Below are 945,488 nucleotides of genomic sequence, written 5' to 3' on the forward strand. Positions count from 1 at the left end.
TTAATCCAGTCAAATTGACCTATAAAATTAACTATCACAAGCGGCAATCAGGGGTAAGTGGAGTATAATGGCTAAATCAGGGGTAAGTGGAGTATAATGGCTAACTTAGGTAATGTGGCTATCCAAAAAACAGTTACCAGGAAAATGAAGCTCAGGTTGGTTTGAATGAATCAGAGGCTTCTCCTGGAGCTGAGACTGAGCCACGTTTACCTGAATCATATAAACAACATTAGGGTTCTGTAAAGAAACTGGGAAGGAATCCACAGTGTCTATCACAGTAAAAACAGCTACTTGCTACATTTTTTGCTAAGTAAACTCTATTCCTCTTGTTTCCTAGATACTTAGAAAGGTGAAGAATTTATTTAAATCCAGCTTCTACCATCATGAATCAATCTAATCTTAGTCTATTAGATTGTTAGTTCCAATTTAGAATAGAGTTTATATAACATACATTATTTTATATTAACATGTATTTGCCTTATTTTAATTGAAAACAACAGCTGCATTTTCATGTCTGTGTTTTCATTTGGTACCATTGCAAACAGCAGTTCAAAGTATAGCATTTCCTTCCCAAGCAACCCCAGCTGCCTAACCTCAAAGTGTTATTTCATACTTCATTTAAACTTGCTACAGTGATTTCACAGTTCCAAAGACTCGGAGAAACCTAAGTCAGCAGCAAATTAAAAAAAAAAATCAACAACCACCAAGGTTATTTTTGCTGTTGTTTTCTTGTTTTTTTGCACTTTCTCACTTCCCACATGCTTTTGGTTGTAGCTTATCACCTTCCCTTCTCCATTTATTCACATACTGAACTTTATTTAACCTCTGAGGCTCAACTCAATTTTCCTTTCCTCTGGGACAACTTTGCTGAGGTTTTCTTCTATAAAAGTTATCTTCCTTCTCTTTGCTCTCATCCTATACTGCCAACCCTTGTCAAATTGCCACATTAATCTTTTTGCTCATCTTTCTTCCCTTTTAGCCTATCAGACCTTGGAGAATTTGTGACCTGTTCATTTTTATATTTGGTATTTTGTATGTACTGAAAAAACATTGGTTTAATTCATCAAAGAATAAGTTATAAGTTCATCTTAAAATTATTCAAAGTTATCTCAAAAATAAATTTGAATGCTAGTGTCAATCTCTTGTTTTTCAGTTCTCATCTCTAGCACACTCTTTTTAAATTAGAGTTTGAAATTCAAGTTATGATAGCAATTGAAATGTAAACTGTGGTCTCTGAGGACACGGATTATTTTTGCTTCAGTGTTACCTCGAGCACAATGTTTGCCACACTAGTGCTAAACAATTGTATGTAACAAAAATGAATAAATGTTTTCTTCTGGACAAGTCACTTTTATGGTAGAATATGATTTGGGTTCTTTTTTTCCTTTAAATGTTATTTCTGTATTTTTATGAGCTTCTATATAATTAAATCAAGTATTTTAAAGTTTCAGGCAGAAATATCTCTAAGAATTTTTTTGTGTGATCTGCCATGAAAATACCCTCACGCATTTATACTTTTATTCATGGGCCATTAATTGATTGAGGGCCCATGCCGCTGTAAGTGCCAAACACACCAGACACAGGCGAGCCTCAGTAAACATCCTCCTGAGAAGCCACTGGACTTGGTGAGGAGCGCTGCTTACTAGTGTGGTCACTCTGCCTACCAGAATTGAAGTAGGCTAGCACTTGTTCTAAAAATTTATTGATAACATAACTTAACAAAACATTTTCTAACAGGAGTACAACAGAGTTTGTTTTTCATTTGTTTTGTCTATTTTAGAATGAGTGTACTCCTGCTTAAAGATAATTAAATATATCCAACCCTTTATAGTACACTGATTTTTATTTGCTATTGTTTAATGTTTCAAATCAAATAAAACTATTTGTGCTATTCATACAGAAGCGCTAGACAACTTAGTGACCTTCCATGATGGTTTTTAAACTCCTCATGAATAGCTTCCATGTCGCATTTATCTCTGTGGGCTATCTTCCCTGAATTACCCTAATTATCTCTTTTATGCCATTAAAGCTATGTTTAGAACAAAGTGTCAGTCTTCTAAATGTGCAATCTGAAAAATGTGATGAAGAAGAAATGTTTCTTCTGGCAGGAACTAAGAGTGTAAGGTATTATTATTTCAAGGACATTACTCTCCTTTTTATTTTTTGACCCTCTTCTTGGTCATTATTTGCCTTTTACACCAGCATACAATGTAGAGTAGATTCAGAGTCAACCTTGCTTCTCAGTTTTTTTTTTTTTTTTTTTTTCTGCCGAGCTAAATTCCTTCTTTCCTACCTAGTAGAAGGAAATTGGTATTTGGAAAGGCATGCAGTTCATCTAAATTTCTTATTCCTCTTTATTCACAAACTTATCTCCATGTTCTTATTGCATGGCTATTCTTTTTTTTTTTCTTTCTGCATATTCCTATTTCTTTTTTCTTTTTTCTTTTTTATTCTTATTATACTTTTAAGTTTTAGGGTACATGTGCACAATGTGCAGGTTAGTTACATATGTATACATGTGACATGCTGGTGCACTGCACCCACTAACTCATCATCTAGCATTAGGTATATCTCCCAATGCTATCCCTCCCCCCTCCCCCCACCCCACAACAGTCTCCAGAGTGTGATATTCCCCTTCCTGTGTCCATGTGATCTCATTGTTCAATTCCCACGTATGAGTGAGAATATGCAGTGTTTGTTTTTTTGTTCTTGCAACAGTTTACTGAAAATGATGATTTCCAATTTCATCCATGTCCCTACAAAGGACATGAACTCATCATTTTTTATGGCTGCATAGTATTCCATGGTGTATATGTGCCACATTTTCTTAATCCAGTCTATCATTGTTGGACATTTGGGTTGGTTCCAAGTCTTTGCTATCGTGAATAATGCCGCAATAAACATAAGTGTGCATGTGTCTTTATAGCAGCATGATTTATAGTCCTTTGGGTATATACCCAGTAATGGGATGGCTGGGTCAAACAGTATTTCCAGTTCTAGATCCCTGAGGAATCGCCACACTGACTTCCACAATGGTTGAACTAGTTTACAGTCCCACCAACAGTGTAAAAGTGTTCCTATTTCTCCACATCCTCTCCAGCACCTGTTCTTTCCTGACTTTTTAATGATTGCCATTCTAACTGGTGTGAGATGGTATCACATTGTGCTTTTGATTTGCATTTCTCTGATGGCCAGTGATGATGAGCATTTTTTCATGTGTTTTTTGGCTGCATAAATGTCTTCTTTTGAGAAGTGTCTGTTCATGTCCTTCGCCCACTTTTTGATGGGGTTGTTTGTTTTTTTCTTGTAAATTTGTTTGAGTTCATTGTAGATTCTGGATATTAGCCCTTTGTCACATGAGTAGGTTGTGAAAATTTTCTCCCATTTTGTAGGTTGCCTGTTCACTCTGATGGTAGTTTCTTTTGCTGTGCAGAAGCTCTTTAGTTTAATTAGATCCCATTTGTCAATTTTGGCTTTTGTTGCCATTGCTTTTGGTGTTTTAGACATGAAGTCCTTGCCCATGCCTATGTCCTGAATGGTAATGCCTAGGTTTCCTTCTAGGGTTTTTATGGTTTTAAGTCTAACGTTTAAGTCTTTAAGCCATCTTGAATTGATTTTGTATAAGGTGTAAGGAAGGGATCCAGTCTCAGCTTTCTACATATGGCTAGCCAGTTTCCCCAGCACCATTTATTAAGTAGGGAATCCTTTCCCATTTCTTGTTTTTCTCAGGTTTGTCAAAGATCAGATAGTTGTAGATATGTGGCGTTATTTCTGAGGGCTCTGTTCTGTTTCATTGATCTATATCTCTGTTTTGGTACCAGTACCATGCTGTTTTGGTTACTGTAGCCGTGTAGTATAGCTTGAAGTCAGGGAGTGTGATGCGCCCAGCTTTGTTCTTTTGGCTTAGGATTGACTTGGTGATGCGGGCTCTTTTTTGGTTCCATATGAACTTTAAAGTAGTTTTTTCCAATTCTGTGAAGAAAGTCATTGGTAGCTTGATGGGGATGGCATTGAATCTGTAAGTTACCTTGGGCAGTATGGCCATTTTCACGATATTGATTCTTCCTACCCATGAGCATGGAATGTTCTTCCATTTGTTTGTATTTTCTTTTATTTCCTTGAGCAGTGGTTTGTAGTTCTCCTTGAAGAGGTCCTTCACATCCCTTGTAAGTTGGATTCCTAGGTATTTTATTCTCTTTGAAGCAATTGTGAATGGGAGTTCACTCATGATTTGGCTCTCTGTTTGTCTGTTGTTGGTGTATAAGAATGCTTGTGATTTTTGTACATTGATTTTGTATCCTGAGACTTTGCTGAAGTTGCTTATCAGCTTAAGGAGATTTTGGGCTGAGACAATGGGGTTTTCTAGATATACAATCATGTCATCTGCAAACAGGGACAATTTGACTTCCTATTTTCCTAATTGGATACCCTTTATTTCCTTCTCCTGCCTAATTGCCCTGGCCAGAACTTCCAACACTGTTGAATAGGAGTGGTGAGAGAGGGCAGCCCTGTCTTGTGCCAGTTTTCAAAGGGAATGCTTCCAGTTTTTGCCCATTCAGTATGATATTGGCTGTGGGTTTGTCATAGATAGCTCTTATTATTTTGAAATACGTCCCATCAATACCTAATTTATTGAGAGTTTTTAGCATGAAGCATTGTTGAATTTTGTCAAAGGCTTTTTCTGCATCTATTGAGATAATCATGTGGTTTTTGTCTTTGGCTCTGTTTATATGCTGGATTACATTTATTGATTTGCATATATTGAACCCGCCTTGCATCCCAGGGATGAAGCCCAGTTGATCATGGTGGATAAGCTTTTGGATGTGCTGCTGGATTCGGTTTCCAGTATTTTATTGAGGATTTTTGCATCAATGTTCATCAAGGATATTGGTCTAAAATTCTCTTTTTTGGTTGTGTCTCTGCCTGGCTTTGGTATCAGAATGATGCTGGCCTCATAAAATGAGTTAGGGAGGATTCCCTCTTTTTCTATTGATTGGAATAGTTTCAGAAGGAATGGTACCAGTTCCTCCTTGTACCTCTGGTAGAATTTGGCTGTGAATCCATCTGGTCCTGGACTCTCTTTGGTTGGTAAGCTATTGATTATTGCCACAATTTCAGCTCCTGTTATTGGTCTATTCAGAGATTCAACTTCCTGGTTTAGTCTTGGGAGGGTGTATGTGTCGAGGAATTTATCCATTTCTTCTAGATTTTCTAGTTTATTTGCGTAGAGGTGTTTGTAGTATTCTCTGATGGTAGTTTGTATTTCTGTGGGATCGGTGGTGATATCCCCTTTATCATTTTTTATTGCCTCTATTTGATTCTTCTCTCTTTTTTTCTTTATTAGTCTTGCTAGCGGTCTATCAATTTTGTTGATCCTTTCAGAAAACCAGCTCCTGGATTCATTAATTTTTTGAAGGTTTTTTGTGTCTCTATTTCCTTCAGTTCTGCTCTGATTTTAGTTATTTCTTGCCTTCTGCTAGCTTTTGAATGTGTTTGCTCTTGCTTTTCTAGTTCTTTTAATTGTGATGTTAGGGTGTCAATTTTGGATCTTTCCTGCTTTCTCTTGTGGGCATTTAGTGCTATAAATTTCCCTCTACACACTACTTTGAATGCATCCCAGAGATTCTGGTATGTTGTGTCTTTGTTCTCGTTGGTTTCAAAGAACATCTTTATTTCTGCCTTCATTTCGTTATGTACCCAGTAGTCATTCAGGAGCAGGTTGTTCAGTTTCCATGTAGTTGAGCGGTTTTGAGTGAGATTCTTAATCCTGAGTTCTAGTTTGATTGCACTGTGGTCTGAGAGATAGTTTGTTATAATTTCTGTTCTTTTACATTTGCTGAGGAGAGCTTTACTTCCCAGTATGTGGTCAATTTTGGAATAGGTGTGGTGTGGTGCTGAAAACAATGTATATTCTGTGGATTTGGGGTGGAGAGTTCTGTAGATGTCTGTTAGGTCTGCTTGGTGCAGAGCTGAGTTCAATTCCTGGGTATCCTTGTTGACTTTCTGTCTCGTTGATCTGTCTAATGTTGACAGTGGGGTGTTAAAGTCTCCCATTATTAATGTGTGGGAGTCTAAGTCTCTTTGTAGGTCACTCATGACTTGCTTTATGAATCTTGGTGCTCCTGCATTGGGTGCATATATATTTAGGATAGTTAGCTCTTCTTGTTGAATTGATCCCTTTACCATTAAGTAATGGCCTTCTTTGTCTCTTTTGATCTTTTTTGGTTTAAAGTCTGTTTTATCTGAGACTAGGATTACAACCCCTGCCTTTTTTTGTTTTCCATTTGCTTGGTAGATCTTCCTCCATACTTTTATTTTGAGCCTATGTGTGTCTCTGCACGTGAGATGGGTTTCCTGAATACAGCACACTGATGAGTCTTGACTCTTTATCCAATTTTCCAGTCTGTGTCTTTTAATTGGAGCATTTAGTCCATTTACATTTAAAGTTAATATTGTTATGTGTGAATTTGATCCTGTCATTATGATGTTAGCTGGTTATTTTGCTTGTTAGTTGATGCAGTTTCTTCCTAGTCTCGATGGTCTTTACATTTTGGCATGAATTTGCAGCGGCTGGTACTGGTTGTTCCTTTCCATATTTAGTGCTTCCTTCAGGAGCTCTTTTAGGGCAGGCCTGGTGGTGAGAAAATCTCTCAGCATTTGCTTGTCTGTAAAGTATTTTATTTCTCCTTCACTTATGAAGCTTAGTTTGGCTGGATATGAAATTCTGGGTTGAAAATTCTTTTCGTTAAGAATGTTGAATATTGGCCCCCACTTTCTTCTGGCTTGTAGGGTTTCTGCCGAGAGATCCGCTGTTAGTCTGATGGGTTTCCCTTTGAGGGTAACCCGACCTTTCTCTCTGGCTGCCCTTAACATTTTTTCCTTCATTTCAACTTTGGTGAATCTGACAATTATGTGTCTTGGAGTTGCTCTTCTTGAGGAGTATCTTTGTGGCGTTCTCTGTATTTCCTGAATCTGAACGTTGGCCTGCCTTGCTAGATTGGGGAAGTTCTCCTGGATAATATCCTGCAGAGTGTTTTCCAACTTGGTTCCATTTTCCCCATCACTTTCAGGTACACCAGTCTGACGTAGATTTGGTCTTTTCACATAGTCCCATATTTCTTGGAGGCTTTGCTGATTTCTTTTTATTCCTTTTTCTCTAAACTTCCCTTCTCGCTTCATTTCATTCATTTCATCTTCCATTGCTGATACCCTTTCTTCCAGTTGATCGCATCGGCTCCTGAGGCTTCTGCATTCTTCACGTAGTTCTCGAGCCTTGGTTTTCAGCTCCATCAGCTCCTTTAAGCACTTCTCTGTATTGGTTATTCTAGTTATACATTCTTCTAAATTTTTTTCAAAGTTTTCAACTTCTTTGCCTTTGGTTTGAATGTCCTCCCGTAGCTCAGAGTAATTTGATTGTCTGAAGCCTTCTTCTCTCAGCTCGTCAAAGTCATTCTCCATCCAGCTTTGTTCCATTGCTGGTGAGGAACTGCATTCCTTTGGAGGAGGAGAGGCGCTCTGATTTTTAGAGTTTCCAGTTTTTCTGTTCTGTTTTTTCCCCATCTTTGTGGTTTTATCTACTTTTGGTCTTTGATGATGGTGATGTACAGATGGGTTTTTGGTGTGGATGTCCTTTCTGTTTGTTAGTTTTCCTTCTAACAGACAGGACCCTCAGCTGCAGGTCTGTTGGAATACCCTGTGGTGTGAGGTGTCAGTGTGCCCCTGCTGGGGGTGCCTCCCAGTTAGTCTGCTCGGGGGTCAGGGGTCAGGGACCCACTTGAGGAGGCAGTCTGCCCGTTCTCAGATCTCCAGCTGCGTGCTGGGGGAACCACTGCTCTCTTCAAAGCTGTCAGAAAGGGACATTTAAGTCTGCAGAAGTTACTGCTGTCTTTTTGTTTGTCTGTGTCCTGCCCCCAGAGGTGGAGCCTAGAGAGGCAGGCAGGCCTCCTTGAGGTGTGGTGGGCTCCACCCAGTTCGAGCTTCCTGGCTGCTTTGTTTACCTAATCAAGCCTGGGCAATGGCGGGCGCCCCTCCCCCAGCCTCGCTGCTGCCTTGCAGTTTGATCTCAGACTGCTGTGCTAGCAATCAGCGAGACTCCGTGGGCGTAGGACCCTCCGAGCCAGGTGTGGGATATAATCTCGTGGTCTGCCGTTTTTTAAGCCTGTCGGAAAAGCTCAGTATTCGGGTGGGAGTGACCCGATTTTCCAGGTGCTGTCTGTCACCCCTTTCTTTGACTCAGAAAGGGAACTCCCTGACCCCTTGCGCTTCCCAAGTTAGTCAATGCCTCGCCCTGCTTTGGCTCGTGCACGGTGCATGCACCCACTGACCTGCGCCCACTGTCTGGCACTCCCTAGTGAGATGAACCCGGTACTTCAGATGGAAATGCAGAAATCACCCGTCTTCTGCGTTGCTCATGCTGGGAGCTGTAGACCGGAGCTGTTCCTATTCGGCCATCTTGGCTATTCTTAACTCTAAATGAAAATCTAGGCTTTTATAGCTCTCAACAATTTTATGTTTGTATATCTCATGAAGAGTTTTTGTCTATATAGAAGGGTTTCTTTTTTAGTGGTTTAATACAATTCAAAATAACTTCACAGCTACATGACAGCAATGGAATTCTTGATATTTAAAAGGCATTCTTAATCAAGAGGATTTTGATACAAATACATGGCAAGTTTTATTGTTGTTCTTGGTGCTTTCAGGCACTTCATAAATTCAGAATAAATGAAAACATTTCTCACTAAATTTACACATAACTTTTGAATACATGAAAGTGTACTGGGATTAATTAGGGTATTTGAATGTAAATGGTAAAGGAGATGGCAGAGACTTGTCTTTTATTTTTTTGGATAGGAACTTTCCAGAGCAGAGAAAGCACACTTGTTAGAAGTATTGAATATTGTTGGAAAATTCTCCTGTTTCCCCAGGTATATGAAAAATCTTCATCTCTTACCAACAATGAATGCAGTCAAAATTTTAGTTCAGTATTTACATAGTTGGAAAACTCTAAGAGCCTCAAAAATGCCTCTCTTGTTGGCTAAAGCCTTTTCAATTAGAAGCAGTCCTTGAGTTATCTCCAGCTGTTTATTTAAAGCTTACTAAAAACAAACAAATGAATGACAAAAATGGATGTGCTGCTGGCTGCCAACTTGATTAAATCACTTGACAGTAAATAACTTGGCAATAACAGCCTAATGGCAGAAAGTACACTCAATCAGTGATGTAAGTATTTATAGTGCAGGGACAGAGACTCCACAATGGCAGAGTATCTTGTGTCAAACTAACCCTCCTGCTGACAACAATTATAAACTTTGGTCGAAATATAAAAAGCAACTATTTGAAAGTATTGGATGAATGACCAAGGGAAGTAGAAACCAGAGGGGTTGCCAACCTTGAAAGAAGAAAATACCAGGTGAAATCCACATTGAAATGGCCTTCTCCCCTTGAACACTCCCCTGTTACTGGGATTACTGGGGAGTAAGGGAACTAGGGCTCAAGCAGAAAGCAGCACTCTTTGGCCTAAGAAGTTAGAGAGCAGAGTTCAGGGGTTTCAAAAGCAGTAGGAAAGTAAGGAGAGAAACCATGGAAATTTCTGGTGTTTCTTTCTCCAGCTTTGATTAGGTCTTTCACATGCATGTGCCAATCAGTACTTAAACACTCCAGGGCACGCTTCTGCAGATTTTCCAAGCCTTCTCATTATGCAGCAACCTATTGGGCAGTGTTTTGTCCTGTGAAGTGTAGCTACCTTGGTCTCCCCAAACTCCAATGCAGTGAGATTGTCCACTCTGTGCTATGGTCTTGAAACTCCTTCCAGAAGGCAGTGAACTGGGCCAATGGTAGGACCTAATTTGTTTTCCTTCTCTCAGACATCGCTGGTTTGTACTGTTGTTTTCTAATTTCTTGCCTAATTCTCTCTATTCTGCTTCTGGAACACCAATTACATGTATGTTAGACCATTTATCATTGCTTGACAGCCTTTAGAGGCTCTTTTCATTTCACTGTTTTGTGTGTGTGTGTGTGTGTGTATGTTTGTGTTTTAATTTGGGTAATTTCTATTGACTTAGCTTCAAGTTACTGATCATTTCCTCAGTTGTGTCAAATTTATTAATGAGCCACTAAAGAAATTCTTTATTTTTCCATTTGATCTTTCTTTGCATTTCTATCCCTCTGCTTAAATTTCCAAACCATTCATGCATAATAACTATTTTTTCCACCAGATCTTCCAGGTAGTGATCATAGTCATTTTAATGTCTCTGTCTGATAGTCACAACACCTGTGTGTTCTCTAAGACTGGTTTTACTGATGATGTGTCTTGATAGTGGGTTGTTTTTCCTTTCATTGTTGTATGCCTCATGAATTTTTATTAAACCCCAGACATAGTGTATAGAGTAGTAAGGACTGAGGTAAAGAGTATTTACACTCAGAAAAGGTTTTTCTTTTCTTTTGTAAGGCGATTTATGTGGAGTGTTGAGTAGTCAAAGTTGAGCTGAGTTTGGATTTGTTGTTGCTATGGTTACTTTCTGTACACATAGGTCTCAAATTCCTTGAGTGTGTATTGTGCCTAGGCTGGGGGCTGAGGTGCCAGAAGGTGCCTATCGGTGTTTGAATTATACCCTCAATGAATGAGGACACCGCAAAAGGATCTCTGTCCATGGCCTGCCCCTCCTCAGTGGCATCCTCAGTGCTTGGTCAGTGTCTGGTGGGAAGCATGGTTGGTTCTCTGTTTTCCTGGCCTATCCTCAAACTGACATAGATCTGTGCACCTGAGCTTTGCAGGTGAGGCAAGCTATGTATTCATGCATCCCTTCTTCATTTCAGTCTTATTCCGATTTGAAACTGTACAATTTCTTATGCAGGAAACATTTTCCTGCCTCTTCTGCAGCAGTAGTAGTTCACTACTCATATGGATAAAATCCCAGGCCTAGGATCCTTTCTGCCTTCACCCAGGGGTATAGAAGTGTTTCTTCTGACTTTCCGTTAGTAGCAATGGGTGAGCTGATTTCTTCTTACCTACTTCCTACATGATGGTGGGCACCTCTTCCTCCCATGATGATATGGTTTGGATGTGTTCCCACTCAAATCTCCTCTTAGAATTGTAGCTCCCATAATTCCCACATTTCATGGGAGGAACCCAGTAGGAGGTAATTGAATCATGGGGGTAGGTCTTTCCCATGCTGTTGTCACGATAGTGAGTAAGTCTCATGAGATCTGATGGTTTTATAAAGGAGAGTTCCCCTGCACAAATTTTCTCTTAGCTGCCACCACGTAAGGCATTCCTTTGCTCTTCCTTCATCTTCCACCATGATTGTGAGGCCTCCCCAGCGATGTGGAACTGTGAGTCCATTAAACCTTTTTCCTTCATAAATTACCCAGTCTCGGGTATGTCTTTGTTAGCTGCATGAGAACGACTACTACACATGGTATGCCACAGGTGAGACAATCCTATGTCCCCTTTCTTTTTAGGGAAGCCTGTGCCTCACTAGAATTTATTGTTCTTTGTTACTTTGTGTCCTTAGATCTCTGACAACTTCAGAAAAAGTTATTACTTACTAGTTCATTTGAATTTTTCTTATTATTGGGTTGGGACAGTCTTTTCATCTCTTTACATGTTAGACAAAAATGGAACATTTGCCTTTCATTAAATCTATGTATTCCTAGATATTTGATGTTTCCTTTTGATGCGACTTAAAGGGTAATGTTTTCAATATTTACTGGTTATTTGTTGCTAGTATATAGGAATATAATTGATTTTTATATACTGACACTAAATTCAGTGGCCTTGCTAAATTCACATATTAATTATAAGATTATTCTTTGAATTTCCTAGGTACTCAATTCCTAGTCTGAAAATTATTTCTTTCTTTCTAATAATCGTAAATCTTGTTTCTTTTTCTGGTCTTATAAAGCTGCAACAACCTTTAGTATGATGTCAAATATAAATGGTGATAATGCAACATTTTCAGTCTCATGAAAAAGGTTTACATATTTCACCATTAAGTATCATTTTTTTGCTATAAAATTTCCTCAATATTCTTTATGGGATTAGATACTTATCTTTTATTCCAAGTGTATTAAGATATTTTCTGACGAATGTATGCAGCTTTTCTGTACCTTTTCAGAAGATGACAATGCTTTTCTTTTTTATTGGGTTTACATGTAGAATAATATTGGGTTTTAAAATGTTAAAGCAGCTTTGCATTTTGTTAAAAAAAAACTGCACTTTGTCATGACATGCTATTCTTTCTATATATTGCTGGTTTCAGTTTGGTCAGTTTTCGTGGAATAATTTTGAATTTCAGAATTCATTTCTGTTACCTTTATAGGTTTATTCACGTTTTCTACTTATTTCAGGTGAGTGTTGCTTTTTTTCTGTGCATTCAAATATTTATCTAAATTACAAAATGTATTGACATTTAGTTGTTAATATTATATAAAAGTGTTTCATAGCGTATACACCCATGTATAGATAAATAAATCTTTAAAAACAATTTTCAATATTGGTAATTAGAGCTCTCTCTCTCTCTCTCTCTCTGTCTCTCTCATCTTCCCTTCTCTTCTCTCCTTTATGCTGTTCTCTCTATTTTCTTTTAGATTAGCCTTGCCAGAGATTTATCGAATGTATTAGTCCTTTTAACAGGTAACATTTTGCCTTTGTCACTTTTCTCTAGTATATTTGTTTTCTATTTCATTGGTTTCTACTTTTATATTTATTCTTCATTATTTCCTTCTGTCTACATCCTTTGGGTTAATCTGTTGTTCATCTAAATTCTTGAAATGAACACATAGATCATTAATTTTTCAGCCTTTATTCTGTTCTGATTATGCAGCTAAGGCTATACATTTTCCTTTAAGCATTGTTTAGTTGCATCTACACATTTGATATATGTTCTATAATTATTCATATTAATTATTTTCTAGCTTCCACTTGATTGCTTCTTACAATCCTAGATTCTCTAGATGTATATTTCTTAGTGTCCAAACATTTGCTTTTCAAAAATATCTTTTTGTTGTTGATTTTCAATTTTTATAGTATAAAACATACTCTGAATTATTATAATTTTTTCAGATTTATGAAGATTTGCTTGACTGAGCATCATATGGATGATTTTGGTAAATGTTCTATGTGCACTTGAAAACTATATATATTTCACACTATAGAGTTTTAACTGGGACAAAGTGATAAATGACACTGTTCAAATTTTTTATACCATTTCCTGTTTTTCTTTTCTACTTAAACTCCTAGTTACTGAGAAAGGTGCAGTTAAAATCTCCCAGTATAACTATAAATTTATCTAGTTCTCCTTTTGGTTGATCAAATTTGGCAGAGTTCCATATTTGTAAATGATAACATATTTTGAGGCTTTTTCATTATGTGCATAATAATTAAGATTTGAATAATGTAAGTAGTGAGAATTAATCATTGGTTTCAGCAATATGGAACTATTGGTGACCTTAACAAAATTAATTTTATTGGAGGGATGAGAGCTAAAGATTGATTGGAGTGCAATCAAGAGAAAATGAAAAGAGACATATGGAGACAGAAGTTATAAACAGATAGCTATATTCAAAGATTTGTTTTTTTAAGTAGAGACACAGAAATGTGATGGTAGATAGAAAAGAAATGTTGGATCAAGGGAGGCTGCTGTGTGGTGTGTGTGTGTGTGTGTGTGTGGATGTGTTCAAAGAGAAAATTTTTACAGGATGTTTTTGTGCAGTGGGGAAAGAAACTTGCAAATGAGGGAGAGAAAAGGACTAATTGAGAAAGCAAGCCCTTGAGAAAGCAAGTACTCGGAGACCCAGTGTACAATGATGAGCAGTTTATTGCAATACAAAGGAAGGAAGAGAAAATGGATACTCGTATAAGTAGATTGGTCAGTTGTGGTGGAAACATGTGTGTATTCTTCTCATTTAAAAATAAAATTTTCTGTAAATAAGAAGCTCATCATCTGAGTATGAGGGGAGGGGATATTGGGGACTGAGTGTAGAGGAGAATTTGTGAAGTAGTTTTACGAGGTGGTAGGAAAATAAATAACTCAGAAAACGAAGCAGGATGGCAAGTCATCAGTGACGGCCTCCTGAAGGTTTGTTGTCATGATGCAAAAATGGGACCAGTTGCATGTCTCTCAGATAGCATCATCTCCACAGCTGAGAGGGCAGATGATAAATCAGTGGGCAGGTTATGGTTTTCCCTTCTCCTTCTTGATGAAAGTTCTGCTCAATGTCTGGAAGCTTATCATACTAGGGCCATCCATTTCTTGCCTCATTTTATTGCCATTTGCTGGACCATAGATTTTGTGACTACTGTAAATTTCCTGTAGATTTTGGATACTGATTCACTCTCAATCCTAATCCTGAGTGTTGCAAAATCTTGATTTTTTAAGTTTCAGTAGGAATTTAGGAAGGATTGAGAAGGTGTCTTTAACAGATGCCACTTTCAAACAGAAGGAAGTGAGGAGACTGATTTATTAGCCACCTGACAACACATTTCTACTTTGTGAAAATGTATTACGTTGTCTTGCAGAAATACCTCATGTGATCACCATCTTACCATCATTTTTTTCTACTTTGAACCTTCATGTGTCCTTTTCACTGAATCTTTAATTACCAATCCAATTGTGACTCCCCCAGAGCTGCTTTTCATGGACTCAATGGATATACCTCTTTTAGCTCTTCCTTGGAATCCAGGGTCATCTAAAAGTCAACTCTTCTTCATGATGAGATAGCTCTATTTTTGTGTTAACTTAAAGTGTCTGAAAAGCTAATTTATGTGATAGATTAAAGAAACAGAATAAAAAACACCCTAGGCACAGTCATTTCACATGGTGCAACGTATTTCCAAAATAAAACAACTTTTATTTCGACATGATATCCTCAGGAGCATTGGATACTGTGTGGCTATTAAGTCCTTCACACATCATTAATTTCCAAGCAAGAAGGTGATAAATCTCACCACAAAACTAGTTCAGTACACATAGGAAAATAACAGAGCTGATATTATTTTTGACTTGATCACAGACAGTAGTTTAAAAGAAATACTTAATTTTTATACAAATTCAGCTAGATAAGAATAATATGATCTATGCTAAGGCCACTGATGTTATAGGTTCAAACATCATCTCCCCTACTCCCCTCCCTCTCTTATCAACAGATCCACTTGGGGCCTTAGTTTACTTTAAAAATTCCATGAAGACAATCTTTTGCATGTATTTCATAGATTCAATTTGCACATTTAGAAGCAAGGATGATTGCTGTTTATGTCCTTCATAATTACCTTCTTTTTTATAGGAATGTCTGAGCATAGTTTTCATTTTATACTAAGTCAGAGACATCCCTGTAGAGGGTTTTATTCTGACTTCTAAAAGACTATAGTATTAGCTACCTCTATCCTCTAGCCTGCTATAGCTTGAACCCTTAAAGCCTTTCCAAAGAAGAAACATTTGTTGACAGTGCTGCTTGGAATAGAAGGGCTAAGACCAATATTGAGTAGAAAAACCCAAGTTATTGATGACCTTGTGGGTTTCCTTTGTTATACAAGATTTCAAAAGAGTTTATAGCATCAGAAAAATGATTGGCATTGGTCTAGGCAACAAATCTCTTCCTAATGTTATCTTTGAAGTATTATGTTTTTAAGAAACAACATAAAATATTCAACAAAACAGAAAAAAATTATACAATTGGTACCTAGTTGCAGATTATTCTTCCCTCATGACATTTGAAAAGCAAAAACCAAATTTAATATAGAAATGACTTAAAAACCTTTAAAGAAAGATCAACATGAAACCTTTTCCATTTTACATTTATGTAATCACTACCTAAATGAAACAGATGCTAATTAAGATGCAGGAAGATACATTTTCATTTTCTTGTGTTGATTTCTAGCATAATGGTTGCTCACTAAAATACAATCAAGAAAATATGTCCTGTAGCTTGAATAACTCAAATCAGCTTTAATGCAAGAGAACACAAAGTAAATGAAAACATTGATTGTGGAAAGTTAATAAAAGTAAACACAAGTTCACAAAAACCATTATTCTTGAGTTTGAACTCATATCAAATGCTGTATTTTCCATTTCGATTATGCAAGTCTTTTTTAGTACCAGCTGTATTATATCAGCCATGGGCATCAATACAATTATTGATGGTGATAACAGAATAAATTACCTAGCAGGGAAAATGCAAACCAAGAGAGTTAACAAAAATGAACCTATTTGTCTATATGACCCTTGGTGCATACACTACCATAAGGAAAAATAAACAACTTAGTGGACCTGGTATTGCATAATATAAGAGAGATCATAAGGAGAATGATTTAAAGGCAGGTTTCAAGTAGTCTTCTAGATATTGTGACAAAACAGCTTGGAAAGTTTCTGTTATATTACACAAGTGTAATTGAGGCACTGTTGCTAAATATTCAGTTCCATCTGGGAAGTATAAAGAAAAAGGATCCCTAATGGTGCATGCTTAGCAACTTGTTTCTTTAAAAATATGCAGCACACTATTACTGATTGTGCTGAGCTGAGATTCTATAACTCATATGACATGAAATGCAAAGCAGCTATTCACTGGTACTGGCATATAAACATTGGAGCATCCCACGCAACCCACTTTATGCAATTTGTTCATTCATTTATCAATGATTCAGCCAACACTGATGGATAACTATGGTGGTTAATTTTAGGTATCAACCTGACTGGATTAAGGGATACCCAGTTAGATGGTAAAGCATTACTTCTGGGTGTGTCTGCGAGGGTGTTTTTGTAGGAGATTGGCATGTGAGTCAGTGTCTGAGTAGGGAAGATCTTCCCTCACCCAATGTACGCAGGTATCATCCAATTGGCTGGGGGCTCAGATAGAACAAAAAAGAAGAGGAAAGTATAATTCATTCTTTCTCTCTTCTGAGCTTGGACATCCTTTTCGGACATCAAAACTCCAGATTCTCAGGGCTTCAGTCTTGGTCTGGGAGTTACACCATCAGCTTCCCTTGTTCTTAGGCCTTCAGGATTGAACTGTGCCATGCTATCATCTTCCCTGGTTATCTTGCTTGCAGATGGCTTATCTAGCACTTCTCAATCTCCATAATCACATGAACCAATCCCCCTAATAAATCTTTAATATTTCTATATAATAGATAGATAGATACATAGATACTATTGGTTCTTTATCTCTGGGGAACCCTGACTAATACAATAACCTTTTCTGTTACAAGCACAATTTTAGGTACTCAAAAAACCATGGGTCATTGCAAAATTGTTAACCCTATATAAATTTACAAGTAAGGTTTAATAACTGAAGATACCAACACATATCTGTCCTTTGTTTAATATTACTTCCTTTGAATGTTTTTATTAATTCTTATGTATAATTAAAGATTACCGATCCATGCCAATTTTACGCTTTACTAAATGTTTAGAGTCATACACAGTGTCACCTTTCATCAACCTGTTCATTCTCTTTCTCACTTTATCAGGTGTGAAAGCACAAACCTTTTATAAACTAACAGAGTTCAACCAAAACATTCCCTGAAACCATAACAAAAATGCGATAAAATAAAAATAAAATTGTGTTTGCTTTTTTCCCTATCCTTCAACACTCAGCAGTTTTTTCTTTGTTTTTAGACATGTTGTCTTTATAATTGGATGAATTCCCTTTACACTCCAGGCACTTCTGACTAGTATATCATGTTGTTTTGTTATTTTTCTCTGAAATACCATTTTTCTGAATTTAAAGGTAATACTTATTCTTTATAAAAACTTTGGACAATAAAGTACAAAAAGTGCTGATGATACTTCCTTCTAGACTTTTATTATGATTTAGAAAGTTTTCATTTTCCTGAGATGATTGGTATTAGAGAAATGATCCAAATAAAATACAATTAAAATGATAAGTAGCATATTATGTATTGTGGTTTCCAGATTTAGAAAATACAGATACAGGACACCTAGTTAAATTCAAATGTCAGATAAACAACAAGAAATATTTTTCATATGCTTATACTCCATGCAAATACTGCATAAGACACATATATAGGACACACTTATACTAAAATTTTTTCATGTTTATATAAATTCAAATTTAATTGCATATCCCATCATTAATATGGCAGCCTCATAGTATACAAAGAAAAGGTTGATTGTGACATGGTTTGAAAGCTACATACAAGTAATATCTTGTATGTAATCTAAAATTATCATTATAATCATAATATTGCATTAATTAATCAAATGAATAACATATTAATTTTGTTTCATTTTGGAATAATTTTCACTCCAAAATTGTATGAAAGCATTACAGGACATCTTTACTTTACATTTTACTCTCCAAGCTAAAACCACATGAATAGACATTACTAATATATATTTAGGAACTTCATTAGTTCTTCAAGAATACTACTGTTTACCTTTTGATATTTAAATTGTTTTACTTTTAAGCACTGAGAATTGTCCATGTTCACTTTTTTTTTTCTCCAGTGGTTATATGGTTGAACTCTGCTAGATACTGTCTTGTTCATGGAATTACTGCTACTTTGAAATATCACTTGCATTGATTCAGGGAATCTTGCATCTTTTACTAAGTAATATATCATAGAGATCATTACCTATCAGTCATAAAAAACCGTACCATTCCTTTAAACTGCTGATATCTTACATGGCTGTATACTATTATCTAGTTAAACAGTTCTCTACTGGTATATACTTGAGCATTTTGAAGATCTTTATTTACATTTTAGTCTTTCCTATAAGAAATCCACTGGAATGGGCCAGATGTGGCAGTTCACACCTGTAATTCTAGCACTTTGGGAGGCCTAGATGGGAGGATTGCTTGAGCTCACAAGTTTGAGACCAGCCTGGGTAACATGGTAAAACCTGATCTCTACAAAGAAATACAAAAATTAGCTGGGTCTGTTGGTATGTGCCTGTAGTCCCAGCTACCTGGAAGATTGAGGTGGGAGAATGGCTTGAGCCCTGGAGGTGGACGTTGCAATGAGCGGAGATCATGCCACTGCACTCCAGCCTGGATGACAGAGCCGACCTTGTCTCAAAAAAAGTAAATAAAATAAATGAAGAAATCCACCGGAATGGATTCTAATACAGGACAGGAATGCCAACACAGTACTTTCATCAAGGACAGTCACAGGGAACAGTCTTACCTCTTTTGGCTCCTCCATACAGTCAGCTCACTCAGCTTATGGCCTCTATCCTCAATGCCACTTTGGGATGCATGTCTGCTGTAGCTTCAATCATCATGTCCAAGTTTTAGCTAAAGGGAGCTCTGTCCAGCTGAATCAGATCTTTTAAAGGAATTTTCTGCTGGTCATATAACAAATATTCCATTTGTATTTTATGACCTACAACTTTTTCATATCGCCATGCTTAGGTGCTAGGAAGGTTGAGAAATCCTCATTGCAGGTACCCACATTCATGTTGTGTTACTGAGAATAAAAGACTAGAGAATAAGTAGGTAATGACAAACCTCTGACATAATAAGACAAAGTATCTGTAAAATTTAAAGTGTAATAAATATCTTATAAGGGTACCATTTTTTTGAAATTGTATTCCCAATAAAAGTGTATGATGGTGTCTATTTCATAATATCCTGCCAATACATGCTAAGATTTTGTTAAAAATGATACTGTGTTAAAAGAAAAATGGTATTTCAGACTTTTTTCTTTGTATTTCTCACATGATGGATGAGACTGAATGTCTAATACTATAGTTAATAGCCATTTATTTGTGTATCTCCTTCTGTGAACTCTCAGTTTATATCCTTTTCCATGATTGGGGGTCACTGATCTGTTTCTTTCTAGCTGATAGGAGTTGTATTTTGTATGAGAGAAATTTGTGGCATATGCTGCAAGTGTTGTTTTTTTGGGTATATACATATATATATATATATATATATATGCAAAATGGTTAATACTGTCAGCTTGATTGGATTGAAGGATACTAAGTATTGATCCTGGGTGTGTCTGTGAGGGTATTGCCAAAAGAGATTAACATTTGAGTCAGTGGGCTGGGAAAGGCAGATCCACCCTTAATCTGGTGGGCACAATCTAAACAGCTGCCAGTGAATATAAAGCAGGCAGAAAAACGTGAAAAGGAGAGACTGGCCTAGCCTCCCAGCCTACATCTTTCTCCTGGGCTGGATGCTTCCTGCCCTCGAACGCTGGACTCCAAGTTCTTCAGTTTTGAGACTCGGACTTATTCATTTAAATGACCCCATAGTAACTTTTATTTATTCTCCTAATATGATGAATTACATAAATTAATTCTCAAATCTTTAACCAACTTACCTTCTATTTGTGGCATAAACCCTAATATGGCGTAATATATTATCTTATTTATACACTGCTGATTGAATTTGTGAATTATAGTAGTTCGCTAGGGTTATTGTAACAAAATACCACAGACTTGGAGGCTTAAACAACAAATAATTAATTTTCTTGCAGTTCTAAAGGCTAGAAATCCAAGATCAAGTTGTCACCAGGGTTGGCTTCTCTTGGAACAGAGGACTGTTCCAGGCCTCTCTCCCTAGCTTGTTGATAGTCGTCACCTCCCTGTGTCTTCATATCACCTTCCCTCTTCATGTGTGTCCAAATTTCCCGTTCTTATACCACTCATATTGGATTAGGACCCACTTAAATTACCTCAATTTAAACTTAATTACCTGTTTTAAAAACTTCTTTCCACTACAATCACATTCTGAGGTACTTGGGGTTAGGACTTCTACATATAAATTTGGGGTAGTCACAATTCATGCTACAACACCAATAGTTGATAATATTTTAAAGACTTTCTTTATAAGTCTGCACCTTTCCTCCCTCCCTCCCTCCCTCCCTTCCTCCCTCCCTTCCTTTCTTCCTTCCTTCCTTCTTTCCTTCCCACCTTCCTGCCTTCCTGCCTTCCTCTTTTTTAGTGATGTCTGCTAAGTTTTGTTATTAGGAATACGCTGGTCCCTTATAATGAGTTTGGCAATGTTTACTTCCCTTCTGTTTTCTAAAAAAAATTTTGTTAGATTTCAATATTATTGATTCTTTGAAATATGATAAAATGCCATCAGGGTCTGGAGTATTCTATTTGGGAAAACTTTTAACTAATAACATTGTTTACAAATATTTATAGAGCTCTTCAGCTTACCTATTTCTTTCCGAGTGAGCTTTGGCAGATTTTATCTTTCAAAGGATTTGTTCATTTTATCTATATCATTAGATTTATTGCTAGAGTTTATTATACTATTCCCTTATTATTCTTTCAATATTTGTAGAATCTGCAATGATGTTAGCTCTCCCATTTTTAATATAAATAATTTGAATCTCCTCACTTTTATCCCTGATCAGTGAGATTAGAGGTTTATCCATTTTAGATATTTACAGAGCACCAGTTTTGCCTTTATTGATTTTCTGAATAGGTTTTCTGTTTCTGTTTCATTGGTTTCCATTCTGATCTTTCGTATTCCCTTTCTTCTTAAATTTTGTTTAATTTGATTTTCTTTTTCTTGTTTCTTAATGTAGATGCTGAGCCTACTGCTGTGAGACCATTCTTCTTTTCTAATGTAGATGTTAAGTGCTGTATTCCCCTTAGGCACTACAGTAGTAGCTAGTGGCATCTCACACTTTTTGACATGTTGTGTTTTTATTTTTACTCCATTAATGATGCTTTCTAATGTCCTTCTGATTTTTTTCTTAACCCATGTGCCATTTAGAAATTTAATTTTTGTTAACCGAACATTAAGGGAATTTTCATGGATCTTTCTGCTATTGATTTCTAATTTAATCTCATTGTGGTCAGGAAACATGCTTATATTAATAGTACTTCTATCTCTTTAAATCTATTGAGACTTGTTTTATGTCTCGGAATATATTATATGTAAGTTATTGTTTCATGTGCATTTGAAAAGAATGTGTGTTTTGCTGTTCTGGGCTGAAGTGTTCTATAAATGTCAATTAGATTGAGCTAGTCGGTAGTGTTCAAATCTTCAACATCTACTTATTTTCTCTATACTTGTTCTCTCAAGTATTGAGAACTTAACATCTGAAGTATTGAGAGAACACAATTAAAAGCTTTGACTATAATTGTGGATTTGTTTAATTCTCCTAGAGGTTCTAGCAGTTTTTATTTCATATATTTTAAAGTTGTGTTATTAACTGTTTATACATTTAAGATTGTTGTATTTTCTTAATGAACTGAAACACTAAACATTATAAAATGATTTCTTGATCTTTGGTTATACTTTTTGCTCTGATACCTACTGTATTTGTATTAATATATCCTTTTCTCTATGATTAACAGCAAGTTACATTCTAACTAACAAAGTATAACTGTGTCTATTAACAGACTCTCACCATTATTGGGAATTATTCTTTTACCAAATACTCACTCATTTGATAGGTAAAAATGACATTGTATTGTCTTAATCTGTATTACTTTAAATTTTTAAAATAAAATTTTAACATCTCTATTGTGTTTGTTTTAGGCATTGGTATTCCTATTTGTTAATCTCCTATTTGTGTTTGTCTCTTTTTATAAAAAATTTCAATGTTTGTCCAGTTGGTTTGCTTGATTTTTTTTATTTTTAATTTTTGTGGGTACATAATAGGTATATACTTGATTGTAACCTTCTATTTCTGAGCCTTGTGGCTGACATATTTCCAATACTGTGCTATGTCTTTTCATCTTTGCAGTCCTAAGCTTTTATATTATATCTAGGTAAACACATTTGTGATTTTCTTTTGAATGTCATTCATTGCATATCTGCTTTTCACATATAATATTAATTTAATGGTGTATTAACCTGCTTTCTAATTTTTTTTTCAGGCATTCCTCTTTCATACATCTGGGCCCTAAATTCCTTTAGAAAATATATTTCTAGTAGCAATTAAATCTATGTTATTAATAGATATTAGTTTTTGACAGTAAAATTTGAATAAGCCTAGCATTATGAAATGTCATTATTAAATGTCATTATTAAGCAAAGCTAATTTTTCTTATTATACTTTAAGTTCTAGGGTACATGTGCACAGCGTGCAGGTTTGTTACATATGTATACATGCGCCATGTTGGTGTGCTGCACCCATTAACTCGTCATTTAACATTAGCTATAAATCCTAATGCTATCCCTCTACCCTCCCCCCACCCCACAACAGTCCCCAGAGTGTGATGTTCCCCTTCCTGTGTCCAAGTGTTCTCATTGTTCAATTCCCACCTATGAGTGAGAACATGCGGTGTTTGGTTTTTTGTCCTTGCAATAGTTTGCTGAAAATGATGGTTTCCAGCTTCATCCATGTCCCTACAAAGGACATGAACTCATCATTTTTTATGGCTGCATAGTATTCCATGGTGTATATGGGCCACATTTTCGTAATGAAGTCTATCATTGTTGGACATTTGGGTTGGTTCCAAGTCTTTGCTATTGTGAATAGTGCCGCAATAAACATACGTGTGCATGTGTCTTTATAGCAGCATGATTTATAGTCCTTTGGGTATATACCCAGTAATGGGATGGCTGGGTCAAATGGTATTTCTAGTTCTAGATCCCTGAGGAATCGCCACACTGACTTCCACAATGGTTGAACTAGTTTACAGTACCACCAACAGTGTAAAAGTGTTCCTATTTCTCCACATCCTCTCCAGCACCTGTTGTTTCCTGACTTTTTAATGATTGCCATTCTAACTAGTGTGAGATGGCATCTCATTGTGGTTTTGATTTGCATTTCTCTGATGGCCAGTGATGAGCATTTTTTCATGTGTCTGTTGGCTGTATAAATGTCTTTTTTTGAGAAGTGTCTCTTCATATCCTTCGCCTACTTTGTGATGGGGTTGTTTGTTTTTTCTCGTAAATTTGTTTGAGTTCTTTGTAGACTCTGGATATTTGGATATTAGCTCTTTGTCAGATGAGTAGATTGCAAAAATTTTCTCCCATTCTGTAGGTTGCCTGTTCACTCTGATGGTAGTTTCTTTTGCTGTGCAGAAGCTCTTTAGTTTAATTAGATCCCCTTTGTCAATTTTGGCTTTTGTTGCCACTGCTTTTGGTGTTTTAGACATGAAGTCCTTGCCCATGCCTATGTCCTGAATGGTATTACCTAGGTTTTCTTCTAGGGTTTTTATGGCTTTAGGTCTAACATTTAAGTCTTTAATGTATCTTGAATTAATTCTTGTATAAGGTGTAAGGAAGGGATCCAGTTTCAGCTTTCTACATATGGCTAGCCAGTTTTCCCAGCACCATTTATTAAATAGGGAATCCTTTCCCCATTTCTTGTTTTTGTCAGGTTTGTCAAAGATCAGATGGTTGTAGATGTGTGGTATCATTTCTGAGGGCTCTGTTCTGTTCCATTGGTCTATATCTCTGTTTTGGTACAAGTACCGTGCTGTTTTGGTTACTATAGCCGTGTAGTATAGTTTGAAGTCAGGTAGCCTGATGCCTCCAGCAAAGCTAATATTTTTAATCATAAACATGACACTACCTTTTGTTGTTATACAGAGCAAAGGACATACTAGTTACTCAATATTACTTGTTACCCGAATTGAATTTTGCTTTATTGAAAACTTGAGGTTACAAGTTTTAGGTTGCTAGGCTTTAGTCTCTCCACATTGTCATTGTTCTCTTTCACCTGTGCAATGCTAAATGAGACTGATGAATGACCTGAATGGCCAACTGGCTTGCTTTTTTCTTCTTGAGTCATTGCCTCACCTGAGTTCCCTGAACTGAGTCCAAGAGCTGACCAAATACAAAGGGAGGAAACTAAGATGTATAGAACTACAATGAAAATCTCTTCCTTTACATAGTTATTTTATGTAAACCTTACATTAGCATGTTGAACTACATTTTGATTAATTTTTACATAACAAATGCTTATTATGTGCAGCCAGTTGGCTAAAAGCATTCTCTGGGCTATCTCACTAAATATTTATGATAACCTTTGAGGAAACATAGTGGGTATTGGGAAATTATAAAATATGTTATCATGTAGTATGAATTTATGTAAAAAGAATATATGTACTATAATGTTACATACTATAACATGGTTACATACTATAATACTATCAGTTACAATTAATTTACCCTTTAAAAATACTTTATAAAAAGAAGAGTGGTTAGCAGGTAGACATAGCTGGAATATAAATATTGTGCTTATGTTTTCTCAATTATCAAGAAAAAGAAATAATTCAGAAGAGTTTTCAGAAAGGAAATAAAGATACGACTATTAATATTTGCAATTAAGCCAAGAACCCATTTGAGATATAACGAAGTGGCACAAAATTTTCCTTAAATGTGACACTGTGCATGTACCATTACTTGATTCCTCACCTCTTATGAATAATATTATAGCATGAAAAGCTGTATGCAAATAAAACTAGCACTTCCTAAAAACAGAGAAATCTCTGCTCTTCCTACTTCATCATGGGAAAAGTCCTAAGGACAAATTTGTGGATGGCTTGAAGATAAGCACAGAATGCTTGTAAATAAGACAAGTAACTCAACCTTCATGTTTGTGAATATTGTAGACCTAGTGTATCTCCCATTTATGTGGTCAAGGAGAAAAAATTAAATACTTTAGGTGTACATATTTCCTCATGTGATCTAAATACATGATTATTGCCATATTGGAGGAAATAACAAAATTGAGAGACTATCAAGCTCAATCTCCCAGTGTGTTCATGTTTGTAAATTAGCTTGGAGAGTTAGCACCATGGCAGCTTCCTGCTTTGAGTGCTTTCCCTTGTCCTTGCCAAAATCAGAAAGAGTTGTCCCAATCAAGGTAATCAACAGGAAATCTGCAGTGTAAACTATGTAAGTAATTTGCATATGCTCAAAAAATGAGCAAGAAAGGGTAGCCAATTACAGTTAGTCCAGTGATCTCACTTCTCATTCCACTTTCTCGCCTTGAGTTCCCAAAGCCCATGGGTCACTGCCAAGTGCAGGCTTCTATAGGTCTCTTGAAAGTCAGCAGGAAATGAGTTTAAGCCACCAAGAAGCCTATGGCTGATGAGATCATTCTGGAATACTGAAGAAAAAATGAGCTATATATCCCAATCTGATTATTTTATTTACCTCGTATACTGTATTTCTTTCTTCCTTCTTTTCAATGAGTCTTCATGCTTAAAGTATGCCTAATCTGCAAGATATACTTTATAAGCTAATTCTAATTCTAAGTGTTTTCATACCCCTTTGTGTATCTTTTGCCTCAATAAGTTTTCAAACTTTCATCTGGTTTTAACGTTGGAAATTGGATAGAGAAAATGAATAATTAAGGAATTAAAAAAACACTTTTACAATAAACTGGGGTATCATTTGCTTTACTCTAATTACTTTTATTAAGACAAAATTTCTTAAAATATATTTGTACTCTATTGTTGATAGAGGATGAATAAAAATCATCATGGGTGGGGATTCTAGTCAAAAGCAATTGTTACCTGGTTAAATAATTCACAAGAGATTCTTATCTGTGGTAACAGCTCATGAGGGGGCATTATATATGCCTTTTTATATGTCTTAATATTGTACAAGAGATCTCAGAAATTCATATTCACTAGAAATGAAAATCAAGACATTTCTCTTTAAGTTTTCATGTCCTCAGTTTGTAAATCTTTATTATTATGGTTTAAAAATAAAATGACTGTTCAGTAATTTTAGAACAATGTGATTTCTGATATTTACCCCTTTCCATGACCTTACCACAAATCTAAATAAAGATTGTGATTTAAAAGCACCTGTGAGTCTCTCGTATGGCCTGTCCATAGTTATTGAATCTCAGCTTGAAAACAGCATTATATTTAAACAACAACAGAGCCAATCCTTGTTTTCTTCCCTTGGCCAGATGGTGCATCATCTTGGGAAATGGTGTAACCTGTCACAGTGTGTAAGTGTGATCTTGTGTGAAAAAATTTTGCAAGCTTGGGACACTATCTGCAAAGGCCACATGCTGTCTCTCATTATCCCAAATAATTAAAATTTTGTATTTTCCAGAACAACACACCTTTGAGATTAACAATTAAGAATCACAGACTAGGGCCAAAGAAACATAAACATTTTATAGTTAAAAAGGAGTCTTTTCTAATTTTTTTGTATCATATTAACATCCATCTACCTTAAGCATATGCTAAGGCCCAAGGAAAATATTTGCTCTTGAGTCTGCTCAAACAAACAATAAAATACTATAGTTACCTGTACAGAAAAAAACCTGTGCATTTAGGCTTACATATAGACTTTCTTCTTATGGACCAGAGAAATTCATGAAACCTAAGGATTTATATTTTAAAAGCATTTTTCTTAGATTTAGTGATGGAATTTTAAGACAAACCATTCTGTTCTTGGAGTCAAAAGGTCTGAGTTCAGGTTGTAATTCTGTAATTTTTATATGACCTTAGACAAATAATGTACACACTTTATCATGTATGAATCAAATGGTGATGTAAAATCTAAACCACACCATTAATGTTATGATTGAATGGGACAATTTTTGGAAATTAATTTTTGAACTACAACATTATGACTAAATGGCATTATTAATTTAAGAAGAAGGAAGTTCCTTTTCTTCTTTTATATCTCTTTTGTTTTCCTAAATTTGTAGATGAGATTGCTGAAAAAATAGCTTGAAATAGTTTAATAATCTACCAAGTGTAACAGTCAGTGTCCAGCCAGAATAAGAAACCACTCTAGGTCTTTCAAGCAGAGAGGAGCGTAATACAGGGTATTGCTTACACAGGTGTCAGAAAGACTGGAGGAATGAATGGGGCAAAGAGGCCATTAGCGGAGCCCAAGAGATGAGGAGTTTGTCCAAAGAGCTGGAAGCTGTTACCATCCCTGGGCTGGAGCTCAGCTCTCTCTTGCCTCTGCTTTGCTGGAGGCAATGCCATTGTTACTGCTGTTGCCCTGAAACCTCACCACTTGTGTGCAGCATCTAGGTGCGCTGCCATGTTTGTTCTTTTCTCTCTCTTCCAATGTCCTTCCAGTACTACCCTTTGGCAAATAAACTAGAATATAGCTGGCAAGTGAGTCTAGAAATGCAATAAGAGATTATTCATTAGTCTTTGTCAGTAAAAATTTTTACCCACCCTGACATCACAGGCTTGACTGGAGCTGAAGGCCAATACACCACACATCTCATGACAATTTATTTGGGCAGCTCATGATTTCAACTAGTAAGTCTATTAAATCCATTTAGTTGTAGACTACTACTCATCTAGAAATCTTAGCCTAAACAATTAGTAAAGAATGCTTACTTTCTTGTATTAGTGTCGGGAAAGAGGTCTCTACAAAAATGTTTGCAATGAGAATAGACTTCAGACTTTCAACATAATATTTTAAGAAACTCTCCTCAAAATATAAGCCATAGATCACTTCCATCAGAATCTCCTGATGCACTTGCTAATTATGTATGTGTGTGTATATATATATATATATATACACACACATATATATACACACACACTATATGCTTAGTATTATGTTATTAGTATTATACTTACATATACTTGGTATTATATTATTTTGTTGTTGTAAACAAGTGGCATATACCTACCTATCTAGCTAGCTAGATACATAAATAGATATAGTTATAGATACAGATGTAGATATATGCCAAACTCTGTCCTAGATGTTCTAAATCAGAATCACTGATTATGGACTCTGAGAATCTTCATTTTATTAAACTCCCTTTCGTGACTAGTTAATGTCCAGTCAGAATAACAAGTAACTATAACACTTCAGTTTTTTCAAGCAGACAGGGATGCAGGGCAGGAAATCGCTAATACAGGTGCTATACTCGTTGATTTAGAGACATGATTTTCAGTGGTTAGATGGTGGTATGGACTAAATTGTTTCACCCCCAAATTGATATGTTGATACGCAACCCACTCCCCCATCGTGACTGTATTGGAGGTTGTCTCTAAGGAGGCAATTAAAGTTAAAAGAAGCCATAAGGGTGGAGCCCTAATCTGATATAACTGGTGCCCATATGAGAAGAGGAAGAGGCAGCAGAGCTCTCTCTTTCTACTATGTGAGAACACAGCAAGAAGGCAGCTGCCTGCAAGCCAGTGAGAGTCCTCACAAGGAATTAACAGGTTGATACCTTGATCTTGGACTTCCCAGCATCTAGAACTGTATGAAAATAAATTTCCACTGTTTAAGCCACATAGTCTATGGTGTTTTTTATGGCAGCTGAAGCATTCTATAACAGATGTGGAGTGACCACATTTTATTCTCTCATCCAAACCTTTCGTGACTCCTGCTTTGTGAATTTCCATCTCAGGCTCCATTTATTTTATATTGATGCCTGACACCTTGAGTACTAGAAAATATAGTCAGAAGCACCCTCAGAAGTCAGTGGCCAGACTGCACTTATTGTTAGTCGTGTTCCCATGGTAGCCACCCACGGAAATGCTGCTGCTTCTAGAGCGAGCTGAGTTTGTACTATGTTTGCAGCTGCCCCTCATGACTCTGAAAGGAGCAGCTGGTGTCACAGTTGATGCCAAAATTCAATCCAACCCACTGCATAAATGAATAGTTGCCCAGCAGTTTTGTCTTATGTCCAGCGAGACATTATTTTCCTACTCTAAAAAACCTAATATAATGATCATGCAATGAATGCTAAGTGTCTGACTTTCACGAAAATATCCATCAACATCTCTTCCTTTGGAGAAGATAATTAAAACCCATTAAAAAACCACAAAGGCACAATGATGAGGTTGCTACTTCCAAACCTTATCTATCCTGCCGTCCTCTCTTAGAATCCTGATCCCCCAGCCCCATGAGGTTGCTCTTTTTAAAATTTTATATGGTTTTCTCAAAGAAAGTTTGTGTGCTCATTCTTTAATTCACAATGCAAGAAGCATTACTAGGGTTAGCAAACTCCTTAGAGATTATCCCTTAGTCATTTTCAGAAAGAATTTTATGTGATCCATGCTGTTTTGCTTGGCAAAAATCTCTTAACCCCACCTGTACTTCCAGTGTTTTTCCAATTAGGCAAGTCTACATTGCCTGGGAGAAAGTTGTCTCATAAAAAGCCCTTTTGAGAACAGAATAAGGACATAATTGCAGACAATGCTAGCTCAGAGGACAACTGAAGTTAGGAAAGCTTTGTTATCAGTTGCCTACTTTATCCAATACTCACCCCTTCTAGAAGTGCCTGGGAAACTGGCAGATATGGGTAGCATCAATTGCATCAATGACCAAGCACTGTTGAGCCCCATACTAGAGAGAGAGCATGGGCTCCAGGCTTTGTTCTAAGCCCATTCCTTCTGGGCCTTATCTCCCTTATCTATAGAATGAGATGCTGGAACTGCAGGTTTTCTGAAACAACTGCAGCTCTCAAAAGTCAGTAGCTTTTTGATTTCGTGGATTCTGACAGCTCCAGCTCTGAGCACTTTTAGAAAACTGTTGGTCTAATAAGAAGCCTTTTAAAGTCATTTTGATGAATAAAATACATACAAAAAAATACATGTTCCTAACAGTATATAGCTTGATGAATTTTCACAAACTCGACACACCTGTGTAACCAGTTCCCAAATTAAGAAACAGCATGTCTCTTCAATATAGAAACATACTCATGGCCCTTTTTAAATAACTTCCTAAAGAGTGCTATAAATAATATAAGCTAAGGTAGATTTCAATAAAATGTGCATTGCCAGGGGGAAAAAAGGCATTTCATAATGACACAAAAATTGATTCATTAGCAAGACATAACAATCCTAAACATGAACATTACAAGGGCTTTAAAATACAAGGAGTAGCAAAACTCTCCTTTGTTTCTTCAAGTTGGAAAGACTGCAAGTATTCTTGTGGAGTTTTAGTCATTTTTCATGTAGCTGAATGCAGCCTACCATCAGCTAAAAATCCTTTAAAATGTGGGAAAGTGACACTATGCCATGCTCTTATTCTACCTGATGTCTCCTATTTAAAATCTATTTACTTTTGCTATTTTCACGGGATTTCAACCTTTAGCCCTCCTTTCCCATAGCCCACCCTCCAGGGAGTTTGTCTGTTATGTGTAGGATAGCTGTTCTGGAAAAAACTTATTTTGCCATATTAGAAATAGAACACTCACTGATGTTTTATGTATTTCAGTGTAGAGATCTTACACATCTTTCATTAGATTTACTTGCAAATTGTTTGACGTATTTAAATGCTATTGTAAATAAAATATTTTTTCTTGAAATTTTAATTGTGTATGTATGACTAACAAAAATACAATTGATTTCAGTGTATTGACTGTGTGACCAGTGGCTTTATCAATTCACTTATTCTAATGGGTTATTTAGTAGATTCTTTCATATGTTCAGATTGTATTCAATCACAGGTTCTATGAAGAATGGCAGTTTTAGTTCCTACTTTCCATAACTTACACTTTTTATTTCTATCTCTTGCCTTATTGTGCTGGCTAGATTCTCTAATATAAATTATAATAGAATTGTTCATAGCAGATGCTATTTCCTTTTTCCATTTTCAGAATAAAACTTTTAACACTTTGCCCTCTAAGTGTGACATTTGATGTCTGTTTTTAAAGATATCCTTTTTCATAATTTTTTAAAGTTCCTTATATATTTTTAACTTACTGAGTGCTCTTCTTGAATATATGTTGACTTTATTCAAAAATTTTTCTATGTATTTTTATATGAATATAGAATTTTTCTTTATTCTTTAAATGCGTAAAATTACAGTGGATGGTATTTCAACTGTTAAAGACCTCTTTCATCCATAGAATACCATCACTTGCTGACATCTTACTATCTACCTAACTGCATATATATCTACCTGTATACCTATATTTCTATTATATTTGCTTTCCATTTTAGAAATTCATCAGTCTTTTATAACATCTTTCAGAAACTAGAAACAATAGGCATTTCATAATTTTGGTATATATCTTGGTATACCATTTTCTTCTGGCTTATATTATTTGTGTTGAAAATCCAGCTCTCACTCTTGCAGTCATCCCTATGAAGATATTGCCAAGGAATTGTGTGTGTGTATGTGTGTGTGTGTGTCTGTATGTATCCTGGCTGCTTTCATAATTTTCTCTTTTTATTTAGTTTTGATGAGCTTTCCTATGAGATGGTGAAGAGTGCCTCTCTTTGACTTCACTCTGTTTGGATAGTTTAGAAATTTTATAACTACAGTATAATATATTTTATGAATTTTAGAAATTGTATTGGCCATTATGTCTTCAAATATTGCTTGTGCCATGGATCTTCTACATTTTTCTCTGGGGCTGAAATTATTTGAGCAGTAGGCTTTTCACTATGTCCCATGTGTATTTTATCTTCTTCTTCTTTTAAAAAATCATTTTACCTTATTTTATTTCTTTGTACTTCAATCTTTTCTATTGATTTATTGTTATGAGCTAAATTGTGGTCCCTCCAAAATTTATATGTTGAAAACTTAATTCCTATAACCTCAGAATGTTACTGTATTTGAAAATAAGGTCTTTAAAGGGGTGATTACATTAAGATGAGGCCATTAGGATGGGACCTAATGTAACCTGACTTGGATCTTTATAAGAAGAAGAAATTTGGACACACAAAGAGACACTAAGAGTGCCTCATGTAGAGAAAAGACCATGTAGAGACACAGAAGTAAGATGGCCATCTGCAAGCCAAAGAGAGAGGTTTCAGAAGAAACCAAACCTACTAAGACCTGATCTGGGACATTTAACTTCCAGAACAGTGAGAAAATAAGTTACTGTTGTCTATGTCACCCAATTTGTGTTATTTACATGGTATTTTGTTCTGGTAGCCCTAGTGAACTATGTTTTCCATTTGCTGATTCTATCTCTAGCTGTACTTATTCTCTTCTAAAAACTATCTATTGAATTCTTAATTTGTTTAAGTTTCAGGAATGCAACTTTTAAAAATAATTAGTTTGGAGGTAAAATTATCTATGTTTATCTAGTTTTAAAAGTATTACTTACCGATATTTTAAAGTCTACATATGATGATTGCAATGTGTCAATATGTTACAATGCTGTTTCTAACATCTGTAAATTCTCTTTATTGGTGTTTATTTTTTGTTTCTATTTCCTTGCATGATGTTTGATATGGTTTGGCTCTGTGTCCCCACCCAAATCTCATCTAGAATTATAATCCCCATGTGTCAAGGGAAGTGCCTGGTCAGAGGTGACTGGATCATGAGTGTAGTTTCCCCATGCTATTCTTATGATAGTGATTGAGTTCCCTTGAGAACTGATGGTTTTAAAGTGTGGCACTTCCTCACTCTCTTTTCTGCTACCATGTAAGACATGCCTTGCTTCCCCTTCACCTTCCACTATGATTGTAAGTTTCCTGAGGTTTCCACACAGCCATGTAGAAGTGTGATTCAATTAAACCTCTTTTGTTTATAGATTACCCAGTCTCAGGTAGTATTCTTTATAGCAGTGTGGAAAGCAGGCTAATACAGAGAATGTGTTATTTGTTATTATTATTATTTAATCCTGAACATTGTATGTGAAAACTTGGATATGACCTAGAGGATATTATCTTCCTAAAGGGAGGATATTTTCTCTAATATGCAATTAGAGTACAGGCACATAACCATGATGTAGTTGAACTCTGTTGATTTTTGGTTTGCCTATACTTTTAGGGTGCAGCCCTCTAGAAGTGCCTATTAAAATTCTGAACCCCTCCTCATCAGCAGCCCTGCATTCTAATTTTGTTGTTCTAACACCATAACACGGTTAAAACTCTGCTTCAGTATGAAGCCACTTAGCATTTTCTTTCTACTTCTTTCGTGAGCATTTCTTCTCAGATGTTTTATTTCTTCTTAAATAGACATCTCAGGAATTTTCATATAATTCAAGGGCAAAGCATCTTATAAGACATATTCACTTCTCTGGATTACATTTTTTTTCTACTTCACCACTTTATTTCTTTTTCTTTTATCTGGCTGTATTGGTTGTCCTGAAATCCAACATTTGCCTCTAATGTTCAGTGTGATTGTCTCAAACTCCAGAGAAGTACTTTCTTTTTAGCTTCTGTGTCCTGTGATGTGAATTAGCCAATACCCAAATGTTAGCAGTCTTCTTAACCTCAGTGGGTTTCTCTTTTATTTAAGATGTTGGCTGGTCAAGATCTTACTTCCTTTATTGCATTCTGATACATTCCAATAGTTTCAAAATTAATTTTATCCAGCTTTTATAGTTGCTCTCAACGAGGGTATTGATACGACATCAACTGCTATGTCAAAGTCTAAAATGAAAGTTTCTCACTGTTTAATCATTTGTAACATTAACCCCTTTGGTTATCTCAATGTTATCTTCATTTTACAGACCAGAAAAACTAAAGAAATAAGAGTATAAACAAACTGCCCAAGGTCACATATCTAGTAAATTGCAGAGCTGTATTTGAGCAGAGAAAATTTGACTCCAGAAGCCATGCTTTTTACCACTGTGCTATACTCCATATAAGATAAAACTCAAATAGTAGTGGTGTATATATATATATAGATAGATAGGTAGATAGATAGATATACATATCTATATATATATCTATACCTATATATATAAAATATATACTAGTATATATGGTGTGTGTATATGTATATTATATATATAATAAAGTGGTGAAGTAGAAAAAAATGTAATCCACAGAGAAGTGAATAACTCTTATAAGACACTTTGCCATTGAGTTATATGAAAATTCCTAAGATGTCCATGTAAGAAGAAATAAAACATCAGAGAAGAAATGCTCAGGAAAGAAATAGAAAGTAGATGCTAACTGGCTTCATATTGAAGCAGAGTTTTAACAGTGTTATGGTGTTAGAAGAACAAAATTAGAGTGCAGGGCTGTTGAGGAGGGGTTCAGAATTTTAATAGGAACATGTAGAGGGCTGTACCCCAAAAGTATAGGCGAACCAAAAATCAACAAAGTTCAAGTACATCATGGTTATGTGCCTGTACTCTAATTGCATATTAGAAAAAATATACCCCTTTAGGAAGGGAGGAGATTATATATATATATATATATATATATATATATATATATATATATATATAAAATTCCATGTCTGTGTATGCTCAATTGAATTTGGAGATACTGTACCTTTTAAAAAATTAATATGGTGATATATATATTACATATATATTATTTATATATATTATATATATTATTTATATGTATATTATATATTATTTATATATTATATATATTATTTATATATATAATATATATTATATATAATATATATTATTTATATATAATATATATTATATATAATATATATTATTTATATATATAATATATATTATTTATATATAATATATATTATTTATATATATAATATATATTATATATATATAATATATATTATTTATATATAATATATATTATATATATAATATATATTATTTATATATAATATATTATTTATATATATTATATATTATTTATATATATTATATATATATTATTTATATATATTATATATATTATTTATATATATAATATAAATAATATATATATATGGAATGAGACCTTGTCTCAAAAGTAAATAAAATTTTTGAGAGTGCAGTGGCACGATCACAGCTTGCTGTAGCCTCAACCTCCCAGCTGAAGAGATACTCCCACCTCAGTATCTGAGTAGCTGGGACTACAGGCACACGCCACCATGCCCAGCTAATTTTTGTATTTTTAGTAAAGACAGGGTCTCACTATGTTGCCCAGGCTGGTCAGGAACCCTTGGGCTCAAGCAATCGCCCACCTTGGCTTTCCAAAGTGCTGGGATTACAGGTGTGAGCCACTGCCCCTAGCCTGTATTCTTATTTAACTCTTGATTAAAGGATCTGTGGGTAGATATTACAGGGCCACTACAATAGCTCTATAGCACCTCTTTCAGTCATCATAGTTGTGTTTCAGGAAGTCAAGGCAAGAAAGACTGGGTGGTGTCTAAATAAGAAAAGCACATATTTCTTCCCAGAAATTCTAGCGTATAGCTGCTTATATTCCCCTGAGACTTCCTTAGCTGTCATGGGCACTCTTAGATACAAGGGAATCTGAGAAGAATCTCATTTGTTGACTGTGCTCAAGTATGCAATGAGCAGCTAAACAAACTGAATAAGTTTTCAGTTTAGATTTTAAAAGATGTCATACAGATTTTACTTTTTCTCATAAGATAATTTTCATCATCCAATGCAAAAATGTATAAGCAGAACTCCTGGTACTATTCTTGCAATATTGATGTGTTCATACCAAGTACAGATTGTCTGTGTGCATGGCCACAGATGATTCATTTGTTTCTAAGAAAATCCCAAAAGGCTACAATTTATTTTCTTGTAATAGCCTGTATGAATTTGCTTTGGGCATGGCCCAGTTTATGAAGATTGTTTGAGAAATGAAACAGAAACTATCGTTTTATTGAATTTGGAGATACTGTACCTTTTAAGAAATTAACATGGTATATTACATTAATTAAATTTTGAATGTTAAAATAAATTTGCATTTGTGAAATAATTTCACTTTGTTATGTTGTCTAACATTTTTACATGTTGCTAGATTCTGTTTGCTAGAGTTACTTTAAATTTCTAGATCTATATTCATGAGGTATAATGGTCTGTACAGTATTTTTCTTGTGATGCTTTTGTCTGGTTTTGTAATCTGGGTAATACCTCAAAAAATAAATTGTTAATTTTCCTCCTTTTCTGTATTTTTCAAGTGTTTGTGAAGGATTTTTTTTTGCTTTTTTTCACTATTATTTCAGGCTCAGGGGTTACATGTGCAGGTTTGTTCCATGGGTAAATTGTGTGTCACTGAGGTTGGATGTATGAATGATTCCATCACCTAGGTAGAGAACATAGTACCTGAAAGTTTTTTAACCCTCAGCCCCTCCCACCCCTCTCCCTCTGGTAGTCCCCAGTGTCTATTATTCCCATCTCCATGTCTGTGTATACTCAATCTATAAGTAGGAACATTTGGTATTTGGTTTTCTGTTCCTTTGTTAATTTGCTTAGGATAATGGCCTCCAGCTGCATTCATGTTGCTGCAAAGGACATGATTTCATTCTTTTTTATGGCTGCATAGTATTCCATAGTGTATATGTACCACATTTTCTTTATCCAGTCCACTGTTGGTGGGCAACTAGGTGGATTTCATGTCTTTGCTGATGGGAATGATGCTGCTGTGAACATATGGGTACATGTGCCTTTTTGGTAGAAAGATTTATTTTCCATTGGGTATATCCCAGTAGTGAGATTGCTGGGTCTAGATGTAGTTGTTTTTTTTTTTTTTTAAGTTATTTGAAAAACCTCCAAACTGCTTTCCACAGTGGCTGAACTAATTTAAATTCTCACCAACGGTGTATAACCATTTCCTTTTCTCCACAGCCTTGCAAACATTTGTGTCATGTGTTTGTAAAGACAGAACTGTGTTGTCCATAACTGTCATCAGTGCAAATAGCAAGGATTTGAACATTTTACACTTTATTTTAAAAACTAAGACCTTTTTACTAAAGTGTACTGGGTGAGAATTCTATCTTGGCCACTAAGTAGTATAGAAACCTAAAAAAAATAAGTCACCCTTTTTTTGTTTGCTTTCCTTTTCATTAATTTTTTTGTACAAATGGGGGTCTCACTATGTTGTCCAGGCTGGTCTTATACTCCTGGCCTCAAGCAATCCTCTTGTTTTAGCCATACAAAGTGATGGGTGGCTTGAGCCACTGCACCTGGCCTAAGTTATCTTCCCATGAGACCCAGTTTTCTATTTGTAAAAATGGAGGTTAGGTTTTAATTCTCCATATTGTTAACATAGTTGTTTTGTAAATGCTATTTCTCTTTCCTTTATGTGTACTTTTTTAGTACTTCACCACTTTATTTCTTTTTAACTATTATTTTAGGTTCAGAGGTACATGTGCAGGTTTCTCATATAGATAAATTGCATGACACGGCAGTTTTCTGTACAGATTATTTCACCACCCAGGTAATAAGCATAGTATCCAATAGGTAGTTTTTTGATTCTTACCCTACTCCTGCTTCCACTCTCAATAGACCCCCATGTCTGTTCTTTCCTTCTTTGTGTCCACATGTACTCAGTGTTTACTGCCACTTAAAAGTGAGAACATACAATATTTGGTTTTCTGTTCCTCTGTTAGTTTTCCTAGGATAACGGCCTCCAGCTCCATCCACATTGCTGCAAAGGACATGGTCAACATTTTATTTTATAGATGCATACTATTCCATGATGTATATGCATCACCTTTGTTTTTATCCAGTCTATCATTGGTGGGCATTTATGTTGATCCCATGTCTTTGCTATTGTGAACAGTGTTGTAATGAACATACATCAGTGAGTGTCTTTATGATAGAATGATTTATATTCCTTTGGGTATATGCCCAATAATGGGATCACTGGGTCAAATGGTAATTCTGCTTCGAGTTCTTTAAGAAATTGCCAAACTGCTTTCCACAATGGCTGAACTAATTTACGTTCCCACCAACATTATATAAGCTTTTCCTTTTCTCCACAACCTCACCAGCATCTGTTAATTTTTGACATTTTAATAATAGCCATTATGACTGGTGTGAGATGGTATTTCACTGTGGTTTTGATTTGAATTTCCCTAATGATTAGTGAACATCTTTTCATATTCTTTTAGCCATGTCTATGTCATCTTTTGAAAAGTGTCTGTTCATGTTCTTTTCCCATTTTTTAATGAAGTTTTTTGGTTTTTGCTTGTTAAATTCTTTAAGTTCTTTAAAGATTCTGGATTATTTGCCATTGTCAGTACATAGTTTGCAAATATTTTCTCCCATTCTGTAGGTTGTCTGTTTACTCTGTTAATAGTTTCTTTTGCTGTGCAGAAGCTCTTTACTTTAATTAGGCCCTGTTTGTCAATTTTTGTTTTTGTTGCAAGTGTTTTTCTCATCTTCATCAGGAAATCTCTGCCAGATCCTGTGTCCAGATAGTATTTCCTAGGTTATTTTCCAGGGTTTGTATAGTTTTAGACGTTACATTTCAGTCTTTAATCCACTTTGAGTTGATTTTTGTATATGGTGTAAGGAAGGGGACCAGTTTCAATCTTTCATTTATCCCAGTACCGTTAATTGAACAGGGAGTCTTTCTCATTGCTTGCTTTCGTTGACTTTGTCAAAAATCAGATGGTGGTAGGTTAGCAGCATTATTTCTGGGCTCTCTATTCTGTTCAATTGGTTTATATGCCTGTTTCTGTAATGGTACCAAGCTGTTTTATAAATAGAAGTGTATTTTTGATATGGCTCTCAACTTGGATGTTGTTGGTGTATAGGAATGCTACTGATTTTTGTGCATTGATTTTATATCCTGAAATTTTGCTGAAGTTATTTATCAGGTCTCAGAGTTTTGGGACAGAGACTGTGGGTATTTTAGGTATAGAATCATATTAGCTGCAAACAGAATTAGTCTAAATTCCACTCATTCTATTCAGATGCCTTTTATTTCTTTCTCTTGCCTAACTGCTTTGGTCAGGACTTCCAGTACTATGTTGAAGAGGAGTGGTGAGAGTGGGCATCCTTGTCTTGTTCTGGTTTTCAAGGGGAATGCTTCCAGCTTTTTCCACTGTGTATGATGTTGGCTGAGTTTGTCATGGGTGGGTCTTATTATTTTGAAGTATGTTCCTTCAGTGGTTACTTTGTTGATGGTTTTTAATATGACATGACAGTGAATTTTATCAAAAGCCTTTTCTGCATATATTGAGATGATCATGTGGTTTTTGTTTTAAGTTGTGTTGATATAATGAATTACGTTTTGATTTGTGTATGCTGAACCAACCCGGCATACCAGATAGAAAGCCTACCTGAATGTGATGGGTTAACTTTTTGATGTGTTGCTGGATTCAGTTTACCAGTATTTTGTTGAGGATTTTTTTCATCTAAGTTCATCAAGGATATTGGTCTGAAGTTTTCTTTTTTTGTTGTGTTTCTGCCAGGTTTTGGTAGCAGGATGATGCTGGGATCATAGAATGAGTTAGTGAGGAGTCCCTCCTCCTCATTTTTTTTTTTTTTTTTTGGAATCATTTCAGTAGGAGTAGTACCAGCTCTTCCATACATCTGATAGAATTCAGTTGTGAAATCATCTGGTCCTGGGCTTTTTCTGATTAGTAGACCTTTTATTACTGATTCAATTTTGGAATTCATTACTGGTGTGTTCAGAAATTTAATTTTTTCCTGGTTCAGTCTGAGGTAACTGTATGTTTCCAGGAATTTATCAATTTCTTCTAGGTTTTCTAGCTTGCATGCATAGAGTGTTCACAGTAGTCTCGGAGAGCTTTTTTTTTTTGTTTTTCGGGGTCAGTTGTCACATCTCCTTTGTCTCTTTCTCTCTTTCTCTCTCTCTCTCTTTTAGTCTAGCTATTGGTCTATGTATCTTTTAATCTTTTTTATTTTTTCGAAAAACCAACCCCTAGATTCATTGATCTTTTGTATGGTTTTTTGTGTGTGTGTGTCTCAATTTCCTTCAGTTTATCTCTAATTTTTGTTATTTCCTGTCCTCTGTTTGTTTTGTTATTGGTTTGCTCTTGTCTCTCTAGTTCTTCTAGCTTTGATGTCAGGATGTTATTTTGAGACCTGTCTCATTTTTATACTTTTGGCATTTAGTGTTATGAACTTCTCTCTTAACACTGATTTAGCTGTGTCCCAGAGATTCTGGCATGTTATATCTTTGTTCTCATTAATTTCAAAGAATTTTTTGATTTCTCCCTTAATTTCATTATTTACCCAATTGTCATTCAGGAACAGATTAATTTATATGTAATTGTATAATTTTAAGCTATTTTCTATGTATTGATTTGTATTTTTATTGCACTGTGATCCAAGAGTGCAATACCAGTGATTTTGGTTTTTTGGAATTTGCTGAGGATTGTTTTATGTCTGAATGTGTGGTTGATTTTAGAGTATGTGCCATGTGCAGATGAGAATGTATATTCTGTTGTTTTGGGTGGAGAGTTCTGTAGATATCTATTACATTCATTTGCTCAAGTGTCAAGTTTGGGTCCTGAATATCTTTTGTTAGTTTTCTGCCTCAATACTCTGTCTAATACTGTCAGTGGGGTGTTGAAGTCTCCCAATATTATTGCATGGTTATATGAGGCACTTTGTAAGTGTCTAATAATTTGCTTTATGAGTCTGGGCACTCCTGTTTCTTCAGCATTTATATTTAGGATAGTTAGGCCTTATTGTTGAATGAAGCCTTTTACCATTATGTAATGCCCTTCTTTGTCTTTTTGACTTTTGTTGTTTTGAAGTCTGTTTTGTCTGAAATTAGAATAGCTGCTTCTACTTTTATTCTGTTTTCTACTTTCTTGGTAGATTTTCCTCCAACCCTTTACATTGAGTCTATGGGTGTCACTGCATGTGAAATGGGTCTCTTGTAGACAGCATAACATTGGGTCTTGCTTCTTTATCCATTTGTCAATATGTGCCTTTTAATTGGAGCATTTAACCCATTTACATTTAAGGTTAGTGTTAATATGTGTGGATATGATCCTGTCATTGTGTTGTTAGCTTGTTATTATGCAAATTTGTTTGTGTGGTGGCTTTATAGTGTCACTGGTCTATGTACTTAAGTGTGTTTTTGTAGTGGCCAGTAATGGTCTTTCTTTTCCATATTTAGGACTCCTTTTAGGACCTTTTGTGGCAGGTCAGGTGCTAACAAATTTGCTTAGCATTTGCTTGTCTTAAAAAGATCGTGTTTCTCCCTTGCTTATAAAGCTTAATGTTGCTGGATATAAAATTCTTGGTTGGAAATTCCTTTCTTTAAGAATGATGAATATAGGCCCCTGATCTCTTCTGGCTTGTAGTGTTTCTCCTGAATGGTTCACTGCTAGCCTGTTGAGGTTCCCTTTGTAGGTAACCTGATCTTTCTCTCTAGTTACCTTTAATATTTTTTTCTTGCAGAATCTAATGACTATGTGTCTTGGAGATGGTCTTCTCATGTAGCATTTCACAGGAGTTCTTTGCATCTCCTGAATTTAAACATTGGCCTTTCTATAGAGGTTGGGGTAATTTTCATAGACAATCTCCTGAGATATGTTTTCCAAGTTGCTTGTTTTCACTCCTTCTCTTTCAGGGACACCAGTAAGTCATAGATTTGGTGTCTTTACATAATCCCAAATTTCTCAGAGGTTTTGCTATTTTAAACATTTGTTAGTTTAAACATTCTACTTTATTTTGTCTGACTGAGTTATTTCAGAGAACCAGTCTTGAGCTATGTGATTCTTTCCTCAGCTTGATCCATTCTGGTATTAATTCTTGCAGTTATATTCTGAAATTTCTGAAGTGAGTTTTTCAACTCTATCAGATGAGTTTAGTTCATTCTAAAAATGATCAGTTCATCTTTCATCTCCTGTATTATATTATTGTATTCCTTAAGATACATTAATTTGGTTTCAACTTTCTCCTGAATCTTGATGATCTTCATTCCTATTCATATTCTGAATTCTATTTCTGCTATTTCAGACTGGTTAAGGATCATGTCTGGGCAACTAGTGCAGTTGTTTACTGGTAAGAAGACACTCTGGCTTTTTGAGTTGCCAGAGTTCTTGCTTTGTTATTCCTCATCTTTGTGATCTCATGCTCCTTCACTCTTTGATGTTGCTATCCTCTGAATGAGATTTTTTGGCTTTAATCTTCAATGCTCTTGGAAGTTTCATTGTGGTATAAGGTGTGTTTAGTCAACTGGCTTCATTTATGGAGGATTTTAGGAGGCCAAGGCACAGGTTGGCACCCCTAAGTTGCATGCTGTAACTCTGGGGGACTGGTATTGGACGTCGAGCTTTGTTCTCTGGTCCCTCAAGGTTAGGAAACTGTGCATTGGATGGGCTGATGTGTTCCAGGACTGCTGGCCACAACACTGTAATGAGTAGGGCCAGCCAAAGCATTGCATCAGGCAGTGGCACTAGGATCTGTGCTTGTTTGTTTGTGCCAGTAGCAGCAGCATGGTGGGGTGCTTGCTCATAGGCTGGGGTGGGGCACTGGTGGGCACAGGGTTGCTGGCCTCTATGCAGGCATTCACAGCAGTGGCAGCACAGAGGGTGAGAAGGGCTGCTGACCTCTATATGCATGCATTCACATTGGCAATGGTGGTATGGCTAGGAGTGGGGTGTACTCACACTGGCAACAGAAGCATGTTGGCGTGCATGCACACACACATGCTGGCAGGTAAGGGGAGGTGAGGTCCACCTGCATGCTCATGCTTCAGCAAAGCAATGGGGTAGGTGGGCATGGGCAAGTGTGTGCTAGCAAAGTGTCATGGGTGAGGTTGCCATAGGATTAGGGTGTGGATGGGCTTGTGTGTGTCAGTGGGAACCACTCTGCTGGAGCTCTCAAATGGTCAGGTGCAGTCTGCTAGTGTAGGAGCTATGATGCAGGTCCCCAGGAGGCACCCTACTTGGGCACCTGAGGCTGTACCACAAACAGGCACAGTCAGGCTGGGGATCCAGGAGAAGCCAGCATACAGGGGAGTGCTCAGGTCAAACTGGCCCCATCTCGCATTCAAGATTTTCCTTCTCTGTTCAGGTATGACAGTTTCCCTAAGACTAGAGTCTTCTAAGGGAGCACGGGGAGCCTTGGAGGGTGAACATCCCTGACTGTGCTCCACTGCAAATATTCCAACACCAAACCCTGTGGGCTCTACACAGGCTGAAGTACTGCCGCTACCACCTCTCTAAGCAGCTTTCCCTGCCAGCTCAAGTGTCCGTGAGAGTCATGAGTTCCCCTGCTGCCAGGATTCTAGATGTCTGAGGCAAGAGCAGGTCACTCTTTGCCTGCTAAACTCACCCCTTTCCCCAGAATTGTTGGGGGTCAGGAACGAGTCTCGGTGCGTAGTCACCCCATGCAGGGTTCCCAGCTTCCTCCCCTTTCAGCCCAGTGTCTGTATCTTCCATCTGTCCACTCTCAATGCCTTCACTCTGAATATCTCCTGGGAGATGCACCAGTCTTCCTGAAGTCCTCGTCCCTTGGTGGCAGATGTTTTTCGTGGCTCTGTCTAGTAGGCCATTTTGCCTTGGCTCTCCCTTCACCACTTTTGAAATGTTTTTTTTTTTTTAAAATCATTTGTAACTTTGGTCTTCAATCTCTTCTCCACCAGTAACTATTTAATAATCTGATATAGAAAATACTCTTTATAAGTATTACTTTTTATAGTGAAAATAACATAAAAATAATACACAGTTTGTGACCATTTGATAAAACATTAATAGTAGTACAGATAGAATCACAAAAGCTTGGCAACCAATAAGCTCAATGACTATTTTGTGCCTTCAGTTCCCACTTGCACCTCATGCCCTGTAGACAGTCAGCTAAGGTTTCCTACTGTCTCATGCTGATTGAGTAACGTACAGTATGATGTTGTCACCATTGAACAACTCAAAACAGTCTTGCTGGAATAGATTTTTTTTTTTTTTTTTTTTTTTTTGAGACAGAGTCTGGCTCTGTCACCCAGGCTGGAGTGCAGTGGCATGATCTCGGCTCACTGCTACCTCTGCCTCCAGGGTTAAAGTGATTCTCCTGCCTCAGCCTCCTGAGTGGCTGGGATTACAGGCACATGCCACCACACCTGGCTAATTTTTGTATTTTTAGTAGAGACGGGGTTTCATCATGTTGATCAGGCTGGTCTTGAACTCATGTCCTCGTGATTCACCCACCTCGGCCTCCCAAAGTGCTGGGATTACAGGCGTGAGCCACCGCACCTGGCTGGAATAGTTTTTAATTAGTTGTTACATCTCTGTTTTTCCTACTTCATCACATGAGATTTGAATTACTGATATTTCAAAAGGTTGCATTATTTTCCTCAGGCAGATGTAATCGAATTATCCAAATAAATCTTCAATATCAAAATTTGTTGTTAATTATCTGGTTCTAGATTTTATTTTTGTTATTATTCTTATTATATATTTTTGCAAAGGGACTTTACAAACACAGTGCTGATTCCTTATATTGTGACCAGAGCATCTCAACATGTAGAAACAGCCAAAACAATGACAGAAGTTAACGTTATTATTACTATGATGATGATGATTATTACTTATACTCATATATCTCCTTTCTTCTCACACTCATTTCAAGTTCCTTTGACTCCCCTTATACTCATTATTCATGCTGATGTCATCTACAGTTGACTGGGGGTAGGGAGACAACGTCTCCTTTCTCCCTTGCTTCTGCTTGTTGCCTAGGACCCCATTGTATACCTTGCAGAAAGCTGATGAGTGAAGGACACAGAGTAGATTCCCAAATATTAGAGCACCCTAAGAACAATAGTGTAAAACAGGTATCCCCATATTCTAATGAGACATTTTAGACCACAGTGTCCACCTGAGACATCCTATAAGACTATCAGATCTCGAGAACAGGTGCTTGTTTGACTGTGGATAACTGCCATCTCTTGTTCTGAGTTCAGAGCCTCATATAAAAAGAGAAGAGGCAAAGAATCACTAAACTTGCTGTCATTAATGTAAACCAAATACTCATCCAAACAACATATATGGTAAGGGTATAAAAACCTAAATTGTAATCTTACATAGTAAAGAGTTGAGTCAATATTTAAATCTAAAATAACAGTAACTCTAAAGGCAGATTATTTAAAAACAGAGAGTTACATTCCATAGCAAACAGCTGGAATTTAAGTTTGAAGTTATTGACTGTTGCAGAGTATATCTCTGGGGCTATGAAGAGTAAGGCAGATAATGATTTTTTCATTAAAAGCCTTATTCAACTACTTGAATTTTTAAGCTATGTTCATGTTTAATTTGCTAAAAATAAAAATTAAGAATGAAGTCAAGTGGCCAGGTGTGGTGGCTCACAGCTGTAATTCCAGCACTTTGGGAGGCTGTGGTGGGTGGGTCACCTGAGGTTCAGCCTGGCCAACATGGTGAGACCCCATCTCTACTGAAAAAAAAAATTAGCCGGGCATGGTGGAGCATGCCTGCAGTCCCAGCTACTTCGGAGACTGAGGCATGAGTAAGCACCTCAGCAGGCAGTGTTTTTGTTTTTTGTTTTTGTCTGGTGGAGTAACTGGAACCTTTATTCCTGAAGGGTCTGGGCCATTTGTAGTCCACCTGGATTGGGCTGTTGTAGTTTCCCTTTGACCTTAATCACAGGACATGGTAATACTAAGAGATGTCCTAGGGGATCTCCTATATTCCACGCATACTCTTCCTTACCTCCATTGTGGATTAGTAGACCTACTTCATCTTGATAGTCCATGCCAGTCATCCCAGCCAACACTGTAACTCCCTTCTTAGCCTGTTCACTTGAAGGTAGGAGGAGCCCAAAGTGTCCAGGTGGCAATCTTAACTTCCAGTTTAATGGAATTGTTGTGTCTTCTCATCGCAGCATTCCTCCCTCTGGGAATAAGACCTCTAGGCCAGCAGAATGTAATGTTGCAGGAACAGGAAGCAAAAATGTCGCTAGTGGATCACGAGGGGTGATGGTGAGTGGTGCCACTTCCACTTCCACCCCTTGATTCCTGGGCCCTCATGTTGCATTGGCATCACAAGGATTCTAAATTGGCAACATCCAGAGGTAGTAGCCTTGGTACACACATAAGCCTTTTGAAACTGTGCAGTGGTTAGTTTGGCTTCTCCATGTGAGCTTTTGAGCAGGAGTTGGTAAGTGAGAAAGCTGGATGAAAGATAAGTGGGAATTAAGTTGGGGGGTGGGGAGCAGCAAATAGAAGCTGCCTCTGGTTCTGTGGTTTTTTTTTTTTTTAGGCCGAGTGAAAAAGATCTAGATGAAAATTTCAGGATGTTGAATTACTACTGTTAGGTAAGTTAGAGCAATCAAAATCATAAACATCTGGACTCCAATATTGGGACTGCCAAAGTTAGTCATGCATTCACAGTAGGTCCCTTTGATGTAATCCAAAATCCCTACATTCCACTGATGTCTGCCATCAGATGACTCTGATCCACAAGGTATTACCAGAGGCCCCCAAATTTTGGAAATTCCAATGCTAGCTTTTCTTCCTAACTGGTCAATACTGTTCCAGGCCCGTAACCAACAAAAGTATTACTAACTACCAATTAATAACCATACTCTTACTCATCTTTCTAGTTTCCATCAGCCCCTTTAAAAATCATTTCTTACAATAGCAATGGTGTTCATCATACACACACACACACAAACAAAATCTCCTGTTCAAAAAATCTCTGGTTGGCTTTACTGTGTTGAACAATAAACAGTAGGCTTCTTACACTGCAATCCCAGGTCATACATGATAGAGGTCTGGTATACTCTCTCCCTTTCCTTCCTACTGTCCCCAGTTCCCCTTTCCCACTTGAAGACTTTCTAATGGGATTACAATTCTCCAGATAAAAGAGTATGTGTGTGTGTGTGTGTGTGTGTGTGTGTGTGTGTGTGCAGCGAGATAGAGAGAAAGAAAGAGTGACTGATTTACTTTAAGGAATTGGCTTATGTGATTGTCAAGGCTGACAAGTCAAAAATCTGCAAGGTAGAATGGCAGGTTGAAGACCCAGGGGAAGAATTGATGTTGAAGCTCTAAGTCTAAAAGAGTCTGTTCGCAGAATCGCTTCTTCCTCAGGGAAACTTCATTTTTTTCTCCTAAGATTTTCAACTGGTTGGATGAGGCCCACCCACAATACTGGGGGTCATCAGCTTTCCTCCAAGTCTACTGATTTAAAGGTTCATCTGAACTAAAAAATTCCTTCATAGCAATATTTAAACTGGTGTCTGACCAAATATTTCGGTACTGTGGCCCAGCTAAGTTGATACGTAAAATTAACCCTCACACCAACTGACACACGTCATTTCCTAACACTAGATGTGCTTTTAACAGCTCTGAATGTTGGTTATCACTTATCTTAGGTTAGGAATGCCTTCTTTCTAGTCTTTTGAATCTTATGAGTCTGTCTATTTAAAAAAGGTTCAAACTTGCTGCCTCTTGCTTCATGAAATATTTTCTGGCCTTCCCAGATTTAAGTCATCAAAACTTCTTCATCCTCTTAGAGTGTTACACTTTACCTTAGCAATTCTCAGATCATGGCTTGGATTCCAGTCATTGGTGTGCATGTGTGTTTCCTCCAGTGGGGTTTATCCTGCTGGAGGGGAGCACATTTTGTTTTGTTTATCTTAGGGAACAAGTGCAGAGTCAGATGCTCACTAAATTGTGTAGAGTCAGGAGTCAATAAATACAAGATAAAGGCATAAGCCCAATATGAATTAGATTATCATGAAAAGTTATTTGTTATTGTCTTGCATTTTGAATGGCAGGCAAAGGTCTTGAGGTTGTGCCAAATTCCTTGCCTGAGCTTTGTGGAAGGCTTTCTTTTGACTTGGTAAGCATGAGCTGGTAAATTCTTATCCTTAAGGTTTCACACAGGTGCTAAAAGAGGAAAATGGATATTAGAATATATCTCTTTCTTCTGCAAGTGAGTAAAGCTGGTGAGTATGCTCCACTCTCTGTGAGTGATGTGTGTTCAGATATTTCAGCACAAGAGCAGGCATTACAGAGAGACTCATTGGTCTCACATCTGTCATTCTACATCTGTCTCCGCTGCTGAAGGAGTGTTCAGCATTGGGAGGAAAAAAAAAAACCATCCCCACACACCAAACAACCAGCCTGTCCGTGTTGCTCTTGTTTTGCTTGTTTATCTCTTCCCAAAGAAGTTATGAGCTCATCTCAATGCACTCTAAGTAAAATCCCCATGGGATAACCTGCACGATGTTTGTATATGTTATATAACCTGCTTCCTTTTGTCCCCCAGATTTATTGAGGTATATTTACAAATAAAAATTGCATGAGTTTGCAGTGTACCATGCAACGTCTTGATCTATGTATACATTGTGAAATTAGTACCACAATGAAGTTAATTAGCATATTAGTCAGCTAAAATAGTTATCCTTTGTGTGTGTGTGGAAAGAATATTAAAGATCGACTCTCTTAGCAATTTTTGAGTATGCAATATGTTATTATTAACTGTAGTCATCCTGCACAATACAACTCCAGACTTTGTTCATTGTCTAACTGAAACTCTGTAACCTCTGAGCAACATTTCCCCCAATTCCCCAGTCCCCATTTCCTGGAAACCACCATTCTACTGTCTGCTTCTATGAGCTCCAGTTTCTTAGATTCCACATAAAGTGAGATCATAGAGTATTTGTCTTTTTTATGCCTGGCTATTTCTCACAGAGTAATTAGATTAGCTTGTTTTTATTGACTTGTATAAATAGCGAAGCAAAAGAAAAACAGAGAGAACTGGAAATAGACAAATCTTTGTGTGCATGTGTGTGTGTGTGTGTGTGTGTGTGTGTGTGTGTGTGAGAGAGAGAGAGAGAGAGAGAGAGAGAGAGAGATTTTATTTTAATCTGGGAAAACAAGATTTTCCCTGAGCTTAGATTGTGAATCAATAGTATATGAATGATTGCAAACCTTTATCATGGAGTGGGGGTAGGGAGAGAACTCCAGCTAATAATTACATATTCTACTGAATGCTAATGATGAAGAATAGCATACCTGTCTTCCACCCATTTAAAAATAAACCCATGTATTTAAGAAATGAAAATACAATAAGAACACATGCTGGTCCACCATTAACAAGTGTTAACATTATGTTTACCCCTGGAATTCTCTTGCCTCTTATAAAATCTGGATACTGCTAAAATTTCTAGAGGGATTGTTTGGCTTCTAAAGAAACATGGAAGGAGAGGCAGTGTTGATGTCAACATCCAGAAATGGGGCAGTTGTCGTTAGGTATTATTTCCGTTTTTCGGTGCAGACTCTCCCCTTAATTCTTTGGAATGATCTGAGGCTTTAATATAATTTCGCATTAGTACTTGGGATTTAATAGAGACGGGATAAATGTTTGCTCAAATGAGCTGACAGTTGCTTTTATCAGACTTTGGTACTTGTCTTCATTTCAAAAAGATTTTGAAGGACTGGGGTGAAGGGGTGTAGGAAAGTTCTTTGGGATTTCTAACTCTGTTGTCAACAGCCCATCATGTCAAAAGATGACTGCACAGTTAGAACTGACAAAACTGTGACACTCTGCCAACCTTTACATTTCAGAGAGTCAGCAAAGACATCCCAGACATTCACTGTTAAAGCAATATGCCTTCAGAACCTCAAGACGTTTCACCTCTTTGGAACCCACCCCTCCACTTTCCTCTCCTCTTTACTGTAAATTAAATTACGCCTAATATTTGCAGCATTAACAACACAAAACTACACAACCAATCTAAATCAGATTAATCAATCTGTTCTCATGACTTAATTGGGCCCCCTTCTGTATAACTGTTATTGGTAAGATGAGTGATTTTAAGGAACTTAACAAAATAAAATTCTTACAAAATAAATTATATAGACAAATCAACCTTACTGAGGCTGTAGGCAGTGAAGTAGGGTCTCCATTTGTTCTTAACCTGTTTGCCCTTTGAGATAGGATAATGGATTTACTCACACATTTTTCATTTACTTGTCAGCCTTGTGAGAGGCTTATGGTACTACTTGGATACAAAAGGATAACAGTTGAGGGTCAAATGGAGAATAGGATGAACTAAGAATAGCCACTTCAGGAAATGTGCTTTAATTCCAGACTCAAACCAGGGCCCTCACAACTGAGCAAGTCAGAACAAAATTTCTTTTTTTGCTTACTCCTCCCCAAGTAGCTCTTTGCTCTTTAAAATTTGCTTCTTTTAGATTTATCTGTAGTCCAAGTATGACCCCACAGACCAATAATTCCATTCTGAATCCACTAATCTTTATCTTTGAGACTCTTATATGTAATTGCTGTTTGCAGAATAAGCCTTCTAGGTGCCTGTTGGATATCTGAAGAGCCAAATTCCTTTGGAGTACATAGTATTTTCTAGTCTTAGTTATTCTGCAAATGAATAAACTCTATGTTGTAGACTTTAAGTGTAAAAAAAAGGAAGATTGTAGAGAGGGAGATTTTTGTTTCTGCTATTACTGATGAAATAATAGCAAAGAGAGATGAGAGGCAAGAATGGCCAACACATTGATTTCATCGTGTTCAGACTAATGATCTGAAAGTAACCTGGAATTTCTGATGCTTATTTAAATTTTCCCAATTTTTAGACTACCAGTCTCATTAAGACATCAAAATAACATCCATCAGCATGTATCTTTTTTTTTTCTTTTCTTTTCTTTTCTTTTTTTTTTCTTTTTTTTTAAGATAGAGTCTTGCTCTGTCACCCAGGCTGGAGTGCAGTGGCATGATCTCGGCTCCCTGCAAGCTCCACCTTCCAGGTTCATGCCATTCTCCTGCCTCAGCCTCCCAAGTGGCTGAGACTACAGGTGCCCGCCACCACACCCAGTTAATTTTTTTTTTTGTATTTTTAGTAGAGACGGGGTTTCATCATGTTAGCCAGGATGGTCTCGATCTCCTGACCTCATGATCCACCCACCTCGGCCTCCCAAAGTGCTGGGATTACAGGCGTGAGCCACCGCACCCAGCCCATCAGCATGTATCTTTAGCATGTATGTGCCAAAAGAAGATCTGTTTAACTTGTTTCCTGCTGTATCTCTAGTGCTCAAAATATAATGAGCTCAATATGTACTTGTTAAATAAATAAATGAACATTATTATAGCAGCTGTACTAATTTGGGGTTGAGCTGTCAGCTACTGGGATTAAAACTCATCTGTGTAAGACTAATGAACTGGTGTGTCAGCTTAAAAAAAGATTCTTTAAGATTGAGGAACTGGGTAAGTAGCATTCTAAAGATTTCTCCCTGAGATTTACATCCTCTAGTTATGCAATTAAACATGAATCTAGTCCCCTTGAAAGGATTATGCAGATTATGCAGTAATTCAGGTTACTTTATAAGTAATTCAGGTTACTTTCTTAAAATAGGAAGAGTGGCTTGGATTATCCAGGTGCACCTAATCTAATCACATGCTACCTTAAAAGCAGAGAATGCACTCTAGCTGGTTGAAGATCAAGAAGTCAGCAGAGACAAGCAGAGGAAAGGTAAAGCCAAAGGAGGTATCAGAGATATCAGAACAGGAAAAGGCCTCATTATATTAACAGCAGTGAATCCGTAATGGTCTGCAGCAACCTCAATTTTTGCCTCTTCAAAAAGAGATGAAAATTCAACCAAGGGCCATAACGCAGAAGGAGAGACCAAGGCAAGTTTTAGAGCAGAAGTGAAAGTTTATTTAAAAGTTTTAGAGCAGAAATGAAAGGAAGTAAGTTACACTTGAAAGAGGGCCGAGAGGGAGACTTGAGAGAGTCAAGTGCCAGGTTTGACCTTTGACTTGATGTCTCATATGTTGGCATGCTCCTGGGGGTCTGCCTCTCTTCTCCCCTGATTCTTCCCTTAGGGTGGGCTGTCTGCATGTGCGGTAGCCTGCCAGCACTTGGGAGAGGCCGCATGCACAGTGTGTTTACTGGAGTTGTGCTTATGCTCACTTGAGGTGTTTTTCCTTTCCTAGAGGAAGGTCATACACCAGTTAAACTCCACCATTTTTCCTCTTAGTGCGCATGCTCAAGCCCACTTGCCCAACTCCTGACATCTTATTGGGAGGTTACTGATCACCAGTTTCAGGTTTTGTCTGTCTATTGGGAGACTGCCTTTCCCTGATACCGGCTGTGACCAGTTATTATTTTAGAGGGACAGTTTACCAACCACTTGCCCATCACCTAATGGTTGCCTGACATTCCTGTTGGCAGGGGCCTTCTCCTGCCCTGCTCATGTCTGCCTGACTGCTTACTATAACAATTACTGGCTTTGAAGATGGAGAAAGGGAGCCACAAGCTGAGAAATGTGAACTACCTCTAGAAGCTGAGAATGCCTCTAAGCTGACAGCCAGCAAGGAGACTGACCTCAGTCCTACAACCCCATAGGGCTGAATTCTGCCAGCAACTTGAGTGATTCAAATCCTTGGAAACAAAGTCATCCCCAGAACTTCCATAAAGAATCACAGTCCTGCCCACATCTTGCTTTCTGCCCTGTGATCTCCAAGACAGAGATCAAGCTGAGCCAGGCTGTGGCTGGTGTAAAAACCAATGGGAAAGAAGTAAAAAAAAGATGGTAACACAAGTTTGATCCTGGCAGAAGCTCAGTGATCAGGAGGGGTGAAACTGAACTTGGCTTATATGTTGTAATCAAGATTTACAGATACAGTGAGACACACAAAAACACTGCTTTGGAACCTGATAATTAAAAGGTAAGAGCAAAAATGTAAAAATTTTCACTACCCACTAGGCAATGGAATATCCTGTCACCCTGGTACCTAGAGTGCACAGGTGCCCAACAGAGTTAGCAATGTTCAGTGGGGCTATTAAGCCACAGCTGACACGGAACAGGAAATGCAGATGCACACTCCCCGATAGCTCCAGACTCTTTGCCACTGAATATTGCTGCTTGAATGCCCAATAGGACAGCCATGATTCTTCTCTTCTCCCAAATCTACTTTACAAGTCTATACCATCTTAATAGATGGCACCACTACCATCTTCCTAAGACCAGAAATTTTGAAATCATGCTTAATTCCATTCTTACCCTCATATTGCACATGATGCAGGATGCATCCCATTCCTTAATGACTTTTCTTTTATTCTAATTATATTGCAAACCTATTACTCTGCTCAGCACCTCTACTACCGCAACCCTAGTCCTAGCAAACTAAGCTATTGTTTGGAATCTCAAACCTGCTTCTTAACTTGTTTCTCTACCTCCACACTTTGCCCAATATGCTTCCACAATGATCGTCACCATTTTTAAATAGTTCATCTGCCACACAGAAGCCGAACGTCTTTCTAAATGATAAATTAGATTATGTTCTTTCACTGCTTGAAATACTTCCATGCAACCAGAATAAAATATAAACTCCATTCTCTAGCCTACAAAGTCTTAACAATCTTGCCCCAGTCTTCCTCTTCACCTCCATCTTTCTCTATTCTCCCCAGATTTTATTGTACCCCAGTCATTCCTGCCTATTTATGTCTGTTGAACAACTCAGTCGTGATCCTCTTTCGAGGCCTTGGTACTCACTCCTTTCTCTGCTTGGAATTTTCACATTGTCTTCTCACATCTCAAGTCAAACATCACTTTCTTAGACAGTGTACACTTCATGTTCTACCTAAAGTACTCCCTGAATGCATTAACTTATTTTATGTTCCTTATAGAACATTCTGTTTTGAATTTTGTTATAAAATATGTTTATTTCTTTATTCATTTCTTATCCACTTGTTGATGGTCTGTGTCCTTTTAAAGATAAGATACAAATTTAAGATAAAAGGCTTAGTTTGATTTCTTGAAAATGAGGAAAGATACTTCTCCTCTCTTTTCTTGAAGCATTTACTTTAAAACACTTGCAATTGGAAGCTCTTTCTCTGCCTCCTAAAATGTATATAAATCTCTTTAAAAGCTTAATAAGGACCTTGCCAATTATACCACAAGAATGTTTCCTAAGGCTCTGAGAGCCATCTCTTTGAAATATAATCATCAAGGAAGATGGTGTGTCTGTCTCCCAGTTTTCTGGGAAGATAGGATTCTAACTTCAGCTGGGGTTTGGCTCCAAGTTACAAACCTACCACAGGTTGTAGAAACATGAGAAAATAATTATTTTATTTTAAAGACAATTGACAACCACAGGTGGCTATCCCAATTGCCAAGTAAATTTAGGTTAGACTATATACAACAAATGTTGCTGTCAAGTCCTCTTACTTGAGAAATAGTTATTGTTTACCTTGATATCACGCATGTAAGTGATTGTATCTGCTTAACTCCCTAAAAGAATGAGATTTCTTTCTGTCTTTGCAGTCTCTTAACAGATTGGCTGTGATGTGCATCACATTTTGATTTAATGCTTCTCCAATAATAAAGGTTTTGTTTCTCTTTTACTTTTGTAGAGAGATTTTCTAGGGGGAGGTAATGGGTTTTTTTATAATTATATTTCCCCATCGTTGTTTCACTAAAATGTAAGCTCCACTAGGGTGAGGGCATTTGCTATCATCTCCAACCTGTACACCAGTCCTGGACACTCGGTAGATACTCCATAAAAATAGTTGCAAACTAACAGATCAGCAAAAGTGGCAATACTTCAAGCAGAGGTAAGGCTGCTGAATGACTGGGAAGCTCCTGAAGGCCACAGTGGTACTCTACAGAGATAATCAAGCTGGAAAACATGGATGAAGGCCAGAGGAACAAGGAATGGGGAGCACAGAGCTTACTGGTCTCATTTCAGAGCACACATGAGAGACTTCCAGGATATTCCAGACGTTGTTTTGGAACATCTCTGCAGGTACTTTAGCAGGTGATTACAAGATACTGCAGAAGTTAAGTTAGAAACAAAGTTGACATTTTTTTCTGACAAAATCTGACAAGAAAATATCTTGGATCAAACCGTTTCTGCCCAAGTGAAAGAAAGTTTAATTTGTTTCCCATTTAGTGACTAAATGTTATAGAAAATATAAAAGTAAACAAAACACCACTTTGGAGGCCGAGATTTGGGAGGCGGATCACCTGAGGTCAGGAGTTCGAGACCAGCCTGACCAATATGATGACACCATCTCTACTAAAAATACAAAAATTAGCTGGGTGTGGTGGTGTGCACCTGTAGTCCCAGCTACTCAGGAGGCTGAGTCAGGAGAATTGCTTGATCCTGGGCCATGGTGGTTGCAGTGAGCTGAGATCGCACCACTACACTCCAGTCTGGACGAAAGAGCGAGGCTCTGTCAAAAAAAAAAAAAAAAGTAAACAAAACAGAAGCACTAAAAAATATTGTAAAGTGCTCCTTGGTCTTCATAACTGAAGAAAAGAAATAGAGGGGCATTGAAACGTCAAGATTATTGTGTTTGACATGTGCTTTGGAAGTTTAAATACGGAATTAACTAAACTATAAAAATTACTGATTCTCTCTTTGTTTTGAAGCTGCATCTTTGTCTGGGGTAGATACTCGAGGTTTGTCATCTCGCGCCAAGAAAATGAAGTACATGGACACACAAGAAGTGGGTTTAGGAGCAGAGGTTTAATAGGCAAAAGAGGCGGGGTGCAATGGCTCATGCCTGTAATCCCAACACTTTGGGAGGCTGAGGTGGGTGGATCATGAGTCAAGAGATCGAGACCATCCTGGCCAACATGGTGGGACCCCGTCTCTACCAAAAAAACCCCAAAAAACAAAAAACAAAAACAAAAATTAGCTGAGCGTGGTGGCGTGTGCCTGTAGTTCCAGCTAGTCAGGAGGCTGAGGCAGGAGACTTGCTTGAACCTGGGAGGCAGAGGTTGCAGTGAGCGGAGATTGCACTGCTGCTCTCTAACCTGGTGACAGAGCGAGACTCAGTCTAAAAAAAAAAAAAAAAAAAGCAAAAGAAAGAGAAAGAAGAATAGCTCTCTATCCTGTGAGAGAGGGGGGTGCCTGAGTTGGACTCCTGGCCCACAGTAAAGTGCACTGGATTTTATAGGCTGCTTTGAGGAGGCAGTGTCTGATTTACACAGGGCCCAAGGATTGGTTGGATTAGGTGTGATGTTTGCATAATGCATGAGGAAGCTGGCTGCCCCATCCTAATCTTCTATTATGCAAATATAGTCTTTACTTGGCCAGTGCAATGTTGTCTTCTCCTTACTGTACATGTGGTTTGGTAAAGAGAAGGGAAGATGGAGCCACCATGTTGAACATGCCTAGCTTCCAGGTAGCCCCTTTCCTACTTGGCACAGCTGTCGGCATTCACCTGTGCAAGCTTCCTGTTCACTTATCTATGTCTGCAGCTCGATTTTACAGGCTGCTCTTCGTTAGAAAAGAAGATGATTTGTGTGCTGCTCTTCATTAAAAGGAAAACCTTACTGAGGACTTCCTGACCCTCACTATCTGCCTAAATAATTTCTTTTTAACTCCCATATCAGTTACATACAATTACAAGCACTTGCATTTGTTTATAATATTAGCTTATTTATGCATAGAAAAAATCTTTACGTCTCCTACATTAAAAATAGATAAGATGGACAATGAATAAGCAACCTTCAGCTGTAGACTTAGTACTGAGACATCCGGACTACATTAAAGTGAACAATAAAACCGAGCTTTGAAATACTTCTGGCATATGACTTCTGCAGTTTAAAGAACATTCTTACAGCCTCTAGAATCCTGCTAGAGTCTAGGACACTATGCTGAAGATGTGGTTGGAGTGCAGGGAGGTGAATAAAAGTGGGAAGGTAAAGTATTCTAAGTTCTCACAGAAGATAAATGGCTCATCAAGATGAAAGCCAAGAGTGGCCCACAATCAATTTTAGACACATGTCGAACTCCATGAAGTTCAGTGTTTGCTTTTATAGTAGAAAATAACAATTATTTCTCTTTCCCTGAACTATCCTTTTATGGTTTTTCCACTAGTACTTAAAATTTTCCTTCAGGCACTTTTCTAGAATTTTTTGGAAGCTTTTGGCAGTGTAAGGTGCCCTTGGGTATGAATTAAGCCAATGCTGAATGCCCCTACACAGGTACTTATTCAGTAGAGTCTTATCAGCAGAGAACAGAGAATGCTAGGACTAATTGAAAATAGGCTTTCTCTCCTCTAGGTTTCATGGAAGAGGAGATTTTGAAGAGATGAGTCATGTAGCTTCTGGGAGGGAATTTAAAAGGATAATATCAAGAAGGTCCTGGAGATACAGGATTGAAAATATTTTAATTATTTCTGTCAACAACAAAAAATGTTAATAGTAAAGCAAGCACTGAATTGTTGAGAGGTCAAGGAAGGTCTGTGTATTGTTTGCTAAGGATAATTAGTTGGATCATTGTAAGATTTTAAAATAATGTTTAAGACAATGGGTTTAAATGAGTCATGAAAATCTGGTTGTAATTTAACTTTACCACTTGCAAAATGTATGACTTTGGGAAAGTTACTTATAGTTCCCAAGCCTTAGTTTGTCATTGAAAAACTGAAGATAATAATACCCACATCCCATCCAATTGATGAGTACTCAATATGATTTTATATGTAGAGGATAAAACAAAGTAGCTAGTAGATAATAAGCATTCAGAAATAATTGCTGTTAGTAATGATCATAATAATAGCTATGAATGTCCCAAGCCACATACTCAGGGGTGCAAAAAAAAAAAAAAAAAGAAAACTTCTTACAGTTTTTCACATCGTACATGATGACAGACTGATCTTCTCATTTCCAAATAAACCCAGACACTTCTGAATTTCTTATTTATTTCCAGTTTAAAGTCAAAGCATGATTTCTATTCTTTTTTCCTCCCTGTAGTGGTATTCGAGGTTTTGGGTGTCAGAAAGTAGAGAAAAGGCATTTCCCATGCTCTTGTCCAATTATACTCATATTACCTCAAACTTTAGGTATTTTTATATAATAATGGGTTGAAAGTTACCTTTCCCTATACTTTCCAAATTACCCATTCTTTTAAGGCATTTTGGTGCTTTCTAGTGAGAAGTGTGAACTCATTCTTCTGTGGGTGACAGCACTTTTTCCTCTTTGGAAACTTTTTAAAATTTTCATTCATGAAGCTGTGAAAATTCATCATATTTTGGTGTGCGTCATGATCTTTGTTGTTCATCCTTTTCAGCATTCCTTTCAATTTGACCATTTGAGATTACTTTCAGCTGTTGAAAATTCTCTTGTATTATTTCTTTAATAACTTCTTCCCATCCATTTTTCTCTATGCGTTAACAAACCTGTACATAAAACTTAGTTAAAAAGTCTGATTATTTTCTCAGGATTATCCCTGGAAGTGAAAATACTTGGGTAAAGGTAATGCCTATTTTATGACATTTTATAAGTAATATTTAATTATTCTCTTGAATGGCTGGACCAATTTACATTTCCTACTTAAGAATGAGTATGAAAAGACTTAGGTATTAAATAAGTCTTTAAACATAAATGGTATTTGAAGGGTATATTTCAAGAAATATACATAACCTTAATATCAAATGACTCATTTGCCCTTTTCTTAGTTCAATAACACATTAAATTAATTGTATACATTTTTTAAAATATTACACTGTTAATTTTATGTCAAATTTTATACATATAAGATGAAGGTCATGTTAAGTATGTTTAAGTTCAGTTCTCGAGTAAGTTTTGGCTTAGATTATGAATAAATTAGATAAAATGGAGTGATCTTAGCAAGATCTGGCTGCAGCTGTGTTTACTATTACTAAATATTTCTCCCAAGGTCAAATAAGTAAAATTAATACTTAATTCCTAGCTTACCAAAATATGATGAGTTGTAAATAAGCTAAAGGCAATAACATGGTCTGGTTTTAGTTATAATAGCTTTGGGAGAGAAGGGCCACTTGAATCTTGCTTTCCATTCTCTGACAGGGTTACTTCCTTCTGTGCCTTGTGTGCACTTTACCAAATAAGTAGGATTTTTTTTTAAAGTGGCCATTGTTAAGAGTGTTTGCTTAATCAGACAGTCTTTATGTTTTTTTTTAGATCATTTGGTAAATATATTTCAAAAAGAACATTTTTAGAAGTATAGTGAGGCCTCATTGCTGATCTATCTATCCTCAAAATGTCATTGACAAATAAAAAGATATGAAAGGATTTTTAGGGACAAAAATTCTTGTAATTTAAAAATATTTATGCAATATATATTTTTGAACTCTCAGATACATACTTGAATTTTGGCCACCTGCTGACTTTTATAGTCTGTATCAACAGGCTCTCTTTTAACTTTTTAGTATGTTCAGCTAATCAGAGGTATTGGTGGGAGTTTGCAGGATATGAGAAGAGAAAGGCTGAGGTATCGATTTCCAGTGCTCTCTTCCTGTGGGTTGGCTGTGTTTCTCTAAAGAAGGACATACCTCCTGTTGGGTGGTAATCTCAACATCTCCTACAACTGCAACTGGTACCTACTCTCCCCTCTTGCCCATTCAGGCGTGGTATTATCACCTTTTGGATTCACCATCCCTTGTTGGTTCTCTTGGCTCTATATCCATTTCAGTAAATACTGTGGTTTGTTAATTAAGTTCGTGTCATTGAACCCATTTAAATGTGACATTTTTCTCTTGCTGGGATCCTGACCATTATACTCTAATGTGATGTCTAGTAGGCATGTTTTTCTTTTTTGTCATTCTATAGGGATAGAAACAAAACCTGAAAATGAAAATCAGTACTCACTAAAAAGAAGTTTTTGTTATAAAAATGATCCACCTTGAAACCTATTGTGACAGTTGTGTCCTATTTAAAAAAAAAAGAAAATATATTATTAGGTAGATTCACCTTGAAGGAGTTTCTTTTGCATAGGCTCCAAAACCAGATACATTGATGAGTTTGAGGCTTCCTGGTAGAACTCCCCAGTACATGTATTACTATGTATACAAAATCCATCAGTATATCTTCCAGGTTTGCTGAATCCAGTTACATAAAAAGGAAAATAGCTTTTGGAACTAAGAGGTAGTGGTAGATTTTGATTGGTTCCATTTTAATCAAGAATTAATGGGCTATCTTGGAACAGAAGATAGCATTAGCAGAAGATTTTATATCTAGGAAAAAGGGAAACTACCATTGTTTATTTTTGAGTATTATTATATTTGGTTTAGTTGTTGAGCTTTAATTCAAGTTTCATCTGCTTTAATAACACATGTGTTCTTCATGGATTTTAATAACTTGTAATTATCTTTATCTTGCATTCTTCATATTCACTAGATCATTTTTAGCATCATAAATTTGTCAGACCTACAGATGATTAAAATCTCTCAACAAAAGGCAAGATAAAGTGAAATGATTCAAGTTAAAGCTTACTTTTTCATAAAAGAGTGTTTCGGTAGAGTTATGTCTCAAAGGGATTCATGACTTATTTTATTGAAAGGGCCACAAAATAATCACAAAATATTACATCCATTAAGAAACCAACATGATTCTAATAAGCAGAGCAACAATATAATGCATTAAACAACACTAGTCTTTTCTCTGATACACTTATCGCATCTTCAGTGAATGGTATTTGGTCATATATTTCTATTTTTATCTCTGGTTTGTTTTGAGGAATCATTTTCTATAGAGTAAGACCCTGGCACTAATGTTGCCTTTCCCCATACTTATAAAAAGTATCCTAGGTATATTTAGAAGCAATTCTTAGGGAGCAAGTTAATTACATTTTTTTTGAGACAGATTTTCACTCTTGTTGTCCAGGCTGGAGTGCGATGCCACGATCTCGGCTCACCACAACCTCTGCCTCCCGGGTTCAAGCGATTCTCCTGCCTCAGCCTCCCGAGTAGCTGAGATTATGGACATGTGCCAACCATGCCCAGTTAATTTTTTTTTTTTTTTAGATGGAGTCTTGCCTTGTAGCCCAGGCTAGAGTGCAGTGGTGCAGTCTCTGCTCACTGCAAGCTCTGCCTCCCGGGTTCACACCATTCTCCTGCCTCAGCCTCCCGAGTAGCTGGGACTACAGGCACCTGCCACCACATCCAGCTAATTTTTTGTATTTTTAGTAGAGATAGGGTTTCACCCTGTTAGCCAGGATGGTCTTGATCTCCTGACCTCGTGATCCACCTGCCTCAGCCTCCCAAAGTGCTGGGATTCTAGGCATAAGCCACCATGCCAGGCCAATTACATTTTTAAAAATACAAAAGTCAATTTAAAAACTACACTCAGGAACACCATATATATTATTTTAAAAAATGTTAAAATGGTTTTGACTTGTCTTGATGCATCTTCAATAAAATTTCAGAGCACTTGGTCTCTTGTGATTCAAGTTAAATTTGAAACTATAACTTTCTACATGAGAAGGAAACATTATGAGAAGAAACTGCTACCGCTATTAGTGGTTCCAGCTCTTCAATGCATAATGAGCACAAAAGGGATGTAATGCATAAGGCAAAGTAAAATAATTTCCATTGGCTTGAGATAGGAGAGAAAATCTGTTTGTATAAGGACTATATTAAGAAGAGGATGATCTATCACTTGACTAGGGCACTAAACCATAAAGAATGCTAATAGAAAGCAGAGGAATAACTGAGCAATGAGGTGTGGGTCCATTCATGCTTCCACATATGCCTCCTTTCCATCAGCAGCACCATCTCCTTTCCATCACCATCACCATCTCCTTTCCATCACCAGCACCATCTCCTTTCCATCATCATCAGCACCATCTCCTTTCCATCACCAGCATCATCTCCTTTCCATCATCACCAGCATCATCTTTCCATAATCACCAACATCAACTCCTTTCCATCATCACCAGCATCATCTGCTTTCCATCATCACCAGTGTCATCTCCTTTCCATCATCACCAGCACCATCTCCTTTCCATCATCTCCAGCACCATCTCCTTTCCATCAGCAGCAGCATCTTCTTTTGATCAGCAGCACCATCTCCTTTCCATCACCAGCATCATTTCCTTTCCATTTCCAGCATCATTTACTTCAAGTCCTTCAGCAGTGTATGTGACAAATTGCCTTATTTTTAATGTGCATATGTGACAAAAATAATTTTCATTACCTATAACCAATCCCATCCTGTTTTTTGACTGAACAATCTTTTATTTATAAGACAAACACATTTTTTCCTCAGTTTATCACTTTTGATTTATCAGTTGTGGTAAATGGTGGCTAGGTGAGTAGACTTGGTAACAAGAGACAACGAAGGAGCACAGTTGATCTCTATAAGTAGGACAGGGAAATTGAGAGGCAAGATCTAAGGAGAATGCTTTCACTGGAGGACAATTAGATAAAGAGGAGAGCCGACTGTGAGGGTGAGAAGAGAGAGTGAGGACAATAAATGGATCTCATTTTCAGTGAAATGCTGTACTGTGTGCAGGGGTAATTCCCGTGTTCAATCTTTCCCATAAAACTCTCTCGGCAAGTTTTAAATACCTCATTGATGTTTTTATTTTGTTTGGCTGTTTTTGCTTTTCTAAAAAAGCCAGAAGTTTATGGAAATTATAATTATCAGGCTGTTTTATAAAAAATTAAATAATAAACTCACCTGAAGTTAAAAAGATTCTGAACATTATGCATATTTCATCTGCTAATGTTATTCGCACTTTAAAGTAGCTCACTGACAAACACAGGCCTTTACATGTATTCTTTCTCTTTCTTATTTATATATTATTAATGATATGCAAGAAAGGCAAAAATACACACTTCAGACAAAGGATTAAAACAACCATATTCCAGGCACTGGGCCTATTTCTACTTATTGCTGATGGGTCTGGGAGGAGAAATACAATCAAGCTTACATATATATATGTGTGTGTATATATATATTTTTTGTGATATATATATAAATAAATATATATATATATTTGGTTACTGTAGCCTTGTATATATATATCTATAAATCACAAAAATATATATACACACACACATATATATATGTAAGCTTGATTGTGTTTCTCCTCCCAGCATTATATATATATATATATATATATATATATATATATATATATATATATGCCAGGGTCTGGCTCTACACCCAGGATAGAGTGTAGTGGCATGATCACAGCTCACTGCAGCCTTGACCTCCCTGGCTTAGGCGAACCTCCTGCCTCAGCCTCCTGAGTAGGTGTGACCACAGGAGCACACCACCGTACCTAGCTAATTTAAAATATACATATATATATATATACACACATACATATATATATTTGTGTATATATGTGTATATGTATGTATATATATTTAGAAATGGGAGTCTTTCCATGTTATCCATGCTGATCTTGAATTCCTGGGCTCAAGCAATCCTCCCACCTCAGCCTCCCAAAATACTGGGATTACAGGTGTGAGCCATCACCCCCAGCCTCAAGCTTATATTTGAGATTTTCATTCCTTTGGAAGAGAATTCAACAACCTGACAAGAAAGAATGAAAATGTATTCATTTATTTTATCATCATCCTCACTTAGAGTTGCAAGATCTGAAACACCAAGCAAATTGAGGATTTATTTTTTGTTATAAAAAAGTTGCTTTTTGAGGTGTGTAGCATTAACACTGTAACCCTAATCACCACTCCACCCCCATCAGTACATTTCAATCAGTAAATAGGGCAAAATGGAACAGAGCTTAGAACAGTGGTTCCCAAAGTGTGGTCCACCATTGGGGCTCCCTGAAACACTTCCAGGATCTATGAAGTCAAAACCATTTTAATAATAATATCACTTTGTTGAAATTTAAATCTTAGTCAAGGCGATGTTTAGTGGCAACTGTACTAGTTGCGATTAGTTCTTCAACATGAAACTTCAGGCACTTTTTTATTTTATTTTTTTATTTTATTTTATTTTATTATTATTATACTTTAAGTTTTAGGGTACATGTGCATACTGTGCAGGTTAGTTACATATGTATACATGTGCCATGCTGGCATGCTGCACCCATTAACTCGTCATTTAGCATTAGGTATATCCTCTAATGCTATCCCTCCCCCCTCCCCCTACCCCACAACAGTCCCCAGAGTGTGATGTTCCCCTTCCTGTGTCCATGTGTTCTCATTGTTCAATTCCCATCTATGAGTGAGAACATGCAGTGTTTGGTTTTTTGTCCTTGCGATAGTTTACTGAGAATGATGATTTCCAATTTCATCCATGTCCCTACAAAGCACATGAACTCATCATTTTTATGACTGCATAGTATTCCATGGTGTATATGTGCCACATTCTCTTAATCCAGTCTATCATTGTTGGACATTTGGGTTGGTTCCAAGTCTTTGCTATAGTGAATAGTGCTGCAATAAACATACGTGTGCATGTGTCTTTATAGCAGCATGATTTATAATCCTTTAGGTATATACCCAGTAATGGGATGACTGGGTCAAATGGTAGTTCTAGTTCTAGATCCCTGAGGAATCACCACACTGACTTCCACAATGGTTGAACTAGTTTACAGTCCCACCAACAGTGTAAAAGTGTTCCTATTTCTCCACATCCCCTCCAGCACCTGTTGTTTCCTGACTTTTTAATAATTGCCATTCTAACTGGTGTGAGATGGTCTCATTGTAGTTTTGATTTGCATTTCTCTGATGGCCTGTGATGGTGAGCATTTTTTCATGTGTTTTTTGGCTGCATAAATGTCTTCTTTTGAGAAGTGTCTGTTCATGTCTTTTGCCCACTTTTTGATGGGGTTGTTTGTTTTTTTCTTGTAAATTTGTTTGAGTTCATTGTAGATTCTGGATATTAGCCCTTTGTCAGATGAGTAGGTTGCGAAAATTTTCTCCCATTTTGTGGGTTGCCTGTTCACTCTGATGGTAGTTTCTTTTGCTGTGCAGAAGCTCTTTAGTTTAATTAGATCCCATTTGTCAATATTGTCTTTTGTTGCCATTGCTTTTGGTGTTTTAGACATGAAGTCCTTGCCCATGCCTATGTCCTGAATGGTAATGCCTAGGTTTTCTTCTAGGGTTTTTATGGTTTTAGGTCTAACATTTAAGTCTTTAATCCATCTTGAATTAATTTTTGTATAAGGTGTAAGGAAGGGATGCAGTTTCAGCTTTCTACATATGGCTAGCCAGTTTTCCCAGCACCATTTATTAAATAGGGAATCCTTTCCCCATTGCTTGTTTTTCTCAGGTTTGTCAAAGATCAGATAGTTGTAGATATGCGGCGTTATTTCTGAGGGCTCTGTTCTGTTCCATTGATCTATATCTCTGTTTTGGTACCAGTACCATGCTGTTTTGGTTACTGTAGCCTTGTAGTATAGTTTGAAGTCAGGTAGTGTGATGCCTCCAGCTCTGTTCTTTTGGCTTAGGAGTGAGTTGGCAATGCGGGCTCTTTTTTGGTTCCATATGAACTTTAAAGTAGTTTTTTCCAATTCTGTGGAGAAAGTCAGTGGTAGCTTGATGGGGATGGCATTGAATCTATAAATTACCTTGGGCAGTATGGCCATTTTCACTATATTGATTCTTCCTACCCATGAGCATGGAATGTTCTTCCATTTGTTTGTATCCTCTTTTATTTCATTGAGCAGTGGTTTGTAGTTCTCCTTGAAGAGGTCCTTCACATCCCTTGTAAGTTGGATTCCTAGGTATTTTATTCTCTTGGAAGCAATTGTGAATGGGAGTTCACTCATGATTTCGCTCTCTGTCTGTCTGTTATTGGTGTATAAGAATGCTTGTGATTTTTGTACATTGATTTTATATCCTGAGACTTTGCTGAAGTTGCTTATCAGCTTAAGGAGATTTTGGGCTGAGACAATGGGGTTTTCTAGATATACAATCATGTCATCTGCAAACGGACAATTTGACTTCCTCTTTTCCTAATTGAATACCCTTTATTTCTTTCTCCTGTCTAATTGCCCTGGCCAGAACTTCCAACACTATGTTGAGTAGGAGTGGTGAGAGAGGGCTTTTTTAAAAATGCCAATTTTATTTAAGAATTACCTTACTGAAACATTAAAACACAGTGTTAAGTTTCAAGCCTTAAACATACATATTTTTAATATGCCAAGGATGAAATGAGAAGTTTGCCTAAAGCATTTTTATTACAATCCAAGTATGATGGTCATTCCATGGAAGAATATCTGTACTTGTTTGAGTTGCAGGCTGAACTAACCCTTCTTTCATGGAACATGATATTCACCTGAAAAAAATAAGACAGAGACAAACTAGGTTTTCTCAGGCTTGCATATCCAGCAGAAATTTTCTAGAAAACAAACAAAAGGTAGCTGTCAAGGGTAAAAATGATAGTATTTATTGCCAATGGAAAATTTGAACTTTCCAGTAAAACTTAGAACCTTGTAAAATGTTTATTGGCAACTATGAAACCGATGGCTTCTCATACATGAACAGTTTTCTGAAGAGACTGATGGAGATGTTAACAATAGTGATTTTTTTCTTGATGTTCTATGATGAAATATGCCAACTTTTAGGAGATCTGAATATCTCACTGAATATTTCCAAATGACTGATGCATCATTATTTTAGGGACTCACAGATCTCAAAGGCAGACCGTAGCTTATAATAGCAATCGGGAACGACAAAAAAAAAAAAAAAAAAAAAAAAACATCGGGTGGAGTTTGGAGTAATCCAAAGACAGGCTTCAGAAGTTCTCATTCTTCTAGGAGAGTTCACAGAGAAATCACTTCTTTCTCTGGCACTGAAATGCAGCAAAATATGTGCAGTGTTTCTGCCCTGGGAAGCCTAGTTGAGACTCAGAGTTCAGAGTTTTCACTGGAAGCTGGACACGTAGGCACAATGACCAGCTACTGCTACTAAAATTCCAGACTCCCTAAAGGAAAGCAGTTGTTCAGTGCCCCAGGTGGGCAAAACAGTTTTATTAATTAATGTCGGGAACATTCCAAAAGCCGAGTTCCCAGATGCGAACCACGGCCAACCCCGAAAGTAAGCCTTTTTAATCGGAGCAAATCAGGTCTGCTGTATTAACTCCTTACCGCATAATAGTGCTACACAAGCAGCGCACGGTGGCGCACGCCTGTAATCCCAGCACTTCGGGAGGCGAGGCGGGTGGATCACGAGGTCAGGAAATCGAGACCATCCTGGCCAAAACGGTGAAACCCCGTCTTTACTAAAAATACAAAAAAAAATTAGCTGGGCGTGGTGGTGGGAGCCTGTAGTCCCAGCTACGTGGGAGGCTGAGGCAGGAGAATAGTGTGAACCCGGGAGGCAGAGCTTGCAATGAGCCAAGATCGCGCCATTACACTCCAGCCTGGGCGACAAGGCAAGATTCTGTCTCAAAAAAAAAAAAAAAAAAAAAAATGCTACACAGTAATAAATAGGTGAAAAATACATTCTGAGCACAAGATAAGAATAGATTTTAATGTAACACACGATGTACAATTTATGATAGAGATTCGGACTCCATTTTGAAGTTAACCTTTAAGAAACCATGCTTGTTGAGTTTTGACGTACTTTCAAAGAAGAATATCTACAATTATTTGCAAAAACTATTAAAAGACTTCATCTTTTTCCAATTAGACATCTTTGTGAGGGCAGATTTCCTTCATACACTTCAATGAAAACAACATAGCATAGCGAATTGAATTCAGAAGCAGATATGAGAATGTAACTCTCTTCCATTAAGACAGACATTAAAGACATTTGCAAAGGAGAAAACCAGGCTTCTCATTAAATCTTGTTTTGGAAAACATAATTATTTTATCTATAAAAGTATATTACTCATGTTAGCATATAATTGATTTATCTTTCCTATTTAAGAATGAATTGATACATACATATTTTTTAAAATTTCTGCTTTAATTTCCAATATCATAATACAATACAGATATCAAAGAAAGAAACTACATAAATAAAAACTATTATTTGGGGTCTTCAGTAAATTTTAGAGTGTAAACATGTCTTCAGGCCAACAGATTCGAGAAATGCTGGCTTAGACTACTAAGGTATAAATTCAGGGAATTTATAATCAGTATTGTTAATTCATCTTTAATAAAATGTCAGTTCAGTAAGAATTTTGAGAGATGTGGAAGCTGGAATTGGGCTTGAGTCTATGACAGTCAACAAATACTCAGAATGTAAGTAAGTCTAAAAGAGAAATTTGCCAAAATTCAAATGAACAGTGAAGGGTGGTAGATACAATATTCTGGAATATACAATTTAAACGGAAGTGACCTTCCATTTAAGGATAAATATACAGGGGAAAATATAGAGTTTTCAAATATTTCTGCTTGCTATACTCAATAAGACAGATGACCACTTCAGAGAGAAATCTGACAAAATTTAACAAAAGTGTAGATACATATGCCATGAAATCCAGCAATTCTATTTCTCGGAATGTATTCATGATAAAATTTATACACAAGTGCAAAAGATATTTGTATGAAGATATTCATTGAAGTACAATCTGTAACAGCAAAATAAATTCTGTCCCTCAGCAAGGTCAGAAATAAATAGAGTTTGTTAATATAATGGAATTTTATTTGCAATTTAAAATAAATGAACCAGTCTTATGTGTATTAAGTTAATAAGCCTGAAGACTTTTCATAAGTATAAAAGAAGTTTGCACGACTTCTTGCTATAAAACTATAGCAAGATATCATTTATGCAGTTGTTCAAAATATATGATATAAAGCATAAGCAAAGTTTTAAAATACTTGCAAAAATAGGACTCAATGTGAACATTATGATTTACGAAATATTATTTTTCTTTTATTTTTTCTGTTTATTCCTTTTTTCTATGATTAACATAAATTACTCTTCTTACTCTTATTTTTATTTCTACTGTTATACTTTCTCCTGTCATTACTAATTTCACGTGTATATAACATTTCAACATTGGTATTTACTTTCTAAGAAAATTGCATTTGATTTTCAAGACAATCAGATAAGTGAACCCCATTTTTCAGTGGAGAAGCCAGACTTAGTGTCTTAATCACCCCAGGAGACATGAAGTGACATTCCCAAGGTCACATACCCAATAGGTGATAGAGTCAGAATAAAACACAGGTTGTCAGAATAAAACACAGGTTTAATGATGATAAATTGATGGTTTTTTACTTGCTATGTCTGCATGTTAGAATGGCATACACATGATAATTCAGTATTTTTATTGGCAGATAAAAATAATAATACCAAGACACGAATAATCAATGCTTACAAAACATTATCTTCTAGGCATGGCTTAGGTGCATTATATTAATCACTTGATCCTCACAACTTTGCAAGGAATCTACTATTATTATCTGACTAGGACAGATGAGGAAACAGGTGCAGAACATTTGAGAAATTGTCCAAAGCTCTGTAGAGAGAAGTGGCTGTGCTGGAATTTGAACCCAGGGAGTATGACTCTAGAGGCCACACTCCTAGCTACTATAATACATCATCCTGCCTCATAAGAAAGCTTTTTTGTTTCAAATCCTCCCAGAAGAACTGATAAAGTGCAGAATGCTCTGAAGATGCTTTTACACTCTGACGCAATTTTAATGAAAGGCATTCTGTGAGGGCTTCTTTTTTATTATTATACTTTTAAGTAAGTTTTAGGGTACATGTGCACAACGTGCAGGTTTATTATGTATGTATACATGTGCCATGTTGGTGTGCTGCACCCATTAACTCGTCATTTCGCATTAGGTATATCACCTAATGCTATCCTTCCCTCCTTCCCCTACCCCACAACAGTCCCCGGTGTGTGATGTTCCCCTTCCTGTGTCCATGTGTTCTCATTGTTCAATAATGTGGCACATATACACCAGGGAATACTATGCAGCCATAAAAAAGGATGAGTTCATGTCCTTTGTAGGGACATGGATGAGGCTGGAAACCATCATTCTCAACAAACTATCGCAAGGACAAAAAACCAAATACCGCATGTTCTCACTCATAGGTGGGAATTGAACAATGAGGGCTTCTTAACACTGCTAATTTAGTTCAATTTTGCAGAGTTTGTCAGCAAACTAAAGAACTCTTTTGGCAGTACAAGCAAATGCCCTCAAATTTAGCCATCTTAAAAATTATCTGAAAACTTTCTCTCAAATTTTGTTTCTATCATCTATGGGCATTTTCTTGCTGTTTTACTTTTCTTTTTTCCTAAAGAAGATAGTGTAACTATTCCAGACACCACAATTAAATTCCTAATTTTAAAGGAGGCTTAAACAGGAGAGAAGGACAAGGAGAAGAAGAAGAGGAAGAAGAAGGAAAAGAGAAAGAAGATTATACAAGCACAAAGAGCCTATTTGCTAATATTTCTTTTGGTGAATATTTATTTTGATATATTTCTAAGAAAATATAATAAATATTCAGTGCTCAAAATAACTTCATAGATAAATGGTACTGCAATTTTGGTAACATCTTTTGACATGAATGTTGGATTCATTCATGAGCATGAATCCCATCAGGAAATGGGCCTTTTGTATGAGTAAAAATTCGAAATTAACAAAAACAGTCAAACACCATGTACTCTGACCTTAACTCCTCCTGAGAAGTGACCATTGTTACTAATTTTTAGAGGTGTCTTTTTAAATAAAGTAAATGCCTATATTTGTTAATCTTCATTTTCTCTGCAAAGTTCTATACTTTTTTTTCTCTCCTTAAAAAATCTTTAAATTTATCTTGGGGGTGTGTGTATACAATTTTTTATATATACATATATTTATATATTATATATTATATATAATATTTTTATATATAATATATATTTTTATATATAATATATATTTATATATATAATATATATTTATATTTTTATATTATATATATTTTATATAAAAATATATATTTATATTTATTATTTATATATATATTTTATATATATAGTTTATATATATATGTGAAGCTTTTTTTAGTAGTTACATGACATTCTATTTATGGTGTATTCTAATTTCACTAGTCAACTTTTAGTGGATTATATAGCTTATTAAAAGTGTTTGACTAAGTTACTATTATCAACAAAGTTTCAATGAATTTTACACTTAAAATTTGCATGCAAGCATGTAAGCAAGCTTATTTGTGGGATGAATTTATAGTGCAATCTGGGTTAACTCCTGGGGAGATAACATTTATTTAAATAATCTATTTCTTGTTCATGGCTGTCAACCTATGTGATAGTGATGCTGAAGCTCCTTCTGGTGACTTTGTAAGTGGGTGTGGATTATTAGCTCTGTGACAACCCATTGCCTCCCCATTGTCTTCTTTGCCTCTTAATTCTGCAAAGTGTGGAGTCTCCTTAACTGGTAGTGGGATGGGAAACCAATTATTCTTTTTAATTGGCTTGCCTCCTAGGCTGCAATGGAGTTCTCCAGCGATCCAGATCATTACTAGTGCAGATCACTAATCTTGATATTTATTTGATCCAATAATATAGCATTTGCCATCTCACAATGTTCTCCATGCCACTAAAGAACAATTTGAGTGGTTCTTGAGAGACCTCTGGCTAGGCAAGAGAGGTAGAAGATGGATTTAAAATGCTTTGCCAAGCACAACTTGATTGCATTTTTTTTTGGTCCAGAAATCTAGAGTCAAAGAATGCTATATCTACAGTTGGCATTGAGTACTGAGACTTCAAAAATACAAACCCAAAAATATTAATTTTTCTGCAATTCCCAACACTGTATTTTGTTGTCTTTTAAAATCATATTCTACCTTATAAGTTGTAAATATACAAAAATACCTCAGTTAAGGCATTTTCTATAGCAGATTACAACATAAAAATATAAATGTGGCATGAAAGTATTTAAAGTGAGAGTAATGAGTGTTTAAAAAAAGAAATGTTGGCATTAATAACACCACCCACTTTATTAGATACTATATTCAAGATAAACTAAAATTTCAAAGTTTACTGACCAGCAAAGGTTAAATATAATGTTCCTCTTGTTGCTACCTGTCTATGGAGTGAACTGGATAAGCGCTTGTGATCCATTTAAAGGGATAAAACTTATATTATAAAAAGAGGTCAATGAAGGAAAACAGGGTGACTGTCAATTTCAGATAGGAAACCACATGCCATCTTTGACTTTGAAATGTGTAGTAAGAGCTGTTGAACATCAAGCAGGGGGTACATTCATAGTTTTTATTCTCTTTGCAAAATATTTCTTTGATAATTTTGTCATTTTTGGACTTTCATAAATACATGTTTTCCTGTAGCAGTTTGTCCTAAAAGCAAGGTGCAATTACATGCAAATAATGAAATATTTCTCTCTATCTACTTACCTATCTATCCATCTAGCCGTCCATATATATCTTTGACAAGAATGCCACCTATTTCAATGTATTTTCCTTAATAATTCCACAGTGGATCAGTATGTATATTGTTAAGTAGTTCTGGGGAAAATAAAGAAAGAAAACATGTATTAGTTTCTCCTATTAACCTAATTGTTACTAGTTGGTCTGCACTTTTAATCTCATTTAACCCTCACCCAGCACTGTAAGAGGCGATCATTAGCCCATCATTTATTAATAAGAAAATGTAGACTGAGAGAAATTAACTAATTTTTACAAGAGCACAAAAATTATAGGAGGCACAGAAGAATTTGAACCCAGTTGTGTCTATTTCTCACCCCCTTGGTCTTGTCTCTTCTCCACGTATGTATAAAAATGATGGCAATTAATTATGGTGACCACCAATTTTTTATCACTGGCAAAGTACCAGGTCTTATGCTAAGTGCTGCATTGACACTGTCTCTAACAATCCTCACTAAGAAACTATTATCGTTATCACTTTATAAAGGGAGGGGTGATGTCCGGGAAAATAAGACTGATTTCCCAAATCCACACAGAGAAGGAAAGAAGAAGGAATTAAACTCTTTGTTAAGTAGTTTTTCTGTTGGGTTGATGGAGGGTACAATTTATGGAAAGCAGAAACAGAATGAGAAGCAGCTGCTCACTTTTAACATGAAGGGTTATGTCTCCATTACATTAATTTTACACTAACTTTGTATTTTTGCTGACTATAATTTATAGTATGTTTTAAAATATTCTTGTTTTGGACCAAACATTTATTTCTCTAATCCTTTTGAATCCTAATAGAGATTACTTGATATTCTACTATTATGAAAATAGTCCTGTGAAAAAAAGAATTATGGTTGCATTTACAGTATCAGTGATCTTACCACTCTCATCATTGTTATGCTTTGAAAACCACCTTTTCTATAGTTTGAGATTCTCTTTTCACTTGAAAGTCATAAGTATCTGAAATAATCCATATAAACACTACATAGTGTTCCCTTAAGATAGTGATTGAATTTCTGCACAAGAATTGATAGATATATATGTGAAAAAGTTAAACTATTGGAGATATTTTATTTCCTTTTATTAAATTGTGTAATGCATTAGGATAAAAAGGTATATTTTATACATTCTTGAAGAATTTTTCCACCAATGCAATGAGATATTTTATAAAATGTCCTGTTAGATAAGGCACTTTCAAGTTTGATCCATGTGATACAATATACTTTAATTGCTGTCGTTAGCAAAGAGTAACACATTTGTCTGTGAAATTGTGGGACTGATCTGTAAATGAAAATACAGTACTTCAGAAAGTTGTATAAATAAGTGTTTAAATGTCATGGTTCATAAAAATGTTTCATCATTCTATTCTTTACCAAGTTTTATACAGATTATAGATACAATTAATAGAAGTTTATTTTAAAATCAGTTAGAAGAAATTTGCATTCAGTATTCCCTTCTGCCATCCAGTTTCCTTGACTTGTCTTTTCAGCTGTCTCCAGGGCCCCAAGCACCTAGTCTTCTTTTTGGCAATGCTTTCATGATAGATCTTAGAACCCCTGCTCTCAGTTAGGACGTTTAATTAGTACATATATGGAGGTAAGTTCCAGGAGATAAATAAGGTGAAAAGAAACTCACCGCATCCATTAGTCCACCGTACAATTTAATGTATTATTTGTATTTATTTTATGCTCTGCTATGAAGAAATGACATCAGAATGATGAGTTAGAAAAATTCATTCTTTCATTCAGTATCGATATCTCCATTCTCACTTATATCACTGGCTTGGCTGGCATTTTGTAGTTACTGAGCGCCATATATTTTAAAATTATAACTAAGCTCCATACAGCTTCTGGGTACTGTGAAGTTGGCAACCTCTAGACCGGGTTCTAAATGAAGCTCACTATCTCCTGGATATTACGGGTCAATTGTCCTCAATAGAAATCACTGTAAGAGGGGATGGAGCCACTGGATAACTCCCTGCAAGTAATTTTACTACTCTGGGTATTAGTTTAATCATTGGAATATATGTATAGGAAGGATTGTATCTTTATATATCTAAGATTTTATGATTCTAAATGATGAATGTAGGGACTAAAGATTTTAACAGGTAATAGACACACTGCACAACAGGAGAGAAGGCTTCAATTTGGAAAACTCCAATTTGTGGATCAGAACTAATAGACATGCCATACTTACAAATTGTGTAATTTAACATTGTGAGCAGCAGTGCTTACATAGAAATATACAGCATTGAATGCATATGCTAGAAAAGAAGAAAAACCTAAAATCAATAGTCTAGTGCCCACCTTAGAAAACTAGAGAATGAAGAGCAATATAAGCCTAAAGCAAGCTGAAGAAAAGAAATAGTAAGAATTAGGACAGAAATCAATGAAACTAAAAACATTAAATCAGCAACAATTTTTTTTTAAGTTGGTTCTTTCTTTGATAATGTCAATAAAATTGATGCATGTTTAGCCAGAATAATGAAGAAAAAAAAGAGGAAACACAAATTGATAATTGATTTCTTGTGTTTGATTGATTGAAAAACATTTACAAATAAAAAACTAAAAATTTTATTTGCTGCTGCTTTGATGAAAGATATGCAATAATATGAATGGAGGCACAGTTTTATTTACTAGTATTTGAAATTCATGAAGACAAACACCCACTTAACTACTTTTAAGAATTCCATGTCTTCCTGAGTGTAATTTGTGTCTTTCATTGGAGGGATAAAATGACACTAAAATGTTTTGCTTTTCTTACTTAAATGCCACATCAGAAATACATCTTGTGTTATAAAAAGTCGCAGTTAATAAAAATGTATTTCATATTGACATTCTAAATTATAATTGCAGCCTATAAAGTTTATTTTTTATTATTAAAAGTTTCTACTTTATAGTCATTTTCACTATAACGTATACTATGGAAAAGACAAATTCTCAGTGACAGTGTTCTGGAAGCCTCTTTCTTTTTTATCTAGAAGCTACCTGTAATTTTCATACACACACACACACACACACACACACACACACACAGAGAGAGAGAGTTAATTCCATCTTACAATACTTCAGAAAAGTGAATTATATTGTCACTTTCTAGGCAATATTCTCACACTCTGCCTCTTACTGTAGGGTGAGTCAACAGCTGAATTGCTTCAAAAAGAAGCTCAAGTCTTGTCTCCTTTCACTACATTCAGACAGTTTGCTCTTACATTCTAGTATACTAGGTTCTAAGGAGGAGTATTGGGATCGAAGAATAAAGTGATTCAAAGAAGGAAGAATAGTCAGTGAGATGTTACAGCAAACATCAGTTCACATCAGTAAGACTAAGATAAACAGAACAAGATGACCATTTAAGAAAATTAAGTGACCATTAACTTGGATGTAAAATAAACTTAAAATGTTGGTTGGAATTGGCTTCTTCGAATTCAGTGCAATAAACTAATTTTATTCTATGACTGTGAAACGAGTTTTGATACCATACCAGCTTGATGAAGAAAAATAACTAAAGATAGATATAAACTCCATCATTCTTATTGCCAGTCTCATCATATTTAGTTTGCTTCTTTGCTTTTCATATAATTCATCAATGTACAAAGGACAGATGAGTGGTGCCTTTTATAAAATTAGAAAAACTATTAGATATATATTTCAAAATTGGTAAAAGTAAATTTTACGTGTTCTCAACACAAAGAAATGATGTGAGGTGGCCTGATTCAATCACCGTACAATGTAAAGCATATTGTATCTAACATTGTATATAATTATTACTTGTTAATTAAAAATAAAATATTTTTAAAAGCACTGTTAAAAAGATTTATTATAGCACTTTATATTGAGATTCAAATAAATAACTATAATGGGTAGTATTATGTTTGATAACATAACCTATCTAGTTCTTTTATGTAGGGAACCTGCATTTTTATGAAGCAGATTTAGTCCATGGGGAGAAAGCATGAGGCAGCAAGAACATTGTCAGAATCTGGATGAGACAGCCACTGAAAATAACTCATTCAATAAGAGTATTATCTCAATAGAAACTGAATTGTTAATATTTTAAGTATTTTAGCAATTCAGAATGTCATAATACAAGGCCTCCTCATTTTATATGTATGAGATCTTCAGAATACAATTCTGAAAATAAGATATCAATGGCTGTAAAAAAAAAAAAAAGATAAAAGCCGGGTATGGTGGGTCATGCCTGTAATCCTAGCACTTTGGGAGGCTGAGCCCGACAGATCACCTGAGGTCAGGAGTTTGGGACCAGCCTGGCCAACATGGTGAAACCTCATCTCTACTAATCTCTACTAAAAATACAGAAATTAGCCGGGCCTTGTGGCAGGCTCCTCTAATCCCAGCTACTCAGGAGGCTGGGGCAGGAGAATTTCTTGAGCCCAGAAGGTGGGGTTTGCAGTGAGCCGAGATGGCACTACTGCACTCCAGCCTGGGCAACAAAGCAAGACTCCCTTTCAAAAAAAAAAAAGACATCTAGTAAGAAAATATAAAAACACATGCACCTTCTAGGTAGACGATGTAAATATGTAAATACAAGCACAACTATAAAAATTTTCCTGGGGCAAATAGAGGAAACTTAAGACTTGTAGTTAAGCTAACTCCACTATTCACTACAGGTATGAGAAAGATCAGACCATAACCAACATATCACATTCAGGGAAAAATGTATAACTCAATTTGGGCCAATGGAACCCAATAGACATTAGCTGAGGACTTTAGAAGTGAAGGTTCATTTCTTTTCCTCAAAAGCTACCTAAAAAAAGATTCATTTTCTTGATGATAATGCATTGGAAAAAAGTGTAATAATGATAAAAACAAATGTTCGCCGGACCATTCTCTGTGTGCCTGGTGCTATCATATGTGCTGCTGATGCAGGAACTCAGTCTTCACAGTCAGGTTGTGTATGAAGTGGGTGCTATTATTCTGTACATTTTACACTTGGGGAAACTTAGAATTCATTAACTATAGTAAGACCTCACTTCATGTCGTTGATAGGCTCTCAGAAACTGCAACTTTAGGTGAAATGAGGTATAATGCAACCAATGATTTTTCTCATCTACGTCATAACAAAAAGCATGAAAGGAAACAATGTTATTTGAGGATGGGGTGTACATTGTTTGGTTAAAGTGGCAGTTTCCAAGAACCTATCAGTGATGTGAAGGAAGGACTTACTATGATCCAAAATTGAGTGGCAAGGAAGTAGAGATGGGATTTGATCCCTTAAGCCTTATTAAGCCTTATTCCTCCTGTAAAGGAGTCCGCATCCTTTACAGTTGTGCTGTAGTAATTCTCATCAAGTACTAGTACAACCATATATATCACGTGATGTTTCTCTACACTGGAAATCAAAAATATTCAAATACAGAATGCTACATTCCTAGACAGAATAACTCAATATTATTAGAATGCCATTTTATATTATTATATGCTTAATATAATATGGATAAGATAATCAAGAGTTTTCCTGCCCACCCCCGCAAAAAAGTAGACTATGAAACTAACTAATACACATAATCTTAAAAAGAAGAAATATGGCCTACTGGTGATTTAAAACTATCTTAAAACCACAATTACTGAGCAATATGATATCAGTGCAAGCATAAAGATTGATGAGTATATAAATTCCAGAAAGATGTGTGCTTCTTCTAGGTAAGTAAAGACCAATAGCAATTTTTGTACCATGGGGCAGTGGTCCAATATTGGTATAAAACCAGTTGCCATAGTTAGAGAGACTTTTCTAAGACTAGAAATTATATATGTATATGTATATGTATATGTATATGTATATGTATATGTATATGTATATGTATATGTATAGTCAAACTTATAAGGACTGTGAGGGTGAAAACATCCCATAAGCAAAGTTAATTCTACCAACTAGAGTAAGTGGCTGCTAGTGATGAGGCCAGAAAGCAGAAAGACATCTTGTATTTTCATGGAGCATGGGATGAAGAACTCTTTGGGAGGAAGGATCCTGACCTCACAGGCATGATAGCTCAAATCAGAGGAAAAGAGAAAATATTAAAGCTATGTCCCAGTTCCCACCCAGCTCAATTCCAGCTATGATTCAAAAGAAAAGTTCCTCAATACAGGTGCCTATGGGGGTAAAAAGGTATTTATTTCTGTTTCTACTGGTTTTTAAAATGTGTAATGTCTGCCATAAAATAAAATGTTTATCAGGCAGGTGAACAAGCAAGGAAATGTAACCTATAGTCATAAAAAGAAACCACCCATATAGGGAGATGTATAGAAGGCTCAGCTATTGAAATTACCAGAAAAGAACTTTAAAATAACCCATCTAAAAGTTAGATAACAAATGTGAACAGAGGACTTTCAGCAGAGAGAAGTAACATAAAAATGAACCAAATGGAAATTTTAAAAATCATAAAGTAGAGAGCAACAATTCAGCCTGTGGGCTTAAAAACAGAATGCATCAGCAGAGGAAAGACTCAGTGAATTTAAGTAAAGCATAGCACAAATTATCCAATATGAAACACAATGGGAAAAAAATAGAAAAGGGAAAAACAGAAACAGTCTGAAGTTTGTTAAACAATATCAAGTGTTTTAATATTTGCTCTATGGGAGTTCCAAAATGAGAGGAAAAAAAGAATAGCCCAGAGGCAATATTTAGGAAATAATAGCTGAAGATTTCACAAAATTAACAAAATACATCAGGACACAGAGACAGGAGAACAAATAAACATTTTAAAACCCTACAATTTACTACATTGTAGTCAAGCTGCTGAAAACCAAAGATAAAGACAACATATTTAAACTGGCCAGATACAATAGGGTAATTCCATTCAATGAAACAAAAATAAGAATATTTATCATCAGAAATTACAAAACCTAGGAGACAATAGCATAAAGTTTTTAAAGTGCTGAAAAGGAAGCATATAACTAGAATTCTATAACCAGTGAAATTATCTTCTAAAACTAAAAGGAAAAAATATATTTCAGAAAAAGGTGAAATAATTCATCATCATGAAATGTGCACGATAATAAATACTAAACGAAGTTAGGTCGGAAGAGAAATGATTCCAGAAGACTAATTTTGAAAGAAGAAATGAAGAGTCAAAGTAATAATAAATACATGTAAAAATGCTTTCTAAGAATTTCATTAAGAGATGATTGATTCTTTTAAGAAAATACAGCATGCCTGTAATCCCAGCACTTTGGGAGGCCAAGGTGGGTGGATTAACCGAGATCAGGAGTTCGAGACCAGCCTGACCGAAATGGTGAAACCCTCTCTCTATTAAATACAAAAAATTAGCCAGGCGTGGTGGTGCATGCATGTAATCCCAGCTACCTGGGAGGCTGAGGCAGGAGAATCGCTTGAACCCCGGAGGCAGAGGTTGTAGTGAGCCAAGATTGCGCCACTGCACTCCAGCCTGGGCAACAAGAGGGAAACTCCATCTCAAAAAAAAAAAAAAAAAGGAAAGAAAGAGAGAAAGAAAGAAAGAAGAAAGAAAGAGAAGAAAGAAAGAAAGAAAATATAGTAGGAAAATATTGTATGGCTTATAATATAACTAGAAGAAAAATATATGCCAACCTTCACAGAAAGAGTGAGAGGGGTTAAATGGAGGATGGTTTTTGTGCAATTCTTACATTATTTGTAAAATGGTAAACTATCAATTCAAGGTATACTGTGATGAACTCAGGATTCAATATATATAATATATATTTATAACGTATATATTGATGGATAGATTGTAAAATAATCTGCTAAAGGTACTGTCGGGAAACATCAAACTAAGAATTTGTGGCCAATAAAGCACATCATTGTAAACAAACAAAATTTAAAGAGACACAGGGCTAATAAGCAAATAATACAGTTTTTTAAAGTGATCTATTCACAAGATCGTACCCTTTCCAGCCATTCCAGGGACAAACTGGGATGCCATTGCTCCCAACAGTTACCTGAGAAGGGAGTTTGGAGATCATAATTGGTTTGAGATCACCACTGCCAAAGATCTTATAAAGCTCCAAAATTCTTTGATCATAGGGGTCAATTCTAAAATTCCTGGGTTTAGAAATCAAGATACTTGCTTTATACTTCCCACTGAAACACACCAAAAAGTTATGGATTCCAACCCAAAGGAGCTAGCTGGACTGCCCAAGCCCTATATTATGTCCAGGCATGAATTGGTGAGCCCTGCTGCTAGCCACAGAGAATACATATTTTAATATCTAGCATAAATAATCTCTGAAAATAGAATTCAAGGAAATAGAGCTAACAATGCAATAGAGAACATAAAATGAAATATGAAAAGTTTCCAATAAATTCTAAAAAGATAGAAAAAGAGAAAGAAAAGAAGAAAGAACATATGAAGAGAAAACGAGTTGTGAGGTGGTTGATGTAAACAAGTCACTACACTAACTACATTAACGTGATAGTAGATTCTCTGATGACCTCTATGTTGCCTGCTTTCTGGTGTTCATGCCCTGGTATGATCCTCCCACCCCTTTCTTGAGTGTGGGAGACCTATAAATTGCTTCTAATGAATATGCAAAGATGATGAGGTTCCACTCTCATGATTATGTTATGTTACACAAAAACCCACCTTGTTATTGTTAGCACACTTGCTCTATAGACTCTCTCTCCCTAGCTAGGTTTGAAGACTAAGTGACCATATTGGGAGGCTCACTTGTTAAGGAGCCGATAGAAACCTCCAGGAGCTAGAGCAACCTTCAATCAACAACCAGCAAAAAGCCACAACCCTCATTCCTGTAACTACAAGTAAACAAATTCTGCAAACACCTTGAGAAAGCTCAGAAGTGGATTCTTTCCCAATTGGGCCTCCAGATGAGAACACAACATTGCTGACACCTTAACTGCAACCTTGTAAAGCCCTCAGCAGAAGACCAGACTAAGCCATGCACAGACTCCTCATACACAGATAACAAATGTGTGTTGTCTTAAGCTACTAGTTTGTGGTAATTTGTTAGGCAGCAATATATTACTAATATGTGTATGTGGATAAACATTTCAGTTAGAAGGTAGAGATTGTCAGGTTGCATTTAAAAGAAAAAGGTCCGTTGTAGGGACATGGAAGAAGCTGGAAACCATCATTCTCAGCAAACCATCGCAAGGACAAAAAACCAAACACCGCATGTTCTCAGTCATAGGTGGGAATTGAACAATGAGAACACATGGACGCAGGAAGGGGAACATCACACGCCAGGGCCTGTTGTGGGGTGGGAGGAGGAGGTAGGGATAGCATTAGGAGATATACCTAATGTTAAATGACGAGTTAATGGGTGCAGCGCACCAACATGGCACATGTACACATATATAACTAACCTGCACGTTGTGCACATGTACCCTAGAACTTAAAGTATAATAATAAAAAAAAGGCTGTTTATAAGACATGCACTTTAACTAGAAAGAGGGAGATATGTTGAAAGTAAAAAGATGGAAAAAAAAGGCAAAAACTAATCGTAGGGGAAATCTAATAACAAGAAAGCCAGTGTGACTATGTTAGTATCAGATAAAGTAGACTTCAAGATAAAGACAGACTATTACTCAAAATGATAATTTTATAATGTCAAAAAGGTCAATCTATAAAGGAGACATGATAATAAAAGTTTTTATACATTTAGTGACATAGCCTAAAAATACTGAAACAAAAAATTAATTGAGAAAACAGAAAAGCATATAAATACATCATCTCTAATAATAATTGAAGAAAAAAGTTGATTCTGTTTGAGTAATTGCTACGAGTAGACAAAGAATATATACATATGTAAAAGATTGGGACATCTCTATTAACGAGTTTGGGCTAACTGATGCTTATAGAACCCTATTCTCAAAGATAACAGAATAAACATTAATTTCAGGCACACATAGAGTATTAAAAAAATGAGCTAAGACTTAATAAATTTTAAATATTTAAGTTTTATATAATCTGATCTCTGATCACAATGAAATTAAACTAGAAATCAATAGTTAAAAGATAATCAAAAAATATCCCAGATGCTTGTAAATTAGGCAACACACTTCTAAAACCCTATGGGCCAACACACACACAAAAACCTGTGTATGAATGTTCATAGCAGCATTATTTATGGTAGTCAAGAAATTCCCAAATGTCTGCCAGATGAAGAATAAAGAAAATATGAGCTATCTATATACAATGCAGTATTATTTGGCAATAAAAATGAAGTACTGATAGATGCTACAACATGAATGAACCTCAAAAACGTTGTGCTAAGTGAAAGAAGCCAGTCACAAAACAGTGCATATTGTACGATTACATTAATATAAAATGTCCAGAATAGACAAATCCACGGAAACAGAAAGAGATTAGCAGTTGCCAGCGTTTGCAGGAAAGAAGGAATAGGAAATGACTGCTAATTGGGACAAGATTTCTTTTGGGGGTGATGAAAATATTCTGAAATTAGATTTAATGATGGTTGTACTTCTGGGCATTTTATACCAAAAAGGATTAATTTTATTATGAGTAAAATATATCTTAATAAAGCTATTGTTGTTTTATTCACAATGAAAATTATTAAATATTTTGAATTGAAAAATAACCACTTTAGAATGTATGGGATGAAGTTAAGTCAGTGCTTAAAAACAAATATATAGATTTAAATGCACATATTTAAGAAAGGAAATGTTTAAAATAATTTATCTAAGCTTCCACCTCAAGAAGAAACAAAACAGATTCAATCAAAGACAGGAAATAAAAAAATAAGAACAAATAAAATTAAACAGAAAACAGACAAATAATAGCAACATGAACAAAACTAAATGTAGGTTCTTACATAAATTGATAAACTTGATAAATTTCTAGCCGAACATCAATAAAAAGACAAAAAGCACAGATTAACAATACTAAAGAAAGAGGGATGTAACTACATGCATTATAAAAGGTTAATAAAGTAATATTATAAAACAAATGTATGCCAACAAATTCAACAATGCAGATGAAAGAAATAAACTCCCTGAAAAACACAACTTACCAAAATGGACACAAAAATTTAGGATGCAAGTGTAGTTAATATGAAAACATCTTTGTGTAATGGAATCTATTTAAAAACTAAAAATAAAAATAGAAGAAATAATAAGGGAAAGACTGATCAATTTGCCTACCTGAATAGTAACGATGCCTATAACAATTTATGCCAGATATTGATCATTTCTGATACTTTTCATTACTTCTTGAAGATCTGAGTTTTCATTTGGCAATATTTCCCTTCACCCTAAAGAACTTAGTTTGGCACTTCTTGTAGTGCATATTTCAGGAAAAGTTTCCTTAGTGTTATTTTATCTGAAAATATTATATTTTACCTTGTATTATATAAAAATAAAAATAAAAATAGTTTTGTTTTTCCTGGGTATAGAATGCTGGGTTAACAGTTATAATCAATCCATTTGTCTTGTGTGTGTGTGTGTGTGTGTGTGTGTGTACATATACATGTATATCATGTATATCATTGGAATTTAATAAACAGTATTCTTAATTGTATTCATTTGATCTTATTTCATGGCTTAATTTGTAGTTTCCCTTTTTCATTAAAAAAAGTGTATTGAGTCTCCTCTATGTGCCAAGATTTTCCAGAATCTTAAGATATATCAGAGAACAAACAAGGCAAAAATATCTGCCCTTATAGAACTTACATTCTAGTGGTTGCCAATCACTCTATTTTCCCCTTTTAAATTAGTATGTTCTGTTCTATTATTTCATTCCTTTAGTAGTGAAATTACTTTCCCCATCATTTGTAATTATACACACACGTTCTCTGTTATTATGTGAAAACACAATGCTGCCTATTTGTGTAATGGAGAACCACCAAGATGCTCCTTATAAACCACAATTTAACCCCATACAATAAGATGATGTCTTACAATATTCTTTCTTACTCCACCTCATCTTCTCTACTGTTAATGAGATCTGTGAAATACTTTTACATCTTCTCCTCCACCTTAACCCAACTCCTAAGTCTCCCCAAGATAGTTCAATTTGTTCTAGACTATCATAATAATCTCCCTTTCATTACAATCCATTTTCTTCAATTACTGATAGTCTGAATTCTCAGCTGTGAATTACCTGTCTTTTCACTGATGTGTTTCTCAAGTATTTTTCTCAAGTGGTTTAGCTGAAATCAACATCTAACCACACATACCTATCTTTCTTTTACTAGATATACTTTTTTTGATATTATCCTTTTCTCTCAGCAATCTGCAAGTGGAATTTACTGTCATTTACTTTTCAATAGTTCAAAAACATGTCTGATTCCATTTGAATTATTTTTAGGAGCTCACATTTTCCATCTGGAAGTTTCCATATATTTTTCTCTTTATCCTTAAGAGGTCAAGAATATTGTTAGCATATATCTTTCTCATTACTACTTCAAGAAGCTTAATGCAGTTTTTCATTCTGTACAAGCCAATCTTTCTCCGGTTAATGGAAGCATCCTTCAGTCATTAAGACAGTTATTGTGTATCTCCCATTACACAGTTTCCTTTGTATAAAACGTTTCCTTTTCACCTTCTAAAACTCTTGTGACTTAGATGCTAAGTTTCTGAAATGGATCCTCCAGATTTCATAGGTTTCCCTTCAAATTTTCTCTTTTTTCATGTTTTGGTCTGTACTTTGAGATAATATTCTTTCGTTCACCTTTTCAGGCCACTAGTTTTAGTCTTAACAATAATCATTCCATATTTCAACTCACCTACTGAACTTTCCACCTATTGGGTATAATAGATATGGTTCTGGTGATGGGTACACTAAAAGCCCACACTTCACCACTATGCAATATATCCATGTAACACAACTGTACTTGTACCCCTAAATGAATAAAAGTAGATTTTTAAAAATTAAATTAAATTTTTATTCTAGAAAGTCTTATTTTGTGCTGAGCTGCAATCATTGCAGTTTTTTTTTTTTTTTTTTTTTTTTTTTTTTTACCATATTGTTGTCCTATATTATTGTTTGAAACCTCAGCTGTCTCCATCAGAGATTATTTGTTGGTTGGTGAGTTGGTTGATTATTTGTTGGTTGGTGAATTTGTTGATTGGTTTTTGCCTGGTGATGGCCCTATTTAACCTCCCCTTGCTAGCTGCTTGGATTCCAAGTATGTGTGATTATGATGTTTTCCTGTGATCTCTTTAGGAATCACCTTTGGTTGCTGAAGCATCCAAAGTGGAAGAACTCTCAGAGGAAATGGAAGTTAAATCACCATCTTCTTCTGTGGCTAAACCTATAACGGTAAGAAGGCAGGAGGAAAATTCCTGACTATGACCTGGATTTCTCCTACTCTCTTAGCCTCTGGAGTAGGGATAACTCAATTCAACTTTTCTGCTCTGACTTGTATTTTGAAGGCCAAGGAAACAAGGCCCATGCACGCATGTGCGCGCACACCTCCCCACCCCCCCACACACACTCAGGTTCAATGTTTTCCCAATTCCCCAGCAGTTCACATATTTCTGTAGACCAAGTCCTTTCCAGTATCCCTACAATCTTTTTTCAGAGGCTATCTTACCATGATCTCACCAAGCCCATGGCAGGATAGCCCTTCACAAGTTTCTTCCTAAGGATTCCTCAACCTGCAGAGCTAAAGACTTCTGTCTGATCTGGGAATCTACTGCCTTTCTCAGCCATTTGGACAGGTGAGCCAGAGGTATTCTTGTTTAGAATGAAGAGAAAGTATGATGCTTTCTCCAAACATTTCCAGAATCCCTGTCTTTTATTTAAGTTCTTTCCTTATAATTTGCATTAAGATTTGTCAATATATAGGTTAAAATGATATAAAATTTATCTTAATAATTCTTCATTACTGGGGAAGTCATCAATTCAATATATACAATTTTTTTCTGTGTTCCTTTTATAAATTGCCTTCTCGTGTCTATAGTTCAATTTTCTGCTATCTATGAAGTCAAAGAAAAATGCAACAAAATATGTAACTAAATGCTAAGTGCTTTCAATGCTGTAGAAAATTATCTTAAGATGTCTCAATCTTCCTTGGAGGAAGCAGACAGATGCCTGCATAATTGAGACTATGTGTGGCTTCTCAATTCTTTCTAGAAATGAGAAAAAAGCAAGACAGTGTTATAGACTTTGAATGGGTCAATGTCAACACTAATTTTTTAAAGTATTTGTAAGAAGATCGGAACCACTGATACAAGTAACCAGAGAAAGGGATATTTTTGCCTGAGTTTTTACAAGTACAACTGTAAAACAAACAACAGGTATGGTCAAACAAATGACCATAAACAAGCAAAATTCCACTAAATAAAAGGAGAAATAAGCAAGGATATAGAAAAAAATTGGAAAAATGGTGTTAATAAGCTACGTTGCTGTGTTCTGTTCCATGACAATAATCTGAGTATTTATGTCTGTCAAGAATAGTTATTAGCACTTTCTTGGACACAAGCATTGTGATCTAAATTAATAAGCACACACAGTTTAGTCCCATATTTTCATTAATTTGTAGTTTACTGATTTGAGAACAGAGACATTTTATATATAGGACCAAGAAATATGTTGCCTATCCTTCTCATTTGTTGGAGGCAAAGCAATACTATAAAATATCATATTTCCCTATCATTTTTTGCCATCATTACACCGCAGAAAACAGGTGGATGCAGTGAAACTTGCAAATTCCCCATACCATGTATAATTAATCCTCTAAGAAAGAGCTGAAGGAAAATAGTATAATAAATGTAAAGGAGAAGTCAATGCTATAAACATCTAATTTCATGAAATGAAATATTTCTACTTTTTAAAATAAAAGCTCTTTTATTACTAGAACACTTTGGAAGTGATGTTGTCTCCAATTTCAAAGGAAAAGAGCGTAAAACAAAACAGAGAAAAGAAATGTAATAGCAAATTAATGGAAAAGCCATATATATAACTAAGTGCAATATGTATCATAAGTGAAAGGATTGCGGATAAGAAATCTCAGCCTCCTCAGACTTGTGTGTGATTTGACAGGGTGAATTCTGAGCTTGTGAGGTCTTGGGATTTAATTTCATGGCATGCATAAAAGTAATGCAAACCCATTCATCCTAGAAACAAAACACTTGCCATCACAGAGGCTGGCTGAGCCATGTAGACTTATTACAGTCATGTCTTTGGAGAGATGCCTCAGTACAGCTATGTACACTTAAAGTGTGAAACTAGGGCCATTTCTAAGCTGACAAAATTTTATAAAACCAGATATTTCATTTTTCCTAGGCATATGTAATCCTCCCTCTGCTATTTCCAGGAGCTGAACTCTCAGTCTGAAGCCAACCATGTGGTCTTACCTTACAAAATTCAAAAGTGGGATTTTATTTTTTTTTTGAGACAAAGTCTCACTCTGTTGCCCAGACTGGAGTGCAGTGGCGTGATCTCAGCTCACTGCAACCTCTGCCTCCTGGGTTCAAGGGATTCTTCTGCCTCAGCCTCCCAAGTAGCTAGGATTACAGGCATGTGCCACCACACCCAGCTAATTTTTGTATTTTTAGTAGAGACAGAGTTTCACTATGTTGGCCAGGCTGCTCTTGAACTCCTGACTTCAGGTGATCCACCCATCTCAGCCTCCCTAAGTGCTGGGATTACAGGGGTGAGCCACTGTGCCTGGCCAAGAGTAGAGTTTTAATAATTGCAGTTTCCATTTATCCATTCATTCACTTAACACATATTTAGTAAATTTCTTCCTTGTGTGTGATGTAAGGCTAAGTAAAAGTTTGTCAAAAATAAATGAGATGGACATAATCTTTGTCTCTTGGAGCTTTTGTCTAAGGACAGTAGGTGGGGTCGATGTTATGCAAATGATTAAAACTGTGGCAAGTAATAAAGGGAGAAGTACAAGGTATTGTAAAAATATATAGCCTGAGTCCTATAGGAAGAACTAGGTAGGCTTATCAGATGTGATATTTAAGTGTCTTTCTTTAGGATATATAGGATGTGGCCAGGTGAAGGTTAGGATGAAGAGTTTTGTTTGTCTGTTTGTTTGTTTCAGCAAATAGAAGAGCATGGCAAAGTCCCTAAAGTGAAGAGCAGCAGGTGATCTGCAAGGTTTCATCCTCTGGAGCATTGAGGGCCACAATGGCACAAGTTGAGGCAGGCACTGAGTCTGTATTATGCAAGGAGTTACAGCCTGGACTGTGGTTTCAGACCATTACTGAAAGTAACAGGATACTGCTAAATTAGGTTAGGTTCTAAATTAAGAAGTGTTGGAGATTAGCATTTGAAAAGGATGTACCTGACTTGTAAGTAAAGATTGGGTCGGAGGAATAAAATCTCAGGGGTGTGATGCTGGTTAGAGGCTATTGCCATAGGCAAAGTGAAAATGATGGTGGCACGGTCTGAGGTGGCGATGGTGAATACAGAAACGGTATAATCTTGTTGAGAGTTATTTGGAAGTCACAGTCACCATGATTTAGTGATAGATTAGAAGTGAGGGTTGAAGGAGTGGGAAGAGTTAAGAGTCACTTTTATATTTCTGGCACGAGCCATGAAGTGAATTGTGGCATTATTTACTGAAATAAGTGATTCTGCAGGGAAAAGAGGAACAGATATTTGGGGAAAGACGTTAGTTTTAGACGCTGAGTTTCAGGTTTCTGAGACTTCTCAGTGGATGCATCTATAAAGTTACCTATGAGCCTGGAATGTAGAAGATAGGTTTGTTCTGAAAAGAAATATTTGGGCCAGGCGCAGTGGCTCATGCCTGTAATCCCAGAACTTTGGGAGGCGGAGGCAGGCAGAACACCTGAGGTCAGGAGTTCAAGACCAGGCTGGCCAACATGGTGAAACCCTGCTCTACTAAAAATACAAAAATTAGCCGGGCATGGTGGTGGGCATCTGTAATCCCAGATACTCGGGGGGAGATATCAAGATACTGAGGCAGGAGAATGAGGAATCGCTTGAACCCGGGAGGCAGAGGTTGAATTGAGCTGAGATCATGCCACTGTATTCCAGTTTGGGTGATGGGGCGAGACTCTGTCTCAAAAAAAAAAAAGAAAGAAAGAAAAGAAGGTAAATAAAATCATAGGAGCATATGTGCTAAAGTTACTCAGAAAAAATAAAATAAGAAGAGAATAATGCTTAGGGCTGAGCCCTGAAAAATTCCAAACGTTTTAGTGTAAAGGAGGCAGAATTAGAAAAAGGGGCTCAGACACTGGCCAGAGTAAAGTAAGGAAAAAAAAAAAGAAGAAAGTATGTCAAGAAGTGGAGTCTGCTAGTCAATGTCAAAATGTGCCCAAAAATCAGGTTAAATGGAAACTGGAAAGTGTCCATCATATTGACTGGCACGGAGGCCACCTTAGTGAAGCCATACTATGGAAGTTGGGGCAAAGTCAGTGGTGGAGGTTAAAATGAACCTGGTCAGTGCGAAGGCAGAAAGTGGACAAAGTGGGTGGAAATATATCTTTAGAGTGCTTAATTGTAAAAGACAGAGTGGCCTTAGGACCATATATTATGAGGTGAGTGAGGTGAGGGTATGGTTGCCACCATGAGTACTTGGTTTTTAAAATGAAAAGCTCGAAATATTTAATTACCTATATGAAGGCTCCAGGGAGGAAGCATGCACTCATACCGAAGAGACATTAGATGAAGTCTTCATTGGATTGGGAGGATGAAGTTGAAGGTAGATCTGTGTGTTTGGTGACAGGAAGATCTGCCTGTTAGCTTATCTTTTCCCTGGGTTTGGTGTGGGGGTGGTGGGAAAACACAATCTTCTGCTGAAAATGAAGGAGAGGAAGCCATGGTGGAGGAGTGGGTGACACAAGGAAGTTACAGGACATTTGCAATAGATGTTCAGAGAAGAGGAATGATCTAACTGAAAAGACTTAATTAAATTGCTAGGGAAGCATTGCGAGCTCAGTTCTTCCTTCCTGTCCTTCTTTCCTCTGCTCCTTATAGCACTGCAATCATTACAAAATTTAGATTACAGAAAACATCTGATAAACTTACACTGGAGTGCAAGAGACTGCTGTGGTGTGTAACTTAGCCTGCTCTTTTGCTCTGATAATTTGTATTTTACTAGGAGTTCATATGATGGGCCCTCTAAAGACTTCCAGTTGTGAAAATATCAGTCAGTCAATCTCTGAGAGAGAAATTTGGGGTGGGCGTGTCGACTAGAGTGTCTGTGGCCCAGGCATTGACACATCACACGGGCAGAAATAGAAGGGGATGCAGCCAGTTATTTGTGTGTCTCTTTCAAGGCCAGGTTTGTCTCCAACTATTAACACTTGAATTTTAACTAGTCTATCAGTTTACCTTCTCAGTTACTCAGTAACTCTCAGACTTTCAGTAGCAGTTGGAGAATATTTTGATGTACCAGTGTTGTAACCGAGCGAGTTATAGAGAAACGCCACACTTTGAGACTAATTCAGGGGCCCTTTATTTGCTGGCGACCGAGAGACGGCTAGTGCTCAAAATTCTCTCGGCCCCAAAGAAGGGGCTAGATTTTCTTTTATACTTTGTTTTAGAAAGGGGAGAGGGAGCCTAGCTGAAGCAATCTTACAGAAGCAAAACAGGCAAAAAAGTTAACAAGATAAATAGTTACAGAAAAACAAACAGTTCCAGGTGCAAGGGCTTTATATCCATCACAAGGTGATAGATGCGGGGGCTTTGGGTGCTATCAACTGTACACAAACGTGGGCGCTGTGGGTACTATCAACAGGGCGAATTCCTGGGAACTGTGGATATAGCTTGCCACAGTATCTTATCAGTAATTGCATTCTTGGATGTGCTGGGAGTCAGCTTGCACAAGTTAAGTCCTTGTGGAAGGGGAGTGGGTAAGGGGCTGTAAGTGAAGGAGCAAAAATGGAGTCTCTCTGGCTCTCTCAGCTAAGGGAGAGTCCATTCAGGTTAAAACAAGGTAGGATATCACACCAGTGAGAGGGAGCTAGCAGAAACCTGGAATGTGGGGTACTCTCCAAAATGGACAAATCCTGGTGAAGTTTTGTGGAAGGAGGCCCTAGGAAAGAAGAGAGCATTTTTATGCTAGCGGGGAGAGAGACTTAGAGACTGGAGGGTGCCACAATTTCTGAAGGTCACTCTGAGTTTTATGTGCAGGATGATGTTATTTATTATCTGACTGTTACCATTTCACGTATGACCTCAGGTGTCTGATGAGAGCAATTGTGCTCTCAATTCACATTGGAGTTGGGGTTGCTAATGTAATTCCTTCAAGTGCAATGCAATTGTCATTCTGCCCAATTTATTCCTGCCAGCTCTCTAAAGGGGAATGCTTATGGTCCTGGGAAGAGCTGACAGGAGGGAGAGGAAGCCTTTTGTCTTGCTGATTTTGTGGAGTAGGCCAAAGTCTGCATTAATCTGAGCAGGCATTTCTCAATCCAGTATCCTCATATCTGTTTTGAAGGCTGAGTCAGGAGACTGCATGACGGTCAAGGCCAGCCACATAATTTGCAAGGCCCAGGGCAAAACAAAATATCGGGTCTCTTACTCAAAAATTACTGTGTTAGGAATTTCAAGGCAGCAACAGTTGAGTTTTAAGCCAAGTGCAGGCCCCATCTGACTGTGGGGCTCTGTACAACTACACAAGCTACAGAAGCATGAAATTAGCTCTGATGATAGAGTCTGTTATAACTTTGCCCTGGCTTCTAAATGTAGCTTTACTTATCATTAACTTTGACCTTAGGAAGGTCACTTAGCTCATTTAACCTGCAATTCCTCAACTGTAAATTATTAAGCACAAAGATTTATTAAGCATCTACTTTATTCCACTACTGTACTAGTCACTGTTGTATTGCTATGAGCACACACACACACACACACACACACACACACAATCATTACCCTGTTGGAACTTATATAGTATCTGAAACAACTGAGAGTAATTTTAAAATTAGTAATTTAACTAAAACTAGGATGAGAGCTACAATAAAGCTACAATAAAGAAGTACTCTGAATTGTGTTATGCATTTATAGATGACCTTTAGGGAATTATAACATGACTTCAGCATAATCAATAGTCAATAGTATTGATAGAGCATAGTTAATAGTTAATAGTAAATCTTCCATTAATAGCATCACTTTACAAATATAATACTTATTTTGTGTTAGGAATATAAAAATTATGCTATACTAACTAAGTGAATACAACTGCCAAATGAGGTAATTGTTATTAATACACTTATTTTGCAAGTGAGGAAAATGAGGAATGGGGTTATTAAATAACTTTTAAAAGACATTACCATGAATGAATGGTAGAGCTGGCTTTGATTTCAAGCCGAGTCTTGCATCCAGACATGAGAGCCTTAAATTAAGCTCCGATATTCCACCTCTTGGGACATAAAAAATGATTGCATGGTGAAAAATAAAACCAGGCAACTCTCATTAACCCTGGAGAGGAATCTGAAGACCTGGATCTTCTTTGTGTTATTCCATGGACTGCTTTGTGAGACAGTCTCCTAAAATTTTGATTCTTGTATTTCATCATTTCTCAGGCAAGGGTCCAGCTTCCCAACATCAGGCTTGATAAAAAAATGTTCCATATCTTATAACATTTGCAAGGGGAGGTAAGTTGTAAGAAATATAACCACACATTTACTATTATACTTACCTATCTATGATCTATCTACCTATCAATTATCTAGCTACTCACCTACTATCTATGGTTACATAAGTGATAATTTTAGTACTAACTAAATCAGTAGTTTTCTTCAAAATATAATTAGTAATTAACTAATTAGCATTTCTTAGTAGATGTTGAAACCTGTCATTTCTCCTTAGGGTTGATTTAGCAGCTCTCCTGGCTTAGATCTTTACTCTAGATTGAATGCTCGATCAGTCCTTGGAAAACTAATACACAGTATCTTGGTAGAGATGTGATTTATAAACATAAATTTTAATTTATTTTCTTTATAATGGAGACCACACTTGCTGTAGATTTTATAGTGTGGGTGACAATCTCTTGAGGTCTCAAAATTGCGTCTGTAAATCTTTGCTCATCTTTAACAATCAGGACATCTCATAGGACCAGGAAAATCTGGATGTAGAATGAATTTTTACATTCTAGAGCCTGGCTTTATGAAAGAAGGGAGGTTAAGTAACCTTAACATTATCTATGCATGGACAGTACTCATAGCCTTCTAGGTTGTCACCACAAAAGAATATGGAGGATGCTGCCTACTTCGTGCCAGGATATACTAAGACTTTTAAAACTCTGTTGAGTTCATTGGATGCCTAAAGTGCTACAGATAGCTCCTTAAAGCTGTACAATTTCTTTAATTTATAAAAACTCTGCTGAGTATATTGGATCCCTAAAATGCTACACATAGCTCCTTAAAACTGTATGATTACTTTAATTTAAATAAGTTCCATGAGACCTATTTGATCAGGTAACATAATTGGACTGAAATCTAGGATTTATACTGTATATTCTTAACAGTTATAGTCCAAGGCAGCTGACTCAAAATCTGCAAAAATTCCAATGAAACATTTCTGTCAAAAAAGAAGTTTGACTTAATAAGAGAAATAAAAATAATTTTAATGTAAATAGAAACTATTGACATTTTGTATTGTAGCTTCTGAATACTGTCAGAATTTGAACCTGAAAATTTCCAAATGAGAGACAATGAAGAGCTTGCTATTGGCCTTTAATTGAGTTGCTCCTATAACTGAAGGACATGAACTAATCTTGAAACTTGAAATACATATAATGTCTTGGTTGATGTCAGAGAAGCATTCTAATGGATAAGACAATGCCAAGAAGAATTCTATGACAAATAGAAATGGTTTGTACAGGAACATGCTACCAGGGGAATGCAAGCAGGTACTCATGAGCATGCAGCTTCCTTTGTCCTGGGGATGACTTTGGAACCAACTGCAGAGCTGCCAGAGCTTATTGCTATTTGTTCAGTGCTCCATGATCAGTTCTCAACTTACCAACAAAAAGCCACATGGTATATGGATGAGTAGCTGCAAAGTGAATGGACAGGATCCTGTTTGAAAGGCCACTGCTCTGGTAGAAGAAGCTAAAAGCAAATCAGATCAGGGGGCGGAATTGCATGCTATTTATCCCTGTGTTTGTTTTTTAACAAGTCATGGGTAGTATGGTAAGACAAGGGGAAGTTGGCCTATTAAATAGAAGCTTGCATGGAGCTTGGCCCTATGGAAATCACTGTAGGAATTTAGAGGGTGCATTAGACATGTCAATGCCCATCAGAAGAACTTCCTTCCAAGACTGGAAGATGATTAGGACCAGTTAGTAGATATTCTGATGTGCTCCCTGGAAGTGGACATCTTGGTCCACTAAATGAGTGGACATTGGGGGTCCATAGAATGCTGAAATGAGCTGAATCTAGACATAATTCTCTTCCACACTCTGACAAATAAAATGCCTATAAAATTGTACTATTTGCCATTTGGAGAGACAAAGACTGCAAATGGCTATGGGGGGAGTTCCCTGTGTGGGAAGGCATCACACATAGCTGGCAACTGGGACTGATATTGGTAGCCCTAGGGGCCTACAGATGTGTCCTGGCAGGAGCTTAGTGTAGACTGGGCTTGTCATAGCCAGTGGTAGAGAGAAATTGTCAAAGTACTATAAAAGCACCAGAGCAGGAAATATTGCACCACTTTGGACCCTTGAGTCACATTTTTTCAGACTAAGAAGTACACTTTTCAGCCCATAATGTCCAACAACGCATAGAGAGATATCCTCCTTAGGGTAAGAGTTTGACATAGACTTGAAAAAGACAAGTGGAACATTTGTTGTCTAAAAGAAAGGGAGATGAGGCAAGGAGGGGTGGCTAACCTGCTTTCGTGAGCCTATGCTTACACTTAACATGAGAGTGGCCAAAGGAAAATTTCCGAAAGATAGATTCCTCTACTTAACTGGAGGATTTAGGAAGGAGTGGGTAGAAAAGAGTGCTGGTATGACTATTCTTTTTCCTCTTTTCCCCACATCACCTCAACTTTCCCTTTTCTTTCCTGATTTAGTGGTCTCAAGGCCAGGACTGCAACTATAGGTCCAAGAATCAGGAATATCTCTAAGAAAGAGAGTATAACTATATTGTTAAACCTTTAAGTCAGAATTTGTAAAGGCCTGATGGGGTGAATTGTGTCTTCACCCCATTTGGAAATATTGGAGTTGACAGTAAATGCAGTCAATTGCCCAGTGGTTAAGAAAGCTCACTGGTTCTGTATGTCTATAGCCCTCCCCTATTTAAATGGAAATGGACTAAACTGGCGGGGGGCACTTGGTAGACTAATAATGCTGTTGGAAATATGGATTAGCACAGTAGTCAAACTTAACATTCCTTCTAAAGGGTGAAAAAGTTTGGATAAAATGATTAAGTGGAGAAAAGGAGGAACACTAGTTGAGGGTAAAGGAATTAATAAAAGAATTATGCACCAAGGGAAATCCAATATTACATTGCCACTCAGAGCAAGAGATAATGTTATCTCTTAGCTCAATGATACCAGATGCCTGAAAGGAGGAAGCCATGTGTTGCCAAGGTCATATCTGTTCTCACAATCTGACAAGTTCAAAAGAAAGCTAACGAAACTAAGTGAAATCTCTCTGGGACGTTTTGGTTCTGTGTGATGATGGACTGGACTAATTATTGATGACTGAGTGGGACTCTGGTAATGCACCACTATCTCATTTTTCAAGTCACGTCAACCACACTGTGCCATGATATAACACTGGTGGTGTTGGTAAGATGATAATACCAGTACTGATGGTCAAATGTATTGGAAAAATGAGGTAAAATCCTCCTACCCCCAGAACATACTAGTTTTTGTAAATGTTGGACATATGCTGCTTGACTGTAAGAGAGCATTGGCTGGTTTAGCTAAAAGTTTGGCCTTGGAGCCCAGCACAGTGGCTTGTGCCTGTAATCCCAGCTACTTGGGAGGCTAATGTGGGAGGATTATCTGAATCCAGTAGTTCGAGACCAGCCTGGGCAATGTAGTGAGATTCTGTCTCTAAAATAATAATTTTAAAATTAGGTGGGTGAGGTAATGTGCACCTGTGGTTCCAGCTGCTCAGGAGGCTGAGGTGGGAGGTTGTCTTGAGCCCAGGAGTTTGAGGCTGTAGTGACTATGATTCACACCATTGTATACTCCAGCCTGGGCAACAAAGTGAGATGCTATCTCTTATTAAAAAAAAAAAAAAAAGTTTGGTCTTGTCAGTGTGCCAAAGAGGAGGTCAGGCTTTTGCCCTTGGCTTCTGGAAAGTAATGTATATTATATCTGATATGTATATCTTTGTATCAGATAGGATGGGGGCTTGTCACACTGGGTCTGAGGATATGGTTGGCCATACCCAACAGTCTCAGGGTAGAGCTGGCCATGTCAGAAAGATTAGCCATGTGATTAGAGTGCAGGGGCTTTGGGTCAAGCAATATCAGTAACCTAGTTGCTGAGTTGACCATGGGAGTAATCAATCAATCAATTATGCCAATACAATAAATCCCTAACAAAAAACTCTGGCCACCAGAACTTTGCATTTGGAGCTCTCCTATACCTTGTCCCCTGTGTCTCTCTCTTCCCTTGGCTGGTTTTAACGTACCCTATCTCTGTAATATATGATAGCCATGAATAGAATAGCTTTCAATGAGATCTGTGAAAACTTCTAGTGAATTACCAGAACTGAGGGTGGTTTGGGGCACCACTAAACTTGTGGTTGATGTCGGAAGTGAGAGAAGTCTTGTGTGGGGGCGGTGACCTCAGATTTTACAGCTATGCTGACTGCGAGTGTAAGAAAAAGATGAAAATAGGAATCTCATAGACAAGAGACATAGTAAATAAGGTCCCAAATGTGATCTGAAAACAAAAGCAGTATATGCCGAAAATGTTGATGCAAAGTTACAAGTATCTTTTAATGAGATAAACACATCTTAATTAAATAAGAAGTAACAAAACACACAAAAATGAATAGTTAAACTCTAATAAACACTAATGCCAATAGATGATCTGAATATATTTTTTCTAATTTTTAGCATCTATATTTTCTTTCTTTAGCTTTAAATTTTATTTCATAGCTTATTTATATACAAAATCAAATTTTCAATGGTTTTAATCTTTAAAATAGTTTCTCTAATTTAAATTGTATCTTTGATTTTTTAAAAAGCTTTTCACTTTTGTTTTAAAAATATATTTGATCTTTGAATTATATGTTATATATATATTTCAACATTTTACACAATATTACATAATAAAAATTGCTCATTCTTTTAAAAAATTCTTTTGTCTGTTCCCTTTTAGGATTGTCTGTCTAAAGCTTCAAAAAAAGAAAAAAATGTATTTCTCGTTGATGTATACAGAAAGGACATCTTGTGATCAGAGAGCCACAGTACTTTGGAACTTGAGTGTTCTTTTTTTTTTTCCATATATTTACTATTAGCTTTTGACATTTCCTTGTGCCAAAGATAGCCTTTTCCACCTTTAATCACCATGATAATTTGGTTTCCTTTCCCATCTCTGTCCACTGGTGTATGCTACACTTAGGCTAAAAAACATATTGCACACCCTTGACTACACTGTAATACTGCACTCAGTACAGACGTGAAGCTCAGCAGGGACATTAAAAGTATCATATGCCGAAATGGTCGTTTCCTTTTTTCTGATGTTCAGCATCTTTTATAAGGCAGAATTAAGAAAACAGAAACATAAATCATGAAACTTGAATCTCTTGTAATAAAGAAGGCAAGACTACCTTTGGTCTCAAAAGGTAGAAAAAGTATTTTTTACATTCCTAACCTGCTACCAATGTCTTTTATGAAGCAATTTTCAATGTGAAATGAGACAGGGAAATAGAACCATGAGCTTCCTTGTGTTTTCTGAGCCCCTGGTGTTAGATTGGGTTTTTCTGAATAGTTTTATAGCCAATTTAGCAGTTTCTCATCTAGGCAGCATGTTTTCTTTTTGTTTTGTTTTATGGTTAATAAATCCTCAGGATTCGTAGAGTTCGTCTGTAAGAAAATAGCCAACATGCTTGTTCCAGGGGAATGGTGTTAATAGACAGTTAGAGAAAATATAAACACACAGAAAAGTGGACAGATATAAACTGAGGCTTTTAAATATTTTTAGCAATATGATTTTTCTTTTGTACTTTTTTTTCTGCAAACAGAGCATCAACTAATCTCCAGAGCAGTTGTGTTCACAACTGCAAATCAGCATATTTTAAAATAACAAATATACTCATTTACTACATAATATACTCCAAGCAGGAGGCAAAAAAAGATTATTGAAAAGAACTGAAACAGTGTGTACTGAAACAGCTAGTCACAATACGAACAATGTGAGAATCTGTGACAAATATCACAGGGATCTTTAGAAACATCACACAATTTTTAATCATTTCTACATGCCTCAAGGAATTAAGGACTTTGAGAATATCTGAGATCATGCACATGATCTGCCTGGCTTCAGAAAGACACCGTAGGCTAGCACCACAATTCCCCAAATCACACATAATATTGAGTTATTGCCATGTAACTTCTGGGGCTTCTCTCTCTCTCTCTCTGTGTGTGTGTGTGTGTGTGTGTCTGTCTGTGTGTGCACATGCTCCAATACTCTACAAAATCTCTAAACACAAGCTCATTTGGTTTGCCATGTAAAAAATATTAGGGGCTGGGCACAGTAGCTCACTGTGTAATCTTAGCACTTTGGGAGGCAGAAGTGGGTGGATTACTTGAGCCCAGGAGTTCCAGATCAGCCTGGGAAACATGGCAAAACCCTGTCTCTCCAGAAAACAACAACAACAACAACAAAAACCACCCAAAAAGACCCGACCAAAACCAATATACACCAATTCACCTGCCATTACTCAGTGCAGCAAATTCCAATATAAACTGACATGTATTCAGGCAAGAAAGTGTTCAGGAAAGTGCAGATTATTAGAAGGGATCATCTTTTAAGAATGCAAGAGCATTTTACAGCAATACAGCATCTATAAGTGTGTGAGAACCAGATAATTTTTGAAAAAAAACACAGAAATATAAATGCTAAAAAAGAGTCAGCTCTTTAAGACAATCTTCCAAGCATGCCCAGAATATGAATTTTTCTTCTCAGAAAAAAAAATGTGAGGATCCATGGTTTTCTCCAGTGTGAGTGAAGAAGAAAAGTAAGTAGGGGGAAAAACAAGCTAGAGGGATGGGAAGCAGCTAAATGGGAAGCCCTACTGGTTGAACATGTGCTCTGTGTTTTTGCCAGTAGAGTCTAGGGGGTAAAGGAGTGAGAGGACTCTGTGTGGCAGCATAGCCAATTTAGTGCAGACATCTCACACAGCAGGAGGTCCTAAACCTCATATCACCAACAGTCCAGGTGGGAGGGTAGCCTTGGAGCTGCAGAGGTTTGTGTGATTTCAACATGGGCTGTACAGGGCTAATGCAGGAAGAAACATTAATTTAAAAATACGTGCTTTTTGCCATTGAGGATTAAACAAATATCTTCTTAGGATGACAGATTGCAAGTAAGAAATTGCAAAGGCAATGCCTGAAAATAAAATAACAATAGTTTCAATTATCAATGGAGAGGAATTGAAACTATAAAGAAGAATTAGGTTTTTCTAAAATAACCAGAAAAGTCTTGCAGTCAGCTAGATGAGAACAAATACTAATACCATTATTACTATTACTCTTTTTGTTGATAATGTATTAGTCTGTTCTCACATTGCTATAAAGAAATATCTGAGACTGAGTAATTTATAAAGAAAAGAGGTTTAATTGGCTCACAGATTTATAGGCTATACAACAAACATGGCAGCATCTGCTCAGCTTCTTGGGCAGCCTCAGGAAACTTATAACCATGGCAGAAGGCTAAGTGGGAGCAGGCACTTTTACATGGCCAGAGCAGGAGGAGAGAAAGGGAGGTGCCCCATACTTTTAAACAATCAGATCTTCTGAGAACTCACTCACTATCACAAGAACAGCATCAAAAGGATGGTGCTAAACCATTTATGAAAAGCCCGCCCCCATGAACCAATGACCTCCCACCAGGTCCCTCCTCCAACACTGGGGATTACATTTCAACATGAGATTTGAGTGGGGACACAGATCCAAACCATACAAATATACATCTAGAAGGCAACCAATACCATTGAAAACGGAGTCTAGAGTTTGACACAGAAAAGTAGCAATACCAGGCCTCAAGTTAAACAAGGTTAGAAAAGCGAGCTATTTCCTGTGTGATCAGGAGACAGGAGTTTGGGGATGATTACATTAGATCTTAACTTGACAGTAAATTCTGAGAAAGAGAGACCAGCCTCTGACATCCAGGAAAAATAAGTCTTGGTGTTGTTAAGAGCTGGCCCAGTGCTAACAGCTATATCATGTTGTTCTCCTTTTGGAGATAAATTATTTAACAAAACACCAACATCAGACGAGGTCACTCTGCAACTATGATGAAGTAAGACGCAAAACAAGACCCCATCATAATTTTTTTCTGAGTACAAACAAAAATCAAACAAAAATTTCAGAGTACAAACAAAAAGGTCTCCTAATGGTACAAATCACCAAAATACCAAGTATCAATCTCTCCCAGCTGATATGAGGAACTGCTGTCTCTTTATGATTATGCTATAGCCTTGTTGTAGTCTGTCCTCTTCTAGGTAATATTTACTGAGATGCTCTTTCATAGAATTTTCCGTTTTCTGACAGCATCTAATCTACAACCAATTCTTGGCTTCTTGAACTGTCTCCAAGATGACCTAATGCACTCCAGTCTGAATCCCAAGGGCCAATCTGTAACTCCTTATTTAGAAAGGCTCACTCTCTCACTGAGATGCCCCAAGTTATTCCATGATGTGGAGTCTCTCTCACTGCAAGAAATAAGGAACCCATCTTGTTGACTCCAGGTGTGTTCCAGGTGGTCTTTGTCTAGAGGTGCATAGTTGACTGTCCTGCACTAAACCTTGTGTGTAGCCCTTAGAGTGAGGAAGATGGTACCATCCAGTATGGAGGCATCACTTGTGAAAGGGAATTTTTTTCCTGTGCTGCTGTTAAGACAGCCTAGCATATAGCAAGTCTTCAATATATCTTTGTAAAAAGAATGAAGTAGCTTTCAGTCAACTGGCTTTCCCAGAATGTAAATAATTTGAAAGTGCTCAGCAAGGAGCCAGACACATACAGTGCATACAACTAACAATAACTCTTATCTCAATTGGGCTTAATTCAACTATAGTTGTACAGATATGTAGGTTAACTGTACTCTATACTTAAGTAGAGTTGACACAATCATTTGCTTTTAATCTCTGCAATCAACTACTTTATATCCAAAATTTCAAGTCCTTCAACTCCTCAACTCTTTCAACACATTGCAAAATTGTGCTTCAGTGCTGGGAGTTTCAGCTCTTTTTATACAGCTCCAATCATATCATCCTACTCAGTATTTCCTTATTTATTTATTTATTTATTTATTTATTTATTTATTTATTTTTAGAGACAAAGTTTCACCATGTTAGTTAGGCTGGTCTTGAACTCCTGACCTCAGGTGATCTACCCGCCTCAGCCTCTTAGAGTGCTGGGATTACAGGCATGAGTCACTGTGCCCAGCATCATCTTACTGAGTATTTTCTAACCATTTAGGATTCTGTGTCATTAAACTCACTTTTCTTTGCACTTGAAATTGCCTTTATCCTCTTCTTGGTTAGGCTAAAGTAATCCTATTTATAATTGCCTTGTCTGCTTAAAGTAGAATAAATGCTTTCCTTTCCTTAAAGTAGAATAAAGCATTCCTACTTCTCTGCACTGAGAACAATATATTTTTTTCCGTATCACTAAACATGCTGTGTTATAGCTGTTTTGTGACAATTTATCACTCTCTGCCATGCCAAGTTCATATAGAAGGTAGTGAATCTACTCACTTTTCTATCTCTAGAAGTTTGGTGTCATGTTTATGTTAAATACATGATAAATAAATAAATTTGTGGCCTCCCTTATTTTTAACTTCAACTCTATATACTACCTGCTTCCTCAAACATTTAATAATTCCCCTGTTGCAGAATGAAATCTATACCTCTTTACCTAAAATCCAAGTTTATGTAAAATGTTACCTTTAATCGTTTTTAATTGATGTATTCCCTTACTTCTCTAGATGGACAATTTAATTCTATGCAATTGGGTTCAGCATATTGACTTAGTCTTTATTCCCTTTTTTCACTCAGAATGTTTTCTCCTCCTTCTACCTAGCTAAGACCTACTCACTCTAAACTCCTGAATAAATTACTAATTGTAACATTAATTGGTATAATGAATGGTGACTTTCCTATTGGTATATTACCAGTTAGTGTCTCTTGAATCCCAAGGGCGTTACACATTGTAGATACTTAATACATGGCTGATGGAAATGATATTGATGGCAGTGCATAAGAGGGAGCCCTGTAGATGAAGAGAAGAAGCTTCTACACAATCTCTTTAAGCCAGGATCTACCCTCCCAAGAATGAAACGGAACAGAGTAGGAGATTGGCAGGAAATGCAAATAGTCCTCGTCAGACATCAACTAGTGATGATGAGGCTGTCGTCTCAAGAAGCTCCGTGGATTTTCTAACAATGTATCATTATCTTCCCAGACACTGAAGTTTGAGTTTTGATTAGAAAAATTTCATAGGTAGATTTAGAAATATGTTATTCTGGGTAGATATTCTTTTTTAACATCTTGTGTCTGCAATCTCATAACAACTACTCCTTCTCCCTAGCTGAAAACTAGTCTTTTAAAATATTGCTGGCATGATTATCTTGGATTACTTGTCACTAGACCTTCACAAAATATGTCCATTTTTAGGCAGTACTGATCATGATGGCCTTTGTTCTCCACCTCTACCCCACCACCACAGAGGAGTCTGCAGATTAGTAGGAGATGATTCTTCAGAGAGATAGCATCCCATCTCAGGAACACAAAATTTCTCTGAAATGTCTTTGCACACCATTTGACTTATTTGAAAACTTCTTTCTCTCTAATTTTCTCTAGTCCTGAAGATTTGGAAAATTTAAAGAAATCATATATTCATTGTTCTGAATCCGTTTAGGATTTTAACATTTAAAGGGAGGGAATTCAATGAAAACAATATTATTTAAGCATTATGATTATCCCTAGAGAATTCCTACAAAGGATGACAACAAAGACAAAAAAAGCATTCAGTACACACTACCAAAAATGGCAATAGTTGAATAAGTGCAAAAACAAACACAATTGGAAAAAGAAAGAAGAGATTTATCCTGATGGGGATGGGTAAAGCTTCATGGAGAAGATTTTCAACAGGGTCTGGATTGATTAGTTCTTGATAAATAGTGATTTAAGAGAGAGAGAGAGACTCCAAGTAAAAGTTCTGAAAATCAAATTCAAGAAAGCAAAAAGAGTGTTTTGAGAAAAAAAGTCAGCATGGTATATGTAAAGTTTAATCTTTCAACTAGTAACTAATAAGACTTCTGTATGATCTATCATATTTCCTTTGTTAGCATGTTTGATAAAAAACTGAGTTACGTTTTGGATTCTATTACATTATCTATCCTCAGCCCTGATTTCTTTATCATAGATTTTTCTTCATTTCTTTTATTTCTTTGATTTTTCATTTCATCCTGCATTAATTTAGTTGCACTATATTTGTGCTTTTTTTCTATTATCAGCTTTATAAAATGATGTTCTATAAATAGGAATGTTGAAAAAATAATAAATTTATTTAAAATAAGTTATAGAGATTTGTGCAAGAAAGAAAACTGGGGAAATGGAAGATGGTTCCAAAATATGACTAGCTTTGAATGTCATGTGAGAGAAAAAAAAATGTTTTATGGGTAAAGAAGAACAATTACATTTTTAGTTGTAGTAAAATATCATAAGCATAGTTATGCATTGTGAAGGCAGTAGTAAAAGAGATGAGAGGTTGGAGGAAGATTAAAAACAGTCAGGTAAGCAGCAATGAAGTGTTTGAAATAGTTTCTTTACTTTTAAACAAGGAATTCACACAACTCAATAGGAAAATAAAACAAAACAGAAAACTAATAATCTGGCTACAAAATGGGTAAAGGACCTGAAAAGACATTTTTTTCCCAAAAGAAGACATACATATGACTAACAAATGTATGCAAAGGTGCTCTGCTTCACTAATGATCCGGGAAATGCAATTGAAACCACTATGAGATATCACCTCATACTTGTCAGTATGTCTATTACCAAAAAGATGAAAAATCACAGTTGTTGGTGAGGATGTGGAGAAGGGGGGATCCTTGCACATGCTGTTGGTGATAATGTAAATTGTTATAGACATTATGAAAACCAGTATAGAAGTTTCTCAAAAAATTAAAAATAGAACTATCATATGATTCAGCAATCCCACTTCTGGGTATATATTTTAAAACATTGATATCAGGATTTCAAAACCAAAGTAACTAGGACCAACAGGGAGTAAGAGAAAAACAGAAAGTAGAGACCCAGTTAAAGAAAACCAGAAACTTTGTGCATATACTCTACCCTAGTCCTTGAACTACATGTGTATCAGGTAGATTGGAAGCTATTTTAAATAATATTTGAGCTCTTACCACCACAGACAAGAGGCAATGAGCACTTTGAGTCTAACCAAACTTATTGTGCACTAAAGTAAAATAGCATCATCACTTTTTGGATAACTCTGTGAATCTAGAGTCCCCACAACATAGTATTTCGATGTTTATAATACAAACCAAATTTATGCAACATGAGAGACAAATGTATGGATGATTATCAAGAGAAAAGACAATAAACTGGGCCTGACCCTAAGATTACCCTGAATTTTGAATTATCTGAAATGGACTATTTATGAGTTATTATGAGTAAAGGTAAAAATGACTGTAATTAATTTAAAAATAGGAAACCTCAACAAATAGAAAAAAATTTTAAAGAATCCAATTGTAATTTGCTAACTAAAAAAAGTCTGAAATAAAATAGTTTAGTACATGAGATTAAGAGCTGAATGATTATGACAGAGGAGAGCTGGTGAACTAGAAGATGGATTGTAAAAATCAATTCTGAAGAATACAGAAGTTAAATTTTACAAAATGAACAGAGCCACAAGGACCTGTGGGAAAATATAAAAACTGTAACAATTAAAGTTTAGTGAGACAGAATATATTCTAAGGAAAATACAGCTAGACATATAAGCAAACTGCAGAAAAGTAAAGATAAAGATAAAATTAAGAAAGTAGCTAATGAGAAAGTCATGAAAGCAAGCAGAGAAAAACAAAACATTTCATACAAAGAAAGAACAATTCCAAATTCAAATGACAATGGAGTCTTTATCAGAAGTCAAGAACGACAGAAGAGAATGGAACAGCATTTTGGAGGTACATAAAGAAAAAGTATAAAGGTCAAACAAGGAGAGCTTTCAGATCACTATATACAGTATTTAAACCTGTAAAATGAAAGAGATATGAAGAGTGATGATGCTTCATTAGTACACCTCAGAGAAATTATCCACCAGGCAAATGAAGAGTCTTAGAGTGATGAATGCCCATTAGAGGAGTCATATATTGGATAGGAATGCTTTGGCTCCATTAAACACATTGTGCTCAGTCATCGGCTGAGAGTAACTCAGACAGAGCTGCAATAAATGTATGGTGTATCCTGAACTTGCAGCAGCTGGAAATTGAAAGCTCTCTCTCTTTCATTGCAGTAAATTCTTTCTTAAAAGACATCTAGGCAGCACATTCTCATTACTGCCACAATATGAATCAGAGAATTATATCTCATAATAGCATGTTAATTATTAAAGGCTTGTATCCATTCAAAAATGAAGTTTCCCTTGACAAGTATTTACCTTAAAGAGTGTATTCATGGCCAGGTGCAGTGGCTCATGCCTGTAATCCCAGCACTTTGGGAGGTTGAGGCAGGTGGATCACAAGGTCAGGAGATCAAGACCATCCTGGCTAACACGGGAAACCCCATCTCTACTAAAAATACACAAAATTAGCCGGGCATGGTGGCAAGCACCTGTAGTCCCAGCTACTCGGGAGGCTGAGGCAGGAGAATGGTGTGACCCTGGGAAGTGGAGCTTGCAGTGAGCCGAGATCGTGCCACTGCACTCCAGCCTGGGTGACAGAGCCAGACTCCATCTCAAAAAAAAAAGAGTGTTTTCAATATATAAATTCATATAACAAATTACCCCAAAATGTATTAGTTTAATGACAACCATGTTATTTACTTTCAATACTGTGGCTTAGTAAATTTGACTGGGCTCAGCTGGGTGGCTTTCTGTTGATCTTACTTGGGACAACCATATGGCTGCAGTTACTTGATGGCTCAAGTGGAGCTCTATGGTCTATGGTGCCTCACACTACTATCTGGGTCATCTTTCTCTTGTAATACCTGGCTTCTCTAAAAGGACTTTTAAGTAATCAAGCTGTAATCAGCAAATGCTCTTCAAGTTTCTTCTTGTTTTACATTTGCTGATGTTTCACTAACCAAAGTAAGACACATGGACAAAGCCCAGAGTCAATAAAGGCAAACTATACTTGTGCAGGAATACAGAAAAGCAAGATCCACTGGGGGCCACTACTGTGACAATCCACCACAGTTACTGTATCTTAGAATTAAAAAAAGGAAAAGCAAACATGTTTAATTTTTGCATTGTAGTAATTAAAAATATGCTTTTATTGGCCAGAAAGGTTTATTTTTAACATAAGAATTTAGAAATATTGGCAATATCTTATCCTGTAATTCCAGGTATTAACCTATTGCTGATATTATATTATTTGCCCTTAAATAAACAAAGTTCCTATGTTTCTAAGCATATCACTATAAAAATGTGTCAAAACAAGGACAAAAGATTGAGTAGAAGGAGCAAAAGAAAAAATCAACAGAGTAGACAGACAACCTGCAGGATGGGGGGAAATATTTGAAACCTATGCATCTGACAGAGGACGGATATTTAGAATTCACAAGGAACTAAAACAACTCAAAAACCAACAAATAGCCCCATTAAAATGTGGGGAAAAGACATAAATAGATTTTTTCAAAAGAAGACATACAAATGGCCAACAAGCATCCTAAAAAATTGCTCAACATTACTAATCACTAGAGAAATGCAAATTAAAACCACAACGAGATACTGTCTTACATCAGTCAGAATGATTATTTTAAAAAGTCAAAATATAACAGATGTTGGAGGGGACATGGAGAAAAGGGAACACTTACACACTGCTCGTGGGAATGTAAATTAGTACAGCCTCCATGGAAAACAATATGGAGATTTCTCAAAGAACTAAAAATAGAACTACCCTTCAATCCAGCAATGCCACTACTAGGTATCTACCTAAAAAAAAAATTATATTAAAAAGATACCTGCACTTGTATGTTTATTGCAGCACTATTCACAATAGCAAAGAGATGGAATTAAGTATCCATCAACAAACAACTGAATAAAGAAACTGTAGTATAAATGTATATACCATGGAATACTATTGAGCCATAAAAAATATGAAATCATCTATTTTGCAGCAACATGGATGGAACTGATGACCATTATCTTAAGTGAAACAAATCGGAACCAGAAAGTCAAATACCACATGTTCTCACATACAAGTGGGAGCTACATAACATGTACACATGAACATAGAGTCTGGACTGATAGTCACTGGATACTGGGAAGGATGGGAGGGTGGAAGGGGGTGGGGGAAGACAAATGACTTAATGAGTCCAATGTACGCTATTCAGGTGACGGCTACACTCCAAGTCCAGACTTCACCACTTTGCAACATGCCCACATAACAAGATTGCACTTGTACCCCATATATTTATACAAATTTAAAACAAAAAGATTGAGTGAAAGAGACTCAGTTAAGCTTCCTCAGAGAAGCTTCCCCATATTCATTAACACTTTTAAACAGAAGGTATCTATTTTTAAATGTTAATTTCTGGATGTGAGTCTAACCTGCTGACCTTAGCTTATATTTTGAACCCCTATCCATCATTCAAATATCCATTGAAATTACTAAAGGATTACACTGTGGGAGAAATCACATCTCTAAGAAACTAGGGAAAGATATATCTTTATGCCTGAAAAATCATTGAATTTAACAAAGACACAATGTAGGTGAACCCATGATACACTGCTTAGAAAGGAAGAGTCATCCTTAGGAACCATGGAAGGAACAACATGGACTCACCAAAGCCCCCTCCTGTAGAATTCTAGACACTGGATAGTGGATAGACACATGGACGTTACCAGGAAGTAAATCTTGACCTTTTCATAATTTCTAAGATACATGCAATGGATGGAGACCACATAGCTGATCGTTTTAATGCAGAACAAAAACGATGAACTGGAAGTGATAGTTTGCTACCTAAGGAAAGTGCACTGAAAACAAATTGACTCCAAATGAGTACATGTAAGTTAGATAAAGGGCTTAAGAATGAGAGGGAGGAGGGAGGTGTTGGTGTATCTTTTGACTCTGATTCCTTTCGAGGGAAATTGTGAGTCTCTTGTATACAAGAACTTTATGAAAGTCTCTTCTAATTTTAACATGCCTGCTGGTAATATTGGGTACATGTTATTACATCTCTCACTTAAATGTTTGCCGAAGTAGTGAGGTAACTCAGAGAGAAAACATTTCATTCTCTTGTTTAGTTTTTCTAGCTTGCTTCTCACTTCTTCTTAATAAATTTGAACAATCCTGGTTTTTAGTATACACATATCATATTTTAGAAAGAAAGGTGATCTTCAAAATTATCCTCACAATAGCCAAGAGGGATATAATATTTATGAATTTTGCTTTGTAAAATTGAAGTATCACAAAGCATAAAATACAATTTTTTTAAAGTTATTTTCAAATATTTATTATTAAATATTTAATATTACTTTTAATAATAATATTAAAAATACTGCCTATTAGAAATGGCTCTATAGAACAAGAATAATTGCCAATGTTGTATGAACAAATCTAATTCACACTTTCACGTAATACCTAGAAAATAACCTGTTTTACTCTCTTTCCTTGCCTTGCCCACTTGCTGTTGTTGTTGGTGGTAGTTTGCTTGTTTTTAACATCCCTTTCTTATTTCTCATGCTTTCAGAAACAAATAATTTTTAAAATATTCAAATCATCATTTGAATATTCATTTGACTATTTTTAAGCAACATATGGCCTGAGCTCAGAGACTATTTCTCTACCAAATCATTCTGTTCTAAATGATTTGCATGTAGTATCTCATGTATCTCAACAATACTCCAAAATAAAAGTATTATCCCTATTGTGTAGATGAAAGCATTTCTGGACATGTTCACAATGCCAGTGAAAAAAAGAGTAAGGATTTGAGGCCAAAATTCTCTAACCACATTATTCTATAAACCACAAAATCAGACACAGAGTCAATTAGTTACAGATCTTCCCAATTTAAAGCTATCGTCACAATTTTAGATGTTGACACAACAGATTCCACTATTTCCTCTACGTAAAGCTGCCACAAAAATCCCAACTCAGGATGAGAAAATGAGATTTGAGGAAGAAACACATTATATTTCTATAATCCATATAGTTCCTGTGGGTTAAATTTCTCCCTGCCCCCCATTTTCCCCTTCTGGATTGACCACAACCACAGAGTTATATAGTATTTAATATAGAGCTCAGGCACTATGGAGAAGCCTAAGGTGATTCTAAGCATTCTAAAGTCGGTTGGCATCACTGTGAAAAATTGACTTGGGGAGGGTGGATAAAAGCCCTAAACACTGTGCTGGAATGACTGAGAAATAACCAACTGTTTCACAAACTCCTCCAGCCAAACTGTGAGCTGCTGGGCCACCATCATCTGCACCTGTGGACTAGGAGTGATTGGTTCCCAGACAGCAACAAAAATGCCAACTTTGTAATTTCTAGGTTCAAAACATGCCACCGGATATACAACAGAACATACCAGCAAAGGAATGCAAAGGCAGAGAGAGCAACCTGCCGTGTCCACCTGAGGTTACTGTGGTGTGGAGCCAGGGGGCTTTGCAGCAGGGACTGCAGGTGGACAAGCAGGGAATGAGAAAAGAATGTTGGAGAGACTTCTGCCTGAGCCCACAGCAAGGAAATTGGATTGACTTGTACGAATTGCCCTTTGCCTACCTGGGCTTGTTACTATGAACATGTATCATATGACAAGCCATATGATAAAATTTAAGAAAAAATCTATCCAATGTAACAAATATTGTGGAAAAAAATGAAAACACAAGCCAGCAACATTTGAGCACCTTCCCAGCCCATTGCTGAATTACCAATGGATCCCCTTGTGCCTATGTCCTCATTTGTAGAAGAGACACTTCTAACCTTATCCTACTCCCAGACACAATGTGGCAATTCAATTATGCAGACTGAACCACACAGAAGTCAAGTTTCTCTTCCTTCCGGCAGTTTTTCTTCTATTTTCTCAGAACCTTAAAGCTGAGAGTGAAAAAAAAAAATGAGATACGGGTCATGCATAATCATTTTATCTTCCTAGGGGTTGTCCTAAGTATGTACTCATCATAAGTCATAATATAATGAAATCACCTCTGGAACTTTCTATCTAAGGATGATGAAAAATGTAACAAAGTCACAGGCTTATTAAAATAATTATTAATTCTATCTGGGGCAAATTATGTACCTTTGGGGTATAAACTAGGGAATTTATCAAAAGTACTCATAGTCTATTTTCCTTAGAAGGATATAGAAATAGACAATTCTCTCTCTTTAAGAATATCAGCTACCCAAGAGCCATTTGCATAACTTCATTGTTTACACAGTCAGCACACACTTCCTGAGCAGCCACGTATCTCAGAGGCTGCTCCAGGCATAGCAGAAAAAAAATCAGGAATCAAAACGCAAAGTCCTGTCATCATGATAGAAAATAAACAAAATAAATAGGTAAAATATAGAGTATTTTAGAATATAAGTGACATGAAGAAAAATTAAGTACAAAAAAAGTGGGAGGATTGGGTCACAATTTTAAATAAGTACCCTCAGAAGGTTCCACCTGGGTGAAACAGGAAGGCAGGAACAAGGATGTCTGGGGAGAAGGCTGTTCCACACAGAGGGAACCGCAAATGCAAAGGCTCAGAGGCAGTGGCTTTCCATGTGTTGTCTGCAGCAGTCCCTTGCAGTCCTGCTCCGGCAGTGGGGCACGCCTGGCTTCCCACCTCATCATGTCCACCCTCTCATGCTCCATGCTCTTCTCTGATCCACCATCTTCTCTGTCTAGACCCTTCTTTTTTCCCAAATACTTGCCACTATTAGCTCACACAGGCTGGGAAAGTCTCCCTCCAGTCCCTGCCCCAGCCACCAAGATGCCCTCCCTGGGAGAAACCAGTGTTATAAAGGTGATGGGAGTGTCCTTCAACAGATATTTTGTCCACACTTGAGGTTATGCGTATAAATATTTCCTCCTATTTTACACAAATAGAATCATTTTGTACAAACTGTTCTGTTTGTTGCTTTTGTTAAGAAGCTATGTTTTAGAGTTTTAATTTTACTAAAACTTATTTAACAGAAAGTTGCAGGTTCTTTTATACAGAAACTGCGTTTTTTAAACGTAATCATTCTTGGTCCCATTTCTGTCACTTTTACTGTATGCCTATATAATGTGTATAAGCTTAAACCATAATACTGAAGTTAAAATAAAGTCACATCACATTGTTGTTGTTGCTGCTGTTTTAAATAAAATTAAAACCTCACTAGGGTTAGAAAATTGTTCAATCCTAATCATGTTTGGCAAGAGGAGGTTCCTTCCTTTCCCTGGCATTGCCTGAGAACCCTAGAGGATTACAGATGTGAAGGTGGTGGGAGGCTTTGCCTTGTGTCCACGGTGATGGGCATTGTGCTGCATACATAGTTGTTAGCAGCACCTGGCATCCTACCTTCCTTGGTCCTGGGCACTCAGCCTTTCAATTGCAGATCCCTTCCCCAGTGATGAGAATTTAGAGAATTTACAGCCGTAGGCATCCCCAAACTCATTCAACCCCTTAAGCAAGAGTGCTGTAGGCAAGAGGGACATGGTTTATTTTTTTAAACCATTATTGTTTTTACCACTCTTTCAACAAAAACACCAAAAGCCAGGTTTGTTTATCTTGTCACTTCACGTTCTACAGCCCTGGAGCCTTCACCTTTCTTGGATCATCCTTGCTAATGTCCCTCAGTGGGTATAAAACACAAAGTGTTCCCTAACTTGCCTCCCACACTGCACAGTCCTCCCCACATGTGTCAGAAGTCTCCAGAAGTAATTCAATAACACGGAAGTTTAGGCTGTTCTGTTATTTCCAATATCACAAAGGAAACCAGCAAGAAGCCATTTTTCTATACGTCCTATTAAGTAGAAGCTTTAGGTGGTAGAATAATCATAATCTAGGCTAAGCCTTGGACCTCAGTCATGCTTCACACTGTGTCTGCCTTCTGCTGACTCTATTGTGTTATGTTTCAAAGGTTCTGAATAGATTGTTCCAGAGTCTCTGGAGTTAAAAAAAATTAAATCATGGACTCCTGAGGTCTCAGGTTTTGATTTTCTTTGAGCACAGCATGCATCTGCCCCGCAGTATTCAAGATTCCTGCCCTATCACAACACCCTCAAGAAGCAGCCAGAACAGCAAAGTTGTTCGGCAATTTCCTTAAACTTTAGAAGGATTTGTCTGAAATGGGAAAACATATCACCTATGAAAAAAGTTATTTCTATTTTTGACAAGAAGTTTTCCAATTTATTTTAAATGTATAACAGTATTTCTGTATTGTTTTAAATTAACTTTAGCGGAACATAATTGTAGTAGTTTGGATAATGACCCCCGGGCTAAAAGTTCTGAATGCCTGGGTCCTGTCAACATTGGCTTATATGTCAAAGACTTTGCAAATATGTCGGTGATCTTGACATCGGAAGATGATCCTGGATTATCCAGTTGAGGCTTAAATGTAGTCACAGGTATCCTTACCTGTCAGACGGAGATTTGATCACACATAAAAAGAAATGTAAAAATAGAACAGAGAGAGATTTTTAAATGCTGGCCTCGAAGACTGGAGTGATATGACTGCAAGTCAAAGAATGCCATGGCCACCAGAAGCTAGAAGGAGCTAGAAACAGACTGTTTCCCAAAGCAGGGGTCCCCAAACCCTGGGCCAGGAAACAGTACCAATCCCTGACCTTTTAGGAACCAGGCTGCACAGCAGGAGGTGAGTGGTGGGCGAGTGAGTGAAGCTTCATCTGCATTTACAGCAGCTCCCCGTTGCTCGCATAGCTGCCTGAGCTCCACCTCCTACCAGATCAGCAGCAGCATTAGATTCTCATAGCACGAACCTGATTGTGAACTGTGCATGCAAGGGATCTAGGTTTCAAGCTCCTTATGAGAATCTAATGCCTGATGATCTGTCACCGTCTCCCATCACCCCCAGATGGGACTGTCTACTTGCAGGAAAACAAGCTCAGGGCTCCCACTGATTCTACATTATAATGAGTTATAATTATTTCATTATATATTACACTGCAAAAATAATAGAAATAAAGTGCACAGTAAATGTAATGTGCTTGAATCACCCTGAAACCACTCCCCACCCCCAACCGCTGGTCCCTGGAAAAACTGTCTGTCTCAAAACCAGTCCCTGGTGCCAAAAATGGTTGGGGACTGCTGCCCTAAAGCCTCTACAGGGAGTATGCCCCTTCTGATACTTTGATTTTGGCTCAGTGATGCTGATTTTGTACTTCCATTCTGCACATATATGAGAAAATAAAATTCTCTTTGTTTTGGCCACCAAGTTTGTGATAATTTGTTATAACAACCAAAGGAAACTAATAAAATAATTAAGTACCATTTTAAAAAAAGGAATGCTTCAAAATGTAGTCTTTTGGCTGGGCACAGTAACTCACACCTGTAATCCCAGCACTTTGGGAGGCCAAGACAGGTGAATCACCTGAGGTCAGGAGTTCAAGACCAGCCTGGCCAACATGATAAAACCCCATCTCTATGAAAAATAGAAAAATTAGCTGGGTGTGGTGGCGGGGGCCTGTAATCCCAGCTACTTGTGGGGCTGAAGCAGGAGAATCACTTTAACCTGGGAGGCAGAGGTTGCAGTGAGCCAAGATTGTGCCATTGCACTCCAGCCTGGGCAACAAGAGCCAAACTCTATCTCAAAAACAAACAAATAAAATGTAGTCTTTTGAAGGTGCAAAGTTAAAGACAAGGAGAAAAAATTACAGCTAAAGAAAAATTATGCTTTTCAACATTCTAGTTCTTTTTTGCCCTAATTATGTCCCAGAGAAGCTTTCCTGTATTAGGAACTAACACTTGTTGAGTGCTTACTCTGTGCTAAGTCCCATACAAGTTGCTTAGCATACATTACTTTACTTAATTTACAACAACACTATCCGGCACACAATTATGTTCATTTTGCTTGGAAGGAAACAAGCTTTGATTGAGGGTAAATGCATTGCTCTGGTGACACAGCTGTTGGTGGCATTTCCTGAAGACCATTGTAGGGAACTGGTATCAAAGCATATATTACTATGCTGTGAAAGGAAAATATCTTGGGCCCCCAAAATCACTAAGCTAAAGGGAGAATTCAAGCTGGGAACTGTTTAGGACAAACCTGCCTCCCATTCTATTCAAAGTTGTCCCTCTGCTCATTGAGATAAATGTATACCTGATTGCCTCCCATGGAAAAGCTAATCAGAAATTCAAAAGAATGCAAACATTTGCCCCTCAGCTCCCTGTGAACTGGAAGCACCCTCCCTGCTTTGAGTTGTCCCACCTTTCCAGACTGAACCAATGTTCATTTTACGTATGTTGATTGATGTTTCATGTCTCCCTAAAATGTATGAAACCACGCTGTGCTCTGGACCACCTTGGGCACATGTCATCAGGACCTCCTGAGGCTGTGTGTCATGGGCATGTGTCCTCAGCCTTGGCAAAATAAACTTTCTAAATTAACTGAGACCTGTCTCAGATCTTGGGGGTTTACATTTTGGTAACTATGAAGGGATTCTGAGTAGAGATGCTGTTGACCTTTGAAAAATCACCTACTGGTACCTGGTACCAGGATGAGCTAACTTTATGGCTCAAACCAATAGGACAATTTGTTGAATTCTGGGAGCACCCCTTCCAGAGAATCCCTAATCTCCCCAAATTTAGTCAAGATCTAAAGGATCTTGCTGTACAACTCCTCTTTCTTTTGAAGTTTTACTTGCTTCCAACAAGGAAGACACGATTTCCTGTTTCCATGATGATGGAAGGCAGGTAACTCCTATATGAAGTTTGAGCTTGCTCCCAGCAGGGAAGAGCAGTTTGACTCTTTTCCTCCTTTCAGGATGATAGAAAGCAGTCTTCAGCCTGAGACCCATTCCTAGGTAAGTAGCTGAATTGGTGTTTTGTCTTGGCTAACACTTAACAACCAGATGGTCCTAATTTCTCTTTACCACTGGAGCGCTCAGTGATCATGTTGTTGGGGTTTTTGTCGTTCTTGTGTGTTTTGTCTTTCTCCCATCAGATTTGACCAACTCCACCTGACTTAGTCAAATCTGAGTGAGAATTCTAAATGAAGGCACCAAAGCCTCTCTAAACTGGCCAAAATTCCTCAGAGCTGCAAAAGAAGAAACCAAAAGAAAAATATCAAAAAACCATGTGCTTGGTTTCTGTGTTTGCTTCCTGTATTAAAAACAAAAAGTTCTTTAATTTACTTTTCTTCCACCCTATATCTCCTTTTCCCTTTGCCATCTGCAGTACCAAAAAAATATCTAGAGAAGGTGTCTAATGACTTGAACCCCTTTAAAGAATTCAGAAGGGCACCACTCACCTATTTTGGATGTTTCTTTGTGGAGTTCCAAGAGCCATGGACAGAATCTTCTTAGGTATAAAGCTCTGTTTTCTTGTGTTGCATGACCTGATCTTTTTGGCTTTGGGGGTACCAGAGATGTCCTTGCGCTGTGAGAGGATTTGACCTTGGTGTGTATAATGGCGGATGAGAGCTACAAAGTTATGAGTGGCCTAGTGCAATTTACAGGAAGTGGTCTAGGCTATTTTTTTTTCTTTTTTTCTCTTTTAGGAAGTTGTTGTTTAAGGATCCAAATTATAGTTCAGAGACACATTCTAAAGAGTCTTCTGTATTGCTTTTTTTCCCAAAATCGATCTCAATTCAGTTTGTCTGTGCACATTTGCGTGAGGAACTGAACTGTTGTTTTCATTGGTAAATGAGAGACTGAGTTTTCTCATCTCTGAAGGGAAAGGACATTTGCTCCTACCAGCTGAAAGGTGCCCCTGGGTGAACAGGGGCCTTGTGGGAGTGTTTGGGGCATTGACCCCCAACAACATGCAGTGGCCCTGCAGGGAAATCATCAACAAAAATTAATTTAAAAAATGGCTCATCCAGAAAACGCATGCAAGGGCTGATCACCCAGTGTTTTGAGCCCTCTCAGAGGTCATAGGCCTCTGGAGAGAGAAACTGACACACATAAGAGGGTGGGAACAACTCAGTGGTGACAGACTGTGGAGTCCTGCCCACGAGCAGCACACATCAATCCACCACACAAAAACCCTAGGCCACAGCTCAGTTCCTCCTTTATGAACAAAACAAAACAAAACAAAACAAAAGCAGGAAACAAATAAACTAAGAATGTGGAGAAAACAAGGAGAATGACCCCTTTTTGAGCCACTCCAAAGGTTTTAAGGCACCTCTACTTGCCAGAGTAAAATGGGAGTCATATGGTCTTCATGCACATTTACATTAAGGAAAAAGAGCCCTAAGGTCGACCTGCAAACTCTAGAGTTCCCAGAGTCCCTGTTTTTCTATTTCCTTTTTTGCCTGCTTTATATCTGCTGTTAGTTTTCTACTGAGATAAAAACCACTGTTTGGATGTAACCATTTTTTGTTTGTTTGCAAGCCAGCAAATTTGTATTTATATCATGGCTAAAGTACTGAAGTAAAAGCTATAGAACCTTGGTGTGTGTATGTGTGTATGTATATGCATGTGTGTATATATTTGAAGGCCTTTATAATAAACTTCTAAACTTTTATGTTCAATTGAAAATTTAGCTGACAACTGCCTAGGGTAAGACTTAAAAAGAAGAAGGCTGGGCATGGTGGCTCATGTCTGTAATGACAGCACTTTGGGAGGCCGAGGTGGGTGGATTGCTTGAGGTCAGGAGTTTTGAGACCAGCCCGGCCAACATGGTGAAACCCCAACTCTATTAAAAATACAAAAATTACCCAGGTGTAGTGGCACATGCCTGTAATCCCAGCTACTCAGGAGGCTGAGATGAGAGAATTGTTTGAACCCAGGAGGTGGAGGTTGCCATGAGCCAAGATTGCAAGCATTGTACTGCAGCCTGGGTGAGAAAGTGAGACTCCATCTCAAAAAAAAAAGAAAAAAGAAAGAAGGAAAAAAAGAAGGTCTTTATTAATCTATAAGATATACTTTTATTGGCAGGCCTACATCTACATATTTATGTGTTGTGTACACAATGTTTCACTATTAAAAAGTACATAAAAGAGCTCTAACTAGTTGGCTTAAAAAATAAATAAAAGTGCTTAAATCAGATACTACTAAAGAGAAAAAACTAGTCAAATGCTTTTTCAAGCTCATGTGACTTAAAATCTTTAATAAATAAGCTGGCTTTAAAATTATTACTAAAATAACATTAGAAATGTCTTAAGAATTTGCCAGCATACATTTTTGTTTGCATTCATTAATCAAGAAATTTTACACTTATCCCTTCCAAATGCTATAAAGTGTCAAAACTGGGCACAGGGTTTACAAAACTATAAATCTAGCCCAAAGCAGAATGATCTTTGCTTGTGTAATCTTTAACAAATAGGACATGGATATTAGTTTAATAAAAATAGCTGCATCTTAAATTTAGTAAGATTATCATAACTTCTAATCTTGTGACTTTAGGTGATCTAGCCCACAGGCAGTAAGATTTGTTAATGTCTTTGTTTCACAGCTAAACTATCAACTAAGTTGTTCTCAAAGTTAGTTCAGCCTATGCCCAGGAATGAACAAGGGCAGCTTGGCGCTTAAAAGCAAGATTGAAGTCAGTTAAGTCAAATCTTTTTCATTGTCTCAGTTATAATTTTGCAATGGTGGTTTCATAACTTTAAAAGATGACTATCTCAGTTTTCATAAATAATCTAAGTAAATGATTAAAACAAAATAATTAGGTAAGTGTATAGGATGAATACTTGTAGACAAACTCTTCATAATTTAGAATCTAAAGTTATATTAAATTAAATAATAGATATTTCATTATTTGGGTATATTTCCAATAAAAATACATTTGTAAGAAAACATTTTTTTTTTTTAAAAGTGTGTCCTTTTAAAAAAGGTGAAAGATTTTTTTCTATTTCAAGGTTTATTTAAAGGTCATGTATAAAACAAGGTAAAAGGAACAAGGAAATAAAAGAAATGTTGTGGGGGCCATGACTGGGAGGCCTCCCCAGCTACGTGGGATGGTGGGTCCATTAAAACTCTTTTTCTCTATAAATCACCTAGTCTCAAGTACGTCTTGATCAATAGTATGAAAACATACTAATACAGATATAAAGAATGTTATAACAATAAAGGCTTAAAGAGAAATAATTTCATATGAGAAAAAAATCTTATTTGGTAAATTTAGTCCTAGAATAAAATGACTGGTTGTTTAAGAAAGGAGGATTTCAGGAAAAAACAGAAAGTCCAAGCATGTCATGAATGGTCTGTGTAAGCCACAATAAGAGGATTCATTAAAAAAACAAAAACTGTTTTATGATAAAGTTTTCATATTATTATTAAGCTTTGGTTTGCTTAGAAAAAAACTGAGATTAAAATTTTGCTTTTTAAATTAAAGTTATTACATCCATGTATCTCTCTGTATGCACTTTAAAAGTACTTATTACATTGAGTTACAGGGTTTTGACTCCTGGGTCTAAAAAGAACACCAAGTCCTGCTAAATGTTAAACAATGACAGCAATTAAAACCCCATCTTTAGGCCAAGTAGAAGATGCCTATCAAAATAAACTGCATTCCTGAAACACAGGGCCAGAAATTAAAGCTATTCAACTCCCCAAGGCCCAGGGACTAGCATGGAAGAGGTGGGTGTGTGAGATTATAAGGGCTGATTTTGAGAGATAAAATAAGTTCAGTTTCTCTATAAATTAATCATTAATGTCAAAGGCACATTCATGCAAGACCAGCTTAGGGACCTGTGTCAGATTAACAAGGTTTTCTTGAAGCATTAACTGACCCTTAAAAAAAGGCTATAAGGGTTATGAAAAGCTTATGAAAGTTATATTTTATGGTCTAGATAAAAATTTATAGAATATATACAAAATTTTGAAAAACAAATTTAATTGTCTTTATACTGTTTTTATTAGAGCTTATTGATTGGAAAATTAAGTCTTCTCTCTCAAAAAATGAAGGTTTTTCACCTTTTCTTCTAAAATCCTTGAGCTATCACTTTGGTCAAATGAATGACTTATTTTACAATGACCTGTGATATCAAGTGTTTTAAAACTTTGATATTTGACAAAGTTTCCAAAATCAAATTACAAACTATGTCTTTTTCTTATCTAATTAATCCTTTAAGATATTAGGTTCCCTAAAGTCCAAAAATGACATAATTTGGCTTACTTGGTATAAAAATTATACAGGAAACATTGTCACATATGAAATGGTGTTTGGTTTTCTTTAGGCTGTATTTGTGTAAATACATTATTGGTACATGTTCCAAAATCATGGGGAACTCCTATAATTCTGATATGACTTAGTGTACATTATCAGTAATAATTATAATTGTTTAATTATTGTGTATCACAGAGGTAACCAATTTTCTTGTTAACTGGGTATTTGACTATGGCTGTCCTCAAACATTTTGTCATCCACAGACAATCATTGTCTTGTTTTAGTCCTCCACAGAAGGTGGTTTTGTAATCTAATATGGAACTCTAACAGGTGTTCTTAAATGCAGGTTTCTGATAACTTTGGAGATTGTGATATTAGAATAGAGAAGAAAACATTCACGACTCTCACGGAGAGCTAAAATGTTCATGAATGTCAAGCAAAACAGGAGTTAACTGCATGAACTGAACTAATAGAAGACTAAAGTAATCTTTTTAACTTTTAGCTTAAAAAATTGTGATCCTTTGTTTTGTTTTTCAGAGTCAAGAAGACTTTTCTTTTAAGCTATTTACACCTTTTAATAATTGAGTAAAGTATACTCCTATAAACAAATTTTAGAGCATATGTATTTCTCTCTACCTGATTTCTCCAGAATTTGGAAACTATTTGTGAGTATTCTTAACTTATGACAATACAGTTATTTACATACGTGCATAAGAATCTCTTTTCATTTATTACAGGACACAACTGGAGAAGCTGGCTATTTTGCCAAGGCTTTGACTGGAATGGTGTGCTTTCCTTTAAGGAATCAAACTTGACTTAAGAAGTCAATAAAAGCCCCTTCAAAAACTAGCCTCCTACCTTTGTCTACACAGCCCCTGTACAGGGCTCCTGACCTCTGGTAGGTAAAGAATGTCACTTTCTGAGAGGCCCAGGAGCCTCAAGTTTATCTTGGAACCTCAAGAGGAGAGGATCACCCAACTCATAGGTATTTGATGGCACAAATCCATGGCTGGGTTAGGCTTTAAAAAAGTCTTATCTGAGATTCGTTCTATGGAACAAAATTTCATCAAAGCCAATTTAAAAGCCTATGTAGATATATAACTATTCTTGCTTTACTGTATACAAATAATTAGGCCAAGTGTAATAAAACAAACCAGTCCTACCATGATTTTTCTTTAGTAAAAATGGGAATCTGGAGAGAGAAAAAATGTTTCCAAAACTATATAGTACACTTGTTGTTAGATTCCAGTCTTGCCTAATGCTTTTTAATTTTTATTATGTTCTACTGTTTGGACCTAATTCTAATTTTTCTTGGCTACAAGCCTTAAAAATAATGTTTTCAATTCTTTTCCTTCTTTTTTCTCATTTTTTTTCTTATTTAGAGTCGCTGAAAACTATGCTGTGCCTTCATAAAGCCCTGTGAGCTGAAGCAAGACAACTTAAACTTCAGAATATAACAGCAACCTATTTACATAAATAAGCCACTTTCATACCTGCCTACTAATATATGGACTTCAGAGTAATGGGGCCTATATCAATTTTCCAGGATTGTTCTTTTGTTTATTGTGTTTTTCTTTCTTCCTCCCCCTATTTTCTCTTCACTGGATGTGAGACTTCACAACCTTTTTAAAAATAAGATTTCCTAATAACTTGGGACCTACCTGTCTAGGAATAAACCATCCTAGCCATGAGAGAGCATACAAAACCTGGGACCAGAGATTTGTTTTCTTCTAAAATGCTTTCTCCGAAATATTTTTAAAAAGAAAAGGGGAGAAATGTGAAAGGAAAATATCTTGGTCCCCCAGAATCACTAAGCTAAAGAGAAAATTCAAGCTGGGAACTGTTAGGGCAAACCTGTCTCCCATTCTATTCAAAGTCATCCCTCTTTTGAGATAAATGCATATCTGATTGCCTCCTTTGGAAAGGCTAATCAGAAACTCAAAAGAATGCAACCATTTGTCTCTTACCTACCTGTGACCTGGAAGCCCCTGTCTGCTTCAAGTTGTCCTGCTTTTGCTTCAAGTTGTTCTAGCTTTCTGGACAGAACCAATGTTCATTTTACCTATGTTAATTGATGTCTCATATCTCCCTAAAATGTATAAAACCAAGCTGTGTTCTGACCACTTTGGGCACATGTCATCAGGACCTCCTGAGGCTGTGTCATGGGTATGCGTCCACAACCTTGGCACAATAAACTTTCTAAATTAACTGAGACAAGTGTCAGATTTTCAGTGTTCACAATGCACAGAGTGGCTTTTTTATGGTAATGTTTTATAACAACACAAACGTACTTTGTCTTAGAGCCACTTCACATGCTAAGACTTTATAAAATGCCATACTGAAGAGATCTCTTTAGTTTGTCTCTTTTGATATCCAAGAGTGGTTTTTGTATAAAGCTGTTTTATTACATAATATTAACCTCAAAAAGCTGGGAATGAGAAAAAAAATAATGAATACAAATTAAGTGTGGAGGACCTATGTGTACTGGACTAAGTATTTTGGAGGGACATTTAAAAAGACTTGAAGAAGAAACAAACCAGATTTCTTATGGAAAGAAAAACATTGCAAATATGTGGCTTTTTCAGAGGTAACTTACACTGATAAAGCAACACTATTTAAAAATATGATGAAGTACTTTTTGACAAACTACAAGATGATTTGAAAATTTAACTTGAAAAATAAATTAAGATGAATAACTGAGAAAATTTTGTAAAATATCAATAAGAATTTTCACAGATAATAAAAATATTAAAATTTTACCACAAGTGAAAGATAATTATTGGTGTTTGAATAGACAGAAAATTGAAACAGAAAAGAAAGTCCAAAAGTGCACCCAAGCACATATAACAATTTAGCTGATAATAAAGTTGTCAAATGAGTTTAAAAAAAGATGAATTATATAGTAAATAATCCTAGAATAATTAGTACATATTGTTTCACAACCAGTCACACACATTAGTCTTCTTATTACTCAAATTTGCCAAGCATTTTATGCATAAATTTGCTTTTCTCTTTTCCCAGAATGCCATGCCAATGCACATGGCTGCCTCATTCTTTTCCTTTTTTCTTTTTTGAGACAGGGTCTAACTCTGTTGCAAGAGCAGTGTCACAATCACGGCTCACTGCAGTCTCCACCTCCCCGGCTGAAGCAGCAATCTTCCTACCTCAGCCTCCCGAGTAGCTGGGACTACAGGCATGTGCCACCATGCCTGGGTAATTTTTAATTTTTTGCAGAGATGGGGTCTTGCTATGTTGCCCAGACTGGGCTCAAAGTCCTGGATACAAGCTGTCCACCCACTTCACCCTCCCAAAGTGCTGGGATTACAGGTGTGAGCCACCACACCTGGCCATGGCTGCCTCATTCTTATCTTTAATTCAAATGTCAACTCTTCAGCACTTCTGCTTACTACCCAATTCCCCCACACCACTATGACCAAGTCAGCCTCTTTTCCTTTTATCTGTTTTTCATTATAGCTATCATTACTATTAGAATTTTTATTTCTTGCTTCACTAACTAAAATGCCTGACATACAAAAGCTGGTCAATAGATATTTGGTTAAGGAATAAACTAATACTGTGGAGAAAAGACAATTTTTAAAAATTTTCTAAAAATCTCAAAATTTTATGCCAAATATCATAACAATTAAGAAAAGATAAGAGTGAAAAAACATTTACAAACATAGGAAACTAGCTATAGGTTTAAACTTATAATTAAAAATTATTAGCTTCCCGATAGAAGAATTGTGAAAGGGAAAAGTGGGTAATTCACAAAGGAGTAAAAACAAATATCTATAAAAATACAGACAAAATTAGACAACTAATAAAAGAAATGAATATTAGAACAAGAAAATATTTCTACTTGCCTTTGCCAAATTGACAATGACTCTGTAAATTATTTTTATCAATTGTAGCCAAACAAATGGACAAATATTTCACATATATGTTATGTGTGCTTGATTAATTTCCTGTTGCTTATCAAGAAAATAATTCCATTCATTCTTCCACCACATGTTTATTAAACACTTAAGTCTCAGAAGCACCATTTAAATGGTGGAAATTTAATAATGAAACTGAAAATGTCCCTGCACTAAACTATAGCATATATTATATGCTATATACATTATATAGTGAGACTGACACTAAATAGATGAACATCAATCAGTGAGAAAATATGTGTACAGAGTAGTAAAATATTGAGAAGTGATAGAAAATGATGAGAGCAGCTACCTTAGATTGGATAGTGAAGAACAGCCTCTCTGAAGTGGCATTTAGGCTAAAGCTGAATGAAGAAATTGGCTGAAAGTGCAGCCTTGGAAAGATCAAAGTGAGGACCTTCCACTCAGAGACTGCTAATGCAGGGTACATGCATTATGGAAAAGCTTAGTGTATTAAGAACAAGAGAGCAAATGTGCATGATAGGTTGATTGATACTTAATGAAGTCAGAGAGATTATGCAGGATCCAGGTCACGTAAGGTTGTCTACACCAGGGAAAGAATATTAGATACTAGATGAAATGAGATGAAATCAGGAGATTTTTAAGCAGGAGAATAATGTACTTAATTTATGCTTTTTAAAAGATTACTGAGACTGCACAGTGGTGAACTGGAAAGTTACACAAGGATAATGAAATCAGCACAGCCAAGCGGGAGGATGCTGTAGAAATTCAAGGAGGTGATAATGACTTGTATTATTAGGGTGGTGCGCGGGGAAGTGTATAAAAGTAGATGCATTTGCAGTATTGCTTTGAAGGCAGTTGAGTGGGTGTAGTGATAGATTTATAGGGAAAGGAAGAAGCATTAAGAAAACACCTAGATTCTTGGCTCAAGAATTCCTCAGAGCAGAAAAGGATGGACCATCTGACTGGAGAATGGACAGGTGGGCAGAGAGCCCAGCAGATGCTAGTGTGAAGAAATATCTGTGCATGTGGACCAGGCCAGAAGCAGATGCATTTCAGATCCTGCCGGTGTGGACAGGTTAGGGGCTTCTTCCCCACTGCTGTGATGCTACTACCTAAGCCTATCAAATTAAGCCATCACTCCAGGGAGAAAGTGGATAGGGAAATCCATTGCTCCCAAAATTGAGGTTTACCCTGAGTTGATAAAAGCTACATTTTCTGCCATGAGGCATATGGAACCTTGAAGCAGAAACTGTATTATATAGACAATTTGGTTGGTGTTTTTAAAATGTCATGCTGTGTATGTACCAAGAGGAATATGTTCCTGCTAAGCTCCATTTATCACGTTTCCTCTGTGTGCTGAACTACAGTAACATATTTACATGTGTTAGTCACTTAGTCCTTACAAAAACAATCCAAGATTATCCCCATTTTTCAGATGAGAATCTTGAGTCTCAGAGGGGTTATGAGATTTATTACTCAGTTTGAAGTGAGAGGGCCAAGATTAAAATTCTGTCAGGACTGAATCAAAAGTCCACAGATTTTTGCATCTGCGGCCCACCTCCATGAACGATCTCTCATCACACCATCTCTTACTGAGGAAGTGACTCAACCTGAATCAGTGGAATGTGGTTATTTTCTTCTTATGTCCCTGGGGCTAAGGAGCATTTCATTCCTAAAGCTAGGCGCTTTCTAGGAAGCAGGTATGCTCTTTTCCTGTAGAAGAGGAACGAGAAATTATTGTGCTCATAGTGATTTTAAAAGTTAGAGCAATGTAAGTTCTAGTGCTGTTCTTCCTCACCTTTCTCTTCTCCTTTCCCATTTTTGTTCTCAGATGACAGCCTTGCCTTTTAGTTGATTGAATACAGTGAAGACATCAGACAGAAAACTCCACAAGTAGCTGCCACCATGTCAACTGGCCCACATGCCCTTGGACCCAGAAATCACCTTTTTCTGTTTGAGATGAAATGTTTAGCTAAGGAAAGTTAGAGAAGGTATTGAATAGCCTCGATTTGGACTGATTGGTGCGAGTGTATCTCTGTGTGGTGTGGTGTATGTGTTTGCATGTGTGTGCGTGGTAGATAGTATGTTCATGTGTGGTGTGTGGTAAATATGTGTGTTTGTGTGGTGTGGCACGTGGTGCTGTGTGGGGAGAGAAAGGGAATGGCTGACTACATGAAGAGCTCACTCGAGGTGAGTTAGCATGAAATTCAAGTGATCCCAGCCTCTATGGTGGAGCACACTGTTCTAGTAGAGTTTGGCTGCACAACTGCATGCAGTGTAGACAAAGAGTTGTATCTAACCAGGGCTATGGGTGAGTCGACCAGGATGGGAAGAAAGGGAGCTGAGTATGAATTCAAAGCGTTCATTTTAAAACTTGACTCTGCATCACTTCCAGCCCTACCCCTACCTCATGTCCAGTATGACCCAATTTCCAGCTGTTCCCTTCTCCCTCTTGCCCAGTTCACTGCAGACACACTGGCCTCCAGGGCTGCTCCCAGCTCAGAGTCTTTGCACTCACTCTTCCCTTTGCCTGGATCTCTCTAGCCTCCTCCTTGTCCTCTTTCTTCAAGTTGTCACACAAATGTTACATGCTGCTGCGGCCTTTCCTGGCCACTTTATAGAAAATCCACTCCATCTGACATCCCATGTCTGCTTTATTCTTTCCATTAGCCTCACCACCTGAGCATCAGTTTAATTTACTTGTCTTATTTATCTTGTTAATTGTTTATGTTGAATGTAAGCTCAGAGTAGAAGTATTTGTCTTTCTTTGACATAGTTCTTTACACTAGTTTCCCTTCAACATTCTGTCTTTGCTCTACATGGCTACTTAATAAAGCAATGATATTTGTTGAAGAAATGAGCAAATGAATGAATGGATAGATGGATAGAATTTTAGCTGAGTAAAGAGTAAGATATGATAGGGATGAGGGATGGTGAAACAGTGAAAGGCTTAAAGACTTGTAGGGCCCACTGGGGAGCTAGGAATTGTTGACATTGAGGTATCAGAGGGATAGAATGGGGAAAAATGGAGGGGATGATCATAGTATGGGATAAAGCTATAGGCAATACAAGGTTTCCAAGGTATAATTATGGAAATAAGATATTGAGAAGTGAAAAGTATTAGCTCCTTAAAGGAGAGGAGGCCAAGGAGGACATATTTCCTAACTATTGAAATCACCAAGAACAGGCTTGGATTTGGAAGAATGACAGTGAGACAGGAACTAAATCTTCAGAGAATCAGGGGAGTGATCTTGAGTTAAGAGAGATTGTGATAAGGAGAGAAGGTGCCTGGTAAGCCTCATAACATGAGGTTATGAGTTTTAAGAAAGGGAGAGGATATGGTTTGGAAGTGGCCCTGTGAAGCAAAGAGAAAAGGTATAGGAAAGAAGCACATGGCCTAGAGGGCTGTGGAGAAAGTTGAACCTGCAGTGTTGACTGAGGACTTCTCTCCAGCTGGGCAGTTTTTTCTGTTTGTTTTTTGTCCCCATCGTATAGAGAAATTTATATCAGAGGTAAGGTACAGATGGAGACGAACTAAGGAAAAAAGGGTTCAACATAAAACCCCAAACCTTAATAGTGCTTCAGGTCTTAGTTATGATTTAATTTTTAAATTAAACAAAATAAATGTTTTGTGTATTTTCCACATTTCCAATAATAAACATATATTACTCTTTAATCAGAAGATGACCCAAAAAAACATGATGTTTAAATTACCATTGAAGGCACGACCGTATATATTTTTAAAAAAGTTACCATTGAGGCTTTATATCAAAGCATCCTTGTTGATCTTCAGCAAATGCAAATCATCCAGGGGTTTGTGACTCCACTTTGCTGCCCTGTGCAAGCTCTGCTGTGGCATTTCCAGATACCCACTTCCCTGCTATTCCTTTCACCACTATTTTCATGTGTACCTGCCTCAATGCAATTAAATGTTGAGAACCTGATTAGGCTTTCTGGAGAGCTGTCACCAGGCCACAGCGCTGTCCTATGCTAGCATGCTGACCTGTGATACCATGCTGACCAGCGACATTTTCAGACTGAAATCCAAGGCCATTATCAACTTTTATCTAAAGCTGCTAACTCTAGTGACACCTTCTAATCCACTTTGATTACAGACATTTTGGTGTATCACCCTCTTTCACCTTGATTCCATTATTACCACCAGATTAAATATATTAGGAGTTCAATTGAGCTCTAATATTAATTAACAAACTTCAAGGTCTGGTCCCTGCATTTCAAACTAAGGGTCATACAAATTCAGCAATTAAGCCTGCATTTAAATAAAGAAACTGAGTTAATAAGTGTAATATATATTTAGTGTTTTATAATTAAAATACTTTTTAAAATACATTTGTTCATTCCACCATCAAACTAATTGAAACTATTTGCCTTCATTAGGAGATAAACTTAATATTGGTTATGGACTCTTGTTCTCCTGACCATTAACTTCAGCAATAACAAAACTATTTAGCATGCACAGCACATAATGTAGGAGATCAAGGTAATCAAAATTATCATTAACTGGTGGGATAAATTTGTCCTTTCTCCTTTTAGCCTCCAGCAGCCCTAAAAATATTGTGCAATTTGAAGTCTGTAAAAGGGACAAACATGTTGACTAGACTGTGCCTGGTGGAAAGAATTTAAAAGCAAATTTTTTCACTTGCTTTCTATCCAAAATAGTGTCTTCAAATTTTAATTCAAAAATGTTGTGCTTGAGCTTTTTATCTGCTTTAAATTTGTTTTTCTGCTTAAAAATAAGGTGGGGATGTTTTCATAAAAAAATGACAGTGTTGTGATTCAACCAGAAAGGAATGTAATCTGTAAAAATCTGTCTTCAGAAAAACAATTGCTTCCCTTCGGATGGTATGTGGCTTATTGGTTCCAATGCAGGCATTTTTTTTTGTATAGCTCCATGACAGCCAGGTTACTCATCCCTCTTCTCCCTCCACCTTCTTGATAATGCAATGGTCTGATTGCTTTTAAAGCTTTATTGATGTATAATTCATATATAAAAAGTTGCACATACTCTATGTATACATTTTAATGATATAAGCATGGACCTATGAAATCATCACCATAACCATGTTGCTGAACATATTTGTCACCTCCAAAAATTTCCTTGTGTTCTTTTGAGTGTGTTTCTTGTTTTTTTGACTTGGCAGGGGTTGCTGTTGCTGTCTATTTATGGTAAGAACATGAACATGAATTAATGTGAATTGAGATTTGTTATTAAATGTAAACTAAGGAAGCTTTAAAAGTCTAAGACCAGAAAGGAGGCTGAACACCCAGCGGATCAAGTGCATGGCCTTCCTGAACAGAAGAGCAAATAACCCAGCAGTGACAATGCAAGATAGCAACTCCCAGGGAAGGGGTTACATTTTATCCACAGCAGCACTAGAAACAGTTCCTGGGCACATCTTGCTTTTTAAGGCTGCTCTTCAGAGGAACAGCCAGCATCTGTCACCCAGCAGATTAATTCCTGGGAGTCTGGAAATGAAGTGACCATAATCTGCCTAAATCAGGAAAGTGTGTGGCTCACTGTGGGGGGAGCACAGGGAAATGTGACTTGGAGGGAGAAACCAGGACAGGCTAAGAATTCCTGCTGCTTCTCAGAAATGCATTCTTTAGAGAGTCTGGTGAACTCTAGGGAGATTGTAAGTACAAGCACTTGCCTTCCAGGCTTTCACAAATACATTAAGTTCTGTAACAAGAGAACCTTTGAGGAATTCATTGGTGATACCCTTTATGTGCTACTGTACATTTATCAGCCAATAAATGAAAGATTAATTCTCTATCCTACTTCACAGGGTCAGATGAGCTGTTGAGTCCCTGGGTGACTCAAAATTCTGGTAGGATCTGGCATGAGCTTAGAGGATGATTGTCAGGGAAACAGGCCTCTGAACCTCTCAGATGTCCAGGAAGTCAGACTTTCTCAGAAAGGGCAGGGTGCTGGGAAAAGAAAGTAGTCTATTTTTGTTGTTGTATCAAAATACCTTAGACTGTTGTATCAAAATACCCAAGGCTGCTCTTGAGAGAAGCAAGAGAAATAAACTGTGAGAAATGTATTGCTCACAGTTCTGGAGACTGGGAAGTCCAACATCAAAGCACCAGCAGATTCAGTGTCTTGTGAGAGTCCATTCCTCCTAGATGGCACCTTCTATGCATGCTCACATGGTGGAAGGGGCTGGGGAGCTGCTTCAGACTTCTTTTATAAGGGCACTAATCTCATTCACAAGGGCTCCACCCTCATGACCTGGTCACTTCCAAAAGATCCTGCCTCTTAATACCAACACATTGTGTATTCAATTTCAACATATACACTTTGGGGAACACAAATATTTAGACCATAGCAGAGAGGGAGGGCCCAATTTTTTCCAGCAGCAGAAAAGACTGCTGAAAAAATAGCAGAGGGGCAAGCACACAGAGAATAGTTCCTTATGGCTACTGATCAAGATAACCTTCATGTTCTCAGCTTGACTACACCCCAGAGGGGCTTCTCCCTACTTCCAGGAACTGTCTTCCCTCTCACCCTGCACTTACATAATCCAGTTGCCCTAGCTCCAGCGGTCTCTCCCTGACTTTTCTTAGAGCATTTACTTTAGGCATTTGCCATTGTAAATTCATTTTCTGCCCCTTTGAGATGTACATTTTTAGAAGCCTTTTGCCAGTTTTGCAACCCAGGACTGTCTTTCTTAAGCACCTTGGAGTCATCCTTTTTCAATGTAATCATCAAGATTGATGATGCCCTTCTCTCCCAGTCTCTGTGAGAAGGTGATATAGTTTGTATATTTGTCCCTGCCCATATCTCACATTTAATTGCAATCCCCAATTTTGGGAGAGGGAGGTGACTGGATCATGGGGTGGATTTCTCATGAATGGCTTAGCATCATACCCTTGGTGGTGTCCTCACTACAGTGAATGAGTTCTCATGAGATCTGGCTGTTTCAAAGTGTGTGGTACCTCCCTTTCTCTCTTTCTCCAGTTTTCTCCATGTGAGATGCTTGCTCACCCTTTGCCTTCTGCCATGATTAGAAGCTTCCCGAGGCCTCCCCAGAAGCCAAGCAGATGCCAGCGCCATGCTTCCTGTACAGCTTGCATAACTAAGTATAAACCAATTAAACCTCTTTTCTTTATGAATTACTCAGTCTCAGGTGTTTCTTTATAGCCATGCTAGAATGACCTAATACATAAGGTGGGAGCCTAGCTTTAGCGAGAGCCCCACTGCAAGTTGTAAGACTACCGCTTGTCACAAAGATAGGAGAAAATTCGCCTTTTTAAGATAAAACCAATTAACAAACACAGATGATCTAAGACCCCACCCCCGCTCTAGCTGCTAAAATCTCTCCTGTCCTTTATTTCAGGGGAACTTAGCATCTAGACTTGGTTTGTGCTTTCTCCCCTATTTCCAGCAATAGTAAGGGAATAACATCAAGTTTTGTTTGCTCATCCTGTCCAGTGAGGTTTTCCTTTAACAATAAACACATGAGCCATAAGCCCTCTTATGTGACTTATGTGGAGAAAAGAAAGGGAATCCCTAAAGAACAAAGGATAGTAGCATTCTCTTTAACCTTTGCAATTAGTGATTTCTGTTTACTTAGAAGAATAAAGGAAGGTGGCCATTCTTGCAATTATCATGGAGCCAATTGTAATCTCTACATATATGTTGTGTCTTTACCTATACATATAGTGAAGACATCAAAAAGCAAAAACTAAGAAAGAATTCAACAAAGCAGATGGACAAATGTAAGGTTTTTTTAAAAAAATGTTGCTTTATGTTTTTAAAATTCATTTCCAGTGGTTAATATTCTTTTGAACTTTGGCAAAAGTTGGTATTATAAATATGAATAGATTAGCACAGAGCTTACTACAAATGAAAGCAGACTGAACATGCAATTGAGGTCTTCCATAATACTGTATCAGTATCTACTTTTTCTGTAGTATGTACATTTATGGGAAATGCATTCTAAAAGCTGACATATTGGAGTCTGCAGGATGAGGTGTTTAATAGCCGTACTGAAGAAGCATCATGCTGAGTCACTGTGAGGAATTCCATTTTCAGAAACTGAGTCCAAAAGGAGCATAAATGGTCCCTATATTGTTGACAGGCAGAAGAAAGCTCTGAGAAACAACTGCAGAGATAAAAAAAAAAAAAGACAGAGTCAAAGACAGAACATAAGCAAAGGAGAGAACACTCAGATTAGAAAAAGCACCTTTTGGTGTAATAAAGGAATGAGAAATTGGAATTAGAAAAACATAGAAAAGGAACAAATGTTTATTAACCTCGGGGAATAAAGATTTGAACTGAAATTTAAACTATTGCCTTAACAAGATCTGTGACAGGTGATGATGACACCTGGATACAAATGCATCAAAGATTCTAAAGCAGACTCATGCGAAGAACTGTGTGTGAAGTCCAAAAGAGAACCAGTAGGACCAGAGATAAGAGGAATCCAGAAAAGAAGAACAGAGAACTGGTTCTTTTTGCCTCAGTAGGTATTGCCAGGAAGGCACTGGGAAGGAACTAATAAGTTAAGATGAGTATCTTATGTACATATTCATAAGGTTGCATGTAAAAATATCCTATGGCTGCTCTACAATAAAATTAACCTTCAATCTCTTTTTATGTAGTTAATTTCAACTTATTATTCAGTTGTTCTCATAAAGACTCTATCAAAATAAAAAAGAAATAGAAATCTTCATACTCTACAGATAGGAATATTCATTTGTGTAGCCATTTTAAAAGTTAATATAATAGTATTTAGTGAATTAATTATGTCTATAGCCTGGATGTTTACCATAGAAACACTTTCACACAGATGCATTAAGACATATGTATCAGGAAGGTGATCATAGGCAAGCGAGATCAATACCTACCTACGAATAAAGGATTGTTGACGGCTGATGTGATACCTCAGTTTTTGTCTTTTTAGTTAGAATTTCAACAAGAGATGCACAACAAAGGAAATGTAGCTGTTTGTTTTTAGCGTAATTAATTGCAAAATAAAAAGTATTTTATTACACAAAAGAGTAATTTGTTGCAAAAGAAAAAGAATATTTTAGAAGTTAAGTGCAGAATAAACAGTATACCCAGAGAGAGAGAGGATTCAGGGCTGGCTGCTCTTAAGGATGAGACAGCACAGACTGGCACAAGGGAGACTCCCGTTATGGGAGTCTTACATGGTTATTCATAAGGAGGTGGGAAGATGTTACTAGAAAGCTAGGTGCACGTGTGCAGTAGTTGTACGTGCTTGTTCATATGTCGCATGTCTCATTAGCGTCTTAAATCTCTACCCAGGGGTGTCTTCTTTACTATTAAAATGAGCAAAAGGTCAATCTGAGGACAAGTTAAATCAAATTGTGCACGCTCTCTAAAGGGGAAAGTCCCTAATGAAGATAGCTTTGCTTGGATGTGCTCAATTACAATGCGAATGCTGTGGTTTATTGTGTTGACTGTACAGTCACCACAGTTGCTGTGTCCCAAGAACAGGGTCACTTCATTGATTACCTATCCTGCCTTAAATTGGTAAAATATGATGTATGATGGAATAATGTATGGGGTGAGAAGACATTAATTTGAGCTTCACAAAACAATGTGGATAAATCTCTCAAACATGGTCAGTGTTTAAATGTATAAACACATACATAATAATAAAATGATATTTACAGATTGACATATATGTAAAGGATGTATTGGTAGGATGCACCTTAAATAAATATATTAAGAAAGATTTGTGGGATAGGAAAGGAGAGGTAAAATAAAAAATAAAATAAAATAAAACCAGAGATAATTCTTTTGCAGACAAATACTAAAATAAACTATAAAGTGGTTTACCTTAAATTGAGTAAGAATTTTGAAAACTATTCTGAAAAATCTTGAGCTGCCCTGAGGGCAGCTGATAGTTTCCCTTTGTGGATGAAAGAATTAATACCCCCCGCTCCATACACTGTCCTCAAAAATAATATATATCCATGTTGATAGAGTTTGGATATGCATCCCTACCAAAATCTCATGTTGAAATGTAATCCCCAATGCTAGAGGAGGTGCCTGGTGGGCAGTGATTGAATCACAGGCAAATTTCCCTCTTGGTACTGTGTCCTGATGGTAAGTGAGTTCTCATGAGATCTGCTTGTTTGAAAGTGTGTATCTCCTCCCCCACTCTCTTGCTGTTGCTCGTGCTGTACCCATTAAGAAGAGCCTGCTTCCTCTTTGCCTTCCACCATGACTGTAAGTTTCCTGAGCCCTGCCCCGAAGCCAAGCAGGTGGCCTGCATCATGCTTTTTGTACAGTCTATGGAACCATGAGCCAATTCAATCTCTTTTCTTTTTCTTTTCTTTTCTTTCTTTTCTTTCTTTCTTTTTCTTTCTTTCTTTCTTCTTCCTTTTTCTTTTTTTTTTTTTTTTTCTGATGGAGTCTTGCTCTGTCGCCAGGCTGGAGTGTAATAGTGTGATCTACACCTCCTGGGTTCAAGCAATTCTCCTGCCTCAGCCTCCTGAGTAGCTGGGACTACAGGCGCATGCCACCACGCCCGGCTAATTTTTGTATTTTTAGTAGAGATGGGGTTTCACCATGTTGTTCAGGATGGTCTTGATCTCTTAACCTCATGATCTGCCTGCCTCAGCCTTCCAAAGTGCTGGGATTGCAGGGGTGAGCCACGGCACCCTGCCTCAATCTCTTTTCTTTATAAATTATCCAGTCTCAGGTATTTCTTCATAGCAATGAGAGAACAGACTGATACATTCTATTTCCTCAACCCTGTCCATATGTCATGTTACATGGCAAAGGGAAATTAAGCTTACAGGTGGAACTAAGGCTGAATAATCAGCTGAATTTTAGAGTAAAGAGATTATCCTGGATTATCCCTTAGGTCCAATGTAATCACAAGTGTCTTTAAAAGATAGAAGAGAGGGGTAGAAAAGCCAGTGTCAGAGTGAAGCAATTTGAGAAAGGCTTGACTGGCCATTGCCAGCTTTGAGATGAAGGAGGGCCATAAACCAAGGAGTGCTGCAGACTCTAGGAGCAGAAAAAAAGGTGAGAAAATATATTCTACCTGAGAGCCTCCATTAGAATTATACAGTTCTGCCGACACTTTGAGTTTAGCACAGTAAGACTCAATTAAGACTTCTGACCTCCATAATTATACATTTGTGTTTTTTAAGCCACTAAATTTATGATGATTTGAAACAGCAGCAAAAGGAAACTAGTACATCTGTTTTTGTAAATGTGTGTGTGTGTGTGTGTGTGCACACCTCAACAATACTTGCAAAATTGAAATCTTCAATGCAATTATTGGAGTTTATCTTAAAAGACGAATACACACATTTCCAAGCTGACATGCTATAATTTGCATTGTTCCCAATCCCCAGTAAACTGAAAAATACTCTTGGTACGTCCAAAGTGATATGAAAATGTCCATCTGTAAAGACAACTCTATAAGTTATATTTTATCTTATTTTATTTTTTGAGACAGGGTCTCACTACCTCTCCCAGGTTGGATCATGCCTGGCTAATTTTTATTATTATTTTTTGTAGAGATGAGGGTCTCACTATGTTGCTCAGGCTGGTCTTGAACTCCTGGGCTCAAGTGATCCTCCTACCTTGGCTTCCCAAAGTGCTGGGATGGCAGTCATAAGCCACCATGCCAAGGCCAATAAGTAGTATATTAAACAGACCATATGATATTCCATACCACATACTTACCATAAACTAAATGTAAATTTCTATAAAAATGTGAAAAGTACCCAATGCATAATTTCAAAATGAAACCATTTAAACTAACTGAATTTATTAAGGAGAAATTAATTATAGTAAGAAGAAAGGTGTGTGACATTTTGAAGACCTCTAAAACGCCCTTTGTTGGCCTATCATAACATAGATTTTTACATTTGTTGATGAGAATGAGTGAATAGAAATGACTTTAAATGACAGTCTAGTTATTTCTAAGGAAGCAGATGAAAAATTTATTCTCCACTGGTACGCATCTGATTAAGATATAGCCCTTTGAAATAGTAATAGACTAAAAAGCCAAGCATGCTATGTTGTCATATCTTTTCATGCCATACCTACTGAGAACCCTTAGGCCAGCCATTAAATATCTAAAACTAAACATCAAAACTATTCTGAGCAGCAGGATGCATCAGACTCTTCTTCATTACTGAAGAGAGCACAGTTGAAATAATTCTGGAATGGCAGCAAACACCAATGTCAAACTTGAGATCTGGTTAAAATCCTTTGCCTATCTTTAAATGAATCTTTTAGCATCTTTCTTTTTTATTGTCTTCAACATTAACAGAGAAGAAAGGAGATGATACTGCCCGAGCCCAGGGACTAGGACTACCTGCTGGAAATCTACTGGACGGAATCCAGAGCTGTAAGGAAATTCCATAGAAAACAGAAAAAGGAGGAAAATTCAGGCTTCCCTTCTTTGACCCTCATATCTTCTTAAAATGCATCTCATTGGCTGGATATACCTAGAAATCAGAGGACAAAGAAGCCTGGGAAATACGTGTCTTTAAGACACAGATGAGAGCAGGGGAATGGTAGAGAATGAATTTGAGAGGAAACAGAAAGGTGACTGGCATGCCAAGCTGTGTCACAAAATACATGAGAAGGGATCCTGCTACTTCTCCCTCCATGTAGGTATGGCAGCATGTGACATAGGTAAAGCAATGTTTACACCTCATTTTATTTCCACTGACTATGAACACATCCACAAAGACTCACTGATGTAGATGGGGTAGTAATTGCACAATTAATCATTTGGATTTGCTTGTGTAGATACAATATTTTACTTAAACAGTACGACTAGATTTGAGTCATATCTTTTAGTCACTTTTCACACACAGTGATGAAAACCCCCACTGTATGCTAACTCATCTTGTGTATTGGGCGAAGAACACTGCTGTTTATTATTAGATTTTTGCCTTGTTTTCATAAATTATTAATAATTCATAGACATATATTTTCAGTCCATTTTAAAGGGCAAATCTGTAAGTCACAGAGGGTGGGATGGAGGGAGCTTATTGCTTATAATCCAATCACACCTTTTCACATAGTGATACAAAGAATTCAATTTTGGGCAATTCCGAATTATTTCTAAAACCAAGACTCTAAAATAACAAAATACCAGAGTCACTACTTAAATTGGTGAAATTATTGTTTATACATAAATTGTTTCCGTGTTCATTATGAAGCTAACAAGGATAGATTTTAGACATAGCATAAATAAGAGAATTTTAGGAATAAAAAATAAGACAGAGAACATTTTTATTTTTTTAGTTGGAAGATTCAAATGGAAAGTGATAAATAATGTTGAGTGTCTCTGCCCAGGGCACTTGTTAACTTTCTTCCTGATAATTGGCATCTCACTCTCTTATTGCCACTGTGAACCATCATGGTCTCTGTGAACATCTCATACTTTTGGTCGTGTCTATAGTAGTGAGAGTATTGGTTCTGCAAATAAATGCTTAATCTCTAAACATTGTGACTATGTTATGTTACATAACGAAGGAGATTTTGAAGGTGTAATTAATGTTACAGACCTTAAAATAAGGAGATCAGTCCAGGCGTGGTGGCTCACACCTGTAATCCCAGCACTTTGGGAGGCCAAGGCGGGTGGATCACTTGAGTTCAGGAGTTTGAGACCAGCCTGGTCAACATGGTGAAACCCCGTCTCTATTAAAAATACAAAAATTACCCAGGTGTGATGGCAGGTGCCTGTAATCCTAGCTGCTCAGGAGACTGAGTTAGGAGAATCGCTGGAGCCCGGGAGGTGGAGGTTGCAGTGAGCCAAGATCGTGCCATTGCACTCCAGTCCCAGTGACAAGAGCGAAACTCCATCTCAAAATGCAACACAACAAAAAAAAAAAAACCAAAAAACAAAAATAAGGAGATCATTCTGGATTATACAGATGGAACCACTAAATCCCATGTGCCCTTAAAAGCAGAGAACTTCCTCTGGCTGGGGTCAGAGAGATACAGGGAAAAATTAGAGGTTGGATGCATCAGAAGGATTGGATGTGATACGATGTTATGGCTCTTAGATGTAGGGATCCACATATAAAGGTTAGGTAGAGGCCTGGAGCTCATGGCACACTTGAGAAGGAAAGTGACAGCCTATAAGAGCAAAACTGTACTCTGGTTGACAACTATCGAGAAAACAAACACCTTAGCCCTACAACTACAAGAATAGAATTTGATCAACAACTTGAATGAGCTTGGAAGTACATTCCCCAGAGCTTCCAATAAGGAACACATTCCACATTCCAGCTGCATCTCTGCCATGTCTGTGTTTTGTTCTTTTTCCCAAGCACTCCAGGCCCTATCATCTTCTCACATCATTACACACAAAGCACTTGCTAAAATGCCCCACTTCCCACCCTGAGGAAGGCCCTCTCATCTTTAAGACATCCTCATGGATTTTACTTCCACTCTCTTTGTTTTAAGTTTCTCTCATATTGCTTTAATTATATTCCTGTTTAGTTGTCCAATCAATACTAGCACCTATGTTGTATCCAATGGTCAACTAAGTGTATATTAGTGAATAGCACAGATACTGTGCCGATTTTCTACGAAGAAGTTGGAGGATAAAGAATAAGGAGATGAAGAAATAGAGCGACTCCAATAGGCTTATGGCATTTTCTAGTCAAATATAATGTATTTCTTTACATGCGTATCTCTCCAACAAGCCATTGAGCTCATGGAATGCAAACGATATGTTATGTGTCATTTGATGAAGGAAATTATCCTCAACATATCCTCAACATCCTCACATATCCTGTGTTGGCTGTGGCTGACACAGGAATTATGGATGGCTTCATGGTCCAGACCAATTCAGACAAGAGTTAGAAAACTAAGGAATCAGAAGCCCAGGAAAAAAAAAATCCACCTTTCCTGAGAAACAAGTTATACAGCTGAGTGCATAGTCAAGTGTATTAACTGACAAGCTATCCATTTTAACAAGGAAGTCATATCTCAAAGCAATGCTTGCTGACATTAGGATAGAGCACCAATGGGAGAAACAGAAAGGATTAAAGGAAAATTAAAAGTTCAAAAAGGGAAAATGAATATACATTTATTTCATTTAGTACTCTTGGAGAAAACTCACAGTTGTGTATATTTAGGTTTGCCCCCAAATATGCTTGCAACAGTGGCAAACAATAACGGGCTTAGATCAATACATTTAGCAGGATTCGCTTGTAGTAAGCCTGTTGCTTGATGATATTTTGCCTGTAAACCTGTTTGTATGAACACTTTGTGTTTGGCAGAAACTATTTAATGTAAGTTTTTTGTTACAGTTTCCTTTTACTTTTCCTCTATCATTCCTCTCTAGTTGTGCGTAAAAAGATTAAATGGGCTGGGCACAGTGGCTCACACCCATAATCCCAGCACTTTGGGAGGCCGAGGCAGGTGGATTACCTGAGGTCAGGAGTTAGAGACCAGCCTGACCAACATGGAGAAACCCCGTCTTTACTAAAAATACAAAATTAGCTGGGCGTGGTGGCTCATGCCTGTAATCTCAGCTACTCGGGAGGCTGAGGCAGGAGAATCGCTTGAACCGGGGAGGCTGAGGTTGCAGTGAGCCGAGATCACACCATTGCAGTCCAGCGTGGGCAACAAAAGCAAAACTCCATCTGAAGCAAAAAAACAAAACAAAACATAACAAAACAAAATGAAACAAACAAAGATTAATGATTATTCTCTTTGGATATACTTATATTTTCTCCATTTTCAATGCCACTATAAATGTTCAAAAATGAGGAGATATAAAATCTCTTGAAAATTTTATTTGAAATGGTTAAATTCTCACTAGAGTTCAAATATACTCTCTCCACTTCTTCAATGATTCATTTCTTAACTTAGTTTAATGTTTAATCTTAGCTTTTTAAAGCCTTTCCCTAACATTGCCAATTATTTCCATGTTTTAGCTCCAGTTGGAATTTGTCAGTCCTCATTTTCGTTTTCCTCTTCATACTGTCCAACAGTTCCTTCCATTGGCTTCTAAGATATTAATCTCTCCCCATTTCATTTCAACACCTTTAACTGTTAGTTTTCTTGTTGAAGCTTCCTCTCATATCTTATTTTCAAATGTATGTTTTTTCTTGGGCTCAGTTCTAGCTGCATCTCTCAATTCCTCCCACATTCTATCTTGAGAATTGAGACCCTCTTTGGTGATAGTATTTAAATAAAACAGTAGATTACCTGTGTCAAGAAGACTTCGTTGTTTGCCCAGAAAAAAAAGAGATGCTTTATAAAATGTCCACAAGTCAATTTATTGGAGACTGTACTGTTCACCTGTACAAACAACTTGCTTATCAACCACAGTATACTTATTGAGAATCACTTCAAAGTCTTTACTTCTCTGTGCCCAGCAATCTTAAACTATTATATCACAAAGTTGACTCATTCCTGATCAGTTCCTCTGCTTTAAAGGATCTGCCTTAAGCCACTGGAGCTCAGCCCAGAAACTGCTATAAAAAATATTGTGGCAATTCTGGCTTCCCTTTCTGAGACAGTGTCAAGCATCCATCAAGGTGGTGTTGTCTCTTCCCGCAATAAATTGTAGCTTTGCTTCATTAACAGGCTACCTGTTATCTTTTAAGCAATTCACCACTCACTAGATGAATCTCCAGGCTCATGATTTAGGCTTCTGTCAATTCATTGGTTTTCATGTATTATATATGTTTGTGTCTCTATGTCCAAGATATATCTCTAGTCTGCCCTCTTCTTTCCATTTCCACCAAGACCACCTTCAAACAAACCACCATCAGCTCTCACCTAAATCACTACACAATCTATTGTCCCTAATAAATCCATTCAGTCTTTTAAACTTTGAAAAAAATCGTATTTTTATTTTTATTTGAGACAGGGTCTTGCTTTGTCACTCAGCCTGGCATGCAGTGGCACAATCATGGCTCACTGCAGACTTGACTTTCTGGGGTCCAGCCAATCCTCCCACCTCAGCCTCTTGAAGAGCTGGGACTACAGGCGCATGCCACCACACTCGGCTATTTTTTTTTTTCTTTTAGTTACTTATAGAGACAGAGTCTTCCTATGTTGCCCAGGCTCATCTCAAATATCTGAGCTTAAGCGATCCTCCTGCCTCGGCCTCCCAAAGTGCTAGGATGAAGATCTTAATCTTGATTGATGATTAAGTTAATAATGATTTCTAAGAGTAAGAAATATTTATCTCTAGTTCAGCAACTTGGTTTCTAGTGCAGTATTTTTTTAATTAATTAAATGTAAGTAAGAACACATTTTTAAAATTTAGCTTGTATAATCACACTTTAAATAGAAGTATTTTATCTACACACATAAATATATCTATTCTATCATGTATCGATCTATGCATAGAGGTTTAATGAATATTCACTGAAGGTTAATGATGGGTTTTTTGTCCAGTGTGGGAAGTTTTTAGGATTATTTAGTATTTTCTGTATGTCTGATTCTTTATCATAATCTTATATATTTTTTGAGGTAAAGTTTGTTACTCTGAAAATTAGTATACACTCACATAAAACAATTTTTAAAGTATGGTTTTATTATGACTGAATTATAATCCGTGAAGAAGACAGGTTATTCCCATCAAGACTGAGAAAAGTTAATCAAATTAAGAGTCTATGAGCAGTGCAGTGTAAAGTTATTTCTGACTTTAATAAGCCCGTGATGACAAAAAGCACGACTCTATTGCAGACATAAATCTTCCAAACCCTAAAATACTTACTTTTGTATTCAGTTCATATTTTTAGGTAGCCTTTGTTTTTGGCATTCCATAAATTGTCTCTATCGTATTTTAAAATTGATTCTCCTTTGCTCCTGGAGAACCCTTTCTCAAAACCATTTCTCCTCCCCTTTCAGCCTGGATTGCTCCTCTCTGTAGTCTGTGCACTTAACTTTCACCATCTCACCATCCTGAGAGTCTTCCTCACTGATCCCCAGGGCTGAATGCATGGTTTGTCTGATCTCATTTCTTCTTTTTACCCGGTATATCATATTTTTCAGCAAGCACCTTCCTTGTAAAATGGAAAAACATTTTTCTATGCCCTTGTGGATCAGACAATGTGTCATTATAGATGCTTATTTTAGCTGGATATTAACTTTTGATTAGAAATTATTTTTTTAAGAATTTTAAAAGGAACTGCTGAATAGTTTTCTAGCATCCAATGTTGTAGGCAAAAAGTGTGAAGACAGTTGTTTTTCTCATTTATGTGTAAATGACATGTGTCCCTACCCCAAATCCCAGAAACTTTTAGTATCACTGACTTTACCCTTTGGTATGATAGCAAGTTAAAATTGTATATCTAGTTAATATCCCATTGTAAGTATTATGATTCCAAAATATTTTTTAAACATCAAGAACAAGATAACTCTACAGAAGATTTATTTTCTTGAATAGATAAGCTACTAAATAATGAATCAAACAAGAAACACTGTATCTCCTTCCTCTGGCAGATGAAAGTGCATTGAAGATGAAGAGCTGTCAGTTTAAGCACTGGATACCAACATGGTTTGAGCCAGTACTGGCCTTAACCCCGCTAATGCTGATGCATTTCATCGTGTTCCTGGCATTTGAAAGAGTGAGGAATGATTTTGGACTGAGATAGATAACGATGACTAAAGATCTAAGCTCAAACTATCCAAAAAGTATAACCTGAGCCACATAGGTAATTTTAAATGTTCTAGTGGAGACATTAAATAAGGTAAAAATAGACAGGTAAAATTAATTTTAATTAATTTTTATGTAAACAAATATATCCAAAATATTATTACTTCAACATTTATGAAAACAAAATTATAGGTGAGATGTTAACATTGTTTTGGTTTTTATACTAAGTATGCAAAATTCAGAGTGTATTTTATACCTACAGCTCATCTTGATTTGCCCTAGACACATTTCAAGTGCTTGATAGACATATGTGTTGGTCAGTGCAGATCTAAATAAATAAATCAATTGTAAATTTCTTGACTATAATCTCTCTGCATTATTTATGGAATATATAGATAGAAAGATATTGTTTCCTCTGAAGTTTTACTTTGTAGTAAAAATAATAAGGAAGAAGAGAAAAGGGAGGAGGAGGAAGAGTAAGGTTGGAGGGAGGAGGAGGGGGAGAAGATTTGCTGTCATTCTCTGCACATCCTGGATTATGTCTGGTTCCCATCCTTAGTGTTTTTTCTTACAAATTTTCCCACTGAGAGCCTTTGCTAGAACACAGAACCTGGTCGATAACCAATTAACAATTTTATTGAATTCACTTATTTATGTATGACTTAATTTATCTATTGCTAAGAAGCTGGAGATGCAGTCCATGAGTGTTTGACTGTATTTTGGCTTTGGGTAAGAGAATATCAGGTTAGGATTGGCTCTAGTGTGCTCTTTCATCAAGTTCAGTTTTTATTTAAAAGGCACCTAAAGTGAACCTAGATACTAAAGCTTATTTTAAAAAGTAAATATCTTGGAACCTCCATAGAGCAATGGTTCTCAAGCTGTGGTCCCGATCAGCATCTCAGGGGATCTTGTTGGAAATGTACATTCTCAGCTGGGTGTGGTGGCTCACAGCTGTAATCTCAGCACTTTGGGAGGCCGAGGCGGGAGGATCACCTGAGGTCAGGAGTTTAAGACCAGCCTGACCAACATGGAGAAACCCCTGTCTCTACTAAAAATATAAAAAATTAGCCGGGCATGGTGGCACATGCTTGCAATCCCAGCTATTCAGGAGGCTGAGGCAGGAGAATCACCTGAATCCTGGAGGCAGAGGTTGTGGTGAGCCAACATCGCGCTATTGCACTCCAGCCTGGGCAACAAGAGCAAAACTCCATCTAAAAAAAAAAAAAAAAAAAAAAAAAAGAAAGAAAGAAAAAAATACAACAACAACAAAAGAAATGTACATTCTCAGGTTCCACTCCAGACCTTCTGAACCAGGAACTCAGAGGCGATGGGCAGCATTTGTGGTTGATGCAGCTCTTCAGCTACACTAATGTTTGAGGGCCACAGTTGCAGAGCTCAGGGCAAATGCACTTTATTATTGTTTTATTTTATTTCATAGCTTATGTTTGAAAACAGTAGTTATTAATTGTGGTTGCTTGAAGGATTTCAATGCACAATATGTGACAAATTTCCTTTGGTCTCAGAATTAGTGAAAGCTTTGCTCTTGACAAAAACTAGTACTTTTTTTTCCATAATGAGAAATTTTCATAGTGACTTGCAGTTTCACTTTGGCTACTGATAATTTCAGAACTAAATGTGAGGCTTATTTAAAAACAGCCCCTCACCGAATAGAAGGATAAATAAATTAATCTCAACATTAGGTAAATAGTTCCTCTACGCAGGTAATAAAAGTTGAAGAAAATGTACAACCTATCCAAAAAATATTCCCCATTATACCCAAACTCATCAAATTCTGTAGTTTAATCGCTTCATTAAGGTTTAAATATTGGTCCCACGAAGAGCACAAAACAATGATCTTTTGAATTAACTTGATTTGAAATACTAGGAACCAAAAGATGCCCCATGTTTCTTTCCCATGCCCCTGACCTTGTTTAGTCACATGGCAATGGAGGTTATAATTTATAGCGTGCTTATCAAAATGCATCATTTTAATGGGTGAAACAGAATTGGTGTCTGTTATTTCAAAAAACATAACTATAAGGGAGTCAAGCATAACAGGGAACACATTAGCCAAAGCTCTACAAGCTTCATGTAGTTTCATTCAAGGCCATCAAAAAGGCTAGATAAAGATGAAAGTACAGAAATAGGGAAGAGATTAAAGAAACGTTCCCTTGAATGATGTATTTATCCAAGTTTTCTAAGGCAAAATTCCATATTAATATTTGGGTGCCAGGGAAATACATTTAATTGCAGGGGATGGGGTGGGGGATAGTTAAATGGCTGTCTTCTTATTGTGAATATTATTTTGAAACAGTGGCATAGTCAAACATGACTGAAATTCACAGCAAATGTGGCTCAGAGAGTTTCTTTTACTCAGCTAATGAAAGACCTCTAGAATAGGGAATGTTTTTCATTATAAGGGCTACTTAAATGGTACAGTGGTCTCTAGGTGGCTGCTAATCTTGGGCTCATTCTCCACACCACTACAGCAGGATTAAGAGTTGAGGCATTCTATGGAAAACGTAGGGTAAAGGGAATATGGAAGACAGGAATGAATCAGTGGAAGTTGATAAACATTTTACATTTTCTCCAACAGGCAACAAAGAACAACATAAATAAACAACAACATCTGTAAATGCCATTCTACACATTGTCCTTTAGAATCAAATGTTAATGCTGTGTGTTATCACTTATTTCCTGAATTTTTCAAAGTCTTCCCTCAGTGCAGTTTCGATTTCGATAAGGTGCTTATACCTGTGTTTTCCTCTGCTGCTGATCAAAGACCTGCCAAGATAAATTTTGTTCTACCTCTGGCCCTTCTTCCAGGTACTGATTATCCATTTAGTTCTGTGACTGAGAGGTTATATTCTTGCACCCAGGATTATACTCTGGTCCCACGGATATGATTACCTGAGCTTCAGGAAATGGTAAAATGCTTGGAAACATTGTGGAAAATGCTTGGAAATATTCTATGTAATATTTCCTATGGCTATGCCAAGTAGGGTGCTCTGATAATGCATATAATTAAACAATAGCTAATTTAATTATGAGTGGAATTGGGAGATAAATTAGTACCAAGTATCTCTTTCATCTTAACCACAAAAGAAAGATTGAAAAAAATCTGCTAAATCCAGTCCACAGAATCAGCCATTTTTTTCTGGAAGTGTATTAGTTCATTCTCACACTGCTGTGAAGAAATACCCGAGACTGGGTAATTTATAAAGAAAAAGGTTTAACTGACTCCCAGTTCAGCAGGGGTGAGGAGGCCTCAGAAACTTACAATCATGGTGGAAGGTACCTCTTCTTAGGGAGGCAGGAGAGAGAATGAGTGCCAGCAGTGGAAATGCCAAATGATTATAAAACCGTCAGATTTCATGAGAATTCACTCACTGTCATGAGAACAGCATGGGGGAAACCACCCCCATGATTCAATTACCCCTCATCGTGTACTTCCCATGACATGTGGGGATTATGTGGATTACAATTCAAGATGACATTTGGATGGGGACACAGCCAAACCATATCAGGAGGATTGGGAATGCTAAACCTATGCATTTGATGAGTAGTTTTCAAAACATTGGCATGAAATAGGAATTACTTTTCCTAAAGAAAAGTATTTCATTCCCTTCCTTTTCAGAGTGAAATGTGTCTTTATTCATGAGTACAATAAACTACCTGGAGCCATGACATGTACTTATGGGATTTATATAGAGCAATATATTTGAGCATCTGAAATAGAGCTCCAAACTACATCTTCTTAGGAAAAATTGTTTTGCTTACATATTCCTGTGATCTTTTATTTCTACATTGCTTTTCTGTCTGCTATCACCCCTCTCTCCCTTATCCCAATCCCCTCACATATCACAAAGCTGCCAACTATCAAGATTGTGTTGCCTCCTTTTTTTTTTTTTTTTAAATAAGATTTCCATCTTCAGTATCTTTATGTCTTCGGTCCACTTTAATCTTTTATTCATTTTTCCAGTTCAAGCTCATAAGCAGCTACATTACAAGTCTTAGATATCATCAACATACTATGTCATTATTTATAAGGAACTGCTATGTCTCAAAAACCTCATCTGTTTCATTCAAAACAGTTAATATCTGCCATTTCTGTCCTATTTCCTCAATCTGCCTAGTTCTCTGGCTCACCTCCTGGGTATGACCTCTCATTCCAAAACTCCCTCCCATCTCTGATTTTCCTGACTTGTAATGAAAGCATATGCTCAAACACTCAAACACCTGTTGGTTATAAGAAGCCAGTCATTGGGAGGCTGAGGTGGGTGGATCACGAGGTCAGGAGATCAAGACCTTCCTGACTAACACGGTGAAACCCCATCTCTACTAAAAATACAAAAAATTAGCAGGGCGTGGTGGCGGGTGCCTGTAGTCCTGGCTACTCAGAAGGCTGAGGCAGGAGAATGGTGTGAATCCGGGAGGCAGAGCTTGCAGTGAGCCAAGATCATGCCACTGCACTCCAGCCTGGGCAACAGAGTAAGACTCCGTCTCAAAAAAAAAAAAAAAAAGAAGAAGCCAGTCAATTTACCAGACAATCAACATGCATTTAAAAATAGAAAATTTACTTTTGTCAGTGTAAAATAAAAGAAAAACATATTTCTTCAATGATATTACCTATAAATTTAAGGAGTTTGGTAAAAATATGTACTTCAGTCTTAGTATATCTCAGGGTTTTGTAAAACAAGGTTAAAAATCTCAACACCTCTAAAAGTGAAGATAGATTTTTCATAAATAATACTAGTTGCTTAAATTTCTGCCATTTTTATAGCCTTTGTGGTACCTCTACATACTTTATTGCACGTAGTTTCCACAAGAAGCCTATGAGATAAATGTTATTTTGACTGTACAAAAGTAGAACATGAGATTCCCAGAGCCAATTGGCTCACCCAGTTTTCTCACAGCTAGTCTTTCCCCACCTAATATAGTGGCTAAAAAAAATAGGAAGGAGGGCAAGCATTTTGTTCTTATGGGGTCCCACTTAATTGGTACACAAATGGTCATATTGCTGATAAGCACCTCGATGTCTGGAATGACAACTTATTCACCTTCCTGCACATAGCAGTACCAAGGTGTTTGGTGGAATTATGCTTAATTTAGTAATATATTAGAATTTCAAAAATAACTCAAAACATAAAGTAAAATGAGAAAGACTCTTCCAAAAATCATCCTTTGGGTTTTACTTTTCTTCAAACACACAATAATTATTCTCAAGATTTAAGAAAGGTGTTCTGATAATATGTAATATACTTTTTAAAATAACCCTACTGTGGTTGCTAATCTTTTTGATAAAAGATTTCACTCTTGTAAACATGAAAACTTTACTGAAAGCCAAGTCTTATTAGGATTTTTGACAAAGGTGGATAATAACATTTAGGGTTAAAAACTAAGAAAGTTTATACAGTAGTAAAATGGTTCTTCTTGCATGACTTATTCATATGTTCTAAGGCAATTTTCCAAGAAAATTATTAAAATGTTCTGAGCCATAGCTGTATGGCCATTTAGTTAAGTTTCTAAAATCTTATTATTTAAATGAAGTCTCTCGACATTATTACTTGAGTGCAATCTGAAAATAATAAAATGTATTCATGATCTTTGAATTGGAACTTTTGTCCTCAACTGGAATTTCTCGTAAGAAAATAAAAATAATGCACACAAAGTTTAATGTACAAGAATGTCAATCGCAGCACAGTTTGCAAAGTCTAAAATCAATGATACAACTTAAATGTCTCTGTGGAATATAATGAAGTAAGTTGTAAGGAATAAGAAATAAAGTTACAAGGTGAACTAATCATATTATACTTCTTAATATAATCATTTTATTAAAATTGAAATTATTTATAATATAGCATTAAATAAAATCAGAATGTAAATGTATTTATTTAGCTCTTAATATCATAATTACTGGATGAGTGATAATACATCAAAATAATATCAACTGAGTTTTAATATCATGGATAATTTAAACTTTGTGATTTTGAAAACTACAATCACCTGCATCAACACAACATAGCCATTAACACTAAGAGCCAGGACCACCTAGATCAACATGACTTTGTTATTTATTCCAAGAAACCGTTACTAAGGAAATTGATGACTGTACACCAAAAATGACTTCAGTGTTTCCTTCGGAAAAAAAATCTCTGGGAAGTTGTTTCTCTGAGACAATAGTTTGCTTACCTGGGCAAATACGTCATTTACCAAAGCACAGTTTAGTTTTTAAGATTCTCTTCAGGACCCTCTCCTCACTAAGTCTATCAATCCTAATATATTACATTTCAAACTTTAACCAAGCTAGTTTCCCTTCTTGAAAGTACATGTTCTAATGCTCAGAAGCTCAGATATCAAAGTCCTTTAAGTACCCTTCTGACTTTCCCCTTCTGTGACACAGCTAAGCATTCAGTCCATTCTAAGAAATAGCTTTGCTTTATTAACAGATTGTTTGTTAAGACTTTAGAAAATAAACAACTGGCATTATTCATCACATTTTATCTTAAAGATATATTATTTTTATTAGGCAAGGTTTTAGTTTTCTGGGCCAGATATAGCCAGTGAAGAATAATAATCCGAATTATAAAAATAATGAGTCAAGCTATGTGAACCTTATAATACCCAGTGAAAGTATTCATCATTCTCAGCATTTTCATATATTAAGTCATTTAATTCTCACTACTGCCCCGTGAGATTAGCAGTGTTGTTACCATTTTGTACCTAGTGTCACAGGACTGCCCCTTAGCAGAGCAGGGATCAGAGCCCGGGCTGTCAGGCCCGTTAACTGGCCATGGTCACCAATATGTCGTGCTACTTCTCATACAGAGACATTAATGTTTTTCTGCAAAGAATCAAGGCAAAGAAGATTGAGAAGAGTTCAAAGGATTGAGAGCGTTGGATTCAAGGACTCTACTTATGTTTAAAATATCCATAAAGAGGTCCGATGTGGTGGCTCACGCCTGTAATCCCAGCACTTTGGGAGGCCAAGGCCGGCAGATCACGAAGTCAGGAGATCAAGACCATCCTGGCTAACACAGTGAAACCCCATCTCTACTAAAAATAGAAAAAAATTAGCCAAACATGGTGCCCTGTGCCTGTAGTTCCAGCTACTCGGGAGGCTGAGGCAGGAGAATCGCTTGAACCTAGGAGGTGGTGGTCGCAGTGAGCCGAGATCATGCCACTGCACTCCAGCCTGGTGACAAAGCAAGATTCTGTCAAAAAAAAAAAAAAAAAAAGAAAGAAAGAAAGAAAAGAAAAAATATCTGTAAAGAATCTAGTGAGGAAAAGTTTCTCTTAGACTTTCTTTTCCTCTTTCCTAGTAATAGAACCTGGAATCTGATAAATTACTTCATTTAGTCTTCAGATTTATTTATCCTAAACACTGCCTCTGGTTTTATTTTAATCTAAATATTAATATTTCAATTCCAAGTGGAAAATCTCCACAATGTGATAAGATGGGAATCCTAGGAACAATATCACCTCTTGTGTAGGATGCTGTTCTGCGGCTGTTATATAACACTTTGGTAAATATCACAGGCATATTATACAGTTCAACTCTTACTGTTTCACTCTGAGACAAGATGGAGTTTACACACATACACACACACACACACACACGAGAGAGAGAGAGAGGGAGAGACACCTTTTGTCAAGCTTGAGTGTATAAACCCTCTTCTACCCAGTATTTCTTGTGTCTGTATCAATACTGCAGAGCAAACATTGATGGTCCATCAGCATTTTCTCTGGAAAGCCTATGCATACTCTGAACACCTTACTTGAAATAGCAGCTATTCATAGAAATTACCATCATTTACACATGGAGCCTCACCAGAAGCAAGTTGTTTCTAGGATTCTACCCTGGAAAGTTTAGTTAATTCCCAATTCCCAGCATGAAGGATTCAATGTGGTGATTTAAAATTGGGATCTGGCTACATAGCTACTTCCATGTTGCCCAGTTAATATTCTTTCTTATTTACTTCCTACCTTCCCACCAAGAAAATATCCATGGATATGACCAAAGCAGATGTACCAAAAAGCACTTGTATATTTACGTTCAGACTTTTAAACCCAAGAGTCCAGCTGAAGCATGTGTGTGATCGAGATGTTGAGATTAGAAAATTTAACAAAATATTTCTATCAAAGCAGTGCTTATTTTCACAACAACTCCTAGATGAATAGAAAATTCCTTGTAAAAGATTTATTTTTGAGCTCAGATTTTAAAAGCCACTTTCTACCAAACAGACAGCACAGCGTTGACCTTGAAGTAGGTGTGATAAACACAGCTCTTTCAGATCCGGCTATTATTACAAAATGACTGAGCACAGGGGAGATCTGAAGGCAATAATATCCATTGGACAATAAACTCAGTGGAAGACAGGATGCTTGGGATAAATGGCGTGGGAGCTGAAAAGGATGTTTGATTTTCTAAATGGTTACATACTTGGGTAGAGTATATCTTCTTGATCTAATTCTTTCAAAAACATGTTATTTCCCCATTAGTATGGCTCTTTATAAAAATAAAGCACAAAGAGCATATTTCTTTCTTAAAGAACGTTTAACAGGGTAGGGCACAGTGGCTCACGCCTGTAATCCCAGCACTTTGGGAGGCCAAGGCAGGCAGATTGCCTGAGCTCAGGAGCTCGAGACCAGCCTGGGCAACATGGTGAAACCCTGTCTCTCCTAAAATAGAAAATAAAAATTAGCCAGGCATGGCGGCTGCACCTGTAGTTGCAGCTACTCAGGAGGCTGAGGCAGGAGAATTGCTTGAATCCAGGAGGCAGAGGTTGCAGTGAGCTGAGATTGCACCACTGCACTCCAGCCTGGGCGACAGAGCGAGACTCCATCTCAAAACAAAAACAAACAAACAAGAACATTTATCAAAATGATCACAAGATTCTTGAATTGCTGTTCTTATTTTAAGCCATTAGGTACTTCTCTTATACTGTGAAAATGTAGTCTGAATCTTAACTATTAGTATATGTAGCAGTAGAGATGTCATAGAAAAAATCCAAATTTATACTGTAAAAATATTTATATTACTGGTAAAGTAACATTTAAAACACCAAAAAACTATAAGAACTTATTGTAAGTAAAATGCCCACACATTTCTCTTTTTAGATGTAGTGAGTTGTCACAGGTGTGTCAAGTGTTTGAAAATAACCCAGAATTATCTGTCTATCCACTTCATAAAATCATATACTCGTACATGTATCTCCCAGTTTCACAAGTAGTAGACAAATTTAAAGTGTGATACTCAGTAAATACCAACTATGAGATTCACCAAAAGCAATCGTATTTATGATGTGTGGGGTTCAATTATTTTCGATTATTGGGACATCATAAAGTACAATACTCTGTACTTGTAGTGTACATAAATAGTTTTAGTTCACTTGCTCAGAGGAAAAGAAAAATTTCATCCATATTTTTGAGGCTACAGTGACTTTTAAACCCTCTTTTGTTTTTGGACTTTTAGGTTTTTATCTCTCTCTTCAAGCAAGCTATCTTTTGATCAAATAAATGTGCTAATTTGTTAATAATTTATTCTAAAATATGTATGTTAAACTTTAAAATACCTTGGAGGGAGGAGCCAAGATGGCCGAATAGGAACAGCTCCCGTCTGCAGCTCCCAGCATGAGCGACGCGGAAGACAGGTGATTTCTGCATTTCCATCTGAGGTACCGGGTTCATCTCACTAGGGAGTGCCAGACACTGGGCGCAGGTCAGTGGGTGCGCGCACCATGCGCGAGCCGAAGCAGGGCGAGGCATTGCCTCACTTTGGGAAGTGCAAGGGGTCAGGGAGTTCCCTTTCTGAGTCAAAGAAAGGAGTGACGGACGGCACCTGGAAAATCCGGTCACTCCCACCCGAATACTGACTGCGCTTTTCTGACGGGCTTAAAAAACAGCGCAGCACGAGATTATAACCCACACCTGGCTCGGAAGGTCCTACGCCCACGGAGTCTCCCTGATTGCTAGCACAGCAGTCTGAGATCAAACTGCAAGGCGGCAGCGAGGCTGGGGGAGGGGCGCCTGCCATTGCCCAGGCTTGATTAGGTAAACAAAGCAGCCTGGAAGCTTGAACTGGGTGGAGCCCACCACAGCTCCAGGAGGCCTGCCTGCCTCTCTAGGCTCCACCTCTGGGGGCAGGGCACAGACAAACAAAAAGACAGCAGTAACCTCTGCAGACTTAAATGTCCCTGTCTGACAGCTTTGAAGAGAGCAGTGGTTCTCCCAGCACGCAGCTGGAGATCTGAGAACCAGCAGACTGCCTCGTCAAGTGGGTCCCTGACCCCTGACCCCCGAGCAGCCTAACTGGGAGGCACCCCCCAGCAGGGGCACACTGACACCTCACACGGCAGGGTATTCCAACAGACCTGCAGCTGAGGGTCCTCTCTGTTAGAAGGAAAACTAACAAACAGAAAGGACATCCACACCAAAAACCCATCTGTACATCACCATCATCAAAGACCAAAAGTAGATAAAACCATAAAGATGGGGAAAAAACAGAACAGAAAAACTGGAAACTCTAAAAAGCAGAGCACCTCTCCTCCTCCAAAGGAACACAGTTCCTCACCAGCAACAGAACAAAGCTGGATGGAGAATGACTTTGATGAACTGAGAGAAGAAGGCTTCAGACGATCAAATTACTCTGAGCTACAGGAGGACATTCAAACCACAGGCAAAGAAGTTGAAAACTTTGAAAAAAATTTAGAAGAATGTATAACTAGAATAACCAATACAGAGAAGTGCTTAAAGAAGCTGATGGAGCTGAAAACCAAGGCTCCAGAACTACGTGAAGAATGCAGAAGCCTCAGGAGCCGATGCGATCAACTGGAAGAAAGGGTATCAGCAATGGAGGATGAAATGAATGAAATGAAGCGAAAAGGGAAGTTTAGAGAAAAAAGAATAAAAAGAAATTAGCAAAGCCTCCAAGAAATATGGGACTATGTGAAAAGACCAAATCTACGTCTGACTTGTGTACCTGAAAGTGATGGGGAGAATGGAACCAAGTTGGAAAACACTCTACAGGATATTATCCAGGAGAACTTCCCCAATCTAGCAAGGCAGGCCAACATTCAGATTCAGGAAATACAGAGAATGCCACAAAGATACTCCTCGAGAAGAGCAACTCCAAGACACATAATTGTCAGATTTACCAAGGTTGAAATGAAGGAAAAAATGTTAAGGGCAGCCAGAGAGAAAGGTCGGGTTACCCTCAAAGGGAAGCCCTTCAGACTACAGGAGCACCCAGATTCATAAAGCAAGTCCTGAGTGACCTACAAAGATACTTAGACTCCCACACATTAATAATGGGAGACTTTAACACCCCACTGTCAACATTAGACAGATCAACGAGACAGAAAGTCAACGAGGATACCCAGGAATTGAACTCAGCTCTGCACCAAGCAGACCTCATAGACATCTACAGAACTCTCCACCCCAAATCAACAGAATATACATTTTTTTCAGCACCACACCACACCTATTCCAAAATTGACCACATACTGGGAAGTAAAGCTCTCCTCAGCAATGTAAAAGAACAGAAATTATAACAAACTATCTCTCAGACCACAGTGCAATCAAACTAGAACTCAGGATTAAGAATCTCACTCAAAACCACTCAACTACATGGAAACTGAACAACCTGCTCCTGAATGACTACTGGGTACGTAACGAAATGAAGGCAGAAATAAAGATGTTCTTTGAAACCAACAAGAACAAAGACACAACATACCAGAATCTCTGGGACGCATTCAAAGCAGTGTGTAGAGGGAAATTTATAGCACTAAATGCCCACAAGAGAAAGCAGGAAAGATCCAAAATTGACACCCTAACATCACAATTAAAAGAACTAGAAAAGAAAGAGCAAACACATTCAAAAGCTAGCAGAAGGCAAGAAATAACTAAAATCAGAGCAGAACCGAAGGAAATAGAGACACAAAAAACCCTTCAAAAAATTAATGAATCCAGGAGCTGGTTTTTTGAAAGGATCAACAAAATTGATAGACCGCTAGCAAGACTAATAAAGAAAAAAAGAGAGAAGAATCAAATAGATGCAATAAAAAATGATAAAGGGGATATCACCACCGATCCCACAGAAATACAAACTACCATCAGAGAATACTACAAACACCTCTATGCAAATAAACTAGAAAATCTAGAAGAAATGGATAAATTCCTGGACACATACACTCTTCCAAGACTAAACCAGGAAGAAGTTGAATCTCTCAATAGAACAATAACAGGAGCTGAAATTGTGGCAGTAATCAATAGCTTACCAACCAAAAAGAGTCCAGGACCAGATGGATTCACAGCCGAATTCTACCAGAGGTGCAAGGAGGAACTAGTACCATTCCTTCTGAAACTATTCCAATCAATAGAAAAAGAGGGAATCCTCCCTAACTCATTTTATGAGGCCAGCATCATTCTGATACCAAAGCCAGGCAGAGACACAACAAAAAAAGAGAATTTTAGACCAATATCCTTGATGAACATTGATGCAAAAATCCTCAATAAAATACTGGCAAAACGAATCCAGGAGCACATCCAAAAGCTTATCCACCATGATCAAGTGGGCTTCATCCCTGGGATGCAAGGCTGGTTCAATATATGTAAATCAATAAATGTAATCCAGCATATAAACAGAGCCAAAGACAAAAACCACATGATTATCTCAATAGATGCAGAAAAACCTTTGACAAAATTCAACAACCCTTCATGCTAAAAACTCTCAATAAATTAGGTATTGATGGGATGTATCTCAAAATAATAAGAGCTATCTATGACAAACCCACAGCCAATATCATACTGAATGGGCAAAAACTGGAAGTATTCCCTTTGAAAACTGGCACAAGACAGGGATGCCCTCTCTCACCACTCCTATTCAACATAGTGTTGGAAGTTCTGGCCAGGGCAATTAGGCAGGAGAAGGAAATAAAGCGTATTCAATTAGGAAAAGAGGAAGTCAAATTGTCCCTGTTTGCACACGACATGACCGTATATCTAGAAAACCCCATTGTCTCAGCCCAAAATCTCCTTAAGCTGATAAGCAACTTCAGCAAAGTCTCAGGATACAAAAATCAATGTACAAAAATCACAAGCATTCTTATACACCAACAACAGACAGACAGAGAGCGAAATCATGAGTGAACTCCCACTCACAATTGCTTCAAAGAGAATAAAATACCTAGGAATCCAACTTACAAGGGATGTGAAGGACCTCTTCAAGGAGAACTACAAACCACTGCTCAAGGAAATAAAAGAGGATACAAACAAATGGAAGAACATTCCATGCTCATGGGTAGGAAGAATCAATATTGTGAAAATGGCCATACTACCCAAGGTAATTTACAGATTCAATGCCATCCCCGTCAAGCTACCAATGACTTTCTTCACAGAATTGGAAAAAACTACTTGAAAGTTCATATGGAACCAAAAAAGAGCCCGCATCGCCAAGTCAATCCTAAGCCAAAGGAACAAAGCTGGAGGCATCACACTACCTGACTTCAAGCTATACTACAAGGCTACAGTAACCAAAACAGCATGGTACTGGTACCAAAACAGAGATATAGATCAATGGAACAGAACAGAGCCCTCAGAAATAACGCCGCATATCTACAACTATCTGATCTTTGACAAACCTGACAAAAACAAGCAATGGGGAAATGATTCCCTATTTAATAAATGGTGCTGGGAAAACTGGCTAGCCATATGTAGAAAGCTGAAACCGGATCCCTTCCTTACACCTTATACAAAAATCAATTCAAGATGGATTAAAGACTTAAACGTTAGACCTAAAACCATAAAAACCCTAGAAGAAAACCTAGGCATTACCATTCAGGACATAGGCATGGGCAAGGACTTCATGTCTAAAACACCAAAAGCAATGGCAACAAAAGACAAAATTGACAAATGGGATCTAATTCAACTCAAGAGCTTCTGCACAGCAAAAGAAACTACCATCAGAGTGAACAGGCAACCTACAAAATGGGAGAAAATTTTCGCAACGTACTCATCTGACAAAGGGCTAATATCCAGAATCTATAATGAACTCAAACAAATTTACAAGAAAAAAACAAACAACCCCATCAAAAAGTGGGCGAAGGACATGAACAGACACTTCTCAAAAGAAGACATTTATGCAGCCAAAAAACACATGAAAAAATGCTCATCATCACTGGCCATCAGAGAAATGCAAATCAAAACCACAATGAGATACCATCTCACACCATTTAGAATGGTAATCATTAAAAAGTCAGGAAACAACAGGTGCTGGAGAGGATGTGGAGAAATAGGAACACTTTTACACTGTTGGTGGGACTATAAACTAGTTCAACCATTGTGGAAGTCAGTGTGGCGATTCCTCAGGGATCTAGAACTAGAAATACCATTTGACCCAGCCATCCCATTACTAGGTATATACCCAAAGGACTATAAATCATGCTGCTATAAAGACACATGCACACGTATGTTTATTGCGACATTATTCACAATAGCAAAGACTTGGAACCAACCCAAATGTCCAACAATGATAGACTGGATTAAGAAAATATGGCACATATACACCATGGAATACTATGCAGCCATAAAAAATGATGAGTTCATGTCCTTTGTAGGGACATGGATGAAGTTGGAAATCATCATTCTCAGTAAACTATCACAAGAACAAAAAACCAAACACTGCATATTCTCACTCATAGGTGGGAATCGACAATGAGATCACATGGACACAGGAAGGGGAATATCACACTCTGGGGACTGTGGTGGGGTGGGGGGAGCGGGGAGGGATAGCATTGGGAGATATACCTAATGCTAGATGACGAGTTAGTGGGTGCAGCACACCAGCATGGCACATGTATACATATGTAACTAACCTGCACAATGTGCACATGTACCCTAAATCTTGAAGTATAATAAATAAAAAAAAAGTCACTATGATCTGCATAGGGTTTCTCAAGCAGCCCCATCAACTACTTGTGCAAACAATGGTGCCAATGCCACCAAAAATGCCACCTCAGTGGTCAAGACAATGTTTGTCTACTTCAGTTCTCTCACAGGAAAAGTGATATCAATAGAGTACCACTAAAGCTTTGATGTGTTGGTAGGCTTTCATAGTGTTATGTTACTCGTTTCTATGAAACACATGCTCATTTTGGTTACTGCCTATAACAACCAGAAAAGTATGCAAACAGCGTTTATGAACTCTTTTTATAACCAAATCCACTTTTGGTAAACTAAAGATGCCTCATGCTTTTCCAGAGAATTACAGCTGTAAGGGTGCTCAGGTACCATGATGTGTGCAGGAACTCAACAAAGACTGAGAGATGCTTCAATGTATTTTGAGCATAAAACAGACTCTTGTAGTGTCAGAAGCACTTATTTTAGAGGGCTTGGATTTTTTAGGATCATTTCTCTCCCCTCCATTGACCAGGCGGAGTCTTGTAGAAATCTAATTAACCTGCATATAGAGAGGGATTTGGTTAGCTCCCAGGAATAAAACAATGAAGAGTTATTACATCATTACATTTTTCTAAATTCTTTGCAAATAATATTATTTTGGTGGGCTGGAGGAAGAAGAATTAAGCCAAACTTAAGGCCTCTGGATACAATGGAGGTTTTTCTTATCTGTTTTGCAAGAAAAAGAATAAACGTGAATTCAGTAGTGATAATGGACTGAATTTTCTGAGCTGGCAAAATGTATATTTTAAACTGATTTTCTGTTGTGTGAGATCCAATTACTTCTGTTAAACTATTTTAAAATTCAATATAGCTTCCTCCTATCCATGACTATTAGAAAGAGGGAAAGCACAGAATATGTATTTTCTAAGAATTCTTTTCCTAGTTATGTGAATCATAATAAAGAATTCATCACATTACATTGATAATTATTACTGATAGTAAAATTTAAGAGAAAACAAGAATCCTACTGTTTTCCATACTGGTGAATACAGCTTATACAATATACATACGTGAGAAACTTGAAAAATAAATTACATGATCATACTATCCACAGAAAAATAATGAGCTGAAAAATAATTCTTATTAAATAGCTACACATATTTCAAAACAAATATGTAAACACATCATGTCAATTATTTAAGAAAACTACTTTTTCTTCCTCAGTTGAATATCTTAGAGGGAATAAAAATTATCCATAATATAATAATATAATAAAAAGTCAGAGGATTGATAATACCAGTTAACATACTTTTAAAAATCATTTTATACAGAAAAATCTTCCAAATATACTGCTTGTTCATAAGCCTCTTTGCAATTATCATTCAATACACGCACTTCTATTAAATTCAAGCTAAACATGAAAAAATAAAAATAAAAAAATAAATAAAATACCTTGGAAATGTTTTTCTTTATGGAGAATATTTGTTTCATTAAATAAATGTGCTAATTTATTAATAATTTATTCTAAAATATGTATGTTAAACTTTAAAATACCTTGGAAATGTTTTTCTTTATGGAGAATATTTGTTTCATTTCTCCTATCACTCTTGAGTTGGTAATAGGGTTATCAGAAAATGTGTAAATGGTATAAGTTGAGAAATAAACATAACATAAAAGGCAAAAGCTAAGATGTACAAATAAACAGCTTAGTTCATTCCGGTTTTATACACATGGTGCCAAAATGGCTATCAAATTCAGGGTTGATTAGCTGTCAGTCAAGGACTGCAGAGAGTTAAGCTAGTAACCACACAGTCAGGAACATTTAGGCCATTTGGAAGACATCCAGACATGCTGAACTAGTTTAATGACTTGTGTTAGAAATAGTAGGTGACATTTTTCTCCCTTCAGTCTCTTGATCTCTACCACTAGTTACAATAGAATTGTATGAGAATGTTGAGGTTCTGGTGATTTAATGAGGTGTCACTGCACAATTTTTATTCTGCTACAATGACAGTTTTGGAACTTTTTTTGCTTCTCTCAATCTCTAGCCATGCTGGCTTTTGTCATTAAGTGGCCATTGTGATCTTTGATGTATAATGATGGGGAGTGCTGTCAAGAAGCAAAATCATGGTTGTTACATGGTTTGGGTCAGCCACAGCAGTCAGTTTTTTTTTGTGTGTGTACAGCAATATTGGCTATTGTTGCCATAAGAATGGTGGAAATGATTGGGGTAGGAGAGTGAATTGCAGCCCAAATGAAGAATAATAAGCCACCTCTTCAATTTTAACCTGAAAATGACATTTTTTTTTTAAAAAAAAAGTAGGTTCATGCACTAAGATTAGAAAAAACTGAATACAAAATTCATACAATTTGACTTTTGCTTTAACTATCAAATATCAAAATTCAAGTTAATACAGATTCAATTTGTGCTACATATTTCACTTTAAACCCTCTTTTTCAAGAACACTTGGCATCAACAAAGAGTGAATTTGGTCTTAGTTTCCCTTTCTTTTTCCTTCCCCCCACCAAGTCTAAGAACTAGTAAAATTCTTAATCTCGTGTCAATGGAACACTTTTAAAATTCCTATTTAATGTGTCTTTCTTTGCCTTGTAAACCAGAGACTTCATTTTGTGTTCAAAAATTTAAAAAGATCAAACACAGTAAGCTGCTTTATAATTCTTTTTTTATTCATTGATGTTTGTGAAATACACACTATCCGTAACTATTGGGAAATGTGACGTTTACATAGCAGAAAACCCATCTACACTGACAGACATAGAATTTAGAGGAATCCAAATTTTTGTTTGCCAAAATAACAGATTAACTGTTTATCATTCCAATTCATCAGAGTCTAAAGGGAAGCATTTAATGGGAACGATCTAATTTCTCTCCAGAGCTTTTAAGTCCCTGCACTCCCAGAAATACAATCTTTTCTCTCCCTACCGCTGAGGTATTGCATGGACAGTGCATATTTCACATGAGAACATTAATATCAAACACTTCATATCAAGTATAGCACATAGTAGGCAATGGATAAACATCAGCTATAATTATTTAGTGAAAGTTTAAATCATGCCTTTCCTTCAAAGAAACTGTGTTTCATAAAATATTTTAGGTGAAGATTAACATACACAAATCCTTCTCTGTTTTTTGAAATGGCTGAAAATTCATGCAAAGTCATAAAGCAAACCAAGGCAAGCCTCATGCTGCCTCTAAAATATCTTATTTAATAAAAATCATCAGGCTGGGCGCGGTGGCTCACGCCTGTAATCCCAGCACTTTGGGAGGCCGAGGTGGGTGGATCACCAGGTCAGGAGATCGAGACCACGGTGAAACCCCATCTCTACTAAAAATACAAAAAATTAGCCGGGCGCGGTGGCGGACGCCTGTAGTCGCAGCTACTCGGGAAGCTGAGGCAGGAGAATGGCATGAACCCGGGAGGCGGAGCTTGCAGTGAGCCGAGATCGTGCCACTGCACTCCAGCCTGGGCGACAGAGTGAGACTCCATCTCAAAAAAAAAAAAAAAAAAAAAAAAAATCATCACCAGCATGAAACTTGGCAGAAGTGAGACTTGATTCCAGTGCTTGTTTTTGCTACAATGTTTTGCAATTTGGGTAGCCTGTTAGCTGCGAAGCCCTGTCATATCTCCCAGCAAAGCAGATATAGATATTTTATCAAATATTTTGTTGACTGATTTTTAAATTGTTTTATTATAACACATATAATAGATTGTGAATTCATAATGAAAACAGGTATTTTTTCCTTTCTTTCCAAATGATTACAGGACTTGGTACCAGCTGACACACGTGGCTGACAGCAGCTGATAATGAAGCCTTTTCTCCCTGGTAAAGGTTTGAGGTTGAAGCCTTTGTTTCTGTGAACTTTAAATTTCAAAACCTCCTTAATACTGAAAACTTTTTTTCCAAAATAAACGTTTTCCCTTTGAAAAAATATATTGATTTAGGATTAAACTTTTCCAAAATATTGTAAATATCTTCAATATCTGTTAAGACATGTATTTTCCTTGGATGTGGTGTGTGTGTGTGTGTGTGTGTGTGTGTGTGTGTGTGTGTGTGTGTGTATTTAACCAGCTTACTTGGAATGAGAGTTTATTTGCCTTAAACATACATGTATTTCAAAATCTTTTTTTCAATGTGCTACAAAGGTACAAAATATTTTATATATGATTTTGAAGAATGAAGTGTAGATTCACTTCCATTATTTTAGATCATCACCAACAAATGATTATGTGTGCAGCCAAACATTCTGCATTCCAGTTTTGGTGAAAAAAAAGGATATTTCCTTTTATTACTATAAAATATAGTCTCAAATGTATAATTATTGTTCTAATTTTTTTTTTTTTGAGACAGAGTCTCACTCTGTCACCCAGGCTGAAGTACAGTGGCGCAATCTCAGCTTACCGCAACCTCAGCCTCCCAGGTTCAAGCAATTCTCCTGCCTCAGCCTCCCAAGTAACTGGGATTACAGGTATGCACCACCACGCCCGGCTAATTTTTGTATTTTTCGTAGAGATGGGGTTTCACCATGTTGGCCAGGTTGGTCTCAAACTCCTGACCTCAGGTGATCTACCTGCCTTGGCCTCCCATAGTGCTGGGATTACAGGCGTGAGTCACCATGCTCGGCCGTCATCCTAATTCTTTATCAGATTAACTCACATATATATTTTAAAACCCAAATTGTACCACAAGGTTTATGACTAAAAACACAAGTAACTATCCAGCCACTTCAAATTTTTGATTCCCACTTTCGGTTTGTGTGTCTTTATTATTTCACCTTTTCCCCCAACTTTTTGGAGGTACCGTTGACAATTCAAATGTATACACTTAAGGTGTCAAAGTTGATCATTTACTATATGTATATATACCTTGTGAAATATTCACCAATCAAGCTACTTAACATACCCATAATCTCAGGTAGTTACTTTGTGTGTGTTTGTGTGTATATGTGTGTGTGTGTACATGTGTGCCAAGAACACTTAAAGTCGGCCCGCCTAGCAAAATTGAAATATACAATACAATATGGTTTACTATCACCACATTGTTCTATGTTAGAGTTCCAGAATTTATTTATCTTGTATAACTGAAATTTTGTACCCCTCGACTAACATCCAAAGACACTTTATTTCAGCTGAACACATTCATTTACATTTCTATGTAACATTTCTTGATTTTTTTCTTGATAGTCCTTATCATCAAACATATATATGATGAACATGGTGTCTCTCCTCTGATCTTCTGACTGTTGTGATGTAATAGTCATCATTTACATTATTAGACTATTATGGTGACTTATGTAAATCATAAATCATGTTATTTATTGTTCATGTTATTTATTGATCATTTCTGTTTCTCTAATGTTTCTGTTCCCTCTTTCTGAAATTTCTTTAGTTAGTTGCTAGACATACTGGATCCTATAATTATGTCATTATTATTCTGCAATAGCTAGTTGAAATAGCTTTGGCTTTTTGTTTTGCTTTCTGATAACTTTTTATCCTATTTTGCTCTCTTACTCTTCTTCATATGTTATATCTGCTGGACTTTTTAATTGTGTTCTTCTTAATTTGTTTCAGGCTCACAATTCTATTCAATCAGTAAATACTGACTGAGCTACTTCTATATTTAAACACTCTTATAGGTCCTGAACCACTTCAGTGAAGAAAATGAACAGTGTCCACTACTCAATAGAGGTCTCATTCTAGAAGGAGAAATAGAACAAAAAATAAAAAGAGGAAATTATATATGAAATCTCCAGAGTGGAGAAAGTTAGACATTTTAGTCAAGGTCATGAGGAAACACCTCAGTGAGAAGGGATGGAATGTGGCTGTCCAGGCAAGGAGCTTCTTAGGCAATAGAAAATCAGTCCTCTCCTGAACTGCATCTGACTGATAACCTCATATATTGACTTAAAAATGTAAGTATTAAATATGTTTTTAAATGTAAATATGAAATATATTTTTACTCTTCTAGAAGTTGCATTTTATTCTTAACATTTGTTTGCCATTTCGTAGTCTTTTGTGCCTTACTCATGTTTTTATCACCTTTTAATGTTATAAATATATTAAACATATTTATTTTATATGTTTATGTTGCTTTATATCATTGAATGTTCTATTACTTTTTACTTTTTAAATTTCCCCATTCTCCTCATTTTTAATTTCTCCATTCTCTCCATTGTCTCGCTCTCTCTCTCTTGTTGAAATTCATATTTCTTGGAAATCAATCCACGAGAATTCTTTTAATTCAGCTTTGAAGCTGAGCTTTTTATTCTTCAGGCACTTTGGGGCACTACCAGTTCAGGACTACTTTAAACTAAAGGCTTGGCTAAAGTCACTTAGGAGCACCTCAGTACTATCAATTCAAAATTCAAATCATCTGAGAAAAACTTTGGTTACAAATTATAAAGGAAAAAAAATCCCTTCAGTCATTCACTAATTGCCGAAGCTCTTAAGAGGTAACCTATGAGGATTTTTGCGTGGGATTTTGTTTGTTTGTTTGTTTTGTTTCTTGCAAGCCTCTGATAGGTATTTGCAAGACAGAATGATAAGTGTACGGGTAGGTAGAATGGGGAAGGAGAGGTTTATTTCTAGTTCATTCTTTACCCTGAGGATGTAGCCTAGAAGATGCCTCATATGGACATTTTCTGTCATGCTCATAACTCATGAAACTGTGATAATTGAGGTTCAAATCCATCCGTGTAGCAAATACCCCCAAGATAAAAACTGGTTTCAGTTTTTACTCCCTTCTTTAATTTACTGTGTTCACTTAGCTTTTGGCCTTGCTAATTTGCAAACTCATCAATGCACTTAAAAATATACATTTGAAAATATTTATTCAGCATGTTAATTGTTTCATTTGGGAGTTTCTTCCATACTACTGGAAATAAAAGCTCCTCCTTTTTTAATGCATAAACTGAGTTCACATTGCATCTTTAGATTTTCATAGTATCACATGTACTATGATATTTTGTCAATGTTCTTATTCACCTTTTAATATATTTACCATCTTTGCTTGATTGAAAATGCCTTTATTTTGCCCTTAGTGTTGGATGAAAGTCAACTGGATACAATAAAATTGTGTAACTGTTTTTGCGCTCAACATTTTGAGATTATTCTTTTATTCCCTTATAGCATCTAACATGCTGTTGAGAAATAGGCTGGCAGTTAAACTGACATTGCCTAAGTCAGTTTTCTTATTTGACACTTTTTAAGATGGCTTCTTTAGGTTTCATATTTTCAGTCTAGTCATCATGTATCTAATTGTAAATTAGAGTTTGCTTTTAATTTGAAGATTTATGTCTACTATTCTAGAAAATTCTCTACAATGATCTTTCCTTCTATTACCTTTCTGCCATTCTCTTCCACTCTTTTCTTCTAATACTTGTATTACATAAATGTTGCTTTCTCTTTATCTAGCCTCCTGGTTCTTAATTGTGTTTTCACATTTTTTAAAATGTTGCTTTGCCCTACATTATATGTGAGTAATCTAGTGTTAATTTCCAATTCATTAAATTAATTCATTAATTCACTGAGTCCATTGTAAAACTTTTCTCCTCCTTTTTTTTTTTTTATAATGACTGTATTCTTTTTCTTCTCCCAAGATCCCCTGATTAAGTCTCACTCTTCTTGTTTGTGGTAACAGGAATTGTTGCTTCACTTTAATCCCATAAAGTAAACTCTTGTGATTGCAGCTGAGAGCTTTCTCTGGCAAAAGGACCATGTTCAGTCCCTATCAGGACAAGCAAAAACTTCTTGGGGTTAACATTCTTGTGAGCAATGCTTAGCAATTAGAGATGAAATCTGATGGACATATACCTCAAACTTCTTGCCCCTCAGGGGGACAACTTTGAGGCGTGTTTGCCCACCTCCCAGGAGTCCTCAGCGGTATTGGGCGCCAGGTGAGTGCAGTGATACCTGATCCTTAATGCAGTATCTTTTGGCTTCTAGTCCTCCTGCCTCGCTTCCCCAGTCCTGAATGATAATTTCAAGAATACTCCCATCTTCCAAGTAAGCTGCTTTTACTCAGATTCTGATGTTAAAATCAGTTTTGGGGAAAATCAAACTTCAAATGTCTTCTTTGTTTATTAGTTTTCATTGTCACACTTCCACTTATCTACTTGGCTAGGTGCAAAAATATTGTATTTAAAGTCTTTGTTTAATTCATAAATTTATAAGATTTATGAATTTTGTTCACAGGAAACTGCTGTCCCAGTTATAGAAGGCTCATTTTAGTAGGAGAGCTTGTTGTGTCCTTGTGTTGCCTTTTTATCCCCTCTCTGCTCAGGTGTACATTCCTTTCTTTTCATCAGTCTGACATCTTTATAGCTGGGACTCATTAGAAAAAGGTTTGATATTTCTATTTCTGGCCCAATATGTTTTACATTTTGTTATATATATATATCTCTTCATGACACCTTCTGAGAGAGTTTCTCAGTGAAGATTTTCAGCTTACCAATTTGTCTTTGTGTCCACTTAAATCTCTATTCCTTGATTGCTTTATCTCAACAATTATTTTATTCAAGTTAAATATTTTCAGTCAGTTCTTCATAACCACCCATTGCTGTTACTCTTATCTTTTTAAAAGTCTTTGTTGTGCTTGTTTTAAATTGTTGTCCTGGCTACTAGGTTCACTTCCTCTGGTGTAGGGTCTTATTTCTTTTACTGTGCATATAATATCTGTATTACTCCATTCTCACGCTGCTATAAGGACATATCCGAGACTGGGTAATTTATAAAGGAAAGAGGTTTAATTGACTCACAGATCTGCAAGGCTGGGGAGGCCTCAAGAAACTTACAACTATGGCAGAAGAAGAAGGAAACACGTCCTTCTTCACATGGTGGCAGGAAGGAGAATGAGTGCCCAGCGAAGGGGGAAGCCCCTTATAAAACCATCAGATCTTGTGAGAACTCACTATCATGGGAGCAGGGTGGAGGAACCCACCCCTGATTCAATTATATCCACCTCTTCCCTCCCACAACATGTGGGGATTATGGGAACTACAATTCAAGATGAGATTTGGGTGGGGACACAGCCGAACCATATCAACATCCTTTCTCTCTTTCTCTGTCTGTCTTTCTCTCTTTCTGTCTCTCTTCCCCTGAGCTCATCTTTATTCCCCTGAAACTGCCCTCTACCTGGGCTTGGAATGGCAGCCTTGAAGGAAAACAAAAACTGAGCGTTTGTGAAAATTTGTGGGTCCAGTAGGATGGGCCTTCTTGCTGACTTTATGAACTCTGGGATTCAGCATATACAGCTTTTGTTTTCCTGGGTCTCCTCGCCACCTCATTTCCCTGTCCCAGGCATTGCTCTGCTCTGCTCTAGGGATGAGTACCCTCCTGTACCATTGTCTAAGGGGTCTGTAGGGAATCCTCAGGGTGTTACAGAACTATTATCACCTATTCCTCACCTCAGTTCTGACACAAACTCATGTTCTTCTCCTTTTGAACTGCTGCATTCCAGCTAATAGCACAGCTGCAGCAAAACCTGGGGATCAGAGCCTTAAGATAATGGCTTAAGATAATGGCTTATTGGGACCAAGAATCTTTTGTGCCCTACTTACATGCCTGGCCCAGCCCAGCAGCACTTGATAAATTCCCCACACATAGTGGTAGAGATGACAGTTTAGGTGCAGTTCTGCCCCATCCCGTTCAGGTGGAAACTTCTGGCCACAGCTCTCCAGGGGCAATGAGACTTAGCCACATCACCCTGATTCTGTCCTCAGTGTATCTCCTCTATTCCCCCAACCTCTCCTCTAGTCCTCCCCCCGACCTCTCTAGGCCACCAAATTTCCTGTATGTCAGGCTCTATGTGCCTTCAATCTCCCTGGGGTTTTTCACAGTTGGGCTCCAGTTATTGACTTGAACTTCACATTGAGTCCACCTTGCTTGGTAGAAGGAGCTGAAACCCAAGCTGGATTCATCTTGGGAACTGGAAGCCAAATCCCCTCTGGGATAAAAGTACTTAATTAAAAAACCCTGTTGTTTCTTCTCTTGAAAATGATTGGGAATCAAGAATACAAAAGACAATCCAAGCATGAGATTTTATTTAATATATTTTTTAAAGTTACCAAAAATTTATTTCTTAGAATACTTTGTTGAATGACAGTTGGTTAATTTCTTTGTATTTTTTAAAAATTGTCTCATCAGTTAATTAATGATTTTGGAATAAAATGATGGATCATCTTTCACATGTAACTCTATGAAAAAATGACAGATAATTACAAAAAAAGCTAAATTTAGTATCAATTATCAAAAATTCATATGCAAAACCTAGAATATAGTAATAAAATACTGGCACTAAATATAATTTTAAAATCATATTATAAGAAGTTATAATTTAGAGAAAAGAACAAAAATGACTAAATGGCTTTGTTGCCAAAACCTTCTAAATTAAATACAATTTAGAATTTGAGCTTTTGCAAAGCTATAAATGCTACAATGTATGCAATTTTAACCAAACATAGAGATAAGTGAAAGATGAGAATCATGCTCACAAAATATGGTTATGACTTTCTTTGGTGTGACCATTCCCAGCTCTTCTAATGGTTAGAACTTTAAAGAGTATGATTGTCTTGGGAGAGGACAATAAATTTGGGGACCTGAAGTGGTAAATAGGGAAAAGGAAAACAATTACTCTGTAGAAGAAGATTGTGTAAATTACAGATTACAAACAACAAGATAGGAAGAGAGAGGAATTAACACTTTATCCCTTGTCTCTCCCCAACGGCTGGCTCTTCATGTAGGAAGAAGGCATAGAATCTCCCAAATGCCTAAAGTCTAAATTGACCGCCTAAGTATTTACATGTCATTACAATTCTGTTCATGCATCAAATCACTTTGATTGATTTTGAATGGTTCTGATATAATCAGCATTTTTTATTTTTATTTTATTTTTTAATTATACTTTAAGTTTTGCTGGATTAAGAAAATGTGGCACATATACACCATGGAATACTATGCAGCCATAATCAGCATTTTTTAAATGACATCAGTTTACTGGGAAGAACCATCCTTGGGCATGACCAAGTCAGCCCTAGCATGTCCCTCAGTTTGACTACACTCTAGATAGGCTTCCTCCTGCCTCTAGGCCCCTAACCACTTTCCCATCCTGCCCTCGAAGCATCCAGTTGGTCTGAACACAGAGGAGCCTTCCCTCCTTTTTCTTAGGGTATTTATTTTAGAAAACTTATTATGAACTCTTCCTCTGACTTTTTGAAATGAAAATATTTTTAGAAGCTTCTTTCCAGTTTTACAACCCAGGACTGTTTCTGTCAAGGACCTGGGAGCCATCCCTTTGAAATGTAATCATCAAAGAGGCTAGCATCCCTACTGCCCAGTTGCGGTGGAAAGAAAGGAGCCTGACCTAGTGGGTGCCTTGCTCCAAGTGCAAAAATTACCCCATCATGAAGATAGGAGAAAGTTTACTTTTCCATTGAGTGAGGGCAAACAGATGGCTTGTGATTCCCCAACCTCAACTCTTCAAAACTCTTGGCCGGGCGTGGTGTCTCATGCCTTGTAATCCCAGCACTTTGGGAGGCCGAGGCAGGCGCATCATCTGAGGTCAGGAGATCGAGACCAGCCTGGCCAACATGGTAAAACTCCGTCTCTGCTAAAAATACAAAAATTAGCCGGGCGTGGTGGCGGGTGCCTGTAATCCCAGCTACTTGGGAGGCTGAGACAGGAGAATTGCTTGAACCCGGGAGGCGGAGGTTGCAGTGAGCCGAGACTGCACCGCTGCACTCCAGCCTGGACAACAAGAGTGAAAGTCCTCCTCAAAACAACCAACCAACCAACAAACCAACAAACAAAAAAACTCTCTCATCATTTGTTTCAGGGAGCTGAACTCGGACTTTAGTGTTGTGGCATCTCTCCTCTATTGCAGTAGTCTTAAACGTTTTTTTCCCTGTTTAACTTTGACCATTTGGCAAACAAATGTTAAGAATAAAATGCAGCTTCTAGAAGAGTAAAAATATATTTAATCTTTACATTTTTAAGTCAGTATGTGAGATTATCAGTAGTTAGATGCAGTTCAAGAGAGGATTGGTTTTCTGTTGCCTAAGAAACTCCTTGCATGGAGAGCCACATTGCTATTTTTCTTTGACAAAGCAGTATTGTGGGAAAGTCAAGTTTTCTTCTTTTTCTTTTTTTTTTTTTTGAGATGGAGTTTCACTCTTGTTGCCCAGGCTGGAGTGCAGTGGTGCAATCTCGGCTCACTGCAACCTCCACCTCCAAATGTTGCTTTTTGCTGTACTTAAAAGTTGGAAATTTGATTGTCAAATGTTTAAAACCTTGTTTTATTTGAATTCAGAATTAGGGCAAATAATTATAGTGGTTTATTATTTTTTGTACAGTAAATACGAGACAGACAAGGAATTAGGACATTTGGAATCCTAGATCCTCCCACATTAAATGATCAGGGGGAAGTTATTTAACCTGTTTGGGCCTCAAATTTCTCATTTATAAAATGAGAAGTTTGGACAAACTCACTTCAACTCTAATACTATAAGATTATTTGATTATCTTTTTGTCTTCAAGACTTTTTTGATTGTAATTAAGAAGCAGGCTCTTTCTCAAATCCTGATACAATCATTAGACCACATGGTATATCTAGTTGGTAACAGACTCATCATAATGTGAAAATGTGTGCATTGCAATGAGCCCATACACCATGAGTAGCTAATGAACACCCCTTAAAACAACATTCCTAAATGAATAACAAAATCGATGCCAAGAAACACAGATACCTCACCAACACTCCAGCTGTTGATTTTAATCTTAGTTCTATTGCCGCCTAATATTCCAATGATTTCCCTTTCTTACTTGAAATTAATCAACATTTATGAAGAAAAGAATATCAAATTATAATTATAGAAAACATGGTCTGGCTTCTTAATCTTCCTTCTCCATATTTCATCTCCATTTTCATATAAATCTTTCCAAAATGCTTTTCAATGTCCTTTCATCATCCGTCATTTAGTCAAGTAACTATTATTGACAGAACAAAAGGGCTTTTCCCCTTAAATTGTCACATCATGGTTAAATTATTTATATTTGAAAACATGATGTGTATCAGATGTGTGGAAACATGAAGTTGATTTTTCATATTTATTGGTATTTTCATATGTTAGTGCATGTTGTTGGTCCATGGAGACCACCTGGCATGACTCTTCTGTGATTCTTCCATTCACAGAGGTCAACACCTTTTTAATAAGGGAATAGCATTCTAGAAGAGATTTATTTAGATATCTCAGATTTATTGAAATACAGAGTGTGGATTTTATAAATTATTTGATTAATAATTTTTTTTATTGATGAGGATATTGAGAGATTTAATTCACTTGTGCTATTCAATTTGTACTTTGACCATTTAAACTACTTGTTAAAGTTGCTTTGAAGTTACTTTTTTGGTTACTGTTCTAAATACGTTATTAGTGCCTTGATCGTGAGTGATTGATCCAACATTAGTGGAAACCTTAAGTGAAAAATAAAATCTTCTAAGCAGAAATCCTGCTTAGTAGGTCTTCCTTCCTGCTATCCTTTCTCTCAAATAAGAATTTTTATTTTTTGACTCTCAGGTCAAAAGAATTGGATTAATCATAATCCTTGGTTTGCGATCCAATATTGTAATTGTTCATTGAAAAGAGTCATCTTTTAAAAAATATTTCTGCATGTTTAATAATTTAATAAACACCTTAATCCAAAGCAGAAATTGGTATTATCTCACCACGTGGTCTTCCTTCTCATCCCCTGCTTGTTCCTAACAAGCTAAACATACTGAATACTTTCTTCTTCTTCTTCTTTTTTTTCTTGAGACGGAGTCTCGCTCTGTCGCCCAGGCTGGAGTGCAGTGGCGCGATCTCGGCTCACTGCAAGCTCCGCCTCCTGGGTTCACGCCATTCTCCTGCCTCAGCCTCCTGATTAGCTGGGACTACAGGCGCCCGCCACTGCGCCCGGCTAATTTTTTGTATTTTTAATAGAGACGGGGTTTCACCGTGGTCTCGATCTCCTGACCTCGTGATCCGCCCGCCTCAGCCTCCCAAAGTGCTGGGATTACAGGAGTGAGTCACCGCGCCCGGCCTCTTCTTTCCTTCCTTTTTTCTTTGTTCTTCCTGTGCTGTCTTCACTTGCTAATTTTCTATTTTTTTTTTAGCAGTTTGATTAAGGTATAATTTATATGCCACAAAAGTCACCCACTTAATGTGAACAATTCAATAGTTTTTGCATATTTACAAAGTTGTGCGTCTATAAACGCTATCATTTTTAGAACATTTCATTACCCTAAAAACAAGCCTGGACTCCTTAGCCGTCATTTCTTAATCTCTCCACCTCCTCCTCACTCCCATGCCTCCTAAATCCTAGGAAAATATTATCCTGCTTTCTGTCGCCAGATTTGCCTCTTCTGGACATTTCATTCAATGGAATAATACACCGTGTGGTCCTTTGTGTCTAGCTTCTTTCACTTAGCATGATGTTTTCATGGTTTTTCCACACTGTAGCATACGTCAGTACTTCATTCATTTTATGACTAAAGTATATTTTTTGTATAGATATGCCACATTTTATTTATCCTTCCATCAATTCATGGATATTTGGGTTGTTTGTACTTTCTGGCTCTTCAGAATAATGTGGCTATGAATATTTGTGTACAAGATTTTGTGTGGACTTATGTCTCCAGTTATCTTTGGTACGTGTCCAGAAGCAGAATTGTTGGATAGTCTGATAACTCTATATTTAGCAGTTTGAAAAGTTACCAGACTGTTTTTCTAAGCAACTGCATTATTTCATATTTCAAACAAAAGTGTATGATGGTTCCAGTTTCTCTACATTCTCACCAACACTTATTATAGGTATTTTTTATGAAAATCATCCAGTTGACATATATGTTATCTCATTGTGGTTTTGATTTACATTTGTTTGATGACTAATAATGTTGAGTATCTTTTCATTTACTAATTTTTTTGACTTAATTTATGCTAGTCTGGTATTTACCTTTACTCACCAATAAAATTTCTCCGGATAAGCACTCCATTGACCTTCATAACTGCTTTTGCCAAATCTAGTGGTAGTTCCTTTTGACTCATCTTATGCAATATCCAAGTAGAATTCCACCACTTTAAATACTTTATATTTCTCAAAACCCTTTCTTCTCTATGCTGCTGGTGTCCGTGCTACTTTCTACTGGTGTACATACTACATTTCTACTTTCATAGTGTTTCTCCTGCCTTATTGTCCATTTCTACTGAGTCTCCCCATTGACTCTGTGGTCTTTATTGACCTGACTTTGTTCTTGCAAATCTCTATGAAATTTACCCTCTAGATGATATTAGATACTAACAGTTCAGTGAACTAAAATACTATCTATATACAGGTAACACCACAAATTATATATCCAGCTTGATATAGAAAATATTACAGTTTATAGCCATTTCTAAGGCAGCATAATCCCCTAATTCTATACTTCCTCAATCGGTCTATCTTCCCACCTCAATTTCCCAATATCTCTAAATTACAACATAACTAATTATCTGCCTGGTAAAGCCCCAAGTTTAGAAATTCTTTTTGATTCCTCTCTCAATCCTTACATCCAATTAATTACCAAGACCTGAATACTTACACTCCCCAAATACTTAAGTACCCCCAATCTTCTCCATCTTAGCTCCCACCACCCCAGTCCAGTCAACTCTCACCTAGTCTATCACAACAGAATCCTAATTGATCTTCACATTTACACTCTCTCTCCTCCCACCCAACCCTTCCAATTCATTCTCCAAGTAGTAGTAAAAGTTGTCTTTAAAATAAGAATTCACTCATGTCACTTCCCTCTCCAGGTCTTTTAATGACTTCATAATACATCAGAAAAAACAATTTGAACTCCTTGCCATTGCCTAAAAGATTTTGCATGTTTTGTCCCTTCTCCACCTCTCCAAAGTCATATTGCTCATCTAGTCAAAGCTCACATTGAGCCAACACTATTTATTTCAATTGCTTGAAGTAGTCAGCTAGGTATTTCTTAAGGCTTTTGAGTGTGCTGTTGTCTACTTCTGTGTCTTTATCTACTAAGCTGTTTTCTTTTTACTCTTCAGGCTCAACGTAAATACCATCTTTTCAGAAAGACCTGACCACCCCTATATAAATCAGGACTCTGTTTTTCTCTTTGTCTGCACTCTGATTTTTTTCATAGAATTTACTATAATTTACAGATGATATAATTTATTTTTAATTTATTTATTTCCCCTCCCTTGGCATCTTCTCCTGGTGAGAATGTAAGTTGTATTATGGTAGGGATTATGTGTTTCCTATTTCTGTTGTCAACACAGAGCTTGGCATTTAGAAGTTTTATTGCATTTATAAGATTTATTTAGAGGTAAGAAGAGAGAGAATTAGGAAGGGAGAGGGAAGGAACGAGGGAAGGTGGGAGGGAGGAAGGAATAGCTGCTACATTTTATCTATTAGGTTAGAATTTTCTTTGTATTCTTTTGTAATGGAGAAGTTTTTCACTTCCCTTTTGTTAGAAAGAAATCCTTCATGCTTAGAGTCCAAAATGAAACTGTAACATCCCATTAAGCAGAAATATGAACCACTCTTTGTGCCACATCATTAACCATCCCTATGGCAACAGTATGTAGTATGTTTCCATTTTACCAATCCATACCTAATACAATGTAGGTTAAGACAGCTAAAACAAAAGTAGTATATCTGCATCTGGAATTGAAAGCACTAAGTTCCAGCCCCAGTTCTGCCATTCATTAGATCTATAACCTAGGACAAATCGTCTAACCTCTTTCTATCCAAACAGCTTATCTGAAAATGAAAATAACATGTCTTTCCTATTCACTTTCAAGATTGTGGTAAAAATGAAATGAAGTAATATACAAAAGGCTTTTATAAACTTGAAGTACTATTTTGAATGTTATATAATTTTTGCTGAAATTAGGGTTAATGTCTTTTTTGTTTTATATTTTACTCTCAGTCCAGTTCTATACATATAAGACATGCTTAATGCTATATCAACTCACATATTTTGTGTTCTTTATTTCAAGTAGCAGTTTCTATCTCTGTTTATCACTGTAATGATAATATCGGCATATAATCGTAATGGAATTCTGTGCTTTCTTCATATAGTACCTGTTAATGTGGGCATATGTCATATTAAAAGTATTCTATAAATTATAAAATATAATTATCAACCTATCAACCATAGAAATTTACGTTGTTAAAATTAAAACAGAAAATGTTTAAATAATAACTAAGAGATCTAAGCAATGAGTTCCCTGTCTAATTAAATACAATTTGGAATTCAAATAAAAAGATACAAGCAAATAGCATATTTCTTTTTAACTTTTACGACAATGATGAGAACTTTGCACTTATTAAACAGACCATTAGGAACCTATACTTATATCAGGGATCCAAGACAACACCATAGTGTTCCCCAAGGTTAACTGAGATTTATGTAATGATCCAATTAATTTCTTTGACATAACTATCTCAAACCAAACTTTCATGTTGACATCTGAGCCTTCTAAATGACCTTCTAACTGTATGAAAAATCCAGTCAGGCTACACCCATGTCCCTACTGCCCTTCTTCGTAAACAGGCTGTTTTGGTAAAGTAAAAAGCTACATTCTTTTTAGGCATGATGGTATGGCTTAGACTTCTCAAAACTTGCTTTAAAAACATGTTAATTAATATTCAACATATATATTCAGAAGAGGGTTTTTTGCTACCACACATCGAGTTAAATTATACCCAAATTGCCCATTTGGATATAAATGTTGTTGTCATTTTCATCAAGGGTATCTCAGGTAGTTCTCTTTTTCACATACAATTGTAATAATCCAATTACTAGGATAATGACTTTGCAGGACTGATTGATTGCAAACTGGAACACAGTTTTTCTCTTTGTAAATATAATTGTTTTACTGTAACAGGCTTGAAAGTCTTTTGCATCATGAAAGGATCTCAATTCTCCATTCCATGTGCAAGCAGCACACAGAAGCCTAAAGCAGGCTGAGTCAAAGATTCAGCAGCTACATGGAGTAAAACATAAATTTACTGTGATGTTGTATTAAAGGTGGTTAATATGAAATACTCTTCTATCCTAGGTGCAGTATATAGATTAAGAAATGTAAGAGTTTATAGTCTTCGAATCAGTGTACCTAGAATTTCCTTGCTCCACCACTCATGTTGGGAAAATTAGTAAGTTCTCTATGCTTTCCTTTCCTCTTTTGTAGAAGATGAGTAATGATAAAAATTACCTCACAAGATGCATGAGCATTAAACATGAGATAATACATGCAAAGTGCCTAGTACAGAAGTGAGCAAGCACTTAATTTCACCATTGAATCAAATTCTAATTTGTGAATTTCATTCAGTTGCTTCTATGCCACCTTTGAAAAAGCCTGAAAACCAGTCAGTTTTGGTAACCTAATATGCCCCAATTTCTTTACGGGTAGAAGGGATCCAAGATAGATCATAGGCAAAATTGTGGGCTATGACACAATTTTCTTTTGCAATTTTCTCTCTCTTTTTTTGGTTCTATGAACTTCCATCCTGTCAGGTGTCTGCTGAAAGTCATTTCTCCAAAAATAATTTTTGTTGTTTGCCAACATTGGGCAAAACATTGTACCAGAGTTTTAAAAAGAGAATAAAATATGTCCTCTTTTCTCAAGAAATTGACAACGTAATAGGAAAGAAATGATATTGGTTAAGTTTATGAAACATAAATAGGAATAAATAAATTATAGTGGAAGACAGTAGAGAAGATATCACCATATAAGCATGATTGATATGCAAAGTCCCTTTTCATTTGATCCTTCTGTTAATTTAGATCAAAAGGAATTTGTCTATACTACGTAATCTGAGTTTCCACAAAAATGCCTATTATGACATTTTTTAATCAAAGTGATCTCGTGGACACTTCTTTGGAGTCCCTAAAACTCATGGAGCATTGACTGGAAACCAGTATGGAGAGGAAGCATGGTGTTTCCTCTTATAAGCACTGTCTTACTCAATTCTAGAATGAATGCTTTGCGACCCATTAGGAGACAAAGCTAGATCCCCTCAAGACTAGTGCATGTTTATTAAATAAAAGACAGTGCCTAGACATAGTTGGGTGCTCAAAAAGTGTATATTTAATTAAACACCAGACAAACCTTCTGATAGTTAATTTTATGTGTCAACTTAAATGGGTCACAGGATGCCCAGATGGGTGGTTAAATATTTCTGTGTATAGACGTGAGGGTGGTTCTAGACGACCCTCGCGTTGGACTTGATGGATGAGTAAAGCAGATGCTTCTCCCCAAAGTGGATGGTCATCATCCAATCTGTTGAGGGCCTGAAGAGAGCAAGAAGGCACAGGAAGGTTGCATTAACTCTGCCTGATTTATTCAGAGCATCAACCTTCTCCTGCCTTCAGCATTTCTGCTTCCTGGGCCTTCAGACCCAGACAGAAGTCTATAGTACTGACGGGCTGGCTCTCAGAGATTTGAACTATACCACTGGCTTTCCAGGGTCTCCAGCTTACAGACTGTGGGACTGTCTGCCTCTATTATCCCCAGAGTCAGTACTTTATAATTAAAACACACACACACACACACACACACACACACACGCACACACACACACACACACAATCTCCCGTTGGCTCTTTCTCTGGAGATCTCTGATGAATACAAACTCCCTTTGTTGTAATTCCCTGTACTAGCACAAAAGAGAAAGAAAATAGAAATACAATAACTTGATCAGTAAGGCACTTAATAAAATGTGAAATTTTTCTAATTGACTCTGGAGAAATAAAGACTGGAGAGAAGTTGAGATAGGGGAATTTGTAGTTGGTGAAAAAATGTAGCTGAAGATTTTCAGTTAACAAGTTGGCAATCAACTTTAAGAAAGCCTCTGGTGAGCTCACAGCATTCTGCCCTTTGTCATTTTCTTTTAGTGATTTATGACCCTCTTACAAATAAAGGAGACACTTAGGAAATGTGTGGCTGATTTCAAACTTGAGATAGGACAATAATTCATGGCATAGCAGAATAAATATCCAAAACATTCTCAACAGGCTGGACTGGAAGTCAGCATTTGTCACATGAAATTGAATAAGAATAGATTTAAAATTATTCATTGCAGTTCTCACTTTGAACTCTATAAATATGGAACTGAAGGAAGACAGTGTCTGTCTTAAAGTAATTAGTGTAAAAAGAACCTAAGGGTTTTGACTGACAGTAAGATTAATATGAAAAGACTGTGATGTGGCTGGCAGAAATGTTAATGGTTTCTTAGATTATATAAATAGAAACTTAAAGTCTAGGTAATGTGTGGCACATCAGAATCACTTTGGATACTTGCTAAAATGCAGGTTCGTAGGTCCCATCCAACATCTACTGAATTATCCAAGGTCTGGGTGTTGTGCCCTGGAATCTGTCTTTAACAGTCTCCTGAGGTTACTTTGATGCTGAGATCCACCTCAGTGGATTAGTGTGGATAATAATGGAATAATAAAAATAAAAACACAATGTCTTCACAGAGTATAAATGCTCAATAAACCATAATTTTAAGTATTCTTTAGGGCCATTTTTATTAGTTACATTGACACTTTTGTAAAATTCTTTATCCGGATCTAACTTTCTGTTAATCTTACAAGGGTGGCCTTTCCTGCCTGCCTTCCAGTCTTGTAACTTTCCTAAATGTGTCCTTTCTGCTTTCAACATATGCTAATTAGGACCTATTCTGTGTAAGATATTATCCTTGGCCATGCAGAGATTTTTTAGATGCCCTCAGTCAATATATCCACCAAGTATGGGAGTTTTGACCTGTATATAATTAACTATAAGAGAACTGAAGTGCCCTAGGGCCTGAGCAAACTTTCTGGAATTGCCTGTACCCTAGCAGTGCCGTGAAAATACACGATGCAGTAAGATGCAGCACAGAAATAAGCATTCATCTTCTGCTTTCTCTTAACAGAGGGCACTTTCCTCAACTAGGAGACCTTTGCCAGAGCATGTGAAGACCTTCTTGGCAAACACCAGCCATGCTCACTTCTCACCACTCCCCAGTGCCACCTACTCTCTGCTCAACACTCTCCATGCCCCTCCCAGAGCCATTGATCCCGTTCCACCAGAAGATCACATCTTAGAAATGCCCCAGACATCGTTGGACATTTCTTCATGCTTCATGAGCTTCAAAATCTTTTAAAAATTTAATGCGCTTATGAATCTCTTACAAGCTCCTAAATAACTTGTATGCTATTGTTAAAAAACTCCAAATATTAATAAGTATTAGTAAAATGTTGCTGTTAATAGTAAATCAGCTAAGCGTCAAAATGCTACCTGGAAAAGCAAGCAGAATAGACATTCCAATGTTAAAGGGCATCAAGAGCAAGACTCTTAAAGAGCCTATGAAATCATTTAAGTGTGAGATAAAAAGGTTGGGAATTTCATACATATTTAGCATTGCCTGAGAAATGTCTCTAAGTTTTTTTTTTTCACTCTAGAATATTACCAAAGCTGCAGTTAATTACATTTCTGCTGCTACAAAAACACTTTTTTCATGCCTCAGTGATTCATGAATCTTCCATTGTGTGTATTAGGCAGCAGCTCTTGCAGACAATGACAGAGAATAAAATGCTTCCAGAGGAAACACGATTCAGGTGTCTGTTTTTGGGTTATGCTGTGTCAGATTGGTCCCATTGTGCTTCAGAGAGCGTTTGTTATTTTGTGATATGGCTACAGACAGGTTTAAGATCCAGATCATCATCTTACTTCAAAGAGTGTGAATAAATGATTCAAAAAAGAAAAATAAGAATGGAGTATTTGGATAATAATATATTCTCAATTTAAAACGGTTTATGAAGGGAACAAACATACCATGCAAATGAGAAGCAGTTTTAGAAGGGGAAGTGTTGTGCTTCATCACAACTAATTATTACTTGAATATTTATTAGTAGTATGAGAAGCTCAATGTCTATGGCCATACCACCCTGAACGTGCCGGATCTCATCTGAAAAGGAAAAAATAGCTTCTACTTTCAACAGTGAGGTATAAACAAAAGTTCTTTTTCATTACGCTTAACAAAAAATGTGCATCTTTAAATTTTTTTTTTTTTTTTTGAGATGGAGTCATGCCCTGTCACCCAGGCTGGAGTGTAGTGGCCCGATCTCAGCTCACTGCAAGCTCTGCCTCCCAGGTTCATGTGATTCTCCTGCCTCAACCTCCCCAGTAGCTGGGACTACAAATGCACACCACCATGCCCTGTTAATTTTTTTTTCTTTGTATTTTTAGTAGAGACAGGGTTTCACCATGTTGGCCAGGCTGGTCTTGAACTCCTGACCTCAGGTAATCCACCCACCTCGGCCTCCCAATGTGTTGGGATTACAGATGTGAGCCACCATGCCCAGCCTGAAATATTTTGTTTCGATAAAAAATATAAATGTATTTTGAGTAAAAGACCACCATGACAAAAGGAAGTCATGGACTTGACTAAGAAAGACCAAATGAGCAAACTGTGTGCTCTAGATATCATCTATCCCTGAGAGTATCAGAAATAAAATCATAATAATGGCACCATGGCTTCAAATAATGGGCTAGTAATGTTTCCAACTCAGGATAATAAATGCTCCATTCAGAATTATCTTTTAAAACTCAGCCAGTAGTAATCACTGCACATACTTTGTTACATACTACTTATAAAAAGATGGTGCCTTTTTATCTCTGAATCTCAGGAATATTGCCCAGTTCCCAGTACCTCGACAGTTTTTAATAAATATTTGTCTCATAGTGCGTGATTGCAGAATGTCTGAAATTCTAAGAGTTACAGAAAAATACAAATGACATAGGGAAGAGGTTGGTAAACTTTTTCTGTAAAGAGATAGTAAATATTTCAGGCTTTGTAGGTCATATAACCTCTCATACACAATTATGTCATTGTAGAGAAATCAGCCATAAACAAGTAAATGAATGGGTGTGACTGTAGTCCAATAGAAATTTCTTTACAAAATCACGATGTAAATGGTAGGTTGTAGTTTACTGACCCTAAATAGAACAAACTTGGTCATTGTCCTCAGGAAGGTGTGGTAAGTGAAGGAAATAGGAAAACAAATATCAAAAACTCTGGAAAGGGTTTTTTCTCCAACTAGGATGGAGTAGGTGGAATTCAGCTCATAGTCCTACTGAATGAAAGTCCATAGTTTACATTACGGTTTACTCTGTTGTACATTCTGTGGGTTTTGATAAATGCATAATGTCGTGTATCCATCATTGTGCTATCATATAGAATAGTTTAACCACCCTAAAAATTCCCTGTGTTTCATCCACCTAGTTTTTGTTTCCCATTTGCATGATAGATCTTTCTAGAACCCTTTACTTTTTGTGGGTGTCATTACATGTGAGATGGGACTCGAACACCACAGAAGGATGGCTTTTTTTAAAAAATCCAATTGGCTATTTTACACCTTTTAAGTATAGGATTTAGGCCATTTATATTCAAGGCTAATGTTGAATTAGCCACCAATCACCATAAGCTAAGTGAGAGAGTTTCTCTCTGTTAGTCCATTCTCATATGGCTATAAAGAAGTACATGAGCCTGGGGCCGGGCGCAGCGGCTCACGCCTGTAATCCCAGCACTTTGGGAGGCCGAGACAGGTGGATCATGAGGTCAGGAGATCGAGACCATCCTGGCTAACACAGTGAAACCCCGTCTCTACTAAAAATACAAAAAAAATCTGGGCGTGGTGGCGGGTGCCTGTAGTCCCAGCTACTTGGGAGGCTGAGGCAGGAGAATGGCATGAGCCCGGGAGGTGGAGGTTGCAGTAAACTGAGATTGCGCCACTGCACTCCAGGCTGGGTGACAGAGCGAGACTCGTCTCAAAAAAAAAAAAAAAAACTACATGAGATACGGTAATTTGTGAAGAAAAGAGGTTTAATTAACTCACAGTTCTGTAGGCTATACAGGAAGCACGGCTGGGAGGTTTTTTCTCCAACTAGGATGAAAAGGGTTTTTTTCTCCAACTAGGATGGAGTAGGTGGTATTCAGCTCATAGTCCTACTGAAAGAAACTGAAAGCTGTATTGAGAAACAAGAACAAACCCCCCTGCTGTTTGAAAAGACTGGAAAGCAGCAAGCGCAGCCAGCACTTGGGGTACAAAACCCAGAGTGGGGGAAATTCATCCAGGTCAGCTGTAGGTTCCTATTAGTCTCTCCTTGTGGTGTTAGACAACTAAACAGTAGGCAATGTCCTAAGACAAGGCTACCAAAGTGTGGTGCAAAGGGCCTCTGTAAACTGTTTACACCAATATGTATTATTGAGATAATTATGGCATGTGACAAATTTAGAAATATTTATAATAATTTAACAGAGCAATTTTGGGTGCATTTTATCTAGTAATTTTAAAAGCAAGCATATTTTTATGTCCTTTATGTCTTTTATTTAGTAAATCTTTTCAGTAATTCATACTTGCTGTATTTTATGGAACTGCTGTGTAAGGACAAACAAGGCTTTTTTAAAATTTATTTATTTATTTATTTATTTATTTTGAGACGGAGTCTTGCTGTGCTGCCCAGGATGGAGTGCAGTGGCACAGTCTCGGCTCACTGCAACCTCTGCCTCCTGGGTTCACGCCATTCTCTTGCCTCAGCCTCCCCAGTAGCTGGGACTATAGGTGCCCACCACCACGCCCGGCTAATTTTTTGTATTTTTAGTAGAGACGGGATTTCACCATGTTAGCCAGGATGGTCTCGATTTCCTGATCTCGTGATCCGCCCGCCTCGGCCTCCCAAAGTGCTGGGATTACAGGCATGAGCCGCAGCGCCCGACCACAAGACATTTTTTACTAGTAAAATTTGAGATGAACCAGCCTAGACTGTACAGTGATCTTAATGGAGAAAGGAAACAAAGTGGAGCTCAGAGCCACAAGGAAACCAGGATGGGAGGGTCCAGGGTCCCAGAGAACTAAAAGAACTAAGTTCAGTATTCTGTATAAAATGTACCCTTAAATTTGTCAGACCCTCAACTGCAAAAACCCGGAGTGAGAGGCTGAGAAACCAAGCAGAAAACGACAGCTTAGAAACCAAAAATGCAAAAAAGGAAACTGGCATTTTCACATTGGAGATAAAAGTCAGAGCTCTAGACCTGACAAGGAGGAGAAGATCCTGGTAAGCACTGCAAACTTTCATTAGAGACCCAAAGAATAAAGGCAAACAGGAAACACAGAGAAACAGCCGACAAGAGAACAGGAAGTGAGCCAAATCTCCCGCACAATTCACTTTCAGAACCCTTCCTGCAAGGGAAGCTGGGAAGTGAGGACTTTATCGTGCTAACCTCTCCTACTAGAAGGAAGTAGTAGGACAATAAGAACAATAAAAAGCATCAATATAAAGAACAATAAAAAGCATCAATAAAAATAGTTTGCATTTTAAAAAGTTAAAGTCAATAAAACTTCAGTGACAGAAACTGAGGAAAAAAAAGGAAATCCAAATAAGTAAAATCAGACATAAAAAAAGAGACATTACGACTGATACTGCCGATATTCAATAGCTCATTAGCAGCTACTATGAGCAACTACTTGCCAGTACACTGGAAAATCTCAAGGAAATTGTTATATTCTTAGACATGTACAACCTACACAGCTAGATCTTGTGAGAACTCACTCATGAGACAGCACTAGGGGAATGGTGCTAAACTATTAGAAGCCACCCCCATGATCCAATCACCTCCCACCAGGTCCCACCTCCAACACTTGGGCTCACAATTCAGCATGAGATTTAGGTGGGGACGCAGAGCTAAACCACATCACTCCCTTAGAAGTCTCAGAAGGAATCAACTCTGATGACACTTTGATCTTGAACTTCTAGCTCTCAGAACTGTGAGACAATACATTTCTCCTGTTTAAGTCACTCAGTTGTGGTACTTTGTTATGACAGCTCTAGCAAACTACTATAGTGGGAGCAAACAAAAACTACTATAGTGGGAGTGAATAAAGTCATTTTCCTTTCTAATATTTTGTTCCTGGAACTCTATACTATGGTTAAGGGAGGAACAACATCATATATTGGCTGCTGGTTTAGTACATTTACTGCAGCTTCTACAACCATACTTGACTCTCATGATACATTTTCTCCCATATGATGTTGATTACTTAGTAGATCATTCCTCCATATTATATGAGTAACTGCTTCTGGAGGATGGCATGCATATTAAGATCAGTGAGTCACCTAGACATGACTCTCTTGCCTCTTGAACTCCTTGGTCTGAGGTCATATTGCATGGAATATTGTGATGGTGAATAAGCATTTAATGACTCTACAAATGACGGTTCTGAACAGAGCATTATAGGAATAGATAGAGGCCAATCTATGTGAAAAATAATTGTTTGGCCTAAAGAGGGGGAAAAGGTTTCCATGTAATCAATTTTCTGTTAGGTGAATGGCTGTTGCCCTGGAGTATCACACCTTTTTAGGGTCCCAATATTGGTCTGTATATTGGAGACTGAAAAGTCAGCAGTTGTGTTAACCAGACCAACCTTGGTTAAGCAGATAGTGGAACTCATATGGCACCACCACACCTGCCAATATGTCCCTCTAAGAAAACACTGGCATGACTGGGGAAAGAAGCTCACTGACATACGGAGAGTAGTGCACCTATTCTGAGTACCGAGTACTAAGTATCTTCAGAGTGTACATTAGAGACAAAAATTCTAACAACACAAATTGCTTTGACTCTGCTGTCATTCTGAGAAGCCTATTTACATGCCACTTCCCCAGACCTTGTTGTCAGTAACCTTGTTTCTTCCAAACATCCAACCATCTTGCCAAGCCATCAGCTTCTAATTAATTGCTATAGATCTACGTATCTAGATATTTTTCTTTCCCAGAAATAAAAGGAAAAACAAAATGAACTTCTTGTAGGTTTCCTCAATGGGAGGACTATTTTCTCCACTGAACTTTAGGGCCACCCCTAAGTCTGACAATATTGTTTTAGAACTCCATTTCCAGATGGAATAGGATATTTTGTTAAATCATGTTTTTCAGGATTTAATTTTTTCTTCCTCAGTCTACAGTCCTAGTAAATGCCTCAGTGGCATAGGTGTGGGCGGAGGAAGAAGTGGCAATATATCCAGAGTCAATACTGTGAGTCATTAGCTCGTGCAACTTGTTTATTCCTCCAGAACCCACCGGAGCTCACTCATTTATTTTAGCTGTTCTACTTGATAATGGAGGGCTTATGAACACACCAAAATTGACAGCTTGGGGAATCAGATAACAATCATCCCATAATAAGCATCTTAGGTCACATGGCCACTTGATGCACCTAATTAGTGGTGCACCTTGTGCATCCAGAACACTAGCTCAAGAGAGTCTAGGAAATGTCATTTAGGCCTTTGAAGCTTGGCAGCAAGAAGGAAGGTTGAATGTTATACTGATGTTCTGTTTGACATATGTTGTCTTTAGGTTTGTACTTCTGCAATTCTACCTTACAAACTATTGTCAGAGTAAACTATTTAAAGTACAAGTGTGACCACACCATTCATGGTTCCCTATAAGTTACAAACAAAAGTTCTATAGCATGGCATACTGTTTTTAAATGGCATGAACCCAGGATCCCTCTCTAGTCTCATCTATTACTGCGAACACTCTTTACATTCCAGATAAAACAACTTAGACTTATTTAGGGCTTACAGTATATTGGGCATTATTCTAAATTGTTTGCATATATTACATTGTTTAATGTTTAGAACATTTTGAGATGGTGCAATTGTCAATTTTATGTGTCAAGTTAACTGGGCCATGGTGTCATATATGATTCTGGATGTTTCTGTGAGTGTGTTTCCTTGGATGAGATTAACATTTAAATTGATGGGCTTTGAGTAAAGCAGATGGCCTTTGGTCTTGAATTCCAACATCAGCTCTTCCCTTAATCCTTAGACTGCTGGCCTATCCTACAGAATTTGGACTTAGCCTCCATAATTGCATGAGCCAATTCCTTTAAATACATCTCTCTATATTCACATTATCTTGCTTCTGTTTCTTTAAGAATGCTGACCAATATAGGCAGATAATAATGTTAGTATTCCCATTTTTTAACATGGGAAGATTTAACCTCAGGGTTACCAAGCTAGTAAATATTAGGCCTGCTATGGATATATAAACAGTCTGGTTCCAGAGTCCATGCACTTAATTATCATCATCTACTGACTGTCATTATAAAATAGTGTTTAGTTCCAGTTTCCTGTACACGTCATGTAAACTCAAGTTTTCATGCCATTCATCATGCTGCTCCTTCTTCCTGAAAGACACTCCTACTCATCCTGCAATATCCACCTTAGTCCTTATTTCTTCCAGGCATAAATCACTGCTCTCTGCATCACTCACGATGGGGCTAAGTGCCCCATATAGAGCTTAGACAGTGGTTAACACCTAAACAAAAAAAAGCTCAAGAAATGATTTTTGAGTTGAATTAGATTTGTGATAAATTATCCATGAAGTTAGTAATTTAGTAAAATATAATGATTTACCTTACTTATTATATTTTGACAGCTAGATTTTATTTTATATATTTGAAAGGTAGTTAACCACATGGCGAGAATGCTGCCAAGACATTAAGACCATCATCCTTATAGGAAATACTGCACAAGAGACTAGATACTCACTTTAACTAAAACCTAAAATCATTTCTGAACTTTAAATTATTGTTAACATATGTGTAAGCAACTAAGACTAATTAAATATATCTAAGATTAAAAATATTTTTATATACTTCTAATAAGTTTCTTTATATTTTATCAAAAGTGAGATTTCAAAAATATAGTAGACTTTTCAGACATGACCATCAGATAGTGGAGCTAAGTTCCCAGAAGGCAGAAGTGAAAATTGGAGAGAAAATGAATGAATGGGTTGCTCTCAGAAAGCATAAACAGTCACATACCCCACTCCTGGAGTAGGGAGTCAGGTGCATGTTTCCAGATGGATTTCAGAATTAGTAAAGACCACTGACTATCTACTTCTCACAACTCTCTTTGTACTGTGAGCATTGGGAAGTTGGGGGGGGCAGATAAATGTATTTTATTTATAGATATAGACGAATAGCTATACCTGAGGAGCTTTATTACATTAAGATCTGATTAAGATCACAAGGATTTGGAAGGTGAGACTTATACTAAAATTGAAATAAGACTTTAGTGGAAAACTATGGTACATCTGACATGATAGAAAGATGTGAATTATTGTAGTAAGAGGGTAGACTCTGGAAAATTGCTTTCAAATGACCATAACAATTTTTCCCATCCGTGTATACAAACCCTTTGCCATGTGACTTTGTCATATCTTCCATTCAGAGGTGGAGTCTATTTCCCCACTCCTTTAAATATGGGATGGTCTTATGACTTGCATTAACCATTAGAATGTAGTGGAGTGATGTGTGTGCAACTCTTAAGGCTAGTCCTTAAGAGGCCTCATTGATTCCACTTTCACTGTTCTGGAATCCTGACACTTCTGTGCTTTCTTGCCTACTGGAGGATGACAGCATCACCAGGCTGTCTCGATTGACAGTGGGCGCCAACGCCTGACCATGTGAGTGATGTCATTTTGGACACTGAACCCTAGGCAAGTCATTAGATGACAGGGAGTGCATGAATATTCCCAGGAGATAGCAGCAGATGAATTGCCCAATCTACTGCCCTCTTCTACCTCCCAAATTGTGAGAGATAATAGATCATTGCTGTTTCAAGTCCATAGGGACTTGAAACAGCAATGATATGTTATTATTTTGGATTGTCACGTGATATTAGAAAATTGAAAAAAAAAAGAATGTTTACCTAAATTTAAAAAATAAGTGGATAAATTTGTCATACCTCTGGGTGATTTGATACAATTAAGAACTACTGGCCTGGTATGGTAGCTCAGGCCTGTAATCCCAGCACTTTGGGAGGCTAAGGCAGGTGAATCACCTGCAGTCAGGAGTTCAAGACCAGCCTGACCAACATGGTGAAACCCCATCTCTACAAAAAAATACAAGAATTAGCTGAGTGGGGTGGCATGCACCTGTAATCCTAGTTACTCAGGAGGCCAAGGCAGGAGAATCGCTTGAACCCAGGAGGCTGAGGTTGCAGTAAACTGAGATCATGCCATTGCACTCCAACTTGGATAACAAGAGTGAAACTTCATCAAGAAATAAAAATAAGTAAATAAATAAGCTACTGGTGACCATTTTGTACCAATATTTAGTAACTGGACAAATGAAGTACTCAGTAAATATTTGTTAAATAAGTAAATCAATGTAGGAAGTTTTAGTTTTTAAATAATCAACTTAAATTTCATTAGTAAGAATTTTATTTATTAGAATCATATTAATGCTTATTTCTTCTAATTAAGCATCACAGTATATCAATTTATTATTTTGTGTGTTTTTCTTGAATTTTTTTCACTTCTCTGTGAGCCAAAATGCAAAAGTGACAGTGAAAAAGGGGATAAAAGCTAATAAAGTTTGTAATCATAGTTTTAATTACATAATGAGTTAATAGGTAATAAAATATCTCAGATTTTTATAAGCCCCAAATGTCTTTTCATCTAAATGAGAGGATTATAAATAAATACTGGGGAGCTGGTTTGTTGAAGTATAATTAGCATGGGATTTAAAATAAAGACCTGATTCAACTTTTAGTGGGGTTGGTGATAAATATCTCAATGGATTGTTGCATATTGTAAACACCAAAGTGCTCTAAAATGCTATTTTATTGATTCTTACTGTAGAAAGCTCTTTGATTAAATTATGACATTTAGCATTTTACCTAAGGTAGCTTAATTTAATGGGAAAAAATATAGCCCTTATGACATTTAATGTGGGTTGGCACACACACATACCCACTCTCTAACCCCCTTCTGGATTGTGTTTCTCAACTCATGAGCCTGGAAAGCGAAAAGCTATCCTTCTTAGAGTTTTTTTCAGCTGGATATGGCTACATAATTCAGTTCTGTACAATGAATGACACACAAGCACAAGTGTAGAAGTGCCATCTTCCTTCCTGCCTAGAATGCGGATGTGATGGTAGGATCTGCAATAGTTACCATGGATCTATGGGAGACAGTGAAAAGGAGTGAAGAGGGTTCCGTTCTTAACCTGTGCTCCTACCACTGAATTTACTGTTGGATGAGAAAAAGAATGTCTCTAAATCTTTTAATTCACAAATCAATTGGGCTCTCCCTTGCGGCTGAATGCAATCCCTAACTGAGACATTCTTTGGTGTGGAATGGATAAAATTTCATTTTATCACTTACCAGTTGTGTGACATGATCAAAAACAACTTGTGGGACAGGGACTGGTGAGGGAGGTATCCACCTGAGGGTGTGATCCAAGGGCTAATGTGTTAAGCACCTAACAGTGTTTCTGGCATATAGTAGGCTATGGATAGTGAAAATAACACACAGGTTATTTCCCTTCTCTTGTAGCTAGAAGTTGTTTGTTAATATATTATATAATTATTTACCCATGAACGTACAAATTATTTTAAAGACAACTCCTCAGGCAATTCCTCATAGTCACAACACAAAATAAAACCTGTTGATCATATTAGGCACTAAACAAATGCCAACACTCTCTCCTTTCTGCTGTGTGCATAAGAACACCTCCTAGAAAAAATGAACTGAAAAATTTTTTTAATTATTAATTACAATTTGAAACTAAAAGAAAGTTTGACACTGAAAGCATTATTTAAATATTATCAGTTTAAAATGTACTATAACTACTGGAAATGTGTATTCATGTTCAATAATTTTATTTTGAAATAAATATAGCAATTACTATTCCATATAACAATGACTATGAAATAAATATATCAATAACCATAATGCTGAATAGTTTTTGAATACTTACATTGCATCACATTTTGAATATTTAGCTGCTTTCCATCAAGACATAACCTAAGTCAAAGAAAATTCTTACCATAAAACTGGCTTATAAAAATATATATTTTCTCTTTTCTTTTATAAGAAAAATTCCAAATAACATGAACACTGACATCCTTTGAAATATGTTATATTACAGTATTTTATTTTTTTATTTTTATTTATTTTATTTTTTTAATTTTGTTATTATTATACTTTAAGTTTTAGGGTACATGTGCACAATGTGCAGGTTAGTTACATATGTATACATGTGCCATGCTGGTGTGCTGCACCCATTAACTCGTCATTTAGCATTAGGTATATCTCTTAATGTTATCCCTCCCCCCTCCCCCCTCCCCCTACACTACCATCATCCTGATACCAAAGCCTGGCAGAGACACAACAAAAAAAGAGAATTTTAGACCAATATCCTTGATGAACATTGATGCAAAAATCCTCAATAAAATACTGGCAAAACGAATCCAGCAGCACATCCAAAAGCTTATCCACCATGATCAAGTGGGCTTCATCCCTGGGATGCAAGGCTGGTTCAATATACACAAATCAATAAATGTGATCCAGCATATAAACAGAATCAAAGACAAAAACCACATGATTATCTCAATAGACGCAGAAAAGGCCTTTGACAAAATTCAACAACCCTTCATGCTAAAAACTCTCAATAAATTAGGTATTGATGGGACATATCTCAAAATAATAAGAGCTATCTATGACAAACCCACAGCCAATATCATACTGAATGGGCAAAAACTGGAAGCATTCCCTTTGAAAACTGGCACAAGACAGGGATGCCCTCTCTCACCACTCCTATTCAACATAGTGTTGGAAGTTCTGGCCAGGGCAATCAGGCAGGAGAAGGAAATAAAGGGTATTCAATTAGGAAAAGAGGAAGTCAAATTGTCCCTGTTTGCAGATGACATGATTGTATATCTAGAAAACCCCATCGTCTCAGCCCAAAATCTCCTTAAGCTGATAAGCAACTTCAGCAAAGTCTCAGGATACAAAATCAATGTACAAACATCACAAGCATTCTTATACACCAATAACAGACAAACAGAGAGCCAAATTATGAGTGAACTCCCATTCACAATTGCTTCAAAGAGAATAAAATACCTAGGAATCCAACTTACAAGGGACGTGAAGGACCTTTTCAAGGAGAACTACAAACCACTGCTCAAGGAAATAAAAGAAAATACAAACAAATGGAAGAACATTCCATGCTCATGGGTAGGAAGAATCAATATCGTGAAAATGGCCATACTACCCAAGGTAATTTATAGATTCAATGCCATCCCCATCAAACTACCAATGACTTTCTTCACAGAATTGGAAAAAACTACTTTAAAGTTCATATGGCACCAAAAATGAGCCCGCATCGCCAAGTCAATTCTAAGTCGAAAGAACAAAGCTGAAGGCATCACGCTACCTGACTTCAAACTATACTACAAGGCTACAGTAACCAAAACAGCATGGTACTGGTACCAAAACAGAGATATAGATCAATGGAACAGAACAGAGCCCTCAGAAACTGGATCCCTTCCTTACACCTTATACAAAAATTAATTCAAGATGGATTAAAGACTTAAACGTTAAACCTAAAACCATAAAAACCCTAGAAGAAAACCTAGGCACCACCATTCAGGACATAGGCATGGGCAAGGACTTCATGTCTAAAACACCAAAAGCAATGGCAACAAAAGCCAAAATTGACAAATGGTATCTAATTAAACTAAAGAACTTCTGCACAGCAAAAGAAACTACCATCAGAGTGAACAGGCAACCTACAAAATGGGAGAAAATTTTCGCAATATTACAGTATTTTAAAAAACACAAATATCTTACAGTATTTTAAAAATATGTTATCTTACAGTATTTAAAAAACTAGAATTACACATTCTAATTTTGGGAGTGAGAGTGGATGAGACAGAAAAAAAAGAAAAATGACTTGAATGTCTTTGGGGTTAGAATTGGTTAACCTTTATGTAAGTAACTGAAAATAGTATTTCCTTCTTCTGAATTTGGTTATGGTCAATTAGGTATTCTAGACCAAACCTCCTGCTGAAAAATACTATACATACAGGATAAAAAATAGTTTTTAAAATTTTGAAAATATGAAACAGTAAGGAATTACTAGGACAACGTATCAAGAGGAAAATAGGGAGGTAACTAGTACAGCAGCAACGTCTACCCTGAGAGAATGTGACAATTTTGTCAAACTTAACATTTTACTTGATAGCCTTATGGAGTGAGCAAGAGAACCATATCGAAGCCCAGAGCATACCTAATGTAGAAAGTCTAGTAAAAGACTTAATCCCCAAATAAACTGGAATCCGAAAGGGCTAATCTCTCAAAATAAATATGAACCACACCTAACAGAGCTGTTCCAGACCGTGAGCAATGAAGGCTTGCACTTCCTCGGTGGTCCAAGGAACCTCAGCATGGAATTTTATTTAAGGTTGTCCCTAACTAGTTGTGCCCTAGAGCCTGGCAATAACAAATGAAAATCCTCTTTGGAAGAATGTACCCTTACCCTAAATCTTAAAATATCAAGCTCATTTTTTTTCTAAGTTCATTTGTCAGCACAAATAAGGTACCATATGACATAATAAGCCAAAATAATAAATGAACAAAAAATAGAAGTACAAATACATCATATATTTGAATACACAATAGATTATAAAATCTTTGCTTACTATGCTTAAAAAATAAAATTGATAAACTTGAAAATATTAGTAAAAAATATGAAGCTATAAAAGATGACAGAATAGATTTGAAGAAGAAACAGACTAAGAATAAAAAAAATAGCTGAAATTTAAAAGTCAGTGCATAATGAGGGGGGTAGGAGTCCATCAGTAAAACAATAGTGGCCATATATAAATAATGATTGAATGTGAATGACAATCATATCAGAATCATTTTATGATTCTTTTCTTTTTTCCTTGTGTATATATTTAAACATTTCCATTGTTAATATTTTTTAAAAACCCTCCATTCATGAAATTAACAGCAAATTAGAGACAGCTGCAGAGAAAGTTAATGAACTGGACATTATCCGGAGTGCAGCATAAAGAATTAAAAAGAACATAAATAAGTAAATAAATAAAGTGAAAAGACAGAGGATAGAGAGAAAAGGTCTACCATATTTTAAATCAGAAATCCAGCAAGAAAGGAGAAAAAGAATGAGTCAGAGGCAATAATTGAAGAAATAATGGGTGAGAATTTTCAGAACTGTTAGAAGTGACCAATTCACAATGCAAGGAACTTAGCAGATTTCAAGCAAGATAAATTAAAAATTCACACATTATAGTAAAACTGCAGAAAATCAAACATAAAGAAAACAATTTTAAAAGTAGCTGGGGAGAAAAGACACATTACAAGGAACAACAGTAGAACTGTTAGCTTACTTCTCAGTAACTACAATGACATTGTAGCTTTAAAGTGGTGAGAAAGATAATTTATGATGTATAATTATATACCCAGTAAAGTTGTTTTTTTTTAAAAAAAAAAAAGACAAAATAAGGAAGGTTTCAAAGAACAAAAACTTATGAAAAATTATCATCAGTCAAATATGAACCACACCTAATAGAGCTGTCCTGTTATTATTAAAAGAAATTGCAAAGAATATATTCCAGGCAGAAACAAAATTATTTCAGATGGAGGGTCAAAAGGTGCAAAAAACAATAGTTTTGACAAGTTAATTAAGAATGTTACAATTTCTAGTAAAACGATTAAAAGGATGAAACCAGATATGAAAAATAGAATGCAGGAAATGAGAGAGCTGATTTAAAACCGAAAAAGAACAATAATTATACTAAGAGGAATGGAACTGGTCTAATTAAAAGGCACGGATTTTCACGCTGAATGAGAGGGGAAAATGTCTGTATGCAGTTTATAAAAGACACACCTAAAACCTGTGACTGTGGAAAAATTTAAAATAAAGTGTCAGGAGAAGATATCATACAAATAATACTGGGTATTAGGAAGGTTGATTTTCCTACCTCAGACCACAAGATCTAAAGGCCAGATGGTTAAGATTATTATGATTACTTTATGATAATAATAAAATGTATTAAGAAGAATAAACATTTTAAATCTGCATGCACTTATTAACATGACCTTAAATATATGAACCATAAAAATGACACAGCTAAAAGAAGAAATAAGCAAACCCGAGTCATAGGGGAAAATCATTACCTAACTTATCAGTAATGGATAGAAGAAACAGACAAAGTTGTTAGTAAGAATTTGTAAGATTTTAATAATACAATTAACAAATTTAACCAAACGGACATACTGAACTATAAAACACTGTCTGTTATAAGTACATAATACACTTTCATCCCTCAAGCAATCCTGGAACATTTACAAAAATTAACCATATACTAGGCCTTAAGGATAAGTGTCAAAATTTTTAAATAACTAAAATAATAGAGCATATGTCTTCTTATTTCACTAAATTACTAGAAATAAGAAACAAACTAAAAAATCCCTATATGCTTCGAAAAAATTCAAGCCAGGGGCCAAAGCAGTCACAGAGTAAATCAGAAAAATATTTGGAAATACAATATATCAAAATGTGTGGGAAGCAGCTAAAGCAGTAGACAGAGCAAGAAGAAAGGCTGGAAATCTGTGTCGAGACACTTAAAAAAGAAGAGTAAAATAAGCCCAAAGAAAACATAGAGACTATATTAATAAAATGGAAAACCGGCATATATTACACAGGATGAACAAAGATAAAAGCAAATTTTTTAAGACCATATAATTGGTAACTCTCTGGAAAGAATGGTCAAGTAAGAAAAAAAAAATGAGAAGGCACAAATGATCCATATCAAGAATAAAAGGAGAAAATTACGAAAGATGAAGACATGCAAATTAACAAAACATTAGGAATGGCAGCTGCAGTGCATTGAGAGACAGCGAGCTGAGAAGAAATTCAAACAGAAACTTCTTTTCTGTAACACACATTCATCTTGTTTGTTCCCCAGAGTGTAATATGAAAATCCATGAACACCACCTATGTGAATATCATCATGTATGCTTTAGTAGCTGGAAAGCACAAAATAAAGTACCTTAAACAACAGGATTCTAGGTGACTTCTCTAGCAGGTAAAGGCACCAGATTGTCTTCTTAAAACCATCAAGATAGCTCAGCAGCCTGAGGTTTCAGTGTACATTACAGCAGGAGCCAAATTGAATATCATAAACCAAGGGAAAGAATGAGGCTTTTGGAGACTGGAAGACCTTGACTCTTAAAAGCAATGGAACTCTGGGGAAAGTTGCTTCATCTCCCTGAGACTCTGTTTCTCATCTGTCAGTATGAGTGATGTATTACCTAGTCACAAGGTTATTAAAAAGATAACATGCGATGGTTCAGTAAAACATAGATTCTAGCAGATATTGGGTTTCAATAAATATGACCTACATATGTTTTATCAATATTTGACAACAGTTATACATGTATCTATAATTACAGTATGGAAAATGAATATAAGAAAGCAAGGGAGGATATAGTGCTTCTTAAAAAGATATCCATTGCTCCAAGAAAACAACAGAAAACAAACCACATATCACTATGAAACTCTCTGTTGTAATAGCTTGTTTGAAATGAGCTAAAGTCTAAGAATTCTATTCTAACTGCCCTTAATAAATGACACCTTGTGAAACTGGGTGCTGTGAAATTACACACAATGCAGAAATGAAATGAGATACTATCCTGGCTTTTAAAAAATAAAATTTGGCAATTTGGGAGGCCAAGGCGGGCGGATCACGAGGTCAGGAAATCGAGACCATCCTGGCTAACGCGGTGAAACCCCATCTCTACTAAAAATACAAAAATTAGCCGGGCGTGGCGGGGGGCGCCTGTAGTCCCAGATACTCGGGAGGCTGAGGCAGGAGAATGGCGTGAACCTGGGAGGCGGAGCTTGCAGTGAGCCGAGATTGCGCCACTGCACTCCAGCCTGGGCGACGGAGCGAGACTCCGTCTCAAAAAATAAAATAAAGTAAAATAAAATAAAATAAAATTTGGATGACTCTTTTAAATAGGAATGTGGTTTAAAGATCTTGTAATTTATCATAAACATTCTGGTTTAGATCTGTTAGAGAGGTTTGAAAGGAGAAACAATTGATGTTAAATGTAAGGGGAGCTGTACCTAAGGAAAGGAGGCCCTGCCCCCGGCCCCTCTCTTCTGCAGGTGTTTGGTTCTTTTAAGTTTATTCACCTCTCAATTTGCCTTTACCTACATAAATAATGCTATACAATGCTATATAATAATCTCTTGCATGTTCTTTTCCTTAGAACATTTGCCCATACAAATTTCCTTAAATGTGTGTACCTTGGCATCTGCGTATTTGACTGATTCCCCAACTCAAGAGAAGAGAACACAAGTGTTCCTTTGTACTAGGATTGTAAACCAGATCCATCTTGGGCTTTTTTTTTTTTTTTCCTGTGTTCATGGGGATTTCCATATGTAATAAGAACCCTAGAGTTCACCTAAAGAAGAAATTGTTCCCAGGTGGGATCCCCAAAGCAACCTCTTCCTAAGGGGCCTGGACGACATTGGCAGGTGAGCCACATAAGAGCCAGCCTCTCCTGAAGAAGATATTCAGTTGTTTTGTCATGACATGGATTAGTCTGATGATTGGTGAGGGGAAGCGATGAAGTGGAAGGACATTGCAAAAACGCTGCTGTGGAAGAAAGTAGGTTTTAAATAGGGTGGATATATAATTTACCAGATTGGGACATGTTGAGGATAAAGAAGAGGCTATTCATAATTATGCTGGGAAAACAGGTGTAAACCAGTACTATCCATGGTAAAATAGGACATATGGTCATCTCATTTTTAACTTTTGAAAATATCTATCAAAATATAGGTCTTGAGCTAAAATTAAAATAGCACAGTGCCTCTTCCTAACCATATTTATTTAATGAGATGTTTTGAAATGTTATGAAATGAGTGGATTCTGGAGCCTGTCAGCTTGAGTCTAATTCCCAGCTATACCACTTACTAGACATGTAAAGCTCTGAGTCATTTGACCTATCTGTTTTCTAATAGTTTCATCTATGAAATGTGAGTGGTAATAGTAAAAACTACATCAGAGAGTCATTGCAAAGTTCAAATGAGTACTGTGTTTGTCATGGCATTACTCAACTTTCTCTGTGGTGACAAGGAGCCCCAAATCTAATTGGCTTACAACATTTATTTCTTGCTTACGTTATTGGAAGGCCGTGGGCTGGCTGGGTCCTAAGTAGGCTCCCTTTGACTCAGCTGGGCTTGACTCAGTATCACATGTCTTTTTATTCCAGTCCTAATCTGAAAGAGAAACACTACCAGGCCTCAATGTTCTCTTGATGAGGGCAGAAGCCCAAAGAGATAGCGAGAAACCTTGTTAATTCATTTAAAGCTCCTGCTCTGGCAAAGTATATTTACACCCACTAACATTACATCATCAAAGCAAGTCATCAATCTAAGACCCCAATTAAGAGGGTAGTGACAAGTGCTCTGCCTACCGGAAGGCAGGCAAGAGTGAGCCATGAGTGAATACTTGAACAAATTATACCATCCACTTTAAAATTTAATGCAATTCTCGGTATCTAATAAGCATCGCTACAGGTGTTAAGTGCTGCTGTTAGCAATAAATGTACACATAACTATGCTTGAGTTCCTATTAAGTGATAATATTGTTATACATCATGCAATGACTAAGACCTCAATGTTGGTGATTGTGTTTACATAAGAGAAGCAATAAACGCACAAACAAGAGCAATGTGAATTATTTGTTGCTATGTAGAGAATTAAAATGGGCTCCAGTACAGACATGTGCTTGCACCAGCTTGTGAGAGCCAATTGCATGCATTGCTTCCAAACCCTGCTTTTGGGGATTGATTATGTGTCAATAGTTTGAAATGGACACGACAGTCGTGTTTATAACATGGACATTGGCTAATGCTATAAATCAGATAATATTTATTTATTTACTTTTAAAAAAATTTGGCTGAAGGGAGATCTGGTTGTTAAACATTTATGAGTACACTATAAGTCATGTAAATCTTTCCTCTTTTCCCACCTCCCTTTCTAATGTGGCCCAACAGTGCAGGGCGATGGCAGCATAAACCAAAAATAAAATTCTAAGCCCCCTAGCCAATTAAAAGGATCCTTCCTCTCAGCCTAGGACATTCTTTTTTTTTTTTTTTTTTGAGACGGAGTCTCACTCTGTCGCCCAGGATGGAGTGCACTGGCGCAATCTCGGCTCTGCAAGCTCTGCCTCCCGGCTTCACGCCATTCTCCTGCCTCAGCCTCCCAAGTAGCTGGGCCTACAGGCGCCCCCCACCACGCCCGGCTAATTTTTTGTATTTTTAGTAGAGACGGGGTTTCACCATGTTAGCCAGGATGGTCTCAATCTTCTGACCTTGTGATCTGCCCGCCTCGACCTCCCAAAGTGCTGGGATTACAGGAGTGAGCCACCGCGCCCGGCCCAGCCTAGGACATTCTTAAGCTAACCTGAAAAAAACTAATTCAGGCCATAATGGGAAGTAGGGGTTGAACATGCCTCATTATACCGTCTTCCCTTTGGAATTCAGGCACAGCTGTCCAGCTTTAACATTAAAACAGAAACCTTAAGCAAAGCTTTCAAACTAATGAAGACCACTGCACAGTTCCACATATTTTGTTTTGCTTTCTTTCTTATGTTATTTTTTTCTTCCCTGGTTTCTGGCTGACTTGAAGGTGCTGACTACCTCCTTTTGTTTCCTCTAACTAACCTTGGTGCCTGGCCCTCCTCCTCTCCCATGTTTCTTCCTCTGAGGCATACTTAGCTCTCAGTATTCTCCTTTTACCTGTGTCCTTCTAAAGAAGATCACTATCACTATTTTAAAATGCCTTTGTTTTTGTTCCCCATCTGCCTTTTTAAAATTTATTTTCCCCTTTTATTATTTTTTAACTTTAAAACAATTCTTAAAACATTAAAATTCTTTCTATAATTATAATTACCCATAATAAAGTATGTAAACATCGCTTGCTCTCATCCCTTCTTCCTCCAAAGGACTTCATCCTTTTAATTGAGAATGAGGTTACTTCAGCCAGATGCAGTATTAATTCACCACCACAGGCACTATTACCTATTTCTTTTTTCCATTGTTATCAGTGTGGCCAAGATTTTCTCATTAATTTAATTTTTTGCCCATACATTAAATTTCAGTTTTCTTATTATTTAGTTACCTGGAGCCTAAAAATAATCTTCCTTGTTTCTTTAACGTTATGACAGTGGAATATCAAGGGTAGAGTAGAAGGAATGGCCTGCTCAAGTATAGGCAATAAGGATGTACATTGTCTTTAAAGAATTTAAACATAATGATCAAATCAACTAAAGGAACTCTGCAGTCTTGAGTGTTAATGTTTGTCTAATGCATTTCTGAAGAGCCTGCACTAATAGATCTTTGAGCATGCGTGACTCACTGTCTCCTCTGAATATAACGTACACTGTTCTGCCACAGGCATCATCAACCTGACCAACCTGTGTGGCTATCCATGTGTCACATGAGGCCCACCCACTTCAAGGAGTCATTTCTGTACTTCCCTGAAGATGGAGAGAATGCCATTTTGATTTACCTCTCACACAGTTTCCCCGATGACCTAATCCTTATGCATTAAGATGTCTGTTTCAACTCCCACTATGGTTGCAAGGGATGCTTCTTCTTCCCACCCCAGATACCCACCTTTCCCATCTTATTCTCCCTCTGCCTGTCTCATCTATTATCTCTTACAGTTTTAAGTCATGGACGATCATCCCTGTCACCCCTGATACTTGACAGCATTCTCCATAATCTTACAGGTTAGGCTGGGCCTGCAAATTAAAAATCATCATACTGGTCCAACAGTAAAGAGAAGCCTGGGTTACCAACAGGGCCAGGTCTCAGATGAAGCAAGTGAGTCACTTACCTGGGACACAAAATTTAAGGAAATGGTAAGAAACTCGGTAATTAAGGTAAATAATGTGTTAATGCAATATTTTAAAACAATTGAAATTAATGCAAAAAATCCATGATGAACAAAATATCAAAATCTGTAATAAAGACAGGGTCACAGTACTGATTTTCCCTTTTGGCTCAGGTTCCAATATAGTTTGACACAGCACTGGTTACAACATTCAGTTGTAAAAGATACAGCAAGAAAAATAGCCAGGAATCTGCTTGAGGGTGAGTAATTAGGAAGGGCCTATTTGAGGAAGTTCAATTTAAGCTGAGACCTGAACAACAGAACACAGCCTGCCGGGTGTGGTGGCTCACGCCTGTAATCCCAGAACTTCGGGAGGCCGAGGCAGGTGGATCACCTGAGGTCAGGAGTTCAAGAACAGCCTGGCCAACATGGTGAAACCTGTCTCTACTAAAAATACAAAAATTAGCCAGATGTGGTGGTGCGTGCCTGTAACTCCAGCTACTTGGGAGGCAGAGACAGGAGAATTGCTTGAACAGGGGACAAGAGAATTGCTTGAACCCAGGAGACAGAGGTTGCAGTGAACCAAGATCGTGCCACTGCACTCCAGCCTGGGCGACAGAGTGAGATTCCATCTCTAAAAAAAATAAAAGAACAGAGCCCAGAGCCAGTCATATCAAGAAGGGAAGAGCCAGCCAGGCACAGTGGAAAGCTGCTTCCAAGTTTCTGAGCTGGCAAGGCACCTGTCATGTGGAAGGAAACCAAACAGAACCCACATGGCTGGGACATAGTTGTTGAGCGACACTGTGGTGGGAGAGGAGGACAGAAAGGCAAGCAAAGGTTTACTCTTGTCAAACTTTGAAAATCCATATTCAAATTTTATTTTTACAGCGTGGAAAATGATTGGAGTGTTTTAAGCAGAGAAGTGATGTGCTCTGATTTTTGTTGTAAAAAAATGTTTGGGATTTATGTTCTGTAGATAATGGATTTTAGGCTTCTAAGAGGGGAAATAATGAGTTCCAATGTGGGTATGTATGTAGTTTGAGGGGGCTGGAAGTTGTGGGATGTTTTGGTTAATAGTTTCAGTTTAGGGGGAAATGATCATCGGTGGATATGACAGAGGGCAAGACAGAAGGCATGAAATGGTTCCTTCAGAGAGTACTGAAGCAAATGTGAAATCATGATATAATGATAAATATAAATTTGTTATTTGTCCTAGGTTCCTGGCACAAAGCTCCTTGAATCCTTGTCATTTTCTGAGTGATAGGGGTAATAAAAGCGTCATCTGTTATAATATTTAGTCTTACTCCCTGGGTTCCTGACAGAAGAGCATCTAAGACCCTTGGCATCTCTGGAGTGATGAGAGTATCTTTTGTGTGCTGATGAGATGACTGGTAGCTGGGACACCTAGATAGCTTCAGGATGGGGGCTGGCCATGAGAAAGACCTAGGCACGTTTAGAGGATTGGAACTTTCAGCACTACCCTTGACATCCAGGAAGGGGAGAGTGACTAGAGATTGAGTAAATCACCAATGTTCAATGATTTGATGAATCATGCTTATAATATGGAGCCTTCATACAAGCCCTCAGCGATGGAATTCAGGAACCGTCTGGGTTGGTGAAGACATCTAAGTGCTGGGAGAGGGGTCCACCCAGAGAGGGCATGGAAGCACCACACCCCTTCCTACATACCTTATCCTGTCATCTCACTTATTTGGCTGTTTCTGAGTTGTATTCTCTATAGCAAACCAGCAATAGTAAACGGTTTTTCTGAGTTCTGTGAGCCATTTTAGGACATTATCAAACCTAAAAAAAAGGTCTGGGAACCCTCAACTGATATCCAGTTGGTCAGAAGTACGGAAAGCTCTGGCCTTGTGATTGCAATCTGAAGTGAGAGCAGTCTTGTGGGGCTGAGCTCTTCACTTGTGGGACCTGACATTAACTCCAGGTATACAGTGTCAGAATTGAATTGCAGGATGCCCAGTTGGTGCTGGAGAATTGGTTGCTGTGGAAATAACAGAAATCCCTACCACATTTGGTGTCAGAAGTATACTGTGTCTAGAAACAGATTATAGCAGCAAATATCCTGGAAAATGTAGTTGGGTTGTAGAGAATTTTGGGTCACCCTCTTGATATTTATAGGCCTGAATTTAAGGTGATATTAGCCAGCCTGGAGAGAACAGAGGCACCATAGAGTTGCCAGGATGCAGATGAATAGTTGGGTGAGAATATGTGGCCAGTGGCATCCAGGACCAAGTAAGCTCTTCCAAAAATCTTCAAGCTAGCTTGCTCTCCATCATTGTTTCACTGGACCAGTGGCTTTGAAACATGTAACCATTAAGGAAAATATAATAATCAGTGTGATAGTTAATTTTATGTTTATCATGGCTGGGCCATGGTGCCCAGATATCTGGTCAGCTGTTATTATAGGTGTTTCTGTAAAGGTGTTTTGGATGAGATCTGCTTTACATTTAAATCTGTGGATTTTGAGTAAAGCAGATTGCCCTCTGTAATGTGGGTGGGCCTCATCCGATCAGTTAAAGGTCTGACTAGAATGAAAGCCTGACTTCTCCTGAGCAAGAGGGAATTCTGCCAGCAGATGGCCTTTGGAATTCATCTGCAACATTGGCTCTTCCCTTGGTTCTACCACAGGCTGCCTTTAGACTCAAACTGTAACTTTTTCCAAATATCCAGCTTGCCAGCTTCCCCCATCAGATTTTGGACTCACCAAGACATACATATATATACACATTTATATATATGTATGTATACACATACAAATATATATACTAATATATACTTTTCTATATGTATAAATACATATATACATATATATATATATATATATATATATATGAGCCAATTCTTTTGTTATTGTGATGGTTAATATTGAGTGTCAACTTGGTTGAATTGAAGGATGCAAAGTATTATTTCTGGGTGTGTGTGTGAAGGTGTTGCCAAAGGAGTTTAACACTTGAGTCAGTGGACTGTGAAAGGTAGACCCACCCTCAATCTGGGTGGGCACCATCTAATCAACTGCCAGCACTGCTAGAATACAGCAGACAGGATAAAGTGGAAAGAGTTGACTTGCTGAGTCTTCTGGCCTTCATCTTTCTCTCATGCTGGATGCTTCCTGCTCTTGAACATCTTCAACTTTTGGACTCTTGGATTTACACCAGTGGCTTTCCAGGGGCTCTCAGGCTTTCAGCCACAGACTAAAGGCTACACTCTAAGCTTTCCCCTACTTTTGAGATTTTGGGACTGACTTCCTTGTTCCTCAGCTTGCAGATGGCCTATTGTGGAACTCCACCTTGTGATTGTGTGAGTCAGTACCCCTTAATAAAGTCCCTTTCATCTGTACATCTATCCTATTATTTCTGTCCCTCTAGAGAACCCAGACTAATACAATCATCATGTGAGCCAATTCCTTAAATCTCTCTAGATAGATAGATAGATAGATAGATAGATAGATAGATAGATAGATAGATAGACGGATAGGTGGATAGATAGATAGATAGATAGATAGATAGATAGATTAGATAGATAGATGATAGATATAGATAGATAGATAGATAGATATAAGTATACATATACACACATACATACAATCACCTGTGTTAGAAAGTAAGGTGAGATGGATGCTTGCATAGATACAGAACATAGATATAATAAATGACAATGATACTTTCTGAAACAATTAAATGAAGTATTACTAATCACCACAAAACATCATCGTTTTATATAAAATATCATTTATTGCAGACACATCGAGACTCCTTCATCTTCTTTTTGTTTTTCATTTAATCTTTCAAGCTACCCCATGAGTGGGATAGAGAAAATTCATTCACTTTCAGGTGAGAATACTGAGGAACAGTGCATTGGTATCTTTTGAAAATTGTCATTACATTTTACTTATTTGCACTTTTAGAAATTCAGTTTTGCTTTGGAAACTATATTGTATAGCTTGCTGGATTAGATAAAATTTGAGATTAGCTTTTAATTATTACTTTTCTTCACATATGGATAAGCGTTTTACTTAAAAGTGTACAAATCAGTATAAAAATTGGTGGTGAGAGGTTGCTGATTCTCAGCCAAGTGGAAAATACATCACTGATATTTTTATTTCTTATGAAATAAATACATGTGCACCCCAGTTGTAAGAGTGGGTGAGACTGTGCTGTAAAGCGAAGCACATTGTAGATGATGTGGAGTGACCTAGTTTTCTGAGCAGAAACCTCCAGTGTTAGATTTATGAAGACACAGCCTTCAGAACTCAAGTGATGAAGAGTTATTTGCATCAGGATATAAAAACATCATTATCCCACATCCTAAGTGATATAAATGGAGACACCAAGAAAATGACTTCTTGTTTGTAAACCAAAAGTATCTAAAAGCAGGAGAAAATGCCTCTTCAGCATTTGCTGCCCTATTTAACAAAAAGAAGATAAGGTGTAGATAGAAAAGGGCCAAACTTCTTGCATATAGGTCCAGCCAAAAAAGAGAATCAGTCAATAGTTTGGGAATGAAATGACACAAAACAGTATGTGGCAATAGCTTTAAAGAAGAGAATAAACCAGAGGCGGACATAAAGGGGCATGCAGGCAAGTACCTGTCCAGAGAGGAGACATTGAAGCGGGAGCTTAGAAAAGTGAGATATTGCAGGGATAATGTTTCTCCAGTTTTTGCAGGCTATTTAATTCTACTGAATAATTTTATTTAATTCAACTAAGCATATTTAATAAGACATGGTTTCAGATGTTTAGTTTTGATAGTCTTTTGACTTGTACATTTGAAACAAGTCTGCTTATTAATAGCAAAGTTGTTAAGTTGGATCTCACTTCCCATGTATTGCTGAATTTTCACTGGCAATTTCTCCAAAGGAAAGATCCTCAAGAGCCTCCTCTGTGACTCTGTTAGTACCTTTAGCAGGGCTGAGAATTTGAACCAAAGTTCAAGGGATTGTGGCAGCTGTGGTGTGATCGTGGGAAGAGAAAAACAGGAATTTAAAAAGAATACAAATAAGAAAATTATGGATGGGGAACAGATTAGTGGTTCTCAGGAAGTGGCTGTGGCCATAGAAGGGTAGCAGGAGAGGTCTGCTGAGGGCGCTGTTTTGGTCCCTGACTGAAGTGGTGTTCACATGAACCTATACATGTGCTAAAACTGCACAGAACCAAATACACATGCAAATGAATGCACGCAAAACTGGTGAAACCTGAAGAAAGTCTATGGATTGTATCAATGTCAAATTCCTGATTACGATATTATACTATATTGTTGTTGTTATTTTGTGTTTTTTTTTTATTTTTATATATTTTTTTATTTTTTGAGATGGAGTCTTCCTGTGACACCCATGCTGGAGTGCAGTGGCATGATCTTGGCAACCTCCTCCTCCTGGGTTCAAGTAATTCTCCTGTCTCAGTCTCCCGAGTAGCTGGGACTAAAGGTGCCTGCCACCATGCCCAGATAATTTTTGTATTTTAGGTAGAGACGGGGTTTCACCATATTGGCCAGGCTGGTCTCGAACTCCTGACCTTAAGTGATCCGCCCACCCTGGCCTCCCAAAGTGTTGGGATTACAGGCGTGAGCCATTGTGCCCGGCCTGTACTAAGTTTTGCAAGATGTTACCACTGGGGGAAACTGGATGAATGGTATAGGGCAGCAGTTCCCAACCTTTTTGGCACCAGGGACCAGTTTTGTGGAAGACAATTTTTCCATGGACCAGGGGATTGTGGGGATGGTTTCAGGATGAAACTTCTGCCTCAGATCAGGCATTAGATTATCATAAGGAGCACACAACCTAGATCCTTCACTTGCACAACTCACAATAGGGTTTACACACCTATGAGAATCTAATGCCACCGCTGATCTGACAGGAGGCGGAGTTCAGGCAGTAATGCTCACTCACCGGCTGCTCACCTTCTCTTGGGCAGCCAGGTTCCTAACAGGCTGTAGATCAATACCAGTCCACGACCCACGGGTTGGGAACCCCTGGTACAGGGAACTCCTTTGTTTTATTTCTTGTAACTGCATGTTTATTTATAATTATCTCAAAATTATGAAGTTAAAAACAAATAATACAGGCCAGTTTTTTCACTTTAGCCATTTTAATAGATGTGTAGTGACATCTCATTGTGGTTTTTAATTTGTGTAACTTGCACTTATTGGCTTTCTAAATGTCTTCTTTGGTAAAGTGTCTTCAGATTTTATATCCACTTTTTAAATGATCATTTTCTTATTATTGAGTTTTGAGAGTTAAAAATATATCATTTGAAAAGATCTTATCAAATATGTATTTTGCAAATATTAGCTCAGCCTATGTCTTTTCATTTTCTAACCCAGTGTTTTTTGAAAAGAAGAAATTTTAATTTGATGCAGTTCAATTTATCGATTACATATCTTTTGCATGACCCTTTTGGTATTATATCTAAGAACTCATTGTTTAACCCTAGGTTACAGAGATTTTATTCATACAAAGTGTTGGTAAAGATAGGCAAGAAATAAAACTGATACAATGCTGGTGGAAAGGTAAAATGTGACAACCTCATGGAAAATATTTTTGGAGTTTATAAAAATGTTAGCATATTCCTATTATATGACTTAATCATACCACTCCTCAGTATTTACCCAAGAGAAAGAAAGCTTGCAGGCACACAAAGACTTGCATGTGTATACAATTTGTCAGAATCAAAATGGAGCCACTAATGTCAGGAAAATCCTGACATAGAGCCAGGGAAGGCTATGAAGAGGGAGTTCTCACGTTTGTATGCCTGATAAAGAACAAGATTACAAAAACCACAGCCTTGTACAAAGGCCATTGCAACCTTACAAAAAGAAAAAAAAAATACTTCTGCAAAGACATTTGCCCAGCAACTGCCTGTCTAACCTGGGACTCGTGTCACCCTTCTTATTAATCCTTGTAGTTAAGGGTAATTATTTCAAAAACAATTATGTAATCCTCCTAGTTTTTTTCTTTAAAAAACTCTGTCTTTCTTTACCTCCCTGAATACACACATAATTTACTATAACATGTGTATTCCCATTGCAATGCTCTAGTCACAAATAAACATCATTTACTTTTTCAGAGAACTTCTCTCTGTTATTTAAATTGAGACGCATATGCTCACAGCAGCTTTATTTTTAATAGCCCGAAACTGGAAACAACACAAATTTCCACCAAGAGGAGAATGAGTGTACAAATTGGGGTATATCCATAGAGTGATATACTACTAAACAATAAACAAGGATGAAATATTGATGCACGCAACATGAATAAATCTCAAAATAATTATGCTGAGTAAAAGAAGCCAGAAAACCTACACGTACATACATACAAGAGTAAATATTGCATGATTCCATGTATACAAAAATTCTAAAAGTGCAAAATAATCTATATTGACAGATGCAGATCATTGGTTGCATGGGAAGGGATATAGGGAAGGGTGAGAGAAAGATCGTGAGGGAACATGAAGGCGGTGGATTCACTCATTATCTTGATTGTGGTGATAGTTTTACAGGTGTATACATAAGTCAAACATATCAAATTGAACATGTTACATATGTGAAGTTTGTTTAATAAAGCTGTTAAAAAAATAGAGCCCTCTTGCTTCTCCCTGGGCTGTCAAAGCTGCTGCTAGGGGAAATGACAGAGCCCCTGCCTACTTCCCCAGAACCTTCTCTCTTACCAGCAAAAGTCATGAGCCACTGCAAGAGGGACAGAAAATACTCCCGCTTCCAAAGCCCAGAAAAAGATTCACTGCTTTGTAAGAGAGGGAAGATGCCAAGGTCAACTGCCCATGAGGGAGACAAAGAAACCTTTTTGGACACATTATCCAGCACTGATAGAAAGCTGAGGGAGGTCTGCAGGCTTTCTCCTGCCTCCAGCTTGCCCCAGAGCAAAGGCACAGTTTGGTGGGAGTGGAGAGAGGACAAAACACCAAGAAAGTCCCACCATTTTGAGTGAGTTCCAGGCTCACAAGAGCAGCTGAAGTCTGAGGCTAGTCTAGGAACTCAAAGAAACAAGATTAGTGTTGAACTTTCCTTCATTGACTTTTGCTCTCTGCCTGTTCTGGATCTACATGGCATATCTCTATTGATCCATCCTGGATTGGCAGGCTTTGACAAAGTTTCTACCAAAACTTCCAGCTATTGTTTTCTGGAGGATAAAGAGGGAAGGCCATGTTCCCTCATAGGATAAAGGTATGTCCATGTCAAGGAGTGCCCAGTCCTTCCTTCGTCCAGCAACAAAGAGCAAAGTGTTGAATAGCAGAGGGACACAGTCCAGATCCTTCTACGTCTCACAGGACACGCTTCGTAGGTGGAGGAAATAAGTTATAAACTTCCATCTATTTGAAAGGCTAGAAGCATTAAGCACATTATCTTTTTCCTCCAAATGGTTTTGGCAGGGGAGAAATTATTATGGTTATTTTTCCCTTCTGATAATTTTTGGAACTAGTCATCAGTTGGGTAGACATTAATTTTTATTATTTACTAAAAGACATTTTTCATCATGAGATATTTTGAAGTCAATTGCCTTGGAAAAAATTGCTACAATGAAACATTAATAGGCTGCTTAATACAGAATTTTAAAAATAGTTATCCTCATTGTTTATTGAGAGGCATTTCTGTAGATTTTCCCCCTCAGAAGCATCTGTAAAACATTGAAGAATCATTGCTCAATTTAGAATGGGTTTCAACATTTCCCCTAAGATTGGAGTATAATAAACACGTCATGTATTTTTTTCTTTCACTACATGTTTCCTGGAAAGATTTTGGCCATTTTTTCCTAAGGGAACATCAAATTGGAAGACATTTTGGTTAGAAGCATTTTAAGAGTACCACCTTTTTTCCTTTTCTTCTGTAAAGAAGATAGACGGCATGAGTTAAATGGTAACCACCAGCTCTTTACTGGATAAAACACCTAACTTAGGCTACAGTAAACAAGGAAGACTAACACAGTGGTAGTTATTTAAAGCTGGGCATGTAAGATTCCTGCTAATCTACAGCAATTATAGGCAATGCCTCCTTCCACATTGTAGAGTTAGGAATCTATTATCACACCAAACAGCCCTCCATGCCCCTGACGCTGACTGTGTCACACACAGACATCCACCATCATCCGAGTTCAGTTGGAAGGGAAGGGGCAGCCCCAACTCTCCCTTCTGGTAGAGTGAGTATAAAGAACTCAGGCTTTAGAATCAGACAGAAAACAATTGAGCTCAGCTTCGCTGCTTGCACTTGGGCTACCTCAGGCAAACGAATAACAATGACAACAATGAAAATAATACCTGACATTTATTGAACAGTTATATTTGCCAGCTTTTATAATAAACACTTTATATGCATTAATTCTTTCACTCTTCACCATGATATTATATAATCGCTTTTTCAGGAAGGAAGCTTGGACTGACTGGGTAAATTGCCCTACAGTACACAGCTTGTAAGTAGCAGAATGGCATAATGAGCACTTTATCTGATGACTAAGAATGTACAATGACATCTGTGTCTCCACCAGGAAGAAGCTCTGTAACCCAGATCAATGGATCGTCCACCATTTAAGGAAGAAGAAGAAATCTGGTGTCAATGGAGGTCAAAGTTGAGCCAGCCTAGCATGAAGCAAACGTGTTATGGCCCCCAGCATACCATGATCATAATATTGTGAACCCGAATATCCAAGACAGGTCTCAGTTAATTTACAAAGTTTGTTTTGTCAATGTTGAGGACACGCATTCGTGACACAGCCTTAGGAGGTCCTGACGACATGTTCCCAAGGTGGTCGGGGCACAGCTTGGTTTTATACATTTTAGGGAGACATGAGACATCAATCAATATATGTAAGATGTACATTGGTTCCATCCAGAAAGGTGGGACAACACAATCATTGAGGGGGCTTCCAAGTCACAGGTAGGTGAGAGACAAATCGTTGCATTCTTTTGAGTTTCTGATGAGCCTTTCCAAAGGAGGCAATCAGATACGCATTTATCTCAGTGAGCAGAGAGGTGACTGAATAGAATGAGAGGCAGGTTGGCCCTAAGAAGTTCCCAGCTTGACTTTTCCCTTTAGCTTAGCGATTTTAGGGCCATAAGGTTTATTTTTCTTTCACAATATTAAGGCCAAGTTTGTCAATAGTACCCTTTGTTTCCGGCAGTATAAAGTCAGATCCCAAAGTGCAGTGGCCTAAGCCTGCAGAACAGTGAAAAGAAGTACCTGTCCTGGGAGGGCACAGAAAGAAGAGTGCGGGAGGATTAGGACTCTCATGATACAGAAGACTAGCTTCACTGAGCCAGAAATCTTCTCTCAATATTTAAGTCTTGTTATCTATATTTGATCAACTTTCAATATACATCAAGTTACTTAAAACAGAAGAAAAGATTTGTTTCCTTGAAAATAACAAGCGCCTGGTAAAGAGGAACCTGATTCTCGCATTATTGGTTGGTTCTGTTCCCCACAGCCTGGGCTTCCAAATACAAACACCCTTCAAGCTCATGACCTGATCCTTCTTATCCCGTTGTTCACAAGGGCAGCATGTGTCAAATTTTGCTCTGATATCTTATGAAATTGTTAACCAGCCAGAGTCCTGGAACCTACTCTCAAAGACTCAGATTTAATATGTTTGGGTAAAAGCCTAGAAACCTGTCTCAAAGACTCAGATTTAATATGTTTGGGTAAAAGCCTAGAAACCTGTAGCTTTAACAACTTCACAGATTCTTTGCCCATGAGGCCAGTCCCAGGAACATCATCTTTTGCTGCATGCTGGTGAAATGTACCCATGAATTCACACTTAGACACATGCTCACACTTACACCTTAGCACCTCCTGTCTCATCAGGTCGTGAGAAACTTTCCCAAGCCCCTCTTCTCTCTGGATTAAATCACCTCCACTTTTCACAGCCAATCCATTTTTTAAAAAACAATATTCTGGATGGGGGTCACAGCTCCAGTGCCTAGCAACTACTTCCAGCTCGCCGACATGAGATTTGTTACTCTCTTGAAAGAAGGCATTTAGAACTCAAAACACAAAATCTGGAAAAGTTGCTGGGATAGAGGAGGAAGAATACTTCACATTTCTTCCAAGCCCCAACAAAAAAAAGGCAGAACACACCCATGGGATGACAGGGATTTGACAGGACAGCAGGTGTCACATGGAGGTCTTTGGGGAATGCACAGCTGTCCACGGGGCACCTGACGTGTCTGACACTGGACATGGTTTGTGTAGGCCCCACTGATGGAGATCTTACTACTAACATGGTGGGGACGTCCAGGAACATCAGTGAAAAATTGCCCTTTATATTCCAAACCTGTTAATGCTGCCTTATGTGACAAAATATGTATCATTTTTTAAAGTGGTAAGACAGAGGTAGTGGGAAAATTTTTTAAATCTTATTGATAGATTGATTGATTGATGAGTAGCTCAAACAACAGAAATGTATTCTCTAGCAGTTCTGGAGGCTGGAAGTCCAGGATGAAAGTGTTGGCTGTTTGGTTTCTCCTGAGGCCTCGCTCCTTTGCTCTCAGGTCACCACCTTCTCACATGTTCTCACGTGGTGTCTCTTCTGTGCACGTGTGCTGGGTCTCCTTCTGACTATCTTAGTCTCCCCTCCTCCCCTCCTTCTTCTTCTTCTCCTTCTTTATTATGGTAAGAATGCTTAACATGAGGCTTACCTTCTTAATAAAACTTTATATATTTAAACATCTTATTGAATTACCAACTGTAGTGGGCTGAATAGTGACCCCTAAAAAGATATGTCCATGTTCTAATCCATGAAACCTGTGAATGCTTCCTTACATGACAAATTATATGATAAGTTATGAATTTTGAGGCTAAGCACAGTGGCTCAGGCCTGTAATTCCAGCACTTTGGGAGGCCGAGGCAGGCACATGGCTTGAGCCCAGGAGTTTGGGACCAGCCTGGGCAACATGGTGAAACCCCATCTCTACAAAAAATACAAAAATTAGTCGGGCATGGTGGCATGTACCTGTGGTCCCAGCTACTCGGGAGGCTGAGGTGGGGGGATTCCTTGAGCCTGGGAGGTGGAGGTGGCAGTGAGTGGTGATCATGTCACTGCCCTCCAGCCTCAGCGACAAAGTAAAGTCGAAAGAGTCTATCTTAGGTTACCCAGAAGGGCCTTAAATCCAATGACAAGTGTTCTTATAAGAATGAGGCAGAGGGGGCTGAGTGCAGTGGCTCACATCTGTAATCCCAGCACTCTCGGAGGCTGAGAAGGACAGATCACGAGGTCAGGAGTTCAAGACCAACCTGGTCAACATGGTGAAACCCGGTCTCTACTAAAAATAGAAAAAAATAGCCAGGCGTGGTGGCGGGCGCCTGTAATACCAGCTACTCAGGAGGCTGAGGCAGGAGAATGGCGTGAACCCGGGAGGCGGAGCTTGCAGTGAGCAGAGATTGTGCCACTGCACTCCAGCCTAGGTGACAGAGTGATACTCCGGCTCAAAAAAAAAAAATTTTAGTTGGGCAGGGTGGTGTGCACCTCTTATTCCAGCTACTCAGGAGGCTGAGGCAATAGAATTGCTTAAACTGGGACCCGGGAGACGGAGGTTGCAGTGAGCTGAGATCGCATCACTGCATTCCAGCCTTGGCTACAGAGAAAGACTCCGTCTCAGAAGCAAACAAAAAAAGAGTGAGGCAGAGGGAAACTTGACAGACAAATAGAAGAGAAGGGCATGTGGAGAAGGAGATAGATTGGAGTGAAATAGCTGCAAGATCAGAAATGCCAGCAACCACCAGAGGCTGGAAAAATGCCAGGCATGGACTCTTCCCTAAGCCATCCAGAGGGAGCATAGCCCTGTTGACAACATGATTTTAACAGAATGAAACCCATTTTAGACTTCTGACCTCCAGAACTGAGAGATAATAAATGTGCGTTGTTTAAGCCAACTGGAAACAAATACACCAAATAACAGGTATTAAGAATTTACGGGTTTGGAAAAATAGACACATCAGGCTTCAAGTCCAAACTCAGCTGCAAACCAACTGCGGGACAGTTCTCAGTTTACTCAACTGTAGAAGGAGGATATAACAGTTACCTCTTAGGGTTGCCATAAAGATCACATGGGTAATCTGGAAAGCGTCAATTATTAGACATAATAAATCATAGCTACCCATGAGTCCTACCTACCACAGTTTGACAGATAGAAATTCTCTACATCCCCATATGTTTCCTATACTTCAAAGGTATGTTTTAATTCAAAGAAAGCTTGCAAGAAGCAGAGATGTAAAAAGACTCTGTTGCTATATCTGTGCTGATCAGATCTTATGGACAGCAGAGTGGCAAAAAATTTATGGTATTTCGATTTGCCTGCATTGGAGGCCCTCTGTTGCTTCAAAGGGCAAAAGAGCAAAACTGTCACAAGAAAGGCAGAAAACTCAGATTCCTATGGTAAATGAATAGTAGGAAAAGCAGAAATAAGCAGGGCAAGATGGAGGCAAATAGGAATATTAAAAACTTAGGATGAAAAAAGTCATCACACCTTTCTGTATGACTTGCTTTCCTGATGTTACTGACAATTAATGTTTGGAGCTGGAGCTGAAGGAGAATGGGTTATTTGAAGTCTGCTGAATACAAAATACATGCATTGTTTTCTTTAAAAGATTATTTCTTCATTTGTTTTTGCTGTTCTCCTATTATCAAAAAAAATAACTTTTTGATTGTTTTAAATGGGTCATTGTTTGGTGAGTTCCTCATCAATTTTAAGTACTGAACATTCGTATGGCTGTGCAAATATTAAGAAAGCATTTCCACAAAAAGACAAGCAATAAGAGCTGGTGGGGTTATGGAGATAAGTGAAGAATCCTTGCACACGGTTGGTGGGAACGTAAACTGAGATAGCCGTTATGGAAAACAGTATGGAGAGTCCTCAAAAGATTAAAACAGAACCAACATATGATCCAGCAATCCCACTTCTAAGTATATGTACAAAGGAATTAAATCAGTACCTTGGAGAGATATCTGCACCCCCATGTTTATTGCAGCATTATGCACAATAACAAAAATATGGAAACCACCTAAGTGTCAATGGATAAACGGATAAAGAAGATGTGGCAGTGCACACACACAAACACAAACACACATACGCACACAAACGGTATACTATTCATCCACAAAAAAAGAAGAAAATCCTGGCATTTGGGACAACATGGATGAACCTGGAAGACGTTATGATACTTGAAATGAGCCACACACAGAAAGACAAATGCTATGTAATCTCATTTACATGTGGAATCTAAAATGTCAAACTCATAGAAGCAGAGAATAGAATGATTGTTACTAAGGGCTAGGGGTTCAGGGAAACAGGAAGATGTTGGCCATACGACATACACTTTCAGTTATTAGATTGATAAGTCGTGGAGCTCTAAGGTACAGCACTGTGCTTATAATTAATAATATCAGATTATTCACTTGAAATATAATAAAAGAGCATATTTGAAGTTTCCTCACTACACATACACTAAATGACAATGATGAAAGATGATGGTTGTGTTAATTAATTGGACTGTGGTTATTAGTACATAATGTATATGTATGTCAAATCATCACATTTTACACAATGAATAAATACTATTTTTATTAATCTTTCAAATATTTTTAAATTTTAAAAAGAACTTAAATTTTTTTTTAAAAGACAGAAAGCATCTTCAAAGTTCTCAGATTCCTAGATTCCAGGCACTGGGAAGCCAAGAGACAAGACTAGTCAGTGTCCCACATTGACTCACTATCTCTCTTCTTCTGCATTGCTTTATCCTAGAACCTGGGGGCATTGAACTTCCAAACTCAGCAGCAGCCTACTCCAGACATGGCCACAGCCCTGACCTCAGGAATGATGTCACAGGCATTCCTAGGACAAATACTCCTCGCTAGCTTTGTGTTCACTTTGTTACCTGTCCAACTCTGTTTTTGTTTTTGTTTTGTTTTGTTGGTAACTCAACTGTCTAGACTCTTGCTTTGTTTTTAATGATTGCACTCCAGCCTGTAATTCTAACTCTATTGGCTGAGTTCTGCATTTTCTTCTTGGCTCGGTTCTATGCTCAGTGATCTGGCTTCTCGGGGACCTATCCCCAGAACTCTGTTCCCTAAAGTTCTAGCAACTTCCTGCCAGTTTCTTTGATGCAGACTGTCCACTTATCTGGTATTGGTCCCTAACTATCCCCCAGTTATCTTCTCTATCCTGGTGAGTTGGCAGGTTTTCTATCCCCATTTTGTTGCAGATTGAGCCATGACTATATAGCATGCTGAAATGCAAACTATTGGAATTGTATTAGGGTGAGAGGAAGCATCATTTTTCAGGTGCTAGAACCCCTTAAAAGATTAAGAGAGAGAGAAATAGATAGTTGATAGAAATACTTATCAGCTGTATAAGGAGCACAGTTTTGCTTCTAATTAATAGTTTATTTAATCAATTAAATTAAAATAATAGGAATTTGAACATGAGATGTCTTGGGGTGAAGAGAAGTGTCCAGGAAGTTCTGTGTTTGTGTGATATGTTGTCACATAGAGATATAAATAAACAATTAAAAATAAAAACCAGAAAGTTAGCTGTGGATGCCACACTGCTCTGTGTGTGTGTGTGTGTGTGTGTGTGTGTGTGTGTGTGTGTGTGTGTAGGGGTAGGGATTTGAACAGCAAGTGTACAGACCTGAGAAGTTAAAATAGGAAAAGGGTGGGGTGGGAGGAGTTCAGATAATACAGAGTTAGGAAGGTTGACAAAAGTGAAAACTTACTGCTTACAAATACGTATGGGTTTGTCTTTCTCACTGCTCACTTTCTTAAGAGACCAGATCACATTTGCTAACCTTTTCATTAGAAAATTAGGAAGGTTGGCCGGGTGTGGTGGCTCAGGCCTGTAATCCCAGCACTTTAGGAGGCTGAGGTGGGCGGATCATGAGGTCAGGAGATTGAGACCACGGTGAAACCCAGTCTCTACTTAAAAAAAAAAAAAAATACAAAAAATTAGCCGGGCATGGTGGCGGGCGGCTGTAGTCCCAACTACTCGGGAGGCTGAGGCAGGAGAATGGAGTGAAACTGGAAGGCGGAGCTTGCAGTGAGCCAAGATCCCGCCACTGCACTCCAGCCTGGGTGACAGAGCAAGACTCCATCTCAAAAAATAAAAATAAATAAAAAATAAAAATAAAAATAAATAAAATAAAATCAGGAAGGTCTGTAAGAGAAACTCCCTGGCAACATTCTCACAGCAAAGCAGAGTGGAATGACACCTCATTGGCAGGATGCCCATTCATCCACAGTTGTCCAAGACAGTCTCATTTACAATTGTGGGCCCAGGGTAATCATTAATACTGCCCCCAGACTTTCTAAAGCAGCTCTGTTTGATTAGTGATAAACCAAGCTAACAGCACATTGTACGCTTAAAACTTTTTCACACCATCAGAAATGCTTGTAGATGAACTCACAATTCATCCACTACCAAGAAAGTTCATTCCATTATTATACCAATCTACCATTAAAGTAGATTGAAACACTCAACCTTCCATTGATGAGACAAAATCAACTTCACATTGGCTCTACTTCCTCCTTTTGGGACCATCTGAATAAGTGTGGTCCTTTCATCACATATTTAAGAGCAAAACTATGTTCCTTCAAAATCTTTTATCTCCAAGCTAAGTCTTCCCACTTCCACCATCAATTGTAATGTGGCATTTTCCTCTCCATCTCCATACGGACTGCTCAAAACCACATAAATTCCAGTTTGCCAATATTTTATTCTAATATTTATGCTAAAAATGAATGCATATTCTTCACTCATGGCTTGATCAGGTTTAAGTTAGAGTTATCTCTTTTTTTGCTGCAGATAATATTCCTGCATTTATGGAACCCATGGCCAATTTCTTTCTCTCACATTACCCCACCTCAGGTTAATATATTATACCTTCCTAATTAGGTGAGAGACAGATAAACCTTCAAGTAACCTTAGATTATTTTTAATTCTAAAATTATTAAATTAATTTTATTTTGGATGTGAATGAAGAATTTTTCAGTTATTATTACTCAATTCAATTGTGTTAGAATCAGTGTGTTATTTGTCTGCCAATATTCCTTGGGATCCCTATCTTGAAATCCTGCAGGTTCATGACCTTTGAGAGTTCTGTGGCATGCAAATTGGAAAAGTATGTCTTCCATGTTCTCATATTGTTCTGCCTAGAAAAATGTGGGATGTCGAGACAAAATGACTGGGAGGAAGACAATAAACACAAAATTCTACAGCTTGAGAAGATGCTAATGCTTCTTGAAGCTGGCTTGACATTTTCATGAAAAAGTAAGCAGTTTTTCTCAATTTTTTTTTTTTGCAGGCTGCTGGAACACGTTGAAATAACCCCCTTTTTATTGTTGTCCATTCTGCAATCTCTTCAGCAATCTGGCTTTGTGGTGAGTACTACAAGAACCCCAGAGAAGCATGTAGGTATTATAGCTCAAAGACAGCCAGGTATGTGCTTAGCTTTTGAGGAAAGATTTGACAGAAAGGATATTTAGAGACTTGCACAATATGGATTTCAGAAACTCTTTTCATTCTCTACTGAGCCTATGAGATCAATCTATTAAGCAGTTATGGTTGTTAAGATCACGATCAAGGTTTCCACTTCACTTTGCTTAGGATGACACAGAGATGGCATAACATGGCAGAAGAAAGACTAGTAATGTTCCATGTTTTAATTGCATCATTTGCTCATGTGTTTCTCCATTAAATAAACTTCTTTGCTGGAGGGATTAAGGAAATCATACCATTTGCAACATCAAAATTGATGAAGACGTGATCCTTCATTTGAAGGGCTCATTTTCTGGCAATGAAGGCAAGTGTTTAAGCAAACTGTAGTATAATAGAGACCAATTTCAGCTTCTAACAGGAATTATATCTTAAAGGAAATTACTATCTTTTTTTATTTTAGAGACTCAAAAATGGCTAGTCTGGGAGTTATAAAAAAACATGTCTCCCTCCTCCATTACCATTAAATTCAATGACACAACCTCTCCGTTGAAAACTAAATCTAGTAGTTAATATCTATCAATTCCCTGAAATGTACTGTTATATTAAAAGTCATGCTCTCATACTGGAGTTCATCTGGGTTTTCCTGACACCAAAGTAATGACATGAAAAATATCATCATTTGACTGTTTGGCTTTAAGATGTTAATGTTATATTTTAAAGCATTTCTACTATATTTTAAGCTTTAGTTCAGTGATTGTAATTGCAAACAAAACTAAGCCTTTTGTTCAAAGTAGAAATAAATATCTGTGAGACAGAAAAATGTGATTTTCCATTCTGGATATAATCCAGTCTCACACCCTGTTTCTGACAATGGAATTAAGAATTATCTTTCATGAGATAATCATTGTCCTGCTGGACCCACCAAAACAGCACAGCCGCTGTGCTTTCAAATAATTGAAAATCAATATCTGGATATTAGAGAAGCTCATTTTTCATAAATTACCAAAGTTGCCTCATTTAAAAAGTTATAAGTAAGGTATATTAGTCCTTTTTCACACTGCTGATAAAGACATACCTGAGACTGGGCAATTTACAAAAGAAAGAGGTTTAATTGGACTCACAGTTCCATGTGGCTAGAGAAGCCTCATAATCATGGAGGAAGGCAAACAGGACAAAGTCACATCTTACGTGGATGGCGGCAGGCAAAGAGAAAGAGCTGGTGCAGAGAAACTCCAGTTTGTAAAACCATCAGATCTCATGAGACCCATTCACTATCATGAGAACAGCATGGGAAAGACTCACCCCCATGATTCTGTAATCTCCCACCGGGTCCCTCCCACAACATGTAGGAGTTATGGGAGCTACAAGACAAGATTTGTGTGGGGACACAGCCAAATCGTATCATTCTGCCCCTGGCTCCTCCCAAATCTCGTATCTTTACATTTCAAAACCAATCATGCATTCCCAACAGTCCCCCAAAGTCTCAACTCATTTCAGCATTAACTCAAAAGTCCACAGTCCAAAATCTCATCCTAGACAAGGCAAGTCCCTTCCGCCTATGAGCCTGTAAAATCACAAGCAAGTTAATTACTCCCTAGACACAACGAAGGGACAGGCATTGGGTTGAATACAGCCATTCCAAATGGGAGAAATTGGCCAAAACAAATTGGCTAAAGGCCCCAAGCAAGTCCGAAATCCAGAGGGGCAGTCAAATCTTAAAGCTCCAAATGATCTCCTTTGACTCTGTGTCTCATATCCAGGGCACACTGATGCAACAGGTGGGTTCCCATGGTCTTGGGCAGCTTTGCCACCGTGGCTTTGTAGGGTACAGCCTCTCTCCTAGCTGCCTTCACAGGCTGGTGAGTGTCTGCAGCTTTTTCAGGTGCATGGTGCAAGCTGTCAGTGGATCTACCATTCTGGCATCTGGAGGATGGAGGTCCTCTTCTCACAGTTCCACTAGGTGGTGCCCCAGTAGGGATTCTGTGTGTGGGCTCCTACTCCACATTTCCTTTCTGCACTGTCCTAGCAGAGGTTCTCCATGAGGACCCCATCCCTACAGCAAACTTCTACCTGGGCATCCAGGCATTTCCATACATCTTCTGACATCTAGGAGGAGGTTCCAAACCTCAATTGTTGACTTCTGTGCACTTGCAGGCTCAATACCACATGGAAGCTGCCAAGGCTTGGGGCTTGCACCCTCTGAAACCATGGCTCGAGCTCTACGTTGGCCCTTGCAGCCATGGCTGGAGAAGCTGGGATGCAGGGCACCAAGTCCCTAGGCTGCACACAGCAAGGGAACCCTGGGCCAGACCCATGAAACCCCTTTTTCCTCCTAAACCTTCAGGCCTGTGATGGGAGGGGCTGCGCAAAGGTCTCTGACATGCCCTGGAGACATTTTCCCCATTGTCTTGGTGATTAACATTCACCTCCTAGTTACTTATGCAAATTTCCACAGTTAGCTTGAATTTCCCCTCGGCAAATTGAATTTTCTTTTCTATCACATCATCAGGCTGCAAATTTTCCAAACTTTTATGCTCTGTTTCCCTTTTAAAACTGAATGCCTTTAACAGCACTCAAGTCACCTTTTGAATGCTTTGCTGCTTAGAAATTTCTTCTGCTAAATACTCTAAATCATCTCTGTCAAGTTCAAAGTTCCACAAATCTCTAGGGCAGGGGCAAAATAACACCAGTCTCTTTGCTAAAACATAATAAGAGTCACCTCTTTTCTAGTTCCCAACAAGTTCCTCATTTCCATCTGAGACCAACTCAGCCTGAACATTATTGTCCATATCACTAATCAGCATTTTGAGCGAAGCCATTCAACAAGTCTCTAGGAAGTTCTAACCTTTTGCACATTGTCTTGTCTTCTTCTGAGCCCTCCAAACTGTTTCAGTCCCTGCCTAGTACCCAGTTCCAAAGTTGCTTCCACATTTTTGGGTATCTACAGCATCACCCTACTCTACTGGTACCAATTTATTGAATTAGTCAATTTTCACACTGCTGATAAAGACATACCTGAGACTGGGCAATTTACAAAAGAAAGAGGTTTAATTGGACTCACAGTTACATGTGGCTGGGGAGGCCTCATAATTATGTTGGAAGGCAAGGAGGAGCAAGTCACATCTTATGTGGATGGCGGCAGGCAAAGAGAGTGAGCTTGTGCAGGTAAACGCTCATTTGTAAAACCATCGTATCTTGTGAGACCCACCCACTATCATGGGAAAGACCTGCCCCCATGATTCAATCATCTCCCACTGGGTCCCTCCCACAACACATGGAAATTATGGGAGCTACAAGATGAGATTTGGGTGGGGACATAGAGCCAAACTATACCATAAGGCATTCCTATAAGTCAAATAGGATTCTCTTGTAAGGCAACATTAGCTCGTTTCTATCGGTCTATCTATGTGGAAGTTGAAAATCACACACAAAAAGTGAAGATACTGAATCATCTCTTTTCTTCCCAATTGTACCCTATAATCATGAATGTTGTTCCTTCTACTAATGCTAATTACTCCTAATACTAGCACCATTACTTTTCTTCTACTGCTACTTTCACTTCTGTTACTGGTGATGATAATGATCATAGCTAATACAATGAGCATTTGCTGCATGTCTGGCATACCTTTAAGCATTGTACATAAACTGGCTCATTTAGTCTTCACAATAACTGCATGGAGTTAGATACTAATATAATATCCATATTCTAATTGTGAAAGTATAGGCAGAGAGAGGTTGAGCAAATTGTCTAAGGTCTCACAGCTTGCATTCAACCCAGAGCACAATGGCTCCAGAACAACTGTTCTTCCCATCGTGACCTGCTGCCTCAGAATGAATCTTCACCTATGCCAATTATTGTAAATGTATATATTTATTACATAGCTTAAAAATTCTAGACATGTTTTTAAATAAACTGTTAAACATTTTCAGAATGAGCTATTCATAGAGATTGTTATAACTAACTCATTTTGGAATAATTTTGTTACCCTATGGAAAACATTTTTGAGCTTTTAGTCATATTATTTTTCTCAAAGAAGCTGAATTAACATTATATATAGTCAAGGTTCAGCCTCTAGAAATGTATAATTAACCAACAAACTAAGAACACAACATTTTTACTATTCTGACCTTATGAATAATTTTCAAAAGGTCATTTACAAATTTTTTAATTTAATTTTAATTTGACCTGAACAATTAGACATACATCTACATGTACAGTAATGCTCCCTTATATATTCCAGGATCCCCAGTGGATGCCTGAAACCTCAGATAGTACTGAACCCTGTGTATACTACATTTTTTTCTAAACATACATATTTATGGTAAAGTTTAATTTATACATTAGACACAAACAAACAACAATAATAATGAGACACATCAATTATAACAATACGCTGTAATAAAAGTAAAATAAGGACTAGTTGAACACAAGCACTGAGATATAGTGAGAAACAGTTGATCAGATAACCAAGAAGGCTGCTAAGGGACTAACTGGTAACTGACAGGTAGCATGAACAGTGTAGATACACTGGCCACAGAAATGATTCACATCCCAGGTGGGATGGCGTGGGAGGGTTAAAGATTTTATCATGCTCCTCAGAAAGGCATGCAATTTAAATTTATGAATTGTTTACTTCTGGAATTTTCACTTAATATTTTTGGACCCCATTTGACTGCAGGTAACTGAATGTGTAGTAAGCAAAACTGCAGTCGGCGGCAGTTGGGTGCTACAATAGACATATGTGTAGATAGGGAGATATAGAAATAATAAGAATCAGTTATTGCCTTTTTAAGCCTTCAATCTCATGAAGAAGATAAGTACATAAAATATAATAGTAAGGAAATGTATGTATCATTATTGCAATGAACAGTGACTACATGAAAACTTTTGTTTTGTTATTTCGCTAAAAATGGTAAGAATTTCTTGGCCGGTAGAGAATACATCTTTCCTCTTATAGCTCTAAAACATAGTTAAGTTTTTGAAATGTGGTAGCTATCCAGAAATATTTATTGAGTGTTGAATGAGCCATCATATAGATTATATTTTATTTTTAGTTGTTCATGCATCTTAAGTATCTTGATGTTTCCTAAAAGGTGTCATAATTTCACAGAATGAATAGCAGTTCCCACACAATGATGCATGTTCACTTTGGGAGCTGGAAAGTAGAAAAGCAATCTGAAGTTTTCCCAAAAGTGTACAGCATTATGAGTTTATGAATGAAAATTGTGAGCTATATGCTCCCTACAAAGCAAAAGGATATCTAATTGCAAATTATTTATTTTATCTGATATTCAAGTCAACTTAATTTGTAATTAGTCAGAAAGGCAATATTTCTAATAATAAATTGTTACTAGTTTAGCTTAGGGGTAGATCTCAGATTTTTATTCTTTACTTTCTTTCTTTTTCTGTCGTACACAAACCTTACAGGGATGTGATCATCTCTTAGTGCTATTCTCTAGAAATAAAATTGGGAATACTTTTATCGTATATAAAGTTGGAGATAAACCTATATTTAACTCATACTATTTGAGGACTTTAATCCAGCAACCCTTAGTGCTAGGACTTTTGGGGGCAAAATCATCTATCCATTGGCCTTCCTGGGACCGCAGCAGTCAATACCTCAAACTAGTCTCTGAAGATCAATTAGGGTGGTTGAAGGACAAGGCAACCATATCTCTCCCATGAAGGACTTAATCTCATCAAGCTAGTTTATTTCTCACAGTCTTCTACACTGTTTAGACTGCAAGGCAAGCTCTCACTTTTTAAGAGATTCGGAACATTAAACTAGTGCTGGTACCAAATGCAGTCTTCAGCCTCTGCCGTCAGCCACAGCACCAATAGTTCAAAAACAACATTAAAAAAAGATAGGAGGTTAATAGAAATGCAAATCTCAAGCCTCACTCAGATAAAATAATAAGAAATCTCCACAGTCAAAGCTAAATTTCTGAATCCTATCTAATAATGGATTAAAGGAATTCATTATTGGGTGTATCATGAAGGAGCATACTCTGTATAGACCTATACAGACTCCATGAGAAAAAAATGTATTACCATAGATCACAGAAAATGTAATTATTTAATATATTGTTTAGGAATTGAGAGTTTTAAATTGAACTGCTACAGATACAGACTTTAGAAAACAAAAAGAGAAACATAGAGAATACCTGTCTATTTTACTCTCTGGAGGTATCAAGTTTTGCATGTCTTTGAATGATTTTGGAGTCAATATTTAGGGAAAGAAAATCACCTTATATTTCCTCTTTAGGTCAGAAAAAAATTGTAGAAATGTGGCTATTTCAGGGTGGGGTAGGCAGTATGTCTTACGGTAGCCAGATTCATGTCTCAGCATTTATTCTCTGTATTTCAGTTCAGCAGCTGTTGCCAGCTGCCTGAAACTGCCAGCTACCTGAAAGCTTAATAACTACCTGAATAGGATGCTCAACACTCAGGATGACAGCCCGCATGCCTGAGACTAGGAAGAAATAATTAGTTTGATGATTTTCATTGATAAGTAAAATTGGTATTAATGTTACTTGCTAAGTCCTATGTTAACTGTGTTATCCAAATTATGTAATTTATTCTTCTCACCAGTGCTATGAAACAGGCCGTATGATTATTTACATTTTACCTTTGAAAAAACCCAGTGATTTAGAGAGGTTAAATAACTTGCCAAAGGTCACGTAGCTCACAAGTGATGGAACAAGGACTCAAATCCAGGTCTCTGACCATGAACTTTGGGCTCTGAACTGCTCTTAACTACAATATTGTATTACTTTAGGTTCCAGGTAGGTCAACTAGATCGATGCTAATATATAAATGTCCAGAAAAGATGCTAGGCCACTATGCATGCCTTGAAAAGCAAGGATGCAGTGGGAGGAGTAAGAGGGACTTCAAGAAAACCATTTAACGTGCCTGATACCTGCCTGCGGGACTGTGGGAAATCCTGTGAACACACTGTCAAACACTCATCCCTAAGAAATCTAAAATCTAGAGGCTAGGCGTGGTGGTCCATGCCTGTAATCCCAGCACTTTGGGAGGCCGAGGCAGGTGGATCACCTGAGGCCAGGAGTTCGAGACCAGCCTGGCCAACATGACGAAACCCCATCTCTACTAAAAATACAAAAAATAAAAATAAGAAAAAAAATTAGCTGGGCGTGGTCGTGGGTGCCTGGAGTCCCACCTACTTGAGAGGCTAAGGCAGGAGAATCACTTGAACCTGGGAGGCAGAGGTTGCAGTGAGCCAAGATCACGCCACTGCACTCCAGCCTGGGCAACAGAGCGAGACTCCATCTCGGAAAAAAAAAAAAAAAAAAAAGAAGCTGAACTGGAGGAAGAGGCAGGAGGAAGAGAAGGGGAATACTAGGTGGGGAAGAGAAAAGCTGGCAGTGCCATCTGCACCAACATGGCCTTCCCCGAATGAAGCTGATAGAGGGAAGAGTTAACTCTAAATAAAATTTAGTAGTTTTTTTTTAATTAAAATAGAAACAAACATTTTAATTACTAAGTCGAGACTATTCTTGGATCCAAAAGTTACTGCAGGACTTTGTATTCTCCAAGAGTGACATTTAAAAAAAGTATGTGATTTATTCAATATGCCTTCCAGGGAAGGGTCATAAATAGCCTAGAAGATTGAAAGTCACACTGAAAACGGAGACTAAAATTAGTTTGTACTTTGTTTCACTTTGTTTTGTCTATGATTTATCAATTTTTGCTCTTGAACAGTGTTCATTTATGTAAAGCACTTATACCCAATAAATAGTAAGACCTATATAAGCATAAACTATTATTCTATTATTTCAGTGAAATGGTTTCTTATTTAACTCCCCTAAGGAAGAAAAGTTTGTGGGATCAAAGCTACAACCAAGACTTATTTGGGGATGAAGGAATTTGTCATGCCCAGGGACATTCTGGCAGGGCTTGAAAAGCTGAGTTAAGGAATATTGTACAGGCAAGTTGACATACATGACTACTGAGCCCTTTCGTGGTTAACAGTCTTGTCATTCACAATTCACAGTGCTTGTCCAGGATCAAGTTAACTGTTTTCTCTTAGGAAGGTCTCTGACCTCATTTAGGAGAGCTTCTTTGCAACCTGGGATTGTTAAACAAAAGTATGTACTGGCTTGTTTCTCCTACCAAACTCTGTTGGGCATTTGGTTATTGACTTGGTGGGGAGAATGAATTAATCTAGAAAGGATGAATACACTGTTTAAAAAGACTCGCACAGAATACATATACAAATGCATATATGTTTTCCTGCGTTGTACTGTAGAAATAAAATAAATGGACAACCATAAAAAAGGCTCGTTTGCTTTGAAAATATTCTTAAGTAAGAATCTGTCGAATTATGTTTTTATAAGCAAACAGGAAGAAGCGGCATGATTTGATGACATGACTGGTGCCCCCTGGAGAAATGGATGACTGTGCTAACTTATGAATGATGAGAAGTGGAGGACAAGGAGAAGGACAAACACGTGGAAGGCAAATACTGTAAGCAGAGAAAACAGAATGCATTAAAGGATGGGTGTAAAGGAAATTTAGAAGCCCTCTCATGCAAGGTAACCAAGACTATTCGCTAGTCAGTTCATTGGAAAGGTACATAAAATATATACTGAAGATTTTAATTTTTCTTAAGTCATGTAAATTTATTCATTCATTAGTCTTTGCCTCTAAAACAAAGGCCTTTTGAGGATGATATTGACTGAGTTCACACAATATCATCCTCAAATAAAAGACCTTTGTCTTAGAATTAGACAGAGATTGGTTATGAGTTTCTACTCTAGGCAGGAGCAGAAACCAGTGTTCCTAGAAGGAAAGTTCTCCCAGTCTTTACTAAGGGAATTTGATCTCACCCTATAGTTCGAATTACGGGAGGTAGTAGTGAAGGGTTTTGCAAGTAATATGACAAAATTGGAACCTAAATTTTAGAAAAATTGATATGGCAGTGATGTGAGAATTAATTATAAGGAGAGTCTTGAGTCCAGGATATGTGTTTTAATGGCAATTCAAACATAAGAGAAAGGACTACAGGTAAAAGCATAGAAAAATGGTATATATTGCAAAAATAAAGAAGATAGAAATGAGGGGAGTTGGTGTTAAGTTGCATCGGGGTAAACACATGGCCACTCACAGGTCACAGGTAACTGGGTGCCTTGGTGTATATCCACTAGACATACACGAGGGATATTGAAAGAGACGCTAATGCAGGCAGTGTGGAGGGGAACAACCATTATTTTTGTCTTACCTAGTTTTTTCATGCATTAAGTTTGAGACAAATAATGAGACATTCAAGTAGAGATGACCTGTAAGAGATACAGCATACTCTGCCAAACTTAATGCAACAAAATTATTTTCAAATTTCTATGCATTTGTGGGGTTCACAATATTCTGGCAGTTTTGTCCAAGCCAGTTTGGCTGAATGCCTGGAAGACTTGGGCCTAGAGCCTCAAGGTCTTCATGCCACAATTGAGTGTGCTGGGGAAGCAGGCAGCACCAACACAACACAGCCTAGATTCACAATTTTTGCTCTCTACAAAGAGTAACTGTAATATTTCGAGTAGGCTGCCAGCACATATTATAGTCATGGCTTTGAACAAGTGTCTGACATACTTCTCTTCCTTAGTAAGTTGAGATAATATTTTGTATCCATATTAATGAATTTCTATGGATGCTGTTTGGATGCCAGTCTGCTCTCCTGAATAAACCTTTATAAAGGGCCTGGTTTAGTGAGAAATAAGGCAATGCCTCATTTGGGAAAAGGGACATTTTTAGGTGTAGGTGCCCTGATAGATACCACCAGTTCTGAAAAATAGGGGTTCAAAGCTCTTCCAAGCCTCAGTGACTTTATTTCCCCCAACACTTCCTCAGAGGAAGTCAATACATTCTTGTTCAAATAGAACAGCTGCCAAATATTCAAATCCTTTCTTTTTTCTTCCTTTCCAATATTCATGCCTTAAAAAATTCAAGCCTTTTAGCCAGCCATGGTGGCTCACGCCTGTAATCCCAGCACTTTGGGAGGCTGAGGCGGGTGGATCACCGAGGCGGGTGGATCACCAAGGTGGGTGGATCACTTGAAGTCAGGAGTTCAAGACCAGCCTGGCCAACATGGAGAAACACCATCTCTACTAAAAATACAAAAATTAGCCTGGTGTGGTTGTGGGCACCTGAAATCCCAGCTACTTGGGAGGCTGAGGCAGGAGAATCACTTGAACCCTGAACCCTGAACCCAGAACCCAGGAGGTGGAGGTTGTAATGAGCCAAGATTGTGCCACTGCACTCCAGCCTGGACGACAGAGTGAGACTCTGTCTGGAAAAAAAAAAAAAAAATTCAAGCCTTTCCATGAATCAACATTTCATTAGATACAAAAACTGAGATTTTAAAATGACTAAATTCTAAGTCAAGAGAATCCTAAAGATTTAGGTGGGGAGGATTTGCTTCACTTTAATAATGTAATTTCTGGATAACCATAAAGAATGTTCCCAAATTAACTCTAAATGTAAGAACAAGGACTAATAAATTTGTTTGCTGTTGAGAGACTAACTGCTATTAAGTTACCTGGTGCTTTTGAAAATCCACTGAGTTATTATTCTACTCTGTCTGTATACCAACTAATTAAGCAAGAACGTTGGACTCAGCTGAACTTGTTTCCAGATATAAAGAAAAGAAAACACAGGAACGAAGCCCCAATTAAATGTTTCTGCATTCTGACTTTTGCAATTTTTTCCAAGGGACAGGATATATCCCAGTCTACCTTATATCTGTTGGCTATTTATAACTGCTCTAAAGATAGAAGCCTATGGCTGATTTTCTTACAAAATTTGTTCATAAAGTAGCCATGGTACCACCACAGAGACTTACAGATAAAAATGAAGGTCAGTGATCATTATTTAAAGGACATAGTTGATTGTGAGCTCTCCTAGACAAGCAAAGGCAAAGGCCAGCATAGGAGTCCTAAATTAACCCTATGATTAAACCCAGAGTCCCTGTAGCAGTGCTACTTAAAGTGTGGCCCATAGACCTGCACCAGTTTTCATTTATTTCTTCCAGTACACTAAGGAGGTAAGTACAATAACAGTAAGCATTTAGGAACTTCCAAAATAATTTGCAGAGATTTTATATGCATTGGCTTAAATAATTTTTTTTTCAAATTGGGGCTTCCATATTGTAGATCTTTTATTATTTCAATTTAAAATTAATTTATTTTTCCTTTATTTTACAAAGTCTGAACTGCAACTGATTAAAATTGGAAAATATTTTTCAAAAATATAAAATATGTTTTTCAAGTAATTATTCTTCACAAATAGTTTGAGATTCCTTTCTCCAGTCATGAGATAAATGAGTTGAATGTGGCCTTGGAAATGAGAGATGTTAAACATAAGACTTAATCTTTCTAGGTTTCGATTTCCTGGTTCTCAAAATGCAGCGATAGAGCAAAATCTGGGGTCAAACTGGCCACTAGATAAGGGACACAGAGGTTTTGTTTGTGTGTCAACAAAAATGAATTGGGATGGTTTCAGTCAGGGAGTGTGCTCACCAATTAGGACTCAGATTTCTCCACTTCCTGCCATGTCACAATAGGATGTGTTTATATTACACCTGTGATGCTAAAGATGTGTGAGTTTGTGACCTCGAGACTATGACTGGCAAGTTTCCTTCCAGTTCTATGATTCTGATATTATGGAATAGGAATTAAAGTCATATGTTGTTGTTATTGTTATTATTTTTCTTTGAGAATATGACCCCACAGAGTAGCTATAGTTAAGCTTTCTAAACTAAAGCCCTGGATAAGGTTGGGCTTTGAGAAGTCAATACTCAAGTCATCCTCCCGAGTTAAAAAGAGCATTTCCATCTGTATATATTTTACATGTAGAGGTTCCATGTAAAGTTTCATTTGATAAAAGGGGTTCATAGAAATAACTTTTTCAATAAAATTGCTCTAAATGTTTGAATCCAGTACAGTTTTAACTTGATTATATTGCATATGTGCACTTGGTCTGCTATGCTTGGCACAAATCAGTGCTGGGCATAGAAAAAACACCAGGCCAATTCATTCCTATTTTACTTGAAGGGGTTGACCACAAAGTCAGCCAAGCCACTCTTTTTGCAAGATTTCCCCCAAAATATAAGTGCACACCAATAAGGGAGGGTAATGGCACCATCTGACAGATGGAAGAAGTAGCAGGGACTGCACTCATACATTATTTTATAGTCAATGCTAGTTGGCCATGCATATAATTCAACACAAATCATGATTAATAAGCAAATGAATGGGATGGGTGCTAGAAATTAACGCTGCCCATGTACATCATACAAAATTAAATCTGATTACCTTTTGAAAGCAGGCATTATTGTCTCTTATTTCTTAATAAAAACTATGTATTTATATTTTTATCTAACTCTCTTGTTTTTAACAGAGAGCTGATATAACCACAGTTTTTCCCTCTACAGAGTTCCAGCTCTATGGCAAGCTGAGTTCTGTGTACACAGGAAATTAAATTAAATTCAGCAAATGAATGAAATTAAAATTAGGAGAAAAAAGGAAGGGAAAAGGAATGAGTTGGAGAGAACAGATAGATAAATTTTGCTAAACTTGTATATTTCCTTTCTGATTTTACTCACAGATGTTTTCATTATGAGCTTTGATGAGTCACTGTGACAAATTATGGTGTGTGACATCGTCAGCCTAAGATACTGCTTTGATCATGGCAAATACACAATATATATTGGAGCACTGGTTCTATTTTTAAAATTTGCTTACTATTTGATGACACTAAACTTTGCAATTTGCACGCCATATTGCACTTAAGTATAACATGATACTATTATTTTAGATATTATTTTTATTAATTTATATATATATAAATTAAATCATAACAAACTTTAAAAATTTGCCTTTGGTCACGAAGCTAGTGTGTAATTACACTGTTAATCTCAGCTAGTCTCTTTCTATCCTATGTTTATCTCCAGGGTATGCCTGGAGCCATAGAGTGACTGTGTTTCCACACTAGGCTTCTGAACTTCTCCTCTGTCCAGGCATGTACAAGCTGCTCAGTCTTGTTTATAGGAAATGTACAGATTAATAGTTTGTGCTTGCTTTCTGTTATGTATGTAATCATAATTTCTGTTACTGAACTTGATCATGTAGACTTGTTTTGGCTACATGACCCAAAAGGTGTAAAACCTCTCCCTGGATGAAACTTGCTTTCCTGAGACCAAGGCATTTTGTGTGTGCCGTGGCTCACTATTCATTGTCAAAGCATATTCTGTGTGACTAATGAAGACATTTGGAAACTGTACCTAGATGCCTTGGACTTCCCTAAGGATTGCTTGTGATCGCTTTCTCCTGCTGATCATCCTTTACCTTTAATAAAGCCTTATTTAAGTATATTTTGTGGAGTCGTATGAGTCTTTTTAATAATCCAGAAAATCATAATTGATACAGTTGACATTGAAAGGTCCCCCTAATTCAAGTGAAATGACTACAACTTTGCTCAGGAGGAAAGAAGACGAGAAAAGGAGAATAAGAAATCTTTGGTTACAAAGCTGACTGCTGAGCCAGTCCCAGTCTGAGATTAAACAAGCTCTGAGATCATTCACTGTAAAGATTTTTCAGTTGAATTTAGAGGTAATAGATCCAGAGCCAGGGGATAGCTAAATGGATAAGGAACAAGATAGTAAATATAAAACCAATTCCAGAGAAATTAGAAGTACAGAATAAAGTTGTAACTGATTATTGCGTGTCTAGGAATGGAGAAATGATCCCAATGAAAGGTAGAAAGGTGGCAAGCACTTATTTAACCCATCATTCTGAAATAATTGTAGAATTGAAATTTCCAAGCAGGAAGCTACTGAAACTAGGAGATATCTTATCAGGAAATTGACTAATTTCATGGGCAAATACAAGCAGCACCCAAAGGGACCTTAATGACAAAGGCTTTTATGTAGTAACGAAGTTTGCAATTTTATTGCCTCTGGACACAAAGGGTAGGATGCGACATTTGGTTCCAAATGATCATAGCCTTGATGAATTCAAGAACTTGATACACAACAATTGAATCTATAAGACCCTCTGTTGGTATCTGTCGTTACCATTATGCTTGTGTATGCAAATTCTCCTAATCTTACCCCTAATTTGTTAATCTGGATTAAAGAAGAAATTCAAGTGTTCTTAGCATGAAAAGAAATTTTCCTCATCCTATTCCATTTTTATTTCAAAATGGAATACTCCACTGAGGATGTTAATATGTTGAGACTATAAGCCACATTGAATTGGTTAATATTGTTATAATAATGGGAACTCCTCTCGTATGATGTGAGCTTCAAATGTAACCTTGTTATAAAAGGGAAACTACATGAAGGAGTATGTCATGGTATTGTTCGTAACTGCAGTTACTAAACTGCAGTTTAGTGCAGGACTGACCCATGTGCAAAAGACTCAAGTTACTCAGAAGAAAGGAAATAACATATTTGAAAGGTAAATAATATATTAGGAAAAGTGAAGTCTTTAGATGGTTAATAAAGACAATGAAAAGGGGGAATATGAATAGGCTGCCTTCCAAGGTCATTGATGAACAACGGTCCCAGACTGGGCGAACTCCTCAGGCATTAAAGGAGCTATGGCATAGCAACCCAATTTATCCTAGCCTTAATGAATCAAAGAAATCTGAAGGAAATGTGCAAATAAATCCACAATTCCTTTAAAACCAGATGGTATAAAGTGAAGAAAAAGGCTTCAGTTCTGAGGGGCCATGACCAAGGTCTTGGCAAAATCCCCCACTGGGAACTTAGGGCCTTCACATTTGTGGGGGTTAAATTGTCTAAAGCTGATGGAAGAACTTTATTGTGTTTGTTAAACAATGGTGCACAAGGTACTATGATGAATAAACCATTTAATAAAAATTAAATATCAATATGATTATGTCATGGAATTATAGCAGTATTACTGTAAAAAATTTAAAAGCAAAGTTATGAGCCTATATGAAAATTTGTGAAAAGAAGTTATGTGTGACAGTTGCATCACCACTTGCTGAATATCTTATTTGTATGGATGTAAAATTTGAATGAGATTTCTTCCCTTATCCAAGCTGTTATGAAAATGAATGTGGGTAAATCTGGTTTTTGTTCCGGTTTTTAATCGCACATGCTAGAAGAGAACTACCTAAAAGAACTCAACTGGTTCATTTGAAACATCTGGGATTAGCAAGAGATTTCAGTCCTAATTGCAGATATATGAAGTGCAGTTGAACTAGTGTCTACAAAGTCTGTGTTTAGTATTCTCACATGAAAACTGGAAGAAAACTGGTGGGTCTTAGAGGTTAAGAGTGTATTATATAGGCTTCTACAAAGTGGTGCCTTCGATAGCATCTGCTGGGCCAGATGGGAGTTAACAATTCAAACCATATAACAAGCTAAAGAAAGTGATCTATTCAGCTAATTCTTTCTTTACAATTACTATTTTGGAGAAAAGTCAGCACCAGTTTCCCTTAAGTAGGATGAACACCACGTTTACTATTATTCCACAAGGATATTTAGAATTTTTTGCTTAGTGTACAGTTTAGTGAGAAGACTTAGATTCAATGCAATTGAAAAGCACTGTCAATCATTATATTGATGATATAATCAATATGTGATATAATGTTTGGATCTAAAATCAATCTAAAACTGAATAACTGTTCTGTATAATTATATAACTATCATTGGGGGTGAATGAAGAATCCTCCTAAAAAATAAAAAATAAAAACTACAAGTGTCAGCACAAAGAAGAAATTCCTAAGAATAGCTTGACTGGAGCCACTAGTGACTTCCATCAAAACAATCAAAATTAAATTGTTTTACTTGCTAGGTCAAAAATTCAAATAAGAGTTTAGCTGCCATACTAAAATTTCTGACATTTAAGGATTCTGCTAGTCTCTATTTAGAAAGTCACACAGAAAAAAAAAATGAATTACATAGCGTTCTGAATAGCAACAGTCTTTATTGGAACTCTGAAAAGTCATTGCTCACTCAAGCACATTGAGGGCTTAAAATACCTATGCTCAGATGACATTAACAGTGTTGGCACTTACTGCTCACTGGCATGTATCACCTGTCAATGACCACTGGGATTTTAAACTATTAAGGTGCCTAAAACGTCTACCAGTTATATTCTCTTCAAGAGATAGTTTTGGCTTATTATTGACTGAAATTGCATTTACTACATAAGCAAAAAAATTTTTGAAGCTTTAAATATTGAGGGCAATTGATACAGTTTGGCTCTTTTCACTACCCAAATCTTATTTTGAATTGTAGCTCCCATAATTCCCACATGTACTGGAAGGGACTCGTTGGGAGGTAACTAAATCATGGGGGTGGGTCTTTCCCATGCTTTTTTTGTGATAGTGAATAAACCTTGTAAGATATGATGGCTTTATAAATGAGAGTTCCCCTGCACATGTACTCTTGCCAGCAACTATGTAAGACATATCTTGCTTCCTCTTCACCCTCTGCCATGATTGTCAGGCCTCCCCAGCCATGTGGAACTGCAAGTCCGTTAAATCTCTTTCCTTTATAAATTACCTATCTCAGGTATGTCTTTATTAGCAGTGTGAGAACAGACTAATAGAGCAATAAAAAAGTTTTTTTCCCATGTACAGGACAGAGAACTCAGAAGTAAGCCTGCACACCTACAACTATCTGATCTTTGACAAACCTTGACAAAAACAAGCAATGGGGATAGGTTTCCATATTTAATACATGGTGCTGGGAGAACTGACTAGCCATATGCAGAAGACTAAAACTGGACCCCTTCCTTATATCGTATACAAAAATTAACTCAAGATGGATTCAAGACTTAAATGTAAAACCCAAAACTATAAAAACCCTGGAAGACAAACCAGACAATACCATTCTGGACATAGGAATGGGCAAAGATTTCATGATCAGATGCCAAAAGCAATTGCAACCAAAGCAGAAATTGACAAATGGGATCTAATTAAAACAAACAGCTTCTGCACAGCAAAGAAAACTACCAACAGAGTGAACAGACCACCTAAAAAATGGGAAATTTTTGCAAACTATGTATCTAACAAAGGACTAAAATTCAGCATCTATAAGGAACTTAAACAAATTTACAAGAAAAAAAATGAACAACCCCATTACAAAGTAGGCAAGGGAATGTAAATATACCCAAACGAATGTAAATCATTCTATTATAAAGACACATGCACATGTATGTTCATTGCAGCACTATACACAACAGCAAAGATATGGAATCAACCTAAATGCTCAGCAGTGATAGATGGGATAAAGACAATGTGGTACATATATGCCATGGAATACTATGCAGCTATAAAGAAGACTGAGATCATGTCCTTTGCAGGAACATTGATGGAGCTGGAGGTCATTATCCTTAGCAAACTAATGCAGGAATAGAAAACAAAATACCACATGTTCTCACTTGTAAGTGGGAGCAAAATGATAAGAACACATGGACAACACACACTGAGACCTATCAAAGGGTGGCAGGTGGGAAGAGGGAGAGGATCAGGAACAATAACTAATAGATACTAGGCTTAATACCTGGGTGATGAAATAATCTGTACAACAAACCCCCACAACACAAGTTTATCTATATAACAAACCTTCACATGTACCCCTGAACTTAGAAAAAAAAAGTTAAAAACAAAGGTTTTTCTTCATTAAATGGGAAGAGTAAAATATGGACCATGTAACAGAGGTAACCATATGAGATATCCATTGCATACATGAATAGTAACTGTGCTTTTAAGTGATGCCTTTAATCCTTCTGATTTACCTAATCCTACAAGTGAATGGGAACCCACCTTTGGCCAATTACTGGAGGATGAAAAAAAAAGAGTTAGCATGGTTTTCTGATGGTAGCTCATGGATAGAGGGTCAACATTTTAGTCGGAAGTCAGCTGTATTACAACTGATTTATGGCTATATTCTGACTGAAAAAGGAAAAGATAAATTTAACCAGTATGAGGTACTAAGAACACTAAGGGTATTGGAAGAACTAGATAGTGAGAAGAAGAAGAAACAGAAGGAGAAGGAGGAGGAGGAGGAAGAGGAGGAAGAGGAGAGCCTGAAGAGGAAGATGTAGTTAAGAATTATGCTGATTATTGGGACATAGCCAAAGGACTAGTAATACATTCTGAAAAAAAGCCTTATATAATTAGATAATAAGAAAACCTCATGTGATGTACTATGTTTTGAAAAGCATTATGAACATGCAAAAGGAGAGTTAAAGAAGATAATATGTTATGCTTGTCAGAAAAACCCTCCCAAATTTGAAGGAGAACTGGAACCAACAAGTGGGTGCCATCATCCATTCTTCGGAAAGGATCACGGAGTGACATCAAAGACTGAAGGGTGATGTGGGCTTGCATACCCAGAGAACCCAGACCTGCCCCTAGGTAGTAAGTGAATTACATTGGCTTTATGCCTGTGGAGGGGTGCAGATGGGTTTTTACTGGGATAGATTTTTATTCTGAATTTAGATTTGCATCCCCTCTAATGGTGACAAATGTTTTAAACATGATCAAACTAAAGCAGAAAATATCGTTCCTTTTGAACCTCCAGGTTAGATATCATCTGATTAAGAAATTCATTTTCCTGCACATGCCAGGATGTATATAATATTTTGTTGTCCAAAGCAAGTATACAGTGAATTTATCATCTGCTTCATCACTCACAAGGTGCCCACTTACCATATTGCAGGGCTGACAAAGGATAAAGAGTGGTTTGCACAATTTCAATAACATGTAATGAAACAATATGCCTGGCATTACAAGTGAGTCTTGTGTGAATATATATTGAAGAGTCCTGTGCATTCTTTCAATAATCAGAAAAGACACAAGTAAAATGGATAATAAGTGGAATTTCCAGGATTTGAAACTAAACTTTTTATAATTCAGAGCAATTAACCACTACCAGATGTACTTCTAAACTGAAATGTGCATATCAGTAGAAAGGAATTTACTACTGATCCTTAGATACACTTCTAAACTGAAATGTGCGTATCAGTAGAAAGGAATGCTGATTCTTCACTGAGAACAGATATGGTGGCTGGAAAGATAGAGTATAAACACCTGAGAACCTGGAATGAGGAGAGGTCCTCTGAATGGGAGAAAGGCACAGATCAGAAAGATAATAAATAGAACTTACGTGTATCCCATGGTTTCCCTTAGAGCTGCCTTGTTTTGAGTCATGGCAGAACCCTATTTTAATATTGATTCATTTCAGTGGTTGGAACCTACTTTTAAAATGCCCTATTCTGTATTTATTAGATTTTTTGGGCTATAACTTTATTAGATATTCATGAGTTAGATATTCATGATGTTTTAAAATCAGAAAAGGCAATTTTTAACTCCTCTATAAATTTTTGAAATCTATGATAGCGGAAATGAAAAAGAATTACTTTAATATAGAATTCAAACAGGTTTTAGAACAAAATGTCTCAGGATTGTATTAGAGGTAACTAAAAACTGTGCCCACCCACATTCATCACATTTGAGCCATCCCTGAATTTTAGCCTCATAGTTTTTCAATGGGAGATTTTTAAAAAAGTAATTGATATAATATTGTTGAATTATGAGGTCATTATATAATGAGGCATTATATAATAACAGAGAAAATTATTATCATAAATCATGAAACTATAGCAGACTTTGGATTTATATAGTGCAAACAAAAAACTTTGAGTCTGTTTTTCAGAAGCCCAACTACGAAGACATTTTTAAATGGAAAATATTATTTTCTATCCAGGTGGCCTTATATGGATTTATTTTGACATTGGACACCTCTTTTATTTGGCATTAGATACTTTTTAAAAATGTACAATTATTGCATAGCTACTATGTGTTAGGTGCTAATCCAACTTGAATATATGTTTTATACCTTTGCCTCATCTAATCCTTATAAAATCTCTTCGAGTTGGATATTATTTGAGATTTTAGGTGTGAGTGGGGTCCGGTAGGGTTGACAAAAAGAGTGTTGATGAATGTATTGGGATTTAAAAGTAAGGAAAAAAAACAACCAAGATTACTTGTGGCATTTTTTAAAATTAGGTGCAAAATTGCTTCATTTGTTAGGCTACTAAATAAAACACACGTGTAAATTGCATTTTCAACTTGTATATGTCATGTAGCTATGACATAAAACTATATGTTTACATCTGTGTTATATAATTCCCTACTTGGAGCTTTCAATTAATTTATTACCCAACATTTCTTTCTTGTCAGTGTTCCATATTGACCTATTCAAAATGGATTGATCGATGTCCTTCTTTTTTTTTATAATGAGTCCCTGAGCCAAAAATCAGATAAGCTCTGTAAAGTTTGCTGCTTCTACAGACTACGACTTTTCTTGCTGAAAAGGCAAAGATGCAAGCGCCTTCCTCCAAGGTCTCTGGCTTTCACGTGATAAACCTTGATAAACTAAAGGGCACAAGAGGTGAGAAGCATCGTGTTTACTTTCCGGGCCATCGGCTTGTCGGTGCTGTTATGGAAAGCATTCAGACTCTCTTGCGTTGGGCTACTGGGTTGCTGTTAAAAATATACACATTGTGAATCATGCCAAAACACAAGCAAAACTGAAAGGACTGACAGCTATAGTATGAATCCTTTTTAGCATTTCCCACAGGAAAACTTTTCAGGTGGAGGGTGGTGATGGCTCTTTCCGTGCTGGCTATTTTGTTCTGTCAGGATTCAAAAGATGTTGAATTAATTAACATTTGAAAGTACATTTTTACTCTCAGGAAGAACTTTAACCGTGTGGTTTTAACAACTACTCAATGTTAACCTTTTATTAAAATGCTGTCCTAGATTCGGGTTTTGAACTGAAAAGTGGTTTAAGGTCTCAGGTACAAGGAATGTTACTCCAGGAGGAAGAGTCCAAGAAAGGAGACTTTGACCTTCTAAAAAACTCTGCATTTTTCAGCTGCATACTAGAAGTCTACCAGGTTGGCCTAAGACTCTTGTCTTCGTGATAAAAAAAAAATACTTGGCATCAGTTTTCCATGTGATTGATTAAGTACATAGCATTTATTTGTGTGGTGTTCTATGCAAAGTTAGAAACTCATGCTGCTCTGGGAATAGGCTCTTATTTTGACCAATGCCATAAGCAGTCTGTAGGAAGAGCTAAGAGGTGAAACGATAAAGGCCGAATGTAAAAGCTTAGAAGATTTTCACCAATGACAAATGCTGCTCCAAAGAGTCGAAAACTAGCTGTCAGAAAACCTCTCCTGATACTGAACCAAAGTTTACTTCCTCATAACTCCCACCACAGGTATTAGTTCACCTGCCAGGACCACAGATGACTAATCTAGTCTTTCCACATGACAGTTTTTCAAATATTTGAAGGCAATACTTCTATCTCCCATGATCCTTCTCTTAAGGGAAAATACCTCCACATCCCTTAAGAATTAAAAAAAAAGGTCTTCAGAGAACATGATTTTGAATTCCCTCACCATCCCCTCCATCCTCTTCTGGATAATTTATCTATAAATTTCTTCAACTGTTTTGGTTTCAGAATAGAGGTCAATGTTGCTGGCTTAATCTTATTTCTCTACTGCAGATGTGTTCCTTTATACAAGAGGTTTAGTTTACTTAAAACTGAAATTCATTCCTGAAAGTGGTACCATACAGTGGCAACATGCGGTCCCATGAATGGTGAGAGTCCTTTGAAAGTCTTTCACATGAGCTTCATGCTCACTGGCTCAGGTATGCTCGTATGTACCCCACCAGTGGGAAGGAATTTTGGGCATTCATTCATGTCCATTCCCCGCAAACACACACTTAAACATGTTGCAATCAGAATAAGACTGGATTCCACAAGGAAGGTGTAGTTAATACACAATATGCAGAGTTAATACTCTTCCCTACAGCCTCCCTTGCTCTATCTCCTTGCTTATGTCCTCCCCCTTTTCTCCTTTGTCCATCACATCCTGGCCATGGGATTTCCTCCTTATTTTACTATTTGCCTTATTGTGACTCATTACCACCACATCATAACTGACAGAAGCATCCAGACATTTCATCTCCCAGGATTCAGAAGTTGAGGCTGAATAGTTGGCTATTATCTTGAAAATGTTGACACCTATTATCTTAAATCCTGATGTTGTTCAACATAATTATTGTGTGTGATTAAAAATAACACATCAGTGCTTTCTGTTCTTTTTTTTTTTTTTTTTTACTTTTTACTGGTGTTCTTAGTTTTTCCAAACCAATATGGTTTATTCTCACCTCTCTGTATCTACCCCATTTGCTCCCCAAAATAAATACACACCTTATAAGATGAACATACATTTAAACAAAGAACCATAACCGCAGTATCTTTGGATGCCATTTGATCACAGAGGATTCCAAGCCAACAGGTGGGTATATCAAGCTACTGACCAGTAGGGTTCTCCTGCATTCTTTTACTATTTCTACGTATTCTTCTACAAAGGAATAGGTAAAACACTGAAAAGCAACATGACAAGCCCACTTTATCACTTGAAAGTTGATGGGAGACAATTCTTTCCAAGCTGAGTGAACTGAGGGCCTGTCCAAGGGTCTCTCTGGGGAGGCCTTCTCGTCCCAACTCCCCATCCCATAGTCATTCCACACTCCAAGGCATATTTCCCTTACCAGAAGCAGCACACATCCATCCCTCAAGTGCATTTCTCCAATTCAAGGAGAGAAAGGAAGGAAACAATGAAGTTTCCTTCCATCGTGTGTAGAAAACAATGGTGTGTGAGTGTGGTGGTGGTGGTGTATGTGTGTGCATGGGGACAGATAGATGTCAAACAGATGAAGTACGGAGCTGAGCATACTGCCTTCCAAACAACTGATCTGGATTTGGCTCCTGGCTATTATACCATTACATGTTAGGGCTTGAGAGGGTCAAGCTCTTGAGTGTTGAATCAAATGGATGAGAAGCAAATTATCATCACTGTTGCTGATCAAGCTGAATTGGAGAATGTGTCTTGATCATTGGTCACAGTTGAGTTTCCTGACGTGTCCAGATATGATGGACTGATTAGCAGATAAGGTCTGTGTTCTTAGAGACCAGCCTCTCACAGTATGATAGAGAATCTCAAAGGGGCTGGGGCATGTAAGCTGACTCTTTTCTCCGGTGTCACCAACCAGAAAAGTCATTTCTCATTCCACGGGGAGAAATGGAAAGGGAGTGAAATGAAAGAGAACAGAGGTGTTTCTCCCATTCATTACCCTCTAAGGAACTAGAATTTTCCTCCCCTTGAAGAAAACATGAGAAATAGAGGGTAAGCATTCCTTTCTGACATGAATAGCTGCACAAAACTTTTTAGTTTTAAAATTACTTTCTTATACTCTGACATATAAATAAATCCTATCAGTGGTGTTTAAACTGTAGGGCAGATAAGAATTATTTTGAGCTTTAAAAAAAGTAGATTCCCCAGGTCACACTACGTTTTCTTTTTAAACAAACATGTGTTGGGGCTTAACCCTTAAGAATTACTACTGCATGTAAGCCAATTTTGCTCTATCGTTAACAGCATGTACTGAGCCCATAAATGTTGCCCTGTGGAATCACAGAGAAGGGTTTATCTGACCGTGGGGTTTGACTTCTGGTGCTCAGAATGCTCACTTAGTTACATTTGGGTGTGTAATTAAACCTAAAAAATAACAGGGAAACTTTAAATACAAAGACCACCTTACAAGTCAGCAAAAATATTTACTGTTACAGTACTAAGTGCAAGAAATTAAGGGATGATTCTCTAATCAGGAACTGCTTCTGCTTAAAATATTATTATCATCAATATGTTCTTTTTCTTTAAAAATGAGAATTATAGTTACCTTAGAGAAGCATTCTCTAATAAAAATTATTGTGATGATAGAAATATATCTATGCTACCCAATACGGGCACCAACATGTAGCTATGGAGTACTTGAATGCACATAACACAACTACAGAACTGAATCTTTAATTTAATTACTTTTAATTTAAATATACGTAGCCATGTTTGACTACTGTGTATCGTATTGAGTAGCACATCCTTAGCATATGTTTTAAAACTGTGGGTTGAAATAAACTAATGGACTCTGAAAACAATTTAATGTTTTATGTCAGCATTTAAATAAATGACCTAAAGGAGTATAGATATTGTGAAAGTTCCTCACACAGAGCATATGTGTTATTTTATAAAGTTTACTTATGAGGAAAGAGAAAAATGATTACCTGGTCATAATACAAAATGTGTTTTGTGTGAATTGTTGACTTTTGCTCTATGGAGTGTATAAAATAATAAGTATATTTAGGGGAAGGAACCAAAGAAGAAACACACCTGCACACTGCGATGTTATTTTTTTGTTGCTTGCACTGACAGAAAAGCCAGTGAGAAACTATGTGACGATAGCTCCACCTTGAGGTTTGATGATAATATTTCCAGTAGGGAAAGGATGAAAGGAAACACATGAGAAGAAACATTAATTTTCTCATAATGTTCATAACACAACACTTTTGTTTCTACAGTTCCCATTTAAAAGCCCACTGATGCTGGCCTTCCAGAACCTGAATTGCCCACCTCAAACATAGGTTCTAACTAGAAACTTAAGTGGATATGTTAGTAGACAGAGCCTGCCATGTGATACTCCTGCCAATCTTCTGGTCGAGGTTTTGATGTGGAACTTCAAAGAGTGACCCCCTGCAAAAAAAATATCACTGGGCTTTACCCCATAGACAGCTGAAAGGTGGCCTTCGAAGTGGGTATTAATGCAGGACCACTAACATTTTATGTCTTATTGTATGAAGAGAGTATAATTATTAAGTCCTTAAAACCTATTAATTACCATATAGATATAGAAATATGTCAACTCCGTATTCTGAAAATGGATTATATCATGGTTGGCTAATAGAATCTTTTTTTTTTAATTATGTAATTTCATTAGAGAAGAGGGGAAGAGGAAGTGGTTTGTTGATGAAAAAGAAGGGATTTTATACCAAAGGGAGATTATGATTCTTTCTTGATGTTTAATTTGCATCCAATAAAATTAATTCTTCTTAAGTGTTTAGTTAGATAAGTTTTGATAATTGTATCAAAACATGTAACTACCAGCCAAAACAAGATAATGGGCATTTCTGTAAACCCAGAAAGTTCCATTTTACCCCTGTTAATGGAACCCAGAAAGTTCCATTCTACCTCTTCCTTGCTGTGGGATATTACTGTACTCTTTTCCAGCATTGGAAGGTAGCTTGTCTGTTCCCAAACATCAAATAAATGGAACTATGTCCTATTTATTCTAATGTGTCTGGGTTCTTTGGCTCAGTAAGATGTGTTTGTAATTTATCCTTGTTGTCCCATATGTTACTACTTTATTCTTTTTTATTGCTAAGTACTATTCCATTCTATAGATAGGCCGCCATTTGTTTATATATTTTCTCTTTCTGGATATTTGGATCATTTCCAATTTGGAGCTATCATGAAAAATAAGGCTGCTTTGAACACTCTTGTAAAATTTTTGTGGCTATGTATTTTTACTTTTCTCAGATAAATACATGGAAGTGGAATTTCTGAGTCATATGATAAACACATATTCAACTTTTTGAGAAACTGCCAAAAAGCTGGCCACAAGAAAAACTCCAAGGCCAGATTAATTCTATCAAACATTTGCAGGAGTTTTTTTACGCATTCAGGATGCCAGTGATTTGTAAGATATGCGCATGCATGCACGCACACAGGCACACACACACGTGTGTATATATGTAAGATATCCTAGACATATGTCTTATATGTATTCTTCGATAAGTACACTTTTTTGCAAAAGATTATATTCAATACTATTTCGCAGCCTATAGTTTGTCTATTCATTTTCCTATTTCTGTCTTTTGAAAGCAGACTTTAAAATTTTGATGATATATGATGTTTTTTTCTCTTTTATGTAAGATGTAAGATTGTTGTTACTACTTGCCTAAATGTTTGGTAGAATTCCCAGGTAAGGCCATCTTAGGGGAGGTTGTTGATTACAGATTCAATTTCTTAAAGATATTGGAATATTCCCATTTTTTATTTCCTCTTCTATCAGTTTTGGTAATTTGTGTTTTTCGAGGAATTTGGCCATTTCATTGAAGTTGCTAAATTTATTGGCATAAGGTTTTTGATATGTTATTTTTATTTTAAATTCTATCATTATCGTAGTTTAATTTCCTTGTTTTCTTTGATCCTTAGGCTATTTAGTAATGTGTTATTTAGTTTCAAATATTTTGGAATTTTATTGTTAGCTCTCCTATCCTTTAGGCTCACTTTAATATGAAGTCAGAGACAGCCCCCAGATGAGAGGGTCACGACATACCGTGAGTGTCTAGAGATGTTAGCTCTTTCCCTTGACATTGACTGTTTTTTTAGGCTAATGGGGATAAATATTATGAAGGTTTGATGCAGCATAGCAGCTTATCACCAACCTGTCCAAGTGGCTTTCCTGGACAGATTGGTAATAAGCTGGTATGCTGCATCAAACCTTTATAATATTTATCCCAATTAAAGACAAGTCACAGGGACAACTGCATAGCCTTTAGCCCAGAGACTTTACTCTAAATGCCACGAATGTAAGCCTTTTTTAAAACCTTGTTGGAAGTGTCTTTATCATATGACTTGTTGAAAGAGTATTCGTGACTTTTTAAACACAAATACTGCAGTAAAACTCCAGGAAATAGACCTTCACACTACTTTTCCCTAATGAAGACATCTTATGACAACTTCCTAGGCTTCTGTGCCAATGGATAATCTAAAATTAAATCTTTTGGGCTCTCCAGAAGCAGAAAGCATCATGAAGGAGAAAAAAAATTTCTAGAAATTCAGGTCAAGCAGCGGACTGCTGGGCATAGACAACTTTCATCAAAACTTTTAAATCAAAAATCCTGAAAGCCAGGAGCCACTTACTGCCATACTCTTTTTGTCTTTTTCATCTTCTTCTAATGACTCTTCCTCTCCTGGTTAGCTTGAAAGATTTTTGATTGCTAAAATGAGATTTCCAAAGTACATCTCCAACATTGTTACTCAAGGTAAATTAACAGGATAAACCAAGTGTTATGCAAACTTATTGATTCCAAACCTTTTTTCTCTACAGATTCATGGAAGATGGGATATGTTCACTTGGACTATTGAATTTTGGTCATAATCTTGGCTAGGAAAAAGGATGAAAAAATATATAAACAGTACCCATAAAAGAATTGGAGTGACAATACTAATACCAGACAAACTTGAAAGCAACAACAAAAAGTTACTAGTGAGAGTGAAAGAGACATTTTATAATGATAAAAAGTCAATCAATCAGGAAGATATTATTAATATATCAGTTATAAACATATACACACCTAAACATGAACTCAAAATACCCAAAGCAAAAACTCATAGAATTTAAGGAAGAAATATGTAATTCAAGCATATAAGTTGGGGACTTCAATACCACAATTTCAATGATGAATAGAACAAGTAGACGAAGGTTTGCAAAGTTTTAGAAGACTTGAGTAACATTATATTAACAACAAACTAGACCTAGCATGCATTTCTAATACACTCCACTCAAAGCAACTGAGTCCACATTCTTCTCAATAGTACAAGGAACATTTTTGAAGACAGATTAAATACTAATCAATAAAATAAGCTTTAATAAATTTAAAAGGATTGCAAAGACACAAAAGGCATAATCAATAACAAAACAATGAAATTAGAAATAAATAACAAAAGAGAATTATGGAGATCTACAAACATGTAGAAATTAAACAAGTTACTCCTAAATAAACAATGAGTCAAAGAAAAAATGATGAGAGAGATTAGAAGACACTTTGAGATGAATGGAATTGAAAACACTACATAAAAATACATTGGATGCAGTTAGAGCATTCCATACAGGGAAATTTATAGCTGTAAACACCTATGTTAAAAAACAAAACTCATCTCAAATCTATAAACTAAACTTCTACATGAGAAACAAGAATAAAAAGAGCAACCTGAATTTAGAATAAGCAGAACAAAGGAGATAATAAAATAAGAATGGAAATAAATGAGACAGAATAGAAAAACCTATTTCTATTTCAGAATATTCTATTTCAGAATAGAAAATAAAAAAATTGATATCTACAATACCAAAAGTCGTTCTCCAAAAAGATCAAAATTAATAAAATTTTATCTATAGTGACAAAGAAAAAAGTCTTGAGTAGTAAAATCAGAAATGAAAGATGGTATATCATTACCAATTATAGAGAAATAAAAAGAATTATAAAACTATGAACAAGAGAATATCAACAATTTTAGGTAACCTATATAAAATGCAAAACTTCCTAGAAAATTCAAGCTACCAAAAGTGTTTGAAGATATGAATAACTTGAATAGACCTATAGCAAGTAAAAAGATTTAGCTGGTAATTTTAATGCTTCCAACAAAGAAAAGCTGAGGCCTGATAGCTCTCCTGCAAATTCTAGCAAAATCCTTTAAAAAGTAATTAATTTGAATTCTTCTCAATTCTTCCATAAGATAGAAGAGGAGGACACATTTTCAAATTCATTCTACCAGGCCAGTATTACTCAGATACCAATGCTAAGCAAAGGCATCACCAAAAAAGAAAACTAAAGACCAATATGTGTTATGAATATGGCCCCCAAAATCAAAACACTACTAGAAAATGAAACCAGCAACATATAAAAATAATTCTACACTTTATTCATTCATAATAAAAACTCTCAATGAACAAGAACTAGAACAGAGCATTCTCAAAGGACATTTAAAAACCAATAGCTAACCTCACTGTTAATAGTGAAAACTAAAGCCTTCCTATCTAAGATGGGAATTGAAGCAAGAATGTGCACTTTTATTACTTCTATTGAATAGTTTCTAGAGGCTTTAGCCATGTAAATAAGGAAAATGAAATAAAAGACATGCTGAACACAGAAGTAAAACGATCTTTAGTTTTACTAAAGTGCAGACCAGTTGATCGTCTATTGACGACATCCTAAGGAATTTATGAAAGAGCTATTGGAAGTAATAGTGAGTTTAGTAAGGCCCCCTTAGCAGTCATAATACAAAAAAATCAGTTGTATTCCTATATATTAACAACAAACATTAGCAATAGTAATGAAAATACCATTTCAATAGCCTCGAAACAAAACTGATATAGTTAGGGATAATCTATCAAATGTCTGCAAGATCGATACCCTTAAATCTGCAAAATATTGCTGAGAGAAGTTAAATAACTACCTAAATAAAAATATATAATGTGTTTATAGGCCAGAAGCTTAGGTAATGTTAATGTGTCAATTCTCTCCAAATTGATCTATACCAAGCTTGTACAACCTGTGGTCCGCAGGCCACATGTGACCCAGGAGAGTTTTGAATGTGGCCCAACACAAACTCATAAACTTTCTTAAAATATTATGAGATTTTTTGCAATTTTTTTAGCTCATCAGCTATTGTTAGTGCTAGCATATTTTATGTGTGGCCCAAGACAAGTCTTCTCCCAATGTGGTCCAGGGAAGCCAAAAGATTGGACACTCCTGATCTATACAGTCAATGCAACTCCAATAAAAATCCCAGCAGGATTTCTTTGTAGAAGTTGACAAGCTGATTCTATTTTTTTTTTAAATGGGGATACCTAAAAGAGACAAAACGATTTTTAAAAATAACAAAGTTGATAGCTTTCATTACCTGGTTTATCACTTATAATAATTAAGACAGTGTTATTGACAATAAGGTAGGCATATAGGTCAACTGAAAAGAATGTAAAGAAATAGATTCATACATTTATTGTCAACCAATTGTTTTTTTACAGACCCGCCAAGGATGCCATGTGGAACAGATATGAATGATTCAGCCAATCTCTTTCAAATTCTTGATCCACAAAATTGTGAACTAAGTAAATGGTTGTATAAACCATTAAGTTTTAGTGTAGTTTTTACTCAGCAATTGTAAACCAGAATTGATTTTTAAGTTCGTTTTGCTGTGTAACGCAAAAATTACTCTTCTCTGAGATCTCAGGGCCACAGTAAATTCTTGCTGATTCCCAAGTACCTTGGAGTGTGTATATGTGAGCTGTGTGTAAAATTGATAAGGGGCCAAGTTTCCTATCTGGACTTGGTATATTGCAGGACAAAAACTTAGGGGAGGAAGCAGGAGTGTCAACAGAGGCAGCCATGAGAATGAGATGTCCTTAAGAAATCACAGAACTTTTGGAATGAACTTAATTAACTTAATTCAATAAATTGTTATAGAGCTAATGGGGCCTCACTGCCCGATGTGCTGGAAGTCAGTACTATGACATTGGGTTTTGGGTTGTTTTGTTTTGTTGTTTTCATTTATTTTTTTTTTTTTAAAGAAAGTTCTATGTTGCAAGTCAACTCATAAGGAGACACGAGTGTCAAGCTCTAATCTGTCTCCCCATGCTGTTTTTAAGGCAAAAATTTTATTAGAAAAGAATTAGAGGGGCCAGGCACGGTGGCTCACGCCTGTAATCCTAGCGCTTCAGGAGGTTGGGGCAGGCAGATCATGAGGTCAGGAGTTCAAGACCAGCCTGACCAATATGGTGAAACTCCTTCTCTACTAAAAATACAAAAATTAGCTGGGCGTGGTGGCACATGCCTGCAGTCCCAGCTACTCAGGAGGCTGAGGCAGAAGAATCGCTTGAACCCAGAAGGCGGAGGTTGCAGTGAACCAAGACTGCGCCACTGCACTCCAGCCTGGGTGACAGAGTGATACTCCATCTCAAAAAAAAAAAAAAAAGAAAAGAAAAAAAGACAAGAATTAGAGGATGGATTAGAGGATGGATATTTGGATTAGCACGTGATTGGTGGAAGAAAGGGAGGATGTGGCCAAGTCCTTGGGCATGAGCACTTACCACTTATGCAAATCCATGGGTCACATGCACAATCAAGTTTGTTCTGTGCAGACTCCAGTCAGCCATCTTAGTCTTCAACTGATTTCAGCCAGTTTTTTCTTGATCTCACAAGTAGAACAGATATGAACCATTGAGCCAATCCCCTCCAAATTCTTGATCCACAAAATTGTGAACTAAGTAAATGGTTGTTTTAAGCCATTAAGTTTTAATGTAGTTTCAGCATCTTAGCAGGTTGTTTCTTTTCTTCTCTGCTATCTTGTCAACTCAAGAATTTCGGTGAGTTACTGGTTTCTTAGTCTTTGGGAGCATAGTTTGAGTTTCAGCGTCCAGAAAATTGTTTCTTTTCTTATCTGCTACCTTGTAAACCAAACAACTTAGTCATCGGTTCCTTAACTCCTAGGGGGCATGGTTTCAAAATTTTCTCGAAATCTTTGAACAGCCATAGTGGGGGCTGCTGATGTCTATTTTATGATGCTATCATTGGTCCCCAATACTCCAACATTCACAGAACCCTGCGTCTGTTTCTCCCTAAAAGCTTTTCAGCTTACCCCCACCACTCACCAGCAAAAACTCTCTGTTCTAGGCCATGAGTTCTACTTGGGCATCCTGTGGTGTGTGTTTCCTCACACCTGTGACTCTGACTTCACACATGCACTCACCCAGGGGTGGGACTGGTGGTCTACAAACTGTGTTCAGATCATTTCTCTATCCATTGCCCTCTGCAGCCTTTCTGATTAAAACTGTAATATCTTTTCAAGATATCTTTAAACTAAGTATGCTGCTAAGACATAGGAAACATTAAATTTGAGGACTTACAGTGATCTAGAGAAAATTCAAAAATGGTCACACTTCTCATCATTGCTTGCATTTGCATAGCAATACACCATTTATGCATCTTTTTGTGTATTCAGCATACTGAGCTGTCAGCAGCTTGGCTGACTGCTGCTCTGATGCCCCAGGATGCTGTGGGTGGTTGTTGTGTCCAGCCTAGTCTAGCGATGTTTCTGAATAATATAGCTCAAACAGCTCATCATGACAAGTGAGCCCTCTGCAGTCTGACCCCAGCCTTCCTTTCCAAATCACTCCCATCAGTCTCTCCACCTTCATCAGGTTCTCACATTTTATGCTGTTCTGCCTGGACTATTAAATAGTCTCCTAATTGATTGAGGAGAGATACAAGTAAGTAGAAGGCTCTGGAGTCTCATTTTGTTTTTTTTCAGTAGCAAGTCTGAGTTAACTCAATGAGAAAACAAGATGCTAACACAGGAATAGAAAACCAAACACAGGATGTTCTCACTCATAAGTGGGAGCTGAACAATGAGAACACATGGACACAGGGAGAGGAACATTACACACCGGGGCCTGTCTGTCGGGGGTGTTGGGGGAAGGGGAGGGAGAGCATTAGGACAAATACCTAATGCATGCTGGGCTTAAAACCTAGATAACAGGTTGATAGGTGCAGCAAACCACCATGGCACATGTATACCTATGTAACAAACCTGCACGTTCAGCACATGTATCCCAGAACTTAAAGTAAAATTTAAAAGAAGAAAAAATTCCTAGGGAAAAAAAAAAAGATGCTTCCAGAGACAGAGCTCTAGAGGGTCAGCCTTTCTTGCAGGCTATTTCACCATCCAATAAACTCTTCTTGCTACGTGGCTGACTATGGTTAGCTGGACTCCCTTATTCTATAAAAATGTAGAGCAATGCAGAGCCTGGGTCCTGCTATTGGAGACTTTGTCTTGATGCTTTCAACTGTATTCCACTTAAGCTGGTCTCTGCAGGGCAGTAAGAAGGCCAGAACTATAAATCATCCCACTGAATCTTATTTGCAACTACACCATGAGACTAGGTTGTATAAGTCCATGCCTTCTTTGTACCTCACTGAATCTTGCCATTTCTATGTCCCACTACACTCTGTTTTCCACCTCGCAACCAGAATTATGCTTTTAGAACATAAAATAGGTCATTCCATTCCTTTGCTCAAAGCCACCTAATGGCTTTCCATCTACCTCAGAATAAAATTCAAAGTGTTTATCATAACCAACCAGCCCTTTTGTGATCCCAACCTCAATCCCCTCCACAGATACATCTCCGCTCTCATCTGGCCACCCTCCTCCTGGGTCACTCCACTCTGAGCCTCCTGAGCCTCCCTGCAATACCTCCAGTACACGAGGTACACTCTTGCCTGCAAAGCTCTTCATCTGGTCTTCTCTGTGCCCTACTCTCTTATTTCCTTCTTAGATCAAATGCCACTTGTTTTCTAAAGGTCTTCGCTGACTCTTGTTTATAAAATGGAAAATGGTAATGCCTCTTCCATAACTCTGTTTCCTTGACATCTTAAACATGTGATAGCACCTATCACCAGCTTTCATGTCATAGATATAATAATTTTTTTTTTTTTCTGAGTCGGAGTCTTGCTCTGTCACCCAGGCTGGAGTACAGTGGTGCGATCTCAGCTCACTGCAACTTCTGCCTCCTGGGTTCAAACAATTCTCCTGCCTCGGCCTCCCGAGGAGCTGGGATTACAGGCTCATGCCACCATGCCTGGCTAATTTTTGTATTTTTTTAGTAGAGACGGGGTTTCACCACATTGGCCAGGCTGGTCTCAAACTCCTGACCTTGTTATCCACCTGCCTTGGCCTCGGAAAGTGCTGGGATTACAGGCTTGAGCCACCACGCCTGGCCCGTCTTATGTATTTACTGATTTATTGTACATCTCCCCTACTATAATCTAAGCTTCATAAAAGCAGAGACACTATTTTGCTGACTATTATCAGTGGTTAATATGTAGTAAGGCTCAATCAATAAGCATTGTATTAATTGAATAAATGAATATTCTTCCAAACCTCTTGCCTTTCACTAAGGTATTTCCTTAGCCTAGAAAATCACCATTTCCCCACTTCAGTTTGCTAGACAAAGACCTATAAAACATTTCCATGACTGGGTCAAAGTCAATATGTAGATAGTATATTTCGATTTTCTAGGGCAACGTTTATTGAAAATACATCATTTCTTTGTCTTTGAACATAAAATAGTGCCTGACAAATTATGTGTCCTAAATTTTTGTCCTAAAAAAATGCTATTACTTTACTTCTAAAGCCCCTTCTAACCTGTGTTCTTCATTGTGAATATTGAAAAGTGATCCAATTCATGTGGACCCCTAAAACAAAACCCCTATCCTAGCATGAGACTATAAGGGCTCTACTTACATGATCCCACAGTAAGTAGCCTGTGATTCCTTCTAGAAGGACACTTACATTATAATTATAGGTTTATTTTTCTGACTTCCTAACTAAATTATGAGTCTTATATAGACAAAGTCCATATTCCATTCACCTTTTTGTTATCCGTGCCTGACACTGCATCTGGCACGTAACAAAAGCTCAATTTTTTTTGTTAATAAGTGAATACATTCCATTAATAAAATACTACTTCATTCATTTTTATCAAAATCTCTAGTTTAAAAAAGTAAGTAAATTGCCCACAGTTTGAGTTAGGAAATATCTGAATGGCACATTTCATGGTTGTCCTCCCTATCGGAGATGCAGACTCTGAGCACTTGGCTTTAAAATTGAGTCGCATTAACTGAAACAACACGTATTTAATGGTTTGTGACTATTACCACCAGCTATCTCAAGGCTTTCAGCTCTTGCAAAGTATCCTTTACTACCCCTGAATTTCTGAGAATTCCCTGTGGTATCTCACTTGCATGGAAGTCCTCTATGTTATAGGCCTCAGATTTTAATGTGCATACCAGTCCCAGGACTTCTGTTAAAATGCAGGCTCTGATTCGGTAGGTCTGGGGTGGGACCTTAGTGGCTGCATTTCTGACCAGTTCCCATGGATGCTGATGCTATTGGACCTTGGACCCCATTTTGATAATCAAGGATATATGCCACAATATGTAGACATCCATGAAAGAGTCTTCATCACTGAGTTAGAATAGAATTAACATCTTACATTGCAATGAAAAGTGACATGTTGACCCAACATCGCACCCTTTTGAAGGTGACTTCAAGCCTAAAAATACATTATTCCCAGCCCTTTAAAAAGAAAATATCTTTAGCTTTAAGACTGGAATTTTGACTTTTAGTTGGTAATAGATATTTTGATGGTAGAAAATACTAGAATCTGACCCTTTTCATCAGTTCCTAAAAATCTAATTTGTTAGAGTCAGAAGTTATGGGATGTTGTGGAAAAGAAGCAAACCATCTGGATATTAAGAGAACATCAAAATCTCTCAGACTATCTTAATATTTTATGGTGTTTCTTTATAGCCCGTAATTTAAAACATCAATCAAATATTGCCACAGAAGGTGGCAGGTCAAAAGTGTTTGACCTGGAGAAACCGTCATGCTAGAGCTGCTAATTAGGACAGCTGCTTCAATTAGGAAAGCAATTGGAGGATATTCTCTCTACTGAGTGAAAAATATGAGGCAGGTGACAGCACAACAGACTGTCTTGAATTCGTTGGCCTAAAAGCTAAATTTAAAGGTGTGACAAGTGTTGTGTGAATTGCATATGAAGATAAAACAAAAACACAAGTGTGATGTTTCGAAAGAATTATGGGGGAGGGGCAGGCAGAAATTTAGGCACAGGTCAGAGAGCTGAGCTTCTGTCTGTTTTATCTTTGGTCTTATATCTAGGCAATAAAACATCCTTGACTGATCTTCCCAGAGAGTTCTTCAGGAAGGTAAATATACTGTAACAACCACCTTTACATGGTGGAAAGGACTTTATAAGAGAGGCCATAGAGCAAGAAAAACTGAGGCCAAACAATGGAAGAGCAGTTTCTAGCATGCAGATTAATATATTGAAAACTAGCATAGCAAAATGGGGGCCTTTCTGATATTTTGGGTTTGAATCCTCCCTCTAGCATAAGTGAAAACATGTACTGCTTGGGAGTAATACAGTCTTGAAAATTATTTACCTCCCCTGGCTAACATTTGCATGACACATGCAAGGCAATTTATGAAGCAATTTGTACAATGTTATTTTCATTTTAAAGATGAGAAAATTGAAATGTAGAGAGATCAGGGTTTGACAGAGATAAAAACACTAGTATTACCTAGCTCCTTTCAGAGTCCATGACCTTCTTAATAAATCATGTTGCTTTACAAAGATATTCACATGCAATGCTTTATTTCTCTATGGACAATTCCAGTGTTTTAGATCAGGACCACATAATTTACAAGCTTCATTTTAATCCATTTCCCATTTGCCCCCAGAAATGAGCACTGGCAGAGAGCTGTGCTTTTTTTTTTTTTCTCTAAATGGGAAAGTGTTGAAATATTTAATACATCATCAAGTTATTAGGACACAATTTCTGTAATGGTAAACTTGGGACTGGAGTAAATAAATCCTAGCTATCCTTGCCTCTTTCATTGAATTCAATTCCAATTTTAATCTGGCAGTCAGTCTTTCCAAAATATTTGCAACTGGAAGCGGCCTCCAAACACCTGGTGAACCTTTCCACACCAGTGGATCAGATACTCACTAAATGCATGCCTTCCTTTTCCCGTCTCCCTGCATTCTACCAACAGCTGGATGAAAGATGGCTCATTTATGCCAACTATCAAGACATGATGTTTTCATAATCTGGAAATCATAAAGCTTATTCAAGGATCAGGACGTATTCTAAGCTATTTTAGAACATGTGCTGCCAAATAAGAGAGTGCTTATTGCAACTACTCAAAATGTTTTTTGAACAGAATGTTTTATACTAAATACATATCATCTTATTCAAGTATTGGGCCAATTCTCCACACCATATTCTGCAAAATAACATTTTCTAGGTTAGAAATGATGGATGTGATGCTTGTTTAAAGGCTTACATCTTTACAAATAGTAAGTCAAATGTAATAGAATCAAAGAAATGCTATAAATATTTGAATTTCCAAGTTGAGATTCTGAAGTCTCCAGAGGATGATGGCCCAAAAATTTCTGTATGATCAAGTCTTTATTTACCTTTCCAGATTAAAAATACATAAACATGACATTCAAATTAAGGAAAAAATAAGAACAGAATAAGTAGAAAAACTTAAAAGGAAAAAAATGATTAAAAAATTAGTTGATTAGGAAAAAATAATTGAAATAATGAATAAAACAATTTCTTTTAAAAATTAAAGTCTCTGACTAGATTGATCCAGAATGAACACAAAATTATACAATATTAAAAATTAACATGGAAAAATATTGAAGATACTTTAGAAAACTGTTAAAACCTAAAGGAAAAGTTATAAAATATTTACTAACCATTCGCAAACTAGATAAAGGTGAAAGTTCTAGAAAAACACAAATAATCAAATTTAACCTTAGGGGGATGGGAAATGAGATTAGATAATTCATTAAATTACAGTATCTACTGAAAACCTATTACTTCCTAAAAGTTGCTAGCCTATAAGAACTATTTTATACAAACTACCTAAGATCCATCTCACCTTATTAAAAAACCCTGATACAAGAATTAGAAAAACAGATACAAATCAAAAGGATATAATAGACCAAAAGCTCTTACCATAATGCTGGCAACCTAAAATTTTTTAGAGTTTATTGGGATATACATTTATTAAGATATATATTGAGACACAGTTTATTGAGATACAGTTCACATACTATACAATTCATTGATTGAATTCACAGAGTTATGCTTCTATTGCCACAATCTAATTTTAGAACATTTCCAGTGCTCTGATAAGATCCCCATGCCAATTAGCAAAGAGTCATCTCCTACCCCCAAACTGCATCCTAGGCAAATGCTAATCTACATTCTGACTCTATAGATTTGCTGATTCCAGTCAATTCATGCAAACGGAATCTTACAATATGTAATGTGTTGTGACTGGCTTCTTTGACTTAGCATAATACTATCACAGTTCATCGAAATTGTAGCATGTATTAGAACGTAATTCCTTTTACTTGACAAATACTATTCAATTGTATGAATATGTTATATTTTATTCATCCAGTGAATAAATTAATGGGCATTTGGATTGTTTCCATTTTTGGAAATTGTAAACAATGCTTCTATGAACATCCATGTATGAGGTTTTGTGAGGATGTGTTTTTAATTCTTTTGAATATATACCTAGGAATGGAATTGCTAGGTCATATGGAAACAATAAGTTTAACATTTTAAGGACTTACTAATTATTTTTTGCCAAAGTAGCTGTACCCTTTTACATTCCCATGAGGAGTATAGGGGTTTCCATTCCTTCACATCCTTGCCACTGCTTGCTATTGCCTGCCTTTTTTAGTCTAAGCATCCTAGTGGGTGTGTGTAGTAGTATCCCACTGTGGTTTTGAATTGCATTTCCCTAATGGCTAATGTTTCCCTGTAGCCAGTGTTCTTCAGAGAAACAGAACCAATAGGATGGATGGATAGATAGATAGATAGATAGATAGATAGATAGATAAAGTGATTGGCTCATGCAATTATGAAGACTGAGAAGTTCTACAGGTCTGCCATCTGAAAGCTGGAGACCCAGGAAAGCTGGTGTTGTAATTCAAGTCCAAGTCTGAAGGACTGAGAACCAGTGGAGTCAATGGTAAGTCTTGATCTGTGTACAAAGGCTGGAGAACCAGGATTGCTGATTTCCAAGGGCAGGAGAAGATGAATGTCCCAGCTCAAGAAGAAAGAATGAATTCACCCTCCCTCCTTTTTATTCTATTAAAATCCTCAACAGATTGAAGTCCCAGCTCAAGAAGAAATAATGAATTCACTCTTCCTCCTTTTTATTCTATTCAAACCCTCAACAGATTGAAAGATATCCACCCACGTTGGTGAGGACAATCTTTTTTACTCAGTCTACCAATTCAAATGCTAATCTCTTTCAAAAACTTCTTAACAGATACAACCAGAGATAATGTTTCACCAGCTATTTGGGTATCCTTTACGCCAGTCTAGTTGACACATAAAGTTTAAATATCACAGACAGTGTGCATCTTTTAATGTACTCTGATTATTTTTAGGTCTTCTTTGGAGAAACGTATATTCTGATCCTTGGCTCATTTTTAATTAAAATTTATTTTTCTGTTATTGATTTGTAACAGTGGTTTATATATTGTGGATATAAGTCCCATATAAGATACATGATTTGCAAATATTTTCTTATATGGGTTATCTTTTCATGTTCTTGATAGTATCATTTGCAGCACAAAAGTAATTTTATTGAAGTCCAATTTATCTATATTGTCTTTTGTTGTTTGTGGTTCTGGGGCCTATCTACAAAACCACTGCCAAATCTAAGGTCACAATTTATTCCTATGTTTTCTTATAAGAGTTTTGTATTTTTTTTTACAGTTAGGTTTATGATCCATAATGAGGTAATTTTTGTGTATGGTGTGAGGAAGGGGCCCAACTAAATTCTTTAACATGTGGATATCCAGTTGTTCCAGCATCCTTTTTGGCAAAGACCTATCTTTGCCCATTGAATTGTCTTGGTGCTCTTGTCAAAATCATTGGTCATAAATGTAAAGATTTATTTTTGGATTCTAAACTCCATTCCATTGATGTATGCATCTCTTCTTATGCCAGTACTTACCCTGTTATGATAACTGTGCTCCTAGACCAAGAGCTGGGGTTTAGGAAGCCCTGTGTTCTTGGCCACACCCTTCACTTATTTTCACAGTTAGCTGGGGATAAGGAGTGGGCCATGGCTTAAATGCCATAACCCTTACTGTTCTTCTCAAAATTTAGTAGTTTTTTGAAGAAATACTTCCCTATTTGCTGTACACACTTAGAACAATTTCTAGTGACTGTTACAAATTTTTTTTTTTTTTTTTTTTGAGACGGAGTCTCGCTCTGTCGCCCAGGCTGTAGTGCAGTGGCGCCATCTCTGCTCACTGCAAGCTCCGCCTCCTGGGTTCACGCCATTCTCCTGCCTCGGCCTCCGGAGTAGCTGGGACTACAGGCGCCAGTTACGATTGTTTCACTGGGGTGAGGATCTATGGTGCTTTTCACCCTATCAACATCATCATTTCAGAAGTCTATTTGGGTTTTGAGGGGGTACTTTTTAAAAAAAATTATCCTTCTGCCTTTTAATTTAGATAGTTGCTATTGCTATGTTCTAATTCACTGATATTTTCTCCTGTGGTGCCTAATTTTCTGCTGAATAAGCAATGAACTCTTCCATTTCAGATACTACGTTTTTTATCTTCAGAATTTTTTCTTAGATTTTTTTATATCTTCTATTTCTCTCATCACTATATTCATGTTTTTCCATTAAATCTTTGATTATATTTAGCTTATTTATAATAACTATCATAAAGTCTTTGAGTGCTAATTTTACCATCTGGCTCAGTTTTAGTAAATTTTTATTGACTGATTTTATTTCCCTGCTTATGGTTCACATTTCCCTGTTTTTTAGTAGTCTCATAATTTTTAATTACATGCTGGGCATTCCAAATACTATGTGTTTCCATATCTGAACTTTGATTTTTAATAGAATGTTGAATGTTTTTCTGGAAGATTGTTATTGCTTAATAGCTTAAATGTTTTGAGGTTCATGTTTAAACTCTGATAGCTTGGGTCTAGGGTGGCCATTATCCTAGGGACAATTTAACCCTACTGCTAAGATGTGGCCTGTCTAGGATTTCTGCTGAATACTCTAAAGATTAGAAAGTTCTGTCTGTTTTGGCTCATCAGAGTTCAAATGTAAACAAACCCTATGTGAGCTCTGGGAATTTTTCAGCATATAGCATCCTGGTCCTTTCATGTTTGGGCTCAGGGAATTTTACCTTAAGCATGTGTGGCTTGATATTTAGCCAAAAACTCAAGGAGAACTGTGTGGACCTTTCTGGTGCTATTTTTCTGTCTAATTCCCTGTTATCCTAATCTCTGCCCCGACATTTCCAGTCACCCGAGCTTCACTAAACACTGAGCTCTTTCTCCTCCACTCAACAGGACAAATGTGCTGTGCTTGGAGTCACTTTCATGTGCCACGATGTGGAGTGTGTACATAGGCAGAAAGCCATGGCTATGACAGTGGTCACCTCATTGGTGTCCTTTCTCAGAGGCTCAGTTCTATGATTCCTGTTATCCAGTACCAACAGTTATTTTATGTATTTTTTCTGTTTTCTAGTTGTTTACAGCAAAGCATAAGTCTGGTCTAAGCATTATGCCTGAAAATAAATCAACATGATAAACATAATAAGCTTTTAAGAAGGGGAGTTATATTATGAAAGCAATAGCTTAAGAAGATGAGTTTGAAAATGGTGGACAAAATACAAGGAAGTGTAAGTCAATCCCTGACCTCGATGAGTTTACAATGTAATGTAAATGTTTCAAAATCTTTCCATTAAAAATGCACTGGGAAAATATGACCTCCCATTTTAAAGAGTTTCTTATGTATTCCTATATCCTATAGCAGAGATCCCCAGAATCACCGAAGAACTTTAAGTAGACACAGATAACACCCAAAATCTACTCTCTTAGCAAATTTCTAGTATACACTACACTATTTTTAACTATATTCATCATGCTGTACATTTTTAATTTCAAAACATGCAGATAACAAGGCAACAACCCATATTGCTCCTATGCAGCCAGTCTGGATGGGACAGAGAAATATGTATTTTTAAATAATCTCTTCAGGTAACTTTCACACACCCAAACACTCTCACATTCCAGATGTAGACTAAACTGCTTTAGATTGTCTTCTGGGAGCCCTCAAATTCTCAAAATTGTTTCTGATTAAGTAGACGCCAATCTGGGATCTTTTGCATTCCCCTTTTCTCTCCTGATAGTATCTGTTACTCAACTTTAAGCTGTGTTGTAATTTTTCTTGGAAAGCTTAGGTGGCCTCAAACCTTTCCAACCACTGTAATGTGGCCCAAGGTCCCACACTGAGTCACATAAGAAGCTTTGCAGATCTGCCTCATTCCACTGCTACTGCTTTATGGAAAAGCATCTAGTGAGTTCCATTCAACACTTCCCTAAAATGTGTGTTTACCCAAGTGAAAGCATTCTGGTTTCACAGCTGGCCTTCCTGTCTGAATGGCTTTCCTGCTCTGGGGCCTGAACACCACTCCAGAACCCCATTTTGTGAACACAAAGACCACCAGGATGCCCATTCTCTCAAGACTCAGTTTTTCCTTTAGCGAAACTCTATTCACCCCTTACCGGGATCTGACAGTCTGGACTCTTTTTTCTACCTGGCACTATTTTCTAGGGAAACCCCAAATAGCCCTCAACATATAGAAACTTTCATGGGAGAAGACAATTGGCCTTTTTCTAAGTCTTCTGGACAAGCCAGCTGGCCTGCATTTTCTTTTCCACAGCTGCCTGTAAGTTACATCTGCATTTCTACCTTCACACCACAAAAAGTTCTAATCTGTGTGGTCAGCCAGTGTCCCTTGGCAGTGAATCATGTCATCTCATTTTCCACGTTAAATCTAGAAAACTATTTAAATTCAATTGGACAATGAGAAAGGCCAAATCATTTATAAGGTCACAATTAAAAAGCACTCCACAATCCAGTTCAATGCAGACTGGGATTTTGGACTGGCATGACAGCAAACTCTAGTTTGCTGGTCTATGCCTGGTTTATGTCTTCTGAGCTTGCTCTTTAGCTCTTCCAGACAAATGACAAATCAGATTCTGGCAGCATTATAAGGATAAATGAAGTCCATATGTTAAATTTCAGAGGGAATTTCTATTAGTTAAAATATTGGTGGAGTGGGATAAGAAAGACATTTTCTTTTCTTTTGAGACAGAGTCTTGCTCTTGTACCCCAAGCTGGAGTACAATGGCATGATCTTGGCTCACTGCAACCTCCACCTCCTGGGTTCAAGCAATTCTCCTGCCTCAGCCTCCTGAGTAGGTGGGATTACAGGTCCCTGCCATGATGCCAAGCTAATTTTTGTATTTTTAGTAGAGACAGGGTTTCACCATGTTGGCCAGGCTGGCCTCGAACTACTGACCTCAGGTGATATGTCTGCCTCGGCCTCCCAAAGTGCTGGGATTACAGACGTGAGCCACCTCGCCCAGCCAGATATTCTTGAACAACATGCCACAGGCATCAGACTTTGAAGCAAGCAAAACAGCCCCAAACAGGTAGATAAAAGGAATTCATTCCAGCCCCTCTGCTCCTAGCTCAGCTTATACTAACAGCAGGATAACTTGATCATACCATTTGTATGCTAGTTCTCATACAAATGCACATTACATTTATTCTGAAAACATGCACTTGGACCTCCACTCATGTTCCCATTAGCATCCATCTTGACACATCCATTCAGAGACTACAGGGGCAAACACTAAAATCAACCAATCTCTAAGATTAATTCTTAATCTTAGAGAATTAAGAAAAATAGATGCATAGTGCAACCGAAGCTTGTGGGTTATATAAAAAATGTTTATTTCAGGTATTTATTTGCAAGGTACTAGATAATCAAGAGTAAATGAGAGAGATCTTCTCCTCACAGTGGAGAGACAAAGAAGTAAGGAAAAACCATAAATACAAGTATCTTTTACTATCAAACCTATTCTATTCATGAGATATTTAGTGAAAAATATTATTTTATCTGAATTTAATTGGTTTCTATATTTCGAATAATGAGAAGAAGTTTGGATGCAACAGATATATATATATAATATATAAATTTATTCAAATATATTTGGGATCTGAATTTTGATATCAAAATTAAAATAGCAAGAAATCTTGTACTTAAGGATACCTGTGGCAATCGATGCCACAAAGTGGGGAAATGAGTTGCTGTCGTTAATAACAGGATGAAAAGCTTAATTTAGACAGGGTGATTAGAGGACTCTGCTCTAAGAAGGGTGATGTTTCAGCCAAGACCTTGAGAAATGAGACAGACCTAGCTGAGTGAAAGATGGGGAAAAATGTTAAGAAGAGAGGTGTTTAGGACAGAGATGCAAGGAGGTACCTGACCTTGCAGTACACTGGGGGGCTGGGCCAATGTTTGGATTCAGTTTAGGGGCTATATTTGGCCATTGCAGGGCTATCCTTTAAAACACTCTTAAGAAACGAATCACAGCGATTCCCTAAATGCATCAGAGAACCGAGGAATCAGAATAAGAGAGTGACTGTTAGAGTAACGGACTTGCCCTAGAGGAATGAAGACCTCCTGGGCATGAACATTGGTACTAAGGGCTGTTTTATTTATTTATTTATTTATTTATTTATTTATTTATTTATTTATTTTTGAGACCAAGTCTTGCTCTGTTGCCCAGCCTGGAGTGCAGTGGTGCGATCTTGGCTTACTGCAACCTCCACCTCCCAGGTTCAAGCGATTCTCCTACCTCAGCCTCCCGAGTAGCTGGGACTGCAGGTGCGCACCACCACGCCCAGCTAATTTTTGTAGTTTTAGTAGAGAGACGGGGTTTCACCATGTTGCCCAGGCTGGCCTCAAGCTCCTGATCTCAGGTGATCCACCTGCCTTGGCCTCCCAAAGTGCTGGGATTACAGACGTGAGCCACTGCGCTTGGCCTAAGGACTGTTATTAATGTGACCCTTCAGATTTTGATCTTAGGATGTGGAACTTCTAACATCCAAGGGATCTATAGTACTGATAAAGAAACTCCCCCCACAGTGTGTAGTGATAAAATGACAAATGCCACCTGGTGCATCTCTTTCATTCTCATTGGAGTAAATTGATAAGAAAGATAAACAATAGCCACACAAGAAAGTCAACTTTGTCTAATGAAGAGACGCTGCAGCATAAAGCAAAGACATGGAAATACCAAAGGGCCAGTAAAGACACCAGCACAATTGCAGGGAACCGAGATCACAGAGGAGCATGGCAGGAAGGAATGCCATTTTCCTTGGAGCTTTTGATTTTCAAAGTTTAACGGACTGCCGGGGCATCTGTGAGAAGGCTGAGAGTGGATGTGTATAACATGTCACCCTCTGGGCTACGGATTTTGCTGATTCAGCTTCTCATTAACTTAGCAGGCTGATATCCACCATGTGACATTCATTCCTTAGATTTAATGGAACTTCCCTAATCAATTGAGACACCGACACTTTGGCTGGTACCAACATCAGTGGGGATTCCAGATGCAGCTAAACCAATAGCTGGAGAGCATGTCAGGCTTCAACAAAAGTCCAGATCTGGGAAACCTAGCCTCTTACACAGATATTTTATATAACGAAGATGAATTTCCTGTTTTTAGTACATCTTAGACTAGTTGAGCAATGGATTAGTAATAACAATTTGCATAATCTGGTTCTCGAACTTACTGTAAGAAATGATCTAACAGAATCTACAAAGCACTGGCAGAACCATGCTATCTTTTGGCCAAGTAGTAAGCAAAGATAGAGCTGACTTTATTCGGGAATAAACAACAGCAACCACAAAAAAGAATATCAAAATATTATACAACATAAAAGGAGAGAAACTTAGCATGAGAAAGATAGAGGAAGAAATAGAAATTACTACAGGAAAGAAAAAACACTTTTAGGTTTAGGTCTAGACACTTTAAATGGGAAGATTTTCTTTCCATCTCAAGGCAGTAAAATCAAACATGGTTTTTATCAGTCAAGGCATAAAAGATGATGGCTGGGTGCAGCGGCTCACACCTGTAATCCCGGCACTTGGGAGGTCAAGGCACTGACAAGGAAATCCACTTGTCAGGAGTGACAAGTGAGGTCAGGAGTTTGAGACCAGCCTGACCAACATGGTGAAACCCCATCTCTACTAAAAATACAAAACTTAGCCAGGCATAGTGGTAGGCGCCTGTAATCCAGGCTACTATGGAGGCTGAGGCAAGATAATCGCTTGAGCCAGGGAGACAGAGGTTGCAGTGAGCCGAGATCGCACCATTGCACTCCAGCCTGGGCAACACAGTGAGACTGCCTCTCAAAAAAAAAAACAGAGAGATATGATAGCAAACTGAGAAGAAAGAGGAATTGGACAAAAGGAAGGCAACAACTTGAGGACACTAAAGTGGCATAACTAATTATAAACATTTAGACGTTTCCCAGACGGTCATCAACTGCAGGAAATTTAAACAATGAGGTAAAGAACAAGGTAGAAAGTTTCTTTCAAAATAAAGATGAAGAAGAAGAAAAGACATGAAAACCAACAAGAAAAAAATAGCTCTTTATCAGGCAACAAAGATCTGGTATACAGATAACTAATATTTCTGAAGAAAGAACAAGAAAATAAAAATAAAACTCATTAGTTCTATTATTATTATTTTTCAAATCCACCATACCCCATTATTTGGGGCTACAAGATATGTTAAAGACTGAATGGAGTACATGTAATTCACTGTGGTTGTGATTTTGATCCCTTTTTGACTATACTTCTAACTGCTTCGACTTTATAGATTTCACTGCTAATATTTGGCATAGTATATTTGATATACAAAGAGCACCTATAAATCAATTAAAAAAAAGAAAAATCAGCCGGGTGTGGTGGCTCATGCTGGTAATCCCAACACTTTGGGAGGCTGAGGCAGGTGGATCTCCTGAGGCCAGGAGTTTGAGACCAGCCTGGCCAACATGGTGAAACCCTGTCTCTATTAAAAATACAAAAAAATTTGCTGGGTGTGGTGGCAGGTGCCTGTAATCCCAGCTACTCAGGAGGCTGAGGCAGGAGAATAGCTTGAACCTGGGAGGCAAAGGTTGCAGTGAGCCGAGATTGCGCCATTGCACTCCAGTCTGGGCAACAAGAGCCAAACTCCATCTCAAAAAATTTAAATAAATAAAAATTTTTTAAAAATCAAGAAAACCCTAATAGAAAAAGTGACAAGGAAAGTAAATTTATTCTATAAATATGAAGAAATGAAAACACACAGTAAGTAGATTAAAAAAATATACCTCGCTATCCATCAAAAGTAAGCCCATGAAAATGGTAATGACAATTTTTATCAATTAAGTCAGTAAGCTTTAAAAATTATAATATCCTGTTGAACTAAAGATGTGGGAAAATAGATACTTTATATATATTATGTGGAAGTATAATCAATACAATCTTCCTAGAAAGCAATTTGGCAATATATTTAAAGAAATGCAAAATATTCATATTATTTGACCTTCCAATTAAATAATATTAAAAACCAGAAAAAGAAATTTACTTGCTATTGTTTAGAATAAATATACTTTATATGTCATAAGACCATCTCTCATATATTAACATATATATGTGTGTATACATATAGATATTAAAAGATGGGAAGGGGAATACTCAAATTTCTGAATGGCTGACTTTTCTTCTTATATTACAGGTAATTCATTTTATTTTTTGGATTTCTCAATAGCTACCAGGTCTCCCCAAATAAACATTCATTACTTTTATTATATATGAAAATAAATGAGCAAAAATGGAATAATAAAAAATAATTCCCAAGTAATAGTCCTTATGGATGCAAGTTCATGAAAGATAAACAAGGACCTGAAATATTTCTATAATATAAATTATACAGTCGATCCAATAGGAATCAACCTTTGGATCCTGTTGATAGAATAAAAACCTTCCATCACCAAATTTTTTAAAAAATTACAAGTGATTCATAGAAGACATTAGATCATGAGTAAGTCCTCAAAAGTTCCAAGTTTTCCCATTTTTATACCACATACTTTTTACCACAATGTAATTGAAATAGAAATGCTTATTATAGCGAATATATAAACAAAGAAAACCATATGAGTTACAGATTTTTAAAAACTGTGAATATCTACTTGTCTGACTTTTATATGCGTGGCTTACATAAAGATTCAAAGGCTATCACCAAGCTGAGCTCAGAGATAAGTTATTACCATTATTATTATTATTAGACTTTATTCTTTTTAAAAATGTAAACTAAATATCCATCTCAGAAAATTTGAAAATAATCTAAAATTCTAGCAAAATTGAGATATATGTTTAAATTTATGAATTCCTAAATATAAAAGGAGCAGTGTTGACAAGTAGCCTCAATAGCTAGTTTTGAAGAAAATATAATAACATACCTTGGTTAAATTTAATTGCAGGGAAAGAGAAAATATCATTAATGAAATTAGACATAAGATAGATAATATAACCAGAGGTAGACTTTTAAAATAAAACAGTAATTCTCTGTTCAATCCAAACGGACCTGCCTCCTAAATGAGTCACTTGAGGTTTGGGGACATCTTAAAATGAGAAATTAACTGAATTATAGCAAAGATAACGTTTAGCATTTTTAGTTTCATGATTCAAGTTGCCTAATGCTAGGAAGGATTGGATATGTTGTACCTGATTTAAACACTAGAGGGAAGAAAAACAAAGAAAACCAGGAGGCATGCCAGATCCAACCCGAGGAATAGCGACTGCAGGAAGAAGGGAAGGCAGTCCAGCTTCAGAGACAGACCTCACGAAGCAGCCACAAACACAGCCCTGGGAGATTCCAGGTAACAGCAAAAATAGTGCTTATGCCTTCTTGAGCAGTGTCTATTACCCATCTCACCACCGGTTAGTTCTAGGCAAAGGCAGGTATAAGGAGCTCACTATGAAGATGAATCTGGGCATTAATGGTTTTGCACATTTTTGCGGGGAGAGCAGATTAATCTGTCACCCCTCGGTGCTGATGGGACAAAAGCTGGTTTTACTCCTTGCTCTCGTCTCCTTCTAGCCCCCTTCTGTAAGAGTTGCTTCCTAACAAGTAATGCTTCCTTTTGTTTTTGTTTTTAAAACCTGCTCAGACCTTAGTTTAGGGTATTTTGGGCCATACAATGGGATAGGTGTCATTAAAGGGAAGAGAGGTAGTTTGGGAGTCATATGTCTTTAGAAGTTGAAGAGGGTAGTGGTTACTCTGAAGTAGTGCAAGGTCGTGGGGCTGAGAGTTTCCCCAGAAACAGAAACTTAGGTCTTGGGCTGGCTCTGCCCCATGAGGTGACAGGACCAGGAAAGAGAAAGTGTGTGAGGGTGAGGGCTGGAGACCAGGGAGGTGGTCTTGGAAGCCCTATTACTAGAAGGGCCTGCTCGAGTGCTTTTCTCAGAGGGGACCATTCTGTGGGTGTCCTGACACCAGATTAGAATAGAGATGTCTGGATAGCATGTGTGAGAGAAGGGGTTCTCCACCCATCTTCCTAGACCTGGTGAGCCCACAAGTTCTTATCTTTAGAAAATAGGGGGAAATGCTCTGACATTGCATTTTGGCTAATTTTGGTGCCCGGATTTCAAAGCTAGCTTCAATATTATTTACATTCCAATAGATGATCAAGGTTAAGAAAGGAAATAATCTAAAGAAAATTTAGCTTTATCATTAATGGTATAACTTAAACTGTGAATTATAAATACAACTTAAAATTAATATAGTCTTCAAAAGATCTGTGGAAACTTGTTTTGTTTTCCTTGATTTATTTGTTTAATTAAACACTGGGGCACTAATGAATGATGAAAATATGACCAAAAGTCTAAAGTCAAGAAAGATTTAAACTAAACAATGCAGAAAGGCTAGAGAAATATTTGACAATAGTATTTCATTTCACAAATTTAAAACTTTAATCTTATTTGATAACATGTTTTCAGGCCGGGCAAGGTGCCTCACATCTGCAATCCCAGCACTTTCAGAGGCTGAGGTGGGTGGATCACTTGATGTCAGGAGTTCAAGATCAGCCTGGCCAACATGGTGAAGCCCCAGCTCTACTAAAAATACAACAAAAATTAGCCGGGCATGGTGGTGGGTGCCTGCAGTCCCAGCTACTCAGGAGGCTGAGGCAGGAGAATTGCTTGAACCCAGGAGGTGAAGGTTGCAGTGAGCCAAGATTGAGCCACTGCACTCCAGCCTGGGCAACCGACAAAGACTCCACTTCAAAAAAAAAAAAAAATTCTTATGTCCACATAGATCCTTAATATTACCTTGGGAAGAAGTTAGGAGAGGGCCTATTATGCCCATTTTTCAGACAAGATAAAGTGAGGAGAGTGAGTGCTTGAGGTTCAAGCACCTGCTCATGGTTAGTGAACAGCAAACAACATGAGGGTGGTGAAGCCTCCAGATCTTTCCATTACTCCACATGTTAGTGGGATCACCCAATAAATGTCAGCATCCAAGATGAACAACTCGAAGGGAAAAATGAACGCATTACTATATAAATGTATGATTCTGTAATAAAAAAAAATACCCAAAACCTGTGTCATGACATTTGTCAGTCATTCCAGAAGTGAGTGTGTGAACTCGATCTGGCACTTGTAATAATCACATTTGCAAAGAGTTTCTTTTGCTGAGTGTCTGTAATTCATTTGGTTGCGGGAAGCTTTTCTATGGTAGCTCAGACCAAAGACCACATATCTGCAAACAGTTTGCAGGCACTTGTTTTCTCCAATACATCACTGAATTCTCAGGTTTCCTGAGGGAGAGGAGAGAAGCGAGGAAAAAGAAAGGAAGCTAAGAAACCAATTTCATTTACCACCAAACTAAATAAGCCACCTCTTCTTGAGGCATGTGTTGGTGGTTACCAGTGGGGACTGGAACAAGTTGAGAGCTGAACCCACTGGGGCTGCGAGGATGTAGGTGAGGACCCAGCGTGGCAAGAATTCCAGGCTTCGACCTCCAGCTGCACAGCTTGGTGATGGCCAAGGGTGCGGCTGCATTTGGAGTCTTCTGTAAAGAGGCAGGGGTGCCACCAACCAGCTCCCTTGATGCCCCTGCCGAGAAATGCTAACTGGAAACTCATGGCTGGATTGTCTGCCTCATCTTGGGTTAACAAAAGGGTCCCTATTGCTTCAACCCTGGTCAGTTCGGTTCAAATCTATTGAGCCTCCTTATGCACCAGACATTTTGCTGGGCTCTGCACATCCAGTAGAGGACTCCTGGTTTATGACTCTGTAAGAAGCTAGAAGTGGCCACTCCATCCTAAAAGTAGAAAGCCGAACAAACTGAAAAATCAACTCATCATAGGGAAAACTGCTGCCCCCAAAATTGGAAGGACCAACAAAAAGTTGAAAACAGAGAATCACAACTTACTAGAGCAGAAACACAGGAGCAGAAACTACAGTGAGAACCCGTGCCAGGGTAGGGAAACCTGAACTGTGATGGATGAATGGCTGGAGGCTTCGTGTGGACACATCTGAGGGTTAAACACTCCAGGGGACTCAGTCATAAGGGCCCTCAACACTGTTTGGGGTTTTACCTCCAGGAGCTTGACCAGGTTCTCACAGAGAAGATGAGAGAAAAATTCCCTTATGCTTCCTGTAGGTTGGGGGAGGAAAGTTGCCATTTTAAACTATGCTAGAACATTCTATTTTTCCTAACCAGGCCTGCCCTCAAGTGGAATTGTTTTACCAGACCCTAACCTGTTGGAGTTTCACTGGAACTTAACTGACCTGGGCCCCGGATGGGAAATACTCAACTTCAGTCCACTTTAGCCATCCTGTCCCACCAAAGATTAGGGGACTGAGAAGCTCTTGTGAGGTCACAGTTCAGAAACACAGGCTCAGCAAAAGACTGACACCTAATAATAGGATGATAGGAGACTCTCCCTCCTCCCATACATTACCGTTGCCTTAATAAGGGCCTATTTACTGCAGTTTGTTTTGCCCGCTACATCATGTGCAGCTAGCAAGAAAATAGTACAAGCCATCCTCAAAGGCAAATAAACAAACAAACTCAGCTTGAGGAAATAGACCAAATATCAGAACTGGAGTTAAATATGGCAGGAACATTGGAGTTATCAAACTGGTAATTTAAAACAATTATGATGATTATGCTGAGGGCTGTAGTGGATAAAGTGGACAGTATGCAAAAACAGACAGGCAACGTGAGCAGAGAGATGGAAATCCTAAGAAAGTACCAAAAAGGAAATGCTAGAGATTAAAAAAAAATGCCATACGAGGAATGAAGCGTGACTCTGACAGGCTTATTAGCAGACTGGACACTGGAAAAGTAGACGTTCTCAAGCTGGGGAAAGAATCCCTGTGCTTGAAGGTTATTCAACAGAAACCCTCAAAGCTGTAAAGCAAACAGAAAAAGAGACTGAGTTAAAAAAACCGGAAAAGAATTTTCAAAACTGTGGCACAACCACAAAAGGTGTAACGAATGTGTAATACCCATACCAGAAGGAGAAGAAAGAGTGAAAGAAATCATTATATAAAAAGACATCTGCACTAGGGTGTTTATCACAGCACTATTCACAGTAGCAAAGATATGGAATCAACAAAAGTGTTCATCAACAGAGGACTGGATAAAGAAAAATGTGTATATATGTAACATATGTAATGTATATGTATAAACATTATATACATGTATATATGTTATACGTATATACATTATATGTATAATGACTGATATGTATATGACTGATATGTATAATGACTATATGTATGATGACTGAAGGCCATTAGCCTAAGTGAAATAACTCAGGAACAGAAAGTCAAATATCAAATATTCTCATAACTGGGAGCTAAACAATGGGTGTGCATGGACGTACAGAATGGAATAAAGGACACTGAAGACTAAAAAAGGTGGGAAGAAGGGAGGAGCATAAGGGTTGAAAAACCATCTATTAAATACAATGTTCACTATTTGGGTGATGGGTACACTAAAAGACCACACTTCACCATTATGCAATATATGCTTGTAAGAAAATGTGCTTGTACCCCCTTAATATATAAAAATAGAAAATATATATAGAAAAGAAAAGAAACAGAAGATATTTGAAAAAATAATGATGGGAATTTCCCAAAATTAATGTCAGATACCAAACCACAGGTCCAAAAAACTCAGAGAACACCAAGCAGGATAAATTAGAACACACACACACACACACACACACACACACCCTTTACCTAGGCATATTATTTTCAAACTACAGAAAATAAAAATAAAGTCCCAAAAGAAGCCAGAGGAAACAGACACATTAACTATCAAGGAGCAAAGGTAAGAATTCCATATTACTTCTCAGAAACAATAAAAGCAGGGAGAGAGTGGAGTAAAATATTTAAAGAGTTGAGGGAAAACAAACAAACAAAATGCCAACCTAAAATTCTATACCTTGTGAAATTATCTTTCAAAACTGAAAAAGAAAAAAAATGCTTTCTTCAACAAACAAAAATTGAAGAAATTTGTTGCCAGTAGACCTTCCTTACAAAAAAAGTCAAAAGAAGTTCCTTAGAGAGAGGAAAATAATATGTCAGAAACTCAGATCTACATAAGAAAGGAAGAACATTGAGGAAGAAATAATTGAAGGTAAAATAAATACTTTTTTTATTCTTACCTGATTTAACAGAAAACAATTTGTTCAAAATCATCACATCAACGATGAATTCAATTACATGTGCTTATGTATATGTCTTATATGTATTTTATACTTAACATATGCGTGTGTATGAATGAAATCAATAACACAGATGAATCAAGAGACAAGAGGGAGGAACTGGGTGACATCTGAAACCAGACTTGGATTAGTTGTAAATGTATATTGCAAACTTTAGGATAGCCACTAAAAAAAGTGAAAAAGGAATTTTAACTGATAAGAAAGGGGACAAAAAAAGCATTATACAAAATACTCAATTCAAAACCATGGGCCAGGCATGGTGGCTCATGCCTATAATCCCAGCACTTTGGGAGGCCAAGAGGGGTGGATCATGAGGTCAGGAGTTTAAGACCAGCCTGAGCAACATCGCAAAACCCCGTCTCTACAAAAAATACAAAAATTAGCCAGGCATGGTGGCGCGTGCCTGTAATCCCAGCTACTCAGGAGGCTGAGGCAGGAGAATCACTTGAACCTGGGAGACGGAGGTTGCAGTGAGCCGAGATTGCACCACTGCACAGCCTGGGCAACAGAGCAAGACTCTGCAAAAACAAACAAACAAATAAAAAACATGAAAGGCAGAAAGAGTGGAAGACAAAAATAGGAATGCAGCTGGGTGTAGTGGCTCACACCTGTAAACCTAGCACTTTGGGAAGCCAAACCAGGCAAATCACTTGAGGCCTGAAGTTTGAGACCAGTCTGGCCAACATAGGAAAGCCCTGTCTCTAAAAGAAAAAAGAGAAAAAGAAAAAAGAAAAAAAGCAATGCAGGACAAGGAAGGGCAACAAATAGAAAATAGTAACAAATAAGATAGATACTAATCTAACTATATAAACAATCACTTTGAATATAAGTGCTTTATATGCACCAATGAAAACACAGAGATTGTCAGAGTGGATAACAGAACAGTAGCCAACTATATATCATCTACAGAGGTGAAGAAAACAGGGTCCCTTCCCTTGGAAACCTGACATCAGAAAATGTTTCCAAGGGTTCCCCTTTTTCCAGTAGTGTGTGCTATAGAGTGACGGTGGTTCTCTCTCTGCCTCTGTCTTTTAGGCACCCACACCCTGAGGAACTGCAGGCATCACACTTTAGCAGTGATCTAGTGTCCAGAGTCAGAGACCCAGAGAAATTAAAAATCTCATTAAAAACAAGCAAACAAACGAGTATTCTCCCCTTGTAAATGTTCTCATTATTATTGTGTCCTAACAGTAACTGTAGGATTTACTCTTTGCTGTTGGCTTGGCCTTCAGAGTAATTTGTCTTGCATCGTCTCACAGATTCAATCATTATCCTTGAAACAACAATGAAGTGGGAGTTAGGAGACCCCAAAGATGCTTCTCTGTATAGGAGTGAAAACCCTGGTAGCAGCAGCAACACTGGTTTCCTTGCTGTTCCTTGATGAAGCCAAGCCCACTCCCAGCCTTCTGCATTTGTTTTTGTTTTACACTCTGCCTGGAATGATCTTCCCCCCCGGCACAATTGTGTGTCACTTAACAACAGGAATCCACATTCTGAGAACTGTGTCATCAGGCAGTTTTGTTGTGTGATTATTGTAGGGTGTACTTACACAAACCTAGATTTTATAGCCTACTACACACCCAGGCTATATGGTGTAGCCATTGCTCTTAGACTATAAACCTGTATAGCAGGTTAGTGTAGTGAATGTTGTAGGCAATTGTAACACAAGAGTATTTGTGAATCTAAACGCAGAAAAGGCACAGTAATTGGATATGCAGTCTGCTGTTGACTGAAACATAGTATGTGGCGCATGACTGTGTACACATGGATAGCTCTGAAGGAAGGAAGAGTTTCCAAAAAGAGGCAACCACAGCTCATTTGAGTGAAGCCTGTTGTGACACAGCATGGGTTGAAAGTCCAGACACTCAACTCATCATCTTAGGCTCTGTGCATTTGCTAAACAATCTGACTGCATTGCATCATCTCAGATGCCTCACAATCTCTGGTGAAGCCATATGCTTCTTCTTGGGTGTCGGGTCACCCCTTTATCTCTGTATCCATGTATACTGCAAATTCCTTCTTTACTCGCCAGTTCCTCCTCATCTTATAGCTCCAATGTAGCTTCTTCCGTAAAGGCCTTCCTGCTCCTCTGCACCCCTCGCCATGCTATGGGTGTCCTGATGCCTTCTCTCGGCTCCCCCGATCCCTGGGCTTACCCTGTCACAGCCTGACACTCCAGCTGTCGATCCCTGGTATGTGTCTGTCTCCCTCTTCCACTGAGTCTGAGAGGACAATGCTTTGTCACCAGAGTCTGGGACAAAACCTTCACCAAGGGGAGGAGTCTGTAAATGCGCACCAACTCCAATAACTGCATCCTCAGCGTCTTTGGGAACACAGTGGAGATGTACCTAATTCATCCTGGGAAAGTAAAAATGGGAGGGAGACATGGAGGCTTAACTCAGCCTTAAATGAATGAATAAATAATGGCCAGGCAGTGGGGAGTTGGGAGGAGCTTGCAGGCTTTACCTACCACAGTGAAAGTCCTATAACTATATTTCACCATTATTTTCCGGTAGTCTAGGAGCTCCCCAGAGACCCTGGCCTGGGGTAGATCCTGTGTGGTCACGTTCATAGACCACTAAGAACAAAGGCGCCTTCCTCCATCATTTCCACCTTGCTGCCACTAGAGGGAGACCCCGGCCCATTTATCACGCCCATTCCTGCCTCCTGGAGGCCCCTCCCTTCATCTGCTCCTGCCTGATCTCCTGAGTGGGGAGGCTCGGGATTTATGGCAACGCTGGTGCCAAATCGCAGAATTGTCCTAAAGCCCAGCTCTCTGAATAAGTGATAGCCTTAGAATAATACTAACCACATTAAAAATAACGTATTGCTACTTTTTGCCTAGATCTTATAATATACCAGAGACCGTGCTGAGTGTTCTATAGGCACGATCTCTCTGCACTCTCACAAAAGCCCCATGACATGAACACATTTGTTATCCCAAATTTGTCAGATGGAAAAAGAAAAAGTGAGGCACAACTCGATTAAATGCCTTGTCTAAGGTCAACAAGTCCGTTAGGGTTGGAACTAACTGACGACAGACGAAGCCGTCCTAACCCCTGAAATCTACAAGTAGTCCAGGAAGAGGGGGAGAAGATCCCTTTAGGTGTGAAGGAAGAATGGACTGGAAAGTAGAGACCCTGAGATCCAGGACGGAAGGAGGGAAGAGGCTCGCTTGACTGTCATAAGCTTGATTTTGCTGAAACAGACCCCAGAAAGGGCAGTGATGAGAGATGAGGCCACAATACAGGTAAGCAGGGGCCCTGGAGTGCCAAGCCTGTGTGCCAGGATGAAGAGTGCCGTTCTATTTCAAAGGAAAGGGGAATCCTGCAAGTGTTTTAAGCTGGGAAAGATAAAATCCAGTTTGTGTTTTGTGAAAATTAGGTGAGTTTCTGGATGGAGAAAAGACAGGCAGGGGACCCAGTGCTGGTGGGAAATCCATGAGGAACCCGCAGCACCATCTTAATGAGAGAAGGCGAGGACCAGGACGGGGCCGAGGCCGGGGATATGGAAAGCAGGGGACATGAGACCTCTCTAGCAGGGTTGTTGAGCCTCCACACTGTTGATGCTGGCTGGGTAAACTGTTTGGGGGAGGGGAAGGGCAGATCGCCCCATGCTTTGTAGGATGGTCAGCAGGATCTAGCCTCTACCTGCCAGATGCCAGTAGCACCCCCAAATGTGACAGCCAAAAATGTCTCAGACATTGCCCAGTGTCCCCTAGGAGACAGAATTGCCCTTGGTTGAGAAACACTGCTGCAGCGATGTCACCTAGCACAGTCTTCCAGATAGAAACTGAGGCCCTGATTTGGGTGACAGCTCCACCCCTTCCTAGCTCCATGACCTTGGAAGAGATGACTTCATCCCATTGGACTCTTCCTCATCAGCAAAGAAGGACACAACGCTTTCCTGAGAATGTGCCTGTGAGGCTGAATTAGACAAAAGCACCTTGCAAAGCTGCCTGACACATGGTGAGCCCACAGGAAATGTGATTAGCAATCACGAAGATGAGCTTCATCTGCAAGAGACAGGCCTTTCTTTCATCATCTAGGCCGTCCTAGCTGGGGAGACACAGCAGAGGGACACAGCTCACATGCACACGGGGTGCCCACCAGCCATGCTCCCCCACCGGAAGACTAGATCTCACCTGGTACAACCAGCCCTGAGGAATAAGGAGACTCATGAAGAAACCCTGGCCACAAACAGAGGCCCCGTACTGTGACACTTGACCTCCTGCACACCCTCTGGCAAAAGCAATGTAAAGGAAGAATGCATTCCCCCACCCTCGGGCGCAATCACTACCGCCAAGGAACCAGAGTTAAGGCCAGCGTCCTTCTGGCCTTTATTCTGGATGAATAACTAAAGGGACTTACTGTGTGGGCTGGACTGAGACTGCTGCTGATTATCAAGGAGACAGGGCTTTACTACAACATGGATGCAAGGAGGGATGCAAGGAGGGAACCCTTTGAATGCCTCTTACTATTAATGTAAAAGTTAATAGAAGTTTATAGCAACCCCCCTGTAGCAAGCATCCCAAAGGGCCCAGATCCCTTAGGAATAAGAGTTTTGGTCACCCCACTGGGTACAGAACATCATCTGAGATTTGGGCTGAGGTTAGAGGAAATATCAAATGAACTCTGGAGAAGGATAGTATAAAACTAATTTTTTTCTAGGATTTTACTTTGATGGTGTTCTGGAAATAATTTCCCATTTCTTTAGTGCTTTTTTTTTTTTTCTTCTCTCACAGGAGAATACATTACTTTCTATAGCCTCTCCCTGGCTTCATATCCTTGTTTATGATTCAGGAGTATTTTTATTGCAGGTCTTTGTTAAATGAATCCTGTTAAGCTTGAAAATATTCTTAGTAAAATTTAATGATAATCTCTTACAGTTCAACGTCCATTCGATAGGATATAAAATTAAAAGGTCAGTTTCTTTACCTTCAATACCCTTAAGAAATTAATTTCTTCATGCATCCAGTATTGCTATTGACAAGTCTGATATCATTTTGATTCCTTTTTTGTTATTATATGATCTACTATTTTTCTCTCTGTCTTAGATATTCTGAAGTTTCACTATCCCGCTTGTCCATGTCAGTTTTCTTTTTCTTTTTCGTTTGACACCCTGTGGTGTCGTCAATATAAGACCTTTCAGTTTTCTTTGTTTCTGGAGAATTTATATTTATTACTTATTCAAATATCTTCCTTATGCCTTTCTTTTCTTCTTTTCCGTCTAGATCCCATTTTATCTGGATTTTGGTACTTCTCTCCTCCATATCTATCAATTTATTGTTCTTGTTTCTGAATCTCTGTGGACTCTTTCTAGGAGAGTCTCTCACTCCAATCTTTCTGTTGAGTTATTTGATTGTCAGCAGTATCAACTTAGGGGAAGTTTCATTCTAAAATTTGAATACCTTTCATATCTATTGGTTCCACTGCATTCTTTTTAATGAGTTCCTATTGTTCTTTCCTGTAGTTATTTTGTACTCTTATCTATTCAAGTATATTCGCATTGCTTGCTTTAAAATCCCAGAACACATACTACAATAAGATATACAAGGATGTCCAGCAGGCCTCTGACCTTCCCTTTGGGGTGACTGTACTCCTCAGGTCTTAAGTCATTTGGGCCTGTGGCTTATGTTCCCAGGGGAGGACCTGCTACTCTGGATGATTAAGTGTGAGGGGACAGAAAGAAGCCCAAGCTGCAGTGAGAGCCCCAAGGCAGAGAAGCTCTGTCCAGGGCAGAGGGAATCACTGCGGCTCACTCCTACTGAGCTCTTTGGGGCCATCCCATCGTCAGGGTTTTACTCTGAAGACAGAAATAAGCAGTATTTGGAGCCCAATACTCTTCTAGATCGTAATCTGTCATTTCGTCACCTGGAGCACTTTCTATTTATTATGTGATTTTAGAATGTAATTCTTACTGTAGAAATAAACTTAAAGCAGTACCATTAATAAAATTCTTGAAAACTATAAAACACTAAACACCTGTAAGTTATTACTTTACTGCTAGGTGCAAAGAGGGGTTCAGCATGGATAGCTCTGAATGCTGTGAAAAGCTGCTCAAGATTCACAGCCTTTCAAGGGTTTTTTCTTTATAAAAAATTCAAATTTCTCATCTACCTAAATAATGATGTAATTTAGATGTGTTTAGGCTTTCCACGAGTTGTGTCTTGATAGTATCTGTGAATTGATCCTATAATCTAAAACACAACCTACTGAAAAAGCTAAACATATCATTCAGGGTCAGTCGAGTTAGAGAGACAGAAACCACACAATAAGTTGAGCAAAGAAAGTTTAATGCAAAGAATTAATAACTAAAACGGGGGATTGGAGTATTGAAGAATTGGCTAGAGAGAAGTAGAGAGAACTCTTAAGAATACAGAAGTAGCTTGGATTCCTAGGTATTTTATTTTCTTTGAAGTAATTGTGAATGGGAGTTCACTCGTGATTTGGCTCTCTGTTTGTCTGTTATTGGTGTATAAGAATGCTTGTGATTTTTGCACATTGATTTTGTATCCTGAGACTTTGCCAAAGTTGCTTATCAGCTTAAGGAGATTTTGGGCTGAGACGACGGGGTTTTCTAAATATACAATCATGTCATCTGCAGACAGAGACAATTTGACTTCCTCTTTTCCTGATTGAATACCCTTTATTTCTTTCTCTTGCCTGACTGCCCTAGCTAGAACTTCCAACACTATGTTGAATAGGAGTGGTGAGAGAGGGCATCCTTGTCTTGTGCCAGTTTTCAAAGGGAATGCTTCCAGTTTTTGCCCATTCAGTATGGTATTGGCTGTGGGTTTGTCATAAATAGCTCTTATTATTTTGAGATATGTCCCATCAACTCCTAGTTTATTGAGAGGTTTTAGCATGAAGCGCTGCTGAATTTTGCTGAAGGCATCTATTGAGATAATCATGTGGTTTTTGTCATTGGTTCTGTTTATGCAATGGATTACTTTTATTTATTTGTGTATGTTGAACCAACCTTGCATCCCAGGGATGATGCCAACTTGATCATGGTGGATAAGCTTTTTGATGTGCTGCTGGATTGGATTTGCCAGTATTTTATTGAGGATTTTAGCATCAATGTTCATCAGGAATATTGGCCTAAAATTCTCTTTTTTTTGTTGTGTCTCTGCCAGGCTTTGGTATCAGGATGATGCTGGCCTCATAAAATGAGTTAGGGAGGATTCCCTCTTTTTCTATCGATTGGAATAGTTTCAGAAAGAATGGTACCAGCTCCTCATTGTACCTCTGGTAGAATTCAGTTGTGAATCCATTTGGTCCTGGACATTTTTTTGTTGGTAGGCTATTAATTATTGCCTAAATTTCAGAACCTGTTATTGGTCTATTCACAGATTCAACTTCTTCCTGGTTTAGTCTTGGGAGGGTGTATGTGTCAAGGAATTTATCCATTTCTTCTAGATTTTCTAGTATATTTGTGTAGAGGTGTTTATAGTATTCTCTGATGGTAGTTTGTATTCCTGTGGGATCAGTGGTAATATCCCCTTTATCATTTTTTATTGCGTCTATTTGATTCTTCTCTCTTTTCTTCTTTATTATTCTTGCTAGCAGTCTATTTATTTTGTTGACTGTTTCAAAAACCAGCTCCTGGATTCACTGGTTTTTTTGAAGGGTTTTTTTGTGTCTCTATCTCCTTCAGTTCTGCTCTGATCATAGTTATTTCTTGCCTTCTGCTAGCTTTTGAATTTGTTTGTTCTTGCTTCTCTAGTTCTTTTAATTGTGATATTAGGGAGTCTATTTTAGATCTTTCCTGCTTTCTTTTTTGGGTATTTATTGCTATAAATTTCCATCTACACACTCCTTTAAATGTGTCCCAGAGATTCTGGTATGTTGCGTCTTTGTTCTCACTGGCTTCAAAGAGCATCTTTATTTCTGCCTTCATTTCATTATTTACCCAGTAGTCATTCATTAGCTGGTTGTTCAATTTCCATGTAGTTGCATGCTTTGAGTGAGTTTGTTAATCCTGAGTTCTAATTTGATTGCACTATGGTCTGAGAGACAGTTTGTTGTGATTTCTGTTCTTTTACATTTGCTGAGGAGTGTTTTACTAACAATTATTTGGTCAATTTTAGAATAAGTGCAATATGATGCTGAGAAAAACTTATATTCTGTTGATTTGGAGTGTAGAGTTCTGTAGATATCTATTAGGTCCACTTGGTGCAGAGCTGAGTTCAAGCCCTGGGTATCCTTGTTAACCTTCTGTCTTGTTGATCTGTCTAATATTGACAGTGGGTTGTTAAAGTCTCCCATTATTATTGTGTGGGAGTCTAAGTGTCTTGGTAGGTCCCTGAGGACTTGCTTTACAAATCTGGGTGCTCCTGTAATGGGTGCATATATATTTAGGATAGTTAGCTCTTCTTGTTGAATTGATCCCTTTACCATTATGTAGTGGCCTTCTTTGTCTCTTTTGATCTTTGTTGGTTTAAAGTCTGTTTTATCAGAGACTAGGATTGCAACCCCTGCTTTCTTTTAGCTTTCTATTTGCTTGGTAGATCTTCCTCCATCCCTTTATTTTGACCCTATGTGAGTCTTTGTATGTGAGATGGGTTTCCTGAATACAGCACACCGATGGGTCTTGACTCTTTACCCAATTTGCCAGTCTGTGTCTTTTAATTGGGGCATTTAGCCCATTTACATTTAAGGCTAATATTGTTATATTTGAATTTGATCCTGTCATTATGATGTTAGCTGGTTATTTTGACCATTAATTGATGTGGTTTCTTCATAGCGTCAATGGTCTTTACTATTTGGCATATTTTTGCAGTGGCTGGTACCGGTTGTTCCTTTCCATGTTTAGTGCTTCCTTCAGAAGCACTGAACAGTGCTTCTGTTCAGCAGGCTTGGTGGTGACAAAATCTCTCAGCATTTGCTTGACTCTAAAGGATTTTATTTCTCCTTCACTTATGAAGCTTAGTTTGGCTGTATATGAGATTCTGGGTTGATTAGTATGTTTAGTCTTTTCTTTAAGAATGTTGAATGTTGGCCCCAACTCCCTTCTGGTTTGTAGGGTTTCTGCTGGGAGATCCAACTTACAAGGGATGTGAAGGACCTCTTCAAGGAGAACTACAAACCACTGCTCAATGAAATAAAAAAGGACACAAACAAATGGAAGAACATTCCATGCTCATGGATAGGAAGAATCAATATCGTGAAAATGGCCATACTGCCCAAGGTAATTTATAGACTCAATGCTATCCCCATCAAGCTACCAATGACTTTCTTCACAGAATTGGAGAAAACTACTTTAAAGTTCATATGGAACCAAAAAAGAGCCCACATACCCAAGACAATCCTAAGCACAAAGAATAAAGCTGGAGGCATCACGCTACCTGACTTCAAACTATACTACAAGGCTACAGTAATCAAAACAGCATGGTACTGGTACCAAAATGATATATAGACTAAAGGAATAGAACAGAGGCCTCAGAAATAACACCACACATCTACAACCATCTGATCATTGACAAACCTGACAAAAACAAGAAATGGGGAAAGGATTCCCTATTTAATAAATGGTGCTAGGAAAACTGGCTAGCCATATGTAGAAAGCTGAAACTGGATCCCTTCCTTACACCATATACAAAACTTAACTCAAGATGAATTAAGGACTTAAATGTAAGACCTAACACCACAAAAACCCTAGAAGAAAACCGAGGCAATACCATTCAGAAGATAGGCATGGGCAAAGACTTCATGACTAAAACACAAAAAGCACTGGCAACAAAAGCCAAAATAGACAAATGGGATCTAATTAAACTAAAGAGCTTCTGCACAGTAAAAGAAACTATCATCAGAGTGAATAGGCAACCTACAGAATGGGAGAAAATCTTTGCAATCTACCAATCTGACCAAGGGCTAATATCCAGAATCTACAAAGAACTTAAACAAATTTACAAGGAAAAAACAAACAACTCCATCAAAAAGTGGACAAAGGATATGAACAGACACTTCTCAAAAGAGGACATTTATGCAGGCAACAGACATATGAAAAAATACTCATCATCACTGGTCGTTAGAGAAATGCAAATCAAAACCGCAGTGAGATACCATCTCATGCCAGTTAGAATGGTGATCATTAAAAAGTCAGGAAACAACAGGTGCTGGAGAGGATGTGGAGAAATAGGAACACTTTTACACTGTTGGTGACAGTGTAAATTATTTCAACCATTCTGGAAGACAGTGTGGCGATTCCTCAAGGATCTAGAACCAGAAATACCATTTGACCCAGCAATCCCATTACTGGGTATATACTGAAAGGATTATAAATCATGCTACTATAAAGACATATACATACATATGTTTATTGCGGCACTATTCACAATAGTAAAGACTTGGAACCAACCCAAATGTCCATCAATGATGGACTGGATTAAGAAAATGTGGCACATATACACCATGGAATACTATGCAGCCATAGAAAAGGATGAGTTCATGTCCTTTGCAGGGACATGGATGAAGCTGGAAACCATCATTCTAAGCAAACTATCACAAGGACAGAAAACCAAACACCACATGTTCTCACTCATAGGTGGGAGGTGAACAATGAGAACACATGGACACAGGGTGGGGAACATTATACACTGGGGCCTGTCAGGAGGTAGGGGGCAGGGGGAGGGATAACATTAGGAGAAATACCTTATGTAAATGACGAATTGATGGGTGCAACAAACCAACATAGCACATGTATACCTATGTAACAAACCTGCATGTTGTGCACATGTACCCTAGAACATAAGTATAATAAAAACAAAAACAAAAAAACATAATACAGAAGTAGCAAACATTAGAAGCAGCTACAACCCTCTAGGTCCAAGATGGAGAACCTGGGAAGGAGCCACCTCCACGTCTCTCACCTCTTCAGGGGCGAATTGCACTCCTTGTTGGAGAGGGTGTGCAATGGTCACTGGATGGGAGAGAAATCACAGTCTCTTTGCTGATGCAACTTGTGGGAAACCTAATATTTTGGGTTGCCAGGAAACATCTGTTCACAAAAAGGTGCTGCATCTCTGGACTCATTGCAAAGCTACCTGAGGGATTCCTGGGCAATTGATTCATGGAGAGGTGATGTACTGGTGGCACTCTTCTGTGATGATGCCTGAGGAGGTATCAGGGAAGCTGCTGGCTGTACATGATGCTGGCCAACCTGTACTGCAGGAACTGGGCCCTGGTGAAGGTGCATAGTGGAGGAACCTAGTGAGAGATGTGCACCAAAACCAGGAAAACAAACCCTTTCCCCCTAGAGCAAACATACAGCAGCACCGCCTACTGACAATATTGTACCAGCTGACAAAGGAGAACTATCCACAGGGCCCATCTCGGTTACTGCAGAATAAGGAATGGAGAGTGAATTTGGAATTGAGAGACAATAAATGGATGACTGCCACAGTCACTGTTAACAATGAGGTTTTGCTCTTTAGGAATAAGTTATCTGAAGACAAAGCAGGAGGAAGGTCTGTCTTGGTCCTGGATCACTGCTGCTAAAACTTAAGCATGCAAGTCAATCACCTGGGTGTTTAAATAGATTTCTGGGCCCAATTATGAGAATTCTGATTCAAGAGGTCTACAATGGGGCCTGATCATTTACATTTCTTTTTTTTTTTTTTTTTTTGGTTTTTTTTTTTTTATTATTATTATACTTTAAGTTTTAGGGTACATGTGCACATTGTGCAGGTTAGTTACATATGTATACATGTGCCATGCTGATCATTTACATTTCTTACCAGTTCCTAAGGGATGCTTGATACCGTCTTCTCCTTTTACCTTTAGGTAATTTATCTATCATGAAGAGTTTCTTATTTTTATCACCTAGTTTTCTGACCAGGGCCACACTTTATGTAGAACACTCCTTCTGTTCTCTTCTAACTTAGTTATTATACACAAGGAGAAGACAATCTTGATCTTTCTAAAAGCATACATTTGAAATCTTTAAATAAAAGCAGTCCCACACAACTGTATTTCTGATCATTTAAAAATGTATTTTCTTTTTTTTCAATTTAGGATTTTCTAAACAGATTAAAGAAAAGTAATAACTATAGTAATATTTTCTCAATTATTCTAGTACAGTATCTACTCACATCGCATATTTAATATGACTTGGAATTGTCAATTTCACATGATTTAACACCACACAAAACATTTTCAAACTGCAAGAAAATGTAACCAACAGATTTTTCTATTGAGAAGTTGTAATATAAAAACGTACAAAAAGATTTGAGGGGAAAAAAAGTAAAAACTGTTCTAACAGCGGCTTTCCTTTGTTTCAATATGGGGTTAAATGTTAAGAATAAAGATAATTTGACCTAGCTCTATTTTTCCTAAGGTTTATAAAATATCTTTCTTTCATATAACTGAAAAATATGGTAACTGTGATATCTCTTTAGTCTTAGTAAAATAAACATGTCTTTATTAAGTTATAGGATGGTAATGAGCTTCACGTTGAGCTGAGGCACTAACCTGAGTTTATGCCCCTGGAGACTTTTGCTTTTCAGGCAAGCATACCTCAAGGTATACATGTCACGTTGTTTCAGGTGACCTTTAATTTTATCCCATAAAATAATGTTTGAGCTTATCTCATTTTGCCAATTATTTCCATGACTTACTGACACTCTTGCCAATAAATCAGTGAGGCTGTTTTCTTAATGTATAGAGACACATTACAGAAAAAGCCTAGGTGTGAGTCACAGTTCCTGGGGTTTTCACGTGAGTTTACCAACAAGCTTAGAGGCCTTCAACAAATGCTTATAATATGTTTCCCTTTCTGGGCCTCAGTTTTCTCAAACGTAAAAATGACAGATTTAAAGAAATTATTTCTAATGAACTCTCTACCTCCCTGATTTTATATTTTTTATCAAATATCTTAAAATATAATATTGTTGGGCTTTATTAAACAGAGCTCATCCAGAAAGGTTAATAAAATCACTGGGGTTTTTCTCTTTTATTATGATTTTTGAAATAACTGTATGAGTCTTTTGTTAATATAGATAAACAGTGTTGTATAATGGTGGACACGTGTTAATGTCTGGGCTGTTGTCCCACTGATTTTTTTTTTAATAACAATACTGATAACGGCAAATGAGGTATTAGCCTGGTCGGTGTACCACAATAAAAGGAACCACTATGTGGTAGTATAATGCAGAAAATGGTAGGAATCAGGGCTCTAGCTGTAATGAGATGTGCTTTGTCTGGTCATATGGTCTTCAACTTGAATTATTTAATCGATATAAACTATAGTGAACTAGTGACTTAGAGAATATTGATAACACTGTCAGATTGTTTATAAATAATACCAGCATTATACATTTTATAGTGAAATTCATTCCAAATAATAATGCTGAAATGTTGGCATTTTTCAATATTTCAAGAATGTTACAAGATTAATGAAAAAAATAACAAGTACAATGTTAATTTTTTAAATTGGCACTATGAATTATTAATTGTGGAAAAAGGATCGGGCAAGCAGAAAAGGTTTATTAATTTATTATTTTTAATTTTTTTTTAAGATTGGGTTGTTGACGTATCATTTTCCTCATTGCCATGCAGGTGTGAGGTGATGTCTTTTCAGTGATTCCAGATGAGGCATGGCCTAAAGCAGAGAATGACGCATTCTCAGATCATGCGATCATCATAACTGGGCTTCATCCACCTTCCCAGAGATTTCCTGAGAGGCTCCAGTTCAGACCTTAACACCAGCCACTACCCCACATTTTCCCTCCACCACCACACATTAGCAGGGGAATAGAACAAAATGGTGAATTCAGTGGGGAGAAGTCCCTCTACTGGAATTCCCTCATGGGGAGATTATTCTCTCCTCTCCCAGTGGGAAAATGCAGTAAGTGTCCCCCAGAAAAGGGGAGATGCAGAAGACACTTATGAAGACTTGGGTGAGTGGCCATGGTTGAGGTGCTGCTAGGAACCCCACAGCAGAAGGATCAAAGATTATAGAGGACTGAGGCCCCGTGAGATTTCAGTTATTGGGAAAAAAATAAACAATAGTTGCACATGCATATCCCAATGAGGTAATATTGCTGAATGTACATCTATTACGAGGCTTTTTCTCCATATTAGAGCTAAATTTCAGCTGCCATCTAATTTCCTGTTAGAATTAGCACATTAGTAGGTTTGGATTTTGTGATGCATCTTAAAATTCTTCGTTTTTGCATTTCATTTGTCTTTTTGTCTCCTGTACCTGGCAGAGTGCCTGGCACAGAAAATGCACTCAATAAATACAGAACTAAAAAGACACCGAGGCAGGAGAATCACTTGAACCCGGGAGGTGGAAGTTGCAGTGAGCCGAGACGGCGCCATTGTACTGCAGCCTGGGCAACAAGAGCGAAACTCTGTCTGGAAGGAAAAAAAAAAAAAAAAAAGACATAGTGTTTGTGTGTTTGTGGTTATTTTGAGGATTTTTCTCATGGTATTTTCATTACTCAGTTTCCTGTGTGCTGTTCTTGAGGCAGCTGTTGTTAGAACAACCACACATGTTAAAATAATCCACAGAATGTTAAAAAATACTGATGCGTAGATTCTCCCTACTTAAGATTTTGATCTAATTGGTCTGGGGTGTAAGCTGGACACGGGGGTTTATAAAAATTCCCAGGAGATTCTAAAATACAGCCAAGATTGAGAACTACTGTCTAGATTATCTTCCTTCTTACCAATTCTTTCTTCTGCTGTATCTAATCTACAATTTTACCCATTCATTGAGACTTTAATTTTAACAATTGTGATTTAAATTTCTAAGACATCTTTTATTATTTTTAATTGATCTGTCTATTTTGCTATAGTGCCATTTTGTTATAGTTTCCACACCTGCTTTTATACTTTAATCATTTTAAATTTGTTTTACTACTTTTATGGCTAATTATTCTATAGGAAATTCTTGGGAATCTACCCGTCCTACTTCATGTGCACTGTCTCTTGCTTACTGAACCTTGTTCTCTTGCATGTTTTATAAATTTGAATTGTAAACCTAACTTAAAAAGAGTTCTATCTGGAAATCCTGACAGCATGGTTTCAAGGAGTTTTGATTTGTCTTTGGCAAAATACACAGCAGTATCTCCACAGCCCTATAAATCCTGTTTTATATACATTTCTGGTGTTCTGTGTTTCTAAATCACAGAATATTTATACCTCCCCACTTCAAATCACTGTAGTGGACAGGGCTGGGGTTTAGAATTCCCAGAGAAGCATTTTTTCCCCTGCAGCCAGCAAAGGGTAGACAATGTTGTTCTTTGCCAAATGTGTTAGCTCTCTTTAATCATTACCTGCTTCTCCCAGGCTGAAAGTTTCTTTCCCTAGTTCCACAAAAAGCTGGGAGCCCAATCCCCTGGTTTGATCATTGCCCTTCCCTGACACCCCTCCAGGAAAGCTGTATCTCAGTTCATGTTATTTGCCCTGTGGTTTATTTCTGCTATAAGATTTCACTTCTTTGTTGGTACCTCAACTATGTATTGAAAATAATGCTCTGATTACTTTATCTGGCATTTCTATGGGTTTATCTTAAGGAACTTTGCAGATGAGCCTATCTTCTTGATCACCTCACCCTCGTCCCATTCGTAGCCCATCTTAACACATTGTGCATAACAGATGCTCCAGAATGCTCTTTGATCTCAGTGTCTACTCAGCCTCACTACTCCGTCAGCCCCTGCTATCTTGCTGGAGCCCTCAGTTACAAAGAGAAATATTTATCATCCTTTTACCTCCCTCATGGCTTATTGACTCAATTTCTTTCACATGTGTTCATGACACTTAGAGTGCTACCAAACTTGCTCCCTGTTATGGATGCAAGCGTTTCTTAATAGCTCACCTGTCCCAGGATGGTTGCAGGCCACAGAATGATCACTTTAAAATAGTCATGGATTTCTAAAGTTTTTAATGATTTTGAAAAAAAAAAAAAAACCTAACTTTTTTCACCAAAGGGTCTTGCATGAATGCATTTTTTGTTTGTTTTGTGTGTGTGTGTGTGTGTGTATGTGTGTGTGTGTGTGTTCGAGACAGGGTCTCACCATGCTGTTGACTAGGCTGTAGTGCAGTGGCACAATCTTGGCTCACTGCAACTTCCATCCCCTGGGTTCAAGCAATTCTTGTGTCTCAGCCTCCAGAGTAGCTGGGACTACAGGGACATGCTACCAGGCCCCACTAATTTTTGTATTTTTAGTAGAGACGGGGTTTTACCATGTTGGCCACGCTGGTCTGGAATTCCTGACTTCAAGCAATCTGCCTGCCTCCGCTTTCCAAAGTGCTGGGTGGCATGAGCCACCGTGCCCGGCAGGATGTATATTTTTAATTAAATGAGTTCTACAAAATATATGAGATTGCTGGTTTTCTTTAATGTACTTATAGGTAAAGTCTGGCCGGTATCATGTACTTTACATTATAAACTCAAGTAGAGACTTGTGTATTTGCTACATATTCAAATTTACTTTGTTGATGAGGATACTGGGAGGTTGTGCTGAAAGATTCTTCTTTATTGATTGCACACATCTTAAAGGGCAGAAAGTGGTTTACAAAAGACATTTTAAAGGACTTCTACAAAGATAATAAAATAGTGATCAAGAAAAAGAGATGGTTGCTCCAAAATAATATTGTGGGAAAACAATAATAAAAATAACTGTAATGTAATTGGAAATTAGTTTTTAAATTATATTGGTTTACTTAGCTTTTCAAAAAACAAAAGAAATAAAAGATAATGAAAATAACATCCATCATCAGATTTCTCAGATTGCATGAAAATGTCCTTGCCCTTAGTTAAAAAAAAAAAAAAAATCAGTGTCTGTTGCATGTGATTAGCCAGGCTTGGTTTTGATTGTTTCCATTACGATCTTCTTGTTACAGTGTAATGAGATGCAGTCCTGCACGTATGAATACCCATCGCCTGTCACTGAGCCATCTGTCCACAACTTAAAGGCATGAAAACGCTGTCTGCAGTGAATGAGAAAAATGGAAATTTATATTAGAATCGTTCCTTTTTGTTCTTTGTTCATGATTGAAAGCCACTCGACATCTATTCACTGGGATTCAGACATTTAACAGGCAACCTATCTGACAACTTTAAAATGTATTCTAAAATTGGGGTCTATTTTGACATCTGGACGTTGGCCAATCTTTTCCCTGAACCAGCTTTTTTTTTTTTTAAGAAAGCTTTAAAAAATAGACTTTATTTTTTAGAGCAGTTTTAGGTTTATAGAAAAATTGAGCAGAAAGTACATAGCTCCAGTGTACTCCCTTCCCCCAACCTCACTTTCCCCTATTAACATCTTGAATTGGTGTGGTACATTTGTTACAACTCACAAACAAATATTGTAGTTTAACTGTGCCCCCAGATCCCCTGTCTTTTACCTATGCATGTTCCTGCCCCAATCCCTGGGGTTCACTGAGAGGTTTTACTGCCTCTATAGTTGTTCATTTTATAAATATTATAACATTGGAATCTTACAATATATTGTCTTTTCAGACTTTTTTCATGTAGCAATATGTATTGTACTAGTTTTTTAATTGTCTTTAATTTTGATTTTTTAAAAATTACTCACCAGTCACATCACTAATGTCCATTACCAAGTTAAAAAAATTTGTCAGGAAAACATTTAAACAAGTTGCCAGAATAAGATTAAAAAATGTACTCAATACTAAATAGCTCACTTTATAAATGGAGATAAATAAGAAAGGAAAATAAAACAGGGTGATGATGTGTGATAGAAAGAGATATAGGCATATCTCTTTGAATTTTTGAGCCTCAGTTTCTTCATCTCTGAAATGGGGATACTATTATGACATTCCAAGTTCTTCACGGTTAGACATCTTATGTGATGTATATTGAAGGCACTCAATGGCAATGAAGGAAACAGAGAAGAAGCAGAGAAGAAAAGTCACAAGAAAGAGGATGAGAAGGATGAAAATGCTAGAAGAGGAGGGAAGATACAGAAGTAGGAGGAAGGAGGAGACTTTGCTGTAACCTAAAGTAAAAGTTGTTTCTGAGAACAGGGTTTCATCACATCAGGATATGAGACTGTCTTGATAGGTGTGATGTAGAAAAATATTTACCTTTTAGAGAGTCTCCTGGCCATGGGAACCTAGGTGATGTTTCAAGAATCATTTTCTGAAATCAAAATAACAGCACAACAGCTAATGCCCATTTCTCTTCCTTAATGATTTTGAAAATATATATAAAGAAAAAGAATTAGACTAATGATAGTGGAAGAAAAATGGTAATACAATACAACTATCACATTTTAGCTATTTCAACCCAAAATACTCCTTTTTTCTGGTTTTCCATCAGTCTTATCTCTAAATATTACATATCAAAGTAACTATTACAGTCTTCTTAAATATGGCTGAATGTTAAAGATCAAGATGTCACTTTGCTAATAACTATGAAACTACATAAGAATTTGTTTCAACCTAAGAAACATCAAAAGGCAAATAATTGTTAGGGGTTCTATACACCTAGATAATGCGTTTTACAAGGAAAGTTGCTTCTTTGAGCTAACACAACTGATTTAATCTAGGCAGCCCCTAAGTTTTCCTAGCAGTAAGGATCCTTGGAAATCTTACTTGAGGAGAAGGGAAACTCTTTTAGGCATCTGTGGGCTGGCGTCCTTCACCCCTCAAGAGTTATCTGAACTCTGCATATCCCAGGGGTATCATCAGAGTTATACCCTCTCCAGAGAAGATGCACCAACCACATTGCTCACACAAGTGGACAAGACTGACACCTACACATTTTGAACCCTAAGTCTCTAGTTCCTAGAATTCCTTTCCCTGAATCTACAAAGCCAAGGGACACTCAGGGTGAAGAGTTAGTCTGTCCCTTCCTCCTCAAACTCCTGGGGCACCCTCAGATCATCCTTAGGCACGCCCACCTTCTCAGTGGTGGTGAACCAGTGTTTTATCTGAGAGTCTTCCAGAGCCGTCTAGTTCATGTTTATTTATGATTCCCGGAGACCAACCCTAGTCTCCTTTTGTCTCTGAGGTAAACAGCCCTAGTGCAGCCTCGTCTCTCTCTCATCAGGCTCTGTGGGAGCTGAGACAGATGACACTTCTTTGTGTCCTGGCGTTATGCAGACACAGAGGAGTGCCTTTCAGATCCCCTCAGGACTGCTGTGCTCATAAGACTGGTTGGCTGACAACCCCAAGTTTTTTGCTCCTTCAGGATCCACCCGACTCATGCTCAGAGCTGCCTCCAGAAAATGAGCAAGGGCCTCATTGCAGCCCAAAACAACTCAGCTCTAACGGGCCAGCTTTCCTGCAGAGCAACCCCTTGGGCTGATAGAGACTTTGTCAGCCTGCATCACAGCCCGGTGGCTTCCCTGTTGCTGTTCCTTTTCTTTCTTTGGTGTGTCTCCTCCACAAAACTTTTGCCTTCCTAACTTGGTCTCGGCATCTATTTCCTGTGTCAGGTATTATCTACCCAATGAACTAAACCAGTCCTTAACTGAAGAGGGTGAGACCCATGCTGGGACTCCAACATCATGATTAAATGATGACTAGAAGGTAGAGACCAAGTCTCCCTCATGGCCCACAAGGATTGTGCATAATAACCTTTCAATAAAGGTTTGCTGAATTCCATTTTCAAATATCTTGTGCTTCAGAATTCATCTTTGGATACAACATTTTTGCTTTTTATTAACATTGCCATTCTCCACTTCCCCTAAAGCATACATATGTATGTGTTGGGCAGAAAGTCTACACTTTCTTTGCTTAGGCATGATTGTACTGATTAAAAACCACCACACAAATTCAGGTTAACCCCCTGACTGCTGCAGTCTCCTGCCTTCACATAGGAAGGATGCCCCTTCTGTTCTTCATTCTTCCTTCCTTGGTGTGACTTAGTGTCTCTGCAGCTCTTTTGGCAGGCTGTGCTGGGATGTCATTTTCCAAGAAGGGATCCACTTATTCAGATGAATGCCTCCTTTATTTATTGTAAAATGTTTTGGCAGCTATGGCAAATAGAGATTAGGTGTGGGCTGCTTTCCCTTTGAACACAACTTGCTGAAACAGTAGGGGACGCATCTCCCACATTCCAGGAGCATATGCCATCTAATAAGTCACATGGAACCCCTGAAATTTCCATTCACAAAAGGATCACATGGAACCCCTGAAACTTCCATTCACAAAAGGATTGCTTAGGGTAGGCAGCACATAATAAGGTGCCTTTTCTGCAACATTATTAAATAGAAAGTTTCTTCACGGTGCCAGGAGGTTATATTCCTTGTAAAAGTTTTGTGCCTTCACAAGTTGTGTTCCTTCACCATTCATAAAGGACTGTTGGGAGATAGATTTGGGCATTTGGGGAATTAGCTTAATTTACTTCTTGAGCAAAATCTCCAGGAAATCAACATCTGGCTCTTCATCTCCTGTCTACCAGTCATCTTTTGTACTCTCTGTCCTTTGGTATTTTCCATGCCAGCAGCACAAACTGGAAGAAACCAAGGACCCTCTGATCACCTGATCCAGCAATGTTGTTTTACCCTTTTTAGTTGATCTCTCTTGACTTTCAATTCTAAATCTCTCCTGTCTTTTCCAGTTTGACATTCTCCTCTTTGGTTCTTCTTGCTCTTGAATCCTTTTACACCTTCTACCACCTAATGATAAGCTTCCTTGGACTCAGTTTTGGTAAAATTACTCCTTATCAGAAATTTACTCTTTTTTTGTTGTTGTTGTTGTTGAGACAGAGTCTCGCTCTGTCACCCAGGCTGTAGTGCAGTGGCGCGATCTCGGCTCACTGCAAGCTCTGCCTCCCGGGTTCACGCCATTCTCCTGCCTCAGCCTCCTGAGTAGCTGGGACTACCAGTGCCTGCCACCATGCCTGGCTAATTTTTTGTATTTTTAGTAGAGACGGGGTTTCACTGTGTTAGCCAGCATGGTCTTGATCTCCTGACTTCATGATCCACCTGCCTCGGTCTCCCAAAGTGCTGGGATTACAGGCGTGAGCCACTGTGCCCAGCCAGGAATTTACTCTTATGACTTTCAAATCTATACAACATTCACTGAATATCTGAATTGAAATCCCACTTTGCCTAATTGTCTGTGAATTATGAATCAATATTTCCTAATCTCTATTCAACATCAGTGGTTAATTTCAAATGGACATAAGCCTCTCAGGAATGCAGCGTGAAGCTCTTTATTCAAAGCATAGTTTTTAAACCTGAGATCCACAAAACCTTATGATGGCCATTATTATAGGTTCCTTAAGATTGTGTGCCCAACGGTGTGTGTGTACATATATTCAGCTGTGTGAACGAAGCACACAAACTGAAGAAGTGTACACATAGTAGAGAAAATGGACATTATTCAGAGTGGGTATATTGTGGGTGAGCCCAGATAGAACCCATTAGTCTCTACAACAGAGAAAAAATGCCAGTGATGGCTTTGGTTTCCTTAAAACAAAACTCTCCTTTAATAACCTGAAGCCTTCAGTATTTCTGTGGAAACGTATTCATCACTCCTGCTTTTTTCTTTGGTGAAAGTTAGTTTGAACAATCTCTTGGCCCTTTTCTGCCGCCTCACAGCATCCTCTCCAGAGGATGAGAAGTATATGAATTTAGATTAAAAAATAGAAAATATGTAAATTAGCACCCACTTCCTCTTTTCAGCCCAATACTAAACTCTGTCATAAGAAGACGCTACTGAGAAGTCCTGAGAAGTTTGATGGATTGAATAGTGTCTACATATGGATTTACTATTAGCAATACCATTTGGCTAACATGCTGAAGTCTTGTTCTTCAACATTTGTATCAGCTGATTTAACTTTTAATTTTCTATTTTAGGTATCTCATTTCTAATTTTATTTGTATTTCATTTTTTCCCAACATCCTCTTATGAGGAATTCCAAATATATATCAAAGTTGAATTTTTTGTAATGAATACCCATATACCATTAACATTTTACTACACATGTCTTAACACGTATCTGTCCATTTATCCATCTCTATCCATCCCTTGAGCCATTTTTGTTTGAGGCATTTTAATGTAATGCCTCAAAAAAGAAAATAATGCTTCACTTTCCCCTATAATTCAGCATGTATATCATTGGAGTTAATTTTCATTTTGAGATTAAAGTAAATATTCCATGAAATTCACAAATGTTAAGTATATATATGTTGTGGTTTTTTTAAAAGAAAATCAGTCTAAATGTATTTAAAGTCAGAATCATTTCAGAAAAAAATAAAATCTGACATCAACAACACAGAGCAGAGTATTCGATCTTGGCTAAGAACATTTACCAAGTAATTAAAATTACAAGTCATGAATGCTTAAAAATACTTTGTTCTTCTAAATGAATTGAGGATGACCCCTAAAAATTTTGTATTTATTCATTAGGCAAATAATTAATTTTAGATAGACTGAGGAAAGTTAAGTTTCTGACCAAATAATAAGGAATTCTTTTATTATTATTATTATACTTTAAGTTTTGGGGTACATGTGCAGAACGTGCAGGTTTGTTACATAGGTATACATGTGCCATGGTGGTTTGATACACCCATCAACCCATCATCTACATTAGATATTTCTTCTAAAGCTATCCCTCCCCTTGCCCCCCACTCCCTGACAAGCCCCGGTGTGTGATGTTCCTCTCCCTGTGTCCAGGTGTTCTCATTATTCAGTTCCCACTTAGGAGTGAGAACATGCAGTGTTTGGTTTTCTGTTCTTGTGTTAGTTTGCTGAGAATGATGGTTTCCAGCTTCATCCATGTGCCTGCAAAGGATATGAACTCATCCTTTTTTATGGCTGGATAGTATTCCATGGTGTATATGTGCCACATTTTTTTTTATCCAGTCTATGACTGATGGACATTTGGGTTGGTTTCAAGTCTTTGCTATTGTGAGCAGTGCCGCAGTAAACATACGTGTGCATGTGTCTTTATAGTAGAATTTTGACAAACGCATACACTAAAGTAACTCAAACTCTTGTCAGGTTGTAGAACATTACGATCACCCCAGAAAGTTATATAATTCCACTTCCCAAAAATCCTTACCCCATATCCCAGAAGCAACTTCTTTCTTGATTTTTTCCATTAGAGATTCCTTTTGCCTGTTCTAGAACTTTACGTAAATGGTACCATACCCGCAGGATGGACTCTCGTGTGTAAAGTTTCTTTCACTAAGCATAATAGTTTTGAGACTCACCTATTTGACCATATGTTAGTAGTTCATTGTATTGTTACGGATGAAGTGTATATCATTGTATGGATACACCAGAGTTTATTCATTCTCCTGTTGGTACACACTTCCAAATCAGGGCCATTATGAATAAACTATAAACAATCTTGTGCAAGTCTTTTGGTGAACCTACATATTCATTTCTTTTGGGCAACAACATAGGATAGCAAGTGATGAGTAGATAGAGTAGGTATATGCTTAGTTATATGAGAAATTACCAGATCACTATATAAACAAGTTACACCATGTTATATTCCCACCAAAGAAATGAGAATTTCAGTCAGTCTACACCCTCAAAAACAATCAATATTGTCAGTCTTTGTACTTTTAGCCATTCTGTTGACTATGTAGTATCATGAGAATTTCAGTCAGTCTACACCCTCAAAAACAATCAATATTGTCAGTCTTTGTACTTTTAGCCATTCTGTTGACTACGTAGTATCATTTCCCTGTGGTTTTAATTTGAGTGTATTTGATGACTATGATGGTAAGAACTTTTTAATGAGTTTCTTAGCCATTTGTATGTCATTTTGTGAATGCCTGTGAAATCTCTGTCCCATATTTTATGGGGTTACTTGCAAGTTTATGACTGAGTTTTAGGTGTTCTTTATATATCCTGGACACCAATACATCGTCAGATATATGCTGTGACTATTTTCTCCATGTTTATGCCTTGCCTATTAATTTTCTTAATGGTGTTTTTGATAAGATTATTTTTCATTAGATAAAACCTAGTTTTTTGATGTTTCTTTTATGATTATTTCTAATTGTGATCTGAGAAATGTTTGTCTACCCTCAAGTCATAAAGATATCCTTCTCTGTTTACTTCTAAAATCGTTATAGTTTTAGATTTTACATTCAGGTCAATGTTCTATCTCTACTTACTTTTACATGCAGTGAAAGTAATAGGTTAATGTTCATTTTTTTCCCCACACAGATATCCAATTATTTCAGCATCACTTGCTAAAAATACTTTCCTTTCGTCTTTGGATTCCACTGGCAACTTTATTGAAAAATCAGATAACTATGTAAGTGTGTGTCTTTTTCTGGTCTCTCTGTTTCATTGATAAATTTGTCAATACTTCTGTCTGTATCTCACTCCCTTGATTATTATAACATAAAGTATTACAATCAGGCAGTGTAAATGTTAATGTTTGTTCTTTTTCAAGGTATTGTTTTGAATATCGATGTTCTCTGCCTTTCTATGTAAGTTTTAGAATTTCCACGTCTACTTCTACCAAAAAAAAAAAAAAAAAAAAAAACCTGCTGAAAAATGATTGTGATTGTGTTTACCCTGTAAATCAGTTTGGAAAGAAGTGACATCTTAACAATATCAAGTCTTCCAATGGTTTTTCTCTGCATTTATTTGGGTCTTTTTGAATTTCTCCTACAAGTTTGTTTCAGTTCTCAGGTTAGAAATTTTGTGTGTTCTCAGCGAGACGTAATCTTAAGAATTTTAATATTTTGATGCTATTATATAGTAATTAATTGTATTATTCATTTGTTGCTAGTATACAAATATATAAATGATTTTTGTACATTATCTATAGTAAATTCATTTATTAGTTTCTGAAGTAGTTTATAGATACCTTAGGATTTCATACACATACAAAAGTCATCTGCACCTAAAGACAAATATCGTCCTTCCTTTCTGATATTTACATTATTTATTTATTTATTTGGGTTTTATTACTGGCTAGATTTCCACTGCAATGCTAAATAGAGATAGTGGGAGTGTGGATCTTTGCTTTGTTCCCAAATTTAGGAGGAACATTCACTATTTCATCATTAATCATTATGCTGGCTGTAGCTTTTTAATAGCTATTATTGCAGATGGAGGAGGTCTCCTTGTATTTCTCGTCTGCTGAGAGATTTTATCAAAATTGAGTGTTGAATTTTGTCATATGGTTTTTCTGCACTGATTGACATAATCATATGGTTTTTATTTTTTGTGCTTTCGATATGGTAGCTTAAACTGATGTCATTGTTGCAGTGTTGAGAAACTCTACTTGGTCATGAAATATAATATTTACATGCTAAACTACACGCATCTATGTTTAGGAGAGATATTTTAGTGGGTATCTGTAATGTCTGTCAGATTTTGGTGTCGGTATTATGCTAATTTCATAAAATGATTTGGAAGAAATTCCCTCTGCCTATGTGTTTTAAATGAAATTAAGTTCTCTCTGAAATCTTAGATAGAATTCACTTTTGAAAACTTCTCAGTCTAGAATTTTATTTATATAAAGGTTTTGATGAGTTCAATTTTTTAACACATACAGAGATATTTTAGGTTTTCTTTTTTTTTAACTTGTGTCAGTTTGACAAATGGTATTCTTCAAGGAATGTGTTAATTTTTTCTAGAGTTTTAAAATTATTGGCATGAAGTTCTTTATAATATTACCTTAAAGGTAAATAAAGCTATACATTTCCTTGTAGCTAGCTAGCTGCATCCCACAAATAATAAAATGTATTTTCACTATTATCCAGTTAGAAATATTTTCTTATTTCCTTTCTGATTTTTTCTATGACTTATTTTTTAAGTTAGATACATATCATTTATCATTCAACTTAAAAATATTGTTTCTCCTGAATATCTTAATATATATTTCTAATATAATTCCATCTTGCTAAGAGATTACGTGAGATGGGGTGATGTCAGTTATTCTAAATTGATGAGGCATGTTTTATGGTTCAGCATATGGTCTATGTTGGTGAACATATCATGCTCAGTTTATACATATATTTTGTAATTGTTGTTTAATGTTCTATAAATACCAAGGATACAGTAGTTGATAGCATTATCCAGATTACTAATATTTTATCTGATTTTTTTCTATTTGTTCTATCCGTTGCCAAGATAGGGAAATTAAAGTCTCTTTTGATATCATTTATTTCTCCATAGAATTCTGTCAATTTTTGCTTCATAATTTTGGAGCATAAATATGTATGAACCTAATACATAGGTTCATTCAAATTATTTTGAAAATCTATGAAAAATTAACACATTCCTTGAAGAATGCCACTTGTCAAACTGACATAAGGTAATTTAAAAAAGAAAACCTGATAAATAGGTTCATACATATTTATGGTTATTATATATTCCTAAAAAATTGATTTTTTTAGGCAGAGTGCAGTGGCTCATGCCTGTAATCCCAGCACTTTGGGAGGCTGAAGTGGGTGGACCACCTGAGGTCAGGAGTTTGAGACCAGCCTGGCCAACATGATGAAACCCCATCTCTACTAAAAATACAAAAATTAACCAGATGTGGTGGTGAGCACCTGTAATCCCAGCTACTCGGGAGACTGAGGAAGGAGAATTGCTTGAACCCGGGAGGCGGAGGTTGAGTGAGCCGAGACTGCGCCACTGCACTCCAGCCTGGGTGACAGAGCAAGACTCCATCTCAAAAAAATTTTAAAAATTAAAATTTAATTTTTTTGTAATTATGAAGTGTCCCTCTTTATATTTGAAAATACTTTTTGTCCTGTAGGCCTGTTTTCTCTGAAATTTATATGGCCATTTCAGCTTTCTTAAGCTGTTTGCATGCTACATATTTTGCCATCCATTTACTTTTAACTTATATGTGTTTATCTTTAAAGGGTATTTTTATAGGCAGCACATAGTTCTGACAATTCCTGTCTTCCAATTGAAGTGTTTGACTAAAACAATGATTGCCATTTCTGACATGATTGGATATAGATCTACTGCTATTTTATTGTGTTCTGCTTCTCCCTCTATTTCTTGATTCTCTCTTTTTTGATTTTCCCTCTTAAATTATTTGAGCATTTTTAGAATTCTACTTTAACCAATTTGCTCTTTAGTCATGTTCGTTTAGATTACTTTTTGATGTTTAATTCTTTGCTTTACAGAGACCATTTGGACTTAATATTATATTATGCTACAATAAATGTGGAAATCTTACAAGATCATAAGCCCATGTAGCACCATATACTTTATGCTATCTTTGTCACATGTATTAAGATGCATACCGTATAATCCCACATGACAATATTCTAATTTTTGCCTTTTAGAAAGTCATGCCCTTTAAATATATTGAAAATAAAATACAGTCTTTTATACTTATTCATAATTTTACAATTTTTGGTGGTATTTACTCTTTCTGAATACCTAAGTATCCATTTTGTATCATTTTCCTTCAGTGCAAATAACTTGCTTAGGTATATTTGTAGTGCATGTCTGCTGAAGAAAATTTTATTTAGCTTTCTTTCAGCTAAAAATATGTTCATTTTAACTTTATAGTGAAAAATATTTTTGCTTGATGTAGAATTTTGAGTTGACAGACTTGTTCCTTTGACACTTAAAGATATATTCCACAATATTTCAATATTGTAGTTTTTTGCAAAATCAGAACTCATTTAAAAAGTTGTTTTCTGTATCTGTGTCACTTTTCTCTGGCTCTTTCCAAGATCCCTCTTTATTTTTAGTTTTTAGCAATTTAAATATGACATAACTAAGTATGTTTGTTTTTTTAACATTTGCTTGCTTGGTGTTTACCGAACTTCTTGAATCTGTAGATTTATCACTTTCACCATATATGGGACTTTTTGGCCTTAATATTTTAAAATAATTCCTCATCATTCTCTCTTCTCTCCTTCAATAACTGCAATTGTATATGTATGTTAGCCTTGATATTGCCCCACAGACCTGAGAGAATATGTCAACTTTTTTTTGCAATATTTTATCTCTGTCATCTTTAGATTTGATCATTTCTATTACCTCAACTTCAGGTTCACTTATATCTTTCTTCTTTTGACTTCATTCTACTAATAAGACTATTCTAAGTTTTAATGACTACTGTATTATTCTTCTAGGATTTCCATTTGATTATTTTTATAGTTTTGTTTCTGCACTAAAATTTGTCTCTTTATTCAGTATAACCATTTTTTCTCTCTTTCTTTTTTTTTTTTTTGAGATGGAATCTTGCTCTGTCGCCCAGGCTGGAGTATTGTGGAATCTGGCCAGCAGCCCACAGTGCAACGTGGCTGTCTCTTTGCTCTCAGGTAGATCGACAGGTTGAGAAATAATAGACACACACAAGATAGTGAAAGCTGGGTCCAGGGGGGTCACCACCTTCTGGTCCTATGGTGCCACCAATGCACTGGATATACCAGCATTTATTATTAAGTTTAGTGAGGGCGGGGGTAGGTTAGTGAGGGATTTAGGGTCATTTGATTATGAGGTGAGATGGTCACATGGGGATGAAGTAATTCTTTAACATAACATCTCTATGCAGAAGTACAGTATACAGAGGTAAGAATTTACAATATAGTGTGTGCATCAGTAATTTCTAACAGAGCCTTAAAACAGAAACACCAGGAACACAGTCTTTCCATAACCTATGATTAGCAAGATATTAATCAGCAGTAACAGTTGCAGCAAAAGCTGGTTACAAACAATCCATAGAAACAGGACGTGAAGCTAGACACCCGGTTAGACCAGAAATTCTCAGAAGGGAGTATGCCTTAACCCTAAAGAGGCCTAGAAGAGCCGTGGCAACGTGAGGGCGTTTATAGCCCTATCTTATCCATATGGACAGGTGCCCCCCACGCATCCATTTATAGGCTCTCCACAAGGGTTGCATTCCATTCCCAGAGCTATGAACATCTGCTCTTCTGGGATAGGAATCTTGGTGATGTGAAACCTCCCTGACTGTGTGTCCATTCATAAGCTCTCTGCAGGGGGAAGCACATCACACACTGTTGGCTCATTCTGGCAGTCCAACCTGGCATTGTCTTTACACAATCCTGCATGCATGCAATTTTGTATTTACAATAATCAGAAGCATTTCATCTTTTATTCCATAGCAATAGTTTCAGGGGATCTCCCTACACTGGAATGCAGTGGCATGATCTCGGCTCACTGCAACCTCTGCCTCCCAGGTTTAAGCCATCCTTTTGCCTTAGCCTCCTGAGTAGCTGGGATTAGAGACATGTGCCACCACACCTGGCTAATTTTTCTATTTTTAGTAGAGACAGGGTTTCGCCATGTTGGCCAGGCTGGTCTAGAACTCCTGACCTCAGGAGATCTGCTTGCCTCGGCCTCCCAAAGTGCTAGAATTACAGGCGTGAGCCACCACACCCAGACAGTATATTTCATATTAGCTCATTTAATATAATTTTAATAGCTGCCATAAAATGCTTAAATGCTAATTGCAGCATCTGAATCACTTGTAGTTGTTTCTGTTAATTCTCTTTCCCCTTGAGAATGGCTAGCATTTTCATAGGACTTATTATTTCAAATAATTTTGGATTGTATCCAGACATTGAATTCTGTGATAATCTTCAAGAGTGTTTTGTTTTGTTTTATTAGGAAACTCACTTTGTTGAATTCAAATGCAAATTATGTGCCATTTAGTTAAGCAACAGTTGCAATGTCGGTTCAGTTCTTTCATCCTGAGCTGAGCTGCTTTGAGTTTTCTCCATGTCTGTTCCCACATACATAAAGAAAGAGCTCCATGTATGTGAAATTCTCCCACAAATTCTTCTGGAGTTGATACACCAAGTTTGAGGCTCCCTCTCTCCAGCTTGCTCCTTACTGATATCCGTAACTCACTTATTAGTCGCTGTTGTTGGATCTGAGCTTTATCCTCTGGTTTTTTAGGCCAGAAAGATTATTGCTCTTTTAGAAACATTTTTTTACTCCACATGTAATTGATTGTAGCCTGCCTTCAAGTTAATAATAAAGCCATACAGTGGGAAATGCATCTCATGTCTTTCACATATTGGCTCTCTTCTGGGATTTACCTACTTTTGTGCACTCCCTCGTGCATTCAGAAAGCTTTTTTTCTTTCTTTTTTTTTTATTATGCTTTAAGTTTTAGGGTACATGTGCACAACGTGCAGGTTAGTTACACATGTATACATGTGCCATGTTGGTGTGCTGCACCCATTAACTCGTCATTTAACATTAGGTATATCTCCTAATGCTATCCCTCTCCCCTCCCCCCACCCCACAACAGTCCCCGGAGTGTGATGTTCCCCTTCCTGTATCCTTTGTAGGGACATGGATGAAGCCGGAAACCATCATTCTCAGCAAACTATCACAAGGACAAAAAAACCAAACACTGCATGTTCTCACTCATAGGTGGGAATTGAACAATGAGAAAGCTTTTAAAAAATATTTTGCTTCTAGAGTTTGTGGTTCTTCTCTGTGGTAGGATCAGTCTGGTAAGAATTTATTCGGCCAAATTAAGAGAAAACTCTTTACAGCGACTGACATTTTGATCTGCACTTACTTGGCTTCTCTATCTCTCCAATCCTTTTTGAGTAGTCCATTAAAATAAGATATTAAGATATAGTAATAATTATAAGAGAGAATGGGATTGAGCTGAAACATTATCAAGAAGAACAAAATAATGGGTGAATTGGAAATATAAAAAGAATCAATTGGATTTGGCAAAAATTTATTTTCAAAAGGCTAAGGAATAATTCTAAAGCTAGTTGATTTTCAACTTAACAGAGCTAGTAATTTCTTGGTACAGATCAGTCTGAGGGTATTTAAAAGAAAATAAGTATATTGGCTAACCCTGAAGGAGTTAAAACAATGGGTTAAAGCCTGAACATATTGTATATGATGTGCCAGCATGGCACCTGTGTGTACCCTACAGCAATAAAATGAAAATTTAGGTTTAAAGCCAAGAAGCAATATTAGGGAAGAATTGTATATTTGTGGATCAATGCTGATATTAGATCTAAATATATTAGAATAGACTGTTGCAGGGATTCTATTACAGTTTGAACCAGATGAAATTGTTATTTCTGTGAATCAGAAACAGTCACACACTGGCAATTTTATATGGTTCAACCAAATAAACAGGAATCCCAAAGCAGAAACATAGGAAACACCAATCTTATTTAAGAAACAAATTACCTAATAGGAACCTACTGGGAAATCTATTAGGAGAGGTCAGCATAGTAGGAGAGGGGCTACAGGGCCAGTAAATATGTAAAGTTGATGAATGACTGAGGTAGCACTAGAGAGTAATGAGAAAAAAATGTAAATTTAATAAATTCTGCTAGGAACATTGGTTAATTATATAGAAAATATGTAGTAACATTCTTACATCATAGACAGTAATGAATGTACGCATGTATGGATGTAATAAATATTTAGAAATGAAAGGGAAACTTCAAAGCTCTTAGAAGAAAATACAGGAGAATATTTATGACTTGGGGGCATTAAGTCAAAATTTGATAAATGTGATTATGTTAAAATTAAGAACTTCCATTCATCAAAGGACACTATAAAGAGGCAGTTCACAAATTGGGGGAAGTCACTGTAACACCTAAAACTAACACATTGAACCAAAAATGTGTAATGAACGCCTAAACATCATTAAGAAAAGACAACAAGCAGCCCAGTAGAAAAAGAGTCAAATGATATGAACATATATTTCACCGAAAAGGAAATGTGAATTGCCCGTAAAGAAATGAAGTTACGCCTCTTTAACAATAAAGAAACTATAAATTTAGACCATACTATCCCACTAGTGTACACTCATTAGAGCGCCAAGAAAAAGTTTAATAATAGCAAGTGTCACTGAGGGTGTGGATAAACACCCTTACACATTTCTAATGAGGTTATGAAACAGTATAACTATTTTTGAATACATTATATGGTAAATTTAAATAGTTTCATACTTTATAGGCCAGGAACCTGTCTCTATTATATACTCATGGGAAACTTTTCCACATGTGGACCTGAAGACATCTATACAAATTTTCATAGAAATATTAATTGTAGTGTAAAAATTAAGATTGTATCAGAAAGTACGCAAAATAATAAAGCAATGAGTTATTATATAAACAAAATAAAATATTATAGGGCAATAAAAATTGAATTATGGTACTTAACATTTAGTGACAAAAGGAAGTTATAGATGACATCTTATAGTATAAGTTTTATTTATTATTTTTTTTCAGATTGGGTCTTGCTCTGTTGTCTAGGCTGGAGTACAGTGGTACCAGCATAGCTGATGGCATCCTAGAATTTCTGGGCTCAAGTCATCCTCCAGCCTCCGGCTTCTGAGTAGCTGAGACTACAAGCCCATACCACCATGCCCAATTATTATTTTTTATTTTTTATTTTTGTAGAGACAGGGTCTTGCTTTTTTACCCAGGATGCTTTCCCACTCCTGGCATCAAGTGATCCTCCCACCTTGGCCTCCCAAAGTGTTGGGATTACAAGTATGAGCCACTGTAATTAGCCAGTATAACATTTCTGTAAAAACCCAAACTAACACAACTTCACAATATAGTATTTTGAAGTTTATACAAATGTTATTAAACTATAAAAATAAAAACATATTAATAAAAAATTCAAGAAATATGGGGAGAAAGACATAGTATATAGAAACTCACAGATTCATGTATTATATTAGTAACAATTATTTCTTAAGCTCAGCAGTTAGCTCATGAATACTCATTTTGTTATTATTTTTAAAATATTTCCTTAAAATGAACTTAAATATTTTAAATTAAAAAGGAACACATAAAAGTAATTATATAAATAAAACAACAAAATCTAAAATTCCCATTGTTATATAACATATAAATTCATATGTATTCTCTTATACATTACAATAAAATATATAATAAAATAATATATATTAGATTAGATAAATTATCTCAATTTCCATTATATTCTATATATCACAAATTCTTAATATTACTATAATTAATTTTGTAAATAGTGTTTTAAATTCCATGAAATAAATCCCCGTGTCTTTAAAAATTATCCTGAAATTGAAAAAGAAAAAAAGGTTTTTAAGTTTTATTATATATAGCATATGTAATTTCTCAGAGAGGAAGAAATTACAATAGAATATTTCATTTCTGGATAAAAATATATTAGTGAGAAACAGAAGCAATGAAGTCTAAGTATATCTTCTCAGGCTCAATGAAACAGCTGGTGCCCTAGACATTTTCCTGTTTTTCCTCTTGGGAACCGAGATACTGACCATATATGTTTTTCTAGACTAAAAATAAATATTAGCCCGACGCTTCAACTGATTATTAGTCCAGCAAGCCCTGAGGGAAATCTAACTGCAGATCTAAAAGAGTCAGTAAAATGTATCACCTGCTTTTCCGCTTCCTTGTGAATTTGCTTTTAACTAGGGAGTGTATTTGTATGAATATGTAGGGATTCATTCATAAACAGAAAAAATAAAAATAAAATGGATGAAAATGAGAGACATCAAATTCAGAATGATGAGTGAGTGCATGGGTAGGGATGTACAATAACTTTGGTTGGTAATGTTTATTTTATTTATTTATTTATTTGAGGTGGAGTCTTGCTCTGTCACCCAGGCTGCAGTGCGGTGGCGCTATCTTGGCTCACTGCAACCTCGGCCTCCCGGATTCAAGTGATTCTCCTGCCTCAGCCTCCAGAGTAACTGGGATTGCAGGCACCCACCACCATGCCCAGCTAATTTTTATGTATTTTAGGTAGAGACGGCGTTTCACCATGCTGGCCAGGCTGGTCACAAACTCCTAACCTCAGGTGATCCACCCGCCTCGGCCTCCCAAAGTGCTGGGATTACAGGCATGAGCCACTGTGCACGGCCAGTAATGTTTATTTTGTAAGCTGAATAGCATGGTGAAGGACATGCACTATATCCTTTTATACATTTTGCATGTCTAAATTATTTCATAAAAAACGAAAACTTCCAAACTATTTTAATGAGAAACCAAAAGCTTATGAAGTAATGGTTTCTTCCACAAAAATTTATTATGCACCTGCAATGGTCAAAGCTGTACAGTACATTTATTTTCGGTGGAAAATAAAGAACTACAAAATTTGAACTTGAATACTCCAAGAGAAATGGAGTCAAGTCCCAAGTAACCTTACATAATGTGTCCTATATTCCTGGGACGCAATGTGAACACACAGCTGTCGATATTCAATCGGAAGTGGTTCCTCCAGTGAGGAAGGACCTATATAAAGAAGTCATCAATCCACCTGAGATCTGGGGATGAGAACTTATTTTTCATGGAAATAATTGATTGTGAGAAAGATTTCAAAAGAGGCTTAAGATAGCATTTGCTTTACTAGGGAGTGCATCTATAAGAATATTTGTAAGGAGATATGGAGGAGCATGACTGCAGCTCTGCAGGCTGCTAGAAAACACCATGTGATAATGGAAATAGCAGAGCATTTGGTGTGAGATGGCCTGAGATTCCCTCCTGGCCATGTCACTTACCGAGAGTCGTGGCACTTGGCAAATTACTACCTTTCACATTTGGCAGTTGGGAATAATGGAAAATTTCAGCCTCATGGTTTTAAGAGTAACAAGTCAAGTAATACATGCACTTTGATATCATAAGACTCCAGATAAATGTTAGTTTTTACCTTTAAGTAGTAGAAAAGACGGCTGGGGAATTAGATTGGGTCATCTGGTGAATGGTCATGTGTAGACTGACTTGAGAGATTTTCATGATTGAAAGCGGAAGGAAAAGTCACAGATGAATGAAAAGTACTGAACCTGGTCTTGCATGCTGAGTCATAACTAATTTGGGGTTGGCTATTACATTTTGTACACATTGTTTGATTTGATTTGCTATATTTTTAGGAATTTTTATCTCTACATCCAAGAGTTACATGGGCCGATAATTTCCTTTTCTCGAACTACATTCTCTGGCTTGGATTTAAGGTTATGACAAAATGACAAAAGTGATAGAAATAATTTCCTCTTTTCTGTTTCCAGAAGGGAATGATCTAAACCTATAACTGTCAGTTGAAAACACTTATAAAACCATTGGGGCATGGTATTTATTTTGAACAACCATACTATTATTTCAATTACTTTAATATTTATAAAATTATTTAGATTTTCTATTTCTTATTGTGCCAACTTTGGAGGGACATGTTTTCTGAGAATTCATCTATTTTGCCTGTGGTTTGCTATTTATTAGTTAAAAATTGTTCATAATATTCTCATATTTTAGTTTATGTGTCCACTTTATCCATAGTTCTCTCCCATGTTTCATTTATAATATTATATATTTGTAACTTTTTTCTTTTTTCCTCAATAAGTTTTATCAGAGGTTTGGTTACTACTAATCTATTAAAAGAAATAACTTTTTGGTTTTATTGATCTGCCTAGTCCTTCTTCACCTTGCAGTTTCTTAGAATATATTTTGTGTTCCTTTTGTAACTACTTTAGTACTTATGCTCTAGATGATCTTCCTCACGACCCCATGCTCATCTCTCTGACCTCCTCTGCAACAGCTCTTAGTCCTGCTGACTCTGCTTAGACCTACAATTCTCCTTGCTGTTCCTAAAACGTACCAGGCATGCTGGTGCTGAGGGTCTTTGCTCTGTTAACTCTGCCTGCATTGCTTTACCCCGATCACCTCTAATATAACTTCCTCATTTTAAAGTCTTTCTCATCCTGTCTTCTCAATGAGTCCTTTCTCTTCTATTAAATACTACCACCTCCCACCATAGCACTTGTTAACTTGTAATACGCAGTTAAATACACTCTAAAATACAACTGTTAGCCTTGCATAGCTCTCTTTGCCTCCTCAAGCCTCAGTTCTAAGCAAGTAAAAGTAAAGGGTTGGACTATATATAGATGTATAGTTTTCCCTTCCTTTCCAAATAGAAAATTCTGTGATTCTATAATTTGAATTTTGCCTATTAAGCCCCAAAGATTTAACAGTGTATGGTTTTCAGTTGAGACAAAGCAGAATGCATGAGTGTGATAAGAATTATTAGAGAAGAACAAAAAAACAGGCATTTTTAAGAATTAGTGAAGATGGGACATACCTAGGAGAAAATCCCAGCATTATGCTATAGTAAACAGGAGTGATATAATATGAACGAGTTGATTCTTGTCTTTTCTGGGAGTCATAGCTGCCTGGTGGCTATTTTGAATAACTGGAACACGAATGCCAACTTGTTGGCACTTTACATTAGGTAAATGCTTGTAACTGCTCACTGTCTTAGCAATGAGAAATAACCTGGAAGTACAAAAAGATGTTCCTTTAAAATACAACTCCCAGGCTGGGTGCAGTGGCTCATGTCTGTAATCCCACCACTTTGGGAGGCTGAGGCAGGAGATCACTTGAGCCCAGAAGTTCCAGACCAGCCTGGGCAACATAGTGATACCCTGTCTCTACAAATTTTTTAAAAAAAATTTTCCAGGCATGATGGCATATTCCTGTGGTGCCAGCTACTTAGGAGACTGAGATGGGAGATATAGCTTGAGCCCGGGAGGTTGAGCCTGCAGTGAGCCGTGAATATGCCACTTCACTCCAGCCTGGGCAACAGAGCCAGATCCCATCTCCAAGGGAAAAAAAAAACACTCCTAGATGATTACTTTAGAATAGAATCTATGTCCTCAAGGAGCCATGAAAGGGAACCCAAAGGATTGCAGGATTGGCAGGTGTGCAGGTTTTGGCTTAATAAAACAAATCTCAGGGCTTGACCCTGTACACATTACTTAAATTCTCTGACTTTTGTTTTCTTCACTCAAATGCGTGTTTTATAATATTCTTGCCTCTTGAAATATTGCACGTAATTTTCAGCCTTGTTTCAGGTACCAAGGATCCAGCAGACAACAATATATACCATGCCTCTCCTTCTGGAGTTCAAGTTTTACTCAGGGAAAAAGCTAAGGAGCTTAATTTGCAAGCAAGTCATAGCTTCATATATTAGGATGCTCCGACTCACACTTAGATGCACAATGTATTTAAATCAATTGCTTTTTAGTGAATTGTTTATGTGATGTCTGCAATTTGACAAGGAAGGGAGTGAGGGAAAATTATCGCCAGTTAATATATTCTGGTAGAAACACTTATAATTCCCAGACTACTTAAAATGCTCAGCAGCATTCAACTAGATATAATGAAAGCAATAAATGAAGCAAATTTGGCCTTGAAGTTATTGACTGACTCCTGATTTTACAATAAATGATAGCAGAATGCTCTGGATGACTCTCAACCAGAAAAGCAATCTAAAAAGGCGTATCTGTATCAAGAGTGCCACAATCTTTTTGGGGGTCTATTTGTCACTTTGTCACCTAGCACAGCTGTGAAAGGTGGGTAATGAATTTCACTTTCTCCTTACCATTCCAGACATCTGGAAGATGTAGTTTCAGTAGAAAGTGGCTTCAGCCGGAGTAGGGTTGTGTTTAACATTTTTGCTGAGAAGGCATTTTGAAAGGTCCTCTGGTCAAATTAGGCTAAGTGCTAACACTGAAAGCAAGTTTTAAGTAATTGCTTATCTTTCAGAGCTAAGTGTCTCCCATATTATATTTGCGGCAATAGGACAAATGGTCACAGATCTAGTCATTATAAATCTGTCCAAAACATATTAAAAGGTGACAGGTTCATGATAGGGGCTGGGAAGGGGACAGTTATAAGGCTCTGAAATTAGAATAAACCATTCCATTAATAACTTTATCTATACTTGCATAGGGTATCATGCTTCATAATCTAAAGCATATGCACCACATTTATCATGTTGGAATATATAGCTATTTGAATAGAATCTAACCCCCCACTTTTCTATCATTTTACCCATCATTTAGTCATTCAACAAACAGTTATTACAAACTTGTCATATGTCTGGTCCTTGGGAAAACAAACCAGACAAACTCTGCTTTCCAGTATTGTAGTATTTAGAGGAGGACAGACCTGAGAATAAATAAGTTCATTCCTTTGGGGGAAATGTCTAACAGTCCCTAAGGCAGTTAAGGGAAACCTTTACAGATAAGAAAATGATTACATTGAATCTTTATAAAAAATTTTTTGCCATCCGTTATGCCGGAAAAATGTTGGATCTTGAAAGTGGAGTAAGAATAAATGTGGCAGAAGAAAATGGAGAAGAATGTTTATGTCAGAGAGATGGAACATAGGCAGAAGCTCAAGGAGATGGAGGACATTGTAAATCTTAGAATATGGGAGGATGTGCATAGGCGATATGCAAATACTATGCCACTTTTCATCAGGGATTTGAGCATCCTTGGATTCTGACATCCTTGGAAGTTTCTGGAACCAATTCCCATGCATACCAAGGGATAACCTTGTATGTGGATATATACATATATAGATGTATATATTTAGGTCTTTAAGTGTGTGTGTATATAGTTATATATGTATGTATAAAGTAGAGCCAATGAATGAGAATGGTAACCACCAAATTAAGGATGGAGTTTTATCAGGATAGAGGATGAGAAATAAGACAAGGGAAAGGTACATTAGGGGAATTCCATTCTACTTTTAAGGTAAGCATTCAATACACAAGCTTAATATTATTTTGTACCATCTGTAGATATAAATAATTCCATAATAACATAAATAGTAAGAGAAAATGGGGAGCCACTGCAATTGAAGCAGGGTGGCAGGAAATGGAGCACTGCCTTGGGGTCCTCATTTAACCCAACCCACCCACTGTAGCCCTGAGATGTAGATTTTACAAACACTTAACTAGAACATATTTACATTTTTATTCTACTTTAGCATCCTGTGTCCTCACTGTCTTAATTTTTTTTTAAAGGCATAAGCTGCAGGAATCTTGGTTATCTTTCCACTGCACTCTCATTGTTCCTCAGCCCTCAGATGGCATATTGTGTGAGCAGACACCCCCATAGAAGCAGAGGCGGCCTTCTAGGTAATAGAATACAGTGACTGTGGAAAAGACTCCCTTTTCCCTAAATGAGGACTTTAGTTCTACCTCTGAATCTGTCAGTTGCTAAGCATGTAGATTTCTTATATATAAAATGAGGAGATTAGATCACATTTCTTCAAATTCAATATTCCTTTTATGCTTCTTTCTGAAAAAAAAAATGTATGAATTTGCAGCAGGGTATTCTGAGATCACAATAGAGAAGACAAGACAGAAAGTTTGAGAGCCTTGGTTGGGAAGAATGACCCGGCTACAGAGCAGCACCCAAGCAGGGATGGTCAATAATCACATCCATTTTCAATCTGGTCAGATATACTCAAGTCTAGTCCAAGATTCTGTTGGTATCTGAAGGAAAACTGGAGGAGTTTCTAGGCTGTTGAAACTCTTGCAGTCAGTAAAGTAGAGGATTTTGCTTCTGGAATGTTGAGTTGTCCTTACTGAAGCAATCTAATTCATATTTTCAAGTAAATGGAGTTGATACAGGATAAGCAGTTTGGTAGAGCCCCAGGCTCCCATAGGGGCATAAATTCAGAACAAAGTTTTATAGGAACCAGGAGAAAAGCGTGGAAGCTTAATCATATGAAGTAAGCTCCTGTGTATTCCATGAAGGGTGGAATAAAACAACATGTTTAATGTATACGTCCCAGCACTCACCAAGGTACTCTAGTCTTGCTTTACTCACTGGGAAATACGGGGTTTTAATATACAGGCAGGGTGGGTTCCCGTGAGACTGGGGACAAAGTATATCTAGGTGTAGACTCTAGGCCTGTAGTTCTAAAATTTTACTTCACCTACAAATCATCCAGAAGGCTTTTTAAACATACATTTTCAGAAATTAAATTTTGGTTTGCTTTGGGGTAAGAGAATGGAGCTCAAGCCTAAAGCTGGGAATTGAGAGCCAACATTCTTAGAGAAGAGAATCACAGAGAAAGTTGCTGTAAAATCTATGTACATACTCCACTCAAATTGTTGGCTGCTTTCTAAGCTATGGATATATAAGGTGAGAGTCAAAAATATATAGAAGGAAATAGCAGATAGTAGGCTACAATGGAGATCAGAGCGTTTACTAGTCACCTATGCTGGGGAGACTGAGTCTGGAGTACTAAGAGTTTTCAAGTTAGAGAAGCCCTTATAAACTCTATGAACTTTTCTTTCACACCCCAGAACTCTTGCCACAGAAGTTCTACACCTAAGGATTAAGAACAAGCGTTTAGGAATAAGGAGTATGGCCTGGGAGGAAGAACAACTTTGAAACAAACCAGCCCTAATTACTGTCCAGCTAAAATCCATGCTACAACACAGTGATCTATTGTACTGTGTGTGCTCACCTCTTTAAAGGAAGACTTTTTTTATATAATACTCTTTGTTATATTAAAAGAAATAGGAATCTTGATTAAAAAGGCACTTGATCAGAACCAAGAGAAACAATAGACACTAGAAACAAACCTACAATTGATTGAATTGTTAGAGTTGCCAGGCAGAAACTCTCAAAAGAAAAACACAAGCTATAATTAATATATTCAAGATTACAGAGAAAAAAATATTGAGAATTTTCAGCACTGTGGCAGCCAAGGAAATGGAATGCTTAGATCACCTTTCGAGAAACAACTTGCTCTGAGAGGTGTAGTTAGCAGACAACCACGAAAGAAAATATGGATAGATTAGACTCTAGCAATTTTAAGAACTTAATTAGAAACATCATTAAGATATTAAAAGTTAAGCCACTTTCTAGTAGATGATATTTGTCATACATATATCTGACAAAGTGCTCATATCCACTACATATAAATGACTATTACAAATGCATGAGAAAAAGACAACTCAATTAAAAAACATGAGCAAAACACTTGAACGGGCACTTCACAAAAGAGGATATCTAACTGGCCAAAAAGTATAGGTGCTCAACATTATTTGTTATTAAAGATATGCAAATTAAAATCACAATGAGATAACTCTTCATACCGAGTTTTGGCAAGGATGTGGAACATCCAGAAGTCATATATAGGTGGGGGTATAAATTGAAAAAACTAGCAGAGTCTATTAAAGTCAAACATATGCCTAATCCATGACCCTGTGATTCCACTCCCAAGTATATATGCAAGAAAAATAAATGCAGATGTCTGTCAAAAGACATGAACTTTACTTATAATAGGAATCCACAGTGGCTGGAGGAAAAGTTAAAATATAAGGGATTTCTGGAACTAGAAGGATAAATTAAATCAGAAGGAAAGCACATGCAATCATCGGTCCAGAGGATTCTGGAGTGATCACTCTATACATGGGATGATAGCTGAGGCATTCAACTGTGGACTGGAATGTAAAATATGTTAGGATGGGTCAGAAAGTTTTAAATGGTCATGTGCATTCTAGGCAGATTAAAAAAAAAAAAAAAGAGCACTGGCTGGGTGTGATGTCTCACGCCTGTAATCCCAGCACTTTGGGAGGCCGAGGCAAGTGGATCACTTGAGGTCAGGAGTTCGAGACAAGCCTGGCCAACACGGTGAAACCCTGTCTCTACTAAAAATAGAAAAAATAGCCAGGCATGTTGGTGCGTGCCTGTAATCCCACCTACTCAGGAGGCTGAGGCAGGAGAATCGCTTGAACCTGGGAGGCAGAGGTTGTGGTGAGCCAAGATTGTGCCACTGCACTCCAGCCTGGGTGACAGAGTGAGATGCTATCTCAAAAAAAAAAATATATATATATATATTGGGCAGGGGCTTCAACCAGAAATGATTCTGGAAGAGCTGGCCTTGACAATCTAATATCATGGTTTGCTCTGGGCATCTAAAGGACTAAGCACACAAAATATTAAGCACACAAAATATAGAGTCAGGTAACGATCACACAAAGAAAACATGGGAAAACACTAACAGCCAACTTTGCTTAACATTAGATTTTTACTATCTAATGCCATCTTTCACATGGCTGCTTTCTCATTCTATTGGGTGTATGCTTTATGTAAAAATTGTTAATAACTGCCATTCTGATATCACTTTGCTGTTCCCAAAAACAGTTGTCACATTAAAGCAGAAAATACTAGTTCAGAATATATGAGATTTTCCAGAAGTTACACAAAGTCTCATGATTCTATCATCAGGGTTTCTGAACCTCAGCACGTTTAACTCAGACTCTCCGTGTTCTATCCTGTAAAGAGAGGAGAAAAATCCTTGGCATTGTAAGATGGATATGGGCTTCCAATGAACTCGTTTAGCTCAATAAAGCCTGAAAACATATAGAGGATTTTTATGAAAGACCTAGCGGAATCCAGCTACTAAAGAGCATGTCTACATACGCACAAGCAAATGAGATGATATTAGGAACCATTTCAATTTTCTCATGACTGTGGGACAACTGTCCCTTATTCTTCAGCACAGTTAGGCTGACCTGCAGGGCTACCAGCGTAGAGAGGTATTAGATTGTCTCTGATGTAAATAGGAAAAGTTAACAAGGTATTGCTGTAGTTACACAGTGCTATCCCAAGCCATCCTGACTTTTCCCTTCCATGCCAACAGCAGCAGCACCACCTGGAGTCATCTTGGACTGTGGTGTCATCTTCGGATGCTGTGCTAGTTTGGATTTCTGGACTGCCTAACTCTTTACTTCTCTAAGAACAGCATCCTCCATGGGACAAATATCCTCACAGCCAACTGGACTTTGGATGGATACATGATCCAAAGTAGGCCAATTAAATGGGTTTTTGGGATTAGAACTGAGAGTCAGTCTGGTCAGGCTGATATGGATTCTTCAAAACGAGTAGACGAGCCTCAGAAGCTATTAGGTAAGACTAACAAATGATGCCTGCTCTACAGGATGGAGGGAGCAGCAGAAGCCTGTCTGTGGGGTCAGGGAGGCAGAAACAATAGACGGAGGTGTCACCATGACAGTTTTATAGTTAGTCCCCAGTCCTAGCTCCTAGGCAGCCAGTCTGCATTCCTGAGTTCTGAGAGAAAACCCTGTTTCCTTTCAACAAATTCCCATTTCATAGTCAGCTAGCTAGCTGGTTTCTGTTACTTGCACATAAAGAATCTTGACTATGATTCCCAAGATATATTTTCCTAAATGTTAAAATACGAGATAGGTAATGGTAATAGTAAAACACTGCTTTTTCTGTGAATCTTCACATAGTTTCACATTCTTTTATAAGAAAAACTGATTTAAGTTTCAATGACTCGTATGTATTTTTGCAGAACTTGCCTTTGAAATATGAAGACTACCTGTTCTGTTTTTACTGTTATTTCTGCTTCCCTTTTAAACAAGCACAAATACTTTTTATTTTACTTTATAAACGACATCAGAGGCAAAGTTAATGCTTCCATCCCTACTCTGGAAGCCCACGTTGGGCTGACTCAACTGATATTTTTCTAAAACTCATTAAAATGTTGGTTAAAATGTTTTTAAAAGGGAAACAAAAAAGCAAAGAAAAATTTATTATAATTCTTCAAGGATTGTTCCACTCTTTTCCTCTAGTTTCATGAAAATAACATTTTCAAAATAAAAAAGTTCAGCCTGGAGTTTTGTTTTTGTTTTTTGTAATTGCTAATTTCTTTACAGATTGAACAAGAATTTATCATTTTATTTTTTTAATTTTTTATTGTGAATTAATAAATTATAGTTGTATGTATGGGGGTAAATGTACTACAAGGTAAAATAATTAAATCAAAGTAATTAATAAATCCATCAACTTAAACACTTATTATTTTAGTGACCCCATTTGAAGTTCATTCTGTTAGCAATTTTCAAATGTGCAATACAATATTATTTACTATAACAACCATGTTGGCTAATATATCTAAAAGAACAAAAAATATGTTAAAGATTTTGTACCCTTTGACCACAATCTCCCTACTTCTTCAAACCCCAGCCTTTGTAACCACCACTCTACTCTCTGCTTCTTTGAGTTTGATTATTTTGTAATATTCTTCTGTAAGTAAGAACATGCAGTATTTGTCTTTCTGTGCCTGGCTTATTTCACTTAGCATAATGTTCCCTTATTCCTTCCATCCGTATTGTCACAAATGAAAAAATTTCTTTCTTCTTCAGGCTAATAGTACTCTATTTTGCATATATACCACATTTTCTTTATCCATTTATTTGTTGACGGATGCTTGGGTTAACTCCATAACTTGGCTATTGTCAGTATGAAACCACCTTATACACATTATGACAATGAGAAAATTATGATATTGAATAAGATCTGACCTAACTGATCCCATCTTGCCTTTGACCTCCAAACTGCCCTTGTTCATTACTAGGTGTAGGTCAAACTAACTATAGGAGGAATTTAGTTTATAGTTTAACTATGAAACAAGGATAATAACAACCCTTTCCTGAAACAAACCCCCTTCTTGCTTGGTGACTAGATCACCTTTGTAAAACTAACAAATTAGCCACGAGATTAAAATTATGGTTTAGGCATCATGCAGCCAGAGACCACAAGATTCCTTACCTCCCATTGCTATTATAAAACCTAAGATTGGTGTTCAAGATATTTTTCAGAACCTGCATTCTGAAGGACCAGCTAGCACCATGTAGACCACTAATCTGACTCAACAGTTATGTGCTTCCACCCAGGTACAGAAGACAGCAAAAATAATCCTCTTCGACTCCCTGTGATTTCATTTCCAACCCAACCAATCAGTACTTCATACTCCCTAGCCCACTACCCACCAAATTATTCTTAAAAATATCCACTCTCCGAATTTTCAGGAAGATTGATTCAAGTAATAAAACTCCAGCCTCCTGTTTAGCCAACTCTGTGTGCATTAAGCTCTTTTTCTATTGCAATTCCCCTGTCTTGATAAATTGACTGTATCTGGGCAGCAGTCACGAAGAACCCATTGGGCGGTTACAAGTAGTGCTTGCAATGTCCATGAGAGAGCAGACATCTCTTCTACGTACTGATTTCCAGTCTTTTGTTTAAATATCCAGAGGTGAGATTGCTGGATTGCAGGATAATTTCATTTTTAGTTTTTAAGGAACCTCATACAGTTTTCCATAATGGCGGAACTACTTTACATTTCCATCAACAACGTGCAGAAATTTCCTTTTACCACATTCTCATCAACAAGTATTTTTCATCTTTTTAAGATAGGGTACACATTTTTGTATTCTTTTAATTATTGTACAGTGGAATATTTCCTAAGGTATCTCTATTACTCTGTATCCTTTAAAAAGTATGAATACCAAAATTAGACACAATATTTAAATGCACCATGAACCCTGACAAGCCTTCAGGGCAGTAGGAATCAACAAATCAACATGATTGAAACATCACAATTTATAATTTTTTCCCACAATAAAGGAAACAATTGACAGAGTGGAATGACCAAGAATTTCTAGAAGGATGGTGCTACTTGGTGAGTAATTTCCTTTAGTTAATTTAGCTAAAGAACTGCATTCTTTGCATACTTTCCAGAGTTCTCTGCTAACCATTTGCAAAAGTTCTTGTTTTGAACTCCATGAAGTCTCTCATGCCAGCAACTTTCCTACCTAGTAGCCAGGTTGGTTGAGTCATGTAACTTCTGGCATGAGCTGCCAGGGTTCCACACTGCCTTAAGCCGAGCACAGAGATGTGAGCTCATTTAAAATGTTTATTACATTTTATGATTTTAATTCATTTCCTGCTTCTGTGAGGTTACCAGGCTATTTGTTGAAATATGAAAGTACACAGGGGCCTTCCAATAATGAAGTAATTTAACATTTTTTGTTTAAAAAATAAAAACCTCAAAAAGTTTCCCAGTTACACACCAGTCAAAAAAAGAACGTTCACATTGGGTGCAAATAACTCTCAGCTCCTGCTGACGGTACTTAAGCAAAATGCAGAATTTCTAAAAAAAAAAAAAAGCTTTCAAAGGACTTGGGTTAGGGGAGCAGTAAAAGACTCCTTGAATAAAATTCCTTTTATGAAAACTAAAAGTCAAGTCAAAACAAACACAAAAAGCCGTTGATTTCACTCAGTGTTTTTTATATGTCTTTAACACCTGCTACTGGAGCCCTGGAATTATAGGCTAAGCAGCCATGCCAGTTAAAGATCATTCCAGATCAGTTCTCTAGCCCCCTCTTTTTATTATAAAATGTGTAATTTTTTTAGAGTTGTATAAGGAAGCAAATAAAATAATACTTCATAATTTCACTATATAAGAATAAGAAGCTTTCTTAAAAGTAACAATGAAATTAGTAAAATATGTACATGGTTAGAAAATGCAAACATTTCACAGTAAAGTACAAAGTAGAAAAACTTCCAAACCATTTCCATCCTTGTTTTCCAACAGTAACACTGTAAGCAATTTTGATGAATATACAGCATGGGAATTACAGTTATCAATACTGAATTCTATACTTGAAAAAAGCAACACTATACAAATACAGTGAATTCATGTATGAATGTGCTTATAGGGACAAAAATATATCTTTTTTTAAAAAAAAGCAAAGAGCACCTTTTAAAATTTAATAATATATCTGGGAAATCTTTCAATTCATAAACCATTTTAATTATTTTACCTTGAAAACATGTATATTAGATCTAGTCACCAATAATTTGTTTTCTCGTTCTTTTTCTTTCTCCTAGAAATCTCCTGCCAATTCCCACATTTATTTTTCAAGATAAGATTTTGGTATTATTTTGTCAAGTCTATATTTCTCTCACACTCAAAATAGGTATATGTGTCTGCATGTAATATTTCTATACTGTGTGGTATATAGATATGTGTATATATGTCACAAAAATATGTGAATTTGAATTGCATTTAATTTACATTTAAAATAATATTGGTGCTTCTAATGTCACTGGTGAGTGCTATTTTATTTTTTCTGGTCTAAGTTTGGGACATATTATTATTATTTTTTATTTCACTGCAAAACCTTTTAGGACAATGCTGAATAGAACTACTCATGAACATCTTCAACTGCGTTGCAAAGTTACGGAGAAATAGTTTAGTATTTCCACAATGAACGTGATATTCGCTAAAGATTTTGGGTAGATATGCTTTATTAGATTGAAGAAGCTCCTTTCTATTTCTAGTTTGCTCATTTTTAATATGAATCTCTATTGAGATAGCAGTATGGTGTTTTTCTTCATTCTGTTAATGTAAGGATCCACATTTATTGATTTTTGAATGTTACACTAATCTTTCAAAGTTTCCTCATATAAATCAAATTGAGCATGATGTATTATCCATTATATATAGTATTGAATCTGATTTATTATAATGTTGTGTAGGATTTTTGCCTGTGTACATAAGAAATATTAGCTTGCAATTTTTCTTTTAATGTCCTTTTCGGATTTTACTATCAAGGTCACACAAACCTCAAAAATGAATGGGGCCATCTTATATCTTATCTCATTTTCTGGAAGAGTTTTTATAACATTTGTGTGATTTTTTTCTTTAAATATTTGGAAAAAAATAGCCAGTGAAGCCACCTGTTTCAGGAATTTGTCAAAAAATTGTTAATTTCACATTCATTTTCTTTAATAGCACGGGAACATTGATTTGTTATTTCTCCTTTTTTCAGTTTTGAGCTGTGTTTTTCAAGTGATTTGTCCATTTCTTCTACATCACAAAATTTATTGTCATAAAGTTGCAGATAATTATGGTAGATTGCACTGTGTTTCCAGTTCTTGCTTGTCTTGGCCACCTAACTGAGCACAGCCTAATTAGTTGAGATCCAGCAGACCCACAGACATATGAAAGAAAATAAAGAAATATTAGTTTAAGCCACTGAGTTTTGAGATGGTTTATTTTATAATAGTTAATCAATGAACCAAAAAAATTTTAATTAGCTTGCAATATACGTAATATGGCTGATTTGTGACTTCTCCTCTTTTCTTGATAAGTCTTGCTACAGATTTAACAAATTTATTAATCTTTAAAAAATATTTCTTTTTGCTATTGTGCGCTTGCATTGTCTTTAATTTTTGCTTATATTTATTATCACTTTCCATTTACTTTCTATGTATTTGATTTGCCACTTTTCCTAATTCAAATATCAATTCTATTCTTTCTCTCATAGAATCCTTATTATACATCTATTAGACATTTTCATTTTGTCCCAGATGTGTCTATATGCTTTTTTCTTAACATTTCAACTTTGTATATATACTAGGCATACATGTTCTGGTTTGTTACGTGGATATATTACACTGAGATAGTGAGCATAGTACCCAACAGAGTTTTTCAACCCATTTCCCCTCCATTCCCCCTACTTCTAGTAGTCCACAGTGTCTATTGTTTCCATGTTTATGTCCATGTGTGCTCAATATTAAGCTCCCACTTATAGGTGAGAACATGTATAGTATTTGGTTTTCTGTTCCTGTGTTAGTTTGCTTAGAAGTATAGCCTCCAGCTCCATCCATGTTGCTTCAGAGGACACTTTTTTCATTATTTTATATGGCTATGTAATATTCCATGGTGTATATGTTTCATGTTTCCTTGATCTAATCCACCATGCATGCTTTCTGCAGCCATGTCCTCAAGTTCACTAGTCCTTTCCCTACTGTTTATGATTCTTCATTATCTAACACATTCATCTAACCATCTAACACATTCTTAGTTTTAGTCTTGTTTTTATCAGTTCTCAAGTTTCCATTTGAAATTTTTGATGGATTCTGAGTCTCTCTTGCAGTTCTTCATCTTTTCTTCCATTTTCTTGACAGGTTAATCCAAATTATTTTAAATATACTATCTGAAAACTTCAATATCTAAACCATATATGCATCTGTTTCTATTTACTTCTGTTTTGTCTCCAGTTCGTTGTTCTGAATTTTAGCATATTTCATATTTTTTAGATGCTGGAATTAACAAGTAAAAACTATAGTGATTCCTTCAAAAATGCTTCATTTTCTGTTGACTGGTAAATATAAGTCTAGTAAATCAACTTGAGCCTGTGAAAGTTTAGTTTTAGGTGTGGGTAGGAATAGGCTGTTTCAGTTTTTACTTTTTCTTAGGGTATGGCCCTTCTGAGGGCTCAAGAGAAAACTTGAATTGTTTACGAAACAGAATATTGGATATATCTGGGGGGCAGAATAATGGCCCCCCAAATATACCCATGCCCTAAGGAGCTATGAATACTTTAGGTTACACTGCAAGAGACAATTAAGTTTGTAGATGAAATTAAGTCTGTTAATAGGCGGACCTCAAGATGGAAAGATTATCTTAAATTATCTGGGTGAGCTATGTGAAACCACAGGGGTTCCAAGTGGAAGAGAGAAGCAGGAAACAGGGAACCACAGAGTTGGAGAGAAGCATGAGAAAGATTCAACTGGATATTGATTGTTTTGAATAATACAGACAGCCTTTAGAAATTGGAAAATGCAGGAAGATGGATTTTTCCCTAGAGCCTCCAGTAAGAAATGCTGCCCCTCTGATAACTTGAGTTTAGTTCAGTGAAACCCATTTTAGACCTCTGACCTCCAGAACTAAAAGATGATTTTCAATCTGTTATATCTCTACATTTGTGGTAATTTTTTACAGTAGCAGTGAGAAACTAAGATCCATTGCTATGGAGTACATTGTGCAGCCCCTCTGCCCAAATTCCTGTTGGAAGTGTCACCCCCAATGTGGTGGTACTTGGAGATGGAGCCTTTGGGAAGTAATGATGTTTACACGAGGCCATGAAGATAAGAACCTCATGATGGGATTAATGCCTTTATAAGAAGAGATGCCAGAGAGCTTACTCTCTCTCTCTTTCTCTTTGTCATGTAGGAACACAAAGAGAAGGCAGAAATCTTCAAGTCAGAAAGAGAACTCACTGAAACCTGACCATGTTGGCACCCTGATCTTAGACTTCCAGCCTCTGAAACTGTGAGAAAGTAAATTTATGTTGTTCAAGCCACCTACTCTATGGTATTTTGCATGGCAGCCCAAGCCGACTAAGATACCATCATGTTAAATGGACTTAAATTCTCATTCCCTATCATCAGACAGTTAGTAAAATTTCTGCTTAGCTCTGTGGCTTTCCAAGTTTTGCTTTCTATTGTGTTTCTTGGAGTCTTACCCTGTTAATATGCATATCTTAGGAGTCCATCTTTAGCTTAAAATAAGTTTTTTGTCTGATATAGTTGGTCTCCACTGTCCCATCCCTCCAGATCCTCCTATCCATGACTTCGTTCCTTAAAATGTGGATACTCTGACAGTCCAACCTATGTCTTATGTCTCCTCAGTCCAGTCAGACTATTTTCAGCTTGGATTCCATTTCCCCTTGCTGTCGTGAACTAGAAAATACTCTCAGGGAAAAGATGGGAAAATGTGGAACTCATATCTTATGCTCTCCTACTTTTACAGTCTACCATTCATCCAGTTCTTATTTACTATGATTATTCACGACAGCCTTCAAAAGTTGTTTTTTTCTATTATGTCCACATTTTGTAAAGGTATCATTAGGAATCTTGGTTTAATTCAAGCTACTTAGCCATAACTAAAAATGAACTCTATTCCAATTAAATTTAAAACATTAATCTTGTATTTTAAGTAGGTTATCTGCCTTGTCTGGATCTAGGAAAGATCATGTCAAGACCCTCCTCCCCAACCCAGAGATTGCCACAGAATGTCATATATTCTTCTAAAAGCTATTGCTTGAGAGTCTTTGTCTGCATAACAGAAAATAACCTTTGTTCTCATTGTATTTTCTCCCCTCAGCCTCCCAAGCTTGTTCCCACCTTCCCCCAAGAACCCCCAAAGCCTGTCTCTTTCTCTACAGTGTAACAACTTTAGGCCCTTCTTTGAATCCCGTGTTCTCTATGGCTCTTGTGCTCATATGCACATACTAAATTTGCATGGCTTTCCTTCTGTTAATCTGTCCCTTGTCAATGTGTTTTATAGACTCAAATTATCAAACCTTCAGAAGGAGAGAAAGAAAAATTATCTTTGCTCCTATATATGTTGTTGTCTTTCTGAAATACTATGGATCTTTTAGTGACTTGAGAGAGTGGTAGCTAAAGTGGTCTCATAGCAATAAGGAACTATCCAGTGAATACTATGTAGAGCTTTTCCATACTTTTCTTGTTTCTGTATTTCATTCATTCAACAGATACTTGTTGCATGGTTTCCATTCTGTGCTGCCTTCTCTTCTGGACGATGGGGTTAGGATAGTGAATGAGAAGGTAAGTTCTATGCTACAAAATTTAGCAAGATGGAAATTGTGTGTGTTATAAAGAAAAATAAATTGCAGATAAGGAGAGCCTAACAGAAAGCCAGTTTGCGTTAGCTGTTCACTTCACTAACAGATTTTCTTTATAGGTGTAAATTTATTTTATAAAAGGACAGCTTTTCAGAGCTAATTCTGTGTCTGCAGTTTCTGTGAATAACCATCTCAAAATATACCAAAGAAACATACTTTGGGGTGATGTATTTTAATTTCCTACCCATATTTAGACCAGAATTAACTGGAAAAATATAATATATCCCTCCCTTTCACTATAAAATGTCAGGATTTATGTCAAACATAAATTAGAGACCCTAATCTCATATAATTGTGCAGTATATTGCATATTCCACTATGAGATAGTACTTTTTTAAAAAATTTCTTTACCAAGAAAATAGAAGAAATAAAATAATTAGTAAAAATAGAAATTTTATATTGTCTAGGAAACCAAATTTATTTACAATTAGTCACTGTGGATGTGAAAGGAAGGTGGTTTCACATGACTTGAGAACAGGACAGGGTTAAATGTGCTGCCTCTGGCATCAAAGACCTTGCCCATCTCTACTTCCACAACTTTTAGACTCCTAATTAACGTAGTTCCCATTGAACTAAGCTATTTACAGTTCCCATTGAACCCCTTTTGCTGTTATTTTTGTTGTAGAAACCAGAAATTAAACTTAAATTTATCCTAAAAATTATAAAATTATGAATAAATATCTTTCCGGATTTTATTTTGAAGTTTTTTAGAGTATATGTTGTAATTTGATACATTTATAGAATTTGTAAAGATCAAATCAATGTACTTGCTATATCACCTGAAATATTTATCTTTTTAATGCTAGCATCATTTGAATTTTTTCTTTTAGCTATTTTGAAATATAGAATAGATTATTGTAAACAATTGTCGTCCTACTGATCTACCAAACCGTATATTTATACCCATTAATCAACTTCTCTTTATCCCTCTTATCCCCATCCTTCCCAGGTTCTGGTAACCAGCAATCTAATCTCTACCTTCATGAGATTCACTTTTTTTTTTTTAACTCCCATATAAGAGTGAGAACATGTGACATTTAACTCTCTGTACTTGGTTTATTTCAGTTATCAAAATGACCTCCAGTTCTATTCATGTTGCTGAAAATGACAAAATTTCATTACTTTTTATGGCTAAATAATATCCCATTGTATATTATACCACATTTTCTTTATCCATTAATCTGTTGATGGGCACTTAAGTTGATTCATATTTTGGCTACTGTGAATAGTGCTACAATAAACATGTAAGTGCAAATGTCTTTTCGATATGTTGATGTCCTTTCTTTGGAATATATCCTCAGTAGTGGAATTGCTAGATCATATGGTAGTTCTATTTTTAGTGTTTTTTTTGCAGAACTTCCATACTGTTCTCCATAGTGGCTTTACTAATTTACATTCCCACCAACTGTGTATGAGGATTCCCCTTTCTCTGCATCCTTGCCAGCATCTGTTATTGACTGTGTTTTTGATAAGAGCCATTGTAACTGATGTGAGATGATATCTTATTGTAGTTTTAATTTACATTTCTCGGATTATTTTTATATACTTGTTGGTTATCTGTATTTCTTCTTTTGAGAAATATCTATTCAGATATTTTTCCCATTTTTAATTGGATTCCTTGAGATTTTTGCTGTTGAGTTGTTTGAGCTCCTTATATATTCTGGTTATTCATCTCTTGTCAGATGGATAGTTCACAAAAATTTTCTCCCATTCCGTGGATTTCTCTTCACTTTGTTGATTATTTTCTTTACTCTGCAGAAGCTTTCCACTTGATGTAATCCCACTTGTCTGTTGTTTGCTTTGGTTGGCTGTGAATTTGAAATCTTACACAAAAAAATCTTTGCCCAAAGCAAAGTCCTGGAGCATTTCCCCAATGTTTTCTTCCAGTAGTTTTCATAGGTTTAGGTCATAAACTTAAGTCTATGATTTGATTTTTGTGTATGGCAAGAGAGAGAGGCCTAATTTCATTCTTCGGTATATAGTGATTTAGTTTTCCCAGCACTATTTATTGAAGGCTGTCCCTTCCTCTTTGCATGCTCATGGCACCTTTCTTGAAGGTAAGTTGGCCCTAAATGTGTGGACTTATATCTGGGCTCTGTATTCTGTTTCATTGGTTTATGTGTCTGTTTTTATGCCAATACCAGGCTGATCTGGTTACTGTAGCTTTGTAGTAAATGTTGAAGTCAGGTAGTGTGGTGCCTTCAGCTTTGTTAATTTTGCTCAGGATTACTTTGGCTATTCAGTGTCTTCTGTGGTTCCACATAAATTTTAGGATTTTAAAATTCTATTTCTGTGAAAAATGTCATTGGTATTTTTTATAAGGATTGCATTGAATCTGTAAATTATTTTGGGCACTATTGTCATTTTGACAATATTACTTCTTTTAATCCATGAGTATAAAATATCTTTCCATTTGTGTCCTTTTCAATTTTTTGTCATCATTATTTTATAGTTTTCTTTATATAAATATTTCACTTCTTTGGTTAAATTGATTCCTAGGTATTTTATATTCTTTGTAGCTATTGTAAGTGGGATTGCTTTCTCAATTTCTTTTTTCAGATTATTTACTATTGGTGTATAAAATGCTACTAATTTTTGTGTGTTGATTTTGTATCCTGCAACTTAGCTGAATTCTTTTATTAATTCTAACAGTTTTTTGGTGGAGTCTCTAGGTTTTTCTAAATATAAGATTATGTCATCTGCAAACGAAGCTAGTTTGACTTCTTGCATTCCAAGTTGAATGACCTTTCTCTCTCTCTCCCTTCCTTCCTTCCTTCCTCTCTCTCTCCTTCTTTTCTCTTTTCTTTTCTTTCCCTTCCTTGCTTCCTTCTTCCCTCCCTCCCTCCTTCCTTTCTTTCTTCTCTTTCTTTCTTTCTTCTTTGCCTTCCTTCCTTCCTTTCTTCTTTCTTTCTCTTTTTTTCTTTCTTTCTTTCCTTCCTTCTTTCCTTCCTTCCTTCCTTCCTTTCTTCTTTCTTTCTTTCTTTCCTTCCTTCCTTCTTTTTCTTTTCTCTCTCTCTCTCTCTCTCTCCCTCCCTCCCTCCCTCCCTCTCTCTCTCTCTTTCTTTCTTTCTTTCCCCAAAGGGGTTATTTCTGCAGTGTCCAATGGTTGGATAGGGGTTTGTGCCCAGAGGACCTGTGGGATGAACCTCCTAGAGCATGGTGCTGCTGTACAGCCACTCTGATTAAGCATCTCTTATGGCCGAGTTACAAAGAAGAGTTTCCAGAGGTAAGATAGTAGTCTTGGTTCCCTCTTTTTTCTCTGCCTGCCCTCAGGGATGTTTCTCCCTTTGAGCACTTGTGATGTTTCCTGTGGGTTAAGACAGAAACAGGGCTCTTACCATGGAATTAAAGGTGGTGGGAAAGCTGGTTGTCCACCTTGATTTCACTTTTTCTGGTGTAGAAACCGTCTACTTGGGGAAAAATTTTCCATGTGCTTGGTATCAGGCAGGATACCAGGGGCGATGTCATGGATGTGGAAGTCCTACTCTCTTACTCTCTGCTCAGTTTTTTCATTTCTCTTTGGCCCTGGATACTGTCTCATCTTCGTATTGAGTTCTAGGACATTTCTGGTGACAATCTTGGAGCTGTATATTTGTTTTAGCTTTTCTGTGGCAGGGTGTGGGTAGTGAAGCCAGTTTGTTTCTATGCCACCATTTTGGAGCCAGAAGTCTAAATGTTTATTTTCTTGAAAGCAACCCATGAGCAGAGATCTCAGTGCTCTAGATACTCCCTGGCTCCTACTTGGAGTATAGGATTAATTCTGCAGTTTGGTTCTCATGAAAAAATGATGGTCCTATGATTTCATCTTTCTTAGGACTTTTGCTTGATTGTAGTACAGGTTGACATTTTTACTATGTATTTCTCGAAGAAATTTTACTTACCTAAATATTTTGGATAACTCTTGGACTGGAGAGATTGCATATTGGAGATGTGAGAAATTCTTTTTTTTTATTATACTTAAAGTTTTAGGGTACATGTGCACAACGTGCAGGTTAGTTACATATGTATACATGTGCCATGCTGCTGTGCTGCACCCATTAACTCATCATTTAACATTAGGTATATCTCCTAATGCCATCCCTGCCCCCTCCCCCAACCCCACCACAGGCCCTGGTGTGTGATGTTCGCCCTCCTGTGTCCATGTGTTCTCATTGTTCAATTCCCACCTATGAGTGAGAATATGCGGTGTTTGGTTTTTTGTCCTTGCGATACTTTGCTGAGAATGATGGTTTCCAGCTTCATCCATGTCCCTACAAAGGACATGAACTCATCATTTTTATGGCTGCATAGTATTCCATGGTATATATGTGCCACATTTTCTTAATCCAATCTATCATTGTTGGACATTTGGATTGGTTCCAAGTCTTTGCTATTGTGAATAGTGCCACAATAAACATATGTGTGCATGTGTCTTTATAGCAGCATGTTTTATAATCCTTTGGGTATATATCCAGTAATGGGATGGCTGGGTCAAATGGTATTTCTAGTTCTAAATCCCTGAGGAATCGCCACACTGACTTCCACAATGCTTGAACTAGTTTACAGTCCCACCAACAGTGTAAAAGTGTTCTTATTTCTCCACATCCTCTCCAGCACCTGTTGTTTCCTGTCTTTTTAATGATCGGCATTCTACCTGGTGTGAGATGGTATCTCATTGTGGTTTTGATTTGCATTTCTCTGATGGCCAGTGATGGTGAGCATTTTTTCATGTGTCTTCTGGCTGCATAAATGTCTTCTTTGAAGAACTGTCTGTTCATATTCTTTGCCCACTTTTTGATGGGGTTGTTTGTTTTTTTCTTGTAAATTTGTTTGAGTTCATTGTAGATTTTGGATATTAGCCTTTTGTCAGATGAGTAGATTGCAAAAATTTTCTCCCATTCTGTAGGTTGTCTGTTCACTCTGATGCAAAAATCACAAGCATCCTTATACACAAATAACCGACAAACAGAGAGCCAAATCATGAGTGAACTCCCATTCACAATTGCTTCAAACAGAATAAAATACCTAGGAATCCAACTTACAAGGGATGTGAAGGACCTCTTCAAGGAGAACTACAAACCACTGCTCAAGGAAATAAAAGAGGATACAAACAAATGGAAGAACGTTCCATGCTCATGGATAGGAAGAATCAATATCGTGAAAATGGCCATACTGCCCAAGATAATTTATAGATTCAAAGCCATCCCCATCAAGCTACCAATGACTTTCTTCACAGAATTGGAAAAAACTACTTTAAAGTTCATATGGAACCAAAAAAGAGCCCACATCGCCAAGTCAATCCTAAGCCAAAAGAACAAAGCTGGAGGCATCACACTACCTGACTTCAAATTATGCTACAAGGCTACAGTAACCAAAACAGCATGGTACTGGTACCAAAACAGAGATATAGACCAATGGAACAGAACAGAGCCCTCAGAAATAATGCTGTGTATCTATAAATATCTGATCTTTGACAAACCTGAGAAAAACAAGCAATGGGGAAAGGATTCCCTATTTAATAAATGGTGCTGGGAAAACTGGCTAGCCATATGTAGAAAGCTGAAACTGGATCCTTTCCTTACACCTTATACAAAAATTAATTCAAGATGTATTAAAGACTTAAATGTTAGACCTAAAACCATAAAAACCCTAGAAGAAAACCTAGGCACTACCATTCAGGACATAGGCATGGGCAAGGACTTCATGTCTAAAATACCAAAAGCAATGGCAACAAAAGCCAAAATTGACAAATGGGATCTAATTAAACTAAAGAGCTTCTGCACAGCAAAAGAAACTACCATCAGAGATGTGAGAAATTCTTACTCTATTGCTTATACAATTTGAGAACATCACCCCAACAAATTTTTTTATAAAAATATCATTGAAACTTGCAAATACGTTATAGTACATGTCCTGCGAGATTTCGAATGCACACATTCTTAATGAACTTTGAAAGCATTTTGAATTGGTGTAATTCTGGATACTTCCATAGGATACTCCAGTAAGTTTTCATTCTCATTTCACATTCCTAATTTTAAGTCATTTTTTTTTCTTTTAAATATTAAGCTTGTTTTGATTTCAGGGGCCACTTTGAGTAAGATTTGCAAATAACCTTTCCCACTCTGTAAGACCCCAAGCTAACTAAAGTGAAACAAAAATTCTAGAATTCAAAGCTGATCTCTTTCAGAATCTAGGATGCACTTACACCGTTGTAGGTTTTTGAAAAGGAGAATGTTTCTCCATACAACTGAGAAAGGCCATAGGGAGAGGGAAGTGGGAGATTTGTTTCTAATTAAAAGCTTTCAGGCCATTAGTTATGGTAGAGACAGGTGAGAGAGAGTGAGGTATGGTAGTAAAAAAAACTAGAAAGACCTCAAATATAAAAGTAAAAGCTTGTAGTAGTTTTCTAACTAGAAACTAGAATTTTTTCTAATATGTTAGACATAAAATTCTATAAATGGCAATAAATAAAATGTTACTTTTGTGAACATAAATATGAACCATAAAAGAACACAAAAAAAGGAGAAGTGGCATATATATGGCATTTGATATACATAAAACATATTAATGTTTTTAAATAAAAAGTTTTTTTGTATATTGAAACATGATACTGATATATATGCAAGTATATCCCTTACATCTAGTGAAAAACTTAAAAATAACACCAGTGAAACATAATTTAATTTTAAATATTACAGCAAGTTTTAAATAGCCTTTTTATAATTTGAACATTATTTGTACTCCAGAATATTATATATTTTACCATCAAAAGTAACAAACTGTCATTATATCCACTTTGAAACACCAGAGAAGATAGTTAATTCATTATCTATGATATTCAGATAACATCAAGTTATCTTTCTCTGCCAGTGAATCTCTTTCATTTAGTAGAAGAGAGTGTAATTGTCCTTGGCACAGACAGGGAAAATACCCTGTGATGTTTTAAAAACATCAGTATACCACCCTTATTCTCCAAACCATAATTATAAAGGATGACTTTTACTGTGAGAAAGCCATTTTCCCTTAGTAAAACAACTGCATGACTGTATTTACTTTGGAATAAGCTGCTCTAAATCTCAATACATATTCCCACAGTGTTTATCACAACCAAAAGAAACTCATTTACATTTCATTAAATATTCTTGTATTTCTATATTTTAAAATCTTAATTCTTTCAAGTACTCACTTTTATGTGGTCTGCAGCTTGTATTGTTCTTTCTTCATTTCAAATTCTTACTGAAATAAATTTGATATTTTTATTTATTTTCTCTTCTAGCTGGCCACAGTAGTAATAAAAGAATAATAAAAGTATTTCAATGTAAGCTTCATTACATTTCTTTCTATCAATTAGTATGCATTATAATTAGTATCTAATGATTAATTAATTTAATGCATAAACAGTTTTTTTAGACATATACTACATATCAAACATTTTGCTTGGTACTGGGTATACTTTTTTTTTTTTTTTTGAGACGGAATCTCCCTCTGTCGCCCAGGCTGGAGTGCAGTGGCATGATCTCGGCTCACTGCAAGCTCCGCCTCCTGGGTTCACACCATTGTCCTGCCTCAGCCTCCCGAGTAGCTGGGACTACAGGTGCCCGCCACCACGCCCAGCTAATTTTTTTGTATTTTTAGTAGAGACAGGGTTTCACCGTGTTAACCAGGATGGTCTTGATCTCCTGACCTCGTGATCCACCCGCCTCAGCCTCCCAAGCGCTGGGATTACAGGTGTAAGCCACCGTGCCCAGCCCTACTTTTTTAAGGCATGGAGTTTGTAAGCTATTTGGAAACCTATGAGAAATATTTATTTATGTATGATACTTCATAAATTTATTCACATTGCCCTTTGGATGATATAAGATATGCAGTTAAAATTTCAAATAATGTAATGTTTTTCTTTGTTTTTATAAAAGCTTTAAAGTGAAAGAGGGGAAGATTAAATTATTTTAATTTGATATAAATAGCATTTTAATCTGTTATTTCCTATCAAGTCAAAACTTTTACCTTTTTCATATATTTCTAATTCTATTGTGTGGATATGAAGTGTTTTGTAGTTATTGATGACATATCAGTAAATTTCATTTTTAAGTGAACACACATCCTCATCCAACACTTCTGAGTAATATTTCAATTTAGAATTACAATAATAACTTTCTTATTAAATATCAGCAAAGCAGAACAATTTTTAACATCCACTATGTAGAAACCATGTCAAAAATAAGAATATAAAAATTTGTTGGGACATGGTGCCCTAGAGTCAGACATAAGTTTGGATTTTGCCTTCACCACTTAGAAGCTTCTTAGTCTTGTTAGTTTTCATCTTTGTGACTCTGTTAATTCATTTTTAAAATGTTTTATACAATAATATGCACATCAAAAGATTGATGAGAAGATTATATTAATTAATATAAAGTGCAGACCCTATGTGTGGTGAGTAAACACTAAATATATATTAGCCATTATTATTAATATTAATTAATGTTCTGAGTATTGATAGGTCAAGCATCTGATACGTTTAATTGCCATTTTCTCATTTCTTATTTTTATTGTCTTGTTTTATCGGAAATGTAGTTGTTGACTCTGTTTCTTTTTAAAAAATAATTTATAGTTTTCTCACCAAGTCATAATGTTTCAGCTCCTCCAACAATCACAGGGCAACTGATTTTCTAAATTATATGGCTATAACAGCATGAGAAAGTTAAATCTTTCTACTCAGAGAGGGGTACATGTGGAGAGGAAACTCATCTTTGGATATACATTAAAGAAATGGCCATTCAGTATTCTGCAAAGCAGTTCTAAAGCTATCATCTCCTAAGTATTTACAGACAAGCAGCATCTTTCTCCCACAGACACCTCACTTCTATAAAGGTAGAAACTTAACAGTACCGGTACCATCTAGGTTTTCCACCATCTCCCTGGGTTTATGCCTCCCACAGTTGCCAACACACATTTTAGAATCAGAAGCTCCTACCTGCCACTTCCACTATCATAGAACTTAGGGAAGGCCATTTTCCCTCCTTTGGACAGAAATGTGTTCCTAAAATCTGAAAATGCATTTCTCATTTAAAAAAATAACATGTCAGGTTCTGGTTACTAAATGGCACTTTCTACATTATACTCTAAGCACAAAACAAGGTATTGTTATTTTAGACTAACCTATGGAGCCAATTATTTATCACATTATTTCAAAGAAAAAGGGAGTTCTCTCTGCCATAAAATTTTAAAAATTCACTTTTTTTTTTCTTTTGTTTTTTGAGATGGAGTCTCACTTCTGTCACCCAGGCTGGCGTGCAGTGGCACGATCTCGGCTTACTGCAACCTCCGCCTCCCGGGTTTAAGCAATTCTTCTGCCTCAGCCTCCTGAGTAGCTGGGATTATAGATGCCCACCACCATGCCCAGCTAATTTTTTTATTTTTAGTAGAGATGGGGTTTTGCCATGTTGGCCAGGCTGGTTTCGAACTCCTGACCTCAGGTGATCCACCTGCCTCGGCCTTCCAAAGTGCTGGGATTACAAGCGTGAGCCACCGAAAAAATTTACTTTTTAAATGTAAGTGTTTACACTGCAGTCTACTTTTATTCTGCTTCAATTACATATTTTAAATTCAGATATTTCAAAGTATCTACATCTGTGCTTTTCTGAAGTCAAAGTTTTTTTTTTTGGAACTCTCATCTAAAAATTCAATAACACCATGAAGAATCACTATTAATTTTCCTCTAAGATGATAAGTAAAGAGAGAGATGCTAGTGTTTACTGAGGAAAGCTATTTTTCCTTCTCACCTCTACTTATTGAAGATGACAGTACATTTCTCCACGCATAAAAGTGTTATATTTTGCAAACCTTCTGAGGTTTGCAAAATATTAAAAAACTATCTTCCTAAGTCCTAGCCCTTTACTGCTACTGCTTCTTTCATGTAAAATTCTCACTTATCTTCCAAATCTCATGTCACAGTTGGCTTCACGGTTGTGCAAGCCGTGCAGTTGCACAGAAGGACTCTGTGCTTTGTTTAATACACTGTTATGATCTTGAAATTCTTAATAATTTTCTCTTTGAACCTGTGTTTTATAAGCTAAGTCTGGTGGGTAATAGAGCACTCAGGTGGTCAGAAGAGACACACTCAATGTGCATGCCCGTGAACCCTTGATACCCCGTTGACATATAGCATCTGTGACACCCCCTGAGCACAGAGTTCCTTCCAGTGAACTCAAGTGTGTGGGAGTTCAGTGTGACTCAGAGTACAAAGCAAGTGGCTCCGTCTAGGACTGAGGACACAGAAGCACTGATCGTTCTAAAGCCACACTTTCTGTTCAAATCCAAACATAAACTTCTTTTGTTTCCATAAAGAAGGCGGTAGCATTCTAAGATACACAGAGGAGCAAGGAATCCCATCATATCCATGTTATTTCCTAACTGCTTATATTGAAAATAATGAAATAGAAGAAAAGTGAAAGATAAGGCACCCCGCAGTTGTTTTTTTTTTTTCTCTGTCATTTGTTCATCGTAAACCAAAGGTAGAGACTATTGGTAGGATGTAAGCATATCAAGAAATAATATAAAAATAGTTGAGTTAGTTCTGAGCAGCATTTCCACCGTTCTGGTAAGAATAAAATATGCGTGCATGTACAAGCTGAAAATGCAGATTATGTAACTTTGATGATTCCACACGAGTTAAATATGCATTTAAAAATGGCTTTGCACATTATAAACTTAAAAATTCATACTTTAATTTAATTTTTGTTTTACTTTGAATGATATTAAATAGCAAATGAAAACATCAGGACAAGTCAAGAGAGAAACCATGGAAGAAAGGAAAAAGCTTTCTATGGTAGTGCATTCATGACTCCTTTGACATTAGGTGTTGGAACAAAGGGCTCCCATATTTTTACTTTGCTCTATACCCTACAAGTTATGTAGCCAGCCTCATATGTCAATGTGTGTGCCAAACACAATTAGAGTCAGTAACTCACTTTCATTTCTTTCCAGAAAATTAATAATATAAGAGTTGTGAATATAGCTTTGATTCCATGTTAACTAAGTAATAAAAAGTCAAGAGAGTAATTCATTTAAAAGACTGAAAGTTGGTAGTTTTCATTTTATTTACTTGGTCTTTTTTAACCACTGGGGTGTATTCGTTTGATATCCTTCCCTGTGCCACACCCTGCAGTGTGTTTCAAAGCGCATTACAATAGGCATCAAGGTATGCTCCATCTTATCATCTTTCTTCTTGTTCTCCAGCAAGAAGCACTGTGGGATCCTGGGAGTGAGCTGAAACACAGAGGGCTGCCTTCTTCCCTGAGCTTATTTACACCTGCTCTCTAGAAAATGCCCTTAACAGGCAGAAATCTTATTTAACACCAGAGTGGAAAGTACACAGTTCACGCCTAGCATCAACTATTATGCACCAATGATGCATTTGTGTGAACGTGCAATTTATTTGCCCCAGATGCTGATCTCATCCAATCCCATCTTTATAACCATCCTCTGTCAATTCTTCTGGCCTGAGGGAACCCCAAACCATTGCTCCCTGAAATCTTGAATCTGCAGATTCTTGCTTCCAGCCCAGAACTCTGTCCCAACCTCTGCCCATTCCTCATCTGAATCCTTCTAAATACCAAACCTGGCCATTGACTCAGGTGCTGAATCTCGCTTGAAACCTCTCCAGTTTTGTCCTGATGCCAAGCTGAGGTCAGTTTTGTCCCCTGGACTCTAATAAATAATCCAATTCTACAGGTCAGTCTACAGCCCAGTGGTGAATTTAGGTATTGCCTGTCTCTAAGGTGAACCACAGACAGAAATAAGGTACTAAACCAGGTGAGAGTGAAAAATAGATTAGTGCGGCCAGACGCGGTGGCTCACGCCTGTAATCCCAGCATTTTGGGAAGCCGAGGCGGGTGGATCACGAGGTCAGGAGATCGAGACCATCCCGGCTAACACGGTGAAACCCCGTCTCTACTAAAAATACAAAAAATTAGCCGGGAGTGATGGCGGGCACCTGTAGTCCCAGCTACTTGGGAGACTGAGGCAGGAGAATGGTGTGAACCCGGGGGTGGGAGCTTGCAGTGAGCCGAGATCGTGCCACTGCAGTCCGGCCTGGGCGACACAGCGAGACTCCGTCTCAAAAAAAAATAATAATAATAATAAGAGTAGTGCAAATCAGAGGAATGAAGCTACTAAGTGAAACTTTTAATAAGCTATTCTTAGTGTAATTCAATTATTCAGCAAGTATTTATTGAGTGGCTTTAATGTCATAGATTCTGGGATCATGATGAGAAGAAAAAATAAACAAAAATGTGTTCCTTATATTTGCGGGAATTGCAGTTTAACACTCTGAGACACTTAAACTGAAGACACAAGTACGGCACGTACCTTCGTTTTTGAAACTTTTATTTGTACTTCCATACAGGAGGAAAAGAGCAAACGTTAAAAAAAAAATTAAACAGAAAAATTCGGGAGCTGAGGAGAGAGGATCACTTGAGGCTAGGAGTTTGAAACTGGCTTGGGCAACATGGCAAGACCGGGTCTCTACAAAAAATTAAAAATTAGCTGGGCATGGTGGTGCAAGCCTGTACTTTCTGATTCTGAAGGCTGAGGTGGGAGAAGCGTTTAAGCCCAGGGGTTTGAGGCTACAGTGAGCTGTGATCGCACTATTGCACTCTAGCCTGGGTGACGAGAAAGAATCCATCTCTAAAAAACAAAAACAAAAATAAAAACTACAGGGCAGAGACACAAAGCTGATTACATTAATTTCTCCTTGGAGGACCTAGGTTATAGCAGAGAGATTTAAGAACAAATTTTAAGGAAGGATTTGCTTCATAATTCTATTCTGGGTAATGGTTGAAAAATATTGAAGAAATGAATAAGCTTTCTGTAGCATTTTAAAAAAGCCACAGTGGCATTCTTGAAGAAAAAAAAAACTCTCATTATAGTCATTGGTTATTGTTTTTGCCCTCTCAGTATCTAAGTTCCCTCCCTATATTTGTGGAATCTCTCATTATGCAAATTTTGGTGGGATCAATGTGAGCATTTTCGATTCCCTTGAAGAAGGCTTTTGTACGCAGAAAAGTTATTCAGAAGACAACCTTTTAGAAAAGAATATGTAATTATTAAAACTCCAACTCCAAAAACCTATTCATCTTTAAACTTCAGATTTAAATTTGAAGTTTTATTATTTATAAATTAAAGTTTTGGCAATAATCTCTAGGGGAGCTGTGGTAACTATTTGGTCTTATCTACGCAATTCACCATGTTCCTTGAAACAATTTAAATTAAATTGATACATTTAGTGTTCTTGATTTTCTGTTTAAATACTATTTTCTGAGTAACTGAAAAGTCTGAAATACTATGGTCACTTTTACCATCTAATGAATTAAACATAAACATTATTAAAATAACTTCTCAGATGAATTGATTTAGAGCCCAGGTCAAAGTTTTGCTGCAAGGGAATAGGCTTTTTAAGTAATTTAAAGAGTTTGCCTTGATAGAGGCATTTTATGGGAGAAAAGTGGTTAAATAAACATTTTATACTGTATTTCTAAAATTCTTGTTGGGATGACATTGCAGGACTGATTCAAGGTCCTGAGGCATTTCACAGGGCATAATGTCAGCTAGGGTATTAGGAGATGCTCTTAAGCTAATTAATGTCTAAGAAAATTGTTCAAGCATTTTATTATGTATGTTAATAATGATCTCTTAGAAGAGGCTCACAATCACATTATACCACAAAGTTCTGCCTCAGATCAAGTTTGGAACCATTCTTTTTCTTAAGATGATGAATCTTAAATTAACATCCAATATCCATAGTAAATTTCCACTTAAAATTTCAACCAAGTAAATTACCCAATTGAACCATGTTAACTTATTCTATTCTAGCAAATTATCTATGATGTTTAAAATACTTAGCATGCTAAATCACACAGAATCCTCCTTAACACAAAAATGGTAATATTATAATTTTGACTTCTTCAAATGTTTTCGTAACACATTAAATCTTTCCAGGGTTAAAAGATACTTGTGCACTAAAGGAGCACTAATGCTGCTAACTGGGCTTATTTACTAACTAGAGATTTCAGCTGAGTTTGAGGCCTGGGGCTTTAAATGCACAGGATATTTTTTCTTCCAAACATTGCTAAGGTCTTTTTTGGAGTTACTATGTCCAAATCTTTAAGACAATCATGTTTAGGGGAGGCTTTGGTAACTATTTGGTCTTATCTACATGATCCATCATGTTCCTTGAAATAATTTTAATTGAATTGATAAATTTAGTACTCTTGATTTTCTATTTAAACTACTATTTTCGGAGTAACTGAAAAGTCTCAAATACTATGGTAACTCTTACAATCTAACGAAGAAAACATAAATATTTAATTATGTGAGCTCTCCTAGCCTACATTATCCATGTCCCCAAATTTAAAACTTAGAATTACCTAATTCTTCCATCTACTAGTGAAAATCTGAAAACTCCACTAAGACCATAGCTAACTTTGTTAAATGGTGTTGCATTTCTTTGGATTTTATAATTTAATAACTTTCTGCCTAGTTCTAAAGATATATTGAGATTATTTGAGATTATTGAGAATATTTGAGATTACTTGAGATTATTGAGATTATTATATCAAGATATATTGAGATCATTCTAGTAGATTCTTCACATCCTGAAGTAATTCTGGAACATTCTGAAGTATCCACTTTGAATGTGATGGGACCTTTTCTTGAGCCAGTCTGGTGGCATCTGATGTCCACTGACAGCAGAAACAGTGATGATGGAGACCTTATGTTGTGGCAGCAGGTGTGATGGTCACCTGATGGTATCTTGTATGCAGTGTCAGTGGCTGGGCATCCATACCAGTGTGTTCCTATAGCATGACTTTGCAGCAACCTGCCCACAAACTTCCTTTGGTTCTTGATCATTTTTCAAATCTGGTTCTGGTTTCTAATAGTTTTCCAATATAATACCTTTATGCTTAAGTATTTGCATTCAAGAACTCTGACATTTAAAATGTTTAAAGTAGAAAGGCTTAATGAAGTCTTGATTGATAATAGATGGCTTTAGTGTTTAGTGATGTGATAGCAATTTGTGCCTAGGTATTTCTTTAAATCACACTCTAACTTGAGGGCCATTTTAAAGCATTTTATAGTAAATAGTAAATCTATTCTGTTGCATTGATTGAAAAATAATATGAACATGTATACAAACTAAAAGGTACAAAGCAAATTATTAAAAAGGATTACCTTTAAGGGATGGAATTATGGGTGAGTTTTTTTCTACTCGTCTGTATTTTTTGATTTTCCAAAACATTTACTATCTAGGTAATTTTTAAAGTTTTACAGTTGTACTTTTATAGAAAATAGTATGTCTGATGTAAATATGGCTATTGCTTCTTGATCAAAGACTTATAAATGTCAACATTATCCACTTATGCTGTTGAGGAAATCACCCAAATAATAGACACAAAACCTGGGAAAAGTTAATTGGCAACTTATGAGAAACCATGAAAACTGAAGTGTAATAAGCTTAAGACCAGGCTGGGCGTGGTGGCTCACATCTGTAATCCCAGCACTTTGGGAGGCTGAAGTGGGTGGATCACCTGAGATCAAGAGTTTGAGACCAGACTGACCAACATAGTGAAACCCTATCTCTACTAAAAATACAAAAATTAGCCGGACATGATGTCAGGCATGTGTAATCTCAGTTACTCAGGAGGCTGAGACAGGAGAATTGCTTGAAGCCGGGAGGCAGAGGTTACAGTGAGCTGAGATTGTACCATTGCACTCCAGCCTGGTACAATGCAACAAGAGCAAAACTCTGTCTCCAAATAAAATAAAATAAAATTAATTTAAGATCAGTAGCTGCAACACTAGAAAGATGGCAGATCAAGAATAAAGAAAAATCCCTTTCGTTCCAGAAAATCTCCTGAAAAAGAGGGAGGCTTATCCAACCCTCAAAGTCACCCAGACAAAGCAGGTACTTTTGGCAAAGAAGGAGCAGAGGAAAGGAAAAGCGCTCAGATTTAAGTGACTGGAATTGTTCCTACATGATTCCTGGTGGCAGAAACACAACAAGGTTCCTCTCAGACAAGCACAAGTGAAACCTCATGCCCTGGAGTTGAAAGGAATAAACATTCCTTGGCCTTTGTTTTATGCATCCAAAGGATTAGTGGCATGAATCTACTGGTGCAGAGAACCATTACAAGATGTATTAGTCCGTTTTCACACTGCTATAAAGAACTTCCCTGAGACTGGAAATTTATAAGGAAAGAGGTTTAATTGACTCACAATTCCACAAGCTCAGGGAATTTGTAATCGTGGAGGAAGGTGAAGGGAAAGCAAGCACATCATACATGGCGGCAGGTAAGAGAGAAGAGAGTGTGAAGGAGAAACTCTCAGCCACTGATAAAACCATCAGATCTTGTGAGAACTCACTATCATGAGAACAGCATGGGGGAAATTGCCCCCATGATACAACCACTTCCCTCCCTGGACACACGGGGATTACAATTAGAGATGAGATTTGGGTGGGGACACAGAGTCAAACCATATCATTCTGGCCTTGGCCTCTCCCAAATCTCATGTCTTTTCAAATTTCAAAACCAATCATACCTTCCAAACAGTCTCCCAAAGTCTTAACTCATTTCAGCATTAACTCAAAAGTCCACAGATCAAAGTCTCATCCCAGTCCAAGTTGCTTTGGCCTAAGAGCCTTTAAAATCAAAAGCAAGTTAGTTACTTCCTAGATACAGTGGGAGTACAGGCAGTGGGCAGCTCCCATTCCAAATGGAAGAAATTAGCCAAAAGAAAGGGGCTAAAGGCCCCATGCAAGTCCAAAATCCAGCGGTATTGTCATTAAATCTTAAAGCTCCAAAATAATCTTCCATGCAAATGGAAATCAAAAGTGAGCAGGAGTAGCTATAATCATATTAGATAAAACAAACTTTAAGTAAGAAACAGTGAAAAAATAAGAAGACAAAGAAAGTCATTATATAATAATAAAGGGTCAATTCAGCAAGAGCATATAATTCTAAATGTATATGCACCCAATACTAGAGCACCCAGATTCATAAAGCAAATATTACTAAATCTAAATAAAGAGATAGACTCCAACACAGTAATATTGAATGTCTTCTACACCGCACTCTTAGCATTAGCCAAATCATCAAAATGGAAAATCAACAAAGAAACAGTGGAATTAAACTGGCCTTTAGACCAAATGGACCTAATAGACATTTAAATAGTATTTTATTCAACAACTACAGAATACACATTCTTCTTGTAAGCACATGGGACATTGTCCATGATTGAGCACGTTAGGCCACAAAGACTTAAAAAAGTTTTTTTTTTTTTTGAGAGGGAGTCTCACTCTGTCACCTAGGCTGGAGTGCAGTGGCGCGCTCTCCGCTCACTGCAAGCTCCGCCTCCCGGGTTCACGCCATTCTCCTGCCTCAGCCTCCTGAGTAGCTGGGACTACAGGCACCCGCCACCACGTCCTGCTAATTTTTTGTATTTTTTTTTTTTCAGTAGAGACAGGGTTTCACCATGTTAGCCAGGATGATCTCAATCTCCTGACCTCATGATCTGCCCACCTCGGCCTCCCAAAGAAAAAGTCTTTTAAAAATTGAAATCATGGCAAGTGTCTTCTCAGGCTGCAATGGAATAAAACTAGAAATCAATACCAACAGAAACTTTGGAAACTATACAAATACATGGAAATTAAACAATATGATTCTGAATAACCATTGAGTCAGTGAAGGAATTAAGATAGATATTGAGGCTGAGTGTGGTGGCTCGTGCTTGTAATCCCAGCACTTTGGGAGGCAGAGGCAGGTGGATCACCTGAGGTCAGGAGTTCGAGACCACCCTGGCCAACATGGTGAAACCCCATCTCTACTAAAAACACAAAAATTAGCTGCGCATGGTGGCACATGCCTATAATCCCAGCTACTCAGAAGGCTGAGGCAGGAGAATCACTTGAACCCAGGAGGTGGAGGTTTCAATGGGCTGAGATTGCACCACTGTACTCCAGCCTGAATGACAGAGCGAGACTCCACCTCAAAAAACACAAACAAAAACAAAAATCAAACATGGATATCGAGAATTTATTGAAACAAATTAAACTGGAAACACAATATACTAAAACTCGCAGGATTCAGCAATAGTAGTGTTAAGAGAGAACTTTTTAGCAATAAATACCTACACTGAAAAATAGAAAGATGTAAAATAAACAATCTAATTATGCTCCTCAAGGAACAAGAAAAGCAAAAACAATCCTAACCTCAAATTAGTGGAAGAAAAGAAATAATAAATATCAGGGCAGAACTAAAGAAAATAGGGACTAAAAGAAACAACACAAAGGATCAACAAAATGAAAAGTTGGTTTTTCAAAAAGATAAACAAAATTGATAAACTGCTAGACTAACCAAGACAAGAAGAGATAAGGCACAAATAAAATCAAGGTGACATTTCAAATGATCCTACAGAAAAAGAGAAGATTATCAGAGGCTATTTTGAACAACAATAACTAACGAACTGGAAAACCTGGAGGCAATGATAAATTCCTGGAAACATACAACTTACCAAAGTTGAATCATTAAGATAGAGAAAATGTGAACAGATCAATGACATGAAACAAGATTGAATCAGTAATAAAAAATCTCCCAACAAAGAAAAGTACAGGACTGAATGGATTCACTGTTGAATTCTACCAAATATGTAAAGAACTAATACCATTTATCCTCAAACTGTTCCAAAAACTAAACAGGGCAGAATTCACATTCTAAAAAGCTGACATTACCCTGATATCAAAACCAGACAAAGACACAATAAAAAAAAGAAGTCTACAGAACAATATCCCTAATGAACATAGGCACAAAAATACTCAACAGAATACTAGCCAACTAAATTCAACAGCTCATCAAAAATATAATACACCGTGATCAAGTGGTATTTATACCAGGGATGCAAGAATGGTTCAACATACATAAATCAATAAACATGATACATCACATCAACAGAATGAAGGACAAAAACCATATGATTATCTCAATGGGTGCACAAAAAGCATTTGACAAAATTCAGTACACCTTCATGATAAAAACTCTCAATAATCTAGGCACAGAAGGATCACACCTCACAATAATAAAGGCTGTATATGACAAACCCACAGTGAACATCACAGTGAATGGGGAAAAGTTGAAAGCCTTTTCTCTAAGAAGTGAAACAAGACAAGAATGTCCACTTTGACTACTCCGATTTAACATAGCACTGGAAGTTACAGCCAAAGCCATCAGGCAAGAAACAAATAATAAAAGCCAAATTGCCCTTCTTCATAGACAACATAATCTTATATATTAAAAAACCAAAAAACTCCACCAAAAATCTCTTAGATTAATGAACAAATTGTGTAAAGTTGTAAGATACAAAATCACAAAATTAGTAGCATTTCTATACTTCAATAACAAAATCACCGAAAAGAAATAAAGAAGGCAATCCTCTTCACAATTGCTACCAGAAAGAAATACCTAGGAATAAATTTAACCAAGGAGGTAAAAGATCTCTACAAGGAAAACTATAAAAACTGATGAAAGAAATTGAAGAGGACACAAACAAATGAAAAGATATCCCATAGTCATGGATTGGAAGAATTATTAATAATATTGCTAAAATGACCATATTGCCCAAAGCAATCAACAAATTACATGCAATTCCCTATCAAAATGCTAATGTTATTTTTATAGAAATAGCCAAAACAATTCTAAAATTAATATAGAACCAAAAAAGAGCACAAGTAGCCAAAGTAGTCCTACAGGAAAAGAACAAAGCTGGAGGCACCACACTACCTGACTTTAAAAAATACATTACGCACTATTTCGAAGATGGCCGAATAGCAACAGCTCCGGTCTGCAGCTCCCAGCATGAGCGACACAGAAGACAAGTGATCTCTGCATTTCCATCTGAGGTACCGGGTTCATCTCACTAGGGAGTACCAGACAGTGGGCGCAGGTCAGTGGGTGCGCGCACCGTGCGCGAGCCGAAGCAGGGCGAGGCATTGCCTCACTCGGGAAGTGCAAGGGGTCAGGGAGTTTCCTTTCTGAGTCAGAGAAAGGGGTGATGGACGGCACCTGGAAAATCGGGTCACTCCCACCCGAATATTGCGCTTTTCCGATGGGCTTAAAAAACGGCGCACCACGAGATTATATCCCACACCTCGCTCGGAGGGTCCTACGCCCATGGAGTCTCGCTGATTGCTAGCACAGCAGTCTGAGATCAAACTGCAAGGCAGCAGTGAGGCTGGGGGAGGGGCGCCCGCCATTGCCCAGGCTTGATTAGGTAAACAAAGCAGCCAGGAAGCTCGAACTGGGTGGAGCCCACCACACCTCAAGGAGGCCTGCCTGCCTCTCTAGGCTCCACCTCTGGGGGCAGGGCACAGACAAGCAAAAAGACAGCAGTAACCTCTGCAGACTTAAATGTACCTGTCTGACAGCTTTGAAGAGAGCAGTGGTTCTCCCAGCGCGAAGCTGGAGATCTGAGAACGGGCAGACTGCCTCCTCAAGTGGGTCCCTGACCCCTGACCCCCGAGCAGCCTAACTGGGAGGCACCTCCCAGCAGGGGCACACTGACACCTCACACAGCAGGGTATTCCAACAGACCTGCAGCTGAGGGTCCTGTCTGTTAGAAGGAAAACTAACAAACAGAAAGGACATCCACACCAAAAACCCATCTGTACATCACCATCATCAAAGACCAAAAGTAGATAAAACCACAAAGATGGGGAAAAAACAGAACAGAAAAACTGGAAACTCTGAAACGCAGAGCACCTCTCCTCCTCCAAAGGAACGCAGTTCCTCACGAGCAATGGAACAAAGCTGGATGGAGAATGACTTTGACGAGCTGAGAGAAGAAGGCTTCAGATGATCAAATTACTCTGAGCTACGAGAGGACATTCAAACCAAAGGCAAAGAAGTTGAAAACTTTGAAAAAAATTTAGAAGAATGTATAACTAGAATAACCAATACAGAGAAGTGCTTAAAGGAGCTGATGGAGCTGAAAACCAAGGCTTGAGAACTACGTGAAGAATGCAGAAGCCTCAGGAGCCGATGCGATCAACTGGAAGAAAGGGTATCAGCAATGGAAGATGAAATGAATGAAATGAAGCGAGAAGGGAAGTTTAGAGAAAAAAGAATAAAAAGAAATGAGCAAAGCCTCCAAGAAATATGGGACTATGTGAAAAGACCAAATCTACGTCTGATTGGTGTACCCGAAAGTGATGGGGAGAATGGAACCAAGTTGGAAAACACTCTGCAGGATATTATCCAGGAGAACTTCCCCAATCTAGCAAGGCAGGCCAACGTTCAGGTTCAGGAAATACAGAGAATGCCACAAAGATACTCCTCGAGAAGAGCAACTCCAAGACACATAATTGTCAGATTCACCAAAGTTGAAATGAAGGAAAAAATGTTAAGGGCAGCCAGAGAGAAAGGTCGGGTTACCCTCAAAGGGAAGCCCATCAGACTAACAGCGGATCTCTTGGCAGAAACCCTACAAGCCAGAAGAGAGTGGGGGCCAATATTCAACATTCTTAACGAAAAGAATTTTCAACCCAGAATTTCATATCCAGCCAAACTAAGCTTCATAAGTGAAGGAGAAATAAAATACTTTACAGACAAGCAAATGCTGAGAGATTTTGTCACTACCAGGCCTGCCGTAAAAGAGCTCCTGAAGGAACCGCTAAACATGGAAAGGAACAACCGGTACCAGCCGCTGCAAAATCATGCCAAAATGTAAAGACCATCGAGACTAGGAAGAAACTGCATCAACTAATGAGCAAAATCACCAGCTAACATCATAATGACAGGATCAAATTCACACATAACAATATTAACTTTAAATGTAAATGGACTAAATGCTCCAATTAGAAGACACAGACTGGCAAATTGGATAAAGAGTCAAGACCCATCAGTGTGCTGTATTCGGGAAACCCATCTCATATGCAGAGACACACATAGGCTCAAAATAAAAGGATGGAGGAAGATCTACCAAGCAAATGGAAAACAAAAAAAGGCAGGGATTGCAATCCTAGTCTCTGATAAAACAGACTTTAAACCAACAAAGATCAAAAGAGACAAAGAAGGCCATTACATAATGGTAAAGGGATCAATTCAACAAGAAGAGCTAACTATCCTAAATATATATGCACCCAATACAGGAGCACCAAGATTCATAAAGCAAGTCCTGAATGACCTACAAAGAGACTTAGACTCCCACACATTAATAATGGGAGACTTTAACACCCCACTGTCAACATTAGACAGATCCACGAGACAGAAAGTCAACAAGGATACCCAGGAATTGAACTCAGCTCTGCACCAAGCGGACCTCATAGACATCTACAGAACTCTCCACCCCAAATCAACAGAATATACATTTTTTTCAGCACCACACCACACCTATTCCAAAATTGACCACATACTTGGAAGTAAAGCTCTCCTCAGCAAATGTAAAAGAACAGAGATTATAACAAACTATCTCTCAGACCACAGTGCAATCAAACTAGAACTCAGGATTAAGAATCTCACTCAAAACCGCTCAACTACATGGAAACTGAACAACCTGCTCCTGAATGACTACTGGATACATAATGAAATGAAGGCAGAAATAAAGATGTTCTTTGAAACCAATGAGAACAAAGACACAACATACCAGAATCTCTGGGACACATTCAAAGCAGTGTGTAGAGGGAAATTTATAGCACTAAATGCCCACAAGAGAAAGCAGGAAAGATCCAAAATTGACACCCTAACATCACAATTAAAAGAACTAGAAAAGCAAGAGCAAACACATTTGAAAGCTAGCAGAAGGCAAGAAATAACTAAAATCAGAGCAGAACTGAAGGAAATAGAGACACAAAAAACCCTTCAAAAATTTAATGAATCCAGGAGCTGGTTTTCTGAAAGGATCAACAAAATTGATAGACCGCTAGCAAGACTAATAAAGAAAAAAAGAGAGAAGAATCAAATAGACGCAATAAAAAATGATAAAGGGGATATCACCACCGATCCCACAGAAATACAAACTACCATCAGAGAGTACTACAAACACCTCTACGCAAATAAACTAGAAAATCTAGAAGAAATGGATAAATTCCTCGACACATACACTCTCCCAAGACTAAACCAGGAAGAAGTTGAATCTCTGAATAGACCAATAACAGGAGCTGAAATTGTGGCAATAATCAATAGTTTACCAACCAAAAAGAGTCCAGGACCAGATGGATTCACAGCCGAATTCTACCAGAGGTACAAGGAGGAACTGGTACCATTCCTTCTGAAACTATTCCAATCAAGAGAAAAAGAGGGAATCCTCCCTAACTCATTTTATGAGGCCAGCATCATTCTGATACCAAAGCCGGGCAGAGACACAACCAAAAAAGAGAATTTTAGACCAATATCCTTGATGAACATTGATGCAAAAATCCTCAATAAAATACTGGCAAACCGAATCCAGCAGCACATCAAAAAGCTTATCCACCATGATCAAGTGGGCTTCATCCCTGGGATGCAAGGCTGGTTCAATATACGCAAATCAATAAATGTAATCCAGCATATAAACAGAGCCAAAGACAAAAACCACATGATTATCTCAATAGATGCAGAAAAAGCCTTTGACAAAATTCAACAACCCTTCATGCTAAAAACTCTCAATAAATTAGGTATTGATGGGACGTATTTCAAAATAATAAGAGCTATCTATGACAAACCCACAGCCAATATCATACTGAATGGGCAAAAACTGGAAGCATTCCCTTTGAAAACTGGCACAAGACAGGGGTGCCCTCTCTCACCACTCCTATTCAACATAGTGTTGGAAGTTCCGGCCAGGGCAATTAGGCAGGAGAAGGAAATAAAGGGTATTCAATTAGGAAAAGAGGAAGTCAAATTGTCCCTGTTTGCAGATGACATGATTGTATATCTAGAAAACCCCATTGTCTCAGCCCAAAATCTCCTTAAGCTGATAAGCAACTTCAGCAAAGTCTCAGGATACAAAATCAATGTACAAAAATCACAAGCATTCTTATACACCAACAACAGACAAACAGAGAGCCAAATCATGAGTGAACTCCCATTCACAATTGCTTCAAACAGAATAAAATACCTAGGAATCCAACTTACAAGGGATGTGAAGGACCTCTTCAAGGAGAACTACAAACCACTGCTCAAGGAAATAAAAGAGGATACAAACAAATGGAAGAACATTCCATGCTCATGGGTAGGAAGAATCAATATCGTGAAAATGGCCATACTGCCCAAGGTAATTTACAGATTCAGTGCCATCCCCATCAAGCTACCAATGACTTTCTTCACAGAATTGGAAAAAACTACTTTAAAGTTCATATGGAACCAAAAAAGAGCCCACATCGCCAAGTCAATCCTAAGCCAAAAGAACAAAGCTGGAGGCATCACACTACCTGACTTCAAACTATACTACAAGGCTACAGTCACCAAAACAGCATGGTACTGGTACCAAAACAGAGATATAGATCAATGGAACAGAACAGAGCCCTCAGAAATAACGCCGCATATCTACAACTATCTGATCTTTGACAAACCTGAGAAAAACAAGCAATGGGGAAAGGATTCCCTGTTTAATCAATGGTGCTGGGAAAACTGGCTAGCCATATGTAGAAAGCTGAAACTGGATTCCTTCCTTACACCTTATACAAAAATCAATTCAAGATGGATTAAAGACTTAAATGTTAGACCTAAAACCATAAAAACCCTAGAAGAAAACCTAGGCATTACCATTCAGGACACAGGCATGGGCAAGGACTTCATGTTCAAAACACCAAAAGCAATGGAAACAAAAGACAAAATTGACAAAAGAGATCTAATTAAACTAAAAAGCTTCTGCACAGCAAAAGAAACTACCATCAGAGTGAACAGGCAACCTACAAAATGGGAGAAAATTTTCGCAACCTACTCATCTGACAAAGGGCTAATATCCAGAATCTACAATGAACTCAAACAAATTTACAAGAAAAAAACAAACAACCTCATCAAAAAGTGGGCAAAGGACATGAACAGACACTTCTCAAAAGAAGACATTTATGCAGCCAAAAAACACATGAAAAAATGCTCCTTATCACTGGCCATCAGAGAAATGCAAATCAAAACCACAATGAGATACCATCTCACACCAGTTAGAATGGCAATCATTAAAAAGTCAGGAAACAACAGGTGCTGGAAAGGATGTGGAGAAATAGGAACACTTTTACACTGTTGGTGGGACTGTAAACTAGTTCAACCATTGTGGAAGTCAATGTGGCGATTCCTCAGGGATCTAGAACTGGAAATACCATTTGACCCAGCCATCCCATTACTGGGTATATACCCAAAGGACTATAAATCATGCTGCTGTAAAGACACATGCACACGTATGTTTATTGCGGCTCTATTCACAATAGCAAAAACTTGGAAGCAACTCAAATGTCCAACAATGATAGACTGGATTAAGAAAATGTGGCACATATACACCATGGAATACTATGCAGCCATAAAAAATGATGAGTTCATGTCCTTTGTAGGGACATGGATGAAATTGGAAATCATCATTCTCAGTAAACTATCGCAAGAACAAAAAACCAAACACCGCATATTCTCACTCATAGGTGGGAATTGAACAATGAGAACACATGGACACAGGAAGGGGAATATCACACTCTGGGGACTGTGGTGGGGAGGGGGGAGGGGGGAGGGATAGCATTGGGAGATATACCTAATGCTAGATGACGAGTTAGTGGGTGCAGCGCACCAGCATGGCACATGTATACATATGTAACTAACCTGCACAATGTGCACATGTACGCTAAAACTTAAAGTATAATAAAAAAATACATTACAAGGCTATAGTAACCAAAATAGGATGATATTGGTATTAAAAAATAAAGACACATAGGCCAATGGAACAGAACCTAGAACCCAGAAATAAATTCACATATTTACAGACAACTGATCTTCAACAAAGCTTCCAAAAACGTATATTGAGGAAGGGACACCCTCTTCAATAAATGGTATGGGAAAAACTGGATAACCATACACAGAAGAATGAAGTTGTACCCCTCACATATCCCTGAGATAGAGATCTCTCACCACATACAAAGTCAATTCAAAATGGGTTACATACTTAAACATAAGACCCAAAACTATAAAAGTACTAGGAAAAAAAAAGTAGAGAAAACTTTTCAGGACATTAATCTATGCAAATATTTTATGGCTAAGACTCAAGAGCAAAGGCCACCAAAACATAAATAGATGAAAAAGCTTCTACACAGAAAAAGAAGCAATCAACAGAGTGAAGCAACAACCTCTTGAATGGAAGCAATTCAAGATAACACAGAGAAGCTGAGGTACCAGCTCAGCCAGAGTGGGGAAGAGCAACAATCCAGCTCCTGGGGTCCCTAAGTCCAGGCCTAGGCTCTGGCACAGCATTTCTGTTCTTGCTCTGGGGCAGAGGGGAGTCCCCTGCCCTAAAGAGTGAGTCCCAGCCTGGGCAGTATTTACCACTAGCTTACTGTTGGGCTTTACATGATCATTCCAGTGGCCAGGCAGAACGCCACATGGGCCAGTGGCGGTGGTACCCACAGGGAGAGGCTCCTCTGCCTATAAAAAGGGAAAGGAAGAGTGAGAACATTATAGCATGGTTTTGGGTGTCAGCTTAGCTGCAGTAGAATTGAATATCAGGCAAATTTCTAAGGTTTCTGGACTCTAATTTCTGGTTCACAGACAGTGTCTCTGAACTCACTCAGGGTCTGGGATAACCAGTTGCCCTGAAAGAAAGAAGACAAACCTGACTGGCTTCACCACCTGCTGACTGCAGAGCCCTAGGGCCATAAGAGAACATAAGTTGTAGCCAGGTAGGGGTTACAGCAGGCCTTGGACAAGACCCAGTGCCGTGCTGCCTTCAGGTCTGACACAGGCAGTCACAGTGGTGATAGCAACAGGACACCACTGTGACTGCACTGTGTCACAGTCTATGCATAGACTTTTTACTATGCATGTAACAAACACTCACATGTACCCCATAAATATGTAAAATATTATGTATCCATAAAATAGAAAAAATATATATACAAAACATAAAGAAAATTCTGCAATAAAACTGATGATCTTTAAAAAGGAAAAAACACTTTTAAACACTTTATTTATGCAGCACTTTCCTTACATTCTCTTCCATAACTGTGGGCTCCCGACATCTGGCCTGTACCCACCCCCAGCAGGAGCAGACTCTCTTTTTAAAAGCGCAATCAATTATAGTGCACTTCCAATCTTTTATGCTCCGATCTCAGTCTAGCTAACTCAAAAATGATACACTAGAAAATGGCAATTAAAATTTGGAATTGGAGTCAAAGGGATTGCAAATATTAATAAGCAGACAGACTACCTACAACCCAATATAAATTCACTCTTGTGTTCGCACAGAAGTGAAAATTAAGTAATCCGACCTCAGTAAAAGACTAAAAGCAAAACCTATTTTATTCCATAGACATGAAAGATCTATGCTTCTGATACAAAGCTATCGTAACAGAAAAGCAAAATTGAGAGAATCACAAGAGACTAGGTGTTCATCATACAAAAATTTTCATTTCAGCTTTGTGTTGCAGTGCTTAGAAGATAGACGACTTTCCACCAGGGTGAAAAGTGCTCGCAAAAATAGATACCATGTCTCTTTCCTGACAGTATGAATGATGGGGAAACCTGGCCATGCACAGAAGCCTGACTATTCTCTGGATACCATGGATAAAAGCAGCTTGAACTAGTACCAAAATGAGCATTACAAACACTGCAGGTGTCTCTCAAATCGAGCCCTCATTTTCCAAGCAATTAATGCTGATTTCAAGCCAATAGGACAATAACAAGGGGCTACACCTAGAAGAGCCTGCTGTTTCATACAACTGTGTCTGCTAAAACAGTTCAGCCACAAATCCTGGACAAGAGATCTCCTGCGGAGTGTGAGCAGCATGGAGGAGCCGTAATCCCGCTATCTCTGTGAGTCTGGGGGTCAAATAGTGACAATTATTCATTCTGGTAATTAACTCCTGCCTCCTGGGAAAGAACAGGGTTCTCTTCTACTTCAGACTCTCTCTTCAGACATAACACACACACACACACACATCATTGATAATAAATATTACCAAAAACCACTAAAAGAGAAACCAAACTTACAACAAGAGCAGCCCAGTCACAACCAACATCAGGTATATTATAACAAGAAGAATGAGGATAAATCAGATAGATCTGTTATTATGGTTTATAACAGGAAGTATATATTTTAGGGCCAGGCGTGGTGGCTCAGGCCTATAATCACAGCACTTTGGGAGTCCGAGGCGGGTGGATCACTTGAGGCCAGGAGATCGAGACCAGCCTGGCTAATACGGTGAAACCCCATCTCTACCCAAAATACAAAAATTAGCCAGGCGTGGTGGCACATGCCTGTAATTCCAGCTACTTGGGAGGCTGAGGCACCAGAATTGTTTGAACGTGGGCGGCAGAGCTTGCAGGGAGCTGAGATTGCACCACTGTACTCCATCCTGGGTGAAAGAGAGAGTCTCTGTCTCAAAAAAAAAAAAAAAAAAAAAAAAGAAGAAGAAGAAATATGTATTTTGGGCTTTGTTCCCAGTTCCTTACACAGTGCTCCTAATTCCCTGGGATTTTCTCAGTGCTAAGAGTACCTTGTTCTAATGAGCTGACTCTTGGTGGGCTCCTGTGTGAGCAGTTACCAGGAAGACCAGGCCATGATTAGAAGCTTGAAACTTTCATCCCCAAGCCCCATCCCCCAGGAAAGGGAGAGGAGCTGGAGATTGAGCTAATATTGATCATGCCTATGATGAAACCTCCATAAAAATCTCTGCAGAGTTTGGAGAGCTTCTGAGTTGGTGAACAAGTACCATGTTCCAGGAGGGTGGCCCACTCCCTCTCAACCAAGATAGAAGCTCCTGTGCTGGGGACCCTACAAAACCTCACTCCTTTAAACTCTCCTTTGTAATTAATTGCCAATAGTAAATAAACTATTTTTCTGGCACCTATAAGCCACTCTAGCAAATTATAGAACCTAGGAAGGGGATCATAGAAACCTCTGATTAGTAGCCAAGTTGGACAGGAGTTGTGGGTCACCTGGAGACCTTGTATTTGCAATTGGCTTCTGAAGTGGGGGCAGTCTTGTGAGACTGAGCCATCAGCCTGTGGTGTCTGTGCTAACTCTAGTTAGCGTCAGAATTGAGATGAATACTAGGACACCTGATTGGTGTCCCCAGAGAACTGAAGAACTCCTTGGGGTGAGGGAACTCCTATAAGTGTTGGTGACCTGAAGGGTTGTGACAGCACAAAAGAGAGAGCAGCTTGTTCTTCCTTGAACATCTGGGGTCACAAGTGAGATATTGAGAGTCCTATGTGTATAGGAGGAGAAACTGTTTTTTCCACCTCTCAATATCACCCTTCATTTTAGCTCATTTTCTGACAATCAATTTAACACCCACATGAAATAAGGCTCCTACTTCTGGTTTAATCTTGACAACAATAACAACGAAATCTCTGATTCGGTCACCAATAATAATTTGTTGAGACCTAATATACACCTGCCACTCCTCTGGGCACAGGGAAACAACAGGGAGCCAACCTGAGTCTGGATTCAGGGCATTCACAGTCCGATGGGCTCAGCCCAGTGAGACCGTCTCCAGCTACACAAGACAGTGCATGGTATGTCTATGTCAATAAGAGCTACAGCAAAAGGAGAGTTGTGCAGGGGCTAGGGTGTGCGGTTGTGGGATCAGTAATAGGGTTGCCCAAATGTCACCTTTGAATGGAATGGAGGCCGGGAGACAGGGACACCAGCCTGTCTCAGCAGTAAGTGAGTAGAGGCAGAGAAAGCAAGGTGAGGGCAAGTGTGGGAAAGAAATAAAGAGGTAGTGGAAGGGGTGGGAAGGGGAAGGGGACAAATAGTAGCCTTGTGAACCTTTGTAAAGACCTCAACTTTGCATTCTTAGTAAGAGGGAAAGCAGCCATGGCTGGGCTGTGAACAAAGGCATGGAAGGACCCAGCACCCCACATCTCGTGCATTAGAATGATGGAGGGGTAATAAAATAGAGCAAATCCGAAGCAAACAGGAGAAGACTACCTGATCCCCAGGTGTAGATCCAAGTATGTTTGGCCTGAAACTCATACAATTTCAGAGTGTGGGGGACTTCTATAAGAACACAGGATATGGATTTATAAACAAAAATTAATAAAAGTGCATTTTTAGAATAAGAAATCACAAGAAATTTCAAACATAACGACTTTAAATAACACAAACATCACATAACAGTTTTTAAAAACATTGCTTCCTTAATGAAGTACTCGAACCACCCCTGTTTCTTTTTCTTTTCCCCGATATTTTTGACGGCATACTCTTGGTCACCTCTTCATACAACACTTTAGTAACATTTTCTCTGTGGACAGATTTAAGACATAATTTAGTCATATCTCTAATATTATGGGTTAAATTGTATGCCCCCAAATATGGTAAAGTCCTAACTTATGGTATCTCAGAATTGTTGCAGATGTAATTAGTTAGGTTCAGATAAGGTCATACAGGAGTAGGGTGAGCCCCAATTCAATATGACTGGTGCCCATGTGAAGTCACAAAGTCACAGGAGAAGATCCCACAAAGATGGAGGCAGAGATCAGTGTTACTTTGACACAGCCAGGGAACATCTGGGGATATCAGATGCTCCAAGAGGCAAGGAGGGAGCCTCCCTTAGAAGCTTCGGAGGAAATGTGACTGTGCCATCACCTTGATTGCAGACTTCTAGTACTTCTCCAGAACCATGACACAATAAGTTTCTGTTGCTTTAAGTCACCCATTTTGTGGTACGTTATAATGGCGGCTCTGGTAAACTAATACATCTCATATGATTGATCAAAATTTGCTTTTTATTATAGGGAACTTAGAAAACATACTTTTTCGCTATTAGTAATGTGATGGAAAAATTTAGTATTTTTGTTGACTTTGAAAAAACTCCTATCGAGTCCTTTGCATATTGAGATGTTACAGATAATTTCATGTGATATATATTACACACATTGCATTATTAAAAATTCTTGACAGAAAAGAACTTTCGTTTTGACCAGGTGTCAATGAGAAACAAGTCTTTCACTTAAAATGTTGCACGTCTGATGACTGGAAAGATTTGCCACAGATTAGCTCTGGTCTCCATGAACTTCAAGTTTTGTTTCCCCTCCTCTATCTAGCTTTTCAGAGTGCCAGGAGCATGATTCATATTCACATTGCAGCACAATCTCTGGCCCAGCATATTCACAGCCCAATATCTGGTGAGTTGGCATAGTGGGTGGTAGAAAGTTCTTGGAAGCCATTTCTGCACTTGGAGCAGCCAGAAGGAATTTGACTCTATCCCAGAAATGACTGAGAACCATGATAGTTACATAGCACCAAACCCAAACTATATGTATCCCCAACTTAATTTACTCTCAGCTAGATCTCCAAAGTGACCTTCTCCACTCCTATACTTTTGAGTGGTAGGATAAGTATGACCAAGAATAAATTACAGTAGAAAGAGGCAGTGGTCTTGCCAATCAAAATTAAATATATTACTTTTACAACTTGTACAAATCATATGAATAAACTAGTCCTTTGAAAGACCTCTGTGCAAGTGAGGGGCAGTGAATCTTGTATCTCATTAGCCTTACAGTAAATTTGCTTTTGCATCTCCCATTTGCTGTTAGGGACCTGGCAGTTGTTTTAAGGGCACCATGGTTTGAATGCCCAGACTTGCAGATTTACCCTGTTCTTCAATTTCGCACAGTGACTTACAAAGCACAGTGTATATAAGCATCATTGTTCAGGGTTATGTCTATGAAATACATACTTTTTAAGTAATTTAAGAGATGTTTTAAGCAAATCATTAGAAGATAACTCCCACCCCATGTAAGAGGAAACTCCACATAGGCTCCCTTCTACAATCAAATCCTTCTGCAAATTAGCAATGGAATGTGTCCTCTAAAGGAATGATATTGGAGCCATGTGTATTAGTCTGTTCACATGCTGCTAATAAAGACATACTTGAGACTGGGTAATTTATAAAGGAAAAAGGTTTAATTGACCCACAGTTCTGCAGGGCTGGGGAGGCCTCAGGAAATTTACAATTATGGCAGAAGGGGAAGCAAACATGTCCTTCTTCACATGGTGGCAGCAAGGAGAAGTGCCAAGCAAAGCAAGGAAAGGCCCCTTACGAAACCCTCAGATCTCATGAGAACTCCCTCATTACCATAAGAACAGCAGCATGGGGGTAACTGCCCCATGACTCAATTACCTCCCACCAGGTCCCTCCCACGACACATGGAGATTATGAGAACCACAGTTCAAGATGAGATTTGGGTGAGGACACAGCCAAACTATATCACCATATAACTTTAAATAGGGTTAAAAAAGAAATAGTCTTCACTTGTTGATATTAGAAGGTGGGTAGCCTTTGCCCATCTTTGTTTTTGTTTTTCAAGTGTTGAAGCCACATCAGACACAGAGCAATTTGCACATAATCTTGTTTCCCAGGTGAGTAAAGGTGGAATGTTCAACATTAAAGGTGAAATAATTTATTCAAAAGTTTACATTTTTATGTTATGTGAGAATAATTGTCACAATTTAGAATTTATAATATCATAATACTACAAAAATATTTTAGTCTAAAATGTCTTCTGGTAAGTGAGGGATTAAATAACTTAAGTCGCTTGCCCAAGGTCACAGAATAAGATATTGGTTTTCAAAGCACCTGCTAATGGTAATAGAAAAGTAATAGTAATAATAATAAATACATAAATTATGTAGGTTTTAACAATCACAAAATGACATTCTTAATCAGTGGGAAAACTTTCTCTTTCCAGCTCAAGTTCACCAGAATGCCCATGGGACCTGTAATTACAGTGACTCATCCCTAAAAAAGTTATTGTGAGTAGTCACTGTTCCTACGATAATGCAATGGTTTTGCTTATAAAATTTCCCTGAAGTTAAACCAACTTAGAGGTGGTGAGTTTGGATGCAGAAATTATTACATCAGGTAAATCCATCAACAAAGTGTTTAAACACAATGGATTTTATGTTTTCCTCTACTTTTTAAAGACTCCTTCTGCTTTTTCATTTAACTACATTGTTTATCTACACAGATATTTCTACCCTGTAGAAATCATGAGCTTGATTAATCATATTATGACCTTATCAAGCAAAAAATATACTATAATCACTGGATACTGAAAAGAATCTTAGAAATAAATCTGATTCAAACTCTTTATTTTAGAAATTAGGACAATAAAACAACAGAAATGACTTTCCCAAAATTGCATTTTGGAATATAGACTGGGACTTAAATCATCTGTTTACTGGATCTTTCTGCTGTCTTTCTCTCCTGTGTTAGACAGATAGGTCAATCATCCTAGAACTTTGGTTTTAAACTGTCATCTCCTTTCTTGCAGGATAAAATTTATACTCTTAAGCCTCATACTCCAGACTCACCCCAATTTGATTGAGGTTATTGCATTAATCATATTCCCAATTTCTTCTCAACATAAATATGCCACTAAATGCAGTTTCTTTTATTTTCACAGACCATGCCTTGAAGTCTGTGCAAGGTTACAGATTAGATTAGAAAGATCTATTAGACAGACAAGAATGCCTTATAAACAAGGTGTTAAGAAAAAAGATTTTAACTATTATATCAATTAAGTTAGAGAGAGGTATGTTCATAAAATTCAAAAATAAATGGATTCTGTGTCAGGGAGTTCTGTAATGTTGTAAAGCAGAAAACTGAGAGATGAAAAGAAAATAGCCTATAAACAAGCTGGCATCAATATTTCATTATAAAAATAGGTGGCACCGGGAAGAGAGTATATTTCAAAAGAGCGTGTCAAGGTTAGCCTTCAAAAGTTTTGAATGAAAAGTGGAAACATGCAGGAAGGTAATTCCTCATGAAGATGTCTGGATCTGTATTCAGGATATCAGACAGAACTAAATGAGATGAATAGGAGCTTGAATTCTAGATAAGGAGACAAAGATAATGACCCAGGGCCAGGCTCAGATAACCAAGCACCACTGCTGACAAGACGATGACGGCTGAAACCATGATGGCGCCACCTTTAACTCTGGTCTTCTTAGTCATGTGTAATCAAAATCGGCAGGTATTTCTGAAGGCAGACAAAGGTATTTCCTATTTCTAATATCGCTGGTAGCCAATGGTCATAGAAGTTTGAAGCAAAACATCTAAGCAAACACACACACACATAATTATATGATGGCTCGACATCAACCATTGTCTTTTCTTCTCTATTCAAATTCTATCCTTCCTTTTTTTCCTACTTTATTTTTTTTGGTCAGGGAAGAGAGAGGAGATGTGTGCTATTTGCTTTGTATACATGCTTTTCTTTGGCTGGTTTCATCATTGATATTTGTAGTGTTTTAAAATCATTTACACAATTTTTTTTTTCAGAGAGGAGATTCAAAATGGGAAAAAATAAAACCAAAGAGCAAGGCCAAAATTTGGTTTAAATGTGCTGGCATCTGGCTAAAAAAAGTAGAGTTCCACCAAGTTTATTAGTATTAAAAAGAAAATATAATTTGGGGGGGTCTTTCCATTACTTCTATATGAACACATCTAAATTTAGGAAAGTGAAGTGGGCCTAGGCATTTAAAAGGAGGGCTCTTCCCATAGTGGGCTCTGAATAAAAATATTGCTGAGGGTCAGAACAACCAAGAAAAGTGGGAAGAAAAGAGTGAAATATATTTATCAGAAATGTTTATAAAATCAACAGGATGGCAATAAAGTTGTATCACCTTCAGTTTCAATGTAACCATGAGTGAAATATTCTAGACATGGCTGGTTAACATGTCTTCTTAAACGGAAAAAAAAGGAGGAGTATCAATTAGGTATCAACAATATTTATTGAAGCAAATGTTACAAATTTTTCATATTTAGAGTGTATTCAGTACATTTTTAATATAGAAAGAGTGGTTATAGTCTTATAACACAGAGGTATTTGCATTTTTAATATTAAAGAGTAATTGAGATATTTAAGTTTAATGAATAAGAAACACAATTCTTTGGCAGCATTATGGTGTTAATTTTTAGATTTTTCTCCCTAAAAGCTAGAATTTAAGAAAACAACCACTTCCCTTTGAGTTATGAAACCACATTTGTAAGTTCTGTGTAAGGTGAGAGTTTTCTATTTGTCTTTGCACATAAGTTGTATCTGACTGACTCCCGTTATTAAGCTGTCCCCAGCTCACCGCACATCAGGACTACTCCCTTGCTTCAAGCCAAGCTCAGCTCATACAAAATTAGTATGTACAAGATGAGCAACATCAATCTAGTACAAAGAGGCGAAATAGAATATGAAAGCAAGGCACATGCGGAGGCATCTGCTTCAAACTGTTTGGACTCCTGGCCTTCCAGGGGTATTTGCCAGACATGTGGAAATATTAACTGAACTAAGATTTATGCCTACTCGCTCCTCTCTGTCTGCTGCACACTTCTTCCATGAAGTAAATCTGTTTTCTAACTTCAGTCTGTCTGATGACCAGGCAAGAAGACAGAAAAAAGCCTAGATAGGTTTTTAATCAAAGGGAAATATCAATCCCTCACTTGATCCAAATATAGAAACTTTGAAGAGAAAAATAAAACCCTCATATTATTTCTAGTTAAACATTATTTGTAGTCCTTTGAAGACACTGTATTTTCTTATTTGCAAAATTGGCCTACTTTAAGGGTTCTTTGTTGAGTCCCTAAAAGAACAGAATGTCTTGTTCATTTACATACAGTAAACAGATGTCTCCTCCAAGCAGCACAACATTGGGAAATAATTTTGAAACTCAATCCATTCATTGTAGCTTTGGAAATCCTGGCTAACAAGAATCCCAAAAGGATGCACTGCCAGTTGTTTATATGAGTGGATTATGTTATAAAAACATGTTTATGAGAGATCATTCATCTTTTGTTTCCTGCATACTGAGTTTCAGTTTAACTACTATTTCAGAGACAAGCGTTATGGGCTTCTATTATTTATCTATTTGTGTTGTGATAAAACTGGAATTCATAAACAGACTGGCAGTATACATGTCAAGCTTTCTTTATTGTCCTGGTTCAGCTTTACTTCGGAAGTTGAAAATAAAATCTGAAAGAGAAATACTTTCTTCCGTAGGTCATTGTTTAATCTTCATTGGTCTGGTAGAGATCATTTTCTCTGTGTCTTTATTCTGGAAATTATGGGAAAAAATCTTCCAACTGCTCTGGATTTTTTTTTTTCATTCTCATCAATTATCTGGGCAAGTCAACTATGTGTTATTTGAATCCCAAATGGTACAATAATTTGTACCTTAATGCTAAAAGTCAGCAGATCCTAGAGTAGAAAGTAACAATGGATATAAAACATTACTCTATGGAATGATTGCTAAGGTATTCATAGGTTTGTTTTGATTTATTTTGTTTTAACAACCTAGCAAACTAGGTTCACCAAAACTAAGCAAACATGAATATGCAAACTAATTGTAGAACTGAGCAAATATACAGAAACTATTTCCCTTGCTCTGGTTCTGACTTATGTCAGGGGAAGAAGACACATCCTAAAACAATCCTAGAATAAGATCCTTTGTGAAAGTTGGTTTTGTGCTCTCAGATGGTTTCCCAAGAAAGTCTCCACTCTAGAATTTACCTAATAGCTGTTTTATTAACTGGGAAGTTAGCATTTGCTTTATTGGTGAGATCTCTTTAAAGATTAAAATGGCCTGGCGCGGTGACTCATGCCTGTAATCCCGGCACTTTGGGAGCCCGAGGTGGGCGGATCACCTGCAGTTAGGAGATCAAGACCAGCTTGGCTAACATGGTGAAACCCCATCTCTACTAAAAATACAAAAATAAGCCAGGCATGGTGGTGGGTGCCTGTAATCCCAGCTACTCGGGAGGCTGAGGCAGGAGAACTACTTGAACTCAGGAGGCAGGTTGCAGTGAGCCAAGATTGTGCCACTGCATTCCAGCCTGGGCGACAGAGTGACACTCAAATAAATAAATAAATAAACAAATAAATAAATAAATAAATAAATAAATAAAACCTCTTGGACGCCGCAAAAAGTATGTAACCTGTAAATAACCCCCATTCCAACACTATTTCAGCTCTATGAGAAGACATCACTTTACTTTTTCCAAGCTGGAGACGGAAGACCAGAATGTCCTGAGATGAAGAGGTGATAGTCACATTGCTTTCGCTAAAATAAGTTTATTCTACAGACAGTTATTAAGCACCTAGTAGGTTTCAGGCACCATTCTAGGTGCTGGAAACTTAGTACTAATCAGAACAAAAATCCTTTAGATTCTAGTGAGAAGACAGACAACAAATGATAAAATATAAAGTATGTTAAGTGGTCATTAGTGCTAAGGAGAAAAACATACATCAGGGAAGTGAGATGTGAAATGTCAGTGTGGTAACATGTAAGACAGGGTGGATGGGGAGGCTTCCATGGGATAGGGGATTCTGAGTGTAGCCTGAGACTTGGCCAATGCGAGGTAGTACTATGGATGTTAGTGCCAGATTGTTCCAGGAAGAAGAAACACTACGTGTAGAGACCCCAGAATAGGAGGAACCCTGGAATGCTGAACTGACAGTAGGCAGGTGCAACAGCCATGAAAACACATTTCTTGAATTCTCTGCTCTGTTGGCAGCAAATAACTACAATCCCAGTTTCAATCCCTTTAATCCATCACCACATTCATGCCAAGTCCATGGTTCCCATGGACTGCTCCCAGCCAATGACTGAGCATGTATGGTGAGGGCATAGTGCGCATGGCATTTGGGACTCCTCTGACGATGACTTCCACTTGAGGACTTCCCATCAGGCTGGCTACAACTTGGTCAGGGTGACCCAGAGGTTTGAGACTGTTCTAACTTGACCTTCCTTTCTTCCCAGTCTCCTTTCACAGATATCAGACTTGTATCATGGTCTGAAGGTTCTGCCTATTTCTACTTTCTTCCCTTAGTTCACAGGCATTTTAAAAACTGCAGAACTCTGAGAACATAATGCTATCCAAATACCTGCACTAAGAGACCTGAGCAAACTCTAGCATAGCTTCTAGCAGCATAATGTCATATTCCTAGGATGACCCTAGACCCTCATTAAAATGCTTACCTAAGGAAGCTCAACACTGTCTTCCCAGAATATGTACTGTTTGTTCTGACCAACACTTGATGATAGGCCCTTCACTTCCCTTTTTTAGAGCATTTATTAAAACGGGCTTACACTTGTGAATATGCCTCTCTTATAGCTCCAACGTATCTCTCCCAAGGACCTGAGAACCATTCTTTCAAATGTAATCATCAGGAAGGCTAGGGTCTCTGTCTTCTAGTCTCTGTGGGAGAAGAGAATGCTTACTTCAATTGCCACCAGCTAGCAGACACAGCTGGCCTAACTGCATTTACACTGACCAACACTTTGTAATTTTTCACTTCTCTTACTCTACTGAGCCCCTGCTCTTTCTTCTTTCTCAAAACACCCTAATCACCTCCATACAAATCAGAATGGAGCTTAGCTCTTCCCCCTACTGTCAGTAGTTACTGAATAACATCTGTTTTCACTACCTTCACTAATGTCTGGGTATCCTTATCTTTGACAATTTATGGCAGTAAATCTCTTGGTCCTCTCATTTCATTTTGGTGTCTGCTTCTTGGAGAAGCTAAACTAACACAGCAGCCCCATGTGCCTGGCACCTCTAAAATGTGTGATCGTGATAGAGATGATGTCCATCAGTAGCAGTAAATCAGGTCTGAAACTTTTATTTTGAGTAAAAAGAAGAGGGAATAAAGAGTTTCAAACAGAGAAGTGACATGATCAACCTTCCTTTCTAATAGGGTTCCTCTGACCACTCTAGGGAGGCAAGATTAGGAGGCTCTTGCAATAATCAAGAGGAGCGATGGCTTAAACGAGGGTGGTGTCAGTGCAGCATGGGAAACAGTCAAACTCTGGATATATTTTGAAAGCAGAACTAAAAATATTTGCTACTGGAAAAGATGTGTGTTGTGGAAGAAAATGAAAAGAATCAATGAGGAAAATAAAGCCATCAATCTAAGCATCTAGATAGAGTTATGGTTAAGTCTGCAAGGGGAGCTGCTTTGGGGCATAATATCTAGAACTCAGTTTCAGCCATATTATACAAGGATAGAAAAGTATCTGAAAATATTATGTTTTAGCTGCATGTGAATAATTTTTGTTGAGAAAAAAATGAGATAAGTAGGAGAAAATATAAAATATTCTTAGTAATGCAAATAACTGTGGGAGAATAGCTAAAATAACATGTTATTTGTCATCAGCTCCCAATTGAATTTTACTTCCAGATGAAGATCACTGAGTTTCAAATTTGGCACATATTGTCCTCTGGGTCTTATGATCTGGATCTCATAGCATGAGAAATGGGTATGTTCTACCTGTTGGCACTTCTGCTCAAGCTCCACGGATTTATAATCATGTGCATCTACATCTCCTTCAGCACAAATTAACTCATCAGAATAGTTTATCCTAAACCGTATTTCAAAGCCTAATTAATTTCAACATTGATGTTTTATAGTATCTGTATTTCTCTAGATTTGACCCTCTAAAGTTACTATAAAGTGCCTTGGATACCACACTCTTATCTATAAGTAAATTCTTTGATTACCCATCCGTGAGTGGTTCTTTATCAACCCGCCTTAACCTCTTAGCTCAAAGTTAAAATGTATTGCCATTAAAATGTCTCCAGCCTTCACCTTGGCTTGATACCAGCAGACATCTGATGCTGTCTGAGGATACAAAGCTAAATTAACAAATAACCTTATTTAAAAGGTTGTTCCTGCCAGGCGTGGTGGCTCATGCCTGTAATTCCAGCACTTTGGGAGGCTGAGGCAGGTGGATGACTTGAGCCTGGGAGCTTGAGACTGCCTGGGCAACGTGGCAAAACCTCGAAAGAAAGAAAGAAAGAAAGAAAGAAAGAAAGAAAGAAAGAAAGAAAGAAAGAAAGAAAGAAAGAAAGAAAGGAAGGAAGGAAGGAAGGAAGGAAGGAAGGAAGAAAGAAAGAAAGAAAGAAAGAAAGAAAGAAAGAAGGAAGGAAAGAAAAGAAAGAGACAGCTTGTTCCCCCGTCTAAAATAAAAAATAATTTTAAAAATTAACCCTTCTTTTAAACAGCATAGAAATTGATTCTACTGAATAGAACATTACCCCACCTACATGGCCCATCACCTATTTTATTGTCAGAAAGTGGTTACTCTTCTTTTAACTTTCCACTATTAATTATTATTTGATTTGTAGCAATGTGGAACTTGATAAGGAATTTGGAATCAGAGACATTGGTTAAAATATTTGTCTACCACTTTTAAATGGCATTTCATCAGCTTCATTTGTGATGGATCAAAACTGTAAGGGTATTTCAACATAACTTACCGCTAGGAACCTCAGCACCTTGGTTGAAGAAAAATGGCAACTAAGGCAAAGGGCACAGAGCAGCATCAAGGCAGACTTGACTTCTGCAGCTGGAGTCTAATCCACACTAATTTAGACAGCAAAGGTGAGGCCTCAAGCAACATGTATCAGCCCAGAGAGCCAGACGGTAAATATGGAGAAACAAGATGGAGAACGATCTGTGGAAATGCTAATAAGCCCAATATGTAGTAAGGTTAAGGCCATAAGCAATCAAGGAAAGAAAGGGAAGAAAAGCTGGGCAACTGGCCTCCAGGTCAGGAAGAAGGGCACTGGCTCCTGAGTGCCAGATGACACAATGCCCAAAGCTATATCTTGAGACATTTCCTAAAGCAGTATCCTGGGTTGTAGTCACTGTCATTTCTCTCCTGCTTCTCTCCAAGCCTACCTTGCTTACTAGTGAGAAATGTGAGTATATGTATCTGTATACTTTTTTGTGCTTGTGGAAGGGGTGGTTAGGGCAAAAAAGTGTTGAATTTTACCTCAATTTTGCACTAAAGACTGCCCATGAGAGCTAACACGAATATCATAATAGTAAGTTATCAATAGCAACACTTACAGTGATGGTTATAGTAGTTTAAAGGCATAATTCCCACAATAACTAGTTTACTATAGCCCTGCTGGATACCATGTTAAAAAATGGAGGAAACTCTCATATAGTTCATGTGGAAAGAGTGACGTAGTAGGAGTCTGGAGAGATAAGTAAGAGCCTGATTAGACAGGAGTTTTAGGCCATTTAAAGGATTTTGACGACTATTAATGGACTTTTTATTTGTTTTTCTAATTTAAATTTTAACTGAAAAATAATTGTATATATTTATAGGGCATAATGTGGTATTTTAATGCATGTTTACAATGTGGAATAATTAAATCAGGCTAATTAACAAATCCCTCATCAGGGATGGATGGAGAAAAGGATATTGATTAAAAGATACAAAGTTTCAGTTCAACAGGAGGACTATTATTTGACTTTAACTAGGGGAGGGTTAAAATCACACTTATACTTTAAAAAATTACTGGAAGTAAAACAATGAAAAATGTATTGGTGAGAGGCAAAAATTGATGAAAGAGATTAGTTAGGAGACTATTACACTCTATTAGGCAAGAAAAGATGGTAGCTTGGACTAAGGTGGGAGGATTAGGGTTAGAATGAAGTAGGTGTATTCAAGATGAGATAGGACTTGGTGATTTTTGGATAGAGGGAACTGGTGAAAGAGGGGATGAAGCAAAGATGATGTCAAAGTTTTGGCTTTGACTAACTAAATAATTGATAGACTCATTTGCTGACACTGGAAAAATGAAGGCAGAAAAAGTTGAATGAGGGAGGTCACTTTGGACCCGTTTTTTGAGTGTCCAACGGTGAAACTAGCCGGATAAACTTTATGAAATTAATCAGGGAAGGAGGGCAGGGGAAATAAAACAAGCTTGCAACAGACTCAGCATTAATCCTTAAGTCAGCTTGCTCTTGGACCTGCTTCCTCATATTTGTTTGGTGCTTGTTGTCCTAGAATCACAGACTCTGTTACAAGATTATAGTTCTCCTTAACTGCTCCATAGATAACAACTTGAACACTAAGAAACGTTAAGTTTTCTCTTTGAGATACTCGTTCAGGTCCTGCATACCAGTGAAATGACCAATGCCAGTTGGTCTGAAGGACCCCACAAGAAGCTGACTCACCAAAGAAAGAAGCTTTTACATCCTAATAACTTCATCCGCCTTACCTTAATCAGTGACAAAACAATTTTCCAACCCCTCATCTTCCATGATCCCCTTAAAAACCCCAGCCCAGAACTCCTTGGGGAGATGGAGCTGAGGGTCTCCCTCCCTCTCCTTGCTGAAGAGCCTGCAATCATTATATTCTGTCTCTGCTGCAAACTTTTTGTCTCAGTGTATTGCACTATTCCTGCAGAGTAAGCATACAAACCTGTTGATTTGTATAGAGATAATCTTATTTAATTTGTTAAATAGACACTTGAGACCCTGGTTTGGATTTCCAAAATTAGATTAAGACTGAAAATATACATTTGGGAGTAACTGTCTACTTCGCCTTCATTCTCTCCATCTCCATGGTTAACAAAATCCTAATTTTATTCAAACATATAATAGCTCAACTAAAAATTCCCACCTTCTCAGACTTCCTAACATATGAGGTTGGTTACTTGACTCTGAGTGCTACTATGAGACGTGAAAGGAACTCCTCTAGGAACTGTGGGGTGTTTGCTTTCATGACACATGCACCACTCTGTTGCCCGGGGGCCTTTTCCCTATCTGCCTGCTAGGTGCAATGGAATGAATGCTTATGTTCCTCTAAATTTATATATTGAAATCCTAGCCCTTATTATTCAGTTCCTAGTAGTTTTAAAACTTAGGCCCCTATTTTTTCCACTGGCTCTCAAACAGAGTTGTTCTCAACTAGCCATTTCCAGTTGGTATTAGAAAGTTGAGCTTTGGGAGGGGATTAGCTCATGAGAATGTAGCCCTCGTTAATAGGATTAGTTCCTTATAAAAGAGACCCCAGAGAGCTCTCTCACCTCCTTTCCACCACCTGAAGATACAAGGGAAAGTTGGCAGTCTGCAAGCTGGAAGAGGGCTCTCACCAGAGCCTGACCATGCTGCCACCCTGATCTTGGACTTCCAGCCTCCAGAACTATGGGAAATAAGTTTCTACTGTTTAAGCCCCCAGATCTGCAGTAATTTGTTAATAGCAGTTGGAACTGACTGAAACATCTGGGAACCATGATATATCTGGCAATACAGCAGCCACACTGCAACCACATTTTTATAAAGTAAGTGGTAATTAGAATGATGGGAGTGGATATCATGTAAGAAAAACAGAAAAAATATAGAGTATGAAGTAAATATGTTGGAAAACAAATTTTAAGCAACTTCAAACTTAAATGGTTTATTAGAAGAGGAAATGTTGAAAGAATAAATGAGAATGAGTAGCTGAAAAGGCTGGAAGGAAATTTATGAGGTGGAAGAGAAAAAACATGAGAGGAGAGAATGTTTTGGCAAGAGGGAGTGGTTGGTCATCCTAAATGATATAAAAAAATTAATAAAATTAATTTTTGCATCTAGAAAATCCAAGATAAGTAAGCGATAATTAAAATTGCATGGAGAGTTCCAGTAGTAAATCAGATGTAAGACAACAATCAAATTCTCCCCAAATTGAAACTTCAAACCACCCTGCCACATGAATGCATCTTTTTGGATGCTATTTTTTCCCTTGACTTGATTCTGTTCTATTTTTTCTTTGTTTTTTCATCTTCTTTTATAATCTTTTCATAGCCATTGCAAGATATTCAGTCAATAAAACCTCACAATCTCACTTGCATCCTTTCCATAACTCATTTGCAATAAATATATGTTTAATGTTTGGGATGTTTAACTGATAACATTTTTATGAGATATTAATACTCTGGAAATCATTATTCTACAGAAAATCCTAGACAATTCATTTAAAAAATTCAGGCCGCATCTGACTGAGAAAAATTTAACAGCAATATTCAAATGAAATAGAACTCCAACCAGTGTCTTTATAATTTTCTTTTGTATGAGAGAAAACTGCTACTACTTGGGCATAACTTTTCCCAGCACATGGACCATCTAAGAATATGACAATTATTTACTGTCATTACTGCTGAGAGACATGAAAAAAGATAAATTGTTGGATCTCTTTTATGGTTAGGGAGAATGCATTTTATAAAGATGAATCATAGAACATTTATTTTTACTTCAGGCCATGCCCACTGTATGAGACCCAATAAAATATTCATTTTCTGCTCTCCTCCCTTCATTTGGGGGTAATGGGCTGTCATAAAGGGCCATAAAGCACTTTCCACTAAGAAGCTTTGAGACAAGGGGAGCCAGCTTACCCCCTCCTCAAGTCAGGAGTAAGTGTCTATCTGGCTTTATTGCGTTTCATGAGTTTGTTGAGCAACCCAGTCCCCAAGAAGTGGTTCCCCAGGGCTTGTCTAGCAAGAGGAGGGCAATGTATCAATGAAGAACCAGCATCCTGTCTGCCAGGTGTTCTCTGGTGCCATTATAGAAAGAAAACCCTGTGTGAGCCTCTAATTGTTCTGACTCCTCTACCTTTTCTCTTGAAAGTGAAATTCCAGAACCTTGGACAAGGTGGGATTTGGTGAAATGTGTTAATAAGTTGCTTGGTTTGGTGGCTTGCCTTTGGGGAAAAAAATTTGGTAACTGCTAATGTAATGCTATGCTCATCTTTTATTGCTTCATGACAAATTATGACAAACTAGTGACTTGACAAAACACCCATTTAGAATCTCACAGTTTCTGCAGGCCCAAAATTCAGGCATAGTATAGTTGAATTCTCTGCTCAAGGTCTCTCTCACATAAGTGAAATCCATTCTATGATGTTGACTGGTTTCAGTCTCTTCTGGAGCTTGGTGTCCTCTTTCATCATCATTTAGATTGTTGGAAGAATTCAGTACCTAGCAGTTTTAAGACTTAAGCCCCTATTTGTTTCACTAGCTCTCAAACAAGATTACTCTAGAGGCCACCGTCAGGTCCCTGTTATTTGGCTCTTATAGATGGCTCACAACCTGACTGTTTGCTTTCTTCCAGGCCAGTAGGAGAGGAGAGTTTCTCTACTGCTTCCAATTTCCCTTTAAAAGGGCATCACCAGATTAAGTCAGATCCATCCAGGAAAATCTGCCTTTTGATTTTACTGAAAGTCAACTGATTAGGGATTTTAACTACATCTGCAAAGTCCATTTTGCCATGCAATGTGGCATAATATTAGATAGAAAATCCCATCATATTCACAAGTCCCACTAGCATTCAGGGGAGGGGATTGCATAGGTTTTGCATATCAGGAAGAGAAAATCTTGGAGCCGTCTAAGACTTCTGCCTCCCACACAATTCTGACCAAATTAGGTCTTTTTCAGACAAGACTCATCATCTCCTCACTCTGCTTTATTTTTTCACAGCATTTATCACTGTCTCATACCATGTTGTCTAGTTCTCACTTATTTGTTAGCAATTTCTCACAATAGAATGTCAGCTCTCTTGCTCCCCATACAGATGTGCCTGCATATAATGGGCACCAAATTAATATTGACTAAATGAGTAAACTAGTAAATGACTGAGTGACTGAGTAAACAGAGAATTAAAAATGCAGGTTTTCTGCCTCCTAATAGATTACCTGTTTCCTGGATGTTGTCCAAGAGAAAATGAAGAAAGACCTATGATTTCAATTTCCCTCTCCTTCAAGATGGCAATCTTATTGACAGCTTCCTAGATCAACTCCCAGAAACAGCTTTGCTTCTAACATATTTAGAATGAATGTACTTCTGCTATTATTTCTTGAGAACAATTTTGAGAACTGTAGTTGGTGAACAGTGAAGGGGGAGGACTTGACTGAGAACTGAAACACGCAGGTCCAGATCATCCAGCAGGCAGCTTTCTCCCTTCAGGGTCCAGAGATCCTTGCTTTCCTTTTTTTTTTTTTTTTGAGAATGAATCTCACTCTATTCCCCAGGCTCCAGTGCAGTGAGTGGCACTATCTCGGCTCACTGCAACATCTGCCTCCCAGGTTCAATCAATATTCATGCCTCAGGCTCCTGAGTAGCAAGGATTACAGGTACGCACCACAACGCCTGGCTAATTTTTGCATTTTTAGTAGAGACCATGTTTTCAGTTTCACCATGTTGCCCAAGCTGGTCTTGAACTCCTGACCTCAAGTGATCCACCTGCCTCAGCCTCCCAAAGTACTGGGATTACAGGAGTGAGCCAATGCTCCAGGCCCCCGAGATTCTTTCACTTCGACAGCTTATAACTGCATGAGACTGAACCCAACAGAGGGCTGATGTTTTAGCTCATTAATGCTGAATTACCAGAGGTGCTAGAATTGTGGACTCAACCACCTGTAATGATATGCTGACATTTCTTCAGGAGAGTTGGATTGATTTGAAAGGGTGCTATTATCAGGTTGCCATGGGAAGTAGAAGAAAATCCAAACTGACATTGAATAATTGAAGAATTTTATTACCTGTGAGTGATTGCTAACCTGGCATTCCTTCTCTCTAGCATGTAGCTCATTTGTTATTTTCCTTTCTCTCTTACACATTCTAAGCTTGTTCTTTAATCTGCTACCCTGACCATCCCAGGTCGTTGGTAACTTAGGACCCTCTTTCCCTAGTCAATTTCTGCTATTCCTGACTTTTTAATCAATCTGTCATCTATCTGAATGCAATCCCAGCAAACACACTTGGATCCATGTCCCCTTGGTATTCTGCAAGGTACATCACTTTATGTAGCCTCTCATTTGAGTTTCAGCTCTGAAGTTAAGGGACTTTGAGACAGTTGGGTAAATTGTTTAATCTCTTGAATTCTCAGTTCCCTTGTCTGTAAAATCTGTGTAAAACAGTCCCTGAATTACTCACAATGTTGTTGAAAGGGTGAATTAAATAACATATGTGAGTATTGTTTAGTAAAGCACTGTATGGCTGTGTTATTATTAGAATGCAAAAAGAGCAAAGTGCTGTTGCTGTGGCTCAAGTATGGCCACAATCATTCCTTAGGCATTGGGTGATTCACTTTATATGGCCTATAATCATTCCAGCTTGTATAGCTCTTACTTTTACTATTTCCATGGTTTACTGTTCTCACTTCCACTGGAAAATTTAGCTCTTGATCTGGATGCACTAAAGTTGAGATTGGTAACTCTTTAGTGCCTGCCATTGTCTGATGAACCCAGCTGCTTCCTTCTGCTCTGATGGCTAACCCCTCTTCAGAGCACTCAAGGAAGGAAATACCCGGGTGGTTGGATGCCCAGCACAGCACACAGACTTGGGACTGCTTCACAAATATGGACCTCAGTCTGGTAAAAGGCTTCTCAGGAGGCAGCTCTGAGATGGTCAGTAATAAGTCACTCACTGCCATGCTCCACAGAGCACCCAAATGGCCAATCTCATTTTTCCTCCTAAAGGAGAAGCTCAGTGGTAAGAAAAGATGGGCTGGTCACTCAGCTGAGAGATATGGTACCAAATGAGAACGATCAAACTTCTTTGTGAATTATGAAGCTTGCTGAATCCTCCGGTATCAAAAGAACTCAGACTCTGGGTCATTGTGCCACTGATAAAGCAATTTGTATCTTAATAACATATTCTTAACCATTTAAAGATGTTTTCCCAAGAGTGATTTATATAATTTCTCTTCTATATGACCTTGAAAGTTTGGGCAGGTGCACCACTACAACCTTCAAATCCAAGTTCAATTTGGAAACTGAATGACAAAGACCACTAAAAGTTGGCCAGAGGAGGAATGGGAGAAGCAAGACTGAGAACCAGCAGACACTAAGAAGAAATACAGTGTAAGGGTCCATGTGAGCTTAACATTTTCCAAATAGTGAAACTTTTCACCTAATTCAAGTTTGCATTGTACATTGAGACCAAAGAAAGCCCTTTGTGTACATTTTTCACTGGAAGGTTTTGGCTGAAAATGATTGGATTAGGACACAGATGGGACAAATAGAAAGGATGCTTCCACTTATGAGTGAGAACATGCAGTGTTTGGTTTTCTGTTCCTGTGTTAGTCTGCTGAGAATCATGGTTTCCAGCTTCATCCATGTCCCTTCAAAGGACATGAACTTAGCCTTTTTTATGGCTGCATAGTATTCCATGGTGTATATATGCCACATTTTCTTTATCCAGTCTATCATTGATGGCCATTTGATTTGGTTCCAAGTCTTTGCTATTGTAAACAGTGCTGCAATAAACATACTTGTGCATGTGTCTTTATAGTAGAATGATTTATAATCCTTTTGGTATACACCCAGTAATGGGATTGCTGGGTCAAATGGTATTTCTGGCTCTAGATCCTTAAGGAATTGCCACACTGTTTTCCACAATGGTTGAACTAATTTACACTCCCACCAACAGTGTAAAAGCATTCCTATTTCTCCACATCCTCTCCAGCACCTGTTGTTTCCTGACTTTTTAATAATCGCCATTCTACCTGGTGTGAGATGGTATCTCATTGTGGTTTTGATTTGCATTTCTCTAATGACCAGTGATGATGAGCTTTTCTTCATGTTTGTTTTGGCCGCATACATGTCTTCTTTTGAGAAGTGTCTGTTCATATTCTTTGCCCACTTTTTGATGTTTTTTTTTCTTATAAATTTGTTTAAGTTCCTTGTAGATCCTGGATATTGGCCCTTTGTCAGATGGATAGATTGCAATGAGGACACATGGACACAAGGAGGGGAATATCACACAACAGGGCCTGTCAGAGGGTGGGAGGCTAGGGGCAGGATAGCATTAGGAGAAATACCTAATGTAGATGATGGGTTGATGGGTGCAGCAAACCACCATGGCATGTGTATACCTATGTAACAAACCTGCACTTTCTACACGTGTATCCCAGAACGTAAAGTATAATAAAAATAAAAAAAGAAAGGATGCTTCTTTCTGTCAATTCATCAACACAGTTAGACAAGCTGTAAAGTGAGCTAGCATTCATCTCTAGTACCAAAGGAAGAACAGACCAGACAGAAACATTTCCACAGAGGTGGAAATTTCTGGCAGTAACATAGTCTGCTGCATGTGAAGCAGAACAAAAGGAAGGGCTGAGTCTTTCAAAATTTTTTGACCATGACTAGCTCAAAGAACTGTTTTTGACATTGCATTTTACATTAATATCTAGTAAAACCACACATAAACACACACACATACACACACACACACTGACACACACAGATACAGATACAGATACAGAGACACCTATGACAGAAACAAAAATTTATAGAGTGATACTTAGCCTTACAATATGTGATCCAGGCTTGCAGTTCTGTTCTATTCCATTTCATTTTGTATAAAATATGATGATGATGTTGGGTGCAAACTTCCATTTGAAAAATCCTGCACAAGAGGCTCATATGTAAGGGAAACTTGGCTGAGAATTAGGGTGGATCTGTTCTGCCTTCATTCTTACTTGGACGTGAGTTTTGCCTTTTTGGAAGTGATAGAATTGAGGTGAGGGGGTGTTATATTAGGTGATTTTGTTTAACAGTTTCCCTGTGTGTAGTATAATTTCAGGAATACAAAGAAATCTAAACCTTTTCCTCACCACTTCTCTGACACCCCAAATTCATCATTCACTCATCTATTGCTTTAACAGAGGTACATTGAATGTCTCGTGTGTGTCAGGCATTTTTGAAGAACAAATTTTGGATTATTATTTTCTACCTTTTGATAGTTCTCCTTTCTAAAATAAAAATACCTTATCTGAAAAGAAGTATTTTAAAATTATTCTCAGTGATTTGTAAAAATCTACTTTATTTCAATTTATTCAGAATGTTTTTAACTGATAGAAACGGCTACATAAATTGCAACTTTAATATTCAGAGTTTACTTTAATGCTCTCAGAAGGAAGATGGTTGTACATATGAAGAAACCCACAATAACACCGTGTCCACGTCTTCACAAGAAACCTTTCAAAATACCTGACCTGTAATCTAGACTACTTGTCCATAAATTTCTAACATCTTACTCCTAGGCTGGAAAGCAAATGTATTTCCTTGGCCTTTTGCTGACAGAAAGAAAAGGGTGCCAATAATCTCTGGATACTTGCTAACTAATAAAGTTTGTTTTTCTCAATTTTTAACAGTGTGTCAGGCTGCCAACCAGGATAGAACCACATAAAAATGATTTGACTTTTTTGTCTGTTGATTGATTTTCATTGATATATTCAGAAGATAATTCTGAATGGCTTGGTTTACCTATCAAAACAGTATCATGTTTTTCAACATACCACACATTATTCAGACCCTCATCAAAAATAATGTTCCTTCTCACCTCTGTTACTACACTAGCTTTCTAGCTGGATTCTTCCACCCCAGATTTATTCTCCTGCAAAGCACTCTACTCACTATTCTTATCAAAATATACTCTTCACAGCTTCTAATTCATGTCTTTAAATTTTCTAACTCTGTGAACTGCTATATACTATCCTTTCACTTGGGATATCTTTCTTACCTTGGAGTATTGAAGTTTATCTTCAGGGATCAGTTGAAATATTATTATTCATTCAGTAATTTAATTCATTCAGCTATATGTATTCATTATACACTTATTATATACAAGACACTATTAGAGCCCAATTGTCTATACTTTCAGCTCCCATGTTTCTTATAATCCAGTGGTGGAGATAGCGTAGTAAGCAGGCAATTACATTACCATGTGATGGCTGCCATCTATGTTTGTGGGGATCAGGGAAGGCTTTGAAATAAGTAACATTTATGCTAAAACTGAAATAGATGAAAGATAGGCAGAAACAGAGGAGAATAATCCAAACAAAGGGAGAAGTGTGTATGAAAAAATCTATAGATGAGAGAGCTAAAAAATACTTAGCAATGGCAAGCTTAGTTGAAGCAAAAGTTGAGGCTTGGAAAGTAAGTAAAAACCACATCATGAGGGTACTCCACCTTGAAAAAAAAACGGAGCTCTTGAAATATTTTAAGCGGAAGAGTAGCTTTATCAGATTTGCACTCGAGAACAAGTTTGTCAGCCATAATGAAATCTGATTAAAGGAAACCAAACTTAGATTGGAGAGGCTCTTATAGAAGTGAAAATACAAAATGATGCTGGCCTGAACTGGTGAAGTGACAGGAAAAGAGAATAAATTGAGAAGGTTTCATACATTTAATGGAATGCAGGCTTTGATGATGGATTAGATTGAGGAATGGTTTTATGTTGAAATAAGGTTTTAGATTTTGGCATGCTAATTTTCCAGTATTTGTGGGAAAGCCAGAAGCAGAGGTCTAGCACACAGTAGGATATTAGGATCGGAATATCAAAACAGACCTATGAGTTTTAGTTGTGAATTTATGAGTTAGTGTCATTAGATGGTAATTAAACCATGGGAATGAATGGCATTCACAGAGGCAAATAGTTAGAAGACCTAGAATAAACTCTGAGAAACACAGAAATGTAGTGGCTTGGAAGATCAGAAGCCCCTGAAATAATGATAAAGAACAACCAAAGGATGTGGAAAACCAGAGGACATCTTGTCACAGAGGCAGCAGGAAAGGATGTGCTTTACAGAAATGAAGGTTCGAGCGTGCAGTGCTCCCAAGCAATCGAGTCAAATAAGGAGTGAGATGTGCCTATTTATAGGATTCCCATAGGTGCTAGTTTGCCCAGAAAAGTCTGAATTTAGGCTAAAATGGTATGACTAACCCATCTTTCGTTCTGAAATGTGTCCCATTTTCAACAATAAATGATAAACCTATTGTTGGTAAGGATAGTTTTGGGATGTTAGGGAGTACAAAAAACTAGCAAGCAGTGGGTTAAGAGTGGAGTTGTAGAAATTAAAACAGAAACCCACTTTGTATAGGTGGTTCTTTGAATTGGTTATGGCAGAAAGAGAGGGATTAGATGAGAGAAGCATGGAGAAGAGGGATGTTACCCTAAGGATCATGTTTAAATGTTGATGGGAAAAAGAGTACATACAGTTGACCCTTGAATAACACAGTTTTGGCCTGTGTCCACTTATATGTGGATTTTCTTCCTTCTCTTCTGCCCGTGAGGCAGCAAGACCAACTCCTCCTCTTCCCCCTCCTCCACAGCCTACTCAATATGGTGATGATGAGGATGTAGACCTTTATGAGGCTCCACTTCCATTTAACAAATAGTAAATATATTTTCACTTACGACTTTTTAATAATATTTTCTTTTCCCTAACTTACTCTATTGTAGGAAACAGTATAAAATTCACAAAATATGTGTTAATTGACTGTCTATGTTATTAATAAGGCTCTAGCTAATGGTAGGCTATTAGTAGTTAAGTTTAAGGAGTCAAAAGTTATACACAAATGTTCAGCTGCATGAGGCGGTCAGCACCCCACAACCCTCATGTTGCTCAAAGTTCAACTGTGCAAAGAAAACATAATAATAGAAAGAAGTTTCTCAGAAGGCAGGAGAAGGTAGAGTTGGAAACACAAAAGCATAATTATTAGAAAATAAAATGATAGCTTTTGTATTGCATTCAAAAAGGAGGAAGAAAGAATACATCACCTAATGCAGGAAATCTGTAGATTTTTTAAGGGTTTCTATGAAGTGACTTATCCTTTCTTGTCAAAGTTAGAAGGTAGGTTATTTGCTTAGACTTCCTTGTTCTTATATACAAATGCCATTTGTTGAGTTTTGTACATCAAAGTACAATATTTTAGCTATTATTAGCTGAATTTGGCGAGGTTAGAACTGAGGATTAGTTATTTCAGCTTAGTCTTCAGGATCTACAGTCAGTGGTGGAGGTGGGATGGGGCAGAGTTGAGTGTGGGTGGGAGCTGGGGGTGTTCCCTGATTCCAAAGCCTGGTCTCTGACTCCTGAGCAGGGCTGCTGCTATCCTTCCATTTCCACATACATTGAACAACAAACTTTTTTTCAATTTTCAGCCTGTGTTTTGAAAGTGGTGGGAGGTGGTGGGAGACAACACTTCCACTTGGTGCATTCACTTAAGTGTCTCTCTGATTTCTCCTTTGGGAATTCTTCTACACTTTAGCAAGGAGGGAAACAGGAGCATATTTTCACAGCATTTCTGCCTCCTAAAGAAACCATGCTCATGTTCTTGCAAGTTTGAGCACAGTTATGGAGATTCTAATTTAATATGTAAAATTAGGACCGGACAATATAAATCGGATGTTTTGTACTAGGAGTTGAAAGTCTTCTGAATTGAGAGATAAAACACCTGGGCTTGATTTTCAATTTTGCCACTTACTAGTTGTGTTACGTTAGAAAACTTACATAAACTCATGCCTTTATTTGTTTACCTATAAAATGGGATATTGTATTCTACTCTGCTAAATGCCTGTTGCTTCTATGATAATTAGATCAGGCAATATATGTGAAAGCACATCTAATTAAATTCAAATTATGAAACCGAAGGAAGAATCTGGGATTCCTCTGTGGACCATGAGATCCACATAGGCCCATGAAAGTGGGCTCATTCTGATGTAAAATAGTGGAAACATAGAGCAGAAAATATAAAGAACAATCTGAAGTCAAGTTTCAATCAACTAGAAGTCAAGTTTCAATCAACTAGAATTCAACTAATCAACATCAGTCAACTGATCAAGGGTTTGTGGGGTGTAGTTTTGTAGTTTTGGTTTTGTTTTTGATTTGGTATTTATTTTTAGGATTTAGACAACACACACACACACCCACATATCCATCACCAAATTCAGAGGCTATATCCTGGAATAATTTTTAGAAAGACAGTCAGAATAATATCTGCATCAATAATATATAAGAATCATAAACAGTGACCCTTAAAGCACATTGAGTTCAATAACTTCCACTATAATCTATCTCCCAAGGCAGGAAAATTTTGGAAGTTTATAATTAAGTTATAGGGTTTTTTTCCCCCTCATTAATTCTGAGATGGCCAATAATGCAATGCCATTGATCAAGTAATTCAAGAAATTAAAGTTATACTCTAGGCTATCATTAGACTTTTGACTCTTCAAGCTAGTCTACTTAAAGCTTTTCATGCAAATGATACATTTTTAGCTCTACATTTTGTGATGGTCTCACCCTGCCTGCAGCGCTCTTCTTTCTAAAGTGGGTCCATCTGATAGTTGCAAATGGAGCACATTTCTACTCTTGATTTGCAGAGATATGTCTGGAAGTACATTCGGTTTGAATCTCTGCTTTGGTAGTTTAGAAGAGCTGTTGATATGTTTCAGCAATGGGAGTACTGTCCAACAATCTGCTCCTCCTCCAATCCTTCCCTGCAAAGATCCATGAGTGTAGCAGCACAGTCCAGGCCAAGTGGAAATCTCCCCAACTACTGATGGAGTCAAACCTTATAATAATGAGAGACAGTAGTTTTTCTAAGATGTTTCATCCAGACATGATTCTCTTCTCTAACGTGGCAACTTCAATGACAGTGAAACACTCTGAAGACAGACACCACCAAAAGGATGGTCATCCCCCTCATCCATATGGTCCTACCTTCTCCTCTCATATGCTTAGGATGAGGAACTTCTTCTATACCCACATTTGGAAGATGACAGTTAGTCTAGTTCACTCATGGGGATTCCACTCCCTTTGCCAATAATCAATATAGGAATAGACATATGACAAAAATGTTGATCAAGAAGATAGAGGAAAAAATATTGCTCAAAGTGTCCTGGGAAATGTTTTACTTGTTATTACAAAAAAAACTGTTGTAAAAAGAAGCTTCTATGTTTTTCTACCCCTTGGTGAGGTTATATGTGGACAGTTGTCTAAGGGTGTGGTATCTGAAGCTGTGACTGCCATTTTTTTTTTTTTTTTTTTTGAGACGGAGTCTTGCTCTTTCGCCCAGGCTGGAGTGCAGTGGCCCGATCTCAGCTCACTGCAAGCTCCGCCTCCTGGGTTCATGCCATTCTCCTGCCTCAGCCTCCCGAGTAGCTGGGACTACAGGCGCCCGCCACCACGCCCGGCTAATTTTTTCTATTTTTAGTAGAGACGGGGTTTCACCGTGTTAGCCAGGATGGTCTCGATCTCCTGACCTCGTGATCCGCCCGCCTCGGCCTCCCAAAGTGCTGGGATTACAGGCGTGAGCCACCGCGCCCGGCCTGTGACTGCCATTTTGTGACCATGAGGAGGCAAGCTGGAGGATGATAGCCAATGGGTACAGACAACAGAGTGGTAATATGGAAAGAAATTGGGTCTTCTACTGCTGAGCAAACTAAGTCTGTCACCACCTGCCTCTGGTTTCACTGATACTTGCAACCAAAAGCACCATACACTACCCTTAATTAAGTTTACATGAGCTGATTCTAACCTTTTTTCCTCATCAAAGACAGCATTTATTGGAAGGCCTTTGGTTGCCTTCTGCATGGAATGAGTACCCACAGGCCCACTTCACAGATGAAGATGTAACATAAATAGGAACAAGTAACAAAATGCCTCTATCCTAGAACCAGAACTTTATTCACCTTGAGTTAGTCCATTTTGCATTGCTATAAAGGAATACCTGAGACTGGGTAACTTGTAAAGAAAAGAGGTTTATTTGGCTCACAGTTCTGCAGACTGTACAAGCATAGCACCTGTATCTGCTTGGCTTCCAGTGAGGATTCAGAAAGCTTTTAGTCATGATGGAAGGTAAAAGGGGAGCAAGCATATCACACAGTGAGAGAGAGTGAGAAAGAGATGGGGGAGGTCCCAGACTCCTTAATAACTAGATCTCACATAAACTCATTACTGGAGGGAGGGAAGCAAACCATTCATGAGGGATCCACTCCCATAACCCAAACACCTCCTACCAGGCCCCACTTCCAGCATTGGGGATCACATTTTAACATGAGATTTGGAGGGGACAAAATTCAGATTATATCAACCCTACTTGCTTCATCAACTCTACTAACTTCCTGACTTCCTGAGTCAGGAGCAAACACCATCCCTTTGCTGCCTCTGCCAACCTCACTGAACATGACTACTCTGCATTCCCCTGATCTTTCCTGGTTGTTTAAGTTTCTACATAATCCCAACTGCTGCTCTGTGCTTTCATTCCACGGCCATCCACATACCAGCATGACATGTCCTCACTTTTGAATGTGACTGATAACTTTGACAGCACTCAGCAGGCGATACCTCTGTGTGTTCTGCTTTCACCCCTAGAATTCCTCACATACGTGGAGATCAGAAAGCCCCCACCACTCAAAACCTGGCTGGATGGAAAGCTTTTCCTCAACTAAGACATTATACTATTGTTAGAGTGTGAATCTTAAGACAGGCTTGACTTAGATTCTCAGGTCATTATACAAATGACCGTCAGTCAACTCCTGATCCTTTTCTTCCACCTTAGTCTCCAGCATGGTCTCTTGATCTACATTAGGGTATCTTAAATCAAATCTTACTCTGTCTGGATAACGTCTTAAAATCACAAATTAAATTATTTATTCCTATTTATGACAACCCTATTTAAAAATTATTTACAACTATTTTCTGTACATTTCCATATATTCCTTTTTTACCTTGTATATGTAAATATAGCTATAGATATTTATATAGACATACAAATAGATAGATACAAATAGATACAAATATCTGCCTATAGACAGTCAGCTCCCCACATCTTCAGGTTTCATATCCATGGATTCAGTCAACCACAGATAGAAAATATTTGGGAAAAAAAGACAATAAAAAGTTATAATGCAACGATAAAAATAATAAAAATAAAAAATAATACAGTATAACAAATATTTACAAAATATTTACATTGTATTAGGTATTATAAGTAACCTACAGATAATTTAAAGTATATGGAAAGATGTGTGTAGTCTTTATTCATGTGAGGGACCAGAGCATCCATGAATTTTGGCATCCAAAGGAGTTATGGAACAAATACTCACTGATACTGAGAGATGACTATATAAATATATGCAAAATATATATAAGAATATAAAGCTAGATATATTTCTATCCATCTATGTATCTATCATATATCTATCTAACATATCTATCTATATTTTTATTTAAAAGTTTTCCTGAGGCTAAGAATCACGAGCATTTATTTTTCTAATGACCTTAACTTACCATCTCTTCTTATTTCTAGTGTAAACTAATTTTTCTATATTTCCAATATACAAAATTGGTTTTTTTTTCAACATTTTTGTGGTCTTTTTTTTCCTTAACCAAGACTGTCCCCCCACCTCCATGGCACGACTACTCTCCCTAACACTATCAGCATTGATCTTCTTCATGGTTCCTGTTTCATGAAGCATGTACATGCACATACACACATATGCATGAGTTAAGAGAGTAATTTTTTTAGAAAATGAGTAGAAAAATTACTGTTACTCTACACTCTTCATATCAACCACCAGCCTCTTTTCTTTGGAAGTCCATACAATCCAGCTGAATCAGCTTTTCAGCTTTTGGGTCCAGGACTCCATGACATTCCCATACATGCTTCAAGATCTGGCATCAGGCTCATAGTTCACATACCATATTGAGAACCTGACTTACTTGGGTAGACATGGGAGCCATCTATGGGTTTTAAATGTGAGTGTTCCAGTGTCACGTTTGTCTTTTAATTAAAGTCCAGGGGCTGGGTTTAAAACGGATTTGTGGGAGACACATCTGGAGTCCAGAGGCCCTTTGGGACACTGTCAGTAATGCTGAAAATATTTGATGGGGGTTTAAATTAAGGGAATAGTACAGGCCATAAATGAAAAGAGAAGACAGATGTTTTTAAATGCTTAGTAAAATTACTGAGGGTTAGCCATTGGTAGATGTGGAGACTGAGGAAGGCAGAATCAGAAACATTCCCTAAGCTTCTAGCGTGAGTAAATTGGTAGGCTAAAATGCTCCAATGAAAAGAGAGAATGAGAATATTGCAGTAGCAATAATAGCTATCTTTAATTTAGCACCTTTACGCTAAGCTTTCTTCTATATGATTTTCACTTTTTTAAACTTTATCCTCAGAATAACCCAAGAAAGCTAAATTCCATTATTTTCATGTTAGAAGAAAAAATTGGGGTATAGGAATGTTGAATGTTTTACATAACATCACACAGGCAGGAAATGATGGAGCTGAGTTTTATACTCAGGAACTTTAGCTTCAGAACCTGCACTGGGACTTTTAGTAAGCAGAGTTTATGGGGATATGGAAACAGAATGAGTGGTTTGATGATGAGTTTCATTTTATAAATGCTGGGTTTCAGGTACCTGTTTGAGATCTCAGATACTTTAATCAAGGCATTGGGTGTAAGAGTTTAAAACTCTGGATAAACGTACCAATTTGAGAATCATTAACTTAAGAGGGGAGCAGTTAAAAAAATGTTGGAGTGAATTATATATCCAGAGAACAGTGAAGAGTGAGAATATGTGAGGGCTGAGGATGGAACCCAAAGAACACCATTGAAGACATGGCTAGAATAAGACAGCCTGTGAGTGAGAAAGAAGCAACAGTCAGGGATGTAGATGCTGGACCAGGAGAATACAGTGGGAAAGTTCCAGAAGGAGGCTGAGTGACTATGCAACTGGTAGGTTTAGTAAGATAAGCACCAAAAGAAAATTAAAATTAAAAAAAAAACCTATTCACTACTCAATGTGAAAATAAAGGATAACGACCAGAAATATGGTGGATGTGAGTGAAGGGGTCAAAACCCAGGTGACAATAGGTTTAGAAATGAACGGGAGGAGGCCATGTGGTTAGGCAAATTTAGATCAATTTTCAAAAAGTTTGGACAATGAGAGTGGTTAGATAACAGCTAGAAGATGTAGACTCAACAGAGTTTATTTACTTTTATTATTCATCTATGTATTTCTTTAGGATGACAGAAATAATATAGGCAATTGCAAAATTGTCTTTGTGAAGAGGGAGAATAAACTAGAATGGTTATGGAAGGAAAATCCCTCAAGAACAGAAGAGGATCAATAACCCATGGGGTAAGATAGACTTCTATGTGAACATTACTCTATGTCCACTCCCATTTTTTGTTCTCTCATTCCAATAGCATAAAGCATAAAAAATAAATATAAGGGCAATTTCTTCTCATCTTTCTAAGATTAGATCCTACCTATCTGACCATGATTCTATCCCTACCTCAAGAACTTTGATCCTTAACTACCCCTACCATCCTTCATACTCGAAGTTTGCCCACTCCATTAACACCTTCCTCCTTGTCTTTAAGAATACCCAAGAGATTCTACTTCTTTTCCTCAATACTACATCCGCCTCCGATTTCCAAACATTTGGGTCCTATCATTCGCTGCCAAGCCTTTAGGAAGACTGATCTATAGGCAAAAACTACATTTCTTTATTGTTCACACACTCTGCAAGTTTTTAGATCCCATTAAACTAGTAAATTATTCTTTCAAAAGTCAATATTGCTCTTCTTATATCCACATCTGTTGAATTGATTCCTTTTCTTCTTTTGCAACAATTGACTTCCATTTTTCCCCTGCTTCTCCCCCTTCTAATTGTAAATCTATCACTATTTCTAGCTGTAATAACATTAACTGGAACTTCCTGAGTGCTTAAGGTGTCCTATAGATTCATTTAAAGACATTACAAATATAAAACATTTAATTTGTTCACTTATATATGAAAGGTACTATTATCAGTCCCATTTTGTAATTGAGGAAACGGAGATTCTGACTGGTTAACTAACTGACTCAAGGTTACATAACTAGTGAGTGATGTACACAATTTTTTTCTGGGGTCAGGGACAGAATCTTACTCTGTTGCCCAGAATGGAGTGTAGTGGCACGATCTTGGCCCACTGAAACCTCCACCTCCCGGGTTCAAGCAATTCTCCTGCCTCAGCCTCCCGAGTAGCTGGGACTACAGGCATACTCCACCACTCCCGGCTGATTTTTATATTTTTAGCAGAGACAGGGTTTCACCATGTTGGCCAGGCTGGTCTCGAACTCCTGACCTTGTGATCTGCCCGGCTCAGCCTCCCAAAGTGATGGGATTACAGGCATGAGCCACTGCGTCAGAACAATGTACACAAAATTTGAACCCAACAGTGTAATTCAAATCTTATGCCCTTAATGCCTGATCAGTGACACCTTGTCAGTATCATTTATAAGATGACCCTATATAATGGTTGCCTAGGACTTTCCAAGTTTACAGTGTTATTGCAGCATAATTATTAAAATGTACCCCTTTATACTGAAGTCCCAATAACGGTAGTCAACTACATGGTCATGTTAACTTTATAGTCCCCTTTTCCTGTGGTCACCCAAAAGCTACCATTTCCTAGTAACTGTGTGAGGCATATAACATCCATAATTATTAATCGTTATAACAACACGTTGAACTTGGTTTCCTTATTTCAAAGGGGAAATGGTGAGGTTCAGGTTGAGGTTAATTGCCTTAATTAAGGCCACACATATACCAAGTGGCTGAAACTGGCAGGATAAAAACATAGATGGCTCTGGCTCTGAAATCCCTACTCTGGGTCTTTTCTTCCTTTGCATTGTAATCATTTCAGCACCACTCTCTGGGATGTCTCCAGACGCTGCCTTATCTCCTACCTTATGTCCCAGTTGTATAGCTGTCTATCCATCAGTAATAAGTGGGCTCTCCAACAAGATGGCCTGTGCCTCAATCATTTCTGTTTCCTCAGGGTCCAGAGCTTTGTTTACCCCACATAAGACCCTTAGTTAGTTTGTTTGTTTATTTATTTATTTATATTTAATATTATATTTATTTATACTTAATATTATAATCTTACTACTGTTTATGTTTAATTCAGGTGTTGAATTTAACTGCCCTATTTTTCTGTCTTTCCTAGGGGGAGGCTTCTCATATATTCATTTCACACACTACTCCATCCTCTGATGCAGTCAGACACAGTCTGCTGAACACAATTTCCACCCGATGATTAGAAAATGCAGTCCCATCAAAAGCACATCTGCCCCAACATCCTCTGTTATAATTTGCTAGCACTGGGTGCCACCTCTTGCATTCTGAAAGCACCGACCCTTTCCTGCTCCCCAAGCTGCAGAGACACTTATGTTTTTTCCCTCGAAAGAGGAAATGTGTTTCACTTTTTTATACCCACATGTTGGGAGTGGATTAAAAACAATATTATTTGATCCTCTGCTCAATGTCTGAGGCTCAGGATTACATAGTTTTAAGTTAATGCGGTGGTTCTCAATGCTGGCTGCACAATAAAACATCCGAGGAGCTTTTAAAAATATTGAAGCCTAGACTGCACCATGGACAAATTACATCAGAACTTTTGGGCATCTGTGTTATATTACACTGCCCCTTGGTGATTCAAATGTGCAACCAGCTTGAGAGATACTAAGCGAAAAGAAACTTTTCTGTTCTCTTTGAGATTTCTGAAAACATTCTAAAAGAATCACCAAATAAGAAAATCTCAAAATAAGATAAAGAAGCTATCATATTATTTTGGTCCAAATTTGTGGATTTTATTTTTGGTACGTACACAATCTGTGTTTCTGCAGAAATGCAGAATCATATCCATCCTTGCTCCACCAGAGGTCCAACGACATACATCTTTACTGTCTCATTTGAAAAAGACTGTTCACCTTTTCTTCATCCCAGACCATCAACCATTGCTAAGCCATATACGCATTGACTCCCTTTTTTCTGACCTCAGAACTCCCACAGGCCTTGTGCACCTCTGCTATTCCTAGGCAACGAGAGCCTTCCTGCAGTAGGAAACACCTATTCCACTCAGTTCTGTTTAAACTCAATCTTTTTCATGTTTCAAGTTCCTCCTGATACAAACCTGACTCCAAATCCCCCAGCGCAGATGAACTTACACTGAGCATTAGAAGCAATCTCCTAAAATTAATTCCCAATGGGTCAGTGACTGATAGCCCGTTAAAGCGTGTGAAGGTAGCTGCATTCTCCAGTGTTGAATGCCTATCAACCTAAATGAACTGGTGTTTCATGACATTTCAGGGGCTAGAAGAGTTGAATTGAGAAATCCGTCCATTTGGGCAGAGCTTTTAGTAAAACTAAAAGTATTCAGCCCAGCCGGGTGGGTGGACCAGCCTTTTCTTCTAGTTTTATTGCCATCTACTCTCACCTCTCACAGTTTCCTTTATTCTAGTTTCACCAATTAAAAAAAAAACCTCTAAAATTTTATCTATGGCAGAAGAATCTGGTTATTTAGATTTTTTGTAATTTAGCTCATTGTAAATTAAAGACTGGCTCTCTACACTAGACTCTGCAACACATCTCTGACTTCTGCTTTACCTAAGTATACATTAAAACTAAGCCAAGTGTGAATGTGACAATCTAAGCAATTAAAAGGCAATCAACATGATTAGAAAGTTCCTTGGGTTTTCCCTAGTAAGATAGAGTAGTGGGCCTTATAGGTAGGGGCAAAGCCAGCTTCCTGCTCTGTCCTTTCTATCTGTGTGACTCAAGGCAAGTTTCCCTAACTCTTCTTTCAACCATTTGCTCTTTGACACATTTAGAAATACCGGTATATTTCCTGCCAGCTTCTTGTTAAGACTAAAAAACATAACATACAAAACTTCCTGTAGAAAGTTCTACAGAAGAGGAACAGCTCCGGTCTACAGCTCCCAGCATGAGCGACGCAGAAGACAGGTGATTTCTGCATTTCCATCTGAGGTACCGGGTTCATCTCACTAGGGAGTGCCAGACAGTGGGCGCAGGTCAGTGGGTGCGCCCACCGTGCGCGAGCCGAAGCAGGGCGAGGCATTGCCTCACTTGGGAAGTGCAAGGGGTCAGGGAGTTCCTTTTCCGAGTCAAAGAAAGAGGTGACAGACGGCACCTGGAAAATCGGGTCACTCCCACCCGAATATTGCGCTTTTCAGACCGGCTTAAAAAACGGCGCACCACGAGACTATATCCCACACCTGGCTCGGAGGGTCCTACGCCCACGGAATCTCGCTGATTGCTAGCACAGCAGTCTGAGATCAAACTTCAAGGCGGCAGCTAGGCTGGGGGAGGGGCGCCCGCCATTGCCCAGGCTTGCTTAGGTAAACAAACTAGCCGGGAAGCTCGAACTAGGTGGAGCCCACCACAGCTCAAGGAGGCCTGCCTGCCTCTCTAGGCTCCACCTCTGGGGGCAGGGCACAGACAAACAAAAAGACAGCAGTAACCTCTGCAGACTTAAATGTCCCTGTCTGACAGCTTTGAAGAGAGCAGTGGTTCTCCCAGCACGCAGCTGGAGATCTGAGAACGGGCAGACTGCCTCCTCAAGTGGGTCTCTGACCCCTGACCCCCGAGCAGCCTAACTGGGAGGCACCCCCCAGCAGGGGCACACTGACACCTCACAAGGCAGGGTATTCCAACAGACCTGGAGCTGAGGGTCCTGTCTGTTAGAAGGAAAACTAACAAACAGAAAGGACATCCACACCAAAAACCCATCTGTACATCACCATCATCAAAGACCAAAAGTAGATAAAACCACAAAGATGGGGAAAAAACAGAACAGAAAAACCGGAAACTCTAAAACGCAGAGCGCCTCTCCTCCTCCAAAGGAACGCAGTTCCTCACCAGCAATGGAACAAAGCTGGATGGAGAATGATTTTGACGAGCTGAGAGAAGAAGGCTTCAGACGATCAAATTACTCTGAGCTACGGGAGGATATTCAAACCAAAGGCAAAGAAGTTGAAAACTTTGAAAAAAATTTAGACGAATGTATAACTAGAATAACCAATACAGAGAAGTGCTTAAAGGAGCTGATGGAGCTGAAAACCAAGGCTTGAGAACTACGTGAAGAATGCAGAAGCCTCAGGAGCTGATGCGATCAACTGGAAGAAAGGGTATCAGCAATGGAAGATGAAATGAATGAAATGAAGCGAGAAGGGAAGTTTAGAGAAAAAAGAATAAAAAGAAATGAGCAAAGCCTCCAAGAAATATGGGACTATGTGAAAAGACCAAATCTACGTCTGATTGGTGTACCTGAAAGTGATGGGGAGAATGGAACCAAGTTGGAAAACACTCTGCAGGATATTATCCAGGAGAACTTCCCCAATCTAGCAAGGCAGGCCAACGTTCAGATTCAGGAAATACAGAGAACGCCACAAAGATACTCCTCGAGAAGAGCAACTCCAAGACACATAATTGTCAGATTCACCAAAGTTGAAATGAAGGAAAAAATGTTAAGGGCAGCCAGAGAGAAAGGTCGGGTTACCCTCAAAGGGAAGCCCATCAGACTAACAGCGGATCTCTCGGCAGAAACCCTATAAGCCAGAAGAGAGTGGGGGCCATTATTCAACATTCTTAAAGAAAAGAATTTTCAACCCAGAATTTCATATCCAGCCAAACTAAGCTTCATAAGTGAAGGAGAAATAAAATACTTTACAGACAAGCAAATGCTGACCGATTTTGTCACCACCAGGCCTGCCCTAAAAGAGCTCCTGAAGGAAGCGCTAAACATGGAAAGGAACAACCGGTACCAGCCACTGCAAAATCATGCCAAAATGTAAAGACCATCGAGACTAGGAAGAAACTGCATCAACTAACGAGCAAAATCACCAGCTAACATCATAATGACAGGATCAAATTCACACATAACAATATCAACTTTAAATGTAAATGGACTAAATTCTCCAATTAAAAGACACAGACTGGCAAGTTGGATAAAGAGTCAAGACCCATCAGTGTGCTGTATTCAGGAAACCCATATCACATGCAGAGACACACATAGGCTCAAAATAAAAGGATAGAGGAAGATCTACCAAGCAAATGGAAAACAAAAAAAGGCAGGGGTTGCAATCCTAGTCTCTGATAAAACAGACTTTAAACCAACAAAGATCAAAAGAGACAAAGAAGGCCATTACATAATGGTAAAGGGAACAATTCAACAAGGGGAGCTAACTATCCTAAATATATATGCACCCAATACAGGAGCACCCAGATTCATACAGCAAGTCCTGAGTGACCTACAAAGAGATTTAGACTCCCACACATTAATAATGGGAGACTTTAACACCCCACTGTCAACATTAGACAGATCCACGAGACAGAAAGTCAACAAGGATACCCAGGAATTGAACTCAGCTCTGCACCAAGCAGACCTAATAGACATCTACAGAACTCTCCACCCCAAATCAACAGAATATACATTTTTTTCAGCACCACACCACACCTATTCTAAAATTGACCACATACTTGGAAGTAAAGCTCTCCTCAGCAAATGTAAAAGAACAGAAATTATAACAAACTATCTCTCAGACCACAGTGCAATCAAACTAGAACTCAGGATTAAGAATCTCACTCAAAGCCGCTCAACTACATGGAAACTGAACAACCTGCTCCTGAATGACTACTGGATACATAACGAAATGAAGGCAGAAATAAAGATGTTCTTTGAAACCAATGAGAACAAAGACACAACATACCAGAATCTCTGGGACGCATTCAAAGCAGTGTGTAGAGGGAAATTTATAGCACTAAATGCCCACAAGAGAAAGCAGGAAAGATCCAAAATTGACACCCTAACATCACAATTAAAAGAACTAGAAAAGAAAGAGCAAACACATTCAAAAGCTAGCAGAAGGCAAGAAATAACTAAAATCCGAGCAGAACTGAAGGAAATAGAGACACAAAAAACCCTTCAAAAAATCCATGAATCCAGGAGCTGGTTTTTTGAAAGGATCAACAAAATTGATAGACCGCTAGCAAGACTAATAAAGAAAAAAAGAGAGAAGAATCAAATAGACACAATAAAAAATGATAAAGGGGATATCACCACCGATCCCACAGAAATACAAACTACCATCAGAGAATACTACAAACACCTCTACGCAAATAAACTAGAAAATCTAGAAGAAATGGATACATTCCTCGACACATACACTCTCCCAAGACTAAACCAGGAAGAAGTTGAATCTCTGAATAGACCAATAACAGGAGCTGAAATTGTGGCAATAATCAATAGTTTACCAACCAAAAAGAGTCCAGGACCAGATGGATTCACAGCCGAATTCTACCAGAGGTACAAGGAGGAACTGGTACCATTCCTTCTGAAACTATTCCAATCAAGAGAAAAAGAGGGAATCCTCCCTAACTCATTTTATGAGGCCAGCATCATTCTGATACCAAAGCCGGGCAGAGACACAACCAAAAAAGAGAATTTTAGACCAATATCCTTGATGAACATTGATGCAAAAATCCTCAATAAAATACTGGCAAACCGAATCCAACAGCACATCCAAAAGCTTATCCACCATGATCAAGTGGGCTTCATCCCTGGGATGCAAGGCTGGTTCAATATACGCAAATCAATAAATGTAATCCAGCATATAAACAGAGCCAAAGACAAAAACCACATGATTATCTCAATAGATGCAGAAAAAGCCTTTGACAAAATTCAACAACCCTTCATGCTAAAAACTCTCAATAAATTAGGTATTGATGGGACGTATTTCAAAATAATAAGAGCTATCTATGACAAACCCACAGCCAATATCATACTGAATGGGCAAAAACTGGAAGCATTCCCTTTGAAAACTGGCACAAGACAGGGATGACCTCTCTCACCACTCCTATTCAACATAGTGTTGAAAGTTCTGGCCAGGGCAATCAGGCAGGAGAAGGAAATAAAAGGTATTCAATTAGGAAAAGAGGAAGTCAAATTGTCCCTGTTTGCAGATGACATGATTGTTTATCTAGAAAACCCCATTGTCTCAGCCCAAAACCTCCTTAAGCTGATAAGCAACTTCAGCAAAGTCTCAGGATACAAAATCAATGTACAAAAATCACAAGCATTCTTATACACCAACAACAGACAAACAGAGAGCCAAATCATGAGTGAACTCCCATTCACAATTGCTTCAAAGAGAATAAAATACCTAGGAATCCAACTTACAAGGGATGTGAAGGACCTCTTCAAGGAGAACTACAAACCACTGCTCAAGGAAATAAAAGAGGATACAAACAAATGGAAGAGCATTCCATGCTCATGGGTAGGAAGAATCAATATCGTCAAAATGGCCATACTGCCCAAGGTAATTTATAGATTCAATGCCATCCCCATCAAGCTACCAATGACTTTCTTCACAGAATTGGAAAAAACTACTTTAAAGTTCATATGGAAACAAAAAAGAGCCTGCATCGCCAAGTCAATCCTAAGCCAAAAGAACAAAGCTGGAGGCATCACACTACCTGACTTCAAACTATACTACAAGGCTACAGTCACCAAAACAGCATGGTACTGGTACCAAAACAGAGATATAGATCAATGGAACAGAACAGAGCCCTCAGAAATAACGCCACATATCTACAACTATCTGATCTTTGACAAACCTGACAAAAACAAGCAATGGGGAAAGGATTCCCTGTTTAATCAATGGTGCTGGGAAAACTGGCTAGCCATATGTAGAAAGCTGAAACTGGATCCCTTCCTTACACCTTATACAAAAATCAATTCAAGATGGATTAAAGATTTAAACGTTAGACCTAAAACCATAAAAACCCTAGAAGAAAACCTAGGCATTACCATTCAGGACATAGGCATGGGCAAGGACTTCATGTCCAAAACACCAAAAGCAATGGCAACAAAAGCCAAAATTGACAAATGGGATCTAATCAAACTAAAGAGCTTCTTCACAGCAAAAGAAACTACCATCAGAGTGAACAGGCAACCTACAACATGGGAGAAAATTTTCGCAACCTACTCATCTGACAAAGGGCTAATATCCAGAATCTACAATGAACTCAAACAAATTTACAAGAAAAAAACAAACAACCCCATCAAAAAGTGGGCAAGGGACATGAACAGACACTTCTCAAAAGAAGACATTTATGCAGCCAAAAAACACATGAAAAAATGCTCATCATCACTTGGCCATCAGAGAAATGCAAATCAAAACCACTATGAGATATCATCTCACACCAGTTAGAATGGCAATCATTCAAAAGTCAGGAAACAACAGGTGCTGGAGAGGATGTGGAGAAATAGGAACACTTTTACACTGTTGGTGGGACTGTAAACTAGTTCAACCATTGTGGAAGTCAGTGTGGCGATTCCTCAGGGATCTAGAACTAGAAATACCATTTGACCCAGCCATCCCATTACTGGGTATATACCCAAATGACTATAAATCATGCTGCTATGAAGACACATGCACACGTATGTTTATTGCGGCATTATTCACAATAGCAAAGACTTGGAACCAACCCAAATGTCCAACAATGATAGACTGGATTAAGAAAATGTGGCACATATACACCATGGAATACTATGCAGCCATAAAAAATGATGAGTTCATGTCCTTTGTGGGGACATGGATGAAACTGGAAACCATCATTCTCAGTAAACTATTGCAAGAACAAAAAACCAAACACCGCATATTCTCACTCATAGGTGGGAATTGAACAATGAGATCACATGGACACAGGAAGGGGAATATCACACTCTGGGGACTGTGGTGGGGAGGGGGGAGGGGGGAGGGATAGCATTGGGAGATATACCTAATGCTAGATGACGAGTTAGTGGGTGCAGCGCACCAGCATGGCACATGTATACATATGTAACTAACCTGCACAATGTGCACATGTACCCTAAAACTTAAAGTATAATTAAAAAAAAAAAAAAGTTCTACAGAAGTTGGTTTCCTTCCTTCCAACTCCAGACCTAAGGATAAGGAGTATGCGTGGGAAAGAAGCAGACATCCTCATTCAAAACCCTCATCAAAATGGAACCGTAAGGTAGCATAACTACTGTTGCTATAAATGGGGCTTGAGGCAGGAATATGCCTCTTCTGCTTTGTTTAGCACATTTTTCTGGCTTATTTAGAGCAGGAAGGTATAAAGGATACTACTGAAAAATTAATAGCCTTCAACATAGAATCCTGAAATAGTTACTTGGAAAGGATCAGAAGAGCTGGAGCTGAGTGGAAAAGTGGGCTGAAGCACCCTCTTCGTTATTTGACTTCAGGGCCTCGGCTGGGAGCCCTTGCCTATTACACAGCCTGAACTCAGCAGTCTGCTTTGATTGATGACCCCTCATTTTCTTTTCCACTCCCTCACTCAAGCTCCAGACCTCCCCTGTCAGGTGAAAGTCCATCTGCGTTGACGACCTTGACTGTATTGTCTCCAAATGAAAGTGCTATTGGCAAGAGAACCTGGGCTGTCGTGACCCTGTAATCCCATTTATGTCATGCAATGCTAAGCTCATGGGCTCCATGAAGAGAGACTCACATTTGGGCAGAATTATAAAAATCATCATCACGTTCCTCAGAGGTCCTCATCCCAATTATGCATGCCTTCTAGGGCCATCATTTAGTTCACCTTCTAGAGCACGCTCAGCTAGGCATGATAATTACATCTGTGTTCTAAAAATGGAATAGGAGGGAGTCTTAAAGACCCATATTTCATATTAATACCCAATTACATCTGGGATATGTTTTTCTTAGTTTAAAAAGAACTGGTGACGAAGGTTAATGATTTAATTAAGTCCACTGCCCACCCCCACAGCAGCCCCACTCTCACCACGGAGAACATGAAGGCGGCTAGCAGCAGACACCGGAAGGAAGGCAGACACAGAACAGCAGCTTGCATTCATCTGCTGATGACAGCTTTATTATTACATTTTGAATTAATGCCATTGGCTCAGTAAGTCGCAGGGGAAAAGTTCTGATTGATCAGACTCAAGGACACCTATGCTAATGAAGAACAGGACTACAAGTGGACCACAAGGAAATCAAAACTCTCCTTTTTGATGGGAACAAAGGTCTCAGTCTGTGCATTACCGCACTTTTAATCTAACCACAGAGGTTTCAAGGTAATTTTGTAGCCAATCCTGTATTCATGGACAGTAAAAGTGGCTTGGACGTTGGCTCTTTTTTCTACTGAATGCCCAGTAGCATACTCAGTACACATTTACTGAGAGAATAGTAGAAAGAAACATCAATACAAATCCTAGCTCACCTGCAGTGTAATCATCAGTCAGTTCCTGCATTCATTTATTTCATTCATTCTTACAACTTTTGCTTATGTTCTTTTCATTATTAAGCATAGGCACTTGGGATGCATTAGAGAAAACAGTCATGGATTTCTATCTTCATGGAGCTTACATTCTAGGCAAGGAGAGAATAATAAGGAACTAAATATGTAAATTACATACTTTGTAAGAAGATGGTAGAAGCTGGAAATAAAAGAAAAACCAAAGTAGGCGAGAGGATTGGGAATGGGAGCAGAGGAAAGAGTATGTAGGTTGCAATTTCAAAACATGAGGGTAGGTTCAATATTATTTAAGAGATGCCCTTTGAGCAGAGACACAGGAGAAGGCATATTAACTAGCAAACATCTGGGGTAGAAGCAATCTAGGCAAAGGGAAAAGACCTTGCAAAGGTACCTAAGCCACAACCTAAGAAACAGAAGAGTGGGCATAGGGTGGGAGCTAGGCAAGAGGACATAAAGCCTGAGAAGGGACAAAAACTAGATCATGTGAGGCCTGAGAGTCACTGTGAGGACGTTGATGTTTACTTTGCATGAAAGGAGATATGGTGCAGGTTTTGAGCAGAGGAGTGACTTAGGTTTTGAAAGACTCTCTCTGGTTGTCTTGAATAGACCAGAGGGGCTGTGGCCAAGAATGGAAGCCAACTGGGTATTTGAAGACTTCAAGACTCAGGTTTCTTATTTAGCCAGTACGTAGTAGGTTGTTATTGAGTACCTTTCCATATCTCCACTAATGTGGTGATCCTTTGGCATCTATCAACATTCGTTGCAATTATCACGTTTTTGGGGCAGCATTATGAGTTAATGTTGTCCTCAGGCTCTCTTTTCCTGAATTCCCCCAAATCTGTTTGGTCTGGTTGACAACACCTACCTACACCTGCATGCCACAACTTTCATACTCTGAGATTCTTTGTGGTGTCCCATAACATTCTAGATCCAGCTTTTCAACTGATACTCAAGGTTATAGATAAGCTTTGCCCCTTTTAGTCTCCCACCCTCCCACCACCATATCAGACCACACTGGCAAAACAAGATGAGGTTTTTCTCTCCCAAGCAACCTAGTTTTGTGATTCCTTCATCCAAGTAACCTCATTCAGTGTCCTTTATTATGTCCATGATTGCAATCTTTCCCATCTATTTATATGTTATTAGCTAGTAATGATACATTTTTCTTTTCTCAATTCAGTCCTTAATCCCAGAGTGGGTAAATGTTACTTTGAGAGCTTGCTAGACTGTGTGACTATGTAGAATAAAACCATAGTGTTCACTATTAATTACGAATTGTATTTGTATTATAAAATGGCCCTTCAAACACTAAACATGATCTATATGCTTTTCTCTATAAATGGGGTAAAATAGTCCAAGTGATCATGATTTTAATGGAAAACTTAAAATCTTTGTTTGATCTCATACAATTCCCAAGGTTTGCTTTGTTTAGCATTGATTCAGTGAAGTGTTATATCTAGAAATTTAGAAAATAAGATATTATTTAGGAATTATGGGAGGTTGTCATACAACGACCTTTACAACTTTTAGGTAACTCTTAAGAAACCTAATTCAGAGGTACGATTTATAGCTCCAGAAGATATCCCAGAAGACAGAAACTCATGGATCCCTTAATAATAACAGCATAAAAATTCTGGGATAAAATTTTTGTAAAGAATGTGCTTCATCATATCTTTCCTGAGTAACACTGACTCTGGTTTCTGAGTTATATACAACATACATGAGTAAAATTTCATAAATATACATCAGCATTTTGTCCCACCCAGACTTAAACTGTTGTTTATATTCTTTGAAGATTAGATTTCTTCTAGTGAAACAGTATGGGCTATGAGTTGCCTTAAGAATTATGAACATACATCCAATAATAAGAATTCAGTAATTATGACACAAGTTACAACAATTTTAAGAATTGTTTTATCATTAATGGGCTGTAATTTAAAACAAGCTTCTCTAATCTCAAATTAGCATCACTAGTGGTCAAAATCAGTGTTTGTTGATACAGAGCTTTAAAAGTTGTATGTATCTGATTCATGTGATTGATGTCAACGTTCCTATCAGATGATAAAATCCATGAAAACTGAAATCGTGCCTTTGTTTTGTTTTGTTTGGATTTGCTTTCCATAGCAGAAATCAGTTACAAGGGAGAGATATGGTAAGGACTTCATCCTCTCTTATTTTCCTTCTCAACTCATGGTGGGGCTGAGAGAGAAGCAATGGGTGTTCTTAGCATCTGTGTGTGAACAGTTTTCCTTCCCAAAGCTGTGCTCTCCAGACCACTGCCATTTGGCAAACCAAAAAGCATGATTCAAGCTCCACCCTTACCTTTTACATTAATCTGCATTTCCTTTGAGCCTCTTTTTTCCCCATCTATGTGAATTCCAGGGGACAAGTTCATTCAAGTTCATGTCAATGTTATCAGTAAACATTAAAAAATTAATAATATGTATTATTATTTATAATAAGCTACTAATACAACTATATCCCATCCAAAATAGTTTCCTTATGCCATCAAATAAATCCATATGGTAATTTGTTTCAGTGTTAAACTTCAGTCCACTTGTCTTCTCATCCAATTGATGTTCCTTCAGCACAGGCCAAGAGTAGAGGAAAAAAAATGTAATCCATCCCCAACCTAGGAATTCAGACAGGTAAAATCTATTTCCCAGGTCAGATTTCAGACATCATTTCCACATGAACAATAACATTAAAAAAGAAAAAATAAAAAGCTGTGGTCTTCTGGCTCACAGGAATATTTGGGGGAAAAGCATGGATGTTGGATGAATGTAAGAAAAATTTTAGATGGAGTTTGCATAATTGTTAAAACAGAGCTGTATAAGATTCTGACTTATTAAATAGAAATATGTATTTTGGCCCATCTAGGAGAAATGCTTCCAAAATGAAATGCTTGATATAATAAAAGAAGAGCAATGCTATCCATATGACTATGATGTGAACTTAATTGAGAGGATAAAAGGCTCCAAATTGTAATTACAGATGAATTACTCCACGGCTTGCGATTTTCAAGAGGAATCTTGTTTCTAAATCTTGACACAGTGGGACCAAAGAAACCTATCTGTTTCTATTACTGGGAAAAAAGTGAATCTCAAAATGAAAAACAATCTGCGGCTTCAAAGAGAGAGAGCTGACAGCAAAATATTTGAATTAATTAAAGAACTACAGGTTGTTCATTGATGGGTTCTTTTTGCAGGCATATTCTGAAACATCTGTGCTTGTTTCCATGGAGATGTGGTTGGTTTATTTTGTTGTTAATATACCATATGAGCATGAAGGAAATTAGAGGAAGCTACCTGATGGAAAACTAAATTTAGACATTTCCAGACAGTCTGAGAGAAGTTACAACCTCCTGAGCCAGGCAGAGGATAGTTCAATTCCTTGATGAACTATGCCAAGTTAAATGAACATCAGCTATTTTTAGAACACTGACAGTCTTCTTAGACATGACACCAAAGAATATTAGTTTTGATGTCCACTGGACGGCGTGCTCAGGTCTGAAGAGTTCCAAAAAATAAAAATAAATTCACCCATTTCTAAATTTTAAAAAATAATAATGATTTTCCTAAAGGGGCCAGCTCTGACTCTAAACACCTTCTTTGAAAGGCTCAAATGTCCAAGGGTTGGTTTTCTTGTATAGGATTTCTACTGTTTCTCTCAAGGCCATGTTCTCTGTTATTGTTCTCGTATTTTCCCCTACAGCAGAGAAGTCCTTATGTACCACAGTTTAATATTTTTTTCCTAAATTTATTTTAGGGTGGAAAAGAGAAATAAGGAACCCTGAACTGCTTCTAATTTGCTTTTGTTTCATCTTCTCTCTTCCTGTTGCAATCTCTCTTTTCACTAACTCTACCTCGTTAAGCTTTGTCCATTTGGTAGGTCTATTTTTAATTTTCCAAAAATCCTCCATACTGTTTTCTGAAAGTTCTGTACCAATTTACATTTCCACCAACAGAGTACAAGGGTTCCCTTTTCTCCACACCATTGCCAACACTTACCTTTTGGCTTTTTGATAGTAGCCATTCTAACAGGCATGAGGTGGTATCTCATTGTGATTTTGATTTACATTTCCCTAATGATTGATGATATTCATCATCTTTTCATGTATCTGTTGGCTATTTTTGGTCTTCTTTGTGAAAATGTCTATTCATGTCCTTTGCCCCTTTTTAATTTGAGTTATTTGGGGTGTTTTTTGTTTATTTTTGTTACTTGTTTTTGCAATTAAGTTGTATGAGTTGCTTATATATTTTGGATATTAACACCTTACTGGATATATGGCTTACAAATATTTTCTTTTTTCTGTAGGTTGCCTTTTTGTTTCTTCATTGTTTCATTTGCTATACAGAAGTTTTTAGTTTGATGTAGTCCTAATTCTTTATTTTTGCTTTTATTTTCTGTACTTTTGAGATCAATTCTAAAAAATCATTGCCAAGACCAATGTCAAAGAGCTTTTCCTTCATGTTTTCTTCTGGGAGTGTCATGGTTTCAGGTCTTACATGTAAGTCTTTAAACCATTTTGAATTCATTTCTGTGTGTGATATAAGAGAAAGATCTGATTTTAAGGTTTGCATGTCAATATCAAGTTTTTCCAACACCATTTATTAAAGAGTCTATACTTTCCCCCATTGTATATTATTGGAACCTTTGTCAAAAATTAGTTGAGCGTATATGAACGGGTTTGTTCTGGGCTCTCTATTAGGTTCCACTGGTCTATGTCAAGGCAGCCAAGATCTTTTTCCTTCAGAGCATTCAGAGTTGAAGGGAATGAAACATTAAGTCCTGTCATTTGGCATGTTCATTTAAATTTCAACGTATTTCAGAATTTCATAGTCTCATTGTTGGGCTATCAAGCCTACATCCCCATAACATCATTTATGTATATCATTAGCCCATATAAATCTGCCGTTCCAAGCAGAACACATTGTTAGTTCTAGAATTTTCCATGAGATGGGCAGGTACCTACAGATGCTAGACACTTTTGGGTTGTTTTATATCTAATTAGCAACAGAATTATGACACCAAATTAATTTCAGGAACTGTTCTTCAAATGCCAATATACATAAGGTTCTAAGAATTTGATACTGCACAACTTAGAGAAACAGATGGAACTTTCTGAACAATAGAATTCATCTCCAAGTGACATTTAATATAAAGCAATACCTGAACTATAAATGGCTTTAAAGTTATTATCTTTGAATTGTTTTCCTTTCAAACACCTACCATGCAGGTAAAAGAAAAAAAAGTGTGTGTGTGTATGTGTAGTGTTAGTCTACATATATATATAGAGAGAGAGAGAGAGAGTGTGTATGTGTGTGTGTGTATATATATACATACATGTAGAGAGAGAGAGAGAGAGATTAAATTTTGAAATGCTACGTACTAATAAAAATTTGGAGAAGATTTTCTTGAAGGGTCATAATGGCATAATTCCATAAATAGAGCAGAAGACTGAGTATATGGGAAGGAAATTTCGTTGTGTCCTGGTTTGTCCTCTCGCTGGATTTAAAATATTTATTTTTAATGAATAATGATATTATTTTCCAAATACATATTAGCTAAGCCAAAAAATAAAACAACACAGAAAAGTGACATATTTAGCACTTACAATAAGCTAGGGACAATGATAGCACTTTATAGTAATGGACATGTTCGTTTTTTGAATAATTCTATGAGATGTATATTATCTTTATTCTCACTTTCTAATGAGGAAACTGAAACAGCAGGTGTAGCAACTTGCGTAAGAAGCTATAAATGGTAGGTAGTGTGTTCATTATTTTAAACTCATCTCCAGGGTCTACACCATCAACCACAAAATTCCACAACCTCTTGTATAAAGGAAGAAGGAGTAGTCAGAAATTTAAATCAAGCTATCCTTGTTATTTTTACTTTACAGAGCATACATTTAATTGGATTTAACAGAAGAATAATGAATTGCAGAAAAAGTGAAGGAATTATTAAAATTAAGATTTCTCTTTCTTCAACAAAGGGATAGTAATTGTTCCTGAAATTGTCCCCAAAATTAAAGTAGTGGGAGTTCATAACAGCATTAAGAAGCTGGACATGTGTTTATTATTTTAGTATACATCAATTGGCTTCTTGTTTTGAAGGCAGAGGAAACAAAAAGCTTTACTACTTCTGCTCTTTATCTTGATTATTATTATTATTTTTGGGCTTTATAACATGTAAATTCTGTTCTGTAATCATAATTTACAAAGTGATTTTAATCATAATGTTATATTTTAAAGTGATGAATGCTCATTCCCACTTTGTTTACTTCATCTTTTCTGTTCTTAATTGCTTACTTTGATGCAAGTCTTTCAACTGGAATTTGACAAACAGCAGTGATTTTTTTGTTTTGTTTTGTGAGGGGGGTGATCGTTTCTCAAGGGCTCTCATGTTTATTTCTTGAATTCATGCATGCTTGTGAATCTATTCTTTGTGTTTATACTTGAATAAAACCTTGGCTAGGTATAAAGTTCTTAGCTGTAAAATCAACCCTCCATATCTGCAGCTTCCACATATGCAGACTTACCCGTGGATCACAAATATTCAAAATAACAACAATACAACAATAAAACACAAAAATACAATATAACAACTATTTGCATAGCATTTATATTGTACTAGGTATTATAAGTAATCTAGATGACTTAAAATATATGGGAGGATGTGCATACACTTTATGCAAATACAATGCCATTTTATATGGGACTTGAGTATCCTCATATTTTGGTGTCCACGGAGGTCCTGGAATCAATCCCCTGTGGAAACCAAGGAATGACTATTCTTTCCTCTTAGCCTTCTGCCCACAACACTGTCAAATTTTGTTTTTTAAACATTAACTCATGTTCTTCCAGCACTGAATGTGGAGAGCGCTGAAATCAATGTTTCCTTTTTTTTTTTTTTTTTTAATAGGTGATTTACTTTTCAGGCCACATGGTTAGACAATTTTTTTCTTCATTCTTGAATTTCAGAATATGTTTCATTGTTGACCATTCTGTTTCAACACTGTTTCTCCCAGACATTGTGCATTTTCAATTTGTATTTTAACAAATTTATTTTAGGAAAGTTTTCTCCCATTATATCTTTTATCTTATTTTTTCAGTTCTATTGTTCTGTCTGTATGTTGGATCACTGTGTCATATATTCATATATTCTCCAAAATAATTTCACTGTCTTTGTTCTTTATTCATTTTGTGTTTGCATTGAGAGGCCGAGAGGAAACATTTTAGTTACACTTTTTCTGTTTTTTCTTGCTTCTAGTGTGCAGTGTGCTTTTTTCATCTCTGTAATATTTTTTGCTTTATTCTTCCTTGGCTTTTCTGTGCACCACTAGCTTGCTTTTTGTTTTCCGGTGTTGTGATATAATCTCTTTTTTGAATCCTTGAGGCTCTTCTTTGAGCTTTCCTTAAAAAGAAAGAAAAAAGGAACAACAACAATAAATCATATCACCTGTAGTTACTTTGGAACTATTAAATACCATTTTTCATCTGACTTTTGCTTATGTTTCTTTTCTTTGAATTTTTTCCCCAGTATCTATGCATAGGTCCTATGCTGATTCCTTCTATGTTATGAACAGGAGAATTAAGCTGGAAGAGCCTGCAGCTTTTACTGGGCTCCATCCCTTTATTTTGAGCCTATGTGTGTCTTTGCACATGAGATGGGTCTCCTAAATAGAGCACACTGATGGATCTTGACTCTTTAACCAATTTGCCAGTCTGTGTTTTTTGAGGGCATTTAGCCCCTTTACATTTAGGGTTAGTATTGTTACGTGTGAATTTGATCCTGTCATCATGACGCTAGATGGTTATTTTGCACACTAGTTGATACGGTTTCTTCATAGTGTCACCGGTCTTTATATTTTGCTGTATTTTTGCAGTGGCGGGTACCAGTTTTTCCTTTCCATATTTAGTGCTTCCTTCAGGAACTCTTGCAAGTCAGGCCTGGTGGTGATGAAATCCCTTAGCATTTGCTTGTCTGGAAAGGATTTTATTTCTCCCTCACTTATGAAGCTTAGTTTGACTGGATTGAAATTCTTGGTAGAAAATTCTTTTCTTTAAGAATGTTGAATATTGGCCCCCACTCTCTTCTGGCTCATAGGGTTTCTGCTGAGGCATCAGATGTTGGTCTGATGGGCTTCCCTTTGTAGGTGGCCTGACCTTTCTCTCTGGCTGCTCTTAACACTTTTTCCTTCATTTTGACCTTGGAGAATCTGATGATTATGTGTCTTTGGGTTGATCTTCTCATGGAGTATCTTACTGGTGTTCTCTGTATTTCCTGAATTTCAATGCTGGTCTATCTTGCTAGGTTGGGGAGTTTCTCCTGGATAATATCCTGAAGTGTGTTTTCCAACTTGGTTCCATTCTTCCCATCACTTAACCAATCGTGGACTTGGTCTTTTCACATAGTCCCATATTTCTTGGAGGCTTTGTTCATTCCTTATCATTCTTTCTTTTCTCTAATCTTGTCTGTATGCCTTATTTCAGCAAGGTGGTCTTCAATCTCTGATATCCTTTCTTCCATTTGATTGATTCGGCTATTCACGGCGTTCTTGTGCTCTGTTTTTCATTTCCATCAGGTCATTTATGTTCCTCTCTAAACTGATTTTTCTAGTTATCAGTTCCTGTAACCTTTTATCAAGGTTCTTAGCTTCCTTGCTTTGGGTTAGAACATGCTCCTTTAGCTCAGAGGAGTTTTTTATTACCTATCTTCTGAAGCCTACTTCTGTCAATTCTTCAATCTCATTCTCTGTCCAATTTTGCACCCTTTCTGGAGAGGTGTTGCAATCATTTGAAGGAGGAGAGGCATTCTGGCTTTTGGAATTTTCATTGTTTTTTGGTTTTTCCTCATCTTCATGGATTTCTCTACCTTTGACCTTTGAGGGTGGTGACCTTTGGATGGGGATTTGTGGTGGGGGTGTGGGGGTTGTTGATGTTTTGTTGTTGTTGCTTTCTGTTTGTTAGTTTGTCTTCTATCAGTCAAGATCCCTTTTCTGCAGGTCTGCTGCAGTTTGCTGGAGGTCCACTCCAGACCCTCTTTGCCTGGGTATCAACAGTGGAGGCTGCAGTACAGCAGAGATTGCTGCCTGCTTCTTCCTCTGAAAGCTTCATTCCAGAGGGGCACCGGCCTGATGCCAGCTGGAACTCTCCTGTATGAGATGTCTGTCGAACCCTGTTGGGAGGTCTCTATCAGTCAAGAGGCATGGGGTCAGGGACTCACTTGAGGAGGGAGTCTGTCCCTTATTAGAGCTGGTGCACTGTGCTGGGAGAATCCCTTGTCAGGATCAGCCCCTGTCTTCAGAGCCAGCAGGCAGGAAAAATTAAGTCTGCTGAAGCTGCGCCCACAGCTGCCCCTCCCCACAGGCCCTCTGTCCTAGGGAGATGAGAGTTTTATCTGTAAGCCCCTGACTAGAACAGCTGCCTTTTCTGCAGAGATTCCCTGGCCAGTGAGGAGAAATCTAAAGAAGCAGTCTGTCCACAGATGCTTTGCCACGTTGTGGTGAATTTTGCCCACTCCAAACCTCCCAGTTTCCTTAGCAATGTCATGGGGAAATCACCCACTAAAGCCATAGTAATGGTGGTCACCCCTCCCCCAATCGAGCTTGATACTCTTAGGTCAACCCCAGACTACTGTGCTGGCAGTGAGAATTTCAAGTCAGTGGTTCTTAGCTTGCTGGGCTCCATGGGAGTGGGACCTACTGAGCGAGACCGCTTTGCTCTCTGGCTTTAGCCCCCTTTTCAGGGGAGTGGATGGTTGTCCTGTCTCACTGGAGTTCCAGGCGCCACCGGAGTGTGAAAAAACTCCTGCAGCTCGGTGCCTACCCCAACAACCGCCCAGTCTTTTGCTTGAAACCCAGGGCCCTGGTGGTGTTGGCTCATGAGGGAATCTCTTGATCCCTGGATTGCAAAAATCCGTGGGAAAAGGGTAGTACCCAGGTGGGTAGCATAGTCCCTCACTGCTTCCCTTGGGTGGGAGAGGGAGGCCCCCCAGCTCCGTGCACTTCCCAGTGAAGCAATGCCCTACCCTGTTTCTGCTTGCTCTTCATGGGTTGCACCCACTGCCTAACCAGTCTCAGTGAGATGAGCTGGGTACCTCAGTTGGAAATCACCCACCTTCTGCATTGGTCTCACTGGGAGCTGCAGACCAGAACTCTTTCTGTTTGGCCATCTTGGTCCCTCCCCCTTTTAGTTAATTTTAAATGTATAGTTAAATTATTGACGATAGTCACCCTGTTGTGTTACCAAATACTAGGTCTTATTCTTTTTTTTTAATGCTTATCAACCATCTTCTTCTCCCCTTCCATGCCCCCCAAACTTCCCCTTCACTATCCTTACCAGCCTCTGATAACCATTTTTCTACTCTCTGTGTCCATGAGTTCAATTGTTTTGAGTTTTAGATCCCACAAATAAGTAAGAACATACAATGTTTGCCTTTTTATGCCTGGCTTATTTCACTTAAAATAATGATCTTTAGTTCCATCCATATTATTGCAAATGACACGATCTCATTATTTTTTATGGCTGAAGAGTACACCATGTGTATAAGTACCACATTTTCTTCATCCATTCATCTGTTGATGGATGCTTAGTTTGCTTCCAAATCCTGGCTATTGCAAACAGTGCTGCAACAACCATAGGAGTGCAGATATCTCTTTGATACACTGACTTCACTCTTTTGGGTATACACCCAGCAGTGGGATTGCTAGAACATATGGTAGCTTAATTTTTAGTTTTTTTGGGAACCTCCAAACTGTTCTCCATAGTGGTTGTAGTAATTTACATTCACACCAACTGTGTAGCAGAGTTCCCTTTTCTCTGCATTTTCATCAGCATTCACTATGGCCTGTTGTATTAGTCTGTTTTCACACTGCTGATAAAGACATATTCAATTTACATAGGCAGTGTACAAAATAAAGAGGTTTAACGGTTAATTAAACCTCCCCGTGGCTGGGGGGGCCTCACAATCATGGTGGAAGGTGAAACGGATGTCTCACATGGCAGCAAAGAGAAGAGAGCTTGTGCAGGGAAACTCCCATTTTTAAAACCATTAGATCTCGTGAGACTTATTTACTATCACAAGAACAGCATGGGAAAGACCTGCCCCCATGATTCAATTACCTTCCAACAGATAAGATTTGGGTGGGGACACAGCCAAACCATACCAGCTGTCTTTTGGATATAAACTGTTTTAACTGGTTTGAGATGATATCCCATTGTAATTTTCATTTGCATGTCTTTCATGATCAGTGATGTTGAGCACCTTTTCAAGTGCCTGTTTTCCATTTGTATATCCTCTTTTGAGAAATGTCTTTTCAAATCTTTACCCATTTTTAAAAATCAGATTATTAGATTTTTTGTCCTATAGAGTTGTTTGAGCTCCTTATATATTCTGGTTATTAATCTTTTGTCAGATGGTTAGTATGCAAATATTTTCTCCCATTCTGTGTATTGTTTCTTCATTTTGTTAATTGTTTCTTTTGCTGTGTAGAAGCTTTGTAACCTGATGTAATCCCATCTGTCCATTTTTACTTTGGCTGCTTGTGGGGTATTGCTCAAGAAATTTTTGCCCAAATCAAAGCCCTAGAGATTTTCTCCAATGTTTTTCTATAGTAGTTTCATAGCTGAAGAACTTAAAGTCTTTAATCCATTTCGATTTGATTTTTTAATATGGCAAGAGATAGGGGTCTAGTTTCATTCTTCTGCATATGGATACCCAATTTTCCCAGCACCATTTATTGAAGAGACTATCTTTTCTCCAGGGTATATTCTTGGCACCTTTGTTGAAACATGAGTTCATTGTAGGTGTGTGAATTTGTTTTGAGGTTCTCTAATCTGTTGCATTAGTCTATGTCTCTTTTAAAACCAGTGTCATGTTGTTTTGGCTACTATAGCTCTGTAGTATAATTTGAAGACAGGTAATGTGACTCCTTCAGCTTAGTTTTCCTTAGGATAGCTGTAGTTACTCTGGGTTTTTGTGGTTCTATATAAATTTTAGGGTTTTTTTTCTATTTATGTGTAGAAGGTAATTGGTATTTTGATAGGGATTGAATTGAATCTGAAGATTGCTTTGGGTAGTAAAACATCTTAACAATATTGATTCTTCCAATTCATGAACATGGACAATCTTTCCATTTTTTTGTGTCCCCTTCAATCTCTCATTAGTGTTTTATAGTTTTCATTATAGAGATCTTTATCTTCTTCAGTTAAGTTAGTTGTTAGGTATTTAATTTTGTTGGTGGTTATTGTAAATGATACTACTTTTTAAAATTTTGTTAAAAAGTGTTCACTTTTGGCAAATAGAAATGCCACTAATTTTTTTGTATGTTGATTTTGTATGCTACAACTTCACTGAATTTGTTTATCAGTTATAATAGTTTATTTGTGAAATCTTTAGGGTTTTCCTAGTATAAAATTATATCATCTACAGACAAGGATAATTTGACTTCTTTCTTTCCAATTTGGATGTACTTTATTTCTTTCTCTTTTCTGATTGCTCTAGTTAGGGCTTTGAGTATTGTGTTGAATAACAGTGGTGAAAGTGGGGATCCTTGTCATGTTCCAGATCTTAGAGAAAAGACTTTCAGTTCTTCCCTATTCAGTATGATACTAGCTTTGGATATGTCTTATATGGCTTTTATTATGTTAAGGTACATTCTATCTATTCCCAGTTTTTTTGAGAATTATTATTATGAAGGGATGTTGAATTTTATCACATGCTTTTTCAACATCAATTGAAATGATCATATAGTTTGTATCTTTCATTTTGTTGATGTGATGTATCACAGTGAATGATTTGCACTTGTTGAATCATCCTTGTATCCTGGATATACATTCCATTTGGTCATGATGGATGATTTTTTTAGTGTATCTTTGAATTCATTTTCCAAGTATTTTGTTAAGAATTTTTGCATCAATATTTATCAGAGATACTGGCCTGTAGTTTTCTTTATTTTTGATACGTTTTTGGTTTTGGTATCAGGGTAATTTTGGCCTTGTAGAATGAGTTTGGAAATAATACCTCCTCTTCTATTTTTTCAGAACAGTTTGAGTATGATTGGTATTAGTTTTTCTTTAAATGTTTGGTAGAATTCAGCAGTGAAGCCATCAGGTCCCAGGCTTTTCTTTACTGGGAGAATTTTTATTATTGGCTTAAATCTCATTATTTATTATTAGTCTGTTCAGGTTTTGGATTTCTTCCTAGTTCAATCTTGGTAGGTTGTATGTTTCCAAGAAGTTTTCCATTTCTTCTAGATTTTCCAATTTATTGGCATATGGTTGCTCATAGCAGCCACTAACAATCCTTTGAATTTCTGCAGTATCAGTTGTAGTGTCTACTTTTTCATCTCTGATTTTATTTATTTGGATCTTCTCTCTTTTTTTCTTAGTCAGTCTGGCTAAAGGTTTTCCAATTTTGTTTAACTTTCAAAAAACCAACTTTTTGTTTCATTGATCTTTTGGATTGTTTTCTTCATTTCAATTTTATTTATTTCTTCTCCAATCTTTATTATTTCTTTTCTTCTACTAAGTTTGGATTTAGTTTGCTCTTGCTCTTCTCTTTCTTTAAGATGCATTGTTAGGTTGTTTATTTGAAGTTGTTCTTCTTTTTTGATGTAGGCACTTATAGCTATAAACTTCCTTCTTTGTACTGCTTTTGCTGTATCTCATAGATTTTGGTATGTGTGTTTCCATTATCATTTGTTTCAAGAAATTTTTCAATGTTCTTAATTTATTCATTGACCCACTGGTCATTCAGGAGCATATTGCTTAATCTTCATATGTTTCTGTAGTTTCCAAAATCCCTTTTGTTGCTGGTTTCTAGTTTTAGTCCATTGTGGTCAGATAAAATGCTTGATAATATTTTAATTTTTTAAATGTCTTAAGACCTGTTTTTTGACCTAATATATGGTCTGTCCTTCAGAATAACTCATGCTGAGGAGAAGAATGTGTATTCTGCAACCATTGGATGAAATGTTTTGTAAATATCTATGTTGTCCATTTTGTCTATAGTGCAGATTAAGTCCAATTATTTTTGTTAATTTTATGCCTGGAAGATCTGCTCGGTGGGGTGTTGAAGTCTCCAGCTATTATTGTATTGGAGTCTATCTCTCTCTTTAGCTCTAAGACTATTTTCTTTATATATCTGTGTGCTCCAGTGTTGGGTACATATATATATAAAATTGTTATGTCCTCTTGCTGACTTGACCTCTTTATCACTATATAGTGACCTTTATTGTCTCTTCTTATGGTTTTTGTCTTGAAATCTATTGTATCTCATAGAAGTATAGCTACTCCTGCCCTTTTTTCATTTTCATTGGCATGAAATATCTTTTTCCATCTGTTTATTTTCAGTCTATATGTGTCTTTATGGGTGAGGTGTGTTTCTTGTAGGCAAAAAATCAGTGTTTCTTTTTTTAAAATCAACTCAGCATCTCTATGTCTTTTTTAAAAATAAGTAATTCTGTATTTTTTAAAACTTTTTATTTCCATAGGTTTTTGGGGAGCAGGTCGTATTTGGTTACAAGAATAAGTTCTTTAGTGATTTGTGAGACTTTGGTGCACCCATCATGCAGTATACACTGAATGTTTGGTTTTCCATTCCTGAGTTACTTTACTTAGAATAATAGTCTCTAATTACAACAAGGTTGCTGTGAATTCCATTAATTCATTATTTTTAATGGCTAAGTTGTATTCCCTAATATATACCACAGTTTTATTTTATCCATTCATTGATTGATGGGCATTTGGGCTGGCTTAACATACACAAGTCAATAAATGTGGTACACCACATAAACAGAATTAAAAACAATCTGCATCTGCAGAAAAACATTTGACAATATCAAGCATCCCCTTCCTATTAAAACCCTCAGCAAAACTGGCATACAAGGGACATACCTCAATGTAATAAAAGCCATCTATGACATCTGTGTCATCTATGACAAACCCACGCATAATACTGAATGGGGAAAAGTTGAAATAATTCCCTCTGAGAACTGAAACAAGACAAAGGTGCCCACTCTCACCACTTCTATTCAACATAGTACTGGAAGTCCTAACCAGAGCAATCAGACAAGAGAAAGAAATAAAGGGCATTCAAATCAGTAAATAAACGTCAAACTGTTGCTGTTTGCTGATGATATGATTGTATACCAAGAAAACCTTAAAGACTCCCCTCAAAAGCTCCTAGAACTGATAAAAGAATTCAGCAAAGTTTCAGGAAACAAAACTAATGTACACAAATCAGTAGCTCTGCTATACACCAACAGTGACCAAGCTGAGAATCAAATCAAGAATTCAACCAATTTTTCAATAGCTGCAACAAAATTAAAATACTTAGGAGTAAACCTAACCAAGGAGATGAAAGACCTCTACAAGGAAAACTACAAAACACTGCTGAAAGAAATCATAGATGACGCAAACAAATGGAAACACATCCCATGCTCATGGATGGGTAGAATCAATATTGTGAAAATGACCATACTGCCAAAAGCTATCTACAAATTCAATGTAATTCCCATCAAAATATCACCATCATTCTTCTCAGAACTATTAAAAGTAATTCTAAAATTCATATGGAACCAAAAAAGAGCCCAAACAGCCAAAGCAAGACTAAGCAAAAATAACAAATCTGGAGGCATCACATTACCAGATTTCAAACTATACTATAAGGCCATAGTCACCAAAACAGCATGGACCTGGTATAAAAATAGGCACACAGACCAGTGGAATCCAGAAATAAATCCAAATGCCTACAGCCAACTGATTTTTGACAAAGAAACAAAAACATAAAGTACGGAAAGGACACTCTGTTCACTAATCACAGAAATAAAATCACTAATCATCAGGGAAATGCAAATTAAAACCACAATGTGATACCACCTTACTTCTGCAAGAATGGCCCTAATCAAAAAATAAAATAAAATAAAATAGATGTTGGCATGGATATGTTGAAAAGGGAACACTGCTATACTGCTGGTGGGAATGTAAACTAATACAACTACTATGGAAAATAGTGTGGAGATTCCTTAAAGAAGTAAAGATAGAACTACCATTTGATCCAGTAATCCCACTATTGAGTCCTACCCAGAGGAAAAGAAGTCATTATATGAAAAAACATACTTGCACATGCATGTTTATAGCACAATTTGCAATTCCACTGTATTTATTTTGATTGAAAGATTTTAGTCTATTGACATTCAATGTTATTATTGATAAGTTAGGACTTACTCCTGTCATTTTGTTATTTCTTTTCTGGTTCTTTTGTTGTCTTCTCTTCCTTCCTTCCTTCTTTCTTTCTTTCCTGCCTTTCTTTTAGTCAATGTGATTTTCTCACATGATATGATTTAGTTTCGTGATTTTTTTATATTAATTGTATTTTTTTGGTTTGAGGTTAGCATGAATATTGCAAATGCTATCTTATAACCTATTATTTTAACATGAAAACAACTTAAAACTGTTTGTATAAACAAACAAGCAAAAGGAAAACTAATAAAAACTCTACACCTTAACTTTTCCCCCACTTTTTAACTTTTTGTTGTTTTTATTTATATCTTATTGTACTGTCTATTTCTTGAAAAGTTGTTGTAGTTACTATTTTTGTTTGGTTCATTGTTTAATTTTTACACTTAGGGTAAGAGTAGTCTACACATCACTGTTACAATGTTATATAATTCTGTTTGTCTTTGTACCTACTATTACCAGTGAGTTTTGTAGTTTCAAGTGATTACTTATTGCTCATTAACATCCTATCCTTTCTGATTTAAGTACTCCCTTTAACATTTCTTTCAGGACATGTCTGGTGTTGATAAAATTCCTCAACTTTTATTTGTCTGGGAAAATCTTTATTGCTACTTTGTGTTTGAAGAATATGTCCATTGAATATACTATGCTAGGGTAATGATTTTATATTTTCCCTTCAGAACTTTAAATATGTCATGCTACTCTCTCCTGGCCTGGAAAGCTTCCACTCAAAAACCTGCTGCCAGATATACTGGAGCTCCATTATAACTTATTTGCTTCTTTTCTCTTGATGCGCTTAGGATTCTTTCTTTATCCTTGATCTTTGGGAGTTTGATTATTAAATGCCTTGAGGTAGTCTTTGGGTTAAATCTCCATGTGTTCTATAACCTTCTTGTACTTGATTATTTATATCTTTCTCTAGGTTTGAAAAGTTCTCTGTTATTATCCCTTTGAATAAACTTTCTACCTCTGTCTTTTTCTCTACCTCCTCTTTAAAGCCAATAACTTTTAGATTTTCCCTTTAGAGGCTATTTTCTACATTCTGGAGGCATGCTTCATTCTTTTTTAGTCTCTTCTCATTGTGGATTTTCAAACTGCCTATCTTCAAGCTCAGTAGTTCTTTCTTCGGCTTGATCAATTTTGCCATTAAAAGACTTTGATACATTCTTCAGTATGCCAGTTTCTTTTTCAGCTCCAGAATTACTGCTTGATTCTTTTTAATTATTTCAAAGTCTTTGTTAAATTTATTTAGAAGAATTCTGAATTTCTTCTCTGCATTATCTTGAATTTCTTTGAGTTTCCTAAAAATAGCTATTTTGAGTTCTCTCTATGAAAGGTCATATACCTCTTTTTCTCCAGGATTGGTCCTTGGTGGCTTACTTAGTTCATTCAATGAAGTCATGTTTTTCTGGATTGTCTTGATACTTGTAGGTGTTCATCTGTGTTTGGACATTGAAGAGTTAGGTATTTATTGTTGTCATCACAGTCTGGGCTTTTTTGTACTAATTCTTCTTGGGAAGGCTTTCCAGATATTCGAAAGGACTTGGGTGTTGTTATCCAAGCTGTATCTGCTTTAGGGGGCACCCCAAGCCCAGTTACATCGTGGTTCTTTTAGACTCATAGAGGTACTGCCTTGATGGTCTTAGATAAGATCTGGAGAATTCTCTGCATTACCAGAGACTCTTGTTCTCTTCCCTTACTTTCTCCAAAACAAAAAGAGTCTCTCTCTGCATTTTGGACCACCTGAAGCTGGGGGTGGAGTGACACCAGCACCCCTGTGGCTACCACCACTGTGACTGTACTAGGTCAGTCTTGAAGCTAGCACAACACTGGGTCTCACCCAAGGCCTGCTGTAACCACTCCCTGGCTACTTCCTCTGCTTACTCAAGGCCCTGGAGCTCTACAATCAGCAGGTGGTTAAGCCAACCAGGCCTATGCCTTTCCCTCCCGGGTGGCTATATCCCCCAGGTCCCAGGCAGGTCCAGAGGTGCTGGGAGCCAGGGACTTAGCTAAAAAATCTTAGAAGTCTACCTGGTGCTCTATTGTACTGTAGCTGAGCAGGCACTCAATCCAGAAAACACAGTCTTTCCCACTCTTCCCTCTCCTTTCTAAAGGCAGAGGAGCCTCACCCCATGGCCTCCACTACCACAGGCCCATAAGGAGTACTACCAGACTACCATTTATTTTGCCTTGAGACCCAAGGGCTCTTCAGTCAGCTTGTGATTAACGCTGCTTGGCCTAGGACTAGGCCTTCAGGGCAGTGGGCTTCCCTCTGGCCCAGGGCAGGTCCAGAAATGCTGTCCAAAACCAAGTCCTGGAAACAGGGTACCCAAGTGCCTACTTGGTACACTACCCTGGTATGGTTGAGCTGGTACCTAAGATGCAAGTCAAAGTGCCCTTTACTTTTCCCTCTGCTTTTCTCCAGCAAAAGAAGTCTCACCCTGAAGCCACAACAGTTGAAAATGTGCTAAGTCTCACTTGAAGCTAGCACAACTCAAGGTTTTACCAAAGGCCCTCAACGTAGTACTTGGGTATCACTGCTGGTTATTCGGGCCCAATGGCTCTTCAGTTAGTAGGTGATGAATGCTGCCAGAATTGGGTTCTTCCCTTCAAGGCAGTGGTTTCCCTTCTGGTCCAAGGGGTGTGTAGAAATGTCATCTGGGAGGTAGGGCTTCGAAAGGGGGCCTCACGACTCTGACCAGTGCTCTATTCTGCTGTTGGCTGAGCTGGTATCCAAGATGCAAGGCAAAGTCCTCCCCACTCTTCCCTCTCCTCTCCTCAGGCAGAAGGAAAGGGTATCTTTTGGAGCTGTGAGCTCTGCTGCCTGTGGTTAGGAGGGGGGTGACGCCAGCATTCCTTTTGCCACCTCTGCTGGTGTCTCAGTAGGTTGTGTGCCATCCCTACCGTCTACTAGCTGTGGGCCCAATTCAGTACTAGGACTTGCCTAAAAATTTCAGTCTTTATGGACCTAGTCCATCTGTCAATTTTATTTAGAGCGCCAAAGCACTTTAGCCTGAGGTGGCAAGGCTTGTGGGAACCTAAGTTCCGACAGCTGGGATCAGTGATTCCCCTCTGATTTGAGTTAATTTAAATACTCCCTCCATGGGCAGGTGTCAGCTGAGTTTGGTCTGGTTTTCCTTTCTGCTCTAACAGGACAGCACTGAGTTCAATGCCTCACAATTGCTGCATGCCCCTCCATATTCCAGCACACAGAAATGCTCTCTGTGCCACACTGCCACTGCTGGGGTTTGGGGGTAAGGTGGTATCAGCAATTCAAGACTGATTTTTCTACATCTTCAGTGCCTCTTTCAGTGATATGAAGTTAAAACCAAGTACTCTGAGTGGTCACCTGATTTTTGGTTCTTTTGGAGGTGCATTTTTTGTGTGTGTAAATAGTTGTTAAATTACTGTCCTTGTTGAGGGGGTTGATTGGTGGAGACTTCTATTCTGCTGTCTTGTTCTGCTTACCTCCAAATTCTAAATAATGTTTAAATAACAGACCAACATATGCAATCTTTGAATTATTTTCAAAATTGAGATTATTGATTTATACCTACAGTTAAATTTACAGTTTGGTTTTATAAACATGGGCTACTTTCTTATCTTCCATGCCACATAGCACTTTTAATCAGTGTTTGACAAGGAAGACATGTACCTATGCATCTGCCACAGAAAATTTATGGTTCACATGTCTTTAAGAATGTTTCATGAAACCTTTTCTAACACTGTATTATCTTAATCAATTGTTTTACTTATGATAATTCCACATAGATATTAATCTCCTTATTCAACTCCCAAAGTATATATGCAAAACTTATAAATTGTAATTTTTTCTAAATTTAGAAACACAGTAGAAGCCACTTCTAAGAAATGATAAAGAAGTTGTACTGAGAGCACTAATTAGGAACACTGGGAGGTCATTTTGAGTCTTTTACATCAGACAAGTAGAATACATTAAAATTAATGTGATAGAAAATACTCACCGGTATGTCACCCATTAACTCATTTGGAACACACTAAACTAAACCCCCCTGGCTCTTTCAGCCCTTGCTTCAGGAAGGGTAGGCACTTAGGAGGAAGAATGCCTCACTTCCTGGGCCTTCCAAAGACCTGAAGTTACAGCCTGGTCATCAGACACCATCTGCTCCTTCTAACTGCCTCTGACTTCCGGCTTTCAATCTGAGGTGAGCGCATGCTAGAGGCAGCAGGTTCATTATGGGACAGCATGGCTTCTTCTGTTTTATGGGAGGTAATCATCATTAAGTCGGTTATGAAATGTTCATCAAGTATGTCTTTTGGTTTTGTAGCAAAAACAACTCAATCGAGAAAGCTTTCTAGTAATTTAAGAGGGCTAAGTCTATAGTAAAACTCCCTTTTACTTGTTTTTTTTAAATAAACACTTTATTTTAGAAAAGCGTTACATTTATAGAAAAATTGAGGAGATTGTAGAGTTCCTATATACCACACACACAGTTCTATTATTAATATTTTACAATTGTCACAATTAATAAACAAATATTGGTACTTATTAACTTTTTTCAGTTTCCTTAGTGTTTACCTCATCCTTTTTCTGTTCCAGGATCCCTTCTGGAATATCATATTACATTTAGTCATCATGTCTCCTTAGGATCTTCTTGACTCTGACAGTTTCTCATAGTCTCTGTTTTTTATGACAGTTTTTTGACAGTTTTGAGCAGTACTGGTCATGTGTTTTGTAGAATTACCCTCAGTTGGGGTGTGTCTGATGCTTTTCTCATAGTTAGATAGTGGTTTGGATTTTGGAGAGTACGACCATGGAGGTAAAGTGCCATCTCATGACTTCATGTCAAGGGTATACAATGTCAACATGTCTTATTATTGTTGATGTTGACCTTGATCACCTGGCTGAAGTCATATTTGTCAGATTTCTCCACTGTCAAGTGACTCTTTTAGCCCCCTTCCATATTGTCCTCTTTGAAAGGCAGTCACTATGTGCAGCCCACACTTAAGGAGGGGAGAGTTATCCTCAACCTTCCTGAGGACAGATATTGTGTCACTGTTCTCATGCTGCTAATAAAACATACCCAAGACTGGGTCATTCATAAAGGAAAGAAGTTTAATGGACTCACAGTTCAGCATGGCTGGGGAAGGCTCATAACTATGGTGGAAGGCAAAGGAGAAGCAAAAGCATGTCTTACATGGCAACAGACAGGAGGGCTTGTGCAGGGGATCTCCCATTTATAAAACCATCAGCTCTTGTAAGACTTATTCACTACCACAAGAACAGTATGGAGGAAACTGCCCCCATGATTCAATTATGTCCACCTGACCCTACCCTTGATTTGTGGGGATTATTACAATTCAAGGTGTGATTTGGGTAGGGATACAGCCAAACCATATCAGATATTTATTTACATTATTTGCAAATCATCTCCTTGGGAGATTCATTTTTGTTTTAATCAACAATTTTCAATTAATACTTAAAAGGGAAGTAAGACAGTTTAGGGAGGAGACTTGGTCCTGGTAGACAAGAGACATGGTAATTAGGATCCCAATGAGCCTCACATGTCTGGGCATATCCCCTCCCCTACCTTCTTGTCTCCCTCAAAAAGCTGACTCAAATCAGTAGCAGAAAGGGGGACCCCTCCTAACCTAGAAGACTAGGCAAAATTCCTAACCATAAAAGGAAGAACCTAACCATTTATCTCCTTGTGTAATGTCTTCCAAGGTTGCTAACGTGCAACTCTGCCATTCCTGATAAGAACCTCACGAGATCCAGCTGGTTGGCAACAAGATGGACTTCAGTGCTGACCTTTCACTGACTTTTCTTTAACCTTTCATTGACTTTTTCCTCATTATAATCTCATTGTAATACTAAAATCTCTGCCCAAGGCAGGTCCTATCTGCCATTTTCTGTACATGCAACGCATGTTAGGGCATGATAGTTCCTATGCAGGTGCAAAGAAGGCCCTGCCTAAACATGTCTACATGTCTCTCCTTTTTTCCACCTCAACTTCCTTAAAAGGACAAGAGCTGAGCCCCTCGGTGGGGAGCTGGCATCAGGACTCTCCCTGTACTCTGGTCCTTTGTGTAGCTTGAACCACAGGCTTATTATACCTTGCCTTCCTGTTCACCCTGGGGTCAATTTCTATTACCCAAGAGCCATCAGAAGTAGAAGGTGACTTCAAGCTGGAGTCACTATATATCAGAAACTGTCTATTATTGTTTACTACCTCAATGTTTAAAATTTCCCCCATTCCTGGAAGATTGAGGCTGCAACAGTGTTCCTGGGGGGTCTGAGTTGACTCCTGAGAAGCATGCATCCTCTTTATTAGTTTCCTGTCCATTTGCTCATCCTTTGATAGTGAGTCAATGAGGAGGCTCTTTGGAATGTTGTAATTTTCTTTGTTTCCATTTTCAATTTTTCAATTTTCTACAGTAGAGTATAAAATGTTATTAGTCCACAGCTTGTTCAGATTGAAAACATACTTATTCATAATTAGGTTATATACTTGCCAAAGTCTATTAAGAAACTTTCAAAAATAGGTGGACCTGGGAAAGACTCTTGATGTCTTTGGACCTCAATTCTCCATCTCAAAATGGAACTCATAATAGTAATTTATAAGGTTAGCATAAGGCTTAGTGTAGGTAATTTATGTAAAGTGCTTGATGCATATCAATAAATAGTAAATGTTACTATAAAGCAAGACATTTTAAAATTATTTTTGTGTCTTTTTACTGGAATTCAAATTTTTTTAAGACAGGATCTCACCTGTTCCCCAGGCTGGAGTACAGTGGTGTGATCATGGCTCACTGCAGCCTCAACCTCCTGGGCTCAAGAGATCTTCCCACATCAACTCTCCAAGTAGCTGGTACTACAGATGTGCACCACCATGCTTGGCTAATTTTTTTTTTTGTAATTTTAGTAGAGATGAGGTATCACTCTGTGGATTACAGGCGTGAGCCACTGTGCATGGCCCCCGAGCAAAATTTTCAATGCTATACTTTCCATAAATTTTTATGGAATGTTTTTGTATGCCAGGTCTTGTGTTATACTGGGGACATGAAGAGGAAACAAGGGCTCCTTTCCAAGGGGCATCAACCTTGTGGCAGTCCAGTTCAGATGATAAACTCTCCATCAACATTGGTCCAACACAATACTCTAGAAGTAATAACTATGCTTACTACATCTCTATATATTGTTCCCAAACATTTCTATGAAATCAAAAACAAAGAACATAAAATAACTTTTTTATTAGAAAAAGAATTTTATATTACTCTTAAAAAAAAGGAAGAGGAACAAAATTTTCAATTCACGTACAAATAAATAAGTCGATTAGGGATTAAAGAAAATGCTCTTTGTTTTCCTAGCAGAGGAACCTAATAGAGAATTTATTATAAAGTTTAAATGCTTTGAAATGTGACCTGCAGGATAAGTACTGAAAGAGGCTAGATTTCTTTTCAGTGTGAACTCAAACCATCATTTCCTCAGGCCTTTCATCAGAGCTTCAAAGTTCTGCAAGTCACTATCACATCCTAATAATTTTTGATAAAAGTCTAACTGCTCAGCCTCAGGTTCAGAATGAGGAGAAAGAAACTCCTGTCAGTCTTTCAGCACTGAAACACAATAAAGCAAGCACAAGCAATCTGTGGGGAAGCTCTGTGAACAGACACCCAGAAACTTCTCCCTTCCTTCCTCCCCCAACTTTTCTCTTGAACCTAGATCTGGTGATGTTTTCAGTCCTGCTTCCTTTCCTCAGTTGCTACCTCACTTCTCAAACTCCTCGGAACGGAGGGATGCCACAAGGGCAGGGCCAGCTGCAGGTGCAGTGAGAAAGGACACGCAGGGCTCCTTATTCACAAGTATTAGGAATTTCAAGATGGTGACAACAGAGCCTTTCACCAAGGAACAGACCCTTCAGAGAGCGTGGCCCTGTGTACTTGTGCAGTCACATGACCATGAAGCAACCCTGTAGGATGGATATACAAATTATTCCACAGGAAAAAAGAAAATATTCTCCAGAATACCAGAGAGGCTCTCCTTTCTGAAAAGCTGTTGGAACTGGTGAAGAATTGCAATTTTTAGGTGGCTGTACCCAGTGGGAAAAGTCAGGTGTTGGAATCTTCCTCTAATTACCAGACCCTTGTTGAAAGGGAGGACTGAGAGCACTGCAGCGGGGAGGGGTCTGCATGGGAAGAGAGGGGAAGACAGCCCCCAAGCTGGGAAGAGGAGGCTTGGAAAGGCAGAGAGAAGAGAACAATGAAGAGGGTTTGTTGTCATTGTTGTTTCTTTGTTTGTTTGTTCGTTTGTTTGAGACAGAGTTTTGCTCTGTCACCCAGGCTGGAGTGCAGCGGCACGATCTCCACTCACTGCAACCACCGCCTCCCAGGTTCAAGCAATTCTCCTGCCTCAGCCTTCCAAGTAGCTGGAATTACAGGAGAGTGCCACCATGCCTGGCTAATTTTTGTATTTTTTAGTAGAGTCAGGTTTTCACCATGTTGGCCAGGCTGTTCTTGAACTCCTGACCTCGTGATCTGCCTGCCTCGGCCTCCCAAACTACTGGGATTACAGACATGAGCCACCATGCTCAGCCTGTCATTGTTGTTTCTTTCAAAAGTATAAGAAAGCTGATAATTGGGAGAAAGTTTACTATGCACAAAGGATGAACTTCCCTTTTAGCATGTTTTTTTCCAAAAGACTTAAAATTTGCAGTTCTACAATTATAGGTATTATATCATGTTGAAGTCTCAATGAATGTGATTTTGTACCAAGAGAGGTCCATGCATGTAGAGCCCTCGGTTTCATGAGTTGTACAATAAAACTGCTATTGGTTAAATTCCTAATTCATAAACATAAATGTAACTGCCTTAATAAGTATTCACTGGATAGACTTAGAAATACAATTACAGTTTAATTTTCATTAAGTCAATGATTCACTCACAAAGAGAGAATTCTGAGAACATTTTAAATCACAGAATTCTCAAGAATGCCATTCAGAGCTTTATTTTTGATGCTGATGAAACCAGTGGGATAAGTAGACCCCTTCTGCTCTTACTGATATGTCTTAAATTAGACAACAAAATAATAGCCAACAAATAAGAAGTATTGTCAAGTTGAAATAGTTTTACCAGCATCTTAATATATTAACAGCTCTCTGGTGGTGCTACTGAATCAAAGACAAATTTTAGACAGTCTAGAGAAAAAGGCAAAAGCATACTCTTTAGGAAGTTGTCTACAAATAAGTTTCTCTGAACTGGGAGAAGCAAGTTTGGGGTTTTAGTCCCTGACAACTCCTTGGAAGACAGCAGAGCTAAGCCTTGACTTGATGGCCTCTTATGAAAGCGGAGAAGCCAGACATGAATCCATACTGAAAGGAAGACCGCCTGACCTTCACACAAAGCAGCCCAGCTTTATAAATGTCAAGAAAGGACTCAGAGCTAGCCTATCCATGGCTTCACCTTTGTTGCTGAAATGGACTATTCACAAGGAAGAGGGCAACAGATAGAAGAATATCAATAATCTCAGAAATTCTCCAATTCTTTCCTCTATCAAATTGCATTCACTAAATTGCACTTTGGCTTTATGACCCTGGTTTACACTGAGAACCAATAAAAATGACCCTTCGTGCACTCTAAGAAAATAGTTGAAAACAATACTGTTGAGAACAGTCATGTCTCTGACATAATATCCTCGGGAAAAATGTTCCTTTGTCATATTCTGAATAACAGGTAGGTTAGGGGGCTCCTACTTCTCCTTCTGATGACATTCAAGAGAGGACATCCCTTTCCTATCAGAATTTTTCCTTTAGTGGAGTTAACATTTCCTATAGGCCTGAGGCAAGAATTCAGAGACCAGCTTCTTCCTCTAGGCTTCCTCTCACATAGAATAGGGACATGGTAGCCATTCTCTGCCAGTGTCAGATGCCCTGATAGAAAGTGCCCAGCAAGCAATATCACATTGTACCACACCACTAGCCCCAAACTGCTCAGCATTTTTTTTTTTTTTTTTTTTTGAGACAGAGTCTCTCTCTGTCACTCAGGCTGGAGTGCAGGGGCGCGATCTTGGGTCACTGCAAGCTCTGCCTCCCGGGTTCACACCGCCATTCTCCTGCCGCAGCCTCCCAAGTAACTGGGACTACAGGCGCCCGCCACCACACCCGGCTAATTTTTTTGTATTTTTAGTAGAGACGGGGTTTCACCGTGTTCGCCAGGATGGTCTTGATCCCCTGACCTTGTGATATGCCCACCTCCGCCTCCTAAAGTGCTGGGATTACAGGCGTGAGCCTGCTCAGCATCTTTATACATGAAACATATTTTTAAAAGGTGACTATCAAAGGCAGCTTTGAAGAGGAAATTAAGACACAAATGGCAATGAGCATCTAATAAATAAGAGGGGAAAAAATGTTCCATCAACTTAAAGATGGATGTGTGTGAAAGTGCATTAATGGGTTAATTGTGTGTGTGTGGTGTGTATGTGTGCACACACATATGATAGCAAATGTATATATTAAATGGTTATATAGGTATTGTGTATTTATATATGATTGTATGTGTATATACATTATTAAATATGATTATATATGTATGTATGTATTTATATAATTTCATAGACATATGTGTGAGTGTATACTTCCTGTGGGTCTCTTAAAAAATGAAATCACAAGGAGTTCATCATCCTATTTCTGTACTGGGCTACTTCTTTGACTTACCAACCAATTTGTAAAAATGTAGCCCTGATCCCTAGTATGTGCCCAGAGAGCCCTGTATCTCACCATGAGCTTTGGAACTTGTCTGACCAGGGCCATGGGAAACTTGATATTTAACACTGCTGCTAACTCTTGGCTCCTGCAGCAGAGTACGTTACTGGGATGGCAGTACAAGTAAAAATGGTATGGCAGTGCGGGTCATGGTGCCCATGTACGCTGCTTGTAACAGGCTTTCACGAACCCTCAGGATGAGGATTCATAGCCTACTATCACTTCAAGTCCAAGATGGAAAGTCCTTTTGGTGTCTTCCACGTCATGGTTCATGGACAGTTAGTGTCAGCATCACTGAGGAATGTGTTAGAAAATCAGTCTCAGGCCCCAACTCTGTCCTATTAAAACAGAATCTTGCAATGAGACTGAGGAAACCATGATCTGACAAGCTGTGCAGGGGATGCACACTGAAATTTGGGAATCAAAGAGGCCTCAGAAGTGGGTAACTGATGTGTTATTAGAAGGTTACTCAGTCTTCTGATTTAGAGCAGGTGGTCAGGAAATATTCAGTCTCCAAGAGAATGAAAGTAGGGGGCTGACTTACCATTGTAGACTTTTGGGAATTAATAAATATGTATATCTGAAAAAGAGAGACACTTTGTCTAAGTGAATATAGTATTAAGATTCTGTAATTGCCAGAGCATTTCAGGAAGCAACCTTCTGCCTGAGGCAGGACTGTTAGAATGAAGTCGTCTTAGTATGGTTATAATGCCTGCCAGATGCATTTTAAAACACAACTGGTTTGACTGGTGTCTAAAACAGGCTGATAAGGAGTTCAGTGCCTGTGAGTCTAAAAAGGCCAATCCTAGAGTTAAAAAACATTCAAAAGCCTCAATCACTTCATTTTGAGACCATATTTTACCTGTGTTACAGTTTCCCAAAATTAAACAGCTTTGTATCATAAACAGCTGAGCAGTCATCCCGAAATTGTTAGGAATGACTGCCAAAAAGAACTTCCTGTTATGTTTTTCATTATTGTGGCTATTGATCATTTATGAGTAACAGCAAAAAATGAGGGATTTTTCTAAACATTGAGATCTTCCCTTTGGGATCAAAATGCAAATAAGTCAGATGAGGTTCAGACTGGAAGAGGGAGAGGGAAGGAGAAAGTTATTCATGTGAAGCAACCAACTGCATGTTGCAGCGCCTCTAAAGCCTTTGGTCCGTTACTTGTGTTTTCTTTAATTCTAGTTTACTAATGTCTTTGGATGCCTAAGCTCCCCTCCTATTTTTATCCTATTAACCTTACATCTCAGTTCAAAATTATTAGGCATTCTCCACTGCTATTCAGTGTGATGATCAAAACAAATTGCCAATCCTATTTCCCTGGTAAAGAGTCTGAGGCACTGACAGTTCAGATAAGCGATGTGTTTCTACAGCAGTCAGAAGTGTACAAAAGTGTTCATCTTGGAGCCCTTAGCTTCTTTGCTCACCATCTCCATTCTTACACCACAACATATTCTGCACATAAAATACTCACATTAATTCAATCATGAAAAGACAAAGTTTACACACTGTCATAGCTCCAGCTGCTGTGACAAAAATGCCATAGACTTGGTGGCTTACACAACAAACTATTTCTCAATGTTCTAGAGCCTACAGCTTTAGTCTCTTAGAAGTAGGTATTTAGTGCAAAAAAAACAAGAAACTTCTGGACAAACCAGGATCCACTGTAGGCTCAGGTCACCTCATTTCCAACTCCTTGAACCACTTCTATTGTTAAAGAAAAGTTATTCTAACACTTGCTAAAATGGTAAGGAAAACTTCATTCAAGACTTTATTCAGGACTATTGCAATAGGTGTCAAGACTGTAGCAAGCAACCGGGGAGAGATGGAGCTCCACTTCAAATACAAGAACAAGTGGAAATTTCTAGCCAAGGAGCAGGTGGGATGGGGATGGATGTTGGCAGAGGGAAAATTATTAACAGGAGACATCAAGGATAGGGGGCATTTTTGTTAGACTGACCACACAGGATTCTTGCTAAGAGCAGGCCAGGGTGATCAGAGATCAAGGGCGTGAGGGCTCTTGCTAAACTGACCTAGCAGGATTCTTGCTAAAACTGGATTCTGCCAGGAGGGAAGGCCAAGACCTAGTTGAGCACAGGGTTCAAACAAGCCTGACTAGTTTGGTCAGGGAGAGTCTTTGTCACTATGTACCATAAAAACATGCTGACCGTGTCATAACACTCTAAGCAGACAGCATCTATGACTGCCCTCCATAAATGACTGGGTCCCATTCCACCATGAGTTTTATTATCAAATCTTGCCCTTAAGGTCTTGTTCATGTCCTCTAGCTCAGCCTACTCAGCAGGGACATAGGAAGATTTTAAAACAGACTCCTTCAAAGCAAAGATATGAAAGGATGTGGCTTTGTATGTACTCAGAGCTGGGAGCTGCCACATAATCTGAATAGAACCAAGGGGCTCAATGACACCCACCTCCCAAGTCTTAGTTTTTTGTGGTACCTGGTATTTTCATCATGGAAATAATTACTCAGAGAAATATCTGAAAACAAAAACACCTGTCTACCTCCTTCCTTTGTCACCTATAGTTTGTTGGATTTCAAAGCACAGAAATTGAGTCAGGGTTAATAGTTATGATGCTTTCAAAAGTAGCAGAAACCAGGACAGAAACTGGCTTAAACAATAATGAAACTTACTTTTACACATAAAATACTCAGAAGTAGGGAGTCTTCAGAAATAATATGAAGAGTTGCAAAATTATGTAATTTTTTTAAAAAAAGTTATATTTTTCTGTCTCTTCGCTATTTTTTCCTTAATATCTACTTCATCCTGGTCTTGTCATGGCTTCAGAATGACTGCCTATGAAAATTTAAGTTATATGCTTCTTTGTGCATGTTAAATAGAAAGCAGAGACACAGTGATATGGTTTGGTTGTGTCCCCACCCAAATCTCATCTTGAATTGTAGCTCCCATAATTCCCACATGTCATGGGAGGGACCTGGTGGGAGGTAATTGAATCATGGGGGCAGGTCTTCCCGTGCTGTTCTTGTGATAGTGAATGTCTCACAAGATCTGATGGTTTTATAAATGGGAGTCCCTGCACAAGCACTTTCTCTTGCCTGCCGCCATGTAGGATGCCCCTTTCTCTTCCTTCATCTTCTGCCATGATTGTGAGGCCTCCTCAGCCATGTGGAACTGTGAGTCCATTAAATCTCTTTCCTTTATAAAGGAAATTTATAATTTCCTTTATAAATTACCCAGTGTTGGGTATGTCTTTCTGAGCAGCATGAGAACATACCAATATACACAGAGATATGCCCCCTACACATAAGTTATATGCCCACCCCAACCACATTTATCATCACTGGGTTAATTCCATGACAACAAAATTTAGCTCTTTCTGGAGCAAAGGATGAAGTAGATGCTTGATCCCAATCAGGGCTCTGATAAAAAAAAGGAAATGGGAAAGGATCGCAGCTAGGTGACTTTCCTTAAAATCTGTTGTTAGCACACCACCGTCACTGTACCCCCAACTTTCCTCCACAATTCAAAGGCTAAAACCCTGTAACTACATTTTATAGACACCCTTACTTGTATGATACAGGTACAAACTCCTGCAAAGAAAAACAATTCTGTGAAATGTAGAAAGTGAAAGAAAAGCAGAAGCTATAATATGATAGGCAGACTACAGTCATGAGAAGTTCAGCGGTTTCCAGAAGTTCTGTGAATTGCCCTCTTCAGCAGGCAGCAGAAATCACAGGAGGCAGCATCCTATGGCCCCAGTAATTCCTGATTCCCAAAATGTTAGCAGAGGTTTTCCTCAACCTTCACTTCTCCTACACTTCTGATAGTTCTGCAAACATCTATTTCTTGGTACTAAGTTTTTTCCTGTTTACAATATCTAGAATAGTGTCATTTTTTGCGACCCTTAACTTACTGCAAACTCAGCGTTCCCTTTACCTGGAAAGAGAGTGACACCAACTAGTATAAATGCCATTAGGCGATCTGGAGGAAGGACTTCCAAAAAGGAAAACAGCATTTCCACTATCATCTCTAGTCTCCTCTTTCATGATATTTTAGATAAGTTTTGAGCATAACCACTTTCTCAATACTTATTTATTGACCAGAGAGATACCCCTCCATATACGACACAAACCTTACAGTGGTGGCCTGGAATATACATTCATGAATTAAGAAATTTAGCACTGCCATCTGCTCTGCTTTTGATGAGAGCCTCATGCTGCTTGTATTCATGGCCAAAGGCATGTGCAGAGATCACATCGGGAGAGAAGAAGCAACAGAGCATGATGGGAGGTGCCAGGCTCTTTTTAACAACCAGCTCTCACAAGAACTCATCAGATGAAAACTCACTCACAGAACCAAAGACAAAAACCAGATGATTATCTCAATAGATGCAGAAAAGGCCTTTGACAAAATTCAACAACTCTTCATGCTAAAAACTCTCAATAAATTAGGTATTGATGGGACGTATTTCAAAATAATAAGAGCTATCTATGACAAACCCACAGCCAATATCATACTGAATGGGCAAAAACTGGAAGCATTCCCTTTGAAAAATGGCACAAGACAGGGATGCCCTCTCTCACCACTCCTATTCAACATAGTGTTGGAAGTTCCGGCCAGGGCAATTAGGCAGGGGAAGGAAATAAAGGGTATTCAATTAGGAAAAGAGGAAGTCAAATTGTCCCTGTTTGCAGATGACATGATTGTATATCTAGAAAACCCCATTGTCTCAGCCCAAAATCTCCTTAAGCTGATAAGCAACTTCAGCAAAGTCTCAGGATACAAAATCAGTGTACAAAAATCACAAGCATTCTTATACACCAATAACAGACAAACAGAGAGCCAAATCATGAGTGAACTCCCATTCACAATTGCTTCAAACAGAATAAAATACCTAGGAATCCAACTTACAAGGGATGTGAAGGACCTCTTCAAGGAGAACTACAAACCACTGCTCAAGGAAATAAAAGAGGATACAAAAAAATGGAAGACCATTCCATGCTCATGGGTAGGAAGAATCAATATCGTGAAAATGGCCATACTGCCCAAGGTAATTTATAGATTCAATGCCATCCCCATCAAGCTACCAATGACTTTCTTCACAGAATTGGAAAAAACTACTTTAAAGTTCATATGGCACCAAAAATGAGCCTGCATCGCCAAGTCAATCCTAAGCCAAAAGAACAAAGCTGGAGGCATCACGCTACCTGACTTCAAACTATACTACAAGGCTACAGTCACCAAAACAGCATGGTACTTGTAACAAAACAGAGATATAGATCAATGGAAGAGAACAGAGCCCTCAGAAATAACGCCGCATATCTACAACTATCTGATCTTTGACAAACCTGAGAAAAACAAGCAATGGGGAAAGGATTCCCTATTTAATAAATGGTGCTGGGAAAACTGGCTAGCCATATGTAGAAAGCTGAAACTGGATCCCTTCCTTACACCTTATACAAAAATCAATTCAAGATGGATTAAAGACTTAAACGTTAGACCTAAAACCATAAAAACCCTAGAAGAAAACCTAGGCATTACCATTCAGGACATAGGCATGAGCAAGGACTTCATGTCTAAAACACCAAAAGCAATGGCAACAAAAGACAAAATTGACAAATGGGATCTAATTAAACTAAAGAGCTTCTGCACAGCAAAAGAAACTACCATCAGAGTGAACAGGCAACCTACAAAATGGGAGAAAATTTTTGCAACCTACTCATCTGACAAAGGGCTAATATCCAGAATCTACAATGAACTCAAACAAATTTACAAGAAAAAAACAAACAACCCCATCAAAAAGTAGGCGAAGGACATGAACAGACACTTCTCAAAAGAAGACATTTATGCCGCCAAAAAACACATGAAAAAATGCCCATCACCACTGGTCATCAGAGAAATGCAAATCAAAACCACATTGAGATACCATCTCATGGCAGTTAGAATGGCAATCATTAAAAAGTCAGGAAACAACAGGTGCTGGAGAGGTTGTGGAGAAATAGGAACACTTTTACACTATTGGTGGGGCCGTAAACTAGTTCAACCATTGTGGAAGTCAGTGTGGCGATTCCTCAGGGATCTAGAACTAGAAATACCATTTGACCCAGCCATCCCATTACTGGGTATATACTCAAAGGACTATAAATCATGCTGCTATAAAGACACATGCACACATATGTTTATTGCGGCATTATTCACAATAGCAAAGACTTGGAACCAACCCAAATGTCCAACAATGATAGACTGGATTAAGAAAATGTGGCACATATACACCATGGAATACTATGCAGCCATAAAAAATGATGAGTTCATGTCCTTTGTAGGGACATGGATGAAGCTGGAAACCATCATTCTCAGTAAACTATCGCAGGAACAAAAAACCAAACACCGCATATTCTCAATCATAGGTGGGAATTAAACAATGAGAACACATGGACACAGAAAGGGGAACATCACACTCTGAGGACTGTTGTGGGGTGGGGGGAAGGGGGAGAGATAGCTTTAGGAGATATACCTAATGCTAAATGACGAGTTAATGGGTGCAGCACACCAGCATCGCACATGTATACATATGTAACTAACCTGCACATTGTGCACATGTACCCTAAAACTTAAAGTATAATAATAATAAAATAAAATAAAAAAGAAAAGAAAAAAAAAAGAAAACTCACTCACTTCCCCCTCCCAAGGAGAGCATTCATCTATTCCTGAAGGATCGCCCGCATGATAAAAACACCTCCCAGCGAGCCCCACCTCCAATACTGAAGACCACATTCCAACATGAGATTTCGAGGGGACCAAGTATACTTTCCAGTATACTTTCCCATTTCGACTGTGTGTACCTTAATTGCAATCATATCAAGTGACCAATTATTCTTTCTACATAGTCCCATGTCGTTATTCATATTGTTCACACCATAATTTTTACCTGGAATGCTCTCCTCTAGTAATTTAATGATGCTTAAATGCTCTGTCAAGATTTGGAAAAACATAGTATCACTTTACTAAAGATTTCAATGATTCCTCCAAAGAGAAGGAATCCTGAGCCTTTTCCCAACTACCCAGGCAGTTATTAATACCACCCTTAAAGAATTTTCTACTATTCTTCTTAGTTATCTGTATATATATCTCAACTTTACCATAGATGGTATGTTCTTTGAAGGCAAAAACCATGTCTTACTAATATTTTGAATCCCTGATAGCATTTGGCCAAATATCTTATACAACATGTTTCAATAACGAAGACAAAAATAATGTTAGTAATAAGCCTGGTATTTAGTGTTTACTATGTGCCCAGCATTATATAAAACTTGATTGGAATCATTTAAGCCTCATAAACTTTTGAGATAGATACTGTTATTAGTCTAATTACAGACTAGGAATCAAAAGCATAAAGAGAATAAGTAATTTGCCTATGCAAAAACAAATCTCTTTGAGCCCTTTTCTTTTCTCTAATGGGCCCATCAGTGAATCCTGGGGGTCTCATAGCATTCTTTCAGTACATAATGACAGAGAAAAGGGAAAGAAAAACAATGAAAACAATCTCCAAATAATAAAAATAGAGGCAGATAAATGGTATATACATTCAAAAGGGTAAGCAAGGATCGGATTATAAAGTAATCTGACAATAAGAATTAGTGAAATAGAAGTAGGAAGGTAAAAGTAGTAAAAGCATATTTGTTATTTAAAGATTGCCATCTTAAGAATATTTTGTTCATGACTTTTTATATTCTTTAAAATGATAGACAAAAACAAAACCACTAATTTACATGTAGAACAAATGGGTACAAGAACACATTTTGCCCTCTAGTTCTGCTTGAATGAGTGCTTAAATGGAAATTCTCTATTGTTACTGATTACAGCTTTCTGTAACCCAACCATCTTCCCTTTGAAAAGGAGTTTTAGTCTGATAAGGATTAAAATTCTGTGTACTTTTCCAACTCGCTTGGCATTTTTTCAAACCCCACAGCCCTAGGACTTTGAGGATATTGAATTTGGATCATTCGAAGGGCAAAAGGGCATGTTTAAAGAGGTTAATCGTGACCTCCTGTACTTACTGGAGGCTGTGCTTCTAGTTCCAGAACAAAGGGAAAACCTGGCTGTTTCTGTTTAGAAGTTCAAGGGCTCAGAATGCTCCAGAAATATATAGGCATTCCAGGATTGGATTGGATTGGATGAAATTGAAGCATTGGATCACAATGGAGTGTAAACCTAAACCTCTCTGAATACGAGCAGTGAAAGTGTGTAATTCATGGCAGAAACTTAAATTTGAAAAAGAGGAATGTTAGAAGTAATAAAAACAAGAAGAAATGAAGTGAGAATCCCAGAGCCTTCATTACTTGCCAAAATAAAGTAGACATGTATTACATTCCTCCCTTCTGTGGGTCCCTTCCACACCTGTTGTTGCTTTCCTGGGGAATTAGCCAAAGTGATACAATTTCTAAGTTTTAGTGGGGAGAAATAATTGTATCCCAGGAACAGGAGGCCAAGGTTCAATTTTTCCACCATTGTTCTTGTTTTTTAATATCTTTGACAGAGGACTATTGATTTAGTATAGTGGTTCAGGGAAAGCAAAAGGCACATCATGTACACACAGCACAGGAAACTTTTTAGTATGTGTTTATAAATTGCATCACCCCTGGCTCAGAGCTTCGTTTGATATTTTTTGCGGGGGGCGGGTTGGTTGATTGGTTAATTGGTTGATTGGTTTGTTGGACACGTTATGTTGGAGAAATGACCCCTGAGAGGTGAGTCAGCTCTATCTCTGGATGATTTCACACATACTTAATTGAAAATGTTTTCCTGGACTCATGGTCTTCAGAAAAATACAGACTTTGATTTTATTAAAGTGAAATATTATTCTGCAAAAATAGCCCATTTGTTAAGATTTATAGGAAGAATATTTCATGCATATACTCTTTCATCAATTTTGTTCTGAGCAATTATGTGCCTGGCACTGAGCTTTACTGAAATATTGAAAAGACAGAGTATTTATCCACAGGAAATCTAAAAACTAGCATGGGAGAAAAAGCAATGATGGTAGTTATCAGTGGCCAACTTCAAATCATTGTCACACGTTTTTTATCAAATATGGTATTAACAACAGTATCACTGTCACAAATAAATGTGTTTGTACTCAAGAAGAGTAGGTTAATATTTTTTCTCTGCCACAGTGACACTTGAAAGCACAGACATTCATTCATTCCCAGTTCATAAGGTAATGCGGCCACCTACCGCAAGTCATTTAACCACATCAAGCCTCTGTTTTCTCATTTCTAGAATAGGAACTAATGATAATACTTTCTTCTGAGAGTTTATGTGAGAAGAAAATGTGACAATAAAATACGTCTTTTCAGAAATCTTAACAGCATAGCTCCTTTCAAATATGCATGCAAATCTTGATGACCAAATCACTAAGTGATAGACATTGGCACATTAGAAGATATAATTCTAGCTGCCAGAAATTTCCAAAGACAATGAATGCTATTGGGCAGTTGTGATTGCTGCCACTGGGGAGCCTTAAGCATATGACCAATTGGATGAAATGTTGCATGAGAGATCTGAGTATTAGATGGGTACGTGGACTAATTTCAAGATCTCATTCTCTAATTCTATTATTTTTGCCTATTATTTATGCCTCACACCCTCTTCCTGGAAGAAGTTTCTATTTTACGTTTTTCCTAGAGTTAATGAAAAGAGAAACCAGCAGTGATTTGTACTTTCAGCCCAAATGCCCTGGAAAAGGCTGTGTGGAGCTGATTCTTCTGGAGTGCCCAGCCTATGAACTTGGAATATTCAAAAGAATCAGGTGACTCTGATCTCCTGCCAATCTGAATAGGTTACTTAACAGCTGAAAGTTCTTTACGGTACTGTTACTTCTGACCAGAAGATTCAAGTACCAAACCCAGGTCGATCCGACTGCAGAACGCTTGCCCTGCATTTCTACCCTGCACAGCTTTCCAGATGGGTTTGTCCACTAGCAGGCAAGAATGGCCCAGCTCAGCAACAGAGAAGGAAGATTTCTCAGCCAGCCAAATTAACTCAGTAAATAAATACTGGCCAATATTTACCAGGAACCCTGAGATTTCTACCTACATAAGCACAAAATGTGGTTGAGGTTCCTGGGCACTAGGCATGTTTAGATATGAGATATGCCTTCATGTTCTGTTTGGTTTTCTAAATGTCTTTTTATGTGCTGCTGATCTATATTAAAATATAGTAAAAAATACACTAATAAAATAAAATGTCCACACTGGAGGAATTTAACTAAATTTGAATACATTTAGACAGACTCCACATATGTACATACCAGTGAATGTAGAAACTTCTTGATGTCCAGTTCGTTATGAGATTCGGCACCGTGGTCCTGACTGGTGGTTGTTCTGGGGCTGAGCAGGGCTGGGTTTGGCAAGGGAGTGAAATACTTCTTGACCACAATTTTAGTTCATAGAATTGATAAGCAATGAACATAAATAATGTCGTAAAGGTTATCCATTAGAAATAAAGGTAAATAGTCTGAATTCGACTAATAAACCCAAGAGCAAATGACTGAAAGAGGCAGCCAAGAAATAAAGCCAGAAGGGTTAGGAAAGAAGGGAGACTGACACCACAGGAAGTTTGATTCGGCTGGAAGAAATTTAATTCAGCTGGAGAACTATCCTTAGTGAATTTGATTCAGCTGGAGAAATTCTCTAGTCTTGCGTTAGACATTTACTATCATTTATTTTTCTTAAGCAGCGTTTGTGGTAGGCAACTACAGACTTCCATGATACCTGGTTCACTTCTACTTCCAGTTAAAAAAAAATTAGCATTCCCCACCACTTCCCTTGCCCTCTTGCTTTCAGTAGTTAGGTAGGGCCATGAAACTAACTTCAGTCAATGAAATATGAGTAGTTGGTATGTATCTCTCTTCCAGGAAAGCTTTGTAATAATTGCTGGTGGTTGACTTTCCAACTTTTCTCTTCCTGCTTCAGGGAACACTGATAATGCATGTTGAAATTGTAGTGCCGTAAAGTGGTGTAGCATAAATACAGTCATGTGTCATTTAGTAACAGGATTCCTCCCCCAGAAACGTGTCCTTAGGTGAGTTCATCCTTGTGCAAACATCATAGTGTACTTACACAAACCTAGATAGTGAAGCCTACTAAACACCTAGGTCATGTGGCATTGCCTATTGCTCCTAGGCGGTACTGAATACTGTAGGTAATTGTAACACAGTGGTAAGTATTCATATATCTAAACATATCTAAACATAAAAAAAGGTACAGTAAAAATAAAGACTTACAATCTTATGCAACCACCATCATATATGCTATTCATCGTAGACTAAAACGTCATTATGTGGAACATGACTATATATTGAGCAGAGCCTCCTGCTGACCTGCAGTGGACGGACGGAGAGCATGAGGGATAAATAAACATTTGTTGTTCTAAGCCACTAAGATTTGAGGGTTGTTTGTTACCACAGCTAACCTGGTCTATCCTGTTAGGATGTTCACAGCCAATGGGGTGAGCACACCAGAGCTTATTAAAGGGGTTACAGCAAACGGACTGCAACAAACGTGCAACTTCATATTTCTCTCTTTCTCCAAAGCTATCATATAAGGTTTCATTTTTCTAGACATTTCCAGAAAGTAGCAAAATACTGGTGGAGAAATCAAAGATCAACTTATAAAGTATTTTGTTCTTTCATTTCAAATACATCAATCTGTATTACAGTACTTTATAACTAAATAGGCATTAAGCTGAGTTTTTGCAGGACAGGAAACAAAACTTATTTTTCTTCCAGGTGCCCCAGTGTCTACCACATAACTTTAAAAATAGCCTGCATTGGCCAGGCACAGTGACTCACACCTGTAATCCTAGCACTTTGGGAGGCCAAGGCGGGTGGATCGCCTGAGGTCAGGAGATCGAGACCAGCCTGGCCAACATGGTGAAACCCCATCTCTACTAAAAATATAAAATTAGCTGGGCCTGGTGGCACATGCCTATAATCTCAACTACTTGGGAGGCTGAGGCAGGAGAATAGCTTGAACTCAGGAGGTGGAGGTTGCAGTGAGCTGAGATCGCGCCATTGCACTCCAGCCTGGGCAACAAGAGTGAAACTCTGTCTAAAAAAATATAAAAAAATAAAAAAGAAGAAGATAAAAAAATAAAAGCCTACATTTACTGAATAATTACTGACTAAAATACATGATACACCATTTGAAAAGCACTCCTTACTTCCCTCTAATAAATGTAATGCCACATATTTGGGGATTACTTCCAAGAATCATCTAGCCCAAGCAATGAGCACTTTAGATGCTTAAAAATTATTGGGAATTCAGAAGAGCACTTGTTTACATGTTTTATGGCTATTTATATTTATTGTGTAAGAAATTAAAACAGAAAATTTAGAAACACGTATTTATACTAGGTATATACCCAAAGGATTATAAATCATGCTGCTATAAAGACACATGTACACGTATGTTTATTGTGGCACTATTCACAATAGCAAAGACTTGGAACCAACCCAAATATCCAACAATGATAGACTGGATTAAGAAAATGTGGCACATATACACCATGGAATACTATGCAGCCATAAAAAAGGATGAGTTCATGTCCTTTTTAGGGACATGGATGAAGCTGGAAACCATCATTCTCAGCAAACTATCGCAAGGACAAAAAACCAAACACCACATGTTCTCACTCATAGGTGGGAATTGAACAATGAGAACACAAGGACACAGGAAGGGGAACATCACACACCGGGGCATTGTGGGGTCGGGGGAGGGGGGAGGGATAGCATTAGGAGATATACCTAATGTTAAATGACGAGTTAACGGGTGCAGCACACCAACATGGCACATGTATACATATGTAACTAACCTGCACGTCGTGCACATGTACTCTAAAACTTAAAGTATAATGAAAAAAAAAGAAATACGTATTTATTCGTTTATTTAAAGTAATAAAATAAATCCATTACATGTTAATGTAAATAACACTTTTTGATTTAAAAAACTACATTTTTCAAATCAAGAACATTTTTATTGAGAAGAATACCATTGCTTTACTTTTTCCAAAATCTCTTTAATGTCTGGCTTAATAGAAGACAGCTGGATTCTCTTATCTGATTCTGCATTCAGGTGGCTACAATATCCTACACTAGGTATCTTCAGAAAAACTCCACTGTATAGTTTTGAAAGCATGAGAGTAACAATGGCAAATGCTATCTTAGTGTTATTATGGATTTGTGCACCCCTGAAAGAGTCCTGGGGACTCTGAGGCGTCTCTCTCTTCTCTAAATGCTTTTGTGTCAGGAAACCTTATAACAGAGTTTACCACTTGACTATTATCCAGTTGTTTTGTGTATGTTACATGTGGATCCCAACCTAGATTGTAAATTCTATGCAGGCAGGAACAATGAGTGCTTACCAAATACAGAAAAGGACAAAGCCTGCTATAACCAAGGACCACAGAACAATGATATAGAACTACTAAGTCTTAAAGTGCTGTTATTTTTAAAACAAATATGCCATAATATAAGTTTTTAAATGTTATCTTTTTCAAGTCCTTCTCACCTCTAGAAAAAATGAAAATAATAAAATGGGTAGTTATCTTTGTAGTTAGTTTTTATACTTTACACAAATATGTCTGTATACAATATTTAGTATCAATGTTTCCCTTATATAAATTATGTTTTGTGTATCTTCTTTTTAACTCAGAATCATGATTTTGAGATCTATCCATATTGCTGTTTATAAACCTAATAAATTTATTTAAATAGCCATATGGTCTAATGTAAGTTCGTTTTTTTTTTTCATTTGTAATTTGGATTTTTTTTTCTTTTTTTAAATTTTATTATTATTATACTTTAAGTTTTAGGGTACATGTGCACAACGTGCAGGTTTGTCACATATTTGTTTACGTTCTAATAATGCAAATTCAAATAGTTCCCAATTTGTCACACATGCCAATCAATGATGCTAAAATAAATATCTTTGTTCATGTTTCTTCAGTTATTTGTGCAATATTTGTTCTAACTTAAATTTTTTTAAATGAAATATCTGGGCCTTTGTATATGTACACTTTTTTGTTTGGTGAGATGTAATCCCCCAAAACTGTATGCACCAATTTAAACTTCTACCAGCAGTATATGAGAGTGCCATTTGCCTTATACTTTATGTTGCCAGGTTTTATTTATGTTTTACTCTGCCCTTCTGCGCCTAGAACAGTGTCAGCGAATAGTAGGCCTTCAGAAAATACTTGTTACCTGTAGCAACTCTAGTCTGAGGCTTGGACATTTGAATATGGACACATTTTGCAAGCATAGACACATGACCTCTTTGTCCTATGTGATCCTTGCAACAGACTAGCAGGCTGTCTCTCATGCAAACCCCACAGAGTATAAAATAAACCCAGAAGCCCATTTGGGTTTATTCCATTCCAAGAAGCACTTTGTGCTCCACATTCTGTAAGTACAGTAGTTCTGTACTTCTGTTCCTCTTTTGATTGTCCACATCCTTAGCCTCCAAGACAGCCATCCTGTCACCATGGAGGTCACCATTACCATAGCACTGAGACAAGTGCAGCTGAAATGCTTCATCCTGGACATAAGCTGCCAGAACTCTCTTCTGCAGACTTTACTGTGGGATGCATAGCTATGCAGTGAGAGACCACTGTCTGCATTCAATTACACTGCTGCAAAGCTAATGTGATTGTTTCAAGACCCTACAAATGACCAGATGTCGACAATCAGCTCAAATGTGTTTCCCTTTTCCTATAAGCTGAGGAAAAATTTAAAAGTTGAGGGGGACAGTGGTATCTCCTTGATACCTCAAATATGTGTTTTCTCATTTCAAGGGAGTTTTGGACATGTGTTTAAGAAAATGTGATGATAGCACTGTCATAAGCCAGCTTGGCTTAAATACCCACGACAGAATAAGCTTGCAATCGTGCACACTTTATGGCAGAAAATGTGCATTAGAGATATAAATGAGCAGTGTTGAATGATATACACTAGGTATTCCTATTAATTAAGTGAAATTATGGGTCTATAATCACAAAGATTATAAGAAATCTTTGTGATTTTCTTATAAGATAAAACACATATATGCAATAAAAGCCAATAAAACATAGCCACAAAGCATGTAGGACAATTGGAAAATACTGTTACAAATCATTTAAAACATGAATATGGTCATATTCCACAGAAGAACTGAGGCATGAAGCGTGAAAGTCATTTAACAAGACAGTTCAGTATACAGACCAGAACCCAGTTGCCCTGCCCAAACATAATCTTTGACTATGCCCCCACTTCTGTTTTTACAAACAGAATGTTCTGGTGCTCATTTCTGCTGAGCTCTAGCCTCTAGATCAAGTCCAGAAAAAACACAAAGTTCACAGAATTTGCGAGCTGACCCAACGATTTGCATATTATGAGTAGTTTCTGATATTTCTCTCATAGCTACTTTCCTAGGATGTTTAGTGAATGAGACAATCTCTAGATTTCAGAAATTTCTAAATTAGGGTCTTATTTTTGTTTAAGTTTCAAATTTGTTTCTCCCGCATGATAGAAGTGGGTATGTTTATTTAGCCCTCTTTTCTCCAAATCTTCTGAAAATGCAGTGAGTTTTAAGTAGCAGAATGTCAATTTTAGCTCTGTGCACATGGCATTCAAAGCACCAAAGCTAATAATGTTTGGTTTAATTATTATCCTAGAATATTTACAAATAATTTACCATTCTTTCTCAAAATAAAAATCTTTCAAGGAATGCAAATCTGGGGTGGCTCCATGTTTAATTTCTTACTATTATTACATGCAAGTATTTTGTACCCCAAATATATATTAATAGAGTGTGTAAAATATACAGTTCCTTTTGGAGCAAGAATTAGAGAAAGTGCTAAGTTTGGGTTTATGAACTTCATGAGTCCTTCGAGTTTTGCAGTAGGCATTTGTATGATGGTTAATATTGAGTGACATCTTGACTGGATTGCAGGATGCAAAGTATTGTTCCTGGGTGTTTCTGTGAGGGTATTGCCAAAGGCAATTAACATTTGAGTCAGTGGACTGGGAGAGGCAGACCACCCCTAGTCTCGGTGGGCACTATCTAATCCACTGTCAGCTTGGCTAGAATAAAGCAGGCAGAGGAAGCTGGAAGGACTAGAATTGCTGAGTCTTCCGGCCTTCATCTTTCTCCCGTGCTGGATGCTTCCTGCCCTCGAATATCAGATTCCAAGTTCTTTAGCTTTTAATTCTTGGACTTACACCAGTGATTTGCCAGGGGCTCCCAGGCCTTCAGCCACAGACTGAAGGCTACACTATCAGCTTCCCAACTTTCGAGGTTTTGGGACTCAGACTTGCTTCCTTGCTCCTCAGCTTACAGATGGCCTATTATGGGACTTCACTTTGTGATCACGTGAATCAATTCTCCTAATAAACTCTCTTCAAAAATACATATATCCTATTAGTTCTGTCCCTTTAGAGAACTCTGACTAATACAACTGGTAAGAATACACCTTTTGCCAGAGACTTATCATAAAGACAGATAATCTGGGTGTGTAACACAAAAACATTGATATGATAAAACACATGCCAAAAATGGAAAACTTGTTATAATGCAATAAATAAATTTTATTTAACAAAAGCAAACAAAAAATGAAAAGGAACAAATATAACCCCAAGCTGGTAAAACTCATTTTAAGCTCTCAAACACTTATTTGATATTATCTTTCCAAGAATAATGGAGCAGAAGTAATCACATTCCTTTTCCTTTACATATTTTTGCTCAGAGAAACCAGATGCAGAACGCAACTTTGCCTCCTTGCCAAACTGTCAAGTTTGTTTAATATTTAAGTTTCATATGACATAAATGAAAGAAGCAAAAGTATTGTTAGTGCTGAGAGTTCTGAATTTGAGTCATTTTTAACTGATCACTGTATGTTCTAAAAATAGAAATGAATCTCCATCTTCCCCAGCTCGTTTGAGTGTTTCCTACTACAATTCCAGTGGTGATAAAAAGTGGAGAGGTGTTGTAAGTGTGGGCCTGCATCCATGATTTATGTAAATTGCAAGTGGTGAAGTTTTTCATGATTGAAACATATTTATGTATTTTGGAAGAATGTTTTTCATGAATAAACATTGAAAAGCTTTCAAAAAGATGAAAAAAGATGGATCGTTCATCAATTTGACTTAAATTGATCTTGTTCGTATCAATCATGGTTATAGTCAAAAATCATGCTAAGATTTATTAAGTATTTACTTATTTACTCTGTGCTAGGCACTGATCTAATCTCCTTATCTACATGTATTCATTTAATCTTTACAACGCTTTGATGTAAATACTATTTTCATCTTCATTTTAAAGAGAAAGAAACTAAGGCACAGAGAAATTAAGTAACTTGACTGATTTCGTGTGAATCATGAATTGAGTAACCTTTTCATCTCCCTTCCTCCCGAGATCCACTAAAATGGTAGTGAAAAGCTGTATTATTTAGAAATAATAATTATCATTTGTTTGCAATGATAAATTATTTTATGAACAAATAATACAGGTTTGTATTATTTACAAATACCATGTCCTGCCATGAGCATGCTTTCCTCTAAATGGACTATATCAAACTGCCATGTTGACTTTGGACTTGGCCATGTGACTTTCTTTGGCCTATAGGACATGGGTGAAAGTTTTAATGCCAAGTTCCAAGCAGAAACTTTAAATGGGTTTGTGTGGTTTGACACTATCGCTCCTGTGTTCCTGTTCTCTGCTCTAAGAAGAGCACGTCCCAGGCAGGAGCTGATCCTTCACCCTTGAAGCCACAATGAGAAGACATAAGGAGGCAGCCAAGCCCAGCACTGTCAAGCAGGGCAGCCGCTGACCCAGAGCCCTCACACAACGTAAGTGGGAAATAAATCTACTTTGTAAGCCACTGAGTTAATGTAGTTGGTGGTTACAGCAGCAAAAACAAAATGAAAAACAATAAAGGAAAAAAATTGCTATAAATTCACAATAATAAAAAGAGCCACAGACAGGCTATCTGAGGTTAAAAAGACTCAAAAACTTCTGAAGGATAGAAAGTTCTTGGAGGAGTACTGACTGGAACAGTTTAAGTGAAACCACAGCTTAAGAAACACACAGGGATGCTGCCACTAGGTTGGGAGGAACCTAGGTTAGATCTTGGACCTAGAAAACTGTAAGCTCAAAACTTATGAAGCAACTAATTTCACCTTCCAGTCATCATGTTACACCTACATTACCTGGTTAAGAAGCCTCACTTAGTGCACGATGCTCATGTTTCTTTATTGCCCCATTGTCATCTACCAGGAGATACTAAGCTTTTGATTAAAACTTGCAAGAGAAGCAAGACAAAGACCAATATTATCATGGATAAAACATATCTTTGGAAGAGAAGGAGATATTCATAAGCACAAAAATATTTTAAAATATTTCAAATTACTATTCTCTAGAGCTATTTGAGAAGAGACTACATAAATAGAAATAAGAAAGCAAAAGAGTGTCAAGGAAAAAGAAAAATCAGAAACTAAGAAAGAGGTCTTGGAAATTCAAAATATTGTTCCCAGCATTGGGGATACTGAGTTTGATTACTTGATTACTCTGGAAACAATGGATATATCTATTAAGAAGGTTTGTCTTTTGTAATGTAATTGAGAAATAACTCATGGGTGGTACTTCGAGACTATGAATAGCGGGCTCTGTTTCACAGCCACCTTTCATTCAGTCAACACTAGCATTTGTTGACAATCCTTACCTTCCAGTCATCACATTTAGAGTAGTGAAATGATATTTTCAAATGTCTTTCCTTTTACATTTATTGTCTGACATTGTGTCTCTATCTTTCTTCGGGTATCATTAAAGATTCATGGGTCTTTATGAACTTTTAATCAATGTCTTGTTATCCACTGTTACCATCTTTGTTGTAGATACACAAATGTGTATCTTAAATGTGGCCTCTTGGAGCCCCTACAAACTGGCTGCTATGCATTATGTGTCTTAAGATTGTGAGAACAGCTACGTATATACCATATATACCTATATATTAACATATTTAATTATGTGAAGTCAATTACTACTATAATTGTTGCCTTTATTTTGCAAATGATTAAATTAATAAATGAAAAATGAAATTGGTAGTCCAAGGTCACACAGCTAGTTTCTGGTACAGCTGTATTTTAACCTAGGCAGCTTGACTCTTAACCAGACAATGCACGTATAAAGGCATTATACTGAAAGACCTGTAGAACATAGCAGAATGCATTAAGAAATACAGTGAAAGATCAATTATAAATCCAGGGAAGAATAAAATGAAATGTAAACATAGTATATTATTTGGTTCTATAGCAAGTGACTCATTATGATCATCATAATTAAAATACCATTTATGAAATTTCAAGTTTTTAAATCAAGCTAATAGACATAGCATAAAAGCTTAAAGGTGTTTAACAGGATATAAACTTGATCACCCTTGGCAATTTAAAAGTAAAATACAGGCCAGTCACAGTGGTTCACGCCTATAATCCCAGCACTTTCAGAGGCTGAAGTCTGAGGATTGCTTGAGGCCATGAGTTTGAGACCAGCCTGGGCAACACAGTGAAACCATGTACCTACAAAAAAATAAAAAATAAAAAATTAGCCAGGTGTGGTGGTGCCACCTATAATCCCAGCTACTCAGGAGGCTGAGATGGGAGAATTCCTTGAGCCCAGGAGTTTGAGGCTACAGTGAGCTATAATCACCACTGCACTGTATAATCACCACTGCACTGCAGCCTGGGCCAGAGTGAGACTACGTCTCAAAAAAAAAAAAAAAGCGAAATGCAGACAGGATTTAGAAGAATTTAAAAGAAGGTCAAAGATGTTAACATTTGTCATCTTATAAAGTGAAGTGTCTGGGGAAAATCTTAGTGGAACAGGAAATAAAGACATAGTATCAAGACATAATAATTGTTCTGGGTTGAATTGTGTCACCTCCCAAAACATATGCTAGAGTCCTAGCCCCCAGTACCTTGGAATATGACCTTCTTTGGAGACAGGGTCTTTGTAGGGGTAATCAGGTTAAAATGAGGCCATTCTGGGGATGGGGTTGGGCAATACAAACCCGTGCCTTTATAAGAGAGGGAAAGTAGGACACAGATGCATGCACGGAGGGAAGATGCTGTGAGTAGATGGTAATCTGTAAGCCAAAGAGAGAGAGGCCTGGGGCAGATCTTTCTCTTAGAGCCCTCAGAAGGAACTAACCCTCCTTGATACCTTGATTCTGGGCTTCTGGTCCTCAGAACTCTAAGACAATAATTTTTTTCCTGCTGAAGCCACCCAATTTGTAGAACTTTGTTATGGCAGCCCTAGAAAACTAATACAAGTATATTTCTTAATGTTACAAATCTATCAACTAGAGAACCAGGGAATAGTGGTATTTCTAAATTGGGAAAAGGAGGAAGTGCTACATTTACTCAATCATCTTTTATCAAAGCAAGAACCCAGGAGATAACATCTAAAATTAATAAATAAACACGCATTATTAAATGCGAGATGGCACTTTCTGAATTATTAGAAACAGATTCAATTAATTTCCTCTGGAGACAGGACTGGAGGGGGGAAAGAATGAGGCAGCTTGTCAATGAAAGTTTTTTTCTATTAACAGATTTTTAAATCATAGCATATATTACTTTGGCTAATTTTTTAAATGGATTAAAAACAATATTCATTTCAGGGTTTTGGAAGGTCAACATTTTAGATCGAAACCTGTATAATCAACTATCAGTTTTTGTAAAACAGATCTCTTTACCATGTGCAAATGTAAGTTATAGCTTTCAGTTGATTCCAGCTGAAACCTCTCAGAGAGTCAGCAAATTAAAGATTGCCCCTAAATCAGGGGCAAATTCCAGGCAAGTGAGGCTCTGTAAGTCCCATAGATTTTTAAAATGAATAGTTAGAAATATTGTTGACTGTTTTTGATGTTTAATTGTAAAAAGAGCAGAAATAGTGTCAAGCTTGCAATATGCTGATGCTATTAAGACAGAAGAAAATAAAACAACCTTGGGAGGCTTGCATGGGGCATGAGGTGTACTATTATATAAGGTAAGGTGACAGGAGGAGCTAGCTTCATTTTATTCCACTCTATAATTTAATCATATGTGATTGGAGTTCCCATCCACAGTAGGAATACAGTCTGAAGGATTAATGGGGTCATCGTTCAAAGATAAATGGAGTCATGTCAAAAGGACACAGGAGCTCCCACTGGCCAAATGGGGGAATATACGGGCATCAAGTAGAATGACAGTGATAGATTACAACACACATAAATTTGAAAACCCATGAGTGCATTGTTATAATCAGAACAAAGGGATGGTAGAAAGAGAAAAAGAAAAGAATGTTCTTCTTTACAGAATAATATTAAAAGGTTTATCTTGTTTTTAAATAGAAGAATGTGAAAAGGATTGCCTTCTCTTAAATAGAAAAACAACAATTATAAATATATCAATTCTTCAAATCCTTATTATGTCAATCTATGAAGAGAATGTAATTAAATACAAATAACAAATTAAATACATAAGGGATTTAGCAACATGATATTGACATTTATCTAGAAAAATAAGCTGGTAAGAATTACCTACAAAATTCTAAGTGAGAGAGAGGGAGGTACATAGTTAGTACTATGTAGTAACTATTATTCAAACGGATTAGAAAACTGCAGAAATTAAAATTTAGATAGTTTTACAGAAATACACAGAACCATCAATGAAGCAAAATTGAGTATAGAAGTGCATCTGGGATGTTGTGCATGTTTAAGTTTGCATTTAAAAATCAATGGAGGAAATAGATTGTCAAATAAGAGAAGCTGGAACAATGTCTAGCTATTTAGGACTAAAGGATGAGCAAGAGAAGGAGGAGGAGGAAGAGGAGGAGGAGGAGCAACATTAGCAGCAGCTGGATTTCTTACCTCATGTCTTATTTCCAAATACACTCTAAATTTTTCTAAGATTTAAATGTATAAAATATAACTAAATAACCCATAAAAATAGTGGGGAAAAGTATCAATATATATCTTAAAATATTGAGTGGAGAAATGGACTAACCAGAGTGCTTATTTTCAAGTAATAATAATAATAAAAAACTGGTCATCCAAAGTTGTAAAATAATGTATGAAAACACAGAGAATCATTGGGTGAGCTAGAAAAGCAGGCTTGGAAAATGAGCAGGAACAAAGGAAGACTAGGCAGACAAAGCACCGCCACATTCATGCCGCAGAACCAGCCCATGAGTCACAATTGCTATCACCCCGAGCCAGGAATGTCTGCATCACCTTGCTGTAGGCACTGGTCATGGACTCTCGTCCCATCAGCACCATTGCCACCAGTGATCCCACGCTAAGAATGTTGCTGCCGCTGCTGCTCCTGCAGGTCTGTGTGTTTACTTCACTGGCTTCTAATGCAAAGTTCTGGGTGGGAGACTCAAATGGACTGAATCTAGATCATATACCAACCAGCACTCTGGCTGCAAGGGAAACTGAAAAAGCAAGTATCTAGTCCTTAGATCTTCAGATTAGGAAGTGGACTCTTAGCTGGGCCTGTCAATGGAGCTTTTACGGTCAGTAATTATCAAGCATAAGAAGGGGGTTCAGATTCTGGGTAGTCCCTGAACTACAAGTATCTGTACAAGAAGTACACAAAGCCCATAGCCACATAGGAAAAGATTATTTCATTTATATAAGAAATGTTTAAAGTTGTGGGGGGAAATCAAAATTAAAAAAGAAAGTGCATGCAGGAGCTCTTTCTAACACACATAAAAAGTACAGATATTTATATAATACAGGAATCAATCCTACAAATGTGTAATTGCATGTGTATGTATACACATGCCTCCAACAGAAAAGTGGGCAAAGCAGATATTTCAGAAAAATAAATATAAATGACCGCTCAGGATAAGAAATAGAAAAAATGATGTCTTCTAATTCAAGAAATGCAGATTAAAATTAGATTTTTTTTTTTTTTTTTTTTTGTAGTAGAGATGTGGTCTTGCTCAGGATGACTTAGAACTCCTCACTTCAAGAGATCCTCCAGCCTTGGCCTTCTAAAGTGCTGGGATTACAGGCATGTGCTACTGTGCCTGGCCCAGATTTAAATTTTTTACTAAAATTAAGAATGGCAAAGGATAGAGGGAAATAATGTCTCCACATAGCAGCTGCTTAAAATGGGTGAATATGTAATATGTAAATACTATACCAATAAGGTTGATTTCTATGAAGTTGCTTCTTAAAAAATGCTTGAAACACTCTAGTGTCTTCTTGATCCTCAGTCCAATTCCCCTTCCAGGGTCTGTGATTTCTCTTGTGGAAAATCACAAGCTCTGGCTCCCACAGCACTCCAGCCTCACATCATACCACCTTCCATTCCACCCATTTTGTTGGATTCTTTCACACTTGCCACCTTTTCTTCCAGCACTAATATGTGTCATCATCTGTGCAACTTTTAAAAAAAATCATTAAATAACAGAATGGCCAAAATTTGGGCAGAACAGGTATACATGAGTAATGGTAATGGGCGTAGCTTCTTCTGCTGCTGGTTAAGCTATTGTCAGTGACAAAGTCAGATCAATCCTCCCCTCTCCAGCACCCATCCTACAATACGCCTGCTGTAAAACAAGGGTGTGAAGGGATTTTAGAGAGACAAGCACAGTGTTCACGCACAAACCCATTGTTTGGAGCAGCACTTCACAGAGTATGTTGCCCCCAAATATGAGGCTTCTAAAGTGTTCCACAAGGAGAATGTTTATGAGATAAAAGTTCTGAGAAAATTTCATATCTTCTCTTTGGAAATTCACAGTAGCACATTTGACAACCTGCTTCATAACAGCCTATTTATCTGCACTTAAAATAGTATTGTCTAACAGTACCTAACTATGCAGACTTTTAAAATAATGCATAATGCCCCATGACAATAATGAATTAGAGGAATATGAGAATCATTGTTATCCCCCTTCTCTGAGAACCTCTTTCAATGGCTGTAATGGCATTATAAGACCCACTTTCGGAGTTAATAGTGAATGTGCCTGGTTTCTTGACTCATCAATTCATACATTTACTAAGACAGCATCACTGAGTTTTTAGAAGGTCATACTCCAGCAGAAGAGGCAGACATATATAAAACTAGCAATACGCAATGAATGCCTGTAAAATAAGTGCATGCAAGGAATTCTAGAAGCACAGGGGAGGGAGAAATTAACTCCACTGAACTTGAAGGAGCTGGTTGAGGGAAGCAAGTGGAACAATCTTCACAATTACAGAAGAGCTCAATTATAGTTGACTTTAAGGATAGTCAAGAATGGCACAGAAGGAAAAGCCATCTCAAGCATGTGAAATAGCATGTACAAAAACATAGAGAAGTATCAAGAGATGTGACCCAAGGTTATGAGATAAAGAATTAAGAGAGAATTTGCATGGCTTCCAAAGGTACTGAAAAGAACAATCCAGGTCAAGTTGTCTAGGGAATAGTTTAGCCTCTAGACAAGTAGTTCTCAAGTTGGAATATGCATGAGAATCATCTGAATAACTTGTTAAAATACAGATTTTCTGGGTCCTAATATATGGATCCAGACTAGGTCTGGTGTAGGGCCTGAGAAATTGCGTTTCTAAAGAGATGCTGATGTTCCTGGTCTGGGACCTCATTTTGAGAACTACTGCTGTATGCATTTGCAATGCTCTAAAAAATGGTACTCCAGGGGGCAAGACAGAAAGACTTTGGTTTTTGAAAGGTCACTCTTGTGGTAGATTGTGTGAAGGATGCAATAATTGTAGTAAGTAAAGAGAAGAATTTCAAGGCTTTTGACAATGGTCCAAATGAGAAATAATTAGGATCTGAACTGGGTCTGTTCTTTAGTGGGGGTATAACAGAGGATATGTTTTTGATACATATGGGAGGGAATACAGCTATGGAGGCCATGATGATCATCTTGACATGACAGTGAGAGAAAGAATGAAGTGGAAAATAACCCCAGTTTTCTAGGTTCCCATGTCTGGGTGAATTCTATCACCCTTAGCCAGAAGAGATAAAGTAACTGATGATATAGATAGATGGATGAATAGATAGACAGACAGATAGATAGACAGACAGACAGACAGACAGATAGATAGATGATAGATAGATAGATAGATAGATAGATAGATAGATAGATAGATAGATCATACATACATACAAGATAAATGGATGGCTGAATAGACAGATATCGATAGTCAGATATAATGAAGAGACACTAAAAGTTTAGCTGTGCATATTTTGAGCTTAGGGTATTTTTGGATTAATCCCTACTTGACTGTGATATTACTTGAGTCAGTCTGTCTAGGTTTTTGGCATCAAAGGATCAAAGTATTGTGAATTACAAATTGTGCATGCTCCATGAATGACCTGGAAAATCAGCTTTAAGTTGAATAACTGGAATAATTTGAATCCTTACCTATACTACACCCATAGAAGACAGCTCTCATTATCTCTGCTAAGCCCTAACAGAGCCTCAGATTCTTCTCCAGCCAGCCCTCCAGAGGCACCCTCTGTTTAGAGCTGGCAGATAATTGAAAATCATTTGCTAAACTTGATCTATAGCCAAACTCCATTTGCCTCATAAAGTTATCCCCTGAGTAGTGTCTTCATATAATTTGTCATTCAATCTAGGACATTGCAAAAATGAAATGTGACACTATTAAGAATATACCAGAACAAAAGGAATGAATCAGGGCTCTCACAAGCAAATGAGAATATAAGATCATCCAACCTCTGAACACCAAGAAATTATAATTGTAACACAATCATGTATAACGTCAGTGGTGAATTCCCTTTCTGCTCCCTATATTACAAGTTGTTTCCCTCTCTCTCCCATTCATCCTATCTCTCTACTCAGCTTCACCTTTATTCTGGCAGACAAAGTACACATGCATGGATTGCTATGTAGACCATTCACAAGTAAGAATGAAAACCACTACATCTGGTAAAGACCCATCCGGCCACGTGAAATCAGCAAACAGTAATTTCTCTCTCACCACTGGAATAGTTGCTATAAGACGGACTGCAAGAGAGGACTAGAAGAACATATGAGGAAGAGTGAGACCACCACGCTGGTCCTCCACTTGATGATGAAGGGATTGTGGGGAGGCAACTGAGGGAATCTCCCTTGATCTTTTGGGAAATATGCCCTCATCAAGACTGAAAATCAGATGTGTCCCACATCAAGCCAGAGAGACTACCATAAGCACAGGCAGCTGCACCATGCCAGCACGGGTCGCACAGAGCTGGCAGTTGAACAGCAGACTAAAGTAGACTAGAAAAAGATATGTACTTGAAATTGAATTTTTACGTGAGACTATGTTCTAAAGGTTTTCCACTGCTGAACAAGAATAAGTGCTTGTAAAGGAATTGAGATTTATGAGCAAAAAAAAAAAAAAAAAAAGTTTATTCCTACACACTTCTGACTCATGGCTGTGCTATAATCTTGTGACTTTTCCCCCATTCTCATTTGGCCCTTTCCATGATTGCTTCTTACTGGGGTTAGTGTCATTTTACCTCCTGAAAACAGGATAAGGCCTTATATTTTTTTTCACACCCTGTGCTTATTGCAATGCCTTACAGATGGCTTGTTCCCAACATGTATCTATCTACTAAATGCATGAGAAAAAGACTATATAACAAGAGTAGAAAGTCTTCTCCAAAGTACATGTTTATACAAGAATTGATTGAAAGCCTGGGATTCATGTTTCCATTCACTGCCAGGACTTGGATAGTTGAACTGACTGAAGAGATTTTTGTCTCTCTTCCTCACTACACTATTTATATACACAGAACACTGCTCCTCAATAACAACATCAACAACAACGAAGATTACTTCTCCTAACTGTTCTGAAGTTGAACATATGAGTAGATTCATTTTCCTCTAGAACCTCAAAAGCCATTATATTTTTTAAAACAAACACAATGTAGTGTTAGAGCAAGCCTTCTATATAAAGTTTGGTTAAATAGGCATCTCCTCAGATATTGAGAATTTTGATTTATTGAGGAATACCAAAAATGTTGGTTACCATGACCATACATGAGTGCCTTCTCTGTAATCTGTTGATGAATCAAGATCAGGTCCTCATGATTAACCAGCCAGATGAGGCTTGCTGCAAGCCAAATTGTGTTTGCTCTTAATAATAGATCATTATAATTTGGTTTAAAAAAGTCTGATAATTTAAAAGAGCTGAACATCACCAGCAAACACACAAGACCTTAGTACACAATCTTTTTTCCAAAACATCAGATTGAGAAGATGATAAATATAGAGCATAAAATACCAAATACTTTATCATGTATCTCAGATGTGTATCACATAGAAACAGTCCACAGAAACAATTCACAGAAAGCATTCTTAGTGGTCAGAATTAGTAAGGGAGCTTTCAAAAAATACTTTTAAAATACATTAGAAACAAAGAAATTCCAAAGAGAGTCCAAATATCAATCTATTTCAGCTGTTTTTATGTTGATGGCTAACATCTCAATAGTAGTGAGTGGTGGGGGTTACAACTAAGATTCTGAAATCTGATTCGTATTGTCTATCAAGTCCTTCCTTTGACTTGTGGCACCATTCCAGACAAGTTGGTCATCTCTCATGAGTTTTCTTATTATTTAAGGATTTCTGATGTTCATGAGTGTCTTGACTATGTTAGAACGACAGGAAAGTTTTTCACAGCCTTGCAGATGAGCCCTTCTCCTGTCTTACATGTTGGCTGTTCCATACATGACTTTTATTGGACACCCTGTTTAATGAATCTTGAACTGTTAGAACAGGAAGATAAGGAAAAGTTTAGAGATAAGGGAGTCCAGGACAGTCACGTCACAGACTGCATTTAGAATTCTCATACTCAAAAGCAAGAAGCAAACTGATCACATTATTGTAGATTAAGCTTCTGAAGGGAAAACCAAGTTCCCTAACACTTGGAGTTTTGTTCTTTCCAAATACATTCTTGTGCCTCCTTGCATTGATGTAAATCATATTAAAATTATGTTGGAACAGGAATATAAGTTGTTCGCTCATTTTATCTGTCTAGGAGAGTAACAGACTTAGAGTCAGTTGGCCATAGCCTGGAATCTTAGACAATCATTTAAGCTTGCTGAATCTCAGTATATTCCCTTATAAAGTAGTTTATGCTTTTATAAAGTAGTTATAAAAGTGCTTAATGTTGTGAAATGGTTAGTGTATGGAAAAACCAAACATTGACTAAAATACAATAGGAAAGGCAGATTTTATTCATTTTTATGTAAGATTATTAGTTATTCTCTCTCTCCCTCCTGTCTCTCTCATCATTTCTTCCTGCCACCAAGACTATTCTCTATATTTACCCAAATCCTCTCTTCAGTCAGGATCCAAAACTGCATTAGTGCCATAAATGTTTTTTTACCTTTATAGTTTAAATTACAGGTTGTAATTTAAGTCCTGCAATTTATCCAGTCAAAATTTTCTTTGATAACTTCCTTCACACCTCCTCCATTAGTTCAATGGTGGTGTCCATTTAATACCAGCAGCCGAGTGCAAAGGGATTAAGGTAAAAAATTTGGATAAATATGTCGAAATAGATCATTAAACAGATGTGAATCCAGAGTTACAGTACAACCCAGAGATGACCAGACAGATAGAATGATGGACTCATGAAGTGGCGGGGCAGGAGGGTAAATGGGAGGGTCACCTGCTGAATTCCAGAGAAAGAGAGCTCATTGCAAGTATGGATAGCCTCCACTTAAATGGCCAAGGCCAAAGCTGAGCAAATGGAAAATTTTTTAAGGTAGGAGCTCTGTGTATCTTGTTAACCTTGCCCACAGTATGTATTCACAAAGGTAAGTTGAGCTAAATATGAGAAATACTTGGTATATTGGATTCACGAGGGCTCTGCTTTCTAAGCTGCTACTGCCTTTTTTCCATTCCTTTATTCATGCATTCAATAAGCATTCATTATGTTGTTCCAGCATATCATTTGAAGGACTAAAAATAGTGGGGGTGAAGCATGAGGCAACAGAGATTCCTTTCTTCCTAACCTTATTTTTAATGGATTTATTACATTTCTGTTTCTAATTTTTATGCATGCCTTGAGTTGTCAAAAAAGATGATCTTGCGGTTGCCTGTGGACATGCCCTGCTGGCTTATTTATAAGGATAGGATTCCAGGTATCAGGTGCAGTGAGAACCACAAAATCTAGGGACAGAGAAACTTATGCTGTAGCCCCCAAGTCCTAGGACAATCTAGGACAAATCCTAGCTGACTTACCATTTCAAAAGTGTAGCCTCCTGAAGCCTTATTGACATGATGAAATACATCTGGAGTTGTCATGTTTTCTGAGCCCCTGGGGACAAATGTGTGGGAAAAAGCATAATGCAGGACATTCTCCCAGAAACTAATGTGTACTTCAGTAGTTGAAGACGTAGACACCTGTGGTATTTTTCTTTTTCTTAAAGAGCATTTGTTGACCCCTGCCCATAGGACTTAGCTCTTCAACAGACTTGAATGATTCCCTCCCACTCCCATGGTTGTTTTCTTCTTTAAAAGAACAACATAAACTTCAATTTCTGGTAGATGATTGCATTCTCTAGTGATCTCATGCTCACCTAAACTCTTAGAGCTTTTATTTTGTTTATTTTTCAAAATGACAGTAATGTCTATTGAATGCCGGCTATGAGGTATTTTATTTTATATTCTACATGCGTTAACTGGTCTCATCCTTATAACCACTCTATGAGGTAGATACCACTATTATCTTTATTTTGCAAATGGGGAAACTGGCTCCAGAGCCAACACTGTCAGCCACTACATGCTTCACTCCCTCTTGCTGGAAAAAAAATTAAGAAAAACCCTACTAATGTGCAGACCAAATACTCCTCGTGTTAATAATATAAACAATTGCCTTTCATTTTGGGGAACTGTTTTTTTTTTTTCTACTTGTATATGGTCAGGTCACAAATTCACCCATGAAACACTTAGCATTTAAAAGAAAATGTAGCTTTGTTTATTTCATATAATTTACCCTACCTTTTTCACAAGTCCCCATTCACTGAATAATAAAAACAGTCATACTTGCCAATAGGTACTATCTCAATCTTCTAGCATAACCAGTCTCTCCAATTCTGTTCAGTCTAAAGCAGTCTTATTTGTCTCTATCTTCTTTTCCTGTCTTTTCCAGATAATGTTGGCTCTGTGGGGGAGGTGGGTCTGACATTACATGCAGTGGAGAATGGGAGGTAGAAATGACTCCTGTTCCCTTCAGCCTTCTCTGGAGCCTTACTGGTGGGTGATGTGGAGTAGCTTAGTCTAGTTTGCTCTCTTGAATGGTAAACACTTTGGGGTAACTGCTCTGAGCTGGCCTTAAAGTTTGTTTGTTTGGGCGTCCAATGCTAGATTCTGTGGTCTTGGCCAATTGATTGTCCGCTTGCAAATTCCCACAAATTGAACCTTCTTTGTCCTGAGCCTCACTTCCTAGGGGCCTGTTATCTCTCTAGCTTTCTGCACCTCCCCACTGAGCAATCACTACATTTTAAATTCCATGATTTTCCTGCATACGCCATGGAAAATCAGCAGCCCCATCTCAGGCTGATAGTCAATCATCTCCTGCTGCTAACCCTGCACTAATATTTCCATGCCATGCTGCACATGGCCATGTGAGGGCTTCTCACAAGGCATTAATTAGTGTGTAGTTTTATAATCTGAACTTTATGCCCTACTTCTGTCCTACTTACAATATCCCTAAGAAAGGGAGTGAACTTTCTCCCTTTGCTTCCTGTCTGATTGACTTTTCTATGGTACATAGGGTTCAGAGAGAGAAAACAGCATACCCTCAGGGAACATAAATTGGGAGATATTTTGAATGCAAAACTGAAATCACAGTACAGCACATACCCTCTCTAGCACTCATCATTATAATGGATTATCCTTCCTGGAATTCGCTGAGCACAGAATCAGGACACGGATTTATTGCACAGGATTTGTGAAGTGATCCCATTATTCGGAATTCAAGATAAGAAGTATTTTAGGCTTTTCTTTTAGTCATTTCCTTTAACTTCATCACTAGAATTCCATATCAGCAATGTCAATTCTACACTAAAAAGTTCAGCATAGAGCTGATCATACTGTGTAGACGTGATCCTTAATTTAAAACGTAGGCTTGGATAGCCTTTGTGGAAAAAATAAGAGCAACAAGGATAAAACAAATTACCTATGACCCAAGAAAATATTTCCTGGCAAAAAAAATTTTTTAAAAAGGGAGGGATTGTAAAATTTCCAAAAGATGCCTCTGAGACAGTTATCTAGTCTAATCTGGGCTAAGAATGACGCAAAGGAAATTGTGGGTAGAAGTAAGGAAATTGTGCTCCCTATGCAAGACTTGTGATGGAAAACCTCAAGGACCCAATTACCATGATTTAAGGGTATTGCCACAAATAGCATAGGCCAGGCATAACAGTTTTGGTAGTGATGTATAGTATCTGACCATCACCAATGACATGCATTAAATAGTGAAAGGATACCAATAAAGTTTTTTACAGCTGCAGGCCCACATAAATTTTTAACTCTGCTAAACTTTTTTCTAAAAATAAAGCAAAATATACATTTTTTAAAAAAAAACCTCAATGCACTCCATAATTTTGGTTAGCTGTTAATTTCAAATATAATTTTTGCTCAAAATATGTCCCTATTCTCACTCTTAAGTCTAATGCTCCAACCTGTAATTCCTCAGTGACCTCTTTACCTTAAAACTGTGTCTTCTCTTCCAGTCAGCCCTCACACCTGGTTTCACTAAATGTTGAAAGAGGCGCATCCAGCTATGCATGAGCATTAGTAAATTAGTCCATTGTTTGAGGGATCATTGAGTAATAACTATTTTAAATACTGTATTCAGCAGAAGTTGGTTGCTAGTAGCAGCCTGCTATCAGTGAAATTCACCTTTAGTTGAGCTTTCATCTGGAAATTCACAGATGTCTACATTGCTTTGGAAGCTGCAGGACCGAAAAAGTGGTTCTGAAAGGTAGAGAAACTTCTTTTCTTATTCATATTGAAGCAAAGTTGATTAAAAGGGGCCAAGTGAGCACAGAAAAAGTAATCTAGGAATATGCTTCAAATACAATAAGAATTCCACTCAAAATTTGTTTACATAATTATGCCTTCCATTGTGTTCATTATTTATTAGGGAGGAGGGTATGGGGATGTGGGAGATTAGTTCTAGGACCTTCTGCAGATACCAAAATCTGAGGATGCTCAAATCCCTTTTATAAAATGGTGTAGTATTTGCATAAGCCTGCACAGATCCTCCCATGTACTTTAAAACATCTCTAGTTACTGACAATACTTAATATAGTGTCAATGCTATATAAATAATTATACTGATTTTCAAATTTTGCATTATTCACTATCATTATTTTAGAATATTGTCTGTCTTTTGTTAGAATATTGTCTTGTTGAATCCCCAGATGTGGAACATACAAATAGGAAGGGCTGACTGTGCCTCATTTAAAATTATTGGATTAATCCAAGACAGGAACATCTCCATCATTACTTTTGATGGCAGCAGCAGCCCATCTAGAGTGGCTGCTGCCACAGTGCTGGCTGCAGTGGGGAGACTTCCTGAGCCTCCCACTCCACAGAACAGGCAGGAACCTCATCCTCCCCAAGTGCCACTGCACCTGCCCTGCCATGGCTCCAGAACCGAGTGTCCCTGTGCTCCTGGGGCCCTGGAAAGGCTCCCCTTCCCCCAACAGGCTTGGAAGTGCCTGCTCCTGCTGCCTGACCTCTCCCTGCTACCAGTGCCCACTCCTGTCATGGAGCAAAGTTGGGCTGAGCCTGGGTGCCATCACAGCCAGGCTGGGTGTGCACACAATCAGGGAAGGGTTGACACACCAGCCCCCTGCTGCCTCGGCCCCCTTTGGACTTTGGGCACAATGAGCATGGGAGGAAAGCTGAGGAGGTCTTGATGGCAGCTTGGCACTGGTCTGCAGGTGCCCCTTGGTATGAACAGCTTGGGCACCATGAATGGCAAGGCCGAGAGGAAAACAGGCTCCTGGGCAGAAGCAGGCAGGTCCCCAGTGAAGCCCCACTTTCAGGCAGGGGAAGGCCTGAAGCCTGGCAGCCAGGCTGCCAGTCCTGCCAACTGGAGGGGGGAGCTCATGATACTTTTTCCTGAGCCCATCCATGGTGGCTCATGGACCAATCAGCATGCACTCCTTCCCTCTGAAGACCATAAAAATTCCAGACTCAGGCAGAGCAGAGGAGACATCAGGACAACCAGCTGCAGAGAGGAGCTACCCTCTCCAGGGCCTCCTCTCTGCTGAGAGCTGCAGACTATGGGATAACCAGCTGCAGAGAGGAGCTACCTTCTCTGCTGAGAGCTGAATGCTGGATGGGATGACTTGCCTACAGAGAGGAGCTGCCCAGTGCAGGTCTCCTCTGAGCTGTTCTAACACTCAATAAAGCTCTTCTTCATCTTACTCACCCTCCACTTGTGTGTGTACCTCATCCTTCCTGGGTGCAGGACATGAACTTGGGCAAAGGCACCACAGGCCACAGAGGTTTCCAGACAGAAAAGCAACACTCCAAAGATTCCTAAGACTTTTACGTCTGGCCTATGCCTGTATGTAGCAATACCCTTAAATCATATTGGTCCGTTTTAGTTAAACAAGACTGAAAATTGATGTGATTCATCCCACACTGCTCCTTCTTGTTTTGTTTTTTTTTTTTTTCCATAAAATTTTCCCTCCAGGCAACCATTCTTCTGACTTCTCATGTTTTCCATTTCTTAGGATTTTTTCTTTACCCAAGAAGATTATTTAGAATTATGTTTTTAAATTTCCAAATAGTTGGGGATTTTCTAGTTATCTTTTTCTTACTGATATCTAATCTAGTTTCATTTGTCCCAGAACACAAATCTGCAAGTTTTTAATTCTTGGAAATTTACTTAGACGTGCTCTAGGATTCAGTATATGTTTACTTTGGTGAATGTTCCATCTGAATATGAAGTGTTAAATTAATGTCAATTAGCTCAATTTGCTTAAAAATCTTCAAATTTTTGCAGCTTTTTTTTTTTTTTTTTTTTTTTTTTTTGAGACAGAGTCTTACTCTGTCACCCAGGCTGGAATGCAGTGGCATGATCTCAGCTCACCACAACCTCTGCCTCCCGGGTTCAAATGATTCTTCTGTCTCAGCTTCCCAAGTGGCTGGGATTACAGGTGCCTACCACCATGCCTGGCTAATTTTTAAATTTTTAGTAGAGATGGGATTTCGTCATGTTGGCCAGGCTAGTCTCAGACTCCTGACCTCAGATGACCCACCTGCCTCGGCCTCCAAAAGTGCTGGGACTACAGGCGCAAGCCACTGCACCCAGCTAGCTGTTTTTGCTTAGCAATGACTAAGATAAAATCAGTCCAGGTAGGACTGTAGATTTGTGTATTTCTCCTTTAGTTCTGTCAAATATTGATTATTTTTTATGAATATGTGTTATTAGGTATATCTACAGTGAGAGTTTTTAAATAGTCATGGTGAATTCCCCTTTTATCATTATAAAAGTTACCTATTTATGATAATTTTTCTTGTCTTAGAGTCTATTTTGGTTGATACTAAAATAGATTCTGGATATTTCTTACAATTAGTGTTTGCATTTTACATCTTTTAAAAATATTTTTAATTTTTGCGGGTACATAATAGGTGTATATATTTATGGTGTACATGAGATATTTTGGTACAGACTGCATGTCATATCTTTTTCTATAATTTTACATTTGATGTAAATGTTTTTATATTTAAAATGTCTCTGTTATACAGAGCATATAGTTGGGTATATTTTAATCCACTCCCTAAATCTCTGCCTTGTAATTGGAGTGCTTAGTTCATTTACACCTAATGTGTTTACCTGTACAGTTGAGTTTAAATTTACCATTTTACATTTGGTTACTACCTTTCACACTTATTCTGTGCTCCTTTCTTCCTTTCCTCCTTTTTGTTAGATTAGTCATGTATTTTTCATTGGCTTTTTATTATTGGCTTTTTAGCTTTACTGTTTTTTGCTCATTTTAACAGTTTGCTAGAACAAACATTACAGCATACATTTTAAGTTAATGCATTCCACCTTAAATATAAAAACTTTAGAATAATGTCTTTTCCTTTGCTCCTCTCATTCCTTCTGTTATCACCATCATATATTATACTTCTATATCTTTTTAAAAGTCCACAGCACTTTGTTATTATTTTACCTTTAGACAATCAATGGTCTCTCTTGAAATTTTACTACTTTACAACCTATTCACCATTTCCAGTGCTCTGCATTTCTCCTGGAGATCCACATTCTCCTATGGTGCTATTCTGATCATCTTTCATGAGCATTTCTTCTAATGCAGATCAGCTGACAAGAAATTCTCTCAATTTTTGCTAATCTAAAAGAGTTTCTATTCTAATGCAGAACAGCTGACAAGAAATTCTCTTAATTTTTGCTAATCTAAAACAGTTTCTATTTTACCTTCATTTTTGATGAATACTTTTGCTAGACACTGAACTATGGGTTAATGTTTTTGTTTTGTTTTGTTTCTTTTGTACTGTCTTCTGGCTAATTGTTTCTGTTGAGAAACCAAATGTCATTCTCACTGTTGTTCATCTGAATATGCTGTCCATTCTTATTCTAACTGATTTAATGATTTTTATTGTTTGGGGATTTTTTGCATAGGTTTCTTCTTTTTTCACAAGTTTTATTTTGATGTGTCTAGTTGTCTTTATATTTAAACTGATATGCTATTGACCTATTTCTTGAGTTCCTGGTTCTATCTTCTGGTGTCCAGAATTATATTAAACCAATCCAATGAATTCTTTGTTTCATATATTGTAGAATTCTAGAATTTTCTAGAATTTTCAGTTCTAGAATTTTCATTTAGTACGCTGCTACAGTTAGTTTCTCTCCTAAAATTCTCTATTTATGTATTTTATCCATCTTGCCACTAAATGTTTTAAATTCTTCATAACAATTATTTTTAAATTCCTTATCTGCTTAGTGTAAAATCAAGGTTGTCTATTAGTCTGCCTTAATTGATTGCCTTTTCTCTTGATTATGGCTCATATTTTTTGTTTAGTTGTAAATCTCATATTTAAAAAAACTATATTGTGCATTTTTTATAAACGAACAGTAGAAACTAAAGTAGATAATACGTATATGTATGTATTTTGTTTTCTTTCATTTTGTTTTTCCCAGAAAGAACACACACTTTTCTTCTCCACACAACTTGGGTGAAGGCTGATCACTAAGATACCCTCATGGGCCACAACTTTAATTAGTTTCAGTTTCTATCTGTTTTCCAAAAAGATTATATAAAATCTCTCTCTGCCTTACAGCCCTACTTCTAAGTTGCCCTTATTGCCCTCTGAGGAGCCCATTTACTTAATCTTATCAGAATTTGAGTGAGAAGGAGGTTGGGTTAGTTTTAGTTTACCTCCAGACTAAACTTTAGTCTTGTTTGTGATGCAAGATCTCCTGCTGCTCTCTTGCTATTTCCCCACTACTATTCAATCACTGAGATTCCCAGGACACGAGGATTTTCAGAATGAGGGATTTGTTTTTGCATTTATGCTTCCCCAGACTTCTTTTTGTCATGTCAGATCATTCTCTCCATCAAATTTTGGCTCATTTCTCTTTTCCCACCAAAATCTGTCTGCTTAAGGGAGGCAGACTGAACAGCCTCTGCCAAGGCAAAGACTAGAAAAAGGTGCCCTGTATGAAAGTGGCTGCTGTTCTTTACCCACCTATGAAGGCCTTATCTCTGCCTGGAATTTAGTTCACTTAGACTTCTATGCATCCATCACACTGTGTGGCTTAAAAATATACATATTAAAGTAAAAAAAAATGGGAGAAGAATGGAAAGCCTTTGGATAAATGATTAGCTGGTTAAATAAATGAGCCTGGGTTACTGAAAAAAAAAACAACATATATTTAAAACCACTCAAATATATATATATATATATATACATATATATAATGAGTATATATATAAAAACTCATGAGTGTTTTAGTTTATATATATAAAACTCATGAGTGTTTTAGTTTATATATATAAAACTCATATGAGTTTTAGTTTAGTATATATATATATAAAACTCTTGAGTTTTACTTTAGTATACATATATAAAACTCATATGAGTTTTAGTTCAGTATATATATATAAAACTCATATGAGTTTTAGTTTAGTGTATATATATAAAACTCATATGAGGTTTAGTTTATCCAGTGTTTCCTCACTGTTATAATGGAACTGATGGTCATTCCATCTTAAATGAAAGTGAAATCCACTGTGTTATCTTCATTATGGAAAGAGATATAAGACATGAATTGTGCAATGAAAATAAATCATCAGGTATTAACAAAATGGTGGACTGGAATGAAGAAAGAATTTAGCATGAGTGTAGATTTAAAACTAATAAGCTTTTTAAGATAGTAAATCTACAGAAGAATAGGTGAGAAAATAGATACCTGAATATTAATAGGAACACCTAAATAAATACATAGAAAGAGTTTTACCAACTAAACTTCAGTGGAATTGCTAATATTCTGTCAAAAAGATAATTTATTTCAATATCTTTTACATGACTTGAAAAATGTGCATTCCAACTGCTATTGGCTGGATTATGTTTTCCCAAAATTCATATGTTGAAGTTTTAACCTCCAGTACCTCAGAATATGACTATATGAGGAGAGATCTTTAAAGAGGTAATTAAGTTAAAATGAGGTCTCTGGTGTGGGCCTTAATCAGATCTGACTAATGTCCTTACAGGAGGAGGAACTTAAACACAGAGAGAGACACCAGGGGTGGGTGCACACAGAGAAAAGACCACATGAGGACACAATAACAAGACAAGCATCTGCAAGCTAAGGAGAGAAGCATCAGAGGAAACCGAGACCGAGGACAGCTTCATCTTGTTTCTAGCCTCCAGAACTGTGGCAAAATAAATTTTTGTTGTTTAAGCCACTCGGTTTGTGGTATTTGCTATGGCAACTCTAGCAAACGAATATACCAACCAAGAATCAAAACTATCACATCTTGTTTCAGTCTAAAACCATAGGTATCATCTAATTAAAAGTTCAAGGCTATTTAAATTTTACAAAGTACTGGAATTTGTCATTGTCCTTTAACATGCTGGGGAGACTAATGTCCATTCTTCTCCTGAGAAGATATAGTCTGTTGGTGATGGTAAAACGTTCATGAGAATGTCTTACACTTATATCCCAGACAAGGTGGCCCCAAGTCCAGGGGAAGCATAGCTATCATTGTCTTTTAATCACACGGAACATAATTTTTGCTGACTTCAGAGCTAAGAATGTTAAGGCATCACTCTCTTGGAAATGAAATTAGTAGTGACAGGACAAATGGGATTGAGCATGGCTTTATGCTTCTACCATTATTTCCACAAGCTAAAGACAGCATGTATTTGTGCAGCACAAGTCAAAACTGTCCTATAGTTTATAATGCACTCATTCAAATAAAATTAAACTTTATCTACTGTGTGAGCAGCCCTATTTTATCCACCTCTGGTGATCCAAAAAATTTCATTCATGGCATTTGATTGATGGCCTCATAAGTCTCTTCAAATCTATTATTTCCCCCTGCATTTTCCTGCTTGCCATTTTTTTTTTTGAAGAAATTTTTTTTTGTCTCATAGAATTTCCATATTCTAGATTTTACTATTAGGATGCATGTGGTTTTAAGAAATGTTCCTTCAACCCTTAATTTCCTCTAAATCGTTGTGAGATACTGTGCTTGAGCAATTCAGATAATTTTTTTATGTCTCACTACACCACACCCTTTGTTTATTTTTAACATGAAGATTGATTGTTCAGGTATTGTCAGCACTATTCATCCATCATCAAGATTTCTATCCACTTTCTACCTAATAGTTTTGGCAGTCACTCATAATCATTATCTGCATCCATTATTGCATTGGGGGAACAAAATGGTTATATTCTAATTCCTTATTACTTCTGCATTTACTCACTGAATTTTTAAAACTTCAAAATATTTAGGGATTTTCTAATTATCTTTTTGTTACTGAAATCTAATATCAATAATGAATTTTTTAAAATAATGAGTATTTGTTCTCATAATGATTACCCTGTGAAAAGTTAACATAGAGAATAAATGCTTGATTCTTTCCGTTTACTTACTAGTTTCTCAAATTAAGTATGACTTCTCACTTCGTCCGGGGGTTGTCTAGAAGGCATTTTGTTTTATTTTAAAAATATTTTTACAAACTCCTGTACATTTTAGCATAGGTATTGCATTTCAAGCTACTACAGTTATCTTTATTGATGATGTCTGATTGCCCCTATTTTGCCTGGGAGAACTCTTTCAGATTGACTCCCAACTACTCCTAACACAACCCAGAGTCTTTAACAAAGTCCTTTGCATCTGGCGTGAAGAAATATTCCTGAACTATCTTGTCCTTTTCTCATCCCATACCTGGAATCAGCCACTTCTGCAAGACAGGCTGGCTTTTTGTGGCAAGAAATGATATTTAGCAATCACAATCTGGGTTCTACAGGGTGCTCACTGCTACAGATGGATCATTACTTTCATGTTTTTTCCAGAGACAGAGCTGAGAAAAAATGAAAATACAAGAGCTAGAAAATATATCGTGATTTTATACTGTTATTTTCAATTCAAATTTGGGATTAACTGGTTTTTGCTTCACTTTTTTTGTCTTGTAATATGTCTCTTTTGTATTGAATATTACGGTTCCTAACAGCATTACCATAATCACTTATTTGCTTGTGTGTGTGTGTGTGTGTGTGTGTTTCAGACTACATTCAGAGTTGTTTTTTAGAATCATATTTACATGGGAAAAATATGTTTAATGATATGTACAAACCGGTTAACTCCAATATACATCTATAGCCCCCCTCCCACCTCACTAATCTCATTTTACAGACATTCCAGAAAAGGGAAGAAACCTCATTTTACAGAGAGGGTATTTCATATAAATTTTCTCATATCTATGATAAAAATGAAAAAGCAAAACTTCAGACTATATAACAGGGGCAGATCTTTACATTCAGGTCTCAAGCTGAGTGACTGGGGCCTCTGTTTCTCCAAGTTAAAGAGGAAAAGACTAGAAAGCTAGGAGAATTCACAACAGATTTTTTTCACCGCCTGAGAAAGAAGGCCAGTGAGGTGGTGATGAGCCGTACTCCATGATGTCTGGAAATTTCTGAAGTAGGAGCTGTAGAGTAAGTAAGCTGCATAGGAAGTGACAGAAGGAGAATGGCAGATGTAGAGATCGAATGATGACATAATTTCCAGGACGCAACAATTTGTATGGGTGTCTAAGGGATGGAGAAGGGAGAGGCCAGTGGAGCTAAGGGAGTCAAGAATTGGGAATCTAGAGTTGGGTGGATCATCCATGTAAGTATCTGCAAAGTGGGATATGATCAACTCAGGGAGTGCTTTAATTACGATGTGGAACTACATTACCAAGATAAATACATTACCAAGATTTCTCTTTATGCCTGCTAATGTCCTTTAAACATTCCTTTCTAGAGCGTGTCTTAAACTATACCTTACGGTACAATACTTTTTTTTTTCTTTCTTTCTTTTATTTATTTATTTATTTATTGTTTTTTTTTTTGAGATGCAGTCTCACTCTGTTGCCCAGGCTGGAGTGCCATGGCGCCATCTCTGCTCACTGCAACCTCCACCTTCCGGGTTTAAGTGATTCTCCTGCCTCAGTCTCCCAAGTAGCTGGGACTACAGGCATGCGCCACTATGCCCAGCTAATTTTTGTATTTTTAGTACAGACAGGGTTTCACCATGTTGGCCAGAATGGTCTCCATCTCTTGACCTCGTGATCTGCCCACCTCGGCCTCCCAAAGTGCTGGGATTACAGGTGTGAGCCACAGCGGCCAGCCACGGTACAATAGTTTTTTGGGAGTGCCTGAGTCACATGAGCAAGGAGCCTATTAAAGACTGGAGTTGGCAGACATCTCTGCATCTCCTTCGTATTGGCCAAATTAGACTCAATGGCCTGTTTATGCTGCCCATTGTTTCTTAGGAAAGTATTTGGTTGTTTTCAAAAATGCTAGCTTAAACATTCTTCTATATGTGTTCCTGCATACATATTCAACTAGGATAAATTCTTAGAGATGGTAGGTTGAAAGTTATGCATTTTTAAAGGCATATTAACTTAATTGGTACTTTTAATTGGAAAAATGTCATACTTATTGCCAAAATATCATTGAAAATGTTAACTGGTTTTTATGTAACCCAGGTCTTATTGAGTCATAATTAAAAATATTCAATAGGAGAAGGGCAAAGAAAAAAATGTAATCAGCATAAACAGAGATGAATCTAGATTTAGGAAACCTACAAACCTACTTAAATAAATATATTTCATAGTAGATTGTGTTTTTATTTTAATAAGAATCCCATTTTTCCAATATTTCCTTTTACATGTCTATTTTTCTGGCATAAACTAGTTTGTGTGACTCTACTAGGTGGCTGGTGTCTCTAGAATCTTGGAAATTCCAAGCAGCACAGGAAGTGGTTTATGTGGAGATTATGTGGAGCACAGATACATAAAAGATAACATCAGGTATTCCTTTTTAAGCTCAAAGTAGACAACTGGTTCTTAAAAAAACAGCAACAAAACATCAGCTAAAGCCTTCAGTCTAGTTTTTATTTATGTATGTATTTGTTTATTTACTATATGACCTCTTTTTTCTATTCAATACTAGTCAATGTTACCTAATCTCAATTCACTGCTTCTGTTTCTATATCTGGAAAAACAAAAAACAAGATTGAGTTGTAGAATCAATGACATTCACCTTTAATATCAAGTTGACCTCCAACAAAATTGTTAGAAATGATGTTTCGTATAGAGGAGGAACCATTCCAATCATCTATGTAACAGCATGAGAATTGGCTTCTGTTTCTGTTGTTAGTTAGGCATGCTCTCATCCTCCAGGCTGACAATGCACAAAGGAAATGACAGAAATCTGATCGTGCATATGAGAACAGTACAGGCCTTCTCAAAACATATTAACCAAGGAATGGAATTTCTGTGGTTAAAGTCATAAATGGTCCCCAGAGAAGCCACTGATAATCACGGTTTTGATTGAATGAGGTCCTTCAGCAATGCATAATGTTTACCTATTTTTTAAATTATCTAACAGATTCAATGTTTTTGTTGTGGTCCCATGAGGCTTTGCCTTCTTCTGTGGAATTACCTTGACCAGAGCCTCATTAAATGACATTTCTTCTAATTAGATTTCTTGGCTGTTAAAAATTATTATGCTGGAAAACCCACATCCCATCCTCCCACTTCCCTCTTCCGTTACTTCAGTCTCACTCTTATGTTTTTATTTATGCAAGATGCAAGCCAGATGTTATATTAATAAGAGGGCTGATGTTCCTCAAGGAGCCACTCATCAGCACAGAAGCAGACCCTGTTGCAATTTCTGGGAATTCCTTAAGTTTTTTCCTTGCTTTTTTCCCCTCATTTTAAGTAGAAAATTCTGGAAGATACACTTAAAAACAATATTATTGTAAGTACAGGATTACATCTGTTTATTGTGAATGCTCATAGAGATTTGGAGTTTTCACAACTAAATTTTGTGTGTAAAGAAGAAGGAATTTAGAAACAGGAAATATATTTTATATAAATGTAGGTAACATATTACAGTTGACGTGCATAAGCTTCTCAAAAAGTTAATTAAAGTGAAACAGAGATTCCTTATCAAAACATTGAATTATATGACATTTTCATTTCTGTGCTAATGAGTGATATTAAAACAAAGAAATAATGAGCTTCTTATACTCTTCAGATGAATACATCATCTAGAACACAATAATATTTTTTTAAAAGAAAGGCCACAGTTAAATTCCTTATGATTCCAAAAATAATCTTTTAAAATTGACATGAAATCCTTAAACTACCAAACTCCCAGGACTATTCAATAATAATTTTTCAAATATTTAAAAAATACTGAAAGGCTTAGTTCTAAGCCTCCCCTCATTCCCACATTGGGTTTGTTTCTGCAGCTTAGATGAACTGACCGGATGACAGAGGTCACGTTGAGTCTGAGACCACACAGATAAGACTTAATCCTGGAAAGCCAAGCAGTACTTCTCCTTTTAAACATGTTGTCCAGGCACTCATAACCTATCTGTATATTTGTAATTGGGAGCACGCTTGGCTTTTTTTCAGTTGTACCCTTTAAATCAAAATATGTGTATAGCCCCAGCAACCACTGCTAACTCCCCTAGCACCGTCATAGGCGGGAGCTGATAAGACACAACCTTGATTTTACTAAACCAGTTCTAGTAGGAGTAATTTGCAACTAAAAATCAAGTCCTCACTGTTGCCATCAAAACTTTGACCAATCAAAGGAACAATGATCTTGCTACTTGAATTGATTTGAACCTCAAAGAAATTACGTGTCCCATGAAGAAGGAATACAAAGAGTAAAGAAGTTCCATGTTACTGAATAATTTTTAACATTAATTAACCAAGATAGAAGAGGTATGTACATGGACCAATGATTATCATGTATAATAAAAACTACAATTAATTCAATTTGAGACACATGTCCAAGTAAAAAATATGAATTAATGAATTATTGAGCACTTCACTATAGGCCAAGCATCCTCAGATAGTTGATAAATTGTATTTATACAATTTGGAATATGTTTCATTGCAAAAAATAGAAAACCCAAATTATGGTAGCTTAAACAAAGAGAAGTCTAGTTTACTTAACAAAATAAGAAAGCCAGAGGTATGCAAAAATCTAGCATTGGGAACTCAGGATCTTTTCATCTTTCCTCTCAAAACTGTTTTATGTATTGGCTTTTATCCTCATCTCATGGTAACAACGGAACTCCTCTAGTTTGAAACACAATTTCCATATTCTTGTGAGGAGGAAAAGGAGAGAGAAGAAAGAGGGAACACCAGCCCTATTCTCTCTATTATCAGGAAAAACAAAAAGAGCCTTCCTTAAGCCTCTAGTAGATGCCTATTTTTTTTTTCTCATTGGCTGAAACAGATTGCATAGATACTCCTAGCTGCAAGGGAGCCAGGGACAATGAGTATCTCACCAGGGTTAGGAACTCTCACTTGCCAAAAAAATTATAGATTTTTTTTAGACAAAGAAAATGAGAAAAGATATTCGGTGTGTGCCCCAGGTTATGTTTAATACTTAGAAGAATACTGCCAATTGGGTATTTTCTCCATTTACTTTTGAGGAAACTGAGGCACACAGAATTTAAGTTATATGGTGCAAGGGCTCACAATTGGTAAGTACCAGCCATAACTCATGGCATGCAGGCCAAACCTGGTCCATAGGAGCATGTGGCATGACCTTTAAGCCAGTCACTGCCATTACCTTCTCCTCTTTAATTCCTTGTGACAATCAACATTAATGCTTCCTAATTGCTTATGAGGATGTGCACAGCATCTTTATTTTTATCCAGCTAGGACAGTGCATATGTGATCATTGTGGCACCTCAGGGAGAATACAACATTGGGAGATTAAATAGAATTACTTTGGTATTCTCTTTGCATTTCTTTGATAGCATCACCCAAGCCCAAATACCATCTTTACATGCTGACTCTAAAACTTAGACCTCCATACTGTACTTTCCTCTTGAACTCCAGATTTGTATATCCAACAGCCATTCAGCATCACCATCCCAATGTCTAGAAGGCCTCTCAAGCAGTACGTACTCTAAATTTCACCTGCTTGCTCACACTTCTCACCTCCTCTACTGATACCACCCACATCCAAGCTACCAATATTTCCCCCTTGGACCACTGCAATAAGAATCCCAACAGATTCTCCCGGCAGCCCCTTTCCCTCCTACAGTGTACCATAGACCTGCCAGTCAGAGTGATCCTTATGAAACATGATAGATTATGTCACTGGTCTATTCAGCATCTTCCAAAGTCTTTCCAGCTCACATAGAATGAAGCTCAATCTATTTGCACTGACCAAGAAGACCTGACTTCATCCCCTAGGATTTTGCTGACCTCAGCTCCTACTACCTTGCCCCTCATTCAACTTCAGTCACACTGGCTTCCTTGGTTTACTCAAGATTCTTCCTGCCAGAGAGTCTCCCACCTCAACCCCTTTGCACATGCTGCTTCTCTGCAGTGTTCTTCCAGTATCTAGGTGGCTTGCTTCCTAGGAACCATGGGCTCCTACTTTATTTTTTGCCGTCACCCTTGTTGTCCAGTCACATACTTGATGTTTCATTTATTGCCTGCTACCCTCAAATAAAGTTTAAACTCCCTAAAGGCAGAAATTTTTGTCTGAATTGTTCACTGATATTCTACATTCCCTAAAATAGTACTTGGAATATAGTAAACACTCAATAAATAAGTGTTGAGTAAATGAATGTCAAATAGTCCCTCCAGTCATAGATAGTATCAGTCAATCCATTGGCAAACGTACAACATAGACCTACAACATTCATGGATGTATGTTTAGTGCATCATGGAGAAAAATAAGAAAATTATATTCTAGTTGTGGAGTTTGAGAAACATGTACATAGAATCCAAATAATCAAATACAACACAGAACTATGGCAAATCAAATAAGAACCACATTTACTTAGGCCACTGCCATCTTCTGAGACAAGACATACAAATACATCATTATTAAATTTATTTTTTTAAAGCAAGTTTCAGGTCTATTTATTTATTGAAAAATTTCATGGTAACAGAGGTTGATTTCAAAATAAATATTCATTTAAACATTCAAACATCCATTCTTTCAAACATTCATTCAAAAAATGCTTACAGTGAATGTCTTAGTTTGGGATGTGATAACAAAGTATCATAGACTGGGTGGCTTATAAAGAACAGGGCTGGGTGAGGTGGCTTATGCCCGTAGTCCCAGCACTTTGGGAGGCCAAGGCAGGTAGATCACTTGAGATCAGGAGTATGAGACCAGCCTAACCAACATGGTCTAACCTCATCTCTTCTAAAAATACAAAAATTAGCCAGGCATTGGGGCATGCACCTGTAATCCCAGCTACTCAGGAGGCTGAGGCAGGAGAATAGCTTGAACCTACGAGGCAGAGGTTGCAGTAAGCTGAGATCGTGCCACTGCACTCCAGCCTGGGTGACAGAGCAAGACTCTGTCTCAAAAACAAAACAAAACCAACCAACCAAACAAACAAAAGAACAGAAATTAATTTCCCACAGTTCTGGAAGCTAAAAGTTGGGGATCAGGGTGCTAGCATTGGTGGGATTCTGGAGGGCTCTCTTCGTGTTGCAGACTGATGGCTTCTCATCGTGTCCTCAGATGGTGGAAAGAGAGCAAGAGAGGTCTCTGGGGTCTCCTCATAGAATTCTTTCAATGGGCATGAATCCAGTTCAATTATAAGGGCTCTACTCTTATGATCCAGTTACCTCCCGAGGTTCTTACCTCCTAAATCTTCACACTGGGGGTTAGGATTTCAACATACGAATTTTGGGGAGATGCAAACATTCAGTCTATAACAATGAGCCTCTCCTGTTCCAGACACTACCTAAAGGAGGTAGGCTCTAATTGTGGATACGTAGAGACAGGTCACTGGCACTTATAGAGTTTATCATCATTTACTTGAATTTTGACCTGACATATGTTGAGAAACTGCTAACTATTTTCATGATTGTGCTCCATAGAAACATGCTTTTTCTTATACCTGGAATTCCATTCAAAATATTTTTGCAATTATAAGCTATATGAGGAAGAGGAATATGGGCACAGGAAAACTGGGGAGGCAAAAGACAGGCTATTTCATAAAAAATTAAATATATACTTAACCATATGACTGGGGGGTTCACAGCAGTAGAAATGTCTTGTACAAGGAATCTCATTAATAACTAAATCAGTAATATCCAAACACTGAAAATGATCCGATGTTCATCAGCAATTCACTGGAGAAGATAAAACCAAACAATTGGATATTAATAAGTAATAAGGACAAACTATTGATGCACACAACAATTTTGATGGACCTCCTAGTTGTTGTAAAAATTTTAAAAAAGACACAAAAATGAACTGCATAATTCTATTTATATGGTTTCTAGAAAATGCAAATTTATATAGTTTCTAGAAAATGCAAACTAATCCACAAGGACAGAAAGCAGATAAGTCATTGCAAGGAGATGCATGTGGAGAAAAGGACAGATGGCAAAAGACTCAAGGAAATGTTTTAGCGTGATGGGAATATTTGTCATGTTGATCATGGTGACTGTTTATGAGAGTATTCATCTGCCAATACAAATCAAATTGAACTCCTTATATATGTCCAGTTTTTTGTATAAAAAAAGTACCTAAAAAACTTTGTAAAAAAATACATGGTACAATTTATTAAAAAAAAAAATTGGCACCTCCTGTCACCCTAAGACAAAGCAGTGGCTGAAGCACACAGCAAAATATTTAGTGTATATTATGTACTAAATACAACCTTGTTGAATTACATGTATTTGTGAATGACAGTAAACACATATAATGCTTATAATGTTCTAGCATCATTTGTCAATATATTTAAATTAATTCAATCATTTAAAATTAATTTATATATGTTATTTTATAAAATTAATTGAAATATATTATTTAAAATATAATTTTAAAGCACTATGAAGTAAATTCTACTAGTGTTACCCATTTTAAAAATAAGAAAAATTAGGCATAAGTGTCTTCTATCTAGATTAGAACATTGAAGCACTGAGAGAAGCTGAGCCATAAAGGTTACCCAGTTGGTGTCTCACAGAACTGAGGCTCCTATGAAAGCCATCTATCTCCAGAGACATATTTTTAACCCCCACAACATACCACCATAAAGAAGGACGGTAAGAAGGAATTCAGGAATTCAGAAAAGAGTGAGTGCTCTGTGTGCTTGGAAGTTAGAGAAGTCTTTATAAAAAGACAGGATGTTTGCTGAGCTATGAGAGCTAGGGAAGCTCTGGAGAAGGAGGAGGGTGGACGTGCATCCCAGACAAGGCTGACCTCCAGGCATGATTGGGCCTGAGAAGCTATTTGTCCAGTCTTTGGTCACATTTCCTTAAAGGATGAGCTAGATCAAGATCCACGGACATTTTATCTTATAAATATTGCATGTAGGATATAAATAGCTGGTTCAGTAAGGAAAAGGACAGAGGAGGTGGTATCTCCTCTGGCAGAGGCCCAGTGACAGGAATAAACAGAATATGGAACTAGAGCTGATTGTTTAATGATTAATGAGACAATTCTTTTATTCCATGTATTACGTGACTAGGGAAACTGATGGGACTTGGCTGCTTATACTGATAGAAAAAAAGAAAATATTGCTTTCAAAAGTGTCATTTGCCAACATCAAAATTGGTTTCCAGAATTACTGATGAGTAACAACAAAAATATTACTCTTGTGATTTTACCATGGTGGTAAAGATGGCATTGACCAGATGTCCAGGAGAACAAAATCAGTACATAGACTCAAGTCCTAAGACACCAAGAAACATCTTTTATACCAAATAACAAAATGAGGGAAAGGCAGTCAGATGAAGTAAAGGTCACACAGGGTTGCAGGAAGAAGCCAAGAGGGCATCAAGTGCACATTTGGAGACAGCTCACAAGGCAAAACCAACAAGTCTCCACTCTGAATGAAAGGAGAGCAGGGTTGTAGTGAAGCTGCCCCAAAATCTTGCTGATACAACAATGATGAAGAAAACGTGAGGCAGTAAGAAACACTGCTCATACGCCATGCTTGCAGGATGCAATCTGCCAATGAGGAAGTGGGAGGAGACATACTCTGCATTATGAGTAACGCTGTTGCTACCAGTTTGATTAGGAAAAATAGTGCTAAGATAAATTCACTCTCACATTGCCACAGCCTCCTAAAAATAGTAAGTCTAGAAGGAATTTAACTTATTCAGATATGTGCAATGATCAAAAAATTACCCTCACCTAAACAGAAGATATTACATGCCCTCAACCAAGGGAATAAAAGAATGGAAAGTAACAAACAGAAAATTCTAAATAATGTAAAAATGGAAATAATTTAAATTGTTATAAAGATATCACCCCAACCTATAAAAACTTAATAAACAATAGTCATGAACTAAATGCTGTCTTAGAACAAAAGCTTAAAGCAGACATATGAAACAGAAAGCCGTCTCAGAAACAAATGTCATTGAAAGCAACAGAGGAAAATAAACACTGCTAAACACTTAATGAATAACTTGATAGCATGGATTATGAAAAGCAATAAGCAAAATAAAATTGAAATGAAGAAAGCTGAAAGTAAAGAGAGAAATGGTAGCTGTAAAAGTAATGCAAAGATAATCTGACAGATAGTTAATTGGTATCCTTAACAGAGAGGACCAAAATAATAAAACCAAATATATTTAAGAAAGATAAAATTCAAGAAAACATTCCAATTTACTTAAAAACATACATCAATTAGACTTTAAATTTATGTAACAAATTCAGATTTTGTGGAGCATAAAGGCTAAGTGATCAAGTTACCTCTCAGATGAAAAATATCACGCTGACTTAAAATTTCCTCTCAGCAACATTAAATCAGACAAGGCAGTAAACAGCGTTCACAGAGTCCTTAAGGAAGCTTATGTCTATCCAAGGCACCACTCAAGTATAAAAGCAACAGACTAATATGCTTTAGATATGCAACACATCAAAAAATATGATTTCTATAAGTCTTTCATGAAGAAACTAAAGAACTTCCTTTATCCAACCTAAAGATAAATGGAATGCCATTGAACTCATTTAGCACTATGAGTTCAATAAGACTAAAATAAATGTAAGGAATGTGATTAATGATAAAATAACAACAAAAAGCTAATATTTAGTCAGTATTTAATAAGTGTCAGGCACTGTTCTAAGTCCTTATAAAATTTCTGTGAATTGTATGGTGGGATAATAATAATACCCACTTCACAGAAATTTTATGAGGACTTAGAACAGTGCCTCACACTTATTAAACAATAAATAAACATATGTGCACTCAGAGGTTTAGTAACAGAATACAAATATCTACTTTAATAATACACAAATAAGATAACTGAAAAGATTAAAAATAAAGGAAAAGACATCACTAATGTCTTCACCTTCTATAGTGATAGGGAAATGACATGATTTTAAATTGATAAACTAACGTAACTCTAATTAAAAGTATAAAAGTAATCACTAAGGTAAATAATAGTAATTATTAAAATCAATTGGTCGAAAGAATGAGGATGAATCAGAAATATAATTATTTTAATGATTGATTATAATAAAAGATGACTTTTATTATATGATAGTAGAATTATGAAAATTATTGCTAATGTAAAAAGTCAAGCTCTCCAAATTATTGGAAGGAATACATGCACACAAACCAAATCAAAGACTATACACACTACAAAAACACTGATACAAGAACTCCAAATGCAATCAAATCAGAAAGCTTAGAATAAAATATGCTTCTACAACTAAACAAACCTCTCATATCATAATTGTAAGCTAATTAAAATCACATATTTAAATAAATAAAACATCTGACTGAATCACAAGATAAAACTATTTTATATTCAAGAATCAAAGAATCAATGTTACGTTCAACATTTTGTTATATGTAGGACGCATACTGAAACAAAATTACAACAAAAAAAATTGAAAGTAAAAGAGTATTCAAAATAACTCCTGAAAATACAAGACCAATGAAAGCAAGAGAAGTAACTTTCATATCAGACAAGACTGAATTTAGGATAAAGGGAATTAATAAATAAAATGTGAACACTTTATTGCCAGACGACTGAACAATATATATCAACCAAATAATATATAACCAATACTTTTAAAAAAGTTGAAAGAAAATACAAAGAAAACTGACAGGTTATATTTCATCTCTTCTTTTCTGTGAAAGATTATCAGTGGAAAAACACAAGTAAAGATAAAGGAGATTTAATTGACAATAATATAAATCAAGCTAATATGCATATAAAAAACTATACTTCACAAATAGAAAATACACATATTTTTTCAAAGACCCTTGGAACATTCAGAATATATTAGATCACAAAGAGAACTGCAATGAATATGAAATTGTAGAAATAATGTTTGCAATAAACTCATGAAAGAAAGAAAAGCCTACATGGGGAATTAATAATGAGCCTGTGATTGTTTCACATGGAATCTTACCAAACCTTAATTAACCAACAATTCCAATGCTACTTAAATTATTCCGGAGTGGGAGTCTGCAAACCTTTTCTCTAAAGGGCTTTGTGGGCTACTCGGTCTCTATTGAATCTACTCAACTCTATGTCCATGCAATGAAAACAGCCACAGATAATATATAAATTAATGGACGTTGTGTGTTGTGTTCCAATAAAATTTTATTTACGAAAACTTTATTCATTTATTATATTTTGGCAGCAGGCAGCAGTTTGTCAACCTCTGTTCTAGAATATAAGGGGGAACATTTAAAAAATTATTTTTATAAATATAATGTAACATTGATAACGAAATACAGTAAAGCATCACAATAATCCTAGTTCTTTCTTATGAAAATCTACACAAAAATCCACAACAGAATCAGTAATCAAAATTCAGCAGCACTTTAAGAGAATAATACACAATAACCTGGTGGTCTTTATTCAGTAATGTAAGTATGGCTCAATGTTAGAAATCCATTAGCATAATTCAGTATATTAATGGTTCAATAGTGAAAATTTTAACATCCATTATTTATGAAAAAAGTATTTAAAACATAGTAATAGAAATATAAATCTTTAATACGTCTTTATCAAACTGGCCCAGAATTATGCTAAATAGGAAGCAGTGAAAGATTTATTTTTAAAAAATAAAATGTCCATTATCAAAAGAAAAATAAATGAGGTATGAAAATTGTAAAGGACGGAAATACATGTGTCATTATGTGCAGATGATATTATTGGTTTACCCAGAAAACTCAAGAGACTCCATTAGGAAACAATTACAAATAATAAAAGGAATCAGTAAAATGCCCTGGTACTTTCTATATCTGTATCTATGTATCTGTATCTATATTAGTCCATTCTCACATTACTATAAAGAAATACCTGAAACTAGGAAATTTATAAAGAATAGAGGTGTAATCGGCTCATGTCCTGTAGGCTGTGCAGGAAGCATAGCATCTTGTGCTTCTGGGAAGGCCTCAGGAAACTTCCAATCATGGCAGAAGGTGAAGGGGAAGCAGGCACATCTTATATGGCCAGAACAGGAAGAAGGTGCTATATACGTTTTTCTTTTCTCTTGTTTTTTTTTTTTTTTTTTTTTTTTTTTTTTTTTTTTGAGACCGAGTTTCACTCCTGTTGCCCAGGCTGGAGTGCAATGGTGCCATTTCGACTCACCACAACCTCCACTTCCTGGGTACAAGCGATTCTCCTGCCTCAGCCCCCCAAATAGCTGGGATTACCGGCGTGTGCCACCTAGCCCGGCTTATTTTGTATTTTTAGTAAAGACGGGGTTTCTCCATGGTGGTCAGGCTGGTCTCAAACTCCCGACCTCAGGTGATCCGCCCGCCTTGGCCTCCCAAAGTGGTGGGATTACAGGCGTGAGCCACCGCGCCTGGCCATACCATATACTTTTAAACAACCAGATCTCGTTAGAACTCTATCAGGAGAAGAGTACCAAAGGGATGGTCCTAACTATTCATGAAGGATACACTCCCTTGATCCAATCCTCTCCGACCTGGCCCCCAATGTTGTAATCCCCCAGTGTTGGGGTTACAATTTTACATGAGATTTGGATGGGGGCACAGATCCAAACTATATCAGTATCTGAACTTACATATATGTCATATGTAATAAGAATCAGGTAGTTTAATAGAAGAAACAGCTAAAAGATAAAATAAATTACCAAAGCCAAATCTTATCAGAAATGTGCAAAATCCGTATTAAGAAAAACTTTAAAGCATTAGTGAGGTACCCAAAAGACTGAAAAACAGTTGAAAATACACCATAATATTAGCTAAAACTCAAGGACATTATTCGATAATTTTTTCCTAAGTTACTTGACAAAGTTACAACCTTCCAAATAGAGTGACTGGGGATTTTAAAAAATAATCAAGCGGATTCTGAAGTTAATATAGAAAAATCACAAGCAAGAGGAATCAACACCTGAAAGAAGAGGGTAATGAGGTGACACCAGCCCTGGTATAAAGGCTAATTAATTACTATAGAGTCTTACTGTGCATGGATAGATAGATCAAAGAAAGAGTATGTAAGTAGACCCAAATACAACAGGGATTTTATTTTAGGATATTCATATCATTCATATTCACATTATTATGAATATCCTAAAATAAAATCTGGATCTGGATTACTCAATAAATGGTAATGAGGCAATCGGGTAGCCATCTAGAGATAACAAATACTAAATCACTATATCCCTCTCCAATAAAAGTCAAATGGGTAAAAAAATTAATTCCAACAAGTAAAGCCATAGAATCACGAATGTGTATACAGTGCAGAAAAAGACTTTCTCAATCAATCACTAAATCCAGAAACCATTTATGGAAAAGCTAATTATTTTGAGTATATAAACTCCATAATGCATCCATGAACAAAAATAATCATAAACAGAGGCAAATACTTAAAAATATTTTAAAAAGCACATAAACCACAGTCTTTAGAACACATCATTACAAATCAATAAGAAATTCAAATGACTATGATTGAATAAAGGTATGCTATTTTGTTATTCATTTTCTGTTTATCCCATACATCCTTTTGTGTTCTTCTGTCTCTTTTTAGCCTTCTTTTGGGTTGAGTATATCTTAAAATTCTGTTTTAATCTATTAGATTTTTGCTTATTTTTGGTAATCAAAAAATGTTGGTGGTTATTTTGGTGGTTAGCATTAAAAACAAAGTGCAAATGACTCTTACACATGTTGAAAAAATGCTCAACCTCACTTTTTTATTTCATTAATTATTGCTCTTGTCTTTATTATTTTCTTTCTTCTACTTACTTCGAGTTGATTTATAGGGTTTTTAAGATGGCTTATGTTCTTACTAATGTTTTACCCGGCTGTTTCATCAATTACTAAGAGAGAGTTGTTGAAAGCTTCAACTATAGCAGCAGATTTATACAAAGAGACACAGAGATTTTAATTCATTTAAATTCTGTCAATATATACTTCATAAATGTTGAAACTCTATTATCAGACACACACATATTCATAATTGCTATGTATTACTGAGGATCTACCATTTATTAGTATAAAATGTTCCTTCTTGGTTTTGATAAAACTCTTTATCAGTAAATCTACTTTATCTAACATTAATGTAGACATTCCAGCTTTCTCATAAGTATTTTCAGGATATATTTTTCTCTCCCTATTTAAAGTGAATCTATCTGTGTCATGATAAAGTGTATTTCCTCGGGATCACATATACCTGCATCTTGATGTTTTATTTTTATTGAGTCTGATAAACTGCCTTCTAATTGGAGTATGAAGTTCATTTGCATGTAATGTTAATTATCGTTGAATAAAGGTATGCCATTTTGTTATTCACTTTCTGTTTATCCTATATGTCCTTTTTTAGTTCTGTCTCTTTTTAGCCTTCTTTTGGGTTGAGTATCTCTTAAAATTCTGTATTAATGTCTCTATTAGATTTTTTGCTTATTTTTGGTAGTTAATTGGGAGATTACAGTACTGTGTTAACTTTTCACAATCTATTTAGAGTTAATATCACAACACTTCAAGTAAAATGTAAGTACTTTCTGACCACATAGTTTCAATTTTCCTGAACCCATTTGTTTATTTATTATGAATATATTTTCTTATAGGTCCTTGAACATCATTATAACAGCTATTTTACAATCTTATCTGCTTATTTCAATATCTGGATCATCCTGGAGTTGATCTCAGCTGATTTCCTCTTCAGTATGTGTCACACCCTCCTTTTTCTTCATATGTCTAGTAATTTTGCATTCACTCCTATACATTTTAAAGTAAAGATTGTAGAGACTATGAATTCTGTTGTGTTCCTCTTAAGAGAGCTGATTTTGTGGCCAAGTAGGAAGTTAATTTGTTTAAACTCAAGTTCCACTCTCTGTTTTCCTTGTGTTGGAGTTCAGTCAAAAATCTTTTTTCACTTCTTTTAGCCTTAATTGGTCTGCTTGGAGTCCTCCCCACGATTGTGTAATTCAAAGATACATTCTTATATTCAAAGATGTAAGAATAACATACATCCAAAATTTAGGGCTTTCCAATTTTGAATCTCTGCTTTCCAGGGTTTTTCTCCTCGCCTTTTTAGCTGTTGTGGCCCTCAACTCTGTCCTGTCACTTGATTTCCATCCAGTTCTAGCCACCTTGAGAGGTGATAACTAGGACCTGCCTTTAGTCAAAGAATCATTAAAAACAGCATAATCACTCAGTGTCATTCTGTTCTTCTGAGTGTCCACTCACTTCCAGTTTCTTCCTGCTTTTGTTACACTCCAGGACATATAGATAGTAACAATGTTTCTACAGATTGTCTAATTATTTTGCCCAGAGTTTATTATTGCCATCTATGGAAAGCTTGGTCTGATATGAGCTATGCTACTACTAGTGGAAATGGAACTCTACCAGGCTCTCTTTTAATTTTTTAAGAGGATATTAAGATTACAATGAGATAGTGGTTTTGAAAGATAAAAGTGTATGTAATAGATAAAAAAAAGATAAAACTGTATGTTGGCTGCAATTGAAGGAGTAGGTACTTTCGTATACTGTTAGTGGAGGTGAATTATTATGAACCATTGGTACCTAGTTGTGTGAAGTATGAAATTTCTTATTAAAACTAAAAATTTACATTTTTGAGTGTGTAAATCCAAGTCAAATCCATTCCACAGATATCCACATGCAAGTGCCAGTGGTAATGGACATACAAGGATATTGATTACAATATAGTAATTGCAATGGAGTTGAAAATCTTATACATCTAATAGTGGGAACATAGTTGAATTAATTTCATTGCATCAATTTAATATAAAAATTACCATGAAGACAGCAAACACATATATAGTGGTTGGTCATACCATACAGCATCCTAAGTGCTTTACATGCATTATCTCACACAGTTTCCCAACGATAGTACTATAATCCCATGTACATATGAGTCACAAAGTTCAGCAACATGTCGAAGATGAAACAGATAGTAAATGCCAAGATTAGTATTAAAACCCAGGGGAATCTGATTCCAAGATCATAGAATTGACCACAGTACTGTGCTGTCTCACCATAGTATAATAATGAGCATCATAATGAGAATGAAGCAGTCTTCCAGGTACTGATATGGGACACTTTCAGGATGTAAATTTAATGAAAAAGGCAAGGTGAGGAATAAGTATACAGAATCCCACCAATAATAACTAAACAGTAATTTACTAATTAAAGGATGATATACACACATTTGTATATATTTGCATATACATAGATTATCCCTGAAAGTGTACTTAAGAAACTGGTACCTGTGGAAATAATTGGGTAGCTGAGGCACATGCTAGCAAGGGAGAAATTTCACTGCATACCACTTTGTGACTTTTGAATGTTGTGCCATGTCATATATTACCTAATGAGGAAAATGAATTAATCTTCTTTCCAGAATAACACGTTTAGTGCTTAGTGCAGTATATGGTTTACTGTAAACACTCACTCACTTTGTAATGGAAATGCTTATAAAGAGTGAAATGCCTGACTCTTTGTACATAGGCAACACAAGAAAGCTTCAGCCAAAAGACTGTTAGCAGCATTGTAACTTTCCTTTTCCCCAGCGCCCTCTAGACACAGCCCACACAGAGCTGGGTCTAGAGTAGACAGTGAGTAAACACTTGTGCCCAACCAAAAATCTCAGTGACCAACTGGAAATTGATCACACTAATTCCTTTAATTCTTAGGTTGACACATTTGAAGTTTCCTTTTCCATTATCACTTTCTGTCTCTATAATATTCATTTTGATGTTATTTCCTATGCTGTAAACCTCAAATAATATCGAAGAAAGAGATAAAATACTTATAGCTGGCATATACAAATACACAATTTTAAATGCCTGTTTACCAAGGCTTTCTATAAAATGGAAAGGGAGAATTTATTGCTCTCACAAAGCATTGACACTCAGGCTGTCCATTCAACTGAGTGAAATCATTTACCTATGGTAATGTGCAATTTGCTAGTTTTACCAATGCATTTTGTTTTTCTCTAGTGTCTGTAACATAGTAATTCTCATTTCCCTGAATGTGAACTCTAATCCAAATGATCGACCAATATACTCCTTAAAGCTTAACTTGGAAATGGTAATCTCTTTCTAAAAACATTGCAAAATAACAAGATCCTGTCTTAATGCAAAGGCTGAAGTGTAATGAAGGATTTGTGATACTATTTGTGAATTGCTTAAGCATCTGCCAGTAGCATGAGTTTTATGCGTTCTCCGGCTGCTAAATTATGCCTTTGTGTGTACCAAGAAAACACGCTTAACATTTTTTACGCAGGGGAGATAAACCCAGTTTGTGGGCTCTGCTGTGAATGAGACTGCACTCAATACTTGTTTATGGCCCCTAAGACTGTGCAAGGAGCCTGAAATTTATCAAGTAATTATATAGTGGAAGTAGAAGCTGGAGCTTTATGTTGACTGGCTCAAGTCAATTATAACTTCTATACAACTGCTCCCATCAACTTTTGCAATTTGTAATATATATCACCATGACAGAAAGTAGGCTCATCTATACATTGCTTTTTTCCCCCCAAAGTTTAAACATAGAAAATTCTGCCTTGACTCATAATAAATACCCCTCTCTTTGGGATATGACTGGGACACCTAAGGATACCTGCTTTTCCTCCCTTTCATAAAATGAGAGCCTTAACTATTTCAAATAAATTGAATTTTCCTTTTATTTTCTTATATCTCCGTAGGTGCATAAATACATCCAGTTATTGCCTATCTGGCTATTCAAGGAAGCACTGCAATTTTCTCCATAGACACTTCAGGATCAGCCTGACACAGAGTCATTAAATGCAGAAATTAATTATTTCCCCATTGTCCTCATTCTGCCTCTTGACCACCAGAACACTTGCTCCAGAACCCACTTAGACTGTGGATTATTTAGCTCCGTTCTTACTCATCAAAACTCATCTGTCTTGTTTCTCATTCTTTCAGGCATTTATGAGACTAGCAACTCATTCCACTCTGGCCAAGCTTGAAGAAGGGAGTGAACAGCTGGTTGACTAGAACTATTATACAAAAAAGCTTATGAGTTACATTTCCCCAGCATGGGAATGGAAACCACCTAATCCTCAGAGTTACAGTATTCTGGACATGGAAAAGATTTTTGAAATTGTGCATTTTCCACATCATAGATTTGGAGACGGATGTTCAAAAAGACCACCTAGTATTACAGAGCTAGTTAATTGAAGATCTGGAACCAGACATCAAATCTCCTTTTTTTTTTTAGCTTGTTTAAGTTCAGGGGTACAAGTGCAGGTTTGTTACATGGGTAAACATGTGTCATGAGGGTTTGTCATACAGATTATTTCATCACCCAGGTATTAAGCCTAGTACTCATTAGTTGTTTTTCCTGATCCTCTCGCTCCTCCCACTTCCCACCCTCCAAAATACCCCAGTTTATGTTGTTCCCCTCTTTGTGACCATGTGTTCTCATCATTTAGCTCCCACTTATAAGTAAGAACATGTGGTATTCGGTTTTCTGTTCTTGTGTTAGTTTGCTAAGGATAATGGCTCCTCCAGCTCCATCCATGACCCTGCAAAGGACATGACTTCATTGTTTTTTATGGCTACATAGTATTCTATGGTGCACATGTACCACATTTTCTTTATCCAGTCTATCATTGATGGGCATTTAGGTTGATTCCATGTCTTTGCTATTGTGAATAGTGCTGCAATGAACATACGTGTGCATGTGTCTTTATAATAGATTATTTTTTTCTGCGCTAATTTTCTGACCTCAAACCCTTAATATTTGTTGAGGTTTTGAATTGCAAAAAGTAAGAGAATCATTCCTATTTGAATCTCTGACATAAATCTATCAATTAATAGAAGATACTATAAAATAATAGAAAATATGTCTGCATCTACCTATCTATATATTTCCATAAAAGAATAATAGAAGATATCTATCAGATAACGAAGAACACTGGGCATGTAACATAAGATGAAAATTGTCATGTTGTGTCTGCTTGTTGGATAAGAGGACTGGTGGGCACTAAGACCCTTCTTCCTCAATGGGAGTGTGCTGTGCAAAGATATTTACACTGTGGATCACCTTCTCATATTTTAGCCAGGTAAAATTGGGTGCAAATAATCACCATGTTTATTATTAAAAGAAGAGAATCTGTTGCTCTCCTCAGGCATCAACACTCAGGCTGTCCATTCAGCTGTGAAATTGTTCACCTATAATAATCAGCTATTTGCATTTTCACAAAGATAGACTGAAAGAGGAAGACATCACAAAAGGCTTATCCTCTTAATGGGGGCAGAAAAGCATGGATTTTAGAACACAGGCTTCAGCATAAAAGAGATGTAGTTGTGAGTGCCAGTTGTCCCATTTATTAACTAGGCATCTTTGAACATTTATCTTCTCATCATTGGTGAGACAGTCATCACAATGAAACCACCCCACAGAGGTTTTCCAAAGATAAATACAATAATGAATGAGAGTGTCTAGCACTGTGCCTGATTCATAGTAAGCCCTTACTGAATGCAGCATATAGTAGCCAAAGGGTATGTGGGGAAGAGAAGGAGCTGTTACAGGTTGTTTCTAGTTTTTGTTTTTGTTTTTTGTTTTAGGGTTTCTTTGTGTGATAGAGAATATTGGAAGAAAATATGTCTTAAATAGAGTTTGTGATATAAAAACATATTTATAGATGAGGCTCCATAATGTCATCTTTAATGTCAGGAATGGATGAGTCACCTCCAAACCCACCCTGAGCTCTTTCTAATCAACATTTAGTCATTTTACTTGGTTTATCTTCAAAGTTTTTCCCCACCCTGTGTTGACTGTCTGAAATGCCCTCTGCCTCTCACTACCACCCTGACTCTCTTGGTAAAGTCAAATGTTCATCATTCTCCTTTCAATTTCCCATAGCATATCCTTGACAACACTTGCCAGCATATAGTGTTATTCTCTCCTTTCAAGTCTACCACCTCAGGGAATGGAGCTCTTTAAGGAAATGGACTATGACAATATCTATTATCTTATTCATCACTTCATTCCTACCACTTAGCAGAGGGTCTAATAAATAATAGTTGTCCAAACATTATTTGATGAATAAATGAATGTATGAATCACTTATTCCTCAAGGTCACTGGATTAGGACCATTAGGAAAATTCTGCTGATGGTGCTGATGTTTTTCTCCCTACAAGGAAGAGCTATTCAATTTTCTCTTGAATGAATGTGACCAGGCACTGGTTATTCTTAGTGCCTATTTTTTTTTAACAAGCATAATTCTTCCCCCGACCAATAAAGAAAGAAAAAAACTAGATAAGTACTTTTTCCATTTAGATGCATTTTAAGAAACAACCCTTTATAATATAGCCAAACAAGACAGAAAAAGAAATGTAATGCCTAACCAATTTAAAGGATTATTTTACTCAGTCCCCAGAATTCACCTCTTGTCTAGATGGCCTGTATACTATACAGTATTACTTCATCAATGTTAAATTTCTTGCATATAAAAATGTTTTATATCTTCTTATAGACTCATAGCTGCAACAGTCTCTTTCCAGAGACTTCTTTGAGTAAATTCATCATCTACTCCAGACTCACTGTTCTCATCTAGAAAATGAAGATAATAGTAAGACATACTTGATAAGGAGATTTTGAGGAAAAAATTGCATGATACAAGTTAATCAATTAAAATAGTATTTGTTATATAATGAACAATTAATAAAGTTAAATATTATTATTGTATTTTAAGATTTACGCTAATATACAGAATTTTAGGGTCATAACTGTGACATAACTATGCTATTTCATAACTATGCCCCTGTGATCATACACAGGTTTGTAAATAAATTACTCTTATAAAAATGGAATATTTCAGTCTTCCAATGCCCACATCATAGCTCTTTCTTATTCTCCCTTATTCTTCTTCCATTTTCTCTCTTGTTACATTTCTACCATGCATGCTAATTTACAAGTAAAATTCATGTGAGCAAAGATATATTTATAACAAGATGCATAGGTTTGAAACACCTCCATGTTGCCTCTTGATGGCACACCCTCTCCTCTCCCTGTTACCTCTAAATGGTACACTCTCTCCATGTGGATGCAAACCATTTTTTCTTCCGTATTGCCTCCTGGTTTCTCACCCTTCTTCTCACCATGTTGTCTCTTGGTGATACACCCTTCATCTTTCCCCTCCTGTTGCCTCTTCATGATACATACTTCTACCTTTTGTGTGGTCTTTTAATGATACACCCTCTCTGCTCCGTGTGGACTCTTCATGGCACAGCCTGTCTTCTCCATGTTGCCTCCTGATGGTAGACTCTCTTCACTTCCTATTGCTAAGGGTACATTGAGGTGTACCCTTCTCCCCTCAATGTTTTCTTTTGATACTACACCCTTTTCCCTTGTGTGTTGCCTCTGATGGCACACAATCTCTCCTCCTTGGTGCCTTCTGATGGTACACCCTTTTCCCCTTCATGTTTCCTATTGATGTCACACCCTCTACCTTCCATGTTGCCCCTCAGTGGCACACCCTCTGTATTTCATGTTGCCTCTTGATGGCACACACTCTTCCCCTCCCATTACCTCTTGTTGGCACATACTGTTTTCTTCCTGTTGTCTCTTGATGGTTCACCCTCCATGTTGCTTCTTCATGGTAAAACTTCTCCCCTCCATGTTGTCTCTCATTGGCATGCCCTCTTTCATCCGTATTTCTTCTTGAGGGTACACATTCTACCCTTTGCCTTGCCTTGTCATGGAACACCCTCTCATCTCTTTCTTGCCTCTGCATGGCCTTTTCCTTCCCATGTTTCCTCTTTATCTCACACACCCTCGCTTTTCTGTGTTGTTTCCAGATGGGAACCCTTTCCTTTCCTTGTTGCCTCTTTATGACACGCCCTCTCCCCCACATGTTACCTCTTGATGGCACACTCTTCTTCCTTCTATGTTTCTTTTTTTTTTAATTGGGACACCTTTCTCCCTTCCAGGTTGCTTCTTGATGGCTCACGCTCTATCTCATGTTGCCTTTTGATGTCAAAACCTCTTCTGTCTATGTTGTCTCTTGATTGTACACATCGTCTCCTCCATCTTGCCTCTTGATGATATGCCCTTCTCCCTTCCATGTTGCCTATTCATGGTACACTCTTCTCATCTTTATGTTGTCTCTAACAGTACAATCTTCCTTCTCCCTTTTGCTTCCTGTCGGCACATCTTCCCCCTTCCATTTTTCCTCTTGATGGCACATGATTCTCCCCTCCATGTTGCCTCTTCGTGGCACACCCTCTCTGATCCATGTTGCCTCTTGTGGCATACTCTCTTCCTTTTGTGTTCCCTTTTGGTGGTACACCTACTCCCCTCTGTGTTGCCTTTTGGTGGTATAAATTCTCCCCTCCATGGTTCCTCTTGATGGCACACCCTCACTCCTATATGTTAACTCTTCTTGGAACACCCTTCTCTCTTTCTTGTAGCCTCTCTTGATACAACCCTCTCATCTTCATGTAGCCTCTTGATGGTACACACCTCTTCCCTCTATATTGCCTCATAATGACACCAACTCTCCTCTTCATGTTGCCTGTTGATGCCACAACATTCCCCGCTCTGTGTCACCTCTTTGTGGCACACACTATTCCCTCTTGGTTGCCTCTTGGTGGTATAACCTTCTCTTCTCCATGTTGCCTCTTAATGGTACAATCTCTTTGCCTGTTGCCTGATTACGCCATTCCTTCATTTCCCGGTTGCCTCTTGATGGCACACCCTTCTCTTCTCCATGTTGCCTCTTGTTGGTACGCCCTCTAACCTCCATATTGCCTCTTGATAGTAAATGCTTTCCTCTCTTTTTTGCCTCCTTGATGGTACACCTTATCCTCTCCATGTTGCCTCTTGATGATACAACTTTGTCTCTTTCACGTTGCCTACTCGTGGTAGGCCCTTCTCACCTCCATGTTGTCTCTAATGGCACAATCTCTTGCCTCCATGCTGACTCTTGATCATACATCCCCTCCTTCATATTGGCTCCTGATGGACACCCTTCTCCCCTCCAGGCGGCCTCTTAATAGCACATCCTTCTTTCCTCCATGTTGCCTGTTTATGATACACTCTTCTACTATGTTGCCTCTCTTTATGTTATACAAGCTCCCCTTTTGTTGCCTCTAGATGTGCAACCCTTTCCCGTCTATGTTGCCTCCTGATATGGTTTGGCTTTGTGTCCCTATCCAAATCTCTTCTAGAATTGTAATCCCCACTTGTCAAGGGAAAGGTCTGGTAGGAGGTGATTGGATCATGGGGGCAGTTTCCCCCATGCTGTTCTCATGATACTGAGTGAGTTCTCGTGAGATCTGATGGCACTTTATAAGGGGCTCTCCCTGCTTTGCTCACCACTCTCTCTCGCCTGCCACCATGTAAGACAGGCCTTTGCTTCTCTCTCACCTTCCACCATGATTGTAAGTTTCCTGAGGCCTCCCCAGCCATGCAGAACTAAGTCAATTAAAACCCTTTCCTTTATAAATTACCCAGTCTTGGATATGTCTTTATAGGAGTGTGAGAATGGATGAATACACCTCCTAATGGTACACACTTTTCCCTTCCTCATTGCCTCTTGATAACGCAATCTCTCCCCACCATATTTCCTCTTGATTACACAACCTCTCTCCACCATGTTTCCTATTAATGATGCCACAACATCCCCCACTCCATGTTGCCTCTTCACGGCACACACTATCCCCTCCCTGTTGTCTCTTGGTGGTATACTTTTCTCTGTGTTGCCTCTTGTTGGTATACCCTCTCCCTTGCCAGTTGCCTATTTAAGCCATGTTCTCTTTGCTTTGTTGCCTCTTGATGGCACACCCTTCTCCTCTCCGTCTTGCCTGTTGATGATAAACCCTTCTTCTCACTATGTTGCCACTGGATGGCACACCCTCTGCAGTCCATGTTATCTCTTAATGCAACACTTTTCTCCCCTCCATGTTGCCTCTTTATGGTACATCTTTCTTCCCTCTGTGTTGCGTCTTGATGTTACATGTTCCTCTCTCCACGTTCTTCTTAATGATACACCCTATCTCCTCCGTGTTGCCTCTTGATGGTACACCTTTTTCCCTCCCTGTTGCCTCTTGATGGTACACCTTTTTCCCTCCCTGTTACCTCTTGATGGCACAACTTCTCTTCCCATGTTGCCTCTCGATGGTACACCCTCTCCCCTCTGTATTGTCTCTTAATGTTGCACCTTTTCCCCTTCATGTCGATGAAACACCCTTCTATTCTTGGTGTTGCCTCTTGATGGTACCCTCTTCTGCCTTCTATGGTGCCTATTGATGATACAGCCTTCTCCCTTCTATGTTGCCTCTTGATGGCACATCCTTTTCTCCTCCATTATGCCTCTTGATGGCACATCTGCTCTGCTCCATGTTATCTCTTGATGGTACACAATGTCCCCTCCGTGTTATCTCTCAATGGTAGATCCTTTTCCCTTCCATCTTGCCTCTTGATGGTGCATCTTTTCCCATCCATGTTCCTCGTGATGGTACAGTCACTCTTTTCCATGTTGCCTCCTGATGGTATGCTCTCCTCTCTCCATGTTTCCTCTTGATGGTACAAACTTCTCCCTTTCATCTTGTCTCTTGTGGTACACCTGCTCTCCTCTAAGTTGCCTCTCGTGGTACACACTTCTCTATGATGCCTCTGGATGGTACTCACCCTCACCTCCATGTTGCCTGTTAATGGCACACACTTCTCCCTTCCTAATTACCTCGTGACGATCTACTCTCTCCCCTCCCTGTTCCCTCTTGTTGGCACACCTTTCTCCCCTTCATGTTGCCTCTTGACGGTACACCCTTTTCTTTTCTATGTTGTCTCTTGTTGACACACTCCTTTGCCTTTATGTTGCCTCTTTAAGCTATGCACTACTTCTTTCCCTGTTGTTTCTTGATGGTACACTTTTCTTTTTTTTAAAATGTTGCTTCTTGATGTTACACCCTCTCCACTCCAGGTTGTCTCTTGATGGCACACCCTTCTGCCCTCCATGTTACCTCTTGGTGGTCCACACTTTCTCCTCTGTGTTGAGTCTTAATGGCACACCCTCTCCTCTCTGTGCTTCTTCTTGATTGTCACATCCTCTCACCACCATGTTTTATCCTGATGGCACAAATTCTCCCCTCCATGTTGCCTCTTTATGACATACCTTCTTTCCCTCTATATTGCCTCTTCTTGACACACCCTCTCCCCTTTATGTTGGCTCTTGATGTCACACCTTCTTTCCTCTGTGTTGCCTCTTGATTGTAAACCTTCGCCTCTCCATGTTGCCTCTTAATGATACATCTTCTCCCCTTTTTGTCGCCTCCTGTTGGCACACCCTTCTCCCCTCTATGCTGTATCCCAGTGTTATACCTTCTCTACTCTATGTGTCCTCATGATGGTACACCTTTCTCTCCTCTGGCCTTTCACAGCTCTCTCCAGCCCTCTCACATCCAGTTAAATTGTTACATGATCCCCAGATGCCACCTTGATAAAGGTGGAGATTGACAAAGGCTGAGAGACAGGGCCTAGCATCCAAACCTATAATTTGCAACTTTATTATTCGATCTCAGCAGGGTGTTTCCTGTTGCCAAGGTTTCCCTGCTTTGATATTATAGATGAAACGGACACTTGCAGAATGTGTTCCTCATCCCAGGTAAGAAACTGAATAGAACAGGGGGAAATGCTTTAGAGGAGCATAAGGGAATAATATTCTGTGCTAGAAGAGATGCCTGAGGTGAATGCCCAGATGATTACTTTGTTCAAAGGGCAATTGTGTCCCCAGTGGAGAAAAAAAGAGAGCCCATTCTTTGAAGAAAAATCATTTTACTTTCAGCTCTTTTTTTTTCAGTTTATTTGATCAGGCCAGACGTTTTCTTCCATTTTTTACTTATTTTGTACTTTTTTTCTGACAGATTTAGTTGATCTAGGATGACAACACATTTTTATCTTTGCAGTTTCAGGTTTAATTAAGCACAGAAGTGACAATTCAGTTTTTCAGGATACCCAACCTCAAAAAAAAGAGGTTCTTCACCTAAAGTTTTCAGAGACAATAGCCATCTAACTTTACCCTTAGAACTTCAGTTTCTTATAAACCCAGTCAGAATTCATCTTCATCCATTTATGTTGTCCAGTTTACAATCAAAGTACAAGAGACTCTTCTTTCTCCTTCTTACCACTAGCAAATTTTCGCTAAGCTTAAATACAGTCAGAAATGCACCAAGTGATATCAAAACAGAATATGATATTACATTAATTATATTATATTATATTATATTATATTATATTATATTATATTATATTTATCACAAGCAGTATTGGGGCACACCATCCATCAATCAAGGAAGTTGTTATTATGCTGTAGTATTGAATGATTAAAGTCATTGAAAAAAATGTTTGTCAGGGAAATGTTCTTCAGTTTTGTTTAATACCAGAGCTTTTCTGCAAAGAAATTATGCATGTAATCTTATCTATAATAATTTTTGCCATCTATGTATTTTCAGTGCTTTATTTTTTTGATGTTTTCTCATAACTATCAAAAATGTAAAAATAGAAATATTCTGCTCCCATTCAGCTCAGAATAGAAAGCAAGGAAGAAAGGACACTAGTGTGGAAAAAAAATGCTTTGCTTATTTATAAAATTTTATTTCTTCATTTATTCAGTAAACATTTATGGAATGCCTACTGTGCCATGTGTGGTAATAAGTCCAGTTTATAATGGAGAAAAAGACAGAATTCCTGCTTCATGAGGTATCCATTTGTCAGCAGAGGGGAAACAGAAAACGAACAAATAATCTGTGAACATATCAATTTTACACTACAGATTCTCATAGACTATAGTCAGCTCTAAGAAGAAAATAAGACGGAGTAATGTGATGTGGCAGGAGGAGGGAGAGGAAATTTCAATCAGGGTGATCAGCGAAGCTCTCCCTGAAGTGGCATTTGGCTGAGCCATTAAGTTTAAGAAGAAGCCAAATGTGCAAGGTCCAGGCACAGAGTGTCCCTAATGGAAGGGTCAGTGAATGGAAAGCTCTAAGGGAACAATCAAGGCCATTGTGTCCAGATCAGATCTAGCAGGTGGAGAGGGGTGTGGGAAGAAACCTAAGAAGTAGCCAGAAGCCAAATCACATAGCCCAAAAGAAGGATGTGGCCAGGACACTCTCTGTTTGTGAATGGGCAGGAGGGCAGAAAGATGAGTGTGAAGGCAGAGTTAACAGCCTAAAGGTGTGTAAAATCATGCAACCCCAAGGGAAAATGCAGTCATCAGATGCAGTTTCCACTTTGAATCTATCTCAAAAAAAAAAAAAGCACAAAATTGCACTACACTATTTATCAACTGTGTGCTTGGTATTCCAGTGTCTGGAACTCTGAACACTTTAGATTTTTTAAATATAGGATATTGTTGCCTTGAGCAAAGTTACTTTGCAAATCTGGAATCCTCTTATACATGTAGATGTAAGCCTTTCCATGCACTAGAATGTTGGAAAGGCATATTCTAAAATACTGTTTGAAAATAATATTGAGGTTATGTGTAAAGCTACATATGTATGAAGCAAAATGTGGAAAGGAATGTGCAAAATGAAACATTTCATTAAGGTAGTAAATAAGGGAATATTTCATTTTCTTCTCTAAGGTTATTATGATAACATTTTTATAGTAAAGAAAATCCATTTTTGGCTCCGAGGGTACGAAAGCATACATTTGCAACCAGGCAGAAGAGCTTTAAATGCTTAAAAGATAGAAAGTAACTTTGATTTTTATTTTAAGTTTTCGTTTGAGCCAGGTAATAGAAACCACCATAAGACAGAATGCTGGTAATCTGAATTAATAGGTATCACTTTACAGAAGTCTAAGAGATTTCAAGAGGGGGTACAGGATTAAATGAACACCAAGCTGTTCAACAGTTAATTGACTTCTTTAAAATATTCAGTAAGTATTAAGGACTGTTATAAAGTTGTTCTGTATGGAATAGTCACAAAGAAATAACACACAAGGTCCCTACTTTATGAATTTGAGCTCAGCATGTTTTCCAGCTGACTTATACTCCTTTAGAGATAAGATTTTCCCCAAATAATTAAGCCCTTATGTCTTTAATGTCTTTTTGCAATCTAGCATAATGATGTGACCACGGGAATGGACCAAGTGTCATATGGCCTATGGATATGAAAATTCCCCAAGTGAGTGCTGCTGTCCCACCGTCAAAATTGCGCTACACTGTTTATCAACTGTGTGCTTGGTATACCAGTGTCTGGAACTCTGAACTCTTTAGATTTTTTAAGTGTTTCTATCAAGAGTAGGAGTTCATCATAGGTATAAATCTTGTTGAGGTAGTTTCTTAGATATGGCATCAAAAGCACAAGCAACAAAAGGAAAAATAGATAACTTGGACTTCAAAATTAAAAACTTTTGTGTTTCAAAGGACATCATCAAGAAAGTGAAAAAAAAAATCCAATCCAGGAGAAAGTATTTGCAATTTGTGTATCTGATAACATATCTAGAAAATACAAAGAATCCTTACAACTCAATCATAGGCAAATGTTTACTGATTTGAAAATGGGTACAAATTTGAATAAACATCACTCTAAACAAGATATAAAAATGGCCAATAACCACATGAGAATATTCTCAACATCATTAGCCATCAGGGAAGTGCTCATCAAAAGTACAGTGAGATAACACTTCGTACTCACTAGAATGATATTACTAGAAAGACACAATAACAAGTGTTGGCAGGGATGCAGTGAACGTGAATCCATCATACGCTGAGTGTATGATGTAGGGCAGCTGCTTTGGCAAACAATCTGAGAGTTTCTTGAAAGATTAAACATAGAGTTAAGATATGACTCAGAAATTTCACTCCTAGGTATCTATCCAAGAGAACTAAAAACATGTCCACACAAAAACATTTATATTCAGTTCATAACAGCACTATTTATAATAATCAAAAGTGGAAACACCCTCATTGTCCATCAATGGATAAATGCATAACTAAAATGTGATACATTCATATAATGAAATGTTATTTTGCAATAAAAAGGAATGAAGTACGGGTAGATGCTACAACATGGATGAACATTAAAAACATCATGGTAAGGGAAAGAAGGCAGTCATGAAAGATCAAATACTGTATAACACCATTTACATGAACTGTCTAGAGCAGGCAAATCTATAGACACAGAAAGGAGATTAGTGGTTTTCTAGGGGTAGAGATGGGGAGAATTCAGGGGAAGTGACTGCTAATGGGTAGAGGGCTTGGAGGTGATGGAATATTCTCATATTGAGTGTGATGATAGTTGTACAACCCTGTAAATATACTTTAAAATATTGAATGATATACTTTAAAAAGGCAAATAGTATGATGGTATGGTATGTAAATTATATCTCAATAAACCTGATGTTTTTTAAAAAGATAAAAGTTCTTAACAGAGATGACTGCACTATGTAATTTCTACCTTTGCACATTTCTCCCCAAAATGAAGAATTCTGACATACTAAGAATGAAATTGTCAAGAAATAAGACTAGAATTAACTGTCCTTACATTGAGCTACATACGCTGCTAATTAAGATTTTGGCATGGATGTGGAAACCAAATGAGCCAAAAGCTAAGTAATTTTCCAAAATATACAATACTAGCAGAATTAAAATTTACTCAATATTAATTAACTCCTCAATCACTATTAGCTTAAGACTCTAGAATTGTATCTTCAGAAGGCACCTAAGTAATGAATCTCCACACTGTAAAACAGGGAAACAGGGCCCCAGAAATTTCAATGTTTTGCCCCCAGTTCACATAGTAAATGCTAGACTGAGCAAAGAACAAAAGCCAGATCTTGTGAATTTCAGTTCAATAGAAAGTCAACTACATAAACAGTTTGTAGTACATAAACATCTTAGATAATAAGTTCAGCCATTATTTAAAGAAAAACAAAGGAAGGTATGTCCCCCGTAATGCAATTATTTACTTTAACAACAGATATCAAATTCATTGCCTTATATTGAAAGAAGAACAAACATTTCTCCTAGGAGTGGTTGCCAGTGTTGTCCTAGTGATTTCTGTCATGTGAGATTCAACCCAAGAACCAAAATTTAATGTCTCCGGACACCTAAAAGCCACATTTTGTTTTCTGCTTTCTAAGGAATAAGAGATGGGCTGTGACAATTCCAACAGAGGATTGTTTTAGGCCTTGGACAAATCACCACTGTGATCCTTTCATGTTGCCCTGCCTCTTCCATCCCAGGATAGCACAGACATCCAGTGAGGCCAAGGCAGGAAAGGCACAATGGGGAGAAGGATGGTGATGAAAGGGAAAAGTGCCCTCTTGCCTACTTTTTGTTGATGTGGGAGCTGGGTAGGAGAAGTGTGGATGAGACTCCAGGTTCTTCTACCTCTAAGAGTCTAGATTCCTAACCGAAGTAGGGACCAGCATCACCTTGTTAGAAATGCATACTCTAGCCCCACCTCACTGCCGAACAATCAGAATCTCCCTTTTTACAAGATCCTGGGTGATTAATATCTGAGAAGTGCTGGATACCCAGCCAGTCTGTGTCAGCTGTTCTCTGAAGCACTGCTCAGCTGTCTGCATCTTGGGGACCCAGGTGTCAGTGTCCAAGAAGGCGGGCAGCTCTAGTTTCTGGGCTTGCATGGACGACATCCATTTTTGTTCCAATTGGAAAAGAAATTATGTTAGAAGAAGTGTTAAGTCAGTCAGCTGCCTCACAAACTCGACTCTCAGCCCAAAGTTAATGTTCCAGTTTTTTCCCCTTCTTATGTTGACCTTTAAAAGCTCTCAACAAGCTCCCTCAGAATTTCTGTGAATGCCTTTTCATTACATTTCTGTGCCTTCATCCATGCAAAATAAGGAAGTCCTCTTTTCCCAGAAATTAATGTATCTCCTGTCAAACTCTTCATGAGTTCAAACTAATTATGGCTGCAGATGGTACTGCTAAATAAGGTTCTCTATTGTGGACACTTAATCAAATCAGTGTTCCTCATAGAAACATCTGTCTTGTGGTAGAAACCTGTTGCTGGAGGTTAGTTGAGACTTTTAAGTCATTCTAGAAAGTTTTTTATCCTAATTTTATTCTGAAGCAAGGATTGCTATCAAACTCCTATGCAGGCTTAGAAGTATCTCATCAGGGTTTCTTTTGTCTAAATAATAAATAAAATGGTGGCATTACATTTGTATTTAAACACTACCTGGCTTGTACAGAGGAGTAAACAGTAGTAAAGTTGGTGAAGTTGCATCCGTTTTGAGCCCGACTGGTGCTGTGTGGATGCGCACTTCTCCTCATCTTCAGTTGATCTAGAACTCTTCTTCCAGCTATTAACAGTCTTGAGACAATCTCATAGCACTTTCACCAGAGAGCTAGTGGCTTAGAGAGATGGTGGCAGGGGGACCGGGGGGGAAGAAAACAGAAACTGCATTTTTGAGTAATGTTTTACTGTGGAAAGTTAAACCCAAGGGCTGAAACGTATCTTTAAATGATCAACATTTCTCGAGTGTTCTTCCTTCCTTCTCATTGTCCATGGAGGCAATAGAGATCTGTCTTCTCTGATTTAAAGAAATCAGCATCAATGGCACTAAATTGTATGGGATTTCAGAACTTAATTATGGTTTTGATTTTACACTATAGTGGCATGAGATGAATCTAAGGAGAAATGGAAAACTGTACCAACTGGCAGCTCTATATAAGAAAAGAAAATGTTCAGAGTTTCCAACCATAGCCAAATCAAGACAGCATTTCCAGCTTCAGAAATTACTAATCACTGCCAGAGTCTCATTTTCAATGGAATGGATTTGGATGATGTGAAAGAGAAGGGTTGATTTATAGCTTAGATGGAATCCAACTCGAGCCAACATAAAGAAGCTCATTATAAGCAATGGTCACATGTGTTCCCCCACTTACCTGAGTGGCCACTTGCTTGCTGGCTACACAATGACTGCAACCTTTACAATTTACAGTTCATCAAGAACAATTGATTCCCAGACCTAACATTTTACTGTGGCCTTCACTAGGTTCACACTGATCCACTAGGCTCTCTCCCTGATAGTTCCAAACCCCCAAGGGGTGTCCTCAGATATTCCCACCCTCCAAGGAGTGGCTATGAGCCTGCTAGAGATGTGTATATGGTAAATGCAAACAGTTTTTATTTTATTAGAAAATATCTTATCATTTTCATCATAGTAGTTAACCATCAACAGCCATGCTGAGAGCTGAGCAGTCTGTATGGAGAATTAATTCTATCTCATTCAGTGAATGTCAAGCATTCTGGCACTTCCTTATTAGTTTAATTTAAATGAAATCACTCATCCCTCTGGGTTTCCATCTTCTATTTCTGCAAAAAAGAGCCAAGCATTGTGGAAGAAGGAACTCCACCTGCCTTTGGAGCCAGACACCTCCTCTGGTTCCTGGCTTAGCTGCCAAAAAGCATGAGCTCTGGTCAAATCACAAAAGCTCTACACGTTTCACCTGTAACATAAAATGTTTATGTTTTATAATGATATAAAATGATTAGGTTAAATTTATATGTAAAATGCTTACTGGGTTCTTTCATTCTCAGAAGTGGTTCTCAGCAATTAGATCATTCATGTGTATTTCTTTCTAAGGGAGCTTGCAATTTTTGTGCTCTTGGCAGGCTCTGTAGGTAGCTTATCTTACATTATGAATAAAAGTTTGTAAACAGAGATGGACTTACTTTCATGTAAGTTCATGAATGAGAATAAAATATTTTGTTGTACATGAAAAATTATAAATCTATACTATACACAGATATATATATATCCATGTCTATCCCTGTTTCTATTCTTATCTGTATCTCTATGATCAGTATATCTATGCACAATTATATCTTCTAGAGGCATGCAGATCGTGCTGTCATCTGGATTTTTCCCTTTGCAATAAAGGCTCTACTTGAAAAATCAACCTTGAATAATGTAGAAAACAAGTAGAAGCATTTTTCTCTGCTAGTGAATAGATAAAACTTTTTATTTTTATGTTTATTTTTTATTTTTTAGAGACAGGGTTTTGCTCTGTCACCCAGGCTGGAGTGCAGTGGTGTGATCATAGGTCACCGAAGCCTCAAACTCCTGGGCTCAAGGGATTCTCCCTCCTCAGCCTCCTGAGTAGCTGGGACTGTGGGTGGGTGTCACCATGCCCAACTAATTTTTAAATTATTTGTAGAGACAGGGTCTCACTATATCGCCCAGGCTGATTTCAAACTCCTGGGCTTAAGCAATCCTCATGTCTCAGCCTCCCAAGGTGCTGAGATTACAGGTGTGAGCCACCTTGTCCTACAGATAAAAGCTTCTTTCTATAATAAGGAATATAATTAATGACTTTTTCCATTTAGCCTGTAATGTATACTCACTTGAGTACCAAAAAAGATTGCTACTTTTGATTTGACTCCAAAAGCACATGCAACAAAAGAGAAAAGAGATAAATGGAGTAATATCAAACTAAAAAGCTTCTGCACCACAAAGGAAACACTCAACAGAATGAAGAGACAATCTACAGTATGGGAGAATATATTTGCAAAACATGCATCTGACAAGAAGTTACTATCCAAAATATATAAGGAATTCAAACATCTCAATAGGAAAAAAAGAATAACCCAATGAAAAAATGCACAAAGGACCTGAATGGACATTTTCCTAATGAAAGGCATAAAAATGGCCAACATATATATGAAAATATTCTCAACATTTCTAATCATCAGAAAAATGCAAATTAAAACCACAATGAGATAGCATGTCATGCCTATGAAGATGACTGTTATGAAAAAGACAATAAAATAACAGGTGTTGGTGAGGATGTGGAGGAAAGGGAACTCTTGTATGCTCTTGGTGAGAATATACATTAGTAGAGTCATTATGGAAAACATTATGTAGCTTCATTAAAAATTAAAAATAGAACTACCATACGATCCAGCAATTCCACTTCTAGGTATATGTCCAAAGGAAATTAGTGTGTGAAAGATATCTGCACTCGCATGTTCATTGCAGTAGTATTTGCAATAGCCAACCTATGGAATCAACCTAAGTGTCTATCAAGGAATAAATAGATAAATAAATTATGGTGGGGCCGGGCACAGTGGCTCACACCTGTAATCCGAGCACTTTGGGAGGCCGAGGAGGGTGGATCACCTGAGGTCAGAAGTTCAAGACCTGCCTGGTCAACATGGTGAAGCTCCGTCTCTACTAAATATATGAAAATTAGCCAGGCATGATGGTGGGCACCTGTAATCCCAGCTACTCAGGAGGCTGAGGCAGGAGAATCGCTTGAACCCAGGAGGTGGAGATTACAGTGAGCTGAGATCATGCCATTGTGCTCTAGCCTGGGAAACAAGAGCAAAACTTCATCTCAAGAAAAAAAAAAAAAGAAATCACGGAGCATAGACATGATAAAATACTATTCAGCTCTATAAAAAAGAGGGAAATCCTGTCATTTACAACAACATGGAGGAAACTGGTGGACATAATGTTAGGTGAAAGCCAGACCAAAAAAAAAAATAAGACAAATACTGTCCTTTCAGGGACATGGATGAAGCTGGAAGCCATCATTCTCAGCAAACTAACACAGGAACAGAAAACCAAACACTGCATGTTCTCCCTTATAAGTGGGAGTTGAACAATGAGAACACATAGACACAGAGAGAGGAACATCACACACTGGGGCCTGTCGGGGAATGGGGTCAAGGGGAGGGAGAGCATTAGGATAAATACCTAATGAAAAAGGGGTTTAAAACCTAGATTACAGGTTGATAGGTGCAGCAAGCCACCATGGCACATGTATACTTATATAAGAAACCTGCATGTTCTGCACATGTATCCCATAACTTAAAGTAACATAATCAAAAAGACAAATACTGCATGAAATCGCTTATATGTGAAATCTTAAAAAGTCAAGCTCATGGCAGCAGAAAATAGAATGATGGTTACCAGAGGGTGGAGGATAGGAGGATTGGGGAGATACTGGTCAAGGGATACAAAATTTCAGTTAGCAGGAAGAAGTTCAAGAGCTCTATTGTATACCATAGTAACTCTAGGATTTTTTGGTTTTGTTTTTTAATTTCAAGTTCCAGGGCACATGTGGAGGATGTGCAGGTTTGTTACATAGGTAGACATGTGCTGTGATGTTTTGCTGCACTTATCAACCTATCGCGTAGGTATTAAGCCCAGCATGCATTAGCTATTTTTCCTGATGCTCTTCCTGTCCCCGCACCCTCTACTCCCAACAGGCCCCACTGTGTGTTGTTCCCCTCCCTGTGTCTATGTGTTCACATTGTTCAGCTCCCCCTTGTAAGTGAGAACATGCAGTGTTTGGTTTTCTATTCCTGCATTAGTTTGCTGAGGATAATGGCTTCCAGCTCCACTCATGTCCCTGCAAAGGACATCATCTTGTTCCTTTTTACGGTTTCATGGTTTTCCATGGTGTATATGTACCACATTTTCTTTACCCAGTCTATCATTGATGGGCATTTGGGTTGATTACATGTCTTTGCTGTTGTGAATAGTGCTGCAATGAACATATACACATGCAGGTATCTTTATAATAGAATGATTTATATTCCTTTGGGTATTATAGTAATGGTACTGCTGGGACAAATGGTATTTCTGCCTCTAGGTTTTTGAGGAATCACCACACTGTCTCCCACAATGGTTGAACTAATTTACATTCCCACCAACAGTGTAAAAGTGTTCCTTTTTCTCCACAGCCTCACCAGCATTTGTTGTCTCCTGACTTTTTAATGATTGCCATTCTAACTGGCGTGAGATGGTATCTCACTGTGGTTTTGATTTGAATTTCTCTAATGGTCAGTGATGTTGAGCTTTTCTGCATATGTTTGTTGTCCGCATGAATATCTTCTTTTGAGAAATGTCTGTTCATGTCCTCTGCCCACTTTTTAATGAGGTTGTTTGCTTTTTTCTTGTAAATTTGTTTAAATTTCTTGTAGATTCTGGATATTAGACTTTGTCAGATGGATAGATTGCAAAAAGTTTCCCCCATTCTGTAGGTTGTTGCTTGCTCTAGTGACAGTTTCTTTTGCTGTGCAGAAGCTCATTTAATTATATCCCATTTGTCAATTTTTGTTTTGTTGCAATTGCAACAAAATTTCAGCATTTTCATAATGAAATCTTTGCTTGTGCCTATGTCCTGAATGGTATTGCCTAAGTTTTCTTCTAGGGTTTTTATAGTTTTGGGTTTTATATTTAAGTTGTTAACTCATCTTGAGTTAATTTTTATATAAGGTGTAAGGAAGGGGTCCAGTTTTAATTTTTCTGAATATGGCTAGCCAGTTCTCCCAGCACCATTTGTTAAATAGGGAATCCTTTCCTCATTGCTTGTTTATGTCAGATTTGTAGAAGATCATGTGGTTGTAGATGTGTGATCTTATTTCTGAGTTCTATTCTGTTCCATTGGTCTATGTGTCTGTTTTTGTACCAGTGCTATGTTGTTTTGGTTACTTTAGCCTTGTAGTATAGTTTGAAGTCAGATAGCATGATGCCTCCAGCTTTGTTCTTTTTGCTTGGGGGATTGTCTTGACTATACAGGCTCTTTTTTGGTTCCATATGAATTTTAAAAGAGTTTTTTTCTAATTCTGTGAAGACTGTCAATGGAATGTCAATTAAGGGGAATAGCATTGAATCTATAAATTATTTTGGGCAATATGGCCATTTTCACAATATTGATTCTTCCTGTCCATAAGCATGGAATGTTTTTCCATTCACTTGTGTATTCTCTGATTTCCTTGAGCAGTGGTTTGTAGATCTCCTTGGAGAGGTCCTTCACTTCCCTTGTTAGCTGTATTCCACCATGATTAACTCAGCTTCATTCCTGGGATTCAAGGCTGGTTCAACATATTGAAAATAAACGTAATTCATTACATAAACAGAACTAAAGACAAAAAGTACATGATTATCTCAATAGACGCAGAAAAGGCCTTTGATAAAATTCAACATCTCTTCATGTTAAAAACTCTCAATAAAATAGGTATTAAAGGAACATACCTCAAAATAGTAAGAGTCATTTATGACAAACTCACAGCCAATATCATACTGAATGGGCAAAAGCTGGAAGCAATCCCCTTGAAAACTGGCACAAGACGATAGGAGTGCTCTCACCACTCCTATTCAGCATAGTATTGGACATTCTGACCAGGGCAATCAGGCAAGAGAAAGTAATAAGTGTATTCAAATAGGAAGAGAGGAAGTCAAATTGTCTTTATTTGCAGATGACATGACCCTATATGTAGAAAATCCCATCTTCTCAGCCCACAAGTTTCTTAAGCTGATAAGCAACTTCAGCAGTCTCAGGATACAAAATCAATATGCAAAAATCACAAACATTTCTATACACAAACAATAGGCATGCAGAGAGCCAAATCATGAATGAATTCCCATTCACAATTGCTATGATGACTGTAGTTAATAGCAATGTATTCTATACTTAAAATTTGCTGACAGAGTAAAATTTAAATGTTCTCATCACAAAAAAAAGATAAATATGTGGTATGGTTTGGCTCTGTGTCCCCACCCAAATCTCATCTTGTAACTCCCATAATTCCCACGTGTTGTGGGAGGGACCCAGTGGGAGATGATTGAATCATGGGCACAGGTCTTTCCCATGCTTTTCTCATGATAGTGAATGAGTCTCACGAGATCTGATGGTTTTAAAACAGACATTTCTCTGCACAAGCTCTCTCTTTTTGCCCTCCACCATCCACGTAAAATGTAACTTGCTCCAACTTGCCTTCCACTATGATTGTGAGTCCTCCCCAGCCATGTGGAACTGTAAGTCCAATAAACCTGTTTCTTTTGTAAATTGCCCAGTCTAGAGTATGTCTTTAACAGCAGCATGAAAACTAACTAATATGGTATGTGAGGTAATTAACATACTAGCTAATTAATTTGATTTAGCCATTCCACAATGCATATGAATTAAAAAAACACATTGTACACCATAAATATGCACAGTTCTGTCAATTAAAAAAATCAAAAGGCTGATAATTTACAATAGAACTAAAATTTTGAACTGTTCTAAAAATAACATTTTTTGTTTATTCTGTTTGGCAGATTGGCCTGGTCCTCTTATGCTAAGTACCAAGATTAGATGATTAAATTTAATATATGTGCCTATAGGCATAGTTCTGGATATAAACATGACCATCAGAAGTTTAAACCTAAAAGAACAACATTAGAACAATATTGGAAGAACAATAATGTAATAAGTAGGAGTTATGGACTGCATTGTGTTCGCTCAAAATTCATATGTTGAAACACTAACCCCCAATGTGATTGTATTTGGCTTTCTAAAGAGGTAATTAAGGTTAAATAATGTCATACAGGTGGGGGCCTAAGTCAACATGACTGAGACACCAAGGATGTGCTCACAGAGGAGGGGTCATGTGAGGACACAGCAAGAAGAGCCAATCTGCAAGCCAGGAGAGAGGCTCAGGAGAAACCAATCCTGGCTGGCACCCTGATCTTGGACTTCTAGCTTCCAGAAATGTGAGAAAATAAATTTCTGTTCTTTAAGCCACCCAGTCTATGATATTTTGTTATGGCAACTCTGGTAAATGAATATAGTAGGTTAATATCAACTTGGAGTGGAGAAACAAACTTGGAACCTGGAGTCTTTCATTCTTGTACAGACTCAGGGAATATCTCTTTTCTCACCTTGAGCAAGCCTCACATTCTTATTAGGACAATTAAAAAAAAAACTTAGCTGAGAGAACTCTGATATTTGCTCTTGTTCTCATATATTTTGTCCTATTATAATGACAATAATAATAATAAGAGGTAACTTGTATTTGAGGTTCTCTATGCATCTGGCATTCTTCTATTAATGCATTCTGGCACAAGGATGATGAAACCATTGCAGGCTATAGCTCTCCCAGGCATCCAAGGGCAAGACTGCAATACTATTCTTCATGGTGTTGCAAGCATGCAGAGGAGGATAGAATGCTATTGCATTGATTCTATCAACTGCAACTCTGCAACATCTGTTTACATTGTATTAGGATCTCTGAAAGATTACCAACAGATTTTATGTACATGATTTCATTTATTCCTTTCAACAAACATACAGTGCCCTTACTCATCTACTCCTCAGAGCATTCCAAAAGATGAGTCTCAACATTGTTATTTCATGATTTTAAATTTCCTAAGGTCTCATGGATACACACATACATACTCCCTCACATTGTATAAATATGCTTTTGCGTAATATATTTTGAAAAATACTCTGTACACATTCATAATGGTAGCTAATATCTTACGTACTAGAAACTTTATTAAGCAATTTACATGCATTATCAGTTCTTTGAATCCTCCCCACAATACCATGAGGTAGGAGTGTCATCAACTTCATTTTACAGCAGGAGAAACCAATCATTCACTCAAACAATTCAAGGGAAATTTTGCTGGCAAAAGTACAGGGACCTGAACCCAGAGCATCTACGCACTTTTAAGGCATAAATGCTTAATAAATTATGCAATCCTGCTTCTTTGGAAAGCTACTAATTTCTGTACTGAACCACTTTAGGTTAATAAGTAGAAACAAGCCTTCAACAACAATAAAACTCAACAAATTCCTTTCCAAAATTACTGCTTCCAAAAGAATGTTTACGCAAGTTTTTTTTCAAATTGTGACAATTATCATTTAAGAATCTAAACTAAATTCACATATAGTTCTTTCTGTGTCTTCTACATATAAAGTCAAGGCCTCACTGCTATGATTTCCAACAAAACCTCAGGCTGACAGTTGTATTTAACACTTCATCTTCATCCAAACAGTGTAAGCCCTGCTGGAACATTCAGTGAAACAAGGTCCAGAACTTGCCATGGAAAAGAGAAATTATCCTTCTTTATCCAGCCAACTGAACAGGTAGGCAATATCATGTTAGAGGTGAAACTGGCACTGGATATTTTGCCCCTGGAGTCAGAGTTGTCCGTCCTCGTCATGACTTCACCAGAAGAAGAATAACGTCCCCAATATACAATGTGTCCTGTATTAGCCCACAAGCCATTGGAAAACATTATGATTCTTTGTGGCCTAGTTGAGAATAACAGGTAGCTTGAGCAAATAAACTAGAATGCTCCAACCAGAATGCTGCATTTATTTTGAAGCGTTATAGAATTATTTTAAATCTACATAGGAATGTTTTAAATCTGCATAGTAAAAATTTCTAATTTACCTGAAAAAAATGATATTCCCTTAGCATCATTGCCCTAAACATTAAAGTAATACTTGCCTATTGTTTTAAAGATAAAATAACGTTAAGACTAATAAGGCATATAGTAGCATCTCACCGCATCCCATTCTACTTCCCATTTGTACTCTACTGAGAAAATCATATATAGCATCTAGCTATTGCTTCCAAATAACATATTTATACTTCTAATATATTTTCTGTTTTTCAGTTTTTTATATTATGCAGGATTTTCTGTTGCTAATTCATTACCACCATTATCACACACATTTGAAGCCAAAACTATGTTTCCTGAGTCCTGTTTCCTATGTGGTCCAGGTTAGAAGTTGTCATCACATAAAACTTGGAAAATGTAAATGTACCAGAATATGGTAAACGGGGGTAGGCAAGAGTGATTAGTTGTGTGTGCAGACATGAGCTTCATAGTGGCTTCCTGACATGCCTGTAGAAGGCACTCACTCCACTGCTTCAGAAGAGATTTTCACTGTCACCTTCTCCACCTTCCTGCAGCTGCTCACCAACTTTTGGTAGCATCTTTACCAGTGCTTGCTCTTTCCCACTCAACCCAGCTCTTCCAAAAGTACCACCATCTCCCAATTCTATGTAAATATTTTTTGTTCAGAATTCAGAGCTTAGTTTGTTTCTTTGACCAAACCTAGACTGATACAGTTATTGATACTGGAATTAATTCCAAAAATAGAGAGTTTTGAATATAAAAATCTAAATTTTGTTCTGTGATATGACTAGATATAAAGATAATACTGTCCTCTGTCCAGTGGCATATTAGTTCGTTCTCACACTGCTAATAAAGACATACTCAAGACTGGGTAATTTATAAAGGGAAGAGGTTTAATTGACTCACAGTTTCATATGACTTGGGAGGCCTCAGGAAACTTACAATTATAGCAGAAGGGGAAGCAAACACTTCCTTCTTCACATAGTGGCAAGAGAGAGAAGTGCAAAGTGAAGTGGGGAAAGCTCCTTATAAAACCATCAGATCTTGTGAGAACTCACTCACTATCCTGAGAACAGCATGGGAGAACTGCCCTCATGATCTAATCACCTCCCATGAGGTCGCTCCCTCAACACATGGGGATTACAATTCAAGATGAGATTTGGTTGAGACACAGAGCCAGGCCACATTAAGTGGCAAATGGGAAATTCTATGGTCTTCAGGGGCTACTTACAAGTAGTCACCTGGAATAAAATGCCTAGTTGAAGATACATCTTTGAAAAATCATATAGCCAACTCAATAGAATACTATAGTGGAAATAAGGAGTGTAAATACTATAAGGTTGATTTATTACTTCTGAGTAAGCCAGTAAATGTGGAGTAAAAAAAAATGATATCAGGACCAAAAATTTCCAGGTCAACTTTCAGGTAAAAAAACAAAAAACACGGAACTTTTCTGTGACTATCCTAAACAAATTATTTATCTTCTCTAATGATTGGGTCAACATTTCTGAAAACCAAGCTCAAAGTGTGATGCTACAGGTGAATAAATTAAATTCAAAATCTTGTGAAGCCCCTTATGATGAGGTTAAAGTTTTGATTAGGAAGGAGTAAAATTCTGAAAATTGGTATGGGATATATGGGCAGATCCTGATGAAAATAAAAACTGTGAACACTCAAATCCACCATGCCATTTTTTAAATAGAAGTGGTACTTTCTCTCTTATTTGAGAGCATTAGCCTCTCCTTGTCTTAATGACTTGTATTAAACTCTTCTGAGGTAACTGAGTTATAGAGGGAATAATGATCCTTCTCAAGACCCACTCTTGTCACCTCTCATAGCTTCTAGGCTTATAACAGACTCAAATCTCAGCAAGTCCCAGAAGGATAAGAACAATGCATAAGCTAGCTGAAGCCCCATACGCATGAAAATAATTTTAAAATTTTGCCAATGTATGCTAGTACAAACCTGAATAATATATATGGGAATGAATTCTAGAGATAATAGACTATGGTAGAAAATGTTAGGATATTGGATTGGGTTGAATTTATTGATGTAGTACACACCCCAAATATTCTGGATTCTGTGGCATAGCTTGAGTGGCAGAGAGTAGCTCTCATAATTTTCTTGAAGACAACAGTGGCCTATGCCAAATAAAGTTGGAATGCAAGAAATCCCTTGGTATGCTCAGTCTAGAGGAAAGCATGTAATACTTTAGGACGGAATCTAAAGGATTAGAGAGATACAACATGTAGTAATATTATGTACCTACTCAGTCGTACTTTACCCAGGTACCCTAGAACATTCAGGATATTACCCTTACCAGAGTTTCAAAAAACACATTTTTGATGGAAGCATCAGAATCCATGAAAACTCTTCTAGTGGATGATATCTTTAAGCCAGGAATAAGAATGGGAGATGCTACTATAAAAATGGGGTTTTTGAATCCTGTGAGGTTGATGGCATTTCAGAATGGTGGCGTCTATGTGGTATAATTTAACACATAGAGACAAGGTGGACATGGACAAAATTACTGTAATGGATAGCAAAGCTAAAGCAATAATGGTTTGTCTCATGAGATTATTGGTGTTGTCCCCAGGATTGAAATATATGAACACTCTTTCAAAGTTTTACTTAACTTCTGCAAGTGAGGAAATTTAAGTTTTGTGAAGAGAAATCTGACTTGAATCATCACAAGAGGATCAAGACTCCCCAGTAAACTTCAAGACTTGATGCAGTTCACTGATTTAGAGCCAGTTGAATGGAAGGCTGAATTCTTTTAAAGAAATCTGATACAATGCCAACATTTTGCACTGTATATTTTCTTCTTAATTTTCTCCAATGAGACCTTACTTGGGATCATTTACCAAAGCAGTAAATTGAAGAAAGGAAAATACTCGGATGTTGGGGGGATTACTAGACACCGTCTTTTAATTGACAATAATTCCTAGGAACTCAAACATGATTAAGGTTTACCAGACAGAGTAGGGGTTTACGAAAACCAGGTGATTAATGGGATTTGCCTTTGATCCATCTAACTATGGGTCTCTTGGGTTCCTAATCCACTGTGTGGTTATTTTAATAGTCTTGGAAATCACAGTTGGAAGAGACATAACCAGCAACTGGCAGAATCCCCATGTCGTTCTCCTGACCCATAAAGTGAGGACTATTGTAGTAGGAAAAGCCACGAGGAAGCCTCTAGAATTGCCACTGTGTGCCAAAATAGTAAATCAGAATCAATACTGCCTTCCTGGGAGAATTGCAGAGATACCAGCCACATCCTCATTCAATTACCCTATCCAGCCTATGTGGAAGAGAGACAGCTCTCAAAGAGTGACAATAGATTACTATAAATTTAATCAAGTGGCAACTTCAATTGTAGATCATGTTCTGTATGAGGTTCTTTGCTGGAAATAATACAGTCCCTCTGACCAGGCACGCAGTGAGTAGGCTAATGAGTGTTTTTTCCTCTATAACCACTAGACAAACACAGAAATACTTATTCACTCTCCTACTTCAGGGATATATGAAATGTACAGTCCTGTGTCATAATCTAGTCCAGAGACACTTTTATCATCCTGCATTCCACAAGATACTATGCTAGTCCATCATACTGGTGATAGCATGCTGATTGAATGTAGTGAAAAGGAAGTAGAAATATTCTGGCAAAATACATGCATACCAGAGAGTAGGAAATAAATCCAACAAAATTTCAGCAATCTGCTACTTCAGTGAAATTCCAGGAACTAGAGAGTTCTGAAGCACGTTGAGATCTGTTCTCCAAAATTAAGGGCTAAATCTTGTATCTGATATCTTCTACCACTAAGAAAGGCAAATAATAGCTAGCAACCTATTTGAATACTGGAGGCAAGATATACTCACATAAATTGTATATGAAACAAATAATTTACCAAGACCTCTGTTAGCCTTCCAGTTTAGAATGTTCGAGTGGGGCGCAGAGTAAAATACATCTCTGTAATGTGTACAGTGTACTGTGCAAGCTGCTCATTCACTTACACCATATGACCTAGCAGATGGAATAGTACTTGCAGTACATGTAGCAGGCAGGGATGCTACCCCATTCTCTTTGACCAGTTGGGTAAATGCCTTTTGATTCCTTCACTTTCTTTTCACTGAACTTTTCAGAGGGGAAAAGAAAAGTATGTCTTCAATCTGCCCTGTTTAAGCATAACACCCTATCATTTTACAGGAGAATTGATCTTATGGGAATTCAGGACTGAGATAAGTACCAAAATGTACTTCTTTATATTTACTTCTACAATTCCTATAACTCTCTAAAATCTAATTCATAGTCAATTATTGAATTAACCAGTGCCAGTTCTATGACCTACACTGCACGTGTGATAAGTACAATAGTTACACCTTTTCTAAATGGACTCTGCTAGTACACCCCTAATTTGGAGGACTTGAAAACTAGAAATTTGACTTCAGAAGACCTGAATATGAGGTCTGGTGTTTCTTTACTATAGGACTCTGGACAAAATCACTTCAACTCTCTGTGAACCTCAGGTTTATCTTATTTAAGGAGCAGGTGATAGTACTTGTTTTACAAAGCCAATATGATAATTAATATAAGATAATGCATATGAAACTTTCTGTAAGACCAGTAAGTAGAATTATAAATAGGAAATGGCCAACATCACCTGGTAATGCAAGTAAAAGTTATCTTTATTGGCTTAGCTACACCTCCTGGGAACCATCTAATAAAGAATTGTCATTGTCATGTGCAAAGCCCTGTGTAAGTAAAATTAATCTTTTGGATGGGAACATCAGCAGAAACAAGAGATCCACCAATTATCCCCTGGTGATGCACAACATGGAACATAACAAAGGGTTTAACCCTTCTTGGCTTACAATTAACCTTACAGTTAAGAATGTTGTATAAGAAAAAGAGAGATTATTAGAAACCAAAATGAATAGGTCAGTAGGCTGTCAGCAAAAAGAAATCTTAATATTGAAAAATAAAGTATTACATATCTACAAAAAATTATCTCAGTTCTGATACTATACATAAGGAGACAGAAAATCACTGCCAACTTTGATATTACAGAAGAAGTTGTGAAAAAAAGCTTGTCAATATATTTTTAGAAAATTTAAATTTTTTAAGTTTGAAAAATGAAATAGGACTAGTCCATTAAAATATATTGTTAGAAAAAAACAGCTGCTGACAATTTGATAAATTATTCATCCAAGAGTCTCACCAACGTAAAACAACTTCTCCCACATATGTTGACAGAGGAAGAACTATCTACCAAAAATGATGAAACAGAATAATTTTAGGACACTTCTGAAATGATTAGAAAATCCATTTGTCTTCTAAGTCTCTGCTCTTAATTTTAAACTAAAATTATTGGTCATTTATGCCAAAAATTTGATGCAACGTTTAAAAAATACTTATGGTACACAAAAATGCTATTTTGGCAACATAGCAGAATTCAACATAGTCTTTTGTAATAGAAATGGAAAATTTGGGAAAAGAAAACAGCAGAATGTGACTATGATATTGCCTTAACTAACATTTTGGTTGAAAGAAAAAGAGAAGCTTGATGGACACAGAGATGCACAACCCAGATCGGCTACAGGGAAAGACCCCTTGTCAGCACCTTCAGGGATTTCTTCGTAGCAGAAAGCAACTGGGCCCAGACCACACCCTGCCCATGATGACCCACATCGAATGATTGACTAATGGAAGAGGGATATGATGGCGTTGCCATTTCAATGCAATATGGGCAACTCCTACTGGTCATTTTGGCTTCAGAGCTTTGTGCACGGTTAGCTGGGGTCATCATAGGGAATTTCACACAGCTCAACAATTTCTGGGCCCAATCCCACTTCCTCCCTGATACGATTTGTATCTGTGTCCCCACACAAACCTCATGTCCAGTTGTAATCCCCAGTGTTGGAGGAGGGACCTGGTAAGAGGTGATTGGATCACGGGAGCAGACTTCCCCCTTGCTGTTCTCATGATAGTGAGTGAGTTCTCACTAAATCTGGTTGTTTCTAAGTGTGCAGCACCTCCCAGTTCCCTCTCTTTCTTCCTGTTCTGGCCACATAATACATGCCTGCTTCCTCTTCACCTTCCGCCATGATTAAAAGTTTTCTAAGGCCTCCCCAGCCATGCTACCTGTACAGCCTGTGGAACCATGAGCCAATTAAACCTCTTTTCTTTATAAATTACCCAGTCTCAGGTATTTCTTTATAGCAGTGCAAGAATGCATGAATACACTCCCCTTATTTTTCAAGGGCACTCTAATAAATATTCTGCAAACTAAACTTCATCTCATAGTCCACTTTGCAAACAATTTGCAATAAAGAGCAAATAGCAGAAGTTAAGTATCAACTATTTCACCATTTCCTCATTCATTTATCAATTCAACAAGCACTAATTTAGTGCCAATTGTAAAGTAATTAAATTGTGAGAGTTTGCAGGAAAGAAAAAGCATTGATACATCAAATAACTTTATAATCTATTGAAGAAGATTATAAATTGCAATGAAACTGTAAATTGCAGTAAAAGAGGATAAGTCCTATAAAGTAGATATGAAAAGCCCCCTACAGAATAACAGAGAAGGAATGAACTTCCTTGCCCAGGAAATCAAGCAAAGAAAGAAAAAAAAAAACAAACCCTGGATTTGTGTTGACTCTGGTTAGATAAGCAGGCATTTTGGGTTGAACTTAGGAAATGGTGCCCACACTTATTTAGATTCCAAGACAACACTAGGGCATTTGTTAAAGAAGGTATGCCCTGTTCCAATGCATTTGAATAATGCACTGTATAAATAGTCTCCTTTATTCACCAGTGACAGAACTATCATTTTGATATCAATAGAAGTTCCAATAGGTTTTGAGTTGATGAGGGTGGCAATCATGGTTAAATAAACTATCATTATTTAGAACTAGACATTTATGCCTTTGCCAAAAAGGAACTGATTTTGGCTCCTGAAGTCTTTATGAAGTCCTTTTGTGGCCAGTATATAGGGGCATAATTTTGCCTTTTTGTGTTTTAATTGGCTTGTTTTTCTTGTGTTTTTATTAGAAAACTACAGGGCAAGCAGGCGATCTTTTGAAATTTATTTAAGGACACCTAGCATGCAAAAACTGACTACCAAATCAGTTTGTAAAAAAGGAGCCCACATCATAGTGGAAAGTACAAAACCTACATTTCTAATTCTTGTTCCCAAGGAATATGATTAAAAAGATATGATGGTGCAAACCAGAAAGACCCTAACTAACATAAGAGAGCAAGGATGGAGACCCCTTTAAATGCAGACACCCAGACTTATTGCCTATGTTCTAGAAAACAGAGGCTGAACACCCAAGATGAAGGTCAATATATGGATCCTGGCAATTAGGGGATGAAACCATTCTCACTGACAAACCGCAACAGGCTAGGAGGATAGCTGGAAAAGTGAACCATAATTGAAGCCGGATCCAAGACCAGACCAGCTCCATCTGATGAAGATGGAAGAAGCAGTTTCCAACACCTGAGCCCAAAGTCAGGGCATCCCAGGAGTGAATGGACCATACGCTAGAGTGCTCTTCATTTGGGTGTGGAAGTCAGAATAGACTACCAGGCACCCAAACACCATGTTCCTCCTTGGAATGCAACCTGATGTGGAGGAGGATGTCCAGGTGGAAATATTGAACTTGCTGAGTAAATATAAAATTTAATCATAGCCCAAAAGTGGAAACAACCCAAAGCCCACCAACTTGTGAACAGATGAATGAAATATACTATATCTAAGCAATGAAATACTATTGGTAATAAAAAATAACAAACTACTACAGCACAGATGATTCTCAAAATTGTGAAAAGAAAGAAGCCTAACACAAAAGACCACATACTGCCTAATCCATTTATATGAAATATCCACAAAAAAAAGTAGATTAGTGGTCACCAAAGCTGGCAGTGGAAACTGGGCTTGACTGCAAATGGGATGTAGAATCCTAAGAGGATGATGACAATGTTATAAAATTGTAGTGATGGTTGCACAACTCTGTAAATTTACTAAAATTTATTAAATAATTGTACACTTTTAAATGGTTGAATATTATGATATATAAATTATACCTTAAGAAAACTGTTAAAAATAAAAGACATTTGACATTTTTTCTTTAATTCCATGCACTAGATTACAAATGATTTCTGTAACTTCATTAGTCCTCAAAACCACAAGAGGAAAAACTTATTTCTTCTAAAGAATGATCTGACATAGCCATGGCCTAGGACATTTGAGAAGAAAAATAGCATGAATTATAAGTTAAATGTAAAAAGAACTTTAACCTTAAAATTGGGCATGTAATTTACAGACAGCTAATTCTCAATTAGCAGAAAATATATTCTTTACATGGTCCTAACCGTAAAAATCGTCATGCTGTCTTCCCAGATTAGTTCTTGGACAGATACTATTATTTGTCCATTAATCTCTGCTGCCATTTCTTTTAGCATCTCATTTAAGACCTACCAGTACAAAGAATCTGTCCTCCCATGAGGAGTTTTTAAAAGAAAATATTAAACCTGAAGTACTAATTTGTCCCAGTAATAATTATTCAGGACTGCTTGCGTTCCCAAAGTTATAAATCCAATAATAGCTCAAAAAGAGAATATTCTTCTATATTTAGTTATCAGATACTTTGTTACTAGACTCAAAAATATCTTAACAAGACTGAGGATACATTTTATCGCTTCAGAAAAGAAGGATTTATACCAGTGGTCCTCACCTTTTTGGCACCAGGAAGCAGTTTCATGGAAGACAGTTTTTCCATGGATCAGGCCGGGGGTTGGGGAGAATAGTTTCAGGATGATTCAAGTGCATTACACTTATCATTAGATTCTCAAAAGGAGTTTGCAACCCTATGCAAGATCCCTCACATGCACAGTTCACAATTGGGTTTGAGCTTCTATGAGAATCTAATGTCACTGCTGATCTGACAGGAAGTAGAGCTCAGGCAGTAATGCTCACTCGCCCACAGTGGCTCACCTCCTGCTGCGAGGCCCGGTTCCTAACAGGCCACGGACCAATACCATGGTTTATATTACCTATAATGCTGTTTTGTCTGATACATTCTCTCTCTTTCTCTCTCTTCCTCTCTCATAAATATTTGACATATTAGCATTGCTCTATTAATTAGCTCAAAAATATTTACTGGACTGCTACTACAAATGAGTGCTGGCATTTCATGCTGAAGACTTAACATGACATCATCTCCGACTTCAAGAAGTGTTCAGTTTAATGATTTTTAACCCAATTTTTTTATGATCATGCATATGTAATAGATCAATTTAAAATGCATTTTCATTGGAAAGTGATATGGTTCAGCTATGTCTCCATCCAAATCTCATCTTGAATGGTAGTTCCCACAATCCCCATGTGTCCTGGGAGACATCTGGTGGGAGGTAATTGAATCATGGGTGCGGTTACCTTCATGCTGTTCTCAAGATAGTGAGTGAGTTCTCAGGAAATCTGATGGTTTTATAAGGGGCTTTTCCCCATTTGCTCAGCACTTCTCTCTCCTGCCACCTTGTGAAGAAGGACGTGTTTGCTTCCCCTTCTGCCATGATTGGAAGTTTCCTGAAGCCTTCCCAGCCATGCAGAGCTGTGAATCAATTAAACTTCTTTCCTTTATAAATTACACAGTCTTGGTTATTTCTTCATAGCAGCATGAGAAGGGACTAATACAGAAAGTGAAAAATAACTTTTTGTGTTAAAAGATTTTTTGAAAAATTTTAAGTTTCATATATATGATTATTATTATTAATTATATGTATATGAATATATATATAATTAATCTCCCTGGCTATTTTTCTATGAAATTATTTAGCTTTTATTTTGTGTAGATCTCAGCATTAATAGTATATATCTAACATCATATCATATTCTTCATTTTGCGAGGGGATTGTAGAACTCTTATTTTGCACAAAGCATTAGGATTTAGCTGTATTTTGAAGGTGAAAAAACTGGGGCTGTAAGAGTTAGAGTCTAATTTCCTGCGCTTATCTATTGACTGACTTGCTCTCTTTGCTATTACATACATTTTTCTCTGCTCTCCTCACTCTCAGTCGATGACATGGAAAATTTAAGCAATGTTTTAAGCAACCAGGAAAGAATGTCAACAAATTCCTCTACCACATCTGCATGCTTTCCAGCATCTGTCCTCACAAACTCACCATCCTTTCTATGATCAGAGATGCACTATCCATGCTCCAGCCTAAAGAAAATCTCTTAATGTGTGCACTTGATTCCACCTCTTCTTGCAATCCCAAGGGCATTGTTTCAGAAATTGCTCAGTCAGTTTCCTATACAATCCATATTTCCCTCTCTACTGAATCATTCCCATCAATACACAAACCTGCTTCCATTCTCCCATTGTTTAAAAAGAAATCTCATCTTGACTTCTAAATATTGCCTAATTTCTCTGCTTCCTACTACAGCAAAATGCTATGTATATTGAATGCTATGTATGCCATCCCCAAAATGCTATGTATACTGAAGTCTTTAATTTCTCTACTCCATTTCCTTCTTAAAATCCCAAAAGGCCTTTTGTTCCCACCACTTCATCAAATGATCAAGTCACCAATGACTATATACAGTGAAATACATTAAATAATTCTTGATTCACAATTTACTAGTTTTTTTTAACATTGTATACAACTGATAAACAGTTCTTCTTTAAAGTGCTTTATTCACTGGGCTATCAAGGATTCTTTCAGCTTTCCTCCAACCTCACTGATTGTTCCTTCTATGTCTCCTTTGCTCCTATTCTGCTTGATGCCTCAAGGGAGTGTTCCAGGACTTGAAGCACTATCTACATTCACTCTTTGGGTCACTCTTGGTGATTCTGCTTTTTGTTGTTGTTGTTCCAGCCTAAATGCAGGAGTACAGAGGCATGATCATAGCTGACTGTAACCTTGAACTCTTGGGCTCAAGCAATACTTCCTCCTCAGCCTCCCAAGTAGTTAGGACTACAGGCCCTTGCCGCCATACCTGGCTAATATATTAAATATGTTATAGAGACAGGGCCCTGCTATGTTGCCCAGGCTGGTCTCAAACTCCTAGCCTCAGGCAATCCACTTGCCTTGGCATCCCAAAGTGCTGACATTACAGCCATGAGACTGTAATGACACCTGGTCCACATTCTGTTTGGTGAAGCTGGGACAGGAACTCTGCAAATCACACTTCTCTTTTGTCTGCTGGTCCCATTTATGTTCTGCCATTTGGAGGTGCGACAGGTAAATCAAAAGATTGGGAGAGGGAGAAGAAACTTGAACCACAATGGCCCATCACACTGGAAGACACAGTTAATTCCAGTAGTGGCAGTTTTTCACTTTCCTTGGGGAGATTGTAGGGTCCTTGCACCCTAAATTACCAGAATCAGTCTCCTTATGCCCTCTCAGAAACACCAGGCACATGGTGTCACCTCCTCAGAGGTCTGAACCCTAGCCCCATGGACCTCTCTTCCAAGCCTTTAAATTTGATTAATCTCAAACTCTGTTTTGCTTCCCCAGCCAAGGTGTGAAGTTATTACATATGTGATTCCTTATTAGTGCTTTGTTGTCTTCTTGTTGCTCTAATACGTAAAGTCTATTTTAATTGCATCCTCCAGTTAAAATAATGGTATGGTTTCTGCTTCCTGGTTGGACAGTGACCATCACAGTGATCTGCTCTTACAATACAGTTTGAAATATCACCTTACGCTGATGATTCTCAGATCTTTCTTCTAAACTTCAGACTTGTATTAGGTTGAATGATGCTAACTTGATAATTTTATAGTTATATGCAATTAAATATCAGCAACTTCACGTGTTTTAACACCAATATAAAACTAATAGACATCTCATGTCCAAAACAAAACCCTCCATCAACTTTTCTGACTCTCACATCTCAGTTTTATGGCATCATCACACCTTCCAGTTGCTCAGGCAAAAATTATGGAGTTGTCCCTAACTCTTCTCTGCCTACACCCCACATTCAAACTATAAGCAAATACTGTTGGCTCTACTTTCAAAACATATGCAAAATTTGGTCATTTATCACTACTCCCAACACCAACCTGAACTGAATATCAACTCTCATCTGGTTTATTGTGATACATCCTAACTAGTCTTCCTACCTCCCCTTACAGTTATTCTCATCAAAACACCCAGAATAGTCCCTTTAAGTCATAAATCAGATGATGTCACTCTTCCACTAAAAATCCTACAGTGGTTTCCCACTTTAGCTAGGATAAAATCTCCACCAACGGTGGTCTCCTTGGTATGATTTGAACATTCCAGGCAAACTCCTGCCTTATAGTCATTATGCTGAAATTAACAGAATGTTCTTCCCTGAGATATCTGCTGGAATATCCTTCACACTTATTTCAAGACTTTGTGAAATACTACTGTTATGGACTGAACTGTTGCCCCTGCAAATTCATATGTTGAAGTCCTAATCCCCAGCACCTCAGAATGTGAATGTATTTGGAAATATGAGTCTTTACAGAGGTAATTAAGTTAAAGGTAGGTCATTGTTGTAGGTCCCAATTCAAAGTGGCTGGTGTCCTTATAAAACTGGGGAATTTCGAGACAGGCATGCACATGGGGACAAGACCATGAAGGTAAAGATGGCCATGTACAGGCCAAGGAAAGGGGCCTGAAACAGATCCTTCCCTCATAGTCCTCAGAAGGAACCAAGCCTGCCAACACTTTGATTTAGGACTTCTGGCCTCCAGAACTCTGAGACAATACATTTTTGTTGATTAAGCATCCAGTCTGTGGTACTTTGTTACACCAGCCCTAGCAAACTAATACACCCCCTCACAAGAGTAGATGTACCTTAGGCATTAGATAAAGCCCATACTCAATTTGGCCTTTGGGAGCTGGGGACATTCAGAAAAAAAATTCTGTGAAGACACAGGGGGAAAAGCCCATCTACATACCAAGTTGAGAGGCTTCAGAAGAAACTAATCTTACCTACACCTTAACTTTGGACTTCTCAATTCCAGAATTGTGAGAAAATACATTTCTGTTTAAGCCATCCATTGTCTGCGATATTTGTAATGGCAGCTCTAGAAGACTAATACCTTCACCTTCTCAATGAGGCAACCCTAACCATTTCTAATTAAAATTGCAATCAACCAAACCTTGGTACCCCATGCCCATCTACCTTGCCTGTTTTTGTATTTCTGTTTGCAGAGAATACCTTCAAACTGACCATATAGTTATTTTACTCAGAGAATGCTAGATTGCAGTATAAATAAAGCCAATGCTAGATTGCAGTATAAATAAAGCCACTTAAGAACCAAACACAATACAATTTTATTTGTCACAGGTGAAACAGTCATTGCTGTGTTTCTGGTCAGAGGGCAGCTTTTCTTTACATAGTGATTCAGTGCATGGCCCCTTCCATTCTGTGGCTCCATCATTTCCTGGGACCTTGGGAGGCATGAAGTCAGAAGACAAATGAAGGTGAACATGCAGGGTCATGTCAGCCTTGGCCAGAAAATGGCACTCTCTGCTTCCAGTCACACTGGCAAGAATGTAGTCATAGAGCACATCTAACTGCAAGATGACCTGGGAAATATAGTCTAGCTATGTGCCCAGGAAATGTAAAAATAGAATAGATAAACATCTCTTCCATGATAGCTTCCTGATTTCTCATGTTTATTGTTTAGCCATTGTCTCCCTCACTAAAATGCAATCTCCACGAGAGCAAGAGACTTGGCAGGCTTTGTTTATTGATGTATTCCATGAAACTGGACTAGTGCCAGGTACAGAGTAGTCACTCAAAAATATTTGACTAATAAATTAATGAATACCACATGTTGTATGGGAAAGAAAAGGAGGAAGGATTATCCACACATTTGGAGAATTTGCTTTCTTTGGGGGAGCATAAAACATTCTTACAAATATACAGTTAAAAGGTAAAAAACATAAGTCGAATAGTGGGTAGAGGACACACAGTGTACATAAGCAATAAGACAACTCATTGCCAAGGGTGGAACCAGCTTTGGTTTAGATAAGAATTGGGGGTATTGGATTTAAATTAGCTGAAAAATATGAATGTCATTGTGTGGTTTATAATTGCTTAGAGGAAATTCAGAGCTCTTAGGAGGTATTTTGTAAGTTCTTAAAATAATGAACTATTTTTATAAAAATTTACTAAAACCCATCTTCTTTTAGCAATTGTTTTGCAAGGAACAGTGTGAAATGGTTTAAACATATTACATCATTTAATCTTCAAACAATCCTAACAAGTTGGTATGTTTATTTTTTTACCGAGGAATTTGAGGAAAATAGGACTTTTAATTTAACATATTTTATAATTTTCTCCATGAGTATTTCTAAAGAATTTATTGCTAGATAATTCACTGTTTTTGCTGCTATTATAAATTACATTTTTTGTGCTTTAAGCTTTAGGTGCATTTTTAACTTGACTACTTAACTAAAGAATATATAGATATATACATACACATATAATTTTGTAACCAGAAACACTTTAAGCCAGTTCATATATTAATTTGACAATATATTCTCTAATACATTTTATGCAGATGATCATAATATCTGCAACAAAGTTTTTCTCTTTCTAGCCAATCCTTACATTTTATTGCAGGTTCTCTCTATTCCATTTCAGATATCTGAGGAGGAATGACAGCTATTAAAATGTTGAATACAGGTGAAAATAGCTGGCATTTTTAATCACTTATGGATGTAAATACTTTTTAAAGTTTTGGAAGATAGTCTTTAATATGTTAATTTATTTCACTTTCTTTTTTTTTTTTTTTTTTTTTTTTTTTTTTTTTTTGAGACGGAGTCTCGCTCTGTCGCCCAGGCTGGAGTGCAGTGGCGCGATCTCGGCTCACTGCAAGCTCCGCCTCCCGGGTTCACGCCATTCTCCTGCCTCAGCCTCCCGAGTAGCTGGGACTACAGGCGCCCGCTACCACGCCCGGCTAATTTTTTTTTGTATTTTTAGTAGAGACGGGGTTTCACCGTGTTAGCCAGGATGGTCTCGATCTCCTGACCTCGTGATCCGCCCGCCTCGGCCTCCCAAAGTGCTGGGATTACAGGCGTGAGCCACCGCGCCCGGCCCACTTTCTTATTTTTTAAACTGGTTTTTACTGTTTTTACTCTGTAATTAATGTTGAATTTCATCCATTGTTATTTCTATAACTATGAAAATGATTTCATATTTTCCTCTTTGTATGTCTACCTTACTAAGAGATATTATTTTAGGTCTACCTTACTAAGAGAACATTGATTGTGTTCAAGTATAGATTGGTCATGTAGTTCATAAGCTGGACTCCTCCTCAATTTCAAGGGTGAATTTTGATTAGTCTGAATTAACCATGGTAATTCTATTACCTATCTCAGTGATTGGTTTAAATATAAATGAATGACATGATCTGGCCAATGAGACATAAAATGTATTCTTGCTTGGGGATTCCAGAAAGAGAACATGGAAAGAACTAATCTACACAGCTGTCCAGGGAACCATCACACACTAAATATTGCAAAGAGTGAAAATAAATGGAACCTAAGTCCCTGGTAACACAGTTGTTCTCCTAAGTTAGCCCTAAACTCATCCGACATCTTGGCTTCTTGTTTTGTAAAATAATACCTGCTATTTTTGTTATCCTCCATCTTACTTGAAGTCAAAAGCATCCTAACATGCAGTGAATTGCCCTTGTAGGTTTTCCAATGCCAAACCATTCTTGCATCACAAAACACACCTTACCTAATCCTGATGTTATTTATTTTATGTCACCCAGGATTTGGGGTAGCTGGATTTTATTTAAACATGTGTATCTACATTCAGTTGTGAGATTGCTCTATAATTTCCCTTTTTTATATTGTCAATGTACAAAGTAATAAAAGCAGCATAAGATGGGATGGGAAAATCTCTTTATTCTTTTGAAGAGCTTGTATCCAGTTTGAATTATTTATTCCTCGAACATCTGCTGTAACTTGGCTAACAATCTGAACCTAGTAGGTATTTTTTTGGTTTAGTTGTAATAGTTATGTGTGTGCGCATTTTGTGGGAGGAGGGATAGGTGATTTATTAACAACTAATCTGATTTCTTAAGGGTCATAGAGTATTAGATTTTCTGTGTTCTTTTGAATCATTTGTGGTAGCATATATAAATGCATATTTTTACAGAAAATTATCTGTTACTTCCAAATTCCAAATATGTTGACAGAGAATTCTTTAGTATAAACACACAATATTAAAACATGGACACATTACATCTTGCCATCCCCTGTACATTCTTAATATTCTTCTTTCTCCTAGATCAATCTTTTCAGAAAATAGAGAGTTGACCCTGTCCTCTCTGTTGTTCTTTTGTTTCTAATTAATTAATTTTCACTTTTTTTATTCTATAGTTTTATATTGTTATTTTTTGACTTGGATTTTTAGATTATTAACCTTTAATCTTCTTTCCAAATACATGGATTAAAAACAATACATCTCTGCTTGTGTAGCACTTAGACTGTATGACACTTAATTTTCTTTGTGCTGTATACATTTTTATTCATTTTTACTTACTCTTCAATTTCTATTAAAATATCTACTTATGTCAATGAATTATTCAAAAATTTGGCTTGTTGTTGGTGTTGTCATTAATATTGGAATGAATCAGCAAATTACACTGAGGATTTGGATCAGGATTTCTAATCACCAGACTACACATTCTCTCTAAAACATCCTGGCTTTACCATATCTCTTCATCTATGGAATATTGGCTTTCCATTCATTTCTTTGAAAGAAAACTTACAAATATTTTTTGATATAACTTATCCATAATTTCCATATGTATGTTGCAAGAGATAGGATTATGTTAAGTCAATCACTGTGTGGCAGAAACTAGAATTTTCTTCCAAATTATACTTTATATATTTTTTCTATGACTAGCAATGTGCTTATCCAGATGGTCAAAAATTGTTGCATTCTTTGATGCTATTGTCTAGAAATGAATTGCATAGACCCAGTGGAAATCTAGTAGAAAACCAAAGGACAGTTTTTCTTTTTTTTTTTTTAATTATACTTTAAGTTCTGGGATACATGTGCAGAACGTGCAGGTTTGTTACACAGGTGTACACATGCCATGGTGGTTTGCTGCACCCATCAACCCATCATTCTACATGAGGTATTTCTCCTAATGCTATCCCTCCCATAGCCCCCTATTCCATGATGTTCCCCTCCCTGTGTCCATGTGTTCTCATTGTTCAGCTCCCACTTATGAGTGAGAATATGTGGTGTTTGGTTTTCTGTTCCTGTGTTACTTTGCTGAGAATGATGGTTTCCAGCTTCAACAATGTCCCTGCAAAAGACATGAACTCATCATTTTTTATGGCTGCATAGTATTCCATGGTATATATGTGCCACAGTTTATTTATCCAGTCTATCATTGATGGACATTTGGGTTGGTTCCAAGTCTTTGCTTTTGTGAACAGCACTGCAATAAACATACGTGTGCATGTGTCTTTATAGTAGAATGATTTATAATCCTTTGGGTATGTACCCAGTAATGGTATTGCTGGGTCAGATGGTATTTCTGGTTCTAGATTCTTGAGGAATCGCCACACGGTCTTCCACAATGGTTGAACTAATTTACACTCCCACGAACAGTGAAAAAGTGTTCCTATATCTCCACATCCTCACCAGCATCTGTTGTTTCCTGACTTTTTAATGATTGCCATTCTAACTGGTGTGAGATGGTATCTCATTGTGGTTTTGATTTGCATTTCTCTAGTGACCAGTGATGATGAGCATTTTTTCATAGGTTTATTGGCTGCATAAATGTATTCTTATGAGAAGGGTCTGTTCATATCCTTCAAATACTTTTTGGTGGGATTGTTTGTTTTTTTCTTGTAAATTTGTTTAAGTTATACATAGATTCTGGATATTAGCCCTTTTTCAGATGGATAGATTGCAAAAATGTTCTCCCATTCTGTAGGTTGCCTGTTCACTCTGAAGATAGTTTCATTTGCTGTGCAGAAGCTCTTTGGTTTAATTAGATTCCATTTGTCAATTTTGGCTTTTGTTCCTATAGCTTTTGGTGTTTTAGTCATGAAGTCTTTGCTCATGCCTATGTCCTGAATGGTATTGCCTAGGTTTTCTTCTAAAGTTTTTACGGTTTTAGGTTTTACATCTAAGTCTTTAATCCATCTTGAGTTAATTTTTGTATAAGGTGTGAGGGAAGGGTCCAGTTTCAGTTTTCTGCATACGGCTAGCCAATTTTCCTAACACCATTTATTAAATAGGGAATCCTTTCCCCATTGCTTGTTTTTGTCAGGTTTGTCAAAAATCAGATGGTTGTAGATGTGTGGTGTTATTTCTGAGGGCTCTGTTCTGTTCCATTGGTCTATATATCTGGTTTGGTACCAGTACCATGCTGTTTTAGTTACTGTAGCCTTGTAGTATAGTTTAAAGTCAGGTAATGTGATGCCTCCAGCTTTGTTCTTTTTGCTTAAAATTGTATTGGCTATATGAGCTATTTTTTGCTTCCATATGAAATTTAAAGTATTTTTTCTAATTCTTTGAAGAAAGTCAATGGTAGCTTGATGGGGATAATATTGAATCTATAAATTACTTTGAGCAGCATGATCATTTTTACAATATTGATTCTTCCTATCCATGAGCATGAAATGTTTTTCCATTTTTGGGGGTCCTCCCATATTTCCTTGAGAAGTAGTTTGTAGTTCTCCTTGAAGAGGTCCTTCACATCCCTTGTAGGTTATATTCCTAGGTATTTTATTCTCTTTGTAGCAATTGTGAATGAGAGTTCACTCATGATTTGGCTCTCTGTTTGTCTGTTATTGGTGTATAAGAATGCTTGTGATTTTTGCACATTGATTTTGTATCCTGAGACTTTGCTGAAGTTGCTTATCAGCTTAAGGAGATTTTGGGCTGAGACGATGGGGTTTTCTACATATACAATCATGTCATCTGCAAACAGGGACAATTTGACTTCCTCTCTTCCTATTTGAATACCCTTTATTTCTTTCTATTGCCTGATTGCCCTGGCCAGAACATCCAATACTATGTTGAACAGGAGTGGTGAGAGAGGGCATCATTGTCTTGTGCTGGTTTTCGAAGGAATTGCTTCCAGTTTTTGCCCATTCAGTATGATATTGGCTGTGGGTTTGTCATTAATAGCTCTTATTATTTTGAGATATGTTCCATGAATATCTAGTTTATTGAGAGTTTTTGGCATGAAGGAGTGATGAATTTTATTGAAGACCTTTTCTGCATCTATTGAGATAATCATGTGTTTTTTGTCATTGGTTCTGTTCATGTGATGAATTACGTTTATTGATTTGTGTGTGCTGAACCAGCCTTGCATCCCAGGGATGAAGCTAACTTGATTGTGGTGGATAAGCTTTTTGATGTGCTGCTCGATTTAGTTTGCCAGTAGTTTATCAAGGATTTCCTCATCAATGTTCATCAGGGATATTGGCCTGAAATTTTCTTTTTTTTGTTGTGTCTTTGCCAGGTTTTGGTATCAGGGTGATGCTGGCATCATAAAAACAGTTAGGGAGGAGTCCTTCTTTTCCTATTGTTTGGAATAGTTTCAGAAGGAATGGTACCAGCTCCTCTTTGTACCTCTGGTGGAATTCAGCTGTGGATCCATCTGGTCCTTGGCTTTTTTTGGTTGGTAGGCTATTAATCACTGCCTCAATTTCAGAACTTGTTATTGGTCTATTCAGGGATTCAGCTTCTTCCTGGTTTAATCTTGGGAGGGTGTATGTGTCTAGGAATTCATCCATTTCTTCTAGATTTTCTAGTTTATTTGTGTAGATGTGTTTATAGTATTCTCTGATGGTAGTTTGTATTTCTGTGGGATCAGTGGTGATATCCCCTTTATCATTTTTTATTGTGTCTGTTTGATTCTTCTCTATTTTCTTCTTTATTAGTCTATTTTGTTGATTTTTCAAAAAACCAGTTCCTGCATTCATTGATTTTGTGAAAGGTTTTTTGAAGATTTATGAACTTCCTGAGAAAGAATTCAAAATAACTCCCTTAAGGAAGTTAAGTAGGCTACAAAAGAAGACAGTAAATCTCTAAGAAAATAACACAAAAACAAAACATGAACAAAATAAGAAGCTCAACAAAGAAGTATAAAATACAAAAAAGAACCAAATAGAAATTCTAGAGCTGAAGAATACAATAACTGAGTTGATCAATTCAAAAGAAAGCTTCAACATCAGGCTCAATCAAGCAGAAAAAAAATCAGTAAACTTGAAGACAAGTCATTTGAATTTATCCAGTCATAGGAACAAAAAGAAAACAGAATAATATAGAGTGAAAAAAGTCCATGAGACACCATCAAATAAACCAATATACATATTATGAAAGTCTCAGAAGGATAAGAAAAAGAGAAAGGGTAGAAAGCATATTTAAAGAAACAATGGATGAAAACTTCTCAAATCTAACAAAAAAATGGACATCCAGAATTATGAAGCCCAAAGAACCCAAATAGGTTGAACTAAAAGCAGTCTACAGTAAGACACATTATAATAAAATTATCAAAAGTCAAAGACAAAGAGAGAATTTTGAAAGCAGCGAAAGATAAACAATTTGTTACATGCATAGGAAGCCTCATGAGAATATCAGCAGATTTCTCAGCAGAAATCATACTGTCCAGGAAAGAGTGAGACACTAAATTCAAAGTGCTAAAGGAGAAAACTGCCAACCAAGAATACTATCCCTGTACTTCAAACATGAAGGTTAAAGATATTCCCAGACAAACAAAAACTGAGAGAGTTAATCATCATTAGACCTGCTTTAGAAGTCCTAAAGGGAGCTATTCAAGTTGAAACTAAAGACTGCTAAACAGAAACACAAAAGCATATGAAACTACATCTGCACTCCTATATTCATTGCAGTATTATTCATAATAGCCAAGATATGGAAGCAACCTAAATGACTGTCAATGAATGAAGAAAATGTGGTATATACATGTCATATATACTATTATTAATAGTAAATATTATTTTAATGTTACAATTATATAACACATAATTATATCTTCTAAACATAGCACATATATAGTATATATTACAATATATAATTGTATGTTATGTATATAATATATAAATAATATCATATATTAATATATGATATTATTCAGACTTTAAAAAAAAATCCTGCCATTTGTGACAACATGGATAAAGTGAAGTACATTATGCTACATCAAATAAGCCAGACACAGAAGAACAAATATTTTATCAAATATTATTTATATGATGAATCTAAAATAGTCAAAATCATAGAAGCAGAAAGTGGAATGGAGGTTTTCAGGGGCTGGAGCGAGGAGATGGAAATGGGGAGGTATTAGTCAAAGCACACAAAGTTTCAGTTATACAAGACAAATACATTCTAGGAATTTACTGTACATCATAGAAACTATAGTTAACAATACTGTGTTGTACAATTAAAATTTTGCTAAGAGAGTGGATCCTATGTTAAGTGACATTATTACAAAACTATAACAAATAACTAGGGCAGGAGGAACCTTTTGGAGCTGGTGGATAGATTTATGGCATGGATTATGGTGATAGTTTCATAGGTGTATACTTACCTTCAAACTCATCATGTTGTATACTCATCATGTTGTTCATGAATGTATGAAACATGTACAACTTTTTGTATATTAATCATACTGCAATAATTTTTTTTAAAAAAGAAGGGTAGTTCAGGTAAATGTGGGTAGGCCCAATGCCAACTTTGCAGGTCAAATAGAATGTACTCGGCCCACTAGCTTTTAAAAAGCATTCGTAAAATTGATTTCAGATGAACATTCTTTTCCACAAGGAAATTAAAAACACATTCACAGACCATCTCATTTCCCTTCAGAATTTCTCTAAGCAGGCATTTTAAGGAGTTTACTTTCCCACTTTATTTCTAGGGAATCTAAAGTTTAGTATCTGAGGCCCAATTTCTGATGAAAATCCAACGTGCTATTTAAAATACAGCTTAGCATTACAGAAAGTATCACTCTAATATTGGATTTTCTTTATGAAACAAGATATTCTTCTGGAATATGTACTGAAAGAGGCAGCATATTTCTGAAGCAAAATTTGAGACTTCTTTGGGTTTTATTCATTCTCCAAATAAGATCAGATTTAGAATAAGGCTACGAAAGTGTCATTATATTATTCTACCCCAGTCTGTGCCATGTCTTTATGTAAATAGTTTTAAGTGACACTGTTGCTGGCCACACAGACAGAATCTCAAATGCTGGGGGAAATACTTTTTCTCTTAAACATTTTCTTTCATTTTTACTGTAAGAATGATATATTCTGCAGTTACAAAGATGAGAATTACATAGTCTTAGGGATAGTGGAATAATGGCTAAAAGTCATATTTGATATAGCAAAGCCTCATTTGTTTGATCTGTAATAATTTTTAAAATTGATGAATAGACAGTGATTAGCCTTGTGTTTCTTCTCTCCCATATATCAGGAATAATTTTATTAAGTAACTTTATAGTGCAAAACATATGTAGGGAAAATACTCAAACTCTATAGGTAAACATATTTCCTTCAAATCATTCTTATCTATTCATTTAAATGTATTCCTTTAGCAATATGGTAGTCTGGATATAATTTATTAGCTATATCTAGAAGCAAATAACTGGAAATATTTTGAAATATATTATCCTTCAAATGTCTTATTACTTTAAACTGACTATAAGTTTCTTAGCTTATATTGTATTAGCTGACATTGATCCATAACTGTGACCCAATTTCTTAAATAAATCATTATTGATTCATTTTTTGTTGTAACTCAAGAATTCATTGTGGGGGGAAAAATAACTAATTGTGGGAAAGATGAAGGAAACTTGGGCCTTCACTCATTATTGTCCTCCAGCTTGTCTCACGATCTACTTTGTTCAGAGTTCAGAATCAATATCTAATTAGATGTAGTCAAATCAACAAAATAACAAACACATCATTTCTGCCTCCCTACATCAGAATGACTCTAAATAAAAGTAAGAAAATAAGCCATCATCTTTCCCATTACTTTAAGGGTCTGTTCACTAAAAATCAATACGTATTACTAAAGACTTTATAATTGTTTATCTTTTAATTACCTCTGGAATGTGAAAATACTCTGAAAACAAGACATAAAAGCTTTCCTCCATTTGTCTGTCTCTAATTCTCATGCTACACTTTTCTGTCAAGGATCTTTTGAATTTCACTAGAATCTCACATAAAGAACAATTTAAAAATATGAGCCACTTGCAGCCTTTGCAAAAAATTCTACAAATCACAGATCTGTTGGGATTTGGGGGCGATATTTGATGCTATGAAAAAATAGCAGAGCTGTTCACACTCCTATAGTATTTGGACACATTGCCATTGCCAGGTGGTGCAGAATAAATAAAGCAAGATTGTTGACAAGAGAAAGATTACTGTAACAAAAATTTTGCACTAGTTGAGCTGCCATACCCCAGCATGGTAGATTTAGGCCATTCAGTAATATTTATAATGTTCACATTTCAGTCAAAATTAATAATAATATTTTTATGTCTTCAGCCAGTCTTTCAGGAATTAGAGAAGAAACAATAAGGATGGCCTCATTGATCTGCTTAGCTAAAACATTAAGAAGCCTTTTATAAGACAACGTACAGAAAAATCTCAGTTTGTGGCACCAAATGGTATTAAATATGCCCACTTCCTGTTCTAATCATTTGCCTATTTTACCTGTTTTAAAATGTTTAAATAAAGTAACTGTACTCTTATTCTAATAAATGTTTCCTATTAAAATATTCTTTTTTGTTCCCCTTTTTCTATTGGATTTATATCACCATAACTATGTGAGAAGGTCATAATAATCATGCACCCTCCATGAATGGTATTGCAAAGTGAGAAACAGCCAACCTGATTTACTCTTCCACTCAAAATGACGGCAGCAATTTTTCGGAAAATGTACATACCAATATGTAGTTTTGGTTGATCTCATGTGATGTTTTTAGCATGACAATAGTCATAGGTAGATTAGGTTACATAATTGTGGGAAGAGGAGGAACAAGAAAACAAAAACTATATTTTGTTCCGTGAGGTAATTTTTTTGTGATAATAACACAAAACAGTACATTTTACATTTGCTCACAGAGTAGGCATGAGAATCAGCCCTACATTGTCACACGAACTACAACTGCTCCCACCAAATGAGGTAGTGGAGGGGAACATTATTTGCTTTAGTGAATAAGTCACTCTTGCACTAGAGTAAACAGGGAGTGGAAATCCACAGCAATGCATCCGTACCTAAAATCCATCCCAGGCAACAAATTGATTTGAAAAGCTGTGGTGTTTAGAATCATAAAAATGATGAAGGAAGTGAAAAAGTCAGATAAGCAACATTCTAAAAGTTAAGAGACATGTGAGTAAATTAGATCAGCTTTTTCACTGGGGTAAGGAATTGAGGGAGAAAGAAAGGGCTGCCCTGTCCTGCCTGCTGACACACAGAGAGCCCTCAGCATGAAAGAAGTGAAGAATATTGTGAAGTAGGCATCAGAGAAGTCAGGAGCACAGACTCCAGAAGTGTTCAGTGGGCACCAACCCTACCTCTGCCACTTTCTAGCTGTGTGACCTTGGCTATGTTGTAGTCTCTCTAAGTCTCAGTTTCCTAGACAGTAAAATGAAGGTAATATTGGTACTAGTGACTTCATCTTCCACCACTCACCCACTCCTGAACATGTCAAGCACCCCCGGCCTCAGGGCTGTTGCTTTTTTGTTCCATCAGTGTGGAATAGCCATCATCCAGAGAAATTCAAGGTCTACTCCCTCTTATACATTCTTTGGTTTTTCCCAGATCTCTCCTACCCTATCTAAAATGGCACCTCTTTCTACTTCCCACATTCTCAATACTTTTTCTCCATAATGTTATGCATTTATTTCCATTGTCTGTTTCTTCCACTAGAACATAAGCTCCAAAGGACATGGACTCGCTGTATTCAGTGTTGGAGCACTACCTGACCCATCATGGGCGCTTGGTTATACTTATGGAATGAATGAATGAAAAGCTGATGAATGAATGAATTAATAAAAGGAGGGTTGTGGGTGAGGGGATAATGTTTTCACTGGAGGCTGCAGTGGCCAAACCATACAGGCCATAAAGAATGAGTTAAGGAATTTGGCCTTTACCTTCCCCAAAAAAGGGATGTGATCTCCAAGCATTATTGTGAAAAATAAATGAGAGAGGTAAAGCAATTCAGCCCAGAATCAAAAACATCTTTTACTCAGTACATGTTAGTTATCACTGTAGTATGAGTGTAAGTCCCAATTACACTCCAGTGTAATTACAGTCCCAGTTGCACAATAAAATCGCTATTCAGGTGTTCGTGGGAGATACCACTTCCCCTTGTAGAACTTTAGAATTTTTACAAGAAAATAGATTGTGAAATCCTCTGGCCAATTGCCTTTCAAAACAATTTTCCATTTCCTGCCTCCTAAGCTAGCTAATTGCAATGATGGTTTTATAAAATCTGACCTCCTGGGTGCTTAAAACCTCACATGCGTTTGATCAGTTAAAAGAAAAAAAAAGGACTCTGCAGGCATGAACAGATTGTTACTTTTATTCACTCTTCCTTGATAAGCCAGAGTCTGCTAGGTTGAGTAACTGTACCAGCTTCCATGTATGGCTCATTTACTAAGTGCTAGGCATTGTGTTAACCATTTTTAAATAATATTTCTTTTAGGAAGATAATCCTCACAATGACCCTCAGCGATAAATATTATTATTATGCCCAGGTTACACATGAGGAAACAGAGCCAGAATATCTGTTTCCCTAGGTGCTGCAGTCAGCCACAGTACACGGCAGAGACAGGCTTTGCAGGCATGCAGTTGGCTTCCAGAGCCAGCACTCACGAGCTCACCGTTAGTCTCCTTCAAGGAAGGAGCACCAGAGAAGTCCAGCAAATGGTCTGCCACACAGCTGGGAAGACAGCCAGCATGGATTCAAGCCTGAGTATACAACACCAGATCCCATATTGCCAAACTGCCTCCAACTATTAATTCTTTATTATTTCTTAACAATTTAGAGACCTTGGCAATTCCTCCCCACTTCAATACAGGTGTGATGCATTGCCTTCCAGAGTTGTGAAAAGTGAGAATCTGTCTACAGATGAAGTTTTCTGAAGTATGGGGTTGGAACGTTTATGAATAAACTTATGATTTGTATAATCTGGGAATTTTTAAAGTTTTCCCTTCCTACTCACATGATATAATGCTTGCACATGCATTTGCAAATAACTGAGCAGGTTATATACACCCATGATCAGTTCTTCTTTCTGCTTTGAATATGATCATTACAATTAATCCTCATCACTTCTTTCTTTAAAAGGGCTAACGGAAGGTGAGAGAGGGAAATATTGGACATATAAATTGAGGACTTATCAGGAGGAGATAGGCCAAAACTATGAGAGTGGATAAACCACCCAAAAGTGAATTAAAAGCAAGCAAACAAAAACACAGAAGCCTAGATATTTACAAATTCTGTACTTACTTTGCTTTGGCCTTTTCTATATATTTATAAGGTGAAAATGAACTCTTTTTATGTACCTGGCTTACAAAAAATAGCCACTTAATTACAGGTGTTCAATATGACAAGAGGATTGGAAGAATAGGGTGCAATATATTAATAGTGGTTATCTCGAGTGGAGGTAGTTTTGCTGTGGGAGGCTACGTAGTGTAGATGTCAAAGTCACAGACTTAGCTCCATCCTTTGGGGGTGGCATTAGACAAATCAAGGTACTGCATGTCCTTCTCACATAGTGCTCAGTAAATCATAGGTCGTTTGCTTTCACTGAATATATTGTATACTTCTATAAATTTCTTTTAAAGTCAGGATGGCACCATTATTAAAAATAAAGAAATAGTATTCCAGAAAAAAAAAAAAGAAAAGAAAAGGGGAAATACCAACTTTAGGTGACAGAAATTATTAAATCAAGTAGTTCTTTTACTTCTGGAATGAGAAAATAGGAAGTTTAGAGACACTTATTTAAATGAACTATATCATAATGCCATTTCTGATTTTTAAGGATCTGAGATAGGATGTTCATGTAGAACTTAACTGGTAAAGGGAAAAATAGCAGGAATCCAATTTCTTCAAGAAAATACTTAATGCGAAAATTGGCTCAAAAACATGATAATTGTGGTTCTGTCTTTTCAAGCCAGCAGAAATGGCATATAATCTTAGTATCAGCTTCTCAAACACATGTGTTTTCAGCTTGCCTTACCGGGCCCCATCTGGTCCTTATTGCTATAAGGTATATCCAGACACTACTGTTAACCATTGTAGAGCTATGAAAAGTAGAAAAGTATAAGCTAAAAAAAGGATTCTGATCAATTTTTAAAAATTGGCGCATTACCACTTCTTTTGATATGTCATTCTAGGCTCCCATCAAAGGTTATTAGTCCTCAAGGCAGTACCAAGCCAAGCCAATGCTTTAAAACATTTCCCAGCCATATGCTAACCATTAAGAATGGGTCTTCTCATGGAAAACAACTGCCATTACCTCATCTTTTCTAAATAGAGGGTTTTCTCATCCTTTGTTGAAAATAGTGCTAAGTATCTTAGTCTAGTAGATAGCATTGCTTTTCCCCTCTATTGATCAAGATGACTATCTATTAAAAAGAGTTTGATTTGGATTCAGAGAATGTTGATACATGTAGCTGCCACTGAATCACAAAGCCAAGATGTCACATTGCATATTAAATCCAAGACAAATTCCCAGCTAGAGAAAACCTCTTATCAAGAGCAGTCAACCTCTGAATGTCTCATTCTCCCAATTACTCTCTAGAATAGTGTGGGCGGCTTGTGGTAGCAAAAAAGAGAACACAGAGGCATCCTTTCTGCACATAAGCGTAAGCCTTACTTTTTTGGAAGAAGATCCTACCATACTCCGCAATGAGGGGATGGATGCAATCAATGGAGCCAGAGTCTAGCTTTTTATTTTAGAAAAATCTGGAATTTGGTACTGTTTTAAGGAATGAGCATTCCATTGGCCCTAATTACTGTTGGAAACAATTCTATTGGAACTAGTGTAATTCAATATGGAATTTCTCTCCAGACCACCAGTTCAAAATTGGCTCCAATGAGAAAGAATTCAGAGTTATTATCTGATGGCTGTCTGCCTGCCAGAATGAGATGGGTTAGGGGAATTGACTACTTTCCATGTAGGGATGCAGGGCCGTGTGCATCAAACATTGTTAGTATCGGTGCTTCATCACACACCCTCTCCCCTCCATCTCCCACTGCCCTCAGCAGCACCAAAGCCAAGAAATGGTTGAGATAAAAACTATATCATTAGTTTTGCTCTATGTGTGGTCTTGTCTTTCAGAGATAGCTTTAAGTCCAAAAGAACCAGTGTTAACAGTTATCACTGGTATGTAAGTCTCAAGAACTTGCTTCTGCCAAGCCATTGTGTGGGTCCATGTAAGGTCAGATTTGGATCTTTAGAGAGTCTAAAGTCTGAAAAATATTGTAGTGCCACTCACACACATGCCAATGAAAGTGAGAACAGACAAAACCATAAAGCAAGTATAGGAAGGTTTAACAAAATAAAAAACTGAAAACTGAAAAAAAATTAAATATCTAATTATTTCCAAATAGTTTTCTCATTTGTGGGGGAACTTCTGTTTTATGGATGCCCTAAGCAAATGCATAGGCTGTATATGGAGTATTAAACAAAAGGTGTGAAACAGCACAGCGACGTTCTGAACATGGTGTCCAAACATCTGTGTTTAAAATATGACTCTACTTGTCAGGTGCAAGGAGCCCTGGGCAAGCCTATGAACATCACAGCACCTCCATTTTCTCACTTTTAAGCCAATGGTAATATCTGCTCCTAGGGATGTTGGCAGTGTAATGTGATTTCCTACCAGGATGTAGTTTTCTAAATGATATAGTATTAAACACATGTTAGGTCTTAATATTTTAGTTAGAATTGAGATCCTTCTTTGCATCTTACTTTTTAGAAATTTAAGTAAGATTATTTCAATGTTTTCCAGTTTGTTACATAAAATTATAAACAATGCTCATCAATTTTGCCAATAAACTTTTGTTAGATTCATTTTAATATACACTCAGTAATATTTACACAATAGTAATGATAAATACAGGGCACTGGTTGTGTGTCAGGCAGTATCCTCAGTTCACTATTTATGATAACTCATGTAGCTCTTGTAATAACTCTATAAGGTAGATATTACTGTCTTTATTTAAATATGAGAAAATTAAGTCACAGAGTAGCTCAGGAGTACATCCAAGTTTATACAGTCAGTAAGTATAGAAATGGGATTTGAACTCAAGCGCCCTTGCTCCAAAATATGTATTAATGACTCAATTAAACTTACTTTCCACAAGGTGTAAATTTAAAAGAAAGATCCAGGTTGCGGGGGCAGTGCTATTTAAAGGCTTTTCTTCATTTACTCATTCTTGCATCATGCCAAACATTGAAGATATAGTCACACTGCTCTTTCTAATGGGGAGACAGACAAGAAACAAGAAAAAAGAAAGAGATAAATGCTATTAGGAAAACAAACTGAGATAATATGTTGGAGAATGATTCTTTAGTTGGGGAAGACCAAGAAGATGATATTTGAAGCAAGATGGGAATGTCAATGATGAGTTCACCGTGTGAAGATCCGAGCATTCCAGGCAGACAGAACTGCAAAGGCAAAAACTCCCAGTTGAGAATGAGCTTTGGAAATAAGGCCCGGTGTGAGTGGAAGGAAGTGCGTAAACGAGGAACATGGAGGGAAGTGAGGAAGAAGCATAACTTTTTTTGAGGAATGAAAAGATGGCTAGCATGGCTGGAGAGTACATGTGAGAAGACACAAGAAGGGTGACCTAAGCCACAGAAAACAGGCCTCAGAGGCCATGCCCAGCACTCTCCATCACTGAAGAACAATGGAAAGCCACAGTCACATTTCCAGCAGTTGAGAGAGACGATCAGGTATGTCTGGCATATTTTTGAAAATTATGCTGTCTGCAGAACAGATAAACTAATGGAAATCACAAGAATGAGAGAAGAGAGAACAGTCAGGGACTACTACAATAGCACAGGCAAGAGATGACTTCTTGGACTAGGGGTGGTGGTGATGCAGATGCTGAGAAATGGATGGTTTGGAGATGTATTTTTGGATGTATAACTGACAGGACTTGGCGAGAGTGAGCAACAAGATGGTGTAGAGGATGACTTCTAAGTATCTGGTTTTAATTAGGGAATAGATAGATCATTCCTTGAGAGCACTGAGATGCATTAGAAGATTCCAAGTTTTACTGCGGATGTTTTGAGGCCAAGAGACATACAATAATGACAGATAAAAACAAACAAAATCCAATGAAATATTTAATATATATTTATTGAATGGTTAAAACAAACTCCTCTCCATTTTTCTGACCATGGGTCACCAGCAATCAGAGACTCACACACAGAAAATCTACTAAAAATACAAAAATTAGTCGGGTGTGGTGGCATGCACCTGTAGTCTCAGCTACTCAGGAGGCTGAGGTAGGAGAATCGCTTGAACCCAGGAGGTGAGGCTGCAGTGAGCCAAGACCACTGTACTCCAGTCTGGGTGACACAGTGATACTCTATGTCAAAAAAAAAAAAAAAAAGAAAAGAAAAGAAAAGAAAGAAACGTGGTTGTCTCTTTACATCATTCCCAAAGTGACATTCTCATTTTTCTGGTAAAAGTTCCCAGTTTGCTTTCAGGAAGTCATTCATACTCATTGCATGCATCCTACTGTGGCTCTCAAAGTTTGCCTGCCATTACTGTATGCGTGTCCTACACAGGCCAAGCTAAGTATTTCATGATCCTGGCACACACACATTCACACACACATGCACACACAAAAACTGCTTATGGTCGGGGCCAAGTTACAATGATTTGATGACTGATATTGGAAGAGATAAGTTTGTTCTTTTTTAAAAATGTCAAGCCATAAAGATGATATAATTTGGATTCTAGAGTCATCTTCCAAGGCTACATAAATGAAGTCATCTGCAGTATCAGTAAGTGAGATCAATGAAATGAGATCAAATAACAGAACAAACATCTAGCATTGGGATGACAGACTCAGGCCCACGATCATGCCCTCAGTTATAAAAGCAAAAATAAACTCTCCTTTTAAAAAATCTACTTCAGTTGAAAGTGGATTTCTAATGCTTTCATACAAAGGGATTTGGAAAAATAAAATTTTACTGTAAATATGACAAAATCCCAATGAATTCAGGCAATTTCAAAATGTAAGACATGCCACTATTACAAATACACCAGTGGCCGACTTGATTAAGAAGAAAATAACGAGTAATTTGGAATACAGGTTTGTCAAAAAAAGTACAGAATGCGAAGTCACTAGGAAAAAGTTTTAGCATGTTATAATGCAGCATCTGAATTAATATTTTATTTATTTATTTATCTATTTATTTAATTTATTTATTCATTTTTGAGACAGAGTCTCACTCTGTCACCCAGGCTGGAGTGCGGTGGCGAGATCTCGGCTCACTGCAACCTCCACCTCCTGGGTTCAAGTGATTCTCCTGCCTCAGCCACCTGAGTAGCTGGAATTACAGGCACGAGCCACCACACCCAGCTAATTTTTGTATTTTTAGTAGAGATAGGGTTTCACCATGTTTGTTAGGCTGGTCTCAAACTCCTGACCTCATGATTCGCCCAACTCAGCCTTCCAAAATGCTGGGATTACAGGCATGAGCCACCGCGCCCGGCCCTGAATTAATATTTTAAAAGGGCAGAAGACTTCATGGACACAATAGATCATGGATAAATCAATCTTTCTAGTTGAGTGTAACTCTATGGACAAAGAGAGAATGGTTTTGAAGTATTTTGGAAGTACAAACAATGTAAATAAAAAAATACGCAGTATGCCTTAAAAAAAAAGAATGGTCCCCAGATATGAAAGATTTCAATGTAGCAAGATTGACTTCACTGGCATATCTAAAAGAAGAATGTTTTAATCTGTAGGGGAATGTAGTGCGCCATGGAAGCAGAGTAAATGAGACTTACAGGCAGAAAACACTGTCAGCCCTCACTCAAGGACAGCACAGAGAGAATGAAGGAGAATGAAGATTTAACCTTATATTTTCCATTGCCTAGTCCTTTTGGCAGGCGTTGCCAATATTGAGATAGTGACAAGGAATGGAGGATCAATGCACATTGAAAAGCCACCCCTGTTGCTAGATGAGATGAGTCTTCATCTAGCCTTCATCTCAGATGAAGCCAGTGTATAGTCAGTCCCTCTAATTCCATCCAACCACAAACAATGTTTTGCCTGATTCCAGCTTAAGAAAGAGACTTCAAAATTATTCTCTATATTATTGCCCAGAAAAGGTTTGCCTGCACAGAGAGAATTTTCTGCTCATCACAGTCTTTGAGCATTTGAATTATAGTGACAATAATTTCTCACTACAATTTAATGAATCAAAATTCTGATTTTATGTATCAATCAAATAGGATAGGCCAACATGAGTCTGCATTTGGGAAATGAAATTATTCTCTGTGAGTCCGTAAAATCAGGTTTGTGAGTCTCTGAAAAGTAAGATCCAGACTGTGAAACATGGTGAATCCACGAAGCCAGCAAATATCTTACTTTCTCCCTCCCTGACTCCTCAAAGCCACTTACCAGGGAACCTGTTTGGTTTATCAGGTGGAAATTTTCCTAACAGAAACACACATTATTCCATGTCTATTCATGTGTCTCTTGGTTTTGTCCTCGGGGGCCTTGGTTGCATGCTTTGGGTCATCCTACCTTTTTCTTGAAAAATAGCCTGTATTTGAAGAAGTGGCTTTCTCATTTGTTTTCCTGCCTTTGGGTCATTAATTTAGGAAAGGCACAGCAGGAATGGGCTCCTCACTTCTCACAATGAGAATATCACATACTTTCTGGCCTACAGCTGAGAATATTCAAGTATCTGAGAGTAACTCAAATGGATGGAAACAGAAATCAATTGGAGGCTACTTCAACATCTGGCATGTGGGCAGGAGTGCCCTGAAGGCTAGGCTGAGCTGAGATTACTTTACAGAGCACCTACACGTGGTCTCTCCATATTGCTTGGGATTCTCACAACATAGAAGCTACATTTCAAGAAGAATCATTCCAAGACAACAGGTGAAAGATCTAAGCCTTCTTCTGACCCATCTTTGAAAGTCATGCAACTTCACTTCTATCACATCATACTGTCCATTATAATCTGAAGTCTTGTATATTTTATGGAATTTTTATTCTGTGAATAGAATTCAAAGTAAATCCCTGAGTCCAGCTGTTTCAAGGGGAGAGAAAGTAGATTCCACTCCTTTAACAAAGAATAGGAAGTTACATCACTAAATAGAAGGTCAGTAAGGAGATATTGTTAGGCTATCTTTGCAACTGTGTCACAGACCATTTAATAAAATTGTCAAACAAGAAGAAAAAATATGAGGAAAGTGACTTTAAATGCCATAAGCTTATAAAGAAAAGAAAGGCTGCTAAGAAACTGAACTGTAGTTTAGAAAAGAAGTTATTTGTTCGAGTTTCACATTTCCTATACTTTGCTACAATATTCTGTCCCTAAAATGAGGCCAGCATCATCCTGATACCAAAGCCTGGCAGGGACGCAACAAAAAAAAAGAGGATTTTAGACCAATATCCCTGATGAGCATCGATGCAAAAATCCTCAATAAAATACTGGCAAACCAAATCCAACAGCACATCCAAAAGCTTATCCACCATGATCAAGTGGGCTTCATCCCTGGGATGCAAGGCTGGTTCAACATACGCAAATCAATAAATGTAATCCAGCATATAAACAGAACGAAAGACAAAAACCACATGATTATCTCAATAGATGCAGAAAAGGCCTTTGACAAAATTCAACAACCCTTCATGCTAAAAACTCTCAATAAATTAGGTATTGATGGGACATATCTCAAAATAATAAGAGCTATCTATGACAAACCCACAGCCAATATCATACTGAATGGGCAAAAACTGGAAGCATTCCCTTTGAAAACTGGCACAAGACAGGGATGCCCTCTCTCACCACTCCTATTCAACATAGTGTTGGAAGTTCTGGCCAGGGCAATCAGGCAGGAGAGGGAAATAAAGGGTATTCAATTAGGAAAAGAGGAAGTCAAATTGTCCCTGTTTGCAGATGACATGATTGTATATCTAGAAAACCCCATCGTCTCAGCCCAAAATCTCTTTAAGATGATTTCAGCAAAGTCTCAGGATACAAAATCAATGTTCAAAAATCACAAGCATTCTTATACACCAATAACAGACAAACAGAGAGCCAAATCACAAGTGAACTCCCATTCACGATTGCTTCAAACAGAATAAAATACCTAGGAATCTAACTTACAAGGGATGTGAAGGACCTCTTCAAGGAGAACTACAAACCACTGCTCAATGAAATAAAAGAGGATACAAGCAAATGGAAGACCATTCCATGCTCATGGGTAGGAAGAATCAATATCGTGAAAATGGCCATACTGCCCAAGGTAATTTATAGATTCAATGCCATCCCCATCAAGCTACCAATGACTTCCTTCACAGAATTGGAAAAAACTACTTGAAAGTTCATACGGAACTAAAAAAGAGCCCACATTGCCAAGTCAATCCTAAGCCAAAAGAACAAAGCTGGAGGCATCACGCTGCCTGACTTCAAACTATACTACAAGGCTACAGTAACCAAAACAGCATGGTACTGGTACCAAAACAGAGATATAGATCAATGGAACAGAACAGAGCCCTCAGAAATAATGCCGCATATCTACAACCATCTGATCTTTGACAAACCTGAGAAAAACAAGCAATGTGGAAAGGATTCCCTATTTAACAAATGGTGCTGGGAAAACTAGCTAGCCATATGGAGAAAGCTGAAACTAGATCCCTTCCTTACACCTTATACAAAAATTAATTCAAGATGGATTAAAAACTTAAATGTTAGACCTAAAACTATAAAAACCCTAGAAGAAAACCTAGGCAATACCATTCAGGACATAGGCATGGGCAAGGACTTCATGTCTAAAACACCAAAAGCAATGGCAACAAAAGACAAAATTGACAAATGGGATCTAATTAAACTAAAGAGCTTCTGCACAGCAAAAGAAACTACCATCAGAGTGAACAGGCAACCTACAGAATGGGAGAAGATTTTTGCAATCTACTCATCTGACAAGGGGCTAATATCCAAAATCTACAATGAACTCAAACAGATTTACAAGAAAAAAACAAACAACCCCATCAAAAAGTGGGCAAAGGATATGAACAGACACTTCTCAAAAGAAGACATTTATGAAGCCAAAAGACACATGAAAAAATGCTCATCATCACTGGCCATCAGAGAAATGCAAATCAAAACCACAATGAGATATCATCTCACACCAGTTAGAATGGTGATCATTCAAAAGTCAGGAAACAACAGGTGCTGGTGAGGATGTGGAGAAATAGGAACACTTTTACACTGTTGGTGGGACTGTAAACTAGTTCAACCATTGTGGAAGTCAATGTGGCAATTCCTCAGGGATCTAGAACTAGAAATACCATTTGACCCAGCCATCCCATTACTGGGTATATACCCAAGGGATTATAAATCAGGCTGATATAAAGACACATGCACACGTATGTTTATTGTGGAACTATTCACAATAGCAAAGACTTGGAACCAAGCCAAATGTCCAACAATGATAGACTGGATTAAGAAAATGTGGCACATATACGCCATGGAATACTATGCAGCCATAAAAAATGATGAGTTCATGTCCTTTATAGGGACATGGATGAAGCTTGAAACCATCATTCTCAGCAAACTATCACAAGGACAAAAAACCAAACACCGCATGTTCTCACTCATAGGTGGGAATTGAACAATGAGAACACATGGACGCAGGAAGGGGAACATCACACACTGGGGCCTGTTGTGGGGTGGGGGGAGGGGGAGGGATAGCATTAGGAGATATACCTAATGTTAAATGACGAGTTAATGGGTGCAGCACACCAACATGGCACATGTGTACATATGTAACAAACCTGCAGGCTGTGCACATGTACCCTAAAACTTAAAGTATAATAAAAAAAGAATGTTCATAAGTGTCAATATAAAATAACACACTGGGGCCACCATAGAATAATTCTTGACACGCTATTTCTCATAGAACTAGGCATATTTTGCCTTTAGTAAGAGATAGGGAAATATAAATTCACCTGGAGAGAGTCAACTCCCTTTTTTTTTTTTATCCTGCCACTGAAGATTGGTCTATTGTCCATTTAAAAGACATGTCACACTTTGGCAACCAAGCGAGACCAGGATCAGCCTCTTAGGAAAAATAATAAAATTGGTTAATCAGACAGGGTTCTGGTCAAGATGCTGCAAGATATAGAACTGTGCATTGCTGGGGATTGGGAAGTATTGGGAATGATCATCCATCATGGCAAGATCCAAATTACAAAGTATATGAACACATAGGTATTTGGGTTAAACACTGCCCAAAGTGCTTTCTTTGTTGGTGCTGTTAAAAGCCTTTAAAAAGCTAACCAGATGGCAAATGAGTGCTGTGGAGAGGCAAGAAATTCCCAGTAGTGGAAAAGTTTGGCTAAATGTGCCTTTTGTAAGTATAGTGCTTTCTTAACTATTCAATTGTTTATTCAGTGTTTCTTAAAACTTGGTGTCTTCACTGAACACAAAAGGTAAATGCTGGGTTACACTACCTGAGTCATGTAGTTTCTCTAAATCTAGACCCAGGTTGTAACTGAAGGGGAAAGTCTGGCTAGTTTTTCAGTCTTTGAGTCTTGGACTTAATAGTTGACTAATGAAGTCTGACTTCAAACTCCTAGGATTCCTTTACCTTGGCCATGTGTTCAGAACTTCCCATCAATGACTATTTCCCCATTAGTTATCCTGTTGTATAATTCCCAGTTCAGTCTTTATACTGATAAGTTGATGATCATGATGATCAGAATAAAATCACAGACAGATGATAATTTGGCCATTGAAATTTGAAATTGTATGCTTTTTGTGGATATACAGAAATAACCAGAATCCCAAAGCTTTCCTTGCCATAATGCTTTGTTTCTTTTTCCACGGAGCATTACATCTCTGAGATTACAGTTGGATTTTTGTCTTATTCCCATGCCAAAACTGAAATGTTTACAAAAGAGCCTAAAAAAGTATGCTAGAGAGATAAGTTAGCTGAGTTCACAAGTTCAAGGAGCACAAAGGCAGGAATATGCCAAAAGATGTTTTAAAATCCATATCTGAATAAAAAGCTAATATCTTCATAAATGTGTATAGCAGATCAAAAGCATTCTTACCAATAAACTAAATATAATTTGTTCTCTGTTATGAGAGAATAAAATATTTTGTTTCTAACAGCATTAAACTGTCATTGAGAGTTTTACTAAGAAAATGGTTATCATTTCCACAAGGTATTCATCGTTATTTTTATCATAGACATGTTACTGTATTTACACCAATCCTTACTAGAGTTGGTATGGAAAAGCAAAAACAATGGAAGAATGTTCTGAAACCCATATGAGATACATATCACCTGAGACTTCTTCTTTAAGGCCATATAGATGTAGATATTGGCTTATGAACAGCATTTTCTTATCTGTTCCGGTATTTATAGCCAGTTCATGAGTGCTGTCCTCTCCAACCCCATCTCTACATCTCAACTCCATCTTTTGCCTTTTACTAAAAAATAGTCTTGAATACATGTTTTCATTATATCAATAAAACCCCTCACCTCTGAGGTAAATATAATGGTTTAAGGTGGCCAGTTCTGGTATGGTTTGAATGGAAATGAAAAATTCTTGTCAGTCTACTCACCAAGTGAGTCTTCTCACCAAGCCAAAGGTGCAAATGAGTCCCAATGAAACTTCCAGGGACTCTTTTCAAATCATTCCAGGACATGTAGGTGTCCTACATGTGTCCTTAAATATCCTTGGTGAGGTAGTCTAGAAACGCCATCTTAAAAAGTGGCCAAACTGAAAGAGTAGCAAAGCTTGCAGCATATTACCCACAAAGATGATGCAAAAAAACATGATGCTACCCAGTCTCAACTTGGGCAGCTTTAATTCACTACAATTATTGCCTTGTCCCTTCTGCAGTGACTTTCTCTGCATTCCACTCATTTATTCTACAAATATTGTTGAAGTGTCTTCTATTTTTCAGACACTGTTCTGGGAACTTGGGATATGATCAATGATCAGAGCAAAGATCCTTGCTGTCATGAGCATTCACAAATAGATCAGAGTGAAGTGAGAAAGCCCTCAGTAATCATAAATGTAATAAATAAGCCATATGACATTTGAAATGATGTCAAGTACTGTGTTAAAAAAAGAGTGAAGTCTTTGAAGGTGCAGGGGCTGGGGCAAATAACACTTTTAAATAAGGTGCTCATGATAGGTCTCATTGAGAAGATAAAAGTAAAGCAAAGATTCAAAGGGTTAACAGTAAATTAGGTGTACATGGAAAGACACTGACATCATTAGCTTTCAGGGAAATGTAAATCAAAACCACAATGAGATACCCTTGCACACTTTTATAATGGCTATAGTCAAAAAGACAGACAATAGCAAGTGTTGACAAGGATGGGAAGAATGGCACCTGCATTTACTACTGGTGGAGATGTTAAATTCATAGCTGCTTTGGAAAATAGTCTGGTAGTTCCTTCAAAGTTACACACACCCACCCTGTGTTCCATCAAGTTTATTCTTAGGTATATGCCAAAGAGGAATGGAAACCTAGGTCCACACAAAATTTGTAGAAGAATGCTCATAGCTGCATTATCCATTATAGTCAATAAGTGAATGACCCAAATATTTTTCAACTAATTAACGGATAAATAAAATGTGGTATATCAATACAGTGAGATATTCTTTGGCAAAGAAAAGAGGTACTGACACATGCTGCAAAATGGGTGAATCTAGAAAACATTATGCTAAGTAAACTAAATTGGTCAATAAGCACCCCATATTATATGATTCTGTTTATATAAAATGACCACAGTAGGAAAATCCACAGAGATAGAAAGTGAATTGTTAGCTTCCTAGGGCTGGGAGTGGAAGGGCATGGGCAGTGATTGCTAGTAGTTATGGAATTTCTTTTGTGCTGATAGTTGCACAACTCTGTGAATATACTAAAAATCATTGAATTGTATACTTTAGATGGTTTAATTATATATGTCAGTAAAGCTGTCATGTGTGTATACATATATATATACACATAAATATATAAGATGATCCATAAGGTGGGTATTTCAGAAGATGAAAAGAGAGCATTTTAGGCAAAGTGAACAGCTAGAGCAAAAACTCATGTCCAGAGAGGGAGAAGAGGGAGGGTGGCCAGTGTGGCTGATGGAGATAAGAGTGAGCAGGATAACAGAAAAAGAGGGCAGAGAGGGCTTGGGGAGCTAGACCATGTAGAACTAGTAGGCTCCAGCAATGAATATGGTTCTTATTCTGGATAAAATGAGGGAGCGCTGCACATGTTTGAGGAGAGGTGTGCCATGATATAAATCATGTTTTCAAGAGGATATCCTTGATCTCCCAAGACCTTTCCCAAGGATAGATACAGAGCAATCTGTCAGGAGGCTATGAGATAACCCAGGCAATAAGTTAGAATCTATAGGATTTGTTGGTAGATTGATGTCAGAGATGGAAGAAAGTGAGGGATCAAGGATGACTCCAAAGTTTTTTGTTTGGGCAACTGGCAGGATGGAAATACCAGCAACATGAGGAAGAAAGATACAGATGGAGAAGTGTGAGAGGGGCAGCAACCAGGGATTTGGCATACAGAACATTAAGTTCCATATGCTCTAGTAAATGTCCAAGTAGAGATATTGAAGAGGCAGGTGTTGCAAAAGTTTGAACCTTACTGTATTTTATCCTTTTATAGTCACCTTAATGGCCAGAAATCACAGTTCAAATTTTCTTTAAAGAGGCCGGGTGCAGTGGCTCATGCCTGTAATCCCAGCACTTTGGGAGGCTGAGGCAGGTGGATCACTTGAAGTCAGGAGTTCAAGCCTAGCCAACATAGTGAAACCCTGTCTCTACTAAAAATACAAAAATTAGCTGGGCGTGGTGGCCGTTGCCTGTAATCCCAGCTATTCAGGAGGCTGAGGAGGGAGAATCACTTGAATCCGGGAGGCAGAGGTTGCAGTGAGCCGAGATTTTACCACTACACTCCAGCCTGAGTGACAGAGTGAGACTCCATCTCAAAAAAAAAATTCTTAAAAGATAGTTAGAGTTCCTCAAGATTAAGAGAAAAATCGATTTAGATTGCACTCCTATAACTAAATCAAAATGTTGCAAATTCCCAAGTGATGAGAATTGTTATAATCATGATGTTGGCACCAAAAATAAAATATAATAGTAATGATGATTTTTAGAGCACATATTATGTGTATTTCATTGACATTATGTCTCATTCAACTACTCCTCATGAAAGTATCAGGATGCAGAAAAGTAAGTTACTGATCTTGCTCAACCACACAAAGCTAAATGAGTGGTTAAGCCAAGATTTGAACACAAATCTGTCTAACACTGTTCAACACTTCCATTCTTACCCAAAACTGCACTGCAATATGAAATATTAAAATATATGGAAGTGCTTTAAATTACTTTTAGCATTACACATGTCTAAACTATAATCATTGAGCTTGGAAACCTAAAGAGTATTGCTCTTGGTGATAACAGCAGCAAAATACCTCTCTAATGGACCATCTGGCTCTACTGCCATTAAGACTTTGTGTCATAAAGAGAAGAACTTTCAAAATAGCCAGCTCCCTTTGCCTTATTGGCCAAAAAAAAAAAAAAAGGAATTTTTAATAGCGAATAATAACAAAAAGATATAGATAGAAACAAAGGCAAAGTTTAGAGAAAAGAGAAATCTTACCAGAAAAACAGAAGAAAGCTGGCTGGTTGAGGCATAAAATTAAATACAAAGTAATAACACATATTTAAGGGAAAATACATTTATTTTCAGGTACAGATTTAAAACAATTTTAAAAATTAGTAAGGGAAATGTTTGTGCTATTGGAGATTCATAAATTAGACAAAACTGGAAGTCAAGTGTCCTGACATTAACAACATGCATTTATCTATTACTGATAATAGATTACCCGAGAGAAACCTTAAACCCGGGAGCCAGCAACTCAAAAGAAAATTAAGAAAATAAATGAAAAGTGAAATTCCTAGTGTTGAAAAGACTACAAGGAAGTAGAAAAGAGGAAAGCTTTAAGTCAGGAAAGCATAAAGAAGACAAAATTACAGAGATGATTATAGGTACAAAATTAGCACTTCCCAAAGCATATGCCATAGTTTAAAATATCAGTTTAAATAATAATTTAGAAATTTGCTTTTTAAAAAATATCTTGGTGCTTATCCAGTGATTCTCCTTGAAATTTCTCTAGGCACACCCTGGGACTGCAAAGGACATCAGCCAGCTCCACACCCAGATGCTAAACACATCTCCACTGGACATCTGACTGCTACCAAAAAGGATTCACTTGACATTTTGTTGTGTGATTGCAAAATGTATTTACTTACTTATTTGCTAACTGAAAGACAAATTGTTTCTTGAATACGATGGGCCTCCTAGGATAAATTTGGCCTATTATACACTTAGTCAAGTCCATTTTCTTTTAATTATTTGGTTTGCATTCTCACGGAAAATAAATCTAATGCACAAACAGCAAGTTTTAAAAAGATCCTTGCCATCTGATATAAAGCAAGCTGACAGGAACAATATTTACAAAGCGCCCATATTATGGCCATGTGGTAGCACATCCAAGAAATTGGTTATTATATTCAAATTGTTATTTGATGATGATGGTGATGATTTTCATAATACTTATTGCACTGAATCAACATCTCTCCAATATGATATGCAACCAATCTCTTCTATTTATTAATGGATGAAGTTAAATCTCAATATCTATAGGAATCTCTATGAAAGATGAGCTGATTACAGCAGGCAATTTTTTTAGCAATCAGTTGCCAAACACAAAAGCCCATTCTGGCTAATGAAAGCACAAAAATAAATTATGAAAATAGTTTGGGGGTACTCAATCAAATAGAAAGTTGAACAATTAGGTCTGGGGAGGACAGGCTCCAGGGCAGCTCAGAAAGTCTTAGTTCCAGAAAGTCTGGGGGAAAATGATGTACATATCAAAGCTTGGGTCTTATGTTCAACTTTGGAGGAGAGGCAGGTCAGGGAGATAATTCTGGGATTCAAAGTCCCTGTGGACCACATGGAAAAGATAAAGGGATATTTTCCCCCACTCCCCCATGGAGAAATGATGTTTTATAATCAGAATAAGGAGAGAGAGATGCTGGCAGGACAAACAACAGATAATGGTACTCGCCTCCTTTACTCTGGCACTTGCATTTATCAATGACAAGTTCTGTCTACTTCAGTGCCTTCACAAGTTGTTAGCCTCCCTGCCTGGAATCTTAGCTTGGCTGGGCCCATTACATCATTTAGGATTCAGCTAAATGCCCCCCCATACAGAGAGCTCTTTCCTGATTATCCTATCCAAGTATCCCCACTGCGCAGTCACTTCCCAGACCCCAAGACCCTCCCTTATTTACTTCAATGCACTCATCGGCACCTGACTCATCAGATGCTCTACTGAGATACAGACTCCATGACAGCATGGATAGTCTTGAAAGTCCAAGATGAATGAATAAATGAACAAACCATAAAAAAATGAACTATTAAGGTCATTGGACATGCCTGATAATAGCTTTGCTGACTTCTTGCCTCCTTTTTTGAGCCCTTTGCCCCATCCTATTGGACAGAAAGAGATGCTCTGACAGCCATGCTATTTAACCCTGCTCTCTGGACTGTTCAACACGGTCAAAGTTTGCATCCGGATGTTCCAAGGCAAGAGTTTGTTTCAGAGAAAAGGAGGCTGAGGATGGGCCAGTTACTGAGCTGGCAGAGTTGATCTCTGGCTCTATTTCCTGGTGCATCTACCTCCTTGTGGGCCCTGGGGCAGGTAATCAACCTCTAAAACGAGAAATGGAGACTGGCCCAGTGACTGGCAATGGGAGTAATACAGGCCCCTATGGAGTATTATGGGAAGCTGTAGCAGTGTTTTGTTATTCTTGTTGTTTTTATCTTCTAGTATAGTCATTTACAAGTGGCTACATGTTGTAATGCATAATACTGTCAGTTAATTTACAAAGACATCTACTTCAAAGTACAGTTTGAAATTATGTTTGTGTGTAGGTGGGTTACACAATCTATTATTATAATGCAGTAAAGAAAACCTCTCAAAATATTTGTTTTTTAAAAAAGGCATGGGATTTAGTGGCTGGATAATCAAGAGACCAGGCGGTCTCTACGGTGAAACACAAAACACGCTACTTTCTATCTCCTCTTCCACAAGGTCGCCTCAGCCTGGCATCTTGGTCTCATCTGCTGCAAATTTTCACACCAGACACACTCAAGTGCAAAAACAAATGCAATGGTCCCGGGGCATGGGGAGGGGGATAGCAGGACTCGTCCACCAGCCAATTGCGACAATATGTAGCATCTTGACAGCTCCCTTCTCCAATATAGACCTCCATCTATGCTCTCCCCTGTTCTCGCTCTCCACCACTGTCCTCCAGACATAAGCAATCTACTCTGAGCCTCATCTACCTTCAGGATGCTTACCATCACTTTACCTTTTCTATTCTCACTGCCACCATCACTGAGGATAATACGGGAGCCGAGAGTTCTGCATTAAGTAAATAGCACTGTGGCTTGTACTCTGGACAGTAAAAGCTCTTGTCTTCTTCTACTTCATTCCACCTGCCAGAATGTTTCTTCTAAACCACGAATCTTATTTTATCACTTTTTCAAAATCTTTTAAGTGCTTCCAAGAGCTACAATGAAGTCTAGCTCTCCAGACTGCCCACTGCTCCAGACAAAGCCTCCTCCAGATGAAGCCTCCTGGTGTAAGATTTGAATCCAAGCAGAGCTTGATGTCTGGCAGTTACTTATAGTCTAAAATATACTAAATATGATTTTCTGTAGGAAAAGGAGATTTTCCTCATCGTGCTAGGTTTTATGTTTTATCTCTCTGATGATGACCTTATGAAAGTCCCTAATTCATCCTGTAGCTTTATACTCCTCTGACAAACCAGTGGTAACCATGCAGATTAATCAGAGATCTGCATTCCTTTTTTGCTCTTAGAGAGTGCTAATAAAGAATGAAATCTCCTAAAGAAGGGCACTAAAGCAAACAAAAATGAAAGCACCCGAAGTATCTGCCCCATGTAGATGCCATGCCCTATGCAAATTGCAAAGGCGATGCATACTCTTAGACCGCTCTGAAGGGGTGGTTCTGAATGTCACTGGAACAAACGTGCTTGCAGCTGGGGCCTGGGCCTTGCTTGCCAGGAAAGATTTTCATTATCGTAGTGTTGACTGTGCTTTGATTTGATTTGTGCTGTGTGCAAACAGGAGTCTTAGGTTATGGGAATCACTTGATAAAGACTTTTTGGCTACTGGCTGATATGAGGCAAATGATATGAGGCAAATAATGTGGGCTCCTGCAGGAAGATGCTCTTTCTCAAAACCTTTCCGAATACATTTGAAACCTATTCATATACATCATTTATCACATATTCAATACTACATTGTAGAAGGGAAAAATCAGGTGTTACAAGGCTTTTATTCCTCATCTACTGCCAACTATAGGGTTCAGTTGTATTTGTTAGTTTTTGTCTGCCCGGAATCTTTTTACATGGGAACTTTCCTTTTACCCATTCTCATGGTGGGGCTGTCAAATCAATGATCCTATGATCAGTCGTCCTCATCAGAGGGGTAGTTCCATGACCCAAGTCAAGCAATTAGTATGTTCCCCCTGGTAGGACTTTTGTTAGATCAATCGGGAAAGATCTGCTTATTTTAATCTGGGACCCTGTGTAGAAAGCCTGCCTGAGATTAAAGCCAATCAAACAGAAAAACTCAAAAGAGAGCAGGAAAAAGAACAATTGGTGGCATGATTTGACCCTCTGAATCGGACCTTGCCTGAAGCCTGTGACCTTTTTTTATTTTACTTAAGCTAGTTTGAGTTTTGATTTATCACTTGCAATCAAAAAGAAATATTAACTAATAAATATGGATTAAATATTGACTAGTAATATGGGGAAATAACATTTACTTTAAACCATTGAAAATTCATCTTCACTCTTTAAACTCTGTTGTGATACGGAAAAGGCTCACTGTAGTGCAGGCATGAACCTACGCATTTAATGTATCAATTAGTCCTTAAAATATGAAGTAAATACTATCATTATCTCCATTGTTACCTGACGCACAGAGATTTGCTGAACTGCAAAGCTCTCATGCAACTCGTCATTTTCAGAGCTGGAATCCCTTCCACTCCTCACCATTATGCAGATTTGCTTTCCGAGATGCCATCAAAACACTGGACTCTTTCTGTGCTCAGTGGCAAGGCTTTTCCAATTCTTCCACACACGTGTTTCCCAGTTGCCTTCCTACAGTATTTATAAGCGCATAAGGGAATGACTGGGTGTGTTCACTCTAGGCTTCCTCAGATCCGGGTTGAAACTCTGACTTTATTAATGGCATTACCCGAACCTATGTCTCATTTACCTTTTCTAAAAAGAATACAATGCCAAAGGCTCATACCTACCCCATGGGTTGCTGTGAGTGTTAAATGAGTCCATGCACACGAAGGATAGAGCAGACCGTGGCTGGCACTCAGCAAGGCTCAACAAAGGCCACCAGCAGGACCCAAATCATATGTCCTGCCAGCATGGTCCACCTCTCCAGGAGCGTCCACCACACCTGCCACACACTTCGGGAGCCATCAGTCATCATCTTGGACCAGTGTGAGGTCACTCCTTATGGATTTCTCCCAATCCATTTTTCTCATCTCAATTCTGCTATTGAAATAAACCTCAATCACGTGTCTTAGAGGCCTGCCCACCACACTTCCTCAGTGCCCATCCATGAAGCCTTGTCACTACTCAAGCAAGGAGTTCACCTCTGGAGAGCCAAGGGCTTCCTCCTCCCAGTGCTTGTTATCCAAGTTACGGACTCTGTTTTCCTTTTACCAAACAACTCAACAGTGCCATTAGATAAAGACTATCTGATTTAGAAACATGCCAGGAGAGGTTACAGAAGCCAAAATTCTTGCAGGGAATGGGATCTGACTAGGGTTTCCCAAATCTCATTTACTTGCTGACACCATTATAAGGTAGGTCAGATCCAACCTGATTCAGTCTCTTCTAGTGTAGATTATGGAAACTGGACCAGGCAATTTTTCTAAGTCCATGTAGGCTACAATGTACCCTAAGTCTTTTTTTTTAGTGCAGCACGCTAAAGGAAGAATTAAACTACAGGATAACTTACTCAGAATACATTGAGGCGACCTTGGCTGGATCTGTAACAGTCAGGTAGACACACAGGGAAGGACATCAGGTGCCCACCAGCGTGTGCCAGAGCCATGCTTCAGCCCTGCTGACGCCCACAGATCCCTCTCCCACTTCCTTCTGCAGGAGTTGTTCACAGGTCACAGAGTCTTTAGCCACCTGATTACCCTATTTAATGCACCTTTGCAAAAGCAACAAACAACCACTCCTGAGACCTTAGGATCCGGTTGCTTTCATAGCTGCCACCTCCAGAGACTGTGTTGGGTTGTGCACACCTCACCTCTCCACCAGTGACTTCCAGATTGATGACACCCTGCCTTTGGCTTTGCCTTGTCCTCAGTTACTGAGCCCACTGTACTTGTGGGCTGACACTCTGCAGAAACCATCCCATCATTACAGCGATTTCTACATTTTCCAATTTGTGTGAACTCCTCTGAGGCTTGAAGCATCTAACTTGCATTAAATCTGTGAGGAACTCTTGTTAAAAATAAAGGGCCTGTGTTTTCAATTATATGATTCATTGCATTACCTGAACCTATGTCTCATTTACCTTTTCTAAAAAAAAAAAAAAAAAAAAAAAAGCAATAAGGCTACTACTGGCCCCAAGGGTTGCTGTGAGTGTTAAATAAGCTCATGCATGTGGAGCACAGAGCAGACCGTGCTTCTGAGGGTGTTATTTCTAGGTTGCAGTATATTAATTTTATTATATAAAATTATTATATGATATATAATTATATATTTAGATAAAAATTACATAATAGTCATTAAATGAGTGAACAAGTGAACTAATGGTCAGGAGAATAGATAAACAAATGGCTACACAAATAAATGAAGACAGAACCATCCCAGGAGCAGCCCATACCCTGTACCCATTACTGCACTGATGACTTACATAGATATTATCTCAATCACACATGACAACAACCTTCTGAGGCAGGAAACTTTAATTTTGCTTCAATTTTAAAATCAGAGAGCTGAGCTTCAGTTCATTTACTTTACTTATATTACCTAGAAAGAAAGTACACTTTGCCCACAAAATTTACCTGACTCAAAACGTTTTATTTTTACCACTATTTTGGTGCTTTTTCCTAATGAACTAAGCTACAGCTGCTTTCCCATCCAAATAAAGAGCGAATAGTGTGCCCCCAAAGGCACTGGGAGAATAAATCAAAGCAGCCAGTGGCAGGATAATTTCCCTTAAAACCTCATATTTTACTTAAAAATTTATGTAAATTTTGCCTTGTACCTCAAAATAGGAATGAATTTTATTATGATCAAGATAATGTGGTTTTGCTGTTTGCATTAGTCTGTTCTCACATTGCTAACAAAGACATACCCAAGACTGGGTAATTTATAAAGGAAAGAGGTTTAATTGACTCACAGTTCCACATGGCTGGGGAGACCTCACAATCATGTTGGAAGATGAAGGAAGAACGAAGAGATGTTTTACATGGTGGCAGGCAAGAGAGCTTGTGCAAGGGAACTCCTCTTTATAAAACCATCGGAACTTGTGAGACTTACTCACTACCACGAGAAAAGTATGGGGGAAACCACCGCCTTGATTCAATTATCTCCACCTGGTCCTGCCCTTGACACATGGGGATTTATTAAAATTCAAGGTGAGACTTGGGTGGGGATACAGCCAAACCATACCACTGTTGCTTTTGCTATTTTTTTCTCCCAGATTGTCTACTAAAAAATCATTGCCCCTTAAAGAGAAGCCGCATTTGCAGCATGGCTCTACATATTCCCATCACGCCAACAAGGTACACTTCAGGTGGAGAAGCAGCTGATGCACTTGACAGGTGCATTTTGATGGGAGATCAAGGAATATGGTGGCATTTCCCAGGGATAATTGAGCCCTATGGGGTGCCACACTCGAGGGCTCTGTACACTCAAGACAGAGATCAAGAGCCCTGAGATTCTGAAAAAGAGGAAACAGCACAGAAGTGGAGGGTAAAGTGGGTTAGTGTGACGTGCAGAGCAAAAATATTTTTTCTCTCCTTTATTTATTTTTATCTTATTATTAAAATGTTTTTTATTTAATGTATTAGTTTTGCTGCTGTTAAGGGGTAATTGTGAAGTGGTTGGCAGGGACCTCCTCCCTAAGTCTGCTGGGTTCTTCCACGTGGAGGGGCTTTGTTATTATAACATTTCCACCTTGCTCCTTCCCCAGGGGAGGAAAGCTGTTACTGATGAGGTGAAGAGAGGGACTGGGCATTTGTAAACATGCCTCTTCCTCTCCCTTTGTTTTCCAGAGCCAGCTGTGCCCAGAAGCATGAGTTCTGGTCTGTTCCGCCTTGTTCTAAGTTTTACAGTGGCCTGCGTGGGGATACCTATGATGGTCCAGCCTTCCTGTGACCAGTAGGTCCAGCTGAGGTTGGGGTTCAGTTTGACAAAGCTCACTTGCCCCCAGGTATATGCTGCATTCCTCAAAATCAGCATTATTGCAAATTAAAATAGCATTTTCGTTTCCCATCTGCCTTATTTTTCACTTAGTTCAAAACTCAGGTGAGGAGATTACTGCCTATTGGGCCTCTCTCAAACTCCATATTTATTATGCAGTGCCAGAGACCTTGAGAAAGAAAGACTGGAATCTGTGGACCAAAATGTAGGTGAGTTTGAGGCACATAGCTTTGGATCTTGAACTTCAGTGTGCAATGTCTGAGTGGATGTCTAGACTTTGCGATTTGAGACTTATATTGGGCCATGAGGTTGGATGAAACCTGAGTTTGCAACAGGCCTTTGACTCTTGATACCTGGTGGGTAGGTGTAAGTTGAGTTGTGTATTAGTCAGGACTCTAGGCTTGGCAGCTCACTGCAGCTAGATGATGGCCATGTCCGCAGGCAAATTGCCGTCTTAATAGAGTCAGGGCTGTGGACGTTAGGCCTGAAGTAAGTAGCTTGCAGGCCGTACTTGCTTGAAGCAAATTTGAACTCTTCAGCAGAGGCACAGGCCTCAGGGACCAGATCAGATGCTGGCTAGGAAGGAATAGGGCTATAACTTGACTTATAAAGATATATAGTCCTTTTCTTAAGCTTTTCTTAAGGTGGTATAGCTGAAACAACGATCTGTTATAGACCAAAAAAAAAAGTGTACCTTTCTACATATGGGCCTTTCAGGCCTTAGTGAATAGAAAAGTATATGCCATTTTTTAGAAGGCAAGGCCAGCTAGTTTTTCATGCCCTATGATGCATTCATTAGTGAGAATCAAGCTCAAACTTCTAGCTCTGGGCCTAGGAAGCTGTATCAGTTGCCCCAAATTCCATTCTGTTTCTAGAGCCAAGGAGGGAATTATGGCAGAATCAATCTTTCTGCCATGTGGCTTCACAGATTGGGGAGTTGGGAAATACTTCAAATCAAAGAAATATACAAGGAAAAAAAGGTACTTATTCCAGAAGACAGCACCTGTGTTAGAGAAGGGAGAAGGCCATCCACCTTAGCAGGCAGGTTAAACCTTTATCATTTTGTCTGAATCTTTCTGAGGGAAGCATGGAAAGAGCAGAAGAAAATCAAACCAGAAAGGCATGTCTGTCTTCTGCACATGTGTGTGACATACTGAACAGAAGCTGGGTCTCAGGGCACACGTGCCGCCCAGCTTGAAGCTTCAGAAGCATCAAGAGCAATTTGAGTTCAGGGATCAGGACGCAGCCTTTCCCCAGCTGAAACACATTGCAGGGTGAGACGAGCCTTCCCTCAGAGGTGGTTTCCTACATCATAGTGAGAGAAGCCTAGGATGAAAGTGCCCACTGATACAGGTGGAATTTTATTCTCCCTCCTGAATGTGTATGTTGAAGTGCTAATGCCAAGTACCTCGGAATGTGACCTTATTGAAGATAATGTCCTTATGGTGGTAATTAAGGTAAAATTAGATCATGGCGGGGGGTGTCTCTAATCCACCATGATGGCATCCTAATAAAAAGGGGGGAATTTTGAGACAGACAGACAGACAGACAGACACACACACACACACAGGGAGATGGCCATGAACGTGAAAATGGCCACCTATAAGCCAAGGAAGAGCCTGGAACAGATCCTTCCCTCACAGACCTAAGAAGGAACCAGCGCTGCCAACCGGGACTTCCAAGTCCTTTGATATAGGACTTCTAGCCCTCAGAACTTTGACACAATGCATTTTTGTTGAGTAAGCACCCAGTTTGTAGTGCTTTGTTACAGTGGCCCTGGCAGACAAATACACCCCCTCACAAGGGTATACAGACGTTAGGCTCTGGATAGAGCCCATACTCCATCTGGTCCTTGGGAGCCAGGGGCATGAGGCTTACCAGAGAAATAAGAATTAAGAGGTTTTGGATTAGATCAATAAAGAAAATAAATGCAAATTAAATCTGGTGATTGGAGCTTATACCATTGCAAATTTCTGGTCTTTGCAAGAAGGTAGCAGTTTTTAATATTGTCCTTTGAATGGGTTTGTAGAAAGATTTCCTCCTGGGTAAGGTAAGTGCACAGTACTTAGGTTACTTACATATCTCCGAGTACTTAAGTATCTAATTAGTAAGTACTTAGTGTCTCAGAGTACTTAGGTATGTCTGCTGAGAAGCTTCTCTTAATTTATTTTAAGTTCACAGATCATGTACTCTGGCTGGTCACTAAGACTGAAAACCACTATGGAGAAGCTAAAACCCAAGATGTTCTCTTTCTACCATTGTTTTGAACTTCAATTATTATTCTCATTAATAACTTTACTGCAAGGTGACTTAAGGTTTTCATAAAAATTAATAATGAAAGAGGATTTATATTCAAGTTTGGGGCATCTAATATTGACATTTTAATATCGAAAAATACTTATGAGCTCTTCGACAATCTCTAATCTCTAGGCTTACTTGTAGGTGGCTGGACATAATTTGGGATCAGAAATATAATAGGATGTGAAATTTTAGCCTTGAGCAACAAATGACCATGGGTTTTGATTTGAACAATACACTGTTCTAAAACCCAACACCCATCCTAAAACTTTCTGGGGGAAATCTGGACCACTCCCGGAGGTCCAGTTAGGGTAACCAACATCAGGTATTGGTACTGGGAAGTGGACTCCTGGAACAGCCTCTCTCTTTAGACCACACATCACTAGGAGTAAGCCAGCCTCTCTAGATTTTTCAGAAAGCACCATTTCAAAAGCCAGGAGCAAATTCCATTAGAAGAGACTGTCTTAAAGTGACTCTATTACTGGAAGACAATTAGATTAGACATGCTTCTCTAATCTTCTCCACGAAACAGTGGTAACACTCTTCCCAGGAAGCCAAATTGACTCTGTCACCCTTCTCCTTGTGCAGCAGCTGTTTAAATTCACAGCCAGTTTTTAAAGAAGAGTTATAAGACACTCAGAATTGCCTGTGATCGATAGAAGGGGAGATGAGCCACATCTCTGGAATTGCTGTGCCTGAATTGAAGCACACCTCAAGAAATGTACAAAACCTCATTTCATGCAAAGTCAACTGTCCTTACTATCCTCCAAACCAATTTTCTTCTGTTGTCAAGTGTTCGGCTCAAACAGACATGCTGAAGTCTGCTGGAGCTCTGCCTGCTGATTACGAAAAGTCCTCTGTTTGCACCAGCCTGCATAGGAGAGAGTGACAATCCACCTGAAGTCAATTGACAAATGACAAAGAGCTATCCCTGCTTCTAAATTTGACCAATACCACTCAGCAGAGCCATCAAAAGAGGCATATGAAATGCTCATGTAAGGCTGGTCTGCCCCTGTGGTGGCTCTCCCCCGACAGAGATGGCAAACGTTGAATAGATATGCATTACATCAATGTCACTTTCCAGTGCAGGACTGCAACAGAACCTGTGTCTCAGAAACATGCAAAGTGTGGATGTTTTTATGTCTGAAGTTGATGGGGTTGAGCATAAATATAAGGGAAGGTGAAATAATATAAAGAGAATGCCATCAGCTTCCAGTGTGGCCAGTTCAAACCCTTGCCTCAGCATAGTAAAAGCAAACATGTACAGGAGTAAAAGCAGCAAAAAATTACAATTCAAAAATAAGCCCATGAAAATCTGTGTGAGTCCTTCAATTATAACGGTATAACAGAAAATAAATGGGGCAAGCATATACAAATTTGCAAGAAACCATGATTGTCATGACAAGTCAATTCTGCAGCTGGGGCTCCAGCATCAGTCTAACCACCCAAAACGAAGTGCAATAATGATTTCACTAGCTCTGAATCCTGGTCTGAATTATCTTCCAATCATTGTGATCATCTCACCAAAAGAAAGGTAATAGAATAATGAAATGCCTAAGAAATGTTCTTTTTCAACTTTAAGGAGAAAGATTGTGAAGCAACCATTCTGGGCATCTTATTTATAAACAGAGATGTTTGGGGGGTTTTAGTCCAAAAAAGGTAAATTTAGAAAATAAAAAAGTGAATAACAGAAAAAAATTATCCATTTGCAATACTCTATGATTAACATTTGTGTGAACTTCCATTTTCTCATATGCATGGAAAATCTAGTGCATATGCTGGTAGTAATGTAATATACAATATCATTTGTATTTTTATTTCTTTACCTAACAGTATATTATTAGCATTTTTAATTTTTCCATGTTGTCTTCCTAGCCATCATTTTTAATGGTTGCATAGCACTCCTCTATAAATATGTCTAATTCCCCTCCTATACTGGATAGTTTCTTCTTCTTTCTTCATCATTTTTCCATTGACACTTACAGAGCTGATAAATTTAATAAAAACAGGCATGCATATATACCAGTTAGTAAATGAGATTTACTATCCTAAACACTTTACATATACTAACTCATGTAGTACAGTAGACGGTGGGGGGACTGTGAAGTGGAGGCTTTTTATTTCCATGTTACAATGAAGAAACTGAGGCACAGAGAATACACCCAGCTTCTGTAGCAAACCAGAGTTTCTGACACAGACGATCTGGCCCTTGAGTCTATGTTTTCAATTATGACTCTTTACTACCTCTGGACATGAAGTCTTTATCCCCTCACTTAGGATTGTTTTTCTTAAGATACATACACTTTCTTTTCTGAGAAGGAAAATAAGTGAACCAGGAAGTAAGAGCACTTCAAAGATTCCCAAAATGTAATTGCTGAATTGCTTCCCAAACCCGTTACAAATATTGTACCTGTCATTTTATCCTAAGTCGATACATTGTGAAGTCATCATATTCTGTTTCTAAAGCTTCAAGACTGTTTTATCTTCAGCACATTTTTTAGTCAATAAAACACGATTCCTCATATTTCCTGTTAGATATTTCCCTCATAATTAACCCTTTTTGTCAATTTTCATGCTATTAGCTTCAATTGGTTTTTTGGTTGTGTTTGTATTTGCCTATTACATGGTTGTCCATCCTTTCACTTTAATTCTCCAGTATCTTTTTGTTTTCAGTGTATTTCTTATAGGAAGGTAATTGCTGACTTGATTTTCATAGTCTGACAAATTCATAGTCTTTCCATTAATACACTACTGGTATCTTTCAGACTATTGAGTATATATTTATAATAAAAAGGCATTGAAAAATTGAATAATTTTCTACTACTCTCATCATTTGGATACCTGAGTTTTACTTGCTTCTTAACATTAATTTGTAACTTTTTAAATGTTCTGGATCATTTTAAGTAGCATGAGAATGATCAACTGACTGAATATCTAAATGCAAAATTAAACTTTCCAGATCCAGAGTAATTTGGGGAAAGGGAAGAAGACTTTTTTATAATGATTTTCAGTTTCCTTCATAGTTACAGGTCAATTCAGATTTTAAAAATTTCTTCTGAAGCAATTTTACAATAGCATAATTTTAAATACTGTTCTTTCATAATTAAAAATAACTCTATCTGTGGTTGTATCTTTTTTCACATTTCTAATGCCGTGGTTTATGGTTACTCATTCTTCCTCTCTGAAGTTAGCCTACTTTCTTGGGCCTTCCAGAGCACTGGGACCTTATTTTTTTATTATTTATTTATTTATTTTGAGATGGAGTCTTGCTCTGTCGCCCAAGCTGGAGTGCAGTGGTGTTATCTCAGCTCACTGCAACCTCCTCCTCCCAAGTCCAAGAGATTCTCCTGTCTTAGCCTCCTGAGTAGCTGGGATTACAGGCATGTGCCACCACGCCCAGCTGATTTTTGTATTTTTAGCAGAGACAGGGTTTTGCCGTATTGGCCAGGGTGGTCTCGAACTCCTGACCTCAAGTGATCCGCCCACCTTAGCCTCCCAAAGTGCTGGGATTACAGACATGAGCCACTGCACCTGGCCAGCACTGGGACTTTAAATTAGTTCATATAGTTCAATATTTATTTTATTTTATTTATTTACATACTTAATTTCTGTCTTGATCTTTGTAAACAATTTTTTCCTTTTATGAATGTGCTGTTTCTGCTTTTCTTAGCCTCTTGAACTTAAAATTTTATTTCCCTTTAATTCTTCTTTATTTTATCTGGTTAAATAATAAAAGCTTCCATCACTGATGTGGGTTGACTGTCCCCACTCAAATCTCATCCCAAATTGTAATCCAAATTGTAATCCCCACGTGTCAGGGGAGGGACCTGGTGGGAGGTGATTGGATCATGGGGGTGGTTTCCCCCATGCTGTTCTCATGAAAGTGAGTGAGTTCTCACAAGATCTGATGGTTTTATAAGGGGTGGTTTCCCCTCCTCGCTCTCTCTCCTGCTGCCTTGTGAAGAAGTTGTCTGCTTCCCCTTCTGCCATGATTATAAGTTTCCTGAGGTCTCCCCAGCCATGCAGAACTGTGAGTCAATTAAACCTCCTTTATTTATAAATTACCCAATCTCCCATAGTGTCTTTACAGCAGTGTGAAAATGGACTAATACAGTCACACTTCACAAATATTGATAAGTATTAAGATTATAATCTTTATTTTTAAAACGGTGTAATGTAGCATAAAATACATTCACAAATTTTGTGACACTGTCTTCAAAAGGGGCCACCTAATTTACTTCCTAAGTGTGGGCTGTTCTCAGCAACCCACCATGAATAGAATAAGATGAAAGTGACCATGTATACTTAGATTAGGTCATAAAAGATATAGACGCTTCCTCCTCTCTCTATGGATCACTAGTTCTAGGGAAAACCAGCTGCCGTGTTTCATACAGCCTTATGGAGAAGTACTAGACTAGGCCCTATGACTATATTCTGAGGTGTCCTGCCAACAGCAGTCTGTTGCATGAGCCATCTGTTGATCCCAAGTGCACCATCTTGGAAGTGGAAGTTCCAGTTCCAGTTCCAGTCAAGCCTTCAGATGAGCATGGCCTTAGCTGACATCTTGACTGCAACTTCAGGAGAAACCCTGAAGTAGAACCATCCAGCTAAGCTGCTCCTAAATTGTGCCCCACAGAAACTGAGAGATAATAAATGTTTGTTGTTTTAGTCTTGAAATTTTAGGGCAATTTGTTATACAGTAGGAAATAATACATCAAATATCACAGTTTTTTATTTTTTTCTTTGACCCTGAATTTGAGTTGCTTTCACTCTACATCATTGTATTTATTTTTGTCGTGGTTCTGGTTGTAACCTTTCTAAGGCCTTTGCAATTAGAAAGTGGAGTTTATACAATTTCAGCTATTTAGGACTTATTAAGATTTTATTTGTAGCTTAATATATCACTAAATTTTGTAAATATAGCGTAGATGTTGAAAAGAAGTGATGTGACTCTATATCTATGGCACGAATCTGATAAATCAATCTGATAAAGTGTATTAGTCAAACCTTATATAATCTCATTTATGTTTTATTTACTTCATCTTTAATAACTGAGGATGATATGGTAAAATCTTTCATACCTATGGTATTTCTGTTCATTTTATCTCAATTTTGAACAAATTTTTATGTATGCGTTTTAGTGAGAGTTTTTTTGTTAAAAAGTTTCTTAGTCATTATATATTTATTATAAATTTAATCATTTAGTTTTATGAGAGCCTTTTTAAAAACTAGTTTAATGAAATCTTCCTGTAGATCTTTATTATATTTATTGCATTCCTAATATTAATACTGTAGTGCTCTACTTTCTTTTTAGATTTTGCTGATATAGCTTTCTTCATTTTTAACATTTAACCTTTCAATCTCTGTTATGAGTTGATCTTTTGTACCCAGAACTTAATTGCTATTCTTTGATCTGAAAGACTTTGACTTTTAATTGGGGAATTTAATTAATTTACTTTTTAAATTATAATCATTTGGTTCTGAGCTTTTCTTTTCTTCTTTAATTTTTCACTGATATCTTTTGCCCTTGTCTTTTAATGTGTAAAATCTGTTTGTTGGTGGTGGTGGTGATGGTTGGTTTGCTTAAATTAAGCAGTATTTTTGAAGGTGATTATGCCAGTGATAATTTTAACAGTTCCCTGTAAGTTTTTCAGGAGTACTCCTCAACTTATATGTATGTAAATATCAAAGACTAAAATGAAATGTTCATTTTGGTCTCTTACATGAGATGAACTTTATATGAGAGTGTACTTTTACTCTCCTTCATCTGTTAATCTATTTGAAGTTTTGGATCAAGAATATCATATTTGTTTCATGACATGGAATCATACTGTGCCCCAAGATGAGGTTTTTCAGAGATTTTCTTAACTCACACTCTTCCTTCAAATGAGTATCACTTCTTTTTAGATTCTAACTTTCAGTATTAGATTCTTAAAAGTTGCTATTTTATTTTTCACATATCATCAGGGATTCTGAGGAAAATTTGCACTGGAGACTGCTAGTGAGAGTTCATTTTAGACTAGATATCTATGCTAGAACTTAAAATATAATAAAAAAAAAAACTTTAAAAAAAGACTATCCCAACCTCCTCTGCTTTCTTCAAATGTCTGTCCTCTGCTCTCACATCCCCATTCACTCTTAGCAGATAAAGTCATCTCCTACTTCACACAGAAAGGAGAAGTAAACAGACAGGAATGTCCACTCTTTCCTGTAACCATATTGATCCTTTTGTTTTCTCATGCTTCTTTTTCATTCTATCCTTGCAATAAAGCAATGTTTTGTTTGCATTTATCTTCTGCAAAAATAAAATTAAAAGTAACTCCAACTGGTAAGTCCCATTAAAATTTCTCAAAGTAACTAACATTATATCACATGTATCTAATATATATTACAAAATTGAGTTAACATCCATTATCAAATAAAAACATTAAGTGTTTTAAAATATACTATATACATAATATCATAGATAGATAATAAAACAATAAATTTTGATATCCATTCCCAAATAAAATAACAATTTTGGTACTTCTGACTTGGGTTTATATAATCCCATAATTTTAAAAATTAAAAATAAATAATTATTCTCAAATGTAAACATTGCTTAGATATTAGATAAGTTTAAGAAATTACTCTAATTTCGTGGTGTGATTTTTCCACTGTGGTTATGTTTGCCTTAAAAGTCCTTATCTTTTTAGATATGCCTATTGAAATAATTATTAATGAAAGTATATGGTCTTCAATTTGCTTTTAAGTAATCCAGTGATTGGTGGAGTAAGAGGCTGTTAGAGAGACAGGGTTGGGATATAGAGGAAACAAACTTGGTCCTGGATTAGCAACTGTTGAAGCCGAGTGGTGTGTATATGGGAGTTCATTATGCTTTTTTCTTTTTGTATGTTTTTGAAATTATCACTTTAACAAAATTTTAATTGCTACAATTGTATAAACACATATGACGCTGATTTTAACAATCACTCCCAGTCTCTGTTACAACCTCCTTTCCATTTTTCTAATGATGTGGGAATAAGTATATCTTTTGGGATAGCCTTTTTCAGGAATTACTATGGGTAGTATGTTTTCAGGGAAGAAGAATAAGATATATTTATGAAAGCTAAATATGAGAATATATCTATTGTCTTCATTTGGCCTGGATATTCTTGAACCCAAAGAAATTTTATGCTGGCATCTGCCTAACTACAAGTACCTGCCACTAAAATACATTTGGCTTACTAAAGTATGTGTGACTTGATATAATTTTTTGATTTACAAGTAATAGAAACTACTTCAGCTCTGATGATTTCTTTGAACAGTGGTAAACACTATGAGTTTCTAAATCAAGTCTTATGAATCACAAAAGCATAAACACTGTGATTTAGAGTAAGCAGGGGAGTTATAGGAGAACGCTTATTCCTGTTTATATCCCTTGCTTACTGAACTAAAGCCGGTTGACATTTTTTCCTGTGGTATTACTAAGACTTTCTTCTGCTACCCGCAAATCCTAATGCTTTGGTTGAGTTGACCAACACTGAGAGGGGAACAGTATTGTGAAATGAATAAATTATACTTCTTTATCGCCTCATTCTATAAAATCTTAGAAATTGTAGGATTTTTATTTTTTACCACTGTCCTATGTTAGTTTCAGTTTTTCTATGAAAAGTTGCAAAAATTATGTGTCTGTATATTGTTGGTGTTTTCAATATAAATCTAACAAGAAAGCTTGTGTTGAGTCCTACTGCACGCATACATCTATTAATCCATTCTTTTATTCAAACAAGTGTATTGAGTGCTTAGCACACTCAAGACAATGTGTTCAGCTTACAAATATTCTCCATCTCTGACTTCATGTAATTTCCATCTCAGAGCTAGTGGCTTTTTGGAGGGAAAATAAGAGGATAAACACTTAGCCTGACAGGTCATGATGGAATTAGTGTCTACTTCTCATAGGGTAAGAGAAGGAAACCCAAGTTTCTCCATCTCCCTGGCTCCAGGTTTAGGTATGGCAAATGACTTAGACTATTCATTTTTAATGTGGTGCCCATGGATTCTAGGAGGGGTCTATGTAGCCATTTTGTGCTTTGCACATTCTATCTATTCATAGAGACTTCCTCAGAGTCTCAGAATAGCTCATAATATTAAAAGGGTTAAAAGCCACTACCTTGCTAGACTATGCTAATAAGACATGAATAAATATGATTCATAAATGATGATGTATTGATTTTTCTCATCCACACTATGGGGGAATTCTGGAAGACTGCTGGTGTGTTATAGGAGCAGACTACAAGGAGATCCATTTAGAATGATAGGTGGCTTGCAAGACAAAGGCTTCCTCATCAGTCCTTTCTTGGCATGGCACATTTTCTCCTGCAGTTTAGAATCAATTATTAGAATTATTGATACCCATAGAAAATGAAAGAGATTTTGCTCATTCTAAAAAGCTGAATAATTCTTTTTTTGAGGTGACGATAGTCTGGTTTTAGTGCAATGGTCCCAGAGAATAATGGATGAGGTTTATTTTTCTTTTAAAGTTTAATACAGAACATCTATTTTATAGCTACTGAACTTAGTTTCTTCAGAGATGACTTGACATTATATAAAGCATTATTTTATTTTATTTATTTCCATAGGTTTGTGGGGAACAGGTGGTGTTTGGTTACATGAGTAAGTTCTTTAGTGGTGATTTGTGAGCTTATGGTGCACACATCATCCGGAGCAGTAAACATTGTACCCAATTTGCAATCTTTTATCCTTCACCCACCTCCCACCCTTTCCCCCAAGTGCCTAAAGTCCATTGTACATTGTATCATCACTCTTAGGTCTTTGCATCCTCATAGCTTAGCTCTCACTCATTCTTAATGACACAGTAGTGATTAAACAGAAAAAAAGAAAAGACAAAGACTTTACAAATTGAAATGCAATGCCCTTGTTTCAAAATAGTCTAATGTCAATAAATGTCTTCTTAAAATAAACACTAAATGCATGTTTGACACTTTAAACTTTGTATAACTTCAATATCACAAAATATGCAAATTATATTACACAGACGTGGAAAAAGTGGGTTGTATATAAGCAACACTTTTCACTACTAACAATTTGATAATATGAAATGCACATATTGACTTAGAAATCTAGTTTTGAGCTCAAAGAGTAACTTTGAAATATTACTCTATTGTTACAATAGAAATAAAATAAAAATTACAGAATATCATTTAAAATGTTTTAAAATATCAGCTCCCTAGCACTGGGTTATAACCCAAAGCATAAAATAAATATCTATGAGTTCTTACTAATATAAATAAGTTGTTGCATAAACAAATAAATAAATGAGGGAGAAGAGACAAATCTCCCATGGAAAATAATTTCATAAAATTATGTAGATGCTCCGCCCTCAAGGAGAAGGAGTAACTCCCCACTCTGTATGGTGACTTTCTTCTGGAGAGCACAGAATGGAAAGAGAGAAGTTAAAAGGGTAACTTTACAGTGGAGAAACCTGGCAGACACTCATTCAGCAGGTGATCAAGGTCAACATCAAGAGTGAAAAGTCACATCGATAGAATGTACCCTTGCTGTGGCGTGATGAAATGGCACTTTACTTGTGTGCTCTCCCTACCAAAACCTCATGGCTCCAGTCTAATCATGAGAAAAATATCAGACAAACCACAGTAGAGAGTTTACAAAACACATGATCAACACTCCTCAGACTCAGTTATCAAAATCAAGGAAAGTCTGAGTAACTGTCACGACCAAGAGAAATCTAAGGAGACTTGATGACTAAATGTAATATGGTATCCTGGAGGATATCCCAGAACAAAAAAAAAAAAGAGAAGAACATTAGGCAAAAACTAAGGAAATTTGAATAAAGCATGGACTTCAGTTAATAACAGTATGCCAGTATGGATTCATTAATTGTGACAAATGTACCATACGAAATTAATATGTTAATAATAAGAGAAACTGGATATAGAGGAACTATAAATAGTCCTGGAATACAACTGGAAATATAGGAGAGCTCTCTGTACCATATTTGTAATTTTTCTGTAAATCTAAAGCTATTCCACAAAATAAAGTTTATTTTAAAAAAGTCATCTGCTTAAAAATACTTTGTATATAAGAAATGTCAAACAAAAATTTGATCACGTACAAAATGGGAACATTCTATCAGTCTTCAGCAATACTTTTCAGCAAAATCTTTAAAGAATTTTAATGACTATGTAAGCACTTCATCCTTCATATGCATGATTTTCTAAAGTCTTTCAAATAAGAGTCTAGATAGCAATTTCATAACTGTGCCTACCTACCCCATACTGGATTTCAGGTACTGCTGCCAACCCAGCCAACTCTGTGGGTGAGCTCCCAACCTTTATCTCCCAACCTCAGTACTGTTGAAAGCTTGCGCCAATAATTTGTCAGTTGAGTGCATAAAGTCATGAAACAGGGATCCTTCCTGAAAAGCAACAAAAACTCAACAGTATAAATAATCATGGCATTGATTTGAATTACATTTTCAGATAGGTTTATCTAGAAGGAACTGAGCAAGTAAAGAATTCTAGAGACAGGAGAATTGATTGCTTGATTCTAAGAGTCCAGGGCTGTAGTGTGCCATATTAGTGCTTGTGAATAGCCACTTCACTCCAGCCTGAGCAACGGAGTAAGACCCATCTCAAAAACAAACAAACAAATGAACAAAAACAGTAGAAAGAAAGTACATGTGGACTCAGTAAGAAATCTGAACTGAATATCTTTACTAGAATTTCTGGATGGGAGCTTTCCTACACTCTTGTCGAAGGCTTTGTTTGTTAATTTTAAGAATGTAATTTTATGCTTAGCTGGGTAGTAGTAGAAAGAGAGGCCAGGTGTGGTGGCTCACGCCTGTAATCCTAGCACTTTGGGAGGCCGAGGCAGCGGATTGCCTGAGCTCAGGAGTTGGAGACAAGCCTGGGCAACACGGTGAAACCCTGTCTCTACTAAAATACAAAAAAATTAGCTGGGCGGGGTGGCAGGTACTGTTAGTCCCAGCTACTCAGGAGGCTGAAGCAGGAGAATTGCTTGAATCCAGGAGGTGGAGATTGCAGTGAGCCAAGATCACGCCACAGCACTCCAGCCTGGGTGACAGAGAGAAACTCCATCTCCAAAAAAAAAAAAAGAGAGGGCAATGAACTTATGTGTACATATGTCTTTTTGGTACAATGATTTATTTTCCTTTGGGTATACAACAGTAACAAGATTGTCAGGTCAAATGGTAACTGTCTTTTAAGTTCTTTGAGAAACTGCTTCTCAAAGTGGCTGGACTAATTTACATTCCCACCAACAGTGTACAAATGCTCCCTTTTCTCCACAGCCTTGGAAGAATCTATTGATTTTTGACTTTTTAATAATAGCCATTCTGACTGATGTGAGATGGTATCTCACTGGAGATAAAGAAAATGTGGTACATACACACAATGGTATGCTATACAGTCATGTCCTTTGCAACAACATGAATGCATCTGGAGGCCATAATCCTAAGCAAATTAGCACAGGAAAAGAAAACCAAATACCACAGGTTCTCACACATAAGGGAGAGCTAAACATTGAGCACACATGGACACACGCATCGGAACAGTAGACACTGTGGACTACTGGAGGTGGGAGGGAGAGGAGTTGTGGGTTGAAAAACAACCTAGTATGTACTATGCTCATGACCTGATGGGATCCGTATCCCAGACCTTAGCATCATGCAATATACTCATGTAACAAACCTGCACATGCACTCCATGTATCTAAAATAAAACTTGAAATTTAAAAAGATAGTTAAAAAGACAGAGAGGGCCATCATACTGTCATTCCTAAAAGACAACTTCATAATGTGACAATTCTCTGGTATTTTAGGATGCTTATAGGTTTACATGACTTAATTTAAACCAAACTCTGATGCTTTCATAATCTATCACCAAATTGCATAGAAAAGAATGCTTCTTGATGGGCACGATGGCTCACACCTGTAATCCCAGGACTTTGGGAGGCTGAGGCGGGTGGATCACAAGGGCAGGAGTTCGAGACCAGCCTGACCAACATGGTGAAACCCTGTCTCTACTAAAAATACAAAAATTAGCCAGGCGTGGTGGTGAACACCTGTAATTCCAACTACTCAGGAGGCTGAGGCAGGAGAATCACTTGAACCCGGGAGGCAGAGATTGCAGTGAGCCGAGATCGCACCACTGCAGTCTAGCCTGGGTGACAGAGCAAGACTGTCTCACAGAAAAAAAAAAAAGAAAAATACAAAACAAAAAAAAAAACTTTTTATTTTAAATATTTTCCATTCCTTTTTTCAGAGATAGCAAATTCTTTTTAATGAAACAAAGGAGTCATTCTCATTAGAGTTTGGCAAGACCTGCATGGACTACCAACCGTTAGTAACTTCCTGTCCCTGGGTAGCTTGGCTTCCCGGTCTAGAGGTCTGATGTGAGATTTTCCATTGGTGAATTTTGTGAAGATATTCTCATAAACTTGACCAGTTTGGCCTCTTCTCAACATACAACACAAGTCACTCCACAAATAGTTATCTCGTCTGTTACTTATTTTACTAAAGCAAGCTTAGATGTCCAATATTATTTCTTATTGAGGGAAGAATCTGCCTCTTGGATGTACTGAATAATTAAGCTGAAATAATATTACTTGAGGTAATTTGTTTTTTTCTCTATGTTTGACAGAATTTTAAATTTACATAAGAGTTGCAATAAAGTACAAAAGCCCTCCGATGCCCTTCATTCAGTAATTTTCTTCTTCTCTTTTCTTTCCTTTATTTATTACCCTTCTCCCTTCTCCTTCTCTCCTTCTTCTTCATGTTCTTCTCACTGTTATTTTTTTAATAATGCATACATAAATGTCTCTTTATCCCTATACTATAGTGTATATTTTCTCTCTCCATTGTTTTTGTTTGTTTGTTTTTGTTTTGAGACAGGGTTTCACTCTGTCACCCATGCTGGAGTGCCCTGATGCAATCACGGCTCACTGTGACCTCAACCTCCTGGGCTTAATCAATCCTCCCGCCTCAGACTTCCAGGTAGTTGGGACTATAGGCATATTTGGCTGTACCTGGCTAATTTTCATATTTTTTGCAGAGACAGGGTTTTGTCATATTACCAAGACTGGTGTTGAACTCCTGAGTTCAAGGGATCCACCCGCCTCGGCCTCCCAAAGTGCTGGGATTACAGGCATGAGCCACCAGGCCTGACCAAATATAGAATTTTTTTACCTATCTGTAGGAAAATTAGCAAAATCAGGATACTAACATGGATAATGTATTATCTAATTCCACAGAACTCATTCATATGTTGCCAATTCTACAATAACATGTCCTTCGTTGCAAAAAAAAAAAATCCAAGATAATTCACTGTATTTATTTTCAGTCATCCTGTCTCTAATCATTTTTAATTTGGAGTGTTTCATGATTTTTTATTTGTTTTTTATGACATTGATAACTTTGAGAAGTACAGATCAGTTATCTCATGTACTGTCCCTCAATTTTTGTTTGTTTGATGGTTCCTTATGGTTAGATTCAAGTTATGCATTGTAGTCAGAAATACAATAGAAATTAGATTGACATCTTAGTGTGTAATACCAGGATGCACATGCTGTTGATTATTCCATTGCTGGCAATGTTAATTTTCACCATTAGGTTAAGATGGTATGCACTGGTTTGTTTAAGCTTGGTTTCCACAGTAAGGAAGAGTTGTCCTTTCTCTGTAAATTATTTATTGTTTGTTTTTCTATTTCTAAAATTTCCCTTAGTATTTAGGAAGCTTTGTGTTTTGTGCAGGTGATAACCTTTGTATTTATCTTTCTGATGTTGTTATTTTATGTTTCCTTTTTTAACCTTTAATATCTTGTCAGTTTTTAATGGTATCCTTAATTTTCACCTATTGCCTATATAACAATCAATGACTTCACTCCAATTTCCTTTTGCCCTGAGACTTTTCCTCCCAAATTTTAGTTGCCCTAATTCTATCAGAACATACAACATGTAACTTATAGCATGTGTTGTATAACATTTCACCCTTGACCGCACCTTCATCTTGGTCTCATTCCAACAAATCTTTACTCATTATCTGTCATTTTTCTTAATTGATTGAAGTTCATCTTATAGTAGATTCTTTAAGATGGGATAATGAGTATAAAATTATTTGATCTCTTGAATGTCTATCTTTGATCTCTTGAATGTCTAAAAGTTTTTTTATAGCAATAATACTTGAAGAATGGCTTGACTGGGTATGCAATTCTTAGGCTTTTGAAAATGCTCCTCCATTATTGCCTTGCCTTGTATGTTGTTTCTGAGACAGGTGATAATAATCTTTTCCCCTTGTAAGTTATTTGATCTTTTCCCTAGAGGTCTGCAGGCATATTCTTTATCTTCCAACTTTAATATTTTTTCTAAGATATGGCTTGGAGTTTAACATTTTGTTAAATTTTCCTGGTAGTAAGATGACCCTATTGTTATGTACATTCAGGTCTTCTATTCCCAGAAAGTATTATTAAATTATAGTTTCCTTTCAACACATAAAAAAATGTTGTTCCACTCTCCTTCAAGTTTAAAAATTTCTAATGTCACCGCTTGATATGGTTTGGCTGTGTTCCCACCCATATCTCATCTTGAATTGTAGCTCCCATAATTCCCATGTGTCATAGGAGGGACCCAGTGGGGAGTAGTTAAATCATGGGAGTGGGTCTTTCCCATGCTGTTCTCATGATAGTGAATAAGTCTCATGGGATATGATGGTTTTATAAAGGAGAGTTCCCCTGCACATGCTCTCTTGCCTGCTGCCATGTAAGACATGCTTTTCCTCCTCATTTTTCTTCCACTATGATTGTGAGGCAAACTGTGAGTCAATTAAACCTCTTTCCTTTATAAATTACCCAGTCTTGGGTAATCTTTATTAGCAGCTTGAGAACAGACTAATACACCTCTTAATCAAATTATCATTCACTTTTATGCAACTTGTCATCTTTTTCTTGCTCCTCTCAAAGTTTCTTTTTTACGTTGGCTTTCAGCAGGTTGACTATAATGTGCCTAGGCATAACCATTTTTTTTTTCATCTTTTTCACGCTTGATGTTCGGTGAGTATCTCAAATCTGTAAATATATGTCTTTCCCTATTTGGAGAAATTTCAGCTGTTATTATTTTCAAACACTTTTTTTCTGCCTGATAGTTTTTCTTCTCATGACAAGGGACTCTGGTTACATGTATGTTTGACCTTTTAATATTATTTAACAAGTTTTTAATGTTCTATTTATTTTTTAATGTATTTCTCATTATTTTCAAATTGAATGCTTCCTTTATTTATTTTAAAGTTCACTGAGTCTCTCCTCTGTCTTCCCCATTCTGCTATCTGGTAAGTTTATTTCAGTTCTAATGTTTTGATGCAGTTATCTTTTATCCATTTTTCTGCTGAGATTTCATATTTTTAAATTCATTGAAAACATACAATCCTTTACATTATCAAGGATATTTATACAAGATTCTTTGAAATACTCAAACGTTAATTCTAACATTTATTCTATGTCTCATGTCTGGCCTTCATTGATTTTTTTTTCTATTGAGAATGGATTCTATTTTCCTGGTTCTTTGTATGTCAGGTAATTTTGAATTATATCCTCAACATTCTAATGTTAAGCTATAGAGATTCTGGATTTATTTATTTTTAGCTGATAACTGGTTTTTAGGGATATTGTTGTTTGTTCTAACAGACACTTAATTTGGTTGGATTGAACTACAAATGCACTCCTGGGAGTTAGCTAAAATTTTAAAATAAGAATTTTGTAATTAAGCTCTCTTCAGTCTAATGCTCCTCCAGCTGAGCTATTTCAGCAAAGACAGTTAAACTGTTCTGAGTATGCTCCAACCACTCATGTTTCATCAGTCATTCAGAGATGCAGGTAGACATAAACCAAATAGTCCTTGGCTGACTCTTCGTCATCTGTGAATACTCCTCCCTCTCCAATGGTTATGGTTGTCTCATCCTAAATCTTCTAATTAACCAGAAAGATTGTCATTTTTCCAACAGTGCCCTGACAACTGCACCTTCTTCAGGCTAAAATGATAAAAATAGAGATTTCTTACTATACAACTCCTGCTTACAAGCATGGACTCCACTAGAATCTGCTTCGATCTATTGTTTTCCAGTAACTGCCTTTTGTGGTTTTTTTTTCAGAGTTTATTTTTATCTGCAGTAGAGTTTGTCTGTCTAATTGGAGTTTCTCATCCATTACTGAAAGTAGAACAATGGATAATACTTTTAAACATTATTTCTGTTTTCTTGTTTTTTTTTAAAAAAAAAAAGTCCTTTTCAGTACTCCAATTATAAGTATGTTGTTATTACTTTGCTTGTCCTTCATTTAAACCACTTTCTTTCTGACTCTTTTTACTGCTTTCTTTACATAATTTTTATTACATTTTATATTTTCCTGCTTTTACTCAATGTTTTTCATATTGTTTCAAATTGTTTTTATCTTCCTTAGGCAACTTCTAATTTAATCTTCATTACTGGTATATTTTGTCTTTTTAAATTTACTTTTTGAGTTCAATTAATTTTAATTTCATTGAGAGAATTTTCCTGACGTGAACTGTTTAGATTTTAATTTTCTAAGTTGTTTAAAGTACTTATAGATAGATGAATAAATGGATACTGTTTTTTGTATCTGCAGTCTGTGGACAGAGCTGGTAGTTTAGTGCCGTTTATGAGGTTCCAGGCACAAAGCATATCTTCAGCCAGTATAGAAAAGAAGGGTTTCTTTACTGATTTGGTAATGGGAGATAAATAAATGAGAGAAAATACATAAGAAGGTGTTTTGTGTTCCTCTTTATTTGATTTAGTAATCTTGCAGGATAATGAATTCCCTCTTCTTGCTTATTTTTTCCTTGTCTACTCGATTTCAAAAAGGCACCACTCCACTTTTTCTAAAAATATTTTTCCCTTCAAACAATACTTTTCTAAGGCTCACTTTTTAGGTTCTGGATGCATTTTTAGTGTTTTTCCTGTAAACTGTGCCCTGAACAATACATTATTTCAGTGTTTTTTACATCTGTGCCTACTTTCTTTTTTGGTATTTTTTTTCTGATCAATTTTAGGCTTATCATAAATTTTGTATACTCTGTGTCTTGCAATTTTTCCAGAGCTATTTTTATATTACCCAAAAGCTTGTATCAAGAAAGATAGGAGACACCTTGCCAGGATTTGGTATTTATTTTTCTACTTACAATTAATTTGAGGGTTGAATGGTCTCTGTTTTCTTGTTTTGGGTGTAAGTTTCACATAGGTTTTTTTGTTTGTTTGCCTGAGAAGTTAGGAATGACCTCCATTGCTTCCCCTACTAATAATCTTATATTTAGTATATTGGCATGAAATTAGAGCTTAGGTTACAAACATACTACTCACTCTGCAGATCAGCAAATGAGTGTGAAAATTCTCATTTTTGATAAGGATTTATATATCTGCATTCATCAGCTAGGGAAATAACCATAGCATGAACTGAGAGGTGGCCCTCTTGGGAGACAGCCTCAGTTCAAAATTTTATTTATAACTTAACCCATTAAATCCCAAATCACTGAAGGTTTGTTCTAGGTCTCTCTATGACCAGGTTAAACAACTTCCACACCTCTAAGCATTACCCTGCTAAATGGATGCAAGTTCTTCTAAGAAAGGCTGAATGAAGATTCACATGACATGCCTGTGACGATATTGTGAGTCTCTTCTTTTTGAGTTCCTAGGCATTCACTTTATTAGGGCTTTGGATATGTGAAAAGACACATCTATTTGAATTTGATAAGAAACTATGTTTCTTAAGGAGACCTCAAATTTTTTATTTATATTTTTTAATGTGAAATAGCTGTTTAGTAAGTTATCCTTTGTTTTAGCACCTAGGAGTCCGTGATCAAAAAGTCATAATTGAAGCTCACTCAGAGTCAGGACATTTAGTTCACCCCCTTGGTCCCAATATGTGAGTACCTTTTCCACCATGCTTATAGTGATCCCGTGCTACTTATTGGTGTCCGCCATCCTACATAGTTTAATGTCATTAAAATTAGATAGCCCATTTGAGCTACTTTGTTGTCCACATGCATCATCAGCCCAGAGAGAACCACTAAACTATTTTAAGAAATACTAATATTCATGAGAACATATGGATACAGGGAAGGAAACAACACACAGTTGGGCCTGTCGCGGTATGGAGAGCAAGGGGAGAAAGAGCATTAGGATGAATACCTAATGCATGCAGGACTTAAAACCTAGATGACAGGTTGATAGGGGCAGCAAACCACCATGTCACATGTGTACGTACCTATGTAACTAATCTGCACATTCTGCACATCTATCCCAGAACTTAAAGTAAAATAAAAAATAAAAAACTATAAAATTAATATATTCAAAGTGATAGTTATCTACAAAATAAATTCCTGTTGACAAAAAAAGAAATACTAATGTTCCTTTCACTAACGACTTCTTTAAGGTTTTAGAAAAGTCATGTCTTCTGTGTCTTCCTATAGATTATAGATGAATAATGAATGGATTACACTCAATAATTCCACCCTAGCATTTTTCTCTTTGTTATCTGAAAGAATCTATGGTATCTCAAATTAACTTAGATTGTGCCTCTCGAGTAGACCAAGCAAACCTTTAAAACTACTCCTACTGCTCTAAGTAGCATATTGAATCCAGAATCTCATATGTCTTCCAGATTTTAAAATAAATTAGTCTGATCTATATTTACATTCTTCCCTATTTGTTCTAGCATCCTTGGAATCCATTCCTACACATACTGCTCAGATTGTTTTTGCTGATACAAATTAACAAAGAACTGACTTCTTCAGACCTCTTAGGCATGCATGCTGCAATGTGTGTGCACCTATGTATCTGGAGGAAATGAGGGTTGGAAGGGAAGGGAATGAACAAAGTTGAGGTTCTTTTGCAAAATAGACAAGGGAGACACAATGACTTTAAGCCAAGCTGGAACAGACTCTTTAGACAAAAACAAGCTTACTTCAGCCAGCAAGGTAGGCTCAGTAGCATTAGAAGCTTGGGTAGCTCCAATTTTTCCAAATGCTACTATGGCAATTCTTAGAGCCCATTCTTTCTTAATCAATTTCCTAAGAGATTTGGAAACACTATATATTTAACCAATGTTGTAATTTGGCAAAGCATATAATCCTCGACGCATTTGTTTCTCAGCTTACAATCTCAGCACTTTAGGTATAAAATGTATTAAAGATGTTATTTTAGTAGTTATAGAAAGTTCTTAGTTTTCAGTTTGTGCTTTGATACAAGAATACACTGATTTCAGCATATTATTCCTTTTCAAGCTATCCAGTGCTCTTAGATGTGACCACCCCACATCTAATAATGAATACATTATTCATTCTTTGAATAATGTATATTCTTTATAATACTTTATAGCAGTAGTCACTTAGTGGCTTTCAGTGTGTATTCCAGGTCACAATTAGGCAATAATTTAACAAATTATGTTGCAACTGTATATCACAGGCTGCTACAGGCTCATCCTTTAATGCTCTGGAAAGCACTAGATTTTCATTGACTTCTTTTCCATACAGGTCAGATAACAATGTGAGATTCCCCCAAACCCTATAAGGAAAGACCATTCACTCCCTTAATAGTCCCCATACTATATATCAAGGTTCTTTGTTACAAGAAGCAGAAACAAACACTGATTTAAGCGGAAAAGACTTTTGTTGGAAAGATATTGAAGAACACATATATGGTCATTTGCTTTACCTTCCTCAGTTCTTCACCCTTCTTCGTATTCACAGCCTCAGCCTTTGTAATATCCACTCCCTAAGATGTTACATTTCTTTCCACTAGAGGCAGCATATATGCCTTACCCCATCGATTTTGGGCTCAACCATGGAATTTGCATAGTCCAATCAGGCATTCGAAGGTGTGACGTAAGCAGAGACTTCAAATGTGCTTGCTCGCTTGGGCCTTCTGTCATGCATTGTTACCTTTCATCATCAGAAAGACATCCCTCCAATAACTGGTAGTCCAAGAAACATAAAGAAAATGTGGAGGAGACCTGGACCTAACCACAGCTTGTAGCCACACCCTGCAAAGTCCAGCCTAGAAGGGCTGATCTATCAACCTGCATCTATAAAAGTTTTAAAAAAGCTTATGTTGAATGTGTTAAATGCCATTGACTTTTTTTTTTTGTAGGGAGCAGGGAGGATTGTGTTGAAGAATTTTTGTGGATATAGCTGATGGACACATCACGAAATCATAGAATCACCAGAATTACTAGATAACCAAGATTGAGAATGGCGGCAAGAGCCAAAGGAAACTAGGAATAGCTAAGACTCCACCACAGAAGGGATTTCTTAGGAGGGTACTATAGGTCTCATCACCACTGGATACTCCACTCTCCCAGCATATTCTGCAAACCTCAGGTACATGCTGAGAGTTTACTATTCAGCCACAGCTTCAGAAAACAATCTCTAGTGGCCTCTGCTCTCTTCATCACTCTTCCATATTCAAAACTCAAGTAATTAGCCAGCCAAGGTCACGTGTTTCCATTCTCATTGCCAGAAAGTTGGGAGAAGGAATATCTTCCTTGCTGTGGCTTATAACAATCGTGTGATTCCTGAAGCATGTAAAAGGTACGTGAAATCTGGGTAGCTATAACATGACAAATGTTTATTACAAGTCTTTGTCTGAAGGGGAATGATAACGCAGTGGAACCCACAGTCATATTTTCAAGCCAGACTATACCTAAACATTACAGCAGTAGCAGTAACAGCCAACATGCATTTACTTTGTGCTAACCAATTGTTAAAAGAATGATCTATCCTTTTATTGTAGATAATGTATCTCCTTTATAGAAATGAGAAAAATGGGGTTTAAGATGGTTAAGTAACCTGCTCAGATTCATACAGCTCAATGTGGCAAAGCCAAGCAACAAACCAGGTTGGTCAGAGTACCAAACCCTGACTCTTAACCACTGGGATGCACTATTTCTCAAGTACTAAAGAACCATTTCCAAGACACAATGAGCTCTATGTCTTGTTAAGACTAAGAGAGTTGATTACTCCATAAGCATCATCAATATCCTCCTCTGAGTCTTAATTCCATCGCTAGTTATTTTGTTATTGCTTTTATGCTATATTTTAAGCCAAGTTCCTCCTCTATTTTTTGCACAGATGAAATGGGAAATAACTGATCTTTCTTGAGTACTCGAAAACCTATTATAAAGCTTCCTCTCTGCTTCTCTCAACCAGCCTCTCACAATTTTTCTGTCTCTTAACGGAGCATGCTATTTTTTTCATTTCATTTTCTTTAATATTTTGAGTGGTTAGTGCTCCAAATATTTTCTAGAGAAAAGAATAATTTTACATTTTCCCTAAGCCCTGACAAGCTATGAAAGCTCTTTGAGGTTTGTGGTGTATGTATATGTGCGTGTGTGTCTCTGTGTGTATACCCTACTATTGTTGTTAACAGAGTCTCTTAGAGGCCTGACAGTTACACTGTTCTCCACAAATACCTTGACAACTTACTAAAAAAAAGGAGTCATGAGAGAGAGAAGGGTGGAGAAAACCATCTAGTGACCAGAGTCGTATGGTTGAAATCCTCACTTGGCCATTAACAAGCTATGTGGCACTGGCAATGAATTCAGATTATCTGAGGATTTATTCCACTGTTTACATAACAGGATAAAGAAGAAAGAATGTTGGCTGGGCGCAGTGGCTAACACTTGTAATCTCAGCACTTTGGGAGGCCAAGGCACATGGATCACCTGAGGTCAGGATTTTAAGACCAGCCTGGCCAATATGGTAAAACCCTGTCTCTACTAAAACCACAAAAATTAGTCAGGCGTGGTGGTGGGAGCCTGTAATCCCAGCTACTTGGGAGGCTGAGGCAGAAGAATCACTTGAACCTGGGAGGCGGAGATTGTAGTGAGTCAAGATCGTGCTACTGCACTCCAGCCTGGTGACAGAGTGAGACTCCATCAAAAAAAAAAAAAAAAAAAAAAAAGGAAGAAGAAGAAGAAAGAAAGAAAGAAAGCTGCACACAGTTCAGAGCCTAACAAAAAGTAGGTACTTAATGACTTAATGGTGGCAACTATCATCACTATTGCTGCTGTTGCTGTTGTAATGGTGGTGAAAATATTGATCTTCCATACATATTCATTGGAGACCATTTCTTAGCATTTTTGACAATTACTACTAATCATATTAATAAAAAACCATATCCTAAGCAATTCAGTTTATTTTGAGGAATAACAATAAAATGTATTCCTGAACTTTAAAAATTACTATCCCATGAAATCATTCTCAGGGATCCTTTAACAGTTAGATATTCATGTGGGCATTATTTAAGTTTTCCATGGTGCAGTTCTTGTGTCACCACCACATAAATTAGTTGGCTATAACCACTAATAACCTACCTGAAAGCCAGGCCCAGGATTAAAACACATCTCATTGTGTTCTCACTACTTACCTCACTTCCCTAGTGTTTCCTACCCTTACAACGGGCTCTCAGTTTTGAAGGATTCCTTGCAATGTGAGCACTGAAATATGACTGAGAGGAGGAAGAAGTGGAGTTCACAATGCTTGGGCTAGAAAGATTGAGGGGAAACCATTGAGGAAACACCTATATATGTTGGCCAGAACCATTTTTACATGTATTATTTTCATTTTTTTTTCAGCATCTGAAACCTAAAATACATGGTGTCTTTGGGCCTTGAAGTCATTGTGTTTCCTATAAATGATCTTTCAGACAATCTAGCGTAATATGTAACAGAATTACTGAGTAAATAAGGAGCTGGCAAACTCAAAGGGTATCATAGTTGAAGGACTATCATGTCATATCATGACAGTGTGGAAAGTCAACTTGATGCACTATTGAGATTTCTCCTCTTTCGGGAAGTCACCTTACATTGTGACTGCCAAGTCTTAAAGAGACAGGGAATTAGTGATGTCGGTTTGAAGAACTGGGAAGTGATTTTCCTCTCATTTTTCATTACCTTCTCATCAGCTGCACAAGCAGGAAGTGAGATCATTTGTATTCATAGAGACAAAGAGAATGGCATGTCATAAGCAGGGAGAAAAATTACTATGGCCTGGTTATACTCATATATGTTTCTAGCTGACTTGAGCCCTTTTAGAAGTTAGTGGGATATAAATCTTTAGTATTGTGTGAAGCAAAGTTTATTAGGTACCATAGCTATGCAATGAGTAACTAAGCAATACTAAAGTATTTGGGTAGGATTGGGATGGGGACAAAAATAATTTTATTATTGAATCAGAAATGAGCTAATTAGTTGAAGGACTTCAAAAAGGGTCTAGATGATTCATGCTCTTAACTAAAAATAACCAAAGAAAGAGAATTATAGATTAAAATGTTTGATATTGCTTGGTATTTTTCACCTTGACCATATATTATTGTCTACCTTCTACTTTATTTTTTTGCTTAAAATGATATGCAGTAGAAAGAATGCTCTCAGATGCCATTTGTTTGTTTTCTGTAATATAAATAACAGAGCTAAACATGTGCACTAAACAAAAATAAGTTATTTGTCTCCAAAACACATTCCATTAGTCATCTGGAAAACATCCGAGGTCGCACTTCATGATCCTCAGATGAAATAAGTGATATGAATGAAAAATGATGGGGTTTCTCCAAAGGATGGCAAAAGAAAGATTTGAAAATGAGTTTTTAATCTTCTTTCTTTGGTGCATCTCCTGGTCCTTATTAAAAGACAACAAAATGAGCTCAAGACTCCCTGGCAGGGCCCACACATAAATGAGCTGGCCTGGGGCTTCTGCAATCGTCAGATACTTAAAAGAAGTGTTCATGATGCTCATGTTACTCAGTGCATTTTACACCCAGTTGTCTAGTACCACATTCCCAGGGGGAAATTTGGGTACTTCCATCACCACCTGAAATTACAGTTCCAGCTGTCAATGACATAACAGCCCATTCTACTGTGACCAGATATATCAGCCAAGTATGCCACTGTGCAGGGGTCAAAGGAGGCTGGGTAGACTCTCCATGCTGGCTGGCTGTGGAACTATTTCTTGCATACTTGCTACAGGAGGGTTCTCAACCATTGGTTATCCATGAATACAATTATATTCATTTAAATGGAAATAGAATTATTCCCTCTCTGCCTCTCCCCTAATTTCTATCTGAAATTATTCTCTGTCTCTCTCTCTCCCCTGATATCTATCTGAATTTCTCTCTCTCTCTCTCTGTCTCTCTCTCTCTCTCCTAATTTATTTCTGAAATGTAGCAATTGCTTCCATTCCATTTTCATCCTTGAAATACTGTTCTAGGTCAGATTCATGATTGAATTCTACCAGATGCACCAAGAAGAGCTGGTACTATTCTTACTGAAGCTATTCCAAAGAATTGAGGAGGAGAGTCTCATCCCCAACTCATTTTATGAGATATTATCCTTATACCAGTACTTATAGGTATCATCCTTATACCAGTACTTGGTATAAGGTACTGGTATAAGCATCATCCTTATACCAGTACTTGGCAAAGACACACAAAAAATGAAAACTTCAGGCAAATATCCTTAATTTATGTAGATGCAAAAATCCTCAAAAAATACTAGCAAACTGAATCCAGCAATACATCAAAAATCCAATCCACCACAATCAAGTAGAGTTTGTCCCTGGGATGCAAGATTGATTCAACATATGCAAATCAATAAATGCAATACATCACATAAACAAAACTAAAGACAAAAAACCACATGACTGTATCAATAGGTGCAGAAAAGACTTTGAATAAAATTCAACATCCTTCATGTTAAAAACCCTCAAAAACTAGGCACTGAAGGAACATACTTCAAAATTGTAACAGCCAAATATGACAAACCCACAGCCAACATCATACTCAATGAGCAAAAGCTGGAGGCATTCCCCTAGAAAACTGGAACACTGGAAAAAGACAAGGATTTCCACTCTCACCACTTCTGTTCAACATAGTATTCGAAGTCTTGGCCAGAGCAATCAGTCAAGAGAGAAAAAATGAAAAGCGAAGTCAAACTATCCCTGTTCACAGATGACATGATTCTATATTTAGAAAACCCCTTAGTATCTGCCTCAAAACTCCTCGAGCTGAAGTAGCTTCACAAAGTTTTGGACTACAAAATCAATGTACAAAAATAAGTAGTATTCCCATACACAAACAGCACCCGAGCCAAGAGTCAAATCAGGAAGGCAATCCCATTCACAATTGCCACAAAAAAAGAATTAGATACCTAGGAATACAGCTAACCAGGGAGGTGAAAGATGTCTACAGTGAGAATTACAAAAAACACTGCTCAAAGAAATCAGAGATGACACAAACAAATGAAAGAACACCCCATGCTCATACACATAGGAAAAATCAGTGAAATTAAAATGACCATACTGCCCAAAGCAATTTACTCATTCAATGATATTCTTATCAAACTACCAGTGACATTCTTCACAGAACTAGAAAAAACTATTCTAAAATTCATATGGAACCATAGAAGAGCCAGAATAGCCAAAGCAATCCTAAGCAAAAAGAACAAAGCTGGAGGAATCACATTGCCTGACTTCAAACTGTAGTACAAGGCTACAACAAACAACACATCATGGTACTGGTACAGAAACAGACACATAGACCAATGGAACAGAATAGGGAACCCAGAAATAAGGCCATAAGTCTACAATCATCTGATATTTGAGAAAACTGACAAAAATAGGAAGTAGGGAAAAGAGTCCCTGTTTAATAAATGGTGCTGGGATAACTGGCTAGCTATATGGAGAAGATTGAAACTGGACCCCTTCCTTATACCACATATAAAAATCAACTCAAGATGGAGTAAAGACTTAAATATAAAGCTCAACACTACAAAAACCCTGGAAGACAACCTAGGCAACACCATTCTGGACATAGGAAAAGGCAAAAATTTTATGATGAAGATGAGATGCCAAAAACAATTGCAACAAAAGCAAAAATTGACAAATGGAACCTAAACTAAAGAGCTTCTGCACAGGAAAAGAAACAGTTAACAGAGTGAAAAGGCAACCTACAGATTGAGAGAAAGTATTTGAAACTCTGCATCTGCTGACAAAGGTCTAATATTCAGAATCTACAAGGAACTTAAACAAATGTACAAACAAAAAACAACACCATTCAAAAGTGGGCAAAGGACATGAACACTTTTCAAAAGAAGACATACATGTGTCCAACAAGCATATAAAAAATGCTCAATATCACTAATCACTAAAGAAATGCAAATAAAAACCACAATGAAATACTATCTCACACCAGCCAGAATGGCTATTATTTAAAAGTCAAAATATAACAGATGCTGGTGAGGTTATGAAGAAAAGAAAATGCTTAACACTGCTGGTGGGAGTGTAAATTAGTTCAACCACTGTGGAATGCACTGTGGTGATTCCTCAAAGAACTAAGAATGGAACTACTATTTGGCCCAGCAATCTCACTACTGGGTATATACCCAAAGGAACATAAATTGTTCTACCATAAAGACACATGCACGTCTATGATCATTGCAGTATTATTCATGACAGCAGGGACATGAAATCAATGTAAATGCCCATCAATGGTAGAGTGGATAAAGAAAATGTGGTACATGTACACCATGAAATACTAGGCAGCCATAAAAAGAATAAAATCATGTCCTTTGTTCATGAATATATGGATGGAACTGGAGGCCTTTATCTTTAGCAAACTAAAGCAGGAACAGAAAACCAAATACTGCATGTTCTCACTTATAAGTGGGAACTAAATAATGAGAGCACATGGATAGGAAGAGAGGAACAACAAACACTGGGGCCTACTTGAGGGAGGAGGATAGGAGGAGGAAAGGGTTCAGAAAAAAAAAAAAACTGTTAAGTAATCTCCTTAGTATCCAGGACAGAATAATCTGTACACCGAACCCCTGAGTCACGAGTTTACCTATATAACATACATGTACATGTGTCCCTGAACCTAAAATAAATGTTACAATATTAACAAAAAAAAGTTCTAAGAATTTTAGAAAATGAAGTGTTGCCCCACTCCCTTTTATTTTTATTTCTTTTATATTTTCTCCTCTTCTGTCTCCTCCTACTTCTCTTATTTTAGAGACAAGGTCTTGCTCTGTTGCCCAGGCTGAAATACAGTGGCACAATCTTGGCTCACTACAACCTCAACCATCTGGGCTCAAGCAATCTTCTCACCGTAGCCTCCCAAGTAACTGGGACTAAAGGCACATACCACCATGCCGGGCTAATTAAAAAAATAAATAAATTGTAGAGACAAGGTTTCACTATATTGCCTTGGCTGGTCTCAAACTTCTGGCCTCCCAAAGTGCTGGGATTATAAGAGTGAGCCACTGCACCCAACCTGTCTTCATTTTTAATCACATTGTTGTAGGATCCTTGGGGTGTCACTTTTCTGGCAGGAAACCTCTATGGCTGGTGGCACCTTTGCCTGAGTTTTGCTTGGGCCCGCTGAGCTGGTTCCACCCACTCAGCCTGGCAAGGCTGCACTTGGCTCACACTACCAGCCTGGATCCCATGCCTCACAAGGGCAAGCCAGGTGTGGAGTGGTGAGGGGTGTGTGAAAGAGTGACTGTGGGGTCTGGCCACTGCACAAAGTCAAGTGTGCTGGCTACTGCAGTGGGGTGGGCAGCTCCAGGTGGGGGCATGGGCACTGGCTCTCTGCAAAACTGCGGTTGGACCAGGTGCACCGCAAGCAGCTTCCACAAATGCCAATGTGGAATGTGGTCGCACCCAAAATATTGGAGACTCCAGGAACCGCTGGCCCCAGAAGAGGGAGTCACAGCCCTGGTTTAGGGGGGCTCCCAGGTCTGCACTCCCCAAAGGGACACAGCTCTTCTCCCCTTCTCTTTACCTGCAATGTGGCAAGCAAGTGGAGTGTTTTAGCCCTGTTTGTGTTACAACTCTTTCACCCAGCCATTTGGCAGGTCTTGAGTTCTTGTCCTGCATCCAGGAAGAACAAGGTATGCAGACAAGTGGAAGGTGAGCAAGGCAAAAAGGAGCTTTATTGAGTGACACAATAGCTCAGAGGAGGTCCGGGAGTGGGTAGCTCCTCTCTGTAGGCAAGTTGTCACATCAAGTGTTCAGCCCTCAGCAGAGAGGAGGCCCCTGGAGTGGGTAGATTCTTTCTGCAGGCAGGTTGTCCCATTGTCTCTGCAGAGAGTTGCAGAGAGGAGGCCCTGGAGTGGGTAGCTACTCTCTGCAGCTGGTCATTTCTGACATCTGCAGCTCTCGGCAGAGAGGAGGACCTGGAGTGGGTAGCTCCTCTCTGTAGCTGATCATCCCATCTGCTCAGTTCTGCCTGAGCCCGGGACTTTTATGGGCCTCAGATTGGAGGAAGTGCATGCCAATTGGTCCATGGGCAGCCATGATCAGGCCCAGAAAAGTCACCACAAGTTCCCACTCTGGTCCACGGACTGGCAGCCTGGTCCCCAGCCTTCAGTTCCTCCCTGGCCTGAAAGTGGGGCCTCACCAGAGACCCACCCCATTTTGCCCTGTCTGCCTCCCATTGCTGTTCATGGTGCCCAGGCTTTCATGCCAAGGGGCACCTGCCAGCCAGAGCCAAGCTGCCCTCAGCACCCCTTCAACTTCCCTCCCGTACTTGTCAGCACCTGAAGTCTGGAGGGGGCTGAGGTGGCAGTGGGCTGGCATGTCAGCACTGCACTGAGCGTGCACATGGCTGGCCAGGCTGCAACAGCACCTGGGCTCGACCCGAACCTTGTTCTAAGATCAGAGTGGGTGCCAGAAATGGGGAGAGGCCAGGTAGTGGGAACAGACACCACCAAGCCTGTGAAGGCAGGGAGTGGGTCCTTCCTGGGCCGCCAGAGTGCAGAGGTGCCCAGGTCTGTAGCTGTGGCTTGGGTGGTATAGCTTCCCCAGGGAGGGCAGGGCTCCTGACTGCTCTGTGGAGCAGGAGGCCCAGGTCTGCAGCCACCACTTGGGTGGCTGCAGCTGTGCCCAGCAGGGCAGGACTCCTGCCTACTCCTGGCACCCCCAAGAGCACAGGGAAGCCCAGGTCTGCAGCCATGACTTGAGCAGCTATAGCTGCACCCAGAAGGGTGGAGATCCTGCCTGCTACATGGAGTGAGAAGCCTGTGTCCACAGCCACGACTTGGGTGGCTGCAGTTGCACCCAGGGAGCTCCTGTCCCACCAACTTGGAAGGGGCAGGGCTCCCACTTGTCCCTGGCTCCCACTTGCTCTGTTGATGGAGTGTACAGCTCTGGCCATCCTTCCCTGCTGCAGCCAGAGTGATGGCAGCAACCACTCCAGATGGGCCACCACTGCCATCAATATCATTTCAGCCAAACTAAGGGAACCTATCCAATTTGAACTCAGTTCTCTTTTGTATTCTCTAAGACAATTGCAGTTCCAAATCTTCAGAGTCATGTTCATTTTAAAAGGTTTTCATTGTAAAGGTTCTTTTTCTTTAACTTGAATAACAATGTTATACTGTGGAATGGTCTCTGACTAAATTTTATCCAAATATTGATCAACATAAGATTAAATAGAGAGGGTATACTATAATGCAGATGTAGTTGTATGTATACTGTAATGTAGACGTTTCAGTCACCAATATAACATGTTGCTAAAGTGTAGACTTATCTGATAGTTGACCATTTATGTTGTGTGATAATCTGTACAGAAAACCATAATCATGTAGAAGAGCATAGTTTAAATGTATACATTTTGTATACAAAATGATGTACTAAAACTTATTCTGGGAAGAGGCCAATAAGATTCACCAGATTGCCAAATAATCCATGAAATTAAAAGATTTGGAACTCTGCTCTAAGTCACAAACAGTGGCTTGTGCTGCATGAGTAGATAATGGAAGAGCTGACGAGGTCAAGGACACACCTGAAGCAGGGCTAGTATCATGGGCATGTGGACACAGAGCCCCATACTCAGAAGGGGACATTATGCTTGGAGTTAATGCTCTGCAGTTGTCATCTTGAAATTCTTAAACATTTTATCTTTGCATTTTAGTTTTGCAAATGAAGTCAGTTGAAAAAAACAGAACATGTGCCAGTGGCCTGGAGACTTGGTTCATCCACCTACTACCTCCTCCTCACCTTCCTGCCTCTCTAGGACAGGTTCTTGGCCATCAGTTCCCTCAACACTGCACAAAGCCTGCTGCCACCATATACCTGGGCTACAGCTTAGGCATGAGTGCAGGGAGGGTTGATGTTAGACACCACCAAAGGCTGAGTCATGGGATAAGGCCCTCATGCCTCAGGAGTATTCTATACCCAAGGGAGGAAGACGTTTAGTAGCAAAAACATCTTGACAGATCAAGGCTTCAGACTACAGGAAAAAGGAACAAGCACTTTTCTCCCCCTGCTTTTTGAACAAAGGAAACTGCATTTAAAAAAAAAAAAAAACGATGAGGATGTTACAGAGAGGTCTCATATACCCAACCCTTAGTTAATTAGTGATGAAGTTGGAATTCAAACCCAGTTTATGGGGTCCCAAGACTCACAGTTATGTAAGTTGATGGAGCCATTATTTTGTTTTCTAGCCAAGGGCATTGAAAGGTTATGTAGTGGGCCATCTAGATCTCATTGAATTTCCCCAAACTCAGCTTCCTCTTCCACCTAACATCACCAAATGCCACACTCCTTTCTCTCAAGACTGAATTTGGAGGCCTTTTTTAAACCCCTGTAATCACCTTCCTGGTGGCACAAGAGTTCAATATATTCAATGGCCAGGCACTTAAAAATACAATTATCAGACCTTGAATTTGAAGATGAAAGTCAAATTTTCCAATTCTGCTTTTTAAAAATGCAAAGGTCTGCAGCATCCCCTAAGAGAAGAAACTTGGTAGGTCACTTTTCAAATAGGGATAAAGAATGTTCTATCTCTGAGTGAATCATTATAGAAATCTAGCAGTTTCCTCTCAACATCTTACTCTCCCAATCAAACTGGTTTTCTCTGGCTCCCCTAAGTGTTGGCACTATTGCTTATTTTATTACCTACAGCAATAGATTTTGTCATCAGTCTTATATCTGTGCCTAATTACATCTATTCCAAATGTAAAAAATCAAATCCAGACTTACCACAGTTGCCAGCCTCCCCTGAGCTCCTGCCAAACATTGAGAGTAAGAAGCATGAACAAGGCTGTCCACAGGAGCCCATAAGCCCTACTTGGCCTATCCCTGTCAGTGCTGTAGTCCTGGACCAGGTGTTGTTGCCACATAAAGAGCACAGTGATTGAACAATATGACTGAAACTCAGCATGGCACCCATTTTATATTCACCATAGAATGATCTAAATTAATCATGTTCCAGCTCTAGAGTTGTAGAAGAAAAGAAAAAATCCACTCTAAGTACAGCAAAAAAAGTATTATATTATGTTAACTATCCATTTTTTAACCTGTTCCTATGGTTGAGTAAGGCTGGCCTCTCTCATGGTTAGAAAAATAGCCAAGAGAGATCAAGATGTGAATTTGAGTGTTTCTTCTTGGGGGTTTGCTTTGAAGTGTTTCTAGTATTTAATTATCCTCTAGGGTTCTAAAATAGGTTATGTTTCTTGAAGCTGCACTGAATCTGGAATTCATTACATAATTTTTTGGTTTAGTGGAAAATAATTTAACAACAGGTAGTATTTGAAATTAAAACCATGTTTGCTAAGGCTGGAACACAAGAGAGAAGTAAAGGTGGACAATCTAGTGAAGCTATTCTGAATAAATACTATTTTAAAATCATGCAACTTTTCTTTCCCCTTGTAAATATCTCTAAATCATTTCTTTCCTATCATTTCTACATATCTTGCTGTAAGAGACATAGCTGAGGTCAGATGAGTGATGTGATTTCTGGGAAAGTAAAGGAGACATCCAGTGTGGAACAAACGCGGATAGTAACCTTGGAATGAGGCTCAGCAGAAGTTCCCAAAAACAAGATTTTGGGAGGAAAATGTTTGCTTTGCTTTTTAGTTTCCATAGAATATATGTGGCTAGACTAGAGAACAGTGACATAAGCTGAAACCAACTTAGGTTCTACTTTATCCTTAGCTTGGTGGAATAAAAATATTAAGCCATAAATGTAATTTCACAATAAGAGACAATCATTACATCACTCTTCTCCTAGAGTTGTCTTTTCATCAGCACAAAACACATATTTAGAACATGAAAACAACATATGCCATGAGCTGTGTTAACATAGAATTGCTAATATTAAAACAGATGCCTAGTCTTAGCAGTAGAATAAAGGTTTGTTTGTTTGCCTTAAATTTTCCTCTGGAAAATGTCCCAAAAGTGGCAAGAAGGATGAGATGATGAGTGTTAATGTGAAATCCAAAATCCATCATTGATGAAACTAAATAAAATTGGTCTCTCTGAAACACATTATCAAGAGAAAGGCTGGCTGATTCAGGGAAGACCAAACAGGAGTGAGAGGTGTGGCTGGCCAAAGACCCTCTTGGCAGAAGAGCCAGAAGAACGCAGTTGTTGAAAGAAAGCAACAAGTCCAAAACTTTCCTTTTGGCTATGGCAAGAATGGACGCACATGCTGGCAGTGGGAGGATATTTGAACCTTTATAGCATAAGGTTTTGAGGAGCAGGGAAAGTAAGTATGAATGAGGAATCACCAAGTAAATCAAATAATCCCAAGGCCACTCACAAAGGAGGGCAGATGGAGGGAAAATACTGCATACTAAGGAATTCTGCAGCAACTCATCCCAGCTGGGAAACAGCAAAGGCTAAAGGAACTCACATGCCTAACCTGAAATTATGAACAGAATTCCCCGTAGTTTATGGCATGGACTTTGCTCCTTCCCTAAATAAATTTCACAAAATATCTATCCAATAATATATAATGTAAATCAAATCTGAATAATTATAATGATATTTATTGTCATGAATCTGATAGTCATGGAAGGAACCTGATGGGAGGTAACTGAATCATGGGGCAGGTCTTTCCCATGCTGTTCTCATGATAGTGAATAAGTCTCATGAGAAGGGATGGTTTTAAAAACAGGAGCTTCCCTGCACAACCTCTCTCTCTTTGACTGCTGCCATCCATGTAAGAAGTGACTTGCTCCTCCTTGCCTTCCACCATGATTGTGAGGCCTCCTCAGCCTTGTGGAACTCTAAATCCATTAAACCTCTTTTTCTTCCCAGCCTCAGGCATGTATTTATCAACAGTCTGAAAACAGACTAATACAGGGTATCTGGCAGAAGAAATCTTTAAGCAGCAAAGCATTCAATATGTGACCTGGCTTTTTCTGAAAACATATAGTCATATATATTCACTAAGAGATGGTCTGAAATTGGAACTTATGTTTAAAAGGGAAGCAGAGTGAAAAGGTTTGGAAAATTTGTAGCATGACCATGTAGTAAGGGAAAAATAACAAACATTTTCTGGGGATAAATTTAAGCCACAGCTGCAGAAATTTCCATAAGTATCAAGGAGGTAAGTGTTAATAGCCAAGACAATGGGGAAAATGTCTCCAGGGCACATCAGGGATCTTCATGGCAGCCCCTCCCATCACAGGCCTGCAGGCCTAGGAGGAGAAAATGGTTTGGTGGGCTGGGCCCAGAGCCCCACTGTTCTGTGCAGCCTCAGGATATGGTGCCCTGTATCCCCACCATTCCAGCTCTAGCTATGGCTAAAAGGGGCCAATGTACAGCTTGGGCCATAGCTTCAGATGGTATAAGCCTTGGTGGCTTCCATGTGGTTTGGGGCCTGTGGGTGCACAGAAGGCAAGAATTTAGATTTGGGAGGCTCTGCCTAGATATCAGAGGATGTATGGAAATGCCTGGAGGTCCAAGCAGAAGTATGCTGCAGGGGTGGAGCCCTAATGGAGAACCTCTACTAGGGCAATGCAAAGGGGAAATGTGGGATTAGTGCCCCCACACAGAGTTCTCACTGGAGTACTTCCTAGTGGAGCTGTGAGGAAAGGGCCACCGTTCTCCAGACCCCATAATGGTAGACCCACTAACAGTTTGCACTACGCATTTGGAAAAACAGTAGGTATTCAATGCCAGTTTGTGAAAGCAGCCCTGGTGGCTGTACCCTGCAGAGCCACAAGGGTGGAGTTGCCTAAGGCCTTGGGAGCCCAACACTCATGTCAGCGTGCCCTGGGTGTGAGACATGAAGCCAAAGGAAATCATTTCAGAGATTTAAGATTTAATGATTGCCCCACTGGGTTTCAGACTTGCATGGGGCCTATAGCCCCTTTGTTTTGGCCAATTTTTCCCATTTAGAACCAGAGAATTCACCAAATGCCTGTCTCCCATTGTATCTTGCAAGTAACTAGCTTGTTTTTCATTTTCAGGTTCATAGGTAGAAGAGGCTTACTTTGTCTCAGATGAAACATTGGACTTGGACTTTTGAGTTAATGCTGGAATAAGTTAAAACTTTGGGGGAATGTTGGGAAGGCATAATTGCATTTTGAAATGTGAAAAGGACATGAGATTTGGGAAGTGCCGGGGCAGAATGATATTGTTTGATTCTGCGTGCCTAACCAAATCTCCTCTTGAATTGTAATCTCCATGTGTCAAAGGAGGGACCTAATGGGAGGTGACTGAATCATGGGGGCAGTTTCCCCCATGCTGTTCTAATGATAGCAAGTGATTTCTCACAAGATTTGATGGTTTTAAAGTGTTCAGCAGTTCCCCCCTCATTCTCTCTCTTTCCTGCCACTTTGTGAAGAAGGTGCCTGCTTCCCCTTCTCCTTCCATCATGACTGTAAGTTTCCTGAGGCTTCCTGAGCCATGAGGAACTGAGTCAATAAAATCTCTTTCCTTTAAGTTACTCAGTCTCAGTTCTTTATAGCAGTGTGAAAATGGACTAATATATGCAGGTTCTCCATCAGTTATTTCAGTGTAAAAATGATATTCCATTAACAAGGAGTTCATTTTCTTTGAGATGACCATTATATTTTCATATTCAGCAGAAGTGCCTTATGTGTAATTCCCATTTCATTATGCAGAGGATTGTAAAGCTATGTACTCAAAGAACAAAATTTAATAAAAATTAACCATAATTTTCGCTTTATTAAGAACATCTAGCCAGGTGTTCTGGTGCATGCTGGTAGTCCTAAGCACTTAAGAGGCTGAGGTGGGAGGATTGGTTGCAACCAGGAGATTGAGGCTTCAGTGAGCTGTGATCATGCCACTGCACTCCAGCCTAGATGACAGAGCAAGGGCCCTGTCTCAAAAAAATTACATATATATATTATATATATACATATATATAAAATATACATATGTACTATATATATACGTTATATATATAATATATATGTCTTATGGAAAACTAAAACTGGGAAGTTTCTGAAACTGTGAGTTTGTGGCTGTGAAGGCTTCAATGACTGCTAGTACTTTTTGGTGGTACTTCCTAAATTCATGCTAAGACATAAGCAATTTTACTCACCATTGCTTTTGCAACATCAACACAAACATAAAAACAATAAAAGATAAAAAAGTTTCAGCATTATTATCAAAATAATTTTGACCTTGCAGATCCCCTAAAAATGTTCTCAGGAAACACCAGGATTCTGGAAATCACATTTTAAGATACATGTAGAGAAACATGTGGTTAAGAAACCACATTTTAAGAAACACATTATACTCAGTATAAAATTAAAAATGATTAAGTATAGTATATATACAAAGATATGGCAAAAGAAAAACAAAGTCTTGCATATTGAATGTTTGTGACCCCCACAACTCATATATTGAAGCCCTAACACCTAATGTAGCAGCATTTGAAGATGGGGCTTTCGGCAGGTAATTGGACTTAGATGAGATCATGAGGGCAGCAACCTTATGAGACTAGTGCCCTTATAAGAAGAGACACCAGAGAGCTTTCTCTCTCAGCCATATCAGGACACAGTGAGAAGGTAATAATCCACAAGCTAGGAAAAGAGCCTTCACCAGAACCTGACCATGCTGGTGTCCTGATCTCAAACTTCTAGCCTCCAGCACCGTGAAAAAGTAAATGTCTGCTGTTGAAGCCACCCAGTCTGTTGTACTCGAGACACAATTCACTCTGAGGAGAAATTTCTCTCCAGCTGTAAACCTGTGACACAAGACAAGCACAAGTTACATGCTTCCAAAATATAATAATGGGCAGACATAGAATATAAATATTCCTATTCCAAAAGGGAGAGATGAGAAGAAAAAAATGGGTAATTGATCCCAAGCAGGGTCCAAAACCTTTCAAGGCAAACTCCATTATATCTTAATGTTTGAAAATAATTTTCTTTGGCTTGGTGCCCTGCCTTCTGGACATGTTGGGGTAACAATTCCACCCCCGAGGCTCTGCCAAGCTGTAAGGTTACATCTCCAAGGCCTGCTGGGTAGGGGTCTTGCATCCAAGGCTCTTCTGGGCATAGTCATGCTCTCAAATCTCTTCTGGGAAGGAGTTGTGTCCCCTGGGATCTTCCAGGCAGACCTGCCTCCACAGATTTGGACAGAAGATTTCTAGCCTGTTGAGACCAAGGTGGTGGCTGTGATGGTCTCTGAATTTCCTTTGGTCTACTTTTCTGTCTTCTTGAAGAATAGCACATGTTCATAGCCAAATAGCTCTATCATCCCATCTTGTCAAATCCAAGAAGTCTGACAGCTTTCTTTCATTCACCCCCTTTTCTGTTATCTTTAGTGGCAGCTGATGGTGTTCCTGCTGGTAAAATGCAATCTCTATTCTAAGCCACTGCTGATATGGCTGATTAGATCCATGGTTCATACCCACACTAATCATCTTGAATGGTTATTCAGCCACACCCTTCGTATGCTCTTCAGAAAAAGCTTTCTCATTTTTTGCAATATGGGCAGGCTGAGAATTTTCCAAATCTTCCAGTTCTGGACCATTTTTGCTTAATAATTCCTTCTTTAATTTATTTCTCTCCTTTTGCATTCTACTATAAGCAGTCAGGAGGAACCAAGCCACTCCTTCAACACTCTGCTTGGAAATACCCTCAGCTAAATACTCAATTTTATTGCTTGTAAGTTCTAATTCCACAAAACCCCAGTACATAAATGCCACTTAGCCAAGTTCTTTGCCATTTCATAACAAAGATTGCCTTTTCTACATTGCCCAATAAACTCTTCCTCATTCCCATCAGACATCAGTAGAACAGCCTTTTAACATCCATATTTATATCACCATACTTTTCATGATTACTTACATAGTCTCTGAGATGAAAACTTTCTCACCAGTTCTCCTCTTTTCTTTCTGAGCCATCACTAGAATCACTATTAACATCTATATTTCTGACATGCACCTCAAAACTCTCTCAGACTTTACCCTTTACCCAGTTCTAAAGCCCGTTCCATATTTTTAGGTGTTTGTTACAACAGCATCCCACTTCTTGCACCAAAATTTGCCCTACTTAGCTTGAGCTGTCATAATGAAATATCACAGCCTGAATGGTTTAAACAATAGAAATGTATTTCTCATAGTTCTGGAGGCTTCTTGGGAAGTCTGAGGTCATGGTGCTGGCCAATTTTGTTCCTAATAAGGAATCTCTTCCTGGCCTGCTTGTGGCTGCCTCCTTACTTGGTCCTGACATTGCAGAGAGAGGGGGAGATCAAGCTCTCTGTTGCCTCCTCTTATAACGGCACTAATCCCATCATGAGGTCCCTAATCTCATTATCTCATATAAACCTAATAATCTCCCAAAGGCCCTAATTTTGGGAGTTAGAGCTTCAACATACAAATTTTGAAGGGGGGACACAATTTAGTTTATAACACACAAATATAAAACCAAAACAAATCATAAAAGCTTTTTTGTTGATATAGCACATATATATACATTGTGTATTTATACACACACACATTACATGTATATATGGTATCACTTCAAATTAGAAGGTGAGAACTGTGTAAAGGATGATGGGCTCTTTCCTGAGTGGCCTGAAGTGATCTGTAAAAATGGTCCACTATTCGCTTGACCAAGAAAACCCCACAAAATCATGCAAATCAGAAGGTTCAAATCTTCATGTTCACTCTGAAAACACCCATGAAACTGCCCAGGCCACCAAGGGTATGCATATATAAAAAGCCGTCAAGTATCTGAAAGATGTCACTGTACAGAAACAGTCTGTACCATTCCAGTGTTACAATGGTGGAGTTGGGAAGTGTGCCCAAGCCAAACACTGGGGCTAGACACATGGTCAGTGGCCCAAAAAGAATGCTGAGTTTTTGCTGCACATGCTTAAAAATGCAGAAAATAAGTCAGAACCTAGGGGTTTCGATGTAGACCCTTTGGCCATTGAGCATATCCAGGTGAACAAAGCACCCAAGATGCCCTGCCAGACTTACAAAGCTCATGGTTGGATTAACCCATACAGGAACTCCCCCTGCCACATGGAGATGATCTTTACCGAAAAGAAACAAAATCAGAAGAGAAAGATATCCCAGAGGAAACTGAAGAAACCAATACATAAGGCACAGAAATACATTCAGAATAAAAGAAATGTAATTAAAAATAAATAAATAAATAATGATGGGTCAACTATTAGCCATATGGAAAAAAATTAAATGGATCACTACCTAATAATTTACACAAAAATGAAATCTAATGTAAGGGAGATTGATATATACAAAATAGTAGTATGAAAATAAAGAGCTGGGGAAATTGTTTCTTAACTTTTGGGTCAGGATGACTCTTCAGGAAAAAAGTCAGGGAAGAGACATCCCCTTCTACCACTCTCCAATCTCCAGCCAGTGCTCCCCAGTGACTGAAGCCAGGTGATGTGGATGACAAGTGAGCATGTATGTGCAGTCCTTCATTACAGAAAAGGCTGGAGAGTTGACCCAGAGGGAAAAATGGAAAGTATCTAGCCCATTTAGTGAGACGGGTTACACCATGTCTTCCCCAAATGTATGTTTAAGTCTTAACCCCTGGTACTTCAGAATGTGTCCTTATGTGGAATAGGGTTGTTGCAGATTTAATTAGTTAAGATGAAGTCATATTGAAATAGAAGGAGCCCCCAATCCAATAAGACCTGTGTCCTTATTATATAAAGAAGAAATCTGGAAAGAGACACACACAGAGGGGGAATGCCTTGGAAAGACTGGAGTAATGTTGCCACAAGTCAAAAAACAACACGGATTGCCAGCAAACCAGCAGAAGCTAGGAGGAAGGCATGGATTCACCTTCACAACCCGCCAACCCCCCCCCCAAAAAAACCCTTCCAGCATCTTGATTTAGGACATCTAGCCCCCAGAATTGTAAATGAATTCCTGTTGTGTGAGCCACCCAATTTGTAGTTCTTTGTTATGGCATCCCTATCAAAATAATATACAAAGTCATCACAGCATTTTTCATAATAATGAGAGATTGGAAATAGTGTGTCTATCTACCTATGTCTTTATCTACCTTCTGAGTTCTATATAGTATTTACGCAGGTGGGGAAGAGGAGAGCCAGGGTTTGTGAAGCTTAAGCCTGTGCAATTTTAGGCGGTCAGTTGAATTTAAAGGAACACAGAAATTTCATAGTTTTGCAAAGTTTACAAAAACTCATGACACAGTGAACACATTGTTAGGCCTGCCCAATGGCCATGTGCAAGGAAGGGCCCTAAAGCTTAAGCCTCATTATCTCCTGTATACAGTTCCTATAAATAGTAAATAAAATAAATAAATAATGATACAACACAAAACTTAATGACAGAACTAAGACACAACAGTTTTCTTATACACATGAATTTAAATAACTATGCTTTCATGTTAAAATAGACCTTTATATTGGATAATAAAATTAAAAATGCATATAAACAAATAAGTAAAAGAAGACAAAATTTAGAAGGCCTGCCAGGTTGGACAACTGAGTTAGCTAGCTTTGCCATATCCCCATCTCCCTAACCATAAAAACCACCCCATGGGAACAAACACAACTTGACATTTTTCATTTCTCTGAAGTGAGTGCCCATCATTTTCTCATTTTTACGACTGCATTTTATTAATTTGCAAATGAAAACAAGGAAACATTAAAAGATTGGCTCAGCCATTAGCCATCCCAATATAGTTGAGGTTTGGTCCTCCTAATTGAAACCAAGATTTCGGTTTCCTGGAAAATGTCAGAAATTGGCAGCTAAATACTAGCAGAAGACTGTTCATTTCTCAGGGCCTGTTATCTGACCATCATGAGGAGGAGCTGGAAATCTGTCAGAGCAGATAGTTTCATTTTTGAGTACTGATGTCCTATGGACATCATCAGCCTCAGTCAGCCACACAGAGCTCAGAAGCTGACCCCAGCCAGAGAATAGGTGTTTGTTTTCTATGATTGTTTAAGATTTATATGATTGTTTATAATTTTCCTATCTTGTAAGCTTGTATCTTTTCCTATTCTTTTTAAAATTGTATATACTCCTAAGAAATGAAATTTTATTTGTATTTAAATGCCTTGATTCGATGTGACATTGGTTTTCTTTCCAAATGAGCTAAACATTACCTGGGAGGGGTGTAGGAATGGAGTTGTAAGGATGACGTAGGAAAAAGTATTATTTAAAACAAACCTTTACTCTTGAAACATGTAAATCCATTATGTAGAATAAGATATTCAATTGAGCATCCAAAAAAAAGAAAAAAACAAACAACTCTGGTCATGCTAAACCACTAGGGATTGTCATTTACATGGTAGTTCATTCAGAATTAATGAAGTCAATATGACACTACGTCTCAAGACTAATTCATCTTGAGTATTCTATATGCTAGAGCTCCTGTGCTATATGAAGCATTCAAATTTTAGCATTTGTCAAAATCACCTTCTCATAGCACAGATTGGTCTGCCCCATCTCCACATTTTCCGAGTCAGTAGGTTTAAGGAGAGGCCCAGAAATCTGTGTTTCTAACAACTTGCCAAATGGTGATGCTGCTGCTGATCTAGGTACCACACTTTGAGAACCACTGTTATAGGAATTTTGTTGGGTTCAGGCTACCAGAGTTATATTTGGATGGGAGACAAGATACTGGATACCCAAAGGGTGGGCCACATAGATCTGAGGATACGGGAAGATAATCAGTTGATTTAAAGATGTGTGAACATTCTAAATCATTGTGAAGGGTTTATGGAAAATGAAAATTCACAAATGAAGCTTGGAAAGACAGAGACGAATGTAAAATCTGTTGAAAGGAATGGTATGAAGAGTCTAGAGTGTCTCTGGAAACTTGGCTATTTCCGTTCTAGCACTCATCAAAAATTTTTTACACGTTTTTGTAAGATTATTTGATTAACTTGACCCTTTATTACATTCCCTCATGAAGAAATGAAGAGTAACTTCTTACGATAGAGTGCCTGTCACAGAGTTGGATAAAGAAGTGAGTCTCCAGATATTTGATGAATTAATGAAGTAGTGAAAAATGCATGAATGAACACATGAATAGCTGTAGCAAATGTGGGGGAGGGTGCTGTAGCCAGAGGCTGGAAAAGACTACATGAAGATGAGCTCTTAGTAGATGACTGCACAGTAAAAACCATCTTCTTGACCATGAGGGCTGTTAGGCTGCAGGTTTGAAGAAGGGCTTGTGGTATATTCTGTCCTTAGGGATAAAGAGGGGTGGGCATGGGGGTGATGTAAGAACCAGAATTGATGCCCAGATCTTGGAGGAGGATGTGAAGGCGCCTAGGTCTGTCTGAAGCTATGGATAGGGCTCTCACATTGTGGGTACCAGTCTTGTCCAGAGAGTCACAGTGGACTCTGGAGCTTCAGAAATTCAACAGTCTTGCAGAGGACAAAAGAAGACTGACCTCATAATTGGCTAGGTTTCCCTAGTTTGCCTGAATTCATGTGACAAAAAAGAAAAATATAGGAGAAAAAAAGATAAAAGAAATGAAAGTGGGTAGAAGACAATACCTTTTTTCTGAAATTCCTGAAACAATATTTTAAGGATGAAAATAAAATTGAGCTCCATTTTTAAGGGTTTAGGGAATGTCTCTCTTGACCAAATGGCTTTTGTTTTGTTCTGTTTCATTTTGTTTTTTAATATAATGGACTTCATTCCACTATTTTGCTTGTTATCAGAATAATATGTGGAGATTCTTCAAAAATTTTTTCCAATTCCTGTCTCACATAGATGAAAGTTTCCAGGTGGTATTCTTTCTTTCTTTTTTTTTCCTTTCTTTACATTCACTACTAGGACACCAAGAACCACATCTAGGAAACTGTTCCAAAGACTTTTGATATTGACCCTATCCATCGACTTTCCTTCCCCCTTATTTATTCATAAGTTGTGTATGTGGTATAGTGTGTACATCAGTAAATTACTCCTAATCCTTTTGGAAAATAAGTAGTATATAAACAAAAATATAAAAGGCAAAGTCCACTTTGCACAGACAGTTGTCTGTAAATTAAGTCTGTATGGACTCTGGAGACAGACTGCATGTATTCAAGTCTGAGCCCTACTGCATAGGATCTGTGAGACCTTGTGTATGACTTTTAAGTTTTCTATAGGTCAGTTTTCCCATCTGTGAAATGGGAATAAATACTAGTCTTTCCCATAAGGTCACTGTGAGGATTAAATTAGTTGCTATATGCGTGTCTAGCATATAGTAAGTGCTATATTTACACTACTGATTATTAATGCTGAACTTTCATATCACACTGAGTGGGTTTAGAGATGATGTCCAAGGCATCGTGCAGTATGAGAAGAGCAGAGGGTTTGTTGATAATAACAAAAAATCTACAATTCAAAGGGATTTTTAGACATTATCTAGCACAGCCCTGTTCTTTCACATCTGGGAAATAAAAGCCTGAGGTCCCTGAAGGTTAAGTGGTTTTCCCAGGTCACCTGCTCCTAGGTAGCAAGGCATATGAGTGAGGGGTTCCAGGTATATAAGCAGCAGACTTGCTGTAGGAAAAGCAGGCAAGTAGCTTGATAGAAAGAGGGCTGGATTCCAGACCTGATAGTGGTGTGTGGACAGGGTCAGGTCTGGAATCCAGCACTCGGTGACTGTGGGCAAGTCACTGCCCTGCTCCAGGTCTCCATCTTGGGGAAAAAAGCATTAAACAATTTTCTAAGGCTTTTCCCAGTTCTTGCAATTTATAATTCTAGTCATTACTATTCTCTTTGGGCACATGCCTAGAACTGAACTGGAAACATTTGCAATATGATAGAAACAGAGCTTCATAAAGTCAGAATAGAAGATTTAACGTTTCCTACATCCAGACCTTCATCTTCCTTGGAACTCTTGCCCAATCTTTCCAATACAGAAGTTTCTTTGAAGTCCTTCTGATTGGGTTGATTAAGGAATCAGTTGCTCTAATTCCCCCCCACCTACTTTGATCTCCACACAGCCCAGATAGTTTCAAACAGATGAAATCGCTATTCCTCAGTCCCCAGCCATGCTTGAAGGCAGCCAGCAAAGCATGCCAACCACCAGCTGAACCACTGTTGCTTAGTAAAACTAGTGGTGAACTTCAGGATGGTGGTCTGTGGCCACAGTCATCACTACTATAAAGCCAAGTCATTGATTCTTTCAGAACATATTTATGGGTCCCTTCTAAGTGGCAGGCATTGAGTTAGACACTTAGGGAACTTAAAATCTAGCAGGGAATGGACAACCATTATTCAAAAAGTCATGCCAATAAGAACACAATTATAACTCTGATAAGTGCATAGAAAATGCTCACAGCAACATGCCAGTAGTGTATAGTGAGGGCTTTTTGATCCCTCCTCTAGAGGCTAAAGAAGTATTGCTTATGTCGTAGGGGTTGGGTTTAAGACTGGGGAACTGGGGCCAGGAAGTTGGAACTGCTCCAGGCAGAGGGGACAACATGTGTGAAGGCCATTGGTGTGAGTATATGAGGAACTAGGAGGTGACCAGGACACTGAAGCACAGAGAATGACATGGATATTGGGTCAAGCTCATCACAGGTTTACTTAAGGATAACTCTAAGAAACAGAGTTTTTTCAGTCTTATTAAGCCTCAAGACTCCCCCTATCCCTCTTCCCGCATTTTATCCAGCACATGGAAACAGGCACATGGTCTTGGTTCAGTTCCTCTTACTTTGAAATGCATGAAGTCATAGCCAGAAAATATAACCAAATCCTATTCATAATGACTCTTTCCAAATGTTCTTCCATTTTCTACTAAAAAACTACTTTGTTGACGCAATTACTATCATCATTAACCTAAGATAACATAATCATACTGACATGCATTTCCACAAATTGTTTTTTTCCAGATGGTATATTTTCCAGTAGAAATGGCTTTGTATATTGCCTGCTGTTAGTGAATATCTCATACCATATTGTGTCTTCTGGAAAGAATTTTCACCAGGGAAACCAATATTGTGTTTCTATTTTTTTTTCAAAAATCAGAGAGCAACAGAAGTTTTAAATGAAGCATTTATGCATAATTTGCATATATATAATGTTCATATATAATTTTCATATATTTATTATATATACATATGAAAAGCATTCCATATTCATTAGCAAATGAGGAGAACTTTGGAAGCAACAATCATTCCCTAATCACAACAGCATGAGAAGGTCACTGTCGACATGAGATATATTAGGACTAACACTGCCTTTTCTCTCTGTTATAAATGTGTTTTCTTAGATGATGAAATGAAGTTACAGGAGAAAATGCCAAAAAACAAAACCAGAATTGTTATATCTCCCCCTGGAATAACAATCTGATTGTAAATTGTAACATCTTCTTTCAAAGTTGGGAAACCAAAGATAAAATAATAAAGCGAAGATAATACAAAAGAACATAAGTGCACTTAGGATGATTTTCACAAAAATACTGATATTAAACAGACGTAATGGGTCCTGAGTTTTAAAAACTGAACAATAATTATAATACAATGACCTACATTTTTACTGATGTTCTGAAAATTAGTGTTATACCATTTATTAAAGTCAATGGTACATTTGATTAAATGGTAGTGTATGAAATAACACATTTGTAATAATGAAAGGGCTCGGGAAACCATCAAAGATCCAATTGTCTCATTTGACTATGCTCAGTATCGTTTCAGTACTTTATTTTGTTTTTATATGTTCCAATTATTTGAAGAGTGTCCCTAGACAGGGTGTATGTTATCTCTGTAACCCTGGAGTTATTGATTCATGATAGCTTCTGTATTTCTAGTCTTAAAGTCTCTGGATAAGAAATTAACGTGTTAAGAAAAAATAAAAAGAATAATGTGTCTAAGACACTCACACTCCCAGTAATTTAGAGATCATCTCTTGTTTTATCATAGAAGGTGCCCCCCATGCAAAAAATTGGGAGGAGTGTCTTGAGCCTCAGTCTAGCTTTGTGTAAAATAGGAGAAGTCAATCTCTCTGGGTCTCAATACTGATATCTGAAAAATGTTTTAATAACACCTGCTGTTTAAATAAATAATATGTTAAAATGCCCAGTCATAACCTGACTTGTTAGTTCTTCTCTTCCTTATTGGAGGAAAGAAATCCTTGAAGTGGGCTCCCAACTGTAACTTATTTTACCAATAAGAAGGGTAAAGCCACTCTTGTCTGGCTTTACCAGTGCACCTGAGAGTGCACTGACAAAAGTGGCTTAGAAGAGAGACTGCAGAAACATTTTTATGACTTACCTGAGCTAAGCGTGCCTTGCGCCAGACACCAGCTAAGGGCCTTCACTCACCTGAAAGGCTGGAAAAGATGTCAAACTAAGGATTCAGACAGCCTCAATAGGGTGGTGACATTTAGCAAAAGGATTAACATCTCTACACTTAATTGTCGCCAACTATAAAATAAGGATAACGATAGTTCTCTCTGTATATGGTTTTTGTGAGGTATAAAATTAGGGAATGACAGTAAAAAGCTGAAAGTGTGATACATGGTAAGTACTCAATAAATGCTCACTTCTCTTTTTATCTCATTCAAATCTTACATGACTTAGGCTCAGCATTTAGATTGTGACGTGCACAGAGGAAAAGAAGGACTGAAATGTATTTTCTGATTCGACACTGGGTGCCCAGGAAGGCATCAGAAAGAATCGTTGGAATAGTCCATGGGAAATTTCGCATTTTGACTTCCTGGGAAGGGGATCTGATGGGAATGAGCCACCCTGGGGTATGTCTTGCAGCACAAGCGCTGGGGGTGAAACATTCTTTGTGGCTGGCTCACCAACAGCTGGCCAGGGAGGAGACACTATGTCCTCTAAATCTGAGCTGAACCTCGATCTGCTGGAAAAGTTTGAGGCCCAACCTAGAAGTCCAAAATGCCATGTGGAAAAGCTAATCAGGGTGGGAGCAGCTCTGGGATGTCTGTGGGACATGTAAGCACAACACATGCTTTCGGACCAAGTGCCCTGAGCTCAGACTTAGCTCTGTTTCTGAGTCATCGTGGGCTTCCACCAACTTCCTTAGGCTTTTGCAACATCAACCCTTTACCCATAATGAGTGAATGATAATTCCTACTGTCATAAGGTTCTGTCATCTTAAATGAGATGATGTACTTAGGGTGTCACTACCTTGTATATATGCTCAAAACTATTAGCTCTTATTATTTTGATTCCCTCGAAACTCTCTTCTCTCTTTAATCCTCATCCCCAGCCCCTACCCATGCGGGAGCCTAATGGACCAGCTAGTACACAGTGTTGAGCCTGAATGAAATGACTTGTTATTCACCATCTTGTGTCTAATTTTCTCTCCAAGAACAGGGGGACCTACAGAAGTATTTTCTTGATTTCTTTTTCTAGTATATTCTGAGTTTATAAAGAAAGCCTGGAACATATTACCCAAATCCCATGTCTTAAATGCTTAAATAACTCCTGAAATAGTCTCCATTGGATACTCGATATATTACGGTGTCAGTTGGATTTGCCTAGAAACAGAGAGACAAATTTTAGCACTACCAAAATTATTAGGCTGAAAGGAATTGCAGAACTCATTATTTTTTCAGAGAAAAGGAGAAATAAAAAGTTTTCCAAGTCCTCTGACAGGAGCCCATTTTGGCAAAAAAAAAAAAAAAAAAAAGGCAATTTAAAAAAAGGAATCTTTAATCATAATGTAACAAAGTCTGACCTTTAGAAAAAGAAATTAAATAATTGGTCTGGAAAATAATTTTTAGTAAATTCTCCCAGCTGCACAGAAGTTCTTTGGTTGCGGGCCAACTGAAAGCTGGTATGGGCTTATCTTAAACAAAGTGGCATTGAAGTAGCTTTTTAAATGCTGGCAAAAGATGTTCCTCCACAGTGAGGCAGAGGAATAGGATTCCTCAGTGTGTTGCAGAGGGAGACGTAACCACATGACCTGGGCCTGCAAACGCAGCAATGCACCACAGTCCTGGCATGATTGGCAAATCCCAGATTCTGGCCTTCAAAGCCTTCTCCTCTTTGTGATGTGGAGATTTTAGCTGGATCATCAGGCTGAGATGCCTAAAAAACACCAATTCCCAAAGGAAACAAGGGACACCACGAGAGGGACTGTGGCATTGGCTTAGACCAGAGTTGGCCCCGTCTCGGAAACTTGACCTCAAAACAGTTGGCTAACGTCATTACACAGAGAAAGGGGCCATCCTGCCGACTTGAACCCGTCTTATTTCCTTCATCCTCAAACTGCTTCCCCCTCACAACCTCATTTTCCTCAGCAGACAACCCAAGCCAGTGGTTGGCAGACACCAATGCAATAAAAGGAAGCAGCTATGATGGAGAAATGAAAGACGACAAAGGGCAAGTTCAGGGGAATTTCATCTTCTTGTAATGTGGGTGTATTTAGATCCATGCTAATTTTATTTCACGAAATATTTTTTGAAAATTAAGTAATAATAGGCTTCAGAGAAATGGTCTGCTCTGTCCTTCATAACCCAACCACAACCCTGACTGGCCAGGAGAAACCAAGCCCAGACACTGAGGGCTCCCCAAAGTCAAGGAGTGGGGATTTGGGAATCAAACAACCTGGAGAGAAGCCTGCGGTGCCCCTCTAAGCTGTGAGACCTGAAGCAAGACTCAGCATTAATATCTGCCTTATTGTGATGGGGTGAATTGTGTTCCCAGCCACCCGGATTCATGTGATGAAGCCTCAGCCTCAATATCTCAGAATGCGGCCTTATTTGGGAATAGTGTCATTGCAGATATAATTAGTTAAGATCAAATCCTAACCCAATATGACTGGTGTCCTTATAAAACAGGAAAATTTGGAGACAGACAGACAGACGCAGACACAGACACTCAAACAGAGGAGAACATGATGTGAAGATGAAACCAGAGACTGGAGTGATGCGGCAGAAGCCAAATGCAATCAAAGGCGGCCAGCATGCGCCGGAAGCTAGGAGACAGGCAGGGAACAAGTTCTGCCTCACAGACTCAGAAAGAATCAACTTTGCCAGCACCTTGATCTCAGCCTTCTGGTCCTTAGAACTGGAAGACAATACATTTCTGTTCTTTATTTTTATTTTTTTATCTTTCATTTATTTATATTTTGAGATAGAGTCTTGCTGTGTTGCCCAGGCTGGAGTGCAGTGGCACAATCTCAGCTCACCACAACCTCCGCCTCCTGCTTCAAGCGATCTTCCCACCTGTTTCTCAAGTAGCTGGGACCACAGGCATGCACCACCACGTCTGGCTAATTCATTTCTGTTGTTTAAGCCACACATTTCATGGTACTTCGGTACAGCAGCGCCAGAAAACTAATACACTTACATACTCGCAGGATTTGTTCATGTTCAACACTTTACTGACTAAACAAGCATTTACGAGTCCCTCTTAAGTGTCAGCCACCGGGATGGGTTCTGTGAAGGAGGGAGGATCAGGCTGTGGTTCTCACCCTCTTGGGCTATGCAGCTCAATACAATAGCCGCTAGTCATATGCGGCTATAGAGCCTTTGTGCTATACAGTATAAAATATATCCTCAATTTCACGCAATACAACAAGAATAAAATATCACATAAATAAATTTTCTATTGATCATGTGTTGAATGGCAACTTTTTTAACATATTGGGTTAAAGTCTCCTATTGAGATGAACTTCATCTATTTCTTTTTACGTTTTTAATCAGGCTGCTAGAAATTACACACGTGGTTGGCAACATAGAGATATTGGACAGCATTGCCCTGGGAGCCCTCGGACTAGGAATGAGAGCTTTACATGAAGGTGGTGGTGGGCGTGTCTTCACGTGACTAGAAGGAAGAGCTGAATAAGCAAAAGTGGGTTCATCATGTGATCTAGGAGCAGGGCATGTCAAGGTGAGTCCAGCCCTTTGGAGAAATTGAAAAGTGCTCCTCTGGTGATCTGACAGGTATCTATTGAGGAGTAAAAGAAGAAAATGAAAACCCTAACACAGGCGGCATTGACTGAACACTCAAAAGGCAGCAAGCCCTAGACTAAATGCTTCATATATATTCACTCCTTTAATTCTCATTGCAGCTCTGTGATTTAGGCACCGTTTTCCCCATTTTACAGATGAGAAAACTGAGGCCCAAGTTGTTAAGTTCTTTGCCGAGAGCAATGTAGGCCCAGGGTTTGAACCTGAACCTGGAATTTCAGGTGAGAGGCAGCTCATGCATATTTTTTTATAAGCAGCTTGCAGTGGCTCACGCCTGTAATTCCAGCACTTCAGAAGGCCAAGGCGGGAGGATCACATGAGCTCAGGAGTACGAGACCAACCCGCACAACATAGTGAGACCCTGTCTCAAAAAAATTATTTATTATAATAAAATATAAAATTAGGGAAGGGAAGCAAGCAGGGAGGGAGGTAAAATGTTAATTAGTTTCTCTTGCAGACAAGAAGAAAGCCAGGAAGGATTATTACTATAATTTTTTTTTTGAGATGGAGTTTCACTCTTGTTTCCCAGGCTGGAGTGCAATGGTGCAATCTCGGCTCACAGCAACCTCCACCTCCCAGGTTCAAGCAATTCTCCTAGCTGGGATTACAGGCGCCCGCCACTATGTGCAGCTAATTTTGTCGTTTTAGTAGAGATGGGGTTTCTCCACGTTGGTCAGGCTGGTCTTGAACTCCTGATCTCAGGTGATCCGCCAGCCTCGGCCTCCCAAAGTGCTGGGATTACAGGCGTGAGCCACTGCGCTTGGCTGCCATGAAAGGTTTTAAGTGAAAGTCTGAGGTAATCAAATTCGGGTTTTAGAACAACAGGATCTCTGGAGGCTGAGAAGAATGGTGGGGCTAGAGGCTGTGTGTTCAGATTCCTTGCCCAGAAATATTAGAATAAACCAGACAGATCCCTGTTACTATGGACTTTGAAGGATATAGTGCCCTCAAGAGGCATTTTCCAGAGAAAAGACAAATGTCACACATCTAGAAGATCTGAGGGCACAGAGCTGGTTCCACTGAAACTAAATTGTGGGTAATGCTGGGCCCCTTCCTTCTTCAGGAGTTCTGTTGTTTGGCATCAGTCCATCCCTGCCACGACACTTCCAGGGCTGGGAAAGCGTGGTCAATGGAAGGGCTGGGAAAGCGTGGTCAACGGAAGGGCTGAGACAGAAGAAATCAATGAGACATCTGCCCAGGATCCCACCTTGGGAAATGAGTGTGACGCCAGGTTTTACCTTCAGGTTTCAGGGCTTTCTGGCATGGACTTTAGAAAGCTCATCCCTGGGTTTCCCCAGAATGGATTTTATCTCATTTTCTGAGGTGCCTGATGTGTGTGTTGTGCCACACTTTCCCTCAAGAGTAGCAGAGAAGAAATATCACTAAGGAAACAATGATTTTGGTTATTTAAAAAAGCAATTTTCATACAATAGCATTAAGGATGTGATGGGCCAAAGTTTTCAATTGTTTTGATTCTGAGGGTTAGAAGGAAGACAACAACCACTGCAGTGAGATTAGATGGCTTTTCTCCAGAAGATGACCTTCGAGTCATCAATGGCTCCGTAGAGGTCCTTGGGTCTCCCTCTGTGAGCTCTTTTGTTTGTGAAGCATGTGTCTAGTGAAGTACCCAGCCTTTGGTGTGTTATGCATCTGAGCTTCAGTCCTGATCCTGTCTCTGACTGGCAGTACAAACTTCGGCAAATGTCTTAACTTCTTTCAGGCGAGCTGCCTCACTCTCATAAACCTTAATACAGTGCCTCGCCCAGCGTGTGTATGTGTTCAAAGTGTGAAGTCCCACCTTTTTCCCATCTCCTTAAGCACAGACCATGTGGGTTAATGATAGGCAATAACAGAAGAAGAAGAAAGATCAACTTGTAATCACTTTTAGGAAAAAAATGGTGTAAGTATTAACCAAAGACTCCTGAAAAAAAAATACCCTAAGTACCAATATATGGGTCAAACTCATGCCTGCTTTTTCTAAGGTAAAGCACACCCTCTGGAGAGATAATTACACAAAGGCACTTCTCTTGGCTGGTGGGTTGCAAAAGGTTCCTCTTCCTCTGGCCTGATGCCGCCTCACCCCAATTTCCAAGGCACAGGCTCTGCTAGAGGAGCCTGAGGTGGTTTCCAACAGCCACTTGGCTATGTTCACTGTGGCCCTTTGGTCAGGGCATAATCTGCATGCATTCATCCTCAGAATCTCACACATTATTCGGATAGAGCTAACATATAGTAAATTGGCAGTGGAGCAATGCAACCAGAATAGCAGACCCGAAAAATCACAAAATACTGAACTTTAAATACAAACCAGACCACTACAAATAATTGTCATAATTGTTTTACTATATGACTTGCTAAGTTATTGAGCTTCTTAAGGTGATCTACAATAATGCTGGGTCTTGATAATTTAAGAAAAAGAAGAAAAAAAGCTACTAGTAGCAAAGTGAAGACTATATTACAGGTTGGTGATCAGAAAAATAATTTCAACTGTTTCAACAGCTGTTTTATGAGAAAAAAGAATACTTCAGTCATTTTTAGTTTTTGTTTTTTGGCTAATTGAACCAAACATTTATACAAACTAAAAGGGAAGATGTATATAAATTATGGATATTTTAAAAGAAGAGGGCTTATATTACTTTCAAGACTCCTAATCCTAGAATTACATTAACCATCTGTTGCTCCATTGAGAACCCATTTTAATAAATAAAGAAGAATGGCTTGAAACTAGCACATCAAAGCCACAATTTCAGTCATGCCAACTTCCACTTATACTGAAATTACACTATATCTAGTAAATTGTTATTTTAATATGTGAAAGCAGTGTTTTCCCAAGTAGGCAATACTTCCAATAGCAGTGTTATTCATCCTATTTATTTGCTTATTAAAATAAGCATAAAATTTAAATTTTCAAGGCTAAAACCACAAATTCATAATTAGTTTTATCTAAATTAACGAGGTTTTACTTTCAGTACTAAATTCTAGGAAAAGCTACTGAAATTAAAATGGGAAAGGCAAAAAGATAATTTGGCAGAAGGCTGATTAAAGGTCCAATCCCATCTCAAGCCCCCCATTTAAGATGTTTCTATACTGATAATACCATCTATGTGAAGATAATCTAATTATGAACATAATGAAATTTGTTAGATTTTGTTTTCTGTGCAAAATTGGAATCAGAACCACTCCATTCAGACCTATAATGAGCTTTAGTCTTCGTTGATCCCAATTTTACTTTAAAAATGACCACAGATGAGGCCTGGCACTGTGGCTCTTGCCTGTAATCCCAGCACTTTGAAAGGCCAAGGTGGGTAGATCACTTGAGCCCAGGAGTTCAAGATCAGCCTGGGCAACAGAGTGACACTCTGTTTCTGAAAACATACAAAAATTAGCCAGGGGTGGTTCTGTGAATGTATAGTCCTAGCTTCTTGGGAGGCTGAGGAAGGAGGATTGCTTGAGCCCAGGAGGTGGAGGCTGCAATGAACCAAAATCGTGCCATCACACTTCAACCTGAGCAACAGATCGAGACCCTGCCTCCAAAAAAAAAAAAAGAAAAGAAAAAGACTATGGATGGATACAATGCATTGTTATCAACTGTAGTCAGCATGTTGTACAATGTTCTTTTGAACTTATTCCTCCTATTTACCAGAAATTTTATATCTTTCGACCAACATCTCCTCAACTCCCAAATCCCCAGCCCATAGTAATCACAATTTTTCTCTCTGCTTCTGTGAGTTTGACATTTTAAGATTCTACACATATGTGAGATCATGCAGTATTTGTCTTTCTGTGTCTGGTTTTCTTTACTAAATGTCCTCTAGGTTAATCCATGTTGTTGCAAATGACATGATTTCCTTATTGTTTAAGGTTGAATGGTATCCCCTGTGAATATGCACCACATTTTCTTTATCCATTCATCCTTTGGTGGACACTTTGTTCTCACATCTTGGCTATTGTGATTAGTGTTGCAATAAACATGGGAGCGCAGATATCTCCTTGACATGTTGATTTCCTTTCCTTTGTATATATGCCCAGTAGTGGAATTGCTGGATCATATGGTAGTTCCACTTTTAATATTTTGAGGAACTTCCATACTGTTTTTCATAATGGCTGTGCTAATTTACATTCCCACCAAAAGTGTGCAAGGGTTTTCTTTTCTCCACATCCTTGCCAGCACTTATCTTTTGACTCTTTGATGATAGCCATCCCAACATGTGTGAGATGATATCTTATTGTGTTTTTAATTTCCCGAAAATTGCTGAGAGTAGATTTTAAGTGTTGTCTCCAGAAGAGATTACACGTATGTGAGAGAATGTATACATTAATTAGCTTAGTCATTCCACAATGTATACATACTTCAAAACATAATTTTGTACACTATAAATACATACAATTTTTATTTGTCCATTGAAATAAATTAATTTTAAACAATTAGTGACCTTGGATGCAGCCAACTCTTGGCTCTTCCTTGAAGGTGGGTATTTCCTTAAGTGTTTCTCTTAAGCTTTGCTTCCAGAGGATAAAGAATGTCTAGAATAGCAACCAAGGCCATGTAATGACAGGCCTTTTATCAAGCAGATCTCAAATAGTATCATGTTTTATTTCACAAACCTCAGAATGTTTTTGAATAACCCAATTTTAATATGAATGCTTAAAGAGATGAATACATCCTCATTAAAAAAAATATATTATCAGGGAGGCTGAGATGGCCAAATTTCTTGAGCTCAGGAGTTTGAGGCTGGCCTAGACAACATGGTGAAAGCCCATCTCTACAAAAAATTAAAAAAATTAACTAGGCATGGTGGCAGGCACCTGTAGTCCAAGCTACTCAGAAGGCTGAAGTAGGAGGATCGCTTGGGCCCAGGAGTTTAAGGCTAGAGTGAGCCGTGGTCAAGCCACTGCACTCTAGCTTGGGTGACAGAGTGAGACCGTATATATAAAAAAAAGTGTGTGTATATATATATATAGTGTGTGTGTGTATACATATGTGTATATTATATATATGTGTCTGTATGTGTATTTTTCAAAAGGTATAGACATAAAAGTATTGGTAATTATTGGTAATTCATTTACTAGCACATTCCAAAAAAAAACTTTCTCCATAAGATTGTGTCTTAGATTCAACAAAAAGGGTTTATTAGTATATATCCAAAATAAGGTGGTTCAGATTTTTCCGCTTCTTAGCAATTCACTTTTACCCATCCAGATGTTTTTCCTTCTGAGCTTGGGTTTCAGCATCATACGTAGTTTTCTTCTGGTGACTAGTATCAGTTGATGCCACTTCAGAAGGAGCAGCACAAGTTCTCAAGCTGGACAATGTATCCCATAAAATTATTCCAAGAGCCAAATCTTGGCATTTCACAGGAAAATTTCTTGAAGATCAATAAGAATCTGGGAGTTACCTCTGACAATTATGGGAATCTTTACCTTCACTATAGGTTAAGGTGTATCTGGGAGACGGAAAGATACTTAAGAAATTACTTAAGTAAGCTATGAATAAGCAAGTTGTCATCAAGTCCTTCCTGACTGAAAAAAATAAATAAATAAATCCGTAAAGGGAATTTAGGATAATCTGCAGTGTTCCACAGTCTGGTCTAATTTTGTGTCAATGGATCATGAACCAAAAATGTGTTCTCTGGAATTCAGAGCACATATGCTCTTCCCGTCTAAAATGTGAGAAAGTCTGAAAAGTGTCACGTAAATAAACACCTAAGGCAGAAAAAAAGAGAAACAACCCCATCAAAAAGTGGGCAAAGGATATGAACAGACACTTCTCAAAAGAAAACATTTATGCAGCCAAAAGACACTTGAAAAAATGCTCATCATCACTGGCCATCAGAGAAATGCAAATCAAAACCACAATGAGATACCATCTCACACCAGTTAGAATGGCAATCATTAAAAAGTCAGGAAACAACAGGTGCTGGAGAGGATGTGGAGAAATAGGAACACTTTTACACTGTTGGTGGGACTGTAAACTAGTTCAACCATTGTGGAAGGCAGTGTGGCGATTCCTCAGGGATCTAGAACTAGAAATACCATTTGATCCAGCAATCCCATTACTGAGTATATACCCAAAGGATTATAAATCATGCTGCCATAAAGACACATGCACACGTATGTTTATTGCGGCACTATTTACAATAGCAAAGACTTGGAACCAATCCAAATATCCAACAATGATAGACTGGATTAAGAAAATGTGGCACATATACACCATGGAATACTATGCAGCCATAAAAAATGATGAGTTCACGTCCTTTGTAGGGACATGGATGAAGCTGGAAACCATCATTCTCAGCAAACTATCGCAAGGACAGAAAACCAAACACCACATGTTCTCACTCATAGGTGGGAATTGAACAATGAGAACACTTGGACACAGGAAGAGGAACATCACACACCGGGGCCTGTTGTGGGGTGGGGAAGGGGGGAGGGATAGCATTAGGAGATATACCTAATATAAATGATGAGTTAATGGGTGCAGCACACCAACATGGCACATGTACACATATGTAACTAACCTGCACATTGTGCACACGTACCCTAAAACTTAAAGTATAATTAAAAAAAAAAAAGAAAGAAGGAAAGAGGAAGGAAGGATGAAAGAAGAAAAAGAGAAATGAGAAAAAGTAGGAGAGAGTGCATAAGGAAAACAATGTTTTCTAAAGTATAAATTTGGGGAAAACCCAGCTGAATTCATATGCTTTATACTGTCAGAAAGTAAAAACACCCTCTCCCAACATTCTCTCTCTTCTCTTTCAGCATCAGAAATGAACAGGAGCAGACGCATGAGAGGAGTGCTTTAATCTGCTAAATGCAGGTGTCTTAAAATGCAGCATCTGTCTGCTTCCTTGGGATAATGTTCATTTCATTTCAATCATGTGGCATTGAGTATCTAACATTGTTTTTCTATGTATAAACAGCCATAATTTCCTTTTGGAATTAGGTAAAGGCCAATGTTTTTCTTCAATAAAAAGCCATTTGCTCACCTTTGGAGAACTGAGCAAGGAAGTCACTAGGATACCTTTCAGGGTTTCAAGACTCTGTCCTAGAACTTGCAAATCGATGAAACACATGGTTATTTTCCTTCCATCTGTCTATCCCTCCATCCATCCTGCCAGCCAGCTAACAGAAACTAAATGAGTTCCTCCCACGTGCCTGGTCCTGCCATAGGAGCTGGCAATAAACATGAACAAAAGAGATAAAACCCTCATCTCAAAAATGTTGACACCCAAGAGGTTTAAACAGACATTTACATAATTATACAAATAAATATGTAATTAAAAACTGCAATGAATGACATGAAGGAAAATGACAAGAGGGCATAGAATCCTGTAACAGAAGGACTTGATTGAGAATTTTAACATGTCCTCAGAGAAACAAAACAAACAAAACAGACATCTTGATTTTGTAGAAGTAGAAGAATGTGTCGATTTTGCCTATAGCCATTAAAATACTTAAGCAAAACTTCATATTATGTTATCTGGCCTCAAAAAAAATTCTTGGGACTTTGCTTTTAATACTGTTGGTGTCAAAAATACTTCGAAAATGAACAGCAAATAATGCTTATTTTTAATGATTTAGTGTGCTACTTTAAAATAAGCTAGAAGGTTTTAAGAGGAATAGAAATGAAAAATCCAAAGGAGGTAGATCTTGTCTTGACAGAGCCACAGCCCTGGACCCGAAGTCAGAGGCTTCTAGTCTCATCAATCACGCCCTAGCTGTGCTACCATGGCCAAGTGATGTAACCTCTCTCAGGATGAGTTTCCTCGTCTCTGAAATAACTGCTATGCTCACCTATGAGGTTCTTTTCAGGAGCATCTGAGTAATGTACATGAAAGTACTTTGTGATCACTAGCATAGAAAATACAGTACAGAAAGTGGGTATACAAAGCATCAAAAAATAGTAATGCAAAGCTGAATCACCCTTCAGAGAGGAATTAGGATTGGCCATCCCAAAAGACTTCATCAGCTAATTGGAAAACATCATTGTGTGTCTATCTTTAAATTGCTACCAATCATCCCAAGCAAAAACTTATGCCAATATTATCAGAGACAATTACTTAGCATGTCACACTTGGTAGTCTGAAAAAAAAACTAGCAAATGCTTCCTGCAATAAATAACCACGTGTGCACTTAGGATTCAACTTAATTTTACTCAGTGAGGAAAAGGGCACTGTTGAAATACATGCTGGCTGTTTTTTTTTTTCTTTTTCTTTGTTTCTTCTTTTTAAATGTATATTCAAGGACAACAGATAAACTGAAATTGGGAAAAGTTTGACCTGAGAGAACTGCCATTTCAATCAGAGGAGTTAGGTTACAATTCTCACTTGAATTCATCTCTTTATAACAGGCACCTATATTTTTACTTTGGAAGCCTTTATATTTGTTATTGATTCCATGAAGGGCATTGCTTAAAAAACATAGGCTCCATGGTCACCTGTCTTGCTTGTTTAATGGGGCCATTCTGAGATATCATAGCCTGGAGGAGACATTCTTTAACCAGTCCCATCAGAAAAAAATCACTCAGTGTTTACCTTCCAGGGTTTCAGTCTAGGTTCTTCAAAGACATACACGAGATTTTTGTAAATAGCAATCATTTGCAACATGTTCTGGAAGACTGCGCACTGAAACAAACCCATCATACTATAGAACTATTTCAACTGTTGCCACTTCACCATCTCAGGGGCATGCAAAAATTTAAAACAAATTGAGCATTTAGAAAATAAAACAAGATTTTTAAACACAATCAAGGAATAAGTTATTTATGACCCAGTTTAAAAATATTTTTTGATAGAACTATTTGATCTAATTTGTTCTTCATGTTTTTATTACTTGAAAGAGGACAGACACAAAGTATGAAACTCCTCAGCTTTATTAATGCAAACATATTTTTATTAAAGAATGAATGCATTTATGCTAAAGAATAGCTTACATATGTTGTAAAGCAACAAGCATATCTTCAAGAAGTGAGTCCTCCTCAATATGACTCCATGCTTATTCTACATGCCTGAAAACTGGGCCCACACACAGGGGCACACGTACACGCACACAAACGCAGATACGGACACACAGATATGCAGACCGAAATGCTGACACCATCGCTCTCTAGATTGGATTAGCTCTCATTTAAGGCTTCTTAGGTGCCGCAGTGCCCCTAGTATTACCAGGATTGAAAACAGACTTTTAGGAAGGAGCAGCATTACTTCGAAAAGTAGTCATCTGCTCTTGTCCTCCACTGTGTGTATTTTAACAAATACAATTTCATTCTATGTTGACTCTGTGTTTATAATATTTAAAGAACCATGAAATTAAGAAATCTCAGGATTGTTTTAGTGAGAACTTCCCATTCAAAATAAAAAAAAAAGGGCAATTCTGACCCTAAGATATCATCAATTTTATGATAACGCAATAAGATTTCCCTTTAGGTTAAGATGACATGGGTCTCTAGACAAGCCAAGTTTATCTAACTCATTCTGTATCTAAGTGCAATGCTGAGTGATGGGGGCAAGGTTTCCTCGGTGATACCAAATCGGATTTGAAGCTTGCCATCAAGGATGCATCAGACAGGACCATTAATTAAATAAGTTACCATAAATCTCAGCTGGATAAAAGGAGAGTTGACATAGAGTGTGTTCACTTGCTGATCACTCATTCCTCTTTGCCAAGGCTTCTGTTGTTGGGGTTGTTGTTTTAAACTCCTGGTTTGTTTGACTGTTTATTTTATTTGCTTGATTGTTTTCTTCCTTTTGGTGTCCTGCAACATATGCTGAGATTTCATCCCTCTAGGGATGTTAGAAGGGGAAAGAGGGTGGACAGGGCAGCAGGAGGGAAAGGGAAGGGGTCATTAGTAATTGCAAGTATTCTAAGAAAATAGATGAAGTGAATACAATAAGAGGGTACTACTTGGTATATTTATGTAAATAAAAGCATTATCTGTAACTGTGAATTAACTGCCAACTATCAGGTTGTTAGTTGTAAAGCTCAATAAAGGCTGTGCTGATTTGCATACAGAGGAGGGCATCTGCCGTGGGAGAGGAACAGAGGGCCCTCCCGAGATGTTCCTTCCTCCCTGCGGCCAGCGTCCCCATCAGCACCCTGCCCACCCCACTAGAGATCCCATAGGTGCCCCTAACATTCTTGTGGAATTTCATAAGGCAGATCGGAATGGCCCATCCAATAACAGCTGCAGAGTATTTGCCTGAGCGTGGTGAAAACTGGCATGGAGCTCTCCCACAGAGAGGCATTGGGAAATGAGAAAAATAAGAAGAGAGCCTAGAACCTTCCTCCCCATCCACACTCCCACCCTCCTCACAGTCACAGCAGCAGCAGGTTTCAATGTAACGTAATTACTTTAATGATACATTTCTTTAGATTTAGAATTGCTCTTCTGAATTTAAAAAGCTTGGTCAGCCAATAGTTTGGCAGTCTTTTCATCCCAAATTTGAAGCGTTGCTTACTCATCTATTCCCTTGAACTCCGTGACCAATGCTGCCTTTGCTGAAGCCTCTCAAGTTCATTCAGCCATCATCGGATTCCAATTCCTGGGAAACCTCTTCGGAGGAGCTGTTGCTGTGGATCCGCCCGTCGCTCTTCATACTGTGGAAAGTCTTCCTGAAGGCCTCCATCATGGCGTGGGCCAGTTTCTTGGCCTCGAGCTTGCTCTCGCACTCCACGGCGTGGCAGTCCATCTGGTAGGACAGGTCATCATTGATCTCCCTGTAGACCCAGGCGAAGATGTTGGGGCTCACGTTGTGGTCGGCGGTGCAGTAGGCGATGCGGGCCACCTGGAAGGTATCCATGTGCACTGTGGCCTCCCCTTTGTGGTCGAGGTGATGGAGCCAAACTTGGAATGGCCGGATTTCCAGGAGGGCATTGGCCGGAAAGACATCCTCTCTGGCTAGCGTGTGCTTCTTCCAGAGCTCAATGACTGGCTTTTCTGTGCAGCCTGACAAAAACTGCATGCCAGTGGTGGAGACTTTGCCCAGGTAGGTAACCTGCAGATGCAAGAGAGGAAGAAAAGGGAGGCATCAGCAGAAGGCTCTTTGTTCTGATAGACTGAATGAGTAGCTGTTCCACACAGTCATGGTGTCACATTGGGAAGGTGAAGACACTTCTTTCTTGCTCCCTGAAAGAATAACTCATCAAAATTTCTACCTTTTCTCTCTAATGAGTTGCCTACTTGGCAAATGTATTGAAATTATTTGAATAGAGTTGGATTTTAAAATCTAATTTCTAGAGAACTACTCTCCCTCTCCTTACTCCTTTTTTAAACCCCAATTAAAACGAAGAGTATGATCTTTTACATAATTTGGCATTCCTTTAACATCATAAAGTCACTCAAAGTTTATTTTCGGCCAAACACACACAGAATTGAATAATAGGAAGGAATCAAAAGGACACTGAGTTGGAAAAACAAAATCTTTATTAAACTTATCTCCTAGCCTGGGTCTCTTTCCAAATCTCTCAATGTTTGATTTCACTTAGGCTGCCTGCTTCTAATGCCAAGGACGCAAAAACTGTTCTCTTGAAATTATGGCCTAAAGCATGATAGTTTTCCTTCCCAAGATAATTTTTAAAAATAACAGCAGTGCCCAGTTCTTTTTTAACCTAAACTGTTTTTGAACTGATGAGCATCTGTTGATCTGATAATAAGTGAAAGATCTACAGAAGAATCAAGAGTAGAATGCTGGCTTATCACCTAGCTAGGTAGGCAGTATGAAAACTAAGAAAAATAATTCCAAACGATTCAAATACTGTCTTTTTAAAAGCGTGTTTATAATATGCCAAGAAGGGATTTTCATCCTTTCATTGTTTTATTCATTCCACAAAATGCACAGAATTACTATTATCGGGGCATAGGCATTATGGAAAGGCATAAAAACTTAAGAGATCATCTAAGAAATAATATGAAATAGTATATACTTACATTTAAAATTAGTGACACAAATAGAAATACTACGAATGCGAGGACAGAAAGACCAGAAGAGGGTCCGTGGAAACCGTGAGAACTGAGAGGGGACATTTGGTCAGAATGATTCCAAACAATGGTTATATTTAGTGGGACAATACAGGCCACATATAAAAAATTAAAACACAGAAGTTAAGGACTATTGTATCTTTGTGACAAGAGTAGTCCCTTTAAGAAGATAACTTTTTAATAAAGATATGTAAGTGTGATACATTCCAGAAGTATTTATTGGGAACCTCTTATACACAATGGCAATATAACACATAGGCATGGGGGTTGCTATGAAACTGGGGAGGGCCGAATATCCACAGGAAAGACATAATTGAATATTCATTCAGAGCACAGTCTTTGAGGCAGGTGAAGTTGAGGTTTAAATCCTAGCTCCACAGTTCACCAGGACAAAACTCTCACCCTTGGCACCTGCACAGCTATGACTCTGATGTAAGGCAGGCCATGGAAAGGGCAGGAAGGGGAACAGCAAAGTACTGTGAGTGTTCAGTGGAGGAGGCAGTGGCATACTGATGACAGAAGGCCTCAGGAAGAGGCATTGGATTTCAAAACATTGGCCTCAGACTACATAGGAGCCCAGCAAGTCAAGGTGCTAAAAAGGAGGAGGGAACAGTAAAGGCAAGTAGTAGAGAAAGTCTCAATCAGCTTGGACAAAGAGGCTGTGCTAACCTGAGCACACGTAAAGCGGTAGCCTAAGACAGCCCTGGAGCAGAAGCCGTGTAAGAGGTCCACGACCTCTGGATAAAAATAGGCTGACCTTTGCAGGATCGCCCCACATGTGGTCTGAGGAATCGGGGCGTCGTTGCTCCTGCTGGAATGCCACTGAAGGGCCAAGGTCCAAGGAGTGCCTGGATGTGATAGAGCCTGTGAACTCAGACTTTCCTGATGCCAGGAAGAAAGGTGGATGGGGAGGCCTGACTGATAGCAGCGACACAGCCAGCGGGCAAGGGTGGCCTGGATTAGGAACAGAGGCAGTGGGAAAGGACAGGAGGAGGCAGAGGGAATAATATTGCAGGACAAAAACTAACAATACAGGGTGAGTATCCCTTAGATAAAATGCTTGGGACCAGAAGTATTTCAAATGTCAGTTATTTTCAGATGTTGGAATACTTGCATATACATAATGAGATATCTTGGGGAGATAATCTAAGTTTGAACTGAAATTTATTTATGATTATGATTCATATATACCTTATAAACATAGCCATTAGTTTTACCCAATATTTTTAATCACTTTATGCATCAAAGTTCGGTAAATTGAGCCATCAGAAAGCAAACGTGTCACTATCTCAGCCACTCGTGGACAATCTGTGATAGTTTGGCAGCAAATAAATTGTGGTGTTTACGCACCAAATAAATTGTGCATAAATAGAAAATGTCAACATATTTAAAAAGGCAGCCCATCCAATGGGAGAAAATATTTGCAAATCATATATGTAATAAGTAATTAATATCTGGAATACATACAGAACACCTAAAAGTCAACAACAAAAAGTCAAAAAACCCAACTTAAAAATGGGCAAAGGCATCCACAGTGGACTGAATAAAGAAAATGTGGTACATATACACCATGTATAAATACTACGCAGCCATGAAAAGAACAAAATCATGTCCTTTGCGACAACATGGACATAGCTGGAGGCCACTGTCTGAAGTGAATTCAGGAACAGAAAACCAAATACCACATGTTCTCAGCATCCAATCCAAACTATGCGCTAATGAGTGTATTATGAGCTGTTGCCCAAACAATTTCATACGAAGTTACCCTAGCCATCATCCTATTATCAGTTCTACTAATAAGTGGCTATTATCAGTTCTACTAATAAGCGGCTCACTCAATTTATATACACTTATCACAACACAAGAACCCCTCTGACTACTCCTACCACTTGTTTACTCACTTATAAGTAGGAGTAAACATTGAGTACACATGGACATAAAGATGGGAACAACAGACACTGGGGACCACTAGGAGGGGGAGGGTTGCGGGCGTGAGGGTTGAAAACTACCTACCAAGCATCATGCTCACTACCTGGGTAACGGGACCATTAACACACCAAACCTCGGCAACACGCAATTTACCCATGTAACAAACCTGCACTTGTACCCCTGGACCTAAAAGTTGAAAAAAAGCTTTAAAAAAATAAAGTTCCTGTATGTCAATCCCTGGGGGGAAAAAAAAATGGGCAATGGAAATTAATAGATATTTTTTGAAGCCAAAAAAAAAAAACAAAACATGAAAACATGCTACCATCCTTAGAAAAATGCAAACCAAAACTACAGTTAAATACCACTTTGCACGTGTTAGGATGGCGGCTATCAAAAAAGCAGAAAATAACAAGTGTTGGCAAGGATGAAGAAAAATTGGAATTCATGTATCCTGTTGGTGGGAATTTAAAACAGTACAATTTCTACACCATGTAGAAAACAGTGTGGCGGTTCTCCAAAAAATTAAAAGTAGAGGCCGGGCGCAGTGGCTCACGCTTGTAATCCCAGCACTTTGGAAGGAGAGGCGGGCGGATCACGAGGTCAGGAGTTCGAGACCAGCCTGATTAACATGATGAAACTCTGTCTCTACTAAAAATACAAAAATTAGCCAGGCATGATGGTGTGCACCTGTAATCCCACCTACTCAGAAGGCTGAGGCAGGAGAATCGCTTGAAACCGGGAGGCAGAGGTTGCAGTGAGCTGAGATCACATCACTGCACTCCAGCCTGGGTGACAGAGTGACACTCCGTCTCAAAAAAAAAAAAAAAAAAATTAAAAGTAGAATTACTATATGACTCTGTAGTTCCACTTCTGGGTATATACCCCAAAGAATTGAAAGATGTATATCAAAGAGATATTGTACACATGTTTATAGCAGCACTATTTACAATAGCTAAAAAGTAGAAGAAATCCAAGTGTCCGTTGATAGATGAATGAATAAACAAAATATAATATATATGTATAATGTATACTGGAATATTATTCAGCCTTAAAAAGGAAGCAAATTCTGACAGATACTACAACATGGATGAATTTTGATGACATTATGCTAAGTAAAATACACCAGCCACAAAAAGACAAGTACTGTACGATTCTATTTGTATGACGTATTTAGAGTAGTTAACATCATAGAAACTGACCAATTAGAATTGTGGTTGCCAGGGGATTGGGGGAGGGACGAATGAGGAGTTACGGTTCAATGGGTGCAGAGTTTCAGCTTTGCAAGATGAAGACAGTTCTGGAGATGGTTGGTGGTGATAGTTGTGTACATTATGAATGTATTTAATATCACTGAACTGTGCACTTAAAAATGGTTAAGATGGTAAGTTTTATGTTGTATGTATTTTACCAAAATAAAAATAAATTAGGGAAAAAAGCATACGGAGGAAATTAACTTTAGTGCCTGAAATGAGGTATATTTATTTTTACTATTCACTGAAACTAGAAATAACTGTTTTTATGTTTGGTAGAAAAAATCCTGATTTGCTCTAAAGGCACACTTTATCTCTCTCTCTCTCTCTGATATTTTTCTAAAAATTGCATACAGAAATATATATCATGACATAATTTAAAAATACTTCTAAAAAACTTTATTGAAAGTTGTAGATGATTCACTCCAATGAAAACCAATTTCATAGTAGCAAAATTTTGGTAACTAAGAGAAAATAACTTCCTCTTTATAAATCTTTATAAATATGTATTATCTATAAAATAAAGATTTTAAAAGAAATAAAGTTGTATTTTGGAGGTGTACTGGAGAGATGAGTGGAGCACAGATGTGTAGCTTATATGAGATTATATAAATTCGAAATATATTATCTATATGAGATTATATAAATTCAAAGAAATATTGTTAATGGCCGGGTGCAGTGGCTCACACCTATAATGCCAGCACTTTGGGAGGCCGAGGTGGGCAGATCACAAGGTCAGGAGTTTGAGACCAGCCTGGCCAATATGGTGAAACCCCATCTCTACTAAAAATACAAAAATTAGCCAGGTGTGGTGGCAGACACCTGTAGTCCCAGCTACTGGGGAGGCTGAGGCAGAAGAATCGCTTGAACCTGGGAGGCAGAGGTTGCAGTGAGCCGAGATTGTGCTACTGCACTCCACCTGGGCAACAGAACGAGACTCTGTCTCAAAAAAAAAAAAAAAAAAGAAATATTGTTAACAAGTTGGCACTTCTTAAAGAAATATAGGGGCTGGGCGTGGTGGCTCAGGCCTGTAATCCCAGCACTTTGGGAGGCCAAAGTGGGTGGATCACTTGAGGTCAGGAGTTCAAGACCAGCCTGGCCAACATGGTGAAACCCATCTCTACAAAAAATACAAACATTAGCTGGGTATAGTGGTGCACGCCTGTAGTCCCAGCTACTCAGGAGGCTGCGCAGGAGAATTGCTTGAACCTGCAGGAGGCAGAGGTTGCAGAGGGCTATGATTGCACCACTGCACTCCAGCCTGGGCAACAGAGTGTGACCTTGTCTCAAAAAAGAAAAGAAAAGGAAAGAAAAGAAACGAAAAGAAAGGAAAAGAGAAACATAGGAAAACAATTATCTGAATGGGGTTTCCTAGAAATGGAATGGAAAGAATTCTTTAAATAGCGTATCCCTAAAAATGGAATGCAAAGGGATAAAATGATGTAGCAAGACCGTCTCCCCTCAGAAACTCTTTTCAATCAGCCCTGCTGTTATCCATAATGGCCCAAGTTCCGGAATCCTGACCTATGTCTGTGCACTTTGCTCTAGGAAGTCAATTATTTACTGCCTGTCCACATATTTCTTAATTCTCCCATTAAATTCTCCAGAGTTTGGCATTAACCCATAATGTTGACTGTAAGTCACTGAAAAACACTATTCAGACCTTTTTCCAAAAGTGAACTTCCCTCTTTATTTTTTTGTATACGGTTTAATAGAAATGCATCTTATGGCTCTGATTTTCAAGGGAAATTGAGTAAAAACTTAAAAAAAATTAATTGTCTCAAAATACCAATGATTCAGTTATGCTCTGCATGCAACCATGCCCCCTGTGTATTTGGGCCATGGAGTTCCCCCATCTCAATAAACAGAAACCCTATAATATGGGCCATTATACCTGTATATTTCTATATCAACACTGTTACAGGGACTTGCTCTAAATATAGAGAGGTCTCCTCCTGCCATGGTTTCTCTCATGTGGGAAAATTCCCTTTAATATTCTTCTGTGAGCACATCCTCCTTATGAGTAAGAACACAGAACTCAATGTGCAAGGCTGCTTCTGGAGGTTCCGCAACCAACATAGCTGTGCACCAATGTCAGGTTTGGTTAAGGAGAATCCTGTTATCCTGTCTATGAAAGAGGTGAATACTTTCTAGAGGAATAATAGGCCCTGTCTTTAAGAGTCGCAATCTTCCAGAGCCACAAAGTAGACAGAAACCACCAACTTATAAAATTGGTCACAAAATGTGTCCAAAATGATACACAGATTTTTCTTTGAGCCTTCACCACCCAGGGTGCTGGAACAAAGGGACTTGGAAGATGACAAGAGGAGTCTTCAGGAAAAGTAACAACTAGCTGGAAATTGCAGTAAATACCAGCATCTTTTCTATGGTTGCAGAAACAGGCATTGGGCATGAAACTTATTACAAATGAATCATTCTGAGAGAAATAAAATGAACACTTTCCCCATGTGTCATTCCATGGCATAAACTGATCTCCCAAACACAGACATTTGCAGTGTGTGTAAATGGACTTGCCCAACCCCAACTGAAGAAGTTATTTGAGAATATTCACAGCCTGTGAAAATATAGAGAGGCTGTGAAGCCAAGGGACCCGCCAGAGTGTCTGCAGTGTTAACAGCGTCGGATCAGGAGAGAGCAGTGTCCTCAGAATCTCTCCTTCCAACTCATGAGTTTTCCAACACCCCAGCCAGCTCTGCATTCATGAATCACCATTCCCTGCTCATCTGTGGCAAAACAAACTTGGTTGCCCGACATTTATCCTTCTGGTTGAGCAGTACCATTTGTTTCCCCTGGTGGCCGGTCCCTATTTCATTCTGGCCTGAGAAGCTGCTGTTTTGAACCTGACTCACCTCACGCTAGACTGGAGAGTGGGATCAAAAGGGTAATGTCAAGGGTTCCCAAACAAAGATGGAAGATGGGATGGATGATTGTGCAAGAACCCAAGCACCTGCTTTCCTGGAGTTCTTCGACTTCCCAAGCTGGATGAGCCCAGCTTCACAAGCTTAGCTTGGGTTCCACTTACTGCTGGGCTTCTCAAGAATGACAAGCCAAGAATAAAGACTTTCTAGAGGTCTCTCTTGAGATATAAAAGACTTTGCTGTGACTAACACAAGAACAGAAAACCAAACACTGCATGCTCTCATTCATAAGTGGGAGTTGAACAATGAGAACACATGGACACCAGGAGGGGAACATCATACACCAAGGCCTGTTGGAGGGTGGGGGGCTAGGGGAGGGAGAGCATTAGGAGAAATACCTAATGTAGATGATGGGTTGATGGGTGCAGCAAACCACCATGGCACGTGTATGCCTATGAAATAAACCTGCACATTCTGCACATGTATCCCAGAACTGAAATATAATAAAAAAATTAAAAAAATATTTTACTGTTTTTCCATTGTCTGTAGGACATACAATATGTACCCAGCTGACATAAAATAACATGATAGGAAAAGAGAATGGAGGAAACTTTGCTGGGAATCCTAATAGCCTTTGGGTTCCAAGGCAGAAGATGAGAAAAAGAAAAGCTGCTCTTAACCCTGGGCAAAATACCAGAGTCAAGCTCTTCTTCCATCACATGGATTCCCACCTGCACATTCCAGAGAAAAGGCAAAGGGTGCAACACAGAGATTTATGACCTCAGCTTGAATCTGCTCCTTTCTTGCTGGCCACAGAGGCACAGAATCCACTGGGCACTTTGAAGAGTGGAGATGGATCTGCATGCCAATTTCCCAACAATCTAAACCACAAACACTGACTCGATAATTATGACCATGAACCTGTATTACAAGCTTTAAGCCATGAAGAAGGTATCAAAGGATAGATGCTGTTCATAGTGAAATCTATGAAATTATTGTCGGCACAATAATAAATTTTGGAGGTCTAGAAGAATGCAGAGGGAAGACACAAAGGGGGCTACTAGAACCAATTCCTGGTTCCTGGGAATCACTAACAGGAACAGAACCAACAGCCAACATTTATCCAGGACTTACTCTATGCCAGGTACTTGGCTAAATGCTTTATATGGATCATTAATCCTCATAATAATTCCATAAGGTATGTACTAGCTGTTTCTATAGATTAGGGAACTTGTAAGAGGTTGAAGTAACTTGCCCAAGGTCACAGAGTGGCCAGAACTTGAACCTGGACAGTAGGACCCAGAAACCTGGCTCACATTTGCCACATCCCAACTGCCCTTCTCAAGGCTGGTCCCTTTAGACTTGTGGTGAGTCTGCTAACAGGATCCTGTCTGGTTCCTCCTGGAGCTCCCTGCCCAGTTTCAGCATCAGCCATCAAGGAGTTGCAGGGTCCTCCATCAGTCTTCCTGTACCCTGGAGACACCCATAACAATAGCAAAGGGGAGTGGAAATCTGGGAATTATTTTCAATACTTCAAAAGGGCCAAGAAAAGTTGTTTTCTGACAGTGTCTCTTTTATTGTGTGTGTGTATATATATATATATATATACATATATATATACATACATAGTATAAGCAAAAAATGAACTCACATTTACATAATGTGATTTATTGGGCAAATAAAATTGCTCAAAATATGGAGCCTATGATGGAAAATGTGTACCTGTCAGTGATCACACTGGAACCCAGTGATCAAAACTAGGCCACTCATTTTCCACTGAGAAGTCAGTGGCAGTCCCAGAGCCCACCAGTGAGAGAATCAGCTCTTGGGCCCATGTCTCCCAACTCTAAGAAAAATGTTCCTTCCATCTCAGCATGTGACTCCTTAAGCTAACTTCTATAATAAGGCATAGCATTAGATACAGTGATGGCTGATTTTATGCATGGATTTGGGTAGGGCATGGTGCCCACTCTTAGGTCAAACACCAGCCTAGATGTTGCTTGAAGGTATTCTTTTTTAGATGTGATTAACATTTAAATCAATAGACTACGAATAAAGCAGATGACCCTTCAGAATGTAGGTAGGTCTCATCCAATAAGGTTAAGACCTTAGTAGAGAGAACAGATGCCCAAGCAGGAAGAAAATCTGCTTCTATACTGATTTCTGACTCAAGACTGCAACGTCTCTTCCCTGGATCTCCTGTCTGCCCACCTTCCCTTAAAATGTTGGGACTCGCCAGCCCCTACAATGATGTGAGTCAATTATTTTAAAGATATGTCTGTCTCTCTCTCTCTCTCTCTCTCTCCACCCCCCTCCTTCCCTCTACTCACACACATACATATAAATGGGGCCAATCATTTATATATGTGTGTGTGTGTGTGTGTGTGTGTGTGTGTGTGTGCACCAATCTAACACCACTCCTTTGTTGCAAATGCAATGATTCTGATACCCAAAGATCTGAGAACGCTTGCCCCAAATCCCACAGCTGGTCTCGGAAAAGTGAAATGTAGAACCCAAGTCCTCCACCACAAAACAAAAGCTCTTTCCACTGCTTTAATTTCTTCACTTGAAGAGGATTCAGACACCTTAGTTTCCATTCTTATATCATGTACCTTTTCTCTGGCCATTTCTTCAAATGTCCATACTGAGACCAAGGCCTAGTCAGGGACAGCAAAAAGCAATAGGCACCCTACCAAGGCTTTTTAAACATCCTGCAAGGTGGTTTGGGTCAAAGGCAGGTAAACTGTCCTTAACCAGAGATGTGTTTGCATAGCCCAAGGATTTTAAATTATAATGCATCAATCATTGAAAGAAAAAGACAGTGTGCATAGTTAATATTCAGACATCATATTCCTAAAGAACTCTGAAATGGTGTTTAACAAAGCAAACCATTCCCACTTCAAAGAATAATTCCAAAAAGCAAACATTAAATCTGTGCTATGCTGGTTATTACCCTGCCTCTCGTGCATTGTGTATCAACATACTAGACAACACATGCTAAAAAATTGCTCTTGGAGCCCAACACTATGGTGGGTAGGACTGTGCACATCCCTCAATAAAGGCAGTTGAAACCCTCAGAAGGCCAACCCAAGAGGCTTGGTCTCGGCTCAGAGCAGGCCTGGGCATCCTTTATGGTTGCAATGGCTCCAGAGTCCTACTCCTCAGACCTACAGGCTTCTGTGTGTCATCCTCAGGAAGCTCATATGACTCTGAATCAAAGCTAGGTTTTTTCTTTTGTTTGGTTTGTTCCCAGAGTGAGTCTCTGATACCATTTTGGGGTCTGTCTTTTGGCAGATCTATTTCACTTCATCAGGATAAAAGTAGATCTAGGCCAGGTGTGGTGGCTCACGACTGTAATCCTAGCACTTTGGGAGGCTGAGGCAGGCAGATCATGATGTCAGGAGTTCAAGACCAGCCTGGCCAACACAGTGAACTCCACCTCTACTAAAAATACAAAAATTAGCTGGGTGTGGTGGCAGGCACCTGTAAACCCATCTACTTGGAAGGCTGAGGCAGGAGAACTGCTTGAACCCGGGAGGCGGAGGTGGCCGTGAGCTGAAATCACGCCACTGCACTCCAGTCTGGGCAACAGAGCTAGACTCCAGCTCAAAAAAACAAAACACAACAAAACAAAAAAAACCGAAAATGGATCTAGCTGTCCCATGGCTAGACTGGGATGAAGCCTACTAATTGTCATTCACCATGGGGCTACCCCTCCAAGTCTTCTGCCTAATGTCTGCTTAGCCAGGTTAACCTGCCTGACCACGAAGTAGAGGGTAAGCTTAGCTGCCTAAACAAGGCCTCCCTCTGACTTTAACAGTCTGTTTTGGTTTGTTTTTCTAAATGGAATGATTATGACCCAGAAAGGCATACAGACTTACTCTTAATTTTTTTAATAGTATCAAACATGCCGATTTTATAAAGTACACAATCTCTAGGGCACATATATGCACATGCCTTGGTTGGGAGATATTTATTTCAGTAACTTTCCTAAGGCTAAAAATATTGAGAAAATTTAAAAAATGCTTAGCACTTTTCCCCAAGTATTTGCACAGATTATGTTGATATAATCTATAAAAATATTAATAGAAATTTTATTAGGAAATATATTTTTATTATAGAAATATATACCACGGAGGAAAAAACAAATTTACCAAGACCCAATATCAAGGAATAACTAAGTACTATTTTTGAACTCTAGCAAAGAGGTGAACATTCCTTCAGCTGTTAAATACAGCATGTGTCCCACAATTAGGTAGTAAAGTGACAGATTTATTTCTGCCACTTGTATTAGAACTTAGTTCCAATGATGCAGAGTGACTTGAGATTTTGTGCCCCATTTTGCACTTATCAAGCAGTCCCCATGTGCAATTTGTCCTGTCAATTGGCTCTTGGATGTGTGAAGCTTGGAAATATTGTCATTGTCACTGTCAAAGACAGAAGCGATTTATCTTGAAGGTACTGAAGTGTGCCCCTGAAGACAAAGTCACTTAATAAAAACGACACCATATTGAAATACACATCCCCTCATGTGGCCCCTTCTGGTGAGCTGGCCTTAGGATGATAAAACCTGGAGCTGTTCCACCCAGAGGCCCAAGAACAATTTATTTCCTGACAGGTCTGATACCTCTCCCTCTGCTTTCTAGTCAGAAGAGTATACTGAAAAGCGACAGAAATTCAGCAGAGCTCTCTAGGCCCTAACATGTTCACAACGAGAAAATTCTCTAAATGATAAATCAATATCAAGCACACTGCTTGAGAGTCATCCTGACAAATGGATTCAAGGGACAAACAGTGTGGCAGGTGAAAAATGTCACCAATTTTAGTCCTTGTAGCACTTTATCAATTCATTTTCCTTCATGCACAACTCATTAGGAATGGATCACAGAAGGCACTAAACATTTAGAAAGAATAATGTTGAGACAGCATGTGGTTAGAGGTCACAAACACACAAATCTACTGGCTACAAGTCTAGAGATTCTAGTAAGCAACCAGTGGAGATTTGGAACAAAAGAAGGAGAGGTACACTGAGGCTAATTAGACCTGGAATTGTTATATATTCTAGAGAAATGAATACATATTTAAATAAATACCTTTACATGAATGTTCATAACTTTATTTGCAATAGCCAAAAACTAGCAGTCCAGATGTCTTTCATCAGATAAATGGTTAAGTAAACTGCGGTACATCCATATCATGGGATACCACTCAGCAATAAGAAGGAATAAACTCTGATATGTGGAACAACTTGGATGAATCTCTGGGGGGAATTACACTGAGTGAAAGTCACCCTCCAAAGGTTACATACTATATGATTCTATTTATATATAAATTTTGATATAACAAAACTTTAGAACTGGAGAACAGATTACTGGTTGTCAGGGATTAGGGGCAGGGACTACTTTTATTTATAACTATCAAAATGTATCATATATTTATGTTGTTCTGATCAATGGATATTAATACTAATTGTAAGGATAACTCAAACCAAAGAAACATTTAAACTTAAAGATGTATTGTTACAGAAAATAATTTTTGAAAATTTCAATTGCTTATATATTTTTCTTGCAGAGAAAATATGACAGGGTAGACAATAAATGATTAAGCAACAGTTATGAAATCCACTCTCTCCCTTTATGAGGCAGAAAGGGAGGTAACCCTAGAGAAAGAAAGAACCTAGTCTAATCTTATTGTCAACTTGTTAATGACCACGTCTTCTGCTGTTTGCAAGTAAGCAAATCCTTATCTGTGGAATTCTTTTTGTAGGATATACCTGTTTGCCTAGAATCGGTAAACAAACCTGAAATCTGTGGATTTATGGCATATAGCTTCCAAGAAAGAATCTCACAATGTAACTAAGTATAAAATGGAGATGTTTCAAGATTAAAAGGGTGCCCTCTACTTAAGTAACGCCACTGTATACAGTATTAGGTATCTTCCGTGCCGATTTGAGCCAGACCATATATAATGCAGCGAGAAAGGACTGAGGGTGCTGTACTGACAGTCCTAGCTCACATTCTATTTGCTTGTGCTTTCTAATTATTTGGTTATTTGTAATTATTAGTAAAGTTTGGTACTAGATGAGCTTTTTTATTTGAATATCCAATTCTTTGTATAATCTCACAGAGTAACATATAAAAGACTGAACCATAAACTTATATTAGGTTGAAATTCTGTGTGGAAAATAGAAGGGCTGTTAAAGTTCAAGGAAAAACAACGATAAAATTTATGATTATTAAAGAAGAGCTTGTTCATGATATTTTTAAAGAGATGCCAGCTTGGTGTTTAGATTATATTAGCTACATTTAAAAGAGCCATGTAGAAAATTATTTAAAATGACAGTCTTTAACATATGCTAGAAATTATATCCCTTGCAACTATTGAAACTTAGAACAAAAATATTTGATATATACTTAAAAATGTGTGGTTAACTAGAATATTAACATATTTGGTAGAAAACTGAATGAAATCCCTAGATTATCTCTTAACTGGCAGATTCTTATTTAAAATATCTACTCGTAGTATTACATAATTAGAGAAATGCAAATTAAAACAACACTGAGATACCTGTCTCACCGGACATACTAATGAAAAGTAAAATGTATGGCCCATATTCTGTTAGCAAGGCTGCAGAGAAACAGACACTCATATATTGATGGTTGGAATGCAACTTAGTACAACCCTTTTGGAAGGGAACTATCATTCTATAACAAAACTCTATATGTCTTTTGAATCATCAATATCATACCTAGGAATTTACAATGAAGGTACTCTTCAATATGAAAATACATAATCACAGTTTATCCAATGTTGCATTATTTGTAATCATAAGATACATAAAACAATCTAAATGCTCGTACCAAATAAAGCAGTTGAATACATTACAGTAAATCCATCTAATCTACTATTCCACGTGTGAAAAGGAGTAAGAAAGAGTATATGTACTTACATGAAGTGACCTATTGGGTATATTGTTATGTGGAAAAAAAAAAAAAAAAAGGCTGGGCACAGTGGCTCAAGCCAGCAATCCCAGCAATTTGGGAAGCTGAGGAGGGCGGATCACCTGAGGTCAGGAGTTTGAGACCAGCCTGGCCAACATGGTGAAAGCCCATCTCTACTAAAAATACAAAAAAAATCGCGGCACTGCACCCCAGCCTGGGCAACAAAGCAAGACATCGTCAAAAAACAAACAAACAAACAAACAAACAAAAAAAGTAAAAAAAATTGTTTTGTGTAAGCAAGTAGGGGAAGTGAAAGTGTATATTTTTATATATTTGTTTGTGAAAAAAGAAACCAGAAGAAAAAACTGATTACCAACATGCAGTGGTTGCTTGGGAATGGGGTTAAAATAATGGGGATGTGGGAATGGGTAGAAGGCATGAAGAAGTGATACTTCTTTAACTATACCTTTTTGTATAGTTGTGACTTGCAGAATCATGGATACAAAAATTAACACAATCAAGAGAAACAGGGAGAAAATATTCAACATATAACCGAAGTAAAAATGAGTAAACCTAACTGGATTGCAAATGAAAAACATAACTGCAGTGAAGAGAGGAAAAAACAAGCTCAAATAACATTTTAACACAGTATTTGGACAATATTCCCTCTGGCTAAAGACAGAAAAACTATAAACCATCATTGTACTTTAGTTAGTAGGTTTATTTATCAAAGTGCCATAGACTTACAAAGCTGAACTTACTTCATGCATATTAAAGAAATAAGTTAAAAAGTAGCTATACAGTAAATGTTGAGAACCACATTTCTCATTGCTAAAGAGAGTTACAAATATGCAAAGCGGGGAGGCTACACAGAACCCTGGGACATTGGAGTGGAACTGGAGTAATTCCAAATCCATGGCTTTCAATATATCTAGATATGTAGACACTGACATCAATATACAGGTGAGTTTGTGTGTACATGCATATATACATATACTTCTTAGCTGTGCCTAGCACCCTGCGAGCAGTAATGTGCCAGTCACTGTGAGCGTAACTAAAGCCCAGATCTTGGTTTCTAAATATCATTCTCCACTAAAAGAAGCCAGCCCTACTCAGACAGAGCTGTTTCAGGGCTGTCACACAAAACAGTGACATGGTCCTGGAACATCACGCTTTACCAGAAAGGAGGAAAGTGCCCAAAGAATGATATAAACATGTTCAAAGGACAGAGGCACTTGAAGGGGCTCCTGCTGGCCAAACTGGGGACAATTAGACCATCAAAGTAAATTATTATAGTAATGATTACAACCCACAGAATGGGTAGGAATCCATGAATCAATATTGATATAAATAGATAAACGAATAAATTGTAGGAAGAAAAAGAAAAGTTCCTATACTAGAACACAAACTAATAAAGGTAAAAGAGGCGATGAGACTAGAAAATCACCGTTTGACTCCCAGTGAAGTAATAAATGTTGCAGGCAAGAAGTATCAGTGGATGCTAAAATTTGGGACTAAACATCTGATGAGAAATCGGATATTTACACAGAAACAAAGTACCTCCACAAGACACCTATTATTTACAAATGGAGAGCAATAAATTCTCAATGGACAAATCTAACACACCCCATCACAACTAAGTGATAAAGTCATATACACTGTGAAGAATTCAACATTACTTCCATTACCCCCCTGCCAACCCCCTGAACCCAATCTTACGGAAATGTTGAACAAATCCAAATGGAAGGGCATTGCTTAAACTTCCAAAGTATAAAGGTCAGAAAGACTGAGAAAGAATAAAGATCTGCTCCAGATTAAAGGACATTAATGAGACCAATCTCATTATCCTGGATCAGTTCCCGGGCACTCATTTACTTTTAGTTTGATATAAAGTACAATAGTTTACAATTGTGAAAATATGAGTAATGTCTCTAGATTATATAATAGTATTGTATAAATGTCAATTTTCTGATTTTGATAACTGTCCTGTGGATAAGAGAACCTCTTACTTTCTAGGAACCATACTCTGAAGTACGGAGACATCATGTCTACATTTTGCGATCAAACAGTTCAAAAGACAATAATTGTGTGTCTGTAAGAGAAAAAGATAGAAATATACACATACATATAGAATATAAATGATAAAGTAAATAAATATTGGGGGAATATGGGAAAAAGAAACCTATGTATATTGAAATATTTTATAATAATTTTTCAACTTCTTTTGTTAAAATTATTTCATAATAAAAAGCTAAAAAGAATATCAATGAAGACGTGTCCTTGGCTCAATCTTAAGTGAAAAAGATGAAGATTTTCATGAGCACATACAGTTGACTAAGCAATGTTCATATCCTGAAGAGTAAATTTAAGATATATTCAAAAGACCTGTTGGTGATCAAAATCCACCCTCTCATGCTGGCTGGATCAATCTATTTTAGTGACATGTGACAAATTCTACTCTGACCGTCCTGGAGCACACGTGTGTGGCAAGAAGAGGGCTGAGGGAGGAGGAGGAGAGTGTATCCAGGGATTTAACTGGAAAATACACCAGGTTAAAAATAATACCTTTGGCAATAAAATCTGTGACCACTCAAAAGCTTTCAATGTCATATTCTACCTTCTCTTTACAAAATAGAACCCAATGCATGATGTGAAAGTAATTTTTAATGACTAGTCCCGTTACATTTTCATATTCTTAACATAATCTTGGAACCACAGATTTTCTGCTATTACCTAATGAGCTGATCCAAGGAAATACTGTGACAATTTGACAATATTGTTACTATTCATCTCCATATTAGAGTTATTACATTGAAAAAAATCCTACAGGAGTTTCCTATTAGATTTTTTTCTTTTTTTAAATTTTTTTTTGAGAGAGAGAGAGAAATGGGGGAGGGGAGAAAGAGAGAGATAGGAGAAAGGGAGAATTTTTTTTTTTTTTTTTGAGATGGAGTCTTGTTCTGTCTCCCAGGCTGAAGTGCAGTGGAGCGATCTTGGCTCACTGTCACCTCCGATTCCTGGGTTCAAGCGATTCTCCTGCCTCAGCCTCCAGATTAGCTGTGATTACAGGGGCTCGCCACCAAGCTCGGCTAATTTTTGTATTTTTAGTAGGGACGAGGTTTTGCCATGTTGGCCAGGCTGATCTCAAACTCCTAACCTCAGGTGATCCACCTGCCTCGGCCTCCCAAAGTGCTGAGATTACAGGTGTGAGCCACCGTGCCTAGCTGAGAAATTTCTTTTTAAGAAAGGAGAATGATATCAAATATTTAGAAATACAGAAGAAAGTACTGATAATATAGAGGCTTATGGATTGTAATTTTGAATGGTGTCTAGTTAAAGTCATTGCCAAGAAGTGTATTCTTAAGAGAAGAAAAAAAAAGAAGCTTTTCTCTTCTTTAATGTTTGGAAAACAAGAATAAAGAGCGAAGCGGACTCAGGATATTTTGAGATGAACGGCTACTTCAGTGAGCACATTTATTTTTAGTGAGAGTGTACTTGCACTGGTGCAAAGGTTTCAAATCATGATGGATTAAGGAAAAGCATGAAGCTCTTTCATTATTTTTCAAGAAGCACCTTCTCAGTGGTCCAGGGAGCAGTCTTATTTTCTTATTTTAGGACACAGCAGCACATTACTAGCAGGGCAAAGCAGGCAATCACTGTCTAGTAGATAGATTCAGAATTGCTTCCTTCTGATTCATTCAGAAGGAGAGAGCCATGCCTGGCCAGCCATGGAAGCCATCGGCTTAGGTAAGCAGAAAATGCATCTTGGCAATGCCCGGGGCAGACCTGTGAACCATATTAGAAGAAATGGCTCTGTGGCCAGCCAAGGAAGAGCAAGGACACATCCAGCTCAAATCCTTTGAAGTCCTTTAAAAGATGATTAGCTGAATTCTCTGGGCCCCTTCCATATTTCAGGACCTTGTATGTGTAAAGCAAAGATACAGAAACCGTGACTCACAGATTTAAACCAGGAAAGCAGATCTCTTTTTAAAGAGAACTTTATTTTTATTGTTTTAGGAAATGTCTCTTTATGATGAATGTCCTTGTAAACTCTGGATTTTCCATGTGGCTGTTTGCATACTGACTTTTTCGACTGTGCTTTTCCCAAAACCCTTCTGTTGGGCTGGAGTGTACCTGGGTGTTCCTGCTTTCCCCCATCACCTGACTCATGAGGATGCTGAGATGCTTGTGTGAGAAGATCTACCAGGACTTAAAGGGCAATCTATATCCTGCAGGAATACAGAGGCGGATCATTGACAGAGCTGGTGCTGAGTTAGCTCCTCTCTGCCCATCCCACCAAGAAAAAGGTGGGACCTGCACTCCACCACCACCTGGCCCCTCTCCCCTGCTTCCCCCACAAATGGTCTCCCTCAGAACCCTAGATGAGAGACAGCCCTGCATGTCCCTCTCCTTCCTATCTTAGAGACAGTTCCAAATGTCCCTCCATTATTGCCAGCTCTCAAACTCTACACTAGTGATTTGATACTGAATCTAAGTTGGAAAGTCAAACTTGATTTCCCTGTAACACCAAGTTCTACAATGGACAATAATGAAGATAAGTCTTTGTGCTCATCATTTCCTGAGGAAATGGCCATCACAGCCTCGCTCTGCCCCTTGGACTCAGGACTGTTTTATGCTTCTTGCCAGGCCCCTCCATTTTGCTTTGTGTATGACTGTCTAGGAATTCACAGTAACAGCCCATGCTAAAGTGTAAATTCCTAGAATGTAGAGATGTGAGTCATAGTAATAGCATACCACACACTGCTTGAGCCCAATAAAGACTAACGAATAAAAAATAAATTAATTCTCCTTAACGTCCAACATTCTAATGGCATAAAAACATATTAGGTATTACAATTTTTAAATCTTTTAAAATTCAGGGTAGTTTTTTTTTTAGATGGAGTCTCACTCTGTTGCCTAGGCTGGAGTGCAATGGTACGATCTCCGTTCACTGCAACCTCTGCCTCCCAGATTCAAGCAATTCTCCTGCCTCAGCCTCCCAAGTAGCTGGGATTACAGGCACCCACCACCACGCCCGGGTAATTTTTGTATTTTTAATAGAGATGGGGTTTTGCCATGTTGGCCAGGCTAGTGTCCAACTCCTGACTTCAAATGATCCACCCACCTTGGCCTCCCAAAATATTGGGATTACAGGCCATAAGCCACTGTGCCCAGCGATTCAGGCTAGTTTTATGTGGAGAGTTTATTTTTCTTTTGGATATTGGTCTATTGGTGAATAAGTGATAATAGTTGATTAATAATAATTTCAATTAATAAAGTGAATGACTGATATCCTAATAAACATAATAAGGATGTCCATGTAACCTAAAATGTGGCCAACCTGATACTTATGCTCTTTCCTAAGTTAATTTTCCTTAATGGTTGGTTCAAATGAACAGGAGCTGCTGGTGGCTTGACTTGTGTCCATGGTTCTGTTCCTTTGTTCAAGGTTTCTGGGCTGTCAGGTCTCTACTATCACAGGTGGCAGTGATGTCTTATTTTACTTGGGAAGTGCTTTGCACAAAACTTGTGAACATTCTCAGAAAGTAACAGTGAGCAGTGCCTTGCGTGGGCTATACAACAAAACAGAGTTTGGGGTGGGAGTGAATTGATGAGGAAACCTTTCTTTTGTGAACACACCGATGAATTTCAGGAGACTTCAATCAACAGCAAATGTCTCAAGCCAAGGTGCTTCATTGCCTGCCCAGCACACTGTCACGGAGTGTGCCCTTCTGGGCCACTCCCACAGCCTTCTCTGTCAGTCACTGTTGCTGTGTCTTGTCAAGAGCAGACAGCCCTTGCCTGGTCACTTAACATGCTTTGATTTGGCAGTCACAGAATAGGTTGCAATTGCTGAGGCTCACTCTGTGACAGGAAGGCCTCCGCTGCCTGCCTTAAGTGCCACAGCCCAAATTAAACTTGACATAGCCCATCTCTGACCACCATCGTTCTGCCCCTGGCTGGTAGCAATTCAATCAGGGCCTAAAGGAAAAAATGGCTTTTGCAACGTCTCACATATTCCATCAACGAACCCACCGACTCTGCTGGGAACCATGATGCAATAAGGCAATATTTCCTCATCTTTAACTAGTAGATTGTATTAAAAAAATAAACAAGATGAAAGAATGCTACATTTTCTCAGCAAAGCTTTGTCCTATAAATAATACGCAGACATACACATATAACTAACTTTCTAAACATCTTTTCCTCCAAGGTTTTCCTGTTTTGTTTTGGTAAATGCTGAAACTTTAGCATCCCTAAATTAGGAAAGTGTGTGTGTGTGTGTGTGTGTGTGTGTGTGTGTGTGTGTGTGTGAGAGTCAGGAGGGGGAACCAAAAAAACGCACTTTGTGGTAAAAAAATTTAAAACATGCCTCAAACAGCTTTTCTTTTTGGAGAGGTATATAGAGGAAAAATTAATAAACTTGGCTAGATCTTATGGTGAAAAATCTTAAGTTCTTTCTTAGTTTACCTTAATTTCTTTCAGAAAAAGTAAAAAAAAAATTATATAATTTAAGCCCTAGATAATGAAAAACTATCCCTAAATGAATTAAATTCACCCCTACCCACAATCAGCTTCGAAAAGCAGACAGGTGAGGTTTTTATTCTTCAGACTAGAACCCTAGATTCAAAGAGGAACCCAAACAGTCACTCCAAACAACTTGATCTCGCTGTTAGATTTTGGTTTAGACAAAAATTACAATTTGACGATACCATCTTGCTTTCAAAATGCATAGAAAATCCAAGCAATTTAAACTCAATGTTCTACAATCCAACGGTCTACTCGTTCTTGACTGCACATGAACCTTCAATCTCCCAAAACCCCCAGCCTGTGCTTATAAAAATTGAATCACTCTCAGTTTATATACATGTAAATAATGTGGCAAGATCTCCTACCATCTTGATAGCTGCAAAATAGCTCCCAATAAAAGAATAGGCAGTTAATTCAGGGTGTCTCCAAGGAAATGTCCTCTATGGCCCCACAAAGCCTGTAGTCACCATTTAACACCACCATGTTCTTCCTCCCCAGTCCTGTCTGCCGCTGCTCATGCATTTCGGAGCAGCATCACATCCGTGAGGGTAACACCAATGTTCATGCCAAGGATACAGACCCTGCTGTCAACCGTTGGCCTTCCAGAACCATGCAGAGTTAGAATCAATCCCGGAAAGGGCTCCTGCCCAGGTTCCCTTGAGATGATCCTTCCATCTGGCCCCCACCCTGCTAGCAAAAGGAATTTACACCCAGGCCAAAGGTCTGGACAGAAAGCCTAGTTCAGCCAGGTATAGATGGTCTTTTGGTCCCACAGTAAGATTGAAACAAAACAAAAACATAATCCACTGGAAGCCAATATCACACTAAGTAATGATCTAATTAGAAAACGAAGGAATAAAAACAAAATAAAAGTTAAAGAAAGTTTTATGTCACCAGGTAGTTATATTATAATGAATTTATAGGACTTCTATTTATTTTATGGATCTCATCCAAAATATAAAGATAATAATAACATTTAGCATTTATTGAGTGCTATTAGGCACTGTTTTATATGCCTAATGTATGAAGTCATTAAATTCTCACAGTAGCCTTGGAAAATAAGGACTGTTATACCCAATTATACACCAGTTTAGGAAATGAAGAACAGAGAGGTTAAGTCATTTGTCCGGTGATACACAGGCAGTTCGGAATCAAAGCTCTTACCCAACTCTCACAACACCTCTTAGAAACAAAATGGGATCTGAATTCAGACACTCTCCCTCTGAGCCCAAGAGCCTGAACAAAGGTTTTTGAATGGCTTGGCTTTAAGAAGCTGTTCTACATCTTGGTGTAAGATCTCAGCCAGAGATGCTGCAATCACAAAAGAAGAAAAGCAGGAGAGTCTGCATAGTAAGACTGCTGAAGTGAAGAAACCAAGATGTCCCTTTATGACAATATACTGTCACTTCCACAGATTTTGCTTTTTAGGGTGAGCCTCAGAGTGGCAGATGATTTCTTGATACATTCTACTCATCATACCAAGAGCTATTTTCTAACTCTGAGACAGTTTGTTGGGTGTGAATAAATCAGTTACAACAGCATGGTATAGGATCTAGTGATTTTCCCCTCATTCTAAAATCCCTCTGAATTGGCTTAAGTCACAGATGTTCTCCTAACTCAGGAACCCCCTTTAAAGCAGCACTGTCTCAGCCTTTTTTACTACCTACCAAGCTTGATCACCCCATTGTTCCCGTCCACATTGTGCCAATCTGCACTGCAGCCCTCACTCCCTAAAAACATTAACAAAATGCTGTATTTGGCCCAGGACGAGGGAATCCTCTGGAGGGTTTCTCTACTGCAAAGGGGAGTTGAATTCCCTTCTGTGCTGGCATTTATTTTTGCTCTCACAAATCCCTCTCCTTGGTAGAGGAAAGAGAAAAAGCAAAACTTGCAAGTGGAAGGTGCTGGCTAGAGCGAAGGAGCAGCCCAAAATTTGGTTCTTAAAACTCCACTCAGGGGCACTAACCACGGCAGGAAGGGACTGAAATTCCATCAGCTCCATGTAGGCTGCAGCTCTGGTGGGGTAGAAGTCAAAAGGAAGGGCAGACAGCAGCGGCTAGTAATGTATGTTACAATGATAATATGTGCTTAATTTTTTAACTTTTCTAAATGCAAAATTTTACTTTGTGCCTTGTTTTTCTAATTTAATATGTAAAATGTATTAAAGTTTCCCAGACTCGAGTTTATGGATTCCTTCCAGTTTTTAAAGTAACAGTATTTTGGGTGTTACGCAAAATCAATATTGCAATAGAGGGTGCTGTGATTTTGCTGGGGTTTGGCAATCACCACAGGACCTGAGAAATTAAATGCAAACTTGATTGTATATTTGCATTTTTCTAAGAGAGGATTCATCACTTTCATCAGATTCTCAAAGGGATTAGCAATGCAAAAGAAGAGAGGAGACACTGCCGATAGTAAATTCCTAGAAGTGGAGCTGTGGTAGAGATGACTATGGGCATCTTTAAGATTTTGATGTATATATTAAATTCTCTTTCAGAAATAATTTTCCCATCTTTCTTTCCAATAGCTACATAGGAGACTCCCCCGACATACCAGATGTTTTTCAATAATGATGATCATTACTTTATCATCTTTGCTAATTTGACAGATGAAAAATGGTATCCTGTTATTTTTTGATTGCTAGTAAGATTATATTTTTTTCACATGTATGTTGGCAATCTGTATTTCTTCTTTGGTAAATGACTTGTTCAATTTCTCTGACCCTCTTTGTTTCCACAGAGGGTGGTTTATCTTCTTTCTAATATTTATAGTTCACTTTGTTTTATACCGCACTCCATTGGCCAGAATGTCTAGAACAATGATAAATAAATAATATGGCGTGGTAATGACAATCCTGGTTGGTAGCTGAATTTATTTGAAATGCAAGGCAATTCTAGAACATTAGAAACATACCATGAGCAATTATAAGCACCCAAATACATTTTACAAACTTGCATGTCACCTAGTAATTTATTAGTAGTAGCTCAGATAATTGATAACCAAGAGCTTAATATAGTATAAGATGATATAAGAGATGTGTTCTCATTTCTATCCCAAGTTTCACAGCTCAGAAATCTAGAGGTTAACCTCTTTGCACTCAGAAGACCATAAAAAACTTTCTCACTGTATTTACACTGTTTTGAAATTCAACCAGAGGGGTGAAATCAGGAAAAGTCATCGACACAGAACACACATAACTCTGGAAAAAATGTGCTGCATTACAGTGTCATGATATTGAGCTGCCTTTTCCCAGAAGCATCCAACTCTTTTATAACCAGTTTAGTTTACACACCAAGATATATATATATATATACACACACACATGCATAGAAGTATTTATATATACACATTTATATCTACATGTACACACCTACATATAATTATCCTCAGGCAGTCAAAATTTCTATAAACATTAATTATAACAGAGGAAAAACATGAAAAAATGTCCAAATAATAAGTCATTTGTCTGTAGAACTCTTCCTAAATGACAGCTCCCAATTCTTTGGGTTATCTTTCTGCGAATCTCACCAGAAGCACAATCCCTGGGGCAAGACAAGAGACTCTAAAATCTTAGCCAACCATACAAAAGGCCCGCAGCTGTATCTGTACAATCCCCCATTAGAGCGTGTGGTCATTAGTTCTGCTTCTCTCTCACATATCACAATGCAAAATGAGGGCCATGACTGATGAAAACCATGGAGATGGCTCTGGCTGTCAAAATGTATAGCCTCTCCAGCAGAGCTCTAGTGCTCTGCCCATCCTAAATCAAGGGCTCAGGACTGCTGCAGCAGCAAACCCCTTGTTCTGTGGTGAAACAGACGCTACACATCTGGAGAGTGTTTTTGATTATACTGAATTGAGTCATGGGTCCTTAACAATATTTCTTTGCTAAAAAGTCTTTCTTTCCAAATGTTTCCATGATTAGTATACTCTCAGTTCACAGCATGGTAGCTGCCAAATAATGGTGGATTGGGAAGAGTCCCATGAAGCTGCGGCTACTCTACCTAGTACAGTGTATAAACCGGTGTGTACATGCAATAGACTTGCACAGGACTCCCACAGACACATACTTGTCCTGCCATTAGCCATCTGGTCACTGAGTGTCCCATCTCAAGCTCTGGGGGTAGCTCAGATGGAAGTCACTGTAGGCCTTCTAGTAAATAAGCCATGATACCCTACTGTCTTGGGAGTGGCATAAAGGTCATATGCCAAACAAAAACAAAACAAAAACAACAAGAACAAAATCATATGGTTAAAAGCCAATCACTGCTCTTCAAATGATATGCCTTTTATGCATCTCCTAATATTTTCTATGAAGAAAATAGCTATTTGCTATCCATAATAGGCCAGCAATGCATACAATGAAAGAGAAAAGCTTAACAGAACTTAGGCAGGAAGGCCAGTTGAAAAGGTGATATGAATCTAGTCTGAATTCCGAATTTCTTTTAGATTCTCTACATGTACTCTCAATGATCACCATAACTCCTGGGCTCTGTAGGAATTCTAGTGTCACTCCATGACTATTTCAGGTGTGAAGCCCTGTACCTTTCCATTTTCCTACTGCATGGGGAAAATTAACACAAATTCTCCAGAGAATTTTATTAGAAGAAAAGGAACACGAAGGTAAACAAATAGAAAAACTTAATTTACTAAAACAGATAAATATGCAAAAAAAGCTTTTGGATCCTAAGATATCTGATTGTTATTATCATGTGAATTATGGTCTTTTCTATTTTAATTTTTTGAGACAGGGTCTTACTCTGTTGCCCCAGCTGTAGTGCAGTGAGGTGATCTCAGCTCACTGCAGCCTCTGCCTCCCCGGTACAAGCAGTTCTTCTGCCTCAGCCTCCCAAGTAGCTAGGCTTACAGGCATGTGCCACCACCCCTGGCTAATTTTTGTATTTTTAGTAGAGACAGGGTTTCACCATGTTGCCCAGGCTGGTCTCGAACTCCAGAGCCCAAGCGATCCGCTTGCCTCGGCCTCCCAAAATGCTGGGGTTACGGGCATGAGCCACCACACCATGGACTTTTTAAAGCTAACAGTCCATTACCATTACATAACAAAGTAACAATACCTAAGGTGTACGTGTGTTGCAGGGAACAAACTTAATGAGGTAACATGCATAAAAAGTCAGCATCACGTCTGCCTCATTCTAAAGTCTGCAAACTGTTGTGCCCCAGCTTATCAGTCCAACTTGGATTCTTCTTCAGCTCCCAATTCTCTTTCTCCCTGCCTTGTGGTAGGTAACACATTCTTCCTATAACATTGGCCTAAATTCTTCACATCCTGTCTAAAGCCAGACCTAGACTAAATATCTCCCTTTAGAAAAGTCCCAGCTGCCTAGTATCCAGGTCAGGAGTGTCCTTTGGTCCCCAGCTCAACTGAAGAACAGGGAAATGTGTGGGCTCTGGGGCTGACAGACACTCAGAATGTCCTGGCTCAGGCTTTCATTGCTGGTCCTATCCAGGGGACATTGGATAGTTGACGCCCTCCACTTCTCTATTTCCAAATTTTACTAAAGTGATTTAACAACATTATAGTGCCAAAATATTCAATGACAGGAATAAACATAATTTATATATGAAGGCATTCTCATAATTCATATATGTGGACCCAAAGGTTACAACTGCCCAGAGGAAAGTACAAACTACAAATCATCTTCTTGAGGCCCCTGGGGGGGAAAAAAAAATCCCATAGAATAAAATATACTATGAATGTTTGCACCAAATAAATTTCAGACTTCTTTATAATACTGGATATAGGGGGAAATTCTCCAATTAAATATTCTGTTTTAAAGATAGTTTAATTTTAACTAAGGTGTGTAGCAATAAAATTTCATAGTAAGTTTTTACTGCTCTAAAGAGCTGAAAGACCATTTCTACTTCTACCAAGGATCTTTCCACCTAACTGTTATTTTTGATGGGACTTGGCTTAGAGAGCTTTTTTTTCAACAAATGGGGATCAATAAAGTATTTGCCGCTTTTAAGACAGATTTATGTGTTGGTTTACTTTCTCCTCCAGAAGCCCTCATACATGAAATAAATTTACTGGTAATCTGTTGTCTAATTTGACCAGTGGGAAATGTTCATTTCAAGCAGAAAGGAAAAAAAAAAAAAGGCCTGAAAACTACTGGAGGCAACTTGGCTTCTAGTTGACATGAGGAAAAAAGGTATTCAATAACCATTCCAGGAGCTAGCTCACTGTGGATATTGATAGTGGACCAAGAATAATTAACATAAGCAGATTTTTACTTTGAGTCATTTGAAAGTTTCTTTTATAAGTAAGAATTTTTTAAATAAAAAGCTCCAACACTAAAACAAAGCTTTGTCTCAAATGACTTCTATTATTCTATATGTGCCATGTACAATTATTATGAAAGCTGTATTTAATAAGTAAATAATTTTGTGAGATTTTAGTCAATTGTAATTTACAGCAACAAAAGCCTGTGCCATAAGAACCTAATAGAACACTTATAAACGTAACCACTTATAGGTAGAAGGTAGAATTCTATCAATTAAAATATATGTGAGGCATATAAATGTATGTAAATACGTAATACACGTGTCATATTTTGGCTGTAATTATATTAATTCTTTTTTTTTCTTGACTGGACATTTCTTATACAACTGGGTTTCTTGAGTTTCTCGATTAGAGAAAACAGTTTCATTTGAATTCCACCAAAATGGGATTTTCAAAAACTATAAACTCAGAAACTATAAATATGTTACACTGATTAGAGAATGAAAAACAAGATTTGTTTATTCGAAAGCAAACATTTACTGAGCACTTAAAATAAGCCAGAACTGTTATAGGCATGTGGAGACAGAAGCGAATAAAACAGACACAAATTTCTGTCTTCATGAAGGAAGAGAAACATCATATCCTCTCCTTTGCTGTAATCCAAGCTAGAACTTATGGCACCTGCCAACCCCAGGGGCTGCATGGGGCTTCAAGGAAGGTCTCCCCCAGCAAGCCCGAGGAACAGCCTCAGTTTCCCTTTCTTGGCCTGCATGGAGTTCCCAACTCACTTCACTTTGGACTGAGAGAAGTTAACTTTTTGCTTTCCAAACTGGTCTATTGTTTTTGGACACAATATAAAATGTAATTTTGTGGTTTATAGTTACTCGAACAGTTGCTCTGAAGGGGCTTAATGATAAAATATCAAATGATTTTCTGCTCCCATTAAGTACATTCTTTCTAAAATAAAACCCAGCAATCAGGGAGAGCCCAATCAGTCAAGACAGAGTCATGACCAATGTTTTGGGATCTCCTGGGGGCAGGTTTTAGAACTAAGATTCAGGTAAGTGCTTTGAATCTCAGAGAACAACTTTAAGAAATGAAAATTTTCCCTGTCTCTCCTCATTTACTCAATTCTTGTTCTAATCACACAAATGGATGGTAACCAAAGACTGGATCATTACAGAGTGGGAAGTATATAACAGGTGGCTTTTATATGCTCATAATGCTATTAGGCAAGGTGGGATATTAAAAAAAAAAGAGCTTGCAATCAAATTGAAATCAGCAAACACAAAGTGAACCCCAATAATGCAAGAAAGCAGGTAATTAAGTGATGGTTTGCTCAGTACAACTGATACACCCAACAGGGGATCAGAAAAGACCAGGCTTAATAAGGCAGAATAACCTTTTCAACAAAGGAGAGATCTGCGTAAAGCTTGGCTGAAGGAAGAATTGTGCAAATGTAGAGTGGAGAAGCCCATCTGACTGGGGTAGGGTTTGTGTTTTGAGGAGAAGTGGCATGTGATGCTGACAATGGAAGCGATTACCGAAGGACCAGATGACTGGGAAGACTTTACACTAGGTAGAATCTATGATGGAAAGCCAAGGAACATTTGGTGGGAATGAGTCAAATGTTGAAAGCAGTGTTTATACAAGTTTATTTTGGTGGTGGTGGTGGTCAAAGTCAACCGCAATGTGACCAGCCAGTCACAGGGAAAAATGTTACGTTGTGTTTCCATATAATATGGTACATTGTCTAGACCCTAGAGAACCCCTCCAGGTTATCTGATTGTGGTTATACGGGAGTATTTTACAACTGCTGCAATGCCATAAGCTCTAGGTAAATGACAGTAATGCAGTGTGTGTGTGTGTGTGTGTGTGTCTGGTTTTACTCAATTTGTACATTCATTTCAATATTCCTGACCTATCAGTGAATCTGCTTTTTGGATTTTCCTTGAGAATTTGTTATAGCATCTGCTTGGCTCCCTCATGGATTGGTAAGTATTAACAGAAAAAATTATTAACTCATGTTCATTTCATATCTGTATAAAAGTCAGGATTTTGTCTTTTTCTGAAAGTTACTGTCTTTTAACACAAACTAGAAGATAAAGTCAAGTCATGGTGCAGACATGAGTACCTCAACAGAGGTCAGTATCCGTGCAAATGAAGAGGAGGGAGAACACCAGATTCTTCAAATAAAATGATGGACAAGACATGGTGACTGACTAGGTACTCCGAATTCGTCCATTGTGGTCTCAACACCTGCCATTCATCATTGGTGCTCACACTCTCAAAGTTTACAGATCCTTCAATAACAGGTGAAACATGCATGGGTGCCTGATGCAAGAAGAGATGTGAAGCAACTCAAGCAACTTAGGCTCCCTCGACATGGCCTCCTTTTGCAACCTTTCCTTCTCCTCATGGGCAGCTGACTTCCTACAATTTATTTCAAACACCAGCCTTTCTACCTGTGACTTCTCTCCTTGAACCTTCCCTGAGGCAGGTAGGGTGAGAAAAACAAGGGTAATTTAGCATGTTTAAAAGGCATTTCCTTTTGTCCCACCAAGCCACAATTTAAAGGAGAAAACTAAAAGATAAGCAGAGGAAAAAATACTGTCAGGAAAAAGATAAAAAGTGGAGTTGCCTTGGGTATGTGCCCATTTGATTAATCTATATGTGGATAATTGGAAATTGATTCTGATTATAACTATGACTTTTCCCATTCATAAAAGCCCCAGACGTTTGTATCTTTTAAGTTCTCTGTACCTATAATATGTTTTTGGTTTGATACACAAAATACAGCATGTGTTAAATTGAAGATAACATTATACTCATATTTAAGCAAACAAACTTACAAAGATATCTACCAATTTTGCTGTGTAAAGCAGGATAAAGCCTGAGAATATGGCCATAAAGGCTGGATTTGAACATTCTTCGGCATACAGCCTGATTTCAATAAAATAACTCATTTCTAGTGCTTTAAAAGTTTCCAAAGCACGTCCACATAGGGCATTATACTCAATTCTAATCTTGTAAATCAAAGTTCCCATTTCACATAGGAGCAAGTTAAGGCTGAGAGGATGAATTGCCTGTCCAAGTGGACACGGCTGACTGTTAAGAGCTGGAATTCAAATCCACAGAAACCTCACATTCAATTAACCCTTCATTAAGCAGAAAAGGCAAGTCATTTGCATACTATACATAATCTGGTTATTTTGAGTGGTAGAGTATATCTATTCATGGGTAGTGTTCCCCATTTCCAAATGAAGTCTCAGTGGCTGGTCTCAAGAATGTTTTTCATAGCTCCTGGATCCAGATTAGCCAAGAGATAAGAATATTAACAAGAGTATAAAATCCACAGAATAAAGCCCCAACCTCTGGAAGACTAGATGACTAATGACTCATGCCCCAATTAACGGCCAAACCCTTGCCATTTATGGTCACGAGAGTGCCACATAACAAGCCACTGAGTTTTGGGGTGACTTGTTACGCAGCAATATTGTGGCCTTAGATAACTGATACACACTGCTTCTGTTAGGCACACTACCGACTTGCCTTTGATCTCTGAACATATCCCTCTTGCAAGAAGGAGTAATTTGTATGATTAAGTCATCTGTCTTTAGGAAACTAAACCCTGACATACTAAATGTAGCAAATCAATAAGGCCTCAGCATAATGTAGTATAAATAAATCTATTTCAAAAAATAAAAAACATATTTCTCTTTGACTACAGCCCAGAATATAAATAAATAAAAATAAAATATATATATATTTCTCTTTGACTATAGCCCTTTCACCTGATTTGGCTTTTTTTCCCTCCCTTCCCAATGCAACCACCAAGCAATCTGATAATCAAAAGGTGTTCACACATTTCTTGCTAAAATCAATTTCCAGGGTAATAAAGGGCATTGCCAGTATGATTACAATAATTCTACCTCAGTGTCCCTAGTGGTTCATCCTCTAATACACTCTAATATTAGAGATTCATATTTCCTGATTTTTCATGCCCTGAGGTGAAGAAGAGAGAGGCAGGATCACCTGGTCCTTATGTAGCTAGAAGAGACAACGTATCTATTCCAACAAAGGATTGTCGGCTTTACCTGACATAGTATTTTTCTAGGATTTTAAAAATTCCAAAAAGAAAGGAATACAAGCCACTTTATCATAAGAGAAAGAAATGATTATTTTTGCTGACCTCAAGACGTCTTGAATATCACTATTATAACATAAGAAACAACAAACAAAACATCCACAACAACCTAGAAGAACATAAAAGTTAAAAACAAACTAATAGCCAGGCCTGGTGGCTCATGCCTGTAATCCCAGCACTTTGGGAGGCCGAGGAGGGCAGATTACTTGAGGTCAGGAGTTCAAAACCAGCCTGGCCAACATGGTGAAACCCCATCTCTACAAAAATACAAAAATTAGCTGGGCATGATCGTGGGTGCCTGTAATCCCAGCTACTCAGGAGGCTGAGGTGGGAGAGTCGCTTGGAGGCCGGAGAGTCGCTTGAATCCAGGAGGCGGAGGTTGCAGTGGGCAGAGATCATGCCATTGCACCCCAGCCTGAGCGACAGGGCCAAACTCTGTCTAAAAAAAAAAAAAAAAAAAACTACTAATTTTTCTTTCTGCAACTGCAAAGAAGCTACTGCATTTTGCCTTATCAAAATAAAGATACACACTGCAAACAGAATTGGAACTGAGTGAGAAAATTTTTGATACTGTGATAACTAAAATTATGAAAAAATAATAATTTAGCAAGTAAAATACCTAAATAATGTATCAGAAATATCACCAACATAGGAGTGCCTAATTAAAATAATATTGCAGATTGTGTGAGTTGGTAGAACTGGTTAGCTTTAAGAATTATCAGTGTGGGTTTTTGTTTCAACTTTCCAGGGAGATGTTGACAAGGCATTTGAGATTACATACCTATGAATAATTCTCTTCTGAAAACTATGATTGCAAAGATAATGGACACAGCATTCTACCTCCACATTCCTTAAAAGCCGGATAGGAGCAGAAGATACTTAAAATCAGTATTCGATACATGTCAGAAATGGGACAATGATATTGTGCTGACTTAAATGTTTACAAAGGAATTAGAAAGCAATTAGAAATGCAAAGCCTTTCTTCCTCCAAGGCAGGATACAATTCATAAGGTCAATTGTGCTATGGTGAATGGCTGTGTCCCCTAGGTAGAGGAGAAGCCAGAATAAATATAATTTTCATGGCTTGCAAGGGGCTGCTTCTCCGTGGACACCCAAATACTAGAGAGTTACTTCTTAATCCTGCTCTACATTACATCATCCCAGGATGAATATTCAATGAACTATTACTGGAAGTCTGCTCAGAAAAATCAATAAAAACACAACCAGCAGTTTTACTGACAGATTTCAGTATGTTCTGTTTCTTTAATGGAAAATACCACATTCTGAAAAGGAGAGAAGAGATGAGTTCACAGCAGGAACTTTCCAATGGTCTTCCTCTGTTTGTTTGTTTTGGTGTCTTGTCCTAGCTGTTGGTTTTCCAGCAGAGAAGGTACTCTGCAGCATGGATGCTGGTTACACCTAGAGTGGAGACACACGATTCTCTTCCGGCTACATGAAGGTTCAAATGTGTGAACTGGTTATACCGTGAAGATGTCCATATGACAGCCGCCCCTGCTGGCATGCATCATATATTCTGTAACTCTCTCAGCAGTTCTCTTGAGTATATATTTTAAAACTACAACTCTTGGCCAGCATCTCATTTTTATTCAACCTCAGCGTCATTGCACTTTCAAAGAAACTTGATAAGAATGCTAAGTCAATAAATGTGCGTTTGATCACATTCATTATGTTAATTAAATTGAGGGTAATAATTTGAACAAAAAAAAAAAGTGAGTTCCATGAGGGCAAAGTCAGAATCTATTTTTTCCCTACCACTGATTGCATCATGTCCTTGAGGTATATTTGTCAACCATGAAATATGCTTACAGAGAAAAAAACCTCCAAAACCACATCTTAAAAGAGCTTCAGAAGTCCGTGGAAAGTGAGGCAGCCCAAAGAAAAGTGTGACAATACTTCAAAAAGGAGACAAATGTGAAATTACCTGTTAGGGGAAGAACACTAATGTGTTTCTTCAGTGTCAATATAAATTTTGTAAATATAAATTTGAAGTTATTTCAAGATTCTTGAACTCAAAATAAAACAAACAAAATGAAAAACCCAAGCTAACTTAGAGACAGAGTTATCCCTATCCTTGAATGTTTTCTATAGGACAAAATACAAAAAAACGAAATGGATGAGACATGAGGGAGTGGATGAGAAACAGAATAGAAATGATGGAAATGGGCGTGTGTGTGGCTGAGTTAGTTAAAGTTGTACTATACATTTTTAAAGTAAAAGTGAGCACACAAAGTTAGGATTGGTAAATTATGTCCCACACAGTGACTTGAATTCATGAAAAAAAAAAAACTAAAGCAACTTGACCAATATGAAACATCAGTATTTCTTAGCTCTCACTCATGGCAATACATGAAAGCATCGCTGAATACCTATTATGTGCTAGGCACAAGGTTAGGTGTTTTCACATGTAACCTCATGTGTATATGTCAGTGTCATTATCAACTCCATTAAACAGAGGAAAAAACTCAGTATCAGAAAAGTAAACTGACTTGTCCAGTTCCACAGTCTAAGGGATGCCACCATGGCTTGAACCCAAAATTTTCTGAATCTAATTTTAGTGTGCTTTCCACCCAGCTATGATACAGGAATTCAAAACTGTACACTAAATTAAATCAAATGGTCTCAGCTAGCAAGTTTACTGTGTAAGTGCTACGATGTGTTTACTTCTCATGAGAATTCTAGCAAATATAATTTGATAAACCAATGGCAAAATCTGTTAAATGACATTTTTACCTCACCTTGCGACATCCCCCAAAAGTGAACATTCTTTCACTCAATATTTACAGAGCACAGACCATGTGCCAAGCATTATGCTAGGTGCTAGGGATATGACAAGGAACAGAGTCCCTGGTCACATACAGCTTATGTGGAGGAGACGATGCAGAATTACAAACAACACTTAGAATCAGTTTCTCAGGTCCTATTTTTTCCCACCAGTTGACTTTTATTTATGTATTTATATTTTATTTTTAATTGACAAATAATCGCATATATTTATGGGGTGCACAATGATGTTATGATATATATTTATATTCTGCAATGATGAAATCAAGCTTATTCACAAATCCATCACCAGGCTACATATTTTTGGTGGTGAAAATATTTAAAGTCTACTTTTTTAGCCATTTTGAAATATACAGTGTATTAATTATTATAGTCGCCATTCTGTGCAATAGATCACTAAAGCTTATTCTTCCTGTCTAACTAAAACGTGGTACCCTTTGATGAATATCTCCCCATTCCCTATGTCCCTTCTCAAGCCTCTGGTAACTCCCATTCTACTCTACTTCCATGAGATCAACTCTTTTAGATTCTACATATGGATGACATCATACAGTATTCGTCTTTCTGGGCCTAGCAATAAGCACTTCTCATAATGTTCTTCAGATTCACCCATGTTGCTGCAAATGACAGGACTGCCTTCTTCTTAAAGGCTGAATAGTATTCCATTGCGCATATATACCACATTCTCTTTATCCATTCATCTGATGATGGACATGTAGGTTGGCTCCATATCTTGGCTATTGTGAATAATGCTGCAATGAACATGAGATCACAGATCTCTTTCGCACACTTATTCCAATTCCTCTGGTTCTATACCAAGAAGTGGGATTTCTGTATCATATGGTCATTCTAACATTAGCTTTCAGAGGCACCTCCATACAGTTTTCCATAATAGCTGTATTAACTTATATTCCCACCAAGAGTGCACAAGATTTCCCTTTTCTCCATACCCTCGCCAACACTTCTTATCATCTGTCTTTTTTAAAAAATAGCCATTTTACCAGGTTATATTTCATTGTGGTTTTAATTTGCATTTCCCTGATGATTAGTGATGAGCGATTCTTCATATATCTGTTGGCCATTTGTATGTTTTCTTTTGAGAAATATCTATTTAAGTCACTTGTCCATTTTTTGATTAGATAATTTGTTTTCTTGTTATTGGGTTGTTTGAATTCTTTATAAATTTTGGATTATAGCCTCTTATCCCTCAAATGGTTTGCAAATATTTTCTCCCAGTCTGTGCATTGCCACTTCATTCTACTGATTGTTTACCTTGCTGTGCAGAGGCCATATTGATGCAATCTTATTTATTTTTTGCTTTTATTACCTGTGCTGTTAGGGTCATATCCAAGAAATCTTTGCCCAGACAAATGTCGTAGAACTTTGCCTTTATGTTTTCTTCTAGTAGTTTTATAGTTTCAGGCCTTTCTCTTTAGTCTTTAATCCAAATTGAATTGATTTTTGTATATGATGTGAGATAAGGCTCCAATTTCATTCTTCTGCATGTGGAGAACCAGTTTTCCCAACAGCATTTATTGAAAAGATTGCCTTTCTCCATTGTGTGCTATTGGCATCTTCATCAAAAAAAAAAAAAAAACAATTGACTATAAATTGGTGGGTTAATTTCTAGGATGTTTATTTTGTTCCATTAGCCAATGTATCTCTTTTTATGCTGGTACCATGCTGTTTTGATTACTACAACTTTGTAATAGATTTTGAAGTCAGATAGTGTGATGCATCCAGTTTTGTTCTTTTTGCTCAAGATTGCTTTGGCTATTTGGGGTGTTTTACGGTTCCATATGAATTTTAGGATTATATTTTCTATTTCCTTGAAAAAAATGACATTAGAATTCTGACAGAAATTGTATTGACCCTGTAGATCACTTTGGGTAGTATGGAGATTTTAATAATATTAATAGTTCCAATCCATAAGCAAAAGAGAACTTTGCATTCATGTTGTCCACAATTTCTTTCATCAGTGTTTTACAGTTTTCAGCACACAGATCTTTCATCTCCTTGGTTAAATTTACTTCTGTTTTTTTTGACACATATTGTGAATAGGATTGATTTCTTAATTTCTTTTTCAGGCAGCTCACTATTAAAGAAACACTATTGATTTTTGTGTGCTATTTTTTATCCTGAAACTTTACTGAATTAATTTATCAGTTTAACAGTTTTTATTTTTTTTGGTGGAATTGTCAGGGTTTTATACATATAAGATCATGTCATCAGCAAACAGAGGTAATTTCACTTCTTCCTTTCCTATTTCAATGTTTTTAATATATTTTTATCTAATTGTTCTAGCTACAACTTTCAATACTATGCTGAGTAAAAATGGTAAGAGTGGCCATCATTGTTTTATTTCTGATTTTAGAGAAAAAGGTTTCATCTTTTCACTGTGGGGTATGATGTTAACTGTGGGTTTTTGTATACGGACTTTATTATGTGGAGGTACATTCCTTCTGTGGCTAATTTGCTGAGTTTGTATCATAAAAGGATGTTGTTTTTTGTCAAATGGTTTTTCTGCATCTAAGAAGATGATCTTATGGCTTTTGTCCTTCATTTTGTTAATATGTTGTAAAACGTTTATTGATTTGTGTATGTTGAACCATCCTTGTATCCCAGGAATACAAGGGATAAATCCTGCTTGATCATGTTTAACAATCCTTTTAATGCACTGGTGAATTCCACTTGCTAGTATTTTGTTGAGGATTTTTGCCTCTGTTTTCATTAGGGATACTGATCCATTATTTTCTATTCTTGTAGGTCTTGTGTGATTCTGGTGATGATGATTACCAAAATCACACAAGGCCTACAAGAATAGAATGATGATTAATGTTGGCCTCATTAAATGAGTATGAAAGTATTCCTTCTTCAACTTTTTGGAGGAGGTTTAAAAATATTGGTATTAGTTATTTAAATGTTTGGTAGAATTCAGCAGCAAAGTCGTCTGGCCCTGGGCTTTCCTTTGATAGGAAATTTATTTATTACTGATTCAGTCTCCTTACCTGTTATTTGTCTGTTCGGATTTTCTTTTTCTTCTTCAATCAGTCTTGGCAGATTCTAGGAATGTATTCATTTCTTCTAGGTTATCCAATTTGTTGGTGAATAATTTGTTCATAGTAGTATTTTATGATCCTTTGTATTTCAGTGGTATTTGTTGTAACATCTCCTCTTTTGTTTCTGATTTCATTTATTTGAGTAGTCTCTCTTTTTTCTTAGTCTGGCTAAAGGTTTATTGATTTTGTTTACCTTTTCAAAGAACTAAACTTGTAGCTGCACTGACCTTTTCTATTGTCTGTCTAATATCTATTACATTTATTTCTGCTCTTATCTTCATTATTTCCTTCCTTCTATTGACTTTGAGCTTAGTTTCTTCTTCTCTTCTAGTTCCCTGAAGTATAATGTTAGATTGTTTATTTGAGATCATTTTTCTTTTTTGATGTAGGCATTTATTTCTATAAAACTTCCCTCTCAGAACTCTTCTGTTGCTTCCCACATGTTTTGGTATGTTGTGCTTCCAATTTCATTTGTCTCAAGATATTTTTTCAATTTCTTTTTTAATTTCTTATTTGACTCACTGGTTACTGAGGAGCATGTTGTTTAATTTATTTATATTTGGGAATTCTCCAAAATTCTTCCCGTTATTGATTTTCAGTTTCATTCCATTATGGTCAGAACAGTTACCTGATATTATTTTAATCTTCTTAAATTTATTGAAACTTGTTTTGTGGCCTAACATGATCTATCCTGGAGAATATTTCATGTGTGCTAGAGAAGAAAGTGTAATCTGCTGCTGTTGAATGGAGTATTCTATATATATCTGTTAGGTCCATTTGATCTATAATGTTATTAAAATCCACTGTTTCCCTGTTGATTTTCTGCCTGGATGACCCATCCATTGCTGAAAGTAGAGTACTGAAGTCCCCTACTATTATTGTATTGCATTCTATAGCACCCTTTAGATCTATTAAAAATAACTTTATATATTTATATACGATTTGATGTTAGATGCATATATATTTACAATTGTTATATATTCTTGGTGAATTGATCCATTTTTCATAATATAATAACCTTCTTTGTCTCTTTTTACAGTTTTTTTGTTAGGTCCTATGTTAGGGGAAGCAATGAGTGCCCAGGGCCTCAGAGAGCTCCAGACTCAGACTCAGGAGACCAGAGAATCATCCTAGGGGAAAATATTCAAAGCTAAAGTCTAAAGAACTGAAAAGCATGAGAGAAAATGTTGAGGCTGGAGAAGAAATATGAGTGTGTAAGTCACCTAATTGTTCAGTCATTTAAGTGTTTCAAGAAGGCAAATAACATGCACAGATCTTTTATTTTCAGGAAGATCCTTCTGAATGCAATGAGGTGAATGGATTGGGGAGATTGGAGGCAGCGAAGCAAGGTAAGAGGCTATTGCAGTAGTTACAGTGAAAGAGGATGATGGTACAAAATAGAGAGCCAGGAACAAAAGAAAGTGATGGGAAGTAAAATTGAGCTGGTTCATGATTGACAGAATAGGCATGATCATGGTGGTGGGGATTTGACTGAGTGGGGGGTTGTGCCACTCACAGAAGAAAGAACAATTTAGGAAGAAAAATGATGAATTAAGTTTTGGATGAGATGAGTTTTTTTATCAGCCATGAAGTTTAGGGCACAGGGAAATGGTCTGAGCTGCATAGACATTATTGTTTTTCAAGAAATGTTTTGAACAACAGTAAGCATTGAACTTTCTTTTGACTTCCTCAAAACATAAGTAATTGTCCCAAGAATTCATTAAATTCATAAATTATCCAATTTTTGATAAAAAAATTGCCATATTCGAAAGTGAAAAAGCATATTTGTTTGTGTTTTTGAAGAGCCACACTGCAACTGCCCACTACTGTAATGACTTAAAATTATTTAAACTGCAGCCATTTTCCCTTTGATGAAAAGAAGTTTGAGGAAGTCGTGGAACATGATCATACTGGAATCTTCTAAGCTAAAACCCTGGAGTAAAAGCATAATTAAGGAGAAATGAAACCTACTTGTCTCGGATGCTGATGCCAAAGAGAGCCCATAAATGTAGACTATATAAAGCCAGCATAATGGAAAATATGCTGGAGTCATGGAATGGTATGGCAATTCCTTCTAGCGAACAGATGGTGGCTATGAAAACCGTGAAATTTAATGAGGCTGGAGTAGCCTTTTAAGTGAGGCAGGCTCAAGAGAGTGATAACCAGATGCCAATCACTGGCCCCATATTGATACTTTGCTTCTTACTTTACCAGCTTGCACAGATGAACAGCACATTCTCAAGGTGCTTGGCAAGAAAGACCTTGGCTGAATGGTAAGTATCCAGGACTTTCAGAAACTTTGCTTTCACTTTAAACTATTCATTTAAGCACCTGAAGGAAACTCTTCTTTTGACCGCCAGCCAAAACCCAGGATTCTATAGCTGCCTTCCTTTGAGAAATACTGTTAAGTTCTAGTCTAGTTTTTAGGTGGGGCAGGAAAAAAATTCCTTCTCCAAAGCAGTGTAGATATGACATACGTTATAAGCAATGCTAGTGACTATTTCTCCCACTGTTGTGACCAATTAGATCCTGCAGAAAAATTAAGTGAAAAGTAGAAACTGTTGGCTTCATTGTCTGCTGGAAGTATTTGCTGTCATATGGAATATTAATTCCATTTCTATTATAAATTTTTAAATGCTTCTCACTTTACACTCTCACATCAAAGTAAAGTACAAATACACATGCACACACACAGAGACACACACATGCACATCAATTTTTAAATGTAAAGAATTAAAACCATAAGGGAGCTTGTTCAAGGTTTATTGAGGTCATTATTTCCTCTTAAGAAAAGTTTTTTCATTGTATTGTTTTAAACTAAAGCTACAAATGGGTCTTTTGTGATTTACAAAAAAAAAACAGGTTGAAATTCAGAGATTTATGTAAGGCATGAACCTGCATGATAAATGCAGCTAACTGCAGCTACCATCTTGACCACCACATAGTCTATTGCAACACATTTCCAAAGGTTCTACTCCAGTGGTCAAATGGATTCGCCAGTAGTGGATGAAAATAATTTGTATGCTTGACATTAAACTATTGATGTAAACATAGACCCCCAAGTAAAACATTTCATAAGTATGGAAATAGTATAATTTATACTTCTTTATATAATCCAAGGAAAGCCAGGTGATTCACCAACAACCTTTCTACTTCTAACACAATTGCTGTTGAAAGGAAACATGAATACAGAACTATGTTTTAAGCCACACACAAAAAAAGGAAAAAAAAAAAACAAAAAAACAACCAACCAACCAAACAGAACTAAATTGTCAAAATGAGCACAATAGGAGCTGGCATACGGCAGAATCCAGATTCTATCCATTCATTTACCTAATGCTTAATCTACACCAGGCACTGTTCTAGGTGATGAAAGCACAAAAACTAAACAGTCCCTCTCTTCAAAGACCTCACAGTCTAGTCAGGAAGACAGATGACAGGCAATTCAATACAAATTGCCAAATATGTGACAAGAGGGGAGGTATTTCAGTGGGATTAGAGGAGTTGAAGGAAGCCACTCAGAGGAGGTAACACATGTGTTGAAATTTGAAGGATGTGCAGGAGCTAGCCAAGAACTTAAAATAGCCAATTTTTGAAAACCATTCTAACTTTTATATATGCAAAAACAGTCTCAAACACTGGGAATATAACAATAACTTCCATATCCTGGATGAAGTCAGAGGCACCGTGACTCCTTCATTATGCTGAGTCGTTTTTACAAAGTGTGATGATGCTTGGGCTGAATTTGAAAATACTCAGAATTTTCCACCCCTGATCCTCTGGTCCCTCAGAGACAGATATTTGAAAAGGAGCAAGTTTCTATTTTGAGGACATAGCATACACATGCTGAAGACTCCATTCTAGATATTAAGCTGTAATCCCCCTCCATTAAGAAATCAAATGGCTAAAGTTTCATCACAGCAAACCAGCAGGTAAATCACTGTGTTCATACCAAGTGTGATTTGGCCGATCCACTCATACGAGGTTCATTAACACCCACAAACCTCTCTACAGGTTTCTTCTAACTCCATAGGAACAGATTATAACCAAATTTTTAAATATATGCCATCGTTACTATCTTAGACTGTTCTCACACTGCTATGAAAAAACACCCGAGACTGGGTAATTTGTAAAGGAAGAGGTTTAATTGATTCACAGTTCTGCAGGGCTAGGGAGGCCTCAGGAAACTTACAATCATGGCAGAAGGGGAAGCAAACACGTTCTTCTTCACATTGGGGCAGGAAGGAGAAGTGCCGAGCAAAAAGGGGAAAATCCCCTTACAAAACCATTAGCTCTCGTAAGATCTCACTTACTATCATGAGAACAGCATGGGGGTAACTGCCCCCATGATTAAATTATCTCCACCTGGTCTTGCCCTTGACATGTAGGGGTTATCACAACTCAAGGTGAGATTTGGGTGGGGACACAGAGCCAAACCATATTACCCTTAAATAATTCAATTTCTTAGCATAAAATCATTACAAGAATGATAAGCTTATGAAAAGCCGGAAAGGATTATATATGATGTGTCAGGTACAGACAAGTAAGGGAGAGGATGGGGGGAATGTGAAGTTTATACTCAGTTTTCCTTCTTTTGTGAAATTGTGGCCACTGACTTCCCTCCATTGCAGCTTGTACAATTCTCTTTACTCCCATAGCCCCACCAAAGGCCCTCAATGCCCATCCCCTGGAGGATCGCCATGCTTTTCTAACTGGTCACTGGTCTCCCTGCCTCCATCCATACTCCTCTGCCCTGCCCATTACCAATCCTCCGTGAAGTCGCCAGTGAGAGAGCTCTAACATGCCTCCCCCGATAGGATAATGTCTATATTCCCCAGCATGGCAAATAAGACCTTCCTTAGCCCATCCATAGCCTGCATCCATCTCCTCTCCAAGATGTGACCTCACACAAGAAGATCTGTGGTGCTCTCCCACCTGCTGGGCCCCACGGTGCTCTGTCTTGTCATCTTGGCTTCTGGTCATGCTATTCCAGCTACTGGAGCAGCCTTGTGCATTCTGTGCAATGGGGCAGGGCGGGGTCTCTCTATTCATCCTTTAGAGCAAAAGTCAGTTCCAAAGCTTTCCTTGAAGTCTCCAAGAGGTCTCCATTCTCTGTACTCATGTAACTTCCAGGGCTACAGTCTCCCTCTGTCTGCACTCAGTACATTCTATGGACAGTCTCTGTCTAGCTGCTTTTCTCTCACATTTGACTGGAAAACTTGGATACCAGGGTCTGGGCTTTGGTCAGCTGTGAAGCTGCCCACTGCAATGAGCTCCATGTAATGCACAATTGTAGAACCAAACTACCCACTGCCCTGGCATTGAGAAGGGAGCTGTGCTTGAGGGGAGTTCTGGGGAGGACTCAGTGTGGCTCAGGGTGGCCTGATGTGTTGGGAAAGTCTCCACAGTGCCAGAAACTTGGTGGCTTTCAGGCTTGTCTTTAATGCTTGGCTTGTGAGGTTTGTCTCCACCTCCCACTTTTATTTGTCAGGATGTCACTTGGCAAAACCCAAAATGTCTTACAAAAGTAGACTGTCCGGGTGTAACAAATACTGCAGTTTGTCTTCAACAAAAAAAAGGATTTCCTCTGGAAAACAAGCACACTTTACAAAAATTGAGAAGTAATTCAATTAGGGTGTCAAGGTTCCTTTCCACTACGTTATTTTGTCAGTTACAGGTATTTGGATAGAATGAGTACATTCGTTGCCCTTCCATTTGTGGGGAAAGCTTAGTTGGAGAGCCTTCTGACTTCCTTGAGGTTAAAAGCGAGTTTGGGACTGAAGGCTGGGCTAGTCCACATGTTGTCAGCATGGTGCGGATCAGAGCAATTATGTTCCATGGACACAGGAAGCCGCCCGCAAGGGTATCCAATTTTCTCCTCACAACCCTGTATGTAAGAATTGGTGTGTGTTTTGTAGATGAAGAGAAAGACACCCACAGAGGTTAAGTCACTTGCCCACAGAGGGTCCGCTATTTTTAGTAAAAACTGGCAATCCAACCCAGGACCAACCACTGACCACTGGGTGTAAACACTTTCCACGATGTGGTGCAGGCAGTCCTTTGCCCAATCCCTCTCTCTCTCTCAGAGTGCCTACAAATTCTGCCCAGCAGCCCAGTGTCTTCTGTCCTTTCTCTCTTTGAGGAAGAATATCTTTCTTTTCCTAACCATCTCTACCTCCAGTTTGGAGAAGAGTTTTTAAAATTTTATCTCTCCTCAATAATAATAACAATCAAAATTTCTTTCCTTTCTTTAACGAGAAGGGTTTTGTGTGTATGTGTGTGTGAGATGAGGGAGCAAGTAGGGTCAGGTAGAAAAATTACATATTTTCTCCCATATTTAAACAAGGATTATCAGGTCAATTTGTAATAAACTCAGCTGAGGACATTAAAAAATATCACTCCCAAGGGTTAGTGAGTTTTAGGTTCCAAGATTTGAACTTTAGACAGTAAGGGAGAGAGGCGCCAGGCACAGTGGAGGGTATGCCTGTTCTGTTGGTGTGAGGTTGATGGCTGGAGATGAGTCACAGGGCCAGAACTTACCATCTATGGGACTTTAGGCAATGGAGAAAACAGTCCTACCACACTGCAAGGACCACAGTTGATAAGCACAAAGCAAATACAACAAGAAAGTACTTGGTGGCTATTTCTCCAAGGCACAATGTATACATTTTAGACTTAGTTGGACAATATTGAATAACTTAGCCAACATATATTGAGAAATGCCCCATGTGTGAAGGCTTCTGTTAGAGCAGCGGGGGAGAGGATACAGAATTCAGTAAGATGCTGGTTTTGTATTCTTGGGCATCAATACCTGAATGGGAAAAGTAGGCACATGTACAAACAGGTGTAATCCAATCAGCCTGTATTACAAGCTACCAGTGAAGTGCTAAGCACTAAGATATTATTACTGCTTTATCAAAGAAATAATATTTTCCTTTAAATGTGTACTTTCTTAAAAATCCTCTATTATTCAAACTGACTTTTCAAGACTCACATTTCACACACAAGCACAAATCAACAGTTTGACAAAAGAAGTCAAGAGGGGGAAGAAAATAGAAGACAGAAAGCACCTATATCTGAACATCTGCATGGTATTTTACTTTTAGAAGCATTTATTGGTCGCCTGCTAGGAGTCAGACCAGTGCTTGCTTTGAAGAAAACAAGCCAAAGAAGCCAGCCCTGCTCTCAGTTTGATAGGATTTGCTGGAGACCACAGTATACACAGAGCTTTGGATATGCACTGTAATCTTTTCTAAATATGTGAGAGCTGAAAACAGGAAATGCAAAGATGACTGTTCCCATAAAGTAGTTTGTAAAAATTGTATATTAGGTTTATATGAAGGGAGAGGCATTGAAGCCATGCTGCCTGGGCTCAAATCCTAAGTGGCCACTTACTAGTTATGTGACATTAAGACTGCTACTTAATCTTTCTTTGCCTTAGTTTTATCATCGAAAATGGGACAATGAGAATCTCTGTATCAATGGCTCTTGAGGGGATTAAATGAGATAACCCATGTAAAGGGCTCAATATGATTCATAGAGGAAGTAAGAATTTGCTTATTATTTTTCTTCTGACAATATTTAGAACATACAAACAACACACAAGATGTAGCTAAGAAGCTCTGATCAAAAACTTATATCCAGTAATTTTGTGGCCCCTCTGAAGGAAGAAGATGGACGTCCACCCAAAATTCGGTTCCAATGTTGAGAACGATGATGCCTCCCTGCACCCTCATACCAAGAGGGCATGAAAATGTTTACGATTCACATAATGAGGCCTTCTGGGGGAGCAGGACAGGCATCAAAAGCAGCTACAGAAGTGGCTTGAGAGCAAGACAAGGAACCTAGGCTGGAGTTTTAAAATACTGATTAGAGGGTGGGATGAGGATGAGAATTCCCTGTGTGGCTTTTCACTGGCACAAGGGAAAAAGCACCAGGGCTTTCTTATCAGCTTACCCAGATGTGGATAGAAGACTTAAAAGTTATGAATGATCAAACATCAAGAAATGGTGTCAGATTCTTCATTACCGGTATCTACAAACCTCCTAAAACAATCCAACTGCAGTTCACTAGTACATGCTTCACATGTTTTAATTTTTAGAAATCTACCTCTATATTTAGATTATATCCCATAAAGTAAATGTGTATATTAATATTTAATTTTTTGGTTCATTTTTTAAGCAAATGAATGTTACTTGATACTGACAAACAGTAGAATATGATGTTCTTTCAATGTATTTTCACTATAATTTTTAGAAAGAAAAAAGTCAGACCAGAGACATCGCTGAGTTGAAAAGTTTCATACATGAGCTTGCAGAGGGTCTGACTCTACACTGACTCTGAGAGAAGTTACAATTCCCACCTGCCACAGTCCATGGTATCACCTCATACTCCTGAAAGTAACATAACGTTTAAATAATTATACCACATTTGCTTCAAGCAAGAGAATTTTTCTTTGTCCAGGTGTTGTTGTTGGGGTTGTTGCTGATGCCTTTGGTGTTGTTACTGTTGAATATTCTCTGAGCACTTGCTAAGCGCCAAGCACTCTGTTAAGGACTCTGCATGCATTATGTCATTTCATAACAATCCTATGAGGTAGATACTGTTATTATCCCATTTTACAAATAGAGGAAACAAAACAGATGGCGCCCAGCTGGCCAGTCCATGATATCTTCTATATATAAGTAACAATGCTTTGTTTTATCATCTTTCTGCCACACATGGATTCATGCATGTTAAGTTCTATTTGGTGTAATTAAAACCCCAGGATAAAATTTTAACTCTACCTTTGAAATAATATAGTTATAAGAGAAGAATCTATTGAGGAAAGCCCACAGTAAAAGATAAGCTTCAGCATTTCCTAGTTTATCATCATAACCATGTTTTTGAAACCACTGAAATCTATGGTGTAAAAGATATTATGGTGAAAAAGAAACAATGACTCATTCTATCTCTGTATTGTCTCTTTTGAAATAGAAATCTTTGTTTTATTTCTAAACATATTTTCTCATAGAATGGAAATCATTTTCTATGTCATCCTTATAAAAGTAATTTAAGTAACAGACATAATATAGAAATTTTCTTATTTTATATTCTCAAATGGCCCTGTGTCATTCTATAGTTTTGAGTACTCATGGGATCATATACAAATCTGTAAAACAATGAATTCATTCTCCTCTTGTTAGCAAAATTTGCATTTTCAAAGGAACAATATGATTTAGTCCATCAATCTGAACCAAGTAAGAGAACTCACTGTTTCATTATGAACCAGACATTTTTCTAGACTCCTAAAACAATAATAAATAATAATCAACTAAGAAAATAATGTATAGTTGGCAATGGGAGTTTTAAACTAACTAACAAGTTTTGCTATCATAATGTTAATATCAGGAGGTATGCTAATTGTATAAAACTATAGGCCAGGCGTGGTGGCTCATGTCTGTAATTCCAGCACTTTGGGAGGCTGAGACAGGTGGATCAGGAGGTCAGGAGTTCAAGACCAGCCTGTCCAACACGGCAAAACCCTGTCTCTACTAAAAGATACAAAAATTAGCTGGGCATAGTGGCACATGCCTGTAGTCCCAGCTCCTCAGGAGGCTGAGGCAGGAGAATCACTTGAACCCGGGAAGTGGAGGTTGCAGTGAGCTAAGATCGCACCACATCACTCCAGCCTGGGCGACAGAGTGAGACTCCGTCTCAAAAAAGAAAAAAAAAAAAAAAGATAAATAGTTTGTCCAAATCTAGTGGTAGATTTTCATTTTCAGTGATGGTTTTAGCTGTGGCTTTCCTTTAAAGTTGCTGTATTAAAAACATGTATTGTTATGTATTTGGCAGTTGTGCTTCGCTGTTTTCAAAGCCAAGGTACTCATCAAATTTGATGTAGGCTTTATGTGCCCCCATGAACACCTAGAAAGGAGTTTAATCAGTGGGAAAGATCATAACAGGGTGCAAAAAGATCTTCTGAGAAAATAAGAACTTCTAGAAGGTGTTAGAGTGCTTGTGAAATTGGAAGCCAAGCTTAAAAACAATCTTTGCATCATCCCAGTGTTATAAGATGAACAAACCTACTCAGCAAGGTGATTACAAACTGCAGGGCCTAAAATGAGGTTATCCTCACAAACTGGGTAATTGCTGCCATTTATTTATTTATTTTTTTGAGACGGAGTCTCGCTCTGTCACCCAGGCTGGAGTGCAGTGGTGGGATCTCAGCTCACTGCAAGCTCCGCCTCCCAGGTTCACACCATTCTCCTGCCTCAGCCTCCTGAGTAGCTGGGACTACTGGCGCCCGCCACCATGCCCGGCTAATTTTTTGTATTTTTAGTAGAGATGGGGTTTCACCATGTTAGCCAGGATGGTCTCAATCTCCTGACCTCATGATCCGCCCGACTCGGCCTCCCAAAGTGCTGGGATTACAGGTGTGAGCCACCGCGCCCAGCCAATTGCTGCCATTTTTAAGCTAGGGTTTGACCAACTAGCAACAGGTAATCACTTGAGAGTTGAGAGACAATTTATTGTGAAAACTAAGCTTCATCAAAAAATGAGAGGAAAATTATGGTGTAGTTGCATGAATTGCCACGCTCTACGCTTCTAGAGGAGTTGGGAGAAAACATCTCTTCTCACACAATCAATATTCTCCTGTCTTCAACAGAACTAACCCTATCCCCCACGTATTTTGGGGGATTTACAAGTTAGGCTAGAGGAGTCCTAGCCTAACTTGTAAATATTCAGTAGGAAGTACAGACATCACAGAGGACAACAGAACTATAATTACTTTTTAAAGAAATCAGTAAACATTATTACAGATCCAAACAAACCTTTATTGGATTTAACTAAAATTAAGTTAATACAACTTGCTCCAAGTTGGTGAATACATTTTTCTCATTTAGGGCAATTATGAAGAAAGCCGGGGCATTTAGGTTCTCAAAGATTTTGGCTACTGGGAATAAACCTGAAACAAAATAAGTTTCTATTAAAATGAACTTTACTTTCTTATTTTAGAGGCCGCACAATGGTCCAGGGAAATCAGTATGTATAAATACACATAAACAATGTCATTGCCACACAGTTGTAAGAAATGGTATGTTTTCCCATCCTGGGGCCATACTTACCTCCCTGCATCATCCAAGTTAAATGTATTCTTGTAAAACTCCCTCAAAATAGAAATCATTAAAGCATAAGTCAAACGGCTTACAAACTGACAAACTGTCAGATTTACATTTAGGTTTTACAGGGCTTGTAAAATGGCAAGTCAGATGGTAAACCTGTTTATGAAGACAGCACAAGAAGCTTCAACAAATGCCACAAACTGTTCCGTTAATGATGTTTAAGATATTTGATTTCTGTCAACAGATACCCACTCCTCTAGGTTTTCTGGGAAAGAGACCTGTCCCCAAAAATCCAGAGCAAAATATACTTCAAGAAATTAACATTACTTAAAAAAAAAGATAATAATAAAAGAAGGATGCAGCCGCAACAATGAGATAGATTTAAAATGGAGACAAACAGAAATGAGGAAAAGGGAAGAAGAGAGGGAAGAAGGGAGAACAAGTCAACTAAAGCAACATCAAAATACATAGGGGATTTTAGTAATGCTTTTAAATGTAGTATTCTTAATTAGTAAAACTAATACACAATTGTGCAAGGAAATAATGACTTTAGGAGATGATAATACTTTTATTGATTAAATACTATCTCATGATTCTTCATAATTCTTCAGTCAGGTGTGCCTAAATAAATCCTAAGTGTTAAAAGACACTTATCTATATTTAAATAGTTAAGGTAGAAATGAGTTAATTAGCCTGGTCTAAAATATGTCTCAAATATCAAATATATTTCAGAAATATAATTTTGATCATAAACTACATAAATAAATTATGACAGAATACTTTATTTCCTTTAAATGATCAACGGCCTATACATTGATGGCAAAATATATTTCAGATTTCAAGGTGATTTGAGCTTGCTGTTGAGAAAGTTTTAAAAATGCGGGGACAAAACTAGTTCGACCAATATTACATATTTTTTCTCTCCAGGTAGCTAAAAGTGTAGAATTTGTAGTTATGTAATATACAGGGCTCCTTGACTTACAATGGGGTTGCATTTCTATCAACCCACCATATGGTGAAAAATATTGTTAAATCAAAAATGCATTTAATACACTTAACCTACCAAACATCATCACCTAGCCTACCATAAATGTGCTCAGAACACTTGCATTAGTTTACAGTTGGGCAAAAGAATCTAACACAAAGCCTATTTTAAAAATAAAGTATTGAATATTTCATGTACGAGGATCATAACGCATAATGCTACCCCAGGAAAAGGTCAAAATTCAAAATTCAAAGTATGCATTTCTACTGAATGCTTATCATTCTTGCACCATGGTGAAGTAAAAAATCGTAAGTCAAACCATTGTAAGTTGAGGACCATCTGTATATGCATTGAGAGATTTTATCTACATTAGTATTCTAATAAAATATACTGGTATACATAATTTGCAGTCACTTTCATATTTTTCACAAAAGCCTGGCCCATCTGTCATGCCCACCACATATCAGTGAACACTGACTACTTTTATAGAAAAAAACAAGACAAACACAACAAAACCTCCACAACTTTATATGTTTGGATTTTAAAGTAAACTCCATAAATCCAGTGAAAGTCTAAAAAGCGACTTGAATCATGTTTGCAATCAAGATGGCCACATGACTATGCAAATGTACAAATGAGGAGGACTAAATGCTGCTCTACACAGAGCAAGGTCACAAACACAACAATCACAGGGAAGTCGGTCACCATTTGCCACACTTTCTCTGATGTTTTCCTCTATTCATTGTCAATTAAGCTGGGTCCCCAACTCTCACTAAAGATTAATTTAACTGCTATGCTCTTCCTTTTTTCCTGAGAAGTACTGTAAGAATACTGGTCTCACACTTGTTCCTGCCCTCCCTGGTATCTTGCTGTGTTCCAATACCACTGGTACTTTCCTCTTTGTTTTTAAATCAGAATCTCTTCTTCAGGGTGGTGGCTGGATCTTCACATCACCTTACTACTGCTTCTACTCACCACTTTGTCTCTTACTTTCCTTTCCCTGATTCACTTCCAGAAGCAGCAGGATACATTGGTTGTCTATGCCACACCATTTATCAAAAGGTGTTCTATAGACTACCTATTATTCAGAATCAGAAGGAATACTTAGTTAAAAGCGTTAATTCATTAGTCCATACCAGACCTTCTGGATTGAAGTTTCCTTGCGTAGGGCCCAGTAATCTATATTTTTAACAAGTTTTCAAGATGATTCTTAAGTAAATTTTGAGAACCACTGATCTCTTTCCTCAACACCCAATCTCTTCCTAATCTTAAAGTTGTGCTGTCTATTCCAGAATCCTCTGAATCTTCTCCCCAATCCTCAATCACTTCCCCACTGTCAAATCCCAAGCCAATTTTGCATTTATGGACCATCCTGCTGCCCTTTGTGAAACTCTTTCTTGAGTTTTTTTTTTCACTTTTTTTATGATTATACTTTAAGTTCTGGGATAACTGTGCAGAACGAGCAGTTTTGTTACACAGGTATACATGTGCCATGGTGGTTTGCTGCACCCATCAACTCGTCATTTACATTAAGTATTTCTCCTAATGTTTTCCCTCCCATTGCCTCCCACCCCCCAACAGGCCCCAGTGTGTGATATTTCCCTCCCTGTGCCCATATGTTCTCATTGGTCAACTCCCACTTATGAGTGAGAACATGCAGTGTTTGGTTTCCTGTTCCTACGTTAGTTTGCTGAGAATAATGGTTTCCAGCTTCATCCATGTCCCTGCAAAGGACATGAACTCACTCTCTTTTATGGCTGCATAGTATATTCCATGGTATATATGTGCCACATTTTCTTTATCCAGCCTAACATTGATGGGCATTTGGGTTGGTTCCAAGTCTTTGTTATTGTGAATAGTACTGCAATAAACATACGTGTGCATGTGTCTTTATAAAAGAATGATTTATAACCCTTTGGGTATATACCCAGTAATGGGATTGCTGGGTCAAATGGTATTTCTAGTTCTAGATTCTTGAGGAATCACCACACTGTCTTCCACAATGGTTGAACTCATTTACACTCTCACCAACAGTGTAAAAGCATTGCTATTTCTCCACATCCTCTCCAGCATCTGCTGTTTCCTGACTTTAATGACCGCTATTCTAACTGGCATGAGATGGTATCTCATTGTGGTTTTGAATGTGCATGTCTCTAATGACCAGTGATGATGAGTTCTTTTTCATGTTTGTTGGCTGCATGTCTTCTTTTGAAAAGTGTCTGTTCATATCCTTCGCCAACTTTTTGATGGGGTTGTTTGTTTTTTTCATGTAAATTTAAGTTCCTTGTAGGTTCTGGATATTAGCCCTTTGTCAGATGGATAGATTGCAAAAATTTTCTCCAACTCTGTAGGCTGCCTGTTCACTCTGATGATAGTTTCTTTTGCTGCACAGAAGCTCTTTAGTTTAATTAGATCCCATTAGTCAATTTCGGCTTCTGTTGCAATTGCTTTTGATGTTTTAGTCATGAAGTCTTTGCCCAGGCCTATGTCCTAAATAGTACTGCCTAGGTTTTCTTCAAGGGTTTTTATGGTTTTAGGTCTTACATTTAAATCTTTAATCCATCTTGAGCTAATTTTTGTATAAGGTGTAAGGAAGGGGTCCAGTTTCAGTTTTCTGCATATGGCTAGCCAGTTTCCCCAACACCATTTATTAAATAGGTAATCCTCTCCCAATTGCTTGTTTCTGTAAGGTTTGTCAAAGATCAGATGGTTGTGGATGTGCAGTGTTATTTCTGAGACCTCTGTTCTGTTCCATTGGTCTATATATCCGTTTTGGTACCAGTACCATGCCATTTTGGTTACTGCAGCCTTGTAGTATAGTTTGAAGTCAGGTAGCATGATGCCTCCAGCTTTGTTCTTTTTGCTTAGGATTGTCTTGGCTATACAGGCTCTTTTTTGGTTCCATGTGAAATTTAAAATAGTTTTTTCTAATTCCGTGAAGAAAGTCAATGGTAGCTTGATGGGAATGGCATTGAATCTATAAATTACTTTGGGCAGTATGACCATTTCCACGATATTGATTCTTCCTATCCACAAGCATGAATGAGCATGTGCATGGAATGTTATTCCATTTGTTTGTGTCCTCTCTTATGTCCTTGAGCAGTGGTTTGTAGTTCTCCTTGAAGGGGTCCTTCACATCCCTTGTAAGTTGTATTCCTATGTATTTTGTTATCTTTGTAGCAATTCTGAATGGGAGTTTGCTCATGATTTGGCTCTCTGTCTTTTATTGGTGTATAGGAATGTTTGTGATTTTTGCACATTGATGTGGTATACTGAGGCTTTGCTGAAGTTGCCTAACAGCTTAAGGGGCTTTTTGGCTGACACAATGGGGTTTTCTAAATATACAATCATGTCATCTGCAAACAGAGATAATGTGACTTCTTCTCTTCCTATTTGAATACCCTTGTGTCTTTCTCTTACCTGATTGCCCTGGTCAGAACTTCCAGCACTATGTTGCATAGGAGTAGTGAGACAGAGGATCCTCGCCTTGTGCGGGTTTTCAAAGGGAATGCTTCCAGCTTTGCCCCTTCAGTATGATATTAGCTGTGGGTTTGTCATAAACAGCTCTTATTATTTTGAGATATGTTCCATCAATACCTACTTTATTGGGTGTTTTTAGCATGAAGTGGGGTTGAATTTTATCGAAGGCCTGTCTGTATCTATTGAGATAATCATGTGGTTTTTGTCATTGGTTCTGTTTATGTGATGGATTATGTTTATTGATTTGCTTTCTTGTTTTTGTTTCACAGATGACATCATCTTCATCTTACTTCCCACCTCTCAGAACATCCTCTCCTGCTCTGCCATATTTCCTACTTGTCTTCACACTGTGAGTGTTCTCTGTGGCTGAATCCTGCTTTTTCTTCCAGGTTATAATAAATTTTTACTCTTGTTCCTCAGCTGCTTTGCAATGAAAAAAAAATACTTTTCAGAGAATGAGGAAACTGGAAAAGAATGCTGAAGTAAGTATAGTTTAGATAAAAATGTTTTATAACATTGCTTAGGCAAAACAAGTGATGCTATGTTTCCAAAGTAGAACTGTATGTAATATCAAGTGCCTGTGGAAACAATTTAAAACAAAAAGGGAGGAAATAAATTGAAAAAAGCAAAAAGTAGATTATTTAAAAGATCTACTTCTCTTTTTGTCAAGTTATTATAAATCAGAAACCAAAGCAAATTTACTCATCAAAGACCAGGATGAGTATCGGTCTAAGTGGGGGCTAAGAAGACTGGCCAGGAAATTGTATTTTAACTCTAAAAAAGCCTCTTTGGGACATCCTTTATTTGCCATGACTGCTATATGGTTTGTTTTATTCAAAATATTTATTCATTGTGTCTACTTATCCTAATTCAACAGGACTTCAAAGATTTGAAGACACTTTTATTTTTTAATTTAAAAATAACATATCTATTAAATCATTTTGCAGTTTGTCAAGAATATATGCTCTGAGGAATCAAAGATGGGAAACCTCTAAAAAGGTTTGAGTCTCTTTCCTTAAGCTGCTATACTATCTGTCTTTCTATCCTCTCTAGTTCCATTTTGGTTTCTACAATTTGTTTCCCCAGTTCTCCACTGAGGCATGAGCCACTATTAAGTGTCTATGGCACTCAAGACGTGCCAGGGAAGTGAAGTACTACAAGTTCTTTTCTGTCCTGTAATTTCAAGAACTGGGTTTTTAGCATCTCCAGTTGTTCCATTTGAGGAGATAAATAGTGGCATGGAAAGATATAAGATGAGACCAATCTTTCTCTGTATTCTGTCAAGCATCAGTTAAATCCAAAGGTAAAAGAGCAGAGCCTGGGACCAAGGGGCTGAATCTATCCAGTAATTATTGTGCCCCCATTGTACTATGGGAAAAAGAAGATGTTTAAGCAGAAACACTCTCAGGTATTCTGGAGGAGGGCAGTGAGGTTGAAGCCATGGCAGGGGAGGAAGGAGATGGGCATGGAGCACTGGCATGGAAGCTGTGAAGTGGGTCCAGGAGGGAGCTTGCCTGGGACTCTGCTGGTCAGAGGCAGCAAGGCAGCTGCAGTCCAGCAACAGGGGAGGGGACAGGTGAGGCGGGGCCTCTCCTGCCTCCCTGTTCTCCAGTCCACCCTCCCAAGGCATGACCTGTGAGCACCTCAGCGGCTGCCTGGCCAGGAGGAGACATGGGTAAAACTTGTCTTCCATGGTTCATGTGAAAGAATCAACAAACAAAAATCAAATACAAATCTCATCAGGTTCCTTCCTTAAAACTCATGGCTGCTCACTGTCTTCTGGACAAAGTTCAAGGCACTTGAGGCTTTCTGTAATATGGCTTCTACCTACCTTTGTAGCCTCATTTTCACCCCGATACTGAGGCCCTAACAAATCAGGTACCTTTCCCTGAGTCAACACACCCTTACATACCTCTGTGGTTGTGCACATCCTGCATTCTCTCCCGGGCATGGCTCTCCAACACCCATCCTAGCTTCCTGACTTACTTTGTGAATGACCCCTCACACTAAGACACAGACCACAAGTCACCTCCTCACCTCCTAGCCTTTTCCTAACCCTCCAGGTGAAATTAGGTGCTCTAAATTCTGTGTTCAACCCTCATATATGCACCAATTAGAGTTCAGATCACAGAACAATTTAATGCATGTCTTTCTCTAGGAACCTAGGATGTTCTCAAGGGCAGAAGTCACATCCTATTCATCTTGCATCTTTCAGCCATTAGCACGGTGCAGGATGCAGTAGTGACTCAATAAATATTTATTAAATAAACTGTTGTGAACGTTGCCCAAATCAAAATGCAGTCACATATGTTTAAAACAAACAAGAAAACCTCTAACAAATAGAGCTAGGGAAGGCCATGAGAAGGTTCTCATGCACGAATGCCTGATAACAAGAACTATCATAAAAGACTGTAGAAAGCACAACCTCACACAAAAGCCATCTCAACCTTAAACAAAATACTTCGGTGAGGACATCTTCCCAGTACCTTCCTGTCCAGCCTCAAACTGGAGCCACCCTTGTTATTGCTGGATGCTAGTGGCAAAGGATAATTATCTCAAACAATAATGTAATCTTCCTCATTTTTTCTCTAAAAACCTTTGCTTTCCTTCACCTCCCCGAATACATACATAGCTTACTATGTTACACATATTCCCATTGCAATGCCTACTCCTGAATAAATATCATTTTCTTTTAGAGAGCCTCTCCCTGTTTATTATTTAGGTTTACATTGTTGATACATACATTCAAATACATTTAACCATTGTTTTCTGAAAACTTACCACTCAGCAGACCTCTACAGGATCCTGAAGCTATCAAGGTAGTTAAAACATGATTACTATGCTTAAGAAGCTTGGACTCTTGCAGGGGAGACCAAATATCTAAAGACATAATGATAATGCAACATAAAATGTACAGTGCCTAGGTATATAGTAGGTTCAAAAATATGACTCAAGAGAAAAATATTGAGATGTAACCTGTCTATAGCAGAAACTTTAATGAAAGGAGAAATAAATTTGGCCAGGATGCTTCAAGCTGATTTAGCAGCCAGCAGAGAGCCACTGAAGGGCTTGGGAGAGGAATGGCATGCTGATGCAGATGGCATTTTAGAAGAACCATTTGGCAGCAGCATGATGAAACCACTGGAGCAAAGAGAAGGTGCAATATGAGACGCTCTAAGCTTCCTTGTTCTGAGTTACAAAACATGACTTCCTGCTTTATAAAGCTGCTTCAGTTCCTTCCATTAAAGGTGACTATATCATCAAGGGAAGCCAAGGAGTGCCTGCCACAAAGAGTTAAATGCTGGACAAACAAAAGTTAATAGTGTTTGCAGAATATGATGCATGTTGGCATTTACTGGGAAGTGCAGCTAAAAGCAGAAGAATTTGCCAAATAGCTCAGGAAAGTACCATAGAATTCTCAAAGTCAGGGGAGTTCAAGAAGAGCAAACTGCATCATGAAGAATTCTCAGTCTAGTCCTTCCAGCTGGCTTTTCAGAGAAACTGTTTAATCTCAGCAACACTTAAGTCAAGAGAGTGAAACACAAATTATAACCTTAACCTAACAGAAAATGTGCATAAAACCTCAGTATTCTTTAATATGTCTCAAAATTGTATTTTCAAGCCCAGAGCTACCACAGAGTCAAGATCAGCATTCTTGAGATGTCACCATGATACTCAGAGTAACTGCTCAAGTTTATCAATGATTCAGAGCCTCCTTCAGACTCTGGAAGAGGACGAGGCTCCAACATGGACTATGATGCCAAAAAGAAGGTATAATGTTGCATGGAGAAATGCACACCACCACCAGTCAGTTAAAAACAAACAAACATGCCTGTACCATAATTTGGTATTTCTTCTCTCCCACCTTCTGTGATAGGCAGAATTCTAATTCTAAGGTGGACTCACTGACCTTTACCCCATGGTGTTACTCCAGTGATTATGTCATATCACACAGTGAAAGAGAGTTGCCAGTGTCATTAAGGTTACTGATCAGTTGACCTTAAGAAAAGGAGATGACGCAAGTGGGTTTAATCATATGAATTTTGTTTTTAAAAACAGAAAATTTTCTCTTGCTGTAACAAAGGGGGAAGCCAGAGAGACTGGAAGTGTGAAAAGGACTCCAACACTATTGCTGGTTTGAGGATGGATGGAGTCATGTGAAAAGGGATGCAGTTGGCCTTTAGAGCAGAGAGTGGCTCCTGGCTAACAGCCAGTGATGAAACAAGGATCTCAGTCCTACAACCACAAGAAACAACTCTGCCAAAGATCTGAATGATTTTGAAGTACATTCTTCTTCACATCTTCCATAAGAGAATACAGCTCAGCCAACATCTAGATTTCAGATTTTTAAGACCCTAAGCAGAAGACCCAGTAAAGCCCACCAGAACTTCTGACCTATAGGACTGTGAGATAACCAATGAGTGTCATTTTAAGCTGAAAAAGTTTGCATTAATTTGTTATAGTGGCAATAGGAAAGGGATGCATCTCCAAAAACTTATTAAATTGATGCCCATAAATTGACGGACATAAAGGTCTCAAAACTAAACAAATACTTCCATCCTAATGTGATTTCATAAAGCAGGGGAATTGTACATTAAGGAAAACTATAAAGAAAAAAAAAGCACATTGAAGAATGATGAATTTGGGAAAGGCACCCAAGAGATTGTAGGAACAATCTTTTCCCTGCTGTTCAGAGAACCCATTTCTTTCCATGGCCCAACTGAACACCTTATTTTCCAGTAACATAAATATTATAACTCCATCTATTTAGTTGATCATTCATTCATTCAATCCAATATGTGCTGGAGTGGCTAATGTATACCAAGTAATGGACTGCCCAGCACACCCAGGCCAAGAGTGCAAGGGCAGAAAAAACTACTTGGCTGTGCTACAATTCATCACTGCCCATGTCAGGCAAAACATTAAAAGAATTTTTTTTTAAGATCCAATGTTACTAGCAAATAGGATGCTAAATTAGACAGGGAAAAGGAGCCTCTGCCCAAATTTTGAATCATTATTAGCCATAAACACTAGTATGACACTAAAGAACTTGAGGCAAGAGAAAAACATCTGTTATTTGAGAAATAAGTGAAAAGGATGATACCAGCAAACAAACACTTGATTCAGAACCACCTCTTCAGTTAAGCAGTGAAAATATATGGGTGTATTCTCATTCTGTAGTGAGTGTCAGAAATAATTCCATTATGAAAAGATCTCTTGGTTTGATGAGAGTGAAATTGACCCAGGGAAGCTCTTGGGACTCAAGGGTTACCTGTTCAGAGCTAACATGTTTATTCCAAGTACAACCTTGGCAAGCTGTCAAAGGCAATTCAGATTTTAACACCCTTGGTCACGTGCAATAGCTCAAAACAGCCAACACCACAAGAGAGCTGCCACAGGGGCAACCTCATGACAGAAAGATGTAAAGTTTGACTGAAATATTGAAGAAGTAGCTAAGGAGTTCAATGGCTGCCAGATTTTTACATTCTTTGCATTACTTTAACCAGGCAGTGAAGTTCAGTAACCTACCACATGCTGTCTATATAATAGGAAACATTTACTTCAGTGAATGATTATAAACAGAAGACACTTGAGACAGCTCACTGCCAATCGGACCCTTTAAATATTTACATTCTGCTGGCTGACACAGTGTTTATTACTGTGGTTGCTTCAAGCAAGCTCTAAACTAGAACTATACATGAGGAGGTACTCTGGCTTTCCTGGTCATGCCACTGGCTATTTCAGGGATAAAGAGGTGACAAGGTCAGACACAAAGCCAAAGGATACAAGTCTTCTTGCTATTGGCCACCTCCTGTATTATTTATTATCATTATTTTTATTCATTGCCTACATGGCCACCACTTCATACAAAGTGGAAATTTTCTCTTGGCATATGCATGGGGATACTTTAATTGTTCCTTATGCCAATAAGTGGCAGGAAAAGTCTTTTCTTTCTAACTGGTAATGGTGTTGACAGCTCTGTTTCGCCTCCAGGTTAACCTAAAACGATTGAGCTGGCAATAGTGATTTGACTTAGCCGGTGGGTTTACAGGCATATGAATTGCGACTGTCTCATCCCATCCTGCCAAGATAAATGGTTTCCTTTCTATGCTTCAAATATAATTATGTTTCTGATTAATAACAAATGTGATGACACAGACTCTGAAGCAATGCGAAAGCAGCCAACTTTCAACCACTACAGTATTTGTTGTATGACCATTAAAAAAGGGTTCACCAGACTCACAGCCAAGATGGCAAGACTTTTCAAGAACAAAGGGTGAGTGGGGTCTGTGAAGCAAGCTCTAACTTAACATCACATGTGAGAAACAATGCACAGCATTCACTCTCAAGTCACTTGAGAAAAGCACACATTTCTCTTTACTGCTTTCAAAGCTTCATAATTCACAGCGAGCAAGCAGTTAGGATATGGCCTAAGAAAAATATTGCTTTATTTTCCTTAGTAGTTCAAAGGAGATAGTTCTTCTCAGTAGAAAATCGAGTCACCTCTTTTTAAAACTATGTTTTCTTCTTCTTCCTTCCTTTCTCCTTGTCGTTTCTGGATTCTGAACACCTCCCTCTTTAAAGAGCTGAAGACAAGGCTTTCTAACTAGGAAAATGATACAAGATAATGCACCATATTTTTTCTTTAAATAAACTATGATAATTGCAACTATTTTATTACAATTATTTTAATTATAGAGATAGCTTAACAATGATAAACCCATTGCATACACATCTGTCTCATCCTCATACTACATATACTTGTAAAAAAAAAAAAAAGAGCAAGTACAGGTATTGTCTTCATGCAAATGAGGGAAACTTAATCACACAATTTGATGTGACTCCCTTGGTCTTTCAAGAAGTCCATGAAAGATCTCATCAATTGATTCTAGAGTCTTCTGACCTCCGTAAGATCATGACTCTTTCAAGTCAGGAAAGTCATTTCATTTACCTTTGCATTTTACCATCAATCCCATGCCTTGTATTCAAGAGGTGTTCAATAAAGCTGTGTTGGATTGAATTGAATTTTGAGAGAGCTGGCTGGCTAATTAATTGTGAAATTCAGGTTCTGAATCATTTTAGAAGCTTTAGGATCATTTGATGACTATTGTAGAAACATCAGTCAAAATGGTAGTTAGAAGATACCCATGAAGAAACATTGCTTAAATATATATGACATATACTTGTGATACCTGACAACACAAGTAACCTGTTACATAAATAGAAAAGTAGATTCCATCAATCAAGTATGCCCTTTGTCCTTCAACTAGTCAATTAAGTATATGGTTCATCAGACCACAAAATTCAACTCAATTTCAGCTGATCTGCATCATACCAAATAATATTAATCCACATGATACTATAAATGAGACAAACTTGAAACTACTGGGAGCATGAGGAAGCATTCAAGAGACAGCTGATTAAAGCTTCTGAAAAATCAGTTGAGGGGAAATCTGTCTATTATTATAAAAAATTATATTAAGATTATATTCAGATTAACAACATTTAAAATAAGGCGAATGGATTTCCTTAAAAGTCAATATTTTATTGACCCTGTAATACATACCCTATTTTGCACTGCCTAATTATATTTAAATTCAGGACGTATTCAAAACTTGTAATGGACATGGAAAGAGCAATATATCTTTATTTTTAAAATATAATTAGTTTTGGGTGATTTCTTATTTGCATTTTCCATTAGCTTAAATTTCTATTACAGAAGCTCCTCAACTTATGATGCGGTTACATTCCAATAAACCCATTGTAAGGTGAAAATATCATTACATCAAAAATGTATTAAATACATCTAACCTACTGGACAGCATAGCTTAGCCTAGTCTAATGTAAACACGCTCAGAACACTTACATTAGCCTACAATTGAGCAAAATCATTTGACACAAGGCCTGCTTTATAATAAACTGCTGCATATCTCATGTAATTTATTGAATACTATACTGAAAGTGAAAAACAAAATGCTTGTATGGGTACCCAAGGGACAGTTCCTACTGAAGCCATATTGCTTTTGCATCACCATAAAGTCCAAAAATCATAAGTCAAACCATCTTAAGTCAGGACCTTCTGCATTTCTAAAGGTTTTATAAAAGTAAAAGAAGGAGAGAGTAAACTTAAATCATATAATTGCTGATGCATCCAAACATTAGGCGGCTCTTTCATTTTACTTACGTGAAAAACTTAACTGAAGGCTTGATGGCAGTGAGACAGAGGGTGGAGTAACAACTAGAAAAAGATCACATAAGCTAAATATGTCAATTAAAGTCTCCTGGTATGAGTGGTAAGACAGAGACAGCGATTTATACATAATTTTTGTAAAGCTTACAACTGTGAGCAGCAATGCCGTCTTTCAGTATAGCATGCTTCATATTTGCAGAGCATCCGCATGCACATAATATTCTCACCATCACAACAGTTAAGTATGCTTGCACACGTGTGTACACACACACACACACACACACTGAGAAGGCAGTCAGTGACTACCTTCCATTTTCCAACCACAAACTGCTGTCAGAATGAATACTATGTTTTAGCTTTTCAAATAACTGGAAATAACACCAGATTAAGTAAAGAAGACAGCCGCTGCATTCAAGGATTCACAGTCTGAGGCATACACATTGTGCTCAATGTTGATCAAATTCACTGGGTAACTGCTTATCAAATTACATTAATTTTTTTTCACCCTGTGGGAAGAGTTAAAAATCATAATAATGGTTATCACAGCAGATACTGACTATTAAAAAAAGATCTATTGTGGTCTAGAGCACGCATACATTTTTCAAATCAGGTGCTGTGGAACTCAGCATATTTTTAAGAGTCACTGCTAAGGACATGATGTTCAATAAAACAAACCAGACAACGAAGAGTACTTGTGGGATTCCAGTGACATGTAGTTCAAAAACAGGCAACACCAATCTATGCTGTTAGAAACCAGGACAGTGCCTACCCTTGGGAGATAGTGACTGGCAGCCGCATAAGAGGGGATCAAATGTCTCCTGCAAAGGTTTAAGGTTGTTTCCTGATCCCAGTACAGGCTGCATGGGTGTGTTCATGAAAACTCAGCAGGCTTTATGTACATTTACAATTTCCATGCATGTCAGTGTGCACGTTAGACATCAATAAATGTTCCTCGAAGACAGTTGCCATTGAGTAACGAAGTCTACAACCTTCCTGCTTTTCTCCCTTTCTCCTTAAACACACACACGATACAACACACACAAGCTTTAAGATCATTTGATGACTACTGTAGAAACATCAGTCAAAATAGTAGTTAGAAAATACCCATGAAGTAGCATTGCTTAAATATATATGATATATACTTGTGATACCTGACAACACAAGTAACCTGTTACATAAATAGAAAAGTCAATTCCACCAATCAAGTATGCCCTTTGTCCTTCAATTAGTCAATTACGTATATGGTTCATCAGACCACAAAATTCAACTCAATTTCAGTTGATCTGCATTATACCAAGTCATACTAATCACACATGCACCCCCCACACACAAACACCTGCACTCTGCAGAAATCCCAGAATAGAAGCTTCTGAGAGGACTTCTTGTTCCATGTGGTCTCTAAGAGCTGCCAGGAGCAGGAACTAACTCCCAAGAGACAGAACTGAGCTCCTTTCACTAACAGCTCCTCACAAATAGGTTTGAGAGTTTCTAAACATGGTGTATTCTGAAGAGTATAAAGATTCTTGATGAAACAGGTGAGTCCTTATGAACGGACAGGCACCTGAGGAAGGTAGGCAACGATTTTTTGGGTTTTGGTTTTGCCCTTACATGTGTCTTCATTTTTAAAACATTTACTGAGCAACTACTGTAAGCCAGGCCCTAAGGATATGATGATAAAGAAGGCAAATGCCTTAGATAAGAAATCCCTCCCAGTAAGATGAGGACAGCGTTTTCATACCTCAAAAATGTGGCTTAAAAAAGGAAGAAAAGAAGGAAGGAGGAAAAAAGGAAAGGAAGCGAGGAAAAGAAAGAAAGTGAACAGGCAATGGAGGATTCATGATGAAATGAAGGAGTGGACAGAATACATCTTCCTAACAGAAACCAGACCTCTTCACAATAAGAAATACTCTTTTGTTCTCAACCTTCAGTCATTAGAGAAAAAATCTGGTACTATGGACCTGAAATAGAGACTAAATACAGATGGTGTCAGTGGCAAGATACACAGCAATTTGATCATAGTTTTCACATTCACACCACGCACTTACTTCCAGTTGTGTCTCATTGTCATAAACTACAAAAGAAAAAAAAATCAGAGGCAAAAATACACTGGAAGCCTGCTTCTGCTCTGCTGAATAATTATCAAAAGCCAGTTCACTACTTTCCATGAATACTGCCTGAGATTTGTAGGAATTCATCTTTGTCCAGGTTCTGTTTATATTTAAAAGCTACATAGTAGCTTATACTGTTAGAGTCACTGGAATAAATTATTTTTGTGCTTGCAAAGTATTGCTGGTGACAGTGATTTCCATAATTTTCTCAGGAAATTCTTAAATCTCTCCTACTGAAAGCCTGTTTAATATTTTAATTCTAACTTCACATTGGCAACCAGAAGATAGGAAATAGAGCCTTACTTTTATACTCTGAGACATTCAGAAGTAAAACAAAGGAGTGAAGGAGAGAGAGAGAGTGGAGAAACGTCATAGTTGTTCATTCTTTCCTAACACATTAGCAGAAGCAAAAGCAGCTGGTCATCAATAACTCGCACTTGCTGCTTGCCTGCAGCTATTACTTGTCTGATATTGGTAAAGTTCTCTATATTTAAAGGTGTCTGAAAACACTGGCTTATTTATCAACTTTGAAAGGCAGTAGTTAAAATGTACTTTGGTATATTCTGTTCCTCAGAGCTGCATTTACTCCTCAAACGCTTAAGCCCTATGAGTTTAATCTCTACTGAGATTTTAGTTGTATCAACCTTGAATAGACTAGACTCCTTTAAAAGGAAAAGAAATAATCAAGTCATTGGAATAACCTTGATCCCTAGACACCGCCATTTCCCTCAAGTGAGTGATTCTTATTGTCACACTAATTAAGTAAAGACATAAAGGTTTTCCCAATGCTTTTCACAAGAGATCTTTCCTCGCAGATTTCATTTTATGAAATCTGTAAAATGCTAGGAGGCGTATTAATTAACTGCAGTGATGCTAAACATATATGGAATACATAATTAATTACCACATGACACACTTAATGCTGGAATACTAAAGAGCCAGTTCTCAGAAATTTGTCTAGAAAGGGAGTCTTTGTTTCTCAAGAAAGGCAACATAGACTTCAGACTGTGGTGTTGATTTCTGTTTCACCAGCTGGAAAATGTCAGTTATCAGCAACTAAAAGGTGTATTTCTATATGGATGGCAGTTAAGTACTCCATAGTAGATAAATGAGGCCAGAGAGTAGAAAGAAGAGAAATAAATGAGACAGAAGAACTGAAATTTGAGAATGATTGTGGCCTGTGGTTTTCTAAGTAAGTAAAAAACCCATTTGGTTAGAACAAGTTACGTACCCCAAATAAGAAACATACGTGAACAGTTCCTGCTGTTATTTCCTGGTCATCTGATCTCAACTGTAATTACCGTGCAAAGCTCAAACTCAATCTAGATCCTTCATTCATATCTCCCTAAAATAAAGACAATGATCCCAAACAATTTGCTCATCCACCCACCAATCAGAACACCTGCCTATTCCTAAGGTATTCTTTTTTGTTATTTTATGTCTCATCAAATAAGCTAATCAACATAGAAATTAAAGAACGTAATCTGGAAAAAACAGTTCAAGTAAAGCAAAGCAGGAATCTACAGAATAACAGACTAATTTAATTAATGCCATTTGATTAAATAACTGTCTTTTATTGAAAACCTGAATACACACAAGGCATTGAGTCAGGCACTGATGAAAGTCATGGCAGGGGGAAGGGAGGTGAGATCACTTCCTGCTGCTTTGGCTGTGCCTCCCTGGAAGGTCATGAGAGTCAGGTGGTTGTCAAAGGGCAACTGCAGTGTCCAGTGTTGTGGCTTGTAGCTTCCAACTTCCCGATGCCCAGATCAGAGTTTTCTTGAACTTAATAGTACAAGCAGGCCTTAGTCCTACTCCTCCAGCTCTCTGAGTAATTTTTAAGTACCCAATTCCCTGTCTTATATCCCATAGTTTTTGTTTTCTGTAACAAATCCTAGTTGATTCATGAATGCTCTACTTCAGCAAACTAGGGATGCAATGGAAGCCAGGCAAGAAATGAGAGAAAAATACATGGATGAGTCATCATCATTCATTCATTCACGCATGCATTCATTACATGATTCACACATATTATTATTTATTGAACATGTACTATGTGCCAGGCACTGTGTTACTGCCAAAAAGCTCTAACCTTTTATGAAACCAGGGTAGTGATGGGAGTAAAACAGAGAACCAGGAACATTCACTAATGCTAATCCCTCTGGCTGAGGTTCCTCTATTGTTTACCACATTTGAAATCTCTGATAACTGCCTGAAGGGCCTTCATCTCTGTATCTTTTGCCCATTCTCTCTGTTATCTATTACAGTTTCTCCTGTGTGACATTAAGTTCGAAGAGATATTTCTCTTTTAAACTTTATCTATAAATAATTACTTATGATATGCATCCTATAAAATAAAAATAAACATACTGCCATCTATATAAAATTTGCATAATACTATTATGCAAATAGGGTTAGAATATATTCTGTTACTGTAGAAAATAAGAATTAAATTATTTTCTAAAAATGTATATTAAAATTCATATAAATGATTACTAGCAAAATGGGCATGCAATTCCCTTTCAAAGCAATGGGTTTAGACAGACACAAATAAGTAAGAGAGTCTATTCAAATAAGTAAGAGATTCACAAAAACTCCCTCTGGTAAAGAAAAAAAAAAAGCTGATATGCAATTACATTTCCAGGAAACATCATCAAACTCCTTGCTATAACCTGAATGTGTCCCTGCAAAATTCATATATTGAAATCCTAACCCCCGAAGTGATGGTATGAAGATGTGGGGCCTCTTGGAAAATGGTTAGGTCATGGGAGTGGAACTCTGAGGAACAGAATTAGTGCCCTTCTAAAAGAGGCCCTAAAGAGATCCCCCACTCCTTCTGTCACTGCAAAAAGACAACAATCCAGGAAGCAGGCTCTCACCAGCACCTTGATGTTGGACTTCCCAGCCTCCAGAAAGGTGAGAAATACATTTCTGTTGTTCATAAGCTACCCAGGCTAAGGTATTTTGTAATAGTAACCTGAATGAACTGAGACACTCACAAAAATTTATCAGTCACATTAACTGGACAATTTGAGCATCAGCCCTGATAGTCACAGTCAATGGCAATGGCAACCCTTTGGCCAGAATATCTTTGGATTTTTCACTGCCATCTGTGAGTAACAAGTGTCTGCTGCCAGGCCTTATCCTTATCCTGCAGACTTGCTCTGTCCTTCATAAACAAGCTACTCCTGGTACAAATACTTGGGATGCATAATGTCCCATCACACATTCAGCTAAATGATGTCTAACCTTGAAAGTACAGTGCACGTTCAACCTCTTCTTGAAGTTAATGCCAATCGTCCTGGCTTGCACTGATTTCTTGTTGATATGAATGCCTACTGCATTTACACACAGAACCAACAAGTTTACTAGCAAGGTGTTTCCTACCTGTCTTGAGTGTGGGCTTATAACCCTCAAACTCATATTTTAGCTCAGTTCAATCTTTAAGCATTTCTTTAGTGCCTGGTCATCCAAGGGTCTCCACTGTACGGTGGTGGTACAAAGGTGGAAAGACATCGCAGCATGACTTTAAGAAGTAGACAGTCTATTCTGGGAATCACTTGAGCATAGAGAGCACTTATCTGAAACAAGTGAAAAGCAAAGATGAGAGAGGCATAGGCAACTCAACTAACTACCCAATCCTTGTGTTTTCATAGTGCGAAAAGGAAAACAGCGATGGAGAAACTAGCCAAAGAGAAAAGAGAGCCGCTATGGTGGTGCAGCTGGCCTTCCTTGAGGAATCTCTCTAGTGGCACCATCATGATAGTCCAAGCTGAAAGGCAGTATGTCCAGTTTCTCACTCAACTAAACTACTAGGGACTGTGCATGATGACTAAAACCCAAGAGCACTGTCAATTAACTAACAGTTTCACCTTTCCTTTTTCCAAGTGCTGACCGAGAGCTCTTGAAGTCACAGGCACCTTTGGCTCACATATCTGAGCTGGTCCCAAAAGTGCTCTTGGAGGTCCCAGAAAACCAAAGAACTTAGACTTATGCTTAAATGCATCCTCTCGAAAAATAAAAACTTAATACACTGCCCATGACACCATTTCATTTTTATAACAGATCTTTGTCCGTATACCTCTCTCAATCCTTTTGTTTCTTGCCAAATTCTGGGTAAGAGAAGTCTACAAATCATGTTTAAAGTTCTTCATCATTTGTTCACTCTCTTATAACCTGACTCATGCTCCAATTCCAGCAATCGACTCCACTGAATGCCATTCTCTATCAAGGTTAAGAACAATGCCCAAGTCAGACTGTGGTCCTCTTCTCACTGTCAGTCTCCTTCATAGTTTGTGATGTTCTGTCTCCCACTAGTTTTCCTTTCTAAATTCTGTTTCTCCCTCCCCTTTTCTGGTCTTGTCTTTCTTTCTTTTTCTTTTTTTTTTCTTTTCTTTTTTTTTTTTGAGATGGAGTCTCGCTCTGTCACCCAAGCTGGAAAGCAGTGGCACGATCTCAGCCACTCCACCTCCGGGTTCAAGTGGTTCTTGTGCCTCAGCCTCCTGTGTAGCTGAGACCACAGGTGCATGCCACCATGCCCAGCTAATTTTTGTATTTTTAGTAGAGATGGGGTTTCACCATGTTGTCCAGGCTGGTCTAGAATTCCTGGCCTCAAGTGATCCACCTACCTCGGCCTCCCCAAGTGCTGGGATTACAGGAGTGAGCCATCGAGCCTGGCCCCCTTTTCTGGTCTTTCCTCTCCAATCCTCCTTGTATCAGCTGACTTTTGCTGTGTAACAAAAATGTCTGAAGCACCAGTGGTCTGCAATAACATTTACTCATTACACATCTACAGAGTTCAGCTGGGAGTCTGCAGATCTTGGTTGAGCTTATCCATGTATGTGTGCATCGGCTGAGGGCTCTGGGTTTCATCCCATGGATTCAAAGATGATTCAACATATACAAGTCAATAAATGTGATTTACCACATAAACAGAACTTTAAAAGAAAAAATTCATACCATCATCTCAATAGATGCATAAAAGGCATTGAATAAAATCTAGCATTGCTTTATGATAAAAAAAAAAAAACCCTCAACAATCTAGGCATAGAAAGAGCATACCTCAAAATAATAAACATCATATATGACAAACCCACAGCCAGCATCACATTGAATAGGAAAAAGTTGAAGCATTCCTCCTAAGAACTGAAACAACACAAAGATGCCCACTTTCATGACTTCTATTCAACATAGTACTGGAAGTCCTAGCCAGAGCTATCAGGCCAGAGAAAGAAATAAAAGGCATCAAAACTGGAAAACTATCTCTGCTTGCCAATGATATAATCTCATATCTAGAAAGCCCTAATGACTCCTCTCCAAAAGATTCCTAGATTTAATACATTCAGTAAAGTCTCAGGTTACAAAATCACTGCACACAAATCAGTAACACTGCTACAAACCAACAACAACCAAGCTGGAAATCAAATCAAGAACTCAATCCACTTTAAAATAGGCCGCAAAAAAATAAAATACCTAGGAATACACTTAACCAAAGAGATAAGAGATCTCTAAGAGAATTACAAAACACTATTGAAAGAAATCAGAGGTGACACAAACAAATAGAAAGCCATCCATCCCATGGCCATGGATTAGAAGAATCAATATCATGAAAATGACTATAATATCCAAGGCAATCTACATATTCAATGCAATTCCTATCAAAATAATGTCATTTTTAACAGAATTAGGAAAAAAATCCTAAAATTCATATGGAACCAAAGAAAAGCCCAAATAGCCAAAGCAATCATAAGCAAAAAGAACAAATCTAGGGGCATCACATTGCCTGACTTCAAATTATACTAAAAGGATATAGTAACCAAAACAGCACAGTACAGGTATAAAAGTGACACACAAACCAGTGGAAGACAATAGAGAACTCAGAAATAAAGACAGATACAACCAATTGATCTTTGACAAAGCATACAAAAACATAAACTGGGGAAAGAACACCCTATTCAATAAATGGTGATGGAAAAACTGAATACCACTTGTAGATGAATGACACTAGATCCCTATCTCTCACCATATACAAAAACTCCTAAGACATGTACAAACTATATGTCTGACAAAGGCCTAATATCTACAAGATCTATAAGAAACTCAAACAAATCAGCAAGAAAAAACAAACAAACAAAAGAAAAAAACAAGTACTATCTTAAAGATTTTAGTGAGGCCACAATTTAGTATCGGCCAAGTGCCTTGCTACACATGATACGTTACATGTATTATCCCCACCACACTCTAATAACAGATAGCGTGAGCCCCATTCTACATACGAAGACAATAATGATTTGAGTAATTAACTAACATGCCAAAGACATGTAGCTCCTGAGTCACAGTCCCACTTCTAAGGATAGCAAAACTACACTTCCCATACCCTTCCCTAACCTAAACCACACAAACACAGAGAGACCCCGGTTTCTCCTCTTAGAAACACACAACTGGAAAACATTTAGAAAGATTAAGGTAATAAAGGTTTGATATAACACCTCTAATTTAGGTTTTTGCATTTCAAGGCCAAAATGAGGGAAAAATGCTTAACACAAATAAAATGAGACTTTCAATTCTCTAATGGTAGAAATTAAATGACCACTGAGGTTTATAGGTTGTGGTAGGTAAACCTCTCTCAAATTATAATATTTAGGGAAAATTGCCCATTTTGCATTTTTGGACAAAGGCTACAGGGCCTCATTTTTATTGCACAAATTTGGAGTAATTTCTGATTAACAAATTACTTTTAAATTGCTTTCTATGCATATTCCTTCAGAAATCCAATTACCATTCCATTATTGGGAGGAGTGAATTAGAAAGTGAAGAGATGCTTGCATAAAATTAACATACCAATGGTTCTCCTTGCATTGATAAGCAAATTTCTTTTCATATCAGAAACCATTCATACAAAGATACTCATTATAGACACTGGAATCTGTCAGCATATTGCACACAGCATAACATGATCATGCTGTACCCAACATTTGTCCAATTTCAAATTAGACCGATCAGTCATTCACTGAAGGGTACAGACTGAAAAATGTTTCTTCTGGATATGAGCAGTCATAAAAAAAAGTCTTTGACTTACAGCTACAGAGTTAGTGTCCACTCTTAAATGTGTGATAATTAGTAGATTTTCTGATAATTACTGGATTTGGTTCTACTCAATTTGATTTTCAAGTTTCAAGAATGAGAAGAATCAGATATCTTTGCACCAATGTAGGAGAAAATAAATGATGAGTTTCATCTTGTGCATGACTTTTAATCTGTGGGAAAATATATAAGCATGTCAAATGATGTTGGAGAACAGTCATATAAGTAACAGATAGAGAAATGTCCACAGGCAAAGTCTGTAATTTTGTCTACAAGCAAAATTCTCTAATTGTCTATAAGCAAAGTAGCTATATTCCTATTAGAATTACACTTACAAATTAAAATGGACATTCATTTGGAGGTTGGATCTAAGTAAATATCATGTACTTACCTCTTTTACTTTGGAAAAAAATGTGATTAATCTGAAATAGAGAAGGGAATCACAATGCTACCATTTGCTAATTTATGCCTTTATATTCTCATTTTACTAAGTAGATGTATGCCACTTTTTGGACAGTGTCAGCATTAGTCTAAGTAATTTGTTTTGGAGGCAATATCCCTGCTAAATAGAGTGAAGATAATTTGTAGTCTTCACTCAAAAGAAAGAACTCAGCAATTTTCTCGTAACATATTAGTAGAGATGTCTCAGTTTCATACACCTGAGGTCCATGTCACTAAGCTTGACCATGTGACATAAAGAAAACAGCTTTATGATTAAAGCTCTGACTCATGGACACATTATAGGTCTTGGCTTAAGCTTTTGAATTATTGGTCTTTCCCTTCTAGTGGTTGAGCTAGATGATAATAATATAAATCTCTCTAAAGAGGATCAGACAGATAACATCAAAAGCACCAGGGTCCTACATACTCAGAGCTTTCAGAAATTCAAGACTGGCTTCTATCTCCTTGGGAGGAAAAACATCATGCATATGTTTGGTCAGAAAAGAAAATAATTTCTGAACCATGTCTCTTAACCCCTCACTAAGGATCCCTGCAATGTGCCCTTGTAATAATAACCCCACAGTTGGATCTCAAGACAAGGGCCCTGCTTACAAGAAGGCATTCAGATGTGTCATGAAAAATAAACAAATCGAAAGTGAAGAGCAAAGCGGGAACATACAAAACACACTAGAAAGCTCCAGCACTGGGAAGTCAGCTGTGAAAATAGCTTGTTAATGTCACCCTGAGTTTGATTAAAGAATAAAACATTTCTACAAAAACAGCAATGTTTGAAGTCCACCACTGCCACAAGATAAAATAAAGCCTTCAAGGAATTTTCAGGACAGAAATACATGACATGTTTATGAAAATGAAGTTCTACTGACCTCATGTGCGAAATCACTTTAAGCTGGTATACAAGTGTCTTACTGTAAACTTCAAATTGAAGAAGTCACACTTGTTGGGAGAGCATCGTAAAAGTAACAAACCCCCCCCCCCCGCCCCGTCTTACATATGTGCTATGTTCTTTGTCGCATATAGAGAATTCTGAGCTTTGAATGCATTAAAGAAAATCAGACTAGATATAAATCAGGGTCCACAATATTTTGACTAAAAACCTAAGCACAACAACTTGGGATATCATTGCTAATATAGCTGAATCGGATTGTATTTGCAGTAAGGAGGGAAACTATATTCCTTTGATTAGATGTTGTTAAGTTTCCTTCTGTTTCTGTTACCTCCACTGAAAGCATAAGAATCAGATATTATATAAGCCCTATAGCTTTTCTGCTTGTATAAATTCATTCAGTTGACAATGTCAAATACAAATGTCAATACTGAAAAATAAAACAGTATATTAAAGACTGAAGCATAATTAGGAATAGTTCCCAACCGATGATTTATATGTTCTTTGGGAGATTCTGTAGAAACACCTTTTAATCACTATTTCCCTTGTAAGTGACACTTATAAATCCCTCTTTCTTTTTTAACCGAAAAAGCTGAAAGTTTTCCTCCTATTTTTCCCAAAATGATAATGAATAGGACTTGCACTGAAGCCACAATACTCTGATTCTACAGAGAAGACAAGCAAGGAGAAATTCTCAGAAGATTTTCTTTCAATAAGCAAACTCACTGCCAGTTCAATAGAGCATAAGGTTTATCTGAATTGTTCTGAAACCAGAGCTAGGAATTCTGGGAGGTCAAACTCTTGTTACACTTCTAGAATTTCTTAGGTCTCTTAACACAGGCATGAGCTTTAGGTCCAACAAAAGTTTTGTTCAGTGCAAAACCAACATTCAGAGGCCCATTGAATCATGAGCCTATGCCATAGAGCATTCAAAGAGTGCTCCTGCTGCAGTAGGACTTTTATCAGTCTTAGAGGACAACAGTAACAGGTGCGCTCTGTGCAAAACACCGACGTTCTAATTTCAGTTCAGTCCTTCCAGAGAAAAGAAGCTTGGACAATTATCTTTTCTTTTGGCTCATGTCCTTACTTGTAAAATGAGGGAGATAGACAAGCATTCCTTTTAAGTTTGTTTCACCAATCAGCACGATGTACAAAGCAAAAGACAAAAGGAGGGGAAAGGAATATTATGGTGTCAGGAATTTAGCAAATGTTCTCATGGGAAACAGTTTCTTTATGACAGGACTTCTCAGAGCCTTGAAATGAAGCTGCTTTGTCCAATTGACACATATCTAAAGCACATTAAATATTCTTAAGTAGTTTCCACTTGTAAAGTGCTCATCGTGTGCTCGTAATTTTCTATATCTCTCAGAAGAAACATAGTCTTTATGTTTAAAAAATAGTAGCTGCTCTTTCCTGGGGCTGGGGGGGAAGAAATTAGGATAACATTTCATCCCAAGAAATATTTAATATGTGAGAGTGCAGTTCCTTTCTCAACCCATTGTCTACTCCTCAATTGCATGATTATTCTTCTTTCTGAGACCAGGTTCAAGCAGGCTTTCCAAAGCTCTGCTCCTCCATTCTTTCTGAGACAGCATCTCTTCCGCTAGCTATTTGCGCCACAGATTTCATATTCAGAGCAAGTGAGGAGTTAATGGATTATTTGCTTTGGCAGCTCAGAGCAATCTGCTCTCACCATGTTCGTGCTTTTTTTCCAGTTTTCTTTATTCCTTTTCCCCTACTGAATCTCCATCATCATTTTTTGGCTTTCTTCTCTACCATGCTTCTCTAATACTAAAGAGACGGTGAAGATTTTCTCTTCCTTTTGCCAGAGCAAACAGTCAGAGGATGACGCCTGGCCAAGTGCACTGAGGCTGCACTGGGGAAGTTGGTTTAGGCCTGGGAACTTACAAGAACCAGAACTCTTTCCCAACAATTTTTGCGTCTTTCAACCACTGACACGATTTTTCAAAGACCAACATACCCCTGAACCCCAAATCTTGTGCTGTATAATCAGGGAGTTAGAAACAAGGTAAGAACTTGTTAAAAATACGTGTTTCAAACAGTAGAAAAATTTAATTTTAATTGAAAGGCAAGTAAGGGATTGAGGAAAGTAAAAATAATACAACACACTCTGATTTTATGCCCTACTTTCCCACATATTAAGCAGCAGATGTAATTTTCATCAACCACTTTACATAGGCAAATTTGCACCCCCTGGCTTTGACACAGACCATTTTGAGGCAGGAAACTCAGTACCAGAAGGCAGGGCACCAACAGCTTAGCTTACTGCACAGGTTTCCATGAATTTCTAATTGAACATGCATAAAGATGCATAAAACATTGAGAGAAGCGGGAGAGTTTATTTGATTAGAACTTGGGGTAAACACATTCATGTCACATGTAAGTCCCATGTTAGAATGGCATTCTGAATGTGATGCTCCAACAGTGAATTGAAATTCAGCCCAAGAGGAAGTGGCACTAAGAGGTACACCATGTGACCAGTGCTTGAAAATTAGGATTTTCTCCCTAGAAGACCTATCTCTTGGTCAAGAAATGATTTCATTGCCTAAAAGAATCAATTGGAAAGAAGTAGAAAGTGATTGGAGGAAAACCTCATTGATTTCACTCACATTTGAAAGAATATAATCATCCCCTTTCCCCTTTATAGAAGTTTTTATTTTTACATTGTATAATTGGAACATCATACCTTTTGCTACACACTGAATGTTTGTGTCCCTCCAAAATTCATACGTCAAAGCCTAATCTCCAATATGACACTGTTAGGAGATGGGGTCAAGGGGAGGGAATTAGGTTATGAAGGTGGAACCCTCATGATGGGGGACAAGTGCCCTTATAAGAAGACACACCAGAGAGCTTGCCTCCTCCTTCTCTGACCTCCAACATGAGGATACAAGAAGCTAGCTATCTACCAACTAAAAAGAGGCCCCTTACCAGACACTGGACCTGCCAGCACCTTGATCTTGGACTTCCAGCTTTCAGAACTGTGAGACACAAATTTCTATTGTTTAAACCGCTCCATCTATGGAATTTGTCATAGCAGTCCAAAGTGACTAAGACACCTTTATATTTATTTCATACTCCAAACTCAGTTTTGTTTAGTAATAGGATTGTAATAATTTATAGTAAGATTATACACATTAACATTTTAATTCCCTATGCTAATTTAAAATTAAAAATAGGTTCTTTTTATCACATCAAACAACATTTCAATGAAACTATTAGAAAAACTACAAAGGAAATTATGACTCCCTAATGATCTAGTTCATTTTCTCCCAGAAGATAAAAACTGGGCTTCTTACCTAGAACAATGGTGAAACTTACATTAAAAATATATATATATATATACAAAGCATCATTGCCTTCTTCTTGCTTCTGTTGCACAGGCAAAAATTTAATACATGTAGACCAGATTCCCTGGTCTTCTGTCAACTACTTCAATAGAATATAGATAAATCACCCTCTATGCCCACTCATAAGGATGCAGATCCAAGGTCCCTTGACTCCCCAGATGGTTTGGTTCACTAAAATCCCTTGTGCTCAGATAAAATCCATCCCAGGCCTGCTTTGGTGATGGAGATGTATCAAGTTGAAACAAAGTCAGGGCCCCTCTGCAAGCAATGATCAGAAACAGAAGGCTCCAAGTAGAAAACCCTTTCCTGCTCTTACCTACACCTGGACAAGCCAGATGCTCAGGGAAATCTGACATCACAGCATAAGGTCTGGCGACTAGTCAGCCCTTTGTCCCTTAAATAACCTACTGAACTATCCACACTTCTCAGCAAATAAAACTACTGTGTTCCTACTGAATACATCTTCAAGTAGTCTGTTACCCAAGAGACAGTGTGTGTTTTGCACCATCCAGGCAGTTGGTGAAATTGACTAACTAGGGCCCTCCGCCCTACAATGGAAACTTGGGGAGGATGGAGAAAGAATCTCACCACGGTGTGAACACAGGATTCCCATGAGGGGAGAAAGCATCCATATCCAGTGTCAGGACAGAGTGGCAAATGCAATTAGAGAGAATTTTCATTTCCAAATGGATTTTTTAAAAATCTTTTTAAGTACCAGGGTACATGTGTAGGATGTGCAGGTTTGTTACATAGGTAAACGTGTGCCATGGTGGTTTGCTGCACTTATCAACCCATCACCTAGGTATTAATCCCAGCATGCATTAGCTCTTGGGTTTTTATACTTTCTTGTAAGCAACCTTGAAAAACCACTCTGCCTCATCCAGAGAATGCAAAAGCCAGTGTAGGCATGTGCAGAAACTGAGCTGCACAGCACACTGCCATGCCTTGAGTGATCAACAACAGGAACTTGCTAATTACTAACAGCCAGTATATTCACTCTAACTATGGGCCAAATGCTATGCAAAATGTTTGCATGTATTACCTCATTTAAATTTGCAAAGACTTTAGGAGGCCAGTCCTATTATCACACCCATTTTACAAGGCAAGAAATGGAAGTGCAGAGAAGCTAAAGAGTTTGCCCAAGGCCACAAAGATGAGAAACTATTAAAGCAAAAAATCTCAGGCAATCTGATACCAAAGACCTTGACCTTCAGATCACCAGCTTCAATTGCCTTCCCTTAGTCTCAAACTCGGGCATTTGCAGAGCCTATGGTGGGCAGATTAAGAGCCTCCAAAAGATGTCCATATCCTATTCTTCACAACCTACTAATGTTATATTACATGTTACAGGGAAGTTAACATAGGAGATAGAATTAAAATTGCTAATCATCTGACCTTAAAATAAGATTAGCCTGGATTGTCTAGGTGGGTCTAATGTAATCATCAAGGCCCTTAAATGTGGAGAGGAAGGGAGAATAGTCAGTGTCAGAGTGTTGCAGCATGAGAAACATTTGGCCACTGCTGGCTTTGAAGATGGAGAATGGGCCACACACCAAGGGAAGGAGGGGGCCAGGCAAGGCAAGGACATAGATTCTCCCCTACGTCCTCCAGAAAGGAAGATCGCTAAGCTAACACCTGGACTTCAGTTCACAGAGACCCATCCTAAACTTCTCACCTGCATAAATGTGTGAGAACAAGCTTGTGTTTTCCATAACACTATGTAGAACACTATATAGAACTGTTCTGTAACAAGTTAAAAAAAAATACATTTAAAGACTCATCACAAATAAAAAAATAAGTAAACAAATTTGCACTGTTCTAAGCCATTATGTTTGTGGTCATTTATTACAGCAGCAAGAAGAAGCTATTGTTAATAGAAGACTCACTAGTTAGAATTCTGAAGAGAGAAGCTGATCAAGAGGAAGAACCATGTGGGCCCACAGGTAAAAGGAGGAAAGCGAGACTTAAGCAGAGACGGTTCCTCTCCAAACTAGCTCAGAGCTTGCAGCTTTTCCTTAGGGAAGAGAAATGGAAGACTGACACCAGAAGCTGGTCTGCATCGTTTCTGGTGCTGCCTATAACTAGGCAGGGAGATGTTTGTTGTTCTTATCACAGAGTGAGGGCTCATTCACATCAAATCCCTCTGTCATCTTAATAGAACCCTCTAGGTCCTGTTATAGATGGCAACTGTCCTGAGGGGCCTCTACCTGACAATTAGAGTGAGTCAAAACTGATGCCCAGAGTGGGCAGAGCCGGTCACAGAGTGCCCTGGAAGGATCCAAGCCCAGCAAAGCTGATTTCCACCTGCCATGCGGCTCATCACCCAGGACAGCCTCCATGAGGGTTTGGAGAAGATGCTGTCTTTCAGGTACTAAAGCCTCTAAGTCCCTCCCAATCTTAGCAGCAACTTTATTCAATCTCTCAGGACCAAGGAAGCTGACAAAGAGGAGGTTACCCTGGGATTCAAATTTCAGATCTTACAGGCAGGGAGAATAAGGCTTGCTCATCAGATATCAAATATTAACAGAGCTTAACTTCTTCCGGGCAAAGGTTCCTCTTTTTGAATCAGGGATGATAATCATAAGATGGCCATATTTCTATTTTTTAAAAAGTCTTTAGGTGTGGGAAAAACTTGTGGTGCCCACCAACATCAGAGTCCCCCACTTAGGCCTGGACGGCCTGCTAGATGACAGTCCCCAGTACCTGCAGCAAGGTAGGGTCATGTGACTGGCACTTGTCAATGGGACAAGGGAAGGGCTGATGTGAGTCACATTTCGCACAGACACACGGTCCATACTGTCTTCCTTTGTCTACAGATGCTGAGGATCCAGGGGAGGAAGACAAGCCCCAACGCATGTTGGATGAAGTGACCAGATGGCAAGAGCTGAAACCCTGAACCCTAGCAAAGAGCCCTCTCACTGACAGCCCTACTGGACTTCACTGTGTGCAAGAAATAAAGACTCAATTGTGTTAAGCCATGGGAGTTTCAAGGTCACTGGTTATGGAAATTAGCCTAGACTGCCTAGACTTATATGCTGGAATTTTTTTTTTTTTTTTTTTTTTGAGACAGAGTCTCGCTCTGTCATCCAGGCTGGAGTGCAGTGGTGCGATCTCGGCTCACTGAAACCTCCACCTCCCAGGTTCCAGCAATTCTCTGCCTCAGCCTCCCGAATAGCTGGGATTACAGGTGCCCGCCACCATGCCCGGCTAATTGTTTTGTATTTTTAGTAGAGACTGGCTTTCACCATCTTGGCCAGGCTGGTCTTGAACTCCTGACCTCGTGATCCACCCACCTCGGCCTCCCAAAGTGTTGGGATTACAGTCGTGAGCCACTGTACCCAGCCTATGCTGGATTTTACAAACCCAGGAATTCTCCAAGATTGGTGATTCTACCAGCCATCTCTCCACTGCCTATGTTTGGATCATCAAAGAAAACAAGATGCTTCTTATTAGGCTTTTAGGACCATAGGTTGATGTTTCTTATTAGGCTTTTAGGCTTTTGATCTCAGTGTACAAGTAATTCTACCTTAGCTGGTTTACTTATTTATTTATTTTTTTACAAGAGCCTGAGTTTCTAGAGGCAGCTATCTAATTTCTCGAGTCAGTCTCGGTTTATAACAAGCGAAGCAAGGAAATTCACATGGCCTGCCATGTCATTGGCTTATCTGGTTCAGCCTGTGCTACAGACAACCTTTCACCTAAATTGCCCTTGAACCACCACAGCACATGTCTTTGTGGGGTAAGTATGAATTAGCCTGACAAAGCCACACTGTAAATGTCAATGTTTTCAGGAAATGTTTACTATGAACAGCATATTGAACAATGCAATTGAAAACAGATTAAGAATTGACTTTGTGGTAGAAAATTATAGAGGGATGTTAAGCTGATTTTGAATAACCAACTATATGTTTTATCTAATTTTTAAAAATACAAATGTGTACTCCTATTAGTTTGAGCACATATAGTGAGTATTGGCTGTTTCACTCATTAGGAATTAATCATACATTATCTTTTGCCATCTCTTCTGTTGCCTTAACCCATAGTAAATTGTTAATTACCACAATAAGCTTCCAACTTACATAATCCCAACTTAGGCAGTGCTCATTCAGAAATGCCCTGCTGAGACTCTCAGTTTCTTACATTATCTGTATGGATTCCTAGACATGAAACCTGGGAGAAGTGACTCTATCGCTTCTGAACTTCTGCCTCTCTGGGCTGACTTTCTTACCTATGAAATAGGTGCAATATTAGTGCCTGACTTATAAGGATGGAATGAAAAGAAATAACCCATGTGAAGCATTTCACATCCCACCTGGCACATAAGGAGGCAAGCCACATTGCTAGCTATAAACAACATAGGTTTTAGGCAAGTTCCCAACTCTTTATAGGCCTGAATTTCTTCACCTAGAAAAATACAGACAGACACAGACACAAATGTTCCCAGAGACAAATGCACTGCTCTGACAAAATTCCCAAAGAGCAAACAGAATTTGTGGTGCGTCAGTTAGATGATGGCCGTAACCTGCTGAATGTTTATGTAGCAAGTGCATTCTGTGAAACAAAGATTTTTTATCATTATTATTGGCCAATAGACTTTTGAAACATCCTTACGCAAGAGGGATCACCACGTTGTAACATGCTATCACATAATTTATCTCCATTTCAGAATAATAGGAAGGAATTTCCATGAGCCAGGGAGATTGGGGGCACTTCCTTTATCCTGGTCTCTAATCTGATCTGGTCCCACTTCACTCAGACCAGCGCCATGTGGAAAGGAAGCAGCCCATCCTCCCCAGGGGTGATTCAATCACCGACAGTGAGTTTCCTTCTGCTGCAGGCAGCTAAAAGCTGAATAACCAATTCAGCAAGGCTAAACCCAATCTCTCCCCTCAAGAGAGAAGGAAACAGTCCATTTGAAAATGAATTTGATCCTGGGATCTGAGATATGGAATTTTTTAAAGTTCTTTGTAAATGGGTGGGGCTAGGGGCAAGGAGTGTGAACTTGACAGCCCTTACAATTGTTCAAGTGCCACCAGTGGCTTCACCTGCTGAGTACTGTCAGTTCCCAAGTCGCCCTGAACTCTCATGTGTACAGTACCTAGCAGAATGCTTGAGAGAAAGGTCAGACCCTGAGCTAAGGGCTCTATGTGCATCATTTCATATCAGTCCTCATGAAAGACTACTATCCCAGTTACAGATGAGGAAACTGAGACCCAGGGAAGTCCAGTAAACAGCTGGAATTGGCATTTGCCCCAATCAATATTACTTCCAAGAACATGGCTGGGCACGGTGGCTCACGTCTGTAATCCCAGCACTTTGGGATGCCAAGGCAGGCAGATTGCCTGAGCTCAGGAGTTCGAGACCAGCCTGGGCAACTTGGCAAAACCCCATCTCTACTGAAAATACAAAAAATTAGCTGGGTGTGGTGGCACATGCCTGTGATCCCAACTACTGGGGAGGCTAAGACACGAGAATTGCTTGAACCTGGGAGGCAGAGGTTGCAGTGAGCTGAGATCATGCCAGTTCACTCCAGCCTGGGTGACAGAACGAGACTCTGTCTCAAAACAAAACAAAACAAAACAAAACAAAATATGCTCTGCCCATTATCCAGCATAGCATGGAGATCATATGCAGTAAATATTATTTTGCAAATGCACTTCCTTTGAAGAAAAACACAGGAGAGGTTAGAATCAAAAGATGACTTGGGTCCTTAGCATATTTCCAGGAGGAGAATCATATGCCTGCTTTCCCTTGACATTTTCACATACTTAGGAATAACTGAAAGTTCTTCCCTTTTTGCACTTTATAATACATTTCATCACCAGCATTTGATTCTTATCAATATAATTGTGAAATCATTTCAGCCAATAGCATCATTCATTTGGTGGGTGTGTGAAGATGATTTGCTTAGGACAGGGGTTTTTTAGTCTCTACATGAGCATCAGCTGCAGAGCCCTGCAAGCACACCCAGGCCAGAGCCATGCCCCAAACCAGGGGGAATCAGAAACACCAGGGCAGAGGCCAGAGATCAGCAAAATGATAGATCACATGAATAATTTGTATATTGATTACATGTTGAAGTGAAAACATTTTGTATATATTGGGTTAAAGAAAGTACATTATGAAAATTAATTTATGTTTCTTTTCACTTTTTCAATGTGTCTGCTAGAGAATTAAAAATTACCTATGTGGCTTATGTTACCTTTCTATTGGATGGGGCTCATATGACATTTCTGTTGGATGGTGTTACCTTAGGACAAGTCAGTGCTCACTACTTCACTGTTCCTACTTAACCATCATGTCAACTCTACAGCAGGGAAACTCTAATTAGTCCCATTTGCAGATAACTGAGGCACAGAGGGTAGAAGTACTTTGCCCCTAGCCATGGAGCTAGTAAGAAGTGGAGCCCAGGGCCAGGCACGGTGGCTCATGCATGTAATCCCAGCACTTTGGGAGGCTGAGGTGGGCAGATCACGAGGTCAGGAGATTAAGACCATCATGGTTAACACGGTGAAACCCCATTTCTACTAAAAATACAAAAAATTAGCTGGGCGTGGTGGCAGGCACCTGTAGTCCCAGCTACTCGGGAGGCTGAGGCAGGAGAATGGCGTGAACCCGGGAGGCGGAGCTTGCAGTGAGCCAAGATTGCACCACTGCACTCCAACCTGGGTGACAGACAAAGACTCCGTCTCAAAAAAAAAAAAAAAAAAAAGAAAGAAAAAGAAAAAAAAAAAAAGAAATGGAGCCCAGATTTGCTCCAGACAGACAGAGCCCAGTATACTCTTAAACACAACCCTGTACAATACTTTTTTTTCTGTGCCACCAAATTGGTGTAGGTTAAATGTGTAATAAAGTGTCTAAAGAAATAAAAGCCTTTCTATTATTTTTCTAAAGGATTGATAGGGTGTGGATCTTTGTCCTTCTAAATCTCAATGTTGGAAGTTGGGCCTAGTGGGAGGCATTTGGGTCATGGAAGCAGACCCCTCATGAAAGACTGGGTACTGCGTGATTTCTCCCTGTATTAGTTCTCGGGAGAACTTAACTGTTAAAAAAGAGCCTGGCACTTCCTTCCTCTCTCTCTCTTGCCTCCTCTCACCAAGAGATCTCTGCACACACCGGCTTCCCTTCACTTTCTGCCATAGGTAGAAGCAGCCTGCAGCCCTCACCTGAAGCAGGTGCTGGTGTCATGCTTCTTGCACAGCCTGCAGAATCGTGAAGCAAATAAACCTCTTTTCTTTATAAATACCCAGCCTCAGGTATTCCTTTATAGCAACACAAATGGACTAAGACAAGGACATACTACCTACACATAAATTCGTGTTCAAAGTTCAAGGCAAAATAATTTGAAAAACCAAAGTAGTATATTTTTTTCTATTGATGGAATACTTAATAATAAGGCTGACATGAGATACATACCCTCATTTTCAAGGGCAGCCATTTAAAATACAGGATTCTAGGTTAGTTCTCATTGTCCACCAAAGAATAGACTGAATATTCCTTTCTGTGGACACAATTACAGTCTTGGAATCCTATTTAAGCGATGGTTATTAATTTCTGGAAAATTTAGTTACAACCGATGCCAGATTCTGAGAACAGAGCCCAGAATAAAAGAGCTGATAATGTGAAGGTAAAGAATTTCTGAGGCAGTTGAAAAAGATCATTCAATTGATCAGAAATTCAGTTTATACACAGATTATCAGTTGTGAGTTGACTGCAGAAAGTGGGATGTATTTCCCTTGCATTAAGTAAGTTTCAAATTTCACTAGCTACCTTTACAGGGAGCGGGATGGTGGACGGAATGTCCACCAAAGAAGAGATGAATAAACCTTTCAGTGGACACAATTATAATCTTGGAATGTTATTTATGCAATGGTTATTATCTTAAAATTTAATAATATGGGCACAAATGGACTAAGGATTTACCTGCAGGATGGCTCAGCGAGAGCTGGTGGTCTCTCTGTTAAGGCATAGTGAACCATCCTAGAAGGCACTAACCACTAAATTCCATGAGTTTTCCAGTAGCTGCCTGTAAAGTCATCGGTTAACCAGCCATTGCTTTGAAAGATAACACCAATTTCTCTATCTATCTAATGGCAAGCAGCAGTGGGACATTTACTGACAGTCTCAAGAGACTGAAAAAGTCATACAGTGAAGAATTTACATTCCATTCACCATCCTGCCCCCTGTAAAGCTAGCTAGTCAAGGAGAGAGGTAGTGAAATTTGAAACTTAATGCAAGGGAAATATATCCCACTTTCTGCAATCAACCAACAACTGATAATTTGTGTATAAACTGAATTTCTAATCAATTGGATAATCTTTTTCAATTGCTTCAGAAATCCTTTATCTTCAAATTATCAGTATTGTCTTCTAAAGTCTTCTGTATCTAATTAATTAATGAATGATTAATCAGGACTTACAAGCACTAATAATTCATATTCTTGAAGAATGCCTTAGTAGTTCCTGGAATGGGATGGAGTACAAATAATTAAATAGGTCAGTAGACAGCCTGGTAGAAAGCTACCTAGTTCAGTCATTCACTAGTCAGAAAGGGAGGAAGAAAAGGAAATAAAGAGGCTAGTGTAGATTTGGAGAAATAGATAAAAAGGGGAAAAGAAGCCGGGCGTGGTGGCTCACGCCTGTAATCCCAGCACTTTGGGAGGCTGAGGCAGGCAGATCATGAGGTCAGGAGATCGAGACCATCCTGGCTAACATGGTGAAACCCCATCTCTACTAAAAATACAAAAAATTAGCCAGGTGTGGTGGCGCGTGCCTGTAGTCCCAGCTACTCGGGAGGCTGAGGCAGGAGAATAGAGTGAACCCGGGAGGTGGAGCTTGCAGTGAGCTGAGATTGCGCCACTGCATTCCAGCCTGGGCAACAGAGCGAGATTCCGTCAAAAAAAAAAAAAAAAAGGGAAAAGAAGAAGAAAGAAAGAAATAAACAGAGGCCAATTATCTAAAGAAAATATATTATAAATGAAGGAATAAGTCTGTAATATCATTCAATAACAGGTTATCTCATATTTGGAAAGATTAAACAAAAACTTTCAAGAAAGCCCTTTTACAGACTATCACACATAAAAATCCAGTAACTATTCATTATTTCTTCTCTAGTTATCATGATTACCACTTTGAGGGCAGAGACTATGGCATAGACACCTTCCTAATCCCTCCCTTGAAACTCAGGGACAAAGCATCTCTTACTGTGCTCTGCAAAGAACAGGGTATTTGCATGAATTATTCTTTTGCAGCAATTGTGGTCTGAATGTTTTTATCCTTCCCAAATTCATAGGTTGAAATCTAATCCCCAATGAATAGTATTGATAGATAGGGTCTTTAGGAGACAATTAGGTCATGAGAGTGGGACCCTTATAAATGGGATTAGTGCCCTCACAAAAGAAGCTTGAGGGAACTTGCTCACCCCCTCCACCATGTGAGGACTCATAGAAGGCGCCATCTATGAAGCAGACAGCAATCCTTTATCAGACATTAAATCTGCTGGTACCTTAATCTTAGACTTCCCAGTCTAGAAATAAATTTCCATAAGAAATGCATTTCTGTTGTTTACAAGCTACCCAATCATTGTATTTTGTTATAGGAGCTCAAACAGACTCAGACACCAGTCTTGATATTCTGGATCCATTATGGATTCAAGGAACTAGGATGCAGTGGATTGCATGATGTCCGCCAAAAAGATATGTCTAATTGCTATCCCCTGGTACCTGCAAACATGATTTTATTTGGAAACAGGGTCTTTGCAGATGTAACTGAGTTAAGGATCCACCGATAAGGTCATCCTGAATTTAGGGTGGCTTCTAAGTCCAGTGACTGTTTCCTTATAAGAGACAGGAGAGAGAGATTTGAGACACACAAACACATGGAGAGGAAGGACCTATGGGGATGGAGGTAGAGATTAGAGTCATACTTCCATGAGCCAAGAAATGCCAGAAGCCACCAGAAGCTGGAAGAGGCAAAGAAGAGGTCCCCCATAGAGCCTTCTTGGGGAAAATGGCCATGTGACCCTGCTGTCACCTTGATTTCAGCATCTGGCTTCCAGAATGGAGAGAATAAGTTCCTGTTGTTTTAAGCCACCAAGTCTGTGCTACTTTGCTGCAGTAGCCCTAAGAAACTAATGCACAGGGGTTTTGGGGAACCAGTGGGAAAGACTTCTTAATCTCCAGGTACAAGGATATTCTACTCTTCACTCAATGGGAATAGGAGACAATGAAATGGTTTGGGAAACGCCACAAAATTGCCAGCTCCTCTCAGTAGAATTCTCTTAAAGAGAACAGTGAGATGTGTCTCCTTTCACTCTAAATATATCACCAAAAAAAAAAAAAAAAAAGAAAGAAAAAAGCTGAAATTCATCAGGATGCAGCACGTCTTGTTTATGTCACATCAACTTGCCTAGACTACAAAAAGGTCCTTCAAAAGCCTAGACAGACAACAATATGAGTTTTACTTGGGTTTCTTATAATCAAGTTGTCGACGGTGCTTTTATATTTGAGCATTTTGAAACAGGAGAAAACAATTTGGCTTTAAAGTCTTACCCACTGAAAATAGTGAGACACCCTCAGCATACTAATGCGTCTCTACTCTAAATGTGTTGTACGGAACGGCAGCGTTGGCATCCCCTGGGAGCTTGTTAGAAAATGCAGGGCCCTTGCCAGAGCTACGGATCCAGAATCTGCATTTTGACAAGAGTCCCAGGTATTTGGGTGGCACATTAAAGCTTGAGAAGCTCTCATCTAAAGCATTTACGAGACAACTGTTTCAAAGGCTGTGGAATTTTGCCATCTTAAAACAAGAATGACCAGAAATCCGTGCAACACACATACACACCGACATCAAATCATTTAGCCTTCTCAGCTCTCTTGACCTTGACAAAAACTGTACATGGTCTTGAAATTTAAAACAAGAAAAGAAAAGAAAGAAAAAAATGAAAAAGAACATTTATGTGTTTCACTCCATTTATTGAATACACTATTTGCTAACTGGGTTAGACTCCTATGTAAGAGTTAGTCCCAGAAATCCAAGAGATCAGAAGCAATCCTTTTTAAAAATTATCTTTTTCAGCTGTGGCTTTAATGCATTTTTTAACTCAGTTTATTAGTTTATTAGGAGAGTCCAATGTTTCCAGTAGAGCTCAGCTAGTGATCACTATGCACCCTGTAACTACTACTTTGAGCATAGAGCACTGAGTGACAGATGACACCAATGCATGGGGGAGCAAACAGTGACCCAGCACTGCACAAAGCAGAGGAGAGAGGGACATGGCTTATCTCAGCATGGGGAGGCAAGAGATATTCTACAGGGTGTCCCTGGGATTACATAGAGTCTTCCAGCCCTACCTGGGAGGATCAGAGAGCAATTCCTGGAGGATATGGTGTCTATGCAAAGTCATAAAGAATGAATTATAGGAATGTTTCAAAGAAGGTAGAAAAAGACAGTCTAGGCAGAAGGAACAACACAAGTAAAGGCAGAGAGGTGTGAAAGAATCTGGGACTCTAGCAATTACGGAATATGAAGTAGGAGTCAGAGAGGGATGGCAAGGAAGCAGGGAGAGGCCAGCCCATGGGGAGATCTCTGTTGTCTAAGGAGCCTGGACACAGTCGTCTGAGGGATGGGCAGCTCATCTTCTGCTACTGCTGCTGAGAAGAAAAAAAAAAAAGTGCCTAAATTCTCTGAAGTCTCGCATAAGCCAGACTCAATAATAGAGTAATGAGGCTGTGAGTATCTGAGTACTCTCTGTATGATATTAGCAAAAATTGGGATACTTCTAAAAGGCAAAATGCATTCTATGAATTAGATTTTATGATGACAAGGTACAGATCAGAGGAGATATTTGGGTCATATCACATGGTTAATTCAGTGCAATCAAAGCTCTAGAAATGAAATATGAGAGGAAGCTCACTAATATCAAGACTTTTAGGTGATTACATAGCTAAAAATGCACAGAGTAGATTAAGTCCTTAAAGACATTTTCTGCTGAAAAACCCTCATGAAGATCACCTTGGTAATTTGGTAGCCGAATCACCTATTTGGGGAGATTCTTTGAATCTTCTTCAATATAAAATATTAAGAGCCTTTTGGGTTACAGGTGATTTCAAGCTCTTCGGGCTGCAGAAACCCCCGAGTTCTAATATAGTGTATTTCTGTGTTCATGGCAAGGAGTCAAAAAAAAAGCATGACATGTTCTAGGCAATTAGGGGAGCAGAAAAACCTGTGTATGTCAGTCACACGCTAGTCGGCATGTTAATTCATTGTTGGCTGTGGTGCGGAATCCCACATGGGCCAGTCCACAGGTACAAACTGCATGATTACCTCCCACCCACTGTTTTGCAAATGCATGCTCCCCATCACAGAAGGCATCAGGCCAGAGGAGATGGATGACTTAAGACCTCTGTCAATATAACCCCCAAAATCACCACTGCTACTAAGGGAGGGCCAGTAGAGCAATGCTCATAAACAGGAAACTGAGATATTGTCTACTTTTGTTACAATTATTTGACACAATCATATTTTATGTTTTTAATTAGAATGCATGTATCCAAAAGAAATCGATGTAACGCCTGGAATGTACGAAAAAATGTACGAACCCAACAGATCCATATCTGGAGAATAAATAGCAGCTGCATATATTGTGTAGCCAGGGCTGCAGTGCATCAGTGAAGAGCAGATTCAATCACTGCAGCTATCCCATACAACAAACCACAGTTTTTTCCCTTTAAATACCAAAGCTGTTTTTAAGATATTCCACCTTATCATGCAGAACATATTAAAGAGGACTCCAATTAGTTACTCAGTAATTGGAGGAGTCACTCTACCTGTTTCTGTCTGCTGAAAGGAGCTTTAAGACTGCTGCCTCCTCTGCTGGGCAGATGCCTGGACTCCCACCCTACAAGACAACTTCAGACCTAAAGACGCTGTAACCTAGTAGTACTCTTATGCTGATGTGAAAGCCTGACAAGCGTGTTAACAAGACCTCTAGGTTTTACGTGATTTATATCCTTGTTCCTTGTTCCTTTTCCTATGACATGTGCCATGGATGTCCAAGCGACTTCCTGGCTGTGGGGTGAATCAGGACTCAGAGTTAGCTGTGGAAGTGATGAAAGCCCACCACCACTGGGAAGACAAGCTAAGAGGACCCCAAAATGGGATAGATGAGGACAAGAGTCATTCTACCTAAGCAGTAGTTCCAAGACAAGAGTCCTAATTAACAGGAAGTGTCTGTATCTGAGGGGAGGCAAGATCAGGTGAGAGAAGCAGAGAAGAGGTTCTCTAGGAATGGGAGGTACAGCCAAGGGGCAGTTCACAGAATATAGCACCAGGGAGGACATTCTTATGGGGGCAGAGATTGCATGCTGAAAATGCTGTAAGATCGGTCATCAAAGTGCTGCCAAACCTTAGTTTGATATCAGAGATGGCAACAGGGAATCATTAACTGTATGGGTGAAAGAGGAACTCTAAAAATCTTGATGAAAATGGTTAGATAATATAGTAATTATTATATATAATATATGATAATATCTAGAATGTTATCTCTAGCCTGTCACAATGCAGTTATTGTCCAGTCCTTGGCTGGGATGTTGGTGGTACCCATAGGACAGGAAGGATGCATAGTCAATGCCATGACACATCTTCCTCTTCTGCACGTCCTGTGCTCTCCTCCCTGCTCACTCACATAGGGCAGATAGGAGGGAGGCTCATATGGTTTGGCTATGTCCCCACCCAAATCTCATCTTGGATTGTAGCTCCCATAATTCCCATGTGTTGTGGGAGAGACTTGATGGGAGATAATTGAATCATGGGGGCAGTTTCCCCATACTGTTCCCATGGTAGTGAATAAGTCTCATGAGATATGATGTTTTTATAAGGGGTTTCCCCTTTCACTTGATTCTCATTCTCTCCCTTGTCTGCTGCCGTGGAAGACTTGCCTTTTGCCTTCCGCCATGATTATGAGGCCTCCCCAGCCACATGGAACTGTGAGTCCATTAAACCTCTTTTTCTTTATAAATTACCCAGTCTTGAGTATGTCTTTATTAGCAGTGAGAACGGACTAATACAGAGCCCAAGGCATGGAGGGATGGCAAAGGAGCAGCGATGCCACAGGCAGGGGCAGAGGCATCCTGTTTGGATATTGACCCAGGTAGGAGTGAGGCAGGAAAGAAGTTCCAAATAAAAGTACTGAGGAATGTCCTGTACATCTACATTATAACTATTACATCGATTAGACTGGAGTTTTCACTGTCTCAAGAATTAAGTCATAGAAACATATAGTAATATTGTTCTGATGCAAAAATCTACAATTAAGATATTTTATATTTATTTGAAATCTGCCTTCTAGAAAACACAAAGTGATGGGGGAAAGATATGGGATTAAGGCCAAGGAATTCAAACAGCATCACTTTTGACTCCCTTAATCCCAACTTAAGTAATAGAAAATGAATACTTTTACTTGTCTTTTTTTCTATACAAATTGAATATTCAGTGCCCCTGAAACAATAAAAACAATTCCAAAATGAGACCCTAAAAATGGTAATGGACTTATTTTAAATACTTTTAAGCCTTTTAATAAAGAATATACTGATAGAGAAGTAAAGTGGATTTAAAACAATCTTTCCAAGGCAGCAGTGAGCCTAATGTTCTCATCATGTGATAAGTTAAATGACATCAAAATAGGAATGAAGGCAATTTGAAAATAACCTTTCAAAAATTATCTCAAAATGCCAGAGATAACATTCTAGAGGGTTTAGCACGAAAAGAGAAAGGCTGGCAAAAGCTTCAAAGATGAATATCCTGTCTGAATTGCTGTGATTGAGGGAAAAGATAAGTGTCTGAATGTCATAAAATCTTCAGAGCTGCACGACAGTAAATCAGCACATTGCTCCAATTATTGGATAGCATGTGATGGCTAATTCAAGAATGTCCACTGGCCTTATTAAGAACTTTTTATCCATTATTTCAATGTTAAAACGATTTCAATCATGTAAAGTTCTCAGTTCACACTGATCCACATAACTTTGTATTATTATTACTATTTCCTTATATGCAAAACAAAACTAAACAAAACCACATTCTAGAGAGGAAGAATTATTTTTAAGTTTTGATTCTATTGGCTATTTTTTCTAGTTTCTCTACCAAGAAGAAAATGCTGTTGATGATTGTTTTGCCAAGTAACTTACACTATCATTAGAGTTCACCACTGAAATGTTAAACGCTCCTTAGCAATGTACTCAGCTGTATTAGTGAACGTCACATCTAGAAATGCACCTCCTAAACAGAAGGGGTAATGCGTTTCTAAAATTTTATTTATTTATTTATTTTTTGAGACAGAGTCTTGCTCTGTCGCCCAGGCTGGAGTGCAGTGGCGCAATCTCAGCTCACTGCAAGTTCTGCCTCCCGGGTTCATGCCATTCTCCTGCCTCAGCCTCCCGAGTAGCTGGGACTGCAGGTGCCTGCCACCAGGCCTGGCTAATTTTTTTATTTTAGTAGACATGGGGTTTCACCATGTTTCCCAGGCTGGTCGCAAACTCCTGAGCTCAGGCAATCCGCCTGCCTTGGCCTCCCAAAGTGCTGGGATTACAGGCGTGAGACACCATGCCTGGCCTCTACAACTTTTTTTAAGAAAAATGAGTCACTGTCTTTCTCTGAAAACCCTACACCTGATGGGGAATGACAAAACCCTAAAATCAGCTCACAGATGCTAGTGCTGCTCAGAAAACAGTCATGAACAATGTTTTCATTTTGCCTGTGGCTTGGAAGCTTCTCTCTGTATAGGCGAGTCTCATACCAAGGCCCTATCTCTATCTACCTCACAGAAATTCAGTAACGTATGCTAATATCTAAATTCCCAGCAGACTCTATGTGAGAGTAAAGTAGGAACATCTCCCAGAATGTTTCAAACAAGATTGAAGCTATGGAAATTTGATTTAGTGCACTTTGGGGAAAATATCTACTGCAGAGCATGGCATCCTGAAAGAGAACAGCATAGTTACCTATTTGCATGAATGGAGCAAGTTACCCCGAACTCCTCATCCACTATATGAATTTGTTGGAGTAGATGTCAAGGGCACCTTGTAGATCTAAAATTTTAGAATCTTAAAATAAATTAAGTAATACTCCTTAACTTGTATGTAACCATCACAGTAACTTAAGGCCTAGGTGACCTTAGGCAAATTACTTTTAATGTCTGGAGCCCCTACTATTTTTTATATATACTTTTATATATATATTTATTTATATATATATTTATATATATATATATTTATATATATTTATATATATATTTATATACATATATTTATATATATGTATATATATTTATATATATACACACACATATATACACACACAAACACACAAACACAAACACATAGATGTGTGTATATATATATATATACATGTATGTGTGTGTATACATATATATATATATAAAATACATAACCATCAGTGTCACTTAAGGCCTAGTTGTTTGTGTATGTGTGTATGTGTGTATGCATATGTGTGTGTGTGTGTGTGTGTGTATGTGTATACATATTTACAGATGGGAAGACTGAGGCACAGTGAGGCTAACTAATTGATGCAATAACCTGAGGGTAATAATGGGCTGAGATTCAAACCCAGGTCCTCTGGCTCCCATGTTTAAATTCTGGTTCTTAGTCAGCCTCAGAGAACCTCAATCAGCTAAACAAGAACACGAAGGTGATGGTTAGTTTTATGTGCCAACCTGGCCAAGCCACCATACCCAGAGAGTTAGTTGGTCCAACTTTATTCTAGATGTTTCTGTGAAGGTATTTTTCAGATGCTAAATGAGCGAAATTTCTACTTAAATGAGTAGATTTAGAGTAAAGCAGATGACCTTCCATAATGGGAGTCAGTCTCACCCAGGCAGCTGAAGGCCTTAATAGAAAAAGGCTGACGTCCCTGGAAGAAGAAGTAATGCGTCAATATTACCTCTTTCCTGGGTCTCCAGCCTGCTGGCCTACCTTGTAAATTTTGGACTTGCCAGCCTCTCTCTCTCTTTCTCTCTCTCTCTCTCTCTCTTTCTCTCTCTCTCTCTCCACACAAACACACACACACACACACACACACACAAACACAACACATGCATACATCCAGTCGGTTCTGTTTCTTTGAAGAACTCTAATATAGTTACAAAATTGAAACTGGAATCCAGATCTATATTTTTTTCAGGGATGCTTCTGTTCTATTTGAGAAGTGCAGCTGTCTTTTTACTGGTAATTTTCTCCTGTGCTTCACCTGGACCACTGTAATGGTATCTTAACCAGTCCCCTGCCTCTAACCCTACTCCCCATCCTAAACCTTGCCAGAGATTATGCCCTGTAATACAAAAAGTACCTGTCAATCATTTGAAATTGCTCACCAGCCCCCTAGCTTGGCAGGCAGGTCCTTCACAATTGAGGTACTCTCTACCTTGACAAATTCATCTCCCTCTATTCCACTAGATGCAACTTCATGCTAAGCATGCCAAATGACCCTTCCCTCCTCCGACAAGTCTTCACTATTCGCATTGACTGTGACTCAGTTCACTTTATTATATCCTCTGTGCATCCTCTCCCACAACATTCTACCCTCCTCTTGAGTTTCTAAAACACATCTTTGTAATAAAAATCAACACCTCCTTGTTTTATAATTATTTATATACACTTGTCTTCTTCCACTCAACTATGAGCTCCCTGAAACAAAGACCTGTGTCTTATGAAGCTCTAGAAATTTGCACAATGGATTTTCCATACACTTTTATTGGATCTATAAAAACCAACTATCCTGACTCTTAGTCAATGATAGACCTAATTTCACTTGAATGGTAAAATTTTGTTATTTTTCTCCAGATCGTTTTTCACGTGTTATTACTGAACAATGAAAAAGTCAGAGTCTATAACATCTTAATTTTTTGCAAGAATAATAGAATACCTGAAATTCATATCCAACGTAGAATTCAATTTCCTATCTTACCTTGCTCTTTTATGTGACAAGCTCAACCAATCAACCAAAACAAGCAGCTACACTCCTCACTGAGGGTCAGGGTTAGGGTTAAGGTTAGGTACACTCCTCACTGAGGTGTGTAACACCTAAATAATAATTAAAGAAGGCTCTGGGCCAGGCACTGTGGCTCAGACTTGTAATCCCAACACTTTGGGAGGCCATGGCAGGAGGATTGCTTGAGCCAAGAGTTTGAGACCAGCCTGGGCAACATAGCGAGACCCTGTCGCTACAAAAAATTAGAAATTAGTCAGACATGGTGGCATGCACCTATAGTCCCAGCTACTCTGGAGAAAAAAAAAAAAAGAAAAGAAGAGAAAAAGAAATAAAGGAAAAAGAAAAAAATGAAGAAAAAAAAAAGAAGAAGAAGAAGGTTCTATAGCACTAACCATAAAAATTTACTGTAAACTACACATTTTAAAGCAGAATTTAAGTAGAGGAAACACATGGTTTGAATTCCTCAAGTAGTATTATTTCCTAACCTGTGTTTCTAAAATCTTTCACCTAAGTCTCATTTTTTAGACTCCACTCCATTCATATTGAAGACTCAAAAAAGTCAATCAGGAAACTGCATGAACATCAATTTACAATACTGACACACCAGGTGTGCCCCACATTGTCTACTCAGACTGGAAAAGCTACTTTCAATATTTTAATTTGTTAAGGCCTTGAACTTGGCAATACAGAAACAGTATTGACTTCAAGTTACTACATTGGTTTTCTACTGCCCCAAAATCCAGAGGTGAGTCAGTGGAGTTCATTTCTTAATTGCTTCATGGGTTTCATTCTATTTTCAACTAGCTTCCAGGTGAAATATTTTTAAAAATCATTTTAATCATTAAAAATATTCAGAAGATCCCAGCACTTTGGGAGGCCGAAGTGGGCGGATCACGAGTTCAGGAGATGGAGACCATCCTGGCTAACACGGTAAAACCCCGTCTCTACTAAAAATACAAAAAAAAAATTAGCTGGGCATGGTGGTGGGTGCCTGTAGTCCCAGCTACTCTGGAGGCTGAGGCAGGAGAATGGCGTGAACCTGGGAAGTGGAGCTTGCAGTGAGCCGAGATTGCACCACTGCACTCCAGCCTGGGTGACAGAGCGAGACTCTGTCTCAAAATAAATAAATTAATAAATATTCGGAAGAAGAAATTCTACAAAGCTTAGTAATGAGCCATTTAGTTATTAGGACAAAATCGGATGCTGAGTCTTTATGCTTTAGTGTTTCATCCAGCTTGAGGTTGGGTTACCCATGATCCTCATGGCACTTCATCCTGCCCATGCACTCGGCAGCATCCACGCATATCTTGTGTTGCTGATATGGTTTGGCTGTGTCCCCACCCAAATCTCATCTTGAATTGTAGCTCCCATAATTCCCATGTGTCATGGTAGGGACCCAGCAGGAGGTAACTGAATCATGGGGGTGGGTCTTTCCCGTGCTGTTCTCATGGTAGTGAATAAGTCTCATGAGATCTGATGGTTTTATAAATGGGAGTTCCTCTGCACAAGCTTGCTCCTGCCCACTGCCATGTAAGAAGTATCTTAGATTTTCCTTCATCTTCTGCCATGACTGTGAGGCCTCCCCAACCATGCAGAACTGTGAGTCAGTTAAACTTCTTTCCTTTATAAATTACCCAGTCTTGGGTATGTCTTTATTAGTTGTATGAGAACAGACTAATACAGTTGCCTTCCACAACATCACACTCTTCTGGCTTTTCACCTTCCACCCCAGTTGCTTTTTTTCAGTTTCCTCTGCAAGGTTCTCCTCCATATCTCTAAACACTGCCTTCAACTTTGCTGTCCCCACCCTAAACTTTGTCAGTGATGATCTCCTGTAATGCACATCTTAAGAAGCCAAACAACTGTTCCTTGGGGCTGCTCCTGGGACCTCTTCGCTTCTCATGTGTCCTTTCTCTGTTGACCTCGTCCTCCCACATGCTTTTATATGTTATTTATATGTGAATAGCTCAGATACATATCATTTCAGTCCAGTTCTCTATTCTGAGCTCCGGCTCAATACAGCCAAGATCAACATCTCTATTTTGATGACTCACATACCAAGGTTAGTATGCCCAAAATATAACTCTTGTACCACAACCCTCCAAACAACAAAACAAAGAAACAAACAAAAATGTGTTCTAATGATCTCATCATCAGTATGGAATCATGCCATACCACCAGTCTCCCATGCCCCAGTCTGGGGAGTTATCATCAAAATCTTCCTCTCCCTCCAGTCTTACCTCTAATCAAATCTGCCTTCACAATCTGGATCAGATGTACCATGCTTGTATCCCCTACCAGCCACCTTCCCAGACAAAGACAACATTATTGCTTGACTGGATTATTGCAAAAATCTCCTACTGGGTCTCTCATACAGTCCTGCCCTTCTCCATCCTTCCTTTCTCTGTAGCCAGGCCGATAATGCTCCTGTCTGCTTAGAAAGATAATTCTAATAATTTTCCATTGCTGTGTGAAAGAGGTCAAAATAGTCTGTGTGATTTCCAAAGCTCTTCTAAGACCAAGACCAAAGATCACCAACAACTCCTCTTCCTATCCCCTTTATGCCCTTCCACTTGCTCTCTCACTTCAAATCTCTGTTTCTCAAACATGACAAGATCCTTGCTGCCTCAAGATTTTTGCTCAAACTCTTATCTTTACCTAGACCCTTCCTGCTTGTCATGTCCCCAAGCTTCCACCATCTGCCACACTCCTACCCATGTTTTTAGTCTTAGCTAAGGAGTCCTTTTTCAGGAGACTTCCCTAGACTTCTGCACTCAGCTGAAATGTCCTACTGTAGGAGCTCATGGTACCCTGTCCTTTTCTTTCAATCATTTATCCTCATTGCAATCACAGTAACTGGGTGATTTATGATGCATTGCCTTTCTGTCTCTCTCAATAGATTGGAAGGTTCATGAGGCTGGGATACTTAGGATTTTCTTTACTCCTATATCTTTGGTGACTAAAACAGAACCTAGCACATAGTAAGTACTCAATAAATACTTGAGGAGTAAATCGATAAATGAATGAATGCATGACAAAGAAAGTGATTTGTTCATAATTTTTCTGCTTTCATTCTATTATACATCCAAACCATCCATCTCTTTTTATCCTCCAAATGTAGACACAGAATAATGACAGGAAATGGAAAGTGGTAGCTTATTTGGAAATGTTTCCACACTCAGGATTGGTGCTACTAAGCAAGGTTATTTTAGAGAAGCATAAGCATATTACTCTCCTCTTCTCTAGGGTTGGCAAAGGATTCTTCATTTCTGCTATTCACATGCCTATATGACAGAATAATACCAAGACAATGCCCTTAGTATTATGAGGAAAGAAAAAATCCTGGCTCTGCCACTAACCAGCTCTGAGACTACACGTGAGTCATTTAATAGCGCTACATCCTAATCTTTCTTCTACGAAGGAAAAAGACAGTCCTGCTGATCCCATATCTTGAGATGCTTTACAACAAAATTTTGTAAGAGCAAAGGGAATGATGAATAGGGGAGATAAAATGCTATCCATCCCACACAAATGAGAAAAGAGTCAAAAGCCACAGACATGCTTGCTGGCTACTCAAATAATGCTGATGTATTGTTCTTGGGGGAAAGTACTAAACATGAAAGGACTTTAAGTAAAATACATTCAGAGAGCAAAATACATCAATCTTGCCTAAAAGGGCAGGATCTTTGCCAATGAAGTGCTGTCTTTTTGAACAAGAGAAAACAAAACAAAACAAAACAAAACAAAAAACCCTAAGATCTTGACCAGTATAACTACGAAAAGAAATTGATCTCTCAGGAGTAAGAGTCTGAACTCAGGTCTTTAGCCAATTGTTTGAAATGTACCTGCTCAAAAAAATTGGGGCAGGCTATTCCTCAAATTGCCTTCTAAGTTATTACACATAATTTGTTGTCTTTACCTGAACTGTCTTTTGCACTCCAGAGAGAATATCATTTTCAGGGTTTCAGCTACTAAAGAATGCCATTGGCCAGGGAGCTTGAGGAACTCATGCAGTCACTTTCTAAAGAAATGAAACTACTGTAAAAATGTGTGCTCACACAATAGTGGTATTATTTGCATGTAGCAGTCTAGAACAAACCACTTTCACATGTATTATCTCATTTATTAATACCCTGTATTCTTTTCTGTTTTACAATCAGGAAACTAAATAAATCAATTAATTTGTCTAAAATTATATACTTTGTACATATCAAGGCCAAGATCCCCATCGAAGTCTGTGTACTTTCTACCATACCCTTCATTTCTCCAGTAACAATGGACAATGCCTGAAGAGTTTAAATATTTTAAAAGTTATTTCCTTAAAATGGTAGTCAGTGGGTGAAAATAATTCAAATGCTTTACCTCATGTCATCTGTTCTTTATTTAAAGCCATCAGTAATGGAAGACACTCTTGCCTCTTAAGGGAATGATATAATTTCTCCTTTGGTTTAGCATAATACCTTTACAGGCTACTTGGGAACAAGGCAAGGTGTCAAAGGCACAGCATATACACAAAAAATCAATGGCCTTACACTAACTTGGAAGAAGCAGGATATGATGGTTAATTTTATGTGTCAAGTTGACTAAGCAGCAGGCTGACCAAATACCTGATCAAACATTTGTTTCTGGGGATGTGTGTGAAGTTATTTCTGGAAGACATTATCATTTGAATTGTGGACTGAGTAAAGTAGATGACCCTCCTCAATGTAGTCAGGCCTCACGTAATCTGTTGAGGGCCTAAAAGCAAGAAAAATGCAGAGGAAGGTTGGATTCCCACTCCCTCTGCCTTAGTGCTTGAGCCGGGACATCTATATTCTCCTGCCTGTGATGCTCCTGGTTCTAAAGTCTTCAGACTCGGACTGGCCTTAATACCATCACCTCTCTGGCTCCCAGACCTACAAACTACACCACCAACTCTTCTGGGTCTACAGCTCACAGACAGCAGACCGTGGGACTTAGCCTCCATAATCATGTGAGCCAACATCTTATAATAAATTTTTTTTCTAGAAAGATATTTCTTACAAGGTATTGCCTATACAACAGCTGACTCTTGAACAACACAGAGGTTAGGAATGGCAAGCCCCCATGCAGTCAAAAATCCACATATAACTTTTGATTCCCCCAAAACTTAACTACTAATAGCCTACTATTGACCAGAAGCCTTACCAATAACATAAAAAGTTGATTAATACATATTTTGTATATGTATTTCATTCTATATTCTTGCAATAAAATAGGCTAAAGGAAAGAAAATGCTATTAAAAATCATAAGGAAGAGAAAATACATTTACCATTCATTAAGTCAAAGTGTGCCAACATAAAGGTTCTCATCCTCATCGGCTTCATTCTGAGCAGGCTGAGGCAGAGGAAGAAGAGGAGGGGTTGGTCTTGCTGTCTTAGGGGTTGGTAGAGGTGGAAGACATTCCAAATACAACTAGACTCACAATGTTCAAACCCATGCTGTTCAAGGGTCAACTGTGTATATATATAATATCTATATTATATATAGATATATACAATATATATGTATAATGTATACACACAATGAGATTAATCATTGTCATGGTTTGGATATCATTTGTCCCCACCAAAACTCATGTTGAAATTTGGTCCCCAACATGGAGGTACTGGAGTGTGGGCCTAGTGGGAGATGTTTGAGTCATGGGGATAGATCCCTCAGGATTGGCTTTGTTTCATTCTCGAGGTGATGAATGAGTTCTTGCCCCTGTGAGACTAGATTACTTCTCACAGTAACAGGTTGGTTCCCAGGAGAGGCAGTTGTTATAAAGCAAGGTTCCTCCTCCTGTCCCTCTTTGCATGGGTCTACTCCTCCTTTGACCTCCCACCATATGATGCCACACAAAAGCCTTCACCAGAAGCCAAACAGATGCCAGCATCATGCCCATTGAACTTCCCAGCATGAAGAATTGTGAGCTAAATAAACCTCTTATTTATAAACTAACCAGTCTCTGGTATTATGTTACAGCAACACAAAATGGACTAACACAATGATATATTATATTGGTTATAAGTCCTATTGGTTCTGTTTCTCTGGAGAAACCTGAGCAACACATAGGAATATAGAGCCACCTGTCCATACACCTGCACATTCATCTCTGGTGGGAGTACCACATGGGAGATGGGGTCTCAGACAGTAATTTTTGAACCTCAAAGAAGCAACAGTCCCTAGTTTATATCTGGCTTATAATTATGATATAATCCTCATGCATACTAAATATTAGAAGGGCTAAACCTTGCAATAAAACTTTTGTTCTACACATTCTGACATTGGGAACCATGTGCCTAGGAAGCACTTCATCCAAGCTATAGTCTTTGCTCTGTCACTCAATTTTGTTCTGACCATGAGTAAGTCCCTTCGTCACTTGGGACCTCAGTCTCCTAATCAGAAAAGGGAGTTGGATAAGAGTGCTCTTACAAACTCCTACATTCTCTCCACTTTTTTCTGCATGACCCTAGGTTTTTAGAAGCTGGGTAATGACTAATTACCATTGGAAAATGGGCTTATCCATTTGCTATGTATTCTGTGGGGCTCTCCTCTCAAATTATACTTTGGAGAGAGGAGTATGTGTATGGAGGGGGGAGGTATTTGTTTATTCATTCAAAAAATATTTATTGAATAGTACCTACAAGAAGTCATACACTTGATCGAGGTCTAGGGACAAAACAGTGAATAAGACTGACATGGTCCTTTTCTAATAAAGTTTACATTCCATGAGGGAGATAAACAATAAAGAAATAATACAATAGAAAACAGAGAGTGATTATGGCTATAAAGAAAATCAAAGGAGAGCAAAGAGATTGGGAGTAATAGGGACCCTGTGGCTTTTGACAGGGTGATCAGAGAAGAAGTCTGCGAAAAAAGTCTCATTCTAGAAGAGGCCTGAATAAAGTTAGAGAATGAGCTATGAAAATATCTGGACTGTCACTTTTACTAAAAATAAATTTTTCATATACATCTTAAGAGAATTAGTAATAGCTTTTCTTATAGTTTACAGAAAATCCTGGTTGAGGCGAAGAGTTTCTCTACTAAAAAGTTAATGAAAAAGGTTTTATAATGTACAGTAGTTCAGGTCTCTTTTGTAGAAAGTGGCAGAAAGATGGTTTTTACACCGTTAATAATAGATTCAACAAAAATGTATTATGTGCCTAAAATGTTTAACTAAATATAGTCCATACAATATTTGGCTTAACGGCCTTAGCAGGCATATCCCTGTGGGGCTCTGGTAGGGGAAAGTCCAGGGGCATTGCATAGAGAGGATAAGGGAACCCAGGAATAGCTGAATTATTTGCCCCTGGAATCCCAAACAGGACGTTTCTCTTCCCTGTAAAACCCTGGGGTTTTACAGCTTTTCCCCAGGGACACGGCGCCTGACCCTGCAAGTGTGTGTCCCCCTACAGTGAGACCAAGACCACACCAAGGCAGGCAGATTTGATAAAGCTCTAGGTGGTTCCAGCATCACACAGCCAGTCATTTACATTGTTCAAGCAGGTAGCCAGCATTTGTGGAACACACTGAAGGGAAGCAAGCCTACTATCATCATTAGTGGATATCAGGATTGAGGACTTTCATACAGCATTTCAAACAAGTTTATTAGAAAATATCATGAACTTTTAGCCAACCCTATGCCCCGAAGCAAGAAGCAAGAAATGAGGCATCTCAGTGTAGGTGGTGTGGAATGGAGGCAAGGAAAGGCCTCCAAAAGTTGATCATTGGAACAGTAAAGAGCTGTCATCCATTCCTTGGACAGATACTGGAACCCGCTGTACAGCATTATAAACTACTGAGCTAGCAAACCCTCCCAGGCGGCATTATGTTTCGGTACTGGAGCTGAGTGAAATCTACCTTACTGTTTTTTGTTTTTTGTTTTTAACAAAATAGCTTTATTGAAATAAAATTCATATAATATAAAATTCACTTATTAAGAACATACAATTCAATTGCTTTTAGTTTACTTACAGAGTTGTGTGATCATCACCACAATCTAATTTTAAAATATTTCTATCACTCCAAAAAAAAACCCCATATCTATTAGCAGCAACTCCATCCTACCACCAGGCCCCACTTCAGCCTAAGGCAACCACTAATCTACCTGTCTCTACAGATTTACCTGTTCAGGGATATTTCAGGTAAATGGAGTCATATAATCATATAATATGTGGTCATTTGTGACTAGCTTCATTCACTTAGCATGATGTTTTCAAGGTTTCAAGGATTGAGGACTTGCATACAGCATTTCAAACAAGTTTATTAGCAAATATCATGAACTTTTAGCCAACCCTAAGCCCTGAAGCAAGAAGCAAGAAATGAGGCATCTCAGTGTAGGTGGTGTGGAATGGAGGCAGGGAAAGGCCTCCAAAAGCTGAACACTAGAACAGTTAAGTGCTATCATCCATTCCTTGGTAGAAGATCCGGACAGATACTGGAACCCACTGTACAGCATTATAAACTACTGAGCTAGCAAACCCTCCCAGGTGGCATTATGTTTCGGAACTGGAGCTGAGTGAAATCCATCTTACTGTTTTTGTTTGTTTGTTTGTTTTTTAACAAAATAGCTTTATTGAAATAAAATTCATATAATATAAAATTCACTTACATAGAATATACAATTCAATTGCTTTTAGTTGAACTTCCAGAGTTGTGTGATCATCACCACAATCTAATTTTAAAATATTTCTATCACTCCAAAAAAAACTCGTATCTATTAGCAGCAATTCCACCCTACCACCAGGCCCCACTCCAGCCTAAGGCAACCACTAATCTACCTGTCTCTACAGATTTACCTATTCAGGGATACTTCAGGTAAATGGAATCATATAATATGTGGTCATTTGTGACTAGCTTCATTCACTTAGCATGATGTTTTCAAGGTTCATCTATGTTGTGACCTGGATCCACGCTTCATTTCTTTGTATTGCCAAATAATAGTCTATTTTATGGATATGCTGCGTTTTTTTCATCTATTTATCAGTTGATAGATATTTGAGTTCTTTGTACTTTCTGGCTATTATGAATAATGTTACTATGAACATTTGTGCATGTTTTTGCACAGGCATATGTCTTCATTTGTCTTGGATATGTACTCCTAGGAGTGGATTGCTGGGTGATACGGTAACTCCAGTTTAACTATTTAAGGAATTACCAAGGTGTTTTCCAAAATGCCAATACCATTTTACCTTCCCACCAGCAGTGTTCGGGGGTTTCACTTTCTACACATCCTCACCAACACTTGTTAATATCTGTCTTTTTCATTCAAGTGGGTATAAAGGAGTACTTTATGGTAGTTTTGATTTGCATCTCCCTAATGACTAAAGATGTTCACCATCTTTTCATATGCTTGTTGACCCTTTGTATATGTCCTTGGGCAAAATGTCTTTTTAAATCATTTGCACATTTATTAGTTGGTTCACTTTTTTATTATTCAGTTGTAAGATTTCCTTATATATTCTGGATACAAGTTCCTTATTAGCTACATTATTTGCAAATATTTTCTTCAATATTTTAGTGCACAAAGTAGGCTAATGCTGGGTAATGAACCTGCTTTAGGGAAGGCTGTCTTGGCAGGTCAGAGCACTGTTAGGTTCTGCTATATGTTAAAATATGGCAAGACTGGAAGGCAGCACGAGAGACCTTCTCTGTATGTGTTTGATAAATTAAAACCTGAGGCAAAAACAAAGTAGAATGAAATGTTTACTCTTCAGGCATCATGCTGAGTTAATTTTACTATTTTCTTTTTGACCTAACAAGGAGTTTCAAAAGAGAAGTCTGGGGTTTTGTTTTTGTTGGTAGCTGCATTAGATGGATATTAGCCAACCTCTTTGCCTCATCATACTTTATCCATCTGTCCTGCCTTCCCACAACCTGGGATAACTCCATTTTATTGCTGTGTTGTCTCTTCCAACTTCTCCAAGGCAACTGGCATTTTCCCTATTTTGGGTAAAGAAAACTAAAAAAAAAAGTTAGAGGAAAGAGAAAATGAAAATAACGCTAAGAGGTTATCTTAATGTTGTAAACAGTTATAAACAAGAAAGAACTGAGATTATATCTGTGGCAATAAAATCAGATAGTACCACCCTCAACTCTTCCTAATCACAAATTAAAGTCTTTTTCTCACACTTCATATTTGCCTTTATTCTACTCAACAGACCTTGAAAATGAGATTCAGTAACAATGTTTCACATCCTTGGACATATTTCTCACTGATATTTGACCTGCTGTTCAAAAAGAAAAAAAAAACTTTAAGTCAAAATTTAGTCTGAACTGTATTCAATTTATTTTTTAATGAGAAGACTAAATTAAATATTCTCAGTTCAAATTATATTGTGCTAGTTTGTAACAGAGTCTGGGTGGACAAGTGATCCCTGAATGCATTTCTACTACCTGTTGACTAACAAGTCCTTAACCAGCAGAAGAATCTTATTCACTGTGTATCTCCCTATTCTGAGCTACAATTCTAAAACTGTCCCGAATTAGATGTCTTTATTTTCCTCTGGTCAATTTCATATTTGAACTTAAGGCTAAATGTCTATACGTGTGTGAGTGTGTGTCTGTTGGTATGCAACAATGAAATGTGTATGACTATTTACCAATATCGAGGTCCTATTCCAGGTATCAGGATGATCAGACTTTACTCTTTCAAGTTAGCTTTCGCTGCAAGACTTGCTCTGGCCAATAAAACTGAGCAAAAATAATGTGTGTCTCATTTTTGCTATAGTGTTGAAGAATCCATGTGTGGGCCTCCATGGTTTTCCCCACTGTTACTGAATTCTATGACATTCTAAATGGAAGAGCCTTCATCAGCTTGGGTCTCAGAGTAGAAATGACATGAATCAGAGCCCTCCAGCAATGAGTATGTGGTATGAGTAAGAAATAAACCTTCATTGTTTTTGGTTACAGACATTTGGGGATGTTTGTTACTGCAGCATAACATTCCACCTAACTAATTCAAGTAGCCAAAAAAAAAAAAAAAAAAAAAGCTGCTTTTATTTTCAGTCCTGTTCTTCCTCAACATACTTAAAAGTTCTTCTCTATTAATTACTGACGCAACTAACAACCCAAATCCAATTTGGTCAGACCATGTTGCAGAATCTGCTGCTTGGAACATGACAAAAACATCAAGAAAAAACTGTTCAGATTACAGAGTTTACTACACTGAAGTATATAAATGTCTTCCTCCCTCCTTGTCCTCCTGTGTCCTAGTACATTCATTGGCGTTTCACATTCATACAAATAAAATAAAAGATGAGAATACACGGTTTTGCTGAAAATCTTCCCATTCCTTAAAGTTTTTAATATGGAACATTGCATGTTTTTCATACTTGATATGAACACTTCATGCACGTTTTCCCATGTGCAATGCATGCTTGTGGGAGCCTGGCCTTCATGCAGGCAGCTGGTGTACCACAGAAGGCTTTCTCCATTGAAGAAAATCGAGTATGTTGAGCAAATATGAAACTTCTGTTTCTCGGCAACAAAGTTCCTGCTTAGGTTCTGGAATAGCTATGGATTGTACATTCCTCAGGTGCTACTTAGGGAGCAATAGAGGATAATCCACCTCTAATGTGTTTACCAGGTCAATTCTCTGCATAGTTATAAAGCCTAATTTCTCCTTACAGCCATCCCGCAAAGATCCTAAAATGTGACTACATCACGAGTTTGCAACACTCCCAGAAAAAGCCACACCACTTGCCAGATGCAACCATAAATGCCTCTTTAAAAACACAAAAACAAAAAAGTTTTCATTAAAAGATGCTCCTGCCCAAATTTCCTATGAAATAATGATGCTGCGGTCCCAAAGGAGGTAGGCTTTTGGAGAAAGAGGAATTCTTTAAAATGCATTTGGAGCCAAGACACTGAGTTTTTCCCATTGTGCTACACGAAAAAGACGAGTCTGGAGGCAATTTAACAAGTTTAAATTACCATTTGGAAAGTAATAAGCTTTGGCTCCTGAGATGTACAACCAACTGGGAATGGTCTGGCAAAAAAAAAAAAAACCCTGTGTATTACACATTTCTCAGCTAAGTCCCAGACTCACATGCAACACTTAGCTTTTAGGAGATAATATGTGAATTAATGACTCTTCATGCATGGTTTAGGAACCCGAAATCACTAAAATGGCTGCCTGTGAGATAAATAACCTTTCCTCCATCATGTAAAATACTGATAAAGGGATTTAATGTATACTATGATTCTTAAACATGATTCAGAAGAGAGAACATACAAATAAAAACAGCAGCATTTTCAGAGCATCATCAATTTTGTAAATTTCTTCGTACCTTTGCTCAAATTTGATCAAAGTGAATTTCTTCACATAATCCCAGTCAGCTAGCCACAAGCCATGTCACCTCATGTCTACACTTGTCTATTTCATTGCTTTATTAGTCAGAGCAGGCTAACTTCTTTCACAATTACCTCAACATTTTAATGGCTTAACACAATCTAAGTTTACTTCTTGCTCATGCAACACTCTAATAAGGCGAAGCTTTCTGGTCAGGCTCCTCCAAGCAGGAAGTCAAGAACCCAGCCTGTGGCTCCGCCATTCCCCAAGTCCTCAAAGCCCTGTCTATTTGGATGCCAGCGGGGAGAGAGAATAAAAGGCCATCAGCACAGTTAATGGGCCTCGCTTGGACTAGGAATTCACCACTCTGCCCACATTTCATTGCTCAGATCTCAATCATTTAGGACACCCAAATGCCAAGGACAAAGTAGGAAATGTTGTTAAGCTGTGTGTCCAGGAGGAAAGGGGAAAGAATTTGGGGACTCCCCCTCTCTCTTGCTGGCTGGGACATAACCTCTCTGTTTTCTGTTCTGCAAAGTGGGCCTAATAATTGTATCTACTTATGATTATTCCTACTACATTTTTTTCAGGGATCCAAAACTGGCCAGACTGAGAATTGACTTGAATTGTGAGACCTGTGAATCAGCAAGATTGCCAGTTTATTTCCAGTAGAGGCTATAAACTTATCAGCCACCAGCTAGGACATCTTGTTTTTGACTCAAGTTGTGTAAACTGTCAAACAAGCCATCAGAAGGTGATATTCTGAGTAGAGGGGATCAGAGAAAAGGACATAGGACAGCCTGAAGGGGTGCTTTTTCTCTAGACCAAGTGACCAAGGTTTCTAAACCTTGTCGCTACCGACATTTTGGGCTAAATCATTCTTTGTGGAAGGGCCTTCCCATGAATCAGAGGTTGTAGAGCGGCATCCCTGGCCTCCACCCACTAGATGCCATTAATACTTCCCCAGTTGTGATGAACAAAAATGTCTCCAGACATTGCCAAATGTTGCAGAGGGACTAAAGCACACTCTTCTCCACTTGATAGCTACCGTTCTAGATCATGAAAAAGAATAATGAACTATTTGACTGGAAAACACCTATATGCAGAGACAGTGCCTGTCTGTAGGTGTTCCTATCCGTCTGTCTGTCTCTCTCTCTCAGGCAGTGCTGGGAAAACTACCAAATACCTGCTCTTTGGCTTCCCTTTGTCCAGCCACCATGCAGCTCATCTTCCTCAAGAACATTTGCTTCCTTCAGCTGTGCAGATGCTGCTGATGGAGCTACAAGCCCTTTGTGTGCAGGGAGACGACAGGGCTGTGTGTGTCTCCCATTCCCCCAGGGCATTCTCCTCACGAGATTTTAGGGGGAAATTACTAAACAAGCCTCCAAGCAAAGGTAAATGGATTGGGATTTTTGTACCAGAGTCCCCCAGACTTCAAGTGCTCTCAACAGCTAAAGGTATTTCCAGGGAGGCAGTAAAAAAGATGACATTTGCAACCTCTCAGAAGGCACTTATTCCAAGTATAATCCAATTTAGAAAGTGCATTTGCTTTAAACTTCCTCTAAAAACCTAAATAGAAAAAATATTTCTAAATCTTGGTTCAAATAGTGACATTGCCTTTTCTCCCTCCAACTAGCTGTTGTATTCCAGTAATTAGGGAAAGGCTCTCTGATGTGGGTATAACTGTATAAAACTCCAAGTGTTTCAAGTTGAAATGCGCAAATGGACTTATTTATGACTTTTGTTGCTTTGATACGAAAAAAAAAACTGTTCAAAGCCAAAGGTTTTTTTAATTTGAATATAGTCGACTTACACCAGATAACAACACTTGAAAAAACTAAGCTATTTAATGAATATTAGACAAACGCTATACTAAGAACCATGAGGATTTCTTCATTTATTTTTAAGCTAAAAAAAATCTAAAAAATAAATAAGCTAACCACCATGCATTGAATGTCTATTATTTCTCAGGGCATTAATGTTCATTTTCTATAATCCTTATTTATTCCCTGTAAAATTGGTATTCATATCATAAAGAGATGAATAAATTAATGGGTAAAAAAATAGAAAGAGTGAAAAAGACCCACAATTTGATACCACGACAGGGTGACTATAGTCAATACTAACTGAATCGTACATTTTAAAATACAGAGTGCAATTGGATTGTTTGCAACTCAAAGGATAAATGCTCGAGGGGATGGATACCCCATTCTCCATGATGTACTTACTTCACATTGCATGCCTGCATCAAAACATCTCATGTACCCCATACATATACACACCTATTATATACCCACAAAAATTTAATAAATAAATAAATAACGAGATAAATAAATTGAGGCTTAGAGAGACTGAACCATTTGCCCTGAGGCACACAACTGTGTACAGCTTGGTGAATACAGAATCAGGACTTGAGCCCAAGCCCCGCTGTCTCCAAAGCCTACCACACTTGTGCTAGTTTCCCACCAGGCTGTGATGCCTCCTTAAGAGACTCATTTAAAACCCCGTCTCTACTAAAAATACAAAAAATTAACCGGGCATGGTGGTGGGCGCCTGTAGTCCCAGCTACTTGGGAGGCTGAGGCAGGAGAATGGCGTGAACCCGGGAGGCAGAACTTGCAGTGAGCCAAGATAGCGCCACTGCACCCCAGCCTGGGCAACGGAGCAAGATTCCGTCTCAAAAAAAAAAAAAAAAAAGAGAGAGAGAGGCTCATTTATTGCAAATTCCATATCAGCAATCACAGCTACTTTTACACACCCAAACCTAAATGTGACTATGGTAATAAGTATCTTAATTTTCATTTCATTGCCTGGCAGTTCTCCTCAACTGGATAACATATTGGGCTCTGGATAACTATATTAAACTGAATCCAAATTGCTTAGAAAGCATTTATCATTACTATCTCAGAAGAGTAGTTATGCACAAGTATGATCAAGAAGCACATTTCTAGCAACAATCTATTTGTCCCTTTTCCCCCCATATTAGTCATGGTTTCTTCCCTAAGATGAGCAGAGAGAACCAAACTAGATGTTTCTCTTGCTCATGTACACTGGGCAGGGACTGCATGAGCTAACAAGGGAGGTGGCTCCTCCGGAGACTGGCACCCACGGCTAGCTAGTCGTGTTCACATTCGTTATAATGAAAATCTGCCCTGCTGCCCAGTGGGTTCAAGTAACCATGGCAACTTACCAGCAACATCGCTCACACAAATTATAGCAAAGAAGCTATGACCAGCTCCACCCAGAAATTGAAACGGTCACACCAAGAAGGAAACATTTCTCAAGGACGCTTAGCTCTTAAAGAGCCATTGGCAATCCTGCATCTGTTCAGCTTTATCACCAGAATAAATCTCAGCTCGCTTTTACTGAACAGCGTTAAAAGCTGTTACACATAATACACTTGAACTTTGGTTGTAATTAAACTGGTGAATCACAACTTTGACTAACTCTCTGTGTCACAAAGAGCATTGATAAGGAGTTGTCTGGAGAGCCAGACAGCCCTCAGCCCACCTGGAATGCTGCAGACACCCGTCCTTGCATTCTCAGGGCAGGCAGAACTTTCACTGCAGAACGTGCAAGTCCCAGCGCTTCTCAGAGACCAGAAGCTTGGCGCAAAGTGATGCCTGGGGGACAGTGACAGCAAGAAAAGGAAACTCTGCCTTTCTGGAAAGTTCTGAGTTTACTTTTTTAAAGAAAACATAGAAAAGTCTTTAAATAAATTATTTTTTAAAACTACCACATGAGAGATAGGAAAAGGTCATTTGTTGAATGGTGATTTGAACAGTCACTGAGGGATGTGGCGGAGCAAGTTAATGAGGAAACTCGTAGGCTTGTCAGGCAGTTTCATGGGTCTAGTTGAAGCTGGTGACTATGAATTTAGAGGCTCGTCAAAGTTCTCAATCCATGTCTGTTCACCTCCCCCACTAGACTGTGTTCCTGGAGGGCTTAATTCATCTTGTGTCATCAGCACCTAGCTCGGCTCTGATACAAAGCAGATGTCCCCAGTGTTAGCTAAACTCAGTGGCAACGTCTGCAATGTCTGATGAGTTATTTCCTGGGTCTGCCAGAAATGAAGTTTATTTTCTCACAGTTCTGGAGGCTAGAAATCCAAGCTCAAGGTGTTGGCAGGCCAGGGCTAGGGAAAAACCTGTTCTGGGCCTCTCTCAGAGCTCCTGGCAGTTACTGGCCTGTAGCTGTGTAACTCCAATCTTCACATGATGGCATTCTCCCTGGGTGCACGCCTGTGCCCAAATTTCCACTTTTTATAAAGATACCCATCATATCGGATCAAGGTCCCTCCCTACTCCAATATGACCTCACCTTAACTTAATTATATCTTCAGTTACTCTATTTCCAAATATGCTCACATTCTGAGGTACTGAGGGTTAAGACTTCAATTCTGAGGGGTCATGATACAGCCTATAACATCGGAGCATAAACACTTTCAATAAATACTACATTTTTCTTTTCTTTTCTTTTCTCTTTTCCTTTCTTCTCTTTTTTTTTTTTTTTTTTTTTTTTTTTTTTTGAGACAGAGTCTCACTCTGTCTCCCAGGCTGGAGTGCAGTGTTGCGATCTCAGCTCACTGCAGCCTCCACCTCCCGGGTTCAAGCTATTCTCCTGCCTCAGCCTCCCAAGTAGCTGGGACTACAGGCATGTGCCACCACACCTGGCTAATTTTTGTATTTTTAGTAGAGATGGGGTTTCACCACATTGGCCAGGCAGGTGTCAAACTTCTGACCTCAGGTGATCCACCCATCTCAGCCTCCCAGAGTGCTGGGATTACAAGTGTGAGCCACCATGCCCAGCCACATTTTTCTATGAGAACAAAGTCATGTGAAAAGAGTAAAGAATCTCCACATGCGAAAATCACCATTTTGGCTAGAGTTTAGAAGTATTAATAATTAATTTCATAGCTTAGGCGAAATGTCCATTGTTCCAAAAGTCATCATCAAATATTCACACTAGATACGAATTTCAGTAATTAATCCTATTTGTAAATTAAAAACCAAGATTTCAGCTTGAATAAATGATGAAGATCAGCCAAGCAACGTTCACTTCTTAAAAGCGTTTGTTTTGTGAAAAATGCAACAAGACTCCGTCTAGGTGGAAAGACGTGCTAAATATTCATTTATCTCAATATCAATCATTGTTAAACAACAGTGACATGAGGGTGGGCAGGTTAGTTATGATCTAGTACTATCATCCTCCTGTCTGGGAGCAAACCCTCTCTAGAGCAGGATTAAGCTATCTTAGAAAAGAGCAATGTAGACAGTAACAATCTTTATAGTTCTCGCATCTGGTTTCTTGAATATTCACTTCTTTGTTTCCAGGGACTCCAGATGATGGCACTTGGTAGAACCATCTCCTTTCAAAGGTATATAGACTGCTCACTTCTGGGAGATGGAAGGCTTAAAATTGGCTATAAGAAAGGAAGGATACACTTATTATCTCAGGGGATAAAGAATTAATAGACAAATAAAGCCTTGTTCTATCTTCTTAGGGTCATGGCTCCAATGAGCTTCTGAGGACCACAACCATCTATGTTCCATGTGTGACATCAGGAAGAAGGGGTCCCCTTCAAGCTCTGGCTCCTTTGTACTTACAGGATGGGCTATCACGATCCCAGAGAAAACAGTCAACATTATAAAACTGCCTTTTAAACCACATGATTCAGCATAAGAACATGAGAGATCCAGCTTTCGGTGTCACTATCACTGCCTGCTTTTCTGGCCTTGAAACTGGCCAGAAGTCCTCCTGCTTATTACCGGCTTCGATTGCTAGAACTTCAAAACAAAGTTTCAAGTGCTAGAAATTCTTAGTTTCTCTCTCGTACATACCATTTTGAATTTTATATGAATTAGCTTTTAGATTCAGGTTACAAATTAATCCAGGCTCATTATGTAATTAAATGTTTGATTAGGAGCATGAATTAACATATTACACAGAGGCATATAATTTTATGAGACAAACTCTTTAATTCCAATGAAGAGATTCACCATGGTAACAAATTATCTGACCCATCCAATTCAATATGTAATTCAAAATGATTTTTCAAATTAACTAAAAATGCTGCCATTATTAAATAGGTATATTACAACGTATGCACTGCACTGTAGAGATTTTTAAATACTTAGGCAAAAGATGAGAGAATTCTAAATATGCTTTCATAAATACACAAAGTAAAGATCAAAGCTGAAATTTTGAAAAAGGATAAAAATGTTGACAATTTTGTTGTAGCCAATGCTTTGTGCTTTAATTTTTTTTTAACCTGGCGACATTAGGAAATGGTGCATTTAATGCATTTTTAATCTTTCTGTGTTATCTTGGTAAGATGGCTCCTAGCACTCTACCTGGAGACGGATTTATTTTGATTGCTAGACACAATCTGTATTAATCAATCAAGTACAATTTAGTTTGCTACTTCAGGAGCTGGATGGTATGCAATTGTTCACAGCTGTTTCTAATTACACCTTGATCCGATAATAACTAAATATTGTTTAAAGTTCTGGCAGTGACTACTTAAGGAGATGTGCAAGATCAATAAAGGAAAGTAACACTTTCAGGTATAAGCCTGCATAAATTAGAACCTGTAGAAAACACAAACACAATTCAGTAGGTGGCACTATTCCCTCAGCCAGAACTCTCTTCATTCCCTGTGACTTGAGTAGTCCTCCTATGGCAATCACCTTTACCAATTTCTTCCATGGAATTCTGTGACCTAAATTAGTATCAACAGACTAACCTCAAATATATTGCCTGGCGTCTTCCCTTTGAGATACACAACCCAGATGAAAACTATGTGAATTGCAGATGTAAGAGTACAGAAATTTGATTTCATCTCAAATCCTTCGATAATTAGGTCAGCATATTGTTACAGGTTACCTGAAAGTAAATTAATTCTTCATGCCCAATATCGACAACTCAACTGATTTGACCTCTTCCATTGATATGAGCCAATGAGATAACTTAAAATATTTAAACCAGCCAATGAGCAGGTTTTTCAATCTCAGAATTATTGACATTTGAGCTGGATAATTCTTTTTTTTCTTTTTTTAATTATTATTATACTTTAAGTTTTAGGGTACATGTGCACAACGTGCAGGTTTGTTACATATGTATACATGTGCCATGTTGGTGTGTTGCACCCATTAACTCGTCATTTAGCATTAGGTATATCTCCTAATGCTATCCCTCCCCCCTCCCTGAGCTGGATAATTCTTAACTAGGGAGAGAAGGACACATTGTAAAAATTTTAAAATGTTGAGCAGCAGCCCTGGCCTCTGTCCACTAGAAGCTAGTATCACTTCCCTAGTGTGACAACCAAAAGTACCTCCAGACATTGCCAGATGTCCCCTGCGTGGGGACAAAATCATCCCATTTGAGAACCATCAGTCACCTAGTGATCTTCCTTTATACTAAAGGCCGATCTCTGGCTTCATTGCCAAAGATTGAACTATTCCACTAGCATTCTTTCAATAACAATGTTAACTACCTGTTATTTTTTTTTTTTTTTGAGACAGAGTCTTGCACTGTCACCCAGGCTGGAGTGCAGTGGTGTGATTTTGGCTCACTGCAACCTCTGCCTCCCAGGCTCAAGCAATTCTCCTGCCTCAGCCTCCCAAGTAGCTGGGGCTACAGGCGCCTGTCACCACTCCTGGCTTTTTTTTTTTTTTTTTTTTTTTTTTTTTTTGTATTTTTAGTAGAGACAGGGTTTCACTATGCTGGCCAGGCTGGTCTCGAACTCCTGACCTCATGATCCGCCCACCTTGGCCTCCCAAAGTGCTGGGATTACAGGCATGAGCCACCACACCTGGCCACCGTTGTTATCTGATTCCAAAAGTTAAAGCGTGAGCATTGTTGAAAAATGTTGAAGCTAAAAAAAGTACAAAGAAAAATAAAAGCCACCAGGAATGGTCCCATACTATGATAATAACTGTTCTAACTTCAAGGGTATCACCTTATTTTTTTTCGGCATAAAGATGAATGCAGAGTACATGTAATACTATTTGATTTATTAAAATCTTAGACTCATGTGGCAGTATTAAGCATGATTTAATGACTATATAGTATTCTTTCCAAGAGATATGCCATACTTATTTTAGCTGATCTCTTATGTCAATATATTGAACTTTTCACCTGATCACAGGTTAATGTATATTATTTTTACTATGTCCGTGGGATAAATCCCCACAAATAGAAATTTTAAGTACTAACCTATTTTAGTTCTGCCCTCACACAAAGGGAACATAAGAGAGAATGAAGAAACAAAGAAGAAAAACGAAGATGGGGAATAAAGAAGAGGAGAAAATAAGAGAGAGAAGGCAAAAATAAGAGGAGATGGGAAAGAGAAGAGGAGGGAAAGATGTGAGAAAGGAAGGAGGGAATGATGGAGGGAAGAAGTGGAAGGGTCTTGTCTCAGTAGAGGCTAATCTAGAAATGAACTTGACTGGCAAAGCCTCCACTTGCTTTTTCTCTTGGGTTTTGCGTCGTTCACGTGGTTTGTTCCCCCGCAGAGATGACAATGCTCTTGTCCACCATTCAGGGGGCATATGCTTCAAGTTATCATCTTTCAATTCTTCCTGTGACTAGCATGCATTCGTGAAATGGCATGTAAAAGTAAAGTGAGAAACCTTGAAAGTATTATGCTAAGTGAAAAAAGCCAAACTCATGAGGCCATAAATTGCATAATTCCATATGTATGACATATCCAGAATAGGCAAATTCATAGAGACAGAATTACACTTACAGAAAAACAATGGTACATCATAGCTGTGAAGTGAGAGCTATGGGGTCTGCAAATGTACACCCAGATAGACTATTGTATGAAAACAGTAGCATTCTCCCTGGGTGGCACTGATGCAAAGTATTGTATAGAAAGGTTCAGATAAAATTACAGTAAAACCTGAGGCTATAGAAAAACCACTGTTCAGTACATCCAGTTATCCAAAACAGTGCTGGACTAAGGGATGTGTGGATGGGGAGTGATGCATGGCATAAAAACATGTCATGTCCAGAAGGAACTGGGGTCAGAAAAAAAGACTTGAAGCTAAGGACAGGCCATGTTTAAGAGGGGAGAAGAGCAATCATGTGACATGCAGAACTCAGATTATTAGCAACATGCTCAATTTGTGCCTGTTGATTAATTAATGGAATGAGGTCTGAAAACATGGTCAGTAAACATAGTAGGCAGTTTCTAAGATGGCTTCTGACAATGTTAGGGTGGCTCACCACCAAAATCTATGCCTTTTTACTCTTGCCTTGAGTATAAGATGGATTTGGTTATGACTTGCTTCTAAGATGCCACTTCTAAGTTTAGGTTACAAAAAAACTCTGCTGTCTGTCTTGCTCACTCACTCTTGCTGTCTCACTTGCTTGCTCAGATGAAAGCCAACTGCCACGTTTTGAGTTGCTCCAGGAAAGGCTTTTGTGGTAAGGAACTGAGAAATCTCTGGCCAACAGGCAGCAAGAAGCTGAAACCATCAGTCCAACAACCTAAAAGGAATTGGGTCCCACCAACAATCACCTGAACGAGGTTAGAAATGGAGTCTCCTTCAGTTGAGCCTTCTGATGAGACCAATGCCCCAGCCAACTGCTTGACCACAACCTCAGGAGAGACCCCGAGACAGAGGTGGTCAGATAACCTGAACTCAGATTGCTGAACCACAGAAACTGAGAGATAATGTTTATTGTGTTAAGCCATTAATTTTGAGTTAATTTCTTATGCAACAATATGTAACTGGTACAACAGGGTTTTCTGGTATTTCACTGCTTACCAGACAAAGATAATTGTTTCAAAAATGTAATTTTCCCCCTCTCAAACTTAGCCATATATTAATGCCTCTAAACAAGTTACCTACGTATGAAAATAACTTCCGCTCTTTACTGAATTAAGGATAATGAACTGTTTACCCTCCATTAAAAATCAATTAAGGAACGGCACTTTCTCTCTTTGATTTCAATCTATTGACTAGTTATCCAGAACCTCAGGGACACAAATTGACAAAGGAAATTATTAGTGCTATGTCATCCCCCGAGAAAATTCAGACAAATCTTCTCTTGAAATTCTCTGCCCTCCTTTAACTCAAAACTATTCACAGCCGTAATGGACAACAGCACCGATGGAGAACACTAAGTAGCAGGTTCATATATTCTATGCCAATACTTACCACGTATCTTTATGGTAAACATGTTTCTCTTGGAGAAAGGAGCCATAAACTAAAGTCTATGCAGCAGAAAAATCCAACTCCCTTAAGGCAAGGGGGTATTTCCTACTACTAAGCTTTACTTTGCTCATCATAATGAGGGAGAAATGCAAAGGGAAGATGAGAGACTATTTTTATTTTTTATACATTTAAGAACACTAATAAAATCAAGTTCATGATCTATTTTCTTTAATCACAAAATCTCTGCATACATTATCAGTTTCAAGTAAAATAAACCGCATTGAGGAATGCAGTTCTCTGATTCCTCATAAATAGCTGCTCTGTTTAATACATTTGAGAGGATCCCAGGAACAAAAGAGCAGAGAGAATAGAATGATTTCTGTCAAATGCGCTACACTCATTTGTATGAGTAAGTAGCTTAATTGTGACATGTGTGTTTTAACAAAAAGGACTTGAGGTCCTGAGTGTGGAAAATAGAGCATCCCTACTCATCCTTTTATCACTCTTTACCACAAAACATATTTAAGTTAATTTCTCACAGTAAAGATGACATTTATCTCTTACCATAGGACTAGCGTTTAATACTGACGACATTTCAAATCAAGGACACTAAATTCAATCTGATGTTTCCAATTAGATACTAATGGTTTCAATAAAATATTTCATGAATCAAGGCAAAGAAATGAACAAAGTCCTGAAGGCAGGTAATGTACTGTAAAGTAAATCAATCTCTAGGTGCTGAAAGACTTACAAAAATAAATAAAGTAACAATAAAGATAAGCAGACTCTTCTACTTAGAAGTGCACAGAATAGGTGAATTTATGTCAAATGCATCTGCCTCAATTATGCATGTAATTTAAGCTCCATAAACCAGCACTAAGAGTTATGCTTTCTATAAATGAAGCACTTTGCTTGGCTAATTTTTAAACATACACACATCAAGGCCATTGAAAGCAGACTGAATGAACTCCCCATTGTTCTGTTTGAGACACTGGAATATGCACAAGAGAGACTGTGCAGATGACAAATAAACCCATCGACAGTTCCCTACGTAGAACAGGTGAAGATTTTGCTTTGTGCAGATGTTCAAAGAGGGCCAAATTAAAACAAAGGGGTATAGATTCCCTTCACACTACGTTCCCCAGAAAACACTGGACCCTTAGCTGGTAGAATGGAGAAACCACATTCCTAGAGAAAGGCAAACAAGTTCCTGGATCCCTAGGAGATAAATAACAGCAAATTTGCAGGTTCCACTATCTGATATGCAGCCTTCACTGCCAAATCAGGGAGCAGACCCTGCCCTCTCTCCTGGACCCTCAGAAGGGGGAAGAAAACAGCAGTGATACTCACATCACCAGGTGTAAAAGCTAGCACATCTGCTGTAAAAACTGTGCTCTAAAAACACTCAGTGCTTATAAAAATTGTACTAAATTTTAACTCATGCAGTTTCCCTCTTCTATCTGTCCATCACCAAAATCTGATTGAAATCCCTGCTCTTCAATATAGGTACCGAGAACGTCTTGGAGAAGTCCCTGCGTTCCCTCTAGTATTCAGTAAAATACCCATTTGACTTGGGTGATCACTGAACCAAGCCTGGAAAAGAAACAAGATACCCAGTGGCCCAAGGTCTAATGTTCTACATTGTGGTCTCATGGTGTATAATGTATATGTATAAGGACTCCCTCCTCAGAAAAAATGGATCATATTTGTTGTAGACAGTAATTTTTTGGTTCTCCAGTGTTCATTCCCCCACTTCTTCATTCCCAACATATCTGATTTCCCTTTGGGAGTCCATATAGTTTGAGCAAACAGACCCCATGCCTGGCTCCATCACAGAAGAAACATCCCCAGCTAGTGTATTTCACTTCCTGGACCGAAATGATTTGTTTGGGGCTAGACAAGTTACTTAAACCCATCAGATCAAAGAACCATCAGTGCTTTTGCTGGACAGATGAGACATACGAATGTAGAAGGAGGAAAAAAAATGGAAAGCGGGTGGGGAAAAGAGCACAGAGGGGTAATGGACAGGGGATGAAAGAAGTAAGAGAAAAGGGGTACTGAAGAAAAGAGAAATAAATAGAAAAAAATAGAAGAAAGAAAGAAAGGAAGGAAGGAAGGAAGGAAGGAAGGAAGGAAGGAAGGAAGAAAGAAAGAAAGAAAAGACAGAAAGAAAAGACAGAAAGAGAAAGAAAGAAAAGAAAGAAAGAAAGAAAGAAAGAAAGAAAGAAAGAAAGAAAGAAAGCAAGCAAGCAAGCAAGCAAGCAAGCAAGCAAGCAAGCAAGCAAGCAAGCTTCCCTTCCCTTCCCTTCCCTTGACCAAACACTCCCTTGGAATACATGTATTTTTAGTTTTGCTTCACCATGATAGTCAGGGCACTTAACCTGTCTTTAGCTACACTTAAAAGAAAGAAAAAGGGATACAGTGTCACAAATGGCACTTCCTTCACAGTGATGGCACAATCATGAATGAGTCAAATGCTGCAGCCTAAAGATAAACGACTACAGATTAATGAGCTAGATGAAGAATCTATCCTACAAATACAATGAAAATACATTTTGCCCCACCCACAGAATCTAAGATTTTCCATATTTCACACAGTGCTGATCTTAGCATCTTTATCCTCTAGGAACATGTGAACTCTTCTAGCTGTGAACTACTGAACAAGGAAAAAACAATGAACAAAAAAGCCTCCTAAATCTGAATATCCCAGCACTGAGAAAGTCACTTTTCCTTTCTACAAAGAAATCTTGATCTACGAATGTAGAGTCTGCCCTAGCTAATGAACCATCTTGACTATCATAACTGGCTGCTAGTTGTCAATAAATCTCAGACCGTGGCCAAAGCTACACGAGCTACATTTCATTTTAATGTCTTTAACATCCACACAAATGATGATGAGTTCTCCCTTATCTCTCCCTTGATATAATAAGGAGGAACAGTCTCAGCACTGGAGGATTGGCCCAAGAATGAAGAAAGAGAAATACCAGTTCTGCTCCTACACCTGTTTGCTAAGAATATCACTTGGTCTGATAGGTCTAGTTTTTCTCACCCTCCACATGGGGGCCAAGAGAGGATTTTGGTCTTGATCAGGATATCTGACACCAGTCTATCATTTTCTCCTCCTGAAACAATAGCAGATATTCGTGAATGAGCTTGGCATGCTTTTCTGAAAAGCCAAGAAGCAGCCTCCATGTCCTTAGCGTGGTACTCCAGGACCTCATCCCCAAAGTATGCTATGTACACCCCGGAAGCCACATAATAGAATCACCTAGGTTGGGGACAGAATATATTAAAATTTCTATTTATAGTTATTTTTATCTTCAAAAATATGAAATAAATTCAGCATTACTAATGCTTAATACATAGGCCGACACTGGAGTCCTCCACCAATCCATTTGTCATATAATCAGTGTCACATACAGAATTAGAAGTATCCTAAGGGAGGGTGGGCATCCTATAGTGGGAAAGGAGTTGATGGGACACTTCACCTGCGGGATCACTCAGAGCTTTACAGTCCACATTCGCTCACTGCAGTGAAGTTATGGATTACAAATCTGGTTTTAATAAAATCCTGCTGACATTCCTACAAATAAATGACAGATTTAAGGTAATTAAAAGAGTGCACACACACACACACACACACAAGAAAATGGTAGAGCTGATGTATTTCCTTCTCCTGGCATATGATCTTTTCTACCTTATTCTGGGGTGAAAACTGATGATCCAATTGCATCTGACAAGAAGTCAGCCAAACAATATTAAAACTATCAAAGCCATGTGAAATTCAGTTTTATATCCATTATTGTTAAAGAAGAGCCTTGCCTACACTAAGAGAAATCCATCATAATAACAAGATGTACATACAATATAGTTTATTCCTAATGTAGCTCATGCTAACATTTCTACTTTATATTTGTTTTAAAATAGTCATAATAAACCCTATCTCTAAAAATATACATTTAATAATTAGTAACTATTACAGCGATTTAGCCTATGTATTAATACATTTATAATTATCAGTAGTGTTTCTTTTGTTTAAAGGGGTCTGTAATTTAAAAAGAAAAAATGAGTAGGGTTCCTAGTAGAGGATTTTACTGACCATGAACAAATAAACTATTCTTTTTTTGCATTGCCCTAATAAGTCTGCACATTTCCTTCCTTTGACTCTCTTTGTCTCAGACTGACTCTAGTATCTACGTGGCAGGATGACTTATCTTCCTCTCTGCTCTTTCTCTTCCAGAAGATGACCCTTGCTATGAAGCGGAAATGAAATTAGGGTTCTGTTGGCATAGTAACTATGAAGACACCACGTTTTTGCAACATAAAACTTTCTTTTTTAATCTTCAAGACTAAGGTCCATTTCTCCTATTGATGATTAATGCTGAGAATCCTGATGCTCCCTTTCCCTGGAGCTCCTTCTACCTCCAAACCAGATGTTCCTGATAGACCAGGATTGTTGGGGATGGGGCTGCAAGGAAGGGCCAAGAAGTAAAAAGACTTTAGGAAATCTCTGGAAGGAGAATAAAGAGGGGAGAACAGAAGAAAAGGGACTTTTATCCACAAGCAAGGTGGACTCTGAATGAGCTGTCTGGTAAGTAAGCACCTGTTTTGCACCACCCCATGAATAGACTAATAGGAAAGTGTTTCCATAATAGTGGATGGCACCACTCCTGCTCTAACACTTATTGCAGGCATACTAGGTGGAAACATGAGAATTCTAGCACTGCTCATAAGTGTCACGAAAACAACTCTTAAAGAGAATGCATTCATCAATCAGTGTGGGGGGGAACTAATTTCAGTGGGATTTTCAGCTTACAGGGTAACTTTCCTGGCTCCCAGGATGATGAATTTCATTTATCCTCATTACTTCCTGAGTAAATTATTTTATAATTCCTGGATTTGGCTTCTGAAGATGCCTGGTGACTCATAAACGCCAATCTGACTAATGTCTCATTCAGAGCACTCAGTACGCACAGAAGCCCAGACATCATTTCTCTTGCCAAGAAACGAATGTATAATATTTTCATTAAAAACAAAGAAATGAACAACTGGCACACCAAGGAACATATCTGCACCTGTTGTTACAGTGGTTTTTATATTCTACTAGCTGGACAGTCAGGAGCTGAAACACCCAGGGATGTAATGAAAAAAAAAAATCCCTCTTCATATTTAAAAGAGGATTTTATGAAATTTTTATGACCCCGTGTTATTTATTGCCACTTTTTGGTCATATCTTATTTGTTACCATTTTCTCTATAGTTCATTGACCTCTACATTCAAACCCGGGGCGGGGGCTGTATTTGAATGGCAGTATTTTATTTATATAGTACTGCTCCCACAAAAAAGTTCAAAGTGCTTTATAAATATCTCTTTAAACTTGAAAGTAACTTAAGTGTCACTGTCTTCATCTTAAATAAAGATACAAGAAAGGAAAGTTCAAATGGCTAAAATTAGCAAGTTAGAGAGGATTTAACAATCCAGAGAGGATTTCTGGGAAAAGATGGCAAATTGTTCTTCAATATGTATCGCCTCTCCTTCTCAAAATCTACTAAATTGATCATAATGGAAAATATTCAGTTGTAAACAAAAAGGAAAAAATCAATGAGAGAGAAGACAGTAACATACCAGGGGTTTCAACCAAGATATGGCAGTTTTAGAAAGCCCACTGACTCTACATACCTAAGCTACATTTTCCTAAGCAAATTTATTTATGCAGCCAAAAAACACATGAAAAAATGCTCACCATCACTGGCCATCAGAGAAATGCAAATCAAAACCAAAATGAGATACCATCTCACACCAGTTAGAATGGCAATCATTAAAAAGTCAGGAAACAACAGGTGCTGGAGAGGATGTGGAGAAATAGGAACACTTTTACACTGTTGGTGGGACTGTAAACTAGTTCAAACCTTATGGAAGTCAGTATGGCGATTCCTCAGGGATCTAGAACTAGAAATACCATTTGACCCAGCCATCCCATTACTGGGTATATACCCAAAGGACTATAAATCATGCTGCTATAAAGACACATGCACACGTATGTTTATTGCGGCACTATTCACAATAGCAAAGACTTGGAACCAACCCAAATGTCCAACAATGATAGACTGGATTAAGAAAATGTGGCACATATACACCACGGAATACTATGCAGCCATAAAAAATGATGAGTTCATGTCCTTTGTAGGGACATGGATGAAATTGGAAATCATCATTCTCAGTAAACTATCGCAAGAACAAAAAACCAAACACCACATATTCTCACTCATAGGTGGGAATTGAACAATGAGAACACATGGACACAGGAAGGGGAACACCACACTCTGGGGACTGCTGTGGGGTAGGGGGAGGGGGGAGGGATAGCTTTAGGAGATATACCTAATGCTAAATGATGAGTTAATGGGTGCAGCACACCAGCATGGCACATGTATACATATGTAACTAACCTGCACATTGTGCACATGTACCCTAAAACTTAAAGTATAATAATAATAAAATTTAAAAAAAAAACAAAAAAAACCCTGATATTTTGACCTAATCTACATTTATCATCTGTCCTTATATCTTAAATGGTTCCCAAATTAGGAGGGCAAGTCAGGATTTTCCTTAAGTTTGTTGAACTGTTAAGAAACAAGAGTCTCCAAATTAAAAAGGCCCACAACCATTAACTGGATGAAGTGGGTGAAAATCCACACCAAGGCACGTAACCATAAAATTAAAGAGGACCAAAAACAAAAAGAAGATCTTTAAAGCTTGCAAAGTGTTGAGGGATGATATGGTTTGGCTGTGTCCCCATCCAAATCTCATCTTGAATTGTAATCACCACGTGTCAAGGGAGGGACCTAGTGGGAGGTGACTGGATCATGGGGGCCGTTTCCCCCATACTGTTCTCGTGATAGTGAGTTCTTACAAGACCTGATGGTTTATAAGTGTGGCACTTCCCCAATCCCTGCTGCTATGTAAGATGTGCCTTGCTTCCCCTTCCCCTTCCGCCATGATTTTAAGTTTCCGGAGGCCTCCCCAGCTGTGTGGAACTGTGAGTATTAAACCCCTTTTCCTTATAAATTACCCAGTCTCAGGTAGTTCCTTATAGCAGTGTGAAAATGGACTAATACAGGGGGGAAAGTCACATACAAAAGAATATTAATAGCTGAATCAAATAGGATCAGGTTCCTGAAATGTAACAAGGGATCATAGAAGTCAATGGGTAGTGCCTTCACAGTGCTTAGTAGAAATTAATGCCAATCTACATTTCTATACCCAGCCAAAAGGTGAAAATGTGAGAGTAAAATAAAGAAACTTTCAGATATAAAAGGCACACAATGTTTACTTCTGGGAGACGTGCTCCAGCATAACACAGGAGTAAACCAAAAAAGGGGAAGAAAACAGAGGAGCATCCAACACAGCAGAGCAACAGAGAGAAGTCCCTCACTTACAGAAGGAGCGCAGCTGACCCAGAGACAGAGTCTACTCAGGAACAAGAGGACAAGGAACTCTCAGGGTGAGATCCCCAGGAGGAGATGAAGAATACACTATGTCATATAACCGGGTAGCTGGGGAACATATTGATAGTCATACGCCAAATTTGATAAAGCATTTGTGGAAAATTAAGTGTAGATGTATATAAAACTATTCAATTCTAAAAATAATATATATTCTAAATTGAACAATAAAGGAAATAAAAATTATGCTGCACTGATGGGCCCTTTAGTTATCACACAGACATTGAGTTCACTAAACTTTCAGAAGTAACTATATTAGCAAAACGGAGGAAAGAGAGTGAGTATAGTCATTATTGGCCTAAATGTACATCTACCAAAACATAAAGCTAAAAAATATTATCTATCATAATGGGATAAAGTGTAGTGTTTGGATATGTAAAGGTAAACACAAGAAGAAACTGCCAAAATAAATAATTACGATCACTTCTTCAAGCAGGACTGAGGTGTGCAGAAGGGATGAAAGAGACAGCTAAAAATATTTTTTGTTTAGTTTTTTTCACTGTTATTTGATGTTTTCATCTCTGCAAGTATTGCTTTGATAAAATTTAAAACTCAAGGGAAAAAAATCACTTACAAAGAAAGTCTAGGTTTATATAAGATTACACTCACCATCTATCTTGTTTAATGCTTTCGTACCTAAAGCATATTTTTTTCATTTAATAAACAATAAATTACACTACTCTTGGAGTAGCAGGTAGACTTGTTCTCACATTTGGTTCCCTCAGTACAGATTCCTCTAATGCAAAAGGTGAATAGAACATTGAAAATAAGAATGATATAACGAATGCTGAGTTTAAATATATATATATATAAACTTGAGATAGCATTTTAAAAGTTAACATCTTATATTTAAGTATTATATTTGTATAAACCAGATTTTAGTTTTGAAGTTATTATAATCTTCAGAGAGTCTCTAAGAAGTTATACAATCTCCACTGGAAACCATAAGGCACATTATTAATGAATTTCTACCAACTTAATTAGTTTTCTGTGGAGTGTTTCTATGGTTGGCTAACAAATGAAGTCTACCATAGTGGAAATATATTTTATCCACAAAACCAACCCAGAAAAATATGTGGAATAATTAACCTTTTTTCTAGATAAATAAACCATAAATTCAGATAATAATTAAACCAAACTTTCAGAACTAAACCAACAAATTATTTCAAAGATGAACTCTCTTAACAGGAAATCATAAGGGGAAAATAACTGCATAAAAAGGTACTTCTCTCAGACATGCATATTATACTCATATTTCCCACATCATTTTCAAACTTATGCTCAAAGCTTTACTCAAAATGAGGAGAAAAGTATCTATTCACTGTCCCTGTGACAGTACCGTGAATCTTTTACAAACACTGTTTCATGTGCCCACTATATTAGAAGATAACAAACTACTAATGTGAATATTTGTAGCACAAAACCTGTGTAGAACAGGTTAAAAAAAACCACAGGTTTTGTGTAAAAAAACCTATATTCTATATAAAATGTTAAAGTATCTCTTCTTTTTCAGAAATTTTAATTAAAAAATGAATTTGGCTGAACATATGAGTAAGATGCTACCTTTACAGAGCAATTTTCTTTATTTTTCGATTTTTTAGTAGCTTTCTGAATTCCAAGGAAATAATTTTCTTAGGCTTAAGAAAAAATAAACATAACCTAAAAAACTGATGAACTGAGAATGATGGCTTCCAGCTTCATCCATGCCCCTGCAAAGGACAGGAACTCATTCTTTTTTATGGCTGCATAGTATTCCATGGTGTGTATGTGCCACATTTTCTTTATCCAGTCTATCATTGATGGGCATTTGGATTGGTTCCAAGTCTTGGCTATTGTAAATAGTGCTGCAACAGAAAACCAAACACCACATGTTCTCACTCATAAGTGGGAGCTAAACAGTGAGAACACATGGACACAGGGAGAGGAACAACACACTCCAGGGCCTGTGAGGGTGTCAGGGGCAAGGGGAGGGAGATAATTAGGACAAATACCTAATGCATGCGGGGCTTAAAACCTAGATGACAGGTTGATAGGTACAGCAAACCACCATGGCACATGTATACCTATGTAACAAACCTGTACGTTCTGCACATGTATCCCAGAACTTAAAGTAAAATTTAAAAAAAAATTATGAACTATGAACATTTTGTGTGTGTGTGTGTGTGTGTGTGTGTGTGTGTTTGACAATTTTTGCATTTTTACAATTCCCCAATTATAAGAGAACCATCTGTAGTAGGGTGAATAATGGCCACCGAAAGACATTACATCCTAACCCCTGGAACCTATAAATGCTACCTTACAAAGAAAAAGCCTTTTTGCAGATTTGATAAAATGAAGGATCCTAGATAGATAGATTACTGGATTATCCAACAGGCACTAAGTCCAATCACAAGTGTCCTTATAAGAAAGGAAAGCAGAGGGAGGTTTGATAGAGACAGAAGAGAAGGCAATGTGACCACCATGCAGAGATTGCAGTGATGTACCCACAAGCCAAGGAATGCCTGCAGCCTCCTAAACTGCAGGGGGCAAAGAATGGATTGTCCCCCTAGAGCCTCCAGGAGCATGACCCTGCTGACACCTGGATTTCTGTCCCATGATGTTCATTGTGGACTCCAGCCTCTAGCTCTATGAGAGAGTAAATTTCTGTTGTTTTAAGCCACTAATTTTGCCAGGAAGGAGCCTTCAGCAAACCAGTATGTCATTCTTTCAAACGTGTTTGAGTAGGTTTACAATTACTATGCTGAGCACATGAGGCAAGTCTGACACCAGACAAATCACAAGTTAAATGGAAAAACGTCACTTTCCCTGAAATTTATGAAATTCTGTTTGGGCACAGAGAAGAAACAAATGTCTAAGTTACTGACTTGCAGCTTTTTACAAAATGTTCCATTTAGAATGGTGTCCTATAAATTTTCCAGACAAACTTTCAACATCCAAATAAATTTTTTCTTTAATTATTACTTTTTAAAGCTAATTTAAAAAGTAATACTCATTCAGCATTAAAAATTTAGATAATGCAAATAAGCAAAAAAGTAGGAAAATCAAAAGTGTATCTCTAGTTTTATTATCCAGGGATCACTTCTATTCATATTTTAGTATATCTGTCCAGCGTTCTATTACAAATATCTACATATAATTATTTTATTTTACATTATTTTATGAAAATGGATACTAATAACATGTTATAATCAACTTTTTTATATACTTAATACATTATAAATATTTTCCATATCCATATAATTTCTACAACAAAATTTTTGATGACTGCATATTTTCCATAGTATTGCTGAACAAAAATTGTATATTATCTTTTTCATACATTTAAACGCTTAGTAGGTTTTCCCATTTTTTCACTAATGAATCTTTGCTGATCCCCCAGGAGTTTTTAAAATCAAGAAGTAGACTAATTTTGTCAGTAAGAAAATTATAATATTTGTCATTTGCCCAAAAGTTGGGCTTTAATGTCAAATCTGATTCTCTATAGTAAAAGGACCACGATTTACAGCTATAGCCCTCACAGTGTATGGGGCACATGGAAATAAGTAGTTGGAAGCTTTCAGGGATCTCCAGAGAGTCCCTCCATGGGACAACAGCTCTACTGCACCCACCAATCATAAGAGTGACCCCATAAACAAGTCTGTCATCCAACTCAACAGCATTAAGCAAGGGCCAATTCTATGTGGCAAACCAGATAAATCAGGCAAAGTTATAATCTTCACTTGAAACACCTGTTATCAGCTGGGAAGTTTTAATTCCTAGTATGAAAAGATTTTAGTCAATAAATAACAAAAGTGAGGTCACAAAGGATAAAGAGCTTTGCCGAAGCCACCACGGCTGTTGGTGGAAAGACCACAGTATAGAATTCAAAGTTGTAAGTTTGGACCTGCGGTGAAGAAGTTTACATTAAAACCACATGTATAATATCCTTCCACGCTAGGTACACTAGCAGTAGCATAAGGAGTGTGTATTTGAACATATATTTAAAGATCAACACTAAAACAATAGATGGAGGCTTCAGCTACCCCTGGAGCCATATCCACTTTCTCTCCTGACTCCACTGGAACAGGGAGGTTAGGAGAATGAGCACTGGACAGGGTGAAGAGGGAGGAGCAAGGCTGAGGGCGGCTTAAGTTCCTGCTGGGGACGAGGAGATTCCTCCGGTTTTCAAAATCTTCCTTTTCCATTGATTCTGCTGGGTCCTTGGTCCTTAAATATCAGAGGCAGGTAGATGTTTATATGTAAGTGTACAATCCTGACAGTGTGCAATAAATTCTTGTGGATGTAGAATGAAAGAAAAGTAGAAAAGAAGGAGGAAGAGAGAAAGCGAAGGAGGAAAAAAGGGGAGAAAGGAAAAAAGGAAGGAAAGGAGGGAGGGAAAGAGGGAGAGAGGGAAGGAGGGAGGGAAGAAGGAAGGGAGAGAGAGAGGAAAAATATTTACAAGTCTACAAAGAGTAAAAATTGCAGAAAAATAAAAGCTTGTCTCTGAAACAACAAAGGTTAGCTCATATAAGCTTTTAGCTTCCTGCATTTGAGGAGACAAGCAGAAGTGAATGTTTTGATTTGTTTACAGGAAAGTGTAAGAAAGAATAAAGAGAAAATAAATATCAATGACTCTGAATTTAGATGAAAATATCAATGGAAACCACAGGCTTGAATCTAATATATATATATTATATTAGATTCTATATAAATTTTATAGAATATTATTTGTATTCTGTCTTGGTATTAAAGTCAGAAACTTACTTTGCAAAAGAAAGTCTGTATAATTGGCATAGGATTCAAGAAATGCCCAAAATGGCCAACACCAAGAAAGAGCTGTAGAGATGCATGTGATGAGGATAGTCACAAAATAAAACTAACATTTTCATTTGTGTTAAGGAGTAAAAAATGGCCCTTTGTCTAAAATGAGAAAACATGACTGTATTTCAAGTTAAATACATAATTGATCAACGGAACCCAAAGATTTAGGTGTAGAAATCAGATACATGTGGTGCTAATTTCAAATACACTTACATTCAAATCAAGAGTCCTTATCATGAGATAAGCTGGATTACTGGAATTCATTTCTAAGACTGGCTATTTTATACAAGCACTCCCTGATAGTATTTAAGGGTTACCTGCAAAGTCTTCAGCTCAGAAACATCTCCCCTCCCTTCTATGAAACTGTAATCAATCTCTTCCTTCCTGAGAGCTAAGGGACTACTACTGTTATACCTGAAGGCAAGGAATCTCAAAAAAAGCAATATAAAAATTGTTATGGTTTACAGATCATTAACTCCTTCTTGGAAACTGGTTTGTTTGACAGTTACCCTCATAAATGGGAAGATGACAGTAGCGGCTTTAGATTGGGCTTCACATCAAGCCAGGCCAAGTGCCTCACTCAAGAGGAGACAAGATTTGGGTACATGGGGCCAAGCACATGGTGAGCACAGGCCTAGGTGAGGGGCTGGTGGGACTCTCGGCAAAGGACAAAGGAACAAGCGCTGCCGGATAAGCTGCAGAATCAAGACACGGACACCCTCAGCCTAGGCTGGGAGGGAACAGAAAGGAAGGGGAGCACAAAGAAATATCTCATTCTGGCTGGGTGGTGGCTCAGGTCTATAATCTCAGCACTTCGGGAGGCCGAGGCGGGTGGATCACTTGAGGTCAGGAGTGCGAGACCAGCCTGGCCAACAAGGTGAAAACTCCTACTAAAATTATAAAAATTCGGCGGGCCTGGTGGCGGATGCCTGCAATTTAAGCTACTCAGGAGGCTGAAGCAGGAGAATCGCTTGAACCTGGGAGGTGGAAAGGTTGCAGTGAGCTGAGATCACACCACTGCACTCCAGCCTGGGAAACAGAGCGAGACTCAAAAAAAAAAAAAAAAAAAGGAGAGAGAGAGAGAAAGAAAGAAGTAAAGAAAAGAAAAGACAAGAGGTCATGCTAAATTAGCCCTGTTCACCTCGGACATCCAAGGTTGCCTCAGGGGCCAGGAGAAGCAACCCCCTGAAGCCAACCCTCAGGGCTGACCTCAGACGCTGACCCCACCAGCCATACGAAAAGGATGTTGTGGAAAGACAGCAATGTACTCTCTCAATCAAGGCAGACAGATTCAGTCCCAAACAGGAGACCCATGTCAACAACTGCTAATGATCCTGCTTTTCCTGTTCCTACACACACACCTACCCTTGGTATTTCTCTTCTGGGTTACCTCCCTTTTGTAACTCAGAGAAATCCTCATGCTCAGAAATTAGCACCAATCACAAACTTTATAAAACATTTTAAATAAAAGACATATGTTATGTGCTAAATCCCCAGTTATGTGTCAGTTTGTTTGTTACAATATTGCTGCTATTTGGCTTTAACAGTATAAGCACTGTGGAATGGGTATTGTACAGCATCCACACGGCCATATAGGAACTCGGTGGGCATTTTGTGTTGGTTATATATCTACACATATAATTTTTATAAGGCATATGATTTTTCATTGTAGAGTGCCTTTTTTTTTTAAGAAAACCAAATTTGAGAATCTGCGTGGTATATCTGGGGTAAAATTATATGATATTTTTAGTACTTTCCTTATGCTTTCTGGTTTCTGTAAGAAAAGATAACATCCCAATCCAATTAAACAAGGTAAATCCTCCAGCCTTGGACATCTGGATGAAAGAGAGCAGGATGGGATGGTAGGCACGGAACTCAGAATCCACTAAGGAGTGTGTAACGACTCACCTGCCAAATCAACTAGCCATTACATTTTTTTTTAATTTTGTATAGTCCATGAGATCCTGATACTGACCTATGAAAGGTGCAAAAGCAGAAGCCTGAAGAAAAGAAACAACTTGCTCAAAATCACATGACACAACTGCCCCACCTGTTTCAAGAGGTACCTGTGGATAGACACAGAACCCACCCAGTGGCAGTGGAATCCGGTGTTGGGGAGCACAGGCTGTGGAGTCAGAATGCTGCAGTTCAAATCCAGGCTCTGCTAGTTACTAACGAGGGACCCTGGGACAGTCAGATGAACTTCTCTATGCCTCAACTAGTTCATCTGTGAAATGAGGCTACATCTGGCACTTAAACCGTTGAGTTGCCATGAGGAAGAAATGGCTCTATGCCATGAAAAGTGCATAGATGAGTGCTTAATGCATTAATTAACACCTGTTCTTTAATGTCAGTTCTGTATTATTAAGACTTCTATTTCTATTTTGTTTTTTCTTTTTTTTGAGACGGAGTCTCGCTCTGTCGCCCAGGCTGGAGTGCAGTGGCACGATCTCGGCTCACTGCAAGCTCCGCCTCCCAGGTTCACACCATTCTCCTGCCTCAACCTCCCGAGTAGCTGCGACTACAGGTGCCCACCACCATGCCCGGATAATTTTTTGTATTTTTAGTAGAGACGGGGTTTCACCGTGTTAGCCAGGATGGTCTAGATCTCCTGACCTCGTGATCCGCCCGCCTCGGCCTCCCAAAGTGCTGGGATTACAGGCGTGAGCCACCGCGCCCGGCTATTTTTTTTATTACTATGGTCATCATTATTATCACTATTTTGTGAAGGCTTTGAGGACATCAGTGAATGGGCCTGCAAGTCTCAATGAAAGGAGGGCAGCTCCTGCTGGAGGATAAGGTGGCACACACAGTGCTCACATCTGATCCAGTAATTCCAGAGCCCAGTTCTTCCTTAGAAGTCAGCTTTCTGGACTGCGATAGCAAATCCACCAAATCCCATTTTCCATCCCACTCCCCACCTCCCAGGGTACGTGTCTGTTCATGTCACTTACGTTGCTCTTGTCACATTACTCTGCAGAACTTCAACCTCCAAACATGGTTTGCCTTCATGTCAATTACATGGTATAATTTAAAGTGCAGGCTCCTGTTCCCCACCACTAAGCTGAGTGCCTGAGTCAAAATCTCTGGGAAGAAGGTCCAGGAGTTTGCTTGCCAGGGGATTCTGATACTCACACAAGTTTCAGAAGTACTTGTGATTTATTTATTTGGGCACTTGTCTTATTCCTTCTACTTGGCTATACGTTGCATCCCCCCACAATACCTATTTTTATTCCTTTTTCCACAATACCATGTACACAGTAGGCTTTCAATGACTACTAATTCAATAAATGTTTGCTAACAAGCTGAAGCCACCTAGGATTCCATCTTGCTAGATAGGAGGAGAAAGGTGTGACAAGCCATCATTGCTGCAGCAAAATCACACACAGCGTCTGATACTCCAAACAGCTCCAACAAGAGTCCTAATGCACTGCAGTGGGTTGTACAGTTAAATAACTCTACTCCAGAAAAAAAAAAAAAAGTGGCAGCAATAGAGGAGAACACACAAAGACCCAGCTGCCCGAAACATGAATAGCCTAGCAAGGCAATCCCGTCAGGACCCACGGAGAATACAGATCAGCAGAAAATGGGAAATCTGAGATGAGCTAGGGTCTCAGTGGTGCTCGCCATAACCCATTTTCAACTCCCCCTTTCCTTTGCTTCCTCCTGCCTCTTTCCCTCCCCAAACCCAAAGTTATAAGAGCTATTAGGAAAAAAGAGTGACTACTGTGTGAAGGCGGAGGGTCCCGTGAGCTGGCCCTGCAGCTGGGCCCGGGCTACATTGTGTTCATTATTCCTGGGAGGCGTGAGCCCGAGACAGCGTTCCTTCTGCAGCTGGCATCTTGTGAGCTAAGTTACTAGCAAGAATCAGAGAGGAAACACTGGACTTTGTTCTTGAAGATGATCAGAAAAAATTGGGGAAGATCTAAAAGGATTTTAAACCAAAATTTCAAGGTTCAAATAGATTTAACAAAACTCAGAACACAAAAGTGACACTGTCTTTGAGAATTAAAGAATAAAACACCAGTACATTTCCAGTCAAAACTTAAGTGTATTCTGTCAATAGTATACAACTTGGAGAATTAACACGTTGCAGGTTTTCTTCCTTCAGATAGAATAATAACGCTGGAAAAGCCCTCAAGAGGTGTTGGCCCAGATTCCTGACTCCAGGGTTATGATTATCTATGCCTGGAATCGCCTCTTCAAGGTTTCTAGGGATGGAGAGTCCATAAATTTTTTATAGCCCAGTGGAATGTGTTTTTCTCCTTGAATGCAGAAGTTCTTCCTGGTGTCCAAATGAAATCACTGTCGATTTCCTTTGTCTAGCTAGCCACACATACCGAGGCCAGCGGAACCCTTGCCCTCTTTGGCACACTCTTCTGAATTCCTACTATTTTTTTTTCAACGTCCTTTTAAAAGTAAAATAAATGAATACAACCTAAGGCAGCACACAGAAAAAATTAGTCCATGAGACATGAACCCTATAATCCTTTTCAGAAAAATGATGGTTTTTATTCTAGCAAATATTTTTCTCTCTCTTACAAACACACACACATTTATTTAATATCTAAATTAGATTGTTAGATTGCTAGGTATTTTTATTTTAAAACTGTGTAGTTTTTGCCCTTCCCGTTTTAAACATACTTTATAGGCTTTATCACACTTAATTCTCCTCCATATACTTGTCCCTACTGATTTCATCTTGCTTTGAGGCACCATCTTTCCTCATAGGAACAGAAATCAAAATAGCATTAATAAATCTCCTGAAGAATGTATAATGAATTTGATCTCATATCACTTTCAAATTTATAATTCCCTTGTATCATCAATTCACCAAAAGCATTAAATGCAATGTACCTAACGCCAGTTCTGTTGATTCACTCTCTCCTGTTAAGGCAGAGCCACTGACAATAGCTCTTGGGAAGTTGGAAGTTCTCCTTATCAGAATTACCATTTAAAATCACTTTAAAATGAGTCACACAGCTCACTTGCCTTATCCCACTGATGATTCCCCCATCATAATTAGAATGAAACCTAAACTTCTCGCCATGACCACAAGACTCCTTCCCCCCCCCACCCCCAGCACCACCACTCATCACAACTTTCTCAAGTTCTCAGGTACACTGGCCCATTCCCTGTTGTTCCCAAACACACCAAGACCACCCACCTCATAGAATTAGTACGCCCTATTCTTTCGCCTGAAAGATTCTCCTGCAAGTTCTTCACAAATTGGATTTCTCACTAGTCATGCTTGTTTACCTAGATTTTCTCCTCCCATGCCCCTCAGTGAGCAGTTAAATCCCACAAAGATGCTGGTGGGTTTTGCCCACACTGTGACACTATGCCGGTCAGACAGTGAGCACCCAATGAGTATGTGTGGAATGAATGAATGTGGATGAGGTTTTGTGCATACCACCATCACCCAAGATCGCTGTAGACGCCAACCTGACCACAGCTATGCGAGAACTGATTCCTTCACACTAAGCAATAAGGAAAAGGAGTATATCTCGAAAGCAATAAGGAAAGCATCAAGGAAAGGAGTATATCTACAAAGTTATGAAAGAAATCCATATACAAATGCACTTTCCTTGTCTCTGATTTTATTTCCACTACTCAAAACAAATTTCTGATGATAAAACATGCATAAAACATATTTTCTTTGTGATCTCTAAATTGATTACTATATTCATCAACTCAAGCAAAAGAGAGTATCATGTGAGAAAAAAATCCAAAGCTTACCAAAATTATACATTTCATTTCTAGTTTTGTTTCCACGTTGGCATTAAAGTTTGCATAAATGAAAATGCTTTTTCTGGATTCTGAGGCATGAATATTAGTATAAATTTTGAGAGCTGAAGCAAAGCAAAAACTGCAAAATTATCCCTAAAGGATTTGGAGAGTATAACTGTTAGAAAACTTGATTTTTTATGTTTTTCTCATTCTTCAAGATATGTTTTATTCAGATTGAAAGAACAAAGGGAATAATTATCATTAAGAACAAAACTTTTCTTGTGAACTCCAAAGTTCCACAGAGCTACAGAAATCACAGAGAGAATACAATTTTATTCATATATACTAAAACCTAGGTCTTTAGGCCGGGCTTGGTGGCTCACATCTGTAATCCCAGCACTTTGGGAGGCTGAGGCGGGCAGATCATGAGGTCAGGAGATCGAGACCATCCTAGCTAACATGGTGAAACCCCGTCTCTCCTAAAAAGACAAAAAATTAGCCGGGCATGGTGGCGGGTGCCTGTAGCCTGTAGTCCCAGCTACTCAGGAGGCTGAGGCAGGAGAATGATGTGAACCCAGGAGGCGGAGCTTGCAGTGAGTCGAGATCACACCACTGCACTCCAGCCTGGGTGACACAGCGAGACTCTGTCTCAAAAAAAAAAAAAAAAAAAAAACCCTAGGTCTTTAATGCGTGTCCAAAAGTGATAGTGTTAGGTCATTTAGAAAAATAAAACAGGATATGAATTCAGTCTACCATCACTCTGTGAATTTATTTTGTTGGTCATTTTATATTTTCATTCTTAAAAATGATTACCATTGTGAAACATAGGTCTCAAGCCCACACATCTTTGAGGCTATCTCACCAAGAGAACCCCTGCTGGCCACGTGCCCCATACCTTGCAGCCACTGTGAGTCCTTGTCTTCATCAGTGGTGTGGTCGTGCACAGCTCAATGGCCTCCGGCTCATGGAAGATGACCGCTGGGAGAGGTTCCTTTTTCAGTGTTAAGACATTCAATTTAGACTTCAGCATGGTCTGAAAGTGCTGAAAAGCAGAAAAATAAGCCACATGTAGTTTAATCACTTGGACTTATATGTCCTACAATTGTGCATTAAACCCAGTAGCAACTTGTTTTATGGACTCTGTTCTATTAGGGGAGGCCAAGAGATATTTAGTAAAACAGAGGAGGGGGAACTGTGTCCTGTCAGGACGTCACTCAGATGAAACTGTGGAGACAGTCAATTCCTAAGCAGAGTCCACAGAAACATGACTTAGTGGTAAAGTCACCTCACCAGGACATTATGTTCTGAGAAGCTCTTCCAACGTACTGTATACAGATGAAATTGTGGCAATGGAATCCATGCAGATTCAGCTACATAAGATGTTTGGAAGAGGATGTTATAGGGGTTATTTTGGGAAAAGTCTAGACACTGTAGAAGGAGAACAGATGAAAAAGTACACAAGACTTCTGTTCTCTGCCTTCCTGAGCTCTTTCATGCACTGGCTGTAGAACCTTAGGAAATTCACTACTTTAGGACAGACCATTTTTATCTGCTGTCTTAGGCCAGGACCCTAGGTAAATATCCATTTCATATGCAACATCCATTGGCTCTTGTTGTGAAAGATGCTCAGAATCCAACCAGATTCAATTACTGCTATCCATACCACCCAGTCTAAGACCCCTCTTTCCTTGGTCTATGATAATGACATCCAAACTGGTCCCATCACTTCCAACTTTGTCCCTATACAGAGAACTGCCCCACCGTCACCAGAGAGATCCTTCTAAAATCTAATTGTGCCATGCCACCTCTGCTCAAACCCTCCCATGTCTTCCCATCTCCTCATGGAAAAATTCCAAGTTCTTACCTTGGCCTTTGAGACCACACATGATTCAAGGACCTACTGCCTCTCTGATTTCATCCTCCATCCCCATCCTCTCATGTAGGGGTCCAGGCACAGTGTCCTCCTTACTATTCTGAGAATAAACCAAAGACACTTGTGCCTTAGGACCCCTGATCACGCTGCTCCTGTCATAGGTATCTGCAAGTCTTGCTTCCTCGCCTCCTTGAGGTCCCTGATCAAATGTCACCTCATGAGACAGCCCTTCCTCATCAAAATATAAAGCAGCCAGCATACATATACACATACAAACACAGACTCATGCCTGGCTTCATGTGCCTACAGCCTGTGCTTAGGAGGGCCTCACACTCAGAAGGACTCCATACTTGGTTCAATGCCTTTGGTTTAATGTCCCCATCTTAAAAGTGGGAGGCCAAGGAAAGGGGATCACGTGAGCTCACAAGTTTGAGACTAGCCTGGCCAACATGGTGAAACCCTGTCTCTACTAAAAATACAAAAATTAGCCGGGCGTGATGTCAGGCACCTGTAATCCTAGCTACTTGGGAAGCTGAGGCAGGAAAATCGCTTGAACCTGGGAGGCAGAGGTGGCAGTGAGCCGAGACCACACCACTGTACTCCAGCCTGGGAGATAAGAGCAAGATTCCATCTCAAAAAAAAAAAAAGTCTTAATAATGTTATTTTGAACTTGTATTCTGTAAGGAAAGTCTGATGGGACAGTGGAGCACAGATGTGAGTGGATAAGAAACATACAGTGTGTGCATCCCCCATCCTTACCACCCACCTTCACAGAGCATTAGCGATGCCCCATAAAGACAGAATTCTATTCAACTCTTGACATGTAGGAATTTAGCAAGAGTCAAAGTGAGTACAAGGTAAGTATTTAAGACTTGAATAAGCAGGGGCACGCACAGCCCCAAGAGGCCGTGCATTGGAACCAGAACTTGCTTCAAGTTCAGGAAGAAATTAGCCTTGTTCTAAGAAACAGGAATGATCATGGAATCCTATCACATCCTTTCCCGCTTGTATTACTTCCCTGTACAAGGCAACCACCTACGTACTGAAATGATAACACAGAAGGAAAGGGAAAGGTGAGGCAGACACAGTTCCTTCTCCTTTCAGTCCTTCCTTACTCATCAGTAAGATGAAGGCAAAGTGGTGAGAGAAAGTGCACGTATCAAGAAGTGAGATAAAAACAGGTAAGTTAGTTTTGTGCAGCGTTTTCACTGTTCCGATAAAAACAAAATACAGCATGAACTACAAAATGCAAATTGGATAATTTCTATGATCCCACCCTTACATTTGCATTTAAAGTAGGCACTGCACAATGTAAATTCATGCTCAGAATCTAAATGTTTAATTTTTCTTTACTTAGAACAGCATTAAATGGCAAATAATAATTTTAAAAATACCAGGACTATTCCAGACAAAGATTTATTTTAAAAAAGCTTTATGTTTTGGTACCTTCAATGGTACGTTTCTTCTGCTTTTTCAATAAGAAACACTGAATTTTCATTTTACACTGGGCCCTATGAGTCGTGTAGCCAGTTTGCACACATATATACTCATCTCTGCCTACTCCTTGTCCCTGCTTTATTGTTCCTATAATTTATCCCTACTTATCGCCACTATAAGATTATGTACTTGCTTTGTTTACTTTATTGTCTTCCAGTAGAATATAAAAGCACCATAGGAGCAGAAACTATTTTATTCAAGGACGTATCACAAGGGCCTAAAACAGTTCCTGGCACATTTCAGAAGTCCAATGAATATTTGTGGAAGGTAATGAAGGTAACATAATTTTAAAAAACAAACCACAAATATTAAAAAAAAAAGAAAACTAAATCAGGATTCACAGACTAGATCAGCTCACTGCTTCGTCCAAGTTGACCTTAAGGACCTGGTATGGTTTATGAAACAAACACAAGACTGAAAGAAGTGGATAATGATACACACACACAAGTACCTTCGCCTCAGTAAAAACTGCCAAAAACAGTTCTTTAAAAAGTAGAGATCATTATGTTACATGAAATAAGCCAAGCACAGAAAGACAAACATTGCATGTTCTCATTTATTTGTGGGATCTAAAAATAAAAACAATTGAACTCATGAGCATAGAGAGTAGAAAGATGGTTACCAGAGGCTGTGAAGGGTAGGGGGTGCTGTGGGGGAAGGCAGGGATGGTTAATGGGTACAAAAAAACATAGTTAGAAAGGATGAATAAGACCTACTATTTGACAGCACAGCAAGGTGACTGTAGGCAATAATAACTTAATTGTACATTTTAAAATTAATTAAAAGAGTGTAATTGGATGGTCTGTAACAAAGGATAAATGCTTGAAGGGATGGATACCCCATTCTCCATGATGTTATTATTGTGCGTTGCATGCCTGAATCAAAACAGCTCATCTCACATAAGGGCAGTAGAAGTTTTGGAATTTGTGGCAAGACAAAGTGTCTTGTTCACAAGTCCACTAGGACTCCATCTGGCCTCTCTGGTGGTCCATTTAAAGCATTGACTTGGCTAGGCTACCATGCCCAGTTATTCAAACACCAATCTATGTGTTGTTGTAAAGGTATTTTGTAGATGTGATTAAAGTCCATAATCAGTTGATTTGAAGTAAGGGAGAGTAAGCTAGATAATTAGGGCAAATTTGATTCAGTCGGTTCAAAGACCTTAAGAGGCAGCCCAGACTTCCCTGAAGAAGAAAATATTCCTCCTATGGATGCCAGCTTCAGCCCACGGTTCCAGCCCACCCTTTCTGACAGTCTCCTTTGCAGTTTTGGACTTTTCTTGCCAACCCCCACAAGTGCATATGCCAATTCCTTGAATAAACCTCTAAATATAGATGTCCTACTAGTTCTGTCTCTCTGGCTGAACCCCAATTGTTACAGCCACCTTGTAGAATAAAAAGTTGCCAGCTCTGAGGGCAACTTCTTTTTAATGGAAAAGAGACTTGCCCTTAAGTTTTCCAGAGTGTTTGACTTGAATTTAAAAAAGAAAAGTAAGGGCAAGTCTTCGTATTTCTTCCAGAAACTTCGTAATCTGGAAGTTTCTGTCCTTGCTCCTAATAGATTCCAGCCCAATGCAGAGTGTAGGGTTTGGAGTTGCCAACAGGGGACAGTGGTCTGGAAGGAGCCACATAGGTCACTGAGAGTGAGATCTGAAGGTGGTTTGCCAAGTTGGTTGGGAAAGAAATTGGGGCCAACAGAGGAACAGGATGAAGGAAGAGGGAAGCTCCAAACATGAGGTTTGAGTAAGTGGGGGTATCTCCCCTGTCTGCCATTTTCCTCAGGCTCTACAAGACATTCATAAAAGCACAGAGCATCAATCCAACTTCTGCCACACACCAATTTTCTGAAGAGGGCACGAGAAGTGGCCCTGCTTTCAGGAGGTTGAGACAACCACACTGCCTGGAAGTTCCGAGATGGTCTTCCCATCCGTGTTGTAAACCAAATGCCGCAACCATTGATTCAGTCACTAAGCAAACAGAGACTGAAAGGTGTGGACCAGCACACCTGCCCCTTTGATTGCTTGGCTGGGGAGCCAAGTGAAATAAATACACAGATAAACAGAAAAAGAAAAAAAAAAAAAAGCTAAATTGGAGACAGGAAGATAACAGAGTTCAAATTCCAACTTCAACACAATATGTTGTGCAACCTCAGCTACCTAACTCTTCTAAGCTTGTCTTCTCCAGCCAGGCAGGCATGTGCCACACATTTGCCTGCTGATTCATTCCACCTTCCCTGAACACCTATATGCAGCCAGATACTGTGATAGGCACAGCTGGAACAGAAATAAAACATTAGTCTCTGCTTGAAAGGGTTTCTCACAGTTGATGGAGACTATTAAGTCCAATGAAAACTGCAAATCTGTGTGAGAAGTTCTATAGCAAAGCTAGAGAGAGACTAAGAAAATATTTGAGGTGAAACAGAGAAAATGATTCCTTTAAAACGGGTACCTTCAATGGCTTTGTCCTCTTTGCCCACTATCAAAAGATGATGGTTAAAGAGGGAAATAAAATGTGGATTGCTTGATGAATTATTTAATCTATAAGAATACATCTTCCTATGGCAAAATTAACATTTTATGTAACTCTGAGTGGCTCTGGTACATTTTTGGTGGTTAAAAGCATGAGAGTTATAGCTGCTTCTGCTTTGGAACACTCTTCTGTCCCCTTCCTTGGGGAAGCTTCTCCACTACTGCATGCTGCCTTGTTGAATGAGGCTGTCAGTCACAGTTCCTTGCCCCTGACACTGAATAACGTCATTGCCCCCTTTACACAAAGAATATGCAACGTGACTCAGGCTGACCATCTGAGTGTCTCATGTCCCTGCCCAAAAGCATTGGTTCAGAGGAAACTCAAGACTGGCTGAACAGAATGTCCTGGAGATGGGCATGCAGGGTTGTGGACTGGGGTGATGTGAGCCCAGAGCTGCTGCTGGCCTCCTTCCCAATCGAAGTCAGCCTGAGAGTGAGACCACACTGAGACAAGGAAAGACAGAGATAGACAGAGAAATTTCCTGAGAAATGGAAAGACAGCCTTCGCATCATTGAACTCCTGGATCCAGCTGTGTCTAACTCAGATCCATCCAGGGACCCACCTAGAATATGAACCAGTGGACTGAATTTTATGTTTAAACAAGCTTGAATTGGGTGTCTGATCCTTGCAACTAAGAGAATCTTGCAATACAAATATATGGTAATGAAAAATCGCCTGTGAAAATAAAAAGAAGCCATTAACAAAAATTTTACAAAGACGTCATCAATTTTAAAACTGCAGAAATGCATGGTAACGTTATCTCTTTTTTAAAAAAGTGAATCTTGTACTTATTTGAATAGACTAAACCTTAATGATAAAGTACCAATAATCTGAAGTAGGTATTACAGTCCCCAGGTTATCCATATCTAAGACAAAGCCCTCCGAGGTACTGCCAAATGAAATGAATTCCACCTCTCAAGAAACAGCCAAACAGTGTACCTGCAGTGGCATCCCACTTAGGTGGCACATGCTCTTACTGGATAACAGAGTCCTATATGCCATACCCAGTTCTGTGGCCTTGTACTTCCTGGTCCTGTTTTCTCATCTGTCAACTTTAAAATGTTATATTAGCCATGTCAAAAACAGTATCACTTGTACTTTGCATGCACAGGCAAGTGCAACACAGACAATGCACCTTAAAATAGCAAAAAGAAATAGCATTATAAAAAGGCAACAAAAGAAGAATCTAATAGAGGAGCTTGGAAAAGCTACTGCTTGCAAACCAAAGGTGCACAGAGATCCATAAAGAAAATGTGTTATTCATTTTTAAAGAAGTGAATAGTGTTGTAGAAAACTAGGGCACTGCCCTGGACAAATTAAACAAAGGTTGGCTTTCTGCATTGGGTGTTTTATGTGTGATCCCAAAATAGAGCCTCTAAATCAAGCCCCATTATGCAGACGGGGTAATCGCCATGCCCTGTATAATTTTACAGTTGGCGCTGCTTCCTACCCCTATTCAGACATTAATCTCTGACAGTTTAGCAAGTGGCAATTTACATATTTTACCAATTCAAATTGGTTGTATCTCACCTTTGTATTGATTTTGTATCCAAAATATAAAACATCTTTGGAAGGCAAAGCCTGCTTAATGTTTTTATAAGATAACTGGAACACTACCCATACTTAAAAGAGAGGGAAGGCATTAAGATTTTAATCTTTGGTTGATCCTTGCATGTTGAAGACAGACTATAATGGTCAGTTTTAACTTGCAAATTACTGACTTATTAATGCCCTAATCGAGCTTCAAAAATATGGCAAATGTTCATCTTAAGAGAACCACAAGGAACAATTGGGTGAATCAGATTAATGGAAAACTTCAGTCCAAATAAATGTTAATTTGTACAAGTGCACAGAAAACACTAGGGTTTTGACATTCTATTTATAATCATGCTTCATTTTATTACTTTGGGGATTCGAAAGGATTAATGGAACTCACTTGTGGTTTTCTCACATTCTATACCACTTATTGTAAATAAGGTATATTCAGGCTCCAACTATGAGAAAAGAAACCATAGTGACACTTTTTTGTGACCTTTAATAAGACATCTTGCTTATTCTTTTTAATGAAAATTCTTAGATTTCTGCTTTTAAGCATTTATTCTAGCATTTTTCACAGCAATAAATGACATAAAAGCAAAATAAAATTCTGTTAAACAATTTGTATATTTAACAACTAATTTGTATATAATTAAAAGTAATGATATGAAAGAAGAAAACTTTTACTTAAAATGGCCTTTTATTTAAGCTTTTTTAAACTATTTTTCTCTTACATATTAGTTCAACTTATAACCTATAAACATTTTTCATGCTAAGAGTTTGTCTATTTTTTCCTTTGATCCTTTTTTAATGCAAAATAGGTTGAATAATCTCCAAAATCTAGCAGGCATATACAAAATTAAACCTTCTTCTTCAAGAATTAACCTTCTTATGAAGTTTATGTCAATCTGGCATTTCAAGAAAAGAAAAACCTACACCAATTTGGCATTTATCTTCTTGTTACAATTCATCCTAGTCACTGTCTTATTCAAAATAGTTTCAGTTTAATTTTAAAGGCCTACATCCAAATCCTTATAAATTTAAAAGGCGCTCTATATCTATTAAAGAAATGGCTATTATTAAGCTAACTGAAAATACTCATGTTCACACAGCCATATTTATTCATGCAGCTTTGATCATGGAAGCATTTTTTTTTAACATCCCAGAGTCTCTCAAGTGATTATGTGGGAGAGGCACCAAAATAACTCCGTGCCCAAGGAGTATGCAAAAGCCCCCAAGGCTTGTGAAGGGCTCACTTACTCAGTAGGGAGAGAGAGAGAGGGAGAGAGAGAGTGTGTGTGTGTGTGTGTTCGTGTGTGTGTGTGTGTGTGTATACTCACTAATTCATTGGTTTTGTCACTGACTTGAAATACACACACACACGCACACACACAAATGTGTTATGTTCCTAGTTAAGTAGTTTCTGTCATCTTCTAAACCATTTTGCTATATGTAAACAGTTATTTTTCCATTTTTCTAACTGTGAACAGTTAAACAATTCATTGTTAAACATGGGTTACAAGCTGCCTCTAGGTAAGTTTTATTTAATTCACAGACTGCTTTGTTGTTAAAAGTTGAAGTGGTTTTCAAAATTGAGATACATACATAGCTGAAATCTATATTTCCATGTCTTTTGAAAAATCAGAAGTTCTGTAAAAGGAACATTCCCTCATGGTTAACAATTAGCTCCAGCTGACTGTTGCAACTGCCTTATTGACCTAGGGGCTTTCCTCTGCAATTGGCCATGGTCTCTGCCTGCCCTCCTGCCAACTTTCTCGTTTATACTAAACACCATTTGCTATTTTTATAGTCATTGTATGCCTTACCAAATTCACTCCCATACATTACTTGCTTGTCCCTTTTAGGCATTTGAATTTGCAACCCCTGATGTAAAATGCCAAATGCTAGGAGCACAGAACAAAAATTTCACCTACTCATGAAAAAAAAAAATTCAAGTATAGCTGAATTGACTCCTACCTGTATTTAAATTATGAAAATTGAACTAAGAGGGTGTGAGTCAGTGAATGATAGAATAATAATATAACACAATATAAACAGGTCAACATGTCTGTCTGTCATTGCACTCAATGAGGATGGGACATGAACAAGTACTTAGAAATCTGCTCTTCTCTGAGTTATTCCCACATGCCCCTTGTGGTGTGAGTATCTTGTTGCACTGAATACAATTAAAATGCTAACAATCAATATTGTTTACTTCCACTTTTAATCAGGATGAATTAACATGAACAGGGATGACTCTCCTACTTAAAACAACCAAAAGTTAAGAAACAACAGTTTGTGACCCTGGGTATGAAGCAGTGAAGGACAGTGGCCCCTGAGAGATGTGAAACAAATGAGGTAAGATGTACACCTGCCCAGCTTCCTGCCTTGAAACAGTTTGCAGGCTGCAGAGCAGGGAGGAGAAACACAAGCAGGGCGCAGCGGAATCCCTGAGCTAAGGAGACAGAGATGAAAGCCTGGGGGGACAAACAAGAGAAGAGAACTTCACAGAGAGAGAATTCTGTAAATTTTCAGAGGATCTCCTTAAATATTCAGCTGACTACTGATCAGCATATGCATAAAAGGAAACTCAAGGCTGGACAAGATCTACTGGAAAGAATAAGAGATTAGAGTGCTGGTGCTCACACAGGGCCAGTTACATTGCCTGCTCGCATCAGCCAGACTGAAAAAACTCATGAGTCACAGAGCAATGAGTAGAGAAATAACGAAGTTCTAGTGCCACTAGTGGGGAAATTAGCACTAGACTACATGTTGCTCTGGTCTCACCTACAAATCTTAAAAGGAAGATTCAAAGGATCAGATTGCTTCCAAGTAATTTAACAGAATCTAACAACAACAAAAAGTTGAAGAACATAGGAATACAAAAATATCCAGTATCCAATAAGGTAAAATTTAAATGACCTAACATCCAATCAAAAATCACCAGACAAGGCCGGGCATGGTGGCTCATGCCTGTAAACCCAGCACTTTGGAAGCCTGAGACAGGCAGACCGCTTAAGCTCAGAAGTTCAAGACCAGCCTGGGCAAGATGGTGAAACCCCATCTTTACTAAAATTACAAAAAATTAGCCATAGTTCCAGCTACTTGGGAGGCTGAGGTGGAAGGATCACTAAGCCCAGGAGTTCGAGGCTGCAGTGAGCTATGATCAAGCCACTGCACTCCAGCCTGGGTGACAGAGCGAGACCCAGTCTCAAAAAAAAAAAAAAAAAAAAAAAATTGTCAGACATGAGACATGCAAAAATGGAAGAAAATAAAATCCATGAGGGTTAATAAACCAGTTAATGAAAGCCTACCCAGAACTGACAACCATGTTATAATAAACAGGCAATGACCTTAAAACTATATTCAATGTTACACTGATGGTTTTAACCAGTGTAGTAAGGCAATAAAAAGAAATAATAAGACTCCATATTGGAAAGGAAGAAGTAAAATTGTCTTTATTCATAGAAAATTTGATTATCTTTGTAGACAATCCAACAATTCTTTTAGATAACCTAAAAAAAAGCAAACTACTAGAATGGATGAGTTTAGCAAAGTTGAAGGACACAAAATCAATATACAAAATTCTATTGTTTTCTATTGTCTAGCAATGAAAAATTAGCAATGACAGCAGATGTCCTTATAAAAGACTTGTACACAAATGCTCACAGTAGCTATATTTTTAAGAGCAGAAAATTAGAAACAACCTAAATGTTTCTCATCAAGCGAATGGACAAACTGTGGTATATCCACACAATGGAATGCTCCTCAACAAAGTGAAAAGGAATAAACTACAGATGCACACTACAACATAAATTATAAAACAATTATCCTGAGAACACAAACAAAAAAAGAGAACATACTGTATGATTCCATTTATATAGCATTGTAGGAAATAGATCAATGGATAGTGACTGAGAGAAGATCAGTTGTTGCCTGGGGATAGTGAGGAACGAAGAGAGGAGAGTGAGGTACATGAAGAAAGCTTTGTGGTTATGGTCTCATGCAGGTTTACAAATACCCAAACCTACCAACTTGTGCACTTTACATATGCATGGTTTATTATATGTCGAGTATACCTCATTAAAATTATTTTTCAGAGAAAAAATAGTTTCAAGTAATATGGCCCTTTAATTCATTCAAATGGCTTCATCTGATTGCTCAATGCTAGAGGGAAAATTTGCTGAGTGGAACAGACTAAGAAATAAATTCTGACCTCTAAAATGGTGCCTTCCTAAGAGACTCCCAAGTAAAATTTTGACTTTACATGATTTTAATCTCCATGCTGACTTTGAAACTTAACTGTTGCATTGATATTACTCCCTATGAAATTAATAGTCAATGTGCTTCTCCTTGGATAAATGGCTAATTCTAGGACTGGGGCAAGAAAAGCAAAAGATGATCCTAGGGCATCTTGTTGAGCTAGAAATGAAGACGGTGCTCATAAAATGATGACGACTTGTCGGATGAACGCTGGGAATAACCTGAAATAGCTCTCAACTTGGCCAACATTAGACAATTTCAGTAACAATAAATAATGGTTGCAATGGATTATAACCCTAGACTAAAAAAAAATCAATGAACAGTACTGAAAAGAAAAGAAAGGAAGGGGAAGGGGAAGGGAAAGGGGAAGTGGAAGGGGAAGGAAAGGAAAGAAAAGGAAAGGAAAGGAAAGAAAGGAGAGAAAAGGAGAGAAAAGGAAGGAAGGAAGGAAAGAGAGGGAAAGAAGAAAAGAAGAAACGAAAGAAGGGAGGAAAGAAGAAACTCATCCTTACAGTAAAGTTATTCTTTTATAAATATAGAAGAAATTATCAAAATCTAAAGTTACCATATTGCAAACACTATAGCAATGTTTCAGGCATGAATCATTGTTTAAGGCTAAAATTAGTGGGCTAAATATGATGAGAATGAAGATATTTATATTGTCTCAAAGAATCTTTCCAGAAGATAATTATTTTACAAAGAGAACTTTACTTTGGCAAAACCTGGCAGACATTACCTTGACTGAGGGACCAAAATAACCATCTCTAACAATGAGAAATATTGACATAACTTGTCTCTAAATATAATATACTGAGAAGGTTACAATGCCACTTCTGTAGTAGTCCTGCCAAAAATGCATAACCTGAATGTGATCATTAGAAAATACAGACAAACCCAAACTGAGAGACATTGTCAAGAATAACAGGCCAGAACTCTTCAAAAATGTTACAGTTATAAAAGGCAGAGAATGACAGTAGAACTGACCAGATTAAAGAATACTAAAGAGATATGACTACTAAATACAATATATGATCTTAAATTGACATATACCTCATAAAAAGGCCTTGGTGGAACAACTGATAAAATATGAATCAGTTCCTAAAATTACAAAATAGTATTTTACCAATATTACTTTCCTGGTTTTTATTATACTATGATTATACAAAATTTAATCATTTGGGGATGCTTGAAAATTCTTTATACTATTTTGTCACTATTGAAATCTAACATTATTTTAAAATGAAAAGTTTTAAAAATGGAAAGTAGTCTTTGAATTTTTGAATTTTTATTTTAATTGTTGTTAAACATCACTTGTACATTTTCAAATAATACTTTTTAGAACTAACTTTAGATTTAACTTGTGTTCATATTTTAGCATCATACAGCTACTATTCCAGTGTAGACTAAGTTATATTCTAGTTTCTGACAAGAAGTCTGTTATAATTCTTAATTTTGTTCCTTGTAATATGTCTTTTGTTTCTGACTGCTTTTAAGATTTTCTATTTATTTTTAGTTTTCAACTGTTTGGATATAATGAAGCCAGTTATATAGCTTGTTTCAGTATTTGTCATGTTTAGTGTTATCTTGAATCCGTAGATCTGTGGTTTGATATCTTCCATTATTTTTGGAAAATTTTCAGCCTTTATGTCTTCAATAGTTCTTCCATCCCATTCTCTCTTCTCCTTCTGGCATTTCAATTACATATATTTTAGACCATTTTATAGTATCCCACAAATCTTGTATGGTCTGTTTTAACTTTATACACTCTTTTTTCTTTTTGGATTTCAGTTCGGGTAATTTCTCTTGACCTATATTCAAGTTTACTTATTTTTCCTTTGGCTGTGCTGAATCTACTAATAAGCTCATTAAAGGCCTTCTTCATCCCTTTTACTTTGTTGTCATTGTTTCTGCTATTGTTACTGTTTTCCCCAGTAGTTACATCTGACTGTTTCTTACATGGTTTTTATCTCTTTGCTGAAATTCCCTATATGTTCATGCATGCTTTCCACCTTTTTCAATAGTGTTTGATATATTAAATATTAATCATCATTATTTTAAATTCCATATCTGAGTCTACTCAGAGTCTGGTTCTATCAACAGCTTTTTCTCTTCACAATAATTTATTTCCTTGTTTCTGTGTGTGCGTCTCATATATTTTGGTTGAATGCTGAGCATCACGTCCAATATAGTCTAAGGTAAATACCATTTTTACATTACATTCTTCTGTCCAAGCTAATTATTGTGGGGTTTCAAGTCAATCTAGTCTAGAACTGGATTGAGTTTGGGTTTTATTGCTCTACCACAGACTTCCATTTCTCTAGCATTAGCTTGTCCTTAAGGTGGAGTCTGGTTTGCTTAAAAGTAATCATCCATTATTGCCTCAATATGCCTATGCTACTCTCAGCTTTCTTTGTACACCTGAGACTAGGAGAAGGTCCCTCTCCTCACTCTTGCCTTGTCTCCAAAGGCTGACTGCAATTGCTTGATACTAGCCTGTGAGTTAGTATAAACTCTCCTTGGGCATCCAGCTCCCAGTGGTTCTACACTCTCATGCTAGCCCACAATTGACTTTTAAAAATGTAATAATTTAAGCTGGATTTTTCTTACCCCTTTGTATTGCAGTCCATGGTCTTCCTGTGATTTGCCATGAGTGAGTCAGAATTCATTTGTAGCCTCTTTTGGGAGCCCTTGTTTTCTATATATCAGTCTAGTTGGATGTACTATATGATCCCAGATCATAGTACATGATTTGTTGGGTTCAAGAGAAGTTATGATTGTATAAATTATCTACATTTTTCTTTTTTAAGTTTTTAAACAGGCTCAGAAGGTATGGATTTTTCTTACTGGTAAAATGAAAGCAATGCTTTCTCTAGCTTTCTACATCCTAGGCAGAAACTAGTAGTAAAATTCATATTTTTAATCAGTTAAAAATTAATACATTGAGGAATGCTATATGTTCGGCAGACACAAATAAAATGTTCTGAAATAGGCATTAGCATTACTTATCATTTCCAAAGGTCCTAAGGTCCTTTCTCTCAAATGCTGTCTCTTTCCAACTCAGATAATTACGTTTTCATGAATACCGACTATCTGGTTGTGGTCAGCTTCCTATCTGCCTTCTCAGACATCTCCTCTTACAGATATATTAACCCTATCCTCCCTGACAAATAAATGTGGAAACATGAACCCTGCAACTCTCTGTAGGAAAAACTACCCAGAATTGCAGAATATTCAGAATAGAAGCAATGTTCCAGATGACTTAGACAAACTCCCTTATTTCACAGATGAAGAAACTAAAGCCCAGAGAAGTGAAGCAATGAGTCCAAGGTCATCCAGAGCCACACGCTTCAAAGAAAACTAGACTCACAACCCCAGACATCTGGTGACTGGCTCAGTTCTGAAGACAGCATGCCATCCCAGATCACTTCCGAACCCCTGTCAAGAGCTGACAAGGTAGCTGCTGCATCATCGCTTAGAACTATGAAACGGAAACCTTTATAATCAGAAAATCCAAACATTTGACTTTGGCCAAGTCGCATGTACTTCCTGAGCCTTGGTTGCCAATAATACAAGGCCAATAATACCTTTCATGAAAAATTGATTTAAATATGTGTGTGTATGTGTGTGTGTTTGAGAGACAGAGAGAGACAACATGAGTGTGAAAGATATCTTTCTCATCAACTGTCTGGTACTTTACAAGGATGTTGTTATTTACCTTCCAATAATACTCTAAAAATAGCAGGGCAGATTCATTTTGAGGCATTTGAACGTCAGAGCCCAGATTCTCTAACATCTTGCAACATTTCCCCCCACAATGTACATTAAGTACATAGAAGAGTAACTGGCACATGCACACATTTACAACAATTTTATTCTTTTCCCTCCTATTTTCTGCCATTTAAATATAGATAACCATTTAAAAATGTGTAAAAGCATATATACATAAGCATATATACAAAAGTATTACATATATACAAAATGTGTAAAAGCATATATACATAAGCATAAATATAAAAGTATTACATATATACAAAAATGTGTAAAAGCATATATACAAAAGCTATTATCAGGTTGTGGAATTGAATATAATTTTTTTCTCTTTTCTCTTTTGCTCTCTTCTTGATAATTTTTATTTTCTACCAATTTAAAAAAAACGTGTTTTCATTTTATGGAAAGTTTAATGTAAGTGATTTGTAATTAGATGGAAGATGAGGCACAGATCAAGTAGACGCCTCTTCATGACAGTCTTTGATGCACGCACGCATGGGAGTGCTGCAAGAAACACAAAGCAACCTCTGAAAACCTGCCCAAACCAAGTGCAGAGGGAGAAACAGCCCTGAGTGCTTATCTTCCTCCGAAGTAATAAATGAGGACACAGAGCAGAGAATAAAAACAAAACAGAGTAAACATACTTTCAAAAGAATGAAAGAAGTCAGACAAAACAATGTAAGATTTAGAAACCAGACCAAATGTTATGAATTTAAGAATCCAGGGACTGTTTCTCATTTTGTCCCAAGGGACTTCATTCAGTCCCCAAGTATAGCCCAAGGGCACCTTGATTTGCAATTGGAAGTGCTCAGCTTAACAGTATCAGAGTGAATACCCTGCTCATCGGAACATAGCACATACATGTTATAAACACACACATATTTATGTCCATGCACATTTGGTTTTGCTTTCATTTCACTTTTGCTAGACATAATTCCTTACAGGAATATGTTTTGGTTGATGCAGGATTGAACATCATCTTGGCAGTTTGGGAAGAAAGTACAAATAATTTTATTCCAGGGCTTCAAGTGGTCAGGAAGGTGACATGCCAGAGCTTTGGCAAGCCAGAGTTCACTTCAATAAGAGCTCAGTGGACAGCATTATGTCGCAAAGTCATCTATGGAGGACAGAATTTATCTGTTCTACACGTTATCTTTAAGGAAGGTTAAAGAAAAAGAGTAAAATTAATCTTCCACATCTAGGAAGACAGCAATTCTAATATTCTGTGGGCATTATCATATCTAGAAAGGCTTTTCTGAAACTCCCAACCTAGAACTAACCCCTCTCTCTGTTTATGCCTGAACTGTACCTTGTGCAATAATTCATACTTTCATAGCATTTGTAACACCTGAATACATTGTTTAGATGATGTTTCTTCTTTGTATCCTCAGTACCTATGAAATGTCTGGCACATAGTAGCTCCTAAATGTATATTTGATTAATAAATTAATGAATAGGTGAGTGACAAAAATATCATTGGAATTTAAAAACAATGTCTTCAAACTAAACACACGCCTAAGCCATGCTGTTCCCATCTTGCCTCACTCCCTTCTGTTGCTTGACTATATACCACTACCGGTTACCATCAACTCCATAGCTTCAACCTGGACACCATCTTGCAATGAGCTCTGGTCTAAATCCAGAGTCAAATATCCATGCTCTTTTGCAGGATGTTGACAATCTTCGGCCATGAAGATTAACAATGGCCACACTGGTTCCACTGAAATCATACAACTTTCCTTGGACAGAAAGGGCTCTGTGCCTGCAGTATCATAGAGAGCTGTGCACAGGAGTTATGGCCTAGGCTGGTCTCAGCAAATTACAACAGCAGAAAGGGCTCCTTCCTGCCAGATCCTAGCAAAGAAGTCAAAGCATTCCAATGAGGAAAGTGACTTCCTTTGAGTAACAGCTAAAAGGTCTAAACATCTGAAGAAGGACCTCTCTAATCTCCTCCAAATAGTTTCAGGGTGGAATGTCATTCCTGACTGGAGGGAATGCACAGGCAAGTTTGAAATATTGATCAATGAAGCATATATAAGAAAGTACCAAAAACCAGGTGGTTTAAAACAACAGTTATTGTCTAACAGTTCTAGAGGCTAGAAGTCTGAAATCAAGTTTCCAACAGTGCCATGCTCTTTTTGACAGCTCCAGGAGAGGCTGCTTCTTTGTCTCTTCTGGCTTCTGGTGCTGCTGGCAACCTTTGGCATTCCTGGGCTTGTAGCTGCATTGCCCCAATCACTTGCTGTCTCAGGCCTGCATTTCTTCACACCCTCTTTCCTCAGTGCACGTCTATCTCTGTGTCTTAATTTCCTTTTTTCTAAGGACAGCAGTCATATTGATTAGGGCCCACCCTAATGATCTCATTGTAATCTCTTAATTACCTCTGTAAAGGCCTTATATCCAAAGAAGATCATATTGTGAGGCTCTGGGGATTGGGACTTCAACATAATTTTTTGTTTGTTTGTGTTTTTGTTTGTTTTGAGACAAGAGTTTCACTCTTGTTGCCCAGACAGGAGTGCAATGGCGTCATCTCAGCTCACTGTAACCTCCACCTCCTGGGTTCGAGCAATTCTCCTGCCTCAGCCTCCTGAGCAGCAGGGATTACAAGTGCATGCCACCATGCCCGGCTGATTTTTTGGATTTTTAGTAGAGATGGGATTTCACCATGTTGGCCAGGCTGGTGCCGAACTCCTGATGTCAAGTGATCAACCCAACTCAGCCTCCCAAAGTGCTGGGATTACAGGCATGAACCACCGGCCTCAATGCACTTTTTGAAGGGGCTCAGAAGACACTATTCAGCCCAAAACAGAAAGGAAAGGAGCTCTCCATGTGAGCTCTCCATGAGTCCACCTGAGCATAGATATTTCACCAGCCACTGCCAATCATTATTTGTTTTCATTCCACCTAAACCCAACATAATTCCAAACAACTCAGGACTAGATATCAACGTACATGGGTAGGACCTAGCATGGGGTCTGTCCAAATTCAGTGGACCTGAATTGACTCAAGGATGCACGGTCACCAAAATGCCAGTGGTTTCGATAAGCAGTTCGGGCTATTCCCAGGCACAATTCTACTTTGTGGTTGGTCTGTTTGTTTTCTAAGAGTAATGAAGGCAAACAGCACTTGACATCTGTCAAGTTCCATTACCAGCTTGTGTCTTACCTGCTCTGATCTATTTTGAATTGAAACACAATAAAGAACCTACCTCTTAAATCCTACTGCTGGGTTATTCAGCCATCTATTCATTAATCTTCTTATTAATATTGAGTCATGCACTCTACTGAGTATACAGTGTTGAATAAGACAGGCATGTTTCCTGCCTTCATGGAGCTGAACTTGAACCAGGGACACTGACATTGAGAAAATAAGAGTTTCCTGTTTCAAAATAAAAGGCCAGTCATCACATTTCTTAGATGGTGTGCTAAGGAAGCCTAGAGCTGGTGCTATCAGTGCTCTTCCCTTATCCCTCAGGCCTCCCCACTTCGGTGTGCCCTGAAGCTTCTTCAAAGCCAAGGGAGAAAAGTGCAGTGGAATTAACACCCCCTGGAAGCCCCAGTTCTCAATCAATGAGTAGCAGAGTTAAAGTATAAACACCTCAGCAACCTGGCCCTGCAAGTGGCTTAACTCTGAGTTGGGATGGGGAGGGGTGGTTGTTTCCATTTCTGAGAATTTCCACACAGGACTAAGCTCCACTTACCTCACTCCTGAGAGCTAACTAGGAGAGAGCACCTTCACTGGCCTCTTCCCCTTCCCTGCTCCACTTCCCTGACCTCCATCAGTGTTTCTGCATGCACAAAAGGCTACTTGCACATAATTCCTTATCTCAGGAGACCTCAAACTTAAGAATTTCTTGTTTACTCAGTGTTTGCTCAGGTTTCTTGGTATTTAAACATAGCCAGAAACAGGGAACAGAGCTTGATTCAGAGTGTGGTGTAAGAATCTGTAGTGGACTTGCTGTGTGTGCAATTTGGTAGGCCTGAGGGATAAAGACAAAACTTTACTTTCCCGTAGTCCATTTCAATTCAATTCAATAAGTAGTTTATGGACATTCCACGGGTAGATGATACAGGTACCTACAGAGCTCACGGTCAGGTAACGTAGAGAGAGAAAGAAGCATTATACAACCAACATAAATACAATGCAGAATTACATGAAATGGTTGTAAATGTAGAGTGAACAATTAATTCTGACTGCTGGGATTGGGCTGGGATAGGCATTATGGAAGAGAGGACTACAGATCTGGGCTTGGAAGTAAAGCAATGTTTCCCAAGTATTTTTTACATTATCACCCCCCTAATGAGCCTTTTTAGACTTTCCCCCATTACCTCCCCCAACCCATAAAATGTCAGTACCACAGATATACTGTGTACCTATTTATGCTGTATGGTACAGAGATTTTTTTGCCGCTCCCCAACCCCAGAACCAAGCTTCCTCCCATTGAAAATGCATGAAGAAAAAAAAAAAAGAAAGAGAGTACAGGTTTAAATAAAACACTATGATAAATGCTAAAAGGTATGAAAGTGAACAACTCATAGAGGCAAAGGTAAACCGTCTAATTTGGCCTCTGGTAGATTAATAATGATTGCAACTTCTTTGATACTCCTACGTCAAGAGAAGATGTCTATGTCCCTTTCAGTTCAACCCTTAAGAGTCTGGCAGCTTCCACTTGCTGAACACTAAGCCTTGGCATCCAGCCATGCTGTGAGGAAGCTCAAACATCCCCAAGGAGAGGTGTATATGGAGAGAAAACAGGGCAGCCCCGTTGCCAGCTTGCCAGCCATGGGAATAAGCCATCTTGAAGTGGATCCTTTAGTGCCAGTTGAGCCATTCCTGCTGGCCCACATAGCCCTGTCCAAATTGTAGATTTACAAACAGAAAAAAAGTTCTTGTTTTTTTGAGCAACTAATTCTGGGAGTGATTTGTAATAAAGCAATAAATAATCAGAACATGACACAGACACTACTCAAAGCTACTAAATCACACACACGGCAAGTCCACTACAGATTCTCACACCACACTCTGAATCAAGCTCTGTTCCCTGTTTCTGACTATGTTCAAATACCAAGAAACCCGAGCAAACACTGAGTAAACAAGAAATTCTTAAGTGACTGATTCATTAATTAAAGTCACAAGGTCATACTTTGCTTGTCAAATACAATTTTTTAAATTTTAAGCAAGGCTGCTGTTGTTTATGAGTCAATTAGCTTGTAAACAAAAAGTACTGCAAGTCTCCATGAACAACATTTTTGCATTTCCAAGAATCAGGAAGACACTGAATACATACTTTATCATAATAAATAATATAAACAGCCTGCTCTAAAAGAATAGTTCAGACCAGAACTGAATGAAGTGAAAACATTTTCAAATGAAAGTGGCAGGCAAACTGCCCCACCCTATCCTGGAAAACAATACAAAGAGGGATGAGGGAGAGAAGAAAATAAGTGATTCTCCTACACACCCAGCCCATGCCATGCTAATCCCTTCTTGAAGACCACTGGTTTTAAACAAACTCTCTTTTGCTGTAAAACAAAGAAGACCCTTTCTTATCATTGCATCCATTCGCCACATTTAAATATCAACCTAAACATAGACTACCCAACACTAAGATTCGCAGTTACTAGAAAAGGTATTTTTACAGTCCAAATGATCTGTGATGGACTTCACCATCCCCAAGGCTGCTGCCTCCCATAATCTGCCTCAAGTACAACACAGGCTCCCTGCACTTATTCCAAAAAGTAACATCTATCAAAGCTACAAATTTGAAATAGGTGCGTATTTAGCATGTAAATGTAGAACAACTTTATATTTCCTTAGCTGCATTCAACACGCTCATGACATTTAGATTTCTACTGTTTAGTCCAAAGTTCCTACAACCTTCAAAAATTTTTAAAAAAACAAAAAAAGATTAGCAAATTGAATTATAAACAAGAAGGATATGGAAACTTGACTTCCCACCAGTGAATGGTCTCGGTAAACAAACCCTAAGTCCACATGCAAGCCTCCATTAATTGGTTCCTTTTGGCTCAGCGCTCCCCTGCTTGCCTCAGCTCACAGTCACATGCCCAGCTGACTTTGCCCAGGGGGCATATGATTTTCAACCCCTGGATTCAGCACGCATTCCCCATATAGCCTGTGCTGTACCTTGTTTCTATTAGGGAACCAGGCCTCCAAATTCAAAACCTTACATTCTTACAAATTTTGAAAACCCTAGTCAATGCTGATGATACTTAAAAATACAAGATCTTTTCCTATAACATACAGTCTGCAGATTAGTCATGCCTGATTTCAACAATTCTTGATGGATGTCTACATCTACTATGTTGTCTGTTGTCATTAATATTGTTTTTCAACCTTATCATGAAAAAGAAGACGGCATTGTATAAGCCCTATGCTCCCAAATATTTCATTCGTACGACAGACATCATCATATGCTTTCTCCTTCGCCGTGTAGTTAATAAAGGGAAGCCAAAAAATCTACTGTGGGCCAGAAAGAATCCAGCAGTAGGTCAAGAAAGAATTTAAGAAGCTCTATTTCTTCCACAACAGCAAGGGTTGCCTGAATTTGAATCCTGGTTCCACCTCTTACTAGATGCATGACCTGGGAAGTGAACTTAACTTCCTGTATTAGTCTATTTCCACATGCTGATAGACATACCCAAGACTGGGCAATTTACAGAAGAAAGAGGTTTAATGAACTCACAGTTCCATGTGGCTGTGGAGGCCTCACGATCATGGCAGAATGTGAAAGGTACATCTCACATGGCAGCAGAAAAGAGAAGACAACTTGTGAAGGGAAATTCCCCTTTAGAAAGCCATCAGATGTCATGAGACTTCTTAACTATCACAAGAATAGCATGGTAAAGACCCACCCCCATGATTCAATTACCTCCTACCAAGTCCCTCTCACAACACATGGGAATTGTAGGAGTTACAATTCAAGATGAGATTTGAGTAGGGACACAGCCAACCATATCACCTCCCAAGCCCCAGTTTGTTCATCTGTAGATGGGGACGATTATATATAATACATGCACTTCACAGGGCTACATAAGGATTAACTGAGTAAAATAAGTAGAACAGGTAGCCCAGGTCCCAACATCAGGCAAGAGCTTCAAAGTTAGCCATAATTGTTATGTGAATTATTCCTACATAATTAATTGTTATTGTTATTTTCTTTTTTCGTTGTCTTTTGCTTTTCTCATTCTCTCAATTCTTCATCACATCTCTTTTCTCCCCCTCCTTATTTGCACTGATTTCAACATGTCTACCTTTCATCACTCTCATCTCACCAAGTGACTTATTTTCATGAGTGACTTATTTATTCATGGGTGAATTCTACAGATTGTTGTTTTAGATTTCTGATAAGGAAAGGATTCATATGAAAAAATGTTGATCAGACAGACTAGGGGAACAACTATCCAGTTGAACCCCTGGCATCTTTCATCATCATCATCATCATCATCATCATTGTCAGTCATTCTCTTGGCTAGCATCTATTGAGCTGCGCCTCCAGAGCTATGTCAGGTATAATGACTCAGGAAATGCTCACGACAATGCTCTGAGGTAGGAACTACAGTTAAACCCATTTACAGTGGTCCAAACTGAGGAACAAAGAGGCTCAATAACTGAGCCCACAGGTGTGCAGCTCAAAATCAAAATGCCCCAAACTGGGCCACTTGTCCTCCAGGGTCTCCCCACCGACAAACCTTCCCCTCTTTCCAGAGTGTCCGTCAGCCCCAGCAGCAGCTTACAGGCCCAAGTCAGAGACTGGGGCTGCAGTTTTTACTCACTTCTCTTTCTTAAACTGTACATCTACTTAATAAAAATAGTCAGCCAGTTATTTTAATCAAATCCCCTTATTGCTATATTTTTATTTTATCAGAAGCTGAGGAAAAGAAATAGAAGCTTTCATACTTGAGGCGAACATGAATTTAAATTGCAATTTCCCCATCAGAGCTCTCTATCCTCAGGAGAGGGACCACAACAGAACCAAAACTTCCCAGTGGGGAAGGCCAGTGCTGTGGGCTGCTCAGGACAGGCATCTCCTGGGTGTGTCCCTCCTGGCAGGCGTTAGCAGTTGTCTAACAAAAACCTCCCCGTAAGCTCATGTCAAAAGGCATCTTAATCAAAAAGGTATACATAGAAATTTTAGCTTATTTTCTTCAATTAGTTTTTTTTAAGAAAAAGAAAATACAGGTAATAATTCTTTTGTTGGTGATTATCTTATTGTCCCAACATTAATCTTGATTGTAGTCTTTCTCAGTGACTCTAATCCTCCTGGCCACTGTGCCATAAATTTTATGGTCATTTTCTATAATAAGCCACAATAAAAAAAAACAGTCCATTTCTTCTGAATGTTTACTAATTATATCCAATTAAATATATTTTATTATTTATAAAGGCATTTTAAATGACCCATATTGAAATTAACCTTTGCCATTAAGTGTCAAATTCTGTACAGAGCTAGATTATGTGATCGAGACTACACATCCTCTGACATTTCAGAGGCGGAAAGTGTCTCTTGTGGTCTGGAGGAATCAGAAAAAGATGTGAAGAAGGAAGTGGGACCGTCCCTGTGCACCGGGCACAAGTCAAGAGAAGGAGGGACGGAGGACACATGGAGACCACGTGAAGAGCAGAGCTGACCCCAGGGTGAGGCCCCAACCCAAAGCCAGATCCTCTCTGGAAAGGTCAGATGTGAAAACTCAGTCCAAAGAAATTGCATGTGATCCCTTTAACCACTAACTCTTTCACTACTCGCCCCTCTGGTTTGCAAATGTTTAAAAAGAGAAGGTGCAAATTTCACTCCCCTCTTGGTCCCAAGACCATCAACAAATCTTACCCCTCATGATCTCAATTCTGTGTCTCCTCAGCCTGAGGCTCTGTGCCCCTCCCCATTCACACAGAGAAGCTGTGAAAGTCCTGGGTTTCCCACAAGCAGAGGCCAAAGAATGGCCAGTCCTCGCAGACAGAGCCTGCAGGCTAGGGACCTCCATGGCTCCCATCAGCCCCCAGCCCACCCAGCCTACAGAAAACAGAGCCCATCCATGTATATTCCCTTCTAAAGATGTTAGTGGATGTCTGGGTTCCTCTGGCTCCTAATCTTATACCACATTAGGAAAATGCTTCCCATTCAAAACACTAAAGCCCACTCTTAAAATGGAGTGATGAACAGGAAACACCAAAAAGAAAGAGAGAATTTGGAGGAAAAAAAACTACTCAAAAGTAAGTTTTAAGTAAAAGACGCCCTCAAATTTTCATACCATTTAAAAAGAGCTCATAGCGTCCATTTAGGAAAACTGAACCATTTTCATTACTAACCTATTGGAAATTGCATATGCCCTTTAATGCAAGATTATAATAAAACCCAATCATGCAAGATTCCCAACAACAACAACAACAAAAAAAAGCAGCTCTCCTCAAAGCAAAGGTCGCCAGATACAAAGTAAATGCCAGATTTTATCTAGCTGTTTGAGAACACAGTCTGCTGAGCTGATTTAAGCAAAGGCAGCTGCGTGTAGGTCATTTGTTTGTCCTGGATTTAGCCCTGAACTGAGCAGCACGAAGCAAAAAAGAGGCTGGACTCTCCTTGGCCACACGGACCTCTGCTCAGAAACAGGCCCATCTGCCCAGACTCACCTTGTCCCTTTTGTCCTCAACTGAGTCCCTCATTGGACATATCCCCCACCCAGCACAAGACCAAATCTGCACCAAACACAAGAGCCAAGTCAAAGGGACTGGCTAAATCTCCTGTAGTTCGAATAAATGCCAATAATTACAACCACATGCACTTCGTATACATGTCCCAAATCTGAAGTCTCCTTCATCTTTTAAACCTCTGCTTGATGAGTCTTTGCAGAAAGTTCAAGTGACCTAATTTTTTCTAGAGTACCAGAAGTGATTGATGTTTATAAGGTACACCTTAGGCAATGCACAGAACAGAGATATTGGTCGACTCATCAAAGATTAAATTATGTCCTACATAATTTTAAGTGTTATAAATATTGCAGTTAGTTGGGAATTAGTAATCCATCTAAAGTGCATATCTGTATGTGCATAGAAGACATTATTTGATAAATAATTATCGCTTAATAAGTATGTGCTAACATTATGCTTCCAGTGACAGAATGAAGCTTTAGGAAGGAAAAAAAAGTCTCAAAATGTCAATGTAACTAAGAAAAAGATTTCAAACCTTCAGCATGGTAGTTCTCAAAGTCTGGATTCACAGCATCAGCATCACCTGAGAACTTACTGGAAATGGAGGTTTCCATGATCCACCACAGACCTGCTGGATCAGAATCTCTGGGGATGAGGCCAGGTCTCCTGCCACCTAGCAAGCCCTCTGAAGGGGTGGGTTGCCCCTCCAATTCCATCACAGGCTTTTAAATACTCTGAGATCACATCTGATCCTGCGGGAACCTTTCCTTTTAATGGCTTAATGGCTGATTGACACTCACGATTGGCGTCTTCGTATGCCATCAACTCCACTACGCCCATCTCCGCCACTCCGGATTCGGGCATCTGAACCCGACTCCCTTTCGATCCGCTGAGGGCAAGGGAGGCCACTGCCCGTCCCTTCGGAATGGCGCTCGCCCATCTCTCAGGACCCACTGACCCGTGTTCAACTGCTGTTTCACCGGACGCCGCCAGAACCACGACGCTTTCCAAGGCACGGGCCCCTCTCTCGGGGCGAACCCATTCCAGGGCACCCTGCCCTTCACAAAGAAAAGAAAACTCTCCCCGGGGCTCATTTTTCTTTCTCTACACTTTGTCTCTGTGTCTCTTTCTTTTCCAAGTCTCTCGTTCCACCTAACGAGAAACGCCCACAGGTGTGGAGGGGCAACCCACACCTTCACCCTCCAGCTAATTCTGATATGGGATAATGTTGGAGAATCTCAGGACTAAAGGGAAGCCTTATTAGTGAGGAATCCTCTAAGCACGGCCTTGAAGGTCAGGTGAGATAACAGGATGCTAACAGATGAGGCCCCGAAGGGAGAAAGAGCCCAGGGGCAGAAAGCAGACATTGTATTTGAGAACCAGCAAGAGTCTACTTTGGTTGAAATATACAATCCAAAAAGGTGAACAGCAGAAGTTGATGCTGGAAAAAAAAAAAGATATAGCTCAGGTCATAAAAAACTATACTATATTCTGCAGGCTATGAGATGTCAACGAGAATCTTACGAGAATCAACGGCAAGATCAAAGCTATCCATCAGCAAATATCTTTTGAAATCAGATTCACTACCACCTTATAAATAATACAAGATGACAGTGAAGTCAGGAAATTACACTGATCAGCCTTTTCTCCAAATATTCCTCTAAGGCTTTTCTACTGATAATCAAAAGATCCAAATTTATAACTACAATATCCTTAGCATCTTAATTTTACATTTAGAAGTTCTGAACCATTTAACTGCAATAGAAAAGCTAGAAATGACATGCTGCTTTATTTCTCTTTGTAGACATTATCATTATCAGAGATGTCTCTCACCTAAGTGATGAAGACTTAAGAAAGCATCACCAATATGAACAGATTACTTTTTTGTAATGAAAATTAATAACCCTCTGAATTGCCTCCAGCAATAAGATTGAATGGCACAGTTAAAAGTAATAAAGAGAAACTTAAATGTATATTACTAAGTGAAATGTATATTACTGAGTGAAGCCAATCTGAGAAGGCCACATACTGTATGATTCCAATTATAAGACATTCTGGAAAAAGCAAAACTATGGAGACAGTATAAAGATTAGTGGTTGCCAGGGGTTTGAAGGGAGGGAGGAATGAATAGGAAGAACACAAAGGATTTTTAGGGCAATGTAACTACTGAGTGTGATACAATAATGGTGGATACCTATCAAAACAAATGTGCCCAAACTCATAGAAGTACAACAGCAAGAGTGAACCCTAATGTAAACTATGGACTCTGGGTGTTAATGATGTATCAGTGCAGATTCATGAAACATAACAAATGTGCCCCTCTGGTGAGAGACATTGATCAAGGGGGAGGCTGTGTGTTTTGAAGGAAAGAGGTAGAGAGTATATGGAACTTTCTATGCCTTCCACCTCAATTTTGCTGAGAACCTAAAACTGCTCTTACAAAATAAAACATATTTTTTAAAGTATTAAAAAAAGCCTCCCTAGAACAACAGTTGAGTGATTTTAGGAAATTTACTTAAAATCTTAGGTACTTAGAGGTCACTTGTCCACAGCTCCATTTTAAGCATCTGACTCCCTGACCATGAGCTTTTAGTTTTTCAGCTGAAGGCCACGGATTCCCACCATCTTCAACCAGACAGGGACCTCAGCCCATTCATCTGCCATCTGTTCCCTGTGACTCGCCCTCTCACGTCCCTTGGTCTTTCTTACGCAGCTTAATTTCCAAGGTCAATCATCATGACAGTTCCCTTTCATACACTTTGATTGACTACTTCATCAGCTCTTTTGAAAATCAACCATGTAAAACTCACTTTCTGATCAAGCTGTGGATCTATGCCCAGGTCTGGGGAAATCCACATGACCAAGCTGGCTGTTACATACACTTCATGCCTAAACCCCCAAGTGGGCAGTTCAGGCTGCTCAGCATTCTCACTGTAGTCCCTTAATGCACTCATTTACATGAATGTTTAATACCTTCTCCTCTTCCCCATTCTCATTCTCAGCTGAGGGCTTTGCTTCCCGCTATAGGTTGAACTATGATTTCCAATGTGTTTGATGTTCTAACCATGGAACTCGTGGATGTGACCTTATTTGGAAATAGGGTCTTCGCACATGTAATCCAGTTAAGGTGAAGTTATACTGGGCAAGGATGGGCCCTAACCCAATGACTTCTGTCTTTATGAGAAGAGAGAAATTTGAACACAGAGACGCATGAGAGTACACCATGTGAAGATGGACACAGAGGCTGGAGGCAAGTGTCTATTAGGCAAGCCAAGTTTTCAGCAACCCCTTGAAGCCAGGGAGAGGTATGGAACAGATTCTTCGTTAGGAACCAACCCTGCTGACACCTGGATATGGGACTTCCAGCCTCCCAAACTGTGAAAGAATCAATTTCTGTTGTTTTAAGCCCTCATGATAGTTAACTTTATGTGTCACCTTAATTGGGCCATGGGGCCCAGGTATTTGGTCAAACATTATTCTAAGTGTGTCTATGAGGGTGTGTTGGGTGAGACTCACATTTGAATTGGTAGACTGAGTAAAGCAGATTGCCTCTCCTAATGTATGTGGGATTCATCCAATTAGTTGAAGGCCTAAATAAAACCAATGGGCTGACTCTCCATCAAGTAAGAGGAAATTCCTCCTGCCTAACCTCTTGGAGTGGGTACATCAGTCTTTTGCTGATTTTGGACTCACACTGAACCATCAGCTCTTCTTGGGTTTTGAGACTGCTGGCTTTTGGACTAGAACTCCTACCATCATTTCTGCTTCCCAGGGTTTTGGACCCAGACTGGAACCACATCATTGGCTATCCTGTGTCTCCAGCTTGCCAACTGTAGATCTCTAACATCACAGCCTCCATCATTGCAAAGCCAATTCCTTATAATAAATCTCTCTCCTTCTCTCTCTCCTTGCTCTCTCTCTCTCTTTCTATATATATATATATCCCATATATATATCCCCTATGTATATATATCCCATATATGTATCCCCTATATATATTCCCATATATATATCCCCCATATATATCCCCTATATATATCCCATATATATATCCCCTATATATATATATCCCATATATATATCCCCTATATATATATATCCCATATATATATACCCCATATATATATCCCATATATATACCCCATATATATATCCCATATCTATACCCCATATATATATCCCATATCTATATATCCCATATACATATCCCATATCTATATATCCCATATACATATCCCATATCTATATATCCCATATACATATCCTATCTATATATCCCGTATATATATCCTATCTATACATCCCGTATATATCCTATCTATACATCCCATATATATATCCTATCTATACATCCCATATATATATCCTATCTATACATCCCATATATATATATCCTATCTATACATCCCATATATATATATCCTATCTATACATCCCATATATATATCCTATCTATACATCCCATATATATATATCCTATCTATACATCCCATATATATATCCTATCTATACATCCCATATATATATATCCTATCTATACATCCCATATATATATCCTATCTATACATCCCCTATCTATATATCCTATCTATACATCCCATATATATATCCTATCTATACATCCCCTATCTATATATCCTATCTATACATCCCATATATATATATCCTATCTATACATCCCATATATATATATCCTATCTATACATCCCATATATATATCCTATCTATACATCCCATATATATATATCCTATCTATACATCCCATATATATATCCTATCTATACATCCCATATATATCCTATCTATACATCCCATATATATCCTATCTATACATCCCATATATATCCTATCTATACATCCCATATATATATATCCTATCTATACATCCCATATATATATATCCTATCTATACATCCCATATATATATCCTATCTATACATCCCATATATATATATCCTATCTATACATCCCATATATATATCCTATCTATACATCCCATATATATATCCTATCTATACATCCCCTATCTATATCCTATCTATACATCCCCTATCTATATATCCTATCTATACATCCCCTATCTATATATCCTATCTATACATCCCATATATATATATCCTATCTATACATCCCATATATATATCCTATCTATACATCCCATATATATATCCTATCTATACATCCCATATATATACACTCTATATATCCCATATATATACACTCTATATCCCATATATATACACTCTATATCCCATATATATATACCCCATATATGTATCCCATATATATACCCCATATATGTATCCCATATATATACCCCATATATGTATCCCATATATATACCCCATATATGTATCCCATATATATACCCCATATATGTATCCCATATATATACCCCATATATGTATCCCATATATATACCCCATATATGTATCCCATATATATACCCCATATATGTATCCCATATATATACCCCATATATGTATCCCATATATATACCCCATATATGTATCCCATATATATACCCCATATATGTATCCCATATATATACCCCATATATGTATCCCATATATATACCCCATATATGTATCCCATATATATGCCCCATATATGTATCCCATATATATACCCCATATATGTATCCCACATATATATCCCATATATGTATCCCACATATATACCCCATATATGTATCCCACATATATATCCCATATATGTATCCCACATATATATCCCATATATGTATCCCATATATATATCCCATATATATGTATCCTATATATATATCCCATATATATGTATCCTATATATATATCCCATATATATGTATCCTATATATATCCCATATATATGTATCCTATATATATATCCCATATATGTATCCTATATATATATCCCATATATGTATCCTATATATATATATCCCATATATATATATCCTATTGGTTCCCAGAGAACCCTGACTAATACAGCCTCCCAGTTTGTGACACTTTGCTATAGCAGGCCTAGGAAACTAACACACATCCTATCTCCGAAAAAACTTATGCACACAGAAGAGAGCTTTTCTAAGCTCACATCCCTCAGCATCTGTCTGCCAAGACTCCATCTTGCCTCATGTTTCTCTAGATGCCCTCACTATACTCCTATGGATGGCCAATTGGTCCATGTGCACACTGATCCCATCCCCTCCTGTCTACTTAGGGATGCTGCTCCAGCAAGTCTTGCCCCCTGTATTAGTCTGTTTTCATGCTGCTGATAAAGACATACCCAAGACTGGACAATCTACAGAAAAAAAGAGTTTTAATTGGACTTACAGTTATACATGGCTGGGGAGGCCTCACAATCATGGGGGAAGGTAAAGAGGAGTAAGTCACATCTTACATGAATGGTAGCAGGCAAAGAGAGCTTGTGCAGGAAAACTCCCCCTCATAATAACCATCATATCTCATGAGACTTACTCACTATCACAAGAATAGCACAGGAAAGACCGCCCCCCATGATTCAATTACCTCCCACTGGGTCCCTCCCACAACACGTGGGAATTGAAGATGAGATTTTGGGTGGGGACATAGCCAAATCATATCATTCTACCCCTGGTCCCTCCCAAATCTCATGTCCTCACATTTCAAAACCAATCATGTCTTCCCAACAGTCCTCCAAAGTCTTAACTGATTTCAGCACTAACTCAAAAGTCCATAGTCCAAAGTCTCATCCAAGACAAGTCAGGTCCCTTCTGCCTACGAGCCTGTAAAATCAAAAGCAAGTTAGTTACTTCCTAGACGCAATAGGGTACAGGCATTTGATACATACAGCCATTCCAAATGGGAGACATTGGCCAAAACAAAGGGACTACATGCCCCATGCAAGTCTGAAATCCAGCAGGGTAGTCAAATCTTAAAGCTCCAAAATGACCTCCTTTGACTCCATGTCTCACATCCAGGTCATGCTGATGCAAAAGGTGAGTTCCTATGGTCTTGGGCAGCTCCACCCCTGTGGCTTTGCAGGGCACAGCCTCCCTCCCACCTGCTTTAGTGGGCTGGCATTGAGTGTCTGCTGCTTTTCCAGGTGCATGATACAAGCTGTCGGTGGATCTACCATTCTGGAGTCTGGAGGATGGTGGCCCTCTTCTCAGAGCTCCATTAGGTGACACCCCAGTAGGGACTTTGTGTGGGGGCTTTGACCACACATTTCTCCTCTGCACTGCCCTAGCAGAGGTTCTCCATAAGAGCCCTGCTCCTACAGCAAACTTTGGTGTACTAGCAGGCTCAACACAAAGTGGAAGCTGCTAAAGCTTGAGGCTTTCACCCTCCGAAGCCACAGCCCAAGCTCTATGTTGGCCCCTTTCAGTCACAGCTGGAGTGGCTAGGACACAGGGCACCAAGTCCCTAGGCTGCACACAGCACAGTGACCCTGGGCCCAAGCCACAACAACATGTTTTCCTCCTAGACCTCTGGGCCTGTGATGGAAGGGGCTGAGATGAAGACCTCTGACATGCCCTGGAGACATTTTCCCCATTGTCTTGGGGATTAACTTTTGGCTCCTCATTACTTATGCAAATTTCTGCAGCCAGCTTGGATTTCTCCTCAGAAAATGGGACTTCCTTTTCTACTGCATTGTCAGGCTGCAAATTTTCCAAACTTTTATGCTCTGTTTCCCTTTTAAAGCTGAACGCCTTTAACAGCACCCAAGTCAACTCTTGAATGCTTTGCTGCTTAGAAATTCTTCTGCCAGATACCCTAAATCATCTCGCTCAAGTTCAAAGTTCCACAAATCTCTAGGGCAGGGGCAAAATGCTACTTGTCTCTTTCCTAAAACATAGCAAGCATCACCCTTGCTCCAGTTCCCAACAAGTTCCTCATCTCCATCTGAGACCATCTCAGCCTGGACCTTATTGTTCGTATCACTATCAGCATTTTTGTCAAAGCCATTCAACAAACCTCTAGGAAGTTCCAAACTTTCCCACATTTTCCTGTCTTCTTCTGAGCCCTTCAAACTGTTCCAACCTCTGCCTGTTACCCAGTTCTAAAGTCACTTCCACATTTTTGGGTATCTTTTCAGCAGCACCCCACTCCTGGTACCAATTTACTGTATTAGTCCATTTTCACACTGCTGATAAAGATATACCCGAGACTGGGCAATTTACAAAAGAAAGAGGTTTAATTGGACTTACAGTTCCACATGGCTGGGGAGGTCTCATAATCACGGCAGAAGGCAAGAAGGGGCAAGTCACATCTTACATGAATGGCGGCAGGCAAAGAGAGCTTGTGCAGGAAAACTCCCCCTTATAATAACCATCAGATCATGTGAGACTTACTCACTACCACAAGAATAGCATGGGAAAGACCAGCCACCATGATTAAATTACCTTCCACTGGTCCCTCCCACAATACCTGGGAATTCAAGATGAGATTTGGATGGGGACACGGCCAAACCATATCACTCCCTTATTTCATTTATGTTTTCCTCTCTCCAGGATCATTTCCATGAGCACAAAACAAGCTATAATTTCCCCTGGCTAAAAACAAAACAAAAATCCTCTTTCGAATCCACACCTCCTAATCTCTCCTCCACCACAGCTATTTTCCCATTTCTCCCATCCCCTCTATAGAAAACCTCAGTTTTAAAGTTGCTTCACCCTCTTCTCCAGTATCCCTTTTGCCCCTCTCTCATAAACCCATGCTAATCTGGCTTTAGCCTCATCATCCGCTGAAATGACTCAAAAATATTTGCTGAATTACAGACTGGTACCACTGTGTCACCGGGAATATGTTTACCCTTCACATTCTTATCCCTACTTATTCCTATTGACTTTTAAACCCATAGTTACCCTCATCAATTCTGATCCATGACACAAATTACACATTACAAATACACATCATCACAACAAAAAAAGCGGTGTGGCTGAGGTGAGACATTCATTTTCTCCAGGTTTCTTCATCTTTAAAACAGGGGCATTAAAAGAGTTGACTCTGACCTATCCTGCTTTGACCTTGTCCAACTGGCTTCCATTCATTTCTTGGTGGTCAGCTATGGTCTAACAGTGTCATGACAAATATTTGCATGATTTTTAAGACTTTGGGATGCATTTGCTTCTCCCCTGAAAAAAAAAATAAAAAAGGAAAAGGCAGAGAAAGAGAAAAGAGAGAAGGAAAGGGGAAGAAAGGGGAAGAGAGTGACTGGTGGAAGGAAGAAAGAGAACCAAAAAAGAAACAGAAGAGATTGTGTCTGTTAGGCCAGGCGTGGTAGCTCACGCCTGTAATCCCAGCACTTTGGGAGGCTGAGGCGGGTGGATCACCTGAGGTCAGGACTTTGAGACCAGCCTGGCCAACATAGTGAAACCCTGTCTCTACTAAAAATACAAAAAATTAGCCAGGCATGGTGGCGGGTGCCTGTAATCCCAGCTACTTGGGAGGCTGAAGCAGGAGAATCACTTGAACCCAGGAGGCGGAGGTTGCAGTGAGCTGAGATCGTACCACTGCACTCCAGCCTGGGCAACAAGAGCGAAACTCCACCTCAAAAAAAAAAAAAAAAAAAAAAAAGAGAGAGAGAAGGAAGGTAACACCACTCAGAGCACAGTTCTGTTAAAGAAATATTGATTTTTAGATCCTTACTCTACAGCATAAGATGATTATGTGAACTAGCTGCTCCTTAAATCTCCTTGGTCTTTAGTAAGCATCTTTTTAAATATCTATATAAAGTCTGTTTTTCTTCTGTATTAAATTTTTCTCAATGACAATTACTGGTAACGGCTCCTTAAGTGCTCCTCAGATCAAAGAGAATAAATACATCTAAGGCACGCCTGAAAAAAATTGAACTTCTTAGGTTACCCTTAAATCATGAGAAGAACTCGTAAAGTGAAAGTTCTCTTCGTGTCTATTAACCACATCTCATTTACCGTCATACACAGCAGCTGGGTGTGGTTGTATAGCTTGTTCTTGCAAAAGAGTGCCTTTCAGTCAAGGGCAGGTAGAGGCTGAAATCCACTGAATCCTCTGCTCACCAAGCATGCACACATGGAGCTGCACCCAACCCTAAGTCACACAGAGTCAATTTACGCACTACCTGGGCCAATGTGAGGTCAATGCACAGCCCCAGGTCCATTAGATCATGCAAGTGGCAGAGAAACACTGCGGCTCTGTGTCAAGCATGGTGCTTGGCACTAGGAGCCCAAAGAGAAATAAGAAACCTCAAATGGTGGCTGGGCGCAGTGGCTCATGCCTGTAATCCCAGCACTTTGGGAGGCCAAGGCAGGTGGATCACCTGAGGACAGGAGTTCAAGACCAGCCTGGCCAATGTGGTGAAACCCCATCTCTACTAAAAACACAAAATAAATAGCTGGGCATAGTAGCAGATGCCTGTAATCCCAGCTACTCGGGAGGCAGAGGCAGGAGAATGGCTTGAACCTGGGAGGCGGAGGTTGCAGTCAGCTGAGATTGCACCACTGCACTCTAGCCTGGGCGACAAGAGTGAAACTCCATCAACAACCAAAAAAAGAAGCCTCAAATGGCTCATAGTTGACTGTTGATAATAATCCATAACGCAGAACAGTCGAGGGGCAGGCAAGGGCGGGGCACAGAGTTAACTGGACTTAGCTTACCAGTGTTTCCCAAAATGTGGGAGCGCCTCATGGGGTGCATGAGATGATTTAATCTAGCCCACAGATATAGAATTATATAGTATTCATCTCCCTTAATAATGAGAAAGTTATTCCCATTTGAATTATCTTTCAAATTGCTAATATCGGTATCAGTGAGAAAGCCTCAGTTTGATGCCAGTATACTTTCACCACCTTTCTTACACACTTATCTTCCTTTTAAGCTGAGTGATTACTGACTCCAGGCTCAGAGCCCTCAGAAAGCAATAACAGCTCATGAACTTTTTTTCCACTGTATTCATTTTTATTGTTTCCTTCTGGTTATGGCAAGTGACATTGGTTCCCCTCTACGGCAACGGCATAAATATTCCCTTTTAAATAAATGTATTACCTAACAAGATGTGTCAATTTAATAAAAAGAGAGAGTAAATATTTCAATTACCATATAGCTATACAAAAATTGTGGAGATGGCATAAGGTATCAAAACACTGGCAACTGTATTATGCAATGATAGAGTTGAACCAGCGCCAAGCTATACCCCAGGCTGCAGGAGGGGCAGGACCCAGTCCGTCTATCCCAATGGAATTCCTGGCATTTGGCATGAGCCAGACATGGAACAGGCATCCTTGAAGACTCCTGGAAGGAACTAGGGGAAACAGAGATGGTCACCCACTGATCAACTACAGAGGAGACGGGCACAGAGAGAGAGGATATGAACATTAAGTCCCTGTCTATAGATTGTTTCTGTAGAAGAAGAGTCCAGGGCAGGGGCCTGCCTGTTGAGAGGCAGGAGAAAGACTGAGAATCTGTTTTATCTGTCTATCTACAGCTCATAGTTGACTGCTGATACTATATTGGGCAGACATTTTGCTTCCAAGCATCATTACTAATTTCCTAGGTATGTCGGCTCTTCTTGGGTTTTTTCTTTTTCTATTGTTTTCTGTTTGATTGTTTGTTTTTTCTGTCTCATTCAACAATTTGTTGTGGACTGGGTTATTTACAAGCCTCTCACTTCCCAAGGAGATCCACTGGTACATGCACTCTCCACAGGGACCACATCACCCCCATAGAGGCAAAAACTGGTTCTTGATAGCTAAAATAACCGATTATTTTTCCTATGTGTAAACCACAGATAAAACAACAGTATATGAACCATTATAATGAAGCACATTAACATTTCATTGAGGAGTATGTTACTAGGGAAAAAATGTCTAAAAGGATCTTCAGGGGAGCAACAATGAAAAAAAAAAAGATTGGGAAACCAGAGTTGGGTTTCTCAGCCTCAGTACTACTGAAATTTGGGCCACATAATTCTTTGTTGAGGGACCGTCCTGGATGTATTGGGTGTGTAGCAGCATCCTTGGCCATTACCCATTAGATGACAGCTGAATCTCCCAGCTGTCTTTAGAAAATGTCATGTGTCTTTTGGGAGGAGGGCAAATAGCCACCGATGGAGAACAAGTGGGCTAAAGGAAAGTGTTCACAGGTATCAAATGAAGGCAGCCAGCAAGTCAGCCACGTGGCCCAGTGCTCTGGAAAGAGGGAGCTTCTAAGGATGCCAACACCCTCTCTCAAGAGAAAGGAATGAAATGCTCATATAACCAGGGTCCTCTCTCAGGGCTCCCTTGGCATGGCACAGAGCACAGTTCCATATACAAAATGCTTCCCAATAAATGCCATGAAGTGATACATCCATCAGTGTCTCAAAGAGATCTTCGTCATGAATAAATTTGAGTTCAGCAGCTAATACACACCCTGCAACTAAGCCCTAAAAGAATTAGGGGTATTTTTCAATCCACTCAGCAAGTTCATTCATGAGATTATATTTAGACATTCTTAATACTTCAACAAAAATTAACAGGTTCAAAGCACCAGGGAATGTTATGCAATATGTGAATCAGCACTCTTAAATTGGATTAAGATTTTTTTTAAAATTGGTAAGTCAAATTAAAGTAAAATAAATCTCATCAACTAAAGAGCAGGCTCATGAGAGATAGTGAGGAATATTGTGTATCACAAACAGGTTTAGAAAATGGATTCAAATCCAATTTCACTTTTACTACCCAGGTGGCTTGGGAAAATCAAATCAATCTAAAATATTTACATGTTAAATGCTTAAAAATTTAAACCTGAAATAGCAAGCACAAATTAAAGGCACCCCATTAATATTAGTGGTTTTCCTAATTTATTTTATTCCTTCCTTCCTTCTTTTTTAAGTGATAATGAACACACACTATATAAGTATAAAGGGAAAGAAAAATTATTAGAAGAAAATAGGGGGTATAAAAAAGAAAGCCAAACCAAAAAAAATACAGAAAATGTAGGGCAATTTACTTTTTGCCAGTAATTAAGAGGAAGACTAGCCCTTTCAATACACAACACAGTTTGACAGTTGTCCTAGGAGTACCTTTTTTATCCTCTCTGCCAAGATCTGTTTCTTTAAAATATGTGTCAACTGTTGTCACTAGTGTGTTCCCATTTGTAAGGTGCACCTACACTTTCTAGTGTGACTTCCTTACAACCTGACTGGGGACCAAAAGAAGAACCTTTTGACATTTCTGGTTGCTTCTACTGTCCCAACATATCAAGAGTATCCGGATAAATTGTACTGTAAACCCTTGTGATCTCTTTATGTAACTGACTTTGTCCTAATTCATAACTATAAAATTTATTTTGGAACAATAAAAAAGAAATTATTATTGAGCTATCACAAAAAGGAAATCCTAATTCACAAGCAATAATCTGAAGAATCATAGACACCCAATAATCAAAGACTGAAGGTTAACAACAAAAGTATCTTAAGGAACATACAGGAGAAGGTTCCTGCTATCTCCAAGCCTGTTTTTCCATCTTTAAATTGGTAATAATCATAGTGATACCTATAATTTACAAGGATAATGTGGTATTTAAATTAGATAATGGATTAAAAGTCTTACTTCAGCACCTGACACAATGGCATTCAATAAATGTTTAGTTTTATTGCATTGAGGTTTATTCTTATTATTATTACTAGGCCAATTCTCTTTTATAACCAAAAAAAAGTTGAGAGAAACCAGGTAATTTGCTCTCAGCCACACAGGTTATTAGGAACAATACCGGAACATAAATGTCCAAGCTCCTAATTCCATGCTGCTTCTTTAATGTGCTGTTTCAGTCATCATATCCAAATTGCACTTCAGAGATTAGTACAGATATGCTATTTTGGTTATCTCTTACTGTATAATAAATTACTCCAACATTCAGTGGCTTAAAGCAGCATCCTTATTTTACTCTATCTTGTGATTTAATGGATCAGGAATATGGGCAGGGCTCAGCTGGGTGATTCTTTCACTGCACAAGGTATTGACCAGGATCACCCGGTGATATTCAGCTGGTGGACAGGCCAGTTAAGATGACTTCATTCACAGTTGAATCTCTTGGCAGGGATGGGTTGAAGACTGAGTTCAAGTGAGATTCTTGGCTAGACCCCTTGTCCATGCCTTTTCCAGTGGTCTTGGGATAGTCAGACTTTGTTCATGGTGGCTCAGAGCTTCCAGAGAGCTGGGTTCCGAAAGGTCTGGGAAGAAGCTGATGCTGTTCTAAGGCTTGTTCTGAGCCAACATCAGTCTCAGAAAATCACTTCTGCCACATCCTGTTAGTCGTGTCACTAAAGCCAACCCAAATTCAAGAGGAGTGGAGTTAAACTCCATCTCCAAATGGAAGAAGTAGCAACAAATTTTCAAGCATTGTTAGTCTACCACACACAGACCACATGTAAAGAAAAATGACAATATTGTTGTTCTTGTGAGTCGAGTCCCTAAGATATTACAGAAGAGGGCTGTATTTTTATTGTTATTGTTACTATTTGTTATGTCGTGTGTGTGAGTGTGTGAGAGAGTATGTGTGTGTGAAGAACTTAAATGACACATAATTAATAAATAATATATACTTAATAGTATGTACTTAATAAAAATTATATCATAGCCTTATTGGAAAAAAAAATGACCTTTCAAAGTAATTTATCCAGAAAGAAAAACAAGTAAAATTGATGTCAAGTAAAATTTGCTCCCAGCCAAATTAAACACTGGCTTCACAAAATGAAGGGGAAAGCCATATGTTATTTTCAAAATGGCTTCCCAAGAGGGCAAGCAATAATGCAAAGAGGTATTGAAGCTGCAGAATGGGGGATATTGTCAAAGAGAATTTATTACCCCATGTATAACAAGAATAATCTCCAGTCCCTTGCCACCAAGTTATGGTTCAGAAAGCCTAATGAAAATTCTGGGAGGGAATTAAATTTAATTTGTTGTTCTGGGTTTAGAATTGACTCATAGTTATTCCAAGGATATATTGAACCTTCTGAGTTTTCAAAAAATAATTTCTAGATGGCTAGTTAATCTCAAAGTCAGAAGAGAAAAAAATGCACAGTTTAAAAACCCCATTAACTAATTGGATTGAAGCAACAGAAGACCTAAGATTTATTACTATCTCAATCCTTATGAATTTTAGGCAATTCTCTTTTAAAAAGAGAAGAAACCAACACAGAGCCTTTGAAAAATATTCTAGAATAAGAGAAAGACAATGTCATTCTAAAGACTTACTGTAGAGGCAAGCTTTCACATATCATTACTACAAGAACTTAAAAAAAATAAAAATCATTTTCAAATTCAATAGCATATAAGATGATATTACCTCTAAGAAACAGAATTTTTAAATTAAGGAGAATGTAAATTGAAAATACAATAAGATTACACTAAATACAAAAATATTTCCAGATCAAATTTAGAATTACAGAATGTTCTTTTAATCCTGAGCTTCATATTAACTCTAGTTTCCTTAATAAAATGAACATAATCACTATTTTTAAAAATTTCATAATGTATATGAAATACATATAATAGAATGCAATACATATCGGTTAATGTACGTGAGTGAGTGTGTGTACACACAGGATAAAGCAAATAAGTAATAGAGGATAGAATACTGCCTGATAGGATATTTTAGAATAAAACAATTAACATTCCTATATTACAAATATATACATATGCAAATGTACATGTATATAGTATAGATATATACCCATACACACACCTGAAAAAAGCTCAAAATAACAATGCCAATCTCATTGCTATAAAAAATTACTGTAAGCAAATGATTACTACAAAGCAGTTTAATATATCTTTGTGGATTTTTTCTTTGTTTTTAGTTTATATCTTACTAATGACAGTCAGTGAATGTTTTACAGTTACTTGAAATAATTCTTGTCCATGAGGTTGAATCATTAAATTAATACAAATGTATCTGCATCGTTTAAATCTTGATTTCAGGTTTTAGAGATTATATATTATATTTTGCTTTAATTTTATCTATAATTATGGAAAACATTTACATGGTTTCACAAAATTTTCCTATATTTAGAAAATTCTAGTTTCTATACCAGTCCCCTCTACCCTTCTGCCCTGTCCCTTCCTTCCCCCATTGAAACCTCATTTTTTTATTCTTCATATACATATGGTTTATCCTTCATATACATAGATAAATGAAGTATATATACACACACACACATGCACATACACACACATACATATAAACACACATGTATATACATATACATACATAACATGCATACATACATGTATAAACACATATACACATATTACACATACATATACATACATATATTCATATTTTTCCATTCATATTGTGTCATTTTTTCCTTAAACACTAGGATACTGTGCACAATGTTCCCTACTTTGTTAATTTTTAGCTTAGTGATAGATAGTGTACACAATCTTCCCTACTTTGTTAATTTTTAGCTTAGTGATATGTCCTAGAGATAATTATTTTTTTTCATAACTGCACAATACCTAGAACATGGACAAGCATATAGACAAGCATATATACATGGACAAGCATACAGACAAAAAGTGTTCCATGGTTTACTAAATCGGTCCCCTTCTTATGGGTTGTAAGATATTCCCAGGCTTTTGCTAATACAGTGTTGTAATGAACAGCCCTGAGATTATGTCTTTTTACATTTTCAGAGCATTACAGAGTTTTAATCAAAACAACAAAGAATCCATCCAACACATCATTTTTATAGACTGCAAATGCTCGGAATATATAGAACCCACATTTCTTTCTTTTCTTATAAGTGTATTAAACGATGCAAACTGAGAGAAGTACCAACACTAAGAATCCAAGAATTGTAAAAGTGTGATATAGGAGAACTGACCACTAAACCAGTTAAACATCGAGGTGAATATAAAGAGTTACTAATATATGTATACAACACTAAAAGTAAAAGTCAAAACTGTTTCTTGAAAGACACTATATGGAATCTAAAAATCATAACTCAGTAATAATAACCTGGTTATAACACCCTTCGGTTACATTTTCAAAGACTGTAAAATAGTGAGGGAGAAGGAAAAAGAAATTCATTATATTCCATTTTATACTCAGAGGCAGTAAAAACATACAGTTTCATTGTTAACCTTGATAAAAGAAATACAGGTTAGCCTTTTCAAATATATTTTTCAAAGATAATCAAAGAATCTATGCCTTCAAAGACTAAAATTTATCCCTTTTCAAAAATATTTTTCAAAGATAATCAAAGAATCTATGGCTTTAATGACTAAAAGTTATCTATACTTTCCAAATCAATGGAGAAAACACAATTAAAAACAATTCATTAAAACATGCAGTATAAGAAATCATAAAAACAACAAAGCTCAAAATAAGATGATAAAAATGTTTCTAAGTACATCAGTTACAACAATGCATGTAAATCAGTCAAATTATCTTGTTAAAGCTTCTCAGACTGGGCTACATGTAATGCAGTGTCATATTGCTTATGAAACTGCCTGCAGGGAATGCAGGGCAGACTGTGGTCAGACAGACCTGGCTTAAAACCCCAGCTCCATCATTATTAATTACTTGATCCTGTGCATGTCATATTTATGCTTTGGGTCTCACTTCTTTTATCCATAATACTGGAACTAATAATATTTACCTCTGAATGTTTTTGTAAGGATTAGAAAGAACGTATGTTACATGCATTTCCTAGGGCAGACAAAGATCTGTCTTTTATTAAAGGCTTACTATTAGAAGATTAAAGTAAGTAAGTAGCATTGATACACCAGTATACCAATGAGCTAAAAATAAATGGACAAGCATATAGACAAAAAAGTAAGACAGTATCAACTGCAGAACACAAAGCAAACACATTTATCACTGTGTACTGACAAAGGGCAAAATTTTCAATTAAACTGTAACAAGCATGCCCTTTTATGCCCCAAATAACATACTATCAAAATAGTCAACAAAAAACACATTAGGATACAAAGGTGAAATAACAAATAATACTATGAGATACTAACAAGCCACTTTCCATAACAGAGAAATGAAGGCACACAAATTTGAATTATATAAGTAATAGTGGCAACTTAATTTATATAACCCAAATCAAAGTTCATAACCCTTGATGGTACATAAAACCTTTGCAAGAAAAAAATGTAATAAAATTCCTAAAGAGAAGAAAAAAAAATTGACAGTATTTTTTGTTTTATAGCATAGTCTGGAAATTACACCTTCTATCCAGTGAAGTACCACTGGGCATTATCATCATATTAATCTAACTCTAATAAACTCAAGAAGAGAAGATACATTATACATAGCACCACTTAAAAATAGTAATTCAGGTTTATTCTATACCTATCTTAGGTAATCGCATACTATAAATCACATATTTCTTTTTTTTAAGGTGCAGATAAAAACAAAATTTTTATCATAAGCTTCAAATGCAGCATAATTATATTATAGAAATAATGCATGTTTAGTGTTCTACATTGGGTGGTAAACAATTACAAATTGGTACCAGGATAAAGTAAAAATTTCTTACTAAACCCTAACTGAGGTCAAAGCAATATAATCCCTCTTGCTTTTATTTCTGGGATTCACAGCATGTGAATGACGACACCAATACCTTACCGAGGCTGTATATGTTTTTAAATTTTTCAAGCAATGGAATGTTGATATTTATTGGATCATCATAATTTTCCTTTTATGACTATGTTACAACCATTTCAAATGCATTTCATTCAAATGCATTCATCAAAGACAATGCTCTGAAAAACTCAACCAATTTAACATTAGTATTCCGGCTCAAAACCTAAAGTTTTAAAGTAGTGGTAGCAAAATGAACAACTCAAATAAAACTTTTTTGAGTTCTTGATGAAAATCCAACTAATTACAAAACCGCTGATAGCTTTCAGGCTTAAAGTAACAGGAGGCTGTAAAATATTGGCACATTGAGAAATCAGTCTTAGCTTTTCAAACAAATATTTTTCTGGAAACTACATACAAAAATCTTCCCGAAATTTATTGTCTTTCCCATTGTACTAGAAAGATACAAAACAAAACACGTGAGGTTTTTGCACAGACTTCATAATTTAATTGGAATTTATATATGTAACATAAATACCTTTCAAACATTCACCAACTGTAAGGCAATTATCTGTTCTCAACATCTACCCTCAGAAGCAGTTGATACGATAGTCCACATTTCAAGGTCTCTGGTACAGAAGGAGCTCTGTCCTCTGCCCACGCTCTCTCCTGATCTATGGCTTTAAATTCCAGCTATATTCCAATAACTCTCAAACACATATGCCTAGATGAGACCTATCCTCTGTGATCCAGGTTCCTATATGCACTTGCCTTCTTCATGTCTTTAACTAGATACCTGAATCAGGATCTCGAAATTGATATGTCCCATATGGAATACACATTCTTTCTCCAAAAACCATGTCATCCATCTCTTCCCTGGAATCCTTCCCATCTCAGTAAATGGTACCACCACTCAGCTATTTGTTTCAGCTAAAATTCTAGGAGACACCCTTGATTCCTCTCTCTGAGAGTTTACACCTTACCTACTGATAAGTCCTACTGGGTCTATATTCAAAACATATTGCAAATGCAACCACTGCTTACTTTCTCCCATGCTATAGCCATAATCTCTTCTCTAAACCAAGTGCAATAGCCTCATAACTGGCCTCCTTGCATCCACTCTTGTTGACTACAATCTGTCCTCCAAAACAACAGTCAGAGATGTTCTTTCTGAAAGATCAGATTATATAATGTCGACTCTGTTTTAAGATCCACTACCAGCTTCCCATCACTCATGGGATAATATCCCAAACTCCCTACCATGGCTAACAAGGTCTAACTCCTGACTTTTCTAACCTCATTTTCCTCCTCTGTTCTGTTTCCTCACAATGTTCTAGATACTGTGGCCAAGCTTGTTCCCAAACTGACACCCTTGCCAGTGCTGATCCTTCTACCTGCAATGTAACCCCCACCCCAAATATGCCTGAGACAACCTCCTTATCATCATCCATATTTCAATGAGCACCTTCTCAGAAAGGTCTTCCTTCTCCTGGACTGAAACTGCCCCCGGCAAGTATCACGTTGCTTTCTTTTTATCTTCTACCCAATACTAGTACCAACTGATGTTATGTTATTATACTCTATTATATTATGTGGTATTTGATTTTAATTTTTGTTGGTATATTTTTTGTATGCCTTCCACCATGGGAAGGGCTCTCTCATCACCCGGAGAGCAAGAACTCTCTCATTCTCCACCACAGTTGGATGGGTACCATTGTTCTAGTACCTAGAGCAGTATCTGGCTCGTGGCCAACTTTTAATAAATGTGCCCTATTGTGGTGGCTACAGCAAAAGAATAAAACTATCTTTTTTCAAACAATAAGAACACACATAAAATAAAACTGAGGTGAATTAGAGGATATTTCCTTAAACTAGGAAGCATTGGATTTATGAAATCTATAAACTATCTTCATGATTGCATTTAAAGGAAGCTGCTTAATGTTCCATGGAATATATATGTCTTCAAGACAAATGAGAAATATCTAATTTATATATATATATACATACACACACACACAGACACACACACACACATATATTCACACACACATATATATAACCCAATCTATTCCAACAGTTTTCAAGAATATTTGAGAATTCTGCAAGTCAGAGCTTGTCTGTATAATGAAACACATATAGCAAAGAAATTTAATTTTGAAATCAAATAACAAAATGTTTCTACATATATATGTGTGTGCATATACAGATACTTTTAATAATTTTAACAATTGCTAATAATTGTATTTCACATCAAGACTTTCAGTAGGTCAACTTGAAACTCATGCATTCTCCTTGTTCTGAAAGAAGCACAGGTTCCGGCACTAAGAGAACTTGAAGAAGGCAATTTGGTTCGTTTGTGAGGCTATTGAACTAAGTGATGACTCTGCTGCTGCCCTCCCCCGACTCATCCTAGGTCCAACACGAAGGGAGGCCATGGCCATCTGAGGAGTTATTTGGTTGGTGCAAAATTAATTGTGGTTTTTGCCATTAATACTAGAATTCCTTCTCAGGTTCTCAGGTAGGCACATCACTTTGCCTCTCTATTCTTTAGAGGAGTCAATCAAGTGAATGTATACAGAGAATTGCTTGGGGGGAGTGTATCCTAACAGTTTGTTTTGCTTTGACCAAAAAGGCACTGAGAAAACAGTATGTGGCTGAAGTAACATTAATATGGGCCCCATGCCATTTAGCCACTATAAAGGAACCCTCCCCTGCCTGTTGAGTTAGCTGTTGAGATGCTGGTCAAATCGCCATGTATCATATATCCCACGATAGCATAATTGTGAGCAACTGTATCTGCCACCCCCACTACACTGGCAGCTTGTCGGAGAAAAGGAAAATGTCTCTTCCTCCCAACCACCGAGCTCCCACTATGCTACCTGTCTACCCAGCACCTCCATCTTCTTCCATCTAGGGCTTTCAGCCATGTTGCTCTTGTTTTTCATGATTTAATTTACCTCCACCACTAGAATGACATGATTTTCACAGAAACGGTTAATAATCTCTTCAATTCCTTCCCAGTCATTAAACAGGCAAATAGAAAGCTAAGCATATTATCATGGAATTACATGAAATGATACATCCTAAGTCAAATGAGCAGGTCACAAAGGGGAATGCCTCACCTGTTCCCTGCTGTGTGAAGGCATGTGGGTGCCTGTGTATGTATGTATGGAGAACACAATGCAGAATGGACACCAACGCATTAACAGGAGAGTCTGAATTGGGTTTTGCTCTCTTTCTGATATGCTTCTATACCATGAAACCTCTCACTATGAAAATGTCACCATGTTCAAACCAAAACTAGGAAAGCCATTTTTTAAAACTGTGTGAAAACCTCTAAATCATCTTCCCTTTTTCATTTATTTTATTATGGTAAAATACAAATAACTTAAAATTTAATATCTTCACCATTTTTCAGTGTACAGTTCAGTGGTATTAAGTACATTCAAATTGCTGTGTAACTATTACCACCAACCATCTCCAGAACTGTTCATCTTCCCAAAATGAAACGCTATGCTTATTAAACAAAAACTCCCGTTTTCTCCCTCTCCCTAACTCCTAACACCATCATTCCGCTTTCTATCTTTAGGCTTTTGACCACTGTAAGAACTTCAGAAAAGTGGACACATACTTGTTCTTTTGTGACTGTCTTCTTTATTTCCCTTAGCATAATGCCCTCAAGGTTCATCCATGTCGTAGCATGTGTCAGAATTCCCTTCCTGTTTAAGGCTGAAGGGTATTCCACTGTATGGATTTACCACATTTTGCTTATCCTTTCACCTGTCAATGGACACCTGGGTTGCTTCCATGCTTTGGCTATTGTAAATAATACTGCTATGAACACGGGTATACAAGTATTTCTTTGAGATCCAGCTTTCGATTCTTTTGTGTACATATCCAGATGTGAAATTGCCGGATCATATGGTAATCCTATTTTTAGTTTTTTGAGGAACTGCCACGCTGCTTTCCACAGCAGTTGCATCATTTTACATTCCCACCAACAGTGCATCAGGTTTCCAATTCCTCTACATTCTCACCACCAATACTTACTTCTTGTTCTTATCAGTAGGCTTCCCAATAGGTGTCGGGTAGTATCTCACTAAAGTATTTATTTGCATTTTCCTTATAATAAACCATATTCACTTTGGCTTCCATGGCATTTTTTTTCTTCCTGGCTGTGAAGATAAAAATTCTTCATGTCTCAACCAGCCAAAGCCACATTCCTATGGCTCCCACAATATTTTTTAGGCCTAGGCTTTCCTCCTGCCACCTATTATGTGAAAAGAAATAGCAGTGAAGCTAGTATTTAAATTATGTTTTTAAAATTTTTTTTAAAGTATTTCTTCACTCACAGAGAAAACTCTCACAATTCTGGGAATCAATTGTCAAACATTTCTTAAAGAGAAAAGCACACGTAATCCCTAAAGAAAAACTACCCACTAATTTGACCGTCTGGAAGTATAACAAAACACGTCTGAAGAATATGAGGTTCTTATCGCTACTCTGCAAAATGTCCTCATTATCAAGAAGTTTTAGGGAACTGAAGAAGCTATGAATCCAGGGCGGGCATCAATTTGCCTTTTTTTCACTCCTCTCATTGAGTCTTAAAGAATTTTTCTTGGAATTCAAGTCAATTACTTTGATAACATCATTATTTTATTTATACTTGCACCATGTCTGACCTGAGTTATCAATGCCTGCTTACCATTCCATTCCTATAGAGTGAATGGCAGGCAAGGGGTTTGGCATGAGCTGAAAACTTCCAGGAGCATTGTACTGGGATGGCTAATTGAAAGAGTACTCCAGTTGCCTGATGTACTATTCATAAGATACTTTCAGATTCCACCATACCAGCCTCAGGTAAGGCATAAATAATGTACTTCTGCATATATATAATATAAACTAAATCTTCCTGTCACCTGGTCATCAACTATTATTATCACTTTTAAGTAATACTGACAAAGTACATAAAATGGCATTTCAAAAGCAGTACTTTTTATAAGCTTGTAAGTGGAAATGGTTTACTTTAATAGTGTTCCAATTACAATAGGATTTCATCACACTGTCTGTGAATTAATCCATTTCTCTCCAGAGCTCAGAATAACAGATATATGGTTACCATTAATGTCCTTCATTCCATCCTAAGAACAGTGATTCATAAATTCTTTTTGGATTTCAGGCCTCTTTAGAAATCTAAACAAAACCATGGATCCTCTCCTCAGAAAATAAGCACAATTCAGATTTAGAAAACAGTTTCAGGGGTTTCTGCTCATGTCTCTATGAAGTCCATATACATAGCCAGCCAATTCAGTATCAGAGTCCTTTGGGGTACCAGTTACAAAAGAAGATCATTCAGTAGGAGAAAGACATCTCCACATTTTACAAAACCCCTGGTGATTCTAGTGAATACCAGTACTTGAGAGCCAGTGTCCTTGAAGTTGATAGACTCCAAGTAAAACATTCCTGGTATAGACAGTAGGGCTACAAAGTAATAGGATCAGTCTTCAGCTCTCATTGGCAGTCAATATTATTAGAGTTATATCTGCAAAGGGGATGGGGGAAGGAAATCCTTAAGCCAAAATATATTAATAAAGAGTAGTAAGTCTTCACCTAATGTCATCAATAGGCTCTTGAAAACTGCAACTTTAAGCGAAACATACAGCAGGTCCTCAAGCAGCATTGTTTTCTTTAACAACTTTTCTTTATAACATTGATGAGAAAAAAAAATGGTTTTAGTATACATCATTTCACTTAAAGTCACAGTTTCCAAGAATCCATTGACAATGTTAAGTGAAGACTTACTGTATAAGAAAAATAAATGATATAATTTCATATACCTTCTCTACCAGCAACAATATGCTATACTACTCTAATCTAGCATTTAGAGTCAAATGTTCTTACCTTGAAATGTTTATTGTATCAAAATTCAAGGGACGGAAATGTGAGCAGCAGAATATGAAGTAGTCTGCACATAAGTGAGTCATGACCACCATCTACACACAGGTGGACATACCCAGCTCCTTAAGCATTTGGCCCAGGCTTTGCACATCTTCCCTTCTCCAAGCATGGAGACTAATGCCTTGTGCATGGTAGATGCTCAACACATTACCTTCAGATTTCATTTTAATGAGTCTCTGCTGACAACTCTATGCCAAATCCAACTGTTTGCTTAATGATAACTGGACCTTATTGTAATGGTCTAATGTTTAGACCATTAGACCTATCTAGACCTATTAGACCCATAGGTCTAATGTAACAAACCTTACTGAGGTTTATTACAGTATTAAAATGAAATTTAATAGAGCTGAAAATTTGGCAAACTAAACTTGTTGCTCTCTTAATGCTGGAAGAACCCTGATCAATACACACCATGCCTGAACTCAGTCCCTTCTACAGCTAATGAACTTTAAAATGGCAAGAGGAGGTCAAGTCTATTTATCTGTTGTTTATTGCTAGAGCTGCTGATCGGGGGAGGAAACTATAGTTTATATAGAGCGTGACAAGCAAGAAATGAGAGTGACTTTTAAATGAGTACTTAGGAACATTAGTTTCTCAACTTCAGAATTATGTGTACTACATACAAAAAATGATGATGATAATGGTGAAAAAACACATCTTAATCCACTCTAGTATGATTAGACATATACTAAGTTAATAGTTTGAAACATGGTAAAATGATCTTTGCAGGGATCACTGACCTCTTGAAGAATCAGATAAAACCCAAAAAGCACAAAATTCATACAAGATTTTCACATCTTGTCAAGGAGTTCTCTGATCCCTGCAAGGCCATCTGTGCCCACCATTTTGTTTCAATAGTATTTGATTAGTTTGTCCACCTACCTAGAGAATCATGAGGGCAATTTAGACAAGAGGAGAAAACACGAGGGGTGGGGTCACACAGGCTTTGATCCTGCTGTATACTGTACAACGGAATGATCATGGGATCTGGACCCAAATGGTCCTGATGCAGGGCTCAACCTGTGGCTTTGTAACCTCAGAACAGTGAGGACTGCTATAAAGATCAAGTGAATGAATCATTATGGGTGGTACGGGTGGTCTTCAGTGAATGCATGCAGAGGTCATTGTTATTAAACAAATATATATTTTTTTCCTGATTATCCAGGAGCCTAATGTTACTATTCTCTAGGTCAGATTTATGGTGTGAAACTTCTCAGATTACAATGAGAACTAGAACTTTACAAAAAAAATGACTTTGGTATTTATGTTATTAAGACCTTTTGGATGAAATTCAAGAAAAACTTGACTTAGCTAATTCTATCCCAAAGTGAAAAGAAGAAGGTAATGTTTTTCTACATAAATAGAATAACATTTAACTTTAAATCTCTTCTCAAGAGAAAGTCAACATCATCCTTCCTGAAAACATAAATGTTTAAAAAGTAGCTAGAATACACATCATTAAATTGCATCCTAAACATTTATACAGCCAACCTACACAGACACATGCACACATGCTACACACACACAATCACACATACATACTACATACACACACATACTACACACACACACAAACACACACATACTATACTTTTTACAGCTATCTGTGTATCTTTCTATCTGTATATGTGTACATATATGAATCACTAAGTAATCTTGATTTATTTTTCATTTCCTAGACTCTACTTGGCAATAATTAACACTTTTTTCTACCAATTAAAACCTGCCACAAATTCACATCTTCCACAAATTAAAATACACTTCAAAAAGAACACACAATCTGGTGGGTGGAGGTCGTGGGCACTTTGCTCAGCGGGAGATTTAATTAAATTATTATTTTCTCACCACCTTTTATACACACACACACACAAAACCCAAATTATATTCAACCCTAAAAAGATATTCTTTCTCCATATTATGTCAACAAAATGTAGAGTTACAAGATCAGCAGCAGGGATCACAGGATTTGGGGAGGTCAATGCCATCGTTTCAAATCTCAGAGTCAATTCACAGTAGCTACTTAAGAGATGCAAAAGGCCTGGCAAGAGTATTTATTTCCTGCAAGAATCCTCTGCAAGCAAACTGTCCATTCAGCAGTTCTGCAGGCTACTGTTTCACCATGCGACAGGCCCACTTATTCATAAACAAATCATTAACATTCTTGACATAAATCCATAGTGGACCATTAATCCCAGCTATGATAATGTTTTCGTACATTTGCTCTGCCCATCATGAATAGGAGTGTTGTTTCGCAGAACCCATCCCTGACAAATAAGAGACAAATTATGCCCCGTGAGAAAACTTGGAGAATGAACGGCTTACACACCAATTACTGTCTCATTATCTGGCTGATGCAGAAATAGATCCTGTGTGCTTTGGGTGAAATGTAGATTTTTCTTACTCAGACCAAAAAATATAAGTATACACAAAATCACTTGCCGAGGTAATTTTTGTTGCTCGGATTCATCTGAAGCCACACTCTGGGAACATTCCTCATAAAAACAAATCAATAATTATTGCTTAAGGAAAAAACAAACAAAACCCTAGTATAAGTACAAAAAAAAAAAACCCCAAAGATCCTAGCAACTACCAAGACAAATGGTTAATTTTTCTTTTAGCTTTTCAATGTTCATTGAATATTGAAATATTCTGCCCAAGAGTTATCAGGAAAGGGATATGAATGACAGAGAAACAATAAACAATGTATAAGAAAGTAAGAAACTCATTTAAGTGAAATAGACTCTATGGCCTGACAAGACCCTTAAATTCAGTTTATAAATTCTCCCCACTGAACTTGAACAAGAAACCTCTTCATGATCAAAACACATTGGATAAGCACCCATACATAAGATGGATTTGCTGTATGTTTTTATGTTCTAAGCTAAACAGACCCAATTCTAGCTCTTTAACCGTGACATCATAAGTTAAATAAATATACTAACAACTCCACAAAAGCGACCAACTCAAACATTTTATTTTATGTATTGGTACCCGTAGTTCTATCTACAAACCATCTGCTGGGCTGAAGCCAAGGCTCATGCTCTGTCAACCAGCACTTCATATATTTGCATTGGCAGGGACAACACCAAGAGCCTATTTATTTCTCTGTAAGGTATCTGTCTTCCCACAGCTGTTGGGTAGAACAATGCTTCTCAAACTTTATGTGTATAGGAATCACCGAGGGATTTTGTTAGAATGCAGATTCTGGGTCAGTAGGTCTGGGGTGACGCTTAATAGCTTACATTTCTATCAGGCTCCCAGGTGATGCAAATTCTGCTCTCCTGGGACTACACTTTGATAAGCAAGGTGGGAGATGACTAAGTTTTGATTATGGCTTAGTAGACCAATAGCTTGGCTCTCTATAAGCATAAAATGGAAGCCTCCTCTTCTGTTCAATTTTGCTTTCCCTACTACTAATATAATTATTAATTTCATCAATAAGGATAAAATTTGAAGTCAAGTTTTACACAAGTCTTCATTTAGAGTAAGAACGAGAATGCAAAAATCTAGACAAATACTTGCATAACATTGGTGTAGGGGCAAAGCACCCTACTAAGGACCTGGATTTCAATCTTATTCTACCCTTCCATAAAATAAAACCATGAGGCCATAAGTATGGGACTGAACTTCTCTTAGCCTCAGTACCTTGATCTGTAAAATGGGAACTGAAAATACTCACCACACAGTATTAGCACAGGATGAAATAAAACATGCAAAAAGCACCTTAGCACAACAGGCCCTCAACAAATATGAGTTTCTTCTCTTGCTTTCTTTGTTATCCAACATTAGTAGCATGGCTTGGATCTAGTAGGACGACCTCAATCTGATGTAAAAGAGCCAGCTGGGTTTGAATCGTTGCTCTGCTCCTTCTTACCTATTTATCTGTAGGCAGTTACTCAGCTGGCGGTTCTCAGATGCAGACGGTCAGACCCATACCAAGTTGTCTGTGTAATGATCACTTGACAAAAATTCAGATTCTTCTGCCTGCCACCCTGTAATTCTCACACAACAGGCTTGAGATTTCAGTTTAGAATCTGTGTTTTCAAATGCCTCCCTAGCAAGGATTAAAACCACTGCCTTCACCTTTAGAACCTCAGATGCCTTGAGCACAATGATGCCCATGACAACAGTGATGCCCAACCACTTACTGCAATGGGGCTCTGACAACACGGCTCGGTAAATGGAAAAAGGCTAACACTGTGTTGCCATTGAGACCCCTACACACAGGATGAGAGGATTAACTCAGTGACAGCCCTTAGCTGGAGATACTGCTTTCCCTGAATTTATCCTCCATTTTACAACTCAAGCAATAACTGGATCCAAAGCAACTGCAAGCTCCAGTTCCTGATTTGTTTTTCTCTTTTAATCACCACAAATAATCAGTTTGCTTTTCCCAGGCTTCTGGGTTGTAAAGGAGATGGCTTCATTGACTCTTCCTACCAGGTCAATGAATGAGTCCATTTCTGGTTGCCTCCAGATCCTAGCTTTCTCTGATACTTCGTTGCAAAATAGAAGAGCAAGTGCCCAGTCACTACCTGGAAACTCAGTGCATAGGTAGTGCAGTAACTTCATCAATCACTATGAACAGCCTTCTCAATCAGAAGGGAAACATTTTTTTCTTAGATCACCACTTTATCTTGCATCTTTTACCACTTCCCATCTGGTTTACCTTGGATATGTATAGAATCCAAGTAACAATTGTCTCAAAAAGAAACATATATCCCTGCCCTTTGGTTTTAGAGGATAAAGATCCCCTTTGCAATTATAAATGTTAGATCAAACAGAATAGGGATTATGAAACATATTCATGCAAAAGGCAGCCACATATTTATGCAGAGATCTAGGAGCTTTTCTCAAAAGCATAGAAGGCATTCTCTTCACTGTTTCCTTTATTCTCCTCTTTCCTTTCTGCCCTCCCTCCCTGCCTACCTCTTTGTCTTCTTTCCTTCCAGTAGCATTTGTAATTCTATAAACTCATTGAAATATTTCTTAACGAACAAAACTATTATTTATTCATCCTCAGTTTCAAAGCAAAATGTGTCCCTTAACTCCTGTGGTATAATGAGAGAGGGAGGGAGGAGGCAGGAGGAGAAAGGGGAAGAGGGAGAGGGACAGGAAAAGGGAGAGAAAGGGTATTATCAGTGCTCTGGTTTCCAATCCTGGAGTCTCACAGTTAATGAAAATTAGAGAGGAGCCCTGGTGTAAGATGATAAATGGCAAATGATACTTGGCTTTCATGGCTGGAGAGTAAGAGTGGGGGGTGACAGGAAGTGGCCAGAACTGTGGCAAACAAAAGAAGTGCATGCTCCCTTTGAAGGTAGAGTTGCTGTTCAATTCTAGGCTAGAGTGGCAAATAAAAAAGGGGGATTAACACTGTCAGACTGTCAAAGGTTTCAAAAAAGGCCACACCTGAGAGGGCCACATCTTATGCAAAATGTCCTGATCTTTTGGAGCTTGCTACAATTTTAAAATTCTATAAGCATTGTGCTGGCCAAAGGAACTATACCAGCAAGGCAAATGTGGGTTGTGGGTCAACCACTTGCAAACCCTCACCTACACAGTTTCTGTGGCTGGGACGCTGGCTGGTCACCAGAGTCTGCTTCTCTTTTTTGTGGGCTCTCATCTGGGCCACATTTCTCCACCTACTTTGTAATTAGGTATGAAATGATGACTGAGTTGTAGCCAATGGAATGTGAGCAGAAAGAACATCTGCCTCTTATCAGCAAAATCTTTAAGGAAGTAGCTGTGCCTCCTCATGCTATCTTTCCACTTGTGCCAACTAGGTGCAGTCAATGAGGCCACAGGGGCAGTGGAACCACAGTGGGGAAGAAGCCTGGATCCCTGAATCACCACATGGAAGACAGCCACCCAATTGTCCAGGAACACAACTTTGAATTAGGACTTGGAAATTAAACATTGATCATGTTTTGTCCATTTCATATATTACATCCTATTAATTACTGCAACCTAGCCTGGAATCCTCTGGCTTTGAAAAATAGTGATCCTTCATCATCCTTGAGATGTCCTTACTTCAAATGTAAGTGGAATGCTATTCTTTTTTCTCTCCTAGATAAGTTTATTTTTAATGCTAAGTATAATAGGCCCTCCATGCCTACTCAGGTTCATTTTTATTTGTCAATTGCTTAAGGGCAGAAATTCTGATCTTCCAGAGCATTCAAAATTCAAGCACTTAGGATCAGATTGATAGCAGGCTACCATGATAGCTCTATCAAGGAAAGGTTATTACCAAGGAAAATGAACATACATTTTGAAAATCTTCACCATAATCACTTTTTTTCAAACCACAAAATATCTCCCAAGAGCAGGTCATTACTTTTTATAAAGCCCGCTTCCCTAAATTTTTGTTTATTAACCTTTCTTTCTCTTGACATGACCTCTGAGATGGTTTAGTATCAGACAGCGACTACTTGAACTTAAAAAAAACAAAAGTAAAATATGTAAAGGAGGGGGAGGATCCATTCCAAACAGGAAGCAAGGAGGTGACACAAAAACCTAGAAGACAAGGCCGGGCACGGTGGCTCGCGCCTGTAATCCCAGCACTTTGGGAGGCCGAGGCAGGTGGATCACGAGGTCAGGAGATCGAGACCATCCTGGCTAACACAGTGAAACCCCGTCTCTATTAAAAATACAAAAAAATTAGCTGGGCATGGTGGCAGACACCTGTAGTCCCAGGTACTCGGGAGAGTGAGGCAGGAGAATGGCCTGAACCGGGGAGGCGGAGCTTGCAGTGAGCTGAGATCGTGCCACTGCACTCCAGCCTGGGAGACAAAGCTCCCAGGCTGGAGTTTTGTCTCAAAAAAAAAAAAAAAACCTAGAAGGAAAAAGTCAGAAGACTTCAAGTCACTTTTCTCAGCATCTTTTGCTACACAAGTAAAGATAAAATTCAAAGAATGTAGCTTTTTGTCTTATAAATTCTTTACGTGCAGATATTTTGTTGAGAACATAGGAAAATGAGTGAATGTGATGTGCCAATATGGTGCTAGAAGCCAGCAGTGAACTTTGGCAGTTCAGGAAAAAAGCTCCATCCTTCCAGGCAAGCTCTGGTATCTGCCAGCAGCAGCGGTCCCCTCCAGGGGAGACACCTAAAAGCTTAGGGAAAGCTTGGTGAAAGCTTGGCAAAAACAGTCAAGGACGGTTAATCACTTTTTCCATTTATTTTGAGCCAATAGGATTTAATTAAGTATACTTTAATTAAAATTTAATCAAGCTTTCTGGGGCTGCAGACAGTCAGTGCTAAAAACTGCATCGACTACTAGTTTCTAAAGCCCCTTTCCAAATAAAGCTGCCTTACAACGAAGAAATATTTACTGTGGCAATGTTGTATTCTGTCCCCAAAAGTGAGAAAAGGAGAGCAACTTGGGGACAGTGAAATGATGATATATAAAAGAGACTATACAAAGAAATGTGTAAACAAATAGGAGAGGCTGGTTTAGGGGAATTAAGTTGAGCACAAATCAGAGTGGAGCAAAGGAGCATTTACTTGATTCAAAATTACAGTAACACCTATTTTGTGCAGGTTGCTGAGAAATGGGGCGTCCCACATAATCTAATATGCCTATATCCCTTCTGTCCTTCACTTACTTGTTCATTCAGCACTTTGAACGGTAACTGTTCTGGGGACAGTAGTCTAAATGCAAAGCTGATCTCTCCCAATGCCAAGTCTTAAATTGACAGTGATGAATGAAAAATCTTTATTTGCATGCTTTTGGTTTTCTTAAACAGACTACACGAGTAAAATTTAGCTGTTTATTGGTCATATTTTTTACCCATTGGAACATAAATTTTGTTACTGGGCTAAAATGGAGAAATGCTCTCCAGGATATTGAGAAATGTATATACTCTGCCATTAGCCAAAAAAGCGCCACATTCTCTTTTTAATGTACATGTGTGAGCTCTCTATCTCTTCTACAGAATGTGATGCATGGGCTTTGTGGCAGCTGTCTGAGTTCCAGAGGACTTTCCTTCCCACTATTGCCAGACTCTGGCTGTGTTCTGGATAAATGAGGTTGTCAGAAAAGAAAGTTTCTGGGAAAGAAAGCATCACAACACAGCTATACACATCCCTTCCAACAGTAGCCTGCAGTGAAGTGTTTGGGACAATATATTCGCAAATGCCGATTAATCAGAATTTTAAGAAAATTATATGTTCTAGGCTGAATTTCTTACTCATCTTAAGGCTGGACACAACTCTGAAAGTAATTGCATCTTTCTCCAGTAAATCAGAATCTTAGTTGATCTCAAAGTCATTCTTCTAAAATCAGTTTTAACTTTACAGTTGCACAAAGACAGGTGGTATCAAACTGGTTGAATGTATAACAATTCCAGACCTACTCAGTTTGTTTGTAAAGTTAGGTCTTTATTATGGTCTCTTTTTCTCTGAATTTGCATTTTTGGAGGGAGGGGGTAGGACAAAGAAAAAACACCTGTTTGAGGATTCTGCTTATTTTTTCCTAAGTCATGTTTAAAATACAATTTTCCTCAACGCCCTTGAATCAGGCATCTAAAAGTTTCTTCTGGAGAAATTTATAATTCCCTTTCAAAGAACAACTTTTTGAAGTTCACCAAGAGTAAGTAGAAATTCATCACAGAGAGATGTTACAGCTGCCACATGCTGCACACTGTCTTTATTTTTCCCTATTCTGTCAAAGGAAACACAACCCAGGTTCCCATACAGCAGGAACAGGAAATTCCCATGAGAATGACACTAAGAAATGAAGGCAAGTGTGAAGTAGGACTCTGTGTTCTATCTAGAGCTGAAAGGGCAGCTGGATTTGGAGAAGTGTCCTCTCTGATGTCCTATTTTAGATTGTTATTTCCATGTTAAGGTATCCCTCTACAAATGCTCATAGGAGTAGGGCACAAAGATATAACAAAAGGTTTCTTTGACAAAGACTGGGCCTTGTGCTTATCCCTGCTATCTGAAGGTTTAGAATGTGGTTGGGAGGTGCACAGATACTCCCATTAGGTAATAATAGGTAGGTAGTAATTAAGTAATATTGTCCCCATTTCACATGTGAGAAAATTGAGGATTCGTTACTGAACTCAAAGCACAGCAAGGCAGGTAGAAGAGACAAAATCAGAACGCAGGAGCTCCCACCCCCAGATTCCAGCCATTCTCCTGTCCCACACATCCCGGCTGACCCACCTGAAGTGCACCCTCTCACCCCATCCCCATCCCGTGACCCCAAGCTAGTTCCTCAAACTTACTCTCAAATTGAACCCCTTTTGTAACCAACAAAAATTAATGATGCTAGAGGAAGGGGTTAAAAAATATACTCTGTGATTCATGAAATAAAACAAAGTTAACCAAGGAGACCAGAGGTAGCGAGAAAAATGGAGGAGTTGAGGAACAGGTCAGGCCTGGACTTCAATCCAGGCTCTGTGACTTACTACCTTAAAGCTTCAGGTGAGGAAATTAAACCCTCTAAGCCTCCATTTGTCACCGGTAAAATGCCCAGCTTCCAAGATAATTCATGAGAATTAAGTTAGATAAACAGGCAGAGCATAGGGCCCAGCACACAGAGGACAGCCCACCCCCTTGCCCTCCACATCCAATGCACCATCCAACCATAACCCTCATTCAACTGCACCAGGCTCTCCAGCCATTTTGAGTGTCATTTCTTTCAAGGATGCATCTGTCTACATCACTCATCTGCATCCAAGGTTGGCTTTTTCCAATTAGGAAAATTAAATTCAGAGTATATGAGTCAAATACAAAGGCAATACCTAGACTTCAGAAAGCTAGAACAAGCATTGATTCGGGGAAGGGTAGTTTCCATATTCTAAACTCTAGGGTTCCTTGCAAGAATAGCAAATTGCTCACAATTCTACCAAGCAGTTTCTCAGTCAATAACATGTTGACCAAAACAGTCCATTTTATGATCAGTCCCTTTCCCAAAATTCTTTAAGTCATATACCCCTGTGCCTCTCAAAGGTAAACATTGTATCTTCCTTCTATTCTCAGTCTTCAGCACAATAGATATGTGACATTGACTTGGTACAGATGTATATAATTTCTGTCAATGAGAAAAGAACCCACAAATCATACAATATGTTGTCTTCATTTAAGCTACCCAAGGACCCTTGATTAAAAACACATGAAGCAGTAAATTCACAATCAAATACCACAAACAACTCTACATAATCTTTAACTATGTAGAATTTAATTCAGAGTGCATCAGAAATACAAATATTACATCATTACACTTTGAACATGAAGAAGACCTTCCCTGTTATCCCATTCAGCTCTCTTTAATTACAGTTAAGGAAAGTGAAACATGGAGCAGAGGTGGGCATGTCTATAAACAAACATAAATGAAAGGATAACAACATCTGATATAATCAGGACTGTGTTCCAGATTCCCTTCTAAGTAGTGTTAGGTAGCATAACTTTTCATTCATACCATTTTGTGTGGTTAACATCAGTAGTCCTGTTTTACAGTGTGGAACAGAGGCTGAGAAAGTAGCTTGCCCAACAGCATAACTCTAGCAAGTGGTAGAGCAAAGATCTAAACTCAAGTCATCTTACTTGGGGGTATTTTCCTAACCACTGCTCTTGACCGAGAGCCTGGAGCAGAGGATCCCCCATCCGGAGCAAGCGTGGTATTCTTCCACCCTGCCCTTCCCTGCTGCTGAGGGTCCAGTGAGCTGTCAAGGCAAGTCAGCCAAAATATACTGACTTCTTAAGAAGTAGATCCTGAGGATATTGAAGGCTTCATCAATTAAAAACAAATCTACAAGTATTTGGATTTGAAAAAACAGGATTCTAGAATCAGATATGAGGGAAGATTAGGACATTATTAGAGAATGATTGAGAAAGAATCGAGCACTGTTTTATTAGTTAGTTTTCTTTTCACTAAATATCTGCCTGTTCACTGTAAAAAATAAAATTAAAGTGATATAGAAGAACATATAATGAAATACAAAAGATTGATCTTTATGCCCTGAATATCAGTGTGCCACCCCAGAATCAACCACCTTCAGTAGGGTTTTCTGTTGTTGATTTGTTTTATTTTGCTTTTGTTTTTGTTTTACATCTCACTGCAGAAATTTCAATGCATTTGTAAGCACAGGAAGACTCTTCTTTCATTTTTATATAGATATACACATATACACACACACACACACAAATATATATAAATGTGATCATACCATATGTACTATTTTACAGCTTACTTTCTATTTTTACTATATATCCAAAATTTTTCCCTAACAGCATATCCCCCCCTTTCTCTCTCTCTCCTTTCCTTAGGCTCAATAGTGTTGTAATAAATCATGATACAATTTTACTAATCACATATGGATATTTAGAAAAATTAACACTCCCACAAATAACAACAATGTGGGAAAGCACCTGTTATCCCTCATCCATCAGCATAGGCTTTATCCTACTTTTTAACTGCTACTTGCCTGATACGATAGTTGGGTCTGCAGCAGAGGGGAGTGGTGGGCAGGGGAACTCTAACTATTGTTATATTTTACAGTTTATTAACTGAATGAGGCTGAACACTTTTATGCATGTTTATTGAAAATCGGTACTTTCGTGACTCTATTTGAGTCTTTTGCCCATTTTTCTACTGGATTGCTTGTCTTTTTCACATTGATTGTGAAAGCACATTGCGTATTAAGAGAATAGAACCTTTGTTAGTCAAATGTCTTGCAATACATTTTCTTGAATGTATCATTTATTCATTTATCTTTTGGTGCTGTTTAGGGTAGTTCTGCCTGAAAGTTTTAAATGCTTACTTAAAATACACTAGGTTGCAGCATGTTTCTTTATTCTCACAATTCCCCTTGACCATAAGCAGAGCAGTGACCAAGCAGGTGCACCTGGGTGTTCCTACACTCAACTGAGCACTCAAACTACCACCATGGGGAGTTCCCATGAAAAGGGTATGTATAGACAGGTGTAGGCTTGACTCCAAAAACAAACAGTGTTAGCATCTAATCGGGAACACGTTTTATCATAAGTTCAAATATGTACACAGATATGGCAGAGAATGTTATGATAAAATCAGAATAAAGTAAATAAAAGAATTAAATTCTTACCCATGATCTCCAATTAATGTACTGGTGCTTTACCAATCAACCTGTTCAAATGTAATGCATAACACAGTAAACGATTTGTGCTGCCTTGTATTATGGTTTCCAACTAATGAAAAGATACTTTAAAAATATAATCAAAATCAAAATCAAAATCGTTTGTGAGACAGCAGAATCACCTCTGCAGAACGCGGTCTGGAAATCACTGAATACCAGGAGGAATTCAGCAAAACCTCATTTTTCGTGTGGAAGAGGATGTCCCCCTCAGTGACCCAAGCCTTTCTGGCTTGATAGCCAGACACTCGGCTTTAAGAAGAAGGGCTCTCGGAAGGTGAAGCTGTCAATACTTGGCCTTGTGACTCCACTGGCAGACTCCTAGGCAGCAGAAGAATGAACTACAAAGACAGCTTTTTAAAATAGCTAACAGCAACTATGATGCTTGCCACGTGGTCCCCCTCAACATGCCCGGGGGCACGTGCATCTACAGCTGTGGAGGAGAAGTGGACGCTCAGATTCATTGGAAGGTTTCTCCTCCCAATTCAGAGCTTGATACTGACAGTCTGCTTTTCACCTCCAACATCCAGCATCATTGTCTTGGGTGTTCTGATGGTTTTCCTTTCCAAAACAGTGGGATGAGAAAGCTGCATAGATAAGAACTCACAGGAAGAAGAATATACTACCACCATGATGACCAGCAGCAGCTAAATGACAATGTCTCAGAGAAAAGAGCAGAAAAATGATGGAGATGCTACAAATTAGAGTTGGTAGATTAGGGTCTTAGGTTTTAACCTTTTAAAAACACGCGTGAGTAATCCTCGAGTTATCAAGCTCTTAAAAAGTAAAAAAATAAAAAAACTATACAGGTTTTTACAAAGTATTTCTTAAATATGCTTCTCATATGAGGAGGAAATAAGCCAGAAATAAAACCCATAAACAAAACCAAGAACGTGGCATGCCACTTTCAAAAGAGAAAACTAATACAAAACAGTGACTGTCCCAGAGCTGCAAATGATGTTATTACTGTCACTGTCCTTTTAATTTTCAAAATTCTCTCCTGAAAAAGGCACTTTAGAACTCTCATTTTATATATACATATATATTTTTTTAAAAAAGCAAAGGAGAAGGAAGATTTCTTAAATAAGCAGATAACTGTTTTTGTTTACTTAGAATTTTATTGGGGTATAATTTACATAGTGAAATGTACACATCTCAAGTACTTTTAAATAGATAAGTAGATAAAATCACTATACAATCATGGCCCAGAGGTCCACATTCAAGGCTGCTGGAATTGGCTACCAGTGTCCTTTACTTTCCATCAGCCTCCTTGCTGGAGCAGCCAACTGGGGACAGAGCCCATTTTTGTCCAGGATCTACAGGGAGCCCTGTCTGAGCTTTGGATGACTTCAGACGATTCTATCCAGAGCATAGAACACTCCATCAAAATGAAAGTGTGCACTTGGTAAGCTCCAAATTTAATTTATTTTATGCTGATGAGGTTTATGGGTCTTTTAAAATATGAAGCTCAGCTGCTTAGGATTTGCTTTGTTTACTTTGCTTTAATTAATGATAGTGCCTTTCTGGAGAGAAAACAGCATCAAGAAGAAATTCAGTCAGAAATTATTCATTCAAAGCCTCTCCTTTTCCCTGGCTGTGAAGTAAACAAGATTCATTAATCTCACTTGGGATCAGAAAATGGAGAGAGATGGAGGGTGAGAGAGGAGCAGGTGGCTCCACCTGTAGACAGGGAGGATGCTACAGAAAACATGAGACCCAGTTCAAACGCAGGGCTGGTTGGAGAAGGTCAATGTATAATTGGTAATTTACAAAGAGGAGCCAGAATTACTAGTCCTATAAAGAAGGTCTCCAAAAGCTTCAAATAATACAGAGATACTCAATGTGAAATGAACAATCATTATTTCCCAAGTTCCTCATGGTAAAAAGTCACTTAAAGTCAATTCATTCTGATTTTGTAAGAATTTCCTATCACCACCAGACAATCTGCTTCTCATGGCATTCCAAGGTAGGTCTAAACATGGTCCTAGTTCTACCCTTCTTGCTTAATCTTCTCCTTATGCACCCTCCAACTACCCCAAACCAGTCCATTTCTAACACATATTTCATTCCTCTGAGCCTTTCACTATACTGTGTTCTCCATCTATAATGACCTGTAAGATTCAGCCTAATGGTCACTTCTGATGGGAATCCTCCCCAAGCCTAACTCCAGACAACTGAGTGTTTCCTCGGCTGTGCAGCCCAAAATCTTTGTACATATCTATCTCTGTAATAGTCCTTTACTTTCATTAACCGGTTATTATTTTTATCCTCCACTAAAGTACTAATTCTTTTTCAATGAACCAAAGAGGGCCTGTGAGAGTGACTGGAATATAGCAGCTGATTGAAATGATTCAACATGAACTAATACAAAAGTTCACAACATAAGTTTGTATAGATGCATGAATTTTTTATCACTTGAAATAACTTCTCTACAATTTTGTTTCCTGAGCAAAAAAAAAAAGCATGACAACAAAAGAAATATAGAAAAGAAATCACTGACAATCTTCACTTGTTTTACTTCTTTTTGTGCCCATTCAACCCCTGTCCATATACTGTCAAGTCGCACAAGTCGTAATCACAGAGTAACTCTTCCTGCACACGCTGCAGAAATCAATAATGGAACCAAGCTGAAGCTTTGCCAGCAACAGCACAAGGCAGGATAGAGGCCAAAACCAGGGTCAGCAATTACCTGGAGGATAGAAATGTCACCCAAAAGCAGGATGGTGCAGATAGGTCTCAGAGGACAGGTAAGCAAATAGGCAGGATGTCCAGCATTTGAGAGAAAGTGCATGAGCTCAGTCTGAAAGCAGATTCCATATACAGAGTCCAGGTTAGGAGCCCTGGGATTTAGGGAAGAAAGAAGGAGTGGACTGATGGACAAAGTCCAAAGACACAGGCCAGACTGCAGAGTGGGGAAGAAGGAGCTATGGTAACAAACAGAAGACGAGTAGCAGGGATGCAGGCAAACAAGCCCACACTCTGCCCAGTTTATTGATTTACTCAACAGAAACCCTCTGTATGGATCTGCATAAAGACAGACTAATCTTGATCCATACTCCTTTCTTTGTAGACCCTCTTAAAGTCTTTCATCCTCAACTAAATTCTCACTTTCAAAGGTCAGGATATGCTAAATTGAAATCTTCTCCTGAAGCCAGTCTCTCAAGCCACCACACTAATACACATATATTAACCCTCAGCCCAAGCTTCAGTTGATGGTACAGAAAACACAATGTTCAAAAACTGGGCAAGACTCTACAAATTACCTAGTTCAGGCCCTTTTAATTAACTTATTTACTTACTTATTTATTCTTTACAGACAGGGTAACTGTATTAGTCCATTCTCACACTGCTAATAAAGATACACCCGAGACCCGAGACTGGGTATTTTGTAAAGGAAAGAGATTTAACTGACTCACAGTTCCACAGGACTGAGGATGCCTCAGGAAACTTACAATCATGGCAAAAGGGGCAGCAAACATGTCCTTCTTCACATGGCAACAGCAAGGAGAAGTGCAGAGAGAAGTCCGGGGAAGCCCCTTATAAAACCATCAGATGTTGTGAGAACTATCACGAGAACAGCAGCAAGAGGGAAACCGCCCCCATGATTCAATCACCTCCCACTGGGTCCCTCCCACAAAATGTGGGGATTATGGGAACGACAGTTCAAGATGAGATTTGGGTGGGGACACAGCCAAACCATATCAGCCTCACTTTGTTGCCCAGGCTGGAATGCAGTGGCACAATCATAGCTCATTGCAGCTTCAAACTCCTAGGCTCAAGTGATCATCCCACCTCAGCCTCCCAAGTAGCTAGGAGGACTACAGGTGTACACCACCACACCTGGCTAATTTTTTTTTATTTTTCATAGAGACAGAGTCTCAATAAGTTCTACTGGCCTCAAATGATCCTCCCACCTGGACCTCTCAAAGCACTGGGTTTATAGGCATGAGCCACTGTGCCTGGCCAAGCCCCTTTTATTTTTATTTTTTTTGTCATTGTTGTAGATAAGGAAATAAAGAGCAAGAAAGACACTTGTCTAAGGTCACATGCTAGTAAATGGTTGAAGAGGGACTAAGAATGAAAATGTGGGAACACTGAGCTAAGCACTGTATATATGTGATCGACTGTAAATTCCATGACACCATTTGTCCTTTTGTTTTGGGGACTCTTTTTTTTTTTTTGAATCAAGGCCTCATTCTGTCACTCAGGCTGGAGTGCAGTGTCACAGCTGCGGCTCACTGCAGTCTCGATCTCCCCAGCTAGAGCGATCCTCCCACCTTAGCCTCCCAAGTAGCTAGGACCGCAGGTACACTCCACCATGCACATCTAATTTCCTATTTTTTGTATAGACAGAGTCTTACTATGTTGCCCAGGCTCCCATGACACTTTAAACCTCATTTACAGAGAAAACTGAGGCATGGAAATGTTGGGTGACTTGTCTAGAACTAGCAAGTGGCAAGCAGCCAGGTGAGAGAGCCCCAGTTGGAGGGGCATCCTTACTGCACAAACATTGCTTTTAATTTTCACAAAAGGACTGTACAACTGATGAGGAAAATGAGTCACAGAGACCCAGAAGTTGGCCCCAAGCCCACATGGGTTGGACGCCAGGACTCCAATGGTCCATGCTCTCCAGTGAACCAATAGGCAATGCGATTGGGAGCCTGTGCCAGGAAACTGAACTAGGGGTAGGAACTCCAACACCCAGGGATGGCAGCAGGCAGGGCCCAGCCTGGCAAACAAGGAGGTGATTCTATGAGTTCAGTCGGCCCCCCTGCACAACCTGGGTCTTTTCTAGGATGGAGGGGCTATTAGCATTGAACTTCTGTAAACTCAGTGTTTGCCCGTATCAAATAGCACTCCACCTCCGCATTAATGCAAATTAATGTTGTTACAGGTTTTTATTCCCTTTGGAGTAAAATTAAAACTAAATAAATCAAACAGTAATTAGAAAACTCAATAAGAAAGCTATTTAGCTTAAAACTGACAATGTTTATACCAGTGCTTTATTCACTACAGTTTTATTGTGCTATTCTGTCTTGATATTTTAGTGAAAAAAAATTTTTTTAAAAATTCAGCTTATTTTTCCCAAAATTTCACCAAATTGCTTTAACCCATAAATATTTTCAAAAACATCCCCAAACTGTCTGTCCCACTGAATTGGCCGATCAGTATAGACTTGCCCCCTTGTATTGCTGTTTAACTGCATCACGTACATACATCTGGTATCCCCATCCAGCTTTAACCTCTTAGAGAACAGATATGTTAGCTTACATACTTTTGAGTAGGGTGGCCAACTTGTCTTGGTATGCCCAAGACTTTCCTAATTTGGGGAATGAAAGGTCCACATCCAGGGAATGCCCTTAGTATCAGGCAAAGTGGGATAGTTGGTCACCCTATGTTTAAGCCTCTGAAAGTCCTGAGTACTTTAGAGCCATGTATCTACTGCATCACTTTCCTTTAGCTTCTCACTCCATGTTCCCTGGTTCCTTCCTCCACTTCTGTCCCCACTCCATGCTCCACTGTAACCTGCATGGTCCAAGATACAACAGGCTATCCAAAGCCACCTAAAGACTTTAGCCTTCTAAATCTGCAGCCCTCTTTGGCTCCACCATCTACTCCCTCTTCTTGAGACCTTCTCTTCATTCCATCTGCACATCTACCTCAAACTACTCCTTCCCCAGCTGTTCATCAATGGCTCTTTCCATCTTTAAACCTTAGATTTCCCCCACGGTACTGCCCTCAGTCATCTTCTTTCCTCCTGATATTCAGTTTCCCTAGGCATCCCACACTCTCCCAATTTCATCTACGGCCACAGATAATCATGCTCAAGTTCCACCACCATTCCCTCTCTCCCAAGGAAAAGACCTATATTCCAACTGTCTCCTGGAAGAAACACAGGATGCCTCTTGATGACCTGACTCCCAGTAAACTCAACACGGAACCTGGCATGTTGCCTCCCTCCCTATTCCTCTTAACCACATCCATCCAAGCCAAAAGAGTGGCAGTCCTGCTTCCCTCCTTCCTTTCCCACATGTCCACATCTGAGCACTTGGCAAATGCTGGGGATCCCCCCTCTGACATTCCTGTCAAGCAACTCCTCTCCTCTCCATCACCACATTGCCATTACTAGTTGAGGTTCTCACTTCCTGCCTAGACCATTACAAAGTCCTCCTAAGCACCCCTCTCCCACTCGGAAGGCTTCAGTGCTGTCAGAATTCCCCAAATATAAATTTACTTATAACATTTTCAATGGCTTTCCAATGTCTATAAGAACAAAGTTCAAACTCTTTAGGATGGCATCAAACAATTTTCCTTACTTACCTCTAACTTCTATTCAACCTGATCTTGGAACACTCCCCTTCATGCACCCAGAACTCCACTTACCCTGAATCACATGCCAGTGCCACAAAAAGCCCATGTGTTCGCGGGTCTACATGAGCCATAACCTCCCCATCTTGTTATGGTCACTATTGTTATTTTTATTTTTCTGTACTTACTCTTAATACCAATCTACATGTGGACATGTTTGCAATTAAAAGCATAGTATAAATATAATTTTTCTTCCCTTTTTCAATTAACATCATTAGTATTTCATACTACTATGTGGCTTTTATAATTACTTTGATGGTTACACAGACTGTAAGAGTTAATTTTATGTGTCAACTTGACTGTACCACAGGGTGCTCAGATGTTTGGTTAAACATTGCTCATGTCTATGAGGGTGCTTCTAGATGAGACTAATATTAGAGTCAGTAAAATTGAGTGAAGCAGGTTGTCCTCCCCAGGGTACACAAGCCTCACCCAACCTGTTGAAGGCATGAATAGAATGCAAGGTTGAGTAGGAAAGAATTACTGTCTCCACCTGACTGTCTTTGAACCTTCGACATCAGTCTTCTCCTGACTTAAAACTAGGACTTCTAAGGAACCTACACCATCAGCTCTGCTGGGTCCGGATTTCTCAGCCTCCAAAATCACATAAGCCAATTCCTAATTTTAAAAAGTCTCTTCACACACAAACACACACACACACACACACACACACACGTACCCTATTGGTTCTGTTTCTCTGGAGAACCCTAATACGCAGACCCATAATCTACAAAATCACTTCCTGTTATGAGACCTTTAGGTGACTTCCAATTTTTACTATTATAAATACTATTGCAGTTAACTTTTTCCTACACATGGCTTTCGTTGTCTTTTTAATAATTGCCTCAGGACAAATTCCCAGGAGTGGGATGGCTGGGTCAAAGTATGTAGAAATTTTATGATTCCTTAAAATTGCTGCCAAATTGCTTTTCCAAAGTGGCTGTTCAAATTCCATTGCCACCATACCAAGGGCCTATTAATTTCCCTAGTATTAGCCTAAAAAACAACCAAAAAGCCCCAAAATTATCCATTTGAAATATGCAAAATGCTACCTCATCATTATTTTAATCTGCATTTCTTTTATTATTAATAAGCTTAATTTTTCTCAAATGTGTTTACTAAGCATATTCTAATGTTTATTCGTATCCTTTTGTCCATTTATCAACATGGTGTTTCTTATGCATTGGTTAAAACCTTTGTTACAAAATTTAACCCTTTGACTGTCATATTCAATGCAAATATTTTCCCAGTGTCTTTTATTATTTGCTTTCAGCTACACTATTCATCTTATGGAAATCTAACAAGTCTATAAAACAAAGTGCTAATTTCTTCCTTCACTGTATTCTAACAGTCAGGATGGAAATTATTCTAAGAGCACAGGGTGGTTAGCGATGTGGAGTCTGGAGTCAGAACAGTGAAGGCTCCTACTGGGCTACAACACTGTCTGCCATGGGGCTCTAGACAGGATTCTGCACCTTGGTTTTCTCATCTGTGAAGCCAATAGTAACCTCCAGCTAAAGCTGTGGCAAGTGTTAGATGGACAAACACTCTCTATTTTTCTTTGATTTTAGGTTCAGGGGATACCTATTCAGGTTTGTTACATGGCTATGTTGCGTAATGCTGAGGTTTGGGTTTCTAGTGGACACATCGCCCAAATAGTGGACATAGTACCCAATCGGTACTTTTTCAACCCTTGATCCCCTTCCTCCCTCCTGGCTTTTGAAGACCCCAGTCTCTACTGTTTCCACCTTTATGTCCATGTGTACCCATTATTTAGTTCCCATTTATAAGTGATAACATGTGGTATTTGATTTTCTGTTTCTGCATTAATTCACTTAGGATAATGGCTTCCAGCTGCATCCATGTTGCTACAAAGGACAGGATTTCATTCATTTGTATGGCTTTGTAGTATTCCAAGGTCAGAATAGCTATTATTAAAAAGTCAAAAAATAACCAATGTTGGTGATGATGCAATGAAAAGGGAATGTTTATACACTGTTGTTGGGAATGTAAATTAGTTCAGCCCCTGTGGAAAGCAGTTTGGAGATTCCTCAAAGAACTAAAACTAGAACTACCATTCAACCCAGCAATTCCATTATTGGGTATCTACCAGAAGAAAAGAAAACTCTTTCTGAGCCCCTACACTGCAACTGGTGTCCAGGAAACACAGACCAAACAATGTCGGCTGTTTCCTTCACATTATCTTTTGGGTGTCTCTCCATCTATTAAGCATTTACATTTAACTCTGTATCTGGAATTAATTCTGGTATTTGGTATATTATATAAATTTATAATTAACTTTTTAAAGAAATTGCTACCCATTTATTCAAACATTTTCCTTCCTCTTATTTTTGAGTCATCTATTATTTATTCACTTGTTTTACAATGGACCATCATTGTTGGTAGGCTTTTCAAAATGGACAAATTAAAAATAGCGATCCATAAGGTAAAACAGGTATTAGTACTCCACCAGAATATCTACATAACATGGCTTTTGTTTTCCATTTGGTTTGGGGTTTTGGCTTAATTTAATTAAACTGTCCTGCTGCCAGCATTTTCTAATTAGCAATGTGGTATACTTGACTGACTGATGGATTCAGAATAAAAAAAAAAAAACCTATATTCAAATGCCAGCCCTGAGATACTGTTTTGTAGCAAGTCATTTGGCCTGAACCTTTGCTGTTTTTCATCTGTAAGGTAAAGTTAACAATACCTAACCTTTTTAACTCCCAAAAACATTGTGAGATTCAAGTGAGATAATGTCTCTGAAATGTCAGGCAGGGGTATTCTTCCCATTACTATGACTATAATTGATACTATAAGGTTAGTTTCTATATTCCCTCTACTTCTGATAAATCTCCACATCCTTCTCATACCATAAAGGTAAGAGCTTGGACTGGGAGTCTGAGGACAGTTCAGGCTACTGACTTGATCATTAACCAGCTGCTAGATTCGAGGAAATTTGCATAACTTCCCTGAGCTTCAGTCTTCTCATTAGTAAAATGGAGATTGTAGTGGGAATGAAATTAGCTAATGTGTATGGAAGTATTTAGCAGCCTGTACCCACAGAGAAGCACCGGATAAATTACAGTAATGCGTGGGTTATTCTCCTTGACCCTCAAGGGTCATTCTCCATCCTCTATGGATTGGATCCTTCACTTGCTCTCAGGCTTCTGAGAGGTGCCAGACAATAGGAGACATGGGAAAAACAAAGAAGCAACTGGAGAAAGACATAAGGGTGTTATTTATTCTCCCACCCCTACTCCAGGGCCAGGGTGTGTTCACTTGGATGCTTCTCCTGCACCCAGGGACATAGCTCCTCTTTGGTGGCCTCTCTTCCAAAACCAAGGCTCTACTGAACCCTTTTCAGGATGAGTGGATTAGTCCCTTCCCATGCTGCTAATAAAGACATACACGGGACTGGGTAATTTATAAAGGAAAGAGGATTAATTGACTCACAGTTTAGCATGTCTGGGGAGGCCTCAGGAAACTTACAATCATGGTGGCAGGGGAAGCAAACAGGTCCTTCTTCGCATGGCGACAGCAAGGACAGGAATAAGAACCAAGAGGGAAAAGTTCCCTATAAAACCATCAGATCTCGTGAGAACTAACTCACTATCATGAGAACAGCATGGAGGTAACCAGCCCCATGATTCTGTTATCTCCCACTGGGTCCATCCCAGAACACGTGGGGATTGTGGGGATTACGGGAACTACAGTTCAGGATGACATCTGGTTGGGGACATAGGCAAACTATGCCAATGAGAGACCATAAGAATGTCCCATTTATGCTGGCCTTCAGTGCTTCATTATCTCCTATTAATTCCCTTAATCCTATCCACATATCTGTAAATAGTCTCCTCTTAAAGTCACTTCAGTTGATCTTTGAGTATGCCATCTGTTTCCAGCCAGGATGCTGATGCAAATCTTAGTTCTTGTTTTAATTGGTGAGCCAACCCTTCAGGGTTCATTGAGTAGTATGAGTCTGACACTTAGGCAGCAGTATCCACAACCCACCTAGATCTGTGGCCCAGTCCAAAAGTAAGCACCTCTCACACCTCCCAACTTTCCAGAATTGGTTTAACAGTTGCTTTTAAAGGTACAGAATTTCCCACTAGAGCATTTCATGGCTTTTGTTCTGAATATCACATAAAGCAAAAGATGTTGTTGAATCCAGCAGTAAAATGAACATTCTAACTGGAAGATAAATTGACTTGTTGATGTCATATCTCCTGACAAAACTTAGCACAGGATGACACCTCCCAAACCCATGGGACACCACCCAAGATGCTGGACTTCCAAGCTCCAGTGATGTTTCCTATTAGCACATTTGAGATCTGTACTATTCCAGCTTGGCCATGTTCATTCCATCAGAGCTTTGGCCAAAGAGCACTGCCAGAATGTTCACCAACACCCAAGTGTACTAGGAAATCAGAGCCTGGAAGGACTCGTGATACTGAAAGTTCCCTGATCTCCTCTGATATTTCTTTCTCATGAAACTTGCCAGAAATAAAATTAAATCCAAAATAAACTCACACGTTTCAGAGATTGAACCATTTCATGACGGAAAAATGCATTTACAGTTTATACAACAGCAGACAGAAAGGAGGTAAACTGTTAGACGACCCCTTTAAAAGGCATTTTGTTCTACTGCCACTGAAATAGTACCGTGAAAGAAAATGGGGTGTTTAGAATTTTTTTTAAAAATTCTGTAGTGTCAAACTTTCACAACTATAAAAGAGCAATCTCCATGCAAAATTTTCAAGAAATCTGTGTTTAGGCAGAGAAATTGTTCTTCTGGTTGACTTTGTGAAGAAAAAACAAATAAACGCAAACTAAACACATATGCACAAGGAAATAACATTTTGATATTTTGATTTTTTAATGAAATTATCATAAAAGGACTTGACCTCCCAAATGTCAACCTTCCTCTCCTTGATAACTCAGATGATCAAACTTATGTTGCCTAATATGATAGCCACTAGCCTTGCAACATATGACTACTTAAATTTAAATTTACTAAAGCTGAATTTTAAAATCTGCACTTCAGTCACAATAGGCATGTTTCAAGTGCTCATTAGTCACCTATGGCCAGTGGCCACCATATTGAACAGTGCGGATTACTGAACATTTTCATCATCACAGATAGTTCTAATGGACAGCATTGGGTCAAATTACTTATGTCTATGCATCTCAACTATTTCCAATGACAGCAGATCAGTACCAGCTATCACAATTTACTGAAGTTACAGACCTTTCAGGGGTAGCAATTATCCATTCCCTTAACCTCAGCCTTCCTCTTCAGAGGCTGGAAATGCTCAAGAGGCTTGGTAAGCTTGCTACAGAACTCTGGCAAGACCACCATCAAACGGGTGCAGATAGAATTCTACTGGGACCTCCTAGAGAAAGTTTTATTTCCCTCATAAGGGTACTGCACCTTGCTCTTTCTTCATCCCTAAACATAAATATAGTTGGCTCTCTGTACCTGTGGGTTCTGCATCAGTGGATTCAAGCAACCAGAGATCAAAAGTACTGGGGAAAAAATTGCACGTGTACTGAACAGGTACAGACTTTTTTCTTGTCATTATCTCCCAACCAACACAGTGTAACAACGATTTATGTAGCATTTACACTATATTAGGTATTGTAAGTAATCTAGAGATGATGGAAAATATACAGGAGGGTGTGCATCAGTTGTATGCAAATACCATGTCATTTCATACCACGGTCTTGACTATCTGTAGATTTTGGTATTCACAAGAGGTCCTGAATCGATTCCCCAGGGATACTGAGGGACAAATGTATTGTGACTGGAGTTGCAGCAGCTATCCTGCAACCAAAAGGCAAATGCGTGAGAATAAAGGTCAACACACCAAATCCAAGAGAATCGAGATAAAGAACCTGCAATTTTGATGGGATCTTTGTGGAGCAAATAAAACCGATACAAGCAATTATTCATCTCTACTTTTCATTAAATGAGAACTTGTGTCCCTACTTGTTTATATGACTGTGAAAAGGATTTCTATTAGGAGCAGTCATTTTCTGTTACAATTGTTAATTCACAAAAGGGACGTTCTGTAAACTAAGTATCCTAAAATCAAAGATAATCATTACATCTAGAACAATCCAACTGGTAATAACAATTTATATTTATATTTACTTTCATGTCAAGCCTCACATATATTTAAGCAGATAACATAATCACAAAAAGAATTTGATTGATTTTACCATTATGTAATATACGTGGGTGGAAATATATATCCTGCAAATATATAAATTTACATTTTTTAAAAGCATGGTGAGAAATTATAGGTTGAATGGCAATATACTGAAGAGTTTTAACAAATAGCTTTGGATGTGAGTGTATGGATAAATTTTCTGCTTTAAATGTGTTTTCTAATGGACACATCCTCCTTTTGTGTGTATATATGTGTAGTTTATAAACATCCAGAAACATATGTGGATAGATAATTTAACACTCTTTCAGATTTAAACAAAAAGGTATCTGCTAAAACCATGTCGGTAGTTGTTTTCCTGAAATGATATTAGAGGTTAATGAAAATATCCTTTTATCCACAAAAATACCATTTGTTCCTAAAATCCCACCATAAGAGATACTTCTAGCTTAAGCAACACAGGAGTTTTTGAAGCCTGTGAAAAATACAGTTCTCCCTGAGGAGAGAACATATTCCTTGTTGGTTCTGTACATGACCTGGTGTGAGAAATACACCTTATCTCAAAGAAATGCCTTTGAGATATGGAAGGCTGTGGCTTGGAGTCTCATCAAATTAGATAATGGAGACACGGTCTGCTGACTTCCCTTTCCAACCCAGTTCCAATGTCATCTAGGACAGCTTGGAGCTATCACTAAGTCTATGTGTGCAGTAAAGACTGTGACTTTTAGTGGGAGCTGAGTAACAATTTGTGAGTAAGTGAATGAAGGAATAAATGACCGGCAATAAAGTCCACCCTTGGCTCTAGAGCACACTCTTTCTCCAGCACTACCACCTTCTCTCAGAATGTTGCCAGCAACCTCACCTGGAAGCTACTGTGGCCTCCCAAACTCCACATTGCAATGCATTTTTTTGATGCCATGCATCATGTTTATTTTCACTCCAACTTGTAACTGGATTGCAATTGGATGTTCTTGCATTGCCCCCAAAAAATAAAATGTTTAAAAGCAATGTTCTAGGAGTTCAAGATAAGCCTGGGCAACAAGACGAAACCGCATCTCTACAAAAAAAAATATGAAAAATTAGCCAGGTATGGTGGTGCATGCCTGTAGTTCCAGCTACCTGGAATGCTGAGTGGGAGGATCGCCTGAGCCCAGGAGGTTGAGGCTGCAGTGAGCTGTGATTGTGCTACTGCACTCCAGCCTGAACAACAGAATGAGACCCTGTCTCAAAAAAATAAAAATAAAGCAATGTTAATAGTGATTTTAAACAGTGTTATATAACTTTCCTTATATCAAAACGTTCTACCATACAGACAACTCAAATGTCAGAAATCCACAGGCTTTCAGATGGTTCTGTCTCTCATCTCCCACCCGTCTTCTCCCTTTCCTGGTGGAGCTGGGTTTCACCTACAAAATTTCAAAAGTAAGAAGTCCTCTTTGCTTCATGTACCCTACATCATCACATGCTGATTCTACAAAGAGGACATTTGAACTTGGCTTTAGAGCAGATGTTTTATTCAATAACTTGACTCAGGTGATCTATTAAGTTTTATTTAGTTCTTCTATTTGCACATATGGTCCATATTAAGACTATTACAAAGACACAAGGCATGCTGGGAGAGAGCTCTGCTAAGACTTTATGAAGTAAAACAACTGTCCCAGTTTGATATTTTTCCTGACATTTTAATCCATTGCTTATACACTTCTCTAATTGTAATGTTTAACCTTGGCCTGGGAAAGGGGGCCAATCTAAAAGAGAGTAATTGTTTCTAATATGTTGTCAAGAAGTTTTTAGCTGTATTCATGGGTAAATAAAGGTGTTCAGAACTGTAATTTGGTGCCAAAAGCAGATACCATATTGCACTTCACCATTAGAAAGAAAGAAGCGAGAGAGAAAGAAAGAGAGAGAGAGACAGAGACTGACTGAATAGAATAATAAACTTTGGTCAGTGAAGCCAGGACCACTAAGGTTTTAAAGTGCTAAGATTCTTTGGTAAGTTTTGCAATATGAGCCCTTCTTGGCCCTTATGCACACTCAGATTAAACACCACTCAGATCCAAAGCTTGTTTATCTCTTTTACAACTGGAAGTTCTTCTGTGAATAACTCCTATAAGCCTCTTTGGTATAAAGCCCCCTTAAGTCATCTGCTTTGTCAGCTATAGGATTTTCAACATTTGTTTCAGAAGTGTGGACCCTAATGGGATTTAAATCAAAAGAGGAATTTACTGCCGCCTTTGGGTCTTTGTAGTACCAGCTTGTGAAGCTCTGTCTGAGTTACTGGGAATGAAAAAGAAGTTAGTTTTTTAATTTTACATATCAAATCACAGTCTACTTTTCAAAATACAGCACACTATAATTTCCAAAGGGACATATTTTATACACACACACATATGTATATAATGTTTATAGAGTATATATACTTGTCTGTGTATATATAAACACAATATAAAATATAGAATATAAGTATAGAAAATATATTACTCATTTCTCTTGATTTGTTTCTTTATTTAACACTAAACAGTATTTATTAAATGTAAAAGTTTCCACAATACCTCCTAAGAAGACAATTACAGAAATCAGTCAACTCCTCTTACTTTTTTAATGGCAAGGCATGTCCAGCCATGAAGCAACCACAGCCACATGAGCTGCTAAGTTCTCGCCCCAGCCAGTGTCCCAGCTGAAGCCTAACCGCCCAGGGCCAGGAACAGTGGCCAACACATCTGTGCTTCAGCCCACCTCTGTCCACCTGGAGATGGGATTAGAGGCCACCAAGATCTCAGAAAACACTCACAGCTCACTAGCAGCCAATGCAATCCATGAGGTCAACTCAGGTGCAGATTAGGTCTAGTCAAGTAAAGCACACAGCCCCTCATCCAGTAACTCAAACCCAAGCTGTCCCTTTAGTCTACGGGGGATTCATCCAAGCACCACAATTGGCCTTCTATAGTAATTTTCACAGTCAATTGCCCCATCCCCTTTGAAGCAGATCCCTTTGCACATAAAGTTATTCTGGGAATCTACCATCACATGACTATGTCACAGAAACAATGTCTCCCACTTACTTAATATCAAGCAGTAACAGGCATTTAACGTGTGCTCTCTCTAACCCTTCAAGGCAAGTACTATCAGCCCCATTTTACAAGTGACGACGATAGAGCCCAGGCACTCTGAGACATCTGTCCAAGATCACTCCACTGATACAGTAGCAGACTCAAGGCTAAAACCAAATGTGTGTGGCTTTGGAGTCACTTGGAGCTACTTCAGAAGAACAGAAGAACACTCTCTCAGCTATGCTGGAGTTCCCAAACTTTGGTCAGTTCTCTCCCATAATCAGGTTTCTGTCATTCATGTTGCCATGGATGTGTCTCAATAGTCCAGATGTGTGATGGCATTTTACCAAACCTACTTCCCACTCCTCTTCTTTTACCTCCTTGTCTTAATCTGTTTGTGCTGCTATAACAAAATACCACAGAGTAGATAATTTATAAAAAAAACAGAAATTGATTTTCTCACCATTCTGGAGGCTAGGAAGATCATGATCAAGGTGCGGGCTTGTTTGATTGTCTTGTGAGAGGTGCAGCACTTGGAAGGAAGGAATGCTGTGTCCTCACACAGTGGAAGGCTAAGGGGCAGGCTGAACATGGCATGAAGCCTCTTGTACAAGGCTTTTCATTCCATTCAAGAGGGGAGGAGCCCTGATGACTTAACCACCTCTTAAAGGTCCCTCTTGGCCAGGTGCAGTGGCTCACGCCTGTAATCCCAGCACTCTGGGAGGCCGAGACAGTCAGTTCATGAAGTCAGGAGATCAAGACCATCCTGGCCAACACAGTGAAACCCCGTCTCTACTAAAAACACACAAAAAATAAAAATTAGCTGGGTGTGGTGGCGGGCACCTGTAGTCCCAGCTACTTGGGAGGTTGAGGCAGGAGAATGGCCTGAACCTGTGAGGCAGAGTCTGCAGTGAGCCGAGATCGCGCTACTGTACTCTAGCCTGGCTGACAAAGCAAGACTCCGTCTCAAAAAAAAAAAAAAAAAAAAAAAGTCTCTATTAAGGTCATCACTTTGGCCATTAAGTTTCAACATCTGAATTTTGGAGGGGACACATTTAAACTATAGCACTCCTCAACCACGTATGCAGAGAAGGAAATCAGAGATAGGAAGATAATGTCACGTAACGTTCCTCTCCCTTTTCCAACCTCACCCATCTCCACTCAATAAAATCACATCAATTTGTGTGTGTGTGTATGCATGTGTGTGCTATGTATGTATACATTCATATATATATATACACATTCCAATATGATGCATTGTTGTTAATAATGTTTGTTGACTGACCAAAAATGGATATATATACTCACACACACATATAAGTATATATATATATATATTTACATGCATGTGTGTGTGTGTGTGTATTCACACTTATAGGAAAGAAACTGCCGAAGAAAGTATATGAGATACGAAATGCAAACTAAAGCAACAGAAAGTCACTCCGAGTTGAGACTGGAGGATGTGTCTCTCAAGTCTGCTTTTCCATATCATAGTATGGCCACTAAAACAAGTGAACAAGTGTGTTTCCATTTCTCAATAAAGCAGAGCTGTAAACTGTTCAATGGGAAGTGCCAAGAGACTCTTATTAGCAGAAAGCACAAGAGAAGAAGGCAGCGGATGTTTTCATAAATCACATAAATTCCTTAGTTTAATTTTTTTAAATAAGATCTTTGTTAGAAAATAAAAGATCAGAATGGTTAAAATTGCCTTAAGTCTTTCATAATATAATATGAATTATTCAAATTGGATTACTTGTTCAAAGCTGGAGAGGTTTTAGATGTGCAAAGAGAACAACAGGATAGGAATAATATATTTTGTAATACGAGAACATTTAGAAGCTAAAGGCCAGCTGGCATGACATCATAAGGTCTTTTGAACTACTTAATAGTTATAGATGTACATGGGCAGGGTGGGGATGGGGCTGGGAGACCAAGATGAAAAAAAGAGGTATAGAAATGAAGGGTCTTGAAATCCAGGTAATTGAAAGTAGTCAGTGTGCTAGATTTTTTTTTTTTTTTTTTGAAATGGAGTCTCACTCTATCACCCAGGCTGGAGTGCAGTGGAGCGATCTTGGCTCACTGCAACCTCCACCTCCCGGGTTCAAGCAATTCTCTTGCCTCAGTCTCCCAGGTAGCTGGGATTACAGGCACCCGCCACCACGCCTGACTAATTTCTGTATTTTTAGTAGAGATTGGGTTTCACCATGTTGGCCAGGTTGGTCTGGAACTCCTGACCTCAGGTGATCCACTCACCTCCGCCTCCCAAAGTTCTGGGATTACAGGTGTGAGCCACCACGCCCAGCCTTGTACTAGATTTTCTATAGTTATTATACAACGAGGAAACCTCTACTACCAGCATGTGTCTCAGTTATTTTTATAGAATTGTTTTTAGCCAGTCAATCAACAAACATTTATTATTTACAACAATGCATCATGTTAGGATAGGCACAAAAATATCCTTAGTCTCAAGAAGCATATGACTTGGAAGGCTAAGACGTACAGAAAATACCCAGAAAATAATGTATAACCCTTAATAAATGTGTTGAACACCATATGCCAAAGATGATCAAAGCTGTGGGGAGAGGCCAGCATGTTGACCAGAGTAGCCAGCGCTTCATGGAAAGGTTATGACTTGAATTTAACTTTGAAAAATGAAGAGGAATTAGAGACATTGAGCCAAAACAGAGAAGACAAATAAAACCTAAAACCATGGAGGGCCCTGAAAGAAATACAAAAAGAAGATCAGCTAGACTTCAGGTATAGGATTTAAAGCTGGTCAATTAAAGTTGTTAATTCCTTAAAGTATGGGCATTATAGTGGGTTTGCCAGGTGGGTCCAGTGTAATTCAAGGGTCTTTTAAATGTAGAAGAGGGAAGAAGACAAGTCAGTCTCATAGCGATGCCATGTGAGACAGATGCAAGTGCCTTTGAATATAGAAAGGGGCCACAAGTCTAGGAATGTGAGCAGGGAAACTTCCGGTAGCTTAAAAAGGAAGAAAACAGCATCTTCCCTAGGCCTCCAGAAGTAACTCAGCCCTAACAACACCTTGATTTCAGCCCACTAAGATCCATTTGGGGCTTCTGACTTCAAAATCAGTAAAATCATAAATCTGTATCATTTTAAGCCAATAACTGTGTGATAATTTATTAGAGCAGTAAGGGAAACTAATGTATGGAATGTTCTCAAATTTCAGGTATTAGGGTGAGAATGGGGGGCCATTTGCCTACTAGACATATACCCATCTCTTTAACTGAAGAGAAAGCTAACAGGAGGTTAGGTAAGTAAGTAGTAGGTAAGTCTGGAGTTTCTGATAGCCACTGACCATCAAACAAGCACCTATTTTGAAAGACCATGGCGTTTTCAGAGCACCTAGCATGGTGCCTGATGCTAAATATTAAATATAAAAACTCCCTTCATAAATATTAATAGCAATTCTTACATCATTAGTGACTACAAGTCCAGTTTTCTAAATCCTGGTAATCAAATGCATCATGCTTTATTTTGAGTACTGAAATAACAGTTGTGATACTATTATCTCAGCCTCTGATCAACAGCTTTTTGTCCCCTTTCTTGTCCCTCTCCATTGTTTCCTCCTCTCTCCCACCCTCTCTCTAGGCTTCTCTGCTCCTCTTCACCACTCAGTTCCTACAAGTACAGCTCTCTCCCTCCAGCCCCTCAAAAGCCATCAAAAGTTTGACCCCTGTGGCGGGAGGAGCTCTCAGAAGCAGTGAGTCTCTCCACTGGAGAAAAGGAAAAGTAAGGCAGATTCAGGAGGAGAAATCAGTCAAAACCACAGCTACTCTACTCAGAGCCTGAGGCAGAGCAGAGGAGCTGCCCACAGGCTGTGGTCCTGAAAGTTTGCACTCAAGGGAGCAAAACAGCAGGAAGAGTCTGAAGTCTGTTGACTAAGACCTCAGAAGGTGGTGACTTCCAAGGAGACATGAGAAAGGGAAAGGACACAAGAGAGCGAATGGTAACTAGATGGGTGATTTGCAATATGTTTATGTTTTTTTTTTCTATGAGAAATCTGTTTAAGATTTATTTTCATTTATTTTTCCTGACTTTTGAACTACTTTCTAGAAACACTAAAATTAATCCTTGAAATAGTCACTGCAACACTGGCACCAACACTTTCCTCCACTGTTGCAATCACTGACAAGTATTATCGTTGTTCTTGAGCAAGGAAAGGGTGAGCTCATGCAGTGACATTGTGGTCCTATTAGTTACTTCAAATGGATGGGCTGGAGAGATGAGAGATTAAAATCATTCCAAGAAACTGGCTAATCGGCATTCCAGTCTGAAGCAAGAAGAAACGCCAGCCAAACAGACCTCCATGGAAAGAGATTCAACACGATGGCTTCCAGGCATCTCGGGACGGGGGGCCAGGCAGGAGGGAATAAAAAAGACCTATGGCCAGCTGGACGCAAAAAGCAGCTTGTGGCAAAGTTGGCAAAACACATGAAGACATTTATTCTTCAGTAGTTCTTCAATGGAGTGGAAAACCAAAGCCTGTATTTTGAAGAAAGGGGTATGAATATTATCTTGGAACAAGATTCCCTGAGATGTGAGGCAGCACATCACCCGAAGATGATCTGTTGAGGCTCGATGAGCATACAAGTCTACCAACGACTTACTCTATGACCATATTAAGCAATGGTTTTTGGCTTTTGAAAAAAACATGTTACCTTTAGACAGTCACCCATGGGGTCAATTCAGGTACAAACTTTTAAGAAAGAGGCCCTCTTTTAAGCAAAGAAGTCTCCTTAACATAAACTCACCCCCAAAGAAAAGTGAGGAACAGAAGGAAGAAGAGGGAGGAACAGGGGCCACCTCACGATGGCAGGTCAAAAAACTTGCAAGAGATTTGGAGAGTTAGGCATCCATTTCCAGATAGAGTGGTCAGTCGCAGCTTCACAAAGATGGTTCTCCCACTTTAAAGGAGCAAAGCCACCTTCTTCTGAGAAGGTCACCGTTTTCTGCTGGGAATGAAATTTCAGGAGGGACTTTCCTGAAATGGTAAAGGAGAAAGGAGCAGCCCAGTCTGGACAGTCAGAACAACTGAATAAACCCTGGTTATCAGTGGGGAAAGAGGCTGCCACCAGGTCATTTTCACATCTTACAAAGGAATCTTCAAGGAAGAGCAGAGAGATAGCAGATAAGAAAGCATGCAAAGGTGGAGAGCATAACTTGAGGAAAAATGAAGAAGAAGAAAGCAGGTGACTATCACCAGGTAGAAGGAAGAGGCCAGGAGGGTGATGTGGAAGATGATGGGTTACAGAAGACAGATAAAGCCACAGTAATTATCACAGAGCAGGGTAGGCAAACTATACCCAGTTCCAAACCAGCACAATACCTCTTTATATATTAAAGGTTTATGTAAATGCAGCCACATTCACTTGCTCATGTGTTGTTTATAGATAGCTATTTCATACTACAATATCAGGGTAGTGTGTCCAGCAAAGCCTAGCATGCGGCCTTCTCCTTTACACACACACACACACACACACACACACACACACACTGACTTCTAATATAGATGAGGATCTAAGTATTTTGGAAATCTTGTAAAATATTACTCCATATTAAGAAATTAAAACAAACAGAGGAACTACATGATAGATCATGAGTAATCAAGAAAATTACCCATTTTGGGAGCTAGGAAATCTTTTTGCATCCAGAGAATAACAATAGAAACCCAAACTAAACTTTATTCTTTCTGTGAATATGTTCAAGGACTTAGGAAAAAATATGCAGTCACCAACACCTGTCAGTGTTGTAGAATGAGGCAGTCAGCACATAAAAAGATATCTACAGTTATGAATTACTTTGGTGGACAAGAGAAGCAAACAAATGTTATGTGAACATCTCCACTTACAATTTTCATTCATTCAAGCGTATCCCCTATAAATATTGCCACACCAAACTGACCTAACAAGCATTATTCTCTAGAGAGAACACTGTTTTGATGGAAGAGATAGCAATTGTTTGCACAAAAATCACCTTGTACAACAGAAAAAAAAAGGTTTTTTAATCTCTGGCAAGTGCAAAGCTGTTCACTTGTTTCTAATTATAAGTGGTGTGAGAAAAGGGAAAGGGACCTAGGTAGAGAAGGAGATGAAGGAGAAACATTCTAAATAGGTATTTTGCTTAAAATTGAAGGCTATCCTAACATAAATAAGAAATTGGAGTAAAAGTGACATTTCTTAAATATCTATACATTTTCATGTCCTTTACCCGCCCCATACACACAAGCACGTATAAATACTTATTTGAATTCTGATATCAGAATGACTGATAAATTCTCAATTATTGAAGCAAACCATGGAAAGGAAGTCTATGGAATTACTAACACTGGAGTTAATTTATACTGACACTGGAATTAATTTACACAGACACATAATGAAATTAATCATTCCAATTTTAATTAATGTTCTTCTTTTACTCTCCTCTACTAAATGAAATCTACATGGTAGAAAAAGTGGAGCTAGTATCAAACTAATTAGTAACTCTGAAGGTTACTTTAAGTTTTCACTTTTATGTTAAAATATGACCCCATTAAGTTTCAATTTAGATAGTTCCTTTCCATTTAATATGAATTGCCTTACTTCTTTAAAACATTATATTTCCTTGGTGGTCAAGAAAATAAATATATCTTGGAGTGCAAATGAATCCCTCAATTGTCATGAGTGGAATTGGAAAGCCTGCCTCTAATCATCCAACAAAGTTTTTTAAAAGGGTTGGGTGGAAGACCATAACTCAGTGGGATAAAGACTTCATTCGAGCATGAATTGCTCTCAAAATCATCCAACTTTATACTATATTCGCAGTTTAAAATGCCAAACCATATCATTGATCAGTTGATCTTGGAAAGTTTCAAAAACCGCAGGCCAGAGCCCAAAGATAAATTGGTCAGTGAATTCAGTACTTCCAGAAAGAGAGAAACTTTTGAAAGAAAAGAGGCCATAGTGGCTCTAGCGGCGCAATCGATTAGCGTACAGTACTTATAAGAAAAGAGGCCATAAACACTTGTTTGCCTTACGAATAAAGTACAGCATTCCCTCTCCTTGATCAAGGTAGCTTTGGCTACTAGTTTGGGAGGTGGGATAGTCTACAAATGAGTAAGAAAGGCCAGAGTTAATCTACAAAGACATGAACTTTCACTCCACCTCTTGCATTTTTAAAAAGAAACGAATAAGTCTCTGGCCTCACAGGGAAGACATGGGCAGGGATAAGAGGAGACAGGCATTACCAGGCATCTCAGGGAGCATTACCAAGTGGGCTGCAGCATGGGTGCTAGTATTGGTCAAACCAGCATCATCATCAAGGCTCCACTACTAAACACCTTGACTTTGGCTACCTTCTTTCCTAAACCTGTTTCCTCAAAGTAACACAGCAATAGCATTAGTAATGACCTCAAGAATATTGTAAAGATATTACTACTAATTATTGTTACTATTTAAAATACATCACTTAATTTGAAAAGTGGTTTATTCAACACCCCGCTACCATCACCACCAAGAACTCTTAGATTCTGCTTTACCTTTGTTGTCAAATAACCAAAAGGATGAGAAAAAATTGATTTAAAAGTTTTTTCTTACTATAGAGAACAAGTTCTCAAACTTCATAGAGCCTCAGAATCTCTGGGAAAGCTTGTTAAAGCACAGATTGCTGGGCTGCACTCCCAGAGTTTCAGATTTAGTAAGCTAGCAGGAGGGGCCAAGAATTTGCATTTATTACAAGTTTCCAAGTGACAGATGCTGAAGAACTGAGGACCAATTAGAGAACCACTGCTGTAGAAGAGGTTTATAGTCGTTGGTTGGAAGCCTTTGGTTGAGAGGGAAAAGAGACTGAGACTCACAAATTCCTGGAGGAAACGAGTAAGGGAAAAACACAGAGAGAGGAATGTCCACCTTGCCCTTTACAGCCACAGACAAGAAGACAAAGCCAAACCCCCCGTGTCAATCAACACTAATGCGGTGGGAGCCTGAGAGCCTCAATGTTGGCTATGTAGAGATTTCAAACTCTGCTGTGGAAAGGAAATATGTTAGACATCTAGGGGGTTATGACTAGATTTAGGAATAGGGGATGGAAAGAAAAAAATTTCACAATAAACCTTTTAAATGATGATCTCTTAAGCTCCATTTTCTAATATATTCAAAGAGAAGGTCATGTTCAGAGCAGCGATGAAATTTAAGTCACTAATCCTTCACTGAATTATTTCAAGACATTGAAATTTTATTTTAATTAGATGGCTTAAGTCATTTACAATGTAATTCTGGACTACTTTTACAACTTGCTTTTGGTAGCATTAATTTGTAACACTCATGTTTAAACTACATGTAAGAGTACACATAAATACTCACAAGACAGAGGCATAAAAGATAATGATTTTATTGTAATCCAATTCAACCTATATTCCTGGCACTATTATACTCATAAAATATGCATTGAAAACTCTAGGTGGGAGTTCTATTTTCATCTATATCTAAATAGTCCAACAAGGCAAGACTGAACCATTAGGCCTGCTGGAAACTATGTCACCTGGCAACAGCCCAAAGCCATTCAACTCTGAAAGTGTTATTAGAAGAAAGAAAAGTCAATGTAGGTAAAACGTCACATTTTCATTATTACAGATGCAAACAGATACATTGCTAATTATTTTCCAAAATCACTTCATCCTGGCAATATCATGAAAATAAAAATGAAGAATAAATATCAAATTCCATTCCTGAAGCTTAGTATTTCCAGACGTGTTTTACAAATAAAATGAATCCCCTGAGACATTCTGTGAATAAAGGATTTATGGTCAAAAAAAAAACTTGGATATCAGTGAATGTGACATCCTCTTCTTAGAACTTCTCTATTACTGAGAAGTCATACAGTACAGAAATCTACTTAGCTTTGTGTAACTCAGAGGTTCCCAAACCAAGTAAGCAAAACATCTTGTTTTCATGTCCGTGGTGTATGTCTCCTGGATATAGAGTTCTGGGTTGACAGATGGCTCTTTTCTTTCACCACTTAAAACAAGTCATTCCCATTGCCTCCTCCTTTCCATTATTTCTGATAAGTTAGTGAACATTCATCATTGCTGTGTATATAATGGACTGTTTTTCTCACTGTTGTCATGATTACCTCATTGCTTTGACTTTCAGCATTTTGACTATGATTTGCCTAAAAAACAAAAGTGTAGTTTTCTTTGGATGTCTCCCACTTACGGTTTGCAAAGTTTCTTGAATCTTCAAGTTAATATTTTTCACCAAATTTGGGAAATTTTTATCCATTATTTGTTAAAATATTGTTTCATGTGCCAGTCTCTTTCTTGTCTCTTTCTGGGACTGCAATCACATGTATCTTATATTGCTTGATGTGTCCCATATGGGGCTCTGTTAATTCTTTTTATTTCTTCTACATTCTTCAACTGGAGTAATATCTATTGATCCATTTTCACATTCACTGGCCTTTTCTTCTTTCTTCTTCAATTTGCTGTCAGGCCCATATTGCAAAATTTTCTATTTTAGATATTTTACTTTTCAATTCCAGAGTTTCTATTTGGCCCTTTTGTAAACTTTTCATTACTCATTTGAGATTTTCCATTTGTTCACTCCTTATGACAAAATCCTTAGTTCCTCTAACAAATTAATAGTAGCTGTTTTAAAGCATTTGCTATTCCCACAGCTGTGTCTTCTTAGGGTCTATTTTTATTGACTCCTTTTTCTCTTGTTTATGTTTCATTTTCCTGCCAGAATTTTTTTAGTTTATACTGACCATAGTGGATGACACATTTTAGGACTCTGTATTCTGTTCTAATTCTGCAATAACAGGACTATTGATTTGTGTTTTAAAAAGCAGTTAAATTACTGGCTAATCACCTTTAACATGTGGAGGCTTGACTTTTACAGTTTGCTAGGCTAGGTCTGTTTCCATTTTGCCCTCAGTCCAACAGAAAAATTTATTTTACCCAGAAAAGCCTATAAAACACTATTAACCTAGCCACAGAAATCTGAGTGTTGCACAAATAAAACAGAATGAAAAAGTATTCTTTATGAGAGCACAGGTTTTTAAGAGGTCCAATTCTTTCTTTATAATTCTGAAAGCTACTCAAACTATATCTTTTCCTGAAAAGTTAGTGAGTTATTAGGTAGTACAAATTCTCAGCATTGTAAATCAAGCTTTATTTTCCCCCATATGGTCAGAAAAGTTATAATAACCAACCTAGATCACCAAATAAGAAGCAAAGCACCTAACCACTTCTCTGCTGAAGTTAAAATAGAATCTTTTCATTTTTTCACCTGCTTTCTTACAAATGTTACCTTTTTTCAAAACTCACATATAACAAAATGCTTACATATAATACAGAACTGTCTTGCTCCCATCTTCACCACTTTTGACAAATTCGTAAACCTCTATAAGTACCCTTTTTCTCCCTTGTAAAATACTAGTAACTAGTAACTAGTAACACAGTACCTCTTAAGCACAGCATCAGGTACAGAGCTATCACTCAGTAAATCAGTGTTTTTGTTTTTGTTTTTGAGATGGGGTCTCACTACATCACTATTTCACCCAGGCTTTTCTCAAGCTCCTGAAACTCAAGTGATCCTCTGGCCTTGGCCTTCCATGTAGCTGAGATTACAGGTGGGAGCCACCATGCCTGGCTAGTAAATAGCTATTTTTAAAGTCAGAGACCTCTACCTCTAGATCATGAGGTGGAAAAATATTTAATCCAACAACTAAAATAGAGTTTTCCTGTTCTGCCTAATTAGAGGCCAGCTAAAATCAAAACTCACAGCACTTGCTATGACTCAGCTCACTCCATATAACAAGAACTGCATGTCCACAAGCTAAAATATAGCTTAGTTATAGGTCCAAAAGAAAAACCCGTGATTCTACACCCACCCTATCCCACTGCCACCTGAAATATGCTGCTTCGACTGGTAAAACTGGCTGACTCCATATTTGGCCTCATGCTCCACTCAGCTGCCTACACTAGGAAACTCAGGACTCTCCTCTACATTTCCCGTCCTCTCTAATCAGCTGTCAACCCATTCTGCCTCTTCACCCTCACTCAAAACCTCTGCCATCTCCTCAACCCCAAAGTCACTGCTTTAGATGATATCTTCATCCCCTTTTGCCTGTACCATTTCCAACAGCCTCCTTAAAACATTTCCCTGCTTGCAATACATTTTCTATACCACCAGCAGAATCATCTTAAAACCAATCTGAGTCATTTGTTACCTATAAGCTCCCAATAGTTTCCCAATGCCTAGAAAATGAAGTCCATGCTCAGTAACATCCTATAAAATGTTGTGCTATAGCCCAGTTGTGCTTCCATACTCTTTCACTCCAGTTCTTCTCCAACCCTTCAGCCTCATGTGATGTGCTCACTCTTGTCTGGAACAGCCTGAGTTCACAGCTCTGTGAAGATTCTTCCCTATGCCTAGGGTAATCTTCTCTACCTACCAAATGCCTATTCATCCTTATATTAGTCCATTCTCACGTTGCTGATAAAGATATACCCAAGACTGGGCAATGTACAAAAGAAAGAGGTTTAATGGACTAACAGTTCCACATGGCTGGGGAGGCCTCACAATCATGGTGGAAGGCAAGGAGAAGCAAGTCACATCTTACATGGATGGCAGCAGGCAGAGAGAGCTTATGCAGGGAAACTACCATTTTTAAAGCCATCAGATCTCGTGAGATTTATTCACTATCATGAGAACAGCATGGGAAAGACCCACTCCCATGATTCAATTACCTCCCACTAGGTTCCCCCTACCACACATGGGAATTGTGGGAGTTACAATTCAAGATGAGATTTGGGTGGGGACAGAGCCAAACCATATCAATCCTTAAATAGGTTACATCGTCTTCTTTGTGAAGGGTTCCTGTCTAGGGCAAGGTTTATAATTCCCCACTCTGCTTTTATTATAGCACTGATTCCGCTGTACTGTAATTACTTATCCATAGGTCTACTGCATCCTCAAGACTGTACACTCCCAGAAGACAATGACAATGCCTGGTATAGTATCTGGCTCAGAGTAGGTGCTCAAGAAACATTTGTTGAATTAATAAATGAATATCACCTTTAAAAAAATTTTCTGTAGCTAACATCCTACAGGTAGGTGGTATTTGAATATGAAGCCCAAAGATGAAAAACAAGAATGAAACAAAGTATCTGCCTCACAGTAAATCCCACCACCCAAGGGAACTAATCAAATAAAACAATAAATAAGGAGGCTTAGTATTAATCTCAATCATCTTTATCTGTATTCCTCCAATACCAAGAGAAATGAAACTCATGTATTTTTACACAATCAAAGTTACATCTCCACCATTCAAAGCCCAATTTAGTAACTCTCAGCTTTTCCTAGCTCATACATTTTTGTTATAATGTTTTCTTTTCAGATCATCTAAGTTTTTTTAAAAAATCGTCTTATCTTGGTTTTTGTCAAGCAAAGGTTAATATTGGATACTTTAATCACAAAATTCATGTTTGGCACTGGGTCTTGGCAGAAAGCCCCACATGTAATTTCTCTGGGACTAAATTACTCATTTCTAATATAAACATAAGAATAAAGCAAAAACTAGCATTATGTAAACAAAATATGTTATTTTTTAGTTCTCAACTGAAAACTCATGCAACCTCATTTAACCACTATTTCAATGAGACATGGGATTTTAATGTGACACAAGACAAACCAGGATCCCTTGTTAAGCAGTCAGCATAGTCCAAAAGAACCCCATACCCAGTAGCCTTTTTCCAGTCAAATTTTTAAGCAGTCTGGTTTCATTTTTTCCAAATACAGAACCAAGTATCCCTGATTCTTATCGTCATCCAAACAACTGCAACCAGCTGTGAAAACTAGAACTAGGAATCAAGTCTGTCTATAGGGAGTCCCCTCAAAGCTACTAAGCATGACTGTTTTCATCAACAAATATTCATGACCCTATTTTCCAAAATTCCAACTCTGCCGACCATTTCATTTTAAAAAGAGAGAAAGCAAATGAGACAGAAAGAGAGATTCAATCCTTTAAAATCCTTTAATTTTTCTTCCTTTCAACTCAGTCAAAATTAGGTAACCTCTCATAAGAAAGTTAATTATCTTCTCCTCTTTTGGGATTTTATTTTGTAACCCCCCAAATAATGCATTTATTACAAACACAAGATACCTCTTCTATTGCCACAATCCTCACATATTATCTAATCTGCAAAAGCAATTCCCTACTTTGTTAAAAGTAAAACCATGGACTCTTCCTTTCCCATTTCCTTATTGAGAGCTTCATGTCCCAGGCTTTGCTCTCTGGATTCCCATCAGAAGGTTCCTACAAAATCCTCCCTACCTTATGCTCTGCTTCTGCAGCATTAGGTATGACATCTGCCATGGCATTAGCCACTTCAGTGCTCAGAGAAATAGAAAAACCATCCTGGAGAACTTCAAAACTCCATAAGCAGAAGCTTCAGGTAATAGAAAGGGAGCGTTACTTGCTTTTCAGTTGCCTAAGATCAAAATCCCACACACAGGTCTGTTGTGTTGCAAAGCCCATCTCCACCAGTAGACATGTTTTTCTTTACACTTAAAAGAGCTGTCCAAACTAATTAAGGCATTTGCATCTTCTCCTTGACAACACTCTTAAAAGCCCACCTGTTGTGTGAAACTCTTCTGCATGACTAAGTCTCTTGCACTCCCTTTTTCCTGTGTTCCCTTTGGAGCACATGACTTCATAAAGCTTGTCTCTTGGCCATGTGCCTCCCTACTCCCAAACAAGGCCAAGATGAAAATGATGCTTCTTGTAACACTCCAAGCCTCCTGGTAAAAGATGCAGTGGTGGATATAAGCTCAAGTGCTTCTTACTCCTCATTCCCAAGTTCAAGTGAAAAAGGCAACTTGTATTGCCTTGCCTACTTTCCTTCCCTCTCATCAGCCTTTACTAACAACAATTATAATCCTGAAGGTATGAAGATGCTACTTGTTTTAATCAGAATAGATATGTGCACATTACATTAAAAATTCTGACAAATTCTTAACACTTACTATTACTTAGAGTGCAAATTACAGTGCTGTCTACCAAGACCATTATAGCACTGGGGGTCTGGGGCAGCTATGCCACACCTTTGATTAGCTGACTGATAAAAAATACTTGAACGTATTCTATAGTTTATGAAACACTTTTACATATATGATCTCATTTCACACTCAGAAGAAGCTAATGAGGTAGATTTTATTAGACTCATTTTGCTGAATGGGGAAATTGAGGCTCAGAAGTTTGTGTAACTTGCCCAAAGTTATAAAGACAGTACTTAGTAGGGCTAAAACTTCCATGAAAATTTCCCAATTCCTAGTTCTACCCTGTTCCCATTATACCACGTTCACTTAGGCCAAGGGAATGTTTAAGTCATGTTTTATCCTGCATCCTTCATTTTGGCTGTAGTTTCGTTGGTTGTTGGGCTGTTTTTCGTGCTCTGTTTGTTTCATTTTGCAGACCAAATTGTGACAGGTACTTCTTTGGTAAACCTGAACAAATAAGAGTTATTTCTTCTCTTTTTCTGTAGAAATAAAAACAGAATTTGCATATAATAGCAATCGCTGATTCCTGTCTAGGCTAGTTAGAGTTTAAAAAGTTGGAAGACCTCACCCACAGCAGTTCCAAATGTAATGCTTTACATTTAGGTAATTATCAATTATCTTTCAAATTCATATTAGCCAGGGAGCCAATACAGCCAGCCTACCAGAAGGAAATGATGTTTCAAACTGCGGAGCTGCTGGCATTCAGGTCATGAAATAACATAACTATGAAATTATGCAAGTAAATACCATCCTCATTCACGTAACATTTGAAAAATAATTGCTGTAAAGGAAATAATGGAATATCATGCAATATCCCTGCAAGGTCCATTTTTCTGGCCCATATTTGACTACACAGAAACACACATACACATAATTGAGGAGTTAGGCTTCCTTGGTTACATACCCGTCTAACAATAAACAAGCTGGAAGTCAGTCACTCTATTCATGTTGAGCTGTGGGCACACACACCCATTTATTATCTGTGGGACTGACCGTGCCGCAAACCTTAGTGGCAATAAATAGTTGCAGAGGAAGAACCATCCACGGAACAAATAAAAACATGAGTGGATTCCAAAAAGTACAAAGATTTGCTCAACAAAACTCACTAGGCAAGGCCAGCACTATAAAAACCTGCCTCCAATCCTTCAACTGAAGTAAAATGTCTCTGGCAACTGGGAATAGTTAAAATTTCCTATTTTCTGATTATTCCAAGTGCTTACCTCTGCACATCCGGTCTCCAGCTGGGTTGGTCAGGACAAGAAGTCGCCTAAGAAAGCCAGTTCTCACAATCATTTCAGACCAATTTAGCAATTTGCAAAATGGAGAAGGTTTACCATGATGGAAAAAAAGTAAGGTAGCCTCAGCAGTAAAAATAACCAAAGCCACAGACAATGACCCACCAACTCAAGTACAGAAACAGAATCCACATCACAATAAGAAAAATTCTACTCAGGGAAAACAGAAAGGGAATATAAATAAAACCAGAGAACTTCTATCATTAATGTGCATATGGGGCAAACTGAATACAAAGCTCCATAGAGGAGCAAAAATTTAACAACGATGATTTCTAGAAAGCACGGTGTATCATTGAGGATTAGCTTCAGCTGCAAATGAAAGATAAAGCAAAAGAACATTGGTTTAAAGGACATAGACATTTCCATCTCTCACACAGAAACAAAGCCTGGAGTGAGAGGCCCAAGGCTAGTATGGCAGCTCCAGAACTCACACATCTTTATGTTCTACAGTTCTTAGCACATGGCTCCTCTCACATGGCTTAAAAGGGCCTCTCAAATAACCATTACATTTATATTCCTGCCAGATTACAGGAAGAAGAGTGCAGAGATGCATGCATCCTGCCTGTAAGATATCCCTGCTTATGTCCCACCAACTACAACTAAATTGTTGTATGACTAGTGCAAGTGAACTTGGAAATAGCAAAACATCTCATAACTAGTGCAAGTGAACTTGGAAATAGCAAAATATTTCTTTACAATTGGCATTTGCAATGGTTGGAAGATAAATATTTTACAGCTCGAGGGAATTCAGGGCCTTGGGGTCCATGCAAACATCCAAAAGATATTTAGAAACTACCTACTTTTGCCAGATACTAGGCTCTGCACTGGAGAACAGCCCCTGCCCTTAGGCACAGACAGTTCAGTGACCACCACTCCCTAAAACAACTAGAAGTGACGTTTATGAACACGCATGCATAATGTCTTCTTCTTTAACGGTTTACTTGGAAATAACCTCCAACATACCAAAACACAGCAAGAATAAGACAGCTTTATCAGATCTACCAACCACCAACACTTTATCACATTTGCTTTATTATATATTGTCATTCTCACTTATTCACTTTCTCCCACCTCCTTCCCTTACTACTCCTCTTCCTTCTCATCCTCCTCATCCTTCCTTCTCTCTCTTCCCTTTCCTTACCTTTCTCCTCCTTTCACCCACATGCATTTGAGAGTAAGATACAGATGCTATTTCCCCTTCATCCCTAAATATATCAGTATATATTTCCGAAGAACAAGAACATTCTCTTGCCTAACCATAGTAAAATTATGTCACCAACTAACTCAGTGAAGTCATTTATACTAATGTTTTTCCTGGTCCAGGATCAAATTCAAGATCATGCACTGCACTGGGTTGTCATGTCTACTCAATCTGGACCAGTTTCTTAGCCTTTTTTTCTCTTTCATGGTACTGATATTTTTGAAGAGCCTGAGACAATTGTTTTAGAGAATACATGCTCCTGGAACAGGAATATGATGCAAGTGAGCCTTCTCAGTGTGTTGTATCAGGAGGCAGATGATCATGGTTTGCCTCATTATGGGTGATGCTAACTTTGATTCTTTGTCTAAGTTAATTTCTTCCATTGGACTTTTCCAGTGGAAAGTTAGCATTTTCCTGTAGTCAACTGATAGTGTCTGGTGAGATACTTTGAGATTCTATAAATAACCTGTCCCACATAAAACATTCACACACTAGTTTTATAATCACTAATCATTCTTGCCTGGATTAAGTATTATTATGATGATTGAAAATGGTGATTTTCTAACTCCATCATCCCTGCTTTATTTACTAGGTAACATTTTATTGTAAGGAAGAGCTTACCTTTCTTATCTATTTATTTGTTTGCTTATTCCTTTGTTTAAACCAGTTTATATTAGTATGAACTCATAGACTTATTTTTTTTAAAGGGCTAAAATCCACAAAAGCTGTTATTTATTTTGAGGTGTACTAAATTTGTCCAATGAAAGCCAAGGGGCCTTCCGTGTCATGTTGAAATAACTTTTTTTTTTTCTGAGCACTTCCTTGCTTTCTAGAACAACAGATAATGTGTTTAGGAATCTTAGAGACCTCTGGCTTTCTTGATGATGCTCAAATGGAGCTCACTTTGTTTTACACAAGGAAAAGCAACCTAAAACTTTCTCCCCCATCTGAAAGCCCACCAGAAAACAGATGCAACTCTGAACAAGACAGATTCTATGTTTTATATTTTTAATTAATTGCCATTTATGAATAGCTCCAACTATTGCCATCTCTCGCATTCCTGAAATTAAATATAACAAAGGGAATGTCCCTAATAGTAAGTAAAAATAACTTGGGTACAAGCTATCTGCAATGTGTAATATTTTCATTTAAATGTCAAGAAAATCCAGAACACATTTCAAAGAGTTTAATATAAACACATAGAATTGTGCATTTTCCCCCATTAACATGTGGCTCTAAAGATAAATGTAAGAAAAATACCTCTCTCAACACAAAAGTAAAATTCTTCTCTTAGCATGCTCATTATGCCACTCTATCTCTTACCTTTCCATCCACAGAAATTAAGAGAGATGGCAAAAAATAAATTATAAAATATCATTAGTTTATTGAAGCATGACATAAATATATTCACTGAGCTTGTATGGTGTTGCCGGCCTTGTATTCCAAGTATTATTCCATGTGCAATGGGGCACACAAAGATGAACAAAGACCCAGCCCTCAGCTTCTAGGCTTTTGGAAGATAGAAGTCCACACATAATTCCAATAAAAAGAAAAACAAGAATGAGCTGAATGGTATAACTGAAACAGAAGAACAAACTGTGGACACCCAGAAGAAAGGGACGACTCATTGCAACTGGATACCAGGAAGGACTTTGGCAGAAGAGGGGCAACTTCAACTGCTATGAGAGGAGTATGATCCCCTGGGCAGGGCAGGCGGCTGACAGGAGTATGATCCCCCGGGCAGAGCAGGCGGCCGACAGAAAAGGATATTTCAAAGTTACAAAACAACATTAGCAAAAGCATCAAACATCAAAACACACAACTGTGGAAGATGGTCTGGAATATATGGAAGGATGTAGAGAGAGATGAAGAAGATGCTTTACGAGCTTGAACCAAAGCATCAAAGCAACTCCTTAGCATCCGATAAAGGCACTTTTTTATAAACACTAACTACAGAAAGTGGAGGGAAATTGTTTCACCTAATCACTGATATTTGAGTTCATTTGGCTTTGTTCCCTACAATCTGCTCACATCCAATGTGAAAAAGACTGCAGAAAAATGAAATAAAAGGAAAAGAAGGTATAAACCAAATGATATTTTCCCAAATAGAAAATTATCCAAACAGCATCTGTCCAAACAAACATAAAAATTCCCAACTTCTGAGTACTCAGATGCAATCTTTTTAATCACAAAAAAGAGTCTTTCTTTCTTAGGACTCTTGGCAGTTTTCAACACATGCCATTGGACAAAATGCTTTTATTTAAAGATGGGCTAGAAAACCATCTGATACCATATCAGACCCAGTATCAACTGACTGTTCAAATCAGACGACTGTGTTGCTTTCAGCATTATTGCACCAAACCACAGGAAAAAAGCACAAAGGTGCTACGGCAAATAAAAAAGTTCACAGCATCTGGGGATATCACATCTTCCACATCTGCCATTATTTTAAACTCAGCACCTGTGGTAGAGGTGGCTGGTATGATGCTGCCAATTTTCTCGTTTTCCTTATTGACAGAACTCTGGTTTGGTTGGGGGCAAAAAAGTGCCCAGTTAAAATATTTTCTTTCCCAAGCAAATATTTGGGCACATGTCACAGTTCTCATCCCTGAGGTGTTAGTATCCTTCTGGGTAGGACTCGAGGGGAAGCTTTTGTTTACCTAATAAAAACCCAATGCTGATGAAGACCCTCATCTTTGCCCTTTACAGCGTCTTAGGATGGAGGTTTCCCCTGTAGTAACATGGATCTACCTGGCATTTAACTGACTGAAACCTTCTTGAGCACAGGGACCTCTTCTTTATACCCACCTTAAAACTCAGTTTGGCTCCTCACTCAAAAACAAAAGATCAGTCAACATTTGCTGAAAGTAAAGACTATGGGAAATTAACACGAGGAGAAGCACGGTGACAAATCCAAATCACAGTCAGTGCATTTTACCCTACAGTAATCTCCATCAACCAATTCAAGAGTGCCCAAATCTTTCAAGTATCACCATCCTTTTTACATCCAAAATGTTGCCGACCCACACATAGTACTTTGATGCTCAATGATTGAAAATGTACTTAAAGTCCAAAAGCCACTGTGAATCAATAATGATTTCAAATAAGTATTTCTTTTAATAAAGCACACAAGATTTGAAAAGTAATTGAAATATTTGCAAGGTACTGTATTTTTTTTTTCAGTGTATAGGAAATGTAGAATGCACAGAAGGTTAACAGTGGCCTGGAAGTAATTCCATGGCCCTCTTGAGTTCCAAGATCCGTTGGTCAAGAATTACTAATCAATACTAAAAGCACTGTATCTGAGTCTATTCCACTGTCAGTATACCACCCAGAACTCCCCAAGATGTGAGTTTTAACATAGCCATGACTTTGCCTTTCATTTTGGCCAAACTTGGTTTCCAATTTCTAAAGCAGGCTTCTGCTCATATTTATAATGTGAAAATTTTCTTAAATGTTAACACTTATGAAATCGTTATGCTACATAAAAATTCCCCTGAGTGTGAGATACATGAAGAAATGCAAGAGATGAAAAATAATTTGCTCTATCACACATTTTCATATTTACCATTAGGCATTAAAAGCTTCAAATCAAAATTAAATTTCCTATGTAAAATTAAAAAGACAAATAGCATCAGTTCCTTAAATTAGCAGAAGCAGGCATCTGCTAAAGTTCTGAGGTAGACATTCAGTGCATTTTACAAGAAATCAACAATATGTCCATTTCTTCCAGTCCTTGGATCAAAATAAGTCCATTCGTTCTCTTCATCTATAACCCAATAAATAAGTTTTGATGGCCATCTAATGCAAAGATAATGCCCTCTTAACCGTAAGCTAAAAAAAAAAAAAGAAAAGCTTAAAAAAGGAAAGAAAAAAAAAACACACACAAAGAAAGCAATGGCTTTGAAGCAACAGCCAAATTTGCTTTTGTCCAATTCATTTGTGTCTTCCAGCCCACCAAGAGCTTACAGCCACTGAAAAGAGAAGATGGAAGAAAGGAGAGGTGGTGATGGCCCCTTGGAAAAGCCATAAAAAAGTGTCTAAAAGGCTCAGCAGTTAGCAAGAGAGTTCAAAGAAATCAGGAATGGAAAGAACTTCACTCCCATTAATTATAGGGAAAGGAGGAAGAGAGAAGCAAGAAAGGAAGAAAGTTGTTTTTGTTTTTGTGTTTTTAAGTTGGGGGCAGAAAACACAGATGTGGTCACAAATAACAGAGCAATTCCACCTTACTTGCAAAGTTGGGATCCCTGTAAATGCAAATTAATTTTGATTTCCAAAAGACTCCCTCTAAGTTTCATCGACTGCTTGCCTACTCCTAGGACGTGCCAGCACACATCCTTTCCAGTGCAGAGCAAATACATATCTCATGGGCCAGCTCCTGTTCAGCAAGGGCATTGAATTACATTATGAAGAAAAATGCCAATTCTCTGGGCCAAGGAGTAAAGAGATCAGCATTGAGCTTGAGCTATTTACCATTAACAGAGTAGAGAGGAGACATAAATTAGTAGGTTTTTTAAATTCTGTATTCTTCTTTCCCTAGCCTGCCTTACTTCCAGAAAACCCCTGAGCTGTATCACTCAGTCAACTTCCTAAAACAGATATTGGCTGTACTCTATACCTGAATATTTAAATATAATTTCTCCAAGAAGATTCCCACAAGGGGAATACTAATTTGAATTTCTTTGGTTGCACAACACTTCCCCAAATTTGCACTTTTGCAAAGCCATTCATTTCCTACAAAGCATCAAGTTCCTAGAGAAAAGACAAGGAGGTGGGTGGGGAAGGGGGTAGGGGGTGCCAAGCTAACTAATGCCAGATGAACTTTCTTGGATCCAGAGGGCTTTGTTTTGAAGATTTCTGCCTTGTGTTAAATCAAAGTAGCAAAGCAGGTCTTGAAAACTGGGGAACTATATTCTCTACCCAGAAGGTCAGGACTGCCAAAGTTGGAGGTATTTAACTTTCTGGGCTTAAGAATCCACATTGTCCTAGAGTGAACTTACAGAGCCATTCACATTTTTAACCAACGACTACAAATGTTTCTTAAGAAATGAAGCTCAGACAGACTAAGGCCATGTCTTCTTTGACTATTTTGGCCAAAGCAGCTATTTGCATCCCTGACACTATTTCCACTCTAGGCTCAGAGATAAGAGGGATTTGTTTCATAATGTGTACCAAAATTACTTTATTTGTTTTGGATGCAGTAAAAGCATCATTACTTAAAATGACACTTTGCTTTCTCAGTGCAGCAATTTGGCAGGAAGGTGAGAGTGACATCCAAGTTATAAAAATCTTAAGATTTATAGGAGATGCCAATAGCAGGACTACACCCTTATAAACAACAAGGACCAAAAAACCTTTCTCCAAAGATGGGCCAGAACCTGGAAGCTGTGGGCCAGTACTACGGTAAAATGAGGATTATCTTCATTCAAAGTCACTTAATAAAGTAAGGGTATGCGCTTAAAAGAAATTCCAAGCAAAAAAAAAAAAAAAATTGCACCCTTTCTCCATCCCCCAGTTAAGCATGCACAGTTTTTACACGGAAGGGTACCCATATACGAGGACACTGTGCATCCATGGGTTTCTGGTATTTTACAGAGCTTTCAAGCATGGCTCCTTCACTTTTCCCCAGACATATGCTCTGCCCCACATATCACCTGTTGTGAAATAGAATTTGAAGACTGAACATCAATTGGTTCAAGGGAAATGTTACCTGTATATCATTCAGTTCTATGGTTGCAAGCAATAGACACCAACTCTGGCTGACTTAAGCAGAAAGAAAAAATATTGGAGTAACACTGAATTGAAAGGAGAAGGAGAGGATCCAGCTCAGAAAGGAGAGGGACAGAGCCACTACCAGGATCTGGGCAGCAGGACGACAGACCCTCTTTGGAAATGGTTGCCAGCATTATCAGCTCTGACTACTTTGTCTTTTTGTCACCCTGCTGAGGATTCCAACTCCCGGGAGAAAGTGTCTAATCAATCTAGTTTGGGTCACACATAGTCCCCGTGGCTAAAGAATGGCACATTCATTACGAACAACAACAAAAAAACCTCCAAAATTGAATGGAGTCTCCCTACTGAAGAGGGATAGAATAGTTCCCCAAAGCAAAATCAGGGTGTTGTTACCAGAAGATGGGAAATGAAGCTGAACAAAAAAACAAAAACAAAAACAAAACACAGATGTCCACTTCTGCTTCTACATAAACAGTCTTAGCATTCCTATTGAACTGTTTATTTTTTCAACTTCTAGGGACAACTTTGGCAAAAACTACAACTAATGCTATTACCCAAGTCTGCATTACAATGTCCCATATAAAGAACCACGTGATAAATTCCAGGGCCTTCAAGTTAGAAAAACGTCAGGGCTCCAGATGAGCCAATATACATTCTTCTATTAGGCCATGAAGGTTAAGTAACTAATCATGTTTCTCTTTTTCCTTGGGCTGCTAGGAAGCTCAGACCTAAAAGTTTTAGGCTGAGTTATGACCTTGGTTATAATTCTAGTCTAGGTTTTCAGGCACAACTAAATTCCTCCTTTCATTATATGAGTGGTGTTCAAGGGGTTTTATGTTTAAATGGTATGTTTTAATGTTTAAATGATATGTTTCTCTTTTATTGACAAGTACTTCAAAAGCATGTGAATTTTTTTCCCTTACTAACCAAAAGCCAACCTTTTCAGAACTATATAGGAGTCTAATGTATATTTGTATTTTCTGAGTTTGTAGTTTGGCCAGGACTTTTATATTCTGTGGGCATCACCATCCCTTTCATTTTCTGCTACTGCAGAAATAATAAGCTTCTGCAGCAGAAACTATTTCAGATGAATTTCTGGTTTTAAAAGGTGCTACAGGAAAAACAGATTCGATGAGAGAGAGTATGCACACTAAATCTCAATGTGATTAGAGTGTGCAATATTTTTTCAAATAGTTATCAATAGAGTTCACTTTTTATGGGAAGGGGGTCAAATGGAGAGCAATAGACAACTGTCTCAAGTCTATAATAGCCTCATCCAACTCAGATGGATGATGGACATCTCAGGGACTGGAATGCACACAGCATCCGCGCTTTCATGAATCAAGTGGATGGGTTGAGGGTGGGAGATCTAATTCATTGTTTTATAGCCCAAGCCACTGTGTGAGTCGATTCCAAGTACATTTATGCTAAAAATCATCAGAATCCTGTAACTGCAGGAAATGGGTAGCGTTAAACAGATGGGTTCCACACCCGGCAAAGTAAATGAAAGCAGCAGGAAGTTTGCTCCCAAGATGACCAGTAAAATGTCTGCAAAGTGCTTTTCAGTGTTTTTTGGTGGGAATGGAGATTCTCTAAATAGAGAGGTATTACCACCATTATGGATGTTTTTCAGTTTGGGTTTTCTGAAATGGCATTTGAATGGGTCTTCCATCGGCTGATAATCTGTGAGGTATATGTTGAAATCCATTAAATTAAAAAATTATTCTCCACCCTCTACATGTCCTCCATTTTTGGAAGTAATCTCTTCCAATGTTTGGCAGTAAAATTCCCCAAAATAAGCCAATATCATAACAATGAGAAGTTTTAGTTGCCTGGCGTGGGATATGTAGGAAACAGGGATCTGCATTTAGTTAAAAGTAGAAGAAGCCTCCCACTTGTGCCTGGAACCCCTCCCAGATGCTCTAGATTAGAAAATAGGATAAACCCCAACACTTCTAGTTTCTATGCATTGGTTTGCCCAAGAGACAAGCAATGACCACGGCTCCCCACTCCAATCATGAAAACTCCATCGCACAGCTCTCAAAAGAGAGGGGACAGAAGTTGGCCTCCATGCACCTGAAGGTGGGCTGCGAGAGCTGTGCTTGGAGAGCAATGAATGGTGCTAAACAAGTAAAATCAGTTACCACCTTGGTCTTTAAGAGTCAGAAGACCAAGGACCTGGTTCTGTTTCCAACACAAGGTGAACTTGAGAGGCAGCTTTTACATTGGCCAAATGAAGGAGCTGAACTAGATTGGTGTCCCCAATTCAAGTATCCACAGGGCTCAGCAAGCTGGGTGACTCAGTGAGATGCACCAAGGAAAGCTCAGAACCAGCTGGAGGCCACATCCCATCCAGATGGAACAGCAGCTGCTCAGTGGTCGCTATTTGAAAATTCAAGCCCTCCGTGATCTGACGTTTTTCAAAAGAATTAAGAAGTCCAGATTTTCTTATAAATTCCTCTAATTTTCGAACCCTGGAAATGAATTTGTAAAGATTTTATATATTGAAGGAGCCGAAGGAAATATTTCTGCAAGCTAGAGCCAAACCTCAGGCCCACAGTTTGTCAACCTAAAGGAGTTCAAGTATTGAAGCACCCTGGACAATGGAATGCTTCTTTACAAAGGAGCTAAAGCTGTCTTCTTCCTTCACTTGGAAACTCCCAGGGCACTGGCGTCTTAAATGCTACAAGAAGTCTTGCACTAAGTAATCAGCCTGACTTTGTTTCATCTAAGGCTTCCCCAAATTATTTAAAGACTGAAACTTCTGTGGCAAGACTTATGAGCAACACACTGAATTCATGGGACACGCTTTGGGAAACAGCAAACCTCTATTATTCACATGGCTGTAAAGCTCTATGCTTTTATTCCTAGGGTACCCTTGGATCTGAAATAGGGGAAGATATTAGTATTTATCTGACTCCCAAAGATGTGCCGGATACTAAGCTACGCTCTTTGTATTCCATATCTCAATTAACATTCACGGCAACCAGGAGCTAAGTGTTATAATATTATCCTTATTTTTAAGTTGAGAAAATACAAACACAAAATACATATCAGAGGCTCTGAAATAACTCCTAATAAGTGAAGCAGCCAAGATTTGTATCTATGGGTGCCTAATTTAAAAACCCATGGTCTTTCCACTGTTTAACAGTCTGAATGGGTTACAAGTGGTCTGACTTGTAACCTAAAGAAATATTCTCATTATCCCCATTTCCCCCAAACTGCTCACCCCTGTGGCTTTAGATCTGCTTTTATGATCCCTCAAAGTGTCCAAGCTCTTCCTCTAAAGGGCATTGTTTTTCCAATTGAGTCAGATAATCCACCAAAGCATTCAACGCCTGAGCAGGGTGAGCATGTGATGTCTTGGCTCCAAGTAATAATGTATTAGTATCCAACAACTGCATTCAATATCTTATAGATAATTATGGTGGAGCATTCATGTGCCAGGGACAGTGCTAACTGCTCGTGTGACTTCCTCTAGCCTACCATTTCTCTCTCTTTCTTTGTGTGCACATCCTTTGCCCCTCCGACTCTCCTGTCCCCTCTTCCTGGCTTTCTTGTCCACGTGATGTCCCTCACTTCAATGTATTTCATTTCTTTCCTTCACCCTCAAAATAGAGTTAGAAGCAGAAGTACAGTAGTTTACTTGCTGTCTCAGGATAACCACATGTACAGGTTGACAGGGGATTCTCGGTTTATGCCTGCTGTTCCAGTTAATTTACAATGCATTCATCACCTCGACAGAGCCCCAGACTGGACAATATGCCACATCGTTTCCTTACATATTTATTGAACAAAGTCTTATATTCCTTACCCTTGACCTTAAAGGAGGTTGAGTTGAATGTCTCAAATTTTCCTCCTTGAGGGGCAAAATGTTTTTAAACTACTAGGTTAAAGTCATTTTGTGAATGTTTCTCATTAGCTTTTTACTGAGGGTCAGTTGCCACTAGTGAAGTTATTCCATCCTGTCTGGTTTTCAGTTGCCATATTCCTGAGAAAAACAATTGTCTCACAAGGAATCCAGACCCTACGTCTGCTACACACATTACTTTAATCCACAAACTAGAATCAAGACCCACTAATGGTTTTGCATGATGGATTTGCTCTTTGCTTTCTGTCACGGGAGGAAAAATAACAAGAAGGCAGCCCAGCCAGTCACAGGGGCCACATCCCAGAAATTTACCCTTTCAACAGCAATATCTCCTGAGTCTACTGGCCATGGAGGCTGGAGCCAGGCACTGCGATACAGGGCTGGAAAAGGTCTCAGAGGACTGAGCCAGAAGGGAGAGTCAGCTGGAACACCAACATGCTAGAAACAGGAGAAAAATGCATGAACTAGGAGCATGAACGAGAAACAGGGCCATCCAGAATGAGGAAGAATCAACAAGGCAACGTGAACTTTCCACCCTTTGGTCTGGATTTGTTCTCTTGCTCAACCACTAGTTTGACTAAGATCCCTAGGCAAACTGAGATGGGTGAAAAATGTCATTTCAAGAACTAAATGAAGAAATGTTTTAAAAGAAGAGAATGCCAAGAAAAATTATAGAGTTCATTATTTATATTCTGGGTTAGAATTTTTATTTCCAGTAAAAAGGAAATGAAAATGACAGGGAATTCTCAGGAGTGAGAACAGAAACAGTGTATTGTTTAGTTCTCCCAACATCTAGCACTATGCCTGGCAAATAATGAGGATTTCACATACACATTTTTAACAGCTCTGTATAGATAGAGTTGACATATAATAAGCTGCACAATTTGATTTGTTCTCAATGAATGTATAAACCCATGAATCCATCACATAATCAAGATGTTGATCCTGGCTAACACGGTGAAACCCCGTCTCTACTAAAAATACAAAAAATTAGCCGGGCCTACGTAGTGGCGGGCGCCTGTAGTCCCAGCTACTCGGGAGGCTGAGGCAGGAGAACGGCGTGAACCCAGGAGGCGGAGTTTGCAGTGAGCTGAGATCGCGCCACTGCACTCCAGCCTGGGTGACAAAGCGAGACTCCGTCTCAAAAAAAAAAAAAAAAAAAAGATGTTGAACAAATCCATCAACCCCAAAACTTACCCCAATCCCCTTTCAGGCCCCTCCCTCCAAGTCCATCCTCAGGTAACTACTGATCTGAATAAATCATTTTACCTTCCCACCAGTAGCGTATGAAAGTTCCTGTTTTTCCACATTCTCATCAACAGTTAGCAAGGTCGTAGTTTTTTTTTTTTTTTCAGTAGTTCTAATAATTGTGTAGTGATACCTCATTATGATTTTAATTCACATTTACCTAATGACTAATGACACTGAACATCTTTTCAGGCCATGTATAGACCTTCTTAGTTCAAATCTTTTCCTGGTTTTTAAAAATTGGATTCTCTTTCTTATTATTCAGTTTTGACAGTTTATTTATCCTAGATCTAAATCCTTTAATATATACATGAGATGCAAGTATTTTCTCCCAGCCTGAATCTTACCTTTTCATTCTTTTATCCATATCTTTTAAAGGGCAGAAGTTTTTAATTTTGATAAAGTCCAATTTTTTCTTTGTTGATTGCATTTTTGTCATTGTTCTAAGGAATCTCTGCCCAACCCAGAGAAACTCTGGGATGTAATGAATATGTTCATCATCTTGATTGCAGTAATGTTTACACAGATACACACAAAGGCACAAAGATTTTCTGCTGTTTTTGTCCAGAAGTTTTATAACTTTAGGTTTTATATTTAGATTTATGACCCATTTTGAGTTAATTTTTGTAAATGGCATGATGAATGGATTGAAGTATCTGGGTTTGTTGATGTTTTCACTGTCATTTTGTATATGAATATCCAATTGTTCCAGCATCATTTGTTGAAAACACTATTATCCTTTCTTCAGTTGCTATGGTCTAGACTCATATGTTAGAATCCTAATGCCCAAGGTAATGGTATGAGGAGATGAAACCTTTGGGGAGGTCATGGGAGTGGAGCCTTCATGAATGGGATTAGTGCCCTTACAAAATAGGCCTAAGAGAGCTCATCCAGCCCTTACCTTATGTGAGGACACAGCATGAAGGCACCATTTCTATGAATCAGAAACAGGCCTTCCCCAGACACTGAATCTGCTGGCATCTTTATCTTGGACTTACAGCTTTAAGAACCATGAGAAACTAATGTCTGTAGTTTCTAAGCTACTCAGTCTAAGGAATTTGTTACAGCAGCCCCCAAGCAGACTAAGACACTAGTGAACTATCTTCTCTGCACCTTTGTCAAAATAATATATATTTCTGATCAAAAAGCATAACTCTCAATAAAAGCCCTCATTGACAGCTGCTGAAATTTAAAACATGTATACTCTGACTCAGCCATATCAGTTTTGGCAGTTCAGCCTAAAGAAATACAGGCACCAGTAGGTCAGGATATACACAAAAATTTATAGCAGTATTATTTATAGGGGAAAAAAACAGAACATGAACACAACCTAAATACTCCCTCAAGAGGGAATGGGGGAATGAGTAAATAAATTATAGTCCAGCTTCACCACAAAATTCTACACAGGTACTAAAAGGAATGAGTTGGGTCTACATATATTGACCAGAAAAGATACCCACAAAACACTGTAAAGTAGAATTTTTTAAAAAGTTGCATATATATATATGTATATATATGTGTGTGTGTGTATATATATACATATATATAATTGAAATTCATGAGAAAAATCAAACATGTGTTTACACATATGTATACATTTGCAAAAGCCTGGGGAAAGTATGTGGAAAAATAACCACTAGATAGAAGGAAACCATGGGTTTCCTTCATGGGTAGAATTGGGAATTGGAAAAGGCACAAAATTACTAACTTCTTTACATACTTCTAAACTGACTGATTTGCTACCCTAAGCAGACATTATTTTGTAATTTTTAACAATCAAGAAAGTAGTAGACATGACATGGAGCAGATGTAGAGAAAATTCTGATTGCCATTTTTTTTTTTTTTTTTTTTTGGTGGCTGGTCAAGTAGGGATAAATATCTTGGTGACTGGTAGATACCCAAAAGAAAATTCTACACTATTATAGATTAAATTGTGTCCCTCTAAAATGTACATGTTGAAATCCTAACCCGTAGTACCTTGACATGTGACTTTATTTGGTCAGTAAGGTGGGCTCAACCACTAACCCAATATGACTGGTTTTCTTATAAACAGGGGAAATCTTGACATAGAGACACACACACAGAAGAATATCACATGAATACTGGAGTGATGATGCCACAAGCTAAGGAATGCCAAAGGTTGCCAGTAAACTACCAGCGGCTAAGAGAAAGCCAGGAGCTGTGTCTCCCTCACAAGCCCTCAGGACAAATTAACCCTGCCAGCATCTGATTTCAGACTTCCAGCCTCCAGAACTGTGGGACAACCCACAATACCAGTACCACCCGGTTTGTGGTACTTTGCTATTGCAGCCCTAGGAACAAATACATTAAGCTACCAAGATTTTATGTCCAAAAGCAAAATAGCTACCACCAGGACCAGGCCCCATAGCCTCCAGCTCACTTACTAGGAAACAACCTCAGAAGACTTGGAAAGGAAACAGCAGTTGCCACTGCCCACATTACAGGTGGCTTGTACAGCAGGATTCCTCTCTCACCTGAGGAAAAGTAGGCCCATTCCTGACATGAAACCATCAAAGCATGCAGTGGGTGAATCTGTGAATTTATTCTCAGACCCACAACTATAAAGCAACTCTGAGGAAAGGTTTGTCATGAAAGGATTAGGATGGATCTAACAATTATGCAGCTCCTTTCCCCTGGTAACTGTCCATTCCCCTCCTGCTCCCATGGACACAGGGGATATTCCTTCTAGAGAAGAGAATGAAAAGCAAAACAGCATTTTAAGACCAGAATGACTCTTCACTCTCAGAAAGAGACACTGACAGAGCAGTTCTGCAGTTGGACAGGCTCCCTGCCTTCATCTCAGAGGGACTGGAAACATTTGTGCCTTCCTGGCTGTATCAAAAAAAGACAAGCTTGCCCAAGAAAATAAGTATTATGACATGGCTGACTTTTTTTTTTGTCTTCAAAGTGAGTTCCAGAATAAGAACAGGCTCTTCACTAAAATAATTTATACAGTTATCAAGTAAAAAACAAAACAAAACACCAAACCAGGTACAAATAATCAACCTGACATACCATGAGGCTCACCTGGAGGTCAATTTAAATATATTTCTTTGTCAGCTTACAGGTTTTCCTAGTCAGGAAGAGGCAAATCACAGAGGCTGCTACCCAGAGAGCCTACAGGGACTCTGACAACCTAGTTTGTTTTGAGGATAAAATCCTTAATACTAGTCTTCCCTTGGTCTCAGCCTGTCTGGAAAAGTTTCACTGAGGTCCACCTCAAAGTGACTGTGTTTCACATTCCAGCCCATAAGTTTCATCTCCAAAGCGAACCATCTTCAGGCCTGAAGCTCATGTACCATATTTTCCAGAGGACCTTCCCTGAGCAACACAGCACATGTTACACTCAAGGTTTGCCGCCTTTTCCGAGGATGTTGTCCACCAGAAGGAAATAAAGAAGAAGCAATAGCTTAGTTGTTTGCTGTTTTCATTTTTTTTTTAATCCACAGTAGATAAACTCACACTCGGTATTAAAAAAAGGATTCCTTATAGACACATGCATTGTGTCCCAGTATGTGAAAGTTGGGGATACCTACATCACAGAAGTAGAGTGACCAAACATAGTCAAGAGGCTATATGGTTTCACTGGTGTAGTAGCTACCTAGGGCTGTTGTAACAAATAACCATAAACTGGGTAGCTTAAAACAACAGAAATTTAATCTCTCACCATTTGGGAGGCTGGAAGTCCAAAATGTAAAGGTTGGCAGGGCCACACACCATCCAAAAGCTCTGGAGAAGAACATGTCCTCGACTCTTCTAACATCAGGTGGTTGCCAGCAATCCTTGGCATTCCTTGGCTTATGATGCCATAACTCCGGTTTCTGCCTCGATCTTCACAATGGCCTTCTCTGTGCCGCTTCTGTGTCTTCAAATCTCTCCTTATAAGGACATTAGTCATTGGCTCTAGGGTTCACCCTAATTCAATATGACCTCACCTTAACTTGCTTACATCTGCACAAACCTTATTTCCAAATAAAGCTACATTCACAGGTACCAGGGGTTAAGACTTCAACACATCTTTTAGGGGAACACAATTCAACCTTCAACAATGAATAACATATGGAGGCTTGGGTTTGAATCTGAATTTTGGTCCCTTAGTAGCTGTGTCGGTTAGGAATGTCAAAGATACATGTAACAGAAGTCCCAATTCACATATGGGCATAAACAAATGAAAGGGGGTCACATTTTTCTCATATAACTTTTGTTAGGAGGTAGGTTCAGGTGCTGCTTACTGATCCAAGTCCTTCCATCTTATCATGCTAGCCTTCTTAGTGGACTGGTTTTAAGGCTTGTCATTTATTGCTGCAGAATCACAATATGGCTGCTGCAATGCTAGACATCACATCTATGCTCAGGACAGCAAGAAGACAGAAAAGGAGGAAAAGGCTATTTCCCCGAGAAGCTTCATTTGTTATTCATGAAGGTAAAGTATCTTTAGTAGATATCCTCTCATATCCCAATGGTTAAAAACTGGTCTCTGACAATCCTTGGACCAGTATGAGATTATTATCATGGCTGGGCTAGAACACCCACCCTCAGGCCAAGGTATGACCATCTGCTGCCTGAACAAGCTGGGGCTTCATCTGCAGAGAAAAAGGTGAGATGGAAGATGTGTAGTTAATGAACTCAAGCAAAAGTTATCTGTAGTCTCTGGAGAACTGTTACATCATCCAGAAAAATGAGACAACAAAATCTCTGTCCCTTAGAATTTTCTCAAGGATTAAATATGCCTCTCATATAAAACAAAATGTCTGCTCCATGACACAAGAGGCACAGTGCTTAGGAGTGCAGACCCTACAACCAGTCTGCTGGCTATGAACCCCAGCTCTACTGCCACAGGCTGTTGGGAGGACAGGTCAGTGCTGGGAACACAGTAAATGCTAAGAAAAAGTTGGCTGCTATTGTTATTATTACTGACACTACTACTAAATAAGCCTGCAATGAATGGTAGCTGACATTTCTTGATTTTCTCCATACTTGGAAATGAGCATGGCTGGAAAAGTAAAAATCACCAATAAAACCCGATTAAATGAGAGTCTGCTAGCAGCACTGCTGGAGTGGAAGGAAATGTTGCTTCTGGGACCCTGACCACAGCACCCCTTCTCTGTGCCCTGTTTGAGAATACTTGCCACGCTATATAACCTTCTAGCTGTGGCTAGTTGGGAGCAAACATGCATTTGATGGCTTCTAGAATGGCTTCACTTATCTAAAATTTCTTTTGGAGCAGTGGACTCTCAACTCAATAGTATACACGAAATTTCCCAATAGTCAACTTCAGCACGACTTCCCTTACTACATTTATAACATGAGAGAACTAACACTTCATCCTGACCTGGAGACCACTGCCTGGCAGAAACTAAAGGAGATATAAGAGGTATGTCAACTCAGACCATTTTCAGGATAGTCACGCCCAGGCCTCTCTAAAACAGGGACCCAAGTGATCAAGGGCCACAAGGTATGTGGCCCCCAAGTCCCAGCCCAGCTCACCCATACCCTAACACCCACTATCATATATGAACCTCCATCATCTTCACCCCCAACTGTAAAGACAATTGCATTCTGTGCATCACACTTTCCTATACATTGAGAATAAAAGGAGCTTCCCCAAGTGAGGAGACAGAGACAAGTGGACAGTGAGCAGGTCATTAACATACTGGTTCTGGTTTATAAAGCTGAGCTAGCTAGGGATCTTCTTCATATGAACAGAAACACTGAAAGTTACAATCATACTAGGAAATATATATTAAGTCCAACTTTGAACAATAAGGAATAGGACTGTGAGTCCTCTAAGTTTACAACTATGCCCTTCTTCTCACCCTTCACCCACACCCAGCATAGTACTTGGGACGTAGTAGACGGACAAGAAAGATGGACAGAAGAGAAGACAGGAGCTTAGATCTAAATTCAAAACTCCATTCCTACAGTGACCAACCATAACAACATTAAGAAGTGCTTCTGTTTATTGAGCACCTACTATACGCTACATACCAAAATCTCTGCAAAGCACATCTCTCTATTTTACAGATAGGGAAAGCAAAGCTCAGAGAAGTTACAAAACTGAAACATTGCTAGTAAGCGATTGAGTCAAAATTATTTATAAAGAGACAGATATGCTTTTTTTTCGTTATTTTTTTTTACCCAAATGATTTCTTATTCAGGAAACAACCTGGCTAAGAAGGCCATTACTGGAGCCTCCCTTATCAAAGTAAGAACTCGGTTGAAACATAAGAGGGCAGAGGAATCCTGGGCCATCAGGCATGGGAAAGAAGACCTCAGCCAGATTATTGATCCACGTGGCATCAGCATTAAGTGGAAGAGCATGTCAAGATGCTGGAAGCATTGAAATATGCCAGTCACAAAACAAGTCTCTGTCTTTTCCCTGACACCTTCCTTTTGCAGTCTTTGGCCTCAAGGGTTGGACCTGGTGAATACACTGATGCTTTATCACTGATTAGCAGCTAAATAGGGATCACAACTTTTTTTTTAAGTGAACACAAAATGACAGTAGACTAATTCCACTAGACTTTAAGGAGGTCTTTGGACAAATGACTCAACTATTTCTTCTTGCTCTACTTATATAAAGCCTCTGTTTAAATTTGTGTCCACAGGGCTGAAAGAAGCACACTGCAGTCATTGAGTGTTCTGGACTAGTTTTATTTCCTGACCACTAACAAGTCCCTGAACTGCTGCTATTCACAGAATAAAATACCTTGTAGAAGGCAGCCTGATCTCCAGTACCCTTGAAGCTGTAAGGCTGATTCTCCCAGAGTCTCCTCCAAGGCTAATTTTCATGGTAGAATGGGGTCAGTGTGGAGGGGTATTGGTATGGGAGGCACCTAATCTGGAACATCAAACAAAATGCAAAAGTTGCCTAACACTCGAAGATCACTCAGTACAGTCAACACGAAACAGCCATTAGGCCATGGTTAAGCAAGGGGCACAGAGTTTGTTCCCAGGCTAGGATTTTGCAAATCGCTTGAAAGAGATTTGCTGACAAACTTGGAGAAAGACTCAATGATGTAAGATAGCATTTTATTCCTGAGGGAGACTAAGGCCCTGGATTAATGACAACTCCAAGTTTTCTTTATGAACAATAGGGCCCGATGTTTTGTGCTTACTCAACTACAATTGATTAAAACAACAACAAAATCTAGAATGGGTTTAGTGAGAAACCTGTGCCTCTGTAATAATAGCTGTTGTTTTTTTCTAAGCAACCGCTCTGAAAATCTCCAACCTCCTCCCTCCTTCTCCCCATTTTTTTTTGTCTAAACTTGGAATGAATGTGTACGCAATCCACCCTAATCACCGGCTTTCAAGGTCTCTAGTTTGGATAAATGCTATGTGCTTCAGCTGAAAAGCTCTTCAATGGCACTTGTGAATTTTAACTTCAGTAGAAGACAGCAGCTTATGTGCCACCAAAGATTTGAGCCACCATAAACAGAGTAGCCTTTGGTCAACCCGCTGCTTCAGCAAGAAATAGGACAGCAGCCTCTCTGAGCCCACAAAACAGTCATTGCTCTAACTGTATTTATTAATAACAACAGCACCAACATGTACATTGCACTGTGCCTGTCTTATCCTTCTGCACTATGGTGAAGTGCTTAAGAAGTAAGGATTGGAACCAAACTGTCTGGTTCAAACTCCAGCTCAGTTCATTTCTAGCTGCTCAACGCTGGCCAAATCACTTCGACTCTCTGGCCTTCAGTTTCTCTCTAAAATGGGGATAAAAGTGGTTACAGGATGCAAATGAGCCAGATAGTTAAAATAAAGCTCCTCGGCACAGTGCCACACACAGTGCCTGCACCACAAAAGCAGGTTACTAGTATCTTCCCATTCTTAATCCTTGCTCCTTTTGTCAATTTGGTCAGCCTGGAAAAGTATCAGATTTGCCGGTTTTCACCCTGCCTGATGGGCCAGGGCTAATGGTCTCCAGTTGACGTTTTAGAGGGTTCTCCAGTCTCACTTCTCAGGGGAAAAGTGAAAGTGGCATCATCATAGAGAAGAAAAATCTAGAACGATCCACACTCCAAGTCAAGACAACATCTACCAGATAGGACAAGGCAGAGAAAGGGTGAGATAATCCTCAGAGGAGGACTTTGGCTCCTAAAATCCCCAGATAGTATTTAGCTGGAAACTTCGACCACTTCATCAACCAAAAGTTTCAGAAGAAACCAAAAGAAAGCTTTTTCAGGATCTGGGGTCCTCCCTACTCTTCACTGTGTTTCTCCCTCTTGTGGAAGTGCTAGTACACAGACATTGGCCACAATGAGGATGAAAAAGGAAGTAATGGATGGAACAGAAAAAAATGCCCAGGCTGCAAAACTCAAATCCAGCTTTGTGAATAAAAAGCTGTTTTTTCTGAATCTGCCATAGAGAAATGGTAATCTCAGTGAAGACAGCTAGATGATTATATTGGAACCTTTATAGAATGCCTCATGAGAAGATGGTTACATGTAAACTTCACAATTAGAATCTGCTAGAACTCATATGCCTATCACATTCCACTCTATCCTAGTAATAACTACACCAAAGACCTTTAAGGATGTGTTGACCTCCTTTGTTTCTAAGTCAGTCTTGATTCATCTTTCTCCTCCTATCGAGGCCTCCAGAAAATGCATCTGGTAGCTCAGTGAAGACATTTGCTCTGAGAAAATACTTGTTCCTATGGATGGGACACACTCTTGCATGGATGGGTTTGTTACTTCTGAGGGATCCACCCAGTACAATCATCAAGTCAATCCAGAAACTCATACAAATTTTAAAATTTCAAGGCCAGAGGTAATCTCATCTCTATTTCATAAAAACCAGTAGGGTTTTTATTTGTTCAGAAAAGTCTCCTTTACTTTTCTGAAAGGAGTCTGTTTCAAATCTGCTTCTTTAAAAATGTATAACTCTCCTCAATACCTCCAAGAAAAAAAAAAAAGTCTGCTGTGCAGACGGGAAGGTGAAAAGAGAAGAGTTCATATTTATTCACTGTAAAAAGTTAGGGTGGTAAATTAAATCTTCACATCCCTTTTGATCCTATTATATTTTTAATGGCAGAAGCTCCCGGCGAGGGCTCGAGTGGGATGCAACAGAAGTTTTAACATTCAAGGGAGCAGATGAACTTGCCTCGGTTTGTGTGACTGAATGAGAAATTACCCAGCACAGCCCTGCTCAGGGCAATAGGTCCCTTTGCCTGTGCTGGATTTGGGTCAAACAGCTAAACCTCAAATCAGAAAATATCAGCATCATTTTGTGGGGACACAGAAATGTGGGTAACAATAATGATAATCAAACCTGATCAAAGATGCCATTTCCTGAGCAACGGAGCCAGTTGCTACACTCAAAAGTCCATTATTTAGAGGGTGACTGTTCTACACAAAGATCTATCACACTCCCCTGGGACACAGACTTCTCAAACCAGCCTCATCGAATATGAACTATATCATCAAGAAAGGGTCTGGTTATTTTCTTCCATCCCCTCTTTTGATTCTAGGTATTGATAAAATAAATTGACTCCTTAGTCCTATTAGGAAGTTCTGGGAATGTTTCCTTGACGAATTTTCTTCACTCTGGCTCATCTAAAGTAGAATGTTTGTATTAAAGATTAATGAGAAAAAAATTAATGAGGTTGAATGAGAAGGTTTAAAAAGATTTGTGAAAGGCACATGGAGCTCAGACATCATTAAAGAGCAGGACTCATTCTCAAGTTTCCTATCCAGCATGATATCCACTGCTATCTCTGTGGCCACAGAGCCTGGGAGTGGCAAAGTGGCCTCTCACTGAGGAATCGGACAGGCATGTTTCTATATCACGGTGGAAGGAAAAGAAAAGGAAAAAAACCCAGACAGCAAACAGAGATTGTGACAAAGATACCCACAAGGAATGTAAATAAAATATGATAAGCAGCTCACTCACCATCTCATCCTCAACAGCTCTTTCAGAGGCAAAAGTAAAAACATATAAATTATATGTTTTCAAGAAGAGTCAAGCAAAACTCTTTGGGAAGAAGCCACGGATATAAAAAAATTTTTCCGCATTTGTCTCACTTCTCTAATCTCAAGGCTTGAGATGTATGTACTTTCAAAAGAGACTCATTGAAATTTGGGCAGCATGAAGTTGAGCCCCCTGTTGGTAAGGACCTTCCAACAGTGACTCGGTCTTATTGGTGATAAGCCCTGTTTATATGAGCTTTCAAAAGCCTAAAAACAGGTTCTTTCAACATGACACCTTGAAATAAAATAAACGCATTGCAAACACCAACTGCAATAAACCAGGCTCACGCCAAAATGCCCACGTGCACATTTCGCAAATAAGGGGGAGACATTTCTAGTGAGGAGCAATCTCTATGGGAAGGCAAGCGAGAGCGCCCGCCTGCCAAGGGTCACCTGCTCCAGAGCGCACAGGATTCCCTAAGTGAAACAGGCCGGTAGGAAGAACTTGAATAGTCAAAAATCTACAAACTCTTCAGAGGTACAGATCATCAGGCCATAAAAGCCACCTCAAGGAACTTTGGTCACATCTCTCTAAGGACTTCCAAAAGCTACCCTCTGCACTTGAACAGGAAACCTGCCAGCTCCCCTCAATCATTCTGCTCCTTTGGAATAGAAGTTACGCCTTTAACCGAAGGAGAACTTCAAATGCGCCACTGGTATCTGGTGCCACTGCCAAAATATATTTACATCACCTTCTGCCAGTCATTCAGAGCCCAGTGCTGATATTCTCTTAGTAAGACAAGGAGGGGGTTAGGAGGTTGGTCATCCACCTCCTCATCTGCAAGGCTAAATGCAGGTTTTCTTGTTTATTCTACTCGAGACCCTGGGGAACTGGTCTGGTGTCTCAGGCTCTGATAAATTGAACACACTCCCCACAAATCATGGCCCAGGGAGATTTGGAAAGGAGCTGTGGGGGGGGTGGGGGCAGTTTCCGCTAAATGCAATGCCCTCTGCAGGTTGTTCCTCTGTACGAGGACTCCTAGACAAAGGTTAGCCTCTCCCTGCATCTGAGAAACTGAGCTTGGGGCTGTAAATGTTCATTGAGAAGCCTCCAACCTAGCCAGGGCCTGGCCTCACTGTCCTAAGTCTTCAGACGCACTCAGCCTCCAATGGTGCTGTATTTTACCAGTTAAACACGTCTTCAAAGTTTACTACGAAACAATGTGGCTCCTGGCTTGCCAAAAGTTTAACTGCAGGATTCAGTGGATTTTATCTGGCAGAGTAGCTGCCGTGACTCTTGACAATATTTGCCAGCAAAAGGCAGTCCTCAAACCTTGCAACCAGGGCAATCCCAAGGCCCAACGTGTCACTGAAGGAGTTCTTCTGGGAAAGGTCCCTCTTTCTCTTCAATCGCCTCCCGCACATCCCCAGCTTCCAGAATCCAATTCAAGGCAGTCTGGCATTTCAGGAGACAGCAGTAAAAAACTTTTGATGGGATAACCCAGGACATAAATATTCCTGACTGAACTTAGTTTTGATTCTTAAATATCTGAAGGAGCTTGGGTTTAAGGAAGATAAAGGGAGAGAACCAATGAATAGGGAAAAATAAAATAAGTAGCATACCATGACCAAGCCAAACCAAGCTTGATATTTCCACATTATATTGGCAAATGGATGCTTTCACATATCACTTGTTCTGTCTTTCCTGGAGACCACAAAAAAAAAAAAAAAAAAAAATCTGGATTCAAAAATCCTAACCCCAGACCACTGCATTGTGTCAGTGGAATGCAATCTAAATTGCCAGTCAGAAAGTCCAACCTTATATGTACCAACCAACACGCACACAAGCACCTCCAAGCCAAAAGTTGTAACGCCTGAATCCGTGCGTTTATCAATTTCATCATCCCCATACCCCTGCCGGGTTCCTGGCGCTGGGTTAAACCGACAGCATCATGTTGCCATCGATGCGTCTTACAAGATGGTTTTGGGCAAATCCCCTAAAGTAGGCAGAAGCAAAAACTAGGTTCCTCTGCCCGGGCACCTCCTCCTCCAGGCTGGCCCCCGGCCTCCCGGGTGCCCCTTACCTGCAGGCGCTCCGTGGCCGGCTGCCACATCTTCCAGCCCTGGGTTTTGGCAGAGGAGACGCTGGCGAGACTGTCGATCGCGCCGGGGGGCGAGGGGCTGGGGTCCCGCTTTACATCTGGGGTCGGTGTCCGCGGGATGTGCGTCCTGGCGCTGGCCACCGCCGCCGGGTGGGCGTAGGGGGCTGCGAGCAGGAGGAGGCGCGGCGCTCAGCTGCCGGCAACTTGTGGGCACGGCCGCGCGCCGGCTGTCCTGGCGCAGCTGCGAGAGGACTGCGCAGCTCCGCCCGGGCCCGGCGAGCGCGCGGCGGCGGCGGGGGCGGCCGCTCCCTCCTCCCCCGCCGCCGCCGCCCGGACCTGCGCGCTCTGAGCATGCCCGGGGCAGGCGCCCAGGGGCCGCGCGGGGCGGGAGTGCAGCGCGGCAGACTCTAAATCCTAGTGAGGGGTGAATGGGGAGGCTAGAACAGCCGGCCCTTACCTGCAGGAAGCCCCCATTGGGTTGGGGTCTGGGAAAAGGGACAGACTGGCTGAGGGGGGAAGGGCCTGGAGCCGGGGGTGGTGGGGGCAGCGGGGATGTCGGGGGTGGCGGGGGTGGGGGAAATTCCTAAAATAAGGAAACCGTAGCCCCGGGGGTCCCGGGTTTCCATATAACAGGCATCTCTGAAGTGCCTGTGCTGTGCCTGGCGCTGTGCTAGGGAGACACTTCCATTCATTCTTCCCACTCCAGTTAACTGAGCATCTATTAGGCTCCAGCCCCTATGCTGGGTTCTGAGGATGCAGCGACGCAGAATAGAAGACAAGAGAATGTTCCTTCTCTCTGGAGCTTACCTTCTGCTTTGGAGAGAGAGTCGTGACTGAGCAAACACATCAACAAGCCGGTGCTATATCGGGTGGTGATAAAACAGGGCAGATGTGGGAAGAAGGGGAGAGGAGAGCTTCTTAGACGAGGGCCCTGGGGAATGCCTGGAGTAAGACCTGAGAGATGAGAGGGATTGGCCATGAGGAGGCCATGCTTCATGATGGGGAGAGGACTCGACTCCTAACCTATACAGGGGTGAGGAGGGCCATGCAGACTCCCGCATCACTAACTCATCCTGAGATCTGCCAGGTGCAGCAGGAGGCTCTGAGAACCCAAGGGAAAGCCGCTCTGGGCTCACAGGCCTGGAGGCTCCCCGGCTAGTGCCGGCCACCATGAGATGACTTCCTGTCCTAAACAGGCCAGCCCTTCCCATTCTCTCGACAACTCGGCAAAATAACTATTAATATTTTCACCATGTGGATCAAACAAATGAGGCTTATAAGGTTTAGGTCACTTGTCCAGGTCACACAGCCAGTGAGTGGCTTAGAGAGTGCACAGTCAGATGACTTCAGGGCAGGAGATCTGGCCCTGCGCCTCTAACTGACCATGGAAACCCAGTGGAGAGAGCATCCATCTAGGGCTGCGGGTTAAAGGCACTTGGCGAGTCAGGGATACTAAGCTGATTCTGGAGCTGATGAAGAGTGGGAGAGGAGAACATGGTGGGAAGAACTCACGACATAGAATGACCAAAGAGAGCAGCAGAGAGAACACATTGTTTGTGGGGAGCCCTAGGATCCTACAAGGCAGGGTCCTGAGAGCAGAAGGGTGTGAAAGAGAGGCATTTCATACTGAGACAGCTGCACAGCTTGGGCCCTGAGCTACCCATGCAATGTCAAAATCCACACTCCATGTCTGGAAGGAGGATCTGTCCATTTTCCTTGTTCTGCATGACTACAGTGATTTCCAGATATGGAACCACTCCAGAATCTAACCCTCAGCTCATCCGACCCTCGCAGCAGCTCTCCGTGGGACAGAAGCCCCTATCTCCCAAGGCTTGGGGAGCACAGGGTTCACAGAGTCACACTGTGGGGAGTCACAATGGCGATTCAGATCCAGGATTCCAGGCAGATCCTTCTGGACCCTGCGGTTGCTATGTTGGTGCCACCAGCCTTGGCAAGCCCAGGACCCTCAGTGCCTCTAGGAGCCTCTGGCAAAGCCACAGAGCTGCCTCTGAAGAGCTTGTCTCTGTCTCCCTGGATATCCACAGGACCCTCCCACTCCTGCCTGATAACCACCTGAACCTTCTCAGCTCCTTCTCCAGTTCCTGCTACTTGTTCTGAACTTATTAATAAATCTCTTTTCATGAGGTGTTTGCGTGTCAGCCCTGCACAGACATGTGCCTCACATGCTTGGTGATATGGTCTCTGTTTGCTTTTCCAGTAACTCCTCCTGCACACCTCCACACGTAGAAAATTCCTTATGACCTTCCCGGCCCCTAGTTCTCTTTTATCAAATCCCAAAGTAGAAAGAAATGCAATTCATTACAAAAATCTAGAAAATCCAGACATGCATATAAACCCCACCCCCCAACCCCCCCAGGAAGCTAAAACAGGAATATTCAGTTGCCAGGGATGTCTTCAGACTTAAGCTCTGAAACCATCCTTAGTTGCAGATGCTTCCGTGGAAAAGTGATCTTGTTTTAAATAGCAGTGGAATGAGATAACGGCCTAAATTCAAATCGCATTAGAGCGTTAAATCCTGTCTTCTCACCTCCGAACGTAATTAATTGTTATGACTCAGTAATACAGCTTTTAGTACGGAGTATGGTGCTATTTAAAGAGAAAAAGCTTTGGCTCTGTAAAGATTGCTTTCAGTTACCGTTCCCACTTTGCAAACAGATTTGGTAAAGTAAAGAATGTATTTAAACTCAAATGGCACTCCTGTTTCAATTACCTTTATGCCACGAATCAGGAAGCTAGGGGAGGGGGTGGAGGAGGGGCAATTGCAGGCTTGTGGGAGGTGACAAAAGGATGGGACAACCTCCCACTCACAGATTTTGCTCCCAAGTCTTCCCATTCAGGAGGAGCCTGCAATGAAGGGTGAATGAAATAGAGACATCTGCTGGCTAGAGATGAGACCTGCATGCCAATGTCTCCCAGCTCTGTTCTGTGACATTGGAAAACTCATCCTTCCTGGTGAATCTGAAAATGCTGCCTTACGATGTAAATAGGTTTGTTCTGAGCAAGAAACCACCCTTAAAATGAGCAGAAGGTGTTTTGGTGCAATGAGTAGAAATATTAGGCATGTAAATGTGTGCCTAATTTCATGTACTTAGTCTCCTGCAATTACCGAAACAGGTCTAATCTTGTTAATAAATACCATTTGAAGGCAAATGACAGAAATCAAAAAAGCTTGACGAGGCGCAGATGCGTTATTCACACATTTGGTTCAGAAAAATAATTACAGCATCCCTAGAAATTGTGTTAAGCCAGATTTGATCTAGTTCATGGTTCTGAGCCCTAGCAAAGCAACCTCAATGTCCAAGTCAGAGTAATGGTGAATGAAAGTATGGTCCAGCATATCAAAGAAATATTAAAATATTATACACCATTTAAAAGGATAATTATAAAGTTGTGTTGCAGCTGAAAATGATACAATTATGGTTTTTAAAGTAGGATAAAATGTATATAATTTGAATATATGTATAAAATATGTATCAATCTCAGTAAATATTGGAAAGGAGCTAGGACAAGCAGAAGACTCAGGTTGAATCCCAGCCTTCGAACTGTCTACCTAGGTATCAGCTTTTCACAAGTCATTTGCCTTGCTGAACCTCAGATTTCTCTTCTATAAAATGGGTGATAGTATCACTTAATACTTAGGATTTTTGGGAGGAGTGAATGAATTAATATGTGCAGCATGCCTGACACATGGTAGGTGTGTGGGAAACATTCATTTTCATCCCCATTATGTTTCTTTCTCTTTTTATTATTGGAATGATCCAATTCTCACAAAGCGGCCCATGCTTCCTGTGGTTACACTATTTCCATTTGGAATATTTGTGGGTTTCAGTTATTTGCTTTAGATTCTCAAATAAAAATGACAAAGGATATTCAAGCTCACTTATGATTCTTTTTTCTTTTTTGAGATGGGATCTCATGCTATCGCCCAGGCTGGAGTGCAGTGGCGCGATCTCGGCTCACTGCAACCTCAACCTCCCAGACTCAAAGCAATCCTTCCACCTCAGCCTCCTGAATAGCTGGGACTACAGGTTTGTGCCACCACACCCAGCTAATTAAAAAAAAAATTTATGGAGATAGAGTATTGCTGTGTTTCCCAGGCTCCCTGGGCTAAAGTAATTCACTTGCCTTGGCCTCCCAGAACGCTAGGATTACAGGCGTGAGCCACCATACCTGGCCCACTTACAATTTTAACTTAAGCAGATGACAGCAAAATTTATTATGGTTGTGTATTTAGCAGAATTATCATTAAAAAGCCCTTGTTATGGTATCACTAACCTTATTTCAAAATCACCAAAACAGCTGTATATAAATGAGCAATATAAAAAAGTCTGAAAATTCATTCGACCATTTAAACCTCCCAGTAGTGACAGAACCACTGGCTTTCATCCCTACAGAGTGATAGGAATTTATTGGGATGTTAAGATGACGCTTAGCAGGGTAGGACTGGCTCATTCGTGTGTTGTGACTCTCCTACTCTTGACTCCTCATATCCTCATGAACCTTAGACACCTGATAGATTATTTTCAAAAATGCCCACAAAAATCTCCCCTCCCCAAGGAAGTCATGCCCATTTGCACTGTAACTTGCCTGCTTCTCTCATCTTGAGATGCAGTCTGTCCACATTCCTTGAATCTGTGCTGGACTTGTGGCATACTTGACCAATAAAATGCAGCAGATGTGACACTGTGGAACTTCTGAGCTTGGGCCACAAAACACTTTGCAGCTTCTGCTCTCACCCTTTTGGAACATAAGTCATCCTATGAAGGAGCCTGGACTAGACTCCTCAAGATGAGAACCACACAGAGGGAGGTCAGACCATGAGTTAGCACCCACAGTCAGATATGTGAGTAAGCTCATCTCATAACACCCAGCTCAAGCCACTACACGACAGCAGCCACATGGGTGATCCCATGTGGGTCCCACCAGCGGAAGAACCACCCAGCTGAGACCTGCCAACTGCCGACCCACAGAATCATGAGTACATAACAAGGTTGGGTTTTATCCCTTAAGTTTTGGGTGGTTTGTTAGGTAATAATAGAAAACTGATAGAGAAAACATCACTAATAAGTGTCTGTCTTTCCCGCTAAACACACCCTTCTCAACATTTCCTAACAACCAATTGATCAGGGTTAGCAGTAAAATGAAGCCTAATAGTCTAACATAAAAACTTATTTCCTCTTTTGGTTTTATTTCTGCTCTCACAATTCCCTCATACACACCTCCATCCTAGTCTCAGATTGTGTGGGCCCTGTATCCAAGTCCCATCTGTTAAATTTTCTAGTAAGTCCCTCTGAAAAGAAGATGGGAATTGGGCCGGGCGCCAGCCATATAATGATTAAGATGAATTTATTTTCTGGCACAATTTGCAATAAACATGAACATATCTGCTCTTTTACAGCCCTTCTCACCCTCTCAGCGACACTGTCTCTAGACAGCTATCTGCCCATCATTTTGGATGGGTAAATACAGCTCCTCTTTCACTTAGAGCCTGGGGGAATTGAGAGTGAAATGGAGAGTGGTGTTTAGATTTGCCTTCACCACATTTAGCCCAGAAAGGGGCAACTCTGCACTATTAATGTTCTCTGTGGTTTCTAAGGGTCCTTGTCCTCATCTGTATTTGTGATGAAATGATTAGCTCTATGATCCCAAATACATTCTCATGGGGACTTGTGTGAAGCCACACCTTATGCTATCTTCCCACTTCATCCTTTCTCCATCTGAGCTGACTTCACACAAAAACCAATCTTCCTTTGCTTCTATTTTTTTCTCCCTTTTCTTCCCACTTTCATTATCAAAGCCAAGAATTACTTATCCTAAAACCTATAGGAAATGTTTGGGCATAACTTATAGAAATTAGGTTGTCTAGAAAAAAAGTCTCCACAATAAGAAAGATGATTCCTGATCTACCCTGGCCTTTGCTTAACTCAAAACCTCCATGTACAATTGTGCAGTGCATAACCTGCGCTGCTGAACATGGCAGCCCTGGCTAGACTACTTTTTCTCTGCATTTCATTCAGAGATCCACAGGACTACTCCATCATAAAATCATAAGGGAGTGGTGTAGATAAAGTTGGTGACCTTATGGATAAGAATTGGAGAGAGGTAAGGATAAATGAAATCTTCATCTTTAACAAGCTCTACCTGGATTGCAGGAAGAGTACTGCAAAAACTGTGGCTATATAGTCTGTTCTCTGTTTTTACTGGTCATATTGTAAGTGGCAGCAAGAAAGCAGGAAATCATCAATGACCTCTTAAAGTGCTGAAAACATTCAGGATTTATCTGTTGGTAGTGGTGTAGTGGATGTTGCAGTGTGCCATCCAGATAGCCCCTTCAGGAGCACTGGGTTCATTGCCTCAGCAGCCAGGAACATCAGATGATGCTGGGAGTGTGAGCCAGTGACCCCGTCTGAGTCCCTCTCTTGGCATTGCCTTCGGCCAAAGAGAGCTGACTTGCTCAAGGTTTTGCTGCCTCCCTTGATGCAACCCACCTCCAAAGGCCGGCTAGTGTGGGGGTGTGAAGGCCTCAATGGGTGACAATCGTGGAGGGCCATCCCTACTCTAGAGCCTCCTATTGGATCAGCCAAATCTCAGTTGCAGCTGCCTCAAGAGTCCAGCTTCTCTTCTCATTCAAAATTCCTCACTTGCTTCCAGATTCTTAAGTAGGCATTTGGAAGCTGGACCACCCACTGGATAGTAGCAGGTAGAGTACTGCTCACTGCTGGGAGGCGGTAGGGTAGCAGGGCTATTGTTAAACCTTTCACCAGTGGTGAACTGAAATGGAATACAAATGGAAGGAAATGTGCTGATAGGTGCACTGCCCCCAAGCATTAGAGAGACTTAGGGGAAATAGTAATTATAAGGATTACAGAGTCAGATGGTTATTGCTGAGTGCTGTGGATGCATCAGAGAAAGACATGGAAATGCTGCTAGTGATTATGGCTCGTATGAAAGCCAGGGTGCTCCTTTGCAGCATATACAGAGACCCTCATCTCCTGCAGCTAAATGAGGGAGAAAGCTGAGGATCAGGTCCAGGAATTCATTATACAGAGAGTGGAGCTCCAGAGAAGATTGAATTCACCAGTCCAGTAAGTGTTGTGGCAAGTTCAGAACCTTTATTGGGAAGGAGTGAAACCCTGAGGCTTCGGTTGTGAACACAGGTTTCTGCCCTTTGGAAATCTTGAGCTCCCAGGTTCTTCCATCTCTCTGCACCTTGAGAATCGGCCCACTTCTCTATTGAGAGAAGTGCCGCTTTCCTTGCTCGTGAAAGATGCATCTAACTCTGCTTTGCAAGATAACTATTTTAACATAATTGATTTTTATAAAACACTGCACATGACAAAAGCAGAATACACACTCTTTTAAAGTGCAGATGGACATTCACTAATATAGACCATACACTGCTTCATAACACAAGTCTTAGTAACTTTAAGAGAATTGGAATCATACAAAATATGGTCTCTGACCACAACAGAATTAACTTAGACATGGATAACAGAGAGATGCTTTGGAAAATCTGCAAATATTTAGAAATTAAACAATACACTATTAAATAATCTGTGGTTTAAAGAAAAAATCACAAAGAAAATTTTAAAATATGTTTAGTTAAATAATAATAAACAACCAGCCTATCAGAAATGTTGTATGCAGCAAAAGCAGTATTCAAGAAGAATTTAGAACTTATATTTAGAAAAGAAAAGATGTCTACAATCAGTTATCTAAGCTTCTGCCTTAAGAATCTGGAAAAAAGAAAGAGCCATCTCATGGGGACTTTTCAGCATTGCTGCTTGGAACATAAAATGGCACAACCATTTCAGAAAACGGTTTGGTAGTTTCTTATAAAGTTGAGCATATGCTTATCATATGACCCAGCAATTCCACTTCTAGGTGTTTACCCAAGAAAAATGAGAACATGTGTCCACACAAAGATGGAAGTATTTATAACAGCTTTATTCATCATAGGCCAAATTGTAAACAACCTAAGCATTGATCAACAGGTAAATAGCTGAACATATTGTGGTACGTCCTTACGGTAGAATACTTCTCAGCAGTAAAAGGGAACATGCCACGAGCAAATGCAATGACATGGATGAACCTTAGAAACATTATGTTGATTACTTTAAAAAGCTCAACATCACTGACCATTAGAGAAATGGAAATCAAAACCACAATGAGATACCACCTCATGCCAGTCAGAATGGCTATTATTAAAAAGTCAAGAAAGAAGAGATGCTGGGAAGGCTGTGGAGAAATAGGAATGCTTTTACACTGTTGGTGGGAGTGTAAATTAGGTTTACCATCGTGGAAGAAAATGTGGTGATTCCTCAAGGATCTAGAACCAGAAATACCATTTGACCCAGCAATCCCATTACTGGGTATATAGCCAAAGGAATATAAATCATTCTATTTTAAAGATATATGCAGGCGTACGGTCATTGCAGCCCTATTCACAATAGCAAAGACACGGAATCAACCCAAATGCCTAGCAATGATAGACTGGATAAAGAAAATGTGGTACCTATACACCATGGAATACTAAGCAGCCATAAAAAGGAATGAGATCATGTCCTTTGCAGGGACCAGGATGGAGCTCGAAGCCATCATCCTCAGCAAATTAAAGCAGGAGCAGAAACCCAAACACCACATGTTCTTCCTTGTAAGTGGGAGATGAACAGTGAGAACACATGGACACAGGGAGAGGAACAACACACACTGGGGCCCGTGGGGGGTGGTGCTGCAGGAGGCTGCAGGAGGGAGAGCACCAGGATAAACAGCTGATGCTTGCGGGGCTTACTACCTAGGTGATGGGTTAATAGGTGGAGCAAAGCACCATGGCACACGTTTACCTATGTAACAAATCTGCACATCCTGCACATGTATTCTGGAACTTAAAATTATTTTTAAAAACATGATGCTGAGCAAAAGAAACTAGATACAAAAGACTCCATATTATATAATTCCATTAATATTAAATTCTAGAACAGGCAAAGCTTATATATAGACACATAGTGATGGAAAGAAGATTAGTAGTTTCTTAGGATTGGAGGTGGGGAATCCCAGGGGGCGGGTGGTAATTGAATACAAGTGGACATGAGGGAGCTTTCTGAAATAATGGAAATATTCCTGATTTTTATTGTGATGGTGATGAGTCAAAACTCACCAAACTGTACACTTAATGCACATGCATTTAATTTCATGTAAATTATACCTCAAAAGAGTTTATTTTAAAAATTATTTTCGATTTAAGTGATAGCTATGCCCAGTTACTTCTGATTTCACATGCTGAGAGGTCAGCAGTCAAGAAAAATACTGATCCTGCTGCAGGGGTCATTGACCTGCATTATGGAGAGGATGTAGGGCTGCTCCTATATGCACAGGCAGGGAGGCCTTCATTTTGACATTCATGTGATACACTAGGGTGTTTCTTAGAACTCCCCTGCCCAGTTATAACAGTAAATAAATAAATGCAGCAGTCATGGCCTGAGAAGGACATAGTGACCAGGAGTTGAGCTCCCTTCGGGTATGATGGCCCGGGTCATCTCATCAAGTAAACTGCTAAGACCAGCTGGGTTGCCAGCCGAGGTTGAACCAAACCTGGAATGGGTAACTAAGGAGGGAGATGATGCGCATCAGCGGGGCCTTGACTCCAGGTCACGGTGCATTGATGAGGCTGTGCTGACTCCCACTCATCTTTCTCTTATAAGCTTCTTCAGGGAAAAAGACCTGTAAGAAACCTGGAGCCTCCAGAGTCAGACAGACCTGAGTTCAATTATCATTCCAAAAGCTCACCGGAAACTAAAACCACAGAAACAGTCCCACTTAATCTTTACATAAATACAATGTTCTAGAATTTTTAAATTTCAAATATTTTAATGGAGGGTCCTATTCTGTCCTACTGACAATACATTAAACATTGGGCCCTCCATGTTCCCACTTCGATCGCTGCAGTCAGCAGGCAGTCACCCTTGCTTCCTTGGGCTACCTACAGTGAGTCAATGTTCTCATCTTTCCTTCTCTGATATATAATTTTTCAATGGAATTAAAAATCCAGTTTAAGAACATTGTGTTGAATTAAGGGATACAGTGGAAATGTTTCCAAGTTTTAGTCTCTGGCGAGTTACTGAGCCTTTCACTATTTAGCTTCAGGGCTGAGATCCATCATTTTGCAATTCTGAGATTCCCCCCCCCCCCACCCACTGAAAGGATCATTAATATTATAAGAGTGGATAAGGAAAGAGCCCTTGTTTTGTTAATCTACGGTAGGTTTAACATGAATTTATAAACATCATAAACATTTCTCCTTAGATAATCACTGTCCTGTGATGTCCTCATGAAATGTAAGAAAGCTTATGGTCTTCAAACATCAATAAGGACAGGCGTGTGTGCAGAGTCCGGGTCTGGATACCAGCCCCAGCCCTGCCACTACAGCACCAGGTGACTTTGAGAAAGTCACTTCACCTCTCAGTCTCATTGTCTTCATCTGTAAAATAAATGATTTGGATTCGTTTACCTCTAAGCTTTGCTCGAGCTTTAAAATTTTATTATTCTATTCTTTGGCTAATGATCCCATTAAAAGTATATAATGTGGTACATCAATAACACTAATGGGATTCTTTAAGGCCCATGATTGCTTCACATTTCTTCACCATCATTCAAATCTATTTTCAGAATAGGAGTAGCTGTGTGATTTGCCCTTTGGGGATCTCCAACTCCAAATATGGTGCATAAGGTTAAGGAGTGAGATTAGAAGTTATTTTATATCCTAATATGTTGGTAGAAGGCAGAAAGGAAATCTCATCCCATAAAATAATGAATCCTTGGTTGCTAAGAACATCGTTGTTATACTGCTAGTGGTGGTAGTATCAGTCCCAACAAGTTTCCCTAGAACTGAATAATTTCAAACACAAACTACTTCAATGGGATTCCACCTAATGGGTTCCATTTGTGAGTCCAGTTCCATTTATCCTGTCGTATTTTCCATAGGATGTTACCATCCTTGACCCTCATTTCTGCCTAACATCCATCTAGCTGTCCTCTAGCCATGGCTTAAATGTATAGCGAGTGATTGCTAAGAACAGTAACTTTATTTTCTGAGCCAAAAATCAAAAAAACAGTAACCTTATTTTCTGAGTATTGGGATTACTCGGAATTCTGTACCTACCTAGTAGCAAGAAATTTTCCTGTGAAATAGTACTTGAATTCTCAGCACAGATTATAGTTTATGTGGACAATGGATAGAATATTTGAAATCGGAATGATTGTATTTCTAATGTCCCTACCAATGCCCAGAAACCGTGGTAGTGTGATTCTAACCATGTTCAAACCATAATAACAATCACTAATAGGTTGGCGCAAAAGTAATTACAGTTTAATGGAAAAACCACAATTCCTGTTGCACCAACCTAACAGCTATTACGTTTACTTTTAATGGCAAAACTACAATTGCTTTTACACCAACCCACCTTCTGTTGAACCCTTATCTTTGCAAGCCACTTGGCTCTGCGTCTTACTTCTACCACCGCTTGGATCCTCACAACAACCCTATGATGTAGGCGCTCTTATGAGTCCCATTTTGCAAATGACAAAACTGAGGCACAGAAGCATTAAATAATATACCTCAAATCACATTGCTAGCAAAAGACATAGCTGGAATTCATATGTAGGCATGTCTGGCTCCAGTAGTTCAAGTTCTTAGGCACCAGGCTAGACAGGACTGTCTCATCAACAAATTTCTAAGTCTAGAGGGACCTGAGAGACCATCTAATACAATCCAACTCTCTGAAAGATGAACTGATGTGTAAAAACTCAACTGGCTAGTTAGTGGTAGGCTAGGACCAGACCTCTAGAATCTCTGGCAGATAAATTGCAACAAATAAGACCCAGGGTTTATCTAGTGGTCAAATTGTGCCAGCCACTGAGCTGTGCATATCTGAAATATATTATCTCATTAGTCCTATCAACAACTCCAGGCACTATATTACCTCTACCCTCTGAAACAGGTAATTGAAGCACAGTAAGTTGATACAGAGTCACACAGAGCTAATAAGCCAGGATTCAAACATTGCTAGTCAGTCTCCAAAGCACAGGCTGTTGACTACCATCCACCAGGGCTCAGGTAAGGAAAATGGCCCAATGTGGTGGTTCCAAAGTCTCCTCTACTCCTAAGACCTGCACTCCACATCCCTGGGTTGAGTCTTGGCACTGGCCTTTCTTTTATCATCGTCTGAGCTCACTCCCTTTCTGTGGTTTGGCACTGACCACAGACTGTCTTTTGAGCCAGTTCCTGAGTGACTGTACGGAATCCCTTTTCCACTTAAGCAATTCCTAAAACTACCTTGATGTAAATCCAGCAAAGAGTACGAGAATAGTCATCCCCCAATTTCTCAATGTGTTTTAATCTTAAAAAATATTCCCCAAGAATTATGCAAACAATATGAATACTTTTATGACTCTTAGTACATGTTACCAAATTGTCTCCAAAAAAGATTGTGAAAATATACAGTCAGCAGCAAAATATGAGAATATCATGTCATCATTAGCATTGGATATTTTCATTCAACTCTATTAACAACTTTAAAAACAAAATGCTTTATTATTTAAGTGTGCATTTATTCAGTTATAACTGAAATTGAACATTTTTCTGATATTAAAATAGTTGTATTTCTTTTATAAGTTATCTGTTCATATCCCTCTTTTTAATGCAACTGTCTGCTGCATATTTAATTTCAAAATTTATTACCATAGGTAATGAATATTAAATCTCTATGTTTAAGTGCTATTCCCTTTCCAACTTCTAATTTTGCTTCAGTTACTTATTGATTACAATGGTCAGAGAATTTTTGGTTTTATTGTTTATGTCGCTCATACCATCCTCTAATAATATTTTTTCACTGTAAGTCACAGTTTTATTCTTTTAAGATTCCCATATAAGACAAATAGTTTTAAATATGCTTGCTATTGAATGCCAAAAAGGCTTTAAGGCAATAATTTCTTTCTGATTATACTTTTTATACATCTCATACATTTTAGTTAAAATGTTCTTCATAATTCTATAAAACATACACTTATTTAGACAGCATTTTTGGGCCTAAGTTGTCAAAATATTTCAAGTTTATATTATTTATTTCTATTTTTATTGTATTACAATCAGACAATGTTATACTACTGTATATTATAATAAATTATTATTATTACAGTTTTGTATATGTGAATATTTGGCCTATTATGAAAATGCTTCATATGTGCTTCAGGAGAAATATACTCTTGCTTTTAGCAATACAAACTGTAATATGTCTTCTAATCTTACTTTGTAATTATTTAATTTTTCTGTCTCCTTACCTTTTCTTCCAGAATGACTTTTAGAATCAAAATGTCCCATTTCTATCACGTTTATGTCATTTTTCTCCACATATGTTAAACATTTTTTGAAACATAAATGTCATTGCAATATTACTTGGATCATAGTTTCAGTACTACAGTTATTTACTAGTAATTCTAATTTTACAAATATAAAATAATTCTCTATGAAATTTAAGATATCTTGTTAGTTCCTATCTAATTATATTTACTTTGATTTCTTGCTCTTTATTGTTTATAGTTCACTGACATATTACTCTTACTGTTAATATTTTAATATCATTTTCCTTCTTTTGCATTTTCAAAAAATCTGAAACCTAATTTACCACAGACTTATTAGTAAATAAATAGTATTAAAAGTATTATTATACATATTATATATGTTATATTTGACTTCTGTATAATTTTTAGCTTGATATTTACTTTTTCATTCAATAATTTCTTATTGATATTTATTTTTACCTTCTTGATTTTTAAAAATATAATTTATACTGCTTTTTAATTCTGCTTCTAATTTCATGACAGTTTTTTACATACATTTTCAACCCACATTTATCCTACTTTAAGAACTCACCATTTTTATGCCAATCATGGTGGACAAGAAATTTAGTGTGTAGGTTTATATTTTTCATCCTGATACTTATTAGATGTTAAATTATCATTTGAAAAAAAATAGGGAGAAAATTTCTCAGAAAATATAAGGCCGGGAGAGAAGTCTAGCCTTAGCAGATATTAAAACATATTATAAAGCCTCATAGCATTGACTCTTAAACATACAAAAATACCAACAGAACAAAACAACAAATACTGAAACAGACCCAAATGCATATAGAAATTTAGTGTACTATAAGGATAGCATCTCAAATTGGTGGGAAAATAATCAACTTTTTAAAAAGTGGTACTTGAATAACTGAGTAGCCACATGGAAAAAAGATAAAAACTAGATTTATTCTTTTTTGGTATATTAAGATAAATGTAAAATACAAGAGAGATTTAAATAGGTAAAATATAAAATCTATATGAGGATGAAAGAAAATATAAATGAATTTCACTATAGGATAAATTTTCTATGATTCAAAATTTAGAAAATAAAAAATTATAAATTTGACAAGACACAATATCTTTAGAAAATTTTTTATAGCAAAAAGTTTTGTAAGCAAATTATTTATTGATAAGTGACAAATAAAAACTGAAAAACATATTTGAAAATTAACCACAGAAAAGTGCTAATATTCCTAATGTATAAAGAACTTATAAAATAGAGAAAAAGAGCAATAACCCAAAGAACACCAAACAGGATATAGAAGCAAACTGTTCACAGAAAAAAAATGTAAATGGCCCTTAAAATGTGAAAACATGGTCAATCTTGCTCATAATGGGAAAAAATGAATTAAAACTACATAAAGATATCACTTGTCACTATTAGATTGGAAAAATAGAATATATTTTTATAATATATTGATGAGGTTGTAGAGAAACAAGTATTTTTGTGCTTTGCTGGTGGGAATGCAAATAGCACAATCCCTGTGTACAGGAATTTGGCAACATCTGCCAAAATTGTATATCCATATGGCCATTGACCCAAGAATCCTACCTCTGGGATGTAATCTCAAAGATATCCTGGCAAAATATGAAAAGATACATACACAGGTTATTTATAACAGTGCTTTTGTAATGCGAAAAGAAAGGAAGCAATTCAAATGCTTATTAAGATTGGATTGATTAATAAATAATGGTACATCCACACAAGGAAATACTATACATCTGTAAAAGACTATCTCTATAAGCTATGGTGTTCTCCAGGATACATTGCTAAACAAGAAACAAAGAGTAAAGAACAATATACATAGTGTGGTGCCAAGAGACAGGGAATACACACATACACACACATACAAAATGGTAACTAATTGTGATGATGGATGTGTCTGTTAATTTATTTATGGCAATAATTTCACAATGTATACATATAACAAGTCTTCTCATTGTATACCTTGAATATGTACAGTTATATTTGTCAATTATACTTTAATAAAGCTGGAAAGAATAATAACAAAAAATGACAATTGGTAAATAAAGAGAAAGAATCAAGCATTTCTCTTGACTTACCTACACAAACTATACTTAAGATAAACAAATTGTTGATGTGGCTAAGGGTTTTTGTTGTTTTTCAAGCATTTCAGCTAATAAATAAGAAATAACATTTTTCAATCTTCAATGAAACGATGAATCTAGAAAAAAATTTAGTTTCTGCTAAAAGCATTACGTAAAATAGTAATGAAGGATTTATAAGGTATAATTCAGTTTGTTAGCATCTGCATACACCAACTAAACTAAATACCATAAAAGGAAGAGACCAGAGACTCATCTATAGAAGCAAACACCAACAATTAAGGATTTTTGTCTTAAAAAAACAGCAATCAGATAAAGCATCTAGATCAGCCCTGTACATTATTTTCTAAGCAATTGAAATGTGGCTAATTTGAACTGAGATATGTTATAAGGGTAAAATACACATGGGATTTTGAATACTTAGTATAAAAAGTAAAATATTTTATTAACATTTTAATATAGTATATATTTAAATGATAATATTGTGGATATACTGAGTTAAAAGACTGCATAATATTAAAATCAATCTGACTTACTGCTTGTGGGAATGTCAAATGGTACACACTCACTTTGGAGAGGAGTTCAGCTGTTTTCTAAAATCTTCAACCTATACCTACCATATGACCCAATCATTTCACTCCTAGGTACTTACCCAAAAGAAAAGAAAGATTGTGTCCATAAAAGACTTATGAACAAATGTCACAAGTAGCTTTCATGGGGGTGTTGGATATATTCAATATCTTGATTCTGGTGATGGTTTCAAATTGTACACTTTAAATATGTTCAGTTTATTCTATGTCAATTATCTTTAATAAAGCTATTATGAAATTAATTCCATCTGATTCTTAGTACTCTCTTTAGATATCTACTGGAAAATTTGCAATTACATATGTGGCTTGAATTACAATTCTGTTGGACAGTGCTGGTCTAGACCTAACCACCATTTTGTAGAAAATATGGGGGACAAAAAAGCACTTTAAGCAAACCATTAGAATTCAATCAACAAAACTCAGAATGTGGACACTGTAGAACAAATGACCAGATTTCTTCAACAGTTATATGACAAGGGAATTATAAAAATTAGATTAAAAAGGGAATAATGAAAATTAGCAGTGTGTGAGCTTTTTTGACTCTGATCTGAACAGTCAACCCAAATAGGAGATTTGACTACTGATTTTTTGAAGCCATTAGGGAGTTAACTATTAATTATTTTGGGTATACTGGTTCATACAGACTCTCTCATCTCAGCCCACCAGAGAGGACAGCTCTGCTCTCCATAATGTCCACAAATGACAAACTGAGTAGCTTTACTTTCAAAATCTTCCTCACAAATTCCTGATTATTTGTCCTCCAGAGATGTGTATAGATTATCCCAGTAAGTGCTGAGGAAAAGAGACAACATCACAACATCAACTATGACCATCCTCAGAGAATTAAGGATAAAGTAACACTTAGTAGCCATGGGAAAGTTATCAGTGACTGTGCCAATATGATGACTAGATTCAGTAATAACACCCAGTAACTTCCCACTTTATTTTTTCACTTCCTTTTCTTTTTTCCTGGAGTCCTCAGGCATTAATCTTGTTCTCTTTCACTGTAACAACCATTTATTCTTCCTCCCATAACTTTTCCTTCAGTCATTTGTAAATAAAACTTGGGTACTCAGTTGTTTTTCACATCAGAACAAGGGAATAAACCCATACACTATTTCCTAAGCCTTCATTTGTAGTGATATACACAGGGCTCAGATCTTTTTTAATGAAAAAAAAGTGAGGTTACTAAAAACAAATACAAATCACTGAGTTCCCTTTCATTTGTGCCTGGGTCTATTCTTATATTGATGCAAGTCCTTTAGTTTTTCAAGCATATTACTACCACAAATGTGGTCCATAAACAGACAAGTCCAGAAACTGAGAGTAAGAATTTTGATATACTTGTATAGCAGTTTGGCGGAGTAATTATATGTCTTTTAAATCTAATAAAAATGGGGCTTATATTTTATATTTTACGTTTAAATATTTACTTTTCTAGTAATTCATTTTTATTATATTAATTCATGATGGCTTAGAACTTAGAAAAAACTGTTCCAAAAAGAAGCAGATATTTTTAACCCTAGTGAATAATGTCTGTCAAAATCTGATTGATAGACCATCTGCTTCTGAAACAGGTGCTTGTCAAGCTATGATTGCTACAGTTCATTTAAATCAGAGAAAAGGGGGAGATGTAGGGAGACCCCCTGAAACTATTGCTACGGAATAAAAGATGAAATGATCCTGATTATTGAAAATACAAAATTGCATGCAGGATCATGTAAAGACAATGGCAGGTTGGACTGCCAGAATGAGCCAACAGTGTGTGATGTGCTTCCCCCTGCAGAGAGCCTATGAACGGACCTGAAGTCAGGGAGGTTTAACATCACCAAGATTCCTATCCCAGAAAAGCAGATGTTCATAGCTCTGGGAATGGAATGCGACCCTTGTGGAGAGCCTATAAACGGATGCATGGGGGGCACCTGTCCATATGGATAAGATAGGGCTATAAACGCCCTCATCTTGCCGCGGCTCTTCTAGGCCTCTTTAGGGTTAAGGCATACTCCCTTCTGACAATTTCTGGTCTAACCGGTTGTCTAGCTTCACGTCCTGTTTCTATGGATTGTTTGTAACCAGCTTTTGCTGCAACTGTTACTGCTGATAATATCTTGCTAATCATAGGTTATGGAAAGACTGTGTTTCTGTTTTAAGGCTCTGTTAGAAATTATTGATGCACACACTATATTGTAAATTCTTACCTCTGTATACTGTACTTCTGCATAGAGATGTTATGTTAAAGAATTACTTCATCCCCATGTGACCATCTCACCTCATAATCAAATGACCCTAAATCCCTCACTAACCTACCCCTGCCCTCACTAAACTTAATAATAAATTCTGGTATATCCAGTGCATTAGCGGCACCATAGGACCAGAAGGCAGTGACCCCCCTGGACCCAGCTTTCACAAAAAAAAAAAACAAACAACAACAACAACAAAAAAAACACAGATGCTTGTTACAAATGCAGATTCCTGGGCCCCACCTAGGACCAACTGAGAAAAGATTTGAGAATCTGTTTATTTTTTACTTCAACATTTACTTATTTCTTAATTGACAAATAAAAATGGTATATTTTGATTGTGGGGTGGCTAAATCAAGCAAATTAACATATGCATTATCTTATTTTTGTCGTAGCACACTTAAAATCTACTATCTTAGCAATTTTTTTTTTTTTTGAGATGGAGTCTCATTCTGTCGCCCAGGCTGGAGTGAAGTGGTGTGATCTCAGCTCACTGCAACCTCCACCCCCGCTGGGGTTCAAGTCAAGTGATTCTCCTGCCTCAGCCTCCCAAGTAGCTAGGATTACAGGTACCCACCATCATGCCTGGAGAATTTTTATACTTTTAGTAGAGATGGGGTTTCACCATGTTGGCCAGGCTAGTATCGAACTTCTGAACTCAGGTGATCCACCCGCCTCGGCTGCCCAGAGTGCTGAGATTACAGGCATGAGCCACCGCTCCCGGCAGCAATTTTCAAAAATACATTATATTGTTTAGATATAGTCACTATATTGTAAAATAGATCACTTGAACTTCTTCCTCCTTTCTAACTGGAAATTGTGTATGCTTTGACCAATATGACCTCAACCTCCCTGACTTCAGGCCCTGGTAACCACCATTCTATTCTCTACTTCTATGAGTTTAACTTTGTTAGCTTCCACATATAAGCGAGATCCTGTGGTATTTGTCTATCTGTGCCTGGTTTATTTCACTTAACATAATGCCCTCCAAGGTTATCCATGTTGTCACAAATGGTAAGATTTCTTTCTTTCTATGGCTGAATAATACTCCACTGTGTATATACCACATTTTCTTTATTCATTCATTCATTGATGGACACTCAGGCTGTTGGCATGTCTTAGCTATTATGAATAATGTAATGAACATGAGAGTACAGACATCGCTTAGATATACCGATTTCATTTGCTTTATATAAGGGGTCTTCAAAAAGTTCATGGAAAATGTGTGTCATGAAAAACTATGCATGGACTTCAAATTTTTTTGCACCAAAATAAACTCAAGCTAACTTGTTATAACATGTCTGAACAAGATCTATTCTGAGGCACTACAAAGGATAAAACATCAGTTTGAAAAGAGCCCCTAACACAAAATAACATGAATTCTGCTAAAATAGAAGCAAGAACAAACATCAAAGCTATGGTGAAGCTTGGGTGGAAGCATAGTGAAGTCATTGATGTTTCACAAAAAGTTTATGAGAACAATGCCCCAAAGAGATCAGCAGTTTATAAATGGAAAACTTATTTTAGGAAGAGATGAGATGATATTGAAGATGAAGACCACAGCAGTAGACCATTCACATCAATTTGTGAGGAAATAATTTTGTTTGTGCCCTAATTGAAGAGGACCAATTATTAACAGCAGAAATAATAGCCAACACCATAGACATCTCAATTAGCTCAGCTTACACAATTCTGACTGAAAAATTAAAGTTGAGCAAATGTTCCTCTTGATGGGTGCCAAAACTCTTGTGCCCAGACCAGCTGCAGACAAGAGCAGAGCTTTCAATGGAAATTTTAAACAAGTGGGATCAAGATCCTGAAGCATTTCTTCAAAGAACTGGAACATGGCTTTACCAGTACAATCCTGAAGACAAAGCATGACCAAAGCAAAGGTTACCAATATGGTTACCAAAAGGTGGGAGTGGTCGAATCAAAGCAAAAGTAGACTGGTCAAGAGCAAAGGTCATGGCAACATGTTTTGGGGTGCTCAAGACATTTTTCTTGTTGACTTTCTAAAGGGCAAAAAAAATAATAATAATGTCTGCTTATTATGAGAGTGTTTTGAGAAAGTTAGCCAAAGCAATAGCAGAAAAAAACACCTAGGCAAGCTTCCTCAGAGAGTCCTTCTCCACCATGACAATGCGTCTGCTCATTGCTCTCATCAAACAAGGGCAACTTTGTAAGCATTTCAGTGGGAAGTCACTAGGCATCCATTTTACAGTTGTGATTTGGCTACTTTTGAATTTTATTTCCTAATCATATAAAATCTTTAAGGAGCCCCATTTTTCTTCAGTTAATAATACACAAAATACTACATTGACATGGTTATTAAATTTCCAGGATCCCCAATTCTTTTTTTTTTTTTTTTGAGTCAGAGTTTTGTTCTTGTTACCCAGGCTAGAGTATAGTAGTATGATCTTGGCTCACTGCAACCTCCGCCTCCCAGGTTCAAGTGATTCTTCTGCCTCAGCCTCCTGAGTAGCTGGGATTACAGGTGCCTGCCACCATACCCAGCTAATTTTTTTCTGTGTATTTTTAGTAGAGACAGGGTTTCAGCATGTTGGCCAAGCTGGTCTCGAACTCCTGAACTCAGGTATACGCCCACCTCAGCCTCCCAAATTGCTGGGATTACAGGCGTGAGCCACCGCGCCTGGCCAGGATGTTCAATTCTTAATGGACTAAATAGCTTGTGTCATTGCTTACAACAGTGCCTTGACTTTGATGGAGCTTATGCAGAGAAATAAAATTTACATATATATATATTTACCTTAAATATATATAAATACATATATGTATATATGTGTATATATATGTATATGTGCATATATATGTATATGTGTATATAAATACACACATATTTATATATATAAATATATATATATTTATATTTAACTACTTCCATTTTTCCACCAAACTTTTGAAGTCCCCTCAGTACTGGGGCATCAGATACCCAGTAGTGGAATTTCTGGATCATATGGTAATTCTATTTTTAATTTTTTGAAGAAACTCTATTTTGTTTTCCATAATAGATGTACTAGTTTACATTGCCACCAACAGTGTGCAAGAGATCTCTGTTTCTCCACATCCTCTACAACATATCTTTCATCTTTTTTGTAATAGTCATCCTAACAGGCCTGAGGTGACATCTCATTGGGGTTTTAATTTGCATTTCTCTAATGATTTGTGATTTTGAGTATTATTCCATATAGCTGTTAGCCATTTGCATGTGTTTTGTTGAGAAATATCTATTCATATCCTTTGCTCATTTTTAATTGGGTTATTTGTTGTCTTACTCAAGTTGTTTAAGCTTCTTATATATTTTGGATATTGACCCTGTATCAGATGTACGGTTTGCAGATATTCTGTCCCATTTTATGGGACACTCTGTAGATTGTTTCCTCGGCTGTGCAGAAACTTTTTAGTTTAATGTAAGAATCTGCATCTTTAACAAGATTCCTAGGCAATCAGAGCAACATTTAAGAACCACTAATCTAGACCAGCCCTGTCTTACAGAACTTTCTGTAGTGATGAAAATGTTCTATTTCTGCACTCTCTAGTATGGTAGCCACTAGGCACATGTGGCTATTAAGCACTTGAAATGTGATTAGTGTGACTGAGGAACTGAATTTTACATGTTAGAAGTTTAATTTAATTGGCCAGGTGTGGTGGCTCACACCTGTAATCCACACACTTTGGGAAGCCAAGGTGGGTGGATCACTTAAGGTCAGGAGTTCAAGACCAGCCTGGCCAACATAGAGAAACCCCGTCTCTACTAAAAATACAAAAATTAGCTGGGCATAATGGTGCAGGCCTGTAATCCCAGCTACTTGGGAGGCTGAGGCAGGAGAATCACTTGAACCCAGGAGGCGGAGGTTTCAGTGAGCCAAGATCACGCCACTGTACTCCAGCCTGGGCGACAGAATGAGACTTCCAAAAAAAAAAAAAAAGAAAGGAAGGAAGGAAGGAAGCAAGGAAGGAAGGAAGGAAAGAAGGAAGGAATTTAATTTAATTCAAATTTAAGTCGCTGTATGTGGCTAATGCCTACTGTACTGGGCAGTATAACCCTGGAGCATTACCTGGGTCCCTGTGACTGAAAATGATCTGTCCAGAGAATGTTCAGCCAGGCCTGCTGATGTTAATTAAATCTTTTTACACACACATAAAATTATATTAGATTATTCTTTGAGAGTGATTCCCCAGGGTGTTTGATCTTGGAGCTAAAGTGAACATCGTCAGATTCATAGAAAGAAGCATTTTCAAGATACTTGTCTGTTCCTGTGAATCTGGGTTCACTTTGTCCACAATAAAATTTAGAGGCTTTGTTAGTTATTACCTCACATGGAAATCATAAAATAAATGATAACTTCAAGCAGTTATACTGTCTTTGCATGAATTTGAAGTGATTGTTAAGCAGCTAACTCTCCTTTCTGTTTCGGATGGTAGGGAAATTTAGGCTAGAATCCCGGTGCAAATGTGGCTCTAATGCAGAAAAGATGTGGAGATTCTCATTCTAACCACTCCTTAAGCTATGGGTGGATATCAGCATGTGTAAATTATTTCTGTGTTTATAGCACAATAGGATAATATGACAACTTTAACCTGGTTGATAAAGAGAGCCTAACGTGTATGAAAGGCATCTGTATATTTCCAAGTATAAAACTGGGAAACTGGGATATGAAGTGGTAAGTGTGAAAATAACAGTCCATGTGACAAAGATTAAAATACATACCTTCAAGTCATTCTCATATTAAAAAAAATAACCTTTGGGTAAGCAAAGGGTTATTATCCATGGTTTTAGTTCTATCCCAGTGGCTTTCAAGGTTAAAAAAAAAAAAAAAGAGGCCGGGTGCGGTGGCTCACGCCTGTAATCCCAGCACTTTGGGAGGCCGAGGCGGGCGGATCACGAGGTCAGGAGATCGAGACCATCCTGGCTAACATGGTGAAACCCCGTCTCTACTAAAAATACAAAAAATTAGCCGGGCGCAGTGGCGGGTGCCTGTAGTCCCAGCTACTTGGGAGGCTGAGGCAGGAGAATGGCGTGAACCCGGGAGGCGGAGTTTGCAGTGAGCCAAGATTGTGCCACTGCACTCCAGCCTGGGCGACAGAGGGAGACTCCATCTCAAAAAAAAAAAAAAAAAAAAAAAAAAAAAAGAAGGAGGCATGAAAATTCTTCCCAGAATGATAGAGAGGTCTGTTACAGAGAATTTCTTTTCCTGATGAAGAGGAAAACAAAATAAGCAAATATACTAAAAAGTTTTTCAAATAATGTTTCATATTGAACTTACCAGAAATAGTATTGTGTTGAAAAAAAATCAAAGAAGAACTAAATAAATGTAGACATATTTCATGTTCATCGACAGGAAACTTCAATATTGTCAAGACATTAGTTCTTCCAAACTTGCTATAGATTCAATGCAATTTCAATCAAAATCCCAGCAAGTTATTTTCCAGATATTGATAATTTGATTCTAAAGTTTATCTGGAGAGGGGAAAAAAAACATGATTTCCAAAATACAGAAGAAGAAGAAATGTGGAAGATTGACATTACCTGGCTTCAATACTAACTATAATGCTATGATAATCAAGACAGTATAGTATTGAAATAGTATCGTGAAAGTTTCCAAACTCTTCCATTTCTAGCATTCTTAAATCCACTGTTCTTTCCTCCCTCTGAGATTTCTAAATCAGACCTTGGAAAAACAATTTGTGGAGACAGAAAAGAGGTGAGAAACTCAACTTAAACCAGATGGACGCAGAAGGCTGTTTTTCAACCTTTAAGGAAGCATGTGTAGAAATGCAAATCAATGCACTGCTTCCTTTATTGAGAAATCCTTACTATGAAAAAAGAAATGTCTGATAAACTAAGTAGTGTGCTTAGGGATGTGATTTGTTTATAAGTTCTTTACCTTTTAAACAACAGCCTTCACTTCTCCAATCACACTCTGAGTAGCACCCTATATATACTATAATGCTATGAATAAGAACATGCCCTCTGGCATGGGATTACATGCACTTTACCCAGGGTTTGCCACAAACTAGCTGTGTGACTTTGGGCAGGTTACTTAAGCTCTCTGAACCCATTGCATAATTTACATAAAGGAGGTTATAGTATTTTGTACCTTTTAGCGATATTGTGAGGATAAATGAAATTATATTTAACACACACACACACAACTAGTGCATAGAAAGGCATAAAAATGCTAAATAAATGTTAACAATTTTTATTATAACATAATCTACTGAGGGTTACATTGTTAGATTCACAAGTAACTAGATTCACAACTCTCTGTCTTTGAAGCCTGTGCTCTTAACCATTGAGCACACTGCCTCTTGAAAAGCACCTGCTGCTTCTCTAAGACGCTAGGGCTAAGTTTTGGTCACCCAGAGAAGATTTGAATCTGGGCACTGCAGGCTGTATCTAGCCAGCCATTGCAGAGTGCAAGAATATCTGCATTCTTCTGAACGTCCTTTGCAAAAAGAACTAAGATCGCGAGCCCTTAAACAGGTCTCCACAGTCTGGAGGATGAAACTCTGGGACTCTGTATACCAGCATCTGCTCCAGGAAGGCCCACAACACAAATTTTTTTATGTTATTATTTTTATTTTTTTGAGACAGGGTCTCACTCTGTCACCCAGGCTGGAGTGCAGTGATGCTCACTGCAGCCTCAAATTCCTGGGCTAAAGGGATCCTCCTCCCTCAGCCCCCTGAGGAGCTAGGACTACAGGTGTGTGCCACCACACCAACTTATTTTTTAATTTTAGTTTTGTAGATGCAGGGTTTCACTGTTTCCCAGGCTGCTCTCAAACTCCTGGGTTCAAGTGATCCTTCCCACCTCAGCCTCCCAAGGCACTGAGATTACAGCAATAAGCCACTGTGCCTGACCACAAAATTTCAAAATAGTCAAACATTAACAATGAGTTCTTTCATATAGTCTCTCCAGATAGAATCATATGCATTTTCTTAAAAGAAAAAAATAGGACTCTGTCTATAGCTTTTAAAGTGCAGAAAATGGTATGATTGCTAAAAGAAAAGGTAGCAAGCTCCAATTTTGTTAAAGACCGAAGACCATCTTTGGGGCATCATAAGATAGAACAAGGGCAGGTCAACCCTTTGCCTTTATTCTTGTCAGGCACCTTTTGGGTGGCATGCGTTGGGGAGGAGGAACACTGATTCCTTCAATCACAGTTGGGCAGGGTAGCTTTGCAGTGCATCTTGGAAGGATTTCCCCCATTGATTTGTCAATGAGCAGATGAAGCTGGCTGTCCTCGACTTGCCTAAATTTGGTCTAACAATTACTTGTAAAAGTTAACTTCCTATTCCAAGTGAAAAACCCAAGTAAGAAAAGAAGACATAAAGCTCCACCCTGGCCAAATCCCCACTGATGTCACAAGACTTGGCTAAAACGTGACCATGGCTTGGGGCACGGGGTATGATTATGGTGAGCCAGCTGGAAAAGCAGACTCTCTTTATTTCATTGCATACTGGCAGAGCAAAAGAAGAGGGGCTGATAAAATATTTTCCTCATAGAAAATTTCTTTGTGTGCTCCTGTTATTTAAATTTCCATATACTGAGTTCTGGAGGTGACATTGCTAATGTATGTTCTCTTTTGAAAAAGAATGCCACATCTAAATTTTATATTTCCATAATATTTCACTTACTTCAACTTTTCCCAAATCTTTGTTTCATGCCACAGGCCTTAATCTTATTTCAACCAAAATAGAAGCAAATAACTTGAAAAACAAACTCTTAATATTTTTGCATCTCTATGTCATTTTCCAAAAGGTCAATATTTTACATGTGTCAGTCTTTCACTGCAGACACCAGTAATGTATCTACTACATTCTACATTCCATTTTCTAGAATTAGCTGCAGTTTACATGAGGTCTGTCTTGTTGAAATGCAGGCTGGCTGTGTTCCTTCCTTTGATTCAAATAACAGCAATTTGCTTCCTTTAATAAGAATGTATTCTCTCTTCAATATTTTCCTTCACTCTTCTGGAGAAATACTGGTTAAATGAATGTTTAAAAGTGAGTGGAGGCTTCTCTGCCCAGACTGAAGGGTTAGCAAACAGGCTCTGCTTTCTCTGTCGAGTCCTCCCCTGTGGTTTCAAGTCCTGTGTTCTCCAAAGGAAGCGGTGGAGCTAACAGAGAGCCATTGCAGCAAGACCATGATAATGACGTGAGAACATGAGAGAGGGACAAGCATACCAAGGTGTTCCAACGGAGCCTTGGTGATGATTTTTTAATGGACATTCTGCCAAGTTCCAGCAAACAACTGTGGGCTTTCTTTGGTTGTCACCTCAACTGCATAATCACAGTTCTATGTAATCAGGTATCCTGTAATCACCTGTCTTGTTGTGCCAAAAATAAAAGGGTTTGCATTACCTTTGATTCACTGGGAAACTAAAAGCAGCAGATCCCAGGGACAGAATCTGTAAAATATACCTTCCTCATATGAAATTAAAATTGTTGGGAAGATATGTTTTCAAACAGCTCAACAAAAAAATCTGAGGCATCAAGAAGGATTAAATAAATGTTGAGGTAAGAGAGATCTGAAACTCCTGGCGGGGCTGTCTTAACCCTCAGACCTCAATTTCCCTATCAATAAAAGTAAGAGGAATGATGATATTGCTTCCCAATAGTCCTTTACAAAGATATTTTTTATTATGCATGTTTCCTGAGGAATACTTTTCGAAAATATTTTTCAACAAAAGAATTGCTTATAAAATAATAATTCACAGGTTTTCTCATTTTTTTTATTCAAAGACTTATATAACTGCTAATCAGAGCTTCCAATCAGCAAAAGATGGACAAGGTTGGCACACAAAGCTGACAAAATACTTACCAAAGGCAAATAAGCTTAATATGGTTAGCTTGCATGATCTTATCATAGGAAAATATATGGTTTCTACTAAATTCTTAGAAAAACTGAAAGTAGCTTATGGACTCCTTTTGCTATCTGGCAGACCCTGAAGTTAGAAGACTTTGGGATAGTGATTATCATGTTTCTCCTTCACTGGTGATTTCTGCAGTTCTATTATTCTTCTATTCTTACCGAATTGGACAAGAGAAATAGAGACTTAAAGAAAACTTCACAATAGAAAATGAATCTAAAGAAATATATTAAACCATGCCCTTCTTCTAATGGCCAGAATAATAATCTTTATTATCAATTGGCAACCAATCATTTGTTTTTGTAGATATTTTAATTTATAAAATAGCAATTTTCCACAGAGTTTTAATAAGCATTGTTGTACCCACTTTCTTTTATCAACCAAACGACAGCTTCAAAAGAAACTTTAGCTTCCGGAGTTTCACCATTGACTGGTCCTTGACATCATAACCAGTCATCAAAAACGATATGTCAAGAGGATATTCATGAGACAAAGAGCTGAGTTCCCTTCAACCTGAGCTTTAAGATATAACTCTTACCTGCTGGGGGCTTATCAGTCGAGACAAGTAGGATGTACTTTGTTGATCAAAAACCTCCCACACTGTTGACCCACCCCTTCTCATCTTCAGTCACTCCAATAATTAAAGAAGAAATCCAAGCTTGCTTTGTCAATCAAGGCTCTAAAGTCTAGCTTCAATCTATGTCTTCAATCATATCCCCTTCTCAGTTCAGTTCAACTGAACAAATATTCACAAGTCCCTTCTGTGTGCCAGATACTTGAATGAGTAAGATACGAAGATAAATAAAACACTAATACTATCCCTGCCCAAAAGAAGCTCATGGCCTCTTGTGTAAGGAGGAAGGCATTGACATGAATTTAACAGAAAATACACTAGTCCTGCCTTCTTGGATTGTTGTGAGGATTAAATGAAATAACAGATAGAAAGGGCTCAACATGGCATTAGGCACAGAGTGACATCTGGCTAAAATGGTGTAATGGGATGTGACAGGTCTCTCATGTGTACCTTCCACTTCCCTGCTACTCCCCCACTCACACATCCTCACACACACCCTCTCCACCATGAGACCAGCGGCCCATTGCCCCATCTTCCAAACAGATCCAACCACACAGTACATTGACAAGTCATTTTGATTCTACTGAAAATTTCAGGAAGGTTTGAGGAAGAGGATTTAGAGACAAATGTAATAAAATTCTCCATTAGACATTTCTGTATTTCCTTGGAACTTTTCCCCTTCAAGTTCTGCCACTCATCTCTCTACTCTCCCCAGACAAATCCATTCCACTGGGCTGAGCTCCAGCCTTTCTCACTCAGGGAGAAAAAGCAGCCTAAGAGTTTAGGGGCTGTGTCCTCTTAGAAATCACTTGAATTTCTATGTATTATCCAAGCATGCCCCATTGCTGTTGTTCTAGAAGTGTGTGGAGTGTTTGGTAGAGGGGCTCTCTCCCTATGATGGTTAATACTAAGTGTCAACTGATTGGATTGGAGGATGCAAAGTATTGTTTCTGGGTGTGTCTGTGAGGGTGTTGCCAGAAAAGATTAACATCTGAGTCAGTGGACTGGAAGAGGCAGACCCACACTCAGTCTGTGTGGGCACCATCCAGTTGGCTGCCAGCAAGGCTAGAAAAAGCAAGCAGAAGAAGGTGGAATGAGCTGACTTACTGAATCTTCTGGCCTTCATCTTTCTCCTACTCTTTTCCTCCAGGAAGTATGCTTCCTGCCCCTGAACATCAGAATCCGGTTCTTTGGCCTTTGAACTCTTGGATTTACACCAGCGGTTCGCCAGGGGCTCTTGGGCCTTTGCCCACAGACTGAAGGCTGCACTGTCGGCTTCCCTACTTTTTAGGTTTTGGGACTTGGACTGAGCCACTACTGCCTTCCTTGCTCCTCAGGTTGCAAATGGCCTATCGTGGAACTTCACTTTGTGATCATATAAGTCAATTCTCCTTAATAAACTCCCTTTCATATATACATATATCCTATTAGTTATGTCCCTCTAGAGAACCCTGATGAATACACTCCCTTACAAATTTTTCACACAACAAAAATCAGATCTGTGCTAGGCAACAGAGGCCAATATTGCCCTTCTAAGAAAATAAAATTTTTTCCACACTTTTGGGATCAATAACAATAAGCACCTAATTTAGTTGAACCTGAAAAATCTCACCAGACAATCTCTGTTATTAAATGTCACAGGGGCAGAGAAAGAGAGGGCCAATGGAAATTTTATTTTCCTGGATTTCAACACCTCAACTTTGCCTTTAATACTGCTTCCAAGATCAAGAGCCCAGTTTTTCCAGCTTGCCCAGAACTTCACTTTCTGTGCTATCCTTGTCCCTCAGATACTCCCTGGATACATCCCCAATCTCCATGGACGTCACTCCACTCCCCATGGTTTGCTAGTACAAACAAGTAGAACCATGTTGCTTAGAGCAGAAAAGGGCATAGTCTTCTTAAAGACATTCTTTTATTTCTCTTGTTCTATATGATCTCCCCTTCCATTGCATGGAAACATAAAGTTACACCAGTACTACATGTAACTCTTGGCAACACCTTCCTCTGCAAGTACCCCCATCTCCATGGGTCCAACCATAAAGCTCTTGGTTCCCTTCACAACTGCCTCAGTAGGGAAAGGATTAATCCATCATGAACACCACGCTGAATATTGTGGTTTTGTTTCATGGAATTACTCAATATAGCTGTATTTCTTCTTTTAGTATTGAATCATTGAAATATTATGCAATAGCACAATAACTAGTAAGGTGTCATTTTACACTTGACTAGATTTTGTGATTGCTATATTCATAATAGGAAAGGTCACTTTGCTGTGACTTCACATGCTTCTCACTCCCGGATGAACCTCCCTCCATTTGGACTCCAACTCCCTCGACAGGAAGACCTAAAGAGAGTTAATATATTCTGCCATAGAAACACACATTCTCATTTGGAAGCCTCAGAAGGACAGAATTGGTCACCACTGTCCCTGGGAGTCTTTGCAAACACAATTATCCTAAAGAGAAAGCTTGCTTTTTTCTAAACCACATGGATTCATGTTCCAGCACCTAGAACCTCGCAGGAGCTGTGCCATCTCATCTCCTGGAAAGTTCTGCTAAAACCCAAACAGTGAAGAGCAGTTTCCCACATGTCTGGCAGCTCAAAGATCCATGTCTGCTCCACACAGCTGTTTACTTGGCACCCAGGCAGAGTTGGTTCCTCTTTTTCTCATTCTATCAAGATGTTCCTTGTTTCTGCTATTGACTATTAATAATAATATTTACACAAACAACCTCTTCATTGTGCCAAAAGATCTCAAAATGCTTCAGAACTAGTCTGCCACAAATTCAGGGCCAGATTCGTGGAGTGGAGCATCCAGAGTGGTCTCTGAGACCAGCTAACTGATTGTTGAGAGAGCACAGCAGAAGGAACACTTCCTGTCCACAGGACAGTGTGCATGGACCAGCTGCCGTCTGGAAAGGAGCACTGACTGGGACACTCTAGGGGATGCGCACTAATTAAACTGTGCACAAACTAACATGGTATGCTCACATATAACTCTGCCATAATAAAGACGCTCATGTTTCCATTTGTTGCCTTTGGGTTGCCAATTTTCTTCTCTACCTTTTTTGGAAAATTACATTCTGATTTTCTTTTGGGGAATGGGCTCCACCTCATTGAATACAGTTGGATGGAACAGTTACCCAAGGTGCCTTGTGCTCTCTAGACAAGGAGCAGGCAGGTGACCCAATATAGGTCAGAAGCCCAACCCTTTCCTAGAAGTAGAATCGGATGAGAGTGATGGAGACAAGAAAGCTTGTTGAAGCTGATGAATTCCAGCAGCAAAGCCTGACAGTACTCACATAGTTCTACTACCGAGACTCTTCAGAGTCACTTGTTTTCTCTTCTTTCTTAGTCTGGTTCTTTAGTCATCGATATTGCTTTGTTCCATGTTGCTTTATTTTTTTTTTATTTGTTTAATATTGTGACCTTCCCACAGCTTTCCTATAATTTGTTTGTGCTTAGCTTAACCATAGTACACTTCAGTTACTTGCATCAGGGTGCTCTAACTGATGTACGGGATTTAAGTGTTTTGTGAAACACTTGGGAGATCTTTTATTCTTACTTACGCTGGACTATATTGATAGACTACAGCAGGCAGTTAAACGTTAGGATGAATGTGCAGCTGGTAGAAGAGAAAGTGGAACAGTGTCAGAAGGATAGGGTCACCTGTGCTAGATGCCTAAGAGTTGGGGATGTTGACTGATATCACCAAACCTACAAATGTTCTACAACTGTGGAGAAATTTATTGGGGTTTCCTTGTCCTGTAGGCACATGCTAAATCACAAGAAAAATTAGAGATCAAAAATGAATGTTTTGTTTCTTTGGAATACAGGTGAACTCTAATCCAGCATGTGAACAACTCTGGCTTAAGACCATGGAGACAAAGGGGTGAGGCAATCATGTAAGGCACTGATGTCCATGGATGTAAGATATTTTCCCATGTGGCCTGTTCATGCCCCCACACCACAGACTGTCCCTGCAGCGATGGCCTAGGACTATACTCATCAGCCACTGTGGACCAGGAAATTCCAAACAGCGGACCCTCATGCTCATTAAAGTGCTAAGAAGAAAGCTGATCGATTACAGGTGTGCAGACAGTAAACGCTCCATAAACCAAAAATGCTAGTGCTACAAACAACTAACATTACTCTATACAAGGAATTTTGTCTCTTCATCAGATGAAAAGGATGAAGGTGGAATTGGAGGTTAGTTTCACTGAAAATAGATATCTTAATTGCCGCCATGACTCTCGCATAGATTGACTAGAAGAAATAAGTTTCCAAGTCCAAAATTTTTACTTCATTCTAAGTATGGTCCAAATGCGTCATATGCTGGCCATAACTCAACACATTTTAATTAATGGATAAGACCAATCAACAGCTGATATAGGTAGGATATTAAACTGCTGGGAAAGTCTTAGCAAAATGCCACAGGCTGTGTGGCTAAAACAACAGAAATATTTTCTCACAGTTTGGAAGCCCAAGATCAAGGTGTCAGCAAATTTGGTTTCTCCCGAGGCCTCTCTCCTTGGCTTAATGGATAGCCACCTTCTCATTCTGACCTCACACAGACTTTCCTCTGTGTGTATGCATCTCTGGTATCTCTCTGTATGATCTAATCTCCTCTTTTTAAAACAATGTTAATGTTTTTTAATTTTCAATGTTAACAGATATTTATTATTATGTGTTGAACTGATATATTATTACATTATTTCTCTATTTCTCTACCTATTATTTTTGACTTGCTTATCATAACATCATAAATTTTTAAAATTAATTTTTGGCATACAAAAAGCTGTAAATAATTAATATACAACTTGATAAATTTGGAGCTAAGTATACATTTATCTTATGAACCCAACACCACAATGTATCCATAAACCTATCCATCATCTCCAAAAGTTTCCTCCTACCTCTTATTTATTTATTTATTTATTTTTGAGAATGATCTAGTTCTGTAATCCCAGCACTTTGGGAGGCTGAGGCAGGCCGATCACGTGAGGTCAGGAGTTGAAGATCAGCCTGGCCTATAGGGAGAAACCCCGTCTCTACTAAAAATACAAAAATTAGCCAGGCGTGGTGGTGGGTGTCTGTAATCCCAGCTACTTGGGAGGCCGAGGCAGGAAAATCACTTGAACCTGGGAGGCAGAGATTGCAGTGAGCCGAGATTGTACCACTACCTCTTATTTATTATTATCATTATTTTATGTGTGATAAGAACACTTAACATAAGATCTACCCCCTTAGCAAATTTTTAAGTATACAATACAGTATGATTAACTATAGGTATATTGCTGTACAATAGATCTTTAGAACATATTTGTCTTGTATAATTGAAGTTCTGTACCCCTAGACTGTATCTCCCCCAACTCCAGCCCCTGGAAGCTATCATTCCATTCCCTGCTTCTATGAATTTGACTATTTTGGATTCATCATATTAGTGGTATCATATAATATTTGTCCTCCTGTGTCTGGCTTACTTCACTGAGCATAACATCCTTCAGATTAATCTATGTTGTCTCAAGTGGCAGGATTTCCTTCTGTTTTAAGGCTAAAAAATATTCCATTGTGAATGTACCACATTTTCTTTATCCGTTCATCTCTTGATGAACATTTAGGTTGCTCCCATGTCTTAGCTATTGTGATTCATGCTGCAATGCACATGGGAGGACAGATATCTCTTCAAGATCCTAATTTCAATTCTTTTAGATATATATCCAGAAGTTGGATTGACAGATCATACGGTAGTTCTATTTTTAGTTTTTGAGGAAGATTCACAGTAGCTGCACCAATTTACCTTCTCACTACAGTGTACACAGATTCCCTTTTCTCCACACCCTCATCAACAACAAATAAGGAGATCAAATCAGTAATTTAAAAAAAAAAAAAAACTTCCAACAAAGCAAAGCCCAGGACCAGATGGTTTTACAGGTGAATTCTACCAAACATTTAAGGAAGAATTAATACGAATCATCCCAAAACTCTTCTAAAAATAGAAGAAGGAACACTTCCAAACTTTGTCTATGAGGCCAGCATTACCCTGATACCAAAGCCAAAAATACCACAGGAAAAGAAAACCACAGGCCAAGATCCCCAATAAACGGGGATAAAAAAATCCTAAAGAAAACCTTAAAACTGAATTCAACAGCATATTTAATACGAATTATATGCCATGATCCAGTGGGATTTATCCCTGGGATGCAAGGATGATTCAACATATGCAAATCAATGAATGTGGTATACCACCTAATAGAATGAAAGATAAAAATTACATTATTATCTCAATAGATGCATAAAAATCATTCGACCAAATTTAACTCCCTTTTAAAAATACTCAACAAATTAGATATAGAAGGAATCTAGCTCAACACAATAAAGGTCATATATGAAGAGCTCACAACTAACATTACCCAATAGTGAAAAAGTGAAAGCTCTTCCTTTAAGATCAGGAACAAGATAAAGAGACCTACATTTGCCACTTCTCTTCAACATGGTTCTAGAAGTCCTAGTCAGTTAGGACTTTCAGGGCCAATTAGGCAATAAAAATAAATAAAAGGCATTCAAATTGAAAAGGAAGAAGTAATTATCTCTGTTTGCAGACCACATGATCTTATATCTAGAAAACCCTAACAACTCTACAAAAAAGTTGTTAGAAGCCATACACAAATTCAGAAAATTTGCAGGATACAAAGTCAATATACAAAACTCAGTTGCATTTCTATACACTAACAATGAATTATCTGAAAAGAAAATATGTTTTAAATTCCATTTACAATAGCATCCAAAAAATAAAATACTTGGGAACAAACTTAACTAAGGATGTGCAAGACTTGCATACTGAAAAATATAAAACATTGATGAAATTAAGTAAAGTAGACACAAATATGTACATGGGAACACATCCATGTTCATGGATTGGAAGAATTCAAATTGTTGAAATGTACTTACCCAAAGCAGTCTACAGATGTAATGCAATTTCTGTCAAAATCCCAATGGCATTTTGTACAGAAATAAAATAAAATTATCCTAAAATTTATATGGAACCACGAAAAACTCAAAATAGCCAGAGCAATTTCAAACAAGCACAAAGCTGAAGGCATACACTTGCTGGTTTCAAAATAGATTTTAGAGCTACAGGGATTAAAATAGTATGGTACTGACATTAAAAAGACATATAGACCAATGGAACAGAATAGAGAATCCAGAAATAAACCCATGCATATATGGTCAACTGATCTTTGACAAGGGTTCTAAGAATACACAATGGGAAAGTGTGGTCTCTTCAATGGGAAAACTAGGTATTTACACACAAAAGAATAAAATTGGACCCCTCTCTTACACTACTCACAAAATTTAACTCAAAGTGGATTAAAGACTTAAATATAAGACCTGAAACTGGACCCCTCTCTTACACTACTCACAAAATTTAACTCAAAGTGGATTAAAGACTTAAATATAAGACCTGAAACCATAAGACTCCTAGAAGACAACATAGAGAAAAAGCTTCTGGATGTGTCCTTGGCAATGACTTCTTGAATATGACACCAAAAACACAGGCAATAAAAGCAAAAACAGACAAGTGGGAGTACATCAAACTAAAAGGCCTCTGCATAGCAATAGAAATAATCAACAAAATTGAAAGGCAGTCTTCAGAATGGGAAAAAGTATTTCCAAGCCATATATCTGGTAAAAAGTTAATACTCAAAATATATAAGGAATTCCTGACCTAATTTTCTTACATAGACACCAGATTGGATTAGGACCCACCCTATCAGCCTACTTTTAACTCAATTACCTCTTTAAAGGCTTTATCTCCAAATTCAGTCACAGTTTGAGGTACAGGGCATTAAGAACTCAAACACGAATTTGGAAGCATACAATTAAGTCCATAACAGGTAGCAAGGAAAAATTATAAAATGAATGAATGTCACAATTTTCCTATGAAAGTGAATTGAATCCTAATGTAATTCCTCCTATTTTGATTGTTACTAGCTGTATTCATTTCTTGTAGCTTCCTTAGCAAAATGCCACAAACTGGTTGGCTTAGAACAACAGAAATCTATTTCCTCACAGCTCTAGAGGCCAGAAGCCCCAAATCAAGGTATCAGCAGTCCATACTTTCCCTGACAATGATAGGAAAGGATCTGTTCCAGGCCTGCCTCCAAGATTCTGGGAGGCTTAGGCATTCCTTGATTTCTGGATGGGCATTTTCTTCCTGTGTCTCTTAGAAGGCATTCCTCCTGTGTACATGTCTGTGTCCACATTTTCCCATTTTATAATGACATTAGAATTAGGGGCTTATCCTACTCCCATATGAACTCATCTTAAATAATTATATCTGCAATGACCCTATTTCCAAATAAGGTCCCATTCTGGGTGACCGGAAGTTAAACTTCATTATGTGAATATTAAAAAGGACAAAATTCAACCCATACACCATATAAAATGTTAAAAGAATTCAATGTCATAGACTAAAATCAAGAAGCCTGAACTCCAAACAGACTTTTCCCCCTTCTCCCCCACTCACTCCTACCAAAAACAACCAACAACAACAACAACAACAAAAAAAAAAAAAAACAAGAAAAAGAAGAAATGACGAAGAAATAGTCTGAACTATCATTCATGGATCAATCAGGTCCAAATCCCTTAGCCAAAATTAGTTTACTATGTTTGAAGTTTACGTAATTGCATAATTCATGAATTTCCTAAGTCATCTCCTTGCTGGAAACATTAATGTGGTATCTGATTATACTAAACAGGTAAATGGTCCACATGAGAAATATGAGAAATTCTGTGGCTCTTGTGATCTATCACTGACTGAAGAGTTGGCTGGTTTCTCCTGAAGTCCAGAGAATCTTTATTCATTATAGAAATCAAGTCAAATCAAAACCAATTTTTTCAGTGAACTTAGAGCTCTGCCTAGGTAAATTCTTCTCTGTCTTGGGCTAAGCACACTAAAACATATTCTTTTTTTTTTTTTTTTTTTTGAGACAGAGTCTTGCTCTGTTGCCCAGGCTGGAAGGCAGTGGCTCGATCTCGGCTCACTGCAAGCTCCGCCTCCAGGGTTCACGCCATTCTCCTGCCTCAGCCTCCCGAGTAGCTGGGACTACAGGCGCCCGCCACCACGCCCGGCTAATTTTTTGTATTTTTTTTAGCAGAGACGGGGTTCCACCGTGTTAGCCAGGATGGTCTCGATCTCCTGACCTTGTGATCCGCCTACCTCGGCCTCCCAAAGTGCTGGGATTACAGGCGTGAGACACCGCACCTGGCCAAAATATATTCTTTAAAAGTATTGTATTTAAGCTTTACAATCTTTATTTTGAACATCTGAAAGGCAGAAAGAAAAGGTGTTTGAATTAGTTCCCATTTGGATAAAGTAGCTTAAGCAAAATAACAACCATCTAATTTTTAATAGCTGTCAATGGCTCTTCAGGGTGGCTCTTGAGGATTGTATGTAACTTGGCTTCATAGTTATTTTTAGTCACTGTGACCCCATTTCCCCCTAGATTTTACCCTCTAGAATCAGACTTAATTCAATGCCTAAAATACCTGTGCTAAGAAACACAGAAAACAAAGAAGCAAAATTTTAATCATCCTAATAAAAGATGAAAGAATTCGGCTGGGTGGGGTGGCTCATGCCTGTAATCCGAGCACTTTGGGAGGCCAAGGTGGGCGGATCACGAGGTCAGGAGATCGAGACCATCCTGGCTAACATGGTGAAACCCCTTCTCTACTTCAAAAAAAAAAAAAAAAAATTAGCCGGGTGTGGTGGTGGGTGCCTGTAGTCCCAGCTACTCGGAAGGCTGAGGAAGGAGAATGGTGTGAAGCCAGGAGGCGGAGCTTGCAGTGAGCCGAGGTGCGCCACTACACTCTAGCCTCGCGACGGAGAGAGACTCCGTCTCAAAAAAAAAAGAAAAGAAAAAGAAAGAATTCAAAAATATACATTCTCTGACTCAGCAAAATAGAGTAGATAATCAGAAATGACGCCCTACAAGATGGAAATCCAAACAGACACAGGGGGAGAAACGTTCAAGGCCATCTGGCCTGGCTTGGATTATAATTCACCCAAGACATGTTAAGATTAAGGGAATAAAGAAGACAATATTAATCATCGGAAATGAAACAAAGAGCCTACATTATCTATTTACTTATAAAATTTTTGTAAAGGGTGTAAAACATCAACTGTGGAAGTTACATTCTATGTATTTAACTTTGACTTGCTATTTTAAAAGGTGTGTCTGTATATTCATTATATTAGTAAATACTTACACGTAGGAAAGTGGAAATCTTTTCTTTTTTTTTTTTTTTTTTGAGATAGCATCTCACTCTGTCACCCAGGCTCAGCTCACTGCAACCTCCACCTCCTGGGTTCAAGTGGTTCTCCTGCCCCAGCCTCCTGAGTAGCTGGGATTATAGGCATGTGCCACCGTGCCCGGCTAATTTTTGTATTTTTAGTGGAGACAGGGTATTGCCATGTTGTCCAGGCTGGTCTCCAACTCCTAACCTCAGGTGATCTGCCTGCCTTGGCCTCCCAAAGTGTTGGGATTACAGGATTGAGCCACCATGCCCAGCCAGGAAACCGGAATACTGACTGATGTTTAAACTTTGGGCAGTGCCTCCAAATTACAGTGATAGAGAAAGAAAGCACACAGATTTAATGTCACATATAGGATAGTTTTGTGACAAACTTCTAAATTCTACAAACAAATGTACACACACACAAAAAGATCACATGTTGACAAATGAGTGTGATCGTGATGGTTTATATGTCACTTGGACTTTGTTACTTTTCTGTTAAGTCAGAAAGGGCTTCCTAGAAGGTAGAGCAGAAATAGGGACAAGGTGGCATGAGTAACTGAGCCCTCTGGCCCTTCAACATTCATCAGCTTAAACCAAATTCAGATAATTCTCACTACTGTTTGCCTCTGTACACATATGCACACAGCGTATGTGATCCTTAAGTGTGATGGTGGGAAGGGCTGAATCAAACATACCTAAGACACCTTTTCATGAGATTTTACCCATTAACTAGAATTATTGGAAAAACAAGGATCCGCTTGTGTGTGTGTGTGTGTGTGTGTGTGTCTCTGTGTGTGTGTGTGTGTTTTGTTGTTGTTGTTGTTGCTGTGATACTTCAACATGTCTTTCCTCAGATATATAAAGTTTGTGCATTATGGTTAAATGCTGAAATTGCTCTTTCACTAACAAATCCTCCTAGAAATTTTATATTATTGACTTGATATGACAAATATCAAGCCATTTCTTCTTCTTATGTCAACATAAACTTTTGAAAGTTTATAGAGTTATTGTTATTGGTACAGATTTTTCATCTTCATTGCAGCATCATAGCACACAAGTGCCTCTATTTGATTCTTCTGCTAAATGTGCCTTTACTAAAATTAATTTCAATAAATTGATGCTTTGAGAACCTCTGATCAATGACTGTTTTAAGTATATAGCAATGAAATCAGAAGATTAAACAAGATGATTCTTGATCAACTTGATGAGGGCAAGAGGAAGTGTAGCAAATCCAGCAAACAAATATTTGCATGGAAAAGACACCAGGTGAGTCTTTAAGCCATAGAAATTACACTTAATTTTTGTGATTTTTCTTATATAGATACTTGTTTGTGGTACCCAGCCCTGTAGAGAAGGGTTTTGCTAAAGTCTTTGTTACAGGGGGAGGGGAAAAAAGAAAGGAATTCCATCAAGCAATAAAATTTGCAGAACTTAAAAACATTTTTTACATTTACCCCAAGGATTATGAAAGCAGCAGAATTGTGAATGCCAATTGGGGAAGTGACTAGACAATTGGCTTTCTTCCCCCACCAAAAAGAGAAATAACCGATTATTCATACATGCAGTCAGATCAGATTATCTGCCTTCCTTTCTTTTCTTTTTTTTTTTTTTTTTTTGAGACGGAGTCTCTCTCTGTCATGCAGTGGCACCATCTTCCGCCTCCTGGGTTCAAGTGATTCTTCTGCCTCAGCCTCCCAAGTAGCTGGGATTACAGGAATGTGCCACCATGCCCGGCTAATATTTGTATTTTTAGTAGAGATGAGGTTTCACCTTGTTGGCCAGGCTGGTCTTGAACTCCTAACCTCAGGTGATCCATCCACCTTGGTCTCCCAAAGTGCTGAGATTACAGGTGTGAGCCATCACGCCCAGCCTGCCTTCCCTTCTAATTTTTCTGTGGTTCTGGCTCCTCCAGGACCCAGCATAGAGTTCACCAATCACACTGACTAGGGTTAGAGGTCACTGGGAAAGCATAGTATGGAGGTTGCATTACAAACTAAAAGTGGGAATGAAATTGAGCTAGGCCAGGGGCTTTTGCAGGGTAAGCCTATACACCCAGAACAATCAACACATGGAGTCTTGGTTGACTGCACTATCAGATAAATAAAGAAGGGTTGGCCAGAAGTCAACAGGTCACAGCCATAAAAGTTCTTGGGTCTTTTCTCCTACCGCTTAAGCCATCACAGATCGATGGGATGCTGTACTCAAATCTCTTCCTGACACATGTGTTGATGGGGCCATGAAGTGTGGCTGCCCTGCCTTCACCACAGTGGTCATCAGTGACTACACATTTATAGAGCAAAGACTCAATAAATAGATGTTGAATAAAGAAAGCAGAATTTCAACTGAACAGTGGATAACGGGCTAAAAGGGAAACAGGCCTCAAAGTTAGTAACATTTTCAATAAAAAGGCAAAATAACACCTGTACTGACTATAAAATATGGCACAGATTCATAAAGCCACACTAAGAAGTATGTTATGTTTTTTTTCTTCTTATCAGAACTTTTGAGCCCAGGGAAGAAGGGAGATATACCTTCTTCTCATTACTCCTTAGCCATACCATCCCTGTTATATCTTACCTCATTCTCAACACTGTTTCGGGTTCTGAGAGGCAGAGGGAGGAAAAGATGAACTTCAAGAAGCAGAAAGTAAAAAAGAAAGTGGAAAGAAATGTGGAAAGGACAATTCTACCAGCCAGTGTTCAAGGAAGCAAAACTTAAAGTGTTTAAAAGGCTTAAAGAATGTGCTTAAAGCATTTAAAGAAAAAGAATCACTCCCTTTTTTTCTCCTTATTTTATTTCATTTTTTGAGACAGAGTCTAGATCTGTCACCCAGCCTGGAGTGGAGTGGCCTGATCTCGGCTCACTGCAACCTCCACTTGCCAGGTTCAAGTGATTCTCATGCCTCAGCCTCCTGAGTAGGTGGGATTACAGGCACACGCCACCACGCCTGGCTATTTTTCTTGTATTTTTGGTAAAGACAGGGTTTTGCCATGTTGGCGAGGCTGATCTGGAACTCCTGTTGCATATATAAACAACAGCAAGTGTGCACACTCACACTTTCCCCTCATCTAACCCGGTTTCCCTTTCTGGCTACCACTCTTATTATTCTCCTCATTCCTCTCCCATTATTCCAATGTGCAAGTGATCCCCACCAGCTCCATTTCTCCAAACCTCTTACCTCTGTGGCTTTGGCAGTCAGACTTCCCTCCATTTCTCCCCCAGAAGTTGTATTTGCCTATGTCACTGGTGATCCAGCTTTTGCTGAATCTAACTGAAATACTTTAGATCCTCAATCCTGTTTGACACCATGGCAGCACTTAGCACTGTTGATATTAACTCCTTCTAAAAATTGTGCTCATCTTTGTCCCCCTGTGATACTAGCTTTCCTGGTTCACCTCCCGCTGTCCTGGCTGTCCTCTTCTCCATGTCTTTTGCAGGCTTTCTTTATTCTAACCACAACTCTCTTGGTTTCTCTTAGACCCTAATTCTCAGCTCTCTTCTTCATTTACTCTCCACCTGCTTCTGTGCAGATTACAGGCACACATGTGGCTTCAACTTCAACCTAGCTGACCACTTTCTTGCCTTGGTCCTAAATCTACATTTCCAACCAGTCCATGAGAGGAAAGAGCTTGAAGTGCGTACAAATATTATATCAAACTTAGAATTTATATACCATAAACAATGGCATGAACAGAACCCAAGATCAAGGACAATTATTGAAGTAGGGCTAGTGTGGAGACTTCACTGAGTTCCATACTCTCAACTAGCCTGAAGATCCAAATGGCCAAGTGTGGAGCAACAGATTCAGGGACACATCCAAAAAGAGATTAGAGATCAGTGCTGTGGGATCTGGGATAGAAGGCAGGATTGAGTTATTGTGGATAAAAGTATAAATGGGTTTTTTGCTTATAGTGAAAAACACAGTAATAACTTCAGGGCTAGTCCAACAGCATAGCTTAAAATGTGAATAAAAGATTACCAGAATTCCTACTAAGTCCAGGGAAATTTAAGGGGCATGCCAGTGGAGCATACCAACAAAGATACATGAATTCTGTAGCCACAGTCAAGAGGCTAAGGGATCAGAAATTTGAGCTGATCATTAACTGTTCTATTCTTTTTCCATGAAGTTCTAAGTATAGAATTATACATTTGTTTTTGTTAAATTTTATCTTGTTGGTTTCTGCCTAGTGTTCTAGATGTCAAAATAAGTTTGAATCTCAGTTCTTTCATCTGTCTATATTAGCTCTTCTTGTCACTTGGCTCTGTATCATCTGCAAATTTTATGTGGCCTTCTATGTCTTAGCCAAGCAATTGATAAAAGGTTGAACTCAGCCAAGAATCAAACAACATGATGTTTTCTCTTCAGCATTTCCTCTAGTTGACAACAACCCATTAGTCAATACTTTTTTGGAAGTTATTGTTCAACTGGCCACAATTTTAATGGATTGACCCAATACCAATCTAATATTTCATTATTTTGTCTACCAGGCTATCATTTGTCTTTGGCAAATGCTATTTTGAAATCAAGGCAGGCATTTTAAACGTTTCCGTCAATTTTTCCTGCTCCACCAATGTAGAAGTGTAATGAGGAAAGAGGATGATTATGAGTTTGGCATGACTTTTCCTAGTGAGTCACTGCTTCCTCTTCTCTGCTCACACGCCATCTGTTTAATATTCTATTTTAGAAACTTTCCCCAAAATGAAATCTGATTTGCTAGTGTGTTGTTTGCAGAATTCCTCTTTTTCAAAAGTGAGAGAGGCTTTGTTCATCACCAATATCCTGGTCCTGCCTTCCCCTTCCAGGGTCAGATGGTTTAAAGATTCCTGAAAGGGACTCTGAGTTCACATACAGGTCTGCTCCCTTTAACCCTTATAAAACAGAGTCGTCGGAAATTCGGAGATGGCCTTAGTATTTCCATATCTATCCTCTGCTGTTTTTCTTCTCTGATGATGAAAATATAGAACCCACCAGTTTGATTACCATTCTTCTTGTTGGAGATGGTAGAAACAAAAGTGCCTCTCCTTTGTCGTCAGTTACAATCTCATCATCTGCCTCAAGCAACTGGACTTCGTCCACCCTATTGGCTCTGGACATCACGTCTACACCCTCTATCCTTCTTCATTTACTCAGATCTCAACAAATTCTGACCTTTGGTCTGTGACAGTATTTTCACGTGCTCCCGCTGCTCTGTCTACTTCTCCTACAAGTCTTTTGTAAGCATGATGTCATTTCAAGGCTTCCTGTGTAGCTATGCAAATCCATGCTCCTTGACTTTTCTGAATGTCACAAATCCCTTTTTAAAGATCTCTGCCTCCCTAAAATAACATTATAGCATTGACCTTATACCCAGGATCTTGTTTAATCCTCTTGGATCTCCTTCCACCCAAAGGGAGTGTCAGTCAGGCAAGCAGGAGTTGGCTGGGCTGGTTTGTGCAGGTGTATGACCTGCACAACGAAATAGCAGCTGCCCACCACGCCCAAGATGCTCTTCAGTAGAAAGGAACCCAAATCCTCTCCCATAGTCTCTTATCCAACGCCCTCCAAATTTCATCCCAAATCCCATCTCCAAAGTGGAAACTTACAGGATTGTTGCTTAGTTTCCGATTACCGCATTTTCAGGTGGCTCTGCTCATTATACATCATTAGCCTGAGAAGAGGATACTATTCCTGGGGCAAGAAGAAATAACTCTGGCACAGTCCAGTTTTTACATGAGGTCTGCCCACCTGTTCTGACTCAAACTAAATTCTTGGCTCACTTACATGTTGCAAACTCAAGAACAGAATCTCTTGACAGTTTCTATTTATCTAACCTGAGTCTTCAGATTCCTCACTGACCCAGACATGTTCTTCTGAATCTATGTATTTAATACATTCTGTTTCTCCTAACATCACCTACAGACTCTTCTTAAGTTTATATAAACGTACTGCTTTAGCTTTATACACCCTCCAACCAAATACATTTTATATAATTAACAGTTTAATATATTTTGCTCTTTTAGTTTGATAGATTTTTTTTTCCTGTCAATACTATACCTCATATCTAGTTTGAGTTAGATTGGGAGAGCTGAGAGAAAATATTTTCCAGAATTTTCTTTCTTAACAAAGAACAATTTTTTCCCAAAATATCTTTTGATATCTGATTGTAAGTAGTTGCCTTTGTACATATTTTCCACAAGCCACCCTACTGAATGTGGAAAAATGAATATATTTTATCGGACTTGTCAACAGCCATTGCTCTCCTGACCTACTCTACATATTTTGAACTTGCCAGCTCCCAGATTCACAGAATTATAAGAGCCAATTCCTTAAAATAAGTATCTTTATTATATATTATCCCCCTACTTGTTTTGCTTCTCTGGAGAACCCTGACTGATACACAATTTAATACAGCCATAACTCTAGATCCTTGATGAAAAGCTTTTCCCTGTCAGTGTTTTAGAAAAATTATTGATTCCTGAAGAATTAAAATAAGTCTGGTTTTCTATTAGAAGGTGATCCAAAACTGCACATAAGCACTAGTACAGGCCTTTCTGGGAACTCCAGAACTGAGGGAAGGAGCCAGGAGATGCCACCAGGACAGAAAGGCCAGTGGTCCATGAAAAATTCACTCCAAGCTGGGCTGACATCCTTCTGTAGGGGTGGGAATGGCAGGACTTCCATAAAGTGTCCCAGTCAGAGATTGTGTGTTGCCTACATGTTAGTGTAAGAGGCCCTAGAAGTTGGGACCACTCAGCAGAAATGCCTCACAGGATGATTAAGGGGAGAAGTTCAGGGCTGTATTCAGAGCTGAAGAAGAATGGGACCAAAAGCCAGAGGTGTGGAGGAAGCCACCACAGGGCTGACTGGCCTCTGCAGTGAGGGGCAGAGGAAGCCAGAAGGCTAGCACTAGCATGGGCATCATGACATGGGATCGGAGACAATTTTTGAATTTGCAGACACTGTCCCCAGTCCCTACCCTACTATCCCACTGTTTTTTGGGGGGATGGGTTTTTTGTTGCAGGATCTCACTCTGTTCCCCAAGCTGGAGGGCAGTACGGTGATCATAGCCCACAAAAGCCTCAACCTCCAGAACTCAAGTAATCCTCCTACCTCAGCCTCCCAAGTAGCTGGGACTAGGGGCACATGCCACCACACCCAGTTAATTTTTTTATTTTTATTTTTTATAGACACAAGGTCTTGCTATGTTGCCCAGGCTGGTCTTGAACTCCTGGCCTCAAGTGATTGTTCCACCTCGGCCTCCCAAAATGCTGGAACTACAGGCATGAGCCACCACATCCGGCCTTCCTCACTCTTAATACAAGAGAAATTAACCCAGTACAAGCCAGCTTCTCAATGGTTCAGCCTGCACAAGCCTGAGCCAGCTGGTATCAGGTTATGATAGCTAGAGCAGGGGCAGAAGTTGATGGATGCTTCTAATGTTGTACACTTAGTCCAGATTTCCAATTTGTGTGGGAACAGGAACTATTTGAGATTGCATGTTTTTAGAAATATGTTCAAATTCAAAATAATGAAATTTAAAATTATTTGATTTAGCGTTTTGGCTTTAAATAAAATCATTTCAGTGTTTTTCTTTACTGAATTATTATGCTGATAATTCAATTTGCCTAATCTTTTCCATTTTAATTTTAATAACTATACAAACATACTCTAAATTTTTTAATTCTACTTTCTTCCGCAGATTTTTCAAGAAAATTAACATGTGTTCAGATTTCTGTATGTTTCTATGCATTAATAGTTGAGATATCTTTCATTCAAATATTTATTTCTACACACATTTGTGAACTACGTACAAGTCCATGACACTGCATTAGGTGTGGGGATGACACGAACAAAATTGCAAACGTTATCCCTCCCTAAAAGATTAATTTTTTCCTATTTATTTTTCCCTAATCTTCTCATTAGAATACAATTTAAAGGCATTACCTCAAAGAAAAAAAAAATTACTCCTCAGGAAATGTGGACGTTAACTGGTTCTAAAACAGATTATTCCTGTTATGAAAATAAATGTTTAAGAATCCCCCAGAAAACTTGCTACATGCCTGCCTAGCCTCATGCCTGTATAGTTTTATTAAATGGCTTGACCACATACCCTCTGTCTAGAGTTACTCATTGCAGATTTTCAGACACTCCCTTCTTACCTTTATCTCTTTTATCATTTGAGTTTTGTATTAGCCTTCTAATGGGTTTTTGGGGTTTTTTGTTTGTTTGTTTGTTTTGTTTTATTTTGAGGCAGGGTCTCGCTCTGTTGCCCAGGCTGGAGTGCAGTGGCACAATCTCGGCTCACTGCAACCTCTGCCTCCTGGGTTCAAGCGATTCTCCTGCCTCAGCCTCCCGAGTAGCTGGGACTACAGGCATACGCCCAGCAAAGTTTTGTATTTTTAATAGAAACAGGGTTTTACCATGTTGCCCAGGCTGGTCTCGAACTCCTGACCTCAAGTGATCTGCCCACCTCAGCCTCCCAAAGTGCTGGGATTATAGGCGTGAGGCACTGCGCCCGGCCTAATGGGTTTTTCTTCTACCTTGATGTCTTCCAACTTTTTAAAAATATTTTTATTTGTACGTATATTGTTTTTTATTTTATTTATTTGTACATATTTTTTACCGCTTTCCTCTGTGAGATTACTCTGGATTGAATTGTATTGAATGTGACTCTCCATTGATCTTGAAGGTGAAGCTACATTTTGCTTTCATTAGGCATTATGTATAACCCCCTACACTGACGTTTCATCTACCTGTTGCCTTCTACTCCTGATTGTGGCTGTCCTGGAAACCTGGCCTTCCACTGATCTGACCCCAATTTCCCCTCTTAAACCCCCACATTGAAAGCCAGGTTCACAAATACAGACATGTGCTCACCCACCTTTCCTGTAGCCCTCAAGTCATGCCTGTCTCTGGGAATGGCCTTTTCTTCATCCAGGTGGATGAGGCCCTGTGGCAACCCCAACCTTCTTGTAGCAACTTCTCTAGTTCTCTGAAGCAGGTCTCTAGGCAGCCTGCCTTCCCCCATTCATTCATTGCCTCGCTGGGCCTTGTACTTCACTGCCAGCTAGTTCCTGGTTTGAGGGCAAGAAATGCTTGCAAATATTTTATCTTTTTTTTTTTTTTTTTTTTTTTTCTGAGATGGAGTCTTGCTCTGTAGTCCAGGTTGGAGTACAGTGGCACGATCTTGGCTCATTTCAGCCTCTGCCTCCCAGGTTTAAACCACTCTTGTGTCTCAGCCTCCCAAGTAGCTGGGACCACAGGCACATGCCACCATGCCCAGCTAATTTTTTTATTTTTTATTTTTGAGTAGAGATGGGGTTTCACCATGTTGGCCAGGCTGGTCTTGAGCTCCTGACCTCAGGTAATTGGCCTGCCTCAGCCTCCCAAAGTGCTGGGATTACAGGAGTGAGCCACCGTGCTGGGCCTATTTAATAGGCTAGATCCAACATAGGTGAAGGGCCATAGCTCTTTCCTAAATAAGGTGGGCAATGCGACAGACTTTGCCATTTCCCCCCTTTTCATAAATTTTATTAAAATCCTTTAACACAGACGGGTTTAGCCCTTCAGGGAGCCTTCCCAGCACCTGGCAGTAAACCCACCTGTTCTACGAGCAAGCAGTTCTCAGTAGGTTTCAACCACTCAGATGCTTCCATATAGTTTCTCAGTAAATCCTTAGTTTCTTCTGCTGTGAGAAACAGCTTAAGGGACTCCTGAGCCTTTCCCAGGCCTTTCTACTTCCCATCCTCTGATCTTGATGCCTCATTTTTATTTTTGAGGTGATCTCGACATCCACATCCTCTTTTTTGTTTTCAATTATTTTAATCACATTTTATGCCCTCCGCTTCTTAAGGTGTTCTTGTCTGTCTACAGATAAAGCGTCAGTGAGTGATCATAGGGGATCACGTACAGCAGAGCTCTCACAGAACATAAAGTTTGTTGCACAATTTGGCTATTGGTATCATCAGATTTATCTTTTAGCCTCTGCTCGTTGTGGAATTTTCTGTCGGACAAAAATATTTTATTTGAAGCATCTTCAGTTCTTCAGCTTTCTTTTTTTCCTCAGGCATCCTACCTGGTTTCCACTCCTGATTGTCTTTCTCATCATTACAGTGTTCAGGTTTCTATGGCTGCGTTGACGGGTTTCAATCCAGCTCTGACTCTTACCAGCCTGCAGACCTGGGTCACCCCTGCACTGCGGCTTTCTCATCCACACAGTGGGGATCATGGGGGTACCTACCTTAGGTAGAGCTTTTGGGAAGAGTAAGTGAATTTGTCCATGTAAAACGCTTAACACAGGACATTGGCATGTTCAATAATGTTAGTATTATTTCATTTTCAATATTTGTTATAACTTCCATAGGCACTGAAAGCTAACCACAGTTCATCCTCTTTTAACTTCCGTTGAATTATTTCATATGTGAAATGTGGTCTCTGTCTTTCTAAAACCGCCAAAAATATTCCAAGGAAAAATTGATAATTGAAATTAAGCGATCTAAAAACTACAGTTTCTTTCTTTCTCCTTCATAAATAAAGTCAACACAGTCATGTAATCACAAGTTATTACTTCCATTTAGCATATTTCTCGGCCTATCTCTACATACATAGTTACATAAAGTTACATTACGTCATGTAAACACAAATACATAAAATAACTTTATGTAACTACTTATGTAAATCTGTCTATAAGTATGTAGTCACAGTAAATATTGGGGATAACCAGAATTTAAGGAGGTGAAACTCTAACCTTATAGGTTGACCTCCAGAAGGACAACTTGAATCCTAGTAACCCAACTTCTGTACCACTATGAGAGACGGGAATGCTGAAACCACAATGGGCTTAATCCGTTGGGCAATCCTCACATTCTTATGCCCACCTATGATTATGTCTTACAGGGAAAGATAATTTTATTGCTTTTTTCTTCCATAAATTATCCTAATATTTAAAATTATCAGCAGTTTGTCACTCCTTCTATCATGCCTTCTATAATTACCACCTTCTTCAAAGTGTCTTCTTCTTGAGGCTCAAGAATAAAAACCTATTTTCAATACAAATATTTTTTTCCATTTGATTGTACAGATCTGTTAACTAACTTTCTATTCAGTGCCTTCCATTCGATGGCTAATATAATACTTTGCATCTTCCAGCATAAATGCTTGTGATTTCACACACTTTCATATGTGAGAAAAAAGCATAAGAGGGAAGCCTTATCTATCCAAATTCTTCTTACTCTGTTTTATAATTTAATGAGCATAAGAATAAGCTGTAGAGTCTATCAGTGCAGGTTCTTGTGCCTACAGGCAGCCTAAGATTCTGAAAATTTTGTCAGCACTGCATACACATCTGATATAAGTGGTCCATGACCACACATTTTAGCAAACTCTGTTTTAGGTGAACAGTCTCATCTGTCATATAGTCACTGGTATTATTTTGTATTGTAAAGACACAGCTCTGGCCAAGCATGGTATTTCACCCATAATCCCAGCACTTCGGGAGGCAGAGGTGGGTGAATCACCTGAGGTAAGGATCCTGTTCAAGATCAGCCTGGCCATCATGGTGAAACCCTGTCTCTACTAAAAATACAAAAATTAGCTGGGCGTGGTGGTACTTGCCTGTAGTCTTAGCTACTCGGGAGGCTGAGTCAAGAGAACCGTTTGAACCTGGGAGGCGGAAGTTGCAGCGAACTGAGATTGTGCCACTGCACTCCAGCCTGGGTGACAAAGCAAGACTCCATCCCAATAATAATAATAATAATTTTCAAAAATAAAGACCCAGCTCTGACCTCTATGCAGAACTCCATATCCATCTATCTCCATGTACGGTGTCCCAGAAAAAGCTCAAACACAATGTTTTTAGTTTTGATCTCAGCATCTCTCTCCTCAGACTACCTGTTCCACGCTCTGTATCTCAGCTGGCATCATGACAGTTGATCCCATCACTGGAGCTAAAAACCTGAAAATTGTCCCGAATGTCTCTGTTGCTCTGTCCTCCAACAGCCAGCCAACCACCTAGCGCCATTGATTTTAGCTTCTAAATGTCTCCTGAAGCAGTCCCTTCCTCTGCCTCTTCACAGAGATTACATCACTCCAATTAGAGATTGCATCTCTAATTCACTGCAATCTCGCCTGAATTCTTGCAATAGGCAGCTGACTGCTCTCCAGCTCCTCAAATAATTTATTTTTTATTTTTTATTTTTTGAGACAGAGTCTTGCTCTGTCGCCCAGGCTGGAGCGCAGTGGTGCGATCTCGGCTCACTGCAAGCTCCGCCCCCCACCCAGGGTTCAGGTCATTCTCCTGCCTCAGCCTCCCGAGTAGCTGAGTCTACAGGCGCCCGCCACCATGCCCGGCTAATGTTTTTGTATTTTTAGTAGAGACAGGGTTTCATCGTGTTCGCCAGGATGGTCTCGATCTCCTGACCTCATGATCCACCCGCCTCGGCCTCCCAAAGTGCTGGGATTACAGGCGTGAGCCACTGTGCCTGGCCAAATAAATTTTTTCACTAATGCCATGGTGATTGCCCTTATAATGCAGATTTGATCAGGTAACCTGCCCTGCTTTGGAGGTAAAGTCTAAAGTCTGTAAGATGACACTAAAGCCCTTCCAGAGTCTGGTCGCTCCAAATCTCTTTCATCTAATTTGGGAACCAATCCTCTAAAACCCACCGTTAAAACCATCCTCTTTGAATGTAATGCTGCAGCTACACTGAATAATCTATGAGTTATTGCACATTTGACTTGTTATATACCCCCCTTTTAACTTGCTTTTCCTTATGCCTGAAAAGCCTTCTCAATTTACCAGGCCAGAGAACTCCTCACATTTCAAAACTTTGCTCAATTATTTCCTCTGTAAAAATTTTGATAAGAGAATAAAAGATAGATTTAAATTAAATTTAACTTCCTTAAAATATGAATCATTCTACCACAAAGACACATACATGCAAATGTTCATTGCAACACTATCCACAATAGCAAAGACCAGGAATCAATAAATGCCCATCAATGACAGATTGGATAAAGAAAATGTGTTACGTATACACCATGGAATACTATACAGCCATAAAAAAAAGCATAAGATCATATCTTTTGCAGGAACATATATGGCACTCGAGGCCATTATCCTTAGCAAACTAACACAACAACAGAAAACCAAAAACAGCAAGTTCTCACTTATAAGTGAGAGCTAAATAATAAAAATTCATGGACACAAAGAGGAGAACAACAGACACCTTACTGGAGGGTCGAAGGTGGAAGGAGGGAGAGGAACAGAAAAAAAATAACTATTGGGTGCTATGCTTAGTACCTGGGTGATGAAAGAATCTGTACAACAAACCCCCATGACACAAGTTTACCTATATGACAAACCTGCCTATGTACCCCTGAACCTAAAATAAAAGTTTATTTTAAAAATTACAAATAAAAATAAAATAAAATAAAATTGGTTTCCTTCAACGGGAAAGGGCTGAGAAATAGAGTTAGGGTAGGAACTTGTGAAGAAGAGAAAAAAGAAAAAAAAAAAGGAAATTGATTGCTTTTTCTGGGATGCTAAAGGAAAAGGTTGAGTAGATGACCTTTTATTTTAGTCAAACATGAGAGATTTGGGTATGCAAAAATGTTTCCTAAGTGGTGTTGGAATTAAATTACTCCATAAAAAATGTAAACCCCCACTTGTAGCCAATGAATAGTTGGTATCAAACTTATCCTTCCCCGGTAAGCAACTAGTAAGCTTGACAAAAATATGTGAAACAACTATTTTCAGATATTGGACAACAGGCAGCAAAGGACTGTGATCCCTAAGAGAAAGGATTGCCCTGGTTTTCCACCTGGAGAAACTCTCTGGATGATTCCTGGGTATATATCCCCAAGAAAATAAATCATTCTACCAATAAGACAGCTGCACTTGCATATTTATTAAAGCACTATCCACAATAGCAAAGACATAGAATCAACCTAGGTGCCTATCGGTGGTGGATTGTATAAAGAAAATGCTTATATATGCCATGGAATACTATGCAGCCATAAAAAAGAACAAAATTATGTCCTTTGCAGCAACATGGATGCAGCTAGGGGCCATTATCCTAAGTGAATTAACACAGAAACAGAAAACCAAATACCACATGTTCTCAATTATAAGTGGTAGTTAAACACTGGGTACACATGGACATAATATTGGGAATAGTAGACAATGGGGACTTTAAAAAGGGGGAGGATAGGTGGGAGTAAAGGTGGAAAAACTACGTGTTAGGTAATATGTTCACTATCTGGGTGACGGGTTCAATCAAAGCCCAAACCTCAACATCACACAACATATCTATGTAACAAATCTGTACATGTATCTCCTGAATCTAAAATTTAAAATAAAATTAGCTTCCTAAAATACAAATCATTCTACCATAAAGACACATGCCCACAAATGCTCATTGCAGCACTATTCACAATAACAAAGACAAGGAATCCACCTAAATGCCTACCAATAACAGATTGGATAAAGAAAATGTGTTACATATACACGTTTTTAAATTTAAAATTAAGAAAATAATGGACAGTCTTTGGATGCTGGGAATTGAAAGAAAATCCTAAGCAGAGGACAGTCATCTTACTGAGCAGAGGAGTCAGAAATCAAAGTTCGGAGAAGCAGCTGGAAGTTGTGGAAGGGAGTACCAAAAAGAAAGAAGCCAGCAGAGAGGGAGTTCCAGAAGTCATCACAACTCCTCTTGAGTCTACTGATGGAAAGTAGGTCGCATATTGCAAGGAGAAACTCTACAAGGCTGGTTAACAATTACCAAAGATGGAAGCTGAACAATTTCTAAAGCACACAAAGGGCATGGAAACCTGTGAGTTCTGACCAGCCATACATTCAGTAGAAGGGATACATGTTGGCAAAAGGATAAACTAAACCTAGAGGAAACATAATTCTAAAGCTATCTTTAAGAAGTTTAAAAATAAGACTTTAAAGGACCAAACTGGCCAGGACTGGTGGCTCACGCCTGTAATCCCAGCACTTTGGGAGGCCGAGGTGGGTGGATTATGAGGTCAGGAGTTCGAGACCAGCTTGGTCAAGATGGTGAAACCCCATCTCTACTAAAAATACAAAAATTAGCCAGGCGCAGTGGAGGGCACCTGTAATCCCAGCTACTCAGGAGGCTGAGGCAGGAGAATTGCTGAGCAGGAGAATTGCTTGAACCTGGGAGGCAGAGGTTGCAGTGAGCCGAGACTGCACCACTGCACTCCAGCCTGGGTGACAGAGCAAGACTCCGTCTTGGAAAAAAAAAAAAAAGAAGAACCAAACTTATCCACAAGTAACTTAATCACTTGCCATTACAAAGAGCAACACTCCATAAAGGAAGGCAACACCCAATAACATAAGGAAGATACCCAATAACATAAAAATGCTAGACACACAAAGAAGGATAACTTGAGTTTTAACCAGGAGAAAAATCAATCCATAGAAGTAGATTCAGAATGGCAGAAATGATGAATTAGCAGACAAGATGTTAACATAGTTGCGATAAGTGTGTTCAACTATTTTTAAAAACAACATGAATATACTTTCAAAGATAATAGAAGGAACTTTTGCAGATGAAAAATGCATTATCTGCAATGAGAAATTCACTGGATAGTATAAGTAGATTAGGCACATCAGATAAAAGTATCAGTGAATTTGAAGACATAATAGAAGCTATCCAAGGTGAAACACAACAAAGTTGATAAATGAATGAAGCCTTAATGACCTATGAGTAACGTAAGCATAATTGAAACTACAGAAAAAGTTGACAGAAAACAGTATTTGAACAAATGGCCCAAATTTTTAAATTATGCAAAAATTATAAACTTACACGTTTAAGAAATTTAAAGAACCCCAAGTAGGACAAACACAAAGAAAATTACACTAAGACACATAATCAGTTCATTGAAACCTAGTGATAAAGATAAAATATTAACATTTTTCAGAGAAAAAAAGGCAAATTACATTTAGAGAAACAAAGATAATAATGACCACAAATTTATCATTTAAACACTATATAAATCCCCAAAACACCCAATAGAATGACATTTTTAAAGTGTTGAAATAAGTGCATACTCTTAAGCTAGAATTTTATATACAGTAAAAATACCCTTTGAAAATAAAGGTGTTTTTCAGGAAAATAAAAATGGAGATAATGTGTCACCAGCAGACCTGTAGAAAGAGAAATGTTACAGGAAGTTCTTTAGGCAGAGATAAAATAAACCAGATAGAAAGTTGGAACTACACAAAAGAATGAGGGCAGCCAGAAATGGGAAATACGTGGGTAAATATAAATTAATTTCATCATTTTCCAGTTACTTAAAAGATAATTCACTATTTAAAACAAAAAAAAGAATAATATTTTGTGGACTAAAACATATGCAGAAGGGAAATTTATGACAAATACGATAGCACAGTGCATGGAAGGAGGGAACCAGAAACACACACTGCTGTAAGTCTCTTTCATGATGTAAAGTGATACAATATATTTGAAGATAGAGTATGATTTTTGAAAAGACATATGGAAAGCCTTAAAATAAAACAAAGAATTATAAACCAATGAGGAGACGAAGTGAAATACAAAAAAAACTTGATTAATTAAAAAGAGGGTAGGAAAAAGAAAAATTAGAAAGGTATAGAATTTCAACATAAGTTTATTGATAATCACATGAAATATGAATGCTTTAAACACTCTAAGTGGTAGATTTTCATATTGGATAAAAAAGGAAGACCCAAATATATACTGCCTGGAAATTCACTTGAAACACAAGTCGAGTGTGGTGGCTCACACCTGTAATCCCAGTACTTTGGGAGATCAAGGTGGTGGCATCACCTGAGGTCTGGAGTTCCAGACCAGGCTGGCCAACATGATGAAACCCCATCTCTACTAAAAATACAAAAATTAGCTGGGCGTGGTGGCAGTCGCCTGTAATCCCAGCTACTCAGGAGGCTGAAGCAGGAGAATCGCTTGAACCTGGGAGGCGGAGGTTGTGGTGAGCCGAGATCACACCATTGCACTCCAGCTGGGCAACAAGAGCAAAATTCCATCTCAACAACAACAAAAAAGAAATGTAATTACATAGATAAGTAAAAATGAAAGGATAGAAATAAATATACAATACAAACTCTAAATGCTAGAATATGTCTCTTCCCAAAATTCACATGTTGAAATCCTAACCCCCAAAGTGATGATATTAGGAGGTAGGCCTTTGGGAGGTGATTAGGTCATGAAGTTGAAGCCCTCATGAATGGGATCAGTGCCCTTATAAAAATGATCCAACAAAACTCCCTTGTTCCCTACTGCCATGTGAGGTTACAGTAAAAAGAGGGCTGTCAATGAAGAAGTGCATCCTCACCAGACACTGAATCAGTCAATGCCATGATCTTGGGCTTCCCAGCCTCCAGAATCATAAGAAAAAAATTTCTGTTGTTTTTAAGCCACCCAGTCTATGGTATTTGGTTATAGCAGTCTGAATGGACTAAGACACTAATGAGAAGAAAGCTGGCATAGCTGTATCAGTAATGGGCAACATAGGCTATAAGAAAAAATTATCAGGGGTAAAAAATTGTTTTCATAATGATAAGCAGAATCAATCCATCAGGCAGACATATCACTCCTAACAGTGAATATACCTAATTAAAGAGACGTCACTCCTAACAGTATATACACCTAATTAAAGAGATGTAATATAAGTGATGCAAAATCTGACCTAAAAGTAGAAATAAATACACAATTATAGTTGAAGATTCCAATACTGCTCTCTCAGTAATTGAAAGAACAAGTAACCAGAAAATCAATGAGAATAATCTTATCAAGCAACTTGACCTAACTAACATTTATGGAACATTTTATTCAACTATAGTAGAATACACATTCTTTCCAATACACATTATTTTCAATGCCTAAAGAAAATTTTCCAATATAGATTATATGCTGAATCATTTTAAAATTCTGAATAAATGTAATAGGCTGAAATAATAAAGATTAATTACAGAGAACTGAAATCAGAACCCAATAACCAAAAGATTTCTAGATAGCTAATCTCAAGATATATAAAAATTAAATAGGACCAGGGCCAAAGAAGAAATAGAAAACCTGAATAGCCTATAGCTATCAAACAAGTTGAATTTATCATTTTAAAACTCTACAAAGAAAACTTAAGGCCAAATGATTTTACCAGTAAATTTCATCATAAAAGTAAACAGTAAATTATACCAATTCTACAGAAATCTTTCAAAATCAGAGAAAAACAAGAAAAATACTATAAGAAAATAGCAAACCAGTAGCTCTCATGAATGTAGACTCAAAAATATTTAACCAAATATTAGCAAAAAAACCCATCAATACATAAAAAGAAAAGTATTTCATGTTCAAATATGGTTTATCCCTGGAATAAAAGGGTAGTTTAACATTAGAAAACCAGTCAATATAAATTCAACCATATTAACAGAATAAAGGTTAAAAAAATCATATGACCACCTTATTGTATGCAGAAAAGACTTTTAACAGAATTAAACACTTATTTATGGCAAAATTCTCATAAACCAAAAATGGAAGGGAATTTCTTAAACCTGATAAAAGGAATATATGAAAAGTGTTCAATAATATGCTTAACGGTGACACACTGAATGCTTTTTCCTCTATGATGAAGAATAAGGCAAGGATATATACCAAGACTACTTCCATGCAGCATTGTCCTGGAAGTCCTAGAGAGTTCAGTAGGAACTAAAAAGCAGAAAGAATGGAGACAAAGAAGGCTGCATTTACTGAAAGATGACATAATGATGAGTACAGAAAATTCTTTTAAAATTTCAAGAAAACGTGTAGCCTGAAATACATAAAAATCAATTATCTTTCTATATAATCACAACAAATAGTTTGCAAATGAAATGTCAAACATGAAGTTTTATAGAAGCATCAAAACATGAAATCATTACTGACAAATTCAGTAAAACACGTGGAAGTCTCATACTCTGAAAACTAGATAAAACTGCTGAAAGAAATTAAAGGAGACCTTTGAAAAATGGACACATACACCATATTTGTGGATTTGAGGATTCAATATTGGTCATATGTTATTTCAACCCAAACTGACCCATAGATTTAAGGCAACCCCAGAAGGTTTTGTTTTTAGAAATTGGCAGGCTAATTCTAAAATGTATATAAAAAACAAAAGTACCTAGAATTGCCAAAATAATATTGAAAGGAATGGGCAGAGTTATAGAACTTACACCAGCTGATTTCAGAACAGTATAGTTACGGTAATAAAGACAGTGGCACTGGTGTGAGGATGGTCATTTACATCAATGTGGCCAAAACAGAGTCAAGAAAGAGAACCAATCAGATCATCAGCTGGTTTTTGGCAAAGATATCAAAGCTATTCAAAAGGATTTTCTTTCCAACAAATGGTACTATATATTCATTTGGAAGAAAATGAACATCGTCTCTTACTTTACACCATTTGCAGATATTAACTCAATCACAGTATTGTAGACTTAAATGTAAAGGCTAATCTATTAAAGTCATCTATAAGAAACAAACGCAAGAAAAAATCTTCATGATTTGGAGGAAGGCAGATTTCTTGGAGAGAAGACAGAGCGTATAAATCATAAAAGAAAAAATATAATTTGGACTGTATAAAAAATAAAGACATATGCCTTCCAAAGACTGCAACAAGAAAATGAAAAGGTGAGCCACAGACTGGAAAAAAATAGATGCAAAACAGATAAATGACAAAGGCCAGGTGTTCAGAGTATATAAAGAAATGCTATAAATTAATAATAAAAAGACAACTCAATTTTTGAAATGGGCAAAGATTTGATCAGACATTTCATGAAGAATATATATAAATGGCCAAGAAACACTGGAAAAGATGCTCAACATCATTAGTCAAATGAAAATAATCATGAGACACTATAGTTGTGCACCCAAGCGGGTGATAAGTATGGTATCTGACATACCCAATTAAAAACACTGACAATACCCAATTTTTTTTTTTTTTTTTTTTTTTTTTTTGAGACGGAGTCTCGCTCTGTCGCCCAGGCTGGAGTGCAGTGGCGCGATCTCGGCTCACTGCAAGCTCCGCCTCCCGGGTTCACGCCATTGTCCTGCCTCAGCCTCCCGCTACCACGCCCGGCTAATTTTTTGTATTTTTAGTAGAGACGGGGTTTCACCGTATTAGCCAGGATGGTCTCGATCTCCTGACCTCGTGATCCGCCCGCCTCGGCCTCCCAAAGTGCTGGGATTACAGGCGTGAGCCACCGCGCCCGGCCGACAATACCCAATTTTGATGAGGACGTAGAGTATTTGGAAATGCTGTGCATCGCTTGAGGAAATGTAAAATTGAACAACTTATTTGGAAATCAGTTTGACAATTTCTTATAAAGTTAAATACACACTAAGCTATACAACTCAATAGTTTTACTGCTAGGTATTCACTCGAGAGAAATAAGGACGTATTTCCATGCAAAGACTTGTACAAATATGTTCATAGCATCGTTTGTAATCATCAAAAAGGGGAAAGGCTCAAATGTCCATCAGCAGGTGAATGGATATACAAATTGTAGTATATTTCTTCAATGGAATGCTACTAAATAATAAAAAGGAGCAATCATGGGCAACTGCTTTGTTAAAACTCATAAAGTGATTCATAGACACAAAAGAGTACATACTGTATGATCCCATTTGTATGTCATAAAATACATAGACTTAAGTAGACAGCCAAACACAGATCAATGCATGCCTGGAAGCAGAGGTGGGAAAGATACCACAAATGGACGTAAAGAAGCTTTTTGGATGGCGGCTATGTTCTAGATACTGATTGTGTTGGTTAAATAGGTTTATACTTTTGTCAAACCTCATCAAACTGCACTCTTAAAATGGGTGCATCTTATCTTATTGTATAGAAATTGTACCTAATTAAAATGAATTTTGGAAAAATGCTGGTCATGGATTGGTAAAGATGCTCTGGAGGAAAGATGATCAAGCAGCGATGGAGGAAGGTAGCAGTTTTCTGGGCAAGTTGGCCAGTGAAGAATTCCCATGGTGAGAAGGCTGAAATACTTTTAAAGATAGGACTAAGTCATATTAGATCTTCAGTCATTTAAGTGGAAAAGCCATGTTCACATATTTTCATTAAATTCAGTTGACCTACATGTGCCTTGTGTGAAGAGCTGATTTTCAGCTGGTAAAGTAGTCACATGAAACTTTTAACAGCCAATGCCAATTCTGACTGGGGGTGATTTATTCCTATTCTTTAGTGTTCATCTCCATACTTTTTTGGGTGTTTTTTTTTTCTTTTTTTTTTTTTTTGAGACAAAGTCTCATTCTGTTGCCCAGGCTGGAGTGCAGTGGGGCGATCTCAGCTCACTGCAACCACTGTCTCCCAGATTCAAGTGATTCTCCTGCCTCAGCCTCCCAAGTAGCTGGGATTACAGGCACGCATCACTGTGCCTGGCAATTTTTGTATTTTTAGTAGAGATAGGGTTTCACCATGTTGGCCAGGCTTCTCTCAAGCTCCTGACATCAAGTGATTGCCTGCCTCAGCCTCCCAAAGTGCTGAGATTACAGGCGTGAGCCACCGTGCCTCGCCATACTATTATTTTTTAATGCAACTCCAGCTTGTGTGAAAGCTTTTTGTAGAAAAAGGATGAGTTCCATATCTGGGTCAGAATGGAGCACAGGAAAGAAAAGCTGTAGAAAGTGAGACACGTGGTCTTGTGAGTCTGACCTCTGTTGGGTTCTCAGAGTCAGAAGGAACTGTGAGCCTGTGAGACCCTGGAAGTTGCCAGAAATTTTGGAGAGTCCATTGGCTGTTCCCTAATCATGAGCTAGGGGCCTGGAGTTAATTATTTTTGATGAAGTACATTAAATAAAAATAAGTAAATAAAATATTTCCAGCTGTCCTTTGAAATAAATAAAATGTTTTATTTATTTCAAAGGACAGCAGACAGCTGGCATATGAGCTATGCCTTCATTGACCCCATGAGCTATGAAATCACTCTTTCTTCCTAATGGGTTCTGTGCCTTGTACAGATATCTGTGATTGAATCTGTGAAATACTATAGTCTCTGGACTCAGCAATGAGCTGGAGGTCTAATTAATCTTTATATCCTCAGCACCTCGCATAGGATTTGGCACAGGAAAGTCATTCAGTAAATGCTTGTTGAATTAACCTTTGGTTCTTAATACAACCAAGACTTCCCATCTTTCATCAAGTCTTGGCCGTATTTAACTGTCATCAGTACCCTGGTCAGGGTTCATTTCCATGCTTCCCCCTCCTGGCTTCCTCATTTCTTTATTTTTTTCTCTTGCAGATGGTCCTGTGGTTTCACTTCCTATTTGGTTTCTGAACTCTCTGAGCACGAGACTTGGAGACGTGGAGTCCTTTCACTGCAGCTTTCAAAACCTTTCTTAGGGCTGATATGACAATTGCTGGCACTGCATAATTGCTGTGTGGCTACTTGAAAACTTCTCCACTAGAGACTCACTGAGAGCCCCTATTCTGTTGAATGGATTTGGCACAAGGAGGAGGAGAGAAGACAAATGGCCTGGGCTGGTAAGAGGCAAAAGTGCCATGTGTGAGTCTTGGCCCACCTACCTGCTGTGAGACTCTGGGCAAATCACCTGGTCCCTCTCTTCCCACATCTTCTGATGAGCCTTGCTGCCTATTTCCTGAGTAGCTCAGTGGCCACCAGAGACCCCAGGCTCTTCATCAACATTTCAAGATTGTGTAAGTTCTGGCATTTTGTACATTATCAAAAAGAGAAGGCTAAGACCTAAGTCAGGCTAAATTTGATTCAGGAAAACACCTGACATTTTTGTACTTAAGTATCGAGGGGTAAATCACATCTTTTGCACCTGAATCCGTAAGAACTGTGGCCTAACCCTCTTCTTCTGGAGAACTCACTTTCCTGTCTTTCTGAGACTCCAGCTAGATAGTCCTTTGGCAGATGTTGACCCCATCCTACCTTCTCCGTGGGCAACATCTGAGTGTGTGGTCTACCTTAGTGAAGGACCTCTCCTTGCCCCTGAAGCACTTCTATCATCCTGGACCTCAGTGTGGAATGGTGACCCCTACCTGCCCCACCAGTCACCACCACCTTCTTCCAGCACCTCCAATGTGTCTGCCCTCCAGCACCACCTGCTCCCAACATAAGACTGGTGGGGTGAGGTTGCAAAACTTGTGTCTCCCTTAAGTGTGGCTTCTGTACAGGTTTGTACCCAGTTGTATTTTAATTAAAAGCTTGGCTCTCTAACAATGCAGGTTCTGAAGAGGCCTTAGTTTGCTCCCATTGCCAGTCTTCTTAGAGACTAAATTCAGTCAGCGGGGGAAGGCTTTGCCTCTGCTTAGGATTGGAAGCCTCCATATGCATAATTGCAGAGGGGCAGTAGAGGAGACTAAATGCTTATCTAACCTATGGTTTTTATCAACGGTGGTTGGTTTGTTATTATTTTTAAATGAGTTAGATTCACTTTAAGATGCAAATGGAAAATGGCTCCCAAGTTGTCACAGGCACAGTGCCAAGTATTTCAGACACTTATGAATATCATTAGATAATTATCATATTTGCTGTCAATAGCACTCATTAATCTCGTGTTCAGGGAGAGGAGCCCTTCAGAGCATAATTGCTGCAGTTAGAAACATCTCTATCCCAAGTGCCAAGCAATTCCATGTGACCTTCCCCTATAGACAACCCCATAGTTCTATGTGATGCCGTCCTCTGTAGCCACACACCCCACCAAATTCACAGCACCTCTGCCTTTCCCCTAAGTAACTAAAGGTCTCATTCAATTCCATTCAACCAAATGTATGACCTCCTTCTGTGTGCCAAATGCTGCCCTTGTGCTAAAAAACATAGATGTTCCACCTCAAGGTGTTCACAGTTTAGCGTTGCTGATAAAAAGGCAAGCAAATAATCTCAACTCCACGTAACATGCACAGCAGGAGAAAGATGTGCAGATACGGTTCATTAAAAAGGAGTTACGCCTATAATCCCAGCAACTCAGGAGGCCAAGGAGAGAGGATTGCTTGAGGCCAGGAATTTCAGACAAGCCTGGGCCACATGGCAAGACCCCATCTCTAAAAATAATTAGGCAGGTGTGGTGGCACACACCTGTAGTCCCAGCTACTCGGGAGGCTGAGGTGAGAGGATCACTTGAGACCAGGAATTGGAGGCTGCAATGAGCTATGATGGCACCACTCCACTCCACCTCCAGCCTTGGTGACAGAGTGAGACTCTGATTCTAAAAAAAAAATAGAAAAAGAAAAGGAAGGAAGGGGCTCTCTCTGGAAGACCAAAAGAGGTCACCCAAAGAAGGTGATGTCTGTCTGCCTTTTAAAGAATGAATAGCAGTTTAGAATGCAGATTGACTGGAGGAAAAGTATTGCTATGTGAGGCTCCATTGCTTCTCCTTCTCTGCATTCTCACCCCCACGTTAGTAGACATATCTAGGGTACTGGGAGGTGGAAAATAAGAAGATAGAGTGCCCGAGGGATTTTACTTTTGAAAGGAAAGATAATACTAGCTGGTGAGAAGAATAGATTGGCGGGAGGCCAAATGAATAATAATTACAGCAAACACATTATCACAGGTACCAGATGCTAGGGCGTGGTTCTAAGTGCTTTACAGGTATCAGCTCATGTAATCTTTGTCCCCATCTTATAGATGTGGAAAAAAGATTAGGTAACGTACCCAGAAACACACCGCTGGGAATGGGAGCGTAGAGAGTGAAACTCAGGCCGGCTGGTTCTTTATTCTGACAACTGTGAAACTACAGTAAAGGAACTATCCGGCCACATTTGGCGAATGCTTTCATTGAGAGCTGCATTTGAGGGGGAAGGGATGAAATGCAAATGAAAGATACTGAGAGTGACCAAAGTGCCAACAGAGGACTTTTTTTTTTTCTTGAAACTGAGTCTCACTCTGTCACCCAGGCTGGAGTGCAGTGGCACCATCCTGGCTTACTGCAACGCAATCTCTGTCTCCCGGGTTCAAGCGGTTCTTGTGCCTCAGCCTCCCAAGTAGCTGGGATTACAGGCATCCACCACCAGACCTGGCTAATTTTTATATTTTTAGTAGAGATGGGGTTTCACCATGTTGGCCAGGCTGGTCTTGAACTCCTGACCTCAAGTGATCCACCAGCCTTGACTTCCCAAAGTGCTGGGATTACAGGCATGAGCCACCAAGCCCAGCCCCAACAGATAATATTTTTTTTTTTTGAGACGGTGTCTTGCTCTGTCACCCAGGCTGGAGTGCAGTGGCGCGATCTCGGCTCACTGCAAGCTCCGCCTCCCAGGTTCATGCCATTCTCCTGCCTCAGCCTCCCAAGTAGCTGGGACTACAGGCGCCCACCACCATGCCCGGCTAATTTTTTTGTATTTTTAGTAGAGACGAGGTTTCACCGGATTAGCCAGGATGGTCTCCATCTCCTGACCTCGTGGTCCGCCCGCCTCGGCCTCCCAAAGTGCTGGGATTACAGGCTTGAGCCACCGCGCCTGGCCTCCAACAGATAATTTTTAAGAAACTTTGCTATTTCTTTGCCCCCATGCCTGCCCCTAACACACATCACAGCTTTAGGTGTTTCCTCAACAGGCAATAATAAAGTTATAAGTTGTCTCCCATGGTTTCGTGTTCTGCTGAGCTAGTTTTTCTTTAAATGTGATGCCCTGCTGAGACTAGCACTGTCTGGGATCAGTATGAGAAGAGTGTAAACTGTTCAGACAGAGGTGGCCAGATTAGGGAGAAAGTGACACAGAGGAGGGCGCTGGGTGTTCCAGGGATGCAGGGGCAGCCTATGCATGGACATGGGACAACCTGCTGTTTGGGGAATTTCTCTGTAACACATGATGACAGAATTGAGTTCATTTTCCATCTCTTCCAGATTAGCCCAGAGACCATGTCCCAACAAAATGCCACCAGGAACTCATGTGGGACGGAGCTGGAAGAGGCCAGCAGTTGCCCCTTCCCCATGTTAGTGCCTCTTTTCTCTGCACCAACCCTCAGTTCACACCAGAATGAGACTGCCTGCATTCACTTTCTGCTCTTACTTCAGAGAATGTGGCTTATTCTCAGGCAATGAACCAGAGGACAACAGACATTTTCTTTGAGGGAAATGCAACTTTTTGAAATTAAAAGGGCATTTTGTTTTAATTGAAGAACATTCAGATCAGAAACTGGGTTAAAAATAAACACTGCAGAGCCAGACACAGTGGCTCAGGCCTGTAATCTTAGCATTTTGGGAGGCCGAGGCAGGTGGATCACTTGAGGCCAGGAGTTCAAGACCAGCCTGGCCAACATGGCAAAAGCCATCTCTACTAAAAATATAAAAATTAGCAGGGCATGGTGGCATCGGCCTGTAATCCCAGCTACCTGGGAGGCTGAGGCATGAGAATCGCTTGAACCTGGGAAGCGGAGGTTGCAGTGAGCCAAGATCATGCCACCACACTCCAGCCTGGGCAACAGAGCGAGACTCTGTCTCAAAATAAAATAAAATAAAATAATAAGTAAACCCTGCAGAATCTGAGAGAACAGAGCTCTCGATGTGGGGGTCTGATCAGTTTTCCAAGCGTCAACAGACTGGTCCTTCCTAGGATGCGTGTTTCTTCTGCGGTCGTGTTTACACATTGGTTTCTGGCAAGAGCAAAGTGTTTGCTTGTGACCTTAAATAAAATGCAGACATCACCTCACTGAGTCTCATCAAAAGCAGAACTTGTCCTCTCATTCATCTTTGTCAGACCAGCAGGAGCAGCCAGGCTAGGTCATCCAGGGTGACAGTCTCCTTCTCCATGGAGGTGAAGATTTCATCCTGCATTCTGCTAATCGGGTTTGGGCCCGCCTTAACCCTGTGAGTGGTTAACGCTCCATTAAGCCCCAGCATTTCACTATGGATTGTTTCTCACCAGGATCCGGGAATTAAGGACCATACAGGTAAGTCTGGGGTTGGTTTTCAAGGGTGCTCAACAGATACAGCCCTGGACTTTTAAAATAATATTCCATTATTCATTTTAGGGACCCCTCTTCTCTCTTTAAAAGTAAGATTCCTGCATGAGATCCAGACTTACAAACTCTCCGATCCCACTCTATGCCCCTACCTCTGGAACCCTCTACCTCTCCTGGAGGATGGTTCACAGGATGTGGAAGGGCCCAGGGGGAGCTGCAGTGGGGTTGCTGCCAGTCTGCAAGTCGGAGGAGAACTGTTTATCCTATTAGCAAAACCAACAGAGCCTGGCTTCGCCCTGCACTGAAAATTCCCCAGGGCACTGAGCAGCCTATGACAGACTATTTTGGAAACTGCTAGAAGAAGGGATCTGTTCAATGTTATTTACAATCCAGTAAACCATAGCATTTCCCTGGTCTAGCCAGATTTCTAACTGACCAGACCAAACTCTGCAAAGCTTTTCTACTGCTCAGCAAACGTGGTCAGCTCACGGAAGAGCTGCTCATATTCCAGGTCATCATCTGAGCCTGAGCACGCAGCTACCATGGCCCCAAGCGACATGCACACATCTGGCAGGCACACTCAGTCCTGATTCTGTGGGGACGGATTGGGAGGGACAGGCAGACACAGGATGGTGGAAGAGTTGGGACTGATGTGGACCAGGGAAATGGCTAGACCTAGAATGTGTTCAGCAGACGCAATTCAGGCCCAACTTGCTCTCCGGTTCTCTGCAGAGATATTTCACAGGCAGTAGAAACTTGCTTGGATTAAAGTAACAGTTACAGCAAAAATTATATAGATAATTACCATTTATAAACACTTACATTTTCAGATAATTTTTTAAAATTTCATTCACATGTTATGAAAGTAATACATGGTGATTTTAATGTTTCAATCAACCCAGGCTTGTCTAAAACAATGCCTCTCTCAACATGTAATGTGTATTCAACACACCTGAGAATCTTGTTATACTGTGGATTCCAAGCAGAAGGTCTGGGGGTGAGGCCTGAAATTCTGCATTTTTTATTTATTTATTTATTTATATTTTTTATTTTTTGAGACGGAGTCTCGCTCTGTCACTCAGGCTGGAGCGCAGTGGTGCGATCTCGGCTCACTGCAACCTCCGCCTCCCAGATTCAAGCAATTCTCCCTTTTCAGTCTCCCAAGTAGCTGGGACTGCAGGTGCACGACACCATGCCCAGGTAATTTTTGTATTTTTAGTAGAGACAGGGTTTCAACTATATTGGTCAGGCTGGTCTCAAACTCCTGACCTTAGGTGATCCACCCACCTCAGCCTCCCAAAGTGCTGGGATTACAGGCGTGAGCCACCACACCTGGTCAAATTCTGCATTTTTCAAACCAACTCCAAGATGATGCAGATGATGCTATTAGGTTGGCACAACAGTAATGGCAAAAAACACAATTACTTTTGTGCCAACCTAATACAATGAGGCTAATAAATTTGGGTCTAGAAAATGTAACAGTCTCCCTCTATCACCAACCCACTCACAACCCATCTCTCTGATTATATTTAAGGCTATATTATGTCAGGTTCTATTATTCTATAATCTGTGTTCTTTACTAACCATAGAGAATGAGCATCCTTCCAGGTCAATGCCAAAAATGTAACTCATTCTCTTAACTGTATGCACAGAATTCCATAGGCAAAATGCCATGATTTATTCACTTTGCCCCTTACTGAGAGGGGGGATGTTTCCAAGTTTGGAGCCATTTTTAAGCTCACCCATATTCATCTTCTTTCTATGTAGCTGAGACAGAGGGACATAATTAGCAAGCTTACCTGGGCCTCACACCAAGCTCTGTACTCTTCCAAGTGAGGAAAGGTAGTTCAGAATGTCTCAGAATGAAATAATTGAACCGAACTCCACAGCAGACAGGAGCGTAACTTTTCTGATTCTCCAGCCAAAGTATGATTCCTGCAAGAGATCTTGCTGGTCAACTAGGAGGCCCATGACATCATGGGATAAACAGCGTTCATCTTCCTTTGTGGCCAGTTTTACTTGAATTCCGTGGAGGCAAATCAATTCCTTATTTTCATATTAAAACACACATGTGTAATCAAAAATAAAACATAAAATTCACAGAAATTTTTTTGATTAAATCATGAAAGCTCCAAAATATTTTCTTGCCTGTGGCCAGTTGCTTTAGACTCTCTGGAATACAGCTTATGCCTCTCTGCACTTAAGAGCAGTGTAAAGGTAGCATTGAGAATCAGATATTAACTTGGTGCCACACCCTTATCTACAGGTGAGAAAACTGAGGCTCAAGGTGGTTGACTAACCTTAGACAGCTGATAAATTACAGCAGGTGAATAAGGTAGTCTAGACTGTTAAGATGAAAAAGCTTGTGAAGCTTTGCAGAGCTGAGAATGGTTTATAAATCATGATTTTAGTTCTGCAGTGGTCAAACCTTTCTGCATATTAAAATCAGTAGAGAAGCTGTTAAAGTCCCCAGTGTTCAGGTCCAATCAACACCAATTAAATTAGAGGTTTTGGGGGTAGGACCTAGATATCAGTCTTTTTTATAAATTCCCCCATGTGATTGCAGTGTTGAGCCAGGGTTGCCAGATTTCGCAAATAAAAGTATAGAAGACCCAATTAAATTTGAATTTCAGATAACTAATACATTTTTTACTCTAAGAACATCCCAAATATTGCCTGAGACATACTTATACTTAAGAGTTACTCATTGTTTATCTCAATTAAAATGTGACTAGGCCTCCTGAATTTTATCTGGGCCCTCCCTGATGCAGGCAAGTTTGAGAGCAAGGCTTTAGGGAAAGTCTTTGACTGCAAGGGGGCCCAGGCAGCACTTCAAGGTCAAGGTGCCAAGCTCTGCACACTGATGGGTAACCCTCCATCCAAATTTGCCCAGTCTGAGATAGGATTCAGGAACCAGGTGGATGGCATCTTTCGAATCAACAGGGTCCTGGGCCTGACACTTGTGACTATTCTCCAAAGACAGAAACACGGTGTAATTTATGGAAAAGTGAGTGAAGCAGGTGGTAGATATTAGTGGTTCACGATGCTCTGCTGCATGTAGTTTACGGCTTGCCAAAGCCTCTTTTCATCTGGTTCTGCAGATGTATACACAGGGCAAACAGTTGAGCCTCTGACCAGACCCTGAAAAAAGCTTAAATGCTCCCAGCAGGAGAAAGTCCTTTTTCATAAACACCAATTTCCTGCCATGAGCATCTGTGCGTTTTCTGAAAGTGACTACAGGTTGGTACTGGAACCCCCCTTCTTCCCCGCAACTTCTTGTCTCCTAGACCTGGTGACCGGGACACTGAGAAGCCCTCTGCCTACTTTTGCTGAAGTCTCTCAGGATTCAAAATGCAACCAAGCTGGGTACAGTGTTGCATACCTGTAGTCCCAGCCACTTGGGAGGCTGAAGCAGGAGGATTGCTTGAGCCCAGGAATTTGAGGCTATAGTGCAGTATGTTTGTGCCTGTGAATACTCACAGCACCTCAGCCTGGGCAACATAGCAAGACCCTATATCTTTCAAAAAATGCACCAAACCAGCAAGAAACAAAATATTTGTAAACCAGTCAGAATGGCAAACACTGAAATGATGAAAAGAGAAAGACAGCCAGGCATGGTGACTCACACCTGTAATCCCAGCACTTTGGGAGGCCCAAGTGGGTGGATCTCCTGAGCTCAGGAGTTTGAAACCAGCCTAAGCAACATGGCAAAATCCCGTCTCTACCACAAATACAAAAAAATAGCCAGGCGTGGTGGCGTGTGCCTGTGGTCCCAGCTACTTGGGAGGCTGAGGCAGGAGGATCATTTGAGCCTGGGAGGTCGAGGATGCAGTGAGCTGAGATCATGCCACTACACTCCAGCCTGGGTTACAAAGGGAGACCCTGTCTCTCCACCACCCTCCCCCCCGAAAAAAAGAGAGAGAGAGAGAGAGAGAGAGAGACTAGCCCTGGGAGCCAGTCGTTTTCTTCCTGGAACTGGGAGGTGAGGGTGCCAGGTGAAATGCTGACAGGTGGCCTCCACTGGAAGCCAGCAGCTGCTGGCCATGCAAAATTGTCTAAGGGAGTCATTCCATGGGCCAGACCTCCCAGAGCTCAAGAATTTCCAAATCCATCGTGACTCACAACAACGAACTTATTACCAGGAAACATTGCTGTGAGCCACCGTGTTTGTCAAAGTGCTAATGTCCTTATATTTTAACCAGACAGTTCCGTAAACAGAGGGTCCTTTCCAGCACACACTTTCCTATTTGATCACTGTTTCTCTCTGGTTTCACACCTGTAACTGGTATCCACGGGAAGCCGAAGTGGGCCCGACTTTGCACCATTTAACCAAGACCAGCTCCCATTCAAACAGACCCCAAATCCAAGACAAGCAACATGTGGGCGAGGGGAGTGTAAGGTGATGACGGGGCTTTTCGCAAAAGCACATGTGGAGGAAGCAGAGAGGAGGCTGGCTTCCTCCTGCCTGGCGTCCCAGACTCCCAGCCCAGGGAGCCAGCCAGCGGCCTTGCCACCCCCATTCTCCATGAGTGTCAGAGATTCCAGCCTCCCACCAGACACACACACAACCAATTAGCCCTTGCTTTCCCCCTCCCTGAGTTCCGGATGGCCTTTGCCAAGACGGCCCTGTGGTCTTGCTCCAAACATGATCGATTACAGCCCAGAAAAACTCTTGAAGGCATTGGTTGCTTCTGAAGTTAAGACTATGAAATTACTTTTCTTCACTGAAGTCCCCTCTGAACTTTGGAAGCCACAAAATCCTTCCTGGAGCAAAAAGCCCATTTCATGGGGCTGCCTGAGCTCCCAGTGCAGCTCTCAGAGGCCACCATGACTCATGTGGCAGCAGTACACCCACAAGACCTCTGTGGCGAGGACACCATATGGTCACCAGGAGCAGCAGGAACAGCATCAGGCCAGCCTGGAGGGCCAGTGGGACAGGGGCCCAGCTCCCATGGATACAAATTCACCCCTGCTCCACTCGCTACATAACTGATTCACTCACCAAACATTTCTTGAGCTCCTGTTACATTCTGATGCATTCTGGACCCTATGCTAGGCAATTGAAGATGAAACTCTACCTTCAAAAATCTCAGTTCACAAACCTCAAAGAAGGTATTTAGGAAGGCAGGAAGGCCTCCTGGAGAGGATGGTGCCTGCAGCGAGACAGAAAGACATGTTTGACATCTGGGGAGACAGAAAGCGTGGAAAGACCACAATGTCAGGAGTACCAAAAATAACTGCATCCCAAGAGTCTTCGTACACTCACCTGGCGAGGCACATCCAGTGAGCTGGCCAGAGGAAAGCCTCAGTGAAACCGGCCCAGGTTATATAGAGAGAGGATCATTAGAGTTTTCCTGATAAAAGTGAAAAGTTAGAAATCTCTTGAATGTCCAGGCCAGGCACAGTGGCTCACACCTGTAATCCCAGCACTTTGGGAAGCTGAGGCAGGCAGATCACTTGAGGTCAGGAGTTCAAGACCAGCCTGGCCAACATGGTGAAACCCCATCTCTACTAAAAATACACACACACACAAAATTAGCCGGGTGTGGTGGCGGGTGCCTGTAGTCCCAGCTACTCAGGAGGCTGAGGCAGGAAAATGGCATGAACCCGGGAGGTGGAGCTTTCAGTGAGCCAAGATGGTGCCACTGCACTCCAGCTTGGGTGACACAGTGAGACTCCGTCTCAAAAAAAAAAAAAAAAAAAAATTAGCCAGGTGTGGTGGCGGGTACCTGTAATCCCAGCTATTCAGAAGGCTGAGACAGGAGAATTGCTTGAACCTGGAAGGCGGAGGTTGCAGTGAGCCGGGATCATGCCATTGCCCACCAGCCTGGGTGACAGAGTGAGACTCTGTCTCAAAAAAAAAAAAAAAAAAAAAAAAAGAAAGGAAAGGAAAGCAAGCAAGCAAGCAAGAAAGAAGAAATCCCTTGAATGTCCAATCGTGAATGTTAAACACATGATGAAAAGGTTACAGAGAAACTATTTGATAGCTTGCTATGTGGCATTCATTCACTTATTTATTCATTCAACAAATGTTCATTGAGAACCTACTCTGTGCCTATCTGAAATCCAAGCCCTGGGAACACAGATATGAATAAAAGAAGAACTCTCCCTTATCACAGCTTATAGTTTAGTGGGAGATGTGTGTGTGCGTGTGTGTGTGTGTGTCGCAACTTTAGATAAGCCAGTCAGAGTAGACTTTTATTGATCAATAGCCCCTAAAGACCTCTATTGGAAACAGTTGCACAAACAACCAGAATGCCACTGGAAGGACACAAGGGATAAGTATGGGATTGGAGCCCTTACCAAGGTCTTCAAAGGAATTTCAAGCTCTGTGCATGGTGATAAATGGTCTGTATGTCTTGACTTTGGAGAAGGAGGCCTTTTGTAAAAATAGGAGCATAGTTTAATAATATAAACCTGAAGGCAGAAGGGCAAATCCCTGAAGAATATGATGATTTATACAAGTTAGAGCTTGCTGCCCAAGAAGAGCAAAATGATGCCCCAGGGGTCACCTCTGTGCTGGGCAGTTCTCTGAGGATGCAGTTGGGAGCTGGGAAATCCATCTGAGTGAGCACAGCACATGTCCATCCTCATCACTGCATCCCTGCTATTTAGGAAGGAGAAGAAAGACTTTCTTGTGGAAGCAAGAGCCAAAACGTTGCTTCTCTCTGTGCAGCAAAGGCAAGATGAGAGAGCAATGGCTCCCAGCCCTTTTTAGCTAATGAATAGCTTAGAAACGAACCCATGTCCGGTGCAAAGCTCAAGAGAAGCCAAGGGAAGCAGAGTCTGGAGGCAAACCTGACTGGCAGATCCCGCACCAAATCCTCAGGTCCTCCTCAGTCAGCCAGCTCCCAGCCACTGGAGGGCGCCCCGAAAGTCTGAAAGAGGCAAACCCAGGTAAGCAGCCTTGTTTCCCCTGATTTCCCAGAGGAATCTGAAATTAGTTATTTCAGTCTGAGAGCATTTTGCACAGAAAGATCTATTCTTAATACAAATAAATGTACAATTAATAGATAAGTTCTGGCATCCTCTAGGAGCTAGATTTGGGTTATTTTCAGTCACAACTAGATTTAAATGTGCAACTGTGCTGTAAAACTTCTCTATTTTGTTTTGCAAAACTGCTCTATTTTAAGCCTAGTCTTGCGCACTTGTGAGCTCACTGCAAGAGGGAGAGAACTCTTGGAAATGCAGCAAGGGCCCAAGTCCCTGCGAGTACACAGCCCCAATTGTTGGATTCTTGGATTCAGATTCTTAAATTGTTGTGCCAATGGTTTGACAGCAGGCAAATTGATGGGTAGGCTTTATGGACAATAGTCAGGGTGGGAACAGAATTAATCAGCAATTATTTGTTTCATTACCTTCTCCCTCAAGATCAGAGCCTTCCTACCCTGAGCTGGCCTGAATGTCCTGTTCATGGATCCAGCTCAGCCCTGGGCACATGGCAAGTGGTGTCTGGCTCTTTTGCCTTCTACACCATCTTCCCACTTCCTACCATCAGATACCCAAAGCCTCCAATGAACTCCCTCCTCAACTTCAGTTCCTTAAAGACAATCCACCTGAATCAATCTATTCACCCTGAACTGTTAGGACATGGCTCAAAACTTAGCCCAAGGCAAGCACAGAACAGTTGTTGGTTGAATCAGAGTCTCCAGTAAGCAAAGTCTTGGAACCTGTCACTTTCACAGCATGGCAGTGATTCCCACAATCAGGCAAGCTTGGGAAATTCTGATATGATGCAGACACATTCATTCGGAATAATGGAAATAAAGGAATTGGGTAATGGAGTGTGTTGGGACTGGGAAGAGTTCACTGATGCTTCTTAATCACTCAGATGTGATTGGGTGGGGAGAAGGATAGGAAACAGTGTGGAAGTCAATCACTCAACAAATCATGGATGCCTCTGGTGAGTGGGGCAAGAATGAGGGTGGAGTTTCCACCCAGAAAGGCCATACAATCTAGTAGAGCAAGCATCTAAACAAAACAGAAGGGGCTGGAAGAAAAGCTAGTTATGCCTTGGGAGCAATGCTTCTGGGGATGAGTCTGCCTTGGAAGAAAACAGCTGGAAATCGGTCCTGTCAGTGTGAAATGGTGATTGCCTTCAAGGGAAATACCTGAGGAATGGTATGGCCATACCCATCCTGATGGAGGCGATCCAACCAGTCACAGCTTTTCAAGAAAGTTTCACTCTGCTGAACCCTGAAAATAAGGCCTTGAAAAGCAAACGACCCACTTGTACATCAACCATCAGCTTAACCCCCTCGTGCCTCAGGTTTGCCCACTAAATGTAGAGTCAATTCTACATTTAAAGCTGTTTGGATCCCAGTTCACATTCAACTACGTAATTATTTATCATCACTAACCTCTGAGACTATTTGAGAATTAAAGTAAATCCATTTATAGCACACCGTAAGACTCCTATAAAAGACAAAATGCATGAGTCATGTCCCTTGCTACCTGACAGAGGAAAAGAAGCCTTTCTGAGTGAATATTATCCTGCGCCGAAAGCTTTCTGCCCTTAATCCCCTGAATTCAGAGCTGAAGCACTCACAAGTCTCTGTAACTTGAGTTGTGCTAACATGTTGAAGTGGTAAACAAGCAGAGTTACTCATCTCTTCCGAGGCCCATTTTTTTCTGTCTACATTCCAGCTCTGTCTTCTGAGCACATGGCTGACCACTGCATGGCCAATGGAGAGCAGGGCTCTTTAGGAATAACAATGAGTTCTTATGTGTTGAGTGTGAACAATGGGCCAGGAAATGTGCTGCAAGTGCTTCCAGCTATGTGATCCCATCTTCTGTTTCTTCATAGCACTGATGTCCCACTAACCTGGGGAGAGTCATCTCTCATTCTTCCTGGGCTCCAATCATCCCATCTGTAAAGTGAAAAGACTAGTTTTCAAACTGCCTCCACCCTTCAACCACAGGAGGCCTGAGTTGGTATGAAAAGCTTGGCTATCTTTCTGAAAGTGCCTTCTTCCCACACACCCTGCACACAAAGCTCAGAGCTAATTCTCATTCTTCATCTTCTGACCTAAGACTCAGAAGGAGCTTCTCTGTGCACCCACTGTTAATGGAGGGTGCCACGCAGTTCTAGGCTGTTGGTGTCCTGAATAAAGAATTGGACGAGACAAACAGATAGCAAAGCAAAGCAACAGAAGTTCATTAAGCACAGTATTACACTTTCAGGGCAGGAGAATGGACTGGCCTCTGTGAGACGAGATCAGCGTCAGTTTGGTGAAGTTTGAGTCTTTTTACTTGTTTTTTTCTTCTCTTCCCAAGGCTGCCTAATCTCTAGCCAGTGTCTGCCTTTTGATTGAGAGGTGTGTTGTTTAGTTACTTCGGCCTCCATGCACTTGCAAGCTGCCTCTATCCCATAATTTTAAGTACATGCATGATATGCAGCCCATATGCATGAATCTTAAGTAGCCAATTATCATACAGGGTTATGTGAAGGATACTTTTTCTCTCTAATGTGCATGCCCGTCTCTGAAGCGCTGCCCCTTCCTGGTTTGGTCCAGATCCTGCTGGCCATGAGGTCCTTGCTCACTTCTCTATCTTACTCTTTGTTTTGGCTGCTTAACATCCATCTCTTATCTTGCTTCTTGCTCACCCACCCCTTCATCTTGCTTCTGCTCTCTGTTTTTACTTATTCTGCCCTTTATCCAACTTTTAATTCCCTTTGCTATTCTCCTGCCTCATTTTCTCTCTTCTCCTGCCTCACCACTGTTGTTAAGAGAAGCAGAAAAAGGACCCTTGGTGTAGCTCATGCTATCCAGGGCCATGGGCAATTCCTGGTCCTGCTGCCGTGGCAGTCGTTTCCTTCCCTCACATAGCAATCTTGAAAAGCTGTGAGGGAACAACTCACTGTTACATAGTAGGCATTTAATAAACATTTGCTGAATGGATAAATTAATGAAGGTCTAAATGGATGGGTGGGGGTGGATGGACAGATGATGACTGGGAGATTGGGAACATGAGCTCTGGCCTGTGTCTTTCAAACAATGGAAATCTGGAAAGCTATTTAAACACTCTAGGACTGAATTTCCCCACCTTAAAAATGGCAGTGATAAAAGTTCCTACCTCAGAAGTTTGTTGTGAGGGTTAAAGGAGACAATTTAGACAAATTGGTCAACACTGTGGCCAGTATATTGTTACCTTTAATAAATGTCAACAACTTTTATTGGAATAGTGAGCACAAGTTATCTTATTACAAAGGAATTCTTGGCCGGGCACAGCGGCACATGCCTATAATCTCAGCACTTTGGGAGGTCGAGGTGGATGGATCACATGAGGCCAGGAATTCAGGACCAACCTGGCCAACAAGGAGAAACCCTATCTCTACTAAAAATACAAAAATTAGTTGGGCGTGGTGGCACACGCCTGTAATCCCAGCTACTTTGGAGGCTGAAGCAGGAGAATTGCTTGAACCTGGGAGGCGGAGGTTGCAGTGAGCCAAGATTGTGCCACTGCACTCCAGCCTGGGTGACAGAATGAGTGAGACTCCATCTCAAAAAAAAAAAAAAAAATTAGAGTTCTTGAATCACTGTAAATCATGAAAAGGCAAGACATCTACAGAATTCAGTATTTTAGATCTAGAAGCACACTGCTGACTCCACACCCCTAGACCAGTCATTAGACACTGGTGGGTCATGAGGAAGCATTTGAGAACACTACCTGCGCCTTACACAGTGAGTGCTCAGGGAAGATTTGTCATATGAATGGATGGAATGAATTGCATGAGTGAGACAATGAATGAATGAACAAATGAATGAATGAATGGACAGATGGAAGAAATAAAAAGCATAGAAGGGAAAACAGATTGTCTAGCTCAATAGTTTCATTCAGGGGTAATTTTGACCCCCCCAGAGGATATTTGGAAATATCTGGAGACATTTTTGGTTGTCACAACTGGGAGGTGCTCCTGGCGTCTAGTGGGTAGTGGCCAGAGATGCTACTAAACATCCTATAATGCACAGAACAGCCCTCAACAGGAAACCATTTTCCAGTTCAAGATATTAATGGTGCAGAGCTTGAGAAACCCTGGTCTAGTTCATTGGTTTTAAAACTCTGCTCTACCATAGAATGTCTGTCTCTCTCTTTCACACGCACACACACACTCTGTGTAACGTACGTGTGTGTTTTGAAATAGATCTTCCTAAAAGTCAGCTTGATCTCAGGACCACATTGTATGTTTATTATACTCTTTATGTCAAGGGATTTACAGACACGTCACTGTAAGAAAAATCATGCTATAATGAGTTAAACTGAAATTCCCCATGGGAGTCACTTTTCTGAAAGGATGCAAGAGTTGCTTGGCTCTGACATAAGGAAACCACAATATCTGAATTTCAAATTGTTAAGGGGCCTTTTGGGTTGGGAAAGCAGGAAATTGCCTTATTACAAGATAATTTAACCATAAAGTATTTTCTGCATAGACTCATTTAATAATAAAAGGATTTCAATGTTGTGAACATTCTCATTAGTAATTTGGAGATTTTCAAATAAACCAGCAGAAAAATGACAACAATTGGTTGTCTATGGGTCTCTTCTGCCACACAGTAGCCTGGGAATGTGTCTGTGGGTTAAATTTTAATCTGCAGATTAGAAAATTGTAAATGACTAGCGTGGAAATTCATCCAAGAAAAACCTACATTACAAAATCATGGAGCTGCTGATTCAGTCCAGAAGCTGAGGTTTATAAGACACTATAATTTATTTCTGCCTGAATCCCTGCAGCAGGGTCTTCCTCCCTGACCAACATGTGACCTTTGCTTTCTCCCTGGCATGGAAACAACCCCAACCCTACCCAAAAGTTTTTCAGCCCCTGCCCGACTCCCAATTCTCCATTTACCCACCCTCTCTCTTGTACTTTTCTTTGGTGGTCTTGTTTTTTAAGCTCCATTATTTAAAAGTTTATATACAGTAAAAGGCATGGATCTTAAGTCTATAATTGGATGTCATTGGACAGATGCTTTTCTCTTGCTACAATCACTCAAATCCAGACACAGACCATTTTCATGCCCAAGAAATGTCCTTTGTGCCCCTTTCCCAGTTAATACCCCCACCCTCCAGAGGCAAAGACTGTTTGGATTTCTATCACCATAAATTGGTTTTCCTAGATTTGAAATTGCACATAAATAGAATCATGCCTTAGGCCCTCTGCTGTGTCTGTTTTTTTTTTGTTGTGTTGTTTTGTTTTTTTCCCTCAACATTAACGCCTGTGAGATTTAGATGTGTCACTGCATATTTCAGTACTTCTTTCCTTTTTATTTTTTAATGGTATTCTATTGTATTGGGGACAATTATGAATAAGGTTGCCATAAATATTCTTGTACAAAACTCTTTTAAACAAACACATGCTTTTGTCACTCTTGGGCATTTACCGAGGAGTAAAATTGCTGGGTCCTAGAGTAGTGCATGCTCACCCTAACCTTGCACAATGAAGCTCCAGCCTGACTCCATTGTTTTTAGTCCCTCAGAAGTGTCCGCTCTCACCCTCTGCAGCTTCACACACCCTCCGCTCCCTTCACATGGGTAATTCCTACCCATCCTTCAGGTCCTGACTAAGATGACACATGTCATGAAACCTTCCTTGATTTCTATGGAATCTATTAGATTTTTCTCTGCTTGAATTTCCCACAACACCCTGTAACATTGCAACATCCTGATGAAATGACATGTTCCTAACATCTGTCTTCATTCTAGCATCTAGCATCCACAGGGCAAATGCTGTACTGAACATTTTGAGCAAAAAAATAAAGAAGTATTAAATTATACTCCAAACTATAACAAAGATGTCCAGGAGTCCATACTAGTATAAACAAGTTATTGATTAAATAAGTAACTAAGGAAGAATAAACAAGTTTCTCGTGCCAAATTCCAAACAGTTTAAGTAGATATTTTGTCCTTAAGGAAGTGGAGCAGCATCACTCCCCTCTCCTTAAGCATGGGCTACACAAAGTGACTTCCTTCCAAAGAGTACAGTATGGAGAGAAGGAGGGAAAAGGTAATTTTACAGTGGAGAAGCCTAACAAATAACGACAGCTAATTCAGTTAACACCTAGCACTCGACTTACACACACCGAGTGCTTCATTATCAATCTGCTGGACAGATGGACAGATTGAAGGATGGGAAGATGAAGACTCTTGGGGTGGATCAGCTAGACCAGTGGTCTTCAAACTGTTCTTTGTGGGACTCATGGCTCCTCACATCCCCTCAGAGACCATTGGGGTTAGGGGTGGTGGGAAGAGGAGGCCAAAGGGACTGGCCACCAGGACCTCTTATCCAGGTTTGATCAGAGCATCTTGTTCATTTTAATCTGTTTTATATACCACACATCCATGTAGTATTTCATTGGAAGACAACATACTTTTATTAAAAAACAGCTTTAAAAGTTACTGATCTAGTGCTGAGATCCTAAGGACAGGAAAGTCATGTGACTTAGTCAACTGGTCAGGGGTTTGGGGGATATTAAACACATACAAATAGTCTTCACTTCCACAATAACTATGCTTTTGCTCATTTTCCTTGAAACACACAGCCCACTCAACTAATGCTCATATACCTGTTTTGATGGCATGGATATAGAGAAATGTTTATCCACAAAATGAAAATAAAGCAAAACTAAAACAAAAATAACTGGGCAAAAAATATTATAAGTAGTAACTGATATTCACCTTTAGTATCAGTGAGACAATAGGGAGTGGTGGGGTTTGTGCCCAACTATCTAAAAGGGGCAGTTTCATTTCCATTTCAGCCACTTGCTGCCATGTGGTAATAATGAAGCCATCTAGGGTCAATGAAGCAATCTTATTGTCTGAGGTGTTGAGTTCTTTGTCTCACAACCAAGAAAATTAAGGAGCATGGACACCAAGGGTGAGGTTGGAGTGAAAGTTTAATAAGCAAAAGAGGAAAGCTCTCTGCAGTGGAGAGGGTTGCCATTTTACAGTTGAATATAAATGTTTTTATAAGAAATTGTCCTTGTCTATGTAGTGGCCTGTGTAACTGCCCTTATCTGTACAGCTGTGGACATGTCTCAGGCAAGCCTCCCCCGCCAAGAAAGTTCCCACGGAGCCACCAGGTACATGTCCACAAAAAGGGAGGAAACTTTCCTGGGAGTCCACTGATTATACAATGAACAAAGGTGTTTCTATGTTGGGGCTTGTCCCCTTATCTGTGTAGCTGTAGCTTGATTTTTCAGCCTATTTCTCTGTTTAAAACAATTCTACCAGTGACCTGTCTTAACTGTCTGCCTGTTTTTTTCCTTTCTCCTGTCTCCATATGGATGGTGCAATCACATTTCTGAGTTTTCAAGGTAAGCCAGAAAACTGATTTGTGTGAGTGGAGTGTGTATGTGTGTGTGTGTGAGAGAGAGACAGAGAGATCCTAATTATTAATTTTGGTTTACACATTTAAACATATGGTGTAGGACAAACAAAAGCACATCTGTGGCTCATCTAGGGCTGAAAGCCAAGTTATAACCATAGTTCAATTGCTCAGTATTAAAAATGACAGGCCGGGCATGGTGGTTTACACCTGTAATCCCAGCACTTTGGGAGGCCACAGCAGGCAGATCGCTTCAGGCGAGGAATTGGAGACCAGCCTGGCCGACATGGTGAAACTCCATTTCTGCTAAAAACACAAAAATTAGCTGGGCATGATGGTGCAAGCCTGTAATCCCAGCTACTCAGGAGGCTAAGGCATGAGAATCACTGGAACCCAGGAGGTGGAGGTTGCAGTGAGCCAAGATCACACCACTAAACTCGAGCCTGGGCAACAGAGTGAGACTCTGTCCTCAAAAAATAGAAATATGTATAAAATATAAATGACAAAGCATAGGCCGGGAGAGGTGAATGACGCACCAAGTTTCTGTCACCTTATTCAAGAAAGAGCTAAGATAAAAATCTAAATTGGTTAACTCCCAGCTCAGTGCCTCTCCACCTTCTCCACCCACACTGCTCACTCCTGTATCTACGTGTAGTTGGAGAAGACATGCGTGGTTGCCTCCTAGGACCCCTCCCCTTCCCCATCTCAACTGCCCTTTAGTTTTGCATTGGTACTGCTCTTGCCCCACCTCTCACTGTACGTTCCATATATTTCTAGGGCCAATGACCCCTTTCCCAGCCTCAGGATAATCCTATGCCCCTCGGCAGTGATTGATTCAGGAATCCAGGCCTTTGTTAGTGAGGGTGTAGCATTTAGCTGGCCATGAGGGATAATTCCAACATGTGTACATGACCCAGTTTGGGCCAATAAGAGTTACTAAATATTTGAGGAAGAAATCCCCTAGCTGCTAAGAGGGAGCCTCTGAGGCAATCTCTAGTTCATCCTCTGAATGTCCTGACATTCATTCATTCAGCAAATGTTTCTTAAGCAGCTACTATGTGCCAAGCACTGTTCCCGGCACTGGTGATACAGTAGTGATCACAACATGGAGCTAAAGTACTACTGGGGAAACAGAAAAAAAAGACTGAAAAAGTAACTCAATGACATGGCAGATAGATACTAGCAAGTATGATTGAAAATAATAATGCAGAATAAGAGAAAATGGAGTAGAGTGGAATGAGTGGGTACACAAAAATATAGGGTAGCCTGAGTATGTGAAGGTAGAAATTGTCATAGCCATTCTGCCATCACAAGGGAAGCAGCCTGATGATGAAGCCATCACCTAGAGGAGAGCATGACCAAGGAAACTGCAAATAAATGGAATAAGAGCTTCTGGATCAAGCTGCTCCTGAAGCTTACCTCGCTTCTGGACTACCAGTTACAAGATTTTCTTATATTTTAAGTCAGTGTATGTATTGGGTTTGCTGTCAGTGACCTGCAGCCAGAGGCATTCTAATAATTATATTAAATGAAATGACATATAGAGAGTTTGATTTTCTTGGGAGCTTTTACTTGAGTCATTTCAAGAATAGACCAATATTTTGTTGGAAATATACTTAAGGTGCATTTGAGATAGAAGATTCTTTCCTAAGGATTGTGAGGGTGAGAACGACTGCTCTGCATAAAACAAAACAAGAGATTAATTTTTTTATGGTTCTGGAGAGGGAGATGAGAACAACAGAAGAACAAGAGAGGAAGCAGAATCTGCATGTGGTGGAAGGTCACCTTCTCCATGCAATATGATCCTCTCTGTGGCTCTCCCCCAAGGCCCTCAATAAAGCCTATAAAAGCCTTCTAAGTATTGCATTTTGTAAGGGATTGAGATAAATTGAATGATTGAAAAAATAATATATCTTATTGACCAGTCCAGGTTGTCAAATAGCCAGGCCAGGTCAACAGATACACAAGATGGAAATCTTGCAGATATTTTGCAAACAAATGTGTAAAACTCTAGAAGGCATTCCCACTGGTTCCATATTAATGTGTGCCTTTGCCTTCCATTTCAACCATGTCACCTTTCATTGTTCTCTCACATACAATCTTCTATCTCCTTCTGCATTAAATCATCATGCATTTTGCTATTCAATCAATGGAAACATTTAATAAAGGTTTGCTAAAGGTCAACCAACATGCCAAGCACTAGAGTGATACAGCTGAATAAGACAGAGTCGTCCTGAAAGAGTTTGCCTTCTCAAGGGAGAATGGAGACATGTGTTCCCCCATACCACGTGCCTACCATGTGCCATCACTATGCTGGTCCTTAAGTATGTTACCTCACTTACACTACAGAATGTTGCTCTCAAGCAGAGGTCAGCCAACCTTGTCTGTAAAAGACCAGATATTAAATATTTTAGTCTTGTGCTGGCCAAGATATAAAACTGAGCATATGATATAGATACTTGTATAACATGAAAGGAGATAACATTCCACACATTTTTTATTAATGGAAGTCAAAATATAACAATAATTGAATACGATTTATTTTTGTAATACAAGTCTACTAAGGAGAAGAATAAAACTCTGTGGGGTAGAAAATATTTCACTTAATTGGGCTTCCAAGTGAGTGTGTATGGTATGGTTTGAATGTCTTTCTTTGTTGCTTCCAAAATTCAGGTTAAAATTTAACCCCCAATGCAACACTGTTAAGAGGTGTGGCCTTTAGAACTGAGTCATGAGGGCTGTGTCCTCATGAATGGGATTAGGTGCCCACCTGAAAGGGCTTGAAGGAGGACTTTCACTCCTCACTTTTCACCCCCTGTCCCTTCCATCATGTGAGGACACAGTGTTTCTCCCCTCCAGAGGATGCAAGAGACAATGCCTCATCTTAGAAGTGGAGACCAGGTCCTCACCAGACACCAAACCTGCTGGTACCTTGGTTTTGGACTTCTAGCCTCCGGCACTGTGAGAAATACATTTCTGTTCTTTATAAATTATCTGGCCTCAGGCATTTTGTTATAGCCACACAAATGGAGTAAGACAGTTGGCTATCGTCAAATCAATTTCAAATGCTCATTTGTTATAAACCACTCTCACTGCAATGAAAGGAACCAATCTCCCTGGAAAAAAATGGCTGATTCTAAGTCTGAAGCAAGAAACACACAAGATGAGCCTGGAGCATGCTGTATTGCCAGAAAGCAAGAAACTGCTAAAATGCACGCACACACAGGGACAGGTACACACACACACAGGCACATGTACACACACACAGAGATACACAATGATGAAGGTATGTCAAAGGTGCCGACTAGAAAAGCTCTCAATGGCCAGAGAGCAAAAAAAAAACAAAAGTGTTAAATTATACTCCAAACAATAACAAAAATGTCCATTAGTCCATACTAGTATAAATAAGTTATTGAATAAATAAACGTGGGAGAATAAACAAATTTCTCGTGCAGAATCCCAAATAATTGAAGTAGATACTTTATCCTTAAGGAAGTGGAGAAGCGTAACTCCCCGCTCCCTAAATGTGGGCTACACATAGTGACTTCCTTCCAGACAGTATAGTCTGGAGAGAAGGGGGAAAAGGTAATTTTACAGCGGAGAAGCCTGACAAATGCTTTAGCCAGGTGATTAAGATCAGCATCCACAGTAATAAATCATGTTGTTAGTATGTAACCTTGATAAGACATGATGAACATGGCACTTTATCTCTGTGGTTGTCCTCCCCAAAACCTGTAACTACAGTCTGATCATGGGTCAAACGTCATAAAAATCTATATAGAGGAACATCTTAGAAAATACATAGTCCTCCTCAAGGTCATGAAAACAAGGAAAGTCTGAGAAATAATTGCAGCCAAGAGTGGCCTCGGAGATGTGATGATCAAATGTAATGTGGTGTCCTAGACAGGATCCTGGAACAACCAGAAAAAGACAGTAGGTAAAAAGTAAAGAAATCTGAATGAAGTATGGATTTTAGTCAATAGTAAGGCATCAATTCATTAATTGTGACAAATGTGCCCAACTAATGTAAAATGTTTATGAGGAAAACCAGACATGGAGTATATGGTAACTTTTAGTAATATCTTCACAACTTTCCTGTAAATCAAAATCTGTTCTAAAATAGAAAATATGGCACATATACACCATGGAATACTATGCAGCCATAAAAAACGATGAGTTCATGTCCTTTGTAGGGACATGGATGAAGCTGGAAACCATTCTCAGCAAACTATCCCAAGGATAAAAAACCAAACACCACATGTTCTCACTCATAGGTGGGAATTGAACAATGAGAACACATGGACACAGGAAGGGGAACATCACACACTGGGGCCTGTTGTGGGGTGCGGGGAGAGGGGAGGGATAGCATTAGGAGATATACCTAATGCTAAATGACGAGTTAATGGGTGCAGCACACCAACATGGCACATGTATACATATGTAACAAACCTGCACGTTGTGCACATGTACCCTAAAACTTAAAGCATAATAAAAAAAATACAGAAAACACAAATAAAATAAAAACTTCTATATCCATCAAAAAAAGTGTATTAAAAATTCACACACACATGCACAATCACTCTTAGTTTAAGCGCTGTGCAAAAACAAGCTTTGGGCTATATGTTGGCCTATGGGCCATAGTTTATCAATACCTGCTCAAATAGGCTACTTCCATTTCCATTTTGTAGCTGAAAAAACTGAGGTCAAGGACTAATTCTAATCACATCAGCATTCATCGAACCCTTGTGATCAATTGTGTAATAATTGTGATATAGTGTGAATAATATCAAAGTCTATGCTCTTTATTGTAGCATAGGAGAACTCTTCTTCCCCCTACCTGAAAGCATCTGATGATTCTTCATTGACTCCATCGCTCTCTAATCAGGAAGAAATGTATTTTTAGGAGGTCCTGGGAGATTTTCTTGAAGGGCCCACTGAGCCACACTGACCCACAATCACCCCTAAAAGCAAGGGAAGCTGGAGAAGGTGACAGCTGACATTTTCAATTCTATGTTGCATCACAAGAAGGGCAGAGAAACGGCTGTGGTGGAGGCACCCAGTGGTATTTGCCAGGGTTGTTGTGAGTGGTTACTTATAATTTTAAGGTGATTTCATATATATATTTCTTTTTATGGTTAACGTTTTCCCTATAAGTAAACTACAAAACCCTTTAACAGAAAGAACTATGACTTAAACTATCATATACCTGAAAAGTTAGTTTTGTTTGGTTTTGCTTACCTGGACTTACAACATTGTTTGAAGAAAAGATCAGTTCAGACTCCCAGACACTTCTCAGTTCTTGGAGAAAATCACAGCCAGACAAAATTGTTCAAAAAATTTATAGCCTCATGAAATGAAGAAACAGAAGCCAGTAGGGCAGAGTTACTAAGTGACAGGGCGGGAGGCCCAGGCCCCACTGTGCTAAGTGGAGACTTTGGTCAAAGAGGCCAACTCAATGGTTAAGACCACTTGGAAATAACTTATCTGCATGTGCCATTTTGTGGCAAGAGTAAAAAGCTTTGAAAAAAACTCCCGAATGAGCTGCAGACACTGCTGTACCATTTCTAGATGGCAGGGATCCCTGTCATTACATGTAGTTGCTTTGGCTTGTGAAGACTCACCTATTAGAGAACTAATTATGGCTACACTGAGTTATAAGACCACCATCAGTTCAAGAATTCTGGAGTAGTAGTTAACTCTGGCTTATCAAGTACTATTTTCACAGCTAGTGCAAAGTAACAACTTGAGACGGTGGAGTTTTGACACCCTTAGAGAATGTGCTCCCTGCTCTAGAAGGACTATTCCTCACACATATCACAATGTACTAACTGCAGATCTCAATCATTAATCATGAAAGCGAGGGTACTATCCTACTTTGTGATCATGTCTGAATGTAAAACAAGAACAGCAGCAACAACAACAATAGCTAACATGCTGAGTCTTGGTGGGCGCTGGAGGGAGGCTAAGTGATATACACACAGTCTGGCATTCAATGCTCACGATTCTTCAAGGGAGGCCCTATCATGATCCCCATTTTTCAAATTTTGAAGCTTAGACCCAGAGAGTTACTTGTCCAAAGTCATTACCAAGTAAACAATTGAAGTAAGATTTTAATCTACTCTGCTACAAATAAGCTGCCCTATAGTGGAGTTTACCTTTCCTTCATGGTGCTCTATGAAGTGTAATTCTATATTTATTTGTTTGTTAGATGAAGGTCTGGTTCAAAACAAGCCAGAAGCTCGGGAGGCAGGATCCTCTGGTAGGGCTCTTGTCGGTCACCATCTGCCTGACAAAGAACAAGTGCTCGATGACATGAATTCTTATCATTGAATGTCCAAACGAATGAGCAAATGTCTTTAGATATATTTGGTGGCCACTCTCAGATGGTCAGAAGGCTCTGCCCAAGATCTGAATTTGCAAGCTCCATTAATTGGCTTTCAAGAGACAAACTGTGATTGATAAAAGACTTTAGTTTTTTAAACAAGTCCTTTAAGAGACATCGCATATAATGAATTTAAGACTTTGGGAGATTGAAAATGATTTCAGAGGGTGTGATTGAAGCAGCTTGCAAATGAAGACCAATAAGCAAAAAAGACACGGAGGCTCAGACAATGTCCAGGTGCTCGTGGGGGTCAAGAGGCAAGTGGAGTTCAACTCACACCTCTTCATGGCCCTCTCCTATCATCGATCAAGAAGTGTCTGAGCACCACACAACCAAAGGGTCTTTTATAGGAAGATGGGAGTAAGTATGTCTGCACAACACTCTGCTGCATGTTCCCATGACTGTTTAACCAACCAAGTTAATATTTTGTACTTACCTTACTTCCACTTAACTAAAAATATTAATGTATTGCACTGTATCATTTAATAATCAGAATGTGGGTGTACTGCTGTGTCATTTGTAGGATTAGGAACAGATGTTTTGAGGGTAGAGCGGGAAGGAAAAGAATCTTAAATAATTCTTTTTGCTTAAAACTCTCCCTCACACCTGGTTCCAGGACTCCTCTTGGCCTTACCTGATGTTCCTGTGTACAGTTAAAAATGCATTTTAAAAATAACTCTGGGACTTCAGAGCAGCATTTTGATACAAAATGGAACTGAATATAGGGTGGCTCTAAACGGCCTTCAAGTTTCTAAGAACCATGGAGCTATTTGCTAAGGCAATTTCATTTAGCCTCCACAGGATATCAGCGCCTCCACAGGATAGCAGCACGCAAGGTATTTCTTGAGGCCACAGGTGCCTGCCCTCAATGCCTGGAAGCATCTCCGGA

General features: G+C 38.2%; 1 protein-coding gene across 5 annotated transcripts; it reads right to left on the reverse strand.

Moving 5' to 3' along the window:
* Positions 1 to 63,769: 63,769 nt before the first annotated feature.
* PID1 (phosphotyrosine interaction domain containing 1) lies at positions 63,770 to 859,208 on the reverse strand. 5 transcript variants are annotated; one of them, XM_055109157.1, is made up of 4 exons: positions 743,018 to 743,149; positions 327,828 to 327,877; positions 72,431 to 72,541; positions 63,770 to 66,389 (listed from the first exon to the last, which is right to left on the reverse strand). In XM_055109157.1, exon 4 carries the CDS (start codon positions 66,028 to 66,030, stop codon positions 64,789 to 64,791), a length of 1,242 nt encoding a protein of 413 aa, XP_054965132.1. In that variant the 5' UTR covers positions 66,031 to 66,389; positions 72,431 to 72,541; positions 327,828 to 327,877; positions 743,018 to 743,149; the 3' UTR covers positions 63,770 to 64,788. The 5 variants fall into 5 exon arrangements, with proteins under 5 accessions (XP_054965132.1, XP_063451367.1, XP_054965133.1 ...); XM_063595297.1 differs by lacking the exon at positions 327,828 to 327,877; XM_055109158.1 differs by lacking the exon at positions 72,431 to 72,541.
* Positions 859,209 to 945,488: the final 86,280 nt, after the last annotated feature.

This window comes from Pan paniscus, chromosome 13 (assembly GCF_029289425.2).
Source record: "Pan paniscus chromosome 13, NHGRI_mPanPan1-v2.0_pri, whole genome shotgun sequence".
NCBI lineage: Eukaryota > Metazoa > Chordata > Mammalia > Primates > Hominidae > Pan > Pan paniscus.

What these genes read in the sequence shown, in the direction of transcription:
- PID1 (XM_063595297.1), bottom strand. Translation starts at nt 66,030, where the DNA reads ATGATTGTATATCTAGAAAACCCCATTGTCTCAGCCCAAAATCTCCTT.